General features: G+C 43.5%; 3 protein-coding genes, 2 non-coding genes and 1 pseudogene across 7 annotated transcripts in view; 4 read left to right on the top strand and 2 right to left on the bottom strand.

Moving 5' to 3' along the window:
• Positions 1 to 72,009, bottom strand: part of LOC145402799 (ubiquitin-conjugating enzyme E2 Q2) — a 395,651-nt gene extending 323,642 nt beyond the window's left edge. For both annotated transcript variants that reach the window (XM_080274696.1, XM_080274697.1), the window contains exon 1: positions 71,740 to 72,009. In XM_080274696.1, coding sequence (XP_080130822.1) covers positions 71,740 to 71,901 — 162 coding nt within the window. In that variant the 5' untranslated portion in view covers positions 71,902 to 72,009. The remainder of the gene's footprint in view (positions 1 to 71,739) is intronic.
• A 41,121-nt stretch (positions 72,010 to 113,130) lies between these two features.
• Positions 113,131 to 713,621, bottom strand: Nup133 (nuclear pore complex protein Nup133). The gene is made up of 22 exons (XM_080274695.1): positions 713,473 to 713,621; positions 701,325 to 701,452; positions 669,569 to 669,768; positions 615,407 to 615,505; positions 614,275 to 614,505; positions 576,111 to 576,284; positions 575,439 to 575,574; positions 392,856 to 393,029; positions 378,459 to 378,621; positions 377,835 to 377,837; positions 330,622 to 330,769; positions 329,893 to 330,114; positions 321,672 to 321,826; positions 298,993 to 299,113; positions 249,055 to 249,294; positions 226,769 to 226,964; positions 211,580 to 211,713; positions 207,700 to 207,921; positions 189,308 to 189,353; positions 189,087 to 189,253; positions 173,712 to 173,934; positions 113,131 to 114,519 (listed from the first exon to the last, which is right to left on the bottom strand). The coding sequence occupies exons 1-22, from the start codon at positions 713,619 to 713,621 to the stop codon at positions 114,383 to 114,385; spliced, it is 3,468 nt and encodes a 1,155-aa protein (XP_080130821.1). The 3' UTR covers positions 113,131 to 114,382.
• Positions 280,911 to 281,029, top strand: LOC145402954 (5S ribosomal RNA). The gene has a single exon (XR_013897892.1). It is a non-coding gene; the product is annotated as a 5S ribosomal RNA (ribosomal RNA).
• HSPC300 (hematopoietic stem/progenitor cell protein 300) lies at positions 451,087 to 507,922 on the top strand. 2 transcript variants are annotated; one of them, XM_080274698.1, is made up of 4 exons: positions 451,087 to 451,102; positions 451,307 to 451,406; positions 487,640 to 487,735; positions 507,276 to 507,922. In XM_080274698.1, the coding sequence occupies exons 3-4, from the start codon at positions 487,664 to 487,666 to the stop codon at positions 507,432 to 507,434; spliced, it is 231 nt and encodes a 76-aa protein (XP_080130824.1). In that variant the 5' UTR covers positions 451,087 to 451,102; positions 451,307 to 451,406; positions 487,640 to 487,663; the 3' UTR covers positions 507,435 to 507,922. The 2 variants fall into 2 exon arrangements, with proteins under 2 accessions (XP_080130824.1, XP_080130825.1); XM_080274699.1 differs by having other exon boundaries at positions 451,093 to 451,108.
• LOC145402997 (5S ribosomal RNA) lies at positions 580,539 to 580,656 on the top strand (annotated as a pseudogene).
• A 31,379-nt stretch (positions 713,622 to 745,000) lies between the features above and the next one.
• LOC145402970 (5S ribosomal RNA) lies at positions 745,001 to 745,119 on the top strand. Its single transcript, XR_013897905.1, has one exon. It is a non-coding gene; the product is annotated as a 5S ribosomal RNA (ribosomal RNA).
• Positions 745,120 to 902,500: the final 157,381 nt, after the last annotated feature.

Below are 902,500 nucleotides of genomic sequence, written 5' to 3'. Positions count from 1 at the left end.
GAGTAACAGGAGGGCATGGAATGGAACTAGAAAAGCCAAGTTGCTTGAAGAATATTAAAAATACAGTTTTCAATACATATGCACAGACCCGTGGAATAGCCTGGACAAAGAGATCATCCAGTGTAAAACTTAAATGAGTTCAAAGAAAAATTTGACTTATCGAGAAACAGACAGGACCCCACGAGCGTACCTCATTCCCTGAGACGTAGCTCTTTTCCTGTGTATCACAACTAGGTAATTACACACACACACACACACACACACATGCATCCATGCCTACAGAAGGAGAGGAGAGAAGAGAGGCTGTAGTGCAGTTTTTAACTATGTCTACACAAATAGCTGTATGATCGCAATTTTCTCCCAGTCAAAATTTTATAAAATTCTACTAGTATCATAAGAAAATATAAGTCCATTCCGGTATGATGTACCGGTAGTGTTATTTGATATGATCACAGCTGTGTGTTGGTGGACTCACTTTAATACACGATGTCTGAATGAATACAGTAACTCATCGATTATCCGGACGCTCCGTATCTGGACATGCTCCATATCCGAACATTAGACCTTGACTCTTATTTTATCAGTATCCAAAATTTCTTTGTCTGTATCCGAACATAAAATTTCTGACATGGCTAGTTGGGCTGCGAACAAACTTTAAAAATAGGTTGGGTGGCCAGCTGGCCTCCCCAACCATGGGAGAGTAATAGATGGCAACCCACCAGCTGAGCAAAAATGGCTGCCCGCCTCCTCAGCGAATGGTCGTCATCCAGCCGTCCAGATCACTTAGACACTCCCAGACGCGTGTGGGTAAAAGACTGCAACTAACCAGCCGAGCAAAAATGGGAGTCAGCTTCCTCACCAAATGGTCAAAGTCCCCCAGCCACCCAGATCACTCAGACACTCCCAGGCACGTGCAGCCATCCACCTCCCTACCAAATGGTCAAAGTCGCCTGGAAGCCAGATCACTTCGAGGCCCCCTGACACCATGATGATATATGGTGCATCCAATGTAGCTGCCACATGGCAGCATTTGCCTGGCCGAGCGAAAATGACCCTTGCGCTTATAGTCAGTTTGGTGCTATTTACTAGTGTGCTAATAGCCAAGCATGGGTAAAGACATGGCAACACTGTGTTCAGATGGCAGTACTGCACCTCAGTTCCCACTTGTCTCTCAAGTGAGGACGTGCTTGCCCGAGTTGTAACCACAGCAGCTTCCATTGTTGCATTTGTGGTGGCTCCCTACCTTCTTCAGGTCTTGATTTTCGTCTGCAGCATTCTCACGTGCGTGATGATGGCCCCACCACCGCCACCCAAGAAATGAAAGGGGAAGGTTTTGACTCTGGAGGAGACATGTGAGAGATTGAGCACGGCTGGTGCGGGCTGGACCACTTCAAACATTCTGCAGGAATATGATCTGGCCTGTTCAATTTTGAGTGATATCAAGAAATCATGGCCGAAGCTGACTCAATACGGACACGACTAAGGTGATGCCACTCGGAAGAGCAATAGGAAGTTTATGTGTCTGTTCCGCCATGCCACCATCACCCAGTCGACATTGGTTAGGCTGTGCCAACAATGTGGTGCTGGCATGCTTGTGCGTGGGGCCAAACTGAAGGCGGCAACCGAGAAGTTTGCACTCCTACACAACATGCATGACTTAAAGACTTCTGAAGGATGGCTCTTCCGGTTCAAACTTCAACACAGCCTCACTAACCATAAGGCACATGGTGAGGCTTTGGACGCAACAGTGGAGGATGTAGAGCCCTTTCGCCAGAAAGTGCAGTCTTTGATTGAGGACGAGGGCCTTCCTCTCAGTCAAGTGTACAATGTTGACGAATCTGGCTTCTTCTACCACTCCTTCCCCATCAATACTATGGCAGATGAGAGGGAGAAGATTGTGCTGGTTGGAAGTTGTCCAAACAGCGTGTCTCAGCTTTGTGATACGCTAATGCTAACAGTATGCACCGCCTCAGGCCCATTATTGCTGGACACACAAAACAGCCACGGTGTCTCCATCCGTTGATGGATAGCCTGCCTATTGTGTGGTACCATTCTGTGAAGGCCTGGTTTACCTGTATGATCTTCACAGATTGGTTCCAGAGAAATTTGTCAGGGAGGTTATCTGTTATCAAACAGTGAAACTTGGTAAACCTTGCACCCAGGTGAAGGCACTCCTGATCCTCAACAATGCCCCTGCAAATCTGTCCGGGAAGGAACTGGTTGCTGATAACGTGTATCAGGTACATGTTTCTGCCACCTAATATGAATGCAATGAACCAAGATGTTATCAGCTCATCGGGGACCCTCCAAGGGGTCCCCGATGAGCTGATGGAGGTGCTGGAAGATGAGCAAGGGGTTGACACATGTGGGGAGCAGACCCTGGAAAATCTTCGCAGTTACATCATCAAGTCTGCACTGTTCAACTGGGCGAATGCTTGGAGGGAAGTCTCCGTCAAAACCCTTGAATGTGATTGGTCTCATCTCCTTCAGGGATACAAGGCCTGATACGACTTTGAGGGATTTGACGTGGATGATTTCCACCTTCGTCTAGATACGGCAGGCAAGGATGTGGACGTTGACGATGCGAGGGAGTGATTGGACCACAACCGCAGTGGTCCTGGTTTACCAGACATTGTCTGATGATGAGAATGCTGTTGCTCTCTCTCTGCGACGCAGAGGATGAGGGCAAGGACCCTGACTATGAGCACCCCAATGCTCCATCACACCCTCATCTTGGTGCACTACGTGCTGGCATAAAGCAGGTGCTCGAATATGCCAAGCACCCGCACTACAACAGGGAGTTGATGCCACTGAAACTGGTGATGGATGTGCAGGCACTCAGGGACAGTGTCATCCACCATCAGAACCATCCAACCTATTGTCAGTACAAGATTAACTCCATTTTCAAGCCTGCTCCCCCCCAAGTGTGCCAGCTCATTCTCCCCACCACCACCACCACCTCGTCCCCAGTTTTCACTCTCAGACCCACAACTGAGCACATTGACCGTGTTGTCGCCATTAAACGTGAGCTTGCGGCTATCTTCAGTCTCTGAGATGGGCAGGCCTCCATCACCTCACCGCACATCCCCACTAATCGTCCAGCTCCTGCAGATGACGAGGACGAGGACGAGGACAAGGATGATGATGATGATGATGATGATGATTTAAGTGATTTTTGTTTTAGCCACTAAACCACACGGGATTTCAGTATATCAGCTAGAGGCTAGCGGGTTATGATGCCTGTCCGCCGTTCACTGGGTGGTAAGTACGGGTAGTCCCCTGCTTACGAACGGTATACTGTACTTACAAATTTTCAACTTTACGAATTTGTACTTTCAGTACAATATTCATTAAACTACATGAAGTATTCAACAGTTTATTATAAAATAGGCTTGGTGTTAATGATTTTGCCGACCACAGGCTAATGTAAGTGTTCTATGCACATTTAAAAGTCCTGGTAGTCATCGCTAACCTATGTTGTTCGGTTGTTTAGGTGTACTAAACGCATTTTTGACTAACAAAAAAATTCCACTTACGAGCAGTTTCTTGGTAGGTAACTCGTTAATAAATGGGGGACCACCTGTAGTGTACTTTATTAACATACTTTTTGCAACCTTCATCTTCTTCAATTATTTTATCTGTGGATTTTTGTTGTTTATGCATTGTTTTCTTAGTGTCGAACACTGCACTGGATATTCCCATGTGTGTTTTGATGTCTACATAACTGAAAGACCTAAGAACACTGCCACAATTAGGAGGGGTACTGTACAATGAGCGCCAATAATTGTGTCGCGGTTTTGTCCGAAGATTAAATGTAACTCGTGACACATTATGAAAGCCCTAGCAAACGGCTGCATATACTGTTTAGCCCATCGGCTTTTCACCAAATTTCACGACACGACTATTGGCGTTCACTGTACGTATTGGTAGGGTATATGTCAGCAGGGCATTGCTCCGTATCCAGACGTCATCCATATCCAAATGTGCTGATGGCTCTATTACATCGGATTAATTGAGGGATCACCGTCGTCACCTAAGGTATCTAAATTCACGTGCCCTGTTTCCCCACTGTACAAGTATTTCAATATTACAATGAAGATATTTCAATATTACGTATCAAGTGGGGTTGGTGGAGGATTAGTGCCCCTCCCTGTAAAACAATTAACTCTAAGCCCTTGACCACCCCATTTGGGATACATGGCGTCTGGCAATGAATGAATGAAAAGATATTCACGGAAGAGATAAGCGCAGCGTGTGAGGCGGTTTGTGGAGTGAGGAGGAGATGCAAGGGTATGCAAGGGACAGCATGGTGGAATGATGAGGTGAAACGAGCTGTGGAACAAAAGAAGAAGGCATATGGTGAATGGTTGGCGAGTAGAGGTAGGGGAGAAGATGAGAGAGAGAAGAGAGAGGTATATGTGAGCAGGAGAAGGGAGGTTAAGAGACTGGTGAAGGAGAGTAAGAAGAAAGTGGATGAAGAGTTTGGGAGGAATCTGAGTGTGAAATGGAGGGAGAGTAAGAAATTGTTTTGGAAGGGGGTAAAGAAAGTAAGGCAGTGTGAAAGGGGAAATAGGGGAGTGAAAGATAGGAATAATAGATTGTTGGTGGAGAAGAGAGAGAAATTGAGGAGATGGAAGGAGCACTTTGAGGATTTGTTGAATGTAGAGAGTGAGAGCAGTGTGAGTATAAGTGGTTGGGGAATGGCTGGGAGAAGAAGAGATGAGAGGAGGGAGGAAGAGATCAGTAGGTCGGAAGTAGTGGAAGCGATGAAGAAGATTAAGCTGGGAAAGGCCCCAGGAATTGATGGAGTGTGTGGTGAAATGCTTAGGTATGGGGGTGAGATTGTTGTGGAGTGGATATGGAAGTTGTGTAGATTGGCTTGGGAAGAGGGAAGGGTTCCAGAGGACTGGAAATCAGGTATAATTGTTCCTCTGTACAAAGGAAAAGGGGAGAGAGAAGTATGTGGTAACCATAGGGGTATTTGCCTTCTTACTGTGACTGGTAAAATATATGGTAGAATACTCATTGATAGGGTTAGGTATATAACAGAGGAGCTAGTTGGAGAAGAACAAGGGGGATTTAGGAAGGGAAAAGGGTGTGTAGATCAGATATTTGTTCTAAGATGTTTAGTGGAGAAGTATCTAGAGAAGGGAAGGAAAGTGTATGCTGCCTTCATGGACTTGGAGAAAGCTTATGACAGAATAGATAGGCAAGGTATGTGGAAGGTATTAAGAATATATGGAGTGGAGGGGAAATTGTTGAGTGATGTGAAGAGTATGTACGAGGGAGCTAGGGCTACGGTGCGAGTGGATGGTGAGCTGAGTGAGTTCTTTGATCTCAATGTGGGACTGAAACAGGGGTGTGTGATGTCTCCATGGCTGTTTAATATATATATATGGATGGGGTTGTAAAGGAGGTGCAAGGTAGGGCAGTGGATGTGGGGTGGCCCTAATGAATGAGGGTGAGATTTGGAAGCTTCCGGTGTTGCTGTTTGCTGATGATACAGTATTGTTGAGTGAAGATGAATGGGAGTTGCAAGGTTTGGTGAATGAATTTGGGACAGTGTGTAGGAGGAGGAAGCTGAAAGTTAATGTAAATAAAAGTAAAGTTATGGTGTTTGAGAGGAATGAAGTCACAGAGTGTGCAGTGAGGTTGGATGGTGAGGATATGGAGAATGTGAGTGCATTCAAGTACTTGGGTAGTGTGATGAGTAAGGATGGAACTTTGGGGGATGAAGTACGTGAAAGGGTACAGCAGGGAAGAAAGGTTGGTACACTGAAAGCAGTGATGAGAAATAGGGAGGTGAGTATGGAAGTTAAGAAGTCACTGCATGATGGTATTGTGATCCCTACCCTGACGTATGGAAGCGAGGCGTGGACCTTGCAAGAGGGGAACAAGTCAAGAGTGAGAGCAGTGGAAATGAGTTACTTGAGAGGAGCATGTGGAGTGACGTGGAGGGACAGGTTGACGAATGAAGAAGTGAAGGAACGTTGTGGGGTAGATGTGGATGTGGTTGAAAAGATTAGGAGAAATACACTAAGGTGGTTTGGACATGTGGAGAGAATGGAGAGTGAAAGACTGACTAAGATGGTGTATGTAGGTGAGGTGGAGGGAGGGAGAGGGAGGGATAGACCGAGGATGAGGTGGAGGGATGGAGTTGAGAGGTATATGAGGGAGGGGGGGGTGAGTTGGGGGGAGGGGAGTCAAATAGTGGGTGACAGAGTGACTTGGAGGTGTTTTGTTTCCGGCCACCCTTTGCGGGATTAGGGCATCGGGCTATAGATAGATAGATAGACAATGAAGTTTTATTTATTCAATGACGGGATATTTCCTGAAAGCTGTTTATTCACATATTCAGTCGTGTGTCAGCATCTGGAGTAAAATGTCAGACTGTTTTGAATCACATGAAAGTGACACTATGCAATATACAGACTGTATTAGTTTTCATAATAACCTACATCACCAGACCCATGCCTTAACAGTAATACTGCTATATTCTCTTAAGGGTCTCTACCAAGTTAAAACTGATACAGATCTACTGATTACTAAAAACTAGGTTGGTGCTAGTTTAAGTTTTGGGGCCTTCTAGACAGTAACTTGCAGTAAAGTAAAGCAGGGATGGCCTCCATACCCTCCACCACTGCTGGCCCACCTTTTTATGGAGCAAATTGTAAATGGAAGTTGGCATTTGCAGTTCCACCTTCTATACTGCTCGCTCTCTCTCTCTCCAGTACAATTTCATATCCCACCCTTATACAACACACAAATCCCACTTGTAACTATTTACTCAGTCATATACTTACTCCTCTCACTCTCAACAAGCACTGTGCTCTACCTGTCACTACACAAATTCTCGCCGCAGCCTCCACAAACCCACATCATCCACTACACTACATGGAAGCACATCCACACACACCACGGAACACCAAAAACAACACCCAGCACAAGATATCATACACAAATACTGTCATCTCTCCCCCCCTCGCCCACCTAAAACCGGCTTCCAGAAACACATCCATACTCAAATTACTCGCCACTCCATTCAGTCACTTAAAGTCAACACATTGCTGCATGCACGGCCTCCTGATGTCCACCCTTCTGAATCCGCCCTCCGTCGTGAGGACAGGGTCCACCAGGCCATGCTGAGATGTGGACATCATCCAGCCCTCTTGAGCTATCAGAAGAGACTAGATGACTCCATCGCTGATGCCCATCCAGGATGCCACACAGCACCCCACACTATTAAGCATACTATGGAAGACTGCATTGCACACAATCACCTGTGCCAACAACGCAACATACACTCCTTGAGAGCTCTGTGGAAAAGCACGGTCTCAGCCTTGGCCTTCCTAAGGGACTCAGGGCTGTTCAGCCAGACTGCCTAGGGAACAACAACTACTACTACTACTACTACCACCTGTAGTAAGCACACTTTAAATGTAGCTAAACACTCACACATTCTGCTCCTCTGTACAGCATTCCATGCACTAGAAATAACACAATGCACACCCCATGTTAACATATGAGGTGCTCCGAGCCAGAGGGGCAACCGTGCATTTTGCTTATATTCGGTAATTAGTTAAACTTTGACATTTAATTACCAAACTGTAATATATTTAAATCATCTCATGTCTACCACCAATTTAATCGTCTTGGATAGCACTTTCACGCTAAACAATGAAATGCATATAAGTATAAATTTACCACTGTACAATTAGCCATGTAATTGCAGGGTAATTACCATGCATAGTAATAAATTTGAGAACACATTGCTTATGCGCTGATATTAGAAAGATAACTTCATATGAACAATAACTGAAGCAAAAATTTCTCACAAAATAAAAAATCTGATTTATTACGAATTTTTGAAATGAATATTTACAAAAAATATTTAAATTCGGGCAAGAAATTGTAATTACAATCGTTCATTTTGTTGAAAAATGTTATTTCCTCATTGTAAACATTATACAGTATAATCAACACCAACCATGTCGTTCATAGATATTCATCTACTCTGTCAATGCGTGAGGAGCTCATTTCAAGCCAAAAACACGTAAAAACAGCAGAAAATACGAGCTCTTGATTCCCAGAGCCGGTCAGTGTAAACAACAGCAGAGTTTTTTTTTTTTTTTTTTTTTTTTTTTTTTTTTTTTTAAATGTGTCAGACTCTGGCCATAGGCTTCACAGCCTGCTTTCAAGGCCCAGTAGTCCTCCTACGTACTGCACACCTCTACATGTCACCACTTCGGCACTAACACCCACTGTCCATGTTGAATACATGTTAGGGCTGTCTCATACAGGACTGGTGTATTGATATTAGTGGGGGTATTTTTCGACATGTCGGCGGGCCTTCTGGTAGATCAGTAAAGTCTGATTTTATGAAATTCAAATACTTAAACTGTTCCCTGCCCCAGCGGTGGCTCAGATTCAGAGAAACCAGCCTTATGAGTCACCCTCACAAGGTCGAATTTCGCCTGTCATGATGTACCACACGATAGAAAATGGGTTCTCCTACTCGGTTCAGAGAAAACCTGGAAATCTGAGATATGGTACACTCGCCCCTCTGGCCTGGAGCACCTCATATGTGGTGTATTACCAGTGTCTGAGTTATTATTATTATTATTATTTTTTACTACAGTAATTTTTCTCCAAACGTCAAGTGGGTCTGTAATTGTGTTGACTGTGAAACTTGCACTGCTGTGACTGCTGCAATAAACAAATGAAACACTGAAGTATACCAGGATATGTAAAAGCTCAATTATATTTTCCCTCCAACATAACCTTCCAAATCATGCTCAAAATTTTCAGACAACTGACCATGATATGAGTAGCATGTGTTTCACTTAATGGCTGCACGCACTACCACCCAACATCATGGGATGGCATTTATAAATGGGTACATTAGAGAAATGTTGTTATTAGAGGCAGACTCAAAAATAACGTTAATTTCGTGTGCGCAGTGTGTCGGAGAAAGCACGTGATTATAAGGCATGAAAGGATTGATCTTGCTCAAGAGTCTTATGTATGTGGGAGAGTTTTGTTACTTGGGAGACATGTTATATACTGGAGGTGGGCCTGGAGCTAGACTGAGGGGTGCCTGGAGGAAGCTTAGGGAGCTGTTGTCTCTTCTGACACTGAGAGACCTCTCCCTCCATGTTAACGGATCTTTGTATGCAGCACGTGTTAGGAGTGCAATGCTGTATGTTAGTGAGACCTGGGCTGTAAAAGCAGAGAATATTCGTGGGCTCAAACATACAGAAATGGCAATGATTAGGTGGATGTCCAGTACTTCCTTAAATGCAAGGCCTTGGGAGTGGGGGGGGGCTAGGTTTACGATGGCTGATTTGACAAGAAGGATGGGACTGGAGTGTATTGGTGTTGTGATGAAGAGGGGTAGCCTGAGATGGTTTGGGCATGTGGAGAGGATGGGGGATGACAACTGGGTGCAAAAAGTAAGAAGTGTGAATGTTAGAGATAGGGTTGTGAGAGAGAGACTGAAAATGACCTGGCACGAGTCATAGTGTGTGACCTCAGGGATAAGGGATTGAATACGGAGGCCGCCAGAGATCGAGCATCATGAAGAACAGCCATTATGTGACCCACATTAATGAATGCAAGCATATTGGAGCCTTTACAAATGAAATGAAACTCCTTTATCTTCAACGATACCCCAAGCTGTATAATAAACTATACTGCCATCATCATCATGCAATCCTACGTTGCCCCACGAGAAGCGCAGAGGCCCAAGGCTAGGCAAGTTGGTCCTGACATTTAAGACGAGAGTGACCAGCCTCACTCATCCCTGAGTGGCATTACGTGAGCAGTAACTCCAACCACCCTTTGGATATAAACCTTCACCGGCTCAATCCAATTGGAGTGCTGCTATTACCCACTAAACCACCAGGCGTCATAATTTGGTTATATGGTTACCATCCAGAGTAGTAAATGGTTTCCTGGTGTACAGGAAACCATTTGGCTTGCCACTCAGTGTACAGTCACCCACAGGCAGAAGGAAGAGGAAAGAATGAAGGAAAGACAGACAAAAGAGGGAGTGTATAGTCACACACAGGCAGAAGGACGAGGAAAGAATGAAGAAAGACAGAAGAGGAAGGAAGGAAAGGAAGAAAAGAGAGGAAAGGACAGACACCTGAGAGCAGCACTACATCGAGCGAGTGGGTGGTGATAGTAAATGGTTTTCTGGCACACAATTTACTTGGCTTGTAACTCACGACTGAATAACCTGAATGCAGCAATACATCAAACTGAATGGATGGTGGGTGTCCTCACTTAACCCAGGTACAGTAGTTACTTTACATATCATCTCACAAAGGGTGGATGGACACCCAGGGCAAATGTTGCCACTCCCCTACAGTCACTACTACTCACTCCACAATAACCATTACTTACTGAATCATTCCAGCACTACCACTCATATTTTGCACAATACAATATTCTGAAAACTACTACACCTGTCAGATGCCTAACACCACCATTTACAGCATCAAGAAACAAAATAGTCTTTTGCTAACAATCTTTTACTACACGCAGTTGCTAATGTTGAAAAAGAACACACACACACACTTGCAGATCCATGATTTGTTTAGTAGTGCACACTATATATATCTGCAACTCAATGTTTCACTAGCAAAAACATTTTTAGTTTTACTGGATCTCTGCAAAACCTCTGACCAATGAACCCAGTTCCAGTACTTGTAGCCTTGGTACTTTACAGTAGTGTGATACATACTGGAGGGGTCAACATCATATACACTGAGCCACATAATGATGGCCTAAAAAGAGATGCTAATAATTGCACAGTACAACCAAAGCCTTGGCACTGATAAGGTGCCTACATGCAGTAACACTGTGCACCCTGGGCCAAGAGCCAAACCTCCTCCTATCTGCCTGCACAATGCTGTGAGGCAGGACCCTGGTCTGACCTTGGTAAGGTGCTGTCCACCACAAGGGATGACAGATCTCTACATGGTATAAATACTGTACTGTACCTGTAGGATGGCCCCACTGAAGCAAATGCTTACATGTGACTATAGGTCTGCTTGGCCAAACAGACTGATGTTAAAAAGTAACAACAACAACCTCCAATGCATTTATAAAACACTGATGCAGTTTTATGTCATGCATCCTCTTTTGTAGAGGCTAGGGTGATACCTTATTTAGATGACTTTGGATGGTGCATGTGTCCAGCAACCAGATGCCCTTCCTAACATCAACCAATGGCTATATAACAACCCTAACACTAAACGTTTTAGATGATAACAGTCAAACACAATGGAAATCCATGGCAACTTCTTACAGTATAGCCAGTGTTTGAACTGCTATGTTTATAACAAGCAGATATTACTGGTTATGGTCTACAGGTAAGAAATATGTAAAGTTTTCAAACCTATAGCAGGAGAATAATCAAGGGTGTGCACAAAGAGCAATGGAAAGAACACTGTTAGATATAACACAAAGTGAAGGATATTACAATGATAAGACAGCAGAAGTGGAGATAAGAAATGTAGCTAGAAAAGACAGACTGAGAAAAGTAGTAGACTCTTGCCATAATGGACTAATTGATTTGATAAAAGCAGTAGTCCATTATATCTGATGGTCCCGACTTGAGGTGGGATTTCATGCACACGTTTGAAAATAAGTGAGTACACCAGCATATTCCAGTTGTCAAGTGAAAACCTACAGCATAACAATTTATCATATTAGGTTGGTTTTACATGGGTTCAATGGCGATTGGAAGAGTACCCCTGACCACGAAACCTAAAATGTAAAAAACTTTACCCTTTCTGGCTTGTCCTAGACACCTTTCAGGAACTCCAAGCTTTCCACTAAGGTATCATCCTTGCCAGACATGATTTTCTTGTCACAACTGTCAGTACTTCACACAAAAAGTTATAACATAATATCGCACACTGCGTTATTTGTTAAGGGCTTCCACTGTGACAGGAATGGTGCCTGAATGGCCTTTCATGCAGAAAATGGAACAAAAGGCAGACAATAACAATGTATGTAAACACCAGGCAGCCATGTTGGTCCAGACAGCTGACTGTCAGCTTGCATGCGTCACTGCATCCATATGAGATTCTCTGAGGTGGCGGTCCCAATTATCGTTCTAGCAAAACCGCAACCAAATTTTTATTGTTATTCCAAAAAAGGGTATAACCTCTGAATTATCAATGAAGTAATTTATCAAAGTTGTATAACGAAACAACTGCACTGTACTAAAAATGAAAGCTGTATCAGTTTTGCTTTGCCAATAATTTTATCCCTTTTGCAGCTTATTTCACATCCTTGTCATATCACTTCTTCACAAGAAGTACATTACAGTATTACTAAACTGTAGTCTGTTATTACAACTCAGCAATCACAATGGAGAGAGGGCAATTTTAGGCCAGGCTGGAGTACAAAGAGTAGGAAAATGCATGTATTGAGCCTAATTTAATGGATATTGTCTGTTACAGCCAACGAAAGTTCGCTGACCTTCGTAGTGTCCATCAAATCCAATATCCGGTCTACTGAGGTCCATTAAGGTGCGATTCTACTGTAAATGGCTGGACCCTATGAACAATGGAGCAGGAAAATACCAGACAAGAGAGTAGGTTGGGAAGTCTGATAACACCACGTCTTGATATCAGATTACTAAGCATTCATTATACAGAAATTTTCTGAATACCGTACATCAGACTCATATTCTATCTATCGCCAAATGCTTTAATCCCATAAGGGGTGGCCATGAACAAATTGCCTCTACGTCACCCTGTCTCCTGCCATTTCGCTGCACTCCCCCCAACTCACACATCTCTCTTTCTCATAAATCTCTCCACTCCATCCCATTTCATCCTCAGTTTCACCCCCCCCTCCACCTCACTCACATACTCTCTCCACGTTAAACTCTCACGCTACATCCTCTCCACATGACTGAACCACCTCCATGTATTTCTCCTAACACCTTTTATCACATCCACATCCACACCACAATGCTCCTTCACTTCCCTATTTGTCAGTCTCTCTCTCCATATCATCATCATCACCAACTGGACCTCCTTTCCCACCCTAGGGCAGGGTGAGGAGTAACAGTGTCCAGACAGCCAAAGTCTGCCCATTTCAATGGCCATTCTTCCATTCACTCATCATTCAAGCACACAGAACCCTGGCTCCATCTGATAGGCCAAAAGGTTTCACCATGTACCGTACCTTCATACATACTGTACCTATCCAAGAGTCAATCCAGACGCTGTCATGTTAAAAGGGGTGCCAAATCCCAGGTCACGCACTTCTCTGCACAAAATTCATCCAGCCAGCTCAATTTCTTGTCAGACCCTTAGCCTCACCAACTTCCACACCTCCCTTCCTCACACACTCATCCACCATATCATTCCACCTTCTTGGTTCGCTCAGATATACCTTTTTCACCAATTTATTGTCAACCATTCCCTCCACATGACCATACCATCTCAGTACACTCTCTTCGATTCTGGTGTCCACAGACTTCCTCACTCCACATCTTCCATGAATCACATTATTCCATATCCTATCCACTCTCTGTACTCCACATACATTCCTCAACAGTCCCATCTCAACTGCTCTTACTGCTGATTTTTCATTTTCATGCCACACCACAGTCACACCCGTATGTTAAAGTTGGCACTAACACTCCTTCGTGTAAGCCTCGTGCTGCTGCAACACTCAAGCCTCTGTTTTTTATCAAGGCCTTCATAGCACCAGATACTTTCCTTCCTTGTGATATGCTACATTCCACTTCTTTTGCATATTTCCCTCTCTTTTTTATCACTGTACACTCGTTTGAACTCTATCACCAACTCCAGTCTCCCTCAATTCACCGTAACATCACACTGGGAGTCACCTTCTCTCTCATTAACCATCGGTTTCCTCCTCTACAATTACTCTCAAAGCACGACACTCACAGACATCTACAAAACTCTGCACTAGCCTATCAAGCTCTTCTCCAGTATTTCCAAGTAGTACTGCATCATCAGCATCATCAACATACAAATGATTTGAGATATTCCATCCATCACCAGTCATTACCAATGCCATCCCTCTCTCCATTACTCATGATTTTACTTCCCTCATCACCCCATCCATATATATACTGAACAACCATGGGGACATCACGCAACCTTATCGCACGTCCACACTGAACGTGAACCATTCACTTAGATGCCGATTTACCTTTACACATGCCTCACTACCATTATCAAAATTCTCAATGGCACCTAGCAGCTTACCATCTACACCATACATACGCAAATCCTTCCACAATCCTTCTCTGTCTACTTTGCTGCATACTTTTTCCAGCCATCATCATCCAATCCTACATTGCCCCATGAGGAGCGTAGAAGCCCGGGGCTAGGCAGTTGGTCCAGATCCAAAAATGCTACAAATACCTCATAGTCCTTCTAACAAGCCTTCTCCACTATATGTCTCACTGCAAATATTTGATCTACACATCCTCTGCCACTCCTACAGCCACCCTGTTCATCACTCACTAAGCCTTCTGATACCCCTCTTACTTTCTCTACAATAATTCTTCCCTATACCTTCCCTACAACACTCAACAGACTTACCGGTATGCCACGATAATTCTCGCACTCACTTTGATCACGTTATTTTTGTATAGGGGTAAAATCACAGCCTTTTTCCATTTTCCACTATACTGGTACAGTTTCACTCATCCATGACTTCTTACATATCTCCAACAAGCACTTCATTCCACTCTCTCCGTTACACTTAATCATCTCAGCATACACCTCATCAACACCAGCTGCCGCTCATTTTTCAGCTGTTTCACAGCATTCTTCACTTCTGCCAGTGTCACATTTCCTGGCACTGCATTCCATCTCTGCACACCCCTAAAACCAATCATGTTTACAGCCACTCTACTCTTTCCATTCCCATTCATCTGACTTTCACAATATTCTTTCCATCTGGTCCTTACTTCATCTCCATAGGTTAATATAATCTACCACTTACATCCTTCACACTTTCACACTTCTTTCCACTGTCACTTCTAAATTTCCACACCTCTTTCCAGAATAACTTCCTATTTTTAGGGTAATAATTCCAGTGCAACATTGGTGAATATGGTATACAATAAACTGCTGTGCAGTATGCACTCTAGTATGATGCCTGGCAGTATTAAAATACACAATGAAGAAAGAAATGAATGTGTAAACCCCAAAATTATGCTCCTAAGAACTGGTTGCTCCAAACTTTTCCTGTTATGCTACAACAATTACGATATCTGACATAAGGAAAAGAGAACCAATGTGGCTTTACTATAAAATTCCTTTTTGGTAAGGCTTAGGTTCGATCCACCAGACAGTATACTCTTGACAGAAGAAGGTCAACGTATCTTCATTCCAATCACTTTTTTGTTATTTTTACAAACACAAGCTGTAAATGTACATTGTCACATACACTATACCAGTTATGTAAACTCCCCAACATTCACAGTAATCAACCACAACTACCATCAAATGGGCTAATGTTAAACAGAGAGGTTAACTTCAGACATACAGCAGGCCCTTCAGTTGCTGGGGTACACATCCATTATAAAAATATAGTGTTAACCAACTTTCCAAGATAATCCCAACTTGTCTACTAATGACCCTCTGTGATCCTAACTACAGCCTATTCAATGTCCCCTGAGAAGGGATGAGCCTTAAACCCTAACAGGTGGGCGACGTTACGTAACATCCAGCCATTTTCTGTCCTAATTTATTGGTGCAATTGGGTGATATGGTATCCTTGTCACCTACTGTCCTACCCTCTACCCACCCAAGCATTGAAACAAGTAAAATAAAATATACATATATAAGTTGTAGTGTTATAAGTGATAAAAAAAACAGAATACAGTATACGTATGCAAGTACTGTATCATTGTTATAAGTGTACAAGTAAAACGGAACACCTATACATAAGATTTTGAACACAATGAACAATGTAAAGAATGCATAAATGATAAATTTAGCGTTCAGTGAAGAAAACAAAAAAGAGTGAAGAGTTCGTAGCCTCACCTCAGGTGCGCCTGCTGATAAGCTGCCTGCCCGCCCTCCTCCCTCCCACCTCCTATAACCAGGAGACGTATTTCCACGTAAGTAACACCTCGTACCTTTGTTTTTCCTCCATTTTCGATATATGCATGTTTAGGCTTATTCCTTGATACTTTATTTTTCCAAAACTGTGCCGCCCCACACGGTCGTATAATTGATAATTCGCCTGCCCATAAGTGGTTAAGCTTTTGAAAGTTGGCAGTTGATTGGTCGTCCGAGAGCATTTATTATTAACAATGCATTTTAAATAATTTCCATTTATAAAGGTTACAATATCTGTTTATGATAGGGCTGCCCAATGAAAATATTATATACAGTTATCGACGAAGATTAATTTTAAAATGGGGCCATACAAAGTTTCTGAGATGGTCCATATGCATTTGAAATTTTGAATTCTCAGGACACATCAAAACATGTCCAAAGTAATGATTTATGAGTACTGTACCTAGACATTTTTCTTCTTCATGTTCAGGCAAATTAAGGTAAAGTATGTCATTACTGCAATAGTTTGTACAATCTAACCTAGTGAACATCAGCATTCCAATGAAAATTGACATTTCCTAAATTTTGATGAATGACAGACATGGGGAGAGGACAGGCCGCTCATGGGATGTCCCCCCTGAGCTGTATAATACAGTACTCAGTGGATGTCCCACTTGACTGAGCAGAAGAATATTCAAATTTGTTTGAGAGTGTTATGCTGTCGAATCAATTTGCATTATGCTTTCTACTATCGCATCATCCATAAGTTTTCTAACTTTTTAGTTTTGAATATCTAGTTACAACTTACAACAAAGCTGCAACAAGGTATGGGCTATGAGATACAGTATTCAAAAGTGATGGTGACATACACCTTCTTCACCCGTGTCTACCAATCATTTTTCATTAGAATTCTGATCTTTTACTTGGTTAGATTTTACAACACGTTGAAGTAATGACAATTTTCCTTAATTTGCCGGAACACAGGGGGGAAAATCAAGATACTGATACTCGTAAAACTTTACATGGACGTGTCTTGATTGTCCCGAGAAATAAAAATTTCAAATATGTCTAGACCATTTGATAAATTCAGCAAGCCCCCTTTTTAAATTATTCAAAATAAATAACTACCTGCATATATAACATTTTATGTGGTCAATCTTATTGTCAAACAGTTATTGTACCTTATCTACATTAATAAAAATAATTTACAGTGCATCGTTAATAATAAACACTCTCAGACAACCAATCAGCTGCAAACTTTCAACAGCTTAAGACTCATTTCTTCTCGAGGAAATCGAACAGGTTATAGACTGCAGATATACTTCCTATGGGCAGGTTGTTGTTGTTGTTGTTGTTGTGCAACCCGCCTGTTTGATCAAGCAGATCCATCAACCTCAGGCAAGCAGTTGCCCATGCAGGGCCACCCCTTGCAGTGAACCAATGTTCCCATATGACTAACAACACATCACCACAATGAAGCATGGGGATTAGTGCGAAGGCTTGGTTCCACAGTGGACACCACATTTGCATCTCCTTCCAGTTAAGAGGGGCACTAAAGTAGGTTCTCCATCACCCTGTTATGTGATTGTATGGGTACAACTCAGAATTGTAAATGTCTTCTGAGTTACACTAAACTATCTGGCCTGTCATTTGGTGCAGAGTCACCTGAGGTGGAAACAAACACAAATAGTGACAGGAAGGATGGGGAAAAAAGGGGGGGGGGGGGGGCAGACACAAAATAACAGAGCTGGACATGAAGGAAGAAGGCAAGCAGAACTACATCTAATGAGTGGTTAATGAGCACCCCACCTATTAAAAAAAAAAAAAAAAAAAAAAAAAAAAAAAAAAAAATAGTAAAAACACTACGATGTGCGACATAAGGTCATAGTCTACTGTATGGAGGTAAGGTAGCCATATTAATATCATTACAGAGGTGACATAAGTTAAAAGAAAAAAAAAGTGAAAAACTGCACAAGCAGTTCCAAACATCATGGATCCCTTTCCCAAGAACTACTGTACAATCACCAAGCATTTTCCACACACAAAACATATTCTGTACAGCTTTTTCAAACAACACACTGGGATTCCATTGCATGAAGATCCAACACATCAGGAGGGTTTATGGCACCTGAATAAATGGTATTGGACCATAGTTATTAAAAAACTCTTTCATACTGAGGAAATACAAATACAGTAAAAGTCCTCTCATTTGGCATCTGGTCTTATGGTATTTACAGTCTTTCAGTGGTTTTTATAAATAGTCCCATTACAAAAGTTCTCTGCTCTTCTGGCACGTGCTGAGCCAATCGACACCCGGGACTGGGTCACAAGCCCGTCGCTGGTACCTGTGCGCCCATAGTTGCCAATTTGGTGCTGTTAGCACTAGATCTAGCGCTTTTCATAATAATTTAGCGCTTTAGCACTAGATCTAGCACTTTTCATAATAATTTAGTGCTTAAGCACTAGATCTAGTGTTTTTCATAATAATAAAGTGGCAATAAATATTGTATTTTCTTCTACACATAGCACATTCTGAAGTCCAATTGAGCACGAAAATTTGAACCAATCACCTACAGTTTAGTGCATTTTAAAGTTGAGCTTAGCGCTTTTGAAGATTTCTCCTTGTCAAGACTGAATGTGCAGTCGGCCATCATGACTAGTGAGTGTCTGGCTTTGTGAGCAAGACCTTCAAAAGTTTGGAAACTTTGTTGTGCTATTTTACGGTGCACATATGCAAATACACCTAGGTAAAGATAAGTTAATGGGTATTGTATCATCAAATACATTAAATATAAGTTGATTATTAAATAATTAGTGCTAAGGGTTGACCAATACTACTTGCTAGACATTGTGACTGCGGTGACCAACCATAATTGCTAGAAACTCTCTGGCAGGTTTTCCCGGCCATTCAGCAGTTTCTGCTCTTTCGGCAAATCTTGGTCCTGAAGATGCTGAATGAGAGGACTTTTACTGTACGAGAGCATTAAGAATAAGTCTTGCAGTACAGAATAGTACAGAGTGCCCAAATCCAATGAAACTGAAACGATACAACATACATTTGGTTTCGCTTTGTTTCTGAAGGCTCTAACATGATTGCATGCAACAACCTTGGTCACCTAATGGAGGTTCTCCATGCTGCTCGATCTCTGGCAGCCTCCCTATTTTGTCATTAATCCCTGAGTTCACACTCAATGACTTTATCCCAGGTTCTTTTCAGTCTACCTTTCAATACCCAACTCCTGACATTAACACTTCTCACTTTCTGCACCCAATTATCATCCCCCATCCTTTCCGTATGCCCAAACCATTTCAATCTACCTCTCATCACAAAACCAATACACTCCAGTCCTATCCTACCTCTCAACTCTTCAATCATAAACCTATCCCCCTCAGGCCTCGCACTCGGGGACACATTGCACATCTGCTTAATCACTGCCATTTCTGTAAGTCTGAGCCAGCAAGTATCCTCTTCCTCTACTGCCCATGTCTCAACCATACAGCAATACATTCCAAACACATGCCTCATACAAAGATCCCTTAGCAAAGAGGGAAAGTCCTCTCAATGTCAGGAGAGGCAACAGCTCCCTGAACCTCTTCCAATCACTCCTTACTCTAGCCACAGAGATGTCTCCCAAATAACAAAACTCTTCCACACACACAATGGACTCACCAGCTAGCTCAATCCTATCATGCCTGACAATCTCCACATGCTCTCCCTGACACACCATGCAAAAGAAATCAGCATTATCTCACAGTGTACCTCTAATACTACTACATCTCTTATGCACCCACTTATCACAAACACTCCACAAGATGGAATTACTTCTCACACCGTTGTGGCAAAATAGACATGGCCACTCTCCCTCTTCTTTGACAGTACAGTACTGCCACCAACCATAGATACCATCACTTTTGTTTTATTTGCATTTGCTCTTAAGTCCTTGTGCCCCATACCATCTCTCCACTTCCTAAATCTTTCCTCCACTCCCTTTCATTCTCTGCAATCAACACCAAATCATCAGTGAACAACATCTCCCATGGAAGTCCATTACTGAGGCCACATGAGAAGGCTTAAAGAACCATAATAAACAACAAGGGGCTTAAGACTGATCCCTGAAGCACACCAACCTTCACGGAAAACTCATCACTCAAATCTCCATTCACCCTTACTTGGATGCTAGCACTGAGATATATGGCCATAACCACCCTAACCAGCCACTCCTCCATCCCAAGCTTTCTCATTGCCCACTTCACCTCTACTCCAGGGAGTCTACCAAAGGCTTTCTCCAAATCAACAACAAAAAAGTACAGTTCCCTTTTCTTTCCAATATATTTTTCATGAAGCAGTCGAACAATGAATATGGCATCAGTGGTCTCTTTGCCTGGCATAAACCCAAACTGCATCTCATCAATATTCACTCTTTCTCTAATCATAGCTTTATGCCTCTATAATCTCCCCTTTCCAGGACATTACCCTTCTACTTGTACACATTTACAATTACACTATTCAGCCATCCTGGAAAACACCTTATATATAATCATATTTATTGTCAGTGACAAACTCCACTTCTGTATCTCCTGAGGTTTCAACATTTCATCAGTCAACCCAGACACACCTGCTGCCTTCCCCACCTGCATCCTGCCTATTGCCTTGCTCACAGGAACAGCATCAATTAAAGGCCAAGGGCCGGACACCGGATCTGCTGGCTCCAAACCTTCCCTGTCCCAGTAAAACTCCTCATTCAACAACCGGTTGTAATGCTCTCTCCAGGAGTCTTTAATATCCCCACTGTTCACCACTACCTTTCCTTCATCATTCTTCACACACTGATCACCTATAATATCCCTATTCTCCCTCTTATTCTGATTTGTCATCTTAAATACTATATTCTTCCTTTCCATACTATTTAGGTTATCAAGTTAAAAGTTTCTAAGGCTTAGACTTTGCCTGTAAACCTCTTTGCTAGCCCTATGCTTGGCCAACAAGTATTCCTCTGTTACCACCCTTCTTCCATTCACGGAAAAGCCTTCTTTTCTCCTTAACTGCAGCTTCTACACCCTCGTCCCACCACCAAGTTACTTTTTGTCTTGGTGGGCCCTTTGTCCATCCACACATTGAATCAGTAACTCCCAAGAGGCTGTTCTTGAGGGCTCTGTACTGTTCATTAACACTTCTGTCAACAGCTAACTGTTCAGCCACCACTCTACTAATCTCGCTATAAAAGGCATCCCTTACTGCTTGGTTTTTCAACTTCTATACTTTCCTGATATGTGCATAGGTCCTCTTAATTCATCACCCGCTGCTTAAGCACCAAGTCACATATCAGTAACTTGTGTTGCTGAACACACTCCTCACTCCCGATAGCTTTAACATCCTTCAATAACCTCCTATCAGCCCCCCTGACCAGGAAATAGTCTATCTGGCAGCAATCTCCCCCAGACTCATATGTAATCAACCTACTCTCTCTTTTCCCAAAATTTGTGTTGCACACGATCATGTTCATTGCCTCCCCAAAATCAAGTATCCTTTCCCCTTCCTCATTTCTTGTACCATATGTGCATCCCCCATATACTCCTTCATATCCTTAAGCTGCTTCACCTACATGACCATTTAAATCCCCTCCCAAAACAACAACCTCATCATCCCCCATACCACTTACTACATGTATAATGTCATCCCAGAATCTATCCATCTCTGCCTCATCCAAGCCTGCCTGTGAAGCATATGCCGATATAAATGAAAACATTAACCCATCAAACAAAATTTTCACTACTATTATCCTTTCACTGACTCTCATTACATTCATGACACATTCCACTCATTTCTCCTTAACCAACACACCCACACCACATTATCCATCTGCCCTACTCTGCCAAAACAACTTGTAATGTCCATCCCCTCCAACAACTGTTCTGACTGATCCTCCCCTATACCTAACTCCCTGCACACATCCCATATCCACCCACCTCCTACTCAATGCCTCAACTGCTTCCCCTCTACCCCTCAAACATCTCACATTCAATGATGCCACTCTGCTCCCCTTGGGTGATTTAGTTTCCTCAGGCTTCTTTTGAATTGGTTTCTTTCATGTCGTATCAGTATGAATAAATAATGGGGAGAGACATACCATAGGCCCCACCCAACTCAACCACACAGTCCCAGGTCCAGGCATGGGATCTGGGACCCATGGCCCACCAGCCGTGACCAGTGGCTGTGGCAGTGGTCTCGGGGCTCCCTGCCAGGACAGCTAAAGGGACACCCCAAGCGCACCTTGGCACTGTAACTGCCCCGCCATTATACACCCTTTGATAGGGCAGCCTCCTGAGTGCTACTCCCTGGTTCGGGTCCCTCTCTATTGGGCGGAAGCAGCAGCCTGGGAACATGAAATGAATTAATAAAACTGATAATATATATTGTTTTACACTGCCAATCATTGTTATGTGCATGACAAACTGGGATAATTATGGGACATCAAAGTAATACAGACAACTTAATAGTAAAAATATCCACAGACCACACCTACTACCTGTAAATTATCTTTAAAAATATTCCTGTAACATCTTGCTTTAGTGATGGTGACCATCAACCATACACTTGACATAGTGCTGCCTATTTCTTCCTTCACCATTATCATTCTTCTTCTGTCTGCCCTCCTCTCTTCCTATTTTGCCAATCTTTCCTGTCACTTTTTTATACTCTTCTTTCCTTTTCAGGTGGATTTACAATGAGTAACAAGCCTAATGGTTTCCTGTAAGCCAGATTATCATATACAACACTGGGTGATAACCATATATGTTGGAACTTTGTAACCACCATTTATATACCGGTATATGTAACTCTTTAGTCTTGTAATAGGAAAGTCTTGAGTTTTGGTTAAGTTATTTTGGTAATTGAAGAGCAGGAGGAGTTAAAGATGAATACAGGGAGTTGATCTTGATTAATTATCTTAAAAAAAAAGTCTAAGTTGTGCAACGTATGTATTACACAGGGACTTAATTCACTGACTAAGTCTAGTCAGACCCCTCTTCTTATTTGATCTCTCCACTACCTGCCGGTTCTATGGCTTGCCTTGTTCTGAGCTCTGATTCCTACATTCTCGTTTAGCAGGGGTTGTGTCATGTGGGCTATACTGTTGTGAAGCTTCTAGAACACTGTATGTCTTTGTGTATGCACATCTTACGGTGCATGTCCAGCATTCCATCACTTAAAAGAGTTGCAAGGGTTGCTGACAAACTTCCTATCTAAACTTCCTATCTCATTCCCTGGCTTGGTGCTTCTATCTGTCTATCTATCTATCTATGAGTTGTATTATTATAATATGGAGTCCTGACATCGCTCGGTCACGCGAGCTGGCGGTGCTCCGACAGCAATCATCACTGACATGTGCTAATCTACTAATACATAATACTGATTGTAATATTGCATAGATATAATATTCATGTTAATATTGCAATGATCCAGTAATATTACATTTTAAACAAGTTGTATACATAACTGAACAAATGCAATATGGTTATATTGGTCATTGTATGACATTTTGCAAGATATGCATGTATAACAGTAAAATGCATATATGCAGAAAAAATAGTTCAAAGTTAAGATTATGGTAAGAGCTATTAATATTTCATATAGAGATAATGACACTGGTATACATCTATATCGTATCATTCATTTTTTTTTTATTATTAATGCTGTATACAAAATATGTACAGTTCATTCAGGGGGGTTTACTTGAATTTGCACCTTACCCCCACTAAATACCGATTCCAAGTTTGCAATTCTTGCATGCATTCTGTGCATTGCGAACAGCACTACTGCAAATACAATATAGAAGATTATAAAGACAGTAGATGCTGGGTTAAACACTCAAACTCAAATCTTCCCAGGGCTTCACTGTTTCATTAATCAGTTGCATAGTTTCAAACTTAGGTGAAGTCAACTTAATACTTGTGTTCATGTTTAAGTCCATATTAGGTAGTGGGTGGAAATGTTTGTGTGTATGATTGAGGATGGCGTAGTGATTGATGGTGGATAAAGTAGACATGGATGGTGTAAATACCGCACAGCAGTCTGGTGCTATGTATAATCCTGATGCTGAAGTACGAGATGGTGGTATATCTGGACAGACTATGTAAACTGATGTGTTATGGGCGAAATAAAAAAACTGTGAGTGTCCGATGCATTGATGGTGTACAAGCTTATCTGGAGCAAAAGTGAAGTTGCAATGATTATGAATATTGTGATTTCTTATGATAGACATTTCACAAGGGACTGTGAAAATGTATGCAGGACAAAGGTGAGCAGCATGTAAGGATGTGCAGCATTTTCGTTCAATCATTGATTCACTTGCGAAAGTGACAGTGTTCCGTCTCTTGGAGACCACGATGAGTTCAGAGTGTGTTGATGTTAATGACCAAAGTGTTATTATTCTTAGATGGGAAGGGGTGTATTTCGTATACTGTGAACAGGTCGGCAGTTATGAATGGTACATGAACTATTACTGATGTTGGTGTTAGTGTTGCTTCTAAATAAGGATAATATTGCATGAAATCCCTACTTCAGAACAGAGGCTTCAATTTATGTATATGTATGCCTTGACTAATTATCTGACGTAGCTCATGAACTGGAAGTAAGTCAATTATGATCTTGCCATTACCAGCATTCAAAATTCCTTGCATAAGTGCCCTGTAACGAACTCTAGTGTTGTATGATTGGAGTAGAATTGTGTCAATGTGTTCCATGATGATGGAGATGTGTTGGAAAAGTGTTATATTCCCTTCCATGTCATTTATTTTATCTACACTTTCGACAGCTATGATTTCCGCCTTTTTCAGATTTTTCACGATTGTCTTCATTGCTGAGTTATATCCTGAGACGAATTTATCTTCCAGTGCACGTCCAGCATTCCTTCACTTAAGAGTTGCAAGGGTTGCTGACACACTTCCTATCTCATCCCCTGGCTTGGTGCTTCTATCTATCTATCTATCTATGAGTTGTATTAATATAATATGTAGTCCTGACATATAGCCAACCCATACGTGTTCCCTACATGTCAACAAGTGGGCTGGTGGAGGTTTAGTGCCCCTCCGTGTAAAACAACTAACTCAAACAGCCCCCTCTTATGGGATTGTGGCATCTGGCCATAGATCTTGCTGTATACAGTATATAAAGAGCTGGGCAGGTGTGCAAACACTTGCACAAAGTGCAACCGCGCACCACTGAGCTCCAGTGAATATAGTTTGCGCATTGCACACCACACGAGACCATGAGCAAATATTGCACTTTCGCACCTGTCCTGTGGATTGCGCACTGCGCAATACAAGGGACACGTGGTCTTGGGAGCTTTCCATATGTCTGGACAAGGGATGGGGGAGGCTCAGGCAAGTCGCAAGGGTTCTGCTGAGGGAAGGTGGGAAGGACGGAGGGTAGCAGCATTTCTTTAAAGACTTCAGAAATAATGTTATTTCAGTATTTTTAAAAATATTACTATTAGTAAATAATAATAAATTAAAAATACATTATTTATTAAGAGTAGCATATGCAATTCCTTATAACAATAATTAACATATTATTTAAATCAAACATCCACAACCTATTAATTTATTAGGCTGTGGATATTTGTTTTAATGATTTTTGTGTGGAATTACACATGCTGCTGTATATCTATTATGAATTATTAAATACGTCGTCTTGCAAAAATGCAGATAAAAGTAAAACTGGTCTTTGTTTCCCTGTCCCTCCACTTTGCAGCCCCCGCTCACTCCTTTGTTTGAACTTCCACGAATGAAAAAGTTACGATATGACAGGGGGGGAGAGAGAGGAGGAGGCTGAGGATGAGATGTAGGGATGGAGTGGAGTGGTATATGGGGGGTGTGAGTTGGAAGCAGGACAGTGAAATGGCGGGGGACAGGACGACATGGAGGCAATTTGTTTGTGGCCACCCCATACAGGATTGAGGCAACTGGCAACAGATAGATAGACAGATGGATAGATAGATGTATATATACATACTGGTACATATATAAATATATATATATATATATATATATATATATATATATCATATCTGTCTATCTATCTATCTATAGCCCGACGCCCTAATCCCGCAAAGGGTGGCCGCAGACAAAACGCCTCCAAGTCGCTCTGTCACCCACCATTTGACTACCCTCCCCCCAACTCAACCCCCCCTCCCTCATATACCTCTCAACTCCATCCCTCCACCTCATCCTCGGTCAACCCCTCCCTCTCCCTCCTTCCACCTCACCTACATACACCCTCTTAGTCAGTCTTTCATTCTCCATTCTCTCCACATGTCCGAACCACCTCAGTGTATTTCTCCTAATTTTCTCAACCACATCCACATCCACCCCACAGCGTTCCTTCACTTCTTCATTCATCAACCTGTCCCTCCATGTCACTCCACATGCTCCTCTCAAGTAACTCATTTCTACTGCTCTCACTCTTGACTTGTTCCCCTCTTGCTGGGTCCACGCCTCACTTCCATGCATCAGGGTAGGGATCACAATACTATCACGCAGTGTCTTCTTAACTTCCATACTCACCTCCCTATTCCTCATCACTGCTTTCAGTGAACCAACAACCTTCCTTCCCTGCTGTACCCTTTCACGCACTTCATCCCCCAAAGGTCCATCCTTACTCACCACACTACCCAAGTACTTAAATGCACTCTCATTCTCCATATCCTCACCATCCAACCTTACTGTACATTCTGTGACTTCATTCCTCTCAGACACCATAACTTTACTTTTGTTTACATTAACTTTCAGCTTCCTCCTCCTACACACTGTCTCAAATTCATTCACCAAACCTTGCAACTCCCATTCATCTTCACCCAACAATACTGTATCAATCAGCAAACAGCAACAGTATATATATATATATATATATATATATATATATATATATATATATTATACAGTATAAACACATATAATACTGTATATACAGTAATCCCTCTACTATCCGATGTAGCAGAGCCAAAGGCATGTCCAGAAAGTGGTCCCATCTGGAAAGTGGGCCCCTTGCTCCTGGACTGGTACTTAAGGACCCTAACTCAGCGTAACCTTGAAAGCCACCTAAATAACTCCCTACTGGACATGCATAGCACCTATTTAAACCTATTTAAAATCCTATTCACACCAATAATGGACATAAAGCTTGAAATAAATGAAAAGGAACCAAAGAATGAGGAATTAGAAGTGACTGAACCTCAGCCAGGGTACTTGCAGCACATTTGTGGCTGGCTTTTCAAAGGTTTTGGCAGTGGTGAAAATGCTCTTGAAGCACGTACAGTAATCCAGTGTTGTGCTGCACTTAGTTCTTTGCACTGTGAGTTATAATTGTTTAACACTGCACATTGTTAACTGTACCATGCCAGTTTCAACCGCCAATTTGCACTCCACAGTTAATCCTTTGCACTCTTGTAGTGCCCGGAAGTGATAATGAGCTGTATCTAGTTCATTTTATATGACCAAAAGTTCGGTTAAGTGAGAGAGTGTGGCCGGGAATGGCTGTTACCGTGCGGACGTGACCAGAACATAGATTAATTACCTAGTTGCTAAGTCACTTTTTTTTCCTACTGCAATTTACTAGTATTAAGTCTCTTTATAATATAAAAACGAGTGAGATGGGAACATGTGCCTTTGGTCACATGATCCAGCATAATGTACGTGTGCACAAAGTGATGTAAAGCACAATAATTTTTATGTTTTTTCGATGTAAGGGTACAAAGAGAGAGAGGTTGCCGAGTAATTATTGTACCTAGAGAATGTTATTTTTTTTGAGTAATCGATTGTAAGAGGAAAGACATCACACTGAGTCTATCTCGAGTCTGAAATAATTAAAATCTTAAATTGCGTACGCCGTCATCCCCCCCTTCCCTTTGCATATGCAGTTTTGGCGTGTCTCACTCGCTCACCAGCCGTGGTAGGTGGCAGTTGGTCGGTACTGTCGTCATCCCCCCCCCCCCAAGGAATTCTCGGGTCCAAGTGTGGAGGTCTAAGTACCAGTGAGAGTCCAAGTCCAGGCGTGGAGGTCGAAGTCCCAGTGAATCAAGGTCCCAGTGTGGAAGTTAAGGTCGGCAGTGGCAGAGGACTGGACCAGTGAAATTTGTGCTCAGAGGGACGATTATGAAGAAACACACTGGACTGGGACAGAGGAGCTAAGTTTTGTGGATTTGATATTAGGATCATATAGAGATATATTTTTCGAACAATGTGCCAACTGATTCATGTTTAATCTGTAAAGCAAGTAGCTGGGGAAGATTTCTACCTTTTGGTCTTGTTAATACACATTCCCTCCCACTTGTACTTTATTGGTTGTATGACCTTTGATAACTGGTGGTATAGAGCTTACCTAGTAGTTTATTAATGTGCAACTTAGAAGCATTCTGGGAAACTGCGAAGGTTGGGCTTGGGTTGGCCTAGTTGGAGACTGGCCCCGTCATTTTGGCATGCTACCACTCTTAACTTGGCCACTTGAAGTATAATAAACGCAACCGAAGAGGCCGCTAATGGGAGAGAGTCTCCATCAATCTGAGTTCCTGACCATTCCAGCACACAGTGGTCATCAATAGTGACTTGTTTTCTGCCCCTTTTGACCATGTAAAAGTCTGGATCGCAGAGGTGACAGTACACTCTAAATTCTAATTTCTTAACACTGCACAACACTGTAAACTCCCGTGTGGTCTAGTGCCGAGGTATTGCAGTTTATTCACAAAAAATGAGCACGTGTGGCTTCCGTTGTGACTGGCATCTACTCGCCATCAAAGTTAGGCAGTAACTGTTGGAGCTGGAGTGTTGGTGACGAGGAAACAGAGTTGCCAGATCGCAATGGCCACATTACCAAACTCTTCAATTTTCATTACCAAATTTGTAAAGCTAGCATTTTCATTACCAAATTTGTAAAGCTAGCATTTATTCTTCACTAATTATATATACAAGTGGAAATACATGTAATAACTCTTCTCATAATTAACTGCATGTTGATTATTTTCACGCTATGTTAGCTAGCAGATTAAGCAGAGAGTGCAAAACAATCCACCATCTCCATCCTGTGTATCCTCATACGTGAAAAATCCGTTTGGTAATGCATTATGCTGATTCATTACCAAACGAATTTTTCATTACCAAATTGGCCCACATTTGGTAATGAAAAGTACCAAATGGCAACCCTGACAGGGGAGGGGGGGAGGGGCGAGGGGGGAGGAAGGAAGGGATGAAGGGGTCGTGGTGTAAACCTGCTGTTCAGTGCCAGCGGCAATTTCAAATTACGGGTGGGAAAAAATTCGGATTTTGGGGGGATTTTCTTTTTTTTGGCCAGTTTTGGGTTCCGAAGGTCCAGGCCCACAATGTCCAGTAAGTGGGGTGTCTGGAAAGTGGGCGTCCAGAAAGTACGGGGATTACTGTATGTATGTGTATATGTGTGTGTGTGTGTGTGTGTGTGTGTGTGTGTGTGTGTATTTATTCATATATATATATATATATATATATATATATATATATATATATTGGCCACCCCGTTTCGGATACATGGCGTCTGGCAATGAATGAATGATGAATATGTATATATATATATATATATATATATATATATATATATATATTTATATATATACAGCATATAAATACTATACACACGCAAATATATATATATATATACAGTACACACCCTTATTGCACGAAATCCTAGTACGCGAGAACCTGTTTTTAATATTTTCCTAACCAGAGTATGCGAGTCACACCCACACGATGTGAGGCAGCAGGGAAAAACTGCCCCAAACCGGTGTTTTCCAGAGTGTACCTCAAGAGCGACACCCACCTTTCCACTACGTGCCATGCTCCGCCCACCTTGTGACATAAATGCACACATGACGTAGATGGCCAACGAGCCACTGTGTGGCTTGGACAAAGGGGCTCACTAGAGGTACTGCACATGCATAGGAGGGAAGTTGCTCGGAAGAAAACGCATTCGCCTATTGAGAGGCTGTTTTTTGGGTTGTTTCTCCGCTCTGCCCTATTTCATCAGCATGTCTGGTGGGCCAGCAAGATGCAAAAAATTCCTGACCCATGCCCTGAAGATGGAGGTTATGAAGAAGGAAGAGGGCACAGGGAACACCGCCATTGGAAAGGAGCTTGGTTTGGCTGAATCAACAGTCCACACCATATGGAAGAACCGAGACGCCATCAAGACAGCAGTTAAGACTTAGGGGCAGCAGTACTAGACGGTCGCAACAGGCTAACTAACACTGCCACCATCCTCATGGAGCGTTACCTTGCGACTTACATCATTTGCATGGAGAAGGAAGGAGTGCCATTGAACGGACGGTACATTCGTGGGCAGTAGAAACTGTTCTATATGGCTGCTTGTCGCAAGCTGGGAGTTGACAAGCCTTTCCTAGCCTCCGTGGGCTGGCTTGGCTGTTTCCTGAAGCATAAGGAGCTCCGTCATGTATGCATCACTAGGAAGGGTACATCGGTGGATGAGTTGGCAGCGAGGGAATACCCTGTGATTTTGAGGGGCATCATTGAAGAGGGCGGGTACATGAAGGATCAAATCTACAACGTGGACGAGATGGCCCTGTACTACAAGGCAATGCCGAAGTTGACCTACATCAGCATGCATCGGAGGCAAGCATGGGGATGCAAGACTGATAAGAGCAAGATGACTGTAATGTTTACAGTCAACTTGTCAGACAGTCACAAGATGCGGCCTGTTGTCGAACACACTGCAGCAAACTCAAGATGCTACCGGAATTTCAGAAACATGAACGACAGAGGGGTGTACTGGTATGAGAGCACTAATGGATGGATGACAAGCAGCACTATGTCTGATTCGCTGATGAGATATTGCATCCCCGATGCCATGGCAAAGTGCAGGGAACTTGGCATCCCGTTCAAGATGATTCTCATCTTAGACAATGCACCCAGTCACCCCACCTGGTTAGAAGATCTCCATAAGGACTGCAAGATTGTTTTTCTGCCACCCAGAACAACCTCCCTCATGCAACCTTTAGACCAGGAGCTCATTGCCATGGTTAAGCAGCTGTACCACCGCCAGCTGTATGACTACCTCCGTGAAAAAAAGACACTCTTTTGGAACTTCACGCAATCTTAGAAGAAAACGACGATGAGGATACAGACACCGAGGGAGCCGATGCCGCACCACCCACTACACCTACACCAGCTCCAACCGCATCTACTCCAAAGATGTCAGGAATGGCATTTTGGCAGTCCTTCTCCATCAAGAATGCTCTCGAATTTTTGTTAAATGCTTGGGACAACATCAGCGTCGCCAGTCAATGATGCCTGGCACCTACTCATGCTGCACCTGTGTGATGTAACACAAGCACCCGCCGTTCAACCCCTGGCGGATGCTGAGGCAGGAACTCTCACAGCTGCCTTGGATGAAAGACGTGATGCTGGAGGACATTAGGGACACACATTCTGCAGCAGTGAAGCAGGATCAACAGGAAGTCCTGAACCGAGCTGACAAGGCAGACTCTGAGCAACAGACCCTGACAACAGAACAGCAGGCAGAGGAAGTGATGGAGAGTGATTTGCCAATGCCTAGGCTTAGTCGAATCCTGTGTGCCCTGAATAGGTTCAAGGAGGAATTCGAGAGCATGGAACTGTGTCAGCAACAAATGGAAGAGTTTCTGAGTTCACTAGACAGAACCTTCTGCTACTACAAAGACATGCATCATCAAGAAATTAACATGAGGAAACAAACACTCATCACCCATTACATTCAGCAACCTCAAGAAATTCAGGAACCCAAGGAAGCAGTGCCTTCTTCTGCAGAGCCAATTCCTGGGGAGGAACTAGAGGATGAGGTTATGTCAGTGGTGTCATCAACAGACATTGAAAGATTCATGGAAGAAGTGAGTGAGGTGGCTCATGAAAGTGCTGATGAGGATGTTGGTGAGGTGGGTGGTGCGGCTGGCAGTGCATCAGGTGGTGCAGCGAGTAATGCAGGGGGTGCACACTAAGTGCCTCACCCTGCCTCGGAACCCCTTCTTCCATCCATCAAGCCTGTTGTCTTCTTTGATTAAGGAGAGCAGCCATATTCTTGTTATTTCAGTTATATCTTAAGTACAGTGGAAACCCGGAATTCGTTCGCCTCTCTACTCGTACAACTCGGTTTTCGTACAGCTTTTTCGCCCAAAAATCGTTCCAGTTTTCGTACAGTGACCCATTATTCGCACTTACAGATACGGTGTCGTAGGTGCCACATGGTTGCCAGTCTGGCTTTGTCTTCCGCCAGCTATGCATCAGTCATACAGGCTCGATTAAACTTCGAGATGAATTATGTATTTTCATTAGAAAATTGTGCATAATCATGGGCCCCAAGAGATTAGTGAGTCAGCTGGAGCTAAAATGATTATTGCTTCCATGGCCGGGAGCCATCTGAGTGTGCCTCGCGCATTACGAAGGTTATTCTCTCGGGCATGGAAGCATACATTCCTTTCTCATATCCTCTGACTAACGCAAAAAAGCCTCGGTTTAATCACGCTTGTTCTAATGCTGTTCGCAACAAGGAGAGGGCCTACAGAAGGTACTGGAGCCATCCCACCCCTGAATCACATCATCTTTACGTTTCTACCCGGAATCGTGCTAAGTCTGTTCTTCGCTCAGCTAAAAATAATTTCATTCGTACTAAATGCTCTCAACTCTCCAACTCAAATTCTTCCCGCTCCTTCTGGCACCTTGCCAAACACCTTTCTAACGACTTTACCTCATCATCCTTCCCTCCTCTCTTCTACTCTGATGGTTACGTAGCTATTTCTTCTACTGATAAACCAGATCTCTTCGCTCAGACTTTCTCCCCCAGTTCCACTTTAGACGATTCCAGTGCTGTTTCTCTATCACTTCCCGCCTCTGACTTCCTCATGGCTGACATTAAAACTTCTTCAGCTGATATATTTTCTGCCATCACAGGCCTCAATACTAACAAGGCATAAGATCCTGATGGAATCCCTCTTGTACTCAAGCACTGTGTTTTTGTGCTTATATCCTGCCTACGCAAACTCTTTTGCCTTTGTCTGTCAACTTGTACCTTTCCTTCTTGCTGGAAGTTTGCTCTCATTCAGCCAGTCCCTAAGAAGGGAGACCACTCCCAACCCTCCAACTATCGTCCAATTGCTTTAACGTCCTGTATTTCAAAAGTTTTCGAGTCAATTCTCAGTAGAAAAATTTTAAGGCAGCTTTCCTATCACAACCTTCTTTCTGATCGTCAGTATGGGTTCCGTCAGGGACGCTCCACTGGCGATCTTCTCACCTACCTTTCAGACTCCTGGTCATCCTCCTTTCGGGACTTTGGCGAAAGCTTTGCCATTGCACTTGACATCTCAAAGGCTTTCGATCGAGTCTGGCATAAATCTTTAATTTCCAAACTGCCCTCTTACGGTTTCTATCCTTCCATCTGTGCCTTCATTGCTAGCTTCCTTTCTGGTCGTTCTATAGCCGCTGTTGTAGATGGCCATCTTTCTTCTCCTAGATCTATCAACAGTGGTGTTCCTCAGGGCTCTGTCCTATCACCAACTCTCTTCCTTTTATTCATCAATGACCTTCTAAGCTGTACATCTAACCCTATCCACTCGTACGCTGATGACTCCACCCTTCACCTTCCCATTCAGTTCCCGCAACGCCCATCTCAGCAGTTACTTCAACAAACAAGGGATGAGGCTATGGCACACCTAATGTCTGACTTCGCTCGTATCTCTGACTGGGGTAAAAAATAATCTTGTTGTTTTTAATGCATCTAAGACTCAGTTCTTACACCTATCAACAAGGCAAAATCTTCCACAGGTATACCCACTAATGTTTAATAATATTCAGCTTAATCCTGCATCATCCTTTAACATGCTTGGGATTTCATTTACTCAAGACTTATCTTGGAAAGATCATATTACATCTCTTGTAAAATCTGCTTCCAAGAGATTGGGTGTGCTAAGCCGACTCCGTTCTTTCTTTACCCCTGCACAACTGTTGACTCTACGATATACAGGGGTTTTACCCACCCCTGTGTGGAGTACAACTCTCATGTGTGGGGAGGCTCCCCACATACAGCTCTTCTCAATAGGGTGGAGTCAAAGGCTTTTCGTCTCATTATCTCTCCTTCTCTTACTGACGTCCTTCAACCTCTGTCTCTTCGCCGCACTACTGCATCTTTCTCTCTTTTCTATCGCTACTTTAATGGTCACTGCTCCTCTGACCTGTCTGCATCCATTCCTCCACCTCTACGACGGGAACGTAACACCCGTCTAGCAGCAAACTCTCATCCCTTCTCTGTCCAACTCTCTAATGCAAGAGTTAACTGTTACTCCCAGTCCTTCATTTATGCAACAGGTCAACTCTGGAACTGTCTCCCTCTGTCTGTATTTCCTGCTCCCTATGATCTCCAGTCTTTCAAACGCAGTGTGTCCAGGCATCTCGAAATGAATGGATCTTTAATTTGTCTCTCACTCTCTTGTATTTTGTTTTTCTCTTAGAGGGAACTCTTATTGCCGGCTCATGGCCTTTGGTTCCTTTTTCCTCGCATGAAAAAAAAAAAAAAAAAAAAAAAAAAAAAAAAAAAAGCTGAAAAAAGAACTCATTGCAAAGTTTGAAAATGGAATCCATGTCTCCAATCTTGCCATTCATTATAGTATGGTGAAATCTACCGTTTCATCCATACTAAAGAACGGATTAATGCAATTACATTGTTTCTTATGGAAAAAAAGATTCGGTTTTCGAACAATTCACAACTCGTACAGCCTCCAGGAACGAATTGTGTACGAATTCCAGGGTTCTACTGTACATCTTAAATATTTTCCCTCAAACGGGTCAAAAAGGTCACTAATAGAGGAGGTTGCCGCCCATACAGGCGCATACTAGGGGGATGTACTGTGTATTATATATAATATATATATATATATATATATATATATATATATATATATATATATGTATAATGTATTTATATATATATATATATATATATATATATATATATACATACATATATATATATATATATATATATATATATATATATATATATATATATACTGCATATGTGTGTGTATGTATATATGTATATGTATATATATATATATATATATATATATATATACAGTAATCACTCCAATATCCGGATCAATAGAGCCATCGGTAGGTTTGGATATTGGTTTTGTCCGGATATTGGGCCCCAGCTTATGGACTTGTACTTACGGACCCTAACACAGAGAAACACCTATACAACTCCCTCCGGACATGCATAGCACCTATTTAACACCCAAATCACACCAATAAGGCACATAAATGACTGAAATAAATGCAATAGACACATAAAATGTGGGTTTAGAAGTATGTTCATACATTAATAAACATTCTGGTACTTATGGACTCTAACCGAACCTAACCTAACCGAACCTAACCGAACTCTGAAAAACACATTCCTACTGCACATGCATGAGGTAAGTTTAGTATGGAAAGAAGTACAGTATGACACTTTCTGGTAAGTATAGTATGGGAAAAAATACAATATGAAACATTCTGGTAAATATAGTATGGAAAATAGTACAACATGAAACATTTTGGCTACTTACAGCAAGTCCCTGGCCACCTCGATGAATAACCGCCTCCTCTCGGACTCTGACAGTAAGAACGATTTCCTGAAGCACTTGCACTACACTCTTCCTGAAGTCTTGCACTGAACTTAGTCACTAACACACAGAAGTCCGTTCTTTTCACAGTGTTCACTTTAGTCCAAATAATGTTCCATTAAATTTAAGTGTTGCACATTAACTTTTCCCAAGTTTTTTTAAGTTTCCAAAGCCAAAACAAAGAAGGTTAGTTACGTTAAATTTCTTTTCTACTTAGTCTTTTCTCCCAACTTGAAAACCTTAACACAACACACCGTTTTTTTCACTGCACAACACTCAAAATTCCCGTGTGGTCTAGTGGAGAAGTTCTTGCTGTTTATTCACTGTCAGAGCCCGAGAGTATCACTGGCAGGCGTCCAAGGGGTGCATCGGTGGGTAGTGGTGATGGCGTACCGACTACAGAAGACTCTGAAGACAGCCGCAAACTCACATCGAGCGGTGACTCCACTGTAGCTGATGTGCTGGGCTGTGGCTCGGAGCATGAGGGCCTGTCTTGGGGAGGCAACGGAGTGGAACCAGGGCTTGGCACAGCGGGGGTCACGGGCCTGAAAAAACTGTCAATCGTTGACTGACGCAAGGACCGACGATTCTGGCGATTGATGATGCGCTGCCAGAAAGCACGCACTTCCTCCACGAGTCCCAAGGGCCCCATCTCCCTGTCGCAGTCCGGGTGTTCCAGGTAGTCTAGGACGAACTCTAGATGTTCCCGGAGTGCGCTCAGCTTGGGGATGGCTGGAGTAGTGTCCTGCTGGGCGGAGTCTGCATCATCATCGCCTTCGTCGTCGGAATCTTCAAGTTCGGGACTGACACCAGCAACCGAAGACGCGATCTCGATATCAGACAACGTCTGATACCCAGGATCGCCCTCGTCGTCGTCCAACCACTCACGAACATCGTCCACATCAACATCGTCGCCGTGCGTACGTAGCCGTGCATGGAAGTCATCCACGTCAAACCCTAGGAAATCGTACTCCACATCTGTTCCGAGAAGCAGACGAGACCAACCATTTTCAAGAGTTTTCACAGGGACTTCCTTCCATGCACTAGCCCAGTTGTACAGCGCAGACTTGATGTTGTAGCGGCGAAGGTTTTCCAAAGTCCGCTTGCCTCAAGTGTCACGTCCTTCCCTGCGCTCGTCCTCGTCCTCGAGAACCACCATCACCTCGTCCAGGAACTTCCGACGGTACAGGCGCTTTGTTGCCACGATCACTCCTTGGTCCATTGGTTGAATGAGAGCAGTCGTATTAGGTGGCAGAAACATGCACCTAATACGGCCATTCTCAGCAACCAAGTCCTTGTCGCACGGGTGGGCAGGTGCATTGTCGAGGAGAAGGAGAGCCTTTACCTGGTCGCGAGGAATTCCCAGTGTCTTCGTCTGGTAATGTATGACCTCCTTGACGAAGTGATGGTGAAACCAGTCTTTGAAAATCACAGCTGTGAACCATGCTTTCAAAGAATGGTAACATACGACAGGAAGGACATCCATCACCCCACGAAGGCACCGAGGCTGCTTTGCACGGCCAACAATAACGGGCTTAAGCCGGTGCATGCCGTTTGCATTGGCACAACACAAAGCAGATATCCGTTCCTTAGAAAGCTTGCGGCCAGGTACACGCTTCTCCGTCTCATCGGCGAGAGTGTTCGTTGGCACCGAGCGATAGAATAGGCCAGTTTCGTCAGCGTTATAGACTTGACCGAGAGTGAGGCCCTCCCTGTCGATCAAGCCTTTCACCTTGTGCCGAAACTCGTCCACTCCATCCTCGTTAGCGTCCAATGCTTCGCCATGTGCTTTACGGTTAGTAAGGCCATGTCGCAACTTGAACGCGAAGAGCCAACCCTCGGATGCCTTGAAGTCTAGGGCGTCGTGAAGCCTTGCAAACTTCTCAGCAGCAGCCTTCAGCTCCGTTCCACGTACCATCACACCAGCTGCACGTTGCTGTCGATACCAAATCAACGTGGAGCGGTCGATCTCTGCTATACTTGGGAGTAAACATAACCTTCCTCTCCACGTTGCGTTTGCTTCTCGACGAGAAGTCAGCCGTGTACTGCATGAGCTTGTCTCGGGAACGCTTGATATCAAACAAAGTCGACCGGGCCAGGTTGAACTCGCGGAGAATGCGAGAGGAAGACCAACCCGCATCAACCTTCTCCAATATCTCCCGTTTCTTCTCCAGAGTCAACACCACTCTCTTCCTTTTCTCAGGAGGCGGGGCCATCATCACACACACTAAGAGTAGGGCAGAGAGCAGCAGGAGGCCTTGCAGCAAGTACGGCACCACCACAAAAGCGAGCACGTGGGCAGCCATGACGAAGAGCGTAGGTCTTGTCGCGGTGAGAGACAGGCGGGAAGTGGGGAGGATGCAGCAGCGCTCTATCGGACGTCGGAGGAATGACGAACCAAAACAATGCTCTCACGCGGCGCGCGCGGCAAGTTCAAATTACGGACGGCAAAAAATCGATTTTTTTTTTTCCAATTTTTTTGGATTTTCGGACCATTTTGGGAATGTTTGATCCCAGGACGATAAGGTTCGGTTAGTGGGGATGTTCGGTTATTGGGCGTCCGGATATTAGAGGGATTACTGTATATATATATATATATATATATTACACCCAAATTATACAACATTAATTAGTGCCACAACATACTCATAAAATGCCAAAATCAGTAAGGAGAAACTATCTCAGTTACAGGTCCAAAGTAACATTGGAAAACTCTTGAATAAAAACTGAAAACAAGAACGGCAGCCGGGGGGGGTTAAGAGAAAGCACTTTGCAGCATTACATCAGGTATCCACAACAGACAGTGGGAAGTAGAACAGTCTTGAGACATGAGGAAAAGTAGCTGTTGTGTCAGAAGCCTACAGGTATTAACTCTGGCCAAATTAGGCATTCCACTAAACAAAATGGCTCCTTAGAAGCCTGTGAAGGCAAACCTTAACAAATGAAGGTTGTGGTTTCTCATTTAAAAACCAAGGTTTCAAGCCATATTTGGTGTTTTTATTTCTTAAATGTCACAAAACATTTCCTCACTAGATGGGCATCTCAAAATGTAAGGGCACAGAAAAAAAAACAGCAACCAAAGAGACCAACAGAGTTCTAACTTGACAGCATGGTAGGTGTACCTCCAAAGACCACTATAAATTGTAATGAAACAAATTGCATGTATGATCCTGGTAAGAGAATAATCATCATCAGAAGACATGCTAAGTACCTTGAAAGAATCATGAACTAGACCAAGTCATCAATATCTTATGTTCTCTGGAACAGCATTAGGTCATTTAAGTCCCCCTGTTGTGTACAAGGCTGTCCACCTTGATGACACCTACACAGAAGGAAGACTTCCAGGAACCTGGTATAATGTCACCCTTTGAACAGTTTGAAGCTTCTGGCTTTGAGAACTGGTTTAATTAAATTACCTTGAACTATGCTAAAGACAGAACATGTAAGAGTTATCATAGTGATAATCAAGCAGGTCAAGAGACTACAAATGTAATAAATCAATGAATGTTGGGTAAACGTGAGGTAAAATTTTTTACTGTCCATGTTGAAGGATTACTTCCGAGCTCCTCTGTGTGAGCTGATGGACAAAACCAAGTTCTCTTCCAGATAACCTTTAAAATAAGTTTTAAAAAAGTTAGATCAAACTCCTTGGTCAACATCAATATCCTGACTTTACCAAGAGTTACAACCAGCCACTCCTGACAGTAATATACTGTAGCTGCATCTGCCCATGCCCTTGAAACTGTGGGTCAGTTGTGGATATGGTGACAGAAACGAGGCATGATCCTCGTGAGACATGCTCAAGCATAACTGGACCTAAATCCACACATAAGCTGAAAAAGCAGCAGAATAATGCGCTTGGTCAAAGCATATTTATGAAATTTCCAAAGACCGAGGACACCGCAGACAGAAGTGATAAATACAAAGTGGATGATCCACATGAGAGAACAGCATAGCCATGAACCTCTACTCAGGATCCAAAATGAGATATCAATGGCCTGAAGGGATTAAGCTAACTAAAAATCTACCTGAATCCTAGACTTCCAGTATGCAAAAAGTGATTATCTGCTTTCAGACTTCTAGTCGTAAAGCCAAGGCAAAATGAACCATGTGTCCTACTACTACTGAAGCTGCAATACAGATGGGCTTCAAGAAACAAGTTAATTTGCAGCACAGCTTTTTATATCATGAGGTGAAATGGTGACCCTTCCACCATAGTGAGAAACAGCTGTAATCCATCTCAAGCCAAGCATGCCATCACTCCAGCTGCATGACTATCAATTCCCCCAAGAAGGACTGAACCCTCAAAGGGTTTAAAACACACCTGGAATGTAGAATACAACTCTCATGTAAGGGAAGGCTCCCCACTTACAGTCCTTCTCAACAAGATTAAGTCAAAGGCTCCTTGTCTCTAACATTTCTCCTCTTAATGGCTCCTTTCAACCTCTGTTGCATCTTCACTGTATCTCTTTTCCATCATTATCTCTGTGGTCACAGCACCTCTGACATGTCTGCTTACATCCCTCCACCACTATGGCAGGCACATAGCACCTGTCTGGAAGCAAACTCTCATCCCTTTTCTGTTCAACTCGCTAAAGCAAGAGTTAACCACTACTTCAAGTCCTTCATGTATGCAACAGGTCAGCCTCTGTCTGCACTTCCTATTACCCATGACCTCGTCTTTCAAACACTGTCTTGAAATGAGTGGCTCTCTCTCTCTCTCTTTTTTCTTTTTTTTCTTTTTTTTTTTAATGGAACAATCTTGCAAGCTTATAGTCATTGGTTCCTTCTTCCTCACCCCCCCAAAAAAAAACTCCAAATCTTATCTCACCATCCTGCTGTCCATCTGCCTCTCTCTCTCCATCTCTGGGTTGCCACTCTTTGTTATCCTGGTTGTCCATCTGTTGTCCATTCTGGAAAGGGCATGACCTAACCGTATCAGTTTTTGCTTTTTGATTGTAATTATTACATCCTTTACTTTTGTCAGTTCTCTTATCCACGAAGCTCTCTTTTGACCTCTGTGTTCAACATACAACAATCCTTTCAATTTCTTTCTGAGCACTCATAAGTTTATGTTTCAAGGAATATGCTTGACTTCACATTATCTGATCCATATATTACAACAGGAGGGATGTACTGCATAACCATCTCTTGACCAATGGTAAAGGCTTTTCCTTCATGAAGTTACTAAGTAATCACTATAATGGGGTGTGCCTACCTGGACCTCCCTGTTCTAGATATATGTAGTCCTCAGTATATTTGGCAAGGGCCAAACTTTCTGTTAAATACATGCATCATTGTCTTCATACTGGCAGCCATTTTCAAGTCGGCTATCAGATTCCCTGTTGAGAATGGCCATCATTTCTTCCTCTAATTTACTGAAATGAACTACGTTGTCAGCAAATCTAATAATGTACTGTTCAATTGCTCACCAGATTAATTCCATTCTCATCCCAGTCTATATCTGAAGATATCCTCTAGGCACAGTGAATAACTTTGTTGAAATGGTATCCCCTTCTCTAACACCGCTTTTTCCTGGTAGCCAATTTCTGGCTTTCCTTATGGTTTTTCATGATGGCATTATTACTTTCATAATTATATTCTAGTACTCTAACATACTGTAAGTTCCTTTTACATCTTATCCTCAAAATCCTCTAATTACTGCAGCTGTTTCAAATGAATCAAAAGATTTCACATAAGAAATGCCATGCACAATGTATTATGCTTTCTTAACCACTTTATTAAAAAAAAACATATGGTACAGTATGTCCGTTTCATTTTTAAAGGCTCCAACATGCTTGCATGTGTCGGTCTTGGTCACCTAATGGCGGCTCTCCATGCTGGACGATCCATTGCAGCCTCCCTGTTCAGTCCCTTTACCCTGAGGTCACACTTAAATGACTTCGTCCCATGTCTTTCTCGGTCTACTCCTCATAACCCCACCACCAATATTAACACTTCTCACCTTCCTCACCCAATTATCATCCCCCATCCTCTCCACATGTCCAAACCATCTCAATCTACCTCTCCTCATCACAACACCAATACACTCCAGTCCCATCCTACCTCTCAACTCTTCCATCGAAAACCCAGCCCCCCCAGACCTTGGACACAGGGACACACTACACATCCACCTAATCATTGTCATTTCTGTACGTCTGAGCCGGCGAATATCCTCCTCCTTCACTGCCCAGGTCTCACTGCCATACAGCATTACACTCCTAACACATGCTACATAAAAAAAACCCTTAGCACGTAGGGAGAGTCCTCTCAGTGTCACGAGAGGCAAGAACTCCCTGAACTTCTTCCAACCACTTCTCACCCTAGCCACAGAGCTAGCTCCAGCCCCACCTCAAACACACAAAATGTCTCCCAAACAACAAAACTCTTGCACACACTCAAGAGATTCACCAGCAAGTTCAATTCTTTCACGTCTGACAATCTCCACCTGCTCTCCCCGACACGCCGTACACATAAAATCAGCATTATCTCGCAGTCTACCTCTGATACCACTACATCTCTTATGCAACCATTTATCACAAACACCGCACAAGATGGAATTACTTCCCATGCCCTTGTGGCAAACTGCACATGGCCACTCTCCCTCGTCTCTGACAGTACCGCCACCAACCCTAGATATCATCACTTTTGTTTTACCTGCATTTACCCTTTAGCCCTTGTGCCCCATACCATCTCTCCACTTCCTAAACCTTTCCTCCACCTCCCTTTCATTCTCTGCAATCAACACCAAATCATCAGCATACAACAACTCCCACGGAAGTCCGTTTCTAAAGTCACGCGAAAGGACTTCAAGTACCATGATAAACAACATGGGACTCAAAACCGACCCCTGATGCACACCAACATTCACGGAAAACCCATCACTCAAATCTCCATTCACTCTTACCTGGGTGTGAGCACCCACATACATAGCCATAACCACCCTAACCAGCACTCCTCCAAGCCAAGCTTTCTCATTGCCCACTTCACCACCTCTCTAGGGACTCTGTCAAAGGCCTTTTCCAAATCAACAAAAACAAAATAAAGATACCTTCTCCTACCAATATATTTTTCCTGAAGCTGTCAAACAATCAATATGGCATCAGTGGTCCCCCTACCTGGCATACACCCAAACTGCATCTCATCAATATTCACTCTTTCTCTAATAATACCTTCTAAAACTCTCTCCACTACCTTCATTATCTGATCTAAAAGCTTTATACCTCTGTAATTTCCTCTTTCCAAGGCATCACCCTTCCCTTTATACACATTTACAATTACACTCTTCAGCCAATCATCTGGACAACACACTCATAAAAAATCTTATTTATCAGGTCAGTGACTAACTTCACCCCTATAATGCCTGAGGCCTTCAACATTTCGGCAGTCAACCCAGACACACCTGCTGCCTTCCCCACCTTCATCCTGCCTATTGCCTCACTCATTGTAGCAGCATCAATCAAAGGCCAAGGGCCAGACACTGGATCTGCTGGCTCCAAACCTTCCCTGTCCCAGTCAAACTCCTCATTCAACAACCGGTTATAATACTCTGTCCATGCATCTTTAATATCCTCATTGTTCACCACGACCCTTCCTTCATCATTCTTCACACACTGCTCACTTATAATATCCCGATTATCCCTCTTCACCTGACCTGCCACCCTAAATATCACATTTTTCCTTTTCCCATGATTTAGGTTATCAAGTAAAAGTCTCTGTGACTCAGACTTTGCCCTGTATACCTCTCTTCTAGCTCTACGCTTGGCAGCCAAATATTCATCTTTGCTACCACCCTTCTTTAATTCCGAGAAAAGCCTTCTTTTCTCCTTAACTGCAGCTTCTACACCCTCATCCCATCACCAAGTTACTTTATGTCTTGGTGGTCCTCTTGTCCAACCGCATGTTACATCAGTAACTCTCAAGAGATTGTTTTTGAGGGCTCTGTACTGTTCATTAACACCTCTGTCTACAGCTCCCTGTTCAGCCACCACTCTCCTCAACTCACTATAGAAGGCATCCCTTACTACTTGGTTTTTCAGCTTCCATATTTTCCTCCTAGATACATAAGTCCTCTTTTTCATCACTCATTCTTTAAGCACCATATCACAAATCAATAGTTTGTGCTGCTGCACACACTCCTCACTTCCTATAACTTTAACATCCCCCACTAACCTCCTATCGGCCCTCCTAACCAGAAAGTAATCTATCTGACTGCTATTTCCCCCAGACTCATATGTAATTAACCTACTCTCTCTTTTCCTAAAATATGTGTTGTACACAATCATGTCCGTTGCCTCCCGAAACTCGAGTATCCTTTCCCCTTCTGCATTCCTTATACCATACGCACATCCCCCATTCACTCCTTCATAACCTTGTGCTGCTTCACCTACATAACCATTTAAGTCCCCTCCCAAAACCACTATCTCATCGTCCCGCATACCACCCACTACATGTATTAAATCATCCCAAAATCTCTCTCTCTCTGCTTCATCCAATCCTGCCTGTGGAGCATATCCCGATATAATCGCAGCTATCCTTCTACCGAACAGAATTTTCACTACCAATATCCTATCACTTACTCTCATAACATTCATAATATATTCCACCCATTTCTCCGCAACCATTACACCAACACCTCCATATCCGTCTGTCCCCCCTTGCCAAAACAACTTTTAGCAACAGTCCTTCCCAACAATCTTTCTGGCTGATCCACCCCTGTACCAGACTTTCTGCAAACATGCCACATCCACCCACCTCCTACTGAATGCCTCGGCGACTTCCCCTGCTCTTCCCCTCAAACGTCCCACATTCCATAAACCCACCCTAATCCCCCTGGGTGATTTACTGTCCTCAGGCTTGATTTGAAACTTCTTGTGTTTTGTCATATTCAGTATTAATAATGGTGGATAGACATACCACAGGCCCCACTCACTGCACAGTCCCAGGTCCAGGCAATGGATCTGGGACCCCTAGCCCACCAGCTTACCAGAGGCTGTGGTAGTGGCCTCGGGGCACCCTGCCAGGACAGCTGCAGGGACACCCTCCAAGCGCACCTTGACACTGCAACTATCCCGCCTTTATACACCCACTGATGGGGCAGCCTCCTAACCTATCACAACACAACCGTATGTGGGACATCAAAGAAAAAAGAGTGGAAGGGTTAATCTGACACTCAATATAGAATCTGGGGGGGGGGGGGGGAATCAGACCCATTCTCTTGGCTAGTTCATAACTAGCGTAGGGCTAATTCAACCTGTTATGATTTTCATAGAACAACTGAACTGAGCAGGAAGAAGAACTGGACAATAATTCTTTAAGGCTTTACTGTCAGCTTTCTGAGCCACAATAATGCACAAACAGGTTTTTCCATGATCTGGGCACTGCCTTGACTTCACAAGACATTATCAATAGCTTTGTTCGTTCATTTCATATGGTCACCTGGATCCTTGACAGGATATAACTAATGTACTGCAGGGGATGTGTGTGTCAAGAAATTCTCCATCCTGAGGTGATCCTTGCATCATGGTATTGTTACTATTAACTTTTGAATAAAATTCTGCTCTTCTGACAACTTTGCTTCTCTTGTCTGTTATTTTTCCATCAAACAAGCATCCTTCAACTCTCCCTACCTCCTACATCAGGGGTTCTCAACACCTGTCCCACCAATTACCCGCTGAGTTACCAGACCATCGACTCCTAACCCCATTAACGCTTCCCCATCAGGTGGCACGTCGACATTCGTTTCGCTTCGTTTTTAAAGGCTCCAACATGCTTGCATGTGTCGGCCTTGGTCACCTAATGGCGGCTCTCCACGCTGCACAATCCATTGCAGCCTCCCTGTTCAGTCCTTTATCCCTAAGGTCACACTTAATGACCTCGTTCCATGTCTTTCTCAGTCTACCCCTCATAACCCCACCCCCAATATTAACACTTCTCACCTTCCTCACCCAATTATCATCCCCCATCCTCTCCACATGTCCAAACCACCTCAATCTACCTCTCCTCATCACAACACCAATACACTCCAGTCCCATCCTACCTCTCAACTCTTCCATTGTAAACCCAGCCCCTCCAGGCCTTGGACGCAGGGACGCACTGCACATCCACCTAATCATTGTCATTTCTGTATGTCTGAGCCGGCGAATATCTTCCTCCTTCACTGCCCAGGTCTCACTGCCATACAGCATTACACTCCTAACACATGCTGCATACAAAGACCCCTTAGCACGTAGGGAGAGCCCTCTCAATGTCAGGAGAGGCAAGAGCTCCCAGAACTTCTTCCAACCACTTCTCACCCTAGCCACAGAGCTAGCTCCAGCCCCACCTCCAGCACACAACATGTCTCCCAAATAACAAAACTCTTCCACACACTCAAGAGATTCACCAGCAAGTTCAATCCTTTCACATCTGACAATCTCCACCTGCTCACCCCGGCACTCAGCAAATGTCTGTGGCCATCAGGTGGCATGTATACATGTTCTGGACTTTTTACATTTGCACGCCAGTAATAGGCACCCAATAGTGGTTCTTGTATCAGGAAGTGGCAAGACTGAGGTGTTGCCATCACATGAGGACTATGTTATGGTCTATTATTTTCGTCACGTAACAGAAGTATGTAGAGGCGTGCAGTGCAAGAGGTTTCATTCCCACAGCAACCTACCTGGATCTGACGGAAGTGATGTCTGATGACTCATATTATGCTGTCAGATGAAAGTGCAAAAATGAAGGTGCTAAAAAAAAATAAAAAAAAAAATAAATAAAAAATAAACAGCTTCGAGTTTATTGTTAAACCAAATGGCATACATCCGGCAGTGGAGGAGCTCCAACATAAAGCTCACCACACACGTAACTATTTGTTTTTTACATTATGTTAAACATCATTCTAATCAGGAAATTATGGTCTATTTTTTGGTGTGGAATATTTTATCAAAACAATCATCTTTATATATCACAACACAACCGTATGTGGGACATAATAAAAAAGTGGAAGGGTTAATCTCACACTCAATATAGAATGGTAATATATTAAGGCTAATTCACTATAAAATGGTACTACGATGGATATTTTCATATCATTGAAACTGTCTATCTATCTATCTACTGCCAGACGCCATAATCCTGTAAGGGGTGGCCACAAACAAATCGCCTCCATGCCGCCCTGTCCCCCACCATTTCACTGCCCTGTTCCCAGCTCCCATCCCCCCTCTCTCATATACCTCTCCACTCCATCTCATCCTTAGCCTCCCCCTCCCTCTCTCCCCTCCACCTCACTCACATACACTCTCCTCGTTAGTCTTCACTCTCTATCCTCTCCACATGGCCAAACTACCTCTATGAGTTTCTCCTAACGCTTCCTATCACATCTACATCCACACCACAATGATCTTTTACTTCCTCATTTGTCAATCTGTCTCACCATGTGACTCCACATGCTCCTCTCAAATAACTCATTTCCATTGCTCTCACTCTTGACTTCTGTCCCTCCAACAATGTCCAAGTTTCACTTCCATACGTTTAAGTTGGTATCAAAATACTGTCATGTAATAACTTTTTCACTTCCATGCTCACTTCTTTGTTTCTTATCACTTTCAAGGAACCAGCAACCTTTCTTCCTTGTTGTACCCTTTCAAGCACTTCACCCTCTAAACATCACACTACCCAAGTACTTAAATGCACTCACATTTTCCATTTCCTCACCATCCAACCTCACTGTACATTCACTTACTTTTCTCTTGAAGACCATAGCTTTACTCTTCCCCATATTCACCTTTAGAATTCGTTTCTTACATACTCTCCCAAACTCTTCCATCAAGCCTTGCAGCTCCCCTTTGCTTTCACTTAACAACACAGTATCATCTGCAAAAAACAGTACAGAGAGTTTCCAAACACTTCCCTCTCTCATTAGGGCAGCTCCAACATCCACTGCCCTACCTTATATCTCTCTTATAACCCCATCCATATACAGACTGAACAACCATGGAGACATGACATATCCTTGTTTCAATCCAACCTTCAAACAGAAAAATTCACTAAGTTCACTATCTACATGCACTGTGGCCTTAGCACCCTCATACATACTCTTCACAGCACTGAACAACTTCCCATCTACTCCATATATACTTAATACTTTCCACAATCCTTGTCTATCCACCCTATCATATGATTTCTCCAAATCCATGAAGGCCATATACAACTTCTTTCCCTTCTCTAGAAACTTTTCCACGAAAGATCTAAGAATGAATATCTGATCTACACAACCTCTTCCCTTCCTCAAACCTCCTTGTTCTTCTGCAACTAATTCCTCTGTTGTTTCTCTAACTCTGTCAATAAGTATCCTACCATATACTTTACCTATTACACTAAGATGACAAATGCCCCTATGATTGCCACATACTTCTTTTTCCCCTTTTCCTTTCTACAGGGGAATAATTATACCTGACTTCCAGTCATCCAGGACTCAACCTTCCTCCCAGGCCAATCTGCTCATCTGGCACATCCATTCTACTACTATTTCTCCCCCCTGTTTCAGCATTTCACCACACTCTTCATCAATTCCTGGTGCTTTCCCCATTTTGACTTTCTTCATCGTTTCCACAACTTCCATCCTATTGATTTCTTCCTCTCTTCTCACATCCCTCCGTCTCCCAGCCATTCCCCAGTCACTTATACTGGCATTACTTTCATTCTCTATGTTCCACAATTCGTTAAAGTGTTCACTCCATCTACTCACTTTTTCTCCCTTCTCCACTAATAATCTACCATTTTTATCTTTCACTCCCCAGCTAACTTCTTTGGCACCCTGTCTAACTCTCTTTGCCTCTTTCCAGAACATTTTCTTACATTCCCTCCACTTTACACTCAAATTCCTTCTAAATTCCTCATCAACTCTCTTCTTACTCTCTCTCACTAATCTTTTCACCTCTCTCTTCCTTTCTACATACAACTCTCTCTTCCGCCTCTCAACTTCTTCCACACCCGTTTCTCATCCACTCATTATATGCTTTCTTCTTTTGTGCCACAGCCTCTCTCACCTCTTCATTCCACCATGCTGTTCCCTGCACCCCCTATCATCTTTTCTTGAAATTGTAATGACTTTATTAAGCAGTTAAGCATTAACACCAAAGTCAATGTAGAATGATACTACACAAGTGTGAAACAGTAGTTATTTAATGAAGAAAATAAACATTAGCACCAATTCAGTGTAGAATGGTACCATACCAGCTATTGTACGACTAATGAAATTATAATTACTTCACTTGGCATGTAAGCATTAACACCATGTTTTAAATATGACAACCAGTATTAAACTTCAGTGTGAAGGCTAGGCCTGTTTTGTGCAAGCAGTTGTCTCAATAGCCAATACCCTCTTCAGGCATAAAATGATCCACAGGTATACATGGCGAGTGATGAGAAGGGTGGGTGGTGAACTGAATGAAAGGAAGGCAATGATTGATTATGTGTGTGTGGATGAAAGGATGCGAAGATGTGTAAAGGATGCAAGAGTGTATAGAGGTTGGGGGAGTGGACTTTCTGACCACTACTTGGTGGTGGCCAGAATTAGGATGCAAGTGAGATGGAGGAATAGAAGAAGGGAAAGACGAGAGGAAGGAGTAGTTGCAAGGAGAGTGGAAAGGTTACAAGAGGATGAGATAAAGGCAGAGTATAAAAGAGAAGTGGAGGAACGATTGGGCAAATATGTATTGGAGCAGATGGGAGACGTGGAAGGTGTGTGTAAGATATTTACAGAAGAAATATGTGCAGCATGTGATGTGGTGTGTGGAAGGAAGAGAAGGCGGAGGGGGGTGCAAGGAACAGCGTGGTGGACTGAAGAGGTGAAAAAGGCTGTGGCACAAAAGAAGAAAGCATACAATGAATGGGTGAGAAATAGGGGCGTGGAAGAAGTTGAGAGGCGGAAGAGAGAGTTATATGTGGAAAGGAAGAGAGAGGTGAAAAGATTAGTAAGAGAGAGTAAGAAGAGAGTGGATGAGGAATTTGGAAGGAATTTGAGTGTAAAGTGGAGGGACTGTAAGAAAATGTTCCGGAGAGAAGTGAAAAGAGTAAGACAGGGTGGAAGTGAAGTTAGCAGGGGAGTGAAAGATAAAAATGGTAGATTACTAGTGGAGAAGGGAGAAAAAGTGAGCAGATGGAGAGAACACTTTAAGGAATTGTTGAACGTAGAGGATGGAAGTAATGCGAGTATAAGTGGCTGGGGAATGGCTGGGAGAAGGAGGGAGGTGAGAAGACAGGAAGAAATCAGTAGGATAGAAGTTGTGGAAGCAATGAAGAAAGTTAAATCAGGGAAAGCCCCAGGAATTGATGGAGTGTGTGGTGAAATGCTGAAGCATGGGGGAGAGATAGTAGTAGAATGGATGTGGAAGATGTGCAGATTGGCCTGGGAGGAAGGTAGAGTCCCGGAGGATTGGAAGTCAGGTATAATTATTCCCTTGTACAAAGGAAAAGGGGAAAAAGAAGTGTCTGGTAATCATAGGGGCATTTGTCTTCTTAGTATAATAGGAAAAGTGTATGGTAGGATACTTATAGACAGAGTTAGAGAAAGAACAGAGAAATTAGTTGGAGAAGAACAGGGAGGCTTTAGGAAGGGAAGAGGTTGTGTAGATCAGATATTCATTCTTAGATCTTTAGTGGAAAAGTTTCTAGAGAAGGGAAAGAAGTTGTATGCGGCTTTCATGGATTTGGAGAAAGCATATGACAGGGTGGATAGACAAGGATTGTGGAAAGTGTTAAGAATATATGGAGTAGATGGGAAGTTGTTGAATGCTGTGAAGAGTATGTACAATGGTGCGAAGGCTGCAGTGCGTGTGGATGGTGAACTAAGTGAATTTTTCTCTTTGAAAGTTGGTTTGAAACAGGGATGTGTCATGTCTCCATGGTTGTTCAATCTGTACATGGATGGGGTAATAAAAGAGGTACAAGGTAGGGTAGTGGATGTTGGAGTGGCCCTGGTGAGAGAGGATAGTGTTTGGAAACTCCCTGTACTGTTGTTTGCAGATGATACTGTGTTGTTGAGTGAAGACGAAGGGGAGCTGCAAGGCTTGGTGGATGAGTTTGAGAGAGTGTGTAAGAAACGGAACCTAAAGGTGAATGTAGGGAAGAGTAAAGTGATGGTCTTTGAGAGAGGTGAAGTTAGTGAATGTACAGCGAGGTTAGATGGTGAGGAATTGGAAAATGTGAGTACGTTTAAGTATTTGGGTAGTGTGATGAGTAAGGATGGAGGTTTGGAGGGTGAAGTGCTTGAAAGGGTACAGCAGGGAAGAAAGGTTGCTGGTTCCTTGAAAGCAGTGATAAGAAACAGGGAAGTGAGCATGGAAGTGAAAAAGTTACTACATGACAGTATTGTGATACCAACTCTAACGTACGGAAGTGAAGCTTGGACATTGTTGGAAGGACACAAGTCAAGAGTGAGAGCAGTGGAAATGAGTTATTTAAGAGGAGCCTGTGGAGTCACGTGGAGAGACAGGCTGACGAATGAGGATATAAAGGAGCGTTGTGGTGTGGATGTGGATGTGATAGGAAGCGTTATGAGGAACACACTGAGGTGGTTTGGCCATGTGGAGAGGATGGAGGGTGAGAGACTGACGAAGAGAGTGTATGTGAGTGAGGTGGAGGGGGGAAGAGGGAGGGGGAGGCCGAGGATGAGATGGAGGGATGGGGTGGAGAGGTATATGAGAGAGGGGGGTGTGAGTTGGGAGCAGGGCAGTGAAATGGCGGGGGACAGGGCGACTTGGAGGCGATTTGTTTGTGGCCACCCCAAACGGGATTGAGGCGTCTGGCAATAGATAGATAGATAGATAGATAGTTGTCTCAATTCAAGGAGCACTACTAGACAGACATAAATGATGGTCATGCTTCACATTAAGCCATGCTCGGTGTTTAGTTTTCATATTCAACAGCATTGAAAATCTATGCTCACATAGCGAGGTACTAAGGAACATCAGCAAAGACCTCACGGTAACATCAGCTACACCGGGGTAAAGCTCATTCATTTTATACTAGAACTTGGTCATGGGATGTGTTTCAAATGCATCTTTTGCAAGTCACTCACTCACCTATCTATCTATCTATTGCCGGACGCCTCAATCCAGTACGGGGTGACAACAAACAAATTGCCTCCACGTCGCCCTGTCCCCCACCATTTCACTGCCCTGCTCCCAGCTCACACCCCCCTCTCTCATATACCTCTCCACCCCATCCTTCCATCTCATCCTAGGTCTCCCCCTCCCTCTCCACCCTTCCACCTCACTCATATACACTCTCCTCATCAGTCTCTCACCCTCCATCCTTTCCACATGGCCAAACCACCTCAGTGTGTTCCTCCTAAAGCTTCCTGCCACATCCACACCCACACCACAACGCTCCTTTATATCTTCATTTGTCAGCCTGTCTCTCCACATAACTCCACAGGCTCCTCTTAAATAACTCATTTCCACTGCTCTCACTCTCGACTTCTGTCCTTCCAACAACGTCCAAGCTTCACTTCCACACGTAAGAGTTGGTATCACAATACTGTCATGTAGTAACATTTTCACTTCCATACATAAGAGTTGGTATCACAATACTGTCATGTAGTAACTTTTTCCCTTCCATTCTCACTTCCCTGTTTCTTATCATTGCTTTCAAGGAACCAGCAACCTTTCTTCCTTGTTGTACCCTTTCAAGCACTTCACCCTCCAAAGTTCTATCCTTACTCATCACACTACCCAAGTACTTAAGTGTACTCACATTTTCCATTTCCTCATCATCCTGCCTCACTGTACATTCACTGACTTCGCCTCTCTCAAAGACCATCACTTTACTCTTCCCTACATTCACCTGTAGATTCCATTTCTTACACACTCTCCCAAACTCATCCACCAAGCATTGCAATTCCCCTTCATCTTCACTCAACAACACAGTATCATCTGCAAACAACAGTACAGGGAGCTTCCAAACACTACCCTCTCTCACCAGGGCCACTCCAACATCCATGTACAGATTGAACAACCATGGCAACATGACACATCCCTGTTTCAACCCAACCTTCAAAGAGAAAAATTCACTCAGTTCACCATCCACACACACTGCAGCCTTAGCACCATCATACATACTCTTCACAGCATTCAACAACTTCCCATCTACTCCATATATTCGTAATACTTTCCACAATCCTTGTCTATCCACCCTGTCATATGCTTTCTCCAAATCCAAGAAAGCTGCATACAACTTCTTTCCTTTCTCTAGAAACTTTTCCACTAAAGATCTAATAATGAATATCTGATCTACACAACCTCTTCCTTTCCAAAAGCCTCCCTGTTCTTCAACTAATTCCTCTGTTCTTTCCCTAACTCTGTCAATAAGTATCCTACCATACACTTTTCCTATTACACTAAGAAGACAAATGCCCCTATGATCACCACACACTTCTTTTTCCCCTTTCCCTTTGTACAAGGAAATAATTATACCTGTTGGTGGAGGATTAGTGCCCCTCCCTGTAAAACAATCAACTCTAAGCCCTTGGCCACCCCGTGTGGGATACATGGCGTCTGGCAATGAATGAATGAAAACTTCCATCCTCCCGGACTCTACCTTCCTCCCAGGCCAATCTGCACATCTTCCAAATCCATTCTACTACTATCTCTCCCCATGCTTCACCATTTCACCACACACTCCATCAACTCCTGGAGCTTTCCCCGATTTGACTTTCTTCATTGCTTCCACAACTTCTATCCTATTGATTTCTTCCTGTCTTCTCAACTCCCTCCTTCTCCCAGCCATTCCTCAGCCACTTATACTCGTATTACTTCCATCCTCTATGTTCAACAATTCCTTAAAGTGTTCTCTCCATCTGCTCATTTTTTCTCCCTTCTCCACTAGTAATCTACTATTTTTATCTTTCACTCCCCTGCTAACTTCACTGCCACCCTGTCTTACTCATTTCACCTCTTTCCAGAACATTTTCTTACATTCTCTCTACTTTACACTCAAATTCCTCATCCACTCTCTTACTAATCTTTTCACCTCTCTCTCCCTTTCTACATATCTCTCTCTCTTCCGCCTCTCAACTTCTTCCATGCCCCTACTTTTCATCCATTCATTGTACACTTTCTTCTTTTGTGCCACAGCCCATCTCACCTCTTCATTCCACCACGCTGTTCCTTGCACCCCCCTCCGTCTTCTCTTCACCCCACACACCACATCACATCTATCTATCTATCTATTAACAGACGCCATAATCCCATACGGGGTGGCCATTTGACTCTGAGTTATTTGTTTTACAGGGAGGGGCACTAACCCTCCACCAACCCACTTGACACGTAGGAAGCACGTATGGTTTGGTTATATGGTTACCACCCAGCGTTATAAATGGTTTCTTGGCTTACAAGAAACCATTTGGCTTGTCACTCAATGTAAAGCCACCTGTAACGGAAAGAAAAGCATTAAGTAGGTGACAGGAAAGATGGGAGAAATAGGAGGAGAGGAGGGCAGGCACAGAAAAAGAATGATAAAGGCTAAGGAAGAAGTAGGCAGCACTACATCAAATGAGTGGATGATGGTCGCCACCACCTACATCACATGCTGTACATATTTCTTCTGTGAATATCTTGCACACACCTTCCACGTTCCCCATCTGCTCCAATTCATATTTACCCAATCGTTCCTCCACTTCTCTCTTATATTCTGCATTTTTCTCATCCTCTTGTAACCTTTCCACTCTCCTTGCAACTACTCCTTCTTGCAGTCTTTCTCTTCTTCTATTTCTCCATCTTACTTGGATTTTGATTCTGGCCACCACCAAGTAATGGTCAGAAAGTCCACTCCCCCAACCTCTATAAGCTCACAAACTCTAGGAATTCTTCATGCATGTTATCTGGGAGGTGCACATTAACAATGAATGGGTTTCTAATCAGTTCGTATTCCACCTTCCTCAGTTTGGAGAAAAAAAAGACTGCAAGTCCATCCACAGGGATGAAAGATGTGTTTGCACAAGGTGCATCAGCTCAAGTTTTCCTGTGCCTTTGCTTTTATCAAGTGCTTCACTAAGGTGTTCAAACACACTTAATTTTCATCTTTGACCTTCCCATCCCACAGCTCCAGCTTCAGTTGAATGATCTTAGTTTGTGCATGACATCATTCACTGTGGTAAAACGACCTTGGAGATTAATGAGTTTAGACATAAGAATTTGCCCTTCAAGGAGGTCAGCTGCTGGAGCCACTGGATGTCTGACAATTTCTTGGTGAACTCAAGCAACTTTATTTTGCTGTAATGCATAGAATTCAGAAAGCTCCTCCTTCAGTGACTCTACTCTTGATACCATATTCCCCCGACAACCATCGAACCTCTGTTTCGTTCATGACTGCATGCATAAGCCTTGGTCATCTAATGGCAGCTCTCTATGCTGCTCGACCACAATCCCCCATAACATCAACCAAACCTGTTTTGTTCATTTTTGTTTATAATGGCTCCAACATACATGCATTCATGCATCAGCCTTAGTCATCTAATAGTGGCTTTCCATGCTGCTCAATCTCTGGCAGCCTCCCTATTCAGTCCCTTATCCCTCTGGTCACAATTTATGAACTCATCCCAGGTCTTTTCAGTCTGCCTCTCGCATCATGACTCCCAACATTTACACTTCTCACTTTTAGCACCCAAATGTTATCCTGCATCCTCTCCACATGCCCAAACCATCTCAATCTACCCCTTCTCATCACAACACCAATACACTCCATTCTCATCCTACCTCTCAACTCTTCCATCATAAACCTACCCCCCCAGGCACCACATTCAAGGCCACACGGCAAATCCACCTCATCTGTATCATTTAAGTCTGATCCTTCAAATATCCTCATCCTTTATTGCCCAAGTCTCACTACATATGGCATTACACTCAAAACACATGCCATATACAAAGATCCCACAGCACAGAGCCTTCTCAATGTCACGAGAGGCAACAGCTCATGAACTTCTTCCAACCACTCCAAACTCTAGCCACAGAGCTAGCTCCAGTCCCACCTACAGCACATAACATGTCTTCCAAGTAACAAAACACTTCCAGACACTCAAGAGACTCATTAACATGGTCAATCTTTTCATGCCTGACAATCTTCACATGCTCTCCCAAATGCGCCACCCATAAGAAATCAGCATTATCTCCCAGTGAACCTTTAACACCACTACATTTCTTTTTCACCCACTTACCATAAATACTGCACAAGATGAAATTACTTCCCATGCCTTTGCAGCATACTGCACATGGCCACACTCCCTGTTCTTTTATGGTACTGCCAACAACCCTAGATGCCACTACTTATGTTTTATCTGCATTTACTCTCAAGCCCTTGGGCCTCATACCATCTCTCCACTTCCTAAATCTCTCCTCCTCCTCCTTTCCAATCCCTGCAATCAACATCAGATCACCGATATACAACGTCTACCACAGGTCAATCTTGAGACCCATGATAAACAGTATGGGTCTCAAGATTGACCCCTAATGTAAACCAACATTCATGCAAAACTCATCACTCAAATCTCCATGCACTCTCACCTGGGTGTGAGCACCCACATAGCCTACATAACCAAGCACTCCTCAATCCCTAGCTTTTTCATTGCCCACTTCACCACCTCTCTTGGGACTCTGTCAAAGACCTTCTCCAAATCAACAAAAACAAAGTACAGATCCCATTTCTTTCCCACATAGCCTATTTTTCCTGAAGCTGTCGAAAAATGAATTTGGCATCAGCGGTCACTTGCCTGCCATAAACCCAACTGTATCTTATCAATATTCACTCTTTCCCTAATCATACCTTCTAGAACTCTCTCCATTACCTGGTCCAAACGTTACACTCAATAATTTCCTCTTGCCAGGGCATCACCTTACCCTCATACACATTTACCATCACACACTTCAGCCAATCATCTGGGACAACACACCCTTATATAACTGCACTTATTATGGCAGTAACGAACTACGCTCCTATATCTCCTGAAGCCTTCAGCATTTCAGCAGTCAACCCAAACATGTGTGTCACCTTCCCAAACTGCATCCTGCCTACTGCCCTGCTCAAAAATGGCGGGGAAATGTTCCCCCCAGCAAGATCTTATTATATTAGATCATAAAGCCCTGCTAAGTGACAGGAGGACACTACCTCTCCCAGCATGGCTCAGACTCAGGACCCCTTCAGTCCCGAGTCCAATGCTCTACCACTGAGCCACCCTGCCCCTGTGCCTTGCTCACAGCAGCAGCAGCATGGAACTAGGGTCAAACACTGGATCTGCTAACTCCAAACCTTCCCTGTTCCAGTCAAATTCCTCAAACAGCAACTAAGCACAATGCTCTCACTAGCAGGCATCACTTTAAATCCTCACTGTTCTCCACTACCTTTCCTTCATCATTCTTCACGCACTGGTCACTTATATCCCTGTTTTCCCTCTTCATCAGATGTGCCAATTTAATTATCATATTCTCCCTGACAATGCTTATTAGGTTATATGCTTATTAGGTTATCAAATAAAAGTCTTTGAGACTCAAACTTTACCCTGTATACCTTTCTTACACTATGCTTGGCAACCAAGTATTCCTCTTTGCTACCACTTCTTATCCACTCCCCAAAAGCCTTCTTTTCTCCTTAACTGCAGCTTCTACACCTTCATCCCACCACTATGTTATCTTATGAATTGGTGAGCTCCTTGTCCATCAACACTGCATCAGTGCCTCTCAGATTGTTCTTGAGAACTTTGTACTGTTCATTAACACTTCTGTCAACAGCTCCCTGTTCAGCCACCACTCTACTCATCTTGCTATAGAATGCATCCCTTATAGATCGGCTTTTCAACTTCCATATTTTCCTCCTAGGTGCATAAGTCCTATTCTTCACCACCCACTCTTCAAGCCCTATGTCACACATCAGTAATTTGTGTTGCTACACACACAATTCTCTCCCTATGACAACATCCCTGACCAACTTCCTCCAGCCCTCAAGACCGGGAAGTAGTCATTCTGGCTACTGTTTCCCCCAGACTCGTGTGTAATCAACCAACTCTCTCTCTTCCTGAAATGCGTGTTGCAAACAATCATGTTCATTGCCTCCCTAAATTCAAGTACCCATTCCCCTTCCACATTCCTCGTACCTAATGCACATCCCCTTCATATCCCTTTGATGCATCACCCATATGACCATTTAAGTCCTTTCCCAAATCAGCAATCTCATCATCCCCCACACCACATACTACACACATCAAGTAGCCCAGAATAAATATTTTTCTATATCTTCCAGGCCAGCCTGTGGAGCACATGCTGATATAAATGAAATCATGAGCCTATTGAACAAAATTTTCACTACCATAATCCTTTCATTCATTCTCACTACATTCACGACATATTCCACCTACTTTCCTTGACCAGCATACCCACACCATCATATCAATCTGCACTTCCCTGCCAAAATAGCTTATAACTACAATCCCTCCCAGCAATCACTCTGGTTGATCCTCACCTGTACCTATACTCAGTTTTTTTTATTGAGGCAAAGATGCACTTGACAGGTTGGAGATGACTGGCTGAATGCAACAATATTTCATAATCTCTTTACTCGTTAACATTATTAATTGACATAATATATATCTGAGGGAGAAATTTGGGTTAGTAAATAAGTTATTTTGACATGTGCATTCAGCCAATCATCAACAACCTGTTAAGTGCATCTTCGCCTCAATAACAAAAAACGACTATAGCTTCCTGTACACAGTCAACATCCACCCATCTCCTACTCAGCTACTTCCCCCAATCTATCCTTTAAACTACCCACCTTCCAAGATGCTACTCTGATACCCTTAGGTGATTTAGTTTCCCCAGGTATGCTTTGGCTTTTCTTATTTTTATGTCATGTCAGTAAAAATAAAATATGAGGAGAGACAGACCACAGGCCCTTCCCACCTGCACAGTCTCTAGTCCAGGCATGGGATCTGGGACCCATTGCCCACCATCTGTGGCCAGTGGCAGCAGCAGAAGTTTCAGGGCACCCTGTCAGGACAGCTACAGGGATACTCTTCAAGCATTCCTTGGCACTGTAACTGCCCCACCAATATGCACCCACTGACAGGACAGCATCCTGGGGCACTACTCCAGGGTTTGGGCGCCTATTTATTGGGCGTAAGTGGCAGTCTGGGAACCGCAGTGCCGTGTACCCTCTGTCACAAATCCGAGCCTCATCCCATCTCGGTCCCAAAAACTACATTGGTGATGCCTGCATCACGCCTCTCCTCTGGTCTGCCACTAAGTAGGAGGGGCAAAGTTTTCTGGCTGCATGCTCTTGCTAGCATCAACCCCTGTGACATGGGGTGTGTTGTGTGAGATTTAAAAAGCATGTGGACCTGTGCTTGAGAAAGTTAGAGAACAGTGTTTGGGAGAGTATGCTGGCCTAATCTTCATATTAGCGTCTTACTCATATTTTGCCCTGCATACCTTCTTCTAACCATATTCTTGGTAACCTAGTATTCCTCTCTTACCACCCTCTTTTCCACTCCTGGATAAGTCTTCTATTCTCCTTTACTGTGATTTCTACACCCTCATCCCACCACCATGTTACCTTACATCTTTGAAGGCCCTTTGTTCATCCACAGAATCAGTAACTCTAAGGAGATTGTTCTTGAGAGCTCTGTACTGTTCGTTAACACTTCTATCAACAGCTCCCTGTTCAGCCACAAATCTACTCATCTCTGTATAGAAGGCATTCCTTACTGCTTGGTTTTTCAACTTCTGCATTTTCCTCCTAGGTGCATACAGATGGTCTAATCTCAGCAAGGCTAGAAATAGGTGATTTCTTGAGAGTAAATGAGCCAGACAGTATGTGCTTCATAGAGACCAAGCTAAGTAAGAATACTGAAATCCAAATGGGAGATGGAAAATATAAATTATGGAGAAGAGATAGAAAAAAAAAGGGTGGAGGAGTGATGATAGCAGTGAAAAACAGCCTAACTGTGGATAGTGTGGAACTGGGAGAAGGTAGGGCGGAAGTGATAAACATGGTAAGAGAAATCAGAAACAAAGGCAGGAGAGACATCGCAGTAGCCTATGACCCTCCCAAAGGCATGGAATGAGTAGGAGTATCAGATGCGGTCAGACATGGTTGGATACCTACAGAAAGTGATTGAGAAAGGCAGCAACACAATCCTGATGGGTGACTTCAACTGTAAAGAGGTAAACTGGGAGGAGTGGGACTCAGAAAGTAGTGAAGATTTGAGGAAGTACACTGTTAAATATAGCAATGGACAATGTAATGACAGTCAGTCAAAGAAGAGACAAGATTAAGAGGTGATAACACACCAGCAAGTCTAGACTTAATTCTAACCAAGTATACTAATGCAACTGAATCATTTCATTTTTAAAAAGCTCCAACATGCTTGCATGCGTCGGCCTTGGTCACCTAATGGCGGCTCTCCATGCTGCACGATCTATTGCAGCCTCCCTGTTCAGTCCTTTAACCCTGAGGTCACACTTAATGACCTCGTCCCACATCTTTCTCGGTCTACCCCTCATAATCCCACCCCCAATATTAACACTTCTCACCTTCCTCACCCAATTATCCTCCCCCACATGCCCAAACCATCTCAATCTACCTCTCCTCATCACAACACCAATACACTCCAGTCCCATCCTACCTCTCAACTCTTCCATCGTAAACCCAGCTCCCCCAGACCTTGCACGCAAGGACGCACTACACGTCCACCTAATCATTGTCATTTCTGTACGTCTGACCCTGCGAATATCCACCTCCTTTACTGCCCTGGTCTCACTACCATACAGCATTACACTCCTAACACATGCTGCATACCAAAACCCCTTAGCATATACGAAGAGTCCTCTCAATGTCAGGAGAGGCAACAGCTCCCTGAACTTCTTCCAACCACTTCTCACCCTAGCCACAGAGCTAGCTCCAGCCCCACCTCCAGCACACAACATGTCTCCCAAATAAAAAAACTCTTCCACACACACAAGAGATTCACCAGCAAGTTCAATCTTTCACGCCTGACAATCTCCACCTGCTCTCCCTGACCCACCGCACACATAAAATCAGCATTATCTCGCAGTCTTCCTTTGATGCCACAAATCTCTTGTGCACCCATTTATCACAAACACCGCACAAGATGGAATTACCTCCCACGCACCTGTGGCAAACTGCACATGGCCACTTTCCCTCGTCTTTGAATCTCTGAAATATCTGTGTCCTATCCGAAAAAGTGATCGTGTAGTGACAGAGTCCAAACGATGGAAGGAAATGGGGAGATGAGACCAGCTATACGGGCATGGAAGATACAACTTTCAGAAAGCAAAATTTACAGGACTAGAAAATTTGTCGAAGAAGCGGATTGGTGAGAATTCTGGGGAACAAGAGAGATACAGAAGAAGTGGGATATCTTTGTTGACTTCTACAATACAGGTGTGAAATGTACATGCCAAAAGTTAGTGGGAAAGAGAACTGAGTAAAGACTGGTTCAACAAATGGTGTATGAAAGCAAAAAAAAGAAGGGATAAGGCATGGAACAATTGGAGAAAGAGAAGTAATGATAGAACAAAGGAAGAATATAAAAGCGCTAGAAATGAATATACAATACACAGACGGGAAGAAACAAACTCGAAAAAGGTACAGTTGACAAATGTAACGAAAAACCTAAATTGTTATACAGGTTTGTTAATGGCAAACTGAAACAAAAGGAAGGAATCAATAAGCTGAAAGTAGAATGAAATGTCTATAAAGATGCGGTTATGAAAGCTGAAATATGAACAAATGCTTCCATTCAGTCTTCACTAGAGAAAGTGAATTTGTGGAGGAGGAGGGAGTGACTAGAAATGTAGTGTTACCAGTAAAAGATTTAAAAGTTGAAGTGCAAGAAGTACACAAATTACTGGAAACTCAAGGTGTAAGGAAGGCCCCATGGCCAGACAGGACCTCTAACTGGATAGTAAAGGAATGCAGAGAACAACTGTTGGATAAGGTTCATGGTTTAATTATATGTTCTCTGGAAGAAGGGAAAATGCCTTGGGAATGGAAGATGGCCAATGTGGTACCAATTTACAAGGAAGGGTACAAGGAAGAACCCCTGAATTACAGACCAGTGTCCCTGACCAGCATGGTCGCAAAATTGTGTGAGAATCCTGAAGAGAGATGGATAAAATATATGGAGAAGACGGACATTTTGGCAAAAAGTCAGTCCGGATTCAGAAGTGGAAGGTCGTGTGTTTCCAGCCTGTTGAGCTTCTACTCAACGGCAATCAACGTGCTACACGAGAGAGAGAGTTGGATGGATTGTGTGTATTTAGATCTGGAGAAAGTCTTTGACAAGGTAGCTACCACAACATAAGCAACTAATGTAGAAATTGGAACACATAGGAGGACTGAAAGGGAACCTCTTGGAGTGGATGACAGACTTCTTGAGAGAGAAAAATGGGGATAGTAATAAAAGACAGGATGTCTTGATGGAGAGAAGTAACAAGTGGAGTCCCACAGGGCTTGGTGTTAGCATAAGTAATGTTTCTGATTTACGTAAACAATATGGTAGATGGAATGAACAGTTATGCAAGTCTGTTTGCTGACGATGCAAAGATCATGAGGAACGAATAAATTGAAGTACTGTAGACTGTACAATGCTGCAGGAGGACCTGGATAAGATTCATGAGTGGGGAAGGATGTGGGAAATGAAATTCAACAAAAAATACATACCGTTTATATACATATACTGTTTATATATGTATTATATATATACAGTAATCCCTCCTCTATCCGATGTAATAGAGCCAAAGGCATGTCTGGAAAGTTGTCCCGTCCGGAAAGTGGGCCCCTGGCTCCTAGACTGGTACTTAACCCTTTAAGTCCAGGTCAGGTCTTAAGATGGGTTCTCTTGATGGGATACCAGGTCGGGACTTATGAGTAAAAGAGCCTCAGGCGACGGGTGACATTGTTTGATACCCCCCACCTTCCATGTTGCACTCAGAGTGGTCTGAGGTCATACCCGGTATGTAAACAAACCTGCTGGTACAAATGTATTGGTTTTGAGGTGGATTAATTTTTTATTTTCGCATTTTATGCCCAAATAATTCACTAAAAATGACTCATAAATCATAACATGATTTTCTACAAACAAATATGTGCCTAAAATGCTTCAAAAATATGCTATAATAACAGTACATGTGGCCAATTTTTTTTCACGTCTGCAACACACACAGAGTTAAGGCAACACGATTGTGTTTATCATGGAGTTAGAAGGAAATCTTCATTTTTTGCCCTCAACACAGGCTTCAGATGATATGGCAGAACTGAACAGCAACTTAGAGAACTCTGAAGTGACTAGTAGACTCGGTGAAGAGAGGGAAGTAAATGACATCACCGATTTTGAAGGATTTTCGGCCAGTGATACACAAATTCCGTCAACCTCTGGGGTATCAGTGAGTAGTATTGGCGTGAAACGTAAGTTATCGCCAGGTTTGGAGTACAATAGTGATGACCAGGAGAGTGGTAGTGACAGTGAGGGGATGGGAGACAGTGACAGTGATGGATTTATTCCCGTGAGTGACGAGAGTGATGATGATTCAGACCCAAGTGATGATGATGCTGATGATGATCCCAGGGTGTGTGACCCTCCCCGTAGGCCTGGTGGTACTGGTAGTGCTGATGGATCTGGGTTTATCTGGGCAAATGGTGACAGATTCATACCAAATCGCTATAGATTTGATGCAACTCACAGTGGAGTGACAAGGGCTGCTGGTGTAGACAAAAACAGTTCTGAAATGGAGTATTTTCTCCTATTTTTTGATGGTGAAATTCTTGATTATTTGTTTTGAAAATAATTGTACACAGAAGCAAAAAATAAGTTTTTCTAACAACGAAAGAATGTTCTGTTCAAAATATAAGAACAAGAAGAAAAGTTTTGTTGAATGAGGAAATAAGTTCTGTTCTGATTACTGGTGGCAGAAGTAAAGGTCAAAAGTTGATATTACAATTTTTTGATTATGGAAACAAGTTGTTTTGAAAATAATTGTACACAGAAGAAAGAAATAAGTTTTTCTAATAACAAAATGAATGTTCTGTTCAAACTATCAGTAAAACAACAGATGGAAAAAAGTTGTGTTTATTTACATTCTGTGGCTTCCTCAAGGATTACCCATACTGCAATCATCGGTTGTACCTTCAGTAATGGGTAGGTACAATATTTTTATTTTATTATCTTTATTGATATTTCATCATTATCCATCATCCGAAACACATAAATCATAAAAATATGACTTCTCTAATTTCCCGAAACTTTTGCCTCCCGGGGCATATCTGCGGATTCCGAATTGCCTCACAGAGGGGTTAAGGACCCTAACCCAGCCTAACTATAAAAGCCACCTAAATAACTCCCTACCAGACATGCATAGCACCTATTTAAACTATTTAGGACCCTATTCACCCCAATAATGGACACAAAACATTAAATAAATGATAAGAAACCAAAGAATGAGGAATTACAATTGACTGTACCACAGCCAGGGTACTTACAGCACGTCCGTGGCTGCCTTCTCTAAAGGCTTTGGCAGTGGTAAAAATGCTCTTGAAGCATGTACAGTAATCTAGTGTCGTGCTGCACTTACAGTAATTCTTTGCACTGTTAGTTATAATTGTTTAACACTGCACATTGTTAATTGCACCAGGCCAGTTTCAACCGCCAGGTTGCATTCCACACTTAATCCTTCGCATTCTAAATTCTTATTTCTTAACATTGCACAACACTGTAAATTCCCGTGTGGTCTACTGTAGTGGCAAGGTATTGCAGTTTATTCACTGTTTATTCACATAAAACGAGCACGTGTGGCTTCCACTGCGATAAGCATCTGCTCACGATCGAAGTTAGGCAGTAACTGTTGGTGCCTTGGTGGTGGCTGGGAAACAGAGTTGCCAGATCGCAAAGGCCACATTACCAAACTCCTCAATTTTCATTGCCAAATTTAACTTTTCAATACCAAATTCGTAAAGCTAGCATTTATTCTTCACTCATTATATATACAAGTGTAAATAAATGTAATCACTCTCCTTATAATTAACAGAATGTTGATTATTTTCATGCTATGTTGGTTAGTAGATTAATCAGAGAGCAAACAATCCACCACCTCCATCCTGTGTACCCTCATACATGTGAAAAATCCGTTTGGTAATGCATTATTCTGATTCATTACCAAAAGAATTTTTCATTACCAAATTGGCCCACACTCGGTAATGAAAAATACCAAATGGCAACCCTGAATTTATCCTCCTGGCAAGGTCCTGTTCCCTTCGAGAATGGATTCCAGCAAGTTTTTCTGACAACTTAGGGAATAGCCAAAAGTCACATGGTGCCGTCCTGACCTGACACCGTGTGACTTTTGGCTATTCCCTAAGTTGTCAGAAAAGCCTCCTGGGATCCATTTTCGAAGGGAACAGGATCTTGCCAGGAGGATAAATTCAGAACTGAAGAGTATACCTGTTTCTGAGTACTCGGAGTGCTTTGTTATGTGGATGACACAGCTCCAGAAGTGTGTAAACTTTAGAGGAGAGTATGTTGAAGGAGTGTGAACTTCAATAAATGCATATCTCTATTAATTTTGCTTTTATTTCCATTGCCAAAACTTTTTGAACGCCGCTCGTAAACTGTTTTTAGATAATGTTTTTTTGTCATAGGTGGAGTAAACACTGTCATTTTGGGGTACAGTTTACTAAGTCTGATTTTTCCCAGACTTATATTTGACGTGGATGGGGGCGCCCATCATCCACCCACTTAGTGTATCGGTATCCTGTTTTTAGGGTACCAGTAGCTCAACATCGAGTGGTAAGCCAAACAATTTCCTGTAAACCAAGAAATCATTTACAACGCTGGGTGGTAACCTTATAACCAACCAACATGTGTTCCTTATGTGCCAGCAAGTGGGTTGGCAGAGGGTTAGTGCCCCTCCCCGGAAAACAACTAAAAATACGAACAAGAAGCCTCGGACCTGGACTGACCAAAAGATGATAACTAAGGACAGTACAAAGGACATGATACGGTACGGATGGCAACCTGGAATGTAATGAGTGCAAATGATGAGGAGAAAGAGAGAGAGATTGTCCAGGTGCCTAAGTGTGCGAAAGTGGATGTATGTGGAGTAACTGAAACTAAATGGAGAGGTGAGAGTGTGAGAGAATGGGAGTATGGATGAGAGATATGTGCAGGTGAGAATGAGAGGCCAAAAGAAGGAGTGCGTATTGTTGTGATTAGCAGATGGAAGAAGAATATAAGAGAGTATGGATCAGTTAGATCAAAGATTATGTGGGTAAGGGAAAGTTGGACTACAAATGAGGATGATTGTGTGCGTGTATGAGCCAACGCAAGATCGAGAAAGCAGAGACAGAAGAGTTCTGGACAAATGTGGAAGTGTGCATGGAAAAATTTGAAAGGAATGAGAGAGTGTTTTTGATTGATGATAAGAATGGTAAAGTAGGGAATGTGATGCTGGATGGAGTATTTGGTAAGTGGGGTGTGCCTGTGCTTCCTGAGATAGATGAGAGTGGCAGTGCTTTAGTGGACATTTGTGCTGGGAGGGGGTTGGTGATAGCCAGTACCCTCTTCAGGCACAAAATGATCCACAGGTATACATGCCGAGTGATGAGAAGGGTGGATGGTGAACCAAATGAAAGGCAATGATTGATTGTGTGTGTGTGGTTGAAAGGATGCGAAGATGTGTAATGGATGCTAGAGCATACCAAGGTTGGGGGAGTGGACTTTCTGACCACTACTTGGTGGTGGTCAGAATCAAGGTCCAAGTAAAATGGAGAAATAGAAGAAGGGAAGGACGGGAGGAAGGAGTAGATGTAAGGAGAGTGGAAAGGTCACAAAAGGATGAGAAAAAAGGCAGAATATAAGAAAGAAGTGGAGGAACGATTGGATAAATATGAATTGGAGCAGATGGGGGACGTGCAAGGAGTGTGCAAGATATTCACAGAGGAAATATGTGCAGGACGAGGTGGTGTGTAGGGTGAAGAGGAGACGAAAGGGGGTGCAAGGAACAGCGTGGTGGAATGAAGAGGTGAGACAGACTGTGGCACAAAAGAAGAAAGCATATAATGAATGGATGAGAAATAAGGGCATGGAAGAAGTTGAGAGACGGAAAAAAGAGTTATATGTAGCCTAGAAAGGAAGAGAGAGGTGAAAAGATTAGTAAGAGGGAGTATGAAGAGAGTGGATGAGGAATTTGGAAGGAATTTGAGTGTAAAGTGGAGGGAATGTAAGAAAATGTTCTGGAAAGAGGTAATGAGAGTCAGACAGGGTGGCAATAAAGTTAGTATGGGAGTGAAAGATAAAAATGGCAGATTACTAGTTGAGGAGGGAGAAAAAGTGAGCAGATGGAGAGAACACTTTAAGGAATTGTTGAACATAGAGGATGAAAGCAATGCAAGTATAAGTGGCTGTGGAATGGCTGGGAGAAGGAGGGAGGTGAGAAGACTGGAAGGAATCAGTAGGATGGAAGTTGTGGAAGCAGTGAAGAAAGTCAAAATGGGGAAAGCACCAGGAAATGATGGGGTGTGTGGTGAAATGCTGAAGCATGGGGGAGAAATAGTACTGTAGTAGAACGGATTTGGAAGATGTGCAGATTGGCCTGGGAGGAAGGTAAAGTCCTGGGTGATTGGAAGTTATGTACAAAGGGTAAGGGGAAAAAGAAGTGTCTGGTAATCATAGGGGCATTTGTCTTCTTAGTGTAACAGGAAAAGTATACAGTAGGATACTTATTGACAGAGTTAGGGAAATAACACAGGAATTAGTTGAAGAACGGGGAGGCTTTAGGAAGGGAAGAGGTTGTGTAGATCAGATATTCTTTCTTAGATCTTTAGTGGAAGAGTTTCTAGAGAAAGGAAACAAGTTGTATGCAGCCTTCATGGATTTGGAGAAAGCATATGACAGGGTGGACAGACATGGATTGTGGAAAGTATTAAGAATATATGGAGTAGATGGGAAGTTGTTCAATGCTGTGAAGAGTATGTATGAGGGTGCTAAGGCTGCAGTTAATGTGGATAGTGAACTGAGTTTTTTTATTTGAAGGCTGGGTTGAAACAAGGATGTGTCATGTCTCCATGGTTGTTCAATATGTATATGGATGGGGTTATAAAAGAGATACAAGGTAGAGCAGTGGATGTTGAAGTGGCCCTAATGAGAGAGGGCAGTGTTTGGAAACTCCCTGTACTGTTGTTTGCAGATGATACTGTATTGTTAAGTGAAGATGAAGGGGAATTGCAAGGCTTGGTGGATGAGTTTGGGAGTGTGTGTAAGAAAAGGAATTTAAAGGTGAATGTAGGGAAGAGTAAAGTTATGGCCTTCGAGAGAGGTGAAGTCAGTGAATGTACAGTGAGGTTGGATGATGAGGAAATGGAAAAATGTGAGTACATTTAAGTACTTGCGTAGTGTGATGAGTAAGGATAGAAGTTTAGAAGGTGAAGTGCTTGAAAGTGTACAACAAGGAAGAAAGGTTGCTGGTTCCTTGAAGTGATATGAAACAAGGAAGTGAGCATGGAAGTGAAAAAGTTATTACAAGACAGTATTGTAATACCAACTCTTAACGTATGGAAGTGAAGCTTGGACGTTGTTGGAGGGACGCAAGTCAAGAGAGCAGTGGAAATGAGTTATTTGAGAGGAACATGTGGTCACATGGAGAAACAGACTGACAAATGAGGATGTGAAGGAGCGTTGTGGTGTGGATGTGGATGTGATATGAAGCATTAGGAGAAACACACTGAGGTGGTTTGGCCATGTGGAGAGGATGGAGAATGAGAGACTGATGAGAAGAGTGTATGTGAGGTGGAGGGGGAGGCCAAGGATGAGATGGAGGGATGGAGTGGAGAGGTATATGAGAGAGGGGGGTGTGAATTGGGAGCAGGGCAGTGAAATGGCAGGGGACAGGGTGACGTGGAGGAGATTTGTTTGTGGCCACCCCGTATAAGGGATTAAGGCGTCTGGCAATAGATAGATAGACATTTGACAATTTTCAGATTTAATTTGTTGGTTTTAGTGAGTTATTTTACAGGTGTTAGGCTTAGGTTAGCTTCTTTTATGGCTGTCAGGCCTTTTAAGATTGGCTTTAAACTTGTTTTTGGACTCACTTGGGTGGGTTTAGGACTTGACTGGGGGGAAACCCGTGGCTCAAAAATGCCTCCCTATACTTTACTTGTTAAATCTACCTAGAGATATGATACCCTGCCTAACGGGATTTTACTTAACCAGTTGCATCGTTAAACTGTAGTATACCTGTACACTGTATATATAGCATCGTGTTGGCCTCTGTACTTGTCAGATTTGGCTCAAGATGTCTGACAGCAAATTGTAAACATCAAAATGATAGTGCCATTACCACAGGAAAAACAGTGCAGCATTGATTAGTGTGTGATTTACTTAGGTTCAAACAAATTGCAACAAATATTGATGGGCACATCAACATGAAGTATATTTTCTGAGTGAGAGAGAGGCAAGTGTCTGGGGCCTCTATTAGTCTCACAACCACCACTATGTGTGCTCTCTTTACCTGCTCTAAGCACAGTTTTAGTACGGTAACATAAACTCTCTAGTACAAACATCATCTACTTACATGCCAGAATTTATTCCGGACACCAAGAAATAGCCCAGAGATCGCAATACTGCTCTAAATATAGCCCAGGCTTCCCCCCAGAAATCCTAAAAATTTTATATTGCATGATAAGTACAGACAATTACCAACATACTGTAACAATAAATGTTAAAATATTCCCACAAATACATTCATATTTATTTCAAATCAATATTTATGCAAAACAGAAGTCTGTCAAGGTGAACTGGTGAGCTGAAGGTGATATACTTCTGCTAACCTTCGCATGTTTATGCCCTAAATCCTGCTTTTTTTTTCTTTTTTTTTTTTTTTTAATGAAGTTAAATGAAACAGAAAATTTTGACCAGATTTCCAATAATTAGCTGTGTATGAAACTACAGCAGGCATATATGGTCATAAAATTTATAAGACTTTCCAATTAAAAGTGCCAATTCGGTAAATGGCTGCCGATTCGGTATTTTGTCGTACCGGCCATTCTCATGCCAAAGGTACCATACTCATTCTCTTCTATACTTCTGTAGGTCATTAAAACAGGAAGCAGCCATCACTGTTTTACTGGTTCTCTTGGCAGGCTCTGCTACAGCATTAAAAGGCTTACAAGGGATCCGTTCTATAAAGTTCCATCTACTCATGAATATAACAGTATTACACATAATGGCTGACAAATAGCTACCTCCTAAAGAACATACTTAATGCAAATATATCAAAATCATTAATACTGTTGCAACAAACTGCTGTTTACACCACTCTCTTCAGAAACTGCCTTGTGTCTTTAGTGCAGGGCATTCAGTAATACAATACCCATTTTACACTTTTTTTTTCCACACTTAAAAAAAAAAAAAAAAATCCGTAGCCTGCAAGAGGATGCATGAAGCATCATGTGGTTCTATACCCTGAATTTTCTGCAAGCTACCAGTCCTGATTATCTTATCAGTGTTGTTATATCAGTCCAATTATGTGTGAATATGATATATTCTGATATTAATAGTTACTGTACGTGCCCAATTTGGAAACCTATCGTACTACTGGTTTTGGACAACCTCACAATCTTCTCTGACTAAGCCCAGCCAACAGGGATCACAAAGTCTGACCAAACATTCAGCACACAAATACAAAGGTACTGCGGTCCGAGTTATCCAGGTTCTGGAATTATTTGTTCACGTATTACAAACTGTATGGCATGTGGTACTATTGTACCTAACTACTATATTTGGTTTTGTCTTGAATAATAATCCTGAAGCTTAATTAACATCATTCTGGACCAATGATGCCAGACACATCATTTGTTGGCCAAAAGATGACACAGCTGGAGCGATTTTTCATGGCTCAAATATGTGGCACAACAATTTGGTGAACACAGGCAACAGAGCTTCATTTCATTGGAAACTCACCCCAGCCTAGGAATGGGATAGGCAAGTTATGCAAGGCTGGCCCAGGCAAGTGTTAACCAAGTCACAGGACATACTATACTGGGTCTCAGTGTTACTGATGGGCACTATAGCTATGGTAAGAGGTTCAGTTATTTATACGATAATGCTACCATAACACAGTTTGTAACCAGGTTTGGATCTAAATAGGTTCTTGTGCATGTTTATTCCCACAGGGCTTATACAGTATACCAAACATACTTCCATATATCCTGGGCTGCTTATATCCATTACCACAGTAAAAATCTCATTCAGTTACTTGCAGGAACACTAACCACAGAACAAATGTTATCACCACCCTGCACCTTAGCTTTCATATACCTTACACACTTTAGTGAAGCTCCTAACTAAGCTTGAATAGCAGTAAGTATGTTGCTATTACAAAGATCACCTCCCCACATTCTCCACATACATTAATATAACACAGATGATGTGCTAACGTACTTTAATGAAACCACCAGTATATACCTCCACATTATTTCATTCTGTTATCCCAATGAAATTCCTTAACTTAGAAGGACTCCCACTGTCATTGTGCCTAAACTATCTAGTAAATAAAAGATAACAATAACTTTCAAAAATTAACACTATGCAGCTGCTACAACTATACACTGCTATGGAACTGAAGGCCTCCCGTGATTTATGGTTTAAAGTGACATCAGGTGTGTAGGGCAAATGTGTCATCAGTAATACTGGGAAGACTCCTGCTGCCATGGTGGAGGTTTAAGTGAGATATGAGTTACATATTTATGTTTGCTGATGTAGTGTGTGTGGTGTATGGTGGGTTGTGTAAGGTGTGGTCCTGCTTTGCTCCACCTTCCTGACGCCGTACCAATGTTGGCCTTGGACGTCTGTAAACAAAGCCGTATCTAACACTCCATTCTTTCCTACTTACCCATACTCTCACCAAAACATTCCCTCTACTTTTGTCCTCACTGCAGAGATGAACAACTATACTTACTGTAATGTTGGCATGGATGTCATACTTCTTTCCCGTTTTGGAAATAAATCGACATGTGAGTTCATCTACACTGGCGGACACCACTTGGAACAGCTCGTCTGTTTTGGGAAAGGCGTTCTCAAGTACCCGTATTTCCTGCTTGAGGGTGTTCAGACACGCCATGATAACCTCACCACAACCCTGGCATGGAAACTGAATAAGAATATATGGAAGATCTACGGGAAGAAATACGAATCGAGAGCAAGATGACAGCTCAGCGCGAGTTGTCTCTCTCTGTCCCTCCCGTTCAGAAAATGGCGACTGAGGGCGATTGGAACCACAACGATGGAAAATTTAACAACTTTTCGTTCACGTTCAGTATTTGACACTAAAATTAATAGTGTTTTATATAATCAAGGATAAAAACCCATTAGCAGTTGACATAGTTTGCAATCAAATTCTATCCAACGTGCATACTTCCTAGATTGACAGAAAGAAGCGGCTGCACTGACGCAGGACTTTGGAAACATAACGGTTTAGACGAAACATTACGAAACTCAGTGAAGCTCAATAATATCCTGAGTGGGAAATGTTCAAGAAAGCCTAGTAAATTGTCTAACAGATGACGCTAGTGTCAGCATCCCGGTACATTTGAATTATCTGGCTCTTTACGGCAGAAAGTAATTTTGTTATAAATTGCGCATAATCCACTAATGAATATATGCGTCTTTTCTCAGTTTATGAAATAAAATGCTCACCGGATGTTTCATATTCAGTTTTCCACCGTCATAAATACAAGTTAAATTTCCCTGAGATATATATATATATATATATATATATATATATATATATATATATATATATATTATATATATTATTATACTGAACATCCTTCCCATAGCAAAACCCTGCCTTTCTTGATTATGAACTTCGTTTTTATTTTGTCATACCTTTTCCACTCTTTTCCTCCCCTTGAACTTTTCTTCTTTGTTATGCTAGGCGTTTTTAGGCCGACTTTCCGTCCTAATAACGCCTAAGTTATAGCTGGATTCCCTTTCTAGACCGGAGCTTAGACACAGTATGAGAGGAACAGGGCATAAAAACACAGAGCAACAACCTTACTCGTATATTAACAAATTTTTAGCTACAGAACGGGAAGACAGTCCACATGATATTCTATACAAAGTCAATACACAGGCTGGGATATGGGTAGCGTGTATCGCGCAGGATACAAGACAGACTCTAATGCTCGGTGTTTTACAGTAGGTTCGGCTTCCCGTTCCGTAAACGTCTAGCGTATAGCGGGGCTCTTTCGAGACCGGGGCTTAGACAAATAAGAGAGGCAGGACACAAAAACTCCAGGCAACAACCTTACGCGTGTATTGCTTAGTCAGACAGGGGAACGAGTAGTTGTTACAGGCACAAGTATACTGGGTGATTATAAACTCTTACGTCTAGATATGGTTTGCAGTATCTAGCAGGATACTGTTTTGGGTCACAGTGAATAGCACTTGAGGCAGAGCGTCTTTAATCACGGAAGTCCAGGTTCTCTATGCGTGTGGAGTTGTTAAGGTTATTTCTCACTGGGAAAGGTTGTGTAAGGCAATGAGGTCTGGTTATGATCTTAGTATTACGAGATATTATCTGGTGGTAGCGTGTTTACCTCGTTACCCACGGCTCCTCCTTTGCTTCTAAACAGTCACTGTCACTTACTCCACCACTTTGACATTATTATTGAATCTTGTCAGAGGGGCGGCTCACTGTTCCGTCCCCCGGGTCACATACACTGTTCACTGTATCTACTCTTCTCTCCACCACTTTGGTATTATCACTGACTTCCACTAGAGGGTCAATTCACTATTCTGCCTTTGCACTGCTTGATCACTGACATTACACAATTATTGTCACTCCGGTTGAATCTGGCGTCGTGGCGGTCAGGTGCACGGGCAGAGGGGCACCACAGCTCCGCTACTGACGGGGCTGGGCGCCACCGGGGGCCTCTGTACCTAGAAGCCAGGGGACCACGCGCAGGGGCGTCCGTTCTCGTCCAGGGCTGTGGGTGGCGAAGGGTTCCGCACACTCAGGCCTGGGGACAGGAGTGCGGCCCTCAGGGCTGCGGCCAAACAGTTGCCTGAACCGGTCGTTCAGGCTCCTGACGGAGGATGGGGACCTCCGCCGTCGAGGTGTGGGAAGTTCCCCCCTGGGAGTTCTGGGGGTGGTCTAGGGTTCCCGAGGGCTGTGGTCCCCAGGGCTTGGCGGCGCCGACAGGAGGGGGCTGCGGCACCAGTCTGCATCAGGGTCCGTCAGGTGGGTCTCCTCCAGAGCCAGTTGTAGGGAGCAGAGGCAGGGTGAGACTACAGGGCCTCTCCAATACTCCTCTATGCCCCTACTCCCTCTGTGTCAGGGGTTGGGGAACAGGCGTCAGTTCCAGGCAGCAGAGTGGCTACTGGCCGTCTCCTGCTGTAGGGCCCAGCTACTGGCCATGGCTTCCTGGGGGCATGGCTACAGGCCATTGCCAAGGCCCGGCTACTGGCCGTGGCCTGGGAGAGTGGGTGGCTGTCAGCAGACCCAAGGGCACCTTCGGAGCAGCTACAAGCTGCCTGATGAAGGTGGGAGTGGCTACAGGCCGTCTCCTTCAGGAGGGGTGTTGAGCAGCTACAGGCTGTCTCAGGGGGAACACCACTGGAGCAGCTACATCTGGCGAAGACGGGAGTGGCTACAGGCCGTCTCCTCATTACCCTCAGAGTGGCTACAGGCCATCTCCTTCAGGAGGGGTGAGAGGCTACAGGCCATCTCAGGGGGAACACCTTCGGAGCGGCTACAGGCCATCTGATGAAGGCGGGAGCAGTTACATGCAGTTTCCTTCAGGAGGGGTGTTGAGCGGCTACAGGCCGTCTCCTCATTACCTTCAGAGCGGCTACAGGCCGTCTCCTTCAGGAGGGTTGTGTGGCTACAGGCCGTCTCAGGCGGAACACCTTCTGTGCTGTTTACTTATCCCCTAATTCTACTGACTATCAAAAATTCTTCGACTATCTTACTTCTACGATGGAACACATTCTATCCATTTCTCCTTTCTCTGAAATCTCCATTCTAGGAGATTTCAATGTTCACCACCATCTTTGGCTCTCCTCTCCTTTCACGGATCCACCTGGTGAACAAGCCTACATCTTTTCTATCCTTAATGACCTAGAGCAGCTTGTACAGCACCCTACCCGTATCCCTGACCACCTTGGAGAGAGCTCCAACATACTTGACTTCTTCCTCACAACTAATCCTTCTGCTTACTCTGTTAATCTTTTCTCTCCGTTGGGCTCCTCCGATCACAACCTTATTACCTTAACCTGTCCTATCACTCCGGTATGGCCTGTGGACCCTCCAGGGAAACGTCGTCTGTGGCATTTTGGAGCTGCGGACTGGGAGGCCCTCAGGCAGTACTTTTTTTATTTTCCCTGGAATGATTATTGCTTCCATGACCGGGAGCCATCTCAGTGTGCCTTGCGCATTACGGAGGTTATTCTCTCGGGCATGGAAGCATACATTCCTTTCTCATTTCCTTTGACTAACGCAAGAAAGCCTTGGTTTAATCACGCTTGTTCTAATGCTGTCCGCAACAAGGAGAAGGCCTACAAAAGGTACCAGAGCCAACCCACCCCTGAATCACATAATCTTTACGTTTCTGCCCGGAATCGTGCTAAGTCTTTTCTTCGCTATTCTAAAAATAATTTCATCCATACTAAATGCTCTCAACTCTCCAACTCGAATTCTTCCCGCTCCTTCTGGCACCTTGCCAAAAATCTTTCTAACAACTTTACCTCATCATCCTTCCCTCCTCTTTTCTACTCTGATGGTTCTATAGCTATTTCTTCTACTGATAAAGCAGATCTCTTCGCACGGACTTTCTCCTCCAATTCCACCTTAGACGATTCCGGTGCTGTTCCTCCATCACTTCCCCCCTCTGACTTCCTCATGGCTGACATTAAAATTTCTTCAGTTGATGTAGTTTCTGCCATCACTGGCCTCAGTACTAACAAGGCATATGGGCCTGATGGGGTCCCTCCTGTTGTTCTCAAGAACTGTGCTTCTGTGCTTACACCCTGCCTAGGCAAACTCTTTCGCCTTTGTCTGTCAACTTGTACCTTTCCTTCTTGCTGGAAGTTTGCTCTCATTCAGCCAGTCCCAAAGAAGGGTGACCACTCCCAACCCTCCAACTATCGTCCAATTGCTTTAACGTCCTGTATTTCAAAAGTTTTCGAGTCAATTCTCAATAGAAAAATTTTAAGGCATCTTTCCTATCACAACCTTCTTTCCGATCGTCAGTACGGGTTCCGTCAGGGACGCTCCACTGGCGATCTTCTCACCTATCATTCAGACTCCTGGTCATCCTCCTTTCGGGACTTTGGCTAAAGCTTTGCCATTGCACTTGACATCTCAAAGGCTTTCGATCGAGTCTGGCATAAATCTTTAATTTCCAAACTGCCCTCCTACGGTTTCTCTCCTTCTGTCTGTGCCTTCATCGCTAGCTTCCTTTCTGTTCATTCTATAGCCGCTGTTGTAGACGGCCATCGTTCTTTTCCTAGATCTATCAACAGCGTTGTTCCTCAGGGCTCTGTCCTATCACCAACTCTCTTCCTTTTATTCATCAATGATCTTCTAAGCTGTACATCTAACCCTATCCACTCATACACTGATGACTCCACCCTTCACCTTTCCATTCAGTTCCCGCAACGCCCATCTCAACAGTTACTTCAACAAACAAGGGATGAGGCTATGGCACACCTAATGTCTGACTTGGCTCGTATCTCTGACTGGGGTAAAAATAATCTGGTTGTTTTTAATGCATCTAAGACTCAGTTCCTACACCTATCAACCCGACAAAATCTTCCACAGGTATACCCACTAATGTTTAATAATATTCAGCTTAATCCTGCATCATCCTTGAACATGCTTGGGGTTTCATTTACTAGGGACTTATCTTGGAAAGATCATATTACATCTCTTGTAAAATCTGCTTCCAAGAGATTGGGTGTGCTAAGCCGACTTCGCTCTTTCTTTACCCCTGCACAATTGTTGACTCTATACAGGGGTTTTATCTGCCCCTGTGTGGAGTACAACTCTCATGTGTGGGGAGGCTCCCCACATACAGCTCTTCTCAATAGGGTGGAGTCAAAGGCTTTTCGTCTCATTAACTCTCCTCCTCATACTGACTCCCTTCAACCTCTGTCTCTTCGCCACACTGTTGCATCTTTATCTCTTTTCTATCGCTACTTTAATGGTCACTGCTCCTCTGAACTGTCTGCTTGCATTCCTCCACCTCTACGACGGGCGCATAGCACCCGACTGGCAGCAAACTCTCATCCCTTTTCTGTCCAACTCTCTAATGCAAGAGTTAACCGTTACTCCAAGTCTTTCATTTATGCAACAGGTCAGCTCTGGAACTGTCTCCCTCTGTCCGTATTTCCTGCTGCCTATGATCTCCAGTCTTTCAAACGCAGTGTGTCCAGGCATCTCAAAATGATTGGATCTTGAATTTGGCTCTCTATTGTATTTTGTTTTTCTCTTGGAGGGAACTGTTACTGCGGGCTCATGGCCTTTGGTTCCTTCTTCCTCGCATAAAAAAAAAAAAGTCTCCTTCAGGAGGGGTGTTGAGTGGCTACAGGCCGTCTCCTCATTACCTTCAGAGCGGCTACAGGCCGTCTCCTTCAGGAGGGGTGTGCGGCTACAGGCCGTCTCAGGCGGAACACCTTCGGAGCGGCTACAGGCCATCTGGTGAAGGCGGGAGTGACTACAGGCCGTGTCCTTCAGGAGGGGGTTTGAGCAGCTACAGGCTGTCTCAGGAAGAACACCTTCAGAGCGGCTACAGGCCGTCTCCTGATTACCCTCAAAGCGGCTACAGGCCGTCTCCTGATTACCCTCAGAGCAGCTACAGGCCATCTCCTTAGCGAGGGGCGAGCGGCTAAAGGCCGTCTCAAGGAAGACACCTTCAGAGCGGCTACAGGCTGTCTCCTGACAAATGCGGGAGCAGCTACAGGCCGTCTCTGGGGTGCTAGCAGGAGCTGGATAGGCAGCTCCACACCTTAGCTGGTTGGGGAAGGTGCGCCCGGAAGGTAGTTTGGTATTCCTGCTATGGTAACAGCGGGCGAGCTCCGGGTCACAGGGGCGCACGGCCCAGGCTGACTTAGGCCGTTGTCGATCCGAGTCCCAGCATGCCGTCATTGCTCCTCTGTGGGCTCCTTGTCGGGGTGTCTTGGTATTCTCGGGGGCACTATATTGCATTTTACCACCGTTTGCTGGGAAAAATTTACATCTGCGTGACTGGAGGTGGTAGACTTGCGTATCATGGGTGCCAAAGACTAGCTGCAAGTGTCGAAGGAGGGCGTACCAGGGTGTGGTGGTGGTGTTCTCGTCCTGTTCCTCATCGCATGTGAGGATGAGGGTGGATGTGGTGGTGGAGGAGCAGAGGAGTTGGAGAAAGTGGTGTGGTCCTCTGACTTGCTGGTTATGTCCTAGTGATGGTGCCCATACAGCTCGCTGTATTTTCATGGTGGTAGTTGTTGCCCGTGGTGTGGTATGGTGTTGAATGCTTGAGATAGATGGTGAGTGTCGGGTTTTATGCTGGGGTAATGCGGCGTGGCATCTTGGGGGAGTGTAGGTGGCTGGGATTTGTGCTTGATGTATCATGAGTGTGAGATGGTTTAGACAGGGGTGGGAGTGTGATTTTGTGGCAAGGTGGGCAGGGTGGGAGAGTGGGTGTATTGGGCAGGTGGGCGGGAGAGGCGCTCGGAGTGTGTGGTGGTTGTTTTGAGGGTAGGTGTGGGTGGTGATGTGGTTGTGGGGGGTTGGCGTGGGCGTGAGGAGCGTGGGGCACATACGGGTGGGCGTGGGGTGGTTGGGGCAGGGCGTGGGGAGTTGGGAGTGGTGGTGTGTGTGGGCAGTGGGCTGGAGGGTGTGGGGGCGGCGGTGGGTGATGGCTGAGGTGGGGGTGGGGGCGGGACACGTGGTGCTGGGTGCGAGGGAGGGAGTGGCGGGTAGAGAAGTGGTGGGGGAGCAGCGGGGTCTTGGTGGTGTCTATGGGTTGTCAGGTGAAGTGTGCTGCAGCATGACAGCCGGTGAGGCAGAAGTGGCGGGGGAGGGGGCGGCAAGGGGGATGGGAAGGAGGAGATGTAGCAGTCGTAGGTAGCAGGAGGGGGTGGCGCGGGAGTAGAGGGTGGGATGGGGCGTGGGGCCGGGGCGGTGGGGGGCAAAAGTGCGGAAGGGGTGCACGTGCCAGTTTCAGTGGGTGCGAGGAGTGTCGTGGTAGTTAACAGTGACCTGATAGGGGTTAGGGATGCAGGTGATGGTGTAGGGTCCCATGAAGCTGGGTGCGAGCTTGTGGGGGATAGGGAGCTGGGCTATCATGACTGTCACCCAGTTTGTAGGGGTTGGAGTCAGTGTCGGGGCTGAGGTCTAGGTTGTGTTGGAGGTGGGTCAAGTGGCATTTGAGGTGGTGTAGTGGGTCCGTCGTGGGAGCGGAGGTGGGGGGTTGTAGATGTTGCCAAAGGGGCAGAAGGAGGGGCGTTTCTCCAAAAACTCGCTCATATGGAGAAATTCCGTCCTCTCGGGGGCAGGAGTTGATGCCCCATTGTACGATTTTTACATGGGCGGGCCAGTCATCATTCTTAGTGGCTTCTATTCGGGTGCGGAGCTGATTCATCAGTGTACGATGGCTGCGCTCACATACTGCATTTCCTTGTGGCCAGTAGGGGAAGGAGTGGGAGATGTTGTACCCGAAGATATGGGCCAGCTCCTTCCAGATCTTACCAGTGAATTCGGGCGCGTTATCTGAGTGGATCGCTTGGGGAATGCCAAAATAGGGGAATACGTGCCAAAGGAGGGCGTCAGCCACTGCGACAGTGTGGTGTTCCTTTGCTGGGCAGGCCACAATGAATTTGGAATATGTGTTGATGAAAGTGATAACGTATCTATAACCCAATTCTGGAGGTAATTGTCCTACCACGTCAATTGCTAACAGCTGCCAGGGTTTGTGGGCGGTGACATGGCCCGGTCCTGCAGTGCAGGTGGTCTTTACCAAGGGTGCAGGCGTGGCAGGTTTAGATAATTTCCTTGGCAAGGGCGGAAGGGTTGGGCGCCTAGTAGGTGTCACTGAAGACTGCAGCAGTTTTTTTGTACCCAAGTGAATGCTGTTGTGGGTGTGAAGGTGTCACAGGGCGTCGAGGGCTGTGTCAGGGGCTAGGAGGATATGACCTGACGGGGTTAGGAGGTGGTCGCCCTGGTGATACAGTTTTTGAAAAGGTGGTGGGGAATCCAAGGGGACCGCTCCTTGTGGTGCCACTGTTGGAGGAGGTCTGGTTCTGGCTGGGCGACGTGGATGGGGAGCTGAGAGAGGGCATCCGCATTGGTATGGAGTTTGCCGGGGCGGTATGAAATTTTGTAATTGAATTCCTCCAGGGTTTCACGCCATCGGATGAGCTGGGCGTTGTGGGTGTCGGACTGTCATAACCATTGGAGGGATTGGTGGTCCATAATGATGGTGACTTAGGTCTCAGAGAGATATGCCCAGAAGTGCTCAAGTGCCCAGATGATGCCCAAGCATTCTTGCTTGGTGGTAGCATAGTTTTTTTCCGCCTGATTCCGGGTACCGCTGGCACAGGCGATGATGTGTTCGTGGCCCTCTTGGACTTGCGCTAACACAGCACTGATGGCAAGGAGGGAGACGTTGGTATAGAGGCAGAACAGGAGGGCATAGTCGGGAAAGGCTATGATGGGGGCAGAAACGAGCTTGTCTTTAAGCTGCTGGAAGGCAGCTTGTCTCTCATCCGTCCAGAGGAACAGTTACCCCTTACGGGTAAGGTCGTGGAGTGGTTTGGCGAAGTGGGCAAACCCCTTCACGAAGCAGCGGTAATAGGACGTCAAGCCAAGGAAGGCTCTGATCCCGTGAATGTCCTGTGGTGGGGGTATGTCCACGATGGCGTGGAGTTTGTCAGGGTCGGGAGATATGCCTGCCTGGGAGATGACATGCCACTGGATCGAGACGGTTCTGGCAGCTAAAACGCACTTGTTGGGCTGGAGTTTGAGGCCTGCCTGTCAGATCCTGGTAAAAACCCGGCAGAGGCACTGCAGGTGGTTGGCCCAGGTCTGGCTGAAAACAATGATGTCGTCCACGTATGCGAGGCAGATCTCCCACGTGAGACCGCTGAGGACGGATTCCATTAACCTGGAGAAGGTGGCAGGGGCATTGCAGAGGCTAAACAGCAGGACATTAATCTCATAATGTTTCCTGTTGCTGGTCAAGAAAGCAGTTTTGCCTCGATCTTCCTATCGCACAGGGACCTGCCAATACCCCGACTGGAAGTCCAGGGTAGAGAACCAGGAGGCTTCATACAGGGAATCCAGGGAATCGTCTATGCGTGGGAATGGAGTGGCATCTTTGGTAGTTACGTCGTTAAGCCAGCAGTAGTCGACACAGAACCGCATCGTGCCATCCTCTTTTTTTACAAGGACAACGGGGGAGGACCAGGGGCTGGTGGAGGGGGAGATGACTCCAGCTTCGATCATCTCCTGCACCTGGCGGTCTTCCTCCTCCCGCTGTTTGGTGTTCCTCTGTCGGGATGGCTGTCGGATCGGCGGGCCCGTTGTATGAATTTCATGAGCCAGGTAGGTGGTGTGTCCGATGTCAGCTGGTCCTGCTGCAAACAGATCCTGGAAATCCAGGAGTAGGCGACGGAGGGTGTCTGACTGATGGGCGGAGAGATGGTCGGGGATAGGGGGCAGGGGGGCGGGGGAGTGAGAGGGGTAAGGGGCGCAGGGCTTGGCTTCCTCCATCTCTCCGATTATGAGCCCTTTTGGGAGGGTGAGGGGTGAGGGGGCGAGGTTGGCAATCCAGACTGCCGTGTGATGCGGGGGAAGAAAAGTTGGGGGCAGAAGGCAGGCTGAGAGGTTCCGGGCAGCAGGAGTGGGGAAAATAGGACGGAGGGGCCAGAGGGCCAGTTAAGGGGCACCCAAGCTTCATGGTGGGGGGGAATGGTAACGGCAGCAGAAACGGTGGCAGGAAAAGAAGGGGGGCGGTGGGGGGAGAAGAAGGGGGAGGAGGGGAGGAAAGGGGGGCGGAGTCTTCCGGCTGGGGCCATGGTGTGCAGGTGCAGACGGCCCGGGGGGTAGGGTCGGGTAGTGCACGGAACTGGAGCTGTCTGTTGTGGCAATCTATGGTGGCTCCTAACTTCTGCAACAGGTCCAGTCCCAGGTATCCGTCGTAATTTCGTCAGGAAGAGTCGAATATTATGAACATGGTGTTGGGTCGACACTGGTTGGTAGGTGTCGACTCTTAGGGCCCGTGTCTCCCCACGGATGGGCAGGGGGCCATCCCCCACATCCACAAGGTGAGTAGCTGTGGAGCGGAGGGAGCCAAAAGACGACTTGTGACGGAAGAAGTAATGGTTCCGTCAGGGACGCTCCACTGGCGATCTTCTCACCTACTTTCAGACTCCTGGTCATCCTCCTTTCGGGACTTTGGCTAAAGCTTTGCCATTGCACTCGATATCTCAAAGGCTTTCGATCGAGTCTGGCATAAATCTTTAATTTCCAAACTGCCCTCTTACGGTTTCTCTCCTTTTATCTGTGCCTTCATCGCTAGCTTCCTTTCTGGTCGTTCTATAGCCGCTGTTGTAGAAGGCCATCGTTCTTCTCCTAGATCTATCAACAGTGGTGTTCCTCAGGGCTCTGTCCTATCACCAACTCTCTTCCTTTTATTCATCAATGACCTTCTAAGCTGTACATCTAACCCTATCCACTCATACACTGACGACTCCACCCTTCACCTTTCCATTCAGTTCCCGCAACGCCCATCTCAACAGTTACTTCAACAAACAAGGGATGAGGCTATGGCACACCTAATGTCTGACTTGGCTCGTATCTCTGACTGGGGGGAAAATAATCTGGTTGTTTTTAATGCATCTAAGACTCAGTTCTTACACCTATCAACCCGACAAAATCTTCCACAGGTATACCCACTAATGTTTAATAATATTCAGCTTAATCCTGCATCATCCTTGAACATGCTTGGGGTTTCATTTACTCGGGACTTATCTTGGAAAGATCATATTACATCTCTTGTAAAATCTGCTTCCAAGAGATTACTGTAGGTGTGCTAAGCCGACTCCGTTCTTTCTTTACCCCTGCACAATTGTCGACTCTATACAGGGGTTTTATCCGCCCCTGTGTGGAGTACAACTCTCATGTGTGGGGAGGCTCCCCATATACAGCTCTTCTCAATAGGGTGGAGTCAAAGGCTTTTCGTCTCATTAACTCTCCTCCTCTTACTGACTCCCTTCAACCTCTGTCTCTTCGTTACACTGTTGCATCTTTATCTCTTTTCTATCGCTACTTCAATGATCACTGCTCCTCTGAACTGTCTGCATGCATTCCTCCACCTCTACGACGGGCGGGTAGCACCCGTCTAGCAGCAAACTCTCATCCTTTTTCTGTCCAACTCTCTAATGCAAGAATTAACCGTTACTCTCAGTTCTTCATTTATGCAACAGGTCAACTCTGGAACTGTCTCCCTTTGTCTGTATTTGCCTATGATCTCCAGTCTTTCAAACGCAGTGTGTCCAGGCATCTCGTAATGATCGGATCTTGAATTTGGCTCTCTATTGTATTTTGTTTTCTCTTGGAGGGAACTGTTATTGCGGGCTCGTGGCCTTTGGTTCCTTCTTCCTCGCATTAAAAAAAAAAAAAGGACCTGGCCGCTCCCGTATCGACCAGAAGTCTGGCTTTCACCCCGTTCAGCTTCATCTTGTGGTAAACTGGGGGGCGATATTTGGGGGAAATGGCCCCCGCCACCGTGGAAAGGGGCGGGGGCGGGCCTAAAAATCCAGCTGTCTGGGGCCTCCTTCTTCTTGCTCCAGCTCCTGGTCCCTGGGGTCGGTCTCCTCCATAGGTGCAGGTTCGTCCTCTGTTGCCTCGTCCTCTAGAGAGGAGACTTTGCTTTGGCCTGGGGTGGTAGCTTTCCGACATGCAGCCTTTAATTGATCTCGGATATCGTGCAGTGGGCACCTGGAGCTGCACGCCGAGAATTCCCAGGGATTCACTAAGATAAGGTTAGGGTTCTCCCTGTGGGTGGGGTGCCGGTGTGTGGGGTGTGCCCTAGGAGGGCTGGGTGCTGGGGTGGGGCTGGTACGGGGCATAGGCGGACGTGACTTGACTGGGGTAGCCGGAATTTTGGTGGGAAACTTCTTTACCACGTTGATCTGCTGGGGTGCAGGGCGGGAGGTCAGGAGGCTCCGTATCAGTTGGATGTCCTTATTCATGTCTCCAGTCAGGTCATGGATCGTAAAGTGCTCTTTTACTACACTGGGGAGCACTCTCAGGAGATTATTAAAGGTATGTTGTTCCCAGGTTTCATTATCTGCCTCCGGGTAGGCAGTGGTGACCAGGCGTCTTGCCCGGATTAGGGTATCATCTAAGTTCCCATCGAGGGTCAAACTATCCAGTTGGGATAGTGCCACCACTTTCCCTAGTGATGGGGTGATGGCCTGGATAAAGAGTCTCGTGAAAATCTGCCAGGTGAGCTCTGGAACGATTTTGGGTGCTATATTAGCTGCCGCTTTGCCCAGCAGTGGGAGTGTAACTGAAATTTTTTGTTGGTCGTTTTCAAAACCGATATCTAGCAAAGATTTAATAATCGCCAGATAAGTGTGAACATCGTACTGTTCGGAGTCGAACTTGGGTAATTGCACACGTGGTTTGGTTGCCATTCTTCCGGTATTCCTGATTACCTCTCTCGTATGCCTGAGTCAAGAACCACCGCTGTCCACCAGTGTAATGCTAGGTGTTTTAGGTTTGGCTTCCCGTTCTGTAAATGCCTAGCGTATAGCAGGGCTCTCTTTTGAGACCGGGGCTTAGACAAATAAGAGAAGGGCAGGAGACAAAAACTCCAGGCAACAACCTTACGCGTGTATTGCTTAGTCAGACAGGGGAATGAGTAGATGTTACAGGCACAAGTATACTGGGTGATTATAAACTCTTATGTCTGGATATGGTTAGCAGTATCTAGCAGGATACTGTTATGGGTCACAGTGAATAGCACTTGAGGCAGAGCGTCTTTAATCAGGGAAGTCCAGGTTCTCTATACGTGTGGAGTTGTTAAGGTAATTTCTCACTGAGGAGGGTTGTGTAAGGCACTGAGGTCTGGTTATGATCTTAGTATTACGAGATATTTTCTGGTGGTAACGTGTTTACATCGTTACCTTCGACTCGTCTTTTGCTTCTAAACAGTCACTGTCACTTACTCCACCACTTTGATATTATTATTGAATCTTGTCAGAGGGGCGGCTCACTATTCCGTCCCTCAGGTCACATACACTGTTCACTGTATCTACTCTTCTCTCCACCACTTTGATATTATCACTGACTTCCACTAGAGGGTCAATTCACTATTATGCCTTTGCATTGCTTGATCACTGACATTACACAATTATTGTCACTCCGATTGAATCTGGCGTCGTGGCGGTCAGGTGCACGGGCAGAGGGGCACCACAGCTCCGCTACTGACGGGGCTGGGCGCCACCGGGGGCCTCTGTACCTAGAAGCCAGGGGACCACGCGCAGGGGCGTCCGTTCTCGTCCAGGGCTGTGGGTGGCGAAAGGTCCAATGCTCTCAGGGCTGGGGACAGGAGTGCGGCCCTCAGGGCTGGGGCCAAACAATTGCCTGGACTGGTCGTTCAGGCTCCTGTTGGAGGATGGGAACCTCTGCCATCGAGGTGTGGGGAGTTCCTGCCCGGGAGTTCTGGAAGCGGACTGGGGTTCTAGAGGGCTGTGGTCCCTGGGGCTTGGCGGCGCCGATAGGAAGGGGCTGCAGCACCAGTCTGCATTGGGGTTCATCAGGTAGGTCTCCTCCAGAGACAGGGAGCAGAGGCTGGGTGAGACTATAGGGCCTCTCCAATACTCCTCTACGCCCGCTACTCCCTCTGTGTCAGGGGTCGGGGAACAGGCATCAGTTCCAGGTGGCGGAGCGGCTACAGGCCGCCTCCTGCTGTAAGGCCCAGCTACTGGCCATGGCTTCCTGGGGGCGTGGCTACAGGCCGTCACCAAGTCCCAGCTACTGGCCGTGGCCTGGGAGAGTGGGTGGCTGCCAGCAGACCCAAGGGCACCTTCGGAGCTGCTACAGGCCGTCTGACGAAGGTGGGAGCGGCTACAGGCCGTCTCCTTCAGGAGGGGTGTTGAGCGGCTACAGGCCATCTCCTTCAGGAGGGGTGTTGAGCGGCTACAGGCCTTCTCAGGGGGAACACCTTCCGAGCAGCTACAGGCTGTCTGGGGAAGGCGGGAGCGGCTACAGGCCATCTCCTCGTTACCCTCAGAGCGGCTACAGGCCGTCCCCTCATTACCCTCAGAGCAGTTACAGGCCGTCTCCTTCAGGAGGGGTAAGCAGCTACAGGCTGTCTCAGAGGGAACACTTTCAGAGCGGCTACAGGCCATCTGATGAAGGCGGGAGCGGCTACAGGCCATCTCCTGACGAAGGCGGGAGCGGCTACAGGCCGTCTCCTGACGAAGGCGGGAGCAGCTATAGGTCGTCTCCTTGTTACTCTCAGAGCGGCTACAGGCCGTCTCCTTAGTGAGGGGCAAGCAGCTACGGGCCATCTCAGGGGGAACACCTTTGGAGCAGCTTCAGGCCGTCTGGCGAAGGTGGGAGCATCTAGAGGCCATCTCCTTCAGGAGGGAGTTTAAGCAGCTACAGGCCGTCTCAGGAAGAACACCTTCAGAATGGCTACAGACCATCTCCTTAGCGAGGGGCGAACGGCTACAGGCCGTTTCCTGAGGAAGGCGGGAGCGGCTACAGGCCGTCTCCTTGGAACCCTCAGAACGGCTACAGGCCGTCTCCTTAAAGAGGGGTGAGCAGCTACAGGCCATCTCTGGGGTTCTGGCAGGAGCTGGATGGGCAGCTCCACCCCTTTAGCTGGTTGGTGAAGGCTCACCCAGAAGGTAGTTTAGTATTCCTGCTATGGTGATGGTGGGCGAGCTCTGGGTCATAGGGGCGCATGGCCTGGGCCGACGTAGGTCGTTGTTGATCCGAGTCTTGGCACGCTGTCGTTGCTCCTCTGTGAGGGTGTCTGGGTATTCTCGGAGGCACTATACTGCATTTTACAGACAATATGCTCGGTTTGGGTAAATGGGTGATACCAGTTTCACAGTCCCTATATTAGTGCCTTGTTTCACAGTGAGAGAGTAGGGTATGGTCTTCAGACTTATTCTGACACTGACTTGGTCTCTCACTCGTATAGACTGGATATACACTGTCACGAGAGTCCTTATCCTGACACCAAGTTTTACTACTCACTTTGCACAAGGTGAATATGCACTGTCAAAAGAGTCCTTATTCTGACACTGAGTTTTATCTCTCGCTTTTCCCAAGGTGGATATGCACTGTCACAAGAGTGATCCTTATTCTGACACTGAGTTTTCTCTCTCACTTTACACAAGGTGGACATGCACTGTCACAAGAGTCCTTATGCTGGCACGGAACTATACCTCTTATTTGCACAGAGTGGTTAGGCTATGTACTGACACAAGAGTTCTTGTTCTGGTACTGAACTTGACCTCTTATTTGCACAGAGTGGCTATGTACTGACACAAGAGTTCTTATCCTGTCACTGAACTTCACCTCTCACTTGTATTAGGTGGATGCACACAGTCTCTGTCCTTGTCTCACTTCTGCTTTGTGGGGACTATGTATCACAATCACTGGTTGGTGGGCAAGGGGAAGGGTGAGCCTGGAGACTCACAGGTGTTGGCCAGGCACTGGCAGAGTCCCTTGAGGAGTCCCTTCGTCCCGCTGCCACGGGACAACTCGCAGGGGCGTCACCTCTCGTCATGGACTCTTATTGGGCGTGGTGAAGGGCCCCTCACTATTGGGGATAGGAGCTGGAGTCTGGCCCTCAGGGCTGGGGCCAAACAGTCTCTGTAGGTGCTCCCACAGGCACCTGGTGAGGGAAGGGTGTCGCCTTCGTCGGGGAGGGGAGAGGCCTCACTCCAGGGTCCTGGGGGTGTCGTCGAGGGTTCGTCGGCTGTGGTCTCTTTCCTGCTGCTCTGCCGTCACGGTAAGGCTGCGGCATTGCTCCTGGCGGGAGTCCGTCAGGCGTGGGTCCTCCTCTGGTGCCGACTGGATGGAGTACAACCCTGGGCCTCTCCACCAGTCCTTGAGTTGGAAGTCCTCCTCCTGGAGGTTGCCTCAATCCTGGTGGGGGGGAAGTGCGACCTACACTGCCGCCGGTGGGCAGGCCTGAGTGCAGGTTGCCCTGACGTTGTGAAGTCACAGGGGGCGAGGGACTTTTGTAGCATCCCTCCCTGGCATGGCTACAGGCTGCTGCCAGGGTTCCTTGGGCAACAGACAGAGGGCGGCTACAGGCCGTCTCTTTCCTGTCGGTGCAGATACCAGCCATCACCGGGGCCTGACTTCCTGACAGGACCACAGACGAAGCTCGGCTATAGGCCATCTCCTGCCTACGGGTGCAGCTACAGGCCGTCTCCAAAGTACTGTATGAAGGGCGACATGTAGGTGAGGAGCAGCTACAGGCCATCTCCTGCCTACTGGTGCAACTACAGGCCGTCACCGGTATTGTGCCCTCTGAGGCAACTGCAGAAGGAGAGGGGGCGTACCATTCTCTCCCCACGTGCGGCTGCAGGCCATCATGGGTTCTGCAGGAGGGTTCAGCAGCACTTGGAGTGACTAGAGGCCATCTCCTTTTGGGCACGGGTACAGACCATTGCTTCAGTGTGCGGCTACAGGCCATCTCTGGGTTTGCGCGGCTACAAGCCATCGCTGGGGTGTTGCTTGGAGCTGGTTTTTCAGCTCCACCCCAATCCTGACACATGCTTGTCTGGTGAAATGGTAATGCACCCGGACTGAGGTGCTCCAGGCGGGTACATTCCAGGGAATAGGGACGTGCGGCTCTATTAGACTTACGTCTATATAGCACAGATGTTGTGCATGCCCTGTCTACCCCTCCTTTGTCGCCTCTTGGGGGTGTCGTGATGTCGTCTGCTGTCGTCATTTCACCCTCTTCAGTTGTTACTAGTTCACTCTTACTCCACATTTTTTAAACCATTGCTATCTGTTATGCGGGATGTTTTTAGTTCAACTCCTCATCCTAAAAATGCCCGTGACTGAGTGAGGTCCTCTTTCCAGACTGGAAATAAAGCACCTACAAAGGAACAGGGCATAAAAACTAGGCAGTACACCTGAACACATCTATTGTCTTAGTTCAATACAGTTACAATATAGAAACAAAGAGTTACAGGATATGATTTAGACAGGTTTACAGAGTTAGCTTCTCAATACAATGTGTACACACACAGCACAGGTAGAGAGTGGGGATTTTCAGTTATACACTGATGGTGAGTTATAAATACACAATACCCGTATTATGGCTATAGGCGGAACTAGCATTTAATAATCTAAACCAGATGCACTAGGAGTAAAAAGGGCCAGGGGTCGAGGGAGTGAATGTTACTATAACTTGTCAGGGTGCGAGTTGCGACACTCGGGATAGTCACTTAGTCGCAGGGACACTGTTCATAGGTTTTTGGCTTTTCTTAGTGCACTCCTGGTTTTGACCCACTGTTTCTGTACGTCTCTGTGCCCGTGTTCACTAGTCTTTTCTGCTCTGCCTGGATATTCGTCTCATTGTGTGTCACTTATGTTATTCTGGCCTCACTTTTTCACTGTCACTGTTCACTCCCATCTCTGTGGTTTTTAAGACACACAAGATTCGTTGAAATCACTACTCGCCCTTGTTTCCTGGACTTAACAGAGGAGGCGCCCAGGCGTGGGAGGGGGCTCTACTGGGGAGCCCTCCTGTAGGAGACAGTGCACTGCCCGCAGGGGTGCCACTGTCCAGGCCTTCTTCGTCAGGGGGGTGCAGGGAGGCTCTCCCGTCTGGGGGCCTCCACCTGGGAGGGGGGCTCGTGCTGGAGCCTCGTCGGTGGGGTGCAGGGAGGCCCTCCGATCTGGGGGACCTCGACCTGAAGGGCCTCGACCTGAAGGGCGGCCCTCGTGGCTGGGGCCGAACAGGTGCAGGATGTGGGCCTGTCACCTCTTACTCCAGGCAGAGGGCCGTGGGGGAGTGGAGCCCAAGCGGTCTGGCTCTGGGGCCTGCTGGTCCGGCCTGGGAGCCCGGATACTGCAGCCGCCTGTAGGGTGGGGTGCTGTCAGGGGTAGACTGCGGCACCTCTTCCGTCGGGCGTCCATCAGGGACCGGGGCCAACCAGGGGTAGGCGGCAGGACCGTCACAGGACCACACCACCACTCTGGCAGCACCCCCGGGGAACCACACCTGGAGGGAGTAAGTAAAGGGTGTCCCACACAGCCGAGAGGTGAAAGGCCAGCCGCGCAAGGGACCTCCTTCTCTGGGAGGACCCCAGGAATCACAGATGAAGGGTGTGCAGTGACCGCTCCTTTCCCCACACGTACAGTGGCCGTTGTGGTGGTTCTACAATTCCTAAGGTCCACAGCTGAAGGGCGTATAGTGGCCGCTCCTTCCCCCATACGTACAGTGGCCGTTGTGGTGGTGCTGTTCCCAAAGGAGGAAGAGGCAGATGAGGGGCGTACGGTGACCACTCCCTCCCCGGCATGTACAGTGGCCGTTACCGCAGGTCTGCCTGCCCAACGGGAAGTACCTGAAGGGCGTACAATGGCCGCTCCTTCCCCAGCATGCACAGTGGCTATTACCGCAGTGTTACTCCCGTAGGAGGAGGAGGTAGTGGATGAGGGGCGTACAGTGGCCCCTACCTCCTCGACACGTACAGTGGCCATTATCGCGGTTCCACTCCTCCTTCCTTTGCCAGTTGGAGTGCGCTCAATAGCTAACACTCCGAGGCCGTCTCCAGATGTGACAGTAGCTGAAGGGCGTACAGTGGCCGCTCCTTCCCCCACACGTACAGCAGCCATTGTGGCGGTGCTATAGGGGGAAACAACTGAGGAGTGTACAGTGGCCGCTTCCTCCCCGGCATGTACAGTGGCCATTACCACGGTGTTGTCTGGGACTGAATCTGGCTCAGTCCCACCCCGAACCTGGTGAAGGCTGCCCCGCCCGCAGGGTGGTGTCTTTTCCTGGCGTAGCTTCCGTCGGACCGGTTGGGTGAAATAGGGACTCAGGACAGGGGAGCACCGGCGCCCTTCTTGCTCAGAGTCGGCCTCTCGATGATCCAGCCCTCCGTGGTGTCCTCCTGGGATGGTGGTGAGGCGGCGGCTCGGTGGCAGGGTGGGGGGTGGCGGGGTGGTTGGTCCGGCGCCGGCGGGTATTTTACTATCAAATATCAAACAACTCTCCCATACATTTCTTCATTCAGGCATCTCTTCTTTCTTTTCCGTTCTCTCTCTCTTCCCAACTTGCCTCATTCACACTCATCCTCTTATTACCTTTCTTTGTTTCTGTTATGCGGGTTGTTTTTAGTCCGACCTCTCATCCTAAAAACGCCCGCGACTGAGTGGGTCCTCTTTCCAGACCGGAAATAAAGCACCAACAAAGGAACAGGGCATAAAAACTCGGCAGTACACCTTAACACATCTATTGCACTAATTCAATACACCTTACAATATAGAAACAGAGAGACACTGGTTATGGTATGAACAGGAAGACAGAGCGGGTTTACTTACACACACTATACACACAAGAATGTCAAGGGCAGAATTCGTTCATATCTTATAGGTTGGTAATCATTAGAACATGGCATCGGTGTTATGAACAGTGAATAATTGTCATTTGGTGTTTTAGACAAGATGCACAATATATAGTTGGAACAACGGGTCTGGTTGGCTTATATTTGCATATATTTGCTATAGCACGCGGCACGTCATCAGGGATTGTACCTTTGCCGTGGCGACACTGTTGTGCTGGTTTTCTTGTCTTTTTACCACTGAGAGAGTTTCTTCATATTTAGTCACTTTATATATATGTTCTCTGACCCTGATTTACTGCCTTGAGATTCGTCACTATAGTGCATTACTTCACATGAACTTCCGCACTGTTTCATTGTCACCTTTGTCACTGTCTCTGAGGGTTGCACTTATACATTACAGATGAGACGCATTGAGGTCACCACTAATACTCAGTACCTGGGTTAGCAGAGGTGGTGCCCAGGCTGGGAGGGAACCCTCCTGCAGAAGACAGAGGATCTACCACAGGGGCATCGTCTCCCGGACTTCCTTCGTCCGGGGGGTGCAGGGAGGCCCTTCACTCTGGGGGCCTCGACCTGGTGAGTGGCCCTCGTGTAGGGGCCTTGTCGGTGTGGTGCAGAGAGGCCCGCCGGTCTGGGGGCCTCGACCTAGTAGGAGGCCCTCAGGGCTGGGGCCAAACAACTCCAGGAGCCGGGCCTGTCGCCTCTTACTCCTGGCGGAGGGCCATGGGGAAGTGGGGCCCAGACAGCCCTGCTCAGGGGCCTGCTGACCGGCACTGGAGGTCTGGGTGCTGCGGTTGCCTATAGGGCAAGGCGCCGTCAGGAGGGAACTGCGGCACCTCTTCCGAGGGGCGTCTGTCAGGGGCCGGGGTCGTCCAGGGGTTGGCTGCAGGACCGGAACAGGACCACTCCACCACTCTAGGAACGGTAACACCTCCAGGGAACCACACCTGGAGGGAGAGAGAGAAGGGCGTCCCACGCAGGCGAGAGGTAGGGGGCAGGCCACGCAAGGGACCTTCCCCTCTGGGAGAACCCTAGGAACTGTAGATGAAGGGCGTATGATGGCCGCTCCTTTCCCCACATATATGATGGCCGTGTTGGCGGTTCCACAGCTCCTGAGGGCAGCAGCTGAAGGGCGTATGATGGCCGCTCCTTCCCCCACACGTAAGATGGCCGTGTTGGTGGTGCTGCTCCCTAAGGAGTAAAAGGCAGATGAGGGGCATACGATGGCCGTTCCCTCCCCAGCACGTATGATGGCTGTGTCTGCGGTTCTGCCTGCCCGACGGGAAGTAACTGAAGGGCGTACGATGGCCGCTCCTTCCCCCACACGTACGATGGCCGTGTTAGCGGTGTTACTCCCGTAGGAGGAGAAGGAAGTGAATGAGGGGCGTACGATGGCTGCTCCCTCCCCGACACGTACGATGGCCGTGTTCGCGGTTCCACTTCTCCTTCCTTTGCCTGTCAGTGTGCTCTCAATAGCTACTCCACTGAGGCCGTCTCCAGATAGGTCTGTAACCAAAGGGCGTACGATGGCCGCTCCTTCACCCACACGTACGATGGCCGTGTTGGCGGTGTTACAGGGGGAAACAACTGAGGGGCGTACGATGGCCGCTCCCTCCCCGGTACGTATGTTGGCCGTATCCGCGGTGTTGTTTGGGACTGTTTCTGGAGCAGTCCCACCCCGAACCTGGTAAAGGCTGCCCCACTTGCGGGGTCGTTCCCACTTCCTGCGTGGTCGCCGTTGGGTAGGTTCCGCGGAAGAGGGACTCAAGGTGGGGGGGCCCCGGCGCCCTTCTTGCTCCGGTTCAGGCTTACCTTGCCCTGACCTGCCGTGGTGTCCTCCTGGGGTGGTGGTGGGGCTGCAAGTCGGGAGTGATGTGGGGGTGGTGGGGTGGTTGGTCCGGCGGCGGCGGGGGTGTGAATATTAGTTTCTTTATCCTTCTTACTTTTCTATTCACCGCTATTTGTTGTGCCTATTCATGTCGTACATTTGAATATAATTTTACTGCTTCTTATTTAATATTACTGAATCATTACTCCAACTCCCTTCCCATCTCAATAACGAGGTGAAGAAGGATTCAGACGCAAAGATAGACTGCATAAAGGTGGGTTACCTATCATATGTTGTGACCAATAAAATAATCCACACAGTCATTTACAGATCATTTAGGCCTATGGAATCCTGGCTCCACCTTGTTATGCAGCGTATTCTGCGCCCAACTTCTTGGATTCAGACACGGTGCGGGCCATGGGTTCTTTACTCTGGACCGGGCTAGAGTTTACTAGAGTTTACGAATAAGGGATAGGGCTTAAACACAGGCTAGCCAGATATGCACGTATACTGTATTACCTTACAAACAGAGTACAACTCTTCACACACAAGTACATGAACAATCCTATATAAAATACAAGTACACTACATGACACAGTACAATATAAAACACACACTATGTATCATGATACAATACACACAGGTGGCCTGAACACAAAATGACACACGACATTATATATATATATATATATATATATATATATATATATATATATATATATATTACAATGCAAGACACATAGGGGCTTGAACGCAATATAACATACAACACGGTATATCACAATACAATACACATACGTGGTATGAACGCAATATAACAAGACATGGTATATCACAATAATATGCGTACACGTGGTAAGAACGCAATATAACACAAGACACTGTATATCACAATACAATACACCTATGTGGTACAAACACGATATAACACTAAACGCTAGATATTACAATGCCTGGAACATAGAGTCAGGTCGGGTATGTATTGTACAGGGAGGGAACAACACATTCGACAGCCCAATGGTGGTTTGCTACACCGAAATATATTACAACAGTAAGTTACATGGACGGGTGTGGATCTCTGGGTGGATATTCCACTGCACTGGGCCACTGTATATCACCACTCATAAGGCGTAGAGGGCGTGATGTACACGTGAGGGGTCAGGGGCACTACACAGGGGAGTGTGGGCAACAGGGAGGGTCACACATCAGGGGGGGAGGGGGGACACACAAGGGGATACATTCAGGGGGATCACGGTGGGAAGAGTCTGGTACAAGTCAAAAGCACACACAAGGATGTGATACTCTAGGCGAGGGAGAGGGGTGCACACACAGGGGCTGTAGCACTGTAACTTATGGTGTAGGCTGGTTGTCGGTGGGCATGAGGAGCGCGCCCAGGGCTACAACGCAGGCAGCCACAGGTGGCGGCTTGTGGGAGGAGGGCCATTTGGAATGTGTTCCCGGTGCAAGTCTCATGCGGCGTGGTCTGGGATCCAGGTAGAGCTGAAGGGTGGTGTGATGGGCAGCCCTTTCCTGGTTGGGGCCCTGGGAGTGTGGTGGCCCTCTGGGCTGGGGCCGAACAGGGCTAAGAGGCGCTCAGCACAGCACCTGCCCTTGGCTGAGGTGGGAGTCCTGGGGGCAGACCTGGGCTGGCCAGGGCCTGGGGCCACCCACCGGGTGCCCTTCACTGTCCTGGGGCTGCGGTCTCACCTGGAGGAGGAGGCCATCAGGGGTAGACTGCGGCTGCTCGCCCTGGGGGAGTCTGTCAGACGCTGTGGGCATCGGGGTCTGAGCTGCAGAGACAGGATGCCTGTCCTTGGAGGGGTCTCATCCCAGGTACTCTCTGGCAGGGACCCTGTGAGGGAGCAGTGTCCATTCTCCGTGAAGGTAGGGAGGCGGGAGGGGCATCTCGCTCGGCCACAGGAGGGGTGGGCTGAGCCAGAGACGACGCCGTCGTAGGAAGCCTCCGGAGTCACGGAGGGAGAACGATTGGTGGCCTGTTCCCCAGCCTGGCGGGCTTGACAGCCCCTGCCAGAACACCATGCCGGGGAGTAGGAAGGAGGTCCAGAGGATACTCCTTCTACCTGACAGGTCCGGAGGACACTGCCCAGGCTCCCTCCTGGGGTAGTGGTTGGGAGAGATCCGGTAGATACTCCCTCGAGCTGGCAGGTCTGGGTGACTCTGCTGGGGGACCACTCGTCCCAGGGACAACAGGAGGAGAAATCCCGGCAGGCCTTCTGGCTTCTGCAGCAGGTCCGGTGGACTCTGCTGCCCTCCTGCCGTCAGGGGATAATGCAGCTAGGGGACAACCGGTGGTCTCTTCCCCTGTGGCAGATCCGGTGGATACCACCATGGGGTCCACCACCCTCCTGGGGAGCACAGGCAAAGGTCGTCAAGATGACGGTCTGAGACTCCTGCTCCCGGAGGTGGGTGGCAGAAGGAGATCCGGTGGATGCTCCTCCTACAGTAGATCTGGTGGATGCTCCTCCTACAGTAGATCCGGTGGATGCTACTGTGCCGCTGCTCCCCTGGGTTGAAGTAGGACTGTGAGTGCTGGCTGCGGCTCTTCCTCTCCTGAAGGTAGGTCCAGTGGACTCTGTGTCCGAGGGCCTACTTGGGACTCTCCCAGGGCAAGTCCCACCCCGATTCTGGCGAGTGCTCTCTCCGTCAGAGAGTACCGCACTCAACCTGAGTACTGCCTGGTGGTCCGGTTGTGTGGAAGTGGGGTGTCGGGTCATGGGGGATTTATGTCGTGTGGCGCGGAACATGGGTGTACCTCCCCATTGCCTCCTATTGGGGTAGGGGCTACCTCCCTATGTCCTCCTCTTGGGATGGTGGTGTTTGGCTCACTCCTTCGGGTGGGTATTTCACACCTCACAAGGAAAACTACATGCACAAACATTTTCTACTTATCAATGATTTATGTACGTATGGTAGGCCAGTAATTCCACCAACAATACATCACCAATAAGAGGATGCCAAACCTTTGTGATGTGCTTTTTTGTACATGCTTCATTCATGGCAGTGCTTTAGTGGACATTTGTGCTGGGAGGGGGTTAAAGATAGCCAATACCTTCTTCAGGCACAAAATGATCGATAGGTATATGTGGCAAGCAATGAGAAGAGTGGATGGTGAACTGAATGAAAGGAAGGCAATGATTGATTATGTGTTTGTGAGGTGTGTAATGGATGCAAGAATATATAGAGGTTGGGGGAGTGGACCCTCTGACCACCACTTGATGATGGTCAGAATCAAAGTCCAAATGAAATGGGGAAATAGAAAAGTGAAAAACAGGAGGACGCAGTTCATACAAGGAGAGTGGAAAGGGAAAATGGCAGAATATAAGGGGGAAGTGGAGGAGCAATTGAGTAAATATGGATTAGAGCAGATGGGGGATGTGGAAGGTGTGTGCAAGATATTCACAGAAGAAATCTGTGCAGCATGTGAGGTGGTGTGTGAGGTGAAGAGAAGACAAAAGGGGGTGCAGGGAACAGCATGGTGGAATGAAGCCATGGGACAAGCTGTCGCACAAAAGAAGAAAGCATATAATGAGTGGATGAGAAACAGGTGCGTGGAAGAAATTGAGAGATGTAAGAGAGAGAGATATGTAACGAGGAAGAGAGAGGTGAAACGATTAGTAAGAGAGTGGATGAGGAATTTGAGTGTAAAGTGGAAGGAATATAAGAAAATGTTCTGGAATGAGGTAAAGAGAGTTAGACAGGATGCCAAAGAAGATAGTTGGGGAGTGAAAGATAAAAATAGTAGATTACTACACTCAATCCCCGTAAATCGCGTGTTCATAAATCACGGATTCGTAAATCACGGCTAAGTGGCCGTCAGACTGCCGCCAACCTTAAATCACTGTTAAGTCAAGAAAATCACAGACCTAGGCACCGAAGTGGGCTTTTTCTGAGGAGAACCGTAAACCGCGGCATTCAAATTGAAAATCGCGACCCAACAACCAATCACCACACGTCCCTGGTGGTAAGTGTGCATACTAATGCCACCATGTTGTTGTTGTTCTTGTCCCGCCAGTCCGCACACTACAGACCGTCGCCATGGAGTACGAGAGCTACCTTCCTTTTTTGTGCAACTTCCCCCCGCCTCCTACCTGCCATGGCCCCTCGCGACCCCCCGATGAAACGCTCTAAGCAGTATGGCGTCAAGAAGCTGCCGCCGCTATTGTACAGTCAACGTTTGGAGCTCATTCGTCATGTTGAGAATGGAGAAAATTTTTCAAAGCTGGCGAAAGAGTTTGGGAAGAATGAGTGCTGAAAGGTTCTAAGTTCTTCCCAACACCACCCAACTCCATTCACCTACGCAACTTCGTCAAAGGATTAAGGTGAGATCCCTTAACATTGCTTATTTCTATTTAATACATGCACTGAATATTCCTAAATTTGTATGTTTGTGTTTGATGATGCCTAGATGGGCATAGGTAGGATGTTGTGGGGGCGGGTTGGCCAAAGTCCAGACCCAAATTAATTTTTCACATGAGTTATTATTCATAAATCATGGAATTCATAAATCACGGCAGTGGTCCAGACCCAAATTGCCGCGATTTACAAGGATTGAGTGTAGTGGAGAAGGGAGAAAAAGTGAATAGATGGAGAGAACACAATGAATTGTTGAACATAGAGAATGAAAGTAGGGCAAGTATAAGTGGCTGGGGAATGGCTGGGAGAAGGAGGGTTGTGAGAAGAGAGGAAGAAATCAGTAGGATGGAAGATGTGGAAGCAGTGAAGAAAGTTAAAATGGGGAAAGCCCCAGGAACTGATGGAATGTGTGGTGAAATGCTGATGCATGGGGGAGAAAAAGTAGTAGAATGGATGTATAAGATCTGCAGATTGGCCTGGGAGGAAGGTAGAGTCCCAGATGATTGGAAGTCAGGTATAATTATTCCTTTGTACAAAGGAAAAGGGGAAAAAGAAGTGTGTGGTATTCACAGGGGCATTTGTCTTCTTAGTGTAATAGAAAAAGTATATGGTAGGATACTAATTGACAAAGTTAGGGAAGTAACAGAGGAATTAGTTGGAGAAGAACAGGGAGGTTTTAGAAAGGGAAGAGATTGTGTGGATCAGATATTCATTCTTAGATCTTTAGTGGAAAAGTGTCTAGAGAAGGGAAGGAAGTATGTGGCCTTCACGGATTTGGAGAAAACATATGGCAGGGTGGATAGACAAGGATTGTGGAAAGTATTAAGAATATATGGAGTAGATGGGAAGTTGCTGAATGCTGTGAAGAGTGTGTATGAGGACACTAAGGTTGCAGTGTGTATAGATAATGAACTGAGTGAATTTTTCTATTTGAAGGTTGGATTGAAACAAAGATGTGCCATGTCTTCATGGTTGTTCAGTCTGTATATGGATTGGGTTATAAATGAGATACTAGGTGGGACGGTGGATGTTGGAGTGGCCTTAGTACAAGAGGGCAGTGTTTGGAAGCTCCCTGTACTGTTGTTTGCAGATGATACTGTGAAGTGAAGACGAAGGGGAGCTGCAAGGCTTGGTGGATGAGTTTGGAAGAGTATGAAAGAAACGAAATCTAAAGGTGAATGTAGGGAAGAGTAAAGTTATGGTCTTCAAGAGAAGTCAAGTCAGTGAATGTACAGTGCAGTTGGATGAGGAGGAAATGGTAAATGTGAGTGCATTTAAGTACTTGGGAAGTGTGATGAGTAAGGATGGAAGTTTAGAGGGTGAAGTGCTTGAAAGGGTACAACAAGGAAGAAAGGTTGTTGGTTCCTTGAAAGCATTGATAAGAAATAGGGAAGTGAGCATGGAAGTGAAAAAGTTACTACATGACAGTACTGTATTGTGATACTAACTCTAACATATGGAAGTGATACTTGGACCTTGCTGGAGGGACAGAAGTCAAGAGTGAGCGCAGTGGAAATGAGTTATTTGAGAGGAGCATCTGGAGTCACATGGAGAGACAGACTGACTAATGAGGAGGTGAAGGAGTGTTGTGGTGTGGATGTGGATGTGATAGGAAGCGTTAGGAGAAAAACAATGAGGTGGTTTGGCCATGTGGAGAGGATGGAGAGTGAGAGACTGATGAGGAGAGTGTATGTGAGTGAGGTGGAGGGGGGGTGAGGGAGGTGGAGGCCAAGGATGAGGTGGAGGGATGGAGTGGAGAGGTACAGTATATGAGAGAGGGGGGTGTGAGCTGGAAGCAGGGCAATGAAATGGCGGGGGACAGGGCAACATGGAGGCAAATTGTTTGTGGCCACCCCTTACAGGATTAAGGCGTCTGGCAATAGATAGATAGATTCATTCATCCATTTTGATCCATTGTCAGCTCTGTAACTTCATTTTCTCATTTATTGCACTTTCATAGACATTTGCCATACCATGCATTAATCATCTAGCCCTCTCTTTGTCCTAACATGCTTTGTCCCACCTTCAGACTCATTCATATTACTCCCAGTTCACCACTTTACAGTCCAATTTTCCACATGACCGCACAACCTACAATACACACACTCCCATTTACTGTATACAACTACAGGTATCACCATCATCATCATCAACAAGGTTGGCCTTTTCCATGTAATGTTTTACAAACTTAAAGTGCAGGACCGTAGACCCACCAATTTTGACTGCTATATGGCAATGCCACTGTACTGGGATCTACTGTTTTTGTTGTTGTTGTTGATGTTCTCCCAAGTGGTCTGACCGAACCACCCCCATCCTCCTCTGCGAAATAGTGGCCCCATAAGGCCGCCCATGCGACCGAAGCCAATCCCAGGCTAGAGCGAGGAGGATGGAACCTGCTGGGGAGATGAGGGCATGAGTGTTTGACCTCGTGGCCAAGTGCCACGAGCCCCAGTCTACGTTACCACCACAAGGGTGGGGCCGCACTCACATCAGACTCGTCCTGAAGGAACCAAAAAGTGGAAAGAATGACATGCACATTACGGGGAACTTTGGCACCCCTCTTGTGCCGCGGGTTTAATGCACATGCCAACGGTTTAAGTCCAACATGCTACCACATCTTACTGGAACATGTTCACTGGACATACGAGTACAACAGTTGCTCTAGCCCAACAGGTTTGAGACATTGTACAGACAATACTCATACCCTGCACAGGGCATTGGGATCTACTGTAAATAAGCCTGCATTACCAGAGGCAATGGGTAGATCCTATCTCTGACTCAAGTGTAACGTGCATGCATAGCGAGTGTGTGGGCCTGTTTTTGAATCTCAGGCAGTACAGTGATTAATGAGTTTCGAATGGCCTTTAAATTGGTTGGCTGCAGAATAGGATGCGAGGTGAGGCTTGGTCGGCAATACGGTTCAGATGCAAAAAATTTCTGATCTGAGCTGGCAGCATCCTTGTTGCATCTCAGGGGATGAGCTGCAGGTTTCATCACCCAGCAACCCCAGTGGTGTCCTACAGTGTTATGATACTGTGTGTGCATATGTGTCAGTGTGTGTTCAAAACACAAAATTAATCATTAGGGGAAGAAATAGCAGTGTAATGGGGTGTACATAAGCCCACATTGCCCAAGGCAAAGGGGGATCCTCTCTTTGGTTCAGTGATAATGTACAAGCACATGGAGTGCAGGGGCCTGCGTTTCAATCCCAGCCAGTACAGTGAGTAATTTAGTAAGTTTCATATGGACTTTACACCATGTGATATACACTGTAGTCACTGCAACAAATATTGGAATCCAAGTCCCCTTTTCTTGATTCTGACACAGTTTTTGTCATAATTTAGCAGCATTTCCAGCCATGAAATAGTCCAAGGTATGCCACTGCACAGGTTTAAGCTTGTGTTTATTAGCTTTCTAATAAGCACTATATAATTTTTCTAGCACAGTTATTTATGGCTACAGTATATGGCTGCTTTCATGAAAAGTTTTCAATATGCTGACAGTACAACTTTCATGGAAATTACAGTGTATGCATTGCCTTAAAGGATTGCCTGTTAAAGTTTTCCATATACAGTCACTTCATCAATAACAGTTAATTTGTAACATCGGGAACAGCATTATGGAAATCTGTGTTATGAAACAAAGCCTACGGGAAAGATGTCTTAAGGTTGACACTCTCCCCAGAGCCATCTCTAATGAATCCCCAAGCCTGTCATACCCTCCTTAAACTGGCCTCAAATGATGAAATAATCAACACAGTTTTCCAGTATTTGTGATTAGTGGGTGCATAAGAGATGTAGTGATGTTAGAGGTAGACTGCAAGATAATGCTGATTTTGTGAGCGGTGTGTTGGGAATGGCATGGGGAGACTGTCAAGATGAAAGGATTGATCTTGCTAGTGAGTCTCTTGAGTGTGTGGATGGGATTAGTTGCCTGGGAGACATGTTATGTGCTGGAGGTGGGGCCGGAGCTAGCTCTGTGACTGTAGAGAGGAGTGGTTGGAAGAAATTCAGGGAGCTGTTGCCTCTCCTGACACTGAAAGGGCTCTTCCTCTGTGCTGAGGGATCTCTGTATGTGGCATGTGTAAGGAGTGTATTGCCATATGGTACTGAGACCTGGGCAGTAAAGGAAGTGGATGTTCGTAGGCTCAAATGTGCATGAATGTGTAATGCATCCTTGAATGCAAGGCCTGGGGGGGCTTGGTTTACAAATGAAAAGCTGACAGGAAGGATGAGACTGGAGTGTATTGGTACTGTGATAAGGAGGGATAGATCAAGATGGTTTGGGCATGTGGAGAGGATGGGAGATGACAATCGGGTGCAGAATGCGTGAAGTGTGAACATTGGAGGAATTATTGCGAGAGGCAGGCCGAAAAAGACCTTGGATGAGGTCATAGAGTGTGCCTTTAGGGATACAGGAGTGAATAGGGAGGCTACCAGAGATTGACAAGCATGAAAAGCCACCATTAGGTCACCAAGTCCAACACATGCAAGCAAGTTGGAGCCATTAGAAATGAACAAAGAAACTGCTAAAGCTAACCCAAAGTGTGGAGGTAAACCATACAGTCACCCAGTCCCCACCAACACCTAGACCATCACCCTGCACTATCGGTCAATCACCCACACCACACCATCACCCCATACCAGCGAGCCTCTGAGCAGTTGAATGGCCTGTGCTGTGTCAGATATGTCCATGCAGTGACATATTATGCTGTACTGTATTTGGCCTATTTGAGCCTATGGTTACACTGTGATAAAGATACCCACATTATGGTAACTTTGGGGACATAACCAAGTGTCCACTGTATTATGCGCAGTCAGAACTATGGGAGAGTTTGCTATGGTAAGCTGACTGCAGAGATGGAAAATTATTTTCATAAACCTTCAAATGACACTGGAACTATTCCTCTATTTCTGAATGTGGCAAGGATGCAGTCTTGCTTATAAGTCTGTCAACTCACAATACAGTGTAATCATTGTGGCATCACAAATGACATACCTGACATTCATGCATTGGATCCACTGCCATGTATTTAAACTCTTGTGCAAAGTTAGTATGATACCAGGTTAGGTGTGGGTGTAATATAAGTAATCTGTGTCTGTATCTGTATCAGTCAACATCAGGTCTCCTGTAGGATTGGATCTCCTCAGAGAAAAAGCACGCGTCTCATGTTGGCAAAGTACGACAAAGGAAAGGTTGTTTGTAGCAAGAGTGATGCATATGAAAGTCAGTGTTGTAATGGCCATGTTTGTGTTAGAATCTGTACATGCCAGGGTATGGACACAGGTAAACATACAAAAGGTCACACTACCAGCACCCAGTTTAAATGTCAGCTGCAGCTTGGGTCTGAACCCTATACTCCAGGGCACATGCATTATGAGACAAGTACAGTATGCTACAGACTGAGTCACTGCAGTTCTTCTTACCAAGTAAAGTGGAGCATCAATACATCCTCTGAACTGAAAGTGTGCTTGACACTATGCCTGAAGTTTTTGCCAAATTCTGATTTCCAGTTTTAAAAGTAGCTTTTTTTTTTCTTTTAACAGAAAGGTATGCCATTTACATTAACAAATCTATGTTTGCTAGTTATTATTATTATTCTCAGTTTCATTATTATATTCTAACACCATTAAAATGGCATTATGTTGTAGTCTGTCACTGCAGCATTACATAATCACCATTGCTGTTTTAGGTATTACAGTATTAATTTTTAACTCATACATGCTTCATATTTTCTTACTTTGAATTAGATGATGGTGATGATGATGGTAAGTAAAAGTAAAATATACATAATTCTGTAGTTTAAACTATTTTGTGTTTCTTTTTAGGTGCCTGAAGAAGACAGAAAACATTGTCTCTGGCAACCTAAATCTCAAAATCTGGGATGCACATCCCCAGATCTCCTACAACTTGTGATTAGGGGGGAATATAAAGTGAGCAGAGGGCTCCAAAAACACTTGTTAGAACCCCTAGAAGTTCATGATCATCCTAACCTTTCTTCCTATCTAAGAATAGTACTGGCATGAGGCAGAATACAGAAAAAGGGAAAGTACAAAAGTGGGAGAATGGTTGAGAGCATGTCCAATGAATTGGGCTACAAAATTATTCACCAATAATTCAAACCACTGAAATTCTAGCTCCATCTCACAAGTTTAACCAGCACCTGTATGTTTTTCTTTACAGTTGCACTTTATTTACAAATGCCTTTAGTCATTCCTCTGGCTAAAAAAAAGAAAAAGGAGGGGGGGTAAACCCTTGTCATATGCTCCTGTGCATGTCTTTCATCCAACGAACTTGATTCTTTGTTCTGGTAGTTCCTCAGCTTCAGTACCTTACTATCTCATACTCTCTCATGTTGATTTATCGAACTCATACACTTTTTTTTGGGGGGTGGGGTGGGGGGGGGGCTTATAATTCCTCAGCCAGCCTCTAAAATCAGTCACATATACTCTCTTCACCATCTTATGTACATTTCTCTCCATATGACCATACCATCCAAGCACCCTCATCTACTGGAAGGCCTTCACAACTGAAACAGAATAACACCTCAAAACATTAGAGTACATCCATCACAAATATCAACACTGCTGTGCACACTTTCAATACAATTATTCAAAATGCAGACAAAAAACACATCTCTAGAGGCAGCAGAATGAGACACAACCCCAACTTCACACCACAAATTCAAGGCCTCAGCAGTCAAAGGGACACACTACGACACTCCCCAACACCCCATACACAAGACACCATACAACAAATATAAAACTCAACACTCAAATAAACAATAAAATATCAGAAGAGCAAACACTAAATTGGAATAATTATCTCTAAACACTTGATCACAAAACAAACACCAGCAAACTCTACAAAACACTAAACAGCATCACACTCTCCAACAGCAGCACTACACAATCACACACTGCCATCACAACAACAGACACAATACCCTCAAACAAACAACAAGCAAACACTTTCATCAATCACTTCTCACGTGTCAGCCATCTAAATCCCCATCGCGACGACCGACGTGTCATCCAACACAAGAAACAGTTCCCCACAGACCCAGACTTTGCACCATTCACTTACAACCAGACGAAGCACATCGTTAGCAACCTTAAGCACTCATCTGCTTGTGGACCAGACAAAATAAGCAACAAATGCCTTAAACACCTTGGACTACAAGGCATACAAGCACTCACTAACATATCAAACTACAGCTACTCACACAACTTAATACCCAACATCTGGAATCATAGCACTATCACTATCCCCAAACCCAACAGAGACCCTACGTTACCTTCCTCACACTGCCCCATCACACTCCTCTGCAGCCCCTCCAAAGTCATTGAATGACTGGCATTAGAACTAGTTACACCTCACATCCCTCTAGCCCCATCACAACATGGTTTTAGGCTGCTACACTCCACAAACACTCTTCTTACAGACCTTACACAGAGAGTTTTTGATGGCATCAATTCAGCTAGGCCACCAAATAGAACATTCCTAGTCACACTAGATAATAGCAAAGCTTTTAATGCCATCCCCTGCCACAACCTCACAAGCAATATATTCAACACAAACATGCACAATAACACAAAAAGATGGCTGGCAAACTACTTAGCAGGCAGATGTGCAAATGTAACATTTGCTGGTCAGTCATCGAACATGAGAAACTTCACAAATGGTGTCCCCCAAGGATCTGTTTTGTTCCCTACTCTCTTTAACCTATACATGCATGACATACCCACACCACAAATACGCATAGCTTCCTATGCAGACGACATAACACTTACATGTACACACCAAAACGCAAAGACAGCCGCTCACATCCTCCAACTTTACCTCAACACACTACATGAATGGTTCACCACAAACAGGCTCAAAATAGCCCCAGCCAAATCTACAGTGACCCTTCTCACAAACTGGACAGCAGAACACAGTCACATTCCACACCTCACCATAAACAACACTTCCTTACCACACACACACACACACACACACACACACACACAAAATCCTTTGTGTAACATACCGGTACAAGACATCAATGTCATTTAAACAGCACATCTCAAACATTGAAGATAAATTAACACCAAGACTCAATGCCTTAAGGTCACTTGCCCATACAGCATTTGGACACAACAAAGAAACCACCACCATAGTATACAAACAATATATACGTTCAATGATGCATTATGCAAACCCTGCTTGGGCTTCTACCTTCACTAAAACACACTACAACACTCTACAGACCATACAGAACAAGATCCTAAAAATAATCACAGGCTGCACAGCTACTACACCCACAGACCTTCTACACCAAGAAACCAGTCTCCAAAATCAAGGAACATCTAGACATGTGAGACACTCAAATTATCACCGCAGCCTCCGCAAACCCACACCATCCACTACACTACATGACAGCACATCCACACACACCAAGGAACATCAAAACAACACCCAGCACACAATATCATACATAAATAGTCATCTCTCCCCCCTCGCCTGCCCCAAACCAGCTTCCAGAAGCATATCCATACTCAAATCACTCACCGCTCTATGCTGTCACTTAAAGACAACACACAGCTGCATGCATTGCCTCGTGGTATCCACCCTTCTGAATCCTATCTCCCTTGTGAAGACAGGGTCCACCTGGCCAGGCTGAGATGTGGGCATCATCCAGCTCTCTTGAGTTATCAGAAGAGGCTGGATGACTCTGTCGCTGACGCCTGTCCGGGAAGCAACACAGCCCCCCATACTATTAAGCACATTATGGAAAACTGCATTGCACAAAATCCTGTGCCAACAACACAACATGCACTCCTTGAGAGCTCTGTGGGAAAGCCTGGTCTCGGTCATGGCCTTCCTTAGGGACTCAGGGCTGTTCAGCCAGACTGTCTAGGAAACAACTACCGTAAAACGCCATAACTTCGGACGGCGTCCAAACTTCGGACATTTCGCAAAAAAATGTAATAATTCAAGTTTATTGGAAGAGAGTGCGATATTTGCAAAAAATAATGATGTGGGTAGGTAGGGTAATCCTCTAAGACTATTATGTATTAATCCTATTAAACTAGCTTGAATATGTGTGGGTGAAAAAAATTCGTGAATCCATTGGAAAAAATAACTGAATTTTCTTACCTTGCAAAACTTTGTTCACACAGAACAAACAGTTTCAATTGTAAAAAAGTGAACAGTACGATTATATGTAGAAAAGTGCTGTAAGTACTGGGAAGTAAACTGTTTCAAAATATATGCATGGATAATCTTGCTATGCCTGCTTTAATGAATACTTCTTTATTTTGCAGAAAAAATTCCTAACTTCGGACAGACAAATTATTTGAGCCAAATAAAGTCCCAACTTCGGACAGACAATAATATTAATGGTAAAGTGATGCTAATTATATAAACAGAAAAACATGGCTAAAACAGCGAAATCTCCTATAAAGAGGAAAAGAGCCTACACAAGTACAGTGTCCAAAAGTGCCCTGGAAAAGGCTAAAGATGACATAAATAACAAGAACGTGAGTGTGCGCAAAGCAGCTGAAAAATATAAATTAAAAAAGAGCACATTACTTGATTACCTGATACAAAAACATTGCAAATAAGTGGGACGTAATACTTCACTGAGCCATGATGAAGAGTTACTGGTGTGTCAGAGAATCCTCACATTGGCAGAATGGGGATTTCCACTCGACAATTTGGACTTGAGGATGTTAGTGAAAGCATATTTAGACAAACGAGGGGTTGTTGTGTCACGATTCAGTAACAATGTACCTGGTGTTAAATGGGCCCATTCCTTTTTCAAGCGCCACAAACAAACCCTTAGTAGACGATTGTCCCAGAATATAAAGACTGACAGAGCCAGAGTGACAAGAGCCATGCTAGCCGAGTTCTACAGTAACCTGAAAAAATCACTAGAAGGTGTGCCTCCAGAGAACATAATAAATTTTGATGAGACCAATCTTACTGATGATCCAGGTAAAAAGAAAGTCATAGTGAGGCGGGGCACTAAATATCCAGAGAGAATCATGAACTCAACAAAATCCTCAATATCTATTATGTTCTCTGGAACTGCATCTGGTGTGTTACTCCCTCAATATGTGGTGTATAAAGCTATCCATCTTTACGATACCTGGACTGAAGGGGGCCCTCCTGGAACACTATACAATAGGTCCCCCAGTGGATGGTTCGACTCGTGTTCATTCGATGACTGGTTCCACAAAATTATCCTCCCCTATGCTAAACGCAAGACAGGTAGAGTTGCCATTATAGGAGACAACTTGGCAAGCCATGTATCACCCAGTGTTATTGAGTCATGTGAGAAACATGATATCTCCTTTCTTCTCTTACCACCTAACTCCACGCACTTGACACAACCTCTCGATGTTGCTGTGTTCCGGCCTCTAAAAGTGCACTGGCGTAAGATCCTCGAGAACTTCAAGAAAACTACTGTTGGTAGGCTGAGTGCTTCATTACCTAAAAACTGCTTCCCAGCACTACTGACCGAACTGGTGGATAAAGTTAAAGGGACCATTGCTGACAACCTACGTAGTGGGTTTAGGAAGTGCGGCATTTATCCTCTTGATCCACAGAAATCCATCTCAAGACTTCCAGAAGATTCAATCCAAGTTACAGCTGATACTGGTACACCAGGACCATCTACCAGTACTGCCTTAGACAGCTCAGTGTTGGAATTGTTGAAGGACATGAGGCATGGAACCAGTCAGTCAAGCTCAAGTCCAGCTATAGCGAAACCAAGGCGAAAGAAAAGGTTGAATGTGTCACCGGGCATGAGTATTACTACAAGGGCACTACAAAATGAAACAAAGAGCCATCATGAAGAGTGTGAAGTTGATGATCCACAACCCCAGCCACTGCAGCCACAAGGGGATACAGCAGAGATAGCAGCACAGCCTTCCACTTCCACATCTGCACCCAACCATGAAGCACAAGCATCTCCCCTGACAGTCACCTCTACCCAGATTATTGGGGATAAAGTTGTTCCCTCAGATTGGGTAGTTGTGAGGGTACTCTTTGATACCAAAGACAGATATAGGCATTATATTGCTATCATTGTTAAGGTAAAACCAGAAATACATGTCAGGTTTCTCAAACACGTTCAGGGTACACCTCACACATTTGTATACCCAATGGTTGATGACAGCAGTGACATAGACAAAGAGGATATACTGAAGGTGTTACCAGAACCAACACGTGACCGAAAGCAAAGGATGATTTTTGATGTAGATGTGAACCTTTGGCCTAAGTAATGATAATAATTTTGATATAGATCTGTAAGATACCATAGTCAGTACTACCAGTACCAAAGTTATTGCCAATAAGGTGCCTTAACCAGTAATGAAGTTTACTTTAAAGAAAAAAGTGATACTATATATTTAGTTACAGTATTTTATACTGGTAGTTAAGGAATAGTTTTTTGTACTGATGTACTACAGTTAATATGTTCCATGGTGCCTTCATAACATGTGCCAGTGTGTGCGTGTGTCTGTTGATTTGTGTGTGTGTGTGTGTGTGTGTGTGTGTGTGTGTGTGTGTGTGTGTGTGTGTGTGTGTGTGTGTGTGTGTGTGTGTGAGTGTGTCTTTAGAACCTGTAAGAAATGTTCAACATCATATTATGTTATTTCGGTATGCATTTGTTGAGTCAATGAGGTAGATACTTGATAATTAAGTGAAGTTTTGTTTAGGAAAATGAGGACAGTTCCTCTTACAGTTTTGGGTATATGCAGTGCATTTTTATTTTATTTTTTCATCTCAAAAAGTTCGTGAATAGTTCTTAGTTCTATTTACGGCCAGAATACCTCACTACAATGTGATATGATGCAATTTAATGTGATATGAAATTACGAGCTCCAAAAAGAAAATATTTTGGGATACTTCTCTGTATATATGTATAACTCTGGTCACGAGTGCCCAATATTTTTTTTTTCATTTTTTAAAAACTTCTCAAGTGTCCGAAGTTTGGCCAGTGTGTCCAGAGATAGATCCCATTAACCATTCTCATGTTTAAAGGGAAAATACATGGATGTCCGAAGTTTGGAAGAGCTGTCCGAAGTTAGGAAATTTGTTCCTAACTTCGGACACTTGAAAATGAAAAAAAAAAAGCACAAGTTTAGCTTGGCTAATTTTTTTAAATATATGGATTTAGTAGGTACTCTCCCTGGCTACCACATGACACCAACAGGAATAAAATTGCACCATTCTACAAGGAGTTATTCATTAAAACACATAAAAAATGTCCGAAGTTATGGCGTTTTACGGTACTATTAATGCCTTCATGTGAACAGATACATATAACAGGAGACCTGATGAGTGATGAACAGTGTGGCTCTAGGAGTGGTAGAGGATGTGTAGATTAAATAACTGCAGTGAGACATAGTGGACAAAGCTTGTGAAAAAGACTATAAGATATTTATGGAAGAAGCACATAACAAGGTAAGATGTTGTAGTGGTACTAGAGGCAGACTGCGAGATAATGCTGATTATGTGTGTCCGGCGTGTCGGGGAGAGCAGGTGGAGATTGTAAGGGTGAAAGGATTGAACATGCTGGTGAATCTCTTGAGTGTGTGAAAAAAGTTTTGTTATTTGGGAGACATGTTATGTGCTGGAGGTGGGGCTGGAGCTAGTTCTGTGGCTAGGGTGAGAAGTGGTAGGAAGAAATTCAGGGAGCTGTTGCCTCTCCTGACATTGAGAGGGCTCTCCCTATGTGCTAAGGGATCTTTGTATGCAGCATGTGTTAGGAGGGTAATACTGTATGGTAGTGAGACCTGGGAAGTAAAGGAAGAAGATATTTGCAGGCTCAAACATACAGAAATGACAATGATTAGGTGGATATGTAATGCGTCCCTGAGTGTAAGGCCTGGGGAGGCTGGGTTTACGACGAAAGAGTTGAGAGGTATGATGGGACTGGAGTGTATTGTGTTGTGATAGGGAGAGGTAGATTGAGGTGATTTGGGCATGTGGAGAGGATGGGGGATGAAAATTGGGTGCAGAAAGTGAGAGGCGTTAATATTGGGGTTGGGGTTGCAAGGGGTAGACCGAAAAAGACCTGAGATGAGGTCATTAAGTGTGACCTCAGGGTTAAAGGACTGAACAGGGAGGCTGCTATAGATCATGCAGCATGGAGAGCCGCCATTAGGTGACCAAGGCCAACGCATGCAAGAATGTTGGAGCCTTCAAAAATGAAACGAAACAAAATAAAACGACAGGTGGTATGATGCATATAAGAGTGGATGTTTATGCCTGTGGAGTGAAGTCAGGATTCCTGGGGCTTGATTGGTAAGTGAATGAGTTTAGCCCATTCAACTGGTCAGGCTTTTAGTTATTTTCTCTTTCTATCATGTTTCCTCTTCCTCTGTGGACCCTACTTCACTTCATTCTTGGATGGGAAAGAGGTCTGAATGATGATGGTGGTGATATCTTTGTGTATCCACTTTACATTCATTATCAACAACATTTCCAATGCTCTTACTCTTGACTATATGCACACATGCCTTATCAGTCTCAATTACCCTGTGGACTCTACCTCACCTACTCCTTGGATGGGAAGAGTTCTGGATGATGATAATGATATCTTTTGTGCATCCACTCTCTGCACATTTCACAACAGTTCCATTCCCACTGCTGTACTAAAACACCCATTTGTTGTTGTAAGCACTAATACATCTTTATGCAGTCCTCCTGCAGTCTTTATACACAGACTGGGTTTCTATCAAGGGCTTCATAACACCAGTCACTTTTCTTCCTTATATCATTCTACTCTTTATGTCCACAGCATAGACTATTTACCTCTCACTGATGGGGAGGGATGGGTTCATGTGGTGGCACTGATAAAACAATGTATCTTTTCTGCCCAGTTTTGTGGATGTGGATGTGATAGGAAGCATTATGAGGAACACACTGAGGTGGTTTGACCATGTGGAGAGGATGGAGGGTGAAAGACTGACGAAGAGAGTGTATGTGAGTGAGGTGGAGGGGGGAAGAGGGAGGGGGAGGCCGAGGATGAGATGGAGGGATGGGGTGGAGAGGTATATGAGAGAGGGGGGTGTGAGTTGGGAGCAGGGGAGTGAAATGGCGGGGGACAGGGCGACTTGGAGGCGATTTGTTTGTGGCCACCCCAAACGGGATTGAGGCATCTGGCAATAGAGAGATAGAGATAGATAGATGTCCAATATTGGTGTGAATAGGGTCTTAAATAAGTTTAAATAGGTGCTATGCATGTCCGGTAGGTAGATATTTAAGTGGCTTTCAAAGTTAGGCTGGGTTAGGGTCTATAAGTACCAGTCCAGGAGGCTGGTGCCCACTATCCGGACAGGACCACTTTCCGGACGTGCCTTTGGCTCTATTATGTCGGATATTGGAGGGATTACTACATATGTATACAGTACCCTCGCCCCCCTGGGGGTAGGGGGGTTTCAAGAATACTCCCCCAGTATCCCTGCTTGTCGTACAAGGCGACTAAAAGGGTTGGTGGTGGGTTAGTGCCCCACCCCATAAAAAGAACTAACTAAAAAAGCAAATAAAGTGCCTCAGACCTGGACGGACCATACGTTGACGACTAAGGAACGGACAAAGGACATTAGGGTGGGAACATGCAAATGGTGGGTGACAGAGTGACTTGGAGACATTTTGTCTGCGGCCACCCTTTGCGGGATTAGGGCGTCAGGCTATAGAATAGAATAGAACCCTCACGTCCAACATGCGTTTGTCCAGCACGATTCGCGTCCAGCACGGTGAACAAAAAATTAGTATGATTTAATATGATTTAAGTACTGTAAAACGGGTGCGTAAGCATAACACTGACGGAGCTTCGAGAAGTGGGCGAAATCCGCAGAGTTCGCCTCTAGCTCGATCACCCCTGGTCCAACACGGTCATACTGGATGTTCCCGCGACGCTGACAGCCAGTCAAAACTTCCGATCAAGTAGCCTCCACCGCCCTCTATCGTGACAAGATCGTGATGTCGCCCAATGAAAAACGCTTCTGCTCTCACGTGATGTTTTGTTTAAAGACAGTGCCACTCAGTTGCATAATTCGCATTGGACGGTGCTTTTTTCTCGCTGCATTTTCTGCCCTTGGTGACCGCCTGGGAACACCAGATGCTGTTGGCTTCCCTACGTGTCAAGTGGGGTTGGTGGAGGATTAGTGCCCCTCCCTGTAAAACAATTAACTCTAAGCCGTTGGCCACCCCGTTTGGGATACATGGCGTCTGGCAATGAATGAATGAATTATTCCCTCAACACGCTCCCTTTTCCCCAAAAGGAAGATGGTAGACTGCAGGACAAAAGTCACTTCATTCTGTTGTCCTGTATTCATATTTAGATCTGCAACAGCACTGACGACTCTTTTCTATTACTGCACTGCTTTACTTAAAGTTTTCCCCCAATTTGTTTCACACCATTCATCAGTTTACTACAAATGGGATAAATCATAATGGACCTCAACATAATTATTTATTTCAAATCATCCAATGAAAGCAGATAACTATCTATGTTAAAATAATAGTAAAATTATTTCAGTGGTGACACAAAAAAGTTACTGTATATAACATGTATGCATCAAGCAGTTATAAAAACTGATTTAAAAAAAATTATCTATTAAGAATACAATTTCAATGGCACTGAAAGGCCCTCCATACATATATTTTTTTTATCAAACAATAAAAATACAAAACATCTACACTCCCCTAAATTTTTTTCCAAGATTTCCAGTCCTCCAGGTACTAAGATGGACTCAGCAATATAGGCAAACAATATGGATTTTAAAGTGTGTGCAGTATCATACAATTATTTTGAAGAGATGGTTACACTTAACCTTTTGCTGCTGTTGACATTTGCTTTATTCAATTTCTAAGGAACTGTACTATAACTTCATCACACACCTATAATGTTAGAAGCATATTACAGTATATTTTTATATAATGTTGGGACTGAGTAGCCTAACCCTGGGCCCCTATACTTCTCTTGGGCAATAAGGGACTGGATGTTGGATGGACAATGTGTACACACAGTGATCCTTTGGTTATCATGCACTTGGGTATAATAATTATAATGATTTTCATTATCACTGCAAGATGAAAATCTGCATTAGAGCTGTTATTGTGCATTTTACAACTGATAAACATCATTATCTTGCACCTGAGCTGATTTCTGCCAACAATGATAGTGCTGTATCCATGGTTTCTGACGGCTCTAAGGGATTAAAAGATGAGTCCCTACTCGAGGAGTTAATCCCAGGTGGTGGAGACCACTAATTCTCCAACCCTTGTCTCAGAACCCCATTCTTCACGCCCATCTCAGGTCTCTCTGTGATACGTGTTTCTTCCTGTTGTCTCCTACCATCACTTTCTGTTAACCTAACCATGCCTATGTGTGTTTCTGGTATGGTACGTACCATAACAGTATGTATGTATTTATTAGGTCTAAATTGTCATAAAAGGGAAAATTTGGGTTTGCACTTGGGATGCCTGGTACCAGTTAGGATAAATCTCATAGGTTCTGTACTTTTGCTACCGTGCAATTCCGTTATCATGCATCATGTTCAGCACCAATTATACGCAATAACCAAGGGATCGCTGTACTCTCAAAGAAACAATTATCTTCCTAAGTTGTAGGTAATTCATGGAAGAAGTGTCTAACTGAGGTGCACATGTGTGCATTTAGACTTGCAGTAAATAATCTTTATACTGAAGTGAGACAATAACTGATACACTAAGAGTACCGGTTGCAGATGTGTGTTCAAGTGTTACAGAACCATGAGCATCTCTGTGCATAGCTTCACCCCACTAGCTTTGATATATGCTCATAGCCAGCATGCATGAGAAACTTGAAGTTTGCATCATCTGCAAGACTGGCTAATTCTTCAGAGTTCAACAGGCTATCCACAGGTACCATCAAGTCTTGTACATCACTCCCTGTTGAGGAAAAGTGATCAGAGGTTAATCATACTCTGCATGTACTGTATACAGTACTGTACAAACACATAATGATAATGATAGTGATGCATGCTCATGTTGAATGTATTTGTCTATGTATATAGATAGATAGACAGACAAATACATTCAACATGACCATCATTATCCTAGCTCTAATTTTGATAAATAATAGGGGTAGGTTGGAACTTGCAACAGTTGAAGGAAAACGCAAAGATAAGAGAATTCTAAAGTGTCCCATAAAACTGATCATACAACCACTAAAATGTTCAAAATTCTTGGTTCAACTTCACACAAAAATATAGGCATTCACATTATATACGGTACTTCATTCACTTAAAACACTCCTTCAACATTCATAGGGTAAAACCATTCCATCAACTGCAGTTATAAAAAGGTGCAACACATCACATTCACCACCATACAGAACATACAGTACTTACTGAAAGCTTGCCAGGATGAAACACTGCATCTTTCTACACACTTGTCCTAAATAAATACGGTATTTTCATAACATTTCCATACATACTTGAATCAATAATTTCTATTCACTTGGTTTCTCCCTTCCATTCAAATTCACTTACCATGTCCGGCCATTTTCCTATTGGTACAGTACAGTATTTCATACCTACTCCTACTCCTAACTTAACTCATGGTATCCTATCATACGGGCACTGGTCTTCTTAGTGTATTAGGAAAAGTATATGGTAGAATACTTATTGACTGAGTTAGGGAAATAAAAGAGGAATTATTTGGAGAACAGGGAGGTATTTGGACGGGAAGAGGTTGTGTAGATCAGATATTCATTCTTAGATCTTTAGTGGAAAAGTTTCTAGAGAAGGGAAAGAAGTTGTATGCGGCTTTCATGGATTTGGAGAAATCATATGACAGGGTGGATAGACAAGGATTGTGGAAAGTATTAAGAATATATGGAGTAGATGGGAAGTTGTTGAATGTTGTGAAGAGTATGTATGAGGGTGCTAAGGTGCAGTGCATATGGATGGTGAACTGAGTGAGTTTTTCTATTTGAAGGTTGGGTTGAAACAGGGATGTGTCATGTCTCCATGGTTGTTCAATCTGTATATGGATGGGATTATAAAAGAGATACAAGGTAGGGTAGTGGATGTTGGAGTGGCCCTGGTGAGAGAGGGCATTGTTTGGAAACTCCCTGTACTGTGGTTTGCTGAAGATACTGTGTTGTTAAGTGAAGACGAAGGGGAGCTGCAAGGCTTGATGGATGAGTTTGGGAGAGTGTGTAAGAAACGGAATCTGAAGGTGAATGTAGGGAAGAGTAAAGTGATGGTCTTTGAGAGAGGTGAAGTCAGTGAATGTACAGTGAGCTTGGATGATGAGGAAATGGAAAATGTGAGTATGTTCAAGTACTTGCGTAGTGTGATGAATAATGATGGAAGTTTGGTGGGTGAAGTGCTTGAAAGGGTACAACAAGGAAGAAAGGTTGCTGGTTCCTTGAAGGCAGTGATAAGAAACAGGGAAGTGAGCATGGAAGTGAAAGTTATTACATGACACTACTGTGATACAACTCTAACGTATGAAAGTGAAGCTTGGACGTTGTTGGAGGGACACAAGTCAAGACAGACAGCAGTGGAAATGAGTTATTTGATAGGAGCCTGTGGAGCCACATGGAGACAGACTGACAAATGAGCATGTGAAGGAGTGTTGTGGTGTGGATGTGATAGGAAGCGCTAGGAGAAACACACTGAGGTGGTTTAGCCGTGTGGAGAGGATGGAGAGTGAGAGACTGATGAGGAGAATATATGTGAATGAGGTGGAGGGGGAGAGAGGCAGGGGAAGGCCAAGGATGAGATGAAGGGATGGAGTGGAGAGGTATATGAGAGAGGGGTGAGTGAATTGGGAGTGGGGCAGTGAAATGGCAGGGGAAAGGGTGACGTGGAGACCACCCCGAATGGGATTAAGGCATCTGGCAACAGAGATAGACAGGTAGAATTTCATTTCCCACATCCAGCTTAAATCTTATCCAGGTCCTCCTGTGTGTTCGTACCTTACCTAATTGTTCTTACCTAATTGTATCTTTACAGGAATGAGTCAAGCTCGTACTGTCCCGTGTCTTAAACCATATTTATCGTACATATCCTTAAATTTGTGAATTGTTTTGGCACACACTATTTCATTCGGTAGTGCATTCCATTGATCAATTGCTCTCTTTGGGAAGCTGAATTTCCTTACGTCTTTATCACCTCTCCTTATGCAGTTTTTTGCAGTGTCCTCTTGCTGATGCTTCTCCATATGTTAAGTAATCATTTATGTCTATTTTCTCCTTTCCTGATATGCACTTATATAGCATTATCATGTCACCTCTTTTCCTTCTCTCCTGTAGTGTTGGTAGATTCAGTTTATTTAGTCTTTCTTCGTAGCTTAGGTCCCTTAAGCTTGGTCTCCATCTTGTAGCGGCCCTTTGAACTTTTTCAATCTTGTCTATATGCTTTTTGAGATGAGGACTCCAGACTACTGATGCATATTCCAGGGTTGGTCTAATGAATGATGTTATTATCCTTCTTAGCATGTCTTCATTTATGTATGTGAATGCTATTCTCATATTTGCAAGCAGTGTATACATGTTCCGTACCTTCTCGCTGATGTGGTCAGCCGGAGATAGTCTGTTATTGATAATCACACCTAGGTCTTTCTCTCTTTCTGATGTGTATAGGGTTTTATTTCCTAATTTATAATCCCAATCAGGTCTTTTTCCACTTTTACCAAACTTGATTACATGACACTTGTCCACATTGAATTCCATTTGCCATGTAATACTCCATTCATGAAGTTTATTTAATTCTTCTTTTAGCTCTTTACAAGAGTCTGTGTTAGTAATTCTCCTTTGTATTTTTGCATCATCTGCAAACATATTCAGATAGCTCTACATTTCCAGTGTTACTGTTTATATCATTTATATACACTAAAAACATGATTGGTGCCAGCACTGTACCCTGTGGTACTCCACTAGTCACTTCTTTCCATGATGAGTAGTTTCCTCTTAGTACTGTCCTCCTTTCTCTTTTTATGAGAAAGTCTTGCATCCAACAAAACAGTTTGCCTCAACTTCCTCCTTGATGGTACAGTTTCCATAAAAGTCTTTGGTGTGGTACTGTGTCAAAAGCTTTCTTGAAATCTAAATAGACACTGTCCACCCATCCTTCCCTTTCCTGTATTGTGTTTGTTACTCTGTCATAGTAGCTCAACAGATAAGTAACACATGATTTTCCTTTTCTGAAACGAAACTGTCTTTCTGTTATCATACTGTGTTCTTCTAGATGATTTACCCAAGCTTTTCTTATAAGTTTTTCTAATACCTTGCTTACAACACTGGTCAGTGATACTGGTTGGTAGTTGAGTGGATTTTGTCTATTTCCTTTCTTGAATAAGGGGACAATATTTGCTTTTTTCCAAATATCAGGTAGTTTACCTTGACTCAAGGATTTCTTGAAAATTAAAAATAATGGTTTACTTAACTCCTTTGCACATTCTCGTAAAACCCAACATGAAATTTCATCAGGACCACTTGCTTTTCCTCTGTTTAATCTACTTAACTCCTCCTGTATTACTTTTTCTGCTATTTGTATATCTGGTAGTATGTGTGGACATGCGTGTTCCACATAGTCCCTCTCAAAATTTTTTTCTTCTGTAAAAACTAATTGGAAATTCTTATTTATTGCTTCACAAATAACTTTCTCTTGTGTATAAGTGATTCCCTCGTCCGTAATGGATTGTATTATATCTTTTACTTTAGTTTTGCTTCTGATATAGCTGCAAAACAGCTTTGGTTGATCACTACTTTTATTTATTATATCCTCCTCAAACTGTTTTTGGGCTTCCCTCCTTATTCTTGTATAGTCATTTCTTGCCTGTTTGTAATTATTATACGCCCTTTCACTATTGTGTCTTCTGTATCTATTCCACAACAAATCTCTTCTTTCTTTTGATTTTTTACATTCTGTATTGAACCATTTCTGTATTTTCTTATCTGCTTCTTTGTGCTGTGGGATGTACTTCTGGACTATTTCATAAAATTCACAAAAATTTTTATATACAGCATTTAAATCTTGTTCTCTAAGCTCATTTTCCCAATCAACTTCTAAGAAATACATCTTTAGGTCTTGATAATTTCCCTTTTTTATAGTTTAGGCTCTTTTTGTAACTATCATTGCTGTTTACTATGTCATATGCTATCCTGAAGTTATAATTTAGTACTGCATGATCGCTTTTGCCGAGTGGAGGGTGATATATTAAACTGTCAATATCATTTTCTTGCCTTGTAAATATTAGATCTAGCACTGAAGGTACATCAAGTCCTCTTTTTCTGGTGGTTTCCCTCACATGTTGCGTTAAGAAAAACTCTTGTACGAGATCCAAAAGCTTTTGGTCCCAACAGCTTTCTTGGCTATTTATATCTAGAGTATTCCAATTTATATTTGTATTGAAGTCCCCAGTTAGTATAATTCTTTCTGATTTCTCTTCCATTTTATGTAGCAATGATCTTACACTCTGAATTGTACTCTCTGCCAGGTCCTCATATTCGTCTCTTTCCCATGTGTTTGATCTGGGTGGCTTGTACAAATTGGCTACAATTACTTTACCTTCAGATGTGTCGATCTCTACAACAATCATTTCTACTTGTGATGGTATATCTAGTTTTATTTCCTTGACTTTTAGATTTTTCTTAGTTAATATTATAATTCCTCCTCCATTTTTTAAATATGTCTCTTCTCCATATATTGTATTCCTCTAAGTTTAGTATGTCATTTGATATCCTTGGTATTAATTTTGTTTCAGTTAGGCATATTATTTGTGGTTCATTTTCTCTGACATAATTATTCATCTAAAGTAATTTAGATACCATTCCATCCACATTTGAGTACATCAACTTTATCATTTTGTTTATATACTTGTCATGACATGGTTCTACTACCTTCCTCCTTTTTCTTCCATCCTGTTTGTGTACCACTTTCGTACCTGCAATCCTATTACTTTGTAAAAAAATTTCTTCTTCTCCTCTTCTGATCTTCCCTCATTTTTTGTTTTTGCTTCCTCCCTTTTCTCTTTCAGTAATTCCAGTTCCTCTTGTGTTAGGCATCTTTTTATCCATACATTTTTGAACTCCTCTTTTTCCTTAAGATTTTGCATTTTTTAGTATCTCTTCCACAGTTTTTACACTCTGGAAAGTCACCTTTAGAGGTCTTGTCTTGCTTTTCTCGTATTTCCCTAACCTTTTGTGTTCCTCTATGTCTTTACTACAGATTTCCTCTGATACTTCTTTCAGTAAGCTCATTACATTTGCCATCTCCTTTTTGTCTCTTGTGATCTTGTTTTTAACTTCTTCCTCTTCTATACCAGTGATTACTATTGATTTGTTTATCTCTACTGAATCTCTGACTAACTTTGGATTGTTTTGGATTATTCTTTTCACTTCCTTTTTAATGCTTTTTTCTTCCACCCTTGTTTCTAAGTCTTTCTTTACTTTCACCATTTCAGCATACGTGGTTTCTACATCATTTTTGTAGCTTTGCACAGCTTCATTCACTTGTGTTATCTTCTCCTCAATATCACTGCTCTGGTCAATAAGACTGCTAACTTGCCTAATTGTCTCTGTGTCATTTTTGAACTCTTCCATAACACTCTTGTGATTGACTACTGTACTTGCCATTTCACTGATTTTCTTCCTAAGTGTACTCAATTCCACTGTTAGTTCACTGATGGTTGTGTCTTTCTTATTGGCCTCCCTTCCTAGTTTTTCTATTTCTTCCTTTTGCAAGTGCATCTGCTTCTTTATTTCATCAATTTCATTTTTGAAAGCCATTTCTAGTTTGTTTACACGTTCAACCAGTCTATTGTGAGTCTCTACTTCAACCAGTTCTTCGTAGAAATCATCATTTTGCTTTTTACCTTTATCCCTTTTCTTTTCCAAATTTGTTTTACTGAAGTATGTATCCATTTTGTAATACTTTAAGTGCAAAGCATGTACTTACAATCTCCGTGTTGTTGTAGTCTAAACAAACCTCAGAGATGACTCAGTGTATTCTTTTGTCTTGGTTCTATTTCCTGTTTGAACAAGTTTTGTTTAAACTTATTATTTTCTTTTTCCTTTTAATAATGAACAATCATTTAGTCTAACCTGGTACTGAGCTTGACTCATACAAAGATACTATTTAGGTAATGCCACTGGCCGTGATGGTTTGGTACGGAGCGCCGGTGTCGCACGTCCGCCTAGATTGAATCCCTCTGTGTGTGTATTTACCTATTTACCTATTTGTAGTATACAGGAATTGAGCAATGCTCGTGTTGTCCTGTCTCCATATCCACATTTATCAAGTCTACCTTTACACACATGAATGTTTTTCTCATGCACCACCTCTTTGTCTAAGTCGTTCCAAATATTTAAGCATTTACCTAATATACCTAATTGTGATATACACAGAATATACTATGCTCGTGGGTTTCCGTCGCTGTTTCTCAATAAGTCGAATTTAACTTTAAATTCGTTTAAGTTTTTAGACTGGACGAGCTCTTTGTCTAGACTATTCCATAAGTCTAAACTTCTGTAAGGAAAGCTATATTTCTTGATATCCTTCAAGCAGCTTGACTTTTTCAATTTCATTGCATGTCCTCTTGTTGCTCTCTTATCCCATACAAACAGATCTTCTTTGTCAATTTTATCTACTCCCACCATGGTCCTGAACACCGCAATCATGTCTCCCCTCTTTCTCCTTTCCTCTAATGAAGGCAAATCCAGTTTTTCCAGCCTCTCTCTGTATGACAGGTCTGTCAGACTGGGGACCATCTTGGTTGCTGTTCTTTGTATTCTCTCAATCTTGTTTATATCTTTCTTTTTGTGTGGGGACCACACTACCGCTGCATATTCTAACCTGGGGCGGATCATGGCCACTATCAATTTTTTTTTTTTACCTAATTGTGATATACAGGAAATGAGCTACATTCATGGGGTCCCATCTCTGTTTCTCCATAAGCCAAATTTAGTTTTAAACTCATTTCAGTTTTTAGACTGGACGATCTCTTTGTCCAGGCTATTCTACAGGTCTATACATCTATAAGGAAAACAATATTTCTTGATATCTTTCAAGCAGCTTGGCATCTTCAGTTTCATTCTGTTTCCTCTTGTTACTCTCTTATCCCATAAAAACAGATCTTCTTTGTCAATTTTATCTACTCCCACCATGGTCCTGAACACTGCAATCACGTCTCCTCTCTTTCTCCTTTCTTCTAAGGAAGGCAAATCCAGCTTTTCCAACCTCTCTCTATACGACATCTGCCAGACTGGGGACCATCTTGGTTGCTGTTCTTTGTATTCTCTCAATCTTGTTTATATCTTTCTTTTTCTGTGGGGACCACACTACTGCTGCATATTCTAACCTGGGGTGAATCATGGCCACTATCAATTTTTTCATCATCTCCTCATCCATATAATGAAAAGCTACTCTTATATTAGTCAGGAGTTTATACGTCTCTCTATACGTCTCTCTATATGTAAGCGATAGGATATTGGTAGTGAAAATTCTGTTGGGAAGAAAGATAGCTGTGATTATATCGGCATATGCTCCACAGGCAGGATTGGATGAATCAGAGAAAGATAGATTTTGGGATGATTTAATACGTGTAGTGGGTGGTATGCGGGATGATGAGATAGTGATTTTGGGAGGAGACTTAAATGGTCATGTAGGTGAAGCAGCACAAGGTTATGAAGGAGTGCATGGGGGATGTGCATATGGTCTAAGGAATGCAGAAAGGGAAAGGATACTCGAGTTTGGGGAGGCAACGGACATGATTGTGTGCAACACATATTTTAGGAAAAGAGACAGTAGGTTAATTACGTATGAGTCTGGGGGAAATAGTAGTCAGATAGATTATTTTCTGGTTAGGAGGGCCGATAGGAGGTTAGTGAGGGATGTTAAAGCTATAGGAAGTGAGGAGTGTGTGCAGCAGCACAAACTATTGATTTGTGATATGGTGCTTAAAGAACAAGTGATGAAAAAGAGGACTTATGTACCTAGGAGGAAAATATGGAAGCTGAAAAACCAAGTAGTAAGGGATGCCTTCTATAGCGAGTTGAGGAGAGTGGTGGCTGAACAGGGAGCTGTAGACAGAGGCGTTAATGAACAGTACAGAGCCCTCAAGAACAATTTCTTGAGAGTTACTGATGTAACATGCGGCTGGACAAGAGGACCACCAAGACATAAAGTAACTTGGTGGTGGGATGAGGGTGTAGAATCTGCAATTTAGGAGAAAAAAAGGCTTTTCCGGGAATGGAAGAAGGGTGGTAGCAAAGAGGAATATTTGGCTGCCAAGCGTAGGGCCAGGAGAGAGGTATACAGGGCAAAGTCTGAGTCACAGAGACAATTACTTGATAACCTAAATCATGGGGAAAGGAAAAATATATTTAGGGTGGCAGGTCAGGTGAAGAGGGATAATCGGGATATCATAGGTGAGCATTGTGTGAAGAATGATGAAGGAAGGGTAGTGGTGAACAGTGAGGATATTAAAGATGCATGGAGAGAGCGTTATAACCGGTTGTTGAATGAGGAGTTTGACTGGGACAGGGAAGGTTTGGAGCCAGCAGATCCAGTGTCTGGCCCTTGGCCTTTGATTGATACTGCTACTGTGAGTGAGGCAATAGGCAGGATGAGGGTGGGGAAGGCAGCAGGTGTGTCTGGGTTGACTCCCAAAATGTTGAAGGCCTCAGGCGATATAGGGGTGAGTTTAGTCACTGACCTGATAAATAGGATTATTTATGAGTGTGTTGTCCCAGATGACTGGCTGAAGAATGTAATTGTAAACATGTATAAAGGGAAGGGTGATGCCCTGGAAAGAGGAAATTATAGAGGTATAAAGCTTTTAGATCAGATAATGAAGGTAATGGAGAGAGTTTTAGAAGGTATGATTAGAGAAAGAGTGAATATTGATGAGATGCAGTTTGAGTTTATGCCAGGTAGGGGGACCACTGATGCCATATTCATTGTTCGACAGCTTCAGGAAAAATATATTGGTAGGACTATGTGTGTGTGGATGAGCGAATGAGAAGACAAGTGTTGGATGCAAGAGTGTGGAGAGGGTGGGGGAATGGAGTGTCGGACCATCACTTAGTGATGGCCAAGGTAGAGCTGCAAAGAAAGTGGTTGAGGAGGCGAAGGGGAAGACAGCAGGAAGCAGCTCCTGTGAGAAGAGTGGAGAAATTGCAAGATAGTGAGAAAAGGACAGAGTATAAGAGCATAGTGGAAGAAAGATTGGGAAGGTATGAGCTAGAGCAGATGGAAGGGGTGGAAGACGTATGTAAGATATTCACGGAAGAGATAAGCGCAGCGTGTGAGGCGGTTTGTGGAGTGAGGAGGAGATGCAAGGGTGTGCAAGGGACAGCATGGTGGAATGATGAGGTGAAACGAGCTGTGGAACAAAAGAAGAAGGCATATGGTGAATGGTTGGCGAGTAGAGGTAGGGGAGAAGATGAGAGAGAGAAGAGAGAGGTATATGTGAGCAGGAGAAGGGAGGTTAAGAGACTGGTGAAGGAGAGTAAGAAGAAAGTGGATGAAGAGTTTGGGAGGAATCTGAGTGTGAAATGGAGGGAGAGTAAGAAATTGTTTTGGAAGGAGATAAAGAAAGTAAGGCAGTGTGAAAGGGGAAATAGTAGGGGAGTGAAGGATAGGAATAATAGATTGTTGGTGGAGAAGAGAGAGAAAGTGAGGAGATGGAAGGAGCACTTTGAGGATTTGTTGAAAGTAGAGAGTGAGAGCATTGTGAGCATAAGTGGTTGGGGAATGGCTGGGAGAAGAAGAGATGACAGGAGGGAGGAAGAGATCAGTAGGTCGGAAGTAGTGGAAGCGATGAAGAAGATTAAGCTGGGAAAGGCCCCAGGAATTGATGGAGTGTGTGGTGAAATGCTTAGGTATGGGGGTGAGATTGTTGTGGAGTGGATATGGAAGTTGTGTAGATTGGCTTGGGAAAAGGGAAGGGTTCCAGAGGACTGGAAATCAGGTATAATTGTTCCTCCGTACAAAGGAAAAGGGGAGAGAGAAGTATGTGGTAACCATAGGGGTATTTGCCTTCTTAGTGTGACTGGTAAAATATATGGTAGAATACTCATTGATAGGGTTAGGCATATGACAGAGGAGCTAGTTGGAGAAGAACAAGGGGGATTTAGGAAGGGAAAAGGGTGTGTAGACCAGATATTTGTTCTAAGATGTTTAGTGGAGAAGTATCTAGAGAAGGGAAGGAAAGTGTATGCTGCCTTCATGGACTTGGAGAAAGCTTATGACAGAATAGATAGGCAAGGTATGTGGAAGGTATTAAGAATATATGGAGTGGAGGGGAAATTGTTGAGTGCTGTGAAGAGTATGTATGAGGGAGCTAGGGCTACGGTGCGAGTGGATGGTGAGCTGAGTGAGTTCTTTGATCTCAATGTGGGACTGAAACAGGGGTGTGTAATGTCTCCATGGCTGTTTAATATATATATGAATGGGGTTGTAAAGGAGGTTCAAGGTAGGGCAGTGGATGTGGGGGTGGCCCTAATGAATGAGGGTGAGATTTGGAAGCTTCCGGTGTTGCTGTTTGCTGATGATACAGTATTGTTGAGTGAAGATGAATGGGAGTTGCAAGGTTTGGTGAATGAATTGGGACAGTGTGTAGGAGGAGGAAGCTGAAAATTAATGTAAACAAAAGTAAAGTTATGGTGTTTGAGAGGAATGAAGTCACAGAGTGTGCAGTGAGGTTGGATGGTGAGGATATGGAGAATGTGAGTGCATTCAAGTACTTGGGTAGTGTGATGAGTAAGGATGGAACTTTGGGGGATGAAGCAAATGAAAGGGTACAGCAGGGAAGGAAGGTTGTTGGTACACTGAAAGCAGTGATGAGAAACAGGGAGGTGAGTATGGAAGTTAAGAAGTCACTGCATGATGGTACAGTATTGTGATCCCTACCCTGACGTATGGAAGCGAGGCGTGGACCTTGCAAGAAGGGAACAAGTCAAGAGTGAGAGCAGTGGAAATGAGTTACTTGAGAGGAGCATGTGTAGTGACGTGGAGGGACAGGTTGACGAATGAAGAAGTGAAGGAACGTTGTGGGGTAGATGTGGATGTGGTTGAAAACATTAGGAGAAATACACTGAGGTGGTTTGGACATGTGGAGAGGATGGAGAATGAAAGACTGACTAAGAGGGTGTATGTAGGTGAGGTGGAGGGAGGGAGAGGGAGGGGTAGACCGAGGATGAGGTGGAGGGATGGAGTTGAGAGGTATATGAGGGAGGGGGGGGGTGAGTTGGGGGGAGGGGAGTCAAATGGTGGTTGACAGAGTGACCTGGAGGCGTTTTGTCTGCGGCCATCCTTTGCGGGATTAGGGCGTCGGGCTATAGATAGCTAGATAGATAGGAGAAGGGATTTTTATTTTGTTTTTGTTGATTTGGAAAAGGCCTTTGACAGAGTCCCTAGAGAGGTGGTGAAGTGGGCACTGAGAAAGCTTGGCTTGGAGGAGTGGCTGGTTAGGGTGATTATGGCCATGTATGTGGGTGCTCACACCCAGGTGAGAGTGAATGGAGATTTGAGTGATGAGTTTTCCGTGAATGTTGGTGTGCATCAGGGGTCAGTCCTGAGTCCCATGTTGTTTATCATGGTACTTGAAGCCCTTTCACGTGACTTTAGAAACGGACTCCCGTGGGAGTTGTTGTATGCTGATGATTTGGTGTTGATTGCAGAGAATGAAAGGGAGGCGGAGGAAAGGTTTAGGAAGTGGAGAGATGGTATGGGGCAAAAGGGTTTAAGGGTAAATGCAGATAAAACAAAAGTGATGATAACTAGGGTTGGTGGCGGTACTGTCAAAGACGAGGGAGAGTGGCCATGTGCAGTTTGCCACAAGGGTGTGGGAAGTAATTCCATCTTGTGCGGTGTGTGTGATAAATGGGTGCATAAGAGATGTAGTGGTATCAGAGGCAGACTGCGAGATAATGCTGATTTTATGTGTACGGCGTGCCGGGGTGAGCAGGTGGAGATCGTCAGATGTGAAAGGATTGAACTTGCTGGTGAATCTCTTGAGTGTGTGCAAGAGTTTTGTTATTTGGGAGACATGTTGTGTGCTGGAGGTGGGGCTGGAGCTAGCTCTGGGGCTAGGGTGAGAAGTGGTTGGAAGAAGTTCCGGGAGCTCTTGCCTCTCCTGACATTGAGAGGGCTCTCCCTACGTGCTAAGGGGTCTTTGTATGCAGCATGTGTTAGGAGTGTAATGCTGTATGGCAGTGAGACCTGGGCAGTGAAGGAGGAAGACATTCGCCGGCTCAGACGTACAGAAATGACAATGATTAGGTGGATGTGCAGTGCGTCCCTGCCTCCAAGGCCTGGAGGGGCTGGGTTTACAATGGAAGAGTTGAGAGGTAGGATGGGACTGGAGTGTATTGGTGTTGTGATGAGGAGAGGTAGATTGAGATGGTTTGGACATGTGGAGAGGATGGGGGATGATAATTGGGTGAGGAAGGTGATAAGTGTTAATATTGGGGGTGGGGTTATGAGGGGTAGACCGAGAAAGACATGGGACGAGGTCATTAAGTGTGACCTTAGGGTTAAGGGACTGAACAGGGAGGCTGCAATGGATCGTGCAGCGTGGAGAGCCGCCATTAGGTGACCAAGGCCGACACATGCAAGCATGTTGGAGCCTTTAAAAACGAAAACGAAACTAACTGCCTTGTTAATGTGTTTTTCAGGTGACAAACTGTCCTGGACCAACACCCCCAAATCTTTCTCTTCTCTCGCTTTTATGATTGGTTCATTACCCATCAAATAATTTAATGATGGGCTCTTGGTACTTCTACCCATTTCCAATATTTTACATTTCTTTGCATTAAATTTCATTTCCCACATCCGGCTCCAATCGTGTATCCTATCCAGATCCTCCTACAGCATTTTACAATCCTCCTCAACCTCTACCTTTCTCAGGATCTTTGCATCATCAGCAAACAGACTTGCATAACTGTTCACTCCATCTACTATATCATTCACATAAATCAGGAACATTACTGGCGCCAACAACGAGCCCTGTGGGACTCCACATACATCCTATCCTTTATTACTGTCCTCATTTGTCTGTCTCTCAAAAAGTCTCTCATCCATTCCAGAAGGTTCCCCTTCAGTCCTCCTATATGCTCTAGTTTCCAAATTAGTCTCTTATGAGGTACCTTGTCGAAGGCCTTCTCCAAATCCAAATATACACAATCCACCCAACCAAATCTCCCCTGTAGCACGTCAATCGCTCTTGAGTAAAAACTCAACAAGTCTGAAACACATGACCTTCCACTTCTAAATCCAAACTGACTTTCAGCCAAAATATTCATCTCTTCCAGATATTTTATCCATCTATCTTTCAGAATTCTCTCGCACAATTTTGCGACCATGCTGGTTAGGGACACTGGTCTATAATTCAGGGGTTCTTCCTTGTTTCCTCCCTTATAAACTGGTACCACATTTGCCCTCTTCCATTCTTGAAGCACTTTACCCTCTTCCAGTGAACACACAATTAAACTGTGAATCTTATCCGCCAGTTGTTTTCTGCCGTTCTAACGGACCCATGTTCAAATCCCCGCTGTGGGAGGGAACAGTTTAAGGATTTGAATTTCATTAAATCAGGCTTTACTGATCTACCAGAAGACCCGCCGTCATGTCATAAAAATACCCCCGCTAATACCAATACACCAGTCCTGTATGAGACAGCCCTAGCATGTATTCAATATGGACGGTGGGTGTCAGCGCCGAAGTGGTGACATGTAGAGGTGTATGGTATGTAGGAGGACTGCTGGGCCTTGATAGCAGGCTGTGAAGCCTATGCCCAGAGTCAAACACATTTAAAAAAAGAGAGAGAGAGAGAGATTCCATCTGGTCCTGGGGCTTTCCTTACATCTTGAGTTTCTAGTAATTTATACACTTCCTGTACTTCCACTTTTATATCTTTTATCACTACATTTCTGGTCACTCCCTCACATTCTACAAACTCACTTTCATTAGTGAAACCTGACCGGAAACGTTTGTTCATTATTTCTGCTTGCGTTGCCGCATCTTTATAGACCTCTCCTTCTACTCTCAGTTTGGTGATTCCTTCCTTTTGTTTCAGTTTGCCACTGACAAATCTATAAAACAGTTTGGGTTCATCCTTACATTTGTCTATTATCCCTTTTTCAAAATTCCCTTCTTCCTCTCTACGTATTCTTGTGTAATCGTTTCTAGTTCTCTTATATTTTTCTTTTGTTCTGTTGTTACCTCTCTTTCTCCAACTGTTCCATGCTGTCTCTCTCTCTTTTTTTGCTATCATACACCTTCTATTAAACCACTCCTTTTTTCTGTTTTCTTTCCCCCTTACTCCTGGCACAAATTTTTCCATTCCCGAATTAGAGAAGCCTAGAAAAATATCTCACTTCCTCTGTATCTCTCTTGTTTCTCTGAATTTTCTCCAATCTGCATTTTCGAAACATTTTCTCAATCCTGTAAAGTTTGCTTTCCCAAAGTTGTAGCTCGTCTCTTGGCTCCACGTTCCCTGTTATCATCTGGAACTCAATGACCACATGAATCTATCTATCTATCTATTGCCAGACGCCTCAATCCCTTTTGGGGTGGCCACAAACAAATTGCCTCCAAGTCGCCCTGTCCCCCGCCATTTCACTGCCCTGCTCCCAACTCATACCCCCCTCTCTCATATACCTCTCCACCCCATCCCTCCATCTCATCCTCGGCCTCCCCCTCCCTCTTCCCCCCTCCACCTCACTCATATACACTCTCTTCGTCAGTCTTTCACCCTCCATCCTCTCCACATGGCCAAACCACCTCAGTGTGTTCCTCATAACGCTTCCTATCACATCCACATCCACACCACAACGCTCCTTTATATCCTCATTCGTCAGACTGTCTCTCCATGTGACTCCACAGGCTCCTCTTAAATAACTCATTTCCACTGCTCTCACTCTTGACTTGTGTCCTTCCAACAATGTCCAAGCTTCACTTCCGTACATTAAAGTTGGTATCACAATACTGTCATGTAGTAACTTTTTCACTTCCATGCTCACTTCCCTGTTTCTTATCACTGCTTTCAAGGAACCAGCAACCTTTCTTCCCTGCTGTACCCTTTCAAGCACTTCACCCTCCAAACCTCCATCCTTACTCATCACACTACCCAAATACTTAAACGTACTCACATTTTCCAATTCCTCACCATCCAACCTCGCTGTACATTCACTAACTTCACCTCTCTCAAAGACCATCACTTTACTCTTCCCTACATTCACCTTTAGGTTCCGTTTCTTACACACTCTCTCAAACTCATCCACCAAGCCTTGCAGTTCCCCTTCGTCTTCACTCAACAACACAGTATCATCTGCAAACAACAGTACAGGGAGTTTCCAAACACTATCCTCTCTCACCAGGGCCACTCCAACATCCACTACCCTACCTTGTACCTCTTTTATTACCCCATCCATGTACAGATTGAACAACCATGGAGATATGACACATCCCTGTTTCAAACCAACTATCAAAGAGAAAAATTCACTTAGTTCACCATCCACACGCACTGCAGCCTTCGCACCATCGTACATACTCTTCGCAGCATTCAGCAACTTCCCATCTAATCCATATATTCTTAACACTTTCCACAATCCTTGTCTATCCACCCTGTCATATGCTTTCTCCAAATCCATGAAAGCCGCATACAACTTCTTTCCCTTCTCTAGAAACTTTTCCACTAAAGATCTAAGAATGAATATCTGATCTACACAACCTCTTCCCTTCCTAAAGCCTCCCTGTTCTTCTCCAACTAATTTCTCTGTTGTTTCTCTAACTCTGTGTATAAGTATCCTACCATACACTTTTCCTATTATACTAAGAAGACAAATGCCCCTATGATTACCACACACTTTTTTTTCCCCTTTTCCTTTGTACAAGGGAATAATTATACCTGACTTCCAATCCTCCGGGACTCTACCTTCCTCCCAGGCCAATCTGCACATCTTCCACATCCATTCTACTACTATCTCTCCCCCATGCTTCAGCATTTCACCACACACTCCATCAATTCCTGGGGCTTTCCCCGATTTAACTTTCTTCATTGCTTCCACAACTTCTATCCTACTGATTTCTTCCTGTCTTCTCACCTCCCCCCTTCTCCCAGCCATTCCCCAGCCACTTATACTCGCATTACTTCCATCCTCTACGTTCAACAATTCCTTAAAGTGTTCTCTCCATCTGCTCACTTTTTCTCCCTTCTCCACTAGTAATCTACCATTTTTATCTTTCACTCCCCTGCTAACTTCACTTCCACCCTGTCTTACTCTTTTCACTTCTCTCCAGAACATTTTCTTACAGTCCCTCCACTTTACACTCAAATTCCTTCCAAATTCCTCATCCACTCTCTTCTTACTCTCTCTTACTAATCTTTTCACTCTCTCTTCCTTTCCACACATAACTCTCTCTTCCACCTCTCATCTTCTTCCACGCCCCTATTTCTCATCCATTCATTGTATGCTTTCTTCTTTTGTGCCACAGCCTGTTTCACCTCTTCAGTCCACCACGCTGTTCCTTGCACCCCCCTCCGTCTTCTCTTCCACACACCACATGAATACTTTTTCCAATAGGACACAGATATTCCAAGGATTCTATTACATCGGGTTCTTTGGTAAACAGTAAGTCTAGTCTTGCTGGTGTGTCCTCACCTCGGAACCGTGTCTCTTCTTTGACCCATTGTGTCATCACATTGTTCATTGTTATATCTAATAATGTAGTGCCCCACGAATCTTCACTGCCTCCTGAGTCCCATTCCTCCCAGTTCACCTCTTTACAATTGAAGTCACCCATTAAAATTATATTGTTACTTTTCTCAATCATTTTCTGTAAATAGCTAGCCATGTCTGACAACATTTCCTGGTATTCATCATCACTCCATGCTCTTGTCTTAGGGGGAACATACACTACTGCCATATCTCTCTTGTTATTCTCTCCAGTTTCTAATTTCATATTTATCACTTCGGCACTGCCGTCTCCCATTTCCACAGCATCTACATTTATGTTGTTCTTCACTGCTATCATCACCCTTCCTCCCGTTTTTTCTTTTCTGTCTCTTCTCCACAGTTTGTATTTACCATCTCCCATATGAACATCAATCTCTTCTCTTAATCTGGTCTCTACAAAGCACATAACATCAGGTTCATGTACACTCAAAAAATCGTTGATTTCTAGCCTTGCCAATATTAAACCATCAACATTAGTATATGCCACCTTCCAATTATTTTTGATGTTTTTTATACCCTGTTTTCTCCTTCTCTCCGCCGGTACCACTTCCTTAATTTCTGATCCATGACTCTCTGTTCATTTTTTACCTTTGCTTCCTTTACTAATTCCTTTATTTTAGCTCTTTCTTCCTCATTTGCATCTCTCCTTATCCAAATATTTTTTAACCCTTCCTTGTCTGATAATTTCCATGTTCTACTGATAATTTCATTTACTGTTGCCTGAGACTTAAACTTAACCTTCAATGGCCTTGCCCCTCCTTCCTCATACTTTCCTAACCTAAACACCTCTTCAATCTCTTCTTGAACTTGGTTGTTTTTCTCCACGACTACTGATATTATTTCTTTAACCTTACTCAGTTCTTCTCTTTCTCTTTCTGATCTTATTGTCATATGTTTTTCTTTACTCCTGAAATTATTACACATTTTTTCTTATCTGCTACATCCCTCATCAAAGATTCTCTACTTCTCAGCACTCTAACCACTTCCCTCTCAACCTTTTCTTTGTTGTTCTATAATCTCTTCAAATTTACATTTCTCTCTTCCTGAATTTTCTTCTACCCATTACGTTGCTCCTTGATTTGTTTAATGTGCTCATCCTGTATTCTTGACTTGGATTCATACTCATCTAGTTTGCTTTTCATCCTGTCTCTTTCTTCTTCCAACCTCTTATTCTCCCTCTTGAGCTGTTTTATTTCATTTGATGCTGATTCATTACTTACTTTCAATTCTGTGACTTCTCTTTCTTGCTCTACACTACGTGTACAACCTTTGTCCAGTTTACTTCGTAAAGCTATGATCTCTCTTGCTCTTGGGTTCGTTCCTGTAACTCTCTAATTACTACCCATACCTTTTTTATTTCCTGGACATTCCTCTCTGCTGTTTTCTCTACTCCAGCTACTCTTGTTTGGTTCAACATAGTACAGTACTTGCATTTCCCACATCATCTTCTTCTTCTTCTTCTGGGTGTAGAGGGCAATGGTTGAGGACAAGACCCACTGCCCTTCCTCAGCCGATGATGCAGAGTCTTAGGTCACAGACGGGTGAGCTGCCCCGACAATCGCAGGAATCTACACAGCAGGCGCATGACTTGCAGACGTGTATCAGGGTCAACGGAGCCACCAAGTAGTAGAAGGAGGGAGAGGTGGGGGTATCCAAGGGTAGCCAAGTGTTCCTGGAGGGCCACCCGATAGGAGTGAAATCTGGGAGACCATAAGAGGAAGTGTTCAACAGTCTCCTCGGCACGGGGACACCAGGGACACCACGGGAAATCTACCAAACCTAGACGGTGTAGGTGGCCATTCAGGCCCGTATGGCCAATACGCAGGCGGGTGAGTGCCACGTCTAGTTGGCGGCAGGGATGGCGAGCCCAGGGGTGAATTGCAGCATCAGCACAGACGAGTCTTAGAGAGGTTGCGTCTAGCTCAAGAGAAAGGGACTGCTCCCAAAGAGATGTACAGGCTTGTTGGATATGAGAGCGGAGAGCAGCGGGATCCGGATCAAGGTAAGTGAGATGTTGGGAGTGGTGGGCTTGCTGGGCTGCATGATCCACAATTTCATTGCCACGAATGCCTACATGCGAAGGAACCCAGTCCAGGGGGTGGAGGCAAAATATATAAGGAGGGAGTGAATCGCATGGACTAGTCGCACATGAGAGGATGGCCGACTGGAGAGGAGGAGGTGTAAAGATGACTGGGAATCAGTGTAAAGCACTATTGGTTGAGGTGGCAAATGGCGTTTGACAAAAGTCAGGGATTGGAGGATGGCATATAATTCTGTAGTGAGGACAGAGTGTGGTCCAGATAGGGTCCAGGTCTGGCAGAGAGAGAGGTCTTCGAAGTACACTGCTTAGGCGTAGGAGGCAGGAGGGGAGTATGAACCGTCAGTAAAGATTCTGAAGAAACCTCCATAGAGAGAGGTATCCATAAGGTGGAAAATTTGGTTGGCCAACAAAGCGTCAGAGGACTTCCAAAATGGGACAGGGAGGTCTGGGGACACAATGGGGGAGAGGTCAAAGCACGGAGGGACAGGTGAGATGGAGGGAGTGGAGGAGGAAGATGGGGGTGGGATAGATAAGGTATAACAGGCCTGTAGGCCATGAAAGATGAAGGGTGGGTTTGCATGAGGCCATCGAGGGGGAGGACTGACTAGAGGGATTCGAGAATATGTATAGGATAGAGAGCGGGTGCTGGGGGGGATGTCCAAGAAGACAGTGGAGGAGATGACAGTCAAGGCCAATACGCAATGTGGAAAGGGGGAGCATTCCCGATTCGGCATGGAAGGATACAACTGGGGATGACTTAAAGGCCCCTAGGGCTATATGGAGGGCAGTGTTTTGGATTACATCCAGCCTCTGCAGGTGAGAAGAAGAGGCAGATCCATAAACTGATGAGCCATAAGTGAGTCGGCTTAAGATGAATGCGGAGTACACGTGGAGCAATGTCTCCCTAGTTGCACCCCAACGCACTCCTTTTATGCTACGCATGATGTCTAGTCGTCGGAGGCAGGAGGATCGGAGGTAGTCTATGTGGTGTTTCCAAGTCAGACTGGGGCCGTCTAATCGCAGTCCAAGAAAGGTGTGCCTAGACTGTAGGGGTATAAGAGAGCCCTTTATCCAAATATGCGGAAGGGTGGGGAGTTTGCACAGGGTGAAGCACATGAGAGAGCTCTTGCCAGCTCTCACTGTCAGACCTCATGCTGCGGCCCAGGCAACAAAGACGTCTACTGCCTGCTGGAGGCCTGACTGGGCATCGTGCAGTTGATCTGCACTACAGAGGAGAGAAACGTCGTCCGCATAGATAAGGAAGGACACTCCCGGGACTCGGAGGATGTCTGACAGTAAGACATTAAAAAGGAGGGGGCTGAGAACAGAGCCCTGTGGGATGCCCCTGTGGATCACAGAACAAGATGGTTTTATATTCCCTTGGGAAATGGCAAATGTGCGGTCTGTGAGAAAGCTTCGTACCCAGGCCAGGGCTGGACCTCTCACCCCCTTTGTGCTGAGCTTATATATTATACCAGCATGAGGGGCTGAGTCAAATGCGCTCTGAATGTCTACAAAAGCTGCCAGGAGATATCAATGGTGGCAATATGCGGAGCGGATGTGGTGTTCGATCTGGAGGAGGATGTCCACAGTGCTCCTTCCTGGTCGGAAGCCACACTGGTCCTCCCGCAGACCATGGTGTTCTAGCCACCATGTAAGGCGCCTGGTAACCATGCGTTCAAGCACCTTGCCGACATTTGATAATAGGGCAATAGGTCGATGGTAGGAAGGCAGGGAGGGGTCTAGTCCTGGTTTGGGAAAGGGGAGAAGGAGGGATTCCTTCCATGAGGAAGGGAATGTGCCTGAGAGCCAGTTGTCATTGAACAGGTCTACTAGGGAGGTAAGGAGGAAGGGTGGGAGGTGTTTTAGGAATTCATTAGGGACCAAGTCAGGGCCATAAGCTTTTCCACTCCTGGTAGAATGCAGTGCGTGTTGGAGTTCAGGGGGGAAGAATGGGGAGGCAAGTCCCTCCGGCAAGGGGGATGAGATTCCAGCCTGGATGACCTGCTGGAGGCGGTCTAATATCGTCAGGGGGGCGGGAACACCATGCTGTGACTGGAAGAACTGCGCCAGGAACTCTGCTTTGTTATGAGGGGTGAGGAGGGTAGCACCGTCCTTGACCAGAGGGTATGAGTATACGCTGGAGAGTCCCTTCATGGATCGGATGAATTTCCACATTCTGGATGTAGAGCTGGAGAAGGACAGAGAGGAGCAGAAGGCTGACCAGGCTGTATGTCGTGCCAGTGATATGATGCGTTTGCATTCTGCCTCTCGGCGACAATGTTGAATCTTGAGGCGGAGACAGGGGTTACGTCTCCAAGCATTCCAGGCTGAGCGAAGAGCTCGGACGGGACGGGTGCAGTCATCCGTCCACCATGGCACCGGTGGGCGGTTCGCACCCCGACGTGATGATAATTTGAAAACAAAACGTCCTGCCTCCACAAGGGATGAGGAGAAATTTGTCGTCCATTCGTCAAGGGACAAGTCTGACTGGGGGGGAGGGATGCTAAGGGCTGCACAAAATTGTGGCCACCGATCTGAGGCCAACCGCCATCGGGGGCGTGGGGCATACTCAGGTGGGGGCGACAGGCCGGCAATATCAAGGAGAACCTGGAGGTGGTCGCTCCTGAGGTAAGGGCCAGTTGTCATGGCCGCGTGCTGAAAAAGCGGATCACCAACACAGAGATCTAGGGTGGAGGGACGATCAGTCTGTGGGTCGAAATGAGTCTGGAGGCCCATAGGTGTGAGGAGGGTGAAGCGGGAACTCTCAAGAAGGAAACTAAAGGTGGATCTGTCTGATCGATTTGTAGAACCACTGGTTACACACAGGTCCCAGTGTGGATAGCGGGCATTAAAGTCGCCCATAAGGAGGCATGGTGGCTGGAGGTGGTCTTGATAATATCAGAGCTCTTCCAGGGTCAAGTCCTGGCAGGGGTTGTATGCGACAGCTACTGTAATCCAGCCCATAGAGAGGCAAAGACGGACGGCTAGGAATTCCATGACACCCTGGGTTGGCCTAAGGATTGTGACTTCTGAGCAGGGGATGGAGTCATGGACCATAATCGCCACACCCCCTTCCACTCTTTGGCGATCCGCGCAGACAACGTGATAGCCCCGGACAGACAGATGGAGGGTAGGGCAAAGCCAGGTCTCACAAATGCCAACGACCCCAGGGGAAAGGGTTGACACTGTCATCTTCAGGTCGTGCGTCTTACGCAGGAGGGAACGGGCATTCCAGAGGTTGAAACGGTTGATACGTGGGGGAGCCATTATTGTCGGGTGAGGAGGGAAAGCACACGCTAGTCTGGTAATGATATCCAGTAATGACAGACCACTTTGGTACAAGGATAAAGCATCCGTAATTATGTTGATGAAAGAATCAGTTATTGGTGTTTCATAGAGGCCTGAGGGTGGCAGAGAGTCATCCTGATGAGGAGGTAGTACAGATGGGGGAGAGCATGAGCGATGTGCATTGGCAGGACGGGGTGCTGAGGAAAAGGGGTGCGGCTGGGAGGGACTGGTCGGGGGGACCACAGGGGGGGTGGCGGGATCAGAAACTGGCTTCTGACTATGGGTGGGACGAGGACGATAATGTTGGGGCTTCAGATCTGGAATAGGATGGGACACGATCTCGGTGGGTGGGGAGGGATGGATGTCCGTGTCTGATTCCTTGTCGGTGATGTCCGCCTCTGGTGGTTGCAGGTCCTGTAGGGCAGAGAAATGGTTGGAGGTGACTGCAGCAAAACTGAGGCCCTTCTGCACGGTGCGGCTGGGTGGATGAGAGGACACGGACGGTGCTGACTGAGCAGGGAGAGGGGGTGTGGCAGTGCGTGGTGCCAGGTTGAGGGAGCGTAGCTTGGCGTTCACAGATTGGAGGAAGGATGGGTTGTTTCGGGCTGTCTCATGAATGGCAAGGGCTTGCTGATATATTGGACATGTTTGTGATGTGGCAGTGAGGGCGTCGCCACAGAAAAAGCAGTAAGGGTCCTCTGTGCACGGCTCCCCAGTGGTAGAGTGGTAGGGGTGAAAGCAGCTACAGCGTGCACATCGGACCTTGTTGCGACAGGAGAGGGATCCATGCCCAAACTGATGGCAGGTAAAGCAGCGTAGCAGAGGAAAGGTGTAAGTACCTACTGCATAACAGGAATGTCCTAGTAAGACCTTCTCTGGCAGGGGGCCCTCGAACTTGAGTCGGACAACCCGAGACTGTACCTGTGTGCCGTCCTGTCAAGATCCGGATGTAAGACGTGAAACCTCTACAAGGCGGCCTCCTGACCCCAGGCAATGAAGCTGAGAAAGTATGTCCTCAGTGGAGAGGTCTAGTGACACTGGGCTGATTTTACCAAAAGAGTAAGCACTATCAGTAGGGGAGGTAGCCCTCCAGCACTTAACCTTCCATTCTCCCATGGAAGTTAGAGATTTGGGAGGAGCAGGCAACTTGGCTATATTCATCTCTGCTATGCAGAAGCGAAAGGCAGCCCCTCGTTCCAGTACCCGAAGCTCGCCCTCCACACTGTACCAGGAGCAAGCATTAATGGCCTTGGAAAATGCCCTGGGATTTGAAAAGACCGCACTACCATCCAGAGTGCACACCAGGAAAGTAATCAAGCGCTCACCTGTGGTGTTGTCTGTAACTGCTGTGGGCTTGAAATACTTCCCTGTGTGGGATGTGCCATCCAGTCCACCATCCTCCTCTTCCTCCTGGGGTGACTGTCGTCCACGCTTGCCTTGGGGGAGTCCGACCTCTATCGTAGCCTCGTCATCATTTCCAAGAACTTGAACCGGCAGGTCAGCCGGCTGTGTCTTCGCCATACCGATCACTCACCTCGACCGCGCCTAAACACGGCTGGATAGTAGCGGTAGCAATACCAAAAGAACCACAAATTTGCACACAAGTATTATAATGAGTGACCAAGGAGCAGTTGGTGGGTAGGGGACAGAAAAGGTCGTCAGCAAGGCAGAGCACCACGACTAACGTCTGCACGATGCGGCAGTCCTGACGGGAGTCCCTTCCCACATCGTCTTTGGAGAAGCCCTAGAATTCATCATATGTAAACAAAGCTCCATTGCCCTCCGCCATTGTGCAACCATATGGAATCTTTCAATTTCCACTGTATCTTGAACTCTTTGACCAAAACCTGCTGTTTTTTTTACTATTGACCGACGGGACAACCACTCACGCAATCATTTACATAATCACAATAGGTTGGTCTCCTTTTTCGCTGCTGATTTTGCAATTACTTTCTGCACGATACAGGAAGAGCTCTGTCTCTGTCGGCGACCTATATTTACCTATTTGTAGTATACAGGAACTGAGCAATGCTCGTGCTGTCCTGTCTCCATATCCACATTTATCAAGTCTACCTTTACACACATGAATGTTTTTCTCATGCACCACCTCGTTGTCTAAGTCGTTCCAAATATTTAAGTATTTACCTAATATACCTAATTGTGATATACACGGAATGTACTATGCTCGTGGGTTTCCTTCACTGTTTCTCAATAAGTCAAATTTGGCTTTAAACTCATTTAAGTTTTTAGACTGGACGATCTCTTTGTCCAGGCTATTCCATAAGTCTATACTTCTGTAAGGAAAGCTATATTTCTTGATATCCTTCAAGCAGCTTGACTTTTCAATTTCATTCCGTGTCCTCTTGTTGCTCTCTTATCCCATACAAACAGATCTTCTTTGTCAATTTTATCTACTCCCACCATGGTCCTGAACATTGCAATCATGTCTCCCCTCTTTCTCCTTTCCTCTAAGGAAGGCAAATCCAGTTTTTCCAGCCTCTCTCTGTATGACAGGTCTGTCAGACTGGGGACCATCTTGGTTGCTGTTCTTTGTATTCTCTCAATCTTGTTTATATCTTTCTTTTTGTGTGGGGACCACACTACCGCTGCATATTCTAACCTGGGGTGGATCATGGCCACTATCAATTTTTTCATCATCTCCTCATCCATATAATGAAATGCTACTCTTATGTTAGTCAGGAGTTTATAAGTCTCTCCAACTATCTTGTTAATGTGCTTTTCTGGTGACAAACTATCTTGGACCAGCACTCCCAAATCTTTCTCTTCTCTCATTTTTGTGATTAATTCATTACCCAAAAAATAATTCAGTGATGGCCTCCTGGTACTTTTACCCATTTCCAATATTTTACATTTCTTTACATTAAATTTCATTTCTCACGTCCGGCTCCAATCGTGTATCCTATCCAAATCCTCTTGCAGTATTTTACAATCTTCCTCAACCTCTACCTTTCTCAAGATCTTTACATCATCAGCAAACAGACTTGCATAACTGTTCACTCCATCTACCATATTATTTACATAAATCAGGAACATTACTTGCGCCAACACCGAGCCTCGAGGGACTCCACTTGTTACTTCCCTCCATCCATACATCCTATCCTTTATTACTGTCCTCATTTGTCTGTCTCTCAAAAAGTCTCTCATCCATTTCAGAAGTTTCCCCTTCAGTCCTATATATTCTAGTTTCCACATTAGTCTCTTATGGGGTACCTTGTCAGAGGCCTTCTCTAAGTCTAAGTACACACACTCCACCCAACCATCTCTCTCCTGTACCACGACAATCGCTCTTGAGTAAAAGCTCAACAAGTTAGAAACACATGACCTTCCACTTCTGAATCCAAACTGACATTCAGCCAAAATATTCATCTCTTCCAGATATTTTATCCATCTGTCTTTCAGGATTCTCTCACACAATTTTGCAACCATGCTGGTTAGAGACACTGGTCTATAATTCAGGGGTTCTTCCCTGTTTCCTCCCTTGTAAATTGGTACCACATTTGCCCTTTTCCATTCTTGTGGCACTTTCCCCTCTTCCAGTGAGCATACTATTAAAGTGTGAATTTTATCCGCCAGTTGTTCTCTGCATTCCTTCAGTACCCAATTAGAAATTCCATCAGGTCCTGGGGCTTTCCTTACATCTTGAGTTTCCAGTAATTTATACACTTCCTGTGCCTCTACTTTTATATCTTTTATCACCGGAACATTTCTAATCACTCCCTCCCCTTCCACAAGCTCCTTTTCTTTAGTGAAAACTGACTGGAAACATTTGTTCATTATTTCTGCTTGCATTGCCGCATCCTTAAAGACCTCTCCCTCTACTTTCAGTTTGGTGATTCCTTCCTTTTGTTTCAGTTTGCCATTAACAAATCTATAAAACAGTTTGGGTTCATCCTTGCATTTGTCTATTATACCTTTTTCAAAATTCCTTTCTTCTTCTCTATGTATTCTTGTGTATTAATTTCTTGTTCTTTTATATTCTTCCTTTGTTCTTTTGTTACCTCTCTTTCTCCAATTGTTCCATGCCTTATCTCTCTCTTTTTTGCTATCATACACCTTCTATTAAACCACTCCTTTTTCCTGTTTTCTTTCCCTCTTACTCTTGGTACAAATTTTTCCACTCCCAAATTATAGAGGTCTAGAAAGATATCCCACTTCCTCTGTATATCTCTTGTTTCTCTGAATTTTCTCCAATCCGCATTTTCAAAAAAGTTTCTCAATCCTGTAAAATTTGCTTTGCCAAAGTTGTATCTTCCCTGTCTATGAAGCTCGTCTCTTGGCTCGACGTTCCCTATTAACAGCTGGAACTCAATGACCACATAATCACTTTTTCCTAAAGGACAGAGATATTTCAATGATTCTATTACATCGGGTTCTTTGGTGAACAGTAAATCTAACCTTGCTGGTGTGTCCTCACCTCGAAACTGTGTCTCTTCTTTGACCCATTGCGTCATCACATTATTCATTATTATATTTAATAACATAGTGCCCCACGAATCCTCGCCGCCTCCCGAGTACCATTCCTCCCAGTTCACCTCTTTACAGTTAAAGTCACCCACCAAAATTATATTATTGCTTTTCTCAATTATTTTTTGCAAATAGCTAGCCATATCTGACATCTCATGGTATTCGTCATCCTTCCATGCTCTCGTCTTTGGGGGAACATACACTACCGCCATATCTCTCTTAACATTCTCTCCAGTTTCTAATTTCATATATATCACTTCAGCCCTGCCTTCTCCCATTTCCACAGTATCTACATTTATGTTGTTCTTCACTGCTATCATCACTCCTCCTCCCTTTTTTTCTTTTCTTTGTTTTCTCCACAGTTTGTATTTACCATTTCCCAAATGAACATCAATATCTTCTCTTAATTTGGTCTCTACAAAGCACATGACATCAGGGTCATGTTCTCTCAAGAAATCGTTAATTTCAATCCTTGTCGATATGAAACCATCAACATTAGTATATATCACCTTCAAATTATTTTTGACGTTTTTAATGCCCTCATCTCTCCTACTCTCTGTCCGTACCACTTCCTCAACTTCTGATCTTTCCCAGCCATCCCCCTTAGTTTCCTTCACTTCTATTTCCTTAAATACCACTTCCTTACTTTCATATCCATTACTCTCGAAAAAATAGTATTACATTCTTCCTCTGTCCTCTTATCGTTTTTTTCCTTTACTTCTTCCTTTAGTGTGTGTGTGTGTGTGTGTGTGTGTGTGTGTGTGTGTGTGTGTGTGTGTGTGTGTGTGTGTGTGTGTGTGTGTGTGTGTGTGTGTGTGTGTGCAAAGCAGTGCACCCAACACATGAGGCCTAAGGTGGCCACTGTTAATGTTTTGTTTTACTGTTAATGTCATAATGCATTAATTTCTTGCTGCAGTGTGATGATAGTTATATTATATACTTTTAACATGTAGTGGGACCAAGAGTGTTAAGCATGAAATCAGCTTGATATGTATCTGCCAGTTAAGAATGACGGGTGGGGTGGGGGGGTTGGGTAGGGGTATGGGGGAGAGTTGGGAGTTGGGGTAGAGGCGGGTCGAGCTCAATTCATCCCCCCTCCCCTCTTCCCTGGGTATATAATGGTAGGAAGGGGGCACCCCTGGACAAAAATTAGTGATTGTGAATGTACATACAGTATTTCTAATGTTTTCAGTGGTCCCTCCCAACAGCCTGAAATAACCAATAGTCCGAAAGATCCTCAGTCCCCTGCCATTCAGATTAAAGGACTTTTACTGTATACATTAACCACTCTAATAACCGGACACCCCACTACCCGGATGTTTTGGGACCGGGCCTTCAGAACCCCCCCCCAAAAAAAAAAAAAATCACCCGTAATTTGAACTTGGCGCGTGGCACCAAGCAGCTGTGTTAACCCGTGGCCCCTTCCTTCCTCCCCTCCCTAGTTACTGTCTAACTATCACCTTGACAAGATGCTCATCGCAATGGATGCCGCATGTGCTCGTTTTTGTGAATAAACACTGAATAAACCACAAAACCTCGCCACGAGACCACATGGGAATTTATAGTATTGTGCAGTGTTATGAAATTAGAATTTAGAGTGCAAAGGATTAAATGCGGAGTGCAAACTGGCGGTTGAAACTGGTGTGGCACAATTAAGAACAGAATGTGCATTGCTAAACAATTATAACTCACAGTGCAAAGAATTAAGTGCAGCACAACACTGGACTACTGTACGTGCTTCAAGAGCATTTTCACCACTGCCAGAGCCTTAGAGGAGGCAGGTTAATCATCGTAACAGCCACAGACATGCTGCAAGTACCCTGTAGACTGCAAAATATTTTCCATACTCAATTTTAATTCCTCATTCTCTGGTTCCTTTTCATTTATTTCATGCTTTATGTCCCTCATTTGTGTGAATAGGGTCTTAAATAGGTGCTATGCATGTCCGGTAGGGAGTTATTTAGGTGGCTTTCAAAGTCAGGCTGGGTTAGGGTCCAAAAGTACCAGTCCAGGAGGCAGGGTCCCAGTATCCGGACAAACCCACTTTCTGGACATGCCTTTGGCTGTATTACATTGAATATTGGGAAGATTACCGTCTATATATATATATATATATACAGACACATTCAACCCTTGCATACCACGGGCAATAGGGACTGGACAAGGACTGTGGTACTCAAATCCGCACCACTCAAACAATATGTTTGCATGTATAATGGTACAATATGTTCTGGCAACTTTCCAAAACTCTCACTTATCCCCCTTCTTACCACCTTACCCCACGTAAATTACTGCCACTTATACCCATCATCGGGTAAAACACAGAAAGAGATATTACTAATGTAATTAAGAACATCAGTTGTATTAATTATAGTATTAACAAAACAAAAGTTGGGCTAGGCATCCTTGTGTTGTTGATGCATAGCTCCCCGGTGTTCTCCCCCCGCCTCCCACCCCCAATGTTGTTGTCAAAGTTTTGCCTTCTCTCGTATCACATGACCTTCAGAAGAGACGTTAGGCTGTCTGGTTAGACAAAGATTTATGGGTCTGTCAGTTTTATAGGATGAAATAGAATGAAAGTGTTTGCTAACCAGAAAAAAATTACTCTCTCATGCATGTGTTCTCATGAGTTAGCATTTGGTTTCACATTCTTTGTTCTATTTCACACTTCCCAAAACACTTCAGACTGAATAAGCATATTGCGACAATGCTCAGTCAGTTCTAAATGTGTTGGGAAGCGCAATATCGAACGAAGAACGTGAAACTGAACACTAACTTACGAGAACAAATGGATGAGAGAGTAATCTTTATCTGGTTAGTAAAACATTTTCATTCCATTTTGTCCCCTAAAACTGCCAGACCCGCAAAATTTTCATCTAACCATACAGCCTAAAATCTCTCCCAAAGGCCACATGATACAAAAGAAGGTGAAACTTTGACAACAACATTGGGGGTGGGGGACAGGGAGTGCTGGGGAGCTACGAAACACAAGGGTATCCAGTCCAACTTTTGTTTTGTTAATGCTATTTTTAATACCACTGATGTTCTTAATTACAATAGTTATATCCATTTCACTGTTTCACCTGATGGTGGGTATACGTGAAGGTAATTTATGTGGGGTAAGGTGGTAAGAAGGGGTTAAAAAGAGAGTTTTCTTTCTCTGATGCTCCACATAATGCCCTATGAGCTTCTGAGTAAACTTTAGGGCAACGTATGAACTTTTACTGATCCCTGGTTCACATCACTTCCAACACACAATCTGTTATATCTCCTCCCGGTCCCTCAAAATTGTTCTGATGGTGCTTTCATTTATGCCATGCTTTTTGCCATTTCGGTAAATGAACACTTTCCTTGAAGCAGTAGAAAGACCTTACCAGTTTAATTCATATTCCTCCAGTTTGTTCTCTGTATTTTTCTGACTTTCCAGGGTGGTGAAATATCTTTTCCTGCTGAAACGTTTCCTACGTTTTACCATCACATGCCAAACCTATGATTGTCTTGACGTACTCAAAGGTGGTTTTCGTTTTTCAACTTCCCAACTGGATGCTAGGTTAAGTTAGGTTAGGTTAGGTTATATTAAATTATTAGGTATAGTTAAGCTAGGTTAGGTTAAGTTTAGTTAAACCCTTAGGTTAGGACTTTAGGACAGACCCTTTCAGCGTCACCCTGATGAGTCAAACAAGTTGACACAGTGGAACACAGCTAAAAACATGGGTGAAACAGATTTCACATGAAACGTTTATTTACCCAAAAATAATCAGAAAAAATATAACAGTCTAGCAGGAAGAAGGAGAATGAAGAATGTGGACCTGAACGCTGACTTACGAGAACACATGGATGGGAGTAATTTTCTTTTTCTGATCAGCAAACATTTTCATTCAGTTTTGTTTCCTAAAACTGCAAAACCCACATGATTGTGGGGTAGTCTGTGAGACAAGAGAAAGGAATTGATAGCCGTATGCTCAGCCAGTCCGAAATGTGTTGGTAAGCATGAAATCGAACAAAAAATATGAAACTGAACACTAACGAGAACACATGGATGAAAGTAAAGGTATACCCCAGTTTAACGATGCAATTGGTTAAGCAAAAACCCATCGTTAGGCAGGGTATCGTATATCGGGGTAAAGAAATGGGATGCATTTCTCAGCCTTGGGTATCCCGCCCAACCAAGTCCAAAACCCACCCAAATGAGCCCAAAAACAAGTTTAAAGCCAATCTAAAAGGTCTAACAGCTGTAAAAGAAGCTAACCTAAGCCTAACACCTGTAAATAACTCACTAAAACCAAAAAAATAAATCTGAAAATCATCAAATATAAGTTGGAAAAAATAAAGCTTTGTAAACTGTACCCCAAAATGACAATGTTCACCCCACTATGGCTAATGTTAGGAATCTACATTATTGTAATACAATGCATAATAGATAGGTAGTTTAAAGTGTGAATGTAATGAAAGTCAAGCTAGCTGTGGGAAAGGAAATGATGTGGCACATCTATGGAACGTCTCACATAGCACAACAGGCCCACATGCAGGGCCTCGTGACCATACACATACACATACACACAGAGGGAGTCATCAGAGGTAGACATGCGACATCGGCGCTCCGCACCAAACCAACACGGTCAGTGGCATTAACTAAATTAGTATCTTTGAATAAGTCAAGCTCTGTACCAGGTTAGACTAAATGATTTTTCATAATTAAAAGGAAAAAAAAAAAAAGTTTAAACAAGACTGGCTCAAACAGAACAAAAAACCACGAAAAAAAAAAATGCGCTGAGTCAGCTGGGTTTGTTTAGACTACAGCAACACGGGGAAAGTGAACATACTTTGTAAGTACATACTCTGTTCATTTAGTATTACAAAATGGATACATGCTTCAGTAAAACAAATTTGGAAAAGAAAAGGGATAAAAGTAAAAAGCAAAATGATGATTTCTACCAAGAACTGGTTGAAGTGGAGACTCACAATAGATTGGTTGAACGTGTACACAAACTAGAAATGGCTTTCAAAAATGAAATTGATGAAATAAAGAAGCAAATGCACTTGGAAAAGGAAGAGATAGAAAAATTAGGAAAGGAGGCCAATGAGAAAGACACAACCATCAGTGAACTAACAGTGGAATTAAGTACACTTAGGAAGAAAGTGAGTGAAATGGCAAGTACAGTAGTCAATCACGAGAGTGTTATGGAAGAGTTCAAAAATGACACAGAGACAATTAGGCAAGTAAGCAGTCTAATGGACCAGAGCAGTGATATTGAGGAAAAGATAACACAGGTGAATGAAGCTTTGCAAAGCTACAAAAATGATGTAGAAACCACGTATGCTGAAATGGTGAAAGTAAAGAAAGACTTAGAAACAAGGGTGGAGGAAAAAAGCATTAAAAAGGAAGTGAAAAGAATAATCCAAAACAATCCAAAGTTAGTCAGAGATTCAGTAGAGATAAACAAATCAATAGTAATCACTGGTATAGAAGAGGAAGAAGTTAAAAACAAGATCACAAGAGACAAAAAGGAGATGGCAAATGTAATGAGCTTACTAAAAGAAGTATCAGAGGAAATCCGTAGTAAAGACATAGAGAAATACAAAAGGTTAGGGAAATACGAGAAAAGCAAGACAAGACCTCTAAAGGTGACTTTCCAGAGTGTAAACACTGTGGAAGAGATACTAAAAAATGCAAAGAATCTTATGGAAAAAGAGGAGTTCAAAAATGTACGGATAAAAAGATGCCTAACACAAAAGGAACTGGAATTACTGAAAGAGAAAAGGGAGGAAGCAAAAACAAAACATGAGGGAAGATCAGAAGAGGAGAAGAAGAAATTTTTTTACAAAGTAATAGGATTGCAGGTACGAAAGTGGTACACAAACAGCATGGAAGAAAAAGGAGGAAGGTAGTAGAACCATGTCATGACAAGTATATAAACAATATGATAAAGTTGATGTACTCAAATGTGGATGGAATGGTATCTAAATTACTAGAGATGAATGATTATGTCAGAGAAAATGAACCACAAATAATATGCCTAACTGAAACAAAATTAACATCAAGGATATCCAATGACATACTAAACTTAGAGGAATACAATATAAGGAGAAGAGACAGATATTTAAAAAAAGGAGGAATTATAATATTAACTAAGAAAAATCTAAAAGTCATGGAAATAAAACTAGATATACCATCACAAGTAGAACTGATTGCAGTAGAGATCGACACATCTGAAGGTAAAGCAATTTGTACATGCCACCAAGATCAAACACATGGGAAAGAGACGAATATGAGGACCTGGCAGAGAGTACAATTCAGAGTATAAGATCATTGCTACATAAAATGGAAGAGAAATCGGAAAGAATTATACTAACTGGGGACTTCAATACAAATATAAATTGGAATACTCTAGATATAAATAGCCAAGAAAGCTGTTGGGACCAAAAGCTCCTGGATCTCGTACAAGAGTTTTTCTTAACGCAACATGTGAGGGAAACCACCAGAAAAAGAGGACTTGATGTACCTTCAGTGCTAGATCTAATATTTACAAGGCAAGAAAATGATATTGACAGTTTAATATATCACCCTCCACTTGGCAAAAGCGATCATGCAGTACTAAAAAATAACTTCAGGATAGCATATGACATAGTAAACAGCAATGACAGTTACAAAAAGAGCCTAAACTATAAAAAAGGGAAATTATCAAGACCTAAAGAAGTATTTCGTAGAAGTTGATTGGGAAAATGAGCTTAGAGGACAAGATTTAAATGCTGTATATAAAAAATTTTGTGAATTTTATGAAATAGGAGTCCAGAAGTACATCCCACAGCACAAAGAAGCAGATAAGAAAATACAGAAATGGTTCAATACAGAATGTAAAAAATCAAAAGAAAGAAGAGATTTGTTGTGGAATAGATACAGAAGACACAATAGTGAAAGGGTGTATAATAATTACAAACAGGCAAGAAATGACTATACAAGAATAAGGAGGGAAGTTCAAAAACAGTTTGAGGAGGATATAATAAATGAAAGTAGTGATCATCCAAAGCTGTTTTACAGCTATATCAGAAGCAAAACCAAAGTAAAAGATATAATACAATAAGTTACGGATGAGGGAATCACTTATACACAAGAGAAAGATATTTGTGAAGCAGTAAATAAGAATTTCCAATTAGTTTTTACAGAAGAAAAAAATTTTGAGAGGGACTATGTGGAACACGCATGTCCACACATACTACCAGATATACAAATAGCAGAAAAAGTAATACAGGAGGAGTTAAGTAGATTAGACAGAGGAAAAGCAAGTGGTCCTGATGAAATTTCATGTTGGGTATTACGAGAATGTGCAAAGGAGTTAAGTAAACCATTATTTTTAATTTTCAAGAAATCCTTGAGTCAAGGTAAACTACCTGATATATGGAAAAAAAGCAAATATTGTCCCCTTATTCAAGAAAGGAAAAAGACAAAATCCTCTCAACTACCGACCAGTATCACTGACCAGTGTTGTAAGCAAGGTATTAGAAAAACTTATAAGAAAAGCTTGGGTAAATCATCTAGAAGAACACAGTATGATAACAGAAAGACAGTTTGGTTTCAGAAAAGGAAAATCATGTGTTACTAATCTGTTGAGCTACTATGACTGAGTAAGAAACACAATACAGGAAAGGGAAGGATGGGTGGACAGTATCTATTTAGATTTCAAGAAAGCTTTTGACACAGTACCACACCAAAGACTTTTATGAAAACTGTACCATCAAGGAGGAAGTTGAGGCAAACTGTTTTGTTGGATGCAAGACTTTCTCATAAAAAGAGAAAGGAGGACAGTACTAAGAGGAAACTACTCATCATGGAAAGAAGTGACTAGTGGAGTACCACAGGGTTCAGTGCTGGCACCAATCATGTTTTTAGTGTATATAAATGATATAAACAGTAACACTGGAAATGAGAGCTATCTGAATATGTTTGCAGATGATGCAACAATACAAAGGAGAATTACTAACACAGACTCTTGTAAAGAGCTACAAGAAGAATTAAATAAACTTCATGAATGGAGTAGTACCTGGCAAATGGAATTCAATGTGGACAAGTGTCATGTAATCAAGTTTGGTAAAAGTGGAAAAAGACCTGATTGGGATTATAAGTTAGGAAATAAAACCCTATACACATCAGAAAGAGAGAAAGACCTAGGTGTGATTATCAATAACAGACTATCTCCGGCTGACCACATCAGCGAGAAGGTACGGAACATGTATACACTGCTTGCAAATATGAGAATAGCATTCACATACATAAATGAAGACATGCTAAGAAGGATAATAACATCATTCATTAGACCAACCCTGGAATATGCATCAGTAGTCTGGAGTACTCATCTCAAAAAGTAAATAGACAAGATTGAAAAAGTTCAAAGGGCTGCTACAAGATGGATACCAAGCTTAAGGTACCTAAGCTACGAAGAAAGACTAAATAAACTGAATCTACCAACACTACAGGAGAGAAGGAAAAGAGGTGACATGATAATGCTATATAAGTGCATATCAGAAAAGGAGAAAATTGACATAAATGATTACTTAACATATGGAGAAGCATCAGCAAGAGGACACTGCAAAAAACTGCATAAGAAGAGAGGTGATAAAGACGTAAGGAAATTCAGTTTCCCAAACAGAGCAATTGATCAATGGAATGCACTACCGAATGAAATAGTGTGCCAAAACAATTCACAAATTTAAGGATATGTACGATAAATATGGTTTAAGACACGGGACAGTACGAGCTTGACTCATTCCTGTAAAGACACAATTAGGTAAGAACACACGGGAGACACCAAGGAGTGCAGACGTGGGCCGACAGCGCTCCATACCAAGCCAGCACGGCCAGTGGCATTACCTAAATTAGTATCTTTATATGAGTCAAGCTCTGTACCAGGTTAGACTAAATGGTTTTTTATTATTAAAAAAAAAAAAGAAAGAAAAAGTTTAAACAATACTTGTTCAAACAGAAAAGAGAACCGAGTAGCGAAAGAATGAGCTCAGTCAGCTGATTGTTTGTTTAGACTACACCTGCCCCAGGGAATGTAAGTACTCTGTGCTTTTAGTATTGCAAATTGGCCACATACTTTAGTAAAGCAAATTTGGAAAAGAAAAGGGATAAAAGTAAAATGCAAAATGATGATTTCTACCAAGAACTGGTTGAAGTGGAGACTCACAATAGACTGGTAGAGCATGTAAACAAACTGGAAATGGCCTTTCAAAACGAGATTGATGAAATAAAGAAGCAGATGCACTTGCAAAAGGAAGAAATAGAAAAACTAGGAAGGGAGGTCAACAAGAAAGACACAACCATCAGTGAACTAACAGTGGAAATGAGTACACTTAGGAGGAAAATGAGTGAAATGGCAAGTACAGTAGTCAACCACGAGAGTATTATGGAAGAGTTCAAAAATGATACAGAGACAAATAGGCAAGTAAGCAGTCTGATAGACCAGAGCAGTGATATTGAAGAGAAGATAACACAGGTGAATGAGCTGTGCAAAGCTACAAAAATGATGTGGAAACCACGTATGCTGAAATGGTGAAAGTAAAGAAAGACTTAGAAACAAGCGTGCAAGAAAGAAGCATTAAAAAGGAAGTGAAAAGAATAATCCAAAACAATCCAAAGTTAGTCAGAGATTCAGTAGAGATAAACAAATATATAGTAATCACTGGTATAGATGAGGAAGAAGTAAAAAACAAGATCTCAAGAGACAAAAAGGAGATGGCAAATGTAATGAGTTTATTGAAAGAAGTATCAGAGGAAATCTGTAGTAAAGACACAGAGGAACACAAAAGGTTAGGGAAATATGAGAAAAGCAACTCAAGACCACTAAAGGTATCTTTCCAGAGTGTAAAGACCATGGAGAAGATACTAAAAAATGCAAAGAATCTTATGGAAAAAGAGGAGTTCAAAAATGTATGGATAAAAAGATGCCTAACACAAGAGGAACTGGAATTACTGAAAGAGAAGAGGGAGGAAGCAAAAACAAAAAATGAGGGAAGATCAGAAGAAGAGAAGAACAATTTTTTTTACAAAGTAATTGGATTGCAGGTACAAAAGTGGTACATAAACAGGAGGGAATAAAAAGGAGGAAGGTAGTAGAACCATGTCATGACAAGTATGTAAACAAGATGATAAAGTTGATGTACTCAAATGTGGATGAAATGGTATCTAAATTATTAGATATGAATGTTTATGTCAGAGAAAATGAACCACATATAATATGCCTGACTGAAACAAAATTAACACTAAAGATATCAAATGACATACTAAACATAGAGAAATATAATATATGGAGAAGAGATAGAAACTTAAAAAAAAAAAAAAGGAGGAATTATAATAATAAATAAGAAAAATCTAAAAGTCAATGAAATAAATCTAGATATACCCTCACACGTAGAACTGATTGCAGTAGAGATCAACACATCTGAAGGGAAAGTAATTGTAGCCAATTTGTACATGCCACCCAGATCAAACACATGGGAAAGATACGAATATGAGGACCTAGCAGAGAGTACAATTCAGAGTTTAAGAGCATTACTACATAAAATGGAAGAGAAATCGGAAAGAATTATACTAACTGGAGATTTTAATGCAAATATAAATTGGAATACACTAGATATAATACGCCAAGAAAGCTGTTGGGACCAAAAGCTCCTGGATCTTGTGCAAGATTTTTTCCTAACGCAACATGTGAGGGAAACCACCAGAAAAAGAGGACTCGATGTACCTTCAGTGCTAGATCTCATATTTACTAGGCAAGAAAATGATATTGACAGTTTAATATATCACCCTCCACTTGGCTAAAGCGACCATGCAGTACTAAATTGCAACTTCAGGATAGCATATGACATAGTTAACAACAATGAAAGTTACAAAAAGAGTCTAAACTATAAAAGTTGACTGAGAAAATGAGCTTAGAGGACAAGATTTAAATGCTGTATATAAAAAATTCTGTGAATTTTATGAAATAGGAGTCCAGAAGTACATCCCACAGCACAAAGAAGCAGATAAGAAAATACAGAAATGGTTCAATACAGAATGTAAAAAATCAAAAGAAGAGATTTGTTGTGGAATAGATACAGAAGACACAACAGTGAAAGGGCATATAATAATTACAAACAGGCAAGAAACGATTATACAAGAATAAGGAGGGAAGCCCAGAAACAGTTTGAGGAGGATATCATAAATAAAAGTAGTGATCAACCGAAGCTATTTTACAGCTACACCAGAAGCAAAACCAAAGTAAAAGATATAATACAATCCATTACGGACGAGGGAATCACCTATACACAAGAGAAAGATATTTGTGAAGTACTAAATAAGAATTTCCAATCAGTTTTTACAGAAGTAAAAAAAAAATTTTGAGAGGGACTATGTGGAACATGCATGTCCACACATACTACCAGATATACAAATATCAGAAAAAAGTAATACAGGAGGAATTAAGTAAATTAGACAGAGGAAAAGCAAATGGTCCTAATGAAAGTTCATGTTGGGTGCTACGAGAATGTGCAAAGGAGTTAAGTAAACCATTATTTTTAATTTTCAAGAAATCCTTGAGTCAAGGTAAACTACCTGATATTTGGAAGAAAGCAAATATTGTCCCCTTATTCAAGAAAGGAAATAGACAAAATCCACTCAACTACCAACCAGTATCACTGACCAGTGTTGTAAGCAAGGTATTAGAAAAGCTTATAAGAAAAGTTGGGTAAATCATCTAGAAGAACGTAATATGATAACAGAAAGACAGTTTGGTTTCAGAAAAGGAAAAGCATGTGTTACTAATCTGTTGAGCTACTATGACAGAGTAACAGACACAATACAGGAAAGAGAAGGATGGGTGGACAGTATCTATTTAGATTTCAAGAAAGCATTTGACACAGTACCACACCAAAGACTTTTATGGAAACTGTACCATCAAGAAGGAATTCGAGGCAAACTGTTTTGTTGGATGAAAGATTTTCTCATAAAAAGAGAAATGAGAACAGTACTAAGGGGAAACTACTCATCATGGAAAGAAGTGACTAGTGGAGTACCACATGGCTCAGTGCTGGCAACAATCATGTTTTTAATGTACATAAATGATATAGACAGTAACACTGGAAATGAAAGCTATCTAAATATGTTTGCAGATGATGCAAAAATACACAGGAGAATTACTAACACAGACTCTGGTAAAGAGCTACAAGAAGAATTAAATAAACTTCATGAATGGAGTAATACATGGCAAATGGAATTCAATGTGGACAAATGTCATGTACTCAAGTTTGGTAAAAGTGGAAAAAGACCTGATTGGGATTATACGTTAGGAAATAAAACCCTACACACATCAGAAAGAGAGAAGGACCTAGGTGTGATTATCAATAACAGACTATCTCCGGCTGACCACATTAGTGAGAAGGTACGGAACATGTATACACTGCTTGCAAATATGAGAATAGCATTCACATACATAAATGAAGATATGCCAAGAAGGATAATAACATCATTCATCAGACCAACCCTTGAGTATGCATCAGTAGTCTGGAGTCCTCATCTCAAAAAACACATAGACAAGATTGAAAAAGTACAAAGAGCCGGTACAAGATGGATACCAAGCTTAAGGGATCTAAGCTACGAAGAAAGACTAAATAAACTGAATCTACCAACACTACAGGAGAGAAGGAAAAGAGGTGACATGATAATGCTACATAAATGCACATCAGGGAAGGAGAAAATAGACATAAATGATTACTTAACATATGGGGAAGCATCAGCAAGAGGACACTGCAAAAAACTGCATAAGAAGAGAGGTGATAAGGACGTGAGGAAATTCAGTTTCCCAAACACAGCAATTGATCATTGGAATGCATTACCGAATGAAATAGTGTGTGCCAAAACAAATCACAAATTTAAGGATCTATCTATCTATCTATTGCCAGACGCCTCAATCCTGTTTGGGGTGGCCACAAACAAATCGCCTCCAAGTCGCCCTGTCCCCCGCCATTTCACTCCCCTGCTCCCAACTCACACCCCCTTCTCTCATATACCTCTCCACCCCATCTCTCCATCTCATCCTCGGCCTCCCCCTCCCTCTTTCCCCCTCCACCTCACTCACATACACTCTCTTCATCAGTCTTTCACCCTCCATCCTCTCCACATGGCCAAACCACCTCAGTGTGTTCCTTATAACGCTTCCTATCATATCCACATCAACAATTTAAGGATATGTACGATAAATATGGTTTAAGGCACGGGAGTGTACGAGGTTGACTCATTCCTGTAAAGATACAATTATGTAAGAACAATTAGGTAAGAACACACACACACACACACACACACACACACACACACACACACACACACACACACACACACACACACAGGCTTCTAGAACAATCCCCCCATGCACAGTGCATGTGATACAAGCTCTTCTATACAAGAAAGGAGGAATTACACAGGTAGAAGGAAGCGAGCGACAGGGGCGAGAGGTTGTTGAGAGAGAGAGCGAGAAGAGGGGTCTAGCGAGAAGTTAGCTAGCATATAAACGCTGTTGTGTAATACACACTGTGTTCAACTTGACCTTTCCCTTTGAAGACAATAAAACTATGAACAAGACCCAGTATCCATCTTTAACTTCTCTGTCATCGACTACAAGTGAACTGAAGTTGTTTCCTTACATATCTACTCACTATTACCTACAGCTCGACTATGACTACTATATAATCAAGTACAAGACCAATACTAAAACACATTTCTCTAAGTCTAAGAACAGTTTATAAATCAACTTAAACACAGAATTCTAGTCTAAAAGCTCATCAAAATCTGTAAAAAAAAATCAAAACCCATCGTTAAACTGGGGTTAGGCCATTGTTAGGTAGGGTATGATGGTATTTCTACTCCCATCGCTAACCCGGGGTATCGCATCTAAGGGTATCGTATATTGAGGTAAACTATCTATCTATCAATCTATCTATGGCCCAACGGCCTAATCCCGCAAAGGGTGGCTGCAGACAAAACGCCTCCAAGTCGCTCTGTCACCCACCATTTAACTACCCTCCCCCCAACTCATTCCTCCCTCCCTCATATACCTCTCAACCCAATCCCTCCACCTCATCCTCGGTCTACCCCTCCCACTCCCTCCCTTCACCTCACCTACATACACCCTCTTAATCAGTCTTTCATTCTCCATTCTCTCCATATGTCCAAACCACCTCAGTGTATTTCTCCTAATCTTCTCAACCACATCCACATCCATCCCACAATGTTCCTTCACTTCATTCATCAACCTGTCCCTCCATATCACTCCACATGCTCCGCTCAAGTAACTCATTTCCACTGCTCTCACTCTTGACTTGTTCCCTTCCTGCAAGGTCCATGCCTCGCTTCCATACGTCAGGGTAGGGATCACAATATTATCATGCAGTGACTTCTTAACTTCCATACTCACCTCCCTATTTCTCATCACTGCTTTCAGTGAACCAACAACCTTCTTCCCCGCTGTTCCCTTTCAAGCACTTCATCCCCCATAGTTCCATCCTTACACATCACACTACCCAAGTATTTGAATGCACTCACATTCTCCATATCCTCACCATCCAACCTCACTGTACATTCTGTGACTTCATTCCTCTCAAACACCATAATTTTACTCTTATTTATATTAACTTTCAGATTCCTCTTCCTACACACTGTCCCAAATTCATTCACCAAGCCTTGCAACTCCCATTCATCTTCACTCAACAATACTGTATCATCAGCAAACAGCAACACCGGAATCTTTCAAATCTTACCCTCATTCATTAGAGCCACTCCCACATCCACTGCCCTACCTTGCACCTCCTTTACAACCCCATTCATGTATATATTAAACAGCCATGGAGACATCACACAACCCTGTTCCAGTTCCACATTGAAATCAAAGAACTCACTCAGCTCACCATCCACTCGCACCGTAGCCCTAGCTCCTTCGTACATACTCTTCACAGCACTCAACAATTTCCCTTCCACTCCATATATTCTTGATACCTTCCACATACCTTGCCTATCTATTCTGTCATAAGCTTTCTCCAAGTCCATGAAGGCAGCATACACTTTCTTTCCCTTCTCTAGATACTTCTCCACTAAACATCTTAGAACAAATATCTGATCTACACACCCTTTTCCCTTTCTAAATCCCCCCTGTTCTTCTCGAACTAGCTCCTCTGTCATATGCCTATCCCTGTCAATGAGTATTCTACCATATATTTTTCCAGTCACACTAAGAAGGCAAATACCCCTATGGTTACCACATACTTTTCTCTCTCTCCTTTTCCTTTGTATAAAGGGACAATTATTCCTGATTTCCAGTCCTCTGGAACCCTTGGAACCCTTCCCTCTTCCGAAGCCAATCTACACAACTTCCATATCCACTCCACAACAATCTCACCCCCATACCTCAGCATTTCACCACACACTCTATCAATTCCTGGGGCCTTTCCCATCTTTATCTTCTTCATTGCTTCCACTACTTCCGCCCTACTGATCTCTTCCTCCCTCCTCTCATCTCTTCTTCCCCTAGCCATTCCCCAACCATTTATACTTGCACTGCTCTCACTCTCTACGTTCAACAAATCCTCGAGGTATACCAGTAATATATATTTTTTTCCAAATTAGCATATACAGGAATCCCTCAATTATCCGGATAGTGGCAAAATCCAGATAATGAACTCTATTCCCCTACCACACCCTGACCCTACCTATACCCACCTCCAACCTATACCAAACTTATTTCTACAGTATCTATGCTTAATTTGGCAATGTCTTCTGGTCATTCAGGCATATTTAGACATTAAGACACACGTAGGCATATCAAAAGTAATGATAAACACCGAGAAAACCATGCAAAAAAAACACTGAAAACCAAAAATCACCCTTTCTATACACTACTGTATGTACAATACTCCTCCTTATTTTGGTAGTGTTTTCAGGTCATTCAGGCATATTTTGGCATCAAAACATACACAGGAATATCCTAAATAATTTTCAACACCAAGAAAACTATGAAAAAAAAAAAAAAATGAAAACCAAAAACACCCTCCCTAAACAATACTGTATGTACAGAACCCATCCTTATTTTGGTAGTGTTCTCAGGTCTTTCTGGCATATTTTGGCAAGAAAACATACACAGAAATATCCTAAATAATTTTCAACACCAAGAAAACCATGCATAAAAACCACTGAAAACCAAAAAACACCCTATCTAAACACCACTGTATGTACAGCACCTCTCCTATTTTTGGCACTGTTTTTGGGTCATTCTGCCATATTGTGACCTCAAAACACACATAAGAATATCCTAAATAAATTTTAGCACCAAGGAAACTACGAAAAAAACCTGAAGCTACCAGCCAAAAAACATTCAGTTGGGGTACTTACCACCCAGAGCAACACCGCCAGGCTTTGTATCCCACCACCTCCAGCAGGTTGTTCCGTGTGGTCTAGTGGCAAACGCTAGTGCCTATCAAAGGTCAAAGAACTTGTCCTAGGCATCCTCAACCTGCTGGAGCTGGGTGATGACCGGTGATGTGCGGTGAGGTGATGGTGGCCTACCCACTTCAGGAGACTCCGAATACAGTCGCAAACTTACGTCTAATGGAGACTCAGTGGCTGTCAACGTACTCGGTCGCGAGTCCGAAGGTGAAGGCAGGGAAACAAGGTGGTGGTGGTGAGAATGGGCTGGTACTCGTGGGGGCTGCAGGCTTGAAGAACGGGTTGATCTTGGTCTGATGGTAGGACCGACGATTCTGCTGAATGATAACAGCTTCCCAGATTGCCTGCAGCTCCATCACCAGGCTGAGCGGCACCAACTCCCTGTCACAGTGTGGGTGCTCAGCATACTTCAGCACCCCCTCCAGGTAGCCACAGAGGACAATGAGATGAGGGAGTGAAGGAGTCGCGGAAGGCTGCAAGTCAGGGTCCTCATCCTCGTCCTCGTTGGTCCCGCTGCCCTCTTCCATGCCTGCAAAGGCAGCAGCGGCAATCTCCTCATTAGACATGGTCTGACAGCCAGGATCGTCGCCATCGACATCCAACCAATCCCGCATGTCATCGGTGTTCGCCTGCTCTCCTGCCTGTCTAAGGCGACTGTGGAAATCATCCACGTCACAGCCCTCAAAGTCATGCTCAGCTTCGATTCCCTGCAGGAGACAAGACCAACTGCTTTCGAGGGTTTTGATGGAGACTTCCTTCCACGCGTTTGCCCAGTTGAACACGGCAGATTTCAGGTCATAACACCAAAGATTCTGCAAGGTCTGCTCCCGACATGTGTCCTCCACTGCATCCTCGTCCTCCAGCACCACCATCACCTCGCTGAGGAACCTCCGGCAGTACAATCTCTTCGCAGCCACAATCACACCCTGGTCCATTGGTTGAAGCAGATCAGTCGTACTGTATTAGGTGGCAGAAACATGCACCAAATCTGCCCGTCAAAACCAACCAAATCCTTCTCAGACAGATGCACAGGAGCATTGTCTAGGAGCAGAAGTGCCTTCACCTGGTCGCCAGCGATTCCAAGGACCTCCGTTTGATAATGGATAACCTACTTAAGAAATGTCTGTGAAAAGAACTTAGTGGTAAGCCAGGCCTTCACAGAATGGTACCACACAACAGACAGGCTATCCATCAACCCACGGAAACAATGTGGTTGTTTTGCACACCCAACAACAAGGGTTTTAGGCGGTGCTTCCTGTTAACATTGGCACAGCACAAAACAGAGACACATTGTTTGGACAACTTCTGACCAGGCACAGACTTCTCCCTTTCGTCAGCCAGGGTGTGGGTGGGCAAAGAGCAGTAGAACAGACCAGGTTTGTCAGTGTTATAGACCTGACCAAGGGCAAGGCCCTCATCCTTGATCAGGCACGGCATTTTCTGGCAAAACGGGTCAATTTCTTTTGCTGCCGCGTCCAAGGCTTCACCATGTGTTTACAGCCCTTAAGTCCATGGCGTAGCTTAAACCTGAAGAGCCATCCCTCCGATGCCTTGAAGTCCTGGACGTTGTGCAGGCGTACAAACTTCTCAACAGCACCTTCACCTGCAGTCCCACGCACTAGCACACAGGCACCACATTGCTGATGAAACCACATCGAAGTCGACTGGTCGATAATAGCATGCCCGACCTGGGCCATTACCTTCCTGTCCCCACATCATGTACTTTCACCAAAGTCCTGTCCGTGCTGAGTAAGCTTGTTGCGTGACTTCTTGATATTGAACAATCTTGAATGGGCTAGGTCATATTCACAAAGAATGCATCCTGTGACCCTGCCAGCGTCAACCTTGCCCAATATCTCACACCTCTTCTCCATACTCAGAACCTTCCTCTTTCGCTTCTCAGGTGGTGGTGGGGCCATCATCACACACACAAGAATGCAGCAGAGCAGGGCCACAACCTGAAGGTAGGGAATCACCACAAAAGCAACGACAGTCATAGCCACTGCTGCAAGAGTTAGCACTAAAGAGCGGCAGCAGAAAGGCAGGAACTGAGGTGCGGGCTTCTGTTCGCCGGCAAGCAGGACAGTACAGTGCTGCCATATCGCACCAAAAGGTTGCTTTCGAGCACAGAGGAAGCCACATGCAGCAAATTGACATCTGTCTATAAGGTTCACTTCCATTTGCCCATGCAAGGGTTAGTACATGACGGCAACAGCAGATGACCAGTAGATCACTGCCTCAGGCAGTGTATGACTCATGCAGCCTGCCAAGCGACTCTGACCATTCGGTAGGGAAGCAGACAGGCACGTGCGATGGAGGATTTCCGCACTAATCCTGGAGGCCGGGGGTTACCCGCCATTCGGTGTAGGGCCGGACGGGCGGTTTTACCGTACATTACTCGTGGGTTGTGGTCTGTGTTACACACGTGGTGGCCACCGGTACCCCTCAGTCAGGAACAATGCTTGCCTCCTCCGTTCAAAAATAACCACAGAATTTTCTCAAAGATATGTTCAATGTCCTTCCCAGGCAAAATTACATAGGTTATCTTCACCTAATGTTACCAAACCTAACCTTTCCTAATGGGGCTGCTTGGCTAAGGTGGCTGACTGTGGTACTGAAATGAATACCCATACTGAATGGAAGTGTATTGTACTGTACATACAGTACTGTGCACACAGAGTACAGTACTGTACTATCATATGCATTGGTACAGAAATTACCGTACAGTACTGATACTCTTTGTCATCATGGCATGTGAAGGAATCTCTGCGTGTGTGGTGTGTGTGTGTCTCCTAGTGGCCATGCGATTTTCGACCTTCAATAGAGAGGTGGACAGGCGCTGTCACCGAATATGTACTTGTGTGTTGTGAACTGTGTTACACGTGCCGTGGCCACCCGCATCTCTCAGCCAGGAACCACGCTCGCTTTGTCCTTTCAAAAATAACCATAGGATTTTCTCAAAAATATGCTCAATATGTTTCCCAGGCAAAATTACATTGATAACAGTATTTTACCTTACCAAACCTAACCTAACCCAATACAGATGCTTGGCAAAGGTGGGTGACTGTGTCACTGAAACGAATACCCGTACCAAATGGAAGTGTACTGTACAGTACTGTACTGTGTACAGTACACTACTGTAGTACTATCATATGCACTGGTACTGTACTGATATTGTACTCAGCATGGGAAGGTCTCTCTCTGTCTCTGTCTGTCTGTCTCTCTCTTTGTGTGTGGTGCGAGTGCCTCCAGGTGGCTGCGCGATTTTCAATGTTCAGTAGAAAGGCGGACGGGCGCTGTCATCGAACATGTACTCATGGCTTGTGGTCTCTGTCCGATGGTGGTGGCGGCTGGGCAAGACTCAGCCCTGTGGCCATGCGACTATCGACGTTCGGTGAAGAGGCGGACGGGCGCTGTCAGTGAACATGGACTCGTGGTTTGTGGTCTGTGTTACACACACAGTGGCAGCGAGGAAAGAGCTAGCATGTCCGCGTGATACTAGACATTGGGTGGGGATGCGTACGGATGTTTTGACACCACTTGCGGGTTACAGTCATATTGCTTAGGTGGTGGAGATTCACTGGGAATGATCAGATGAGCACGCAACTTTGACCATTCAGTATGGGAGCGGACGGACATTTTAGTGCTGGTTGTGGGTTATGAACTTCTTCCCGCTGACAGCTCGAGCCCTGTGGCAACGATACCAAATGTTTGGAAATGTCGGCTGGCTGGTCGAAGTTCTTGGGCACTTTTACATCCGGATAATAGCAAGTAAATATGGATAATGGTTTAACAAAGCCAAGGCCCAGCGTCTGGATACTGAACAAGTCTTGATACTGAGTGTCCAGATAATTGAGGGATCACTGTATTTTCGTTCATTTCATCTCCTAAAACTGCAAATCTCATAATAAATGTGGGGTGGAAGTAGGTGAGACGCGAGAAAGGATTGATAACCGTATGCTCAGTCAGTTGGAAATGTTGGGAAGCACGAAATCGAATGAAGAATGTGGAACTGAACGCTAACTTGCGAGAACACATGATGAAAGAGTAATTTTTGTTTTCTAATTAGCAAACATTTTCGTCCCTTAAAACTGCAGAACCAATAATGAGTGTGGGGAAGGACTAGGTGAGGCACGAGAAAGGACTGATAGCCACATGCTCGCTTGGTCCGAAATGTGTTGGGAAGCATGAAATTGAATGAAGAATGTGGAACTGAACCCTAACTTATGAGAATACAGGTATACCCTGGTTTAATGACGCAACTGGTTAGGTAAATACCCATCGTTAGGTGGGGTATCATACATCAGGGTAGATTTAACAAGTAAAGTATTGGGATGTCTTTTTCAGCTTTGGGTTTCCCCCCCCCAACCAAGTCCAAAACCTACCCTAATGAGCCCAAAATGAAGTTTAAAGCCAATCATAAAAGGCCTAACAGCTGCAAAAGAAGCTACCCTAAGCCTAATACGTGTAAATAACTCACTAAAACCAACAATAAAATCCGAAAAATGTCAAATACAAGTCTGGAAAAAATCAAGCTTAGTAAACTGTATCCCCAAAATGACAATGTTCACCCCACCAATGGCTAAAACACATTAATCTAAGTCAAAAAATAGTTTATAGATCAACCTAAACACAATTTAAACTCAAATATCATCAAAATCGATTTTAAAAAATCAAAACCCATTGTTAAACTGGGGTTTGGCCATCGTTAGGCGGGGTATGGTGGTATTTCTACCCCCATCATTAAGTCAGGGTATCGCATATTGACGTATACCTGTACATGGACATAAGTACAGTACTTTCTTTTTCTAATTACCAAACATTTTCATTCCATTTCATCCCCTAAAAATGCAAAACCAATTATGACTGTGGGGAAGAACTAGGTGTGGCACGAGAAAGAAATGATAACCAAACACTCATTTGGTCCGAAATGTGTTGGGAAGCATGAAATCGAACGAAGGATGTGGAACTGAACGCTAACTTACGACACTACATGGATGAAATTTTATTCTTTACCATTTTATTCTTTTTGTTCCACTTTGTCCCTTGAAATTGCAAAACCCATGAATTTTGGTCTAGCCATACGGCCTTCTGTGTGCCCAGGAAGCATATTTCCATTCTGCATGCATATTCATCTCACCACCGGGAACCCTCAGCCAGGAACGATGCTCGCTCAGTTGTTTCAAAACTAACCATAGTTTTTCTTTTTAATTATGCTCAATGTGTTTCCCAGGCAAAATTTTCTCATCAACCTCACCTAACCTAACCTAACCTATCCCACTAGGGCTGCTTGGCTGAGCTGGCTGGCGGTGGTATTGAGACAAATACCCATACGGAAAGGAAATATGCACCCAGAAAAGGTACCCAGAGTCTGCAGGGTGGCGTCACCGTGCGTGACTTTCAAATTTCGTCACCAGGCCAGCTGACTTCCCGCATGAATTCAAGTTTTTCCGCGTCTTGATATGACTTATCTCATTATGCTGAGTGTGTTAGAACAAAAATGTGTTACTCAAGGATTGAGTATGTATATATATATATATATATATATATATATATATATATATATATGTATTATATATATATATATATATATATATATATATATATATATATATATATATATATAAAATATATATATATATATATATATATATATATATATATATATATATATATCTATCTATCTATCTATTGCCAGACGCCATAATCCCGTAAAGGGTGGTCATTTGACACTGAGTTATTTGTTTTATGGGGAGGGGCACTAACCCTCCACCAACCCACTTGTTGACACGTAGGGAGCACGTATGGTTTGGTTATATGGTTACCACCCAGCGTTGTAAATGGTTTCTTGGCTTACAGGAAACCATTTGGCTTGTCACTCAATGTAAAGCCACCTGTAAAGGAAAGAAAAGCAATAAGAAGTGACAGGAAAGATGGGAGAAATAGGAAGAAAGGAGGGCAGGCACAGAAAAAGAATGATAACAGCTAAGGAAGTAGGCAGCACTATATCAAAGAGCGATATTATATATATACATATATATATATATATTTTATATATATATGTATATATATATATATATATCTATCTATCTATATATATATATATATATCTATCTATATATATATATATATATATATATAAGTAATCCCTCTAATATCCGAACATCCCCCACTAACTGGACATAATCGTCCTGGGATCTAACATTCCCAAAATGGTCCGAAAACCGCAAAAACTAAAAAAAAAAATTGAATTTTTCCTGCCCGTAATTTGAACTTGCCACGCGTGGCGCAGGACAGCAGTGTTGTGGCGCATCATTCCTCCGACGTCCGACAGAGTGCCACTGCATCCTCCCCACTTTCCGCCTGTCTCTCACTGCGAGTGCACGCTCGTCGTTATGGCTGCCCACGTGCTCGCTTTTGTGGTGGTGCCTTACCTGCTGCAGGCACTCCTGCTGCTCTCGGGCCTCCTATTAGTGTGTGCGATGATGGCCCCGCCACCTGAGAAAAGGAAGAGAGTGGTGTTGACTCTGGAGAAGAAACGGGAGATATTGGAAAAAGTAGATGCAGAGTGGACTTCTTCCTGCATCCTCCGCAAGTTCAACCTGGCCCGATCTACTTTGTTTGATATTAAGAGATCCCGAGACAAACTCATGCAGTACACGGCTGACTTCTCGTCGAGAAGCAAACGCAATGTGGAGAGGAAGGTGATGTTTACTCCCAAGTTTGCTGAAATCGACTGCTCCACACTGATTTGGTATCGACAGCAACGTGCTACTGGTGTGATGGTACGTGGAACGGAGCTGAAGGCTGCTGCTGAGAAGTTCGCCAGGCTTCACGACGCCCTAGACTTCAAGGCATCCGAGGGTTGGCTCTTTGCGTTCAAGTTACGGCATGGCCTTACCAACCGTAAAGCTCATGGCGAAGCTTTGGACGCTAACAAGGATGGAGTTGACGAGTTTCAGCATAAGGTGAAGGGCTTGATCGCCAGGGAGGGCCTCACTCTCGGTCAAGTCTACAACGGTGACGAAACTGGTCTATTCTATCGCTCTTTGCCAACGAACACTCTAGCCGAGGAGATGGAGAAGCATGTACCTGGCCGCAAGCTCTCCAAGGAACGGATATCTGCTTTGTGTTGTGCCAATGCTAACGGCATGCACCGGCTTAAGCCCGTTGTTGATGGCCGTGCAAAGCAGCCTCGGTGTCTTCGTGGGGTGATGAATGTCCTTCCTGTCATCTGGTACCATTCTTTGAAGGCATGGTTTACAGCCGTGATCTTCAAAGACTGGTTCCACCGCCACTTCGTCAAGGAGGTCATCAATTACCAGACGAAGACACTGGGAATCCCGCGCGACCAGGTAAAGGCCCTCCTTCTCCTCGACAATGCACCTACCCACCCATGTGACAAGGACTTGGTGGCTGAGAATGGCCGGATTAGGTGCATGTTTCTGCCACCTAATACGACTGCTCTCATCCAACCAATGGACCAAGGAGTGATCGTGGCAACAAAGCGCCTATACCGACGGAAGTTCCTGGACGAGGTGATGGTTGTTCTCAAGGACGAGGACGAGCGCAGGGAGGGACGGGACACACGAGGCCAGCGGACTTTGGAAAACCTTCGCCGCTACAACATCAAGTTTGCACTTTACAACTGGGCTAGTGCATGGAAGGAAGTCCCTGTCAAGACTCTGGAAAATGGTTGGTCTCGTCTGTTTCTCAGAATGGATGTGGAGTACGATTTTCTAGGGTTTGACGTGGATGACTTCCATGCACGGCGACGTACGCACAGCGACGATGTTGATGTGGACGATGTTCGTGAGTGGTTGGATGACGACGAGGGTGATCCTGGGTATCAGACATTGTCTGATATTGAGATCGCGTCTTCAGTTGCAGGTGTCAGTACCGAGCTTGAAGATTCCGACGAGGAAGGTGACGATGATGCGGACTCCTCTCAGCAGGACACTACTCCAGCCATCCCCAAGCTGAGCGCACTCCGGGAACACCTAGAGTTCATCCTAGACTACCTGGAACACCCGGACTGCGACAGGGAGATGGGGCCCTTGGGACTTGTGGAGGAAGTGCGTGCTTTCAGGCAGAGCATCATCAATCGTCAAAATCGTCGGTCATTGCGTCACTCAACCACTGACAGTTTTTTCAGGCCCGTGACCCCTGCTGTGCCCAGCCCTGGCTCCACTCCGTTGCCTCCCCAAGACAGGCCCTCATGCTCCGAGCCACAGCCCAGCACATCAGCCACGGTGGAGTCACCGCTCGACATGAGTTTGTGTCTATCTTCAGAGTCGTATGCAGTGGGCACGCCATCACCATGACCCAGCGACACACCCCTAGGTCACCTGCCAGTGATACTCTCGGACTCTGACGGTGAATATACAACAAGAACTTCTCCACTAGACCACACGGGAATTTACAGTGTTGTGCAGTGAAAAAAAGTGTGTTGTGTTAAGGATTTACAGTTGTGAGTGAAAAGACTAATTTGGAACAAAATTTAACGTAAATAGACTTGTTTGTTTTTGGTTTAGAAAATTATTAGAAGAATGGGAAAAGTTAAAGTGCAGAGTGCAACACTTAGTAAGTTACAATGGAGCATTAGTTAGACAAGAGTGCGCACTGTGAAGAGAACGGACTTCTGAGTGCGACTGACTAAGTTCAGTGCAAGACTTCATGAACAGTGTACTGGAAGTCCTTCAGGAAATCCTTCTTACTGTCAGAGTCTGAGAGGAGGCGGTTATTCATCGAGGTGGCCATGGACTTGCTGTAAGTAGGCAGAATGTTTCATACTGTACTTTTTTCCATACTATACTTACCTTAAACACCTCATTTCACTCTTTAATGTCCTTTCTTGGTGTGAATAGGGTGTTAGGAGCTATGCATGTGCAGCAGGAATGTGCTTTTCTGAGTTAGGCTAGGTTAGGGTCCGTAAGTACCAGTCCAGGAGCCAGTAACCAGAATGTTTAATATTGTATGAACCTACTTCTAAACCCTCATTTTATGCTTCTTTTGCATTTATTTCAGTCATTTATGTGCCTTATGGGTGTGATTTGGGTCTTAAATAGGTGCTATGCATGTCCAGAGGGAGTTGTATAGGTGTTTCTCTCAGTTAAGGTCCATAAGTACAAGTCCATAAGCTGGGGCCCAATATCCGGACAGGACCAGTATCTGGACCTGCCTATGGCTCTATTACGTCGGATATTGGAGGGATTACTGTATATATATACATATATATAGCAGACCCTGGTTATCCGGGGGGGTTAGGTTCCAGAGACCCCCCAAGAAGGCAAATTCCATGGATGCTGAAGTCATCATTACAAAATGGCCTATTATTTCCACATACTGTAAGCTAACCACATCCCTAAAAAAAAAAAAAAAAAAAAAAAAAAAAAAAAAAACATACTTTAATATATTAAAAATACAAGGGAAAATCAAAAATTTTCCGCACATTTGCCATAAATTTCTTCAGGTTGGCCGTACAGCCTTCAGTGCTCGCTTGCTAATTGGTGATACTCTTGTGGTTACATAACCGAGGTTTGATGTTAATCGCTCCATTCTTCTTTTTTGTGTTACCGTGTAAACATGGCCGCTCCACTGGCAATGTGCACCAAGGAAGAACAGAGATCAGTGATTTGATTCCTCTGGTCTGAAGGTGTGTCAGGGGCTGAAATTAATTGCAGGCTTTCAGTGCAATACGGGGACAGCGCTCTACAGCGTAGAAGTGTGTATGAATGGATCGAGAAGTTCAAAAATGGCCGGACAAGTGTGAAGCAGCTAGAGGAAGCAGGACGCCCATTAACCTCTGCCACTGATGTGAAGATTCAAGAAGCGCGAGAGATGATTCAGGCGAACCGATGAGTGACCATCGATGAGGTGGCATGTCCTCTGCACATTAGTCATGGTTCTGCATACGAAATCATCCATGACAAGCTTCGCTTCCATAAAGTCTGTGTGAGATGGGTGCCAAGAGAGCTTACCGAAGTGCATAAGCGCAATCGTGTGAAGATCTGTCAACATTTACTCAACCGCTACAACGATGAAGGCGAAGCTTTTTTGGAGAGAAATGTCACAGGAGATGAGACCTGGGTCCATCACTTTGAGCCAGAATCCAAAAGGCAGAGTATGGAGTGGAAACACCCGGGATCGCCAACAAGGAAGAAATTCAAGACTCAATCTTCCGCAGGAAAAGTGATGCTAACCGTTTTTTGGGACTCAAAAGGGCATATACAGTAATCCCTGTACTATCCGGACACCCACTTTCTGGACATCCCCACTTACCGGACAATATCATTCCGGGATCCAATATCCCCAAAATGGTCCGAAAACTGCAAAAAATCCAATCAAATCTGACTTTTTCCCGCCTGTAATTTGAACTTGGTGCATGCGGTGCGGGAAGCTTTGTTTTGGTGTGTCATTCCTCCGAGGTCCGCTAGAGCGCCACTGCATCCTCCTCACTTACCACCTGTCTCTTGTCGCGAGTGCACGATCGTCGTCATGCCTGCCCACGTGCTCGCTTTTGCGGTGGTGCCTTACCTGCTGCAGGCTCTCCTCCTGCTCTCGTGCCTCTCCTTCGTGTGTGTGATGATGGCCCCACTGCCTGAGAAGAGGAAGAGAGTGGTTTTGACTCTGGAGAAGAAGAGGGAGATATTGAAGAAAGTGGATGCGGGATGGTCTTCGTCACGCATTCTTCATGAGTTCAACCTGGTCCGATCTACTTTGTTTGATATTAAGAGATCCCAAGACAAACTCATGCAGGACACGGCTGACTTCTCGTCGAAAAGCAAATGCAACGTGGAGAGGAAGATGATGTTTACTCCCAAGTATGCTGAAGTCGACCGCTCCACGTTGATTTGGTATTGACAACAACGTGCTGCTGGTGTGATGGTGCATGGGACGGAGCTGAAGGCTGCTGCTGAGAAGTTTGCAAGGCTTCACGACGCCCTAGACTTCAAGGCATCCGAGGGTTGGCTCTTCGCGTTCAAGTTGAGACATGGCCTTACCAACCGTAAGTCTCATGGCGAAGCTTTGGACGCTAACGAGGATGGAGTAGAGGAGTTTCAGCACAAGGTGAAGGCCTTGATCGACAGGGAGGGCCTCACTCTCGGTCAAGTCTACAATGCTGACGAAACTGGTTTATTCTATTGCTCTTTGACTACGAATACTCTAGCCGAGGAGACGGAGAAGCATGTACCTGGCCGCAAGCTCTCGAAGCAATGGATATCTGCTTTGTGTTGTGCTAATGCTAATGGAATGCACCAGCTTAAGCCCATTATTGTTGGCCGTGCAAAGCAGCCTCAGTGTCTTCGTGGGGTGATGGATGTCCTTCCTGTCGTTTGGTACCATTCCTTGAAGGCATGGTTCACAGGCCACATCTTCAAAGACTGGTTCCACTGCCATTTCGTCAAGGAGGTCATACATTACCAGATGGAGAAACTGGGAATCCCACCCGACCAGGTAAAGGCCCTCCTTCTCCTCGACAATGCACCTGCCCACCCGTGCAACAAGGACTTGGTGGCTGAGAATGGCCGCATTAGGTGTATGTTTCTGCCACCTAATTCTACTGTTCTCATCCAACCAATGGACCAAGGAGTGATCATGGCAACGAAGCGGCTATACCGACAGAAGTTCCTGGATGAGGTGATGGTTGTTCTCGAGGACGAGGATGAGCGCAGGGAGGGACGGGACATGCGAGGCCACCGGACTTTGGAAAACCTTTGCCGCTACAACATCAAGTCTGCCATTTACAACTGGGCCAGTGCATAGAAGGAAGTCCTGTCAAGACTCTAGAAAATGGTTGGTCTCGTCTGCTTCTCGGAACGGATGTGGAGTACAATTTCCTAGGTTTCGACGTGGATGACTTCTATGCATGTCTATGTGCACATGGGGATGATGTTGATGTGGACGAAGTGCGTGAGTGGTTGGATGACAATGAGGGCGATCCTGGGTATCAGACCCTGTCTGATATCGAGATTGCATCTGCAGTTGCAGGTGTCAGTACCCACCTTGAAGATTCCGACGAGGACGGCGACAATGATGTGGACTCCTCTCAGCATGACACAACTCCAGCCATCCCCAGGCTGAGCGCACTCCGGGAACACCTAGAGTTCATTCTGGACAACCTGGAACACCCAGACTGCGACAGGGAGATGGGGCCCTAGGGACTTGTGGAGGAAGTGCGTGCTTTCAGGCAGCGCATCATCAATCGTCAGAATTGTCGTTCCTTGCATCAATCAATGATTGACAGCTTTTTCAGGCCCGTGACCCCCGCTGTGCCCAGCCCTGGCTCCACTCCGTTGCCTCCCCAAGACAGGCCCTCATGCTCCGAGCCACAGCCCAGCACATCAGCCACGGTGGAGTCACCGCTCGAAGTGAGTTTGCGCCTATCTTCAGAGTCGTCTGCAGTGGGTACGCCATCACCACGACCCAGCGACGCACCCCTAGGTCACCTGCATGTGCTACTCTCAGACTCTGACAATGATTAGACACCAAGAACTTCTCCACTAGACCACATGGGAATTTACAGTGTTGTGCAGTCAAAAAAACAGTGCATAGTGTTAAGGAATTTGAGTTCTGAGTGAAAAGACAAAGATTTAATGGACTGTAAATTTAACGTGAATTAACTTCAGTGTGTTTTGTTTATAAAATGGTTTCAAGAGTGGAAAGACTTAAAGTGCAGAGTGCTACACTTATTTCATTAAGGTACAATTGAGTGCAAGTAAGACAAGAGTGCGCAGTGTTAAGAGAATGGAATTCTGAGTGCAAATGACTAAGTTCTGTGCAAGACTTCATGAACAGTGTACTGCAAGTGCTTCAGGAAATCCTTCTTACTGTCAGAGTCTGAGAGGAGGCGGTTATTCATCGAGATGGCCATGGACTTGCTGTAAGTACCCAGAATGTTTCATATTGTACTGTACTGTATTTTCCATACTGTACTTACCTCTAACACCTCATTTCACTCTTTTATGTCCCTTATTGGTGTGAATAGGGTATTAGGTGCTATGCATGTGCAGTAGGGAGGTATTTCTCTGAGTTAGGGTCCATAAGTACCAGTCTAGGAGCGAGGGACTTGTTCTAAGTACCCAGAATGTTTAATATTGTATAAACTCATCTCTAAACCCTAATTTTATGGTTCTTTTGCATTTATTTCAGTCTTTTATGTCCCTTATTGGTGTGATTTGGGTTTTAAATAGGTGCTATGCATGTCCAGAGGGAGTTGTATAGGTGTTTTTCTGAGTTAGGGTCCATAAGTTCAAGTCCAGGAGGCTGGTGCCCACTATCCAGACAGGACCACTTTCCGGACATGCCTTTGGCTCTATTATGTCGGATAGTTGAGGAATTACTGTAACATACCATTTTGTGATGATGACTTGAGTATTCGCAAAATTTGCCTTCCGCAAGGGTCTCTGGAACCTAGCCCCCGCGAATAACTAGGGTCTACTGTATATATAAATATATATATATATATATATATATATATATATATATATATATATATATATATACTGTATATATATATATATATATATATATATATATATATATATAATTTTAGTTATCATCAAATGGTTTTGTTACCCTCATACAAAAATTATTCTATATGCATTGTTACTAATGAAGAGAGTATACTGAGATGGTATGGTCATGTAGAGAGAATGGATAACAATAGAGTGGTGAAAAAGGTATGTCTGAGCAAGTCTGAAGGAGGAAGAAGGTGAGGTTGGCCAAGGTGAAGGTGGAGGGATATGGTGAATGAGAGTGTGAGGAAGAGAGGTACAGAAGTCGGTAAGGCTAGGAGACTGACAAGATCGAGCTGGCTGGACGAATATTGTGAGGGGAAGTGCATGATCAGGGATTCGGCACCCTTTTTTAACGTGACAGCGTCCGGACTGACTATCAGATACATTTATGTGATGCTACAGAACGTGGTGAAAGTTTTTGGCATATCAGATACTGCCAAGAATCAGAGGGCTTGAATGGAAGCGTGGCCCATTGGACTAGGCAAATTTGGGCTGTCTGGACGTTGCTACTCCTCACCCTGCCCTAGAGTAGGAAAGGAGGTCCAGATGATGATGATGATGAATGAATACACTCAGACAACCGATCAGCTGCCAGCTTTGAAAAGTTTAAGGTTCCTCTCTTCTCAAATAAGACTGAATAGGATATACATGAAGTCTGGTCATTTAAGTGAACCAACACTTTCTTTGACTTACCACTCAAGACTCTGGAATCCTGACTTCACCTCACATTCACCTTTCCAAGTAAATGTGTTTCATATTTACCTTTTACACAGAGTCAACCCATTACCTATGAAGTTAAAATGTGTGCTTAGTCCTACTTATATACCCCTTTGGACAAAATCCTTTCTAACAGCTCAATCCATTGACAGTTTCCTAGCCTCATCTACTTTCAGATTGCTCTTTCTCACATGTTCATTTACTGTGCCTATCCACTTTCTTCTCGGCCTAACACACCATCTCTCACCTTCAAACTCACACAGATATACTCTTTTTACCACCATATTCTTTCCACATGACCATACAAACTTCTGGTAACATACTTTCAAACCCTAACATCCATTAATTTCTCTACTCCACATCTTGCATGGATTACTTTACATATACTCCTCAATAGCCCCATTTCTACTGCTCTAACTCCTGACTCTTCATTTTCATGCCAAAACAAAGTCTCACACTCATTTATTAATGTAGGTACTGTACTAAAACTCTTTTGTGCATGCCTCTTGCAGCTGCCATTCAGACCTTTTGTATTGTATCATGCCCTTCACAGCACCACTAGCTTTCCTTTACCATGCTAATCTATATTCTATTTCCTTTGTACATTTATCTCTCTTCTCTATCACAGCATTCAGATACTTAACCTCCCTCACCAGTCTGGGTCTCTCTCCATTCACAATTACAGTACATCACACCATGAGTCATATTCTCTCCCAAAAACCATCACTACTCTTATCCACATTTACTCTCAAGGCTTGATACAGACAACCACAAAACTTGTTCACTGCTGGCCAGCAACCTGCATACATCAGATTGAGATACTCCACCTTTCACCATTCATTTCCAACTTCATTCCTCTCTCAATAATGTGAGTTTTTACCTCTCTCATAACCCCAGCCATATATGAAGTCAGACAGTATCTGACCTTTAGCTGGGGGGGGGGAAGCTTACTGAATTTAGACTTTAATTCCCATCAAAGTATGCTCCCTGGAACTCAATACACTTTGCCCAATGGTCCTTCCACTGCTGGAAACATTTTGTAAGGTCAGTTTCTGGGACTGCCAACAAGATCTTTGTCACATTTGTCTTTATCTCATTTGAGTCCTCAAATTTCAAACCCTTCAGCAGCATCTTAAGTCTTGAAAATATCCTAAAGTTGCACAGAGCCATGTCATGAGCAGAGAGCCTGCTGAATCTGTGCGATCCTGTGTTTGGCAAAAAATTCTGGAAGAGACAAGAGTTGTGGGTGGCAGAGGACTGGAGGCTACACCATGACAATGTTCCAATCCACTCATCCCAACTCATCCAGTGTTTTTGGCCAAGCACAGAGTCACACATGTCTGGCAGGCTCTCTACTGCCCTGACATAGCTCCCTGCAGCTTTTGGCAATTTCCTAAACTGAAGATGCTGCTGCAGGGTTTGAGATTTGAGAATACGAATGAGATAAAGACACATGCGACAAGGATCTTGTTGGCGATCCCAAAAAAAATGACTTTACAAAATGTTTTCAGCAATGGAAGGACCGCCAGGATAAGTATGCTGAGTCCCAAAGGACATACTTTGCAGCAGATTAAAGTATAAGCTCAGTAAGTTTTTTTTTTTTTTTTTTTTTTTTTTTTATGGTCAGATACTTTTCAATCAGACTTCTCATTGACTGAATAGCCTACGGGCCATAACACATTTTGTCTCAGTCCAGCACTGATCTTAAACCACTGAAAACTTAGACGCCCAACTACCCTTACAGAAACTTTACTACCATCACCATCATAAAAAATCTTCACTGCATTTAGTGGCTATCCATCTACACCAAACAGATGCAAAATCTTCCATAATACCACTTGTTTAAATATTAAACTTATACATAATTACCCTGTATGAATGCCAACTCAATAGTCTTGAACAACAAAGTTTCACTTAGAGCCTGAAGTGGGTTATCTGTATCCAGGTGCTGCCAGGTGTTGCGCAGGATGGCCCTCACCCATATCAAGCGACGCAGTTCTTCAACCTCCTCCTCAAGTACAAAGGCCAGTAAGTCCAGTGCCTTCTTGAAGTCAAATTCATTGGCATAAATGTTTTCTTTGCTTGTGTACATCTGTGTCAATACAGAGATCGGTGTTAGTGCAAAGAACATTTTAAAGGAGATTTATTGTGTTTATGGCACTATCCTTACAAATGACATACAGGACTGTACTGTATAATGCATTTTGGAATGTATGTTTACAATGTAATTTACGAATGAATATGATGCATAAATTATGCTAAAGAAAATGTATGGAATGATGATATAATACTTGTAACTGTTATGGAAAACATGCCAAAAAAAAAAAATAAATAAAATTGGCTAAAATAAGCAGTCTCATAACTGTAAAAAAAAAAAAAAAAAAAAAAAAAAAAAAAAAAAAAAAAAGGAATTAAACCCAGTCAACGGTACTGACCACACACACACACACACACACACACACACACACTGTAATGAGATAGTGGAAGTGTGAAAGTTAATTAAGAGGAATACAGCAAAATACCATACATCATATAAATATATAAAACAAAAGTGATGATATCTAGGATTGGTGGTGGTACTGTCAAAGATGAGGCAGAGTGGTCATGTGCAGTTTGCCACAAGGACGTGGGAAGTAAGTCTATCTTGTGCGGTGTTTGTGATAAATGGGTGCACAAGAGATGTAGTGGTATCAGAGGTAGACTGTGAGATAATGCTGATTTTATGTGTACGGCATGTCAAGGAGAGCAGGTGGAGATTGTCAGGCGTGAAAGGATTGAACTTGCTGGTGAATCTCTTGAGTGTGTGGAAGAGTTTTGTTATCTGGGAGACATGTTGTGAGCTGGAGGTGGGGCTGAAGCTAGCTCTGTGGCTAGGGTGAGAAGTGGTTGGAAGAAGTTCAGGGAGCTCTTGCCTCTCCTGACACTGAGAGGATTCTCCCTACGTGCTAAGGGGTCTTTGTATGCAGCATGTGTTAGGAATGTAATAATGTATGGTAGTGAGACCTGGGCATTAAAGGAGGAGGATATTCGCAGGCTCAGACGTACAGAATGACCATGATTAGGTGGATGTGTAGTGCGTCCCAGTGTGCAAGGTCTGGGGGGGCTGGGTTTACAATGGAAGAGTTGAGAGGAAGGATGGGACTGGAGTGTCTTGGTGTTGTGATGAGGAGAGGTAGATTGAGATAGTTTGGGCATGTGGAGAGGATGGAAGCGATAGTTGGGTGAGGAAGGTAAGAAGTATTAATATTGGGGGTGGGGTTATGAGGGGCAGACCGAGAAAGACATGGGACGAGGTCATTAAGTGTGACCTCAGGGTTAAGGGACTGAACAGGATGAAGAGCTGCCATTAGGTGACCAAGGCCGATGCATGCAAGCATGTTGGAGCCTTTAAAAATGAAACAAAACGAAACGATTACTCCCTTACAATGTAGGAAAAGAGGTCTGGATGATGATCATAAAAACTATAAACATCAGATAAGATACCTAAAACAAGAGCTAAGTAACAGCTGACAGATATACTACTGACAGGTAATATAAGAGATCAAATAATTATGAAGCAAACATAAAACAGACATGCAAATGTCGGCAATAAAACAATACACATTTATCGTGACCTCCCAATATTAAACTGATCCATACTGTTGTCTTTTATTCTCCAAATAAACATCTTTCTGGAAAAAAAAAAAGGGGGGTTTATACCTTGTCAATCACTGGAGCCATTCACAGGAAGAGATGTTCCCTTCACTTCCAACCCACTACCCTGACTGAATGGCAACTGGCAACACACATCTCCCTCATCACCTACCCTGACTGAAAGGCAACTGGCAACACACATCTCCCTCATCACCTGCCCTGACTGAATGGCAACTGGCAACACACATCTCCCTCATCACCTACCCTAACTGAATGGCAACTGGCAACACACATCTCCCTCATCACCTGCCCTGACTGAATGGCAACTGGCAACACACATCTCCCTCATCACCTACCCTGACTGAATGGCAACTGGCAACACACATCTCCCTCATCACCTACCCTGACTGAATGGCAACTGGCAACACACATCTCCCTCATCACCTACCCTGACTGAATGGCAACTGACAACACACATCTCCCTCATCACCTGCCCTGACTGAATGGCAACTGGCAACACACATCTCCCTCATCACCTACCCTGACTGAATGGCAACTGGCAACACACATCTCCCTCATCACCTGCCCTGACTGAATGGCAACTGGCAACACACATCTCCCTCATCACCTGCCCTGACTGAATGGCAACTGGCAACACACATCTCCCTCATCACCTACCCTGACTGAATGGCAACTGGCAACACACATCTCCCTCATCACCTGCCCTGACTGAATGGCAACTGGCAACACACATCTCCCTCATCACCTACCCTGACTGAATGGCAACTGGCAACACACATCTCCCTCATCACCTACCCTGACTGAATGGCAACTGGCAACACACATCTCCCTCATCACCTACCCTGACTGAATGGCAACTGGCAACACACATCTCCCTCATCACCTTCCCTGACTGAATGGCAACTGGCAACACACATCTCCCTCATCACCTACCCTGACTGAATGGCAACTGGCAACACACATCTCCCTCATCAACTGCCCTGACTGAATGGCAACTGGCAACACACATCTCCCTCATCACCTGCCCTGACTGAATGGCAACTGGCAACACACATCTCCCACATCACCTACCCTGACTGAATGGCAACTGGCAACACACATCTCCCTCATCACCTACCCTGACTGAATGGCAACTGGCAACACACATCTCCCACATCAACTGCCCTGACTGAATGGCAACTGGCAACACACATCTCCCTCATCACCTACCCTGACTGAATGGCAACTGGCAACACACATCTCCCACATCACCTGTCCTGACTGAATGAAGAATGGAAACACATTTCACACTTCAGAAGGTGAGATAATGGTTGCAAAATATTGACTGGTAAACTCATTATTTCAGTCACTAAATACTGCCATATGCTACACAGGTTGGCTTGGACAGGGAGGATATATTCTGCAATGACTTGATATGTGTGGTTGGTGATATGGCGGATGATGAGATTGTAGTTTTGGGTAAAGATTGAAATGGTGATGGAGGGTGAAGCAACTCAAGGATACAAAGGGGTGCATGAAGAATGTGCATATGGCACAAGGAATACAGAAGGAGAAAGGATATTTAAGTTTGGAGAGGCAATGAACATGATTGAATGCAACATGCATTTTAGAAAAACAGAAATTAGGCGGACTGGGGATAATAGCAGCCAGATTGATGATTTCCTGGTCAAGAGGGCTGATAGGAATTTGAAGAGGGATGTTATTTGGAGCGAAGAATGTGTGCAACAACACAAATTACAGTCAATCCCCGCTATTCGCGGGATTGCTACTCGCAGGTTTGCATTTTTATGGATTTTCTGGGAAATTATTTTGAAAATGCACAGGAAGATATTTCCCGTTTTTCCCACAACATCAGCTGTTCCTAGTAGTTCATATGTGATATTTTTGCAGGTTTTCTGTAAGAAATACTGTAATGTCCTGCACAGTTAAACTGTGCAGCTGTCCTGTATAGGAATGTGCTGTTTAGCAAAGGGCATCAGCAATCTACAGCACTCGGTATTTCAAAACACATATCTCCCTTTCTTTTCTCACAATGAAAGCTTGCTCGTGATTGGCTCTTATGGTAGTGTCCCTTATTATCTGCATACGTGTCTTCTTTCTCCCTATCCTATTGGCCGTTCAAAGAGGGGACCCAGACATATGCCAGTGTGTCGAATTACAGAACTGGCAGTCACTTAGTGAATCAGCACAGCATTGGCACTTTTAACTGGAAAATACAGTAACCCCTTGATTATCCAATGTAACGGAGTCATCAGTACATCCAGATATGGATGAAATCCAGATGCAGAGCAATATTCAACATATAAATACTCTATCCATACCCAGCCTATATGTACAGCACCCCCTCCTAACTGTGGCAGTGTTCTTTGGTCCTTCAGTTACTGTATTTATATATCAAAACACACAGGAATATCCAATATAAGGCTAGACACTAAGAAAACAATGCATAACCAATAAAAATCCAAAAAAATAAACAGTACTTACCGCAGTTAATGGCAGATAGGCATCATAACCTGCTAGCTCCCAGCTGGTGTTTAACAAATGTCAAACACCTCCTCCTCCTCCTCCATCTGATGGACCTGGGCGATGGGTGGGGACGTGTGGTGAGATGACGGAGACCTGCCCACCTCAGGAGACTCCGAAGACAGCAACAAGCTCAAGTCTAAGAGCGACTCAACAGCTGTCGATGTGCTCAGTTGTGGGTCCATTAGTGAACACTGGGGATGAGGTGGTGGTGGTGGTGGTGGAGAGAACAGGCTCGCATACGTGGGGGTGGCAGGCTTGAAGACGGAGTCGATCTTGGTCTGATGACAGGTGCAACGATTATGATGGAGGATGACAGCGTCCCTGACTGTCCGCAGATCTACTGCCAGCTTCAATGGCACCAACTCCCTGCTACAGTGCGGGTGCTCGGCATAATCGATCACCTGCTCAATCCAGCATGTAGCCGGCAGGGTGCTCAGCGTCAGGGTTCTCGTCCTCATCCTTGCTGCTGTTCTTTGTCTGCCTCGCAGAGACAGCAGTGGTGATTTCCTCATCAGACATCGTCTGATAACCAGGACTGCCACTGCCATTGTAAAACCACTCCCTCACATTATCAACATCTGCATCCTCACCTGCCGTATGTAGACAAAGGTGGAAATCATCCACGTCAAATCCCAAAAGTTATGGGCAGCCTTGTATCCCTGAAGGAGACGAGACCAACCACTTTCAAGGGTTTTGACAATGACTTCCGTCCAAGCATTTGCCCAGTTAAACATTGCCGACTTGATGTTGAAACGACGAAGATTTTCCATGGTCTGCTCCCCACTAGTGTCAACCCCACCATCACCTCGTCAAGGAACCTCTGAGGTTATAGCCTCTTCGCTGCCATGATAACACCTTGGTCCATTGGTTGAATGACAGCACTCATATTAGGTGACAGAAACATGCACCTGATACGACTGTTATCAGCACCCAATTCCTTCTAGGATGGAAGCACAGGGGCATTGTCGAAGATCAGGAGAGCCTTTACCTGGTTGTCAGGGATACCAAGTTCCTATGTTTGATAACGGATAACCTCCTTAACAAAGTGTCTGTGGAACCAATCTCTGAAGATCTTACAGGTAAACCAGGCACTTACAGAATGGTACCACACAACAGGCAGACTATCCACCAACCCACAGAGACAATTGGCTGTTTTGCACATCCAACAATAATGGACTAGAGGCAGTGCATCCCGCTGGCACTGGCGTAACACAAGACCGAGACATGCTGTTTGGATAACTTCCGACCAGACACAGTCTTCTCCGTCTCTGCCAGGGTGTTGGCGGGGAAGAAGCGGTAGAAGAGGCCAGTTTTATCAGTGTACACCTGACTGTGAGCAAGGCCCTTGTTCTTGATCTGGAGCTGCACTTTCTGGTGAAACAGCTCAACATCCTCCACTGTCGTGTCCAACGCCTCGCCATGAGTCTTACGACCAGTAAGTCCATGTCGAAGTTTGAACAGGAAGAGCCAACCTTCAGATGCCTTGAAGACGTGCACATTGTGTAGGCATGCAAACGTCTTGGCTGCCACCTTCAGCTCGGTCCCACATACAAGCATGCCGGCACCCTGTTGCTGGTGGAATCAAACCAAAGTTAACTGGTCAATGGCAGTGTGGTGGGGCTGAGACATCACCTATCTGTCACCCTTCCATGTGGTATGGCCGTAGTCATGTCTGTACTGAGTCAGTTTGGCTCATGATTTCTTGATATCAAATAAGGTTCAATGGGCCAGATCATATTATAGCAGAATGCTTGACGTGGTCCAGCCCGCGTCAACCTTGCTCAGTATCTCATGTTTCTTCTCCACAGTCAAAATCTTCCTCTTTCACATCTCGGGTTGGGGTGGGGCCATCATCACTCACACAAGAATGCCACAGAGGAAAATCATGGCCTGAAGAAGGTAGGGAACCACCACAAATGCAACAATGGAAGCAGCCATGGTTACAGGTACGTCCACACTCACAACAGAAAGATGGGAACTGAGGTGCGGTACCGTCATGTGAACACAGTGCTGCCATGTCTCTACCCACGCTTGGCTATGAGTAAGCAAGTAAAAAGAGCCAAACTGACCTATGAGCGCAAGAGTCGATTCCAATCGGCCAGGCAAATGTTGCCGCACGGCAGCAATGCTGGATCCCTGTACATTGTGACCTCAAGGAGTGTCTGGGCAATCTGGCCGGCCAGGCGACTTTGACTAATTCGGTAGGGAGGTGGATGGACGTGTGTGCCTGGGAACATTCGAGTGATCCAGGCGGCCAGAGGATTTTGTTTGGCGAGGAGGCGGACTGCCATATTATGCTCAGCTTGTGGGTTAGGGTCTGTATTAATCACACTTGGCCAGTAGCATCGGAGTGATCCTGGCGACCAGGGCAACTTGACCGTTCAGTGAGGAGACAGACAGCCACATTCGCTCAGCTTATGGGTGAGGGTCATTACCTACACTTGGCCAGAGACGCCGGCCAGCTGCCAAACCAATTGTTTGAATTTGTAGGCCACCCAACCGGCGATGTCAGAAAGTTTATGCTCAGATACAGACAAGTGACTCCGGATACGGAAAAACTGGAGCCAGGGCCTAACATTCGGATACGGAGCATCTGGATAATCGAGTGTTTACTGTATAATTATTTTTATCACATATAGGTTCATTCACACCTAATTATCTTAAATCTGGTATAAAAACTGTGCTTAATATAACTGTTAATAAAATCAGATTTCAGAGCTAAAATGGACTAAATTTAGTGGATCTTTCCCCTTCATTTTGTCAGCATGCCTTGACAAACTTGTTTTGCATAAATATTGATTTAGAGTACAAAAAGATGTATTTGCATTGTGAATCAATATTTATACAAAACGAAAGTCTGTCATGGCAAGTTGTCGAGCTAGAGGAGAAACACTTCTGCTCACTGCAAATTTCTGCTCTGAATCCTGATTTTTTAAATAAATAGTTAAATTAAATACCAATTTATAAACAGATTTAAGATAATTAGTGTCTGTGAACCTATCTGTTGATAAAAATTATAATATTTTCCCAATAACGGTGCTGATTTGGTAAATGGCCGCTGATTCAGAATTTCGTTGCACCGGTTATATGCCACCATGTTCACTCAGTTCATGGGTTGTGCATCCATGTGAGTTCTGTTTGTTATTATGATTTTGTTGATCAACTCCATTCTTTATCCCTGTGAAAAATGGGTCCCATCTGCATCTACTGTGAGGGAGTCTATGCGGCAGAGGAAAGTGATGTCACTGAAAGGTAAAGTGAAACTGCTGTACATGGTACGTTGGGGCAGTCGTTCATGGCTGTCAGGCACCATTTTGGTGTGAACAAGAGCACGGTGTGTTATATCATTGGATGGGTGAGTACAGTACACTGTACCTGGAAAGGCTTATGCATCATCCTGTACTGTCTATTTAGGAAGTATTAATGTGCCATAAAATGCATTTACAGGTCTCATAGTGGGTATGTAGGTAACAGGAATAGCTAAAGCACTGAAATCAGTGACTTCTGCAGTAGGTTTGGGATATTCACGGAATATCCCGACTGAACTGATATGTGATGTGGTGCTGAAGAAGTAGGTGGTGAAGAAGAGGACCTAAGCACCTAGGAGGAAAATATGGATGTTGCAAAACCAAGCATTAAGGGATGCCATCTATAGTGTGATGAGCAGAGTGGTGAATGAACAGGAAGCTGTTGACAGAAGCGTTAAAGAGCAGTACACAGCTCTCAAGAGTAATCTCTTGACAGTTACTGATTCAGTGTGTGGATGGACAAGGGGACCTTCAAGAAATATGGCAACATGGTGGTGGGATCAGGATGTTGATGCTGCAGTTCAAGAGAAAAGACTTTTCTGAGAAAAGGGGGTGGTAACAGAAGGGAATACTTGGCTGCAAAGTGTAGGGCTAGGAAAAGAGGTATACAGGGTAAAATATGAGACTCAGAGACTTTTACTGGATAACCTAAATAGTGCTGAATCGAAGAATGTGGCATTTAGGGTGGCAAAACTGATAAAGAGGGAAAACAGGATTATCATTGGTGAGCAGTGTATTAAGAATGATGAAGGAAAGGTAATGGTGGACTGTGAAGATATTAATGACATCAGCTGCTGAATGAGTTTTACTGGAACAGGAAAGGATTGAAGTCAGCAGATCCAGTGTTTGGCCCTTGGTCTTAGATTGCTGCTGCCACTGTGAGCAAGGCAATATGCAGTATGCAGTAAGGGGAAGGCGGTGGGTGTGTCTGAGCTGACTGATGAAATGCTGAAGACCTGAAGAGATACAGGAGTGGGGTTAGGTACTGATCTGATATATCTGATTATATGTGAGTTCACTGTCCCAGATGATTGGCTGAAGAGTGTGACTATAACTGTGTGGGGAAGGGTGATGCCCTGGAAAGAGGAAATTACAGATGCATAAAACATTTGGATCGGGTAATGATGATAATGGAGAGTCCAAGGAGGTATAATAATGGAAAGAATGAATATTGATGAGAAGTAGTTTGGGTTTTATGTCAGGCACAGGGACCACTGATGCAATATTCACTGTTCCATAGTTTCAGTAAAAATATTTAAGAAAGAAAAGGGACCTGTACTTTGTTTTTGTTGATCTGGAGAAGGCCTTTGATACAGTCCCTACAGAGGTGGTAAAGTGCGCAATGAGAATGCTTGGGATCAAAGAGTGGATGGTTGGAGTGTGTATGACTATGTATGTTGGTGCTAGCACCCAGGTGAAAGTGAGTAAAAATCAGAGTGATGAGTTTTCTGCAAATGTTGGCATGCATACGGGGTCAGTCATTGAGCTCCTTATTGTTTATCATAGTACTTGGAGCCCTGTTGCATGACCTTAGAAACTGACTCTCATGGGAGATGTTGGATGATGATGATTTGGTGCTAACTGCAGAGAATGAAAGAGAGGTGGAGGAAAGATTTAAGAAATGGAGAGATAGAACAGGGCACAAGGGTTTGATAGTAAATGTGGATAAACCATAAGTGATATCTATGGCAGGTGGCAGTACAGTACTGTCAACGTTGTGGGAGTGTGGCCACGAGCGGTTTGCCACAAGGGTGTGGAAAGTAATTATCTCGTACAGTGTTTGAGATAAGTGGGTGGATAAGAGATAGAGTGACACAAGAGGTAGGCTATGAAATAGTGCTGATTTTGTGTGTGCGGTCAAATGGAGAGACGGAATGGGGCACAAGGGTTTGAGAGTAATTGTGGACAAATCATAAGTAATATCTATGGCTGGTGGCAGTGCTGTCAAGAGTACAGGAATTGTGGGCATGTGCAGTGTGCCACAAGGGTGTGGAAAGTAACTACTGCACCTTGTACAGTGTTTGTGATAAGTGGGTGCATAAGAGATAAGGTGACACAAGAGGAAGGCTACGAGATAATGCTGATTTCATGTGCTGGAGGCATGAAAGGACTGTCTTGCCAGGGAGTCTATTGAGTGTGTGGAAGAGTTTTGATATTTGAGGAACATGTTATGTGCTGAAGGTGGGGCTGGAGCTAGTTCTGTGGCTGGAGTACAGAGTGGTTGGAGAAAGTTCAGGGTGCTGTTGTCCCTCCTAACATTAAAAGGGCTCTCCCTCCATGTGCCATATGTTAGGAGTGTAATACACTCCATTCAGATCTCTCTCTCTCTCTCTCACTCTCTATTTAACAAGGTATGATAAGCCTTCTTGGGCACTGAATTTAAAAATGCATGAAAGGATTGATCTTGCCTGAGAATCTATTGAGTGTGTGGGGGAGCTTTGTTATTTGAGAAACATGTTACGTGCTGGAGGTGGGGCTGGAGCCAGCTCTGTGGCTGGAGTACAGAGTGACTGGAGAAATTTCAAGGTGCTGTTGTCTTTCCTAACACTGTTAAGGGATCTTTTTATGTGGCAGGTTAGGAGTGTAATGCACTCCATCCAGATCTCTCTCTCTCTCTCTCTCTCTTTTTTTTTTTTTTTTTTAAACAAAGTATGGCGAGCCTTCTTGGGCACTAAATTTAAAAATGCACTTGCTAGACACTTAGGTATTTTGAAATGATGAGGGAGATAAGTACACTTTCATACATGGCTTCACTATATAAGCAGTTGCGAGCGCATGTACTGAGTGTAGTGGGACACACTAAAGTGTGCACCTTAGAGGTAAACAAACCTTTCGAGAATCTCAAAGTCAGCTTATTAACTGGTGAAAAAGAAAGGTAATGATGCCCTACCAATAAATTTTACTTTTTCTAGGACTTCCACTGCAAAATATAAGTACAGTCAGCCCTGAACATTCATGAAGAATACATCATAAGGCCCCTCACAAGTGGCTGATGTTCGTGACAGTCTGATGCCTGACAAGGAGTGCTGTACATTAATATTATTCCACGTAGGTATTCAGTACATGAAATGCATAACACAGTAAAATACTGCACCCGTCAGTGACTTCCGATAAATATATAGTGATATCACAGACACTTCATTGCAAAGCAATGTGCAATGATCACAAGACACACACGAACTGACACTGGTGGTAGGATTTGTTTTCTTTCTTTTTTGATATTTGGTAAGTGTTAGGTGGGTGCACTCACCATCCACTCACTCAATGTAGTGCTGCTCTTGGGTGACTGTCCTTTCTTCTCCTCCTTCCTTCCTCTTCTGTCTTTCTTTCCTTCACTCTTTCCTCTTCCTTCTGTCAGCAGCTGACTCTACACTGAGTGACAGACCAAATGTTTTCCTGTACACTAGGAAACCATTTATTATGCTCGGTGGTAACTATCTATCTATTGCCAGACGCCTCAATCCCGTTTGGGGTGGCCACAAACAAATCACCTCCATGTCGCCCTGTCCCCCGCCATTTCACTGCCCTGCTCCCAACTCACACCCCCCTCTCTCGTATACCTCTCCACCCCATCCCTCCATCTCATCCTCGGCCTCCCCCTCCCTCTTCCTCCCTCCACCTCGCTCAAATACACTCTCTTCGTCAGTCTCTCACCCTCCATCCTCTCCACATGGCCAAACCACCTCAGTGTGTTCCTCATAACGCTTCCTATCACATCCACATCCACACCACAACACTCCTTTATATCCTTATTCGTCAGCCTGTCTCTCCATGTGACTCCACAGGCTCCTCTTAAATAACTCATTTCCACTGCTCTCACTCTTGACTACATTAAACATCATCATCATCATCATCATCATCATCTGGACCTCCTTTCCCACCCTAGGGCAGGGTGAGGAGTAAAAATGTCCAGACAGACCAAATTTGCCCAATCCAATGGGCCATGCTTCCATTCGCTCATCATTCAAGCCCCTGGAATCCTGGCTCTATCAGATATGCTGCAAACATTCACCATGTTCTGTAGCTTCACAAAAATGTATCCAACTGAGTCAGTCCAGACACAGACACGTTAAAATCAAAATGGGGGACCAAATCCCTGATCATGCACTTCTCCTTGCAACATTCATCCAACCACCTCGATCTCTTATCAGTTCCCTAGCTTCACCGACTTCCACACCTCTCTTCCTCACTCACTCATCCACCATATCCCTCCACCTTCTCCTTGGCCTACCTCACCTCCTCCCTCCTTCAGATTCGCTTAGATATACCTTTTTCACCACTCTATTGTTATCCATACTCTCCGCATGACCATACCATTCCAGTACACTCTCTTCGATTCAGGTGTCCACAGACTTCCTCACTTCACAACTTTCACGAATCACATTATTTTGTATCCTATCCACCCTCTGTACTCCACATACATACGTCAGCAGTCCCATCTCCACTGCTCTTACTCTTGACTTTTCATTTTCATGCCACACCATAGTCTTACATTCTTATGTTAAAGTTGGCACAAACACTCTTTCATGTAAGCCTCGAGCAGCTGCAACACTCAAGCCTCTGTTTCTTATCACGCCCTTCATTGCACCAGCTATTTTTCTTCCTTGTGTCACTCTACTTTCAACTTCTTTTGCACATTTTCCTCTCTTTTCTATCACTGTACCCAGGTATTTGAACTCTCTCACCAATTCCAGTCTTTCTCCATTCACTGTAATATCACACTGGGAGTCACCTTCTCTCTCAATAACCATCACTCTACTCTTTTTTACATTTACTTTCAAGGCATGACACTCACAGACATCAGCAAAACTCTGCACTAGCCTACCAAGTTCTTTTCCGGTACTTGCAAGCAGTACTGCACCATCAGCATACAACAAATTTGAGATATTCCATCCATCATCATTCATTACCAACATCATCCCTCTCTCCATTACTCGTGTTTTTACTTCTCTCATCACCCCATCCATATATATATTGAACAACCATGGGGACATCACACAACCCTGTCGCACGCCCACACCGATCATGAACCATTCACTTAGATGCCCATTAACCCTTACACATGAGTCACTACCATCATAAAAACCCTTGACAGCACTTAGCAGCTTACCATCTACACCGTACATGCACAAAACTTTCCACAATCCTTCTCTCTCCACTTTGTCATATGCTTTTTACAGATCCATGAATGCCATAAACACCTTATGGTCTTTCTCAAAAGCCTTCTCTGGTGTCTGTCTCACTGCAAATATTTGATCTACACATCCTCTGCCACTCCTAAATCCACCCGGTTCATCACTCACTAGGATTTCTGATATCTCTCTTACCTACTCTATATTAGTTCTTCCATATACCTTCCCTACCACGCTCAATAAACTTATGCCACTATAATTCTTGCACTCACTTCGCTCACCTTTGTTTTTGTGCAGGGGTAATGTCACAACCTTTTTCCACTCTGCAGGCACAGTTTCACTCATCCATGCCTTCTTACATATCTCCAACAAGCACTTCATTCCACTCTATCCACTACACTTAAGCATCTCTGCATACACCTCATCAATCCCAGATGCTTTCCCATTTTTCAACTGCTTCACAGCACTCTTCACTTGTGCAAGTGTCACGTTTCCTCGTACTGCATTCCTTCTCTGCACATCCCCCAAACCAATCATGTTTACAGCCGCTCTGCTCTCTCTATTCCCATTCACCAGGCTTTCAAAATATTCTTTCGATCTGGTCCTTACTTCATCCCCATGGGTTAATAATCTACCACCAACATCCTGCACACTGTCACATTTCTTTACGCTTTCATTTCTACATTCCCGCACCTCCTTCTAGAATAACTTCCTAATTTCAGAGTAGTTCGCATTCATTTTTCTTCCTAGTTCATCATTTACTTCCTTCTTTTTCCTCTTCACTAGTCTCTTTACGTGCTTCTTGCTCTCAGCATATTTAACAATCTTTCAAAATACTCTGCCCATCTCTTCCTTACTGCATTCATCACAATTAACATCCTTCCATCCTCTGCTTTTACTCGCTCTTCCTTCCCAGACTCTCCCTTTCGCACACTTTTCATCTCCTTCCAAAACATTTTCTTATTCTGTTGAAAATTCTCATCAACCACCTACCCCACATCGCATCTGCTGCCACTTTAGCATCCTGCAGAGCCCTTCTCACCCTATTCCTCTTTTCCTTATAACTCTCATATGACACCTCATCCTTCCTCTGTGGCCACACTTCATATGCACGTCTCTTCTCAGCCACAGCTATACTTACTTCCTCACACCACCATTCAGTTCCCTTTCTTACACCACACACCTCTTCCGCATGCCCCACCACAGCACTCTTAAACAACTGTCATTCCTCCTCCACACAACCATTCTCCTGATCTTTCACTGTTTTCCACTCATCTTTCATTTTCTCCTGATGCTCTATCATTTTCTCTCTTTTATACAATTCACTCACTTTCAAAACCTCCCTGCCATACCTAACTCTCCTAGCTCTCACCCATCTCTTACCTACTCTCAACTTTCCCTCCACCAGGTAGTGGTCAGAAATACCTCCACCCTCCCCTCTCAAAACTCTCACATCCAACAATCTTCCTATTACATTCCTGGACACAACCACTTAGTCCATCAATGCTCTATCAACAACCCTTCCACCCTCCTGTCTCACCTACGTATACTTATAAATATCTTTCTTCTCAAAGAAGGTATTTCCAATCACCACCTCTTGCTCAACACACATCCCTATCATTCGTTCCCCATTTTCATTTCTTCCAGGCACACCATGCATACCAACTATACCTTCAACTACTACATTTCCCACTCTAGCATTCAGATCTCCTATTATTACCACATTCACATTCGCTCCAAAGCTCTGCAGACACTCATTAACATCATTCCAGAAGGACTCCCTTTCTTCTGCATCTCTTTTGCTACCAGGCCCATATGAACTCACAAATACCCACAACTCATGTTCAAATTTCACTTTCACCCACATCAGTCTCGATGACACCAGTGGCGTACCTGAGGGGGGGGCGGGGGGGGGTTGTTTGAAACTGCCCCCTGGGCCCCAAATGGAGGGGGAGCCCCAAAAAGCGTTAAAAATTTATAAGCTTTTTTATTAATATTTAAAATATATATATTTATCATCCCGACAATCCTGGCTGAGATATTAGATAAGTTTTGAGAATGTGGGGAAATAGGTTCTTTGTGGGGCCCCCCATCCAGGAAGGGGGCCCCACAAAGAACCTAGCCCCCCGGGCCCCAAAATCTCTAGGTGTGCCCCTGGATGACACCCACTTCCATTCAATCACACACTGCTGCACTTCCGGGCTCATTAACAAGGCCACACCTCTCACCCTTCCTCTATCAACACCTGACAATCTTCCATTAACACTTCCAAACTTTGAATCACCTTTCCCTTTCATCTTTGTTTCACTCAAAGCTAACACACCCAACTTTCTTCTCGCAAACATTTTCCTAATCTCCTCCCTTTTAGTCTCAATCGTACTACATCCACGCACATTCACAGGCCCAATCTTTAGGGTATGGGGATAACTCAATCCCCCTTCCCTTTCTATGCCCTGCCTCACTGTAGGAACTAAAAAAACCGAGGAGGGGGTCCCTAGTCCCCTCAACTCATCACTCTTAGTCGCCTTTTACGATACATAGGAACTACGGTGGCAAAATTCTTCCTAACACAACCTGGCCGCAAAGTAGTAGTACCACCCTATAGTGCGGCCAGCTTTACTTACATGAATAAGCTCTGTGGGTGCGAGAACCCTCATTGTAGTGGGATCAAGAGAATGAGCAGAGAGGACTGGTTCAGGTAGCTGTTCCTGGTGCAATATCAACTCCTCCTCCAATCTGAGTGAATCGTCTTCCATTACCAGACTGCTGTTACTAGCGTCCCCTGCTCCACCTCCGCCGCCACTGCTACCTCCAATCCCTCCCTCCACCCCGCTGCCGCACCCGCTGCCACTCGACACCAACCCACACAGCTTGCTCAGACTTAGCAGTGTCTGCAAACAGTATAATCTTGGTTAATTTTACAGAATGATGGCTTAAATGAGAAAAAAAGTTGTAAAAATATTAAAGAGCTGCAAGGCAGCTGTGTGTATGTACAGAAGTAGGAATGGTACAGGCAGATCGTTTATGTAAAATGCCTTGTCAGTTTATGAGAAAAGGTTAATGTTAATGTTAGGTTAGGGTTATATGGGCAAGTTTAGAGGGAGAGGTAGCATGTATGGGAGCAGATGCCAAGTGGCACCTGATTTAACTTAACCTAATCTTAATCTAAGTTAACTTAAACTATTGTAACTGAATCTCTGCCGAAATCTACCTAACTTATCCTAACCTTAGCCAAAATCAGCCCAAACTTAACAAACACTATCTCATGACCTGACTAGCTTTTTCATGAAATGACCGAATTCATCATCTGTCTGTAACAAATATACACAAAAGGAATATTTCTTCTAAGGAATGCAAACAGCAACACATCTAATTGTCCTTAGAGGTTGTTTGTTATGGAGAAAACTATGAGTACATCTAATTCTATGAGTACAAGGTAAGAATAGCACAGCAAGAAAGCTTCTCACTCTCACATACCAAACCCTCCAGCCAAAGTTGGTGAAAAAAGTGAGAAGGACTCCCATGCAACTTAGAAATGCTGTCAAGGAAATTTTATATGAAGGGCTGAAGGATGGAACTGTGTTCTACACTCATCTGTAAGGGAAAAGTAACAATACTTTGAAAGTACTGTTCTGTTGCTCTATTAACCACAAAGTGAAAGAGTGAAAAACAACTTGTCAGCATTTTATATTATTCAGCTGGGAATGTGTTTCATTGGGAATTCAAAGATACAAACCTATCTACGCAAGTTTTAAATGTTATTACTGAACTGCAGTCCACCAGATTCCAAGACAACTTGTTCTATATGTTTAGTACCCTATTGAAGAAAATTTTTTTTGCTTCATTTGACTGGAAACTAATTTTATACAATTCGAGGGATTCATTACCTCTAGTGTAATTTCAATGGTCTACTGTGAAGCACTGACTGACTACCATATTATCAGTCTCTTTAAAAATGTTTGAATATGGAATCAGATCCCCTAACAATCTGTGTTTTAATAAAGTCAAACACCTAAACTCTTACAAACATTCCTCATAGAGTGAGTTTTACGCCACGTACCCCTTTTTTGGATAAGGGCTATGGCGTTGCCCCTGGGTAGAGGACTTTGGTTTGGAGCGTGTAGCATTTTATGACCGGATGCCCTTCCTGATGTCTACCAATGACCCTTGGATGGATTCGATTCTCCGACCCTTCGGTCAGAACGGAGCACTCTAACCCACTGAGCCACGGCTGCTACCTCATGTAGGTTGTTACTCAATTTACCGTAGGTGTCATTTTGCCTATGCTTCACTGTACTCTCACTAGCATCTCTATATCTTTTCTGTAATATGACCATATCTGAACACAATACAGACGTGGATGCACTAAGGAACTGTACAAGGTATGAATGATACTGTCTTATTTGAATTTGAATACTCTGTCTATAAACTCAACTACAGTAGTTTGTTAGTGTTATTGCTTTGGTGTAGTGAAAACTTGATTACTATTGTATTCCTCAATCTTTTTCTTGGTGCATATTTGCATGTCAAATATTATTTACAGTGTAACTACAGTTTTCATTTTACTCCCAGTCTTTAGGATTTTGAATCTGTCAATAATAAAATCTGTCTACCATGTCTGAGTCCAACTGAACAATTTATCAAAGTCCCTTTGAATCATCAGTCTTTTTTCAGGTGTATCGATCATGTTACCAATTTTCATGACATCAGTGAATCTGGATATTTTACAACAAAAATCATCATCAATATCATCAATATAAGCAGTAAACAGTATAAAACCCAAAATATAACTTGATATACTTCACTTGTAACAGTCTGCTTTCTTCATGTTAATAACAACTCTTTATTTATGTTCTATAAGTAATGTGACCAGATTTACTGGAGCTAAAAGCAGGACATTGTCACCTGTATTTATATATATATATATATATATATATATATATATATATATATGTACAGCGCTGCACCTCACCTGAGGCTGCCAACCCTAACGTCTTAGACAAACTCCGAACATACCGTATGGAACGGTGAATGGCCGACCAAAGTTGTCAGTGAGTATAACAGATTCTATAACAACAATTCGGCATTTCACTTGGTTTAGACTATGCATAATTTTACTAATTCATCACAGTTTCATAAAAGAAGGTCATCTTATATCTAATGTAATAGCAATTTTCTAAAAGCGGGACACGTAAGATCTATCTATCTATCTATTGCCAGACACCATAATCCCTTTAATTTGCTAAAAAAGCGGAACATTTTAATCGCAATTAAATAAGCGGGACAGATGTCAAAAAAGCGGGACTGTCCCGCCTAAAAGTGGGACTCTGGTCACCTTATCTATAAGTTAACTTTCAATTCACCTTTGAACATTATCACTGATACTGTAAACTTACAAAGTTGATTATGGGGAAATCTATCATGACCTTTCTGAAAACTGAGGTGGATAACATCAACTGATTCAGATTTATCATTCACGTTAATGGTCAAGGAGATTTGTAAGGAATGATGAATTGTTCCAAAATATGAGCAATGAGGCTATAATACTTTATGAAGGGAAAGAAAGAGAGAGAGAGAGAAAAAGTATGATTTTCAAAAGGTATAACAAGAAAAGATATATAATATAATAGAGAAAGCTTGGGGTTGAGGAGCTGTTGAATAAAGTAGTTATGGCTACGTATGTGGGTGCTCCCACTCAGGTGAAAATGAATGGAGATTTGAGTGATGAGTTTCCCATGAATGTTGGCATGCATCAGGGGGTCAGTCTTGAGTCTCTTATTGCTTGTCAAGGTGCTTAAAGCTCTCTCATGCGACTTCAGAAATGGACTCCCATGGGAGATTTCATATGCTGATGGCCTGGTGCTGACAGCAGAGAATGAAAAGGAAACGGAGGAAAGATCTAAGAAATGGAGAGACGGAATGGGGAACAAGGGTTTGAAAGTAAATGAGAATAAAACAAAAGTGATAATATCTAGGGATGGTAGTGATACTGTCAAAGTAAAGGGAGTGAGGCTACATACAGTTTGTCACGAGGGTGTGGGAAGTAACTCCTTCTTGTGATAAGTGGGTGCATAAGAGCTGTAGCAGTATTAGAGGTAGGCTGTGAGATAATACTGATTTCATGTGTGCATCAGTCTTAGTCATCTAATGGCAGCTCTCCATGCTGCTTGATCTCTAGCAGCCTCCCTCCTCAGTCCCTTATCCCTGAGGTAACACTCACTTACCTCTTTCCAAGTCTTTTTTGGTCTGCCTCTCACAACGCTACCCCAACATTCACACTTTTCGCTTTCAGTACCCAACTGTCATCCCCCATCTTCTCTACATGCCCAAACCATCTCAATCTATCCCTCCTCATCACAACACAAATACACTCCAGTTCCATCCTTCTTCTCAACTCTTCAATCGTAAACCTGGCCCCCCAGGCCCCAAATTCAAGGAAGCACTGAACAGCCACCTAATCAATGTCATTTCAGTACATTTGAGCCTAAGAAAATCCTCTTCCTTTACTGCCCAGATCTCATTACCATACAGTATTACACTTCTAAACCATGCCACATATAAAGATCTTATAGCACAGAGGGAGGACCCTCTCAAAGTCAGGAGAGGCATCAGCTCCACGAACTTCTTCCAACCACTCAGCACTCTAGCCAGCACATTTCATGCCTTTTTTTTTTTTTTTTAACAGAAGAAAAACAAATAAACAAAAAAAATAATCCATACACCAGATTACAGGTGTCCTCCTTTCATAAAAAATCTATAACAGATGGTCTTGAACAGCTGTATGTTGAATTTTGGGGGGAAACAACTCTGGAGAGGCAAGTTCCAAAGAGATGCAGTTCGGAGAATAAAAGATTTATAACAGGCACAAGTTCTGCAACATAGCAGTGTGACAGTCCAGTCATGAGCACTACCAGATGCCCGTGTGGCACAGGGGATGGCATGGTGTGGTGGCATGATAGATACCACTTCATCTGAGCATCTGTAAATTAATGCAAGGGAGGCAACATTTCCTCTAACCTGCAGGGGAGGTAGTTTATTTGTAATGCCAAGACTATTAATAATTGTAATAGCTTTGCTCTGAATTTTGTCTAGTTGTTTCAGTGCAACCTCTCCACATCCATTCCACAAGGTTGAGCAATATTCCAGCTAAGAGTGCGCATGACTCTTATGAACTATAACTAACTACTCATCAGTGAAGAAGCTATAAACTCTGTATAACAGTCCAAGTTTCTCTGAGGCAGGTTTAGCAAGTGATCTGACATTAGAGGTCTAGGTGAGGGCATTGTTAAGTGAAACACAGTGAGTTTCAGTACTTTTGAAGATAGGAATATTAGTAGCACTGAAAGTAATATACGAATCTGGTAATGTCTGCCTATTAGTAAACTGTATATATTTGGTTTTACTAGCATTAAAAAAGGCAAGGTTATTTTGTCCCCACTCAGTGATCCTAGACATGTCTTGATTTATGGAGATGGCTGTACTCTGTTGTGAGTGAGAGATACAGTATTAAACTTAGTGAATAGGTTTAAGTGTGAATGAACTGTGAAGTGTTGAGTCATCTGCATATGAATGGATGGGATTATTGGTGACAGATAAGAGATTATTAATATGAATTAGGAACAGGGTTGGAGCCAGAACTGATCCTTGTGGCACACCGGCGTTAATTGAATGGAAATCGGAATACATATCATCTACATTTATTCTTAGCTTTCTGACACTAAGATATTAGGAAATCAGAGGAAAATAAGACATTTGTCCACAGCAAGGGAGTTTGGATAGCAGGGAACATTGCCACACTCTATCAAAAGCTTTAGAAATATCAAAGACTACTGAATGAGTTTCTCCATGCTGGTCAATTGATTGATGGATGGTGTGGGTCAGAAGACTGAGTATATCAATGGTGGATCTTTCGTGGCAAAAACCATACTGTTTATCATTATTTAAGTTGTTTGATTCAAGATTTTTATCAATATGCTTATTCATTACAATTTCAAATTCTTTACCAAGAGAAGACGTGATAGCTATTGGTCTGTAATCAGAGGGGTCAGAAGAGCTTCCTTTCTTCAGAGTTGGGTGGATATTGGCTTGTTTCCAAGAATCAGGGAATGAAGAAATGCATATGCATAGTCTGAATAATTTAGCTAGAACAGAAGCAAGTCCTGGGGAGCACTTTTTCAAAACAATTGGAGGAATTCCATCAGCACCTGGAGCTTTGTTGGTTGGTAAATTGTCTAGGACAGATTTTATTTATCTAGTCTGTATTTTAAGTGGAGCAATTTCTGGCGAGTCAAGCTCTAGTACTGGGATGTTCTGGCTGACTTCCTCTAATGTATATTTTCTGGCAAATGTACTGGCAAGGATATTCACTTTACCACATGGGTCTGTAATGTTACTGTCTGAGGATTTTAGTGAGGGAATGGGTCATGACTTGTTAAAGTTGTCACTGAAAGAACTGAGAGTTGACCAGAATATTCTACAGGTACTGTCATTAGGATTGTTTAATAGTTTGGATGCTTGACTGTGAAGAAAGTTTGATTTAGAGAGATTCATTACTTCTTTTGCATGGTTTCTAGCAATTCTAATTGACTGAGTGATTCAGATTTTTATTATTTTAAGTATGGTAGGTGGGGGTGCTCACCAACCACTCACTCAATGTAGTGCATCTTTGGGTCTCTGCCCTTTCCTCTCTTTCTTCCTTCCTCTTCTGTTATTCTTTCCTCTTCCTTCTGCCTATGGGTGACCTTACACTCCCTCTTCTGTCTTTCTTTCCTTTATTCTTTCCTCTTCCTTCTGCCTATGGGTGACTCTACACTGAGTAACAAACCAAATGGTTTCCTGTACACCAGGAAACCATTTACTATGCTGGGTGGTAACCACATAATCAAATTATGGCGCCTGGTAGTTTAGTGGGTAACTAAGGTGCTCCAATCGAATTGAGCCTGTGTAGGTTTATATCTAAGGGGTGGTTGGGGTTTATTGCTCGTGTAATGCCACTCAGGGATGAGTGAGGCTGGTCACTCTCATCTTAAATGTCAAGACCAACTTGCCTAGCCCTGGGCTCCTACGCTCCTCATGGGGCAAAACTGGATTGGATGATGGATGGATGGATGGAAGAGTTATGTGCTAATGACTTTTGGGCTGCTGCTCTAGCACAGTTACTATCAAACCATTTTGGGAAGTCCAATCTTTCAGTGAACCATTGACTTGGTATGAACAATTCCATACCAGGTGGTATTAAGTCATTAATGCGGGACTGGGTAGAAATGATGTCGCTAGAGAAGAAAGACTGCCATGGAATGTCAGCTAGGTAATTTCTGAATCCATCCCAGTCTCCCCTATCAAAGTGCCATCAGGTCACCCTGACTGGTTCAGAACAGGGAGGTTTGGGGGGCTGACTATTGAGGCTTTGATGAGATTGTGGTTGGTGGATCCAAGTGATGACAGTACTTCTATCCTGTACTGATCTGGATTATTTGTCAGGAATAGATCCAAGAGATGAGCAATATGGTCAGGATTATCTGGTATTTTGGTTGGCTGCTTTACCAACTACATGAGATTACATGATTCTGCAGGCAGCTTGCATTCTAGACCAGAATTGTCAGTCCTGGCAGAATGTGATAACCATTCTACATTATGTACATGTTAAAATCACGGTAATTTCAGTGCTGAGGGTGAGGCTAAGGTTAGTCAACTGTGTGGATATGGAGTCAAATACACTGGGTTCTGGAGAAGCATTGGGGGTGTGACAGACTACACAGATATATTTGATAATATTTTGATAATTTAGTTTATACAGTGAATAATCAAAATAAGCTGAAGTGAAGTTCAAAACAGTGTCAACTGCAGAGTCAGAACTGATATAACAACAGGTGCCACCCTTGTTATGGAAGTTTGTGAAGAGATGGTAACCAGAACAAAATGGGGATATTTCAGTAGATGGAGAGATTTGGGATTCTGTGAGGAACAGGGCTAGAGGGGATACTGACTGAAAAAAAAAGTGAATTGAATGCAAATTGGTAGTAAAACCATGGATACTGATAAAGTAGAGGGCCAAACCTGCGCTTCTCCGCTGACATGCATGAACTGTGTTTGTAACAGTTGCTGCCGGCACAGTCGTTCGATAATGACTGGGTGGACCCTGTGCCATCAGCCATACCCTGCCGATGGTAGCAATTCGAGATACCACCTCGTTTGCTGATGTTAATGCAGTGGCCATTGCTACAGGGAAGTGGAAATAGAAGGTGTGATATCTAATGTGCATGTAGTGTTGTGCAGACAGTTGAAGGTAGAGGTATTATGAGAGTATGCTGGCCTAGTCTCTGTGTAAGTGAAAGCACTGAAAATGTTCAGCAAAGGGAGATGGTCAGGACCAGGTCCTGGTGGCTGGTGAGACTGGAGCTTCAGCTCTCCCTGTCACCAGCTTGCCATTCACACTCTCTTCCACACACTCGAGAGACTCACCAGCAAGATCAATCCTATTACACCTGACAATCTCCACATGCTCTCCCCAACACACCACACACAGAAAATCAGCATTATCTTGCAGTCTAAAATATCACTAGATTTCTTATGCACCCACATATCACAAACACTGCACAAGATGGAATTACTTCCACCACCCTTGTGGCCAGGGTTGGGGGGGGGGGGGAAATGAAAAAGCCCAACACTTTTTTTTTTTTTTTTTTTTCCCCCCCCCACAAAATAACCCCTCCAAGGCAAAGGTGGGTTATTTCAGTGTGTACCATAAAACAAATATAATAATAATGTTTATACCTAATTATGGACAGCCCAATTGAATGATAATTTAACACAATGAGAATTTTTCACAGCGAGTTGAATGACAGGGATGGTCATGTTTTGCCTTGTCTGTTACTCCTGGGCTGCCTGCTACAATCTAAAACATGTTTCAACTTGAGAGTACACCTTGTGAGTTGACAGACAGATCAGTGCACACTACTGTACACACTGGTAGAAGGACTCATTTCCTTTGTTGATACAACACAGCAGTGGGAGAAGGGCTCATTTCCTTTGTTTCTACAGCTTTCTTTGGTAATTTAACACTTACATTTCCCATTCTTCTTACAAGTGAAAAATCACTTCCATAAGTGAATGTCTATCTATCTATCTATTGCCAGACGCCTCAATCCCGTTTGGGGTGGCCACAAACAAATCGCCTCCAAGTCGCCCTGTCCCCTGCCATTTCACTGCCCTGCTCCCAACTCACACCCCCCTCTCTCATATACCTCTCCACCCCATCCCTCCAGCTCATCCTTGGCCTCCCCCTCCCTCTTCCCCCCTCCACCTCACTCACATACACTCTCTTCGTCAGTCTTTCACCCTCCATCCTCTCCACATGGCCAAACCACCTCAGTGTGTTCCTCATAACGCTTCCTATCACATCCACATCCACACCACAACGCTCCTTTATATCCTCATTCGTCAGCCTGTCTCTCCACTTGACTCCACAGGCTCCTCTTAAATAACTCATTTCCACTGCTCTCACTCTTGACTTGTGTCCTTCCAACAATGTCCAAGCTTCACTTCCGTACGTTAGAGTTGGTATCACAATACTGTCATGTAGTAACTTTTTCACTTCCATGCCCACTTCCCTGTTTCTTATCACTGCTTTCAAAGAACCAGCAACCTTTCTTCCCTGCTGTACCCTTTCAAGCACTTCACCCTCCAAACCACCATCCTTACTCATCACACTACCCAAGTACTTAAACGTACTCACATTTTCCAATTCCTCACCATCCGACCTCGCTGTATATTCACTAACTTCACCTCTCTCAAAGACCATCACTTTACTCTTCCCTACATCCACCTTTAGATTCCGTTTCTTACACACTCTCTCAAACTCATCCACCAAGCCTTGCAGCTCCCCTTCGTCTTCACTCAACAACACAGTATCATCTGCAAACAACAGTACAGGGAGTTTCCAAACACTATCCTCTCTCACCAGGGCCACTCCAACATCCACTACCCTACCTTGTACCTCTTTTATTACCCCATCCATGTACAGATTGAACAACCATGGAGACATGACACATCCCTGTTTCAACCCAACTTTCAAAGAGAAAAATTCACTTAGTTCACCATCCACACGCACTGCAGCCTTTGCACCATCGTACATCCTCTTCACAGCATTCAACAACTTCCCATCTACTCCATATATTCTTAACACTTTCCACAATCCTTGTCTATCCACCCTGACATATGCTTTCTCCAAATCCATGAAAGCCGCATACAACTTCTTTCCCTTCTCTAGAAACTTTTCCACTAAAGATCTAAGAATGAATATCTGATCTACACAACCTTTTCCCTTCCTAAAGCCTCCCTGTTCTTCTCCAACTAATTTCTCTGTTCTTTCTCTAACTCTGTCTATAAGTATCCTACCATACACTTTTCCTATTATACTAAGAAGACAGATGCCCCTATGATTACCACATTCTTTTTCCCCTTTTCCTTTGTACAAGGGAATAATTATACCTGACTTCCAATCCTCCGGGACTCTACCTTCCTCCCAGGCCAATCTGCACATCTTCCACATCCATTCTACTACTATCTCTCCCCCATGCTTCAGCATTTCACCACACACTCCATCAATTCCTGGGGCTTTCCCCGATTTAACTTTCTCCACTGCTTCCACAACTTCTATCCTACTGATTTCTTCCTGTCTTCTCACCTCCCTCCTTCTCCCAGCCATTCTCCAGCCACTTATATTCGCGTTACTTCCATCCTCTACGTTCAACAATTCCTTAAAGTGTTCTCTCCATCTGCTCACTTTTTCTCCCTTCTCCACTAGTAATCTACCATTTTTACCTTTCACTCCCCTGCTAACTTCACTTCCACCCTCTCTTACTCTTTTCACTTCTCTCCAGAACATTTTCTTACAGTCCCTCCACTTTACACTCAAATTCCTTCCAAATTCCTCATCCACTCTCTTCTTACTCTCTCTTACTAATCTTTTCACCTCTTTCTTTCCACATATAACTCTCTCTTCCGCCTCTCAACTTCTTCCACGCCCCTATTTCTCATCCATTCATTGTATGCTTTCTTCTTTTGTGCCACGGCCTGTTTCACCTCTTCAGTCCACCACGCTGTTCCTTGCACCCCCCTCCTTCTTCTCTTCCTTCCACACACCACATCACATGCTGCACATATTTCTTCTGTAAATATCTTACACACACCTTCCACGTCTCCCATCTGCTCCAATTCATATTTGCCCAATCGTTCCTCCACTTCTCTCTTATACTCTGCCTTTCTCTCATCCTCTTGTAACCTTTCCACTCTCCTTGCAACTACTCCTTCCTCTCGTCTTTCCCTTCTTCTATTCCTCCATCTTACTTGCATTCTAATTCTGGCCACCACCAAGTAGTGGTCAGAAAGTCCACTTCCCCAACCTCTATACACTCCTGCATCCTTTACACATCTTCGCATCCTTTCATCCACACACACATAATCAATCATTGCCTTCCTTTCATTCAGTTCACCACCCACCCTTCTCATCACTCGCCATGTATACCTGTGGATCATTTTATGCCTGAAGAGGGTATTGGCTATCACCAACCCCCTCCCAGCACAAATGTCCACTAACGCACTCCCATTCTCATCTATCTCAGCAGGCACACCCCACTCACCAACTATTCCATCCACCTTCACGTTCCCAACTTTACCATTCATATCACCAATCAAAAACACTCTCTCATTACTTACAAACTTTTCCATGCACACTTCCACATTTGTCCAGAACTCTTCTCTCACTCTTCTAGCATGATCTTGCGTTGGTGCATACACACACACAATCACCCACATTTGTATTCCAACTTTCAACTTTACCCACACAATCCTTGACCCAACTGATCCATACTGTCTTATGCTCCTCTTCCATCTTTTACTCACAACTATACATACACCTTCCTTTGCCCTCTCATTCTCACCTACTCCTGCACATATACCCCATCCATACTCCCATTCTCTCACACTTTCTCCTCTTCATTTTGTTTCAGTTATTCCACATACATCCACTTTCGCACCCTCAAGCACCTGGACAATCTCTCTCTCTTTCACCTCATCATTCGCTCCTCTTACATTCCATGTACTCATTACCAAGTCCTTTGTCCGGTCCTGGGTCGTCATCGTTTGGTCAGTCCTTGTCCGAGGCTTCTTGTTTGTTTTTTTAGTTAGTTGTTTTCCGGGGAGGGGCACTAACCCTCCGCCAACCCTTTTAGTCACCTTTTACGACCCTTTTAGTCGCCTTTAAGTGAATGTACACATCTTAAAAGTGATAATAGCCATAGGGTAACAAATCTAAGTCTATCAAACAGACTAATATTCAAAAGGTAGCCGTGTTAATAATAAATTTCTTTAGATGATTTGAGATTTGATAATAAACTTAAACCCGGCATAGGCCTAACCTAACCCATGTACTGATTATATAACAAATTTACCTTAATCCTTACTAAGCAAAAACCACATCTATCAAAAACAAAATTACTGGTAATCCTAAAAGGTTACAATACTAGCTAATGCTGAATATAAATTTTGCATTCACTGGATAATTGCCTGAGGAAGCTTACCTTTGATTCAAACTACAGTATTAAGATTTGTTTTCCCCAACCTTAAGCACAGTTATTCATGTTTCCATTCATTTATGGACACAATGTTGTAATTAAGGTATTAATAAGACTGGGAAAGGTAAGTGCAAAATTTCTAGTTTATTTCAGTGATCTGAAACATGCTACATACAAATGGTTGTGGTTGAAAAAAGACAAATGGATGGAGTGAACTAACAAAAGTGGAAGGCAGTAACAAAGAGATTTGTAAACACTGCAATACTGAAATTAGTGCCAAATTGAGATAATCATAACTCACTTAAACATCCATCCATCCATCATCCAGTCCTATGTTGGCCCATGAGGAGCATAGGAACCCAGGGCTAGGCAATTTGGTCTTGACATTTAAGACGACAGTGACCAACCTCACTCATCCCTGAATGGCATTACCTGAGCAATAAACCCCAACCACCCCTTGGATAAAAACCTACACAGGCTCAATCAAATTGGAGCACCTTAATTACCCACTAAACCACCAGGCGCAATAATTTGGTTATATAGTTACCACCCAGTGTAGTAAATGGTTTTCTGGTGTACAGGAAACCATTTGGCTTGTCACACAGTGAACAGTTACCCACAGGCAGAAGTAAGAGGAAAGAAGGAAGGAAAGAAAGACAGAAGAGGGAGTGTAAAGTCACCCAAAGGCAGAAGGAAAAGGAGAGAGTGAAGGAAAGAGAGACAGAAGAGGAAGTATGGAAGTGAGGAATGGGCAGACACCCAAACACAGATATATATTTCACTGGAGAGTGGAGAGTCTTCAGACTTCTGATGCAAATACTGTAACTCAATAGACGTTACAGTCAATTATATTATTTACAGATATTGTTTTTTATTATGTACAATCACTGACACATTATCTGAGTTCACATGCCATAGAATTTCAACGGTAACTGTTGCAGGTTTTTCAGAATACAGTATATATTACCATTTACATATTATCATTTGGCATGACAGTATAATTCCTAGTTAAACAGTTACCAAAGAAGGTATCTTGGTGTATAGGATTAAACACTATTAACAAGAGCATTAATGGAAATTTGATATTATGCAATACTGTTCAAGCCTATATGGAAATTATCACTGTATTTTATTGTACCATATTATGTGAAATGTGGATATTATGCTACGAAAGTAAGGATGCTAACATTATGGTTGATACAATATTAATCAAATGCTTGGCAAGGCTTATTGGTGTTTTTTTAACCAGTAAATCAGAATATGATGGGTATCTATGATTTATTATTGATATTTTATTATTTTTCTGCCCATGTATACAAAATTTAGGCTCTGCTTGTATGTGTTATAAGTTTCTATGATACTGGCTCATATTAAACTGAATTTATATGATTAAATACATTAATTTGAAGGGGGAAAAAAAAAAAAAAGTAATGTGGGTAAAATAGCATTTTTTTTTTTTTTTCTCAAGTGGGTTTTATTGAAAAAACCCAGGTGGGCAAAACCAGATCACCCACTTTGGTGCCAACCCTGCTTGTGGCAAACCACACATGACCAATCTCCCTCATCTTTGACAGTACTGCCATCAGCCTAAGATACCATCATCTTTGTTTTATCTGCATTTACTCTCAAGCCCTTGTGCCCCATGCCATTTTTCTACTTCCTAAATCTTTCATTCTCTGCAATCAACACCAAATCACTGGTATATAACCTCTTCCTCCAAAAGAGCAATAAGTAAGAATAAATGCTAATTGGTTTAGGACTCACAAGTTTACATTCACTTTTTTTCCTAATACCCATATCCATCCATCCATCCATCCATCATCCAATTCTATGCTGCCCAGTGAGGAGCATAGGAGTCTGGGGCTAGGCAAGTTGGTCCTAACATTTAAGATGAGAGGGACCAGCCTCACTCATCCCTGAGTGCCATTACATGAGCAATAAACCCCAATCACCCCTTGGATAGAAACCTTTACACGTTTAATCCGATTTGAGTGCCTTAATTACCCGCTAAACCACCAGGCTCCATAATTTGGTTACATAATTACCACCCAGCATAGTAAATGGTTTTCTGGTATATGGGAAACCATTTGGCTTGTCACCCAGTGTAGGGTCACCAATAGGCAGAAGGAAAAGGAAAGAGTGAAGGAAAGAAAGACAAGACAGGCAGAAGAGGGAGTATAAAGTCACCTGTAGGCAGAAGAGGAAAGAATGAAGGAAAGACAGTAGAGGAAGGAAGGAAGAGAGGAAAGGGCAGACACCCAAAGCAGCACTAAATCGAGTGGATGATGAACGCCTGCAACAACCACCTTTAATAACTCCTAAAAAGAAAGTGCAGGGACTGGATCAACAATGTTTACACCAATTCTACTACTGTACTCTAAATCGTGAGCCAGACAACCCTTTTCTCTTAAATTTCTCCTAACTTGCCTTGTCAGCCAGCACTGTTATCAATGTATTCTCACAATTAACCATTTCTAACCATTAACATCTGTTCTTGTGATTTAAACACTTCTCAAGAAATTTTTCATTCTTTTAAGTTAAGTTTACCCTTAAACACTGCATCACCACTTCTGCTTATTCACAGTTACTACCACAATCAAATCAAAGGTTATTTCCATTACTGGTATCTACTGAGACACTTTATAATTGAGTGTGGAATGCATATAGCATTAGTCCATTTCAGGGTTGTGTGCATGTGGAAGCCAGTCCCCACAAGGCAAGCTGTTACCATAGTAATCACTACTTAGCTACCCAGTGACCCACTGCACTGGCCACCCATATCTTCATATATAGTTTCACTCACCTGTCTGGTCACAATTATATATTAACAGCTATTTGAGGGGACTGAATGTAGTAGGACATTTTTATTATGCTAAAACAAAAACAGTAATGCATGAAACAGGCAAAACTGTTGAAAAAAATGTCCTGTGATGGTCCGTGCAGAAGTTGTGTGACACATATGGTACTGGTTCTCCAACTGTCTAAGATCAAATGCTCCAATGGGATAAAAAAAAAAAATACTGAAATTCTATGCAAACTGATTCAAAGAAGCAAATGAACATTAGAAAAACTATTAAAGATAGTATGAGTGCTGACAATGATTGAGTGATGATGGAATAGTTTTGACAGCATCAGATGAAGTGGACTTGTCAAGTAGCGTGATAATGAACCAGGCTCAGTTGTCCCATAAAGAACTTAAATTAGAACATGAGTGTGATCACAATGAAGGATAATGGGTCAGAGGTGTATTGGTGAATCATTATACATGACCTCCACTGGTCCCTACTGAATTATTTGTGACATATGTGGCCCCGGTTAGTGTGGCAAAATGGTTTATCACACTATAATGGTCTTGTTCCTGTATAGTGTGATGTCAGGGATAAGGGATTGAACAGAGAAGCTGCTAAAGACTGAGCAGTGTGGAGAGCTGCCACTAGGTGACCAAGGCCGATGCATGCAAACATGCTGGAGCTTTTATAAATGAAACAACTGAACAAGAGAAAAACGAACAGCTCCTGGTTCCTTGAAGTGCACGGATCATCTTCAATTTGTTAATCACACTTGGATATGCCAACAAAGTATTAACAATTCAACAAGAAACCACAGTGTGAAGCAATGTTAAAAGGAAATGTTTATTCATGTACTGTTTCACAGAATACAGGTTTCTGATGTGCAGGTTGCAGCTTCTTATATTCTGATTAATGTGTTCCTTGTAATTTCATTCGGAGTGAAAATATACACCCATCTTTCAAACAGAACGCATGTCCCTGTTTTATTACAAAGTCAGGTTCATTATGTAAGTAACTTCATTTGTTAGATACAATAGATTAATACACCCAAAATGTTCATATACATGTATCCCTCGATATACAATACCCCTAGATGCGATACCTCGGCTTAACGATGGGGGGTAGAAATACCACCATACCCCGCCTAACGATGGCCAAATCCAGGTTTAATGATGGGTTTTCATTATTTTTTTTCCAGATTTTGATGATATCTGAGACTAAAATTGTGTGTTTAGGTTAACTTATAAACTGATTTTTAACTTAATGTGTTTTAGCCACAGACAGGGTGAACATTGTTATTCTGGGGTACAGTTTACTAAGCTTGATTCTTTCCAGACTTATATTTGACGATTTTCAGATTGTATTTGTTGGTTTTAGACAGTTATTGACAGGTGTTAGGCATAGGTTACCTTCTTTTACAGTTGCTAGGCCATTTAGATTGGCTTTAAACTTGATTTTGGACTCATTTGGGTGAGTTCCGGACTTGCTTGGGAGGAAAACCCAAGGCTGAAAAACGCATCCCACTACTTTACATGTTAAATCTACCCCGAATATATGATACCACGCCTAATGATGGGTTTTTACCTAACCAACTGTATTGTTAAACTGGGGTATACCTGTATTACATTCTAAATCTCCTGTGTATTCAATGTGGTACTGTGCAATTTGATATTGTATACTGTAAATACATCTGTCTAGCTATATACCTAGGCTGCTTCTCCCAAGGAAAGGGAGGTACATACATACAAAACATATATCATTAGACATTTTAAATCATAATAAATCACAGTACAATAAGACAGTAAAATCAAGTAGGTAAATGATAACTTGGTTGTGCAAAGCTTACATAATGCCAGATAAAGCAAAACTACAGCCAAGGGTCAGTTAGTTGGCAGCATCTGATATACGAGGTCTGTTCTGAAAATATCCGACCTTATTTTTTTCTCACCAACCAGTTCGGGGATAGGAGCAGGTTCCATGATGACAGTGCAGGACCTATGTGCGCATGTATGATTAATGCCAGCTGCCACGAGTGACTCAGTGGCTGTCAGTTAGTCAATGGTCTTGGTCGTGGACCTTATGCTCATGGTGTTCCTGCATTCGTCACGATGACCGAAAAAAATGAACAAGGTTACTGCATCAAACTTTGGCAAAAACTAGGTGATATCCAAGTTTAAACTATCAGGAAGATCCAGCAAATTTAAGGGAATGAAGCCATGGGGGTTAGGCAAATAAAGCAGTGGTACAAGAGTGATCCTCGTCCTGGGAGGTCATCAACAAGCAGGAGTGCTGAAAATGTGAGTGAAGGAAGTGCGATTTGGTTATGGGAGATTGCCAGCTGACTGTCAGGGAAACTGCAATGAAATTGGAATCAGAGATGGAACATCACTAGAAATTTTAAGAGATGATTTGGACATGTGAGGAATTGCTGCTAAGTTCATTCCCAAGCTCCTTTCACATGAACAAGAAGCTCTGCGAATGAATGTTACCTAAGACATGCTGGAGTGTGCAAATCGTGATCCAGACTTTCTGAATACTGTTATGACTGGAGTTGAGTGCTCATGTACGACCCAGAAAGAAAAGCACAGTCATCCCAGTGGAAGAATGCAGGGTCAACTCCATCAAAAAAAGCACGACAGGTCCGGAGCAAGGTGAAATGCATACTGACAGTTTTTTTTCGACTACTGTGGTGTTGTGCATCACGAATACACATCGGAAGGTCAGACTGTCAACAAACATTACTACCTGGACGTTATCCATCATCTTCATGATGCATTTCAGTGGAAGAGACCAGACTTTTGGAAAGTGGCAAGTTGGAAGTGGCACCACGACAACGCCCTTGCCAATTCTTCTCAACTGATTCAGGAACTTTTGGCCAAGCACAACATCCTGCAGGTCTGGCAGGCTCCCTACTCACCAGACATGACTGTGCATCTTTTGGTCATTCCTCAAGTCCAAAACTCGATGAGTTCCCAATTTGGGATGAGAGAAGAGATCATGACAAATGCGACGAAGCACCTGCAGGAAATGCCAAAAACCAACTTCAAAAAGTGTTTCAGGCAGTGGAAGGAATGCTGGGCTGTGTGTGTCAAGTAAGAAGGGGTCTACTTTGAGGAAGGATTAGTGTCCTAGCTCAACAGGTTAGTCATTTATTTTTTTTAGACCCTAAGATCAGATACTTTCTGGACATACCTCGTATACCATACACAGATTTCCGTACAGTGTATGAGGAGACTGGTTGACTCAAGCCAAAATTCAATCTGATATAGAGTTTACAGTAAATCCTACCTTCCCAAAAGAATACTTCACCCTTTATGTTTTTGCCTCTTACAACATTATAACACCATATCATCCTTCATTCATTAATTCAACTAATTTACTTCTTTTACCCTCCTCATTAACATCTCTCACATTCCACACAATTAAATGAGCCTGTTTAATCTTACCAGGCCCTGGGTTGGCAAGAGACACAGATCCATCCATCCATCATCCAATCCCATGTCACACCATGAGGAGCATAGGAGTCCAGGGCTAGGCAAGTTGATCCTGGCACTTAAGATGAGAGTGACCAGCCTCACTCATCCCTGAGTGGTATTATGTGAGCATTAACCCCAACCATCCCTTGGATATAAACCTACACAGGTTCAATCTGACTGGAGCACCTTAATTACCCACTAAACCACCAGGCGCCGTAATTTGGTTATATGGTTACCACCCAGCATAGAGTACAGGAAACCATTTGGCCTGTCACTTAGTGCAGAGTCACCCATAGCCAGATGGAAGAGGAAAGAAAGAAGGAATGAAAGAAACAAGAGGGAGTGTAAAGTGTAATAAACCAAATTAGATAAAAACAATATTGGAATAATACAACTGACCTTTTTGCGACTTAAGTATGCAGTCTCTTCCTGGGCTAGCTGTCTGAGTGTGGTGGCAGCTGCTGAAAAGTCACGAGTTTGAATCTGGTTTAGCCAGGCCAAGGATGGGTAGTCGTGTAAGAACCTGGACAGCTCCCCGCCCTGTTGTCCCCCACCCTGGCCCAACAGACGACCTCGTTTCCCAGTCTCCAGATACCATCGAAACACAAAATCTGAGAAACCCTGTGGATGTGGAAAGAAAATAAAGACTACAATTATTGGCAACCAGTATTACCTAAAGTCTGAAAACAACTACACACTGTTCTGATGCTGAAATATGACCAAACAAGTTTTACTGCTTATGACTTTACTTTCATTTCATTTTGTTTGGTTTATAATGGCCCCAACATGCTTGCATGCATCGGCCTTGGTCACCCAATGTGGCACTCTATGCTGCTAGATCTCTGGCAGCCTCCTTATTCAGTCCCATATCCTTGAGGTCAAACTCAATGACCTCATCCGAGGTCTTTTTCAGTCTGCCTCTCACAACCCAACTCATAGTGTTCATACTTCGCACTTTCTGCACCCAATTGTCATCCCCCATCCTTTCCAAATGCCCAAACCATCTTAATCGACCCCTCCTCATCACAACACCAATACACCTCAGTTCCATCCTTCCTCTCAACTCTTCCATGGTAAACCTAGCCCCCCTAGGCCCTGCATTCAAGGATGCACTGCACATCCACGTACTCATTTCTATAGGTTTGAGTTAACGAACATCCTCTTCCTTTACTACCCAGGTCTCACCTCCATACAGCACTACACTCCTAACATATGCCACATTGAAGATGCCATAGCACAGAAGGAGAGCCCTCTCAAAGTCAAGAGAGGCACCAGCTTCCTGAACTACTTCCAACCACTCTTTATTCTAGCCCCACCTCCAGCACATAACATGTCTCCCAAATAACAAAACTCTTCAACACACTTGAAAAACTCACCAGTAAGATCAATCTTTTCATGCCTGACAATCTCCACATGCTCTCGCTGACACAATGCACACACGAAATCGGCATTATCATCCACTCTACCTCTAATACCACTACATCTATTATGCACCCACTTACCACAAACACTGCACAAGATGGAATTAATTCCCATGCCCTTTGGCAGACCACAAATGGCCACTCTCCCTCTTCCCTGACAGTGATGCCACCAACCCTAGATACCATTCACCTTTGTTTTATGTGCATTTACTCCCAATCCCTTGTGCTCAACACCATCTCTCCACTTCCTAAATCTTTCCTCTGCCTTCCTTTCAATTCCTGCAATCAACACCAAATCATCAGCATACAACATCTCCTATGGGAGTCCATTTCTGAAGTCATGTGAGATTACTTCAAGTACCATGAAAAACAATCAAGGGCTCAAGACTGACCCCTGATGCACACCAATATTCACGGAAAACTCACCACTCAAATCTCCATTCACTCTTACCTGGGTGTGAGCACCAATATACATAGCTATAACCACTCTAACCAGCCACTCCTCGATCCCAAGCATTCGCATTGTCCACTTCACCACCTCCCTAGGGGCTCTGTCAAAGGCTTTCTCCAAATCAACAAATACAAAATACAGATCCTCTTTCTTTCCTATATATTTGTCCTGATGCTGCTGGACAATGAATATGGCATCCGTGGTCCCTTTGCATGGTATAAACCCAAAGTGCATCTAACCAATATTCACTCTTTCTCTAATCATACCATCTAGAACTCTCTATTATCTTCATAATCTGGTTCAAAAGTTTTATGCCTCTATAATTTCCTCTTTCCAGGGCATCACCCATCCCCTTGTGCACATTTACCATCACACTCTTCAGGCAGTCATAGGGATAACACACTCACATATAATATCAGTTTATATATCAAATTAGTAACCAACCCCACACCTACATCTCCTGAGGCCTTCAGCATTTCTGTAGTCAACCCAGACACATCTGCCATCTACCCTGCATCCTACCTATTACCCTGCTCACAGCAGCAGCAGCAATCAAAAGCCAAGGGCCAAACAATGGATCCGCTGACTCCAAACCTTCCTTGTTCCAGTCAAACTCCTCATCCAATAACCAGTTATAATGCTCTCTCTGGGTGTGTGTCCTTAATATCCTTACTGTTTGCAACTTCCTTTCCATCAACATTCTTCACACATTGCTCACCTATGATATCTCTGTTTTCCCTCTTTGTATCATATGCTACCTTAAATACTGTATTCTTCCTTTCAATGCTATTTAGGCTATCTGGTAAAAGTCTCTGAGACTCAGACTTGCCCTGTATACTTCTTTTCTTGTCCTATGCTTGGCAGCCAAATACTCCTCTTTGTTACCATCCCATTTCCATTCCTGGAAAAGCCTTCTTTTCTCCTTAACTGAAGTTTCTACACCATCATCCCACCACCAAGTTACTTTATGTCTTGGGGGGTTTCTCGTCCGTCCAAACACTGAATCAGTAACTCTCAGGAGATTGTTCTTGAGAATTATGCACTGTTCATTGACACTTTTGTCAACAACTCCCTGTTCAGCCACCACTCTGTTCACCTCACTATAGAAGACATACCCTACTGATTGGTTTTTCAACTTCCATATTTTCCTCGTAGGTGCACAGATCTTCTTCAACACACGCTCCTTCAGCATCATGCCACATATTAGTTGTTGTTGTTGTTGTTCCCTTGGCAGTCTGGCCGAACAGCCCCGAGTCCCTTAGGAAGGCCATGGCCGAGACCAGGCTTTCCCACAGAGCTCTCAAAGAGTGCATGTTGTGTTGTTGGCATAGGTGATTATGTGCAATGCACTCTTCCATAATGTGCTTAATAGTATGGGGTGCTGTGTTGCATCCTGGACAGGCATCAGCGACAGAGTCATCCAGCCTCTTCTGGTAGCTTAAGAGGGCTGGATGGTGCCCACATCTCAGCCTGGCCAGGTGGACCCTGTCCTCACGAGGAAGATAGGATTCAGAAGGGTGGATGTCAGGAGGCCGTGCATGCAGCTGTGTGTTGTCTTTAAGTGACTGAATGGAGCGGCGAGTGATCTGAGTGTGGATATGCTTCTGAAAGCTGGTCTGAGGTGGGCGAGGGGGAAGAGATGACAGTATTTGTGTATGGTATTGTGTGCTGGGTGTTGTTTTGATGTTCCTTGGTGTGGGTAGATGTGCTGCCATGTACTGTAGTGGATGTTGTGGGTTTGTGGAGGCTGCAGCAAGAAACTGGGTGCCTCTCATGTCTAGGTGATCCTTGACTTTGAGGACTTTGGTTTCTTGATGTAGGTGGTCTGTGAGTGTAGTAGCTGTGCAGCCTGTGATTATTTTTAGGGCCTTGTTCTGTATGGTCTGTAGAGTGTTGTAGTGTGTTTTGGTCAGGTTAGAAGCCCAGGCAGGGCTTGCATAATTCATCACTGAATGTATGTATTGTTTGTATACTGTGGTGGTGGTTTCTTTGTTGTGTCCAAATGTTGTATGGGCCAGTGACCTCAAAGCATTGAGTCTTGGTGTTATTTTATTTTTAATGTTTGTGATGTGTTGTTTAAATGACATTGATGTATTGTATTCGGTCACCCGGGCAAGTGCCACATATTAGTAATCTGTGATGCTGCACATACTCTTTGCTCCTTATAACTGTAGCATCCCTCACCAACCTCCTATTAGCCCTCCTGACCAGGAAATAGTCTATCTGGCTACTGTTTTCCCCAGACTCTCATGTAATCAACTTTCTTTCTTCCTAAAATATGTGCACACGATCATGTTCATTGCTTCCCCAAACTCAGGTATCCTTTCCCCCTCCACATTCCTTGTACGATATGCACATCCCCCATATACCCCTTCACATCCTTGAGTTCTTCATTTAATATACTTGCCTCTGACCCAAACCGAGCCATGTACTGGGATAATCTCTCCTGGTTGTCAGTCTTATCGCACACTTCCACAAGAGTACGGAAGTCACAGAATTTCTCGGCCAGACACACAGCTGGGTCATACTGCTCACCAGATACTGCAAAAATACAGGAAATTTTAATTATAAGAAGATTTTAGTACTCATACACCATGACAGACAGCAGCCTGAACTACTGAGGCATTAATTTTGCTGTTAAAATATCCTCCACAACCTTAAAACAGTACTGTTCATTCCTATACCAGCTGCTAGGTGAAAGAGCCTAAGGTTAGGCTATTGTAATCCTGAACAAATAAAGACATGACTAACACAAGCCACTGGTGTTATAACTCAACCCTCGGCTATCAAGGGTTCTGCTATAGCGTATCTTGCTATCACGCCTATATAAAAAACTACCCAAATACCTTTATCATGCACTAAATGCCTGCTGTTGCACACCGCAAATGTTTGAAAATTTAAAAATGGCCAGGCTCCAGTGCTTCGCCCAGCCAACAAAAGCTTCGCTTCATGATTGGTCGTGTGACGTCAGTGCCAGCCGAGCGCTGATCGGCCGCCCGACCGAGTCTCCTGCCCGCCAAACCATTCAAGTGCGCGCCCTCAGACCGTGAACAGTGATAGCAAGAACAATAACCTTTTTATGATATGACCATGGCCAACGTACCCCCTCCCCGTTCCCCTACCATCAACCAACATACTGCTGCGGCACCTGGCAAGGAAATCAAGAAGAGGAAGAACCTAAGTTATGCAGATAAACTGGAAATGTGAAACTTATAGAGAATGGTGAGACCACATGAAACGTGGGGAAGAAACGTAACATCAATGAATCAACTGTGAGGGGTATTTATAAGCATCGTGATCACATCATAAAACATGCTCAATTTCAGACTATTACATATTAATATGTGGTACAAAAAAGGTGTCTTAGGGGTAAATATTGAGGTCATGGCACCAATTAGAATTATTACCATAAGTTCTTCAATTCGGCTATCACGGTTTCAGCTATAGTGCAGCCATAGCTGGACCAATTGGGAGTGATAGCCGAGGGTCGAGTGTACATGATGAAAGTCCTTCCAGCCTACTCTAAGAGATTCATGCCTACACACAGCACCTGATCTTGACTGGTGCTTTACAGTACTGTACTAGACATTACTTAGTGAAATGAGATCAATTACAAAAGGGATTTTTTAAAATCCCTTTTGTAATTGATCTCATTTCACATTTTAATGCTATATATATATATTTTTTTCACTGTATCACTGAAGGGTTTTCTATTTAAAATACTGAAGAAGGAACTATTCCCACAATTGTCAGCAGCAACATCCTAACCCTACTTCTTAGTGGATGGCTTCACAAATGAGAGTAAGAAGAGGGGATGGCATACAGTCCTACTGACATTAATCCTGTTCTTCTCAGGAAATGTCTTCCCACACTGACATTCTGTAAAGCCAATCCCTTTTCCCCCTGTCTGTCATCTTGCACCTTCCATCTTGCTGGAAATTAGCTCTCATTCAGTCAATCTCAAAGAAGAGTGACCATCCCTAACCCAATAACTGCTTTATACACATACACACATATATGGTGGTAAGTTGTGGGAAGCATCATCCACTTGCCTGATGCAGTGCAGCCTACTTCTTCCTCACCTTTATCATTCTATCTCTGCATCTGCCCTCTCCTTGTCTTACATCCCCCTTTCCTTCCTGTCTCTTTTTATTACTGTTCTCTCCACTTCAGGAGGTTCTACACTGGGTGAGAAGCCTAATGCTTTCCTGCAACCCAGGAAACCATTTACAATGCTGGGTGGTAACCAAACAACCAGATGAAGGAATGAAGTGAAGCCTGCTATGGTCCCCCTGCTACCATATTTCACGGTATATAAGATGCTCTTTTTTGTCTCAAAGTTACCTTGAAATATCCCCATGCATCCTGGGAGCCAGACTAGACAGGTTAGCTTGGCTCCATTTAGAAGAAACTCAGACAGATGATCATCTAACTGCTTGGCAATCACAGGTACAGTATTTTCTAGACCATAAAGATGTGCTTTAATGTTCTTGTGTATATGTTCAGCAGATTTTTTAAACACCCAAGTGCAAGAACACAAAAGCAGTCAAGCGGTTTAGTGGTACAGTATAATAGTTTATCAATTTAGCAGTTTAACATCTAATGTAAACCCTACTCTAGCAAGCTAACATGATCACTAATGAACTGGCTGTTAACCTTCTGAATGACAATCATGATCACTCTGCTTGTCATCCACTCACTAACTAGTCATATTAGAGAGCTGTGAGCCAGCAAGACTGCCAAGTCATCCTGACAAATGTCTATCGAATATGGAAATTCAATCACTCTTGTTCGGCTGCCTTCTCTTACTGATATTTTGTTTCATTTGAGACAATGATATCATAGAAGGACAAATTCTTAAATTACCAGTAGTGAAAAATGGTTGTAACATTAAACAGTTCTGCCTAAAATTACAGCTACACTGTATTTTTAATCTATGACTAAAATACTTTAGCAAATGTCTAAGCCTTTCACAGCTCAATCAGTTACAGTACTATGTTATTGTTAAGCAATGGGGTTTGGTAGTTAGGCAGTCTCGAAGTTTCTCACTGATTCCCGATGTTTACGGTAGCTGCCTCCAGTAGGAGTCAGAGTTGCCAGTTAGCCTGCCGATTGTGAGCACAGCTGTTTCATAAGTTATGCATTAATTATTATGCTCTTTTTCTCAATAATGTTTTTTTATGTGATTGTTTGTTCTATCTATCTATCGATTGCCAGATGCCTTAATCCCATTTGAGGTGGCCACAAACAAATCGCCTCCACATTGCCCTGTCCCCCACCATTTCACTGCCCTGCTCCCAATTCACACACCCCTCTCTCATATACCTCTCCACTCCAACCCCCCATCTCATCCTTGGCCTCCCCCTCCCTCTCACTCACATACACTCTCCTCATCAGTCTCTCACTCTCCATCCTCTCCACATGGCCAAACCACCTCAGTGTGTTTCTCCTAATGCTTCCTATCACATCCACATCTACATCACAATGCACCTTCACATCCTCATTTGTCAGTCTGTATCTCCATGTGACTCCACAGGCTCCTTTCAAATAACTCATTTCCACTGCTCTCACCCTTGACTTGTGTCCCTCCAACAATGGCCAAGCTTCACTTCCGTACGTCAGAGTTGGTATCACAATACTGTCATGTAATAACTTTTTCACTTCCATGCTCACTGTTTCTTATCACTGCTTTCAAGGAACCAGCAACCTTTCTTCCTTGTTGTACCCTTTCAAGCACTTCACCCTCTAAACTTCCATCTTTACTCATCACACTACCCAAGTACTTAAATGTAATAACATTTTCCATTTCCTCATCATCCAACCTCACTATACATTCACTGGTTTCACTTCTCTTGAAGACCATAACTTTAAATATGTTATTTAAATTACGTAATTTAAGTTTGTATGTGAAATAATTTAGAGTGTTATGCAGTGTGGGAGAACTCTAGCATGTTTTGGTTGTCTCCGAGTTGGTAACTGTGCTCTCTCTGGAATATACTAGAACTGTGGAAAAATGTGGAAGTTTCTAGAGTAATGCAAGCTTATATAAGGATGGGGAAGAGACTAGAGTAAGTTCAGTTGGTTTTCAGTTCACTTTGAGTGTAGTGCAGTGTCAGTGAAGTGCTGTTAGTGAAGTCTGTGAAGTGTTACCAGAAAGCATTAAGTGTACTATTATTGCAATTAGTGACGATTATCTTTGGTACTTGTGAAAAGAGTGAAGTGTTGTTGGCAAGCATTAAGTGTAACTGCAATTAATGAAGACTGTATAGTTCTGGTACTTGCAAAAACAGTGAAGTTGGAAAGCATAAGTGTAATTACTTGGAAAAAAAAATGACAGTGAACTTTAGAAGCCAGCAGTGGCATACAGAGGGAGGGGGGGGGGGGCCATGCGGCCATGGACCTCCCCCTTTTGCAAGTATAAATATATATATATATAATATATATATATATATATATATATATATATATATATATAATATATATATATATATATATATATATATATATATATATATATATATAGGGTGGATAGACAAGGATTGTGGAAAGTGTTAAGAATATATGGAGTAGATGGGAAGTTGTTGAATGCTGTGAAGGGTATGTACGATGGTGCGAAGGCTGCAGTGCGTGTGGATGGTGAACTAAGTGAATTTTTCTCTTTGAAAGTTGGTTTGAAACAGGGATGTGTCATGTCTCCATGGTTGTTCAATCTGTACATGGATGGGGTAATAAAAGAGGTACAAGGTAGGGTAGTGGATGTTGGAGTGGCCCTGGTGAGAGAGGATAGTGTTTGGAAACTCCCTGTACTGTTGTTTGCAGATGATACTGTGTTGTTGAGTGAAGATGAAGGGGAGCTGCAAGGCTTGGTGGATGAGTTTGAGAGAGTGTGTAAGAAACGGAACTTAAAGGTGAATGTAGGGAAGAGTAAAGTGATGGTCTTTGAGAGAGGCGAAGTTAGTGAATGTACAGCGAGGTTGGATGGTGAGGAATTGGAAAATGTGAGTACGTTTAAGTATTTGGGTAGTGTGATGAGTAAGGATGGAGGTTTGGAGGGTGAAGTGCTTGAAAGGGTACAGCAGGGAAGAAAGGTTGCTGGTTCCTTGAAAGCAGTTAAAAGAAACAGGGAAGTGAGCATGGAAGTGAAAAAGTTACTACATGACAGTATTGTGATACCAACTCTAACGTACGGAAGAGAAGCTTGGACATTGTTGGAAGGACACAAGTCAAGAGTGAGAGCAGTGGAAATGAGTTATTTAAGAGGAGCCTGTGGAGTCACGTGGAGAGACAGGCTGACGAATGAGGATATAAAGGAACGTTGTGGTGTGGGTGTGGATGTGGATGTGATAGGAAGTGTTATGAGGAATACACTGAGGTGGTTTGGCCATGTGGAGAGGATGGAGGGTGAAAGACTGACGAAGAGAGTGTATATAAGTGAGATGGAGGGGGAAAGAGGGAGGGGGAGGCCGAGGATGAGATGGAGGGATGGGGTGGAGAGGTATATGAGAGAGGGGGATGAGTTGGGAGCAGGGCATTGAAATGGCGGGGGACAGGGCGACTTGGAGGCGATTTGTTTGTGGCCACCCCAAACGGGATTGAGGCGTCTGGCAATAGACAGATAGATAGATAATATATATATATATATATATATATATATATATATATATATATATATATATATATATATATATATATATGTATATATATATATATATATATATATATATATATATATATATATATATATATATATATATATATATATATATATATATATATATATACAGTAAACACTCCAATATCCGACGTAATAGAGCCATAGGCAGGTCCGGATATTGGGCCCCAGCTTATGGACTTGTACTTATGGACCCTAACTCAGAGAAACACCTATACAACTCCCTCTGGACATGCATAGCACCTATTTAAGACCCAAATCACACCAATAAGGCACATAAATGACTGAAATAAATGCAAAAGAAACATAAAATGAGGGTTTTGAGGTAGGTTCATACAATATTAAACATTCTGGTTACTGGCTCCAGGACTGGTACTCATGGACCCTAACCTAGCCTAACTCAGAAAAACACCTTCCTACTGCATATGCATAGCTCCTAACACCCTATTCACACCAATAAAGGACATTAAAGAGTGAAATGAGGTAAGTATAGTATGAAAAAAAGGACAGTATGAAACATTCTTGTGAAGAGAAAAATGGGTAGATGAGATAAATGAGTACTCAGTAGGAGAGAGGAATGAAGAGAGAAAGAAATTAGAGTAGATCAGATATGAGAGGAAGAATGCTGGTTGAAAGAAGGAAAGACGAGGAGAGTATCTGAGAAGGGAAGGAAAGAACACAAGAATGTGATGACAAAGAGAGAAAGGGAAGGAAAATGTTTAGGGATTGGAAGTGAAAGAAATGTGGGTACTAAGGTTAGGGGAAAAAGGACAGAAATAAATGGAGAGAAATTGTGAATGAATAAGTGATGACGCAGCCCTGAGGGGATATTCTCCCGCATTTGGTCTGATCAGCTAGTCTGGTCAGGTGCGGGTAAGGGGATGGGTCTGTTATGATGTGGCAGGGGTAAACCAGTTCTGCTGTCGGGCCCTGCTGTGGATGTCACTGCTTGCATTGCGCAGTTGACCCTTGTGCGGTGTGATGCGGTGAGGATCTGTCCGTTCTCCCCTTTGGGGCTAACATGCGAATGAATGTGTTTGAATGGATGAGTAAATGGAGAGTGAGTCGTCCTGTCTCGGCTACCTCCCTTTCCTTGGGGGAAGCAGCCTAGGTATATAGATAGATAGATAGATGAAACATTCTTATGTCCGGATAGTGGGGATAGTTGGCTATCACCAACCCCCTCCCAGCACAAATGTCCACTAAAGCACTGCCATTCTCAAGCATCTCTGCAGGCACACCCCACTCACCAACTACTCCATCCACCTTCGCATTCCCTACTTTACCATTCATATCACCAATCAAAAACATTCTCTCATTCCTTTCAAACTTTTCCATGCTCACTTCTACATTTGTCTAGTACTCTTCTCTCACTCTGCTTGCACGATCTTGCTCTGGCACACACACGCACACAATTGCCCACATTTGTAGTCCAACTTTAAATCTTACCCACACAATCCTTGAGCCAACTGATCCATACTCTCTCATATTCTCCTTCCACCTGTTCGCACCCTCAAGCGCCTGGAAACTCTCTCTCTCTTTCACCTCATCATTTGCATCCCTCACATTCCACATCGCCATCCATATCATGTCCTTTGTTCGGTCCTTAGTCATCTTTTGGTCAGTCCGGGTCCGAGGCTTCTTGTTCGTATTTTTAGTTATTTGTTTTCCAGGGAGGGTCACTAACCCTCTGCCAACCCACTTCCTGTCACGTAGGGAACACGTGTCAGTTGGTTATAAGGTTACCACCCAGCATAGTAAATGCTTTCCTGGTTTACAGGAAATCATTTGGCTTGCCACTCAATGTAGAGCTACCCTAAAACAGAGCACCACTACACTGAGTGGGTGTATGATGGGTGCCCCCACCTACCAGAATTTATGTTTATCTGAATAAACTGCTTATGTATTATACTCAGTGGTATGTCAAAAATGACAGTTTCCTTATTTTATCCACCAGTTGCTCCGAGAAGTGCTCATCAGCTTCATCTGTTTCAACTGAATTATCAACAAGAAAATTATGTTGGATATGTCTTGTTTTTAACTGTTTGTAACTGAGACTAATACAGTGATTAAATTATCATAATTTTTTAATGTTATTGTTATTAGTTTATTACAGTTGTAAAGTTGTTTGATCAAAATGTGAGCATTTGAATTTTAGCAGTAAAAGGTTACTGGAGAGACTGAATCATAACTCAGTGGCACAGAGTACTTAAAAATGACTTTAGAATATGCTATATTTATGTCGTATACCCATTCCATATGGCCTCAAAATGATCCTAAAATTGACCAAAATGCAAAATTTTCTCAGGGTGGGGATGGGGGCTTACAGCGCCCCCCCTGAACCCCCCAGCTGTACGGGCTCGCTGCACTCACCAAGGTCGTGGGCTGCACAGTTAAAAAGGTAAAAAAAAAAAAGGTCCCCCTCCCTTTTCGACTTTCTGGGTACACCACTGGAAGCCAGTGTTTATTTACAATGCCTGAGCTGATCTTGTGCACTGTACACCTAAAGGCTGACCATAGGAAGAACAACTCACTGGGCAACGTCCTTCCCATACTGAACTACTGCTGTTGGAGCCTGTGGCAGTGTGGGATGGGGACGTAACACTGGTGTCAGGAGTGTGGATTATTAAGGGCTGCAGTGAGTCTAACCCTTGTTCTTCTCCAACTAGCTCCTCTGTCATATGCCTAACCCTATCAATGAGTATTCTACCATATATTTTACCAGTCACACTAAGAAGACAAATACTCCTATGGTTACCACATACTTCTCTCTCCCCTTTTCCTTTGTATAAAGGAACAATTATACCTGATTTCCAGTCCTCTGGAACCCTTCCCTCTTCCCAAGCCAATCTACACAACTTCATTATCCACTCCACAACAATCTCACCCCCATTACTCAGCATTTCACCACACACTCCATCAATTCCTGGGGCCTTTCCCAACTTAATCTTCTTCATCGCTTCCACTACTTTCGCCCTATTGATCTCTTCCTCCCTCCTCTCATCTCTTCTTCTCCCAGCCATTCCCCAACCACTTATACTCACACTGCTCTCACTCTCTACATTCAACATATCCTCAAAGTGCTCCTTCCATCTCCTCAATTTTTCTATCTTCTCCACCAACAATCTATTATTCCTATCTTTCACTCCTCTACTATTTCCCCTTTGACACTGCCATACTTTCTTTACCTCCTTCCAAAACAATTTCTTACTCTCCCTCCATTTCACACTCAGATTCCTCCCAAACTCTTCCTCCACTTTCTTCTTACTCGCCTTCACCAGTCTCTTAACCTCCCTTCTCCTGCTCACATATACCTCTCTCTTCTCTCTCTCATCTCCCCTACCTCTACTCGCTAACCAAACAGTTGCTGGGGGGGGGGGGGAATCAAGTACTGTACTCGTGGACTCTTTTGGAAGAACTTGTACTTCTGAAAAACAAAAGACCAGAGGACCTTATTATTACTACTATTACAAGTAATATCATTAGCAGCATCCCCCGCATCTCTTTTTCCCACCGTAAGATGGGGTGAGGTTGCATCCAAGGAGCCCCCCCCCAAGAATAATGCAACATAAAATGATGCCATTCTTCCTCTTAAAGAATCCCTGCACTGGGGCTGGCCATGGCACAGCTGCTGTTTTCTAAGGACTGGAAGCTAAACCAAGTGTCAAAACCAGACAATTACTTCCCAGCAGTTACTGGGACTTGTTGGGAAAAAAAATTTGAGATGGTTAATAAGATTTTTAACAAAGCAAGTTTCTGCTTGGGCTATGATGACAGGTACCTATGAAAAAAAGAAATCTGAGATGGTTACTAAGATCTGTAACAAAGCAAATTTCTGCTTGGCCTATGATGACAGGTAACTATGTACAGTCACTCTTAAGAAACATCAGTGAGTGACTGTACTTGTGAGTTAATGTTCTCCACCTTAGAATGATGATTGTCTGGCTAGTTATCAAGCTTGTAGCCACATTTCACTCTCATGGTAGTTACCTCCCAGGGTTGATACCAGCCACCTATGTACCAATTGCTTTGATCTCTTGTATTTCTAAAGCTGCTGAACTTATCCACAACAGGATGATTTTGAGGCATCTTTCCTTTCATTACCTTGACTCCCAATACGGGGTCCATCAAGAACACTCCAATGGGCATCATCTTACATTCCTCTCATTCTTGGTCATCTTTTTTAATTTCTGGAGAAACCTTTGCAATTGCATTAGAAATCTTAAAGGCCTACAAGAAAGTCTGGCACAAATATCTGATTACCAACTTTCCCTCTTACGGTTTCTATTCCTCTTTCCATGCCGTATCTCATATCTCCTCTTCAGCTCTTCTATTACACAATCGTAGAAGGCCAATGTTCTTGTAAAACCATCAACAGCAGAGGTCCTCTTGGATCTGTTAACTTACACTCTTCCTTGTCTTCATAAATGCCCTGAGCTGATATGTAACCCTAACCACTCATGTGATTATGACTCCATCCTTCATTTCTCCTCCCACTTCTCAGTGTGCATCACAAAAGTCACTAGGACAAGTACAGGCTGAAGCTTTAACACCTATTTTCTGTACAGTCTCTTCATTTCTGCTTGAGGTAAAGGAGACGTTTTACTTTTAATGTCTCAAAAATTAAATTTCTTTGTCTCTCAGCTTGGTGTAATCTCCCACATGGCTATCCCATTACTTTTAATAACACAAAACTCGGTCATTCAAAATCCCATAATAATCCTGGTGTCTCTTTTTCTGAAGATCTGTCCTGTAAAGATCCACTCACTCGATTCTTAGGTGACTGCCTCTTCCTCTCTTCTTTCCTTCGTTCTGTCCTTTCTCTTCTGCCTTTCTTTCCTTCTTTCTTTCCTCTTCCTTCTGTTTATGGGTGACACTACCCTGAGTGACAAGCCAAATGGTTTCCTGTACACCAGGAAACCATTTACTACACTGGGTGGTAACCATATAACCAAAGTATGGTGCCGGGTGGTTTAGTGGGTAATTATGGCGCTCAAACCGAATTAAGCCTGTTTAAGTTTACATTCAAGGGATGGTTGGGGTTTATTGCTCAAGTAATGCCACTCAGGGATGAGTGGGGCTGGTCACCCATCTTAAATGTCAAGACCAATTTGCCTAGCCCTGGGCTCCTACACTCCTCAAGGGCAACACAGGGTTAGATGACGAATTTATGGATGTAATGTATGGATGGACATCTGGGGAAAAAAAAAAAAAAAAAAAAAAAAAAAAAAAAAAAAGATTCTGTGTACTCTCTGATCCCACAATATGCTAACTTTATGCAAGGGCCTCATTCACCCCTGTATAGAATAAAAGTCTCTTGTGTGAGATGGCTCACCATAAACAGCTCTTTTGAAGACTCTGGAACTGTCTCCCTCTGTCTGTATTTCCTGTTTCCTATGATCTCCAGTCTTTCAAACATAGTGTGTCCAGGCATCTCACAATGATCGGATCTTGAATTCGGCTCTCTCTTGTGCAGTAAAACCTTTACAACTCGGCATAATACATGTGCAAGCCTTGCCGAGTTAGCCTATTTGCCGAGTTGTAGGGATGAACTTCAAATTCCCCCCCAGCACACACACACCAAAAAGGAAAAAAATGGAAAAAAAATAAAAGTTTTCATAACAGACAGTAAAAGCTGCCCTACCATGATTCCATGCAGTTGTAGGGTGTATTCCAGGCATAGAGGAGGACTTTTGGTAGTTTTTGGAGGTGTTAGGGGGGCTCATGATCACTTTTGGGCACACCTTTACTGTACTGTGCGTGACACTGTACACTATATAAAGCACAATTAACACTGCAAAGGCCATTGCTGTAATGTATTTATCACTTGTACTATACAGTACTGGGGAACTAAACACTAAACACTTAAACATTACTGTACAACTCGGCATCTTACTGAGTTGGGGGAATTTTTGACTCTTTCTCTCATATGTGCATTTTTGGGAATTTTTGAATTTTGATTTATTAAATGGATATTTTGGACCCTTCCCATTTTGTAGAGGTTTCCGACTTGAAGGATGAAGAATTGTAGAAGTTTTACTGAATTTTGTTTTTCTCTTGGAAGGAACAGTTTTGCGGGCTCGTTGCCTTTGGTTCCTTCTTCCTCACATAAAAAAAAAAAAAAAAAAAAAGTGGAGTAAGTCTTTCGTCTTTTTAACGCTCCTCTTCTCACTGCCTCTCTCTCTGTGCCATATTGCTGCACCTTCTCTCTCTCTTCTGCTGTTACTGTCTTTCTGAACAGTCCTTGCATTCCACCCTCATTATACCAGGCATGCAGCATCTGTCTAGCTACACACCGAAAAAAGTTTGAAAGTGGCATACTGTATCTTAATGCTGATGGTTTAATAACGGCAAGGTTAGAAATCAACGATTTCTTGAAGGTACATGAACCTGGTGTTATGTGCTTTGTAGAGACCAAGTTAAGAAAGGATATTGAAGTCCATATGGGAGATGGTAAATACAAACTATGGAAAAGAGACGGAAAAGGAAAAACGGGAGGAGGAGTGATGATAGCAGTGAAGAACAACATAAATGTAGATACTGTGGAAATAAGAGAGGGTAGGACTAATATGATAAATATGAAATACTGGAGAGAATGGCAAGAGAGATATGGCAGTAATGTAAGTTTCCTCTAAGACAAGAGCATGGAATGACGATGAATACCAGGAAATGTTGTCAGACATGGCTAGTTATTTACAGAAAAATATTGAGAAAAGCAACAATATAATTTTAATGGGTGACTTCAATTGTAAAGAGGTGAACTGGGAGGAATGGGACTCTGGAGGCAGTGAAGATCCATGGGGAACTATATTGTTAAATATAGCAATAAATAATGTGATGACGCAGTGGGTCAAGGATGAGACACGTTTCTGAGGTGAGGACATACCAGCAAGATTAGATTTACTGCTAACCAAAGAACCTGAAATAATCAAATCTTTAAAATATCTGTTTCTTATAGGAAAAAGTGATCATGTGGTCACTGAGTTCCAGATGATAATAGGGAACGTGGTGCCAAGAGACGAGCTGTAAAGGCAGGGAAGATACAACTCTGGGAAAGCAGACTTTACAGGACTGAGAAAATTTTTCGAAAATGCAGATTGAAGAAAATTCAGAGAAACAAAAGAGATACTGAGGAAGTGGGATATCTTTCTAGACCTGTATAATTCGAGAGAGGAAAAATATGTGCCAAGAGTCAGGGGGAAAGAAAACAGGAAAAAGGAGTGGTTTAAAATATAGTGTATGATAGCAAAAAAAGAGAGGGACATGGCATGGAACAACAGGAGAAAGAAAGATAATACAAAACAAGGGAAGAATATAAAAGAACTAGAAATGAATACACAAGAATACATACAGAGGAAGAAAGGACCTTTGAAAAAGGTATAATAGACAAATGTTAGGATGAACCCAAACTGTTGTATAGATTTGTCAATGGCAAATTGAAATAAAAGGAAGGAACTGCCAAACTGAGAGTAGAAGGGAAGGTCTATAAAGATGCGGCAAAGCATGCTGAAATAATGAACAAATGTTTCCAATTGGTTTTCACTAATGAAAGGGAGTTTGTGGATGGGGAGGGAGTGACTAGAAATGAAATGATAAAAGATATAAAATGGGAAGTACAGGACGTGTATACATTACTGGAAACTCAAGATGTAAGGAAAGCCCCAGGACTGGATGGAATCTCTAATTGGGTACTGAAGGAGCGCAAAGAACAACTGGCAGATAAGATTCACGGTTAAATTGTGTGTTCTCTGGAAGAGGGGAAGTGCCTCGGGAATAGAAGAGGGCAAATGCGGTACCAATTTATAAGGGAGAAAACAGGGAAGAACCCCTGAATTATAGACCAGTGTCCCTAACCAGCATGGTTGCAAAATTGTGCGAGAGAATCCTGAAAGACAGATGGATGAAATATCTGGAAGAGATGCATATTTTGGCTGAAAGTCAGTTTGGATTCAGAAGTGGAAGGTCATGTGTTTCCAACCTGTTGAGATTTTACTAAAGGGCAACTGACGTGCTACAGGAGAGAGATGATTGGGTGGACTGTGTGTATTTAGATTTGGAGAAGGCCTTTGACAAGGTACCCCATAAGAGACTACTGTGGAAACTAGAGCATATAGGAGGACTGAAGGGAAACATCCTGGAATGGATGAGAGACTTTTTGAGAGACAGAAAAATGAGGACAGTAATAAAGGACAGGATGTTTGGATGGAGGGAAGTAACAAGGGAGTCCCACAGGGATCGGTGTTGGAGCCAGTAATGTTCCTGATTTACATAAATGATATGGCAGATGAACTGAACAGTTATGCAAGTCTGTTTGCTGATGATGCAAAGATCTTGAGGAAGGTAGAGGCCGAGGAAGACTGTAAAATGCTGCAAGAGGATCTGGATAGGATGCATGACTGGAGCCGGATGTGGGAAATGAAATTCAACGCAAAGAAATGTAAAATATTGGAATTGAGTAAAAGTACCAAGAGGCCATCACTGAATTATCTGATGGGTAATGAACCAATCACAAAAGTGAGAGAAGAGAAAGATCTGGGAGTGCTGGTCCAGAATGTTTGTCACCTGATAAACACACTAACAAGATAGTTAGAGAGACGTATTAACTCTTGACTAACATAAGAGTAGCACTTCATTACATGGATGAGGAGATAATGAAAAAATTGATAGTGGCCATGATCCGCCCCAGGTTAGAATATGCAGCAGTAGTGTAGTCCCCACACAAAAAGGAAAATATAAACAAGATTGAGAGAATACAAAGAACAGCAACGAAGATGGTCCCCAGTCTGGCAGATCTGTCGTACAGAGAGAGGCTGGAAAAGCTGGATTTGCCTTCCTTAGAGGAAAGGAGAAAGAGGGGCAACATGATTGCAGTGTTCAGGACCATGATGGGAGTAGATAAAATTGACAGAGAAGATCTGTTTTTATGGGATAAGAGAGTAACAAGAGGACATGGAATGAAACTGAAGAAGCCAAGCTACTTGAAGGATATCAAGAAATATAGTTTACCTTATAGATGCACAGCCCTGTGGAATAGCCTGGACAAAGAGATCATCCAGTCTAAAAACTTAAACGAGTTTAAAGCAAAATCTGACTTACTGAGAAACAGAGACGGGACTCCACAAGCGTAGCTCATTTCCAGTACATCACAATTAGGTAAATACACTCATCCCTTTTCTGTCTAACTCTAGAGAAGGAGGTAACTGGTACTCTTTCATATATACAGCAGGTTATCTCTGGAACTGGCTCTCCCTCTACCTACGATCCCCTGTATTTTCAATGCGATGAGTCTACACATCTCAAAGCAGAGAATCTCTTTGTTCAGTTTTCTTGGAAAGAACAGGATATGCAGGCTCTTAGTCTTGGGTTCTTTATTTTTGCATTAAAAAAAAGTGGTTGAGTGGTGGACTGCTGAACAAAAGAGTGTGTTACTGACCCAGGCTGGGGAAGAGAACAGTTTGGGGATGTGAAAGTTGTTGAAAGTCAGCTGATCTTCAACAACGACCTATCAATGTGTAACAAAAACATACCTGCTTATACCATCATACCATTCCTAAATGACCCAGCCCAATCATGTATTCAGTATGGATGTTGGGTACTTGCGCCCAAACAGCGACCTGAACGTTGTGAAGAGCCTTGCATCACAAATCAGAGCAATGTCTCTCACAGTTGTTTCAAAGTAGAATTTTGCCAAAAATTTTCACACTGATAACATACTGGCAATTTAGATTTTATTCTGGCCATGAAACCTATGGTTTTATGAAGTTCATGGAAGGTCTTTTGTAGTGAAGAGGTTACTGATGGCAGTTTGAAAATTCTTTCCAAAGGTAAATAAAATTCTTTGGAGAGAGCAAGAACCAAATACAGTACAAAAATAAATCACAAGACTGAAAGGGTTAAGTGGAATTTGCTAGTACAACTTCTTACCAAGTGGTCGGATCAAGTCGTATCGATCCTTCTCATAGCTGCGTGTGAGTGCAGCGTGTGCCATGTGGTCCAGCGGTGAGGCGGCCAGGGAGCGCAGTTGAGGCTGATAGTCTGCCAGAATTATGTCAGCCATTTCCACCAGCTGGTTGTACAGCTTGGCACGTGTGGCGCCATCTTCTGCACGAGCCAGACCCACCTGACACAAGGCAAATATTAGTAATGAAGTACAGGTCTCATTAATCCCTTCATTCCCATGATGTACAGTAATTCCTTGTTAAGATTTGTTTCTTTTTAACATTCTTTTTCTCTACAAGGTCACATAAAAGTTCCATTCCTACCCATATGGTTAATTTGCCAATTCTACTCAATAATTGTGAGTGTGCTGGTTAAGGAAAAATGGATGGAATAAGTTATGAATGTAATGAAGGTGAATGAAAGGATTACAACAGTGAAAATTCTGTTTGGTAAGCTCATGATTTCGTTTATATCGGCATATGTTCCATAGGTTGGCCTGGATGATTCTGGATGACTTGATATGCATAGTAAGAGGTGTGGAGGGAGGATGAGATTGTAGTTTTGGGAGGGGACTTAAATGGTTATGTAGGTGAAGCAGCTCAACGACATGAAGAGGTACATGAAGGATGCGCATATGGTACAAGGAATGTGGAAGAGGAAATGATACTCAAATTTGGGGAGGAAATGGACATAATTATTTGCAAAACATATTTCAGGAAATGTGAGAGTAGATTGATTACATACAAGTCTGGTGAAAACAGTAGTCAGACTGACTATTTCCTGGTGAGGAGGGCTGATAGGAGGTTGGTGAGGGATGTTAAAGTTATAGGGAGCAAAAAGTGTGTGCAGCAACACAAAATACAGATAAATGACATGGTGCTGAAGGAGCAGGTGGTGAAGATGAGAACCTAAACACCTAGGAGGAAAAATTGAAAATATGGAAATTGAAAAACCAAGCAATATGGGATGCCTTCTATAGTGAGTTGGGGGGAGGGTAGTCAAATGGTGGGTGACAGAGTGACTTGGAGGCGTTTTGTCTGCGGCCACCCTTTGTGGGATTAGGGCGTCGGGCTATAGATAGATAGATAGATAGATTCTATAGTGAGATGCATAGAGTAGTGGCTGAACAGGAAGCTGCTGACTAAAGTGTTAATGAACAAAACAGAGCTCTCAAGAACAACCTCCTGAGAGTTACCAATTCAGCGTGTGGATGGACAAGGGACTCCACCCCCGAAAGACGTAAAGTAACATGGTGGTGGGATGAGGGTGTAGAAGCTGCAGTTAAGGGGAATACAACACTTTTCTGTGAATGCCATGGGGTGGTACCAAAGAGGTACACAGTAAACTCTCAATTATCTGCCGTAATAGAGCCAAAGGCCTGACGGATACTGTCAAAAAGTCGAATTATGCAAAAGTCCCCCCTAGGGGCCCCTAACCCCCAACCCTACAACACTGTAACACTTATCCACTGTCTAACCCCTGCAAAATGCTTTAAAATGTCAAAAAACAGCAAACAGATGCTCCTAATAACAAAATACTGTAATGTACTGTTAACTCTTTTGTTTTCATGAGTGCGGTGCAAATTCATGCACTTGTTACCATTTGACGCAGGCTGCATCTGCACACATTTCAACCGCTGATTACCTATTCAATGCCGCGCTGAACGAAATAGTCCCCATTGTTTTGGTTATGGAATGATTTTGCGTCCATTTTTGGGCGAGAACAAAGCACTACTTGCTTTCCCGTGTATCCCTCCACCGCGCTCAACCCACCCCACACCCAGTGTCAACCCACTGCCTCAGTCAGTGTGCTACGAGCCTTGCTCGAGTGTAAGATTTCCTTTCGCGCTCTCTAAAATCAGTCCTAATTGACCTACAGTAATTCTTTATACAGTAAAAGTCCAATTCTTCGGCATCCAATTCCCCGGCAAATGTGACATTTCGGCAGTTTTGAGAAATAGTCCCATTTACGAAAATCTCTGATTGTTCGGCAGATTTTCCAATTTTTTTCGTCAGTCTTGAAATTCTCCATGAGGCATAGCATAAAGAGAGGACATTCATGTAGTGAGTCTAGCATGGGAAAGAGACTCCAATCAACCCCTTCTATGTAGAGTCACCCATATGCAGAAGGAAAGGGAAAGAGTGAAGGAAAGAAAGATAGAAGAGGGAGTGCAAAGGCACCCGCAGGCAGAAGGAAGAGGAAAGAAAGAGGAAGAAGGAAGGAAGGAAGAGAGGAAAAGGCAGACACCCAAAGCAGCACTACATCGAGTGAGAGGATGGTGAGCATCCCCAACTACCACCAATAGATTCAAAAACCTTAGAAATACAGGATGTTAACCCTTGGACTGCGCAATTACCTTCTTTTATTCCCCCCCCGTGGTGTGCAAAAAACGAAGGAAAAAAGTTTTTTTTTTTTTGTTTAATATAACCTTGAAGACAAACATTTAGGGCATCATCTGGTGAAAAAAAAAAAATCTCTCTCTCTCTGTCCTTGCGTAGGGCCCTGTGTAAGTTCACGTACAGGAGTAGTGAAAAAAAAATAATAATAATAATTACAAACTTGAAGATTAACATCCAAGGCATCATCTTGTGAAAAGAAAAAAAAGTCTCTCTCTCCATCTTTGCGTAGTGCTATGCATAAGTTTGTGTAGGGGTCGAGTTGTTTACGGTAATGCATGGCCAGCACAGCCTGAGCTGTGGCTCATAATCCATGCAATTGGACAATGGTTAGAGGGGTGGAAATGGTCACCCTTCTTTGGGACAGGCTAAATGAGAGCAAACTTCCAGCAAGAGGGAAAGGTACGAGTCGAAAGGCAAAGGCGAAAGTTTACCTAAGCAGGGTGTGAGCAGAGAAACAGTTCTTGAGAACAACAGCAGGGAGCCCATCAGGCCCATATGCCTTGTCAATATTGTGGCCAGTGATGGCAGAATACACATCAATTGAAGAAATTTTTATGTCAGCCATGAGGAAGTCACAAGAGGGAAATGATGAAGAAACAAAATTGGAATCATCAAAGGAGGAACAGGAGGAAAGGTATTAGAGAAGAGTTCTGCTTCATCTGTAGAAGAAACAAGTACACAGCTATCCATGCAGAAAAATGGAGGGCAAGATGATGAAGTAAAGTTGTTTGAAAGGTTTTTGACAAGATGCCAGAAGGAGCAGGAGGAATCTGAGTCAGAGTTCAGAGCATTCTGTACGAATGAAATTATTTTTAGCAGTGCAAAAAAACAAACTTAGCATGGTATCAGGCAGAGATATGTAAAACCTATGAAGGTGGGAATTGTATGAGGGGTAGCACTTACGGAGGGAAACTTAAAAAACCTATTTCTCATAGAAGTCTGACAATGGGGAAGAGAGGGTTGATAAAAACAAGGTGGGATAGGTGTCAAGAGAAAACAAGCTTAAAGTAAAAAAACTTAACAAAGAAGCAAGCACACACTGCTCTTAAATATATATATATATATATATATACACTCAACCCTCGGCTATCACGGGTTCTGCTATAGCGTATCTCGCTATCACGACTATATAAAAAACTACCCAAATACCTTTATCACGCACTAAATGCTCGCTATCACGCACCGGAAATGCTCGAAATTTTCAAGAAGGCCGGGCTCCGGTGCTCCGCCCAGCCAACAAAAGCTTCACTCCGTGATTGGTCGTGTGACGTCAGCGCCAGCCAAGCGCTGATTGGCCGCCCGACCGAGTCTCCTGCCCGCCAAACCATTCAAGTGCGCACCCTCAGACCGTGAACAGTGACAGCGAGAACAATAACCTTTTTTATGATATGACCATGGCCAACTTACCCCCTCCCTGTCCCACTACCATCACCCAACATAATGCTGCGGCACCTGGCAGGGAAATAAAAGAAAAGGAAGAACCTAAGTTATGCAGATAAACTGGAAATGTGAAACTTATAGACAATGGAGAGACCAAGCGAAGTGTGGGGAAGAAATATAACATCAATGAATCAACTGTGAGGGGTACAGTATTTATAAGAATCATGATCACATCATAAAACATGCTCATTTTTGGACTATTGTATGTTAATATGTGGTACAAAATGGGTATCTTAGGGGTAAAGATTGAGGTCATGGCACCAATTAGAATTATTTCCATAAGTTCTTCAATTCGGCTGTCACGGTTTCGGCTATAGCGCAGCCATAGCAAGACCAATTGGGAGTGATAGCCGAGGGTTGAGTGTATATATATATATATATATATATATATATATATATATACACAGTACCCTCGCGTCCAACACGCGTTAGTCCAGCACGACTCACATCCAGCACGGAGAGCAAATAATTAGTATTATTTAATACGATCTAATTACTGCAACACGAGTGTGTTAGCATAACACGCACAGAGCTCCTAGAAGTGGGCGAACTCCGCAGAGTTCACCTCTAGCACGATCACCCCCGGTCCAAAACGGTCATACTGGACATTCCCATGATGATGATAGCCAATGAAAAACTTCTGATCAAGTAGCCTTCCCCGCCCACTATCGTGACGTGATCGTGATGCCGCCCAATTAAAAACGCTTCTGCTGTCATGTGATGTTTTGTTTAAATTTCTCCTGCCACAGCACCACTCAGTCGCATAATTCGCATTGGAAGGTGTTTTTTTCTCGCTGCATTTTCTGCCCTTGTTACTGCATTTTACCCTGCTCACGATGCCTAGGAAGCCTTCTGAGAACCCCAAGAAGCGTCGGCACCTCCCTCAGGCCACCAAGCTAGAAAGCATCGAGAGGAAGAAGAAAGGGGAGAGGAAAGTTGACACCGCCAAGGCCTACGACATGAATGAAGCCAACGTGAGGACCATAATAAAAAACCAAGACAAGATCCTGGCAGCTGAAGGTTATCACACGGCACTTCGTACCAGGTTTTCCAAGGATACGATACTAAATCGGAACGGTAACGGGGTAAAATTGCCGAGGATACGACGGGCATTTGGAATTCATCTGGATAGATTCCTGCCGAGGATACGACGGGCAAAACAGTGTGACCAAAACCCAGGCGACTCGACAGAGAATGTATCGTACTACAGCACTGAACATTTAGCCTGACACTGAATACATATTAATATTTTAGAATAAATATCAATCGTTTTGAAACCCTTCTCATCAGCGTGTGTACCAGTTTATAAACAAAGTTGCTTCTCCTTATTCTCTACCGAGTCAGAGACAGTGATCACTTTCCACAGTCACGAGACGGGGCTCCGGCAACAGTGTGAGAAGCATGCTCTTTGCCGAGGATTACAGAGTGCTAGGACAGGCAGAAGCAGGACCTTCCATGGCTGTGGACGAAGATAGTGATTCTGAGTGTGATTTCGCAGGATTTATGAGGGAGGTTGAGGAGGAGCAACAGCCATTACCCGCTAGTGATGCCAGCAGCCATCCGCTGGGGACCCTGTAGGACTACCTACAGCCTTGGATACCACCTTCCATTCCCAGCAAGCCCACCAACACTATCCTAAAAGGTTAGTTATCATTCAAAGCACAGTATCATTTATTATAATTACAATAGTACCAATATATGTATAGGTATATGGTAGGTATTTAGGGTGACTTTTCCTAGGGTTGCTGACATAATTCATTTTTCCACATAGGCTCTATTGTTAGTCCAACACGTTTTTGGTCCAACATGTGACCCATGCATGACAATATTACCGTGTTGGACGCGAGGGTACTGTATATATATATATATATATATATATATACTGTATATACATATATATATATATATATATATATATACAGTAATCCCTCTAATATCCGGATGCCCAATAACCGAACATCCCCACTAACCGAACCTTATCGTCCTGGGATCAAACATTCCCAAAATGGTCCGAAAATCCAAAAAAATTGGAAAAAAAAAAATCGATTTTTTGCCGTCCGTAATTTGAACTTGCCGCGCGCGCCGCATGAGAGCATTGTTTTGGTTCGTCATTCCTCCGACGTCCGATAGAGCGCCACTGCATCCTCCCCACTTCCCGCCTGTCTCTCACCGCGACAAGACCTACGCTCTTCGCCATGGCTGCCCACGTGCTCGCTTTTGTGGTGGTGCCGTACTTGCTGCAAGGCCTCCTGCTGCTCTCTGCCCTACTCTTAGTGTGTGTGATGATGGCCCCGCCTCCTGAGAAAAGGAAGAGAGTGGTGTTGACTCTGGAGAAGAAACGGGAGATATTGGAGAAGGTTGATGCGGGTTGGTCTTCCTCTCGCATTCTCCGCGAGTTCAACCTGGCCCGGTCGACTTTGTTTGATATCAAGCGTTCCCGAGACAAGCTCATGCAGTACACGGCTGACTTCTCGTCGAGAAGCAAACGCAACGTGGAGAGGAAGGTTATGTTTACCCCCAAGTATGCAGAGATCGACCGCTCCACGTTGATTTGGTATCGACAGCAACGTGCAGCTGGTGTGATGGTACGTGGAACGGAGCTGAAGGCTGCGGCTGAGAAGTTTGCAAGGCTTCACGACGCCCTAGACTTCAAGGCATCCGAGGGTTGGCTCTTCGCGTTCGTTGCGAGCATGGCCTTACTAACCGTAAAGCACATGGCGAAGCATTGACGCTAACGAGGATGGAGTGGACGAGTTTCGGCACAAGGTGAAAGGCTTGATCGACAGGGAGTGGCCTCACTCTCGGTCAAGTCTATAACGCTGACGAAACTGGCCTATTCTATCGCTCGGTGCCAACGAACACTCTAGCCGATGAGACGGAGAAGCGTGTACCTGGCCGCAAGCTTTCTAAGGAACGGATATCTGCTTTGTGTTGTGCCAATGCTAACGGCATGCACCGGCTTAAGCCCGTTATTGTTGGCCGTGCAAAGCAGCCTCGGTGCCTTCGTGGGGTGATGGATGTCCTTCCTGTCGTATGGTACCATTCTTTGAAAGCATGGTTCACAGCTGTGATTTTCAAAGACTGGTTTCACCATCACTTCGTCAAGGAGGTCATACATTACCAGACGAAGACACTGGGAATTCCTCGCGACCAGGTAAAGGCTCTCCTTCCTCGACAATGCACCTGCCCACCCGTGCGACAAGGGACTTGGTTGCTGAGAATGGCCGTATTAGGTGCATGTTTCTGCCACCTAATACGACTGCTCTCATTCAACCAATGGACCAAGGAGGATCGTGGCAACAAAGCGCCTGTACCGTCGTGGAAGGTCCTGGACGAGGTGATGGTGGTTCTCGAGGACAAGGACGAGCGCAGGGAAGGACGTGACACTCGAGGCAAGCGGACTTTGGAAAACCTTCGCCGCTACAACATCAAGTCTGCGCTGTACAACTGGGCTAGTGCATGGAAGGAAGTCCCTGTGAAAACTCTTGAAAATGGTTGGTCTCGCTCTGCTTCTCGGAACAGATGTAGAGTACGATTTCCTAGGGTTTGACGTGGATGACTTCCATGCACGGCTACGTACGCACGGCGACGATGTTGATGTGGACGATGTTCGTGAGTGGTTGGACGACGACGATTATCCTGGGTATCAGACGTTGTCTGATATCGAGATCGCGTTCTTCGGTTGCTGGTGTCAGTCCCGAACTTGAAGATTCCGACGACGAAGGCGATGATGATGCAGACTCCGCCCAGCAGGACACTACTCCAGCCATCCCTGCTGAGCGCACTCCGGGAACATCTAGAGTTCGTCCTAGACTACCTGGAACACCCGGACTGCGACAGGGAGATGGGGCCTGGGACTCGTGGAGGAAGTGCGTGCTTTCCGGTAGCGCATCATCAATCGCCAGAATCGTCGGTCCTTGCGCCAGTCAACGATTGACAGTTTTTTCAGGCCCGAGACCCCGCTGTGCCAAGCCCTGGTTCCACTCCGTTGCCTCCCCAAGACACGCCATCATGATCCGAGCCACAGCCCAGCACATCAGAAACAGTGGAGTCACCGCTCGACGGTAGTTTGAGGCTGTCTTAAGAGTCTTGTGTAGTCGGGACGCCATCACCCCAACCCACCGATGCACCCCTTGGACGACTGCCAGTGATACTCGGGCTCTGACAGTGAATAAACAGCAAGAACTTCTCCACTAGACCACACGGGAATTTTGAGTGTTGTGCAGTGAAAAACGGTGTGTTGTGTTAAGGTTTTCAAGTTGGGAGAAAAGACTAAGTAGAAAAGAAATTTAACGTAACTAACCTTCTTTGTTTTGGCTTTGGAAACTTAAAACAACTTGGGAAAAGTTAATGTGCAACACTTAAATTTAATGGAACATTATTTGGACTAAAGTGAACACTGTGAAAAGAACGGACTTCTGTGTGTTAGTGACTAAGTTCAGTGCAAGACTTCAGGAAGAGTGTAGTGCAAGTGCTTCAGGAAATCGTTCTTACTGTCAGAGTCCGAGAGGAGGCGGTTATTCATCGAGGTGGCCAGGGACTTGCTGTAAGTAGCCAAAATGTTTCATGTTGTACTATTTTCCATACTATATTTACCAGAATGTTTCATATTGTATTTTTTCCCATACTATACTTACCAGAAAGTGTCATACTGTACTTCTTTTCATACTAAACTTACCTCATGCATGTGCAGTAGGAATGTGTTTTTCAGAGTTCGGTTAGGTTCGGTTAGAGTCCATAAGTACCAGAATGTTTATTAATGTATGAACATACTTCTAAACCCACATTTTATGTGTCTATTGCATTTATTTCAGTCATTTATGTGCCTTATTGGTGTGATTTGGGTGTTAAATAGGTGCTATGCATGTCCGGAGGGAGTTGTATAGGTGTTTCTCTGTGTTAGGGTCCGTAAGTACAAGTCCATAAGCTGGGGCCCAATATCCGGACAAAACCAATATCCGAACCTACCGATGGCTCTATTGATCCGGATATTGGAGTGATTACTGTATATATATATATATATATATATATATATGTAGAAGTCCGATTTTTCGGCATCTATGGGACCAGGGAAGTGCCGAAAAATTAAAATTGCCGAATTATCAAAAACCCTACCCACTCAATACCTCTTATGTTTCGGTGAACACTATCATCACTACTCATATCATTACAAATGTGTTTGGAGAGAGTACTGTATACTGTTTGATACTGTACAATATTGTAATGAATACAGTACTATACATGAATATGAAAAATAAAGAAATTAGTGAACATACTGTATATAAATGTAATGGTACAGTAGGCCTACAAGTTCACATGCACTTACCTAAACTTATAGTAGGTTCCTAATTTACATATGTACAATAGAAGAGGTTGATTGGAGTCTCTTTCCCATGCTAGACTCACTACATGATTGTCCTCTCTTTATGCTATGCCTCATGGAGAATTTCAAGACTGACGAAAAAAATTGGAAAATCTGCCGAACAATCAGAGATTTTCGTAAATGGGACTATTTCTCAAAACTGACGAAATGTCAGATTTGCCGGGGAATTGGATGCCGAAGAATTGGACTTTTCTATCTATCTATCTATTGCCAGACACCACAATCAAGCAAAGGGTGGCCATTTGACACTGAGTTAGTTGTTTTACAGGGAGGGGCACCAACCCTCCACCAACCCACTTGTTGACATGTAGGGAGCACGTATGGTTTGGTTATATGGTTACCACCCAGCGTTGTAAATGGTTTCTTGGCTTACAGGAAACCATTTGGTTTGTCACTCAATGTAAAGCCACCTGTAAAGGAAAGAAAAGGAATAAGAAGTGACAGGAAAGATAGGAGAAATAGGAAGAGAGGAGGGCAGGCACAGAAAAAGAATGATAAAAGCTAAGGAAGTAGGCAGCACTACATCAAGTGAGTGGATGATAGTCGCCACCACCTACCACAAAATTGGACTTTTATTGTATATATATATATATATCTATCTATCTATTGCCAGACGCCGCAATCCCGTTTGGGGAGGTCACAAACAAATCGCCTCCAAGTTGCCCTGTCCCCCGCCATTTCACTGCCCTCCTCCCAACTCACACACCCCTCTCTCATATACCTCTCCACCCCATCCCTCCATCTCATCCTCGGCCTCCCTCTCCCTCTTCCCCCCTCCACCTCACTCACATACACTCTCTTTGTCAGTCTTTCACCCTCCATCCTCTCCACATGGCCAGACCACCTCAGTGTGTTCCTCATAACGCTTCCTATCACATCCACATCCACACCACAACGCTCCTTTATATCCTCATTCGTCAGCCTGTCTCTCCATGTGACTCCACAGGCTCCTCTTAAATAACTAATTTCCACTGCTCTCACTCTTGACTTGTGTCCTTCCAACAATGTCCAAGCTTCACTTCTGTACGTTAGAGTTGGTATCACAATACTGTCATGCAGTAACTTTTTCACTTCCATGCTCACTTCCCTGTTTCTTATCACTGCTTTCAAAGAACCAGCAACCTTTCTTCCCTGCTGTACCCTTTCAAGCACTTCACCCTCCAAACCTCCATCCTTACTCATCACACTACCCAAGTACTTAAACGTACTCACATTTTCCAATTCCTCACCATCCAACCTCGCTGTACATTCACTGACTTCACCTCTCTCAAAGACCATCACTTTACTCTTCCCTACATTCACCTTTAGATTCCGTTTCTTACACACACTCTCAAACTCATTCACCAAGCCTTGCAGCTCCCCTTCGTCTTCACTCAACAACACAGTATCATCTGCAAACAACAGTACAGGGAGTTTCCAAACACTATCCTCTCTCACCAGGGCCACTCCAACATCCACTACCCTACCTTGTACCTCTTTTATTACCCCATCCATGTACAGATTGAACAACCATGGAGACATGACACATCCCTGTTTCAACCCAAGTTTCAAAGAGAAAAATTCACTTAGTTCACCATCCACACGCACTGCAGCCTTCGCACCATCGTACATACTCTTCACAGCATTCAACAACTTCCCATCTACTCCATATATTCTTAACACTTTCCACAATCCTTGTCTATCCACCCTGTCATATGCTTTCTCCAAATCCATGAAAGCCGCATACAACTTCTTTCCCTTCTCTAAAAACTTTTCCACTAAAGATCTGAGAATGAATATCTGATCTACACAACCTCTTCCCTTCCTAAAGCCTCCCTGTTCTTCTCCAACTAATTTCTCTGTTCTTTCTCTAACTCTGTCTATAAGTATCCTACCATACAATTTTCCTATTATACTAAGAAGACAAATGTCCCTATGATTACCACACACTTCTTTTTCCCCTTTTCCTTTGTACAAGGGAATAATTATACCTGACTTCCAATCCTCCGGGACTCTACCTTCCTCCCAGGCCAATCTGCACATCTTCCACATCCATTCTACTACTACCTATCCCCCATGCTTCAGCATTTCACCACACACTCCATCAATTCCTGGGTCTTTCCCCGGTTTAAATTTCTTCATTGCTTCCACAACTTCTATCCTACTGATTTCTTCCTGTCTTCTCACCTCCCTCCTTCTCCCAGCCATTCCCCAGCCACTTATACTTGCATTACTTCCATCCTCTACGTTCAACAATTCCTTAAAGTGTTCTCTCCATCTGCTCACTTTTTCTCCCTTCTGCACTAGTAATCTACCATTTTTATCTTTCACTTCCCTGCTAACTTCACTTCCACCCTCTCTTACTCTTTTCACTTCTCTCCAGAACATTTTCTTACAGTCCCTCCACTTTACACTCAAATTCCTTCCAAATTCCTCATCCACTCTCTTCTTACTCTCTCTTACTAATCTTTTCACCTCTCTCTTTCTTTCCACATATAACTCTCTCTTCCGCCTCTCAACTTCTTCCACGCCCCTATTTCTCATCCATTCATTGTATGCTTTCTTCTTTTGTGCCACAGCCTGTTTCACCTCTTCAGTCCACCACGCTGTTCCTTGCAACCCCCTCCGTCTTCTCTTCACCCCACACACCACATCACATGCTGCACATATTTCTTCAGTAAATATCTTACACACACCTTCCACGTCTCCCATCTGCTCCAATTCATATTTCCCCAATCGTTCCTCCACTTCTCTCTTATACTCTGCCTTTTTCTCATCCTCTTGTAACCTTTCCACTCTCCTTGCAACTACTCCTTCCTCTCGTCTTTCCCTACTTCTATTCCTCCATCTTACTTGCATTCTATTTCTGGCCACCACCAAGTAGTGGTCAGAAAGTCCACTCTCCCAACCTCTATACACTCTTGCATCCATTACACATCTTCGCATCCTTTCATCCACACACACATAATCAATCATTGCCTTCCTTTCATTCAGTTCACCACCCACCCTTCTCATCACTCGCCATGTATACCTGTGGATCATTTTATGCCTGAAGAGGGTATTGGCTATCACCAACCCCCTCCCAGCACAAATGTCCACTAACGCACTCCCATTCTCATCTATCTCAGCAGGCACACCCCACTCACCAACTATTCCATCCACCTTCACATTCCCAACTTTACCATTCATATCACCAATCAAAAACACTCTCTCATTCCTTCCAAACTTTTCCATGCACACTTCCACATTTGTCCAGAACTCTTCTCTCACTCTTCTAGCACGATCTTGCATTGGTGCATACACACACACAATCGCCCATATTTGTATTCCAACTTTCAACTTTACCCACACAATCCTTGACCCAACTGATCCATACTGTCTTATGCTCCTCTTCCATCTTTTACTCACAACTATACATACTCCTTCCTTTGCCCTCTCATTCTCACCTACTCCTGCACAAATACCCCATCCATACTCCCATTCTCTCACACTTTCTTCTCTTCATTTTGTTTCAGTTATTCCACAGACATCCACTTTCGCACCCTCAAGCACCTGGACAATCTCTCTCTCATTCACCTCATCATTCGCTCCTCTTACATTCCATGTACTCATTAGCAAGTCCTTTGTCCGGTCCTGGGTCGTCATCGTTTGGTCAGTCCTTGTCCGAGGCTTCTTGTTTGTTTTTTTAGTTAGTTGTTTTCCGGGGAGGGGCACTAACCCTCCGCCAACCCTTTTAGTCGCCTTTTACGACAAGCAGGGATATACATATATACAGTATATATATATATATATATATACCCCTGGGGGTAGGGGGGTTTTTCAAGAATACTCCCCCAGTATCCCTGCTTGTCGTAAAAGGCGACTAAAAGGGTTGGCGGAGGGTTAGTGCCCCTCCCCGGAAAACAACTAACTAAAAAAAACAAACAATAAGCCTCGGACAAGGACTGACCAAACGAAGACGACCCAGGACTGGACAAAGGACTTGGTAATGGCTACATGGAATGTAAGAGGAGCGAATGATGAGGTGAAAGAGAGAGAGATTGTCCAGGTGCTTGAGGATGCGAAAGTGGATGTATGTGGAATAAATGAAACAAAATGGAGAGGAGAAAGTGTGAGAGAATGGGAGTATGGATGGGGTATATGTGCAGGAGGAGGTGATAATGAGAGGGCAAAGGAAGGAGTATGTATAGTTGTGAGTAAAAGATGGAAGAGGAGCATAAGACAGTATGGATCAGTTGGGTCAAGGATTGTGTGGGTAAAGTTGAAAGTTGGAATACAAATGTAGGCGATTGTGTGTGTGTATGCGCCAACACAAGATCATGCTAGAAGAGTGAGAGAAGAGTTCTGGACAAATGTGGAAATGTGCATGGAAAAGTTTGGAAGGAATGAGAGAGTGTTTTTGATTGGTGATCTATTCTATCTATATACCTAAGCTGCTTCCCCCAAGGAAAGGGAGGTAGCCGAGACAGGACGACACACTCCCCATTTACTCATCCATTCAAACACATTCATTCGCATCTTAGCCCCAAAGGGGAGAACGGACAGATCCTCACCGCACCACACCACACGAGGGTCAACTGCGCAATGCAATCAATGACATCCGCAGCAGGGCCCGACAGCAGAACTGGTTTACCCCTGCCACATCATAACATACCCATCCCCTTACCCGCACCTGACCTGACTAGCTGATCAGACCAAATGCGGGAGAATATCCCCTCAGGGCTGCGTCATCACTTATTCATTCACAATTTCTCTCCATTTATTTCTGTCACGCACAGCCACTCTTCCTTGCTCAACAGACATCCCTCTCGCATCCAGCGCTCTCTTCACACTGTCCATCCATCCTATTCGTGGTCTTCCTCTCAGCCTTACACCTCTCACATCAGATCTAGTTATCTTTTTCACCAATCGCTCATTATCCATTCTCTCCATATGCCCAAACCATCACAACACCCTCTGCTCAACTCTACCAGCCATCTCCCGAACAACTCCAGTTCTCCTTCGCACTTCATCATTTCGCACCCGATCCATACGCGTCACTCTACACATACTCCTCAGACACCTCATCTCCATTACATTCAAACTTTTTCTCTCTGCTACACCCATATTCCATGTTTCAGCCCCATAAAAACGCAGTCGGTACCACAACACCCTCATACAGCCTTCTCTTTACATCCATTCTAAGCGAACGACATTTAAACACTTTTTTCATTCCTCCCAGCACCTTTCCTACTTCATTTATTCTAAACTTCACTTCTGCATCTATTCTTCCATCCACAGCAACATGTGACCCTAAATATTTAAAACAATCTACCTCCTCAAGCAACTCACCATTCAAAACTATATTCATCCCCCTACCATCTATCAACCTCGTACACTTCATCACTTTACTCTTATTCTCATTTACTTTCAATTTCCTCCTTTCACACACCCTTCCAAACTCCTCTACCAACTGTCTCAATTTCTCCTCTGAATCAGTCACCAGTGCAGTATCATCTGCAAACAGCAGCTGCTTCATGAATGGTAAAGTTGGGAATGTGAAGGTGGATGGAATAGTTGGTGAGTGGGGTGTGCCTGCTGAGATAGATGAGAATGGGAGTGCGTTAGTGGACATTTGTGCTGGGAGGGGGTTGGTGATAGCCAATACCCTCTTCAGGCATAAAATGATCCACAGGTATACATGGCGAGTGATGAGAAGGGTGGGTGGTGAACTGCATGAAAGGAAGGCAATGATTGATTATGTGTGTGTGGATGAAAGGATGCGAAGATGTGCAATGGATGCAAGAGTTTATAGAGGTTGGGGGAGTGGACTTTCTGACCACTACTTGGTGGTGGCCAGAATTAAAGTTCAAGTAAGATGGAGGAATAGAGGAAGGGAAAGATGAGAGGAAGGAGTAGTTGCAAGGAGAGTGGAAAGGTTACAAGAGGATGAGAAAAAGGCAGAGTATAAGAGAGAAGTGGAGGAACGATTGGGCAAATATGAATTGGAGCAGATGGGAGACGTGGAAGGTGTGTGCAGAATATTTAAAGAAGAAATATGTGCAGCATGTGATGTGGTATGTGGAAGGAAGAGAAGACGGAGGGGGGTGCAAGGAACAGCGTCGTGGACTGAAGAGGTGAAACAGGCTGTGGCACAAAAGAAGAAAGCATACAATGAATGGATGAGAAATAGGGGCGTAGAAGAGGTTGAGAGGCGGAAGAGAGAGTTATATGTACAAAGAACGAGAGAGGTGAAAAGATTAGTAAGAGAGTAAGAAGAGAGTGGATGAGGAATTTGGAAGGAATTTGAGTGTAAAGTGGAGAGACTGTAAGAAAATGTTCTGGAAAGAGGTGAAAAGAGTAAGACAGGGTGAAAGTGAAGTTAGCAGGGGAGTGAAAGATAAAAATGGTAGATTACGAGTGTAGAAGGGAGAAAAAGTGAGCAGATGGAGAGAACACTTTAAGGAATTGTTGAAGGCAGAGGATGGAAGTAATGCGAGTATAAGTGGCTGGAGAATGGCTGGGAGAAGGAGGGAGGTGAGAAGACAGGAAGAAATCAGTAGGATAGAAGTTGTGGAAGCAATGAAGAAAGTTAAATCAGGGAAAGCCCCAGGAATTGATGGAGTGTGTGGTGAAATGCTGAAGCATGGGGGAGAGATAGTAGTAGAATGGATGTGGAAGATGTGCAGATTGGCCTGGGAGGAAGGTAGAGTCCTAGAGGATTGGAAGTCAGGTATAATTATTCCCTTGTACAAAGGAAAAGGGGAAAAAGAAGTGTGTGGTAATCATAGGGGCATTTGTCTTCTTAGTATAATAGGAAAAGTGTATGGTAGGATGCTTATTGACAGAGTTAGAGAAAGAACAGAGAAATTAGTTGGAGAAGAACAGGGAGGCTTTAGGAAGGGAAAAGGTTGTGTAGATCAGATATTCATTCTCAGATCTTTAGTGGAAAAGTTTCTAGAGAAGGGAATGAAGTTGTATGCGGCTTTCATGGATTTGGAGAAAGCATATGACAGGGTGGATAGACAAGGATTGTGGAAAGTGTTAAGAATATATGGAGTAGATGGGAAGTTGTTGAATGCAGTGAAGAGTATGTATGATGGTGCGAAGGCTGCAGTGCGTGTGGATGGTGAACTAAGTGAATTTTTCTCTTTGAAACTTGGGTTGAAACAGGGATGTGTCATGTCTCCATGGTTGTTCCATCTGTACATGGATGGGGTAAGAAAAGAGGTACAAGGTAGGGTAGTGGATGTTGGAGTGGCCCTGGTGAGAGAGGATAGTGTTTGGAAACTCCCTGTACTGTTGTTTGCAGATGATACTGTGTTGTTGAGTGAAGACGAAGGGGAGCTGCAAGGCTTGGTGGATGAGTTTGGGAGAGTGTGTAAGAAACGGAATCTAAAGGTGAATGTAGGGAAGAGTAAAGTGATGGTCTTTGAGAGAGGTGAAGTTAGTGAATGTACAGCGAGGTTGGATGGTGAGGAATTGGAAAATGTGAGTACTGTACGTTTAAGTACTTGGGTAGTGTGATGAGTAAGGATGGAGGTTTGGAGGGTGAAGTGCTTGAAAGGGTACAGCAGGGAAGAAAGGTTGCTGGTTCTTTGAAAGCAGTGATAAGAAACAGGGAAGTGAGCATGGAAGTGAAAAAGTTACTGCATGACAGTATTGTGATACCAACTCTAACGTACGGAAGTGAAGCTTGGACATTGTTGGAAGGACACAAGTCAAGAGTGAGAGCAGTGGAAATGAGTTATTTAAGAGGAGCCTGTGGAGTCACATGGAGAGACAGGCTGACGAATGAGGATATAAAGGAGCGTTGTGGTGTGGATGTGATAGGAAGCGTTATGAGGAACACACTGAGGTGGTTTGGCCATGTGGAGAGGATGGAGGGTGAAAGACTGACGAAGAGAGTGTATGTGAGTGAGGTGGAGGGGGAAAGAGGGAGGGGGAGGCCGAGGATGAGATGGAGGGATGGGGTGGAAAGGTATATGAGAGAGGGGGGTGTGAGTTGGGAGCATGGGAGTGAAATGGCGGGGAACAGGGCGACTTGGAGGCGATTTGTTTGTGGCCACCCCAAACGGGATTGAGGCGTCTGGCAACAGATAGATAGACAGATAGATATATATATATCTATAAGTAAAAGTCCTATTATTCGGCAACTGATTATTCGGTAGATCCGACAATTCGGCAGTTTTGAGAAATAGTCCCATTTACGAAAATCTTTGATTGTTTGGCAGATGTCCGGAATCATCTCGGCAGTCCAGGAAGTGTTATCCATGACTTGTAGGCCTGTTTCATTACACTTCTGTATGTTCACCAATTTCTATATTTTTTCAGATTCAGGTGTAGTACTGTAGTGATTACAATACTGCACAGTATCATACAGTACAGTAAACACCCCTTCCAAATTAGCGAGGGTTACGTTCCAAGCCCCCTCACTAATTCTTGAAATTCGTTCATTCTTGATGCCTTCCTGAAAGTGACATTTACCGGTAAATGCATAGCCCATGAACCACTGATACTGTAATGCACTACCCATAAATAAATGGTGCTTGTTAAATCAGTTTCCCCATTGTTTTTAGTTGTACGGCTGTGACAGCTATAGTATTTTTATTCCTCATCATAATGGTGGAAGGGACTGTTCTGTTTAACTAAACCTAACCTAACCGAGTTTAACTGTACCTAATAATTTAACCAAACCTAACCTAACCTAAAGTCAGGAAAATACTTAAAAATAAACCGGAGGAATATGAATTTCTAAGGTCTCTCTGATGAAAGTTAAACGTACATTTAACGCTCATTCTTTTTATCATTTTTGTGTTTAATGTTAAAGAGAGAGTATTGATGCAACCACTAATGTATCCCATTAACCCCTAAATAACCTCCGACACTGAACAACCCTTTACAGTACCGATGTCAGTGATGTCAAGTTAGTGTTAGCTATAAAGAAAACTGAACAATTATGGGGAGGGAACGAAGGTCACTGGTATGTTTACACGACTCTACGCTACGATTCCAAGCAGCCAGGCAGTCGGTTAATCTCAGACGTTTTTGCCCATTTGGTAAATGCCCCGTAACTTTATCAATTTTTCCCTGATTCATAGCGAATCATAGCATGGGTTTAGGAACTAAATAACACATTGCTAGGTGAGCCAGACGATTATCTTCACATCTTTAAGAAAAACAAATTGATTTCAGAAGAATGGACGAAACTTACTCTACGTACTCAGAGAGGGATTAAATTTCTTCCATTTTCTTAAAAATGTGAAGATAATCGTCTGGCGCACCTAACAATGTGTTATTTAGCTTCTTAAACCCATGCTATGATTCACGGGAGAAGTTACAAAGTTACCGTGCATTTACCAAATGGGCAAAAACATCTGAGATTAACCGACCCTCTGACTGCTTGGAATCGTATCGTAGAGTCGTGTAAACATACCAGTGACCTTCGTTCCCTTCCAATAATTGTTCACAGTTTTTTCATAGCTCACTAACTCGACATCACTGACATCGGTACTGTAAAGGGTTGTTCAATGCCGGAGGTTATTAAGGGGTTAATGGAATATATTACTGTTTCCATCAATACTCTCCCTTTCACATGTAAAAAAAAAATGAACAAAAGAATGAGCACTAAATGTACGTTTAACTTTCATCAGAAAGACCTTACCAATTCATATTCATTCACTTTATTATATGCAATTTTCTGACTATTTTATTTTGTGTTTGGAAAAAGTACTGTATACAGCACTCACTCCAAACATATTTGTAATAATATAAGTAGTGATGAGTTCACCAATACAAGTGATGTACTGAGCTGGTAGGTAATATTTCGTATCATTTCGGTCATCCAGGAAGTGTTATCTGACGTGTATGCCTACTGTGTCATTACACTTGTATATGTTCACTAATTTGTATATATCTATATCTATATATATATATATATATATAGATATAGATATATATATATATATATTTCAGATTCAGTTATAGTACTGTATTGATTGCAATATTGTACAGTATATAGTACTCTCTCCAAACACAGTTGTAATACCATAAGTGGTGATGACAGTGTTCACCAATATATTTAAGGTACTGAGTGGGTAGGTTTTTGATTATTCGGCAAATCCAATATCTCGGCATCATCCCGGTCCCATAGATGCCAAATAATGGGACTTTTACTGTATATATATATATACCTTCATTCTTTCCTCGTCCTTCTGACTGCGGGTGACTTTACACTCCCTCTTCTGTCTTTCATTCCTTCATTCTTTCCTCGTCTTTCTGACTGCGGGTGACTTTACACTCCCTCTTCTGTCTTTCATTCCTTCATTCTTTCCTCTTCCTTCAGCCCATGGGTGACTTTACACTGAGTGACAGGCCAAATGGTTTCTTGTACACCAGGAAACCATTTACTACGCTGGGTGGTAACCATATAACCAAATTTTGGCACCTGGTGGTTTAGTGGGTAATTTTTGTGCTCCAATCGGATTGAGCCGGTGAAGGTTTATATCCAAGGGGTGATTGGGATTTACTGCTCACGTAATGCCACTCAGGGATGAGTGAGGCTGGTCGCTCTCATCTTAAATGTCGGGACCAACTGCCTAGCCCCAGGTTTCTACGCTCCTCATGGGGCAACGTAGGATTAGATGATGGATGGATGGATGGATGGATATATATATATATATATATATATATATATAGTGTTGATGTTTGCTGATGATACAGTATTGTTGAGTGAAGATGAATGGGAGTTGCAAGGTTTGGTGAATGAATTTGGGACAGTGTGTAGGAGGAGGAATCTGAAAGTTAATGTAAACAAAAGTAAAGTTATGGTGTTTGAGAGGAATGAAGTCACAGAGTGTGCAGTGAGGTTGGAAGGTGAGGATATGGAGAATGTGAGCGCATTCAAGTACTTGGGTAGTGTGATGAGTAAGGATGGAACTTTGAGGGATGAAGTGCGTGAAAAGGTACAGCAGGGAAGGAAGGTTGTTAGGACACTGAAAGCTGTGATGAGAAATAGGGATGTGAGTATGCAAGTTAAGAAGTCACTGCATGATAGTATTGTGATCCCTACGCTGACGTACGGAAGCGAGGCATGGACCTTGCAGGAAGGGAACAAGTCAAGAGTGAGAGCAGTGAAAATGAGTTACTTGAGCGGAGCATGTGGAGTGACGTGGTGGGACAGGTTGATGAATGAAGAAGTGAAGGAATGTTGTGGGGTGGATGTGGTTGAGAAGATTAGGAGAAATACACAGAGGTGGTTTGGACATGTGAAGAGAATGGAGAATGAAAGACTGACTGAGGGTGTATGTAGGTGAGGTGGAGGGAGGGAGTGGGAGGGGTAGACCGAGGATGAGGTGGAGGGATGGAGTTGAGAGGTATATGAGGGAGGGGGGGGTGAGTTGGGGGGAGGGTAGTCAAATGGTGGGTGACAGAGCGACTTGGAGGCGTTTTGTCTGCAGCCACCCTTTGCGTGATTAGGACGTCGGGCTATAGATATAGATAGATAAATATATCCATCCATCCATCCATCATCCAATCCTACATTGCCCCATGAGGAGCGTAGGAGACCGGGGCTAGGCAGTTGGTCCCGACATTTAAGGTGAGAATGACCAGCCTCACTCATCCCTGAGTAGTACTACATGAGCAAACAACCCCAACCACCCATTGGATATAAACCTTCACCGGCTCAGTCCGATTGGAGCTCAATAATTACTCACTAAACCACCAGGTGCCAAAATTTATATATATATATATAGCATCCCATAACATTAGTAACTGAATGCCACAACAATACTCCTATCTAATTCACCATCTTGACAAAATGTCAGCATCATACACATGGGCTATGCAGATATAAAGCATGGCTCTATGAACTTTTACACAAGATATTAAAGATATGATAAGCTGAATTACTGACCCCTGCCTACTGTGTAATGGGACCTGCAAGGCTCCTTGTGCTAAGAAAAGAAATGTACTGTAATGTAAAAAAGGTACAGCCAAAGGATGAGGGCACGCAACAACTTCTCCTTTCCAAAAGAAATTGAGCATTAAAGGTGCAAAATCCATAAGAAAAAATAAGTACCCTGGAAACAGGTCTACTAGGATCATCCCTTCCTGAAGATTTTGCAATTGAAGCAAGGCATCACAGTTGACAATGATGATGAATCATCCCACTCATAAATTGGATGGGTTTTTGTTGCTGCTGTTGCTTAACCCCAGTTGATCTGGCTGAAAGACCTGTACACCACAGGTGAGCAACTGCTTTTGCGGGGCCGTCCTACAAGTATATATGTACACCATTCAGGAAAATGACACCCCCATTGTGACAGATAGTGCCTCATCAGGGTTAGACTAGGGTCCTTCCCCATGGCAAGGTTCAGGGAAATGTGAGAAGGCTTGGCTCCAGGGTGGATACCATAGCTGCTTAACAGTGCACAGCACCACCACATGTCGGTTCCTTGTCATCATGAAACAGGATGAGTACAATCCAAAAATGGGCAAAGAAAAGCAACGAAAGTATTCCTGCTGATGATCAAACTTGGCCTAACTGGTTGTGAGAACCCATCAACTGCAAGCAAGAACCGCCACTGCAGGGCCATCCCGCGCGGTGAGCAATGCTTCCTTTTAGTTGACAGAACCCCATGATGGCGAGACATAGGGAAAAAATGGAGGTTCAGTTCCTGGATGGATGCCACATTAACATTGCTCCACCCAGTTAGCAGGGGCACCATAGCAAAATCCACATCACCCCATTATCTGGTTATATGATTACCATCCAGAACAGTAAATGGTTTACTGGGTTACACGAAACCATTAGGTTTGTCACTCACTGTAAAACTTCCTAAACTGGAAAGAAGAAGAATAAAAAGTGACAGGAAGGAAAGGGAGAAACAGGAAGAGAGGAGGGAAGACACAGAATGACAAATGTGAAGGAAGGTGTAAGCAGCACTACATCAAGTGAACAGAACTGTAAACTGAGTGCCATGGGAAATGGGCCATTCAAAATCAATCAAATCCTTAAAATTATTTAACCCACCTTGTACATGACAAAAACAAAATATGTATACTGTAATAACCTTTCAACTACAAACCTGCACTGTTATATTATGCTGTTGAAGCAGCAAGGTGCGGACTCCTTTGGGACCCACAGTTGCAGTCCAGGGGACATGCTCTACACCAGGTTCTCCTCCACTAGGGGTCGAGGCAACTGGGGTGGTGCAGGGTGTAGGAGGAGGGGTGGATCGAGCAGCAGAGAGGATGCCAAGAAGAAGTGTGTTGACAGAGTGGATAGTTGCTACTGCATCTCTTGGAGCAACATCAGCTGATAATACCTGCAATTAAAACGATCACTGAATTGATTACAAATATTCAAGTATGGTATTAATACCCCTTGCATATGTAAAACTTGTAAGAGCTCTGATGACATCCCACAAGCAATTATATGCCATGATGATATGCCAAGGGATCTTAGTTATTTTTGCCATGCCTGGTATTAACTTCAAAAGACTGTCCAGTAAGCATGAATTAAATAATACTGTGTTCAGCGTCCTGAACTTTGCCATTTTACATACACACACACACATACAGTAAACTCTCAATTATCCATCGTCAAAATATCCGGCGCAGCTGGCTTGGTTCTATTAACCCATGGATAGCGCAATTACCTTTTTTATTATCCCATCCCATGGTGTGCAAAATATATATATATCAGCCGTGGCTCAGTTGGTTAAAGCGCTCCGCTCTGACCGAAGGGTCGGAGGATCGAATCCACCCAAGAGTCATTGGTAGACATCAGGAAGGGCATCCGGTAATAAAATGCTACACGCTCCAAACCAAAGTCCTCTACCCAGGGGCAACGCCTTAGCCCTTATCCAAAAAAGGGGAACCTGGCGTAAAACTCACACAAATATATATATATATATATTATATATATATACTATATATATATATATATATATATATATATATATATATATATATATATATATATATATATTATATATATATACTATATATATATATATATATATATATATATATATATATATATATATACAGTACCCTCACGTCCAACACGGTAATACTGTCATGCACAGGTCCCGTGTTGGACCCAAAACGTGTTGGACAAACAACAGAGCTTATGGGGAAAAAAGAATTATGTCAGCAACCCTAGGAAAAGTCACCCTAAATACCTACCATATACCTTTACATATATTGGTAATACTGTAATTATATTAAATGGTGCTGTACTATGAATGATAACTAACCTTTTAGGATAGTGTTGGTGGGCTTGCTGGGAATGGAAGATGGTATCCAAGGCTGTAGGCAGTCCTACTGGGTCCACAGAGGATGGGTGCTGGCGTCACTAGCGGGTAATGGCCGCTGCTCCTCCTCAACCTCCCTCATAAATCCTGCGAAATCACACTCAGAATCACTATCCTCATCCACATCCATGAAAGGTCCTGCTTCTGCCTGTCCTAGCACTCCGTAAGCCTTAACTGCTGCCAGGATCTTCTCTTGGTTTTTTATTATGGTCCCCACGCTGGCTTCATTCACGTCGTAGGCCTTGGTGATGTCCACTTTCCTCTCCCTTTTCTTCTTCCTCTCGATGATTTCTAGCTTGGTGGCCTGAGGGAGGTGCCGCCACTTCTTGGGGTTCTCAGAAGGCTTCCTAGGCATCGTGAGCAGGATAAAATGCAGTAGCAAGGGCAGAAAATGCAGCGAGAAAAAAACACCTTCCAATGCGAATTATGCGACTGAGTGGCACTGTCGCAGGAGAAATTTAAACAAAACATCACGTGAGAGCAGAAGCATTTCTGACTGGGCGACATCATGATCACGTCACGATAGCGGGTGGGGGAGGCAACTTGATCAGAAGTTTTGATTGGCTGTCAGCATCACAGGAATGTCCAGTATGACCGTGTTGGACCGGGGTTGATCGTGCTAGAGGCGAATTCTGCGGATTTCGCCCACTTCTCGGAGCTCCGTGCGTGTTATGCTAATGCACCCATGTAACAGTAATTAAATTGTATTAAATCGTACTAATTTTTTGCTCTCAGTGCTGGACAAACGCGTGTTGGATGCGAGGGTACTGTATATATATATATATATATATATATACATATAGTTTTTGTTTATTATAAACTTGAAGATAAACATCCAGAGCATCATCTGGTGAAAAAAAAAAAAATTCTCTCTTCATCTTTGTGTAGCACCATGCATAAGTCTGTGTAGGGGTGTAGTGAAAAATGTTTTGTTTTTGTTTTTGTTTATTATGAACTTGAAAATGAACATTCAGGGCATCATCTGGTAGAAAAAAAAAAAAAAAAAAATCTCTCCATCATTGTTTAGCAACATGCATAAGTTTGCATAGGGGTGGAGTAGTTGGCAGTGATGGACGGCCACTAGCAGGCTGGCACAGCCTGAGCTGTGGCTCACAACGTGATGCTACCCAGCCTGAGCTGCAGCTCACAATCCACGGGTTAAAAGCAATAACTGACAAAATTATACAATATCCAGCACCAAAACGGGACGTAACCACCAGTTCTATGCAATATCTGCCACTGAGGAGTATCAACCAGCTCATGAACGGTAGCCAACTGGAGCTGTATTACTGTATTGTGCCATTACATTATTGAATTTTAGGCTTAATTTTCATCTTTTACTCATGGGAAAGTTTTCAGGACAGACGGCTGAGACGTATCTATCTATCTATTGCCAGACGCCTCAATCCCGTTTGGGGTGGCCACAAACAAATCGCCTCCAAGTCGCCCTGTCCCCTGCCATTTCACTGCCCTCCTCCCAACTCACACTCCCCTCTCTCATATACCTCTCCACCCCATCCCTCCATCTCATCCTCGGCCTCCCCCTCCCTCTTCCCCCCTCCACCTCACTCACATACACTCTCTTCGTCAGTCTTTCACCCTCCATCCTCTCCACATGGCCAAACCACCTCAGTGTGTTCCTCATAACGCTCCCTATCACATCCACATCCACACCACAACGCTCCTTTATATCCTCATTCGTCAGCCTGTCTCTCCATGTGACTCCACAGGCTCCTCTTAAATAACTCATTTCCACTGCTCTCACTCTTGACTTGTGTCCTTCCAGCAATGTCCAAGCTTCACTTCCATACGTTAGAGTTGGTATCACAATACTGTCATGTAGTAACTTTTTCACTTCCATGCTCACTTCCCTGTTTCTTATCACAGCTTTCAAAGAACCAGCAACCTTTCTTTCTTGCTGTACCCTTTCAAGCACTTCACCCTCCAAATCTCCATCCTTACTCATCACACTACCCAAGTACTTAAACGTACTCACATTTTCCAATTCCTCACCATCCAACCTCGCTGTACATTCACTGACTTCACCTCTCTCAAAGACCATCACTTTACTCTTCCCTACATTCACCTTTAGATTCCGTTTCTTACACACTCTCCCAAACTCATCCACCAAGCCTTGCAGCTCCCCTTCGTCTTCACTCAACAACACAGTATCATCTGCAAACAACAGTACAGGGAGTTTCCAAACACTATCCTCTCTCACCAGGGCCACTCCAACATCCACTACCCTACCTTGTACCTCTTTTATTACCCCATCCATGTACAGATTGAACAACCATGGAGACATGACACATCCCTGTTTCAACCCAACTTTCAAAGAGAAAAATTCACTTAGTTTACCATCCACACACACTGCAGCCTTCACACCATCGTACATACTCTTCACAGCATTTAACAACTTCCCATTTACTCCATATATTCTTAACACTTTCCACAATCCTTGTCTATCCACCCTGTCATATGCTTTCTCCAAATCCATGAAAGCCGCATACAACTTCTTTCCCTTCTCTAAAAACTTTTCCACTGAAGATCTGAGAATGAATATCTGATCTACACAACCTCTTCCCTTCCTAAAACCTCCCTGTTCTTCTCCAACTAATTTCTTTGTTCTTTCTCTAACTCTGTCAATAAGTATCCTACCATACACTTTTCCTATTATACTAAGAAGACAAATGCCCCTATGATTACCACACACTTCTTTTTCCCCTTTTCCTTTGTACAAGGGAATAATTATACCTGACTTCCAATCCTCCGGGACTCTACCTTCCTCCCAGGCCAATCTGCACATCTTCCACATACATTCTACTACTATCTCTCCCCCATGCTTCAGCATTTCACCACACACTCCATCAATTCCTGGGGCTTTCCCCGATTTAACTTTCTTCATTGCTTCCACAACTTCTATCCTACTGATTTCTTCCTGTCTTCTCACCTCCCTCCTTCTCCCAGCCATTCCCCAGCCACTTATACTCGCATTATTTCCATCCTCTATGTTCAACAATTCCTTAAAGTGTTCTCTCCATCTGCTCACTTTTTCTCCCTTCTCCACTTGTAATCTACCATTTTTACCTTTCACTCCCCTGCTAACTTCACTTCCACCCTCTCTTACTCTTTTCACCTCTTTCCAGAACATTTTCTTACAGTCCCTCCACTTTACACTGAAATTCCTTCCAAATTCCTCATCCACTCTTTTCTTACTCTCTCTTACTAATCTTTTCACCTCTCTCTTTCTTTCTACATGTAACTCTCTCTTCCGCCACTCAACTTCTTCCACGCCCCTATTTCTCATCCATTCATTGTATGCTTTCTTCTTTTGTGCCACAGCCTGTTTCACCTCTTCAGTCCACCACACTGTTCCTTGCACCCCCCACCGTCTTCTCTTCACCCCACACACCACATCACATGCTGCACATATTTCTTCTGTAAATATCCTACACACACCTTCCACGTCTCCCATCTGCTCCAATTCATATTTGCCCAATCGTTCCTCCACTTCTCTCTTATACTCTGCCTTTTTCTCATCCTCTTGTAACCTTTCCACTCTCCTTGCAACTACTCCTTCCTCTCGTCTTTCCCTTCTTCTATTCCTCCATCTTACTTGCATTCTAATTCTGGTCACCACTAAGTAGTGGTCAGAAAGTCCACTCCCCCAACCTCTATACACTCCTGCATCCATTACACATCTTCGCATCCTTTCATCCACACACACATAATCAATCATTGCCTTCCTTTCATTCAGTTCACCACCCACCCCTCTCATCACTCGCCATGTATACCTGTGGATCATTTTATGCCTGAAGAGGGTATTGGCTATCACCAACCCCCTCCCAGCACAAATGTCCACTAACACACTCCCATTCTCATCTATCTCAGCAGGCACACCCCACTCACCAACTATTCCATCCACCTTCACATTCCCAACTTTACCATCCATATCACCAATCAAGAACACTCTCTCATTCCTTCCAAACTTTTCCATGCACACTTCCACATTTGTCCAGAACTCTTCTCTCACTCTTCTAGCATGATCTGAGTTGGCGCATACACACACACAATCGCCCACATTTGTATTCCAACTTTCAACTTTACCCACACAATCCTTGACCCAACTGATCCATACTGTCTTATGCTCCTCTTCCATCTTTTACTCACAACTATACATACTCCTTCCTTTGCCCTCTCATTCTCACCTACTCCTGCACATATACCCCATCCATACTCCCATTCTCTCACACTTTCTCCTCTTCATTTTGTTTCAGTTATTCCACATACATCCACTTTCGCACCCTCAAGCACCTGGACAAACTCTCTCTCTTTCACCTCATCATTCACTCCCCTTACAATCCACGTTTCGATAACCATGTCCTTTGTCCGGTCCTTAGTCGTCATCGTTTGGTTAGTCCTTGTCTGAGGCTTATTGTTTGTTTTTTTAGTTAGTTGTTTTCCGGGGACGGGCACTACTCAACACAATATCTGGCTCAGCACAGATTATTGTGCTAATGGGGAGGTACTATGCAATATCAGTTATTTTGCAATATTCGACTTAGGGCGTTGCTGGATAATTGAGAGTTTACCATATATAAAACTTTAAATTATCCAGGATAATTTGGCTAACCCCCATGCTGGACACTGCATTGTACCCCCAATCAGCTGTCCATTCAACACTGCATCAGAAAATATGTTACTATCCATCTCGACCCTCTATCCTAAAAACTTTCCTACAATATTACTTTTGAGTGAATGATTAAAATTAAGCAAAAATAAATACAGTACTAATGCTGTACATATAGTACAGTAGTACAGTACATTACATATTGGAATCATAATCATACTTTACTCACCTAGCGTTGGCATCGATGGAGGGTGGATACGCACTGATACATCCTCACTATACAGTAATCAGAGTACCAGGGCACAGAGCACTTAGGGGCCACAAGGTTAGTCACAGCATTACAACAACAAGCAAGGCATGGGAGGCCACAGACCAAGTCATTGCGCTAAAGTTTAGCCAAGGCGTGGGTCACAAAAGCAGAGCGCAAAGATACATCCTCACTGTACAGTGTCCACAGGAGAGACTGAGAGAATGATGGTAAGCTCTGTGTGGGCTGCTCCCACAACGCACTGTGATTGGCTGGTGCATTGCAGGATCTGCTTGAGCGCTGACTGGGTCTTAAGTCTGGGCCAGAGGACCAACTGCTTCCCATTTTTGAGCAGGATATTGTTTAGTCAGAGCCAAGCAAAAAGCACCACATATTGTGTTGGGATAGATATTGTGACGACAGATAATTGAGAATCTACTTGTGTATATGTGCATACATATATATATATACAAATATATATATATATATATATATATATATATATATAAAGTAATCCCTCTACTATCCTGACGCCCACTATCCAGACCCCCCACTACCCGGGCATTTTGGGCCCGGGACTTCGTAACCCCAAAATTGCCCAAAAAGCATAAAATATAAAAAATTTAAAAAATCTGAATTCCCCCCCCTGTAATTTGAACTTGGCGCACAATGTGGACCAGCTGTGTTTTGTCGCATAGTTCCGCCAAAGTCTGACAGGGTGACGTTGCTTCCTCCCCATATCCTGTCTGTCCTTCATCGTGAGTGCACGCTCATCACCATGGCCGCCCACGTGCTCACTTTAGTGGTGGTGCCCTACCTGCTGCAGGCCCTGCTGTTCCTCTCCTGCCTCTTCTTCATGTGTGTGATGATGGCCCCGCCGCCCGAGAAGAGGAAACGAGTGGTTCTGACTCTGAAGATGAAGAGGGAGATATTGGACAAGGTGGATGCGGGATGGTCGATGTCACGCATCCTCCGCGAATTCAACCTGGCCCGCTCTACATTGTCTGATATCAAGAGATCCCGGGACAAGCTTACCCAGTACACGGCTGACTTCGCATCGAAGACCAAACGCAACGTGAAGAGGAAGACTATGTTCACTCCCCGGTTTGCAGAAACTGACCGCTCCATGCTGATTTGGTATCGTCAACAACATGCTGCTGGTGTGCTGGTGCATGGTACGGAGCTGAAGGCCGCTGCTGAGAAGTTCGCAGAGTTACACGACACCTCAGACTTCAAAGCATCTGAGGGTTGGCTCCTCGCTTTCAAGTTAAGGAACGGACTTACCAACCGAAAGGCCCAAGGCAAAGATCTGGACACCAACGTGGAGGGAGTAGAGGAGTTTTGGCAGTAGGTGAACAGCTTGATTGACAGGGCAGGCCTCACTCTCGATCAAGTCTACAACACAGACGAAACTGGTCTATTCTATCGCCTGATGCCAACAAACACTCTAGCCATGGAGACAGAGAAGCGCGTACCTGGCTGCAAGCTTTGCAAGCAACAGATATCTGCTTTGTGTTGTGCCAGTGCTAATGGGATGCACAGGCTCAAGCTTGTTATTGTTGGCTGTGCAAAGCAGCCTCGGTGTCTTTGTGGGGTGATAGAAGTCCTTCCTGTCGTTTGGTACCATTCTTTGAAGGCTTGGTTCACAGCCAAGATCTTCAAAGACTGGTTTCACCGCCACTTCATCAAGGAGGTCATCCATTACCAGACAAACACACTGGGAATCCCACGTGACCAGGTAAAGGCTCTCCTTCATCTGGACAATGCACCTGCACATCCGTCTGACAAGGAGTTGGTGGCTGAGAATAGCCGCATTAGGTGCATGTTTCTGTCACCTAATACGACTGCTCTCATCCAACCAATGGATCAAAGAGTGATCGTGGCAACAAAGAGGCTGTACCATTGGAACTTTCTGGGCGAGGTGATGGTTGCATGAGGGCAAGCGCAGGGAGGGACGGGACACACGAGGCTGGCGGACTGTGGAAAACCTTCGCCGCTACAACATCAAGTCTGTCCTCTACAACTGGGCCAGTGCATCAAGGGAAGTCTCTGTCTAGACTCTGGAAAATGGTTGGTCTGGTCTGCTTCTCGGAGCCAATGTGGTGCACAATTTTCTAGGTTTTGACGAGGATGACTTCCACGCACGTCTTCATGCGGCTGGCGACGATGTTTATATGGACGAAGAGCGTGAGTGGTTAGATGATGATGAGGGCAATCCTGGGTATCAGATCATGTCTGATATCGAGATTGCATCTTTGGTTGCCAGTACAAGTACCCAGCTTGAAGATTCCGACGAGGACAGTGACGATGATGCGGACTCCTCTCAGCGTGTCACTACTCCAGCCATCCCCAAGCTGAGCGCACTCCGGGAGCACGTCGAATTCGTTCTCGACTACCTGGAACACCAGAAGTGTGACTGGGAGATGGGACCCTTGGGACTTGTGGAGGAAGTGTGTGATTTTAGACCGCGCATTATCAATTGCCAGAATCGTCGTTCCTTGCATGAATCAACCATTGACAGTTTTTTCAGGCATGTTACCCCCGCTGTGCCCAGCCCTGGCTCCACACCGCTGCCTCCCCAAGACAGGCCTTCCACCTCCATGCCACAGCCCATCAGCCACGGTGGAGTCGCCACTGGACGTGAGTTTGCACCTCCCTTCAGTTGTCCCAGCGACACACCCCTAGGCCACCTGCAACACCTACTCTTGGACTCTAACAGTGAATAAACAGCAAAAACTTGCCACTAGACCACAGGGGAATTTACAGTGTTGTGCAACTGTTAAGAAAATAGAATTCAGAGTGCAAAAACTTAAGTACTGTACAGAGTGCAAAACTGATTTCATGAAAGTACAATAGAGCGCAAGTGAGAAAAGAATGTGCAGTGTTAAGAAATTAGAATTCAGAGTGCAACACTGGTTACAGGAAAGTACAACAGAGTGCAAGTGAGAAAAGAATGGGCAGTGTTAAGAAATTAGAATTCAGAGTGCAAATGACTAAGTGCAGTGCAACACTTGATTACTGTAGGTGCTTCAGGTGCACCTTTTTACTGTTAGAGTCTGAGAGGAGGCAGGTCATTCATCAAGATGGCCACGGACTTGTTGTAAGTACCCAGAATAATGTTAGTGTACTGTATTTTCCATACTCACTTCTAAAACCTCATTCTCCGGTTCCTTTGCATTTATTTCACTCTTTTATGTCCCTTATTTGTGTGAATAGGCCCTTAAATAGGTGCTATGCATGTCCGGTAGGGAGTTATGTAGGTGTTTTTCTGACTTAGGCTGGGTTAGGGTCCATAAGTACCAGTCCAGGAGGCAGGGGCCCAGTATCCGGACAGGCACACTTTCTGGACATGCCTTTGGCTGTATTACATCGGATAATGAAAAGATTACTGTATATACAGGCAAATCCTGGTTGAACTATGCAATTGGTTAAGTAAAAACCCATCGCAAGGCGGGGTTTCATATCTCAGGGTAGATTTAACATGCAAAGTATAGGAATGCATTTTTGAGCCTTGGGTTTCCCCCCCAACCACGTCCTAAACACAACCAAATGAGTCAAAAAACAAGTTTCTAGCTAACCTAAACCCTGAAATAGCTTTAAAACAAACTAAATTAAGCCTAAAAGCAGTTTATAACTCACCTGAACCCACAAATAAAATCTGAAAATCATTAAAAATAAGTCTTGGAAAAATCAACCTTAGTAAAATGTACCCCCAAATGACCATGTTCTCCCCACCAATGTCTAAAACACATTAATCTAAGTCTAAAAACAGTTTATAAATCAATCTAAACACAAAATCTACATCTAAAATATAAAAAAAAAAAAAAAAAAAAAAAAAAAAAAAACGTTATACCAGGGTTTGACCATTGATTGGTGGGGTAAGGTGGTAATTCTATCTCCATCGCTCTGCCGGGGTATTGCATCTAGGGGTATTGTACCTCGAAGTCTGCCTGTATATACAGTCAAGCCTCGGTAAGTTGGACACTCATAACTTGGATCCCCGTACAGGTCAGACTAGGGGTTCACTAAGCGGGCATACGAAAAATTAAAAGTTGCCGTATGTAACGTCATACAAAAAATTTTCATTTGCACAATTGTCATAAACACACAGTAGAACCCCATAACTGCTGAACTCATAATTAACGACTCCACCAGGGTAATCAGCGATTCCTTCCTAAAAGAGAATACTCGGAAAAACACAGAAAGTGAACTTTTTTTTTCCAGTACAGTATGTATTATAATTGTTCCCTTATACAAAGGAAAAGGGGAGAGAGAAGTATGTGGTAACCACAGGGGTATTAGCTTTCTCAGTGTATAATGGTGGGATAGTTGCAGTGCCAAGACGCGCTTGGAGGGTGTCCCTGCAGCTGTCCTAGCAGGGTGCCCCGAGGCCACTACCACAGCCACTGGTAAGCTGGTGGGCTAGAGGTCCCAGATCCATTGCCTGGACCTGGGATTGTGCAGTGAGTGGGACCTGTGCTGTGTCTGTCCCCATTTATTAATACTGAAGATGACAAAACAAAAAAGGTTTCAAAGCAAGCCTGAGGACAGTAAATCACCCATGGGGATGAGGGTGGGTTCATGGAATGTGGGAAGTTTGAGGGGAAGAGCAGGGGAAGTCGTTGAGGCATTCAGTAGGAGGTGGGTGGATGTGGCGTGTTTGCAGGAAGTCCGGTACAGGGGTGGATCAGCCAGAAAGATTGTTGGGAAGGACTGTTGCTATAAGTTGTTTTGGCAGGGGGGAACAGACAGATGTGGAGGTGTTGGTGTGATGGTTGCGGAGAAATGGGTGGAATATGTTATGAATGTTTTGAGAGTAAGCGATAGGATATTGGTAGTGAAAATTCTGTTGGGAAGAAAGATAGCTGTGATTATATCGGCATATGCTCAAAGGCAGGATTGGATGAATCAGAGAAAGATAGATTTTGGGATGATTTAATACGTGTAGTGGGTGGTATGCGGGATGATGAGATAGTGATTTTGGGAGGGGACTTAAATGGTCATGTAGGTGAAGCAGCACAAGGTTATGAAGGAGTGCATGGGGGATGTGCATATGGTCTAAGGAATGCAGAAGGGGAAAGGATACTTGAGTTTGGGGAGGCAACGGACATGATTGTGTGCAACACATATTTTAGGAAAAGAGACAGTAGGTTAACTACGTATGAGTCTGGGGGAAATAGTAGTCAGATAGATTATTTTCTGGTTAGGAGGGCCGATAGGAGGTTAGTGAGTGATGTTAAAGCTATAGGAAGTGAGGAGTGTGTGCAGCAGCACAAACTATTGATTTGTGATATGGTGCTTAAAGAACAAGTGATGAACAAGAGGACTTATGTACCTAGGAGGAAAATATGGAAGCTGAAAAACCAAGTAGTAAGGGATGCCTTCTATAGCGAGTTGAGGAGAGTGGTGGCTGAACAGGGAGCTGTAGACAGAGGCGTTAATGAACAGTACAGAGCCCTCAAAAACAATTTCTTGAGAGTTACTGATGTAACATGCGGCTGGACAAGAGGACCACCAAGACATAAAGTAACTTGGTGGTGGGATGAGGGTGTAGAAGCTGCAATTAAGGAGAAAAGAAGGCTCTTCCGGGAATGGAAGAAGGGTGGTAGCAAAGATGAATATTTGGCTGCCAAGTGTAGGGCTAGGAGAGAGGTATACAGGGCAAAGTCTGAGTCACAGAGACAATTACTTGATAACCTAAATCATGGGGAAAGGAAAAATATATTTAGGGTGGCAGGTCAGGTGAAGAGGGATAATCGGGATATCATAGGTGAGCAGTGTGTGAAGAATGATGAAGGAAGGGTAGTGGTGAACAGTGAGGATATTAAAGATGCATGGAGAGAGCATTATAACCGGTTGTTGAATGAGGAGTTTGACTGGGACAGGGAAGGTTTGGAGCCAGCAGATCCAGTGTCTGGCCCTTGGCCTTTGATTGATACTGCTACTGTGAGTGAGGCAATAGGCAGGATGAGGGTGGGGAAGGCAGCAGGTGTGTCTGGGTTGACTCCCAAAATGTTGAAGGCCTCAGGCGATATAGGGGTGAGTTTAGTCACTGACCTGATAAATAGGATTATTTATGAGTGTGTTGTCCCAGATGATTGGCTGAAGAGTGTAATTGTAAATGTGTATAAAGGGAAGGGTGATGCCCTGGAAAGAGGAAATTATAGAGGTATAAAGCTTTTAGATCAGATAATGAAGGTAATGGAGAGAGTTTTAGAAGGTATGATTAGGGAAAGAGTGAATATTGATGAGATGCAGTTTGGGTTTATGCCAGGTAGGGGGACCACTGATGCCATATTCATTGTTCGACAGCTTCAGGAAAAATATGTTGGTAGGAGAAGGGATCTTTATTTTGTTTTTGTTGATTTGGAAAAGGCCTTTGACAGAGTCCCTAGAGAGGTGGTGAAGTGGGCAATGAGAAAGCTTGGCTTGGAGGAGTGGCTGGTTAGGGTGGTTATGGCCATGTATGTGGGTGCTCACACCCAGGTGAGAGTGAATGGAGATTTGAGTGATGAGTTTTCCGTGAATGTTGGTGTGCATCAGGGGTCAGTCTTGAGTCCCATGTTGTTTATCATGGTACTTGAAGCCCTTTCACGTGACTTTAGAAACGGACTCCCATGGGAGTTGTTGTATGCTGATGATTTGGTGTTGATTGCAGAGAATGAAAGGGAGGCGGAGGAAAGGTTTAGGAAGTGGAGAGTTGGTGTGGGGCAAAAGGGTTTAAGGGTAAATGCAGATAAAACAAAAGTGATGATATCTAGGGTTGGTGGCGGTACTGTCAAAGACGAGGGAGAGTGGCCATGTGCAGTTTGCCACAAGGGCGTGGGAAGTAATTCCATCTTGTGCGGTGTGTGTGATAAATGGGTGCATAAGAGATGTAGTGGTATCAGAGGTAGACTGCGAGATAATGCTGATTTTATGTGTACGGCGTGCCGGGGTGAGCAGGTGGAGATCGTCAGACGTGAAAGGATTGAACTTGCTGGTGAATCTCTTGAGTGTGTGGAAGAGTTTTGTTATTTGGGAGACATGTTGTGTGCTGGAGGTGGGGCTGGAGCTAGCTCTGTGGCTAGGGTGAGAAGTGGTTGGAAGAAGTTCAGGGAGCTCTTGCCTCTCCTGACATTGAGAGGGCTCTCCCTACGTGCTAAGGGGTCTTTGTATGCAGCATGTGTTAGGAGTGTAATGCTGTATGGCAGTGAGACCTGGGAAGTGAAGGAGGAAGACATTCGCCGGCTCAGACGTACAGAAATGACAATGATTAGGTGGATGTGCAGTGTGTCCCTGCATCCAAGGCCTGGAGGGGCTGGGTTTACAATGGAAGAGTTGAGAGGTAGGATGGAACTGGAGTGTATTGGTGTTGTGATGAGGAGAGGTAGATTGAGTTGGTTTGGATATATGGAGAGGATGGGGGATGATAATTGGGTGAGGAAGGTGAGAAGTGTTAATATTGGGGGTGGGGTTATGAGGGGTAGACCGAGAAAGACATGGGACGAGGTCATTAAGTGTGACCTTAGGGTTAAGGGACTGAACAGGGAGGCTGCAATGGATCGTGCAGCGTGGAGAGCCGCCATTAGGTGACCAAGGCCGACGCATGCAAGCATGTTGGAGCCTTTAAAAACGAAAACGAAACGAAGTGTGACTGGAAAAATATATGGAAGGACACTTATTGATAGGGTTAGGCATATAACAAAGGAGCTAGTAGGAGAAGAACAAGGGGGATTTGGGAAGGGAAAAGGGTGTGTAGATCTGATATTTGTTCTAAGATGTTTAGTGAAGAAGTATCTAGAGAAGGGAAAGTGTATGCTGCCTTCATGGACTTGGAGAAAGCTTATGACAGAATATATAAACAGGCAAGGTATATGGAAGGTATTAAGAATATATGGAGTGGAGGGGAAATTGCTAAGTGCTGTGAAGAGCATGTACGAAGGAGCTAGGGTTACGGTGCGAGTGGATGATGAGCTGAGTGAGTTCTTTGATCTAAATGTGGGACTGAAACAGGGATGTGTGATGTCTCCATGGCTGTTTAATATATACATGGATGGGATTGTAAAGGAGGTGCAAGGTAGGGCAGTGGATGTGAGGATGGCTCTAATGAATGAGGGTGAGATGTGGAAGATTCCGGTGTTGCTTTTTGCTGATGATACTTTTGTTGAGTGAAGATGAATGGGAGTTGCAAGGTTTGGTGAATGAATTTGGGACAGTGTGCAGGAAGAGCAATCTGAAAGTTAAAGTACACAAGAGTAAAGTTATGGTGTTTGAGAGGAATGATGTCACAGAATGCACAGTAGGGTTGGATGGTGAGGATATGGAGAATGTGAGTGCATTCAAGTACTTGGGTAGTGTGATGAGTAAGGATGGAACTTTGGGGGACGAAGTGCGTGAAAGGGTACAGCAGGGAAGGAAGGTTGTTGGTTCGCTGAAAGCAGCGATGAGAAATAGAGAGGTGAGTATGGAAGTTAAAAAGTCACTGCATGATAGTATTGTGATCCCTACCCTGACATATGGAAGCAAGGCATGGACCTTGCAAGAGGGGAACAAGTCAAGAGTAAGAGCAGTGGAAAAGAGTTACCTGAGAGGAGCATGTGGAGTGACATGGAGGGACAGTTTGACGAATGAAGTGAAGAAACGTTGTGAGGTGGATGTGGATGTGTTGAGAAAATTAAGAGAAATACACTGAGGTGGTTTGGACATGTGGCAAGAATGAAGAATAAAAGACTGACTAAGAGGGTGTATGTAGGTGAAGTGGAGGGAGGGAGATGTAGGGGAAGACTGAGGATGAGGTGGGGTGACAGAGTTGAGAAGTATATGAGGGAGGGGGGAGTGAGCTGGGGGTAGGACTGTCAAATGGTAGGTGACAGAGCAACTTGGAGGCGATTTTGTCTAGGGCCACCCTTTGTGGGATTAGGGCGTCGGGCTATAGATAGATAGAGATAGATAGTATTTATTTGACCTATTTAATGGAAATTTTCCATTAACACTAGTATAATTCTGTTAAGGACTTAGAGGAATCCTCACATTATTCTTTATTTTTTATTCTCTTATTATCCTCACCCTATTCTTTGTGTGCATATTTTATTACTACAGTAGAACCCTATAACTGCCTAACTCACTAACTGCTGACTTCACTAATTAGCCAGTTCTTCCTTTAAAAAATAGTTGGAAAAGTACAGAAAATAAACTGCAGGAATATGAACTGAACTGGTAAGGTCTTTCTGCTGAAAGTTAAATGTACATTTAGCGCTCATTCTTTTGTTTGTTTTTGTGTGTACATGTGAAAGAGAGAGTATTGATGCAAACAGTAATGTATTTCATTAACCCCTTAATAACTTCCAGAGTTGAACAAGCCTTCAGAGTACTGGTGTCTGTGATGTCGAGTTTGAGCAAGCTATAAAAATACTGTGAACAATTATGGGAAGAGAACAAAGATCACTGGCATGTTTACATGACCCTACGATAGCAATCCAAGCAGTCAGGCGGTCGCTTAATCTCAGATGTTTTCACCCATATGGTAAATGCACTGTTATTTTATGAATTCTTCTGCGAATCATAGTGAATCACAGGATGGATTTAGGAAGTTAAAAAAACACATTGCTAGGTGCGACAGATGATTCTCTTCATGTCTTTAAGAAAAATAAATTGATTTTACAACACTTCAAAAACTGTTCCAGGGCCGGCCAGGGGTGCACACAAATTTATGAACCCATGGCCATTGAGAGGTTAGGCCATTAAGCCATACCTACGATTGTTTGTTTCTAGCACAATGGAAGAAACTTACTCTTTGTACTCAAGATGGATTTCATTTCCAAATTTCTCAACTGTAGGTTAGGTTAGGCTTGGTTAAATTATTAGGCAGTGTTAAGCTGGGTTAGGTTAGGTTTAGTTAAACACTTAGGACAGTCCCTTCCACAATCATGCTGATGAATCAAACAAGCATTGTCACAGCCGAACAGCTGAAAACAATGGGGAAACAGATTTAACAAGAAACGTTTATTTATGGGTAACGCATTGTAGTAACAGTGGTTCATAGGCTATGAAATTACTGTACCAGTAAATGTAATTTTCAGGAAGGCATCATGAATTAGCGAATCTCAAGAATCAGTGAGGGGGTTTGGTACATAACCCTCACTCATTTGGGGGGGGGAAACTGTATCGTTAAGGGACATCAGAGTTTTAATATATTGTACTTTGGTGTGCGTTAACCTCTAACCGCTGGCTGACGTGGATAGCCGTCACGATTTTGGGCGTGATTGACGTGTATAACCGCAAGCATCTTCCCGTCACCCTTTGAACTTTAACTTATCTTTACTCATCGACGGGACCACCTGGAGACGTGGGGATACTGTACTTTCATTTGAAAGAGGAAGAGGTGATGAGTTTTATGCATCTTTAATTTTTTCTCTAGCTGTTATAGCTTTGCAGATAGTAGGGTTTGAAGTAAGGGTATTTTCTTACATTTTGGACATCCATCACATGGAGGACCGTGCGACATCGGAAAACCCCCGGCATGTAGGGGTTGATACTTGTATGCATGAAAATGTGATGATTTATGCAGATTTAGAATACAAACCCGTGTAGATGGGACAACTGCATAACTCGGACTGAGTTACCCCCCAATTAGTCCGAGTTACCAAGGCTTGACTGTGTATATATATATATATATATATATATACAGTAATCTCTATACTGTCCGGATGCCCACTTTCTGGACACCCCACTTACTGGACATTGTGGGCCTGGACCTTCAGAACCCAAAAATTGCCAAAAAAAGAAAAAAATCCCCCTCAAATCCATTTTTTTCCCCTCCCGTAATTTGAAATTGCCACGCGACGCCAAACAGCTGCTTACACCAAGGTCCGTTCACCCCTTCCTTCCTCTTCCTCCCCCCTCCATTGTCAGGGTTGCCATTTGATATTTTTCATTACCAAATGTGGGCCAAGTTGGTAATGAAAACTTCGTTTGGTAATGAATCAGAATAATGCATTACCAAACGGATTTTTCACATGTATGAGGATACACAGGATGGAGATGGTGGATTGTCTGCTCTCTCTGATGAATTTGCTAGCCTACATAGCGTGAAAATAATCAACATACTGTTAATTATAACGAGAGTGATTACATGTATTTCCACTTGTATATATAATTAGTGAAGAATAAATGCTAGCTTTACAAATTTGGTAATGAAAAGTTAAATTTGGTAATGAAAACTGAGGAGTTTGGTAATGTGGCTGTTGCAATCTGGCAACTCTGTTTCCCTGTCATCAACAGTTACCGCCTAACTTCGATCGCGTGTAGATGCTTATCACAGTGAATGCCACACGTGCTCATTTTTTGTGAATAAACAGTGAATAAACTGCTATACCTCGCCAGCAGACCACACGGGAATTTACAGTGTTGTGCAGTGTTAAGAAATTAGAATTTAGAATGCAAAGGATTAACTGTGAAGTGCAAACTGGCAGTTGAAACAGGCAGTTGAAACTGGCGTGGTGCAATTAACAATGTGCAGTGTTAAACAGTTATAACTCACAGTGCAAAGAATTACTGTAAGTGCAGCACAACACTGGATTACTGTACGTGCTTCAAGAACATTTTCACTACTACCAAAGCCTTAGAGAAGGCAGCCACACATGTGCTGTAAGTACCCTGGCTGAGGTACAGTCACTTCAAATTCCTCATTCATTAGTTCCATTTCATTTATTTCATGCTTTATGTCCATTACTGGTGTGAATAGGGTCTTAAATAGGTTTAAATAGGTGCTATGCATGTCCGGTAGGGAGTTATTTAGGTGGCTTTCAAAGTTAGGCTGGGTTAGGGTACTTAAGTACCAGTCCAGCAGGCAATGGCCCACTTTCCGGACAGGACCACTTTCCGGACATGCCTTTGGCTCTATTATATTGGATAGGGGAGGGATTACTGTATATATACATACACAGTAAAAGTCCCATTATTCGGCATCTATGGGACAAGGATGATGCCAAGAAATTGGATTTGCCGAATAATCAAAAACCTACCCACTCAGTACAGTAACTTAAATATATTGGTGAACACTGTCATCACCACTTATGGTATTACAACTGTGTTTGGAGAGAGTACTGTATACTGTACAATGCTGCAATCAATACAGTACTATACCTGAATCTGAAATATATATATATATATATATATATAATTTAGTGAACATATACAAATGTAATGACACAGTAGGCCTGGAAGTCAGACAACACTTCCTTGATGGCTGAAATGATACGGAATATTACCTATCAGCTCAGTACTTCACTTGTATTGGTGAACTCATCACTACTTATATTATTACAAATATGTTTGGAGTGAGTACTGTATAGAGTACTTTCTCCAAACACAAAATAAAATAGTCGGAAAATTGCATAAAATATAGTGAAGGAATATGAATTGGTAAGGTCTTTCTGATGAACGTTAAACGTACATCTAGCACTCATTCTTTTGTTTACATGTGAAAGGGAGAGTATTGATGGAAACAGTAATGTATTCCATTAACCCCTTAATGACCTCCTTTACAGTACCGATGTCAGTGATGTCGAATTAGTGAGCTATGAAAAAACTGTGAACAATTATGGGAATGGAACGAAGGTCACTGGTATGTTTACACGACTCTATGCTACGATTCCAAGCAGTCAGGTAGTCGGTTAATCTCAGATGTTTTCACCCATTTGGTAAATGCACCGTAACTTTGTAATTTTATCCCGTGAATCATAGTGAACCATAGCATGGGTCTAGGAAGCTAAATAACACATTGTTAGGTGCACCAGACGATTATCTTCACATCTTTAAGAAAACGGAAGAAATTTAATCCCTCTCTGAGTACACAGAGTAAGTTTCTTCCATTCTTTTGAAATCAATTTATTTTTCTTAAAGATGTGAAGATAATCGTCAGGCTCACCTCTCTATCTATCTATCTACTGCCAGACGCCTCAATCCCGTTTGGGGTGGCCACAAACAAATCGCCTCCAAGTCGCCCTGTCCCCTGTCATTTCACTGCCCTGCTCCCAACTCACACCCCCCTCTCTCATATACCTCTCCACCCCATCCCTCCATCTCATCCTCGGCCTCCCCCTCCCTCTTCCCCCCTTCACCTCACTCACATACACTCTCTTCGTCAGTCTTTCACCCTCCATCCTCTCCACATGGCCAAACCACCTCAGTGTGTTCCTCATAACGCTTCCTATCACATCCACATCAACACCACAATGCTCCTTTATATCCTCATTCGTCAGCCTGTCCCTCCATGTGACTCGACAGGCTCCTCTTAGATAACTCATTTCCACTGCTCTCACTCTTGACTTGTGTCCTTCCAACAACGTCCAAGCTTCACTTCCATACGTTAGAGTTGGTATCACAATACTGTCATGCAGTAACTTTTTCACTTCCATGCTCACTTCCCTGTTTCTTATCACTGCTTTCAAAGAACCAGCAACCTTTCTTCCCTGCTGTACCCTTTCAAGCACTTCACCCTCCAAACCTCCATCCTTACTCATCACACTACCCAAGTATTTAAACGTACTCACATTTTCCAATTCCTCACCATCCAACCTCGCTGTACATTCACTGACTTCACCTCTCTCAAAGACCATCACTTTACTCTTCCCTACATTCACCTTTAGATTCCATTTCTTACACACTCTCCCAAACTCATCCACCAAGCCTTGCAGCTCCCCTTCGTCTTCACTCAACAACACAGTATCATCTGCAAACAACAGTACAGGGAGTTTCCAAACACTATCCTCTCTCACCAGGGCCACTCCAACATCCACTACCCTACCTTGTACCTCTTTTATTACCCCATCCATGTACAGATTGAACAACCATGGAGACATGACACATCCCTGTTTCAACCCAACTTTCAAAATGAAAAATTCACTTAGTTCACCATCCACACGCACTGCAGCCTTCGCACCATCGTACATACTCTTCACAGCATTCAACAACTTCCCATCTACTCCATATATTCTTAACACTTTCCACAATCCTTGTCTATCCACCCTGTCATATGCTTTCTCCAAATCCATGAAAGCCGCATACAACTTCTTTCCCTTCTCTAGAAACTTTTCCACTAAGGATCTGATAATGAATATCTGATCTACACAACCTCTTCCCTTTTTAAAGCCTCCCTGTTCTTCTCCAACTAATTTCTCTGTTCTTTCTCTAACTCTGTCAATAAGTATCCTACCATACACTTTTCCTATTATACTAAGAAGACAAATGCCCCTACCAATGTGTTATTTAGCTTCCTAAACCCATGCTTTGATTCGCTATGAGTCATGGATGAATTTATAAAGTTATGGTGCATTTACCAAATGGATGAAAACATCTGAGATTAACCGACTGCCTGACAGCTTGGAATCGTAGCGTAGAGTTATGTGAATATACCAGTGACCTTCGTTCTCTCCCCATAATTGTTCAGTTTTCTTTATAGCTCACCCTAACTTGACATCACTGACATCAGTACTGTAAAGGGTTGTTCAATGCCGGAGGTTATTATGAGGCTAATGGAATACATTACTGTTTGCATCAATACTCTCTCTTTAACATTAAACACAAAAACAAACAAAAGAATGAGCGCAAAATGTACGTTTAACTTTCATCAAAAAGACCTTAGCAATTCCATATTCCTCCAGTTTATTTTTAAGTATTTTTCTGACTTTAGGTTAGGTTAGGTTTGGTTAAATTATTAGGTACAGTTAAACTCGGTTAGGTTAGGTTTAGTTAAACAGGACAGTCCCTTCCACCATTATGCTGAGGAATAAAAATACTAGAGCTGTCACAGCCGTACAGCTAAAAACAACGTGGAAACTGATTTAACAAGCAACATTTATTTATAGATAATGCATTACAGTATCACAGGTTCATGGGCTATGCAATTACCGGTAAATGTCATTTTCAGGAAGGCGTCAAGAATGAAAGAATTTCAAGAATTAGTGAGGGGGCTTGGAACGTAACCCTCTCTAATTTGGTGGGGGTGGTTACTATACTGTATGATACTGTGCAATATTGTAATCAATACAGTATAGAAATTAGTGAACATACAGAAGTGTAATGAAACATTAGGCCTACAAGTCACAGATAACACTTTTTGGACTGCCGAGATGATTCCGGACATCTGCCGAACAATCAAAGATTTTTGTAAATGGGACTATTTCTCAAAACTGCCGAAATGTTGGATCTACTGAATAATCAGCTGCCGAATAATAGGACTTTTACTGTATATAATTACGTGGTAGGTGGGGGCACTCACCATCCACTCACTCAATGTAGTGCTGCTTTGGGTGTATGCCTTTTCCTCTCTTCCTTCCTTCCTCTGCTGTCTTTCTTTCTTTCATTCTTTCCTCTTCCTATGGGTGACTCTACACTAAGTGACCAGTCCAATGGTTTCCTGTGCACCAGGAAACCATTCACCATGCTGGGTGGTAACCATATAACCAAATTATGGCACCTGGTGGTTTAGTGGGTAATTAAGGTGTTCCAATTGCATCGAGCCATTGTAGGAATATATATATATATATATATATATATATATATATATATATATATATATATATATATTAGCATCATCATCATCATCCATTACAAGTCCACTACTGAACAAAGGCCTCCCCCAACCATCTCCATGAATTCCTTGATTGAGCCAATCTTTGCCACGTTTTCCCTGCAAGTTTCTCTGTCTCATCTCTCCACCTCCTGTCTGGCCTTTTTCTGCTATGCTTAGAGTGTCTTGGTGTCCAATCAGTCAACCTATTGCTCGATCGGTTATCCCTTATTCTTGCTACATGGCCTGCCCACCTCCATTTCTGTTCTTTTATAACTTCTATAATATCTTTTATTCTTGCTACATGGCCTGCCCACCTCCATTTCTGTTCTTTTATAACTTCTATAATATCTTTTATTCTTGCTACATGGCCTGCCCACCTCCATTTCTGTTCTTTTATAACTTCTATAATATCTTTGACTTTAGTCTGGTCTCTCACCCAAGTTGATCTTTTCCTGTCTCTTAAAGATATTCCCAACACTGACCTTTCCATTGTCCTCTGAGAATGAATTATTTTTCATCGATTTTGTCAGTTTCCAAGTCTCACAACCATATGATATAGCTGGAATTATACATTCATTGTATACTTTTCGTTTCATACAAACTGGCAAGCTACTTTTCATAATGTCCCTACGTTTACCGAAAGCTTTCCATCCAATTGTAATGTGTTTTTTATTTTGCTATCATTATCTTTCATTAATTTTAGTATTTGTCCCAGGTAATTGTACTCCTCTACTTCTTCAAGAATTTCTCCACTTATTCTGATGATGCTCTTTGGTGTTTGAGGATTAAACATTACTTCAGTTTTACTCCGGTTCATCGTTAGCCCTACTTTCAGACTTTCTCTGTTCAGGTCATTTAACATGTCTTGCAATGTCTCTGCTTTTCTGAGATTAGGACAATGTCATCTGCAAATCTTAAATGGTTTAGCTTTTCTCCATCTATGTTCACTCCTTTGTTTTCCCAGTCTAGCCTTCTGAAAATACTTTCTAGGAGTGAGGAGGAGATGCAAGGGTATGCAAGGGACAGCATGGTGGAATGATGAGGTGAAACGAGCTGTGGAACAAAAGAAAAAGGCATATAGTGAATGGTTAGCGAGTAGAGGTAGGGGAGAAGATGAGAGAGAGAAGAGAGAAGTATATGTGAGCAGGAGAAGGGAGATTAAGAGACTGGTGAAGGAGAGTAAAAAGAAAGTGGATGAGGAGTTTGGGAGGAATCTGAGTGTGAAATGGAGGGAGAGTAAGAAATTGTTTTGGAAGGAGGTAAAGAAAGTAAGGCAGTGTGAACGGGGAAATAGTAGGGGAGTGAAAGATAGGAATAATAGATTGTTGGTGGAGAAGAGAGAGAAACTGAGGAGATGGAAGGAGCACTTTGAGGATTTGTTGAATGTGGAGAGTGAGAGCAGTGCGAGTATAAGTGGTTGGGGAATGGCTGGGAGAAGAAGAGATGAGAGGAGGGAGGAAGAGATCAGTAGGGCGGAAGTAGTGGAAGCGATGAAGATATTAAGTTGGGAAAGGCCCCAGGAATTGATGGAGTGTGTGGTGAAATGCTTAGGTATGGGGGTGAGATTGTTGTGGAGTGGATATGGAAGTTGTGTAGATTGGCTTGGGAAGAGGGAAGGGTTCCAGAGGACTGGAAATCAGGTATAATTGTTCCTTTATACAAAGGAAAAGGAGAGAGAGAAGTATGTGGTAACCATAGGGGTATTTGCCTACTTAGTGTGACTGGTAAAATATATGGCAGAATACTCATTGATAGGGTTAGGCATATGACAGAGGAGCTAGTTGGAGAAGAACAAGGGGGATTTAGGAAGGGAAAAGGATGTGTAGATCAGATATTTGTTCTAAGATGTTTAGTGGAGAAGTATCTAGAGAAGGGAAGGAAAGTGTATGCTGCCTTCATGGACTTGGAGAAAGCTTACGACAGAATAGATAGGCAAGGTATGTGGAAGGTATTAAGAATATATGGAGTGGAGGGAAAATTGCTGAGTGCTGTGAAGAGTATGTACGAGGGAGCTAGGGTTACGGTGCGAGTGGATGATGAGCTGAGTGAGTTCTTTGATCTCAATGTGGGACTGAAACAGGGTTGTGTGATGTCTCCATGGCTGTTTAATATATACATGAATGGGGTTGTAAAGGAGGTGCAGGGTAGGGCAGTGGATGTGGGGGTGGCTCTAATGAATGAGGGTGAGATTTGGAAGCTTCCGGTGTTGCTGTTTGCTGATGATACAGTACTGTTGAGTGAAGATGAATGGGAGTTGCAAGGTTTGGTGAATGAATTTGGGACAGTGTGTAGGAGGAGGAAGCTGAAAGTTAATGTAAACAAAAGTAAAGTTATGGTGTTTGAGAGGAATGAAGTCACAGAGTGTGCAGTGAGGTTGGATGGTGAGGATATGGAGAATGTGAGTGCATTCAGGTACTTGGGTAGTGTGATGAGTAAGGATGGAACTTTGGGGGATGAAGTGCGTGAAAGGGTACAGCAGGGAAGGAAGGTTGTTGGTACACTGAAAGCAGTGATGAGAAATAGGGAGGTGAGTATGGAATTCAAGAAGTCACTGCATGATAGTATTGTGATCCCTACCCTGACGTATGGAAGCGAGGCATGGACCTTGCAAGAGGGTAACAAGTCAAGAGTGAGAGCAGTGGAAATGAGTTACTTGAGAGGAGCATGTGGAGTGACGTGGAGGGACAGGTTGACGAATGAAGAAGTGAAGGAATGCTGTGGGGTGGATGTGGATGTGGTTGAGAAGATTAGGAGAAATACACTGAGGTGGTTTGGACATGTGAAGAGAATGGAGAATGAAAGACTGACTAAGAGGGTGTATGTAGGTGAGGTGGAGGGAGGGAGAGGGAGAGGCAGACCGAGGATGAGGTGGAGGGATGGAGTTGAGAGGTATATGAGGGAGGGGGGGGGTGAGTTGGGGGGAGGGCAGTCAAATGGTGGGTTACAGAGTGACTTGGAGGCGTTTTGTCTGCGGCCACCCTTTGCGGGATTAGGGCGTCGGGCTATAGATAGATAGAAATTGTATCTCCGTGATGCACGCCCTTCTCAATCTTAATTTTCTCAGAGTCCTTGTCCAATTTAACTGTAGCAGTTCCCTCTTTATATATGTTTCCGAGCAGTTTTACAATGTTCTCATCCACTCCTTGTTCTTGCAATGAATTTACAATTGCTATGTGCTCCACTGAGTCGAGAGCCTTTTCGTAATCAACAAAACCTAAGCACAGTGGTTTATTATATTCTGTAGTTTTCTCAATTAGCTGATTCACTGTGTGTAGATGATCAGTAGTCGAGTGCCCATTTCGGAATCTTGCCTGTTCATGCGGTTGGTTTTCCTCCAAATTTGTAGTTATTCTGTTTGTAAGGACTTTAGAGAAGAGTTTGTAAATGGCTGACAGCAAGCTAATGGGTCCATAGTTACTAAGGTCTTTTGAGTCAACTTTTTTGTAAAGTAAAATAACTATTGCATTACACCATGTTTTGGGAATTTTCTTCTTTTTTATACACTGAGTAAATAAGTGAGCAAGCCTATTCTGTACTTCTGCTCCTGCATCCAACAGTAAATCTGCTACTATTCCATCTTCTCCCAGAGCCTTCCCTCTTTTCATATTTTTGAGAGAATTATTTACTTTGTCTGGTGTTATCTCAGGTATTTCACTTGTGTCAACTGAAAAGTTAGCCGTTGGTACTACTGTCTTTGATGCATACAGTTCTTTGTAAAATTCTTCAACCCTCTTCAACATCTTATCTCTGCCTTTAATGACTTCACCGTTTTTGTCTTTTAGTGATGCAATTTGTTGCTTTCCATGTGCCATTTTACTTCGGACCTGTTTCAGACTTTTTCCTTTTTTGATGGTTTCTTTGATTTGATCCAAGTTTCTCTTTCTTTTTTCTTCTCTTTGTCTTTTGTTGATAAGCTTATTTAATTCCGCTCGTCCTATTTCATCTTTCTTTGTTTTTCACTTTCATTTCCTTTCTTTTTTTCATAAGCTCGAGTGTCTTTTCTGATTACTTCTTGGCTTTAATTGTATATATATATATATATATATATATATATATATATATATATATATATATATATATACACATACAGACAGATAAACTAATAGACGATAGAGAGATATAGCTATATATATATATAGTATATACACACCATATAATCCCCATTTATCCAACATAATAGAGCCAAAGGCATGTCCAGGAAATGGATCTGTTTGGATAATAGACTTCTTCCCTGGCCCCCCTTTGTACATAACCTAACTTTGGAAGCGATTGTAAAGGGCCACTACAGTACATCACACAGCACTTGTTCCTGTTGTTTATCACTACTCTATCTGGTCAAGCAGACCTATAAACCACACCCAAGCAAATACCATGGTCAAGCAGACCCATCAACCAAAGACAATCAGTCAGCACTGCAAGGCCATACCCTGCAATGACATGAAAAGAAAACATGAAACGACTGGCTACACATGAAAAATGCGGTGAGCAAACAAAACATAATGGTAAACTGGAATAAAAATATGGTAAAATAAAATAAAATCAAGGTACAGTACAGTAAGTGAGAATAAAATGAAGGTGAACAATTACAACTCCTAACAGGACATCATGCTGAATAACCCACTAGCTCCTTGACTCTGACTGTTGCAATGTGGCTGGCGAAGCTGTTGCACTACACAGTACATCCTGTGTGGTCTACCGGTGCACCCTGATAAGCTTAGTTGCAGCCAGAGTCAGGATGGAGCTCCAGCAGTCAACCCAGTGGAGCAGCTGTGGGACATGGTGATGGACTGCCCACTTCAGGTGACTCAGGAGACAGCTACAAACTCATGTCCAGGGGAGACACAATGGCTAACAATGTGCAAGGTTGCCGTTCTGTTGCTGAAGGCATGGCCTGACACTTATGTTGGCAGAGAAGAGGTGGAATGGGCAGGGTTCAGCGGCCTGAAAATGGAATCAATCTTGGACTGGCGACAAGAGTAATGATTCAGGCGTCAGATGATGCCATGCCGCACAGAATGTAGATCATCCACAAGGCGAAGAGGCACCATCTCTCTGTCACAATATTGGTGCTCACCATATTCAAGCAACTGCTCTAGGTTTGCCTGGAAAGTGCTCAGGCGCGGTGCCACTATAGCAACTACTGTATAAGAGAAGAGCTGCTTACTACACGGCCGATGCACGAGATCTGGGAACAACCGAAGGGGTCTCTACTGGACGCAGGGAGAACCACTGGGCCAGACAGCGTGACGCCACCAGGCCATTCCCGCTCAGTCAGGCAAAAATGTTAGTGCAGCCATAATTTCCACATGGACACAAGAATTTTATCCGGATAAAATAGGAAAATATATGTTTAATGGTTTAACACAGCCAGATCACAATGTCTGGGTTATGGATCATACGGATAATGGATGTCTGGATAAAGGGGGATTACTGTTCCGTGATAGCTTTATTATCCCGGCTGTATGGTGTGAAGGGATGCCTGAATGTTCTAAAATCATGATTAATCCAGTGGTAAAACACAAGTACAGTACTGTTAGATTGGTTTATTAACTCTTCAATTGCCATGGGTTCAGAAATTTATGCGCTCCTCTGGCCGGCACTGGGACCATTTTTTCAAGGTTCTAAAATCGATTTCTTTTTCTTATAGATGTGAAGAGAATCGTCTGGTGCACATGGCAATATGGTTTTTGGCTTCCTAAACCCATCTTGTGATTTCCCATGATTCGCAGAATTCATAAAATTACGACGGATGTGTCATATGGGCAAAAATATCTGAGATGAAGTGACCACCTGATTGCTTGGGATGGTAAAGTAAGGTTCTGTAAACATACCAGTGACCTTCATTCCTTTCCCATAATTTTTCACATTTTTTTATAGTTCGTGCTAACTCAAAATCAATGACACTGGCACTGTAAAGCGTTATTCAATGCCTGTGGCAATCAACGGGGTTAATGGAATACATTATTGTTTGTATCAATACTCTCTCTTTCACACATACAGTGAGTCCTCAATAAACAAAAGGGATAGGAACTGAAAAAAACTTTCATAATTCAAAATTTCATATATCAGAACAATATTCCCCACTGAAATATACATAGAAATGTGGGGATGCATCCCAGGACCCCCTCAAACCCCACACCTAAACTTTACCCCTCCTATTTTGAACTAAGTAATACCTGTAGAAGTAATACCCGTAGATGTAGAGAACGAGGTGGCCATTCTCCTTTTTCTTGGTCAGAGTCCCAACTGTGGAAGCTGCAAGGCCTAAAGCACGCCCAATTTCCGAGACTCCCTGCCCCTCCTCGTGGCGTCTTATAATTTCCAATTTCCTCTCCAGAGTTAGAGTATGGTGCTGCTTCTTCTTTGCAGCGGGTTCCTCTGATGCTTCAGATGATGCAAGGCGCTTGGGAGGCATGTCTAAACAGTATGAAAAGGTGTAGAGCTGCGAAAATATCCTCACGTACAGTGAAGCTGTGAGGAGGGACGTGGACTTGGTTCCGGGACAATTCGCCGTGAAGTCAATTCCCCGTCAAAACATGGACGATTCCCCGTCAGGACAATTTGCACCCAGGATGATTCCCTGTCATTCTATAAATATGCTTAATATTTATTAATTAATACTATAATAGCTAATTTCATGGGGAACTATCAAGGTCTATGTTCATTCAACAGCATAGGCCTTGGATATTACTGTGTTTATAATTTGCACTTGTAGTGAATAATTAACTTGCTTCTGCCTCGCTGTAGTCAACTTTGAATTATAATCTGGCATCTCCCATAGTTGTTTGGTAATTTTTATTGCAATTTCTGGATGCAGTAGGTTGAGACTGATTGATCAGCTGAGAGTGTAGACGAAACATGAAGATTATTTATATAATTTTAGAGTATGTCGATCATTCACTTGAGGATATTAGGCATTTATATAAATGCCAATGTCTCGTATGTAGCCTTCAGTTAAACAATGAAGTGAAACATCGTACGTCCCCTGAATCACGTTCAATATACGGTATTTATATTTTTTTCCGTTAATACCAACTATTTGATGCCATATTTTACATTTACTATAAAAAGAATAAACCACCATCACCTTTATAACTCATATAATTCAAAAACTAATATACAATAATCCCTCCTATATCCGACGTAATAGAGCCATAGGCAGGTCCGGATAGTGGTCCTGTCTGGATATTGGGCCCCAGCTTATGGACTTGTACTTATGGACCCTAACTCAGAGAAACACCTATACAACTCCTTCTGGACATGCATAGCATCTATTTAAGACCCAAATCACACCAATAAGGCACATAAAAGACTGAAATAAATGCAAAAGAAGCACAAAATGAGGGTTTCAAGGTAGGTTCATACAATATTCAACATTCTGGGTACTTACAAGTGCCTGGCTCCTGGACTGGTACTTATGGACCCTAACCTAGCCTAATTCAGAAAAACACCTTCCTACTGCACATGCATAGCTCCTAACACCCTATTCACACCAATAAAGGACATTAAAGAGTGAAATGAGGTGTTTGAGGTAAGTATAGAATGGAAAATAGTACAGTATGAAACATTCTGCCTACTTACAGCAAGTCCATGGCCATCTCGATGAATAACCACCTCCTCTCGGACTCTGACAGTAAGAAGGATTTCCTGAAGCACTTGCAGTACACTGTTCATGAAATCTTGCACTGAACTTAGTCAATCGCACTCAGAAGTTCGTTCTCTTCACAGTGCGCACTCTTGTCTAACTTATGCTCCATTGCAACTTACTAAGTGTTGCACTCTGCACTTTAACTTTTCCCACTCTTCTAACCATTTTCTAAAGCAAAAACAAACGAGTCTATTTACGTTAAATTTTCTTCCAAAATTGTCTTCTCACTCACAACTGTAAATCCTTAACACAACACACTGTTTTTTTCACTGCACAACACTATAAATTCCCGTGTGGTCTCGTGGAGAAGTTCTTTCTATTTAATCACTGTCAGAGTCCGAGAGTATCACTGGCAGGTGACCTAGGGGTGCGTCGCTGGGTCGTGGTGATGGCGTACCCACTGCAGACGACTCTGAAGACAGACGCAAACTCAAGTCGAGCGGTGACTCCACCATGGCTGATATGCTGGCCTGTGGCTCGGAGCATGAGGGCCAGTCTTTGGGAGGCAACGGAGTGAAGCCAGGGCTGGGCACAGCGGGGGTCACGGGCCTGAAAAAACTGTCAATTGTTGATTGACGCAAGAACCAACGATTCTGACGATTGATGATGCGCTGCCTGAAAGCACGCACTTCCTCCACAAGTCCCAAAAGCCCCATCTCCCTGTCGCAGTCCGGGTGTTCCAGGTAGTTGAGAACGAACTCTAGGTGTTCCCGGAATGCGCTCAGCTTGGGGATGGCTGGAGTAGTGTCATGCTGAGAGGAGTCCGCATCATTGTCGCTGTCCTCGTCGGAATCTTCAAGCTGGGTACTGACACCTGCAACTGAAGATGCGATCTCGATATCAGACAATGTCTGATACCCAGGATCGCCCTCGTCGTCATCCATCCACTCACGCACATCGTCCGCATCAACATCGTCGCCATGCGTATGTAGCCATGCATGGAAGTCATCCACGTCAAAACCTAGAAAATTGTACTCCACATCCGTTCCGAGAAGCAGACGAGACCAACCATTTTCTAGAGTCTTGACAGGGACTTCCTTCCATGCACTGGCCCAGCTGTAGATTGCAGACTTGATGTTGTAGCGGTGAAGGTTTTCCAAAGTCTGCTGGCCTCGTGTGTCCCGTCCCTCCCTGCGCTCGTCCTCATCCTCGAGAACAACCATCACCTCGTCCAGGAACTTCCTTCGGTATAGGCGCTTTGTTGCCACGATCACTCCTTGGTCCAATGGTTGGATGAGAGCAGTCGTTTTAGGTGACAGAAACATGCACCTAATCCGGCCATTCTCAGCCACCAAGTCCTTGTCGCACGGTTGGGCAGGTGCATTGTCGAGGAGAAGGAGGGCCTTTACCTGGTCGTGCAGGATTCCCAGTGTCTTCATCTGGTAATGTATGACCTCCTTCATGAAGTGGCAGTGGAACCAGTCTTTGAAGATCTGGGCTGTAAACCATGCCTTCAAAGAATGGTACCAGACGACAGGAAGGACATCCATCACCCCACGAAGACACCGAGGCTGCTTTCACGGCCAACAATAACGGGCTTAAGCCGGTGCATGCCGTTAGCACTGGCACAACACAAAGCAGATATCCGTTGCTTGGAGAGATTGCGGCCAGGTACACGCTTCTCCGTCTCCTCGGCTAAAGTGTTCGTTGGCAAAGAGCGATAGAATAAACCAGTTTCGTCCGCATTGCAGACTTGACCGAGAGTGAAGCCCTCCCTGTCAATCAAGCCCTTCACCTTGTGCCGAAACTCGTCAACTCCATCCTCGTTAGTGTTCAAAGCTTCGCCATGAGCTTTACGGTTGGTAAGGCCATGCCGTAACTTGAACACGAAGAGCCAACCCTCGGATGCCTTGAAGTCTAGGGCGTGAAGCCTGGGGAACTTCTCAGCAGCAGCCTTCAGCTCCGTACAACGTACCATCACACCAGCAGCACGTTGCTGTCAATACCAAATCAACGTGGAGCGGTCGATTTCAGCAAACTTGGGAGTAAACATCACCTTCCTCTCCACGTTGTGTTTGCTTCTTGACAAGAAGTCAGCCGTGTACTGCATGAGTTTGTCTCGGGATCTCTTGATATCGAACAAAGTAGATCGGGCCAGGTTGAACTCGCGGAGGATGCGGGAAGAAGACCAACCCGCATCTACTTTCTCCAATATCTCCCATTTCTTCTCCAAAGTCAACACCACTCTCTTCCTCTTCTCAGGTGGCGGGACCATCATCACACACACTAATATGAGGCACGAGAGCAGCAGGAGTGCCTGCAGCAGGTAAGGAACCACCACAAAAGCGAGCACGTGGGCAGCCATGACGACGAGCGTGCACTCGTGATGAGAGACAGGCGGAAAGTGAGGAGGATGCAGCGGCGCTCTATCGGACGTCGGAGGAATGACGCGCCACAACAAAGCTGTCCCACGCCACGTGCACCAAGTTCAAATTATGGGCGGGAAAAATTCTTTTTTTTTTTTTTTCGAATTTTTTGCGGTTTTCGGATCATTTTGGGAATATTGGATCCCGGTACAATTATGTCCGGTAAGTGGGGATGTGCCAACGGCCATACCACGTTAAGTACACCGCTTCCCGTCCGATCAGCGAAGCTAAGCAACGTTGGGTCTGGTTAGTACTTGGATGGGTGACCGCCTGGGAACACCAGATGCTGTTGGCATCCCTACGTGTCAAGTGGGGTTGGTGGAGGATTAGTGCCCTTCCCTGTAAAACAATTAACTCTAAGCCATTGGCCACCCCGTCTGGGATACATGGCGTCTGGCAATGAATGAAGTGGGGATGTTCGGATATTGGGCGTTCGGATATTAGAGGGATTACTTGCTAAATAAACTGATATGTAAATAATGACAAGCAAAAAGTCCTGAAGGTGAATTGTCTTCTTATTGTTGTGACGGGAACTGACCTGATGGCGAACTGTCCCGAAAAAGTGGACTCAACTTAGAAGTGAGCAAAAATTTGTTTACCAGAGGGGGGTTAATTCGTTTCCTCGCCGCAAACAAGCACCCATTTTGAATTTTTCATATTTCCTTTCATATCACTTTTCGTATCATTGAGACATACTTTCGTATTGTGGAATTTGTCCTATATTCATCGCTTTCGTAACATTGAAAATTTGTACTTCGGGTTTTAATTTATCAAGGCCTCACTGTACACACAAGAACAAACAAAAGAATGAGCGGTAAATGTACTCTTAACTTAATGCAGCAGAAAAACCTTACCAATTCAATACACATTCCTCCAATTTGTTGTCTGTACTTTTCTGACTATTTCCAAAGTGGCAAATTAGGTTTTCCTTGTGAACCCCCCCCCCATTATTATCATCATGTTCCTTAAGCTGTACCTATTATTATTATTCTTTTATAACAGAACAGAGGAAGGAAAAACAAATGAATAATAAAAAAAAATAATCCATACATCAGATTCCTGGTGTCCTCCATTCACAAAATATCTGTACAGTTGGATCTGAACAGCTGTAGCTTGAAGTTTGGAGGGAAACAACTCTTGGGAAGTGCGTTCCAGACAGATGCAGTTTGGGGAATAAAAGAATTCTGATAGGCAGAAGTTCTGCAATATGGCTGTGTGACATTCTAGTCATGAACACTACCAGATGCCTGTGTAGGACGACGGAAGGCATGGAGAGGTGGCACATTGGACATAACTTTGTCTGGGCATTTGGCATAAAAGTATTAGTAAAATAATGCAAAGGAGGCAATATTCCTTCATACTTGTGGAGGAAGTAGTTTATTTATAATAGCATGGTTATTAATAATTCCAACAGCTTTGTTCTGAATTTTGTCTAGTTGTTTTAGTGCAACATTGTTTAAGCAACGTTGGGTCTGGTTAGTACTTGGATGGGTGACCGCCTGGGAACACCAGATGCTGTTGGCATCCCTACGTGTCAAGTGGGGTTGGTGGAGGATTAGTGCCCCTCCCTGTAAAACAATTAACTCTAAGCCCTTGGCCACCCCGTCTGGGATACATGGCGTCTGGCAATGAATGAATGAATGAATGAATGTTTTAGTGCAACCTCTCCACATCCATTCCACAAGAGTGAGCAATATTCAAGCTGAGATCACACATGACTTATAAATTATAGCTAACTGCTCGTCAGTGAAGAAGTTATGGACTCTGAACATTAATCTAAATTGCTCTGAGGCAGTTCTAGCAAGTGATCTGACATGAGAGGTCCAGCTGAGGGCAGTGTTAAGTGAAGCACCAAGAATTTCAAAACTTTTGGAGATGGGAATATTAGCAGCACAGAAGGTAATATAGGAATCTGGCAATATCTGTCTATTAGTAAATTGTATACATATTTGGTCTTCCATTGCCAGACGCCATGTATCCCAAACGGGGTGGTCAAGGGCTTAGAGTTAATTGTTTTACAGGGAGGGGCACTAATCCTCCACCAACCCCACTTGACACGTACCATTAAATGAAACAAGGTTATTTTGTCCCCATTCAATGATCTTAGATATGTCTTGATTTTATGGAGATGGCTGTACTGAGTTGAGAGTTAGAGATATTAACTTTGTAAATGGATGTCTGAATGTGAATGAACTGTGAAGTGTTGAGAGTCATCTGCATATGAATAGATGGGGTTGTGTGTGACAGATAAGAGATAATTAATATGAACCAGAAATAGAGTTGGCACTAGAACTGATTCTTGTGGCTTGCCGACATTGACTGAGTGGAAATTGGAATATACATCATCTATTTTTACTCTCATTTTTCTGTCGATGAGACATGAGGAAAGCTGAGGAACAAAAGACGTTAGTCCATAGCAAGGGAGTTCGGTCAGTATGGAACGGTGCCACACTCTGTCGAAAGCTTTAGAATTATCAAGGGCTACTGCATGAGTTTCTTCATGCTGGTCAATTGACTGACGAATGGTATGAGTCAGGAGATTGAGTATGTCAATGGTGGATCTTGCGTGGCAAAAACCATACTGTCTATCACTAATTACGTTGTTGGATTCATGGCGTTTAACCATGTTCTTATTAATTACAATTTCAAATACTTTACCAAGGGAAAATGTGATAGCTATTGATCTGTAATCAGAGAGGTCAGAGGAACTTCCTTTCTTTGGAACTGGGTGGATATTAGCTTCTTTCCGTGAATTAGGGAATGGAGAAGTACAGTACATACGCATTATCTGAATAATTTAGCTAGAACAGAGGCAAGTTCTGGGGAACACTTTTTCAAAACAATTGGAGGAATTCCATCTAGGTCTGGAGCTGTGTTGTTTGGTAAAGTGTCTACGATGGATTTTACATATCTAGGCTGTACTTAAGTGGAACAATTTCAGGAGCGTCAAGTTCTAGTACTGGGACGTTCTGACTGACTTCCTCTACGGAAGAATTTCTGGCAAATGTACTGGCGAAGATATTCGCCTTCCCACACGGGTCATTTGTAATGTTGCCATCTGAAGATTATAGTGGGAGAATGGATGATGACTTGTTAAGGTTATTCTTGAAAGAACTGAGAGTTGATCAGAATATTGTATTGTCATTAGGGTTGTTAAGTAGTTTTGATGCTTGACTTTGAAGAAAGTTTGATTTAACAAGATTTTGTAGAGGTTCTGTATGGTTTCTAGCAATTTTAAATTGATAAAGTACTTCAGACGTTTTTTATTTTAAGTAGTAAGAGTTATATGCTAATGACTTTTGGCCCACTGCTCTGGCACAGTTGCTATCAAATCACTTTGGAGAGTTCGATCTTTTAGTGAACTGTTGACTTGGTATGAATAAATCCATACCAGCTAGTATTAAATTATTAACGTGGGACAGGGTAGAACTGACATCATTACAAAAGAAAGACTGCCATGGAATGTCAGCAAGATAATTTCTAAATCCATCCCAGTCTCCCCTATCAAAGTGCCATCGGGTTATCCTGACAGGTTCAGAATGGGGCAGCTAGGTAGTAACTAATGAGGCTTTGACGAAATTGTGGTCAGAGGATCCAAGTGGTAACAGTACTTCAATCCTGTACTGATCTGGATTATGTGTCAGGAACAGATCCAAGATGTGGGCATTATGATCAGGTGCAATGGAAAAAAAAACTTACTCAGCGTACTCAAAGGTGGATTTCGTCTCCCAATTTCCAACTGTAGGTTGGGTTAGGTGACCTTAAGGTAAATTATTAGGTACAGTTACACTAGGTTAGGTTAGGTTTGGTTAACACTTAAGTTTGGTAAATTACTAGGCAGTGTTAAGCTTGGTTAGGTTAGGTTTAGTTAAACACTCAGGTTAGAACAGTCCCTTCTGCCATTATGCTGATAAATCAAACAGGAGTTGTCACTATGGAACAGCTAAAAACAATGGGGAAACACTTATTTATAACAGACAATCAGAAAGAAGAACTTTTTTTTTTTTTTTTAAGATAATGAATGGAGGAAGGAAAAACAAAGGAAAAAAAATAAGTCCATGTGCCTAAAGGCATCCTCCATTCATAAAATATTTATAACAACTGAATTTGAACTGAGGTGGATTAAATGTTTGTGGGAAACAACTCCCAGGAAGTGAATTCCAGAGAGTAGTAGTTCTAGGGATAAATGAATTTTGATAAACAAGAGGTTCTGCATTGCAGGGGAGAGAGTGTGAATTCATGGGCGCTACCAGCTGACCGAGTATTTCAGGAGAAAATGTGAAGGGAAGGAACAATTGAAGCCAGTTCGTCAGAGCACTTACGGTAAAAATATCGATAAAATAATGCTAAAGAAACAACATCTCTATGTATTGATAATGGAGGAAGGTCCTGCGTAATGGCAGGATTATTGATTAATCTAATGGCTTCATTATGAATTTTGTCCAACTGCCTCAATGCAACCACTCCACATCCACTCCACAGTGGTGAACAGTATTCGATCTGAGAATGCACAAGACTTTTGTATATTGTGGTCATCTGCTCATCAGTGAAGAACTCACGAACTCTGTACATAAGTCCCAATTTTTTGGAAGCATTTTTAGCAAGGGATTTAACATAAGCTATCCAGCTTAGATTCGGGTTTAGAGTAACACCAGGGATATCAATTGTAGTGGATATAGGAATGCCGACATCATTTAATATTATGCGAGAGTCTGAAGGATTCTTTCTGTTGGAGAAATTAATGTATTTAGTTTTCTGAGCATTAAATGAGACCAGATTTGTTTGTCCCCATTGATTAATTTTAGAAAGGTCTTGGTTCAGAGAAATTGCTGTGTTTATTTGGGAATTTGTAATATCAAATTGTGTAAAGGAGGTACTAAATGTGAAAGAAAAATATGAAGGGTCGAATCATCAGTATGAGTGTATTGGGTTGTAAGTGACAGATAGGAGGTCATTTATATGAATGAGAAAGAGGGTTGGCGCCAAAACTGATCCCTGAGGTACGCCAGCATTTATGGAATGAAACTGAGAATAAATTTCATCTACTATGACCCGTATTTTTCTATTATGAAGGTAAGAAGAAATTAGAGGAACCAGTGATGCAAGGCCATAGTGTGACATCTTAGACAATAAGGTCCAGTGCCATACTCTGTCAAATGCTGTTGATATATCAAGTGCTACTGTGTGTGTTTCACCGTGTTGGTCTACTGTTTTGTTAATCTGATGGGTAAGAAGGCAAAGAATATCTACAGTTGAACGTTCCTGTCTAAATCCATACTGCCGATCAATGATTAATTTATTGATTTCTAGATGCTTTATTATATGTTTGTTAATTAGTGTCTCAAAAACTTTACCGAGAATGGAAGTTACTATAATTAGTCTATAGTTTGATGGATCAGAAGTTGCCCCCTTTTTAGCAATAGGATGGATATTTGCATCTTTCCAAGAGGCTGGAAAAGTTGAGGTACAGATGGATAAGAGGAAAAATTTTGCCAATACAGAAGCCAACACTGAGGAGCAATTTTTAAGTACTATTGAAGGAATTTCATCTAGACCTTTGTCTGCTGAGAGATTCTGAAATACAGCTAGTACATATCTGGTGTGAATCACGAAAGGAAGTATTTGAGGGGAATCAAAATCAAGTACAGGAATATTGTGATTTTCTGTATTTAAGGTTGAGTTTGTTGAAAAAATGTCAACAAGAAGGTTGGCTTTTCTGCGTGGGTCACTTACTAGATTTTCACTGGGGGACTGTAACGGTGGAATGGAAGAGGTGTTAGTGAAGTTAGTTTTGAATGAATTAAGGGTTGACCTGAATATTTTGTTATCATTAGGTTGTTTAGTAGTCTGTTAGCCTGACTATGTAGAAAGTTTGATATAGAAAGACTGATAATAGTTTTGGCATGGTTTCTGATATTTCTATAATAGTTAAAGGCTTCTTTGGTTTTGGTCCTTGTATGAGTGTTATAGGCTATTGTTTTATGTTCTGTTACTCTAGCACAATTGTGGTAAAACCATTTAGGAGAATTACATCTTTTTCTGTGACTATGATGGGGAATGAATGTTTCCATGCCGACTTTAATGAAATCCTGTATGTGGCCCAACGTGGAATTTGCATCTTGGGAGAAAAAGAAGGACCAAAGATCATCCATGAAAAAATTATGGAGTCCCTCCCAGTCTGCCCTGTCATAGTGCCATTTAGTCACAACCATGGGTTCAGAGCAGAAGGATGTGGTAGGTGAATCAATGACCAAAGGATCCGAGGGGGGACTTCTCTTCGACATTATAATTATCTGAATTGGTTGTTAGAAACAGGTCCAATAGGTGGGGAATTTGATCGTGGTTGTCTGGTATACGGGTGGGTTGACTGACTAACTGGATGAGATTAAATGAGTCTGCAAATAGCTCACATTCAAGACCAGAGTCATCAGTTCTGGCTGAATAAGTGAGCCAGTCAACATTATGGACATTAAAATCACCCAGAATAGTAATTTCTGATGCAGTATTAATGTTGAGGACACTTAGTTGTGAAGACAGAGAGTCAAATAAACTCGGTTCTGGAGGGGCATTAGGGGAACGATAAACACAACAGAAATACTTAATTTTACCAAAAGAATTTAAATTGTATGTGGAATAGTCGAAATAAGGACAATGAAATTTAGTAATCTCCTCCAGGGCAATTTCGGATTTAGCAAGGCAACATACACCTCCTTTGGGTCTGAAATTTTGAATCAATATATAACCAGAAAAATTAAATCTAGCTAAATCAGAGGTGGAGCTTACTTGTGTCTCTGTCAAAAATAGCAGATCAGGGGATTCAAACTGGAGGAAATTTTGAACATAGTTGATGTTGGAGTGAAGTCTCCTAATATTGCAAAAGAAAATTTTACTGCACTGACGAGCAGATTTAGGGCGCCGCAACACTGGAGGTGGCACAGTCGCTTGATGACAATTGTGAGGGCCATGTGCAGGCAACCCAGCCCTGCCAGTGGCAGTCACCCGAGACACCACCGCACTAATTCCCAGTCTAGCAGCAGCCATGGTTCTTTTTATGGGGGGGGGGGGAGAACAGGGATGTGTTGTGGAATAGGTATGATATGTAATGACAAGATCGGTGTTTTGTGGAGAGAGGATAGCTAGTTTAAGGCAATGTAATATAATGTGGATGTGTGTGTTGTGTAAAGAGGGTAGCCTGATGCCCTCTGATGTTTGAGACAGAAAGATGTGTAACCAGCTACCAAGGCCTAGGAGAGAAAATGGAATCGTGGCTATTCCTTGAGTCTCCCGTAATCTTGGCGGAAGTACTTCCCTGGGCGGGGCTGCCTACCCCTACTACCGTTTACAGTAAAGCGTATGTTTAGTAAATGGGCAAACAAGATCATCTCTCTGGTGGTGGCTTCACTTCCTTATCAATTGCCTCAGCAAACTCCATCTCAGCACCCTCTTGACCAGGTCATGAGCGAGGGGCATGGGTGGGGGAAAGACTCACTCCTGCTTACCTGTGGCTCACTGGCTAGCAACCAGACACTGGTTCTCTAAACAGATAATTTTATGTACCAGTAAAACTCCTTTGTTGGCGAGGCCATTTAAAGCCGAAAGCATTGAAATGTCGCCTTACACTCCGAGGATGCCTAGAGTATATTGATGGCTATCCACCTACCAAGTTTCATGCCTTTATGACAAACTGTCTGGCCTGTGGCCCTCTTTTGAACATTTTCGACACGCTGCACTTGGCATATGTCAAGTGCCATGTGCACAGCCGGGGTGTGATGAAACCTGTTAAAACAAATCTTAAAGAATGGGGCTAACATATGGAGCAAACCATGCAGTGATCGGCCCCGTGGTTGCTAAGATATAATCTTCTCAAAAGTGTTACAGTCGGGCCATGCCGCTCATATGTGAGAAAATGCCACTACTTATGAGAGACTCGCAAGGGCTTCACCCTTGCTCGTAATTACCATACCACAATGTCATTCAGTCATGGCCCGGATATGCTGAAATTCATATATTCCGAACACAGACAATCGAGCTTTCACTGTATTTACCTATTTCTAGTATTCAGGAACTGAGCGATGCTCGTGTTGTCCTGTCTCCATATCCACATTTATCTAGTCTACTTTTACACACATGAATGTTTTTCTCCTGCACCACCTTTTCGTCTAAGTCGTTCCAAATACTTATGTATTTACCCAATATACATAATTGTGATACACACAAAATATGCTATGCTCGTGGGTTCCCATCGCTGTATCTCAGTAAGTCAAATTTAGCTTTAAACTCGTTTAAGTTTTTAGACTGGACGATCTCTTTGTCCAGGCTATCCATAAGTCTATACTTCTGTAAGGAAAGTTATATATCTTGATGTCCTTCAAGCAGCTTGACTTTTTCAATTTGATTCCATGTCCTCTTGTTGCTCTCTTATCCCACAAAAACTGATCTTCTTTGTCAATTTTATCTACTCCCACCATGGTCATGAACACTGCAATCATGTTGCCCCTCTTTCTCCTTTCCTCTAAGGAAGGCAAATCCAGCTTTTCCAGCCTCTCTCTGTATGGAAGATCTGCCAGACTGGGGACCATCTTGGTTGCTGTTCTTTGTATTCTCTCAATCTTGTTTATATCTTTCTTTTTGTGTGAGGACCACACTACTGCTGCATATTCTAACCTGGGGCGGATCATGGCCACTATCAATTTTTTCGTCATCTCTTCATCCATATAATGAAATGCTACTCTTATGTTAGTCAAGAGTTTATAAGTCTCTCTAACTATCTTGTTAATGTGCTTTTCAGGTGACAAACTATCTTGGACCAGCACTCCCAATTCTTTCTCTTCTCTCATTTTTGTGATTAATTCATTACCCAACAAATAATTCAGTGATGGCCTCCTGGTACTTTTACCCATTTCCAATATTTTACATTTCTTTACTTTAAATTTCATTTCACACATCCGGCTCCAATCATGTATCCTATCCAGATCCTCCTGCAGCATTTTACAATCTTCCTCAACCTCTACCTTCCTCAAGATCTTTATATCATCAGCAAACAGACTTGCATAACTGTTCACTCCATCTACCATATCATTTACGTAAATCAGGAACATTATTGGCGCCAACACCGAGCCTTGAGGGACTCCACTTGTTACTTCCCTCCATCCAGACATCCTATCCTTTATTACTGTCCTCATTTGTCTGTCTCTCAAAAAGTCTCTCATCCATTCCAGGAGTTTCCCCTTCAGTCCTCCTATATATTCTAGTTTCTACATTAGTCTCTTATGAGGTACCTTGTCAAGTGCCTTCTCTAAGTACACACAATCCACCCAACCATCTCTCTCCTGTACCTTGTCAATCACTCTTGAGTAAAAGCTCAACAAGTTAGAAACACATGACCTTCCACTTCTGAATCCAAACTGACATTCAGCCAAAATATTCATCTCTTCTAGATATTTTATCCATCTGTCTTTCAGGATTCTCTCGCACAATTTTGCGATCATGCTGGTTAGAGATACTGGTCTATAATTCAGGGGTTCTTCCCTGTTTCCTCCCTTATAAATTGGTACTACATTTGCCCTCTTCCATTCTTGTGGCACTTTCCCCTCTTCCAGTGAGCATACGATTAAACTGTGAATTTTATCCGCCAGTTGTTCTCTGCATTCCTTCAGTACCCAATTAGAGATCCCAACAGGTCCTGGGGCTTTCCTTACATCTTGGGTTTCCAGTAATTTATACACTTCCTGTACCTCCACTTTTATATCTTTTAGCATCAGTACATTTCTAATCACTCCCTCCCCTTCCACAAAGCAATGTTGGGTCTGGTTAGTACTTAGATGGGTGACCGCCTGGGAACACCAGATGCTGTTGGCATCCCTACGTGTCAAGTGGGGTTGGTGGAGGATTAGTGCACCTTCCTGTAAAACAATTAACTCTAAGCCCTTGGCCACCCCGTTTGGGATACATGGCGTCTGGCAATGATTGGAAACATTTGTTCATTATTTCAGCTTGCATTGTTGCATCTTTATAGACCTCTCCTTTTACTTTCAATTTTGTGATTCCTTCCTTTTGTGTCTGTTTGCCATTAACAAATCTATAAAACAGCTTGGGTTCATCCTTGCATTTGTCTATTATATCTTTTTCAAAATTCCTTTCTTCTTCTCTATGTATTCTTGTGTATTCATTTCTAGTTCTTTTATATTCTTCCTTTGTTCTGTTGTTACCTCTCTTTCTCCTGTTACTCCATGCCTTATCTCTCTCTTTTTTTACTATCATACACCTTCTATCAAGCCACTCCTTTTTCCTGTTTTCTTTCCCTCTTACTCATGTTACAAATTTTTCCACTCCCAAATTATAGAGGTCTAGAAAGATATCCCACTTCCTTTGTATCTCTCGTGTTTCACTCTGTTTGTGTGTGTGTGTGTGTGTGTGTGTGTGTGTGTGTACATATATATATATATATATATATATATATATATACAGTACCTTCGCGTCCAACATGGTAATATTGTCATGCACAGGTCCTGTGTTGGACCAAAAACATGTTGGACAAACAACAGAGCTTATGGGGAAAAAATGAATTATATCAGCAACCCTAGGAAAAGTCACCCTAAATACCTACCATATTCCTTTACATATACAGTAATCACTCTAATATCCGGACGCCCAATAACCGAACATCCCCACTACCCGTACCTAATCGTCCTGGAATCTAAAAAAAAAAAAAAAAAAAAAAAAAAAAAAAAAAATCCCGTCCGTAATTTGAACTTCCCGCGTGCGCCGCGGGAGAGCATTGTTTTGGCGCGTCATTCCTCTGACGTCCGATATAGCGCCGCTGCATCCTCCCCACTTCCCGCTTGTCTCTCACCGCGAGTGAACGTACGCTCCTAATAATGGCTGCCCACGTGATCGCTTTTGTGGTGGTGCCCTACCTGATGCAGGGCCTCCTGCTGCTCTCGGGCCTCCTCTTAGTGTGTGTGATGATGGTCCCGCCACCTGAGAAAAGGAAGAGAGTGGTGTTGACTCTGGAAAAGAAGAGGGAGATATTGGAGAAAGTTGATGCGGGTTGATCTTCTTCCCGCATTCTCCGCGAGTACAACCTGGCCCGGTCGACTTTGTTCGATATCAAACGTTCCCGAGACAAACTCATGCAGTACACGGCTGACTTCTCGTCGAGAAGCAAACGCAACGTGGAAAGGAAGGTTATGTTTACCCCCAAGTTTGCAGAAATCGACCGATCCACGTTGATTTGGTATCGAAAGCAACGTGCAGCTGGTGTGATGGTACGTGGAACGGAGCTGAAGGCTGCTGCTGAGAAGTTCGCAAGGCTTCACGACGCCCTAGACTTCAAGGCATCCGAGGGTTGGCTCTTCGCGTTCAAGTTGCGACATGGCCTTACCAACCGTAAAGCACATGGCGAAGCATTGGACACTAACGAGGATGGAGTTGACGAGTTTCGGCACAAGGTGAAAGGCTTGATCGACAGAGAGGGCCTAACTCTCGGTCAAGTCTACAATGCTGACGAAACTGGCCTATTCTATCGCTCGCTGCCAACGAACACTCTAGCCGAGGAGACGGAGAAGCATGTACCTGGCCGCAAGCTTTCCAAGGAACGGATATCTGCTTTGTGTTGTGCCAGTGCTAACGGCATGCACCGGCTTAAGCCCGCTGTTGTTGGCCGTGCAAAGCAGCCTCGGTGCCTTCGTGGGGTGATGGATGTCCTTCCTGTCGTCTGGTACCATTCTTTGAAAGCATGGTTCACAACGGTGATTTTGAAAGACTGGTTTCATAGTCACTTCGTCAAGGAGGTCATCCATTAGCAGACGAAGACACTGGGAATCCCTCGCGACCAGGTAAAGCTCTCCTTCTACTCGACAATGCACCTGCCCACCCGTGCGACAAGGACTTGGTTGCTGATAATGGCCATATTAGGTGCATGTTTCTGCCACCTAATACAACTGCTCTCATTCAACCAATGGACCAAGGAGTGATCGTGGCAACAAAGCGCCTATACTATCTGAAGTTCCTGGACGAGGTGATGGTTGTTCTCGAGGACGAGGACGAGCGCAGGGAGCGATGGGACACACGAGGCAAGCAGACTTTGGAAAACCTTCGCCGCTACATCAAGTCTGTGCTGTACAACTGGGCTAGTGTATGGAAGGAAGTCCCTGTGAAAACTCTTGAAAATGGTTGGTCTCGTCTGCTTCTCGGAACGGATGTGGAGTACGATTTTCTGGGCTTTGATGTGGATGACTTCCATGCACGGCTACGTACGCACAGCGACGATGTTGATGTGCATGATGTTCGTGAGTGGTTGGATGACGACGAGGGCGATCCTGGGTATCAGACGTTGTCTGATATCGAGATCCCGTCTTCGGTTGTTGGTGTCAGTACCGAACTTGAAGATTCCGACGACGAAGGCGACGATGATGTGGACTCCTCTCAGCAGGGCTACTCCAACCATTCCCAAGCTAAGCGCACTCCGGGAACATCTAGAGTTCGTCCTAGACTACCTGGAACACCCAGACTGCGACAGGGAGATGGGGCCCTTGGGACTCGGGGAGGAAGTGCGTGCTTTCAGGCAGCGCATCATCAATCGTCAGAATCGTCGGTCATTGCGTCAATCAACCATTGACAGTTTTTTCAGGCCCGTGACCCCCGCTGTGCCCAGCCCTGGCTCCACTTCGTTGCCTCACCAAGACAGGCCCCCATGCTTCGAGCCACAGCCCAGCACATCAGCCACGGTGGAGTCACCGCTCGATGTGAGTTTGCAGCTTTCTTTAGAGTCCTCTGCAGTGGGTACACCATCACCACAACCCAGAGATGCACCCCTAGGTTGCCTGCCAGTGATACTCTCGGACTCTGACAGTGAATAAACAGCAAGAACTTCTCCACTAGACCACACGGGAATTTTGAGTGTTGTGCAGTGAAAAAAACGGTGTGTTGTGTTAAGGTTTTCAAGTTGAGAGAAAAGACTCAGTAGAAAAGAAATTTAACGTAAATAGACTTCTTTGTTTTGGCTTTGGAAAATAAAAAAAAATTGGGAAAAGTTAAAGTGCAACACTAAGTTACAATGGAGCATTATTTGGACAAAAGTGAACACTGTGAAGAGAACGGACTTCTGTGTGTTATTGACTAAGTTCAGTGCAAGACTTCAGGAAGAGTGTACTGCAAGTGCTTCAGGAAATCGTTCTTACTGTCAGAGTCCGAGTGGAGGTGGTTATTCATCGAGGTGGCCAGGGACTTGTTGTAAGTTGCCACAATGTTTCATACTGTACTTTTTTCCATACTATACTTACCAGAATGTTTCATACTGTACTTTTTTCCATACTATACTTACCTCATTTCACTCTTTAATGTCCTTTATTGGTGTGAATAGGGTGTTAGTAGCTATGCATGTGCAGTAGGAATGTGTTTTTCTGAGTTAGGCTAGGTTAGGGTCCATAAGTACCAGAATGTTTATTAAAGTATGAACATACTTCTAAACCCTCATTTTATGTTTCTTTTGCATTCATTTCAGTCATTTATGTGCCTTATTGGTGTGATCTGGGTCTTAAATAGGTGCTATGCATGTCCAGAGGGAGTTGTATAGGTGTTTCTCTGAGTTAGGGTCCATAAGTACAAGTCCATACGCTGGGGCCCAATATCCGGACAAAACCAATAACCGGACCTACTTATGGCTCTATTACGTCGGATATTGGAGTGATTACTGTATTGGTACTACTGTAATTAATAAATGGTGCTGTACTATGAATGATAACTAACCTTTTAGGATAGTGTTGGTGGGCTTGCTGGGAAAGGAAGGTGGTATCCGAGGCTGTAGGTAGTCCTACTGGATCCACAGAGGATGGCTGCTGGCATCACTAGCGGGTAATGGCTGCTGCTCCACCTCAACCTCACTCATAAATCCTGCAAAATCGCACTCAGAAGCACTATCCTCATCCATATCCATGAAAGGTCCTGCTTCTGCCAGGATCTTGTCTTGGTTTTTTATTATGGTCCCCACGCTGGCTTCATTCACATCGTAGGCCTTGGTGATGTCCACTTTCCTCTCCCTTTTCTTCTTCCTCTCGATGATTTCTAGCTTGGTGGCCTGAGGGAGGTGCCGCCGCTTCTTGAGGTTCTCAGAAGGCTTCCTAGGCATCGTGAGCAGGATAAAATGCAGTAGCAAGGGCAGAAAATGCAGCGAGAAAAAAGCACCTTCCAATGTGAATTATGCGACTGAGTGGCACTGTGGCGGGAGAAATTTAAACAAAACATCACGTGAGAGCAGAAGCATTTTTGACTGGGCGACATCACGATCACATCATGATAGCGGGTGGGGGAGGCAACTTGATCAGAAGTTTTGATTGGCTGTCAGCATCACAGGAACGTCCAGTATGACCGTGTTGGACCAGGGGTGATCGTGCTAGAGGCGAACACTGCGGATTTCGCCCACTTCTCGAAGCTCCGTGCGTGTTATGCTAATGCACCAATGTTACAGTAATTAAATTGTATTAAATCGTATTAATTTTTTGCTCTCCGTGCTGGACGCGAATCGTGCCGGACAAACCCGTGTTGGACACAAGGTTACTGTATATATATATATATATATATAATGGAGAGGAGAAAGTGTGAGAGAATGGGAGTATGGATGGGGTATATGTGCAGGAGTAGGTGAGAATGAGAGGGCAAAGGAAGGAGTATGTATAGTTGTGAGTAAAAGATGGAAGAGGAGCATAAGACAGTATGGATCAGTTGGGTCAAGGATTGTGTGGGTAAAGTTGAAAGTTGGAATACAAATGTGGGCGATTGTGTGTTTGTATGTGCCAACGCAAGATTGTGCTAGAAGAGTGAGAGAAGAGCTCTGGACAAATGTGGAAGTGTGCATGGAAAAGTTTGGAAGGAATGAGAGAGTGTTTTTGATTGGTGACATGAATGGTAAAGTTGGGAATGTGAAGGTGGATGGAATAGTTGGTGAGTGGGGTGTGCCTGCTGAGATAGATGAGAATGGGAGTGCGTTAGTGGACATTTGTGCTGGGAGGGGGTTGGTGATAGCCAATACCCTCTTCAGGCATAAAATGATCCACAGGTATACATGGCGAGTGATGAGAAGGGTGGGTGGTGAACTGAATGAAAGGAAGGCAATGATTGATTATGTGTGTGTGGATGAAAGGATGCGAAGATGTGTAAAGGATGCAAGAGTGTATAGAGGTTGGGGGAGTGGACTTTCTGACCACTACTTGGTGGTGGCCAGAATTAGAATGCAAGTAAGATGGAGGAATAGAAGAAGGGAAAGACGAGAGGAAGGAGTAGTTGCAAGGAGAGTGGAAAGGTTACAAGAGGATGAGAAAAAGGCAGAGTATAAGAGAGAAGTGGAGGAATGATTGGGCAAATATGAATTGGAGCAGATGGGAGACATGGAAGGTGTGTGTAGAATATTTACAGAAGAAATATGTGCAGCATGTGATGTGTTGTGTGGAAGGAAGAGAAGACGGAGGGGGGTGCAAGGAACAGCGTGGTGGATTGAAGAGGTGAAACAGGCTGTGGCACAAAAGAAGAAAGCATACAATGAATGGATGAGAAATAGGGGCGTGGAAGAAGTTGAGAGGCGGAAGAGAGAGTTATATGTGGAAAGAAAGAGAGAGGTGAAATGATTAGTAAGAGAGAGTAAGAAGAGAGTGGATGAGGAATTTGGAAGGAATTTGAGTGTAAAGTGGAGGGATTGTAAGAAAATGTTCTGGAGAGAAGTGAAAAGAGTAAGACAGGGTGGAAGTGAAGTAAGCAGGGGAGTGAAAGATAAAAATGGTAGATTACTAGTGGAGATGGGAGAAAAAGTGAACAGATGGAGAGAACACTTTAAGGAATTGTTGAACGTAGAGGATGGAAGTAATGCGAGTATAAGTGGCTGGGGAATGGCTGGGAGAAGGAGGGAGGTGAGAAGACAGGAAGAAATCAGTAGAACAGAAATTGTGGAAGCAATGAAGAAAGTTAAATCGGGGAAAGCCCCAGGAATTGATGGAGTGTGTGGTGAAATGCTGAAGCATGGGGGAGAGATAGTAGTAGAATGGATGTGGAAGATGTGCAGATTGGCCTGGGAGGAAGGTAGAGTCCCGGAGGATTGGAAGTGAGGTATAATTATTCCCTTGTACAAAGGAAAAGGGGTAAAAGAAGTGTGTGGTAATCATAGGGGCACTTGTCTTCTTAGTATAATAGGAAAAGTGTACGGTAGGATACTTATAGAGAGAGTTAGAGAAAGAACAGAGAAATTGGTTGGAGAAGAACAGGGAGGCTTTAGGAAGGGAAGAGGTTGTGTAGATCAGATAATCATTCTTAGATCTTTAGTGGAAAAGTTTCTAGAGAAGGGAAAGAAGTTGTATGCGGCTTTCATGGATTTGGAGAAAGCATATGACAGGGTGGATAGACAAGGATTGTGGAAAGTGTTAAGAATATATGGAGTAGATGGGAAGTTGTTGAATGCTGTGAAGAGTATGTACGATGGTGTGAAGGCTGCAGTGCATGTGGATGGTGAACTAAGTGAATTTTTCTCTTTGAAAGTTGGTTTGAAACAGGGATGTGTCATGTCTCCATGGCTGTTCAATCTGTACATGGATGGGGTAATAAAAGAGGTACAAGGTAGGGTAGTAGATGTTGGAGTGGCCCTGGTGAGAGAGGATAGTGTTTGGAAACTCCCTGTACTGTTGTTTGCAGATGATACTGTGTTGTTGAGTGAAGACGAAGGGGAGCTGCAAGGCTTGGTGGATGAGTTTGGGAGAGTGTGTAAGAAACGGAATGTAAAGGTGAATGTAGGGAAGAGTAAAGTGATGGTCTTCGAGAGAGGTGAAGTTAGTGAATGTACAGGGAGGTTGGATGGTGAGGAACTGGAAAATGTGAGTACGTTAAAGTATTGGGGTAGTGTGATGAGTAAGGATGGAGGTTTGGAGGGTGAAGTGCTTGAAAGGGTACAGCAGGGGAGAAAGGTTGCTGGTTCTTTGAAAGCAGTGATAAGAAACAGGGAAGTGAGCATGGAAGTGAAAAAGTTACTACACGACAGTATTGTGATACCAACTCTAACGTACGGAAGTGAAGCTTGGACATTGTTGGAAGGACACAAGTCAAGAGTGAGAGCAGTGGAAATGAGTTATTTAAGAGGAGCCTGTGGAGTCACGTGGAGAGACAGGCTGACGAATGAAGATATAAAGGAGCGTTGTGGTGTGGATGTGGATGTGATAGGAAGTGTTATGAGGAACACACTGAGGTGGTTTGGCCATGTGGAGAGGATGGAGGGTGAAAGACTGATGAAGAGAGTGTATGTGAGTGAGGTGGAGGGGGGAAGAGGGAGGGGGAGGCCAAGGATGAGATGGAGGGATGGGGTGGAGAGGTATATGAGAGAGGGGGGTGTGAGTTGGGAGCAGGGCAGTGAAATGGCAGGGGACAGGGCGACTTGGAGGCGATTTGTTTGTGGCCACCCCAAACGGGATTGAGGCATCTGGCAATATCTATCTATCTATCTATCTATCTATCTATCTATATCTATATATATATATATACAGTACATCCCCCTAGTACGCACCTACATACGGAGCAGAGGACATCGCGTACTAGGAATTCGCATACTCTGAATACATAAACTTACGGGAAAAATTACATATGGGAGGCACCCCCCTTCATGGGCAACCTTTGAGATGCCTTTCAGACCTAACTACTGTACTATCCAGGGAAACTGTCTAAGACATATTACCTAAGATAAAGTAAACCTACAAGATCATGGCTTTACTAGGTAAATCATTGGTGGTAGGTGGTGGTGACCATCATCCACTCACTTGATGTAGTGCTGCCTACTTCTTCCTTAGCCTTTATCATTCTTTTTCTGTGCCTGCCCTCCTCTCTTCCTACATCTCCCATCTTTCCTGTCACTTCTTATTGCTCTTCCTTCCTTTACAGGTGGCTTTACATTGAGTGACAAGCTAAATGGTTTCCTGTAAGCCATGAAACCATTTACAACGCTGGGTGGTAACCATATAACAAACCCATGTGTGCTCCCTACATGTCAACAAGTGGGTTAGTGGAGGGTTAGTGCCCCTCCCCGTAAAACCAATAACTCGAAGTCAAATGGCCACCCCTTACGGGATTATGGCGTCTGGAAATAGATAGATAGATAGTTTCTTTTTGGACAGACCTTGTATATTGCACAGTTAACACTAAAAATAGTTATCATCAGTACAGTAACTCAATGTACAGTGATCACAAACATTTATTATTATCAGCAACCAAGGAGTAATAATTACCACTCACCTCTTCCTGAGCATGTAAGATTCCATATACGATGTCCTCAATCTGGCTCACTCGTCGATAAAAAAGATCAGCATAGGTCAACTTTCCTTTGGGAGATTCTCCACGATCAGCCACAACATGCCTGGGGGGAGGAGGGGGGATGACCTTAGTCACTGATCTGTCTTTACAGCTAAGTTTATTATATACAGTACTGTACATTCACATAACTGATCTGGTACTGTATCCATCATCCAGTCCTGTGGACGGAGGGAGGGAGGGAGATGAGTTTTAAAGCTGTGACCCATAAGGGATCATGTAGGAAGACAAAAGATGTTGCTTTCTATATATACACAGCAATAAGCACCCAGCACAACCCCAATTAATCACAGTGGCAAACACTCTCTAGCTGTTATGTCACAGACAGAACTATTAATGAAGGAAGGACAATCCACCCCACCCGCATTGACAAGAAGGCAGGTAGCTACTGTACACATCAGGGATTGCCAGGTATGCACAGAGTCTATCAAAGGCTGAGAAAAACCCATGCTAGCATGAAGATTCAAACCCCAAGCCTTAGCCACTGCTCCACTGTGACCTCGCCCTGCCTCATTTTACATCCAGTTCCCCTGTGCATGCCAGTGTAAACAATGTACAGTATGATACTAGAGTATAGGAATTCAGATTTAAATAATCCCCTTGTAATTCAGTTTTCTGTTATTTCCTCTTTTATTACTTTTTTTCACCACCTTTGGATGTGACAGGAAAGCGAGTAGTCATGCCTCAGTATACAATGGTGTTTGGTCACGTGAAAACCCACTGCAAAATGATTTTCCACGCAAAATTATTTACCATATAGTATACCAAGGTCAATGTGACATGGGTTCAGTGGGGACAGGGAGTGGACCTCTCATCAAAAAAAAAAGAAAGAGGTCTGATCAAAAAGTATCCAGCCTCTAGCTGGTGGTGGTGGTGGGGATGGGGGGGTGCATGGAGGGAAAGGAGGAAGCTTACTGAATTCAGACTCAACACACCTAGCCCAACAGTCCTTCCACAGCTGGAAATATTTTGTAAAGTCAGTTTTTGGGATTGCCAATAAAATCTTTGTCACATTTGTCTTTATTTCATTTGTGTCCTCTAAGCTCAAACCCTTCAATGGCATTTTCAGTTTAGAAAATAGCCAAAAGTCACACAGAGCCATTTCAGGGCAGTAGGGAGGTTGAGAGACAAAGGTGATTCTGTGCTTGCCCAAAAAATCCTGGATGAGTGGGCTGGAGCATTACTGTGGTGGTGCTGCCAGTCCTCTGCCTCCCACAATTCTTGTCTCTTGTGACACATTGCATTCTGTAGGCCTTCTGGAGCATACTCGTAATGAACAACACCCTGGTAATACTGTATATGTATATGAATCTACATCTACATATATATATATATATATATATATATATATATATAGTCAGTCCTCCCTTAAAGCGGGTATTTACTTCCGCACTGACATCGTGTTATGCAAATATCAAGTTAGAGGGACTCTTGAAAACTCCTATTTCCTTCCGCACCCCTGCCCAAACTCCACTTGTCCTCCCTTGTGGTGCAGTTTTTTTGGTACTCCCAATTAAAGCCTTCCAATAGCATTAATATGATTATAAAAAAATACATTAGGTCAATAGGACTTTTTTATTTATTGTACCTTATGTGAGGAGAAGATCAGACACACGTCGCCGGAGATGAGGTACAGGGGGAGAACACAAACTAAAATCCTTCAAAGTCTCGCAACACGAGGCAAGCTGAGGAGGTTGGTGTGGGTGGGATTGGGCCGAGTGGGCAACGCAGGAGGCGGGAGGGAGGAAGGGGGGTCCTGACTGGTTAAGTGGCTGGGGAAATGAGAAAGGTAAAGCGTAATTGGCGGGCGATGAAGTCAAGTATTGTGACGCTGCGTGACACACACCGTGTCACAGCCCACCCGGTTCAAATTACCGCGTTACACTAGCAGTGCCCGCGTTAGAATGTTTATTTCCTTCCACAAAATCATGCGACGTTACAGCAACATTGTGCTACAGCAAACCACGTTAGGGGAGGACTGACTGTGTGTGTGTGTGTGTGTGTGTGTGTGTGTGTATATATATATATATACATACAGTAATCCCTCCACTTTCCGATGTAACAGAGCCAAAAGCATGTCCGGAAAGTGGTCCCGTCCGGATAGTGGGTCCTTGCCTCCTGGACTTGTATTTATGGACCCTAACCTACCCTGACTCAGAAAAACACCCATACAACTCCCTACTGAACATGCATAGCACCTATTTAAAACCCAAATCATACCAATAAGGGACATAAAAGACTGAAATAAATGCAAAGGAACCAGAGAATGAGGTTTTTGAGGTGACTATATACAGTATTAAACATTCAGGGTACTTACAACAAATCCCTGGCTCCTGGACTGGTACTTATGGACCCTAACCTAGCCTAACTCAGAAAAACACCTCCCTACTGCACATGCAAAGCACCTAAGACCCTATTTGCACCAATAGGGGAAATAAAGGAGTGAAATGAGGTTTTAGAGGTCAGTATGGAAAATAAAGCACAATATGAAACATTCGGGGTACTTACAACAAGTCCCTGGCCATCTCGATGAATAACCCGCTTTCTCTCAGATTCTGACAGTAAAAAGGAGTACCTGAAGCACCTGCAGTACACTGTACGTGAAGTCTTACACTGAACTTAGTCATTTGCACTCAGAATTCCATTCTCTTAACACTGCGCACTCTAGTCTTACTTGCGCTCCATTGTGCCTTAATGAAATAAGTGTTGCACTCTGCACTTAAGTCTTTGCACTCATAAATTCATTTTCTTAACATTACACACTCTAGTCTAATTTGCGCCCCACAGAACGTCAATGAAATCAGTGTTGCACTCGGCACTTTCGTCTTTGCACTCACAATTCTCATTTCTTAATACTATGCACTGTTTTCTTCACTGCACAACACTGTAAATTCCCGTGTGGTCTAGTGGAGAGTTCTTGTCGCTTATTCACTGTCAGAGTCTGAGAGTAGCTGAAGCACGTGGCCTAGGGGTGCGTTGCTGGGTCGTGGTGATGGACTACCCACTCCAGACGACTCTGCAGACAGGCGCAAACTCGCGTCCAGTGGTGACTCCACCATGCCTGATGTGCTGGGCTGTGGCTCAGAGGATGAGGGCCTGTCTTGGGGAGGCAATGGTGTGGAGCCAGGGCTGGGCACAGCAGGGGTCATGGGTCTGAAAAAGCTGTCAATGGTTGATTGACGCAAGGAACGACGATTTTGGTGATTAATGATGCGCTGCCTGAAAGCGAGCACTTCCTCCACAAGTCCCAAGGGCCCCATCTCCCTGTCGCAGTCCGAGAGTTCCAGGTAGTCGAGAATGAACTCTACGTGTTCCTGGAGTGTGCTCAGCTTGGGGATGGCTGGAGTAGTGTCACGCAGAGAGGAGTCCACATCATCATCGCTGTCCTCGTGGGAATCTTCAAGCTGGATACTGACACCTGCAACTGAAGATGCGATCTCGATATCAGACATGGTCTGATACCCAGGATCGCCCTCGTCGTCATCCAACCACTCATGCACTTCGTCCACATCAACATCGTCACTATGCGCACTTAGATGTGCATGGAAGTCATCCACGTCAAAACCTAGGAAATCATGCTCCACATCCGTTCCGAGAAGCAGACGAGACCAACCATTTTCTAGAGTCTTGACAGGGACTTCCTTCCATGCACTGGCCCAATTGTAGATTGCAGACTTGATGTTGTAGCGGCGAAGGTTTTCCAAAGTCCGCTGGCCTCGTGTGTCCCGTCTCTCCCTGCGCTTGTCCTTGTCCTCGAGAACAACCATCACCTCGTCCAGGAACGTCCGTCGGTACAGCCTTTTCGTTGCCACGATCACTCCTTGGTCCATTGGTTGGATGAGAGCAGTCATATTAGGTGGCAGAAACATGCACCTAATGCGCCCATTCTCAGCCACCAAGTCCTTGTCGCACGGGTGAGCAGGTGCATTGTCGAGGAGAAGGAGAGCCTTTACCTGGTTGCATGGGATTCTCATTGTCTTCGTCTGGTAATAGATGACCTCCTTGACGGAATGGCGGTGGAACCAGTCTTTGAAGATGTGGGCAGTGAACCATGCCTTCACAGAATGGTATCAAACTACAGGAAGGACATCCATCATCCCATGAAGACAGCGAGGCTGCTTTGCACGGCCAACAATAACGGGTTTAAGCCGGTGCATGCCATTAGCAGTGGCACAACACAAAGCAAATATCCGTTGCTTGGACAGCTTGCAGCCAGGTACACGCTTCTCTGTCTCCTCGGCTAGAGTGTTCGTTGGCAAAGAGCGATGGAATAAACCAGTTTCGTCAGCATTGTAGACTTGACAGAGAGTGAGGCCCTCCCTGTCGATCAAGCCCTTCACTTTGTGCCGAAACTCCTCTACCCCATCCTCGTTGGCGTCCAAAGCTATGCTATGGGCCTTACGGTTGGTAAGGCCATGTCGTAACTTGAACACAAAGAGCCAACCCTCGGATGCCTTGAAGTCTGGGGTGTCGTGAAGCCTTGCGAACTTCTCAGCAGCAGCCTTCAGCTCAGTGACACGCACCAGCACACCAGCAGCACGTTGCTGTCGATACCAAATCAACGTGGAGCGGTCGACTTCAGCATACCGGGGAGTAAACATCATCTTCCTCTCCACGTTGTGTTTGTTCTTCGACGAGAAGTTAGCCGTGTACTGTATGAGTTTGTCACGGGATCTCTTGATATCAAACAAAGTAGGTCGGGCCAGGTTGAGCCCACGGAGGATGCGTGAGATTGACCATCCCATGTCAACCTTGTCCAATATCGCCCTCTTCTTCTCCAGAGTCAAAACCACTCTCTTCCTCTTCTCAGGCTGAGGGGCCATCATCACACACACTAACATGAAGCAGGAGAGCAGCAGCACAGCCTGCAGCAGGTAGGGCACCACCACAAAAGCGAGCACATGGGCGGCCATGATGACGAGCGTGCACTCACAACAAGAGACGGGCGGTAAGTGGGGAGGATGCAGGGACGCTCAAGCAGACGGCGGTGGAACAACGCACCAAAACACAGCTGGCCCGTGCCGAGTTCAAATTATGGGGGGAAAAAAGTCGATTTGTTTCAAATTTTTTGCGATTTTTGGGCCATTTGGGGAATATTGGATCACGGAACCAAAATATCTGGTAAGTGGGGATGTCCGGAAAGTGGGCGTCTGGATAGTACAATGATTACTACAGTATATATATATATATATTATTCTTCTATCCTCTTCTGTCTTTCTTTCCTTCATTCTATCCTTGTCCTTCTGCCTACGGATAATTTTACGCTCCCTCTTCTCTTTTTCTTTCCTTCATTCTTTCCTCTTCCTTCTGCCTGTGGGTGACTCTACACTGAGTGACAAGCCAAATGGATTCCTGTACACAAAGAAACCAATTACTATGCTGGGTGGTAACCATATAACCAAAGTTTGGTGCCTGGTGGTTTAGTGGGTAATTATTGCACTCCAATCGGATTGAGCCGGTGAAGGTTTATATCCAAGTGGTGGTCGGGGTTGATTGCTCATGTAATGCCACTCAGGGATGAATGAGGCTGGTCACTCTCATCTTAAATGCCGGGACCAACTGCCCAGCCCCAGGCTCCTACGCTCCTCATGGGGCAATGTAGGATTGGATAAAGGGGAAAAAGAAGTGTGTGGTAATCATAGGGGCATTTGTCTTCTTAGTATAATAGGAAAGTGTATGGTAGGATACTTATTGACAGAGTTATGGAAATAACAGAAGAATTAGTTGGAGAAGAACAGGGAGGCTTTAGGAAGGGAAGAGGTTGTGTAGATCAGATATTCATTCTTAGATCTTTAGTGGAAAAGTTTCTAGAGAAGGGAAAGAAGTTGTATGCGGCTTTCATGGACTTGGAGAAACCATATGACAGGGTGGATAGACAAGGATTGTGGAACGTATTACGAATATATGGAGTAGATGGGAAGTTGTTGAATGCTGTGAAGAGTATGTATGATGGTGTTAAGGCTGCAGTGCGTGTGGATGGTGAACTGAGTGAATTTTTCTCTTTGAAGGTTGGGTTGAAACAGGGAAGTGTCATGTCTCCATGGTTGTTCAATCTGTACATGGATGGGGTAATAAAAGAGGTACAAGGTAGGGTAGTGGATGTGGGAGTGGCCTTGGTGAGAGAGGGTAGTGTTTGGAAACTCCCTGTACTGTTGTTTGCAGATAATACTGTGTTGTTGAGTGAAGACGAAGGGGAGCTGCAAGGGTTGGTGGATGAGTTTGGGAGAGTGTGTAAGAAACGGAATCTAATGGTGAATGTAGGGAAGAGTAAAGTGATGGTCTTTGAGAGAGGTGAAGTCAGTGAATGTACAGCGATGTTGGATAGTGAGGAATTGGAAAATGTGAGTATGTTTAAGTACTTGGGTAGTGTGATGAGTAAGGATGGAGGTTTGGAGGGTGAAGTGCTTGAAAGGGTACGGCAGGGAAGAAAAGTTGCTGGTTCCTTGAAAGCAGTGATAAGAAACAGGGAAGTGAGCATGGAAGTGAAAAAGTTACTACATGACAGTACTGTGATACCAACTCTAACATATGGAAGTGAAGCTTGGACGTTGTTGGAAGGGCACAAGTCAAGAGTGAGAGCAGTGGAAATGAGTTATTTAAGAGGAGCCTGTGGAGTCACATGGAAAGACAGGCTGACAAATGAGGATATAAAGGAGCATTGTGGTGTGCATGTGGATGTGATAGGAAGCGTTATGAGGAATACACTGAGGTGGTTTGGCCACGTGGAGAGGATGGAGGGTGAAAGACTGACGAAGAGAGTGTATGTGAGTGAGGTGGAGGGGGGGAGAGGGAGGGGGAGGCCGAGGATGAGATGGAGGGATGAGGTGGAGAAGTATATGAGAGAGAGGGGTGTGAGTTGGGAGCAAGGCAGTGAAATGGCGGGGGACAAGGCGACGTGGAGGCAATTTGTTTGTGGCCACACCGAAAGGGATTGAGGCGTCTGGCAATAGACAGATATCTATCTATCTATCTATCTATCTATATATATATACAGGTATTCCCCAGTTTAACTATGCAATTGGTTAGGTAAATCCCCATCGTTGGGCAGCGTATCGTATATCGGGGTAGTTTTAACAAGTAAGGTAATGAGATGCGTTTTTCAACCCTGAGTTTCCCCCCCCCAACTAAGTCCAAAACCCACCTATATGAGCCAAAAATCAAGTTTAAAGCCAATCTAAATGGCTTAACAGCTGTAAAAGAAGATAACCTAAGCCTAACACCCGTAAAGAACTCACTAAAACCAACAAATAAAATCTGAAAATCATCAAATATAAGTCTGGGAAAAATAAAACTTAGTAAATTGTACCCCAAAATGACAATGTTTACCCCATCTATGGCTAAAACCCATTAATCTATGTCTAAAAACTGTTTATAAATACAGCTAAACACACAATTTTAGTCTAAAATATCATTAAAATCAGTAAAAAAAAAAATCAAAACTCATCGTTAAACCAGAGTTTCCCCATCATCAGCCAGGGTATGGTGATATTTCTACCCCCATCATTATGCCAGGGTATCACATCTAGGGGTATCATATATCGGGGTATAACTACAGCAGGATCTTACCAATAACAATTTCGGCAATAACGGTAAGTTAGAATAGATACCCAGTTTCTATAATAACATTTGGATTCACTTGAATAACGGTTATTTCATGAATGCCAAGTTGTTATACTGCAAATATGTCCATAAAAAGATGAGGAATGAAACAGACAAACAAGAAAAGATGAAGGAAATCACTGAAAATGTGTGCAATAGTGAGGAGGAGATGGCGGATCCTCCCATCGCCACCCCCCCTGACTCGCCTACCACCGTCCCCTCCACCTCCACTGCCCTACCTGACTCATACATCTGCCTCCCCCTCCACCTTCACAGTCCCACGTGACTCACCTGCTCCACCTGGCATACCTGCAACCCTCAACAGACTGTTGCTGCATTCTGGAAGAAATATAACATTCAACAGGCCATAAAAGTCTTCATCAATGCCTGGAATAATACAACACTGACAACCATTAAACATGCCTGGTCGGCACTCCAGACACAACTCAAGTCTGTTGAGACAGAGAGAAAGCAGCCATCAGAATAAATGACTAATGATTGGACTTGTAAATCAGATTTCAAGAAAATACCAGAGACAGTATCACGATTGAGTGAATGCCCGCCATCAGTCACTCATCACTCATTCTCTTTCACAAAGCTAGCCAGCCAAGGAAGAACAACAGAGAAGGGTTGAGTACATGATGACACTGGAGACTTTCCTGAAGATTTTGACTTTATGGGGTTTGATGAAGTGTTGATGGAAGTGAGTGACCCTGGTGTGAGAGGCAGGAGTGGGGACGAGGCCAGCGAGGGGTCATGGGGTACGATGCAGTAGCGTCCATGCGCAAACCTCGAAACAATCATTATACCAAACATCTCCTAACTCCTTTAAGGTGAGTTTTATATTACTCATGATGATTTAATAACTAATCTTATTGTTTCTGCTAAATAAAAGTACAATAGTGATAGGAGGGCTCCAGATGGGAAAAGTGGATAAAAGTCCTGGAGTGGCAGCACCAATAAACCCTTTATACATGTATTTTAATGTCACGCAAATAACATTTTCACTAATAACGGCATTTTTCTGGCACCAATTAGACGTTATTGGTGAGATCCTACTGTATATATATACAGTATATATATATATATATATATATATACAGTATATATATATATATATATATACAGTATATATATATATATATATATATACAGTGCTGGGCAGGTGCGCAAACACTTGCGCAAAGTGCAATTGCGCACCTTCGTGCTCCAGTGATATAATTTGCACATTGCGCACCGCACGAGACCATGCGCAATTTTGCGCTTGCACACCTGCCCTGTGGATTGCGCACTGAGCAATCCAAGGGACACGTGGTCTTGGGAGCTTCCGCATGGCTGGACAATGGATGGGGGAGGCTGGGGCAGGTCGCGAGGATGGGTTGGTGGGGGGGGGGAGGCAGGAGGGAAGGGGGTAGTAGCATTTCTTAATATGCTTCAACATAATGTATTTTTAATATTTTTTAAATTATTATTATTAGTAAATAATAATAAATATACATTACTTATTAAGATTAGCATATGCAATTCCTTACAAAAACCATTAAAACATTATTTAAATCAAATATCCACATACTCTGTTTTCATGATTTTTTATTTTTTGTAACGAATTACATATGCTATTGTATATCTATATTGAATTATTAAATAAACTGTTTTGACAAGACAAGAGAGAGAGAGAGAGAGAGAGATAAAGAGCATTATTCTGAGAAAGAAAGAGACAGAGAGAGAGAGAATAAATACGGGAATGGCAAAGGAGCATTCCTCTGAGTGAGGAGATAAGGCATAAACTTCATCCCTCTTCTCTCTCTTATTCTCCATTCCTTCCCTCCTCTCTCTCTTATTCTCCATTCCCTCCCTCCTTTGCCGGAGAGGGAAAGAGAGAGAAAGAGTTGATGATACAGTGATCACGTGATCTTTGCCAATGCCTTGGTAAATATAGGCTGTTTTTCCCGGACAATGACCCACTGTACCTCAGTCACCGTGGGTGATGGGCAGGTTGCTAATTTAGTCTATCTATCTATCTATCTATCTATAGCCCGACGCCCTAATCCCGCAAAGGGTGGCCGCAGACAAAACGCCTCCAAGTCACTCTTTCACCCACCATTTGACTCCCTTCCCCCCAACTCACCCCCCCCTCCCTCATATACCTCTCAACTCCATCCCTCCACCTCATCCTCGGTCTACCCCTCCCTCTCCTCCCTCCACCTCACCTACATACACCCTCTTAGTCAGTCTTTCATTCTCCATTCTCTCCACATGTCCAAACCACCTCAGTGTATTTCTCCTAATCTTTTCAACCACATCCACATCTACCCCACAACGTTCCTTCACTTCTTCATTCGTCAACCTGTCCCTCCACGTCACTCCACATGCTCCTCTCAAGTAACTCATTTCCACTGCTCTCACTCTTGACTTGTTCCCCTCTTGCAATGTCCATGCCTCGCTTCCATACATCAGGGTAGGGATCACAATACCATCATGCAGTGACTTCTTAACTTCCATACTCACCTCCCTATTTCTCATCACTGCTTTCAGTGTACCGACAACCTTTCTTCCCTGCTGTACCCTTTCACGTACTTCATCCCCCAAAGTTCCATCCTTACTCATCACACTACCCAAGTACTTGAATGCACTCACATTCTCCATATCCTCACCATCCAACCTCACTGCACACTCTGTGACTTCATTCCTCTCAAACACCATAACTTTACTTTTGTTTACATTAACTTTCAGCTTCCTCCTCCTACACACTGTCCCAAATTCATTCACCAAACCTTGCAACTCCCATTCATCTTCACTCAACAGTACTGTATCATCAGCAAACAGCAACACCGGAAGCTTCCAAATCTCACCCTCATTCATTAGGGCCACCCCCACATCCACTGCACTACCTTGTAATTCCTTTACAACCCCATCCATATATTCCCTACATTCACCTTTAGATTCCGTTTCTTACACACTCTCTCAAACTCATCCACCAAGCCTTGCAGCTCCCCTTCGTCTTCACTCAACAACACAGTATCATCTGCAAACAACAGTACAGGGAGTTTCCAAACACTATCCTCTCTCACCAGGGCCACTCCAACATCCACTACCCTACCTTGTACCTCTTTTATTACCCCATCCATGTACAGATTGAACAACCGTGGAGACATGACACATCCCTGTTTCAACCCAACCTTCAAAGAGAAAAATTCACTTAGTTCACCATCCACACGCACTGCAGCCTTCGCACCATCGTACATACTCTTCACAGCATTCAACAACTTTCCATCTACTCCATATATTCTTAACACTTTCCACAATCCTTGTCTATCCACCCTGTCATATGCTTTCTCCAAATCCATGAAAGCTGCATACAATTTCTTTCCCATCTCTAGAAACTTTTCCACTAAAGATCTGAGAATGAATATCTGATCTACACAACCTCTTCCCTTCCTAAAGCCTCCCTGTTCTTCTCCAACTAATTTCTCTGTTCTTTCTCTAACTCTGTCAATAAGTATCCTACCATACACTTTTCCTATTATACTAAGAAGACAAATGCCCCTATGGTTACCACACACTTCTTTTTCCCCTTTTCCTTTGTACAAGGGAATAATTATACCTGACTTCCAATCCTCCGGGACTCTACCTTCCTCCCAGGCCAATCTGCACATTTTCCACATCCATTCTACTACAATCTCTCCCCCATGCTTCAGCATTTCACCACACACTCCATCAATTCCTGGGGCTTTCCCTCATTTAACTTTCTTCATTGCTTCCACAACTTCTATTCTACTGATTTCTTCCTGTCTTCTCACCTCCCTCCTTCTCCCAGCCATTCCCCAGCCACTTATACTCGCATTACTTCCATCCTCTACGTTCAACAATTCCTTAAAGTGTTCTCTCCATCTGCTCACTTTTTCTCCCTTCTCCACTAGTAATCTACCATTTTTATCTTTCACTCCCCTGCTAACTTCACTTCCACCCTGTCTTACTCTTTTCACCTCTCTCCAGAACATTTTCTTACAGTCCCTCCACTTTACACTCAAATTTCTTCCAAATTCCTCATCCACTCTCTTCTTACTCTCTCTTACTAATCTTTTCACCTCTCTCTTTCTTTCTACATATAACTCTCTTCCGCCTCTCAACCTCTTCCACGTCCCTATTTCTCATCCATTCATTGTATGCTTTCTTCTTTTGTGCCACAGCCTGTTTCACCTCTTCAGTCCACCACGCTGTTCCTTGCACCCCCCTCCGTCTTCTCTTCCTTCCACACAACACATCACATGCTGCACATATTTCTTCTGTAAATATTCTACACACACCTTCCATGTCTCCCATCTGCTCCAATTCATATTTGCCCAATCGTTCCTCCACTTCTCTCTTATACTCTGCCTTTTTCTCATCCTCTTGTAACCTTTCCACTCTCCTTGCAACTACTCCTTCCTCTCATCTTTCCCTTCTTCTATTCCTCCAACTTACTTGAGCTTTAATTCTGGCCATCACCAAGTAGTGGTCAGAAAGTCCACTCCCCCAACCTCTATACACTCTTGCATCCATTACACATCTTCGCATCCTTTCATCCACACACACATAATCAATCATTGCCTTCCTTTCATTCAGTTCACCACCCACCCTTCTCATCACTCGCCATGTATACCTGTGGATCATTTTATGCCTGAAGAGGGTATTGGCTATCACCAACCCCCTCCCAGCACAAATGTCCACTAACGCACTCCCATTCTCATCTATCTCAGCAGGCACACCCCACTCACCAGCTATTCCATCCACCTTCACATTCCCAACTTTACCACTCATATCACCAATCAAAAACACTCTCTCATTCCTTCCAAACTTTTCCATGCACACTTCTACATTTGTCCAGAACTCTTCTCTCACTCTTCTAGCACGATCTTGCGTTGGCGCATACATACACACAATCGCCCACATTTGTATTCCAACTTTCAACTTTACCCACACAATCCTTGACCCAACTGATCCATACTGTCTTATGCTCCTCTTCCATCTTTTATTCACAACTATACATACTCCTTCCTTTGGCCTCTCATTCTCACCTACTCCTGCACATATACCACATCCATACTCTCATTCTCTCACACTTTCTCCTCTCCATTTTGTTTCAGTTATTCCACATACATCCACTTTCGCATCCTCAAGCACCTGGACAATCTCTCTCTCTTTCACCTCATCATTCGCTCCCCTTACATTCCAGGTTCCAATTACAATGTCCTTTGTCCGGTCCTTGGTCGTCATCGTTTGGTCAGTCCTTGTCCGAGGCAAAGAGTTTAGTCACTAACCTGATTAATAGGATTATTTATGAGTGTGTTGTCCCTGATGACTGGCTGAAGAGTGTAACTGCAAATGTGTATAAAGGGAAAGGTGATGTCCTGGAAAGAGGAAATTATGGAGGTATAATGCTTTTAGATCAGATAATGAAGGTAATGGAGAGAGTTTTAGAAGGTATGATTAGAGAAAGAGTGAATATTGATGAGATGCAGTTTGGGTTTATGCCAGGTAGGGGGACCACTGATGCTATATTCATTGTTCGGGAGCTTCAGGAATAATATATTGGTAGGAGAAGGGATCTTTATTTTGTTTTCATTGATTTGGAAAAGGCCTTTGACAGAGTCCCTAGAGAGGTGGTGAAGTGGGCAATGAGAAAGCTTGGCTTGGAGGAGTGGCTGGTTAGGGTGGTTATGGCTATGTATGTGGGTGCTCACACCCAGGTAAGAGTGAATGGAGATTTGAGTGATGAGTTTTCCATGAATGTTGGTGTGCATCAGGGGTCAGTCTTGAGTCCCATGTTGTTTATCATGGTACTTGAAGCCCTTTCACGTGACTTTAGAAACGGACTCCCGTGGGAGTTGTTGTATGCTGATGATTTGGTGTTGATTGCAGAGAACGAAAGGGAGGCGGAGGAAAGGTTTAGGAAGTGGAGAGATGGTATGGGGCACAAGGGCTTAAGGGTCTATCTATCTATCTATTGCCAGACGCCTCAATCCCGTTTGGGGTGGCCACAAACAAATCGCCTCCAAGTCGTCCTGTCCCCCGCCATTTCACTGCCCTGCTCTCAACTCACACCCCCCTCTATCATATACCTCTCCATCCCATCCCTCCATCTCATCCTCGGCCTCCCCCTCCCTCTTCCCCCCTCCACCTCACTCACATACACTCTCTTCGTCAGTCTTTCACCCTCCATCCTCTCCACATGGCCAAACCACCTCAGTGTGTTCCTCATAACGCTTCCTATCACATCCACATCCACACCACAACGCTCCTTTATATCCTCATTCGTCAGACTGTCTCTCCACGTGACTCCACAGGCTCCTCTTAAATAACTCATTTCCACTGCTCTCACTCTTGACTTGTGTCCTTCGAACAATGTCCAAGCTTCACTTCCGTACGTTAGAGTCGGTATCACAATACTGTCATGTAGTAACTTTTTCACTTCCATGCTCACTTCCCTGTTTCTTATCACTGCTTTCAAGGAACCAGCAACCTTTCTTCCCTGCTGTACCCTTTCAAGCACTTCACCCTCCAAACCTCCATCCTTACTCATCACACTACCCAAATACTTAAATGTACTCACATTTTCCAATTCCTCACCATCCAACCTCGCCGTACATTCACTAACTTCACCTCTCTCAAAGACCATCACTTGACTCTTCCCTACATTCACCTTTAGGTTCCGTTTCTTACACACTCTCTCAAACTCATCCACCAAGCCTTGCAGCTCCCCTTCGTCTTCACGCAACAACACAGTATCATCTGCAAACAACAGTACAGGGAGTTTCCAAACACTATCCTCTCTCACCAGGACCACTCCAACATCCACTACCCTACCTTGTACCTCTTTTATTACAGATAAAACAAGTGATGATATCTAGGGTTGGTGGCGGTACTGTCAAAGACGAGGGAGAGTGGCAATGTGCAGTTTGCCACAAGGGTGTGGGAAGTAATTCCATCTTGTGTGGTGTGTGTGATAAATGGGTGCATATGAGATGTAGTGGTATCAGAGGTAGACTGTGAGATAATGCTGATTTTATGTGTACGGCATGCCGGGGTGAGCAGGTGGAGATTGTCAGCCGTGAAAGGATTGAACTTGCTGGTGAATCTCTTGAGTTTGTGGAAGAGTTTTGTTATTTGGGAGACATGTTGTGTGCTGGAGGTAGGGCTAGAGCTAGCTCTGTGGCTAGGGTGAGAAGTGGTTGGAAGAAGTTCAGGGAGCTCTTGCCTCTCCTGACATTGAGAGGACTCTCCCTATGTGCTAAGGGGTCTTTGTATGCAGCATGTGTTAGGAGTGTAATGCTGTATGGTAGTGAGACCTGGGCAGTGAAGGAGGAAGATATTCGCCGGCTCAGACGTACAGAAATGACAATGATTAGGTGGATGTGCAGTGCGTCCCTGTGTCCAAGGCCTGGAAGGGATGGGTTTACGATGGAAGAGTTGAGAGGTAGGATGGGACTGGAGTGTATTGATGTTGTGATGAGAGGTGGATTGAGATGGTTTGGACATGTGGAGAGGATGGGGGATGATAATTGGGTGAGGAAGGTGAGAAGTGTTAATATTGGGGGTGGGGTTATGAAGGGTAGACCGAGAAAGACATGGGACGAGGTCATTAAGTGTGACCTCAGGGTTAAGGGACTGAACAGGGAGGCTGCAATGGATCGTGCAGCGTGGAGAGCCGCCATTAGGTGACCAAGGCCGACACATGCAAGCATGTTCGAGCCTTTAAAAACGAAAACGATAAAAACGAAAACGACCTTCTAAGGTGTACATCTAACCCTATCCACTCATATGCTGATGATTCCACCTTTCATCTTTCCATCTGCTTCCCACAGCATCCATCTCAGCAGTTACTTAAAAAAAACAAGGGACGAAGCTATGGCACACCTAATGTCTGATTTGGCTCATATCTCTGATTGGGGTAATAGTAACTTTGTTGTTTTTAATGCATGAAAAGCTCAGTTCTTACATCTATCAACCCAACAAGATCTTCCACAGGAGTACACTCTAATTTTTAACAATATTCAGCTCAATCTCGCATCCTTAAACATACTTGGTGTTGCATTCTACTGGGATATATCTTGGAAAGAACATCTTACCTCTCTTGTAAAAGCTGCTTCCAAGAGACTGGGTATGCTAAAATGACTCAGTACCTTCATTACCCCTGCACAACTGGTGACTTTATACACGGGTTTTATTCGTCCCTGTGTAGAGTGCAACTCTCATGTGAGGGGAGGCTCCCCACACACAGCTCTTCTCAACAGCATGGGGTCCAAGGCTTTTTGTCTCAGTAACTCTCCTCCTCTTACTGACTCTTTTCAAGCATTTCTCTTCGCCACAATGTTGCATCTTTATTCTTTTCTATTGCTACTTCCATGGTCACTGCTCCTCTGAACTATCTGCTTGCATCCCTCCACCATAACAGTGGGCACATAGCACCCATCTAGCAACAAACTCTTATCCCTTTTCTGCCCAACTCTCCAATGCAAGAGTTAACTGCTACTTCCAGTCCTTCACGTATGGAACAGGTCAACTCTGAAATTGCCTCACTCTGTTTTTCCTAATACCTACAATCTCCAGTCTTTCAAATGCAGTGTTTCCAGGCATCTCAAAAAGAATGGATCATGAATTTGGCTCTCTGTTATCTTTTGTTTTTCTTCTTGGAATTTGCAGGCCCCTGGCCTTTGGTTCCTTCTTCCTTGCTTTAAAAAAAAAAAAAAAAAAAAAAAAAAAAAATGCAGCAAACAAACTTAATTTATAATGATAACCCAGTACATTTATCTCTCTACTGTCAGATGCCTCAATCAAGTGAGTGTTGGCTACAAACCAATTGCCTCCATGTCGCCCTGTCTCCCGCCATTTCACTCCCCTGCTCCCAGCTCACACCCCTGTCTTTCATATACCTCTCCACTCCATCCCTCCATCTCATCCTTGGCCTACCCCTCCCTCTCCGCCCCTCCACCTCACTCGCATACACTCTCCTCATTAGTCTCTCATTCCCCATCCTCTCTACATGGCCAAACTGCCTCAAAGAATTTCTCCTAATGCTTTCTATCACATCCACATCCACACCACAACCCTCCTTCACTTCCTCATTTGTCAGTCTGTCTCTCCATGTAACTCCACATGCTCCTCTCAGATAACTCATTTCCACTGCCCTCACCATTTGACTTGTGTCTGTCCAACAAGGTCCAAGCTTCACTTCCATACATTAGGGTTGACATCACAATATTGTCATGATGCAACTTTTTTACTTCCATACTCATTTCCCTGTTCCTCATCACTGCTTTCAAAGAACCGGGAACCTTTCTCCCTGTTGTACCCTTCCAAGAACTTCACCCTCTAACCTTCCATCCTTACTCATCACACTACCCAAGTACTTAAATGCACTCACATTTTCCATTTCCTCCTCATCTGACCTCACTGTACATTCACTGACTTCATTTCTCTCAAAGAATATAACTTTACTCTTCCCTACATTCACCTTTAGATTCCATTTCTTACACACTCTCTCAAACTCATTCACCAAGCTTTGCTGTTCCCCTTTGTCTTCCCTTAATACAGTATCATCTGCAAACAACAGTACAGGGAGTTTCCAAACAGTGCCCTCTCTCATTATAGTTGCTCCAACATCCACTGCTCTATCTTGTACAGTAGAGTCTTCATACAACACAAGATAGGACAAGCAGAACCTCATGCAAAATCAAATTCGTGCTAAACCGTGACATGTATATACTGTACATGCAAAATAGGGGGTTACGTTCTAGGGGCCTTATATCGTTTCGTTTTCGTTTCGTTTTTAAAGGCTCCAACATGCTTGCATGTGTCGGCCTTGGTCACCTAATGGCGGCTCTCCATGCTGCACGATCCATTGCAGCCTCCCTGTTCAGTCCCTTAACCCTAAGGTCACACTTAATGACCTCGTCCCATGTCTTTCTCGGTCTACCCCTCATAACCCCACCCCCAATATTAACACTTCTCACCGTCCTCACCCAATTATCATCCCCCATCCTCTCCACATGTCCAAACCACCTCAATCTACCTCTCCTCATCACAACACCAATACACTCCAGTCCCATCCTACCTCTCAACTCTGAACTTCTTCCAACCATTTCTCACCCTAGCCACAGAGCTAGCTCCAGCCCCACCTCCAGCACACAACATGTCTCCCAAATAACAAAACTCTTCCACACACTCAAGAGATTCACCAGCAAGTTCAATCCTTTCACGTCTGACGATCTCCACCTGCTCACCCCGGCATGCCGTACACATAAAATCAGCATTATCTCGCAGTCTACTTCTGATACCACTAAATCTCTTATGCACCCATTTATCACACACACCGCACAAGATGGAATTACTTCCCACGCCCTTGTGGCAAACTGCACATGGCCACTCTCCCTCGTCTTTGACAGTACCGCCACCAACCCTAGATATCATCACTTTTGTTTTATCTGCATATACCCTTAAACCCTTTTGCCCCATACCATCTCTCCACTTCCTAAACCTTTCCTCCGCCTCCCTTTCATTCTCTGCAATCAACATCAAATCATCAGCATACAACAACTCCCACGGGAGTCCGTTTCTAAAGTCACGTGAAAGGGCTTGAAGTACCATGATAAACAACATGGGACTCAGGACTGACCCCTGATGCACACCAACATTCACGGAAAACTCATCACTCAAATCTCCATTCACTCTCACCTGGGTGTGAGCACCCACATACATGGCCATAACCACCCTAACCAGCCACTCCTCCAAGCCAAGCTTTCTCATTGCCCACTTCACCACCTCTCTAGGGACTCTGTCAAAGGCCTTTTCCAAATCAACAAAAACAAAATAAAGATCTCTTCTTCTATCAATATATTTTTCCTGAAGCTGTCGAACAATGAATATGGCATCAGTGGTCCCCCTACCTGGCATAAACCCAAACTGCATCTCATCAATATTCACTCTTTCTCTAATCATACCTTCTAAGACTCTCTCCATTACCTTCATTATCTGATCTAAAAGCTTTATACCTCTATAATTTCCTCTTTCCAGGGCATCACCCTTCCCTTTATACACATTTACAATTACACTCTTCAGCCAATCATCAGGAACAACACACTCATAAATAATCCTATTTATCAGGTCAGTGACTAAACTCACCCCTATATCGCCTGAGGCCTTCAACATTTCGGCAGTCAACCCAGACACACCTGCTGCCTTCCCCACCCTCATCCTGCCTATTGCCTCACTCACAGTAGCAGTATCAATCAAGGGCCAAGGGCCAGACACTGGATCTGCTGGCTCCAAACCTTCCCTGTCCCAGTCAAACTCCTCATTCAACAACCGGTTATAATGCTCTCTCCATGCATCTTTAATATCCTCACTGTTCACCACTACCCTTCCTTCATCATTCTTCACACACTGCTCACCTATGATATCCCGATTATCCCTCTCCACCTGACCTGCCACCCTAAATATATTTTTACTTTCCCCATGATTTAGGTTATCAAGTAATTGTCTCTGTGACTCAGACTTTGCCCTGTATACCTCTCTCCTAGCCCTACGCTTGGCAGCCACATATTCCTCTTTGCTACCACCCTTCTTCCATTCCCTGAAAAGCCCTTAATTGCAGCTTCTACACCCTCATCCCACCACCAAGTTACTTTATGTCTTGGTGGTCCTCTTGTCCAGCCGCATGTTACATCAGTAACTCTCAAGAAATTGTTCTTGAGGGCTCTGTACTGTTCATTAACGCCTCTGTCTACAGCTCCCCGTTCAGCCACCACCCCCCTCAACTCGCTATAGAAGGCATCCCCCACCACTTGGTCCCTCAGCTTCCATATTTTCCTCCTAGGTACATAAGTCCTCTTTTTCATCACTTGTTCTTTAAGCACCATATCACAAATCAATAGTTTGTGCTGCTGCACACACTCCTCACTTCCTATAACTTTAACATCCCTCACTAACCTCCTATCGGCCCTCCTAACCAGAAAATAATCTATCTGACTGCTATTTCCCCCAGACTCATACGTAATTAACCTACTGTCTCTTTTCCTAAAATATGTGTTGCACACAATCATGTCCATTGCCTCCCCAAATTCGAGTATCCTTTCCCTTTCTGCATTCCTTAGACCATATGCACATCCCCCATGCACTCCTTCATAACCTTGTGCTGCTTCACCTACATGACCATTTAAGTCCCCTCCCAAAATCACTATTTCATCATCCCGCATACCACCCACTACACGTATTAAATCATCCCAAAATCTATCTTTCTCTGATTCATCCAATCCTGCCTGTGGAGCATATGCCGATATAATCACAGCTATCTTTTTTCCCAACAGAATTTTCACTACCAATATCCTATTGCTTACTCTCAAAACATTCATAACATATTCCACCCATTTCTCCACAACCATCACACCAACACCTCCATATCCATCTGTCCCCCCCTGCCAAAACAACTTATAGCAAATATATTATAGATTATTACAAATATGTCTGCCTTAAGACACCCAAGATGGTGTTTAGATACGATCCCACCGACTGGCCATATCTGCATACTGCATTGTAACCTAACCTACCCGATTAGTTTCGTCCCCTAATACTCCCCATAAAAATTTTAATTACCAAGGACTGCCACTAAGCCTCTTGAAAATCCTCATTACCAATCAAGCAAAAAACGTTTGACCTAAACAACATGTGAATAATGGCCGCCCAGGATCAGGCATATTTCACCAAGAATCACTTTCAGTGCCCATTAAAAAAAAAAAAAAAAAAAAAAAAAAAAAAAAAAAAAAAATGCAGTGTGAAACTATTTTTAAAGACATTAGTCATCAACAACAAAGGAAAAAAATGCTATAAAGCAGTCGTCAGCAAGGAGTGACTGCGTATTTCTCACTTCTCACATACACACGAATGCAGTAATCGTGAACAATAGGCAAGTCAGCCAAGCAGTATAATTTGTATGACAGTATAATTCACAAGAACTGAACTCACATAATTATCCTACCTAACTATGTATGTCACCACACTGTGCCTTCACATATCGTAAGATCCGAATTTTCTCGACCAAAGACCGTCAGTTCATAACAAACATCGGGTACAAAGCTTCCCCCCCCTCCACACACCTGTTGCACTAAAGGCGAAAACACGAATTTTACTGCTCCTTCATCGTTAACTTTTACTTCCAACACGGAAAACTATCCACATTGTACAAACACCTGACTCATCTCTGTCTGATGTTTGCATTTAAGCTCCCACATCATGCCACTTCGTCTGACAATTTTACATTTTCATTTAGAATAAATGCTTTTCTTGTGTCCACAGGACTTGCAGGTTGTTTAGGCAAAACTAAAGGTACTTTGGAACTACAGTCTCTGAGGAAATTAGGAGCAAGGAAATAAGCAAATAAACTTCTCATCACAGCGACCGTCTACACAACACTGAGGCAGGTAGCAGGCTGTGGCAGGTGGTGTGGGAGATGGGTCACGTGGGTCGGGTCAAGGAAGCCAATCAATGACCGACAAAAGCATAACACACGAGTTGTGTCTGGAAATCCAATACAGGTACCTAAACACACCCATTTCCCACAGTTTCTCTTGCACAATTGAGTGGTATTACAGTGCTATTAAGTAAATTACGGGAGAAATTAAATGCCCATGTTATTGTAAGTGTGTTGTTTCGTTTTGTCTTACACTGTGACTCTACTGCACAGGGTATCTCCTTTATGACCCCATCCATATACAGATTGAAAAACCATGGGGACAGAGCACATCTCTGTTTCAATCCAACGTTCAAATAGAAAAATTCACTCAGCTCATTATTCACACGCACTGCAGCTTTAGTTTCCTCATACACACTCTTCACGTCATTCAACAACTTCCCATTTACTTTACATATTCTTAATACTTTCCACATTCCTTGTCTATCCACCCTGTCATATGCTTTCTCTAAACCCATACAACTTCCTTTCCTTCTCTAGTAACTTTTCCACTAAAGACCTAAGAATGAATATCTGATCTACACAACCTCTTCCCTTTCCAAGACTTCCCTGTACTTCTCCAACTAATTTCTCTGTTATTTCCCTAACTCTGCCAATAGGTATCCTGCCATATACTTTTCCTACTACACTACGAAGACAAATACCCCTATGATTACCGCACACTTCTTCCTCCCCTTTTCCTTTATATAGAGGAGTAATTATACGTGACTTCCATTGCTCTGGAACTCTACCCAATGATATTATTTATTTGAGCGTATTATGAACAAAACTCATGATAATGCTAAGTACTGCAATTGTTTCATTTGGGGGAGAGGGGAATATTGGGAATTCAATAATGGAAGTCACTGGGGTCCACATCAAAGTTCATCATGGTCAACATTTGGACGCAGGCCATCATTTGAGTATCACTGCTCAGAATTATATAAAATGTGGGCTGCCTTGTAATATGAAAAAATGGCTTGCTAATTACTTGAACACCGCAAAAACTGGACACACCCAGCTCCCCAGCACTAACTATATATAAACCAAGCAAATGACAAAAGATCTAAGAACAACATCTATACTGCGGAGTCAATAAAAGGAAAACACCTTGGCATCTTTCATGAAACTGTGAAGACCCAAACATATGCATAATGAAACCTACAAACAGGTGGTCAAGCTTCTCTGAAAATAGTCGAGTATCCATATGACTGAAAGAGACACCAAATGATCACCCAAATACACAATATAAAGTTTGTGACAAAAAGCACATGGTGAAGGGAGTCACACCACTTCAAGACTGGGGACTACTGCACAATGGATATACATGTGTGTCTCACGTGACAATCACTTTAAATGAATGGACAAGACATCATCAATCCTGGAAAAAAAAAAAAAAAAAATGCTGTGCCTTCGAGGCACATGTAATATGCCTGTGAGGTGTTATAAGATGGTTGAAAGCCTCTTCCTGAGGGTGCCTCCAAGGAGGGAGCACTGAGAAAAAAAAACAAAAAAAACTTACTTTATTGCTGCATCCACCAAATGCTGATGATCCCTGTGTCTGGTGCGCAATGAGGAGGCCATGGTGAGTCGTTGCCCGTGTTCACTAAGTGTTGTCCGAGTCATGACACGTGTATCCCTTATTGTTCCTACACTAAGTCGCTGCCACAGCCGTGTCTGTGTTGAAAGTACATTTTGCAGTATGAGGCATTGACTTTGATTAACAGGATGAAACAGTGCAAGGTGTGAAAAAAGCATTGCCAAAGAAGTGATAATTATCCTATGTGGATGATAATTTCACTCCTGTCTTGACAGACGATACTCTGTCCTCTGATCATTGGGCTTTAAATAATCTACCATTGGAAAATTATTTTTAACTTTCTTCCAAGAAAATAATCACAAAATTTATCATGATTACTTTGCCCACCAACATTAACCAACACTACAAAAATCAACTCTGTAGTTTAATGAGGTATGTTGTGATTCATCCTGTGCCAGGCAATGCTAAATGACTGGAATCAAAATAGCATTCAGCATCAAGACGAAAACAACTGACAATCTACTGAAAAGATATCATACTGACATCTGGTACCTCAGTTAAATGTGAAGGCACTGGTTCACATTAGTAATACATCTGTTCTGAAGGTACAGTACAATATATGAAGGAGTGGCCACAAACAAAGCACCTTCATGTCACCCCGTCCTTCACCATCAGGTTGCCCCTTCTCAAAATCACAACCTCCCTCTCACATATATACCTTTCCACTTCACTCCTCCTTCTCATCCTCCCCTCCTCCCTTCCACTTTACCCACACACACTCTCCCGGTCAGTCATTATTCATTCTCTCCACACTGCTAAATGACCACAAGGCACTTCTAATGCTCTCCGGTACATCCTCATCAACACCACAATGCTTCTCATTTCCTTGTCTGTCTGTTTGTCTCTTTATGTAACTCCACATGCTCCTCTCATTTAACTCACATCCATTGCTCTCACACATGACTTGTGTTCTTCCAACATGGTTAAAGATTCATTTCCACACACCAGATTAATGACTGAAGTACTGTGAAGCAGTGACTTACTTCCATGCTTATATCCCTAGTCCTTATCACGACTCTCAGGTGATGGTATGTAAGGGCACCTACCATCCACTTTTTTTTTTTCTTTTTTCTTTTTATGCATGGAAGAAGGAACCAAAGGCCAGGAGCCTGCAAGCTGTTATCTAAAAAAAAAAAGTAATAAAAAATAACAGGGGGCTAAATTCAAGATCCATTAATTTCTAGATGCCTGGACACACTGCATTTGAAAGACTGGAGATCACAGATAGTGGGAAATACAGTATAGACAAAGGAAGAGAGTGTGGGGATGATAATAGCATAGTGCAACAACTTCTTACATCCATGCTCACCTTCCTGTATACCAGCAACCATCCTTCTCGGCTGTATTCTATTTTGCATCTGATCCTTTGTGGTAGGTGGGGGCGTTCGTCATCCACTCACTCAATGTAGAGTGAATACCCAGGAAACCATTTACTATGCTGGGTGGTAACCATATAACTGGGGTTTCTGGCAGGGTTAAGTGTCCCCCAGCTTCCCCTATCCAAAATCACTTAATCATGGTAGTCATTTCAGAGAGCCTCTGAGGGCCCAATACCTGCCCCGGGCAAGAGGGTGTTTGTTGTGAATGTGTTCAACAATGCGAGACATGCTGTGATGGCATTGTGTGGAACGAAGATGAAAGGGTGCGAAGTGGAGAAGTGGGAGGGTGTGAAATGTGTAAGATCAGGAATGAATGGGAGAGGAAGATGTAAGGAAGGAGTTGCTTTGTTGATGAATGAGGTGTGGCAGAGTGGAATGAGAGACTACAAATGTGTCATATCCAGGTGTATGTATGTCAAGTTCAAGTTTGAGAAGGTGAAAATGGTGGTGATTGTAGCATATGCACCGTGTGAGGACAGGAGTGAGAGAAAGAAAGACAGGTTTTGGGATGAGCTAGGTGAAGTAGTGGGAGAAATGCCCAGGAGCAATAAAGTGATCGTGATGGGGGATATGAACGGAAGAGTAAGCACTGGTCCTGAGGATGACATAATGGGTTGTTATGGAGTACCAGGAGAAAATGATAATGGGACGCGACTAAAGGATATGTGTCAGGAGAGGAGGTTGTGCATTTGTAACTCATATTTCAAACACAAAGATGCACATAAATATACATGGTACAGAGGAAACGGGGATCATGTTGAAAGAAGCCTGATTGATTACGTGCTCATACAGAGGTTGATGATGGGAATGGTTGCTGATACGAGGACTGTGAGAGGACGATGTGGAGGTCTGTCAGATCATATGATCGTGGCATGTAAGATCAAGCTGAGAGGAGTGAGGTGGATCAAGAGAGACAGGAGCAGTCAGGGAGAAAGACTGAAAGTTGAGAAGCTGAGGATCAAAGAAATGGCAGATGATTACAGGACCAAAGTAGAGGATGAGATAGAATCAGTGAACTGGAATGAATTGGATCTGGACAACCTGTGGAATGTATATAGGGACTGCTTGGTTAGGAATGCTAAAGTGGTGAGTGGTGCGGCAGGAGTATCAACAAAAAATGAAGGGTACAGCATGGTGGGATGAGGAGGTTAAGAAAGCAGTGGAGGAAAAGAGCAAGATGTGGCCAGAGTGGTTACAGGATAGGGGTTCAGTTGAAATAAGAACCGAGTATATCGAAAGCGAGAAGCACGTAAAGAAACTAGTGAAGAGGAAAAAGGAGGAGGTAAATGATGATCTGGGAAGGAAAATGAATGCAACCTTCTTTGAAAATAGGAAGTTATTCTGGAAAGGGGTGCGGAAACGTAGAAGTGAAAGCGGAAAAAAATGTGATGGTGTGAAGGATGCTGGTGGTAGGTTACTAACCCATGGAGATGAAGTAATGACCAGATGGAAAGAATATTCTGAAAGCCTGATGAATGGGAATAGAGAGAGCAGAGTGTCTGTAAACATTACTGGTTTTGGGGGTGTGCAGAGAATGAATGCAGTGCCAGGAAATGTGACACTCGCACAGGTGAAGAGCGCTGTGAAACGGCTGAAAAATGGGAAAGGAGCGTTGTGGTGTGGATGTGATAGGAAGCGTTATGAGGAACACACTGAGGTGGTTTGGCCATGTGGAGAGGATGGAGGGTGAAAGACTGACGAAGAGAGTGTATGTGAGTGAGGTGGAGGGGAAGAGGGAGGGGAAGGCCGAGGATGAGATGGAGGGATGGGGTGGAGAGGTATATGAGAGAGGGGGGTGTGAGTTGGGAGCAGGGCAGTGAAATGGCTGGGGACAGGGCGACTTGTTTATGGCCACCCCAAACGGGATTGAGGCATCTGGCAATAGATAGATAGATAGCTGTGGTTCAATAGGTGTATGCGGAGATGATTAAGTGTAGTGGAGAGAGTGGAATGAAGTGCTTGTTGGAGATATGTAACAAGGCTTGGATGAGTGAAACTGTGCCTGCAGAGTACTCCTGTACAAAAATAAAGGTGAGCGAAGTGAGTGCAAGAATTATCGTGGCATAAATTTATTGAGTGTGGTAGGGAAGGTATATGGAAGAATTATTATAAAGAAAGTAAGAGTTACCAGAAGTCCTAGTGAGTGATGAGCAGGGTGGCTTTAGGAGTGGCAGAGGATGTGTGCATCAAGTATTTGCAGTGAGACACACAGCAGAGAAGGTTTGTGAGAAGGACCATAAGGTGTTTATGACATTCATGGATCTGGAAAAAGCATACGACAAAGTAGACAGAGAGGGATTGTGGAAAGTTTTGTGCATGTATGGTGTAGATCGTAGGCTGCTAGCTGCTGTCAAGAGTATTTATGATGGTAGCGAAGCATGTGTAAGGGTTAATGGGCATCTAAGTGAATGGTTCACGTCGGTGTGGGCGTGCGACAAGATTGTGTGATGTCCCCATGGTTGTTCAATATATATATGGATGAGGTGATGAGAGAAGTAAAAACACGAGTAATGGAGAAAGGGATGGTGTTGGTAATGAATGGTGATAGATGGAATATCTCAAATTTGTTGTATGCTGATGATGCAGTACTGCTTGCAAGTACCAGACAAGAACTTGGTAGGCTAGTGCAAACTTTTGCTGATGTCCGTGTGCGTCATGCCTTGAGAGTAATTGCAGAGAAGAGTAAAGTGATGGTTAATGAGAGATAAGGTGACTCTCAGTGTGATGTCACAGTGAATGGAGAGAGACTGGAATTGGTGAGACAGTTCAAATATTTAGGTACAGTGATAGAAAAGAGAGGAAAATGTGCAAAAGAAGTTGAAAGCAGAGTGACACAAGGAAGAAAAGTAGCTGATGCAATGAAGGCCTTGATAAAAAACAGAGGCTTGACTGTTGCAGCTGCACGAGGCTTACACGAGGGAGTGTTAGTGCCAACTTTAACATATGGGTGTGAGACTATGGTGTGACACGAAAATGAAAGTCAAGAGTAAGAGCTGTGGAGATGGGACTGCTGAGCAATGTATGTGGAGTACAGAGGATGGATAGGATATGAAATAATGTGATTTGTGAACAGTGTGGAGTGAGGAAGTCGGTGGACACCAGAATCGAAGAGAGTGTACTGAGATGGTATGGTCATGTGGAAAGAATGGATAACAATAGAGTGGTGAAAAAGATATACCTGAGCGACTATGAAGGAGGGAGGAGGCGAGATAGGCCAAGGAGAAGGTGGAGAAATGTGGTGGATGAGTGTTTGATCAGGGAGGAGAGATTTGGAAGTTGGTGAAGCTAGTGAACTGGAAAGAGATTGAGCTGGCTGGATGGATGTTGTGAGGAGAAGTGCATGATCAGGGATTTTGGCACCCCTTGTGAGCATGGCAGCATCTGGATTGACTCAATCGGATACGTTTGTGTGAAGCTGCAGAATGTGGTGAATGTTTTTGGCGTATCCGGTAAAGCCAGGATTCCGGGGGTTTGAATGATGAATGAATGGAAGTGTGGCCTATTTGGACTGGGCAAGTCTGGACATTGCTACTCCTCACTCTGCCCTTGGGTGGGAAAGGAGGTCTGGATGATGACGATGATGATGATCCTCTAAAGTCCCGTCCATCCTCATCACACCACCTAAGCATTTGAAGGCACTCACATTCTCCATTTCCTGACCAATTAGCCTCACTATGCATGCCATAGCTTCATTCCCTCCAAAAAACATAATTATCCTCTTTGGTGAAATCTTTCAAATTTTGTTTCTTACACAAACTTTCAATCCCATTCACAATGCCCATTCATTTAAAAGGACAGTACCATCAGCAAACAACAGCACAGGCATTTTCCATACCATACCCTTCTCACTCATTATTTTGCAACGAGAGGCATGAATGAATTGATCTTACAGGAGAGTCTCTTGAGCGTTTGGAGAGTTCTGTTATTTGGAGGATATGTGGAACATGTTATATGCTAGAGGTGGGACTGGAGCTAGCTCTGTGGCTAGAGTAAGGAGTGGTTTGAGGAAGTTCAGGACACTGTTGCCTCTCTTAACATTGGGAGGGCTCTCCCTCCACATCAAGAGATCCTCGTATGAGTAAGCAGCATACATTAAGAATGGAAACCAGTATGGTAGTGAGACCTGGGCAGTAAAGGAAGAGGATATCTGAAGGCTCAAATGTACAGAAATGACAAAGATATGATGGATGTGCAGTGCGTCCTTGAATGCAAGGTCTGGGAGGGCTAGGATTATGAATGAATAGGTGAGAGGAAGGATGGGACTTGAATGCACTGATGCTGTGACAAGGAGCAATAGACTGAGATGGTAAGAAGGCTTGGAACAAGGTCAGAGTGTGACCTCAGGAATAAGGGACTCCATAGGGAGGATGCCAGAAACTGAGCAGTGTGGACAGCTGCCATTATATGACCAAGGTCAATGTACGCAAGAATGTTGGAGCTTTTAAACCTTACACCGCGGGCTTGTTTTGCCTTGCGGCTCCCGCGGGCATATTCGCGCTCTGACAGACTCTCTAAAAATATTTGCCAAAAATCAGTTATTAGTCCTAGAAAATTAAAATCTCATATACTTAAGGCACATACCTTCAGCTTTCTCCTTGGGTGTTTGTTGAGCCTTCGTCGAGTACGGTAGGACTTGTGGAGACCTCTGAAATTGGGTAACGAAGTCTCCACTTTACACTTCACGACAACTCGTAATATGATTACCACAGCCTGATATTATCACTAGAAACACTAATCTATGATTCTCAAATAGTTTGGAATCCATACTCCCCCCAAAAAACACTGTGAAAGCAATGAAAATTACGAGGGCATATGACCATCCCACTTCTGATCGTTCGCCGCTAGTGTTGTCTATTATTCATAAAAACACTCACAGTTTATATTTCTGTTACTATATAACACTTATATATATCTACAGTCTTTATCCATAAGTTTCCTTCAGTTATAGTAGTTTATTGTCACTGTAGGGATTCAATTTGTCAGACTTGGATGGGTGACTGCCTGGGAACACCAGATGCTGTTGGCATCCCTACTTGTCAAGTGGGGTTGGTGGAGGATTAGTGCCCCTCCCTGTAAAACAATTAACTCTAAGCCGTTGGCCACCCCGTTTGGGATACATGGCGTCTGGCAATGAATGAATGAAAAAATACGTAGCATTCACTTTCTCGTCCTGTATACTAGCACTGAGAGTGAATGTCACTTTCACCTTCACTCTCATAACTCATAGTATTCATACATGCTAGAGTGAAACTTGCACTTTCATTACTCCTAGTATATATACTCGTATTCTTATAATACCACTCATTTACATTTCTATTTATGTTCTCTACTTTATTTACATTATTTACATTTCTATTTTATTTACACTGTGTTATGCACTGTCACTTGAAGTAACTTATAAAACTATTTTCCACTGTTCACTTATACTTATATTCATTGCTTTCTTGCTGTTTACACATTATTTACACTTTATTTACAATTCCACTTGCACTGTTTTACTCAATAAAAAGATCATAGTCACTCTCTATCAATTGTCAGCCCTTTACCTCTTTCCACACGAGGTTTAGTAGGGGGTAAAGGTCACAGGGCCCTTTGCATGGGGCTATAAAGCCGTGTAAGTTAGCAGGAGCAAATCAGACATACTCCCACTTTCAAAGACGACAGTGAAATGATAGTGGTGGCCTCCTGCCGCCTGGCTAGGGTAGGTCCAATACTACCAACTTCAGCCCTATGAGACCTGTTAATATATAGCAATGAAATGATTGGCAGGAAACCAAGACAATACATAATAATTTAGGAATTTCCAGGTGAATGTAAATATCACTCAGGCTTCTCCCTTCCTTCCTTATATGTATATTTATTACGAAAATAGATTATACGGCATATTTCAAGGGGAAATAAACAGCGAAAATTAGCGAACAAGTGCACGTGAGGTGTTGTCAGGTGATAATTAGCCAATTCCAGGTGTATGGCACTATCACTTACCTTATTTCTTTTTTGTATATATTATTTGGTATAAGAATAGGGCGTAGGGCTTATTTCAATGGATGAAATCAGTGGAAAATTCCAGGGAAGATTTACTTAGCGTAGAATACAGTGTGGTGGCCTGCAATTATTAGGTAGTTCCAGGTGAATGTAAATATCACTTAGGCTTCTCCTTTCCTTTCTTATATATATTTTTATTACGAAAATAGATTATACGGCATATTTCAAGAGGAAATAAACAGCGAAAATTAGCAAACGAGTGCACGTGAGGTGTTGTCAGGTGATAATTAGCCAATTCTTGGTGTATGGCACTCTCACTTACCTTATTTCTTTCTTGTATATATTATTTGGTATAAGAATAGGGTATAGGGCTTATTTCAATGGATGAAATCAGTGAAAAATTCCAGGGAAGAGTTACTTAGCATAGCACGGCCGGGCAGGCGAGAGGATAGGGTAATGGAGGGGGGGTAGGGAGGAGAGTCAAGAACGGGGAGAAATGGCTAAATTGTCAACAATGAATAGGAGTACAGATGAGATTAGGAGTGCTGACTAGTGTTGGACATTGGCAGTACTGATAGATGATACAAGCCACCACTTGAAATCCCGGGCGAATTCAAAATAACACAGAATCACAAAAGTGTCGCCCTGCGGTATGATCCCTTGCTCCCAAGCGTCACGAAAGTGACACCCCGCGATTAAGGGGTTAAAAATGAAATGAAATGATAATAACACCTTATTAATGAACATCATGTGGCTGTAGAGCTATGAATATAGAGTACCTGCTGGAGAAAACTGATGTAGTACTGGTGAGCTTCTGCTTTGTCTTTAAGCTGATTGAGGACAATGAGTGAGGTGGGTGCTCCAACTCCACCTGCTTGGTCAGACTCAGCCCATCTAGGGTCTGTGGCTGGGGAGTCATCCAAAATGTTAACTGAGAGTTGGAGAACTGCCGAGTCTAGCTGTGAGGTGTCTGATCCAGGGAACAAGTCATCCAACATAGCCTATGGGCAAGAGTTGTCATGCATCATAATAAGATACAGCAGTCTCAAAACACTACATTCTGATCTACTTGTTTTTTGTAACTTATCATATTTATCCACTTACTGATAAGGTGAGGGAGTGAAAAATACAGTACCGGTACATAAAACATACAAGACCAATTTAAGAGTTACTGAATTATTAGAGAAAAAATTAATTCTTGTCACTGTGATGAAGTCTATCATCAAACTTGATAGGTGACTTAGTCAAACATATAAATATTCTACACTTTCATTTGATGGTATTAACATTTATAAAGGATTGTGGTTAATTATAAAAAAAAAATAAAAGGTCTTGCATATATCTCTGGAGTTACTAAAAAAACAGAGCTTATCAATGTGAAAGATTCAACAGTGCATAACAATAATGCAAATCAAAATATATGCAAGTGCACTACATAAAAGCAATGGGCAACGCATGTAAGTTGCCTAGTCTCAGCATTTAGGAGTAATTAAGTTCCCATATTTTACCTCTGCTTGAGGAAGATTTTTGCTGTATTGTAGAAAAGCAGCCTGAAGTCTGGTGGTGCGGTCTTGACCAAGCTCTCCAGCAAGACTTACATTTAAACTCTCACTCAACCTTGAGCAGGCATCCTCAGCTGTGCTCTCATTCATTAGCCTGGAGGGAAGTAAAATTCATTATCATCCCATCACCCATGTTACACATGCAGGGCTCTTGCTAACTGCCAATGGTTGCGAGCCATTTGGCTCCTAAGGTTTTAGATTTATGAGCCAAATAAATTTTAGTAGCCAAACTGACTACGAGGCGAAATATTTTACAAGCAATAATATATTTATTTATTTACACACTGTGATGATTAGAATCATATAATAAGGTTTTAAACATTCCCAATGGTGACAAGGAAAGACTTAATAATCGATCATAACGTGCTTTTTTGTTCATTTAAGTGAGATTTACTTATTTTGCAGTTTACTGGGTTTTGAAGTGGATGAATTTTCTCCTCGCCAAAAGGCGACTTACATGTAAAATTTGTTCACCAAAGGGAAAAAATTCTCGAATCTGCGAGCTGTGGCATGCCAAACAAGAGCCCTGACATGCCAGTAATATGAGAATGCTACATTAATTATCAAAGAATGAGATAAAACCCCTTCAAAAAGAGACAAAAAACTTCCATTCTAGGTCCCAGGCCTGTTCAAGATTAAATAAAACTAGTCAAAATAGTGTGCTTATGCTTATGGACCTTCCACATTCCAGCTCAGCCTACCAGGGCAGTTCCTCCTGGCCAACATTAAGATTTCTGATCCATCCTATGTGGCGCTGACACACTGCTTCAGGTAGAGCACACTTACTCAGTCCTATCATCAGTTGGACTGGCAACCATGCCCCTCAGGACACCAGTCACTGCTAAGCACATCAGCCTCTGAATGAATTGACAATTTATTCACTGACTGCACCCACCATCACAATGGTTCCTGAAAACTGGTTTCATTCTAAATATCACTTCATATTTACTACATACTGGATTTATACTAATACAGTACATGTACCTTTAAGTGGAGGAATGATGATCACTGATGTAACTTGCGCAATGGTCCCCAGCTTTTACAGGATTTGTTCTAAGGTCTCTGATCTTTAATACCTTTCTTCCTGAAGGGATGAAGGTTGCTGATGGCATTCCACAAGCAATGGTCCCTTACTGGTTTTGTTCTATAGAATGGACCCTGACCTATCAATTGAGGTTTTATTCTTAAGGTCACTGGCCTCTATGGATTTTGTTCTAAAGGACATCAACCTGCACCAGACTCAGAACGGTGGCTTTATCATAGTTACTGGGCAAATAAAATCTGTTTCTCCTTAATTTCCAACTGTCCATCTAGGTTCAGTGAAATGACATCTTTTCCCTCTTCCCATTCCCCTACTCTTACAGGATGGATGTGGCTGCATTCTTGAGTTCCATACGGCAGCAGTGAGTGATCTGTTCTTAACCCCTAAGGTCCTAAACGGCCCTGTGGGGGTTTGCGTTACTTTGACACCCTGGCCTAAAAAGCCCGGTAGAGCAATTGCAATAAAAAACTGCATTCAAATTTTCCCACTTCCTACTTGATGTAACCTGCTCCAAGAGTATCCCAACTATGAGTTGAGAGGGAGGGAGGAGTCTCCTGCCCACCAACAGAGTGGGGGGTGAGCCCCTCCCCTGCCCTGCCTCTCCTTCTGCCTACCCCCTCAGTCGATGCCTTGTGATGTATCCCACTCTTTCTACACTTCCTACTGTCACTAGAGTAAAGAGGTGAGGTTTGGCTGTAGCAGTACTTCCCCCCCCCCTCCACTCACCTTACCCCCCTGGCTTAGCTGCTGAGAGAAGTGTCCCTCATCAGTTCTCCTTCCTACTCAAATGTGCAGATAAAGGTGATATTTCCACGCTCTACACTCCCTCCCTCTAGAAATCCTTCACCCTTCCTCCACACTCTTGCTTTCCTCCACTGTATTACTCCCCTATGCCCTCACGTGATGCATCGAATGAGGATTCATTTCCCGACTTTATTGCACTTTATAAACCTAAAATAAGACTTTGCTTCTATTGTGGCAATACCTAGTGAATGTATAGTAATATGTGTGTATGTTAGTAGCCCAATGTAATGTATATTACGGGAAATTTACCATGCATTATTTTTCTGTGGGTTACGTCTCTATGCCACAGCTTTTTACACCTTTAGTATTAAAATTGCTTGTTTTCCTATGGTAAGTGAAACATTTTTTCACATACAAAGCTGTGTAATACCTTTATGTTACAGATATATCACGATATTTTATTATATTATCATGTTTGCAGTATGAGTTCATTGATGAATGTATCATTTCTATTTTTTGCATGAAAATTTTTTTTTCCAGGAATGGTTTCTTCAGGATATATTTTTTGTTCAGGTTTAGTTAGGCAACATTCATTTCATGTCTAGGAACATTATTCACCTTGAATATCATGAATTTTGACAGGTAAGTCACTGTAATGTGGCCGTTTCTGCAACATACCACCTCTGGCCAGGCTGGGAAGGGTAACTATTATTTTCTTTGCCGTGCTGCTGTGCGAAAACTACTTGGTCAATCTGAATGAGACTTACATCTTCAGGTGTGTAAAGTATTGCTCTTGAAATATATGCCATAAATTTTGACATTTACAACACAGTACTTGAAAAGACACCCCTTTTTTGCAGTTCAGGAGGGAGGGGAGGGTTGAGCAAATTGCGGACTTTAGGGGTTAATTGCCATTACTGCAACCCTATCTTTATAATACATATCTGAGGAAGAGGATGAGCACTAAAGTCCATAGTCTTAAACACTTGGCAGGCATTCACCTTGCCCTATCCATATCTGTTGGTAATGTTAATGCACGAAAGGGAGTGCATTTCCTGGTGAACGGGAGCTTACCACACCGTAGTACTGGAATCCACGGGGAATCCCATAGCACCCCTTTGCATGTCCATTCACCACATTATAGCAGCCGTGTGCAAAGAAAACTGTAGAATTTGAAGGACCCTATGATGTGTGTGACAGAAATCTTAATTTAATGATAAATACATCATGTAAAGAAAAAAATAAGTGTTTAATATTTTTACCATTTTAAAAGACTTCACTGCTTCTCCAGATGTGGTTAATTTACAACGAGACAAAAACAAAGATGAGATACTGTATCCACTTCCATTTTATTTTTCACTATTTCTACTAAGCTGTTTATCAGATATGGTGCATGACAATAGAGCAACATAGGATTGGATGATGGATGGATGGATGGATGGATACTTGTATAATTAGTTTTATTATTTCATGCAATGATTCCTACAGTAAAGAATGGCCGAGGGCTACCTAAATAGGCAAATCATGAACACCCAGTTAGTTTGAATTACGAAGTCTCATGTTTGCATTTGGTAAACTTTTACAAGTCCTCACTATTTTGTTTTCACTGGGCAGTATATTATCTGGTGAATTTTGTTGTGATTTGAATTTGACCTTTATTTTTGGTGCTCATGATTGGTTTTCAAACTAACCTCCCCACCCTCTCCCATGTGTTTCGGGGGACTGGTGGGATATTGGAGTTCTGGCTGGGAAAAATGGCAAAACAAGCATTTGGGGCAGAAATATAGTCAAAATTGGTATGACCAGCCTGGGCGTAGGGTTATTACTGACTGCATGAACCCCTCTGAAGCTATGTCTGACACTGAATTTTTCCTACAGTACAGGTTCTCCAAAGCCTGTATGCATACACTTATACAGAGTATTCAAGAACAAATGCCAGTCTTCAATAATAAAAGATGTGCGAATTGCTAACATTAAGAGATTATAGTGTATGTCAATCTCAGAAACTGTTATATGATTTTTTTTTTTTTAAATTCCATGTGCCTGCTGAGATAGATGAGAATGGTAGTACGTTAGTGGACATTTGTGCTGGGAGGGGGTTGGTGATAGCCAATACCCTCTTCAGGCATAAAATGATCCACAGGTTTACATGGCGAGTGATGAGAAGGGTGGGTGGCGAACTCAATGAAAGGAAGGCAATGACTGATTATGTGTGTGTGGATGAAAGGATGCAAAGATGTGTAATGGATGCAAGAGCTTATAGAGGTTGGGGGAGTGGACTTTCTGATCACTACTTGGTGATGGCCAGAATCAAGATTCAAATAAGATGGAGAAATAGAAGAAGGGAAGGACGGGAAGAAGGAGTATTTGCAACGAGAGTGGAAAGGTTACAAGAGGATGAGAAAAAGGCAGAATATAAGAGAGAAATGGAGGAACGATTGGGCAAATATGAATTGGAATAGATAGGGGACGTGGAAGGTGAGTGCAGGATATTCACAGAAGAAATATGTGCAGCATGTGATGCGGTGTGTGGGATGAAGAGAAGACAGAGGGGGGTGCAAGGAACAGCATGGTGGGCTGAAGAGATGAGACAGGCTGTGGGACAAAAGTAGAAAGCATACAATGAATGGATGAGAAATAGGGGCGTAGAAGAAGTTGAGAGGCGGAAGAGAGTTATATGCAGAAAGAAACAGAGAGGTGAAAAGATTAGTATGAGAGAGTAAGAAGAGAGTGGATGAGGAATTTGGAAGGAATTTGAGTGTAAAGTGGAGGGACTGTAAGAAAATGTTCTGGAAAGAGGTGAAGAGCGTAAGACAGGGCGGAAGTGAAGTTAGCAGGGGAGTGAAAGATAAAAATGGTAGATTACTAGTGGAGAAGGGAGAAAAAGTGAGCAGATGGAGAGAACACTTTAAGGAATTGCTGAACATAAAGGATGGAAGTAATGCGAGTATAAGTGGCTGGGGAATGGCTGGGAGAAGGAAGGAGGTGAGAAGACAGGAAGAAATCAGTAGGATAGAAGTTGTGGAAGCAATGAAGAAAGTTAAATTGGGGAAAGCCCCAGGAATTGATGGAGTGTGTGGCGAAATGCTGAAGCATGGGGAAGAGATAGTAGTAGAATGCATGTGGAAGATGTGCAGATTGGCCTGGGACGAAGGTAGAGTCCCGGAGGATTGGAAGTCAGGTATAATTATTCCCTTGTACAAAGGAAAAGGGGAACAAGAAGTGTGTGGTAATCACAGGGGCATTTGTCTTCTTAGTATAATAGGAAAAGTGTATGGTAGGATACTTATTGACAGAGTTAGAGAAAGAACAGAGGAATTAGTTGGAGAAGAACAGGGAGGTTTTAGGAAGGGAAGAGGTTGTGTAGATCAGATATTCATTCTTAGATCTTTAGTGGAAAAGTTTCTAGAGAAGGGAAAGAAGTTGTATGCAGCTTTCATGGATATGGAGAAAGCATATGACAGGGTGGATAGACATGGATTGTGGAAAGTATTACGAATATATGGAGTAGATGGGAAGTGGTTGAATGCTGTGAAGAGTATGTATGATGGTGCTATGGCTGCAGTGCCTGTGGATGGTGAACTGAGTGAATTTTTCACTTTGAAGGTTGGGTTGAAACAGGGATGTGTCATGTCTCCACGGTTGTTCAATCTGTACATGGATGGGGTAATAAAAGAGGTACAAGGTAGGGCAGTGGATGTTGGAGTGGCCCTGGTGAGATAGGGTAGTGTTTGGAAACTCCCTGTACTGTTGATTGCAGATGATACTGTGTTGTTGAGTGAAGACGAAGGGGAGCTGCAAGGTTTGGTGGATGAGTCTGGGAGAGTGTGTAAGAAACAGAATCTATAGGTGAATGTAGGGAAGAGTAAAGTGATGGTCTTTGCGAGAGGTGAAGTCAGTGAATGTACAGCGAGGTTGGATGGTGAGGAATAGGAAAATGTGAGTATGTTTACGTACTTGGGTCACTAGTGTGATGAGTAAGAATGGAGGTCTGGAGGGTGAAGTACTTGAAAGGGTACAGCAGGGAAGAAAGGTTGCTGGTTCCTTGAAAGCAGTGATAAGAAACAGGGAAGTGAGCATGGAAGTGAAAAAGTTAATACATGACAGTACAGTAAAACCTCACTATATTGGACTAATTGGGGCACAAGCCAGTCCGAAAAAAGCGAAAGTCTGATAAAAGCAACATCTGGACTTCCTCCTCCTTTCTTATGCAAAAAGATGTGCTTGTCATTCATGCATTTATTCTACAGTATCTCTCTCTCCTCCCGCACTGGGCACTTTCATTTTACTTCACATATTTTTTGTCTTCATCGTCACCATCTTCACCTTCCCATTCATATTTGCCTTTGCTCTCATTTCACTTTGACATTCACATTCACTTTCATATTCAATTCCTTGCTCACTTTCACATTCACTTTCACACTTACTTTCACTATCACTGATTTTAAATTTCCATTTCACTTTCACTTGCAATTTTACTTTCTTACTTTCATGTTTACCTTTAAAATTACTTTCACTCACCTTCACTTTCACCCTCCCTTCTTTTACTTTCACATTCCCCTTCACCTTCACTCACCTTCACCTTTACTTTCACCTTCATCTTCACTTTCACCTTAACCAACACTTTCACATTCATATTCACTTTCACTTTCATTTTCACCCTCACTTTCACCTTCACCTTCACTTTTAACTTCACTTTCACCTTCACTTTCACTTTCATTTACACCTTTACTTTCACTTACATTTGCACCTTCACTTTCACTTTCACAATCACTTTAACATTCCACCTTCACTTCTGACTTCACTTTCATCTTCCACCTTCACTTTTGACTTCACTTTCACCTTCACTTTCAATATTGTCACATTCACCTTTACTTTCACCTTCACACTACCTTCACTTTCACCTTCACACTACCTTCACTGACCTTCACTTTTACATTCACTTTCACATTTGCTTTCGCCTCTCTCATAGAGAGAGAGAGAGAGAGGAGGAACCAAGGTTATGCCCACAGTGTAGAGACTCAAACAGTGTGCTCATACGCAGCTTACTCCTCCCCCAGATTACGGCTCCTCCTACTTTTCTTAGTGTCTACGTCACTTGGAAACTGATTCTGTCTCACGGTCTCAGGTGACATTCTGCCTCCTCCCACTCTCTTATAGTTCTCGCTATATATATATATATATACACACACGTGTGTGTGTGTGTGTGTGTGTGTGTACTGTATGTATTTACCAATTTGTAGTATACAGGTATTGAGCTTAGCTCGTGTTGTCCTGTCTCCATATCTTGTGTGCGTGTGTGTGTAATTCACTGGGTCGGTCAGGATCACCTGATGGTCGTGATCGTCAGCTTTTACCCTCCCGGAAGGGAGCTGAGAGCTCATATAGTCCGATCTAAGGGCAAGGCTGTGACCTTCACACACGCACACACCCGTCCCCTTGCTCAAGGGGGACAGTAACCACCCACTTCATCAGTGAAACTTTTCGCAACCTGAGCGAGGCGCGAACTCCCGTCTACCAGATGGCAAGCGAGAACGTTACCACTGCACCAGCGAGTGTGTGTGTGTGTGTGTGTGTGTGTGTAAAGCTATGTTTGCATGCATGCGTGAGAGAGAGAGAGAGAGAGAGAGAGAGAGAGAGAGAGAGAGAGAGAGAGAGAGGCTGCATCTGTTTTACCTGCGGGTATTTACCATGCTTGTCTCAGAGGAATACTCTCTCTCCCTCCCTCCCTCTCTCTCTCTCTCTCTATAATTTTCTAACATTCCTTTTTTTTCCGTCGGTATTTACACGGGTGTCAATTAATTTAAAGTTATTACAAGAATTATTGTCAAATATATAGGTCTGTAGCATTAATATTTCGTTGCATTCACAAACTGTTTCGTTATACCTAACCGCTTACTCATATTACAATGAACCTATCACCATTTCATCTTGGAAATGAAAATATAGTTATGGTGCACTGATAAAGCCCTAGGGGTACGTTTGTCATGACTGGGTCCACATTCATTTCTTTAGCTTGTTACACACACCCCTTGGGTTCTTGGTGATAATGCATTGCGTAGGGACAAGAAAATCCTTTAAGCATCTTACATGAACATTTGATGCTCATACTTGAACATAAATCCCCTAATAATTATTAATCTTACTGTACAGTAGTCAGTTATTTTTCACCATAAAACTATTTACTCACTGCGTACCTTGTTTAATATGCAGATTTTGATCAGGGAGTGCTCCAGACTTTAGCAGTCTTTTTCTGATTGGTGGTGGTGTCCCCAGCAACTTGCTTTGCAGATCTTTTGCATACTGTTGCGAGCTGAAATGCCTTTCACAGACACGGCCAGTGGGAGAAATCTTGTCCTTCCGTCTACACAAATGTATCCACTTTTGCCTGTTGATTTTATCATTTGGCATGCGAAAGCATCTCAGAAACTTGCCATCAGATGTCTTCCCTGAACACCCAAACACACTGCACATCGTGAAAAATATTTTAACTTGATGAAATGTATAAAATAAAGCAGGCTATGCATCACAAATGGCTGGTAAAAACACACTGTTGTCCTGCTCCTGTGGGCGAGACAGCCATCCAAGTGACGTCACGGGTCAAGGCCACCAATCATAGATGACCTGCGCAAAACCGACCATATTTTGGTCCAGAGATGTGCACACTGTGTGAGTCTCTACACTGTGGTTATGCCTATCTCCCTCATTTGTTTATGGGAAAGGGGATGCCATTTGTCATTCCTGTATTTATTCTCTCTCTCTCTCTCTCTCTCCCTGCTGATTTTGACATTCACATTCACTTCCATGCTCTTTCACCTTCACCTTTACACTCATTTTCACAATTACTTTAATTTTCATTTTCAATTTCATCTTCTCTCTCTCTCTCCCATCTCGGGGAGGAAGGGAAGGAATGGAGGAGGAGAGAGAGGGAGGAGGGACCGATGTTATGGTGTCTCCTCCGTTTGTTTCTTTATTCATTTATTCCAAGAGGCGGACTGCTTCTGGCTTTATCGGACTTTTTCTGATGCATAAGAAATTTGTCCAGTTGGCTCCTCGAGTCCGATAAAAGCAAATTCCGCTATAATGAAGTCCGTTATATCGAGGTTTTACTGTATTGTGATACCGACTCTAACGTATGTAAGTGAAGCTTGGACGTTGTTGCAAGGGCACAAGTCAAGAGTGAGAGCAGTGGAAGTGAGAGCAGTGGAAATGAGTTATTTAAGAGAAGCATGTGGAGTCACATGGAGAGACAGGCTGACGAATGAGGATATAAAGGAGCGTTGTGGTGTGGATGTGGATGTGATAGGAAGTGTTAGGAGGAATACACAGAGGTGGTTTGGCCATGTGGAGAGGATGGAGGGTGAAAGGTTGACGAAGAGAGTGCATGTGAGTGAGGTGGAGGGGGGGAGAGGGAGGGGGAGGCTGAGGATGAGATGGAGGGATGAGGTGGAGAGGTATATGAGAGAGGGGGGTGTGAGTTGGGAGCAGGGCAGTCAAATGGCGAGGGACAGGGTGACGTGGAGGCGATTTGTTTGTGGCCACCCCGAACGGGATTGAGGCATCTGGCAATAGATAGATAGATAGACAGATAGATAGATAGAATTTAAATTTTAAAATTAATCAGTGTTATCAACAGTTTGCCACACCTACCCACACGAAGGGGTGCACTCTCACGCTTTCAAAATTGCCACTTACACTGAAGGTGTGAGTTTCCACTTAGAGTGGGGTGCAGAAAGAGTAACCTCTGCCCTAAGTTTCAAGACTAAGGGATTAAGTACCACAAGTACCATCACTGGACCTGGAGTAAATACTGGCCATTCAACTGTTATCAGGGGTATGTGTACTCGCACAATTCAATGGGGCTGATGTCGAATAGTGTGCTCATCCTCACTGCCATGGCCAGTGGAGAAGAGACAGAGACTCACTGAGTGCTGCATCCTTCATGGGTGGTGTTTGTTAGTTCACTTATAAAGGCGCCAATATATCTGCATGCATCGGCCTTGGTCACCTAATGGCGGCTCTCCATGCTGCTCGATCACCGGCAGCCTCCCTATTCAGTCCTTTATCCAAGGGGTCAAACTCAATGACCTCATCCCAAGTCTTTCTTGGTCTACTCACAACCCTACCCCTGACGTTAATACTTCTCACTTTCTGTACCCACATGTCATCCCCCATCCTCCCCAAAAGCCCAAACCATCTCAATCTACCTCTCCTCATCACAACACCAATACATTCCAGTTCCATCCTACCTCTTAAATCTTTCATCATTAACCTTGCCCCCCCAGGCCTTGCATTCAAGAATGCTCTGCACATCCATCTAATCAATGTCATTTCTTTATGTTTGAGCCTGCAAATATCCTCTTCCTTTATTGACTGGGTCTCACTACCATACAGCATTACACTCTTAGCACATGCCGCATACAAAGATCCCTCAGCAAGGAGGGAGAGACCTCTCAATGTCAGGGGAGGCAGCAGCTCCCTGAACTTCTTCCAACCATATATCATTCTAGCCACATTCCAGCCCCACCTCCGGCACATAACATGTCCCCCAAATAATAAAACTCTTCCACACACTCAAGTAACTTACCGGTAAGTTCAATCCTTTCACGCCTGACAATCTCCACATGTTCTCCCTGGCACAACGCACACAGGAAATCAGCATTATCTCGCAGTCTATTTCTAATATCACTACATCTCTCACGCACCCACTTAACACAAACACTGCACAAGATGGAGTCACTTAATATGCCCTTGTAGCAAACCGCACATATCCATTCTCTGTATTTTTGACAGTATCACCATCCACCCTAGGCACCATCACCTTTGTTTTACCTGCATTAACCTTCAAGCCCATGTGTCCCATAACATCTTTTCACTTCCTAAATTATTCCTCCGCCTCCCTTTCAGTCTCTGCAATCAACACCAAATCATCGACAGAAAACATCTCCCACGGAAGCCCATTTATGAAGTCACATGACAGGGCTTCAAGCACCATGATACCCATACTCCAATATCCGGAAGTGTGGTGTACAGTGGGAATGTTCGGTCAGCGAGTATGTCGGATATCAAAGGAATTTTCCCCATACGATACTGAAGAAAAGCCAGAGATGCACTCCAGACCCAAACCCAAACTCTCATATACCTTACTCAATCAACAGAGACTGACACAGAAACACCATAGGTACTGTTATTATCCTCATTATCCTAAAAAATGGCACATCAGACACCACATCCAGGAGCGTAGGGTGGTGGGACGTGCTGTGCTCAACACCGCTTCAGGGCAATTGTCTGACAGTGACAACCAGGCAGGCAACTGGCAGCCCACCAAGTGGAGGTGGGGGAGGGAGAAAGGGTGGAGGGACAGGGAAGGTGACAAGACAAACTGCTCTACGATCCCCCCCCCCCATAGTCTCACTCAATCATTCTCACTCACAACTCACTCACCACTCTCACTCACTCACTCACCACTCACTCACTCACTTACTCATGCACACATACACACACACACACACATGGGAGACAAGAGCAGGTGGAGAGTGGGAGGATTGAGAGGGAGACAACCAGGGGTGGGGAAAGGCAGGGGGACAGGGAGGGAGATATGTCTGGCACTGCGCCAGGCTGAGTTGGGTGAGGGCGGGGGGATGAGGAGGGAGACAAGCAGGGATGGGTGAGGGTGGGGGGATGGGGAGGGAGACAAGTGGGGGTGGGGGGTGAGGGAAGGAGACAAGATAGCCAAACTGCTATACCATCCCCACAACTTAAGTCTCACTCACTCACTCTCTCATTCCTCACTCACTCACTCACCACTCTCACTCACTCACTCATTCACCACTCTCACCCACTCACTCCTCACACACACACACACACACACACACACTGGCGAGATGGCAGAGAGAGGATGCAGGTCACTATGCTCCACACTGGCCACACCTAATAGTATCTTTATATGAGTCAAGCTCTGTACTAGGCTAATTAGATGTTCTAATATATTAGAGAAAGTATAAGCAAAAAAAGTGTTGTCCAAATAACAGGATGCATCCAAGTCAGTGCATTCAAAGAATCCGTTGAAACAACGTAAACATCTGCTGGGTGTTGTTGCTATCACCAGGCGGGTAGCAGGGAGATACACATTTGTAAGTAAAATTTATAGAGCATAGTGGAAGAAAGATTGGGAAGGTATGAGTCAGAGCAGATGGAAGGGGTGGAAGAAGTTTGCAAGATATTCACGGAAGAGATAGGTGCAGCGTGTGAGGTGGTTTGTGGAGTGAGGAGGAGATTCAGGGGTGTGCAAGGGACAGCATGTGGAATGATGAGGTGAAAAGAGCTGTGGAACAAAAGAAGAAGGCATATAGTGAATGGCTAGTGAGTAGAGGTAGGGGAGAAGATTAGAGAAAGAAGAGAGAGGTGTATGTGAGCAGGAGAAGGGAGGTCATGAGATTGGCGAAGGAGAGTAAGAAGAAAGTGGATGAAGAGTTTGGGAGGAATCCAAGTGTAAAATGGAAGGAGAGTAAGAAACTGTTTTGGAAGGAGGTAAAGAAAACAAGACAGTGTGAAAGGGGACATAGTAGAGGAGTGAAGGATGGGAATAATAGATTGTCAGTGGAGAAGGGAGAGAAATTGAAAAGATGGAAGGAGCACTTTGAAGTCTGTTGAATGTAGAGTGAGAGCAGTTCAAGTATAAGTGGTTGGGGAATGACTGGGAGAAGAAGAGATGAGAGGAGGAAGGAAGAGATCAGTAGGGTGGAAGCAGTGGAAACAATGAAGAATATCAAGATGAGAAAGGCCCAAGGAATTGATGAAGTGTGTAGCGAAATGCTGAAGAATGGGGGTGAGATTGTTAAGGAGTGGATATGGAAGTTGTGCAGAGTGGCTTTGGAAGTGGGAAGGATTCCAGAGGACTGGAAATCAGGTATAATTGTTCCTTTATACAAAGGAAAAGGGGAGAGAGAAGTATGTGGTACACACAGAGGTATTTGCCTTCTTAGTGTGACTGGAAAAATATATGGCAGAATACTCATTGATAGGGTTAGGCAAATAACAGAGGAGTTAGTTGGAGAAGAACAAAGGGGATTTAGGAAGGAAAAAGCATGTGCAGATCAGATATTTGTTCTGAGATGTTTAGTGGAGAAGTATCTAGAGAAGGGAAAGAAAGTGTATGCTGCCTTCATGGACTTGGAGAAAGCTTATGACAGAATAGATAGGCAAGATATGTGGAAAACATTAAGAATATATGGAGTGCAGGGGAAACTGTTGAGTGCTGTGCAGAGTATGTACGAAGAAGCTAGGGGTACGGTACGAGTGGATGGTGAGCTGAGTGAGATCTTTGATCTAAATGTGGGACTGAAACAGGGATGTGTGATGTCTCCATGGCTGTTTAATATATACATGGATGGGGTTGTAAAGGAGGTGCAAGGATGGGCAGTGGATGTGAGGATGGCTCTAATGAATGAGGGTGAGATGTGGAAGATTCCTATGTTGCTGTTTGCTGATGATACAGTATTGTTGAGTGAAGATGAATGGGAGTTGCAAGGTTTGGTGAGTGAATTTGGGACAGTGTGTAGCAGAAGGAAGCTGAACGTGAAAGTAAACAAGAGTAAAGTTATGGTGTTTGAGAGGAACTGAAGTCACAGAATGCACAGTGAGGTTAGATGGTGAGGATATGGAGAATGTAACTGCATTCAAGTACTTGGGTAGTGTGATGAGTAAGGATGGAACTTTTGGGGATGAAGTGCTTGAAAGGGTACAGGAGGGAAGGAAGGTTGCTGGTTCATTGAAAGCAATGATGAGAAATAGGGAGGTGAGTATGGAAGTTAAGAAGTTACTGCATGACAGTATTGTAATCCCTACCCTGGCCTATAGAAGCAAGACACGGACCTTCCTAGAGGGGAACAAATAAGAGTGAGAGCAGTGGAAATGAGTTACTTGAGAGGGGCATGTGGAGTGACAAGGAGGGACAGGTTGACGAATGAAGAAGTGAAGGAACGTTGTAGGGTAGGTGTGGATGTGGCTGAGAAAATTAGGAGAAATACACTGAGGTGGTTTGGACATGTGGAGAGAATGGAGAATGAAAGACTGACTAGAAGGGTGTGTCTAGGTGAAGTAGAAGGAGGGAGAGGGAGATGGAGGGACGACCAAGGGTGAGGTGGAGAGGATGGAGTTGAGAAGTATATGAGGGAGGAGGGAGTGAGTTGGGGGGAGGACAGTCAAATGGTGGGTGACAGAGCGACTTGGAGGCATTTTGTCTGCGGTCACCCTTTGCAGGATTAGGACATCAGGCTATAGATAGATAAATAGATAGAAAATGAATACTATCTTTAGCAAAGTGAATATGGAAGGAGTTAAGAGAAGGGATAAAGGCAGAAAACAGGATGATAGATTTCAAACTGGTTAAAATGGAATGATAGACTGACAGAGAAAGCGAATAAACTGGAGAAAACTTTTCAATGGGAAATGGATAAAATTAAGAAGGAATTACGCATGCAGAAGGAAGAAAATGAAAAATTAGTAAACGAATTAACCCTTACAACGCGGGCTTGTTTTGCTTTGACTTGCGGCTACCGCGGGCATATTCGCGCTCTGACAGACTCTCTAAAAATATTTGCCAAAAATCAGTTACTAGTCCTAGAATATTAAAATCACATATACTTATGGCACATACCTTCAGCTTTCTCCTTGGGTGTTTGTTGAGCCTTCGTCGAGTACCGTAGGACTTGTGGAGACCTCTGAAATTGGGTAACGAAGTCTCCACTTTACACTTCCCAACAACTCGTAATATGATTACTACAGCCTGATATTATCACTAGAAACACTATGATTCTCAAATAGTTTGGAATCCATACTCCCCCCAAAAAACACTGTGAAAGCAATGAAAATTACGAGGGCGTATGACCATCCCACTTCCGATCGTTCGCCGCTAGTGTTGTCTATTATTCACAAAAGCACTCACAGTTTATATTTCTGTTACTATATAACACTTATATATATCTACAGTCTTTATCCATAAGTTTCCTTCAGTAATAATAGTTTATTGTCACTGTAGGGATTCAATTTCTTTCAGTAAAATACGTAGCATTCACTTTCTCGTCCTGTATACTAGAACTGAGAGTGAATGTCACTTTCACCTTCACTCTCATAACTCATAGTATTCATACATGCTAGAGTGAAACTTTCACTTCATTACTCCTAATATATATACTCGTATTCTTATAATACCACTCATTTACATTTCTATTTACGTTCTCTACTTTATTTACATTATTTACATTTCTATTTTATTTACGCTGTGTTATGCACTGTCACTTGAAGTAACTTATAAAACTATTTTCCACTGTTCACTTATATTTACATTCATTGCTTTCTTGCTGTTTACACATTATTTACACTTTATTTACAATTCCACTTGCACTGTTTTACTCAATAAAAAGATCATAGTCATTCTCTATCAATTGTCAGCCCTTTACCTCTTTCCACACGAGGTTTAGTAGGGGGTAAAGGTCACAGGGCCCTTTGCATGGGGCTATAAAGCGACGGAAGTTAGCAGGAGCAAATCAGACATACTCCCACTTTCAAAGACGACAGTGAAATGATAGTGGTGGCCTCCTGCCGCCTGGCTAGGGTAGGTCCAATACTACCAACTTCAGCCCTATGAGACCTGCTAATATATAGCAATGAAATGATTGGCAGGAAACCAAGACAATACATAATAAATTAGGTAGTTCCAGGTGAATGTAAATATCACTTAGGCTTCTCCCTTCCTTCCTTATATGTATATTTATTACGAAAATAGATTACACGGCATATTTCAAGGGGAAATAAACAGCGAAAATTAGCGAACAAGTGCACGTGAGGTGTTGTCAGGTGATAATTAGCCAATTCCAGGTGTATGGCACTATCACTTACCTTATTTCTTTTTTGTATATATTATTTGGTATAAGAATAGGGCATAGGGCTTATTTCAATAGATGAAATCAGTGGAAAATTCCAGGGAAGATTTACTTAGCATACAATACAGTGTGGTGGCCTGCAATAATTAGGTAGTTCCAGGTGAATGTAAATATCACTTAGGCTTCTCCCTTCCTTTCTTATATATATTTTTATTACGAAAATAGATTATACGGCATATTTCAAGAGGAAATAAACAGCGAAAATTAGCGAACGAGTGCACGTGAGGTGTTGTCAGATGATAATTAGCCAATTCTAGGTGTATGGCACTCTCACTTACCTTATTTCTTTCTTGTATATATTATTTAGTATAAGAATAGGGCATAGGGCTTATTTCAATGGATGAAATCAGTGAAAAATTCCAGGGAAGATTTACTTAGCGTAGCACAGCCGGGCAGGCGAGAGGATAGGGTAATGGAGGGGAGGTAGGGATGGGAGTTAAGAATGGGGAGAAATGGCTAAATTGTCAAAATGGATGGGAGTACAGATGAGATTAGGAGTGCTGACTAGTGTTGGACATTGGCAGTACTGACAGATGATACAAGCCACCACTTCAAAGCAAGGACGAATTGAAAATGACACAGAATCACAAAAGTGTCGCCCCGCGGTATGATTCCTTGTTCCCAAGCGTTACGAAAGTGACACCCCGCGGTTAAGGGGTTAAACAAAAAAGACACAACAACAGATGATCTGTCAGTTGAAGTACTTTCACTTAGAAGGATGTATAATGAAATGGCAAGTGCAGTTGTCAACCATGAGAGTATGATGGAGGAGTTCGAAATTATACAGAGACAATTAGGCAAGCAAGCAGTCTGACTGACCAAAGCAGTGATACTGAAGAGAAGATATACCAGGTGAGCGAAATTATGAGAAGGTGCAAAGATGAAGTACAAACTATGTATGCTGAAATGTAAAAGTAAGGAATGATTTAGAAATAAAAATAAAAGAAAAAAGCAATAGAAAGGAAACGAAAGAAATCATTTAAAACAACCTAAAACTGGTCAAAGAATCAGCAGATATCAACAAATTTCTAGTAATCACTGGTATAAATGAAGAATAAATAAAAACAGAATCTCAAGAGACAAAAAGGAGATGGTAAATATAATGAACATACTGAAAGACGTATCAGAGGATATCTGCAATAATGGTATAAAGGAACACAAAAGCTTGAGAAACATGAGAGAAATATGTCAAGGCCTCTGAAAATAACGTTCCATTAACCCCTCCCATCCGGCAGATGTTGTCGCGAGCGCTCCCTCCAGCTGGGCATTCCTGAGAAAAATCAGGAAAATCGTCTATTTTTAAGGGGAGTGGACGCCAGCATGGACTGATTTTTTACTGACAAAGGCATTTTGTGAAACTTACCCCATAAAATTGCTCAGAGTTTCACTCGTTCTCTGTAAAAATTTGACAGCCGTATGACAATTCTTTCTCCTTCAAAAAAATTATTTTGTAATTCCAATTTTGAGGTCACATCCCTGCAGAGATCTCCATTTTCTATGCAATATATAATATGACCCCTTTTTTCCCCAATTTTTTTCCTTTTTTTTCTGCAAAAATTATGTCATACATCTACCAATGGGAGTGTGTGTGGAGGGTGGCAGTGAGGCGAGGAAATGCCAGAGATGATATGACACTGGAAGGGGTGAGATGTGCCAGCCTTGGTCTCAACCTGTTCTCAGTCTGCGCTAATCTTGGCCGTTTTTCATCGTTTTTGCACACTTTTTGAAGATGAGGCAACCGTCTAAGAAGCTACTGGAACATCAGAAAGCGATAGAGAAGAATTTGATGCCTTTTTGAGGGGAGAAAAATGTGTTGGAAGCAGCAGTTCTTTCTCCACCATCACCACCTCCCCTCTCACCTGTCCCCCCCCACACTGCCACCTCACCTGACAACCCCCAACCTTCTACATCTTTTTTCTCCAAGTTTGTCTTCTCCAACACCCTCTACCTCTTTATAACCATCCCTAATCCTAACTCACAAAATAAAAAAAAAAGTTCCTATGTTGTCTCTAATCATACAGACACTGCAAGTCAACAAAAAACGAGTGATATCTCAGAACTAAACTTGTTGTCCTTTGGAGTGATGTAACTCCATTAGTTTTGAACATAAGACAAAAAGCAAAATATCTACAAAAAGAGGAATGAAAAGGAAACATTTTGTGCATATATTTTTTTTCAGAGACTGACAAACATGACTGTAATGATTTTTTGAACATGGCAAAAATGGGGTAAAATTTGGGATAACTATATAGAAATTTTGGGAATTTTTTTGTTCAGCAAATGGTGAAGAATATTAAAAAACTTTTAGGGCAGTTTATTAATGAGAGTTTTATTAGTAAAACTACCAAATATCATAGAGATCAGATGAACACTTCCCCTGGTTTCCCATTTCTCATGTCTCTTTTTTTTTTATACGTATTATGCATATATATATATTTTTTTCTGTAAAAACTAATCAACCAAACTTACTCAAGCTTTGGGATGTTATTGCTAATATAAAGTAACAAAACATATAAAAAAATCAGACAAATATAAGAAAAACAAATGTATCTTCATATGTAACAACTGTCCACTCCCCTTAAACCTTCATATCTCAGTTAATACTGTACCAAATAAAACAAACAAGGTGTCATATTCCCCACCAATCCTTCGACTTCAAACTGATTGCCTCAGATGATCCGTGTGTAGGGAGAGTGAGTGAGAGGGGAATGAAGGAATTTTTGTTGTTTTTTTGCCGGTGGCCGTATGTGTGGCGGAGGTTCAGTGACACAGCTAAGGCTTACACTAGCTCTCCACAATAAAAACACTTTGATAACACTTCCAAAAGACCAAAATCCACCACAAACACTATTTATGTGAATAATTTTCCAAAATCGGTCGTACCTGATATCTGGTAGGCCGGTAACCATTGTAACGACCTTGAAGGCCACCACCCCATCTCACAGACAGACAGACAGACAGAAAGACTCTCTCTCCCTCTCTCTCTCTCACACACACACACACACACACACACACACATACACACACACACACACGGCATCAGAGGGACAACACGTCATATCACCTCGCTCCGAGCTGGCTTCTCATGGCTACAATTGGCTATACCTAAACAGTATCTTTAATGAGTCATGCTCTGTACAGGGTTAACTAAATGGTGTTCCAAAATAACAGAGCAAGTTTAAGCAAAAGTGTTGCCCAAATAACAGAACACAGCCAAGTAGTGCAAGAATGTGTTGATCAAATTGTAGCTGTTTTGACTAAGGTACCACAGGTGAGTAAGATGCATAATTATAAGTAAAAACTTTGTTCTTTTTCTCACAATTAACACAAGAGGACCACTAAATTAAGTGAAGGAAATATGGAAGGAGCTGGGAAGAGGGAAAGGGCTAGAAAACATGATGATCTCTACCAGGAATTAGTTGAAATGGAAACATACAACAAACTAGTAGAAGGGGTAAAAAGATTGGAAAGGGAATTTCAGAGTGAAATGGATGAAATTAAGGAGCAACTGCATATGCAGACGGAGGAAAATAAAAATATTAGTAAAGGAATTAAACAAGAAAGACACAACAATAGATGAGCTGGCAGTCGAGGTGGGTTCACTTGAAAGGAAGATTGGTGAAATGGTGAGTACAGTTGTTAGCCATGAGAGTATTATGGAGGAGTTTAGAAATGATACAGAGACAAGCAAGTAGTCTAACAGACCAAAATAGTGATACTGAAGAGAAGATAACCCTAATGAATGAAGTGATGCAAAGTTATAAAGATGCAGAAACTATGCATGCTGAAATGGTGAAAGAAAGGAGACTTAGAAACAAGGGTCGAAGAAAAAAGAATTGGAAATGAAAAAATAATCCAAAACCACCCACAATTGGTCAAAGATTCAGCAGATATCAAAAACTCTACAGTAATCACTGGTATAGAGGAGGAAGAAATAAAAAACAAAATTCTGAGTGACAAAACGGAGATGATAAATATAATGAGCATATTGAAGGAAGTGTCAGAGGAAATCTGTAATAAAGCCATAAAGGAACACAAAAGGTTAGGTAAATATGAGAAAAATAAGTCAAGGCCCCTAAAAGTAAGCATCCACAGTGTGAACAATGTGGAGGCAATACTATGATATGCAAACAAACTCATGGAAAAAGATGAATTTTAAAAAGTGTGGATAAAAAGATGCCTAACTCAAGAGGAAATGGGAATACTTAAAGAGAAAAGGGAGAAGGCAAAAACAAAGAACAAGGAAAGATCAGAGGATGAGAAGTGTACTTTTTTTTACAAAGTAATTGGATTGCAGGTACGGAAGTGGTACATAACCAACAGAGAACAAAAAGGAGGAAGGTAAGAGACTCAAGGTAAGGCAAGTATGCAAACAAGATGGTTAGTTTGATGTACTCAAATGTAGATGGAATGGTGTCTAAATTATTAGAGATAAAAGACTACATCAAAGAAAAAGAACCACACATTATTTGCCTGACTGAAACAAACTACTCAAAGATATTCAGTGATACCCTAAACTTTGAGGAATACAACATATGGAGAAGAGACAGAAATTTAATAAAGGGAGGAGGAATTATAATCTTAACGAAGAAAAATCTACAAGTCATAGAAAACTAAATATACCCTCACAAGTAGAACTGATTGCATTGGAAATTAACACATCTGAAGGGAATTAATTGTGGCAAATGTATACATGCCACCCAAAACAAACACTTGGGAAAGAGTCGAATAAGAAGACCTTGCAGAAAGTATAATTCAAAGTTTAACACCTTTGCCACGAGGGTGACTACTCTTGCGTAATACCATGTACGAGGCTCCCCCCCCCCCTCGTTCTCCCACACTACTTCTCCAGGGAAAATCTGCTATCTTGCCAAACTAGCTATGGTGTTTTGTATGTTTGTGTATATGTGAGTATGTGAGTATATGTCAGTGTAAGACTGAATCTGTCACTGGTTGTGCTTGTTATAAAAATAATATAAACTGAAAAATATTTTTAAGTAGCTTTATAAAAATTACAGTGCAGTGAAAGAATATACATATATGAATTAAATCAATGTATGTACCTATTAGAAATGTTTCCTCTGAACTCAAATCTAGGCCTACATTTTCTTGGCCTTCATGCCACTTTTTGGCCCAGGGTGTGGCATATCCGGGCTGTGCCACTAATGATACTGTACAACATATTTCCGCTCCAGTACATGTAAATGAGGGGCAATTTCGTTATTCCCATGGAAACAAAAGGCTGATAAAAGTCCACATATCACTGTCTGAAACTGGACACCAAAAAATGCTGTTTACTTTACTTCTTTTCTGTGGGCGTTGACTGAAAAAATTTGTCTTCAGATTTGTCCACTCACATATTTGCTTCACCACATCTGCAACAAAAAATAGCTTGAAAGAGTCCAAAGGTGACACGATTTCAGATTTGCTGATGGCTGGGTTCAGCCTGAAAAACTCAGTCGTAAGTTCAGGCACGTGGTTGGGACGGTTTCTTTTTCATGAATATCATCAAATTCATCACTCAAGTTCTTCACTTGACGTGTCGTTCATATCCGAGTCTCGAGCTGACGGCTGATAGTCCTCATCACTCGAGGAATCATGAGATTCCTCAAGAATACGCTGTGATTCGGCTAATTCACTATGGAGGGAACAACAGTACACTCTCCTATGACACACAGTCAAGACTGATCCTGGCGGCATGCAGAGCTACTGTCCAACATGCCATCAATCATGTGTCCTCCCATATTTGTTAGGATTGGCTGAAAAAAAAAAGTGGGTGGAGCTTATTTTATCTTCAGTAACATATAAGTGCCAATATGTAGGCCCCTAGCACAATAAACTAAACCCTCTGCTGTCTCCTTTGGTGGCACTGATATATGATGACACAGAGGCGTCATAGTGTGCGAGCACTGGAGGGTTATGACGACGTATAAGCATAATCGTGGTGAAGGGGTTAAGAACGTTATTACATAGAATGGAAGAGAAATTTGAAAGAATTATATTAACTGGAGACTTTAATTCAAATATAAATTGGAATACTTTAGATGTAAAACGCCATGAAAACTGCTGGGATCAAAAACTCCTAGATCTCGTGCAGGGGTTTTTCCTAACACAGCATGTAAAGGAAAACACCAGAAAAAAAGGAATTGATGATTCATCAGTACTAGATCTTATATTTATCAGGCAAGAAAATGAAACTGACAATATAATGTATCACCCCCCATTCAGCAAAAGTGACCATGCAGTATTAAACTGTAACTTCAGGACTGTGTGTGACGTTACCAGCAATTACAAAAAGAGCAACTATCATGACCTGAAGAAGTACTTTTTAGAAACAGATTGGGAAAAAGAACTTAGAGGACTAGATTTAAATATTATATACAGAAAATTCTGTGATCTTTATGAAATAGGAGTCCAAAATTACATCCCACAGCACAAAGCATCAGAAACGAAAATAATGAAATGGTTTAATTCAGAACGTGAAAAATCAAAAGAAAAAAGAGACCTGCTGTGGAACAGATACAGAAGACACAATAGTGAGAAGGCATATAACAACTATAAACAGGCAAGGAACGATTATACAGAGATAAGGAGGAAAGCTCAGAGACAGTTTGAGGAGGACATTATAAATAAAAGTACTGATCAACCGAAGCTTTTTTACAGCTACACCCGAAGCAAAACCATAATTAAAGATAAAATACAATCCATTACGGACGAGGGGATCATCTATACACAAGAGCAAAATATTTGTGAAGCACTAATTAAAAACTTCCAATCAGTTTTTACAAAAGAAAGAAATTTTGAGAGAGATGATATGGAACTTGCATGCCAACATGTATTACCAGATATACAAATATCAAAAAAAGAAGTGCTGGAAGAGTTATGTAAAGCAGACAAAGGAAAAGCAAATGGTCCTGACGGAATTTCAGGCTGGGTGCTACATGAATGTGCAAATGAGTTAAGCAGACCATTGTATTTAATATTCAAGGAATCCTTAGGTCAAGGTAAACTACCTGATATTTGGAAGAAAGCAAACATTGTTCCCCTATTCAAGAAAGGGAATAGACAAAATCCACTCAACTAGCAACCAGTATCATTGACTAGTGCTGTAAGATACTAGAAGAGCTGATAAGGAAAGATTTGGTAAACCACCTAGAAGAACACAGTATCATAACATAAAGGCAGTTTGGTTTTAGAAAGGGAAAATCATGTGTTACTAATCCATTAAGCTACTATGACAGAGTTACATAAACATTACAGAAAAGAGAAGAATGGGTGGACAGTATCTATTTAGATTTTAGGAAAGCATTTGACAGAGTACCGCACCAAAAACTTTTATGGAAACTGTACCATCATGGAGGTATTCAAGGGAATCTGTACTGTTGGATGCAGGATTTTCTTTGAAAATGGAAATGAGAACAATATTAAGGGAAATTACTCATCATGGAGGGAAGTGACCAGCGGAGTGCCACAGGGCTCGGTGCTGGCACCAATTATGTTTTTATTACATATAAATGACACAGACAGTAACATTGGAAATGGAAGCTATCTCAATATGTTTGTGGATGATGCAAAAATTCAGAGGAAAATTACTAACACAGATTCTTGCAGAGCTGCAAGAGGAATTACACAAGCTTCATGAATGGAGCAATAAATGATACATGGAATTCAATGTGGACAATTGTCATGTAATTAAATTTGGTAAAAGTGAGAAAAAAACAGATTGGGATTATAAGTTAGGAAAAAAAACTCAACACATATCAGAAGGAGAAAAGGGCCTAGGAGTAATTATCAATAGCAGACTATCTCCAGATGACCATATCAATGATAAAGTACGTAACATGCATACATTGCTTGCTATATGAGAATAGCATTCACATACATAAATGAAGACATGTTGAGAAAGATAATAACATCATTCATGAGACCAACCCTGGAATATGCATCAGTAGTATGGAATCCACATCTCAAAAAACACATAGATAAGATTGAAAAAGTACAAAGGGCAGCTACAAGAGGGATACCAAGCTTAAGGGATCTAAGCTACAAAGAAAGATTAGAAAAACTGAACCTACCAACACTACAGGAGAGAAGGAAAAGAGGAGGCATGATTATGCTACATAAATGCATCTCAGGGGAAAAGAAAATAAACATAAATGAATATATAACCTATGGGGAAGCATCAGCAAGAGGACACTGCAAAAAACTACATGAAAAGAGAAGCAATAAAGACGTAAGAAAATTCAGTTTCCGAAATAGGGCAATTGATCAGCGGAATGCACTACTGAATGAAGTAGTGTGTGCCACAACTATTCACAAATTTATGGATATGTATGATAAAAATGGTTTAATGCACGGGACAGTATGAGCTTGACTCATTCCTGCAAAGATACAACTAGGTAAGAACAATTAGGTAAGAACACACACACACACACACACACAGACGGAGATGTATGCTTGGTATGCACTGCCACTCGATTAGGCAGCAGAAGCCTGGATATTACAACTACTTGAAATAATACTGTTATTACCACTACTACAACTACAACTACCACTACTACTAATACTACAACTACCACTACTACAGCTAGTACTTTTACTACAACTACAAGAAGCCCTTAATTCACGCGAGGGTTATGTTCCCAGACCCTTCGTATGTGGTAAATTCGCGTATACATTCTGCCTTTGTGTGCACATAATTACGCATGTCTATTAAGTATATTACATCTGAATAATACTGTTTATGCACTACATACACCTTATAAACTAGCATAAAGTATGAAAAACAACAAAAATGTAAGAAATTTAACACTGAAACCTGAGAAGCACAGGCGTAGGTGGGAACACTTCAGCAGTCTGGTGCACAAGCCCTCACTGCCTCCCATATGCTACATTCTGCCTTCTTTATTGTCCAAACAGTTGACTCATTCACCCCAAACATACGGTTCCGAGTCAGTTCACAGGCGTAGGTGGAGACATATTAGCACAGTCTGGTGCACTAGCCCTCACTGCCTCCTGTATGTTACGTTCTGCCTTCTTTATTGTAAGAACAGTTGACTCACCCCAAACACACGGTTCAGAGACAATTCACCATCAAAACATGGACGATTCCCTGTCATTCTATAAATATACTTATTATTGATTAATTAATACTTTAATAACTAATTTTCAGGGAGATTTTATAATTCATATAAGTAAAAAACTAGTGTATTGTACTTGCTAAATAAACTGGTATGTAAATAAATGACGGGGAATCGTCCTGACGGAGAATTGTCGCCGACATTCCTCCCTTAAGTTTGTCCAACACTTTAACTTTCTCTGTCAGCAACATCACTTTACTAGTCCGTTTTGGTGTGTTACTACATGCATCACTAGCACTACGCTTAGGCCCCATGTTGGCTGACAAGGCAAGCAATCACTGGAAGCCAGAAAAATAAGCCACAAATAATGATTCACGAGTCACGCATGGTTCGACAGTCGGATTCACACTGACTGTGTGGTGCGTGGTAGACCGACCTCCCACACACACACACACACACACACACATACATATATGTATGCACATGGGCAGCAGGTAAGCATTTTTATATTTTATTTATATCTCTTGTATAATAAAATTATTTATTTGAATACTATAATTTTATGTTTTAATTATTGTATGAAAAATTCGTGGATAGCCAAAATCGCGTGAAAAAATTTCGCATGAATTAAGGGCTTACCTGTACTACTTTTGCTACAATTACCACTACTACAACTACTACTTTTACTACCACTACTACTACCACTACAAGTCTATCTATCTATCTATTGCCAGATGCTTCAATCCCGTACGGGGTGGCCACAAACAAATCGCCTCCATGTTGCCCTGTCCCCCGCCATTTCACTGCCTTGCTCCCAGCTCACACCCCGCTCTCTCATATACCTCTCCACCCCATCCCTCCATCTCATCCTCGGCCTCCCCCTCCCTCTCCACCCCTCCACCTCACTCACATACACTCTCCTCGTCAGTCTCTCACCCTCCATCCTCTCCACGTGGCCAAACCACCTCAGTGTGTTACTCATAACGCTTCCTATCACATCCACATCCACACCACAATGATCCTTTATATCCTCATTTGTCAGCCTGTCTCTCCATGTGACTCCACAGGCTCCTCTTAACAACTCATTTCCACTGCTCTCACTCTTGTCTTGTGTCCTTCCAACAATGTCCAAGCTTCACTTCCATACATTAGAGTTGGTATCACAATACAGTACTGTCATGTAGTAACTTTTTCACTTCCATGCTCACTTCTCTGTTTCTTATTACTGCTTTCAAGGAACCAGCAACCTTTCTTCCTTGTTGTACCCTTTCAAGCAATTCACCCTCCAAACTTCCATCCTTACTCATCACACTACCCAAGTACTTAAAAGTGCTCACATTTTCCAATTCCTCACCATCCAACCTCACTGTACATTCACTGACTTCACCTCTCTCAAGGACCATCACTTTATTCTTCCCTACATTCACCTTTAGACTCTGTTTCTTACACACTCTTCCAAACTCATCCACCAAGCCTTGCAGCTTCCTTTTGTCTTCACTCAACAACACAGTATCATCTGCAAACAAACAACAGCACAGGGAGTTTCCAAACACTACCCTCTCTCACCAGGGCCACTCCAACATTCACTACCCTACCTCGTACCTCTTTTATTACCCCATCCATGTACAGATTGAACAACCATGGAGACATGACATATCCTTGCTTCAACCCAACCTTCAAAGTGAAAAATTCACTCAGTTCACGATCCACACGCACTGCAGCCTTAGCACCATCATAACACTCTTCACAGCATTCATCAACTTCCCATCTACTCCATATATTCTTAGTACTTTCCACAATCCTTGTCTATCCACCCTGTCACATGCTTTCTCCAAATCCACGAAAGCCGCATGCAACTTCTTTCCCTTCTCTCCCACTACAAGTACTACGACAAAAATATATATATATATATATATATATATATATATATATTGTGAACAAAGTACCAGTAGTTATTTACGTACTGCCCATAACCACAAATACTCACCACTATGACTTTCTCTTTCCTGTGATTTGTACCTTTTCATCATAAGAGATATGCTATCTATCTATCTATCTATTGCCAGACATCTCAATCCCATTTGTGGTAGCCACAAACAAAACGCCTCCACGTCGCACTGTCCCCCACCATTTCACTGCTCTGCTCCCAACTCACATCCCCCTCTCTCATATACCTCTCCACCCCATCCCTCCATCTCATCCTCGGCCTCCCCCTCCCTCTCCCCCACTCCACCTCACTCACATACACTCTCTTCGTCAGTCTTTCACCCTCCATCCTCTCCACATGGCCAAACCACCTCAGTGTGTTACTCATAACACTTCCTATCACATCCACATCAACACCACAACGCTCCTTTATATCCTCATTCGTCAGCCTGTCTCTCCATGTGACTCCACAGGCTTCTCTTAAATAACTCATTTCCACTGCTCTCACTCTTGACTTGTGTCCTTCCAACAAAGTCCAAGCTTCACTTCCATACATTAGAGTTGGTATCACAATACTGTCATGTAGTAAATTTTTCACTTCCATGCTCACTTTCCTGCTTCTTATCACTGCTTTCCAGGAACCAGCAACCTTCCTTCCCTGCTGTACCCTTTCAAGCACTTCACCCTCCAAACCTCCATCCTTACTCATCACACTACCCAAGTACTTAAACGTACTCACATTTTCCAATTCCTCACCATCCAACCTCGCTGTACATTCACTGACTTCACCTCTCGCAAAGACCATCACTTTACTCTTCCCTACATTCACCTTTAAATTCCGTTTCTTACACACTCTCCCAAACTCATCCACCAAGCCTTGCAGCTCCCCTTCGTCTTCACTCAACAACACAGTATCATCTGCAAACAACAGTACAGGGAGTTTCCAAACACCATCCTCTCTTGCCATGGCCACTCCAACATTCACTACCTTACCTTGTACCTCTTTTATTACCCCATCCATGTACAGATTGAACAACCATGGAGACATGACACATCCCTGTTTCAACCCAACCTTCAAAGAGAAAAATTCACTTAGTTCACCATCCACATGCATTGCAGCCTTAGCACCATAATACATACTCTTCACAGCATTCAACAACTTCCCATCTACTCCATATATTCTTAATACTTTCCACAATCCTTGTCTATCCACTCTGTCATATGCTTTCTCCAAATCCATGAAAGCTGCATGCAACTTCTTTCCCTTCTCTAGAAACTTTTCCACTAAAGATCTAAGAATGAATATCTGATCTACACAACCTCTTCCCTTCCTAAAGCCTCTCTGTACTTCTCCAACTAATTTCTCTGTTCTTTCTCTAACTCTGTCGATAAGTATCCTACCATACACTTTTCCTATTACTAAGAAGACAAATGCCCCTATGATTACCACACACTTCTTTTTCCCCTTTTCCTTTGTACAAGGGAATAATTATACCTGACTTCCAATCCTCCAGGACTCTACCTTCCTCCCAGGCCAATCTACACATCTTCCACATCCATTCTACTACTATCTCTCCCCCAAGCTTCAGCATTTCACCACACACTCCATCAATTCCTGGGGCTTTCCCCAATTTAACTTTCTTCAATGCTTCCACAACTTCTATCCTACTGATTTCTTCCTGTCTTCTTACCTCCCTCCTTCTCCCAGCCATTCCCCAGCCACTTATACTTGCATTACTTCCATCCTGTATGTTCAACAATTCCTTAAAGTGTTCTCTCCATCTGCTCACTTTTTCTCCCTTCTCCACCAGTAATCTACCATTTTTATCTTTCACTCCCCTGCTAACCTCACTTCCACCCTGTCTTACTCTCTTCACCTCTTTCCAGAACATTTTCTTACAGTCCCTCCACTTTACACTCAAACAAATATTTTCAATATAAAATAAGGCAACTACTTGATCATGAAACAAACTTTCTGCTTTCATTATTCATATAAATATACGCACAGTGGTGAAATAATTTTCTCTAATTACACAAAAAACAACATACCGGTAACATTAACTTATGCATAACACCCAGATGCCTTACAGACAGACAGACAGACAGACAGACACTCTCTCTCTCTCTCTCTCTCTCTCACACACACACACACCACTTGCTGGCTCAGTGGTAGCATTCTAGCTTGCCATCTTGTAGACGGGAGTTAGTGCCCCGCTCAGGAAGCGAAAAGTTTCACTGACGATGTGGGTGGTTTCTGACCCCCTTGAGCAAGGGGATGTGTGTGTGTGTGTGTGTGTGTGTGTGTGTGTGTGTGTGTGTGTGTGTGTGTGTGAAGGTCACAGCCTTGCCCTTAGATTGGACTATATGAGCTCTCAGCTCCCTGCCGGGAGGGTAAAAGCTGATGATCATGACCATCAAGTGATCCTGACCGACCCGGTGAATTACACACACACACACACACACACACTGAGATGTATGTCTGGCTTGCATTCACTCGATTCTGGCACTGCTGTGTGACTAGAAGTCTGGGTATTACAACTACCACAAATAATACTATTACTGTATTACTATTACTACAACTACCACTACTACAAGTACTACTACTACTATAACTACCACTACTACAACTACAACTACCACTACTACAACAACTACAACTACTACTACAACTACCACTACTACAACTACTACTACAAATAATACCACTACTACTACAACTACTACTACTTCTACATAACACCTAAAAAAAGTATTGAGAACAAAATAGTTATGCACATAGTCCATAATTGAAAATACTGTATTTTCCACTATAACAATTTTTTTTCTCATAAAGATACACATACAAAAGTTTTCAATAAAAAATAAGGCACTGATTTCATCATGAAAAACTTTCTGCTTTCATTATTCATGTAAACATTCAGAGCGGTAGTGCGAGGCACCACCCTTCCTCCTCCCTCGTCCCTTTCTCCACCACATTTTCCAGTATACAGTAATTTTTTTTCCTATGATTGTACTTTTTCATCATAACAAACATACACACATGGAAACTTTCAATAAAAAATGAGGCACTGATGTCATCATGAAACAAACTTTCTGCTTCCATCATTCACATAAATAAAGAGGGGTGGCACGATGACTGACACAACTCATTTCCTCCTCCCTTCTCCCTCTCTCCTTCACTTCCTCCCTTTCTCCATTCCCTACCCCCTTTTCCATATCCTTATCCTTGCCAATATCCCCGCTTCCAGGATAGTCAATAATCTCTGAACCACTCCCATCATTGGAAATAGCAGATGAACATACAAGGGGAAATGATGGGCCCACAGTGGAGAAGTCATGTCCTCCACCCTCCACACACGATGCATAAATATCAACAGGCATCATGGCGGTTGCTTTCCTGAGAGGAAGTCATGTTCTCCACTCACAATTGGCAATAATGTCACCTCGAGTTCTCTCCCTATTGCACTATCACTAAGGCCTTTTCTTTTCTAGCCTTTGGACTTCATTGGTATTAATGTCGGCGGCTGCTGGCACTCAGCCAAGGATCCGGACACAGGGAAAACTTTTCGCATAGATCTATCCATTACGGAGGTATGCAGGTGACTGGAACATGACTCAGATGTGTGCAGGAAGGTTGCCAGTGGCTGTGTGTGGTGGAAACATCCCGTGGAATATTCAAACAATGCCGCAAAACACTAAATCATGTATATGTGTACCCCGGACGGTCCCAGGAGGACATGTAAACGTGTCACCCAGATGAGCTGGGTTAAAAAATGCTACTAAACTCATGGAAAAATAGGAATTTAAAAACGTGTGGTAGGTGGGGGTGCTCACCATCCACTCACTTGATGTAGTGCTCCTCTTAGGAGTCTGCCCTTTCCTCTCCTCCTTTCTTCTTTCCTTCCTTCGTCTTCTGTCTTTCTTTACCTCATTCTTTCCTCTTCCTTCTGCCTATGTGTGACTCTACACTTAGTGACAAGCGAAATGGTTTCCTGTACATCAGGAAACCATTTACTATGCTGGGTGGTAACCATATAACCAAATTATGGCACCTGGTGGTTGAGTAGGTAATTATGGCGCTCAAATCGGATTGAGCTTGTGTAAGTTATATCCAAGGGATGGTTGGGGTTTATTGCTCACATAATGCCACTTAGGGATGAGTAAGGCTGGTCATTATCATCTTAAATGTCAGGACCATTTTGCTTAGCCCTGGGCTCCTACACTCCTCGTGAGGCAACACTGGATTGGATGATGGATGGATGGACGGATAAAAAGATACCTAACTCAAGAGGAATGGGAGTCACGAAAGGAAAAGAGGGAAGAAGCAAAAACAATAAATGAGGAAAGATCACAGGATGAGAGGAGCAAATTTTTTTATAAAGTAGTGGGATTACAAGTAAGAAAATGGTACATAAACTACAGGAACTATGAAAAATGAAGGTAGCAGACTCAAATGTAAAATAGGTAAACAACACGATTAAGGTGATGTACTCAAATATTGACAGAATGGTATCCAAATAATCTGAGATAAAAGATGATACCAAAGAAATGGAACCTCATATCATTTGCCTAGCTGAAACAAAATTAATCCCAAGGATATCAAACAAAACCCTAAGCTTTGGAGATTACAATATATGGAGAAGAGACAGAAATTTGTAATATAGCTACATTGGTCCAGAGGGAAAAGATTTAAATAATTTAGATCATTTTGTGGTAGGTGGTGGCAACCATCATCCACTCACTTGATGTAGTGCTGCCTACTTCTTCCTTAGCCTTTATCATTCTTTTTCTGTACCTGCCCTCCTCTCTTTCTATATCTCCCATCTTTCCTGTCACTTCTTTTTGCTTTTCTTTCCTTTACAGCTGGCATTACATTGAGTGACAACCCAAATGGTTTCCTGTAAGCCAAGAAAACATTTACAAGGCTGGGTGGTAACCATATAGCAAAACCATACGTGCTTCCTGCGTGTCAACAAGTGGGTTGGTGGAGGGTTAGTGCCCCTCCCCGTAAAACAAATAACTCATAGTCAAATGGCCACCCCTTACGGGATTGTTGCGTCTGGCAATAGATAGATAGATAGTTCTGGTATTAACCAAGAAAAATCTACAAGTCAAAGACATACAAGTAGATATACTGTCACAAGCAGAACTGATTGCATTTGAGACTAACACATCTGAAGGGAATATAATTGTGGCAAATTTATACATGATACCCAAAACAAACACCTCGGAAAGAGGCAAATATTCTGGCAGAAAGTACAATTCAGAGTTTATGAGCCCTACTATAAACAAAGGAAGAGAAATATGAAAGAATTATATTAACTGGAGATTCCAATACAAATACATATTGGAATACTCTAAATGTAAGATGCTATGAAAGCTGTTGGGATCAAAAGCTCCTAGACCTTGTACAGGAGTTTTTCTTAATCATCATCATCATCATCATCATCCGGACCTCCTTTCCCACCCAAGGGCAGGGTGACGAGTAGCAATGTCCAGACAGCCCAAATTTGCCCAATCCAATGGGCCACGTTTCCATTCACTCATCACTCAAGCCCCTGGAATCCTGGCTCTATCGCATATGCCAAAAACAATCACCACGTTCTGCAGCTTCAAATAAAAATATCCGATTGAGTCAATCTGGATCCTGCCATGTTAAAAAGGGATGCCAAAATCCCTGATCATGCACTTCTCCTCACAAAATTCATCCAGCCAGCTCGAACTCATGTCAGTTCCCTAGCCTCACCGACTTCCAAACCTCTCTTCCTCACACATTCATCCACCATATCTCTCCACCTTCTCCTCGGCCTACCTCGCCTCCTCCCTCCTTCAAATTTGCTCAGATACACCTTTTTCACCACTCTACTGTTATCCATTCTCTCCATATGACCATACCATCTCAGTACACTCTCTTCGATTCTGGTGTCCACCGACTTCCTTACTCCACACCTTTCATGAATCACATTATTTCGTATCCTATCCACTTTCTGTACTCCACATACATTCCTCACAAGTACCATCTCCACTGCTCTTACTCTTGATTTTTCATTTTCATGCCACACCATAATTTGACATCCATATGTTGAAGTTGGCACTAACACTCCCTCATGTAAGCCTCGTGCAGCTGCAACACTCAAGCCTCTGTTTCTTTTCAAGGCCTTCATTGCATCAGCTACTTTTCTTCCTTGTGTCACTCTACTTTCAACTTTTTTTGCACATTTTCCTCTCTTTTCTACCACTGTACCCAGGTATTTGAACTCTCACCAATTCCAGTCTCTCTCCATTCACTGTATCATCACACTGGGAGTCACCTTCTCTCTCAATAACCATCACTTTACCCTTTTCTACATTTACTTTCAAAGCACGATGCTCACAGACATCAGCAAAACTCTGCATTAGCCTACCAAGTTCTTGTCCAGTACTTGCAAGCAGTACTGCATCATCAGCATATAAAAAATTTGAGATAATCCATCTCTCATCATTTATTACCAACGCCATCCCTCTCTCCATTACTCGTGTTTTTACTTCTCTCATCACCTCATCCATGTATAAACTGAACAACCATGGGAACATCACACAACCTTGTCACACACCCACACTGATTGTGAACCATTCACTTAGATGCCCATTAACCCTTACACATGCTAACCGGTTGTTGAATGAGGAGTTTGACTGGGACAGGGAAGGTTTGGAGCCAGCAGATCCAGTGTCTGGCCCTTGGCCTTTGATTGATACTGCTACTGTGAGTGAGGCAATAGGCAGGATGAGGGTGGGGAAGGCAGCAGGTGTGTCTGGGTTGACTGCCGAAATGTTGAAGGCCTCAGGCGATATAGGGGTGAGTTTAGTCACTGACCTGATAAATAGGATTATTTATGAGTGTGTTGTCCCAGATGATTGGCCGAAGAGTGTAATTGTAAATATATGTAAAGGGAAGGGTGATGCCCTGGAAAGAGGAAATTATAGAGGTATAAAGCTTTTAGATCAGATAATGAGGGTAATGGAGAGAGTTTTAGAAGGTATGATTAGAGAAAGAGTGAATATTGATGAGATGCAGTTTGGGTTTATGCCAGGTAGGGGGACCACTGATGCCATTTTCATTGTTCGACAGCTTCAGGAAAAATATATTGGTAGGAGAAGGGATCTTTATTTTGTTTTTGTTGATTTGGAAAAGGCCTTTGACAGAGTCCCTAGAGAGGTGGTGAAGTGGGCAATGAGAAAGCTTGGCTTGGAGGAGTGGCTGGTTAGGGTGGTTATGGCCATGTATGTGGGTGCTCACACCCAGGTGAGAGTGAATGGAGATTTGAGTGATGAGTTTTCCGTGAATGTTGGTGTGCCTCAGGGGTCAGTCTTGAGTCCCATGTTGTTTATCATGGTACTTCAAGCCCTTTCACGTGACTTTAGAAATGGACTCCCGTAGCAGTTGCTGTATGCTGATGATTTGGTGTTGATTGCAGAGAATGAAAGGGAGGCGGAGGAAAGGTTTAGGAAGTGGAGAGATGGTATGGGGCAAAAGGGTTTAAGGGTAAATGCAGATAAAACAAAAGTGATGATATCTAGGGTAGGTGGCAGTACTGTCAAAGACGAGGGAGAGTGGCCATGTGCAGTTTGCCACAAGGGCATGGGAAGTAATTCCATCTTGTGCGGTGTATGTGATAAATGGGTGCATAAGAGATGTAGTGGTATCAGAGGGAGATTGCGAGATAATGCTGATTTATGTGTACGGCATGCCGGGGTGAGCAGGTGGAGATTGTCAGACGTGAAAGGATTGAACTTGCTGGTGAATCTCTTGAGTGTGTGGAAGAGTTTTGTTATTTGGGAGACATGTTGTGTGCTGGAGGTGGGGCTGGAGCTAGCTCTGTGGCTAGGGTGAGAAATGGTTGGAAGAAGTTGAGGGAGCTCTTGCCTCTCCTGACATTGAGAGGGCTCTCCCTATGTGCTAAGGGTTCTTTGTATGCAGCATGTGTTAGGAGTGTAATGCTGTATGGCAGTGAGACCTGGGCAGTGAAGGAGGAAGATATTCGCCGGCTCAGACGTACAGAAATGACAATGATTAGGTGGATGTGCAGTGCGTCCCTGAGTCCAAGGCCTGGAGGGGCTGGGTTTACAATGGAAGAGTTGAGAGGTTGGATGGGACTGAAGTGTATTGGTGTTGTGATGAGGAGAGGTAGATTGAGGTGGTTTGGACATGTGGAGAGGATGGGGGATGATAATTGGGTGAGGAAGGTGAGAAGGGTTAATATTGGGGGTGGGGTTATGAGGGGTAGACCAAGAAAGACATGGGACGAGGTCATTAAGTGTGACCTTAGGGTTAAGGGACTGAACAGGGAGGCTGCAATGGATTGTGCAGCGTGGAGAGCCGCCATTAGGTGACCAAGGCCAACACATGCAAGCATGTTGGAGCCTGTAAAAACGAAAACGATGCTTCGCTACCATCATAAAAACTCTTGACAGCACCTAGCAGCTTACCATCTACACCATACATGCGCAAAACTTTCCACAATCCCTCTCTGCCTACTTTGTCGTATGCTTTTTGCAGATCCATGAATGCCACAAACACCTTATGGTCCTTCTCACAAGCCTTCTCTGCTACGTGTCTCACCACAAATATTTGATTCACACATCCTCTGCCACTCCTAAAGCCACCCTGTTCATCACTCACTAGGACTTCTAATATCTCTCTTACTTTCTCTATAATAATTCTTCCATATACCTTCCCTACCCCCTGGGGGTAGGGGGGTTTTCAAGAGTACTCCCCCAGTATCCCTGCTTGTCGTAAAAGGCGACTAAAAGGGTTGGCGGAGGGTTAGTGCCCCTCCCCGGAAAACAATTAACTAAAAAAACAAACAAGAAGCCTCGGACAAGGACTGACCAAAAGATGACGACCCAGGACCGGACAAAAGACTTGGTAATGAGTACATGGAATGTAAGAGGAGCGAATGATGAGGTGAAAGAGAGAGAGATTGTCCAGGTGCTTGAGGGTGCGAAAGTGGATGTATGTGGAATAACTGAAACAAAATGGAAAGGGGAAAGTGTGAGAGAATGGGAGTATGGATGGGGTATATGTGCAGGAGTAGGTGAGAATGAGAGGGCAAAGGAAGGAGTATGTATAGTTGTGAGTAAAAGATGGAAGAGGAGCATAAGACAGTATGGATCAGTTGGGTCAAGGATTGTGTGGGTAAAGTTGAAAGTTGGAATACAAATGTGGGCGATTGTGTGTGTGTATGCGCTAACGCAAGATCGTGCTAGAAGAGTGAGAGAAGAGTTCTGGACAAATGTGGAAGTGTGCATGGAAAAGTTTGGAAGGAATGAGAGAGTGTTTTTGATTGGTGATATGAATGGTAAAGTTGGAAATGTGAAGGTGGATGGAATAGTTGGTGAGTGGGGTGTGCCTGCTGAGATAGATGAGAATGGGAGTGCGTTAGTGGACATTTGTGCTGGGAGGGGGTTGTTGATAGCCAATACCCTCTTCAGGCATAAAATGATCCAAAGGTATACATGGCGAGTGATGAGAAGGGTGGGTGGTGAACTGAATGAAAGGAAGGCAATGATTGATTATGTGTGTGTGGATGAAAGGATGCAAAGATGTGTAATGGATGCAAGAGTGTATAGAGGTTGGGGGAGTGGACTTTCTGACCACTACTTTGTGGTGGCAAGAATTAGAATGCAAGTAAGATGGAGGAATAGAAGAAGGGAAAGACGAGAGGAAGGAGTAGTTGCAAGGAGAGTGGAAAGGTTACAAGAGGATGAGAAAAAGGCAGAGTATAAGAGAGAAGTGGAGGAACGATTGGGCAAATATGAATTGGAGCAGATGGGAGACGTGGAAGGTGTGTGTAAGATATTTACAGAAGAAATATGTGCAGCATGTGATGTGGTGTGTGGAAGGAAGAGAAGACGGAGGGGGGTGCAAGGAACAGCGTGGTGGACTGAAGAGGTGAAACAGGATGTGGCACAAAAGAAGAAAGCATACAATGAATGGATGAGAAATAGGGGCGTGGAAGAAGTTGAGAGGCGGAAGAGGGAGTTATATGTGGAAAGAAAGAGAGAGGTGAAAGATTAGTAAGAGAGAGTAAGAAGAGAGTGGATGAGGAATTTGGAAGGAATTTGAGTGTAAAGTGGAGGGACTGTAAGAAAATGTTCTGGAAAGAGGTGAAGAGAGTAAGACAGGGTGGAAGTGAAGTTAGCAGGGGAGTGAAAGATAAAAATGGTAGATTACTAGTGGAGAAGGGAGAAAAAGTGAGCAGATGGAGAGAACACTTTAAGGAATTGTTGAACGTAGAGGATGGAAGTAATGCGAGTATAAGTGGCTGGGGAATGGCTGGGAGAAGGAGGGAGGTGAGAAGACAGGAAGAAATCAGTAGGATAGAAGTTGTGGAAGCAATGAAGAAAGTTAAATCGGGGAAAGCCCCAGGAATTGATGGAGTGTGTGGTGAAATGATGAAGCATGGGGGAGAGATAGTAGTAGAATGGATGTGGAAGATGTGCAGATTGGCCTGGGAGGAAGGTAGAGTCCCAGAGGATTGGAAGTCAGGTATAATTATTCCCTTGTACAAAGGAAAAGGGGAAAAAGAAGTGTGTGGTAATCATAGGGGCATTTGTCTTCTTAGTATAATAGGAAAAGTGTATGGTAGAATACTTATAGACAGGGTTAGAGAAAGAACAGAGAAATTAGTTGGAGAAGAACAGGGAGGCTTTAGGAAGGGAAGAGGTTGTGTAGATCAGATATTCATTCTTAGATCTTTAGTGGAAAAGTTTCTAGAGAAGGGAAAGATGTTGTATGCGGCTTTCATGGATTTGGAGAAAGCATATGACAGGGTGGATAGACAAGGATTGTGGAAAGTGTTAAGAATATATGGAGTAGATGGGAAGTTGTTGAATGCTGTGAAGAGTATGTACAATGGTGCGAAGGCTGCAGTGCGTGTGGATGGTGAACTAAGTGAATTTTTCTCTTTGAAAGTTGATTTGAAACAGGGATGTGTCATGTCTCCATGGTTGTTCAATCTGTACATGGATGGGGTAATAAAAGAGGTACAAGGTAGGGTAGTGGATGTTGGAGTGGCCCTGGTGAGAGAGGATAGTGTTTGGAAACTCCCTGTACTGTTGTTTGCAGATGATACTGTGTTGTTGAGTGAAGACGAAGGAGAGCTGCAAGGCTTGGTGGATGAGTTTGAGAGAGTGTGTAAGAAACGGAATCTAAAGGTGAATGTAGGGAAGAGTAAGGTGATGGTCTTTGAGAGAGGTGAAGTCAGTGAATGTACAGCGAGGTTGGGTGGTGAGGAATTGGAAAATGTGAGTACGTTTAAGTACTTGGGTAGTGTGATGAGTAAGGATGGAGGTTTGGAGGGTGAAGTGCTTGAAAGGGTACAGCAGGGAAGAAAGGTTGCTGGTTCTTTGAAAGCAGTGATAAGAAACAGGGAAGTGAGCATGGAAGTGAAAAAGTTACTACATGACAGTATTGTGATACCAACTCTAACGTACGGAAGTGAAGCTTGGACATTGTTGGAAGGACACAAGTCAAGAGTGAGAGCAGTGGAAATGAGTTATTTAAGAGAAGCCTGTGGAGTCACGTGGAGAGACAGGCTGACGAATGAGTATATAAAGGAGCGTTGTGGTGTGGATGTGGATGTGATAGGAAGCGTTATGAGGAACACACTGAGGTGGTTTGGCCATGTGGAGAGGATGGAGGGTGAAAGACTGACAAAGAGAGTGTATGTGAGTGAGGTGGAGGGGGGAAGAGGGAGGGGGAGGCCGAGGATGAGATGGAGGGATGGGGTGGAGAGGTATATGAGAGAGGGGGGTGTGAGTTGGGAGCAGGGCAGTGAAATGGCGGGGGACAGGGCGACTTGGAGGCGATTTGTTTGTGGCCACCCCAAACGGGATTGAGGCGTCTGGCAATAGATAGATAGATAGACCTTCCCTACCACACTCAATAAATTTATGCCACGATAATTCTTGCACTCACTTCATTCACCTTTATTTTTGTACAGGGGTACAATCACAGCCTTTTTCCACTCTGCAGGCACAGTTTCACTCACCCATACCTACTTACGTATCTCCAACAAGCACTTCATTCCACTCTCTCCACTACACTTAAGCATCTCTGCATACGCCTCAGCAACCCCAGCTGCTTTCCCATTTTTCAGCCACTTCACAGCACTCCTGACCTGTGCGAGTGTCATGTCTCCTGTGACTGCATTCCTCCTCTGCACACCCCCAAAACCAGTCATGTTTACAGCCACTCTGCTCTCTCTATTCCCATTCATCAGGCTTTCAAAATATTCTTTCCGTCTGGTCCTTACTTCATCTCCATGGGTTAATAATCTACCATCTACATCCTTCATACCAACACATTTCTTTCTGCTTTCACTTCTACATACAACATATATATGAAAACAACAGAAAAAGGGGACATGATGATCCACCATTAATAGGACCGCGCCAACAGAGGACCGAGTGGCAAGAGTGAAAGATGAGCTTTGGATGAGTGTAGAAGCATGTATGGACAAGTCTGAGAGGAGTGAGAGAGTGTTTTTGATTGGAGACATGAAAGGCAAAGTCAGGAATGTACAAGTGGATGGAGTATTTGGTCAGTGGGGTGTGCCAGCTGAAGTAGATGGGAATGACAGTGCTTTGTTGGACATCTGTGCTAGTAAGGGGTTAGCAATAGCTAACACCTACTTTCAGCATAAGATGATCCACAGGTATACATGGAGGGTTATGAGAAGGATGGATGGTGAACTTGTTGAACGAAAGGCAATGATAGACTATGTGTGTGTGGATGAACGAATGAGAAGACAAGTGGTGGATGCAAGAGTGTGGAAAGGGTGGGGGAATGGAGTCTCAGGCCATCACTTAGTGATGGCCAAGGCTGCAAAGAAAATGGCTGAAGAGACGAAGGGGAAGACAGGAGGAAACAGCTCCTGTGAGAAGAGTGGAGAAATTGCAAGATAGTGAGAGAACGGCAGAGTATAAGAGCATAGTGGAAGAAAGATTGGGAAGGTATGAGTTAGAGCAGATGGAAGGGGTGGAAGACGTATGTAAGATATTCACGGAAGAGATAGGTGCAGCATGTGGGTTGGTTTGTGGAGTGAGGAGGAGATGCAGGGATGTGCAAGGGACAGCATGGTCAAATGATGAGGTGAAACGAGCTGTGGAACAAAAGAAGAAGGCATATAGTGAATGGCTAGTGAGTACAGGTAGGGGAGAAGATGAGAGAGAGAAGAGAGAGGTATATGTGATCAGGAGAAGGGAGGTGAAGAGATTGGTGAAGGAGAGTAAGAAGAAAGTGGATGAAGAATTTGGGAGGAATCTGAGTGTGAAATGGAGGGAGAGTAAGAGATTGTTTTGGAAGGAGGTAAAGAAAGTAAGGCAGTGTGAAAGGGAAATAGTAGGGGACTGAAAGACAGGAATAACAGATTGTTGGTGGAGAAGGGAGAGAAATTGAGGAGATGAAAGGAGCACTTTGAAGATTTGTTAAATGTAGAGAGTGAGAGCAGTGCGAGTATAAGTGGTTGGGGAATGGCTGGGAGAAGGAGGGATGAGGGGAGGGAGAAAGAGATCAGTAGGGCGGAAATAGTGGAAGCAATGAAGAAGATCAAGAAGGGAAAGGCCCCAGGAATTGATGGAGTGTGTGGTGAAATGCTGAGGTATGAGGGTGATATTGTAGTGGAGTGGATATGGAAGTTTTGTAGACTGGCTTGGGAAGAGGGAAGGGTTCCGGAGGACTGGAAATCAGGTATAATTGTTCCTTTATACAAAGGAAAAGGGGAGAGAGAAGTTTGTGGTAACCATAGGGGTATTTCCCTTCTTAGTGTGACTGGAAAAATATATGGTAGAATACTCATTGATAGGGTTAGGCATATAACAGAGGAGTTAGTTAGAGAAGAACAAGGGGGATTTAGGAAAGGAAAAGGGTGTGTTGATCAGATATTTGTTTTAAGATGTTTAGAGAAGTACCTAGAGAAGGGAAAGAAAGTGTATGCTGCCTTCATGGACTTGGAGAATACTTATGACAGAACAGATAGACAAGGTATGTGGAAGGTACTGAGAATATATGGAGTGGAGGGGAAATTGTTTAGAGCTGTGAAGAGTATGTACGAAGGAGCTAGGGCTATGGTGCGAGTGGATGGTGAGCTGAGTGAGTTCTTTGATCTCAGTGTGGGACTGAAACAGGGTTATGTGATGTCTCCATGGCTGTTTAATATATACATGGATGGTGTTGTAACGGAGGTGCAAGGTAGGGCAGTGGATGTGGGGCTGGATCTAATGAATGAAGGTGAGATTTGGAAGATTCCGATGTTGTTGTCTGCTGATGATACAGTATTGTTGAGTGAAGATGAATGGGAGTTGCAAGGTTTGGCGAATGAATTTGGGACAGTGTGTAGGAAGAGGAATCTGGAAGTTAATGTAAACAAGAGTAAAGTTATGGTGTTTGAGAGGAATGACGTCACAGAATGCACGGTGAGGTTGGATGGTGAGGATATGGAGAATGTGAGTGCATTCAAGTACTGTACTTGGGTAGAGCGATGAGTAAAGTTGGAACCTTGGGGGATGAAGTGCATGAAAGGGTACAGCAGGGAAAGAAGGTTGTTGGTTCACTGAAAGCAGTGATGAGAAATAGGGAGGTGAGTATGGAAGTTAAGAAGTCACTGCATGATAATATTGTGATCCCTACCCTGACATATGGAAGCGAGGCATGGACCTTGCAAGAGGGGAACAAGTCAAGAGTGAGAGCAGCGGAAATGAGCTCCTTGAGAGGAGCATGTGGAGTGACATGGAGGGACAGGTTGACGAATGAAGAAGTGAAAGAACGTTGTGGGGTGGATATGGATGTGGTTGAGAAGATCAGGAGAAATACACTGAGGTGATTTGGACATGTGGAGAGAATGAAGAATGAAAGACTGACTAATTGGGTGTATGTAGGTGAGGTGGAGGGAGGGAGAGGTAGGGGAAGACCGAGGATGAGGCAGAGGGATGGAGTTGAGAGCTATACGAGGGAGGGGGGAGTGAGTTGGGGGGAGGGCTGTCAAATGGTGGGTGACAGAGCGACTTGGAGGCGTTTTGTCTGTAGCTACCCTTTGCGGGATTAGGGCGTCGGGCTATAGATAGATAGATAGATATTTATCAGCCAAGATAATGATATCAACAATATAATGTATCACCTTCCATTCAGCACAAGTGACCATATAGTATTAAATTTCAACTTCAAGATTGCATATGATATAGTTAGCATTAGTGAAAGTTATAAAATGAGCCTAAACTACAAAAAGGGCAACTACCATGACCTAAAGAAGTACTTCATAGAAACAGGTTGGGAAAAGGAGCTTAGAGGACAATATGTACATGTTATAAATTAAAAAGTCTGTGAATTATATGAAACAGGAATCCAAAATTATATCCCTCAGCACAAAAGAAACAGAAATAAGGATAAAGAAGTGGTTTAACACAGAATAAAAAAAATAAAAAAAGAGACTTGCTGTGGAATGGATACAGAAGACACAATAGTGAGAAGGCATATAACAACTACAAGCAGGCATGAAATGATTATAAAAGGATAAGGACAAACTCAAAGGGAGTTTGAGGAAAACATAAATAAAAGTAGTGATCAACCAAAGCTTTTTTACAGCTATACTTGAAGCAAAACGAAAGTTAAAATACAGTCCATCATGGATGAGGAGATAACCTATATCCACAAAAAAAGGTATTTGAGAAGTTCTTAACAAAAATTTCCAATCAGTTTTTACAGAAGAGAGCAATTTTGTGAGAGATGACAACAACATGCATGCCCACGCACCTTACCAGATATAAGATTAACGGAACAAAAGGCACAGGAAAAGTTGAGTAAATCAGACAAAGGAAAACCAAATGGTCCTGATGAAATTTCAGACTGGGTGCTACATGAATGTGCAGAAGAGTTAAGCAGACCAATACATTTAATATTCAAGGAATCCTTAAGTCAAGGTAAACTACGAGATATTTGGAAGAAAGCAAACATTGTTCACCTATTCAAGAATGGACAGAATACATGCAACTACTAACCAGTATTCTTGACCAGTTTTGTAGGTAAGGTACTAGAAAAGCTAATAAGAAAAATTTGGGTAAACCATCTAGAAAAATGCAATATGATAACAGGAAGGTAGTTCAGTTTTTAAAAAGAAAAATCATGTGTTACAAATCTATTAAGCTACTATGGTAGAGTTGCAGAAATACTACAGAAAAGAGAAGGATGGGTGGACAGTATCTGTTTAGATTTTAAGAAAGCATTTGATTTTATGGACACTGTACCATCAAGGAGGAATCCAAAGTAATCTGTTCTGTTGGATGCAGGATTTTCTCAGAAAAAGGGAAATGACAACAGTACTAAGGGGTAATTACTCATCTTGGAGGGAAGCAACTAGCAGACTTCCATAGGGCTCAGTGCTGGTACCAATAATGTTTTTAGTATATACATATAATACTGACAGGAACATTGGAAATGGAAGCTATCTAAATATGTTGACTGATGATACAAAAACACAAAGGAGAATTACAAACACAGACTCTTGCAGACAGCTACAAGAAGAATTAAATAAGTTTCAAGAATGAAGCAATAGATGACAAATGGAATTCAGTGTAAGTTTGGTAAAAGTGGAAAAAGACCAGATTGGGATAATAAATTAGGAAGTTCAACCCTACATATATCAGAAAATGAGAAGGACCTAAGAGCGATTATCAGTAACAGACTATCTCCGGCTTACCACTTACGTGATAAGGCACGACACATGCACACACTACTTGCTAAGATATGAATAACATAATGTATAAATGAAGACAGGCTGAGAAAGATAATAACATCATTCATTAGACCAACCCTGGAATATGCATCAGTGGCCTGGAATCCTAATCTCAAAAAACAAATAGATACAACTGAAAAAGTACAAAGGGCTGCTACAAGATGGGTACCAGCTTAAAGGATCTATGCTATGAAGAAAGACTAGAAAAACTGAACCTACCAACACTATAGGAGAAAAGAAAAAGAGAAGACATGATTATGCTATATAAATGCATCTCAGGGAAAGAGAAAATAGACATCAGTGAGTATATAACCTATGGGCAGGGATCAGCAAGAGGACACTGCAAAAAACTGCGTAAAAAGGAAGATGACAAAGATGTAAGGAAATTCAGTTTCCCAAATAGGGCAACAAATCAGTGGAATGCACTACCAAATGAAATAGTGTGTGCCAGGACTATTCATAAATTTTAGGATATGTGTGATAAAAACGGTTCAATACACAGGGCAGTACGAGCCTGACTCATTCCTGTAAAGATACAATCAGGTAAGAACACACACACAGGAGACAAGCAGTGGTGGGGAAGGTTGGGGGAATGGAGAGGGAGACAACAGGTGATGGGAGAAGGCAGGGAGACAGGGAGGGAGACATGTCTGGCAGTGCTGAGTGTGGTTAGGGGATGAAGGAGGGACGGGTGAGAAGAGAGGGGATGGGGGGAGGACAGGAGGATGGGGAGAGCTTCGTTTCAAACATAAGAAGTGGCGGGGTGTCACACTAGCGAGACGACAGACATTCAAAATGTTCGGATTGTGGGAAAGTTCCCCTATTTCTTGCGTTTGGTCCAGCGAAGCACCAGACATCAATGTGCCGGATAACTGGGAATGTGTGTACAACAAGGGCCTCAAGACTGACCCCTAATGCACACCAACATTCATGGAAAACTCATCACTCAAATCTCCATTCACTTTTACCTGGGTGTGAGCACTCACATCCATAGCCATAACCACTCTAACCAGCCACTCCTCAATCCCAAGCTTTCACATTGCCCACTTCACCACCTCCCTAGGGATACTGTCAAAGGCCTCTCCAAATCAACAAAAACAAAGTACAGATCCCTTTTCTTTCCCATTTACTCTTCCTGAAGCTGTCGAACAATGAATATGGCATCAGTGTCCCTTTCCCTGGCATAAACCCAAACTGCATCTCATCAATATTCACTCTTTCTCTAATCATACCTTCTAGAACTCTCTCCATTACCTTAATTATCTGGTTCAAAAGTTTTATGCATCTATTATTTCCTCTTTCCAGGGCATCACCCTTCCTCCTGTACATATTTACAATCACACTCGTCAGCCAATCATCTGGGACAACACACTCATACATAATCGTATTTATCATGTCAGTAACTAATCCCACTCCTTTCTCCTGAGAACTTCAGCATTTCAGCAGTCAATGCAGACACACCTGCCACCTTCCCCACCTGCCTCCTGCCTATTGTCCTGCTCATAGCAGCAGCAGCAATCAAAGGCCAACAGCCAAACACCGAATCTTCTGATTCCAAACCTTCCCTGTCCCAGTTAAACTCCTCATCCAGCAACCGGTGATAATGTTCTCTCCAGGCATCTTTAATAACCCCATTGTTCACCACTACCTTTCCTTCATAATTTTTCATGCACTGCTCACCTGTGGCATCCCTGTTTTTCCTCTTCATCTGATCTGCCACTTTAAATATCATATTTTTCCTTTTCACACTATTTAGATTATCCAGTAGAGTGTGAGACTCAGATTTTGACCTGTTATCCAGTAAGTCTCTGAGACTCAGATTTTGACGTATCCCTTTTCTAGCCCTACGCTTGGCAACCAAGTATTCCTCTTTGTTACCATCATTTTTCCATTCCTGTAAATGCCTTTTCTCCTTAACTGACACTTCTACACTATCATCCCACCACCAAGTTATGTTAAGTCTTGGGGGGGCCTCTTGTCCATCCACACAATGAAGCAGTAACTCTCAGGAGATTGTTTGTGAGAGCTCTGTACTGTTCATTAACACTTCTGTCAGTCACCACTCTACTCATCTCACTATAGAAGGCATCCCTTACTGCTTGGTTTTCAACTTCCATGTTTTCCTCCTAGGTGCATAGGTCCTCTTTTTCATCACCCACTCCTTAAGCATCATGTCATATACCAATAACTTGTGTTGCTGCATACATTCTTCACTCCCTACAGCTTTAACAACACTCACCAACCTCCTATCAGCCCTCCTGACCAGGAAATAGTCTATCTGACTACTATTTCCCCCCAAACTTGTATGTAATCAACCTACTCTCTGTTTTCCTAAAATGTGTGTTGCACACAATCATGTTCACTGCCTCCCCATACTTGAGTATCCTCTCCTCCTTCTCATTTCTTGCACCATATGCGCATCCCCCATGTACCCCTTCCTATGTGTTATGACAGCCAAAATGATCTTTTCATTCTGGACCTCTCTTCCTTCAGTTCACTGTGGGTACTACACATGGAAACCCTGTATCTGATGAGTGCTGGCCACAACCACCTCACTATCTACTCAGACAGCAATGGAGGAGACTGAGGAAGAAACTCTCATCCATCTCTGGGAGGTCAGATTGGGAATGGAATTATTATCATTACAAGCACCATCCCCTCACTCAATGCAGTACTGCTTTGGGTGTCTGCCCTTTCCCCTCTTCCTTTCTTCCTTCCTCTTCTGTCTTCCTTTCCTTTAATCTTTCCTCTTCCTTCTGCCTACAGGTGACTTTACACTCCCTCTTCTGTCTTTCTTTCCTTCATTCTTTCCTTTTCCTCCTACCTATGGGTGACTCTACACAGCGTGACAAGCCAAATGGTTTCCTGTACACCAGGAAACCATTTACTACGCTAGATGGTAATCATATAACCAAATTATGGTGCCTGGTGGTTTGGTGGGCAATTAACCCCTAGGCGCCGGTCCACGCCATTTGACGTGTTGGTAGAGGCCTGTGGTCCACCTCATATGACGTTTTTATTTTTCATGGACACGTTTGAACTTCATAGCATGCCATATGGACTCAGAGCATTGTCCTGGCATGGCTGGTGCACGGGGTCACGCTGATTGACCGAGGGAGGAGGCGGGGGGTTGGGAGGGCAGCCCAGCAGGGAGGAGGGCTGTGGTGGAGGGTGGTGGGAGGCCGGCGTAGGGAAAGTGTGGCCTTGAAACCAGCTGATACTGGTTCTGGGTAGGAGTAGGGGTTGGGAGGGGTAGGATGGGGTGGGATAGTGGGAAGGGCTACTAGGGGACCATGAGGGGTGTGGGGGAGAGTGTATCAGAGCTTGAGTACACTTGTACTGACCATAGCCAGCCTTTAGGGAGTATCACATTGTCAAGAAGTACTAAAAACAGTGAAATAATGTGTAAATAACTGTGAATACCTAAAAAGACATAAGTATGTTAGAAAATAAATATCACAGAAAACATACAATAAGCTGATCTTTATTAGTTACTTTATTGTGTTTTTTTTGCAGTTTTAGTTGTAATATTGTGTTCATACGGCATTGTGAATTAGTGAGCGCAACAAAGACACAATCAACACTTATATTGGCATGAGACATCATCCCTCCTCCCTCCACCAACCACCGCCAACACACCACCGCGACCTTGAACACGCTCAGCCCAGTCACCAAGCACCTGCTCCCTCACACCACACCACCACTTCCAAATCGCCAACAGAGAGTAGGTAAGCGCTTTATATGTGTTTTTTGTCATTTGTGATTGATTTGTAATGAAAAAAAATAATAATTTTGGGGAAAATCAATTATCTTAAAAATAACCCGGTTCTGGGAGGTGCATAGGTCTACCCATGCCCGGTGCCTAGGGGTTAAGGTGCTCCAGTTGTATTGAGCCTGTGTAAGTTTATATCCACGGGGTGGTTGGGGTTAATTGCTCACATAATGCCACTCAGGGATGAGTGAGGCTGGTCACTCTCATATTGAATGTCAGGACCAACTTGCCTAGCCCCAGGTTCCTACGCTCCTGGTGTGATGACATAGGATTGGATGATGGATGATGACAAGCATTTTAAGTGGTGCGGCATAAAGGATCCTGGTATGTTATTTTCAGTGATAAATATGGCACTCTGTTACTGCTCTGATGTTTAAAAAAAAAAAAAATCAAGTCTGGCAATTCAGATGAAGCTGACCCGGAAAGATACAACATTATTACATGTAAGGAAGATAAATCAACACAGGAATATTCTGACCTTAAGCTAAGAAAGAATGCGATGCGTACCCTGACTGAGAGAGATGATGGTGTGGTGTAGTTGAAGTGATGCAGACAATGCCATGGTTTGCAGAGAAGATAAGAGGAAGGCCCTGGGATCGACCAACACCTAAGATGCCGTCACCTGCTCCAGAAAACTCTACTCGATCTCCGGTATCTCCTTCCCCTACTGCTGTAAAAATATTTATTAATGGTATGCGCAAGAAATAAGCAAGAAACTGAAAGTCAGAGCAAATAAAGTAAGGCCATATTGCTTGAATGCAAAGGGTTTTTGTTGTTGTTGCTGATTAATCCCAGTCTGTCTGGCTAAGTGGACCCATCAACTGCAGTCAAGCAACTGCCCTCGCAGGCCCACCCCATGCAATGAATCAATGTTCCCTTGCAGTTGACAGTGCCTTGCCACAGTGAGTCACAAGAAAGATTGTGGACGTTTGATTGCCAGATGGATGATGCATTTGCACCTTTCCATCCAGTTAACAGGGGCACCATAATAAACTCCACAACATCCCATTACCTGTATTTGGTTGTTACCACCCAGTGTTGTAAACAGTTTCCTGGGATACAGGAAACTACCAGGCTTTTCACTCAGTGCACAGTCACCTGAAGTGGAAACATGAATAATAAGAAGTGACAGGAAGAACGGGAGAAATGGGAAGAGAGAACGGCAGACAGAAAAAGAATGATAAAGTTTATGGAAGAAGGAGGCAGCACTACATCAGGTAAAAGGACAATGGTTGCCAGCACTTACCACTTACTATTAGTAGCTTAATACTATAAAGGTAGTCCTTATTATGTTAAAGATGTGCTTCAAAATATCACAGCTTTTTCCTAACAACAGATGCTGTAAATTGGGTAAACTGGGAGAACTAGTTCAGCATCACAGGTAGCAAGGGAGGTCATGTGAGATTTTGTTTAATTATTCACTATTGGGTTAATTAAAAAAAAGAAAAGAAAAGAAAAAAAGGTGACTAATGAAGTCATACTCATGCTAGCTTCAGAATGCAACAGAGCACTGGCTTCCTGCCTGGGAGACTGACTGAAGAATTGCATAACTGTACTCTCCAAAACTGGGGTATCCTGGGTTAGTAAAGATGAAAGCTTGGAATAAAGGTAGGGTGATGTTTGTAATCCAATAGTTATAGAGTTTATTCAAAGAAGTGTTGACAAAAAACAAATCTTCTACCACTCATAAGGGCACTTTGGTAACAGGTGGCTACTGGTAACTGCCTGGTTGCTTTAATAACTTCTAGATAACTGTGCAATAAGGCAAATGAAAACAGGGCTGGAATGATTCTTATATATACTCATGTATATATATATATATATATATATATATATATATATATATTAATCACTCTAATATCCGGACGCCCAATAACCGAACATCCCCACTACCCGGACCTTATCGTCCTGGGATCAAACATTCCCAAAATGGTCCGAAAATCCAAAAAAATAAAAAAAATAAATCGATTTTTTGCCGTCCGCAATTTGAACTTGCCGCGCGCGCCGCGTGAGAGCATTGTTTTGGTTCGTCATTCCTCCGATGTCCGATAGAGCGCCGCTGCATCCTCCCCACTTCCCGCCTGTCTCTCACCACGACTGGACCTACGCTCTTCGCCATGGCTGCCCACGTGCTCGCTTTTGTGGTGGTGCCCTACCTGCTGCAAGGCCTCCTGCTGCTCTCTGCCCTCCTCTTAGTGTGTGTGATGATGGCCCCGCCTCCTGAGAAAAGGAAGAGAGTGGTGTTGACTCTGGAGAAGAAACGGGAGATATTGGAGAAAGCTGATGCGGGTTGGTCTTCTTCACGCATTCTCCGCGAGTTCAACCTGGCCCGGTCGACTTTCTTCGATATCAAGCGTTCCCGAGACAAGCTCATGCAGTACACGGCTGACTTCTTGTCGAGAAGCAAACGCAACGAGGAAAGGAAGGTTATGTTTACCCCCAAGTATGCAGAAATCGACCGCTCCACGTTGATTTGGTATCGACAGCAACGTGCAGCTGGTGTGATGGTACGTGGAATGGAGCTGAAGGCTGCTGCTGAGAAGTTTGCAAGGCTTCACTACGCCCTAGACTTCAAGGCATCCGAGGGTTGGCTCTTCGCGTTCAAGTTGCGACATGGCCTTACCATCCGTAAAGCACATGGAGAAGCATTGGACGCTAACGAGGATGGAGTTGACGAGTTTCGGCACAAGGTGAAAGGCTTGATCGACAGGGAGGGCCTCACTCTCGGTCAAGTCTATAACGCTGACGAAACTGGCCTATTCTATCGCTCGGTGCCAACGAACACTCTAGCCGATGAGACGGAGAAGCGTGTACCTGGCCGCAAGCTTTCTAAGGAACGGATATCTGCTTTGTGTTGTGCCAATGCTAACGGCATGCACCGGCTTAGGCCCGTTATTGTTGGCCGTGCAAAAGCAGCCTCGGTGCCTTCGTGGGGTGATGGATGTCCTTCCTGTCATATGGTACCATTCTTTGAAAGCATGGTTCACAGCTGTGATTTTCAAAGACTGGTTTCACCGTCACTTCGTCAAGGAGGTCATCCAGTACCAGACGAAGACACTGGGAATTCCTCGCGACCAGATAAAGGCTCTCCTTCTCCTCGACAATGCACCTGCCCACCCGTGCGACAAGGACTTGGTTGCTGAGAATGGCCGTATTAGGTGCATGTTTCTGCCACCTAATACGACTGCTCTCATTCAACCCATGGACCAAGGAGTGATCGTGGCAACAAAGCGCCTGTACCGTCGGAAGTTCCTGGACGAGATGATGGTTGTTCTCAAGGACGAGGAAAAGCGCAGGGAAGGACGTGACACTCGAGGCAAGCGGACTTTGGAAAACCTTCGCCGCTACAACAAGTCTGCACTGTACAACTGGGCTAGTGCATGGAAGGAAGTCCCTGTGAAAACTCTTGAAAATGGTTGGTCTCGTCTGCTTCTCGGAACAGATGTGGAGTACGATTTCCTAGGGTTTGACGTGGATGACTTCCATGCACGGCTACGTACGCACGGCGACGATGTTGATGTGGACGATGTTTGTGAGTGGTTGGACGACGACAAGGGCGATCCTGGGAATCAGACGTTGTCTGATATCGAGATCGCGTCTTCGGTTGCTGGTGTCAGTCCCAAACTTGAAGATTCCGACGACGAAGGCAATGATGATGCGTACTCCTCTCAGCAGGACACTACTCCAGCCATCCCCAAGCTGAGCGCACTCCAGGAACATCTAGAGTTCGTCCTAGACTACCTGGAACACCCGGACTGCGACAGGGAGATGGGGCCCTTGGGACTCGTGGAGGAAGTGCGTGCTTTCCGGCAGCGCATCATTGTCACGAATCAGTTCGCGACATTTCCCTTTTGTGAGAAGCCACGAACTATTAGTGGAAAACTCACTGTGTATCGCTCAGCTAACCGTTTCTCCCTCCATTTCGGAGTATACTTTTCAAATCATTCGTCACCGTTTTCAAAAAGTGACCGATTTAATGCACGTCACTAAGTGCGCTACTGAGCGATACAATTGTTTCTTTATCGTTCACCTCTACTTCCCTCAACCGTTAGCCACGCCTTGCGTCCTGCCCATACAATGTATTTGAATTCAGTCCAGTTGTTGCTGCGACGGAGAGAGGTCCTGTGTTAGCAGTGTGAGGTCAGCTAGTACCCAAACTCCACAGTTCTTCAGTACTTCCATCCTAGTTCAGCTTGGGTGATATGCAGCATTCATCGACTATAGTATTTCCTTTGTGTATTTCCTAGTTTTAAGAGTTTAGTTAAGGTGTTTTTCCCAGGCGTAAGTATTTAGCTATTGCGTGAGTGAGTGAGCGAGTGCGTCTCATTTAATTTGATTTGAATTGTAACGTTAAATTTATTTTGTGATTAATAAATTTAACAGTTCCTTTTTTGAGCTCAATGTAAAGTAAAATCTTGTTTCATTTAATCCAAATTAAGCTTATTTTCCATATAGCTCCTAGCTTGCATAAACGTTTGCTTTCATAACTGGTACTTAGACCAGTCTTGTTGTATTAACGTAAAATCCGTTGTGCCATAGGAGTTAAGCATCAGCAAGGACCTGATTATTGTTATTAGTATTAGTTATTTATTGTCAAGGGTGAAGTAACTTTCTCCAGAGGCTAACAGTACAGTAATTCAGCAATTGTGAGTAATTAGTCTCTGCTGTGTACTGTGGAGAAAGTTTATAAATTCTCGTTCTCAGAGAGTCGTGCGAAGAAGCAGCGTAAAGTAATCATTGCTTGATGAAGCAAGACAATCATTGTCTCTGCTCTTCAATATTATTGAATATTATTATCAATTTAAATAATATTTAACCATTTATTTTAAAATTGCTGTGTTATTATAAAAACCCCGTGACAATTGGCGACCTCATTCCAGGATATTAACTCCTAGCTCTAAAGCTATTCACGAGATAGTGCTCACTCATTCATATTTAGGTATTTATCATTAAAGTTTATAGGCACAAGCTTACTGGTGTTTACCCTTAATTTAGCAAGTGAATTTTGCTTTATTAATCAATAGAATACTTAACTCTAGTTTATTCTTGGTAACGCCACACGATTTTATTCGCTCCTGGGAAGTCACCGTACTCATTGTGTTTATTATTGACAATAGTCTTCCCAGTCATTTACATTTTTGATTTATTCTTTGCCAGTTAACTGGATAAGACTGGTCACCACTAGCTTGTGTCTGTACTCTTTACTTGTGTTTATTAGCATTCGTTTGCGAAGCAGCAATCAGTACTGAGTCGCTAGTTATTTAGATTGAGTTAGCGACATGGCTACCACCATATTTTTACAGGAAGCCAAAGATATGGGTCTTACAGACCCAACTGAAATTAAAGAATACATACTCTCACGGCATAATCAGGAGCAGCAGCGCGAGAATGATGCCCGCGAAGAGCGTAAGATACAGCGCGAATACGAGCGAGAACAGCGCGAACACGAGCGTGAACAACGAGACAGAGAACGAGAACACGAACGTGCCGAGCGAGAAGCACGAGAAAAACATGAACTTGAAGTGCTGAAGCTCAAGCGAGATTCCTTGGGTTCAGACACATCTGGTGCAGTTGGTTCAAGCTCCACGAGCGCTCTCCCTGCACATGTTATGGCAACCCCACACATCAAGCTTCCCCCATACAAAGATGGCGAGCGAATCGAGCCATACATAGCTCGATTTGAAGACATGGCTCAGCTTTACCAGCTCGATGATGCAGCTAAGCGGCTTCAGTTTCTTAGTCTGTTTGAGGGCCCTGCCCTCGATATTCTCCACAGAATTCGTGGAGACAATCTCACGTATGAAGTGATGAAAGCTGCACTCATTAAGGCGTATGGTCTCACAGTAGACGACGCCAAAGCTCAGTTCATGCGAGCTCGTCTCCAAGACAAGGAGACAGCTGTTCAGTTCCTCGACCGTCTCACTGCTTACCTAGGTGAGTGGATGGAGAAAGATGAAACTCCTTCCACGCGTGAGGGGATAATTGACCTTATGCTGCGTACACAGCTTGAGAGGTCGTGGCCTGCTGAGCTCATAGCACAGCTTAAGATCTGCCAGGTGAAAGATGCCAGCCAAATGGTAGAGAAGGCTGACGCATTCTTTACTGCATACGGGTATCAAGCTCGTAAGCAAAACACCTGGAGCAGAAAAGATACTGCCAAGTCTGGGAAGCCGTCTCAGACTGAACCCCAGCAACAAGGCCATTCTCAGAATAATGGCCAAGGTCCAAAACCGCAGTGGAAGGACCAGGGGCAAAACACTCAGAAACATGAGTGGAAGAGGTACAACAAGTACCCTAACCAGCAGCAGTATCAGCCACGCAACCGACCGTCGGGACAAACTTTTTCACCGCCAGCTCAAAAGAGGCAGGAAGCGAATGCAGCCTTCATTCCTCAGCAGCAGCACGGTGGTCATGTCCCTACCAGTGTGGGTACTTCCCCACAGTTCACTAGTCCCACAGTGACAGTGAACCCCCCTCCACAGATGGCCAATGTTCCATCTTATAATTCACAAGGCACAATGTTTGCCACATCAATTCAGCAGCCTCATGAGTGGCTAGCTGCTTCCTCCATAGGCCCTCCCACAGGTGACAGTACCTTCCTGGTTCAGCCAGGGTTTGTGGGAGACATTCCTGTGAAGGTCCTGAGAGACAATGGTTCCTCAGGTTGCTCTGTTAAGCAGAGTTTAGTTCGGCCTGAGCAGTATACAGGTCGACAGATCCATGCAAAGCTTATTGATGGATCAGTGAGATTGTTCCCTGAGGCATGTATCCAGGTGGCATCTCCATTTTATACTGGTACGACACTTGCAGTTGTCATGCCAGAGCCTCTATTTGACTTTATAGTAGGCAATATTCAAGGAGTCAAGGATAGTTGCTCCGATGATGGCGCTACTCAGACTTCAGCTGCTGCGGTAAAACGAGCCATGACTGAGGCTCCAGACTGTGTCACCCCAGTGATCATTGAATCGCCGCAAGATCTGATGTGTAGCCAACTTGTTGTGCAAGAACAACATTCTGACCCGACACTTGCTGCCGTGCGGAACAAACAAAAGGGTCGAGTGATTAAGTATTCACGGGGAGGTCGAGCCAAGTTCCTTCGCAAACAAGGACGGCTCTACCGTGAGTCACGAACACCCGAGGGCGAGGTTCGATTGCAGTTTGTCGTTCCCGCCAAGTACCGCCTAGCAGTGTTACAATGGGGTCATTGTTCAGCCTCAGGTGGTCACATGGGCAAAAGGAAGACCCAGGGCCGTATCCGAGCTGACTTTTTCTGGCCAGGGATGGGACGAGACATAAATAGTTTTGTCCGTTCCTGCAGTGTGTGTCAAAGTAACACCACTAATCAGGGACATGCCCTTCCTGTGCCGTTTCTAACCACACCTGTAATCTCTGAGTCAGTTGAGAGACAGGATAGTGGTAATGTGGGTGTAGACCTGATGTCTCACCTACTAGCTGCTTACTAACTAGCAACTGTTGTATGTTGGGTTCCGTAATAGGCATCCTAAGCGATTTGAGTAATCCAAGGACCAGCCTGGTTCCCAGTTAAAAGTGTAGACCTGACGTCTCACTCGTTGGCCCTACAGGACACAGTATATCCAGGGCTTGTACATACATGTATACCATAAGTTAAGGGGGAAGTTTGAGAACCTTGCAGAGACAGTCCGAGGCTGTGTATGAATTACCTTGTGGAATGTCTCGAGCTGTGGGCCTCTCTCAGGATTCCCGGAGAATGCACATTACTCACATGAGTGTTCACACCCACGGTGGGTGTTAAAACGTGACCTGCCCGAGATTGCGTAGCGATTTTCAGCTTCCTGTATTACTCGTAAGTGTAGAGTTAGGTTAACCAGTAAACCGCCCGTTCTAAGCAATTTGTGAATTCAAGAACTGGCACGTTTCCTGGTTAATAATGTTAGGTTAACTAGTAAACTGCCCGTTCTAAGAGATTTGAGTAATTCAAGAATTGGCACATTTCCTAGTTAATAAGCGTTAACCAGTAAGCTATAAGGGTTCTAAGCAATTTGTGAATTCAAGAATTACGTTTAATGGTTAATAATGACATAAGTACTGATTGCTAGGCAGAGAGAGAGAGAGAAAGAGACAGAAATAACAGTTTTGATGCTCCACCTTAATTCCTTTCGCAGGTGTAGCTGGTGGGTGCAGCATTGCCGTGCAGATCAGCTGGCCGTTCCTGTTGCATGCTGCCGCCCCTTCTCTTCTGCCTCGTCATCATTATTTTACTATAAATTTGTATTACTGTGTCATTTTACACGTAGGTACAGTTACACTACAACTGTCACACCTACACCGTGTATTACATACACTACACTACATAACAATTAGTTGTTAATGTAAATGTAGCGAACTTTCGCTCAGTTTGACCTGAGTACAGGATTTTCACAGTCGTCACGGAGTTTTTCCCTCAAGCTTGTTTCTATTAATGTAAATACGAGTTTTTTTCGCTCACTGGCGACTGCGACTTTCTCCTGTAGCAGGATAGCACACACACCACAGTGTGAATCTTGTGCGAATGACTTAGGATGTGTACATATATATATATATATCCACAAATTTTTTCCCATAAGGAAAAAATTTAACTTTCTAAGGGCGTAATGTCACGAATCAGTTCGCGACATTTCCCTTTTGTGAGAAGCCACGAACTATTAGTGGAAAACTCACTGTGTATCGCTCAGCTAACCGTTTCTCCCTCCATTTCGGAGTATACTTTTCAAATCATTCGTCACCGTTTTCAAAAAGTGACCGATTTAATGCACGTCACTAAGTGCGCTACTGAGCGATACAATTGTTTCTTTATCGTTCACCTCTACTTCCCTCAACCGTTAGCCACGCCTTGCGTCCTGCCCATACAATGTATTTGAATTCAGTCCAGTTGTTGCTGCGACGGAGAGAGGTCCTGTGTTAGCAGTGTGAGGTCAGCTAGTACCCAAACTCCACAGTTCTTCAGTACTTCCATCCTAGTTCAGCTTGGGTGATACGCAGCATTCATCGACTATAGTATTTCCTTTGTGTATTTCCTAGTTTTAAGAGTTTAGTTAAGGTGTTTTTCCTAGGCGTAAGTATTTAGCTATTGCGTGAGTGAGTGAGCGTGTGCGTCTCATTTAATTTGATTTGAATTGTAACGTTAAATTTATTTTGTGTTTAATAAATTTAACAGTTCCTTTTTTGAGCTCAATGTAAAGTAAAATCTTGTTTCATTTAATCCAAATTAAGCTTATTTTCCATATAGCTCCTAGCTTGCATAAACGTTTGCTTTCATAACTGGTACTTAGACCAGTCTTGTTGTATTAACGTAAAATCCGTTGTGCCATAGGAGTTAAGCATCAGCAAGGACCTGATTATTGTTATTAGTATTAGTTATTTATTGTCAAGGGTGAAGTAACTTTCTCCAGAGGCTAACAGTACAGTAATTCAGCAATGGTGAGTAATTAGTCTCTGCTGTGTACTGTGGAGAAAGTTTATAAATTCTCGTTCTCAGAGAGTCGTGCGAAGAAGCAGCGTAAAGTAATCATTGCTTGATGTAGCAAGACAATCATTGTCTCTGCTCTTCAATATTATTGAATATTATTATCAATTTAAATAATATTTAACCATTTATTGCAAAATTACCCTGATATTATAAAAACCCCGTGACAATCATCAATCGCCAGAATCGTCGGTCCTTGCGTCTGTCAACGATTGACAGTTTTTTCAGGCCCGTGACCCCCGCTGTGCCAAGCCCTGGTTCCACTCCGTTGCCTCCCCAAGACAGGCCCTCATGCTCCGAGCCACAGCCCAGCACATCAGCTACAGTGGAGTCACCGCTCGATGTGAGTTTGCGGCTATCTTCAGAGTCTTCTGTAGTCGGTACGCCATCACCACGACCCAGCGATGCACCCCTTGGTCGCCTGCCAGTGATACTCTCGGACTCTGACAGTGAATAAACAGCAAGAACTTCTCCACTAGACCACACAGGAATTTTGAGTGTTGTGCAGTGAAAAAAACGGTGTGTTGTGTTAAGGTTTTCGAAATGAGAGAAAAGACTCAGTAGAAAAGAAATTTAACGTAACTAACCTTCTTTGTTTTGGCTTTGGAAAATAAAAAAACTTGGGAAAAGTTAATGTGCAACACTAAATTACAATGGAACATTATTTGGACTAAAGTGAACACTGTGAAGAGAACGGACTTCTGTGTGTTATTGACTAAGTTCAGTGCAAGACTTCAGGAAGAGTGTACTGCAAGTGCTTCAGGAAATCGTTCTTACTGTCAGAGTCCGAGAGGAGGCGGTTATTCATCGAGGTGGCCAGGGACTTGCTGTAAGTAGCCAGAATGTTTCGTATTGTACTTTTTTCCATACTATACTTACCAGAATGTGTCATACTGTACTTTTTTCCATACTATAGTTACCAGAATGTGTCATACTGTACTTTTTTCCATACTATACTTACCTCATGCATGTGCAGTAGGAATGTGTTTTTCAGAGTTAGGTTCGGTTAGAGTCCATAAGTACCAGAATGTTTATTAATGTATGAACATACTTCTAAACCCTCATTTTATGTTTCTTTTGCATTTATTTCAGTCATTTATGTGCCTTATTGGTGTGATTTGGGTGTTAAATAGGTGCTATGCATGTCCGGAGGGAGTTGTATAGGTGTTTCTCTGAGTTAGGGTCCATAAGTACAAGTCCATAGGCTGGGGCCCAATATCCGGACGAAACCAATATCCGAACCTACCGATGGCTCTATTGATCCGGATATTGGAGGGGTTACTGTATATACATATATATATATATATATATATACAGGTCTCCCTCGTTTTACGATTGGTATGCGTTCCTAGAAAGGCAATCGTAAAGCGAAATTAAGGTTTAATGGGAAAAACAGGGATGCGTTCCTGGACTCGTGTATAAGGAACCCAAAACCCATACAAGTGATCTAATATGCAATAATAATGATGATGTTTTATGTATTGTAGAGTCGTGCTTGTTTCCCCAGCTTTCTTAATGTTGACAACATGCTTTCTAACAGTCGATACAGTCGACTGTGCAAGACTCATGAAACGAGCGATGGAGTTTGCCCCCTCACCTGCTTCGTGCCGCTTCACAATATTAAGCTTAGACTCCAGGATTAAGGACATTCTTGCTTGCTTTGGCTTCATATCACCAGCACCAGATGTTGCACGGCATTTACAAGATATCACGGTGGTGGCACTAGGGGTGCAAAATATGAAGAACAGGAAAAATAGTATGTTTTATGCACACAGACGCACAGAGGTTGTATGCTGAACGAGCATGCGGGTGAGACTGGCAAAAGTGCGGGAAACTGTGTGGGCGTGGCGGGTATGCCACTCAACTCTCAGCTGATCTGCCTGGGAGCGCGGGATTTTCACATGCCCAATCGTAAATGCGAGGGAGCTCAATCGTGAAATGAACACTTGGTACTAAAGAAGAAGGATTGTAAATGCAAAATATCGTAAAACGAGGGAGGCCTGTATATATATATATACTGTATACTGTATATATATAAATATATATATGTATATGTATATATAGAGAGAGAGAGAGAGAGAGAGAGAGAGAGAGAGATGAAAGATATACATATATACAGTGGAACCTCTTTGGTCCGGACCCCTTTAATCCGGATTTCTGTTAATTCGGACAAAATTTAAAAATAATAAGCTCCAAAAATATGTTGAAAGTAATTCTAAAGTCATTTTCAGTATTGGCGCGGAAAGCGATTGTCATTCGTTTAGTATCTGATCACACTAGGTTGCAACATGGGCGCCTGTTTAAACACAAGCTAGCATTAGTTCCATCAACTAGTTCACCAACCATTTATATTTTTACGCTGTGTTTCAAAAGTTAATCCTCCTTACCATGCCCCTTAATGCAAGTGTAGCTTCTGCAATGAATAAAGGTGTTAAAAGGAGGAGTTTGCTTACACAAAAATGGGTCAGAATATTCTGCAGTGTTTAATGATTACTATAGGTTATTTTTTGTACTTAAATGTGCCTTACTTGTACATCAAACATTAGCTTCTTGCCCATATGGGCGTTATCAGTATGCCAAAGATGACAATGTATTTTTTGCTTACATAAGTTTTATTTTTATTCCAAATATTACAGTTAATTAGTTAATTTATTTTTTTGCCTACACAGGCCTTAGTCACTTACTACAATTTAAAATGTAGGCTAGTTTCTTGTCATGGCCTTACCTGAAAATCATGCAATACAAAACTATCGTACATGATTAGTTTTGTTATGTTAGTATCCTTTCATCTTTTGCAGTTACGTAGGGTTGACATATGCCACATATGTTAATAATTAACAAACATACCATATGTAGATAGTTTTTGGTATGAACTGGAGATTACCCTGATGGTCCGGACAATCTGCTAATTCGGACAACCCTTCCCCCCATATAGTCCGAATGAGAGAGGTTCTACTGTATATATATATACAGTATACATATATCCAGTGCCCTCATGTCCAACACGCATTTGTCCAGCATGATTCGCGTCCAGCACGGAAAGCAAAAAATTAGTACGATTTAATATGATTTAATTACTGTAACACGGGTGCGTTAGCATAACACAGACGGAGCTCCAAGAAGTGGGTGAAATCCGCAAAGTTCGCCTCTAGCATGATCACCCCCAGTGCAACATGGTCATACAGTCATACTGGACATTCCCGTGATGCTGACGGCCAATCAAAACTTCCGATCAAGTAGCCCCCCCTGCCCGCTATCGTGACGTCACCCAATCAAAAATTCTTCTGCTCTCACGTGATGTTTTGTTTAAATTTCTCCCGTCACAGCGCCACTCAGTCGCATAATTCGCATTGGACGGTGCTTTTTTCTCGCTGCACTTTCTGCCCTTGCTACTGCATTTTACCCTGCTCATGATGCCTAGGAAGCCTTCTGAGAACCCCAAGAAGCAGCGGCACCTCCCTCAGGCCACCAAGCTAGAAATCATCGAGAGGAAGAAGAAAGGGGAGGGGAATTTCGAAGGATTTGAGAGAGGTTGAGGAGAAGCAGCAGCCATTACCCACTAGTGATGCTAGCAGCCATCCTCCGGGGACACAGTAGGACTACCTACAGACTCAGATACCACTTTCCATTCCCAGCAAGCCCACCAACACCATCCTAAAAGGTTAGTTATCATCCATAGTACAGTACCATTTATTATAATTACAGTAGTACCATCCATCTATCCATCATCCAATCCTACATTGCCCCATGAGGAGCGTAGGAGCCCGGGGCTAGGCAGTTGGTCCTGACATTTAAGATGAGAGTGACCAGCCTCACTCATCCCTGAGTGGCATTACATGAGCAATAAACCCCAACCACCCCTTGGATATAAACCTTTACCCACTCAATCCGACTGGAGCACAATAATTACCCACTAAACCACCAGGTGCCAAAATTTGGTTATATGGTTACCACCCAGCGTAGGAAATGGTTTCCCAGTGTACAGGAAACCATTTGGCTTGTCACTCAGTGTAGAGTCACCCACAGGGAGAAGGAAGAGGAAAGAATGAAGGAATGAAAGACAGAAGAGGGAGTGCAAAGTCACCTGTAGGCAGAAAGATGAGGAAAGAATGAAGGAAAGAAAGAAAGAAGATGGAAGGAAAGAAGGATGGAGGAGAGGACAGGGCAGACACCCAAGAGCAGCACTACACTGAGTGAGTGGATGGTGAGTGTCCCCACCTACCACACTACAGTAGTACCAATATATGTATAGGTATATGGTCGGTATTTAGGGTGACTTTTCCTAGGGTTGCTGACATAATCTGTTTTTCCCCATAAGCTCTGTTGTTTGTCCAACATGTTTTTGGTCCAACACAGGACCCGTGCATGACAATACAGTATTACCGTGTTGGACTTGAGGGTACTGCATATATATATATATATATATATATATATATATATATATATATATGTATCTATCTATATATATATATATATATATATATATATATATATATATATATATATATATATATATATATATATATATATATATATATATATATATATATATATATATATATATATATATATATATATATATATATATATATATATATATACACATATATATCAATCAGTCAATCATTTCCTGTGGCACCCTCGGGGATGCATAGGGCCTCGATGAACTCACACCACCACATCCTATCTGGTGCTAACTCCTCAAGATCTCCCCAACACTCATCTCCAGCTTCCCGTCTCATTGTCCTCACCCACGTCTCTTTTGGCCTTCCTCTACCTCTCCTACCAAGTGCCACCCACCCTGGTGTACCTAGTACTATTCCCTGTCTCCTATACACATGTCCTAGCCACTTCCATTGTGAGAATCTAACATATTCATCGATCGGCTGCACTCCCGTTTTTTCTCTAATTCTACTATTTGGTATCCTTTCCCACCACTTAACTCCTAATATTCTTCTAAGTGCTTTATTTTCAAACACCAAGAATTTATTTTCCATAGTCACTGTGCTGTACCAAGACTCGTGTCCATAAATTAAGATACTCCTAACCATTACCTTATAAAGTTTGATTTTTGTATGCACAGAAAAATTGTTATTATTCCAAATATTTTTAAGCATTCCCATTGCCTGATTAGCCTTCTTTAACCTTTCCTTGAATTCAAAGTTCAAAGAACCATCCTTGGCTAAATAAGTACCTAAATATTTAAACCTATCAACTTGCTTTACAACCATACCTCCAATTACACATTCCTGCGCATTTTCCATATTCATATTGATTATTTCAGTTTTTCCACAATTAATAACCAATATATATATATATATATATATATATATATATATATAAAGAGAGAGAGAGAGAGAGATGACAGACAGATAGATAGATAGATAGAGATAGATAGATATACTAAAAACAATGCTCACCTGAGACACAAAGGACAGTTTTCTTATTATAGATGTATGCAGTGGAGGAGCAAAGGAGGAAGCGTTGGGCCAACAGGACATTCTCGGCTGAATCTTGGTAGTACTCAGAATGTTTCAGCACTGAGAAGTTGCTTACAGTCAGGGGTGGGGTGCTGCCTCCAGTCTCCATGGTGGCTGGGAAAAAAAAAAAAAAAAAAAAAAAGTTATTAAAATTACCAAACGCAAGTAACTTGTCTACACACACACACACACACACACACACACACACACACACAAGAACATGCGAGGGCATGCATGCTAGGAATGAAAGTCTCGAAAAACAATTACAATTTAGTGTAGCACAACAATTTTGGTAATAATTGAAACAGTAGGGAAAAAAAGATGTTTGTGATATAGGAGAAAACAATTTTGACATCATAAAATGAATAAATGACAGAAAATAAAGCTGGGAAAAGAGGCAGAAATGACAAGGGTAAAAGGTCAGTATAGGAAGACCTGAAAAAATACAAAGAAAAATGCAGAGCAGCAAATTAAGAGGCTGAAAGAAAATGAAATACTGAAGAGAAACATACAAGAAAATATGACTAAAACAGAGGTGGGGGGGGGGGACTATTTGAAAAAGCCCAACACACCTTTCTTTTTTTTTAAAATACAAAATAACCCCCCCCAAGACAGGCAAAGACTTCTTCCCCCCCCCCCCAAAGTGTACTGTTACATCCCCATCCCACACTGCAAGAGGCTCCAACGACAGTAGTTCTGTATAGGAAGGACGTTGCCCAGTGAGCTGATCTTCCAATGGTCAGCCTCTCAGTCTGCAACAAGATCAGCTCAGGCGTTGTAAACAAACACTGGCTTCTTAAGTTCACTGTCTTTATTTACCATGTAATTACACTTAACGCTAGCCAGCTACACTTCCCTGTTTTCACAAGTACTGGAACAACACAATCTTCACTAACTGTGCTGACACTGAAATGGCACTGAACTAAACTCACACTGAACTGAATGACCCTCCAGTCCCTTCCCCCCCCTTATATAAGCTTGCTATATACTAGAATGATCCACAACATTCTCAGAAAAGCAACAGTTACCAACTTGGAGACATAAAAAAAATCCAGAGTTTTCTTACACTGCGTAACACTCGAAATTTTTTAGCATACAATCTATCTATCTATCTATCTATAGCCCGACGCCCTAATCCCGCAAAGGGTGGCCGCAGACAAAACGCCTCCAAGTCACTCTGTCACCCACCATTCGACTACCCTCCCCCCAACTCACCTCCCCCTCCCTCATATACCTCTCAACTCCATCCCTCCACCTCATCCTCGGTCTACCCCTCCCTCTCCCTCCCTCCACCTCACCTACATACACCCTCTTAGTCAGTCTTTCATTCTCCATTCTCTCCACATGTCCAAACCACCTCAGTGTATTTCTCCTAATCTTTTCAACCACATCCACATCTACCCCACAACGTTCCTTCACTTCTTCATTCGTCAACCTGTCCCTCCATGTCACTCCACATGCTCCTCTCAAGTAACTCATTTCCACTGCTCTCACTCTTGACTTGTTCCCCTCTTGCAAGGTCCACGCCTCGCTTCCATTCGTCAGGGTAGGGATCACAATACCATCATGCAGTGACTTCTTAACTTCCATACTCACCTCCCTATTTCTCATCACTGCTTTCAGTGTACCAACAACCTTTCTTCCCTGCTGTACCCTTTCACGTACTTCATCCCCCAAAGTTCCATCCTTACTCATCACACTACCCAAGTACTTGAATGCACTCACATTCTCCATATCCTCACCATCCAACCTCACTGCACACTCTGTGACTTCATTCCTCTCAAACACCATAACTTTACTTTTGTTTACATTAACTTTCAGCTTCCTCCTCCTACACACTGTCCCAAATTCATTCACCAAACCTTGCAACTCCCATTCATCTTCACTCAACAATACTGTATCATCAGCAAACAGCAACACCACAAGCTTCCATATCTCACCCTCATTCATTAGGGCCACCCCCACATCCACTGCCCTACCTTGCACCTCCTTTACAACCCCATCCATATATATATTAAACAAACTGACACAAAATTACATAATTTAACAATCAAATTAATAAAACTTTATAGAGAAAAAAAAACAGCACAAAAATAAATGCATAACTTGTAAAATACCTCCACTCACAAACAGAAGGCTAAATGGCAACTCTGACATGTAACTGAACCAAGAGAATAACAGTACAGTACTGAGAACCTGCCAGTACTACCTAATTAGGAAATCCTGCTCTTCAAAACTACCCCCCTCCCAAGTCCTTTTTTGTCCCAACAAAACTACACAATGTCTATCTATCTATCTACAGCACGTCGCACTAATCCTGCAAAGGGTGGCCGCAGACAAAACGCTTCCAAGTCACTCTGTCACCCATCATTTGACTGTCCTCCCCCCAACTCACTCCTCCCTCCCTCATATACAGTACCCCTCAACTCCGTCCTCAGTCTCCCTCTCCCACCCTCCACTTCACTGACATACACCCTCTTAGTCAGTCTTTCATTCTCCATTCTCTTCACATGTCCAAACCACCTCAGTGTATTTCTTCTAATTTTCCCATTCACATCCACAGCCACCCAACAACGTTCTTTCACTTCTTTATTCATCAACTTGTCCCTACATGTCACTCCACATGCTCCTCTCTGGTAACTCATTTTCACTGTTCTCACTCCTGACTTGTTCCCCTCTAGCAAGGTGCATGCGTCGCTTCCATACGTCAGGGTAGGGATCACAATACAGTACTATCATGCAGTGACCTTTTAACTTCCATGCTCACCTCCCCATTTCTCATCACCATTTACAGTGAACCAACGACCTTCCTTCCCTGCTGTACCCTTTCAAGCACTTAAACCCCCAAACTTCCATCCTTACTCATCACACTACCCATGTACTTGAGTGCACTCACATTCTCCATATCCTCACCACCCAACCTCACCGTGCAGTCTGTGACTTCATTCCTCTAACACACTATAACTTGACTCTTGTTTACATTCACTTTCAGATTCCTCTCCTTACACACTGTCCCAGATTCATTCACCAAACCTTGCAACTCCCATTCATCTTCACTCAACAATACTGTATCATCAGCAAACAGCAACACAGGAATCTTCCACATCTCACCCTCATTCATTAGGGCCATCCTCACATCCACTGTCCTATCTTGCACCTCCTTTACAACGCCATCCATGTATATATCAAATAGCCATGGAGACATCATACATCCCTATTTCAGTCCCACATTTAGATCAAATAACTCACTCAGCTCACCATCCACTCACACCATAGCCCTAGCTCCCTCGTACATACCCTTCACAGCACTCAACAATTTCCCCTCCACTCCATATATATTCTTAATACCTTCCACATATCTTGCCTATCTACTCTGTCATATTGTCAGGATTACATATTGTATTTACAAATCATAATAGATAGATAGATAAATAGATAGATAGAAGCAGGGAGTCAGATGATGAGAGGTGTTGTGTCTGTGAGAATCGAGCAGTGCTAAACATGCTTACACACTCTGACGCGAGGAATGCTTGAGACAGCGTCTAGTGGCCATATACACACATACACACATGCTTACACACAGGCTGCGTGACCTTTCCATCCACGAGGAACACACGTGACACACCCCTGCTACACCAGAATTTAGGAAAGAGAGCTCAGACGGAGATTAGCCACAGAAGAGGCAACAGAGGAGTAGACAGGCCTCAGAGGAGACAGGTCACAGGGAGAGGGGCTTGGCAATTTGAGAGAGAGAGACAGATAGCGAGACAGGGAGGTAGCTACCCGGGACTTATACTTTGTTCCGTGTGAAAGACTTGTTAATATTTCCAAGACAAATAAAAATAGTCCCATACTATTCTTTACCTCTCATGTCACTACATGACATTTGGTAGCAGCGAACGTATACGAACCTCGTCTACGAATCAACATTAAATTTCTACAAAATATCAAGATTGAAAACAAGAATATCTCTCTCTTAATCAACAACACAACCAGCTCCCGACGCTTCTCTCCATCCAGCCCCCTCCGTCTCCCAGATCATCATGCTGATGCAGAGGTCAAGAGATCACACGACGCCTTGCAAGTAGTTTAACAAAATATTGATACAATATTGCAATTTCTACGACGAATCAGCGAACTACAACCATCTACAATCAACTACAATTAACAACTCTACGTCGTCTGTATAATCTTCTACAAGCACCTACAAGAAGCGGCAGTCTTCATCCTACAACGAGTAAATCACAAGAAAAAAGGACCAAGAATACATCAAGAAAGAAAGAAAGAAACAAACAAACAAACAAACAAACAAAGAGTGAGAGACGACTCACAACTCATAACCACCAGACCTCACCCTCCTCTCTCTGCTACATCCACCCAACCACCACCGCTTACGCAGGTGTGAAGAGGTCAAGACACGCAGCAAAACACCAAGTCCATATTCACAACTCGTCTTACTCACCCGTCTTCACTCAAGTTACTCATCGCTACTCATTCACTCACCACAGCTACCAGTGTGGGAAGCCGACGTCACCATGTGCTGAGACGACAACATGCCAATCAACCCGCGAAGGACAACGCTATCACCACGTGCAACACCACTCACACCATTTCCCACCACGGTAAAAATTATTGAGTTACATAGTTACTTCATTCATACAATACACAGTGATAGACAATAAGCTTCTGCACAAACATATAAAACGTGCTGTATAGTTACAGCTTAAATACACATACTTACTTCAGTTATCTGCATAATTCAAACACTATATAATCACCAACAATAAATATTCTACACTGTCTATATTCATTCATTTATTATAACATTTATTTACTACCAACGAGTGTTACCATTTATACCTACATAAAATACGTGTTTCATACATACAACTATACATTATTATATCTACAAAGTAATAAAGAAAATATACCAGCACAGTTACTCAGTTAGCGATTAAAAGAACTGTATTTAACATTTATTAATTAAAACTACCTAGTGGAAACAGACAAATTAAGTTTCAAGGTCAACTGGAAAAAAAAAAAAAAATGGCCAACACAACTGACGTTAGCAAGAGTGAACATCTTCAACACAATCGTGAAGACAATGATTTCCACACAGTGCTGACACACATATTACTCACGATAGGTACAGGTGAACAACAAGTCAGTGTGTATAGTTAATACTGTATATAGTGTATATATTTTTTATATAAAATAACAAAATATGGGACTATATAATATCATTTTATAGTATCTGTGCAATATAAACTAAACTTTAAAAAAGTATCCCAAGGAAATTAGCCAGTAATTATGCAACCATGAACAACATGGAAAAAGCGTACACAAGCAAAGAGAAACAAACTATAGAAAATCAATACATACAAAACAAAACAAAAAAAAAAAGAAAAGAAAGAAAGAAAGAAAAGCAAGAAAGAAAAAAGAGAAATAGAGTAAGATCACATAACAAACAAATGAAAATAAGTGTAAGTGTTACTACATATGCCAAAATACCACATAAACTACAAACAAAAAAGCAAATTGTGTCTCCACAAACAAGTGGCATGACACATCATCACTATCATCGACCGCAGCATATGTTAGGACTGCAGTTATTACAATTATGTTACACTTGTTATAATTATGTAACTACAAACAATATGTACCAATTAATGTAACAGTTGCATTAACAAGATGTAACTTTTATGTAACTTTAACTACAATTATGTACCTACAAACAATATGTAACAATTATGTAACGACAAACGATTGCACTATGTTACACTAACTACAATTATGTACCTACAAACGATATGTAACAATTATGTAACGACAAACGATTGCATTATGTTACACTTTGCCAATTATGTAACAGTTGCATTAACAAGATGTAACTTTTATGTAACTTTAACTACAATTATGTACCTACAAATGATATGTAACAATTATGTAACGACAAAACAGTTGCATTAACAAGATGTAACTTTTATGTAACTTTAACTACAATTATAAGGCCAAGACACTCATGTAAGAGTTGCATTAACCCTTTAACCGCGGGTATTGTTTTGGTCTGACTGTCCTCTCTCGCGGGGGTTTCAGCCAAATGTAAACAAACCTTTTAACCTTAATAACTCTGCACAGAATAAAGCTAGAGAAAAAAATAAGGTACCATTAGAAAGTACTAACCTTCAGCTTTCCATTGATGTAGGTTTCATGACTTCGTTGACTTTCACAGGACGGGCAGTGCCGTTAGAAGTGAGGGGTGTAAAATCACTATTTTTCGCTCACACATCATTACCTTCGCTCATACACCATTACCAAATGCCAACCTCATTCTGATAATAATACTATAAACATATATGAACACTGCACATACGATAAACACCCACTCTGTGTTCACTGAGGCAGGTAAAAGGCACTGTAATTACCTGCACTTCACTGCCACATCAGCGGTGTTGTAATCACTATTTTTCGCTCACACACCATTACCAAATGCCAACCTCATTCTGATAATAATACTATAAACATATATGAACACTGCACATACGATAAACACCCACTCTGTGTTCACTGAGGCAGGTAAAAGGCACTGTAATTGCCTGCACTTCACTGCCACATCAGCGGTGTTGTAATCACTATTTTTCGCTCACACACCATTACCAAATGCCAATCACATTCTGATAATAATACTATAAACATATATGAACACTGCACATACGATAAACACCCACTCTGTGTTCACTGAGACAGGTAAAAGGCACTGTAATTGCCTGCACTTCACTGCCACATCAACATGTGTTGTCACTCACACAGCTGGACAGACACTGATGCGCGCTTGGTCAGGGGTGGGGTGGGGGGCCCAGGGGGTGGGAGGTGGGGCCCCAGGGGGGGGAAGAGGGAGGTGGGGGTCGGCTGGAGTGAAAGAACTTAATAGCTACTCTCCCTTGAAACAATTGGCGCACGGAAAAAACGCGGGGTATTCAAAATATTCACAAACATTCGAGAATGACACCCGCGGTTTGGTCCAGTTTTTGCAACGTCATTCTGGAATGACACCCGCGGTTAAAGGGTTAACAAATGTAACTACAATTATAAGGCCAACACAATTAAGCATTAACACAATATTTTGTAACAATTCATAAAATGTTACAATTATGTAGTACCACAATGTTAGTACAATATTATAAGTCATACAATTATAGCACAATTCTGTATTACCAGTATCATCATACAAGTTAGGTGAAATATTAGACATTACTAAAGTGATAACTCTATGTAATGTATAACCTAGCAGTATTACCATTGCACAATTATATGCGTAATATTACTGAATAATCACTATTTACTATGAATAATATATGTATACAATATTCATACAATTATGTTACTTTTACAATATTATGTATTTCACTTAATTAGCTTATAAGTTCATTATAATGTATATATAATATGTATTAATATGTTATGACTATTAAATGTCGATGGTACGCCATTTTCGCGCGACCGAGCAGATGTCAGGATTACATATTATATTTACAAATCATAATAGATAGATAGATAAATAGATAGATAGAAGCAGGGAGTCAGATGATGAGAGGTGTTGTGTCTGCGAGAATCGAGCAGTGCTAAACATGCTTACACACTCTGACGCGAGGAATGCTTGAGACAGCGTCTAGTGGCCATATACACACATACACACATGCTTACACACAGGCTGCGTGAACTTTCCATCCACGAGGAACACACGTGACACACCCCTGCTACACCAGAATTTAGGAAAGAGAGCTCAGACGGAGATTAGCCACAGAAGAGGCAAGAGAGAAGGAGTCAGGCCTCAGAGGAGACAGGTGACGGGAGAAGGGCTTGGCAATTTGAGAGAGAGAGACAGATAGCGAGACAGGGAGGTAGCTACCTGGGACTTATACTCGTTCCGTGTGAGAGACTTGTTAATATTCCCAAGACAAATGTCATTTATGACAAAAAGCTTTCTCCAAGTCCATGAAGACAGCATACACTTTCTTTCCCTTCTCTAGATACTTCTCCACTAAACATCTTAGAACAAATATTAGATCTCCACACACTTTTCCCCTCCTAAATCCCCCTTGTTCTTCTTCAACTAGCTCCTCTGTTATATGCCTAATCCTATCAATGAGTATTCAACCATATATTATTCCAACCATACTAGGAAGACAAACACCCCTATGGTTACCACATACTTCTCTCTCCCCTTTTTCCTTTGTATAAAGGAACAATTATACCTGATTTCCAGTCCTCTGTAACCCTTCCTTCTTCCCAAGCCAATCTACACAACTTCCACATCACTCCACAACAATCTCACCCCTATACTTCAGCATTTCACAACACATTCCATCAATTCCTGGGGCCTTTCCCATCTCGATCTTCTTTACTGCTTCCAGTACTTCCACCCTACTGATCTCTTCCTCCCTCCTCTCATCTCTTCTCCCAGCCATTCCCCAACCACTTTTACTCACACTGCTCTCACTCTCTACATTCAACAAATCTTCAAAGTGCTCCTTCCATCTCCTCAATTTCTCTCTCTTCTCCACCAACAATCTATTATTCCCACCTTTCACTCCCCTACTATTTCCCCTTTCACACTGTCTTACTTGCTTTACCTATTTCCAAAACAATTTCTTACTCTTCCTCCATTTCACACTCATATTCCTCCTAAACTCGTCACTGACTCTCTTCTTACTCTCCTTCACCAATCTCTTCACCTCCCTTCTCCTGCCCACATATACCTCTCTCTCATCTTCTCCCCTACCTATACTCACTAGGCAGTCACTATATCCCTTCTTCTTTTGTTCCGCGGCTCCTTTCACCTCATCATTCCAACATGATGTCCCTTGCACACCTCTGCATCTCCTCCTCACTCCACAAACCACCTCAGACGATGTGCCTATCTCTTCCATGAATATCTTGCATACTTCTTCCACCCATTCCATTTGCTCTCATTCATACCTTCCCAATCTTTCTTCCACTATGCTCTTATACTCCGCCATTTTCTTGCTCTCTGCAACTTCTCCACTCTTTTCACAGAAGCTGTTTCACTCAATGTATACAAACATAATCCTTACTTAGGTTAGCTTCTTTTACAGCTGTTAGGCAATTTAGAATGGCTTTAAACTTTTTTTTGGACTCGGTTGGGGGGGAAACCCAAAACTCAAAAATGCATCCCTAAACTTTACATGTTAAATAAGCCCTGATCTACGATACCCTGCCTTGCAATGGATTTTTCCTTAACCAACTGCATCGTTCAACCGGACTTGCCTGTATATATATTGTCCTGTTGTGGAATGCATTAAAACAGGTGTGACTAAACCAATGTTTTTACATTAGTCACAAAAGAAAGAAATGTATGCTTCCATGCCCAAGAGAATAACTTTCGTAATGCACGAGGCACACTCAGATGGCTCTTGGCCATGGAAGCAATTATCATTCCAAGGAAAATCAAAGTACAGCCTGAGGGTCTCCCAGTCAGCAACTCCAAAATGCCACAGCCACTGGTTCTTGAGAGGGTCCACAGGCCTTACTATAGGACAGGTTAAGGTGATAGGATTGTGACTGTGGAAACCCAACAGAGAGAAAAGGTTAACAGCATATGCAGAAGGATTATCTGTAAGGAAAAAGTCAAGTATGTTGGAGCATTTGTCTTCTTAGTGTAACAGGAAACGTATATGGCAGGATACTTACTGACAGAGTTAGGGAAGAAAACAGAGGAATTAGTTGGAGAAGAACAGAGGGGCATTAGAAAGGGACGAGGTGGTGTAGATCAGATATTCTACCTTAGGTCCTTGGTGAAAAGTTTCTAGAGAAGGAACAAAAGTTGTATGCACCTTTCATGGATCTGGAGAAAGCATATGACAGAGTGAATAGACAAGGAATGTGGAAAATGTTAAGAATACAGTCAACTCTCAATTATCTGGCACCATTCAGCCAAGCCCTACGCCAGATATTGCAAAACAGTGGATACTGCATAGTACCCCCCATCGAGTCAATATTTGGCACTGCAACGGAAATTGAGTTGTTACCCGTTTGAACTTTCCATCCAAAAAGCTGTCCCATGAGTAGAAGATGAAAATTAAGCATAAAATACAATAAAGTGATCATACAATACAGTAATACAATAATACAGCACCAGTTGACTATCGCTTACAAGCTGGTTGATACACCTCAGTGCCGGATATTGCACAGAACTGGCAGGTACATACCGTATCGGCACCAGATATTGCATAAATAGAGCCGAGCCAGCAGCACTGGATATTGCATTGGGCCAGATATTGTGAAGATAGATAACTGAGAGTTTACTGTATATGGAGTAAATGGGAAGGTGTTCAATGCTGTAACGAGTATGTACAAGGGCGCTAAGGCTGCAGTGTGTGTGTGGATGGTGAACTGGGTGAATTTTTCTATCTGAATGGTGGACTAAAACAGGGATGTGCCAAGTCTCCATGGTTATTCAGTCTGTATATGGATGTGGTTATACACGAGATACAAGGTAGGACAGTCGATGCTGGAGCTGTAATGAGGGAGGGCAGCGTTTGGAAACTTCTTGTCCCATTGTTTGTAGATGATACTGTATTATTAAGTGAAGACAAAGGAGAACTGCAAGGCTTGGTGACTGAGTTTGGGAGAGTGTGTATGAAACAGAAACTAAAGGTGAATGTAGGGAAGAATAAAGTTCTGGTCTTCGTGAGAAATAACATCACTGAATGCACAGTGAGGTTGGATGATGAGGAAATGGAAAATGCAAGAGCACTCACATACATGGGTAGTGTGATGAGCAAGGATGGAAGTTTGGAGGATGAAGTGCTTGAAAGAGTGCAACAAGGAAGAAAGATTGCTGGTTCCTTAAAAGCAATGATGAGAAAGAGGGAAGTCAGCATGGAAGTAAAAACATTGCTGTATGATACTATTGTGATACCAACTCTAAAATATGGATGCAAAGTTTCGAGCATATTGGAGGGACACGAGTCAAGAATGACAGCAGTGGAAATGGATTATTTGAGAGGAGCATGTGGACTTGCATGGAAGGTCAATCTAACAAATGAGGAAGTGAAGGAATGTTGTGGTGTGGATGTGATGAAACCATTAGGGGAAATATGCTAAGGTGGTTTGGACATGTGGAGAGGATGGAAAGCGAGAGACTAATTTGAAGAGTGTATGTCAGTGAGATGGAGGAGGGGAGAGGAAGGGGGAGGCTGAGGATGAGAGGGAGGGATGGAGTGAAGAGGTATATGAAAGAGGGGATTGTGAGCTGGGTAGAGGGCAGCGATATGGCAGGGGACAGGGCAATATGGAAGCAGTTTGTTTGTGGCAACTGCTTGCAGGACTAAGGTTTCTGGCAACAGATAGATAGATAGATGTTGAAATCCTCTCCAAGGAGGTCAGGGATATGGGTAGGGTGCTGTACAAGCTGATCTAGGACATTTAGGATAGAGAAGATGTGGGCTTGTTCACCAAGTGGATCAGTGAAAGAGAGAGGTGACAAAGATGTGGAGAACACTGAAATCGCCTAGAATGGAGATTTCAGAGAAAAAAGAAATTGAATGGGTGTGTTTTATCTCAGAAGTAACACTGTCAAAGAATTTTTCATGGTAAGCAGAATTAGGGGATATGTAATGTAAACGGCACAGATATATTTAGTCAGATACGAAAATGGCAGTGTTCTAGTGGACATCTGTGCCAGGAGGGGGTTGGTGACAGCCAATACCCTCTTCAGACTCAAAATGATCCACAGGTATATGTTGAGAATGATGAGAAGGGTGGGTGGTTAACTGAATGAATGGAAGGCAATGACTGATTATGTGTGTGTGGATGACAGAATGAGAAGGTGTGTGATGGATGCAGGAGCATACACAGGCTGGGGGAGTGGACTTTCTGACCACCACTTGGTGGTGGTGAAAGCCAACGTTCAAATGAAATGGAGGAACAGAAGAAGGGAAGGACAGGAGGAAGTAGTTCATACCAGGAGGATACAAAGTCTGCAAAAGGATGAAAAAAAAGGCAGAATATAAGAGAGAAGTGGAGGAGCGATTGGATGAATATGATTTGGAGCAGATGGGGGACGTGGAAGGTGTGTGCAAAATATTCATAGAAGAAATCTGTGCCAGATGTGAGGTGGTGTGAGGGGTGAAGAGAAGACGAAATAGAGTACAAGGAACAGCATGGTGGAATGAAGAGGTAAGACAGGCTGTGGCAAAAAGAAGAAAGCACATAGTGAGTGGATGAGAAATTGGCATGGAGGAAGCTGAGAGACAGAACAGAGAGTTATATGTAGAGGAAGTGAAAGTTGAAAATATTAATATTAGAGAGTAAGAAGATTACTAGAGGAGAAGGGGGAAAAAGTAAGCAGATGGAGAGAACACTTTAAGGAATTGTTGAACATAGAGGATGGAAGTAATGCGAGTATAAGTGGCTGGGGAATGGCTGGGAGAAGGAGGGAGGTAAGAAGACAGGAAGAAATCAATAGGATAGAAGTTGTGGAAGCAATGAAGAATGTTAAATTGGGGAAAGCCCCAGGAATTGATGGAGTGTGTGGCGAAATGCTGAAGCATGGAGGAGAGATAGTAGTAGAATGGAAGTGGAAGATGTGCAGATTGGCCTGGGAGGAAGGTAGAGTACAGAAGGATTGGAAGTCAGATATAATTATTCCCTTGTACAATGGAAAAGGGGAAAAAGAAGTGTGTGGTAATCATAGGGGCATTTGCCTTCTTATTATAATAAGAAAAGTGTATGGTAGGATACTTATTGACAGAGTTAGAGAAAGAACAGAGGAATTAGTTGGAGAAGAACAGGGAGGCTTTAGGAAGGGAAGAGGTTGTGTAGATCAGATATTCATTCTTAGGTCCTTAGTGGAAAAGTTTATAGAGAAGGGAAAGGAGTTGTATGTGGCTTTCATGGATTTGGAGAAAGCATATGACAGGGTGGATAGACAGGGACTGTGGAAAGTATTACGAATATATGGAGCAGATGAGAAGTTGTTGAATGCTGTGAAGAGTATGTATGATGGTGCTAAGGCTGCAGTGCATGTGGATGGTGAACTGAGTGAATTTTTCTCTTTGAAGGTTGGGTTGAAACAGGGATGTGTCATGTCTCCATGGTTGTTCAATCTGTACATGGATGGGGTAATAAAAGAGGTACAATGTAGGGTAGTGGATGTTGGAGTGGCCATTGTGAGAGAGGGTAGTGTTTGGAAACTCCCTGTACTGTTGTTTGCAGATGACGCTGTGTTGTTGAGTGAAGACTAAGGGGAGCTGCAAGGCTTGATGGATGAGTTTGGGAGAGTGTGTAAGAAACGGAATCTAAAGGTGAATGTAGGGAAGGTAAAGTGATGGTCTTTGAGAGAGGTAAAGTCAGTGAATGTACAGCGAGGTTGGATGGTGGGGAATAGGAAAATGTGAGTACGTTTAAGTACTTGGGTAGTGTGATAAGTAAAGATGGAGGTTTGGAGGGTGAAATGCTTGAAAGGCTACAGCAGGGAAGAAAGGTTGCTGGTTCCTTGAAAGCAGTGATAAGAAGCAGGGAAGTGAGCATGGATGTGAAAAAGTTACTACATGACAGTATTGTGATACCAACTCTAAGGTATGGAAGTGAAGCTTGGATGTTGTTGGAAGGACACAAGGCAAGAGTGAGAGCAGTGGAAATGAGTTATTTAAAAGAAGCCTGTGGAGTCACATGGAGAGACAGGCTGACAAATGAGGATATAGAGGAGCGTTGTGGTGTGGATGTGGATGTGACAAGAGGCATTAGAAGGAACACACCGAGGTGGTTTGGCCATGTGGAGAGGATGGAGGGTGAAAGACTGACGAAGAGAGTGTATGTGAGTGAGGTGGAGGGGGGGAGAGGGAAGGGGAGGCCGAGGATGAGATGGAGCGATCGGTTGGAGGGGGGGAAAGAGAGGGGGAGGCCGAGGATGAGATGGAGGGATGGGGTGGAGAGGTATATGAAAGAGGGGTGTGTGAGTTGGGAGCAGGGCAGTGAAATGGCGGGGGACAGGGCGAAGTGGAGGCGATTTGTTTGTGGCCACCCCGTACGGGATTAAGGCGTCTGACAATAGAAAGATAAATAGAAGAAGAGAGTGAATGAGGAATTTGGAAGGAATTTGATTGTAAAGTGGAGGAAATGTAAGAAAATGTTCTGGAAAGAGGCACAGAAAGTTAGACAGGGTGATAAAGAAGTTAGTTGGGGAGTGAAAGATAAAAATGGTAGATTGCTAGTGAAGGAAGAAAGAATGAGCAGATGGAGAGAACACTTTCAGGAATTATTGAACACAGAGAATGAAAGTAATGCGAGTATAAGTGGCTGGGGAAAGGCTGGGAGAAGAAGAGATGTGGGAAGAGAGGAAGAAATCAGTAGGATGGAAGTTGTGATGCAATGAATAAAGTCAAAATGGGGAAAGCCCAGGAATGGAGTGTGTAGTGAAATACTGAAGCACTGGGGAAAGATAGTAGTAGAATCGATATGGAAGATGTGCAGGTTGGCCTGGGAGGAAGGTAAAGTCCCAGAGGATTGGAAGTCAGGTATAATTATTCCCCTTTACAAAGGAAATTGGGAAAAAAAAGTGTGTGATAATCATAGGGGCATTTGTCTTCTTTGTGCAATAGGAAAAATATATGGTATGATACTTATTGACTGAGTTAGGGAAATAACAGAGGAATTAGTTGCAGAAGAACGGGAGGTTTTAGTAACGGAAGAGATTGTGTGGATATTCATTCTTAGGTCTTTAGTGGAAAAGTTTCTAGAGAAGGGAAAGAAGTTGTATGCAGCCTTCATGGATTTGGAGAAAGCACATGACAGGGTGGACAGACTTGGAATTTGGAAAGTATTAAGAATATATGGAGTAAATGGGAAGTAGCTGAATGCTGTAATTAGTATGTATGATGGTGCTATAGCTGCAGTGCGTGTGGACAGTGATCTGAGTGACTTTTTAAATCTGAAAGTTGGACTGAAACAGAGATCTGTCATTTCTCCATGGCTGTTCAATCTGTATATGGATGGGGTTATAAAAGTTACAAGGTAGGCCAGTAGATGTTGGAATGGCCCAAATGAGCAAAGGCAGTGTTTGGAAACTCCCTGTACTAATGCTTGCTGATGATACTGTGCTGTCAAATGAAGATGAAGGGGAGCTGCAAGGTTTGGTGAATGAGTTTGGGAGAGTGTGTAAAAAATGGAATCTAAAAGTGAATTAAGGAGGAGCAAAGTTATGGTGTTCGAGAGAAATGAAGTCACTGCATGTACAGTGAGGCTGGATGAAGAGGCAATGGAAAAGTGAGTGAATTTAAGTACTTGGGTAGTGTGATGAGTAAGGATGGAAGTTTAGAAGGTAAAATGCTTGAAAGGGTACAATAAGGAAGAAAGGTTGCTGGTTCTCTGAAGGCAGTGATAAGAAACAGGGAAGTGAGTATGGAAGTAAAAAAGTCGCTGCATGACAGTACTGTGATATCAACTATAGGGAATGGATATGAAGCTTGGACCTTGTTGGAGGGACACAAATCAAGCGTGACAGCAGTGGAAATGGGTTATCTGAGAGACGCATATGGCGTCACATGGAGAGACAGACTAACAAATGGGGAAGTGAAGGAGTGTTGTGGTGTGGATGTGGATGTGATAGAAATCGTTAAGAAAAATACACTGAGGTGGTTTGTCCATATGGAGAGGATGGAGAGTGAGAGACTGACGAGGGGAGTGTATGTGAGCAAGATGGAGGGGGAGACCAAGGATGGGATGGAGGGATGAAGTGGATAGATATATAAGAGAAGGGGGTGTGAGCTGAGAGCAGGGGAATAAAATGGTTGAGTACAGGGTGACATGGAGACAACTTGTTTGCGGTCACCCATGACTGGATTAAAGCATCTGGCAATAGACAGACAGACAGAATGAAAAGATAGCTGAAGACAGTGAGTAGAGACTTGAGAAGATTCTAGTTCAAGAATATGAGAGCAAGATATGTTGTGTACATATACACAACAGCCACCTTTAGCTTTGGAATGAGTATAGAGAAAGTAGGAGGACATAGGGGGGGTTTGTTATCAGCCATCTCAGACAGCTGAGTCTCAGTAAGGAAGGGAAGAGAAGTTGAGGTTTTGAGGAAATGCTGTGGTGTTCAACAGAAAGGAAATTAAAGGAAAGGCTGCAAATGTTGCAGAAATGAAGAAACAAGTCAGGCAGTGGTTCCATGGATCTCTCTTGGCCATTATCAAGAGAGGGGTGGATGGTGGGAGGCTTTCATGCCCTCTGCCCCCCCCAGGGATTCCAAGGCTGGGTGTTGTGAAACCATCTTTTTTTTTTTTTTTTTTAATTAATAGAAAAGGAGGTGTGATGTGGAATATGCATGTGGTTTGGTGCTGACAGTTGAAGGAAATTGAATAGGAGAGTACAGTGGCCTGCTCTCTTTTACGGAAAAGTTTGGCAAAGGTGGATGGTCAGAAGATAGCCCTGAAAGCTGATGAAACGGGAGCTCTAGCTCCCCCATATCATCAGCTATCCATCCACATTGGGAATAGTGCCCTCTTTGACTGGTGATACAATCCAGTTGTTTAGCCACACTCTTGTGGGAGTTGCTTAGCATGGGCCAACTGACGTACTGCAGATAGCCTCTATTCTTATGTTCTTACACCTCGTAGTTATGATGTCATGAGTCCTTTTGTGTGGGGGGGGGGGCGGGGGGACGGTTAAGTCAAAAGTTAAACAGGAAAGTCCAGCAATAAAAAACTGTGTAAGTTATTGTATTGCAAAGGGAAATGTAACCAACACTTTGACATGGCATCAAAGTTCTGTTTGAAATTGGCTTTCTTGACGTCATTCAGATTTTTTAATGCAAGTACAAAGCCGAACATATTATATATATATATAAGTACTGTAATCCCTCTAATATCCGAACGCCCAATATCCGAAAATCCCCACTAACCGGACATAATCGTCCCAGGATCCAATATTCCCAAAATGGTCCGAAAACCGCCAAAAAAAAAAAAAGGGGGGGGGGGGGATTATTCCCGCCCGTAATTTGAACTTGCCGCACGTGGCGCGGGACAGCTTTGTTGTGGCGCATCATTCCTCCGACGTCCCATAGAGCGCCCCTGCATCCTCCCCACTTTCTGCCTGTCTCTCACCGCGAGTGCACGCTCGTCGTCATGGGTGCGCACGTGCTCGCTTCTGTGGTGGTTCCTTACCTGCTGCAGGCACTCCTGCTGCTCTCGGGCCTCTTATTAGTGTGTGTGATGATGGCCCTGCCACCTGAGAAGAGGAAGAGAGTGGTGTTGACTCTGCAGAAGAAACGGGAGATATCGGAGAAAGTAGATGCGGGGTGGTCTTCCCGCATCCTCCGCGAGTTCAACCTGGCCCGATCTACTTTGTTCGATATCAAGAGATCCCGAGACAAACTCATGCAGTACACGGCTGACTTCTTGTCGAGAAGCAAACACAACGTGGAGAGGAAGGTGATGTTTACTCCCAAGTTTGCTGAAGTCGACCGCTCCACGTTGATTTGGTATTGACAGCAACGTCCTGCTGGTGTGATGGTACGTGGTACGGAGCTGAACGCTGCTGCTGAGAAGTTTGCCAGGCTTCACGATGCCATAGACTTCAAGGCATCCGAGGGTTACCTCATCGCATTCAAGTTACGGCATGGCCTTACCAACCGTAAAGCTCATGGCGAAGCTTTGGACGCTAACGAGGATGGAGTTGACGAGTTTTGGCACAAGGCGAAGGGCTTGATCGACCAGGAGGGTCTCACTCTCGGTCAAGTCTACAATGCTGACGAAACTGGTTTATTCTATCGCTTTTTGCCAATGAACACTCCAGCCGAGGAGACAGAGAAGCGTGTACCTGGCCGCATGCTTTCCAAGCAACGGATATCTGCTTTGTGTTGTGCCAATGCTAAAGGCATGCACTGGCTTAAGCCTGTTATTGTTGGCCGTCCAAAGCAGCATCGGTGTCTTCGTGGGGTGATGGATGTCCTTCCTGTCGTCTGGTACCATTCTTTGAAGGCATGGTTTACAGTCCAGATCTTCAGAGACTGGTTCCACTGCCACTTCGTCAAGGTGGTCATGCATTACCAGACGAAGACACTGGGAATCCCGTGTGACCAGGTAAAGGCCCTCCTTCTCCTCGACAATGCACCTGCCCACCCGTGCGACAAGGACTTGGTGGCTGATAATGGCCGGATTAGGTGCATGTTTCTGCCACCTAATACGACTGCTCTCATCCAACAAATGGACCAAGGAGTGATCGTGGCAACAAAGCGCCTATACCGAAGGAAGTTCCTGGACGAGGTGATGGTTGTTCTCGAGGATGAGGATGAGCGCAGGGAGGGACGGGACACACGAGGCCAGCGGACTTTGGAAAACCTTTGCCGCTACAACATCAAGTCTGCAATCTACAACTGGGCCAGTGCATGTAAGGAAGTCTCTGTCAAGACTCTAGAAAATGGTTGGTCTCGTCTGCTTCTCGGAACGGATGTGGAGTACGATTTACTAGGGTTTGACGTGGATGACTTTCATGCACGGCTACGTATGCATGGCGACGATGTTGCTGTGGACAATGTGTGTGAGTGGTTGGATGACGACGAGGGCGATCCTGGGTATCAGACATTGTCTGATATCGAAATCGCATCTTCAGTTGCAGGTGTCAGTACCCAGCTTGAAGATTCCGACAAGGACAGCGACGATGATGCGGACTCCTCTCAGCATGACACTACTCCAGCCATCCCCAAGCTAAGCGCACTCCGGGAACACCTAGAGTTCGTTCTCAACTACCTGGAACACCCGGACTGCGACAGGGAGATGGGGCCCTTGGGACTTGTGGAGGATGTGCGTGCTTTCAGGCAGTGCATCATCAATCGTCAGAATCGTCGGTCCTTGCGTCAATCAACGATTGACAGTTTTTTCAGGCCCGTGACCCCTGCTGTGCCCAGCCCTGGCTCCACTCCGTTGCCTCCCCAAGACAGGCCCTCATGCTCCGAGCCACAGCCCAGCACATCAGCCACGGTGGAGTCACCGCTCGACATGAGTTTGCGTCTATCTTCAGAGTCATCTGCAGTGGGTACGCCATCACCACGACCCAGCGACGCACCCTTAGATCACCTGCCAGTGATACTCTCGGACTCTGACAGTGATTAAACAGCAAGAACTTCTCCACTAGACCACACAGGAATTTACAGTGTTGTGCAGTGAAAAAAACAGTGTGTTGTGTTAAGGATTTACAATTGTGAGTGAAAAGACAAATTTGGAACAAAATTTAACATAAATAGACTTGTTTGTTTTTGCTTTAGAAAATGGTTAGAAGAGCGGGAAAAGTTAAAGTGCAGTGTGCAACACTTTGTAAGTTACAATGAAGCATTAGTTAGACAAGAGTGTGCACTATGAAGAGAACGGACTTCTGAGTGCGATTGACTAAGTTCAGTGCATGACTTCATGGACAGTGTACTGTAAGTGCTTCAGGAAATCCTTACTGTCAGAGTCTGAGAGGAGGCGGTTATTCATCGAGATGGCCATGGACTTGCTGTAAGTAGGCAGAATGTTTCATACTGTACTTTTTTCCATACTATACTTACCTCAAACACCTCATTTCACTCTTTAATGTCCTTTATTGGTGTGAATAGGGTGTTAGGAGCTATGCATGTGCAGTAGGAAGGTGTTTTTCTGAGTTAGACTAGGTTAGGGTCCATAAGTACCAGTCCTGGAGCCAGTAACCAGAATGTTTAATATTGTATGAACCTACCTCAAAACCCTCATTTTATGCTTCTTTTGCATTTATTTCAGTCATTTATGTGCCTTATTGGTGTGATTTGGGTCTTAAATAGGTGCTATGCATGTCCAGAGGGAGTTGTATAGGTGTTTCTCTGAGTTAGGGTCCATAAGTACAAGTCCATAAGCTGGGGCCCAATATCTGGACAGGACCACTATCCGGACATGCCTATGGCCCTATTACGTTGGATATTGGAGGGATTACTTATATATATAAACACAGTACCCTCGCGTCCAACACGCGTTTGTCCAGCACAATTCGCGTCCAGCACAGAGAGCAAAAAATTAGTACAATATAATATGATTTAAGTACTGTAAAACAAGTGCGTAAGCATATCACTTACGGAGCTCCGAGAAGTGGGTGAAATCCGCAGAGTTCGCCTCTAGCATGATCACCCCTTGTCCAACACGGTCATACTGGACGTTCCCATGATGCTGACAGCCAATCAGAACGCCTGCTATCGTGATGAGATCGTGATGTCGCCCAATGAAAAACGCTTCTGCTCTCAAATGATTTTTTGTTTAAATTTCTCCCGCCACAGCGCCACTCAACTGCATAATTCGCATTGGACGGTGCTTTTTTCTCGCTGCATTTTCTGCCCTTGATACTGCATTTTACCCTGCTCACAATGCCTAAGAAGCCTTCTGAGAACCCCAAGAAGCGGCGGCACCTCCCTCAGGTCACCAAGCTAGAATTCATCGAGAGGGAGAAGAAAGGGGAGAGGAATTTTAAAGGATTTATGAGGGAGGTTGAGGAGGAGCAGCAGCCATTACACGCTAGTGGCGCCAGCAGCCATCCTCCAGGGACCCAGTAGGACTACCTACAGTCTCGGATATCACCTTCCATTCCCAGCAAGCCCACCAACATTATCCTAAAAGGTTAGTTATCATTCGTAGTACAGTATCACATATTATAATTACAGCAGTACCAATATATGTATAGGTATATGGTAGGTATTTAGGGTGACTTTTCCTAGGGTTGCTGACCTAATTCATTTTTCCCCATAAGCTCTGTTGTTTGTCCAATACGTTTCTGGTCCAACATGGGACCCATGCATGACAATATTACCGTGTTGGAAGCGAGGGTACTGTATATATATATATATATATATATATATATATATATATACATACAGTCAAGTCGCCAATGGTGCATACTTCTATGCCATGGTTTTCTATGACATGGCAAAGTGCCAGACCCCCCCCAAAATGAACCACGCGTATAAACTACCTATGGTGTGGGAACAGCACGATTTGAAACACGCGGGCAAATTCCCTTGGTAGCCGAAGAGCGAACCTCAGCCCTCGCCTGTCATCCCCCTGCTCAGTGTGTAGACAAACTGCTTATTACCTGATCACCCTCCTGTTTTCTGTGCCTATTGTTACTTACTGTGCCACAGAAATGGCAGACAGGAACCCCAGAAAGGAGAAAAGAAGGCTGGTATCGCCAAATCCTATAAAGTCAATGAATCCAGCATTTGTATCATTTACAAGAACAAGGATAAAATCCTGAAATGTGTTAAGGCTTACGGGACTGGGAGCATCGATGGACGTCTTTGGTGCAAGGACGAAGCTCTTCTGTGGGCAGAGAGGTGCCGGAGCATGTTTGTACTGCAGCAGGCGAGGAAGAACATACCTGTCGATGGACCTATGCTCAGAGATAAGGCCAGAAAATTTCATAGTGTCGCTTGTTGCCGCCTTGGCCTGAACCCGTCCAAGTCACTCCAAGTCAGCCCAGAGCTTTTTGAAGAGGAAGAGCCTGAAGAACATTCACCTCACTGGTGAAACATGCCTCTGGAGACACCGCCGCCAGTTTCCCTGCTCTCCTTCAAGATGAGGTCACAGAGGAAAGTTACAGCAGTCTGACAATCTTCAAATTGGATGAGACCGGGATGCAGTGGAAATGTCTGATGTCTACTACCTACATCTCGAAGCGCAGTGGCCGGCGAGGGGAAGGAAGGCAGACAAATCTCGGTACACCGTTATTTTGTGCACCAATGCTGCCGGTAATTTTAAAATGAAGCCCTTCATCATTCACCAAGCTATGAAGCCCAGGGCGTTCAGAAACCTTTGTGATATGTTGCAGACTGGTGTTTACCAGGGGTAGCAGGCGAATGCATGGCCGACGTCGAACCTGGTGGTCGAGTGGTTTGATTTGTTTGTCGAGGACACAGAACAGCACTGTAAGATGCACGGTGTCCCTTTCAAAGTGCTCCTCTTGGTGGACAATGCCCCATGCCATCCCCAGCACCTGGCATCCCCCCACCCACAAGTGAAGATCATCTTCTTCCCACCCAACACCACCTCTCTATTGCAGCCCCTGGACCAGGAAATTATTGTCAACACCAAGCTCATGTACAGCCAGTACATGTACCACAAGTTCCTGCATGCAGTTACCAGCGATGCACTTGAGGTTAAGGAGCTGTAGGAGGTTGGGGGGTCTGCTCCTACACCTGACAGCAACACCGAGGAAGATGCAGGTAGTGACAATGAGAGCGACGCTTTTCAGCCAGACCCAACCACACCAAGGGATTTGCAAAGTGCTGCAGAATTCTGGCGTCGAGACACCATTAAGGACTCCATCAACGGTCTGCTTAGGGCTTGGAACAAGCTAAGCCAGGCCACCATCATCCACGCTTGGCACCTTCTCCTGCCTAACCTCCGTGCCTCGACACCTGTTGCACCTGGCAGCCCACAGGACATGGTGCAACAACTGCAGGAGGTTGTGAACATTGGCATCAAGTTCCTGGTTGTTCTGAGGTAACAGCAAACAATGTGATGGACGTGGTTAACTGTGGCACCGACTCTTTTCAAGCTGTGGTGGATGAAGTCAGTGAGGGAGATGCTCCAGTGGAAAGCGAGAGTGACAGATAGGCTGACAATGAGACTGTGGCAATGAGGTGGGAACCAACAACGAAAAACTTGAGTGATTTGTTAGTGTTAGTGGACATGCTCAAGGAATGAGTCCAGGAATGGGAGGGAGATGTGGGGAGGTGTTGTAATTTTGTTACCTTAACTGAAAAGGCAGGAGCACCTACAAGGACCTCCATAACATGATATTCAATGAGCTTTGACAGGAGGTGATCACATACTACTTTTCCCAAGTCTCACAACCACTGCCACCACCAGAGTCCGAGCCAGAGGCTGGTCCATCCCACGCATATGACGATGACAACTTCTCAGTGATGTCACAGGCAGACTTTGAGGGGTTCCTTCAGGAGGCTGAAATGGAGGAAGACAGCCTTACCCAGCAGCTGGATGAGGCATCATCAGGCTCGCCTCTGGCTGGCAGGCAGTAGCCTTCCTCTTGCCTCGGAACCCCCAACCCTACCCTTTCCACTTAAGCACTATCGTCGTCGGAGTCAGGTATGTATAATACTTTATGCCCTTACAGCCATTTATTATGTATTGTTTAGTGTTTAATTTGTGTGTAATACATGCACTGACTGCTTGAATGTGTGCATGTTTAAAGTGAGGAAAAATAGGGAAAAGTGGGGTGAAAAGGGGGACTTTGGGCAAATGTCCAGAACCAAATTCCATTTTTCCCATAGATTTAGTTATTTGTATGGCACAGTTTTCTATGGCATGGGCTTGGTCCAGAACCAATTAGCCACACCTTAGGTGACTTGACTGTACATATATATATATATATATATATATATATATATATATATATATATATATATATATACATATATATATATATATATATACAGTAGGCTCGCACAGTGCGCGAGAGATTGGGCAGTCCACGACCTCGCGCACTGGGAATACATAATCTTATGGGAATAATTACATATGGGCGGTACCCCCTCATGCCTGGACCTTTTTTGGCCCTTAGAGACATAATAAAGGTCATATTTTTCAGACATTGTACTAAAGCTATAGCTACAATAACAAAAATATGGGTAGTCACCTTAACAACAGTAGACAACAGGCCTGATGACCTTAAATAACAGGGGTTCCGAGGTGCGGCAACACTTACAGTGCCGCACTCCCCACCGCACCAACACTTCCCTCCACAGACTCCTCTTGAGCACCTTCCCCAGGAGCATCAAAGTCACTCACTTCGGCCATAAACCCTTCAAAGTCCACTGCTGACACTTCTGACATTGCATCCTCTTCATCCTCAACAGTAGAATGCCCAGGAATTTCTGCACATCAACATGACGACACATGACGTGCTGTGTGAGGGGTGGTCGATCACTAATAGAAAATGGCATTTTTGAGCCACTCCTTGCCTCTGCCTCGCGTTCTGTGCGGTAAACTGGCGCATTCAAGGGTTTTTGGTTATGATTTTTGGTCACTCGCGCACAATGCGAATCGTGCACTGTGCTGACGCGCACTGTGCAAACCTACTGTATATATATATATATATATATATATGTACATACATATACAGTAATCACTCTAATATCCGGACGCCCAATAACCGAACATCCCCACTACCCGGACCTTATCGTCCTGGGATCAAACATTCCCAAAATGGTCTGAAAATCCAAAAAAATTGAAAAAAAAATCGATTTTTTGCCGTCCGTAATTTGAACTTGCCGCGCGCGCCGCGTGAGAGCATTGTTTTGGTTCGTCATTCCTCCGACGTCCGATAGAGCGCCACTGCATCCTCCCCACTTCCCGCCTGTTTCTCACCGCGACAAGACCTACGCTGTTCGCCATGGCTGCCCACGTGCTCGCTTTTGTGGTGGTGCCGTACTTGCTGCAAGGCCTCCTGCTGCTCTCTGCCCTACTCTTAGTGTGTGTGATAATGGCCCCGCCTCCTGAGAAAAGGAAGAGAGTGGTATTGACTCTGGAGAAGAAACGGGAGATATTGGAGAAGGTTGATGCGGGTTGGTCTTCCTCACGCATTCTCCGCGAGTTCAACCTGGCCAGGTCGACTTTGTTCGATATCAAGCGTTCCTGAGACAAGCTCATGCAGTACATGGCTGACTTCTCGTCGAGAAGCAAACGCAACGTGGAGAGGAAGGTTATGTTTACCCCCAAGTATGCAGAGATCGACCGCTCCACGTTGATTTGGTATCGACAGCAACGTGCAGCTGGTGTGATGGTACGTGGAACGGAGCTGAAGGCTGCTGCTGAGAAGTTTGCCAGGCTTCACGACGCCCTTGACTTCAAGGCATCCGAGGGTTGGCTCTTCGCGTTCAAGTTGCGACATGGCCTTACTGACCGTAAAGCACATGGCGAAGCATTGGACGCTAACGAGGATGGAGTGGACGAGTTTCGGCACAAGGTAAAAGGCTTGATCGACAGGGAGGGCCTCACTCTCGGTCAAGTCTATAATGCTGACGAAACTGGCCTATTCTATCGCTCGGTGCCAACGAACACTCTGGCCGATGAGACGGAGAAGCATGTACCTGGCCGCAAGCTTTCTAAGGAACGGATATCTGCTTTGTGTTGTGCCAATGCTAACGGCATGCACCGGCTTAAGCCCGTTATTGTTGGCCGTGCAAAGCAGCCTCGGTGCCTTCGTGGGGTGATGGATGTCCTTCCTGTCGTATGGTACCATTCTTTGAAAGCATGGTTCACAGCTGTGATTTTCAAAGACTGGTTTCACCATCACTTCGTCAAGGAGGTCATACATTACCAGACGAAGACACTGGGAATTCCTCGCGAACAGGTAAAGGCTCTCCTTCTCCTCGACAATGCACCTGCCCACCCGTGCGACAAGGACTTGGTTGCTGAAAATGGCCGTATTAGGTGCATGTTTCTGCCACCTAATACGACTGCTCTCATTCAACCAATGAACCAAGGAGTGCTCGTGGCAACAAAGCGCCTGTACCGTCGGAAGTTCCTGGACGAGGTGATGGTTGTTCTCGAGGACGAGGACGAGTGCAGGGAAGGAAGTGACACTCGAGGCAAGCGGACTTTGGAAAACCTTCGCCGCTACAACATCAAGTCTGTGCTGTACAACTGGGCTAGTGCATGGAAGGAAGTCCCTGTGAAAACTCTTGAAAATGGTTGGTCTCGTCTGCTTCTCGGAACAGATGTGGAGTACGATTTCCTAGGGTTTGACGTGGATGACTTCCATGCACGGCTACGTACGCACGGCGACGATGTTGATGTGGACGATGTTCGTGAGTGGTTGGACGACGACGAGGGCGATCCTGGGTATCAGACGTTGTCTGATATCGAGATCGCGTCTTCGGTTGCTGGTGTCAGTCCCGAACTTGAAGATTCCGACGACGAAGGCGATGATGATGCAGACTCCGCTCAGCAGGACACTACTCCAGCCATCCCCAAGCTGAGCGCACTCCGGGAACATCTAGAGTTCGTCCTAGACTACCTGGAACACCCGGACTGCGACAGGGAGATGGGGCCCTTGGGACTCGTGGAGGAAGTGCGTGCTTTCCGGCAGCGCATCATCAATCGCCAGAATCGTCGGTCCTTGCGTCAGTCAACGATTGACAGTTTTTTCAGGCCCGTGACCCCCGCTGTGCCAAGCCCTGGTTCCACTCCGTTGCCTCCCCAAGACAGGCCCTCATGCTCCGAGCCACAGCCCAGCACATCAGCTACAGTGGAGTCACCGCTCGACATGAGTTTGCGGCTGTCTTCAGAGTCTTCTGTAGTCGGTACGCCATCACCACGCCCCACCGATGCACCCCTTGGACGCCTGCCAGTGATACTCTCGGGCTCTGAGAGTGAATAAACAGCAAGAACTTCTCCACTAGACCACACGGGAATTTTGAGTGTTGTGCAGTGAAAAAAACGGTGTGTTGTGTTAAGGTTTTCAAGTTGGGAGAAAAGACTAAGTAGAAAAGAAATTTAACGTAACTAACCTTCCTTGTTTTGGCTTTGGAAAATTAAAAAAACTGGGGAAAAGTTAATGTGCAACACTTAAATTAAACTGGAACATTATTTGGACTAAAGTGAACACTGTGAAAAGAACGGACTTCTGTGTGTTAGTGACTAAGTTCAGTGCAAGACTTCAGGATATGTAGTGCAAGTGCTTCAGGAAATCGTTCTTACTGTCAGAGTCCGAGAGGAGGCGGTTATTCATCGAGGTGGCCAGGGACTTGCTGTAAGTAGCCAAAATGTTTCATGTTGTACTATTTTCCATACTATATTTACCAGAATGTTTCATATTGTATTTTTTTCCATACTATACTTACCAGAAAGTGTCATACTGTACTTCTTTCCATACTAAACTTACCTCATGCATGTGCAGTAGGAATGTGTTTTTCAGAGTTCGGTTAGGTTTGGTTAGGTTAGGTTCGGTTAGAGTCCATAAGTACCAGAATGTTTATTAATGTATGAACATACTTCTAAACGCACATTTTATGTTTCTTTTGCATTTATTTCAGTCATTTATGTGCCTTATTGGTGTGATTTGGGTGTTAAATAGGTGCTATGCATGTCCGGAGGGAGTTGTATAGGTGTTTCTCTGAGTTAGGGTCCGTAAGTACAAGTCCATAAGCTGGGGCCCAATATCCGGACGAAACCAATATCCGAACCTACCGATGGCTCTATTGATCCGGATATTGGAGGGGTTACTGTATATATATACTGTATATCTATATATATATATATATATACAGGATATATATATAATGTATATATATATATATATATATATATACAGCATAAATATATATTTACATATATATATATATTTAATATATATATATATATATATATATACAGTATATATACAGTACCCTCGCGTCCAACACGCGTTAGTCCAGCACGATTCGGGTCCAGCACAGACAGCAATTAATTAGTATTATTTAATACGATTTAATTACTGCAACACGAGTGTGTTAGCACAACAAGCACAGAGCTCCGAGAAGAGGGCGAAATCCGTAGAGTTCACTCTAGCACGATCACCCCCGGTCCAACACGGTCATACTGGACATTCCCATGATGATGATAGCCTATGAAAATTTCTGATCAAGTAGCCTTACCCGGCCGCTATCGTGACGTGATCGTGATGCCGCCCAATTAAAAATGCTTCTGCTGTCACATGATGTTTTGTTTAAATTTCTCCCGGCACAGCGCCACTCAGTCGCATAATTGCATTGGAAGGTGCTTTTTTCTTGCTGCATTTTCTGCCCTTGTTACTGCATTTTACCCTGCTCACGATGCCTAGGAAGCCTTCTGAGAACCCCAAGAAGCGTCGGCACCTCCCTCAGGCCACCAAGCTAGAAAGCATCGAGAGGAAGAAGAAAGGGAAGAGGAAAGTTGACATTGCCAAGGCCTACAACATGAATGAAGCCAACATGATCATAATAAAAAACTAAGACAAGTTCCTGGCAGCTGAAGGCTATCACACGGCACTTCATACCAGGTTTGCCGAGGATACGATGGTAAATCGGAACGGTAACGTGGTAAAATTGCCGACGATACCACGGGCATTTGGAATTCATCTGGATGGATTCCTGCCGAGGATACTACAGGCAAAACAGTGTGGCCAAAACCAAGGCGACTCAACAGAGAATGTATCGTACTACAGCATTGAACATTTAGCCTGACACTGAATACATATTAATATTTTAGAATAAATATCAATCGTTTTGAAACCCTTCTCATCGGCGTGCGTACCAGTTTATAAACAAAGTTGCTTCTCCTCATTCTCTACCGAGTCAGCGACAGCGATCACTTTCCACAGTCACTAGACAGGGCTCTGGCAACAGTGTGAGAAGCATGCACTTTGCCGAGGATTACAGTGCTAGGACAGGCAGAAGCAGGACCTTCCATGGCTGTGGATGAAGATAGTGATTCTGAGTGTGATTTCGAAGGATTTATGAGGGAGATTGAGGAGGAGCAACAGCCATTACCCGCTAGTGACGCCAGCAGCCATCCTCCGGGGACCCAGTAGGATTACCTACAGCCTTGGATACCACCTTCCATTCCCAGCAAGCCCACCAACACTATTCTAAAAGGTTAGTTATAATTCATAGTACAGTACCATTTATTATAATTACAACAGTACCAATATATGTATAGGTATAAGGTAGGTATTAAGGATGACTTTTCCGAGGGTTGCTGACATAATTCATTTTTCCCCATAAGCTCTATTGTTTGTCCAACACGTTTTTGGTCCAACACGAGACCCATGCATGACAATATTACCGTGCTGGACGCGAAGGTACTGTGTATATATATATATATATATATATATATATATATATATACATATACATACAGTAATCACTCTAATATCCAGATGCCCAATAACTGAACATCCCCACTACCCGGACATAATCGTCCTGGGATTTAAAAAAAAAAAAAAAAAAAAAAAAAAAAAAAATATCCTGTCCATAATTTGAACGTGCTGCGCGCGCCGCGGGAGAGCATTGTTTTGGCGCATCATTCCTCCGACGTCCGATAGAGCGCCGCAGCATCCTCCCCACTTCCTGCCTGTCTCTCACCGCGAGTGTACGCTCATCGTAATGGCTGCCCACGTGATCGCTTTTGTGGTGGCGCCCTACCTGCTGCAGGGCCTCCTGCTGCTCTCGGGCCTCCTCTTAGTGTGTGTGATGATGGCCCCGCCACCTGAGAAAAGGAAGAGAGTGGTGTTGACTCTGGAGAAGAAGAGGGAGATATTGGAGAAAGTGGATGCGGGTTGGTCTTCTTCCCGCATTCTTCGCGAGTTCAACCTGGCCCGGTCTACTTTCTTTGATATCAAGAGGTCCCGAGACAAACTCATGCAGTACACGGCTGACTTCTCGTCGAGAAGCAAACGCAACGTGGAAAGGAAGGTTATGTTTACCCCCAAGTTTGCAGAAATCGACTGATCCACGTTGATTTGGTATCGACAGAAACGTGCTGCTGGTGTGATGGTACGTGGAACGGAGCTGAAGGCTGCTGCTGAGAAGTTTGCCAGGCTTCACGACATCCTAGACTTCAAGGCATCTGAGGGTTGGCTCTTCGCGTTCAAGTTGCGACATGGCCTTACCATCCGTAAAGCACATGGCGAAGCATTGGACGCTAACGAGGATGGAGTTCACGAGTTTCGGCACAAGGTGAAAGGCTTGATCGACAGGGAGGGCCTAACTCTCGGTCAAGTCTACAACGCTGACGAAGCTGGTCTATTCTATCGCTCGCTGCCAACGAACACTCTAGCCGATGAGACGGAGAAGCGTGTACCTGGTTGCAAGCTTGCCAAGGAACGGATATCTGCTTTGTGTTGTGCCAATGCTAACGGCATGCACCGGCTTAAGCCCGTTGTTGTTGGCCATGCAAAGCAGCCTCGGTGCCTTCGTGGGGTGATGGATGTCCTTCATGTCGTCTGGTGCCATTCTTTGAAGGCATGGTTCACAGCTGTGATCTTCAAAGACTGGTTTCACCGTCACTTCGTCAAGGAGGTCATCCATTACCAGACGAAGACACTGGGAATCCCGCGCGACCTGGTAAAGACTCTCCTTCTACTCGACAATGCACCTTCCCCCCCCCGTGCGACAAGGACTTGGTTGCTGAAAATGGCTGTATTAGGTGTATGTTTCTGCCACCTAATACGACTGCTCTCATTCAACCAATGGACCAAGGAGTGATCGTGGCAACAAAGCACCTATACCGTCGGAAGTTCCTGGACGAGGTGATGGTTGTTCTCAAGGACGAGGATGAGCGCAGGGAGGGACAGGACACAAGAGGCAAGCGGACTTTGGAAAACCTTCGCAGCTACAACATCAAGTCTGCGCTGTACAACTGGGCTAGTGCATGGAAGGAAGTCCCTGTGAAAACTCTTGAAAATGGTTGGTCTCGTCTGCTTCTCGGAACGGATGTGGAGTACGATTTTCTAGGGTTTGACGTGGATGACTTCATGCACGGCTACGTACGCACGGCGACGATGTAGATGTGGACGATGTTCGTGAGTGGTTGGATGACGACGAGGGCAATCCTGGGCATCAGACGTTGTCTGATATCGAGATCGCGTCTTCGGTTGCTGGTGTCAGTAACGAACTTGAAGATTCCGACGCTGAAGGCGACGATGATGCGGACTCCTCTCAGCAGGACACTACTCCAGCCATTCCCAAGCTGAGCGCACTCCGGGAACATCTAGAGTTCGTCCTAGACTACATGGAACACCCGGACTGCGACAGGGAGATGGGGCCCTTGGGACTCGTGGAGGAAGTGCGTGCTTTCAGGCAGCGCATCATCAATCGTCAGAATCGTCGGTCATCGCGTCAATCAACCATTGACAGTTTTTTCAGGCCCATGACCCCCGCTGTGCCCAGCCCTGGCTCCACTCCGTTGTCTCCCCAAGTCAGGCCCTCATGCTCCGAACCACAGCCCAGCACATCAGCCACGGTGGAGTCACCGCTTGACGTGAGTTTGCGGCTGTCTTCAGAGTCCTCTGCAGTGAGTACGCCATCACCACGACCCAGCGATGCACCCCTAGGTCGCCTGCCAGTGATACTCTCGGACTCTGACAGTGAATAAACAGCAAGAACTTCTCCACTAGACCACATGGGAATTTTGAGTGTTGTGCAGTGAAAAAAACAGTGTGTTGTGTTAAGGATTTAAAGTTGTGAGAGAAAAGACTCAATAGAAAAAAAATGTAACGTAAATAGGCTTGTTTGTTTTGGCTTTGGAAAATAAAAAAAAAAATGGGAAAAGTTAAAGTGCAACACTAAGTTACAATGGAGCATTATTTGGACAAAAGTGAACACTGTGAAGAGAACGGACTTCTGTGTGTTATTGACACAGTTCAGTGCAAGACTACAGGAACAGTGTACTGCAAGTGCTTCAGGAAATCGTTCTTACTGTCAGAGTCCGAGAGGAGGCGGTTATTCATCGAGGTGGCCAGGGACTTGCTGTAAGTAGCCAGAATGTTTCATACTGTACTTTTTTCCCTACTATATTTACCTCATTTCACTCTTTAATGTCCTTTATTGGTGTGAATAGGGTGGTAGTAGCTATGCATTTGCAGTAGGAATGTGTTTTTCTGAGTTAGGCTAGGGTAGGGTCCATACGTACCAGAATGTTTATTAATGTATGAACATACTTCTAAACCCTCATTTTATGTTTCTTTTGCATTCATTTCAGTCATTTATGTGCCTTATTGGTGTGATTTGGGTGTTAAATAGGTGCTATGCATGTCCAGAGGGAGTTGTATAGGTGTTTCTCTGAGTTAGGGTCCATAAGTACAAGTCCATAAGCTGGGGCCCAATATCCGGACAAAACCAATAACCGGACCTACCTATGGCTCTATTACGTCGGATATTGGAGTGATTACATATATATATATATATATATATATATATATATATATATATATACAGTACAATCCCTGCTATCCGGTATCCAGACAAACGGAATACTAAAAAAAACGGGAAAATTCAAGGGCTGGTAAAAATGTCAGTAAGTTATAACTGTGCACCAATTTGAATGGACTGCCAAACCGCCATTTTATCGTGTCATGCGAGGCTGGGTGAAGTCGGACTAAGTGAGGTGAAGGCATTTCTGGCTAATGTAAATCCCTAGTAAATCCTCTTAACCACCCCTCCTCTTCCCTCTTTCCCCTACTTGAATTCGGTCATCCTCCACAATTTCCACAAATCACCAGTCTCCTTTTTACCAACAGACAGTAAACAAGCTCTTTTGCTGTTGTGTTGCTCTGATGGACAGTAATTTCAACACTCCAAAATGCCTAAAGAGCAAACTAAACGTAAGCATACTCTTCATTGTTTGAGTGGTTTTGCTTAGAAAGATCTAGGGGAGCACCTATTTCTGGTCCTCTTTTACAAGAAAAAGCAAGAGAGTTTCACAGTAAATTAATACAGAAGTCGAGTGTGATTTCAGTAATGGATGGTTAAATCGTTTCAAAGACAGGCATGGAATTTGTAAACCAGACATCTCGGGAGGGAGCAAATCAGCAAACAGCAAACGCCAGTGTTTTTCTTCCTAACGGACCGACTCTAACTTGCACCACAGAAATTCATCTTAGAACGCATGTGTGCTGGCAGAGATTAAAAAAAAAAAAATGTTAATAGGAATGAAGGTTTACTTTGTTGGAAGAAAAAAAAAAATAATATGCTTGCACTTCATATGTACATCATGTATTTTATTTTGTGCAAAACAGCTGATTGGCAGGTGAAGGGTGGAATGGTGGTGGTCAATCGGGGCCGGGACCGTAAACAAACCTTATGTGGGGGCACAGGTGTCGTGATAATTCTACAGTGCAGTCTTAACGTCAGTTCACCAATAAATGTTCAAGATTTTATTTCTTTATTTTTCCACTTTTATGAGTACAGTACATACAACGAATACTTCGGTAGTTAACAGAATGGTGCAAAACAGATGAGTGGGGGAATGGTGGCGGTCAGTCAGGGTCGGGACAGTAAACAAAGCTCATGTGGGGGCACAGGTGTCGTGATAATTCACCAATAAATATTCAGGATTTCATTTCTTTAGTTTTCAATTTTTATGAGTACAGTACATACAACAAATTATTCGGTAGTTAACAGAATGGACTTGTGCATTTTGCAGTACTGCAAGGCATTGCATGCATGTGCATTATGACCATGGTGTGTGTTTACGAGGCAATTTTTCAAGTGGAATCTCTTCATGTGGCCCCTGATGTGAGTGGTGAGTACCTGAATTGTATTTACTGCCGTGATAATTATCGTCTTTGTATAGATTTGAATATTAGAACTATGGGAAAAATCTGTAACCGGGAAGGTCAATTCCCCAAGCTGCCCGGTTAACTGGGATTGTACTGTATAAATATATACATATATATATATATATATATATATATATATATACAGTCGGCGCAATGGAAGTCTGGACCCTCTAATTTGCACCATATATTTGGTAGGGTCCAAGAAATATTGTAGGAAAATTCCTGTAGTCGGTGGATTTTTTTCTGGTGGCTTCTAGCAACTTTACAGGCTTACGACCAAATGCTGTGAGATTATTAGCTCAGTGCCTGCCTGACTTTGGATGTGAGACCACGTCAGATTTTCTTGTCCTGCCTGGCTCTTGTTAATTTCAAAGCTCTCGTTTTCACACCCGCCTCTGCATTAGTGAATCATTGGAGATGGGTCCGAAGCCACTAACTGATGCAGGAAAAGCCCGAATTTTAACTATGAGAAAGGAAAATACAAAAATTAAGGAGAGGCTTCAGTGCAACAGTACGGTTTGGGATCGTGAAGTCTTTCTGAAGTCGATGCTGTATGGTTCTTTCAGACACATCTTTCAGCAATTCTGAGTACATATCTTTCAGCTGTCTAGCAGTCAAACGTGGGTCTTTTATCACAGCTTGCTTCAGTAACCTGTTTGTAGTTGGTGATGTCTTCCTTTTAGGTCCTAGCCTGTCTTTATGTTGGGGAATTGTGTTTTTTGGCAGGTGGCGGGCAGCAGCGAGGAGTGCCATAACGGTAGATTTTCATCGCCCAGTTCGAATACAAATATCCTTAATTTTTACATTTTTCTCTCTCATAGTTAAAATTCGGGCTTTTTCTACATCAGTTAATGGCTTGGGACCCATCTCCAATGATTCACTAAGGGAGAGGAGGGTGTGAGAACAAGAGCTTTGAAATTAACAAGTGCCAGGCAGGACAAGAAAATCTGACGTGCTCTCCCATCCAAAGTCAGGCAGGCACTGAGCTCATAATCTCACAGCATTTGGTGGTAAGCCTATAAAGTTGTTAGAAGCCACAAGAAAAAAATCCACTGACTATAGGAATTTTCCTACGATATTTATTGGACCCTACCAAATATATGGTGCGAATTAGAGGGTCCAGACTTCCATTGCACTGACTGTATATATATATATATATATATATATATATATATATATATATATATATATACAGTAATCCCTCCAATATCCGACGTAATAGGGATATATATACAGTATATATATATATATATATATATATATATATATATATATATATATATATACAGTAATCCCTCTAATATCCGAACGCCCAATATCCGAACATCCCCACTAACCGGACATAATCCTCCTGGGATCCAGTATTCCCAAAAGGGGCCAAAAACTGCAAAAAATTCGAAAAAAATCTGACTGTTTTCCCTCCCATAATTTGAAATTCCCGCCTGGCGCCAAACAGCTGTTACACCATGGTCCCTTCACCCCTTCCTTCCTCCCCCTCCCCCTCCCCTGTCAGGTTGCCATTTGGTATTTTTCATTACCAAGTGTGGGCCAATTTGGTAATGAAAAATTCGTTTGGTAATGCATTAGAATAATGCATTACCAAATGGATTTTTCACATGTATGAGGATACACAGGATGGAGATGGTGGATTGTTTGCTCTCTCTGATTAATCTGCTACCCTACATAGTGTGAAAATAATCAACATGGTGTTAGTTATAAGGAGAGTGATTACATGTATTTCCACTTGTATATATAATTAGTGAAGAATATATGCTAGCTTTACGAATTTGGTAATGAAAAGTTATATTTGACAATGAAAGTTGAGGAGATTGGTAATGTGGCTGTTGCGATCTGGCAACTCTGTTACCCCACCAACATCAACAGTCACAGCTTAACTCCGATGGAGAGCAGATACTCATAACAGTGCAAGCCACAGGTGCTTGTTTTTTGTGAATAAACAGTGAATAAACTGCAATACCTTGCCACTAGAACACACAGGAATTTACAGTGTTGTGCAGTGTTAAGAAATTAGAATTTAGAGTGCAGAGGATTAACTGTGGACTGCAAACTGGCGGTTCAAACCAGTCCAAGACCAAGGGACTTGTAAGTACCCAGAATGTTTAATATTGTATAAACTCACCTCTAAAACCTCATTTTATGGTTCTTTTGCATTTATTTCAGTCTTTTATGTCCCTTATTGGTGTGATTTGGGTCTTAAATAGGTGCTATGCATGTCCAGAGGGAGTTGTATAGGTGTTTTTCAGAGTTAGGGTCCATAAGTACTAGTCCATAAGCTGGGGCCCAATATCCGGACAGGACCACTATCCGGACCTGCCTATGGCTCTATTGATCCGGATATTGGAGGGGTTACTGTATATATATATATATATACAGTAATCCCTCCAATATCCGACATAATAGGGATATATATACAGTATATGTATATATATATATATATATATATATATATATATATATATATATATATATATATATATATATATATATACAGTAATCCCTCCAATATCCGACGTAATAGGGCCATAGGCAGGTCCGGATAGTGGTCCTGTCCGGATACTGGGCCCCAGCTTATGGACTTGTACTAATGGACCCTAACTCAGAGAAACACCTATACAACTCCTTCTGGACATGCATAGCACGTATTTAAGATCCAAATCACACCTATAAGGCACATAAAAGACTGAAATAAATGCAAAAGAAGCATAAAATGAGGTTTTTGAGGTAGGTTCATACAATATTCAACATTCTGGGTACTTACAAGTCCCTGGCTCCTGGACTGGCACTTATGAACCCTAACCTAGCCTAACTCAGAAAAACACCTTCCTACTGCACATGCATAGCTCCTAACCCCCTATTCACACCAATAAAGGACATTAAAGAGTGAAATGAGGTGTTTGAGGTAAGTATAGTATGGAAAAAAGTACAGTATGAAACATTCTGCCTACTTACAGCAAGTCCATGGCCATCTCGATGAATAACCGCCTCCTCTCAGACTCTGACAGTAAGAAGGATTTCCTGAAGCACTTGCAGTACACTGTTCACGAAGTCTTGCACTGAACTTAGTCAATCGCACTCAGAAGTCTGTTCTCTTCATAGTGCGCACTCTTGTCTAACTTATGCTCCATTGTAACTTACTAAGTGGTGCACTCTGCACTTTAACTTTTCCCACTCTTCTAATCATTTTCTAAAGCAAAAACAAACAAGTCTATTTATGTTAAACTTTGTTCCAAAATTGTCTTTTCACTCACAACTGTAAATCCTTAACACAATGCACGGTTTTTTTCACTGCACAACACTGTAAATTCCCGTGTGGTCTAGTGGAGAAGTTCTTGCTGTTTAATCACTGTCAGAGTCCGAGAGTATCACTGGCAGGTGATCTAAGGGTGCATCGCTGGGTCGTGGTGAAGGCATACCCACTGCAGACGACTCTGAAGATAGACGCAAACTCATGTCGAGCGGTGACTCCACCATGGCTGATGTGCTGGGCTGTGGCTCGGAGCATGAGGGCCTGTCTTGGGGAGGCAACGGAGTGGAGCCAGGGCTGGGCACAGCAGGGGTCACGGGCCTGAAAAAACTATCAATCGTTGATTGATGCAAGGAACGACGATTCTGACGACTGATGATGCACTGCCTGAAAACACGCACTTCCTCCACAAGTCCTAAGGGCCCCATCTCCCTGTCGCAGTCCAGGTGTTCCAGGTAGTTGAGAACGAACTCTAGGTGTTCCCAGAGTGCGCTCAGCTTGGGTAGGGCTGGAGTAGTGTCCTGCTGAGAGGAGTCCGCATCATCGTCGCCGTCCTTGTCGGAATCTTCAAGCTGGGTACTGACACCTGCAACTGAAGATGCGATCTCGATATCAGACATGCTCTGATACCCAGGATCGCCCTTGTCGTCATCCAACCACTCACGCACATTGTCCACATCAACATCGTCGCCATGCGTACAAAGACGTGCATGGAAATCATCCACGTCAAAACCTAGGAAATCGTACTCCCCATCCGTTCCGAGAAGCAGACGAGACCAACCATTTTCTAGTCTTGACAGGGACTTCCTTCCATGCACTGGCCCAGTTGTAGATTGCAGACTTGATGTAGCGGCGAAGGTTTTCCAAAGTCCGCTGGCCTCGTGTGTCCCGTCCCTCCCTGCGCTAGTCCTCGTCCTCGAGAACAACCATCACCTCGTCCAGGAACTTCCGTCTGTATAGGCGCTTTGTTGCCACGATCACTCCTTGGCCCATTGGTTGGATGAGAGCAGTCGTATTAGGTGGCAGAAACATGCACCTAATCCGGCCATTCTCAGCCACCAAGTCCTTGTCGCACGGGTGGGCAGGTGCATTGTCGAGGAGAAGGAGGGCCTTTACCTGGTCACGCAGGATTCCCAGTGTCTTCGTCTGGTAATGTATGACCTCCTTGACGAAGTGGCGGTAGAACAAGTCTTTGAAGATCTGGGCTGTAAACCATGCCTTCAAAGAATGGTACTAGACGATAGGAAGGACATCCATCACCCCACGAAGACACCGATGCTGCTTTGGACGGCCAACAATAACAGGCTTAAGCCAGTGCATGCTGTTAGCATTGGCACAACACAAAGCAGATATCCGTTGCTTGGAGAGCTTGCGGCCAGGTACACGCTTCTCCGTCTCCTCGGCTAGAGTGTTCGTTGGCAAAGAGCGATAGAATAAACCAGTTTCGTCAGCATTGTAGACCTGACCGAGAGTGAGGCCCTCCCTGTCAATCAAGCCCTTCACCTTGTGCCGAAACTCGTCAACTCCATCCTCGTTAGTGTCCAAAGCTTCGCCATGAGCTTTACGGTTGGTAAGGCCATGCCGTAACTTGAATGCGAAGAGGCAACCCTCGGATGCCTTGAAGTCTATGGCATCGTGAAGCCTGGCAAACTTCTCAGCAGCAGCCTTCAGCTCCGTACCACGTACCATCACACCAGCAGCACGTTGCTGTCGATACCAAATCAACGTGGAGCGGTCGACTTCAGCAAACTTGGGAGTAAACATCACATTCCTCTCCACGTTGCGTTTGCTTCTCGACGAGAAGTCAGCCGTGTACTGCATGAGTTTGTCTCGGGATCTCTTGATATCGAACAAAGTAGATCGGGCCAGGTTGAACTCATGGAGGATGTGGGAAGAAGATCACCCCGGATCTACTTTCTCCAATATCTCCCATTTCTTCTCCAGAGTCAACACCACTTTCTTCCTCTTCTCAGGCGGCGAGGCCATCATCACACACACTAATAAGAGGCACGAGAGCAGCAGGAGTGCCTGCAGCAGGTAAGGCACCACCACAAAAGCGAGCATGTTGGCAGCCATGACGACGAGTGTGCACACGCGACGAGAGACAGGCGGAAAGTGGGAAGGATGCAGGGGCGCTCTATCGGACGTCGGAGGAATGACGCGCCACAGCAAAGCCGTTCCGCGCCCCATGCGCTAAGTTCAATTTACGGGCGGGATTTTTTTTTTTTTTTTTCCCTCAATTTTTTTGTGGTTTTCGGACCATTTTGGGAATATTGGATCCCGGGACGCTTATGTCCGGTTAGTGGGGATGTTCGGATATTGGGCATTCGGATATTAGAGGGATTACTTACAGGTATATATATATATATTTGGAGGCCTTTGTTCAGCAGTGGATTTGTAATGGCTAATGAAAGCTGCTGCTGATATATATATATATATATATATATATATATATATATATATATATATATATATATATATATATACAGTAAAACCTCACTATATCGGATTAATTGGGGCCCAAGCCAGTCCGAAAAAAGCGAAAGTCCAATAAAAGCGACATCAGGACTCCCCCCTCGACGTCCTCCTTCTTTTGTTATGCACAGAGGCTTGCTTGTCATTCATGCATTTATTCTCGCTCTCTCTCTCTCTCCCCGCACTGGGCACTTCTGATTTACTTCACATATTTTTGTCTTCGTCGTCACCTTCATCTTCACCTTCCCATTCATTTTTACCTTCACTTTCAGTTCGCTCTGACATTCACATTCACTTTCATATTCTCTTCCATGCTCATTTCATATTCACCTTCACCTTCACACTCACTTTCAGTATCACTCATTTTGAATTTCCCTTTCACCTTCACTTGCAGCCTTACTTTCTCATTGTCACTTTTACCTTTACAATTATTCACTCAGCTTCACTTTTGCCCTCCCTTCTTTTACTGTCACATTCACTTCCACCTTCACTTTCACTTTCAACTTTTCTTTCACCTTCATCTTCACTTTTACATTTATTTTCACCCTCACTTTCACATTCATTTTCACCATCTTCACTTTTACATTCATTTTCACCTTCACTTTCACCTTCATTTTCATTCATTTTCACCTTCACTTTCACCCACACTATCACCTTTCACCTTCACTTTCACCCACACTATCACCTTTCACCTTCACTTTCACCCACACTATCACCTTTCACCTTCACTTTCACCCACACTATCACCTTTCACCTTCACCCACACTATCACCTTTCACCTTCACTTTCACCTTCCATCTTCACCTTCACTTTTACTTTTGACTTCACCTTCACTTTTTCTTTCACCTTCACCCTCATTTTCACCTTCCACCTTCACTTTCATCTTCAACATTCACTTTTACTTTTGCCTTCACTTTCACACTACATTCACTTTCACCTTCACAATGCCTTCACGAACCTTCATTTTTTCATTCACTTTCACCTCTCTCTCCCGGAGACAGAGAGAAGGGGAGGATATATAGAAGGAAAGAGAGAGGAGGGACCAAGGTTATGCCTATCTCCCTCATTTGTTTATGCTAAGGGGACGCCACTTGTCATTTCTCTATTTACTCTCTCTCTCTGTTGACTTCAACATTCCATATTCACTTGAGTGCTCTCTTTCACCCTCACTCGTACACTCATTTTTCAGTTATTTTCATTTTCAATTTTACCTTTCTCTCTCTCTCTCTCTCTCTCACCAGAGAGGGGATGGGGAGGAAGAGAAGGTATGGAGGAGGAGAGAGAGAGGAGGGACGATGTTATGGTATCTGCTCCGTTTGTTTGTTTATTCGCTTATTCCAAGAGAGGACTGCTTCTGGTTTTATTGGACTTTTCTTGACACATAAGAATTTAATCCACTTGGCTCCTCGAGTCTGATAAAAGCGAATTCCGCTATATTGAAGTCCGTTATATCGAGGTTATACTGTATATATGTTTGGAGGCCTTTGTTCAGCAGTGGATTTGTAATGGCTGATGAAACCTGCTGCTGCTAAATATATATATATATATATATATATATATATATATATATATATATACACTCAACCCTCAGCTATCACTCCCAATTGGTCCTGCTATGGCTGCGCTATAGCTGAAACCGTGATAGCCGAATTGAAGAACTTATGGTAATTATTCTAATTGGTGCCATGACCTCAATATTTACCCTCAGATACCTTTTTTTTACCACATATTAATATATAATAGTCTAAAAATGAGCATGTTTTATGATGTGATCACGATTCTTATAAATACCCCTCACAGTTGATTCATTGATGTTATGTTTCTTGCCCACACTTTGCTTGGTCTCACCATTGTCTATAAGTTTCACATTTCCAGTTTATCTGCATAACTTAGGTTCTTCCTCTTCTTTATTTCCCTGCCAGGTGCCGCAGCATTATGTTGGGTGATGGTAGGGGGACAGGGAGGGGGTACGTTGGCCATGGTCATATCATAAAAAAGGTTATTGTTCACGCTATCACTGTTCACGGTCTGAGGGTGCGCACTTGAATGGTTTGGCGGGCAGGAGACTCGGTCAGGCGGCCAATCAGTTCTCGGCTGGCGCTGATGTCACACGACCAATCACGGAGTGAAGCTTTTGTTGGCTGGGTGGAGCACTGGAGCCTGGCCTTTTTGAAATTTTCAAACATTTGCGGTGCGTGATAGCAGGCATTTAGTGCGTGATAAAGGTATCTGGGTAGTTTTTTATATAGGCATGATAGCAAGATACGCTATAGCGGAACCCGTGATAGCCGAGGGTTGAGTGTATACATATATACAGTACCCTTGCGTCCAACACGCGTTAGTCCAGCATGATTCGGGTCCAGCACGGAGAGCAATTAATTAGTATTATTTAATACGATTTAATTACTGCAACACGAGTGTGTTAGCATAACACGCACAGATCTCCGAGAAGTGGGCGAAATCTGTAGAGTTCACTCTAGCACGATCACCCCGGTCCAACACAGTCATACTGGACATTCCCATGATGATGATAGCCAATGAAAACTTCTGATCAAGTAGCCTTCCCCGCCCGCTATCGTGATGTGATCGTGATGCTGCCCAATTAAAAACGCTTCTGGTGTCACGTGATGTTTTGTTTAAATTTCTCCTGCTACAGCGCCACTCAGTCGCACAATTGCATTGGAAGGTGCTTTTTTCTTGCTGCATTTTCTGTCCTTGTTACTGCATTTTACCCTGCTTACGATGCCTAGGAAGCCTTCTGAGAACCCCAAGAAGCATCGGCACCTCCCTCAGGCCACCAAGCTAGAAAGCATCGAGAGGAAGAAAGGGGAGAGGAAAGTTGACATTGCCAAGGCCTACGACATGAATGAAGCCAACGTGAACATAATAAAAAACTAAGACAAGATCCTGGCAGCCGAAGGCTATCACACGGCACTTCATACCAGGTTTGCCGAGGATACGATGGTAAATCGGAACGGTAACGTAGTAAAATTGCCGACGATACCACGGGCAATTGGAATTCATCTGGATGGATTCCTGCCGAGCATACGACGGCCAAACAGTGTGACCAAAACCCAGGCGACTCAACAGAGAATGTATCGTACTACAGCATTGAACATTTAGCCTGACACTGAATACATGTTAATATTTTAGAATAAATATCAATCGTTTTGAAACCCTTCTCATCGGCGAGCGTACCAGTTTATAAACAAAGTTGCTTCTCCTCATTCTCTACCGAGTCAGCGACAGCGATCACTTTCCACAGTCACAAGACGGGGCTCTGGCAACAGTGTGAGAAGCATGCACTTTGCCGAGGATTACAGTGCCAGGACAGGCAGAAGCAGGACCTTCCATGGCTGTGGACAAAGATAGTGATTTTGAGTGTGATTTCAAAGGATTTATGAGGGAGGTTGAGGAGGAGCAACAGCCATTACCCGCTAGTGACGCCAGCAGCCATCCTCCGGGGACCCAGTAGGACTACCTACAGCCTTGGATACCACCTTCCATTCCCAGCAAGCCCACCAACACTATCTTAAAAGGTTAGTTATCATTCATAGCACAGTACCATTTATTATAATTACAATAGTACCAATATATGCATAGGTATATAGTAGGTATTTAGGGTGACTTTTCCGAGGGTTGCTGACATAATTCATTTTTCCCCATATGCTCTATAGTTAGTCCAACACATTTTTGGTCCAACATGTGACCCACGCATGACAATATTACCATGCTGGACGCGAGGGTACTGTATATATATATATATATCTATATATATATATGTTTGGAGGCCTTTGTTCAGCAGTGGATTTGTAATGGCTGATGAAAGCTGCTACTGCTATATATATATATATATATATATATATATATATATATATACTGTATACACACACAAGGTTGCCCCCCAAAATGTACTCAATCTTTGACTGCCCATGACTCATATAATTTTTTTTGTTTTGTTTCATATGCAACTAATGTGAAATAATGGTAGACGTACGACTAACTTTTGAAGAATGAAAATTTGTCATAAAGTTCTACTGGAAGTACGAAAACATCACGGAGGTGCAAAGACAATTTAGAAGACAGTTTCACAGAGATCCACCAACGCGACGCACCACTGCTCGCATCAGAGATAAGTTTGAAGCAGATGGAACAGTACACGACGTCCATAAGTAACGTTCTGGAAGACCACGGACATCCACCAGCCCCGCAAGAGAAGATCAACTGCTGGAAACCCTCCTCCGATCCCCACAGAAATCCATACGACAATTAGCTCGTGAGATAGGAATCCCAAAATTGAGCGTCCATCACATGTTGCAGCGAGTCCATTGGGAATGTTACATTCCGACATTAATCCACACTCTCAATGAAGATGATCCTGACCGAAGAGTAGAATTTTGTGAACGATACCTGGAAAAAGGTGCAGAAGATGCAGCGTTTCCAGACAAATTTGTCTGAAGCGATGAGGCCACCTTTAAGTTAAATGGCTCAATTAATCAACACAATTGCACCTACTGGGCTCCTCAAAATCCACATGTTACTATGGAACAACATTTGAACTTACCAGGGGTTACAGTGTTGTGTGGGATATCAGCATTAGGCTTCGTAGGACCATCCTTTTTTTTACCAAACTGTCACTGGTGCCGTTTACCTAAACATACTGCAGGAATCCGTCAGTCCATGCATTGAAGAGATGCTTGGTGACGAAGAGATTTACTTCCAGCAAGATAGAACACCTCCCCACTACCATCCTGATGTAAGGGCCTATCTCGATGCAACTCATCCAAACACATGTATTGGGCGCAGAGGTGGCATTGAATTCCCTGTACGTTCCCCAGACCTCATGCCAACAGACTTTTTTTTATGGGGATATCTCAAAGATAAGGTTAAAACTGCAAACCCAGCAACAGTCAATGAGTTGAAAGAGGAAATTGAAAGACAGTGTCTCGCAATTCCAAATGCAATGATTCGTAATATTCTAGAATCCATTGGTCCGCATTATCAGCTGTGTCTGGAAAATGGTGGTCATCAGTTTGAACATTTGCGAACACGCAGGAAAGAGTAGACTAGCCATTTATCTTTTTTTAATTACATGTAATTTTCTTGTATCTATGTCAATAAACACTGCATTTATTGTCATTCAAAGTGTGAGTACATTTTTATATATATATATATGTGGAGCCTCTGTGGTACAGTGGCAGAGTGTGCGTTTCGTACACGGGTGAACCAGGGTTCGCGCCCCGCCAGGGTAATAAACATTGAGAGTGTTCACCCGACCATGTACTGCAATGGCGGACACAAGGGGTGCTGTGGTTGAACCAGTGTTGCTTACATTAAAAGTATGCTTGCACCCAGTCGGCTTGCGCAGGCCGATTACACTTGATTCAGAGACTACACACACATCCAAAGCCACTACAACACTACAATTACACTTACAAGCACTTCTCACCCTACATACAATCTCTAACAGACAGCCTAAGCCACTTGGTTGAGATACATTGGCTATATCGTCCCAACATTGGTCAGGATGGGCTGGTCCTGCAGTGGATGCTCAAATGGCTGATGATGATGATTATGATGATGATATTTATATACAGTTACCTCTCAACTAATGCGAGTTAAAAAAAAACGTGTTTTTGTTTTAACATGAGGAAATGTTTATTGAGATATGTTTAACTAACAAGGGTTTCTCGATTTAACGCGACTTTAAACGTATGTGATGGTTTCAAATTAGCCACGTGCGCCTTGGACAGTACCGAGCTGATACACCGTGTGTAGCAGTTTATGCATAAATACAATTATTTATTTGCCTGTTGCTTAAACCGGTTTTATTTGAACTATAATATTTGAAAATGAAGTTTGGCCTCATTCTGAGCAATTTGGTTCATTTTCAGACAAAATTTGACCAGGAAAGTGATGACAGATCTAAACTGTTACAACTTGATGCTGCAGAACAGAAAGAAGAAAACCACTCAGACCAAGATAGAGTAGTTCTTTATGAAGAAGACAGAAAACTTAAGGGAGTTATCTTCATCACCAGTAGCACGGGAGTCAGAAGAAAAGGAAGAGGAATGACAGCAGAGCGAGGAGGGACAACAAATTTAGGGTGGGGAGCGGTGGGAGGTGGGGGAGAGGGGGAAGGAGGGACAGCAGCAGACGACGAGTGATGCATAGATGGTGAGGCTGTGTGTTGTTATTGTTTGTGACCTACTTATTGTAATGAAAATGTTGCTTTTACTGTAGTGTTTTTATGACCTATTAATGCATTTAATAATGTTGAGGAACTTTCACAATGTCATGAATGAAGCAGAATTGAAAGAAAATCCACATAAAAAAAGAATATAGTATGTACATACTGTATTCTTGGAGAGAAGTAAACAACGTTTCGGCCCAACTAGGGCTCAAATGTTGTTTATTTCTCCCCAGCTATACTGTTTTTGTTTTTTACGTGGATTTTCTTTCAAATTAATAATGTTGCTTTTAAGTTTAGAGTAGCATAGCTCCCCAAATGGGTAGACTTTCCCAGAGTCCAGGAGCATAACCCCCAATATTACCATTGTTTCTTATGGGAAAATTATGTTTAAATAACGCATTTTTAACTAACGCGACCTCTCCAGGAACCTAACCCTCGCATTATTTGAGAGGTTACTGTATATTGGAAGGCCTTTGTTCAGCAGTGGATTTGTAATGGCTGATGAATGTTGCTGCTGCTATAATCTCTCTCTCTCTCTCTATACTGTATATATCTCATCATCCGTTTGAGTGTCCACTGCAGGACTGGCCTATCCCGACTGAAGTGGGGATGATACAGCCTATGTACCTCTACCAAGTGGCTTAGGCTGTCTGGTGGAGATTGTATGCAGGGCGAGAGGTGTTTATAAGTGTAATTGAAGTGTTGGAGTGGCTTTGGAATTGTGTGTAGTCTGTGAGTCAAGTGTAATCAGCCCGTGCAAGCCAACTGCGTGCAAGAATACTTTATAGTATGCGACACTGGTTCAACCACAGGATCCCTTATATCTGCCAAAGCAGTAAGTGGCCAGAAGAATGCTCCCAAAGTTTATTACCCTGGCGGGGAGCGAACCCTCATCCTTCAGTATACGAAAACGCACACTTTAACACTGTACCACACAAAGCTGGGAAGAGTGCCGCTACCATTTTAATAGCAATGGTGGTAACGCCATTACTTTTTTTAGCCAGTAGCGGAACTGAGAGCGCTGCTACTTTTTGGCCGTACTCACGCGTTACCGCGCTCCTCACTACTCACGCGACGAATACAGGTCCGGAGTCGGTGAATATATACAGATATGCCGACAGTTTGGTTGTATTTATTAAGCCCATCTTTACCAGAAATGTGTTTTGATGTACCCCTGTACATCGCTTGTAAACACCCATGACGCACTGGAACCGCAACCATGGTGTGCTGGTACATCCTCTAATGACTGGCATCTTATGGGCCTCAGGGTAGCCCGGTAATGTTGTTTCTGAGGACCTCGTGATAGCAACAGCTCTGTGTTTTTTGACAATGAAGACTGTGACGAAGTTCTGACATAATAAGATACATCATGACTGAGTTGCGGTGGCACCAATGACTTGCTCACTCATCTGTGATGTAACCTCTTTTAGACCAATCATTATTTTATTTATAATTTCTACTACAGATATCGTAATATATTTCCCGCTGACATACGGCAAAATTTACACCTTTTGGCCTGCCTGAGAGAGCCAGTTATCACGCACTTGACCACGAGAGGGGGTCTACAGGATATTTTCTGGCATGGTGCCTCTGGCAGATTCCAATTGTGACGGGTTTATTCCTCATGAAGATACTTACTTAGATGTATCAGATGATGATGCAGCAGTGTCTGATGTGTTAGTAGATGACTATGATCCTGAAAATGATAGCGAGGTTGATATGAGTGAGGAGGAGGAGGAAATTAGTAGCAAGCTTAGTGATGCCACACTCTCGGCAACAAGTGGGTCAAGGTTGCCATCACCGTCACGTGTGTCCACACACATCATGCTCAGCTTACAAGGCAAATAAATAAGCCATCAATCTGTGCAGGACATTATTTTCAAGCCACTTTGTACAGAAGTTACCTGGGTAACAGTACTTCAGCATAAGATATGTAAATTTATATAATGATTTATGTTTGGTTGTTTGTTTTTTTCATTGCCAACATCATGCTGGGTTTGTGTGATCATCAGTATACAAACAAATAACAAAGGGAATAGTTTCGACGTGGCAAAAAATATACACTACCTCTCACGCTACGGGAGGGGGACCTGTCAGATCGGTATGGGGGGAAATACGTACTGTTTACGCTGGGGGGGGGGGGGAGTCGGTAAAGAAGGGGTTAATGACAAAAAATAATACTTTCGTCAATTAATAATGTTTGTTCTTCATCAGTAATTTATTAATTATTATTCATTAGTCTATCTATATCTCTATTGCCAGACGCCTCAATCCTGTACGGGGTGGCCACAAACAAATTGCCTCCATGTCGCCCTGTCCCCTGCCATTTCACTGCCCTGCTTCCAACTCACACCCCCCTCTCTCATATACCTCTCCACCCCATCCCTCCATCTCATCCTCGGCCTCCCCCCCTCCCCCTCACCCACAAACACTCTCCTCATCAGTCTCTCACCTTCCATCCTCTCCACATGGCCAAAAAACCTCAGCGTGTTCCTCCTAACGCTTCCTATCACATCCACATCCACACCACAACGCTCCTTCACATCCTTTGTCAGCCTGTCTCTCGTGTGTCTCCACAGGCTCCTCTTAAATAACTCATTTCCACTGCTCTCACGCATGACTTGTGTCCTTCCAACAACGTCCAAGCTTCATTTCCATACATTATAGAGTTGGTATCAAAATACTGTCATGCAGTAACTTTTTCACTTCCATGCTTACTTCCCTGTTTCTTATCACTGCTTTCAAGGAACCAGCAACCTTTCTTCCCTGCTGTACCCATTCAAGCACTTCACCCTCCAAACTACCATTCTTACTCATCACACTACCAAGGTACTTAAACATACTCACATTTTCCAATTCCCCACCATCCAACCTCACTGTACATTTACTGACTTCACCTCTCTCAAAGGCCATCACTTTACTCTTCCCTACATTCACCTTTAAATTCTGTTTCTTACTCTCTCAAACTCATCCACCAAGCCTTGCAGCTCCCCTTTGTCTTCACTCAACAACACAGTATCATTCAAAGAACAGTACAGTGAGTTTCCAAACACTACCCTCTCTCACCAGGGCCACTCCAACATCCACTACCCTACCTTGCACCTCTTTTATTACCCCATCCATGTACAGATTGAACAACCATGGAGACATGACACATCCCTGTTTCAACCAACCTTCAAAGAGAAAAATTCACTCAGTTCACCATACACACACTCTGCAGCCTTAGCACCATCACACATACTCTTCACAGCATTCAACAACTTCCCATCTACTCCATATATTCTTAATACTTTCCACAATCCTTGTCTATCCACCCTGTCATATGCTTTCCCCAAATCCATGAAAGCCGCATACAACTTCATTCCCTTCTCTAGCAAGTTTTCCACTAAAGATCTAATAATGAATATCTGATCTACACAACCTCTTCTCTTCCTAAAACCTCCCTGTTCTTCTCCAACTAATTCCTCTGTTCTTTCTCTAACTCTGTCAATAAGTATCCTACCATACATTTTTCCTATTACACTAAGAAGACAAATGCCTATATGATTACCACACACTTCTCTTTCCCCTTTTCCTTTGTACAAGGGAATAATTAACCATGACTTCCAATCATCCAGGACTCTACCTTCCTCCCAGGCCAATCTGCACATCTTCCACATCCATTCTACTGCTATCTCTCCCCCATGCTTGAGCATTTCACCACACACTCCATCAATTCCTGGGGCTTTCCCCAATTTGACTTTCTTTACTGCTTCCACAACTTCTATCCTACTGATTTCTTCCTGTATTCTCACCTCCCTTCTTATCCCAGACATTCCCCAGCCACTTATACTCACATTACTTCCATCCTAAATGATCAACAAATCCTTTAAAGTGTTCTCTCCATCTGCTCACTTTTTCTCCCTTCTCCACTAGTAATCTACCATTTTTATCTTTCACTCCCCTGCTAACTTCACTGCCACCCTGTCTTAATCTCTTCACCTCTTTCAAGAACATTGTCTTACAGTCCCTCCACTTTACACTCAAATTCCTTCCAAATTCCTCATCCACTCTCTTCTTACTCTCCCTTACTAATCTTTTCACCTCTCTCTTCCTATCTACATATAACTCTCTCTTCCACCTCTCAACTTTTTCCACATCCTTATTTCTCATCCATTCATTGTATGCTTTCTTCTTTTGTGCCACAGCCTGTCTCACCTCTTCATTCCACCATGCTGTTCCTTGCACCCCCTCTATCTTCTCTTCCTTCCACACACCATATCACATGCTGTAAATATTTCTTCTGTGAGTATCCTGCACACACCTTGCACATCCCCCATTTGCTCTAATTCATATTTACCCAATCGTTCCTCCACTTCTCTCTTACATTCTGCCTTTTTCTCATCCTCTTGTAACCTTTCCACTCTCCTTGCAAATACTCCTTCCCTTCTTCTATTTCTCCATCTTACTTGGATCTTGATTCTGGTCACCACCAAGTAATGGTCAGAAAGTCCACTCCCCCAACCTCTATAAGCTCTTGCATCCATTACACATCTTCGCATCCTTTCATCCACACACACATAATCAATCATTGCCTTCCTTTCATTCAGTTGAACACCCACCCTTCTCATCACTTGCCATGTGTAACTGTAGATCATTTTGTGCCTGAAGAGGGTATTGGCTATCACCAACCCCCTCCCAGCACAAATGTCCACTAACGCACTGCCATTCTCATATATCTCAGCAGGCACACCCCACTCACCAACTATTCCATCCACCTTCACATTCCCTACTTTATCATTCATATCACCAATCAAAAACACTCTCTCATTCCTTCCAAACTTTTCCACGCAAACTTGCACATTTGTCCACAACTCTTCTCTCACTCTGCTTGCACAATCTTGCATTGGCGCATACATGCATACAATCGCCCACATTTGTATTCCAACTTTCAATCTTACCCACACAATCCTTGACCCAACTGATTCATACTCTCTTATGTTCTCCTTCCATCTTTTACTCACAACAATATCTTCTTTTGCCCTCACATTCTCACCTACTCCTGCACATATACCCCATCCATACTCCCATTCTCTCACACTCTCACCTCGCCATTTAGTTTCGGTTACTCCACATACATCCACTTTCGCACCCTCAAGCACCTGGACAATCTCTCTCTCTTTCACTTCATCATTCGCACCCCTTACAGTCCATGTTTCGATCTGTACCATGTCTTTTGTCCGGTCCTTGGTCGTCATCTTTTGGTCTGTCCTTGTCCGAGGCTTCTTGTTTGTCTTTTTAGTTAGTTGTTTTCCGGGGAGGGGCACTAACCCTCCGCCAACCCTTTTAGTCACCTCGTACAACAGTTTGGGATACTGGGGGAGTATTCTTGAAAATCCCCCCTACCCCCAGGGGGTAGTAATGTGCAATAATTAGACAGGAATTTGTTAGTTAATTATCAATCATTGAAACTGAGATACGCACCCCCGCAGAATTCCCCCCCCTAGGATGGAGCTGCAATCTCACCCCCACCCCAGGAAGACACCACGGTGGGGAGGTAAAGGATACGCTGGGTCCAAGAGAGACAGGCCCCGGTACATCACGGCCCTATGCCCCTCTTCCCCTCAACACGACCAGCAGCATTCTCACAGTAATGGCCAACTACATCTCAGCCAGGCCAGCCTTCGCCAGGATCGGTGGGACTTGTCTCAGTACAGTCCCAAACAGCACCGCGGCATCGGCCACTGTCCGTGCCAGGGAAGGATCGGCCACTGTACGTCCTTCTGCTGTTGCCAACTGCAGCACCACAGCATTGGCCACGGTCCGTGCCAGGGAAGGGTTGGCCACTGTACGCCCTTCTGCTGCAGCCACACCAGGAACCAGACCTGAAGTGGCGGCCACTGTACACCCCGGGTTGGACGTGTCGGCTACCGTACGCACATCGGCTGGTATACCAGAGGGAGGTGGAACCGTGGCATCGGCCACCGTCCGTGCCGGGGAAGGGTTGGCCACCGTACGCCCATCATCTGCCTCCTCTTCCTTCAGGAGCAGCACTGCGGTATTGGCCACCGCCCATGCCGGGAAAGGGTTGGCCACTGTACACCCTTCTGCTGCTGCCCTCAGGGTCTGTGGAACCATGACGCAGGCCACAGTCAGCGTCGGGGAAGCGCCATCCACCGTATGCCCTTCATCCACAGTCTCTAGGGCTTCTCCATCGAAGGGAGTCCCTGGCGTGGCCCACCTCCCACCCACAGGCTGCGTGAGACGATCTCCCCACTCTCTCCACAGGTGTGGTTCCCAGGAGGAGCTGCCGTTCGAGGAGTGGTGGCAGGGCCTGATCGCCGAGGGAGGGATCTACGCCCTTCAGATCACCCCTGGTCAATGCCCGGACCTGATGGACGCCACCCAGAAGGGATGCCGCAGCCAACCCCTGACGGAACCCCAGTCTTGTGGGGACCACAGTCCCCAGCCTCCCAGGGATGTCCCCCGGACCCCAGGGCGGGACCTTCCGGGCTCCTCCCGTTGCCGGCCCCCGGAGCAGGAGGCATCAGGAACAACACCTGACCCTGTTCGGTCCCAGTCCCGAGGACCACTCATCAGGTCGAGGCTCTGCCAGTAGGGAGCCTCCTTGCACCCCTGATCAGGATTGCACCCAGGCCATGACGCCCCCTGTAGTGGTCCCGTGCCGCCTATGGGAAGGCACGCCCATTGGCCAACCTTCTACACCTGAGTGCCACCTTAACAAGACCCAGGCTTCAGCAGCCCAAGGAACTCTCTAGTGCAATCTCAGTGTCACGCCGGGAAATAGAAATTGCCCATACCCGTATTGTGTGTTTGAACTCAGAATAGTGATACAGTGCAAACTGATAGTGAATGCATCTACAGACAGAGTACTCTGACACACAGTGTGAGTTACCTAAGCCCAGAAACTAAGAACAATACACTAGGACTGTGGGGAGAAGGACTATACGGACTGTATCTCCAACCCCTATGTATTAATGATATATGTTGCTGACTGAGGGTGATCACAATGCTTGTGTAGTGTGTTGTAAATACTGCCACTAATAAGCCTGTAACTGTACCTATGCCCTGTATTGTATACCATTGTATGTATATCATAGGGAAGTTGAATTAAGGCAATATGTGTTACAGTAACCTGCCGAGTTTTTATGCCCTGTTCCTCTGTTAAGGTGTTCTAGTTCCGGTCTCGAAAGAGGATCCCGCTCAGTAGCCAGTGTCTTTAGGGCGAGAAGTCGACCTGAAAACACCTAGCATAACATAAATTAAGTAAAGATAAATAAGGATGTCAGCTTGATGCAGGCAATGCTAACACACACACACACACACCTCTAACTCTCCCCGTCTCTAACTCCCGCTCTCCCCCTCACTCTCTCTTTCAGACTAATTCTTACTCACTACGTTAAAGTAATCCCTGTACTATCTAGACGCCCACTTTCCGGACACCCCACTTACCGGACGTTGTGGGCCTGGACCTTCTGAACCCAAATATGGCCAAAAAAAATCCCCCCCAAATCTGAATTTTTTCCTACCTGTAATCTGATATTGGCGCACAGCACCAAACAGCTGTTTACACCACGGACCCTTCACCTCTTCCTTCCTCCTCCCTCCCCCCTCCCCTGTCAGGGTTGCCATTTGGTATTTTTCAATAACAAACATGGACCAATTTGATAATGAAAAATTTATCTGGTAATGAATCAGAATAATGCACTACCAAATGGATTTTTCACATGTATGAGGATACACAGGATGGAGATGGTGGATTATCTGTTCTCTCTGATTAATCTGTTAGCCTACATAGTGTGAAAATAATCAACATGCTGTTAATTATTAGGAGAATGATTACATGTATTTCCACTTATATATATTATTAGTGAAGAATAATTGCTACCTTTACGAATTTGGTAATGAAAATTGAGGAGTTTGGTAATGTGGCCAACTTCCAATCTGGCAACCCTGCTCCTCCCTCACCACCCGTTACCGCCCCAGGTCCGCCCCCAGGACCCTGATGACGACTAAGGGCAAACACCAAGCAGCGCGCCTCCTGACCCTCTTCAGTCCTAGCCCGGAGAGCCCTGCCTCCTGCCGGGCTGTTGTGGCTAGGAAGCCGCCCAGCACACCACCTGCTCACTCCCCCAGGTCTTGTGGTGACCCTACGGACCACCCTCCCCTGTACTGCACACTGGATGACCCACCCCCCATACCCGGCCGCCACCCGAGGCTCCAAGCATAGGCCTTCCTGCCACCCGAGATCCATACCTCCACTCCACCAGTACCGTGAGTACGAAATCCTACGGTTGTGCCCTCCCCAGTGCTGGTGAACGCCACCCCAGTGAATTAGCTCCTGCCCCGCCCCTCTATGCTATTGTGCTTCCCCCAGTGTTGACCAGCCCTACCCTAGTGAACTAGTCCCTCCCCTCCCCTGATGGACCTAGTGTTCCCCCCCCCCATGTGCCATAGTGAACACTAACACTCGCAATCATACGAGCAGTGTGCGATGCCCACTCACAAGTGGGCCCCAGATGTGAAACCCTTCCCCAGTGTCACCCACAGAACATTTTACATTTTATACCAGTGCAACCCTCCCCAGTGCAGCCCCCCTAGGCCCCAAATCTCCGCACCGAGTAATCCGTCTCACCCCAGACTTACTATTACCCCCCCCCTCTCTCCCCCCCCCCCACGGACATATACTAGGTATTATATCCTCATCCTATGTAACGCGCACATAGTATAAGGTTAGCTAGGGTATCATCTATGTCACGCGGAAGTACTTCGCTAGCTAGGAATCCATTTATGTAATGCGACCACCTATGCTTAAGGGCTTGAGTATATATTGCCGTCTATGTTACACGTCTGACATATTGGATATACTGCACTATATTGTCTGTGTATACTGAGCACTAGTGTATCTGTGAGACTTGTCTGTGACACTGTGTGAACATCTCTCTATATCAGGGAAGGTATAATACCGTGTAAAGGTCAGACTTGCTGAACTACAGTAGGTGGAAAGTGATTGTTATAAATGCTATTTTGAGTCACTCTATGTTCCTCAGTTTTGTTCACAGAATGTGTGTGTATTTGTCTCTTGATAATACAAGTGTGCCTTTTGACCAGTGGTGTTTGTAGATTTCCCTCCTTGTCTGTACTGACCCACTCAGGGACAAAGAACCCAGGACTGCACCATGTCTGTGACTGAGAAGTTGGGACTCATAATATGCTGCATAACATATACAGTATATATATATATATATATATATATATATATATATCAGCCATTTGTGTGTCCACTGCAGGATCAGCCTATCCCAACCGAGGTAGGGACGATACAGCCAATGTATCTCTACCAAGTGGCTTAGGCTGTCTAGTAGAGATTGTATGTAGGGTGAGAAATCCTTGTAAGTGTTATTGTAGTGTTGGAGTGGCTTTGAATGTGTGTGTAGTCTGTGAACCAAGTGTAATTGGCCCGCGCAAGCTGACTGGGTGCAAAGACACTTTATAGTATGTGACACTGGTTCAACCACAGCACCCCTTCTGTCCGCCAATGCAGTACGTGGCCTGAAGAATGCTCCCAAAGTTTATTACCTTGGCGGGGCGCGAACCCTCGTTCTTCAGTGTACAAAAACGCACACTTTACCACTGTACCACAGAGGCTCCATATATATATATATATATATATATATATAATATACTGTATGTGTGTGTGTTATGCTAGGTGTTTAAGGGTCAGCATCCTGTCCCTTGAACGCCTAGTGTGCAGCTGGGTTCTCTTTCTAGACTGGAGCTTAGATAAATATGAGAGGCAGGACACAAAAACTCAAGGCAACAACCTTACACGTGTATTGATTAATTCTGTATGTGGAACAGGTAGATGTCACAACAACATGAATCTGGGTAATTATAAGTCAAGTACTAGTATTGTAGTATCACACAGGATACTACTTAGACAATAGTTCAGGATAGCAGGTGAATGGCACAGTAAATAGTGTTTGTAGTATCTCGGGCTGGGGAATAGATCACTGTCACTTGGAGGGGAATATAAACTGTATTTAGGCTGGCCAAGCATTTCACGGGTCTTGCAGTGCAGAGGAATTACACTATGAAGGCCGAGCTGTTGTTCACTGAAGTCACTGCCCTATTATTTGATCTCTCTTCTTACCCTCCTGTGTCACTGTTTGCCCAAATCACAATTATCACACATTACTAGGCCTTGCACTTACGTTCTCTTGGATAATACACTGCCCGATGTTCCAGCCACTATTACACTGTCATTGCACTCTTCATTGTCACTCATGGTCGATGAGGCGGCGGCGTGGTTTGTGGGGGGCTGCGGGAGGACTCACAGCCTGACTCCTGATGGGGACTGAGTCCCGCCTGTGGCCTCTGAATCCAGCGGCCACGGGATCACTCGTAGGGGCGTCCTCTCTTGTCTGGGGCTGGGGCGACAAAGGGCCTTGCACTATCAGGGTTGGGAATTGGAGTGCGGCCCCCTGGGCTAGGGCTGAAAAGCCTCCTGAAGCCCACATTTAGGTGCCTAACGGAGGACAAGGGTCGTCTGCATTGGGGTGGGGATAGGCCTCGTCCGGGGGTCCTGGGGGTGGCCTCAGGGGCCCGGAGGCTGTGGCCACCTGCTATCGGGGATGCCGTCAGGAGTAAGCTGCAGTGTCGGTCGTCATCGGAGTCTGTCAGGCAGGGTCCCTCTGGAGCCGGCTGGGCGGAGTACAACCCTGGGGATAGCACAGGGCCTCTCCACAGGTCCTCCTCCTGGAGGATGTCACGTCGTGGGGGTGTGGCAGCACCTCATGGAGGTGCGGCTGCTGGTCGTCTCCTGCTATAGGGCCCGGCTACAGGCCGAGGCCTTTTAGGGGCGTGGCTTCCGGCTGTTGCTGAGGCCCGGCTACTAGCCATGGCCCGTGTGGGGGAGCGGCTACCGGCTGTCTCCTGAAGGAGGGGTGAGCGGTTACCAGCCGTCTCCTGAGGGAGGGGTGCGCGGCTACTGGCTGTCTCCTGAAGAAAGGGTGAGCGGCTGCAGGCCATCTCAAAAAGGGCGCGGCTACCGGCCGTCGCTGGGGTGCTGCCTGGAGCTAGAGTAATAGCTCCACTCTGATCCCGTCAAGGGTCAGCTCGCCCGCAAGGTAGTCTCCTTTTCCTGCTATGGTGGCAGCGGGTAAGTTCCAGGTCATAGGGGCGTGTGGCCCGGGCGGACTTATGTCACTGTTGCCTGGGGTCAGGTCGCGCTCTGTTTGATCCTCCGTAGGCTCCTTCTGGGGGTGTTGTGTTGCCCTCAGTCGTTATTCCCGGCATATATATATATATATATATATATATATATATATATATATATATACAGTATATATATATATATATATATATATATATATATATATATATATATATATACAGCCTCTGGTACAGTGGTAGTGTGCGTTCGTACACTGAAGAACGACGGTTTGCACCCCACCAGGGTAATAAACTTTGGGAACGTTTTTCTGGCCATGTACTGCATTGCCGGACACAAGGGATGCTGTGGTTGAACCAGTGTCGCATACTATAAAGTACGATTGCACCCAGTCGGTTTCAGCGGGCCGATTACACTTGGTTCACAGACTATACACACATCCAAAGCCACTCCAACACTACAGTTACACTTACAAGCACTTCTCACCCTCCATACATTCTCTACCAGACAACCTAAGCCACTTGGAAGAGATACATTGGCTGTCTCGTCCCCACTTTGGTTGGAATAGGACGGTCCTGCAGTGGACACTGAAACGGCTCATGAGATGATATTATATATATATATATATCTATCTATCTATATATATATATATATCTATCTATCTATATATGTATATATATGTATATATATATATATATATATATATGCCTTCGTTTAGCAGTGGACTTGTAATGGCTGATGAATGCTGTTGCTGCTATATCTACCTATCTAGTGATGGACAGACTGATAGATAAATGCATAGACTGATATGTATCACCACATCCTTTTGTTGTACTGTATCCTTTATACACTCTGTAACCGCTGACTGTGTGTACCTATATTTGATGAAGGAGGTGTATGGCAACACTACTGAGCTTTATAGTATGGAGAAGTTTTCTCTTGGGTAGCACAGCGTAATTTATGTAGCCGCCGCCAGGGCGGCGCTGGTGTAGCGGCAGCCATGTTACACCACGCCTGATGCCCGCGTTTTTGTACTGAGCTGCTCTATAGGTTTTTTAAAGCAGCTGATGATTCCGGAAAATATAGTGTCATGGTCCCCTGTGCAGCTTACGGATACAAAAATGGACACAGGAATTCATCGAAGAGTTTCACAAGAAATATATCTTGTTACTAATTACTGCCCCCTGGGGTGGGACAGAAAGATTCTTCCCCAGTATCCCTGCATGAATGAAGCCACTAAAAGGGGCCCATTTATCTCCAGTCTTTCTCTCCATGTCTTCTGTTCACACTCTCTTATAGATATTTCCATGTTTCTTTCGGCCTTAAACAATCTAGACATTCGGTTTCATGACATGGATGGTCTAAGGACTTCCCACATCATTTCAATACCATTACTTCGACGTAGAACAGCTTCAACGTCACTTATACCACACCATTACTTCGACGTAAAACAGCTTCAACATCACTTATACCACCGTATCTTTCCCCTTTCTGCCTGTGCCGTAAAGGGTAAATTCTGCGCTGCAGCAACCTATGGCGTTGTTTTATACTCATTGGCTAAATGTATCCCATATAATTCGTTGAACTAGGCAGAAAAAAAAAAAGTCACAATCCATACATGTTTTTGTATTATAAGCGACGTGTGTTTCAATATGACGGCCAAAATCACACGCTCGCGGCGGAGGTAGCCTCTCCACACTGTAGACCTCAGTGGGCAATACCCACCACCACCTTTTGTTGTAAATGTACTCTGTATATATTTACAACAATACCCATTTCAGTTTCATTCAATTCAAATGTATACAACAGATTATCTAACTTATTAGGTCCGATATTGGTGTGCTAATAACTGCCTTCAATATTATTTGGTACCTGCTCGATTAATACACTGCCTCATACAGTAACTTCTACACTATCAAAACATGGTATAATCTTACATACAGAGCGGAGTTTACGAGACAGTCCCTGGTGCTGGCCTAGGGCAAGGGCGAGGCAGCCATTGTTTACAAACAGACTCGTCAGGTGACTGACAACCAATCCAAGGTAGTATATACCTGTATGTATATATATATATATATTTTTTTTTTACCTATAAACACAAATAACAATTTTCGGTCATCTTACGCAAACCTTCGGTGTATTTTTGTTAGCACTCATACCTGCACTGTGTAAAATGCTTGAAGCTCAATCGAAGTTCTTGATAAGACTCTCCAAGAGCGTTGGGAACTACTCTTTTTTTTCAGGTAATTTTGGGATTACATTAATCAAATGTGTACCTAAATATTTAAAACAAATCTATTTATTACTGATGTCACTGTATTTGAGGGTATAATTTTAGTTATGCATACGGCTTTGCTTAAGCAGCTGAAATTCCTTACCAGTTCACCTCCTTTTCTCTTAGGTTGTTTTCTGTATTTTTATAACATTTATGGTAAAATATAATTTTTGTTAAGCATACAGCTTTGCTTCAGTAGCAGAACTTCCTCACCAGTACACTTCCTTTCCTCCTAGGTTGTTTTCTATAGTTTGATAATTTTGATGGAATATTTGTTTACTACTGACTGTTTTCCCTGTTGTTTTTATCAGTGCTCACTCCAATCCACTTGTGATTGTTTCTCAAGTGTAATGGCAGACTTTATACTCAAGTTAACTGAAATTTCTTATTACAGCTGTACTGGTCTAACCTTAATCATAATCTATCCTAGTAAACATATGCTTTACTATAAGCTGCAGAAGCACCTTACCAAATCAGTCCTTCTTCCTGACACATAATTTTTTCATATTACTGAGGTGGTAAATTTACATTTCCTGTTATATCTGTTTCCCTACTGTTTCTAGCTATATTTCACTGTATCAACTCCTGTTTAATTCCTCAACGTAACAGTGGATGCGACTTGTTCGGAGCTTGGCATTCTGAGCACCTATTTTAGTACTGCATCACGTTTTACGATAAATAAGGATTTTCACTACTTGCAAGAAGGGAGGATACCGTAACCCAACAAAATATATTATAATCTAGCTTCAAATAACACAGTCCATCCATATATGACCTAATCCTACGTAAATCACCATCACCTTACAAAGTACCCGGTAATGTATTTTAAACCACCGGAACATAACCTACTGGTATTATTATAGTTTCAGCCAAAAGTAGAATTATGAGATTTTGAACCATTTTTCAGTATTTTAGACATTTCTAAGACACTTTTCTTCTATGGCATTTTCATTGCATATTACTTTTTTACTCTTGAGGGTTAGATTATGTTACATTATCTTCAGGAGTAAAATAAAAATAATTTGTGATGAAAGTGCTATGGAAGAAAGGTGGTTTAGAATTGTCTAAAATGCTTAAAAACGCTTCAAAATCTCGTAATTCTGTTTTTGGCCGAAACTACAATTTTACCAGCTAACATTACCTAACAACACCTAACCTAACAGTTTAACTAAACCAAAACTAACCTAGCCTAACTGTACCTGACAATTTAACCTAACCTAACCTCCAGTTGGAAAATGGGAAACAAAATAATTATCATAAGCAAAGGAACATGAATAATAACAAGGAAACAATGTCAACAGAGAAACAAAATCAGCAGGAGAATAAGATTTATGCCCCAAAAAGTAGTAAAGAAGAAAAATGAAATGAAAAAAGTAAAGAGATATGGGTAAGTTTCAGTAAGTCCCTTCCATTACGCCAAAAACAAACAAATGTAGGTAGGGCTTGAGGAACGTAATAACAAGGGAGACAAAAATTTAGCAGGAAAAGGTCATTTACCATGCTGGGGAAAGACAGAGAGAGAGAGAGAGAAATACATATTGAATGGTAAGGTCTTTCTGCTGCTTATGGCAAACATTTACCTCTATCCTTACTTAACCAAAACTAATCTAACAAAATATATCCTAACCTAACCCAGTCTAACATAATCTTATGTAACAACAACCCAGTTCAACCTAACCTACCCAATGGTAAATTAACCAGGCATGCACAAATGGAAAACCAAATTAAGCCTGGTACAGTTATGTAGCTTTTAGCAAGTGTCCACCATTATGCCCAGTAACATGCATCTGGGAAACAAAACATGGACAAAAGCAAGAGGGAAACAGTAGACTTATCAATAAGACTTACCAATAAAATCCATGGGTTTGCTATTGATCTACAGTACAGTAAGACCTCACTATAATGGACTAATTGAGGCCCAAACCATTCCAAACTGTGCGAAATTCCGATAAAAGCGACATCCGGACTTCCCCCTGCTAATCCGGACTTTTTCCGATATATCAGACATTAGTTCAGATAGCATGAACGGTTTTTAAACTGTTTTGAGTACCAGTGTGGTACTGTACTGTGTTATAACTTCACTACATTAATCAAATGGTATAATATATACAATAATCCTGTACTGTACACTGATAAACACGTCTTTTATTTACCTTATTGTGGTGAACATAGCTGAAGTGGTCAGGCAGTCTGGACAGCTTCTGGCTTTATTGGACTTTTTCCGATATATAGGAACATAGTCCAGTAGCTCCTAGAGTCTGATAAAAGCGAATTCCGGTCTATTGAAGTCTGTTATATCTAGGTTTTACTTGTAAGACCTCACTATAATGGACTAATTTGGGCCCAAGCCATTCCGATAAAAGTGACATCCGGACTTCCCCCTGCTAACCCGGACTTTTTCCGATATATCAGACATTAGTCCAGATCACATGAACGGTTTTTAAACTGTTTTGACTACCATTGTGGTACTGTACTGTGTTATAACTTCACTACATTAACCCCTAGAACGCGGATCGTCGCGTTTGCGACGCTCGGCCACAAGGGCAGGACGGCGGGTCGTCGCGTTTGCGATTTTAGTACATTTTGAATAACCGCGGGCAAGCAGGCTCCAGCTGGTATTGTCTATCAGTACCACCACCCTCTAGCTACAACTAGCATACTTTACCTTTGTACTACTGACCTCCGTTGTTGCCAAATATCGCGTTTTCCCCCCGTCCCCCCCCCACCACGGCCCGGCCAGCCTGGCTGTGATACATGGCAGCGCTCTGAGCGCTCAGAACTGTAAATCTGCGATCTCCTCTCACAAGCAGTTTATGCTACTAGGAAATGCTTGTTTCCCCAGTTGTAACACTAGCTTTTTTTCTCATGGTTTGCCTCTGTTTAGCGTCAGTTTACTGCAGGCTTTCAAAGTGAGATTATGGCGAGTTCTAGCTCTTCCCAGTCAGTGCAAGCGGCCGACAGGAACGAGATTAAAGTGGCGGACGTAAGGCAGAATAAAAAGCGCGCCGTGGTGATCTTTTGGGAAGTAATATGATTGAAAATAATGTAGTATACATGTTTTTAGCTGTGAAAATGGAAATGTTTGTTGAGTGACGGGAAGACCGCCGCCACAGTGCATGTCGGCCGTACGCTCCGTTGATTTTAGCCTTATTTTCAGTGCTTATTGTACAAATACGGATTCCTAACTACCTTTACGTTGTAGTATAAAGTTTACTGTGACAGAATGAGGCTGTGGTAGAGGGGAAACCGGGTTGCTGGAGGTGTGAAAGTGAAGATTTGGTTACCCAACTTTGAAAGTCTCCACAAGTCCTTGGGTAGTCCACGAAGGCTCAACACCTGTCTCTGGAGAAAGCTGAATGTAAGTACTATCTGCCATACCAAGTATAATGTTCTAGGGTTAATCTCTGATTTTTGGCGAATATTTTCCTACAGGTACTCAGACCGCGATACAACCCCGCCACTCGGGGGGGATCGACTGTACACAGCCGCGTTTTAGGGGTTAATCAAATGGTATAATATATATAATAATATTGTACCGTACACTGATAAACATGTCTTTTACTTACCTTATTATGGTGGATATACCTGAAGTGGTCAGGCACTCCGGACTGCTTCTGGCTTTATCGGACTTTTTCTGATACTGTATATAGGAATTCAGTCCAGTAGCTCCTCGAGTCCGATAAAAACGAATTCCGGTCTATTGAAGTCCGTTATATCAAGGTTTTACTGTACAGGTAAGCCCTTAACCCTTCTGTGAGGCAATTCGGAATCCGCAGACATGCCCCGGGAGGCAAAAGTTTCGGGAAATTTGACATGTCATATTTTTATGATTTATGTGTTTGGGATGATGGATAATGATGAAATATCAATTAAAATAATAAAATGAATATATTTTACCTACCCATTACTGAAGGTACAGCCGATGAATGCAGTATGGGTAATCCATGAGGATGCCGCAGAAGGTAAACAAACAACTTTTTTCTATCCAGTGTTTTCACTTATAGCTTGAACAGAACATTCTTTCCTTATTAGAAAAACTTATTTCTTGCTTCTGTGTACAATTATTTTCAAAACAGAACTTGTTTCCATATTCAAAAAATTGTAATTTCAACTTCTGAACTTTACTTATGCTACCAGTAATTAGAACAGAACTTATTTCCTCTCATTCAACAAAACTTTTCTTCTTGTTCTTATAGTTTGAACAGAACATTTTTTTCTTATTAGAAAAACTTATTTCTTGCTTCTGTGTACAATTATTTTCAAAACAGAACTTGTTTCCATATTCAAAAAACTAATTTCAACTTCTGAACTTTTACCTGTGCTTCCACTAATCAGAACAGAACTTATTTCCTCTCATTCAACAAAACTTTTCTTCTTGTTATCCATTACTTCTGTTTGGCTAGAACTTTGCAAGTGTGTGGTAGTCACGCCAACACTCAAAACATAGTGCGACACCACATTCTTTACACCATGTGCTCACTCGGTTGTTCTTCCACGGCTTTCTCACAGAATGAAGGCAGACATGACATGATCGCTGTCCAGTCTTTCGGGTATGTGTTGGAGGCAGCTTTTGTAGATAGTGCCTATTGGCGAATCCCGATGCTATAAGTCTGTCAGCAGCTAGTTCAGAGTGGCGTCCAGGACGGTCTTTGTTCAGTGTGCCATACTTGGTGAGCAGTTGTCTCACCACTTCCAGAACAAAGTGCCTCAGTGACTTCTTCTTTTGGGTTTCTGCCTTGTACATATGGTAGGCATTCAGCATTGACAAATCAACCATATGAAAAAATAACTTCTTGTACCATTTTACGGTACGTCTGATACACTCCACAGTACCTATTTGGGCAACCGACTTGTCAACAAGTCTCATATTTTTTGTGTAATCAGTTACTACGTCCGGTTTGAGGACTGGTTCTTTTGTTCTATAGTCCACTTTTCCTGATGGAATCAAGTTGCCACGATGGAAGGTGCTCAGCATACAAACCTCCCGTTTATCTGTCCATCTGACACACAGCAAAGGATCACTTCTGTAGAGCTCACAGGTTCCTCGAGCACTACGTCCTCCAAACTTTGGAAGATATTTCCTGTTCTTCCGGACTGTCCCACAACTACCAGTGTTATGATCATGAAGGAAACTACACAGGGATGGGGAAGTATACCAATTATCAGTATACAAAACATGTCCCTTGTTCAGAAATGGTGCCATCAATTTTTTTACCACAGAGCCAGAAAATCCTAGGGGATCTCTTGCAGGTACATCAATATCAGTGCCAGTGTACACTATAATGTCTAACACTATGCCAGTTAGGCAGTCACAAATAACAAAAATTTTTATTCCAAATCTGTGTCTTTTGGAAGGAATGTATTGCTTGAATATATGTCTGCCACAGAACAGAATGAGACTTTCATCAATGACAAGTTTCTGATAGGGTGCAAAGAAGGAGCGAATACGCTCCTTTATCTTTTCTATTACTGGACGAACCTTCCAAAGGCGGTCATCAGTACTGGGATGGTTGTTGTCTGTGAAATGAATAAATCGCATGAGTAGCTGGTACCTGTCCCTGGGCATGTACTTGGGAAATATTGGGGTATAAATCAGTGGATCTCAGTTCCAGTAGTCACGAACATTTTGCTTCTTTACTTGTGGCATCAGAAGAGTGAGTGCAAGAAATGTGTACATTTCAGGTACACTGGTATCATACCAACGTTTCATTTTATTGTGTGGAGAAAAAGGATGTTTGTCCTTCATGAACTGATAGTATCTATTGGTTTCTTGTACCAAATAATCAAGAATTTCACCATCAAAAAACAGGAGAAAATACTCCATTTCAGAACTGTTTTTGTCTACACCAGCAGCCCTTGTCACTCCACTGTGAGTTGCATCAAATCTATAGCAATTTGGTATGAATCTGTCACCATTTGCCCAGATAAACCCAGATCCATCAGCACTACCAGTACCACCAGGCCTACGGGGAGGGTCACACACCCTGGGGTCATCGTCAGCATCTTCATCATCACTTAGGTCTGAATCATCATCACTCTCGTCACTCACAGGAATAAATCAGTCACTGTCACTGTCTGCCATCCCCTCACTGTCACTACCACTCTCCTGGTCATCACTATAGTACTCCAAACCTGGCGATAACTTACGTTTCACACCAATACTACTCACTGATACCGCAGAGGTTGACGGAGTTTGTGTATCACTGGCTGAAAATCCTTCAAAATCGGTGATGTCATGCACTTCCCTCTCTTCAACGAGTCTACTAGTCACTTCAGAGTTCTCCAAATTGCTATCCAGTTCTGCCATCTCATTTGAAGACTGTGCTGAGGGCGAAAAATGAAGATTTCCCTCTAACTCCATGATAAACACAATCGCGCTGCCTAAACTCTGCGTGTTGCAGACGTGAAAAAAAATCGGCCACATGTACTGTTATTATAGCATATTTTTGAAGGATTTTAGGCACATATTTGTTTGTAGAAAATTATTTTATGATTTATGAGTCATTTTTAGTGAATTATTTGGGCATAAAATGCGAAAAAAAAAAAAAAAAAAAAATCCACCCCAAAACCCGGTACATTTGTACCAGCAGGTTTGTTTACATATGACATCAGAGCTCAGACCACTCTGAGTGCAACGTGGAAGGTGGGGGGTATCATACGATGCCACCCGTTGCATGAGGCTCTTTTACTCACAAGTCCCGACCTGGTATCCATCAAGAGAACCAGTCTTAAGACCCGACCCGGACTTAAAGGGTTAACCCCCACACCGCGGGCATGTTTACCGATGTTTTGCGTGTGCCGCGGGGTTATTCGGGCTCCGACAGACTCTCAAAAAATATTTGCCAAAAATCAGTTATTAGTCCTAGAATATTAAAATTACATATGCTTATGGCACATATCTTCAGCTTTCTCCTGGAATGTTTGTTGAGCCTTCGTCAGTTACCGTAGAACTTGTGGAGACCTCTGAAGTTGGGTAACGAAGTCTCCACTTTACACTTCCCGACAACCCGTAATATGATTACCACAGCCAGATATTAACACTATAAACACTACTTTATGATTTTCAAGTAGTTTGGGATCCATACTCCAAAAAAAAAAAAAACACTGTGAAAGCAATGAAAATTATGAGCGCGTCTGACCGTCGCACTTCCGCTAGTTCGCTCTTGGTACTCTGTCATTTATTATTCATAAAACCCCTCACACTTTATATTTCTATTACTATATAACACTTATATATATCTACAGTCTTTATCCATAAGTTTCCTTCAGTAGTATTAGTTTATTGTCACTGTAGGGATTCAATTTCTTTCAGTAAAATACGTAGCATTCACTTTCTCGTTCTGTATACTAGCATTGAGAGTGAATGTCACTTTCATCTTCACTCTCATAACTCATAGTATTCAGACATGCTAGAGAGAAACTTTCACTTTCATTACTCCTAGGGTATATACTCGTATTCTTATAATACTACTCATTTACATTTCTATTTATGTTCTCTATTTTATTTACGTTATTTACATTTCTATTTTATTTACACTGTGTTATGCACTGTCACTTGAAGTAACTTATAAAACTATTTTCCATTGTTCACGTATATTTACATTCATTACTTTCACTTGCTGTTTACACATTATTTACACATTATTTACAATTCCACTTGCACTGTTTTACTCAATAGAAAGATTGTAGTCACTCTTTTATCAATTGTCAGCCCTTTACCTCTTTCCACACGAGGTTTAGTAGGGGGTAAAGGTCACAGGGCCCTTTGCATGGGGGTGAAAAAGGCCCTGAAGTCAGCAAGAGGAAACAGACGTACCTCCACTTCAGAAGATGAGAGTAAACTGATAAGGGAGGGCCGGGTGGAGGCCTACTTAGGGGATATTCAGTACTACCAATGTTAGCTCTTGAAACAGCTATGTATAGCACTGAAATGATTGGCAGGAAATCTAGACAATACATTATAAATTAGGTAGTTCCAGGTGAATGTAAATATCACTTAGGCTTCTCCCTTCCCTCCTTATATGTATATTTATTATGAAAATAGATTATACGGCATATTTCAAGGGGAAAAAAAACAGCGAAAATTAGCGAACGAGTGCACGTGAGGTGTTGTCAGGTGATAATTAGCCAATTCCAGGTGTATGGCACTCTCACTTACCTTATTTCTTTCTTGTATATATTATTTGGTATAAGAATAGGGCATAGGGCTTATTTCAATGGATGAAATCAGTGAAAAATTCCAGGGAAGATTTACTTTGTGTAGCACGGCCGGGCAGGCGAGAGGATAGGGTAATGGAGGGGGGGTAGGGAGGGGAGTCAAGAATGGGGAGAAATGGCTAAATTGTCAACAGTGGATGGGAGTACAGATGAGATTAGGAGTGCTGACTAGTGTTGGACATTGGCAGTACTGATAGATGATACAAGCCCCCACTTGGAAGCCCGGGTGAATTCAAAATAACACAGAATCACAAAAGCGACGCCCCACGGTATGATCCCTTGCTCCCAAGCGTCACGAAAGTGACGCCTCGCGGTTAAGGGGTTAATTCACGCGAACTTTTTTCACGCGATTTCGGTTATCCACGAATTTTTCGTACAATAATTAAAACAAAATTATAGTATTCAAATAAATAATTTTAATATACAAGAGAAATAAATAAAATATAAAAATGCCTACCTGCTGCCCGTGTGCATACACATGTGTGTGTGTGTGTGGGAGGTCGGTCTACCACGCACCACAGACAGTCAGTTTGAATCCGACGGTCGAACCATGGGTGACTGGCCAATCATTATTTGTGGCTTATTTTTCTGCCTTCCAGTGATTGCTTGCCTTGTCTGCCAACATGGGGCCTAAGCATAGTGCTAGTGATGCATGTAGTAACACACCAAAACGGACTAGTAAAGTGATGTTGCTGACAGAGAAAGTTAAAGTGTTGGACAAACTTCAGGGAGGAATGTCGGCGACAATTCTCCGTCAGGACGATTCCCTGTCATTTATTTACATACCAGTTTATTTAGCAAGTACAGTATATTAGTTTTTTACTTATATGAGTTATAAAATCCCCCTGAAAATTAGTTATTAAAGTATTAATTAATCAATAATAAGTATATTAATAGAATGATGGGGAATCGTCTATGTTTTGATGGTGAATTGACTTGATGGTGAAATGTCTCAGAACCATATGTTTGGGGTGAGTCAACTCTTCATACAATAAAGAAGGAGAACGTAGCATACGGGAGACAGTGAGGGTTAGTGCTCCAGACTGTGCTAAAGTGTCTCCACCTACGCCTGTGAATTGTCTTGGAACCGTATGTTTGGGGTGAATGAGTCAACTGTTCATACAATAAAGAAGGCAGAATGTAGCATATGGGAGGCAGTGAGGGCTTGTGCACCAAGCTGCTGAAGTGTCTACACCTACACCTGTGCTTGTCAGGTTTCAGTGTTAAATTTCTTACATTTTTGTTGTTTTTCATACTTTATGCTAGTTTATAAGGTGTATGTAGTGCATAAACAGTATTATTCAGATGTAATATACTTAATAGACATGTGTAATTATGTGCACACAAGGGCAGAACATATACGCGAATTTACCACATACGCGAAGGGTCTGGGAACCTAACTCTCGCGTGAATTAAGGGCTTACCTGTACATAGATCATATTGCTCACCTCCATTTCCACCTGTACCATGTATTTATCATACCTTTCCTTAAAAATATACCTTTCCTTAAAAATATTTATTGAGGGCACACTCACAACATTCTCTGGAAGTCTGTTCCAGTGACTGATTACTCTGTGAGCAAATGTGTTTCCGGTTTGTGATTTATTGAATCGCTTTTTGTACAGCTGTCTTGAGTTCCCTTGCACATTGTTATCTGTCCTTTGAAAGTGGTCTAAATGATTTATGTTCTCATGTTCTTCCAGTACCTTATAGACTTTAATCATGTCTCCTCATCTTCTACGCTCCTCTAGTTTTGGGAGGTTGAGAGGTTGAAGATGTTGTTCATAGGTAAGGTGTGTCTGAGATGTGGGACTGTCCTAGTAGATGGTGGTGAAACCCTCATTCGTCCAATACCTGAATGTTCTCTTCGTAAGTCCAAGGATACTGTTTGCTTTAGACACAATCCTGTCTATTTGTATGTCAAACTTTAAGTTATCACTAAACAGTACCCCCAGGTCTTTTTCTGGTGTGGACTCTTGATATATTAACTAGAGATGAACTGATACCAATACCAATACCGATACCACAAAATTGGACTGATACCGATCAGTAAAGGAGGGTGGTGCCTGCCGTCTGAGGGCTGTGGCAAGGCCCTGAGCCACTGATGCGAGGCTTCCAACCTGTCTCGTACATGTAAACGGCGGCAGATGTGGCTCATTACCAAAGAATGTACTGTATTACTATGCACCATGTGCTCAAAATAAAATGGCACTGTACTTAATAATTGGATATTACCAATTTTATTTTTCATCCCTATCAATCAGTCAATCAATCATTTCCTGTGGCACCCTCGGGGATGCATAGGGCCTCGATGAACTCACACCACCACATCCTATCTTGTGCTAACTCCTCAAGATCTCCCCAACACTCATCTCCAGCTTCCCGTCTCATTGTCCTCACCCACGTCTCTTTTGGCCTTCCTCTACCTCTCCTACCAAGTGCCACCCACCCTGGTGTACCTCGTACTATTCCCTGTCTCCTATACACATGTCCTAGCCACTTCCATCGTGAGAACCTAACATATTCATCGACCGGCTGCACTCCCGTTATTTCTCTAATTCTACTATTTGGTATCCTTTCCCACCACTTAACTCCTAATATTCTTCTAAGTGCTTTGTTTTCAAACACCAAGAATTTATTTTCCATAGTCACTGTGCTGTACCAAGACTCGTGTCCATAAATTAAGATACTCCTAACCATTACCTTATAAAGTTTGATTTTTGTATGCACAGAAAAATTGTTATTATTCCAAATATTTTTAAGCATTCCCATTGCCTGATTAGCCTTCTTTAACCTTTCCTCGAATTTAAAGTTCAAAGAACCATCCTTGGCTAAATAAGTACCTAAATATTTAAACCTATCAACTTGCTCTACAACCATACCTCCAGTTACACATTCCTGCGCATTTTCAAAATTCATATTGATTATTTCAGTTTTTCCACAATTAATAACCAAACCCACCTTGCGACCTTCACTCACTAAACAGTCCAACGCTCTCTGCATCTCTTCTGGCCCATCACAAATCAAAACTATATCATCTGCATAATCTAAATCCAAAAGTTTCCTGTTCTCTCCCCAAAGTATGCCTGCACCGGTTTCTGTTCCAACGCGTTTCATAATGTAATCAATGACCAATATAAATAGTAAAGGCGATAGAACACCACCTTGAATTACGCCGGACTTGACTTCAAACGAATCACTCAGACAACCATCAACCATCACTTTACAAAATGTGTCCTCATGCATGTTCATAATGACCCTCACAAACTCCTCTGGTATTCCATAATGTCTCATGATCTTCCCCATAGTCTCTCTTGAAACACTATCAAAAGCCTTTTCAAAATCAACAAAACAAAGACTTAACGGTACTCTCATTTCATTAACTTGCTGCATCAAATGCCTAACTATAAAGATCTGATCATTGCAACCACGTCCCTTTCTAAAACCAGCCTGTTCATCCCTCAGAATACCCTCAACCACCGGCTCCAACCTATTTAACAACACTCTACTGAAAACTTTCAAAGCTATCGGTGACAAAGAGATTCCCCTCCAATTACCACATTCACTCAGGTCTCCCTTCTTCGGAACTTTAACAATTACACCGTTCTTCCAAACTGATGGTAGTAACCCCGTCACCCATATCTTATTGAATAGCTTGGTCAAGATCATTATTAATCTATCCCCCTCCACTTTAAACATTTCCGGAAATAAACCATCCTCCCCTGGTGCCTTATTATTCTTTAACTGTTTTACTGCTTTCTCCACTTCTGCAAGCCTCAACTCTCCTGTTTCTATATTTAAATCTTCCTGAGCAGACGGTATATCCTCTTCTGGTGGTATTGGTCTATTAAGAACTGTCTCAAAATGCTCTTTCCATCTATTTTTAATATCTCCATCTTTGGTCAATAAACATCCAAATAAACTAAATAACTTCCAGTGAGTGATATGCTATGCACTAAATTCCTTTTAAATATCGGTAGTATCGACAGAAAATCAGCCGATAACGAGTCTGATACCGATACTCTAAAACTGGGCCGATACTGATACATCGGTACATCTCTATTATTAACCCCTTGTCATAGGTGTGCTGTGGATTGTTCTTTCCAACATGCATTTGTATATCACCATAAATATAAGAAAAATATGGAAAACAAACTGTAGCAATAAGAAGTGAACTGGTCAGGTCTTGCTGCTGTTTAAACTAAACCATACATTACCAAACTTTACTTTGAAATCCACGATAGGTCCCTCTCCTAGCTTAACGGGTAAAGTTAGACCTAATATGATATTAGGAAATCCCCACATTCTGTGGTTGTACAATAATTTATGTTGTATTTTTCCCTCTGTAAAGTATTACCTAATTATTTTAAGTTTAAAAGTTGCAGAAATCCCATTTTTGATGTTAATTATCCCTCAGATTTAATATGCAAACCACATTTAACAACAATGAACCTAACCACAGAAGCAGGTTCTGGAAGTGTCTGCTTGGTATGTAATTTCAAGGTCAATTTGTGCTTTCATCCAATCATCAGTTTTTTTTTAGCACATGTCTGTTTTTTCTTGATTATTCAACTCTCACATCTGTATCACAAAGTGCTTTTTTCCAAATCAGTTAACAAAACCTGATTAAAACTAGTCAAAACTAACCTGACCTATGTAGTCAGTCTACTCCAACTAAACCCAATAAAACAAAACCAAGCTTTCCTCCACCCTCTCCTCCCACACAACCCAGCTTCAGTAGCTCCCCGGTTACTTTTCACTGGAAATTTTACTGTTGTTAATATTAATTTGAGAACAAATATCACTTTAAGTTGTCATGAGGTACATTGATCCCTTGGTTGTCATGCACTTGGTTTTATCAGTTTTCATTACCACTGCAAGATGAAAATCTACACTGCTGCTATTATCAAGCATTTTTCAGTTAAAAAGAAAAAAAAGTATAATTATCACGCACCTGAGCTGGTTTCTGCTGGCACTGATGGTGGTTTCTGATATGAGGGATTCAAAGATGAAGCCCTACTCGAGGAGTAAATTCCAGGTGGTGGAGAGCACTATTTCTCCAACCCTGAGCCTCAGAACCCAATTCCTCAATCCTATTTCAGGTCTCTCTGTGGTACTGTATGTGTTTTTCTTATTGTGCACTTTTCATCACTCTTGAGTAACCTAACCATGCTTATGTGTGTTTTTGATACAATAAGAGTATGTATTTATGAAGTAGACCTAACTGCTATAAAGGGTAAAAGTTGAGTTTACGAGTGAGGTGCCTGGTACCAATTAGGATAAATCCTGTGGGTTCTGTGCTTTCATTATTGGGCAATTTCATGCACTAAGCTTCAATTGGCATTAATTACACATGATAATGAGGAGATCATTGTAAATCAACTGGCAAAAGGAAATTTACAGATTCTATGGTTTAATGAAAGCAGATTTCACCAGTTTTAGCTCAAAATCATGTGTGATTTGTGACGTTTACAGATTAATACTGTACTTTCCACCCTCCATGCAGCTTGAAAGTCTATCTCTATCTACAGCCAGATGCTTTAGCTTGAAAGTGGTACTGTAACTTGAAATTGCAAGGGAATAACCTAGCCTCATCCAACTTCTAAAAATCCAAACAATTGTAACTAAAACTGACCTAAACTAACCTAAATCAAGTTAAGGGGACCAAATGAATAAGATTTTCAGATTTTCAACTCACTGAAACTATGAAAAAAATACCATTGTCTTCCTCATTATCTACAAGTCTCCTTTTAAAAGTCCTGTAGCCATAGGCCAATTTTTCCTTCCCCACAAAATTATTTTTCCATGCCGGTTTTCAGTGCATTTGTTTGGAAAATCTGATATTCTCTTGAAAATAACTTTTATATAGGATATTTTTTTTCTTGGTTTAGTTTCACGAAAATGGTGCCATCATACATTAGACAGCTTGTGACTGCTGTATGGCAACTGTAATGGCTGGTAGTGGTATATATTAAATATACAGCACATAGCCTATTCAGTGTTGGCCAGATTCCCCCAGCAGGGTGACCTGCTTGCCTGGCTCCTGCATACACATCCTTCTCTGACCCCTACATGGTTTTCCTGCTGGTTTTGATTTTTACACTGCATAGTAAGGTCTTCCAAGAGAGTGATAAGTTGCTGCAATACAACAGGAACCCTGCAAGAGGGGATCAGGTGACATTTGGGATTAGAAATGGTTAGAGAAGTCTTAACCAACCCTAAGTTAAACTCTAAAAACATATATTATCACCAATGTTAATATTAAACCCCTTAAGTAATACAGGTCTCTTTTATTTTTTGAATGGGTTACATTGCTGGAAAACCTATCATATGGTGATCAATCATGGACTGAACACATTATTACATGGGTTTAATGAAGGTAATGGTCAACCACATAACATGTATAAAATTGTTTTCAACCCCCACCCCCACCAAACCCCTTGTCAAGGTCTTCATCATGTACCCTGAAGCTAGAGGACAGCTTGTGTCCAGGTATCCAATGATGGGGGGGGGGGGATAGTGAGGGAGCGAGCAATTGAGACAGGAGGCATGGAAGCGGGTGAAATATGTGGCATGGAGGTGGGTGAGGCAGAACAATACAGAGATGTGTGCAGCTTCTTGGTGGCTTTGACTTTTGTTCCTTTGGGTGCTCTTGTCAATGGTCTTGGTTGGAAGGTGATACTGCACTTGTCTGCCTGGTGGCCCTGTTCTTTGTTGTGTATATCTTGCGGTAGCAACAATGACCAAATTCAATCAAGTGGATAGCATTTCCACTCCTGCCAGTGTTAGGGTCTTTCTCCTGCATAAGGCAGATACCCTGCTAAAAGATGTCGAGGAACTCTCGCTGTCTCAACATTAACCCGCCGACTCCCGTTGACGTATACATACATTCGAACGTTTTGTCGCTGCGAATCCCGTCGACGTATATAAATGCGCCACAATTGCAAGGTCTGTCACTTGCACATTTTTCAAATTTCGTGCGTGATTTTTGGTACGTATACACAGGACACCTTCCTCTACAAGATGCCAGGCAGGGACAATGCCTTACCCCACATGACCTCCCCGCACGCCATTGTCTCGACAATTCACCTGTTACCAGTGACCTGGCCTGTAAATACATGTCATGCCATGGTATGAAATTCAAGGCCAGAGCGATTCCCCAATCGATGACAATGTGGAGGACAAAGTTTACATAGTATTAGAGGAAGAAACAGTCAGAAATGATGATCAGGTAATGTTGCCAAAAAAGGTCAGGTATGCTGATGTGTTTGGAGAGTGAAACAATGCTTATATTGCCTATATTACTGTTGTGAAAACCAATATACTCTTGTACTACATATAAATTCGTACCAAATAAATAAATAAATACCGTTTATGAGTGATGTGGAATACTTACCCTCCCATAGAACTCGTTTTCTTTTAAGCCAGCCTGATAGAAAACCCAGTAAGATAAGGGGTACTGCTACCTGTATCCAGTATTTTAAACCTCAGGTGAGCAATTTCTCTACGAATTTTCGATGTTTCTCACCAAAAGCGGAGGTTTGAGGCAAAACATTTTTTTTTTTTTTTTCCAAAATTGGTCGGGATTGGGGGGAGTCAGTGGTGGAAAATCGGTTGGAACGAAGCGGGTTAAGCATCTGTAATGAATCTATCCCTTCCTCTGACTGACACTGCACAGTAACAATTGCGATGGGTGAGTGATGAAAAGACACATGAGAGATATGGATGTAACATGATGCACGCTGGGAGCAGATGCAGGGGAGACACACACACCTGAGAGCATGCGAGTTCAAAGGGTCGTTGCGAGAGGCCACACTTGGACAGATGACTCAAAATGGGATTTTCCATAGATACACCATCAGCTAACTTAGAACAAACAATTGACTATAGGCTTCCATGTATGTGGCCGCTGTGGCTTCATAGAGGATGATATTGATCGTTCTAGCAAAAATAACAATTGTACATATATGAGCATAGTGGAAGAAAGATTGGGAGGGTATGAGTTAGAGCAGACGGAAGGGGTGGAAGAAGTATGCAAGATATTCACGGAAGAGATAAGCACAGCATCCGATGTGGTTTGTGGAGTGAGGAGGAGATGCAGAGGTGTGCAAAGAACAGCATGGTGGAATGATCAGGTGAAAGGAGCTGTGGAGCAGAAGATGGCATAGTGACTGGCTAGCAAGTATAGGTAGGGGAGATGATAAGAGAGAGAAGAGAGAGGTATATGTGAGCAGGAGAAAGGAGAAGAGACTGGTGAAGGAGGGTATGAAGAGAGTCGATGAGGAGTTTGGGAAGAATCTGAGCGTGAAATGGAGGGAGAGTAAGAAACTGTTCTGGAAGGAGGTAAAGAAAGTAAGACTGTGTGATAGTGGAAATAGCAGAGGAGTGAAAGATGGGAATAACAGATTGCTGGTGGAGAAGAGAGAGAAATTGAGGAGATAGAAGACGCACTTTGAGGATTTGTTAAATGTAGAGAGTGACAGCAGTACAAGTTTAAGTGGTTGGGAAATGGCTGGGAGAAGAAGAGATCAGAGGAGGGAGGAAGAGATCAGTAGGGCGGAAGTAGCTGAACCAATGAAGATCAAGATGGGAAAGGCCCCAGGAATTGATGGAGTGTGTGGTTAAATGCTGATGTATGGGGATGAGATTATTGTGGAGTGATGTGGAAGTTCTGTAGATTGGCTTGGGAAGATGGAAGGGTTACAGAGGACTGGAAATTAGGTATAACTGTTCCATTATACAAAGGAAAAAGGGAGAGAGAAGTATGTGGTAATCATAGGGGTATTTGACTTTGTAGTATGACTGGAAAAACATATCGTAAAATACTTATTGATAGGGTCAGGCATACAACAGAGGAGCTAGTTGGAGAAGAACAAGGGGGATTTAGGAAGGGAAAAGCATATGCAGACCAGATATTTGTTCTAAGATGTTTAGTGAAGAAGTATCTAGAAAGAAAGTGTATGTTGCCTTCATGGACTTGGAGAAAGCATATGATAGAGTAGATAGGCAAGGTATGTGGAAGGTATTAAGAATATATGGAGTTGAGGGGAAATTGTTGAGTGCTGTGAAGGGTATGTACGAGGGAGCTAGGGCTATGGTGTAAGTGGATGGTGAGCTGAGTGAGTTCTTTGATTTAAATGTGGGACTGAAACAGGGATGTGTGATGTCTCCATGGCTGTTTGATATATACATGGATGGGGTTGTAATGGAGGTGCAAGGTAGGGCAGTGGATGTAGAGGTGGCTCTAATGAAGGAGGGTGAAGTGTGGAAAATTCTGGTGTTGCTGTTTGCTGATGAAACAGTAAACAAGAGTAAAGTTATGGTGTTTTAGAGGAATGAAGTCACAGAATGCACAGCCAGGTTGGATGGTGAGGATATGGAGAATGTGACTGCATTCAAGTACAGTATTTGTGTACTGTGATGGGTAAGGATGAAGATGTGAGGTGAAATGCTGATGCATGGGGAAGAGATGGTAGTAGAATGGATGCTGATGATGTGCAGATTGGCCTGGGAGGAAGGTACAGTCCCGGAGGATTGGAAGTCGGATATAAATGAGGCACATGCTGTAGTAAGGGCACAAGCGCCCTTTTTTAAAAAACGAGAAAAACACATTTAAAGTTTTGAAACAACAAGATCTTCCAAACCAACCATACGAATTCAATCTACTTTGCACCAATTTAAAGAAAATTTATCCCTCCAATATGTAACCCAAAATTATGTCATTTTTATGCTTTATGCCTTTGCTGCAGCATAAAACGTCAGGTAATGTGGCTCTGATAATTTGCAAAATCATATCTCTTTTACTGCTGAAATCCTTTTTTTTTTTTCTATCTCCTAACCATTGACATTACAACACATCAGAACAGATGTTATAATAATCCCATAATAGTACCATACATATGATAATCATTCATATAATAATGATAAATAATAATTTTTAAAAAAATCTTTCAACAATGCTCAGAATAATACAGCAATGTCATAATAATAAAAAAAGTAGAATAGGCATAATAGGGTGGCAGGCAGGCATAAAAAAGGAAAACAGAGAGAGAGAGAGAGAGAGACTGAAGATCAGAAGGAAGGGGAGTGTAACACTAATGTAGTGCTCACCAACCCTGCCGACTATTCTCCACTTCCTAGTCACTTTATTGAAACAACCATCAGCATATGGGGGTCCTATCTTTCATGCTTCCACCAGTTTCATAGTCATACGGCTGGTGTAAGCCTTACCTTTATTACGAAGTTTTTTCACCACACTGGCTTTCCACGTGTCTGGCTTTGGTTTGCGTTTACGGCCACAGGAAGGTCCCAGAATACACTCACTATTCTTACTAACACCAGACTCATTTTCACTAACAACAGCCTCCTGATGCTCACTGTTATCACCCAAGAATATCACAGTACAACAACACAACGGAAACACTCGTAAAATAAAAAAAAATAATGAAGCATTCAAAGAGTTCTGTTTAAAAAAAAGGCGCAGGGAAGAGACTGGTGTTTTAATTGCGTTTATACTGGATGGTGGCATCAATCACCCAATAACAATGCTAGCTCAGTCAAAACGAATTTTCATTGGCTGCTGAGATCCACCAGCGTGGTGTGGTGGGAGAGACGTAATTGAGAGAAGGAAGGCACGGCCACCCACACACACACCAAAGTACTCCTGATTTAAAGGGAAAGTGGTGCTTGTTCCCTTACTCCGGCGCGTTCTGGCAGAGCTGTATTAGGGTGTATACAGCTGAAAAATCGTGGGTGTTTCAGGGCTCACTAGACCATAAGAAAAATAATCAGAAGGGCATATACGACCTACTGTTGGATAGAGGAAACCCTGAGAAAAAATGCAGTACTGGCAACTTGGATTTGGGTGCGGTGGCGCTTGTGCCCTTACTACTGCATGTGCCTCAATTATTCCCCTGTATAAAGGAAAATGAGAAAATGAAGTGTGTGGTAATCATGGGGGCATTTGTCCTCTTAGTGTAATGGGAAAAGTATATGGTAGAATACTTCTTGACAGAGATAGGGAAATAAGAGTAATTAGTTGGAGAAGAACAGGGAGGTTTTAGGAAGGGAAGAGGTTGTGTACATCAGATATTCATTTCGAGGTCTTTAGTGGAAAAGTTTCTAGGGAAGGGAAAGAAGTTGTATGCAGCCCTCGTGAATCTGGGGAAAGCGTATAACAAAGTGAACAGACAAGGAATATAAAAAAGTATTATGATTATTGTATATGGAGTAAATGGGATGCTGTTGAATTCTTTGAAGAGTATATATGACAGTGCTAAGGCTGCAGTGCATGTGGGTTGGAGTGCTCTGCTCTGGCCGAAGGGTCAGAGGTTCAAGGCCACCCATGGGACACTGGTAGACATCAGGAAGGATATTCAGTCATAAAGTGCTACACACTCCAAACCTAAGTCCTCTTGTTGTGTGCATGGTAATGTGTTGGGCTCTGTTTGTGAAGGTCATACTGACACAGTTTCAAATCCAGTCATTAGCAGGAGAGGGGGGGGGGGCTCAGTGGTAGAGCGCCTGACTTAAGACTGAAGGGTTTAGAGTTTGTGCGCTGCCTGGGTTGCTACCCTGCTGGGAGAGGTAGTGCCCTCCCATCACCTAGTGATTGTTCTAGTCGCCATGGTTCAGTGGGTTAAAACACTCTGCTCTGGCTGAAGGGTTGGAGGTTCAAGTCCACCCAAGAGTCATTGGTAGACATCAGGAAAGGCATCCAGTCATAAAGTGTTACACACTCCAAACCTAAGTTCCCCCCCCCCCCCAATGGTTGGGCTGAAACAAGGATGTGTCATGTCTATATAGTTGTTCAGTTTGTATATGGATGGGGTTATAAAGAGATACAAGGTAGGGCTGTGGATGTTGGAGTGGTCCCAGTGAGAAAGGGCAATGTTTGGAAACTTATTCTGTTGTTTGCAGATGATACTGTACTGTTAAATGAAGACAAAGGGGAACTGCAAGACTTGTTGAATGAGTCTGGGAGTGTAAAAAATGGAATCTAAACATGAGTGGGGGGAAGAGTAAAGCTGTGGTTTTCGAGAGAAATGAAGTCACTAAATGCACAGTGAGGTTGGATGATGAGGAAATGGAAAATAAGAAGGCTTTTAAGTACTTGGCCTGTGTGATGAGTAAAGATGGAAGTTTGGAGGTTCAAGTGCTTGAAAGGGTACAAGAGGTAAGAAAGGCTGCTGGTTCTTTGAAAGCACTGATAAGAAATAGGGAAGTGAGCACAGAAGTAAGAAAGTCACTGCATGACAGTACAGCCATGTGCTGTTTAGCGTCCATGATACGTTCTGAAAAATAGGACGTTAACCTTTAGCCAGTGGCAGCAGTTGCTGAGAAGCACTTAAAAAAAAAAAAAAAAAAAAAGTCTATATAGATGCCCCCGACCACAGGACTGGAACATAAATACAGTTACACCGCATTATGTATGGTTTTAACATAATCTCTAATTATATAGACTCTACCACATATTATAAGGTTTTAACATAATCTATATATAGACTCTAACGCACTGTGGAACAGTTGCATTAACATAGCAAAAGGGTGTTGCAAGCATCTGGTTGGTGGAGTGGTATGAGCTGACTGTAGGCTTCTTTACTATGCCTTGTAAAATGACCAATCATAAAAAGATATATATCTCCCCAGCATTAGTTTCCTTTCACATCAGATCTCTATTCTTTCTCATCACTTTCCCCCTCCGTCTCTTTTCTTCACAAACCTTGACAACAAATTTGTTTGTTTCTCTCAACATATGTTCAATTATATCTCTGTCTATAAAATTAAAAAAACTCCAGTGGGTCCTGAGGATTTTGCAAAACTACTTTGACCCGTGTCGCCAGTACTCGTAAATGGCAATAATTTTCTACTAACTGGAGAATGACTCAACCACGCAACTGAAGCACTGTCATCACTACCATCAACATATCATCTGGTTCCTCTGTAGTCTCCAGTTGTGATTCATCAACACTATCAGTGTCATCACCATCACTATCTGATGTAGAATCACTGCTGGTATCAGCAATGAAATTATCATCCAAATCCTGATCAAGAATAAGTTGTATCTTATCATCACTCATGTTCCTCCTTGTGTGGACATGGTTATGTCTACAATATCCAAATATAAAAAAAAATTAGAAATTGAGGTCTACTGGAGAAACAAAGGAGCATTGTGTCCTCTGTAAGAGATGGGAACAGACTGACTGACTCAGTGAGTGAACAACTTTACACAGTATAAGCCCCTGTGACCTGTATGTTGCCAGCTATGGATATCTGAGCCTCTACAATACTTACACACTGCCAACTATATACTGTACAGTCTTTGCTAGGATTTACAGGGAATAATTTTGGAGGAAGTGTCTACATAGTCTCCCAGTAATTTTTCAGTACATTTTGCATAGTCTATATATTGTTCTGCCACTGGCTAAGAGTTAAGTGATCTGGGTGTTAAGTGACCACCATAACTTATGCACTGTACACTGTATACAGTTGGGTGGCCAGCCGGTCTCTCTGACCACACGCTGGTAATAGACCCTAATCCACCAGCTGAGCAAAAATGGGCTTCCGCCTCCTCACTGAATGATCAAAGTCACCTGCCTGGCACTGGTAAAACAACCTAACTCACCAGCTGAGCAAAAATGGCCATCTGCCTCCCTACCGAATGGTCAAAGTCATCCGACTGGCCTCCCAAGCCATGCGCTGGTTAATGAACCTAACTCATAAACTGAGCAAAAATGGCCAATACATATACATACATATATATATATATATATATATATATATATATATATATATATATATATATGTCACAGTGCAAAGAATACAGTGTAGCAAAGCAACGGATTACTGTACATGCATCAAGAGCATTTCCACTACTACCAGAGCCTTAGAGGAGGTGGCCACAGACATGCTGTAAGTAGCCTGTACACTGCAAAGTATTTTCCATATTTCTAATTCCTCATTCTCTGGTTCCTTTTTATTTATTTCATGCTTTATGTCCATTACTGGTGTGAATAGGGTCTTAAATAAGTTTAAATAAGTGCTATGCATGTCCGATAGGGAGTTATTTCGGTGGCTTTCAAAGTTAGGCTGCGTTAGGGTCATAAGTACCAGTCTGGCAGGCAGAGGCCCACTTTCCGGACATACCTTTGGCTCTATTACATCGGATAGTGGAGGGATTACTGCATATATATATATATATATATATATATATATATATATACTGTATACGTAATCCCTTTACGACCCGAACTCCCAAGTCCCGGACATTTTGGGCTCAGGGTCTTTGGGGGAAGGGGAGCTGATATGTGTTCATCCTTACTTTAATTTCCACGCGGTGACAAACAGCTGTGCTTTGGCGCATAGTAGAGCGCCCCTGCATTCTCCCCTCCCCAGTCCCGCCTAAGTACCATTGTGACTGCACATCGTTGCCGTGGCTGTGCCACGTGCTCGTTTTTGTGAATAAACAGTGAATAAACTGATATACCTTGCCACTAGACCACATGGGAATTTCTAGTGTTGTGCAGTATTAAGCCATTAGAATTCAGAGTGCAAAGGATTAAGTGTAGAGTGCAACACTGGCGTGCTGCAACTGGTGTGGTGCAAGTAAGAGCAGCAAGTGCAGTGTTAAACAATTATAATTCACACTGCAAAGGATTAAGTGCAGAAAAACACTAGATTACTGTACGTGTTTCAAGTGCACCTTCACCATTTTCAGAGCCATAAAGGAGGCAGGTTAATCTTGATGGCCACGGACATGTCATAAGTACCCTGTACACTGGTAAATATTTTCCACACCCACTTCTAATTTCTCATTCTCTGGTTCCTTTACATTTATTTCATGGTTTCTGTCCCTTATTTGTGTGAATAGGGTTTTAAATAGGTGCTGTGCAGGTCCGGTAGGGAGTTAGTCAGGTGGTTTTCAAAGTCAGGTTTGGTTTTGGTCCATAAGTACCTGTCCAGGGGGCATCTTCCCAAATCCCAGACATGCCTTTGGCTCTATTACGTCAGATCTGGGAGGGATTACTGTATATACATATATATATATATATACAGGTATATGGTATATACTGTACTGTATATTACTTTTAAAGCAGAGAACAATATAAAATGCCCAAATGACGACAATAATACAATATGTAATATTATGTAAATTTGATGCAAGGATATGCAAGAACACTCAAAAGCAGCAACAAACATGCGACTAGGAGGCTGCCTGCGGCTGGTGCTAATGACAGTATTACACGGTAAACTTTTTACTGCTTTTTGGTATAGTTTTTACTGCTTTTATGTAAACAGAGAAAAAAAAGAAAAATATTAAGAGATATGAACACTATTACAGTGTATCTGTTTAGGTTATACATGTGTATTGTACGGCCAGCAGCATAGTCACTTTGTTTTGGGATGCTGGCTGGCCGTCACGCAGCAACACTGCTTTGTGCCCACATACACTCGCTACATCCTGTTCTTTGGATGCCCCCCCCCTCCATTATATTCTTAAAGCGAACGGTGTTAAGCGGTGAATGACTGTACAGTATTGTGATACCAACTTTAATGTATGGAAGCGAAGCTTGGACCTTATTGGAAGGACACATGAATGAGAGCGGTGGAAATTAGTTATCTGAGAGATGCATGTGGAGTTACATGGAAAAACACACAGACAAAAGAGGAAGTGAAGGAATGTTGTGGTGTGGCTGTGGATGTGATAGAAAGCATTGGGAGAAATACAGTGAGGTGGTTTGGCCATGTGGAGAGGATGGAGAATGAGAGACTAATGTGGAGAATGTATGTGAGTGAGGTGGAAGGGGGGAGAGGGAGGGCGAGACTGAGGATGAGGTGGACAGATGGAGTAGAGAGGTATATGAGAGAGGGAGATGTGAGCTGGTGGGGAGGGCAACGAAATGGTGGGGGGACAGGGTGACATGAAGGTGTTTTGTTTGTGGCCATCCCTTACAGGATTAAGGTGTCTGGCCATAGATAGTTGGATGTAATGAACTGTCTATTTCCATGTGGGGTACCACATTTGCCACACACTATTTCCAAGTCACAAGTTTCAGTATTTCACTCACAAAAGTTATCACTGCACCTAATATTGCACTGCTATCTGGTAAGCACTTGCACTGCTATCTGGTAATAACAATGGTGTTTCAGTGGCCTTTCATGCACAAAATGGAATGGGAGGCAGATGACCACAGCAAATGTAAACACTGGGTGGCCATCTTGGCTAAATTAGCTGACCGGGAAGCTGTGTACGTAAGGCAGACATTTCCATGACACAAGTTTCTGTATTTTACACACGAAAAAAGTTATTGCAACACTTAATATCACACACTGTACTATTTATTAAGAGCACATGCACTGTAATCAGGCAATAGCAATGGGGTTTCAGTGGCCTTTCATGTACAAAATGGAATGAAAGGCAGATGATCACAGCAAATGTAAACACTGGGTGTCCAAGTTGTCTCAGACAGCTGACTGTTGGCTTGTGTGCGTCACTGCATCCCCACGAGAGTCTTGGAGATCGCTGTCGGAATTATGTTCTAGCAAAATCGTGACTAATTTTTCATCGTAATTCTGAAAGTGTATAACTTTTTAATTATCACTAGCGATTTATCACATAACAAAAAGTTGTACAATGAGACTTGAGTGTACTGTTCTTATACACATCCCGGGGAAAAGGGGGGGGGGGGGCAAATAAACACTGATTGTGGGGACAGGTGATTTCATGATGCCCTGTCATGTGGAAAAAATGCACACACGTACATGTGTGCGCATGCACACACACACCACACCACACACACACACACACACACACACACACACACACACACACACACACACACACACACAGAATCACTTGCTGCTTGTCTCTCTTTTCTCTCCCCTCACTGCCACCACTCACTAAGTACTTTTTCTTCTTGCACCCAAGTTTTTCACTACTTCATGCTATCAGAATAGTTTTTCGTCTACTCTAAGTAGATAAGGTGTCATCTGAATCAAACCCTGTCCCTGACACCCAAACATCACTCTGTTCGCTGTCATTTTAAATTATCACTAGTTATTTACCACTTTGTACACTCTTAATTAATCTTTTTTATATGCCCAGTGATGATCCTAGAGGTTGTAGCTATGTGTACAACAGTGAATGTTAGGTATGATCAGGAAGGGGCACAGATTTTCAACAGGACCACAAGGGGGACTTTAGGATAATTTTGGAATTTCTCCATACTAATTAGCCATATAACGTGAGTTTCAACTGCATGATTGGTGTGTTTCAATTTGCACTGTAAAATTCCCGGTACACTAGCTGTGTAAACTGAGTGTAAAATGAGGGTCTACTGTAAAATATTATGCCCCTTGCCACTCTCAACTTTCTGAAACACATGAAGAAAGACACAGTTCAAAAGGACTGGAGTATCTAAAGCAATACCTCCTTTGTCTTTCTCCATATTAGTCACCATATTTACTTCAATACTGTGCAATGAAAGGATGACAATCTCCTTCATCTCTTTTCATATTAGTTATCTTATGAAAGGAAACAAAAATCACACACTATCAACAATATACACCTGCATTTGCCAACCACAATTAAGGAACTTACAGCCGTATTCTTGAAAATAATCTCTTCCTTAAACTTTCCCTCCCTGTTGAAGGAGTTTTGATTTCCATCGGTATCCAAACAGATTCCCTTGGAAGGGAAGGGAAAATGTTCAGGTTGGTAGCCCTGTTAAACTAAAATGGCCCATCCTGCTGATATTTGGTATGGTGGAGCGTTAAATTTATAAACTAATACATCAAAGCATACATATCTTATGCTGGATAATGAAAGCACAACACATTTGAGATGTGGAAGGTTGCCACCACATCCATTCTGTTGGTTTGTGTTCAGCCATAAACACCATTCTGGCCAACACTGCAGCAGTGTTCATTCCTCAAGACAATATATTGATAATAAATTATATCTGAGGAATATTATTAACTTTAATGTTGTTATTCGTAAGTATAAGATTGTTTTAAATATCTAGGGTCACATGTTGCTGTGGATGGAAGAATAGATGCAGAAGTGAAGTTTAGAATAAATGAAGTAGGAAAGGTGCTGGGAGGAATGAAAAAAGTGTTTAAATGTCATTCGCTTAGAATGGATGTAAAGAGAAGGCTGTATGAGGGTGTTGTGGTACCGACTGCATTATATGGGGCTGAAACATGGAATATGGGTGTAGCAGAGAGGAAAAGTTTGAATGTAATGGAGATGAGGTGTCTGAGGAGTATGTGTGGAGTGACGCGTATGGATCGGGTGCGAAATGATGAAGTGCGAAGGAGAACTGGAGTTGTTCAGGAGATGGCTGGTAGAGTTGAGCAGAGGGTGTTGCGATGGTTTGGGCATATGGAGAGAATGGATAATGAGCGATTGGTGAAAAAGATAACTAGATCTGATGTGAGAGGTGTAAGGCTGAGAGGAAGACCACGAATAGGATGGATGGATAGTGTGAAGAGAGCGCTGGATGCGAGAGGGATGTCTGTCGAGCAAGGAAGAGTGGCTGTGCGTGACAGAAATAAATGGAGAGAAATTGTGAATAAATAAGTGATGACGCAGCCCTGAGGGGATATTCTCCCGCATTTGGTCTGATCAGCTAGTCAGGTCAGGTGCGGGTAAGGGGATGGGTATGTTATGATGTGGCAGGGGTAAACCAGCTCTGCTGTCGGGCCCTGCTGCGGATGTCACTGATTGCATTGCGCAGTTGACCCTTGTGCGGTGTGGTGCGGTGAGGATCTGTCCGTTCTCCCCTTTGGGGCTAAGATGTGAATGAATGTGTTTAAATGGATGAGTAAATGGAGAGTGTGTCGTCCTGTCTCGGCTACCTCCCTTTCCTTGGGGGAAGCAGCCTAGGTATATAGATAGATAGATAAGAATTACTTGCTAACATCAGTCTCATGTACTGGCATGGCGGTGCTCACTTGTTTTTTGCCAGTTGGAAGACATGAGCCAAACCACTTGTGTGACCTCTGTGGCAGATATTCCTTTTCTGGGCAAATAAACAAGCAAAGTGTTTCTTGAAAAAAATTGTCGTGTGACCTGGGCCATAATGTATATGATTTGTCAGTGTCAGATCATTCAAGACTGGATGAATATCGGAGGTAGTATGTTGTCTGCTCTGCTTATGTCTGGCTCCACATCTCCAACAACATGGGTAACACTTTGGAAGAGATACAAATAGCACTTAAAAATCAGTATGTCATTGTAAGTCTATCTATCTATCTATTGCCAGACGCCTCAATCCCGTTTGGGGTGGCCACAAACAAATCGCCTCCAAGTCGCCCTGTCCCCCGCCATTTCACTGCCCTGCTCCCAACTCACACCCCCCTCTCTCATATACCTCTCCACCCCATCCCTCCATCTCATCCTCGGCCTCCCCCTCCCTCTTCCCCCCTCCACCTCACTACCCCCCTCTCTCATATACCTCTCCACCCCATCCCTCCATCTCATCCTCGGCCTCCCCCTCCATCTTCCCCCCTCCATCTCACTCACATACACTCTCTTCGTCAGTCTTTCACCCTCCATCCTCTCCACATGGCCAAACCACCTCAGTGTGTTCCTCATAACACTTCCTATCACATCCACATCCACACCACAACGCTCCTTTATATCCTCATTCGTCAGCCTGTCTCTCCACGTGACTCCACAGGCTCCTCTTAAATAACTCATTTCCACTGCTCTCACTCTTGACTTGCGTCCTTCCAACAACGTCCAAGCTTCACTTCCATACGTTAGAGTTGGTATCACAATACTGTCATGTAGTAACTTTTTCACTTCCATGCTCACTTCCCTGTTTCTTATCACTGCTTTCAAGGAACCAGCAACCTTTCTTCCCTGCTGTACCCTTTAAAGCATTTCACCCTCCAAACCTCCATCCTTCCTCATCACACTACCCAAATACTTAAACGTACTCACATTTTCCAATTCCTCACCATCTAACCTCGCTGTACATTCACTAACTTCACCTCTCTCAAAGACCATCACTTTACTCTTCCCTACATTCACCTTTAGGTTCCGTTTCTTACACACTCTCTCAAACTCATCCACCAAGCCTTGCAGCTCCCCTTCGTCTTCACTCAACAACACAGTATCATCTGCAAACAATAGTACAGGGAGTTTCCAAGCACTATCCTCTCTCATCAGGGCCACTCCAACATCCACTACCCTACCTTGTACCTCTTTTATTACCCCATCCATGTACAGATTGAACAACCATGGAGACATGACACATCCCTGTTTCAAACCAACTTTCAAAGAGAAAAATTCACTTAGTTCACCATCCACACGCACTGCAGCCTTCGCACAATCGTACATACTCTTCACAGCATTCAACAACTTCCCATCTACTCCATATATTCTTAACACTTTCCACAATCCTTGTCTATCCACCCTGTCATATGCTTTCTCCAAATCCATGAAACCCGCATACAACTTCTTTCCCTTCTCTAGAAACTTTTCCACTAAAGATCTAAGAATGAATATCTGATCTACACAACCTCTTCCCTTCCTAAAGCCTCCCTGTTCTTCTCCAACTAATTTCTCTGTTCTTTCTCTAACTCTGTCTATAAGTATCCTACTATACACTTTTCCTATTATACTAAGAAGACAAATGCCCCTATGATTACCACACACTTCTTTTTCCCCTTTTCCTTTGTACAAGGGAATAATTATACCTGACTTCCAATCCTCCGGGACTCTACCTTCCTCCCAGGCCAATCTGCACATCTTCCACATCCATTCTACTACTATCTCTCCCCCATGCTTCAGCATTTCACCACACACTCCATCAATTCCTGGGGCTTTCCCTCATTTAACTTTCTTCATTGCTTCCACAACTTCTATCCTACTGATTTCTTCCTGTCTTCTCTCCTCCCTCCTTCTCCCAGCCATTCCCCAGCCACTTATACTCGCATTACTTCCATCCTCTGCGTTCAACAATTCCTTAAAGTGTTCTCTCCATCTGCTCACTTTTTCTCCCTTCTCCACTAGTAATCTACCATTTTTATCTTTCACTCCCCTGCTAACTTCACTTCCACCCTGTCTTACTCTTTTCACTTCTCTCCAGAACATTTTCTTACAGTCCCTCCACTTTACACTCAAATTCCTTCCAAATTCCTCATCCACTCTCTTCTTACTCTCTCTTACTAATCTTTTCACCTCTCTCTTCCTTTCCACATATAACTCTCTCTTCCGCCTCTCAACTTCTTCCACGCCCCTATTTCTCACCCATTCATTGTATGCTTTCTTCTTTTGTGCCACAGCCTGTTTCACCTCTTCAGTCCACCACGCTGTTCCTTGCACCCCCCTCCGTCTTCTCTTCCTTCCACACACCACATCACATGCTGCACATATTTCTTCTGTAAATATCTTACACACACCTTCCACGTCTCCCATCTGCTCCTTTCATCGACATTTTAAATATATTCAAGACAATAAACTACAAGAACTGCGAAGGGATTTTTGAAGAGACAGGTAAAATGACTCCGTCAAGCTCAAATAATTTTGGCTGCTCGAAGGGAAGACCTTGCCCTTCGAGCCACTAGGATTTTTTTAAAAATACCAATTCAGTGATGGAGGTCCTTCCCATACATCTAAAAGGGGATGAAAAGTTTAAAAATCTGGGTGTTAGTCACAGAATCACTAACCTCATGGTTAGACAACCATATACAGTACAGTAGACCCTAAATTTGCATGTCTAATGTATCTGGAAATTTTACCATGCAAACTGAAAAGCACATATTACGATATTGAAACCCATGTTATATGGCTAACTGGTACTGTGAAATCACCTAGTTTTTCACAATCCCCCCTTTAATCTTTGAAAAATTTTTACTCCCTCCTGATCATACCTGACATTCACTGTAGTGCACATACAATCTCTAGGAATATTAGTGCATAGGCATAAAAAAGTTTATTAGAATGTACAAATGCTAAATATGTAGTGATCACTTACCATGACAGGCAACGGAGCACTGTTTGGGTGTCGGGGAAGGGGGTATCTTCAGGTAATGACTTATCTACCTTTAAAAAAAAAAAAAAAAAAAAAAAAAAAAAACTAGCTGAAAGAAGACAATACAGTAAAACCTCAATATAATGGACTTCAATAGACTGGATCTCGCTTTTATCGGAATTGAGGAGCTACCAGACTAAATTCCTATATATCAAAAAGTCTGATAAAGCCAGAAGCAGTCCAGACTCCCTGACCACTTCAGCTATACAGTATTCACCACAATGAGGCAAATAAAAGACATGTTTGTCAGTGTACAGTACAGTATTATTATATAAATTACAATATACCATTTGATTAATGTAGTGAAGGTATAACACAGTACAGTACCGCAATGGTAGTCAAAACAGTTTAAAAACCATTCATGCTATCTGGACTAATGTCCGATATATCGGAAAAAGTCCGGGTTAGCAGGGGGAAGTCCGGATGTCGCTTTTATCGGAATTTTGCATTTTTCGAAATGGCTTGGGCCCCAATTAGTCCGGTATAGTGAGGTCTTACTATAAACAGTTAGTGATGGGAATGAGGTGAGAGACAAGAAGCGGGCAGCAAATGGTGTGTGTGTGTGTGTGTGTGTGTGTGTGTGTGTGTTAATTTACCTAATTGTGATATACTGTACAGGAAATGAGCTACGCTCGTGGGGTGCCGTCTCTGTTTCTCAATAAGTCAGATTTAGCTTTAAACTCGTTTAAGTTTTTTGACTGGACGATCTCTTTGTCCAGGCTATTCCACAGGTCTATACATCTATAAGGAAAACTATATTTCTTGATATCCTTCAAGTAGCTTGGCATCTTCAGTTTCATTCTGTTTCCTCTTGTTACTCTCTTATCCCATACAAACAGATCTTCTTTGTCAGTTTTATCTACTCCTATCATGGTCCTGAATACTGTAAACATGTCGCCTCTCTTTCTCCTTTCCTCTAAGGAAGGCAAATCCAGCTTTTCCAGCCTCTCTCTGTATGACAGATCTGCCAGACTGGGGGCCATTTTGGTTGCTGTTCTTTGTATTCTCTCAATCTTGCTTATTCTTTCTTTTTGTGTGGGGACCACGCTACTGCTGCATATTCTAACCTGGGGCAGATCATGGCCACTATCAATTTTTTCATCTCCTCATCTATATAATGAAAAGTTACTCCTATGTTAGTCAATAGTTTATACGTCTCGCTAACTGTCTCGTTAATATGTTTTTCTGGTGACAAATTGTCCTGGACCAGCACTCCCAAACCTTTCTCCTCTCTCGCCTTTGTGACTGGTTCATTGCCCATCAAATAATTCAGTGATGGCCTCTTGGTACTTTTACCCATTTCCAATATTTTACATTTCTTTGTGTGTGTGTGTGTATGTGTGTCTGTTCTTACCTAATTGTTCTGACCTAATTGTATCTTTACAGGAATGAGTCAAGCTCATACTGTCCCGTGTCTTAGACCATATTTATCGTACATATCCTTAAATTTGTGAATTGTTTTGGCACACACTATTTCATTCGGTAGTGCATTCCATTGATCAATTGCTCTGTTTGGGAAACTGAATTTCCTTACGTCTTTATCACCTCTCTTCTTATGCAGTTTTTTGCAGTGTCCTCTTGCTGATGCTTCTCCATATGTTAAGTAATCATTTATGTCTATTTTCTCCTTTCCTGATATGCACTTATATAGCATTATCATGTCACCTCTTTTCCTTCTCTCCTGTAGTGTTGGTAGATTCAGTTTATTTAGTCTTTCTTCGTAGCTTAGGTCCCTTAAGCTTGGTATCCATCTTGTAGCGGCCCTTTAAACTTTTTCAATCTTGTCTATATGCTTTTTGAGATGAGGACTCCAGACTATTGATGCATATTCCAGGGTTGGTCTAATGAATGATGTTATTATCCTTCTTAGCATGTCTTCATTTATGTATGTGAATGCTATTCTCATATTTGCAAGCAGTGTATACATGTTCCGTACCTTCTTGCTGATGTGGTCAGCCGGAGATAGTCTGTTATTGATAATCACACCTAGGTCTTTTTCTCTTTCTGATGTGTATAGGGTTTTATTTCCTAACTTATAATCCCAATCAGGTCTTTTTCCACTTTTACCAAACTTGATTACATGACACTTGTCCACATTGAATTCCATTTGCCATGTACTACTCCATTCATGAAGTTTATTTAATTCTTCTTGTAGCTCCCTACAAGAGTCTGTGCTAGTAATTCTCCTTTGTATTTTTGCATCATCTGCAAACATATTCAGATAGCTCTCATTTCCAGTGTTACTGTTTATATCATTTATGTACACTAGAAACATGATTGGTGCCAGCACCGAATCCTGTGGTACTCCACTAGTCACTTCTTTCCATGATGAGTAGTTTCCTCTTAGTACTGTCCTCATTTCTCTTTTTATGAGAAAGTCTTGCATCCAACAAAACAGTTTGCCTCGAATTCCTCCTTGATGGTTCAGTTTCCATAAAAGTCTTTGGTGTGGTACTGTGTCAAAAGCTTTCTTGAAATCTAAATAGATACTGTCCACCCATCCTTCCCTTTCCTGTATTGTGTTTATTACTCTGTCATAGTAGCTCAACAGATTAGTAACACATGATTTTCCTTTTCTGAAACCAAACTGTCTTTCTGTTATCATACTGTGTTCTTCTAGATGATTTACCCAAGCTTTTCTTATAAGTTTTTCTAATACCTTGCTTACAACACTGGTCAGTGATACTGGTCGGTAGTTGAGAGGATTTTGTCTATTTCCTTTCTTGAATAAGGGGACTATATTTGCTTTTTCCAAATATCAGGTAGTTTCCCTTGACTCAAGGATTTCTTGAAAATTAAAAATAATGGTTTACTTAACTCCTTTGCACATTCTCGTAACACCCAACATGAAATTTCATCAGGACCACTTGCTTTTCCTCTGTCTAATCTACTTAACTCCTCTTGTATTACTTTTTCTGCTATTTGTATATCTGGTAGTATGTGTGGACATGCGTGTTCCACATATTCCCTCTCAAAGTTTTTTCTTCTGTAAAAACTAATTGGAAATTCTTATTTAGTGCTTCACAAATATCTTTCTCTTGTGTATAAGTGATTCCCTCGTCCGTGATGGATTGTATTATATCTTTTACTTTGGTTTTGCTTCTGATATAGCTGTAAAACAGCTTTGGTTGATCACTACTTTTATTTATTATATCCTCCTCAAACTGTTTTTGGGCTTCCCTCCTTATTCTTGTATAGTCGTTTCTTGCCTGTTTGTAATCATTATACGCCCTTTCACTATTGTGTCTTCTGTATCTATTCCACAACAAATCTCTTCTTTCTTTAGATTTTTTTACATTCTGTATTGAACCATTTCTGTATTTTCTTATCTGCTTCTTTGTGCTGTGGGATGTACTTCTGGACTCCTATTTCATAAAATTCACAAAATTTTTTATATACAGCATTTAAATCTTGTCCTCTAAGCTCATTTTCCCAATCAACTTCTAAGAAATACTTCTTTAGGTCTTGATAATTTCCCTTTTTATAGTTTAGTCTCTTTTTGTAACTGTCATTGCTGTTTACTATGTCATATGCTATCCTGAAGTTATAATTTAGTACTGCATGATCGCTTTTGCCGAGTGGAGGGTGATATATTAAACTGTCAATGTCATTTTCTTGCCTAGTAAATATTAGATCTAGCACTGAAGGTACATCAAGTCCTCTTTTTCTAGTGGTTTCCCTCACATGTTGCGTTAAGAAAAACTCTTGTACGAGATGCAGGCGCTTTTGGTCCCAACAGCTTCCTTGGCTACTTATATCTAGAGTATTCCAATTTATATTTGTATTGAAATCCCCAGTTAGTATAATTCTTTCTGATTTCTCTTCCATTTTATGTAGTAATGATCTTATACTCTGAATTGTACTCTCTGCCAGGTCCTCATATTCGTCTCTTTCCCATGTGTTTGATCTGGGTGGCATATACAAATTGGCTACAATTACTTTACATTCAGATGTGTCGATCTCTACTGCAATCAGTTCTACTTGTGATGGTATATCTAGGTTTATTTCCTTGACTTTTAGATTTTTCTTAGTTAATATTATAATTCCTCCTCCTTTTTTTAAATTTCTGTCTCTTCTCCATATATTGTATTCCTCTAAGTTTAGTATGTCATTGGATATCCTTGGTGTTAATTTTGTCTCAGTTAGGCATATTATTTGTGGTTCATTTTCTCTGACATAATCATTCATCTCTAGTAATTTAGATACCATTCCATCCACATTTGAGTACATCAACTTTATCACTTTGTTTATATACTTGTCATGACATGGTTCTACTAACTTCCTCCTTTTTCTTCCATCCTGTTTGTGTACCACTTTCGTACCTGCAATCCTATTACTTTGTAAAAAAATTTCTTCTTCTCCTCTTCTGATCTTCCCTCATTTTTTGTTTTTGCTTTCTCCCTTTTCTCTTTCAGTAATTCCAGTTCCTCTTGTGTTAGACATCTTTTTATCCATACATTTTTGAACTCCTCTTTTTCCATAAGATTCTTTGCATTTTTTAGTATCTCTTCCACAGTGTTTACACTCTGGAAAGTCACCTTTAGAGGTCTTGTCTTGCTTTTCTCGTATTTCCCTAACCTTTTGTGTTCCTCTATGTCTTTACTGCAGATTTCCTCTGATACTTCTTTCAGTAAGCTCATTACATTTGCCATCTCCTTTTTGTCTCTAGTGATTTTGTTTTTAATTTCTTCCTCTTCTATACCAGTGATTACTATTGATTTATTTATTTCTACTGAATCTCTGACTAACTTTGGATTGTTTTGGATTATTCTTTTCACTTCCTTTTTAATGTTTTTTTCCTCCACCCTTGTTTCTAAGTCTTTCTTTACTTTCACCATTTCAGCATATGTGATTTCTACATCATTTTTGTAGCTTTGCACAGCTTCATTCACCTGTGTTATCTTCTCCTCAATATCACTGCTCTGGTCCATAAGACTGCTTGCTTGTCTAATTGTCTCTGTGTCATTTTTTAACTCTTCCATAACACTCTCGTGATTAACTACTGTACTTCCCATTTCACTCACTTTCTTCCTAAGGGTATTCAATTCCACTGTTAGTTCACTGATGGTTGTGTCTTTCTTATTGGCCTCCCTTCCCATTTTTTCTATCTCTTCCTTTTGCAAGTGCATTTGCTTCTTTATTTCATCAATTTCATTTTTGAAAGCCATTTCTAGTTTGTGTACACGTTCAACCAGTCTATTGTGAGTCTCCACTTCAACCAGTTCTTGGTAGAAATCATCATTTTGCTTTTTACTTTTATCCCTTTTCTTTTCTTGTGTGTGTGTGTGTGTGTGTGTGTGTGTGTGTGTGTGTGTGTGTGTGTGTGCACACACACATGTACTGTCTGTGGATGGTCAGCTGTTCAAGTGTAAGCAGATCATTTCACATTCCATAAGTTTACTAGCACTGATTTATGACCACTTGTTTTAGCAATATCCAACACAACCATGTTTTGCTTATTGTAAGTGAGGGTGAACATGTGTCTACTGGTCTGACATTGGAAATATGAGGGAGGGATGGCCACAGACAGAGGCAGACTTCTAGGAGTATCCTGCACATACTCTCCTGCCCCTCACCCAACCCTGCATTTCCTGAGACATATCAGGAGTTATCTTCTCGCACAAAACGTGTTTAGTGCATACTGGGTACATGCAAACTGAGGTTTTACTATGCAGTACTGCATCAGTACAATACCATATGAATGAATTATTCATTACATTAATATGCACTATATTTTTCAGGATCATCAAAATCTCTTTTGTAAGATGTCCGCTGCACGCAATCAAGCTATCACTCAACAAATAAAACAGGACTGGATGAACCGTGAATACATAGAGGTAAGGATATTACTCTATCAACCTACTAATATGAAAAGATAACCAACACAAATTATGCAGTACTGAATTACCCTCTTTAGCAGAGTGAAATGCTTTTGTAATATAATAAGATCATTTCAACTCAGACACCTTTCTTACTGAGTCTTGCCACCTACATACTGCTCAGTTTTGGGGAGCTTCACATTGTTGCACTTACCCCAGCATAGTGTGAGAGGTTTTCCTAATCCTTAAAGGGAAAATATGGTTAACACATGGTTAACACAAGGTGATTAAAACCTATTTCTAGTAACCTTCTAATTTGTTAAGTGCAAATCAAAGCTCAAGACTGTGCCAAACATATCTACACATTAGGGAGACCTGTAGGATGGATAATTGCCTATTAACCAGGTTAAATAACCTGGTTAACTCCAGACAATTTTGTTCAACTTGGGGGAGAAACCTCTTCTAGTATATGGGTTTGGAGAGCATTTGTATTACAAGGTGTTCACTGATATATGGTAGAAAATGAAGATGATATATGATATTCTTTATCATCTGTCTTATGGTCACCAAATTCCTTTCCAGGATTCCCTCAGTGGGAGTAGCTAGGAGGTCATCCTCTCACAGTATCACCAAGCAACTCATTTTTAAACACACTTTTTGTCAGTCTGTATTCCTGTATTCTGTCCATATAGTCATATCACTTCAGTGCATATCTCCTCATCCGTTACACCAAGGGTCTGTCATTACATCTGACTAATAACCCATGCCAAGACTCAAGCATTGCCGTTAACCTGTTCTACAGGAACAGCTCCTACTATATGAGAGAGAGAGAGAGAGAGAATGCTTTTGTGGCCATGACCTATGATGCTCATCTCAAGGTGGCATGGCTAATACAGGTATACCCCAAGATACAATACTGTGGCTTAGTGATGGGGGTAGAAATACCACCATACCCCACCTAACGATGGCCAAACCCCAATTTAACCCCTAAAGACCTATGCCGCACGATTGTGCTTTTGCGTAATTTGACACGCCAGCCTATCCCGCACAATCGATAAAGACACACAAAAAACTGGGGGAGGGTAACTCTACCCCTTTTGTGATGTATATAGGATTAAATCAATGAGAGCTATAGTGTCTGGGGTGGTATGACGTGATTGGCCCCCTAAGGTGGGGGAGAAGGAACCCCCCCACCACCACCATCACTTTACCTCCCTCAGCCCCATTGTGTCATCTCCACATTGTCCCCTCCCAACCAACCATACCCCAACATACCCCCTACAGCGGTGCGTGTGCATGGCAACCCTTCTCCCCTCTCCCTCCATCCTCCTCCCCCCTCCATCCAGACACACTCCACCTCCACTTTTCACCTGGCTTGTTTTGTTGCTATGGGCATATGCCACACTGACATTTCATGCCTAGGGAACACACTTCACATTGACATTAATTTATATATATATATATATATATATATATATATATACACTGTAAATAATGCATTTTCTGTACATTTTCTATTTTCGGCCATGGAGGACTGGTAACTTTTTTGTATCTTTGACGGGCGATTGTGCAGTAACTATTTGGTCAATCTGGCTGAAACATACATTTTCAGGTGTGTAAATTCAGTCTCTTGAAAAGAAAAATTTTTACCTTGGTGAAAGTTGAAAAATCGACCCTGTTTTGCGGCTGGAGGGACAGACCTGCTGAGCGAATTGTGTACTTTACTGTAGGAGTTAACGACGGGTTTCGATTTTTTTAAAAACTGATTTTTGACGATATTTTAGACTTAAATACTGTGTTTAGGTTTATTTATAAACTGTTTTTAGACATAGATTAATGTGTTTTACTCATAGTTGGGGTGAACATTGTCATTTTGGACTACGGTTTACTAAGTTTCATTTTTTCCAGACGTGTATTTGACGATTTTCAGATTTTATTTTGGGTTTAGTTGAGTTATAAACTATCTATCTATTGCCAGACGCCTCAATCCCGTTTAGGGTGGCCACAAACAAATCGCCTCCACGTCGTCCTGTCCCCCACCATTTCACTGCCCTGCTCCCAACTCACACCCCCCTCTCTCATATACCTCTCCACCCCATCCCTTCATCTCATCCTCAGCCTCCCCCTCCTTCTTCCCCCCTCCACCTCACTCGCATACACTCTCTTCGTCAGTCTTTCACCCTCCATCCTCTCCACATGGCCAAACCACCTCAGTGTGTTCCTCATAACACTTCTTATCACATCCACACCCACACCACAACGCTCCTTTATATCCTCATTCGTCAGCCTGTCTCTCCATGTGACTCCACAGGCTCCTCTAAATAACTCATTTCCACTGCTCTCACTCTTGACTTGTCTCCTTCCAACAATGTCCAAGCTTCACTTCCATACGTTAGAGTTGGTATCACAATACTGTCATGTAGTAACTTTTTCACTTCCATGCTCACTTCCCTGTTTCTTATCACTGCTTTCAAAGAACAAGCAACCTTTCTTCCCTGCTGTACCCTTTCAAGCACTTCACCCTCCAAACCTCCATCCTTACTCATTACACTACCCAAGTACTTAAATGTACTCACATTTTCCAATTCCTCACCATCCAACCTCACTGTACATTCACTGACTTCACCTCTCTCAAAGACCATCACTTTACTCTTCCCTACATTCACCTTTAGATTCCGTTTCTTGCACACTCTCCCAAACTCATCCACCAAGCCTTGCAGCTCCCCTTCATCTTCACTCAACAACACAGTATCACCTGCAAACAACAGCACAGGGAGTTTCCAAACACTATCCTCTCTCACCAGGGCCACTTCAACATCCACTACCCTACCTTGTACCTCTTTTATTACCCCATCCATGAACAGATTGAACAACCATGGAGACATGACACATGCCTGTTTGAACCCAACCTCCAAAGAGAAAAATTCACTTAGTTCACCATCCACACGCACTGCAGCCTTAGCACCATCATACTGTACATACTCTTCACAGCATTCAATAACTTTCCATCTACTCCATATATTCTTAATACTTTCCACAATCCTTGTCTATCCCCCCTGTCATATGCTTTCTCCAAATCCATGAAAGCCGCACACAACTTGTTTCCCTTCTCTAGAAACTTTTCCACTAAAGATCTAAGAATGAATATCTGATCTACACAACCTCTTCTCTTCCTAAAGCCTCCCTGTTCTTCTCCAACTAATTCCTCTGTTCTTTCTCTAACTCTGTCAATAAGTATCCTACCATACACTTTTCCTATTATACTAAGAAGACAAATGCCCCTATGATTACCACACACTTCTTTTTCCCCTTTTCCTTTGTACAAGGGAATAATTATACCTGACTTCCAATCCTCCGGGACTCTACCTTCCTCCCAGGCCAATCTGCACATCTTCCACATCCATTCTACTTCTATCTCTCCCCCATGCTTCAGCATTTCACCACACACTCCATCAATTCCTGGGGCTTTCCCCAATTTAACTTTCTTCACTGCTTCCACAACTTCTATCCTACTGATTTCTTCCTGTCTTCTCACCTCCCTCCTTCTCCCAGCCATTCCCCAGCCACTTATACTCGCATTACTTCCATCCTGTATGTTCAACAATTCCTTAAAGTGTTCTCTCCATCTGCTCACTTTTTCTCCCTTCTCCACTAGTAAACTACCATTTTTATCTTTCACTCCCCTGCTAACCTCACTTCCACCCTGTCTTACTCTCTTCACCTCTTTCCAGAACATCATCTTACAGTCCCTCCATTTTACACTCAAATTCCTTCCAAATTCCTTATCCACTCTCCTCTTACTCTCTCTTACTAATCTTTTCACCTCTCTCTTTCTTTCTACATATAACTCTCTCTTCCGCCTCTCAACTTCTTCCACGCCCCTATTTCTCATCCATTCATTGTATGCTTTGTTCTTTTGTGCCACAGCCTGTCTCACCTCTTCAGTCCACCACGCTGTTCCTTGCACCCCCCTCTGTCTTCTCTTCGTCCCACACACCACATCACATGCTGCACATATTTCTTGTGTAAATATACTGCACACACCTTCCACGTCCCCCATCTGCTCCAATTCATATTTGCCCAATCGTTCCTCCACTTCTCTCTTATACTCTGCCTTTTTCTCATCCTCTTGTAACCTTTCCACTCTCCTTGCAACTACTCCTTCCTCTCGTCTTTCCCTTCTTCTATTCTTCCATCTTACTTGTATCCTAATTCTGGCCACCACCAAGTAGTGGTCAGAAAGTCCAGTCCCCGAACCTCTATAAGCTCTTGCATCCATTACACATCTTCGCATCCTTTCATCCACACACACATAATCAATCATTGCCTTCCTTTCATTCAGTTCATCACCCACCCTTCTCATCACCCGCCATGTATACCTGTGGATCATTTTATGCCTGAAGAGGGTATTGGCTATCACCAACCCCCTCCCAGCACAAATGTCCACTAACGCACTGCCATTTTCATCTGTCACAGCAGGCACACCCCACTCACCAACTATTCCATCCACCTTCACATTCCCTACTTTACCATTCATATAATCGATCTAAAACACTCTCTCATTCCTTCCAAACTTTTCCATGCACACTTGCACATTTGTCCAAAACTCTTCTCTCACTGATTTTAGGTTTAGTTTAGCTTGTTTTAAAGCTATTTGGGGGATTAGGTTAGCTAGAAACATGTTTTTGGACTCATTAGGTGGGTTTAGGTCTTGGTTGGGGGGGGAGGGGGAGCCCAAGGCTCAAAAACTCATCCCTGTACTTTACATGTTAACTCTACCCTGAGATATGATACGCCGCCTAGCGATGGGTTTTTCTTAGCCAATTGCGTCGTTAAACCGGGGTATACCTGTATTTCGCTGGGGTCGTCCCTGCTTCTGGAGGATTTAAATCAAACTTCAGTTCAAATTCTGAGTATGACATATCTGGAGCAGTCCTACATTACCAGGAGTTCCAGTGGTTGACAACATTTTGCTTTTACATAAACAGTATACGATAGTCATACAGAAAATAAAGTAATTTTTGTGTTTTGATATGATAATCCAGATATCAAAGTCTAACATCTATTAGTCTGGAAGGAGTGGGGAAAGGGCATCATGTCAGCCTGCCAAAATTGGCTGGTCTCAATTTCTAGACATAAGTTGCATTCAAGCCAACTACTGCGCTTTAAACCGGATGGGTCTCATTATCCCCTGAAAACTTGAAATTACCTGCAGTGGGGTACTTTTCCCTGACTGCCAACCCCTGCAGTACACATTAAACACTACATGCCTTCAATCTCCTGTGTCCTGTGCTAGTAGGGAACTCTGTCTATATTTGATACCTTATTTTCTGCTTGGACATCAACCTTAACAGCATAAATGTATCCTTCTTACTCAGATTTCATGTTTCACCCTTATATGCAAAAAATATACAACAGAAGAGGCCCTCGATGACTTCTCCCCATGTCAGACAACAAATTCCAGAAAACTAATAACTTCTCCAGTTGCAGCTTTTAGGTGTTTAAAACTTCCTTCACCATCTCTAATGAGTCTCTTCCTCTCTTATCCAGTCCTAACATTCCAGTATCATTTCATCCTGTTATGTCATCAGCTACAGATACAGTCATCCCTTAACCTTCGCAGGGGTTAGGTAACAGAGACACTCGTGAATGTTAAAAATCCGCGAATATCTGCTGCCCCCCCTTAAAAACACCCCTGGACCCCCCACTTCCTTATATAACTAAAGAACTTTCCTGTCACTACTTAATGCTTTTCTTTCCGTTACAGGTGACTTTACCTTGAGTGACAAGCCAAATGGTTTCCTGTTAGCCAAGAAACCATTTACAACGCTGGGTGGTAACCATATAACCAAACCATACGTGCTCCCTACATGTCAAGAGGGTTGGTGGAGGGTTAGTGCCCCTCCCTGTAAAACAAATAACTCAAGAGTCAAATGGCCACCCTGTACGGGATTATGGCGTCTGGCAATAGGTAGATAGATAGAAAAACACTATGTGCATATTTACAACCACTTTATTTAATACAAGAACACTAAACAACTACTTTATTTAATACAAGAACACTGAAAGTTGAAAATAATGAATAGTGTACCCCTGCATTGCCTCATCTGACAACTGTGCTCATCCCAGCTCCCTCCAAAAGGATAATGCCATTACTGTACTAAAACAGCCAAAAATTGTGCATGGGATAATGTTATAGAGTTCAATATTTTTTTTTTTTTTTTTTTCTGTAGCCATCCGCGGATATTCAAAACCGTGAATGTTAAGGGATGACTGTAGTTTCTTTCAACATCTCTAATCACTCTTCCTCTCTTATCCAACCTTAATGTACCAGTATAATTTCAGCTCTCATGTTAACAGTTATGGATAATTTTTAAAGTTCAGTACCTGTAGTCCCCCCACCAGTCGAATATCTCCTGACCTTCATTGATTACTTCCCCAACTGAATTTATACTTTCCATGAACATTCGCTCAAAAAAACGTATCCTTACTAAAGTGACTTAAGTCATTTTGACACAATGGACGACGAAATATGAAATATCGACACTGTTTGAATCACTCTACTCATTGTGGAGTCCTGCAGTCACGTGAGTATGGATACAGTCATCCCTTAACATTTGCGGGGGTTAGGTAACACAGACACCTGTGAATGTTAAAAATCTGCGAATATCTGCTGCCAACCTTTAAAAACACCCCTGGACCCCCCATTTCCTTATATAACTAAAGAAAAACCCTATGTGCATGTTTACAACCACTTTATTTAATACAAGAACACTAAACAACTACTTTTTTTTAATACATGAACACTAAAAGTTGAAAATAAAGAACAATGTACTCCTGCATGGCCTCATCTGACAACTGTGCTCATCCCAGCTCCCTCCAAAAGGAAGAGTGTTTATTTCATTCACTGGATAATGCCATTACTGTACTAAAACAGCCATGAACTGTGCCTGCGATAATTTTGCAGTGTCAGCAGAGTTCAAAATATATATATATATATATATATATATATATATATATATATATATGTATATATATATATATATATATATATATATATATATATATATATATTTTTTTAGCCATCCGCAGATATTCAAAACCATGAATGTTAAGGGATGACTTTACTTTTCTGAGTGATTGTACAGCAGACCCTCCCTATAATAATCTAACTAGGGGGAAGCCTGATCCTATAAAGTTGGTAATGCGTTATATCCTATTGTTCCCTTCCCCTAATCTCATGGGATTTCAAACACATTTGAAAATAAATGAGTACAGTACCCTCGTGTCCAACATGCGTTTGTCCAGCACGATTCGCGTCCAGCACGGAGAGCAAAAAATTAGTACGATTTAATACAATTTAATTACTGTAACATGGGTGCATTAGCATAACACGCACGGAGCCCCGAGAAGTGGGCGAAATCCACAGAGTTCGCCTCTAGCACGATCACCCCCGGTTCAACACGGTCATACTGGACGTTCCTGTGATGCTGACAGCCAATCAAAACTTCTGATCAAGTTGCCTCCCCCACCCGCTATCGTGACGTGATCGTGATGTCGCCCAATCAAAAATGCTTCTGCTCTCATGTGATGTTTTATTTAAATTTCTCCCGCCACAGTGCCACTCAGTCGCATAATTTGCATTGGAAGGTGCTTTTTACTTGCTGCATTTTCTGCCATTCCAATTGCATTTTATCCTGCTCACGATGCCTAGGAAGCCTTCTGGGAACCCCAAGAAGTGGCGGCACCTCCCTCAGGCCACCAAGCTAGAAATCATCGAGAGGAAAAAGAAAAGGGAGAGGAAAGTGGACATTGCCAAGGCCCACGACATGAATGAAGCCAGCGTGAGGACCATAATAAAAAACCAAGACAAGATCCTGGCAGCAGTGAAGGCTTACGGAGTGCTAGGACTGGCAGAAGCAGGACTTTCCATGGATGTGGATGAGGATGGTGATTCTAAAAGTGATTTCGCAGGATTTATGAGGGAGGTTGAGGAGGAGCATCAGCCATTACCCGTTAGTGACGCCAGCAGCCATCCTCCGGGGACCCAGTAGGACTACCTACAGCCTCAGATACCACCTTCCATTCCCATCAAGCCCACCAACACTATCCTAAAATGTTAGTTATTATTCATAGTACAGCACCATTTATTATACTTACAGCAGTACCAATATATGTAAAGGTATATGGTAGGTATTTAGGGTGACTTTTCCTAGGGTTGCTGACATAATTCATTTTTCCCCATAAGCTCTGTTGTTTGTCCAACACGTTTTTGGTCCAACACGGAACCTGTGCATGACAATATTACCGTGTTGGACGCGAGGGTACTGTACAACAGACTAGTCTAGTACTAAAAATTAAAACTATATTCATTTTATGCCAACTTGGCCTATAATTTTGCCCAGTTGCTGCATATTTCACATCCTAATCACAGCACTTCTTGATGACTAGTACAGTATTACTATAGTCTGTTACTATAGCTCAGCAGTCATGATGGGAAGAAGGAATTTCAGGCCAGGTTGGAGTAAAAAAAAGGGCAGGAAATATGTACTGTAACCATTTATGCCCTTTTAACCCTCCGCGTGCCAGCTGACTTAGGACCTTCAAGGCACCCCAATGCTGACCAATTTTCGACTCCCCCCCCCCCCCCCTTTTTTTTTTTTTTTTTTTTCTAGGTAGGTTTGGAATAATGAGAAAACATGGAGAACAACCATAAAAGTACTCACAGAAGCCTAAACAGTTGAATTTGAGGTTGATTCTCTCTTGGCAAGCAGCTGAAATGTTTGGAGTAACACCCATAGACTTCATTGGCTGCCGACGACACCCAGCGAGTTGAAGTAGATCTTCGTTTTCTTCATGGGTAAGTATCCCAAATGACCCAGGGACACCCTTGGAAGGTAGGTATATGGATGATGTGGGAACTGTCCCCATCTATAATTATGTGCGGGGGAGTGTTACAACATTCGAGTGAGTGCGTGGCATTTTCCAATAATGTTCATATTATTGGATTTTCTAGTTTTCACATAAGTGTTTGCCCACACATATATTTCACATCTGCGTCTTTTTTTCGCACGGTAAAATATTCTTGCATATTGTACTCACTATGTGTGTCTTTTCCTGAACACAAGACACATTACACAAGTTTTATATGAAGTACTTACATGGCACTTATTATATTATGAAATCATTCATTCATTCATTCATTGCCAGACGCCATGTATCCCAAACAGGGTGGCCAAGGGCTTAGAGTTAATTGTTTTACAGGGAGGGGCACTAATCCTCCACCAACCCCACTTGACACGTAGGGATGCCAACAGCATCTGGTGTTCCCAGGCGGTCACCCATCCAGGTATTAACCAGACCCAACGTTGCATGGCACTTATTATATTATAAAATCACTTACACTAATTTATATATACATTACTGTTACTTATGAAATAACTTACACTAATTTATATATGCAACATAGTAACACTCATAAATGTCTTTTTTTTGCACATAACACAGGTTCCTAAAACTTACAAGTGGAGGAGGGTGTGATATTCCTCAAAGCATGGGATTAGGCACAACCCAACGTCACACTCCACACGTTGGTGCCTGGTGTCCTTTTACAGGGTCCATGGCCGGACTGTGCTGGCAGACGTGGCACCTGCGTTAGGGAGTCTTTTTTGTTCCTTGTGGGGTGGTATGTTTAGGGAAGTGGCGTTCAGTGAGGCGCAGGGGGTTGTCACTGCCACATGGATGTTGGCAAGGCCCACGATCATGTCTGTGGGTGCCAATCAGCTCCCTACACAGCTCTCTGATGAACCCTTCGAAGGTCTCGCTGGGTCCCGTGGTGCTGGCGTGGAGGAGGTGGGAGTTCAAAGCCATTATATCAAGAAGATGGAAGAAAAGTATCTGGTATCACTTCATCGTGGGCCTTGCTCAGTCCACACATGAAATCATGGCATCAGACTGGTCCACTTGCTGCATGTTGATAATATAATCAATTACTGCATTCGGCTTACAAATGTGAACCTCTTTCTCGCTGCGGCAGTCCACGGTCTTGGTGACGTGCATCAGGAGGCAGTGAACCATCGATAACAGGTTCACTTCTCAGTTGTGGTGCCAGGTGGTGACGAAGATGTTGTTAGCCTGGTAAAACACCACCTCCTTCCATTGCAGCTTCCAGCCCACCTGTACCATGTGCCGCCGAGTTTTCTTTACCATCCAGCAGATACCTGTCTCCTGCTGGTGCAAGTACCGAGCAAGAATTGGGCTAGTGTACCAGCTGTCCAGGTACAGGATGTGCCCATGATGAAGGTACTTCTCCATCTTTGTCTTCACCACGGTTGCTGACAGTCCGACTGTTCCATCTTCCATAATATCAGTCTGTGCACCTGTGTATAGGACTATGTTGTTGACTTTATACACTGGTTTTATTTGCCCGTGTAGACTCCAACTGTCATGCCTGGGAAGACTCCCCACATACAGCTCTTCTCAGCAGGGTGGAGTCAAAGGCTTTTCCTCTCATTGACTCTCCTCCTCTTACTGGCTCCCTTCAACCTCTGTCTCTTCGCCGCACTGTTGCATCTTTATCTCTTTTCTGTCGCTACTTCAATGGTCGCTGCTTTTCTGGACTGTCTGCCTGCACCCCTCCACCTCTATGACGGGTGCGTAGCACCTGTCTAGCAATAAACTCTCATCCCTTTTCTGTCCAACTCTCTAGTGCAAGAGTTAACAGCTACTCCCAGGCCTTCATTTATGCAACAGGCCAGTTCTGGAACTGTCTCCCTTTGTCTGTACTTCCTATTCCCTGTGATCTCCAGTCTTTCAAACACAGTGTGTCCAGGCATCTCGAAACGAATGGAATTTGGCTCTCTGTTGTATTGTTTTTGTTTTTTTCTTGGAGGAAATAGTTTGTGGGCTCCTGACCTTTGGGTCCTTCCTTGCTTTAAAAAAAAAAAAAAAAAAAAAAAAAAAAAAAAAATGCACTCACATATGACATCTCCAACCCAAACCGGTGTCTCTTGCCTGGGACATACTGCCTGAAGGTGATGTTTCCCCTCCATAACATGAGACTCTTCTATAACCAGGTCTCCATAGGAAGAGAAAGAGGCAGAGAACCACGTCCTCAGGTGATCAAACACGAGTCTAATCCTCCTCATCCTGTCAGTGTTGCCAATGTTGCTGGGGTCCTCAGTGTCAAAAAAAATGAAGGCGGCTTAGTATGTACTTAGTCGTCCTGGACGCCCCATAACTCTTTTGAAGAAGGGCGTTGACAGTCCAGTACAATGGCAATTGATTTTTCTTTATTAGTCCCATCGCAAGAACCAAGGCCAGGAAGAGGTACGCGTACAATTCGTCACTCGTTATGTCTGCATCGAAGAGTCAGCTGTGGGGTGTCTGTGAAGTCGTGTCTTGGCAGAAGGTGGCATGGGTGTAAGAGAAGAGAACGATTCCTAATATTAGCTTCCTCATAAAAAAATTCTTGAAGAAATCGATTCTCTTTGAGGTGGGAGTCAGCTCCGGCACAGTACAACCTGTCATATCACCGCCTGTGAAGGGATGAATGATGGGAATGAAATTGCTCCCATCATCCCAATCCCACATGACTTCATCCCCTCCTTCGATTTCACCCTGGTCACCAATGGGGCCACTTTCGTCGCCGCCGTCAGGATGGGGAGAAAATTTGGTAATAGGTTGGGGAATACAGCTTGCCTCCTCACTTTCCCCATGACTCGCATTTCCCTCCCCCTTGCCTTTTCTCTTCCCTTTTACTTTACCTTTTGCTCCATTCCCCACCATCTGAGGCTGTGAGGAGAAAACTTGGGGAGAGTGTGGGGAGGTTCAGTGAGGGGGAGGTGATGGGTTGGGGCGAGGCAGCACAGCATGGGACAGGAGGTGGCAGGTATCGTCGTCAATCACATGAATAGAATAAAGAACAGCTCACTAGTACTATGAACTAAATAGTTCTTCCCCACTCCTCCGGGTTTTCCTGGGCAATCCTACCCATGAAGGCAGCTAGTGTTCACCTGAGGGGTCAGCCTCTTATTCCTCCTAGTGTTCACCTGAGGGGTCAGCCTCTTATTCCTCATCACTTGAGGAATCATCCATGGAGTGAGAGCGGCACGGTGAGGTGGGAAGTGGTGGTGATGGTGGTGCAGGGTGAGATACAGCCCTGCAGACAGCCACATGCCTCACCTTTCTTGGGGATGGAATCTTGTCCTCGCAGCTTGATTCCGACTCAGGTTGGATGTAGTCTCGATCAGCAACATCATCTTCAATGGGAGAATCACTTTTTCCATCAGTGGGGATGTTCAGGAGCCTGTTAATCTCATGTTGGGGAATACCGTGATGCACCATGCTCTCACTCACAAAGTGGGACTGAGTTGGCGGTCTGGCAGGGCCCCAAGCGGAAGGAGGGACGCGGCGATGACTCATAGAGTGGGTATTAGGACTTGACAGGCACGGGAGTATCCTTAGCAAATATCTCGTGCCAAGTGTGAATTTTTGTATTTTGGCAAATATTTAAAATCGATGATGTATACATATGTTGCTGGCATGGGGTGGGGTAACAGACATTGTTCATTATAGCAGAAGGTAGTTGGGTGGCCTTCACAGTGTCCATTATATCCAGTAACCACTCTACAACTGATTATTGCTTCCATGGCCGGGAGCATCTGAGTGTGCCTTATGCATAACTGAGGTTATTCTTTCAGGCATGGAAGCATACATTTCCTTCTCATATCCTTTGACTAATGCAAGAAAGCCTTGGTATAATCATGCTTGTTCTAATGCTGTCCACAACAAGGAGAGGGCCTATAAAAGGTACCAGAGCCAACCCACCCCTGAATCACATCTTTTTTATGTTTTTGCCTGGAATCGTGCTAAGTCTGTTCTTCGCTCTGCTAAAAATAATTTCATCCGTACTAAATGCTCTTATGTGGTAGGTGGGGGCGCTTACCATCCACTCACTTGATGTAGTGCTGCTCTCAGGTGTCTGCCCTTTCCTCTTGTCCATCCTTCTTTCCTTCCATCCTCTTCTGTCTTTCTTTCCTTCAGTCTTTCCTCGTCCTTCTGCCCACAAGTGACTTTACACTCCCTCTTGTCTTTCTTTCCTTCATTCTTTCCTCTTCTTTCTGCCTGTGGGTGACCCTGCACTGAGTGACAAGCCAAATGGTTTCCTGTACACCAGGAAACCATTTACTATGCTGGATGGTAACCATATAACCAGATTTTGGCACCTGGTGGTTTAGTGAATAATTACGGCACTCCAGTCGGATTGAGCCAGTTTAAGGTTTATATCCAAGGGATGGTTGGGGTTTATTGCTCACGTAATGCCACTCAGGGATGAATGAGGCTGGTCACTCTCATCTTAAATGTCAGGACCAATTTGCCTAGCCCCAGGCTCTTACATTCCTCGTGGGGCAATGTAGGATTGGATGATGAAAACTAAATGCTCTCAACTTTCCAACTTGAATTCTTCCCACTCCTTCTGGCACCTTGCCAAAAACCTTCCTAACAACTTTACCTCACCATCCTTCCCTCCTCTTTTCAACTCTGATGGCTCTGTAGCTATTTCTTCTACTGATAAAGCAGATCTCTTCGCTCAGACTTTCTCCTCCAATTCCAGTGCTGTTCCTCCATCACTTCCCCCCTCTGACTTCCTCATTAAAATTTCTTCAGCTGATGTATTTTCTGCCATCACTGGCCTCAATACTAACAAGGCATATGGACCTGATGGAGTCCCTCCTGTAGTCCTCAAGAACTGTGCTTCTGTGCTTACACCCTGCCTAGGTAAACTCTTTTGCCTTTGTCTATCTAGTATCTTTCCTTCCTTGTGCAGATCTTCTAGGTATGGAGGGTGACTTGGTGCATTGTCAAGCACAAGGAGAATCTTAAATGGAATGCCCAGTTCCCAGCACTTGGCACTGGCATCGGGGACGCAGCGCCTCGTTAACCAGTCTACCATAATGTTCCCGGTCATCCAACCATTTGCAGACTTGTACCAGTACACACCACTTGCGTCCATGTTCACGAGGTTTTTGTAGCACCTTGGGTGTGAAGCTGTGTACAACAACTGGCCTCATCTTGTGGCTCCCAGACAGGTTTACAGCGAACATTACCGTCATCTTACACTTCTGGAGCTTGTGATCAGGGGCTTGTTTCTGTCTTTTAGTGATGTAAGTTGATTTGGGCATGACCTTGTAGTATATCGACATTTCGTCGACGTTGTAGATCTGGTCCTTGGTGTACTGACCCTCTTCAAGAAGCGCTCTAAATCGCAGGGTAGTCTCTCGTGGCCAGCTCGTCGGCAGAGGCACGTTCACCAGACACTTTGACATGACGGAATTCCTTGCGCTTGAGAAAACGGTCCAGCCATCCAGCCGATGCCTTAAAAGGTTTGTCCACATTTAACTTGCGAGATGCTGCCTTGTAAAAGAGCTGGGCTTGGTTCCAACTAAATCTGCCATTCAGTGGAACACCTTCCTTCTCCTTCCTCATTATGATGGTGGCAAGATACCGCTCCATTGGTATCATCGCACGATTTCCCACCCGCAAATGGCCATCTAAGTCAGAGGCACAATATGTCTTCACTAGAGCCCTTATGGCATCACGGTTCTTCCACACTGTTCTCACTGTTGATTCAGCCAGTCCCAGGGCTTTCCCAATGGCGATGTTTCTTTGACCCTCCTCCTTCATCTTGATGATCTCTAACTTGGTGGCGAACATCAGAAGTTTCTTAACTCTTGGGGTTGGAGCTATGGTGCGGCGAAGTACAAGCCAGGATGGAGCAGCTAAAAAAGGCCACACGTTGTACACGACAGGCTAGCTTTAGAGAGCGGATCCGCACTGTGCACGAGCCAGGACTGTTATGGCGCGCCCGCTGCCTTGTACCCCAAGCTGCGCAGTAGAATGCCCGGGAATTTCTGCGCATCAACATGACGACACATGATGTGTTGTGTGAGGGGTGGTTGTGTATTAACAGAAAATGGTATTTTTGAGCCACTCCTTGCCTCTACCTCGTGTTCTGTGAGATAAACTCGCGCATTCAATGTTTTTCGTTATGATTTTTGGTCACTCGCGCACAATGCAAATCACACACTGTGATGACGTGCACTGTGCGAGCCTACTGTATACATACATCTATCTATCTATCTATTGCCAGACGCCATAATCCCGTAAGGGGTGGCCATTTGACTTTGCGTTATTTGTTTTACAGGGAGGGGCACTAACCCTCCACCAACCCACTTGCTGACACGTAGGGAGCACGTATGATTTGGTTATATGGTTACCACCCAGCATTGTAAATGGTTTCTTGGCTAACAGGAAACCATTTGGCTTGTAACTCAATGTAAAGCCACCTGTAAAGGAAAGAAAAGCAATAAGTGGGTTAGTACTTGGATGGGTGACCGCCTGGGAACACCAGATGCTGTTGGCATAACGTTCTCCCTACGTGTCAAGTGGGGTTGGTGGAGGATTTGTGCCCCTCCCTGTAAAACAATTAACTCTAAGCCCTTGGCTACCCCGTTTGGGATACATGGCATCTGGCAATGAAAAAAAAAAAAAAAAAAAAAAAAAAAAAAAAAAAAAAGATGGGAGAAATAGGAAGAGAGGATGACAGGCACAGAAAAAGAATGATAAAGGCTCAGGAAGAAGTAGGCAGCACTACATCAAGTGAGTTGATGATTTACATATATATATATATATATATATATATATATATATATATACATATACAGTACCCTCGCGTCCAACATGCGTTAGTCCAGCACGATTCACGTCCAGCACGGAGAGCAAATAATTAGTATTATTTAATATGATTTAATTACTGCAACACGAGTGTGTTAGCATAACACGCACAGAGCTCTGAGAAAAGGGCGAAATCCGTAGAGTTCAACTCTAGCACGATCACCCCCGGTCCAACACGGTCATACTGGACATTCCCATGATGATGATAGCCTATGAAAACTTCTGATCAAGTAGCCTTCCCCACCCGCTATCGTGACGTGATCGTGATGCCGCCCAATTAAAAACGCTTCTGGTGTCACGTGATGTTTTGTTTAAATTTCTCCCGCCACAGTGCCACTCAGTTGCATAATTCGCATTGAAAGGTGCTTCTTTCTTGCTGCATTTTCTGCCCTTGTTACTGCATTTTACCCTGCTCACGATGCCTAGGAAGCCTTCTGAGAACCCCAAGAAGCGTCGGCACCTCCCTCAGGCCACCAAGCTAGAAAGCATCGAGAGGAAGAAGAAAGGGAAGAGGAAAGTTGACATTGCCAAGGCCTACGACATGAATGAAGCCAACATGATCATAATAAAAAACTAAGACAAGTTCCTGGCAGCTGAAGGCTATCACACGGCACTTCATACCAGGTTTGCCGAGGATACGATGGTAAATCGGAACGGTAACGTGGTAAAATTGCCGACGATACCACGGGCATTTGGAATTCATCTGGATGGATTCCTGCCGAGCATACGACGGCCAAACAGTGTGACCAAAACCCGGGCGACTCGACAGAGAATGTATCGTACTACAGCATTGAACATTTAGCCTGACACTGAATACATGTTAATATTTTAGAATAAATATCAATCGTTTTGAAACCCTTCTCATCGGCGTGCGTACCAGTTTATAAACAAAGTTGCTTCTCATTCTCTACTGAGTCAGCGACAGCGATCACTTTCCACAGTCACGAGACAGGGCTCTGGCAACAGTGTGAGAAGCATGCACTTTGCTGAGGATTACAGTGCTAGGACAGGCAGAAGCAGGACCTTCCATGGCTGTGGACAAAGATAGTGATTCTGAGTGTGATTTCAAAGGATTTATGAGGGAGATTGAGGAGGAGCAACAGCCATTACCCACTAGTGACGCCAGCAGCCATCCTCCGGGGACCCAGTAGGATTACCTACAGCCTTGGATACCACCTTCCATTCCCAGCAAGCCCACCAACACCATCCTAAAAGGTTAGTTATCATTCATAGCACAGTACCATTTATTATAATTACAATAGTACCAATAAATGTATAGGTATATGGTAGGTATTTAGGGTGACTTTTCCTAGGGTTGCTGACATAAATTTTCCCCATAAGCTCTATTGTTAGTCCAACACGTTTTTGGTCCAACACGTTACCCATGCATGACAATATTACCGTGTTGGACGTGAGGGTACTGTATATATATATATATATATATATATATATATATCTTTGCTGTTATTTATTCATAGATGAAACAGCCAGCTGTCTGAAAAAACAGGATGTTCCCCCCCCCCCTTTTTTTTTTCTTTCCATTCAGTGTTTGAGAATTTCCAGGGAAACATTTTTATACCTTTATGTTGTAAATAAACCAGTATTGTCAAAATTACAAGAAAATAAATAAATAAATAAATACAATAAAACACTTTCAATCTTGTTATCTCAACTCTTCTTGATGACTTTCACCCCTTCAATATAAAACACCTCATATATTACCTGAAACTTATGCAACACTTGCATGGCCTATTATCCTAGTCAGTTTGGATAAATCTACAAGTATAGCTGATTATAATTTGAGAACCTGCTTCACCAAGGAAACCAAAGAACTCATATTTTGTGTAATAATGTAAAAACAACTGCCAGTATCCCTCAGATACCAATTTATGTCAACATTTACTTGGACCAAACAGCTTTTTTTTTTTTTTTTTTTTTTTTTTTTTTTTTTTAAACTATGTTGCATCACCCTTCTCCATGAAGAAACAAAAAATGAACAACCACCCCAACCACCCAACACTACACAGAGTATCTTAGCAACATCCCTCCTCCTCCTCCACCAAACACTATTTTTCACAAATACATACTTAAACACAGCCAGCATAACCACTAATAACCTTCAGACATGGAGCACCTTTTAAGATCCACCACCACACATCCATTCCTCAGAAACTACCCTACCCAGAGAGACACAGGTGCACCTAGCCTGACTAAAACATTGCCATCTCCCATTCCTACTACTACATCAGCATAAAATACAACTCACAAACATTCCACAAGCCCACCCCTCTTCCTCCCCTGGGGAGGAGGGGAAGAGAGAGTACTTCCTCAGTATCTCTGCTTGTTGTAAGAGGTAACTAAAAGGGGCCTTTTGTCTCCAGTCTTTCTCTCCTTACTGTCATCTGCTTTTCTGTCCCACCTCTCCTTGATATTTTTGTGTTTCTTCCAACTTTTATTTTTCCTCTACTCCTAAAGTGCCATAAAGCCATAATTATGGCTTGGTGCTAATTCATCATTATTCATTCATTCCAGTGCCCACACTGCAATGCAGTCCCCACATCGTAACACATAGTCACATGATGCACCACACTATAATAAGGCAATCCTTCAACATAACCTTAATACCTCTGGGAGCAACAAAGGTGGCCAGTTTCTGCAGTAGTAGTAGTAGTAGTAGTAGTTGTTCCCTAAGCAGTCTGGCCGAACACCCCCGAGTCCCTTAGGAAGGCCATGGCCGAGACCGGGCTTTCCCACAGAGCTCTCAAAGAGTGTATGTTGTGTTGTTGGCATTGGTGATTGTGTGCAATGCACTCTTCCATAATGTGCTTAATAGTATGGGGTGCTGTGTTGCATCCTGGACAGGCATCAGCAACGGAGTCATCCAGCCTCTTCTGGTAGCTTAAGAAGGCTGGATGGTGCCCACATCTCAGCCTGGCCAGGTGGACCCTGTCCTCACGAGGAAGATAGGATTCAGAAGGGTGGATGTCAGGAGGCCGTGCATGCAGCTGTGTGTTGTCTTTAAGTGACTGAATGGAGCGGCGAGTGATCTGAGTGTGGATATGCTTCTGGAAATTGGTCTGAGGTGGGCGAGGGGGGAGAGATGACAGTATTTGTGTATGGGATCGTGTGCTGGGTGTTGTTTTGATGTTCCTTGGTGTGGGTGGATATGCTGCCATGTGCTGTAGTAGATGTTGTGGGTTTGTGGAGGCTGCAGCAAGAAACTGGGTGCCTCTCATGTCTAGGTGATCCTTGACTTTGAGGACTTTGGTTTCTTGATGTAGGTGGTCTGTGGGTGTAGTAGCTGTGCAGCCTGTGATTATTTTTAGGGCCTTGTTCTGTATGGTCTATAGAGTGTTGTAGTGTGTTTTGGTCAGGTTAGAAGCCCAGGCAGGGCTTGCATAATTCATCACTGAACATATGTATTGTTTGTATACTGCAGTGGTGGTTTCTTTGTTGTGTCCGAATGTTGTATGGGCAAGTGACCTCAAAGCGTTGAGTCTTGGTGTTAATTTATTTTTAATGTTTGTGATGTGTTGTTTAAATGACATTGCTGTATTGTATGTTACACCAAGGATTTTGTGTGTGTGTGTGTGTGTGTGTGTGTGTGTGTGTGTGTGTGTGTGTGTGTGTGTGTGTGTGTGTGTGTGTGTGTGTGGTAGGGGGGTGTTGTTTATGGTGAGGTGTGGGATGTGACTGTGTTCTGCTGTCCAGTTTCTGCAGTATTCTGGGTTCACATCCAGGTGAGCCTGGGGTTGCAACAACAACAAAATTTTTACATAATGATCAGTTTTCCTATGTAATGAATGTTTTGTGTATATTTCAGGTAATAACAAGCAACATCAAAAGAATAGCAGACTTTCTAAACAGCTTTGACATGTCCTGCCGCAGCAAGTTAAGTCAACTGAATGAAAAGCTGACAATGCTCGAGAGGCGGATTGAGTACTTAGAGGCCAGAGTCACTAAAGGCGAAACCCTCAACTAGTCAATCTGTTTTGAGATAAGTTCTTTAGTTATGGTAAGAAGGGGATCAATGCATCCAATGGTGTGCTCAGTACAGTCAGGGAGATGATTATTATTAGGTAATTTCTTTTTATATGGAAAGATATGTTCCCATGTTGTGAAGTAAACACTGTCAACTATGCTCAGACACAAATGTAAATTTTTGCGAACAATGGATGCTACAGTACTCTTGAAAATTATACAAGTGGAATCACATTTTATAGTAAATAACAGCTGTTAAAGATGTGAACTTCAGGAATAAAATTAATGTAGGACAACAGTTACTATAACTTAAAAGAAGCTTAAATGTATATGTTTAACGGTAAATACTGTATACTTTCTGTACACTGCATAAAACTGGCAGTGTTTTATTGTCAATAATGTTACGAGTATTATTGTTTAGTACTGTAATGTAATGTAAAAGGAAATTCTTTTGTTAACTGCAATTAATATTTGTAATAAAGTATAATACAGTACCATACCTTTACTGCTTATCTGTATATCTATCTGCCTATAGCCAGACACATCAATCCTGTAAAGAGTGGCCACAAATGAATCTCTTCCAAGTCACTTTGTCTTCTGCCATCAGACACCCCACTCTCCAACTCCCACACACCCTCTTTCATATACCTCTCCAGAGTCTCCACCCATCTGGTCATTTCATCCTTGGTTTCCCCTTTACCAGTTTATTATATAGCCTTCAATCAGAAATTTTTTAACCCTTTGAGATTCAAATGATGATTTTGACAGTCATTTCAAATCCAACCCCAGAGATTCTGATGACGCTTTTAATCGTCAATTTAAGAAACTTTTGTAAAATATTCACCATAAATTGCGTTTATGCATCATAACAAAGAAACTTCAGCATGACATCACCGAATGGTTGTGCTATGTGTGGCGGGTACTGCACGGCTGGTCTGACTCATGGCTCTGTTTCTTTATCACTTTATTCTTGGTATATATTTTTCTACAGCAAGGTATAAAATTTTTTGCCTAACTTTAACTCATCACTTTGACTTTTTATTTTCTTTGTTTTCCCTTTTTCAACATACTATGATAAAATACAACTATTCAGCTTCAAAATAACACCACAACCAGCATCCTATCATAAAAAATGTATTTACACTGGCCGATCAAAGAAAAAGATTGCAAAGTGAATATGAGGCCAAGACTAAAATTGCGCATCTCTTTCCTTTCGCTTTACCGCGCAATAAAATGCAAAAATTACAATAATCTATATATCACTGTAAAGGTAATATACTGCAGTTTTGCATGGTTTAAACCAGATTTACATATCTTTATAGGTTTTTTTTTTTGCCGAATATTTTTCTAAGGCAAGGTATAAAATTTTTGCTTTTCGCCTAACTTAACTCGTCATTTTGACATTTTATTTTCTTAGTTCTCCTTTTTTGAACATACTACAATTAAGTACAACTATTCAGCTTTAAAATGACACCAAAACCAACATTCTATAATGAAAAATGTATTTACACAGAACGATCATGGGTCTGCCTGAGTGGCTGACTTTAGCACAGAGATAATCTGCCTGGCCCAGAAACCTGATAGGGTTAATACAGCAGTCTGAGTAGCTACTCATACAACTATTATATTGTATAAACAAAAATAATATGAAGCAAATATGCACAAAATATAAACTATGGTACTTAAATCACGCATGGTACTGATTATCACAAACCAGCAACAAACGTCACAGATAAAAACAAACATAAGAACATACTGTACAAAATGTGCATAAAGCAAAAATCAGCACAACTGCTACGTAACTGAAGTAACGCTAAAATATGGGGTATGACATGATAAATGTCATGCGTATGGTAGGTCATGTGGTGCAGGAGATGGGCATGGTACCAGATAACTAGAGAAGTGTTATTATCCCAATGTATAGAGGTAGAGGTGGCAAATAGCATAATTACATAGGAACTGGTTTGCTCATCATAACATGAAGTCAACAGGAGTTTGATCACAGAAAGAAAGAAAGTAAGAAGAAGAAAAAAAAAAAAGTACCACATTATGTGCAACAAAGGTATAAAATGGGAAGAAACTGGGGTAAGTACAATCAAGTTGCCTATGGCACGTGCTTCTATGGCATGGTTTTGTATGACATGGCAAGGTGCCAGATCCCCCCAAACAAACCACACACATAAACTATACCTATGACATGGGCGCAGCAAGGTTTGAAAGACGCCTTGGAACTCCTAACCCTACCCCTTCCACAGAAGCACAGTACAGTCACTACTCGTTATATGTTGAACCGGTACTGTATATGATAATTCGCTACAATGATAACAAAAAAGTTACAGCCTAAAATCCAATTTACGATGAATTTCCCACTATAACGATACTGGCATCGGAAAATTTCATATGAAGTGCCAGGCGCACGCAAGGCGACCATTGCTCGTCTCAGGCAAGATGGCAGCCCTAGCGTGCAGAGCACTGTTCTGATTCAGTTGCGCAGTCCTGCCACTCCTTCAAAGCCCTGTCTTTTCCACTCATTCACGTGTGCCCCCCTGCCATCATCACCTCTCAGCCAAGCATCGTACTACAGTATACATCGTGTAGCACCAAGCCAATGATATGCAAGTGTGATTATTGTGTTGTTGCAACAATTTACTGTATGTGAGTAACACTGCTTGTATTGGTGTGACAGTGTTTGTTTTGGTCTTGGATTGACACAGGAAGTGATTAACCCCTTAAACACAGCCGTGAACAGTCGACCCCCCCCCCCCGAGTGGCGGGGTTGTATCGCGGTTTGAGTACCTGTGGGAAAATATTAGCCAAAAATCAGAGATTAACCCTAGAACATTATACTTGGTATAGCAGATAGTACTTACATTCAGCTTTCTCCAGAGACAGGTGTTGAGCCTTCTTGGACTACCCAAGGACTTGTGGAGACTTGCAAAGTTGGGTAACCAAATCTTCACTTTCACAACTCCAGCAACCCGGTTTCCCCTCTACCACAGCCTCATTCTGTCACAGTAAACTTTATACTACAACGTAAAGGTAGTTTGGAATCCGTATTTGTATAATAAGCACTGAAAATAAGGCTAAAATCAACGAAGCGTACGGCAGACATGCAGCGCAGCGGCGGTCTTCCTGTCACTCAACAAACATTTCCATTTTCACAGCTAAAAACATGTATACTACATTATTTTCAATCATATTACTTCCCAAAAGATCACCGCAGCACGCTTTGTATTCTGCCTTACGCCCGTCACTTTATTCTCGTTCCTGTCGGCCACTTGCACTGACTCAGAAGAGCTAGAACTCGCCATAATGTCACTTTGAAAGCCTGCGGTAAACCGACGCTAAACAGGGGCAAACCGTGCGAAAAAAAGCTAGTGTTACAACTGGGGAAACAAGCGTTTCCTATTAGCATAAACTGCTTGTGAGAGGAGAGCGCAGATTTACAGTTCTGAGCAGTCAGAGTGTTGCCATGTATCACAGCCAGGCTGGCCGGGCCGTGGTGGGGGGGGAGGGGGGAAAAACGCGATACCTGGCAACAACGGAGGTCAGTAGTACAAAGGTAAAGTATGCTAATTGTAGCTAAAGGGTGGTGGTACTGATAGACAATACCAGCTGGAGCCTGCCTGCCCGCGGTTATTCAAAATTTACTAGAATCGCAAACACGACGCTCCGCCGTTATGTCCTTTTCGCCGAGCGTCGCAAACGAGACGATCCGCGTTTAAAGGGTTAAGGTGGGTTGTCATTTTTGTTTGACTGATTGCTTGATTGTGTGCATGTGTAAAGTGGGGAAAAATATGGAAAAGTGGGGTGAACCTTGGGGCGAACGTCCAGAACCAAATTGCATTTTTTCCATAGGTTTAGTTATTTGTATGGAGCGGTTTTCTATGGCATGGGCTTGGTCCAGAATCAATTCGCTGCGCCTTAGGCGACTTGACTGTAAATACTGTAACTACTTTGAGACCATATGCTTGAAATCATTTGTGAAACAAACACTATGCTGAGAAGGTTAACTGGGATGCTTTATGGCAGGTTTTAAGATTATTAGCCTCTTCTATTGTGGGGATCCGTTTCTGATCACAGAACACACCACAGATCCACGGTCAGATGATGTTCTATTTGGGACACTGAATCTAGATTCTTGGATCTCTTGGCCATGACTCCAGTCGGGATGAGCTGGAGGACACTGCCTTGGCCCAGTCGTCGTCAGATGTGCGCCTCTTGGCCATGTCATTCACCGTCCTGGTTTCGGGTACTTAACCCATCACCGTTTTTGTGCCCTCACTGTCTGCTGCACTGGTGTGTTGTGTTATGATACCAGTGATCTCGTTTTGTTTTTTGTGTATGTCGGCCAGGTGTTAAGCCTGTCGTGAAGTCTTCCGTGACAGGTCACAACTCTCAGGACATCAAGATGGAACTCACCCCTGCCACTGATGTAAGAGGATGAGGATGATATCCATTGCTAGTGATGAGGGTGGAGACCCAGAGAAGTGGATTCGGCCTTCCTCCCCAGATTGTAGTGCCACCAGTAAAGCTCTGAGCCTTGTCTACATTGCAAGATCAGCTGACAACACTCCTCTATTTTTGAATCCCTGCAGGTTCCTGGACACCATCAGTGGGTCTCCACTGGGTAGGTACTGCACTGAGCGTTTTGGGGATGGTATCTGAAATCAGATTCTGTGTGTTTACTAGTAATGTGGCCTAGATGGCTGTGCTGCTTGAGTCCCTCACTCAGCTGGGAGACTGGCCTGTTAGGTGCTGGTTGGCTCGTTCACCTTCCAGTGACGAGTTTTCCTAAGGGAAAATCAGGCCTGTTGCTCCTTACGTCTCGGAGGAGAACTGTTACATCACCTTCACCTTTGTTGTCTTGACAACTGTTCCTCCCAGCTGGTGGAGGTCACCCCCTTCCTGGTACACCCTTGTGGAGATGGGGACACAGTGGCAGCCTGGGTGGTGAGACTCAAATTCTGGAGTCCCTTGCTTGAGCTGGTTATCTACTGCCACTCCGGTTATTCTGCAGGTGTTTTATGTGCCACTGCTTTGGGCATGGCACGATCTTCTTTAACCCTCCTCAGGTAGACCTCTGTCCACCCTTTCGCCGCAGGTAGACCTGGGTCTACCACACCCAGGTCAGAATCAAGGTCAGAAAACACACTTTTGTTTTATTTATGACAGATCCAAACATGGTATGACATTCTTCAATGTATATGCAATACAGCCATGTAAATAAACTTAATTTTTTAATTCATAATATATTTTTTACCTATTTAAAAAAAAGAAAAAAAAAAGGGGGGTCCTTTTTCAACCCGCCCCGTCCCGTCGACGTATGGGTACGTTGCAATGTTTTGCATTTGCTAGTCCCGGCGATGTACCAGTACGTCGTCCAATTGCAAGGTGCATAATTTCCACAATTTTCAAATTTCGTGCTTGATTTTCGGTACGTATCCTCGCTTGATCTTCCCCTACCTGCCACCAGGCGGGGACACTCGGCAACCCCGCGCGACCCGCGCTAACCCGCGGCTCGTTCACTCACCTGTTAGCAACGGTCCTTCTCAGACATGGCGACGAGAGGTCTCTCAGAGGTCGAAATTCAAGCTGTCCTGGATGCCTTTATAGGCGACAGTGATTCCCCACTGGACGACGAGGTTGTTGACAAAGATTATGTGCAGCCAGAGGAGGAAGAAACCACCAGCAGTGATGAAGAAGTCCCGTCCCCCAGGAAGTGGCAGTACGTGACTTACCGTGCTGCTAGAGAGGGGCAGCCGGCCAAAAAACCACGTGCAACATCCTATGCCCAGCTCCAACGTAATGTGGAACCTGAATTTGATGACGAGGATGAGGACGGAGTCGTGGGACGTGCTGCCACGTGGTATGGATGTGAGGTGATTACTCATCGTGGCCCTGAGCACACCACGTCGGACGAGCAGGTATGGGCCTAGTATTTTGTTTGAGGAGGTAGGAAGTGCCGTGGAGGGAGTGGGAAGTGAAAGGGAAAGTGCAGGGAGGAGTATGGAAAGTGAGAGTGGCGTGAGTCATCGCTCTCCCTAGGTAGTGTGAGGCGGCGGGGTGTATCACGTGGGCGAGTGCGGGTGCGTTCTGTATCACATGGGGTTGTGATAGAGGGGAAAGGTGGGAAGGAACCACTCCCCAGCACGTCTTATGCTCCCCAATATCCCAAAACACATGGGCGAGTTAGGGTGCGTGAAAAATCACGTGGTGTTGTCATGGAGGGGGAAGGTGGGGAGGAACCACTCCCCAGCACGTCTTATGCTCCCCAATATTCCCGAACTTCATCCCCACAGCCCCCTAATGTTCCTCAAGGCTGTAAGGGTAAGGGAAAGGGAAAGGGTAAAGGCTGAGGGAAGAGGAGTGAGAGTGGGGAAGCCCTCCGCACTACTTCTCCCCAACCTCCCCCACCAGCATCTCCTCCTCACCCAGACGAAGGCGGTGATGGGGATGATGGGTACGAGGGATTTGTGGGATGGAATTGGGAGGATGGGAGTGATTTTTCTCCCCTCATTCACCCCTTCACTGACCAAGGGCGCTGTGGCTGCATTGCTCCTGGAATTCACCGTAATTCCACCAGGTTGGATTTTTTCCACCTGTTTTTTAGTGAGGCATTCGTGGAGCAGATTGTTTACCAAACCAACCTTTTTGCAAGCACCCAGCGCCTTGACAGTGAAAGATTGGGAACAAGGAGTAGACATTCTATCATATATGATTACCCTGTCTCCCTTTCAGGAATGTTCCTATTTTTTGCCCTGGTCCTTTTGATGGGTATTATACGAAAGAACAGAATTCCGGCTTACTGGACAAGGGACCCTGTTATGTTTACACCAATATTTGGGCAAGTCATGAGCCGTAATCGCTTTCAACAAATTCTAAGTCGCCTCCATTTCTATGATGCTCATGATCCTGCAAATGCGAATGACACAGATAAGATGAGGCGAATTAGGTTGGTCTTTGATCACCTGAGGCAAACCTTTCGTTCGTCATTTTATCCCCATAGAGACCTCGTCATAGATGAGAGTCTCGTGTTGTGGAGAGGTAATATTTCATTTAGTCAGTATATACCCAGCAAAAGACACTGTTTTGGGTTCAAGATCTTTGTTATGTGCGACTGTAGGACTGGATACGTGCAAGACATAGTCTTGTACACCGGTGCACAGACAGACATAATAGATCAATGTATTGGACTGTCGGGAGCAGTGGTAAAGACAATGATAGAAGACTACCTTCATCATGGTCATGTCCTCTACCTGGACAACTGGAACACTAGCCCTCTTCTCGCTCGTTATCTTCACATGCATGAAACTGGAATCTGTGGAACCGTGAAGGTGAACCGGCGTCACATGGCCAAGGTAGGGCGGAAACTTGACAGGAATGAGGTTGTCTTCTTCAAAGCCAACAACATCCTTGCAACTGTGTGGAACCATAATAGAGAAGTAAGCCTCTTGTCAATGGTTCACCGCCCCTTGATGCACCGTACTGATTCCGTTGATTACCGGAGCGAGAACAGGCGTCACATTTGGAAACCTGAGTGTGTCATGGACTATAACATAAACATGCGCCTGATGGACCAGTCAGACTCCATGATATCAACGGAAGAGTGTGCCAGGACCACGATGAAGTGGTATAAGAAACTGTTCTTTCACTTGCTAGACATCACTGCTCTGAATTGCCACCACCTTCATGCCATGACAACAGGAGTTCAGGAAACCTTTGAAGGGTTTGTGAGGGAGCTCACAAGAGAGATGTTTGCACGGTATGCTGTTGAAAGGCCCCAACATCGCACCCACACTGCCCCTATTGCCCAAACTCCTCTGAGAATATCCGGCTGCCATTTCCCCACTCCTATCCCTCCCCAGCCAAACAGACCTAGGCCCCAATGCAGGTGTCACGTGTGTAGCAATTCCCAGGTGAGACTCACCACACAGAGGAAGGACACCCGCTATAAGTGCGTTGAGTGTGACGTGGGTCTCTGTATTCACCCATGTTTCAGCGAATATCACACCTTGATGCAATTCTAATATGGTGTGAATGCGATAGGAAGCTGAAACTATGAAGTAAATGCGACAAACAGACGCTCAGTGAAATTATCAGTCATGCTGATCTGAAAATATTAGTATAAAGTGCATACGGGTATAAGTGCAAAAATTGTATGTAAGTGTATAAATATGCTGTAAGTGGAAACATACCTAGCCAGGGTTTTTTGATGCGATATTCTGTCGCTCAGTGCAATAAATAAGGCCCGTAAATATGTAAATATTATTATTGGAAATGCAAACGGGTATAATATAAGTTCAAATTATTGTAAATGCCAGACACCTCAATCCCGTTTGGGGTGGCCACAAACAAATCGCCTCCAAGTCGCCCTGTCCCCCGCCATTTCACTCCCCTGCTCCCAGCTCACACCCCCCTCTCTCATATACCTCTCCACCCCATCCCTCCATCTCATCCTCGGCCTCCCCCTCCCTCTTTCCCCCTCCACCTCACTCACATACACTCTCTTCGTCAGTCTTTCACCCTCCATCCTCTCCACATGGCCAAACCACCTCAGTGTGTTCCTCATAACGCTTCCTATCACATCCACATCAACACCACAACGCTCCTTTATATCCTCATTCGTCAGCCTGTCTCTCCATGTGACTCCACAGGCTCCTCTTAAATAACTCATTTCCACTGCTCTCACTCTTGACTTGTGTCCTTCCAACAACGTCCAAGCTTCACTTCCGTACGTTAGAGTTGGTATCACAATACTGTCATGCAGTAACTTTTTCACTTCCATGCTCACTTCCCTGTTTCTTATCACTGCTTTCAAGGAACCAGCAACCTTTCTTCCCTGCTGAACCCTTTCAAGCACTTCACCCTCCAAACCTCCATCCTTACTCATCACACTACCCAAGTATTTAAACGTACTCACATTTTCCAATTCCTCACCATCCAACCTCGCTGTACATTCACTGACTTCACCTCTCTCAAAGACCATCACTTTACTCTTCCCTACATTCACCTTTAGGTTCCGTTTCTTACACACTCTCCCAAACTCATCCACCAAGCCTTGCAGCTCTCCTTCGTCTTCACTCAACAACACAGTATCATCTGCAAACAACAGTACAGGGAGTTTCCAAACACTATCCTCTCTCACCAGGGCCACTCCAACATCCACTACCCTACCTTGTACCTCTTTTATTACCCCATCCATGTACAGATTGAACAACCATGGAGACATGACACATCCCTGTTTCAACCCAACCTTCAAAGAGAAAAATTCACTTAGTTCACCATTCACACGCACTGCAGCCTTCGCACCATCGTACATACTCTTCACAGCATTCAACAACTTTCCATCTACTCCATATATTCTTAACACTTTCCACAATCCTTGTCTATCCACCCTGTCATATGCTTTCTCCAAATCCATGAATGCCGCATACAACTTCTTTCCCTTCTCTAGAAACTTTTCCACTAAAGATCTGAGAATCAATATCTGATCCACACAACCTCTTCCCTTCCTAAAGCCTCCCTGTTCTTCTCCAACTAATTTCTCTGTTCTTTCTCTAACTCTGTCAATAAGTATCCTACCATACACTTTTCCCATTATACTAAGAAGACAAATGCCCCTATGGTTACCACACACTTCTTTTTCCCCTTTTCCTTTGTACAAGGGAATAATTATACCTGACTTCCAATCCTCCGGGACTCTACCTTCCTCCCAGGCCAATCTGCACATCTTCCACATCCATTCTACTACTATCTCTCCCCCATGCTTCAGCATTTCACCACACACTCCATCAATTCCTGGGGCTTTCCCAGATTTAACTTTCTTCATTGCTTCCACAACTTCTATCCTACTGATTTCTTCTTGTCTTCTCACCTCCCTCCTTCTCCCAGCCATTCCCCAGCCACTTATACTCGCATTACTTCCATCCTCTACATTCAACAATTCCTTAAAGTGTTCTCTCCATCTGCTCACTTTTTCTCCCTTCTCCACTAGTAATCTACCATTTTTATCTTTCACTCCCCTGCTAACTTCACTTCCACCCTGTCTTACTCTTTTCACCTCTCTCCAGAACATTTTCTTACAGTCCCTCCACTTTACACTCAAATTTCTTCCAAATTCCTCATCCACTCTCTTCTTACTCTCTCTTACTAATCTTTTCACCTCTCTCTTCCTTTCTACATATAACTCTCTCTTCCGCCTCTCAACCTCTTCTAAGTCAAAATATTCCTAGCGTGTGTATAGAGATGTGATATCCTGACGCTCAGTGGAATGAATAAGGCCCGTAATTATGAAAATAGAAGTCAACAAGTGGGAAAGTGTGTAATATATGTGAAGAATTAGTATGTAAGTGTTTGAGTATTATGTTGGTCGAAACATTCATTGCGAGGGTATTTTCATGCGATATTCTGACACTCAGTTGGATAAATAATGCCAGTATCTATGTATAGTGCAGTACAGGGGTGTAAATGTGTTTAATGTAAGTGGGAAAGTATAATTGGAGTGAAAAAATAAAGTAGAAGATGAAACACAAGTGTGTGAGATTGTGCTTGCTACGTGAATGTGCGCTAGCATTTCGCTAAATGCCCTCGTAATGAATGTAAATAATTGAAAACATTTACAGTGGTGGAGGAAAGGTTCTATGTAAAGGAAAAAATAATAGGAAAGTGATAAAACAATTGGGTATATTGAAATACGAGTCATAGCGAGTGCACTTAGTAAGCCGAAGTGCGCTAAACTTATGCTGCATGTCATCATAATGAATGAAAACATCTGAAAATATTTTCAAACAGTAAAAATTGGTAAAATGTCAATGAAACAGAAGTATACAAGTAGAAAAAATGATATGTTGACTGATACAAGAAACTTAGCACATAGCATCTTACGACTCGGACCTAACTCGCTATGCTCGCACGAAAGGTACAATGCTTATTTTTCATATATATGTGTTTGAAATCCATTATATTGCTACTCTTATTGTTTATTAGTTCAAATTCAATAAATGTTGAGGTGTTGTTTGTTGTTTCTCCCAATATTTCCTACCATAGAAAACGTGAGTGCCTCACATGTCAATGATAGAATACGATACCTGGCGCAGGGGATCTCACCTGTTCCGATCTTATGGACCACGGTAAGCCCCTTCTTGGTGATTTTCCTTTGATTCTCAACCAAAGCGGAAGTTTTAGCCAAAAATTTTTTTTTCCAAAATAGCTTGGGATTGCGGGATGTCGGAGGTGCGGAAAACCTCGAGAGGTGACGGGTTAAATATTCAGGGAAAAAAGGAAAACAACATCTGTTTTATTGTAACTTAGTGTGGTGCAACTGGCAGTAGCATCATGGGGCTTCATGGTGTGATGTTCGGGTGCCTGAAGCTGCGACCTTATTTGCAATCAGGGAACAAAATAAAGTGCCCTGCTCAGGTAGAGCTGGGTCTCTGACCCCCCCCCCCACCAGAAACGAAGAAGAGTTCGAAATTGCCCTTTCACCCCTTACATGGGTACAAAAAGTCAGGCAGCTACTGGGGGGTACAGGGTTCCCGGGTGTTTAGAACGTAGTTTACCTAACAAACTAGGGGGGGAGGTCTCAGAGACCCGGCTCTACCTGAGGAGGGTTAAGAACAAAGTTGGGTGCTCTAGATGTACAGTAGTAGGTTCCATCCTTGCAAGTCCCCAATATGCTTCAATAACCCCGACTGCTTTTTCTATAACTGTGCACACCCAACTGTCTCCCACTCTCGCCCAGTCTGTCACCAGGCAAATGCCATCCAAGATGCTGCCAGAACTGACCCTTTAACCTTGCCTGACATCAACACCCATCTGTGTGCGCTCAACCCTTTCAGACGCACCCCTCCCAGATCTACTCCAACACCATCTACTGCCCTGACTTGGGCATTCTGTCCTGTCCTGGAGGGCCTTACATATACAATGGTGGTCAGTAACTGTTTTTCAGCAATAGATTACTTTGCTGATGCTTCTGGTGGACGCAGCGAGGTGGAACCCATGATAGCTGTGTCCCACCCAGCCTTCCCAGTCAGCAATGGTGCTCCAACCTGCCCCTTCTCCTAAGCCCCGGCATCATCATTCCCACCCAGTCTGGACTTCTCCCTCTCATGCTGCATGTGATTCCTCAGGTCCTTTCATCCAGCCTGATACCATGCCTAGAATTATGCCAGTCAATTCTCCCTCATCACTGACTACAACTCCTTTCCCTGCTCCAACTGAGCTGCATGTTGTCCTCCCCAGCTCTCCTGTGATGGGCTCTGCACCTGGTGATTCTCCTGCTCCTCCACATTTCCTGTACCAGTGACAACCTCCCTAAACTTCCCACATGCCAATCCCTCACAGCCCATTCCTCAGAGTCTTGTGGGCCTCCTGCTTGCACCCCTGTCTAAGCATTGACATCTTTGTCAGTTTCTTGCACCGGCTCGTCTCTCTCTTTCTCCTCTACTCTCAATGATGGCCCCTCTACCTCTCTGCAAATTCCTCCTCTGGCATGCCATATCTCTTTCTTGAAAAACTTCCGATTTCAAATAAACAGTGGTGGGCATCATCCCAGATGTTGCATGAGACATGGCTATGCCCACACCTCCAACTGTCAGTCTGGGGTTTTACCAGCTACCAGGCTGATCGTCTGATCTTCAGGGTGTCGGTGGTGGCCTGGCTCTAGTGGTCAGGGATGAAGCGTCCAGTTAAATTTTGCCTTTGACCTGGCCCCCATGGGAGGTATCAGAAGTATTTGCAGTCCATCTTTCCCTCCTGACAGGTTGGATCACTGTGGCAGTTTGCTACAACCCTTGTAAGAACACTGGCCTAGAAGAACTCTAGGCCTATCAAGATCAGCTCCCTTCACATTGCCTCCTCCTGTGTGACTAATGCCAGACATCCCCACTGGGATTCTTTCCAGGTGCTGGGTTCCGGCATAAGACCAGGATCTTTCCTCTTCCGGTTTCCTTTGGAGAGTGGTCACTTTTCCCTTCTTACCCTGTTGGGCTTACAAACCTGAACTGACTCACACACTGGCCTGCCTTACATCCTTGATCTTTATGTGGGGGACTCTATTTATGGTGGCTCGGCCATTTGGACTGGTCCGTATCTGGGGTTCGACACCTTCCAGGAATCCTGAATGTCCCTAGCCTTTCCCCATCCTGCCCTGCCCTGCCTCCTCACACAGGGCTCCTGGTCCTCCTTTAAGGCAGCCCTCAGTGATGCCTGGGCTTTTTCTGGAGGGTCCTTGGATGACTGTATGGCAGCCTTTACTTCCTCTGGTTGTGGCAGGTGAGACGACCTTCTGTTGATCCTCAGCATGACCCCAAGACACCATTATGGTCCCTTGGCGGTAGGGGGACTGCAGGAGGGTCGTCCGGGCTAGGTGGTCTTGAAATGCCTGGCAGAGGTATCCCTATCCTAGTCGACGAGACCTTCACCGTCATAGGGACACGGAATGCAAGCGGACTCTTAGCCCTTAAAATACCATGATTAATGATTGTTGGTTTGCTAGTTTGCCACATAGAGTCCTATGACTGACGATCATAGAAGGTCTGTCAAAAACTGTCAAGTAATAAGCCAGCCCCTTTTGTAAGGTAAATGGTTCCTACCCAATCAGAAGTAAGGGACGAGGGTGGGAATGAAGATCCCGCTCCCTCACCAGGTCTGTGGGGGGGCCCCCTCCCCAGCCACTTCTCCACCTTCCTCTAGCTGACTGGATACAGCCAGCTCTGTCCCCTCTCACCAAAACTACTCACCAATACCACATCTACAACGTATGGGGGTATCTCATCCTCCCTCATCCCCACCAAAGACCCTCCACCCCACTTCCCCCTCCCCTTTATATCAAATGATACAGGCAAGGGAATTGCAAAACTGGTGTTTTCCCCTCTACCTATCACTTTCCAGTTTCAATGTAGAAATAAATTTCCAAAAATTAATACAATGGAACTTTTTAGCAGAAATAAGGACATATATTAGGATCACCAATTTATAAAAGGCAACACTGAAGGATTGCCAGAAGCAATTAGTGAACTGTAACTTCTTGTTGCCAATTTAGCTACTATCATCCTAGAACTTGAATTTAGTACAGTATGCAGTAATTCCCCACTTATCTGATGCAACAGAGCCAAAGGCATGTCCGGAAAATGGATCTCTCCGGCTAATAGACCGTTCCCCTGGCCTCCCTTCGTAAAAAACTTAACTTTGAAAGCCATTGTAAAAGGCCACTCCAGTACATTGTACAGTGAGACTGATTCTCTCTCTCTCTCCTCCCTCCTCCTGGAGAAAGAGGGAGGAAGGAAATGGAGAAGGAGAGAGAGAGGAGAGACCGATGTTATGCCTTATCTCTTTGTTTCTTTATTTGAAGGGACATCGCTTATGTCATTCCTGTATTTATTCTCTCTCTCTCTCTCTCCTCCACACTGGGCACTTCCACCTTCATTTTTGCTTCACATTTTCCTCTCCATCATCACCTTCATTTTTACCTTCCTTTTCATTTTTACCTTTGCCATCACATTCACTTTGACATTCACATTCACTTTCATATTCACTTCCATGCTCACACCTACACCGCTCGCTGGTGCAGTGGTAACGTTCTCGCTTGCCATCTGGTAGACGGGAGTTTGCACCTCGCTCAGGTTGCAAAAAGTTTCACTGACAAAGTGGGTGGTTACTGTCCCCCTTGAGCAAGGGGACGGGTGTGTGCGTGTGTGAAGGTCACAGCCTTGCCCTTAGATCGGACTATATGAGCTCTCAGCTCCCTTCCGGGAGGGTAAAAGCTGACGATCACGACCATCAGGTGATCCTGACCAACCCGGTGAATTCACATTCACATTCACAGAATCTACGTCTTATGATTTGTTTATCTATCTATCTATCTATCTATTGCCAGATGCCATAATCCCGCAAGGGGTGGCCATATGACTTTGATTTATTGGTTTTATGGGGAGGGGCACTAACCCTCCACCAACCCACTTGCTGACATGTAAGGGACACTTATGGGTTGGTTATATGGTTAACAACCAGTGTTGGCTTACAGGAAAACATTAGGTTTGTCACTAAATGTAAAGCCACCTGAAAAGGAAAAAAGAGTAATACAAAGTGACAGGAAAAAGGAAAGATGGAAGAAACTGGAACAGAGGAGGGCAGACATTGATGATAAATGTGAAAGAAGTAGTAAGCAGCACTACATCAAGTGAGTGGATGATGGCCACCACCAAAAATTGAAGAAATCAACACTTAAGAGGTGAGTTAAGTTTCTCATGAGAGAAAATTAATTAAACTTCATATAAATTTATACACAAATACAGATATGACTACAATGACCAAAATTCATCATTCATTCATTCATCATCCAATCCTACATTGCCCTATGAGAAGCGTAGAAGCCCAGGGATAGGCAAGTTGGTCCTGACATTTAAGATCAGAATGACCAGCCTCACTCATCCCTGAGTGGCATTACGTGAGCAATAAACCCCAACCATCCCTTGGATATAAACCTTCACGAGCTCAATCCGATTGGTGCGCCGTAATAACCCACTAAACCACCAGGTGCCAAAATTTGGTTATATGATTACCATCCAGCATAGTAAATGGTTCCCTGGCATCCAGGAAACCATAAGGCTTGTCACTCAGTGTAGAGTCACCCACAGGCAGAAGGAAGAAGAAAGAATGAAGGAAAGAAAGACAGACGAGGGAGTGTAAAGTCACACTTAGGCAGAAGGACAAAGAAAGAATGAAGGAAAGAATGGAAGACGAGGGTGGAATGAACGAAGGATGGAGAGGAAAGGGCAGACACCCTAGAGTGGCACTACATCGAGTGAGTGGATTGTGAGTGCCCCCACCTACAGTGCTCATCAGAAGTATCGAGTGCCTATGGCAGGGCGCGCAATACTTATGGCTAAAAAAGAATCACCCGTTTTTGGTACTAAAAATTGAGCCAGATGTTTGGGGCACTAGCATGACGTCACGGGAGCCTGAGGCCTTACTGCGCACTGGTTGGTTCCTGCCTCAGTTGCCTACGGGCTGCGTGAGGGAGAGGAACTCCGCCATGTCTCCCTCTCTTATTGCGCCATTTTTTACCTAGTGTCCCGCAGTGTTTTGGCTTTTGCCACTTTGTTATAGCACCTACCCGTGAACTATCGAGTGAAATCATATCCCAGATCATTGCTCTAAAGGAGGCAGGCCACCCCACGATGGAAATTAGTGAATTGGTTGGTGTGGCTCAATCGACAGTGCATAAAGGGTGTGCCCGTTTTCGAGTGGAAAACGGTAGTGACGTTCCCACAAAGAAAACGCGGTCTGGTAGGCCCAGGAAAACTTCCCCGAGGTCTGTTAATGTTTTAAACCGTGCAGTGGAGTCTAATCCTTGTGTGAGTGCAAGGAAATAAAGGAGAGCAACCCGGAAGTGTTTGGTGAGGTTTCTGTGCGCACAGTGTCTCGAAGAGTCCATGAACTTGGTTACACAAGTCACAGGCCTGTGAGAAAGCCTCTTCTTACACGTTACCAGCGACTTCGTAGGCTTGCCTTTGCTAACAAATGCCTTAACTGGGGTGAGGAGCAATGGTTGTCAGTGCTGTGGTCTGATGGGGCAACGTTTAGTGTTACCTGTAATCGAGGAGCATGGGTGTACTGGCGCAAAGGTAGTGGCCCGCTTGACCCCTGTTACGTGGAAAGCACAGTTAAACACCCTAATTCACTCATGGTATGGGGTTGTTTCTCTGGTAAAGGTTTGGGGAAGCTTGTTGTGCTTCCCAAGAACTGCATAGTGAATCAGGACATTTATCTGGAGCTTCTTTGTGATCATTTACCTGAGTCCTTTGAGCTCACAGGTGCACGAGTGTTTCAGCAGGACAGTGCACCTGCTCATAAGGCCAAATCGGTCACCAATTGGCTTCGTGACTGCGAAGTATCATTCATGAAAGACTGGCCAGACAATAGCCCAGACCTCAACCCGATAGAAAACCTCTGGTACCTCATAAAGAATCTCCAAGGGAAGGACGCGAGCTCTCTGCCTAAGCTGGAAGCAGCCATTCGTGACTCCTAGGACAAAATACCCCGCCAGCACCTCAGGAACCTCGCCCTTTCACTACCAAGACATCTCAGGTCCGTGAAGAAGCGTAAAGCATACCCTAAGAAGCACTAAAGGTAAATAAAATGCATTATTTATGTTTTTTCAATGTTGAAAGGTTTGTTTCGTAGGAGGGACGCAGGGCGCTCGATACTTCTGACGAGCACTGTACAAGAATGGCCAAAAACATAAGAAAATTTTGTTGCAGGTGAATGAAATTTTGTAATAAAGACTCATGTGTGAATTTAATTGAAACAGTTTAAGAAACACTGCCGTAGAACATATCATGTTAAGATGCCCAAGGTTCCATTCCTTCCACACACTCTTGAGAGACTGCCTGGCACCTCTGAGAGTTTTCGATCAGTCTCTTCACATCCTCTTGAGAAGGGTGATAGGGACCTTCAGTTGTGGCAATGCACTGTGTGGCACACATCTGACCATCCGCAAATCTAGGCAGCTCTCCTGCATTTTACATGGAGTCCTAATCAGTCTGTATTGAAAGGGCACTGGGCCATTGCTTTGACTGCATCTCTCAAACCCACAAGTAGAAGAAGAAGGGTTGAGCTGGATCATAAACAATCCTCCTCCTAGCTCCTCCAAAAATTATTTTATTTTATTGGCCAATGTGACCTTCTTCCATCCATCCATCCATCATCCAATCCTATGTTGCCCAATGAGGAGTGTAGGAGCCCAGGGCTAGGCAAGTTGGTCCAGACTTTAAGATGAGAGTGACCAGCCTCACTCCGAGTGGAGCACCTTAATTACTCACTAAACCAACAGATGCCATAACCTGGTTATGTGCTTATCACCCAGCGTAGTGAATGGTTTCCTGGTGTACAGGAAACCATTTGGCTTGTCACTCAGTGAAGAGTCACCCATATTATTTACATAATGGCATTAAGTGAAGGAGATGTACTAAATGCTTTCAACTCTCCAACTCGAATTCTTTCCGCTTCTTCTGGCACCTTGACAAAAACCTTTCTAAAAACTTTACCTCATTATCCTTCCCTCCTCTTTTCTACTCTGATGGCTCTGTAGTTATTTCTTCTACTGATAAAGCAGAAGCCTTCGCTCAGACTTTCTCCTCCAATTCCACCTTGGAAAATTTCGGTGCTGTTCCTCCATCACTTCCCCCCCCTCTGACTTCTTCATGGCTGACAGTAAAATTTCTTCAGCTGATGCATTTTCTGCCATCACCGGCCTCAATACTAAGAAGGCATATGGGCCTGATGGAGTCCCTCCTGTTGTCCTCAAGAACTGTGCTTCTGTGCTTACACGCTGCCTAGGTAAACTTTTTCACCTTTGTCTATCAACTTGCACCTTTCCTTCTTGCTGGAAGTTTGCTAGCATGCAGCCAGTCCCAAAGAAGGGTGATCATTCCCAACCCTCTAACTATCATCCAATTGCTTTAACATCCTGTGTCTCAAAAGTTTTCAAGTCTGTTCTTAACAGAAAAATTTTAAAGCATCTTTCCCATCATAACCTTCTTTCTGATCGTCAGTATGGGTTCCGTCAGGGATGCTCCACTGGCGATCATTTCACCTACCTTTGACTCCTGGTCATCCTCCTTTTGGGACTTTGGTGAAAGCTTTGCCATTGCACTTGACATCTCAAAGGCTTTTGATCGAGTCTGGCATAAATCTTTAATTTCCAAACTACCCTCTTACGGTTTCTATCCTTCTATCTGTGCCTTCATCTCTAAGCTTCCTTTCTGGTCGTTCTACAGCCGCTGTTGTAGATGGCCATCATTCTTCTCCTAGATCGATCAACAGTGGTGTTCCTCAGGGCTCTGTCCTATCACCAACTCTCTTCCTTCTATTCATCAATGACCTTCTAAGCTGTACGTCTAACCCTGTCCACTCATATGCTAATGATTCCACCCTTCACCTTTCCATTCGGTTCTCGCAACGTCCATCTCAGCAGTGACTTCAACAAACAAGGGATGAGTCTATGGCACACCTAATGTCTGACTTGGCTCATATCTCTGACTAGGTAAAAATAATCTTGTTTTTAATGCATCAAAGACTCAGTTCTTACACCTATCAACCCGACAAAATCTTCCACAGGTATACCCACCAATGTTTAATAATATCCAGCTTAATCCTGCATCATCCTTACACATACTTGGGGTTTCATTCTCTCAGGACTTATCTTGGAAAGATCATACTACATCTCTTGTAAAACCTGCTTCCAAGAGATTAGGTATGCTAAGCCGACTCTGTACCTTCTTTACCCCTGCACAACTGTTGACTTTATACATGGGTTTTATTCGTCTCTGTGTAGAGTACAACTCTGTGCGGGGAGGCTCCCCACATACAGCTCTTCTCAATAGGGTGGAGTCAATGGCTTTTCGTCTCATTAATTCTCCTCCTCTTACTGGCTCCCTTCAACCTCTGTCTCTTCACTGCACTGTTGCATCTTTATCTCTTTTCTGTCACTACTTCAATGGTCACTGCTCCTCTGAACTGTCTGCTTGCATCCCTCCACCTCTATGACGGGCATGTAGCACCCAAATAGCAACAAACTCTCATCCCTTTTCTGTCCAACTCTCTAAGGCAAGGGTTAACCTTTACTCCCAGTCCTTCATTTATGCAACAGGTCAACTCTGGAACTGTCTCCCTCTGTCTGTATTTCCTGCTAGCTATGATTTTAAGTCTTTCAAATGCAATGGGTCCAGGCATATCAAAATGAACGGATCTTAAATTTGGCTCTTTTTCTTTTTTTTCTTGGAAGGAATGGTTTGTGGGCTCCTGGTCTTTGGTTCCTTCTTCCTTGCATTAAAAAAAAAAAAAAATGTACAGTACTTTACTCAAATATAAAGAATGGTAGTCAGATAAAAGTAAGAAGATCGTGAAACATTAATCAGATGATCAGGGCAACACTTCTCTGTGTGACTGACATCAAATAAATAATAAATGTTTGGAACTGCACCCAACTATTGGACACTGAAACTAATATGCTCATTACTGAACTTAACCCGGAATTCTAAACACTCTCTCTTCTATGAGCATCAGTCACAAATGCTTTGTAACATACTTAGGAACAGAGAGTTAAGAGTTGAGGTGGATGATGTATACAGTAATCCCTCGATTTTCCAGACGTCAATTATTCGAACGAACCATTACCCGGACGCTGTGATATGGCTGTATTAAACAATTATATGTACATTTTTCCATTTTACCTGGACATAATGTCTGTGTCCGGGTGGAAATTATGGCTGCATGAACATTTTCACCCACCTGGGTGAGAATAGCTCAGTGACGCTGCACCATCTGACTTGGCAGTTCACCCAGCATCCATTCAAGACCCCCTCCATCATTCCCAGTATGTGTACACTAGTGTGTGTATGTATGTATATATGTGTGCATATGAGTGAGGGAAAGATTGTGTATGTGTACATATGAGTGTATTTCATGAGAGAGAGAGAGAAAGAAAGAGAGAGAGAGGGGTTAAAGTAAAAGAATAGAAGGTGATAGTGAGTATAAGTGAACGTAATAGTAAAGGTAAACATGAAAGTGACAAAATAAAAATGCAAGTGAATGTGAAGGTGGTGAAATTGAAAATAAAAATAAAAGTAATAGTGAAAGTAAGTGTAAAGGTGAAGGTGAAGTGAATGTGAGCATGAAAGTGAATATGAAAGTGAATGTGATGGCAAAGGTAAAAATGAAAAGGAAGGTGACAATGAAGGTGATGATGGAGAGGAAAATGTGAAGCAAAAATGAAGGTGGAAGTGCCCAGTGTGGAGGAGAGAGAGAGAGAGACAGAGAGAGAGACAGACAGAAAGAATAAATGCAGGAATGAAATGGGTGAGCATGTTGTACAATGTACTGCAGTAACCTTTCACAATGGCTTTTAAAATTAGATTATGTACGAACGGGGGCCAGGGGAAAAATCCGTTATCCAGATGGGTCCATTTTCTGGACATGGCTGTGGCTCTATTACGTCGGATAACTGAGGAATTATTGTATTCCAATTTCCACTCAATAATCGTGGTAGGGCACAAGGATCATTCCTGGCTAAAACCCTGTTCCTCATTCATATTAAAGATCTCTTGTCTGTTGCCCATAATCCCATTCACTCATATGCAGATGACTCAATGCTTCACAGTTCCATCACAGTTAAACATCCATTCACAATGTTTGATATCTCTCCCAACTCAGCAGAGCAATCTCCTTAAATCTCCTTATCCAAGATCAGTGAATAGGGACAAAATATTGCAGTCTCATTTAATAATACAAAAACAAATACAGGTATATCCAATCTACTAATACACAGATACCGCCTGATTCCTATATAACCTTCAATGCAACCAATATTCCAATCTCTAAAAATTTAAAAACTCAGTGTTTCACTTAACAATGCCCTCAATTGTACCTCTCATGTTAGATCACTTGGTAAAACCACCTCAATGAAACCAGGATTACTGTGCAGAATCTGTAACTTCACTGATGAGCAGTTAGCTGTAATTTACACGAGTCATGTGTGCTCTCAGCATGAATATTACTCACCCTTGTGGAGAAGTTGCACTAAAACAACTGGACAAAATTCAGAACAAAGCCATAAGAATAACTAATAACCCAGCAATCATAAGTGATCTACCTCCCCTACATGTATGATGGAATGTTGCCTCCCCTGAATCATTTTACAGATACTATAATGGCAAATGCTGAGACAACGTTGCATCCATTGTGCCATCTCTCCACGCCTTCCCTTGTGCTACATGGGCATCTGGTAGCTCTCATTATATGACTGTCACACTGACAATTTTTTTTTTTTTTTTTTTTAATGTGAGGAAGAAGGAACCAAAGGCAACAAGCCTGCAAAACTGTTCCTTCCAAGAGAGAACAAAATACAAGAGAGAGCCAAATTGAAGATCCATTCATTTCGAGATGCCTGGGCACACTGCGATTGAAAGACTGGAGATCATAGGAAGCAGGAAATACAGACAGAGGGAGACAGTTCCAGAGTTGACCTGTTGCATAAATGAAGGACTGGGAGTAACGGTTAACTCTTGCATTAGAGAGCTGGACAGAAAAGGGGTGAGAGTTTGCTGCTAGACAGGTGCTACGTGCCCGTCGTAGAGGTGGAGGAATGCATGCAGACAGTTCAGAGGAGCAGTGACCATTGAAGTAGCGATAGAAAAGAGATAAAGATGCAACAGTGCGGCGAAGAGACAGAGATTGAAGGGAGTCAGTAAGAGGGGGAGAGTTAATGAGATGAAAAGCCTTTGACTCCACCCTATTGAGAAGAGCTGTATGCGGGGAGCCTACCCACACATGAGAGTTGTACTCCACGCAGGGCAGATAAAACCCTTGCATAGAGTCAACAATTGTGCAGGAGTAAAGAAGGAACGGAGTCGGCTTAGCACACCCAATCTCTTGGAAGCAGATTTTACAAGAGATGTAATATGATCTTTCCAAGATAAGTCCCGAGTAAATGAAATCCCAAGCAAGTTCAATGACGATGCAGGATGAAGCTGAACATTATTAAATATTACTGGGTATAGTTGAAAATTCTGTCGGGTTGATAGGTGCAAAAACTGAGTCTTTGATGCAATAAAAACAACCAGAATATTTTTACCCCAGTCTGAGATATGAGCCAAGTCAGACATTAGGTGTGCCATAGCCTCATCCCTTGTTTGTTGAAGTAACTGCTGAGATGGACGTTGTGGGAATCAAATGGAAAGGTGAAGGGTGGAGTCATCAGCGTACAAGTGGATAGGGTTAGATGTACAGCTTAGAAGGTCACTGATGAATAAAAGGAAGAGAGTTGGTGATAGGACAGAGCCCTGAGGAACACCACTGTTAATAGATCTAGGAGAAGAACGATGGCCGTCTACAACAGTGGCTATAGAACGACCAGAAAGGAAGCTAGAGATGAAGGCACAGATAGAAGGATAGAAACTGTAAGAGGGCAGTTTGGAAATTGAAGATTTATGCCTGACTCGATTGAAAGCCTTTGAGATGTCAAGTGCAATGGCAATGCTTTCGCCAAAGTCCAGAAAGGAGGATGACCAGGAGTCTGAAATGTAGGTGAGAAGATCGCCTGTGGAGCATCCCTGACGGAACCCAAACTGACGATCAGAAAGAAGGTTGTGATAGGAAAGATGATTTAAACTTTTTCCATTAAGAATAGACTCGAAAACTTTTGAGATACAGGATGTTAAAGCAATTGGACAATCGTTAGAGGGTTGGGAATGGTCACCCTTCTTTGGGACTGGCTGAATGAAAGCAAACTTCCAGCTAGAAGGAAAGGTTTAAGTTGATAGACAAAGGCGAAAGAGTTTGCCTAGGCAGGGTGTAAGCACAGAAGCACAGTTCTTGAGAACAACAGGAGGGACTCCATCAGGCCCATATGCCTTATTAGTATTGAGGCCTGTGATGGCAGAAAATACATCAGCTGAAGAAATTTAAATGTTAGCCATGAGGAAGTCAGAGGGGGGAAGTGATGGAGGAACAGCACCGGAATCGTCTAAGATGGAATTGGAGGAGAAAGTCTGAGCAAAGAGATCTGCTTTATCAGTAGAAGAAATAACTACAGAGCCATCAGAGTAGAAAAGAGGAGGGAAGGATGATGAGGTAAAGTTGTTAGAAAAGCTTTTGTCAAGGTGCCACAAGGGGCGGGAAGAATTCGAATGAGAGAGTTGAGAGCATTTTGTACGGATGAAATTATTTTTAGCATAGCGAAGAACAGACTTAGCACGATTCCGGGCAGAAATGTATAAAAGATGTGATTCAGGGGTGGGTTGGCTCTGGTACCTTTTATAGGCCCTCTCCTTGTTGCGGACAGCATTAGAACAAGCGTGATTAAACCAAGGCTTTCGTGCATTAGTCAAAGGATATGAGAAAGGAATGTATGCTTCCATGCCCGAGAGAATAACCTCCGTAATGCGCAAGGCACATGCAGATGGCTCCTGGCCATGGAAGCAATAATCATTCCAGGGAAAATCAAAGACGTACTGCCTGAGGGCCTCCTAATCTGCATCTCCAAAGTGCCACAGACAACGTTTCTTTGGAGGGTTTGCAGGCCGTACCGGAGCGACAGCAGAACTTCTGCCTATCAGAATTCATTTATACCCAGACCTGCTTCTCTTTGGAATTCACTTCCCCAGATCAGTTTTCCCTCAAACTTCAACCTAGAGCAGTTCAAGTCCAACTGTTGCAGATTTTTTATGAACTGAGGACACCTGTAATCTGGTGTATGGAATTTTTTTATTTAATTAGTTTTCCTTCCTCTGTTCATCTTCTGTTGAAAAGGAAAAAAATAAAGTCTAGGGAGTTTCTCCAGCTCCAATCTCCACTTTTCACTGCATCAACATTACAATGAACTAAACTAACCTAACCCAGTGATAGATTTGTCACCAAAAGTAATATTAGTCGAAGTTATGTATAACCATTTCCCTCAAGTGGTACACTTCAGAGAGATGTGAGATCACCACCTAATCACACAGAAAACTTTTACATACCTTTGAAATTATTCAGGGACTTTGTGAAGGTACACAGAAGTGCGCTTATTGTTATGAACAGGTTCCATTAATAAACAAGGAAAATACAATTCATGTAAGGGACAAGAGATATAGCTAGCTGGATGAATGTTGTGAAGAGAAGTGCATGATCAGGGATCTGGCACCCCTTTTTAACGTGCCAGCATCCAGACTGACTCGACCGGATACGTTTATGTGAAGCTACACAACGTGGTGATTGTTTTTGGCATATCCGGTACAGCCGGGATTCCAGGGGCTTGAATGATGAGTGAATGGAAGCGTGGCCCATTGGACTGGGCAAATTTGGGCTGTCTGGACAATGCTATTCCTCACCCTGCCCTAGGGTGGGAAAGGAGGTCCAAATGATAAGATGATGATCTATCTATCTATCTATTGCCAGACGCCATAATCCCGTATGGGGTGATGATGATGTTAGGGATAAAGGGATTAGCCATCCTGTGCTGCATTATGATGTTAAAAGATGCAACCAGCAGGTTAGGATTAGGTTAAGTTAGGTTTTGTTAAATTAGGTAAGGTTAGGATAAGTTGACAGGATAAGATGGATTAAAGGTAGGTTAGGTTAGGATAAATGGGGTTCGATAAAGTTGGGTTTGGATAAATTAGGTTAGGTTACTATTAATATTTATGTTTGGTTAGGTTAGGTTATTACAAAAATTAAGGTTAGGTTAGGTTAGGGTAAACTGGGTTAAGGATGGGCATATCTGGTTAGGTATGGGTTGGCCACAATAAATTAAGTTTAAATTACAATAATCTGAATTAGGTTTGGATAAATCAGCACTGATGATGGCAGACTAGTGATAAAGTGGCATTCCGTCTGTCTTTGGTGCACAAGATGACATCCACTGAAACTTGAAAACCATCCATCCATCATCCATTCCTGTGTTGCCCTATGAGAGGCGTAGGAGCCCAGGGTTAGGCAAGTTGGTCCTGACATTTAATTATGAGGGTGAGCAGCCTCACTCATGCCTGTGTGGCATCACATAAGCAATTAACCCCAACCATCCCTTGGATATAAACCTTCATCGGCTCCATCTGACTGAAGGGGTGTAGTTACCCACTAAACCACCAGGTGCCATAATTTGGTTATATGGTTACCACACAGCAAAGTAAATGGTTTCCTGCTGTACTGGAAGCCATTTGGCTTGTCGCACAGTGTACAGTCACCCATTGGCAGAAGGAAGGCAATGAACGAAGGAATGATAGACAGAAGAGGGAGTGTAAAGTCACCCGTAGGCAGAAGGACGTGGAAAGAATGAAGTAAAGAAAGCCAGAAGAGGAAGGAAAGAAAGAAAGAAAGAAGGATGCAGGAGAGGAGAGGAGAGGACAGACACTTGAGAGCATGAAGAACTTTGGTAAAGACAAGCTGAAGGAAACTGCATAATATGGTGGTCTCATGTCTCCTTGAAGATTACCTCTCCAATCTTTCACATAAGCATACACATATGGTAATTATCTCATATCTGCAATGAAAATTGACCAAAGCACAAATACAGTGCAGCCTCATTGTGTGACAGGGTTGTGTCAAATGAAGACCTATTGTATAACGAATATCACATATAGAGGTCGATATAACATGGGTTCAGTGGGGTTAGGGAGGGTGACCTTGACCATGAAGCCTAAAAAAACTCCGCCACCCACCCGAGGTCTGTCCTATGCCAGTACGAGCAGTGACCATAGTCTCCCCCTCCCAAGGATGGGGGACAGTTGGAGGGCCTGGATGACAACTCCATACAAAACAATATGATAACACTTCACTTAATATCACACACTGCACTATTTGTTAATTACTTGCACTGTTATTTGGTGATAGCAATGGTGAAAGGCAACGATTACAGCCAGTGACACACTGGTCTGGCATCTTGGCTCTGGCCCAAAGGGAGGATGATGGGAACGTAAGGATGACACGATTTCCAAGTCACAAGTTTCAGTACAGTATTTCACACACAGGGACATATCACTTCACTTAATATTGCACACTGCCCTATTTGTTAACCACTTGCACTGTTTGCCAGCAATAACAATCGTGTTTCAGTGGCCTTTCATGCACAAAATTGAATGAAAGGCAACAATCACTTCACTTAAAATTGCATACTGCACTATTTGTTAATCACTTGCACTGTTAGCTGGCAATAACAATGGTGTTTCAGTGGCCTTTCACGTACAAAATAGAATGAAAGGCAACGATCACAGTGGAAACACTGGGCAGCAATTTTGGCTTGCATGTATCACCGCGTCCACACAAGATTCTTGGAGGCAGCCGTCAAAAATATCGTTGCAGCAAAATCACAATTAATTTTTTAACACTGTACTGAGACAGGGTACAACTTTTTAATTATTGTTGTAGTGATTTATCACATGAGGGGATCTCATAACGAGGCCCCACTGTATTAGTCACATAATTTAATTCACCACCATCAGCATCATCATCCACATCAATATGCGCCACGCAGAGCTGTGTAAAAACGTCACAGGTAAGATCAACCTCATGACCAGCTACTGTTATGATCCTAAATGGTTCCTCTTGTTCTTTTATCATGAATGGGTGGAAGAAAATCCAGATTCAAATCCAAACCAGATCATGATCTGCTCTGTGATCTGTGACTACAAACAAATGAGGCTATATGTTAGTTGGAGGGAGGTTATTGGAAGCATTATAAAACATCCCTTAGGCAGAAGATGGGTGGCTTCTGCTGACCATGAGAGGTATTACAATAAGAGTGAAATGTGACCACAAACTTGGTAAACAGTGATACAATCATCACTCCTGGGCGGGAAACATTAAGCCACAAGATTATGCAAAGTCCAAGCTGAGACTCTCACACTGTTATAAATCTTACTACAAACCTCACTTTTTTTTTTCAAAACAGCTTCCAACAACAGTTCAAAAGTAAACAACTGCTTTTGGCACCTGGTTTAGTTTCCTGCCCATTGAAAACATCAACTAAACATGGTCAACCTTCCATTGAGAGAAGGCGTGGCATCATTTTATTGACTGGTTGAAAGGTCTTCTGCATGGGAAGAGGGCCTACATGAAAGTGAAAAGAAAATGAAGGTGGTATTCTCATAAGCTTTGAAAGCTGTCCAATACATTATGTTTTCCTTTGCCATGTATTTTATCTCTTTCACCTTAATAATCTCAAATACAGTAGCCTCTAGTAAATCACATCTAAAATGCTTCCCCAAAATGTTTGCTATTAGAGAAAATGCATCTGGAGTAACAGCATACAAAAACAGGTTTTCTGATTATGCTACCCCTGGACTCTATTTTCCTCTTGAAACTCTCCTAGTGCTGCTTTTTAACTGAATTGAATACAGTAATTTAAGAAAATACTGTACATTAAAGACTAAGTATACCTGCCTTACAGTAATCGGTTCACAGTGAATTTGTCCCTTAGTGAGTATAGCCCAATGAATTCTGCCTATTGTTCTGGTAAGTCTGACACATCTTAATTAAATGGGTAGGCAACTAAGCTGGTGTCTACCGTAACCCCAATATATTCCAAATGTAAGTTAGGTTCTTTGGGGTGTCGATTTTTGTCTCTGTTTCGAGAAAACCATCCTCCAGTCCCATTGACTCACTGATGTTTCCCACTATATCTGAATGATATGAATAATGCCTAACATTTAAGAAAATACATGGAGATTATTTGTGAAATGATAACTGATGACATTATCTGAGGAAGCCTATTACAGTGATCCCTTGGTTACTGCACATAATTGGTACAGAGCATGGTGCATGATATGGAAACTCCACGATAATGAAAGAACAAAACCTATGGGATTTATCCTAACTGGTACCAGGCATCCTATGTGCAAGCTCAAATTTTCCCTTCTTCAACAATTTGGACCCACTAAATACATACATATTGTTATGGTTAGTATAAGAAACACACAGGCATGGTTTGGTTAATAACAACTTATGAAAAGGGCACAATAAGGAAGAACCACATACCATTTAGAGATCTGAGATGGGCTTGAGGTAAGAGGTTCCAAGGTTAGGGTGTGGAAAGTTTGTGATCTCCACCACCTGAGATTAACTCCTCGAGTAGAGCCTCATCTCTGAATCCTTCAAAACCATCAGAAACCACAGACACTGTACCATCACAGTCAGCAGAAACCAGCTCTGTTGCACGATAACATAATTCTTTAGCCCCCCCCCCCCAAAAAAAAAGTATAATAATGGCACGAGTGCACATTTTCTTCTAGCAGTGATAACAAAAGCCGCAAAAGGGAACAACTGCTTCGAAATCAAACAGAAAAGATATGTGATGTCTGTCACAGGTACATGTACCCATCATATATCAGGGTACAACTATACCCCTCTCAAATGATATTGTTTATAAGTGAATATTAGACATGTCTGATGATATCAAACAACAAGTGATTGCTGATATAAAAGGGGCATCTTTAGCCAAGTTTACAGTCCAGCTTGGGTCAAAAGATGTCAATGCTTGTGCCCAACTCTGGTGTTTGTATGATAGTAGTGGAGATTTCAAGGAGGATTTCTTGTTGTCATGCTTTAGAGTCAAATACTATTGGTGAAGACATTTTCTATGAGGTCTCAAATTTTTCAGAGGCTGAAGGACTTTCTTGGAATAACATATGTGCAAGCACAATTGATGGAGCACTAGCAATGCTTGGCCGACAGGGTTTTGAGGAAGAGTGAGTGAGGCAAATCCTGAAACATGGCATTTTCAATGCATCTTCACAGATATGCTGTCATTTAAAACTCTCTCACCAGAGTTAAGATTTGTACTTGATGATAATGCACACAAAGTAAATACCATCAAGTTAAGTGACCTAAATACATGACTCTTCCACCTACTGTGCCAAGAGTTTGGACCAAATGAAGAAGTGTTACTCTTTCACACAGAGGTTTGCTGGTTGTCACATAGGAATGTAGTATCAACAATAGAGCCACTGAAGGAGGAGCTCTCTGAATTCTGAACACGACAACATGACAAAGTCATTTGATTCACCAAGGAATTGTCAGACATCCAGTGATTCCAGCAGCTGGCTTACTTGAAGGACATATTCTTACGTCTAAACTTATTAAACTTATCCCTCCAAGGCCATTTTGCCACAGTGAATGATGACATGCACAAATTAAGACCATTCAACTTAAGCTGGAGCTGTGGGGTGGGAAGGTCAAACATGAAAATACACTATAAGCATGTTTGAACACCCTAGTGAGGCTCTTGTTAACCCCTAATGCGCGGCCATCGACAGCCGACCCCCCCTCCCCCGGTGGCGGCGTTCGATGGCAGTCTGAGTACCTGTAGGAAAATATTAGCCAAAAATCAGAGATTAGCCCTAGAACATTATACTTGGTATGGCAGATAGTACTTACATTCAGCTTTCTCCAGAGACAGGTGTTGAGCCTTCATGGACTACCCAAGGACTTGTGGAGACTTGCAAAGTTGGGTAACAAAATCTTCACTTTCACACCTCCAGCAACCCGGTTTCCCCTCTACCACAGCCTAATTCTGTCACAGTAAACTTTATACTACAACATACAGGTAGTTTGGAATCCGTATTTGTACAATAAGCACTGAAAATAAGGCTAAAATCAACGAAGCGTATGGCTGACATGCAGCGCGGCGGTGGTCTTCCCGTCACTCAACAAACATTTCCATTTTCACAGCTAAAAACATGTATACTACATTATTTTCAATCATATTACTTCCCAAAAGATCACCGCAGCGCGCTTTTTATTCTGCCTTACGCCTGTCACTTTGTTCTCGTTCCTGTCGGCCGCTAACACTGACTCAGAAGAGCTAGAACTTGCCATAATGTCACTTTGAAAGCCTGCGGTAAACTGACGCTAAACAGGGGCAAACCATGCGAAAAAAAGCTAGTGTTACAACTGGGGAAACAAGTGTTTCCTATTAGCATAAACTGCTTGTGAGAGGAGAGCGCAGATTTACAGTTCTGAGCACTCAGAGCGCTGCCATGTATCACAGCCAGGCTGGCCGGGACGTGGGGGAGGGGGTACGCGACACTTGGCAACAACGGAGGTCAGTAGTACAAAGGTAAAGTATGCTAATTGTAGCTAAAGGGTGGTGGTACTGATAGACAATACCAGCTGGAACATCCTTGCCCGCGTTTATTCAAAATTAACTCGAATCGCAAATGCGACGCTCTGCCGTTATGTCCTTTTCGGCGAGCGTCGCAAACGTGACGCCCCGCGTTTTAGGGGTTAAAAGGAAAGGCACAGGAACACTTGAGCTGATGCACCTTGTGCAAATATATCTTTCTTCTCTGTGGATGGAGTTGCTGTCTTTTTTTCTCCAAACTGAGAAAGTTGGAATAAAAATTGATTGGAAACCCATTCACTGTTAAAGTGCACCTCCCAGAAAACATGCAAGAAGAATTCCTAGAGTTGGTGAGTGACTGTTGCAAAAGATGCATATGAAACACTTCCCGTGACCAAGTTCTGGTATAAAATGAATGAGCCTTACCACGCTGTAGCTGATGTTCCCTAGTACTTCCCTGTGTGAGCATGGATTTTCAACGCTGTTGAATGTGAAAACTAAACACCAAGCATGGTTTAATGTGAATCATGACCATCATCTATGTCTGTCTAATACTACTCCTTGAATTATACACTTGTTTGCACAAAACAGGCCAAGCCTTCACAGTGAACAGTGAATTCTCACATTTGGCGAGTTTTTATTTGGCAAACTCACTTTTGGTGATGGGATGGGATTGTACACAACACTCTAATTTGGCGATAGAAATCTCACATTTGGCGAGTTGTTTATGATAAAAATATACTGTGACTGTATTCTACAATATCGTCAAAATGTTCTGGAAATATTTGGATATCAGACGGACTGTCAAGTTTATGGTAGATGCCTGGCATAAAATCAATAATGCTACTATTAAGCATGGGTGGGCACCACTTCTCCCTCACCTCATCATGGACGGTGCCGACAGTGACACGGACACACAGACACAGCGTCAGCGGAAGAAACAGCTCATAAAAGGAGCAGCAGAAGCAGCAAGAAATGTTCCAGGATTTAATGATGTTAATGAAGAACAGTTGGGTGAGATGATATAGAAGAGTCTTTATACAACACGAGATATGTTATGATGAACCTCATGCAAAATCAATTTCACACTAAATCGTGACATATGTTTATATGTAAAATAGGGGGTTAGGTTCCAGGAGCTTCATAATTTTCATTAAAAATATAATTAAAGATAGATTATTACAAATACGTCTGCCTTAAGGCACCGAAGACAGTGTGTTTACATACGAACTCACCCACTGGACACATCAGTGCATAGCTACTGCATTCTAACCTAACCTAACTGATTAAGTTTTGCCCCCTAATACTCCCCATAAAAATTTTAATCACCAAGGACTGCCACTAAGCCTCTTGAAAGTCCTCATTACAAATCAAGCAAAAAATTGACCTACACAACACGTGAATAATGGCCGGCCAGCATCACACATATTTCATCACGAATCACTTTCGGCGCTCATTATATAGTTAAAAAAAAAAAAAAAAAAAAAAAAAAAAAAAAAAAATGCAGTGTGAAACTTTTTGAAAGCCGTTAGTCATCAACAATAAAGGGGGAAAAAAAAAAGCTATAAAGAAGTCGTCAGCATGGAGTGATTGCGTATCTCACTTCTCAGATACTCACGAATGCAGTAACTGTGTATAATAAACGTCAGCCAAGCAGTATAATTTGTATGACAGCATAATGCACAAGAACTGAACTCACATAATTATCTTACCTAACTATTTATGTCAACATGTAGTGACCACATATAGTTAGATCCAAATTTTCTTGACCAAAGACTGTCAGTTCATAACAAAGAACGAGCACAATGCCTTTTTTTTTCTCTCTCTTTTTTATTGACACTTGTAGCACTAATGGCAAATACATGAATTTTACTGCTCCTTCATCATTAACTTTTTTTTCCAACAAAGAAAGCTCTCCTATAAGTATCTAGGCACCATACACCATGTGTGCAACAAGCCCATTATTTTCTTTTCTTATGTGAGTTTTCTGTTTTGTATTGTTTCTTGGCTAGAATAAATTAAACTGAATCTTGTTAAGTGTGTTTAGCACATGATTTACACCCAGTAACGTTATAATATAGGTGGAAAATCAGTCCAGTCATGCATGCCCAGAAACAATTCATTTTTTTCCCATTAGTTATTCAGCTCAGATTTGGCGAATTCCAGTTTGGTGAGTTTTTTTTTTCGCACCTATTACTCGCCAAATGTGAGAGTTCACTGTTTAATACGTACTGGTTGTCATAATTCAGAACATTGTGTTAATGCTTACTTGCCAAATGAAGTGACTATAATTTCACTAATCTTACAATAGCCAGTAGGGTACCATTCTTCATAAAGTAGCTACAGTTACACTCCTGTCTAGTATATGGTATGTTAATGTTTAACTGCTTAAAAAAGTCATTACAATTTTAATCATTTCATAATAATCCACTGTAGTGCCATTATATAGTGAATTAGTCTTAATATATTCATCATCATCATCATCTGGACCTCCTTTCCCACCCTAGGGCAGGGTGAGGAGTAGCAATGTCCAGACGGACCAAGTTTGCCCAATTCAATGGGCCGCATTTCCATTTACTCATCATTCAAGCCCCCAGAATCCTGGCTCTATCTGATATGCCAAAAACTTTCATCACATTGTGTAGCTTCACATAAACGTTTTGATAGAGTCAATCTGCACGCTAAGGGGGGGCCAAATCCCTGCTCATGCACTTCTCACAACATTCATCCAGCCAGCTCGATCTCTAAGTCAGTTCACTAGCCTCACCGACTTCCATACCTCTCTTCCTCACACACATATCCACCATATCCCTCCACCTCCTCCTTGCCCTACCTCGCCTCCTCCCTCCTTTAAATTTGCTCAAATATACCTTTTTCACCACTCTATTGTTATCCAATCTCTCCACATGACCATACCACCTCAGTACACTCTATTCAATTCTGGTGTCCATGGACTTCCTCATTCAGCATCTTTCATGAATCACATTGTTTCGTATCCTATCCACCCTCTGTACTCCATATACATTTCTCAGCAGTCCCAACTCCACTGCTCTTACTCTTGATTTATCATTTTCATGCCACACCATAGTCTCAGATGCATATGTTAAGGTTAGCACTAACACTCCTTCACGTAAGCCTTGTGCAGCTGCAACACTCAAGCCCCTGTCTCTTATCAAGGCTTTCACAGCACCAGCTACTTTCCTTCCTTGTGTCACACTACTTTCCACTTCTTTTGCACAGTTTCCTCTCTTTTCTGTCACTGTACCCAGGTATTTGACTCTCTCACCAATTCCAGTCTCTCTCCATTCACTGCAACATTACACTGGAAGTCGCCTTCTCTCTCTCTCAATAACCATCACTATACTCTTTTCTACATTTACTCTCAAGGCACGACGCTCACAGACATCTACAAAACTCTGCACTAGCCTACCAAGTTCCTGTCCAGTAACTGCAGACAGCACTGCATCAACAGCATAGAACAAATATGAGATATTCCATCCATCACCATTCATTACCAATGCCATCCCTCTCTCCATTATTTGTGTTTTTACTTCTCTCATCACTCCATCCATATACTGTATATATATATATATATATATATATATATATATATATATGTATTGAACAACCATGGGGACATCACACAACCTTGTCGCATGCCCACACTGATCGTGAATCATTCACTAAGATACCCTTTTACCTTTACACGTGCCTCACTACCACCATAAAAACTCTTAATGGCACCTAGCAGCTTACCATCTACTCTGTACATGTGCAAAACCTTCCACAATCTTTCTCTGTCTACTTTGTTGTATGCTTTTTGCAGATCCATAAAAGCCATAAACTTATAGTCCTTCTCTCAAACCTTCTTAATATATTGCCATTCTATATTCAGTGTCAGATTAATGGGGGTACAGGAAAAAAGATGAGAACCCCTGCTTTAGTCTATGTCCAGTGTGATATGGGAGAGGATTGCCTTGTCTACTCCCTGGGGGGGTGGGGTGGGGGAATTAATATGATACAGCAAATGAACATGTGGTACAGAAGTTGAAGAAGACAAAATTATGGAAAATAGAATTAGAAGGTTCAAACTTGCCAAGGAATTCATATGTTAGTAATATGAAATTAAGAGGAAAACAATTTCAAATAACTAGCACACAGAACAACTCTACCTCATAAGTGTTTATGAAGCAGGGATATAGAAGATGAAGGAGCACTGGAGGGCTCAACATGTGCACCCGACAAATGGTTCAAGATTTGAATATCTGACTTTACCCTGTGGCCTTAACTACTGATCAACTGTTCTTGCCTGACTCTTAACCTTTCCATTTAGTCTGGTCTGGTTCACATCAACTCTGTCTGAGGTGGCCTAGTCATGTGACCATGACCTTCAAAGCTGAATCCCTTCTTCTCCACCTCATCCTCAATCTTCCACCAAGTCTATATATCTATTGCCAGACACCTTAATCCTGTAAGGGGTGGCCATAAACAAATCGCCTCCATGACATCCTGTCCCCCACCGTTTCACTGCCCCCGCTCCCAGCTCACACCCCCCTCTTTCATATACCTCTCCACTCCATCCCTCCATCTCATCCTTGGCCTCCCCATCCCTCTCCACCCCCCCCCTCCACCTCACTCACATACACTCTTCTCAACAGTCTCTCACCCTCCACCATGTATGGGTCAAATAAGTCATCTGAATTTTTGGGCTGAACATTTGACCTCCTTCTTTGATGAATTGTTCTGAAAATCAAATCCTATTTCTGCCTTACCCTTAACCCTTCCACAAAGTCTGGTCAAACTCAAATGAAAATTGTTTTAGCTGACCTTTCCTAGTGACCCTGATCCTTCATATACTGTTATAAAAAACAATATATATTGGATATACTTATGTGAAGCTACAGAATATGGTGAAAGTTTTTGGCATATCAGATAAAGCCAGGATTGCTGGGGCATGAATGATGAGTGGAAGTGTGGCCCATTGGACTGGGCAAACTTGGGCTGTCTGGATGTTGCTACTCCTCACCCTGCCCTAGGGTGGGAAAGGAGGTCTGGATGATGATAAAAAATGATTGGTTAAGCCACTGACTGACCCTTAACCTTTACATCAAGTCTGGTTAAAATCAGATCAAAATTGTTTTACTTATATTGTTCAGGCACACACATTTCAGTCAAAGTTTGACTTTGGTCTATGACCTTGGCCACTTACTGAGTGTTCTTAAATACAGTTGATTCATCATTGCCTTAACCTCAACTCCTTCAAACAAGTTTGGTCTATTCATTAATTCATTCATCATCTAATCCAGTGTTGCCCCATGAGGGGCATAGGATCCCAGGGACAGGCAAGTTGGTCCTGAGATGAGAGTGACCAGCCTCATTCATCTGTGAGTGGCATTACATTAGCAATAAACCCACACAGGTTGCCGATGGAGACGGAGCTCTTTGTGGATCGTGGGGAATTAATCGCCGAACCAGTGGCAAAAAGGAACCCAGCCTAATGTCACAATAAAATGAATACGTGAATGGTGGTCCCGTCTGATAATAGTGAAAAAAGTGCAGATTCTGGTCCAACAAGAGTATAAAATACAGTGAAAGTGTAAAGTTTTCGTAGGCGGAAGGAGGTACCTCTTTGTTTACATTCGATGGCGGAGAATTTGAGGGCTTTACCAACGAGGATAAGGGTGAAGGAAGTGTTAAATTGAATCTACCAAGAGTTACAGGAGTGGAGAAAATGGCAGACAGGAATCTCCAGGAATCAGAGAAGGTATGGATAATAATTAAAGAGTTACAGGAACAGACGTTAGAACAGGATAAAGAGATTAAGATACTCAAGGACAGGTTGGATAACGTCTGTTCAAGAAGTGCTGACCAAGAAAGGCAAGTTACGGAATTTAAACTGAGTAATGAATCTGCCTCTAATGAACTAAAACAACTCAAGAAGGAAAATAAGAGGTTGGAAGAAGAAAGGGACAGGATGAAAAGTAAACTAGATGAGCATGAATCAAAGTCAAAGATGCATCATGAACATATTAAGGAAATCAAGGAGCAGCACAAGGGGTGGAAGAAAATCCAGGAGGAAAGAAATATAAATTTCAAGGAGATTATAGAACAATAAAGCAGGGAAAAGGTGGAAAAGGAAGTGGTTAGGGTACTAAGAAGTAGAGAATCTTAAGTCAGGGATGTAGCAGACAAGAAAAAATGCGTGATAATTTCAGGACTAAATGAAAAATAGATGACAGTTAGGTCAGAATGGGAAAGAGAACTGAATAAGGCAAAAGAGATAGTATCAGTAGTTATGGAGGGTAACAATGAAGCTCAAGAAGAGATTGAAGAAGTGTTTAGGCTAGGAAAGTACAAGGAGGGAGGGGCGAGGCCAGTTAAAGTAAAGTTTAAGTCTCAGCCAATTGTAAATGAAATTATAAACAGAACATGGAAATTATCAGAAAAGGAAGCACTGAAGAATGTTTGGATAAGGAGAGACGCAAATGAGGAAGAAAGAGCTAAGATAATGGAGCTATTAAAGGAAGTGAAGGCAAAAAACGAACAGAGAACAGAGGAAGAGAAGATAGTGTTTTATTGGAGAGTTATGGATCAGAAATTGAGGAAGTAGTACTGAAGGAGAGAGGGAGAGAAAAGGAAATAAAGAACGGTGAAAAAAGTTGGAAAGTGGCATATACTAATGTTGACGGTTTAATATCGGCAAGGTTAGAAATCAACGAATACTTGATGATTCACGAACCAGATATCATGTGCTTTATAGAGACTAAGTTATGAGAGGATATTGACATCCATATGGGAGATGGCAAATACAAATTGTGGAGAAGAGACAGAAAAGAAAAAACGGGAGAAGGAGTGAAGAACAACATCAGTGAGGAAAATGTGGAACTGGGAAAGGGTAGGGCCGAAGCGATAAATATGAAACTAGAAACCGGAGAGAATAGCAAGAGAGACATCGCAGTGGTATACGTTCCCCCTAAGACAAGGGCATGGAAGGACGATGAATATCAGGAGATGTTGTCATATACGGTTATCTACAGTATCTCAAGAAAGTGATTGAGAAAAGCAATAACATAATTATGATGGGGGATTTCAACTGTAAAGAGGTGTACTGGGAGGAATGGGACTCGGGAAGCAATGAAGAATCATGGGGCACTATATTGTTAAATATTGCAATGAGTAATGTAATGACCCAATGGGTCAAAGAGGAGATTAGATTCAGAGGAGACGACACACCAGCAAGATTAGATTTACTACTAACTACAGAACCTGATGTAGTTGAAATTTTAAAATATTAGTGTCCTATAGGAAAAAAGTGATCATGTGGTCATTGAGTTCCAGATGATAAAAGGGAACGTGGTGCCAAGAGATGAGTTTTATAGAAAGGGAAGATACAACTATGGGAATGCAAACTTTACAGGATTGAGGAAATTTTTTGAAAATGTAGATTGGAGAAAATTCAGAGAAACAAGAGAGACGCAAAGGAAGTGGAATATCTTTCTAGATATCTATAATTCGGGAGTGGAGAAACATGTTCCAAGAGCAAGTGGGAAAGAAAACAGGAAAAACGATTGGTTTAACAGAAGGTGCATGATAGCAAAAAAAGGAAGGGAGATGGCATGGAACAAATGGAGAAAGAGAGGTAATAATAAATCAAAGGAAGAATATAAAAGAACTAGAAATGAATATACAAGAATATGCAGAGAGGAAGAGAGAAACTTTGAAAAAGGTATAATTGACAAATGTAGGGAAGAACCCAAATTGTTTTATAGATTTGTTAATGGCAAATTGAAACAAGAGGAAGGAATCACCCAACTGAAAGTAGAAGGAGTGGTCTATAAAGAAGCAGCAATGCAAGCTGAAATAATGAACAAATGTTTCAAATCGGTTTTCACTAAAGAATGGGACTTTGTGGAGGGGGAGGATGTGACTAGAAATGTAGTGATAAAAGACATTAAAGTGGAAATGCAGGAAGTGTATAAATTACTGGAAACTCACTATGTAAGGAAAACCCCAGGACCGGATGGAATCTCTACCTGGGTACTGAAAGAGTGCAAAGAACAACTGGCAGATAAGATTCACGATTTAATTGTGTGTTCTCTGGAAGAGGGGAAAGTGCCTCAGGAATGGAAGAGGGCCAATGTGGTACCAATTTATAAGGGTGGAAACAGGGAAGAACCCCTGAATTTTAGACCAGTGTCCCTGACCAGCGTAGTTTTTGAGGAGTAGACTGTAGCACCAGTTGAACAGGGCAGTACTCCCGAGGTGATGGCAAGCTGGTGACATGTAGAGGTGTGTGGTACGTAGGAGGGCTACTGGGCCTTGAAAGCAGGCTGTGAAGCCTATGCCCAGAGTCGGACACATTAAAAAAAAAAAAAAAAAAAAAAAAAAAAAAAAAAAAGCTGGTGATAGGGAGAGCTGGAGCTCCCATTTCACCAGCCCTCAGGACTTGATCCTGACCATCTCCCTTTGCTGAACATTTTCAGTGCATTCATTTACACAGAGAGTAGGCCAGCATGCTCTCATAATACCTCTACCTTCAACTGTCTGGACACACATAGCTTATCACACCTTCTATTCACTCACTTTAGCAATGGCTGCTGCAATGTTACTATCAAATGAGGTGGTACCTCGGACTGCCACCACCGGCAGGGTAGGGCTGGCGGCACAGAGTCCTCCTGGTCACCATCAAGTGACTGTGCCGGCAGCGACTGTTGCAATTTCCAATGACGCTCGTCAACGGAAAAGTGAAAGTGCGGCTTTATTCTTCACCAACATATGCGGCCTTAGCACAAATTTAAACTCAGTTCATTTTTTGCTACGGTCCATATCCCCTCTGGCCGTTTTCCTCACAGAACCACAAATCTCACCCTCTACTGATATATCCCCATTTTGTTTTCCCGGTTACCATCTCCTCACAAACTTCCGTAACAAGGGCGGCACCTGTTGTTATATCAAATCCCAATATGCAGTTGACACTGTTTTAAACTTCACTTCATCCTGTTTTGATTACTCATTGTATAAACTAAATTGTCAAAATATTACCAAATATATCTGTGTAGTCTATCACTCCCCCAGTGCTTCTTCGGAACCCAGTGTATTTGATTCCATATCCACACAGTTGAGTAGCTTTAACTTTGCCCTCAACACCGAAATTACCATTTTGGATGATTTTAACGTACATAATGATGAATGGTTATTGCATTGTGCCAGGACTGACGATGCTGGTCTAGAGTGCGAGCTGTTTGCAGAATCGTTTAATCTGACGCAGCTGGTAAAGCAACCAACCAGAATACCTGATAATCCTGACCATAATGCCCATCTCTTGGATTTACTCTTGACAAATAATCCAGATCAATACAGGATAGAGGTACTGTCACCACTTGGATCCTCTGACCACAATCTCATCAAAGCCTCATTAGTTAACCCCCCCACACCTCCCCTTTCTGAACCTGTCAGGGTGAACCGATGGCACTTTGATTGGGCAAAACTGGGATGGATTTAGAAATTATCTTGCTGACATTCCATGGCAGTCTTTCTTCTCTAGCGATCCCAATTCTACCAAGTCCCACATTTGCGACTTAATACTTGTTGGTGTTGATTTATTCATACCAAGTCAACAGTTCACTAAAAGATCGAACTCACCAAAATGGTTTGATGGCAACTGTGCCAGAGCAACAGCCCAAGTCACTTGCATATAACTCTTACTTAAAATCAAAAACATCTGAATCACTCTCTCAATTTAAAATTGCTAGAAACCATGCAAAAGCTGTAAGAATCTCGCTAAATCAAACTTTCTTCAAAATCAAGCATCAAAACTACTTAACAGCCCTAATGACAATAGAATATTCTGGTCAACTCTTAATTCTTTCAATAATAACTTTAACAAATCATCATCGATTCCCCCACTGAAATCTTCTGATGGCAACATTACAAATGACCCACGTGCGAAAGCAGATATCTTTGTCAGTACATTTGCCAGAAATTCTGCCATGGACAATGCCAGCCAGAACATCCCAGTACTAGAACTTGACTCTCCCAAACTTGTTCCACTTAAAATACAGACAAGATACATAAAATCCATCCTAGACAATTTACCTACCAACAAAGCTCCAGGCCCAGATGGAATTCTGCCAATTGTTTTCAAAAAGTGTTCCCCTGAACTTCCCTGTTCTAGCTAATTTATTCAGACTATGCATATGTACTTCTCCATTCCCAAATTCATGGAAAGAAGCCAATATCCACCCAATTCCAAAGAAAGGAAGTTCCTCTGACCCCTCTGATTACAGACCAATAGCTGTCACATCTTCTCTTGGCAAAGCATTTGAAACTTTAATTAATAAGCACATTGTTAAACATCTTGAATCCAACAACTTAATTAGTGAAAAACAATATGGTTTTCGCCACTAAAGATCCACCATTGACATACTCAATCTCCTAACTCATACCATCCATCAATCAATCAGTCTACATGGAGAAACTCATGCAGTAGCCCTTGATATTTGGAAAGCTTTCGATAGAGTATGGCGCCGTTCCCTACTGTCCAAACTCCCTTGCTATGGACTAACGTCTTTTGTTCCTATGATCTCCTCATATCTCAGTGACAGGAAAATAAGAGTAACGCCGGTGTGCCACAGAGATCAGTTCAGGCCCCAACCCTGTTCCTGGTTCATATTAACCCCTTAACCGCAAGGCGTCACTTTCGTGATGCTTGGGAGCAAGGGATCATACCGCAGGGCGTCACTTTTGTGATTCTGTGTTATTTTGAATTCGCCCGGGCTTTCAAGTGGTGGCTTGTATCATCTATCAGTACTGCCAATGTCCAACACTAATCAGCACTCCTAATCTCATCTGTACTCCCATCCATTGTTGACAATTTAGCCATTTCTCCCCGTTCTTGACTCCCCTCCATTACCCTCTCCTCCCGCCTGCCAGGCCACGCTGCGCTAAGCAAATCTTCCCCGGAATTTTCCTCTGATTTCATCCACTGAAATAAGCCCTATGCTCTATTCTTATACAAAACAATATAAATAAAAAAGAAATAATGTAAGTGATAGTGCCATACACCTGGAATTGGCTAATTATCACCTGCCAACACCTCATGTGCACTTATTCACTAATTTTCCCTGTTTATTTCCCCTTGAAATATGCCGTATAATCTATTCTCGTAATAAAAATATATCTAAGAAAGGAAGGGAGAAGCCTAAGTGATATTTACATTCACCTGGAACTACCTAATTTATTATGTACTGTCTAGATTTTCTGCCAATCATTTCATAACGTATATATTAGCAGCTGTCACCACGCTGACATTGGCAGCCCTTCACTACCCCTAGGCAACAGCATTCAGTTTACTGTCGTCTTTCAAGGTGAAACCACGTCAGATTCGCGCCTATCCAATTCTGCCGCTTTTTAGCCCCATGCAAAGGGCCCTGTGACCTCTACCCCTACTATACCTTGTGTGGAAAGGGGTAAAAGGCTAGGTGACTGCTGTGGAACGTGAACTGGCTAATTTATTAATGAAAATAATGGACAATGACTACGATCTTTCTGGTGATTCTAAAACAGTGCAGGTGGAAATGTAAATAATGTGTAAATAATGTGAAAACAGCAAGTGAAAGCAATGAATGTAAATATAAGTGAACATTGGAAAATAGTTTTATAAGTTACTGCAAGTGACAGTGCATAACATAGTGTAAATAAAATAGAAATGTAAATAATGTAAATAAAATAAAGAATGTAAATAGAAATGTAAATGAATAGTAAGATAAGAATACGAGTATATATACTAGGAGTAATGAAAGTGAAAGTTTCACTCTAGCATGTATGAATACTAGGAGTTATGAAAGTGAAAGTGACACTAGTATACAGGACAGGAAAGTGAATGCCTGGAGTGAAAATAAACTACTAGTACTGAAAGAAACTTATAGATTAATATTGTATATATAAATAAGTGTAATAAAGTATATATAAAGGAATATAAAGTGTGAGTGTGTTTATAAATAATAAATGACAGCTCCGCCTAAGAATACCATCAGGGAACCAGCACGGGAGGGAAGCTCGTATGCGCTCGTAATTTACATTGCTTTTTTTTTTTTTTTTTTGAACATGGATTCCAAACTACTTGAAATTCATAGAATAGTGTTTGAAGTTATAATACCAGGCAGTGATTACCAAATTATGGAGTATCGGGAAGTGTAAAGTGGAGACTTTGTTACCCAACTTCAGAAGTCTCCACAAGTCCTACGGTAGATGACGAAGGCTCAACAAACATCCCAGGGGAAAGCTGAAGGTATGTACCATAAGCATATACAATTTTAATATTCTAGGACTAATAACTGATTTTTGGCAAATATTTTTAAAAAGTCAGTCAGAGTGCGAATATCCTAGCGGGACATGCAAGTGGAGCCAAAACAACCCCGCGGTTTAGGGGTTACTGATCTCTTATCTATCACCCACAATCCCATCCACTCATATGCAGATGACTCAACACTACATAGTTCATTCACACTCAGATACCAATTTACAAAGTCTAATATCTCTACCTCTCAACTCAGTACAGCCATCTCAATAGATCAAGACCTATCTACGATCAGTGAATGGGGACAAAACAACCTTGTCTCATTTAATGCTGGTAAAACTAAATACAGCATATACAATTTACTAATAGACACATATTCCAGATTCGTACATTACCTTCAATGCTGCTAATATTCCCATCTCCAAAAGTATTGCAATTCTTGGCATCTCACTTAACAATGCCCTCAGCTGGACCTCTCATGTCAGATCACTCACTAAACCGCCTCAAAGAAACTTGGATTATCGTACAGAGTCCGTAACTTCTTCGCTGATGAGCAGTTAGCTATAATTTATAAGTCATGGGCGCTCTCAGCTTGAATATTGTTCACCCTTGTGGAATGGATGTGGAGAGGTTGCATTAAAACAACTAGACAAAACTCAGAACAAAGCTGTTAGAATTATTAACAACCCTGCCATTACAAATAAACTACCTCCCCTACAAGTAAGAAGGAATGTTGCTTCCCTTGCATTATTATACAGATATTTTTATGGCAAATGCTCTGACGAAGTTGCATCCATGGTGCCACCTCTCCATGCCTTCCCTCGTGCTACATGGGCATCTGCTAGAGCTCATGACTGGAATGTTACTCAGCCATATTGCAGAACTTCTGCCTATCAGAATTCTTTCATTCCCCGTGCTGCATCTCTTTGGAACTCACTTCCCCAGAGTTGTTTCCCTCCAAACTTCAACCTACAGCTGTTCAAGTCTAACTGTTACAGATATTTTATGAACACAGGACACCAGTAATCTGATGTATGGATTATTATTTTTTTTAAATTCATTTGTTTCTCCTTCCTCTGTTCTGTTATTTAAAAAAATAAAAAAAAATAAAAAATAAAAAAAGTTGCAAAATTATGCGAGAGAATCCTGAAAGACAGATGGATAAAATATCTGAAGGAGACGAACATATTGGCTGAGAGCCAGTTTGGGTTCAGAGTTGGAAGGTCAAGTGTTTCCAACTTGTTGAGCTTTTACTCAAGAGTGACTGACGTGTTACAAGAGAGAGACAGCTGGGTGGATCGTGTGTATCTAGATCTGGAGAAAGCCTTTGACAAGGTACCACACAAGCGACTAATGTGGAAATTGGAACACATAGGAGGACTGAAGGGAAACATCCTGGCGTGGATGTGTGACTTTTTGAGTGACAGACAAATGAGGACAATAATAAAGGACAAGATGTCTGGATGGAGGGAAGTAACAAGTGGAGTCCCACAGGGCTCAGTGTTAGCGCCAGTAATGTTCCTAATTTATGTAAATGATATGGTAGATGGAGTGAACGTTTACGCAAGTCTGTTTGCTGATGATGCAAAGATCTTGAGGACAGCAGAGGTCGAGGAAGGCTGTAAAATGCCGCAGGAAGACCTGATTAGGATCCAAGGTTGGAGCCAGATGTGGGAAATGAAATTTAATGCAATAAAATGTAAGACATTGGAAATGGATAAGAGTATCAAGAGGCCATCACTGAATTATGTGATGAGTAATGAACCAATAAAAAAAGTGAGAGAAGAGAAAGATTTGGGAGTGCTGGTCCAGGATAGTTTGTCACCGGAAAAACACATTAACAAGATAGTTAGAGAGACGTACAATCTCTTGAATAACATACGAGTGGCATTCCATTATATGGATGAGGAAATGATGAAAAAATTGATAGTGGCCATGATCCGCCTCAGTTGGAATATGCGGCAGTAGTGAGGTCCCCACACAAGAAGAAAGACATAAATAAGATCGTGAGAATACAAAGAACAGCAACCAAGATGGTCCTCAGCCTGGCAGATCTGTCCAACGGAAAGAGGCTGGAAAAGCTGGACCTGCCTACGCAAAGAGAAAGGAAAGAAAGGGGAGACATGATTGCAGTGGTCAGGGCCATGATGGGAACAGACAGAATTGATATAAATGATCTGTTTGTATGGGATGAGAAAGTAACAAAAGGACATGGAATGAAATTGAAAAAGCCAAGTTGTTTGAAGGATATCAAGAAATATAGCTTTCCATATAGATGTATAGATCTGTGGAACAGCCAGGACAAAGAGATCATCCAGTCTAAAAACTTACATGAGTTCAAAGCAAAATTTGACTTAATGAGAAAAAGAGACGGGACCCCGTGAGTGTAGCTCATTTCCTGTATATCACAACTAGGTAAATACTGTACACACACAATCAGCGTCGTAAAGGAGACCAGCCGATTGTGATTACATGAATGAATATGTGAGTGGTGGTCCAGTCAGATAGTAGTAAAAAACAGCCGGTTTCCGTGACAAAAAGAGTACAAGACACAGAGGAAGTACAAAGTTCCCGTATGGTTGCATCATGGCAGAATGGGATGGTTCATTGTTTACATCTGGTGGTGGTGAATTTGCGGGCTTCTCCGATGAAGATATGGGTAAAGGAAGTACTAAACTGAACTAAACAAGAGTAACAGGAGTGGAGAAAATGGCGGAGAGGAATGTCCAGAGGATAAAAAAGGTATGGTCAATAGTTAGAGAGTTGCAGGAATGGACCTTACACCAACCGCAAACTGACTTAGGACCTACGCACACAGAATTGCTGTGGGAGAGTTGTCTGTCTTTGCTTTGTGTTTCCACCTCTACCAAGTGAAGTTTTTGGGCAAGAAGTAACTGGTAACTCCTCTGGTGTTGGCGGGAGGTGGTGAAACACTCAGCACGTCAGCGCTTGCCCAGAAGCGAGAGTGGGCGTATATGTTCCCGTTGCTCTGAGCTTGCACCTCCCTCTTATTTCATATGCATTACCGTTTGCCCTGTTATTTTCCTAGAGTCGAGTTGTCATGCCTGGGAAGTACTGCTCAAGTGATGAGAGGGTCCGTATCATTGCATAGAGGAGGCAGGATAATGTCCCTATCAACACGATTTGTGAATGTACTGGACACTCAAAGTCGACTGTCATGAAGATTCTTGCTGTAGCGAGCGACCTGCCACCTGATGTCGTACCAGAGCACAAGCATGGCAATGGAAAGAAGAGGACAACTTCCAGAGGTACAGATACGCTTCTGAAGAGGTAAGTAATCAAGAATCCCAGACTGACAGCAGCAGAATTGAAGAGAATGCATCCCCACCTGTTACATCTCAATCTGAACTATCCAACACCGCTTGCTGAAGAAGCTGGCTTTGCCAAGCCACACAGCAGCCAAGAAACCGCTTCTCACTGACCGCATGAAGAAGCAGTGCATTCATTTTGCCAAGAAGTATGCACACTGGACATCGGACGACTGGAGAAAAATTATGTTTTCCGATAAAAGCACATTTCAAGTGTTCCAGGTGCGTTCTGACAAATTCGTCGCCCTGCCTGCTGTAGTCGATATGACCCTGCTTACATGGTGCCGACTGTGAAGCACCCACAATCAGTGCGAGGAAGAAGGAACCAAAGGCCATGAGCCCGCAGTAACAGTTCCCTCCAAGAGAAAAACAAAATACAATAGAGAGCCAAATTCAAGATCCGATCATTTTGAGATGCCTGGACACACTGCATTTGAAAGACTGGAGATCATAGGCAGCAGGAAATACAGATAGAGGGAGACAGTTCCAGAGCTGACCTGTTGCATAAATGAAAGACTGGGAGTAACGGTTAACTCTTGCTTTACAGAGTTGGACAGAAAAGGGATGAGAGTTTGCTGCCAGACGGGTGCTACGCGCCCGTCGAAGAGGTGGAGGAATGCAAGCAGACAGTTCAGAGGAGCAGTGACCATTAAAGTAGCGATAGAAAAGAGATAAAGATGCAACAGTGCGGCGAAGAGACAGAGATTGAAGGGAGTCAGTAAGAGGAGGAGAGTTAATGAGACGAAAAGCCTTTGACTCCACCCTATTGAGAAGAGCTGTATGTGGGGAGCCTCCCCACACATGAGAGTTGTACTCCACACAGGGGCAGATAAAACCCCTGTATAGAGTCAACAATTGTGCACGGGTAAAGAAAGAGCGGAGTTGGCTTAGCACACCCAATCTCTTGGAAGCAGATTGTACAAGAGATGTAATATGATCTTTCCAAGATAAGTCCCGAGTAAATGAAACCCCAAGCATGTTCAAGGATGATGCAGGATTAAGCTGAATATTATTAAACATTAATGGGTATACCTGTGGAAGATTTTGTCGGGTTGATAGGTGTAAGAACTGAGTCTTAGATGCATTAAAGACAACCATATTATTTTTACCCCAGTCAGAGATATGAGCCAAGTCAGACATTAGGTGTGCCATAGCCTCATCCCTTGTTTCTTGAAGTAACTGTTGAGATGGGCGTTGCGGGAACCGAATGGAAAGGTGAAGGGTGGAGTCATCAGTGTATGAGTGGATAGGGTTAGATGTACAGCTTAGAAGATCATTGATGAATAAAAGGAAGAGAGTTGGTGATAGGACAGAGCCCTGAGGAACACCACTGTTAATAGATCTAGGAGAAGAACGATGGCCGTCTACAACAGCGGCTATAGAATGACCAGAAAGGAAGCTAGCGATGAAGGCACAGATAGAAGGATAGAAACCGTAGGAGGGCAGTTTGGAAATTAAAGATTTATGCCAGACTCAATCGAAAGCCTTTGAGATGTCAAGTGCAATGGCAAAGCTTTCGCCAAAGTCCCGAAAGGAGGATGACCAGGAGTCTGAAAGGTAGGTGAGAAGATCGCCAGTGGAGCGTCCCTGACGGAACCCATACTGACGATCGGAAAGAAGGTTGTGATAAGAAAGATGCCTTAAAATTTTTCTATTAAGAATTGACTCGAAAACTTTTGAAATACAGGACGTTAAAGCAATTGGACGATAGTTGGAGGGTTGGGAGTGGTCACCCTTCTTTGGGACTGGCTGAATGAGAGCAAACTTCCAGCAAGAAGGAAAGGTACAAGTTGACAGACAAAGGCGAAAGAGTTTGCCTAGGCAGGGTGTAAGCACAGAAGCACAGTTCTTGAGAATAACAGGAGGGACCCCATCAGGCCCATATGCCTTGTTAGTACTGAGGCCAGTGATGGCAGAAAATACATCAGTTGAAGAAATTTTAATGTCAGCCATGAGGAAGTCAGAAGTGTGAAATGATGGAGGAACAGCACCGGAATCATCTAAGGTGGAACTGGAGGAGAAAGTCTGTGCGAAGAGATCTGCTTTATCAGTAGAAGAAATAGCTACAGAACCATCAGAGTAGAAAAGAGGAGGGAAGGATGATGAGGTAAAGTTGTTAGAAAGATTTTTGGCAAGGTGCCAGAAGGAGCAGGAAGAATTCGAGTTGAAGAGTTGAGAGCATTTAGTATGGACGAAATTATTTTTAGTAGAGCGAAGAACAGACTTAGCACGATTCCGGGCAGAAACGTAAAGATGATGTGATTCAGGGGTGGGTTGGCTCCGGTACCTTTTGTAGGCCTTCTCCTTGTTGCGGACAGCATTAGAACAAGCGTGATTAAACGAAGGCTTTCTTGCGTTAGTCAAAGGATATGAGAAAGGAATGTATGCTTCCATGCCCGAGAGAATAACCTCCATAATGCGCAAGGCACACTCAGATGGCTCACGGCCATGGAAGCAATAATCATTCCAGGGAAAATCAAAGAAGTACTGCCTGAGGGCCTCCCAGTCCGCGGCTCCAAAATGCCACAGACGACGTTTCCCTGGAGGGTCCACAGGCCGTACTGGAGTGATAGGACACGTTAAGGTAATAAGGTTGTGATTGGAGGAGCCCAACGGAGAGAAAAGATTAACAGAGTAAGCAGAAGGATTAGTTGTGAGGAAGAGGTCAAGTATGTTGGAGCTCTCTCCAAGGCGGTCAGGGATACGGGTAGGGTGCTGTACAAGCTGCTCTAGGTCATTAAGGATAGAAAAGATGTAGGCCTGTTCACCAGGTGGATCCGTGAAAGGAGAGGAGAGCCAAAGGTGGTGGTGAACACTGAAATCTCCAAGAATGGAGATTTCAGAGAAAGGAGAAATGGACAGAATGTGTTCCATCGTAGAAGTAAGATAGTCGAAGAATTTTTGATAGTCAGTAGAATTAGGGGATAAGTAAACAGCACAGATATATATAGTCAGAGAATGACAGGAAAGGCGAAGCCAGAGTGTGGACAATTCAGAAGAATCAAGTTCAGGAACACGAGAGGAAGATAAGTCATTGCGTATGTATACACAACAGCCACCTTTGGCTTTGAAATTAGTATAGAGAAAGTAGGAGGATACAGAAAAGGGTTTGCTGTCGGTTGCCTCAGACAGCTGAGTTTCCGTTAGAAAAAGAAGGTGAGGTTTAGAGGAGGAGAGGTGGTGCTCAACAGAGCGAAAGTTAGATGAAAGGCCGCGAATGTTGCAGAAATGAAGAAGAAGAGAGTCAGACAGTGGTTCCAGGCACCTCGAGTCGTCACCGGGAGAGGGGCAGATGGCGGGGGCATTTATGGTCCCCCCCCTTGGGGACTCCGAGGCTTGATTAATCGACGCCATTTTTGGTGAATTTTGAATAGGAAGTGTAGTGTGTACTGTGCATGTAGTTTGGTGAAGATAGTTAGAGAAATTTGTACTGGAGAGCATGCTGGCCTACTCTCTGTGTAACTGAGACACTGAATAAGTTCAGCAAAGGGGGATGGTCAGGAACTAGGCCTGAGGGCTGATGAAACGGGAGCTCCAGCACTCCCTGTCATCAGCTTTCCATCCACCTCGGGAGCACTGCCCTGCTCGACTGGTGCTAGTCTACTCAGGTGAAATGGGAAGGGTAGGCCTCTACTTTCTTCCTAAGAACTTGATGATGAATGGTGGACGATACATTCAAGTTCTGAAAGATCATTTGTTAAACTTTTTTGCTATTCATGGGTGTGACTTTTTCATGCACAATTCACCTCCATGTCACAAGTCAAGGAAGGTGACAAAATGGCTTCGGGATAATTGGATTAAGGTCCTCGACAACAGTCCGGATCTAAATCCGATAAAAAACTGCTGGGCAAAGATGAAGAAAATCATGGCAGAGATGAAGACACCCAATCTGGACAACCTTAAGACTGAACTGACAAATGTTTGGTGCAAAGAAATGTCATCAGATTACTTCAGAGATCTAGGTGATTCCATGCCAAAACACATCCAACTGGTCCTGAAAAACAAGGCTCCAATATGCTTGCATGCGTTGGCCTTGGTCACCTAATGGCGACTTTCCATGCTGCACGATCCATTGCAGCCTCCCTGTTCAATCCCTTAACCCTGAGGTCACACTTAATGACCTTGTCCTATGTCTCTCTCGATCTACCCCTCATAACCCCACCCCCAATATTAACACTTCTCGCCTTCCTCACCCAATTATCATCCCCAATCCTCTCCATATGTCCAAACCATCTCAATCTACCTCTCCTCATCACAACACCAATACACTCCAGTCCCATCCTGCCTCTCAACTCTTCCATCATAAACCCAGCCCCCCCAGACCTTGCACACAGGGACGCACTACACATCCACCTAATCATTGTCATTTCTGTACGTCTGAGCTGGCGAATATCCTCCTCCTTCACTGCCCAGGTCTCACTACCATACAGCATTACACTCCTAACACATGCTGCATACAAAGACCCCTCAGCACGTAGGGAGAGTCCTCTCAATGTCAGGAGAGGCAAGAGCTCCCTGAACTTCTTCCAACCACTTCTCACCCTAGCCACAGAGCTAGCTCCAGCCCCACCTCCAGCACACAACATGTCTCCCAAATAACAAAACTCTTCCACACACTCAAGAGATTCACCAGCAAGTTCAATTCTTTCACATCTGACAATCTCCACCTGCTCTCCCCGATACACCGTACACATAAAATCAGCATTATCTCGCAGTCTACCTCTGATACCACTACATCTCTTATGCACCCATTTATCACAAACACCGCACAAGATGGAATTACTTCCCACGCCCTTGTGGCAAACTGCACATGGCCACTCTCCCTCGTCTTTGACAGTACCACCACCAACCCTAGATATCATCACTTTTGTTTTATCTGCATTTACCCTTAAGCCCTTATGCCCCATACCATCTCTCCACTTCCTAAACCTTTCCTCCGCCTCCCTTTCGTTCTCTGCAATCAACACCAAATCATCAGAATACAACAACTCCCATGGGAGTCCGTTTCTAAAGTCACGTGAAAGGGCTTCAAGTTAATAATAATAATAATAATAATAATCCGGCCTTTTGTTTCTCAAAAGCGCCAGTTCTTCCTTTTGGGAATTCACTAGTGCTCAACATTATCTATCTATCTATTGCCAGACGCCTCAATCCCGTTTGGGGTGGCCACAAACAAATCGCCTCCAAGTCGCCCTGTCCCCCGCCATTTCACTGCCCTCCTCCCAACTCACACCCCCCTCTCTCATATACCTCTCCACCCCATCCCTCCATCTCATCCTCGGCCTCCCCCTCCCTCTTCCCCCCTCCACCTCACTCACATACACTCTCTTCGTCAGTCTTTCACCCTCCATCCTCTCCACATGGCCAAACCACCTCAGTGTGCTCAACACACATACATTATTTTTACAATTACAAGAATTGTGACATTTCTTGTATATAATACAAGCTACATCATATATACATGAAAGTGGGAATAATTAAACCCTATAATCATCCGTCATAGTACCTCTCTCCATGTCATAGCATTTTGAAAAAAGAAAGGCTTTCAGCTGTCTCTTAAAGGATTCAACAGTAGAGAGTTGTCTTATGGACAATGGCAATCTGTTATATAATCTAGGGGCTCTATATGCAAAAGAACGATCAGAGAAAGATGACTGGTGAATGGCTCCTGGCTCATAAAGATGCAAGGAATCATCTTCACTGCATAACATCACACCCGAGCGTGTCGATGGGAATTTTAACAATTCAGCAAGATACTTCGGTTCACCAAACTTAAGAACCTTGAATGCAATAAGACAGTTTAAATTCAATTCTAGCTTTTACTGGCAACCCATGCAACTCAATCAGAAACGGGGTAGTTGAGGTTCTCAGGGGGAGACCAAAGATAAGCCGTGCCGCCCTGTTCAACACAGACTGAACTTTTGTTAGTATATTATTTGGAAGACCAACCCACAGGGAATTACAATAATCAATATGAGACAAGACCACTGCATGGACCAATGTTAAGAGGCACCGTCTATTCAGGAATTTTCTCACAGAGTACAGATTTCTGATATGCAAGTTACACCCTCTTACAACCTGATTAATATGTTCTTTGTAATTTAACTTACAATTAAAATAAACACCCAGATTTCGAACAGAACTGACTGGATGCAGCTGTGACACGCCAATGTTCAAAGCCAGGGCATTGTCAGTGTCATCACCCCTTCAGTTTCCTCTGATGATGATGATCTCAGTTTTACCATCATTCAGCTGAAGTTTCCTCTTAGCCATCCAGATCTTAATATCAGACATTAGAGATTCAAACTTTGTCTTAGTATCGTTGATATCTGACATCTTAACATAGAGCTGGGTGTCATCAGCATAAAAATGATAGGACACATCATGAGCATCAAGTAGAGACGATAAACTACTTGTGTAGATAGTAAATAGAACTGGACCCAAAACTGATCCTTGAGGGACTCCATATAGAAGAGGAGCAGAATCAGAGCTAGCGTAATCAACAACCACTCTCTGAGATCTGTCCGACAGATACGACTTAAGGAGCAAAAGGGCACTATCACGAACGCCATAAAAATACAGATCATCCAACAATAGTTTATGATCTACTGTATCAAAAGCTGCAGACAGATCCAACAGAACTAGGAGAGAGGACATCCCACTACAAGTGTTTGCCACCAAGTCACTCTGAATCCTTGTTAGTGCAGTTTCAGTTGAATGGTATTTTCTGTATGCTGATTGAACAACAGGAACAACTCTGTTGTGTTCCAGTAGTGGTAAGAGTTGATCGAGTATGGCCCGCTCAATAATCTTGGATAAAAAAGACAGGTTAGAGACGGGACGATAATTTGTCATGCTCTCGACATCAAGGCCAGGTTTCTTAATTAGGGGCGTAAGCAAAGCACGTTTCTCAGACTGCACAAAATTACTTTCTAAGAAGCATCTATTTATTATGTTGCAGATGAAGTCTGCAGCGTGCTCATACACATCAGGCAGTTGTGGCATGTTACACGGATCGAGTGAGCAAAATGTTTTATTAAGTTCTCTGATGTAACATTTGACTTTGTTTACATCCAGCGGATGAAATATTGAAAGCAAATGATCCCCGGTGCACCGTGGATTCACTAGGAGAACTGCTGTCTAAATCACTTCTTATGCGAAATATCTTACTTGTAAAAAATGAAGCAAAATCAGAAGCCAACTGGGCATCAGATACAGAAGTTGGTTTAACAATTACATTCCTTCGACCAACCAAATTGTTCACAACTGCAGACAGTTTTTTTTTTATCACCACCACATGAATCAACTTTATTTTGATAATACCTAGTCTTTTGGGCTTTTACAGTGTGAACGACTGCTCTTCTCGCAAAAGCATAACGCAAACGAGTTATTTCGGTCCGCTGCAAGCGCCACTCACATTCTGCCCTTCTACATTGTCTACGCAAAGAATTAATGGATGGACCATACCACGGAGAATTATCACGTACAGTGATTGTTTTTACTACCTCAGGACAATAATGGTCAAAAATTGACCTGAGCTCGTTTTTGTAAATATCAACCAATTCACCAGAAGAAAGACTTGAAGAATCGATGGAGTTTAAACGTTGATCAATTTCAAAACACATCAACTGACGGTCAACACTGTTGTAATTTCTGAACCTGATGACCTTTTTATATGAAGGGGATTTCGAGACAGGCTGACGAATGAGGTTATAAAGGAGCGTTGTGGTGTTGATGTGGATGTGATAGGAAGCGTTATGAGGAACACACTGAGGTGGTTTGGCCATGTGGAGAGGATGGAGGGTCAAAGACTGACGAGGAGAGTGTATGTGAGTGAGGTGGAGGGGGAAAGAGGGAGGGGGAGGCCGAGGATGAGGTGGAGAGATGGGGTGGAGAGGTATATGAGAGAGGGGGGTGTGAGTTGGGAGCAGGGGAGTGAAATGGCGGGGGACAGGGCGACTTGGAGGCGATTTGTTTGTGGCCACCCCAAACGGGATTGAGGCGTCTGGCAATAGATAGATAGATAGATAGATTTCGGGACATCAAAACTAAGAGTGATCAGACCATGATCAGAGATGAGGGGGTCAAAAGATAAACAACATGGGACTCAAAACTTACCCCTGATGCACACCAACATTAACGGAAAACCCATCACTCAAATCGCCATTCACTCTTACCTGGGTGTGAGCACCCACATACATAGCCATAACCACCCTAACCAGCCACTCCTCCAAGCCAAGCTTTCTCATTGCCCACTTCACCACCTCCCTAGGGACTCTGTCAAAGGCCTTTTCCAAATCAACAAAATCAAAATAAAGATCCCTTCTCCTACCGATATTCAAGAGAAAAGAAATATAAATCTGAAAGAGATTATAGAACAACAAAGCATGGAAAAGGTGGAGAAGGAAGTGGTTAGGGTACTGAGAAGTAGAGCATCTTTAGTCAGAGATGAAGCAGGCAAGAAAAAATGTGTGATAATTTCAGGAGGAGTAAAAGAAAAACATATGACAGTAAGATCAGAATGGGAAAGAGAAGAACTGAGTATGGTTAAAGAAATAATATCATTAGTTATGGAGGGTAACAACGAAGTTCAAGAAGAGATTGAAGTGTTTAGGTTAGGAAAGTATGAGGAAGGAGGGGCAAGGCCACTTAAAGTTTAATTCTCAGGTAATGGTAAAGGAAATCATCTACAGAACATGGAAATTATCAGACAAAGAAGGGTTAAAAAATGTCTGGATAAGGAGAGATGCAAATAAGGAAGAGCTAAATAGAGGAGTTAGTAAAGCAGGCAAAGGCAAAAAACAAAGAAAGAACGGAGAAAGAGAAGACAGCGCTCTATTGGAGAGTTATGGATCAGAAACTGAAGAAGTGGTACCGACACAAAGAGAGGGAGAGAAGAAGAAATAAAAAACGAAAAAAGTTTGAAAGTGGCATATACTGCTGTTGATGGTTTAATATCAGCAAGGTTTGAAATCAACATTTCTTGAGGGTACATGAACCAGATATTATATACTTTGTAGTGACCAAGTTAAGAGAGGATACTGATATCCATATGGAAGATGGTAAATATAGACTGTGGAGAAGAGACAGCAAAGAAAAAATGGGAGGAGGAGTGATGATAGCAGTGAAGAACAACATACATGTGGATACTGTGGAACTGGGAGAGGGTAGGGCTGAAGTGATAAAATGAAATTAGAAACTGGCAAAGTTGGCAAGACAGACATGGCAGTAGTATATGTTCCCCCTAAGACAAGGGCATGGAATGATGATGAATACCAGATGTTGTCAGACATGGTTTGTTATCTACAGAAAATGACTGAGAAAAGCAACAACATATTTCAAATGGGTGATTTTAATTGCAAAGAGGTAAACTATGAGGAATGGGACTCAAGAGGCAGTGAAGATTCGTGGGGCACTATACTGTTAAATATAGCAATGAATAATGTAGTGACCCAGTGGGTCAAAGAAGACACAATATTCAGAGGTGATGACACATCAGCAAGATAAGATTTACTGCTAACCAAAGACCATGATGTAATTGGATCTTTGAAATATCTGTGTTCTATAGGAAAAAGTGATCATGTGGTCACTGAGTTCCAGATGATATAAGGGAACCTGGTGTCAAGAGATGTGATTTAGGCAGAGAAGATAAAACTTTGGGAAAGCAAACTTTACAGGGTTGGGGAAATTCTTTGAAAATGTGGATTGGAGAAAATTCAGAGAAACAAGCGAGATACAGAGGAAGTGGGATATCTTTCTAGACCTGTATCATTTGTGGGTGGAAAAATACAGTATGTGCCAAGAGTAGGTGGGAAAGAAAACTGGAAAAAGTATTGGTTTAACAGAAGGTGTATGACAGCAAAAAAAAAAAGAGAGGAACATTGCATGAAACAACTGGAGAAAGAGAGGTAATAATAGAACAAAGGAAGAATATAGAAGAACTAGAAATGAATATACAAGAATATGTTGACAGGAAGAAAGGAATTTTGAAAAAGGTGTAATTGACAAACGTAAGGAAGAACCTATCTATCTATCTATTGCCAGACGCCATAATTCCATAAGGGGTGGCCACAAACAAACTGCCTCCATGTTGCCCTGTCCCCCGCCATTTCACTGACCTCTCCCAGCTCACACCCCCGTCCCTCTCTCTCATATACCTCTCCACTCGATCCCTCCATCTCATCCTTGGCCTCCACCTCACTTGCATACACTCTCCTCATTAGTCTCTCACTCTCCATCCTTTCCACATGGCCAAACAACCTCAATGTGTTTTTCCTAACGCTTCCTATCACATCCACACAACAACGATCCTTCACCTCCTCATTTGTCAATCTGTCTCTCCACGTGACTCCACATGCTCCTCCCAAATAACCCATTTCCACTGCTCTCACTCATGACTTCTGTCCCTCCAACAAGGTCCAAGCTTCACTTCCATACGTTAGAGTTGGTATCACAATACAGTACTGTCATGTAGTAACTTCTTCACTTCCATGCTCACTTCCCTGTTTCTTATCACTGCTTTCAAGGAACCAGCAACATTTCTTCCTTGTTGTACCCTTTCAAGCACTAGCACTTCACCCTCTAAACTTCCATCCTTACTCATCACACTACCCACGCACTTATAGATCTGTCAATGGCAAACTGAAACAAACTGAAGGAATTACCAAACTGAAAGTAAAAGGACAGGTCTATAAAGATGCAGCAATGAAGATGAAATAATGAACAAATGTTTCCAATTGGTTTTCACTAAAGAAAGGGATTTTGTGGAGGAGGAGGGAGTGACTAGAAATGTATGGATAAAAAGACATAAAAGTGGAAGTGCAGGAAGTGTATAAATTACTTGAAACTCAAGATGTAAGGAAAACCCCAAGTCTGGACGGAATCTCTAATTGTGTACTGAAAAAATGCAGAGAACAACTGGTGGATATGATTCACGGCTTAATTGTGCATTCTCTGGAAGATAGGAAAGTGCTTCAGGAATGGAAGATGGCCAATGTGGTACCAATTCATAAGGCAGGAGACAAGGAAGAACCCCTGAATTATAGACCAGTGTCCCTGACCAGCAATACTGCAAAATTGTGCGAGAGAATCATGAAAGACAGATGGATAAAACATCTGGAGATGAATATTTTGGCTGAAGGTCAGTTTGGATTCAGAAGTGGAAGGTCATGTGTTTCCAACTTGTTGTGCTTTTACTCAAGAAGGACTGACGTGCTACATGAGAGAGATGGTTGGGTGGACTGTGTGTATTTAGATTTGGAGAAAGCCTTTGACATGGTACCCCACATGCGACTAATGTGGAAATTGTAGCACTTACAAGGACTGAAGGGAAACCTCCTGGAGTGGATGAGTGACTTTTTGAGAGACAGACAAATGAGGACAGCAATAAAGGACAGGATGTCTTGATGGAGGGAAGTAACAAGGGAGTCCCACAGGGTTCGGTGTTAGCACCAGTAATGTTCCTGATTTACGTAAACCAAACGGTAGATGAAATGGACAGTTATGCAAGGCTATCTGCTGATGATACAAAGATCTTGAGGAAGACTGCAAAATGCTGCAGGAGGACCTGGATAGGATTCATGATTGGGGCCAGATGAAATTCAATGCAAAAAAAATGTAAAATAATGGAAATGGGTAAAAGTACCAAGAGGCCATCACCAAATTATTTGATGGGTAATGAACCAATAAAAAAGCGAGAGAAGAGAAAGATCTGGAAGTGTTGGTCCAGGATAGTTTGTCACCTGAATAACACATTAACAAGGCAGTTAGAGAGACACAGAATAAACTCTTGACTAACATATGAGTAGCATTTCATTACATGGATGAGAAGGTGATGAAAAAATTGATAGTGGCCATGATCTGCCCCAGGTTGGAATATGCAGCAGTAGTGTGCTCCCCACACAAAAAGAAAGATATAAACAAGATTGAGAGAATACAAAGAACAGCAACCAAGATGGTCCCTAACCTGGCAGGTCTGTTGTACAGACAGAGGCTGGAAAAGCAGGATCTGCCTTCCATAGAAGAAAGGAGAAAAAGGGGCAACATGATTGCAGTGTTCAGGGCCATAATGGGAGTAGAAAAAATTGACAGAAAAGATCTGTTTGTATGGGATGGGAGAGTAACAAGAGGACACAGAATGAAACTGAAAAAGCCAAGCTGCTTGAAGTGTCATAAAAGACTTTGTAGTAACTTGTAGAGAAGTTTTGTAGATTAGTTATATATATATATTAGACTTGTGGACGAGCGGTTGTTATACGTGAGTAGCTTTGTAAATAGATAATCTTCGTTCCCATTTGTCATGCAATGACAGGAGAGGTAAAGAATAGTATGGGACTATTTTTATTTGTCTTGGAAATATTAACAAAGTCTCTCACACACGAGTGAAGTTAAGTAGAGTCCCGCGAGCTACCTCCCTGTCTCACTCTCTCTCTCTCTCTCTCTCTCCTCTCGCCCATGTTGCTAGGCTCGTTCTCCCTACTACCTGCCAATTCTATGGCCTGTCTCCTTCCGCCCTCTGCTTCCTAAATTCTGGTGAAGCAGGGGTCGTATCACGTGTGTTACACTGTGGTTGGAAAGTTCTAGAAACCTATGTGTAAGTATGTGTGTATGTGTGTGTATGGTCACGAGGCGCTGTCGTGTGCCTATAAAGCATTCCTTGAGTTAAGAGTGTGTAAGCATGTTTAGCATTGCTCGATTCTCGCGGACAAAATACCTTCTCATCATCTGACTTCCTGCTTCTATCTGTCTGTCTATCTATCTATTTATCTATTATGATTTGTAATTATAATATGGAGTCCTAACATATGCTCGGCCACACCGCTGAAGGTCCTCCGACAGCAATCATCATTGACATATGCTAATCTATTAGTACATAATATTGATTATAATATTGTATACATATAATATTCATAGTAAATTGCAATGATCTAGTAATATTACATTTTAACAAGTTGTATACATATTTGAATAAATGCAATGGTTGTTGTATGACATTTTGTAAGATGTGTATGTATAACAGACATATGCATATAATTGTGCAATGGTAATAATGCTAGGTTATACATTACATATTGAGTTATCCCTTTAGTAATGTCTAATATTTCACCTAACTTGTATGATGATACTGGTAGTATAGAATTGTGGTATAATTGTATGACTTATAATATTGTAGTAACATTGTGGTAATACATAATTGTAACATTGTGAATTATTACATAAATGTATTGTAATTGTTACATTGTAGTAACATTGCAGTAATACATAATTGTATCATTTTATGAATTGTTACATAATATTGTGGTAATGCATAATTGTGTTGGTCTATAATTGTAGTTACATTTTGTTAATGCAACTGTTACATAATTGTGTTGGCCTTATAACTGTAATTAAAGATACATAAAAGTTACATCTTGTTAATGCAACTGTTACATAATTGTTACATATTGTTTGTAGTTACATAATTGTAGTTAATGTTACATAAAAGTTACATTTTGTTAATGCAACTGTTACATAATTGTTACATATTGTTTGTAGTTACATAATTGTAGTTAAATTTACATAAAAGTTACATCTTGTTAATGCAACTGTTACATAATTGTTACATATTGTTTGTAGTTACATAATTGTAGCAAGTGTAACATAATGCAATCGTTTGTTGTTACATAATTGTTACATATCATTTGTAGTTACATAATTATAATAATTGCAGTTCTGACATTGAATCCAGTCATGCTGCGGTCGATGATATGATGTGTCATGCCACTAGCTTGTGGAGACAACAATTTGCTTTTTTGTTTGTAGTTTATGTGGTATTTTGGCATTTGTAGTAACACTTACACTTATTTTCATTTGTCTGTTATGTGATCTTACTCTATTTCTTTTTCTCTCTTTCTTTTTTTTCTTTTTGTATGTATTGATTTTCTATAGTTTGTTTTTCTTCGTTTGTCTACACTTTTTCTGTGTTGTTCATGGTTGCATAATTGCTGGCTAATTTCCTTGGGATCCTTTTTTAAGGTTTAGTTTATATTGCACAGATATTACTGAAAATGATATTATATAGTCCCATATTTTGTTATTTTATATAAAAAATATATATACACTATATACAGTATTAACTATATACACTGACTTGTTCTTCACTTGTACCTATCATGTGCAATATATGTGTCAGCACTGTGTGGAAATCTTTGTCTTCACGATTGTGTTGAAGATGTTCATTCTTGCTAACGTCATTTGTGTTGGCCATTTTTTTTTTTTTTCTGGTTTTCCTTATAACTTAATTTATCTGTTTCCACTAGGTAGCTTTAATTAATAAATGTTTAATACAGTTCTTTTAATTGCTCACTGAGTAACTGTGATAGTATATTTTCTTTATCACTTTGTAGATGTAATAATGTATAACTGTATGTATGAAACACGTATTTTTTTTCATTCATTGCCAGACGCCATGTATCCCAAATGGGGTGGCCAAGGGCTTAGAGTTAATTGTTTTACAGGGAGGGGCATTAATCCTCCACCAACCCCACTCGACACGTAGGGAGAACGTTATGCCAACAGCATCTGGTGTTCCCAGGCGGTCACCCATCCAAGTACTAACCAGAAGTAACACTCGTTGGTAGTAAATAAATGCTATAATAAATGAATGAATATATACAGTGTAGAATATTTATTGTTGGTGCAAGTATTTAATGACTGAATTATGAATAATAATTGAAGTAGGTATATGTATTTAAGTTGTAACTATACAGCATGTTTTATACGTTTGTGCAGAAGTTTATTGTCTATCACAGTGTATTGTATAAATGAAGTAACTACGTAACTCACTAATTTTTACAGTGGTGGGAATGGTGTTAATGATGGTGCAGGTGGTGAGTTGACTGACGTGGCGTCTTTTCAGCAAGCACGCATGATGACGTCGACTTCCCACACTGGTAGCTGTGGTGAGTGAATGAGTAGCGATGAGTAACTTGAGTGAAGATGAGTTGTGAATATGGACTTGGTATTTGCTTCGTCGTCTTGACCTCTTCACTCCTGCGTCAGTGGTGGAGGTTGGATGGATGTAGCAGAGAGAGGAGGGTGAGGTCTGGTGGTTGTGAGTTGTGAGTCGTGTCTCATTCTTCGTTTGTTTGTTTTGTTTTTCTTTCTCGATGTTTTCTCGGTCCTTTTCTCTTGTGATTTACTCGTTGTGGGATGAAGACTGCCGCTACTCGTAGGAGCGTGTAGAAGATTATACAGATGCATCGTAGAGTTGTTACTTGTAGTTGATTGTAGATGGTTGTAGTTTGTTGGTTCGTCGTAGAAATTGCAAGATTGTATCAATATAGTGTATTGTTAAACTACTGGCAAGACGTCGTGTGATCACTTCTAAATCAGCGTGATGATCGTGGAGACGGAGGGGGGGTTGGAGAGAATACTGTCAGGAGCTGGTTGTGAGTTGTTGGTTGTGAGAGGTATTTTTTTGTTTTCACTCTTGATATTTTGTAGGAATTCACTGTAGATTCGTAGACGAGGTTCATACGTTCGCTGCCGCCATATTTCACAAATAACTTTGTAGCTTCTTGTAGAGATGTTTTGTAGTTCAGTTATATATATATTGAACTTGTGGACAAGCGGTTGTTATACGTGAGTAGCTTTGTAAGTAGATAATCTTCGTTCCCATTTGTCATGCAATGACAGGAGAGGTAAAGAATAGTATGGGACTATTTTTATTTGTCTTGGAAATACTAACAAAGTCTCTCACACATGAGTGAAGTTAAGTAGAGTCCCGCGAGCTACCTCCCTGTCTCGCTCTCTCTCTTCTCTCGCCCATGTTGCTAGGCTCGTTCTCCCTACTACCTGCCGATTCTATGGCCTGTCTCCTTCCGCCCTCTGCTTCCTAAATTCTGGTGAAGCAGGGGTCGTGTCACGTGTGTTACACTGTGGTTGGAAAGTTCTAGAAACCTATGTGTAAGTATGTGTGTGTATGGTCACGAGGCGCTGTCGTGTGCCTATAAAGCATTCCTTGAGTTAAGAGTGTGTAAGCATGTTTAGCATTGCTCGATTCTCGCAGACACAATACCTTCTCATCATCTGACTTCCTGCTTCTATCTGTCTGTCTATCTATCTATTTATCTATTATGGTTTGTAATTATAATATGAAGTCCTAAGAGAAGGATATAAAGAAATATTGTTTTCCATATAAATGCACAACCTGTGGAACTGCCTGGACAAAGAGATTATCCAGTCTAAAAACTTAAATGAGTTCAAAGCAAAATTTGACCTATTGAGAAACAGAGACAGGACCCCACGGGCATAGATCATTTCCTGTATATCACAACTACATAAATGTAAACACACACACACACACACACACACACACACACTCTCTCTCTCTCGGGGATCAGCAATACCTTTCCCCTTGTGACTTCTATTTCCTTACCCAACATTCCTTCCCTCTCCCTAAGGAATTCCCACTTCATGTGTCCCTTGTTCCTTTTCTTTCTCTCCGTTATCGTGCCATGATCTGTAATCCCCTTCCCCTAGACCTCACCTTCATTACCCTACCTGGCCCCCCCCTACCACCCCTTGCTAATACCTCCCTTCCCCTCACATCCCCCACTGCCTTCTGCTATATATACAGGAAATGTGGTGTATATTCAGCAACTGTATTCTGTAGAAGCCATGAGGCAAAACATCCATACACACTAAGTCCCACATCAGTGTTTCTTTCTCCAATTTGTCAACGAACAGTAATCAAGTATTAGAAAAGCTGATAGGGAAAATTTGGGTAAATCATCAGGAAAAACACAATATGATAACAGAAAGACAGTTCAGTATTAGAAAAGGAAACTCATGTGTTACTAATTTATTAAGCTACTATGACAGAGTTGCAGAAACACTGCAGAAATGAGACGGCTGGGTAGACAGCATCTATTTGGATTTCAAGAAGGCATTAGACAGTGTACCACACCAAAGACTTTTATGGAAAATGTACCATCAAGGAGGAATCCATGGTAATCTGTCCTGTTGGATGCAAGATTTTCCCAGAAAAAGGGAAATGAGAACAGTATTAAGGGGAATTTACTCATCACAGAGAAAAGTGGCCAGTGGAAACCCACAAGGCTCAGTGCCAGCACCAATTATGTTTTTAGTATATATAAATGACACAGACAACAACACTGGAAATGGATGCTATCTAAATATGTTTGCCGATGATACAAAAATGCAAAGGAAAATTACAAACACAGACTCTTGCAGATAGCTACAAAAAGAATTAAATAAGCTACATGACCAGCGCAAAAGATGGCAAATGGAATTCAATGTGGAATAGTGTCATATAGTAAAGTTTGGTAAAAGTGAAAAAAGACCAGACTGGGATTATAAGTTAGGAAGTTCAACCCTACACACATCAGAAAAGGAGACGGATTTAGGAGTGATTATCAGTAACAGACTATCACGGGCTGACCACACAAATGGGAAAGAATGGAACATGTACACACTGCTTGCTAATATGAGAGTAGCATTCACATACATAAATGAAGACATGCTGAGAAAGATAATCACATCATTCATTAGACCAACTCTGGAAGTATGCATCTGTAGTCTGGAATCCACATCTCTAAAAACATATACATAAGACTGAAATGGTACAAAGGGCTTCTACAAGATGAGCTCTAAGCTTAAGTCCTTGCCACCAGTGGATGGTTATATCCGATGCAAAATTGGTGGGTATGGGACGCTGGGTGTGGGATATAACTGCAAGTGTTTTCGCACCACAGTTTGAAGCGGCGGCCACTTGATCTCATCACCAAAAGATAGGGATGGAATCCTGCCACCTGAAGCGAGCATACCTCAGTCATCTCTGTGACTCTGCCAGGTGTAGGATGATGTTTTTTTTAACCCTTTCAGGTCTCAAATAGGTCCCAAGGTCACGTTTGAGAGACACATTTAAAAAAAAAAAGTCAGAGTTTGCAAATAAAGAAAAAAATATCATATTCATGCACAGGGAAGTAATACACATCTGCCTATAAAACATTAGAGCTCTACTCACTATACAAGTGCTGCAAAAATTATGGGAAGTTGCGTAGCAAGTGGTGTGTGGTAGCGTGGTGAGTATTGCCGTCTCGGTGGGTAGGTAATTTCTTGGTGCATAGGCGACATGATTGCATTGTTTGTTTCCATGTTTTTCCATAAAAAACAGTGCTCTAATATATGTACATTATATCTCACATGATTTGTGAATGATTCTTGAGATGTTTTCTCTACAAAAACCAACTAAACAGTTACAGGATCCATATAAAACTGTCACTTACTAGTTACTACTGACTAATTTATTTTACTTTGTTCTTATTAGGCTTAGTACTGTCCAAGGCTGTGGGGGTGAGGACATGCGGGTAAGCCTACGATCTTCCCTTTTGTATGTACGTATGTTTAGTTTATTGTTACTAACTATATCATCCTGTGTACTTAGAGGCAGCAGTAGAGACAGTGATAAAATATTTATTATTTCTCAAAATTGACAGTGTTATAAGTACAACCAGGAAATGTGAGAAACTCATGAAATATAAATCAGAAAAAAGTAAGGAGACACTAACAATCATTTGTCAATGAAAAAGGCAACACTCGCTGCACATGTATGTTCACCTGGTAACAAATAAATGCATGGTACATGTATAAAAGGCTACAGAAACAACCTTAGAAACCTAAAATCATAAATCTGTAATTATTTTCCCTCAATCAGACACTCTAACACCCAGAAAATGAATAAATATTGAGACATACAACGCGGTAATCTCTTGCTTGCCTGTTACGTGGCACTATGTGCTTAAGCGGGAGGCAGGGGGTGGGGGATTGGAGGGAGAGTGGAGGGTGGGAGGTAGAGAGGTGGGGGATCAATGGGAGGTAGGAGGGTGGAGGAAGTAGGGGGTGGGGGATTGGAGAGAAAGTGGAGGGTGGAAGGGAGGGAGGTGGAGGGGTGGGGAATCAGTGGGAGGTAGGGGGCTGGAGGAAGGGGGCTATGAAAGGGAGGAGAGAGATGAGAGCTATGTATCCTCCCGAGCAGTAAAAATATATTGCAAATAATATTCTTTTGCTAAATGAACTGTCTGATATCAAAATTGTAAAAAATATTGCCAGATCAACAGTATAATAAAACCAGTACGTGCAGCCCAACTCCCCACCATGATTAGCTCTTCCCAGACTGTTTAAACTAAAATATTGTGATCTGCACATGCCTGGTGGAAGCAGAGGGGTCTGGGGAGCTGCTCGTATCCTCATTTCATTCACCAGCCTCAAGCAACAGTTTCATTCATGCCTAAATATGCTGCCACGGGAGTGGGTAGAAGACCCCTACCGAGAAAGCCACTATAGTGGCCAGGAGACCTGAAAGGGTTAAACCTCACATCTGAGTCTGCTCCCACCTCATGTGGACTCCTTGCCTCATCCACCCCTGCGTAGCCTCTTTCCAAGGATACTACGAAAGGGCTCAGTGATAGTGCCATAGGGCATGCCTTGGATGCAAGTGTGTCTAGTTTATCTACTAATGGAGAAGTTATCACACTGAGAGACAAGCCAAAGTCAAGGCTGCGCACACATGCACGAATAAATCCTCCCTTGCGCGCCACAAGTTACTTTTCTTCTTGTTCTTACTCATCGAGGTGACCACCTACAGACCTGGAGATGCTTTTATTCACAAGCAGATGAGTTGGCGAGTAATACAGCATTTAATTTGTTTCCCTAACTGCTATACTTTCTGAGTTAGTAAGGTCTGAAAAGAAGCAGTTTTGGGAATTTAGCCCTACTGAGAGAACGACCGAGGTATAAATAGCCCAGCATCTCCAAGGTTTTCGATCAAGTCTGGCACAAACCTTTAATTTCCAAACTGCCCTCTTACAGTTTCTATCCTTCTATCTGTGCCTTCATCTACAGCTTCCTTTCTGGTCGTTCTATAGCCGCTGTTGTAGACGGCCATCGTTCTTCTCGTACATCTATTAACAGTGGTGTTCCTCAGGGCTCAGTCCTATCATCAACTCTCTTCCTTTTATTCCTCAATGATCTTCTAAGCTGTACATCTACCCCTATCCACTCATATGCTGATGATTCCACCCTTCACCTTTCCATTCGGTTCCTGCAACGTCCATCCCAGCAGTTCCTTCAACAAACAAGGGATGAGGCTATGGCACATCTAATGTCTGATTTGGCTCTTATCTCTTGACCGGGGTAAAAATAATCTTGTTGTTTTCAATGCATCTAAGACTCAGATTTTACACCTATCAACTCGACAGAATCTTCCACAGGAGTATCCACTAAAATTTAATAATATCCAGCTCAATCCAGCACCATCCTTGAACATGCTTGAGGTTTCATTTGCGTGGGATTTTTCATGGAAAGATCATATTACAACTTTGGTAAAATCTGCTACCAAGAGATTAGGTGTGCTAAGCCAACTCTGTTCCTTCTTTACTCCAGCACAGTTGTTGACTTTATACATGGGATTTATTCGCCCCTGTATGAAGTACAACTCTCACAAGTGGAGAGGCTCCCCACATACAGCTCTTCTTAACAGGGTGGAGTCAAATGCATGTCGTCTCATTAACTCTGCTCCTCTTACTGGCTCCCTTCAACCTCTATCTTTTTGCCGCACTGTTGCCTCTTTATCTCTTTTCTATTGCTGCTTCCATGGTCATTGCTCCTCTGAACTGTCTGCTTGCATCCCTCCACCTCTAAGACATACGTAGCACCCGTCTAGCAATAAACTCTCATCCCTTTTCTGTCCAACTCTCTAATGCAAGAGTTAATCGTTACCCCCAGTCCTTCACTTATGCCACAGGTCAACTCTGGAACTGTCTCCCTCTGTCTGTATTTCCTACTTCCTATGATCTCCAGTCTTTCAAACGCAGTGTGTCCAGGCATCTCGAAATGAACATATCTTGATTTTGGCTCACTTTTGTATTGTTTTTGTTTTTTTTTCTTAGAAGGAACCGTTTTGCGGGCTCGTAGCCTTTGGTTCCTTCTTCCTCAAAAAAAAAAAAAAAAAAAAAAAAAAAAAAAAAAAAGCTATGAAGAATGACTAGAAAAATTAAACTTACCAACATTACAACTAAAGAGAGATTGAAAAGAGGAGACATGACTGTTATATAAACGCATCACAGGAAAAGAAAAAATAGACATAAATGGGTATATAACCTATGGGAAAGCAACACCAAGAGGACACTGCAAAAAACTACACAAAAAGAGGTGATGAAGACATAAAGAAATTCAGTTTCCCAAACAGAGCAACTGATCACTGGAATGCACTACTGAATGAAATAGTGTCAAAAATATTTTAAATATTCAAATATATGTATGACAAAAATGGTTCAAAACACAGGACAATACAAGCTTGACTCAATCCTGTAAAGTTACAATTAGGTAGGTAAGAGAGAGAGAGAGAGAGAGAGAGAGAGAGAGAGAGAGAGAGAGAGAGAGAGAGAGAGAGGTGACCTTGGTAGATAACTCTGACCTTTGACCTATCATCCTAAAAAAACAAGCCAATCTCTTGGCTGACTCATCCACCAAATATGGTTAAAACTGGATTTTGTTTAAATAGACAGAATGGGACACACACACAAACTTAGCCTATTTCACTGTGCGTGTTTCCAATTGTTTCTTCGCCCATTTACTTGTTTCAGAACTGTAACAAACTCCACTGTCAGGTGAAATTGTTGTGGAATAAAAATGTATGCACTTTAACTAGTTTGCAGACTCCTGACATGGACAGTGAGTTGTGTTATGATGACATGAGATGAACAGCACATACGTACTTACCTAATGCATACACTAGCTGCTGTGACACCTGAGGGTTAACTGCAGCAGTGAGAACCATGACAGAATCTGCTCCTGACAGTGGCTGCATATCCACCAACCATACTCTCAGCTGAGTAGCTCCAGCACGCTCACGACCCTGGCATAATCACAAAGAGCATTAGTTTGACTTGACAAAACATGCACATGTAGTGAAAAATTTTGTAATTCATGACATACCCATGCACAATGAGTTTAATACAATCTAGACTTTAAAGGAATCAAATACAGTATAAGAATATAAAATTAAATTAACTCATGTTTACATTAATCTAAATACAATATGCCAAAAAACAGGAATATGATACCATAAGACAAATGTGCTGCTGCTATACTTTATATCCCATTTCAACCAGTACAGTACTTATTCATACAGCAACTGAGTTTCATTACCATCTCCATTCTTATCACATTCTTACGTCCTATAAAGATATAAGCATGAAACATACAGTAGCCATCTCTAATTTCATCATCATCCTGACCTGTTTTTCCCACCTAAGGCTGGAGAGAGGTAGGCTCTGGTACTGTGAAGTAGGCCAGACACTCATTAAAGAGCCATTAAATATTTTGAAATCCTGGGTCTTATCTCACAGGCCTAGCCATATGCACAATCTGCCGTACCATAACTTTACTTACCCAAACATGGTCCACAAATCCCTCCCTGATATACTTTTCAACATTACACTCATAAAGTAATCTGTCTGGGTGGCCTGGTGCTAGATACCACTTTTGCAGGCTGTTGGCTGACAGCACCAGCACTGCTCTCTCATTGGCTTCCTCCCCCATAACACCAACTGCTCGCACCAATCGCTGAAAAATTGTTCAGTAACTGAGGATGGACAGCGTGGGTGAGATATAAGTATCTAGAATATGAAATAAGGTACAATATAATGGTTAGATATTTGGTTGTGCAATTTGTTATGCCAAGACAAACTCCACTTAAGCTAAATTCACACAAGCTTAATTAAATGTTTATTACATGTGCACAAATGCTAACACACTACAAATATACACTTTAGACAGGACCTTACACTTGTGTGGGTTTTCAACCCCTATCTCCCAGGAATTGGGCTGCCTTCCACTGGCCTCAAGGTCAAAGCCATGGCTTTCAGAACACCATGACGTCAAAGCCAGAGCTGACCTCTTGCAAAAGGCCTTGAAGTCAAGGCCTTTCCAATGTAAGTCTCATGATGTCTAAGCAAATATATATTTTACAATTTTCTTCTCATGTTCAAGGAAAATCTAGCAGATTATGCATCTGATGCTTATGTTACCCTCCTTCATACCGAGAGAGTAAATACATCCTGCTTATTACCTTTCATATTTTTTTAATGCAAGAAAGAAGGAACCAAAGGCTAGGAGCCCACAAACTGTTCCTTAAAAAAAAAAAAAAAAAAAAAAAAAAGAGAGAGAGAGAGAGAGAGAGAGAGAGAGAGAGAGAGAGAGTCAAACTCAAGATCCATTCATTTCAAGGTGCCTGGACACACTGCATCTGAAAGACTGGAGAGCATAGGAAGTAGCAAATACAGACAAAGAGAGACATTTCCAGAGTTGACCTGTAGCATAAATGAAGGACTGGAAGTAATGGTTAACTCTTGCATTACAGAGTTGGACAGAAAAGGGATGACAGTTGCTTGCTAGACGGGTGCTATGCACCTGTCGTAGAGGTGGAGGGATGCAAGCAGACAGTTCAGAGGAGCAGTGACCATGGAAGTAACGACAGAAAAGAGATAAAGATGCAACAGTGTGGTGAAGAGACAGAGGATGAAAAGAGCCAGTAAGAGGAGGAGAGCTGATGAGACGAAAAGCCTCTGACTCTACCCTACTGAGAAGAGCTGTATGTGGGAAGCCTCCCCACACATGAGAGTTGTACTCTAAACAGGGTCAAATAGAGCCTGTATATAAAGTAAAAAACTATGCAGGGGTAAAGAAGGTACACAGTCGGCTTAGCACACCTAATCTCTTGGAAGCAGATTTTACAAAAGATGCAATATGATCTCTCCAAGATAAGTCCCGAATGAATGAAACCCCAAGCATGTTCAAAGATGATGCAGGATTAAGCTGGATATTATTAAACACTAGTGGGTACTCCTGTGGAAGATTTTGTCGGGTTGACAGGTGTAAGAACTGACGTTTTTCAGTGGTTTAGATCACTCCACTCTGACTGAAGGGTTGGAGGATCGAATCCACCCAAGGGTGGATGCCCCTAATTCGCAAAAAAATAGAAAAAAATCCGACTTTTATCCCCCTGTAATTTGAACTCGGCGCATGTGGCGCGGACCAGCTGTGTTTTGGTGCGTAGTTCCGCCACCATCTGCTAGAGTGACCCGGCATCCTCCCCACTTACCGCCTGTCTCTTGTTGTGTGTGCACGCTAGTCATCGTGGCCGCCCATGTGCTCGCTTTTTGGTGGTGCCTTACTTGCTGCAGGCTCTCCTGCCTCTTGTTAGTGTGTGTTATGATGGCCCCGCCACCTGAGTAGAAGAAGAGAGTGGTTTTGACTCTGGAGAAGAAGAGGGAGATATTGGACAAGGTGGATGTGGGATGGTCAACCTCAAGCATCCTCCGTGAATTCAACCTGGCCCAATCTAATTTGTCTGACATCAAGAGATCCCATGACAAACTCATGCAGTACATGCCTGACTTCTCGTCGAAGAACAAATGCAACGTGGAGAGGAAGATGATGTTTACTCCCCGGTATGCTGAAGTCGACCGCTCCACGTTGATTTGGTATCGACAGCAACGTGCTGTTGGTGTGCTGGTGCGTGGCATGGAGCTGAAGGCTGCTGCTGAGAAGTTTGCAAGGCTTCACAACGCCCTAGACTCTATTCAAGGCATCCGAGGGTTGGCTCTTCGCGTTCCAGTTACGACATGGCCTTACCAACCGTAAGGCCCATAGCGGAGCTTTGGACGCCAACAAGGATGGAGTAAAAGAGTTTCAGCACAAAGTGAAGGGCTTGATCAAAAGGGAGGGCCACACTCTTGATCAAGTCTACAACGCTGATGAAACTGGTTTATTCTATCGCTCTTTGCCAACAAACGCTGTACCCGAGGAGACGGAGAAGTGTGTACCTGGCCGCAAGCTCTGCAAGCAACGGATATCTGCTTTGTGTTGTGCCATTGCTGATGGCATGCACTGGCTTAAGCCCGTCATTGTTGGCTATGCAAAGCAGCCTCCGTGTCTTCGTGGGGCGATGGATGTCCTTCCTGTCGTTTGGTACCATTCCATGAAGGCATGGTTCACTGCCCAGATCTTCAAAGACTGATTCCACCGCCATTTCATCAAGGAGGTCATCAATTACCAGATTAAGACACTGGGAATCCTGCGTTACCAGGTAAAGGCCCTTCTTCTCTTTGATAATGCACATGCCCACCCGTGCGACATGGACTTGGTGGCTGAGAATGGGCACATTAGGTGCATGTTTATGCCACCTAATACTACTGCTCTCATCCAACCAATGGACCAAGGAGTGATCATGGCAATGAAGACTCTGTACCAAAGGAAGATTTTGGACGAGGTGATGGTTGTTCTCGAGGACGAGGGCAAGCACAGAGAGGGACGGGACACGCGAGGCCAGAGGACTTTGGAAAACATTCGCCACTACAACATCAAGTCTGCAATCTACAACTGGGCCAGTGCATGGAAGGAAGTCCCTGTCAAGACTCTTTGAAAATGGCAGGTCTCGTCTGCTTCTTGGAACAGATGTGGAGCACGATTTCCTAGGTTTTGACGTGGATGACTTCCATGCATGTCTACGTGCGCATGGCGACGATGTTGATGTGGACAAAGAGCGTGAGTGGTTGGAAGACGACGAGGACGATCCTGGGTATCAGACCATGACTGATACTGAGACTGCATCTTCAGTTGCAGGTGTCAGTACCCAACTTGAAGATTCCAACAAGGATGCCAACCATGATGCGGACTCCTCTCAGCGTGACACTACTCCAGCCATCCCGAAGCTGAGCGCACTCTGGGAACACGTAGAGTTCGTTGTCGACTACCTGGAACACCCAAACTGCAACAGGGAGATGGGGCCCTTGGGATTTGTGGAGGAAGTGTACGCTTTCAGGCAGTGCATCATTAATCGCCAAAATCATCATTCCTTGCGTCAATCAACCATTGACAGCTTTTTCAGACCCGTGACCCCCACTGTGCCCAGCCCTGGCTCCACACCACTGTCTCCCCAAGACAGGCCCTCATCTTCCGAGCCACAGCCAAGCACATCAGGCACGGCGGAGTCGCCACAGGACGTGAGTTTGCGCCTCTGTTTAGAGTCGTCTGCAGTGAGTAGTCCATCACCACGTCCCAGCGACGCACCCCGCTGCATCAGCTACTTTCAGACTCTGACAGTGAATAAACAGCAAGAACTCACCACTAGACCACATGGGAATTTACAGTGTTGTGCAGTGAAAAAAACAGTGCACAGTGTTAAGAAATTAGAATTCTGAGTGTAGTGACTTGAGTGCAGAGTGCAACACTGATTTTATTGGCATTCAATGGAGTGCAAATTAGACTAGAGTGTGTAGTGTTAAGAAAATGGATTTATGAGTGCAAAGATTTGAGTGCAGAGTGCAACGCTGATTTCATTAAGGTACAATGGAGTGCAAATTAGACTAGAGTGTGGAGTGTTAGGAAAATGGATTTATGAGTGCAATGACTAAGTTCAGTGCAAGACTTCATGTACAGTGTACTGCAGGTGCTTCAGGTACTCCTTTTTACTGTCATAGTCTGAGAGAAGGCGAGATGGCCAGGGATTTGTTATGAGTACCCAGAATGTTTCATACTGTACTGTATTTTCCACTTAAAATACAGACAAGATTCATAAAATCCATCCTAGACAATTTACCTACCAACAAAGCTCCAGGCCCAGATGGAAGTCCGCCAATTGTTTTGAAAAAGTGTTCCCCTGAACTTGCCTCTGTCCTAGCCAAATTATTCAGACTATGCATACGTACTTCTTTATTCCCAAATTCATGGAAAGAAGCCAATATCCACCCAGTTCCGAAGAAAGGAAGTTCGTTTGACCCCTTCAATTACAGACCAATAGCTGTCACATCTTCTCTTGGTAAGGCCATGCCACGTTGAGTACACCGCTTCCCGTCCGATAAGCGAAGTTAAGCAACGTTGGGGCTGGTTAGTACTTGGATGGGTGACCGCCTGGGACCACCAGATGCTGTTGGCATAACTCCCTACGTGTCAAGTGGGGTTGGTGGAGGATTAGTGCCCCTCCCTGTAAAACAATTAACTCTAAGCCCTTGACCACCCCGTTTGGGATACATGGCGTCTGGCAATGGATGGATATTGTTAAACATCTTTAATCCAACAACTTAATTAGTGATAGACAATACGGTTTTCGCCACGAAAGATCCACCATTGACCTACTCAATCTCTTAACTCATACCATCCATCCATCAATCAATTGATCTTTTTGGAGAAACTCATGCAGTAGCTCTTGACATCTCTAAAGCTTTCGACAGAGTATGGCACCGTTCCCTGCTGTCCAAACTCCCTTGCCATGGACTAACGTCTTTTGTTCCTTTGATTTCTTCTTATCTTAGTGACAGGAAAATAAGAGTAAAAGTAGATGATGTATATTCGAATTTCCACTCAATTAACGCCGGCGTGCCGCAGGGATCAGTTCTGGCGCCAACCCTATTTCTGGTTCATATTAATGATCTCTTATCTGTCACTCACAATCCCGTTCACTCATATACAGATGACTCAACACTACATAGTTCATTCACACTCAGACATCCATTTACAAAGTCTAATATCTCTATCTCTCAACTCAGTACAGCCATCTCCATAAACCAAGATCTAGCTACAATCAGTGAATGGGGACAAAACAACCTTGTCTCTTTTAATGCTAGTAAAACTAAATATATACAGTTTACTAATAGACAGATATTGCCAGATTCATACATTACCTTCAGTGCTACTAATATTCCCATCTCCAAAAGTATTGAAATTCTTGGTGTCTCACTTAACAGTGCCCTCAGCTGGACCTCTCATATCAGATCACTTGCTAAAACCGCCTCAAAGAAACTTGGATTATTGTACAGAGTCCGTAACTTCTTCGCCGATAAGCAGTTAGCTAAAATTTATAAGAGTCATGTGTGCTCTCCGCTTGAATATTGCTCACCCTTGTGGAATGGTTGTGGAGAGGTTGCATTAAGACAACTAGACAAAATTCAGAATAAAGCTGTTAGAATCATTAACAACCCTGCCATTACATATAAACTACCTCCCCTGCAAGTAAGAAGGAATGTTGCCTCCCTTGCATTATTTTACAGATATTTTTTTGGCAAATGCTCAGACGAAGTTGCGTCCATGGTGCCACCTCTCCATGCCTTCCCTCGTGCTACACGGGCATCTGGTAGCGCTCATGACTGAAATGTCACTCAACTATATTGCAGAACTTCTGCCTATCAGAATTCTTTCATTCCCCGAACTGCATCTCTCTGGAACTCGCTTCCCCAGAGTTGTTTTCCTCCAAACTTCAACCCACAACTGTTCAAGTCTAACTGTTACAGATATTTTATGAACAGAGGACACCAGTAATCTGGTGTATGGATTATTTTTTTTTTTTCCCCATTTGTTTTTCCTTGCTTCGTTCTGTTATTAAAAAAAAAAAAAAAAAAAAAAAAAAAAAAAAAAAAAAAACTTACCTCAAAAACCTCATTTCATTCTCTTATGTCCCTTATTGGTGTGAACAGGGTCTTAGGTGCTATGCATGTCCAGTAGGGAGGTGTTTTTCTGAGTTCGGCCAGGTTAGGGTCCATAAGTAACCAGTCCAGGAGCCAGGGACTTATTGTAAGTACCCAGAATATTTAATGTTGTATATACTCACCTCTAAAACCCCATTCTCTGGTTCTTTTGCATTTATTTCAGTCTTTTATGTCCCTTATTGGTGTGAATTGGGTCTTAAATAGGTGCTATGCATGTCCAGAGGGAGTTGTATAGGTGTTTTTCTGAGTCAGGGTAGGTTAGGGTCCATAAGTACAAGCTCAGGAGGCTAGGGCCCACTTTCCAGACATGCCTTTGGCTCTAATACATCGGATAGTGGAGGGATTATTGTGTATATATATATATATATATATATATATATACAGTACCCTCGCGTCCAACATGCATTTGTCCAGCACGAAGAGCAACAAATTAGTATGATTTAATACAATTTAATTACTGTAACATGGGTGCATTAGCATAACATGCACGGAGCTCCAAGAAGTGGGCGAAATCCGCAGAGTTCGCCTCTAGCACGATCAACCCTGGTCCAACACGGTCATACTGGACGTTCCTGTGATGCTGACAGCCAATCAAAACTTCTGATCAAGTTGCCTCCCCCACCCGCTATCGTGACGTGATCGTGATGTCGCCCAATCAAAAATGCTTCTGCTCTCACGTGATGTTTTGTTTAAATTTCTCCTGCCACAGTGCCACTCAGTCACATAATTCGCATTGGAAGGTGCTTTTTTCTCGCTGCATTTTCTGCCCTTGCTACTGCATTTTATCCTGCTCACAATGCCTAGGAAGCCTTCCGAGAACCTCAAGAAGCAGCGGCACCTCCCTCAGGCCACCAAGCTAGAAATCATCGTGAGGAAGAAGGAAAGTGGACATTGCCAAGGTCTACAACGTGAATGAAGCCAGCGTGAGGACCATAATAAAAAACCAAGACAAGATCCTGGCAGCATTGAAGGCTTACGGAGTGCTAGGACAGGCAGAAGCAGGACCTTCCATGGATGTGGATGAGGATAGTGATTCTGAGTGTGATTTTGCAGGATTTATGAGGGATGTTGAGGAGGAGTAGCAGCCATTACCCGCTAGTGACGCCAGCAGCCATCCTCCAGGGACCCAGTAGGACTACCTACAGCCTCGGATACCACCTTCCATTCCCAGCAAGCCCACCAACACTATCCTAAAAGGTTAGTTATCATTCATAGTACAGCACCATTTATTATAATTACAGTAGTACCAATATATGTAAAGGTATATGGTAGGTATTTAGGGTGACTTTTCCTAGGGTTGCTGACATAATTCATTTTTCCCATAAGCTCTGTTGTTTGTCCAACACGTTTTTAGTTCAACACGGGACCTGTGCATGACAATATTACCGTGTTGGACGCGAGGGTACTGTATACTGTATATATATATATATATATATATATATATATATGTATATACCTGTATATATATATACAGGTAAGCCCTTAATTCACGTGAACTTTTTTCACGCGATTTTGGTTATCCACGAATTTTTTGTACAATAATTAAAACATAAAATTATAGTATTCAAATAAATAATTTTAATATACAAGAGAAATAAATAAAATTAAAAAATGCCTACGTGCTGCCCGTGTGCATACATATATGTATGTGTGTGTGTGGAAGGTCAGTTGGACCACACAGTCAGTTTGAATCCGATGGTCAAACCATGCATGACTCGCGAATCGTTATTTGTGGCTTATTTTTCTGCCTTCCAGTGACTGCTTCCCTTGTCTGCCAACATGGGGCCTAAGCCTAGTGCTAGTGATGCACGTGGTAACACACCAAAATAGACTAGTAAAGTGATGTTGCTGACAGTGAAAGTTAAAGTGTTGGACAAACTTAAGGGAGGAATGTCGGCGACAATTCTCCGTCAGGACGATTCCCCGTCATTTATTTACATACCAGTTTATTTAGCAAGTACAGGACACTAGTTTTTTACTTATATGAGATATAAAATCTACCTGAAAATTAGTTATTAAAGTATTAATTAATCAATAATAAGTATAATTATAGAATGACGGAATTGTCCATGTTTTGATGGTGAATTGACTTCATGGTGAATTGTCTCTGAACCGTGTGTTTGGGGTGAGTCAACTGTTCTTACAATAAAGAAGACAGAACGTAGCATACGGGAGTCAGTGAGGGCTAGTGCACCAGACTGTGCTAAAGTGTCTTCACCTACACCTGTGAACTGGCTTGGAACCGTATGTTTGGGGTGAATGAGTCAACTGTTTGGACAATAAAGAAGGCAGAATGTAGCTTATGGGAGGCAGTGAGGGTTTGTGCACCAGACTGCTGAAGTGTCTCCACCTATGCTTGTGCTTGTCAGGTTTCAGTGTTAAATTTCTTACATTTTTGTTGTTTTTCATACTTTATGCTAGTTTATAAGGTGTATGTAATGCATAAACAGTATTATTCAGATGTAATATACTTGTAGACATGCGTAATTATGTGCACACAAGGGCAGAATGTATACACGAATTTACCACATACGCGAAGGGTCTGGGAACGTAACCCTCACGTGAATTAAGGGCTTATCTGTATATATATGTAAACACATAATCAAGCTCATCTCAAATGCATTCTTGCCGAACGCGCTCGCAATTATACGTGGTAAGTGCTGGGATACGTATAAGACAACGTAAGATTAAAGAACCATTACGAAAACTGTAATTTTTCGCGAGTGGCCCTTGAAATGCCAAACCCTCAAACATCAGCGCAGCGCGCACGGTTTGTTTTGATCACGTGATTCGCTGTACTGTTTTTCCACAGTACTGTATTTGTATGTTAAATATTTACAGTACTGTTCTGGGAAGTTTATGTGCAACTTAAAGTACTATTAAATAATGTTAAAGCAAGAAATAAAGTCTTATAACCATTTTTTTTTTTTTTTTTTTTGTGTGTGTGTCCGACTCTGGGCATAGGCTTCACAGCCTGCTACCAAGACCCAGTAGTCCTCCTACATTCCATACACCTCTACATGTCACCACCTCGGTGCAAACACCCACTGTCCATATTGAATACATGCTAGGGCTGTCTCATACAGGACTGGTGTATTGGTATTAGCGGGGGTATTTTTACGACATGTCAGCGGGTCTTCTGGAAGATCAGTAAAGTCTGCTTTTGTTAAATTCAAATTCTTAATCTGTTCCCTGCCTCAGCGGGGATTTGAACCTGGGTCCAGTAGGACTGCAGGCCACCTCTCTACCGACCGAGCTACTGCCTACCTGATAGGCATCAGAATATTGCCTTTTTTATTTGTTCATTAAAGATTTGCTGTACTGCTTTTCCACAGTACTGTATTTATAAGTTAAATATTTACTGTTCTGGTATATACCTGTAAGTTAAAGCACATAAATAAAGTCAAAGCATTAAATAAAGCCTTGTAACCAGTTAACCTGATTTATATGATTACCCATGATTGACGGGTTCCAGAACAATTCACTGTCAGACAATTCCCCATCAAAACATGGATGATTCCCCGTAAGGATAATTCACACCCTGGATGATTCCCCGTCATGCTATAAATATACTTACAATAAAACCTCATTATATCTGACTAATTGGGGCCCAAGCCAGTCTGAAAAATGCAAAAGTTTGATAAAAGCGACATCTGGACTCCCCCCTGGACTTCCTCCTCCTTTTGTTATGCAAAGAGGCAGGCTTGTCATTCATGCATTTATTCTCTCTCTCTCTTTCTCTCTCTCTCTCTCTTACACTGGGCACTTCTATTTTACTTCACATATTTTTGTCTTCGTTATCACCTTCAACTTCCCATTCATTTTTACCTTCGCTTTCAGTTCACTGTGACATTCACATTCACTTTCATATTCACTTCCATGCACACTTTCACATTCACCTTCACCTTCACACTTTTACTATCACTTATTTTGAATTTCCATTTTACCTTCACTTGAAACCTTACTTTCACGTTTACCTTTACAATTACTTTCACTTTTGCCCTCCCTTCTTTTACTTTCACATTCCCCTAAACTTCATTCACACCTTCACCTTCACTTTCACCTTCTTTGCTTTTACATTCATTTTTACCTTCACTTTCACCTTCACATTCACTTTCACCTTCATTTTCACCCTGACCTTTATTTTCACCTTCATCTTCACTTTTACATTCATTTTCATCTTCACTTTCACCTTCTCCTTCACTTTTACTTTCACCTTCACATTCACTTTGACCTTCCACCTTGACTTTCACATTCACTTTTATTTTCACCTTCACTTTCACCTTCCACCTTCAATTTTGACTTCACTTTCACCTTCATTTACACTTTTGTCTTCACTTTCACTTTTACCTTCACTAACCTTCATTTACATTTGCTTTCACCTCTCTCTCTCCTGGATAGAGAGAGAGGAAGGGAGGGAATATAGGAGAGAGATATGAGGGACCAAGGTTATGCCCATCTCCCTCATTTGTTTATGTGAGGGGAGCGCCACTTGTCATTCCTGTATTTATTCTCTCTCTGTTGACTGTGACAATCACATTCATTTTCATATTCACTTCCATGCTGTCTTTCACGTTCACCTTTACACTCATTTTCACAATTAGTTTTCATTTTCAATTTCACCTTCTCTCTCTCTCTCTCTCTCTCTCTTACCGGAGAGAGATGAGAGAGAGAGGGAGGAAGGGAAAGAATGGAGGAGGAGAGACAAGAGGAACCAGTGTTATGGTCTCTCCTCCGTTTGTTTATTCGTTTATTCCAAGAGGCGGACTGCTTCTGGCTTTATTGGACTTTTCTTGATGCATAAGAATTTAGTCCCATCGGCGTCTCAAGTCCGATAAAAGCGACTTCCGCTATATGGATGTCCATTATATTGAGGATTTACTGTATTATTAATAAATCAATACTTTAATAACTATATTTCCAGGGGATCCATCAAAGTTTATGTTCATTAGCGTAGGATTTGGATATTATTTATTAGTTGCACCTTTAGAGAAGAGAGAGGTTGCTGTGAGCAGAAGAAGGGAGGTTAAGAGACTGGTGAAGGAGAGTAAGAAGAAAGTGGATGAAGAGTTTGGGAGGAATCTGAGTGTGAAATGGAGGGAGAGTAAGAAATTGTTTTGGAAGGAGGTAAAGAAAGTAAGGCAGTGTGAAAGGGGAAATAGTAGGGGAGTGAAAGATAGGAATAATAGATTGTTGGTGGAGAAGAGAGAGAAATTGAGGAGATGGAAGAAGCACTTTGAGGATTTGTTGAATGTAGAGAGTGAGAGCAGTGCGAGTATAAGTGGTTGGGGAATGGCTGGGAGAAGAAGAGATGAGAAGAGGAAGGAAGAGATCAGTAGGGCGGAAGTAGTGGAAGCGATGAAGAAGATTAAGTTGGTAAAGGTCCCAGGAATTGAAGGAGTGTGTGGTGAAATGCTTAGGTATGGGGGTGAGATTGTTGTGGAGTGGATATGGAAGTTGTGTAGATTGGCTTGGGAAGAGGGAAGGGTTCCTGAGGACTGGAAATCAGGTATAATTGTTCCTTTATACAAAGGAAAAGGGGAGAGAGAAGTATGTGGTAACCATAGGGGTATTTGCCTTCTTAGTGTGACTGGTAAAATATATGGTAGAATATTCATTGATAGGGTTAGGCATATGACAGAGGAGCTAGTTGGAGAAGAACAAGGGGGATTTAGGAAGGGAAAAGGGTGTGAAGATCAGATATTTGTTCTAAGTTGTTTAGTGGAGAAGTATCTAGAGAATGGAAGGAAAGTGTATGTTACCTTCATGATCTTGGAGAAAGCTTATGACAGAATAGATAGGCAAGGTATGTGGAAGGTATTAAGAATATATGGAGTAGAGGGGAAATTGTTGAGTGCTGCGAAGAGTATGTACGAGGGAGCTAGGGCTATGGTGCAAGTGGAAGGTGAGCTGAGTGAGTTCTTTGATCTCAATGTGGGACTGAAACAGGGTTGTGTGATGTCTCCATGGCTGTTTAATATATACATGGATGGGGTTGTAAAGGAGGGGCAGGGTAGGGCAGTGGATGTCGGGGTGGCTCTAATGAATGAGGGTGAGCTTTGGAAGCTTCCGGTGTTGCTGTTTGCTGATGATACAGTACTGTTGAGTGAAGATGAATGGGAGTTGCAAGGTTTGGTGAATGAATTTGGGACAGTGTGTAGGAGGAGGAATCTGAAAGTTAATGTAAACAAAAGTAAAGTTATGGTGTTTGAGAGGAATGAAGTCACAGAGTGTGCAGTGAGGTTGGATGGTGAGGATATGGAGAATGTGAATGCATTCAAGTACTTGGGTAGTGTGATGAGTAAGGATGGAACTTTGGGGGATGAAGTGTGTGAAAGGGTACAACAGGGAAGGAAGGTTGTTGGTACACTGAAAGCAGTGATGAAAAATAGGGAGGTGAGTATGGAAGTTAAGAAGTCACTCCATGACAGTATTGTGATCCCTACCCTGACAATGGAAGCGAGGCATGGTCCTTGCAAGAGGGGAACAAGTCAAGAGTGAGAGCAGTGGAAATGAGTTACTTGAGAGGAGCATGTGGAGTGACGTGGAGGGACAGGTTGACGAATGAAGAAGTGAAGGAACGCTGTGGGGTGGATGTGGATGTGGTTGAGAAGATTAGGAGAAATACACTGAGGTGGTTTGGACATGTGAAGAGAATAGAGAATGAAAGACTGACTAAGAGGGTGTATGTAGGTGAGGAGGAGGGAAGGAGAGGGAAAGGTAGACCGAGGATGAGGTGGAGGGATGGAGTTGAGAGGTATATGAGGGAGGGGGGGGTGAGTTGGGGAGAGAGTAGTAAAATGGTGGGTGACAGAGCGACTTGGAGGCGTTTTGTCTGCGGCCATCCTTTGCGGGATTAGGGCGTCGGGCTATAGATAGATAGATAGACCTTTAGTCAATAATTAACTTGTTTCTTCCTCACTGTAGTCGCCTTTGAATTATATTCTAGCGTCACCCATAGCTGCCTTCATTAATGACAGTGGATTGTCTTGTTATTGTTGTGACGGCGAATTGTCCCAAAACCGATCAGCGTCAGAATGTTGCCTTGTGCTTACGTATTTGGATGTTGAAGTTTTGCTGTTGCAGTACTGTATTTGTAAGTTATAGCATTAAAAAAACTTAACCACTTAAAGTGTTTCATATTGATTACCAATAGCAGATAACAGCAAAACACCACATCTAGGGGGTCTTGGGAGAAAAATAAGGAGTAGTTCAAACTAACTAGGTTTCGTGCCAAACGCGCCAAGGTTGGAACATAACCTACATGTTTGGGGCGAGCTTGCTGTATATGTATGCTGGACAAATGGCAATGACAGATTATGTGTGTGTGGATGAGTGAATGAGAAGACAAGTGTTGGATGCAAGAGTGTGGAGAGGGTGGGGGAATGGAATCTCAGACCATCACTCAGTGATGGCCATGGTAAGACTGCACAGAAAATGGGTGAAGAGACAAAGGGGAAGACAGGAGGGAACAGCTCATGTGAAAAGAGTGGAGAAGTTGCAAGAGAGTGAGAAAATGGCAGAGTACAGTCACTATTCGTTATATGTTGATTCAGTATATGATATTTCGCTACAACGATAACAGAAAAGTTCAACCCCAAAATCCGATTTGCAATGAATTTCCCACTATAACGATGTTGCCCTCGGAAAATTTTGTACGAAGCGCCAGGCAAATGCAAGGCGACAGTCGCTTGTCTCAGGCAAGATGGCAGCCCATGCGTGCAGAGCATTGTTTTGGTTCAGTTGCTGTCCCGCCACCCTTCAAAGCCCTGTCTTTTCCACTCGTTCATGTGTGCCCCCCTGCTATCGTCACCTCTCAGCCAAGCATCGTGCTACAGTAGGCCTATACATCGTGTAGCACCAGGCCAAACATTACGCAAGTATGACTTGTGTTGTTGCAACAATTTACTGTACGTGAGTAATGCCGCCTGTATCGGTGTGATAGTGTTTGTTTTGGTCTTGGAGACGACTTGGACCGACACAGGAAGTGATTAAGGTGGGTTGTCATTTTTGTTTCAGTCTTCGGTATGTGACTTTGGGAAGTTGAGTTGACATAACCCCCTTTTTATAATGTGTTTCAATCTCCTGATTTACAATAAAATTGTTATACGTTAAGGTATGACCTGACGTAACCCCATCATATAACGAGTAGTGACTGAATCAGAGCACAGCAGAAGAAAGATTGGGAAGGTATGAATCAGAGCAGATGGAAGGGGTGGAAGAAGGATGCAAGATATTCATGGAAGAGATAGGCACAGCGTGTGAGGTGGTTTGTGGAGTGAGGAGGAGATGCAGGGGTGTGCAAGGGACATGGTGGAGTGATGAGGTGAAACGAGCTGTGGAACAAAAGAAGACAGCATATAGTGACTGGGTAGCGAGTATAAGCAGGGAAGAAGATGAGAGAGAGAAGAGAGAGAGATATGTCGGCAGGAGAAGGGAGGTGAAGAGATTAGTGATGGAGAGTAAGAAAATCAATGAAGAGTCTGGGAGGAATATGAGTGTGAAATGGAGGAGAGTAAGAACTGTTTTGGAAGGAGGTAAAGAAAGTAAGACAGTGTGAAAGTGGAAATAGTAGAGGAGTGAAAGATGGAAATAATAGATTGTTGGTGGAGAAGAGAGAGAAAATGAGGAGATGAAAGGAGAACTATGAGGATCTGTTGACTGTAGAGGGTGAGAGCAGTATGAGTATATGTGGTTGGGAAATGGCTGGGAGAAGAAGAGATGAGTGGAGGGAGGAAGAGATCAGTAGGGAGGAAATAGTGGAAGCAATGAAGAAGATCAAGATGGGAAAAGCCCCAAGAATTGATGGGGTGTGTGGTGAAATGCTGAAGCATGGGGGTGGGATTGTTGTGGAGTGGATATGGAAGTCGTGTAAATTTGGCTTGGGAAGAGGGAAGGGTTCCAGAGGACTGGAAATCAAGTATAACTGTTCTTTTACACCAAGGAAAAGAAGAAAGAGAAGTATCTGGTAACCATAGAGGTATTTGAAAGTTGTGTAAATTTGGCTTGGGAAGAGGGAAGGGTTCCAGAGGACTGGAAATCAAGTATAACTGTTCCTTTATACCAAGGAAAAGGAGAAAGAGAAGTATATGGTAACCATAGAGGTATCTGCCATCTTAGTGTGACTGGAAAAATTTATGGCAGAATACTTATTGACAGGGTTAGGCATATAACAGAGGAGCTAGCTGGAGAAGAACAAAGGGATTTTAGGAAGGGAAAAGGGTGTGAAGATCAGATATTTGTTCTAAGATGTTTAGTGGTGAGGTATCTAAAGAAGGGAAAGAAAGTGTATGCTGCCTTCATGGACTTGGAGAAAGCATATGACAGAGTAGATAGGCAAGGTATGTGGAAGGTATTAAGAATATATGGAGCAGAGGGGAAATTGTTGAGTGCTGTGAAGAGTATGTACAAGAGAGCTAGAGCTACGGTGCGAGTGGATGGTAAGATGCATGAGTTCTTTGATCTCAATGTGGAACTGAAACAGGGATGTATGATGTCTCCATGGCTGTTTGATTTAGCCTATACATGGAAGGGGGTGTAAAGAAGGTGCAAGGTCGGGCAGTGGATGTGGGGGTGGCTCTAATGAATGAGGGTGAGATGTGGAAGATTCTGGTGTTGCTGTTTGCTGATGATACAGTATTGTTGAGTGAAGATGAATGGGAGTTGCAAGGTTTGGTGAATGAATCTGGGACAGTGTGTAAGAAGAGGAATCTGAAAGGTAATGTAAACAAGAGTAAAGTTATGGTGTTTAAGAGGAATGAAGTCACAGAATGCACAGGGAGGTTGGATGGTGAGGATATAGAGAATGTGAGTGCACTCAAGTACTTAAGTAGTGTGACAAGTAAGGATGGAAGTTTTGGGGATGAAGTGGGTACAGCAGGGAAGGAAGGTTGTTGGTTCACTTAAAGCAGCGATGAGAAATAGGAAGGTGAGTATGGAAGTTAAGAAGTCACTGCATGAAAGTACTGTGATCCCTACCTTGACGTATGGAAGCAAGGCGTAGACCTTGCTAGAGGGGAATAAGTCAGGAGTGAAAGCAGTGGAAATGAGTTACCTGAAAGGAGCATGTGGAGTAACAAAGAAGGCCAGTTTGATGAATAAAGAAGTGAAAGAACATCATGGAGTGGCTGTGGATGTGACTGAGAAAATTAGGAGAAACACACTGAGGTGGTTTGGACATGTGAATGGAGAATGACAGACTGACTAAAAGGGTGTATGTAGGTGAAGTGGAGGAAGGGAGGGAGAGAGGAAGACTGAGGGTGAGGTGGAGGGATGGAGTTGAGAGGTATATGAGGGAAGGAGTGAGTTGGGGGGAGGGTAGGCAAATGGTGGGTGACAGGGCGATTTGGAAGTGTTTCTTCTGCGGTCACCCTTTGCGGGATTTGAGCGTCGGGCTAGTTAGGTGTGTGTGTGTGTGTGTGTGTGTGTGTGTGTGTGTGTGTGTATGTATATATATATATATATATATATATATATATATATATATATATATATACATACAGTATATACAGTAATTCCTCTACTTTCCGGACGCTCACTTTCCGGACATCCCCACTTACCGGACATTGTGGGCCTGGACCATCGGAACTGAAAATGGCCAAAAAAAGAAAAAAATTCCAAAAAAATCCAAATTTTTCCCCACATGTAATTTGAAATTGCCGCACGGCGCCAAACAGCTGCTTACACCATGGCCCCTTCACCCCTTCCTTCCTCCCCCCTCCCCCCTTCCCTGTCAGGGTTGCCGTTTGTCATTTTTCATTACCAAATGTGGGCCAATTTGGTAATGAAAAATTCGTTTGGTAATGAATCAGAATAATGCATTACCATCAGATTTTTCACATGTATGAGGGTACACAGGATGGAGATGGTGGACTGTTTGCTCTCTCTAATTATTCTGCTACCCTACATAGCATGAAAATAATCAACATGGTGTTATAAGGAGAGTGATTACAAGTATTTCCACTTGTATATATAATTAGTGAAGAATAAATGCTAGCTTTACAAATTTGGTAATGAAAGTTGAGGAGACTGGTAATGTGGCCGTTGCGATCTGGCAACTCTGTTTCTCCGACATCAACAGTTACTCTCTAACTTTGATTGTGAATAGACACTGGAAGCCACATGTGCTCGTTTTTTGTGAATAAACAGTGAATATACTGCAATACCTCGCCTCTAGACCACATGGGAATTTACAGTGTTGTGCAGTGTTAAGAAATTTGAACTTAGAGCGCAAAGGATCAACTGTAGAGTGCAAATTGGCAGTTCATCTGGTGGTTAGAACTGCAGTGGTGCAGTTAAGAACAATGTGCGGTGTTAAACAAATATAACTCACAGTGCAAAGAATTAAGTACAGCACAACACTGGATTACTGTATATGCTTCAAGAGCACCACTGCCAAAACCTTAGAAAGGCAGCCACAAACGTGATGTAAGTACCCTGGCTGAGGTAGTGTCACTTCTAATTCCTCATCCTTTGGTTCCTTTTCATTTATTTCATGATTTATGTCCATTATTGGTGTGAATAGGGTCTTAAATAGGTTTAAATAGGTGCCATGCATGTCCGGTAGGGAGTTATTTAGGTGGCTTTCAAAGTTAGGCTGGGTTAGGGTCTATAAGTACCAGTCCAGGAGGCTGGTGCCCACTATCCGGACAGGACCAATTTCTGGACGTGCCTTTGGCTCTATTACGTTGGATACTGGAGGGATTACTTATATATATATATATATACATATATATATACAGTCATCTCTCCTAAAGTGCGCCTTCGCAAAGTGCATCTCGCCGAATGTGCGATGGGGTCTGACAATAATTAATTACAGTACAGTAATCACTCCAATATCCGGATCAATAGAGCCATCGGTAGGTTCGGATATTGGTTTTGTCCGGATATTGGGCCCCAGCTTATGGACTTGTACTTACGGACCCTAACACAGAGAAACACCTATACAACTCCCTCCGGACATGCATAGCACCTATTTAACACCCAAATCACACCAATAAGGCACATAAATGACTGAAATAAATGCAATAGACACATAAAATGTGGGTTTAGAAGTATGTTCATACATTAATAAACATTCTGGTACTTATGGACTCTAACCGAACCTAACCTAACCGAACCTAACCGAACTCTGAAAAACACATTCCTACTGCACATGCATGAGGTAAGTTTAGTATGGAAAGAAGTACAGTATGACACTTTCTGGTAAGTATAGTATGGGAAAAAATACAATATGAAACATTCTGGTAAATATAGTATGGAAAATAGTACAACATGAAACATTTTGGCTACTTACAGCAAGTCCCTGGCCACCTCGATGAATAACCGCCTCCTCTCGGACTCTGACAGTAAGAACGATTTCCTGAAGCACTTGCACTACACTCTTCCTGAAGTCTTGCACTGAACTTAGTCACTAACACACAGAAGTCCGTTCTTTTCACAGTGTTCACTTTAGTCCAAATAATGTTCCATTAAATTTAAGTGTTGCACATTAACTTTTCCCAAGTTTTTTTAAGTTTCCAAAGCCAAAACAAAGAAGGTTAGTTACGTTAAATTTCTTTTCTACTTAGTCTTTTCTCCCAACTTGAAAACCTTAACACAACACACCGTTTTTTTCACTGCACAACACTCAAAATTCCCGTGTGGTCTAGTGGAGAAGTTCTTGCTGTTTATTCACTGTCAGAGCCCGAGAGTATCACTGGCAGGCGTCCAAGGGGTGCATCGGTGGGTAGTGGTGATGGCGTACCGACTACAGAAGACTCTGAAGACAGCCGCAAACTCACGTCGAGCGGTGACTCCACTGTAGCTGATGTGCTGGGCTGTGGCTCGGAGCATGAGGGCCTGTCTTGGGGAGGCAACGGAGTGGAACCAGGGCTTGGCACAGCGGGGGTCACGGGCCTGAAAAAACTGTCAATCGTTGACTGACGCAAGGACCGACGATTCTGGCCGATTGATGATGCGCTGCCGGAAAGCACGCACTTCCTCCACGAGTCCCAAGGGCCCCATCTCCCTGTCGCAGTCCGGGTGTTCCAGGTAGTCTAGGACGAACTCTAGATGTTCCCGGAGTGCGCTCAGCTTGGGGATGGCTGGAGTAGTGTCCTGCTGGGCGGAGTCTGCATCATCATCACCTTCGTCGTCGGAATCTTCAAGTTCGGGACTGACACCAGCAACCGAAGACGCGATCTCGATATCAGACAACGTCTGATACCCAGGATCGCCCTCGTCGTCGTCCAACCACTCACGAACATCGTCCACATCAACATCGTCGCCGTGCGTACGTGGCCGTGCATGGAAGTCATCCACGTCAAACCCTAGGAAATCGTACTCCACATCTGTTCCGAGAAGCAGACGAGACCAACCATTTTCAAGAGTTTTCACAGGGACTTCCTTCCATGCACTAGCCCAGTTGTACAGCGCAGACTTGATGTTGTAGCGGCGAAGGTTTTCCAAAGTCCGCTTGCCTCGAGTGTCACGTCCTTCCCTGCGCTCGTCCTCGTCCTCGAGAACCACCATCACCTCGTCCAGGAACTTCCGACGGTACAGGCGCTTTGTTGCCACGATCACTCCTTGGTCCATTGGTTGAATGAGAGCAGTCGTATTAGGTGGCAGAAACATGCACCTAATACGGCCATTCTCAGCAACCAAGTCCTTGTCGCACGGGTGGGCAGGTGCATTGTCGAGGAGAAGGAGAGCCTTTACCTGGTCGCGAGGAATTCCCAGTGTCTTCGTCTGGTAATGTATGACCTCCTTGACGAAGTGATGGTGAAACCAGTCTTTGAAAATCACAGCTGTGAACCATGCTTTCAAAGAATGGTACCATACGACAGGAAGGACATCCATCACCCCACGAAGGCACCGAGGCTGCTTTGCACGGCCAACAATAACGGGCTTAAGCCGGTGCATGCCGTTAGCATTGGCACAACACAAAGCAGATATCCGTTCCTTAGAAAGCTTGCGGCCAGGTACACGCTTCTCCGTCTCATCGGCGAGAGTGTTCGTTGGCACCGAGCGATAGAATAGGCCAGTTTCGTCAGCGTTATAGACTTGACCGAGAGTGAGGCCCTCCCTGTCGATCAAGCCTTTCACCTTGTGCCGAAACTCGTCCACTCCATCCTCGTTAGCGTCTCCAATGCTTCGCCATGTGCTTTACGGTTAGTAAGGCCATGTCGCAACTTGAACGCGAAGAGCCAACCCTCGGATGCCTTGAAGTCTAGGGCGTCGTGAAGCCTTGCAAACTTCTCAGCAGCAGCCTTCAGCTCCGTTCCCACGTACCATCACACCAGCTGCACGTTGCTGTCGATACCAAATCAACGTGGAGCGGTCGATCTCTGCATACTTGGGAGTAAACATAACCTTCCTCTCCACGTTGCGTTTGCTTCTCGACGAGAAGTCAGCCGTGTACTGCATGAGCTTGTCTCTGGGAACGCTTGATATCAAACAAAGTCGACCGGGCCAGGTTGAACTCGCGGAGAATGCGAGAGGAAGACCAACCCGCATCAACCTTCTCCAATATCACCCGTTTAAAATCCAGAGTCAACACCACTCTCTTCCTTTTCTCAGGAGGCGGGGCCATCATCACACACACTAAGAGTAGGGCAGAGAGCAGCAGGAGGCCTTGCAGCAAGTACGGCACCACCACAAAAGCGAGCACGTGGGCAGCCATGACGAAGAGCGTAGGTCTTGTCGCGGTGAGAGACAGGCGGGAAGTGGGGAGGATGCAGCGGCGCTCTATCGGACGTCGGAGGAATGACGAACCAAAACAATGCTCTCACGCGGCGCGCGGCAAAGTTCAAATTACGGACGGCAAAAAATCGATTTTTTTTCCAATTTTTTTGGATTTTCGGACCATTTTGGGAATGTTTGATCCCAGGACGATAAGGTTCGGTTAGTGGGGATGTTCGGTTATTGGGCGTCCGGATATTAGAGGGATTACTGTATTTAGAAATTGCGTTTGCTACTTGCAATGTGTGACGGACATAAAAATTGAGGCAAATACGGTATTCTCTCGCAACTCGCAAGTATAATTTGTAGTGTGTGATGGGTAAAGGTGGGGCTGATGAGTATGTGTGGTGGGGAGCTGCTGGTGTGTGAGCAAGTGGTGGACACAGCAGCAGGATGATGATGCAATGTCTGTAGTGTCTGACCTTGACTCTGGGGGTTTCCTGAAGCAGCACCTAACCTAGTGCAAACTAAGATGTGCATTCCATAAAACTGGCCGCACAATACAGTAAAACCTTGATATAACAGACAGAAGATGCAGGATGTTACCGAGATCCTTCATGCTGTTGAAATTCTTAAGGAGGCCATGAACAGGGATCCTAATGAAATCCGACGCCAGGAAGTGATACATACCGTGGAAAACAGTGTGTTACTATGCTGATCTGTACAGGAGACACATTAACAAGAGGACTCAGACACTCATCACTAGCTTCTTCCAGCAAAAGGAGGAAGAGAGAAGAATCCTAGAACAGGCAGAAGCAGGACCTTCCATGGATGTGGACGAGGATAGTGATTCTGAATGTGATTTCGAAGGATTTATGAGGGAGGTTAAGGAGGAGCAGCAGCCATTACCCGCTAGTGACGCCAAGAGCCATCTTTCGGGGAACCAGTAGGACTACCTACAGCCTCGGATATCATCTTCCATTCCCAGCAAGCCCACCAGCACTATCCTAAAAGGTTAGTTATCATTCATAGTACAGTAACATTTATTATAATTACAGTAGTACCAATATATGTATAGGTATATGGTAGGTATTTAGGGTGACTTTTCCTTGGGTTGCAGACATAATTCATTTTTCCCCATAAGCTCTATTGTTAGTCCAACACGTTTTTGGTCCAACACGTAACCCATGCATGACAATATTACCGTGCTGGACACGAGGGTACTGTATATATATACAGTATATATATATATATATATATATATATAGGTAAGCCCTTAATTCACACGAACTTTTTTCAGGCGTTTTCGGCTATCCACGAATTTTTCGTACAATAATTAAAACATAAAATTATAGTATTCAAGGAAATAATTTTAATATACAAGAGAAATAAATAAAATATAAAAATGCCTACGTGAAGCCCGTGTGCATACATATATGTATGTGTGTGTGTGTGTGTGTGTGTGTGCGTGTGTGTGTGTGGGAGGTCGGTCTACCACACACACAACACAGTCAGTTTGAATCCGACGGTCGAACCATGCGTGATTCGCGAATCGTTATTTGTGGCTTATTTTTCTGCCTTCCAGTGACTGCTTGCCTTGTCTGCCAACATGGGGCCTAAGCATAGTGCTAGTGATGCACGTGGTAACACACCAAAATAGACTAGTAAAGTGATGTTGCTGACAGTGAAAGTTAAAGTGTTGGACAAACTTAAGGGAGGAATGTCGGCGACAATTCTCCGTCAGGACGTTTCCCCGTCATTTATTTACATACCAGTTTATTTAGCAAGTACAGGACACTAGTTTTTTACTTATATGAGATATAAAATCTACCTGAAAATTAGTTATTAAAGTATTAATTAATCAATAATAAGTATATTTATAGAATGACAAGAAATCGTCCATGTTTTGATGGTGAATTGACTTCGTGGTGAATTGTCTTGGAACCGTGTGTTTGGGGTAAGTCAACTGTTCTTACAATAAAGAAGGCAGCACGCAGCATACGGGAGGCAGTGAGGGGTAGTGCACCAGACTGTGCTAAAGTGTCTCCACCTATGCCTGTGAACTGGCTTGGAACCATATGTTTGGGGTAAATGAGTCAACTGTTTGGACAATAAAGAAGGCAGAATGTAGCATATGGGAGGCAGTGAGGGCTATTGCACCAGACTGCTGAAGTGTCTCAATCTGTGCCTGTGCTTGTCAGATTTCAGTGTTAAATTTCTTACATTTTTGTTGTTTTTCATACTTTATGCTAGTTTATAAGGTGCATGTAGTGCATAAACAGTATTATTCAGATGTAATGTACTTAATAGACATGTGTAATTATGTGCACACAAAGGCAGAACATATACGCGAATTTACCACATACGCGAAGGGTCTGGAAATGTAACCCTCGCGTGAATTAAGGGCTTACTTGTATATATATATATATATATATATATATATATATATATATATATATATATATATACAAGTTATCCCTTAATTCACGCGGAATATTTTCCCGCGATTTCGGTTATCCACGAATTTTTTTGTACAAAAATTAAAATATTAAATTATAGTATTCAAATAAATAATTTTAATATATGAGAGAAATAAATAAAATATAAAAATGCCAACCCGCCGCCCGTGTGTGTGTGTGTGTGTGTGTGTGTGTGTGTGTGTGTGTGTGTGCGTGTGTGTGCGTGTGGGAGGTTGGTCTCCCACGCGCCACACAGTTTGAATCTGACCCTCCAACCGTGCGTGACTCGTGAATCGTTTTTTGTGACTTATTTTTCTGCCTCCCAGTGATTGCTTGCCTTGTTTGCCAACATGGGGCCTAAGCGTGGTGCTAGTGATGCACGTGATAACACACCAAAGCGGGCTCGTAAAGTGATGTCACTGACAGAGAAAGTTAAACTGTTGGACAAACTTAGAGAAGGAATGTCGGCGAGTGCTGTTGGTCGTATGTTTGGGGTGAATGAGTCAACTGTTCGTACAATAAAGAAGGCAGAAAGTAGCATACGTGAGGCAGTGAGGGCTAGTGCACCAGCCTGTGCTAAAGTGTCTCATTATAAGAGAGATAAGCACATTATAAAGATGGAAAATGCCCTATTTTTGTGGATGGAGAACTCTCACAAGCGTGGTATACCCCTTGACTCCAACATAATTAAAGAGAAAGCACTTTCTCTGTACCAGACTGTGTGTGAAGCTGACGGAGGTGAAGGCACTTCATCAGCTCCTGACTCTCCAGTTTTCAGTGCAAGCAAAGGGTGGTTTGAAAATTTTAAGAAGAGATTTTCCCTTCGTAACCTCCGCATCTGTGGAGAGAGTAGATCAGCTGATCATGAGGCAGCACGTGACTTCCCGGCTGAACTAAGTGATATAATTAATAAGGAAGGCTACGTGCCAGAGCAGGTCTTCAACATGGATGAAACTGCTCTCTTCTGGAAAAAGATGTCTGCCAGGACCTTCCTCAGCCATCCATGCCCCAGGATTCAAGGCAGCCAAAGATCGGTTTATGCTGATGTTCTGTTGCAATGCAGCTGGTTTTATGATTAAGCCGGGCTTAATTTACAGGGCTCAGAATCCTCGTGCCCTTAACCCCTTAACCGCGGGGCGTCACTTTCATGACGCTTGGGAGCAAGGGATCATACCGCGGGGCGTCGCTTTTGTGATTCTGTGTTATTTTAAATTCACCCGGGCTTCCATGTGGGGGCTTGTATCATCTATCAGTACTGCCAATGTCCAACACTAGTCAGCACTCCTAATCTCATCTGTACTCCCATCCATTGTTGACAATTTAGCCATTTCTCCCCGTTCTTGACTCCCCTCCCTACCCCCCCTCCATTACCCTATTCTCTCGCCTGCCTGGCCGTGCTACGCTAAGTAAATCTTCCCTGGAATTTTTCACTGATTTCATCCATTGAAATAAGCCCTATGCGCTATTCTTATACCAAATAATATATACAAGAAAGAAATAAGGTAAGTGAGAGTGCCATACACCTGGAATTGGCTAATTATCACCTGACAACAACTCACGTGCACTCGTTTGCTAATTTTTGCTGTTTTTTTCCCTTGAAATATGCCATATAATCTATTTTCGTAATAAATATACATATAAGGAGGGAAGGGAGAAGCCTAAGTGATATTTACATTCACCTGGAACTACCTAATTTATAATGTATTGTCTAGATTTCCTGCCAATCATTTCAGTGCTATACATAGCTGTTTCAAGAGCTAACATTGGTAGTACTGAATATCCCCTAAGTAGGCCTCCACCTGGCCCTCCCTTATCAGTTTACTCTCATCTTCCGAAGTGGAGGTACGTCTGTTCCTCTTGCTGACTTCAGGGCCTTTTTCACCCCCATGCAAAGGGCCCTGTGACCTTTACCCCCTACTAAACCTTGTGTGGAAAGAGGTAAAGGGCTGACAATTGATAAAAGAGTGACTACGATCTTTCTATTGAGTAAAACAGTGCAAGTGGAATTGTAAATAATGTGTAAATAATGTGTAAACAGCAAATGAAAGTAATGAATGTAAATATACGTGAACAATGGAAAATAGTTTTATAAGTTACTTCAAGTGACAGTACATAACACAGTGTAAATAAAATAGAAATGTAAATAACGTAAATAAAATAGAGAATGTAAATAGAAATGTAAATGAGTAGTATTATAAGAATACGAGTATATACCCTAGGAGTAATGAAAGTGAAAGTTTCACTCTAGCATGTCTGAATACTATGAGTTATGAGAGTGAAGATGAAAGTGACATTCACTCTCAATGCTAGTATACAGGACGAGAAAGTGAATGCTACGTATTTTACTGAAAGAAACTGAATCCCTACAGTGACAATAAACTAATACTACTGAAGGAAACTTATGGATAAAGACTGTAGATATATATAAGTGTTATATAGTAATAGAAATATAAAGTGTGAGGGGTTTTATGAATAATAAATGACAGAGTACCAAGAGTGAACTAGCGCAAGTGCGGCGGTCAGACGCGCTCATAATTTTCATTGCTTTCACAGTGTTTTTTTTTTTTGGAGTATGGATCCCAAAGTACTTGAAAATCATAAAGTAGTGTTTATAGTGTTAATATCTGGCTGTGGTAATCATATTACGGGTTGTCGGGAAGTGTAAAGTGGAGACTTCGTTACCCAACTTCAGAGGTCTCCACAAGTCCTACGGTAACTGACGAAGGCTCAACAAACATTCCAGGAGAAAGCTGAAGGTATGTGCCATAAGCATATAAAATTTTAATATTCTAGGACTAATAACTGATTTTTGGCAAATATTTTTTGAGAGTCTGTCGGAGCCCGAATAACCCCGCGGCACACGCAAAACATTGGTAAACATGCCCACGGTGTAGGGGTTAAAGGAAAAGACAAGAAGCAGCTACCTGTCTTCTGGATGGCAAACGCTAAGGCATGGGCTACCCAGCCTCTCCTGAAGGACTGGTACCACTCCAACTACCTGAAGTGCGTAATTATCTGTGTAATAAAAAGCTTGACTTCAAGGTCCTCCTCATCTTGGATAATGCCCCTGGACATCCACCAGCCCACAAACTTGAAACTGAGGGTGTTAAGATCCTCTACCTCCCCCCTAACACATCTTCATTAATTCAACCCCTGGATCAAGGTGTTAATCGCACTTTTAAGGCACATTACACCAAAAAGTGCATGCAGCGCATTGTGGCTGGGATAGAGGATGAGAATAAGTCCGTCATGCAGATGTGGAAGGACTACAGCATCGCCGACTGCCTTCAGACGATCAAGGGGGCTTTGGACGAAATAAAACCACACACAGTGAATGCATGTTGGAAAAAATTGTGGCCAGAATGTGTTCACGAATTTAAGGGGTTTGAGTCTGTCTCAAAAAAATCCACTGCCTCCCACATCGTATCACTGGCACGACAGATTGGTGGTGAAGGATTTGACGATATGGATGAAAAGGAAGTAGAGGAACTGCTGGAGAGTCACAGAGCAGAGTTAACAAACGAGGATCTGGTGGAGCTGACTCAGTCTACTGAGAAGGATGAGGAGGATGAGAAGGTTGATGATGGCTCGCCTGCGTCTCAGTTGACGCTGGATAACTTGGCTGAGGGTTTAAGGATGCTGAAGGCAGTAACAGAACATTTTTACAACATAGACCCCAACATGATAAGATCCATTAATTGTAAAGAACAGGCTGAAAATGCTTTTGCTTGTTACCGGCAAATTTTCGGTGACATGAAGCGAGCTGTATCTCAACCTAAAATAACAATGTTCTTCAGCCAGCGTTCATCACGTACATCCCCCAATCAGTCTACAACCCCAGTCATTCAAAGTGACGAAGATGATGTTGAGGAAGATAAGGTCGATGACCCGTCGACTCCTCCTCCCACCACTCAGTAAATCCCTGCTCCACCACCCACTCTACCACCCACCAACGCCTGTGTTTGTCAGCTTTCAGTAAGTTTTTTACTTATATGAGTTATAAAATTCCCCTGAAAATTAGTTATTAACTCCTCCCACCATGCCTACCTGCTGCCCGTGTGCATACATATGTGTGTGTGTGTGTGTGTGTGTGTGTGTGTGTGTGTGTGTGTGCGGAAGGTCGGCCTACCACGCACACACAGTCAGTTTGAATCCGACGGTCGAACCGTGCTTGACTCGCAAGTTGTCATTTATGGCTTATTTTTCTGCCTTCCAGTGACTGCTTGCCTTGTTTGCCAACATGGGGCCTAAGCGTATTGCTAGTGATGCATGTGGTAACACACCAAAATGGACTCGTTAGGTGATGTCGCTGAAAGAGAAAGTTAAAGTGTTAGGCAAACTTAGTGAAGGAATGTCGGCAACAATTCTCCGTCAGGACGATTCCCCGTCATTTATTTACATAACAGTTTATTTAGCAAGTAGAGTACACTAGTTTTTTACTTACATGAGTTATAAAATCCCCCTGAAAATTAGTTATTAAAGTATTAATTAATCAATAATACGTATGTTTATAGAATGACGGGGAATCGTCCAGGGTGCAAATTGTCCTGATGGGGAATGTCCATGTTTTGACGGTGAATTGTCTTGGAATCGTATGTTTGGGGTGAATGAGTCAACTCTTCGTACAATAAAGAAGGCAGAACATAGCATACTGGAGGCAGTGAGAGCTAGTGATTCAGACTGTGCTAAAGTGTCTCCACCTACGCCTGTGAATTGTCTTGGAACCGTATATTTGGAGTGAATGAGTCAACTGTTCGTACAATAAAGAAGGTAGAGAATGTAGCATACGGGAGGCACCAGACTGATACTGTCTCCACCTGTACCTGTGCTTCTCAGCTTTCAGTGGTAAATTTCTTACATTATTGTTGTTTTTCTTACTTTATGCTAGTTCATTAGGTGTATGTAGTGCATAAACAGTATTATTCAGATGTAACACACTTAATACACATGCATAATTACGTGCACACATGGGCAGAACATATACGCGAATTTACCACATACGCGAAGGGTCTGGGAACGTAACCCTCGTGTGAATTAAGGGCTTACCTGTATGTATGTGTATATATATATACACACACATACAGTAAAGTCCCATTATTCGGAATCTATGGGACTGGGATGATGCCGAGATATTGGATTTGCCGAATAATCAAAAACCAACCCACTCAGTACCTTAAATATATTGGTGAACACTGTCATCACCACTTATGGTATTACAACTGTGTTTGGAGAGAGTACTGTATACTGTACAATATTGCAATCAATACAGTACTATACCTGAATCTGAAATATATATATATTCATTCATTCATTCATTGCCAGACGCCATGTATCCCAAACGGGGTGGCCAACGGCTTAGAGTTAATTGTTTTACAGGGAGGGGCACTAATCCTCCACCAACCCCACTTGACACGTAGGGATGCCAACAGCATCTGGTATTCCCAGGCGGTCACCAAAGGCAGAAAATGCAGCGAGAAAAAAGCACCGTCCAATGCGAATTATGCAACTGAGTGGCACTGTGTTTAAACAAAACATCACGTGAGAGCAGAAGCGTATTTCATTGGGCGACATCAAGATCTCGTCACGATAGCGGGCGGGGAAGGCTACTTGATCGGAAGTTTTGACTGGCTGTCAGCGTCACGGGAACGTCCAGTATGACCGTGTTGGACCAGGGGTGATCGAGCTAGAGGCGAACTCTGCGGATTTCGCCCACTTCTTGAAGCTCTGTCAGTGTTATGCTTACGCACCTGTTTTACACTACTTAAATCATATTAAATCGTACTAATTTTTTGCTCTCCGTGCTGGACGCGAATCGTGCTGGACAAACGCGTGTTGGACGCGAGGGTTCTATTCTATTCTATAGCCTGACGCCCTAATCCCGCAAAGGGTGGCCGCAGACAAAATGTCTCCAAGTCACTCTGTCACCCACCATTTATATATATATATATATATATATATATATATATATATTAGTGAACATATACAAGTGTAATGACACAGTAGGCATACATGTCAGATAACACTTCCTGGATGACCGAAATGATACGGAATATTACCTACCACCTCAGTACATCACTTGTATTGGTGAACTCATCACTACTTATATTATTACAAATATGTTTGGAGTGAGTGCTGTATACAGTACTTTTTCCAAACACAAAATAAATAGCCGGAAAATTGCATAAAATAAAGTGAATGAATATGAATTGGTAAGGTCTTTCTGATGAAAGTTAAACGTATATTTAGTGCTCATTCTTTTGTTCATTTTTTTTCTTTTTTACATGTGAAAGGGAGAGTATTGATGGAAACAGTAATGTATTCCATTAACCCCTTAATAACTTCCGGCGTTGAACAACTCTTTACAGTACCGATGTCAATGATGTCGAGTTAGTGAGCTATGAAAAAACTGTGAACAATTATTGGAAGGGAACGAAGGTCGCTGGTATGTTTACACGACTCTTCGATACGATTCCAAGCAGTCAGAAGGTAGGTTAATCTCAGATTTTTTCGCCCATTTGGTAAATGTACCGTAACTTTGTAACTTCTCCCGTGAATCATAGCATGGGTTTAAGAAGCTAAATAACACATTGTTAGGTGCGCCAGACATTTATCTTCACATTTTTAAGAAAATGGAAGAAATTTAATCCCTCTCTGAGTATGTAGAGTAAGTTTAGTCCATTCTTCTGAAATCAATTTGTTTTTCTTAAAGATGTGAAGATAATCGTCTGGCTCACCTAGCAATGTGTTATTTAGCTTCCTAAACCCATGCTATGATTCGCTATGAGTCAGGGAAAAATTGATAAAGTTACGGGGCATTTACCAAATGGGCGAAAACATCTGAGATTAACCGACCGCCTGGCTGCTTGGAATCGTAGCGTAGAGTCGTGTAAACATACCAGTGACCTTCGTTCCCTCCCCATAATTGTTCAGTTTTCTTTATAGCTCACACTAACTTGACATCACTGACATCGGTACTGTAAAGGGTTGTTCAGTGTTGGAGGTTATTTAGGGGTTAATGGGATACATTACTGTTTGCATCAATACTCTCTCTTTCACATTAAACACAAAAATGATCAAAAGAATGAGCGTTAAATGTACATTTAACTTTCATCAGAGAGACCTTAGAAATTCATATTCCTCCAGTTTATTTTTAAGTATTTTTCTGACTTTAGGTTAGGTTAAGTTTGGTTAAAATATTAGGTACAGTTAAACTCGGTTAGGTTAGGTTTAGTTAAACAGGACAGTCCGTTCCACCATTCGTTCATTTTCGTTCGTTTTTAAAGGCTCCAACATGCTTGCATGTGTCGGCCTTGGTCACCTAATGGTGGCTCTCCACGCTGCACGATCCATTGCAGCCTCCCTGTTCAGTCCCTTAACCCTAAGGTCACACTTAATGACCTCGTCCCATGTCTTTCTCGGTCTACCTCTCATAACCCCACCCCCAATATTAACACTTCTCACCTTCCTCACCCAATTATCATCCCCCATCCTCTCCACACGTCCAAACCACCTCAATCTACCTCTCCTCAGTCCCATCCTACCTCTCAACTCTTCCATTGTAAACCCAGCTCCTCCAGGCCTTGGACGCAGGGACGCACTGCACATCCACCTAATCATTGTCATTTCTGTACGTCTGAGCCGGCGAATATCTTCCTCCCTCACTGCCCAGGTCTCACTGCCATATAGCATTACACTCCTAACACATGCTGCATACAAAGACCCCTTAGCATGTAGGGAGAGCCCTCTCAATGTCAGGAGAGGCAAGAGCTCCCTGAACTTCTTCCAACCACTTCTCACCCTAGCCACAGAGCTAGCTCCAGCCCCACCTCCAGCACACAACATGTCTCCCAAATAACAAAACTCTTCCACACGTTCAAGAGATTCACCTGCAAGTTCAATCCTTTCACGTCTGACAATCTCCACCTGCTCACCCCGGCACGCCGTACACATAAAATCAGCATTATCTCGCAGTCTACCTCTGATACCACTACATCTCTTATGCACCCATTTATCACACACACCGCACAAGATGGAATTACTTCCCACGCCCTTGTGGCAAACTGCACATGGCCACTCTCCCTCATCTTTGACAGTACCGCCACCAACCCTAGATATCATCACTTTTGTTTTATCTGCATTTACCCTTAAACCCTTTTGCTCCATACCATCTCTCCACTTCCTAAACCTTTCCTCCGCCTCCCTTTCATTCTCTGCAATCAACACCAAATCATCAGCATACAACAACTCCCACGGGAGTCCGTTTCTAAAGTCACGTGAAAGGGCTTCAAGTACCATGATAAACAACATGGGACTCAAGACTGACCCCTGATGCACACCAACATTCATGGAAAACTCATCACTCAAATCTCCATTCACTCTCACCTGGGTGTGAGCACCCACATACATGGCCATAACCACCCTAACTAGCCACTCCTCCAAGCCAAGCTTTCTCATTGCCCACTTCACCACCTCTCTAGGGACTCTGTTGAAGGCCTTTTCCAAATCAACAAAAACAAAATAAAGATCCCTTCTCCTACCAATATATTTTTCCTGAAGCTGTCGAACAATGAATATGGCATCAGTGGTTCCCCTACCTGGCATAAACCCAAACTGCATCTCATCAATATTCACTCTTTCTCTAATCATACCTTCTAAAACTCTCTCCATTACCTTCATTATCTGATCTAAAAGCTTTATACCTCTATAATTTCCTCTTTCCAGGGCATCACCCTTCCCTTTATACACATTTACAATTACACTCTTCAGCCAATCATCTGGGACAACACACTCATAAATAATCCTATTTATGATGAATAAAAATACTAGAGCTGTCACAGCCATACAGCTAAAAACAATGGAGAAACTGATTTAACAAGCACCATTTATTTTTGGGTAATGCATTACAGTATCAGTGGTTCATGGGCTATGCAATTACCGGTAAATGTCACTTTCAGGAAGGCATCAAGAATGAACGAATTTCAAGAATTAGCGAGGGAGCTTGGAACGTAACCCTTGCTAATTTGGAGGGGGTGTTTACTGTACTGTATGATACTGTGCAATATTGTAATCACTACAGTACTATACCTGAATCTGAAAAAATATAGAAATTGGTGAACATACAGAAGTGTAATGAAACTAGCCTACAAGTCACAGATAACACTTCCTGGACTGCCGACATGATTCCGGACATCTGCCGAACAATCAAAGATTTTCGTAAATGGGACTATTTTTCAAAACTGCCGAAATGTCGGATCTACTGAATAATCAGCTGCTGAATAATAGGACTTTTACTGTATTTATATATATATATATATATATATATATATATATATATATATATACATATATACAGTAATCCCTCCACTATCCGATGTAATAGGGCCATAGGCATGTCCGGAAAGTGGTCCTGTTCGGATAGTGGGCACCAGCCTCCTGGACTTGTGCTTATGGACCCTAACTCAGAAAAACACCTATAGAACTCCCTCTGGACATGCATGGCATCTATTTACGACCCAAATCACACCAATAAGGGACATAAAAGATTGAAATTTGCAAAAGAAGCATAAAATGAGGTTTTTGAGGTAGGTTCATACAATATTAAACATTCTGGGTACTTACAAGTCCCTGGCTCCTGGACTGGTAGTTATGGACCCTAACCTAGCCTAACTCAGAAAAACACCTCCCTACTGCACATGCATAGCACCTAAGACACAACATATTCACACCAATAAGGGACATAAAAGAGTGAAATGAGGTGTTTGAGGTAAGTATAGTATGGAAAATACAGTAGAGTACAGTATGAAACATTCTGCCTACTTACAGCAAGTCCATGGCCATCTCGATGAATAACCGCCTCCTCTCAGACTCTGACAGTAAGATGGATTTCCTGAAGCACTTGCAGTACACTGTTCATCAAGTCTTGCACTAAACTTAGTCATTCGCACTCAGAAGTCCATTCTCTTCACACTGCACACTCTTTGTCTTACTTATGCTCCATTGTAACTTAATAAGTGTTGCGCTCTGCACTTTAAGTCTTTCCACTCACAAAACCAATTTCAAAACAAATCATAAGTGTATTTACGTTAAATTTAGTCCAAAAATTTTGTCTTTTCACTCGTCTCTACTTTCTTTACAATACTGTATGCACTGTTTTTCTTTCACTGCACAACACTAAATTCCCGTGTGGTCTAGTGGAGAAGTTCTTGCCGTTTAATCACTGTCAGAGTCTGAGAGTATCGCTGGCAGGTGACCTAGGGGTGCGTCGCTGGGTCGCGGTGATGGCGTACCCGCTGCAGACGACTAAGAAGATTGACACAAACTCACGTCGAGCAGTGACTCCACCGTGGCTGATGTGCTGGGCTGTGGCTCGGAGCATGAGGGCCTGTCTTGGGGAGGCAACGGAGTAGAGCCAGGGCTGGGCACAGCGGGGGTCACGGGCCTGAAAAAACTGTCAATCTTTGATTGACGCAAGGAACAACAATTCTGACGATTTATGATGCGCTGCCTGAAAGCACGCACTTCCTCCACAAGTCCCAAGGGCCCCATCTCCCTGTCACAGTCCGGGTGTTCCAGGTAGTCCAGAACGAACTCTAGGTGTTCCCGGAGTGCACTCAGCTTGGGGATGGCTGGAGTAGTGTCATGCTGAGAGGAGTCCGCATCATCGTAGCCGTCCTCGTCGGAATCTTCAAGGTGGGTACTGACACCTGCAACTGAAGATGCGATCTTGATATCAGAAAGGGTCTGATACCCAGGATCGCCCTTGTCGTCATCCAACCACTCACGCACTTCGTCCACATCAACATCGTCGCCGTGCGCACGTAGACGTGCATGGAAATCATCCACGTCGAAACCTAGGAAATCGTACTCCGCATCCGTTCCGAGAAGCAGATGAGACCAACCATTTTCTAGAGTCTTGACAGGGATTTCCTTCCATGCACTGGCCCAGTTGTAAATGGCAGACTTGATGTTGTAGCGGCGAAGGTTTTCCAAAGTCCGCTGGCCTCGCGTGTCCCGTCCCTCCCTGCGCTCGTCCTCTTCCTTGAGAACAACCCTCACCTCGTTCAGGAACTTCCGTCGGTATAGGCGCTTTGTTGCCACGATCACTCCTTGGTCCACTGGTTGGATGACAGCAGTAGTATTAGGTGGCAGAAACATGCACCTAATCCGGCCATTCTCAGCCACCAAGTCCTTATCGCATGGGTGGGCAGGTGCATTGTCGAGGAGAAGGAGGGCCTTTACCTGGTCACGTGGGATTCCCAGTTTCTCCGTCTGGTAATGTATGACCTCCTTGACGAAATGGTGGTGGAACCAGTCTTTGAAGATCTGGGCTGTGAACCATGCCTTCAAAGAATGGTACCAGATGACAGGAAGGACATCCATCACCCCACGAAGACACCGAGGCTGCTTTGCATGGCCAACAATAACGGGCTTAAGCCGGTGCATGCCGTTAGCATTGGCACAACACAAAGCAGATATCCGTTGCTTGGAGAGCTTGCGGCCAGGTAAACGCTTCTCCGTCTCCTCAGCTAGAGTGTTCGTAGGCAAAGAGCGATAGAATAAACCAGTTTCGTCAGCGTTGTAGACTTGACCAAGAGTGAGGCCCTCCCTGTCGATCAAGCCCTTCACCTTGTGCCGAGATTCCTCTACTCCATCCTCGTTAGCGCCTAAAGCTTTGCCATGAGACTTACGGTTGGTAAGGCCATGCCGTAACTTAAACGCGAAGAGCCAACCCTCCGATGCCTTGAAGTCTAGGGCGTCGTGAAGCCTTGCGAACTTCTCAGCAGCAGCCTTCAGCTCCATACCACGTACCATCACACCAGCAGCATGTTGCTGTCGATAACAAATCAACGCGAAGCGGTCGATTTCAGCAAACTTGGGGGTAAACATCATCTTCCTCTCCACGTTGCGTTTGCTTTTTGACGAGAAGTCAGCCATGTACTGCATGAGTTTGTCTCGGGATCTCTTAATATCAAATAAAGTAGATCGGGCCAGGTTAAACTCACGAAGAATGCGTGAAGAAGACCATCCCGCATCTACTTTCTCCAATATCTCCCACTTCTTCTCCAGAGTCAATACCACTCTCTTCGTCTTCTCAGGCGGCGGGGCCATCATTACACACACGAAGGAGAGGCATGAAAGCAGCATGAGTGCCTGCAGCAGGTAAGGCACCACCACAAAAGCGAGCACGTGGGCAGCCATGACAACGAGTGTTCACTCGCGACAAGAGACAGGCGGAAAGAGGGGTGAGGATGCAGGGGCGCTCTAGCGGACGTCGGAGGAATGACGCGCCACAACAAAGCTGTCCCACACCGCGCACGCCAAGTTCAAATTATGGACAGGAAAAAAAAAATTTTTTTTTTCTTTCTTTTTTTTTTCTTTTTTTTTTTTTTTTTTTGAATATTGGATCCTGGGACGATTATGTCCAGTTAGTGGGGATGTCCGGAAAGTGGGCGTCAGGAAAGTTGAGGGATTACCGTATTTTTGTCCAGAATTGCCTAATCGGCATTCCTTCAGTCCAACACTGACAAATGTGTCTTAGTGCGTCATCAGTTCCTCCTCAGACTAACACCGTTTTGACTCGTTTTGAGTCATCATGTGCGAAGGGGTTAAAATCACTTGACTAAAACCATGCCAACCCTGCTTTATATGTTTAAATGGTATAGATACAGCCACCATAAACCTTCTTCACTATGACAGGACTCTTTAATGCTGCATAAAATCATTAGGTGGTACCATGCACTCTGATGAAATCAGGGCAGCCTGATGGAAGACATAGTGACAGGCAATCTGTCTTTGGCCACCCCCTCCAGGATACAGATAGACAGATTAGTAAAAAGGCTCCAACAAGCTTCTATGTGTTGGACTTGGTCACCTAATGGCAGCTCTACATGTTGCTTGATCTTTGGCAGCCTCCCTATTCAGTACTTATCCCTGTCACTTTTATCTACCGTAAACTGGGGTGAATTCGGACTCGAAGAGAATTTGGATATTATTGCAATAAAAAGTTGTTTAAATTAATTAATAATTAATGAATAAACATATTAGAAATCTGTTTCCTCCCAACTGTTTGTAATTCTTTACTGTACTTTCGTGTATAAAGATACTTAATATATCACGTGACACATACCAAGTATATACTAAAAAGCAAACATATGTAAAAAGAATAAAATTTGTAACATTGGCAAACTTTCTTTGGCAGAAATGTTAACCTGCCCCATCCCGACGTTTTTGGACCTTTTTTTTTTTTGCCCCAAACATCCGCTTATGGTGAGAAACATCGAAAATTCATAGAGAAATCGCTCACCTGAGGTTTAAAATACGCGATTTAGGTACGTGTACTTCCTTACCTGACTGGGTTTTCTAACAGGCTGGCATCAAAGAAAACGAGTTCTATGGGAGGGTATCTCTTTTATCCACTCATAAACAGTATTTATTTATTTACTTGGTACAAATTTGTATGTAGAACAAGAGTATATTGGTTTTCAAACAGTAATATAGGCATTATAAGCATTGTTTCACTCACTAACTCATCACCATTCATGACCTTTTTTTCCCACATTACCTGATCATCATTTCTGATTGTTTCTTCCTCTAATGCTCAGTAAACTTTGTCCTCCACATTGTCATCGATTGGGGAATCACTCTGGCCCTGAATGTCTTTATTGGCCAGGTCACTGGTAACAGGTGAATTGCCAAGACAATGGCGTGCAGGGGGGGGGGGAAGATTATGCGGGGTAAGGCATTGTTCCTGCTTGGCATCTTGTAGAGGAATAGAGGAAGGTGTCCTGTGTATACATGCCAAAAATCACTCACGAAATCACTCGCGAAGATTGAAAATTGTGCAAATTAGGGACCTTGCAATGTTGTCGTGTTAATTCACGTCGCCGGGACGGCGTGGGTTAATGAATATATGCAGGAAAATCTTCGGTGCCCGGATGTACTTTCATGCGTAGTGTCAAAGAGCAAAGTAAGTAATTGGCGTTATCTTCTCAATTAATCTCTTAACTGGGCATTTAATGAAATTTTTAAAATTTTAATGCAAATTGGAGTCAGTTCGGACATGGGGCGAATTCGGACAGGGGGAGTATGAACGAAAAAGTAACACTTTTTACAATGTACAATTGCTTATAATTTCCCAGATGTGGATACTGTGTGTAACTGGGTTCATATGTATCATTTACAGGTATACTCTTGAGCTTTTATGGTACTATCTGTTTAAACAAGGTCACCCAATGACTCGAACATTTAAGAAAAGAACTGGTGGAGATCAAGGTCCTTATCGTAGTGAAAAAGGCAAGCAAAAAACTGGTAAAGCCAAATAATCATGTTAAATATCACCTGTAACTTATAATCCATCAGTCTTCCAAAAACGAAATTATTAGTCAAGAAATGATTGTTCCATATACAGTACTAAGGTTTGTTGCTAGTTTATCTTATCTACATGTGTTCTAATATGTTTTATTTAAACCAAGGAAAAAAATAAAATTGCTGTTGTGTTCATATCTCATTATAGTCATTAGCTTATTTTGTCAAGGAGTGGCATTATTTTTGTACTAGAAGAACATTTTTTTAAAAGCCCCAGAGCGTCCGAAATGGCCCCACATACGTCCGAGACTAAACTGGGAACCCAGGGTAGTCATATGCATTCATTTTCTATTTATGTACGAATTTATACAGTGTGTCCGAATTCACCAAAGTCTGAGTACAAATTTGGACACCCATTACTATATCTGCTGTAATTATATATGAAACATTTTAAATTTTATACTGCTATGATTCGATACCCTAGTGGACCAGCTCAACATACAGTACTTAAGATCTTGGACTGAATTAAAAACTAGATTACATGGCACAAAAAAATGAAAAAATCGTTCGAATTCACCCCAGTTTACGGTACCTATCTAAGGCTATACATAGATAGACAGATACAAGACTGACAGATAAAATACTCACTGCTTCAGGTGCTTGTGTAGGCATTGATCCAAATACAAGGGATGAGACTCGTCGCGATATTCCGCCCAGGAGTCCAGCAGGCACCTTCAGCTGTCGTACGTTGATGGTCTGGCCCCCACCCCCTCCTGCACCACCCCCGCCAGGCTGCAGGAACAGGGTAGTGGATGTGGTGGTGGCCAGCAGGCAACCCAATTCTGCACCCAGGAATACCAGGCTGTCACATTCTTGACCCTGTGTAACAATACACAAACATTATTATATTGATACACTAATTCCTTGTTAATCACCAACATTTTTCACATATTTGTTAAGTTCACAGTAATTAGAAGAAAGATTGCCTTTCAAAGTTCAAATGTCACCAATGAACCTGAAAGCCAGTTTCCTAACTTACTGTACTGGTCCCAATCTTAATGAAAACTTGTGATATTTTGAACTACAATACATCCCAAACTTAAAATAAGCACTAGGTCTATCAAAAAGATATCCCACACAAGAAAATATTACAGTAAAATATGCAAAAGATGTGCTTTAGTCTTCCCATGCCAATTAGAATATGACCTCATATCTGACATACCCAATCTCCTGTCACTCACTCTGTCACACAAAACTGTCTGGCATTAGCTGGAATACCATACTGTACTGTACTATAGTTGTTCCAACCATAACAGGATCAATGCCACCAATAATACGATGCAACTTCAAAAATTCGAACCTCAAATATTCGGGTGGCCTAAACTTCCAATGCCATGATATTTGAAATCCTTTCCATTTTTGCTTCCAAAATTAGTCTTTATATCTAACATGACTGGCCACATACACCTCAAACTTACAAAGCTGCATTGGAACAATTTCAGGATCCTATACTTACTCTCATATGAATATAACCATGTGGCATTAACTGGAAAAGAATACCAAATTGGGGATTCTCTGACCCTGAGAGGGCTAACAGTGAGAGTATGTTTATCCTGACTCCCAAGATTCTGTATCAGATGCAGAATTTGGCATAAGTGAGTAGTGAACTTCAGAGCTATTCTAATAATCAGAATTAAAAAGGCTGGAACAATTAAAAGGAAGTAGACGGATGGATGAAACTTAAGCTCAAATCCATCAACTGATCACAGAAGTCACTGACCTGAAGTTCAGTGCTAACTTCGCAGTAAGACCCTTCATGAGTGATGGTGGCCCAGTACCTCACAAAGCCTTCTGGTGATGCTGCAACACATGAAGGAACCTGAAAAACGAGTAGTTTAAAAAGAAAATGCCATTACCATCATGAATAGCAAAGCACCCCCTCCCCTGGAAAATTACTCTGAAGAGAAAGAAGTTCCTACATTAGTCTCCATTATCTGCACCTGCACTTCCAGTGTTGGTCAAAGGAACTGATATGTCGTTCTGTCAACGTCTGTATGTCAGCACAAGAACAAAGGTTTCCAGTCCCTCATTCTTTCTTTTTAGTCACCTTCAACAATCAGTCATTCAATCAATCTCTCTCTCTCTCTCTCACACACACACACACATCTAAGGGACACAAGGGAGGGAGAACGCCCATCACTTCGCTCTGCACTGGCCACCTTTGACTGCAACTGGCCACACATAAACAGTACCTTTATATGAGTCAAGCTCTGTATTAGTTTAGATTAAGTGATGTTCTAATATAGGAGAGCAAGTATAAGCAAACATGTTGTCCAAATAAGAGAATACATCCAATTAGTGCAAGAATCTGCTGATACAATGCATCATCAGCTGGGTGTTGTTTATCACCAGGCGGGTAGCAGGTAGATGCAAACTTGTAAGTAAAAATTATCTTTCTAAGTAAGAATTACCGCAAGACGAGAAACATCTTTAGTAAAAAGAACATGGAAGGAGTTAAGAGAAGGGATAAAGGTAAAAAACAGGATGATGATTTCTACTCAGAAATGGAAGAATATAATTAACTAGTAGAGAGCAAATAAACTGGAGAAAGCTTTTCAAAGTGAAACAGATGAAATTAAGAAGGAATGACACATGCAAAAGGAAGAAGATTAAAAATAAGTAATGGAATTAAACAAAAAAGACACAACAATAGATGAGCTGTCAGCTGAGGTAGTTTCACTTAGAGGGAAGTCTAGTGGAATTTGTCAACCATGAGAGTATTATGGTGGAGTTCAGAAATGATACAGAGACAATTAGGCAAGCAGGAAGTCTAATAGACCAAAGCAGTGATACTGAAGTGAAGATAACCCAGGTGAGCGAAATGATGAGAAATTGCAAAGATGAAGTAGAAACTACGTATGCTGAAATGGTAGAAGTAAGGAAAGACTTGGAAACAAAAGTAAAAGAAAAAAGCATTAGAAAGGAAGTGAAAGAAAATTAAAAACCCAAAACTGGTCAACAAAAGAGCTGATATCACTGGTATACATGAAGAAGAAATAAGAAACAAAATTTCAAGAGACAAAAAGGAGATTCGTTTCATTTCATTTTTAAAGGCTCCAACATGCTTGCATGCGCTGGCCTTGGTCATCTAACGGCAGCTCTCTATGCTCCACGATCTATTGTAGCCGCCCTGTTCAGTCCCTTAACCCTGAGGTCACACTTAATGACCTCATCCCATGTCTTTCTCGGTCTACCCCTCATAACCCCACCCCCAATATTAACACTTCTCACCTTCCTCCCCTAATTATCATCCCCCATCCTCTCCACATGCCCAAACCATCTCAATCTACCTCTCCTCATCACAACACCAATACACTCCAGTCCCATCCTACCTCTCAACCCTTCTATCGTAAACCCAGCTCCACCAGACCTTGTACGCAGGGACGCACTACACATCCAACTAATCATTGTCATTTCTGTATGTCTGAGCCTGCGAATATCCTTCTCCAGTACTGCCGAGGTCTCACTACCATGCAGCATCACACTCCTAACACATGCTGCATACAAAGACCCCTTAGCACGTAGGAAGAGTCCTCTCAATGTCAGGAGAGGCAAGAGCTCCCTGAACTTCTTTCAACCACTTCTCACCCTAGCCACAGAGCTAGCTCCAGCCCCACCTCCAGCACACAACATGTCTCCCAAATAACAAAACTCTCCCACACACTCAAGAGATTCACCAGCAAGTTCAATCCTATCGCGCCTGACAATCTCCACCTGCTCTCCCTGACAAGCCATACACATAAAATCAGCATTATCTCGCAGCCTACCTCTGATACCACTAGATCTCTTGTGCATCCATTTATCACAAACACTGCACAAGATGGAATTACTTCCCACGCCCTTCTGGCAAACCGTACACGGCCACTCTTCCTCGTCTTTGACAGTACCGCCACCATCCACAGATATCATCACTTTTGTTTTATCTGCATTTACCCTTAAGCCCTTGTGCCCCATACCATCTCTCCACTTCCTAAACCTTTCCTTTGCCTCCCTTTCGTTCTCTGCAATCAACACCAAATCATAAGCATACAACATCTTCCACGCGAGTCCATTTCTGAAGTCACATGTGAGGGCTTCAAGTACCATGATAAACAACATGGGACTCAAAACTGACCCCTGATGCACACCAACGTTCACGGAAAACTCATCGCTCAAATCTCCATTCACTCTTACCAGGGTGCGAGCACCCACATACATAGCCATAACCACTCTAACCAGCCACTCCTCCATGCCAAGCTTTCTCATTGCCCACTTCACCACCTCTCTAAGGACTCTGTCAAAGGCCTTTTCCAAATCAACAAAAACAAAATACAGATCCCTTTTCTTACCAATATATTTTTCCTGATGCTGTCGAACAATGAATATGGCATCAGTGGTCCCCCTACCTGGCATAAACCCAAACTGCATCTCATCAATATTCACTCTTTCTCTAATCATACCTTCTAAAACTCTCTCCATTACCTTCATTATCTGATCTAAAAGCTTTATACCTCTATAATTTCCTATTTCCATGGCATCAACCTTCCCTTTACACACATTTACAATTACACTCTTCAGTCTATCATCAGTGACAACACACTCGTAAATAATCCTATTTATCAGGTCAGTGACTAACCTCACCCCTATATCTCCTGAGGCCTTCAACATTCCGGCAGTCAACCCAGACACACCTGCTGCCTTTCCCACCTTCATCCTGCCTATTGCCTCACTCACAGTATCAGCATCAATCAAAGGCCAAGGGCCAAACATTGGGTCTGCTGGCTCCAAATCTTCCCTGTCCCAGTCAAACTCCTCATTCAACAACCGGCTATAATGATCTCTCCATGTATCTTTAATATCCTTACTGGTCAGTCACCACTACCTTTCCTTCATCATTCTTCACACACTGCTCACCTATAATATCCCGATTATCCCTCTTCATCTGATTTGCTACCTTAAATATCATATTTTTCCTTTCCCCATGATTTAGGTTATCAAGTAAAAGTCTTTGTGACTCAGACTTTGCCCTGTATACCTCTCTTCTAGCCCTATGCTTAGCAGCCAAGAATTCCTCCTTGCTACCACCATTCTTCCATTCCTGGAAAAGCCTTCTTTTCTCCATAACTGCAGCTTCTACACCCTCATCCCACCACCAAGTTACTTTATGTCTTGGTGGTCCTCTTCTCCAACTGCATAATACATCAGCAGCTCTCAAGAGATTGTTCTTGAGGGCTCTGTACTTTTCATTAACGTCTCTGTCTACGGCTCCCTGTTCAGCAACCACTCTCCTCATCTCGGTATAGAAGGCATCCCTTACTACTTGGTTGTCCAGCTTCCATATTTTCCTCCTAGGTACATAAGTCCTATTTTTCATCACTCGTTCCTTAAGCACCATATCACAAATCAATAGTCTGTACTGCTGCACACACCCCTCACTTCCTATAATGTTAACATCCCTGAATGAAAGTGGATGAAAGGATGCGATGATATGTAATGGATGCAAAAGCATATAGAGATTTGGGGAGTGGACTTTCTGACCACTACTTGGTGGTGGCCAGAATCAAGATCCAAGTAAGATGGAGAAATAGAAGAAGGGAAGGATGGGAGGAAAGAGTAGTTGCAAAGAGAGTGGAAAGGTTAAAAGAGGATGAGAAAAGGGCAGAATATAAGGGAGAAGTGGAGGAACGATTGGGTAAATATGAATTAGAGCAGATTGGGGATGAGGAAGGTGTGTGTGAGATATTCACAAAAGAGATATGTGCAGCATGTGATGTGGTGTGTGGGGTGAAGAGAAGACAGAAGGGGGTGCAAGGAACAGCATGGTATAATGAAGAGGTGAGACAAGCTGTGGCACAAAAGAAGAAACCATACAATGAATGGATGAGAAATAGGGGCATGGAAGAAGTTGAGAGGCGGAAGAGTGAGTTATATGTAGAAAGGAAGAGAGAGGTGAAAAGATTAGTAGGAGAGAGTAAGAAGAGAGTGGATGAGGAATTTGGAAGGAATTTGAGTGTAAAGTGGAGGGACTAAGAAAATGTTCAGGAAAGAGGTGAAGAGAGTAAGACAAGGTGGCAGTGAAGTTAGTAGGGGGGTGAAAGATAAAAATGGTAGATTATTAGTGGAGAAGGGAGAAAAAGTGAGCAGATGGAGGGAACACTTTAACCCGCCCCGTCCCATTGACATATGGGTACGTTGCAACGATTTGCATTTGCCAGTCCCGGCGACGTACCAGTACGTCATGCAATTGCAAAGTGCATAATTTCGACAATTTTCAAATTTCGCGCTTGATTTTCGGTAAGTATCCTCGCTTGACCTTCCCCTACCTGCCACCAGGCAGGGACACTCGGCGACCCCGCACTGCTCGTCCACTCACCTGTTAGCAACGGTCCTGCTCAGACATGGCTATGAGAGGTCTCTCAGAGGTTGAAATTCAAGCTGCCCTGGACGCCTTTACAGGCGACAGTGATTCCCCACTGGATGACGAGGTTGTTGACAAAGATTATGTGCAACCAGAGGACAAGGAAACCACCAGCAGTGATGAAGAAATACCGTCCCCCAGGAAGCAGCAGTACGTGACTTACCGTGCTGATAGAGAGGGGCAGGCCAAGAAACCACGTGCAACATCCTATGCCCAGCCCCAACGTGATGTGGAACCCGAATTCGATGACGATGACGTGGACGAGGACGGAGTCGTGGGATATGCTGCCACGTGGTATGGACGTGAGGTACTAACTCATCGTGGACCCGAGCGCACACCACATCGGATGAGCAGGTATGGGCCTAGTATTTTGTTTGGGGAGTTAGGAAGTGCCGTGGAGGGAATGGGGAGTGAAAGGGAAAGTACAGGGAAGAGTATGGAAAGTGAGAGTGGTGTGAGTGAGTCATTGCTCTCCTTAGGTAGTGTGAGGCGGCGGGGTGTATCACGTGGGCGAGTGCGGGTGCGTTCTGTATCACGTGGGGTTGTGATGGAGGGGGAAGGTGGGGAGGAACCAATCCCAAGCACGTCTTATGCTCCTCAATATCCCCTAACACGTGGGCGAGTTAGGGTGCGTGAAAAATCACGTGGTGTTGTCATGGAGGGGGAAGGTGGGGAGGAACCAATCCCCAGCACGTCTTATGCTCCCCAATATTCCCCAACTTCATCCCCACAGCCCCCTAATGTTCCTCAAGGCCATAAGGGTAAGGGAAAGGGAAAGGGTAAAGGTAGAGGGAAGAGGAGTGAGAGTGGGGAAGCCCTCTGCACTCCTTCTCCCCAACCTCCCCCACCAGGATTTCCTCCCCACCCAGACGAAGGCGGTGATGGGGATGATGGGGATGAGGGATTTGTGGGATGGAATTGGGAGGATGGGAGTGATTTTTCTCCCCTCATTCACCCCTTCACTGACCAGGGGCACTCTGGCTGCATTGCTCCCGGAATTCACCGTAATTCCACCAGGTTGGATTTTTTCCACCTGTTTCTTAGTGAGGCATTTGTGGAGCAGATTGTTTACCAAACCAACCTTTTTGCAAGCACCCAGTGCCTTGACAGTGAAAGATTGGGAACAAGGAGTAGACATTCTATCATATATGATTACCCTGTCTCCCTTTCAGGAATGTTCCTATTTTTTGCCCTGGTCTTTTTGATGGGTATTATACAAAAGAACAGAATTCTGGCTTACTGGACAAGGGACCCTGTTATGTTTACCCCAATATTTGGGCAAGTCATGAGCCGTAATCGCTTTCAACAAATTCTAAGTCGCCTCCATTTCTATGATGCTCATGATCCTGCAAATGCGAATGACACAGATAAGATGAGGCGAATTAGGTTGGTCTTTGATCACCTGAGGCAAACCTTTCGTTCGTCATTTTATCCCCATAGAGACCTCGTCATAGACGAGAGTCTCGTGTTGTGGAGAGGTAACATTTCATTTAGGCAGTATATACCCAGCAAAAGGCACCGTTTTGGGTTCAAGATCTTTGTTATGTGCGACTATAGGACTGGATACGTGCAAGACATAGTCTTGTACACCGGTGCACAGACAGACATAATAGATGATCGGAGTATTGGACTGTCAGGACCAGTGGTAAAGACAATGACAGAAGACTACCTTCATCGTGGTCACGTCCTCCACCTGGACAACTGGTACACTAGCCCTCTTCTCACTTGTTATCTTCACATGCATGAAACGGGAGTCTGTGGAACCGTGAAGGTGAACCGGTGTCACATGGCCGAGGTAGGGCGGAAACTTGACAGGAATGAGGTTGTCTTCTTCAAAGCCAACAACATCCTTGCAACTGTGTGGAACCATAATAGAGAGGTAAGCCTCTTGTCAACGGTTCACCGCCCCTCGATGCACCATACTGATTCCATTGATTACCGGAGCGAGAACAGGCGTCACATTTAGAAACCTGAGTGTGTCATGGACTATAACATAAACATGCGCCTGGTGGACCAGTCAGACTCCATGATATCGACGGTAGAGTGTGCCAAGACCACAATGAAGTGGTATAAGAAACTGTTCTTTCACTTGCTAGACATCATTGCTTTGAATTGCCACCGCCTTCACACCATGACAACAGGAGTTCAGGAAACCTCTGAAGGGTTTGTGAGGGACCTCACAAGAGAGATGTTTGCACGTTATGCTGTTGAAAGGCCCCAACATTGCAACCGCACTGCCCCTATTGCCCAAACTCCCGAGAATATCCGGCTGCCATTTCCCCCCCTATCCCTCCCAAGCCAAACAGACCTAGGCTCCAATGCAGATGTCACGTGTGTAGCAATTCCCGGGTGAGACTCACCACACAGAGGAAGGACACCCGCTATGAGTGCGTCGAGTGTGACGTGAGTCTCTGTATTCACCCATGTTTCAGCGAATATCACACCTTGATGCAATTCTAATATGGTGTGAATGCGATAGGACGCTGAAACTATGAAGTAAATGCGACAAACAGACGCTCAGTGAACTTATCAGTCATGTTGATCTGAAAATATTAGTATAAAGTGCATACGGGTATAACATAAGTGCAAAAATTGTATGTAAGTGTATAAATATGCTGTAAGTGGAAACATACCTAGTGAGGGTTTTATGATGCGATATTCTGTCGCTCAGTGCAATAAATAAGGCCCGTAAATCTGTAAATAATATTATTGGAAATGCAAACGGGTATAATATAAGTTCAAATTATTGTAAGCGCTGAAATATATTCTAAGTCAAAATATTCCTAGCATGTGTATAGAGATGCGATATCCTGACGCTCAGTTGAATGAATAAGGCCCGTAATTATGAAAATAGAAGTCAACAAGTGGGAAAGTGTGTAATATATGTGAAGAATTAGTATGTAAGTGTTTGAGTATTATGTTGGTCGAAACATTCATTGCGAGGGTATTTTCATGCGATATTCTGATGCTCACTTGAATAAATAATGCCAGTCAGTATGTATAGTGCAGTATAGGGGTGTAAACGTGTGTAATGTAAGTGGGAATGTATAACTGGAGTCAAAAAATAAAGTAGAACATGAAACACGAGTGTATGAGATTGTGCTTGCTACGTGAATATGCGCTAGCATTTCGCTAAATGCCCTCGTAATGAATGTAAATAACTGAAAACATTTACAGTGGTGGAGGAAAGGTTCTATGTAAAGGAAAAAATAATAGGAAAGTGATAAAAACAATTGGGTACGTTGAAATACGAGTCATAGCGAGTGCGCTTAGTAACCCGATGTGCGCTAAACTTATGCTGCATGTCATCATAATGAATGAAAACATCTGAAAACATTTTCAAACAGTAAAAATATGTAATATGTCAATGAAACAGAAGTATACAAGTAGAAAAAATGATATGTTGACTGATACAAGAAACTTAGCATATAGCATGTTACGACTCGGACCTAACTCGCTATGCTAGTGCGATGGTACAATGCTTATTTTTCATATATATGTGTCTGAAATCCATTATATTGCTACTGTTATTGTTTATTATTCAAATTCAATAAATATAGAGGTGTTGTGTGTTGTTTCTCCCAATATTTCCTACCACAGAAAACGTGAGCGCCTCACACGTCAATGATAGAATACGATACCTGGCGCGGGGGACCTCACCTGTTCCGACCACTTATGGACCACGGTAAGCCCTTTCTTTCTCAACCAAAGCGGAAGCTTTAGCCAAAAAATTTTTTTTCCAAAATAGCTAGGGACTGGGGGATGTTGGAGGTGCGGAAAACCTCGGGATGTGACGGGTTAAGGAATTGTTGAACATAGAGAATGGAAGTAATGCGAGTATAAGTGGCAGGGGAATGGCTGGGAGGAGGGAGGTGAGAAGACAGGAAGAAATCAGTAGGATAGAAGTTGTTGAAGCAATGAAGAAAGTCAAATTGAGGAAAGCCCCAGGAATTGATGGAGTGTGTGGTGAAATGCTGAAGCATGGGGGAGAGATAGTATTAGAATGGATGTGGAAGATGCGCAGATTGGCCTGGGAGGACGATAGAGTCCCAGAGGATTGGAAGTCAGGTATAATTAATCCCTTGTACAAAGGAAAATGGGACAAAGAAGTGTGTGTTAATCACAGGCGCATTTGTCTTCTTAGTGTAATAGGAAAAGTGTATGGTAGGATACTTATTGACAGAGTTAGAGAAAGAACTGAGGAATTAGTTGGAGAAGAACAGGGAGGCTTTAGGAAGGGAAGAGGTTGTGCAGATCAGATTTTCATTCTAAGATCTTTAATGGAAAAGTTTCTAGAGAAGGGAAAGAAGTTGTATGTGGCCTTCATGGATTTGGAGAAAGCATATGACAGGGTTTCTAGTCCTGCAGACTTTGATGGAATCTGAAGACAATGATATTAATCAAATGTGGAGAGAGGCGAAAGAGGTTTTGCATGAGAGTGCTAAGGTTACTATTAAGAAAAAGGGAAAAGCGAGAAGGAAAAAGTGGATGTCAGATGAAACATGGAATGCAATTCAGAAAAGGAAAGAGGCTAAGTTAAGAAGTGAAGAACAACATGTTGATGGCCAGGTAGCTTAAGTACTTAGAGTAAAGTACTGGAGTTTACATTCTGAAGTAAAAAGACTCGTGAGACGTGATAAGAGGAGATTATATGATGAAAAGGCGACAGAGACAGAAATTAAATTAAGTAAAAATGACAGTCAGAGCACAAGAGCAGTGTATCAGGCCATAAAGGAGTTAACTGGGACTGAAAAGAGAAGGAAGGAAATACCTGTACGAGATAGAAATGGTAATTTGATGACTAAAGATTTGGATATAAAAGGAAGGTGGAAACAGCACTTTGTATCTATTCTAAATAGACCAATCCCAGCTGAAGAGGACATTTTGCCAGCCGAGAGAGATTTGCAGATAGAAACAGGGGATATAACTTTGGAAGAGGTAGCAAAATCTATAAAGGAGTTAAAGAATTTTAAGGCCCCAGGAGAGGATGGAATATTCCCTGAAATGCTTAAGGTGGAAAATGACGAGTTGATGAATGCGCTTTTGAAACTTTTTAATGTGGCTTGGGATAATGGTGGAATTCCAGAAGAGTGGAAAAATGAAGTGATTATAAAAATACCAAAAAAGGGAGACTTAAGTGTGTGTGGCAATTGGAGGGGGATAACTCTGACACCTGTAGTTGCAAAAGTCTTTTCCAAAATCTTGTTGAACAGAATAGAGCCAGTAATTGATAAAATTTTAAGAGAAGAACAAGCGGGATTTAGAAAAGGCCGAGGTTGTAATGATCAGATTATTATTGTATGGCATCTAATGCAACAAGCTAATGAGATGAAAATGCCACTTAGTATGTGTTTTGTGGATTTTGAAAAGGCATTTGATAGTGTTTCACGTGGAGCTATGTTGAAAATTATGAGATTCTATGGTATACCAGAAAAGTCTGTAAATATTATTAGAAGCCTGCATGAAGGTACTTTTTGTAAGGTAATGGTGGGTGGTTCTTTGAGTGATCCATTTCAAGTTAGGTCAGGAGTGATTCAAGGAGGAGTTCTTTCGCCATTGTTGTTTGTTTTGGTTATGGATTATGTTATGAAAAAGGTTGGAATGAGAACAGGTGCAGGAATTAACTGGAAAGAAAATAAGAAGCTGATGGATTTGGACTATGCTGATGATATTGTACTGATTTGCGGAAGTATTTACGAGATGTGGAGGGTGCTTGATTGTCTGGTGGAGGAAGGAGAAAAAGTGGGATTGGTAATAAATTGTGGAAAGACTGAAATTATTAATATGAATGTGGAGAACCAAATCGATTGTGTAATTGGGAATAATGTGGTGAAGAATGTAGAAAACTTTAAATATCTGGGAACGATTGTTTCATCTAATGGATCATTAAACAATGAAATTAAGGAGAGGATTAGACAGGCTTGGCGAGCTGTTGGAATGTTGAAATCTGTTTGGAATAATAATATGCTTTCGGTACATCTATCTATCTATCTATAGCCCGACGCCCTAATCCCGCAAAGGGTGGCCGCAGACAAAACGCCTTCTCAACGGTACATACTAAAGTGAAAATTTACAGGTCCATGGTTAGACCAATTTTAATTTACGGGCATGAGTCATGGTACAGTACAATTGCAACAGATCAGAAAGTATTAGGATTTGAGAATAAAATACTGAGAAGGATTCTTGGGGTAAAGTGCCAAGACAGAGTTACAAATGCAATAGTAAGGGATATTACGAGAGTGGAACCAGTTAATGAATATGTGAGACTGTCTCGCTGGAAGTGGCTGGGGCACATATACAGGAAAGAAGGTAGTTTAATACAGGATGTGCCAGAGTGGACTGCTAGAGGAAGAAGAGGTAGAGTTAGGCCGAGGGAAACCTGGTTGAGGACAATGAAAAAAGAAGCAGGAGAGGAGTGTTGGTGGGACCTGAAGGAGATGGCAAGCGACAAATATTGGTGGAGAAAGTTCATTGAGGCCCTATGCATCCCGTGGGGTGCCACAGGAAATGACTGACTGATATGACAGGGTGGATAGACAATGATTATGGAAAGTATTAAGAACATATGGAGTAGATGGGAAGTTGTTGAATGCTGTGAAGAGTATGTATGATGGTGCTAAGGCTGCAGTGCGTGTGGATGGCGAACTAAGTGAAATTTTCTCTTTGAAGGTTTGGTTGTAACAGGGATGTCATGTCTCCATGGTTGTTCAATCTGTACATGGATGAGGTAATGAAAGAGATATGGTACAAGGTAGGGCAGTGGATGTTGGAGTGGCCCTAGTGAGAGGGTACTGTTTGGAAACTCCCTGTACTGTTGTTTGCAGATGATACTGTGTTGTTGAATGAAGACGAAGGGGAGCTGCAAGGCTCGGTGGATGAGTTTGGGAGAGTGTGTAGGAAATGGAATCTAAAGGTGAATGTAGGGAAGAGTAAAGTGATGGTCTTTGAAAGAGGTGAAGTCAGTGAATGTACAGTGAGGTTGGATGGTGAGGAAATGGAAAATATGAGTACGCTTAAGTACTTGGGGAGTGTGATGAGTGAGGATGGAAGTTTGGAGGATGAAGTGCTTGAAAGGGTACAATGAGGAAGAAAGGTTGCTGGTTCCTTGAAAGCAGTGGTAAGAAACAGGGAAGTGAGCAAGGAAGTGAAAAAGTTACTACATGACAGTAGTGATACCAACTCTAACGTATGGAAGTGAAGCTTGGATGTTGTTGGAAGGACACATGTCGAGAGAGAGAGTAGTGGAAATGAGTTATTTAACCCCTTAACCAAGGGGCGTCACTTTCGTGATGCTTGGGACCAAGGGATCATACTGCGGGGCGTCACTTTTGCGATTCTGTGTTATTTTGAATTCCCCCGGGCTTTCAAGTGGTAGCTTGTATCATCTATCAGTACTGCCAATGTCCAACACTAGTCAGCACTCCTAATCTCATCTGTACTCCCATCCATTGTTGACAATTTAGCCATTTCTCCCCGTTCTTGACTCCCCTCCCTACCTTCCCTCCATTACCCTCTCCTCTCGCCTGCCCGGCCGTGCTGCGCTAAGTAAATCTTCCCTGGAATTTTCCACTGATTTCATCCATTGAAATAAGCTCTATGCCCTATTCTTATACCAAATAATATATACCAAAAAGAAATAAGGTAAGTGAGAGTGCCATACACCTGGAATTGGCTAATTATCACCTGACAACACCTCACGTGCACTCGTTCGCTAATTTTCGCTGTGTATTTACCCTTGAAATATGCCGTATAATCTATTCTCGTACTAAAAATACATATAAGGAGGGAAGGGAGAAGCCTAAGTGATATTTACATTCACCTGGAACTACCTAATTTATAATGTATTGTCTAGATTTCCTGCCAATCATTTCACTGCTATATATTAGCAGCTGTCAAGAGGCTGATGTTGGCAGTAATGCATTTCCCTAGGTAGGCCACCCTAGCCCACCCCTATCAGTTCACTGTCATCTTCGAAGGTGAAGGTACGTCTGTTTCCTCCTGCTAACTACCCCCCCCCCCTGCTTTCTAGCCCCATGCAAAGGGACCTGTGACCTTTACCCCCTACTAAACCTCGTGTGGAAAGAGGTAAAGGGCTGACAATTGAAAGAGAGTGACTACGATCTTTCTGTTGAGTAAAACAGTGCACGTGGAATTGTAAATAATGTGTAAACAGCAAGTGAAAGCAATGAATATAAATATAAGTGAACAGTGGAAAATAGTCTTATAAGTTACTTCAAGTGACAGTGCATAACACAGTGTAAATAAAATAGAAATGTAAATAAAATAGAGAACGTAAATAGAAATGTAAATGAGTAGTATTATAAGAATAAGAGTATATATACTTGGAGTAATGAAAGCGAAAGTTTCACTCTAGCATGTATGAATACTATGAGTTATGAGAGTGAAGGTGAAAGTGACATTCACTCTCAATGCTAGTATACAGGACGAGAAAGTGAATGCTACGTATTTTACTGAAAGAAATTGAATGCCTACAGTGACAATAAACTACTATTACTAAAGGAAACTTATGGATAAAGACTGTAGATATATATATATGTTATATAGTAACAGAAATATAAACTGTGTGTTTTTATGAATAATAAATGACAACACCAACGGCGAACTAGCGCAAGTGGGAAGGTCATACGCCCTTGTAATTTTCATTGCTTTAACAGTGTTTTTTTTTTTTTAAAAAGGATTCCAAACTATTTGAGAATCACAGAATGGTGTTTCTAGTGATAATATTAGGCTGTGGTAATCATATTACGGGTTGTCGGGAAGTGTGAAGTGGAGACTTCGTTACCCAACTTCAGAGGTCTCCACAAGTCCTACGGTACTCGATGAAGGATCAACAAACAACCCAGGAGAAAGCTGAAGGTATGTGCCATAAGCATATATGATTTTAATATTCTAGGACTAATAATTGATTTTTGGCAAATATTTTTAGAGTCTGTCAGAGCGCAAATATGCCTGTGGGTGCCGCAAGAAAAAGGAAATCAAGCCAAGAGGAGCCTGTGGAGTCACATGGAGAGACAGGCTGTCAAATGAGGATATAAAGGAGCGTTGTAGTGTGGATGTGGATGTGACAGGAAGCATTAAGAGGAACACACTGAGGTGGTTTGGCCATATGGAGAGGATGGAGGGTGAAAGACTGACAAGGAGAGCATATGTGAGTGAGGTGGAGGGGGGGAGGGGGTGGGGGAGGCCAAGGATGAGATGGAGGGATGGAGTGGAGAGGTATATGACAGAGGGGGGTGTGAGTTGGGAGCAGGGCAGTGAAATGGCGGGGGACAGGGCGACGTGGAGGCGATTTGTTTGTGGCCACCCCATATGGGATTAAGGCGTCTTGCAATAGATAGATAGCTAGTATTTCTGTTGTGGTGTCATGTTGAGGGAGAAGTGACTTTGTGTGTTCTTACCTAATTGTATCTTTACAGGAAAGAGTCAAGCTCGTACTGTCCCGTGTCTTAAACCATATTTATCGTACATATCCTTAAATTTGTGAATTGTTTTGGCACACACTATTTCATTCAGTAGTGCATTCCATTGATCAATTGCTCTGTTTGGGAAACTGAATTTCCTTATGTCTTTATCACCTCTCTCTTATGCAGTTTTTTGCAGTGTCCTCTTGCTGATGCTTCTCCAAATGTTAAGTAATCATTTATGTCTATTTTCTCCTTCCCTTATATGCACTTATATAGCATTATCATGTCACCTCTTTTCCTTCTCTCCTGTAGTGTTGGTAGATTCAGTTTATTTAGTCTTTCTTCGTAGCTTAGGTCCCTTAAGCTTGCTATCCATCTTGTAGAAGCCCTTTGAACTTTTTCAATCTTGTCTATGTGCTTTTTGAGATGAGGACTCCAGACTACTGATGCATATTCCAGGGTTGGTCTAATGAATGATGTTATTATCCTTCTTAGCATGTCTTCATTTATGTATGTGAATGCTATTCTCATATTTGCAAGCAGTGTATACATGTTCCGCACCTTCTCGCTGATGTGGTCAGCCGGAGATAGTCTGTTATTGATAAGCACACCTAGGTCTTTCTCTCTTTCTGATGTGTATAGGGTTTTATTTCCTAACTTATAATCCCAATCAGGTCTTTTTCCACATTTACCAAACTTGATTACATGACACTTGTCCACATTGAATTCCATTTGCCATGTAATACTCCATTCATGAAGTTTATTTAATTCTTCTTGTAGCTCTTTACAAGAGTCTGTGTTAGTAATTCTCCTTTGTATTTTTGCATCATCTGCAAACATATTCAGATAGCTCTCATTTCCAGTGTTACTGTTTATATCATTTATATACACTAAAAACATGATTGGTGCCAGCACTGAACCCTGTGGTACTCCACTAGTCGCTTCTTTCCATGATGAGTAGTTTCCTCTTAGTACTGTTCTCATTTCTCTTTTTATGAGAAAGTCTTGCATCGAACAAAACAGTTTGCCTCGAATTCCTCCTTGATGGTACAGTTTCCATAAAAGTCTTTGGTGTGGTACTGTGTCAAAAGCTTTCTTGAAATCTAAATAGATACTGTCCACCCATCCTTCCCTTTCCTGTATTGTGTTTGTTACTCTGTCATAGTAGCTCAACAGATTAGTAACACATGATTTTCCTTTTCTGAAACCAAACTGTCTTTCTGTTATCATACTGTGTTCTTCTAGATGATTTACCGAAGCTTTTCTTATAAGCTTTTCTAATACCTTGCTTACAACACTGGTCAGTGATACTGGTTGGTAGTTGAGTGGATTTTGTCTATTTCCTTTCTTGATTAAGGGGACAATATTTGCTTTTTTCAAAATATCAGGTAGTTTACCTTGACTCAAGGATTTCTTGAAAATTAAAAATAATGGTTTACTTAACTCCTTTGCACATTCTCGTAGTACCCAACATGAAATTTCATCAGGACCACTTGCTTTTCCTCTGTCTAATCTACTTAACTCCTCCTGTATTACTTTTTCTGCTATTTGTATATCTGGTAGTATGTGTGGACATGCATGTTCCACATAGTCCCTCTCAAAATTTTTTTCTTCTGTAAAAACTAATTGGAAATTCTTATTTAGTGCTTCACAAATATCTTTCTCTTGTGTATAAGTGATTCCCTCGTCCGTAATGGATTGTATTATATCTTTTACTTTGGTTTTGCTTCTGATATAGCTGTAAAACAGCTTTGGTTGATCACTACTTTTATTTATTATATCCTCCTCAAACTGTTTTTGGGCTTCCCTCCTTATTCTTGTATAATCGTTTCTTGCCTGTTTGTAATTATTATATGCCCTTTCACTATTATGTCTTCTGTATCTATTCCACAACAAATCTCTTCTTTCTTTTGATTTTTTACATTCTGTATTGAACCATTTCTGTATTTTCTTATCTGCTTCTTTGTGCTGTGGGATGTACTTCTGGACTCCTATTTCATAAAATTCACACTGGTTTCTGGAAAGTTGATGTATTTGTGTACCAGGGTGATGAGTCCACTGCCACCGCCGTCGGCCCAGACTTGTCGAATGGTGGTGAAGTTATGAAAAGTTGGTGTTTCCTGTGCTCTGTGTAGTTTTGTTTCTTGTAAGACGACAATGTGTATGTTCTGTTGTTTGCTGAATTGTGTGAGTTCTTGTTTTTTGGTGTTTATGCCATCTATGTTTAACTGAAGGATGTTTATGCTGTGTGTTGGCTGCTGCAGCATGGGGAGGAGGTGGTGTGGGTGGAGGGGAAGGGGTAGGAGGAGGCTGTGATGGAGGTAAGGGTTGGGGTGGATTAGGTTGGGTTGGAATGGGAAGAGTTGGGGGATTGGATGGTGTGGGAAGGATTGGTGGGTTTGGCTGTGGAGGTGTGAAGGAAGTAGGAGTAGGGTTGGTTGGGGGAAGGAGCATAATTGATTGATTGATTGAAAATAATTACAATCTGGCGGTGCAACTGCCAGGGTCATATGCCGCCGGATGACAAAGTAGAAGACACGGCAAAATAAAAAGTGCCTATTCAAAATAAAGTTAATATCTGTTAGTAGGAATAAAACACTAAAAATAATAAAAGAATAATTTATAAAATAACAATTATTTATAAAAGTGGAAGGAGGCCCGCCTCCTGAAGAAAACTAAAAACATCAGTAAAATCGTTAGAGGCCTCACCAAGCATCGAGGATAAACAGTAGGCACCATCTGCTCCCCCATGCCTATGAAGGAACCTCTGACGCAGGCCCCCCAGACTCGGACACTCGACCAGCAAGTGACGGACAGTAAGGGGAACAAGGCAGTCATCACAGTACAGTTGAGTTTCACCACACATGAGGAACCCATGTGTAAGCCGAGAATGCCCAATGCGAAGCCTAGCAAGAGCCACCTCCATTCGCCGAGACATAGAGGGAAGAACCCTTGGCACAACCACTCTCTGAAAGATTTCTTTTAGTTTATTGTGAGAAACACCATCCCAGTGTCTCTGCCAACACTTATGAATTGCATACCGCAAGTAAGGTGTTACATCAGAAACAGAAGTGGGTAGTCAGCCGGGGGCTGTTGAGAAGACGCAGCTTTAGCTAAAGTATCTGCCCTCTCATTCCCCACCACACCAACATATGCAGGAACCCAACAGAAGTCTACACGGCGGTCACGGCGGCCAAGAAGAAAAAGCCACTCTAAAATTGATAAAACCAATGGATGGGATGCATTAAAAGACTCCAGTGCAGACAAAGCACTACGTGAGTCACTATAAATCACAAAAACGGATTGGCGGAGAGTAAACATGATTTTAAGAGCATACAAAATTGCAGTCAGTTCTGCTGTATACAATGAAGTAGTGCCAGGAAGGCTACCGCCTCTACTAAAGGAAGGGAAGACAACACCAAATCCTACTCCAGTATCAGTCTTAGACCCGTCAGTATACATGGGGACAGAACCCTCATGAATGGAGGCATGTTCTAAAAAGACAGAGAGGGACACCTGAGAGGGAAGTGAGCCCTTTTTTTCAACAACGAACCTACAGAATGTCACACGAGGGAGTAGCCAAGAACCCACCCTTGGGATCCGATGTGGACAAATTGCCAGTCTCGGGAGAGAGAGGGCTAACATAACAGACCGGACCCTGTAACCAAATGGCTTTAGGAAATCGGGACAGGTCTCAAAAACAGAAGATCAGGAATCCTGTGAGACAATGGCACAAGAAATTGAGTCTGGAATGCGGTGAAGACGATACCAACACCTCATCATTAGCAACTGGCGCCGCAAGTCCAAGGGGAGTACACCAGCATCTACCAACAAACTTGGAATTGGGGATGATCTGAATGCCCCGGTTGCCAGACGAACACCAGCATGATGCACAGAATTTAACAACCGGAGGCGGGCATCTGTTGCAGAGGAGTAGACCTCACACCTATATTCAACTTTAGGAAGAATAAGAGACCTATGCAAGAGGAGGAGGGTCTGACGGTCAGCACCCCAAGAGGTATGAGCTAAAACCCTCAAAAGACTCAAAGCTTTAAGACAAGCCACCTTAACAGAACGAATATGAGGAACCCAGGTTAATCTTCTATCAAACAGAAGACCCAGAAACCGCGTCTCTTCCACACAGGATATTCTTCTACCATAGAGATACAAGTCAGGGTCTGGGTGGACTCCTCGAAGACGACAAAAATGTATAGCCACTATCTTTGCTGAAGAAAAATGGAAACCGCGTGTTTCTGCCCAGTCAGAAATTCTATTGAGAGCCAGCTGCAACTTCCTCTCTATCAGAGACATTCTAGACGCAGTGAAGGAAATCGAGAGGTCATCGACATACAGTGATCCTCGTACACCATCAGGAAGTACACTGATGACGCTGTTAATGGCTACAGCAAACAGAGTAACACTAAGGATACTCCCCTGTGGTACTCCATCTTCTAGTGCTCGGGCATTAGAAAGCACTCCTCCCACTCGCACCCTTAAAATTCGGTTAGATAAAAACTGTTGAATAAAAACAGGTAAGCGCCCACGAAGACCAAACTCATGAAGAGAGAGTAAAATACCATGACGCCAGGCACTGTCATATGCCTTTTCCAGATCAAAGAAGACCGTGACCTGGTGTTGGTTAGTGGAAAAAGCCTCACAGACAGAAGATTCCAAGGACAGTAATGCATCAGAGGTAGATTGCATTTTTCGAAAACCATACTGGGCAGGGGATAAGAAGTCACCTCTCTCTAAAAACCACACAAGCCTAACATTGACCATCTTTTCCAAAACTTTACATATACAAGACGTCAAAGAAATAGGCCGATAATTCGTCGCCTGTAGGTGGTCCTTACCTGGTTTGGGGATGGGGATAACTACAGCAACACCCCAACAAGCCGTTAACTCCCCAGAACACCAGATCTTATTAAACAGTGAAAGCAAAAACAACAGGGACTCATCAGACAGGTGGCGTAAAAAGGCATGAGGAATATCATCAAAACCAGGAGAGGAATCATGGCACTGCGACAGAGCTGACTGGAGTTCAAAAATTGAAAATGGAACATTGTAAGGCTCTCCCCCAGCAGAGGCAAAACTGAGACCACGAGATTCTAGGCGCCGACGGTGGCAAGCCAAAGGTGTATCTGCATCCTTCTTTGACACACTGGCAAAATGGTCAGCAAGCAATTCTGCAACAGCAAATGGATCAGCCACAGTTCCACCTGGTGCAGATAACAGGAGGGGATGGAACAGTAAATTTACCTGAAATTTTCTTTACCCGGTTCCACACCTGGGTGATGGAAGTCCTCGAATTGATGAAGGAAACATAACCCTTCCAGGACGAACACCTGGCCTCCTTTAAGACCCGCCTCATATAAGCTCGTGCCCTCTGATACGCCACCAAATACTGAGGATCCCCACGGTGACGATGAAGTCGTGAGAAGGCGACTCGTTTGGCTCTCACTGCGGAACTACACTCCGAGTTCCACCAAGGAACCGGACGTTTAGGAAACTGACCCTTTGTTTTTGGAATAGATAATAGGGCTGCTGAGTGCAGCACGGTATTGAAATATGACACAGCCTCTGTAAGACAGCCAAACTCATTGAAAGAAAGGGAAATGGAACTTAATTCCCTGAAATATGGCCAGTCAGCCTTATCCAGAAGCCAGCGAGGAAGACGTGGCTGAGGTCCACCTGCACTAGCAGTTAAGGGTAACAGAAAATGGTCGCTGCCATACAGGTCTGGCAACGCATCCCAGTTAAAATCTAAAAGAGCATCAGCTGAACATAAGGACAAATCAATGGCAGTAAAAGTTCCTGTCTGGCTACGGAAATAAGTCATTATACTGGAGTTTAAAATGCCTAACTCCTCATCTTCCACTAAAGAGGCCAGCATAACACCCCGAGGGTTGGCCTCACTGTTTCCCCATAGTGGATGATGACCATTCATATCGCCTAGTAACAGAAAGGGAGAAGGAAGGCCATGAATAAGGTGTTCCAGATCTGCCCTTTCAACAGTTGCACTAGGAGGTAGATAAAGACTGCAAACGGTATACTGCCGACGTAAAAACATCCGGACAGCAACTGACTGCAAGGGACTGGAAATATCCAGATGACTATATGGAATATCCTGGCGAAGGAAGATAGCAGCACCTCCATGACGACCTTGGCCCAGCACAGGATTAGAATAAAATGCATTGTAGCCAGAAGGACTAGCAGGAGCAGTATCACCAACCATGGTCTCCTGGATACACATCATAGCGGAGTAAATTGAGAAACTAGATGACACAGTTCCTCATAGTTAGCACGTAAACCCCGACAATTACACTGGATGACAGAACCCATAGTGGAGGGGAAAATGATTAAGTGCGGGACTGTACACCTCCTGACATGCGAGAGGGTTTGGAATGATGCTTAGGAAGACCCTTGGTAAGAGACTGTCCAGCACCAGGAATCCGCGCTTTATGTCGAACATCCGTGGGCAAACGTGAGGATGTGGAAAAGGAAAGTTTTACAACACTCTTCCTTTGAGGTGGAATAACATTCGGTTTGAATAGATGCTTGGAGGCCGCCTTGGGTAATGTGGGATGGCCAGTGCTACCATTAGAAGCTCCAGAAGTGGAAACAGAGTCAACAGGATTAGAACCCTGCAAGGCTGACATTGTACTTTTCAGAACGGACGCATCAGCGGTCTGTCCAACACCATCCCCAGGTGGGGACCTGACTACAGGTGAACCACCAGCAGCAGCTTCCATTTGGCTAGACCTCTCAGCCTCTGAGGCAGAGGGAACAGTAGAGAGGTTGATACAAGGTTTGACAACAGAAACCTTAGGTGGCCGGCTTTCAGGCTCTGAGGACTCTGACGAATTACGATGATGTTTGCCAGATACAGAAGGAGCCTCGTTCATACTGGACAAGGGGGGATAAGTCTCGTCAGCGTGTACATCTGCCACCACCACAGAAGTACGCGAACCGTCAGCCACTGAGGTGGAGGCAGAGACAGTTGGAGCAGTGGGTGGATGAGCATCAGTCACACACATATCAGTAATTCCAGGGTTAACAACATCCGTCAAATCAGTAGTTGGGGAAGTGGTCACTGTAAAGGGTCGTGGCAACTTCTGGGACACAAAACGACGTACAGGTGCCCCAGAAAGGACAGAAGCATAAGTAACTCCAGGCCAAAAGAAGAGAGTCTGGGCCCTCCTCTTTGCTTCTGGAAAGGGAACCTTCTCACGTGCACGAATGCTCAAAACTTCCTTTTCAAGGCAGTAGCGAGGACAGTTTTTGGAAAATACAGCATGAGGACCCCCACAGTGATAGCATTTAAGGGGTCCTGGACAATCACTGGCATGACTCATTTCGCCACAGGAGACACAAACACCAGGAAGGCCAGCCAGTGCACGTCGGCAAAATTTGCTAACATGCCCATACCCCTGACAGTGAAAACACCGCTTTGGGTTTGGAACATAAGACTTCACAGGCAGAGAGAGCCAGGCAAGTTTCACGGAAGCAGGCAACGTCAAGCGGTCAAATGTCAGAAACAGCGTCGGAGTCGGGGTCAGAATACCATCGATCTTCTTCTGTAACCAGTCAACCTTTACAACTGTGACTCAGGGTACCGCAGGAGGTCCCGAGAGTAAATAACCCCCTTACTTTGGTTGAAAGGTGCCATGGGGTACACAGGACATACTATTGCCAGATATGGAGGTCAGATTCCAGAGATGGGAGCTTTCTGCTGGAGAGGACACCTCAATAAGTAGGCTACCATCCCCCTGGGTTGAAATCGCCGGTTCACGGCCACAAGCAGAAACTATGGCTCGGTGCAGTTCAAAAATATCTATATCCAGCACGGAACCACCAGCAGAGGGTTTCAGTACTAGATACTTAGTGAAGGTCTCAGGCTCACTCTCTTCCGGATTGAACCCCGGAGCCAAACCAACCCGACGTGACCTCCTCCTATTCCCAGTTGAACGCTGGGTCAGAGGAGGATAGTCCTTTGGGGCCTGGAAAGGCTCTAACGTGGCAATTGAAGAGAATGCTTCCGCAGAATTACCAGGGACAGATGAGGTGTCGTCAACAGTATTTTACTTAAGTAATCCATTAATATACAACAGAAACTTCATTCCCCCACCCCTCCACCCACCATGGAGCCCAACAAGGGGAGGTCGTACCCCAGGGATAACACCACTGGCGACCCCAGAGGTAGCAGGAGAGTATACGCGGGTAACCACCGGGGGACCTGGGCAAGGGTGACTCCAGGACGGTAGGAGCCACCAGGTCCCCCAGTGCCCACTTGACCCTAGCCAATGCATGACCAGCCGATTGACCTGGTCGGGCCCAATCAGGCCACCTGTCTAGCCAGAATAAGGGACCAAAGAGGTGTATTGCTAGCTGCAGGGCGCATCGTGCAGCATCGCTCAACCTCCAGGACTCCCGTCTCCCAGCATTACCGGACGCCACGCACAGCAAACACGTGGGGAGGCAAGAGTCCCGCCCTAGATGGCAAAAGGGCAGGGAATAACATCACCAGCAGGCCTCCTCCACCAGTGATGTAGGGAGTGCTTGGTCCACGTGACTGACATATGCCGAACCCTACAAAGGTGGGCATGCCTCCAAGGTAGGTGGCACCACCAACCACGCTTCAAGCCCCGCCACCATGTCAAGGTGACCCCCCTCAGCGGGGGGAAGGAGCATAAGGAGCAGGTCCAGGTGTCTGTGTAATGTTTTCTGGATGCAAATGTTTTGCAGGTGTAATGGGTCCAGTTCCTGCAGGAATTGCACTGACCTGAACCCTTCTTCTGTCGACTCGACGTGATAGGTTTTGAGCATGTTGGACATACGTATTTATTGGTGGGTCCTGGATTGCTCTCAATGTCCCCGGCTAGAAGAAGTCGTCGAGAAATGACTGCCAGGGGGTCATTTCTTGGTGTAGAAAAAACGGTGTTCTTGTGTGTGTTCTGTTGGGAGATGTGGTACTTGCCCCGGCAACTGAAGCCACTCCCAGGTACTAGGGCCCCATGAGGGGCCGGGGGAGTTTGTGGTAGTTTGGCCCCAAGCTGTCCTCCTCTTCTCTTCAACAGCCTCTGGGGGTAGACCCATGACGAAGACACCACCACTCCAGGTCCAGTACTAGGCGTTGGGAGGGTCACCTGTACAGCGCATGTCTAAGCTCAGGTGAGCACTTTTTTTGGTATTTTCCATTGTTTCTCATAAAAAGCAGAGGTTTGGGGAAATAAAAAAATCCAAAATCTGCCAGGATGGGGGAAGGGGGCCATTGGTGAAAAATCTGCCAGGACATGGCGGGTTAATAAGTCAAATTTTACTTTGAACTCGTTTAAGTTTTTAGACTGGATGATCTCTCTGTCCGGGCTATTCCACAGGTCTATGCATCTATATGGAAAACTATATTTCTTGATATTTTTCAGTGTCATTCCGTGTCCTCTTGTAACTCTCCCATCCCATACAAACAGATCTTTTCTGTCAATTTTATCTACTCCGATCATGGCCCTGAACACTGCAATCATGTTGCCCCTCTCTCTTCTTTCTTCTATGGAAGGCAGAACCAACTTTTCCACCCTCTCTCTGCCAGGCTAGAGACCATCTTGGTTGCTGTTCTTTGTACTCTCTCGATCTTGTTTATATATTTCTTTTTATGTGGGGACCACACTACTGCTGCATAATCCAACCTGGGGCGGATCATGGCCACTATCAATTTTTTCATCATCTCCTCATCCATGTAATGAAATGCTACTCTTATTCAAGAGATTATACGTCTCTCTGACTATTTTGTTAATGTGTTTTTCAGGTGACAAATTATCCTGGACCAGCACTCCCAAGTCCTTCTCTTCTCTTGTTTTTGTGATTGCTTCATTGCCCATCAAATAATTCAGTGATGGTCTCTTAGTACATTTACCCATTTCAAATATTTTACATTTTTTTTGTGCTGAATTTCATTTCCCACATCCAGCTCCAATTGTGAATCCCATCCAGGTCCTCTTGCAGCAATTTATAGTCTTCTTCAACTTCTACTCTCTTCATGATCTTCGCATTGTCAGCAAACAGACTTGCATAACTGTTCATTCCATCTACTATATCGTTTACACAAATCAGGAACATTACAGGCACTAACACTGAGGCCTGTGGGATTCCACTTGTCACTTCCCTCCATCCAGACATCCTGTCTTTTATTACTGTCCTCATTTGTCAGCCTCTCATGAAGTCTCTCATCCACTCTAAGAGGTTCCCCTTCAGTCCATCTATGTGTTCCAATTTCCACATTAGCCACTTGTGGGGTACCTTGTCAAAGGCTTTCTCCAAATCTAAATACACACAATCCACCCAACTCTCTCCTGTTGCACATCTATCGCCCTTGAGAAGAGGCTCAACAAGTTGGAAACACATGGCCTTCCACTTCTGAATCCAAGCTGACTTTCTGCCAAAATGTCCATCTCCTCCAGATATTTCATCCACCTGTCTTTCAGGGTTCTCTTGCACAGTTTTGCAACCAGACTGGTCAGGGACACTGGTCTGTAATTCAGGAGTACTTCCCTGTTCCTTCCATTACAAACTGGCACCGCAATTACCCTATTCCATTCCTGAGACACTTTCCCTCCTTCCAGAGAACACAATAAAACCGTGAATCTTATCTGCCAGTAGTAGACTGTAGCACTAGTTGAACAGGGCAGTACTCGCAAGGTGGATGGCAAGCTGGTGATAAGGAAAGCTGGAGCTCCCATTTCATCAGCCCTCAGGACTTGATCCTGACCATCTTTGTTGAACATTTTCAGTGCTCTCATTTACACAGAGAGTAGGCCAGCTACATTCTATTCCCACTCCCTTTAGCAATGGGTGCTGCATTATCACTAACAAACGAGGTGGTACCTTGCATTGCCACCACCGGCAGGGTAGGGCTGGCGGCACAAGGTCCTCCCGGTCGCCATCAAGCAACTGTGCTGGCAGTGACTGTTGCAATTTCCAGTTATGCTCATCAGCAGAGAGGGTGAAGGTGCGGCCTTATATTTTACCAATATCTGTGGCTTGACACCAACCTAAATTCAGTTCATTTTTTCCTACAGTCCATATCCTCTCAAAGAACCACAAATCTTACCCATTACAGAAATATCCCCATTTTGTTTTCCTGGCTACCATCTCCTCACAAACTTCTGTAACAAGGGCGACACCTGTTATCAAATCTTAGTATGCAGCTGACACTATTTTAAATTTCACTTCATCCAGTTTTGATTACTCATTGTATAAACTAAATTGTCAAAATATTACCAAATATATCTGTGTAGTCTATCGCTCCCCCAGTGCTTCTTCGGAACCAAGTGAATTTGATTCCATATTCACACAGTTGAGTAGCTTTAACCTTGCCCTCAGCACCGAAATTACCATTTTGGGTGATTTTAATGTACATAATGTTGAATGGTTATTGCATTCTGCCAGTACTGACGATGCTGGTCTAGAGTGCGAGCTGTTTGCAGAAAAGTCTAATCTCACGCAGCTGGTAAAGCAACCAACCAGAATACCTGATAATCCTGACCATAATGCCCATCTCTTGGATCTGTTCTTGACAAATAATCCAGATCAATACAGGATAGAGGTACTGTCTCCATTTGGATCTTCTGACCACAATTTCATCAAAACCTCATTAGTTAACCCCCCAAACTTCCCCGTTCTGAACCTGTCAGGGTGACCCGATGGCACTTTGACAGGGCAAACTGGGATGGATTTAGAAATGATCTTCCTGACTTTCCATGGCAGTCTTTCTTCTCTAGTGATGCCAATTCTACCCAGTCCCACATTTGCTACTTAATACTAGCTGGTATGGATTTATTCATACCAAGGCAGCAGTTCACTAAAAGATCAAACTCTCCACAATGGTTTGATAGCAACTGTGCCAGAGCAACAGCCTGAAAGTCATTAGCATATAACTAAAAAATATCTGAATCGCTCTCTCAACTTAAAATTGCTAGAAACCATGCAAAACCTGTAATAAATCTTGCTAAATCAAACTTTCTTCAATATCAGGCATCAAAACTACTTAACCCTAATGACAATAAAATATTCTGGACAACTCTCAATTCTTTCAACAACAAATTTAACAAGACATCATCCATTTCCCCACTAAAATCTTCAGATGGCAACATTACAAATGACCCGAGTGGGAAAGCGAATATCTTTACCAGTACATTCTACCGTAGAGGAAGTCAGGCAGAACGTCCCAGTACTAGAGCTTGACCCTCCCAAAATTGTTCCACTTAAAATTCAAAGAAGACACGTAAATCCATCCTAGACAATTTACCTACCAACAAAGCTCCAGGCCCAGATGGAATTCCTCCAACTGTTCTGAAAAAGTGTTCCCCAGAACTTGCCTCTATTCTAGCTAAATTATTCAGACTATGCATACATAATTCTTCATTTCCAAATTCATGCAAAGAAGCCAATATCCACCCAATTCCAAAGAAAAGAAGTTCCTCTGACCCCTCTGATTACAGATTAATAGCTATCACATCTTCTCTTGGTAAAGTATTTGAAATTTTAAGTAATAGGCACATGGTTAAACATCTCGAATCCAACAACTTAATTAGTGATAGACAATATGGTTTTTGCCACGAAAGCTCTACCATTGACATACTCAATCTCCTGACTCATACCATTCATCAATCAACTGACCTACATGGAAAAACCCATGCAGTAGCCCTTGATATTTCTAAAGCTTTTGACTGAGTATGCAACTGTTCCCTGCTGTCCAAACTCCATTGCTATGGACAAACATCTTTTGTTCCTCTGTTTTCCTCATATCTCAGCGACAGAAAAATAAAAGTCTATATCTATCAATTGCCAGACGCCTCAATCCCGTTTGGGGTGGCCACAAACAAATCGCCTCCACGCCGCCCTGTCCCCCGCCATTTCACTGCCCTGCTCCCAACTCACACCCCCCTCTCTCATATACCTCTCCACCCCATCCCTCCATCTCATCCTTGGCCTCCCCCTCCCTCTTCCCCCCTCCACGTCACTCACATACACTCTCTTCGTCAGTCTTTCCCCTTCCATCCTTTCCACATGGCCAAACCACCTCAGTGTGTTCCTCATAACGCTTCCTATCACATCCACATCCACACCACAACGCTCCTTTATATCCTCATTCGTCAGCCTGTCTCTCCATGTGACTCCACAGGCTCCTCTTAAATAACTCATTTCCACTGCTCTCTCTTGACTTGTGTCCTTCCAACAACGTCCAAGCTTCACTTCCACACGTTAGAGTTGGTATCACAATACTGTCATGTAGTAACTTTTTCACTTCCATGCTCACTTCCCTGTTTCTTATCACTGCTTTCAAAGAACCAGCAACCTTTCTTCCCTGCTGTACCCTTTCAAGCACTTCACCCTCCAAACCTCCATCCTTACTCATCACACTACCCAAGTACTTAAACGTACTCACATTTTCCAATTCCTCACCATCCAACCTCGCTGTACATTCACTGACTTCACCTCTCTCAAAGACCATCACTTTACTCTTCCCTACATTCACCTTTAGATTCCGTTTCTTACACACTCTCCCAAACTCATCCACCAATCCTTGCAGCTCCCCTTCGTCTTCACTCAACAACACATTATCATCTGCAAACAACAGTGCAGGGAGTTTCCAAACACTATCCTCTCTCACAAGGGCCACTCCAACATCCACTACCCTACCTTGTACCTCTTTTATTACCCCATCCATGTACAGATTGAACAACCATGGAGACATGACACATCCCTGTTTCAACCCAACCTTCAAAGAGAAAAATTCACTCAGTTCACCATCCACACGGACTGCAGCCATAGCACCATCATACACTCTTCACAGCATTCAACAACTTCCCATCTACTCCATATATTCTTAATACTTTCCACAATCCTTGTCTATCCACCCCGTCATATGCTTTCTCCAAATCCATGAAAGCCTCATACAATTTCTTTCCCTTCTCTAGAAACTTTTCCACTAAAGATCTAAGAATGAATATCTGATCTACACAACCTCTTCCCTTCCTAAAGCCTCCCTGTCCTTCTCAAACTAATTCCTCTGTTCTTTCTCTAACTCTGTCAATAAGTATCCTACCATACACTTTTCCTATTATACTAAGAAGACAAAAGTAGATGATGTATATTCCACTTTCCACTCAATTAATACCAGAGTGCAAGAGGGATACATTCTGGCGCCAACCCTGTTCCTAGTTCATATTAATGATCTTCTATCTGTCACCCACAATCACATCCATTCATATGCAGATGACTCAACACTTCTTAGTTCATTCATATTCAGACATCCATTTACAAAGTCTAATATCTCTACTTCTGAACTCAGTACAGCCATCTCCATAAATCAAGACCTACCTACAATCAGTGAATGGGGACAAAACTACCTTGTCTCATTTAATGCTAGTAAAACAAAATATAGCTATACAATTTACTAACAGATAGATACTGCCAGATTCATATATTACCTTCAGTACTACTAATATTCCCATCTCCAAAAGTATTGAAATTCTCGGTGTTTCACTTAACAATGTCCTCAGCTGGACCTCTTATGTCAGATCACTTGCTAAAACTGCCTCAAAGAAACTTGGATTATTGTACAGAGACCGTAACTTCTTCACTGACGAGCAGTTAGCTATAATTTATAAGAGTCATGTGAGCTCTCAGCTTCAATATTGCTCACCCTTGTGGAGTGGATGTGGAGAGGCTGCATCAAAACAACTAGACAAAATTCAGAGCAAAGTTGCTGGAATTATTAATAACCCTGCTATTATAAATAAACTCCCTCCCCTACAAATAAGAAGGAATGTTCCCTCCCTTGCATTATTTTACAGATACTTTCATGGCATATGCTCAGACAAAGTTGCATCCATTGTGTCACCTCTCCATGCCTTCCCTCGTGCTACACGGGCATCTAGTAGAGCTCATGAATGGAATGTCACTCAGCCATATTGCAGAACTTCTGCCTATCAGAATTCTTTCATTCCCCGAACTGCATCTCTCTGGAACTTGCTTCCTCAGAGTTGTTTCCCTCCAAACTTCAACCTACAGCAGTTCAAGTCCAACTGTTACAGATATTTTATGAATGGAGGACACCAGTAATCTGGTGTATGGATTATTTATTTTTTTTTTTACTCATTTTTTTCCTTCCTCTGTTCTGTTATTTAAAAAAGAAAAAAAAAAATTGTTCTCTGCATTTGTTTAATATCCAATTAGAGATCCTGTCTGGAGGTGGGGCCTTCTTCACATCTTGTGTTTCCAGTAATCTGTATACTTCTTGCACTTCAACCTTTACATCTTGTAACACTACATTTCTAGTCACTCCCTTCTCCTCCACAAAATCACTTTCTCTAATGAAGACTGATTGGAAGCATTTGTTCATTATTACAGCTTGCATAATCGCATCTTTATAGACATTTCCTTCTACTTTCAGTTTATTGATTCCTTCCTTTTGTTTCAATTTGCTATTAACAAACCTGTAAAACAATTTATGTTCGTCCTCACATTTTTTAACTATACCTTTTTCAAAGTTTCTTCCTCTCTACGTATTCTTCTATATTCGTATCTAGTTCTTTTATACCATTAATTCTCTTTCTCCATTTGTTCCATGATTTTTCCCTTTCATCATACACCTTTTGTTGAACCAGTCATTTCTCCAGTTCTCTTTCCCACTAACTTTTGGCATATATTCCACATCTGTATTACTGAAGTCTAGAAAGATATCCCACTTCTTCTGTATCTCTCTTGTTTCCCTGAATTCTTGCCAATCAGCTTCTTCAAATTTTTTTTTCAATCCTGCAAAGTTTGCTTTCCCAAAGTCATATTTTCCATGCCTTTATAGCTTATATCTCGTCACCCCATTTCCCTTTATAATTTGGAACTGTGTCACTACATGATCACTTTCCTATAGGACACAGATATTTCAGAGATTTAATTGCATCAGGTTCTTTAGTTATAATTAAATCTAGACTTGCCGGTGTGCCATCCCCCCTAAATCTTGTCTCTTCTTGGACCCACTGGGTCATTACATTATCCATTGCTACATTTAATAGTATACTGTCCCACAAATCTTCACTACTTCTTGAGTCCCACTCTTCCCAATTTCCCTCTTTACAACTGAAGTCCCCCATCAGTTTTATGTTGCTACTCTTCTCAATCACTTTCTGTAGGTATCTAACCATGTCCGACGACATCTGATATTCCTCCTCACTCCACGCCCTTGTCTTGGGGGGACATAAGCTACTACGATGTCTCCCTTGCCTTTCCCTCTGTTTTCTATAACCATGTTTATCACTTCAGCTACACCCTCTCCCAGTTCCACATTATCCACATTTGGGCTGTTTTACACTGCTATCATCACTCCTCCTCCAGTTTTTTCTTTTCTATCCCTTCTCCATAGTTGGTATTTCCCATTACCCATTTGGATTCAATATTCTCTCTTAGCTTGGTCTTTACAATGCACAAAATGTCTGGCTTATTTACTCTCAAGAAATAGTCTATTTCTAGCCTTGCTGAGATTAGACCATCTACATTAGCATATGCCACTTTCAATCATTTTGTACTGTTCATTATTCTGTCCTTCTTTTTCCCTCTCTCTTTCGGTACCACTTCCTCAATTTCTGATCCATAACTCTCCAAAAGAACTTTATCTTCTCTTCCTCCGTTTTCTGGTCATTTTTTTTCCTTCGCTTCCTTAACAAATTTCTATATTTTAGCTCTCTCTTGCTCATTTGCATCCCTCCTTATCCAGATATTTTTTAATCCTCCCTTATCTGCTAATTTCCAGGTCTTGTTGATTATTTCATTTACTGTGACCTGAGACTGAAATTTTATTTTTAGTGGCCTTACCGCTCCCTCTACATATTTTCCTAGCCTAAACACTTCTTCGATCTTCTCTTGGGCTTCATCCTTTCCTCCCATAACTACTGACACTATTTCTTTCGCCCTTCTCAGTTCTTCCCTTTATCTTTCAGACCTCACTGAGATCGGTTTTTCTTTCAAACCCGAGATAATCATGCATTATCTTGTCTGCTGCATCTCTGACAAGTGATTCTTTACTTTTTAATACTTTCACCAATTCCTTCACCTTTTCCTGGTTTTCCTTTTTCTGCCGTTCTAAAATCTCCTTAACCCATTAACTGCTCTGTACAGCCTGGGCTGTTCTGAGAGTGACTGCTCAATACAGCCCTGGCTGTGCAGGTTAATTTCGAATATAGTCCCATGGTGACCAAGGCCGACCCATGCAAGCATGTTTGAGCCTTCAAAACCGAAACCGAAATAGAAAAAGAAAACGAAAACCATACATTCCAATAGAGAATCAGACACTTGGATGTTCATCCATGGCTTTACCAAGATAAATACTGAGCTAATATTTTGTCACAGTATACTTTGGCATGTGTTCTCTCAATTCCTAAGACAAAATTTGGCCTTTGGGAAATTTTGATTTTTACTCCTATGTCTGCGCACCACAGACACCTCCAAAAAACCGCCATGCGCAGTTAACGAGTTAAGACTTATTTTATCTTCCTATTGAGTTTTTCCACCCCTTATGGAGTTCTTGGATTTCCTTGATATGTTCCTCGTGCATCTTGGTTTTAGATTCATAACTGTCAAGCTTACATTTCATCTTGTTCCTTCCCTCCTCTAGCCTCTTATTTTCTCATATAAGCTGTTTTATTTCCATTGCGACTGTTTCAGACACCTTTCTCTCCTGGTTAACACTGCGTGAGCAGACGTTCTCTAACCTACTTCTCAGCTCTGCTATCTCTCTCTCTCTCCTGTTCTGAGGCTTCTTGTAATTCGCTAATTGTTGTCCATACCTGTTTTAATTCTTGGTCATTCTTCTCAGCCATTTTCTCCACATTTGTTACTCTTGTTTGGTTCAGTTTGTTACTTCCATTGCTTTGGTCATCATGGGAGAACACCGTGAACACACCATCACTGGATGTAAACAATGAACTGCTTCCCTCTGCCATGGTGCAATCGTACGAAGTTTAAAAACGTCACCGTGTTTTACTATTATTTGACTGACACTTCCGGCTCATTTTCACTTGAATCAGACAGGACCACCACTCATGCACTCAATTCGCATATTCACAATACGTATCTTTCCTTTTCGCCGTCAATTATGCCTTATTTTTCCACGATATGTATGGAGCTCTGCCTCTGATGATGTCTTTGTGTGTGTGTGTGTGTGTGTGTGTGTGTGTGTGTGTGTGTGTGCACGTGCGTGTGTGTTCTTACTTAATTGTATATTTACAGGAAGAGCCAAGCTCGTACTGTCCCTTGTTTTGAACCATTTTTATCATTTACATGTCTTTAAATTTACGAATTGTTTTGGCATACACTATTTCATTCAGTGGTGATTCCACTGATCAACTGCTCTATTTGGAAACTGAATTTCCTTAAGTCTTTATTACCTCTCTTTTTGTACAGCTTTCTGCAATGTCCTCCTAATGTTGATTCCCCACAGGTTATATACTCATTTACATCTATGTTCTCTTTTCCTGTGATGAATTTACATAACATAATCATGTCTCCTCTTTTCCTTCTCTCCTGTAATGTTGGTAGGTTTAATTTTTCAAGTCTTTCATCATAACTTACATCCTTTAAACTTGGTGACCATCTCGTACCAGCCCTTTCTACCTTTTCAATCTTTTATATGTGTTTTCTAAGATGTGGATTCCTGACTACTGATGCATACTCCAGAGTTGTTCTGATGAATGATGCTATTACAGTACCTTTCTCAGCATGTCTTCATTTATATATGTGAATGCTATTCTCATACTGGCAGGCAGTGTGTACATGTTCCTTACTTTTTCATTTATGTGGTCATTTGGTGATAATCACCCCTAAATCTTTTTCCCTTTCTGATGTGTGTAGGGTTGAACTTCCTAACTTATAGTCCCAGTCTGGTCTTTTCTTGTTTTTACCAAATTTTATTAAAGACATTTCTCCACACTGAATTCCATTTGCCATCTACTGCTCCATTCATGAAGCTTATTCCTCTTGTAGCTCGATGCAAGAGTCTGTGTTTGTAAGTTCCCTTTGTATTTTTGCATCATTAGCAAACATATTTAGGTAGCTTCCATTTCCAATGTTGCTATGTCATTTATATAATGAATACTAAAAACATAATTGGTGAGCCCTGTGGAACTCCACTTGTCATTTCTCTCTATGATAAGTAATTTCCCCATAGCACTGTTCTCATTTCCCTTTTACTAAGAATATCTTGCATCTGGCAGTACAGATTACCTTGGATTCCTCCTTGATGGTACAGTTTCCATAAAAGTCTTTTGTGTGGTACTCTGTCAGACGCCTTCTTGAAATCCAAATATATGCTGTCTACCCTGCAATTTCTTTTCTGTATTATATCTGCAACTACCATCATATTAACTTAATAGGTTAGTAACACATGATTTCCCCTTTCTAAAACCAAATTGTCATATTGTGTTTTTCCAGGTGATTCACCCAAATTCTTCGTATCAGTTTTTCTAACATCTTGCTTACGACACTGGTCAGTAATACTGGTCAGCAGTTAAGTGGATTTTGTCTATTTCCTTTCTTGAATGAAGTCACAGAGTGTGCAGAGGTTGGATGGTGAGGATATGGAGAATGTGAGTGCATTCAAGTACTTGGGTAGTGTGATGAGTAAGGATGGAACTTTGGGGGATGAAGTACGTGAAAGGGTACAGCAGGGAAGAAAGGTTGTTGGTACACTGAAAGCAGTGATGAGAAATAGGGAGGTGAGTATGGAAGTTAAGAAGTCACTGCATGATGGTATTGTGATCCCTACCCTGACGTATGGAAGCGAGGCGTGGACCTTGCAAGAGGGGAACAAGTCAAGAGTGAGAGCAGTGGAAATGAGTTACTTGAGAGGAGCATGTGGAGTGACGTGGAGGGACAGGTTGACGAATGAAGAAGTGAAGGAACGTTGTGGGGTAGATGTGGATGTGGTTGAAAAGATTAGGAGAAATACACTGAGGTGGTTTGGACATGTGGAGAGAATGGAGAATGAAAGACTGACTATGAGGGTGTATGTAGGTGAGGTGGAGGGAGGGAGAGGGAGGGGTAGACCGAGGATGAGGTGGAGGGATGGAGTTGAGAGGTATATGAGGGGGGGGGGGGGTGAGTTGGGGGGAGGGGAGTCAAATGGTGGGTGACAGAGTGACTTGGAGGCGTTTTGTCTGCGGCCACCCTTTGCGGGATTAGGGCGTCGGGCTATAGATAGATAGAAAAGGGGCACAATGTTTGCTTTCTTCCAAATACCAGGTAACTTTCCTTGTCTCAAGGATTCTCTGAATATTATAGTGATCCCTTTAAGACCCGGACGCCCAAGTCCCGGACATTTTGGGCTCGGGTCCTTGGCCAGGGGGGAGGGGGGGGGGGCTAATATGTGTTCATCCTTACTTTAAATTTACTGTACGGTGTCGAACAGCTGTATTTTGGCACGAAGTTCCTCCGAAGTCTGCTTGAGCGCCCCAGCATCCTCCTAAGTTCCTGCCTACCTACCGTTGTGACTGCACGCTCATTGCCATGGCTGCCCACGTGCTCATTTTTGTGAATAAACAGTAAATAAACTGCAATACCTTGCCACTAGACCACATGGGAATTGACAGTGTTGTGCAGCATGAAGAAAGTAGAATTCAGAGTGCAAAGGATTAAGTGCAGAGTGCAACACTGGAGTGTTGCAACTGGCATGGCGCAAGTACGAACAGAATGTTCAGTGTTAAACAATTATAACTCACAGTGCAAAAGGATTAAGTGCAACACAACACTGGATTACTGTACGTGCTTCAAGAGCATTTTCACCACCGTCAGGGCCATGGAGGAGGCGAGTTAATCTTCGTGACGGCCACGGATGCGTTGTAAGTATCGTGTACACAGCTAAATAATTTCCATACTCACTTCTAATTTCTCATTCTCTGGTTCCTTTTCATTTATTCCATGGTTTCTGTCCCTTATTTGTGTGCATAGGGTCTTAAATGGGTGATGTGCATGTCCAGTAGGGAGTTATTTAGGTGACTTTCAAAGATAGGTTGGGTTGGGGTCTATAAGTTCCTCTCCAGGGGAATTTTTCCCAAGTCCTGGACAAAATCAAGTCCTGGACATGCCTTTGGCTCCATTAAGTTGGATCTTGGAGGGATTACTGTACATGTAACGGACTGCTTAGCTCTTTTGCACATTCCTGTAATACCCAACATGAAATCTCATCAGGGACATTGGCTTTTTCCCTTGTCCAATTTCCTCATCTCTTCCAGGACCTCTTGTTTTGTTACATGTACAGTATATTTGTTAATATGTGTGGGCATGCTTGTTTGTTTTCACCTCTCACAAATCTACTTTCTTTAGTAAAGGCTGATTGGAAATTTTATGTTTAGTACTTCACAACTATCTTCTTCATTGATACAGATTTTCCCCTCATCCATGATGGAGTGCATGCCCGTAACCATCTTGAGGCAGACGAGGCAGCCGCCTCGTCTGGTATCTCCTCTCCCCCTCCCCTCCTTTAGCAGCGTGCTCAATCCACCCCTTCATCAAAGTCCAGGGACTTGTTCTGATCGCGTTCATAACTTTAAACTGATCCCTGTTGTCCTCAACCCGTAGTGCTTCATGATTACCACTAATTACATAATGGTTGCTTGCAGAAACATTTCAGTTATATTAAGGGTAATGAGACAGACCAACTAGTCTTCAATATCGTCAGAGTAAAATTAAATTGAGCTTCTGTAGTCACTACAGTGCAGCAACCAACACTTGCTTCATTACTGTTTAAGATGATGCTAATAATCTTTTCTAGCATGTATGAAAATGCCGTACTGCAGAACACATTTATATAACTGAATGCAGTGCACTCAACCCCTAAAGATGGCATTAATACAAACATACAACTGTAGCAACATTTTTTTAAATTTCCTGAGTTACTTAATTCAAATCTGTTCAAATTCACCTGCAATTACATCATCTGGTGCTAGGGATAAAAAAAAATATCCGGGGGAGCATGCCCCCGGACCCCCCTAGTAGGGCTGTGTTCACCTCGTCTATTTTCAAGTCCTGGTTACAGCCCTGGATTGTATTTTATCTTTAACTTTTGCTCTGCTTCATATGTAGCTGTAAAAACACTTTAGGTGATCAGTACTTCTATTTATAATGTCCTCCTCAAACTGCCTTTGAGCTTCTCTCCTTATCCTTATATAATCATTTCTTGCCTGCTTGTAGTTGTTGTATGATCTCTCACTTTTATTTTGTCTGTATCTGATCCATAGCAAATCTCTTTTCTCATCTGCATTTTTACAATCAGTATCAAACTAGTTCTTTACCCTTATTTCTGCTTCTTTGTGAAATGGGACAAAATTATGGACTTCTGTTTTGTAAAATTCACAGAATTTTTTGTACATAACATTTGTATCTTGTCCTCTTAGCTCCTTTCCCCAATCGAAATCGATGAAGTACTTTTTTAGATCATGATAGTTACCCTTTTTGTAGTTTAGCCCCTTTATGTAATTTCCATTACCTTTAACTTTATCATATGCTATCCTGAAATTGTAATCTAATACTGCCTGGTCACTTTTGCCGAATGGGGGGTGACAGACTATGCTGTCAATTTCATTTTCTTGCCTAGTAAATATAAAATCTAAAAATAAGGGGTCTTCTGGTCCTCTTTTTCTGGTGTTCTCCTTTACATGTTGTGTTAGAAAAAATTCCTGTATAAGATCCAAAAGCTTTTGATCCCAACAACTTTCATGGCTTTTTACATCTAGAGTATTCCAGTTTATATTTGTGTTAAAATCTCCCGTTATTATAATTCTTTCAGATTTTTCTTCCGTTCTGTATAGTAGGGTTCTTAAACTCTGAATTGTCTTATCTGCCTGTTCTTCATATTCACCTCTATCCCATGTGTTAGTCATGGGTGGCATATATAAATCTGCCACAATTTTTGTCCCTTCTGATGTACTAATCTTTACTGCAATTTATTCTATTTGTGAGGGTATGTTTATTTCTATCTTGTTTACTTGGAGTCTTTTCTCTTTTAGTATCATGATTCCTCCTCCTTTTCTTAAATTTGTCTCCACCAAATACTGTATATACTCATCCAAATTTAAAAAGACGTTTGATATCCTTTGGGTCAGACAAATAAAATGGGGCTCATTTTCTATGATAGTCTCTTATCTCTAAAAATTTGGATACCATTCCAACTACATCTGAGTACATCAACTTAGCCATATTGTTCACATATTTGACATTGGTTGAGTCTTGCTTTTCGTCCCTGCTGCTAATATGCCATTTTTTTAATTGCAGTCTTACTGCTTTCTAAAAAAATGTACTCCTCTTTTCATCTGATTTTGTATCATTCTTTCTTTTTGCTTCTTCCCTCTTTTTCTTTACTAATCCCCATTCCTCTTAAGTTAGACACCTATTTATCCACACTTCTTAGTACTCCTCTGATTCCTTAAGTTTGCTGGCATTTTTTAATACCACATCTACAGTGTTCACTCTTTGGAAGATTACTTTCAGAGGCCTTGACTTGTTTCTCTCATATTTCCCTAATCTCTTAAATTCCTCTACATCTTTCTCACAGATTTCCTCTGATACTACTTTCAATATGTTCATTATATTTACCATCTCCTTGTTATCTCTGGTGATTCTATTTCTTACTTCTTCTTCACCTTTGCCAGTGATGCTATAGATTTGTTCATCCCAGCTGTTTCCTTTATCAGCCTTGGGTTCTTCCTTATGATTTTTTTTCACTTCTCTTGTCATGTCTTTTGCTTCAGCCTTGTGTTTTAGATCTTGACTTGTTTTGGCTACTTCTGCCCATGTATTTTGTACTTCCTCTATGTAATTTCTCATCATTTCATTTGCCCTCGGGAGCAGGGGGGTGGTTGCTTTCTCAGGCAGAGGAACTCCTTGAGAGTGAAATGGCTGGGAAGCATGCCGGCACGTGACTGGCTACAGCATAGCTGGGTCTTTCGGGTGTGGGCAATCAGGCAAGTTAGCTGCCTACTGCGACTGCAACACAATGGCGAGGTGTTCAGGAAGTTAGCCAAAGAAACCTTGATGGACTCTGAAAGAACAATAATGGCCCCCAGTCCCGTGCAGCCCTTAAATGGGCAGGGGGTGCTAAGAATCTCACGGTTGCCTCAATTACAATCTAATTCCTTTGTCAATGCAAAAAATACAATTAAAATTGGTAACTGGAATGTGAGAACGCTAAATCATGATGGTAAAATCGATGAGTTTGTGAAGGTTTTTCAAAATTACGGACTTGATATTTGTGCTCTGACAGAAACTAGATTAACTGGAGTCGATAAGTTGGATTTGGAGGATGGTATACGTTTATTGATATCTGGTCGACAGGACGGAATGCATTATCAGGGAGTAGGATTGTTGCTGGGTTGTAAGGCAAATAAGGCTTTATGTGAGTGGGATCCTATAGATGAGCGATTGTTATATGCACGGTTTAAATCAAATCATGGCAACATCAGTCTGTTTGTGTGTTATGCACCTACTAATGATGCACTCGATGAAAGGAAAGACACATTTTATGAAAAGTTGCAAGAAGGAGTAGGAAGGGTACCTAGACATGATGTTTTGATCTGCGTTGGAGACTTTAATGCTGTAATGGGCTGTTCAAATGAGGGATTTGAGGCATGTATGGGTAAGATGGGAGTTGGTAGTAGGATGAGTGAAAACGGAGTGAGGTTTGGAAGCTTCTGTCTAGCAAATGACTTAGTCATCGGGGGCACACTCTTTCAGCATTGCAATATACACAAGACAACTTGGGTGTCCCCGTGTGGAAAATATAAAAATCAGATTGATCACATCGCTATCAGTAGGAGGCATAGAAGTTCTCTGCTAGATGTTCATGTTAAACGGGGAGCGGATATTGGTAGTGACCATCAACTCAGCATTGCAAAAATAAGGTTTAAACTTAAAAATCAGAAGAAGGAAAAATCTGGTGTTGGTAGATACGATATTGTTAAGCTTAGAAGGGAAGGAGAAGAAAAGGAGGAATTCAGATTAGAATGCAGAAATAGGTTTTTGGTGTTGGAAACGTTGGAAGAGGGGGAGAGAAGTGTAGATGAGATGTGGGAGGATGTAAACAAAGTTTTGCATGAGACTGCTGAATGTACGATTGGAAGGAGACATAGCTTCAGGAGAAAGAAATGGATATCAGAGGAAACGTGGGATATGATAAAAAAGAGAGGTGAGGCTAAATTGAGGAGTGAGATGCAATGCGTTGATGAACGAGAGATTGAATTAGCAAGAGCTGCGTACTGGAGTTTGAATTCAGAAGTAAGAAGGTTAGCTAGGAGAGATAAAAGAAGATGTGTGGATGAAAAGGTTGCAGAGACTGAAATCTTAATAAACAAAAATGATGGACAGAGTCAAAGAATAGCATATGAATCGATTAGAGAACTGAGTGGTAATGCAGGTAAATGCAAGGAAATACCAGTTAGAGACAGGGAAGGAAATTTATTGACCAAAGATGGAGATATTAAAAATAGATGGAAAGAGCATTTTGAGACAGTTCTTAATAGACCAATACCACCAGAAGAGGATATACCGTCTGCTCAGGAAGATTTAAATATAGAAACAGGAGAGTTGAGGCTTGCAGAAGTGGAGAAAGCAGTAAAACAGTTAAAGAATAATAAGGCACCAGGGAAGGATGGTTTATTTCTGGAAATGTTTAAAGTGGAGGGGGATAGATTAATAATGATCTTGACCAAGTTATTCAATAAGATATGGGTGACGGGGTTACTACCATCAGTTTGGAAGAATGGTGTAATTGTTAAAGTTCCGAAGAAGGGAGACCTGAGTGAATGTGGTAATTGGAGGGGAATCTCTTTGTCACCGATAGCTTTGAAAGTTTTCAGTAAAGTGTTGTTAAATAGGTTGGAGCCGGTGGTTGAGGGTATTCTGAGGGATGAACAGGCTGGTTTTAGAAAGGGACGTGGTTGCAATGATCAGATCTTTATAGTTAGGCATTTGATGCAGCAAGTTAATGAAATGAGAGTACTGTTAAGTCTTTGTTTTGTTGATTTTGAAAAGGCTTTTGATAGTGTTTCGAGAGAGACTATGGGGAAGATCATGAGACATTATGGAATACCAGAGGAGTTTGTGAGGGTCATTATGAACATGCATGAGGACACATTTTGTAAAGTGATGGTTGATGGTTGTCTGAGTGATTCGTTTGAAGTCAAGTCCGGAGTAATTCAAGGTGGTGTTCTATCGCCTTTACTATTTATATTGGTCATTGATTACATTATGAAACGCGTTGGAACAGAAACCGGTGCAGGTATACTTTGGGGAGAGAACAGGAAACTTTTGGATTTAGATTATGCAGATGATATAGTTTTGATTTGTGATGGGCCAGAAGAGATGCAGAGAGTGTTGGACTGTTTGGTGAGTGAAGGTCGCAGGGTGGGTTTGGTTATTAATTGTGGAAAAGCTGAAATAATCAATATGAATATGGAAAATGCGCAGGAATGTGTAATTGGAGGTACGATTGTAAAGCAAGTTGACAGGTTTAAATATTTAGGTACTTATTTAGCCAAGGATGGTTCTTTGAACTTTGAATTCGAGGAAAGGTTAAAGAAGGCTAATCAGGCAATGGGAATGCTTAAAAATATTTGGAATAATAACAATTTCTCTGTGCATACAAAAATCAAACTTTATAAAGTAATGGTTAGGAGTATCTTAATTTATGGACACGAGTCTTGGTACAGCACAGTGACTATGGAAAATAAATTCTTGGTGTTTGAAAATAAAGCACTTAGAAGAATATTAGGAGTTAAGTGGTGGGAAAGGATACCAAATAGTAGAATTAGAGAAATAACGGGAGTGCAGCTGATTGATGAATATGTTAGATTCTCATGATGGAAGTGGCTAGGACATGTGTATAGGAGACAGGGAATAGTACGAGGTACACCAGGGTGGGTGGCACTTGGTAGGAGAGGTAGAGGAAGGCCAAAAGAGACGTGGGTGAGGACAATGAGACGGGAAGCTGGAGATGAGTGTTGGGGAGATCTTGAGGAGTTAGCACAAGATAGGATGTGGTGGTGTGAGTTCATCGAGGCCCTATGCATCCCCGAGGGTGCCACAGGAAATGATTGATTGATTGATTGAGTTATCTTCTCATCAGTGTCTACTTTGCTCTATCAGATTACTTGCTCGTCTAATTGTCTTTATCATTATTGTACTCCTTCAAAACTCTGTCATGGGTGATTACTGTATTTCCCATTTCGTTCAATTTCGTCCTCAGAATGTCTACCTCAGCCTGTGACTCGCCTATGTTCCATCTTTTCTATTTAATTCCTTTATCAGTTCCTCATTTTTTTTCCTTTGTTGGTACAGTTCCTTCCTTATTTCATCCAATTCCAGTTTGAGACTTTCCTCAAGTTTACTCACTTTCTCTGCTAATTTATTAAATGTAACCAGTTCCACCAGGTCTGTGTAGTCATGATTTTCTTTTTTACTGTTTCCCTTCCTCTTATCTAGATGCACTTCTTAAAAGTATGCCATTTTACAGAAACATACTTTCTACTTACAGTTTAATACCTCCATTATGTCAGTGTCGGAATTTACCCGGCGCTCATCTGTTATGATATCCGACATGGCGCCTATCAGTCTGCCTGCTAACGACGCAAGTTCCTTAGGGCTCTGATTATTTGATATAGTTTCTTTGGACTGCACTTTTCCACTTTTACTTGATCTACAATCATGTATAATTTATATTAGCACCGAGCTTGACTAATTTTTAGACACACTTAGGACTTTGATGCAGCTGAGGAGAGTGCAGTGACGCACGCCTGATCTGTCCTGTATGTGTGTGTGTGTGTGTGTGTGTGTGTGTGTGTATTCCTACCTAATTGTTTCTTTACATATCAAGCTTGTACTGTTCCGTGAATTAAACCATTTTTATCAAACATACTCGTAAATTTATGAATACAGTAGTTTTGGCACACACTATTTCATTTAGTAGTGCACTCCACTGATCAATTGCCCTTTTTAAGAAACTGAATTTCCTTACATCTTTATCACCTCTCTTTTAATGTAGTTTTTTGCCTTGTCCTCTTGCTGATGCTTCCCCATAGGTTATATACTTATTTATGTATATTTTCTCCTTCCCTGTGATGAAATTATATAGTATCGTTTTTGTTTTTGTTTTTTAAAGGCTCCAACATGCTTGCATGTGTCGGCCTTGGTCACCTAATGGCAACTATCCACGCTGCACGATCCATTGCAGCCTCCCTGTTCAGTCCCTTAACCCTGAGGTCACACTTAATGACCTCGTCCCATGTCTTTCTTGATCTACCCCTCATAACCCCACCCCCAATATTAACACTTCTCACCTTCCTCACCCAATTATCATCCCCCATCCTCTCCACATGTCCAAACCATCTCAATCTACCTCTCCTCATCAAAACACCAATACACTCCAATCCCATCCTACCTCTCAACTCTTCCATCATAAACCCAGCCCTTCCAGACCTTGGACGCAGGGACACACTGCACATCCACCTAATCATTGTCATTTCTGTACGTCTGAGCTGAAGAATATCTTCCTCCAGTACTGCCCAGGTCTCACTACCATACAGCATTGCACTCCTAACACATGCTGCATACAAAGACCCCTTAGCACGTAGGGAGAGTCCTCTCAATGTCATGAGAGGCAAGAGCTCCCTGAACTTCTTCCAACCACTTCTCACCCTAGCCACAGAGCTAGCTCCAACCCCACCTCCAGCACACAACATGTCTCCCAAATAACTAACTCCTCCACACACTCAAGAGATTCACCAGCAAGTTCAATCCTTTCACGTCTGACAATCTCCACCTTCTCACCCCGACACGCCGTACACATAAAATCAGCATTATCTCGCAGCCTATCTCTGATACCACTACATCTCTTATGCACTCATTTATCACACACACTGCACAAGATGGAATTACTTCCCACGCCCTTGTGGCAAACTGCACATGGCCACTCTCCCTCGTCTTTGACAGTACCGCCACCAACCATAGATATCATCACTTTTGTATTATATGCATTTACCCTTAAACCCTTGTGCCCCACACCATCTCTCCACTTCCTAAACCTTTCCTCTGCCTCCCTTTCGTTCTCTGCAATCAACACCAAATCATCAGCATACAACAACTCCCACGGGAGTCCGTTTCTAAAGTCACGTGAAAGGGCTTCAAGTACCATGATAAACAACATGGGACTCAAAACTGACCCCTGATGCACACCAACATTCACGGAAAACTCATTACTCAAATCTCCATTCACTCTTACCTGGGTGTGAGCACCCACATACATAGCCATAACCACCCTAACCAGCCACTCCTCCAAGCCAAGCTTTCTCATTGCCCACTTCACCACCTCTCTAGGGACTCTGTCAAAGGCCTTTTCCAAATCAACAAAAACAAAATAAAGATCCTTTCTCCTACCAATATATTTTTCCTGAAGCTGACGAACAATGAATATAGCATCAGTGGTCCCCCTACCTGGCATAAACCCAAACTGCATCTCATCAATAGTCACTCTTTCTCTAATCATACCTTCTAAAACTCTCTCCATTACCTTCATTATCTGATCTAAACGCTTTATACCTCAATAATTTCCTCTTTCCAGGGCATCACCCTTCCCTTTATACACATTTACAATTACACTCTTCAGCTAATCATCTGGGACAACACACTCATAAATAATCCTATTTATCAGGTCAGTGACTAACCTCACCCCAATATCGCCTGAGGCCTTCAACATTTCGGCAGTCAATCCAGACACACCTGCTGCCTTCCCCACCCTCATCCTGCCTATTGCCTCACTCACAATAGCAGTATCAATCAAAGGCCAAGGGCCAGACACTGGATCTGCTGGCTCCAAACCTTCCCTGTCCCAGTCAAACTCCTCATTCAACAACCGGTTATAATGCTCTCTCCATGCATCTTTAATATCCTCACTGTTCACCACTACCCTTCCTTCATCATTCTTCACACACTGCTCACCTATAATATCCCGATTATCCCTCTTCATCTGATTTGCTACCCTAAATATCATATTTTTCCTTTCCCCATGATTTAGGTTATCAAGTAATAGTCTCTGTGACTCAGACTTTGCCCTGTATACCTCTCTTCTAGCCCTACACTTGGCAGCCAAATATTCCTCTTTGCTACCACCCTTCTTCCATTCTCGGAAAAGCCTTCTTTTCTCCTTAACTGCAGCTTCTACACCCTCATCCCACCACCAAGATACTTTATGTCTTGGTTGTCCTCTTGTTCAACCGCATGTTACATCAGTAACTCTCAAGAAATTGTTCTTCAGGGCTCGATACTGTTCATTAACCCTTTAACCGCGGGTGTCATCCCAGAATGACATTGCAAAAACTGGACCAAACCGCCGGTGTCATTCTCGAATGTTTGTGAATATTTTGAATACCGCGCGTTTTTTCCATGCGCCAATTGTTTCAAGGGAGAGTAGCTATTAAGTTCTTTCACTCCAGCTGACCCCCACCTCCCTCCTCCCACCCCCCGGGCCCCCACCTCCCACCCCCTGGGCCCCCCACCCCACCCCTGACCAAACACGCATCAGTATCTGTCCAGCTGTGTGAGTGACAACACTGCTGATGTGGCAGTGAAGTGCGGGCAATTACAGTGCCTTTTACCTGCCTCAGTGAACACAGAGTGGGTGTTTATCGTATGTGCAGTGTTCATATATGTTTATAGTATTATTATCAGAATGAAGTTGGCATTTGGTAATGGTGTGTGAGCGAAAAATAGTGATTACAACACTGCTGATGTGGCAGTGAAGTGCGGGCAATTACAGTGCCTTTTACCTGCCTCAGAGAACACAGAGTGGGTGTTTATCGTATGTGCAGTGTTCATATATGTTTATAGTATTATTATCAGAATGAGGTTGGCATTTGGTAATGGTGTGTGAGCGAAAAATAGTGATTACAACACCGCTGATGTGGCAGTGAAGTGCGGGCAATTACAGTGCCTTTTACCTGCCTCAGTGAACACAGAGTGGGTGTTTATCATATATGCAGTGTTCATATATGTTTATAGTATTATTATCAGAATGAGGTTGGCATTTGGTAATGGTGTGTGAGCGAAAAATAGTGATTTTAGATCGCTCACTTCTAATGGCACTGCCCATCCAGTGACAGTCAACGAAATCATGAAACCTACATCATTGCAAAGCCGAAGGTTAGTACTTTCTAATGGTACCTTATTTTTCGCTCTAGATTTATTCTGTGCAGAGTTATAAAGGTTTAAAGTTTGTTTACATTTTGGCTGGAACCCCCGCGGGAGAGGCCAGTCGGGGCAAAACAATGCCCGCGGTTAAAGGGTTAATTAGTATAATCGTCTATTTTTTTTTTTTTTTTTTTTTTTTTTTAATAAATAACCCTGGGGGTAGGGGAATTTCAAGAATACTCCCCCAGTATCCCTGCTTGTCGTACGAGGCGACTAAAAGGGTTGGTGGTGGGTTAGTGCCCCACCCCGTAAAACGAACTAACTAAAAAAGCGAACAAAGCGCCTCGGACCCGGACGGACCATACGTTGACGACTAAGGAACGGACGAAGGACATTCTTAGGGTGGGAACGTGGAATGTGAGAGGAGTGAATGATGAAGTGAAAGAGAGAGAGATTGTTCAGTTGCTTGAGGATGCAAAAGTAGATATATGTGGATTGACTGAAACTAAATAGAAAGGTGAAAGAGTGAGACAATGGGAATATGGTTTAGGTATATGTGCGGGAGTCAATGAAAATGAGAGGGCAAGAGAGGGAGTATTCTGATGATAAGCAAGAAGTGGAAGGAGAATATAAGAGAGTATGGAACAGTGGGTGCAAGGATTGTATGGGTGAGGATGAAAGTAGGTATACAAGCGTGGGCGATTGTATGTGTGTATGCCCCGACAGAGGATCGTGTGGCAAGAGTGAAAGATGAGTTTTGGGCAAGTGTAGAAGCGTGTATGGACAAGTCTGAGAGGAGCGAGAGAGTGCTGTTGATCGGAGACATGAATGGCAAAGTTGGGAATGTACAAGTGGATGGAATGGTTGGTCAGTGGGGTGTGCCAGCTGACATAGATGGGAATGGAAGTGCTTTGGTGGACATCTGTGCTTGTAAGAGGTTGGCAATAGCCAACACCTACTTTCGGCATAAGATGATCCACCGGTATACATGGAGAGTAATGAGGAGGATGGATGGTGAACTTGTTGAACGAAAGGCAATGATAGACTACGTGTGTGTGGATGAGCGAATGAGAAGACAAGTGTTGGATGCAAGAGTGTGGAGAGGGTGGGGGAATGGAGTCTTGGACCATCACTTAGTGATGGCCAAGGTAGAGCTGCAAAGAAAGTGGTTGAGGAGACAAAGGGAAAGACAGGAGGAAGCAACTCCTGCGAGAAGAGTGGAGAAATTGCAAGATAGTGAGAAAATGACAGAGTATAAGAGCATAGTGGAAGAAAGACTGGGAAGGTATGAGCTAGAGCAGATGGAAGGGGTGGAAGACGTATGTAAGATATTCACGGAAGAGATAGGCGCAGCGTGTGAGGCGGTTTGTGGAGTGAGGAGGAGATGCAAGGATGTGCAAGGGACAGCATGGTGGAATGATGAGGTGAAACGAGCTGTGGAACAAAAGAAGAAGGCATATAGTGAATGGTTAGCGAGTAGAGGTAGGGGAGAAGATGAGAGAGAGAAGAGAGAGGTATATATGAGCAGGAGAAGGGAGGTTAAGAGACTGGTGAAGGAGAGTAAAAAGAAAGTGGATGAGGAGTTTGGGAGGAATCTGAGTGTGAAATGGAGGGAGAGTAAGAAATTGTTTTGGAAGGAAGTAAAGAAAGTAAGGCAGTGTGAAAGGGGAAATAGTAGGGGAGTGAAAGATAGGAATAATAGATTGTTGGTGGAGAAGAGAGAGAAACTGAGAAGATGGAAGGAGCACTTTGAGGATTTGTTGAATGTGGAGAGTGAGAGCAGTGCGAGTATAAGCGGTTGGGGAATGGCTGAGAGAAGAAGAGATGAGAGGAGGGAGGAAGAGATCAGTAGGGCGGAAGTAGTGGAAGCGATGAAGAATATTAAGTTGGGAAAGGCCCCAAGAATTGATGGAGTGTGTGGTGAAATGATTAGGTATGGGGGTGAGATTGTTGTGGAGTGGATATGGAAGTTGTGTAGATTGTCTTGGGAAGAGGGAAGGGTTCCAGAGGACTGGAAATCAGGTATAATTGTTCCTTTATACAAAGGAAAAGGAGAGAGAGAAGTATGTGGTAACCATAGGGGTATTTGCCTACTTAGTGTGACTGGTAAAATATATGGTAGAATACTCATTGATAGGGTTAGGCATATGACAGAGGAGCTAGTTGGAGAAGAACAAGGGGGATTTAGGAAGGGAAAAGGGTGTGTAGATCAGATATTTGTTCTAAGATGTTTAGTGGAGAAGTATCTAGAGAGGGGAAGGAAAGTGTATGCTGCCTTCATGGACTTGGAGAAAGCTTATGACAGAATAGATAGGCAAGGTATGTGGAAGGTATTAAGAATATATGGAGTGGAGGGGAAATTGTTGAGGGCTATGAAGAGTATGTACGAGGGAGCTAGGGTTACGGTGTGAGTGGATGGTGAGCTGAGTGAGTTCTTTGATCTCAATGTGGGACTGAAACAGGGTTGTGTGATGTCTCCATGGCTGTTTAATATATACATGGATGGGGTTGTAAAGGAGGTGCAGGGTAGGGCAGTGGATGTGGGGATGGCTCTAATGAATGAGGGTGAGATTTGGAAGCTTCCGGTGTTGCTGTTTGCTGATGATACAGTACTGTTGAGTGAAGATGAATGGGAATTGCAAGGTTTGGTGAATGAATTTGGGACAGTGTGTAGGAGGAGGAATCTGAAAGTTAATGTAAACAAAAGTAAAGTTATGGTGTTTGAGAGGAATGAAGTCACAGAGTGTGCAGTGAGGTTGGATGGTGAGGATATGGAGAATGTGAGTGCATTCAAGTACTTGGGTAGTGTGATGAGTAAGGATGGAACTTTGGGGGATGAAGTGCGTGAAAGGGTACAGCAGGGAAGGAAGGTTGTTGGTACACTGAAAGCAGTGATGAGAAACAGGGAGGTGTGTATGGAAGTTAAGAGGTCACTGCATGACAGTATTGTGATCCCTACCTTGACGTATGGAAGCGAGGCATGGACCTTGCAAGAGGGGAACAAGTCAAGAGTGAGAGCAGTGGAAATGAGTTACTTGAGAGGAGCATGTGGAGTGACGTGGAGGGACAGGTTGACGAATGAAGAAGTGAAGGAACGCTGTGGGGTGGATGTGGATGTGGTTGAGAAGATTAGGAGAAATACACTGAGGTGGTTTGGACATGTGAAGAGAATGGAGAATGAAAGACTGACTAAGAGGGTGTATGTAGGTGAGGTGGAGGGAGGGAGAGGGAGAGGTAAACCGAGGATGAGGTGGAGGGATGGAGTTGAGAGGTATATGAGGGAGGGGGGGGTGAGTTGGAGGGAGGGTAGTCAAATGGTGGGTGACAGAGCGACTTGGAGGCGTTTTGTCTGCAGCCACCCTTTGCGGGATTAGGGCGTCGGGCTATAGATAGATAGATAGATAGAATAACAGAACGGAGGAAGGAAAAACAAATTAGTAAAAAATAATAATCCATACACCAGATTCCTGGTGTCCTCCGTTCATAAAATATCTGTAACAGTTAGACTTGAACAGTTGTGGGTTGAAATTTGGAGGAAAACAACTCTGGGGAAGAGAGTTCCAGAGAGATACAGTTCGGGGAATGAAAGAATTCTGATAGGCAAAAGTTCTGCAATATGGCAGAGTGACAGTCAAGAGAGCTACCAGATGTCCGTGTAGCACGAGGGAAGGCATGGAGAGGTGGCACCATGGACGCAACTTCGTCTGAGCATTTGCCAAAAAAATATCTGCAAAATAATGCAAGGGAGGCAACATTCCTTCTTACTTGCAGGGGAGGTAGTTTATATGTAATGGCAGGGTTGTTAATGATTCTAACAGCTTTATTCTGAATTTTGTCTAGTTGTCTTAATGCAACCTCTCCACAACCATTCCACAAGGGTGAGCAATATTCAAGCTGAGAGCGAACATGACTCTTATAAATTATACCTAACTGCTCATTGGCGAAGAAGTTATGGAGTCTGTACAATAATCCAAGTTTCTTTGAGGTGGTTTTAGCAAGTGATCTGACTTGAGAGGTCCAGCTGAAGGCATTGTTAAGTGAGACACCAAGAATTTCAATACAGTACTTTTGGAGATGGGAATATTGGTAGCACTGAAGGTACTGTACGAATCTGGCAATATCTGTCTATTAGTAACTGTATACAGTATATTTAGTTTTACTAGCATTAAAAGAGACAAGGTTGTTTTGTCCCCATTCACTGATTGTAGATAGATTTTGATTTATGGAGATGGCTGTACTGAGTTGAGAGGTAGAGATATTAGACTTTGTAAATGGATATCTGAGTGTGAACGAACTATGTGGTGTTGAGTAGTTAATGAGATTGTGAGTGACAGATAAGAGATCATTAATATGAACCAGAAATAGGGTTGGGGCCAGATCTGATCCCTGCGGCACGCCGGCGTTAACTGAGTGGAAATTGGAATATACATCATCTACTTGCACTCTTATTTTCCTGTCACTAAGATATGATGAAATCAAAGGAACAAAAGAAGTTAGTCCATAGCAAGGGAGTTTGGGCAGCAGGGAACGGTGCCATACTCTGTCAAAAGCTTTAGAGATATCAAGAGCTACTGCATGAGTTTCTCCAAAAAGATCAAGTGATTGATGGATGGTATGAGTTATGAGTTTGAGTATGTCAATTGTGAATCTTTCGTGGCAAAAACCATATTGTCTATCACTAATTAAGTTGTTGGATTCAAGATGTTTAACAATGTGCTTAATAATTAAAGTTTCAAATACCTTACCAAGAGAAGATGTGACAGCTATTGGTCTCTAATTGGAGGGGTCAGACGAACTTCCTTTCTTCGGAACTGGGTAGATATTGCCTTCTTTCCATGAATTTGGGAATAAAGAAGTACGTATGCATAGTCTGAATAATTTAGCTAGGACAGAGGCAAGTTCAGGGGAACACTTTTTCAAAACAATTGGCGGAATTCCATCTGGGCCTGGAGCTTTGTTGGTAGGTAAATTGTCTAGAATGGATTTTAAGTACCTTGTTTGTATTTTAAGTGGGGCAATTTCGGGAGAATCAAGTTCCAGTACTGGGGCATTCTGGCTGGTATCATCTATGGTAGAGTTTCAGGCAAAGGTACTGGCAAAGATATCTGCTTTCCCACGTGGGTCATTTATAATGTTGCCATCTGAAGACTTTAGTGGGGGAATGGAAGATGACTTGTTAAAGTTATTGCTGAAAGAATTAAGAGTTGACCAGAATATTCTATTGTCATTAGGGTTGTTAAGTAATTTTGATGCTTGCTTTTGAAGAAAGTTTGATTTAGATAGATTTAATACAGCTTTTGCATGATTTCTAGCTATTTTAAATTGGGAGAGTGATTCAGATGTTTTTGATTTTAAGTAAGAGTTATGCTAATGACTATTGGGCTGTTGCTCTCGCACAATTGCCATCAAACCATTTTGGAGAGTTCGATCTTTTAGTGAACTGCTGACTTGGTATGAATAAATCCATACCAGCTAGTATTAAGTCGCAAATGTGGGACTGGGTAGAACTGGGATCACTAGAGAAGAAAGACTGCCATGGAACATCAGGAAGATAATTTCTAAATCCATCCCAGTCTGCCCTGTCAAAGTGCCATTGGGTCACCCTGACAGGTTCAGAACAGGGAGGTGTGGGAGGGTTAACTAATGAGGCTTTGATGAGATTGTGGTCAGAGGATCCAAGTGGTGACAGTATCTCTATCCTGTATTGATCTGGATTATTTGTCAAGAATAAATCCAAGAGATGGGCATTATGGTCAGGATTATCAGGTATTCTGGTTGGTTGATTTACCAACTGGGTGAGATTAAACAATTCCGCAAACAGCTCGCACTCTAGACCAGCGTCGTCAGTCCGGGCAGAATGCAATAACTATTCAACATTGTGTATGTTACAATCACCCAAAATGGTAATTTCGGTGCCAAGGGCAAGGTCAAGGTTACTCAACTGAGTGGATATGGAGTCAAATATACTGGGTTCCAAAGAAGCATTGAGGGAACGATAAACTACACAAATATATTTGGTAATGTTTTGACAATTTAATTTATATAATGAGTAATCAAAACTGGATGACGTGAAGTTTTAAATAGTGTCAACTGCATAGTTGACTGCATGTGGTGGTAGTTGTTCCCTTGGCAGTCTGGTTGAACAGCCCCATTTTCTGTGTGGTAGGTGGAAGCACCTAGCACCCACCCACTTTGTGTGGCAGTACTCTGTTTTAGGGTAGCTATACACTGAGTTGGAAGCCAAAGATTTCCTGTAAACCAGGAAATCATTGACAAGATTGGGTGGTAACCTTATAACCAACCAACAAGCGTTCCCTATGTGAAAGCAAATGGGTTGGCGGAGGGTTAGTGCCCCTCCCCGGAAAGCAACTAACTAAAAATACGAACAAGAAGCCTCGGACCAGGACTGACCAACAGGTGACGACTAAGGACTGAACAAAGGACATGGTACTGAATGCGACGTGGAATGTAAGGGGGGGTGCGAATGCTGAGGTGAAAGAGAGAGAGCTTGTCCAGGTGCTTGTGGGTGCAAAAGTGGATGTGCATATGAGGAATAACTGAGACTAACTGGAGAGGTGACACTGTGAGTGAAAGGAGGTATGGATGGGGAATAAGTGCAGGAGTGGGTGAGAATGAGAGGGCAAAAATAGGAGTGTGTATTGCTGTGTGCAAGAGACAGAAGTTGAATCAAAGAGAGTATGGATCAGTTGGCTCAAGGATTGTGTGGGTATGACTGATAGCTGGACTACAAATGTGGGCAACTGTGTGTGTGTTTGCACCAACACAAGATCGTACAAGTAGAGTGAAAGATGAGTTCTGGACAAACATGGAAGTGTGCATGGAAAAGTTTGAAAGGAATGAGAGAGTGAGTGTTTTTGATTGGAGATATGAATGGAAGAAAAGGGAATGTGAAGGTGGATGTAGTTGGTGAGTGGGGTGTGCTTGCAGAAGTGGACGAGAATGGCAGTGCTCTGGTAGACATTTGTGCAGGGAGGGTGTTGGTTATAGCCAATACCCACTTTGGACACAAAATGATTCACAGATATACATGATGAATGATGAGAAGAGTGGGTGGTGAACTGAATGAATGGAAGGCAATGATTACGTGTGTGTGGATGATAGATTGAGAAGGTGTGTAATGGATGCAAGAGCATGCAGAGGTTGAGGGAGTGGACTTTCTGACCACCACTTGGTGATGAAAGTCAAGGTTCAAATGAAATGAAGGAATAGAAAAAGAGAAGGACAGAAGGAAGCAGTTCATACAAGGAGTGTGGAAAGGTTGCAAGAGGTGGAGGAGTGGTTGGGTAAATATGACCTGGAAAGGGTGGGGGACATGGAGGGTTTGTGCAAGATATTCAAAGAAATCTGTGCAGAAAGTGAGGTGGTGTTTGGGGTGAAGAGAAGATGAAAGGGGATGCAAGGAACAGTATGGTGGAATGAAGAGGTGAGACAGGCTGTGGCAAAAAGAAGAAAGGAATTAATGAGTGGATGGAATGCAGATGCATGGAGGATGTTGAGAGATGGAAGAAAGAATTATATGTAGGGCTATAGGGGAAGAGAGAGATGAAAAGATTAAAATGAGAGAGTAAGAAGAGAGTGGATGAGGAATTTGGAAGGAATTTGAGGGTACAGTGGAGGGAATGTAAGAAAATGTTCTGGAAAGACGTAACAAGAGTTAGGGAGGGTGAAGTTAATAGTGGAGTGAAAGATAAAAATGTAGACTGCTAGTGAAGCAGGGAGAAAAAGTGAGCAGATGAAATGAACACTTAAAGGAATTGCTGAACACAGAGAATGAAAGCAATGTGAGTATAAGTGGCTCGGGAATAACTGGGAGAAGGAGGGAAGTGAAAAGAGAAGAAATCAGTAGGATGGAAGTTGTGGAAGCAATGAAGAAAGTTAAAACTGGGTAAGTCCCAGGAACTGATGAGTGTGTGGTGAAATGCTGAAACATGGGGGAGAGATAGTAGTAGAATTGATATGGAAGATGTGCATACTGGCCTAAGAGGAAGGTAGAATCCCAGATAATTGGAAGTCAGGTATAATAATTCCCCAGTACAAGGGAAAGGGGAAAAAGAAGTGTGTTGTAATCATTGGGGTATCTGATTTCTAAGCGTAACAGGAAAAGTACAGTAAATGGTAGGATACTTATTGACAGGGAAATAACAGAAAAATTAGTTGAAGAACAGGGAGGTTTTAGAAAGAGATTAGGTTGTGTAGATCAGATATTCATTCTTAGGTCTTTAGTGAAAAAGTTTCTAGAGAAAGGAAAGAAGTTTTATGCAGCCTTTATGGATTTTCATGGCACGTCATAGTCTCACACCCGTATGTTAAAGTTGGCAGTAACATCCCTTCATGTAAGCCCTACCCTGCTGCAACACTCAAGCCTCTGTTTCTTATCAAGGCCTTCATAGCATCACCTACTTTCGTTCCTTGTGCCACTCTCTACTTTCCACCTCTTTTGCTAATTTTCCTCTCTCTTTTATCATTGTAGCCAGGTATTTGAACTCTCTAACCAATTCCAGTCTCTCTCCATTCACCATAACAACACACTGGGGATCTGTGCAAAGAATATCAATGCATTCAAAGAAAAGCTGGATAATTTTTTTTAATACACTCTAACTGGAGGTGGGACAACAAGAGCTTAACTCAAATTCTGAAGAACACAAATATGTAAATACAGACACACACCACAAAGCACAATACCTGTATATGAATTAAGAAGATACTGGGTGGGAAAGAGGGTAGCCTGATGGTAGAGGACATGATGACAGGGAGGCAATTCATTTCCAGTCATCCTTCTGGGATTAAGGTGTCTGGCTATAGACAGATACACAGAACTAACCTGGCCTTCATTTGCTGAGTATACCACCACCAGTTGAGCACGGTGGGCTAAGTCTGAGGGAGGAAGTGTCAGCTCACGGAACTGGTGGTTGACAAGGCGGCGTGTGTCATCCTGCTTGTACCGCCACACCAACAAACGCCGTCCACACACCAGCCAAGCCCATCCAGAAGGGGACAACACTGCAGACATCTCAACATTCCCTGTCATCAACATCAATACAAAACAGATATCATATCACTATGTACAGTATTAGAAAAGTATACAGCTGAAGTACATTTGCAGAAATAAGAGCTGATGGCTTACATGTGGCAAGAGACACCACTGATATACTGCAGTGTTTACATCTAATACACAAATATACAATCACATTCACTTCTAGGTACTGGGGGGGGAGGGGGGGGAGTGCTGGAGGCTGATGTGGCACCAGTGTACAGTGTTTATTTGCATTGCATACAGCTATTGCAAATAAAATCAACAGGCTAGTACAGTAAGAACCATTGGCCTGTTCACTATACTAACCAATGCCTAAAATAAATTAATGTATTATATAATGAGAGCAAAGCAAAAGTAAGTGGTCTGTTCAGAAAGAATCCGAGTTTAAGCTATAATAAAATAAATAGCTAACCTGTTGAGCTAAGACACTAATCCCCCCCAAAGTAGGCCCTTCTAACTTGACACACAGAGTCCAGCATTCTTTCCACTGCCTGAAACATTTTTAAAAGCTGGGATTAGGCTGTTGCACCAGTCAATCAGGGTGGTACTCCCAAGGGGAATGGAATGCTGATGACAGGATGAGCTGGAGCTCCTGTTTCACTAGTTACCAAAATATCTGACCATCCTCCTTGCTGACCTTTTCAGTGTGACACTAACATGGAAAGTAGCCCAGCATACTCTCCCAAACACTTCCTCTAACTACTGTATCTCATGCACTACCCTACATGTGCTTTACATACCACATAATGCACCCCACTAAGCCACAGGGGTTAAAGCTAGCAAGGGTATGCAGCCAGAAAACTTTGTCCCCACTACCTAGTGGCAGACCTATTGAGGGGAGGTGTGACGAGGGATCCGCCAACATAGATTTTGGGGTTGGGATGGAATGGAGCTTGAACCTGTGCTAGAGGGTACAGGGCATTGCAGTTCCCAGGGTGCTGCTTCCATCCAACTGAGAGGGGCCTGAACCTGGGAGTAGCACCCCAGGAGGCTGCCCTATCAGAAGGTGTATAATGGCGGGGCAGTTACAGTGCCAAGTCGTGCTTGGAAGGTGTCTTTGTAGCTGTCCTGGCAGGCTGCCCCGAGGCCACTGTCACAGCCACTGGTCACGGCTGGTGGGCTATGGGTCCCAGACCCCATGCCTGGACTTGGGACTGTGTGGGTGGGTGGGGCCTGTGGTCTGTCTCTTCCTGCTATTTTAACCCCTAGAGTCCACAAATCTCCAGGCCCGACTGTCACCCCTGCCGCAAAAAGGCATCAATTTTTGAACTTCCACCAAGGTAAAATTTTCTCTTTAACGATTTGAAGAGCTTGACTTTGCACAACTGAAAATGCCAATCTCAGTCCCATAGGCCTAATGGTTACCGCACAATCAACCATCAAATATTATAACAGTTACCCATCACATCTGAATGAAAATGGGAAAATTTTGGGATATACAGTCAAGTCCCCTATGGCGCGGACTTCTATGCCAAGGTTTTCTATGACACGGCAAGGTGCCAGACCGCACCAAAATGAACCACGCACATAAACTACCTATGGCGTGGGCGAGGCAAGGTTTGACACGCGCAGGCAAAGTCCCCTGGTGGCACGCTTCCCGGTTTGTAAACAAAGAAAATGATGACCAATTCAGCTCCATACTACAACTGCTCCTACTGTGGACTTTTTTCTCCTTATCAGGAGGATAAACTTCACCAAATTTATTGTGTTAAGTAATGAAACATTAAAGATTCTTTGGGTATTGTGACTAGCTCACAGGTTTGTTCATAAATCCGCAATGAACAAGTTAGTGACGAAGCACCTATCTCTGAGCTAAGACAAAGTATAATGCTTCCCATCATCATCATTACATATATAAGAATGATTATTAAACCGTCACGTCCCGAGCTATTTCGCACCTCCGACACCCCCCAGTCCCAAGCTATTTTGGATTTTTTTTTTTTTGGCTAAAACTTCCGTTGGTGAGAAGCATCGAAAATTCATAGAGAAATCGCTCACCTGAAGTTTAAAATACTCCATACAGGTAGAAGTACCTCCTTACCTTACTGGGTTTTCTATCAGGCTGGCTCCAAAGAAAACGAGTTCTATGGGAGGGAAACTATTCCACATCACTCATAAATGGTGTTTATTTATTTATTTGGTACAAATTTATACGTAGTACGAGAGTATAATGGTTTTCAAACAGTAATATAGCATTATAAGCATTGTTTCACTCACAAACTCATCAACATACCTGACCTTTTTTGGCGACATTACCTGATCATCATGTCTGACTGTTTCTTCCTCTAATGCTATGTAAACTTTGTCCTCCACATTGTCATTGATTGGGGAATCACTCTGTCCCTGAATGTCTTTATTGGTGAGGTTACTGGTAACAGGTGAATTGCCGAGACAATGGCATGCGGGGGTGGGGAGGTTATGTGGTGTAAGGCACTGTCCCTGCCTGGCATCTTGCAGAGGAATAGAGGAAGGTGTCCCGTGTACACGTACGAAAAATCACGCGCGAAAATTGAAGATTGTGCAAATTATGAACCTTGCAATTGTGCAACGTACCAGTACGTCGACAGGACTAGCTGACAAAATGTTGCAACGTACCCATACGTCGATGGGATGCCTCGGGTTAATGTGTTAAATGCGAGTTTTGTTGACACTTGAGCAAACAAACTTTATCATATAAACTTCTTCAATCAGTGCTTGACCAGGCAGCCTCCGCCACCTTCAATGTTTTCGTTGGTCAGTTGATCTGTGTCTACTTGGCTGAGCTTGTTTTCGCTCAATCTGCAGCGTGTGGTATAGCCCAAGTAGACACAATGCTGATCACCCTCCCATTTTTTGTGCCTATTGTTATGTGTAATACATGCATTGACTGACTGCTTGATTGTGTGTGTATGTAAAGCAGGGAAAAAAAACCCGTTCGGGGTTGCCACAAACAAATCGCCTCCATGTCGCCCTGTCCCCCGCCATTTCACTGCCCTGCTCCCAACTCACTTGTGCAGCAAAACAAGTTACTGATGTGACACAGGAGTGGGTGATGGAAAAAGAGGACCATAGGTTTAGTTGTTTGTGTGGCACGATTTCCTATGGCATGAGCACGGTCCAAAAGCAATTAGCCACCCCTTAGGCAACTTGACTGTATCTGTTTTTTGCCACATAACCTTACAAAAATTACCCAAATCAATATGAAACATATGCCCAGGCATGAAACAAGCTGTATGAGTGTGCATAAAAAAAGAGGAAAAAAATTACCTTTGCATGCAAGATAAAAATATATCAAATTCGGTAAGACAAATGTTTATACAGATACTGAAATGTATAAATGAAGAAAAAACATTATGATAATGTAAATAAATGACATAATGGCGCAGTGTTTGGCTTGCTTGATTAGGGTGGGAGGTGGCAGTCAGACGAGGAACCAATGGGGCAGAAAGAGGTGGAGTGGGTGTGGGGGGACCCTGGGAGGTGTGGGGCGAAGGGCCCTGGGAGGTGGAGGTCCTCAATAGGCAGGGATTTGGGTGGGAGAAGACTGTGAGAGGAGGATCCAATGGGGAGGAGGGAGGTGGAGAGATGGCCAAGAGGGAGTGGAGGGGAGGGCCCTCCCACCACATTTAGGGGGACCAATCATGCCAGACACCACCAGATATTATTGTTCCCATTTGCTGGCTCCCATTTACGTCATCAAAGAAGTGTGGCAACCTCTCCCCAGTTTTTTGTGGCTTCTACTAAATCGATGTGGATCAGACTGAACATACCTTGTCTACAACACATCGATCAATGAGGAATGGACTTTAGGGGTTAAGCAATTATGACAAAAATGGGAATCAAAGCAGGCCTGAGGAAACTAAATCACTAGGAGATCAGAGTGGCATCACATAAAGTGGGAAGTTTGAGGGACAGTGCGGGTGAAGTAGTTGAGGCATGGAGTTGGAGATGGGTGGATGGTGGATCTGCGCAAGAAGTCAGATACTGAGGAGGATCAGCCAGAATGATTGCCAAGAGGGACTGTCGTTACAAGTTATTTTGGAAGGGCAGGGCAGATGGATATGATGATGTGGGTGTGTTGGTGCAGGAGAAATGGGTGGAATATGTCATGAATGTAGTGAGAATGCGGAAAGAGATAATAGTAGTGAAAATTTTGTTCGGTGGGATAATGTTTTCATTTACATCAGCGTATGCTCCACAGGCAGGCTTGGATGAGGTAGAGAAGGATAAATTCCGGGATTACTTAACGTGTGTAGTAAGTGGGAGGAGGGATGATGAGACTGTAGTTTTGAGAGGGGACTTAAATGGTCATGTAGGTAAAGCAGCTCAAGGATATGAAATAGTACATGGGGGATGTGCATATGAGGCGTCTCGTGGACAAGGGGCGAATGCGCCATTTTCTTTTTTTTTTGTTATGAGCGTTTAAAGTTCAGGAATAGGTGGCAGACGTAGAATATTACAGAATAGCATGTTATTATATATCATTAGAATCCTCTGGAAGAGGCAAATTTATACTGCAGGAAAAAATGAAAACACACACACACACACACACACAGTAAAACACGCGATGGTGTTTTTTCAGCATATAGTAATTATTGTTCAATCAACTTGAAATTCATTCCTGTATTAGATGTAAATGAAACTAAGATACTGTGAAATTTTCAGCCAAAAATTCCCATAATTAATATTTTTCCTATAATTATTAATTAAATATTTTCATCTCCTTATTGGCAACAGGTTGTTTTATTGTGTGTATGATAACCATTATATTGTTAATGACTGACACAATGAAGTTATAATACCAACTATTTACAACTCCAACTGCACACCAAGATGAAGAGGGGGGGGGGGGCCTAATGGTTAGTAGTTGAGGATGTCATCGGAGTGTAAACAAAGCCAGGCTTCATTCATGTGCTTGGCGGGATGACTAGCGGGGGTGCTAGCGCGCGTCTGATTGGCTGAGAGGCGGCCCTTTAACTCTGACAGAGGGAGCCGCTCGCCCATTGGCTGGGCGCGTGCCGACATTCGCCCCTACAGCTCTGAAATCACAGACCCTCCCCATCCTCCTCCTCCTCCTCCCCTCCACGTGTGCAAAACAAGGGAGATTGAACCTAGAATTCTGAACCCACATGGGTCGGAATCGGAAAACGCTCTTCACCACGAGATTTTCAGTGCTTCCATCTATCGGAAAACATGCATAACTCATTTTTGATGGGGGTGGCGCATTCGCCCCTTGTCCACGAGACTCCTCATATGGTACAAGAAATGAGGAAGGGGAAAGGATACTTGAGTTTGGGAAGGCAATGAGCATGATTGTGTGCAACACACATTTTAGAAGATAGAGTAGGCTGATTATATACGAGTCTGGGGGAAATAGCAGCCAGACAGACTATTTCCCGGTCAGGAGGGCTAACAGGAGGTTAATGAGGGATGTTAGAGCTAAAGGGAGTGTGGGTTGTGTGCAGCAAAACAAGTGATGTGACATAGGAGTGGGTGATGGAAAAGAGGACCTATGCACCTTGGAGGAAAATATACAAATTGAAAAACCAAGCAGTAAGGTATGCCTTCTACAGTGAGATAAGCAGAATGGTGTCTGAACAGGGAACCATTGACAAAAGTGTTAAAGAACAATACAGAACTCTCAAGAACAACCTCCTGAGAGTTACTGATTCAGAATGTGGATGGACAAGAGGCCCACCAAGACATAAAGTAACTTGGTGGAGGGATTAAGGTGTAGAAGCTGCAGATGAGGAGAAAAGAATGCTTTTAAGGGAATGGAAAGAGGGTGGTAACAAAGAGAAATACTTGGCTGACAAGTGAGGGGCTAGAAAAGAGGTTTATAAGGTGAAGTCCGAGTCACAGAGACTTTTACTTGATAACCTAAATCATGTGGAAGGCAAGAATTGGATTTTTAAGGCTGCAAATCAGTTGAAGAGGGAGAATAAGGGTATCATAGGTGAGCAGTGTGTGATGACAGACGGGTCGTGGTGAACAGTGGGGAAATTAAAGACGCATGAAGTGAGCATTGTAGCTGGCTGTTGAATGAGGAGTTTGATTGGCACAGGGAAGGTTTGCAGCTAGCAGATCCAGTGTTTGGTCCTTGGCCTTTGATTGATGTTGCTACTGTGAGCAGGGTAATTGGCAGGATGCAGGTGGGGAAGGCATCAAGTGTGTCTGGGTCGACTGCTGAAGTGCTGAAAGCATCCGGAAATATAGAAGTAGGGTTAGTCACTGACTTAATAAATACAATATCATATGAGTGTGTTACCCAGATGATTGGCTGAAGACTGTAATAGCATACGTGTATAATGGGAAGGGTGATGCCATGGAAAGAGGAAATTATACTTATAAGAACAGTTCTATCTATCTATCTCTATCTATTGCCAGATGCCTCAATCCCGTTCGGGGTTGCCACAAACAAATCGCTTCTATGTCGCCCTGTCCCCCGCCATTTCACTGCCCTGCTCCCAACTCACACCCCCCTCTCTCATATACCTCTCCATCCTATCCCTCCATCTCATCCTTGGCCTCCCCCTCCCTCTCCCCCCCTCCACCTCACTCACACACACTCTCTTCGTCAGTCTTTCACCCTCCATCCTCTCCAAATGGCCAAACCACCTCAGTGTATTCCTCCTAACGCTTCCTACCACATCCACATCCACACAACAACGCTTCTTTATATCCTCATTCGTCAGCCTATCTCTCCATGTCACTCGTCAGGCTCCTCTTAAATAACTCATTTCCACTGCTCTCACCCTTGACTTGTGTCCTTCCAACAACGTCCAAGCTTCACTTCCATACGTTAGAGTTGGTATCACAATACTGTCATATAGTAACTTTTTCACTTCCATTCACTTCCCTGTTTCTTATCACTGCTTTCAAGGAACCAGCAACCTTTCTTTCCTACTGTATCCTTTCATGCACATCACCCTCCAAACCTCCATCTTACTCATCACACGACACAAGTACTTAAACATACTCACATTTTCCAATTCCTCACCATCTAACCTCGCTGTACATTCACTGACTTCACCTCTCTCAAAGACCATCACTTTACTCTTCCCTACATTCACCTTTAGATTCCGTTTCTTACACACACTCTCAAACTCATCCACCAAGCCTTGCAGCTCCCCTTCGTCTTCACTCAACAGCACAGTATCATCAGCAAACAACAGTACAGGGAGTTTCCAAACACTATCCTCTCTCACCAGGGCCACTCCAACATCCACTACCCTACCTTGTACCTCTTTTATTACCCCATCCATGTACAGATTGAACAACCATGGAGACATGACACATCCCTGTTTCAAACCAACTTTCAAAGAGAAAAATTCATCAGTTCACCATCCAGACGCACTGCAGCCATCGCACCATCGTACATACTCTTCACAGCATTCAACAACTTCCCATCTACTCCATATATTCTTAATACTTTCCACAATCCTTGTCTATCCACCCTGTCATATGCTTTCTCCAAATCCATGAAAGCTGCATACAACTTGTTTCCCTTCTCTAGAAACTTTTCCACTAAAGATCTAAGAATGAATATCTGATCTACACAACCTCTTCCCTTCCTAAAGCCTCCATGTTCTTCTCTAACTAATTCCTCTGTTCTTTCTCTAACTCTGTCGATAAGTATCCTACCATACATTTTTCCTATTATACCAAGAAGACAAATGCCCCTATGATTACCACACACTTCTTTTTCCCTTTTTCCTTTGTACAAGGGAATAATTATACCTGACTTCCAATCCTCCGGGACTCTACCTTCCTCCCAGGCCAATCTGCATATCTTCCAAATCCATTCTACTACTATCTCTCCCCCATGCTTCAGCATTTCACCACACACTCCATCAATTCCTGGGGCTTTCCCCAATTTAACTTTCTTCATTGCTTCCACAACTTCTATCCTACTGATTTCTTCCTGTCTTCTCACCTCCCTTCTTCTCCCAGCCATTCCCCAGTCACTTATACTTGCATTATGTCCATCCTCTATGTTCAACAATTCCTTAAAGAGTTCTCTCCATCTGCTCACTTTTTCTCCCTTCTCCACTAGTAACCTACCACTGTTATCTTTCACTCCCCTGCTGTCTTCACTTTCACCCTGTCTTACTCTCTTCACCTCTTTCCAGAACATTTTCTTACAGTCCCTCTACTTAACACTCAAATTCCTTTCAAATTCCTCATCCACTCTCTTCTTAGTCTCTCTTACTAATCTTTTCACCTCTCTCTTTCTTTCTATATATAACTCTCTCTTCCGCCTCTCAACTTATTCCACGCCCCTATTTCTCATCCATTCATTGTATGCTTTCTTCTTTCATGCCACAGCCTGTCTCACGTCTTCATTCCACCATGCTGTTCCTTGCACCTCCCTCCGTCTTCTCTTCATCCCATACACCACATCACATGCTGCACATATTTCTTCTGTGAATATCCTGCACACACCTGCTATGTCCCCCATCTGCTCCAATTCATGTTTGCCCAATCGTTCCTCCAGTTCTCTCTTATATTCTGCCTTTTTCTCATCCTCTTCTAACCTTTCCACTCTCCTTGCAATTACTCCTTCCTCTCGTCCTTCCCTTCTTCTATTTCTCCATCTTATTTGGATCTTTATTCTGGCCACCACCAAGAAAGTCCACTCCCCCAACCTCTATAAGTTCTTGCATCCATTACACATCTTCGCATCCTTTCATCCACACACATAATCAACCATTGCCTTCTTTTCATTCAGTTCACCACCCACCCTTCTCATCACTCGCCATGTATACCTGTGGATCATTTTGTGCCTGAAGAGGGTATTGGCTATCATCAACCCCCTCCCAGCACAAATGTCCACTAACGCACTCCCATTCTCATCTATCTCAGCAGGCACACCCCACTCACCAACTATTCCTTCCACCTTCACATTCCCTACTTTACCATTCATATCACCGATCAAAAACACTCTCTCATTCCTTCCAAACTTTTCCATGCACACTTCCACATTTGTCCAGAACTCTTCTCTCACTCTCCTTGCACGATCTTGCGTTAACGCATACTCGCACACAATTTGTATTCCAACTTTCAATCTTACCCACACAACCCTTGACCCAACTGATCCATACTCTCTTATGTTCTTCTTCCATCTTTTACTCACAACTATATACAATCCTTCTTTTGCCCTCTCATTCTCACCTACTCCTGCACATATACCCCATCCATACTCCCATTCTCTCACATTCTCACCTCTCCATTTAGTTTCAGTTACTCTACATACATCAACTTTTGCACCCTCAAGCATCTGGACAATCTCTCTCTCTTTCACCTCATAAGAACAGTTGCTGTAGATTAATCACTATCCCACAGTACATTACATATGACATCATATGGCAATGCAAATATATCTGGCTGAATAAAGTGATATCAATTTTTGAGTACATTAATCAAGAGAGAACGTAGAAAGTAAATTTTTCAAACTGCCTGCTCCTCACACCATCCCCTCCACCCAAGAGCTATGAACAATGCTTGCTAAAACAAAGGCTGCTGCCACTCCACCTTAGTCACAGAGAATAGACTGTCTAGTGTTGGTGCACATAAAGTTCACCTCTGTTGTCTTTCCAGAGCTTTTACTGGGGCTTAAGTTCTCGATCTTCCTCATCACAGGCTTTTATTATAAAGCACTATGTGTGGTACTAGCTATGCACAAAGGCTACAGGATGACTTATGTGATATGGCTGGTGTCACTTGACTTAATACAGTACTTCAAGAACTCAGTAGGATAGAAGTTGTGGAAGCAATGAAGAAAGTTAAACTGGGGAAAGCCCCAGGAATTGATGGAATGTGTGGTGAAATACTGAAGCATGGGGGAGAGATAGTAGTAGAATGGATTTGGAAGATGTGCAGATTAGCCTGGGAGGAAGGTAGCGTCCTGGAGGATTGGAAGTCAGGTATAATTATTCCCTTGTACAAAGGAAAAGGGGAAAAAGAAGTGTGTGGTAATCATAGGGGCATTTGTCTTCTTAGTATAATAGGAAAAGTGTACGGTAGGATACTTATTGACAGAGTTAGAGAAAGAACAGAGGAATTAGTTGGAGAAGAACAGGGAGGCTTTAGGAAGGGAAAAGGTTGTGTAGATCAGATATTCATTCTTAGATCTTTAGTGGAAAAGTTTCTAGAGAAGGGGAACAAGTTGTATGCAGCTTTCATGGATCTGGAGAAAGCATATGACAGGGTCGATAGACAAGGATTGTGGAAAGTATTAAGAATATATGGAGTAGATGGGAAGTTGTTGAATGCTGTGAAGAGTATGTATGATGGTGCTAAGGCTGCAGTGCGTGTGGATGGTGAACTAAGTGAATTTTTCTCTTTGAAGGTTGGGTTGAAACAGGGATGTGTCATGTCTCCATGGTTGTTCAATATGTACATGGATGGGGTAATAAAAGAGGTACAAGGTAGGATACTGGATGTTGTCTGCAGATGATACTGTGTTGCTGAGTGAAGACGAAGGGGAGCTGCAAGGCTTGGTGGATGAGTTTGGGAGAGTGTGTAAGAAACGGAATCTAAAGGTGAATGTAGGGAAGAGTAAAATGATGGTCCTTGAGAGAGGTGAATTCAGTGAATGTACAGCGAGGTTGGATGGTGAGGAATTGGAAAATGTGAGTACGTTTAAGTTGGGTGGTGTGATGAGTAAGGATGGAGGTTTGGAGGGAGAAGTGCTTGAAAGGGTACAGCAGGGAAGAAAGCTTGGAAGTTGTTGGAAGGACACAAGTCAAGAGTGAGAGCAGTGGAAATGAGTTATTTAAGAGGAGCCTGTGGAGTCACATGGAGAGACAGGCTGACAAATGAGGATATAAAGGAGCGTTGTTGTGTGGATGTGGATATGATAGGAAGCGTTAGGAGGAACACACTGAGGTGGTTTGGTCATGTGCAGAGAATTTCAACCTTAGTGAAGGCACGTACAAGCTAGATCCTATAATGAGGTCCCTGGTGGAAATGTCCCTTTCCGCACCAACACAGGTGAGGTCAGACAGGAATTACACCTGACCTGCCTGGTAATGTCCCTCTCTTTCACCCTTGGGGAAATCCCCACCTACAATCCACCCCATCCCACCTCACCTTTACCCCACCCTCCCACACACTATCTATCTATTGCCAGACGCCTCAATCCCGTTTGGGATGGCCACAAACAAATCGCCTCCACGTCACCCTGTCCCCCGCCATTTCACTGCCCTGCTCCCAACTCACACCCCCCTCTCTCATATACCTCTCCACCCCATCCCTCCATCTCATCCTCGGCCTCCCCCTCCCTCTTCCCCCCTCCACCTCATTCACATATACTCTCATCGTCAGTCTTTCACCCTCCATCCTCTCCACATGGCCAAACCACCTCAGTGTGTTCCTCATAATGCTTCCTATCACATCCATATCCACACAACAACGCTCCTTTATATCCTCATTCGTCAGCCTGTCTCTCCATGTGACTCCACAGGCTCCTCTTAAATAACTCATTTCCACTGCTCTCACTCGACTTGTGTCCTTCCAACAACGTCCAAGCTTCACTTCCATACGTTAGAGTTGGCATCACAATACTGTCATGTAGTAACTTTTTCACTTCTCAGTTTCTTATCACTGCTTTCAAGGAACCAGCAACCTTTCTTCCCTGCTGTACCCTTTCAAGCACTTCACCCTCCAAAACTCCATCCTTACTCATCACGCTACCCAAGTCCTTAAACGTACTCACAATTTCCAATTCCTCACCATCCAACCTCGCTGTACATTCACTGACTTCACCTCTCTCAAAGACCATCACTTTACTCTTCCCTACATTCACCTTTAGATTCCGTTTCTTACACACTCTCCCAAACTCATCCACCAAGCCTTGCAGCTCCCCTTCATCTTCACTCAACAACACAGTATTATCTGCAAACAACAGTACAGGGAGTTTCCAAATGCTATCCTCTCTCACAAGGGCCACTCCAACATCCACTACCCTACCTTGTACCTCTTTTATTACCCCATCCATGTACAGATTGAACAACCATGGAGACATGACACATCCCTGTTTCAACCCAACCTTCAAAGAGAAAAATTCACTTAGTTCACCATCTACATGCACTGCAGCCTTGCGCACCATCATACATACTCTTCACAGCAATCAACAACTTCCCATCTACTCCATATATTCTTAATACTTTCCACAATCCTTGTCTATCCACCCTGTCATATGCTTTCTCCAAATCCATGAAAGCCACATACAACTTGTTTCCCTTCTCTAGAAACTTTTCCACTAAAGATCTAAGAATGAATATCTGATCTACACAACCTCTTCCCTTCCTAAAGCGTCCCTGTTCTACTCCAACTAATTCCTCTGTTCTTTCTCTAACTCTGTCAATAAGTATCCTACCATACACTTTTCCTATTATACTAAGAAGACAAATGCCCCTATGATTACCACACACTTCTTTTTCCCCTTTTCCTTTGTACAAGGGAATAATTATACCTGACTTCCAATCCTCCGGGACTCTACCTTCCTCCCAGGCCAATCTGCACATCTTCCAAATCCATTCTACTACTATCTCTCCCCAATGCTTCAGCATTGCACCACACACTCCATCAATTCCTGGGGCTTTCCCCAATGGAGGATGAGAGACTGACAAAGAGAGTGTATGTGAGTGAGGTGGAGGGGGGAAGAGGGAGGGGGAGGCCGAGGATGAGATGGAGGGATGGGGTGGAGAGGTATATGAGAGAGGGGGGTGTGAGTTAGGAGCAGGGCAGTGAAATGGCAGGAGACAGGACGACGTGGAGGCGATTTGTTTGTGGCCACCCCAAACGGGATCGAGGCGTCTGGCAATAGATGGATAGATAGATAGAACTTTCTTCATTGCTTCCACAACTTCTATCCTACTGATTTTTTCCTGTCTTCTCACCTCCCTCCTTCTCCCAGCCATTCCCCAGCCACTTATACTCGCATTACTTCCATCCTGTATGTTCAACAGTTCACACACACACACGCATAAAAAGGAGCCCTTGATTTATCAATATGTCATGCCCTTTCTCTATCTTGACCACTGAAGATGATGGCAGTGTCCATCGAAACTGTTTGGTAAATATATTCTTCATCCAGAAGTGTGGGTTTTATTTACTGTCTTTGATTATCAAGCAAGAGTAATTCATCCAGCCATTATGAACGTCTGAATTCTGCCACAGTCGGTAACTGAGTCCGTATGCATCCACTTGCGACTCTACTTAATTTTGTTATCAATGTCATTCAGGTTTATCTCTAACAAGTTAAAAGGCACATATTTATCATTAAAGATATCATTGCTTTAATTTGTATCTGTATAATCTTACAAATAAATGAGGGCATTGGTTGAAATACAAAGTCAATTTGGTGCACGTTCAAACACAACAGAAATTAACCAATCACCGCCCGAGAGCATCACGCAGTGTTACCAAATCCACCTGTCCTCAGTTGGCAAAATCAGTGTGTCAGACTCCCTGGAACTGACTATAGGAAAGGATGCAGTGACAGTGCCATAGGGGGTGCCTTGGACACCACTGTGTCTAATTTATCTAGTAATGGAGAAGTTATCACATTGAAAGCAATGCCACTGTTGGGACCATGGGCAGACGCACGAACACATCCTGTTCTTCCGGGGAAAATTAGTCCTGTTCCTCACGTCATTACTCAGCAACATAACGACCTACAGACCTGGGGATACTCTCTTTCACAAGAAGAGTTGTTGAGTAATATGGTTTTTAATTAATTTCCCTAACTGCTATAGTTTCTGAGATATCAGTGTTGGAAGTAAAGTCCCCCCCCCCCCAACTGATGTGAGGTGCGAGCAGATTTTAGCCAGGCAGTTAGGGGTGAAGACCTGGCACTGTTTCCTTCTCCACCACCAGGAATGTCTTCAGCAACATACACTTCCAGTATGACCCCGTTTCACTGACACTGATGACTTGATTAGGGCTGTACCCATCCTCCTTGATGCACACCTTGAGCTCCATGGGGAGAACTGTTGCAGCTGCGTGGTTGGCATCAGAGGCCCTCACCTCGCCACTGAGGGACACGTGCCACTGGCCGGATTGTCCCTTGTTTCAGTTGAATAACCCTAAATTAGCCTTGAAAACCTCCTTGGACTTCACTCCCAGCTTTTTTTTATGTTGGGCCATGGGCAGAACCAAAGTGCAGATCTGGCTAAAGCCCAGTGACACACCCCTTCAGTTTGGTCCTGCATCCACATCACCATCAGTTACTCCATCCCCTTTATCCCTGAGTCCCTAGCCTTTGTGATCCTCTTAACAATGAAGAAGGACACCTGTTGCCCTTCAGCTAACATATCAGCAGTTCTCTTAATGACAGTAGAGACAGATGATTGGGGCATTCGCAGCGTGTTATTGGTGCTATTAGTGCCCCGGCAGCCTCGATGCTGCTTTACATATTCAGTTTCACTTCAAGGATGATGCTCTTCCTTGGGCATTTTGCCTTCCCTTTGGCAGAAACAGCTTTCCACTATGGGTAATACATCAGCCAGACACTGTCACTAACATGCAGTTACTCCAACACAAAATCTACTAAAAGCACTTACAACAATGCGTTTTGATCACTGGCACTGCACACATATGATTGCAGAGGGTCTGGAATGTACTGTAGGGGAATGAGAGAACAATGCAACGTGATGAACACAAGAAATGTGTGAGAGAGAGAGAGAACAGGGAATGGAGTATGTTCAATGGAGTGATGGGAGCTACAGGGCTTGTGCAGTAATGTTGGAACAGGTCTCTGGACATGTAAACACTGGCAGCCATCTTGGCTCCGATGGTGACAGTCGGCTTGTGTATTTACCTTGTTGTATTTACCTAGTTGTGATAAACAGGAAATGAGCTACGCTTGTGGGGTCCCGTCTCTGTTTCTCAATAAGTCAAATTTGGCTTTAAACTCGTTTAAGTTTTTAGACTGGACGATCTCTTTGTCCAGGTTATTCCACAGGTCTATACATCTATAAGGAAAACTGTATTTCTTGATATCCTTCATGCAGCTTGACTTCTTCAGTTTCATTCCGTGTCCTCTTGTTACTCTCTTATCCCATAAAAACAGATCTTCTCTGTCAATTTTATCTACTCCCATCATGGTCGTGAACACTGCAATCATGTCGCCCCTCTCTCTCCTTTCCTCTAGGGAAGGCAAATCCAGCTTTTCCAGCCTCTCTCTGTACAACAGATCTGCCAGACTGGGGACCATCTTAGTTGCTGTTCTTTGTATTCTTTCAATCTTGTTTCTATCTTTCTTATTGTGTGGGGACCACAGTACTGCTGCATATTCTAACCTGGGGCAGACCATGGCCACTATTAATTTTTTCATCTCCTCATCCATGTAATGAAATGCTACCCTTATGTTAGTCAGAAGTTTATACGTCTCTCTAACTAACTTGTTAATATGTTTTTCAGGAGACAAATTATCCTGGACCAGCACTCCCAAGTCTTTCTCTTCTCTCGCTTTTGTGATAGGTTCATTACCCATCATATAATTCAGTGATGGCCTCTTGGTACTTTTACCCACTTCCAATATTTTACACTTTTTTGCATTGAATTTCATTTCCCACTTCTGGCTCCAATCATGTACCCTATCCAGATCCTCCTGCAGCATTTTACAGTTCTCCTCTGCCTCTACCTTCCTCAGGATCTTTGCATCATCAGCAAACAGACTTGCATAACTGTTCACTCCCACTACCATATCATTAATGTAAATCAGGAACATTACTGGTGCCAACACAGACCCCTTGGGGACTCCACTTGTTACTTCTCCCCATTCAGATATCCTGTCCTTTATTACTGTTCTTATTTGTCTGTCTCTCAGAAAGTCTCTCATCCATTCCAGGAAGTTTCCCTTCAGTCCTCCTATATGCTCTAGTTTCTACAATAGTCTCTTATGGAGTACCTTGTTGAAGGCCTTTTCCAAATCTAAATACACACAATCCACCCAACCGTCTCTCTCCTGTAGCACGTCGATCGCTCTTGAGTAAAAGCTCAGCAAGTTGGAAACACATGACCTTCCACTTCTGAATCCAAACTGACTTTCAGCTAAAATATTCATCTCTTCCAGATACTTTATCCATCTATCTTTCAGGATTCTCTCGCACAATTTTGCAACCATGCTGGTTAGGGACACTGGTCTATAATTCAGGGGTTCTTCCTTGTTTCCTCCCTTATAAATTGGTACCACATTTGCCCTTTTCCATTCTTGAGGCACTTTCCCCTCTTCCAGAGAACACACAATTAAACTGTGAATCTCATCTGCCAGTTGTTCTCTACATTCCTTCGGTACCCAATTAGAGATTCCATCTGGTCCTGGGGCTTTCCTTACATCTTGAGTTTCCAGTACAGTAATCACTCCTATATCCGACGTAATAGAGCCATAGGTAGGTCCGGATAATGGTTCTGTCCGGATATTGGGCCCCAGCTTATGGACTTGTACTTATGGACCCTAACTCAGAGAAACACCTATACAACTCCCTCTGGACATGCATAGCACCTATTTAAGACCCAAATCACACCAATAAGGCACATAAATGACTGAAATAAATGCAAAAGAAACATAAAATGAGGGTTTAGAAGTAGGTTCATACAATAATAAACATTCTGGTGACTGGCTCCTGGACTGGTACTTATGGACCCTAACTCAGAAAAACACCATCCTACTGCACATGCCTAGCTCCTAACACCCTATTCACACCAATAAAGGACATTAAAGAGTGAAATGAGGTAAGTATAGTATGGAAAAAAGTACAGTATGAAACATTCTTATGTCCGGATAGTGGGGATGTTCGGATATTGGGCGTTCGGATATTAGAGTGATTACTGTAATTTATACACTTCCTGTACTTCCACTTTTATATCTTTCATCACTACATTTCTGGTCACACCCTCCCCTTCCACAAACTCACTTTCATTGGTGAAAACTGCCTGGAAACTTTTGTTCATTATTTCAGCTTGCATTGCCGCATCTTTATAGACCTCTCCATCTACTTTCAGTTTGGTGATTCCTTCCTTTTGTTTCAATATGCCATTGACAAATCTATAAAACAGTTTGGGTTCATCCTTACATTTGTCTATTATACCTTTTTCAAAGTTCCTTTTTCCTCTCTATGTATCCTTGTATATTCATTTCTAGTTCTTTTATATTCTTCCTTTGTTCTGTTATTACCTCTCTTCCTCCAGTTGTTCCACGCCATGTCCCTCTCTTTTTTTGCTATCATACACCTTCTATTAAACCACTCCCTTTTCCTGTTTTCTTTCTCTCTTATTCTTGGCACATATTTTTCCACTCCCAAATTATAGAGGTCTAGAAAGATTTCCCACTTCCTCTGTATCTCTCCTGTTTCTCTGAATTTTCTCCAATCTGCATTTTCAAAGAAATTTCTCAATCCTGTAAAGTATGCTTTCCCAAAGTGAATCTTCCCTGCCTATAAAGCTCGTCTCTTGGCACCGCATTCCTTATTATCATCTGGAACTCTATGACCACATGATCACTTTTTCCTATTGGACAAAGATATTTAAAGGATTCTATTACATCGGGTTCTTTGGTCAGAAGTAAATCTAATCTTGCTGGTGTGTCCTCACCTCGGAAACTTGTCTCTTCTTTGACCCTGTGTGTCATCACATTGTTCATTGATATATTTAACAATATAGTGCCACATGAACCTTCACCGCCTCCCGAGTCCCATTCCTCCCAGTTCACCTCTTTACAATTAAAGTCCCCCATGAAAATTATATTCCTGCTTTTCTCAATCACTTTCTGTACATAATTAGCCATGTCTGACAACATCTCCTGGTATTCATCATTATTCCATGCTTTTGTCTTAGGGGGAACATATACTACTGCCATTTCTCTCCCACCATTCTCTCCAGTTTCTAGTTTCATATTTATCACTTCAGCCCTTCCCTCTCCCATTTCCACAGTATCTACATTTATGTTGTTCTTCACTGCTATCATCACTCCTCCTCCCATTTTTTCTTTTCTGTCTCTTCTCCACAGTTTGTATTTACCATCTCCCATATGGACATCAACATCCTCTCTTAACTTATTCTTTACGAAGGTCATTGAACCCTCAAGAAGTCATTGATTTCCAACCTAGCCGATATCAAACTATCAACATTAGTATAAGCCACTTTCAAATTTTTGTTGTTAATTTTTATACCCTTCTCTCTGTCGGTAAGACTTCCTCAATTTCTGATCCATAAATCTCCAATTAAACACTGTCTTCTCTTCCTCCATTCTCTGTTCGTTTTTTGCCTTTGCTTCCTTTACCAACTCCTTTGTTTTAGTTCTTTCTTTCTCATTTGCATCTCTCCTTATCCAAACATTTTTGAACCCCTCTTTGTCTGATAATTTCCAAGTTCTATTGATGATTTCATTTACCATTACCTGGGACTTAAACTTTACCTTCAATGGCCTTGCCCCTCCTTCCTCGTACCTTCCTAACCTAAACACTTCTTCAATCTCTTCTTGAGCTTCGTTGTTACCCTCCATAACTACTGATATTATTTCTCTAACTATACGCAGTTCTTCTTTTTCTCTTTCTGGTCTTACTGTCATACGTTTTTCTTTTACTCCTGAAATTATTACACATTTCTTCTCTGCTACATCCCTGACCAACGCTTCTCTACTTCTCAGTACCCTAACCACTTCCTTCTCCACCCTTTCCTTACTTTGTTGTTCTATAATCTCTTTCAAATTTACATTTCCCTCCTCCTGAATTTTCTTCCACCCCTTATGTTGTTCCTTGATTTCCTTAATGTGCTCATCTTGCATCCTTGACTTAGAGTCATACTCATCTAATTTACTTTTCAACTTGTCCCTTTCGTCTTCCAACCTCTTATTCTCCCTCTTGAGCTGTTTTATTTCATTGGATGCAGATTCGTTACTCACTTTCAATTCTGTGACTTCTCTTTCTTGCTCTACACTACGTGTACAACCTTTTTCCAGTTTACTTCCTAGAACCTTGATCTCTCTCTCCTGCTCTTGGGTTCGTTCCTGTAATTCTCTAATTACTACCCATACCTTTTTTAATTCCTGGACATTCCTCTCCGCTGTTTTCTCAACTCCAGCTACTCTTGTTTGGTTCAACATAGTGCTTCCATTTCCCACACCATCTTCAGAGAAGCCCTCAAATTCCTTTTCACCATGTGTAAACAAAGCTCCGTTGCCCTCTGCCATTGTGCAACCACATGGAAACTTTCAATTTCCATTAAATCTTGTACTCTTTGACTGAAACCTGCATTTTTTTCTACTATTGACCAACAGGACCACCACTTACGCACTCATTTACATAATCACAATAGGTTAGTCTCCTTTTTCCCCGCTGATTTAGCGATTATTTCCGCACAATCCAGGAAGAGCTTCGTCTCTGTTGGCAACTTGTGTGTGTGTGTGTGTGTGTGTGTGTGTGTGTGTGTGTGTGTGTGTGTGTGTGTGTATGTGTGTGTGTGTATGTGTGTGTGTGTGTGTGTGTGTGTGTGTGTGTTCTTACCTAATTGTATCTTTACAGGAATGAGTCAAGCTTATACTGTCCCGTGTCTTAAACCATATTTATCATACATATCCTTAAATTTATGAATTGTTTTGGCACACACTATTTCATTTGGTAGCGCATTCCACTGATCAATTGCTCTATTTGGGAAACTAAATTTTTTTATGTCTTTATCACCTCTCTTCTTATGCAGTTTTTTGTAGTGTCCTCTTGCTTATGCATCCCTATAGGTTAAGTAATCATTTATGTCTATTTTCTCCTTCCCTGAAATGCATTTATATAGCATAATCATGTCATCTCTTTTCCTTCTCTCCTGTAGTGTTGGTAGATTCCGTTTATATAGTCTTTCTTCATAGCTTAGATCCCTTAAGCTTGGTATCTATCTTGTAGCGGCTCTTTGAACTTTTTCAATCTTGCTTATGTGTTTTTTGAGATGAGGACTCCAAACTACTGATGCATACTCCAGGGTTGGTCTGATGAATGATGTTGTTATCTTTCTTAGCATGTCTGCATCTATGTATGTGAACGCTATTCTCATATTTGCAAGTAGTGTATACATGTTCCGTACCTTCTCACTGATGTGGTCAGCCAGAGACAGTCAGTTATTGATAATCACACCTAGGTCCTTCTCTCTTTCTGATCTGTGTAGGGTTTTATTTCCTAACGTATAATCCCAATCAGGTCTCTTTCCACTTTTACCAAACTTAATTACGTGACACTTGTCCACATTGAATTCCATTTGCCATGTATTAGTCCATTCATGAAGTTTATTTAATTCTTCTTGTAGCTCTTTACAAGAGTCTGTGTTAGTAAATCTCCTTTGTATTTTTGCATCATCTGCAAACATATTCAGATAACATTCATTTCCAGTGTTACTGTCTATATCATTTATATACACTAAAAACATGACTGGTGCCAGCACTGAGCCCTGTAGTACTCCACTAGTCACTTCTCTCCATGACGAGTAATTTCCCCTTAGTACTGTTCTCCTTTCTCTTTTTATGAGAAAATCTTGCATCCAACAATACAGTTTGCCTTGAATTCCTCCTTGATGGTACAGTTTCCATAAAAGTCTTTGGTGTGGTACTGTGTCAAATGCATTCTTGAAATCTAAATAGATACTGTCCACCCATCTTTCTCTTTCCTGTAATGTGTCTGTTACTCTGTCATAGTAGCTCAACAGATTAGTAACACATGATTTTCCTTTTCTGAAACCAAACTGTTTTTCTGTTATCATACTGTGTTTTTCTAGATGATTTACCTAAGCTTTTCTTATATGTTTTTCTATTACCTTGCTTACAACACTGGTTAGTGATACTGGTTGGTAGTTGAGTGGATTTTGTCTATTCCCTATCTTGAATATGGAAACAATGGTTGCTTTCTTCCAAATATCAGGTAGATTACCTTGTCTTAAGGATTTCTTGAAAATTAAAAATAATGGTTTACTTAATTCCTTTGCACATTCTCGTAGTACCCAACATGAAATTTCATCAGGACAATTAGCTTTTCCTCTGTCTAATTTACTTAGCTCCTCCTGTATTACTTTTTCTGATGTTTGTATATCTGGTAGTATGTGTGGGCATGCATGTTCCACATAATCCCTCTCAAAAACTTTTTCCTCTGTAAAAACTGATTGGAAATTCTTGTTTAGTGCTTCACAAATATCCTTCTCTTGTGTATAGGTGATTCCCTCGTCCATAATGGATTGTATTTTATCTTTTACTAGTGGAGAAGGGAGAAAAAGTGAGCAGATGGAGAGAACACTTTAAGGAATTGTTGAACATACAGGATGGAAGTAATGCGAGTATAAGTGGCCGGGAGAAGGAGGGAAGTGAGAAGACAGGAAGAAATCTGTAGGATAGAAGTTGTGGAAGCAATGAAGAAAGTTAAATTGGGGAAAGTCCCAGGAATTCATGGAGTGTGTGGTGAAATGCTGAAGCATGGGGGAGAGATAGTAGTAGAATGGATGTGGAAGATGTGCAGATTGGCCTGGGAGGAAGGTAGAATCCCGGAGGATTGGAAGTCAGGTATAATTATTCCCTTGTACAAAGGAAAAGGGGAAAAAGAAGTGTGTGGTAATCATAGGGGCATTTGTCTTCTTAGTATAATAGGAAAAGTATATGGTAGGATACTTATTGACAGAGTTAGAGAAAGAACAGAGGAATTAGTTGGAGAAGAACAGGGACACTTTAGGAAGGGAAGAGGTTGTGCAGATCAGATATTCATTCTTAGATCTTTAGTGGAAAAGTTTCTAGAGAAGGGAAACAAGTAGTATGCGGCTTTCATGGATTTGGAGAAAGCATATGACAGGGTGGATAGACAAGGATTGTGGAAAGTAATAAAAATATATGGAGTAGAAGGGAAGTTGTTGAATGCTGTGAAGTACTGTATGATGGTGCTAAGGCTGCAGTGCATGTGGATGGTGAACCAAGTGAATTTTTCTCTTTGAAGGTTGGGTTGAAACAGGATGTGTCATGTCTCCATGGTTGTTCAATCTGTACATGGATGGGGTAATAAAAGAGGTACAAGGTAGGGTAGTGGATGTTGGAGTGGCCCTTGTGAGAGAGGATAGCATTTGGAAACTCCCTGTACTGTTGTTTGCAGATGATACTGTGTTGTTGAGTGAAGACGAAGGAGAGCTGCAAGGCTTGGTGGATGAGTTTGGGAGAGTGTGTAAGAAACGGAATCTAAAGGTGAATGTAGGGAAGAGTAAAGTGATGGTCTTTGAGAGAGGTGAAGTCAGTGAATGTACAGCGAGGTTAGATGGTGAGGAATTGGAAAATGTGAGTACGTTTAACCCCTTAAACGCGGCCGTGTACGGCCGATCCCCCCCGTGTGGCGGGGTTGTAGCGGCGTCTGAGTACCTGTGGGAAAATATTTGCCAAAAATCAGAGATTAACCCTAGAACATTAAAATTTTTATGGCATATAGTACTTACATTCAGCTTTCTCCTGAGACAGATGTTGAGCCTTCGTGGACTACCAAAGGACTTGTGAAGACTTGCAAAGTTGGGTAACAAAGTCTTCACTTTCACACCTCCAGAAACCCGGTTTTCTTTCTACCACAGCCTCAATCTGTCACAGTACACTTCATACAACAACGTACAGGTAGTTTGGAATCCGTATTTGTACAATAAGCACTGAAAAGAAGGCTATAATGAACGGAGCGCAGGGCCGACATGCAGCGGGGCGGCGATCTTCCCGTCACTAAACACACATTTCCCTTTTCATGGCTAAAAACACGTATACTACATTATTTTCCTTCATAGTACTTCGCAAAGGCTCGCTTGGCACTATTACGGCCCTAAAAATCACTGTCACTGCCAGTATTGTGAAGCGGGAATGAGGAAGACCACCGCGGCGCGAGTTTATTCAGCCTTATGGCAGGAACTTTATTCTCGCTCCGGTCGGCCACTCGCACTTCATTTCTATCGCTCACTTTCACTCTAGCTTTCAGTTTTTTGCCTTATTCATCAGTGTCACTGTCATTTGTTATAAAAATAATATTTTCTACACAACAAACTGTCACTGTCAGAACATAGAACAGAAACATATGCTTTCAACTTCTTACACTGGAGTGACTGTCACTCTCAATACTTATATTATTACTATGTACAATTATTTACACAAAAAAACACTGTCACTGTCAGTGCTTTTACAACTACATACACTAATTTACACTCATCAGACTGTCACTGTCAGTACGTAAAAGAAAACTAAACATTAGTATCACTGTCACTCTCAGTATTATTTTCAAGATTCTTACCCTAATTTTCAATATCTAGTCAGGCTGTGGTAGTCAAAGAAACATGGGTAAGCACAGAGGGGAATTTTGCACTCTTTGCACTGCAAGGAGGTGTGCCTAAATGTTCTGTCCTGCCTGGTAGTGTGGCTGCACACATGACACCTCCTGAGTGCTTTTCCCCTCTTGGCAGTGGCAGGCAGTGGCTCCAGGCGGTGTCGCTGAAGGTAGTCCCGACACTGTAGGCGGTCTGAAGGTGTGTGTGGGTGGCGCCTGGGACCTGATGGCAGTACCTGCCCATAACGCTGAAGCAGCTGGTGCACACAAGTCTTTGAAAATAGCCGGAGAGAGTAGTTTGCTGGCTTCCTGTTCTTGATCTTATACAGGATGAAGGCGTTCAGCATGCACATATCATGCAAGTGCAAGAACACCTTCCTGTACCAGCGACGGTTCCTCCTCAGGCAGTCTATCTCTCTGATCATCATGTCAGACTTGTCCACCAGCCGCATATTGACATTGTAGTCAATCACAGCATCAGGCTTCATCACAGGCTCGCCAGTCCTTCTGTCGACCTTCCCTGTGGCTTGCATTTCCCCCTTGTGAACTGTGGTGAGCACATTGATGATTCTCTTATCGTGCCACCTGATCGCCAGCATCTTGTCAGTTTTCTTCAGGTGCACGTCTCCCCGCTTTGATCTTTCAGCCTCGGGGAAGGCAGGGTAGTGTGCCCTATTGCTACGGACAGTGCCACATGATCCGACGCCGTGTTCAGAAAGGTACTTGGCGATTTTTGGAGCTGTATAGTAATTGTCTGTATACAGGACATGATTCCCGCCAAAGTACTTTTCCAACAGCACTTTCACCACAGAACCAGAGAATCCAAGGGGGTCAGTCTTGTCCAAGTCCACATTGCTGGCGGTGTAGATTACGAAGTCTAAGATGAACCCCGTCTTGCAGTCGCACAGCACGAAAAACTTTATTCCAAAGCGGTGGCGTTTGCTAGGAATATACTGCACGAACCGAAGACGGCCCCTGAACAAAACCAAGGACTCGTCAATCACAACTTTCTTGAAGGGGCGCAGGAACCTCGTAAACTTATCCTTGATCAAGTTCAGGATTCCCCTCACTTTCCATAATGGGTCAGTTTGGGAAGGCTCATCGTTGTTCGCAAAGTGAAGGTAAGTAATGAGTTGCCTGAAACGATCGCGACTCATGTATTTATTGAAGATGGGTGTGGGGCAAAGATCGTCAGCACTCCAGTATTCCTCGAGCTTGTGCTTCCAATTGTGGGGCATCAATAGCATCAAACCAATAAATACAAACAGTTCCCTCATCATTACAGGAACCCATGCTGCCATCCACAACGTGGATGGCGTTGCAGCTTCACCTTCACCTTCACGAACTGCAGCAGATTGCCCCTCGTACCTGTTCGTCTTGGTACAAATCTGCTCCATTACTTTGTTATCCAGGAAGGCCAACAGGTAGTCCAAACATTCACCATCCTCTGGGACAGGGAAGTCTGCCTGTATTCCACACCCACTAGCATCAAATGGCAGATCTTCCGACACAAAATCTGAGCCCTCAGACCACACGAAGGCATCCAGAGTGCCCTGCCTAGGCTGGGAGGTGCTGGGGGCGGCGGGGGGTGAGGCAGGCCGTGTGGCAGTGGGTGAGGCAGGTGGTGAGGCAGTGCGTGAGGCAGAGGCTGTCCTAGGTCGTGTCGGTGTAGTGGTGGTGGTGGTGGGGAGATAAGCCGAAGGTTCAAGATCACTCGCAGTGGCGTGACTGGCGAGTTGCCTAGTGCGAGTAACCTTAGCTAGTCTTACACTAGGAGACAAAGTTCTACTCCTACTAGCACGAACACTGGGCCTACGGAAACCTCTACGTAAACTAGACTGCCTACTTCCCTTCCGAGGTGGTGAAGGCGACTCCAAAGACTCCGGAGAAAGGGCAGCTGAGGATGACGACGAGAGAATGGGGCTGGGAGTGCGTGGCGGGCTGGCAGTGGCTTGACGTGGTGTAGGGGACAATGGCTGGGAAGCTGGGTCACCACTTCTTCTCCTCTTGGCCCCCTTTCCATACACTAGGCCCCTATTCACAGGAGCCTTGCCTGTTGAGGTGCTGGGCACAGGAATAGTCACTTCTGGCACCTCAGACTCAGCACTCAAAAGTGTGTCTGACTCTGCAGGCTAGATAAGACACCGACGTCACTTCCATAATCCATGGACGCTTTCAATAACTCACTAGCTATAGCCGAGTCACTAAGTCCCTTAGCAGTTCCTTGTAAGGGTTTGTACGGGGTGGAGGTCACAAAACCCTTTTTCGGAGGGCTGGAAGGCACAGACTCAGAAGAGCTTGAGTTTGACATGGTGTCACCTTGAAAGATTCTCGTGGACTGATGCTAAACAGGGGCAAACCGCGCAAAAAAATGCTAGTGTGACAAGTGGGGAAACAAGCGTTTCCAAATAGCATAAAGTGCTTGCAAGAGGAAGGTGCAGATTGACACGTATGAGCCGTCCGCGCGCTGCCGTATCGCACGACGAGGGAGGGCCGGGCAGCGGTGCGTGGGTGGGTAAAAAAAAATGATGCTTGGCAACAACCGAGGTCAGTAGTACAAAGGTCAAGTGTGCTAAAAGTAGCTAAAGGGTGGCGGTACTGATAGACAATACCAGCTGGAGCCTGCTTGCCCGCAGTTATTCAAAATTTACTAGAAACGCAAACGCGACGATCCGCCGTTATGTCCTTTTGGCGGAGCGTCGCAAACGAGACGATCCGCGTTTAAGGGGTTAAGTACTTGGGTAGTGTGATAAGTAAGGATGGAGGCTTGGAGGGTGAAGTGCTTGAAAGGGTACAGCAGGGAAGAAAGGTTGCTGGTTCCTTGAAAGCAGTGATAAGAAACAGGGAAGTGAGCATGGAAGTGAAAGAGTTACTACATGACAGTATTGTGATACCAACTCTAACATATGGAAGTAAAGCTTGGACGTTGTTGGAAGGACAGCAAGTCAGGAGTGAGAGCAGTGGAAATGAGTTATTTAAGAGGAGCCTGTGGAGTCACATGGAGAGACAGGCTGAAGAATGAGGATATAAAGGAGCATTGTGGTGAGGATGTGGATGTGATAGGAAGCGTTATGAGGAACACACTGAGGTGGTTGGCCATGTGGAGAGGACTGACAAAGAGAGTGTATGTGAGTGAGGTGGAGGGGGGAAGAGGGAGGGGGAGGCCGAGGATGAGATGGAGGGATGGGGTGGAGAGGTATATGAGAGAGGGGGGTGTGAGTTGGGAGCAGGGCAGTGAAATGGCGGGGGACAGGGTGACGTGGAGGCGATTTGTTTGTGGCCACCCCAAATGGGATTGAGGCATCTGGCAATAGATAGATAGATAGACAGACTTTGGTTTTGCTTCTGATGTAGCTGTAAAATAGCTTCGGTTGACCACTACTTTTATTTATGATATCCTCAAACTGTTTTTGGGCTTCCTTCGTTATTCTTGCATAATCATTTCTTGCCTGTTTGTAATTATTATATGCCCTTTCACTATTGTATCTTCTGTATCAATTCCACAACAAATCTCTTTTTTCTTTTGATTATTTACATTCTGTATTGAACCATTTCTTTCTTTTCTTTTCTGCTTTTTGTGCTGTGGGATGTACTTCTGGACACCTATTTCATAAAGTTCACAGAATTTTTTATATATAGCATTTATATCATGTCCTCTAAGCTCCTATTCCCAATCAATTTCTAAGAAGTACTTCTTTAGGTCATGATACTTTCCCTTTTTATAGTTTAGGCTCTTTTTGAAACTTTCATTGCTGTTAACTGTGTCATATGCATTCCTGAAGTTGCAATCTAGTACTGCCTGGTCGCTTTTGCAGAATGGATGGTGATATATTAAAATGTCAATGTCGTTTTCTTGCCTAGTAAATATGAGATCTAGCATTGAGGGTACATCGAGTCCTCTTTTTCTGGTGTTTCCCTTACATGTTGCGTTAGGAAAAACTCTTGCATGAGATCCAGGAGCTTTTGGTCCCAACAGCTTTCTTGGCTTATTATATCTAGAGTTTTCCAATTTATATTTGTATTAAAGTCTCCAGTTAGTATAATTCTTTCCGATTTCTCTTCCATTTTATGTAGTAATGCTCTTAAACTCTGAATTGCACTCTCAGCCGGGTCCTCATATTCACCTTTTTCCCATGTGTTTGATCTCGGTGGCATGTACAAATTGGCTACAATTACATTCCCTTCAGATGTATTGATCTCTACTGCAATCAGTTCTACTTGTGATGGTATATCTAGTTCTATTTCTTTTACTTTTAGATTTTTCTTGGTTAATATTATAATTCCTCCTCCTTTTTTTAAGTTCCTATCTCTTCTCCATATATTATATTCCTCTAAGTTTAGTATGTCATTGGATATTCTTGGTGTTAATTTTGTTTCAGTTAGGCATATTATATGTGGTTCATTTTCTCTGACATAATTATTCATCTCTAATAATTTAGATACCATTCCATCCACATTTGAGTACATCAACTTAATCATCTTGTTTATATACTTTTCATGACTTGGTTCTACTACCTTCCTCCTTTTTATTCCCTCTTGTTTATGTACCACTTTCGTACCTGCAATCCAATTACTTTGTAAAAAAATGTATTCTTCTCCTCCTCTGATCTTCCCTCATTTTTTGTTTTTGCTTCCTCTCTCTTCTCTTTCAGTAATTCCAGTTCCTCTTGTGTTAGGCATCTTTTTATCCAAACATTTTTCATCTCCTCTTTTTCATAAGATTCTTTGCATTTTTTAGTATCTCCTCCACGGTGTTTACACTCTGGAAGGTTACCTTTAGGGGTCTTCACTTGCTTTTCTCGTATTTCCCTAACCTTTTGGGTTCCTCTATGTCTTTACTACAGATTTCCTCTGATACTTCTTTCAATATGCTCATTACATTTGCCATCTTCTTTTTGTCTCTTGAGACCTTGTTTTTTACTTCTTCCCCTTCTATACCAGTGATTACTTTAGATTTGTTGATATCTATTGAATCTCTCACTAACTTAGGATTGTTTTGGATTATTCTTTTCACTTCCTTTTTAATGCTTTTTTCTGCCACCCTTGTTTCTAAGTCTTTCTTTACTTTCACCATTTCAACATAAGTGGTTTCCACATCATTTTTGTAGCTTTGCACAGCTTCATTCACCTGCATTATCTTCTCCTCAATATCACTGCTCTGGTCTATCAGACTGCTTACTTGCCTAACTGTCTCTGTAATATTTTTGAACTCTTCCATAATACACTCGTGGTTGACTACTGTACTTGCCATTTCACTAATTTTCCTCCTAAGTGTACCCACTTCTACTGTTAACTCATCTATGGCTGTGTCTTTCTTGTTGACTTCCTTTCCTTATTTTTCTGTCTCTTCCTTTTGCAAGTGCATCTGCTTCTTAATTTCATCAATCTCATTCTGAAAAGCCTGAAAAGTCTATGTACTCATTCCACCAGTTTATTGTGAGTTTCCATTTCAACAAGTACTTGGTACAAATCATCATCCTGCTTTCTACCTTTATCTCTTTTCTTTTCCAAATTTGCTTTACCAAAGTACGTGGTCATTTTGCAGTACTAAAAGCACATATAGTACTTACATTCCCTGGGGCAGTCGTAGACTAAACAAAAGATCAGCTGATTGTGCGCATTCTTGTGCTACTTTGTTTTCTTTTCTTTCTGAACAAGTCTTACTTAAAACTTCTTCTTTTTTATATTAGAACACCATTTAGTCTAACCTGGTACAGAGCTTGACTCATATAAAAGATACTAATTTAGGTAATGCCACTGGCCAAGTTGGCCAGGTATGGAGTGATGGCAAAGTGCATCTGCTCTCCTCGGTGCCTGGTGTGTGTGTGTGTGTGTGTGTGTGTGTGTTGCCATGCATGGCAGGCTTTTCATCTGCCACATTCATCATTAATGCAAGGGTGATGCATCTAATGCAGGGATATGGTCCTAACTTATTTCACATCGTTATGCTGATTTATCACTTACCGGGAGTCCCTTGTGTATCATGGTACCGGAACCCCTCTCACGTGGCTTCAGAATTGGACTTCCTTGGGAGATAATTTATGCTGAGGATTTGGTGTTGATTCCAGAGAATGAAAGGGAGGAGGAGGAGGAGGAAAGATTTTGAAAGTGGAGAGGTGGTATGGAGCACAAGGGCTTAAGAGTAAATGCAGATAAAACAGAAGTGATATCTAGGGTTGGTGGCAGTGCTGTCAAAGAACAAGGAGAGAGGCCATGTGCAATTTGTCACAAGGGTGCAGGAAGTAATTCCATCTTATGCAGTGTTTGTGATAAGTGTGTGCATAAGAGATGTAGTAGTATTAGAGGTAGATTGCAAGATAATGCTGATTTTATGTGTACGGCGTGTCAGGGAGGGCATATGGAGCTTGTCAGGTGTGAAAGGATTGAACTTGCTGGTGAGTCTCTTGAGTGTGTGGAAGAGTTTTGTTATTTGGGAGACATATTATGTGCTGGAGGTGGGGCTGGAGCTGGCTCTGTGGCTAGGGTGTGAAGTGGTTGGAAGATGTTCAGGGAGCTGTTGCCTCTCCTCACACTGAGAGGGCTCTCCCTATGTGCTAAAGCTAAAGGATCTTTGTATGCAGCATGTGTTAGGAGTGTAATACTGTATAATACTGAGACCTGGGAGGTAAAGGAGAAGGATATTCACAGGCTCAAATGTACAGAAATAACAATGATTAGGTGGAAGTGCAGCGCATCCTTGTGTGCAAGGCCTGGGGGGACTGGGTTTACGATGGAAAAGTTCAGAGGTAAGATGGGACTGGAGTGTATTGGTGTTGTGATGAGGAAAGGTAGATTGAGGTGGTTTGGGCATGTGGAGAGGATGAAGGATGATAATTGGGTGCAGAAAGTCAATCTATTGCCAGATGCCTTAATCCCGTAGGGGGTGGCCGCAAACAAATTGCTTCCATGTTGCCCTGTCCCCGCCATATCATTGCCCTGCTCCCAGCTTACACTCCCCTCTCTCATATACATCTCAACACCATCCCTCCATCTCATCCTTGGCCTCCCCCTCCCTCCACCTCACTCACATACACTCTCTTTGTCAGTCTCTCACTCTCCATCCCCTCCACATGGCCAAACCACCTCAATGTGTTTCTCCTAATGCTTCCAATCACATCCACATCTACACCACAATGCTCCTTCATTTCTTCATTTGTCAGTCTGTCTCTCCACGTGACTCCACATGCTCCTCTCAAATAACTCAATTCCACTGCTCTTACTCTTGACTTTTGTCCCTTCAACAAGGTCCAAGCTTCACTCCCATACATTCGAGTTGGTATCACAATACTGACATGTAGTAACGTATATATGGATGGGGTTTTAAAAGAGATACAAGGTAGGGCAGTGGATGTTGAAGTGGCCCTAGTGAGAGAGGACAGTGTTTGGAAACTCCCTGTATTGTTGTTTGCAGATGATACTGTGTTGTTAAGTAAAGACGAAGGGGTGCTGCAAGGCTTGGCAGATGAGTTTGGGAGAGTGTGTAAGAAACGGAATCTAAAAGTGAATGTTGGGAAGAGTAAAGTTATGGTCTTTGAGAGAAGTGAAGTCAGTGAATGTACAGTGAGGTTGGATGAGGAGGAAATGGAAAATGTGAGTGCATTTCAGTACCTGGGTAGTGTGATGAGTAAGGATTGAAGTTTAGAGGGTGAAGTGCTTGAAAAGGTGCAACAGGGAAGAAAGGTCGCTGGATCCTTGATAGCAGTGATAAGAAACAGGGAAGTGAGCATGGACGTGAAAAAGCTACTACATGACAGTATTGTGATACCAACTCTAACGTATGGAAGTGAAGCTTGGACCTTGCTGGAGGGACAGAAGTCAAGAGAGAGAGCAGTGGAAATTAATTATTTGAGAGGAGCATGTGAAGTCACATGGAGAGACAGACTGACAAATAAGGAAGTGAAGGAGAGTTGTGGTGTAGATGTGGATGTGATAGGAAGCGTTAGAAACACACTGAGGTGGTTTGGCCATGTGGAGAGGATGGAGAGTGAGAGATTGATGAGGAGAGTGTATGTGAGTGAGGTGGAGGGGGGGGGAGAGGGACGGGGAGGCCAAGGATGAGATGGAGGGATGGAGTGGAGAGGTATATGAGAGAAGGGTGTGTGAGCTGGGAGCAGGGCAATGAAATGGCGGGGGACAGGGTGACATGGAGGTGATTTGTTTGTGCCCACCCCTTACGGGATTAAGGCGTCTGGCAATAGATAGATAGATAGACTATGAGTCAATCTGTGAAAACCTCAACAAAAGCTCAAACTTACGGTCAGCAAAGGTGAGGGCTTCCATTACAAGGGCAGGAAGAGAAGCTCCATAACTCTCAACACAATACTGTCCACTACCTTCCACTAATTGGGATGTCTGCAGGGATCGGTTCAGTGGTGTCGTGCGCCTGAAATAATGGAATATTACTTTTGATCAGGTTTTCCAATACTCTGGGCTAAAAAAGAACGAAGGAAAGTTTCAAAATCATGAATTAAGGCTACAGGTGTTAAGAATATGATTATGTACTGTGCTGTGGTTCAATATGTACAATAAACTTAACTTCTATCTATCTATACCCAAACATCTCAATTCCATATGGGCCAGCCACAAACAAATTGCCATGTCTCCCTGTCCCCTGCCATTAGGTTCCCCTCCCACACATACACTCTCTCTCATACACCTCTCTAGTCCATCCCTCCATCTCATCCTATCTCCCTCCTCCCTCTTCCACCTCCACCTCACTCACATACACTCTCCTCATTAGTCTCTAAGCCTTCATCCCAAACCACCTCAATGTATTTCTCCTGACAATTTCTATCACATCCACACCACAATGCTCCTCCACTTCCTTATTTGTTAGTTGTCTCTCCATGTAACTCCCCATTCTCCTCTCAAAAAACTCATTTCCACTGCTCCCACTCTTGACTTGTGTCTTTTTAACAAGGTTCATGCTTCACTTCCATACACTAGACATGGTACCACAATATGCAATGACATTTTTTTACTTCCATACTTCTTACCATTGCTTTCAAAGAACAAGCAACCTTACTTCACTGTTGTACCTTTTAAGCACTTTATCCTCTAAACTTCCACCTTTACTCATCACACTACCCAAGTACTTAAATGCACTCACGTTTTCCATTTCCTCACCATCCACCCTCACTCTGCATTCAGTGACTACATTTCTTTCAAAGACCACAACTCTACTCTTCCCTACAATCACCTTTAGATTTCATTTCTTACACACTCTCCTGAACTCATTCACCAAGCCTTGCAGTTCTGCTTCGTCTTTACCAAACAATACAGTATCATCTGCAAACAACAGAACAGAAAGTTTCCGAACGCTGCGCTCTCTTATTAGGGCTCTACCTTGTATCTCTTTTAAAACTCCATCCGTATACTGACTGAACAACCATGGAGATATGACACAACCCTATTTCACTCCAACATTCAGAAAAATTTACTCAGTTCATGATCCACATGCACTGCAGCCCTAGCACCCTCATACATACTCTTCACAGCATTCAACAACCTATCCTTTACTCCGTATGTTTTAATTTTCCACATTCCTTGTCTATCTGCTCTGTCATATGCTCTCACCAGATCCATGAAGGCTGAATACAACTTCTTTCCCTTCTCTAGAACCTCCCTGTTCTCCACCTAATTCCTCTGTAGTTGTTCCCTAGGCAGTCTGGCCAAACAGCCCTGTCTAATTCCTCTGTTATTTCCCTAACTCTGTCAATAAGTATCCAACCATATACTTTTCCTATTACACTAAGAAGACAAATGCCTCTATGATTACCACACACTTCTTTTTCCCTTATTCCTTTGTACAGGGGAATAATTATACCAGGCTTCTAATTCTCCAGGGCTCTACCTTCCTCCCAGGCCAATCTGTACATCTTCCACATCCATCCTACTACTATCTCTTCCTTGTGTTTCAGCAGTTCACCTCACACTCCATCAATTCTTCAGGCTTTCCCCATTTTGCCTTTCTTCACTGCTTGCACTACTTTCATCTTACTGATCTCTTCCTGCCTTCATATCTTCCTCCTTCTCTCAGCCATTTTCCAGCTGCTTATACTCCAATTACTTTCATTATCTATATTTAACGATTCCTTAAAGTGTTCTCTTCATCTGTTCACTTTTTCTCCCTTCTCCACTAGCAGTCTATCATTTTTATCTTTCACTCCCCCACTACCTTCTTTATCACCCTGTCAAACTCTCTTTGCCTCCTTCTAGAACATTTTCTTACATTTCCTCCATTTTTCTCTCAAATTCCTTCCAAACTCCTCATCCAGTTAGCTTGAATAGTGTAAACAGTAGTTCCTGAATGTAGTCTGACTATTCCATCATACTAAACTGTGCAGGTATTTATGAGTCCAAGTAGGGATGGCATAATAATTTAAAAGGATTGGATATTTTGGTATTTGCAGAAGAAATGTTTATGGGTCCTGACTTTTTACCTGCCCCTGCCCCAGAAGGGCTTGAGGAAGGGTACTGATTTCACTCGGTTCGTCTGTTTGTCTGTCTTTCTGTCTGTTAACTTCTTTATGAGAAAACTACAGGTGCAATTTTGACTAAAATTACAGGGATGATGGGATATGACCTTTTCATCACCTTATTAAATTCTGGGCCAAGGCCCTGACTGTAAAAAAAAAAAAAAAAAAAAAAACAATGCAAATTCATCATATCAACATGAAACCAAAACCTAAAGGTGCATCTTTCAAACTGGCATCCTATAACATGTCTCATCACATCAGGGGGGTCAATATCAGGTGGGTCGGGCCTAAAATTTCAAATGAGCATCAAATCTTCAATTTTCAACTGATTTACTCCAAATTTGATATGTGACATCTTTGACTAGATATCCTGTTGTGTTTATACATCAGCACTAAAATGACTGCCAGAAATGGGTGTGTTGTGCCTTGGCACCACTTCTTGTTTTCAACATTCTTTTTTACTTGATGGTCGTCAAAAAAACTACAGTATTCCCTCATTTATCCGGATATAATAAAGCCTAAGGCATGTCTGGGTAGTGGCAACATATGGATAATGAACACTATTCCTCTAGCACACCCAGACCTTATCTATACCCACCTCCAACCTATACATAACCTATTTGTAAAGTACTTATGCTTAATTGGGCAATGTTTTCTGGTCATTCTGGCATATTTAGACATCAAAACACACATAGGCATATCAAAAGTAATGGTAAACACCAAGAAAACCATGCAGGAAAACCTCTGAAAACCAAAAAACACCCTACATACACTATTGTCTGTACATTACCCCTTCTTACTCTGGTAGTGTTTTCAGGTCATTCTGGTATATTCTAACATAAAAACATACATAGGAATATCCTACATAATTTTCAGCACCATGCAAAAAAAAACAACTGAAAACCAAAAAACTTCCTCCCTAAACACTACTGAATGCACAGCACCTCTCCTGTTTTTGGCACTGTTTTCAGGTCATTCTGCCATACTGTGACCTCAAAACACAAATAGGAATATCCTAAATTTTAACACCAAGGACTATATGAAAGAAACCTAAAGCTACCTGCCGAAAAACATTCGGTTGGGGTACTTACAATCCAGTGCACTGCTGACAGGCTTCATAATCCACCACCCCCAGCAGGTGCAGAGTTGTCCCATGTGGCCTAATGGCAAACAGTAGCACCTAACAGAGGTCAATAAAAACTCCTCATTGTCATCCTCAACCTGATGGAGCTGGGCGATGACTGGTGATGTGCGGTGCGGTGATGGTGACTTACCCACCTCAGGAGACTCCGAAGACAACCACAAACTAACATCCAACAGAGACTCAATGGCTGTCAATGCGCTTGGTTGCCAGTTCGAAGGTGAAGGCGGGAAATGAGCTGGTGGTGGTGAGAATGGACTGGCATTTGTGGGGATTGCAGGCTTGAAGAATGAGTCAATCCTGGTCTGATGATAGAACCGACGATTCTGCCAGAGGATGACAGCGTCCTAGACTCACACAGCTCCATTGTCAGGCAGAGAGGCACCAACTCCCTGTCACAGTGTGGGTGCTCAGCATACTTCAGCACTGACTCCAGGTAACCATGGAGGACACTGAGACGAGGGACTGAAGAAGTTGCGGAGGTCTATGAGTCAGGGTCCTCATCCTCGTCAGTCCCGCTGTCCTCTTCAATGCCCGCAGAGGCAGCACCAGTGATCTCATCAGACGTGATCTGGTAACCAGGATCACCACCGCTGTCATCCAATCAATCCGGCACGCCATCGACATCCACCTGCTCTCCTGCTTGTTTAAAACGACTGTGGAAATCATCCACGTCAAACCCCTTGAAGTTGTGCTCGGCATCGATTTCCTGCAGGAGACGAGGTCAAGTGCTTTTGAGGGTTTTGATGGAGACTTCCTTCCATGCGTTTGCCCAATTGAACACGACAGACTTCAGGTCGTAATGACAAGGATTCTGCAAGGTCTGCTCCCGACGTGTGTCCTCCACTGCGTCCTCGTCCTCCAGCACCACCACTCATTCAGGATCCTTCGACGGTACAGTCTCTTGGCGGCCACTATAACACCCTGTTCCATTGGCTGAATCAGAGCAGTCGTATAAGGTGGCAGAAACATGCACCTAATCTGCTCGTCAAAAGCAAACAAATTCTTCTCAGACTAATGCATAGGAGCATTGGCAAGGAGCAGGAGTGCCTTCACTTGGTCGCGAGCGATTCCATGGACCTCCGTTTGATAACAGATAACTCACTGACGAAATGTCTGTGGAACCAAACTCTGAAGATCTTAGTGGTAAACCAGGCCTTCACAGACAGGTACCACAAAAGAAGCAGGCTATCCATCAACCCCGGAGACAACGTGGTTGTTTTGCACGCCCAGCAACAACAGGTTTGAGGCGGTGCGTCCCATTAGCACTGGCACAGCACAAAACAGAGACATGTTGTTTGGACAACTTCCGACCAGGCACAGACTTCTCCCTTTCCTCAGCCAGGGTGTTGGTGGGGAAGGAGTGGTAGAACAGACCAGTTTTGTCAGCATTATAGACTTGACCAAGGGCAAGGCCCTTGTCCTTGATCAGACACTGCACTTTCTGGTGAAACAGGTCTATTTCCTCCGCTGCCGCATCCAAGGCCTCACTGTGTGCCTTACAGCCAGTAAGTCCATGGCGGAGCTTGAGGCGAAAAAGCCATCCCTTGGGTGCCTTGAAGTCGTGCACGTTGTCAAGGCGCGCAAACTTCTCAGCAGCAGCCTTCACCTCGGTCCCGTGCACTAGCACGGGAATTGTAATAAATAATATTCTTCCTGACTTAAAGTGAGGCTAGTCTCCCTTTACAATAATGTTTTCCCACTGAATGAGCTGTGAGTGTTACGATAATGCCGCTAGCAATATCGTACAAACCAAACAATACATAACTGGCAACAACACACCAGCCCCTCTCCTCCCTCCCTACTCCCTCACAAGCCATAAAATTTTAATTTAATCCTTAATTTACAGTCGATTTGTGCAAAAGAATTGCAGAAATGCTTGATGATGTTAAAGAATCAATAGACTATGTAAAATTTCTTCTTACAACTTGTTTGTACTGATAGGTTATGGGATTTTTATTTACAGTATAGTATGAGCTAATAATACTGATCTCCCATCGCCCTGCAAAGCTCCCACCCAATGGGACATGCTAGGCACGAAACTTTTACACTTAAACAGTTGAGTGCTGGGTACTGAACTGGGGTCACAGAGAGTATATGTTATAGAACAAAATATACTCAAAATTGCATGATAGACCATTTGTGTAAGTTTTTGTCATACGTCGCATTACACCCTGTATATACAAGTGGAAATAAAGTACATGTAATCACTCTCCTTAAAATCAACAGCATGTTGATAATTTTCACGCTATGCAGGCTAGCAGATTAATCAGAGAGCAAACAATCCACCATCTCCATCCTGTGTATCATCATACGTGAAATATCTGTTTAGTATTGAATTATTCTGATTCATTACCAAACGAATTTTTCATTACCAAACTGGTCCACATTTGGTAATGAAAAATACCAAATGGGAACCCCGACAGGGGAGGGGGGAGGAGGAAAGAAGGAAGGGGTGAAGGGGCCGTGGTGTAAACAGCTGTTCGGCGCCGTGCGGAAATTTAAAATTACAGGTGGAAAAAAATTAGGATTTGGGGGGATTTTTATTTTTTTTTGGCCATTTTTGGGTTCCAAAGGTCCAGGCTCACAATGTCCGGTAAGTGGGGTGTCCGGAAAGTGGGCGTCTGGATAGTACAGGGATTACAGTATATATATATATATATATATACCGTATCTATCTATCTATCTATTGCCAGACGCCACAATCCCGTAAGGGGTGGTCATTTGACTTTGAGTTAGTTGTTTTATGGAGAGGGGCACTAACCCTCCACCAACCCACTTGTTGACACGTAGGGAGCACGTATGGTATGGTTATATGGTTACCACCCAGCGTTGTAAATGGTTTCTTGGCTTACAGGAAACCATTTGGCTTGTCACTCAATGTAAAGCCATCTGTAAAGGAAAGAAAAGCAATAAGAAGTAACATGAAAGATGAGAGAAATAGGAAGAGAAGAGGGCAGGCACAGAAAAAGAATGATAAAGGCTAAGGAAGAAGTAGGCAGCACTACATCAAGTGAGTGGATGATGGTCACCACCACCTACCACAAATATATATATATATATAATAACGCGAGGGTTAGGTTCCTGGAGAGGTCGCGTTAGTTAGAAATGAGTTATTTAAATATAATTTTCCCATAAGAAACAATGGTAACATTGGGGGTTACGTTCCCGGACTCTGGGAAAGTCTACCCATTTGGGGTTATGCTACTCTAAACTTAAGAGCAACATTATTAATTTGAAAGAAAATCCATGTAAAAAACAAAAACAGTATATCTGGGGAGAAATAAACAACATTTGAGCCCTAGTTGTGCCGAAGCGTTGTTTACGTCTCCCCAAATGCATACTGTTTTCGTTTTTTACGTGGAATTTCTTTCAATTCTGCTTCATTCACAGCACTGTGAAAGTTCCTCAACATTATTAATACATTAGTAGGTCATAAAAACACTACAGTAAAAGCAACATCTTCATTACAGTGAGTAGGTCACAAACAATAACAACACACAGCCTCACTTCATCTATGCATCACTCGTCATCTGCTGCTGTCCCTCCTCACCCCGCTCCCCCATCTCCCTACCCTAAATTTTTTGTCCCTCCTTGATCTGCTGTCCCTCCTCGCTCTGCTGTCCTTCCTCTTCCTCTTCCTCTGACTCTCGTGCTATTGGTGATGAAGATAACTCCCTTAAGTTTTCTGTCTTCTTCATAAAGAACTGCTCTATCTTGGTGTGAGTGGTTTTCTTCTTTCTGTTCTGCAGCATCAACTTGTAACAGTTTAGATGTGCCATCACTTTCTTGGCCAAATTTTGTCCGAAAATGAGCCAAATTGCTCAGAATGAGGCAAAACATCATTTTCGAATATTATAATTTGAATAAAACCAGTTTAAGCAACAGGCAAATAAAAAATTGTATTTATGCATAAACTGCCACACACGGTCTATCAGCTCGGGACTGTCCAAGGCGCACGCGAGTAATTTGAAACCATCACGTACGTGTAAAGTCGCGTTAAATCGAGAAACCCTTGTTAGTTAAACATCTATCTATCTATCTATTGCCAGATGCCTCAATCCCATTTGGGTTGGCCACAAACAAATCGCCTCCAAGTCGCCCTGTCCCCCGCCATTTCACTGCCCTGCTCCCAACTCACACCCCCCTCTCTCATATACCTCTCCACCCCATCCCTCCATCTCATCCTCGGCCTCCCCCTTCCTCTTCCCCCCTCCACCTCACTCACATACACTCTCTTCGTCAGATAGATATATATATATATATATATATATATATATATATATAGATATAGATATAGATAGATAGATATATATATATATATACATATATATATATATATATATATATATATATATATATATATATATATATATATATATATATATATATATACAGTAACCCCTCCAATATCCGGATCAATAGAGCCATCGGTAGGTTCGGATATTGGTTTCGTCCGGATGTTGGGCCCCAGCTTATGGACTTGTACTTATGGACCCTAACTCAGAGAAACACCTATACAACTCCCTCCGGACATGCATAGCACCTATTAAATGACTGAAATAAATGCAAAAGAAACAAAAAATGTGGGTTTAGAAGTATGTTCATACATTAATAAACATTCTGGTACTTATGGACTCTAACCGAACCTAACCTAACCTAACCGAACCTAACCGAACTCTGAAAAACACATTCCTACTGCACATGCATGAGGTAAGTATAGTATGGAAAGAAGTACAGTATGACACTTTCTGGTAAGTATAGTATGGAAAAATATACAATATGAAACATTCTGGTAAATATAGTATGGAAAATAGTACAACATGAAACATTCTGGCTACTTACAGCAAGTCCCTGGCCACCTCGATGAATAACCGCCTCCTCTCGGACTCTGACAGTAAGAACGATTTCCTGAAGCACTTGCACTACACTCTTCCTGAAGTCTTGCACTGAACTTAGTCACTAACACACAGAAGTCCGTTCTTTTCACAGTGTTCACTTTAGTCCAAATAATGTTCCAGTTTAATTTAAGTGTTGCACATTAACTTTTCCCCAGTTTTTTAAATTTTCCAAAGCCAAAACAAAGAAGGTTAGTTACGTTAAATTTCTTTTCTACTTAGTCTTTTCTCCCAACTTGAAAACCTTAACACAATACACCGTTTTTTTCACTGCACAACACTCAAAATTCCCGTGTGGTCTAGTGGAGAAGTTCTTGCTGTTTATTCACTGTCAGAGCCCGAGAGTATCACTGGCAGGCGTCCAAGGGGTGCATCGGTGGGTCGTGGTGATGGCGTACCGACTACAGAAGACTCTGAAGACAGCCGCAAACTCACGTCGAGCGGTGACTCCACTGTAGCTGATGTGCTGGGCTGTGGCTCGGAGCATGAGGGCCTGTCTTGGGGAGGCAATGGAGTGGAACCAGGGCTTGGCACAGCGGGGGTCACGGGCCTGAAAAAACTGTCAATCGTTGACTGACGCAAGGACTGACGATTCTGGCGATTGATGATGCGCTGCCGGAAAGCACGCACTTCCTCCACGAGTCCCAAGGGCCCCATCTCCCTGTCGCAGTCCGGGTGTTCCAGGTAGTCTAGGACGAACTCTAGATGTTCCCGGAGTGCGCTCAGCTTGGGGATGGCTGGAGTAGTGTCCTGCTGAGCGGAGTCTGCATCATCATCGCCTTCGTCGTCGGAATCTTCAAGTTCGGGACTGACACCAGCAACCGAAGACGCGATCTCGATATCAGACAACGTCTGATACCCAGGATCGCCCTCGTCGTCGTCCAACCACTCACGAACATCGTCCACATCAACATCGTCGCCGTGCGTACGTAGCCGTGCATGGAAGTCATCCACGTCAAACCCTAGGAAATCGTACTCCACATCTGTTCCGAGAAGCAGACGAGACCAACCATTTTCAAGAGTTTTCACAGGGACTTCCTTCCATGCACTAGCCCAGTTGTACAGCGCAGACTTGATGTTGTAGCGGCGAAGGTTTTCCAAAGTCCGCTTGCCTCGAGTGTCACGTCCTTCCCTGACTCGTCCTCGTCCTCAAGAACAACCATCACCTCGTCCAGGAACTTCCGACGGTACAGGCGCTTTGTTGCCACGATCACTCCTTGGTTCATTGGTTGAATGAGAGCAGTCGTATTAGGTGGCAGAAACATGCACCTAATACGGCCATTTTCAGCAACCAAGTCCTTGTCGCACGGGTGGGCAGGTGCATTGTCGAGGAGAAGGAGAGCCTTTACCTGGTCGCGAGGAATTCCCAGTGTCTTCGTCTGGTAATGTATGACCTCCTTGACGAAGTGATGGTGAAACCAGTCTTTGAAAATCACAGCTGTGAACCATGCTTTCAAAGAATGGTACCATACGACAGGAAGGACATCCATCACCCCACGAAGGCACCGAGGCTGCTTTGCACGGCCAACAATAACGGGCTTAAGCCGGTGCATGCCGTTAGCATTGGCACAACACAAAGCAGATATCCGTTCCTTAGAAAGCTTGCGGCCAGGTACACGCTTCTCCGTCTCATCGGCCAGAGTGTTCGTTGGCATCGAGCAATAGAATAGGCCAGTTTCGTCAGCGTTATAGACTTGACCGAGAGTGAGGCTCTCCCTGTCGATCAAGCCTTTCACCTTGTGCCGAAACTCGTCCACTCCATCCTCGTTAGCGTCCAATGCTTCGCCATGTGCTTTACGGTTAGTAAGGCCATGTCGTAACTTGAACGCAAAGAGCCAACCTTCGGATGCCTTGAAGTCAAGGGCGTCGTGAAGCCTTGCAAACTTCTCAGCAGCAGCCTTCAGCTCCGTTCCACGTACCATCACAGCAGCTGCACGTTGCTGTTGATACCAAATCAACGTGGAGCGGTCGATCTCTGCATACTTGGGGGTAAACATAACCTTCCTCTCCACGTTGCGTTTGCTTCTCGACGAGAAGTCAGCCATGTACTGCATGAGCTTGTCTCGGGAACGCTTGATATCGAACAAAGTCGACCGGGCCAGGTTGAACTCGCGGAGAATGCGTGAGGAAGACCAACCCGCATCAACCTTCTCCAATATCTCCCGTTTCTTCTCCAGAGTCAACACCACTCTCTTCCTTTTCTCAGGAGGCGTGGCCATCATCACACACACTAAGAGTAGGGCAGAGAGCAGCAGGAGGCCTTGCAGCAAGTATGGCACCACCACAAAAGCGAGCACGTGGGCAGCCATGGCGAACAGCATAGGTCTTGTCGCGGTGAGAAACAGGCGGGAAGTGGGGAGGATGCAGCGGCGCTCTATCGGACATCGGAGGAATGACGAACCAAAACAATGCTCTCACGCGGCGCGCGCGGCAAGTTCAAATTACAGACGGCAAAAAATCGATTTTTTTTCCCCATTTTTTTTGGATTTTCGGACCATTTTGGGAATGTTTGATCCCAGGACGATAAGGTCCAGGTAGTGGGGATGTTCGGTTATTGGGCGTCCGGATATTAGAGTGATTACTGTATACTGTATATATATATATATATATATATATATATATATATACATATATAGATAGATAGATATATATACTGTATATATATATACAAATATATATATATATATATATATATATATATATATATATATATACTGTATATATATATATATATATATATATATATATATACACAGTCTGTCCTTGCCTAATGCGGTTTGCTGTAATATGATATTGCTCTAATGCAGCATGATTTTGTGGAAGGAAATAAACATTCTAATGTGGGCATGTTAGCGTAATGTGGTAATTTGAATTGGGCAGGCTGTGACGCGGTGTACGTAGCACTGCCTCACAATACTTGATGTCATCGCCCACCAGTCACGCTTCGCCTGTCTCGCTCTCCCAGCCACCCAACCAATCAGGATCCCCCTACCTCCCTCCTACCTCCTGCGTTCCCCACTCGGCCCACACCTACCCACACCATCCTCCACAGGTTGCAAGACTCTGAAGGATTTTAGTGTGTGTTCTCCTCCTCTACCTCATCTCTGGCAACGTGTGTCTGCTCTTCTCACATAAGATACAGTACAAGAAATAAAAAAAATCATATTGACAAATGTATTTTTTATAACCATATAAACCCGGTTTAACGATGTTTTTATTTTTTAAAACCAATTTTGATGATATCTTAGTCTAAAATTGTGCGTTTAGGATTATTTATAAACTGTTTTTAGACTTAGATTAATGTGTTTTAGCCATAGGTGGGATGACATTGTCCTTTTGGGGTACAGTTTACTAAGCTTGATTTCTTCCAGACTTATATTTGATGATTTTCAGATATTCTTTGTTGGTTTTAGTGAGACACTGACAGGTGTTAGGCTTAGGTTAGCTTCCCTGACAGCTGTTATGCCATTTAGATTGGCTTTAAATTTGTTTTTGGGCTCATTTGGGTGGGTTCTGGGCTTGGCTTGGGGGGAAAACCAAGGCTGGTAAACGTTCCACGTTGGTTTACATGTTAAAAGTACCCCGATATACAATATCCCACCTAACGATGGGGTTTTGCCAAACCAATTACATCGTTAAACCAGGGTATGTCTGTATATGCTTTGGCCTCGCAAGTTCTCCCCTGACGGGCCACAACCTCCGCCTCAAAGCCCGTTGAAATGTCGGTCTCATCCTCAAGATTTTCTAAAAGCCTGAGCCTCAACCTCAAGGCTAGAGGCTTAGCCTCAACTCCAAGTCTGATTCATACTGTGGAAAGGATATTCATACAGGACATGTAACTCTGACTGGACACAATTGTGACATACAGTATTAAAGAGTACTCTACCCTGGTGTGTTGAAGGGTGAAGGTCTGGCTGAGGAGGTAAAGACTCCAGCACTGCGTCTGCGAGCAGCAACCCTGGCACTAGCTGAAGTGTAGCTGGCTGGAGTGGTGGTTGCTCCCCCTCCACCACGCTCTCCCACAGGTGTATACATTCTCTTTGCTCAACACAAATAAATCTGTGGGAAACAGTTGTGTCAAACTAAGGGAAAAATTTCCCCTAATGCTTTACCTGTTTTACTTATCACTGTTCTTTGCTGTTTAATATCCCTAGGATGAGAGAAACTAGGTATGTTTCTCAGCCATGCTTCTCTTTTATATGAAAATTAAGAAAACCTGTGAATAAATAATAGTAGTTATTAAATATCATTTCAGCAGACTGCCTGTGTGGTGGCTCCAAAAATCTAAAGGCTTCAATAGTAAGTGGATGGAAATGTGGTAAATTTCAACAGACTAAGTGACAGTCTTCCCCACCCAATATTTTAGTGGAAATTTAGGTGAGGATGAAATTTTTCATTCCTCTGACTGGTAATGAACTTTCAACACCTGACATTAATAACTGATCACTGTAAAGCTCCGGAAACATAAAGAGATAGATAAATAAAATGTGGCAGCATAACTAGAAAATTTCCAAAGCACTGGGTAAACTAAGAAAGGTTGAACCTGGTGTGTTATGTGTAGGTTTCAAAGCCCATCATCCTTAATACAGTTTGTCATGTGATTCCCCTCCTTGTATAACACAATGGAAAAGTATATTGATTTTCTAAAGTAAAGTGACTCTTACTGTGGCACTACACTTCTTATGGAATACAGTACTGTACTAATTATTTATGCTTGATAGTAGCCTTCTAGCACAGTTGTCAAGGAAGAAATTATAAATTCAATAACTTCCTCCTTCAGATGAGCTTTAATTTTTTTCTTTTTTAGCCAGTAACCCTCCTAAAATGAACGAATTGTGAGAAATATTGGGTTGCTAAATCTGAAAGTTTATTATATACAAGATGCAAGAGTCATCTTAATTTACAAGACCACATTTGTTATATACCTGCCCTGGTTCATCAGTTACACTAAGTCAGGGCCTGACAAAGACACCTTGGAGTCTCAGTGTAAAGAAACAGTACAGGTCCCAACACCACATACAATGATTCTTGGATATCAAGCATAATTGGTACCGCACCTTGTACATGATAACAACATTGCGAAATAATGAAAGCACAGAACCTATGTGATTTACCCTAATTGGTACTAGGCACCCCACTAGCAAACCTCAATATTCCCTTTTACAAAAATACAGTATAGACCCACTACATACATACATACTGTTATGGTAAGTATCAAAAATGCACACAGGCATGGTTAGGTTACTAGGAAATGATGGAACGGGCACAATAAGAAATACGTACCATACAGAGACCTTAGGTGGGCTTGAGGTAAGGGATTCTCGGGCTCAAATGTCAAGTATTAGCAGTTTCCACAACCTGGGATTAACTCCTTGAGTAGGTACTCATATTCCAATGCCTCAAAACCATCAGAAACTGCAAACTCTGCACCATTACTGCTGGCAGACACCAGATCAGGTGCATGATGGCAAAGTTTTTTTTCCTCAAATGTGTGATAATGGCAGGAATGCAAAGTTTAATCTTGCAGTGATAACGAAAATCACTATAACCACGTGTGTGATAACCAAGGGATCGCTGAACTGGTTCCCTGGTAAAGCACTTCCCCCTACTTCAAGTGTTCCAACTCCCTTTCCCTCTCCTCCAAACTTTACTCTCATCCTCATTTCACGGTAGAGTAGTTACCAGCAATGTGAAAACATTCAGGTAATTTTATATAAATTTTCACTGGAAGCTGAAGAATGTCCTCCACAAATATAATGTGTAATACAGTTTCTAATCTAAAGGCGACTAAAAATTAATAATGCATTTTAGCAGAGTCTGAATCCTAAATTTCTATTGCTTGTTGTTCTTCCTGTGTACTGTACTCATTTGTGATGATACAAGATCAACCTTGAAATCTATATATATATAGTATATAAAAGAGCCATATTGTCTGTTTGTTTGTCTGTCCATCAATCATGCCCAAACCATGGGCCAGAGACCCCAAGGCTCATATATATTCTGAATCAGGGTGAACCAAGGATGGTTTTAGGGGGGTCAAAATTCAGATCTGGGTCATATGAGGTCACTGGTAGAGTGTTCGCCTTTTTGCCCCAGACAACGCTGGGTACCCCTGCAGCCCAATTTTTGGCATGGAGATTCTCATGACCTCCAGTTCAGACATAGGTAATGTGAGGCTGACCTCCGAGGTCATTTGAGGTCACCGGCAATACACACTCAAACCACTGGACTCAGCAGCCTAATTTTTGGCATGGAGACTCATATGACCTCCAGTTCGGACACAGACTACGTGAGGTTGACCTCCGGGGTCATCTGAGGTCGCCAGAACAGTAATTGTAAACAAGCACGCACAAACACTGTGCATTAGCCTGTGAAAGCTGAAACAGAAAGTTCGTGGACCTCTTATAAGCCCTCTTCAAAAGCATAAGAGGTACATGGTCTTCTTGAGTAGAAAGAAAGACTGAACTAGAACAAACAGGATTAGAGTGTTTGCCTTTTTAGCCCGGGCAACATCACATAACCCTACTAGTATGTATATAATATACATCTTGTAAGTGTAAATACATATGACGATTCTAGTCTAAGCTTATCTTGCATAATAACTGGGAATAATTATTATACCTACTACATACTATAAGGCAGCAGGTTACTCTATCTATCATTCTATAGCCAGATGCCATAATCCCACAAGGGGTGGCCATTTGACTTTGAGTTATGGCAGTTGTTCTACAAGAAGGGGAACTAACCCTCTGCCAACCCACTTGTTGACATATAGGGAACACGTTTGGGTTGGTTACATGGTTACCACCCACTTACAGGAAACCATTAGGCTTGTCACTCAAGGTAAAGCTTCCTGAAAAGGAAATAAGAATAACAAAAAGTAACAGGAAGGATGGGAGAAAGAGGAAGAGAAGAGAGCAGACAGAAAATGAAAGATAAAGGTGAAGGAAGAAGTAGGCAGCACAACATCAAGTGAGTGGATGATGGTTGCCACCACCTACGTCATCTTTAACTAATACTGGAGATACATTTCTCCTCTAACCTCCAATGGCTAGCACTTAATATGAAGGAAACTCAATTATCCATCAATGCAACACCCAGCTTAACACAATACTGTATCCAGTGCCAAAATGAGAAGCAACAGGTGGTCCTATGCAATACCCAGCAGTGAGACATATCATCTGGCTCAAAGGCGGTAACCAACCGGCATCCTGGAAAACTCCTCAATGAGCCAGTCAATCAGAATGCTTTGCAGGAGGGCCCATCCGGTGTGCCAAGCTTACTGTCGCTCTCTCATTCTCTCCGGTGGATTTCGTATAGTGAAGACGTATGTATGCACTCTGCTCTTGCAACCATACTTTGGCAAAACACTCGTACTGTGATTTCCAGTCACTACTCGTTATACGACAGGGTTACGTCAGGTCATACTTGAAAAAGTAACCCCTCTAATATCCAAACGCCCAATATCCGAACATCCCCACTAACCGGACATAATCGTCCCAGGATCAAAAAAAAAAAAAAAAAAAAAAAAAAAAAAAAATCCCGCCCGTAATTTGAACTTGCCATGCACGGAGCGGGAGAGCATTGTCGTGGCGCATCATTCCTCCGACATCCGATAGAGCGCCGCTGCATCCTCCTCACTTTCCACCTGTCTCTCTCGCCGCGAGTGCACACTTGTTGTTATGGCTGCCCATGTGCTCGCTTTTGTGGTGGTGCCTTACCTGCTGCTCTCGTGCCTCCTCTTAGTGTGTGTGATGATGGCCCCGCCACCTGAGAAAAGGAAGAGAGTGGTGTTGACTCTGGAGAAGAAACGGGAGATATTGGAAAAAGTAGATGTGGGGCGGTCTTCTTCCCGCATCCTCCGCGAGTTCAACCTGGCCCGATCTACTTTGTTTGATATTAAGAGATCCCGAGACAAACTCATGCAGTACACGGCTGACTTCTCGTCGAGAAGCAAACGCAACGTGGAGAGGAAGGTGATGTTTACTCCCAAGTTTTCTGAAATCGACCGCTCCACGTTGATTTGGTATCAACAGCAACGTGCTGCTGGTGTGATGGTACGTGGAATGGAGCTGAAGGCTGCTGCTGAGAAGTTCGCCAGGCTTCATGACGCCCTAGACTTCAAGGCATCCCAGGGTTGGCTCTTCCCGTTCAAGTTAAGGCATGGCCTTACCAACCATAAAGCTCATGGCAAAGCTTTGGACGCTAACGAGGATGGAGTTGACGAGTTTCGGCACAAGGTGAAGGGCTTGATCAACAAGGAGGGCCTCACTCTCAGACAAGTCTACAACGCTGACGAAACTGGTCTATTCTATCGCTCTTTGCCAACGAACACTCTAGCCGAGGAGACGGAGAAGCGTGTACCTGGCCGCAAGCTCTCCAAAGAACAGATATCTGCTTTGTGTTGTGCCAATGCCAACAGCATGCACCGGTTTAAGCCCGTTGTTGTTGGCTGTGCAAAGCAGCCTTGGTGTCTTCGTGGGGTGATGGATGTCCTTCCTGTCGTCTGGTACCATTCTTTGAAGGCGTGGTTTACAGCCGTGATCTTCAAAGACTGGTTCCACCGCCACTTCATCAAGGAGGTCATCAATTACCAGACGAAGACACTGGGAATCCCGCGCGACCAGGTAAAGGCCCTCCTTCTCCTTGACAATGCACCTGCCCACCCGTGCGACAAGGACTTGGTGGCTGAGAATGGCCAGATTAGGTGCATGTTTCTGCCACCTAATACGACTGCTCTCATCCAACCAATGGACCAAGGAAAGATCGTGGCAACAAAGCGCCTATACCGACGGAAGTTCCTGGACGAGGTGATGGTTGTTCTCGAGGACGAGGACGAGCGCAGGGAGGGACGGGACACACGAGGCCAGCGGACTTTGGAAAACCTTCGCCGCTACAACATCGTCTGCACTGTACAACTGGGCTAGTGTATGGAAGGAGGTCCCTGTGAAGACTCTGGAAAATGGTTGGTCTCGTCTGCTTCTCGGAACGGATGTGGAGTATGATTTTCTAGGGTTTGACGTGGATGACTTCCATGCACGGCTACGTACGCACGGCGACGATGTTGATGTGGACGATGTTCGTGAGTGGTTGGATGACGACGAGGGCAATCCTGGGTATCAGACATTGTCTGATATCGAGATCGCGTCTTCAGTTGCAGGTGTCAGTACCAAGCTTGAAGATTACAACGAGGAAGGCGATGATGATGCGGACTCCTCTCAGCATGACACAACTCCAGCCATTCCCAAGCTGAGAGCACTCCGGGAACACCTAGAGTTCGTCCTAGACTACCTGGAACACCCGGACTGCGACAGGGAGATGGGGCCCTTGGGACTTGTGGAGGAAGTGCGTGCTTTCAGGCAGCGCATCATCAAGTTTATCGTAAATTGGGAGATTGAAATACATTATAAAAGGGGGGTTACGTCAACTCAACTTCCCAAAGTCACCTATCCAAGACTGAAACAACAATGACAACCCACCTTAATCACTTCCTGTGTCGGTCCTTGTCGTCTAGAAGGACGATGCTTGGCTGAGAGGTGATGATAGCAGGGGGGCACTCATGAACGAGTGGAAAAGACAGGACTCTGAAGGAGTGGCAGAACTGCGCAACTAAACCAAAACAATGCTCTGCATGCTGGGGCCGCCATCTTGCCTGAGATAAGCGACGGTCGCCTTGCGTGAGCCTGGCGTTTCATACGAAATTTTCCGATGGCAATATTGTTATAGCAGGTAATTCAACTTAAATCAGATTTTGGGGTGTAACTGTTTTTTTGGTCTCATTGTAACGAATCATCGTATACCGGTTCAATGTATAACGAGCAGTGACTCTACTCTGTGGCCTCCTATACCTCACTCACTGTTGCTGCAAAGTTTGTGGCCTCTCAGTGCTTTGTGTCCTAGTGCCCTATTAAGATTCTGAAATTACAACTGTGCATATGGTGCCGACCAACAGTGCTGTGACTGCTTGTGGCCCCTTAGTGCTCAGTGCCCTAGTACACTCATAACTGTACTCGACCCTAGTTCTGCGTGATGGCCATTTTTTTTTTTTTTTTGAAGAAAGAGGAACCAAAGGCCACGAGCCTGCAAACCGTTCCTTCAAAAAAAAAAAAAAAAAAAAAAAAAAAAAAAAAAACATACAAAAGAGAGCCAAATTCAAGATCCATTCATTTTGAGATGCCTGGACACACTCCATTTGAAAGAGTGGAGATCATAGGAAGTAGGAAATACAGACAGAGGAAGACAGTTCCAGAGTTCACCTGTTGCATAAATGAAGGACTGGAAGTAGCAGTTAGCTCTTGCATTAGAGAGTTAGAAAAGGGATGAGAGTTTGTTGCTAGACGGGTCATCGTAGAGGTGGTGGGATGCAAACAGACAGTTCAGTGGAGCAGTGACCATTGAGGTAGCGACAGAAAAGAGGTAAATATGCAACAGTGCGGCGAAGAGACAGAAGTTGAAGGGAGCCAGTAAGAGCAGGAGAGTTAATGAGACGAAAAGCCTTTAATTCCATCCTATTGAGAAGAGCTGTATGTGGGGAGCCACGCCAAACATGACAGATGTACTGTACACACGGGCAAATAAAACCCGTGTATAAAGTTAACAACTGTGCAGGGGTAAAGAAGGTAGGGAGTCGGCTTAGCATGCCCAATCTCTTGGAAGCAGATTTTACAAGAGATGCAATATAAATCCTGAGTGAATGAAACCCCAAGCATGTTCAAGGATGATGCAGGATTGAGCTGGATATCATTAAACATTAGTGGGTACTCCTGTGGAAGATTGTGTCGGGTTGATAGGTGTAAAAACTGAGTTTTTCATGGATTAAAAACAACAAGATTATTTTTACTCCAGTCAGAGATACGAGCCAAATCAGACATTAGGCGTGCTATAGTCTTATCCCTTGTTCGTTGAAGTAACTGCTGAGATGGACGCTGCGAGAACCGAATGGAAAGGTGAAGCGTGGACTCATCAGTGTACGAGTGGATAGGGTTAGATGTACAGCTTAGAAGGTCACTGATGCATAAAAGGAAAAGAGTTGGTGATAGCACAGAGCCCTGAGGAACAACACTGTTGATAGACCTTGGAGAAGAATGGTGGCCGTCTACAACAGCAGTTATGGAACGACCAGAAAGGAAGCTAAAGATAGAGGCACAGATAAAAGGATGAAAACCGTAAAAGGGCAGTTTGGAAATTAAAGATTTATGCCAAACTTGATCAAAATCCTTTGAGATGTCAAGTGCAATGGCAAAGCTTTCACCAAAGTCCCGAAAGGAGGATGACCAGGAGTCTGAAAGGTAGGTGAGAAGATCGCAAGTGGAGCGTCACTAACAGAACCCATACTGACTATCAGAAAGAAGGTTGTGATAGGAAAGACATTTTAAAATTTTTCTGTTAAGAAATGACTCGAAAACTTTTGAGACACAGGATGTTAAAACATTTGGACGATAGTTACAGGGTTGGGAATGGTCACCCTTCTTTGGGACTGGTTGAATGAGAGCAAACTTCCAGCAAGAAGGAAAGGTATAAGTTGAAAGACAAAGGCGAAAGAGTTTACCTAGGCAAGGTGTAAGCACAGAAGCACAGTTCTTGAGGACAACAGGAGGGACTCCATCAGGCCCATATGCCTTATTAGTATTGAGGCCAGTGATGGCAGAAAATACATCAGCAGAAGAAATTTTAATGTCAGCCATGAGGAAGTCTGAGGGGGGAAGTGATGAAGGAACAGCACCGGAATCATCTAAGGTGGAATTGGAGGAGAAAGTCTGAGCAAAGAGATCTGCTTTATCAGTAGAAGAAATAGCTACAGAGCCATCAGAGTAGAAAAGAGGCGGGAAGGATGATGAGGTAAAGTTCTTAGAAAGGTTTTTGGCAAGGTGCCAGAAGGAGCGGGAAGAATTCGAGTTGGAGAGTTGAGAGCATTTGAGGCCCCTAATAACATAGTGTACCAAGCGCCACTGCAAGCGAAACCTAGTTAAGTATACCACTATATAGCCCAAACCCTCTTTGATGTGGAGAGCAACCACGAGGTACAGAGAGCAACTGGCATTAGGGTTCAAATTCCCCTTCTGTAACATGGTCTCACTGCCCACTTCACCTCAGTGTGTCGACAAGCCTTCATGCTGGTCACAGCATGTACCAAGTGCCTCCCAGCAACGTGTTGTCTGGTGTTACCAGATACTAGCATCACTTTATGCTCACAGCCATGCATTTTTTTCATAGCATTATTAATTATTTGTATCATTATTGTAACATAATGGAATATTTTAGCATAAAATTGCATGATTTTAAGGGTAAGTTAGCCATAATGTACAGAAAATGGGAAAGGCAGAGAGCTCAGCAAGACACAGTTAAGTTAGCCATAATGTACAGAAAATGGGAAAGGCAGAGAGCTCAGCAAGACACTGGCAACTGTGATCTGGGAATCTGTCATGACATGAGACAGTTTTCTGTTTACCAGCCAGCCTAGAACAATGCCTGGATTAACTGGCTATTTTCAGAGCTGTTATAGTGTTTTTTCTCATTGTCTCGAGAACATGAGTGACTCTAGTAGTGAGCAAAAAGCTGCTGGTCCTTCTCATAACAGAAAAGGAACTTACCATTATTCCCAAATGGCTAAAATGAATTTTTTTTTTTTTTTATAATGGTTTTTAATTTCTGAAAATAGTAGTAACCCCTCCAATATCCGGATCAATAGAGCCATAGGCAGGTCCGGATAGTGGTCCTGTCCGGTTATTGGGCCCCAGCTTATGGACTTGTACTTATGGACCCTAACTCTGAAAAACACCTATACAACTCCCTCTGGACATGCATTGCACCTATTTAAGACCCAAATCACACCAATAAGGGACATAAAAGACTGAAATAAATGCAAAAGAACCATAAAATGAGGTTTTAGAGGTGAGTTTATACAATATTAAACATTCTGGGTACTTACAAGTCCCTTGCTCTTGGACTGGTTTGAACCGCCAGTTTGCAGTCCACAGTTAATCCTCTGCACTCTAAATTCTAATTTCTTAACACTGCACAACACTGTAAATTCCCGTGTGTTCTAGTGGCAAGATATTGCAGTTTATTCACTGTTTATTCACAAAAAACAAGCACCTGTGGCTTGCACTGTTATGAGTATCTGCTCTCCATCGGAGTTAAACTGTGACTGTTGATGTTGGTGGGGTAACAGAGTTGCCAGATCGCAACAGCCACATTACCAATCTCCTCAACTTTCATTGTCAAATATAACTTTTCATTACCAAATTCGTAAAGCTAGCATATATTCTTCACTAATTATATATACAAGTGGAAATACATGTAATCACTCTCCTTATAACTAACACCATGTTGATTATTTTCACACTATGTAGGGTAGCAGATTAATCAGAGAGAGCAAACAATCCACCATCTCCATCCTGTGTATCCTCATACATGTGAAAAATCCATTTGGTAATGCATTATTCTAATTCATTACCAAACGAATTTTTCATTACCAAATTGGCCCACACTTGGTAATGAAAAATACCAAATGGCAACCTGACAGGGGAGGGGGGAGGGGGAGGAAGGAAGGGGTGAAGGGACCATGGTGTAACAGCTGTTTGGCACCAGGTGGGAATTTCAAATTATGGGAGGGAAAAAAGTCAGATTTTTTTTTAATTTTTTGCGGTTTTTGGCCCATTTTGGGAATATTGGATCCCAGGAGGATTATGTCCGGTTAGTGGGGATGTTCGGATATTGGGTGTTCGGATATCAGAGGGATTACTGTACATACATCTATTTTGCTTTTGTAAACATTTCCCATTGATATCTTTGGTTGGTTTGATTGTTAAAAATGCTTACTGAGAGTACGTTTTGTCTCTCAATAAACACACTGGAGAAAAACAGCTGTTGTTGTACCTTTCAGAATGCTACTAATTTCTCTTCTACCAAGATTAGCGTGACGTGAAAGTACGAACTTCAAGATAAAATATAAAATAAAAAGCACTAGAAAATATTCACTAGTTCTAAAGTTATGGCATTTTGAAAGTTAAGCAACTTTAACTGCGTTTTTCTCCATTTTCAGCATGTGGCGTTTGGTACACTATGTTATTAGGGGCCTCATTTAGTACGGATGAAATTATTTTTTGCAGAGGGAAGAACAGACTTAGCACGATTCCGGGCAGAAACATAAACTAGATGTGATTCAGGGGTGGGATGGCTCTGGTACCTCTTATAGGCCCTCTCCTTGTTGTGGACAGCATTAGAACAAGCATGATTAAACCAAGGCTTTCTTGCATTAGTCAAAGGATATGAGAAGGGAATGTATGCTTCCAAGCCCGAGAGAATGATCATACTGTGCAAAGCACACTCAGATGGCTCCTGGCCATGGAAGCAATATAATCATTCCAGGGAAAATCAAAGAAATACTGCCTGAGGGCCTCCCAATCTGCAGCTCCGAAGTACAACAGTCAACGTTTCTTTGGGGGGTCCACAGGCCATACCGGAGCAATAGAACAGGTCAAGGTAATAAGGTTGTGATCGGAGGAGCCCAACGGAGAGGTCAAGTATGTTGGAGCTCTTTCCAAGGAGGTCAAGGGTACAGGTAGGGTGCTGTACAAGCTGCTCTTGGTCATTATGGATAGAAAAGATGTAGACTTGTTCACCAGGTGCACCAGCGAAAGGAGACGAGAACCAAAGGTGGTGGTGAACACTGAAATCTCCTAGAGTGGAGATTTCAGAGAAAGGAGAAATGGATAGAATGTGTTCCATCGTAGAAGTAAGATAGTTGAAGAATTTTTCATGGTCAATAAAATTAGGAGATAAGTAAACAGCGCAGATATAATCAGTCAAAGAACGACAGGAAAGCTGAGGTCAGAGAGTAAAGATTCAGAAGAATCAAATTTAGGAATATGAGAGCAAGATAAGTCGTTGCGTACATATACACAACAGCCACCTTTGGCTTTGAAATGAGTATAGAGAAAGTAGGAGGAAACAAAAAAGGGTTTGCTGTCAGTTGCCTCAGATAGATGAGTCTCTTTCAGCAAGAGAAGGCGAGGTTTAGAGGAGGAGAGGTGATGTTCGACAGAGAGAAAGTTGGATGAAAGGCCGCGAATGTTGCAGAAATGAAGAAGTGAGTCAGACAGTGGTTCCAGGCATCTCGCTGAGTTGTCACCGGGAAAGGGGCAGATGGGGACATACATGGTCCCCCCCCCCCCTTGGGGACTCCGAGGCCTGGTTATTCCATGCCATTTTTTTTAAAATTCTGAAAAGGAAGTGTAGTGTGTACTGTGCATGTAGATTAGTGTTCACAGTTAAAGAAACTTGTATTGGAGGGCATGCTGGTCTACTCTCTGTGTTACTGGAACACTGAAAGAGTTCAGCAAAGGGGGATGGTCTGAAACTAGTCCTGAGGGCTGATGAAACGGGAGCTCCAGCTCTCCCTGTCATCAGCTTTCCATCCACCTTGGGAGTACTGCCCTGCTCGACTGGTGCTACAATCTAGTTTGTGACTTTTGTGGTGGTGCTCTCGCTGCCGCAGGTCCTGTTGGCCTTGTGTATGGTCCACGTTGTTGTTTCCGTGGCTCCTCCACCACCTGCTAAGTGGTGTATTGTTTTCTCCATGGAAAAGAAGAAGGAGGTAATCGAGAAGATGGAGCAAAGCTTGACCATTGCAATGCTGATCAAGCACTACGACATGCACTGGACCACACCACAGGACCTGCAGAAGAACAAGCACTCCAACAAGATGCTTTTCTAGGGTGAACAGAGCATGACTGTGCAACAGATGAGCGCATAATGATGACCAAGCCACACTTGACCAGACCTGTCTGAAATGGTTCGGACAACAACGTGCCAGTGGCATGATTGTGCATCTCATCTAGCTGAAGGCTGCAGCCACCAAGTTCGGTGAGCAACTGGGTTGATTGATTGATTTATAAGGGGTTTGGCACAGCAGTGCCTGGCACTGCAGCTGCAAGGCTATTCAGCACCATCAACAGTATAAGTGAAGAAAAAACAATGAACCCAGAAAACCAGAAGACTGTCTCACAAGACCAGCCCTTCAGCTCTCAAGGTTCAAAGTTAACAAGCTACCCTCAAATATGAGGGTCTGACTATACTTAAAAAATTACATTAAATGAAACAGGCCGACTGATTTCAGAAACTCGACTAGTTTCTTTACTGGTGCATCATTGCCAAGTAGTGTTCTAAAAGGCACCCCTTCCAAACCGCAGAGCCTACGCTCGTGGGCAAACCCAGCACAATCTGCCAAAATATGCCTCACAGATTGAGGCACCTGACAAGTTTGGCAAACTGGGGGCAATCGCCCTTCGCCAGTGGTTAACAAAAACTTATGAGTAATATATGTATGCCCAATCCTCAAACGACTCATCACGATACCAGTCCTCCGGTCAGGGTGATTAGCAGATGACCAAGGAGCAATTGATGTATGAATAGACCTTAACTTTGCATTAGTCACCAGGGATGACCACAATGACTGCCATTTCGAGCGAATATATGCTCAAAGTTTTGGCTTAAAGTCGCAGGGGGGAATATTAACTGGCTCACATGCATTTAAATTACAAGCCTGTTTTGCAGCCCGATCTAGAAGCTCGTTCTGCTTGATGCCAACGTGGGTTAGCACCCAGCAGAACCAGACATATTTATAACAAGCCCCCAGATGAGTCAACCAATACTGAATTTCCAGGATTACAGGACGAGTAGGGGCAAAACTCTTCACAGAGACAATGGCACTCTGGGAGTCAGAACATACCACATACTTACTTTTATCTATCTATCTATCTATTGCCTGATGCTCAATCCCATTCGGGGTGGCCACAAACAAATCGCCTCCACGTCGCCCTGTCCCCCGCCATTTCACTGCCCTGCTCCCAACTCACACCCCCCTCTCTCATATACAGTACATCTCCACTCCATCCCTCCATCTCATCCTCAGCCTCCCCCTCCCTCTTCCCCCCTCCACCTCAATCACATACACTCTCTTCGTCAGTGTTTCACCCTCCATGCTCTCCACATGGCCAAACCACCTCAGTGTATTCCTCCTAACGCTTCCTATCACATCCACATCCACACCACAACGCTCCTTTATATCCTCATTTGTCAGCCTGTCTCTCCATGTGACTCTGCAGGCTCCTCTTAAATAACTCATTTCCACTGCTCTCACTCTTGACTTGTGTCCTTCCAGCAACATCCAAGCTTCACTTCCATAAGTTAGAGTTGGTATCATAATTCTGTCATGTAGTAACTTTTTCACTTCCATGCTCACTTCCCTGCTTCTTATCACTGTTTTCAAGGAACCAGCAACCTTTCTTCCCTGCTGTACCCTTTCAAGCACTTCACCCTCCAAACCTCCATCCTTACTCGTCACACTACCCAAGTACTTAAATGTACTCACATTTTCCAATTCCTCACCATCCAACCTCGCTGTACATTCACTGATTTCGCCTCTCTCAAAGACCATCACTTTACTTTTCCCTACATTCACCTTTAGATTCCGTTTCTTACACACTCTCTCAAATTCATCCACCACGCCTTGCAACGCTCCTTCGTCTTCACTCAACAACACAGTATCATCTGCAAACAACAGTACAGGGAGTTTCCAAACACTACCCTCTCTGACCAGGGCCACTCCAACATCCACTGGCCTACCTTGTACCTCTTTCATTACCCCATCCATGGACAGATTGAACAACCATGGAGATATGACACATCCCTCTTTCAACCCAACCTTCAAAGAGAAAAATTCACTCAGTTCACCATTCACATGCACTGCAGCCTTAGCACCATCATACATACTCTTCAGAGCATTCAGCAACTTCCCATCTACTCCATATATTCTTAATACTTTCCACAATCCTTGTCTATCCACCCTGTCACATGCTTTCTCCAAATCCATGAAAGCCGCATACAACTTGTTTCCCTTCTCTAGAATCTTTTCCACTAAAGATCTAAGAATGAATATCTGATCTACACAACCTCTTCCCTTCCTAAAGCCTCCCTGTTCTTCTCCAACTGATTCCTCTGTTCTTTCACTAACTCTGTCAATTAGTATCATACCATACACTTTTCCTATTATACTAAGACAGATTCCCCTATGACTACCACACACTTCTTTTTCCCCTTTTCCTTTGTACAAGGGAATAATTATACCTGACTTCCAATCCTCCGGGACTCTACCTTCCTCCCAGGCCAATCTGCACATTTTCCACATCCATTCTACTACTATCTCTCCCTCATACTTCAGCATTTCACCACACACTCCAATCAATTCCTGGGGCTTTCCCCAATTTGACTTTCTTCATTGCTTCCACAACTTCTATCCTGCTGATTTCTTCCTGTCTTTTCACCTCCCTCCTTCTCCCAGCCATTCCCCAGCCACTTATACTCGCATTACATCCATCCTCTATGTTGAACAATTCCTAAAAATGTTCTCTCCATCTGCTCACTTTTTCTCCCTTCTCCACTAGTAATCTACCATTTTTATCTTTCACTCCCCTGCTAATTTCACTTCCACCCTGTCTTACTCTTTTCATCTCTTTCCAGAACATTTTCTTACAGTCCCTCCACTTTACACTCAAGTTCCTTCCAAATTCCTGATCTGCTCTCTTCTTACTCTCTCTTTTATGTACATGGTAAAACACGTGCTAATGCACTACGGATAGCATACAACTCTGCTGTGAAAACAGAGCATGTATTGGGTAGCCTATATACATCCATGTGGCGATCTACATGAAAGGCACAACCAACTGTCTCACCAGTTTTAGATCTATCTGTAAAGATGGTCTCCTCATCTGAATGTACCTCAGCCAGATGTTGATGGAACGAAGTAGCCAACTGAGCCAGAAGACTATTGCTCTTTAACAGGATAATGGAACATACAGAAGGTCTAACCAACTTCCATGGTGGTGTGCAAGCCAGGTCGACATAGGAAACTGCTTCAGTTGATATACCAGTTGCCACCATCTCATTAGCCAGTCGTACTTCTAGCAGAATGGAGGATCTATGGCCTCCAGCGTACCCTGCAGCAGGAGCAGTGACATGCCTATAATCTGGATTAGACTGATCAGACTTTACCCTGACCAAGTAGCGTACGGTCATCTCCTCTCATCTACGGTCTAGAGGTAACACTTCCACATCTACGTGCAAGGATTCAACAGGAGCAGTGCTAAATGCACCTGCGCAAATGCGAAGACCTGCATTTTAAATGACAGACGACCTGCCCAAGCGAGATTTCGCTGCAGAGCCATACACTTGGCAGGCATAATCCAATTTGGAATGACACAAGCTTCCATACAGTTGGAGCAGTGTAGTTCAGTCTGCACCCCAGTCAAAGGATGAAATACATTTTAACAAATTAAAGTCTTTTTTAACGTTCATTACTAACCGATCAATATGGTCTCTGAATGTCAACTCGGAATCCAAGCAGATTCCCAAGAACTTCACTTTCTCTTGGAAAATCAACAGAAACCCATCAAGAAACAAGTTGGGTACTTGCTCGAGTTTACGACTCCTTGTAAACCAGACGACCGTAGTCTTCATTGTAGAGAACTTGAAACCATGGTTTAAGGTCCACTGTAAAACAGAATTAATGGCATTCTGCATGCGGTGACATGCCTCAACCGCTGCTGTACAGGTACAGTACAAGACAAAGTCATCTACAAATAAGGATCCCTTAACATTTACAGGAACTGCAGACATGATGCCATTAATGGCAACTGCAAACAATGTAACACTTAAAACAATCCCCTGAGGAACACCCTCATCCTAAGAAAAAGGTTGAGACATACAAGGACCCACACGAACCTTTAAGAGTCGGTCCATTAAAAACACTGTTAAAAATCGGAAAATGTAACCTTTAATATTCCACTCAGCTAGCTGATTTAGGATTCCCACTCTCCAGGCAGTATCATAGGCTTTTTCAAGGTCAAAAAAGACTGCCACTGTTTGCATGTTTCGAGAGAATCCAGACTGGATTTCTCTAGTACGCAACACCAGAGAGCCTGTGGTGGATCGATTCTGCCGAAAACCAAATTGCCTTTGATGAAGATGAAGGCTGTTTCTGCTCTCAAGAAACCACACCAAACAAGCGTTGGCCAGACCCTCAAACAATTTGCAGATGCAACTCGTCAGAGAGATAGGTCGATAATTATTAACCAGACTAGGATCTCGCCCAGGCTTGGGAATGGGGACAATAACAGAGCTCTGCCAACTATCAGGTAACACACCTGAGACCCATATTCCATTAAATACCCATAAGAGGAATAATTTGGAATTTAATGGGAGCCACTCTAGCATCTTGTAATGGATGCCATCCTCTCCAGGCGAAGTTGGAGAGGATTTAGTTAAAGCAGCCTCCAATTCCTGAAAAGAGAAAAGATCGTTATAAGGCTCACTATTATCAGACCTAGGATCTGAAGCCACAATTTGCTCTCGAACACCTCTAAATTAAGCATCATAGTGCTCTGGACTAGATATATTAGAAAAATGTGAGGGAAGAATATCAGCAACTTTAATAGGATTAGTTTCAACATTGTTGTTGACCTGCAAAGCTGGCACTGGTACAGGAACATACTTTCCCCTGAGCTTCTGCACCTTACGCCAAAGGAAGCAGCTCGGGACTGCCGAAGTCAACCCCGAGATGTACTTTCTCCAGGAAGACTTCTTGGCCTCCTTGAAAACTCTCTTCTGTTTGGCTCTATTCCTTTTAAGGGCTATTTTATTTTGATCTGTAGGATTATTTTGATACCTACAAAAGGCAGCCCTGGTGGCCTTCCGAGCATCTGCACACTCTTTAGTCCACCAGGGAACAGCTAAGCGTCTAGGGCATCCTCCCGTCTTTGGTATAAAACGTGATGCCCCATCTAAAATGACTGATTGTATATAATCATACGCTACTAGATGATCAGGAAAGAGATCATACTCTATCCTTACCTCCGTAGCTTGCATGTAGCCAGCCCAATCAGCCTCTTCAAGTTTCCACCTGGGAAGACATGCTGACGGACTGTTTCGACCACACACCAACTTAATCGGAAAATGATCACTGCCACACAAGTCCGAATGGACTGACCAATAGTAGTCAGCTGCCAAGACAGGGGAAGCAAGTGTCAAATCTAAATGTTCCCTGATATTTCATGCCATGTAGGGGAACCATTATTTAACAGAATCGCCTCACTGATAACAAGGAACTCCTCAATGACAGATCCCCTTGAACAAAGTTGGGATCTCCCCCACATGGGATTATGTGCATTAAAATCACCCAAAATAAAAAAAGGTGGTGGTAACTGAGTAACAAGATTAAGCAATTCAGGACAAGATAAGTCATGGCCCAATCGGTGGCTCAATCCAGGCTCTATATAAAGTGAACACAGGGTGATGCACCTGTCCAATACAACCGACACAGCATAAGCTTGTAAATCTGTACTAAGAGGAATAGCTTTATGCTGAACTGAGGTGCGAACAAGGATAGCAGTCCCACCCTGGGGGTGATCATAAACAGGAACAGATTGGTAAGACACCCAGTCAAGCGCAAAGCTGAGGCTAGTATTGCCCAGCTTTGTCTCCTGCAGACAGATCATACCTACATTAAGTTCATGCACTAGGGATTTAAGCTGTTCAGAATTTGAACAAAAACTCCTACAGTTCCACTGTAAAATAGACATAGGATAATTTCTTATTTGGGATCGACTGTACTCTACTAGTAGGTTTACTAACTTTATCTTTCCTGTTCTTGTCAGGAAAGACCTTAGGTACAGATGATGCTCTCTTAACATTTGATGAACCTGACTGACTAATCTTAGGAATAGAGTTTAATTTTGAAACTCCTTGAAAAGAAGTCTCCAATTTATGAATCCCTTCCTTAGATATACTCTTAGAAGGGGTTGCCTTGTGAATACTTCGAGAAGTATTAGTAACCAATCACTTGGGAGTAGAAAGGGCATTAATACCCAATCCTCTGACTGGAGGGACATCTCATCCTCCGCCCTGTCAGATAAAACATTCTTGGTGACTGAAGAAACTGAATTACCCATCGTAGGATTAGAGCTAAGTTTGGAAACTCCTTGAGAAGAAGTCTCCAACTGATGAATATCTTCAATAGATTTATTCTTCACTGAGGTTGTCTTTTGAATACTTTTGGGAAGTATTACTAGCCATTGACCTGGGAGTGGAAAGGGCATTAGCATCCAAGGAGCCATCCTCTGACTGGAGTAACATCTCATCCTCCTCCCTATCGGATAAAAGAATAAACCAGTTCTTAGTTTCCAAAACAGGTCCTGATTTGACTGAAGGTGGCCTAGTTCGACCACTTTTATGAGCTGGGGAGACAAACCCACCAAACCCATCATCATCAGGGGACGAACGCATCTTGGTTTCTTTCCGAGACTTAGTAATAGTGGAAGGACCTGCTACTGGGTTATCACCACCAGTAGAAGGATTATCCTTCCCCTTACTAGTAGTAGATTCAGGTTTTGCAGCTTTCCTATTCGCAGAAGGACCTGCTGCAGAGTTGCCATCACCCGTAGAATGATTGTCCTTCTTAGTTATAAATTTTGGTTTTGCAACATTGATGTTTAGGCCTTTGGCACTCTGGGAGAAGCTCCTTCCCTTGATGCTGAAGTAGCGGCAACATGAGCAAATGATCTACCCGGGGTGGGTTGGGCTTGCTTTAGCTTGCCCAGTGTTAAAGTGCTCAGCATTAGCTTTAACTACCACCTCCTGCTCAAACATCCACCGTGGACATTCCTTAGCAATGATGCCATGGTCACCGCCACAGTTTCCACAATGAGGGTCCCGAGAGCAGTCTCCATGTTCTGGCTGAGGACACTTTTGACACACCTTAGCATCCTTGCAAGCACTTGCAGCATGTCCATATCCAAAACAATTGAAACACTGCAATGGCTTTGCCTTGTGCGGTCTCATGTTGATATGCAACCCATCAATACAAATAGACTGAGGTAAGACGCCATCGGCAAAGGACAACTGGTACAAAGGTAATGTAACTGATATTTTTTTTACATCAACCACATTGGGAGGACACATACCAAGGATTTCATGCTCCCTGAAGTCAGCAAGGTCATGGCAGAAAACCAATCCCTTAGCATAACTAAATTGTCTAGCTTTAAACCAGTTAGCATTTGAGACACTGTTTCAGAAGGAGCATAAATTAAAACACTTCTTACCATACCTTTTGATAGAATCGGATGGTAAACGACCACCTCTTTCCTCAATAAAACAGCAAACTTTAATAAAGTTTGCATGTTCTGAATGAACAGTTCCAAGAAGCCACTTGGGATAGGACAGAGGCCCATTCCGTGGCTTTGCAGTGACTGTTATAGACTTTGCATAATCCTTAGGGATGTATGCATCTGCATCATGAAGAAGTATTCTGCTAAGAGACACACTCAAATCAGTATCAGTACTCAATGTTGATAAAGCATGAAAAGCTTCCTCAGCCCTTGCAAACTGAGAACGACATTCCCATCTGTGAACAGCATCACATCATTTAATTTTGATCTTCTCAACCACACCAAAGGGCTCCAACATTTGGCATACGGAAATGTAGTCACAGTGTGGCCACCAATTCACGGTCAAAACACGTTTATTGATGACACAAGGTCCAGCCCTGGAGGCAGTGGAACCTACATCATCTAAAGAGGGAGAGGGTTTGTGAGAGGAATCCACATCCATGATCAGGGTCGTTCTGGGTTCGTCAATGGGAGAATCAATTGTGCTTAGAATTTCATTACTGGCTGCCAGGGCCACAATTAACCTGCAAAAATAAATGGTTCATTCAGGTGAAGCCTTGCACCTGAATAAGACTATATGTACAGCACTGGTTCATCAGGCCAGTGAGGTATCCTGTCACGACAGCCAGGGATAAGGGGGGCTGCCAACCCGCTCTTAGCCCAGGTATAACCAGCAGTGCTTTCCCCTTTTGGACGGTATTCGCTCTCGCCCAGAATTAGGGGTGTCATATTGGCTCCTCCAACTCTAGGTGAGAGCCCCCGCTCCCCAGTACGGCAAACCTCTGCCCATGTGAGGGGGATGAGCAACTGGGGATTGCGGATTTCACAGCCTCTGAAGGTAGGCTGTCTCGGTTCAAGCTTCAACATGGGCTCTCTAACCAGATTACCTATGGTGAAGCTTTGGATGCAGACACAGAAGGAACAGATAAGTTTCACACCAAGCTTAAAAATCTGATTGACAAGGAAGGTCTATATCTCAATCAGATTTATGACGGTGATGAAACTGGTCTGTTCTTCGTGTCTGTCCCGATTAATACCTTGGCAGACAAGAAAAGAAGTCGTTACCTGGTTGTATGGCAAGCAAACAGTGTGTGTCTGTTTTGTGTTGTGCCCATGCACCAAGCTCCCATTGTCTGAAACCTGTTGTAGTGTGGTATGCCAAACAACCATGCTGTCCCTGGGGGTTGCTGGATAGTCTCCCAGTGATTTCCACTCACTGAAGGCTACAGCCAAGATCTTCAAAGACTGGTCCTACAATCATGCTGAGAAGGAGGTCATCTGTTATCAAACAGTCTTGGCCTTGCCTGCAACCATTTTTTTTTTTTAACCCCTTCTTTACCAACTCCTCCTCCCAATGAAAACAAGCAGTTCTGCCCCCACACAAAGTCCCCACTGGCCTTCCAGGCCCCATGAGGGGTGGTGGTGTTATTATCACCTTCACTCTAATTTATTTTTATGTCAGCGAACAGAAAAACTCAACAAGATTTTGTTTCCATAAATAAAATACATTATTATACAATTTTGCATACATTCTGCTAAACTGGTAATACCCAGGTAACTGAAGAACAAATAAGCTTGAAAATAAAATCATGCACAGAATAATGGTGTATTTATTTACCTTGTAAATAATGTGCAGTCTGTGCAAAACATATATACTCCTGTGTAGGTCCTCATGACAAGAACTGCAGTAGTACACTCCCAGACGGATGACAAGAGGCAGATACAGTGTGTGTGTGTGTGTGTGTGTGTGTGTGTGTGTGTGTGTGTGTGTATTTACCCAGTTGTGATGTACAGGAAATAAGCTATGCTTGTGGGAACCCATCTCCGTGTCTCAATAAGTCAAACTTTGCAATAAACTCATTTAAGTTTTTGGACGAGACAATCTATTTGTCCAGGCTACTCCACAGGTCAATGCATCTATACAGAAAACTATATTTCTTGATATCCTTCAAGCAACTTGTCTTTTTCAATTTCTTTCCATGTCCTCTTTTACTATGCTGTGTGGTAACTATATAACCGGATTTTCTGGCAGGGTTAAGTGTCCCCCAGATTCCCCAATTCAAAATCACTTAATCATGGCAGTTGTTTCAGAAAGCCTTGGAGGGCCCAATACCTGCCCAGGGAGCCAACCAAATGGGCAGATTCGCATGGCCATGTGGAATGTGAGAGTTGTGAATGAGGACAGCAAGAGGGTGGAAGTGGTGAATGTGTCCAAGAGTGCGAGATATGCCGTGATGGCACTGTGTGAAACGAAGATGAAAGGGGGTGAAGTGGAGGAGTGGGAGGGTGTGAAATGTGTAAGATCGGGAATGAATGGGCGAGGAAGATGCAAGGAAGGAGTTGCTTTGTTGATGAATGAGATGTAGCAGAGTGGAATGAGAGACTATAAATGTGTCAGCCTGAGGTGTATGTAAGTCAAGTTTGAGATGGTGAAAGTAGCAGTGATTGCAGCATATGCACCGTGTGAGAACAGGAGTGAGAGAGAGATAGACAGGTTTTGGGATGAGCTAGATGAAGTAGTGGGAGAAATGCCCAGGAGCTATAATGTGATCGTAATGGGGGATATGAATGGAAGAGTAGGCACTGGTCCTGAGGATGACATAATGGGTTGTTATGGAGTACCATGAGAAAATGATAATGGAAAGTGAATAAAGGATATGAGTCAGGAGAGAGGCTGTGCATTTGTAACTCGTATTTCAAACACAACACTGCACATAAATATACCTGGTACAGAGGGAACGGGAATCGTGTTGAAAGAAGCCTGATTGATTACGTGCTCGTAGAGGTCGATGCTGGGAATTGTTGCTGATACGAGGGCCGTGAGAGGACGATGTGGAGGTCAGTCAAATCATATGATTGTGGTATGCAAGCTCAAGCTGAGAGGAGTAAGGTGGATCAGGAAAGGGAGGAGCAGTCAGGAAGAAAGACTGAAAGTTGAGAATCTGAGGATCAAAGAAATGGTAGATGATTACAGGACCAAAGTAGAGGAGGAGTTAGAATCAGTGAACTGGAATGAAATGGATCTGGACAGTCTGTGAAATGCATACAGGGATTGCTTAATTAGGAATGCTAAAGCAGTGTGTGGTGTGGCAAGAGTAACAACAAAGAAGAAAGGTACGGAATGGTGGGATGAGGAGGTTAAGAGAGCGGCGGAGGAAAAGAGAAAGAAGTGGCTAAAGTGGTTACAGGACAGGGGTTCAGTTGAATTAAGAAGTGAACGTACTGTGAGCAAGAAGCACGTAAAAAGATGAGTGAAGAGGAAAAAGGAGGAGGTAAATGATGATCTAGGAAGAAAAATGAATGCGAATTACTCTGAAAATAAGCAGTTATTCTGGAAAGAGGTGCAGAAATGTAGAAGTCAAAGTGGAAAGAAATGTGATGGTGTGAAGGATGTAGGTGGTAGATTATTAACCCATGGGGATGAAGTAAGGACCAGATGGAAAGAATATTTTGAAAGCCCGATGAATGGGAACAGAGAGAGCAGAGCAGCTGTAAACACGATTGGTTTTGGAGGCGTGCAGAGAAGGAATGCAGTGCCAGGAAACGTGACACTCACACAGGTGAAGAGTGCTGTGAAGCAGCTGAACAATGGGAAAGCACCTGGGGTTGATGATGAGTATGCAGAGATGCTTAAGTGTAGTGGAGAAAGTGGAATGAAGTGCTTGTTGGAGATATGTAAGAAGGCATGGATGAATGAAACTGTGCCTGAAGAGTGGAAAAAGGCTGTGATTGTACCCTGTACAAAAATAAGGTGAGTGAAGTGAGTGCAAGAATTATCACACCATAAGTTTATTGAGTGTGGTAGGGAAGGTATATGGAAGAATTATTATAGAGAAAGAAGAGAGATATCAGAAGTCCTAGTGAGTGATGAACAGGGTGGCCTTCGGAGTGCCAGAGGATATGCGGATCAAATATTTGCAGTGAGACAGATAACAAAGAAGGCTTGTGAGAAGGACCATAAGGTGTTTATGTCATTCATGGATCTGGAAAATGCAAATGACAAATTGGACATAGAAGGACTGTGGAAAATTTTGCGCATGTACGGTGTAGATGGTAAGCTGCTAGGTGCTGTCAAGAGTTTTTATAATGGTAGTGAAGCATGTGTAAAGGGTTAATGGGCATCTAAGTGAATGGTTCACAATTGGTGTGGGTGTGCGACAAGATTGTGTGATGTCCCCATGGTTGTTCAATATATATATGGATGGGGTGATGAGTGAAGTAAAAACACGAGTACTGGAGAGAGCGATGGCATTGGTAATGAATGGTGATGGATGGAATATCTCAAATTTATTGTATGCTGATGATGCAGTACTGCTTGCAAATACAAGGCATGAACTTGGTAGGCCAGTGCAGAATTTTGCTGATGGCTGTGAGCATCATGTCTTGAGAGTAAATGTAGAAAAGAATAAAGTGATGGTTATTGAGGGAGAAGGTGACTCCCAGTGCAATGATACAGTGAATGAAGAGAGACTGGAACTGGTGAGAGAGTTCAAATACCTGAGTACAGTGACAGAAAAGGGAGGAAAATGTGCAAAAGAAGCTGAAAGCAGAGTCACACAAGGAAGGAAAGTAGCTGGTACAATGAAGGCCTTGATAAGAAACAGAGGCTAAAGTGCTGCAGCTGCACGAGGCTTACATGAAGGAGTGTTAATGCCAACTTTAACATATGAATGCGAGACTATGGTGTGGCATGAAAATGAAAAGTCAAGCGTAAGAGCAGTGGAGATGGGACTGCTGAGGAATGTATGTGGAGTACAGAGGGTGGATAGTATACGAAATAATGTGATTCGTGAAAGACGTGTAGTAAGGATGTCCGTGGACACCAGAATCGAAGAGAGTGTACTGAGATTATATGGTCATGTGGAGAGAATGGATAACAATAGAGTGGTGAAAAAAGTATATCTGAGTGAATTTGAAGGAGGGAGGAGGCGAGGTAGGTCAAGAAGGTGGAGAGATATTGTGGATGAGTGTGTGAGGAAGAGAGGTTGAGCTGGATGGAAGAATGTTGTGAGGAGAAGTGCATGATCAGGGATTTGGCTCCCCTTTTTAACGCGGCAGCGTCCGGACTGACTCAATTGGATAAGTTTATGTGAAGCTACAGATCATGGTGAATGTTTTTGGCATATCCGATGGAACTAGAATTCCAGGGGCTTGAATGATGAGCGAATGGAAGCGTGGCCCATTGGATTAGGCAAATTTAGGCCGTCTGGACATTGCTACTCTTCACCCTAACCTAGGGTGGGAAAGAAGGTCCGGATGATGATGACGATGATGATGATCCTCTTGTTGATCCCCTATCCCATACCAACAGATCCTCTTTGTGAATTCTGTCTACTCCCATCAATGCCTTGAACACTGTAACCATGTCATCCCTCTCTCTTCTTTCTCCTAAGGAAAGCAGACCCAGGTTTTCCAGTCATTCTTTGTATGACAGATCTACCAGGATAGGGACCATTTTGGTTGCTGTATTCTCTTGATCTTGTTTGTCTTTCTTTTTATGTGGGGACCAAACCACTGTCACAAATTCCAATCTGGGGCGGATCATAGCCAACATCAATTTTTTTATCATCCCTTCACCCATGTAATGAAATGAAACTCATCTTTGTCAAGAGCTTATGTGTCTCTCTAACAACCTTGTTTATGTGTTTTTCAGGCGACAAATTATCCTGGACCAACACTCCCATGTACTTCTCTTCTCTTGTTTTTGTGACTGATTCATTACTGGTACCCAACGAATAATTCACTGATGGCCTCTTGGTACTTTTACCCATTTCCAGTATTTTGCATTTTTTTTTCAATGAATTTCATTTCCCACATCCGAGTCCAATCACAAATCCTATCCAGCTCTTCCTGCAGCATTTTACAATCCTCTTCAACTCTCATAATATTTGCATTGTCTGCACACACACTTACACAACTGCTCATTATATTCATCATATCATTTATGTAAATCAGGAATATTACAGGCGTTAACATCGATCCCTGTGGGACTCCACCTGTTACTTCCCTCCACCCTGACATTATGTCCTTGATTACTGTCCTCATCTGTCTGTCTCTCAAAAAGTCTCTCATCCACTCTAAGAGATTCCCCTCCAGTCCTCCTATGTGCTCATTTTTCCACATTAGTCACTTATGGGATGCCTTGTCAAAGGCTTTCTCCAGATCTATACACACACAATCCACCCAACTATCTCTCTCCTGTAGAACATCAATCGTCCTTGAGTCTCAGTAAATTAGAGACACAGGAGCTCCCAGTTCTAAATCCAAACTGGCTTCCTGCCAAACTGCATATCTCCTCCAGATATTTCATCCATCTGTCTTTTAGGATTCTCTCGCACAATTTTGGGACCATGCTTGTCGGAGACACTGGTCTATAATTCAGAGGTTCTTCTTTACTCCCTTCTTTAAAAACTGGTACAATGTTGGCCCTTTTCCATTCCTGGGGCACTTTTCCTTCATCCAGAGAACACACAATTAAACCATGGGTGAGGAAGGTGAGAAGTGTTAATATTGGGGGTGGGGTTATGAGGGGTAGACCGAGGAAGACATGGGACGAGGTCATTAAGTATGACCTTAGGGTTAAGGGACTGAACAGGGAGGCTGCAATGGATCGTGCAGCGTGGACAGCCGCCATTATGTGACCAAGGCTGACACATGCAAGCATGTTGGAGCCTTTAAAAACAAAAACGAAAACGAATTTGTTCTCTGCATTCCTTCAGTATCCAATTGGAGATCCCATCAGGTCCTGGGGCCTTCCTTACATCTTGAGTTTCCAACAATTTATACACTTCCTGCACTTTGACTTTTATTATTTTTTAACACTACATCCTCCCCATGGGGCTAAGATGAGAATGAATGTATTTGAGTGGATGAGGAAATTAGGAGTGTTTCATTCTGTCTCGACTACCTCTCTTTCCTTGGGGGAAGCAGTCTAGGTATTTAGACAGATAGAGATTTCTAGTCACTCCTTTCCCCTCCACAATATCACTTTCTTTGGTAAAAAAATTATTGGAAACATTTGTTCATTATTTCAGTTTGCATTACCCCATCTTTATAGACCTTTCCTTCTACTCTCAGCTTGTTGATTCCTTTCTTTTGTTTTAGAGCGCCATTAACAAACCTATAAAACAATTTAGGTTCTTCCTTCCATTTGTCAATTATGCCTTTTGCAATGTGTGTGTGTGTGTGTGTGTGTGTTTACCTATTTGTAGTATACAGGAACTGAGCAATGCTCGTGTTGTCCTGTCTCCATTTCCATATTTGTGTGTGTGTGTGTGTGAAAATGAAATGTAAGAGTACAAGGAAAGACATGTAGCAGAAAGACAGAATGAAAAGGGAGAAAAAGAATGAAATAAAAGAAGTGAAGAAGGACAAGAGAATAGAGTGGGAGCAAAATGAGGGGTGATGTCTGTGTGTGCTGGCTACTACTGGGGTGAGCTGTCATCACAACTTGCTGTCATCGTTTCTGAGCTCGACTCCCCCTCAATTTTTGCACTGACACTTGTATCACTTGCATTTTCTGGGCCAAAATTACTGTCACAGCCATCTAAAGAATCTTCTGAAATCTCCACATCACCATCAATATCAATATCAAAATCACCAAACTCATCATAAAACTCAGATGACACAATTGACTCCATAATGAAAAGAGAAAAATGTCTCTCTCTACGCCTAAATCACAACTGATATGCTAGCTCCATCTAGAAAAGTTGGTGCCAGTGTTGGAGAGTGTTATATAACTACTCGCCATAGAAGGGAAATTTTAAAAAACGATTGGTTATTGAGAATCTACGTCATGGAATGCAGTAGATCATTGGCTGAAGTTCATGACATTTTTATTAGGCTACATGACGTCAGAAACACACCACACACAATGTGACAAAACACACACTTCCTGCCACCAAGTGGTCCCCATATAAAGCCCAAACCGAGCTTCTCAGAGCCCCATTCACACCAGCTTATGGGCATGGTAACTGCTTATCATGGCCAGTGATCCAGTCCGTCAGAGGTGGTAGGGTGTGTGTTAGGCATTTACAACAAAACAAACATTCAGTAAAGAAAAGGTTAATGCAAGGAAAACAGAACCAAAGGCCAGGAGCCTGCAAGATTATTCCCTCCAAGAAAAAACAAAAACAAGATAATGCAGAGCCAAATTCAAAAGCTGTTCATTTTGAGATGTCTGGACACACTGCACTTGAAAGACTGATGCTCATAGGGTGTAGGAAATACAGACACTAGGAGGCATTAAGGAATGGAAGAAACGGTTAACTTTTGAATCAGAGAGTTGGACAGACAAAGGATGAGAGTGTGTTGCTAGATGGGTGCTATGTACTCACCGTAGTGGTGGAGGGATGCAAGTTCAGAGGAGCCGTGACCACTGACGTAATGACAGAAAAGAGATAAAGATGCAACAAGGCAGCAAAAAGACAGAGGTTGAAGGGACCCAGTAAGAGAAGGCACGCTAATGACATAAAAAGCCCTTGACTCCACCTAGTTGAGAAGTGCTGTATGTGGAATGCCTACCCACACGAGAGTTGTATTCCACACAGGGGCAAATAAACCCGTGTATAAAGGCAACTCCTTCTTTCTTTCCTTCCTCTTATGTCATTTTTTCCTTCATTCTTTTCTCTTCCTTCTGTCTAAGGGTGACTCTACACTGAGTGACACGCCAAATGGTTTCCTGTACACCATGAAACCATTTACTACACTGGGTGGCAACCATATAACCAAATTATGGCGCCTGGTGGTTTAGTGGGTAATTAGGGCACTCCAATTGGACTGAGCCTGAGAAGGTTTATATCCAAGGGATGGTTGGGGTTACTGCTCACATAATGCCACTCAGGGATGAGTAAGGCTATGCTACTCATGGGGCAACACAGGATTAGACGATGTATGTATATATGTATGTAGAATGTGTGTGGAGAATGTGAGTGCATTCAAGTACTTGGGTAGTGTGATGAGTAAGGATGGAACTTTGGGGGATGAAGTGCGTGAAAGGGTACAGCAGGGAAGGAAAGTTGTTGGTTCACTGAAAGCAGTGATGAGGAATAGGAAGGTGAGTATGAAGTTAAGAAGTCATTGCATGATAGTATTGTGATCCCTACCCTGACGTATGGAAGCGAGGCGTGGACCTTGCAAGAGGAGAACAAGTCAAGAGTGAGAGCAGTGGAAATGAGTTACTTGAGAGGAGCATGTGGAGTGACATGGAGGGACAGGTTGACGAATGAAGAAGTGAAGGAACGTTGTGTGGTGGATGTGGATGTGGTTGAGATTAGGAGAAATACACTGAGGTGGTTTGGACATGTGGAAAGAATGGAGAATGAAAGATTGACTAAGAAGGTGTATGTAGGTGAGGGGGAGGGAGGGAGAGGGAGGGGTAGACCGAGAATGAGGTGGAGAGATGGAGCTGAGAGGTATATGAGGGAGGGGGGAGTGAGTTGGGGGGAGGGTAGTCAAATGGTGGGTGACAGAGTGACTTGGAGGCGTTTTGTCTGTGGCCACCCTTTGCGGGATTAGGGTGTCGGGCTATAAATAGATGTATAAAGTCAACAGCTGCTCAGGGGTAAAGAAAGCACAGAGTTGGCTTAGCACACCTAATCCCCTGGAAGCAGATTTTACAAGAGAGGTAATATGAAATTAATAAATCCCGAGAGAATAAAACCCTAACTATGTTTCAAGATGATGCAGGATTAAATTTGACATTGTTAAAAATTAGAGGATACTCCTGCAAAAGATTCTGCCAGGTTGAAGACTCTGCTGTTCCTTGACAATGCTCCTGCTCATCCTTCTGAGGAGTTTGTTGGAGATGGAGGTTGTATTAGGGTGATGTTCCTGCACCCTATTTCGACCTCAATCTTGCAACCGATGGACCAGGATATTATTGCAGCAATGAAGCGCCTGTACCAGATGAGATTTATGGAAGATGTGGTGGTTATGCTGGAGGAATTCCGATAAAAGCGACATCCGGACTTCCCCCCACTATCCCGGACTTTTTCCGATACACCAAACTGTTGTTTTTCGACTGATCGTTATTTGACAATTCGATGTTTCAACATTTATAGATCTATACTCTTTTTCATTGTTCGACAAGGTTATCTCAGCCATTTCAGCAATTCAGACCACGCACCGCCAGACAGACCAGTTGAGCTGTTTGTCTCCTGCACTCTGCCCTGCTGATCGGTTGCCTCTTCATCCATCTGCATTTCTTTTTGGCCTCGCAGAGTACTACGGCACCACCATGGCTCCACCCAAGACCCCTACTATACCCCTGTCAAGCGCAGTCATGTGTTCTTCAACCTGAGTGAGTGTTTCGCAGTCGCATGGTCAGGTGATGATCAGGGTTGCCAGATCTGAACTCGGCCACATTACCAAACTCCTCAATATTCATTACCAAATTTAACTTTTCAGTACCAAATTCTTAAAGCAAGCATTTATTCTTCACAGATTATATATACAAATGGAAAAAAAAAAAACTCTTCCAATAATTAGCAGCATGTCGATTATTTTCGTGCTGTGTAGGCTAGCAGCTTAATCAAAAAGAGCAGACAATCCACCATCTCCATCCTCTGTATCTTCATACAGAGGATGGTAACAGATCATGCTGATTCATTACCAAACAAATATTTCATTACCATACTGGCCCACATTTGGTAACGAATAATACCAAATGGCAACCCTGGTGATGAATGCGCCAATGTTTAACGAATACTCTTAATGCACGATACTGTTTTGGCGCCAGTTTTACAGAATGCACATCTTACTTTGCACTAGATTAGGTAGGTTATAATCATTGGAGGGTCCCGACGACAAAGCCCGTACTTAGGTTTCAGCACTTCCAGTTAGGTTTCCACTCCTATTTGTGGTTTTAAACTGAATGCATTTGAGTCTGTTTGGTGTGGTAATGTCATCTCCAGCTGGCAGGATAGGCAGTAAACATGCTATCAAAAACATTCAGGCGGTTTCTTTAATATCACTAAGTAGATATATTTTGTTTGTTCTCCAATATTTTTAAAACTAAAAATCAAATGTCAATCATAGGATGTATGTTGTACTAAATTAATCATCCTTGAGAACGTGGGTCTATAAGTAAACACCTTAAATCCCTATGTCACTTTTATTCATATATACCGGTAATTTTTCCATCTTTATTGAAATTTTTTTGAATGATGAAGGTGGTCAAGAATTTAACCCCCCTATTTCTTAACAATCTTATGGGGAAAAATCGGTTCGTTATTGGACCAATTCATTATTCAACCACTTTTTATGGAACGCATCCCTGTCAAATAGTGGGGGATAGGTGTAGTGTTAAACAACAGGAACAAGTGATGTATGATGTACTGTAGTGGCCATTTACACTTGCTTAGGTTATGTATGAATGGGGGCCAGGGGAGAAGTCCACTATCCGGATGGAGACACTACCCGGACATGCCTTTGGCTCTTACTACGTCGGATAATCAAGAGATTAGTGTATTTTATAAATCCTTTATCAAATGGGTGTGGCCTTTTCGCATTTTCTATTTAAATGAGTCTTTTACAGGTTACTTGTTATTTTCCCTGAATTGCCACAGCAACTGGGCATTCTTATAAAGTTACCTCTGAAAGTTATAAATGAGGATTTAAAATATGTAAATATTCCACTGACATCTACCAGCAGCTGGCCATGTTCAACATTCGTAAAGCGCATTTTTTAAATTTGAAACCTGGCTGTCAAATGCAAGTTAGGATAAGCTGGATTAGGTTTGGTTAGGTTAGGTCATGTTTGGTTAAATCATTAAGTTTCCCATATCTTTGACATGGGATACACTGGTGTGACCAGTCGGAACAACGGTCGGCAAATATCGTTGCCAGTCGGAGAGAGAGTTCATAAACAATGCTGCAGGCAATCCTGGCCACTTCATTAAATACCCAACGATAGGTACACAGTATTTTGTTTTTTCCAATCTTTTTTTTTTTTTTTTTTTTAAATAACAGAACAGAGGAAGGAAAAACAAATGAATAAAAAAAAATAATCCATACACTAGATTACTGGTGTCCTCTGTTCATGAAATATCTGTAACAGTTACACTTGAACAGCTGTAGGTTGAAGTTTGGAGGGAAACAACTCTGGGGATGCGAGTTCCAAAGAGATGCAGTTTGGGGAATGAAGGAATTCTGATAGGCAGAAATTCTGCAATATGGCTGAGAGACATTCTTGCCAATGGCCATACCACGTTGAGGACATCGCTTCCCGTCCGATCAGCGAAGTTAAGGAACGTTGGGTCTGGTTAGTACTTGGATGGGTGACCGCCTGGGAACACCAGATGCTGTTGGCATAACGTTCTCCCTACGCGTCAAGTGGGGTTGGTGGAGGATTAGTGCCCCTCCCTGTAAAACAATTACCTCTAAGCCCTTGGCCACCCTGTTTGGGATACATGGTGTCTGGCAATCAGTTCAGTTCCACATTCCCGTCATGAGTGCTAGCAGATGCCCGTGTAGCACGAGGGAAGGCATGGAGAGGTGGCACCATCGATGCAACTTCATCTGAGGATTTGCCAAAAAAATATCTGTACTGTAAAATAATCCAAGGGAGGCAACATTCCTTCTTACTTGTAGGGGAGGTAGTTTATTTGTAATGGCAGGGTTGTTAATAATTCTAACAGCTTTGTTCTGAATTTTGTCTAGTTGTTTTAATGCAACCTCTCCACATCCATTCCACAAGGGTGAGCAATATTCAAGCTGAGAGCGCATATGACTCTCATAAATTATAGTTAACTGCTCGTCAATGAAGAAGTTATGGACTCTGTACAATAATCAAAGCTTCTTTGAGGCGGTTTTAGCATGTGATCTAACATAAGAGGTCCAGCTGAGGGCGCTGTTAAGTGACACGCCGAGAATTTCAATACTTTTGGAGATGGGAATATTAGTAGTACTGAAGGTAATATATGAATCTGGCGATATCTGTCTCTTAGTAAATTGCATATATTTAATTTTACTAGCATTAAATGAGACAAGGTTGTTTTGTCCCCATTCACTGATCGTAGATAGGTCTTGATTTATGGAGATGGCAGTACTGAGTTGAGAGGTAGAGATATTAGACTTTGTAAATGGGTGTCTGAGTGTGAATGAACTATGTAGTGCTGAGTCATCTGCATATGAGTGGATGGGATTGTGGGTGACAGATAAGACATCATTAATATGAACCAGGAACAGGGTTGGCGCCAGAACTGATCCCTGCAGCATGCCAGTGTTAACTGAGTGGAAGTTGGAATATACATCATCTACATTTACTCTTATTTTCCTGTCACTGAGATATGAGGAATCAGATGAACAAAAGACGTTAGTTCAGAGCAAGGGAGTTTGGACAGCAGAGAATGGTGCCATATTCTGTCAGATGCTTTGGAAATATCAAGGGCTACTGCACGAGTTTCTCCATGTAGGTCAATATTTATTATTATTATTATTATTATTATTATTATTATTTTTTTAATGTGCTCGACTCTGGGCATAGGCTTCACAGCCTGCTCCCAAGGCCCAGTAGTCCTCCTACACACCATACACCTCTACATGTCACCACTTCGGCGCTAACACCCACCGTCCATATTGAATACATGCTAGGGCTGTCTCATACAGGACTGGTGTATTGGTATTAGCAGGGGTATTTTTACGACATGTCAGCGGGTCTGCTGGTAGATCAGTAAAGTCTACTTTACATGAAATTCAAATCCTTAATCTGTTCCCTGCCCCAGCGGGGATTTGAACCTGGGTCTGGTAGGACCACAAGCCACCTCTCTACTGATTGAGCCACCGCCTCCCCCATGGGTGGTATTAGTTACGAGACTGAGTATGTCAATGGTGGATCTTCTGTGGTGAAAACCATACTGTCTATCACTAATTAAGTTGTTGGATTCAAGATGTTTAACAATGTGCTTAATAATTAAAGTTTCAAATACCTTACCAAGAGAAGATGTGACAGCTATTGGTCTAAATCAGAGGGGTCAGAGGAACTTCCTTTCTTCGGAATTGGGTGGATATTGGCTTCTTTCTATGAATTTGGAAATGAAGAAGTACACATGCATAGTCTGAATAATTTAGCTAGAATAGAGGAAAGTTCAGGGGAACACTTTCTCAAAACAATTGGCAGAATTCCATCTGGGCCTGGAGCTTTGTTGGTAGGTAAATTGTCTAGGATGGGTTTTACATATCTTGTCTGTATTTTAAGTGGAACAATTTCGGGAGAGTCAAGTTCCATTGCCAGTCATCTTAATCCTGTAAGGGATGGTTACACACAAATTGCCTCCATGTCCCCCTGTCCTCCACCATTTCACTGCCCTCCCCCCAGCTCAAAATCCTCCTCTCATAGACCTCTCCACTCCATCCCTCTGCCTCATCCTCGGCCTCCCCCTCCGTCTCCCCTCCTCCACTTCACTCACATACACTCTCCTCATTAGTCTTTTGCTCTCCATCCTCTCTACATGTCCAAATCACCTCAGTGTATTTCTCCTAATATCACACCCACATCCACACCACAATGCTCATTCACTTCCTCATTTGTCAACCTGTCTTGCCATGTAACACCACATGCTCCTCTTAAATAACTCACTGCCACTGCTCTCTTTCTCAACTTGTGTCCCTCCAACACGGTCCAAGTTTCACTTCCATATATCAGAGTTGATATCACAATACAATCATGCAGTGACTTTTTTTACCTCCATGCTCAATTCCCTATTTCTTATCACTGCTTTCAAAGAACCAGCCACCTTTCTTGCTTGTCGTACCCTTTCGAGCACATCCTCCGCCAAACTCCCGTCCTTACTCATCACACTACCCAAGTACTTAAATGCACTCACAATTTTCATTTCCTCATCATCCAACTTCGTTGTACAAACACCCAAAGAACGATGACCTGATTCCCAGAAAGTAGTATCTGGCAACCATTACAGGCTAGTTATATTCCTATATTGCACACCGGGAGGAGCAGTATTTTTAGGTAAACAATGCCATAAAGCAATATATAAGTGTTTTTATCATGTACATGTCGCACTATGTGACCACAATATATCGTACTACAGTTGAAGCTTAGCCGTATGAATGTGAAGTGCACAGCCCATTGCTCAACGGTTTCGGGGTTAAAATGTGGAGAAACTCTTGCAATACTTATTTTACATCCTAAATCAACAACACAGAAGGATAAAATCAATGTCCCATAAAATAAAACCCACAGATGAAGGTAATGTTGACATCAGAAGTGTCATCCAATCACTAAAAATTAAAATATAAAAATACATTATGATCCACATTTAAATCTCTATGCAGAATGATATTTACCTGGGAAAACAAAACCCTGAGTTCTGGAACCAAGATGGACTGTAGACATGAAACTACAGCCTCTCAGCATTAGAAGATTGTTGCACTTTATTTATCAATACCGATATTTCAGCACGACTTATCCCGACAGTTCAACATCATGAAGAGGACAGTTAACAGATGGATAAAGAGATATACAGCAGAGAGAGGCAGAACATAGAAAATCTGCCAAGAAGTGGAGGTAATCAGCACAACACAAGACCAAGACAGACAAATTATTGCCTGAGGCCAAGAATAACCCTTAACCGCCTGATTGCTTTCAAGAAACAAATTAATCCCCCGGTATTCAGTGAAGTTAGTGAAACCAGTGCAATTACTGGGGGAAAATTGGTCATTTTTATTCGAACAATGAAATTCCAGTATGTAATAAAACATGTAGGGCAGTCTCATGAAAGAAATTAAAGAGGGAGAAGGTGAGTCAAAAGCAAGAGTGACAATGAAGAGAACTAAAAACGAAGAGGATTTTAGTATAAAAAAAAAGGGGGAGGGGAGGGGGAATCATGACAAAGGCCAAAACACATCCACTGCCACCCATCTTACCTGGATGACCTTTCCCCAAGAAGCTACACTGGTGTACAGACATATGGAGTATGGAAGGGACTAAAACTACCGATGCACCAGCCTTAAAAACAGAAAAAAAAACTATCACAACTAGTTAGTGAAAAAAAAAAAAAAAAAAAAAAAAAAAAAAAAAAAAATTGCTTTTGTAATAAAAAGCTTTTTTTTTTTTTTAAGAAAAAAAAAAAAAAAAATGATTTTTTTTTTTTTTTTTTTTAACAGGCAAAAATATATATTTTTTAGAGGTTATTACAATAATTTACAGCAATATAAAAGTTCCTTAAGGCAATATAGCTTATGTGTAACAGAATTAGAACCATTTGTACTTACTGTAGAGGTCCTTTGTACAAAAACTGGTACAGCTTGAGCCTTGAGCTGAAGCAGTACTGTTTTATCAAATAATTACAGTCATGAGAACAAGAATTAAGAAAGGAGTAAAGAAATTTCACTGTGGTTATAAGGTTTAAGGCAGTTAGTTATCAAGCCTGAAGGTCAGACTCGTCACAGGTTCTAGTCCTGACTCCTGGCCCTGCTACCTCCTCTAACATGGAGTAGGAAACTTGGTTAATTTCTTGCAAATTTTGGAATACATAAACACCTTGTCAACACAGTTCAAACAGGTTACAGGGGAAATATTTATTCTATTTTTACTCCTTTCAGGACTGTCAGAATGTTTAACTAATGTCTGACCCCCAAAATATAAACTTTTGGCATAGAAAATGGTATAAGAATAATCAAATATTTGTACCAGGAAATTAAGAAAGAAATATATATATATATATATATATATATAAATATATATATATATATATATATATATATATATATAAATATATATATATATATATATAAAAAAACTCGTTTAAAAAAAACATGAAAAAAACAAAACAATTTTTTTGCATCACTACAACCATACTCAGTTCCACGGAGTCTGACGCACGGATTTTGCCAGCCGAGGACAGGTGGATTTGGTAACTGAGCAATGCACTTGGGCGGTGATTGGTCGATTTCCGTTGTGTTCGAACGTGCACCAAATTGACTTTGTATTCCAACCAAGGCCCTCATGTATTTGTAAGAGACCGGATTATACAGATACAAATTAAAACAATTATATGTTTAATGATAAATATGTGCCTTTTAAATTACTGGAGATAAACCTGAATGACAATGATAACAAAAGCTAAGTAAAGTCGCGACTGGACGCATACGGGCAACAGTCAGCGCTTGATTTTTGAAAATTCATTTCATTATGTTTCACATTGCACGTGGTTTTATTATAGCAGCATAGTTCAACTATTATTTTCTCATGGGGTCTGCTTTTATCTTACTTTCCTTTCTTCCATCATTAACAAAAATTCGGTTCATTCTATAATGATGTAATCCATTACCTTCCCGGCTCTCTGTTGAGGGTACAGAGAAACATGCTTGAGGAGAGGGTGCACGGTGACCAGGGATAGGGTGTCCGTCTGTCTGTCTGTCTCTTATGATACGAAAATGTTAGGGAAAATCACACACGAAACTTATTCATGTAAGAAATAATTTCACTGAATCTGACTGGGAATACAAACAAATGCAGAAAATTTTAAAGCTACTGTTACCTATGAAGGTAATGAAAATGTGTATGTACACTATATATATTGAGAATGGCATGTATTGACCCCAGTGTGTGTGTGTGTGTGTGTGTGTGTGTGTGTGTGTGTGTGTGCTCACTCAAATCATAAGTATTAGAAGATATGCTATGCGTATCTAGTGTCAGGTTGCATATTAGCAGATGAGGTAATGAAGGGCATGGTGTAGACTGTACTTTGACACTGTGTAGTGGTAGGAAAAACATTCGAGCCTTCACAGGACCTCGGAACCACCTCACTATGAACATCTGAATTCCTGCCACAGTCACTGACTGTTGTCCGTATGCATCCAGTCGCGACTTTACTTAGCTTTTGTTATTATTGTCATTCAGGTTTATCTCTAGTAATTTAAAAAGCACATATTTATCATTAAACATATAATTGCTTTAATTTGTATCTGTATAATCCAGTCTCTTACAAATACATGAGGGCCTTGGTTGGAATACAAAGTCAATTTGGTGCAGTTCAAACACAACGGAAATCGACCAATCACTGCCCGAGTGCATCGTGCAGTGTTACCAAACCCACCTGTCCTCGGCTGGCAAAATCAGTGCGTCAGACTCCGTGGAACCGAGTATAGTACAAAAAGCAGAAGTATGCTGGAAAGTGCACTGTTTGTAGCCAAAAGAAAAATCAGTCATAGTATTCAAATAGCTTTCAGCCTAGTGCCTGCCTGAGGGCTGATCTGAAAAATCTGACTTCTTCTAGCTCAACAACCGAGAATGACAGAGTTCTAAAAGTCCATGACACAAATAGAGAAAAAAATGCTTGCAACAGTCAAGGGAGCAGTAAGTGCGTGCTAACTTATAAAGATGACCTCTAGTTCCCACAACTGACGTAAGGGAACCTGTAGTAATGGTGTCTTTGTTGTGAGTCCACCCCCCAGAGGCTGTCGAAGCAGAGGAGGAGGACAGCATGGGGGTCAAACCACCACAAACCCCTGGCCCCTCAGGGGGCCCAAGAACCTGGGAGTGGCTTTGGTTGCCTGGGCAAGTACGGTACCACATCTCTCAACACAACACACACAAAAACACTGTTGTTTCTACACCTAGAAGTGACCTTCCGGAGGTCATTTCTCAAAGACTTCTTCTAGCCAGTGACATCGAGAGCAATCCAAGACCCATCAACAAATACATGTCCAACATGCTCAAAACTCATCACTTTCAGTCAACAGACAAAGGGTTCAGTTCAGTGCAATTCTTGCAAGAGCTGGACCCATTTCACCTGCACAACACTTGCATCCAGAGAACATTACACAAACACCTGAACCTGCTCCATATGCTCCTTCCCCCCACCCTCAAACCCCCCAACCAGCCTCTCTCCTACTTCCTCCACACCTACTCAGCCTAACCCACTGATCCTTCCCACACCATCCAATCCCACAACCCCTCTCATTGCACCCCCTAATCCACCCCAACACTTATCTGTGTCACAACCTTCTCCTACCCCTTCTCCTCCACCCCCACCCCCACCCCCACCTCTCCCCCGTGCTGCAGCACCCAACACACATCGTACACACAACATTAACATTCTTCAAATTGCTAAACATAGATGGCATAAATACCAAAAAACAAGAACTCGCACAATTCAGCAAACAATAAAACACACACTGCCATCTTACAAGAAACAAAACTATGCAGAACACTAAAAAACACCTACATTTCATAATTTCACCACCATCAGACAAGACCAGGCCAACAGTGGTGGCAGTGGACTCATCATCCTGGTACACCAATCCATCAACTTTTCAGATACTACTGCACACACAAAATCACTTCTCTCCCCACATGACACCACAACAGAAAAAGTGATCACGTGGTCACTGAGTTCCAGATGTTAATAGGAAACGTCGAGCCAAGAGACGAGCTTCATAGACAGGGAAGATACAACTTTGGGAAAGCAAATTTTACAGGATTGAGAAACTTTTTTGAAAATGCGGATTGGAGAAAATTCAGAGAAACAAGAGAGATACAGAGGAAGTGGGATATCTTTCTAGACCTCTATAATTTGGGAGTGGAAAAATTTGTACCAAGAGTAAGAGGGAAAGAAAACAGGAAAAAGGAGTGGTTTAATAGAAGGTGTATGATAGCAAAAAAAGAGAGATAAGGCGTGGAACAATTGGAGAAAGAGAGGTAACGACAGAACAAAGGAAGAATATAAAAGAACAAGAAATGAATACACAAGAATACGTAGAGAAGAAGAAAGGAATTTTGAAAAAGGTATAATTGACAAATGCAAGGATGAACCCAAACTGTTTTATAGATTTGTTAATGGCAAACTGAAACAAAAGGAAGGAATCACCAAGCTGAAAGTAGAAGGAGAGGTCTTTAAGGATGCGGCAATGCAAGCAGAAATAATGAACAAACGTTTCCAGTCAGTTTTCACTAAAGAAAAGGAGCTTGTGGAGGGGGAGGGAGTGATTAGAAATGTTCCGGTGATGAAAGATATAAAAGTGGAGGTACAGGAAGTGTATAAATTACTGGAAACTCAAGATGTAAGGAAAGCCCTAGGACCTGATGGAATTTCTAATTGGGTACTGACGGAATGCAGAGAACAACTGGTGGATAAAATTCACAGCTTAATTGTATGCTCACTGGAAGAGGGGAAAGTGCCAAAAGAATGGAAGAGGGCAAATGTGGTACCAATTTACAAGGGAGGAAACAGGGAAGAACCCCTGAATTATAGACCAGTGTCTCTAACCAGCATGGTCGCAAAATTGTGTGAGAGAATCCTGAAAGACAGATGGATAAAATATCTGGAAGAGATGAATATTTTGGCTGAATGTCAGTTTGGATTCAGAAGTGGAAGGTCATGTGTTTCTAACTTGTTGAGCTTTTACTCAAGAGCGATTGATGTGGTACAGGAGAGAGATGGTTGGGTGGATTGTGTGTACTTAGACTTAGAGAAGGCCTTTGACAAGGTACCTCATAAGAGACTAATGTGGAAACTAGAATATATAGGAGGACTAAAGGGGAAACTTCTGGAATGGATGAGAGACTTTTTGAGAGACAGACAAATGAGGACAGTAATAAAGGAAAAGATGTCTGGATGGAGGGAAGTAACAAGTGGAGTCCCTCAAGGCTCAGTGTTGGTGCCAGTAATGTTCCTGATTTATGTAAATGATATGGTAGATGGAGTGAACAGTTATGCAAGTCTGTTTGCTGATGATGTAAAGATCTTGAGGAAGATAGAGGTTGACGAGGATTGTAAAATACTGCAGGAGGATTTGCATAGGATGCACAATTGGAGCCGGACGTGGGAAATGAAATTTAATGTAAAGAAATGTAAAATATTGGAAATGGGTAAAAGTACCAGGAGACCATCACTGAATTATTTTTTGGGTAATGAATTAATCACAAAAAGGAGAGAAGAGAAAGATTTGGGAGTGCTGGTCCAAGATAGTTTGTCACCAGAAAAGCACATTAACAAGATAGTTGGAGAGACTTATAAACTCTTGACTAACATAAGAGTAGCATTTCATTATATGGATGAGGAAATGATGAAAAAATTGATAGTGGCCATGATCCGCCCCAGGTTAGAATATGCAGCGGTAGTGTGGTCCCCACACAAAAAGAAAGATATAAACAAGATTGAGAGAATACAAAGAACAGCAACCAAGATGGTCCCCAGTCTGACAGACCTGTCATACAGAGAGAGACTGGAAAAACTGGATTTGCCTTCGTTAGAGGAAAGGAGAAAGAGGGGAGACATGATTGCAGTTTTCAGGACCATGGTGGGAGTAGATAAAATTGACAAAGAAGATCTGTTTGTATGGGATAAGAGAGCAACAAGAGGACATGGAATGAAATTGAAAAAGTCAAGCTGCTTGAAGGATATCAAGAAATATAGCTTTCCTTACAGAAGTATAGACTTATGGAATAACCTGGGCAAAGAGATCGTCCAGTCTAAAAACTTAAACGAGTTTAAAGCTAAATTCGACTTATTGAGAAACAGCAACGGAAACCCACGAGCATAGTACATTCCGTGTATATCACAATTAGGTATATTAGGTAAATACTTAAATATTTGGAACGACTTAGACAAAGAGGTGGTGCATGAGAAAAACATTCATGTGTGTAAAGGTAGACTTGATAAATGTGGATATGGAGACAGGACAACACGAGCATTGCTCAATTCCTGTATACTACAAATAGGTAAATACAAATAGGTAAATACACACTGGCAACAAGTCACACATAACAACTGCCAATACATACATTCACCTCCAATCATCCTCCACAGTACCACACAATTACTCTCCTCATATACACCACATCAATAACATACTCAACATCATCCTGGGAGGTGATTTCAACGCTAAGGCGTTGGCCTAGCATTTCAACAACCCTGACACAGACAGAGGGCTGGCACTACAATCCCAAACAGATAAACTTTTCATCCTCAACAATCTCCATCAACACACCCACATCCCACACCAAGCCCTCTTCCTCCCATCATCCCCAGACATCACCTTTTGCTCCCCAAACCTCGCCCCACATCCTGGAGAGTGGTCAGAACCCTTGGCTCTGACCACCTCCCAATCACCATCACTACCAAAACCAGAATCACCTCAGCTGGCCACTACAGACATACATACACTGGTTATACGAGAGCCAACTGGGAGGCCTTCATAACTGAAACAGAACACCACTTTGAAACATTAAACAGTACACCCATCACAAACATTAACACCACTGTGCACACTTTCAATACAGTTATTCAAAGCACAAACAAAAGACACATCCCTAGAGGCAACAGAAAGACACACAACCCCAGCTTCACACCAGAAACTCGTGGCCTCATCAATAAACACAACACACCATAACATTCCCCATACACAAGACACTGTACAACAAATAAAAGAACTCAACACTTAAATAAACAATAAAATAACAGAGCTGCAAACACTAAATTGGAATATGTACAGTACTTCCAAACACTTGATCAGAAAACAAACACTGCAAACTCTACAAAACACTAAACAGCATCACACTCTCTAACGGCAACGCTACACAATCACACGCTGCCATCACAACAGAAACCCTCAAACAAACAACGAGCAAACACTCTCGTCAATCACTTTTCACACGTCAGCCATCTAACCCCCATCGAGATGACCGACATGTCATCCGACGCAAGAGACAGTTCTCCACATACCCAGACTCTGCACCCATCACTTACAACTAGAAGAAGCACATCATTAGCAACCTTAAGCACTCATCTGCCTGTGGTCCAGAAAACATAAGCAGCATACACTTTAAACATCTCTGACCACAAGGCATACAAGTACTCACTACAAACTACAGCTACTAATACAACATACTGTAATACCCAACATCTGGGAAGCATGGAACTATCATTACTATTCCTAAACCCAACAAAGACCCCACATTACCTTCCTCACACTGCCCTGTCACACTCCTCTGCACACCCTCCAAAGTCACTGAACAACTGGTATTACAATTGGTTAAACCTCACCTCCCCCTAGCCCCATCACAACATGGTTTTAGGCTGCTACACTTCACAAACACTCTTCATACAGACTTTACACACAGTTTTTGATGGTATGAATTCAGCTAGGCCACCACACATAACACTCCTAGTCACACTAGACATTAGCAAAGCATTTGATGCCATCCCCCACTACAACCTTACAATAAAAATATTCAACACAAACAAGCACAATAACACAAAAAAATGGCTGGCAAACTATTTAGCAGGGCAGATGTGCACATGTACACTAACATCTGCTGGTCAGTTATCGAACATCAGAAACTTCACAAACAGAATCCCCCAGGGATCTGTTTTGTCCCTTACATTCTTTAACCTGCCGCGTGCCAGTGCCATTTTAAAATGGTCTAACAAAAATCTGCAGTCAGTGCCAGTGCCGTTTTAAAATGGTTTAAAATTAAAACATTCACTGCGACCACATTTTTCAAGATTTGTGGGTAAAAATTGGCAGGCTATGTATGTTAACTGTTCCTCTACCATGCCCCAGGCAGTCAAGGCCATACACCCACTCACTCCCCCCCCTCTTGCTCTGCCTTACTCTGCCTGTGTGCCTCACCCAGTGCTGTACATAGTGAAGGCATGTTGTAAAAATTTTCAAATAAGTGAAGGGACTATACATAGTGAAATCAAGTTGTAAATAGTTTCTTTTAAGTGTAAGAACTGTACATAATGATGTCAAGCTGTAAATACCCTCTTGTAAGTGCCAGGACCGTTCATAGTGGAGTCAGGTTTTCCCTATCTTCAACTAAGTATAAGACAATGAATTCACAGTGAGAAAGACATGCAAATTGTGACAGATGTTGAAGTAATAAGTAATCAGAAAAGTGTATACCTTCCCAACATAAATACCTAAGTCCACCTTACATAGAAAGCGGCTTTCTCTCTCCTACGTGGCGTGTGAGAGAATGGGAATACAGTAGAAGTCCGATTTTTCGGCATCTATGGGACCAGGCAAGTGCCGAAATATCAAAATTGCCGAATTATCGAAAACCCTACCCACTCAGTACCTTATATGTTTCGGTGAACACTATCATCATTACTCATATCATTACAAATGTGTTTGGAGAGAGTACTGTATACTGTTTGATACTGTACAATACTGTAATGAATACAGTACTATACATGAATATGAAAAATAAAGAAATTAGTGAACATACTGTATATAAATGTAATGTTACAGTAGGCCTACAAGTTCACATGCACTTACCTAAACTTATAGTAGGTTCCTTATTTACATATGTACAACAGAAGGGGTTGATTGGAGTCTGCTACTGCTGGAAGAAGTCCACATCTTATGTGTACGCTTCTTGCTAACACCAGTTAACTTTCCACACGTGGAGGCCATTTTCAAAGCACGCAGATGTTTATACTGTTCACAACACACGGCTGGTCCACTCAGGTGTTACAAAGCTCCTGTCTGATGTTACGGTGCTTACAGCACACTTGAATAGTAATTTCAGAGGTATTTCGGTACGAAGTTCACAAAGCACACAGAAGAATCAAGAAAAGTCGGCAGCAGCACGGCAACAACTCGGAAGAATGGCGGAAGAATGGCGAAACAGATTCTCTTTCCCATGCTAGATTCACTACATGTTTGTCCTCTCTTTATGCTATAGGAGAAAGAGCTAGCCTCTGAGCTTCATGGCAGTGGTAGACTCGTTCCATCACTTTCACTATCTCACTCACTAAGCCGGGTAAAGGCGGGTAGCTAGCTGGCGAGCCTCATGGAGAATTTCAAGACTAACGAAAAAAATCGGAGAATCTGCCGAACGATCGGAGATTTTCATAAATGGGACTATTTCTCAAAAGTGCTGAAATGTCAGATTTGCCGGGGAATTGGATGCCGAAATATTGGACTTTTACTGTACCTGTATATGAGTACGCAGGACTCAATAAAACCAATTTCTGAGCTTTGGCGAGTATTTTAATGGTGAAATTCGTTGTTTTCACATCAAAATCTATCATTTTAGCCAATAAATAAAAAGTCAAACAATGGCCGGCACGGGGGTGACCAATAGGACTAAAAATAGCTGGCAAGCGGCAGGTTAACCTACACATGCATGACATATGGTACCTACACCCCACAAATACATATGGCTTCCTGTGTAGATGACATAACACATGTACACACCAAAATGCAAACACAGCTGCACACATCCTCCAACCTTACCTCAACATACTACACGAATGGTTTACCACAGACTCACAACAGCCCCAGCCAAATCTACAGTGACCCTTCTCACAAACTGGACAAGAGAACAGTCACATTCCACACATAAAAATATATATATATGTGGTGAGTGTAGCCTATACACTGTATATACACTGTATATGGCTAGTGAGGGAGTGATCGCCCTCTACCTACACAGATCAAAAGCCCTCGGGAGCAGGGGGGTGGTTGCTTTCTCAGGCAGAGGAACTCCTTGAGAGTGAAATGGCTGGGAAGCATGCCGGCACGTGACTGGCTACAGCATAGCTGGGTCTTTCGGGTGTGGGCAATCAGGCAAGTTAGCTGCCTACTGCGACTGCAACACATTGGCGAGGTGTTCAGGAAGTTAGCCAAAGAAACCTTGATGGACTCTGAAAGAACAATAATGGCCCCCAGTCCCGTGCAGCCCTTAAATGGGCAGGGGGTGCTAAGAATCTCACGGTTGCCTCAATTACAATCTAATTCATTTGTTAATGCAAAAAATACAATTAAAATTGGTAACTGGAATGTGAGAACGCTAAATCATGACGGTAAAATTGATGAGTTAGTGAAGGTTTTTCAAAATTATGGACTTGATATTTGTGCTCTGACAGAAACTAAATTAACTGGAGTTGATAAGTTGGATTTGGAGGATGGTATACGTTTATTGATATCTGGCCGACAGGACGGAATGCATTATCAGGGAGTAGGATTGTTACTGGGTTGTAAGGCAAATAAGGCATTATGTGAGTGGGATCCTATAGATGAGCGATTGTTATACGCACGGTTTAAATCAAATCATGGCAACATCAGTCTGTTTGTGTGTTATGCACCTACTAATGATGCACTCGATGAAAGGAAAGACACATTTTATGAAAAGTTGCAAGAAGGAGTAGGAAGGGTACCTAGACATGATGTTTTGATCTGCGTTGGAGATTTTAATGCAGTAATGGGCTGCTCAAATGAGGGATTTGAGGCATGTATGGGTAAGATGGGAGTTGGTAGTAGGATGAGTGAAAACAGAGTGAGGTTTGGAAGCTTCTGTCTAGCAAATTACTTAGTCATTGGGGGGACACTCTTTCAGCATTGCAATATACACAAGACAACTTGGGTGTCGCCGTGTGGAAAATATAAAAATCAGATTGATCATATCGCTATCAGTAGGAGGCATAGAAGTTCTCTGCTAGATGTTCATGTTAAACGGGGAGCGGATATTGGTAGTGACCATCAACTCAGCATTGCAAAAATAAGGTTTAAACTTAAAAATCAGAAGAAGGAAAAATCTGGTGTTGGTAGATACGATATTGTTAAGCTTAGAAGGGAAGGAGAAGAAAAGGAGGAATTCAGATTAGAATGCAGAAATAGGTTTTTGGTGTTGGAAACGTTGGAAGAGGGGGAGAGAAGTGTAGATGAGATGTGGGAGGATGTGAACAAAGTTTTGCATGAGACTGCTGAATGTACGATTGGAAGGAGACATAGATTCAGGAGAAAGAAATGGATATCAGAGGAAACGTGGGATATGATAAAAAGGAGAGGTGAGGCTAAATTGAGGAGTGAGATGCAATGCGTTGATGAACGAGAGATTGAATTAGCAAGAGCTGCGTACTGGAGTTTGAATTCAGAAGTAAGAAGGTTAGCTAGGAGAGATAAAAGAAGATGTGTGGATGAAAAGGTTGCAGAGACTGAAATCTTAATAAACAAAAATGATGGACAGAGTCAAAGAATAGCATATGAATCGATTAGAGAACTGAGTGGTAATGCAGGTAAACGCAAGGAAATACCAGTTAGAGACAGGGAAGGAAATTTATTGACCAAAGCTGGAGATATTAAAAATAGATGGAAAGAGCATTTTGAGACAGTTCTTAATAGACCAATACCACCAGAAGAGGATATACCGTCTGCTCAGGAAGATTTAAATATAGAAACAGGAGAGTTGAGGCTTGCAGAAGTGGAGAAAGCAGTAAAACAGTTAAAGAATAACAAGGCACCAGGGGAGGATGGTTTATTTCCGGAAATGTTTAAAGTGGAGGGGGATAGATTAATAATGATCTTGACCAAGCTATTCAATAAGATATGGGTGACGGGGTTACTACCATCAGTTTGGAAGAATGGTGTAATTGTTAAAATTCCGAAGAAGGGAGACCTGAGTGAATGTGGTAATTGGAGGGGAATCTCTTTGTCACCGATAGCTTTGAAAGTTTTCAGTAGAGTGTTGTTAAATAGGTTGGAGCCAGTGGTCGAGGGTATTCTGAGGGATGAACAGGCTGGTTTTAGAAAGGGACGTGGTTGCAATGATCATATCTTTATAGTTAGGCATTTGATGCAGCAAGTTAATGAAATGAGAGTACCGTTAAGTCTTTGTTTTGTTGATTTTGAAAAGGCTTTTGATAGTGTTTCGAGAGAGACTATGGGGAAGATCATGAGACATTATGGAATACCAGAGGAGTTTGTGAGGGTCATTATGAACATGCATGGGGACACATTTTGTAAAGTGATGGTTGATGGTTGTCTGAGTGATTCGTTTGAAAGTCAAGTCTGGAGTAATTCAAGGTGGTGTTCTATCGCCTTTATTATTTATATTGGTCATTGATTACATTATGAAACGTGTTGGAACAGAAACCGGTGCAGGTATACTTTGGGGAGAGAACAGGAAACTTTTGGATTTAGATTATGCAGATGATATAGTTTTGATTTGTGATGGGCCAGAAGAGATGCAGAGAGTGTTGGACTGTTTGGTGAGTGAAGGTCGCAAGGTGGGTTTGGTTATTAATTGTGGAAAAACTGAAATAATCAATATGAATATGGAAAATGCGCAGGAATGTGTAATTGGAGGTATGGTTGTAAAGCAAGTTGATAGGTTTAAATATTTAGGTACTTATTTAGCCAAGGATGGTTCTTTGAACTTTGAATTCGAGGAAAGGTTAAAGAAGGCTAATCAGGCAATGGGAATGCTTAAAAATATTTGGAATAATAACAATTTTTCTGTTCATACAAAAATCAAACTTTATAAGGTAATGGTTAGGAGTATCTTAATTTATGGACACGAGTCTTGGTACAGCACAGTGACTATGGAAAATAAATTCTTGGTGTTTGAAAATAAAGCACTTAGAAGAATATTAGGAGTTAAGTGGTGGGAAAGGATACCAAATAGTAGAATTAGAGAAATAACGGGAGTGCAGCCGATCGATGAATATGTTAGATTCTCACGATGGAAGTGGCTAGGACATGTGTATAGGAGACAGGGAATAGTACGAGGTACACCAGGGTGGGTGGCACTTGGTATGAGAGGTAGAGGAAGGCCAAAAGAGACGTGGGTGAGGACAATGAGACGGGAAGCTGGAGATGAGTGTTGGGGAGATCTTGAGGAGTTAGCACAAGATAGGATGTGGTGGTGTGAGTTCATCGAGGCCCTATGCATCCCCGAGGGTGCCACAGGAAATGATTGATTGATTGATTGATATATATATATATATATATATATATATATATATATATATATATATATATATATATATATATATATATATACCAATGTAGGAGGACTGCTGGGCCTTGATAGCAGGCTGTGCAGCCTATGCCCAGAGTCGGACACATAAAAAAAAAAAAAAAAAAAAAAAAAAAAAAAACCAGAAATCCTTGGTGCGATATACAATACATCAATGTCATTTAAACAACACATTGCAAACATTAAAAATAAATTAACACCAAGATTCAATACCCTAAGGTCACTTGCCCATACAACATCTGGACACAGCAAAGAAACCACCTCCACAGTATACAAAAAATATGTACATTCAATGATGAATTATGCAAGCCCTGCTTGGGTTTCTATTCTGACTAAAACACACTACAACACTCTACAGACCATACAGAACAAGGCCCTAAAAATAATCACAGGATGCACAGCTACTACACCCACAGACCACCTAGCTACACCAAGAAATCAGTCCTCAAAATCAAGGATCATCTAGACATGAGAGGCACACAAATTCTTGCCAAAGCCTCCACAAACCCACACCATCCACCATACTACATGGCAGCCCATCCACACACACCAAGGAATATCAAAACAACACCCAGCACAAGATATTATACACAAATAGTCATCTCTCCCCCCTCACCCGTCTCAAGCCAGCTTCTAGAAGAATATCCATGCTCAAATCACTTGCTGCTCCATTCAGTCACTCGAAGACAACACATACTTGCATGCACGGACTCCTGATATTCACCCTTCTGAATACTACCTCCCTCGTGAGGGCAGGGTCCACCTGGCCAGGCAGAGATGTGAGCATCATCCAGCCATCTTGAGTTATCAGTAGAGGCTGGATGACTCTGTTGCTGATGCCTGTCCAGGATGCAACACTGCACCCCATACAATTAAGCACATCATGGAAGACTGCATTGCACACAACTGCCTGTGTCAACAACACAACATACACTCCTTGAGAGTAGGTGGGAAAGCCCGGTCTCACTCATAGCCTTCCTTAGGGACTTGGGGCTGTTTGGCTAACTGCCTTGGGAACAAGAACTACTACTACTACTACTACTGACATAATGTGAGGGTGCCTGGCATGAGTCATGATGACGGATGGAAATGTGCCAGATGTCACTTTCTATTTATTTATTACTGATCTAAAAAAAAAAAAAAAAAAAAAAAAAAAAATGCTAAACCAAACTAATACTTTTGCAGGCTAAGAGTATTTATTTTTACACCATAAATTATGTTTCCTGGGCAGGCGCAGAGTGTTGCCATCTCATAACACCCTATCCAGTGAACAATGCCAGACCCAAGGAGTTTTGTCCGAAACTTAAAGAAAGCGAGTCATTACTTCTTCGGGCAGGGGGGGGCAAGGTGGCTCAGAGGTAGGGCATCGAGCTCCTGACCAGGGGGTCATGAGTTCGAGCCTCACCCGGGACTGCCGTGCTGGGAGTGATAGCACGCTCCTGTAACCTAGCGGGGCTACATAGCCATAGTTGCCTAGCTCGGGGATTAAATTCTTTTCTTCGGGCGGTTGTACAGTCAGTGACATCATTTCTATTGAAGACTATAACATTACTCTTCCCTATATTCACCTTCACATTCTGTTCCTACACACTCTTGCAAACTCATTCACCAAGCCTTGTAGATCCCCTTCGTTTTCACTTAACAAACATTATCATCTGAACAACAATAAAGGAAGTTTCCAAACACTGTCCTCTTTCCAATGGGCACTATCTATTCTATCTATTGCCAGATGCCTCAATCCCATTCGAGGTGGCCACAAACAAATCGCCTCCACGTTGCCCTGTCCCCTGCCATTTCACTGCCCTACTCCCAACTCACACCCCTCTCTCTCATATACCTCTCCACCCCATCCTTCCATCTCATCCTTGGCCTACCCCTCCCTTTCCCCCCTTCCACCTCACTCACATACACTCTCTTCAAATGTCTTTCACCCTCCATCCTCTCCACATGGCCAAACCACCTCAGTACATTCCTCATAATGCTTCCTATCACATCCACATCCACACCACAACGCTCCTTTAGATCCCCATTTGTCAGCCTGTCTCTCCATGTGACTCCACAGGCTCCTTTTAAATAACTCATTTCCAAAGCTCTCACTCTTGACTTGTGTCCTTCCAACAACGTCCAAGCTTCACTTCCATATGTTAGAGTTGGTATCACAATACTGTCATGTAGTAACTTTTTCACTTCCATGCTTCTTATCACTGCTTTCAAGGAACCAGCAACCTTTCTGCCCTGCTGTACCCTTTCAAGCACTTCACCCTCCAAGCCTCCATCCTTACTCATCACACTACCCAAGTACTTAAACGTACTCTCATTTTCCAATTCCTCACCATCCAACCTCGCTGCACATTCAACGACTTCACCTCTCTCAAAGACCATCACTTTACTCTTCCCTACATTCACCTTTAGATTCCATTACTTACACACACTCCCAAACTCATCCACCAAGCCTTGCAGCTCCCCTTCGTCTTCACTCAACAACACAATATCAACTGCAAACAACAGTGCAGGGAGTTTCCAAACACTACTCTCTCTCACTAGGGGCACTCCAACATCCACTACCCTACCTTGTACCTCTTACATTACCCCATCCATGGACAGATTGAACAACCATGGAGATATGACACATCCCTGTTTCAACCCAACCTTCAAAGAGAAAAATTCACTCAGTTCACCATCCACATGCACTGCAGCCTTAGCACCATCATACATACTCTTCACACCATTCAGCAACTTCCCATCCACTCCATATATTCTTAATACTTTCCACAATCCTTGTCTATCCACCCTGTCATATGCTTTCTCCAAATCCATGAAAGCAGCATACAACTTGTTTCCCTTCTCTAGAAACTTTCCACTAAAGATCTAAGAATGAATATCCGATCTACACAACCTCTTCCCTTCCTAAAGCCTCCCTGTTCTTCTCCAACTAATTCCTCTGTTCTTTCTCTAACTCTGTCAATAAGTATCCTACCATACATTTTTCCTATTATACCAAGAAGACAAATGCCCCTATGATTACCACACACTTCTTTTTCCCCTTTTCCTTTGTACAAGGGAATAATTATACCTGACTTCCAATCCTCCGGGACTCTACCTTCCTCCCAGGCCAATCTGCACATCTTCCACATACAATCTACTACTCTCTCTCCCCCATGCTTCAGCATTTCACCACACACTCCATCAATTCCTGGGGCTTTCCCCAATTTAACTTTCTTCATTGCTTTCACAACTTCTATCCTACTGATTTCTTCCTGTCTTCTCACCTCCTTCCTTCTCCCAGCCACTTACTGTATACTTGCATTACTTCCATCCTCTATGTTCAACAATTCCTTAAAGTGTTCTCTCCATCTGCTCACTTTTTCTCCCTTCTCCATTATTAATCTATCATTTTTATCTTTCACTTCCCTGCTAACTTCACTTTCACCCTGTCTTACTCTCTTCACCTCTTTCCAGAACATTTTCTTATAGTCCCTCCACTTTACACTCAAATTCCTTCCAAATTCCTCATCCACTCTCTTCTTACTCTCTCTTACTAATCTTTTCATCTCTCTCTTCCTTTCTACATATAACTCTCTCTTCCGCCTCTCTACTTCTTCCACACCCCTATTTCTCATCCATTCATTGTATGCTTTCTTCTTTTGTGCCACAGCCTGTCTCACCTCTTCATTCCACCATGCTGTTCCTTGCATTCCCAACCGTCTTCTCTTCATCCCACACACATCACATGCTGCACATATTTCTTCTGTGAATATCCTGCACACACCTTCCACGTCCCCCATCTGCTTCAATTACATATTTGCCCAATCGTTCCTCCATTTCTGTCTTATATTCTGCTTTTTTCTCATCCTCTTGTAACCTTTCCACTTTCTTTGCAAATACTCCTTCTTTCCGTCCTTCCCTTCTTCTATTTCTCCATCTTATTTGGATCTTGATTCTGGCCACCACCAAGTAGTGGTCAGAAAGTCCACTCCCCCAATCTCTATAAGCTCTTGCATCCATTACACATCTTTGCATCCTTTCATCCACACACACATAATCAACCATTGCCTTCCTTTCATTCAGTTCACCACCCATCCTTTGCATCACTCACCATGTATACCTGTGGATCATTTTATGCCTGAAGAGGGTATTGGCTATCACCAACCCCCTCCCAGTACAAATGTCCACTAATGCACTGCCATTCTCATTTGTCTCAGTAGGCACACCCCACTCACCTACTATTCCATCCACCTTCACATTCCCTACTTTACCATTCATATCACCAATCAAAAACACTCTCTCATTCCTTCCAAACTTTTCCATGCACACTTCCAAATTTGTCCAGAACTCTTCTCTCACTTTGCTTGCACGATCTTGCAGTGGTGCATGCATGCACACAATTGCCCACATTTGTATTCCAACTTTCAATCTTACCCACACAATCCTTGACCCAACTGATCCATACTCTCTTATGTTCTTCTTCCATCTTTTACTCACAACTATACACACTCCTTCTTTTGCTCTCTCATTCTCACCTACTCCTGCACATATACCCTATCCATACTCCCATTCTCTCACACTCTCACCTCTCCATTTAGTTTCAGTTACTCCACATACATCAACTTTCGCACCCTCAAGCACCTGGACACTCTCTCTTTCACCTCATCATTCACACCTCTTACATTCCATGTTGCAATTACCATGTCCTTTGTCCGGTCCTGGGTCATCATCTTTTGGTCAGTCCTTGTCCGAGGCTTCTTGTTCGACTTTTTAGTTAGTTGTTTTCTGGAGAGGGGCACTAACCCTTCACCAACCCTTTTAGTTGCCTTGTACGACAAGCAGAGATACTGAGGGAGTATTCTACCCCCTCTACCTTAAACCTCTTTATAACTCCATCCATATACAGACTGAACAACCACGGAGATATGACACATTCTGGTTTCAATCCAACATTCTGATGGAAAAGCTCACTCAGTTCACCATCCACATGCACTGCAGCCATAGCACCCTCACGCATATTCTTCACAGGATTCAACAACTTCCCATTTACTCCATACCGGTATATTCTTAATACCTTACTTTCCACCATCCTTGTCCATCCACCCTGACATACACTTTCTCCCATTCCATGAAGGATGCATACAACCTCTTTCCCTTCTCTAGAAATTGTTCCACTAAACCTAAGAATGAATATATGCCTACACAACCTCTTCCCTTCCTAAAACCTCCCAGTTCTTTTCCAACTAATTCCTCTTTTATTTCCCCAACTCTGTCAATAAGTACCCCATCATATACCCGGTACTTGGCCTATTATACTAAGAAGACAATTGTCCCCGTGAGTACCACACACTTCTTTTTCCCCTTTTCCTTTAGACCGAGGATGAGGTGGAGGGATGGAGGTGAGAGGTATATGAGGGAGGGGGAGTGAGTTGGGGGGAGGGTAGTCAAATGGTGGGTGACAGCTACTTGGAGGCGTTTTGTCTGCGGCCACCCTTTTGCGGGATTAGGATGTCAGGCTATAGATAGATAAACAGATTTTATACGGAGAACAATTATACCTGATTTCCAATCCTCCAGGACTTTACCTTCTTCCCAGGCCGATTTGCACATCTTCCATATCCATTCTACTACTATCTCTCCCCTGTGCTTTATCATTTCATCAATTCCTGGGGCATTCCCCATTTTGACTTTCTTCATTGTTTTTTCCAATCACTGTGCAACAGCTATCTGTGTTGCATATGTACCAAAATTACTTACCCCGATATCATAAGTTTGTTGTAGGGTAATACAGGTGTAATTGCAGTACCTGTTTGGCAAGAATTACCATACCAGTATATCTTGCTTGTTCTCCTCAGCCAAACTTAAATGTTAATTACCTGCAATGTACCTATTACTAAAATCACTTTGGTTAAGAATGTTAGTTTTATATAAACAGCTTGAATCCCTGCATCACTGTCATTCATATTTACTCACTGAGGTTATGGGAAAATGGCATGGGCTATTCCCTTGTTGTGACCCCTGGCTTATCTGAACTCAGTGGTCTGCCGTCTGAAAGTGAAGTTGTCGTTTTCCTGAAACCCAACAACGTCCTTTCAAATGACGGGGAAGGAGCTGAGGGACATCCACACTGCTCTAACCCGGTGCCAGCACATGAAGGCGTCCCTCATCAGCACATGGGTTACTTCCCTCAAAGTAAAAAGCATAAATATACGTACACTATACACTGTTCTTTTGATGGTCTGCCACAGAAGAAACTGCAAGGCAATACCAGCCAACAGTGGCACTAGGTGAAGTGGCCCAACACCCAATCAAATTGAGGAAATGGTCCGTGGGAAAAATTCGTCCTGAGCGCCACAATACCTCACAACGGTTTATAGTCTAACCTGTTCTTCCTGAGTGTCAACTTTTTAAACTAAACTTTATCGTCGAGTTAAACAAATATTCGCAAAGACCTAATGTGGTATATACATACCTTAATATAAAATAAAAGTATAAAATGCAGAAATAATAAACAGTTCACTAACCAAGACAGTCGCTGGTCAATGTTTTGGTTTGCAGGAAGCGAGATGGTCCAAAGCCAACGCCAGCGACCACAGTACCCCGAATTGCCTTTTCTACGGCATCCCTATATCGTAAGTTTTGTACTTTTCCCTTTATATATTTCCTTGACCACTGAGCTCTTTTGTTCTTTTTTCCTTTTTTTTTCCCCAAAAGTTATTAAAAATTTTGCTCCTAAGTCATCCGACTTTTCCCACTTAAAATGTTACCTGTAATTTCACTTTTGTCCTCGATATGCTTTCTTGTAACTAATTGACCTGATATTTTTCGCCCTCCAACATAAAAGGTTCAAGGTTTTCTATATCCCCTTCACGGACCGGGCGGTCAGGACGGTATTTTCTCCTGTGTGCCAGGTTTAACGTATTTGTTCTTGCCTTAAAAGAGATTATAGAAGCCATAGTAGTAGTAGTAGTTGTTGTTCCCTAGGCAGTCTGGCCGAACAGCCCCGAGTCCCTTAGGAAGGCCATGGCCGAGACCGGGCGGAGAATGTTGTGTTGTTGGTGTAGGTGATTGTGTGCAATGCAGTCTTCCATAATGTGCTTAATAGTATGGGGTGCTGTGTTGCATCCTGGACATGCATCAGCGACGGAGTCATCCGGCCTCTTCTGGTAGCTTAAGAGGGCTGGATGGTGCCCACATCTCAGCCATATACTTTGTCTACATTTCCCATTTCACCCTTCCAACTTCTCTAGTTTGTTATACTTTCCTTACTCTGTAAATCATCTCCCCCAATTGTGTCTGTAATGCTAGGTGAAATTAGGCTCGACTTCTCGTTCCTATTTCACCTAACGTGGAGCGGGGTCCTCTTTCGAGACCGGAGCTAGTGCAATAAAGAGAGGCAGGACACAAAAACTCTAGGCAACAACCTTTACACGTATATTACCACAATCAGACACAGGACAAATCAGCAGATATTACAGCACAATATATAGCAATATAAAACCTTATCTAGGATATGTGTATCTCGCAGGATACTTGCTTCTCTGATAGTGATGACAACACAATCAATCCTAGTGTATCAGGAGTACGTAAATATAGGCGCGCGCGGGGGCGCGGGAGAGGGGTTAAGTCTCACTAGGAGGAGATAGGGGAGGTGCGGGGAGTGACTTGTGACGGCTAGGGGAAAGTTATGGTAATACTGGAGAGCGGCAGATATTAGCCGTGAAGTTTATATGGTTTCCACTAGCCAAGGGACTTTGGTAATTGATTTTACTCTTGATTCACACTTACTCGGGATATTGGAGTGAGAGAGGGTGATAAACAAGATTTATGGTCAGCGTGGGGGAGGGAGAGAATACCATTAATACTCCCTTTCACAATATTCCTTCACAGTAATGGGGGTATGTCTTTATAGGGGAATCTCCAGGCGGCACAGGCTTACGAATTGTATAACAGGGATGTCACTCATAAGTATAGTTCATCAGATCTTGTTCCACACACTCGTTCTTTAACTTCTCACTGTGATCTTATTTACCCCGATATTCACTATATGAAATCACTGCACAATACTTACATTAGGGGAAATCACACTTAACCTAAATCACTCATACTACAGTATCACACGTATTCATCAGGGAGATAGGCAGGAACATGTCGTCGGCGATCTTGCCGGGCTAGGGGCACCGCCAATGCAAGGCGTGCCGAGAGGGCACGGGATAACTCGTAAGGGCGTCCTCTCGCGTCCTGGGCTTCCCGTGACTTCCGGGCTTGGCTCAGGCGTGTGGCCTTAGGGACTGGGGCCGAATAGCTCCAGGAACCTCTGTGATAAGTCCCGGCCTGTCGTGAGGGCCTTACGGCGTCGTGGGGGCGTAGGGAGATCGCGCCCGGGTGTCCTGGGGAGAACCGAGAGAGACGGTGGGCTGCGGTCTCCAGCGTCTAGGGGCGCCGACAGGAGAGGGCTGCGGCAGCGACTTCCACTGGGGTCCGTCAGGTACGTCTGCTCTAGGGCCAGGCGTAGGGAACAGAGACCAGGGGAGGCTGTGAGGCCTGTCTGGGTCACTCTGGGACAGGAAGCCTGGGCTCTAGTCTCCTGCTGTAGGGACGTCTCTCTCCTTACCTCTCTCTGCACACCCTCGGAGCGACTATAGATCGTCTCACAAGGAAGGGACCGACAATAGGTCGTCTCTACCAAGACACTCTCGGAGCGACCATAGATCATCTCTACCGGAGCACTTTCGGAGCGACCATGGATCATCTCACGAGGATGGGAGCGACCATAGTTCGTCTCTACCGGAGCACTTTCGGAGCAACCATGGATCGTCTCACGAGGATGGGAGCGACCATAGATCGTCTCTACCGGAACACTTTCGGAGCGACCACGGATCGTCTCACGAGGATGGGAGCAACCATAGATCGTCTCTACCGAAGCACTTTCGGAGCGACCACAGATCGTCTCACGAGGATGGGAGCGACCATAGATCATCTCTACCGGAGCACTTTCGGAGAGACCATGGATCGTCTCACGAGGATGGGAGCGACCATAGATCGTCTCTGCCGGAACACTTTTGGAGCGACCATAGATCGTCTCTGCCGGAACACTTTTGGAGCGACCATAGATCGTCTCATGAGGCTGGGAGCGACCATAGATCGTCTCACGAGGATGGGAGCAACCATAGATCATCTCACGAGGATGGGAGCGACCATAGATCGTCTCTACCAGAGGGGCGCCATCTGGAGTGTCTTTTACAACTCCACCCCTAGCTGACTCAACAATTCTACTCCGTGAAGGTAGTGTCCTTCTCCTATGGCGGCGACAGCGTGGTGGCTGCGTGACACAGGGGCGCACGGCCCGGGCTGACATATGTCGCTGTTGCCGGGAGTGGTTGTGACTGGTGGCGGCTACCCCATGGGGTCTGTGTGGGGGTGTCGGCACATCCTCGGGCATACTGAGCTGTGTTTGGCTTGCCCTGTCGTCGGGGGTACTATGGTATTTTTCGGGGGCACTGTTGTTTAAGTCACGCATTTTACCACTCTCCCCCTGTAAAAAGTCACGTCCTCGTGGCTGGAGGTGGAACGCTTGTGTGTTAGAGGTGGTGTACATGGGCTGGAGGTGTTGCAGCGCAGTTTGCCAGGCGACAGTGTAGGGGTTCTCTTCTTGTGCTGGGTCGCAGGTGAGGAAGAGTGTGGAGGTGGCGGTGGTAGACTGGAGGAGGTTTAGCAGGTGGTGTGGCCCACGGAGTCTGTGGTTCCTGCCAAGGGTAGGTGCCCATACGGCCCGCTTCACTCTCATCTTGCTTGGTGTGGCTGTCGGTGTGGCTGGGAGCTGAATGCTGGATACTGTGGGTAAGGGCCGGGTTTTGTGCCGTGGTAATGCGGCGTTGAAGTCTCTGGGGAGTACAGGTAGAGGAGATTTGGGCCTGATGTAGCCTGATGGTGTGAAGTCGTGGAGAGGTGGGCGGTGTAGGGGTGTGTGTGTATTGGGTGGGTGGGCATGAGAGTCAGCCAGAGGGGATGGTGGTGGTGGTTCTGAGGGTGAGTGTGGGTGGGGAAGTAGGCATGCGGGGTGGGCGGGGTCGGTTGGCACAGGCTGTCGCGCGCGTTGGGGGCACAGTGGAAGGTGAGATCGTCGGAGTGGGCGTGCGTAGGTGTGGAGGGGAGAGGGCAGTGGTAGTGGGTTGTCCTGCGGGGGTGGCGGGGTGGGCGGGGCACGTGGGCTTGGGTGGAAAGGGTGAGGCGGCGGAGGGAAGGGGTGAGGGTGATTGAGGTGTGGCGGGTGAGATGTCAGGTAAGGTGCGGGGGGTGGTGGAGGCAGTGGAGGCTGAGGTGGTAGGGGAGGTGGAAGGGGATGGCGAGGAGGAACCATAGCACTCGTATGTGGAAGTGACAGGCGATGCGGGAGCATGGGGAGGTTGGGGGTGTGGGAGCGACCATAGATCGTCTCTACCGGAACAATTTCAGAGCGACCATAGATCGTCTCACGAGGATGGGGGTGACCATAGATCGTCTCTACCAGAGGGGCGCCATCTGGAGTGTCTTTTACAACTCCACCCCTAGCTGACTCAACAATTCCACTCCGTGAAGGTAGTGTCCTTCTCCTACGGCGGCGACGGCGTGGTGGCTGCGTGACACAGGGGCGCACGGCCCGGGCTGACATATGTCGCTGTTGCCGGGAGTGATTGTGACTGGTGGTGGCTACCCCGTGGGGTCTGTGTGGGGGTGTCGGCACATCCTCGGGCATACTGAGCTGTGTTTGGCTTGCCCTGTCGTCGGGGGTACTATGGTATTTTTCGGGGGCACTGTTGTTTAAGTCATGCATTTTAGTGTCTAATTTTTTTATCATTTCTGTTAGGTCTTTTTTTTTTTTTTCCTATCAGTTGAAAGCTGCTGTTTACATATCTTTTACTATCTCCCACCCATTTATGTTTATCGTCCTCCATACTAATTTCTAATACTCTTTTCACAAGCTCATTTCTTCCACTCTGCACTACCCTTGGTACATATGTGAGCCTTACCCCTTGTTATGCAGCGTATTCTGAGTCCCGACTTCTCAATCACAGATACGGTGCAGCCCTGGGTTCTTTGTTCCTGACCGGGTCAGTCACAGAAATGGAAGGAAAGTCCAAACACCGCTGATCAAAAGGCACACTTATATATTACCAATAGACAATTACACACACATTCTATGAGTAAAACTTGTGGAATATACAATAACCCAAAATAGCTCTTACAATATGAAATGCGTGGCTTGCAAATCAGAGCCCCTGGAGACGATGTGAGAGAAGAACAACATAGTGCCCCCAGAAACACGGAAGAACAACGTAGTGCCCCCAGAAACACAGTGAGAAAGAAACAGTGTAGTGCCCCCAGAAATACACCGACACCCCTACCCAGACCCCACGGAGTAGCCACACCCACACTAGGGGACCCAATACGATAATGGCATAAGCCAGCCCGGGCCGTATGCCCTTATCACACTCAGCCGTCGCACCACCACCATAGCAGATGGAGGACACTACCTTCGGGGAGCAGGACTGCCAAATCAGACTGGGGTGGAACTGATATTTTAGTTTCCGACAGCGCCCCTCTGGAGATGGCCGATTGCCGTTCCCGCCTTCGTCAGTCGGCCAAGCATCGCACTGAAGGTGTTTCTGCTGAGACGGCTGATTGCTGCTCATCTCTTCTGCCCCAGGAGACGGCTGATTGCCACTCCGCCCTCTTGCCGAAGGAAACGGCCGATTGCCGCTCCGCCCTCTTGCCGAAGAAGACGGCCGATTGCCACTCTGGAAGCGCTGCCCCTGAGACGGTCGATTGCCGCTCACCCCTCCTGCCGAAGGAGACGGCTGATTGCCGCTCTGTAGGTGCTGCCCCCGAGACGGCCGATTGCCGCTCTGTAGGTGCTGCCCCTGAGACGGCCGATTGCCGCTCAACCCTCCTGCCGAAGAAGACGGCCGATTGCTGCTCAACCCTCCTGCCGAAGGAGACGGCCGATTGCCACTCTGTAGGTGCTGCCCCCGAGACAGCCAATTGCCGCTCAACCCTCCTGTCAAAGGAGACGGCCGATTGCCACTCTGTAGGTGCTGCCCCCGAGACAGCCGATTGCCGCTCAACCCTCCTGTCGAAGGAGACGGCTGATTGCCGCTCTGTAGGTGCTGCCCCCGAGACAGCCGATTGCCGCTCAACCCTCCTGCCGAAGGAGACGGCCGATTGCCGTTCTGTAAGTGCTGACCCTGAGATGGCCGATTGCCACTCACTCCTCCTGCTAAAGGAGACCGCCGACTGCTGCTCTGGAAGTGCTGCCCCTGAGACGGCTGATTGCCGCTCACTCTTGCCGAAGGAGACAGCCGATTGCTGCTCAAGAGGCGCTCCCCCTGAGACGGCCGATTGCTGCTCCTTCCACCTGCCGAAAGAGATGGCCGATTGCTGCTCTGGAAGCGCTGCCCCCAAGATGGCCGATTGCCACTCACTCCTCCTGCCGAAGGAGACGGCTGATTGCCGCTCACTCCTCCTGCCGAAGGAGAAGGCCGATTGCCGCTCTAGAGGTGCTGCCCCCGAGATGGCCGATTGCCGCTCACCCCTCCTGCCGAAGGAGATGGCCGATTGCCGCTCTGGAGGTGCTGCCCCTGAGACTGCCGATTGCCGCTCACTCCTACTGCCGAAGGAGACGGCCGATTGCCGCTCCGGAGGCTCTGGCCCTTGAGACGGCAAATTGCCGCTCCTTCCTCCTGCCGAAGGAGACGGCTGATTACCGCTCTGGAAGCATTGCCCCTGAGACGACCGATTGGCGCTCACTCCTGCCGAAAGAGACAGCCGATTGCTGCTCTAGAGGTCCTGCCCCCGAGACGGCCGATTGCCACTCACCCCTCCTGCCGAAGGAGACGGCCGATTGCTGCTCTGGAGGTGCTGCCCCCGAGACGTCTGATTGCCGCTCACTCCTCCTGCCGAAGGAGACGGCCAATTGCCGCTCCAAAGGCACTGCCCCTGAGACGGCTGATTGCCGCTCCCCCCTCCTGCAGAAGAGACGGGCTCACGGCCTCTGGAGAGACGACCAGAGGTGCGCTGACTCCCCCACACAGCCACGGCCCATTGCTGGGCCCTACGGCCAGACAGATGTACTGACATCGCCCCTGCATGAGACAGATGCCCGGCTCCCCAGCACCAGAGGGACCCCATGAGGCCTAACGGCCTCCCCTGGCCTCCGGTTCCTATGCCTGGCCCTGGAGAAGACTCACCTGTCGGGCCCCAGTACGAGACGGTGCCGCAGCCCTCACCTGATGGCGCCCCTTGATTTTGGGGACCGCAGCCCTCAGCCTCCCCGGGCCCTCCCCAGGACTCCCAGGCGCAACCTCTCCATGTTCAAGAGACTGCGAAGGACCTCCACCTCTGGCCGAGAAAGGAGCCAGAGACTCCTAGACCTGTTTGTCCCCAGCCCTGAGGGCCACACCCCTAATGCCAGGCCGGAGACTATGGGCCCTTGCGCCACGTGCAGCCCTGGATGAAAGAAGACGCCCCTGCGAGCCGTCCCGTGCCCTCTCGGCACGCCTTTCCCTGGCGGTGCCCCTAGCCTGGCCAAATAGACGCCGGCATGTCTCCCCGCCGCCCCCACAGCACGAGTGAATATATGTCAAGTGTGGTATTGCTCCAAGACTAGTGACGGAAATTATATTAAGTGTGACGTTGCCCTAGAAAACAGGTTACAGTGATATAGTGACTAAATGTGTGTCCAGTATCAGGGCGAGTGAAATCACGGGCGAGTGAGTAAAGATGAAAATAGTGAGTGAGTCCCGAGAACTCTGACTCATAAGTGATGCCCTCGCAAGAAACCAGTAAGAACTCTTCCCCTGAGGAAGTCTCTGTAGTGAAAATATACATATGTCCCTTGTTGTTAGAAAACCATAGAAAAGTGAGCATAATATCCATCCCTTTGTATTACCTTAAACACAGTGAATATCCAGTGTCCCGCTATTCCCTCCCTCTCTACAACATCCCCTCCCCATAACTAACGTAATATAAACGAGATAGAATCAAATGTCAAAACCCTTTTTCTATCAGGTGATGCTAAGAGTGAATTAGAAAGACGTATCCTTTCCCAATATTACTATAACTCTGTTCCAGCTCGTCACGAGTCCTTCCCCCCCCCCCCCGCGTGAATTCCCCCTCCCGCACTCCCACGCACACCCGTGTTCCCTGTACACCTGTTCACTAGACTTTCTGTATTGGCAACCGTGGTGGGTAAGTCACTATCCTGTGAGATACTAATATCCTAAGTAAGGTTTTATTTCTGTGTCACTTATCGTGTTGTAATATCTGTATTTTGTCCTATGTCTGACTGTGGGAATATACATGTAAAAGGTTATTACCTAGAGTTTTTGTGTCCTGCCTCTCTTTCATTGCACTAAGCTCCGGTCACGAAAGAGGACCCCGCTACACGTTAGGTGTTTTAGGACCGAGGAGTCGGGCCTTTTTCACCTAGCATTACACTGGTGGCCAGCGGTGGTTCTTGACCCGGGCTTAGAAGAGAGGTAGTGAGAAATATTTGGCAAAATGACAACTAAACCACACGTACAATTACCCAGGTTTGACCCTGACCAGTACGATATACACATATATCTGATGATAATTAAACCCTTACTGGATATTGGCTTTGAGAATGACCAGCAGAAGATTGCAGTCACACTCCCGCTATTGGGCAAAGCGGCGGCGAACATAACACCAAAAATTGTCCCGGAGCTCACCTGGCAGAACTTTACAAAGTTCGTTGTCCAAGCCATCACCTCATCATTTGGAAGAGTGGTGGCTCTATCCAAACTGGATAGTTTTTCATTTGACGGGGATTTAGACAATACCCTGATACAAGCAAGACGCCTGGTCACCGCTGCCTACCCGGAGGCAGATGAAGAAACCCAGGACGAACACTTGTTTAACACTCTACTCAGAGTGCTCCCGAATGTCATTAGACAACACTTTACCATCCATGACCCAACCGGAGACATGGATAGGAACATCCAGCTAATACGGCGCCTCCTGACCGCCTGCCCTACTCCTCAGCCGATCAATGTGGTGAAGAGATTTCCCACCCAACCCCCGGCTCCTCCAACCATGCCACGACCGCCCATGCCTCACACCAGCCCTACCCCGGCATCTAGCCCACCCAGGGCACACCCCTCTCGCTGGCGACCCGCCCCATGGGAAAATCCAAACCTGATTTTGGTAAACCCGTGGGAGTTCACAGTCTGCAGTTCCCGCTGTCCCCTACATGATATACGGGACCAACTCAAAGCTGCCCGCCACAGACCCACAGCCTTGGGTTCATGTAAGGTGTCCTCTTTGGAGGGCGAGGCTCCAGAGGACGAGCTGGCACCGTGGACGAGCCCTATGCGGGAGAACATGAGCAGGAATAGGAGAGTGAAAGCCCCAGACAGCTGGATTTTTAGGCCCGCTCCCGCACCAACCCACGGTGGCGGGGGCCACTACCCCTAAGTATCGCCCCCAGTGTATCACAAGATGAAATTAAATGGCATGAAGGCCAGACTACTAGTCGACATGAGAGCAGCCAGGTCCTGTTTCTACAGCCACTATTTCTCCCGTCACAAGTCGACCTTTTGCCTGCTCCGCCCTACCACCACTCACCTTGTGGACGCGGGGGATGGCCCCCTGCCCAACCGTGGGGAGACTCGGGCCCTACGGATCGACACCCACCAGCCGGTGTCCACCCAGAATCAGTTTATTGTTTTTGACTCCTCCTGCCGGCGTTATGACGGTTATTTAGGACTGGACTTGTTCCAAAAACTCGGAGCTACCATTGACTGCCGCTACTGACAGCTCCAGTTCCACCCCCCACCCCGCCCTACCCAGGCCGTTTGCACCTGCACGCCGCGGCCCCAGCCGGAGGATTCGTCCCCTCCCCCCCTCCCCCTTCCCTCTCCCCACCCCCCTCCCCTTCTTTCCCAGTGCTTCCCCCTACCGCCTTAGCCCCTTCCTTCCCCGCTACCGTCTCCGCCGCTGTTACCATTCCTTCTCACCATGAGGCTTGGATGCCCCTGAACCAGCCCTCCGGCCCCTCTGTACTATTTTCCCCCCTCCTCCCGTCAGGAGCCCTTTCCGCCTGCCTCTTATCTCCCACCTTTCTCCCCCCCACCACACCGCTGTCCGCATAGCCAACCTTGCCCCTTCCCCCCTTACCCTCCCCAAAGGGCTCATTATCAGAGAGATGGAGAAAGCTGAGCCCTGTGCCCCAACCTCCTCCCACTCCCCCACCCCCCTACCCCCTATTCCTGACCATCTCTCCGCCCAGCAGTCAGATACCCTACGTCACCTTCTCCTAGATTTCCAGGACCTGTTTGCAACCGGACCAGCAGATATAGGGCATACCACATACCTGTCTCACGAGATCTATACGACAGGCCCACTGCTAAGACAGCCTTCCCAATGCAAGAACCCCCGACAAAGGGAGGAAGAGGACCGCCAAGTGCGCGAAATGATCGAGGCTGGCGTCATTTCCCCCTCCATCAGCCCTTGGTCCTCCCCCGTTGTTCTAGTAAGAAAGAAGGACGGTACGATGCAGTTTTGCATTGATTACCACCGCCTGAACGAAGTGAGCGTCAAAGATGCCACTCCCCTCCCATGGATCGATGACTCCCTAGATTCCCTTCATGGGGGATCTTGGTTCTCTACCCTCCACCTCCAGTCTGGGTACTGGCAGGTCCTGGTACACCCAGAGCACCGAGGCAAAACCGCTTTCTTCAAGAGCAACGGCCGGCACTTCGAATTCCATGTCCTGCTGTTTGGCCTTTGCAATGCCCGTGCCACCTTTTCCCGGCTCATGGAGTCTGTCTTGAGTGGCCTCACTTCAGAGATATGTCTGGCCTATCTGTACGACGTCATCGTCTTTAGCCAGACCTGGGCCGACCATTTGCAGAGCCTCCGTCGGGTCTTTACTAGGATCCGCCAGGCAGGCCTCAAACTCCACCCCTCTAAGTGTGTCCTGGCTGCCAGGTCTGTCTTGTTCCTGGGACACGTTATCTCCCAGGCAGGAATCTCCTCGGATCCTGACAAGCTCCGCGCCATAGCGGACATACCGCCACTGCAAGACGTCCATGCCTTCCTAGGACTCACGTCCTACTACCGTCGTTTCGTGAAGGGTCTCGCTCAAATTGCAAAACCTCTGCACAATATGACCAGGAAGGGAGAACCGTTTGTATGGACTGAAGCAAGACAAGAGGCCTTCCAACAATTGAAAGACAAACTCGTCTCTGCTCCCATCGTGGCTTTTCCTGATTATACCCACCCGTTCCTCCTCTACACCGACGTTTCTCTCACCGCAATAGGCGCCGTACTCGCCCACGTACAAGCCGGCTGAGAACACATTATTGCTTGTGCCAGCCACACTTTAAATCCAGCTGAGAAAACTTATGGCGCAACCAAACGAGAATGCCTCGGCATAATCTGGGCCCTCCAACATTTTAGGGCCTACCTTTCCAGAACCCAGGTCACAATCATCACTGACCATCAGTCTCTCCAATGGTTGTGTCAGTCGGACTCGCATAACGCCCAACTCATCAGGTGGCGCGAAATCCTAGAAGAATTTCAGTACAAAATCTCCTACAGGCCTGGGAAACTACATACCAACGCAGATGCCCTCTCCCGCCTTCCCGTTCATGCAGCACAGCCAGATTCGGACCTCTTGCACCTATGGCACCGAAAGGAACGACCACCCTGGATTCCCGCCCACCTGTTCACCAAACTATGCCGACAGAGCGATCACTTTCTAACTCCGTCCGGACACATTCTACTAACCCCCGATGTGGCACACGATGCCCTACGCCACCTCCATGCCCATAACAGCATCCATCTGGGTACCAAGAAGCTAGTCCAAGTGTCCAACCCCTCCACTCTTGCCAAGGAGATAGTTCGAACTTGCCGCGCTTGTGCACTAGGGAAGGATGTCACCTGGACCGCCAGACCCTCGGGCCACATCACCGCCCATAAACCTTGGCAACTCCTGGCGATAGATGTAGTGGGCCCCCTCCCTTCCAAATCTGGGTATAAATATGTGATCACGTTTGTCAACACATTCAAAATTTGTAGTAGCCTGCCCAGCGAAAGAACATCATGCCGTCGCTGTCGCTGATGCCCTTCTCCGACACGTTTTCCCTTATATTGGCATCCCTCAAGCCATCCGTTCTGACAATGCCCCAGAGTTCTCTGGTAAAATTTGAGGGGAACTTGCCAAGATATTTGGATATAAAATCTCCCATTCCTCGCCTTATTGGCCACGGGGAAACGCAGTAGGTGAACATAGTCATCGTACCCTGATGAACCAACTACGTACATGCATCGAGGCTACGAAAGATGACAACTGGCCGGCCCATGTAAAGATCATTCAATGGGGCATGAATTCCTGTCCCCAGGAGGATGGGGTTTCCCCACATGAGAATATTTGGTGAATCCCCTCTCCTGCCACCACCACGCCAACACTTGCAACCACCTGCCGCCACCCCCACCATGGACCCCTTGCACCTTCTGAGAAGCTGGCTGCAGCACTTACAGAAAATACTGGACCTTGGCCTCAACACTGCCTCCAACCCTTTCAGCCCGGGCGATACTGTCATCATCGCCCAACTTCCCACCCCCGACAAACTCGCCCCCCACTTTCCAGGACCCCACAAGATCACCCATGTTCCAAACCCCTACCAGGTTGTCGTGGATTACCACGGCACCCTGCGCACCCTCCAAAACCGCCACGTGCGCCCCTTCCGCACGCCCACCTCTGCCACCCCGACCCCGCACCCCCCACCTTCCCCTGCTCCTGCACCTCCTGTCACTTCTACATACAAGTGCTATGTTTCCTCCTCACCATCCCCCTCCACCCCCCCTACTACCTCATCCTCCCTCGCCACCACCACCCCCTGCACCTCACCTGACATCTCACCCGCCACACCAACCTCCCCACGCTCACCCTCACCCCTTCCCTCCGCTGCCTCACCTTTTCCACCCGTGCCCACGTGCCCCGGCCACACCACCACCCCCACAGAACAACCCACTACCACCTCTCCCTCCCCTCCACACCTGCGCATGCTCACTCCAACAATCTCACCTTCCACCACGCCCCCAACACTTGCAACAGCCCGTACTAACTAACCCCACCCGCCCACTTCCCCACCCACACCCACCCTCAGAACCACCACCACCCGCTCCGGCCGACTCTCATGCCCACCCGCCCGATACACCCATACCCCTACACCCCCTGCCTCCCCCCCACTTCACACCATCATGATACATCAAGCCCAAATCCCCTCCACCTACACTCCCCAGAGGCTCAACGCCTCATTACCACGGCACAAAACCAGGCCCGGACTCGCAGTAGCCAGCATACAGCCCCCTACCACACCAGCGACAACACCAACCAAAATGAAGATCAGACGAGCCATATGGGCGCCGACCACAGGCAAGAATCGGTGGCTTAGAGGACCATACCACCTACTGACCCTCCTCCGGTCAACCCTCACCGACTCCACGCTTTTCCTCACCTGCGATGCCGAACAAGAGGAAAATTTTCACACCACCGCTTGGGGAGCCCTACTCCAGCATCTCCAGCCTGCATACACTACCCACGACACTCACGTATACCACCTCCAGCCACGGGGACGTGACTTTTTCCAAGGGGAGAGTGTTGAAATATGTGGCTTGCAAATCAGTGCCCCTGGAGACGATGTGAGAGAAAAACAACATAGTGCCCCCAGAAACACGGAAGAACAACGTAGTGTCCCCAGAAACACAGTGAGAAAGAAACAGTGTAGTGCCCCCAGAAACACACTGACACCCCTACCCGGACCCCACAGAGTAGCCACACCCACACTAGGGGACCCAATACGATAACGGCATAAGCCAGCCCGGGCCGTGCGCCCTTATCACTCTCAGCCGTTGCACCACCACCATAGCAGACGGAGGACACTACCTTCGGGGAGCAGGACGCCAAATCAGACTGGGGTGGAACTGATATTTCAGTTTCCGACAGCGCCTCTCTGGAGACGGCCGATTGCCACTCCCGCCTTCGCCAGTCGGCCAAGCGTCCCACTGAAGGTGTTTCTGCTGAGATGGCCGATTGTCGCTCATCTCTTCTGCCCCAGGAGACAGCCGATTGCCACTCCACCCTCCTGCCGAAGGAGACGGCCAATTGCCACTCTGGAAGCGCTGCCCCTGAGATGGCCGATTGCCACTCACCCCTCCTGCCGAAGGAGACGGCCAATTGCCTCTCTGGAAGCGCTGCCCCTGAGACAGCCGATTGCAGCTCACCCCTCCTGCCGAAGGAGACGGCGATTGCCGCTCCGGAGGCGCTGCCCCCGAGACAGCCGATTGCCGCTCATTCCTCCTGCCGAAGGAGACGGCCAATTGCCGCTCTAGAGGCACTGCCCCCAAGACGGCCGATTGCTGCTAATCCCTCCTGCCGAAGGAGACGGCCGATTGCCGCTCTGGAGGTGCTGCCCCCGAGACGGCCGATTGCCGCTCTAGAGGTGCTGCCCCCGAGACGGCCGATTGCCGCTCTAGAGGTGCTGCCCCCGAGACGGCCGATTGCCGCTCTAGAGGTGCTGCCCCCGAGACGGCCGATTGCCGCTCACTCCTCCTGCCGAAGGAGATGGCCAATTGCCACTCCAAAGGCGCTGCCCCTGAGACGGCCGATTGCCGCTCCCCCCTCCTGCAGAAGAGATGGGCCCACAGCCTCCGGAGAGATGACCAGAGGTGCGCTGACTCCCCCACACAGCCACGGCCTATTGCCGGGCCCTACGGCCAGACAGAGGTGCTGACATAGCCCCTGTGTGAGACAGACGCCCGGCTCCCCAGCCCCAGAGGGATCCCGCGAGGCCTAACGGCCTCCCCTGGCCTCCAGTCCCTATGCCTGGCCCTGGAGAAGACTCACATGTCGGGCCCCAGTAGGAGACGGTGCTGCAGCCCTCACCTGACGGCGCCCCTTGATTTTGGGGACTGCAGCCCTCAGCCTCCCCGGGCCCTCCCCAGGACTCCCGGGTGCAACCTTTCCACGCCCAAGAGACAGCGAAGGACCTCCACCTCTGGCCGAGACAGGAGCCAGAGACTCCTAGACCTGTTTGTCCCCAGCCCTGAGGGCCACACCCCTAATCCAAGCCCGGAGACTATGGGCCCTTGCGCCACGTGCAGCCCTGGACGAGAGAAGGCACCCCTGCGAGCCGTCCCGTGCCATCTCGGCACGCCTTTCCCTGGCGGTGCCCCTAGCCTGGCCAAATAGACGCCGGCGTGTTTCCCCGCCTCTCCCACGACATGAGTGAATATATCTGAAGTGTGGTATTGCTCCAAGACTAGTGACGGAAATTATATTGTGACATTGCCCTAGAAAACAGGTTACAGTGATATAGTGACTAAATGTGTGTCCAGTATCAGGGCGAGTGAAATCATGGGTGAGTGAGTAAAGATGAGAATAGTGAGTGAGTCCCGAGAACTCTGACTCATAAGTGATGCCCTCGCAAGAAACCAGTAAGAACTCTTCCTCTGAGGAAGTCTGTAGTGAAAATATACATCTGTCCCTTGTTGTTAGAAAACCATAGAAAAGTGAGAATAATATCCGCCTCTTTGTATTACCTTAAACACAGTGAATATCCAGTGTCCCGCTATTCCCTCCCTCTCTACAACATCCCCTCCCCATAACTAACGTAATATAAACGAGAGATAGAATCAAATGTCAAAACCCTTTTTCTATCAGGTGATGCTAAGAGTGAATTAGAAAGACGTATCCTTTCCCAATATTACTATAACTCTGTTCCAGCTCGTCACGAGTCCTTCCCCTCCTCCCCCCCGCGTGAATTCCCCCTCCCGCACTCCCACGCACACCCGTGTTCCCTGTACACCTGTTCACTAGACTTTCTGTATTGGCAACCGTGGTGGGTAAGTCACTATCCTGTGAGATACTAATATCCTAAGTAAGGTTTTATTTCTGTGTCACTTATCGTGTTGTAATATCTGTATTTTGTCTTGTGTCTAACTGTGGGAATATATATGTAAAAGGTTATTGCCTAGAATTTTTGTGTCCTGCCTCTCTTTCATTGCAATAAGCTCCGGTCATGAAAGAGGACCCCGCTACATGTTAGGTGTTTTAGGACCGAGGAGTCGGGCCTTTTTCACCTAGCATTACACAATAATTCCTTTCCACCTAGTTCAGCAAGTCTAACCTTTACACAGTGTTATACCTTCCTTAAGTAATTCCCATACAGTGTCACAGGTAAGTTTCACAGGTACACCAGATACATTAGGTTTCGAGTATATAGGAAGTACAGTTCAGTATATCACAATATATTAGATGCGTAAAATAGTCGGCAGTGCATACTCAAGTCCTTATATAGGTATAGACGATAACGTACCAGACGGATTCCTATGCTAGTTATATGCACCCGCGTGACATGGACGATACCCTAGCTATCCTTATATTACGTGCGCGTTACATACAGTAGGACGAGAGGAAATATCGGGTCTGTGGCAAGGGAAATTATTCGGGACTGAGGATTTGGGGCTTGGGGCGGAGGGGCAGCACTAGGGGGGGGGGATTGCACTGGCGTAAGTGGTCCGTGTGTAACACTGGAGGGGGGGGGTTCACATGGGGGCGACCCGTGGTTGGGCGCCACACACTCTGCGCATAAGGTTAGGAGTACAAGAGTCCACAATTGCACACGGGGGGGGGGCGACACCGGGTCAACCGAGGGGGGTGCACTGAGATGGGGAGGGACAGGGGCTAGTCCACTGGGGTAGGGCTCTCAAACTCTGGGGGAAACACTACAGCACAGGGGGGGGGTGCACTGAGGTGGGGAGGGGCGGGAGCTAGTCCACTGCTCACAAACACTGGCGGGGGGAACACAACCTTAGAGTCTCATACATTAATGGCAGAGTGGAGGTCACGGATCACGGGCAGCAGGAGGGTCTACGCTGGGAACCTCAGGTGGCGGCCGGACGTGGGGGTGGGCCGTCCGGAGTGTAGTGCAGGGGTAGGTCGTCTGCTTGGTTGCCACAAGTCCTGGAGGAGTTGGTGGGTGGTGTGGTGGGTGGCTCCCTAACCGTAACAGCCCGGCAGGAGATGGGGCTCTCCAGACTAGGGCCAAAGAGGGCCAGGAGGCGTGCCACTTGGTGCTGGCCCTTAGTTGTCGTTGGGGTCCTGGGGGCAGACCTAGGGCAGCCCAGGCCTAGGGTTGGCTGGGGGGAGGGTGGCTCCCAGGCTGAGCTGCTGTCATGTCTGGCAGGGGCAGCCATCAGGGAAGAACTGCGGCCACCTGCACCAAGGGAGGTCCGGTGGCGCAGAGGGTGTCGGGGAGGTCCGCTGACTCCTGGGGCTGCAATCTCGTCTGCAGGAGGAGGCCGTCAGGACTGGACTGCAGCCTCTAGCCTTGGTGGAGTCTAGCAGCACCTGAGGAGGACGGGCCCGTAGGGACAGGACACCTGGCCTCAGGGACGTCTCACCCTGTCTGGTCTCTGGTGGGGCACCTGCAGGGGAGCAGATCCCACCCTCTTGAGGAGAGAGCTGGGGAGAGGGGCACCTCGCTCTGCTGCAGGAGGAGTGGGCGGAGCAAGAGGCGTTTCCCTCTGTAGGAGCTTGGGCACTTGCAGAGGGAGAGCGGCCAAGGGCCGGCTCTCCTACTTGGCGGACTTGTGAGGCCCTGCCAAAACTTCAGTCCAGGGTGTGTGGGGAAGGTCCGGGGGACGTTTCCTCTGTTAGGCAGCCCCATTGGACACTGCCTGTGCTCCTACGGGGGACAGGGGTGTAGAAGGAGTTGGAGGGACTCCTCCTGGCACCAAAGACCCTGGTGGCTGGGAGAAGGCACCAGACGGGCTCTCCCGGCAATAGCTACAGCTCCAGCAGAGTATGCACTTCCGCCACAGGGCCCGGGACTCCTGTCCCGGTGACGTTGGAAGGAAGAGGCCTGGTGAGCACTCTCGGCCTAAGCCACAGTCTGTCCTTTTGTCGGGGTTGGGGCAGCACTGGGGGACGACTGGTGTTCTGTCCCGAGTGGTACCTCTGGCAAAGTGTACCCCAGGGCCCGCATCCATCCTTGGGAGTACTGGTGAAGGTAGTCTGATGCACAGTGTAGAGTCTCTACACTGTGGTCTGGTGGACATGCCAACATGCTGGCTCCCAAAGGTGGCTGGCAGAGGATGGAGGACCAGCAGTCTCTTCATCCACAGTATACCCAGTGGGTGCTACAGTGCCACTGCTCCCTTGGGGGATAGCAACCCTTGAGGCTTCTCCCGAGTCCTCTGTGAAATATGTGGTTGATCCAGGGGACTCGGGATCCAAGAGTTTGCTTGGGATCTTGCCACTACAAGTCCCACCCCGATTCTTGTGAGTGTTCCCTCCGCTGGAGTGTAGTGTACTTTTCCTGTACACTGCTGGGTGGTCTGGCTGCGGAGAAGAGGGACATTGGGTCACGGGGGAGATACGTCGCTCTTGCCTGGACGGCGTGTCAAGTAAGCCAGCCTCCCTGTCATCTCCTTGTGGGATGGGTGTCACCCCCCTCATACTCTCCTCCTGGGGTGGTGGTGTCAGGTTCACCCCGCCACGCCATTTCACCCCCATTATTTTTGCCTCCATCACTGAAGCTCCCCACTGTCTCCTGAGACATGCAACAGGTGTTCTTGCAGATGCACCTAAGACTGATCTGTACATAGAATTTTCTATCCTTTGGAATGTACTTAATTCTCTCTTGTTGAAATGCAGTATACTTGTTCCATGCAGAGTAGATGGTAGAGCTATGGCTTTCCAATATGTTTTACCAACTGTTAATTTATAACAACTTGCTATTACACTATATGAAAAATCTGCCAATCTTTGTGCTTTCCTTAGCATTTCTTTTTTGTGCTCCATAAAACAGTTCCTTCAGTTATTTATTTCTACTCATGAATATCTTATCCACCACCTCGATACCTTCATTTCTACATATATTTTCTGAAATACCCACCGTGGCAACCAAGCACCACCGGGACATGGTGACACCCCCCCCAGGAGGAGACCATGGAGGGGCTCTGAGGGCGCTCGCATTGCCCAGGCAGAATGGGCCTATGTCCCCAACTACCTTGTGCCCTTATTCCCTGAAACAGACCCAGCGGGAACATTGCAGTCCAGGTGCATTACCCTCCAGCCGGACCAGCCCTTGCCAGGTTCGGGGTGGGGTTGAATACTCAGTCCCAAGCAGCACCCAAGCGACGGCCTTCAGCCGCACAAAAGCCGTAATGGCCTATAGCCGCACAAAACAAGTGACGGACTTTAGCTGCACCAACACAGAGACGGCCTTCAGCCGCTCGACTGCTGCAAACCCCCCCCCCTCCCCTGCAGAACTGGTGACAGCCTTCAGCCGCACTCGAGGAAAGACGGTAATGTTCCCTCTCCTTCTGCAGCTGCCTCTGGGAGTCGGACCTCAGTGACGGCCTTTAACTGCATCCGCAGGCAGGTGACGGCCTTCAGCTGCACCTCGACTGCTTGCCACTCCCCATGCAGGACGCTGGTGATGGCCTTCAGCTGCACCTGTGGACAGGCGACAGCCTTCAGCCGCACCTCACCTACGGTCCTGCCAGGAAGTCGGGCCCCGGTGATGGCCTCCACCTGCACCAATGGGGAAGGGACGGCCATCAGCTGTCCTCCTCCTGTTGCCCATGGGACCCCGGTGACGGCCATCATCCGCACCAGGGACAGAAACTCCACCAAACATCTCTCATCCCCTGAGACTTCCCCTGTGGAGGACGACCCTTGCTTGGCTCATCCCTCCTGTAGCAGAGCGGGATGCTCCTCTGTTTCTCCCCACGGAGGCAGCCCCCAGGAGGAACTTTCCTGTCTGGAGGAGGTTTGGTGAGACCCCATGGTGACCCCAGGAGTGTGTGCAGTATAGCCGGAGCCTGGGCAAGATGACCAGCTGACAGACTCCCGCCGGCAGCAATGCTGCAGTTCAACTCTGATGGCGGCCCGGCAGGAGGGAGATCGCAGACACTGGGCTCCCAAAGGTGCCCCTGCAACACTGGGGTGCAACCTCCACAGCCCCAGATGACAGCGACCTCCTCTCCAGGGTGGGTGGAGACAAACGTGCCTACTGTCTCTGTTTGGCCCAAGCCCCGACGACCAGACCACTCAACAAGTCCCCACGAGCGGAGGGCCTCTCACCACGCCCAGCAGCAGCCCATAGAAGACGACGTTGCCCCTAAGAGTTGTCCTGTGGCCTTTGCGAGAAGAAACACCTGATGGGACCCCTCCCGCTCCTGGCTGACACCTGTAGGGCACCAGACTCCTACAGCCCAGTTGGAGCCCTCCAGTTTGCCTAGAGTATCAGTGACTTATTAATGTGTGGTGTGATACTGATGTTCATATTGTATACTGTGCCTGTCTAGTGCCCTAGTGACTGAATAGTGTACTGTGTGTCACGTACATTCATACTGTGTACTGTGTCTGTCTAGTGCCTTTGTAACTGAATAGCATATTGTGTGATACTGGTGTTCATATTGTGTACTCGTGATTGGATAGTATATTGTGTGATTTTTGCATCCATGTTGTGTACTGTGTCCCTCTAGTGTCCTTGTGACTGAGTAGTATACTGCGTGTAGCTGCCATGCATGGATGTCAAGATACTGAACCTCCACGTGGACTCTACTCATTTATTTGTCAAAACCTGTGGGAATAAAAGGAACTTCTGTATTCTATCACACCTGTGTTATGCCGGTTAATTCATTGCAATATACACTGAGTTGTGGCAACATCAACCAAGAGCATCACTGCTTAATCCTAATTGGGATTTACATCTGATTCCACTATTCTCTTCATGCAGCCATTATCTATTTGCACTGGCCACTGCTGACCATGCCTAACCATTAATACCTACAGTACAGTATTTTATGTTACAGAGACATCTTAACTTATGTGTGACAGATCCAGAGTAATCCAAAGTAACCTCGCTATGGCCAAGCCCCTCTGGGTAATCCACTGCTCACAACCCCCCGGGCAATCCACCGATGGCCTGATCACATAGGTGTTGTCGCTTCAGAATCTCGACTCTCACTGCCCTCCTAGGGTACAATCTCTCAGACTCCCTTCACCACCTATTTGTAACCTGAGCTGGCCTCTATCCCCAAGGATGCCCCTCCTTTTGCACTTCCGTTAGTATAAGTCAGTGTCGATGGTGCCTATCGCGATAACACTCCCTCCCTTGAGTGCTCACACTCAAATACAAGATAGTTCTTATCGCAATAACACTGTGTGATACTTATATACTACGTATAACAGTCCAGTCAGAGCCCTCTAGCCTGGCTAGTGTATTTGAGACTGAATAGTGTACTGTGTGATACATTCATATTGTATACTGTGAGTGGAAATTTAGATAATACACGTGTAAGGTTGTCTAGAGTTTTTATGTCCTGCTCTTCTCGTTGTGTGTTCTAGCTCCGGTCTAGAAAGAGAACCCCGGGTCAACAGCTAGTGTTTCTAGGACAAGAAGTCAGTCTAAAAACACCTAACATAACACTGGTGGCCAGGTGTGGTTCCTTACTCGGGCAGAATACAGGGAGGAGCAAAACAGGGACATCAGCAAAAATGGCACATACCTATCCATGATCAAACCACTCCTAGATATAGGGTTCAAAGATGACACAGAAAACAGCAGTCACCCTGCCGCTCCTGGGCAAAGCAGTAGCCAGTATCGCACCCAAGATCATTCGGAGCTGACGTGGGCAAATTTCACCCAAATAGTGATTCAGCTCATCAAGCCATCATTGGGAAGAGTTGTGGCACTATCACAACTTGACAGCCTAACCTACGATGGGAACCTGAATGACACACTCATCCAGGCCAGGCAACTCGTCACTGCCGCATACCCAGAGACTGATGCAAAACCTGGGAACAACATACATTCAGCTCACTTCTAAGGGTTCTCCCCAGTGTTATTAAGGAACATTTTACGATACACGACCCTATGGGAGACTTAGATAAAGACATCCAGCTGATACAACGCCTCCTAGCCTCCCACTCCACCCCGTAGCAGATCAATGTCATAAGCGAATTCCCCACCCAAAGACCAACACCATACCACAAACCATGGGTGCCCTCAGCCCACACCAACCCCACGGCAACATCCAACCTACCCAGGATGCACCCCACCAACAAGTGCCCCAATCCCAAGGAAAACCCGCACTTGATTTCCATCAACCCATAGGAATTCTCCGCCTGCAGCCACAGATGTCCACTCCACGACATCAGAGAACAACTAAAAGCTGCTTGTCGCAGACCAGCCACACAGCGATGACGGAAAGTGTCCTCCCTAGATAACGAGGGCACTGAGGACAACACCTTACCAGTCAGGGACACTGATCCTGGGGAGATGGAGCCGGAGGAAGACGAGATCCCACAGCAGCTGGATTTTTTAGGCCCACCCCCCCACCTCCCCACAGTGGCGGGGGCCACCTCTCAGAAATACCGCCCCCCAGTCTACAATAAGATGAGACTGGACGGGGTAAAAGGGAGGCTGCTGGTCGACACGGGAGCAGCCAGATCCTGCCTCTACGGCCATTTTTACTTCGTCATAAGTTGGCTTTTGTCCTGCTTTTCCCTTCGTCAGCTAATCTCATGGATTCGGGGGATGGCCCCCTGCCCATATGTGGGGAAACCAGGGCCCTACGCACTGACACCCAAGAACGAGTCCCTACCCAACACAGATTCATTGTGTTTGATTTGACCTGCCGTGCATACGATGGTTACCTGGGACTGGACCTCCTGCAAAAGCTATGCACAAACATTGATTGTCACAAGCAACGGCTCCAGTTCTAGAAGCCCCTGGACCCCCCCAGCCCCTCTGCACGTGCAGAGCCCCCCCTCGTTCCCCCATGCTCCCCCCCTCCACACCCCACCTTCCCAGCAACCATCTCTGCCCTAACAATCCACCCCCAGCACAAGGCTTGGCTACATCTGGACAAGCCCACTGGAGCTCCATCCTGTTCTACCCCAGCCTACCACCCGGGACCCTTCCAGCCTGTCTGCTGTCCCCCACCTTCCTCCTCCCCCACATTGCAGCAGTCTGAGTAGCAAACATCACCACCCCTCTCACACTACCTAAAGGACTACTGGTGGGAAAGATAGAAGCTGAGCCCTGTGCACCCCCCCATTCTCCCCCTGCTGCTCTACCCCCACTACCTGACCACCTCTCTCCTCACCAAACGGACAGCCTCTGCCGCCTTCTCCTGGACTTCCAAGACCTCTTCACGCCAGGCCCTACTGAGATCGGCCACACCACCTACCTGATGCATGATATACACACCACAGGATCACCCATTTGCCAACCATCACGGTGAAAGAACCTGAAACAACGGGCTGAGGAAGACCAGCAGGTCCAGGAAATGCTCGATGCCTGTGTTGTATCACCCTTCACCAACCCTTGGTCCTCCCCCATTGTCCTGGTCAAGAAGAAAGATGGCACCATGTGCTTTTGCGTGGATTACTGCCGATTGAATGATATGACCACCAAGGATGCCACCCTCCTTCCCAGGATAGACAACTCCCTCGATTTCCTATATGGAGCCTCTTAGTTCTCAACCTTGGACCTCCAATTGGGATACTGGCAAGTCCCTGTACACCCTGAGGACAGGTGGAAAACTGCTTTCCACCAGTAATGGGAAACTCTGAGTTTAACGTTCTACCATTTGGACTATAACACCCCCGCCACCTTTTCCAGGTTAATGTAGTCTGTCCTGAGCAGCCTTGCCTAAGAAATCTGCCTGGCATACCTGGACGGCGTAATAATTTTCAGCCAGTCGTGGGCCGACCACCTCCAACGCCAATGCAAAGTCTTTTTACGCATCCCCCAGGCAGGCCTCAAGCTCAGGCCTTCAAAATGCGTTCTGGCTGCACAAACTATCGCCTCCCTGGGGCACATCATCTCAATAACTTTGTAGGTAGATAATCTTCGTTCCCATTTGTCATGCAATGACAGGAGAGGTAAAGATGAGTATGGGACTATTTTTATTTGTCTTGGAAATATTAACAAAGTCTCTCACACATGAGTGAAGTATAAGTAGAGTCCCGCGAGCTACCTCATTGTCTTGCTCTCTCTCTTTTTCTTCCTTCCACCCTCTCGCCCATGTTGCTAGCCTCCTTCTCCCTACTACCTGTCGGTTCTATGGCCTGTCTCCTTCTGAGCTCTGCTTCCTAAATTCTGGTGTAGCAGGGGTCGTGTCACGTGTGTTACACTGTTGTTGAAATGTTCTAGAAGCCTGTGTGTGAGTATGTGTGTGTATGGTCACGAGGCGCAGTCGTGTGCCTATCAAGCATTCCTTGAGTTATAGTGTGTAAGCATGTTTAGTATTGCTCGATTCTCACAGACACAATACCTTCTCATCCTCTGACTTGCTGCTTCTATCTGTCTGTCCGTCTATCTATTTATCTATCTATCTATTATGATTTGTAATTATAATATGGAGTCCTGACACTGTTCGGTCATGCGCTGGAGGTCCTCCGACAGCAATCATTATTGACAAATGCTAATCCATTAATACATAATAGTCTTCTTAACTCTAAATAATATATAATATTGATTATAATATTGTATAGACATAATATTCATGATAATATTGTACTGATCCAGTAATATTACATTTTAAACAAGTTGTATACATTATTGAACAAATGCAATGTTTGTTGTATGACATTTTGTAAGATGTGTATGTATAACAGACATACGCATATAATTGTGCAATGGTAATACTGCTAGGTTATTACATTACATATTGAGTTATCCCTTTAGTAATATCTAATATTTCACCTAACTTGTGTGATGATTTTGGTAATACAGAATTGTGGAAACATTGTATGAATTTACATAATATTGTAGTAACATTGTGGTAATACATAATTGTAACACTGTATGAATTGTTACATAATTGTATTGTAATTGTTACATTGTAGTAACATTGTAGTAATACATAATTGTAACATTGTATGAATTGTTACATTATATTGTAGAAACATTGTAGTAATGCATAATTGTAACATTGTATGAATTGTTACATAATATTGTAGTAATGCATAATTGTGTTGGCCTTATAATTGTAGTTACATTTTGTTATTGAAACTGTTACATAATTGTGTTGGCCTTATAACTGTAGTTAAAGTTACCTCTTGTCCTTTAGTGTCTGTGAGCCCCTACCCCAGTGCACCAGCCTGCCCCCCTCCTTCCCCAGTGCTCCCAGTGTCCCCCCCCCCGTGTTACCTATCCTGTGTGGAACACTGAACTCCCCACAGAGAAACTCACGCACGGAGAGTGTGGTGCCAGGCCAGGGGTTGCCCCCAAGTGTGGCTATCCCTCCCCAGTGTTATACCCAACAGACAGCACCAGTGCTGGAACCCCCCCCCCCCTTGTCTATGTCAAGGTAAATCAAAGGTGGCATATAAGGTAGACTCCCAGGAATCAGCCCTGTAAGAAAGTCTGTGTGACCACAGTGTTCTCCCCCTTCCCCCCTGTTCCTGTCGCACGAATAGCTTGTAGGCGGTGGCTCAATCGGTAGAGTGGTGGCCTGTGGTCCTACTGGAGCCAGGTTCAAATCTCTACTGGGGCAGGGAACAGTTTAAGGATATGAATTTCATGCAAAACAGACTTTACTGATCTGCCAGACGACCCGCCAATATGTCATAAAAATACCCCCACTAATACCAATACACCAGTCCTGTATGAGACAGCCCTAGCATGTATTCAATACGGACGGTGGATGTTAGTGCTGAAATGGTGACATGTAGAGGTGTATGATATGTAGGAGGACTACTGGGCCTTGGAAGCAGACCGTGAAGCCTATGCCCAGGGTCGAGCACATAAAAAAAAAAAGAAAAGAAGTACTATATTCTCCCATCCTGTCATGCACACGTAGCATAAGGATAGCTAGGGTATCGCCTGTGTCTCACGGATGCATATAACTAGCATAAGAGGCCGTTTATGTTACTCGAGTATATATATAAAGGCCTGAGTATACAAGTATACTGCCGTCTGTGTCACGCTTTTGGGTATACTGAGATACACGTGACTGTATTTGCCATATACCTGAGACCTAGCGCACCTGGTGTATTGTGTGGATCATATGTATAGCACTGTGTGGGAATTACCCTATGTAAGGAAAGGTAGAGTTCTGGATATTGGTCAAACTCGCTGAACTAGGTGGAAATATTTATTGTAAGAGCTAGCCTTCTGAGACTGTCTTGATATTTTATGTCACATAGTTTTGATCACAGATTGTGTGTGTAATTGTCTATTGTTAATATATAAGTGTGCCTTTGACCAGTTGTGTTTGGACTTTCCTTCCTTGCCTGTGACTGACCCGGTTGAGAACAAAGAACCCAAGGTCGCACCGTACCTGAGCTCGAGAAGTCAGGACTAAGAATATGCTGCATAACACTGGTGGCTAGAGGTGGTTCTTGATCCGGCGGTGGAACAGCAAGGAAAGGGAAAATCGTAAACATGGTGGCCAAACAACCCGTACAACTCCCCAAGTTTGATTCTGAACTTTGCGACATACTCACCTATATGTCCATGATCAAAACTATCGTAGATATAAGTTTTGAGAATGACCGAGAGAAGATAGCCATTACACTCCCCCACCTTGGAAAAATTGTTTCAAGTATAGCCACGAAAATAGTCCCAGAGTTGAAATGGGACTAATTTCAACAAATTGTGACCCAAGCCGTCACACTCTCATTAGGGTGTTGGATGCACTGAGACATGATGGGAATCTAGACGATGCCCTCATTCAAACCTGACATCTTGTCACCACCGCCTACCTGGAGGCAGATATACAAACCCAGGACCAAAATGTGTTCAACGCCCTCCTAAGGATACTCCCCAGCGTCGTCAGGGAACACTTTACCATATACGACCTGACTGGGGATATCGACAGGGACATCCAGTTGATGAGGCACCTACTCACCGCCCGTTTCATCCCTCAACAAATAGGGGCAGTAAGTAGAATCCCCACCAGCAAACCACCCCCCACAAACCACAAACGCCCCCCGCAAAGCTGCCTCCCCCAGAACCTCCCGCTCTACCAAGCACCATCCCTACCAAAAAATACCCCAGTCCCAGGGAGACGTCCAGCCTCATCTCCATTAACCCCTGAGAGTTCGCCTCAAGCAGCCACCGCTGCCCCATACACGACATCCGGGAACAGCTGAAAGCTGCCAGGCATAGGGCAACAAACCAGGGGTGCCACAAAGTGTCGACCATTGAGGACGACCCACCGGACGAACCATTCCCCCCCATCAATGCCTCCAACACTGAAGAGGCAGAACTAGGCGGCGAGGGGGAGGGCACCTCACCCCAACTAGATTTTTACGGCTGTCCCCACACCTCCTCACGGTGGCAGGGGCCACCTCACACAAATGTTGACCCCCAGTCTACGATAAGGTCAGGCTGAACGGGGTGAAAGCTCGATTACTGGTTGATATGGGAGCAGCCAGATCTTGCTTGTACCACCATTTCTACTCCCATCACTCCAAAACCTTCTGCCCTCTCCTCCCCACCTCAGCTTACCTTGTAGATGCAGGGGACGGCATCCTGCCTATCCGTAGGGAGACATGGGTCCTTCGTGTCCAGACACACCAGTAAGCAACTGCCCAACATCAGTTCATTATATCTGACTCTACTTGCCATGCCTATGACGGTTACCTGGGGTTGGATTTGTTACAAAAACTCTGGGCTAACATTGATTGCCACGGATGGTGGCTGCACTTCAACAAACCACCAAATCCACCCCCACAACCCCTCTGCGCATGCGACACCATGACACCGTCACCCTCACTGAACACCACTGACCTCTCCCTCCTCCCTCCCCTTCCCCCACCCGACGCCATCCCTAATCCTCGCGCCTCATCCCCCACCTTCCCCACTACCATCGCCTCCACTGTCACCATTTCCCTCCACCATGAGGCCTGGCTTCACTTACACTGGCCTGCCGGAACCCACGTAGTACATGTAGTATTCTCCCCAACTCACCCGGTGGGCACCACTGCCTCCTGCCTTGTCCCCCGCCTTCCTCCCCCCTCACCTTGCTGCAGTCTGCATGGCTAACCTGTCCACATCACCCCTCACCCTCCCTAAGAGATTGGTGGTGAGAGAGATGGAAGAAGCTGAGCCCTGCACCGCCTCCCCCACCTTTCCGACCCTACCCCTCCTCCCCGACCACCTCTCCCTTCAACAATCGGACGATCTTAGATGCCTCGTCCTGGACTTTCAGGACATCTTCTTGTTGGGACCCACAGACATCGGCCACACCACCCTCCTATCCCACGAGATACATACGATGGGACCCCCCATCTGGCAACCCTCACGCTGGAAAAATCCAACTCAGAGGGAGGAAGACCTGCAGTTCCAGGACATGTTAGATGCAGGCATCATATCACCCTCAACCAGCCTGTGGTCCTCCCCCGTCGTCCTTGTGAAAAAAAAGGATGGGACGCTGCACTTTTGCATAGATTATCATCGTCTTAACGATGTCACAGTCAAAGACGCCACCCCCATACCTAGAATCGATGACTCTGTACGGGGCATCCTGGTTCTCTACCCTGGACCTCCAGTCAGGATACTGGCAGGTCCCCATCCACCCCAAGGACCGAGAAAAAACTGCTTTCTTCACCAGCAACGGGAAGCACTACGAATTCAACGTGCTCCTTTTCAGCCTCTGTAATGCCCCTGCCATGTTCTCCCAACTGATGGAGTCCATACTCAGCATCCTAACACGAGAGATCTGCCTTGCCTATGTAAATGACATTATCATCTTCAGCAGGACCTGGGCCAACCACCTCCACCGCCTACGCTGGGTCTTCTCCAGGATACGCCAAGCAGGTCTTAAATTACACCCATGCAAGTGCATTTTGGCCCAATGATCAGTCTCCTTCCTGGGACACATCATATCTAGGGAGGGCTTAGCCCCTGACCCCAAGAAACTCAGGGCCCGAGCACCCCTCTCTGACTGCCCCGTGAGTAAAAGACTCTGAGGTTATTTGTCCCCTATTGTCTGTGAGCCCCTACCCCAATGCACCAGCCCCCACCCCTCCTTCCCCAGTGCTCCCAGCATTCCTCCCCCCCCCAGTGTTACCTCCCCCGTGTGGAACAGTGAACTCCCCACAGAGAAACTCATGTGCGGAGTGTGTGGCACCAGGCCTTGGGTTGCCCCCAAGTGTGACTATCCCTCCCCAGTGTTATACCCAACAGACATCACCAGTGCCCCCCCCCCTTGTCCATGTCAAGCTAAATCGAAGGTGGGATATAAGGTAGACTCCCAGGAATCAGCCCTGTAAGAATGTGTGTGTGACCACAGTATTCTCCCCCTCTCTCCACCTCCCTGCCCCTGTTGCGCGAATAGCTCGTAAGTACTATATTCTGTCCTATGTCATGCACACGTAGCATAAGGATAGCTAGGGTATCGTCTGTGTCACGTGGATGCACATAACTAGCATAGGAGGTCGTTCATGTTACGCAGATATATACATGAGGGCCTAAGTATATACTGCCATCTGTGTCACACGTTTGGGTGTACTGAGATTAATATGCGCGCCCCAGCCACCAGAACCCCCACCCCGCTACGGAGCTGCAGCCCTACCCCCACCCCAGGAGGACACCACGGAGGACCAGGTAAATGCGACACTGGCCCAGAGCAAGATGGGGGCCGGGGCACCCAGTCCTTGTGTCCCTCTTCCCCGCAACCTGTCCAACCACGACGTCGCAGGAATGCGGCACTACTTCCTGGTCGGACCAGCCCTCATCAGGATCGGGGTGGGACTGCTCCAGAAACAGTCCTAGGCAGCACCGCGGTAATGGCCACTGTATGTACTAGGGAGGGAATGGCCACTGTACGTCCCTCAGCTGTTTCCCCCTGCAGCCCCACGATGACAGCCACTGTACACGTTGGGGAAGGAACGGCAACCGCACGTCCTTCTGCTGCAGCCACATCTGGAGCCCACCTTAGTGTGGCAGCTACTGAATGCACACCGACAGGCAAAGGCAGGAGGAGTGGAACCATGACGACGGCCATTGTACGTGTCAGGCCATTGTATGTCCCTTATCCACCACCTCCTCCTCCTATGGGAGTAGCCCCGCGGTAACAGCCACTGTACATACCGGGGGGGGGGAATGGCCACTGTACGTCCCTCAGCTACTTCCCGTTGGGCAGGCAGACCTGCGGTGATGGCCACTGTATGCGCCGGGGAGGGATCGGCCACTGTACGTCCCTTGTCTGCCTCTTCCTCCTTCGGGAGCAGCCCCGCGGAAACGGCCACTGTACATGCTGGGGAAGGAACAGCCACTGTATGTCCTTCTGCTGCTACCCCAAGGGGCTGTGGAACCATGACAATGGCCACTGTATGCGTCGGGAAATGGACGGCCACTGTACGTCCTTCATCCACAGTCCTGAGGGTTCTACCAGAGGGAAGGTCCCTTGTGCGGCCCACTCTATATCCCTCGGCTGTGTGGGACGCCTTTCTCTCTCTCTCTCTCCAGGTGTGGTTCCCCGGAGGTGCTGCTGTTCCAGGAGTGGTGGCAAGGTCCCGTCTCCAAAGGCAGGGTTCGCGACCTACAGCCTGCCCTTGGACGACGCCGGATCCTGACGGACGCCACGCAGGTGAGGTGCCGCAGCCAACCCCTGATGGCACCCCAACCTAGAGGCGACCGCAGTCCCAGGCCTCCCAGGGCCAGCCCACGGACCACAAGGCAGGACCACTCTGACCCCACTTACCGTCAGCCCTCTGCCAGGAGCAAGAAGTGGCGGGCCCGACTCTTGATACTGTTCGGTCCCAGTCCTGGGGCCCCTTACCAGGTCGAGGCCCAAACAGAAGAGGGCCTCCCTGCACCCCAGACCAGACAAGCGCCCGGGCAGTGATGCCCCCGATAGCTGTTCAATGCCTCCTGCAGGAAGGCTCCCCAGAAGGGCTCCCTCTCACTCCCGGGCGCCACCTCAGTTTAACCCAGGCCTCAGCAGTCCAGTGACAATGCCCCCAGATCCCAGTGTCGTGCTAAAGACTTAACAGTGAAAGTGACTGTGAGTGATATAAAACAGCGAGACAGAAACACTACCCCCTAAAAGTCTCTGTTCCAGTGTATCCAGAGTACTGTGTATATGTCTAAGCATCCCAGAACCAGAGAATATCCTAGCGTGTGACCAAAGAGACCGTCCTACCATGTACAGTCCAAAGAGACCGAGTGTATAAGAAGTGTCCCCATGGCTGTGTGATATTCTCGTGTATTGACTCAGGCGTTAACACCATGCCCATGTGATATGTTATGCTAGTATTAGTTAACCTGTCACTTTACCCCATCCATATTTAGTGTATCTCTGTATGTATATTGAAAGGGAATTGAAATGAGACAATAGATGTGTTAATGTGTCATGCCGAGTTTTATGCCCTGTTCCTTTGTAAGTAAGTGTTCTACTTCAGGTCAAGAAAGAGGACCCCGCTCAGTCGCTAATGTCTTTAGAACGAGAAGTCGGTCTAAAAACATCCAGCTTAACAGAGATTCACGTGACTGTACTTGCCATAAACCTGAGACTGAGCGTACCTGGTGTACTGTGTGGGAATTACCCTATGTAAGGAAAGGTAGAGTACTGGGTATTGGTCAAACTCGCTGAACTAGGTGGAAATATTTACCCTCTCAGGGTCACTCGCGTGATTCGTGTTTCATGCGGATTGTTCTAAAGATGTTCAGTCACTCGAATCGCGTTTCTAAGCACACACACACACACACACACACACACACACACACACACAAAAATGGCCAAAAATTAAGTTTCTGGCCAACTTGCGTCAAATTTTGACGCTTCATAGCAAGTGCAGCGCTTTCCCATGGTAAGGCATTGGCAACACTGAGCTACCTCACGGGGCCCAGCACATAGTGATAAATCTCAGTCTCTTCCAAGCAGCCAGGCGGTGAAGTTGCGTCGCGTGTACTGTCCCTTTAAACTCCTACTAATTCTCCCCCTCCTGCCCTAGCCAAAGCCCCTATGGACTCAGTGTGATAATCCAATATTTGTGAGCATATTTGTATGTGATATTGTCAATGGAACATAGATATATGTCACAAAAAGGAATTGTTTCCGTTAGCAATCGTCAGGCTTAGAGGTGATATGCGTGTTCACTGTTGCGGGGTTTCGTCTCTCGCCCCCCCCAAGGCCCTACGGCGTGATTACAAATACTTATATAATGAAGCCAATGCCTAAACTGTATTTTGTGTGAAAGATATTGTGGCTGGCGTGGTGAAATTATGGAACTAGTTAGCATTATGGACGCCATAAACCATAGTGTGGAATGAGGCAGGCATCACGTACAGTTTTATAGTCGGGAAGGGAGAATTAAAGGTGTTTAGGGATGGAATTATTGTGATTCTGATAGTGAAAATGCATATGGAATTGTGTGAAATATATGTCAAACATGCTGCGAGTGTTCGTTTAGGTGCATAGCGTAGGTGAGCGATACCTGGATTGGTGAAATAACTGATCTACCATAGCAGGCATTATGCATGACATAGAGATATGCAACAGTCGCTAAGGAAACAGGTGGTCACGTACGCCATAGAGTCGGGAATAATAGATGAAGTTTGGATGGAATCATGTCATAGTGTTTTATACTGTGTATGGTTTAGTGTGAAATATACACATAAAATAGTGCAGCAAGTGTTCACAGAGAAATATTTCATGCATTGACTGACTTAGCTAAAACATAGCGCAAGTGTCAGAGACAATATGCCACAGCCACATATACATACGTATGTCGTGCAGTGAATGTTAATCTATTGCGTGCATCCCATGTGTTTTAGGCAAATGTATCGCAAGGAGCGAAAAAAATATGCCTCAGCCACAGACACACACACACACGCACACACACAGTGGAATTGAGTACACTTATGAAGAAAATGAGTGAAATGGCAAGTACAGTAGTCAATCACGAGAGTATTATGGAAGAGTTCAAAAATGATACAGAGACAATTAGGCAAGTAAGCAGTCTGATAAGACCAGAGCAGTATATTGAGGAGAAGATAACACAGGTAAATGAAGCTGTGCAAAGCTACAAAAATGATGTGGAAACTACGTATGCTGAAATGGTGAAAGTAAAGAAAGACTTAGAAACAAGGGTAGAGGAAAAAAAACATTAAAAAGGAAGTGAAAAGAATAATCCAAAACAACCCAAAGTTAGTCAGAGATTCAGCAGATATTAACAAATCTATAGTAATCACTGGTATAGAAGAGGATGAAGTTAAAAACAAGATCACTAGAGACAAAAAGGAGATGGCAAATGTAATGAGCTTACTGAAAGAAGTATCAGAGGAAATCTGTAGTAAAGATATAGAGGAACACAAAAGGTTAGGGAAATACGAGAAAAGCAAGAAAAGACCTCTAAAGGTAACTTTCCAGAGTGTAAACACTGTGGAGGAGATACTAAAAAATGCAAAGAATCTTATGGAAAAAGAGGAGTTCAAAAATGTATGGATAAAAAGATGCCTAACACAAGAGGACCTGGAATTACTGAAAGAGAAGAGGGAGGAAGCAAAAACAAAAAATGAGGGAAGATCAGAAGAGGAGAAGAACACATTTTTTTTTAACAAAGTAATAGGATTGCAGGTACGAAAGTGGTACACAAACAGGAGGGAATAAAAAGGAGGAAGGTGGTAGAACCATGTCATGACAAGTATATAAACAAGATGATAAAGTTGATGTACTCAAATGTGGATGGAATGGTATCTAAATTACTAGAGATGAATGATTATGTCAGAGAAAATGAACCACATATAATATGCCTAACTGAAACAAAATTAACACCAAGGATATCCAATGACATACTAAACTTAGGGAATACAATATATGGAGAAGAGACAGAAATTTAAAAAAAGGAGGAGGAATTATAATATTAACCAAGAAAAATCTAAAAGTCAATGAAATAAAACTAGATATACCATCACAAGTAGAACTGATTGAAGTAGAGATCAGCACATCTGAAGGTAATGTAATTGTAGCCAATTTGTACATGCCACCCAAATCAAACACATGGGAAAGAGACGAATATGAGGACCTGGCAGAGAGTACAATTCAGAGTTTAAGATCATTACTACATAAAATGGAAGAGAAATCGGAAAGAATTATACTAACTGGAGATTTTAATACAAAAATAAATTGGAATACTCTAGATATAATTAGCCAAGAAAGCTGTTGGGACCAAAAGCTCCTAGATCTCGTGCAAGAGTTTTTCCTAACGCAACATGTGAGGGAAACCACGAGAAAAAGTGGACTCGATGTACCTTCAATGCTAGATCTAATATTTACTAGGCAAGAAAATGATATTGACAGTTTAATATATCACCCTCCACTCGGCAAAAGCGATCATGCAGTACTAAATAACAACTTCAGGATAGCATATGACAGTTAACAGCAATGAAAGTTACAAAAAGAGCCTAAACTATAAAAAGGGAAATTATCAAGACCTAAAGAAGTATTTCTTAGATGTTGTTTCGGAAAATGAGCTTAGAGGACAAGATTTAAATGCTGTATATAAAAAATTCTGTGAATTTTATGAAATAGGAGTCCAGAAGTACATCCCACAGCACAAAGAAGCAGATAAGAAAATACAGAAATGGTTCAATACAGAATGTAAAAAATCAAAAGAAAGAAGAGATTTGTTGTGGAATAGATACAGAAGACACAACAGTGAAAGGGCGTATAATAATTACAAACAGGCAAGAAACGATTATACAAGAATAAGGATTGAAGCCCAAAAACAGTTTGAGGAGGATGTAATAAATAAAAGTAGTGATCAACCAAAGCTAGTTTACAGCTACATCAGAAGCAAAACCAAAGTAAAAGATATAATACAATCCATTACGGACGAGGGAATCACCTATACACAAGAGAAAGATATTTGTGAAGCGCTAAATAAGAATTTCCAATTAGTTTTTACAGAAGAAAAAAAATTTGAGAGGGACTATGTGGAACATGCATGTCCACACATACTACCAGATATACAAATATCAGAAAAAGTAATACAGGAGGAGTTAAGTAAATTAGACAGAGGAAAAGCAAGTGGTCCTGATGAAATTTCATGTTAGGTACTACGAGAATGTGCAAAGGAGCTAAGTAAACCATTATTTTTAATTTTCAAGAAATCCTTGAGTCAAGGTAAACTACCTGATATTTGGAAGAAAGCAAATATTGTCCCCTTATTCAAGAAAGGAAATAGACAAAATCCACTCAACTACCGACCAGTATCACTGACCAGTGTTGTAAGCAAGGTATTAGAAAAGTTTATAAGAAAAGCTTGGGTAAATCACCTAGAAGAACACAGTATGATAACAGAAAGTTTGGTTTCAGAAAAGGAAAATCATGTGTTACTAATCTGTTGAGCTACTATGACAGAGTAACAAACACAATACAGGAAAGAGAAGGATGGGTGGACAGTATCTATTTAGATTTCAAGAAAGCTTTTGACACAGTACCACACCAAAGACTTTTATGGAAACTGTACCATCAAGGAGAAATTCTAGGCAAACTTTTTTGTTGGATGCAAGATTTTCTCATAAAAAGAGAAATGAAAACAGTACTAAGGGGAAACTACTCATCATGGAAAGAAGTGACTAGTGGAGTACCACAGGGTTCAGTGCTGGCACCAATCATGTTTTTAGCGTATATAAATGATATAAACAGTAACACTGGAAATGAAAGCTATCTGAATATGTTTGCAGATAATGCAAAAATACAAGGGAGAATTACTAACACAGACTCTTGTAGGGAGCTACAAGAAGAATGAAATAAACTTCATGAATGGAGTAATACATGGCAAATGGAATTCAATGTGGACAAGTGTCATGTAATCAAGTTTGGTAAAAGTGGAAAAAGACCTGATTGGGATTATACGTTAGGAAATAAAACCCTATACACATCAGAAAGAGAGAAAGACCTAGGTGTGATTATCAATAACAGACTATTCTCCGGCTGACCACATCAGCGAGAAGGTACGGAACATGTATACACTGCTTGCAAATATGAGAATAACATTCACATACATAAATGAAGACATGCTAAGAAGGATAATAACATCATTCCTTAGACCAACCCTGGAGTATGCATCAGTAGTCTGGAGTCCTCATCTCAAAAAACACATAGACAAGATTGAAAAAGTTCAAAGGGCCGCTACAAGATGGATACCAAGCTTAAGGGACCTAAGCTACGAAGAAAGACTAAATAAACTGAATCTACCAACACTACAGGAGAGAAGGAAAAGAGGTGACATGATAATGCTATATAAATGCATATCAGGGAAGGAGAAAACAGACATAAATGATTACTTAACATATGGGGAAGTATAAGCAAGAGGACACTACAAAAAACTGCTTAAGAAGAGAGGTGATAAAGACGTAAGGAAATCCAGTTTCCCAAACAGAGCAATTGATCAATGGAATGCACTACCGAATGGAATAGTGTGTGCCAAAACAATTCACAAATTTAAGGATATGTACGATAAATATGGTTTAAGACACGGGACAGTACGAGCTTGACTCATTCCTGTAAAGATACAATTAGGTAAGAACCCACCCACACACACACACACTCACCCACACACGCAGACGCTCACACACTACATAACTCCTCATCGTGAAGGTACTGTCAGCATTTCAACTCCTCCGGAGAAAGTGTTATCCGTATTTTGTTGATCTGTATATTGACCTATTTCTGTAGTTCAATATTTTTTTACTCAAATAAGTAATGTTTTTTACATACACAGTATTAGAACCTAGCTTAAAGACTAGTGGTCATGTCGAGAGTCTGACAGGACTATCAAAAACCTTATGATATTTTACGTGTATACTTTGAGTAAAAAAAAAAAATAATAAAACGTAACGATCGAAAATATGTAGCCGTGGGTGAGGCAGGGAAAGAATGCTTTTTTATCTCGCGTGCGGGTAAGGAGGAGTATTCTACGTTTGTCGTCTAATTACTCCAAAACTATTGGACGTATCGATTTCCCGTAAGAACCATGATAAAGAGCAGTAAATTCTACGTATGTTCATATGCAGAATATAAGCCTCTGGGAGCATTTTCTGTTGGAAATGTTGGGGGAACAGACTGTTTCGGTAAATTCGAAAGTGCACGGAGGAGTAATCTCACTTTGTCGGCCAATTGCTCGAAAACTATTGGACGTATCGATTTCCTGTAAGAACCATGATAAAGAGCAGTAAATTCTACGTATGTACAAGACATAAGAATGTAATATCTATGATAAGAATTCGTTGTTACGTAGGCGGGAATATTGCGTATGCTGTGCCACATCACGAAAGTGACCTACGGACGTGAGTTCCCAGTCGTTTTTGGCGATTTACTCGAGAACTATGAGGCGTATCGATACCATTTTTAGGTCATTAGAAAGCTGACGAAATTCTGCATAATATTATGCAATAAAAACATAACATGTGAGAGAAACGTTCAGAATTAGAGCTTGAGTTTTTCAAAAGTGGCTTTCAGTTTTTGGCTATTTTCTCGAAAACTACATATCATATCAACACCGGATTTGTCTCTTTAGAAAGCTGATGAAATTCTCTATCAAAACTTCTAATAACATTTTCCTGTATGATGGAAAACATTCGAATGGTGATGTTGGGAAGTGAACGTGACGTAGCGAAATGTTTATTCACGGCCGCCTAATGTTGTTTTATTCGTGTTTTCCTGTTTTTTTGTGGTGCTTATCAGGTAAAACAAACATCGATGAATAAGATGACATAGGTTTCATGGCAGTATATTGATGTTTGGGTGGCTTCGCAGATAAAGTCGTGCGCCGGAAAACTTAGTGAAACTTACCGTGCGCGAGAGGGTTTATTGTAAGAGCTAGCCTTCTGAGATTGTCTTGTTATTTTATGTCACATAGTTTTGATCACAGATTGTGTGTGTAATTGTCTATTGTTAATAAGTGTGCCATTTACCTGTTGTGTTTGGACTTTCCTTCCTTGCCTGTGACTGACCCGGTCGAGAACAAGAACCCAAGGTCGCACCGTACCTGAGCTCGAGAAGTCGGGACTCAGAATACGCTGCATAACATTAATATTCATATTTTGGTCTCTGTATTCATGTTCTATTTTTTTTTTCTAGTTTTTCTATCATGCCAAAAGTTGTTAATCTAAACAAGGTAGTTGAGCAAGTACACCACTGCCTTATTCCAGTCGTTACACTTAATTCTATAACTTTTTCTTTACACACACTTATTTTCATTATGTCTCCTGTGTAGGTGTTAATAATGCACTTAATATTATATTGGGGTGCACTTTGTAAATTTTCAATGCTACTCTAAGCCGCTGCTTCATTGTTGAATCGTACGCTTTACTAAAATCCACTGCAGTTACAGCTGTCTGTGTATGACCTTTTACAATGTTATAATATGAATAAATTATCTTCCAGTTGTCTTCCTGCTGCGAAACCTGCCTCTTCTTTTTCATTTATTCTTAGATTTTTCATTTTTTTCTTTTAAACTATTCATGAATATTTTAAATGAGATATATGTTAAAGAGATCTATCTTAAAGTCTTTTGGTTGTGGATATGTTACTTTTGGAATCATAACTGTCCTAGACTCTTTCGAACCCTCTGGTATTTCTGAGGTTTCCAACACTTCATTAGGCCTCTTGTTAATGTTTTCACTCCCGCATCATTTTCTTTAAGTATCTTCCAAAATTCTGACTTTAATTCGCCCGGACCGGATGCTTTCCCATTCCTTAATTTACCCCAACTTAATTTCACTGCCGCTTCTGATATCACATAACCTTCCATCTTCCCTATGCATTTTTCTGTCTTTACAGTACAGTCATGTCCATATGTTCTCTTAATTTTTCTGGTGCACTGATCTGCATTTCTTTATTTAACTGAACCTTCACTGGGTTCTTTTTTGTGTTTCTTATAGACTGCACATATGTTTCCTCATTCCAGACTTCTTCAGTTTTAATTTCATGAGTTGTATATATTTTATTTCAGTCTTGTTATGCCAGTTTTTCTGTAAAAACATTGTAAAGCTCAAGATTTTTTTCTTCCTGTTATCTCTTTCCTTTGTAGCTTATTCCCAGAATAGTCGTCTTTTCCTCATGTTTGGCCAATTCCCTTCGTATCAATAAATGCATTTTTTTTCCCTGTTCCAAACACTTACTGTGTGCTCTTTCTTTCTCGTCTGTGGTCTTTCTTTTTTCTCAGTTTAGTTGTTTTCTTTCCTTTATCTCATTTTTAATTCTTGTGTCATCCATGGTGTGTCTCTTTTCCTTTATATATATATTTTTCACTTTTCTCAGTTTATTTATTGCTACATTCTTCATTCTTTTTGCAAACTTCCATGGTTGTTATATACCTCTCTTTTGTTTTTTGCTTTACTTCTTTCAGATGACACCAGCAATTCTCTTTCTTGTAGTACACTAAATCCTTTGAAATGCCTTTCCTTTCCTTCTAATTGTTTCCCTTTTATTTACTTCAAGCAGACTGTGGTCTGATATGTCCATTTTCTCTCTCTCCTCGTCAATATTCAATATACCTACTCTACATCCTTTTTGATTTACTAATGCAAAGGCAGTAGTATTTTTCATGTCATTCTTGTCCCATGTATAAACTCCATTGCAGTTCTGGTCATTGTTTAAAAGTATCATATTCACATTTTCCATCCACTCCAGTATTATTTCTCCTCCCTCATTCAGTTTCTGATTTCCTATAAATCCTATATGCCCACTGAAGTCCCCTACCACCATTGTGGGCCCATCTTTCTAATTTTCTAGGTTTCTCTCCATCTCCATTTTTCAGTTTTTCCCTTCTTTCCTTGTTCTCTTTTTTATTTCCACAGGGTGCATATACCACAGTTATATTAAAACTATATCCACTTAATCAAGCTACGTGATGCATTTAAAATGTCGAATATTTTGTTTGTTCCTTTTGCATCTCTATCTCTTGTGAAATTTTAAACGTTATCATTAATCCTCCTCCTTTTTTATTCTTTTTCTCCCTCATACTCTATATGGAACTGATATTATCACTTGCCTTTATGTTGTCCTTTTTTTAGCTGTGTTTTAACTTGGCATAACATTGTTTCTTCATTCTCAACTAGACTTTATACCTCACCAATTTTTATATTTGTCAACTTGTATGTTTAAGCACTTCACTTTTTTTTTTTTTTTTACTTCATGAAGTTTTCGTCTCTTCCCACTTGTCACTGTTCTCCTTCTCTTGCTCCCCCATCCACTGTACCCTTCTTCCTAGGTTTTTGTTTTCCTCTTTCAGTTCATTAGTTCCTCTTTCATTCCCCTATTCTCTTCTTTTATCATTCTGTTCTCTTCCCTCATCCTTATCTCTTCTCTCTCCTAGTTTTTTGGTTTACATAAAAAAAAAAAATAATAATAACATACCTCCACTGTCCATAATCTCAACACACAGGCTTTTCCTTACTCCTTCACAGCCTATATGGAACCAAACCTGGCATCTATCACAAAACATAGCCGCGTCCTTCCGTCCAACTCTTCGCTGGCACCTTCCGCACTCGTCCGCTCTCTTCTCCTCCTCTTCCTCCTCCTCACATTTCGTGCAAAATTTCTTCATATTTGTCTCCCCGAAGACTCCACATCCGTTATATCTTCTTTCCACTCCTGCTCTTTCTCATTATCTTGTCCAGCCATTTTGTTGTCACTCAGTGGCCCAACTGTCCCATTCAGCCGTGAGCCGAACACAAGGAAATAATTGATTGATTGAAATATTTATCGTTGTAAAGGTATACAGTACAGAGTACTTATGCAACACTGAAGGTGGTGGGTTATTTCAATGGCTCAACACCATCAGTGACGTCACATGTAAACTAATGCTGTGACTAGGTGAGTTGCTCAGCCAGCATGATGAGCTATAGAACAATGTAACCTCTCAGATGGGGCACATGACAGTCTACCTCCTGTAAGGCGACCGATTCAGTTTTTTTTTTTTTTTTTTCCAAATAACATAACAGAGGAAGGAAAAACAAATGAATAAAAAAAAAATAATAATCCATACACCAGATTACTGGTGTCCTCTGTTCATAAAATATCTGCAACAGTTAGAACTGAACAGTTGTGGGTTGAAGTTTGGAGGGAAACAACTCTGGGAAAGCGAGTTCCAGTGAGATGCAGTTCGGGGAATGAAAGAATTCTGATAGGCAGAAGTTCTGCAATATGGCTGAGTGACATTCCAGTCATAAGCGCTGCCAGATGCCCGTGTAGCACGAGGGAAGGCATGGAGAGGTGGCACCATGGACGTAACTTCGTCTGAGCATTTACCATAAAAATATCTGTAAAATAATGCAAGGGAGGCAACGTTCCTTCTTACTTGTAGGGGAGGTAGTTTATTTGTAATGGCAGGGTTGTTAATGATTCTAACAGCTTTGTTCTGAATTTTGTCTGGTTGTTTTAATGCAATCTCCCCACATCCATTCCACAAGGGTGAGCAATATTCAAGCTGAGAGCGCACATACCTTATAAATTATAGCTAACTGCTCGTCAGTGAAGAAGTTTCGGACTCTGTACAATAATCCAAGTTTCTTTGAGGCGGTTTTAGCAAGTGATCTAACTGTAACGTAGGGGAGTAGATCGGTAAAGAGAGTCCATGTACTAATGGCATTCTAGGTCAGAAGGTTATAGGTGGAGCTAAACACTGGACCCCAGTTTCTTCAATATCTGCTTCAACCCAGAGTCACATACGGCCATGGTTTGGCTCAGGCTTACGACCCCCCTTCCCCTTTTGAGCAGGCTCAGGCTTCTCAACCTGGGCACTGGAAGCAGCTGCCCTAGTTTCTTCCCTTGCACGAGCCCCCCCACCCTCCCCCTGCGTTCGGTTGTCCACCTGCAGGCCCCTCTACGCCGCCACGACCAATAAGACTAGTCTTATTGGTCCTGGCCATGACCTGGGGGACTGGAGGCGTCAGAACGGTCAGATGCGTTGCACGCAGGTGCAGAATCCCCGCTTTCTGTGTTTGACCTGACAAGGTCCACTATGTTGCTGCAGACGCTGTTCGACTCGCTTGAGTCTCTAGGATTGAATATTAGATTGACGCCGTCCTAACAGCGCATTTTCTTCTATAATCCTGTAGCATATCTCAGAATGGTTATTCTTGCTGGCCACAGAAGTGCTGGCACTTTTGTGTCAGGCTTCAAACCCGCTGTGCGAACAGTCCACGCCCTATCAGGCTGCAAAACACTTGCTCCAAAGCGAAGCGTGGATCAGAGACGACTTTGAGACAAGAACTGAACTACTCGATACGGCCGCGAGGCTCGTGTGTGTGTGTGTTCTTACCTAAGTGTTCTTAACTAATAGTATCTTTACAGGGATGAGTCAAGCTCGTACTGTTCCGTGTGTTACACCATTTTTATTTTACGTATCCTTAAATTTATGAATAGTTTTGGCACACTCTATTTCATTCGGTAGTGCATTCCACTGATCAGTTGCACTATTTTGGAAACTGAAATTCCTTACGTCTTTATCGCCTCTTTTTATGTAGTTCTTTGCAGTGTCCTCTTGCTGATGCACCCCCACAGGTTATATATTCATTTATGTATATTTTCTCTTTCCCTGAGATGCATTTATATAGCATAATCATGTCTTCTCATTTCATTCTCTCCTGTAATGTTGGTAGATTCAATATTTCTAGTCTTTCTTCTTAGCTTAGATCCCTTAAGCTTGGTACCCATCTTGTAGCTGCCCTTTGTACTTTTTCATCTTATCTATGTGTTTTTGAGATGAGGATTCCAGACTATTGATGCATACTCCAGGGTTGGGATGAATGTTATTATCTTTCTCAGTGTGTCTTCCTTTATATGTGTGAATGCTACTCTCGTATTGGCAAGCAGTGTATACATGTTACGTACTTTCTTACCAATATCCACCCAGTTCCGAAGAAAGGAAGTTCGTCTGACCCCTCCAATTACAGACCAATAGCTGTCACATCTTCTCTTGGTAAGGTATTTGAAACTTTAATATGCACATTGTTAAACATCTTGAATCCAACAACTTAATTAGTGACAGACACTATGGTTTTCGCCACGAAAGATCCACCATTGACATACTCAGTCTCTTAACTCATACCGTCCATCAATCAATTGATCTTTTTGGAGAAACTCATGCAGTAGCTCTTGATATCTCTAAAGCTTTCGATAGAGTATGGCACCGTTCCCTGCTGTCCAAACTCCCTTGCTATGGACTAACATCTTTTGTTCCTTTGATTTCTTCATATCTTTGTGACAGGAAAATAAGAGTACAAGTAGATGATGTATATTCCAATTTCCACTCAACGCCGGCGTGCCGCAGGGATCAGTTCTGGCGCCAACCCTATTTCTGGTTCATATTAATGATCTCTTATCTGTCACCCACAATCCCATTCACTCATATGCCGATGACTCAACACTACATAGTTCATTCACACTCAGAAATCCATTTACAAAGTCTAATATCTCTACCTCTCAACTCAGCACAGCCATCTCCATAAATCAAGATCTATCTACAATCAGTGAATGGGGACAAAACAACCTTGTTTCTTTTAATGCTAGTAAAACTAAATATATACAGTTTACTAATAGACAGATATTGCCAGATTCGTACATTACCTTCAGTGCTACTAATATTCCCATCTTCAAAAGTATTGAAATTCTTGGCGTCTCACTTAACAGTGCCCTCAGCTGGACCTCTCATGTCAGATCACTTACTAAAACTGCCTCAGAGAAACTTGGATTATTGTACAGAGTCCGTAACTTCTTTGCCGATGAGCAGTTAGCTATAATTTATGAGTCATGTGCGCTCTCAGCTTGAATATTGCTCACCCTTGTGGAATGGTTGTGGAGAGGTTGCATTAAGACAACTAGACAAAATTCAGAACAAAGCTGTTAGAATCATTGACAACCCTGCCATTACATATAAACTACCTCCTCTGTAAGTAAGAAGGAATGTTGCCTCCCTTGCATTATTTTACAGATATTTTTTTGGCAAATGCTCAGACGAAGTTGCGTCCACGGTGCCACCTCTCCATGCCTTCCCTCGTGTTACACGGGCATCTGGTAGCGCTTATGACTGGAATGTCACTCAGCCATATTGCAGAACTCCTGCCTGTCAGAATTCTTTCATTCCTCGAACTGCATCTCTCTGGAACTCGCTTCCCCAGAGTTGTTTCCCTCCAAATTTCAACCCACAACTGTTGAAGTCTAACTGTTACAGATATTTTATGACAAGAGGACACCAGTAATCTGGTGTATGGATTATTATTTTTTTTTTTACTCATTTGTTTTTCCTTACTCCGTTGTTATTAAAAAAAAAAAATGATGTGGTCAGCTGGAGATAATCACTCCTAGGTTCTTCTCCTTTTCTGATATGTGTACTGTAGGGTTGAACTTCCTAACTTATAATCCCAATTTGGTCTTTTTTCACTTTTACCAATCTAATTACATGACGCTTGTCCACATTAAATTCCATTTGCCATGTATTGCTTCATTCATGAAGTTTCTTACGGTATATTCTTCTTGTAGCTCTCTGCAAGAATCTGTTACTAATTTTCCTTTGTATTTTATTTCCAGTGTTACTGTCTATGTCATTTATATAAACTAAAAACATAACTGGTGCCAGCATTGAGCCCTGTGGAACTCCTTTAGTCACTTCCCTCCATAATGAATAATTTCCCCTTAATACTGTTCTCATCCCCCTTTTTATGAGAAAATTCCGCATCCAAGAGTACAGATTGTCTTGGACTCTTCCTTGATGGTACAGTTTCCATAAAAGTCTTTGGTGCAGTACTCTGTCAAATGCTTTCTTGAAATCTAAAAGATACTGTCTACCCATCCTTCTTTTTTCTGTTGTTTCTGTAACTATCATAGTAGCTTAATAGATTAGTACCACATGATTTTCCCTTTCTAAAACTGAACTGCCTTTCTGTTATGATACTGTTTTCTTCTAGATGGTTTACCTAAACTTTTCTTATCAGCTTTTCTAGTATTACCTAAACTTTTCTTATCAGCTTTTCTAGTATTACCTAAACTTTTCTTATCAGCTTTTCTAGTATCTAACAACACTAGTCAGTGATACTGGTCGGTAGTTGAGTGGATTCTGTCTATGCCCTTTCTTGAATAGAGGAACAATGTTTGCTTTCTTCCAAATATCAGGTAGTTTACCTTGACCTAAGGATTTTTTGAATATTAATTATAATGGTCTGCTTAACTCTCCTGCACATGTATGTAGCACCCAACCTGAAATTTCGTCAGGACCATGTGCTTTTCCTTTGTCTAATTTACTTTAACTCTTCCTGTACTTCTTTTTCTGATATTTGTATATCTGGTAATATGTGTGGGCATGCATGTTCCATATCATCTCGTTCAAAAATTTTTTCTTTTGTAAAAACTGATTGGAAATTCTTATTTAGTGCTTCACAAATATCTTACTCTTGTGTATAGATGATCCCCTTGTCCGTAATGGACTGTATTTTATCTTTAACTTCGCTTTTGCTTCGGATGTAGTTGTAAAATAGCTTAGGCTGATCACTATTTTTATTTATAATGCTTTCCCTAAACTGTTTTTGAGCCTCCTTCCGTATCTTTGTATAAAAATTTCTTGCCTGTTTATAGTTATATGTCCTCTCACTATTTTATCGTGTGTGTGTGTGTGTGTGTGTGTGTGTGTGTGTGTGTAGGGAAGTAGAAATAATGTTCTATGGAAAGTTGGATATATATATATATATATATATATATATATATATATATATATATATATATATATATATATATATATATATATATATACGGATCCTCTGTGGTACAGTGGTAGAGTGTGCATCTCGCACACTGGTGGACGTGGGTTCACCTCCCGTCAGAGTTGTAAAAACTTTGGGAAGCGTTCACCGAGTCACTTAATACTTTGGCGGACATAAGAGGTGCTTTGGTTGAACCAATGTCTCATACTAGTATGCTTGCACCCAGTCGGCTTAAGGTGGGCCGATTACACTTGGTTCACAGACTACACACACAGCCAAAGCCACTCAACACTACAATTACACTTACAAGCACTTCTAACCCTGCATACAGTCTCTATCAGACAGCCTAAGCCACTGGGTAGAGATACGTTGGCTGTATCGTCCCTGCTTCCGTAGGGATAGGCCGGTCCTGCAGTGGACACTCAAACGGCTGATGATATATAATCAGCCATTGCAGTCCACTGCTGAACAAGGGCCTATACCCAACCTCCTCCACGAATTCCGTGACTGAGCTAATCCCTGTCATGTTTTGCCTGCAAACTTCTCAATTTCATTTCTCCACTGCCTGTCTGGCCTTTTTCTGCTAAGCTTGCAGTCTCTTGGAATCCAGCCAATCAGAGTCTTGCTCCATCGGTTATCCCTTATTCTTGCTACGTGACCTACCCACCCCCATTTCTGTTCTTTTATAACTTCTTTAATGTCTTTGACTTTAGTCTGCTCTCTCACCCAAGTTGATATTTTCGTGTCTCTTAAAGATATTCCCAACAATGACCTTTCCATTGCTCTTTGAGAACAAATTAGTTGATTTTCCATCGATTTTGTCGGTTTCTAGGTCTCAACCTACCTTATAGCTGGGATTATACATTCGTTATATACTTTTCGTTTCATACATACTTGCAAGTTACTTTTCATGATGTCCCTGTGTTTACCGAAAGCTTTCCATCCGATTGTAATGCGCCTTTTTATTTCGCTATCATGATCTTTCGTTAGTTCAGTATTTGTCCCAAGTATTATTGTACTCCTCGACTTCTCCAAGAATTTATTTGCTTATGCTGGGGGCGCTTTTTGGTGTGTTTGGATTAAACAGTTTTATTCCGGTTCATCTGTAGCCCTGTTTTGAGATTTTCTCTATCTAGGTCATTTAACTTTTCTTGAAATGTCTCTGTTGTTTTTGAGACTAGGACAGTGTCATTTGCAGATCTTAAATTGTTTAGGTTTTCTCCATCTATGTTTACTCCTATGTTCTCCCAGTCTTTTATCTTTACCTGAATGCCAGTGAAGTGACGTCAGCGACCATGGAGCGCCATCTATCCCTTTCCTCCGCCATTCTGACCAGAGGTCCGCTACTCTCCATCTTCCGCCAATATAATCCAAAAGACTGTCCATAAACCTCATTCTCTGCCTTCCACTTCTTCTTGTCCCCTTCACTCTCCCCAGGAAACAGTTGCTCTCAGCTTCAGAGGTTCATTGTTTTTGTGCCAATATTTGCCCCCTCAACACCCATGACACATTAGAAGTCCCTATGGCCACTGTCTCACTCTTGACATAACGTGCACTGCTGAATCAACACACATTACGTGAGCTACTGTGTCCACTATATCACTCTAACGTGCCGAGTTAACACACATTACGTGAAGCTACTGTGTCCACTATAATATTGTAACATGTCGAGTCAACACACATTACATGAAGCTACTGTGGCCACTATATTACTGTAACATGTCGACTCAACACACATTACATGAAGCTACTGTGGCCACTATATCACAATAGCATGCCGAGTCAACACACAAGAAGCTGCTGTGGCCACTATATCACTGTAACATGCAAGTCAACACACATTACTTGAAGCAACTGTGGCCATTATATCATATATCACTATAACATGCCGAGTCAACACACATTACATGAAACTACTGTGGCCATTATATCATAGGCTATATCACTATAACATGCTGAGTCAACACACAGTACACGAAGCTACTGTGGCTGAAATCCGGTCAAAAAATTGTGCTTAATTTAACTATTATTAAAAAATTAGGATTCAGAGTGAAAAAGTGTTGAAGTTAGCCGGTATTTCCCATTTTAGTGCAGGAGCTAGGTGACTTTTATTCAACATGAAAGGTGCAGAAGGTTTGGAGTACCAGAAATGTTCGTCAGGCGCAGGAGGACCAAGAAACCCAATTCTTAAGTTTCGCAAGTGGTGGGTGTGGCTAGGGGCGACCCTCAAAATACTCCAAAAAATGACATTACATAACATGTGAGGTGCAGACTTCGTTTCAGTGCCATTTGATAGAGGTATATTCAATGAATAAAAAACTCCAACTTAAGAATGTTTTTTCGGTGGAACAGCTAATTAAGAACAATGTTAGAGCTAATTAAACTTTTATTGAACATGAAAGGTGCTCAGCTGAAACCTACTTCATTACAACTACCACATCTCAGTGGTCAGAAAAATGAACTTAAGAAAAAAATGATGGTGGGAAGACCCCTTAAGAAAAGGGTCACACCCAAAGTACCCACAGAATCACGTTACATAACATGTGAGGTGCAGCCTTCGTTTCAGTGCCATTTGATAGAGGTGTATTCAGTGAATAAAAAAACCCACTTTAAGAATGTTTTTTTCGGTGGATCAGCTAATTAAGAACAATGTTAATTAGAGCTAATTAAACTTTTATTGAACACGAAAGGTGCACATGAAATGAAATGTAAGAAAAAAAGAAAAGAAATGAAATGAAATGAAAGAGAACTGCTAAAATAAAATATCAAAATCTGTTGCCACAAATCAGTGGAGCATGAGTTTGCTGACTTCAAATACATGTGGACTTGTAAAGGGAAAACACATGTTGCATTAGCCACATCAGTCCTATACATTTAGAGTGCCACTAAGAAGACTATGTTTACTCTTCGTCTGAGGAGAGGCAACTCTCTTCATCCGAGGATGAAATCTCAAAGTTGTCATCCGAGTCGTCCTCATGAAGGTCACCTTCCTCAGGAATCAATGAATCAGGCAGCTCAGGACCTTCGAACCATATGACCTCGTAATGCCCGTCCTTCAGCTTCCATCCATCCTCTGGCAAAGGATGCTGTATTATCTCTGGATCAGTAGCAGTGGCCCACATCCTTGCTACAAATGAGGCTCGCTTGATGTGTTGTGTTCACATGGAGGAAGCATGCTACCATCAATGCCCTTCAACTTTTCTAGTGCATTCTTACATTTGGCCTTTGGTCCATATGCCCTCTCGAAAACCTTGTAGCGATATCCATTCAAAGAGGAGGAGGATTTGCCCTTTGCTCCATACATCTCTGCTGTAAAGGTTTTCAAAACTGTTTCATGATTTTCTGTTAGCTGTCCAGTTATCATTAATGAAAAAGCCTTCTGAGCAGAAATGTCTTTCAACATCTGGGCATAGGGTCTGACTTTGCCTTTTTGATGGAACGCAGAGGTGCAGTCACAGCCTGTGAAGGCATGGAATCCTAGAAGTGCATTGCATATTTGATGTCCTACTGTGTTGGCAATTGAAGTGATATTCAGGTACCGTCTGTTGTTTTTTGATGAAGTCCCGACGTCCATCCATACGGGCGCCTTCATATCCCAACAGTGATGTGAGAGGATGACTGCGATGTCGGTGTCGGATCCTCTGACTACAATGTTCTTGACACATCCTTCCTCATCTATGGACTTGGCATGGGCTACTATCAGTGTATCCGCCTCCTCATGATTAGTTACCAACTTCTCAACCACTTCTCTGACTACCTGCCCATCAATGACATAAAAGTGAAAACATGAACCAAGGTAGCCCCTCCTCTGTCTGGCCCTTCTTGCGCCGCACTTTTTTGCAGAAGATACGCTGTATTGGGAAGACACCAGTTGATGATAAAGCTAGTGATGAAGCGCTGGATCGTAACTGTTTTGCATTGTCAGGATCAGTTTTTGAGTCTTGAGGAACAGCAGTAAAGTTCTTGTAACACTGCACATGGTAGCCATGGGAAGTATCTAAATCATCAGGAAGAGACCGAACAACTTGAAAATACTTCGATATAGGAAAATTCTTCTTAACTGCCTCAAAGAGGCAGCTTCTTTGACAACAGCCCATTTTTGATGGTTGAATGAAAGTACTTCTGATCTTGGTGGGTCTGATGTGCTTGCCCGTTCAATGTGAAGAATGCAAGTTCTTGCTGATGGCACCGGAGAAGTTGGAGTGATATCATTCTCTGTCGTGCTGCAGCAACACTCACCATGTTTCTGGAATAAAGACACTGTGGATTAATTATAAGGGATCCAGGTGTCCAACCTGGATATACATAAGCAGTTTTCAACATAAAAGTTAGTCATACGATATGTCATACGATTAGTCACACGAATCGCAAATATAACAGACACTTAACATGTGCTTGAGCCATTTTATTGCTTCTCTAGAATCGTGTAGAAGTAGGCCGTCGATCTGATCATATTTTACTAGTGCCTCGGTAACACGAACACCATTCCATGTTTCGCTATAATTTCCTTTTTCAATTCCACAGTAATACGTTTGGGGTTCTTACTGCCGCTATCACTAACACCCATTGGCGTCTCTATATCTCTCTCGTTTTAATTAGTAATACTGAATTGAACAGAATAAACTAAATGACTATTCGGATTATCATAAGGAGCTATTAAAAGTAATATGTGTACAAACCCAGCAAAGTTATATTCACCAAACTAGCTCTGATCTGAACTGTGAACACCACTGTGCCGAGCTGTGAAATAACCCCAGTGCAACGCAGCAGTCAGCAGTCACCCCACAGAACCCTGCGACAAGGCGGAAGTCGCCAGCCAATCAGAAGTCGGGAATCATCACGCCACTCTGGCGCGACCGTGTCTATTATGCATCCGCGACAGTTAACACACAAACACACACACACACACACACACACACACGCACGCATACACCTCCCCACACAGACGCACAGTGGCATACTCATATCCGTTAACTCATAACGTGCAAAAATAAAAGTGCCAATATTTCAAAATACACAATGATGTGTCAGCAATTTGCCCACCGCCTGGTGGGGGGCTCTCGTGGTGGGAGGCCCGGGGCCCAGATCCCAGGCCCCCCACTAAATCCGGCTCTGATCTCTTCCATTAATCTGTAACGTAAAGAATAACAATTTTAACAATGGAAATAATTTCTGAAATTCTTCATAAAGGGGTCTTCCCACCATCATTTTCTTTCTTAAGTTCATTTTTCTGACTACTGAGATGTGGTAGTTTGTAATGAAGTAGGTTTCAACTGTGCACCATTCATGTTCAATAAGTCTAATTAGCACTAATTACATTGTTCTTAATTAGCTGATCCACCGAAAAAACATTCTTAAGTTTTTTTTTTTTTTTTTTATTCACTGAATACACCTCTATCAAATGGCACTGAAACGAAGTCTGCACCTCACATGTTATGTAACGTGATTCTGGGGGTACTTTGGGTGTGACCCTTTTCTTAAGGGGTCTTCCCACCATCATTTTTTTTCTTAAGATCATTTTTCTGACCACTGAGATGTGGTAGTTTGTAATGAAGTAGGTTTCAGCTGTGCACCTTTCATGTTCAATAAGTTTAATTAGCTTTAATTAACATTGTTCTTAATTAGCTGTTCCACCCAAAAAAACATTCTTAAGTTGTTTTTTTTTATTCATTGAATACACCTCTATCAAATGGCACTGAAACGAAGTCTGCACCTCACATGTTATGTAATGTCATTTTTTGGGGTATTTTGAGGGTCGCCCCTAGCCACACCCACTTGCGAAGCTTAAGAATTGGGTTTCTAGGCCCTTCTGCGCCTGACGAACATTTCTGGTACTCCAAATCTTCTGCACCTTTCATGTTGAATAAAAGTCACCTAGCTCCTAAACTATTTACATCGCCAAAGCGCCTTAATATCATGATATATCATTCACATACTGTACTACAAGCATACATGTAATAAAATACTATAGATATACTGAAATATGATACTGTACCTCAGTCACCTGTCATCTTGGCCTCGAGTCCGTGGTTGTGAGTCTGTTACGAGGTGGCCGTTCGCAAAACATATCAAAACAAATTCGGATTTGTAAGCATACTGCAAACGATTGAAGTGCACCTTTTTCACGGTGTCACTAAACTACGAATGAAGATACAGTTCTTAAAAATAATATATACTGAGTATGCATATAATGGCATGCACATAATGAATATGACATTTACAGGCAGTTATGGAGTACCAAGAGAAAATGAATATGGGAAGCGACTAAATGATATGTGTCAGGAGAGGAGGTTGTGCATGTGTAACTCTTATTTCAAACACAATGATACACATAAATATACGTGGTATTGAGGGAACGGGGACCGTGTTGAAAGAAGCCTGATTGATTACGTGCTTGTAGAGAGGTCGATGATGGGAATGACTGCTGATACGAGGGTCGTGAGAGGACGATGTGAAGGTCTGTCAGATCATATGATGGTGGCATGCAAGATCAAGCTGAGAGGAGTGAGGTGGATCAGGAGAGAGAGGAGCAGTCAGGGAGAAAGACTGAAAGTTAAGAAACTGAGGTGGGATGAGGAGGTTAAGAGAGCGGCGGAGGAAAAGAGGAAGAAGTGACTAAAGTGGTTACAGGATAGGGGTTCAGTTGAATGAAGAACTGAGTATACTGAAAACAAGAAGCATGTACAGAGACTAGTGAAGAGGAAAAAGAAGGAGGTAAATGATGATCTAGGAAGAAAAATGAATGCGAACTACTCTGAAAATAAGAAGCTATTCTGGAAAGAGGTGAGGAAATGTAGACGTGAAAGTGGAAAGAAATGTGATGGTGTGAAGGATGCAGGTGGTAGGTTACTAACCCATGGATATGAAGTAAGGACCAGACGGAAAGAATATTTCGAAAGCCTGATGAATGGGAATAGAGAGAGCAGAGTGGCTGTAAACACGATTGTTTTTGGAGGTGTGCAGAGAACATAAGAACATAAGAAGAGAGGATAACTGCAGTAGGCCGGTTGGCCCATGCTAGGCAGCTCCTAGAAGAGTAACTGAACTACTAGAATGAGATAAGGATAGTAAAGAAGAAGGCTCTCCCCCGCCCTCCAAACCCTCCAGCCGAAGCCGGCAGGAAAAAGTCAGAAAGAACACCACTCAGTATAGAAAAACTGGCGTGGACATTTTACAGGAAAGTGTGAAAGGAGAATAGAGACTATCATAGTGTTACCTGAAAGGGAAAAATTATGAATTTCATTCATTCATTCATTCATTGCCAGACGCCATGTATCCCAAACGGGGTGGCCAAGGGCTTAGAGTTAATTGTTTTTACAGGAAGGGGCACTAATCCTCCACCAACCCTACTTGACATTAGTATTGGTTATAAGATTTTCTTTTTTCTATATCCACCCCTTATTAGTCATATGCTTATCTAGCCTATGCTTGAAACCCTCAGTGGAAGAGGCAGCAACTACTTTACTAGGTAGCTTATTCCATTCGTCTACTACTCTATTACCAAACCAATTTCTACCGATTTCCTTACTGAAACGGAATTTTTCTAGTTTGAAACCATTATTTCTAGTTCTATCCTGTATGCTCACTTTAAGTACCTTGCTAATATCTCCCTTATTTATACCCTTCATCCACTTAAACACCTCAATTAAGTCTCCCCTTACTCTACGCCTCTCTAGCGAATGCAGACTTAGTCTTTTCAGTCTGTCTTCATATGACAGGTTCCGGACGTCATGTATCATTTCTGTCATTCTTCTCTGTACATTTTCTAACGAATTAATATCCATTCTATAGTAAGGACACCAAAATTGTACTGCGTAGTCTAAATGTGGCCTTACTAATGCTAAAGTTTCAGTATTACTTTAGATGATCTATTGCTCACGCTTCTCAAAATAAATCCTAGGACCCTATTTGCTTTATTTCTCGCATTAATACATTGTTGTCTTGGTTTAAGGTCGTTACTAATCATAACTCCTAGATCTCTCTCGCATTCCGATTTGCTAATTTCTTTGTTATCTAAGCTGTATTTAGTATCTCCAATGGTCTTGCCTACGTTAAGTACTTCACATTTTTCAACGTTAAATTCCATTTGCCAAGTTTTAGACCATTTGGACAATGTATCGAGGTCTTTTTGTAAGTTATGGCAATCGTCAGTCGAGTTAATGATACGCCCTATATTTGTATCGTCGGCAAATTTGCTGATGCTGCTATTGACTCCTAAGTCTAGATCATTTATATATATAATAAATAAGAAGGGACCGAGTACTGAACCCTGTGGTACACCGCTAGTTACTAATCCCCAGTCCGACTTAATTCCATTTATTAATACTCTCTGCTTGCGTCCTTTCAGCCAGGATTCTATCCATTTTAAGATATCGCCGTCTATAACGTGTGCTCGAACCTTTCTAACTAACATTTCGTGTGGGACCCTATCAAAAGCTTTACTAAAGTCCAGATAAATAACATCGTAAGCTTCATCGCTACCTACTGCCTCATAGACCTCCGAGTAGAATGACAAGAAGTTTGTGAGGCAGGATCGTCCTTGCCTGAATCCGTGCTGACTTTCGTTTAAAAGATTAAATCTTTCTAAGTGTTCTCTAATCTTATTTGCCAAAATTGACTCTAACATTTTTCCTACTATTGACGTTAGACTTATTGGACGATAATTCGACGCAGCAGATTTATCACCCTTTTTAAAGATGGGCACTACGTTTGCGGTCTTCCACGCCTCGGGAACTTCTCCTGAACTTAAAGAGTCATTAAATAATGTTAAAAGTGGCTGACATAATTCATCTTTGGTTTCTTTTATAATTTTTGCATATATATCGTCCGGACCTGGCGATTTTTGAGGTTTTAACTTATTAATTTCTTTCAATACGTCCTCCTTACTAATGGTTATTTTACTAAGAATATTTTCCGTATTCTCATCGTAAATATTTGCTGCTTGAGGGACCAGGTTTAGATTTTCCTTGGTGAATACTGATATGAAATAATTATTTAGGATGGAGCACATTTCTTTATCTTCACTGGTAATGTCACCTGATTCTGTTTTCAGTGGTCCTATCCTATCTTTATTTTTCGTTCGGTACATTTGATAAGGAGCGTTGTGGTGTTGATGTGGATGTGATAGGAAGCGTTATGAGGAACATACTGAGGTGGTTTGGCCATGTGGAGAGGATGGAGGGTGAAAGACTGACGAAGAGAGTGTATGTGAGTGAGGTGGAGGGGGAAAGAGGGAGGGGGAGGCCGAGGATGAGATGGAGGGATGGGGTGGAGAGGTATATGAGAGAGGGGGGTGTGAGTTGGGAGCAGGGGAGTGAAATGGCGGGGGACAGGGCGACTTGGAGGCGATTTGTTTGTGGCCACCCCAAACGGGACTGAGGCGTCTGGCAATAGATAGATAGATAGATAGACATTTGATAAAAACCCTTGGGGTTTTCTTTTGATTCACTTGCAACCTTAATTTCATAACTTCTCTTTGCTTTTCTTATCTCCCTCTTTACTTCTCTATTTAAAATCATGTAGGGGAGAGCGGTGAGGATTCGGACATTTTTTACTTTTTACTGTATTGACCCAAGAGTTGATGCAGTAGGATTTTCTTTTGCAGCTCAACATGTAGCCACATCATTGATGTACCTGGGGTAAATAGGCCAAGAAGAAACCTCTAATACATTTGAAGCTATAGCTCGTTAAATGAAAGTTTCCAAAATGTCCGAATCCTCCCCACTTGTGGTGAGGATACGGACATGAGGGTGGGAGGATCTGGACGTGTAATGAAATATTTTTCTAATGTATAATGCAGATGGTACTTTTTACTTTTGGTCGGCAACTTATCTAGGGATGTTAGATAATGAATAAAAAGTAAATACTTTGTGGAACATCCTTTTATTTAATTCGTTATATTCATATGCAAAATGAAACCACAACTAAGATATTTTTGCCTTCAATAAAAAAAGAATAAGTCAAAATGTGAACCATTCTTGAACTGAAAAGCTTTAATTCCTCACAAAATAAATTGGTAGGTCTAACTTCCTAACTGAAATCCCTCATCATCAGCCCTGTTTCTATCCCTCTTAACATTATCATGAAGAGTGCTGCGAGAGATTCCAAACCTCTCAGCCACTTTTCTTATTGAGCCATTTTTCTCGATCACTTCCTTAACAGCAGCTTCTAGAGTAGCAGCATCCCTCTCCCTGTTAGTTTTTTTCTTATATTTGCGTCCCATTGTGAGAATTCGTACACCTGAAACAATATATAGGCAAATTTTGCAATAATGAGATTTCAGATGGGTCCCTTAGTTGAAATGAATTTGTAAGGTTATTCAAACTCATTCATTTTCAAATGGGGTTCATAACATTAAAAGAGAAAATTATTTCCAATATATAGAATCACACAAACTCAAGGGTGTCCACAGTCAAAGCTGAATAATTCATGAAGAATAATGCTTAGTACAAAATATAATTATATTACAGTAGGCTACACAGTATATAAATATATACTTACCGGTAGTATATAATTATATTATAATATATAGCCTACGATAGTATATAGTAGCCTATATTAGACATAATATAGTTATACTAAATTACTTAATGATTGCTTGTTAACGCCTCTTATTTATGTGATTATAATCAATTAAATTGGTGGGAGGATTCGGACACGTCCGAATCCTCACCCTCCCATAGTGTCCGAATCGTCCCACATATACAAATATTTTTTTAATGGCCTCAGCTCAAAATTATTGGCAGCTTTCAAGTCGACAACAGCTGCAATATCTCGGGTATACGATGCAGTTTCACCTCTAGTATTGAATACTCACTTCCTCAGTATATTCATAGTACCACAGCTTATGATATTAAGTCGAAAAATTACATAGGAATACGAAAAACCACAAAATGTAATCTACATTTCAAAAGAAGCGGCAGCCCTTGACGAAAATCTACGTGACGAAACTACACAAAAGTCTCGCAATTTCACGCGGTTTCTCACAACGGAGGGACCCATACGTTTTTCAGGACTAGTACTGTCCGGATCCTCCTCCGTCCGAAACCTCACCGCTCTCCCTATCGGTTACGTAAGTGTTCCACTCCACGTTTTATTTTTCTATATATTCCTTTCCTTTGGCCTATGAGAGATTTTAATCTGTTGTTTAACCATCTTGGTTCCGAATTATTCGTTCTAAACGGTTTTGAAGGAATATATCTATCTTGGCCTCCGTGTATTATATTTATTAACTCGTTATACTTCTCACTGGTCGAACGTCTGTTTGGTATTGGAGCTGAGTTAATTCCCGTCACCTGGACTACATTCCTATCTACCACCTCCCCCCTCACAGACACCTGACGGACATCCCAACGTGTTTCCTGCCCCACACCTATGACCTGGGGTTCACCACTGACCTGGCATTCCCTCAAATAGCTAATCTCCCTGTGGAATACCGTTCGAAAATAAGCTCTCAAGCCATCGAAATCTCCTAGACGAAAATTAGGAACTGTGGAGGTATTTTCAGTGGAACAGAGATCCCATACGAATTTGAACTTAATTTCTTCATGATCGCTATTACCAAGTCGTCCACCAACCTCTATATCACTAATGATATTTTCTTTATTAGCTAAAACCAAATCTAGTATATTATTACCTCTGGTGGGCTCCCTGATATACTGATAAAGGAAATTATCCTGTACTACCTCTAGAAATTCCTCTGACTCTGCATCTCCTGTCTGATTTCTCCAATCTATCCTTGGTAGATTAAGGTCCCCTACAATTATTACTAAACTGGACTGTGATGCTTTCCTAATTTCCTCCCAGAGGTATTTACTATCAGCTCTACTTAATTTAGGAGATCTGTAAATTGCTCCTATGACTAATTTCTCCCTATTGTTACTAATTTCAACCCAGACACTTTCTGTGTCCCTATTTACTTTAATGTCTGCTTTATTGTAACAGTTTAATGAATCCTTTACATAAATAGCTACCCCTCCCCCCTTTCTTCCCTGACGGCTTGACACAAAAATATTATAGCCTTTTATCTGATATTCTGCTAAAAATTCTTGAGTGTCAGTATTCATCCAAGTTTCACTAATAACGGCAATGTCTATTTTCTCTGTACAAATTAAAGCCCTCAGTTCATCCATTTTATTACGTAAACTCCGGCTGTTTGTGTAGTACACTTTCAGATTATTACTAGTAGTTATGCCTTTACCTTGGCATTTACTGTTATTTATTTTATTACTAACTGGGAAACTCTTTGCTTTACTAATATAACATTTTTTTGTACTATCGCTTATCGCCCTTCTATCATCGCTTGTTCTATCATCTATCATCGCCTGCTCAATTTGAGGTGCCTGAGTGGATGTATCTACACTAATGGTTAAACTTTTGTTCTTAGTTTTGCAAGTATTGATGCATCTATCCAAACATGGTAATAATGATTTCTGAGTGTAGTTGCTGCAACTTCCTGTACACCTACTTCTCAACCTCGAAAAAATCCCTCCAACTCCCTATCTATCATTCCAGCTAAAACCGTAACTCCTTGCCTGCTAAGATGAGTCCCATCCCAACTATACAAGGCACTCCGTCCATAAAACTGGTCCCAGCTGTCTATGAAAGGTATTGCATTATCTTTGCAATACCTTTCAAGGCGGCAATTAAAACCTATTGCCCTGCTCAACCACTCTCTTCCAACCCTCCACCTGGGTAAAATACCAAGCACTACAGGGGTTCCTCCCCTCTCCCTAACCTTTTCTAACATCAACTTGTACCTTTGCCACAGTACCTCACTCTTACGGCTACTAATATCATTGCCTCCTACACTGAGGCACACAGTGGGTTTGTCACCACTTTCCTTTACGATATTTGAAATTTTTTCTACCACATTAGCCACCCTGGCCTCTGGAAGACACACATGTTTAGCGAGTGGAGTATACATGGCCCTGTTCAGATATCTCACCTGGGAGTCTCCAACAACTGCAACATTTTTCTTACCTTTCTTGTTCTGTTTATACTTACCTGTACTGGAAGTTCTGTCACCTTCCTTCTCCTCTACTTCCCTCTCTGCCTTCCCTTCACATTCGTCCCGTAGTGCGTCGAAGGCATTAGTGGTCTTAACTTCCGTTTGCTTCTTAAGAGTGAACTTCGTTGCACCCTTGTTAACTAGTGTCCAACCTTCAGCCTTTTTCTCTTTCTCCTCCAACATCTCCTCCAACAATTCCCTCATCTGTGACTTCTCCTGCCTGAGAATTTGTACCTCCCGCTTCAGTTCGAGAAGTTCCTCCTTTAATTCAAGGTAGTCCTTTTCAATACCTGCAGTGGGGACACAGCTCTCTGCCGAGGAAGCCATTACGCACAAATTCACACAAGGTAGCACACACTATCACGGGTCACTACGGGTCACCACAACACACACTCTCACGGATCACTAGCACAGCACTATCGCTGATCACAACAACACACTAACACAACCACTATCACAGATCACTAAAGCACACTAGCACAACACTACCACAGGTCTCTGGCACGTCTGACCAGACTGACCTCACGAGAGCGACTGACGAAGGAATGCAGTGCCAGGAGACGTGACACTGACACAGGTGAAGAGTGCTGTGAAGAGGCTGAACAATGGGAAAGCAGCTGGGGCTGATGATGAGTATGAAGAGATGCTTAAGTGTAGTGGAGAGAGTGGAATGAAGTGCTTGTTGGAGATATGTAAGAAGGCGTGGATGAGTGAAACTGTGCCTGCAGAGTGGAAAAAGGCTGTGATTGTACCCCTGTACAAAAATGAAGGTGAGCGATGTGAGTGCAAGAATTATCGTGGCATAAGTTTATTGAGTGTGCTAGGGAAGGTATATGAAAGAATTATTATAGAGAAAGTAAGAGAGATGTCAGAAGTCCTAGTGAGTGATGAACAGGGTGGCTTTAGGAGTGGCAGAGGATGTGTGAATCAAATATTTGCAGCGAGACAGATAGCAGAGAAGGCTTGTGAGAAGGACCATAAGGTGTTTATGGCATTCATGGATCTGGAAAATGCATACAACAAAACAGAAAGAGAGGGATTGTGGAAAGTTTTGCGCATGTACGGTGTAAATGGTAAGCTGCTAGGTGGTGTCAAGAGTTTTTATGATGGTAGCGAAGCATGTGTAAAGGTTAATGGGCATCTAAGTGAATGGTTCACGATCGATTTAGGCGTGCGACAAGGTTGTGTGATGTCCCCATGGTTGTTGGGGTGATGAGAGAAGCAAAAACACGAGTAATGGAGAGAGGGATGGCGTTGGTAATGAATGGTGATGGATGGAATATCTCAAATTTGTTGTATGCTGATGATGCAGTGCTGCTTGCAAGTACCGGACATGAACTTGGTAGGCTAGTGCAGAGTTTTGCTGATGGCTGTGAGCGTCGTGCCTTGAGAGTAAATGCAGAAAAGAGTAAAGTGATGGTTACTGAGAGAAGGTGACTCCCAGTGTGATGTTGCAGTGAATGGAGAGAGACTGGAATTGGTGAGAGAGTTCAAATACTTGGGTACAGTGATAGAAAAGAGAGGAAAATGTGCAAAAGACGTTGAAAGTAGAGTGACACAAGGAAGAAAAGTTGCTGGAGCAATGAAGGCCTTGATAAGAAGCAGAGGCTTGAGTGTTGCAGCTGCACAAGGCTTACATGCAGGAGTGTTAGTGCCAACTTTAAAATATGGATGTGAGACTTTGGTGTGGCATGAAAATGAAAAGTCAAGAGTAAGAGCAGTGGAGATGGGACTGCTGAGGAATGTATGTGGAATACAGAGGGTGGATAGGATACGAAATAATGTGATTCGTGAAAGATGAGGAGTGAGGAAGTCGGTGGACACCAGAATCGATGAGAGTGTACTGATGTGGTATGGTCATGTGGAGAGAATGGGTAACAACAGAGTGGTAAAAAAGGTATATCTGAGCGAATTTGAAGGAGGAAGGAGGCGAGGTAGGCCAAGGAGAAGGTGGAGAGATATGGTGGATGTGTGTGTTTAAGGAAGAAAGGGTTGAAGGTCGGTGAGGCTAGGGAACTGACAAGAGATCGAGCTGGCTGGATAAATGTTGTGAGAAGTGCATGATCAGGGATCTTGGCACCCCTTTTTAACGTGGCAGCGTCCGGATTGACTCATTTGGATACGTTTTTGTGAAGCTGCAGAGCGTGGTGAATGTTTTTGGCATATCCGATGAAGCCAGAATTCCGGGGGCTTGAATGATGAGTGAATGGAAGCGTGGCCCATTGGCTCTGGCAAATTTGGGCTGTCTGGACATTGCTATTCCTCACCCTGCCCTTGGGTGGGAAAGGAGGTCCGGATCATGATGATGATGATGATTTTGCTAGTGAACCAGACTTCACTTAGTGGAGTAAAATGATTCACTGTGGACACAAAAGACCACCACCAGATGTCACCCCTTCTAATTATTCTCCTTGCCTCAGCCCTTGCTTGTTTTGTGAGCAACAAAATTTTCCTCAGTTGGCGGACCATCAAAAACCCTGTATCTCCTATAGTGTTTCCTTAGTGACTGTATACAATACTGTGTCCACCAGTGTGCTCGCATGAATTGTGGAAGTCTTGAGAATAGCAGCCTCAGCTGCATGTAAGAAGGAATTAATTAAATATTCGACTTTTCCATCTAGGGTCTCCCCAGATACATATAAATTGGCGATCCATGAGAAGGATCCCTAATCTGCTCTCTTATAGTTAAATTTTGGTGGCAGAGGGTCCGATATATTGTTGCGGTATAAGAAAGACTGATGAGTAGACGATCACTTTCCAAGGAAAAATTTTAATGTATACCTAGGGAGGCCAGAGATAAGTCTATGGTCGAAAAATTACCAGTACAATCATCTACAAGAGTCGCTCTACCATCGTTCAGAACATGGTGAAACAAGTCGTTTGGCTATGGTTCAGAAGACAAAGGTTTGACTGTAGTATTAGGTCAATTACTTACTCCCTACAACCATCGATCCTCAGGCCACCCCACTGATAGTGATGGCCGGCAAAGTGGCACAGCATTTAGCATATTTCCAGGAAGGTGGTCAAAAAGTGAAATTAAAACATGTGATGGACAGTAGAGAGAGCAAATAGACGGATACGTGTTATTAAATTTTACTCTGCAAGTGACAGCTGCCAGAATAGACTTTAGAACCACTTCCGTTTTGTGGGGTGGTTTATGTATGCATATGGCAACACCGTGACCATCATATCTTCTATACTAGCGGTAGTGTTTAAACTGTGGAGGATCAGGCACGCGATCCTCCAAGTGCATCTCCTGTAAACAAATAACATCTGGCCTGTGTAGGCTATAGAAAGCAAAATTGCCGTATTGTGTAATTTATTCCCAGGAGTCCTACAGTTCCACTGTAACACAGGGAATGCGATAATTCAAGATTTATGAGGGGGTGGGGGCAGTGTGCTTAGTCTTTTTATGCCGCCCGCCAATAGGCAAGTGATTAGCAGGGGACCTATCTTGGTGTTTGCTGACAGAAACCTACATATTTCTCATCAATTACAAAGCTCCCGGACTCCCCCGAGGAAGAGTCAACTCTTCTCTCCCTCGCTGGAGCAGAAGCAGGAAGAACATGAGGACGTGATGGCTTGCTTAAGGTGGGTAGATTAATCTTATTTTACTTGTCAGACTTCGGTTTTTAACACGTACACTCTGAGATGTAGCGGCAGCAGCCTGAGACTAGGAAGTAGTTACAGGGATGTCAGTAAGAGAGTTGCAGCATACAGGAGGCTGAGGAGTGGTAGGGTAAGTGGCATGGGGAACAGGGTCAGGGTCAGTCTGAGTCTCAACAGAGCACATCACAGGGCGAGACATAACCACCGAAGCATAGGACATATTCGGTGTGGGAGTTGCATCCAATGCCTTCACTTTTTTCCTAGCTTTGTAGTGAGATGCCCTCAGTTGCCTTCGCCATGCAGACCTCCTTCTCCTCCTTCCATTTGGGACAATCCCTCGAGGAAATGCAGTGAAAGCAACCTACAGTCTCAGATGTGCAGTGTTCAGCATCATGACCTTGTGCTCACACTTGCCACACACTGATTGGGAAGCCCGAAAAGTCTTATCATTGTGCCCATAAAACTGACATCTTCAACAACGAAGTAGGTGAGAGATATATGGCCTGAGGTTAACAATATCGTACCCAACTTTGACATGGGTTGGAAGAGAAACTTTTCGAGAGGTCAAAATAATGGTGGCAGTCTTCGTCCTCTTGCCTTCCGAGAATGTGGTTGTAAAGCGAGCATTAATTGCTTCCTGCTGAACAAGTTCACGTATGATCTCGTCCTCTTCCATAACCATGAGGTCCTGCAGGTAATGACATCTTTGCAGGAATTCATGGAATGCGAGGTCCTCGGTTCGAAATCATAACAGTGAAACAACACTAAGCAAGTCTTTAACATGGGAGGAATTGACAGTTTTTATTAGGTCTCCATTAGCAAGTTTTTTTTACTAGTTCCACTTCTCCACAGCCATCAATCACCTTGATAATGAAAGAATAAGGATTGTTCAAGGAAGTGGAACCAACAGCATGGAGGGTTACAAACAAGGCATTAATACGAGCGAGGGCCTGGCCCAACTGTAATGGTTTCGAGAAGCTTATATCTCAGCAACCACAGGACCGATCACTGCGTGGTTTGCACCATATGGTAGCCCAATTCCTTAAGATTTGTTTTTGACAGGTTTCATCACACCCAGGCGGTGCTGGTGGCACGTGACACGCGCCAAGTGCAGCAGATTACGCCCAGGCAACAGGGCTATAAGATCGTCTGGGCAACGTGCCCTTATTCCCAGGAACTCACCCACCGCCACCACCTCAATCAAAGTGCATTACTTTCCAGGCAAGCTGACCACCAACAGGATTGGGGTGGAACTGGCCTAACAGTTTCGAGCAGCACCCCAGCCACAGCCTATAGCCAGGCACCTGAGACGGCCCATAACTGCACAGTTAATAAAGAGACAGCCTATAGCTGCCCACAAAAAGAAAGGGCCATGGCCTATAGCCAGGGACCAGAGACGGCCTATAGCCGCTCACAGAAAGGAAGGGCCACAATCTATAGCCAGGCACCAGAGATGGCCTATAGCTGCTCACATAAAAAGCCAGACCACTAATTAGGAGATGGCCTATAGCCGCTCCACATAGTGATGCTCACACCCGCTACAGAAACCAGTGACAACCTACAGCCGTGCTGGGGAGAGACAGGTACGTCCCATCTCCATCTGTAGTCGCCTCAGAGGGCACGCCACCAGCGACGGCCTATAGCCGCACCCGTAGGGAGGAGATGGCCTGTAGCCGCTCCTCTCCTGCACAGTGCCCTCATTGCGGGATCTTGGTGACGGCTGATAGCTGCACTGGCAGGCAGGCAAAGGCCTAAAGCCACACCTCGCCTGAGTGCCCGTTAGGGAGTCAAGCCCCGGCGACAGCCTGTAGCCACCCTGACAGCGAAGGGATGGCCTGTAGCCGCCCTCTGTCTGTTGCCCAAGGGAACCTAGCAACAGCTTGTAGCCATGCCAGGGAGAGTCACCAAAGTCTCTTGCCCCCTGTGACTCCACAACGAAACGGTGAGCTGTGCTCTGCCCTGCCCTCCGGCAGGAGCACGGGTTACCCGCCTGTCTACCCAGACTGAGGCAGCCTACAGGAGGAAGACCACTGCTCGGAGGATTGGCAGAGCGGCCCTGTATTGTCCTTGGGGTTGTTCTCCCTCTGTCAGGAGGAAGAGGACGCCTACCTGACAGACTTCGGCCAAAAGCGACGCTGCAGCCCAGCCCTGACAGCGGCGCCCTTCAGAGGATGTCCCCCCAGATCCCCAGGCGGGCCTGCTCCCCACCCCAACGAAGGCGACGCCCATCCTCCACCAGGCGCTTGAGCAAGTGCCTCCAACGCCTGTTCGGGCCCAGTCCCGAGGGCCAGACCCCAGTACCCAGACTAGCCAGTGAGGGACCTTTCGCCACACACAGCCCGAGTCCCAGCTGAGAGATGATGCCCTGAGAGTGGTTCTGTGGCCACGGGACAAAAGGACTCCCACAGGGCCTCCGCCCACCCTGGGCCGAGAGTTGTGATCCCTGGACCTACCCTTCCCCCAGTAAAACCAAGTGTGCACGAAAAGACAGTGAATTTATGGCAAACAGTGAGATCAGCTCTAATACAGTGATTTTATAGTAAACAGTGAGATCAGCACTAAGACAGTGAATTTATAGTAAACAGTGAGATCAGCACTAAGACAGTGAATTTATAGTAAACAGTGAGATCAGCACTAAGAGTACAGACATGAGTTTACAGTGAATACGGTGAGGCCAGAAAAGACCAAAACAAGTGAATAAAGAAGAACAGGCTCCCTCAGTGAATTCCAGTGTACAGTGGGGCCAAGAAAGACTCTAGAATACGGAGGTGTAAACAATGAATATTACGGGCAGTGATATTACCCTTGTCCCCTTGTAACTATACCTGTAATTATTCCCCTCCCTTGTGCAAGTCAGTAACACCCTCCCCAGTACTCAGCCTATGAACTCATTGTCAGAACAGTGAATGCCTCACGACAGTGCCTCACCACTACGAACAGCGTAATAGTGCCTTTACCCTCCTGAACCAGACTTAGACTCCTGTGCATACAGTATCCTGTGTGTTACTAGACTCACTAATGCCAGCCTATGTATTGATTCTTGTCTATGAATTGTGTGGGATTGTCTACCTGTTCCACATCAGTTGAAGTTTCCAATATACGTGTAAGGTTGTTGTCCTGTGTTTTTATGCCCTGGCCCTCTCTTGTTTGTCTAAGCTCTGGTCTAGAAAGAGGACCCAGCTGTACTCTAGGCGTTCTAGGGACGGGAAGCCGCCCCTTACTTAAACACCTAGCATAACAGTGACAAAATGCAGATTTTTTTTTTCCAGCATACTTGGTCATCCAGTCATGTTGGCAAAGTCAGATCAAGTGCCTCAAGAAAAGACTTGGCACGTTGCACCTTCCTCCCCCCCCCCCAAGCAAAATAAGTTATTATCATAAGCTAACGTTACTTTAGGCCTACCTGTAAGTTGGTCAGGTATGAGGTGGTTTAATGTCAATGCACGGCTTTTACGAAGATTTTTGTTTGATTAGTTGAACTGTCTCATCCACACCCATACCCCATTATCCAGCGCATCGATCATCAACTCTTCGCTAGATCGAATACAAGAAATATGGGAACAGTCCCACAATCTGAACAATTTGAATGTCCGTCACCTCGCTAGTCCGACACCCCACCTCTCCAGTCGGACACCCTGCCTCTCCTTAGGTTTGAAACAAGGCATTCCCGGTCCTCCCATCCCCTCTCCATCCCCGCTCTTTCCTCTCCTCCCCGGTCTCTCTTCTCCCATCCTTTCCCTCCTCTGCTCCCCATCCCTCCTCCATCCCCCACCACACTCAGCACTGCCAGGCTTGTCTCCCTCCGTCCCCCTGCCCTCCCCCATCCCCACTTGTCTCCCGTGTTCTTACCTTACCTAATTGTTCTTAACCTAATTGTATCTTTACAGGAATGAGTCAAGCTCGTACTGTCCAGTGTCTTAAACCATATTTATCGTACATATCCTTAAATTTGTGAATTGTTTTGGCACACACTATTTCATTCGGTAGTGCATTCCATTGATCAATTGCTCTGTTTGGGAAACTGAATTTCCTTACATCTTTATCAACTCTCTTCTTATGAGTTTTTTGCAGTGTCCTCTTGCTGATGCTTCTCCATATGTTAAGTAATCATTTATGTCTATTTTCTCCTTTCCTGATATGCACTTATATAGCATTATCATGTCACCTCTTTTCCTTCTCTCCTGTAGTGTTGGTAGATTCAGTTTATTTAGTCTTTCTTCGTAGCTTAGGTCCCTTAAGCTTGGTATCCATCTTGTAGCGGCCCTTTGAACTTTTTCAATCTTGTCTATATGCTTTTTGAGATGAGGACTCCAGACTATTGATGCATATTCCAGGGTTGGTCTAATGAATGATGTTATTATCCTTCTTAGCATGTCTTCATTTATGTATGTGAATGCTATTCTCATATTTGCAAGCAGTGTATACATGTTCCCTACCTTCTCGCTGATGTGGTCAGCCGGAGATAGTCTGTTATTGATAATCACACCTAGGTCTTTCTCTCTTTCTGATGTGTATAGGGTTTTATTTCCTAACGTATAATCCCAATCAGGTCTTTTTCCACTTTTACCAAACTTGATTACATGACACTTGTCCACATTGAATTCCATTTGCCATGTACTACTCCATTCATGAAGTTTATTTAATTCTTCTTGTAGCTCCCTACAAGAGTCTGTGCTAGTAATTCTCCTTTGTATTTTTGCATCATCTGCAAACATATTCAGATAGCTCTCATTTCCAGTGTTACTGTTTATATCTTTATGTACACTAAAAACATGATTGGTGCCAGCACTGAACCCTGTGGTACTCCACTAGTCACTTCTTTCCATGATGAGTAGTTTCCTCTTAGTACTGTCCTCATTTCTTTTTTTATGAGAAAGTCTTGCATCCAACAAAACAGTTTGCCTCGAATTCCTCCTTGATGGTACAGCTTCCATAAAAGTCTTTGGTGTGGTACTGTGTCAAAAGCTTTCTTCTATCTATCTATCTATATACCTAGGCTGCTTCCCCCAAGGAAAGGGAGGTAGCCGAGACAGGACGACTCACTCTCCATTTACTCATCCATTCAAACACATTCATTCGCATCTTAGCCCCAAAGGGGAGAACGGACAGATCCTCACCGCACCACACCGCACAAGGGTCAACTGGGCAATGCAATCAGTGACATCCGCAGCAGGGCCCGACAGCAGAACTGGTTTACCCCTGCCACATCATAACAGACCCATCCCCTTACCCGCACCTGACCTGACTAGCTGATCAGACCAAATGCGGAAGAATATCCCCTCAGGGCTGCGTCATCACTTATTCATTCACAATTTCTCTCCATTTATTTCTGTCACGCACAGCCACTCTTCCTTGCTCAACAGACATCCCTCTCGCATCCAGCGCTCTCTTCACACTGTCCATCCATCCTATTCGTGGTCTTCCTCTCAGCCTTACACCTCTCACATCAGATCTAGTTATCTTTTTCACCAATCGCTCATTATCCATTCTCTCCATATGCCCAAACCATTGCAACACCCTCTGCTCAACTCTACCAGCCATCTCCCGAACAACACCAGTTCTCCTTCGCACTTCATCATTTCGCACCCGATCCATACGCGTCACTCCACACATACTCCTCAGACATCTCATCTCCATTACTGGTCGGTAGTTGAGAGGGATTTTGTCTATTTCCTTTCTTGAATAAGGGGACTATATTTGCTTTTTTCCAAATATCAGGTAGTTTCCCTTGACTCAAGGATTTCTTGAAGATTAAAAATAATAGTTTACTTAACTCCTTTGCACATTCTCGTAACACCGAACATGAAATTTCATCAGGACCACTTGCTTTTCCTCTGTCTAATCTACTTAACTCCTCCTGTATTACTTTTTCTGCTATTTGTATATCTGGTAGTATGTGTGGACATGCCTGTTCCACATAGTCCCTCTCAAAATTTTTTTCTTCTGTAAAAACTAATTGGAAATTCTTATTTAGTGCTTCACAAATATCTTTCTCTTGTGTATAAGTGATTCCCTCGTCCGTAATGGATTGTATTATATCTTTTACTTTGGTTTTGCTTCTGTTATAGCTGTAAAACAGCTTTGGTTGATCACTACTTTTATTTATTATATCCTCCTCAAACTGTTTTTGGGCTTCCCTCCTTATTCTTGTATAGTCGTTTCTTGCCTGTTTGTAATTATTATACGCCCTTTCACTATTGTGTCTTCTGTATCTATTCCACAACAAATCTCTTCTTTCTTTTGATTTTTTATATTCTGTATTGAACCATTTCTGTATTTTCTTATCTGCTTCTTTGTGCTGTGGGATGTACTTCTGGACTCCTATTTCATAAAATTCACAAATTTTTTTATATACAGCATTTAAATCTTGTCCTCTAAGCTCATTTTCCCAATCAACTTCTAAGAAATATTTCTTTAGGTCTTGATAATTTCCCTTTTTATAGTTCAGGCTCTTTTTGTAACTGTCATTGCTGTTTACTATGTCATATGCTATCCTGAAGTTATAATTTAGTACTGCATGATCGCTTTTGCCGAGTGGAGGGTGATATATTAAACTGTCAATGTCATTTTCTTGCCTAGTAAATATTAGATCTAGCACTGAAGGTACATCAAGTCCTCTTTTTCTAGTGGTTTCCCTCACATGTTGCGTTAAGAAAAACTCTTGTACGAGATCCAGGAGCTTTTGGTCCTAACAGCTTTCTTGGCTATTTATATCTAGAGTATTCCAATTTATATTTGTATTGAAGTCCCCAGTTAGTATAATTCTTTCCGATTTCTCTTCCATTTTATGTAGCAAGGATCTTATACTCTGAATTGTACTCTCTGCCAGGTCCTCATATTCGTCTCTTTCCCATGTGTTTGATATGGGTGGCATGTACAAATTGGCTACTATTACATTACCTTCAGATGTGTCGATCTCTACTGCAATCAGTTCTACTTGTGATGGTATATCTAGGTTTATTTCCTTGACTTTTAGATTTTTCTTAGTTAATATTATAATTCCTCCTCCTTTTTTTAAATTTCTGTCTCTTCTCCATATATTGTATTCCTCCAAGTTTAGTATGTCATTGGATATCCTTGGTGTTAATTTTGTCTCAGTTAGGCATATTATTTGTGGTTCATTTTCTCTGACATAATCATTCATCTCTAGTAATTTAGATACCATTCCATCCACATTTGAGTACATCAACTTTATCATCTTGTTTATATACTTGTCATGACATGGTTCTACTAACTTCCTCCTTTTTCTTCCATCCTGTTTGTGTACCACTTTCGTACCTGCAATCCTATTACTTTGTAAAAAAATTTCTTCTTCTCCTCTTCTGATCTTCCCTCATTTTTTGTTTTTGATTCCTCCCTTTTCTCTTTCAGTAATTCCAGTTCCTCTTGTGTTAGGCATCTTTTTATCCATACATTTTTGAACTCCTCTTTTTCCATAAGATTCTTTGCATTTTTTAGTAGCTCTTCCACAGTGTTTACACTCTGGAAGGTCACCTTTAGAGGTCTTGTCTTGCTTTTCTCGTATTTCCCTAACCTTTTGTGTTCCTCTATGTCTTTACTACAGATTTCCTCTGATACTTCTTTCAGTAAGCTCATTACATTTGCCATCTCCTTTTTGTCTCTAGTGATCTTGTTTTTAATTTCTTCCTCTTCTATACCAGTGATTACTATTGATTTATTTATTTCTACTGAATCTCTGACTAACTTTGGATTGTTTTGGATTATTCTTTTCACTTCCTTTTTAATGCTTTTTTCCTCCACCCTTGTTTCTAAGTCTTTCTTTACTTTCACCATTTCAGCATACGTGGTTTCTACATCATTTTTGTAGCTTTGCACAGCTTCATTCACCTGTGTTATCTTCTCCTCAATATCACTGCTCTGGTCCATAAGACTGCTTGCTTGTCTAATTGTCTCTGTGTCATTTTTTAACTCTTCCATAACACTCTCGCGATTGACTACTGTACTTCCCATTTCACTCACTTTCTTCCTAAGTGTACTCAATTCCACTGTTAGTTCACTGGTGGTTGTGTCTTTCTTATTGGCCTCCCTTCCTAGTTTTTCTATCTCTTCCTTTTGCAAGTGCATTTGCTTCTTTATTTCATCAATTTCATTTTTGAAAGCCATTTCCAGTTTGTGTACACGTTCAACCAGTCTATTGTGAGTCTCCACTTCAACCAGTTCTTGGTAGAAATCATCATTTTGCTTTTTACTTTTATCCCTTTTCTTTTCCAAATTTGTTTTACTGAAGTATGTATCCATTTTGTAATACTAAATGAACAGAGTATGTACTTACAGATTATGTACACTTTCCCCGTGTTGCTGTAGTATAAACAAACCCAGCTGACTCAACGCATCGTGGTTCTTTGTGTGTGTGTGTGTGTGTGTGCAAGTGAGTGAGTGAGAATAGTGAGTGAGTGAGTGTGAGTGGTGAGTGAGAATGGTGAGTGAACGAGAGTGGTGAGTGGGAATGGTGAATGAGAGAGTGAGTGATGAGTGAGTGAGAGTGGTGAGTGAGAATGGTGAGTGAGTGTGAGTGAAAGTGAGTGAGTGAGTGAGACTAGGGAGGTGGGAAGTAGGGCTGTTTGACCTTCTTGTTTCCTTCCCCGTCCCACCAACCTCCCCCACCCCCACTTGTCTCTCTCCCCCACCCCTCCTTGTCTCCCTCCCCCACCCTTCCTTGTTTCCCTCCCCCACCCCTGCTTGTCTCCTTCCCCAACCCCTGCTTGTCTCCCTCACCCACCCCCACTTAGTGCACTGCCAGCAGCCTGCCTGTCCCCCCACCCTCACTTAGTGCACTGCCAGCAGCCTGCCTGTCCCCCCACCCTCACTTAGTGCACTGCCAGCAGCCTGCCTGTCCCCCCACCCTCACTTAGTGCACTGCCAGCAGCCTGCCTGTCCCCCCACCCTCCCCCACCCCCACTTGGTGCACTGCCAGCAGCCTGCCTGTCCCCCCACCCTCCCCCACCCCCACTTGGTGCACTTCCAGCAGCCTGCCTGTCCCTCCATCCTCCCCCACCCCTGCTTGTCTCCCTCCCCATTCCTCTGCCCAACCCGAACCCCACTTGGCTTGCTGCCAGCTGCCTGCCTTTCATTTACCCAGAAGTATATCACACTGCAAGTCCCACCCACATTACCGTCCTGTATGTGATGTTTGCTATCTCATTTTTTAACAATGGTATTGTTTATGAGGATAATAACATTACCTATGGTGTTTCTGTGTCAGTCTCTATTGATTGCTACTGTAAGGTCTATGAGAGTTTGAGTTTGGGTCTGGAATGCATCTCTGGCTTTCCTTTAGTATCTTATGGGGAAAATTGCTTCGATATCCGACATACTCACTGACCGAACACTCCCACTGGTACACAACACTGCCGGATATCGAGGTATGGGTGTATTCTCGAGTGAAGGCACAACGATGCCGAGTCATTTCTCGCTAAACTAGCTCCGACGATGCCAATTTGTCTAAATGACTAAATGTACAAGAAGAAAAAATATGTCAACAAAATACTGAATCGGAGGTCATTTACTGAACTGGCACTTTTAATTAGAAAATATTATCATTTTTATCACAATATAGGTTGATACATATGCAATTATCTGAAATCCGGTCAGAATTTTATTTAATTTATCTCTATCTATCTATCTGTCTATCTGTTGCCAGATACCACGATCCTGTAAGGGGTGACCATTTGTCTCTGAGTTAGTGGTATTTCAAGGAGGGGCAGTAATCCTCTACCAACCCACTTGTTGACACGTACAGTAGGCAACACGTATGGGTTGGTTATATGATTACCACCACTGTAAATGGTTTCTTGGCTTACAGGAAATCATTAGGCTTGTCACGATGTAAAGCCACCTGAACAGGAAAGAAGAGTAATGAAGAGTGAGGAGAGATGGCAGAAATAGGAAGACAGGAGGGCAGACATGGAAAAAGAATGATAGGGGTAAAGGAAGAAGTAGGCAGCACTACACCTCAATTTAACTCTTAATAAAAAGTCAGGACGCAGAGCAAAAATTTGCTAAAGTTAGCAGAAGTGTTTTGCCTTTAGCTCGGCAGCTCGCTTTGACAGACTTCTACTTTGTACAAATACTGATTAGTATGCAAATACATATATTTGCACTGTAAATCAATATTAATGCAAACAAAAGTCTGTTATGACTTAGGTGAAGAAGACCTATTCTGTTTGATTACTGATTTATGCAGTTATAAGAAGTTAAATGTTTGAACTTGTTTCTTAGACAAAGAAATTACTACTTTTCAGTTTAACGGGAATGACTGGGATTGAAAAGAATACAAGAAATAAAATGGGAAGAAAGAATCCTGGTAGTTTCCCAGTAAATCCCCTTGACTTGGCCCTCTGAGACAGTAAAACTCGTCCCTCAGAGTAAAACTCGTCCCTCCATAAAACTGCAAGCACAGCACATGGGGGCCTGCAGTATGAACAAAGAATGAGGCGACCACAAGAATTCCTTCAATCAACAAAAGCAACAGATGGGTGCAGAGGATTTCCCTGATGAATGTGCCAATCCCTGATGAATAAAACATTCATGGTTGCCTGACAGTGACTTCTAGAACTTCTGTGTGCAAGTTGCTGACACTGCAGAACTGGTCTGTGCTCACCACTGAAAACTCTTCATTCTCCAAGCTTCACCCACAGCCAGAGGGAACTTTCGACTACAAATAAGTATACATTGAGTTAGTCTTGAGTTTATATTAGGTCTATCTATCTATCTATTGCCAGACGCCTCAATCCCGTTTGTGGTGGCCACAAACAAATCGCCCCCACGTCACCCTGTCCCCTGCCATTTCACTGCCCTGCTCCCAGCTCACACCCCCCTCTCTCATATACCTCTCCATCCCATCCCTCCATCTCATCCTCGGCCTCCCCCTCCCTCTTAACCCCCTCCACCTCACTCACATACACTCTCTTCGTCAGTCTTTCACCCTCCATCCTCTCCACATGGCCAAACCACCTCAGCGTGTTCCTCATAACGCTTCCTATCACATCCACATCCACACAACAACGCTCCTTTATATCCTCATTCGTCAGCCTGTCTCTCCATGTGACTCCACAGGCTGCTCTTAAATAACTCATTTCCACTGCTCTCACTTTTGACTTGTGTCCTTCCAACAACGTCCAAGCTTCACTTCCATACGTTAGAGTTGGTATCACAATACTGTCATGTAGTAACTTTTTCACTTCCATACTCACTTCCCTGTTTCTTATCACTGCTTTCAAAGAACCAGCAACCTTTCTTCCCTGTTGTACCCTTTCAAGCACTTCACCCTCCAAACCATCATCCTTACTCATCACACTACCCAAGTACTTAAACGTACTCACATTTTCCAATTCCTCACCATCCAACCTCGCTGTACATTCACTGACTTCACCTCTCTCAAAGACCATCACTTTACTCTTCCCTACATTCACCTTTAGATTCCGTTTCTTACACACTCTCCCAAACTCATCCACCAAGCCTTGCAGCTCCCCTTCGTCTTCACTCAACAACACAGTATCATCTGCAAACAACAGTACAGGGAGTTTCCAAACACTATCCTCTCTCACCAGGGCCACTCCAACATCCACTACCCTACCTTGTACCTCTTTTATTACCCCATCCATGTACAGATTGAACAATCATGGAGACATGACACATCCCTGTTTCAACCCAACTTTCAAAGAGAAAAATTCACTTAGTTCACCATCCACACGCACTGCAGCCTTCGCACCATCGTACATAATCTTCACAGCATTCAGCAACTTCCCATCTACTCCATATATTCTTAACACTTTCCACAATCCTTGTCTATCCACCCTGTCATATGCTTTCTCCAAATCCATGAAAGCCGCATACAACTTCTTTCCCTTCTCTAGAAACTTTTCCACTAAAGATCTAAGAATGAATATCTGATCTACACAGCCTTTTCCCTTCCTAAAGCCTCCCTGTTCTTCTCCAACTAATTTCTCTGTTCTTTCTCTAACTCTGTCAATAAGTATCCTACCATACACTTTTCCTATTATACTAAGAAGACAAATGCCCCTATGATTACCACACACTTCTTTTTCTCCTTTTCCTTTGTACAAGGGAATAATTATACCTGACTTCCAATCCGGGACTCTACCTTCCTCCCAGGCCAATCTGCACATCTTCCACATCCATTCTACTACTATCTCTCCCCCATGCTTTAGCATTTCACCACACACTCCATCAATTCCTGGGGCTTTCCCCAGTTTAACTTTCTTCATTGCTTCCACAACTTCTATCCTACTGATTTCTTCCTGTCTTCTCACCTCCCTCCTTCTCCCAGCCATTCCCCAGCCACTTATATTCGCATTACTTCCATCCTCTATGTTCAGTAATTCCTTAAAGTGTTCTCTCCATCTGCTCACTTTTTCTCCCTTCTTCACTAGTAATCTACCATTTTTATCTTTCACTCCCCTGCTAACTTCACTTTCACCCTGTCTTACTCTTTTCACCTCTTTCCAGAACATTTTCTTACAGTCCCTCCACTTTACACTCAAATTCCTTCCAAATTCCTCATCCACTCTCTTCTTACTCTCTCTTACTAATCTTTTCACCTCTCTCTTTCTACATATAACTCTCTCTTCCGCCTCTCAACTTCTTCCACGCCCCTATTTCTCATCCATTCATTGTATGCTTTCTTCTTCTGTGCCACAGCCTGTCTCACCTCTTCATTCCACCACGCTGTTCCTTGCACCCCCCTCTGTCTTCTCTTCGTTCCACACTCCACATCACATGCTGCACATATTTCTTCTGTAAATATCCTACACACACCTTCCACGTCTCCCATCTGCTCCAATTCATATTTGCCCAATCATTCCTCCACTTCTCTTTTATACTCTGCCTTTTTCTCATCCTCTTGTAACCTTTCCACTCTCCTTGCAACTATTCCTTCCTCTCGTCTTTCCCTTCTTCTATTTCTCCATCTTACTTGGATCCTAATTTTGGCCACCACCAAGTAGTGGTCAGAAAGTCCAGTCCCCCAACCTCTATAAGCTCTTGCATCCATTACACATCTTCGCATCCTTTCATCCACACACACATAATCAATCATTGCCTTCCTTTCATTCAGTTCACCACCCACCCTTTTCATCACTCGCCATGTATACCTGTGGATCATTTTATGCCTGAAGAGGGTATTGGCTATCACCAACCCCCTCCCAGCACAAATGTCCACTAACGCACTCCCATTCTCATCTATTTCAGCAGGCACACCCTACCCACCAACTATTCCATCCACCTTCACATTGCCAACTTTACCATTCATATCACCGATCAAAAACACTCTCTCATTCCTTCCAAACTTTTCCATGCACACTTCTACATTTGTCCAGAACTCTTCTCTCACTCTTCTAGCACGATCTTGCATTGGCGCATACACACACACAATCGCCCACATTTGTATTCCAACTTTCAACTTTACCCACACAATCCTTGACCCAACTGATCCATACTGTCTTATGCTCTTCTTCCATCTTTTACTCACAACTATACATACTCCTTCCTTTGCCCTCTCATTCTCACCTACTCCTGCACATATACCCCATCCATACTCCCATTCTCTCACACTTTCTCCTCACCATTTTGTTTCAGTTATTCCACATACATCCACTTTCGCTCCCTCAAGCACCTGGACAATCTCTCTCTCTTTCACCTCATCATTCGCTGCCCTTACATTCCACGTTCCGATAACCATGTCCTTTGTCCGGTCCTTGGTCATCATCGTTTGGTCAGTCCTTGTCCGAGGCTTCTTGTTTGTTTTTTTTAGTTGTTTTCCGGGGAGGGGCACTAACCCTCCGCCAACCCTTTTAGTCGCCTTTTACGACAAGCAGGGATACTGGGGGAGTATTCTTGAAAAACCCCCCTACCCCCTACCCCCAGGGGTATATTAGGTACAGTATAATAATAATTGCAAAATGAGTTATACTGAACAAGCTGTAAGTGACCTGCTTCAGTCTACTGAGGCAAATGAGGAAGCCATAAATGACTGTTTCCAGTCTACTGAGGCAAATGAGGAAATGAAGAGTACCAGACAAAGGTCTTTAACAGAGAAAGGGCATGAGTACCAAATAACACAGTGTTCAAAGAGGTTAGCATCATCAAGGCAAGCATGGACAAAAGTAGTAAAGGAAATATTGTCACGTATGAATGATATAAGTTTGGATCAGCTTAAAGATCATGCAAATGCAGAACAGGTGCAGTTTAATGAAGTAGTAAATGCATTTCATAAGTTAATGGAAGCAGATCCAAGCTTACAAGTAAAACTGTCACAGGGGTTAGTGGAAGAAATAGAAGTGCACACCACCTGTATAAGGAGAATCAACAGTAAACTAAATGAATTGATGCAGAACACATAATCAGTAAGTAAAGCTCCCAAGGATTCACAGTCTGTTAGGTCACAAATTAGTAAAGCATCCAAGTGCTCACAGTCTGTTAGGTCACAAAGTACTAAAACTTCAAGGCACTCTCATTGCACTAGTAGATCTTATTCAAGCACCACAAAAAGAGAACAGTTTAATGCTAAACTAGCTAGGCTAAAAGTTGAGCAGCAGTTTCAAGAAATGGAAATAGAACATCAGAAATTCTTGCAAGAAAAGGAATTAGAGTATCAAAAGCTCAAGCAAGAAAAGGAATATGAGTATAGACGATTAGTTTTAAATAAAGATCTAGCTGCTACTCGAGCTGAGCTAAATGCTGTAAATTCAGTGGAAGATCCTTTAGATTTGCCTGAGAGTGATGATGAGCTAGATAGTAAAGAACAGCGTCTTCAAAAATTCTTTGAATCACAAGAACTGACAGAAGGTGAGAAAATCAAACCAAGCATATCAGAACCGAAAGTGACTGTCAAAGATTCATCTGTTTCTGCCATGGGTGAATCAGAGAGAGAAGTGTCCAAACTAAATCAGACATTCTTGCAGGCGAATCCAAAGCATAACCCACATGCTAAGAGTTTTGAACCAGAATCAGAATTAAAAGAGTCACAGGCATCAGGTAAGCATGATACACCAAGTCAGTCAGTGGACATGAATATATAAAAAAGTGTGGTAGATATTTTGTCATCCAAAAACACCACAAGTGAACTGCCTCGCCCTGAGCCAGAGATTTTCAAAGGAGATTTATTAGAGTTTCCATCCTGGATAAAGAATTTTGAAATATTCATAGAGTCACGAGTCACCAATCCGGCAGAGAAACTTTTCTACCTAGAGCGGTACACTGATGGGGAAGCCAAGGAAGCTATTATAGGACTTTTGTGTATCCATAATGAAGAAGCTTTCAGTAAGGCTAAAAGTATACTGAAAGACAGATTTGGCAATGAGTTCACAGTTGCGAATGCTTATAGAAGAAAGCTGAATGAGTGGCCAAAGATCTCACATAATGATGGTCAAGCACTACAGAAATTATCTGACTTCTTGCAGAACTGTTTGACAATAATGAACTCAACAAATTTCCTTAATGTTCTAAATGATCCTCAAGAAAATAGCAAAATCTTACAGAAGTTACCCCCACCTTTAATTGATAGATGGAATTCAGTAGTCCACACCTGGTTCTCCACACGTGTCGAGTACCCTCCATTTTATGCCTTTTGTCAATTTATAGCAGAGGAGGCAAAGAAAGCTTGTCATCCAATCTCATCCTATAGTGCAGTAATGGCAATGAGTCAAAGGCATAACACAGCTGCTTCAAAGGGAAAGAAGGAAGGTAAAGCAGAAACAAACAGATTTGGGGTAAAAAGTCTTGTAGCCAACACAACTGGAGTGAAAGAAACGGAGGCACAAAAGAATCAAAGGGACAAGAGTGACAAGAAACAAAGGACTCAAAAGGACAAGGATGACAATAATCAAAACATTAAAAGGCCACAGTGTATCTGCTGCAAAGAAGAACATGAACTGGACACATGTAAAAGGTTCAGTAAGCTTAGCAATAAGGACAAGGTAGAATATGTACAGAAGTCATTTATCTGCAGGGGTTGTCTAAAGTATGGACATATAATGAAAAACTGCAAAAGAAGGAAAGTATGTACAGTATGTAAGAGACGTCATCCAACATCTCTTCATAAAGCCATACTTGAAAGAATTAAAGAGAAGGAAACTGAGAAATCACAACAGTCCAAGACAACAGAGGACAAATTGTCTCAAATAAAATTAAAATCAACAGGTCATTTGTAGGAGATACACACAGCATGATTGTTCCAGTGTGGCTGTACCACAGCAGTGATGCGTCAAACAGAGTATTGGTTTATGCCTTATTAGATGATCAGTCTGATGTTTGCTTTATTAAAGGGACTACTCTAGATAAAGTTAAAGTAGCTGGACCACAAGTACACCTGCAGTTGGCTACTGTGATGGGAGAAGATACTGTGCTTTGTACCAAAGTACAAGGGCTTGTGGTAAAGGGAGTTTATGAACAGAAAGAAGTGTTCCTTCCCTATACATACTCTAGAGAACATATACCAGCCAGACGAGATCAGATACCAAGACCCGAGACTGCAAACAATTGGCCTCATTTGAAAGGAATAGCAGACAAGCTGATGCCATATGACTCTAATGTAGAAATTGGTCTCATCATAGGACTCAGCTGTACTAAAGCACTGAAGCCAAAGGAAATTATCCCAGGAAATGAAAACGATCCCTTTGCTAGAAGGACAGAGTTAGGATGGGGTATAATAGGAAAGGTCTGTAGCGACAGAAGCACAGAAGATAGCATTGTACAGGTACACAGAACTATGGCCCAAGAAGTCGTCATCAATAATGAAAGGAAAGTTAGCTTCCTAGTTGTTCCAACTCAAGTAAAAGAGGTTGTCAACCCACAGCAAATCAAGAATATGTTTGAGCTGGACTTTAATGACAGACAGACAGATGATGTTCCCATCTCATATGAAGACAAACTTTTCATGACAAAAATGAAAGAGGGAGTATACAAGCCACAAGAAGAACATTATGAGATGCCACTTCCTCTCAAGAATGAAAATGTCAAGTTTGAAAACAACAAAGACTTAGCTGTTTACAGACTAGATAGACTGAAAAGAAAGCTCAAAAACGACAAGAAATATTATCAAGATTATGTGAAGTCTGTGCAAGACATGATAACACATGGGTACCCAGAAGCGGTTCCAGCCAAGGAGTTAGCAAGAGCAGATGGGTTTGTGCGGTACGTACCTCATCATGGGGTGTATCACCCAAAGAAACCAGGCAAGTTAAGAGTAGTATTAGACTGCAATGCTAGCTACAAGAAACAGTCACTTAATAGTCACTTATTACAAGGACCAGACCTCACAAACAGTCTCATTGGAGTGTTATGCAGATTTCGCCAAGAAAAGGTAGCATTTGTATGTGATATTTCTGCAATGTATCATCAGGTGTATGTGTCTCCTGAACACAAGGACCTGCTACGCTTTTTGTGGTGGAAAAACGGAGATCTGGACAAAGAAGTGATTGAATATAGAATGACTGTGCACTTGTTTGGAGCAACTTCATCACCAAGTGTTGCAATTTTCACATTAATGAAAACAGCTGATGATAATGAGCTTGAGTTTGGATCTGATGCAGCTAAGTTTGTCAAAAATGATTTTTATGTAGGTGATGGGTTAAAGTCTGTACCTACTGCAGCTGAAGCTATCCAGCTGATTAATAACAGTAAGGCAATGTGCATGAAAGGAGGCTTCAAGCTTCATAAGTTCATGTCTAACAGCAAGGAGGTACTGGCAGCCATCAGTCCAGAAGAAATGGCAGGAAGTATCAAGAGCTTAAATCTCAGCAAGGACTCACTGCCTATTGAGAGAACACTTGGAGTAGAGTGGTGTGTTGAATCTGACTCATTTCAGTTTTGGATCACTTTAAGTAGTAAGCCTGTAACAAGAAGAGGTATTTTATCAACTGTAAGCTCCATATTTGATCCCTTAGGTTTAGTATCTCCCTTTATTCTGAATGGAAAAAGAATACTCCAGGATCTATGTAAAGATGGGGTAAGTTGGGATGATGCTGTACCAGATAACATGAAGTCTAGGTGGGAACAGTGGAGAAATGAGCTGCACTTGTTGCAGCAAGTGAAAATACCAAGATGTTACAAACCTGAAGCATTTGGAGAAATTAAAGCAGTTGAGTTTCATCATTTCTCAGATGCTAGTCAGGAAGGCTATGGACAGTGCTCTTACATTAGACTGATTAATGACAAAGATCAGACGCATTGTGCACTTGTAATGGCAAAATAAAGAGTAGCACCACTTAAAGCCATCACTATTCCAAGGTTAGAGCTTGCAGCAGCAGTTGTGTCAGTAAGAGTTCACACAATTCTAAGAAGACAGCTGAATTACCAAGATGTCAAAGAAGTATTTTGGACTGATAGCAAAGTAGTACTAGGCTATATCTGTAATGATGCTAAGAAATTCCATGTGTATGTTGCAAACAGAGTTCAACAGATACGAGATGAAACATCACCAGCACATTGGAAGTATGTTGAAACAGAAAATAACCCAGCTGACTATGCATCACGAAGCATGCCAGTACAAGCCATGATTCACAGTTCTAAGTGATGGAATGGACCAGACTTTCTTTGGCACGAGGCATGCCAGTACAAGCCATGATTCACAGTTCTAAGTGGTGGAATGGACCAGACTTTCTTTGGCAATCTCTTGACACACCTCAAGCATCAGTAGAAGACGTCACTGTTGCAGAAGATGATCCTGAAGTGAAGAAAGTTGTATCATGTCTCACAGAAGCTCAAGAGCCATCATCATTCCTAGACAGTCTGAAGTATTTCTCTGATTGGCACTGTGCAACCAGAGCTACTGCAGTATGCCTCAGACTTCAGAAAAAATTCAGAGGCAAAGAGCAAAGTAAGCAAAATGTAAAAACAGCTAAACAAAACTTTGTCAAGTCTGAGTATGTTCCTGTGACTGCAGCAGAACTGAGAGAAGCCTAAAATGAGATACTAAAACAACTTCAGGGACAAGCATTCCCAGAAGAAAAAAGAGCATTGATGAACAAAGTTAACAAGGAAGAGTTGATTTATGGTGTTGGAAGAAACAAGAAAAATGTCTTAAAGAAATCAAGTCAGATGTATAAGCTTGATCCATTCATGGATGAAGATGGGATCATCAGAGTAGGTGGAAGGATCAGAAGAGCAAATATTCACAAAGACAGAAAGCACCCAGCCATATTACCAAAGAAATCACACATAACTGGGTTAATGATTTGTTACTACCATAAAAAAGTACATCATCAAGGTAGAGGCATCACACTAAATGAGATTAGAGGATCTGGGTATTGGATTATAGGAGGATCTTCTCTAGTAACTAAGCACATTTCCAGGTGTACCATTTGTAGAAAGGTTAAAGGAAGTACACAGGAACAAAATATGGTAGATCTTCCCACAGATAGGTTAGAACCTACTGCTCCTTTTACTTATTCTGCTGTTGATTTCTTTGGACCCTTTTTTATTAAGGAAGGACGTAAGGAACTGAAAAGGTATGGTGTATTGTTTACTTGCATGACTTCACGTGCAATTCACTTAGAAACAGCCAACACTATGAACACAGACTCATTCATCAATGCCTACCGTCGCTTCATAGGACGGAGGGGACCTGTACTTCAGTTGAGATCTGATCAGGGTACAAACTTTGTTGGTGCTAGGAATGAGTTGTTGACATGTTTAAAGAAATGGACCAAGAGAAAATAAGAACAGAACTGTTGAAAGATCATTGTGACTGGATAGAATTTAAAATGAATGTACCACATGCAAGTCATATGGGTGGCGTATTAAAATACCCGCCGCCGGACCTCCCACCCCGCCACCCCCAACCCCGCCACCGAGCCACTACCACACCACCACCCCAGTAGGACACAACGGTGGCGCTGGTGACCCAGGTCAAGAAGGTCACTGGGACACTACTGTCCTGAGTCCTTTTTCCCCGCAACTACCCCAACACAAGGTGACCAGAAAAAGGCAACGACCTTGCAGGCGGGACAGCCGTCACCAGGATCGGGGTGTGACTGAACAGGATTCAGTCCCAGGTAACACTGCGTCGACGGCCACTGTTACCACCCCAAGGGCAGGAGGCCCAAGGCTACGGCCAGAAGTGTACACCAGGGTAAGGGGACCCTCGGCTACAGCATTAGTGTGCACTGGGAAGGGCTCTGCCTCTGTGCATCCCTCTCCTGCTGTTCTCTCCTACGGGAGCAACACCGCGTCGACGGCCACTGTACGTGACAGGGAAGGAGCGGCCACTGTATGCCCTTCAGTTGCTTCCCAAAGGGCAGGCAGGCTTATGGCTACGGCTGAAGTACACACCAGGGTAAGGGGACCCTCGGCTATGGCCTTATTGTGTACCGGAGTGGGCGTGGCTTCTGTGCACCCCTCTCTTGCTTTTCTCTCCTACGAGAGCAACACCGCGTCAACGGTCACTGTACGTGACGGGGAAGGAGCGGCCGCTGTGCGCCCTTCAGTTGCTCTCTAAGGGAAGATCAGCTACCGGCTATGGCCAAAGTACGTACCAGGGTAGACAGGCCCTTGGCTACGGCCTCAGTACGTACCGGAGAGGGCGCGGCCTCTGTGCACCCCTCTCCTGCTTTTCCGTACTACGGGAGCAACACCGCGTCGATGGCCACTGTACGTGACGGGGAAGGAGCGGCCACTGTACGCCCTTCAGTTGCTTCTCGTAAGACGGGTAGGCTTACGGCTACGGCCAAAGTACGTAACCCGAGGCTATGGCTTTAGCACGTACCGGAGAGGACTCAGACTCCATGTACCTTTCTCCTGCCTTTTCCTCCTGTGGGAGCCCCTTGTCACCATCTGGGAGAGTTGCCCCAGAGGTGTCGCCAGAGTGGTGGCAAGGCCCGATACCGGCCCTACCTCCTACCCCTGGGAAATCTCTGTTCCTGTCGGACACCAGACGGAGACGGTGCCGCAGCCCAACCCTGTTGGCGCCTTTCCCTACAGGCGACCGCAGTCCCAGGACTCCCAGGCCCGACCAGCAGCCTCCAGACGAGGGCAACCCAGGCTCCCTCACCCCACGGAGCCAGAGGCGACAGGCCTGCCTCCTCCAGCTGTTTGGCCCCAGTCCCGAGGACCACCTCTCAGGTCGAGGCCCCCAGACTGGAGGGCCTCCCTGCACCCCACCAATGAGGCCCCAGTACGAGGGCCTCCTCTCAGGTCGAGGCCCCCAGACAGGAGAGCCTCCCTGCACCTCACCGACGACCAGGACCCGGGCAGTGACTCCCCTGCGGGCAGTGTATTGCCCCTTGCAGGCAGGCTCCCCCTAGGGCCTTCTCCTCACGCCCGTACTTCAGAGTGATCTCTACCCAGGATACACGGGTAAATAGTGACGCCTCCTTGTACCAAGAACAAACCAGGGGAAATAACAGTGAACAGTGACCAAGTGAAGTCCAGTGTAAAGCCAGTGACAGTTACTATTAGTCTATAAGAACCCGATACCCGGCAGAACAGAAAATAACTTGAACCCTAAGTAAGAGACCTTATAGTGACTGTGTGAGTCCTAAATAAAAGAACTTTCAGTAATTATGAACAGAGACTAGGGTGCGCGGGCGAATCAAAAGTCTGTGTATAAGTGCCGCCACGACTAAGTGACTACATCAAGTGTCGCTATCCACACCCTGTCTAATTATAGTAGTATTCACCCCACGGACTCTTAATCTTGTTCACTCCCCTTGCATCCAATTAAATATATATTCTGCCTAAAGATGAAATACGGGTATCGCTACATATAACTAATAACATAAGTGTACATACATTATACTGTATGTTAAGTGTAACTATGCATTGTGGTGTCAAAGGCTAACTCTGTGTCCCTGTCTCCTATATATCAAATATCACTCTGTGTTATATTGTAATGGTGTAGAATTAAGGCAATAGATGTGTTAAGGTATACTGCCTGTTTTTTTTTATGTCCTGTTCCTTTGTGGGTGCTTTACTTCCGGTCCGGAAAGTGGACCCCGCTCAGTCACTGGTGTTCTTAGGACGAGAAGTCGACCTAAAAACACTCAGCATAACACAGGTGGCCAGCGGTGGTTCTGGATCCGAATAAAGCACGGAGGAACGATAAAGGAAAACTTGCACAATGGCAGCCAAACCTCACATTCAGTTGCCGATATTCAACCCGGACCAATGTGACATTGATGTGTATTTGGATATGGTTAAACCCCACTTAGACATAGGGTTCGAATCGGACAAAGAAAAGATAGCAGTCACATTACCTAACCTGGGTAAAATAATCGCCACTGTCGCACCAAAAATCGTCCCAGAACTGACATGGAACCAATTCTCACAAATTGTGAGACAGGCTTTCATGCCTTCCATGGGCAGAGTTGTTGCTCTCTCTCAACTCAATGCCCTCACCTACGATGGTAACCTAGACGACACCTTCGTCCAGGCTCGGCGCCTTGTCAGCGCCACTCATCCCGAGGCAGCCACAAATACTTGGGATATACACACATTCAATGCTCTGCTGAGGATTCTCCCTAGCACAATCAGGGAGCATTTCTCTATCTATGACCCCTCAGGGAACATGGATCAGGACCTGCAACTCATCCGACATCTCCTCGCCGTCCGTCCCATGCCACAACCTCTCCACGCGGTGACAAGATTCCCCACAAACAAGCCCCCCTCACCAAAACCAAAGCCACCGCCTCACCAATCACCCACGGAGCTGCCTCCTACTGTGCCCAGGGCTTACCCACAGAAGAAACGCCCCAACCCCAGGGATCAAGGCAACCTCATTACCATTAATCCTTGTGAATTCACGGCCTGCAGTCGCACCTGCCCCCTGCACGACATAAGAGAGCAGCTCAAGGCAAGCAGGCGCAGAAACTTTCACCACGGGCGTAAAAAGGCCTCCTCCTTGGACGACGATGCCCCAGAAGATGACACGCCGCCCCTAGCCTACCCAGGACCAGACGACGAGGAACACGACGACCACGGCCAACCTCAGCAGATGGATTTTTAGGCCCATCCCCGCACCTCCCCATGGTGGCGGGGGCCACCTCACACAACTACAGACCCCCAGTCTATGACAAGATTTGGCTGAACGGGGTCAAGGCGAGACTACTGGTAGACACGGGAGCAGCCAGGTCATGCCTCTACTCCCACTTCTACTCCCGCCACACCTCTGCTTTCAGCCCTCTTCTCCCCACAACAGCCAACCTCATAGACGCGGGGGATGGCACCCTACCCATCCGTGGGGAAACCCGGGCCCCTCAAACCAGCACTCACCAACGAGTGTCCACCAACCACCCCTTCATCATATTTGATTCCACATGCAATCAATATGATGGATACCTTGGGCTGGACCTCCTCCAAAAACTCCACGTGACCATCGATTGTCATCAGCGTCGCCTCCACTTCAGTCCAGCCCGCCCCAACCAAGCATCAATCAACAAAGAAAAAAAAAAACCTAGATGAAAAAAGAAAAACAACACCACCACCTCCACACCACCCTCACCCCCCCCTGACACTCACCTGCCCCAACCCACGTGTACATGTAACCCCACCCCGACATCACTCAACGCCTCACTCCATCCTCCTCCATCCCCATCCTCCACTCCACTTCTACTGGCCCCCTCTCCATCTTTTCCCACCACTATCGCTTCCACAGTCACCATTCCACCCCACCACGAAGCTTGGGTGAAACTAAACAGACCCTCAGGTACCTCCATCCTTTTCTCACCGTCCTTACCCACCGGACCCCTCTCATCCTGTTTAGTGTCCCCCATCTTCCTTCCCTCCTATGCCCAAGAGATCCGTATTGCAAACCTCGCCACAACACCACTAACTCTACCGTGAGGACTCATCATTGGCGACATGGAAGAAGCTGAACCATGCCAAACACCACTCCCTAACCACCCCACTCTCCCCGACCTACCATCACATCTATCCCCTTCCCAAACCAACAGCCTCCGACAACTACTCCTGGACTTTCAGGACCTTTTCTCCTCTGGCCCAACAGACTTTGGCCACACTACTTATCTCAGTCACAAGATACATACGACTGGGCCTCCCATTCGCCAACCATCATGCAGGAAAAATCCTAAGCAATGGGCAGAAGACCGGCAAGTCCAGGATATGCTTGATGCCGGTGTCATCTACAACTCCACTAGCCCGTGGTCCTCACCTGTCGTACTCGTGCGTAAAAAAGACAGAATCATGCGCTTCTGCGTTGATTACCGCAGAGTGAATGACGTTACCATCAAAGACGCTATGCCCCTACCCAGAATCGACGACTCTCTTGACTCCCTGCATGGATCAACATGGTTCTCTACCCTAGACCTGCAATCAGGTTATTGGCAGGTCCCCGTCCACCCAGACGACAAACACAAGACCGCCTTCTCAACATCGAACGGGAAGCATTACGAATCTAACGTCCTTCCCTTCGGACTCTGCAACGCCCCCGCCACATTTTCCTGCCTCATGGAATCTGTCCTGAGCGGTCTGACCTGGGAGACCTGCTTGGCCTACCTGGATGACGTCATCGTCTTCAGTCACACCTGGGCCGACCACCTCCACCGCCTGAAACAGGTGTTCCAACGCATACGCCAGGCTGGGCTCAAACTCAAACCCACAAAGTGTGTCTTGGCTGAATGATCAGTCTCCTTCCTTGGACACTTGATCAATGCCGAGGGCATCTCCCCTGACCCTGACAAGCTACGTGCGATCGCCGACATCCCCCTACCTCGCGACATACATGAAACCAGAGCCTTCCTAGGCCTAACCTCATATTACAGGCTTTTTCTAAAAGGATTTGCAGACATCGCCAAATCTCTCCACGACCTGACAAATAAAGGCGAGCCATTCATATGGACAGAACCAAGAAAAACCACATTCAACACCCTCAAGTCCAAGTTGATCTCTGCCCCCATCGTCACATTCCCAGATTACAACCTCCCTTTCCGTCTATATACCGACGTCTCACTCATCGCCATAGGGGCTGTCCTTGCCCAAGTGCAAAACGGCTGCGAGCACATAATCGCCTGTGCCAGCCGCACCCTAAATCCTGATGAAAGAAATTATGTGGCCACCAAACGCGAGTGCCTTGGAATCATCTGGTCCCTCGATTACTTCCGTTCATATATCTCGGGCACCCACGTAATTGTCATTACTGACCACCAATCCCTACAGTGGTTACGCCAGTCCAACACCACCAACGCACAACTCATACGATGACGAGAAGCACTCGAAGAGTATGATTTTGAGATATCATACCGACCAGGCAAGCTGCACACGAACGCCGATGCCCTTTCCCGTCTACCCATCAATGCCATTTCCCCGGAACCAGACCTTATCCAAATGTGGCACAATAAGCAACGCCCTACCTGGATCCCGCCAAGCACATTCGCCAAACTCCACCTTCACGGCGATCACCTGTTCGATCCCAATGGCCACATCGTCCTAAGCCCTACCGCCGCCCACGACACTATGCTGCACCTTCACGCCAACAATGGCATCCACCTGGGGACCAAGAAACTCTTACAAGTCTTCAGTGATATGTACTGGACACCTAACCCATCCACCATTGCCAAAAACATCATACAATCCTGCCACGCCTGTGCTCTGGGGAAGGACATCACTCGCACACCCGGCCCTTCAGGAAAACTAACAGCACAGAAACCTTGGCAATTACTTTCCCTGGACGTCGTCGGCCCCCTCACACCCAAAGCAGGGTACAAATACATTATCACAATCGTGGATGTGTATTCAAAGTTCATCATCGCATGCCCCGCCAAAGATCACGATGCTGTATCTGTTGCCGATGCCCTAACTCGCCACGTCTTTCCGTATTTTGGCATTCCCCAAGCACTACACTCCGATAATGCCCCAGAATTCACTGGCAAAGTCTGGGAAGAACTGGCGAATATCTTCAGGTATCACATCTCCCACTCATCCCCCTACTGGCTCCAAGGTAACAGCATCTGCGAGAGGAGCCATCGCTCCCTCATGAACCAGGTCCAGACACGCATCATGCAAACAGGGAACGATGATTGCCTGCCCATGTCAAGATTGTTCAATGGGGCCTCAACACATGCCCACGAGAAGATGGTATAACCCTCCATGAGCGAGTTTTCAGGGAAACCCCGCTCCTCCTACCCCTCTGCCACCACCTCCACCCACCCACCCCGCCCTCCACTATTGACCCCCTCCACCACCTCAAACGCTGCCTCCCCCACCTACAAACCCAACACGACCTGACGCCCGACACCAATCACTCCAACCCATACAAACCTGGCCACTTCGTCGTCGTGGCACACCTTCCCGCCCCCACCAAGACCTTCCCCCGGTTCAATGGTCTCTTCAAAATAGTCCGAGTCCCTAACCCCTACCAAGTGATCATTGACCAACAAGGACAGCAACGCGAAATCGCCACACGCGACCCTTTCACCCATCCAACAATGACCACCCCCACACCCACGCGCCCCGCACCTTTTCCCGCACACCTGTCCACACCGAGCCTTCCGAGAATTACCCCCCAGACTCCTACTCTTACTCCTTCTCACCCACACCCTCCACCTCACCCACGACCATGCCGCCGCCCAACACACCCGATCCCGACACACCACCTCCACCGCCTACATCACCGCCACCATCCAACACTACCACCTCCTCACAGCCCACCACTCACCTCCCTAGCACCTGTCCACCCACCACTTCCCACACCACATCACACTCCAGCCCACCACGCACAAGCACCACCCGCCCAACCGCACCCCCTCTCCCACATGACCATTCTCATTATACACGCCACACCGCATCCTCACCTGCCTCCCCCCCTAATGGCCGCATGCCCTCACCACCACCACATGCACAACCACCTTCACCCACACTCACTACCACCACCACCAGGTCAGGATGCCTTTCACGCCCACCCTCCAGATACACCCCAACACCACCTCCCACTGCCCACACACCCCACCACCCACCACCACAAACCACCCATACCCCAAACACCTCCCCCATAACCCTCCCTCTCCATCAAGCATGATGGAATCCTCCCTAATCCCAATTCCCCAAAGTACAACGCTCCTCCCACCGACCCATTCCTCATAAAAGCACCAATCTCCCGTCACTCTCCAGCATTCAGCTTCCACCTCCTCACCAGGCACCATTCCCAGAGATGAAGATCACCAGAGTGCACTGGCTACCCCACGACCGCCCACATGTCAGGATTCGGGAGACGCGCCACCTTCTCCGCCTCTTACGCCGGACCGACCACCCATCCTTCCTCCGGCTCACTCTCAACCCTCATCGAGAACCAAACCCCGTCACCTACCACTGGATCAGCCTCCTACAACACCTCACCCCGGCCCACCAGACATCCACCACCACAACATACCACCTCCAGTCACCCCACCACCGAGCTGCTACCACACCATCACCCCAGGAGGACACAATGGTGGGGCTAGTGACCCAGGTCAAGAGGGTCACTGGGACACTACTGTCCTGAGTCCTTTTTCCCCGCAACTACCCCAACACAAGGTGACCAGAAAAAGGCAACGACCTTGCAGGCGGGACAGCCGTCACCAGAATCGGGGTGGGACTGAACAGGATTCAGTCCCAGGTAACACCGCGTCGACAGCCACTGTTACCACCCCAAGGGCAGGAGGCCCAAGGGCAGGAGGCCCAAGGCTACTGCCAGAAGTGTACACCAGGGTAAGGGGACCCTCGGCCACGGCATTAGTGTGCACCAGGGAGGGCGCTGCCTCTGTGCATCCCTCTCCTGCTGTTCTCTCCTACGGGAGCAACACCGCGTCGATGACCACTGTACGTGACGGGGAAGGAGCGGCCACTGTACGCCCTTCAGTTGCTTCCCAAAGGGCAGGCAGGCTTATGGCTACGGCCGAAGTACACACCAGGGTAAGGGGACCCTTGGCTACGGCCTTAGTGTGTACTGGAGAGGGTGTGGCCTCTGTGCACCCCTCTCTTGCTTTTCTCTCCTACAAGAGCAACACCGCGTCGACGGCCACTGTACGTGACGGGGAAGGAGCGGCCACTGTACGCCCTTCAGTTGCTTCTCTAAGGGAAGATCAGCTACCAGCTATGGCCAAAGTACACACCAGGGTAGACAGGCCCTTGGCTACAGCCTCAGTACGTACAGGGGAGGGCGCGGCCTCTTTGCACCCCTCTCCTGCTTTTCCCTACTACGGGAGCAACACCGCATTGACGGCCACTGTACGTGATGGGGAAGGAGCGGCCACTGTATGCCCTTCAGTTGCTTCTCATAAGATGGGTAGGCTTACGGCTACGGCCAAAGTACGTACCAGGGTAAGGCGGCCCGAGGCTACAGCTTTAGCACGTACCGGAGAGGACTCGGACTCTGTGTACCTTTCTCCTGCCTTTTCCTCCTGTGGGAGCCCCTTGTCACCGTCCGGGAGTGTTGCCCCGGAGGTGTCGCCAGAGTGGTGGCAAGGCCCGATACTGGCCCTACCTCCTACCCCTGGGAAATCTCTGTTCCTGTTAGACACCAGACGGAGACAGTGCTGCAGCCCAACCCTGTCAGTGCCTTTCCCCACAGGCGACCGCAGTCCCAGGACTCCCAGGCCCGACCAGCAGCATCCAGATGAGGGCAACCCAGGCTCCCTCACCCCATGGAGCCAGAGGCGACAGGCCCGCCTCCTCCAGCTGTTTGGCCCCAGTCCCAAGGGCCACCTCTCAGGTTGAAGCCCCCAGACCGGAGGGCCTCCCTGCACCTCACCAACGAGGCTCCAGTATGAGGCCCTCCTCTCAGGTCGAGGCCCCCAGACAGGAGGGCCTCCCTGCACCTCACCGACGACCAGGACCCGGGCAGTGACTCCCCTGCGGGCAGTGTATTGCCCCTTGCAGGCAGGCTCCCCCTAGGGCCTTCTCCTCACGCCCGTACTTCAGAGTGATCTCTACCCAGGATACACGGGTAAATAGTTACGCCCCTTGTACCGAGAACAAACCAAGGGAAATAACAGTGAACAGTGACCAAGTGAAGTCCAGTGTAAAGCCAGTGACAGTTACTATTAGTCTATAAGAACCCGATACCCGGCAGAACAGAAAATAACTTGAACCCTAAGTAAGAGAACTTATTGTGATTGTGTGAGTCCTAAATAAAAGAACTTTCAGTAACTGTGAACGGAGACTAGGGTGCGCGGGCGAATCAAAAGTCTGTGTATAAGTGCCGCCGCGACTAAGTGACTACATCAAGTGTTGCAATCCGCACCCTGTCTAATTATAGTAGTATTCACCCCACTGACTCTTAATCTTGTTCATTCCCCTTAAATATATATTCTGCCTAAATATATATTCTGCCTAAAGATGAAATACGGGTATCGCTACATATAACTAATAACATAAGTGTACATGCATTATACTGTATGTTAAGTGTAACTGTGCATTGTGGTGTCAAAGGCTAACTCTGTGTCCCTGTCTCCTGTATATCAAATATCACTCTGTGTTATATTGTAACGGTGTAGAATTAAGGCAATAGATGTGTTAAAGTATACTGCCTGTTTTTTTTTTAAGTCCTGTTCCTTTGTGGGTGCTTTACTTCCGGTCCGGAAAGAGGACCCCGCTCAGTCGCTGGTGTTCTTAGGACGAGAAGTCGAACTAAAAACACTCAGCATAACACGTATGGGAGAGACAAGTACGTACAGTGAGAAATGTACTTTCAGTATTGCTCGATCAGCATGGGTCTCAGTTAGATGATGAATCTTTAAGAACTTTCATGATAGAAGCTGAGTCTATAGTAAATGGTCGTCCTCTAACTGTAGACACACTGAACTCTCCTGAGCACACAGAACCACTGACACCCAATATGTTACTGACCATGAAATCTAAAGTTGTACTACCTCCTCCAGGCAGCTATGACAGGGTAGATGTGTATTCAAGGAAGCGCTGGCGTAGGGTGCAGTACTTAGCATATGAGTTTTGGTCTAGATGGAAAAGGGAATTCTTGCAGTCTCTCCAATTGAGAAATAAATGGGTAAAGCCACATAGAAATTTGCAAATAAATGACAGTGATTGTAAAAGAAGAGACTTTGGCAAGAAATAATTGGAAGTTGGGAAAAATAGTAGAAGCCCTTCCTGATGAAGATGGTCATGTAAGAAAGGTCAAGGTAATGATGTCAGACTCAGCGCTAGGTAACCAAGGTAAACGTACTCAAGCCATCACCTTCATTGAAAGACCAATTCACAAACTCATTTTGTTAGTTGAAGCAGAGTGAGACCGGGGTATCCCCACCAAAGAGCCTACCTAAGTGCCAAAACTGTGCCAAAGTGTTTTCTTCCTCATAGTATTAGTATTAATTTTCTACTTTTTTATTAGTATTAATTTTTTACTTTTATACTCATCAGAATATAAGGTAAATTGCTCTCACAATTTAGGGGAGCCATGTAAATGTCATATTCATTATGTGCATGCCATTATATGGATACTCAGTATATATTAGTTTTAAGAACTGTATAGTGGGGTTGGTGGAGGATTAGTGCCCCTCCCTGTAAAACACTTAACTCTAAGCCGTTGGCCACCCCGTTTGGGATACATGGCGTCTGGCAATGAATGAATGAATGAAGAACTGTATCTTCATTTGTAGTTTAGTGACACCGTGAAAAAGGTGCACTTCAATCGTTTGCAGTATGCTTACAAATCCGAATTTGTTTTGATATGTTTTGCGAACGGCCACCTCGTAACAGACTCACAACCACGGACTCAAGGCCAAGATGACAGGTGACTGAGGTACAGTATCATATTTCAGTATATCTATAGTATTTTATTACATGTATGCTTGTAGTACAGTATGTGAATGATGTATCACGATATTAAGACTTAGTTGAAAAAGACCTATTCTGTTTGATTACTGATGTATGCAGTTATAAGAAGTTAAATGTTTGAACATGTTTCTTAGACAAAGAAATTATTACTTTTCAGTTTTACGGGAATGACTGGGATTGAACAGAATACAAGAAATAAAATGGGAAGAAAGAATCCTGGTAGTTTCCCTGTAAAGCCCCTTGACTTGGCCCTCTGAGACACTGCCCATTATGTCATCCTCAAGACCAGTGCCCCACAACATCCCTGTGACACTCTGCAGGTGAATAATAACATCTACATACGGTCAAAGAAACATATATCTTCCCTGTTCCGTCTAAAGAATATGTGTAACTTGTAAAATACAATTAAAACTCCCATCTCTACAACTACCTGTTTCAGAGCGTTCGCATTTCCTTTATGAATTCATCAAACTTCGACTTGTGTCGCTGTCTGTACAGTACGTAGCTCAACCACTTTTTCAAGACCATAAACACACGGCTGAGCTACTTAGACTTTGCAACAGAAGACGTAGACTCCTCATAAAAACCACGAGTTTACGCCAGATGAACTACACCTTACCCTCAACTCCTTTAAAGTTACCAGATACTATTACGTACGATATGATCTCGCAACTTAATCAGGACAGCCTGATTCTCAAACTGTTATCATTGCCCAGTGAGCTTTGGGCGTCCCGAACATTGCCAAACTCATGGCACTTTGCGCACATCATACAGATAACCAAAGAGGCTGGTCGTCTTATGAATCCTGCTTTATTTCGTCCTATTGTGTTGACTTCTTGTCTATGTAAGGTCATGTAACGAATGGTTGATAATAGGCTTCTTTTTGTTTTAGAGTCGAAGAATCTGTTAAATGATCGACAATGTGGCTTCCGTAAATACAGAAGTTCACTAGATTATTTAATGAATTTGGAGCATTGCATTTCGGAGGCATTTGCCAATAAGGAATTCATGAATGAAATGTTCTTGGACATCCATGAAGCCTATGACATGATGTGGCGACAAAGGATACTAGGGAAGATCTATGCTTATGGTTAAAGAGGCAGTTTGCTTATTTTTGTTTCCAGTGCTTCAAAGAACAAAACTTTCTCGGTCGAATCGTCTGGTAACGTAGCATCGGATACATTTATCCATGAAAACGGGGTGCTTCAAGGAGGTGTGCTTAGTCCCACTTTGTTTAGTATTGTTATGTCCTCGTCCCACACTGTCACAGGCTCCAACAGCAGTAGTTCAGTATAGGAAGGACGTTGCCCAGTGAGTTGTTCTTCCTATAGTCAGCCTTTCGGTGTATAACAACAAGATCGGCTTAGGCATGGTAAATAAACATTGGCATCTTAAGTTCACTGTCTTGATTTTCCAAATAATTACACTTAATGCTTGCCAACTTCACTTCACTGTTTTCACAAGTACCGGAGCTATACAGTCTTCACTGCACTGAGCTTTGAACTACACTCAAACTGAATTGAAAACTGACTGAAACTGCTCGTCCCTTCCCCATCCTTATTATAGCCTTGCATTACTCTCTAAACTTCCGTTTACTGTAGCACCTACAGTTACCAAATCACAGACACCCAAAACATGCCAAAGTTTTCTTACACTGCATAACAGTCTAAATTATTTAGCACATAAACTGAGATAGAAGTACAGTCGTCAGCACAAATTCGCTGCAAGCCTGCTCGTGTGATGTGGCTCGTTTTGTCTGGCAACAATTTATGAGAACTAGTTGCCACATAGGCTTTTTTTTTACGCTTTACAGACGTGTTTGTAAGAATTAGTACTATAAATTGCCCAGAATGCAATATTCTTTAAATCTGATTAGCATAAAAATGTGCAAAAGACGACAGATGAATGATGTGCATAATGAAACTCCCGCTTTCTCCCTGGTACCTCTTCCGATGTTCCACTCCAGCCTCCTCCTCTTTCTCCCTTCCCCTGCTTTCCTTCATTTCCACTCCCCTCTCTCCCTGGCCTGTATACCTTATTTTATCCACGGCGCTAACTTACTTAATAAACAGCAAAGTTCTCTATTTCATGTTTATTCCTATAACCCTTTTCTTCATCTACATTCGAGAGTTTCTTGCCATGCCACAGTCTTTTTCTCCCACACTTTACTCGAAACATGATGCAGCAATTCGAAGCCTTATTGGTTCTGATCCTGCTTCATGAATCAGTGAACAAAATGAGGAGAGTGGGAACATTTTCCTAGGGAAGAGAGAGGGCAAGAAATAGGAGGAATGGACATTAACGTTTGTTTAATTTCGCCTACTGAAATAATAGCCACCGACTGCCAGGCTCACCCAAACAAACACCAGACCCCAATGTTTCCGTATCAAGGCTGTTAGTAGTGACATGGGTTAGAGAAAAGAAAGACAACTGGAATAAATGGAGTGGGAAGGAGACGGGGAGGGTGATTCCTCAACAGTCCTTGGATATAGTTGATACTACTGCGAGCAACTGAGAATAGGGCAGACTGGGTTTAGTAAAGTCAATCTAGTTAGTACCGTGGATAAATGAATGAAGGTAGAAAGGATGGGAGAGGAGAAAGTGGAGAGGTGTGAAAGTGAGTGGGGGGTAGGAGGGAGAGGGAGGGGTGGGGGAGACATCAGGAGGTGTACGGGGGAGAGATGGGAAGGAAACTTAGACGTGGTTAAAGAGAGGAATACCAGAATATCACGCTCATAGTCATTCCATAACATCCTTCTGTCAGCTCTTATACTTTTTTATGCTAAGCAGATACGGAATACTCTAGGCAATCTTTAGTACCACTTATTAGAAACACCTCTTTAAAGCGTATAATAAGTTTATGTGGGAATCAGTCCTCTTACACTATTGCCAGACAAAAGGACTCGCATCACACGAGTAGACTTGCAGCGAATTTATGCTGACGACTGCACATAATTCAATCACATACATAAATCATTATAGGGATAAAGAGCAAAAAAATTAATGTACAACTTACAGTATAACTACGCTTACAAACATTAGGCTAACTGGCAACTCTGACACGTAACCGAACTACGAGAATCAGGAATACTTCAGCACTACCTAGCTAGCAAATTCCGCTTCTCAACAGTATGTATGTTTAGGAATATCAAGCGTCACGCTAATAATAACTCATTTGCCCTCTTGCCCTCCCTTGGCCGTGCCAGCCAGCTCTTACGAACCCTGAACAAGAACAAAGTGCTAGGTTTATGGTAGACTCTGCTGCACTCGGTGAATGCACTTGGTGTGGGGTGATGTGGGAGTATGATATTGTTTGTTGTAGTGTGAGAAGTGGTATAGCTTGGTATGATGTGGTGTGTGGCTTTGGCAAAAAATCGCTCAAATCTATGGGAGTGAAGCATCTCGTGTCCGAAAATCATTGATGAGAGGCATAAAGACAGAGTTGTCTTAGAAATGCTCCCGCATCTGTAGATCATCAGAATTCATCAATATTTTACATGGTAATATAGTTGTATTTGAATGCTCTGAGGAAATAAGGTAGAAATATCATTAGAAAAATGTCTCAGGATCCTGTTCAAAACTTTGCTGAGGTGGGTCACCTTGATGCGGTGGTGGGGCGTGAAGCATGGGCTGGCAGTGCCACCCACGCTGGAGGCGTGCCTACCTAAGTAGGGCTTGGCATCTGTTGGTCTCGTGGATCACGCACCCCTCCCCCCCCCTTCACTGGTAGAGGTGGCCTGCTGGTGATGTTGCTTATCCTTGCCCATTTTCCATCTTGGGTGGGGTTTTTGTCTCTCCATGTATTTGCCATGCGTTGTGTCGCGTAATGCTGGGAGACAGGAGTGCTGGAGATTGAGTGATGGTGCACGATGCACCCTGCAGCCAGCAACACACCTCTTTGGTCTCCTGTTTTGGCTTGACAGACGATCTGATTGGGCCCGACCAGGCCATTCGGCTGGTTTTGCGCTGGCTAGGATCAAGTGGGCACTGGGGGGCTGGTGGCTCTTATTGTCCTGGGGTCACCCTTGCCCGGGTTCCCAGTGGTTACCTATGTATACTTCCTCACTACCTCTGAGGTCACCAGTGGTGTTGTCCCTGGCATGTGACCTCCCCTTGTTGGGCTCCGTGGTAGGTGGAGAGTGGGGGAATGAAGTTTGTTTGTGTTTATACGTGACTAATTTAAAATCTTATCTTGTTGATGACTCTGGATCTGCCCATGGCCACTCTCTTATTGCCACTCTGGAGCCTTGTCAGGCCCCTGATGAACATCCTCCTTTGCCCCAGCATTCAACTGGGACTGGGAGGTGTTCATTTCGGATTGGTACAGCTCTGGAATTAAGCCCAGACGAGATGGTGCTCGCATCATATGCGAAGTATCTAGTGCTGAAGTCCCCTGTGGGTAGGTCAATGCTGAACATTGACACATTGATTTGCATCATGCCATAGTTTTTGCCTTTTATATATATATATATATATATATATATATATATATATATATATATATATATATATATATATATATATATATATATATATATATATATATATATATATATATATATATATATATATATATATATATATATATATATATATATATATATATATATATATATATATATATATATATATATATTTGCCAAAAAAATATCTGTAAAATAATGCAAGAGAGGCAACATTCCTTCTTACTTGCAGGGGAGGTAGTTTATTTGTAATGGCAGGGTTGTTAATGATTCTAACAGCTTTATTCTGAATTTTGTCTAGTTATCTTAATGCAACCTCTTCACAACCATTCCACAAGGGTGAGCAATATTCAAGCTGACAGTGAACATGACTCTTATAAATTACAGCTAACTGCTCATCAGCGAAGAAGTTACGGACTCTGTACAATAATCCAAGTTTCTTTGAGGCGGTTTTAGCAAGTGATCTGACATGAGAGGTCCAGCTGAGGGCACTGTTAAGTGAGACACCAAGAATTTCAATACTTTTGGAGACGGGAATATTAGTAGCACTGAAGGTAATGTGCGAATCTGGCAATACCTGTCTATTAGTAACCTGTATATATTTAGTTTTACTAGCATTAAAAGAGACAAGTTTGTTTTGTCCCCATTCACTGATTGTAGATAGATCTTGATATATGGAGATGGCTGTACTGAGTTGAGAGGTAGAGATATTAGACTTTGTAAATGGATGTCTGAGTGTGAATGAACTATGTAGTGTAGAGTCATCTGCATATGAGTGAATGGGATTGTGGGTGACAGATAAGAGATTATTAATATGAACCAGAAATAGGGTTGGCACCAGAACTGATCCTTGTGGCACGTGGGCGTTAATTGAGTGGAAATTGGAATATACATCATCTACTTTTACTCTTATTTTCCTGTCACTAAGATACGAAGAAATCAAAGGAACAAAAGACGTTAGTCCATAGCAAGGGAGTTCAGACAGCAAGGAACGGTGCCATACTCCGTCAAAAGCTTTAGAGATATCAAGAGCTACTGGATGAGTTTCTCCAAAAAGCTCAATTGATTGATGGATGGTATGAGTTAAGAGATTATATCAATGGTGGATCTTTCGTGGCGAAAACCGTATTGTCTATCACTAATTAAGTTGTTGGATTCAAGATGTTTAACAATGTGCTTATTAATTAAAGTTTCAAATACCTTACCAAGAGAAGATGTGGCAGCTATTGGTCTATAATTGGAGGGGTCACACGAACTTCCTTTCTTTGAAAGTGGGTGGATATTGGCTTCTTTCCATGAATTTGGGAATAAAGAAGTACATATGCATAGTCTGAATAATTTAGCTAGGACAGAGGCAAGTTCAGGGGAACACTTTTTCAAAACAATTGGCGGAATTCCATCTGGGCCTGGAGCTTTGTTGGTAGGTAAATTGTCTAGGATGGATTTTACGTATCTTGTCTGTATTTTAAGTGGGGCAATTTCGGGAGAATCAAGATCCAGTACTGGGACATTCTGCCTGGTATCGTCTATGGTGGAGTTTCTGGCAAAGGTACTGGCAAAGATATCTGCTTTCCCACGTGGGTCATTTGTAATGCTGCCATCTGATGATTTTAGTGGGAAATGGAAGATGACTTGTTAAAGTTAATATTGAAAGAATTAAGATTGACTAGAATATTCTATTGTCATTAGGGTTGTTAAGTAATTTTGATGCTTGCTTTTGCAGAAAGTTTGATTTAGATAGATTTAATACAGCTTTTGCATGATTTCTAGCAATTTTAAATTGGGAGAGTGATTCAGATGTTTTTGATTTTAAGTAAGAGTTATATGCTAATGACTGTGGAAGAGAACAAAAAAATATTTTTTTCAGTGGGATGGAAGCATCCTTAATGAGGTGTCCTCTCCAGAAGAGAGCCCCAGATTGCTGGCCTTGACTGTTTCTGGTACTGATGTAACCTGTGTTCCTCATTCTGCCTTTAACCAATGTAAGGGAGTCATTTTTTCCCTTGATCTACTCCGATACTCGGAGGCACGGTTGTAAGAGGAATTGCAGTTATCTGGTGTTGTCAATGTTGAGTGCCTGCAGAAGAAAACTGATGGTGTCCTGACCCCAACTCCGACCTTGTTCCTGACTTTTGACAGGTTGACCCTGCCTTATTCAGTGAAACTCGCTTGGCTGTCACCTCCAGTGAAGCCATATGTGTCAACCCCAAAGCAGTGTTTCCACTGTCAGAGGTATGGCCATAGCTGCATTTGCTGCCGTGTCCAGGCTGGCCTTCATGGTGTATGTCTCCTGTGGTGGACCAAGCCATACCGATAGCTGTCCAGGACCTTTGAAATGCTATCACTCTGGGGGTCGCCATGCCGTATCTTCAAAAAACACTCCTCGATACTGCCTGGAAAAGGAGATTTTGAGTATTCATATCCAGAAGCAAAGAGGAGGGCCCAGACCTTCTTCTTTTCAGCTCGGGGTTGCTTATGTTCTGTCCTTTCTAGGGCACCTGTGCATCTTTCCGTGTCTCAAAAGTTGCCTCGACCCATTTAGAGTGACCACTTCCCCATCTGGTGATTTGCCAAATGTTGTCCCGGAAGTTAGTAGTGCATGTGAGAGTGGTGTTTGCCCACCCTCTGCTCCGGCTGTTTCTGCTCCCACTTTGGAGGCTGAGGGTTTGCTCCCTTCTGTGGTGGCAGCAGATGTCCATGTTGATACATCTCCTTGTCCTGACATAACCATAAAACCCAACATCCCTCCTGTGCATGGCAAACATCGCCATGGCCCATCAGAATGCTCAGAGACTGAGGCCGTACCACCAAAGGTTTCTGCTGTGGCACCCACTACTCATTCTGCTCAGGAATTTCAGGGGTTCAGGCAAGTGCAGGCTAGGAATTGTGTTTTGCTGATGGTCTGGCCCCCACCAGACAATGGTGATGCCCAGGTCGTTGATGCACTTCCTCAGCTGCATGAGATCTTGCCTGCTCAGGATCCTAGTACTGTTGGGTGCACTACTGATCGTACTCCTTCTTGTGATGGCACTGCCTGCTCTGTTCTGGCTAAGGCAGCTTGTGGTCCCCCTACCAAGCCATCTCTTGCTCCACCACTGATGAAGACCATTGCCCGGCCTTCTTCTTCCTCCTCTTTGCCTCTTCTAAATGGAGTATCTGGGTTTCCTTGTCCAAAGGGTTAGCCATGGTTAGTAAACCTGTTACTAAACCTAACCCTTGGGCAAGTACTCAGAAACCCGTCCAGGTTCCCAGTGTCCAGAACTCTGGTACTGGAAGTACTCTGATATAATGCCACTTCATTATGAGATCTATATTTCAATGGAATTGTCGTGGTTTATGTCCTAATTGGGAGGAATTGCATAGTCTTATTGCCCGCTTTTCCCCAGTATGTATATGCATCCAGGAGACCATGGCTGGGGATGCTGCTCCTTCTGGTTACCATGTAGTTTATTCTGATCCTCTTCATAACCAAGGACAGCGTGGTGGTACTGCTCTCCTAGTTTGCTGTGATGTCCCATTCACTTGCCTGAGTCTTTCAACTCCACCGCAGGCTGTTGCCATTCAGATTTTCCTTTGCCCTCGTTATACAATGAGTAGTTTCTATCTTCCCCCTAGTGCTGCTGTTGAGAGGGTAGATCTCGACCACCTTGTTCATGATCATTCTTCCCCATTTCCTTTACTGAGTGATCTGAATGGTCATCACCCACTGGAGTGACAGTGTGACCAACCCTAGAGGCGCTGTGCTGTCCTCTTTGGTGGAGGATGAGGAGTTGGGGGAGTTGAATTCAGGTGAGATGATGTACTTTCATGGTTAGATTGGTGTTTTCATGTTGTGTACATATATGCAACGACTTATCTTGCTCTCGTGTTCCTGAACTCGATTCTTCTGAATTCTCTACATTCTGGCTTCGGCTTTCCTGTCATTCTCTGACTAAATATATCTGTGCTGTTTACTTATCCCCTAATTCTACTGACTATCAAAAATTCTTCGACTATCTTACTTCTACGATGGAACACATTCTATCCATTTCTCCTTTCTCTGAAATCTCCATTGTAGGAGATTTCAATGTTCACCACCACCTTTGGCTCTCCTCTCCTTTCACTGATCCACCTGGTGAACAAGCCTACATCTTTTCTATCCTTAATGACCTAGAGCAGCTTGTACAGCACCCTACCCGTATCCCTGACCGCCTTGGAGAGACCTCCAACATACTTGACCTCTTCCTCACAACTAATCCTTCTGCTTACTCTGTTAATCTTTTCTCTCCGTTGGGCTCCTCCAATCACAACCTTATTACCTTAACCTGTCCTATCACTCCGGTACGGCCTGTGGACCCTCCAGGGAAACGTCGTCTGTGGCATTTTGGAGCCACGGATTGGGAGGCCCTCAGGCAGTACTTCTTTGACTTTCCCTGGAAAGATTATTGCTTCCATGGCTGTGAGCCATCTGAGTGTGCCTTGCGCATTACGGAAGTTATTCTCTTGGGCATGGAAGCATACATTCCTTTCTCATATCCTTTGACTAACGCAAGAAAGCCTTGGTTTAATCACGCTTGTTCTAATGCTGTCCGCAACAAGGAGAGGGCCTACAAAAGGTACCGGAGCCAACCCACTCCTGAATCACATCATCTTTACGTTTCTGCCCAGAATCGTGCTAAGTCTGTTCTTCGCTCTACTAAAAATAATTTCATCCATACTAAATGCTCTCAACTCTCCAACTCGAATTCTTCCCGCTCCTTCTGGCACCTTGCCAAAAATCTTTCTAACAACTTTACCTCATCATCCTTCCCTCCTCTTTTCTACTCTGATGGTTCTATAGCTATTTCTTCTAGTGATAAAGCAGATCTCTTCGCACAAACTTTCTCCTCCAATTCCACCTTAGACATTTCCGGTGCTGTTCCTCCATCAGTTCCCCCCTCTGACTTCTTCATGGCTGACATTAAAATTTCTTCAGCTGATGTATTTTCTGCCATCATTGGCCTCAGTACTAACAAGGCATATGGGCCTGATGGAGTCCCTCCTGTTGTTCTCAAGAACTGTGCTTCTGTGCTTACACCCTGCCTAGGCAAACTCTTTCACCTTTGTCTGTCAACTTGTACCTTTCCTTCTTGCTGGAAGTTTGCTCTCATTCAGCCAGTCCCAAAGAAGGGTGACCACTCCCAACCCTCCAACTATCGTGCAATTGCTTTAACGTCCTGTATTTCAAAAGTTTACGAGTCAATTCTCAATAGAAAAATTTTAAGGCATCTTTCCCATCACAACCTTCTTTCCGATCGTCAGTACGGGTTAAGTCAGAGACACTCCAATGGCGATCTTCTCACCTACCTTTCAGACTCCTGGTCATCCTCCTTTTGGGACTTTGGCGAAAGCTTTTCCATTGCATTTGACATTTCAAAGGCTTTCGATCGAGTCTGGCATAAATTTTTAACTTCCAAACTGCCCTCCTACGGTTTCTATCCTTCTATCTGTGCCTTCATTGCTAGTTTCCTTTCTGGTCGTTCTATAGCCGCTGTTGTAGACGGCCATCGTTCTTCTCTTAGATATATCAACAGTGGTGTTCCTCAGGGCTCTGTCCTATCACCAACTCTCTTCCTTTTATTCATCAATGATCTTCTAAGCTGTACATCTAACCCTATCCACTCATACGCTGATGACTCCACCCTTCACCTTTCCATTCGGTTCCCGCAACGCCCATCTCAACAGTTACTTCAACAAACAAGGGATGAGGCTATGGCACACCTAATGTCTGACTTAGCTCGTATCTCTGACGGGGGTAAAAATAATCTGGTTGTTTTTAATGCATCTAAGACTCAGTTCTTACACCTATCAACCCGACAAAATCTTCCACAGGTATACCCACTAATGTTTTATAATATTTAGCTTAATCCTGCATCATCCTTGAACATGCTTGGGGTTTCATTTACTCGGGACTTATCTTGGAAAGATCATGTTACATCCCTTGTAAAATCTGCTTCCAAGAGATTAGGTGTGCTAAGCCGACTCCACTCTTTCTTTACCCCTGCACAATTGTTGACTCTATACAGGGGTTTTATCCGCCCCTGTGTGGAGTACAACTCTCATGTGTGGGGAGGCTCCCCGCATACAGCTCTTCTCAATAGGGTGAAGTCAAAGGCTTTTCGTCTCATTAACTTTCCTCCTCTTACTGACTCCCTTCAACTTCTGTCTCTTGGCCGCACTGTTGGATCTTTATCTCTTTTCTATCGCTACTTTAATGGTCACTGCTCCTCTGAACTGTCTGCTTGCATTCCTCTACCTCTACGACGGGCGCATAGCACCCGTCTGGCAGCAGACTCTCATCCCTTTTCTGTCCAACTCTCTAATGCAAGAGTTAACCGTTACTCCCAGTCTTTCATTTATGCAACAGGTCAACTCTGGAACTGTCTCCCTCTGTATTTCCTGCTGCCTATGATCTCCAGTCTTTCAAACGCAGTGTGTCCAGGCATCTCAAAATGATCGGATCTTGAATTTGGCTCTCTGTTGTATTTTGTTTTTCTCTTGGAGGGAACTGTTACTGCGGGCTCATGGCCTTTGGTTCCTTCTTCCTCACATTAAAAAAAAAACATACACAACACATCATACACTGTCTTGGGCAATACTTCGCCGACTTTGGGACACCACTGGGTATCGTTCTGGACAACGGCGGAGAGTTCACGAGTGGAGAATTCAAGTTCTGCCGGAGGAACCAGGTGGACTTGTTCTACGTCACCCCTTATCATCCCCAGGGAAATTCCACCACCGAAAGGATTCATAGGACTATGAAAAGTATCCTAGCATCCCTCTGCAACGGGCACCCCTTGTGTTGGCCTCAGCTGCTCCAGTCGTGCCAAACCATCATAAATCAAGCGGTGCACTCGAGCACGGGACAACAGCCCCATTATGCCTTCTTCTCATGCCATCCCCCTCGCCTCATTGGTACCTCATTGCCTTCCATGGACACAGAGGAGGACAACCTAGCGATAGCACACACCCTTTTGAAAAGAACCCACCAAAAGATGACCAGGCGATACCGGGATGTGGCCAACAGGTGGAGGAGAGCGCAGAAGGTTGGGGTCAATAGCTTGGTGTGGGCTAAAAAAGAAACCATACAGCCGGGTACCTGTAGGAAACTGAATGCCAAATGGGACGGCCCATATAAAGTGATCGAAGTGTTGCTAGATGGAAGTGTTTATTTCATTGAAAATGTATTTAGTGGCATGAGAATACAAAGGGCTGCTGAAGAGGTAAAACCATATTACGGTACCGAGGAATGGCTCTTAGAACCGTTGCAACAGGAGCTCGCCCCGGAGCCCGAAGATGAGCGATTACCACTGCGAGTGAGGAATGCCCCTCGGAGGCTCATAGAGGAGTGTTAAACAGAAAAGTAGAGATAAGTGCATGAGACGAATGTTGTGAAACATAACTGCCTGAGGTTGTGTTCCGGGTGAACTCATCCGCAAGGAGAGGGTGTAAAAAAAAAAAAAAAAAAAGAGAAAAGTGTTCCGGTTGGAACCGGGAAGTGCCTTACTTCGAGGGGAGTGATCAATCCCCTCACGTTACAGTTAGCACGGTTTGTGAGGTAGTGGAGTCTTCAGGACAGAATGAGCCCTCATCTTCTTGCGGGCGGAATGCTGGAAACAAAAGAACCAAGTGAATGCGAATGCAAATGGAAGAGTGGAAGGAAGCGCCCCCGTGGTGATCTCACTCTCGAGAGACCCTGTCAAACTCCTGTGAGCGACAAGCTAACCTCCGAAACCTGAGGCTGACTGGGGCATAAATTCCCTCATCACATCAAGTGTAAGGAATGATCATACCTCCTAATGAAGTGAGTAAGCGACCTTCCGAGGTATGCATTAGGTGTTTAATGTGGACCGACAGGTGCCACCAACTGTGGGGAAAAAAATGTTCCAATTCAAAGTGTTAATAGCAGTTATAGGGGTAACAACATTTCCTCCATGCATATGTCATAGATGACTGACTTGGGTAAAATTTGTCTTCTGAACGTGGGAGCCGTGTAATGCCACAAATTTAGTATTCATGTATATGTTTAGAGGTACTGTAATTTCTAAGTTAGATAGAGTGTAATCTGAATACTAGTCTATAAGGCTCCTGTTCTAAGTAGTAGTTCATGTGTTAATGATCGATATAGGGACAACTTTATTTTTATATGTATATATCTCTGTATTAATGCATAGGTAGTGTAACTGAGAGTGTTGAGCTATGGGAGTTCACCCATCTGGTAGGTAACGAATAACAGATGTGGGCAACATCCCCTTGCTTGTGGTGCGTCGTTGCCGGGCGCCAAGTTTAAACCTTAAACAGAATAATAATGGGTATGCAATTCTTTCCGTATCATTGTTGTGAAATGCTTACTAATGAAGCTGCTAGAATCCAAATATGTGAAATTAATAGTCAGAAAAGGCAAAGATAATGTAATTTGTGAGGATCAAGTAGTTCCGCTTGCCTTAGCCATCACTAGATGGCATAAGCTACCCCAAACTCAGGGCGGGATGGCGGTAAATTCAGTATTTAACTGTAGTAAGGAATGAATCCCAAATTTTCCCCAGTTCAGTCAAAAGTCCTAACGTCATGTGTACTCTACTATATAAATAGTGAAGAGAATTAAAACCCACCATATCGCAAAAACAGTCTCATTTGACTAGCAGTAGCGTACCTATGGGCCCAGCTAAGCCGCATTGGCTAACCAGACGTTGTGGGTAACAGACGTTGTTTCAGGTGAGCTGTACACATTCCTCCTTTCTCCCCCCCTTGCTTGTTTTAATTCTTGCTTGTCGTGAACAATATGAAGTAATGTTGTTAAAAGCTTAACGTAGACATTGGCTAACCAGACGTTGTGGGTAACAGACGTTGTTTCAGTCCACAGACATCGTGACTTTGGGGTTGCACGAGGCCATCATGTGATATTGCCCGTAGACTTGCTGTACACGCACACTTACACTACCCACAAATAGATTTATAACTGAATGTAGTAGCAATTGAATTATGAATCAATCAGGTGAACCTTTTTTTTTTGATAGTAGATAATGTACAGAGTTTTGAAAGTTAATGTGATCAGTAACGGAAAAGCGAATTTAACTCATCAACCGTTTTTTTTTTTTTTCTCTCTTCTTTTATTAATAGGTTAGAAATATTGGGAGTGTTAAAGTGAATTTAGTGGTTGTAAGGATATGTAATTTCGAATTGTTCCTCGAGGCTAAGCAAGCCCGGGTGATTATGAAATATTAGCGAATTGTGTGATGAGTTTAGACTGGCCCGACGTAATAGTACATGAGTGAATATTTTTGGTTCGAGGCTATGCCAGCCCGAAAAGACAGTCCATGTCATTGAATGTCCCAGTCTTGAGGCTATTGACGAGTCCAAGAATAACTGATAATCGAGAATGAAATGTGATGAACTCAGGAGTCATTGTTAAATATTCAAATTGTTTCGCTTGGTAACAGTACTGTATTACTATCGCCCATACTAGTACTTAAATTACAACTTTTTTCATATTATTAAACGTCATGTAATTCAAAAAAATGTTTGTTGTTTAACAAGTATAAATTTATTAAAGTAAAGTATATGCAATTTTGATATCCAACCAAGGGAATTTTGTCCTCACGCATGACTCATTCCCCTTCCAGTTCAAGATTCCTCCGCTTTGGGAAAGACTAACACACGTGATACTAACTTATTCTCGACTCTGCTAAAAATACAAACGCTACCAAAAATATCCTTTATGCATTTAACCTTTATCATTCAAAGTCGAAGTTACTTCCCCCCCCCTTTGTTTTTTTTCTTTGGTGAATACTTTATCAGTCATTGAGGGGAGACTAAGTTGAGTACCCTTTGTATTATCAACAAGTAAGTTAAACAGAACAAACCTGATAAATAATGATGGGATAAAATTTCTCATCGTTACACTGATGAACAACGGTGGGATAAAAATCCTACCGTTACAATATTAAACTGTCAATATCATTTTCTTGCCTAGTAAATATGAGATCAAGCATTGAAGGTACATCGAGTCCTCTTTTTCTGGTGGTGTCCCTCACATGTTGCGTTAGGAAAAACTCTTGCACGAGATCCAGGAGCTTTTGGTCCCAACAGCTTTCTTGGCTAATTATATCTAGAGTATTCCAATTTATATTTGAATTAAAATTCTCCATTTAGTATAATTCTTTCTTATTTCTCTTCCATTTTATGTAGTAATGCTCTTAAACTCTAAATTGTACTCTCTGCCAGGTCCTCATATTCGTCTCTTTCCCATGTGTTTGATCTGGGTGGCATGTACATATTGGCTACAATTACATTCCCTTCAGATGTGTCGATCTCTACTGCAATCAGTTCTACTTGTGATGGTATATCTAGTTTTATTTCATTGACTTTTAGATTTTTCTTAGTTAATATTATAATTCCTCCTTCTTTTTTTAAGTTACTATCTCTTCTCCATATATTGTATTCCTCTAAGTTTAGTATGTCATTGGATATCCTTGGTGTTAATTTTGTTTCAGTTAGGCATATTATATGTGGTTCATTTTCTCTGACATAATCATTCATCTCTAATAATTTAGATACCATTCCATCCACATTTGAGTACATCAAGTTTATCATCTTGTTTTTATACTTGTCATGACATGGTTCTACTACCTTCCTCCTTTTTATTCCCTCCTGTTTATGTACCACTTTCGTACCTGCAATCCTATTACTTTGTAAAAAAATGTGTTCTTCTCCTCTTCTGATATTTCCTCATTTTTTGTTTTTGCTTCCTCCCTCTTCTCTTTCAGTAATTCCAGTTCCTCTTGTGTTAGGCATCTTTATATCCATACATTTTTGAACTCCTCTTTTTCCTTAAGATTCTTTGCATTTTTTAGTATCTCCTCCACAGTGTTTACACTCTGGAAAGTTACCTTTAGTGGTCTTGATTTGCTTTTCTCGTATTTCCCTAACCTTTTGTGTTCCTCTATGTCTTTACTACAGATTTCCTCTGATACTTCTTTCAGTAAGCTCATTACATTTGCCATCTCCTTTTTGTCTCTTGAGATCTTGTTTTTTACTTCTTCCTCTTCTATACCAGAGATTACTATAGATTTGTTAATATCTACTGAATCTCTGACTAACTTTGGATTGTTTTGGATTATTCTTTTCACTTCCTTTTTGATGCATTTTTCTTCCACCCTTGTTTCTAAGTGTGTGTGTGTGTGTGTGTGTGTGTGTGTATTGTGAATTGTGTAGTGTATTTGGTGTGCAGTGTGTTTCGTATGTAGTGTGTGGTGTTTAGTGTGTCTGATGTGTACACTGAGCGCTATAATATGGAGGGGCTATCTCTGCAGCGAACGTAAGACTTTGACCGCCATATTGAAACACCCGCACTCGTCGCCTCCACCATGGTAATGCTCCGTTTCGCTGTTGCGTCTACGTATAAATATTATAATACAGTATATAGATAGACAGATTATGATTTTTTCTGGCTAGCTCTACGGATTATACATTTAGCCAAGAGTATAAATAAAGCAACGTGATAGGTTGCTGCAGTGCAGAACATACCTTTTGTTTCTTTGTTTCTCCTTATGGCCGCCTTAACCTAATGTCTGTATAATTATGATGGTAAAGATAAAACTGAAGTCGATGGAAAGAGCACATATGAAAATAATATTTCGCCATCATAAATACGTAAACACTGTTATATTCCCACCCCGCACACTGCCACAGGCTCCAACAGCAGTAATTCAGTACAGGAAGGACGTTACCCCGTGAGCTGTTCTTCCTTTGGTCAGCCTTTAGGTGTACAGTAAAGGGGCTATCACACGGCACCTCATACGAGGTTTGCCGAGGATACGATGGTAAATCGGAACGGTAACGTGGTAAAATTGCCGACGATACCATGGGCATTTGGAACCCGTCTGTATGGGTTCCTGCCGACGATACGACGGGCAAAACAGTGTGACCAAAACCCAGGCTACTCGACAGAGAATATATCATACTACATTATTAAACATTTAGCCTAACACTGAATACTTATTAATATTTTATAATAAATATCAATCGTTTTGAAGGCCTTATAAAGAGTTAATATTTCCTACACCGAGGAAACTGTGATGTCGATAAAATATCACGTGTTTACAACTGAGGACTCCACTGCAGGTAGAGTAGACGAACCAGTCGCCACCTGAAAACACCACCACAACAACAACGTACTGATGGCTTTATCATCGATTTCCTGGACAAGGGCAGCTGAATTCGCCCTTATAGAGAAATTGAGGCAGTTCCACATGTGTACCAGTTTGTAAACAAAAGTTGCTTCTCCTTATTCTTTATCGAGTCAGCGACAGCGATCACTGTCCACAGTCGCGAAACGGGGCTCTGGCAACAGTGTGAGAAGCATGTCCTTTGCCGAGGGTACGAGGAACATGTGTGATAGCGTCCAAGTTTTGTTCCACTTAAATCTTCCTCGGCCGTTCCTGGTACGAGGTACCGTGTGATAGGGCCTTAAGCAAGATCAGCCGAGGCGTTGTAAATAAACACTGGCTTCTTAAGTTCACTGTCTTTATTTCCCAAATAATTACACTGAATGCTTTCCAACTTCACTGTTCTCCCAAGCACTGGAGCTATACAAACTTTATTAACTGCATTTTTTTTTTTTATGTGTCCGACTTCTGGGCATAGGCTTCGCAGCCTGCTCTCAAGGCCCAGTAGTCCTCCTACATACCATACACCTCTCTACATGTCACCACTTTGGCGCTAACACCCACCGTCCATATTGAATACATGCTAGGGCTGTCTCATACAGGACTGGTGTATTGGTATTAGCGGGGGTACTTTTATGACATGTCGGCGGGTTATCTGGTAGATCAGGAAAGTCTGCTTTTATGAAATTCAAATCCTTAAACTGTTCCCTGCCCCAGCCGGGATTCGAACCTGGGTCCATCAGGACTGCAGGCCGCCTCTCTACCGATTCAGCCACCGCTGAAGTTACACTTAATGCCTGAGAACACTTCACTATTTTCACAAATACTGATGATGTACAGTCGTTAGCATAAATTCGCTGCAAGTCTACTAGTGTGATGCTAGTCCTTTTGTCTGGCAACAGTGTAAAGGGACGAGTTGCCACATAGACTTTTATACACTTTAACGACGTGTTTTTCAAAAGTGGTACTAGAGACTGCCTAGAGTACAATTTTTTGTATACCGTAATTGATTAGTGTAAAAAACTGCAAGAGTTGACAGTGTTATGGAACGACGTATGAGCGTAAACCTCTGGTATTCTTCATTATAACCGTGTCTAAGCTCCCTTCGCCTCTCTTCCCCTTACTCCTTCTGATATTCCCCCCCACCACTCCCTCTACCTCCTCTCCCCCACTTACTTTAATGCCTCTCCACTGTCTCCTCTCCCCACCCTCTTCACCTTCATTCATTTATCCACGGCACTAACCTGATTGGCGCATCGCAATTCTCTCTTGACTGTTTTCTAAACCATGTCTGCCATATTCCCAGTTGCTTTTTTTTTTTTTTTTTTTTTTATGTGACCAACTCTGGGCATAGGCTTCACAGCCTGCTATCAAGGCCCAGTAGTCCTCCTACGTACCGCACACCTCTGCATGTCACCACTTCGGCGCTAACACCCACCGTCCATACTGAATACATGCTAGGGCTGTCTCATACAGGACTGGTGTATTGGTATTAGCGGGGGTATTTTTACGACATGTCGGCGGGTCTTCTGGTAGATCAGTAAAGCCTGATTTTTATGAAATTCAAATCCTTAAACTGTTCCCTGCCCCAGCGGGATTTGAACCTGGGTCCGGTAGGACCGCAAGCCACCTCTGCTTGCAGTACTACCAACTATATCCAAGGTTTATTATCAGTATTCCTTCCTGTTCTAGTCCCATTCTTACCCTCCTCATCTCCTTCCCACTCCTCTCCAGTTGTCTTTCTGTTCTCCACCCTTTGTCACTACCAACAGCCGGGAGATACAGGAACATTGAGGTCTCGTTCTTGTGATGTATTCCTTGCTAGTATTTGAGTGAGCCTGGAAGTCTGTGCCTATTATATCAGTAGGCGAAATTAAACAAACATTTGTGCCCATTCCTCCTACTTCTCGCCCTCTCTCTTCCCTAGGAAAATGTTCTCATTCTCCTCATACTGTTCACTGAATCACGAAGCAGTATCAGAAACACTAAAGTTTCGAACTGCTGCATTATGTTTGGTGTACCGAGTGGGAGAAAGAGACTGTTGCATGGCATGAAACTCTCGAATGTTGAGGAGCAAAAAGGTTACAGGAATAGACAAGAAATAGAAGAGTACGGTTTATTACGTAGATTAGCGTTGTGGGTGATATAAGGTAGGTAGGGCGGAGAGAGAGAGGAGTGGAGATGAAGGATAGCGGGAGAGGGAAGGAGGAGGGGAGGGTGGGGAGGGACAAGGGATGGATACGAGGGAGAGAACAGAAGTTTCCCCATTCGACAACATTCATCTGTCGTCTTTTGCACATTTTTACGCTAATCAGATTTAAAGAATATTGTATTCTGGGTGATTTATAGTACTAATTCGTACAAACACGTCTTTAAAGCGAATAAAAGCCTGTGTGGCAACTAGTTCCCATACACCGTTGCCAGACAAAACGACCCACATCACACGAGCAGGCTTGCAGCGAATTTGTGCTGACGACTGTACAAACTTCAATAACACTTCACTGTTTGCCAACAACACTTCGCTGTTTTCACAAGTACCGATAATATACAAACTTCACTGACATTGCACTACACTCCAACTGAACTGGAAACCGACTGAATTTGCTCTAGTCTCTTCCCATCCTTATATAGCCTTACATTACTCAAGAAACTAAGAGAGAGAGAGAGAGAGAGAGAGAGAGAGAGAGATAGCACGGCTACAACAGTTACCAACTCGGAGACATCCAAAACATGCCGGAGTTTTCTTACATTAAATAACACTAAATTGTTTAGCATACAAACTTACATCACATAATTTAACAAGCAATCACATGACTAAAACATTATATGGGAGAAAGAGCACAAAAATTAATGGATAACTTACGAAATAACTAAACTCACAAACAGAAGGCAAGCTGGCAACTCTGACTCGTACCGGAACTACCATAAACATAGGGAATCAATGAGAAACTTCTAGACTACCTAACTACCAATTCCTGCTTCTTAACACTATCCCCTCCCTAGTTCTTTGTCGACCCGACAAAACTACACAATATGTACAGACATAAACCTTAATCCTAATGAAACATCTAACTATACAAAAAATAATCCTTCAACTTATCAGATCTTTTTCTATGCTGCTTTCGATGACGACCTTGCTCCTCCACACAGTCCACTCCACCCGGAAGGTCTTACGGCCGTAGTCTTAAACTGTGGGTAAGTGTTCACCTTGCCTTATCCGCATCTTTTGGTAGTCTTGAAGCACGAAAGGGAGAGCGATCCCCAGTAAACGGGAGAGGATTACCACAGCGTAGTACTGGAATCCGCGGTGGGTCTCGTAGCACCCCTTCGCATGCCCCTTCGTCATATTATAGCAGCCTCATGCAAGGAAAACTATGTAGAATTTGAAGGACCCTATGGTGTGTGTGATGGGAATTTTAATTAAATGATAAAAACATAATTTACAGAAAAAAAAACAAGCGTTTAATATTTTTATCTTTTTAAAAGACCACCACTTCTCTGGGGATGGTTAATTTACGACGAGACGAAAACAAAGATGAGATACTGTATCCACTTCCATTTTATTTCTCAATATTTCTACCAAGCTGTTTATCAGATATGGTGCATGATAATTTTATAATTAGTTTGATTAGTCTATCCATCTATCTATAGCCCGACGCCCTAATCCCGCAAAGGGTGGCCACAGACAAAACTCCTCCAAGTTGCTCTGTCACCCACCATTTGACTACCCTCCCCCCAACTCACCCCCCCTCCCTCATATACCTCTCAACTCCATACATGAAATAATTCCTACAGTAAAGAATGGCCGAGTACTACCTAAACAGACGGCTAATGCACAGTGTTCGGTGAGCTTTTACAGGTCAGCACTATTTTGTTTTGGTTTGGCATTATATTTTGCTGGTGTATTTTGGTGTGATCTGAACGAATTTGGCTTTTATTTTCGGTGTTCATGATTGATTTTCAAATTAACCCCCCCAACCCGTGTCTTGGGGGGTGGGATTTCAGGGTTCTAGGTGAGAAGAATGGCAAAAACAAGCATTTGGGGCGGAAATATAGTAAAAATCGGTATGACCAGCCAAGGCGTATTCGTAGAGTTACTACTGACCGCATGGACTCCTTTGAAGCTACTGTATGTCTGACACCGAATTTTTCCTGCGGCACAGGATCTCCAAATGCTGTATGCATACTTCTATACAGAGTATTTAAGAACATATGCCAGTCTTTAATAGGTGAAGAGGTAAGACTTGCAATCATTAATAGATTATATTGTGTGTGAATCTTAGAAACTGTCATATGTATTTTTTTTATTTTAAGATTTTGAATTTCAAAATTAATCAGTGTTACCAACTCTGCCACTCCCACCATCACGAAGGGGTGCTCTCTCCCGCTTTCAAGATTATCACGTACGTTGAAGGTGTGAGCTTCCACCTCGAGTGGGGTACGGGAAGGGTAACCCCTCTAATCCCTGCCCTCAGTTTCAAGACTACAGGCGTTAGTCCTTTTCCTGATTCACTTCTTCTCTTGGGAAACTATCACCATCCTCTTGCACTTCAGCTCCTTGGTCCTTCTCAACATCCTTGGCTGCAGGAGAGCACGTTTCCTCAGAGATGTCCCAGCTGTACTCCTGGCCCATGGTACTTCCACAGTCGATTCATGTGTACCACCTTTGGGTGAGACCTCCTGCCTCCCCAAATCTGATACGTTACGTAGGATAGGCAGTCCAGCACACTGTAAGGCCTGTCCCATGGGCTTTGCAGCTTTTGACTGTCCCTTCTTTCGCAGAGGATTGTATAACCAAACTTGGTTACCATCCTTGAAGCTCACCTCACATGCCTTGGCATCATACTTCCACTTCATCACCTCTCCTGAAAACTTGAGGGCTCCTCGCACTTGATGATGTACCTCAGCCAGCCTTCCCTGGAGACGCTTTGCAGAGCTGGAGGTGTCTGTAGGCAGCTCTTCACCAGGTGGTTTTACCATTAACAAGTCAATGAGTAAGTGTAACTCGTGGCCCAACATCAGTTTTGCAGGGGTGTAACCGGTAGACTCATGGAATGCAGACTGGTATGCCATCAACAACACAGGTAATTTCTGGTCCCATTCTGTCTGTCCCTCTATGCAGTACTTGGCTAGTTTTTGTCCTAGGGTCGAGTTAAATTTCTCCACCATCCCATCTGACTGTGGCCTCACAGTGGTCGTCCTGGTCTTCTTGATCATCAGCAACTTGCAGCACTCACAGAACACAGCAGACTCAAAGCTTCTATCCTGGTCTGAATGTAGCTCTTGTGGCACCCCAAAACGACAGAAAAACTGGTCATCCAACACCTGAGCAACAGTTGCAGCCTCTTGATCAGGGATGGCATAGGCTTCTGGCCACTTTGTGTAGTCCATGGTGACACTTATATACTGTTTCCCTCTTTCAGTGAGTGGCAAAGATCCAGCAATGTCCACCGTGACTTTTTCCATCGGTGCACCCACTTGGTACAGCTGAAGAAGGGCACAGTCACATTTCTTGGGACCCTTCTTGGCACAGCATACATCACAGACCCAACACCACTCTTCAACATCCTGACACATGCCATTCCAGTAGAAACTCTGTTGTAGCCATCTTAGAGTTTTCTTCACTCCCAGGTGCCCACTAGTGATCTGGTTATGAGACTCATCCAAGATCCCAAACCTCACTTTCTTCGAAACCACTGTCACGGGGTTTTTAAAATAAATGCTTATATTATTTAAATGATAATAATGTTCAATAATATGGAACAACAGGGACAACGATTGTCTTACTAAATCAAGCAACGATTACTTTACGATGGCTTGCTTCGCACAATTCTCTAAGAATGAGAATTTATAAACTTTCTCAACAGTACACAGCAGAGACTAATTACTCAATTGCTGTTTATTAGTACTGTTAGCCTCTGGAGAAAGTTACTTCACCCCTGACAATAAATAACTAATACTAATAATAGTATCAGGTTCTTGCTGGTGCTTAACTCCTAGGAGGCACAACGGATTTTAAGCTTAATACACAAAACTGGCCTAAGTACCAGTTATGAATGGCAAACGTTTATGCAAGCTAGGAGCTATAAGAGAAATAAGCTTAATTGCGGAGAAATGAAACAAGAGTTTACATTACATTAAGCTCAATAAAAAGAACTGTTAAATTTATTGATTACAAAATAAATTTAACGTTACATTTCAAAATCAAATTAATGAGATCACACTCACTCACTCACGAGCTAAATTCTTACGCCTAGGAAAAACACCTTAACTAAACTCTTAAGACTAGGAAAACGAAAAGAAATACTGGTCAATGAATGCTGTGTATCACCAACGAAAGGTTGGAGTCTGGAGAACTGTAGTCTAGTGGAGTCTGGGTGCTAGCTGACCTCTCATCTCTCACACTTCTGGAGCACAGTACCTCTCTCCGTCGCAACAGACACTGGACTGAGTAACTCGTGGGAAAGAAAGGGGAGCGCTAGGCCGCATTTTTTAACGGTCGAGTGAGCGAAACGCACCCAAAACAAATCGCTCAGCGGAAGCACTAATGTCTCACACAAGGATGATCACGTATGACAATGAAAAATTTATTTGACAAGGCTCCCGTCCGAATGAGCGGTTACTGAACGATAAACTGGGATTCCACTTGAGTCTGTGGTTTCCCACAAAAGCCAATGTCACTAGCCGACTCGTGACATTACGCCCCATAAAAATCAAATCTTACTTTCCTCAGAAAGAAAGATTTCAATATACATACATATAAATCCTAACTCAGTCACACAAGATTCACACTGTGGTGTGTGTGTGCTATCCTGCTACAGGAGAAAGTCGCAGTTGCCAGTGAGCGAAAAAACCTCGTATTTACGTTAATAGAAGCAAGCTTGAGGGAAAAACTCTGTGACGACGGTGAAAATCCTGTACTCAGGTCAAACTGAGCGAAAAGTCGCTACATTTATACTGATAACTAATTGTTGTGTAGCGTGATGTATGTAATACACGGTGTAGGTGTGACAGTTGTAGTGTAACTGTACCTACGTGTAAAATGACACAGTAAATATTAATAATATGGCGACGACGAAGGCAGAGGAGAAGAGGCGGCAGCGTGCGGCAGACGATCAGCTGGCCCGCACAGCAAAACTGCTACACCCATTGCTGTACCTGCAAAATCAATTGAGGTGGAGCATCAAAAGTGTCAATGAGACAAAATTCTTATTACATTACAATTACTCTCTCTGCCTAGCAATCAGTACATGCTACGAAAAGTACGCTCTAGCTGAAAAATACAAGTGACAGCCTAAGCTTCGTACATTCGAGGTCGCCATTAATTACAGCACACGATTAGTGTCGGGAAGTTGAGAATCCCTATGCAAACTCGGGTTTGCTTAGCCTCGAACTGCACACGGGTCCTCAACCTGTGCCTTAACCTACAGTACTTATATTAATATCGGGAAGCTGAGAATCCTTGTGCAAACTCGGGCTTCCATAGCCTCGAGTCGCCTCTGCGGAGTTCTCTCTCGAACTTCCCCCATAACCTACGGTACATAATATGTATGTACAGGCCCTGGACATGATGTGTCCTGTGGGGCCAATGGGTGAGACATCAGGTCTGCACCCACTTCACCACTACCCTGTCTCTCAACTGTCTCAGAGATTATGGGTGTGGTTATAAACGGCACAGGAAGGACATGTCCCTGATTAGTGGTGTTACTTTGACACACACTGCAGGAACGCACAAAACTATCTATGTATCGTCCCATCCCCGGCCAGAAAAAGTCAGCTCGGATATGGCCCTGGGTCTTCCTTTTGCCCATGTGACCTCCTGAGGCTGAACAATGACCCCATTCTAACACTGCTTGGTGGTACTTGGCGGGGACAACAAACTGCAGTCGAACCTCGCCCTCGGGTGTTCGTGACTCACGGTAGAGCCGTCCTTGTTTGCGAAGGAACTTGGCTCGACCTCCCCATGAATACTTAATCACTTGACTCTTTTGTTTGTTCCGCACGGCAGCAAGTGTCGGGTCAGAATGTTGTTCTTGTACAACAAGTTGGCCACACATCAGATCTTGTGGCGATTCAATGATCACTGGGGTGACACAGTCTGGAGCCTCAGCCATGGCTCGTGTTACCGCAGCAGCCGAAGTCTGAGTAGCGTCATCCTCGGTGCAACTATCCTTGACACTGAAAATGTTACCTATTATAAGGTCAAATAAGGGTTCTGGCATGACAACTGCGAGTGTTGTACCAGTATAAAATGGAGATGCTACCTGGATACATGCCTCAGGGAACAATCTCACTGATCCATCAACAAGGTTTGCATGGATCTGTCGACCTGTATACTGCTCAGCCCGAACTAGACTGCTTGACAGAGCAACCTGAGGAATCATTATCTCTCAGGACCTTCACAGGGATGCCTCCCACAAACCCTGGCTGAACAAGGAAGGTACTGTCACCTGTGGGAGGGCCTGTGGGAGGGCCTGTGGAGGAAGCAGCTAGCCACTCATGAGGCTGCTGAATTGATGCGGCAAACATTGTGCCTTGAGGATTATATACTTGAGGAGTCGTACTCACTGCCTGTGGAGATGGAACATTGGCCATCTGTGGTGGGGGGGTTCACTGTCACTGTGGGACTAGTGAACTGTGGGGGAGTACCCATACTGGTAGGGACGTGACCACCGTGCTGCTGCTGAGGAAGGAAGGCTGCGTTCACTTCCTGCCTCTTTTGAGCTGGCGGTGAAAAAGTTTGTCCCAACGGTCGGTTGCGTGGCTGATACTGCTGCTGGTTAGGGTATTTGTTGTACCCCTTCCACTCAGGTTTCTGAGTGTTTTGCCCCTGGTCCTTCCACTGCGGTTTTGGACCTTGGCCATTATTCTGAGAATGGCCTTGTTGCTGGGGTTCAGTCTGAGACGGCTTCCCAGACTTATCAGGTTTTCTGTTCCAGGTGTTTTGCTTACGAGTTTGATACCTGTATGCAGTAAAGAATGCGTCAGCCTTTTCTGCCATTTGGCTGGCATATTTCACCTGGCAGATCTTAAGCTGTGCTATGAGCTCAGCAGGCCACGACCTCTCTAGCTGTGTACGCAGCATAAGGTCAATTATCCCCTCACGTGTGGAAGGAGTTTCATTTTTCTCCATCCACTCATTTAAGTAAGCAGTGAGACGATCGAGGAACTGAACAGCTGTCTCCTTGTCTTGGAGACAAGCTCGCATGAACTGAACTTTGGCGTCGTCTACTGTGAGACCATATGCCTTAAAGAGTACAGCTTTCATCATCTCATACGTGAGATTGTCTCCACGAATTCTGTGGAGAATATCGAGGGCAGGGCCCTCAAATAAACTAAGAAATTGCAGCCGCTTAGCTGCCTCATCCAGTTGATACATGTCTGCCATGTCCTCAAAACGAGCTATGTACGGCTCGATTCGCTCGCCTTCCTTGTATAAAGGAAGCTTGATGCGTGGGGTCACCAGGACATGTGCAGGGAGAACGCTCGTGGAGCTTTGACCAACTGCACCACATGTATCTGAAGCCAAGGAATCTCGCTTGAGCTTCAGCATTTCATATTCGTGTTTTTCGCCTGCTTCTCGCTCGGCACGTTCGTGTTCTCGTTCTCTGTCTCGTTGTTCACGCTTGCATTCGCGTTGTTCTCGCTCTTGTACTAGCTCGAGTTCGCGTTGTTTTTGCTCGTGTTCGCATTGTTGTCGCTCTTGTTCTAACTCGAGCTCACGTTGTTTTTGTTCGTGTTCGCGCTGTTCTCGCTTGTGTTCGCGTTGGATTCTACGCTCTTCACGAGCATCTTTCTCACGTTCTTGCTTGTAATTAAACCGTGAGAGAACGTAACTCTGAATTTTCTCTGGGTCTGTGAGACCCATATCTTTGGCTTCTTGTACATAAGCACTGGCTGCCATGATGCTAGCTCAATTTAAATAACTAGCGACTCAGTTCTGACTGCTACTTCGCAAACGAATACTAATAAACACAAGTAAAGAGTACAGACACAAGCTAGTGGTGACCAGTCTTATCTAGTTAACTGGCAAAGAATAAAGCAAAAATGTAAATGACTGGGAAGACTCAATAATTAACACAATGGGTACGGTGACTTCCCAGGAGCGAATAAAATCGCCTTGCGTTACCAAAAATAAAGCACTAAATAGAGTTAAGTACTCTATGGATTAATAAAGCAAAAATTCACTTGCTAAATTAACGGTAAACACCAGTAAACTTGTGCCTATAAACTTTTAATGATAAATACCTAAATATGAACGAGTGAGTATTATCTCGTGAATAGCTTTAGAGCTAGGAGTTAATATCCTGGAATGAGGTCGCCAATTGTCACGGGGTTTTTAAAATAAATGCTTATATTATTTAAATGATAATAATGTTCAATAATATTGAACAACAGGGACAATGATTGTCTTACTAAATCAAGCAACGATTACTTTACGCTGGCTTGCTTCGCACGATTCTCTAAGAACAAGAATGTATAAACTTTCTCAACAGTACACAGCAGAGACTAATTACTCAGTTGCTGTTTATTAGTACTGTTAGCCTCTGGAGAAAGTTACTTCACCCCTGACAGTAAATAACTAATACTAATAATAGTATCAGGTTCATGCTGGTGCTAAACTCTTAGGAGGCACAACGGATTTTAAGCTTAATACACAAGACTGGCCTAAGTACCAGTTATGAATGGCAAACGTTTATGCAAGCTAGGAGCTATAAGAGAAATAAGCTTAATTGCGGAGAAATGAAACAAGAGTTTACATTACATTAAGCTCAATAAAAAGAACTGTTAAATTTATTGATTACAAAATAAATTTAACGTTACATTTCAAAATCAAATTAATGAGATCGCACTCACTCACTCACTCACGAGCTAAATTCTTACGCCTAGGAAAAACACCTTAACTAAACTCTTAAGACTAGGAAAATGAAAAGAAATACTGGTCAATGAATGCTGTGTATCACCAACGAAAGGTTGGAGTCTGGAGAACTGTAGTCTAGTGGAGTCTGGGTGCTAGCTGACCTCTCATCTCTCACACTTCTGGAGCACAGTACCTCTCTCCGTCACAACAGACACTGGACTGCGTAACTCGTGGGAAAGAAAGGGGAGCGCTAGGCCGTATTTTTTAACGGTCGAGTGAGCGAAACGCGCCCAAAACAAACCGCTCAGCGGAAGCGCTAATGTCTCACACAAGGATGATCACGTATGACAATGAAAAATTTATTTGACAAGGCTTCCGTCCGAATGAGCGGTTACTGAACGATGAACTGGGATTCCACTTGAGTCCGTGGTTTCCCACAAAAGCCAATGTCACTAGCCAACTCGTGACAACCACCGATGGCCAATACTTGCTGAGGTCATCGGGTGTCCCCCACTGATGCTCCAGTAGTCCGTTGTTCAAATGAAGAAGGTACCACTGAGTCCAGTAGCTCTTGGTAGCAGGGCTTAACCTGGAAACTTCATACTAAGATGGTTGCACTGTACTCTGCTGCAGACACTAGAGCACTGGTTGTAAATCTGCATCCTCCATCTGCATTCTCTTCAAGTCTTCTTTATCTGATGCTTGCCCTGTCACTACAGTATGGCTGCATTTCTTACTATGATCTTTTTTACTACACTGCTTGCTGTCTCTTCTTCCATCTTATCGCACACCACTCATCAAGGCTCTCCTGCACTTCCTCAGTGGTAGGGCTTCTTGGGTAAAACTGGCTGGTTGGTGCCTCTCGTTACCAGCCTTCACAAATTTACCCTCATCCTTCTCATTTGGACACTCATAGCTGAAGCGTCCCACATCACCACATGTCCAACACCCATTTGTTGCAATTGGGGATTTCCTTGCACTGCTTTTTTTTCCAATTATAACAATCCACCTTCTTGTGTCCCAGCTTCAGCAACTTCCTCTGATCTCTTGTTCTCTCTTCCACTTGATGCAATCCACATTCCGATGTCCTGGCTTTTCACAGTACCTGCACCGTCCTTCAAAATTTTCCCCTTGACGTACCTGCGCCTTTCTTGCCTTGAGTCCTGCACTATGACCTGTCTGAAAAGTGAACATACTGGACGTGACGTAGGACTCAAATTCTAGAGCCCTGGTTAGTGCTTCTTGCATGCTTCTGGGTTGTGTGTGCTTCACCTGCACTTTCAACTCTGCACTATCAAGAGCATCAATGAAATGGTCCCTTAGAAGAACAGCCAACAGGTTTGCTGCTCCAGGGTATGCCTTGTATGCCATGCTCTCCAGGTCATGAGCAATCTGCTGTAGGGATTCGCCTTGAGCCTGTACACAGCTCCGGAATCTTGCTTTGTAAACCTCATTCTGGTACATGGTCCCATACTTGCGCTCCAGCACTTATACTGGGCACTGATAACTGTTTCTCTCCATCACTGACATCTGGCCCAGAATTTCCATTGTGTCACCCTTAAGGCTAGTAGCAAGCTGCACTGTCCTCTGCCTATTATCCCAACCATTCTGATCAGCAAGCAACTCAAAATGTGCACGGTAAGCTTCCCAAGATACTCATCCATCAGATTCCTGAGGTTTCTCTATAATTGGACCCCCATTATAGCCATGCACTTCACCGGTCTGGGACCTAAAAACTGGGGCCTGGCCACTCCAGGGAGGCCCAACAGTGAATCAACATGGTCAGGCCTCCGTGGAGTAGTTTGAGAGGGTGGTCTCAGGATGTTTCTTCCCTGGGTACTTTGTCCCTTGCTCATTTCTCTTCTTCTTCCCACCTACCCGCGAGAGGGAAATGGTTGCTATGGTGGACACCACTACTGCCTCCCCCTCCTTCAGGGAGTGAGGTAGTCCTGACCGATCCCTGACTGTTCCGTTCCCAGACTGAACGGCCCCAGACACGATCTCCTCTAGAAATAAATGTAAAAAAAGCATTGTTTGTTCTGATTCATGCGGTTTGTTCTACTCTCGTGTCCAGCCTGAATCCCTTCATCATCAAGGTGATTGATGGGTGTGCAGGTGAGGTGGAATGAATGAAAAAACTTGCAAGTGGAGACCTTCTGGTAAAGACTATTAATTCAGCCCAGGTACAGACTTTGCTTAAACAGAGCATGTTCCACTATTATGATGTTGAGACCAAGATACAGCACTCCATGCATTCATGCAGGGGTATTATCACCTGCAGGGATCTCATGGTTATGAAGGAGGACGACATTGTACAGAAACTGGCTCAGCAAGACGTAATAGATGCCAGATTTATCATCAGATTCGCAAAGTGCAGGAGGACGAAGACTGCAACCGTTATCTTGACTTTCGGCAAGGTTTTGTTACTGTCCAATGTTAAAATTGGCTATGACCCAAACCACCTTCGTTGCTCAAAATGTCAGATTTATGGACATCACGAAAAGACCTACCGGGCTTCACACTTGGTGTGTGACAAATGCACAGCTGTAGGTCATTCTGCTGACAATTATACATCCAAGACAGTGTTGCCTTCACTGCAAGGGCACTCACTCCACTTCCTCGAGGGACTGTCCCAAGTGGAAGGAGGAGAAAGAGGCCTGCACAGTGAAGGCAATTGAGGGCATATCCTATTATGATGTTAGGAAGAAGGCGAAGAAGTTGCATGCGATCCCATGCCTAATGTTTCTTATGCATCGGCGGTTGTGGCCCTTCCCGTGATGTGCACTGTGGTGACACAGACCGACCTTTCTTTCATTCCTCATGCCACGTACCCTACCTCTCAGTCTAAGCCACCTGTATGCTCCAACTCTCACTGACATACCAAAGGCTGCTTGATATTCTCAGGCTGCTGCTGCCTCTCTGTCAGTAACCGCCTAAACCGAAGTCTGACAAGTATATTAAGAGTAATATGACCACCCCTACAAAATAGTCACGTCCTCATGTTCTTCCGGCTTCTACTCCAGCGAGGGAGAGAAGGGTTAGCTCTACCTCGGGGGAGTCTGGGAGCCTTATCATTGATGAAAATATGAAGGTTTCCATCAGCAAGCACCGGGAAAGATCTCCTGGTAGCCACTTGCCTGGCTGCCGAGGGCATAAAAAAAACTAAGCACACTGGCCACTCTTGTAAATATTAAACTGCTACATTCACGGTATTACAGTGGAATTGTAGGACTCTTGGGAATAAATTACACAATATAGCAATCCTGCTTTCTATACACAGGCCAGACATTATTTGTTCATAGGAGGCACACCTTGTGGATCACCCTGTTCCTCCACAGTTCAAACACTACCACTCGTATAGAAGGTATGAAGGTCACGGAGTTGCCATATACACACACAAATCACACCCACAAACGGAAGTGATTCTAAATTCTACTCTGGAAACTGTCGCATGCAGAGTAAAATTTAATAACACGTATCTGTCTATTTGCTCTCTGTATTGTTCTCCAGATGTCCCCATTGATAGTGATGATTTGAATTCATTATTTCAGCACCTTCTGGGGAACAAACTAATGTTGGACAATTTTAATGCTCATCACCGTCAGTGGGGTAGCTTGAGAAGAGATGGTCGTGGGGAGCAAGTAGCCCACCTAATACTAAGTCCAACCTCTGTTTTCTGAACGACGGTAGAGTGACTCGCGTAGATGATCGTACTGGTAACTTTTTGGCTATTGACTTATCTTTGGCCTCCCCTGGTATACATCAAGATTTCTCATGGGACCCTTATGACGACTCCTTGGGAAGTGATCATTTACCCATCTGTCTTTCTTATACATGCGACATTGTTTTGGACCCTCCACCTCCAAAATTTAACTATAAGAAAGCAGATTGGGGATCCTTCTCGAGGATCGCCAGTTTAGATGTATCTGGAGGGACCATAGATGTTAAGGTCGAAAATGTAACTAATTCCATAATACACGCAGCTGAGGCTGCTATTCCCAAGACTTCTACAGTTCATGCGAAGCATAGAGCACATTGATGGACGCTGGATTGCCGACAAACATTAAGGAAGCGCAACAGGAGATACAGGATTTTTGATAGTCAGCCCACTGAGGAAGATTTTATTGCATACAAACAGGCACGGGCTGATGCAAGGAGAATAATAAGAAGAGCCAAACGTGACTCCTGGCGGTCCTTTGTGTCCATGTTGACTCGTACAACACCATTAAGTAAAGTCTGGTCCACCATAAGAATATTAAATAATAAAGGCCCATACTTCCCTGTCACCACCCTGCAGGTGAACAACACCATCTATGATGAGCCCGTGGACGTTGCTAACTTCCTCGCCAGGAGTTTTTCTCATGTAAGTAGCTCAGCCAAATATGATCCGCGTTTCCAACATCATAAACGCACGGCTGAGCTACAGTTAATAGACTTTGCCACAGCAGACGTAGACTCCCCTTACAACCAAGAGTTTACGTTAGATGAACTGCTTCTTGCCCTTAAATCCTGTAAAGACACCAGCCCTGGACCTGACACCATCACGTACGGTATGATCCAGCATCTTAATCAGGACAACCTGATTAAGATGTTAGCATTGTACAATGAGATTTGGGTGTCTCGAACGTTCCAAAACTCATGGCACTTTGCACACGTCATACCGATACCCAAAGAGGCTCGTTGTCTTATGAATCCCAATTCATTTCGTCGTATTGTGTTGATTTCTTGTCTATGTAAGGTATGGAACGTATGGTAAACAATAGGCTTCTTTTTGTTTTAGAGTCGAAGAATTTGTTAAATGATCAACAATGAGGCTTCTGTAAATACAGAAGTTCACTAGATCATTCAATGAATTTGGAGCATTGTATTGCAGAGGTAATTGCCAATAAAGAATTCACGATAGGGGTGTTCTTGGACATCCATAAAGCCTATAACATGATCATGGCGACATGATATACTAATGAAACTCTATGCTTATGGTTTAAGAGGTAATTTGCCCATTTTTACTTCCAATTTCTTAAGGAACAGAACTTTCTCTCTCAAATTGCCCCATAACGTGACACTGGATACATTTACCCAGGAAGACTGGGTGCCTCAGGAAAGTGTTCTTAGTCCCACGTTATTTAGCATTATGATCAATGATGTTCTGTCATCAGCTCCCATCCCGATTATCTTAAATACTCACTCGATGCTGACGATTGTGCACTGTGGCACTCTTCTCGTAATGCACAATTTTCGACTGGGCGGATTCAAGCAGCCTTTGACTCCGTCCACCAATGGGCCTTGCAGTGGGGATTTAAGTTTTCCGTCCCTAAGTGTGCCGCTGTAGTTTTCGTGAATCGTAACGTCCCCGATTTGCGTTTATTTTTGGATAATCAAGTGGTTCCGTTTCAAAAATCTGTAAAGTTTTTGGGCCTCCACTTTGATCGCAGATTGAAATTTAAACTTCATGTTAATAATTTGCTTGTTTGCTTGTGATAAACCGTAAAATGTCCTCAAGTACCTAGCGGGTACTACATGGGGTACTGAAAGAAAATCTTTATTAATGGTGTATAAGTTCCTTATTAGATCCAAGCTAGACTATGGCACACAGTAGTATGGCTTGGCGTCTGATGGCACACCGAGAAGGTTGGATGTGTTATAGAATTAATGTTTGGAAATGTGTCCTGGGGCCGTCTGGTGTACACTTGTAGCTCGAACGGAATTGGAGGCGAATGTGCCTCCCCTCCATATTCGCCACGACCACCTGGCATTATCTTACGGCCTACGAGCATCCGGGAAAAGTAATATCGGCAATGTGGCCTGTATCCCCCTGCGTCAATACCAACATCTGCGGGGGGGTGCGTCGGCCACTTGCCTTTCACCTCCACTTATCTTCTGAGGAGCTTGGTGTGGACCTCAGTGACTATGGCAAGTTGGTGTCTAAAAATATAGTGCCTTGGGAGCCACTCGACCAGACTGTTGATGTATCATGGCTCCCAGTACCTAAGACCAATGTGACGGAGGCGGAGGTCCATCACTTGTGTCGTAATATCATCGTTCATCACTTGGGGTCCCACCAATTGCACACCGATGGCTCCAAGTCGAGTGAATGTGTGGACGCTAGTGCGTGATCGACTGAATGAGCCCTCAGGTATCAGTTGCCGACTCATACAGCTGTGTTTACCTACGACCTTTTTGCTACTGACAAAGCCATAGACTATGCTCTCACTTCTAGGCATGGCTCATTTGTCATATTTTTATATTCAAAATCAGCCTTTCAGGCAATTGCATCTAGCGCTACAGAGTCGCACGAGATCCAGGGCTGCTTCGTTAATAAATCACATTCATGCAACAAGTCCTTCACGCTGATGTGGGTGCCTGGTCATTGTATCTACGGCAATGAGCAGGCTGACTTAACTGCAAAGTTGACTGTGGAGCTCAAGGAGACTTGGGATGTTCCTCGTGATCTACAGTCGAGTCTCTCTCTCGGAAAGAAATCAATAAATCTTCTGTGGCAAGGTCAGTGTACCAGACTAAATATTCGAACGTGTAAGCCGTACCTGGGCGACTGGGACACTGCCAATCGTCCCAGTCGCCTGGAAGAAAAAGTGTTGGCTTGCTTACGGCTTAATGCCACTGTATTAACGCATATGAAACCTTGTATGGAAAGACGCTTCCCACCGCATTGTGACATCTGTGATGCGGTGTTATCTATCAGTCATATCATCCTGCGCTGTCAGCGATTTATTCGTGAACGTGCTTCATTCATAAATTACTGCGGCGCAGCAGAGGTCCCCTTCACCCTTTCCACCATCCTGGGTGATGGGGACATTGTTATGACTGATAAATTGATGGCTTTCTTGAGAGAGACCGGACTGATCAGAGTGATGTGACTTTTTTACTGTATGGTTATGTTTTTTAACAAATGTAAATATGTATATATTATACTATTAATTAGGGTTGACAGTTGACATATTTGAAATAGTTCCTCCTCCCATTGATCTGTTTCTAAAATTGATGTCCCCTACATTAAACCCCGTTCCTCGACTGACAGTCACCAGTTGATGAGTGCAAATGTGCAATATATAAAGGTATTGGGCATTTGCAGTCGATGGTGGTCTGCTGGGCGAGGTTCTTCACTTTTTGTACACATTATGTAAATACATTATATCATCTTGTTTAAGTTGTGCTGATTAGTGCCGACAGATGACGTGTATGAAATGTTCCTGACTCGTCTGGTTCTCTTTTATATACTAATGTCCCCTATATTACGTTGTGCCTCGACTGAGAGTCACCAAGTGATGAGTGGAGGTATGTAATGTTGAAAGGCATTACATATCTGCAGTCGATGGTGTTCTCTTGGTTGGGGTATTTTTACCATTAATGTAGGTTTAGCTATTTGTATATATAGGCTTTAGCCTGGGTTAGAGATTTGTCTGTTAGGGTATTAGTTTTAGGGTCTTTAGTTTAGGTATTTTTTTCTCTTTCCCTAATAAATAATGTAAAATAATAATTACATGAGAAAAAAACAAAAAAATAAAAAATTAAAAAATTATTAATAAAGGCGCCCCCTGCTGAAGTGATGCAAGTGACACACACACACACAAAAAAAAAAAGTCGAGAAAACAGCGCTTGAAAGTTGGCGGGCTGGCTCACTCCCGCTTTCCCAACTCACTTCATCTCTAGACTGAAGCAAGGAGCAAATCGGTGGCGCTAACCTCATTTCCATCTGTCATACGCTATTTTCTCGGGTTATTAATCTAATGATAATACATGACCCCTTGAAGTACATGGCGCTTTTGTACCGTATAGGTACAGTCGCGAGCAGATGAAATGGAGACACCAGCACACACACCTCTGGGTCGCTTCTACCCGACGAGTTACGGGAGAGTGAGAGAGGGAGGGGGGGTGTATGGAGGGGCTGGTGGTGGGAAAAAGATCAAGAGAGGGAAGGGAAGGGAGGAGAGGAGGGGCGGCAATAACCATGGCTGTCAAGGTCTTACTTTATCTTGATTATGGATTAATGTTTGATTTTGGGAGAGCTTAATTAATCATGATGTGAATCACATCACCCGTGCCAAATTATAATAGGCTTTTCTGTCTCAAAAGTATCCCTCCCCAGGTGCGAGTTCCATTCGAGGGGTTCATTGGTGAGAGGTGAAACTGGAAGGGGTTCAAGAGGGAGGGGGTAACACCTGTTTGAGCGGTGTGGTGGAAAATATTGGGGAATGAGGAGAATAGTAATGTAGTCATAAGGCAAAGGTGAAGAAAATATGTGCACGTCGGGTTAACACTTGTCTGTGATGGTTCTGGTGCCCAACAATTAATGGATGAACATTTTAATAGGTTGATTGTGCTCGTCATTCAGGATGTCAGCATAAATATGTCTTGCTATATGTCATCAGACTCTAGCCATGATTATACACATTTTTTATCTTGGGAATGCTAGGGATCAAAAGCATATGAAACCGAATTAGATGGATTTCACATTTACAAAGCTATGTATTGATTTTTAGTTAAGTCATCATACGTCAGTATTTGTTCGATATTACAACTGTAATGATTACAATTTCTTTAATGAATGGGCTATTTTCAGTGCTTAATGTGTTTTAGCAATAATTATTAATAATATAAAATACGAGAACCACAGGTATTCATGTTTTTTATGATAAAAGAAAATTGTGAGGAACGGAGTGAGACAAATCCTCTTGCAGAATATAAGCTCATTTCTGGTGAAGTGAGGGTTCCATTCATGTGAACCGCAGTCCCTTTACACACACACACACACACACACACACACACACACCAGGAATGTTGCCAGAATGGGAATAATGACTAACAAACTCGTCAATATCAAAATGTGATGCCTGGCAACCACCTTCATTCTCAGACAGCCAAGACTGTTTCTCCCTCCCCTTCCACTCACCAAAAGCTCTCCCCCTCCCCCCCTCCCTCCCCAGCCTACCATCTCCTTTCTTCCTCTCTCACTCCCTGTCCCTCTTCAACTCGGCGTAGCCATTGTGAAACTTTAGGTTAACGATTTAGCTCTTGCCTTGATTCTTATGAAGCCACAGTTGAGCTGCGAAGCTAGCCATATCTTCATGCGTAATACAATATATTGCTCTCTCGCTTAAATGGAAAACAAAGTTACAAACCCATTACCTTATCAGTGATATGTATGACATCATGATTAATTAAGCTCGGCCAAAGTCAATCCTACATCCTTAAGATAAAGTAAAACCTGGACAGCCATGTTTACGCCTCTCGTACCCTCCCCTGCCCTTTCTCCCTCCACCAGCCCCTCCATTCCCTCCCCCCCTCCCTTGTTCCTCTCTCACTCCCCTCCCCCCCCCACACCTAGTAACTAGTCGGGTAGAAGCGACCCAGAGGTGTGTGTGCTGGTGTTTCCATTTCATCTGCTCGCGACTGTACCTCCATACGATCTCACTCAACATACGAAGATTTGTTGGAGTTGCATGGATAAAAAAAATGGCATCCTTTACCTATTAATAATTCTGTTGTTTTAAACTGTCTGAATAAGTGGCTGATGAAGACTGAAGGCCTACCCAAGCCATTGCGAGACAATGGCCCTGATAATAATATTATTGAATGTAATGGTGCCTTGTCTTATTACCGTACTACTTCGTCACTCAATATGTTCTTGATGTCAGTACTTAATAATTTCCTCTTCATAATACAGTGAATATTATTTTCTTGTAAATTAAAAAGAAATAGGTAATGTAAAACCCGTAAGGACTTTTCAAAATAATATTTTTCTTTAATGTAGCCACGTACACACAATTTGCTTTTTATTAAAAAACAAAAAACAAAAAAAGACTTTTCATAATATTATTCATATTATTTTTTCTTAACACTGACTTAACACCAAGCCTTTCTCTTGGGTACTTCACCCCCTTTGGCACAAGGGGTCAACGCTGAATAATATTTTCTTAAAAAAAAAAAGTAGGTAATGTAACACTCGTAAGGACTTCTCAAAATAATATTTTTCTTTTATGTAGACACGTACACACGACTTGATTGTTACTAAAAAAAAATTATGCGTTTCCCTTCATAATAATATTACTTTTTTTCTTAACACTAGCTTAACGAACCGGACAGGTCAGAAAACCACACACAAAATAGAAAGAAAAAAAAAGGTAAACCAGTTGATACAAGGCAGGAGCTATGACTGACGGCCCTGCTGCACTCCCATTGGCTGGCGGGCACCCTGATGTTAGTGTGCTGATTGGTTGGGCACCTCTCCCGGGCTCTTGCCTTACTACAGATCGGAAAGTAAAGTCGTGCGGCATTTCCTTAAAAAGTTCGTAGTTTTGTGTAGGATTATGGACCTTATGACCACATCATTCCCTGAATCATTTTGGGAAACTTACCTGACATAGAGCTATTATCGCACTACTCGCTGCCAGTGAAAACTAAATTTCGACCGAGGTGTCACTTGCATCACTTCAGCAGGGGGCGCCTCTTATATATATATATATACGGTATATATATATATATATATATATATATATATATATATATATATATATATATATATATATATATATCATCATCCGGACCTCCTTTCCACGCAAGGGCAGGGTAAGGAGTAGCAATGAGCAGCAATGTCCGGACAGCCCAAATTTGCCCAGTCCAGTGGGCCACGCTTCCATTTACTCATCATTCAAGCCCCCGGAATCCTGACTATTGGATACGCCAAACACATTCACCACGTTCTGTAGACTCACATAAACGCATCCGACTGAGCCAATCTGGATGCTGCCACGTTAAAAATGGTTGCCAAAATCCCTGATCATGCACTTCTCACAACATTCATCCAGCCAGCTCGATCTCTCGTCAGTTCCCTAGCCTCACCGTCTTCCAAATCTCTCTTCCTCACACATTCATCCACCATATCTCTCCACCTACTACTTGGCCTACCTCGCCTCCTCCCTCCTTCAAATTCGGCTAGATATACCTTTTTCACCACTCTGTTGCTATCCATTCTCTCCACATGACCATACCATCTCAGGACACTCTTCAGTTCTGGTGTCCACCAACTTCCTCACTCCCTATTTTTCACGAATCACATTATTTCGTATTCTATCCACCCTCTGTACTCCACACACATTCCTCAGCAGTCCCATCTCCACTGCTCTTACTCCTGACTTTTCATTTTCATGCCACACCATAGTCTCACATCCATATGTTAGAGTTGGCACTAGCACTCCCTCAAGTAAGCCTTGTGCAGCTGCAACACTCAAGCCTCTCTTTCTATCAAGGCCTTCATTGCACCAGCTACTTTTCTTCCTTGTGTCACTCTACATTCAACTTCTTTTGCACATTTTCCTCTCTTTTCTCTCACTGTACCCAAGTATTTGAACTCTCTCACCAATTCCAGTCTCTTTCCGTTTACTGTAACATCGCACTGAGAGTAACCTTCTCTCTCACTAACCATCACTTTACTCTTTTCTACATTTACTCTCAAGGCACGACGCTCACAGACATCAGCAAAATTCTGCACTAGCCTACCAAGTTCTTGTCCGGTACTTGCATGCAGTACTGCATCATCAGCATACAACAAATTTGAGATATTCCATCCATCACCATTCATTACCAACGCCATCCCTCTCTCCATTACTCGTGTTTTTACTTCTCTCATCACCCCATCCACATATATGTATTGAACAACCATGGGGACATCACAGAACCTCGTCGCACGCCCAAATTGATCGTGAACCATTCACTTAGCTGCCCATTAACCCTTACACATGCATCGCTACCAGCTAAAAAACTCTTGACAGCACCTTGCAGCTTACCATCTACACCGTACTTTTGCAAAACTTTCCACAATCCCTCTCTGTCTACTTTGTCGTATGCTTTTTCCAGATCCATGAATGCCATAAACACCTTATGGTCCTTCTCACAAGCCTTCTCTGCTATCTTTCTCACTGCAAATATTTGATCCACACATCCTCTGCCACTCCTAAAGCCACCCTGTTCATCACTCACTAGGACTTCTGACATCTCTCTTATTTTCTCTATAATAATTCTTCCATGTACCTTCCCTACCACATTCAATAAACTTATGACACGGTAATTCTTGCACTCACTCTGCTCACCTTTATTTTTGTACAGGGGTATAGTCACAGCCTTTTTCCACTCTGCATGCACGGTTTAACTCATCCCTGCCTTCTTACATATCTCCAACAATCACTTCATTCCACTCTCTCCACTACACTTAAGCATCTCTGCATACACCTTATCAACCCCAGCTGCTTTCCCATTGTTCAGCTGCTTCACAGCACTCTTCACCTGTGCGAGTGTCACGTCTCCTGGCACTGCATTCCTTCTCTGCACACCCCCAAAACCAATCATGTTTACAGCCACTCTGCTATCTCTATTCCCATTCATCAGGGTTTCGAAATATTCTTTCCATCTGGTCCTTGCTTCATCTCCAGGGAGCGCGGTAGCTAGGTGTTAGGGTGTGGGGCTCTTAATCGTGAGGTTGCGAGTTCGTGCCCCGCCCGGTGGCTGCTGTGCAGGGAGGGGTAGCGCTCTCCTGTAACCCTAGCAGGGCTATATGATCTGATGAAGTCTAGCTCGGGGATTAATCCCCTTACTTCACCTCCAAGGGTTAATAATCTGCCACCTGCATCCTTCACACCATCACATTTCTTTCCGCTTTCACTTCTACATTTCCGAACCTCTTTCCAGAATAACTTCCTATTTTCAGTGTAGTTCACATCCATTTGTCTTCCTAGATCATCATTTACCTCCTTCTTTTTCTTCGTCAATAGTCTCTTTACATGCTTCTTGCTCCCAATATATTCAGTTCTTAATTCAACTGAACCCCTATCCTGTAACTACTTTAGTCACTTCTTCCTCTTTTCCTCCACCGCTCTCTTAACATCCTCATCCCACCATGCCTTACCTTTCTTCTTTGTTGTTACCCTTGCCACACCACACACCGCTTTAGCATTCGTAACTAAGCAATCCCTATATGCATTCCACAGGCTGTCCAGATCCATTTCATTCCAGTTAAATGATTCTAACTCCTCCTCTACTTTGGTCCTGTAATCATCTGCCATTTCTTTGATCCTCAGCTTCTCAACTTTCAGTCTTTCTCCCTGACTGCTCCTCTCCTTTCTGATCCACCTCACTCCTCTCAGCTTGATCTTGCATATACCACAATCATATGATCTGACAGACCTCCACATCATCCTCTCACGGCCCTCGTATCAGTAACCATTCTCATCATCGACCTCTCTACGAGCACGTAATCAATCAGGCAGTGTGAAGAGAGAGTTGGATGCGAGAGGGATGTATATACTACTGTAGTATATACTAGGCTGCTTCCCCCAAGGAAAGGGAGGTAGCCGAGACAGGACGACATACTCCCAATTTACTCATCCACTCAAAAACATTCATTCACATCTAAGCCCCAAAGGGGGGAAGGGACAGATCCTCACCTCACCACACCGCACGAGGGTCAACTGCACAGTGCAATCAGTGACATCTGCAGCAGGGCCTGACAGCAGAGCTGGTTTACCCCTGCCACATCATAATGGACCCACCCCCTTACCCACACCTGACCTGATCAGCTGATCAGACAAAATGCGGGAGAATATCCCCTCAGGGCTGCTTCATCATTTATTCATTCACAGTTTCTCTCCATTCATTTCTATCACGCACAGCCACTCTTCCTTGCTCAACAAACATCCCTCTCGCATCCAATACTCTCTTCACATTATCCATCCATCCTATTCATGGTCATCCTCTCAGCCTTACATCTCACATCTGATCTAGTTATCTTTTTCACCAATCGCTCATTATCCATTCTCACCATATGCCCAAACCATCGCAACACCCTCTGCTCAACTCTACCAGCCATCTCCCGAACAACTCCTGTTCTCCTTTGCACTTCATCATTTCTCACTCGATCCATATGCGTCACTCCACACATATTCCTCAGACACCTTATCTCCATTACATTCAAACTTTTCCTCTCTGCTACACCCATATTCCATGTTTCAGCCCCATATAACGCAGTCGGTACCACAACACCCTCATACAGCCTTCTCTTTACATCCATTCTAAGCGAACGACATCTAAACACTTTTTTCATTCCTCCCAGCACTTTTACCACTTCATTCATTCTAAACTTCACTTCTGCATCTATTCTTCCATCCACGGCAACTTGTGACCCTAAATACTTAAAACACTCTACCTCCTCAAGCAACTCACATTTCAAAACTATATTCATCCTCCTACCATCTACCAACCTTGTACACTTCATCACCTTACTCTTATTCTCATTTACTTTCCATTTCCTCCTTTCACACACCATTCCAAACT

This window comes from Coenobita brevimanus, chromosome 59 (assembly GCF_032717465.1).
Source record: "Coenobita brevimanus isolate Jiangsu-jjx chromosome 59, ASM3271746v2, whole genome shotgun sequence".
Taxonomy (NCBI): Eukaryota; Metazoa; Arthropoda; class Malacostraca; order Decapoda; family Coenobitidae; genus Coenobita; species Coenobita brevimanus.
The sequence above is the reverse complement of the archived record's forward strand: the minus strand, read 5'-3'. Positions and strand labels throughout refer to the sequence as shown.

Excerpts from the sequence above, each read along its gene's own strand:
- HSPC300 (XM_080274698.1), top strand. The coding sequence starts at position 487,664 with ATGTCCGCTGCACGCAATCAAGCTATCACTCAACAAATAAAACAGGAC. Across the intron at positions 487,736-507,275 it reads TGAACCGTGAATACATAGAG|GTAATAACAAGCAACATCAA; the intron begins GTAAGGATATTA and ends TGTATATTTCAG.
- Nup133 (XM_080274695.1), bottom strand. The coding sequence starts at position 713,621 with ATGTATACACCTGTGGGAGAGCGTGGTGGAGGGGGAGCAACCACCACT. Across the intron at positions 701,453-713,472 it reads TCACCCTTCAACACACCAGG|GCGCACGACACCACTGAACC; the intron begins GTAGAGTACTCT and ends CCATTATTTCAG. Across the intron at positions 189,254-189,307 it reads TGGGTTGGTGTCGAGTGGCA|GTGGAGCAGGGGACGCTAGT; the intron begins GCGGGTGCGGCA and ends GTGGCGGCGGAG.